The sequence below is a fragment of the Pleurodeles waltl genome, chromosome 8, assembly GCF_031143425.1.
Source record: "Pleurodeles waltl isolate 20211129_DDA chromosome 8, aPleWal1.hap1.20221129, whole genome shotgun sequence".
Taxonomy (NCBI): domain Eukaryota; kingdom Metazoa; phylum Chordata; class Amphibia; order Caudata; family Salamandridae; genus Pleurodeles; species Pleurodeles waltl.
Genome location: NC_090447.1, coordinates 461,303,591 through 462,457,023, shown reverse-complemented (window position 1 = coordinate 462,457,023; position 1,153,433 = coordinate 461,303,591). Strand labels below are relative to the sequence as shown.

At 46.9% G+C, this 1,153,433-nt stretch overlaps 1 protein-coding gene across 1 annotated transcript; it reads left to right on the top strand.

The window, feature by feature from the left end:
- The first annotated feature begins 524,871 nt into the window (after nucleotides 1–524,871).
- RFX8 (regulatory factor X8) lies at nucleotides 524,872–1,059,426 on the top strand. The gene is made up of 11 exons (XM_069203480.1): nucleotides 524,872–524,901; nucleotides 525,139–525,234; nucleotides 525,314–525,391; nucleotides 528,871–528,984; nucleotides 757,489–757,639; nucleotides 783,092–783,150; nucleotides 855,067–855,223; nucleotides 907,220–907,314; nucleotides 908,708–908,822; nucleotides 1,014,137–1,014,423; nucleotides 1,059,238–1,059,426. The coding sequence occupies exons 1-11, from the start codon at nucleotides 524,872–524,874 to the stop codon at nucleotides 1,059,424–1,059,426; spliced, it is 1,371 nt and encodes a 456-aa protein (XP_069059581.1).
- The last annotated feature ends 94,007 nt before the right edge of the window (nucleotides 1,059,427–1,153,433 follow it).

The window sequence follows — 1,153,433 nt, the reverse complement described above, 5'->3', positions numbered from 1 at the left end:
TGAATATGCCCCTGTAAATTGTGTCACAACAACAATATAAGATTCATATTATTAGAAACATCCTAAATCTGTCTTGTTGTGTAGGTCCAACTACACAACTACCAGTGTAATGTGTTGCAGGGCACAGATGGCATATGACGGCAGTGCACATACAGTCACATTTCGTGGGGCAAATGTGTAGCAGAGAGTTGGGGGTCACCCAAATACATGTTGTGGACACATGTCTTGCCCACCATGGGGCTCATATTTTCACCCTTGTGTAGTTGCCAGCTGTGATGTGTACTGGGTGTCATGTCTATCCAGTCAGAAATGCTTTGTCATATTATATTGTTGGCATGCATCACGTATGTTGTTGTGGACATACTGACTAATGTTACAAATCATGTCTTGTCATACAAAGGTACCCTGGCAGAGGGAGGATGCGACAACCTCCTGTCTACTGTCCACTGCCGGACCTTCAGACCATGGAGGAATGGCACGTCATCCAGTTATACCGTCTGAATAGTGGTGAAGAGGAAGGAACTGACTTACAAGAAGATCTTCTTCACAGCTACTTCTCATGAGTGTGTAAGTATGTCATGTGATGGTATGATTGTGACTGTACAATGAACTGTAGTTGTGAGAATGTGTGGAGTTGAGTATATTGGAAAGAGCTAGGGAGCTGACACTCTGGAATAGACAGCCAAAGGCTGATTGATTAGATAGCTGTTGACACATCCTCACCTTGATGATGATGCTTTGTTTGTGTCAGTTTCCTTGCAATGTACTTTGTTTTCCAGATGCTTGCTATGTAACTTGTGTCATATGTAACAATTTTTAATGTTATATGTCAGGGTGCCAGCCACATGTCCACTGCAGAGTTCAACCCAAACCCAAATCCTATTTACACTTTAATGTATTATTACCTATCTGTCGCCAAGAAAATATTCCATTTCATAATCTGAATTTAGGCCTCGTTCCACTGCCCCTAGTCGTATTATCCAAATATATTCCTTCCTCCGAAGAGTTAATTCTCTATTGCCACCTCGTGGATTTTGTTCGCATTGATCAAACCCAAAGAATTTGAATTCCTTATGAGTACCTTGTTTGTAACAAACAAAATTTGAATGTGCCCATACCAAGATTACATATTTATACACATATATGGCACATTTTCAAGAATGCTGGATTTTGATTCTCACGGTTTCCACATCTAAGCATGTATAATGAGAGATCTATCAAAGTGGTTGAGGGTAGTTAATGAGTTACCAACAACATATGTTTATTTATATCAAATTAAAATGTTATTATAGGAAGTCCTGAAGAAGTCAATGTGCACTCCCTAGACGAAACACGTGTTGACAGGATGGGCGAAGTTGTGATTGTGATTTCTTTGATGGAAATTTGGAATTCTGTGGAAAATATGTGATGGAATTTGGGAACAAGCTCAAGAAGAATTAAACACGATTCTGTTCATGAAACTGATTGGAGGAGGACTCTTTACATTCAATTGAATTTATTTTGTCTTATTTACTACATATGCTGAAAGAAGTAATCTATAGCGTCTGCTGCTAAAATTGTATAACAGAAAATATACATGACATGACTCAACAATAATTCAAATGTGAGGGAGTCAGACATGGTAAATGAAATCATTGGAGTAGATGCCACACCACTGGGAGTCCAGAGTACTCCTCCCATTGGAAATGTTAAGTGGTTCAGGATCAGTCGAAAGTGAATGTGTGGCACCCAAAGGAGGTCCTTAAGCAAGAGGTTTATTGCTGACAGTGGTGGGTGTCTTGCCATCAGCACCTCCTGGATTCTTTACAGGATGTCCCCGCTTGTGGGGAGAGGGATCAGCTGCTACAGAGACAGGGGTGTTTCTGGCTTGTGTTCCTCTGCAGGGCTTACCTTCCTGTGGCTGACGCTGATGTTGATGGGCCTGCTGTTGATGAGCCACAGGAAGGGGTAGACTGGTTTTGAAAAGCCCTGCTCAGGGTGGTGTGTATGTCCCTCAACAAGTCTGTTAGGGAGGCCATGTTGGAATTGTGGGTCTCCATCTGTTCACGCAAGTCGTTATGCATGTCCCTCTGTAGCTGCTTGATTTCCTGGAGTTCGGTCAACACCTGGTTCATCATGCCTTCAGACTCCTGATAGACTCCCAAAATTTGGATAATGGTGTCCTGGCCAGTGGCCTCAATCCGCTGTCCCACAACATCCTTCCCACGCACCCTACCCCCATGGGCCTGTGGCCTTCCACAGGGTGCCCTCTCCAACTTGTTACTGAACACTCATTGTCTGAAGTGTTGTGCTGCACCTCAGGATGCAGAACTGGAGGGCACAAGATGGTGGACACTGTGCTAGTTATACAGGTTGTGGGGAGAATGGTTACCTGGGATGGTGAAGCAAAGCGGCTAGGACATGACATTGTGGGCCCAGTGAGACTCACTGTTGCTGTCTCACCAGGTTTCCCAGACGGGCCAGAACTGTCTTCAACATCCAGACGTCCATGAGTATCCTCATCACTGAGAGCTTCATCCAGGGGGGATAGTGGTAGTCTGTTCCCTGGCCTCTGTTTGCCCAGTAGCAGATCTACCTGTTGTTGTAGAAGGTACATTGTTGCTGGTTTTATTGTGATATCTACCTCCAGAGGTTTAGTGGTATAGTAAGCAGAGACCTTGGATAAAGTTAAGTTGTGATTAATACAATTGTGCCAAATAGCCATGGTATTGGGTGATTAAACATGACATGTGTGAAGCATGCCAACCCACTTTGACTAAAGCAGCTGATAAAATGTGCAGATCAGTTGCACTTTGGAGTATGACCTGAAAATGACATTTTACCACCAGTGCAGCCAACATAGTGGAATGGCAAGATATGGATTTGTCGATTTTGAGGCCTAGTTGAGTGAAATGTAGGCAGACCAAGGGCTTTGTTGTATATGTGACTGGAGTCATCATGTGCACAGTGGTGTGTCAATGGGCCTGTTGCTGCTACGAACCTAGTGATGCATCTTGAGGCCTTAGGAATACTTGTTTTACACACTGGGCAAGGTGTCATTCCTGTCCTCAATAGTTTCATCTTGGGTTAGCAGGTCAAGATAGAGCTAGGCAAACAGACACGTCTCTGATTTGAGCATGATCTGTGCTCGATCATTCCCAGGTGAGTACACTTAATTTTGGAGTTGAGAAACAGGGTTCTTAGGACAAGAGAACACTGGGCTGGTGTGTGGAGTTACAGAAACACGGCCTGCTGGGAGTTGGAGTCAGGTCACTCTCTCTACTACACACACCATACAAATGGTATTCTCCCAGGTGAGTACACTTGAATTGAGAGTTAAGACATGGGTAATTGGGCAAGTGAACACTGAGATAATGGTTGAAGTTGGAGAAACAGGGCCTATTGGGCTTTGCAGTCAGTCCACTCCCTCTACTTCCCAACAATTGACAAATGGTATACTCCTAGGTTAGTAAAGTTCATTTGAGAGTTTGCTTACAGATGTATTGGGCCAAGAGACCACTGGGCTGGTGGGTGGAGTTACTGACAAAAGGCCTCCTGGGAGTTGCAGTCAGGTCACTCTCTCCATTACACACTATACAAATGGTATCCCCCCAGGTGAGTACACTTCAATTGAGAGTTAAGACACAGGGGTAATTGGTAAGTGAACACTGCGCTGGTGGTTGGAGTTAGAGAAACAGGGCCTATTGGGCTTTGCAGTCAGGTCACTCCCTCTACGTCCCAACACTTGACAAAAAATATACTCCCAGGTGAGTAAACATGTGAGAGTTCATTAGCAGATGTATTGGGCCAAGTGACCACTGGGATGGTGGTTGGAGTTACTGAATCAGGGCCTGCTGGGAATTGCAGTCAGATCACTCTCCCTACTATATACACTATACAAATGGTATCCTCCCCAGGTGAGTACACTTCAATTGAGAGTTCACAAACAATGGTATTTGGACAAATGTCCACTGAGCTGGTGGTTGGAGTTACTGAAACAGGGTCTATTGTAGTTTGCAGTCAGGTCACTCTGTCTACTACACACACTTGACAAATGTTATCCCCCAAGTGAGTACACTTCAATTGAGAGTTCACAAACAGGGGTATTTGGACAAGTGACCACTGGGCTGGTGGTTGGAGTTACTGGAACAGGGCCTATTTTTCTTTGCATTCAGATCACTCGCTCTACCATGCACACTATACAAATAATATACCCTCCCAGGTGAGTACACTTCATTTGGGAGTTCACAAATAGGGGTACTTGGGAGTTGCAGTCAGGCCACTCTCTCTATTCCCCAATACTTCAATAAATGTTATCCCCCCAGGTGAGTAAACTTAATTTGGGAGTTGACAAACAGGGCTTTTTGGACAAGGGAACACTGTAGAGGTGTTTAGAGTTACAGAAGCAGGGTCTGCTGGGAGTTGCAGTCAAGTCGCTCTCTCTATAACACACTTTTCAAATGTTATCCCCCTGCAGGAGGCTGGCTCTCTTTGTAGGGTGCAAAACCAAGCGCACTGTGCAGAGAGTCCCAGCAACGACACCTTGGTTTACAGAGGTAAAAACTAGACCACCTAATTCTCTAATTTGTATGGTAGCTTGGCGAGCAGGGAGGCCAATTTTGGAGAAGTGCAAAGCATTTGTTGTAGTCACAGTATCAACAAAACAAGGCACACACTCACAAGAATAACTCAAGACCCATTTACAAAAATATTTTAGATTTTATAACAATTTTGAGACAAGAGCATGAAAATCAGGTAAGTACTATTTAAGTTATGATTTTTTTAAATAGTCTTTTTGTGTGTAATTATGCATCATATAAAACAATGGGAGAATATTTTTTAAATAGATATAAAATCAGGCAATGCATTTACTAATGTCTCCTTTTGCATATAGGTCGAGGTAATCAAGAACTCCTGTGGACCAGCCGGAGGAGTTTGGGCGGTTCCCGGTTTTGGCGGGAAGAGTGGCTGAAAAGTCCTTGGAGCTGGTGTAGGACCACTGCAGGGGACCACTTGGCAAAGCAATGCACAGGTGGACTTCAAGGTGAGTTGGTAGGTCCCGTTGGAGTGTATGGTCGCAAAGGGTAGGGACCCTTAAAGCACAGCTGGTTTTCTGGTGCAGGGCCCAGGGAGGCCTGGTGCAGAGCAGATAGATGAGCCAAGAGCTGTGTGCAAAGGTACCCTTGGAAGCAGGAAGGAGGTCACTTTGAGGGTCGCTTGCAGGTCAGCAGGGCCACTCTGGTGGGTGGTTCTGGTGGTTTTTGAGGTCCCTCATCTGGGGCTTCCTCCTGGTCCTTTTAGAGTCGGGAGTGGGCTTTCCATCCTGGTGTCTGATGTTGAGTGACCAGTACCTGAGGCTATTGCTTGGTTCAGCCACTGGAGGTTGCAGTGCCACCTAATTTGGCAAACATTCAGGTTTTGTCCTCGTGGTCCGTCAAGTGAAATTTGGTCTGCCTGCGGTGTGTGGTTCCTTCGTCAGCAGCCGGTCAGTGAACTTGACCACTAGTCTTTTGATCTTTGTTTCAGGAGAGTGATACCTTTACTTTGGAAGGAGATCTTCAGTGATTTTTAGAAGAGTGGAGGTCGTGTCGGGATTTTTAGAGTCCGTCCGATGTCTGAGCAGCCCCTCAGTGGTATTTGTTGAGTCCTGGGTGCAGCAGGCAGGGTTTGGAGCCTTTTTCTTTGTGCAGCAGGAATGCAGTTCTCGAGCCTTGGGTCTTCTTTGTTGCTGGTCTTCTTGTGTATAGGAAAGTACCATCTTACCTGGCATGTTACCCCCATTTTTACAGTATGTATGTTTGTTTTTGCCTGTGCCACTGTGATCCTGCTAGTCAGGACCCCAAAGCTAATAAAGTGTGCCCTGTATGTGTTCCCTGTGTGGTGCCTAACTCTATCACTGAGGCTCTGCTAACCAGAACCTCAGTGTTTATGCTATCTTTGCTTTTAAAATTGTCACTGCAGGCTAGTGACTAATTTTACCAATTCTGATTGGCACAGTGGAACACCCATATAATTCCCTAGTATATGGTACCTAGGTACCCAGAGTATTGGGGTTCCAAGAGATCCCTATGGGCTGCAGCATTTCTTTTGCCACCCATAGGGAGCTCAGACAATTTTTACACAGGACTGCCACTGCAGCCTGAGTGAAATAACGTCCACGTTATTTCACAGCCATTTTACACTGCACTTAAGTAACTTATAAGTCACCTATATGTCTAACCTTCACTTAGTGAAGATTAGGTGCAAAGTTACTTAGTGTGAGAGTACCCTGGCACTAGCCAAGGTACCCCCACATTGTTCAGGGCAAATTCCCCGGACTTTGTGAGTGCGGGTCACCATTACACGCATGCACTACATATAGGTCAATACCTATATGTAGCCTCAAAATGGTAACTCCGAACATGGCCATGTAACATGTCTAGGATCATGGAATTGTCACCCAATACCATTCTGGTATTGGGGGGACAATTCTATGCATCCCCTGGACTCCAGCATAGAGCCCGGGTACTGCCAAACTAATTCCCCGGAGTTTTCTCTGCAGCTACCACTGCTGCCAACCCTCAGACAGGTTTCTGCCCCCTGGTGCCTGGGCAGCCCAGTCCCAGGAAGGCAGAACAAAGGATTTTCTCTGATAGAGGGTGTTACACCATCTCTCTTTGGAAATAGGTGTGAAGGGCCTGAGAGGAGTAGATTCTCCTGGCCTCTGGAAATGCTTTGAAGGTCACAGATGGTGCCCTCCTTGCATAAGCCAGTCTACACCAGTTCAGGGATCCCCCCAGCCATGCTCTGGCGAGAAACTGGACAAAGGAAAGGGGAGTGAACACTCCCCTGACCAGGACCTCCCAAGGGGAGGTGCCCAGAGCTCCTCCAGTGTGTCCCAGACCTCTGCCATCTTGGATGCAGAGGTGTGAGGGCACAATGGACACCTCTGAGTGGCCAATGCCAGCAGGTGACATCAGAGACCCCTCATGATAGGTGCTTACCTTTCTCTGTGGCCAATCCTCCTCTGAAGGCTATTTAGGGTCTCTCCTGTGGCTATCTCACCAGATAACGAATGCAAGAGCTCACCAGAGTTCCTCTGCACTTCTCTCGTCGACTTCTGCCAAGGATCGACCGCTGACTGCTCCAGGACACCTGCAAAACCGCAACAAAGTAGCAAGAAAACTACCAGCAACATTGTAGCACCTCATCCAGCCGGCTTTCTTGACTGCTTCCTGGTGGTGCATGCTCTGAGGGTTGTCTGCCTTCACCCTGCACTGGAAGCCAAGAACAAATCTCCCGTGGGTCAACGGAATCTTCCCCCTGCCACGCAGGCACCAAACTTGTGCATCACCGATCCTCTGGGTCCCCTCTCATCTTGATGAGCGTGGTCCCTGGAACACAGGAGCTAGATCCAAGTGTCTCTGACAGTCCAGTGGCCCTTCTGATCAAATTTGGTGGAGGTAAGTCCTTGCCTCCCCACGCCAGACAGTAATCCTGTGTACTGCGTGAACTGCAGCTGCTAGGGCTTCTGTGCACTTTTGCAAGACTTCCTACATGCACAGCCTAGCCCAGGTCCCCAGCACTCCATCCTGCATTGCCCAACTCGCTGAGTTGGACTCCGACTTTGTGGGACCCCCTTTTGTTGTGCTGAGTCAAACATTGTGCTCAGATCTTCTGAACGCCTGTTCAGGTGCTTCTGCGGGTGCTGCCTGCTTCTGCGTGGGCTCTCCGTATTGCTGAGTGCCCCTCTGTGTCCTCCTCCAAGGGGTGACCTCCTGGTCCTTCCTGGGCCCTGGCAGCACCCAAAATCCTCAACTGCGACTCTTGCAGCTAGCAAGGCTTGTTTGTGGTCTTTCTGCGTGGAAACAACTTTGCATCCCGCAGCACGTCGTGGGACATCTTCTGACCAAAGGAGAAGTTCTTGGCTCCTTCCGTTGTTGCAGAATTTTTGGCTTCTTCCACCCAGAGGCAGCCCTTTTGCACCTTCATCCGGGGTTTAGTGGGCTCCTGCCCCCCGTGGACACCTGCGTGACTCTTGGACTTGGTCCCCTTCCTTCGCAGGTCCTCAGGTCCAGGAATCCATCCTCAGTGCTTTGCAGTCAGTTGTTGTCTTTGCAGAATCCCCTATCTCAACTATACTGTCTTTCTGAGGTAGTAGGATAACTTTACTCCTACTTTTCAGGGTCTTGGGGTGTGGTATCTTGGACAACCTTAGTGTTTTCTTACACTCCCAGTGACCCTCTACACACTACACTAGGCCTAGGGTCCATTAGCGGTTCGCATTCCACTTTTGGAGTATATGGTTTGTGTTGCCCCTAGGCCTATTGTCTCCTATTGCATTCTATTGTGTCCTACAGTGTTTGCACTACTTTTCTAACTGTTTACTTACCTGATTTTGGTTTGTGTATATATTTTGTGTATTTTACTTACCCCCTAAGGGAGTATATCCTCTAAGATACTTTTGGCATATTGTCACTAAAATAAAGTATCTTTATTTTTGGTAACTCTGAGTATTGTGTTTCTTATGATATAGTGCTAAGTGATATAAGTGGTATAGTAGGAGCTTTGCATGTCTCCTAGTTCAGCCTAAGCTGCTCTGCTATAGCTACCCCTATCAGCCTAAGCTGCTAGAACACTACTAATCTACTAATAAGGGATAACTGGACCTGGCACAAGGTGTAAATACCACTTGGTACCCACTATAAGCCAGGCCAGCCTCCTACATTGGTGGTGCAGCGGTGGGATAAGTACTCGTAACTGTTTTACCACTTTGTCATTGGTGCTTTTCGTAAGAAAAACATATACCAAATACTTCAGAATATACACAGTAACCTAAACAGTTTAACTTTCCTTCTCTAAAACTTTCTGAAAAGTTTCTGAAAACTTTCAAAAGTTTGAAAAAGTTTGAAAAAGTGTTTCTCTTTTCTGTTAAAAGTTCCAAAAACGTTTTTATCTCTCTGTCCTAAACCTTTTCTGTCATGGCTGCAGTAGAGCTTACTCCCACAGTTGTCCAGGCAACATATGGGAATCTAAACTTTAAAAGTTTGAGGGGTCTCTGCATTGAAAGGGGTTTAGCAATTGGTAAGAACCCTACAAAAGACCTTCTCCTTAGCCTTCTCCTAGAAAGTGACCAGAACCAGTCTGGCCCCTCCCAGGAACAGGAGGTAGAGGAGGGGGCTACCCAGCCAGACTTAGAGGAGTACCTGAGGATGCTCGGGAGGATTCTTCCAAGGACCTGTCAGCTAACAGGCCATCTAGTGACACTGGTAGTGGGAGGGGGTCACACATTAGTAGGGCACCTTTGACTCCCAAAGGCCAGGTTACTGGAGTCCAGCTAGTTAGAGACAGGTCTCTCTCTGCCAAGTCCCACAATTCTTCTGTGTCTCACAATTCCCAAGCCTCCTAGCCTGAGGATAACTTAATGGAAAGGGAACTCAGAAAGCTGAGGTTGGAAGAGGCCAGGCTAAGGCTTAAACAGCAGCAGCTGGCCTTAGACAGGGAATCTCTGGTTGTGGAAAGGGAAAGGCAGAGGTTGAGGTTAGTTCCCCATGGTGGCAGCAGCAGTGTTTGTGATAGTAATCCTGTTAGAGAGCAAGATTTCAGAAACCCGCATAAGATAGTCCCCCCTTACAAGGAGGGGGATGACATTAACAAGTGGTTTGCTGCACTTGAGAGGGTCTGTATGGTACAGTTGGTCCCTCAAAGGCAGTGGCTGCTATCTTGTGGCTATCTTTCACTGGTAATGGTAGGGATAGACTCCTTACTGTCAGAGAAAGTGATGCTAATAACTACAAAGTTTTGAAAGATGCACTCTTGGATGGATTTGGCTTAACCACTGAACAATACAGGATTACATTCAGAGACACCAGAAAAGAGTCCTCTCAAGACTGGACAGACTTTGTAGACTGTTCAGTGAAGGCCTTGGAGGGTTGGTTACATGACAGTAAGGTGACTGACTATGAAAGCCCGTATAATCTAATCCTGAGAGAGCATATTTGGAAAAATTGTGTATCTGATTTGTTGCACCAGTACTTGGTAGACTCAGATCTGACCTCTCCCCAAGAATTGGGAAAGAAGGCAGACAAATGGGTCAGAACAAGAGTGAACAGAAAAGTTCATACAGGGGATGACAAGGATGGCAAGAAGAAGGATGGTAAGACAACGGTGGGGACAAAGATAAAAAACATTCTGGGGCATATTTATACTCTGTTTGCGCCGGATTTGCGTCGTTTTTTTTACGCAAATCCGACGCAAAGCTAGCTCCATATTTATACTTTGGCGTTAGACCCGTCTAGCGCCAAAGATCTTGGAGTTTGCGTCATTTTTTTGCGTGGACACCTACCTTGCGTTGATGATATGCAAGGTAGGCGTTCCCTTCTAAAAAATGACTCCAAGGCATGTGAGCCTTATTTAAACTCCCGTGCAAAAATGACGCACGGGAGTGGGCGGGCCTTAAAAATGACGTCCAGCCGCTTTTGCGTCATTTTTTAACGCCTGGTCAGGGCAGGCGTTAAGGGACCTGTGGGCTCGGAAGGAGCCCAGAGGTGCCCTCCCATGCCCCCAGGGACACCCCCTGCCACCCTTGCCCACCCCAGGAGGACGCCCAAGGATGGAGGGACCCATCCCAGGGAACTTAAGGTAAGTTCAGGTAAGTATTTTTTTTTTTTTTTTGTGGCATAGGGGGGCTGATTTGTGCCCCCCTACATGCCACTATGCCCAATGACCATGCCCAGGGGACATAAGTCCCCTGGGCATGGCCATTGGGCAAGGGGGCATGACTCCTGTCTGTGCTAAGACAGGAGTCATTTCAATGGCGGTTGGGAGTAAAAAAAAATGGCGCAAATCGGGTTGAGGCCAATATTTTGCCTCAGACCTGACTTGCCCCATTTTTTGACGCCCAAGCTCCATTTTCCCGTACGCCGGCGCTGCCTGGTGTGGGTCATTTTTTTTTACGCACACCAGTCAGCTGCGCCGGCTAACGTCATTCAATAAATAAGGCGCCCGCATGGCGCTTTGGAATGGCGTTAGCCGGCGTAAAAATTTTTGACGCACAACTGCGTTGGCGCAGTTGTTCGTCAAAAAGTATAAATATGGCCCTCTGAGTCTTCATCAGGCCCACAAAAATCCTCTGGGGGTGGTGGGTCCAAATCCTCTTCTCACAATAAGAAAAAGCTATGGTGTTATTTATGTAAAGTAAAAGGCCATTGGACAAGTAATGCCACTTGTTCAAAGAAAAACACCAAGGCTCCCACTACCACAGCCCAACTGCAAACTCTAGTACCCCTGGTAATAGCAGTGGTGGTGGGAAGTCTACTACAAATAGCCAATCCAAGGGTGTAGCTGGGCTCACTATTGGCAGTGTAGTTATGGTTGGTCTTGTTAGGGAGACTACAGATGCTGTTTTAGTCTCTAATGGTGGCATTGACTTTGCCACCTTGGTTGCTTGTCTCCTTAATATGGGTAAGTACAAGCAACTACCCCTAATTAATGGTATTGAGGTTGAGGCCTACAGGGACACAGGACCCAGTGTAACTATGGTTATAGAGAAACTGGTTCACCCTGATCAACACCTACTTGGTCAGCAGTACCAAGTGACTGATGCTCACAATAACACACTTAGCCACCCCATGGCTGTTGTGAATCTCAACTGGGGGGGTTACTGGTCCAAAGAAAGTTGTGGTAGCCACTGAATTACCTGTAGATTGCTTACTAGGCAATGATTTGGAGACATCATCTTGGGCTGAAGTGGAGTTGGAGGCTCATGCAGCAATGCTGGGCATTCCTTGGTATATTTTTGCTTTAACAAGGGCTCAGGCCAAAAAGCAAAATGGACAGGGAAACTTGGATCCTGGAACAATGGACCAAGTGCTCCCAAAAGCTAGTGGTAGGAAGGGTAAATTCTTGCCCAGTATCCCTCCCTCAGCAGAAGATTCCCCTTTTGAGGAAGAGGAATCCTCTCCCTGTGCAGAACCTACACCGGATGAGCTGGCAACAGACAATGCTGAGCTTTTGGGTGCAGGGGGGCCTGCTAGGAAAGAGCTGAGTGTGGCACAGCAGACCTGTCCCACATTAGAGGGTTTGAGACAGCAAGCTGTCAAACAGCAGAATGGGGATGTTAGTGATAGCCATAAGGTATTTTGGGAAGACAATCTCCTGTATACTGAATCAAGGAACCCTAAACCTGGATCTTGGTCATCCCTTTGCAATACAGGGAGTTTCTTCTTACCTTGGCACATGGCATCCTTTGGCTGGGCATTTGGGCGAAAGTAAAACTTGGGACAGGCTTGTTCCCCTGTTTCACTGCCCTTACATGTCAGACACCAAAGAGTTGTGTTGCTCTTGTGTGACCTGCCAAGCCAGTGGCAAGACTGGTGGCACTCCAAAGGCCCCCTTAATTCCACTTCCTGTGGTTGGGGTGCCCTTTGAAAGGGTAGGGGTTGACATAGTTGGCCCCCTTGACCCTCCAACAGCTTCAGGCAATAGGTTTATCCTGGTGGTAGTGGACCATGCCACTAGGTATCCTGAAGCCATCCCCTTAAGGACCACTACAGCTACTGAAGTGGCAAAGGCCCTCCTGGGAATCTTTTCCAGGGTGTGCTTCCCTAAGTAAGTGCTGTCAGACATAGGTAGTAACTTCATGTCTTCATACCTCAAAGCAATGTGGAAGGAGTGTGGTGTAACATACAAGTTCACTACTTCTTATCATCCACAAACAAATGGTCTGGTTGAGAGGTTTAATAAAACTCTCAAAGGTATGATAACGGGACTCCCTAAAAAACTCAGAAGGAGATGGGATGTACTGTTACCGTGCCTCCTTTTTGCTTACAGGGAGGTACCCCAAAAAGGAGTGGGCTTTAGCCCCTTTGAACTCCTCTTTGGGAACCCAGTGAGAGGTCCCCTTGCACTTGGTATGGAGGGTTGGGAACAACCTTTAAAAGCTCCTACACAGGACATTGTGGATTATGTACTTGGCCTAAGATCAAGAATGGCTGAGTACATGAAAAAGGCCAGTAAAAAACTTCAGGCCGAGCAGGGAGGCCAATTTTGGAGAAGTGCAAAGCATTTGTTGTAGTCACAGTATCAACAAAACAAGGCACACACTCACAAGAATAACTCAAGACCCATTTACAAAAATATTTTAGATTTTATAACAATTTTGAGACAAGAGCATGAAAATCAGGTAAGTACTATTTAAGTTAAGATTTTTTTAAATAGTCTTTTTGTGTGTAATTATGCATCATATAAAACAATAGGAGAATATTTTTTAAATACATATAAAATCAGGCAATGCATTTACTAATGTCTCCTTTTGCATATAGGTCGAGGTAATCAAGAACTCCTGTGGACCAGCCGGAGGAGTTTGGGCGGTTCCCGGTTTTGGCGGGAAGAGTGGCTGAAAAGTCCTTGGAGCTGGTGTAGGACCACTGCAGGGGACCACTTGGCAAAGCAATGCACAGGTGGACTTCAAGGTGAGTTGGTAGGTCCCGTTGGAGTGTACGGTCGCAAAGGGTAAGGACCCTTAAAGCACAGCTGGTTTTCTGGTGCAGGGCCCAGGGAGGCCTGGTGCAGAGCAGATAGATGAGCCAAGAGCTGTGTGCAAAGGTACCCTTGGAAGCAGGAAGGAGGTCACTTTGAGGGTCGCTTGCAGGTCAGCAGGGCCACTCTGGTGGGTGGTTCTGGTGGTTTTTGAGGTCCCTCATCTGGGGCTTCCTCCTGGTCCTTTTAGAGTCGGGATTGGGCTTTCCATCCTGATGTCTGATGTTGAGTGACCAGTACCTGAGGCTATTGCTTGGTTCAGCCACTGGAGGTTGCAGTGCCACCTAATTTGGCAAACAATCAAGTTTTGTCCTCGTGGTCCATCAAGTGAAATTTGGTCTGCCTGCGGTGTGTGGTTCCTTCGTCAGCAGCCGGTCAGTGAACTTGACCACTAGTCTTTTGATCTTTGTTTCAGGAGAGTGATACCTTTACTTTGGAAGGAGATCTTCAGTGATTTTTAGAAGAATGGAGGTCGTGTCGGGATTTTTAGAGTCCGTCCGATGTCTGAGCAGCCCCTCAGTGGTATTTGTTGAGTCCTGGGTGCAGCAGGCAGGGTTTGGAGCCTTTTTCTTTGTGCAGCAGGAATGCAGTTCTCGAGCCTTGGGTCTTCTTTGTTGCTGGTCTTCTTGTGTATAGGAAAGTACCATCTTACCTGGCATGTTACCCCCATTTTTACAGTATGTATGTTTGTTTTTGCCTGTACCACTGGGATCCTGCTAGTCAGGACCCCAATGCTCATAAAGTGTGCCCTGTATGTGTTCCCTGTGTGGTGCCTAACTCTATCACTGAGGCTCTGCTAACCAGAACCTCAGTGTTTATGCTATCTCTGCTTTTAAAATTGTCACTGCAGGCTAATGACTAATTTTACCAATTCTGATTGGCACAGTGGAACACCCATATAATTCCCTAGTATATGGTACCTAGGTACCCAGAGTATTGGGGTTCCAAGAGATGCCTATGGGCTGCAGCATTTCTTTTGCCACCCATAGGGAGCTCAGACAATTTTTAAACAGGACTGCCACTGCAGCCTGAGTGAAATAACGTCCACGTTATTTCACAGCCATTTTACACTGCACTTAAGTAACTTATAAGTCACCTATATGTCTAACCTTCACTTAGTGAAGATTAGGTGCAAAGTTACTTAGTGTAAGGGTACCCTGGCACTAGCCAAGGTACCCCCACATTGTTCAGGGCAAATTCCCCGGACTTTGTGAGTGCGGGTCACCATTACACGCATGCACTACATATAGGTCAATACCTATATGTAGCCTCAAAATGGTAACTCCGAACATGGCCATGTAACATGTCTAGGATCATGGAATTGTCACCCAATACCATTCTGGTATTGGGGGGACAATTCTATGCATCCCCTGGACTCCAGCATAGAGCCCGGGTACTGCCAAACTAATTCCCCGGAGTTTTCTCTGCAGCTACCACTGCTGCCAACCCTCAGACAGGTTTCTGCCCCCCTGGTGCCTGGGCAGCCCAGTCCCAGGAAGGCAGAACAAAGGATTTTCTCTGATAGAGGGTGTTACACCCTCTCCCTTTGGAAATAGGTGTGAAGGGCCTGAGAGGAGTAGATTCTCCTGGCCTCTGGAAATGCTTTGAAGGGCACAGATGGTGCCCTCCTTGCATAAGCCAGTCTACACCAGTTCAGGGATCCCCCCAGCCATGCTCTGGTGAGAAACTGGACAAAGGAAAGGGGAGTGAACACTCCCCTGACCAGGACCTCCCAAGGGGAGGTGCCCAGAGCTCCTCCAGTGTGTCCCAGACCTCTGCCATCTTGGATGCAGAGGTATGAGGGCACAATGGACACCTCTGAGTGGCCAATGCCAGCAGGTGACATCAGAGACCCCTCATGATAGGTGCTTACCTTTCTCTGTGGCCAATCCCCCTCTGAAGGCTATTTAGGGTCTCTCCTGTGGGTATCTCCCCAGATAACGAATGCAAGAGCTCACAAGAGTTCCTCTGCACTTCTCTCTTCGACTTCTGCCAAGGATCGACCGCTGACTGCTCCAGGACACCTGCAAAACCGCAACAAAGTAGCAAAAAGACTACCAGCAACATTGTAGCACCTCATCCAGCCGGCTTTCTTGACTGCTTCCTGGTGGTGCATGCTCTGAGGGTTGTCTGCCTTCACCCTGCACTGGAAGCCAAGAACAAATCTCCCGTGGGTCAACGGAATCTTCCCCCTGCCACGCAAGCACCAAACTTCTGCATCACCGATCCTCTGGGTCCCCTCTCATCTTGATGAGCGTGGTCCCTGGAACACAGGAGCTAGATCCAAGTGTCTCTGACAGTCCAGTGGCCCTTCTGATCAAATTTGGTGGAGGTAAGTCCTTGCCTCCCCACGCCAGACAGTAATCCTGTGTACTGCGTGAACTGCAGCTGCTAGGGCTTCTGTGCACTTTTGCAAGACTTCCTACATGCACAGCCTAGCCCAGGTCCCCAGCACTCTGTCCTGCATTGCCCAACTCGCTGAGTTGGACTCCGACTTTGTGGAACCCCCTTTTGTTGTGCTGAGTCAAACATTGTGCTCAGATCTTCTGAACGCCTGTTCAGGTGCTTCTGCGGGTGCTGCCTGCTTCTGCGTGGGCTCTTTGTATTGCTGAGTGCCCCCTCTGTGTCCTCCTCCAAGGGGTGACCTCCTGGTCCTTCCTGGGCCCGAGCAGCACCCAAAATCCTCAACTGCGACTCTTGCAGCTAGCAAGGCTTGTTTGTGGTCTTTCTGCGTGGAAACAACTTTGCATCCCCCAGCACGTCGTGGGACATCTTCTGACCAAAGGAGAAGTTCTTGACTCCTTCCGTTGTTGCAGAATCTTTGGCTTCTTCCACCCAGAGGCAGCCCTTTTGCACCTTCATCCGGGGTTTAGTGGGCTCCTGCCCCCCGTGGACACCTGCGTGACTCTTGGACTTGGTCCCCTTCCTTCGCAGGTCCTCAGGTCCAGGAATCCATCCTCAGTGCTTTGCAGTCAGTTGTTGTCTTTGCAGAATCCCCTATCTCAACTATACTGTCTTTCTGAGGTAGTAGGATAACTTTACTCCTACTTTTCAGGGTCTTGGGGTGTGGTATCTTGGACAACCTTAGTGTTTTCTTACACTCCCAGTGACCCTCTACACACTACACTAGGACTAGGGTCCATTAGTGGTTCGCATTCCACTTTTGGAGTATATGGTTTGTGTTGCCCCTAGGCCTATTGTCTCCTATTGCATTCTATTGTGTCCTACAGTGTTTGCACTACTTTTCTAACTGTTTACTTACCTGATTTTGGTTTGTGTATATATTTTGTGTATTTTACTTACCCCCTAAGGGAGTATATCCTCTAAGATACTTTTGGCATATTGTCACTAAAATAAAGTATCTTTATTTTTGGTAACTCTGAGTATTGTGTTTCTTATGATATAGTGCTAAGTGATATAAGCGGTATAGTAGGAGCTTTGCATGTCTCATAGTTCATCCTAAGCTGCTCTGCTATAGCTACCTCTATCAGCCTAAGCTGCTAGAACACTACTAATCTACTAATAAGGGATAACTGGACCTGGCACAAGGTGTAAGTACCACTTGGTACCCTCTATAAGCCAGGCCAGCCTCCTACATTGTGTCCTTGGAATTGGTTCAGCAGGTCTAGAGGTGCCCACTAAATACTGCATTTAATGGGCATTTAGGGGATTACCCAGTAGTGACCAATGGCTCATCTACCTTACAGTGACTACACCCACTATGTGACCACTTACATGCAAGATGGAGGAAAATTAAATTGAGGGGTCACCTCACATGCAACACCTTAGGGGTAGTGCAAGCTGGAGATGGCCACTCCTCCTGTCCTTTGTGCATTTTCCCACCATTGCTCCCACCAAAAGTGGGGGTTTGTGATGGGGCGGCCATCTGCTGCTGGCAGCAGGGCTGGCGGTCAAGTTTCAAGGGCAGGAGTGTAACACCTCTTCCCAGGAAGGACATTGTTCTCTGGACCCGGAGAGCACAGGCTCTCGCGCCAGGGTTCTAAAATCCTGTCTGATGGTGGCAGGCTCATTGTGACTGGCCAGCAAGCATGCCAGGGTAGTTAGCCTTTGCAGGAGGCACCTCTAAGGTGACCCCAGGGTACATTTCACAATAAATCCCAAAGTGGTACCAGTTTGGATTTAGCATTCTGACTTGTTTGATACCAAACAACCCAGAGTGCCAAGTGGCCATCATATAGCAGTGAAACTCGTACTGACCAGTGTCCAGCACATGCATGTAAAATAGCTGCTCTGTGTACCTACTATGCCCCAGATTTGACAGGAACACTGTAGGGGCATATTACTCATGCATCTATGCCCACACATGCAGTATAGTGCACCCTGCCTTAGGGCTGGAAGGCCTGTTAGAGGGGTGATGTACCTATATTGCATACAGTGTATAGTGGGCAGGACACTCAGGTTGTGTGCTATGTCAGTTTTTGCCTTTTAGGATTGCACCAGGACACTCAGCTTGCAATTGTAGTGGTGGGTGCACTTGGATGCATGGTTCCCGAGGGTGGCACAATCTGTGCTGCTTCCCTCAGGGGCCTTCCATTAGTACCTCATGCCCTGGGTACCTTAGTACCATTTATTTGGAATTTATAGGGGCATTTAAAGGTGTTTCCAGTTGTGCCAAAGCCTCACAACAGTTTTGGGAAAGAGATATGGCCCAGGAAACCTGTTTAGCAGGGGCCCTGGGCACTAACAACTTTGAAACCACATCAAATACCAGGCAGAAAGTGGGGGCTAATTATGTCAAAAGATGCCCTGTCTCACACGCCCTAGGTGTGTAAACTTAATTTGGGAGTTAACAAATGGGGGTCTTTGGACAAGAGAACACTGGGCCGGTGGTTGGAGTTACTGAAACACGGCCAGCTGGGAGTCGCAGTCAGGTTACTCCCTTTACTCCCCAACAAATGTTGCGTATTACACCTCTGTATGCAGGCAGCCTTTAGGTTTGAACATACATTTACATTGTGGGACATACCATGGATCTTGGAAAGTGTTTTTGTTATTGTAAGACTTACAGGCGCCATTTGGACATATGGCATATGATGGGCCTTGGTAACTGTGATGTGGGGTCCAACAATAAAGATTGACAGTGTTAACACTCAGATACTCTGGGTATTGAATGTTGGGGAGGTACATGAACAAGAAAGTGGCAAAAGCTGAGCTGTGAGCATGCATGAAATTCAGTTTTTGTGACAGTTTTTGTGATGTAACTTACAAAACTCCACTTCCCCAGGTATTCCTGTCAGGCCCTCAGAATGCAGGATGGCCAAGACCTTGTCCTCCCAGGGAAAGAGTATTAATGGGGTACTGGGTAGGACACCACCAGTCTTCTTGGCCTGCAGATGGTGTATGGAGACTAGGGAATGGACCTTGCCCCTGATGTTGTTCCACCTCTTCTTAATGTCCTCCTTTGTTCGCAGGGTGGTGCCTACAGCATTCACTCTGTCGACAATCCTGACCCACATTTCCATTTCCTACTGAGAGGAGTATGCTGGACTTGTGCTCCAAATAACTGTGGCTCTACTCTTATGATTTCATCCACCATGACTCTTAACTCATCTTCAGAGAAATGGGGATTTTTTACACGTAACATGGTGGAAAAAAAAAGAGGGTGGCAGCAATTTACTTAACAGGGGAAGAGCAATAGGATGTGAGTGGACAAAAGTGTGTGCAGGGTGTTCTATGGGATGGCGGATAAAGTGGTGCTTAATCTATGTAAAAATCGAAATGTGTTGGTCGTAATTCTTTGGCTCTGTGTGGAAATACAAAGGATTGTGGTGTGTGAGAGGGCGTGTATTATAGTGTGCTTTGCAAGTGTGTTCACTTGGCCAATGTGTGTCAGTTATGCTGTTTTTTATTCATCCAATGTGCATTTGTCTGTTACTTTGCTGACTGCGAACCGCGGACTGCGGTGGTCAGTCACCATTGGCTGACCACCACGAGGGGACTGCTATGGCAACTGTGTGGTTGTAATAATGCCTGGTGGTTGGCCGCGACACTGATGATGCTAGAGGCCAGACTGTCTAGTTACAAGACTCCGCGCTGCTGGTGGTCTGCCTTTTTTGCTTGGCGGTCAGCGATTATGTCTGTATAATATGGCGGTCTGGGGAACCACCAGTGTGCCAGTCTTTACAGGACCCCGAACATGGCGTTCTGCCCGTCCGACCGCCAAACTTGTAATCAGGCCCTAAGTGTAGAATATGTTACAAACAGCCAATTGACCTCTGAAATAAAAATAAAAGATAGCACTAACCTATGTCTCTGTCACAGAGGTAGCTAAGCACTACAATTTACTAATAGCAATCCCTTTAGACCAACAAAACGAAGACAAATTAAGCCTTATAATTGAGTATTTCGAAGACACTTGGGTTGGCAGACTGCATTGCTCCAGACACAGACCCCAACCCAAATTCAACAATCATCGTGGAAGTCTATCACAGCACCTTCCCACAGGAAGCCACAACTAACAAAGCAGTGGAAAGATGGCAGAATGCCTTCCAATCCACACTAGGCAGAACCCAACCTAGGCTCTGTAAATGTATGAAAGCATTACAAAAGAGCAAAGCTACCACCTATGAATGGAGCAATCTGTAACCCAGTTTCACCTAAACTTAGCAAAAAAACAAAAGGATGTATGACACTGCAAAGTCAAAATCTTTAGAAACAAGTAAGTGATAGATTACTTAAAAATAATAGGCAAAAGCACATTTTCAAATAAACAGTAACCTACAAAAGTCCAGGAAAACTGTCACAAAATCTAAACCAACATCACAAATCCTTTTTATGTAAATAATAAAAAATAATAAAAATAATATTTTATTACATCAGTCAACTCATTAAATAAAACCCCAATGTTTAGTAAGACTGACATAACAAAACAATATATAAATTATTTACATGAAAAATGTAGACCTCAACAAACAAAAAGCACAAAGAACAAACTCAGTCCATCACATAAATTAAATGCAACACATAAACCACACATTTTTACATAACAATCACATAATATTTACACAAGTAATAAACTATAACATTTCTCACCCAAAACAAATTACATGAATATGACTTAGGGCTTCACTACGAGGCTAGCGGTCCAAGGACCGCCAACCTTGCGGTGACAGTCGAAGTACTGCAACTGTGGAGGCCTGACTGCCACATTACAACCCTGGAGGGCAGACCTGCCAGAGGACCGCCGTCCCCACCAGGAATATGGTTCCTGACGGGGGATGATGGCTGTCAGCGCCACCTGGCTGATTACAACTCAGCTTTCTGCCAGCCTTTTCATGGTGGGGACACTGCCATGGAAAGGCTGGCGGAAAGCAAGTGCTGGGTGCCGCCGGGGGGCCCCTGCACTGCCCAAGCTCATGGCATGGGCAGTGTAGGGGCCCCCTGCCCAGCACAATACAAAGGCGCACTGTCTGCACTACAGACCTCGCACATTCTGATGGTGCTGGTTTGCTTCAGTATTGGCGTAGGCTTCCTTATAGGACCTGAGGCCACTATTGTAGCACTGTTCCCAACGGTCAGCCCGGCAGCAACGCATGTTACAATGTTCCTACTTGTCAGCCCGGCAGGAATATTATAATACGCACGGAGGGCACCACCGGTATGACGGTGGCGTCCTCACCGTGAGTTTGGCGGTTGGCTCATCCAACTGCCAAACTCCTAATGAGGCAATTATTCTTCTGCAGATGCAGATCTTCCTCTGTATCCACGTAGTCAAAAGTAATAATCTACCAAAAATGGGATTCGATTTTTTTCCAAATGGCCCCCCAAAAATGCAAAAATATACGAATCACATAGAGATCCCTTGAAGCAATCCAAAGTATCTAGACACCATAAAAAACCCTAAAAAAGTGTTTAAGAAATAAACGCTTCTGGGAGCCTGAAAAAATATATCAAAGTTAAAAATATAGGTTTATTATAAGCCAAAAGTGATTTCATTAAAAGAAATAGTAACTCCCACCGTACATAGGGGACATTAGTCAACAAAAACCCATAAACAGGAAAACCCACCTGCAAAACACATTACATTCTCAAAAATGTATGTACATTACACTTAGGGGCTGATTACAAGTTGGCGGTGCGAGGACCGCCATGTTGACGGTGGCTGTCCAACCGCTAACAGACTGGCGAAGACTGCCAAATTATGACATTGGTGGTGCTGCGTACAGAATCCTGCCAAAGCACCACCAGCACCAGCATTGCGGTCAGACCGCCGTGGTTGATTGGCGCTACCACCAGTATGGCAGAAACCATGTTTCCAACGGACTGATTATGAGGTTGTACACCACCAACATTTCCGCTGCGGTCGGACCACCACGAAGCACTAGGTGGAAACAAACAGTATAAAAGGAGATGCTGACCTCCAGGAAGCCATACTCGTCCAGAGCCGCCATGGAAACACAACTAAACGTAATCCCGCTGTTCCTGCTTGCAGAAAGACAACAGAATTATCGCCGACGAGGACGACAACAACCGGAAATACAGACACTCATCTGTTACATTTGTAAAATGTGTATTTTGAACAGTTACATAATATACCATAGGGAGGGATTGCGAGGGTTATATTCACAAGTAACAGTACAGTGACACACACACTCACATACAGCAACAAATACACCCATACATAAACAGCACGCACAATGCAGCCAGCACACACACACACACCACACGTTAATAACACACGGTTACGCACTGCAACACGGCACAGGCCCAGCCTCACAAATTCCCATACAACATACAAACTCGTAACAACAACATCACAACCACACAAATATAAACATGTGAAACACTCACAACCGACACTGGCCATGGACTCCACACACATACAACACAATATACAACAATCTGTGAATGGAACACACACAATTACACCATCATACAACCTAGCAATCAAAACACACATCACACACACACAGAGTACACTGAACCTATAATGCCGTGCACAATAAACAGTCTAAACACACAAAGCCACACAGCACTACAACAAGCACATATCAACACAAACAGAACACACAACCATGACAACAATATATCAGCTACATACACATCCCCATCACACAAAACACTCCCTATCCCTAGGGGTTAAAAGCACTGCACACAACCTCACAGGCTGTTCAAACAATACCAGAAGCATTAAAAAGCACACACACACAAATACTGGCACACAACCAATGTCAGCCAGAAACAACTCAAACCTAGGAAAGGAAATACAGGACAAAGATGTAACCATAAATGCCAACAACTGGTTGGTTTATTTGTTAGAAAATTATTAAATTTAATGAGATTGTCCAAGGCCATAGGCTAGTCAATTGTCCTTAAAAACAGCACCAAAGACACTAAATGGTACTCCTACTTGACTCCCCTGCTCTAGACGAGGAGTACACTGCGGCTCCACCAGCCTGGTGTTGCAACACCTCAATGGTATTCGACATGCATGTTGTCTACTCTGAAGAGACTTCACAAATGTCTATGTACAGCCCTCACTAACCAAGGGGGATTACCTTGTAACAAGTGTAAAGATGTTAACCTTGTATGTCATGTGCCATGTCAGATGGACAGCACAGCCTCACATACTGCTGTCACTTATCAGAAACCACTAGAAAACTAGATATGTCTGACTCTATGTTGCACATAGACAGGAATCTTGAGACATTGCAGAGGACAGAGATCAAGGACCTACACACCTTACCACCATGGCATTGGGAGGATTGGCCTAATGGTGGGTATTAACAATCACCAGAGTAGAGAATGCTGTATGGTGGTACACATATGACACAATCATATGTGCACCATTATATGCTATTGTACATACGGGACAACATTGTTGAGTAACATGCCTCGAAATACATTTGTATGTGCACACTTGTGTGCTGTAGATGGCTACATTACATCAATGTGTACACAGGAGATCTGTGGCACTTTGCACTTACCACATTGTTAGAGCTAACATTCTGTTCCCTCACTCAATCACCTGGTAAAGGGACAAACATGAGTTATGTCTGTACTTACCCCCTTGTGGCTGCTGTGCTGCCTTAAAACACCCATCCAACTCGGGGTAGGCCACCGCCAAAATGTGGGCCATTAGGGGGGACATCCCCGGCTAGGCCTCTACTGTCGGCCTGGCCAAGTGTCTCAGGTCCTCCGACCTCTTCCGACAGTGGGCGCTCCGCCGGCTGTGGACCCCCAGGGTCTGGACTTTCTTCACAATGGCACGCCAAATCCCCTTCTTCTGATGGGCGTTGACCAGCATGGATGACATGGACAAAAAAGTGTGTCATGTCTACGTGTGCCATACTAAAACAGGCAAGGTTACTAACTAGTTAGTACAACAAGCCAAACACAGACTGTCATGAACATCCCCTCCACTGATAGTTGAGCATATGCAATCAGGCCATATGTGAGGTGGAAACAGACAGACAACATGCATCTCCAGCACCAGCTGTCATGTTATCACATATGACCAGACATGCAAATAGGGCATTTCAGGAGGAGTCTGGTATACCAACTCAACTAACCATGTGCAACAGTCACAAGGTGGGTCAGGCAACCTATATCAAACACTCTCCACAATGTCTCAGAACTCTAAATCTGTCACTAAACATAAGTTCATGACCAGGAACCTATCCCATTCTATCACAACTTTGGCACCCTACCGGCTTTAAGGACACAGTCAGAAACATTGCCCATCAGCCTTTGTTTAGTATAACAAAGTATAATTGAGCTGGTAAAATATTTATGCAGATGGTGCACTTACCTGCTCCTCTGGTGCACCATTGAGCTATTGATGGTACCAATATAGCATTTGATCCCCCAAATGGCAATGACCAGGTGTACAGGAAGAACTTCCACTCCATAAATGCCCAATTAGTCTGTTTGGTGGACTTCTACATTTCCCAAGTATGTGCAAAGTACCCGGCTCCAGTTCATGATGCCTTCATCATGTGGAACCGCAATATCCCATTGCTGATGAAACGACAGTACACAGAGAGGGCCTGGCTGGTTGGTAAGTCATATATGTGATGTGTGTCAATATTTCATGTCGCTGCCAAATGTAAGGATGTCCAAGATTTATGTCTGCACACATGTAACGATTCCTTACAGGGGATTCTGGTTATCCAAATAGTCCCTGGTTGTTGACACCAGTGAGGAACCCAAAGACGCCAGGGGCAGTTTGCTTCAATGAGGCCCACGGAAAAACTTGACTCAGCAGGGTATTGGGGGGCTTTGAAATGTTTGAGAAGGGTCTTTGTATGACCATCAGACAGCTCATTAGTTGCTTAGCAGTACATAGCTCAGGTGTGCATGCAAAATAGTATATGGAGTTGTGACTATCGTGATGATCTCCTTTGTTAATGTTTGTCACAATGCACAATCAGTGCACAATCAGTGTTACTATTGTCTTTAGGATATGTCTTCACAGGTCTTCATCACCATTACCTGCCTCTACCTTTTGTATTACATTTTTACTTTGCAGATTTCATCACAAGGTCATCCTCATGTGGTCAATTCTGAATTGTGTCACAGGCAGGTGGAATTTGCAGTTCTGACATGTGAATGGAACATGGATAGATCCAGGTAACTTATGGCATTATATTGGTGGCGTGTGAGTTCCATGCCCAGCCTGTCAGAACAGTGGGATGGTAGTGTTCTGTTCCACACAATAGACCTGTGTGCCATGTTATCTGGGTCTAAAGGTGTCATGTGTGTAGTCCTGTGTCTCTGACACGTCATCCTGTGCGATCTATAAACTCAACCTTCTAATTGGTTTGTTAATGATACTGTTTAACTTGTATGTAGCTGTCACTGTGTGTCCTAATTGCAGGCCACTGTGCATGTGTATCAAGACTGACATAGGTGAGTAGCATGCTTACAGATACCTGACCATGGTAAGTGGAAGGTTCCATGACTGGGGACAGTTGTACTGACCTCTGTCTGTATTATGGAGTATGGTCATTTGGGAGGTATGGTATGGGTATGTGATAAGGCATTAGCTGATGACACATTGAACCAGTCTGTTTGCCTATTTGGATAGACAAAGACTGACATGTCCCTAACCTCATTAGTCTGTGGGGTGTTTGTTATTCACACTTATACTGAAGCATTATACTGTGAAGCTGTACTTCACTGTGTGATCTTTGGCATGTTGTCAACCTAAGTGCAGGAAAGTGCAATAAATGGGAATAGGAGTGTGTCCATGTGTATCATTGTAAATAAATGTAACCAAGATTCAACAGTACATGTGACATGGGACTTAACAGATTTGGTACATATATGAATATACGTGTACGCAGCACATTTCACAATTAACTGTTTAATACAGCTGAAAAATGCCTCTCAAACATGATAAGTGGTTTAGTTGTGTTTATTTACAAGTGCACAGGAAAATTAAAGGAATAGGATCAAATCATAAAGTGCAAATAGTGAAGGGTTCAGTCACAGTGGATGTAATCATCAGGGTAGCTGCTACAACTTTGGAGTCTAAAGTCCAGTGTCCTTATAACATTGGAAAATGGAGAGTAGTTGCAAAGCAGTCAACAGAGTATATCTGTGACACACAAGGGAACCCAATGAGTAGAGGATCACTTCCTGGCAGTGGTTGAAGTCTTGACATCTGCTCCTCCTGGATGTTTTGGTGGACATCCACTTTTGTTGGAGGGTTCTTCAGCTGCAGAGGCTGGGGTGTCTGAGGCATGTTCTTCCTCTTGCAGAGCCTAAATTCCACTGACTGCCACAGATGTAGAAGTGGCTGATGTTAATTGGCCAATGGAAGGGGTCTGCTGTTGTGGACATAACCTACTGAGGGTGGTATTAATGTCTCTCAGCACCCCTTTTAGGGAGGCCATATTGGCATTGTGGGCCTCCCACTTTTGTATGACTTCCTGGTTGTTGTCCCTCTGCAGCTGCTTTACCTCCCCCATCATGGCAAGTACCTGGCCCATCACACCTTGGGACTGTTGGTAGTCTTCCAAGACTTGGGAGATGGTGTCCTGGGCAGTTGTATCCCTAGGAGCCTCAATCTGCTGGCCTACACCATCCCTCCCACGCACCCTACTCCCATGGTACAGTTTGCCCACTCCCACTGGTGCAAGGTCCTTTATTGTCAGGGTTTTTTAGTTGTGAATCCGATACCTGTACTGGGGGCCCCATGATGGTTGTAACTGTCTTTGGAACACAGGTTTGGGGGTGAATAGTTGCCTGGGATGTAGATGCAATAGGGCTGGGAGGAGTCAATGTAGGCAGGGTGAGGCTGACAGTTGTGGACTGACCAGGTGTCCCAGATGAGTCAGAGTCATCCTCAATGTCCTCACATCCAGGGGTGTTCTCCTCACTGAGGGCTTCATCCAGGAGGGAGGTGGCTGTCTCAGGTGTTCTCTCCATGTTCACAATGGCTAGGTGACCTGTTGAAAAAGTGGAACAGACGGTTACAGATTGTAATGCAATATGTGGTATCAAACTTTGACAGCTAGATATGCTTTGAGCCATGTACAGAAAGGCTTTGCTTGATCCCCTGATATGAGAGTGACACCTGCTGTCAAGTCTGGGGTACAGCTATATGAGATATGGAGAATTCCTCTATCATACACATTGCTACAGGATATCACATTAGCTTGGCAGTTGGGTGCCCATTGATAGACTCATATTTTGTCTGCTATGTAGCTTTATATTGTTCATGTTACCTCCCAGTTAGCAGTAGGTCAGTATTGAGTCACCAGACAGATGTAGAATGTAAAGTGAAAACTGACCTGTCCATCAGATTAGGAGTAACTATTGTACCTGGCCATATATATCAGGTTACACCCAGTACAGCACACTGCAGATATGTGTGACCCCCAAGGTGAGTATATTTCAATGGATGATAGGAGGTAAAAGGACCATTTTAGCAAAGTACACAGCTGTAGCTGTGTGTTGATGGTTTTGCACTGGCAGCTGTCCATAGCATTGCTACTCTGATGATTTTGTCCACCATGACCCTCAACTCATCGTCTCTGAAGCTGGGATGTTTTTGTGGGGACATGGTAGTGGTGGACAACACTAAAAGGTAAATAAAACAGGTGATGAGGTGTGGGTGCTGTGTTGTGAGTGGGTGACGGGTGGTGTCTGTTGTGTGGAGAAAAAATTATGTGATGTGTATGATGTGCAGGTGTGGGATGAGTGGTATTTGGAGTGGTGAGGGGTGCCCAATTTATGGTTCCTAATTTCTGTGTGTGGCCTCTGTCTTGCTGTGTATGGCATTGTTTGTGCAAAGGATTGTGTAGTGTGAAGGGGTGTGTTTAATAGTGAAGTTGGTAGGTGTGTCCAGTGAGTGGATGTGTGTCAGGTGTGTGGAATTCAAACTATCCAACGTGGTGTAGTGTATTACTTTGTTGACTGCCGACCGCTGCGGTTCGCACCACCATTGGTTTTCTGCCATAAAAGAACCGCTACTGTGATTTGTGGCTCATAATAGGCTCAAAGGATTTTTGATGGGCTGGTGGTGCTGGTGGTGGTACCGCCTCTTTCCCACCCTCCAGAGTCCTGGCAGTGTCAGAATTGTGCCTGGGTTTAGGCAATCCTGCCTGTGTAACTCGTAAAGTGGTGATCTGTGTGACCGCCAAGATGGTGGTCTTTTGGCGGCTGCCACCAAGGTGGTCTTGCAAAGAGACCGCCAAACTTGTAATGAGGCCCTTAATCATCATAAAATATGTAACAACACAATATAATATATAATGATACATTAATAAAACTGTTTACAAAAAAAGAAAACTACACACTATTAAAACACACAAATATTAATACACTGAAATGTACAAAATAACACTAACAACACTACAACTAACCTCTAGATCGCCCTCCTAAATCCCCCCTTACTACCCTTAAAAAAAGTTTAAAAGGGCTTATCTGTTCTGACAAACAGCAGTACCTTACTGTGACCTGGATCCCAGGAAATAGACAAAAAATTACACAAATCGACTGCAAAATAGAGGGTAGTGGTAAACAAAATGGCCACTAAATGAAACTAGAAAAAGACTAACACCCCATAGACATAAATGGAAAATAATGCACAAATGTTGAATAAAGTATTCAAAATGTAAACAGTTATTAAACATGTAAAACATGTCAAAATGCTGTAAAAAAAATTCAAATGTGATAAAGCATAAATTGAATAATAGTATGAAATATGTACAATTATTTAATGTATACTGTAAAACTATGATAGAATAATGCTGGAAATATGTATGTAAAACAATTTAAAAAATGTTAAGCAATGGAAAAAAAATGTACAACATACGATCCTAGTTAAATATGATTTTAATTTTTTACGTAATAATAAAATGTATAAAAATGTTTTGTTTATACATAAAAGTTTATTTTTAAGTTGAAAGATATATGTTTAAAAATGTAGAAATATACAAAAACCTTTGAAAACATAAAGTATATCGGAAAAATGTGCTACATTCTATAAACGATGTAATTAATATTATTTATTACAAACTTACAACTATTTATATCATATTTCTAAACACCAATAATACTCATTAAGTATTTCGACTACATATTAATACAATTAAAAAAATTATTTCACAACAAATTATAAAATAAATAATCACATTCCAACATAAACCATTTTAAAGAAAGTATTAGGCACACATTTACTAATCCTACTCCAATCTAAAATAATTTGTGGAAGGTGTGGGGCACTAGAGGGGTAATATTTACTATTCCCACTCCAATCTAAACCTATTTGGGGAAGGTGTTTAGCACTAAAGAGGTGGCATTTACTATTGCCACTCCACTCTAAACCACTGTGGGGAAGAATTAGGACACTATTCCCACTCCAGTCTAAACCAATTTGGGGAAGGAGTGGGACACTAAAGGGGTGGCATTTACTATTGCACTACAATCTAAAACATTTTCTGTAAGACAAAACATGAAAGAAATTTAATATACACAATCTGTACTCCGTACTCATGCATAATTTTTTAACTATCAAATAAATTTACAATTACTTCAAAAACACCCTAACCCAAAATGCAAACCTCTATAGTAATAAACTTGTATATATAATAGAGTATTCTTATCACTATTAATAATCAATATATTTATAACATATTTACTACCATTCCTTAAATTGTAACATTAACAATAATAGTCAAGCTCATAAAATAAACATCACAAAAATAAAAAATATATATGTATTTTAACTGCATTTAATTAATTTACAAAACATATTCCCAACAACAGAACTTAATAAAATAATAAACATAATAAAAATATAAGTATTGATTTTTTGCTAATATATTTTTCATATGTACAACAAAATATAAACGTATACATCATAATTAATACATATTTTTGTTATTCACAAAATATATATAATTTCAAATGAATGTAAGTCTGAAAATAAAATGTGTTCAAAAATGTTTTTACACTACATTATAATTTTTAATATAATTTTTTTTTGATTTCGATAAGATTTTGTTTTTTAAAACCTAAATAAGATTTGTAAATTTCTTTAAAAAAATTATAAACTATTATTTATTAAAACTATTACTGTAACAAAAGATATTTAGACATTTTACAATACTAATTTGTGTATCATTGAAATAATGAACATTAAATGTAAATTAAATTATCCACTTTTTAATAATCTCCCCACTCTTATCCCCTAAAAACCCAATATTCTGCTGCTAAAAAAGATATACATCCATTATTTTTAGACATTAAACAATTGAAAATACTAATCTCAACAATTTCATAATTCATAATTATCTTCCTGAAAAAGAAAAAAACATATCTTATCAAACACACTACAATAAAATACATACAAAATAACAGTTACATACAATAGTACATAACAATATTTTCTAGATCAATATTGATATTAAAAATAACACTTAAAATTATATTATATTAACTTAAAATTATATATATATATATATATATATATATATATAGAGCAACCTTTGACCCTGCTTGCAGGTAGGTCGCTCCCCGCTCCGCCTTCCGCGCCACCTCCTTGCCCGTCCCCCTTTGCTTTTTCCCTGCCGCTGCATCCCTTGCGGCCCCTCCAGCCTCCCCCTCCTTCTCTCATCGTTTTCTCATTCTCTTTCCCGCCGCTGCGTCCCTTGCCGGTCCCTCCCGCCTCTCACCTCCTTCTCTCACTGTTTTCTCGTTCCCTTTCCCGCCGCTGCGTCCCTTGCGGCCCCACCCCCCAGCCCTCCCATAGGACAAGCACTCCCGCCTCCCAGCTGCCACTCCCACCCTCCCCTCCTCTTATGGCAGCCGCGGCGCGGCCACGCAGTGGATGCATCGCTGGCGTGCCAAAGGCAAGCCCGTCTGCGCCCGTCCGTGCCTGGACCGTGCCCAGTGCCACCCACCCCGGTCCGCAAGACCCCTGCACCTCCAGACGCCGCTACACGACCGACCAACTCAATGCCCTCAATCCCGGACGCATCACAGCATGCTCCCAGCCCTCACCAAGGAACACCCACGGACCCTTTGCATGCCGCACCTGCAGATTCACCTGCGACAGAACAGCGAAACCAACAAAGACCGAAACTAACCACCTCCACTGCATACTCCTCAACACCCACTCCGCACGCAAGCACGCCTTCGAGCTCTGGGACCTACTCGACTCGACCGCCCTAGACGTAGCCTTCCTGACCGAAACCTGGTGGAACGACTCCTCGGCGCCCGACAACGCAATAGCCATCCCAGACGGCTACAAGATCATCCGTAGGGACCGCAACAACAGAATCGGAGGAGGCATAGCCATCGCCCACAAATCCTCCCTCAAGGTCGACACCCACACTGACGACTCCCTCAAGACCACCAAACACCTACACTTCCGCATCCACACCGACCCCAACACCACTCTCAGAGAAACGCTCATCTACAGACTCCCCGGACCACGAGCACCATTCAGCGAATCCCTCGCCGACCACACCAGCACCCACGCACTCACCTCAACGGATTTCATCCTCCTCGGGGACCTAAATTTCCACCTGGAGAACAACAACAACACAAACTCCACTACTCTGATGGACAACCTCACCAACCACGGCCTCAGACAACTCGTCAACACACCAACCCACATCACCAGCCACACGCTTGATCCCATCTTCTCCTCAAGCGCCACGTCACCTTCAACCATACCACCGTACTGCACTGGATCGACCACCACTGCATCCACTTCACCTACAAGAAACATATCGAGCACCATCTCACCCAACAAACACCCGCCGATGCTGGAGCAAAGTTACGGAAGTCCAGCTTACCAACGCCCTCCCCCAGAACCCTCCACCGACCAAGACACCGCCACCCACAACCTCACCCTGTGGATCAACGACTGCGGCAACACCCTTGCGCCACTCAAAAAACCCAACGACAACCAAGCCAGAAGAAAAGCCACCTGGTTCACCGACGAGCTCCTAAACTCCAAACGCGACTGCCGGAAGCTAAAAAAGGAATGGCTCCTCAAACACACACCTGACAGCCTCACAGCCCACAAGGACGCCACACGCAAGCACCACCAACTCATCAGACAAGCCAAACTATCCCATTTCAAAGACCGCCTGGACAACAACGCACACAACAGCAAAGAGGTCTTCAGCATCGTGAAAGAACTCTCCAACCCCAGCGCCAACGTGAACGACATCCCTCCATCCCAAGAACTCTACAACTCACTGTCCACCTTCTTCCACTGGAAGATCATCAACATCCACGACAGCTTCGACGCCACTCCCACACCAGACCCCACCCCCTAACACTCCACATGTGCAAACCACCTGACCTCCTGGACCAACGTGAACGACACAGAGACACGCAAGATCATGAACTCCATCCACTCAGGTTCTCCGTCAGACTCGTGCCCCCACCATGTATACAAGAAAGCCGACTCCACCATCGCCCCCCCAACTCCGGAAGGTCATCAACATCTCCTTCGAAACAGCGACATTCCCTGAAAAATGGAAACATGCCGAAATCCGCGCCCTCCTCAAGAAGCCCAAAGCAGACCCCAACGACCTCAAGAACTTCCGACCCATCTCCCTGCTCCCTTTCCCAGCAAAGGTGATTGAAAAAATCGTCAACACACAACTAACCAGCCACCTTGAAGACAACGGCATACTAGACCCCTCCCAGTCCGGCTTCAGACGAAACCACAGCACCGAAACCGCCCTTCTCGCCACCACAGATGACATCAGACGCCAAATGGACAACGGCGAAATATCAGCCCTCATCCTTCTGGACCTATCTGCCGCCTTCGACACAGTCTGCCACCGCACCCTGAAATCACGCCTCCACGAAACTGGAATTCAAGGAAAAGCCCTCGACTGGATCGTCTCATTCCTCTCCGGCAGAACCCAGAGAGTCCGCCTCCCCCCCTTCCGCTCCGAAGCCACTGACATCATCTGCAGCGTCCCCCAAGGCTCATCCCTCAGCCCGACGCTGTTCAACATCTACATGGCCCCCTCGCACAAATGGCCCGACAACACAACCTCAATATTCTCACCTACGCCGACGACACCCAGCTCAACCTCTCAATCACCAAAGACCCACGCACCGCCAAAACCAACCTCCACGAGGGAATGAAATCCACCACCGACACCGTCCGACCACGCTCGCAACCTGGGCTTCATCCTCGACTCCTCCCTCACCTTGTCTAAACAGGTCAACGCAGTCTCCTCCTCCTGCTACAACACACTCCGCATGCTCCGCAGAATCTACAAGTGGATCCCGAAAGAAACAAGAAGAACAGTGACACAGGCCCTCGTCAGCAGCAGGCTGGACTACGGCAACACACTCTACACAGGCATCCCAGCAAAAGACCTACTACGCCTCCAACGCATCCAAAACGCCTCTGCCCAGCTGATCCTCAACGTACGCCGCCACAGCCACATCTCCCACCACCTGAGAAACCTTCACTGGTTCCCGTGGACAAAAAGATCACTTTCAAGCTTCTTACCCATGCTCACAAAGCGCTCCACGACACCGGACCAGCCTACCCAAACAACGGACTCAGCTTCTACACCCCCACCCGTCAGCTCTGCTCCACTAACCTCGCCCTCGCCCCCCGCATCTGAAGAAAGACCTCCGATGGCAAATCCTTCTCATACCTCGCCGCCAAAACCTGGAACACCCTCCCCAGCACCCTGCGACAGACTCAAGACCTACTCACCTTCAGAAGACTCCTCAAGACCTGGCTCTTCGACCAGTAACAACAGCTCCCCCCCCCAAAAGCGCCTTGAAACCCTCACGGGTACGTAGTGCGCTTTATAAATCCTATGATTGATTGATTGATATTCTTAAATACGATATTCCGGTTGACAATACTTTTGGCAACCCTGATATTCTTGACAGGATATTTTTCTGTCACCATAATTTTAATTTGATATTTCGTCCTAACACCGCAGTTGGAACCCACCGTCACTCAGTTTTGAGGACCAACCTGGACGTAGACTGGGTAGGATTGCCACATTTCTTAGACAAAAATACTAGCAATTGGTTTACATTTTATTTAGGTTTTGCTATTCTGAAACAGTCACTCACAAGCTAGTGGGTGAAAAAGAATTGGTGTAAAATTGTCAGGATTCTTCTATTGCATGGCAGTTATCCATATGTTCTAATGATGATTCTGAAATGATTTAGACAGCTCTCAAATACATTTTGCCTGGTTTGTTTATGTGTTTTCAGCTTTGTCTTTATGTCTTAGGAGGGGAGAATTGTGTAATTGATTGCATTTCCCAAATGTTTTACTGGTCTGGGCTTGAAAATGCAGGCCAGGCCAGTATCAAAATGGCCAGGTGGTAACCCTAAGTATGAGCATAGCAAAGACTGCACTGTAAGTGGCCAAGGGAACGGTTCTCAGTGCCACACGTGCACGAAGTGTTAACATTGAAAAAATTACTTTGGAAATGGCCATGGGCACATTATTTGGTGTCAGGTAGGGCCTCGCTGAAAGTACTTGGAAGGCCACACTGGTGTTGCACAAAAGAAGGCAAAGGCCTAACTTCAGAAAGAAGTAGGGCATCTTGGTTAGGCCACACTGCAGCAGAAGTATACCCCAAAGGTTTCTTGCACTTATCTATCACTTACCTTGCTGCCACAGGGACATCGTTTCTTGACTTTTCACAGTGGGGTTGAGGAAAGCTGATTTCACAACTGATAGTCTTGGGAATAGGCTGGACATTGCACGTCTCTGATACTTTCATCTGCTTGTAGACAAATGTCTCAGAGCTAGGTCTGTACTCTAGTCTAATTTAGGCAGGTTATCAGCAAAACAGTGATTTTACCTCCTCTTCAGAGCTCCCTACATTAGAAAGGTGAACTTGGGTATCTGGCTCACAGGACCCATATGCATCCTAAAACAGTGTCATTTGGCCACTCAAATTAGAAGTAACCCCCAGGTTTACAGAGGAGGAACCATTCAGCACAAAGTGTATCTTTCTGTTGGCATTGTTCATCTCAAAGGAAAGTAATTTCCCAAAGGCTGCAAGGTCACTGCTGACCAAGGTGTGGCAAAGAGAAGAGACACATAGGAGGACATGTAGGAAATTCCAGGGTGCAACTAACAACAACCTAAGCCATGAAGCATCCTACAACCTTAGTGCCACATGTACACAAGGGTATCCACAAACCCGGGCTATCACACACTTAATATATCTAGAGCTCACACCCAAATTTCACTCATTTAGGGGACGTTCAGTTGGCCCACCCAAGGCAGACTACACAGACTTTAACAGGGAGATCAAGTAGACAGTTTCCCCACTTTTGGGTATAAGCATAAAGGCCTAAAACTCATAATTGTAGATTGTCTGCCTCCAGCCATTTGGCATGTCATAGTCTAGAGCTCACTTTTTGGAGCATCAAACACAAGTGTAGAACTTGTTGAAAACTGCATTATAGGATATAGTTTGATTCCTAGGTCAATATATTTTGAGATGCAGGCGGAATGCAGAGTATCTTAAGGTTCGTTTAAGTGTGGGATGTCCATTGGTCATATAAATAGCTGGACAGATGTTTGTTTAGAGACTGAGATTGTTGACTTATATTAATGCACCATGTATGGTGACAGTAGTTGGCATGTGTGACTGGTAAGCTAGAACAGTGGTTCCCAACCAGTGGTTTGGGGACCCCCGGGGGGCTGCAAAGCCTCCTCAGGGGGCACGCAACTGCTTAGAAAATTAAATATTATTAACATATATGGTACCCATCTTTTAGTAATGACTCAGTGGGGGGGGGGGTACCCGGATTCCAATAATGATTCAGTAGGGGTCCCTGGGTTTCAGTAATGAAAAAGTAGGGTTCCACAGAAGTCAAAAGGTTGGGAACCACTGAGCTAGAAGATTTACCCAAAACACAGTCAAGGGTAACAGTTAGAGACTATAGGAACCAATTCCTTAGACATTAGGTGGGAACAATTTTCCAGGGAGAAAGAACGGAACCTCTTCTGATTCAACGGCTGACAGTACAGCACTGTGTTGGACTGAGCCATTGGCAGACAGATTCCCGGGGGCCTTCCTGGTCCAACTCACCAGCATGGTATGGCTCTCAGGATGAAACAGAAGTACTTTCGAGGCACTGCTGCAGGGCTATCAGCGTAGACAGGTCATTATTGGTCAGACTTTATATTTGATCGAGTCTCAGTGGGATGTTTGAGGTATAGACCGTACTCTAACTCACATGATCCTGATAATGTCTTTCTTCCTCATTAATCACAACACTAAGATGTGGAAAGGAAACTCTCAAAGAAGTCACTTGAGAGGGTAGAGGTGCCTTATCAATAAGCGAGTTGATCTCAGGAATAAAATGCCTGGTTCCTGGTTGAGCGAGGGTTATTAGAGACATACATATAAGTAAGAGTTAATATTCCCCCACATGGGAGTGATATATATGCATCAAATCTTGCAGCTGCACTATCCCATGAAAATGTGCCTGCTCCTGTGGATGTCAGTGGAAATACCGTATCCCACCGGGAGTGTATGTCTATGGGTTTGGCTCAAGAGACTGTTAGAGTTGTCTTTGACCCACGTTCCCATGGTGGCTACCAGAGATAAGGGAAGAGAGGTCTACATCTGGCTAGGATCCAACCCTAACTAATCTAAGGCATGGGTGTCTGCAAGGGAGGGTGCTTGCCCCCCTGGACTTAGGTACAGCCTGGTGTGCAGGCTCACAGTGCAGCTGTAGTGTTATGCTGCCTGCAAGAGTATGGCTGCGCCCCCTGCCAAAAACAGTCCGGGACGCCCACCTGAAAAAAGTTCTGCAGACGCTCATGATTTAAGGTGGTCTTCCTAGCCCTACACCCTAGGTTAACACACAACTTTAAGAAGCCAATTGTCAAAAACAGCTCATTTTTGTTATAGTGCTTTTAACTTTAATAAAAAAAAGTGTAAGGATTTAATTTCAAGCGATTGATTGAAAAAGATAGAAATGCATCAAAGGAAAGTACCTATTTATTAAAGTTCAACAGCTGTAATTCAGGGTGCTATAATAAAAGTAATTGTCACATGAGACTGAATAAAACCAAATAATTTGCATCCCCTGAGAAGAGACGTTTTCTGAACAAATATTCCTCAGTACGTACAGTTTTCTTTTATGTTTGTCAGCACCTTCAGGGCACAGGGCGACGAGAATAAGGTCATTATAAAGAATCATTGGCAGCTTTAAAAGTTGTCATTATTTTCTTATAATGGGGTTGAAACTCGAGATCTGGTGAAAGCTGATATGACACGAATGTACAATAAGCAGGGACAATCTTTTGTAACGAAAAATAAATATTTTCTCACTGAGACTGGACTGTCATGCTGTGATAAAACCGCAAACAATTGCACATCGCCACACTGGGAAGAAATTGAACTATTGATCGTTTTTAGCCTGTTGCAGTACTTTTACTGTGCATGGTACGAAGCGCACATTTATTGCTTATCATACATAGAGAAATTCGAAAGGAAAGTCGATAACTGTTTAGGTAAACACAACAGTGCCAATTGAGGACATCGGTCCTAAGGTATACTTAGTTAGCTATCTATGGGTATATTTATACTTGTTTTGTGCCAACTTTGCGTCATTTTTTTAACGCAAATTCAGTGCAAAACTAACTCCATATTTTACTTTGACCATCAATGAGATGAAAAGTAGGCGTTTCCATGCAAAAAATGACACTATGGCCTTAGCGCCATATTTATCCCCGTGTTAAAATCACGCACAAGGGGGAGGAGGGGTCAAATGATTGTGCAAAGATTGCTTTGCACCATTATTTAACGCCTGGGTCAGGGCAGGCATTAGGGGACCTGTGGGCCTATTTCCATGGTGGAGCACCATGGAATGAGCCCACAGGTGCCCTCCCCAGGGACACCCCCACCCACACCAGAGGGACAGCGGAGGATGGGGGGGACCCCATCCCAGGTCAGTATAGGAAAGTACAGATAAGTATTTTGTTTTTTTTTAAAGTGCCTTAGGGGGCCCTGAAATGGGCCCCCCTACATGGCACTGAGTGCAATTGCCATGCCCAGGGGACCCTGGTCCCCTGTGCTGGCCATTAGTTTGCTGGGCATGACTCCTGTCTTTTCTAAGACAGAAGTCACGTGGTATGGATGGTATGGATGGTGTTGCATCAAAAAATGACTCTAGGCAGGTTAGAGTCATTTTTTTTTTTACTCTAACCTGGCTAACGTCATTTTTTGGTGCAAAATCCCTTCTTCCATACCGCCAGCCCCACCCGACTAACGTAATTTTTTTTAATGCTAGCCTAGCCTACTCTGTGCGCCGGCTTGCACCATTCCATAAATATGGTGCCCGTCTTGTGCACAGAAATGGTGCAAGCCGGTGCTAAACTTTTTGGTGCAAAACTGCTTTAGTGCAGTTTTGCACCAAAAAGTATAAATCACGGCCTAAGTGCCTATCTTTTCAGAACCACCACCTCCCAGACGTAGGCTGGGAACACTATGTGGGGGAGATACTTTCATATATTGAATCAGGCATCTGTCACTTCCCCACACAGACTACTCTTCTATACACTGATGGATGGATTTACAAATAGGAAATGCAGATCCTGTGTAATACTTTGCCATGTGTATTTCATGGTGTTTTGAGTCAGTGAACCTTTTTACTGTAGTGTGGAATGTATGATGTGTATGTGGTCCTGGCTGTGGGTTTTCCACTAGAGTCAGACCATGAGCAGAAATGGCATCACTGACGGGAAGCGTAATATATTTACTTTTGGTATGTGGTCCTAGCTGTGGGTTTTCCACTGGAGTCAGACCATGAGCAGAAATGGCATCACTGTCGGGAAGCGTAATATATTTACTTTTGTGACATAAAGTGCAATGAAGTATACAACTTATGAAGCCACCTTAACTCATGTTGCAGTAAACATCTTTGAATAGAGAATGACAATAAGGTAGGGTGTACCTTTTAATATAAAAAGTACATGCTCCACCAGTGTATTTTACCGTTGACTGCCATTGACAAGCGCAAGAAGCTAATTCTTGAAGGAGACCAGGTACATTTGGATTTGGAAGAGTCAAATATGTTATCCGATATCAGTGTTGATCATGATCAGTAGACTTGTGAAGAGGAATAACAGGATCATTTAATTTGTTGTTACTGATGTGGAATGCATATCACAATAGTTCACAAGCATGCTGTAATTTGTAATTGTAAAAGGTTGCCATGTGTATGCTTTGGTACTGCTTTAATTCTGGGTCTTAGAGACAGGATGTGCCCAAAGTTAGGAGAGAACTATTAGCTCATTCATGTAATAGAAGTGATAGCGTTCTTCAAGAAATAGGGCCTCATTATGAGTCTGGCGGTCAACAGACCCCCAGACTCGGGGTGGTGGTCATGTCTGCATCCAGTTTGGCAGTCCGACCGCCAAATTAGGAGTTTTGGTGGTTAGATTGCCAAATGACTGCCGTCCCCACCGGAAACAATGCTCCCAACGGGTTGATGGTGTTGTCAGTATCGCCCTGCTCCTTACGACCTGGTTCTCCGCCAGGACGTCAGCTAAAATATCTCATTACTACGAAGTGTCAATCAGACAACATGAAAGCAACAATCATATCCCTGCAGTCATATTGACCAGAAAAAATCAACAAAAATCAGGCTCAGTGAATCTGCTGAGTTAACAGTCATGAAGCAATAGCAATCTCATATTGCCTGCCATGCCTATCAGAACAATCAAATGACTGTTTATCAGAAACTATAAATTCTGAATCAACATCAAAAGTGATCACTGACCCTGAATCAAGAGCAATCATCACCATTTCTTAACCAAGCAGAGATCATAACCCGGACAGCAACCACCTTGTCTTCTTACTAACCAAAGCCAGATCAGTAAGCAAAAACAGGATACAAAACATAGGACTTATTAGTGGATCTCAGCCTTAACCTACTCTTCATTACAGAAACCTAGCCAATTGATGATGCTGCATTTATACTACACGAGGAGATCCCTGATGGATTTCTAACTCTGTCCAGAAACCACCTGAATAAGAATAATGGTGGAGAGCTTGTTTCTGGTGGCAAACAATAATACCCACTTTCACAATTGCAGTTCTAAATCAATCAATCAGAAGTTTATAGAGTGCAGCTACTCACCTGTTAGGCTCTCAATGTGCTGGGGAGGGGGTGGGGGTGTAGCGTGTACCGGAGGTGGATTAGAAAAGCCATGTCTTCAGTTCCCTCGTGAAGCTGGGGAGGGAGGTGGTTTGTCTGATGTGGATGTGTAGGGTGTTCCAGGTGGTGGAGACGAGATAGGAGAAGGAGCGTCCTCCTGTTCTGGTTTCCTGATGCGGGGTACTTCTGCGAGAAAGAGCCGGGCTGAGCGTAGGGTCCTGTGGGGTACGTGGAAGTTGAGTCGCTGGTTAAGGTAAGCCAGTCCGGTGCTGTAGAGGCCTTTGTGTGCTTAGGTGAGGATTTTGAAAGTGATTCTTTTTTCATTAGGCAGCCAGTGCTGTGTGCATAGGTGTTGTGGGATGTGGCAGTGTCGGGGTAGGTCGAGGATCAATCTGGCAGTCGGCATTCTGTATGTTTTGCAATTTGCGGGTGATTTTTTTGTTGATTCTGGCGTAGAGTGCATTGCCGTAGTCCAGTCTGCTGGTGATGAGGGCGTGTGTCACGCTCTTTCTCTGCTCGAGAGGGATCCATTTGAAGGTCTTGCATAGGAGGCAGAGGGTGCAAAAGCAGGTGGAGGTGACTGTGTTGATCTGATGGTTCATGCTAAGGTCGGGATCCAGGATGATTCCGAGGTTGCAGGCATGGATGGCGGAGGTAGGAGGGTTTCGAAAGGTGGGTGGTCACCCAGAGTCACTCCATGCGTTGGGCTGGGGGCCCAGGATGAGTACCTCGGTCTTGTTTGTGTTGAGTTGAAGGCAGCCTTCTCTCATCCAGTTGGTGACTGCTTTCATGACCTTGTGGAAGTTGAGTCTGGCCTTGTCTGGTTCGTTGGAGAGGGAGAGGATGAGTTGGGTGTCGTCGGCATAGGAGATGATGTTTATTCCGCAGCTTCTGACGATGGTGGCTAGCGGGGCCATGTAGACGTTAAACACTGTGGGGCTGAGGGAGGATTCTTGAGACACTCCGCAGGTGGTGGGTGTGGGTTCTGCGAGGAAGGGGGCAAGTCTCACTCGTTACGTTCTGCCAGAGAGGAAGGACTGGATCCAGTCGAGGGCCTTGTCTCTAATGCCAGCTTCGTGGAGTTTTCTTACCAGGGTGTGATAGAAGACTGTGTCGAATGCTGCTGAGAGGTAAAATAGGATGAGTGCCACCGTCTCTCCCTTGTCCAGTAGGGAGCGGATGTCGTCTGTGGCGGACAGGAGGGCTGTTTCGGTGCTGTGGTTTGACCTGAATCTGGATTGGGAGATGTTGAGTATATTGTGGCTTTCTAAAAACGTGGTGAGTTGGCTGTTGACTGCTTTTTCTATGACTTTCACAGGAAATGGAAGTAGAGAGATGGGCCTGATGTTTTTGAGGTCGGTGTGGCCAGCCGATGGTTTCTTGAGGAGGGGGTTGATCTTGGTGTGTTTCCAGGCATCGGGGAAGGTGGTGGCAGCTAGTGAGCAGTTGATGGCGATGCAGAGCTTGGGGGCAATGGTGTCTGCATCTCTGTTGAAGACATGATGGGGGCATGGGTCCGTGGGACCCCGGAGTGGATGGACTTCATGGTTTTCAATGTAGCTTCGGTGGAGAGGGGTGTCCAGGTGGAGATTGTGAGTTTATTTGGTGTTGTTTTTTTGGACGGGGGGGTTCGGCGCGTGGGTTGTTCTTGTTGAAACTCTCATAGATGGTCTTGATTTTGTGGTGGAAGTAGGTGTTGAGTCTGTCGCATAGGTCCTGTGAGAGTGGGATGTCCGTTGTCTCGCTGTTGGGTTGGGCGAACTCTTTGATGATGTTGAAGAGTTCCTTGCTGTTGTGTGGTTGAGAAAAGATCCTGTCTTCGATAGCCTTTTTTCTGGTGTTTCTGATGAGTTGTTCTAAATGAGAATCATTACTTGTTCTATATAGATCTTCCCTGTGGTTCTCTGCCTTCTCGCTTCTTCTCTATTGCTCTTCCTCACACAACCCAGATTTTGCTGATGGTCTCCTGATTATTCAACATTACAGTGGACCATCTGACTCGCAATATTTTTTGGAGATCACAATATCTGGTTTGACAAATGTGGCACTGGGTAAGACCTCACATCTCCACTTTTCTCACTAACTTCAAAGCACTCAATTTCCATCTGCTCATCACTGGACCCACACATTGAGCAGGCCAAACCCTCAATAATATCCCACTTCATCTCAGTAACAAGCAACATACATCTCCCCTGCCAACCTTGCCATGCTACCTTCCCCCACACAATTTGAGCACTTCTGCTTCAACCTGCTAACAGAAAAAGAAAACAATGTTCTAATCAAAGATCTGAACATTATAGTTGTGCTCAAAGAATCCGCTGATGCCTTACCAGTCAGATCAATCATCAAATCCTCCCTATAAAATGGAGAGGTGCAAAGCGGCCTGAAAACGTCTTACATTCAACAGAAAAAAAGGTACTTGGCCAGTCAGATCTGGCAAACAGCAGAACAATATCCAATAGACTGATCCTAGTTAAACTCTTAGAAGGCAACTTTTTCATAGATCTCAAGCTTCATTGAACCAAACTGGTGTCAGACAAAAAGCCAGAATTGAAACCAAGGGGAAGCACTGAATCAGTATTAATCCCTATTGGGTATGACCTTAAGAACTGATGGTAGTGATAGTACTACTACACTCAACCTTTGATCAGCATTTGTCACTGTAGATTACCTGCTGCTGGCCTAAAGACTATAAGGGCTAATCACAAAGGTAACTTACGCTTGCGAGTTACACGTGTAATTTATTCTTACATGTTTGAGTAACTTTACTACTTTTGGCTATTCACAAAATATGTGTAAAGTTACTTAAAAGTGTAGGTTTACACTTCCCCACTTTGCAAAAAGTGAGTGGAGGCAAATTTACATTTGTAAGTTTCTACTGCCAAAAAGAAGCAGTGGTAAGTGCATTGCCACACACGCTGATACTGCAACACTCTCCCATAGTAAAGGAAGGAGACAAGGATTTAAAAGTGAACCACATAAAATCCTAGTTCAAAGCCAGAGCTCAAATTGTCACACTTCTTCCTTTCGGCTCCACACCATTCCCCAGTTGGGTAGGTGCCCCCTTTGGCTCAGCAATCAACTACCTCTTTTTTAGTATGTACTTGTTCCCACTTTCCAATCTGATCAAATCCCTCAAATGTACCTGCTACAGCTATGGTGATGATTCTCAGATAATCGTGAAGCTGGAAAGATTATCAAACTTCAGTACCTTCAGGCTTAACCAGTGCCCTTTGGCAGTGTAACAGTAGATGCTAAAGTGCCATCTTAAAAGTAACTCTTCAGGACAAGCACTAAACCTGTGCACATAGGATCTCATTACTGCTGAACATAGGGGCCCTTCATTAGCTACCCGTAGCAAGAATAATCTCCTTCGCTGCCTGCAGGGCAGTTCGTAGGATGGGACCAATCTTCTTAAATCTAACCTCAGACTCAGTAAAAAGGACACACCCCAGATCAAAAATTACTCCAATGCTCACAAGTCCCCCTTTTCAAAAACATGCATTTTGTGAGCTGTTCTCTCCATACACTTCCAAGCTGTCGAATACACATCTCAAGAGAAAGAGACCATCAGCAGCCGTCTAGAATTTTGAAAAGAAATCAATGATCTCGCTGTTCACCCTGACTCTTGTGAATTTCAGAATACAAGTCACGCTGATTTGTATAAGCAATGTGCAAAACGATGTCTTGAATTCTTTCATATTTTCACAAAGGGCAGGAACTGGGGTTTGAAGTAAACACTTTGATTAAGAGGCCACTTATTTGCACACAAAAAACGTGTACACAGTTTTTAAGAATCGATATATAATACCATTAATTTGACTAAAGAGGTATTTGCTGTGTATTTTTTGCAACCTAGAAAAACATTGTTCCAGCCCTTAAATTCTTAGCAATGACTCATATGGATACCTTACTAAATCCCATGTTCATTCTATTATTCATTCATGTAATTGATCGATTCCTCTTTAGGAATAACTTTTTGTGGATGATTACAGGGGTCCCCTATACCATTAAACAGCTGGTAAAGCTCAAGCACGGACTCAGATGAGATTCAGACACCAGAGTGTTGGCATTTCATTTATTTGTTATTGGTTTGACAATTCCATATTAAATTGCAGTAAAATGTTGTGACAAGTTTGAGTTGTATGTCACATTGTTGAAGAGCAGCATCAGAATTCTTATTTACTAATTATGGCTGCCTTAGTGCATGCACGGGCGAAAGGCCAAGTTGTGAACATTGTTGAAATGTATTTGAAGATGAGTGTGTTGATCCATTTATCCAGCGCACTTTTGGGTTTCGTGGGCACAAGTGTGACCTGACGTATTCTTCTTGCTGAGAAGTGCGCTCTTCGTTGCTTCATGCACATCCTTCCCCAAGCACTAAGGGGTAGATTTATGAAAAGTGGCACTGCACTTAGGGACACGCCACTTTTCTTGCACCCCTTGGTGTTCCCCAACGCCACCATGGTAGCGCCGTATTTAAAATACGGCGCACCATAATTTTTTACGTTAGTCGGCACTTTGCAGGATTAGAGTAAAAAATAATGAAGCTAATCCTACAGAGCACCCAGAGGTCCATTGTAATCAATGGGAGCCTCTGTTTAACTCCTGCACTTAGCAGGCATTAAAAAATGCAGATAAAAATGGCGCAAAAGAATCTCATAGATTCCTTTGCGCAATTTTTACCCTCACCCCCCCCATGCCGGAACGTCCTCCCTTGCTTACATTATGCCTGTCAACCAGTTTGAGGATGCGCAATTGTCCTTCTGCTGAAGCAGTACTTTAAAACACTGTGGCCCTGATTTTGAGTTGGTCGGAGTTTTCCAACCCCATCCCCAAACAAGAATTCTGAGGTGGGTGGTATGTACCACACCCATTGCTCGCCCGTCATTACACTTGAGTAGGTCAAACCTGCCAGAAATTCTAGCAGGGAAAACTATACAGCATTTACTGTGAAGTCCTGATTTTAATGCGGTAACCCCAAAATCCACATGAAATTCCCCATAATTTAGAATGGGTGCCAATTGTTGCACCCAATTAATTCCAAATCTATCTTTTGGAAAAAATGTATTTTTCTCCTTTCTGTCTCTCGTTCCTTCATTCTTTTTGCCTGTTTGTCCTTCTCCTCTTCTTTCTTTTTTCTACCCCATGTTCCATTCCTTCTTTTGCCATCTTTTTAATTTATCTCTTCCCTCTTTCTTGCTTTATTGCCTCCTTTTTCTGTTCCTGTACTCCTTTCTTTCTTTCCTTTACATTTGCCTTTTTTCTGTCTTCCTCTTTCTCACTCTCTGTTCCTTTATTCGTTTTCCTCTTTCACCTAATTCTCTCCTTTTTAGTTTTTGTTTCCCCTTTTTCTATGTTGTCTTCCTCTTTTCCTGCGTATATCTTTCTTTCTTTCCTTTTATCTCTCACCGTCTCTCTCCTTCTCCCTTTCTTCCTTCTGTCATTTATTTTTCTTTATTTGTATGTTGCTTGTTCCCTTTTTTGTTCTTCTTACTTTTACTTTCACTCCTTTCTCTTTCTTTCTTTTTACTCTCTTTTTCTATTTTCCTTTTCTCTCTCTCCCTTATTCCCATTTCTTTTTTCACACCTTTCTCTCTTCTGTTTTTGTTCCATTCTTTTCTTCTTCTTTTAATTCCTTTTCTTTCTTTCTCCTCCTTCCTGTGTTTGCTTTTTTCTTCTCATTTCTCCTTCTTTCTCTATTTACTTATTTTTTTATCCTTTTGTTCCTTTAACTCCCATTTCTGCTTTCTTTCTTTGTCCACTTCTTTCTTTATTATTCCACATAGTTACTCTCATCTTTTTTCTCTCTTTTCAGTCTTTCCTTTATCTATTTATATTTCTCTCTTCCTCTCCTTCTTTAATTATTTTCCTTCTTCTTTCTTTCTCACCTTTTCTTTCTTATTCTCCTTTGTTTATCTTTCTCTCTTCCTTTTATTCATAATTTGTTTTTTTATTTCCTCCTTCTTTTCTTTCTTCCTTTCCTTTTTTCCCTTCCTTTCTTAATGAGTGCTTAACCTCTTAAACAAATATACTCATGCATTGATTCGTGTGTCATGATTGCCTGCACCAATGGAGTTGACTGCAGAACTACATTTACTTGTAGACAGCTATAAAGTCTACATATGGCTCACTAAATGTAATATTGCTAATGGTACCATTTGATGGTGCAATATGTATGTTAAGAATCCATTTTTGATTTGCTGGTTTCTGAGCATCAACCAACGCACATTAAGTCAATTACCAGAGAGTGCAAGTCTTTCAGACCCCACCAACTCTCAAAATGAGAACAGTGTCATTCTCATGTAATGCAGGACAATGGGAACACTTCCTTTAGTAAGATACTCGCCTTTGAGTGGTGATTCCTAAACAAGAGTCAAGGGACAAAGCTGATTTTCATTATGCCCCCACCCCCTACCCAGGGAAGCCTTTAGCAATACAGCTCTTGCACCATTAATACCGGGATACTCGAAGGTTGGTGTTCAAGCTACTGGGCCTTTATGTACCTGCATCTAATAACTATATTAGGCAGCAGCTCAGGATGGCTGTCAGTGATAAGAAGTAGCTTTCAGCGCAGGAAATGCCAAATCCCCTGGTTTAAGTAACTTCTTAACTTAGTTGTTCATCTTATCTTCCTAGCTTCCAGTCATTCTGATCAGCCGTATATATGTCTTTCTTAGAATGAAAGCGGAAGTGTCACTATTTTTCCTTCATTTGCAACATATGAAAATCAGGGGTTCCTACGAATGTATGACCTATTTTTAACAGCCATTCATTCATTCCTCAGAGAGAATCACATTTCATTAAGGTACTCATTTAACAGTGATGTGTTCACACTGAGAAAGCCTTCCTTTGATCAAGCTAGAGACAACTTTAGCTGACTGCCAGAGCTTGTGTCATCAACACACAATAAACAGAGGGACAATATGTCAGCTCCCTTCAGTCATTGTTCGCAGCAAGCATCATTCACATTTTGGATCATCCCACACTGGAGCTAATTGGATCTGTAATTGTTAGTCATTATATGTGAAATATTTCATTTTTACCAGCATAAGGATATTGCACTTGTACACTGAGTTTATGTGTACACGTTAGAATCTGTGTCATATTTTTCTGCTTAGTGTCTGTTCCCACAGGAGACTCTCTCTTGTCCTCATAGCTGCAAGGACCAGTAGTTTAGAGAGCTCCAAGCTGCGGTTCAGTGGGCCTCCCTGCAGTGCATCTTTTTATGGTATGGATTAACAGGGAAACTGTCACCAGAAAATTATGTGAGCATCACTAGAAAGGGGCTTTGGTTCCACCCACATGTTGGAAGCCAAGAGTACATATTTGGATGGGGCAGAAGTTGTGTGCATCTAGAAATCAAATTGCTTGCCCTCCGTGCATCTGCGAACATTTTGTTTATTTATCCAGCTACCTAAGCTTGAACTTTCAGGGGCACACAAGACATTTGAATGCTATTAAGGGCCTGATTTAGAGTTTGGCAGAGGGGTTACTCTGTCACAAACGTGACAGATATACCATCCGCCGTATTGCAAGTTCCATAGGCTGTAATGGAACTGTAATACGACGGAAGAGATACACGTCACGTTCGTGACTGAATAACCCCCTCCACCAAACTCTAAATCAGGCCATAAGTGTCTTAGATAACTAGCTAATTTATGTTGTTTTCTCTGGCATCAACACATATAGGAGGAGGTCAGTCATTAACCCACATGGATTTTAGATATGGCTTGATAGTGCATCTGTCACCATACCTTTTAACCTACACCAATATTATTCTACAGTTCTTTGCTTCCACATAAATACCTATCACCTTGCTATTTACAACAGTCCTTTAAAGTCATACCTATTGGCACTGCCAATACTTCTTTCCTCATGTGGCAGCTGAGAGAGAAAGGAGGCATCTTCAGCCTACCATGTATTTTAACATACCGACTGTAAAATTTGAGGTTGCTCATGTGCAAAATTTGAAACAGAAGATAAGGAGCTACAATTCGATTTTTTTTCTACTGCTTCATAAATGCTAGTTATTTTCATGTAAGCATGCAATGTTGTTTGTGATATGACTGCAATCATAGTAATCAATCAAAACATTTAAATACTACTTTTTGCACTCTTGATTCAGAAATCTCCAGCTGTCTATCACGGAGAGCATTGTATAATGTACTCCATAGCACCCATCCTTGCTCAAGATTGGTAGGATTTGGCGTCAGTCTCAATTATTTTGCTCATAATGTGGGTTTCTGCTCTTTCTTTGTCTGAATCGCCCACAGGAGCCTTCTGGTGTCACTATCAGTAGATCTGTCTGATTGAAGCACCCAAGAAAACAGAGCCAGGGTTAAACCACACCAATTTGCTGCATTTCTGTGTCCCCTACTGGTCAAGAGAAACACTTGACTTGAATTTGTTAAATATAGATCAAGCTTGACAGATATTGAAGGCTAATATAAACATGCATTGGCAATGCCAATCGCTCTTAAATATAAAGGTAAGTACAACCAACTGGAATTGCCAATACTTGCTAAACATGTTGATAACGCATCCCTTTATGATTAATTACTCACTTTGGGACTCGTTTTAGGCCAATGAATCTTTTGACCCTGTTTGAAGACACCTTAGGACGGGATAGCTAATCAACATGTCAATCAATATGTCAATAACGTCATCAATATTTATTATTACAATGCACTTTACTTTAGTCAATGACATTTAATAAAATCTGAAAACACCATGACCTTGCAGTCATGAATAACCACACCAGATTAGTATAAATGTAGTAATATTTATTCCCTATTGGTTACAATACTACTAGCAAGTTTATTAGTCTCACAACCAAGAAGCACAATAGCATAGTCACAAGTTGGCAACTCTGATAAGATTTCATCAAAGCAAGAATCACAAACATTAGAATATAACACAACGTTAGCATAGATTATTCTAAGCAGAGTATATTAGCGCATTGTTCAACAAAGCATAGATTCAGTGATTTGTCTATTTGTGTCAGTTCAGTGAACTCCTCACTTAACCTCGAATTAGCATTGGCATGTTGGGCTTCATGCAAAACAATTTAGTAACACCAATTTGGAAAACATCTAACTATGGTCTCTGTCAAAAGAAAAGCAGTTGGTACCTAGAAAGGAAAAGCAAACAGACAATCACAAATTCATTGTCATATAATTACCCTCCAAGTTTGGTCAGCACTCAGGTTCTGTCTTCTACTCCCTAATTCTCTCTAGGCTCCTACTCCCTAATTCTCTCTAGTCTGATTTACTTTCTGGTGACAAAGGTTTTTATCCCCTTTTCGTTGTACATTCCCCTAAAATCTGATTGGACAAGCGGTTGCACCCCACTATCTTTAACCAATTAAAATAAAATTAGCTCCTCGAATTTGTTACCCCATAACAGTTATCACGTATTTTATTGGTGCTTATGATTGACGTCTTTAGCGGGTGGAATGTCCGGTATGATTTCATCGTCTTGTGGTCCTTTGCACATCTTCGGTCAGTGGCTCCATTGTCCGTACAGGACGACCTTGTACATAGCATTAATCTACACTGTTGCATTCAGCTAAAATGTTACTACGAGCAGGATGATTTCATGAGAACAGATCTACTACAGTTACATTGAGCTTCTAGCTTTTGGAAAAAAACAAGAGTTCATGTCCTTTAGCAAGTCAGCACACTGCACATTAGAAAAATACATTTAATATGAGAGCCAGGTAGCTAGGCCTCGACTCATGCTAACTAAGGCCTAAAAGACTTATTATCAAACTGTAATAACATAACCATTAATAATTAGTGTAAAACCATTTTTAAATGTAGTAATTCATCAACATTAGTCCTTTTTATTAGTCTCCGTATACATTGGTGGCCACTCCCCGTGGGCACATTTCAAGTGCACGTTTTAGCAAAACATGTTAATACAGTTTCTATAGGCACCGTTATTGTACATTAGTTCATAAACATTTCATGTTAATACAGATTATATAAGCTACGCTCTCTCAGTCCCTCCTCTGATGACCTTTGTCATCACACATACCTTTCCCTTTCAACCTTTCACCTTGCGCATAATGCGCATTTCAACATCTTGCCCTTTGTGTGAGCTTTCCCAAATTTCATTAAACATTTTCTCCCTTTCATTTTCTTCATTTCTTTTACTTCGTTTTGTCAAATTTCTTTTAATTCTTTCATTAATTTTGCATGCTCCTCATAAACCCAATAAACAAATCAGGACAATTAATAGACCCCCTAATATTTTTGCAAGAACCCCATTCCAAATATTACTAAACAAATTCCCTACTCTAGTAATTCCTTTCCCAACTTTCTCCCAAACTCCAGGTTCCTTCAGCTCTTTTAAATCTGCACTATCTTTTGTTAGGTTAGTAAGCATACTTCTAATCTTTTTTATATTGTCAGGTATGAACGCACAGCAATGGCGCTCGCTAAGCATCTTACAGACTCCGCCGCTCTTCGCTAAAAGAATGTCTAAAGCAAGCCGGTTTTGAAGAGTCATAGCTCTTTCCGCAGCAAGTTCAGTATCCATCAGCAGTATAGCCCCTGTGAAATTTGTCAGCATGTTATCCGCAATAGTAGACAACTTTCGAATCTTTATGGAGTTTAAGATAACCCCTACTGAAGGAATTATGGCTCCAAATATGTCACCAAAGACAGCAGCCGCTGTCTCTCTCTTTTGTCTAGCATGTTATAATTCAGACATTTTAGGAATTTGCTTTAAGTCATCAATATGGTAAATCTTTGGGAAAACTATCCCCAAATAACATGTCCCGTACCATCCCTTAGGGAGACGGTAATAAGCATTAAGCCCACATATATAACAAATCCCAGGGATCGCTGGATCCTGCCCATTTAACATGAATGTCCATTTACTCTGAAACAAAAACACATGCCTGCATTCACTCGTTCCCACAAATAAAGTGTCATGCTCAGATTTTGGCCTATGTATACAAAGCCTACCTACATGTAATGCATCTATAGCTAATTTGCCCTGCGTCTTTATTGCGGTGTAAGCATAATCATTTGCATATGTGCGTTTTCCTCATCCCTTTTCTAGCCTTTCCTTCAGTGCTTTGCGTCTATCATCAGTGTGATCTAAAAATATCTTCTCTACAGGTGTTAGTAAACAGGTTAAATTATTGCGGTGCACATAAGCTGTCCCAAAGGTTAGTGTTGGCTCAAAGAATCCCCTAACTAATTTTATGCTATGCTCTTTAGCTAGTTTATTTAGAAACTCAATCACAGGCACAAAGGAGAAAACTACATCTAGATTAGAGTAAAAATATTGCACATGTTCCTGATCATAGAATCTTGTTAGCAGCAGAGTACAGCTTATCTCATACGCTAGAGGCAGACTATAATAGGTGACCCCCTCTTGTACTGATGAAGGAATCTTTGTGCACACATAACAATTCTTTGCATCCATTGTGTCACAATACTCATTCAGCAAGCAATAGAAGACATTAGTAGAGAGTTCCCCTTTTGAATTAGTTCCCTCATGTAAGTATTTTGCATTCTGCTCAAACTTTTCCCACAGTGTTAGTGTAGCAGTCTCAGGTTTTGAAGCATTGTTAGTCATCTTCTTATCCAACCATGGCATTCCCACAATCCCACCTATAATTATTATTGCACACACAATACCTAAGATAGCACTTAACCAACCACACACCCTACCCTTTTTGCTACTACCTCTAGCGTAAGCCATGATCTGTAAAGAATCAGACAGCAGAAGATACAAAACAAACAATCAACTTGAGGACGATTTAAAAGCTCTATTTTTTTTCTTAATGCAAAGTCTCTCTTTCTGCGAGTACTTACAGCATTTCATTCACCCCAGGACCCTTTTGTCAAATCAGGTTAACAGTTTGTCATAATCAGTTTTCAGAGTCAATTCAGGTTATCAGTGTCACATCCGGTGATTTTTCAGTCTTTTTTCTCAGCTTTTCAGCTTTCAATTTTAATTTCACTATTTAACACAGTCTCTTTCTCTGTTTGAATTCAGGTGCCGTAGTATTGGCCTGGTACCTCTCGATCAAAACAGAATGCTAAGAATTCTTGTTGCCATTCAGCGGATGTTGCATATGCCCATTCAGGACCTGCGTACCTCCTGTTTGCAACTCTTTTTCTTTTCAGTCTGCGTTCGCTTTGCAACTCTCCTTCACTGAGGTCTTCTTTTCTAGTTGTGTCAACTTCTTCCTCTATTGTATCACAAGGGACAACTTTCTCTCCTGCAGCTTGTTTCTTTGGCCAGTTATCACCTTTATGAGTTTTCTTTCTGCTTGGCCTTGCAGGACGTTGAACAGCACCCTCCTCTTGTGCTATGGTGTTTTCTCTTGACGGACCTGCAAGTGGCTCAGGAGGAGTCAGTGTACTTTGACCTCCTTCTGCTCCTTCCCCCTCGTCTTCAAGGTCTGTAACGGGCTCATGGTCAAACCCGTATCCGTCTACTTCTGGGAGAACCTCTCCTTGTCCCGGTTCTCCTGCTGTCTCCACTGAGATAGGGTCACTGTCACCTCTCTCAAACTCGTTTACTGTTTGAGGGACTAAGCCGTCCTCAGCGGTCTCTCCTTCAGTCTCAGTTCCCCTTTGAATACTCTCTGGCCCTGAGACTTCCTTCTCTGCAGTTGTTGTTTTGGAAACTTCAAGTTCCTCATCAGTCGGACACGTCACCTTCTTTGTGTGACTGGCATGTATCTAGTTTGGAATGCCTGCACATTTCACAGCAGTGGTTGTTGTCAGTATTACTTGATATGGTCCCTTCCAACGTGGCTCCAAACACGACTTCCTCACGTGTTTCTTGACAACCACCCAGTCACCGGCTCTCAGAGTGTGACCTGGATCACTGATCGGTGGCAATGTGTTACCCTCCACCTGGTGAGAAAAAGAGCGGACCACATCTGCCAGACCCTTGCAGTAGTCCAACACCATATCATCCGTGATATTCACAAGAGCATTTGCAGGCACTGCGTGCAACCTCATAGCTCTGCCCATCAAAATCTCATGGGGGGATAGTCCTGTCTTCTTATCAGGTGTGTTTCTCATTGACATCAGCACTAAGGGCAATGCATCTGGCCACTTCATATTGGTAGTTGCGCACATTTTTGCCATTCTCGACTTCAAGGTACCATTAATTTGTTCCACTAGTCCTGATGCATGAGGGCGGTAGCTACAATGCAGCTTCTGCTCAATGTCCAATGCAGCACACAAGAGCTTAATCACCTTATTGTCGAAGTGTCTGCCCCTATCTGATTCTAAAGAGACATGAAATCCGAACCGTGGTGTTAATTCTCTAAGCAACAGCTTTGCTACTGTGAGACTGTCATTTCTACGTGTAGGGTAGGCTTCAATACAGTGACTGAAAACACACACAATCACCAACAAGTACCTCAAGCCTCCACATACAGGCATCTCAATGAAATCCATCTTGTTAAACGGACATCCAGCTCTCCTTATGTGGCTCAAAGTCACCACAGTCCCTTTTCCTGCATTCATCTGTTGGCAGATGTTGCACCTGTGACAGGTAACCTCTGCGGCTTGTCTGAATTTCGGATTGAACCAATCAATTTTGAATAATCTAATCATTGTGTCTCTCCCAAGATGTGCCTGACCATGGTAAAGCCTTGCAAACTGTGACAAAAGACTGTTTGGCAAAACCAACTTCCCCTCTGAGACCCACAAGTCATCAGACCTTTGTACACATTGCATTCTTTGCCAGGAGCATTTTTCCTCTTTGCTAGCACGGCCCTGCATTGATTTTAGCTCATCTAATGTATCTCTCAACACCAGGGCAGTGCGCGCTCTATTGGCGACTAGAATGCAAAAACCCAGCACTCTCAAAACAACGTAATTTATGCATTATGCTGATGTGTTGTTGTTTAACCTTTTGCATTGCAGAATTCAGTCCTGAAGACTTATTTTTAATGTGCCTATAAATGCTGTTCATTTGCAATGTATTGCTGCAGGCTTTCAGAGTGTGTTAGGGTGTGGTCCCTTTCCAGGGCCTTCTAGAGACTTTCCCTGCAACATGCCTGGGTGTGGTAATGGGCTGGGCCAAGACTCTATAAAAAGGAGCCAGCCCAGCTCCAAGTGCTCACTATTCAGAGGTCCCGGTGCAGAGCAGCAGCTACTTCCTGAGCTCCTGTCCCGGTGGCCTATTTGATCTTCCAGACATCTGACTTTCATTCTTCATTTGGAGATCCTTGTTCTGGGCGGTAAGACGGTGGTTGGGCTGGCCTCCCGACGCCGTTATTGAGAACTCTCATGTTCTTGGGCCTAATTCTTTTATGATTTGACAGAGTACTTTGCGCGTGTGAAATATGCGCTTGAGTGTTTGTGACATTTGCAGGGTGACTTGCGAATCGGCAAGACGCGCAATTAGTTTCATGATAATTTAATCTTGTTATTCATTGCACGTTACCATTTCTTGACATTTGCATGGTGCCTTAAGAATCGGCAAAAGACGCGCGATTCGTTTCATTGTACTTTGATCTTGTTATTCATTGTGAGCTGTTATTTCTTGGCATTTACATCGTGGATTAAGAATCGCCAAGACGCGTGATTCGTTTAATGATGATTTGACTTTGATATTCATTGCGTACTACCATTTCTTGGCATTTTACATGGTGACACTCGAATCAGCAAGAAGCACGATTCTCTCCTCGAGTTTAATTCATGTTGTTTATTGTATGCCACTATTCTAAGATATTTATCATGTAATATTCGAGTTGACAAGTTATGTGATTTATTTTCCTGAATCCATATTGTGTTATTCATGGTGCACAATCCTTTTATGGTGTTTACTATATATACATATATATATATATAAATCTACAATATGCGCAATTTGTGTTGAAAAAGTTTAAGAGTACACAGAAGATCAGAGTTTCTAGATGCAATATTGTATGGTCCTAGTATGCATTCTCAAAAAAGGATTTATATGATTGGTTTAAAATTTAGTCAGAATGTTTTTCTGATTCTCATGTAAAGGAAAGTACTTAAATAAGAAAGTTTTCATTTAATCCATCTTGATTCCCTTACAGGTATCCGGCCATCTTGAAACTTAGTCATTTTAAACTTAATTCTTAGATTGTTCATGTTTTCAGAATGACTATGCTTAGAATAATAGTCTAGTATTGATTTCAGGAGATATAGGGGGTCATTACAACATTGGCGGTAAAAGGCGCTTACCGCCGTGCAGAAGACCGCCAATATACCGCCGCAGCGCGGTAGACCGCCACTGCTATTATGACAAACATCTCGGAATCCGCCGAAATTCAGACACCCACACAGCACCGCCACACCAAAGGTCAGTGATAAACATGCGGAAACAAATCCTCCACCTCCACGCCAACAGAAACACGCCCATGCTATTACGACCCACGAATCCACGCGGCGGTCTTTCAACTGCAGTATTCCATTGGCGGTACACACCGCCGCGCTCAAAATACACACACATATAAAAAACACAGCCACATTGGACAATTACAAATACACACACCTGATACACATAGAAACAACACTCCCACACACCCAATACAATATAAAACACACACCCACATCACCCACAAAGCCCTACGACCAGAAATTCTGAAAGAAGGCCAGAGAGACAGCACAGCAATTGACAACCCCATCACACAGAGGCACACAACACCATCACCCACACAACATCCACGCACAAAACACCACACACCACTACACTCACCACACTCATCACCACATACACCACCCCACACCTCACCCACACCACCCCATGGCACGCCAAAGACACCCCCGCTTCTCCGAGGAGGAGCTCAGGGTCATGGTGGAGGAAATCGTCCGGGTAGAGCCACAGCTATTTGGCTCACAGGTACAGCACACATCAATAGCCAGGAAGATGGAGTTATGGCGCAGAATAGTGGACAGGGTCAACGCCGTGGGACAGCACCCAAGAAATAGGGAGGACATCAGGAAGAGGTGGAACGACCTACAGGGGAAGGTGCGTTCCACAGTCTCCAGGCACAACATCGCGGTGCAGCGGACTGGCGGCGGACCCCCACCTCCTCCCCCACAACTAACAACATGGGAGGAGAAAGTCTTGACCATCTTGCATCCTGAGGGCCTCGGAGGAGTCGGTGGAGGATGGGACACTGGTAAGTCAAATCTTAACTATCATATCCCCCACCCTACCTGCATGCTCTCACACACCAGCACCCTCACCCCCTCCCCTATCACTCCAACTCCTCACATATGTACCCATAACACAAACCACCCATCCCAACAACAAGCCCTGCATGACACAACTAAGCATGGTCACCCCTCACTGAAGCATGCTCACTGCACATTCCCAGAACACCCCCCCAACCATCATCACACAAGCCCCCACACAGGAATACGTGCACTGGGGTTCACGCACACTCACCAATTGCACACCATTACACACACACATGCAATAAGCATGCTCTTATGCCCCTGCAGGAACCCGAAGGACCGTTACCACACCAGAGGGTCCAGACAACACCACTCCACCCACAGAAGAGGCCCACAGTGACGAGAGCAGCTCTGCCCTACTGGATCTTGATGACCAGCCCGGACCATCGTGGGCCTCAGGACAGTCGGTTCCCCTTGCACAGGCACAGCCCAACACCGATCTTCCACCCTCTGGTAACACCAGCACAGCACCCACCCAGCGGGCCCAAACCTCCCTACCCAGGACAGGTCAATCAGCGGTGTGTCCACCACTACAGGGCACCCAGGGTAACCCACCACCCCAACAACAACAGGGACCTGGGGGCAGTGGTAGTGGGCACACGGTCCAGGGGACGGAGGCACAGGAACATAGGGGAACTGGGAGGGCTGCTGTGCGACAGAGGGAGGACAGGCCAAGGGAACCCACTCTCAACGAGGCCCTCTCCTCCATCATGGGAGCATACCACCACTCCCAGGAGACGATGGCCACGGTCCTGGAAAAGTTGCAGGAGACCCTGCGTCTGCAGGAGGAACAATATTTGGAGTTCAGGGACGAGCTCAGGACCATCGGCTCTGCCCTGGGTACCATCGTAGGGGTGCTGACGGACATTCAAAAGACCTTGAAGGACACCGTGGCACTCCAAGGGGCCCCTAACACTAGCCACGACGATGAACTGCCCACCACCTCCGCTGGCGCTAGTGGACAGGACGCCCCGCCACAGGACCACCACACCAGCACCCCATCCCCTGCAGACGGACAACCACCACGCAAGCGGTCCCTGAGATCCAGGAACAGGACAGAGCAAGATGGCAAGACCACCGCCAGGAAATAAGACCACCCTGATTGTCCTCCCACTGTCCCACTTTGTTACCCTGTCCATATTCGAACAGCCCCAGCTCCACTTCCTATGCCCATATGGGCAGTGCGCCTGTGAGACTAATAGACTGGACTCTGCCATGGACATTCCTCCACCATCCCCCATCGCCATTTTACAACCCCCCTTCATTTTTTGAGCACTTAAATAAACACCCTTGAAACACAAAACAATCTGGAGTCTGTCTATGATTTGGTACTTTGTATTATCAATGACAGTGTCATAATGGCTGTACCATTGTGAGGCTAACATACCTATGTCACACATCACAAGCCCATGAAGGATGCAAACAGTTAACACATAGGTTACCACACCTGTGAAACTGAAATGGAAGGGTACAACTCAGTTAACAAATAGTGATTGAAATGGAGGAACAGGATAGAGGTAGACGTGTGAAAGTTAATGTAATGTTAAGCCAGAAAATGTTCTCACCTGTGTGTCACTGGAAATATTGCTGTATGACTGACTCCCTGTTGTCGTTTTCTTCTTCCTCAGCTTCATCCTCATCACTGTCCACAGGCTCCACAGGCTCCACAGCTGCTACAACACCGTCATCTGGATCATCCTCCTGCAGAAAAGGCACCTGGCGTCGCAAAGCCAAATTATGGAGCATGGAGCAGGCGATGATGATGTCGCACACCTTTTTCGGTGAATAGAATAGGGATCCACCTGTCATATGGAGGCACCTGAACCTGGCCTTCAGGAGGCCGAAGGTGCGTTCTATCACCCTCCTAGTCCGCCCATTGGCCTCATTGTAGCATTCCTCTGCCCTGGTCCTGGGATTCCTCACTGGGGTCAAGAGCCAGGAAAGGTTGGGGTAACCAGAGTCCCCCAATAGCCATACACGGTGCCTCTGGAGTTGAGCCATCATATCAGGGATGCTGCTATTCTGCAGGATGCAGGCGTCATGCACAGAGCCAGGGAACATAGCATTTACCTGCGAGATGTACTGGTCTGCCAAACAGACCATCTGGACATTCAGGGAATAATAACTCTTCCTGTTCCTGTACACCTGTTCACTCCTGTGGGGGGGGGGGCAGAGCTACATGGGTCCCATCAATGGCACCTATGAGGTTGGGGATATGTCCAAGGGCATAAAAGTCACCTTTCACTGTAGGAAAATCCTCCACCTGAGGGAAAATGATGTATCTCCTTACGTGTTTCAGGAGGGCAGACAACACTCTGGACAACACGTTGGAAAACATAGGCTGGGACATCCCTGATGCCATGGCCACAGTGGTCTGAAATGACCCACTTGCAAGGAAATGGAGCACTGATAGCACCTCCATGTCGGGGGATTCCAGTTGGATGGCGGATTGGTGACATCAGGTCTGGCTCCAACTGGGTACATAGTTCCTGGATAGTGGCACGGTCAAACCTGTAGGTGACGATGACATGTCTTTCTTCCATCGTCAACAGGTCCACCAGCGGTCGGTACACCGGGGGATTCCGGCATCTTCTCATATGTCCCAGCTGACGGTGCCTACGAAGGACAACAGCGAAGAACCAGTCACTATTCCTCTAGGTATATACCCACAGTTACACACAAGACTACACCAGACACAAAACCCTTCCTGTATGTGTGTTGAGTGTAGGCCTAGCTATGTGTGACGCAGTAGTAAATGAAGCCATGTGGGCCCCTGAAATGGCGGCTGCCTGACCTCTAAAGTGGGACAATGGGATTGTGGGGTAACTGCGCTGGCGTTGCACACCGTCGCGGTAGGCGGTCGTAGACCGCGGTGCAATGCTGCATTGGTTAACATTGGACCCTATGGGTCCCAGGAGCCAATGAACAGGTGCGCCGGCGGTGATGATGCTCACCGCTGCGGACGTCACCGCCGCAGACGTCACCGCCATTTTCTATCTGTTCAATCACTAGATACCTGACCTTCGACAGGAGAGGACCTACACTGCTAGTGCTGCTGTGACCTCGGTCTGGAAGCGACGATGGCTGCTGCGTCTGGGGAAAGGGCCCCTGCCTTCACTGCACAGGAGTTGGAGAAACTTGTGGATGGGGTCCTCCCCCAGTACACGCTACTCTACGGTCCTCCAGACCAACAGGTTAGTACACAGGGAGCACGTTGTATGGGCTAGGCCTGGGTGGAGAGGGCTGGGTGGAAGAGGGAAGGGGGCAGAGTTCATAGAACATTAATGAATGGGAATGAATGGGCCACATGGCCAGAGTAGGGAGGGGGCCACTCACATTGACGGTGCAGTTGGTAATGACTGTTCCTCTTCCCTTGTGCATGTCATGTAGGTCAGCGCCCACCAGAAGAGGGACATTTGGCGTGCCATCGCCAAGGAGGTCCGGACCCTGGGGGCCCACCAGAGACGAGGCACCCACTGCCGGAAGAGATGGGAGGACATTCTCCGCTGCAGCAAGAAGACGGCAGAGGCTCAGCTGGGGATGGCCTCCCAACGTGGGAGGGGTGCCTGTCGCACCATGAGCCCCCTGATGTTCCGGAGCATGGCGCTGGCCTACCCGGAGTTGGATGGGCGCTTGAGGACATCACAGCAGACACAAGGGGGTGAGTACAACCTAATTCTGCGGACTTTGCGTGCAGTGGAGGTGTCTGGGTGGGGGAGGTGGGCTGTGGGTGTCCCTAGGCCAGGGCGAGTTAGGTAGGCAAGGCCCCTCCGTAATGTAGGCCATGTGGCACTCAACCCCACCTCAGCAGAGTGCCAAGTCGAGGTATAGTTGCCCCTGTGGCATCCATGTGCGCAGATGTCCACCATTGCCATGTAGGCCTCAACCCAGAAATTGCATGTGCAGAGTGCAGGAGCACGGCGTTATGCAGGGGGCTGCTGCGTCTGTCTTGTCCGCCAACGGTAGCGGAATTCCATGCACTAAAACTCTCTTTCTTCTGTCTCCCCCCCCTTTTCCTGCTCTCCCTGTCCTTTTGTACATCAGCATCAACAGGCGGAGGTACAGTGGCACCGGAGCACGAGGGAGCTGCATCCCACATGGCCATGGAAGGCCACACCACGGACTCTGAATGCACCAGTGGGACGGAGGGCGAGGGGAGCTTCACGTCGGCCACCGGATCACCAACCAGCGACACAGACTCGTCCGCCGATGGGAGCTCCCCTGTGGTGGCGGCACCATCTGTGCCCCCCACTTCAACAGGTACAACCGCCACCTCCCCTACCAGCACCGCCCTCCCAGCAGCCCCTCAGCGTTCGCCCCGTGCCCGCTCACCCAGGAGGGTGGGCATCACCTTCGCCCCAGGCACCTCAGGCCCTGCCCCAGTCACCCCTGCTGCCCTCAGTGAGGAGGCCATTGACCTCCTCAGGTCACTCACTGTTGGGCAGTCTACCATTGTGAATGCCATCTAGGGTGTAGAACGAGAGTTGCAACACGGTAATGCATTCCTGGAGGGCATTCATTCTGGTCAGGCTGTCCTTCAGCAAACCCTGCAATCTCTGGCCTCAGCACTGATGGCAGCCATTGTCCCTGTGTTTAGCCTCCCCCTCCAACTTCCTCCACCCAGACCCAATCCCCTGTACCCCGGCCCATCCCAAGCACACCTACAGACCAGCATGCACACAAGTCAACACACAAAAGTAGCTCAAGCAAATATAGGCACCACACATCCCACAGGCACTCACACAAGCATCACACCCATACAGACACAGCAACATCCACTGTCTCCACTGTGTCCCCCTCCTCCTCATCTCCCTCCTCCCTCCCAGTCTTGTCTACACACACACCTGCATGCACCACATCTACAGGCACCATGAGTCGCACAAGGAGACCCAGCACCCCATGCCGCTCACCTGCACTCATCACCTCCACTGCCATGTACACGTCCCCTGTGTCCTCTCCCAGTGTGTCTGTGACGCCCCCTCCCAAAGTACACAAACGCCGGCAATCACTCACCCAACATCCATCCACCTCACGACAGCCTCCAGTACCTGCACCTGCACCCAAAAGAGCTAAAGTGACACCTCCTACAACCACCTCCTCTTCCTCCACTCCAGACCCCCTCCAGCTACCCATCCCAGTGTTCGTCAGAAACTGTCCCTCTGTAAAATTGACCTTTTTGCCCCCACCCCCCCCTCCAATTCATCAGTCCCGTCGTAGCGCCTCAGCCAAAAAGCCTCCAATACCAGTGGTGGCTGATCAAGGCTTGTGGAGTGCACCGGCCACTAGGGCAGGCAGTAGGACCCGGAGCCAAGGCACTGGCAGCCCACCCCCTGTAAAGGCTCTAAAATTGGAGAGTGGACGACGGGACCGTGTTAAGACTCCTGGTGGGACAACAACTGACATGGGTTCGAAGGGGATTGGTGAGTCAGCTGTGACTCCAACAAAGGTGGGGAAGGTCCAGAGGAAGTCTGCCCAGCCTGTTGTGAGTGTCACGGCGGAGAAGTGCGCCATCATTTCCGGCGGTCCAGACACAACCGCCAGCACCGTCGTCACTGATCCAGAGACCACCGCCAGAGTCACTGCCCAGGAGGGCACAAGTATTGTCACTGGTCAGGAGACCACCGCCAGAGTCACAGCCCAGGAGGGCACAAGTATCGTCACTGGTCAGGAGACCACTGCCGGAGTCACAGCCCAGGAGGGCACAAGTATCGTCACTGGTCCAGAGACCACCGCCAGAGTCACAGCCCAGGAGGGCCCAAGTATCGTCACTGGTCCAGAGAGCACCGCCAGAGTCACAGCCCAGGAGGGCACAAGTATCGTCACTGGTCAGGAGACCACCGCCGGAGTCACAGCCCAGGAGGGCCCAAGTATCGTCACTGGTCCAGAGACCACCGCCAGAGTCACAGCCCAGGAGGGCCCAAGTATCGTCACTGGTCCAGAGACCAACGCCAGAGTCACAGCCTAGGAGGGCACAAATATCGTCACTGGTCAGGAGACCACCGTCAGAGTCACAGCCCAGGAGGGCACAAGTATCGTCACTGGTCAGGAGACCACCGCCGGAGTCACAGCCCAGGATGGCCCAAGTATCGTCACTGGTCCAGAGACCACCACCAGAGTCAAAGCCCAGGAGGGCACAAGTATCGTCACTGGTCCAGAGACCACCGCCAGAGTCACGCCCAGGAGGGCACAAGTATCGTCACTGGTCCAGAGACCACCGCCAGAGTCACAGCCCAGGAGGGCCCCGGTGGCCACAGCCCCGCAGGGCAATGATGGAACGTCATGCCACACACCAATGCCCAGTGTAGAGAACGTCATGCCACACACCAATGCCCAGTGTAGAGAACGTCATGCCACACACCAATGCCCAGTGTAGAGATCGTCATGCCACACACCAATGTCCGTATCAGAACCGCCATGGCAAGGCACCGCTGAACAGGGCAAAGCACCGCTGAACAGGGCAAAGACCGCCATGGCAAAGCACCGCTGAACAGGGCAAAGACCGCTGAACAGGGCAAAGACCGCCATGGCAAAGCACAGCTGAAAAGGGCAAAGCACCGCTGAACAGGGCAAAGACCGCCATGGCAAAGCACCGCTGAACAGGGCAAAGCACTGCTGAACAGGGCAAAGACCGCCATGGCAAAGCACCGCTGAACAGGGCAAAGACCGCCATAGCAAAGCACCGCTGAACAGGGCAAAGCACCGCTGAACAGGGCAAAGACCGCCATGGCAAAGCACCGCTGAACAGGGCAAAGACCGCCATGGCAAAGCACCGCTGAACAGGGCAAAGCACCGCTGAACAGGGCAAAGACAGCAATGGCAAAGCACCGCTGAACAGGGCAAAGCACCGCTAAACAGGGCAAAGACCGCCATGGTGAAGACGGCTGAACAGTCCTGAACCGCCATGGCAAAGCACCGCTGAACAGGGCAAAGACCGCCATGGTGAAGACCGCTGAACAGGGCAAGGACCGCCATGGTGAAGACCGCTGAACAGGGCAAGCACTGTGTAGGAATGAAAAGGCCGCCACATCAGGCATCCTTATCCCATGTGCAGCTGGGACAGTGACAGGACATGAACTTTCACGGGGAGACTCATCCAGTCTGGGCACCAGTCCCACCCAGTACCAGTAGAGAATTGCATCTACTTGAGAGACTGTGGCTTTGCACTCCCCAGGATGGCACAGTGGGCAACCCACCCACTGTAGAGACTTGTGAGACTGTGACTTTGCACTCCCCAGGATGGCACAGTGGGCAACCCACCCACTGTAGAGACTTGTGAGACTGTGGCTTTGCACTCCCCAGGATGGCACAGTGGGCAACCCACCCACTGTAGAGACTTGTGAGACTGTGGCTTTGCACTCCCCAGGATACATCAATGGGCATGGAGCCCCGTCGTGGATCTGGCTTCGCATTCATCTGGCTGAGGTGCCCCCCCTTCCCTTCCCCCTGAGGTGCCTGAAGTATTTCGATCTGATGCCCCGGCAGTGTTCTCTCCGATAGTGGTCAGGTATCGGTTGGGGGCCTCGCCCATGCATTTTTGGACTGTTGGTGCACGGACATTGTTGTACACATATCTGCACTACTTCTCGTACTGTATATAATTATGAGTGATTTTGAAATATATATCTGTATATTTTTGTATGACATGTATATTGGCACATTATAATGTTTGACCGAATTTCGCATTGTCTCTGCATTCTTCTGTGGGGGATTGTGGGTTGTTACTGTGATTTTTTGTGAATGCATTGGTGTGTATGTTGTAATATGCGAGGGTGGGGGTGTTTGGTGGGTGTCCCCCTAACTTTTGCCTCCCCGTGTCGTAGGTGCAGTACTCACCGGTGTCTTCGGCGCCTACGTAGCTGTTGGTCGTAGAGGAGCAGAAAGACAAGGGCAGGGAGTATTTTGTAATTCCGGCTCCATGGTGGCCTCCTTCCTCGTGGGATGTGTTCAGGTGAGCGTTTTCCCATAGCAAAAGCTGATTCCGCCGTGTTTTTATCCACGGTGAATCCGCTCCGGAAAAGGTGGCGGATTGGCGGGTTGTAATAGTGTGGGCGGTTCATTGTCTCCCACCTGTCTGTTGTCGGTAACCGCCGCGCTGCTTGTCTGTACCGCCGTGGCGGGCGGTGTGTTAAAGTGGCTGTCTTTGTTGGCGGTTTCCGCCAGGGTCGTAATTCCCTTTTTTTGTCCGCCGGCCTGTTTGCGGTATTTCCGCAGCTTTAACACCGTCCGCCAGGGTTGTAATGACCACCATAATTTTCATATTGTGTGTTCTAACCTTTTTCTTACTACAGGTCTCCTTCCCAGCTGTTTCCCTTCCTAATCCCCTCTTCCCCTCTTGAACTCTCTTAGCCTCTGTGATTTATCTATCAGAGTCTTGGAGCTGTTCAGTGGTGGACGTGTTGGGAACGTGCGCAGACCCGAGGATCTGGTGACTCTGACAGAATCAACCACTCTTAATGCAAAGTTCAAGCATGTTTAATTTTCAGTTTCAGGTAATAGTTCCCACTGATCCTTGAACGATATACAGTTCAATGCGCAAAACCTTGCGACTTGATCTGCATAGCCGTTTCCCATTGATACAAAGTCTTGTGACTTGACATGACCATTGCATTTCACAACGGCAATTTCAAGAGGTAACTGAATCGCATGCAACAAATCCGTAATATTTTTGCCATTTTTCACTGGTGAGCCAGAAGAGGTCACGAAACCCATTTGTGAGCATAATTGGCCAAAATCATGTACAATTCCAAATCTGTATCTGCTGTCAGGATAGATAGTGACTTTCAGGTTTGCAGCTGCGTGGCATGCCTTAGTAAGGGCAATTAATTCAGCCACTTGTGTGGAGTACACTCTTTCGAGCCAGGAAGCTTCTAGGATACCGGTGATTGTATCCACGGCAAAACCAGCTCTCAGTATTCCGACTGAATCTCTCAAGCATGAACCATCAACAAACATAATGTAATCATTTTCTTCTAACTGTGTATCCTTGATGTCAGGTCTGGGTTTGGTGCATAGTTCTGTTACCTCAAGACAATCATGTTCTACTTCTTCAGTATTATTAATCTCAGCATTTTCAACAGGGAGTAAAGTTGCCGGGTTCAATACAGTACACCTCTTGAGAGAAACATTTGGAGACCCCAGTATAATGGTCTCATATCTCGTCAGCCTAGCATTTGTCATGTGCTGAGTCTTAGTTCGGGTTAACAGAATTTCAACTGAATGTGGAACCATTACTGTTAAGGGATGCCCAATCACTATGCCTTCACACTGTGTGAGGCTCTGACCAACTGCTGCAACTGCGCGCAAACAACCCGGTAAGGCTGCTGCGACTGGGTCCAAAGTAACTGAAAAATATGCTACTGAGCGGTTTGCACCTCCATGGACCTGTGTTAAGACAGACAAAGAACAAGCATCACATTCATGACAAAACAGCAGAAAAGGCTCCGTGTAATCAGGCATACCTAAAGTTGGCGCCCTGCACATGCACTCTCTTAATTCCATGGATGCCTCAATCTCTTCCTCTGACATGGTTATAGTACCCGGGTCATCCTGAACTTCTTTACCTGTCAATTTCACCAAAGGTTTGGAGATAATCGAAAAGTTGGGAATACACTGGCGACAGTAGCCCACCATTCCCAAAAACATCCTGACATCTCTTTTAGTTGTCGGAGGGTTCATCTGCAGTATGGCAGTTACCCTTTCTTTGGATATTCTCCTGGAGCCTTTTTCAATCAAGTGACCTAAACACTCCACCTCTTTCTGACAGTATTGCAGCTTCTTTGGGGACACTCTATGTCCGTTCTTTCCCAAATAGTTCAGTAAGGCAATTGTGTCATATCTGCAGTCGTCTTTTGTTCTGGATGCGATCAATAAATCATCAATATACTGCACTAGAGTTGAACTGAAAGGCAGTTCTAACGACTCCAAATCCTTCTTCAATATCTGATTGAAGATGGACAGTGACTCAGAAAACCCTTGAGGAATTCTGCACCAACTGTACACCTTATCCAGGAATTTGAAACTGAAGAGAAATTGGCTGTCCTCATGAAGAGGCACCGAAAAGAATGCTTGAAACAGGTCTACAACTGTGAACCACTCTGCATCACACGGAACCTGAAACATGATCACTGCTGGGTTTGGCACTATAGGTCAGCACTTTACCACAATCACGTTTATTTTTCTCAGGTCTTGAACTATTCGAAACTTCCCACAAGGCTTTTTCAGACCCATTATTGGTGAATTACACGGTCTGCTCATCACTTCTTTCAGAACTCCTTGCTTTACAAAGCCTGCAATTATCTGTGATACCTGAATGAGGACATCTTGTGCCATGTGGTACTGCGATACCTGAGGAAACACAGCGTTTGGCTTAACTTGTACTTTAACTGGTTCTACTCCCTTTATCAGTCCTACTTCTTTTCCGGTCAGGTCCCACACCTTCTCTGTCACTGTTCCCTGCAACTCAGGTGGCACGTCAGTCACTGTAAGCATTGGGAATAAGGTTATCAAAGGGTATTCCTCATTTGTACTTTCCGTCTCTAGATCTGTAAATTGTCCATTGTCCCCTACATCATCACTGTTTGTCTTCACTTCAATCCCTTCATTAGAACAGGTAATCAAACACCTCGTTTTGCACAGTAAGTCTCTTCTCAGTAGGGATACTGGACTAGAATCACAGACTACAAATTTATGTAATCTCTGGAAGTTTCCAATCTCAACTTGGACCGGATCTGTAATCGGGTTTATCAGGAACTGATTTGCTACACAAACCACCCTTATGGTGCGCCCCGAAAGTGGCAACTTCGGAACCTCTGCACTTCTGACTGTAGAGCGTGTAGCTCCTGTATCGACTAGGAATGAAACCTTGTGACCCATCACCTTTCCCTACATAGGGCCCCTTCTGATCTCCTTCTAGGGACGCTGCAAGCCTTCCCTCTTCACTGTCTGAGCAATTATCCGACCATTCATCGTTTAATCCATCCTCACCAAACAATGGAAATTGCTGTACAGTATTATTTTGACTCATTGTTTGGCCTGTGACCTGCTGAGGCAGCATCACCTGTTGCTGTCCCATCAGAGCTAATGGTAATTGCATTTGCTGTCTAGGTACCATGGGAACCTGCTGTTGTACCTGCTGCATTTGTGCTGGTTGAACACGCGGCATTTGTATTTGCTGCATGGGCTGTAACCCCTGAATCTGAACCATGTTATTCTGGAAATTCTGATTTTGGCCCCTCATCTTTGGACCCCTCACGTTTTGAAATGAACTGACATCATTGCTTTTTCATCCCCTGCACATCATTTTGAACCACAACAGTATTCAAGTCTGGACCACGGTTCACAAAACCTCGACCTCGGCCTCGGCCTCTCGGCTGTGCCTGACACATGCCATTCCCTTGCAGTTGCTGCTGTACCATCTGCTGGATTCCATTTCCATACATTCCTGCCTGTGCTGCCTTAATCTGCATCACCATCACTTTCTCCTTCAACTTTCTCTGCTTCAACTCAATCTCGTCACTACAATATTTTGCATACTGCAACACCTCATCAATCGGCTTTGCCTGCCAACAGATCAAATGATTCTTAATCATCTGACTAATCTCTGGTCTCAGTCCTTCAACAAACCTGAACACAAGATGATTCATGTCTTTCGGCTCTATGGTCTCCGTGCCATTGTAATGTTTGAACGCTTTCAACAATCTCTCATAATAAGCATGAATTGACTCTTTAGCTTCCTGTGAGGTTCAATCGATTTTCTGCCAATCAGTCACTTTCGGCGACACTTTCTGCTTCAAAAACTCAATCACTTTATGATAGTACTTCATCAGCTCCTCAAATGGTGCTCCAGTTACCTTATCCCTTGCCGGCTCCTGTGTCGGCCAGTCCACACCCCTCTTGCACTCAAGCCATAAATCGGGTGGAACTATAATCTCAAACAGAGTATTCAAGTCCTCCCAGAGACATTTCGCAAGTTTCACAAACCTATCTGTCTGCTGGTACCATTCTATTGGCTTCTCCCTCAATCTGGGATAATCATGTGGGAATGACAGAATGTCTTCCCTAGACCATAGTACATGGACTAGAACCCCTCCAGCTGTTTCTCTCATTGGTAACATCTTTACTGTCCCCGTGTCCAGTGCGGCTTTAGCCTGATTTGGTTCTGGACCTTCACTTTTCTCTTTATCTCTTTTCTTTGCCCATCTGCCTTCCCACTTCTCTAAAGCTCCCCAGATTTGCGCACTTTGCAATATCTCTTTAAGATGTGCTTTCATTCCGGTAGATCTCATGTGCTCAAAATCTTTAGAATCAAAGTCTAATCTGTAACTTCTTTTCAAATGTTTAGTATTCCCAATGTCTATATTGTATTTGTCTGCCAGGTTTGCCAACCTCTGATGCACCTTGCCCACTTCTTTAGTGATCTTGGGGCACAGATACCTCAATTCTGCTTCTGTGTATGACTCTAATCTGTTTACCCCCATTGTCCCTTCCACTAGTTCCGCAGCTTCTACGCCCAGTCTCACAAAATGCAGGTATTCTTCCTTTTCTGGCTTATCTGCGGTTACCGCAGTATTTTGGGAAGCAAAAGTCCTTTCTAACCACTCATTCAATTGTTGTGCAGAACAACCTTGCAACAAAATGTTCCCTGAATGCATCAGTGGTGACTGTGATGTATTTGTATTCATTGTTTGTGGTGCTAGCACACTTAACCCTGCCTGTCTCATTGCCTCCAAAGGAGCCCCAATCGGACTGAGGTCTAACAAGGACCTGAGTTCTTCTGCTGATTGTTCTCTTGGTGTCATTGGCTGGGGAGTTCCTGTGAACCCTCCTCTTCCTACCTCTAGGGTTTTCACTCCCTGATCACACACGTCAGGCTTACCCTGTGCATATAATGGTACTGGGGGACCAACAGTGATTGGCAATGATATGGCAGCTGGTGTCTGACCAGGTCCCAAACCCCATGGGGCAGTAACTCCCAAAGCTTGACTCACTGTGGCTGGTGCAGGTACTGACGGAGGCCCTGCCGCTGGATTATAACCTAGAATCAGCTGTTGCTGCGGCTGGGGCAGCAATTTCGGAGTTGGCTCAATCTGCACTAGCTTTGATCTCGTATATATCGGATCAGGCGGCACCATCAGACTCGTATTTGTCTCTAGTACTGGGACGTCTGGATAAATCCTCTGTATCTGTGGCGGAGGTTGCAACTGTATCTGCCACCATTCTGTATAAAAACGTATCACTTGTCTGCATTGTATTTGTAACTTCCTTACTCTGTGTCGGGTTCCCAGAACCCGCACTAGTGCTTGGACCAGTGTCATTTATGGCATATGGTGGCGGGCGATCATGTAACAACTGATTAAGAAACTCTTCATCTTCTGAATCATCTTCGTCTACCCAAGACCTCTGAGTCTCCTTAGACTTATTAGAGCCCTTGTCTGTCTTACAGGTGGCTTTCTTTCCCTGTGTCTCATCTTCTTGTGTAATTGCCGGAAACAATTTAAGTCCTTCAACTATTCCCCTTCTCCACATTTTGCTCTCATTGTCCCATCTAGCCTCAGCTAAAGTCTTTTCTGCCCTTTTTATTCTCCTTTCAAGTTTTTGCTGTCTTTGTCGTATGGCCATTAAATCCCAGACTGCTAACGCCTCATACTGAGCTGGTCTTTGAGGTGGCTTTTATACACTTAACATCCACCTCAAATTCTCTAAGATTCTTGTATTAAACGTTCTGTGCTGCGGAAACGCTAAACATCCCTCCTTCCCTGTTAATTTGTGCCACTGCTTCATCCAAAGACATGACGCAACTCCTTTTTCCTCCATTACTATATAAGCTGGAGTACCATCAGGCGGTGTAGGCTCCCCCTCACTCGCCATAATGTATGCGTCTCCTTTCAGAGCGCTCTTTAAAGCCTTGTAAAAATTCATTTTTGCGTCTTTTATTTTGTTTTTAATCTGATCAGGAAGTGACTTTAATTCCCGGAACACTCTTCACCCACCTTTCTCAACCTATTGCCTCTCACGGACGGCTGCCAATCCGTGCGCGACCCCTCTCAGCAACTGACCTATCCCAGCGTGGCACCACTGACGTCACACTCACACGCACTGCAACTGACAAAGTCTTGCGGCTTGTCCTCCTCACACTGGATTCACACCAAACTAATGCAAAATTACTGCGAGCACCTTTAACAACAACAACAACTCAAAGTTGCCGGATTACTACAGGAAGGATAACACATTCCCTTCAGAACTTTATGGAGATTTCACTTGAAGCCTCGGCCGCTACTCCCTCCTTCTCAGCTCCCGCATACGCAAGCAGAATTCGACCCGCAAATCCTACTCTCGACTTGTCAATGGTTTGTTCTAGTGCACTATAGAACTTGCCAAATCTCCATCAAAGGTTTCACACACACAACTTGACTCAAACTCGACTTGTCAACCACACCCGATTGACCTATTAAACCGCACAAATTACAACATAAACCCAAGTGTCTCCTACACTTGTCAATATACTCCGAAGTCTTAGAACACGACGGGTCCGTATATCACCAACCAACCACATGGATTATTTTTTAGCACAAAGCGCCACACTCACATGAAGTTCGCCGACTTCCATACTCTCATACTGCAGAGTACGCCCACTCCTACTAAAACAACATTACCTGACCTAAATTCACACAAACTTCACAAAACACCTGCAATTTGCATAAGCTGAGCAAGCGCAAATTCTACACCACACATGCTAAGACACCGAGAACATTCCCAACTCACTTAAGCAGGCTTCCGAGGACACCGGAAAGTCATGGGGAATTTAGAAACACATCATACCTTCAATTTGCATTATCTCAGAAAAACAATCTAAACAATAATTCTCCGTCCAAGGGCCCCAAAGGGCCTAAACCGTCGCTCTGCTACCAGAACTGATAACGCGTCCCTTTATGATTAATTACTCACTTTGGGACTCGTTTTAGGCCAATGAATCTTTTGAACCTGTTTGAAGGCACCTTAGGACGAGATAGCTAATCAACATGTCAATCAATATGTCAATAATGTCATCAATATTTATTATTACAATGCACTTTACTCAATGACATTTAATAAAATCTGAAAACACCATGACCTTGCAGTCATGAATAACCACACCAGATTAGTATAAATTTAGTAATATTTATTCCCTATTGGTTACAATACTACTAGCAAGTTTATTATGCTCAAAACCAAGAAGCACAATAGCATAGGCACAATATGGCAACTCTGATAAGATTTAATCAAAGCAAGAATCACAAACATTAGAATATAACACGAAGTTAGCATAGATTATTCTAAGCAGAGTATATTAGCGCATTGTTCAACAAAGCATAGATTCATTCATTTGTCTATTTGTGTCAGTTCAGTGAACCCATCACCTATCCTCAAATTAGCATTGGCATGTTGGGCTTCATGCAAAACAATTTAGTAACACCAATTTGGAAAACATCTAACTATGGTCTCTGTCAAAAGAAAAGCAGTTGGTACCTAGAAAGGAAAAGCAAACAGACAATCACAAATTCATTGTCATATAGTTACCCTCCAAGTTTGGTCAGCACTCAGGTTCTGTCTTCATCTTCAGGACATCAGTTGATTTGCCATCAAAAGAGATTCAGCTCCAGCAAGGGGAAGGGGCATTTCCCTCATAAGGAGGTAAAGTGTGAATGAGCAATCTAAGGACAACGATGGTTCTAAATAAAATCAGCAAGTCACCAAGCAAAGTGACAAAGACTCTGGATCATAATAAATCGCATCAGCATCTCCCCCTCTCCTAGTCTCCTACTCCCTAATTCTCTCTAGTCTCCTACTCCCTAATTCTCTCTAGTCTGATTTACTTCCTGGTGACAAAGGTTTTTATCCCCTTTTCGTTGTACATTCCCCTAAAATCTGATTGGACAAGGGGTTGCACCCCACTATCTTTAACCAATTAAAATCAAATTAGCTCATCGAATTTGTTACCCCATAACAGTTCTCACGTATTTTATTGGTGTTTATGATTGACGTTTTTAGCGGGTTGAATGTCCGGTATGATTTCATCGTCTTGTGGTCCTTTGCACATCTTCGGTCAGTGGCTCCATTGTCCGTACAGGACGACCTTGTACATAGCATTAATCTACACTGTTGCAGTCAGCTAAAATGTTACTACAACCAGGATGAATTTCATGAGAACGGATCTACTACAGTTACATTCAGCTTCTAGCTTTTGGAAAAAAACAAGAGTTCATGTCCTTTAGCAAGTAGGCACACTGCACGTTAGAAAAATACATTTAATATGAGAGTCAGGCAGCTAGGCCTTGACTCATGCTAACTAAGGCCTAAAAGACTTATTATCAAACTTTAACAACATAACCAGTGTGCAGTATTTAGGGAAAGATGCGGAAGACATTGTAACGCAAAGGGTTAATTAGCTTGAGCAGTGTAGATGAGCGTAATGCCTGTTGAAACCCCCTCCCAAACATCGTGGAAAAGTTCATGATATTATTTTCACGCTTGTTTGTGTAGAAGACTCCATCTCAAGCTTGAGAACGAGAGTACAGGGAGAAGATGGAATGTAAACAAAGGCTGGAGCAGAGCAGAGCAGCCAAGTACTGATAACATTAGCTAGAAAATGCCAGAATGAGATAGAATCCAAGCTTCGAGTTATTTAAGCACTGAACTGTGTGTGAGGGATTTGGAAGCTCGCAGATGGAATTGTGGAAGCTGCCATGGCCCAGCGCTGCCTCCCTGTTTGTTCGTGGTGCTTGAGGGGGAGAGAGGTCCAAGCAGGCGGTAGAGGGCTCCCCAGCATGTTGTGGATTAAGTTAAGTTTCCACACAGGGATAAAACACCTTTGTTTCTCTGCTCTATTATTATGACTGATTATTTATGCCTGCACTGTGTTTATAACCTGAAGTATTCAGCTCGATTTTATTTTACTTTCTAAACCTATTAGTGTGAACTGCTGCAATAACTGAAACATGCATTTAGGTGTGTAGTAAATCAAAGCTTATCAGAAGTATTTAGTTTGTTTATATATTGCCTCCTGAACATCGTAGTGAGAGCCTGCTGCAGTAATTGAAACATGCATTTTGGTGTGCAGTAAAACAAAGCTTATCTGAAGTATTCCTGAATATCGTAGTGCAATGCATTTTAGTATACAGTTAATCAAAACCTATCTGTCAAATAATTATTTGCCTATATATATATAAATAGATGTTTTTCATTGCTATTCTTATTCTACTATTGTTAATGTGCTAAATGCTTACATTTTATCTGCAATTCTAGTAAAACTAAATTGTATTTATAATTTGCGTGTGGTCCTTCATTGAGCGTCCTTATTGACTTATACCGAACAGGTGTCAACCAGATACCTGGATAAGACATTTGGTACCAGAAGTGGGGTATAAGTCAATAATGCCTCTTTGGGGACGTAAGAAAAGTGAGGCAGAGAGCGGAAGGCAGCATGGGGCCGAAGTCAGATCAATTCCCGGGTGGTTAGCAACTGACCCGTTCTCTGGTGTGTCAGGACTCCTGAAGTGGTGGGCAGCGCCGGTGGTTAGATGAAAAAGTGACTCCTCACTTAGTGGAAGATGCGTATGAGAGTGTGAAGCTAAGTGGGGCAAAGCTGGAGCTGAAAGCAGCAGGGCAAGTGGGATGGCTTTACCTGTCTGCGCTCCGTACGGTATACAGGAAAACATTAACACACAATGCAGAGATAATAAAACTGCGGGATGAGGTTGCAGCCTTGCAGGAAAGGCAGTTACTTATGAAAGAGACAATAGAAAGTGCAGTGACTCGGGTGATCAAATGGAGGCAAGGTGCACCGCATTAGCAGTACGAGTAGCACAACTGAAGAGTAGGCAGAAGCCTAAAATGCCCTCAACTGTGCAAGTGAGGGCACTGATACGCAAACAGAAGAGTAGGCAGAAGCCTAAAATGCCCTTAACTGTGCAAGTGAGGGCACTGATACGCAGACAGAAGAGTAGGCAGAAGCCTAAAATGCCCTCAACTGTGCAAGTGAGGGCACTGATACGCACACAGAAGAGTAGGTAGAAGCCTAAAATACCCTTAACTGTGCAAGTGAGGGCATTGGTACGCAAATAAAATTGGGATCCACATACTTGGGAGGATGAGGTGGAAGTACGTGTAACAGAACTAGGTGGAGTTGAAAGTGGAGAAGGACGTGTAGGTGAAATTGAAGGTGAAAAGGGAGCGAATGGCGGGCAAATACAGAATTCTTGTTTGGTAAGAGATTATACGCAGAGTGAGTTGTTGCAGAGAACCCGTATGTTTAGGCAGATGCCTGCAGAGCCTTTGTTTAAATGGTTGGTGAGGTTGTGGGACACTGGAGCAGAAGATGCATTACAGAATCCTTTTACGTTAGGTCCCATCACAGAAGGAGACCCGTTTGAGCTGGAAATGATAGTACAGGATGATGTAGATGATGTAGTGATGTGGAGCCTATGGCAGAGGCAGAAAAAAAAGAGGGTGCCACAAGATTGGGCCTTAGTGGAAATAGAATGCATAACTGATGATCGGCCGGTCACTTTAAAAACATGGGCCCCCTTACTAGGTTGGACAAGAGAAGGAGGGGTTGGCAATAAAGTAGGCCGAGCGCAGGAGTTTGCCATCGTGAAGTGGAAATGGTATCTGCAGCAGAGGGCAAAACCAGGGCCAGCGGGAGTATTGAAGTTACAAGAAGATATGCTGGGGGCAGTGGACTTACAAGCAATGGTCCCCTCACCAGAGCCATCTGAGATGGAGTCCTCACCATTTAAAACAGCCCCGCCTTTTGAACAACTCACCGAAGAAGAACGGCAAAATGTATGGTTCACAGATGGTACCGACAGGTACTATCAAGGAAAAAGACAAAGGAAAATAGTCGCATTCCAGCCTGCTACAGAAACTATGTTGCTGCGAGAAGGGGATAATGAATCAAGCCAGCGTGCAGAACTGCAGGGGGTAGCAGCAGTGATCGAACAAGCCCCCATCAGAGAGAAAACATTTGTGCACACTGACAGTCGGGCCACTTACCAAGGACTAGCAAGCAGGGCCCCGACTTGGCGCAAGGATGGATGGAAAATTAAAGGCACCCCCCATTTCGGGAGGCGAACAGCTATGGGAAAAGATGTGGGAGAAAGGGCACAAATGTCAAATCTATGTGGGACATGTGGATGCCCATTTCCCATTGGACACCTCACTTGCATCTCTATTCGACAACACCGTAGATCAGATGGCCAAAACGCGAACGGTGGTCATCAAGGAGGAAGCTGAAGCCGCTATAGCAAACAGGGCCCATGCAACATCCGGACATCCAGGAGAGAATGGCACTTATGCATGGGCACAGCTACAACAAATTCCAGCCACTAAAGAACAAGTGCAAAAAGCAGTAAAGGAGTACCCCACATGCAACCAGATTAGACAAATGCCCTTGCAAAAGAAGCCTAGCGGCCATATCAGAAGAGGAACTGCAGCTACTACAGTGTGGCAATTGGACTATATCGGGCCGCTACCAAAGGAAGGAGGAAAAAGCTACGTATTGACCATGGTGGACACCTACTCTGGCCTTATGTTCGGTATGCCCTGTAAGTCTGCAGACCAAAAGTCCACTTTGCGAAGGCTAAGCTACCTGAGAAAACATTATGGGGCACATGATGAGATCCAAACAGATAGGGGCACATACTTTTCAGGGAAAACAGTGCAGGGCTGGGCGCAGGAACAAGGAATTCGGTGGATTGTGCACCTTAGTTATTATCCACAAGCTGTAGGCATGATTGAGAGATATAACGGATTGTTGAAAGAACAGCTAAAAAAGTTATCAGCACATGATAGACTTGCACAAGTGACTGGTGAACAAGCGTACACCCCTCACATTGAAGAAAGATCTGCCCCCCGATAACACCCAGAGAGGTGAGGGAGGATTTGGAAGCACAGGAAGGAAAGAATGGGTGAACCATCCAGGAAAAAAAGCCAGAGGCAGGAGAGCTATTGAGTCAAGGGGTGGGGAGTACGTATATTATACTTTTAAAGAACTCAAATTTACCTGTGTTTGTACTTGCAGTGAGACTTACCCCACGGTCGTAAATGATGACATCTGCATTGATGACGTGGTTCATGATTATAACCGGAAAAAGTGTATGAGTCCGACCGAATATAGTCCGTCATGTCACTTGTGCACCTCAAGCAGCTAACATAACTGATGACCAGGGAAATGTTTTACTTTGCAACGTGGAGTTACCTGGAGGCAAGTGGATGGCTGCCAAAGCTGTGACCTGGAAGGTAACTGGACAGCAAATCCGACATGCCAACGGACTAAACGAGTTGCAGGAGACGCCAGCAACAGTACAGGCTTTGAATTATATGCTAAACATGATATGTAAATATTGTGATACCAGGACACATGGTGGTTGTTACAATGAACAATAGAATACCAGCCTTCATGTTTTATATAACCAAAAGACACATGGTTAACAACTTAAGCAATGTTTCTATAATGCGATATAGAATAGGATGTAAGCAAGTTCTGCATGCAAGCATAATTAATCGTATTGTGTTATAGATAAATTTTGTCAAGGGGAATGTAGCAAAGTATGATCTATTATGTGCACCATGGATACCACAGTTATGGCCCTTGCTAAAGTTACGCAATAGAAGAGATCTAGGGTCCTTGATAGCTGGGGCCACTGGAATCGGGGTAGGGGCCCTGAATTCTTTTGATGTTGAAGCCATTAGGAACAAGCTATCTTCTACAGGATATAGTACAGGAGAGGCCATAAAAGTAATTTCTCAATGGGGGCCTACACACTCACAAGACGTATGGCAAGTCCTGCGTGGGTTGTATTGTGATTGGCAATGGCATAATGTCACTTGTGAACAATTTGGAAAAAGCTTTCAAAGCACCCAAACAATGTCCAAAGGAATTCAGCACATACTATGGCAAAGTATTGTTAATCAACAGTATGTAGACTTCAAAGCGGAATGGGGACTACTTCAAGGTGAATATTGGAGACAGCAATTGCATGTGCCTGAGGAAATATGGGTAAAGCCTATACAAGTCCATTGTGAGGGAGAGATGTGTTATGCTCATTTTGATATAGCTAGAAGTAATCTTCTTCCTGAAATATGGTGCCCCTTTATATTGCTCCCTATAGTAATAGGTGAAGAATGGTGGATACCTCACACTGACAAAAAAGTGGATTGATCAAACAAATCACACTGTAGATCCCACTAGATGTGCAGATTGGTCTAAGGGGTGGGTATGTACCCACACTGGACGGGTGCTAGACCCATGCCTTCACCCAATACCAGGAGAATGTGAATGGTTACCTTATCCTATCAATGGCACAGACTTATATCTGATAGGAACAGAGAGCATATGTTACGTTACCAATCATCCCTTACTTATTAACGAATTTATACAAACCACCGGAGAGCAAGTAATGTGTACGCGCAATATTACCAGCATTATTGACATAAGCACTCACATCTTGTACCGACCAAGTTCACCATAACCGCATTACAGACGCAAATGCGTGCGCAGTTAGAGTGGAACATTTCGCTTGTTGTTAAGCTACCCAGATAAGAGGCAATCAGGCACTACTCACAAGTTACCTTTGCTAAATTTGATATGGCAGCTAAATACACCAAGGATACAGCCATACTGAGGACCATAAACACTAAACAGCTTATGCACACTGCTTCATGCATCCAGCAAATAACTGAGCAGTATGACATCTTCTTAGGCTGGGCACTAGGAGCTATAAAGACTCTAACTATAGTGTTACAACAGCTAATTTGGTTATTGATTGTTTGTGTTACGCTAATGACTATACTATGTAGACTATATGTATGCACAAAGCAGTTTTCATACTAAAGATGCAAGCGCTTAGAATAACGTTGACCAGTATTAGTAGCAACCTATCTAGCGGAATGTCAAAGTAAATTATATCTGTTTCAACATGCATCACGCTCATCCAAGGGGTGGAGTGTGCAGTATTTAGGGAAAGATGCTGAAGACATTGTAACACGAAGGGTTAATTAGCTTGAGCAGTGTAGATGAGCGTAATGCCTGTTGAAACCCCCTCCCAAACATCGTGGAAAAGTTCATGATATTATTTTCACGCTTGTTTGTGTAGAAGACTCCGTCTCAAGCTTGAGAACGAGAGTACAGGGAGAAGATGGAATGTAAACAAAGGCTGGAGCAGAGCAGAGCAGCCAAGTACTGATAACATTAGCTAGAAAATGCCAGAATGAGATAGAATCCAAGCTTCGAGTTATTTAAGCACTGAACTGTGTGTGAGGGATTTGGAAGCTCGCAGATGGAATTGTGGAAGCTGCCATGGCCCAGCGCTGCCTCCCTGTTTGTTCGTGGTGCTTGAGGGGGAGAGAGGTCCAAGCAGGCGGTAGAGGGCTCCCCAGCATGTCGTGGATTAAGTTAAGTTTCCACACAGGGATAAAACACCTTTGTTTCTCTGCTCTATTATTATGACTGATTATTTATGCCTGCACTGTGTTTATAACCTGAAGTATTCAGCTCGATTTTATTTTGCTTTCTAAACCTATTAGTGTGAACTGCTGCAATAACTGAAACATGCATTTAGGTGTGTAGTAAATCAAAGCTTATCAGAAGTATTTAGTTTTGTTTATATATTGCCTCCTGAACATCGTAGTGAGAGCCTGCTGCAGTAATTGAAACATGCATTTTGGTGTGCAGTAAAACAAAGCTTATCTGAAGTATTCCTGAATATCGTAGTGCAATGCATTTTAGTATTCAGTTAATCAAATCATATCTGTCAATTAATTCTTTGCCTATATATATATAAATAGATGCTTTTCATTGCTATTCCTATTCTACTATTGTTAATGTGCTAAATGCTTACATTTTATCTGCAATTCTAGTAAAACTAAATTGTATTTATAATTTGCGTGTGGTCCTTCATTGAGCATCCTTATTGACTTATACCGAACAGGTGTCAACCAGATACCTGGATAAGACAACCAGTAATAATTAGTGTAAAACCATTTTTAAATGTAGTAATTCATCAACATTAGTCATTTTTATTAGTCTCCGTATACATAGGTGGCCACTCCCCGTGGGCACATTTCAAGTGCACATTTTAGCAAAACATGTTAATACAGTTTCTATGCAGCATTATTGTACATCAGTTCATAAACATTTCATGTTAATATAGATTATATAAACTACGCTCTCTCAATGTTAACATAGCTCCTCTTTTCATAACCGTGTTTTTCAATAACAAATATAAATACATATCTAAGGGGCAGATTTAAGAGCCCCTAGCGCCTCTTTGTGTCACATTAGCGTAATTTTTTTTACGCTAATGTGGCCCAACAAGGCCAAAATCACAGCGCCAAATTTACAATGTGGCGCAATGCATGCATTGCGCTACCTTGTGATCTTTGTGCTACATTATGCCTGCACCAGGCATAATGTATGTAAAAGGGGCGATCCCCCGTTATGGAGGCCAAAAAATATTGCAAAGAAATCTAAAAGATTTCTTTACCTAATTTTTTTCGCCACTTTTAATGCCTGCTCACAGCAGGCATTAAAAGGAAGCACACTATTGTTTACAATGGGCCTCAATGGGCTTTGCAGAATTAGCGTAAAAATTGTTGACGCTAATCCTGCAAAGCTTTGAACTAGTGTCAAACATTTTGACTCTAGTTCTCCTAAATACTGCCATGGTGCACCGTATCTTAGATACGGCGCACACATGGTGTCATTAGGAGGTGCTAAGGGGAGCAAGAAAAGTGGCACTTGTTGGAGTGTGACTTTAAAAATCAATATTATCATGAAAAGCTTGCAATATAATGTGTAATGAAGCTGCATAGAAAATGGGGAGTGGCCACCAATATATACGATGATTAATGAAACTGACTAATGATGAATTAACAATGTACTAATGTATGACTTTGTATTAGCATTAAGGGTTGTATTAGGGTTTTGCTAAATTACTCATTAGGCCTTAGTTAGGGAGGGTCTGGGCCTAGCTGCCTGGCCTCATTAATTGTGTTTTTCTAACGTGCAATGTGCTGCTTTCCTGAAGGACACAAAGCTGTACTTTTCCAGAAGCTAGAGATATGTGTGTGTAGCTGTAGTAAATTCTTTCTCATGGGGCCCGACTTGCTCAAGGAGACATTCTTGCCGAATGCAACAGTGTAATTCGCAACAGGTGCAAGGTCGCCTGGACTGGGAGAAGACAATGGAACTACTGACTGGAGCGTAAAGTGTAACTTTTCTTACCTGACATTCCACCCGATGAAGACGTCAATCACAGGAGCCAGTCGACTGCATGAGAACTGTGTTAGGTGAAATTTCTAGTAAGGTGTGTGGAGAAATATTGGACGGAGATAATGATGCACCAAATATTGCCCAATGGGAAATTAGAGACTTGTTAGACTGTTTTAATATAACAGCATGACTCAAGGAGAAGCCAGCCACTTTTGAGACCACTCTTCGCCATTCTTCATCAACCCTTGCCATTCTGACTTTGTCTTTATCGTCTAATATTTTAAACCATCCTCATCTTACCCCTTGTCTGATATGCACTTCTCCTCCTTTTGAGGGAAGAGCCTTGGGCCAGATGTAGCAAAGGTTTTTACCCATTCTGTGTCTAAGGGAAAAAGTGTTTGTACATATGGCCCCTTGTTCTTTATCTATGCCCTACTGAGACTTGCCCTGTTCTATCCTTGCTGATGGCGAATCGACTGATTGTCCTGAGGACGAAGACTGATGCTGTTTGCTGACTCATTCGGATGGGTAACTATCTCATGAAAATTGTAATTGTCTGCTTGCTTTTTCTTTCTACGTACCAACTGCTCTTTTGATAGAGACCATAGTTAGATGTTTTCCAAATTTATGTTTGCCAAATTGTTATGAATGAAGCCCAACATGCTGATGCTAATTTGAGGTTAGTTAAGGAGTTCACTAATATTGGATGCAAATGACTGAATTCTTGCTTTGTTGAATAATGTACTAATGATGCTCTGCTAAGGTTGACTCATGCTAACATTGTGCTTTATTCTAATGTTCATGATCTATGCATTGATAAAGTGTTGCTCGGGTTGCCAAGTTATGGTGGTTTTGATGTGCTTGTTATTGTTGAAACTAATAAACATGATATTAGATTGTAACTAATAGAGAATAAATATCCTAACTCTTACTTGATTTGTTGTGGTTATTCATGGCTGAAAGGTCATGGTGCGTTCAATGTATTGATCTATATTAAATGTTATTGATTAGCTCGATTGATTAGTTATTGTGCATATTGATAGAGCTATTGACCTATTGATTGTGATGCCAAAAAGATATCTCGTTCTGGGAAGTCTCCAAACGTGGTCAAAAGGTTCATTGGCCTAGACGTGTCGCCTTGTAAGTTTACTTGTCAAGGTTCTGACGCGTTAACACACTTCACCGGATGCAGCGCCACTTTTCTTAAATCAGGCCCTGAATATTCTTTTCTGTATAGAAATGTGTAGCTTGCTCTATGATGATCCCTCTCCACTGCACCCATGGGCCTCAGTCTGACCCTGGCGGTCCAAGACCGCCAGGGCCACGGACGACTGAAGCACCGCCAACAGGCTGGCGGTGCTTCATTGCCCGCCGCGGTCGGAAAACCGGGTCCGGCGGTTTCCCGCCGGATTTCCCCCGGCTGGGCGAATCCTCCATGGCGGCGCTGCAAGCAGCGCCGCCACGGGGATTCTGACCCCCTTCCCGCCAGCCTGTTTCTGGCGGTTTTTACCGCCAGGAACAGGCTGGCGGGAACGGGTGTCCTGGGGCCCCTGGGGGCCCCTGCACTGCCCAGGCCATTGGCATGGGCAGTGCAGGGGCCCCCTAACAGGGCCCCAGTATGCTTTTCACTGTCTGCCTAGCAAACAGTGAAAAGCGCGACGGGTGCAACTGCACCCGTCGCACACCTGCAACACCGCCGGCTCCATTCGGAGCCGGCTTCAGTGTTGCAGGCCGCTTTCCCGCTGGGCCGGCGGGCGCTATATTGGCTAGCGCCTGCCGGCCCAGCAGGAAAGTCAGAATGGCCCCAGCGGTCTTTCGACCGTGGAGCGGCCATATGGCGGTTCCCGCCGACCCGCCGCCCGCCAATGTCAGAATGAGGACCATAGTGCCCTACTGACTCTTAATCCAGAGAAAAGCTTTCTCTTCATTTGGCCTCATTTGTCTCTGCCCCAAATTAATACTTTGGCATAACTGTGGCCTTGGGAGACCATGGGTTGTGGTCACCTCACTCGATGTGTAATTAACCCTTCAAGGCCAGCATGCTCAACAGAAGAGAGGGGAGGAGAGGAGAGGTAAGAAGTGAGAAGAGGAAAGAGGAGGAGAAGAGAAGGAAGGAAATGGGGTTGGAACTCTGGGTCCTGAGCTTGGTGCCTGGACCAAGGAGGGGAAGGGCTCCTTGGAGATGCTGCAAATACTGAGGAGGCAGTGGTGATCACATATATAAGCTGCCAAGGTAGGGACAGAGTTTTCACCTGCTGCACTTCCCTTAGCTGGACTGGTATCAGCTGTTATTGCATTCCTGGTGCCAGGGAGGCGGTATTCAAAGAAGTTTCAGCTGTTGACGGAGAGCGTGACAAAAAAGATACCTGTATGAAAAATTTGCTTGACACCCCATGGTATAGTACCTCAGGGGATGCTGCTGTGCTATCCATGCTGCACAAACCTGCTGCTGGATGAACTACCGATGACTATGTATGGCCCAATGCTGCAGATGGCTGCTGCTGGAACCCTTCATCCTGACCTGTGAAGCCGGCTCCCCATACAGCACCATCATGCAACCCTCAGAGCACACTCCCGTCCCTGGGCAGCCCCTGCTTGAATGTGGTGATGGGCACCCTACTGCAGAGGACCTTCCATGGGCAGAGCTAGCCCACTGCCTAAACGAAAACACTTATAGCGTGTGTCAGAGCCATACGTACCAACCATACCTGGACAAGCAGTGTCAGTGTGCAACTGTAAACCTTTTCATTTGTTTTACCATTGTAGAGTGTAAGGTGTAATTTATATTTGTCAATGGAACTTGGAAGAAGTTGACACTTTTGTTAAGCGTTTTTTTTTCCGAAAAGAGGCATAGGACCCCAGATATTTATTTTATTGTGAGTATTTAGCAAACTCTATTGTGGTGACATTATAAATTATTCTTTTGAAAGTGTGAGTAATTGTATTTAGTTTGTGCTATGTCAGCCAGTTCCGTTTGTCACTCGGTGGTTGAGAATTAACATTTTCAGGTAGTTCTTCATCTACTGGGAAATATATTCAATGTATTGCAATTGATCAAACTAGCATTATGTTGGCTTTACCATTATTGTTTCTTTTCAGATATCCACCCCTGCAGTAACCTACCCAATAAGCTCCTTTACTCCCACTGAGCCATTCTAAGCCCCTCTGCGTGTGCTATAACACAGAGTTGGAGCTGCTAAGAGGTGGGCCTGAGGAAGGAGTTCTGCACCTGGGGAATTTGTTCAGCTCTTGACATATTGGTGAGCTCACAAATTGTTTCCTCCTCTAGCAGTTTGACTCCGTGATGGCGACCTTAGAAGATTTGACTTAGCTGATGGCTAATACGCACGAAGATCTGGCTGCATGTAGAGCAGAGATAGCTGCCTCGTGATCAGAAACTGCTGCTTGGGGAGCTCAGCAGGAGTGCAGGAATACTCCATTGCCAACTTCTACATCTATTCATTGATTTCTCCTCTACACAGTTATCTTATGAGGGCTCCTCCCAAATGACCCCTACAAATGTCGCTGTTATGGTACTCCTACTAGTACCATTGGGCACACCTTAAAATGCTTCTGGAGAAGCATCTAAGGTACAGGCATCTTTATTTAACACATGTTGAGTTAAATGTTTTGTGTCCTCATGGTAGATTCAGGTGGCAATGGTAGCTTTTTTGATGCAACCTAGTCACAGATTGTAGGTGTTCTGTGTGTAGGAAAAAAGTAAACTAGAGGAAGTATATGTGATTGATTATACACCGTTATCAGGTTTGATCACAAAACATACTTGTCTTTTGTTTTTACATATGATACATGATGCTAATAATCAGTCATTATCAGGTTATTCAGTTTAATATTATAAATGCCCCTCAGTTCAGAATAGTATCAGTAAAAACTTGGTTAAAAAAATACAATGGCACAATAGATTGGTTATAACATTCAATTCGCTTCACTTCTTCATTCTGTCAGAAAGAATGTTCTGTACCATTCCCTAAAAAACTATATGAAGTTCAAATGACTCTGTTAAGAGAAGCTACAGCAACAGAAAAAGACACACAATTACCACCACAATATCCATTACTCTCTGAAGTATTTGTTAGTGATAAGACAGATGTACGCCACCACGTATTTGTTAGTGACTGCCAAATTAATTTAATTCCTGTACCTGAAGTACCTTGCAGTAGATTACATTCATTGACAGAGGCAGAAAACAAACATGTTCGCACATATTTATACAAATATTTAGTGAATGGATTTATCCACTATTTCAAATCACCTGCAGTCTCTCTACTTTGTTTTATTCCTGTGTCAAATGGAGAAGTCAGGCGCTGACTACCACAAATTGAATAAGATTACAGTGAATAACCACTACCCAATAGCCTGCTATTGCATTAGTTGTGAACTGCCACTATTTATATCAAGCTTGATTTGAAAGGGGATATCATTTCATTCACATATATCAGGGACATGAGTGGAAAAAGTATTTTCACACGTTATGAATTATTTCAATAGTGTGTTATCTTTTTTGGTTTGAGTCATGCTTCAGCTGCCTTCCATCACTTTTTGAATGAGGTTTTACATGAACACTTGGAAAGTTTTCTTGTAGTGTACATTGGTGATATGTTGATCTATTCCACTTCAGAAGAACATGTCACATTTGTGATAGCAATGCTATCTATATTACAAGTTATACTGCAAATTAAGTAAATAAGAGTTTCATATTCAAGAGGTTCAGTTTCTAGGCTTCATTATCATCCATGAATTCAGAGAATGGTTGAGAGAAAGGTTCAAGCAACGGAAGACTGGCTGACAGTCAGGACTGTGAATGTCATTCAATGTTTCTTGAGGTTTGCAATTTTTTCTCTGTTTCGTGGACAATTTTTCTTAAAAGGCAGCAACCATCACCACATTGCTATGAAAAATGTCAACATTTTGAATGTTCTAAAAGGTGTAGAAAACCATTTCAAGTGTCAGAAAGAAAAGCATTTAGAGCCAGATGTACGACCTTTTGTTTTGCAAGTCGCAGTTTGCGATCCGCTTGGGAATCACAAATTGAGAGTCGCAAAACAAAACGTACAACAGTGTTAAGTACACTGTTTTCAATTCCCAATGGGGTCTCAAATGACCTACCTCATCAATATTAATGAGGTAGGTCGCCATTTGCCCGTACTCACAGGAATGGTGGCCTGCTGGGGACAGCATACCACCATTTCAGTGACTGTTTTTTAAATAAAGCAGTGGGACCACTACCTGCTCTGAAAAAAATATTTTGTATACATTCACAAAGGGGAAGGGGTCCCTTGGAGACCCCTTCCTGTTTGCAATGGGTTAACATCAATTTGAGATTTGTGTTAAATGCAATTGTTTTACTATTGCATTTACGGTCACAAAATAATCTTACGACTCACAATTAGGAAAGGACGCTCTTGGAACTTCCCTTCCTAATGGAACTTGCAAACCCTTTTTATGATTTATTAAATAGATTATCAAATCGCAAACTTGGGTTTGTACATTGAGAAATGCTTTTTTTCTTGTTACAAACGTGTACCTCAGGCCCTTGATTCTGCTCCATTATTGTCCTATTCAGATATTACAAGACCGTTTGTAGTTGAAGCGCTTGCTTCAGAAGTTGCACTTGATGGGATTTTGTCTTATAAAAATAAACAGATGTGACAATCACTTTCAGTAGCTTTTCTCTGGCGCAAACCTGGTGTAACTGAAAAGAATTACACCATTGAGGAACAAGCATTTGGAATGCAACGTGTTTCCCATTTCTCCGAGTTAGAGCTATTCACAGTTGTAAACTCCCAACCGGACTTTTCTTGCCACATTAAATGGAAAAAAAGAGCGTGATCGCGCTGCTACAGTTCACTCGTAGTGAAACCTGTTGGCAAAAGTGCAATTATCTACGTAACCAGAAAAAGTGCAATTAACTATGTAACAGGGTCCATGTCGTGGAAAGCGCCCGACTTTCGCCAAGCGAGATAGCGCTGCGAAAAAAGATAAAAAGTAGTCCACAAACTTGATGGAAAACAGCGAGCCTCGCATGTTTTCAGTACTTGGTCGCTGCGCTCGAGGAGGGCTAACCACAGGAACAGGCATAACGTATGCATGCCTTCCACTAATGAAAGCAAACAGATTTTAACAGGCAAGCCCACGACCCAATGAAAGACACTGACGTGATATGGACGGGGCTCAGAGCCCTTTTCTAACTACGAAAGCGTCTCGCAAGGAGGCTCAACCCTAAAAATAAATGCTAGCTATAAAAAGGGCATTTAGTGAATGGCACACTATTTGCTAGGGACACAAGACCCAATAACAGTTTTAAATGACATTGTAGCCTACAGGTTTCATTATCGTCTCTCGTATTAACCCCTTGACAGCACCGAAGGATGTTGTGCTTTTCAGAATATGATTGTGTTATCACCCATTGTCCTAGAATATTAATCGTAAAGCAGATGCCTTGTGTAGATATGAAGATTCTAGCATTACTGAAAGCAAATAACCTCCTCTAATTATCTGAGAAGACCACATTACAGGAGTAGTAGACACAGTGGGGCTCATTCGGAGCCCGGCGGGCGGCGGGCGCCGCCCGCCTGGCGGGAACGCCATATGGCCGCTCCGCGGTCGAAAGAACGCGGAGGCCATTCTGGCTTTCCCGCTGGGCTGGCGGGCGGCCGCCAGAAGGCCGCCCGCCAGCCCAGCGGGAAACCCCTTCCCACGAGGAAGCCGGCTCCGAATGGAGCCGGCGGAGTGGGAAGGTGCGACGGGTGCAGTTGCACCCGTCGCGAATTTCAGTGTCTGCGAAGCAGACAATGAAATTCTTTGTGGGGCCCTCTTACGGGGGCCCCTGCAGTGCCCATGCCATTGGCATGGGCACTGCAGGGGCCCCCAGGGGCCCCACGACACCCCATACCGCCATCCTGTTCCTGGCGGGCGACCCGCCAGGAACAGGATGGCGGTATGGGGTGTCGGAATCCCCATGGCGGCGCAGCAAGCTGCGCCGCCATGGAGGATTCCTCAGGGCATCGGAAAACCGGCAGGAGACCGCCGGTTTTCCTGTTCTGACCGCGGCCAAACCGCCGCGGTCAGAATGCCCTGCGGGGCACCGCCAGCCTGTTGGCGGTGCTCCCGCATCCCCGGCCCCGGCGGTCCATGACCGCCGGGGTCGGAATGACCCCCAGTGTTTTTTTTTGTGGAAAAATACAATTTCATGTCTTTGTTGTATTTAGCTTCATGGCTAAAAAGAAGATACCATATGAAAGATGGGATGCTTTACCATGTTACTGCCTTGTATTTCCCGCATTTAGATTTTAGAGACCAAAATTTGTGTTGGTGGCATGAGTCAGAATGAATTGGACATATGAGGGTAACTAAAACTCCGGAACTATTAGGAAGATGTTTTTGGTGGCCAATTCTGAAAAAGAATGTACTTGATCACATGGAAAATTGTACAGTCTGGGCCAAGAACAAAGCAGATAGATCTAAAACTCAAGGGTATTTAAATCATTTGTCTGCTGTTGCATTGCCTTGGGAATCCTTCTCCTTTTTTAAAAATGTTTTTAATATGGAGCAAATAAACTAATCAGAGCAATACCAATATATTCCAACTGCAGCCACATATAGTCCCCTTATAACTTGCCTTAGTATAGAACACTACTTGGTTAACCCAAGCAATTCACAACACAGCTTTTATTTTGACTCACATTCGCCTTAGCACTTCTTGGTAGCCTTTCCTTATCTGGTTCTATTTTGGAAATATGCTTTTAATGTGACTTTTATAATATTTTTCCACATGAAGTTGATTGAGTGACTAACTACTACTTTAGTAGTAGTAGTCATTTAATCGAAATGGCTCACTTCATACCCTTTTCAAAGCATCCAACAGCTTTACAGATGGTTAAACTTTCATTACGTAATGTACTAGGCCTTCATGTCTTACTGAGAAGCATCATGTTTGATAGAGGACCACAGTTTATTTCTAATTTTCAATGAAAGTGGTGCACCATGCTTCAAACTACTCCAGCTTCGTCCACCAGTCTCCACGCACAATCTGATAGGCAAACAGAATATGTCAATCAGACACTTAAACAATACCTTTGTTGTTATCTGTGTGATGCCCCAGAGTAGATATGGGAAGGTGTGTTTGCATACAGCAATGCAAAAAATAAACCTACGTATGCCTTAGCAAAATTATTATCATTTCCAAAAACCTTGCTATTAACCTCTGGAGTAACAGAAAGAGTCTTAGACATGCAAAGAATCCTTAAGAAAGCCCGGAGTCATGTAATGCATGTGAAGGGTTTGTACAAAACCATGCCCACGAAAAAAATGCCATGGTCTGTCTTACCAAAAAGAAGGTACTGTATGATTGTCTACAAAGGGCCCCCAAAATGTAATCCAAAATTCGTGTGTCCGTTTGAAGTAGTATCACAAGTGAATCCAGTTTCATAAATTCTGGTTGCCAATTTCCAACTCCATTAACTAAGAATTTAAGAAAATAATTTTGAGCGTCTCAATAAATTATTCATTGCCTAAAAAGTTTACCATATTTTTAAAATTGACCTTCAGACCAAAGCTGCTGGTCCTGCGCACCAATGCTTTGTATGTTCTGCGTGAACTTGAACACACAGCTGCTATTACCCCCAGCAGCATGCACGGCTGGCTCCTTTACTTCTAGATAAAAACACACACACAAATTACTATTAAATACCTTGGCAGAAGCTGTTTTTTTGGTACAATATCAAAAAGATGAGTCTCACATGAACACCACACACGTCTGAGTTCAGCTGTTGCTGCCTATCGGATGATGTCACCCCGGAATCAGAGTTCAGAAGAAACTGTTTTTATCATATGTGCTGCATCCGGTGGGAAGGAAACGAATCATGAAGTCCTGAAGTGGCACTGAATTATGGAACATGTAAGTTACACTTCAATGCAGTGTTTGAAGTCCAGTGGTTTGGAGTGGATGAAGGGATGATTTACATAAAAAAATCTGTAAAGTGATCAGCTCTGGCTGCTTCATAGAGTTTTTATTAAACTTCTAACATGCCCTCCCATCCGTGTTTATTCACCCACCAACCCTCTTTTGTTTCTTCTCACATCTGCCTTCCCATGTTTCTTTTTCCTCACCACATGCATTCCTGTCTCTGTTTCTTCTCTTCCTTCCACTTGCACGATGGAGGAAAAAAAAAAAGCTATGAAGTGGACAGTGCTGGCCGCTTTATAGCACTTTGTTAAAACCGTCCTAGTATCCACCCCGCACCTGATCCCCTGTTCGCCACCCAATTGCCAAAGCCAATAGGTCGCCCATAGGCAAGACCTATTGGCTTTGCCAATGCTTGTTTCACTTGTCTCTATTGAAATTAGCAAAATGAGGGGCGCCATCACATTCCTCTCTAGTGGTAATGAGTGGGCAGTCTGAGCATGAGTGGAGTGCATACTGAACTCTAAATGGCAAGGAGAGTGTTTATGGTTTTTGGTATCCTGACTCGGTTATGGATCAGAAGAAGATTCATGGGAACCAGCAACTAATGTCCTTGCACCCAAATTAATTGCAGCTTTTTGTAGATGGTTTACTCTTGAATTTCGAATGCGCTTTGGGCTTAAGGGGGTGGGGGTGGTATTGTAAGGAAGTGGCATAATTAAGAAGTTCAATGTGCAACAAATGTAAAAAAGCCTACTCCTCAAATTCTGTGTCAGGACCTGGATTCTGCTTCTCTTTCTTTACTGACCAATTAAACAGCAGCCAATAAACTTACAGTAAACAGAAAAACTACATTTCCCAATAGCACCTGTAGTCCAGCCTGTCCAATCCCAGGCTTGCTCCCCTCTATAAGGGTCACTATCACCAAAGTCCTTCCTCTTTCTTTGTGCTGCGCAGCCGAAGCTAAGTACTTTCTCCTCATTCATTTTCTTTACCGGTGGTTATAATTGGCCCATGGAGTGGGAGCGGGGCTGAGCGGCGCTTGTCTGAAGGGTTTTCCCTTATATTGGGCACGTGTTTCGCTGCCTCTGCCCTTGTTGTCGTGGCGACCGCACGTGCGATCGGAGGGTGGCCCCCCCAGTCGATACGAGGCGAGTTTGCAGAGTTTCCAAATTTTATTACGGGTCTCCATCGGCGGTCCGCCGAGCGCCACAAGGAGAGCTTGTCCTCTCTCTATTTCTGGGTATTTTGCTTACGCATGCGCGTACAGCAACATTTCCGATCCTTTGAATCAGACTTCATCGTGTGACACGCGCAAGTGAAATACTTGCTCTTAATGCCCCTGGAACACCCAACGGGGCGCAAAAATGTATAAGGGCTTGGCCTTAGGAGGTTTTTACAGGTGCTACCTCCACATCTAGACTGTGCCTTGTGAGACTGTTTAATTAGCAGGAAAAAAATCCTATTTTGCCTGTAGGGGTTTCCTCTCCCGTGGAACTTCTTCTATACCTCTTATCATGGCTTATTTTGCCAAGAGGATGAATATTATCAGGAAGAGGCTGAACGGCCCTTTCAAGAACAGATGGAGGAGAGATTGGTACAGGCATTAGGCCATCATGTACAGGACTCTGTAAATCAGGCCTTGATTAAAGCCATGGAACCTTTTATAATGCCCCTTCTTCGATTTGGGCAGAGAGAATTGATGGGACCACCACCCTCTGGGTCAACAATTAGCGAAAGTCAATCTGATGATAGGGGCTTTAGGATCATTATCCTCAGCAGAGATTTTTTGCAAATGGCGACAGCTGTTCTCAAGGGTCATGAATATGGATCTGAGCTAGCGCATGATACTGAGGCGTTTCCTCCTCCCTCACCACCCCGTACGGAGCAATCTCAATCCTCTGATTCCCATTCGGATTCTAAGCTATCAGAACCTAAGCAACAGGGTAAGCATAAAAGTAAATCTCATCATGTACAGGAGGAGGTGGTGACGCAGAGAAATTTGATGTTTGACCCTGAGAGCATTATTCACCCCAGATCTATGGAATGGGTGCCATGTGTGGAAGTGGCACACTATGGCAAGGACAGATTTCAACAAGGACGAACGCAGTACGCTGCGCTACAAATGTCCCCGTCCCTCACTACTTGGAAAAGTAGCTGATACCCCTGAATTAGACCCTAGTGTGGCTACCTTCTTGAAGAAGTTTATGAAAGACCCCTAGAAGGGACTGGATCACACCTGGAAGGGTTGCCAAGATAAGATGCTGGATCTTTCGGGACCTATTACCAAGATTGTGGAATTAGCAGTCCAAGATAAAGAGACTGGTACGCCCTTGGATCCGGAGGCCATTTTGGAGTGGGCTTAACGAGCCGTTTGTCTTCTGGGGCACGCTAATTGTGCTATGTCCACAGAGCGGCGGAAGTCGTTCATAATGGGCATTGATCCCAAATTAGCAGAACTCGCTCCCACAGAACCAGGATCTCTAGCTAATGGGTTCCTATTTGGAGACAGGTTTGTCAAAGACCTAGGTAAATATGTCTCCACTTTCTCGGCTTTAGACAAAGACCAAACCTCAGTGAAAAGAAGGTTCAGTGGGGGCTTTTTTACTAGGGTCGGACGCTATCAGGGCTTTCAACAGACCTCCCCCAATTACGTCCCTAGAGGTCGAGGCTACTATCAACCCTCCTCAGGATTCTATCCATCCAGGGCCAGAAGAAGCCAAGGTCATGGTTATAGAGGAAAAGGTGCTGAGTGCAATTCAGATCCCTCCGGCTCATGTGAGGATTATTACCTTTGCAGAAGTGACCCTTGGGGGGAGGTTGGAGAGTTATGTTATGGCCTGGGCACGCATAACGCAGGACACTTGGATTCTACAGAGTGTTCAGGGTTACAGACTAGAGTTGTATTCCACCCTGTCTCAAACTCAATCTCGTCTGCCCCCTTTGGTGCTAAAGAAAGGAGGAGGTTTTCGCCTGGTATGAAACGTAAAAGACTTCAATTCTTGGATAGTTTATTGTCATTTCAAAATGGAGGGTATCCATTTATTACGAGACCTCCTGCAAGAAGGGGACTGGTTAGTGCACTTAGATCTGAAGGACGCATATCTAACGGTGCCGATATTTTATCTGCACCGACGTTTTCTTCAGCTTGTATGGAGACACCAGTGTTATGAATTCAAAGTACTCCCCTTTGGTCAGTCTTTGGCCCCTTTGTGTTTCACGAAGTTTTTACGTCCCGTATCGCAATTCCTTTGAGAACGAGGTGTTCGCCTCATTATTTATTTCAACGAGATTTTAATCATGGCCCAATCCAAAGATTTAGTTTTAACTCATCTGGCCTGGGCAATTGAGCTCCTTCAAAATCTGGGTTTTTTGATCAACAGCAAAAAGTCTGTAACGTCCCCCTCGCAATGAATAGAATTCTTAGGTTTTCGGGTGGATTCTGTGCAAGCCCAACTCAGGTTGCCGCTGTCGAAGTGGACCTCAATCGAGAGAGAGTTACAGAGAGCCCTTGCTTCTCTGACTATATAATTACGGACTTTAGCCTGTCTGGTAGGGCTACTTGCCTCTTCAATTGGGGTGATCTTTCCGGGCCCGTTACACTATCGAGCCCTTCAACGTCTGAAGATTATACATCTCCGTAAAGGTCTGGCTTATACAGAGCAGATCCATCCTTTTATCAGAGGCAGCCAGGACGAAGATTGCATGGTGGCTGGACCACATGGAAGCCTGGAACGGCAGAGCCATTTTTGCATCCTCTCCGGAGATAGTGATAGAGTCAGATGCCAGTCAGTTGGGATGGGGAGCTCGTTGTGGCACTGTGGAGACAGGAGGAGGATGGTGGTCCTCGGAGGAATTGAGCCTTCACATCAATTGTTTGGAGTTACTAGCGGGAGCCTTTGCGATTCGCTCGCCCTCTCCAATCAAGTTGCTGTATTCTGTTGCGGATGGACAACATTTCAGCAGTAAGGTATATAAATCATTTGGGCGGGACCAGATCTCGCATTCTAACAGAGATTGCCAAAGAATTTTGGTACTTTTGTCTCCAACACTAAATTCATGTGATAGTGGACTACATTCCGTGTCGCTCCAATGTGGTAGCGGACTGGAATTCCAGTTTTCTGAGGGACGGTAGTGATTGGAAGCTTCACCAATCGGTATTTCAGAACCTGATGGAAAGATAGGGTTCATACTCGATAGACCTCTTTGCATCCCGACTCAACTGCCAACTTCCAAGGTTCTTCAGTTGGAGGTCAAATCTGTCAACAATGAGTTCAGATGCTTTTCTTCAGGACTGGTCCCAGGATCTTCTTTATGCTTTCCCCCCATTTTCAATGATTCAAAGAGTCCTTGCACAAGTCAAAAGACAGTTGTCCGAGATCATTCCTCTCTGGAAAGCTCAGGCTTGTTTTCCAGTAGCGATGTCCCTATCATGTGCGCCTCTAGTTCTAATTCCTTTATTCCCGTTGTTGCTCCTGGACTCATTGAGTCTTCCCCATCCTCTGATAATACAGGATCAGTTAAGTTTCATGGCATGGAGAATTTCAGGAGACGTTGGCAAATGCCAGGTGTTTCAGGAGAAGCTATGTTCTTCCTTTCCCAGTCCTGGGCTCCCTCCACCCATAAATGTTATGAAGCCTTATGAAAACGATGGGTGGGTTGGTGCAGTGAACGTAGTATTGATCCCTTTGGTACCCAAATTACCATGATTGCAAATTTTCTCTCCAAATTAGCAACTCAGGGTCTTGCCTATAGAACCATTAACAATTTCAGATCGGCTATTTCAGCAGGTCATCCGTACTTAGAAGGTAGACCGGTCGGGGAACACCCTTTGATCTCTAAGATCCTTCAGGGTATTCGGATGGTGAGACCTCCTCAAACCCGATATTCGGTTCTATGCGATGTAGATGTCATCCTACGTTTTATCAGATCCTGGCCATGTAATGAGGGTGTGTCCCGTAAGCAATCGTCTGCTAAACTGACGGTTCTCTTATGCCTTATTTCATGTATACGTGTGTCAGATGTGAGAGCACTGGATTTGACAGGTAGAGTATTTACTCCCTGTAGTTCCATTCACTATTTCTAGATGTACAAAGATGGCATATAGATGTATTTCTTACCCTGCTTTTCCCCACAATCAAAAGTTATGTATTGTAAAATGTTTGAAAGCTTATGAAAATTGTATGGGTGAACTCTGCAGAGATACCAGGAGGTCAATTACTGATCTCACTGCAAAAGCTGCATAATCCAGTGAATCATCTACCTTAGCTAGATGGGTTAAATGGTTACTGGGGGAAGCTGGTATAGACACTACCATTTTTGGTGCTCATTCAGCTCGAGGAGCTATGGCTTCTAAGGCTTTCGGGGCTGGTTCTCATCTAGAGGATATCATGTCAGCGGCAGATTGTTCTTCATATAATACATTTAAAGTGTTTTATCATAAACCTATTGTTGATATAGCGTTGATAGTAGTGGATTGGCTTTGAACTAGCATAATCCGAAGCCTCCGGTATTGACATAGAATAAAATAATTCTAGCTACCACATCAAGAATTTTCAATCTATTAAGGACACAGAGGCGAGGATTATCCCACCCTTAATTGTGATGCTATCTGCTATTTATTGCATTGATGAATGTTTAAAGATTATACATTTTATGATGATATATGTATGTGACTATCAAGTTATCCCCCCTCATGGCTTAATCATTTCCAAATAGTATAATTAGTGCGTTTCTATTTCACCCATAGGTTCCGCTACTAAAGGCGATTGATTGACCAGACAAATGATGATAATGGGATCAGGCTGCTGTTGGCAGTCGGCAGTTCAAGGTTCGTTCGAAGTTGCTGAATGTTGAGAAGAATATTTCAAATTGATGCAAAGAAAGAGGAAGGACTTTGGTGATAGTGACTCTTATAGAGGAGAGCAAGCCTGGGGTTGGACAGGCTGGACCACAGGTACTATTGGGAAATTTAGTTTTCTGTTTACTGTAAGTTTATTGGCTGCTGCTTAATTGGTCAGTGAAGAAAGAGAAGCATAATCCTCGCCTCAGTGTCCTTAATAGAATTGAAAATTCTTGACGCGGTAGCTTGAATTTTTTGTACTGTTCAAGACTCGGGATGAGGCGACTAAGTCGCCACAACTGTAGTGAAGGCCTGGCTGGGAAATTGTGGGCGCTTGCACTACAGAGGATCACAAATGTGGATTTTCTCACTTGATCATTGGGAGAAACCACATTTGTGGCGACCTTACAAACTACTGTTTTAAAACAAACTGCTAGTCATTATATTTAATTTGTGTTATTGCAGCCGGTTCATTTTGTTATTCAAGACCGTTAAGAATAAACATTACATTAGTCATCCACTGGGCAAGGAATTTTAATTATTATAATTGATCAAATTTGTTTTATTTTGATTTTACATTTTTTTCTCGTTTTAGATCTTCTTCCCTGCAGAAACGTACCCAATGAACCTCCACCCATCCCCCGCCCCTCAACCCCCGCCTCAATCTAAGACTCTGTATGTGTGTTGTAAGACACAGTTGGACTCGCTGACATGTGGGCCTCCGGAAGGTCTACTTCTCCTAGAGAAATTGTGCCACAGACAAGAACAATCAGGCTGTAGAAGTAGGTGAGCACTGGAGCAGACAGTGGTTGAGAACTCATAGCTTAATAGACAGATGTATCCTTATAATGATAGAGAAACAATGAATGATAACAGTGTTTGATTGACTTGCACATCACCTGTTGGGTAACTTCCAGTTTTTCCTGAGACCTTTTCCCTGTCTCATTCAGCTGTTCACAATTCATTTGTGCATTCACTCATTCATCCATCCATGTATGCACACACCCATTCATCCAGCTGTCCCTTCATACACCCACCCATTCATGATCATGCCATGTACATGCTCATCCATCTAAATGCTCACCCATCTATAGGTTTGTTTTTTCATGCAGGTTCTGTGAATACCGTAAGATATTTCACTAGGGTGGCCTTTACAAACAAGGCACTCCATTCATACTCTAAATAATCCAAACCTTTATGTAGCTGTCCACTCAATCTCAGACTCACCTACACACACAGTTGCCAATCACAGAGGAACCACTTTCGGTTCCAAAAACAGATCTGTTTTCTTTGCCAGTGCTTGTTTAAATAGCAATTACCATTCATGACTTAGGGGGTAATTTAGACCCTAGTTGAGGACTGCCCATCACATTGAGAGATCAGTGCTTGTGTGGCAAGGATCTCCATGCTGTGAAGGTTTGCTGGAGTTGGTTTTCTCAACAGAAAAAGTAAATGGCCCAAACATGCTGGTAAAATACTGTTGGTGGCATACGAGTGTTTATCATTGGCATCATGCTGGCCTTGGTACAATGGTGGTAATCCCTGGAAACATGGGGGTCCTGTCTCTTTGGTGGTGTATCCTGGCACATGGTGGTCCTGGCTCAGTGGTGGTAATCCCTCATAGAATGCTGCCACTGACATAATGGTTGTAATCCTTCTCAACATGCTGGCCCTGGCAAAATGGCGGGTACCTCTGGCACCACACTGGCACAATGGTAATAATTATTGACAACATGCTGGCCTAGTACAATGGTAGTAATTCCTTGTAAAATGCTGGCCCTGGCACAGTTATGGCAACCCTTGGCAACATGCTAGTCATGGTGAAGTGGTGATAACCCCAGGCAACATGCTAGTCCTTGCACAGTGGTGTTAATTCCTGGCAACTTGCTCATCATAGAACAATGATGGTAACTCATGGTGAAATGCTGGACCTGCTTCAATGTTGGTTTTTCCTAGAAACAAGTTTACCTTCATAATAGTGGTAATTCCTGTACAATTCTGGACCTGCCACAGTTCTATTCAATCTGCTGGTCCTGGCACAATGGTGGTATTCTCTTGCAACATGCAGGTGCTGGCACGATTGTGGTAACTGCTGGTCAAATTCAGGAACTGCAACTGTGATGGTAATTCCTAGCAACATGCTAATCCTGACAACATTCTGGAACTGACAAAATGGTGGTAATCCTTGGCAACATGCTAGCCCTGGTGCAATAGTGGTAATTAATAGTAAAAGTTGCCCTTTGAAAAATTGTGATAATTCATGTACATATGCTGGTCCGTTCACAATGTTGGTAATACTGGCACGACCTGTTACAAAAGTGCTAATTCCTGACAATTTACTGGCACAATGGGGGTAATCCCATGCAACATGAAGCCTCAGGCACATTGGCGATGATTCCTGGTAGTCATAACTCACAATATACTGGTTCTGGCATACTTGTGATAATTCTTGGGAACGCATTTTGCTCGACTTTGGTGGTAATCCCTGGCAACATGCTGACCCCCACACAAGGGTGGTAATCCCTGAAAATATGCTAGCACCCGCAAAATGGTGGTAATCCTTAGCATGCTAGACCTTGCACATTGAAGGTTAAATTCCCAGCAACGTCCTGATCCTGGCACATTGGTGACAGTTCTTTAAATTCCCGGTACAATGGTGGCACTAGCACATTGATAGGTTTATGTTCACAACTTCCAACAGTTGGTGCACCAAATGGTACATGCTGTCCTTTGTCTTTCACCTCTTGATGGCTCAGATGCAGATTGCAGACTAGCTACAGAGATTCCGACCACACTAATGGTCACCTCACTGTTTAGAGGAGATAGTGGTTGTTACAGCTCCTGTTCATTGTCACTAAAGTGAACACTCCTAAGAGGTTGCCTGTGGATAGAAGGTATTTATTCAAGCCATACAGTTAGCAGCTTGTCTTCACACACCATCTGCAACTAAACTTCTTCCCTCATTCTGAATTCTACTGTAATATTCCTTCTTAAACTCACATGCTAAGACAATACATAACCAGAACCCAACACAAGGCAATACATTAAACTGATGGTGAAAGGGCCTTCCTGGGCCCAATTTATATAAAGAGTACTGAAAGGGGAACAGGCATTGTCACCCATATTTTTGCACCTTAGGGCCCTATGGTATTATAGAAGAGGCCACAGACACCTGTGCTGCCGTCTATAATATGGTTCGCATTGGTGCTAAATGTGTGCTGGGGTGTCCCAAGAGGCATTCCATCATTTGCATGGGGGTGTGACTCCATGCAGATAATGGAAACCTTTGCCTACGCCATATTACACATATTGACACCCAAGCAAGACGCTGTCATGAGTTGCACTGATTGTGTGCCACGCATGCTGTGGCACCCAATCAATACGCCCCATGAAGACCTTCTAGGGGTTTTGGACAGGGATATCAGGAACCCCCAGGCATCCCCTGCAGCAGGGTGCCATCATACATAGCACCCACTTTAGGATGGGAACCTCCTATTCCTTTACAGCAAGGGCAGGTCCTCCACCTGCTGGGAATGGTGGATCAGCAACTTCAAACAGTTTAGCAGCCTCTCACTAATGCACTCTTCACAATGCAGGCTTGTCTTTGTGCCTGCACTGGGAACAGCACTTTATTTTTTACAGTCAGGCACACGTTACTGTCTGCACCATGGCGTTTAGTAAAAGGTACACCATGGTGCAAACAGGACAGAGCACTCGAAATGTAATTTGGACCCAGGTGTCTACTTCTTTTGCTCAGTCGCATACTCTAGCTCACAGTCAGGGTTGAAAGACTGGTTTTCTTTTGTATAAATGGCCTACATTGTTCTGCCTTATTGCACAGAAATAAATGGTGCGTGAGTGTCCTAATCTCGGGTTCAAAAGTGCTTGTGCACAATGTTTTATAACTTGTGCACTCTACATGGTTGAATTTGCATTTATGCAGTTCGTATTAAATTTTGACAAGTTGAAAGTCTGCATGCAATCAGTCAGAACTCTCCAAGACCATGCACTACGGTGACAGATTGCACCTGACCGCCCCAATCCCGTTTTTTTTATTTAGCCGGGTCCCACTTGGCAAGGCACAAACAGCGAAGTGCCAATCCTTGCACCTTAATTTTCAGTTTACAATCCACGTATATCACATCTTGGAACCATCAAACAGAAGGCAGGAACCTGTAAGCCCACACTCCGTCTCTCTGCTATACTGCTGTGGGAGCAAAACCGTATCCCAACATTTTGGCACAACAAAAGTTACCTCAATCGGTTCTCCCACAGATGATTAGATGGGATTCAGTGTTAAACTTCAGTTTAGTGAGGCAATGTGTCCCTGTGTTAAGGTACCGCCCCAAACATCCAACCACCAAAACAATTCATTACATAATGGGGTCGACTCAAGAACTGAGTTCTAGATCATAAAAAATGTTAAAGAGTTTTAATATAAAAATAAGCAATACAGATTAAATGTCATTGAGGCTTTCAGATGCAAAGTTTATGCAGAGTATGCCAAGGTCAGAAAATATTCTAAGTCCTAATCAGAAAGATATCGGGCAGAGTCCCTAGTTGAATGGAAAAGCCTTTCAGGCTCAAAATCAAGGGCTTTTAACACACAATTCTTGCATAGAAAGTTTGCAGTTCTGCTATTTCACTGTGATGTGAGCAAAAGTATAATTCTTTTAGCAAATCAGAACACATTAAAATAAACATCATAACCTTACCAGCTAATCACCATCACTTTTTCTCTTATATGTTTCAGCAGCCTCTTAGCTAATGTCATCCCGAGATTTCAAATCTAAATCTGAAACATTTAACAATAAGTCTTTCTTCAAATGAATAGGACTAGTGAAGGAACAGAAAGCATATCTATTTATTGCAATTTTACATTCTCACCATGGAAGATTCAACACTACCAAGATAACAGCAGCAGTAGAAATAAGTTACTATGACATCCAGTTTAACTGTGCTCTGAAGAGCCTGTCGGGAGGGGATATGTGCTGGATGAAGCAGGAATAAGTGACAGAGAAGGCCTCCCTCTTGTTCCAAATGGAGTTTTACACAGGTATGTGGCCTAACTAAAACACATTATTAAACATATGTCTATACATCCTTGGAACTATGTTTCAATCACCATGGATCATATGTACGAAATTCCAGATTTGCAATTTCTAAATTGCAAATCTATAGAAATCACTATTTGGGAATCCCAAAATAGTATGTACTTACCCGCCGATTCCATTAATAACGATTTCTATGGATTCACATTCTCAAGTAGGAAATCACAATTTTGAAAGTCACAAAACTGCGATTTCCTAATAGGAGATCACAAATTAGGAAGAGTTGCATTTTTTTATGCAGAATGATGATGTCAGACCAGGAGGTTTACAAATATAGGGCGTGGCCACAACCCTGAAGCCTAGTAAGGTGCTTGAAGGAAGGAGCACTTCTGGTTCACTACCTTTTTGGCTATTCCTGTCCAACACCATGTCCAAGGAAGATGGGGCCAAGGATGCTGGCAGCACAAAGAGAAAGGTACATTTTTCTGAGAAGGAGTAGGAGCTTCTAACAGAAGAATGTGTGGCACACATGGGCCAGCTCTTTGGAAAGGCATCATTTACTGAATCCAGAATCCCAAAAGACTGAGATATTGAACAGCATCTTGGAGAAAGTTAACTCCCTTGGTGTGACCCGGAGGTCCATAACTGAGATCATGAAATGGTGGCACAACCTGAGGTCCCGCATGAAGAAGAAAGTGGCCAGAAGGATGGCTGAGGGACATGGAACAGGTGGTGGACTCTCAAAACATCCCCTCCCACTCTCATGGAGACACTCATCGAGGGGACCCTGAAACTAGAGAATGTGGCAGGAGTGTCTGACATTGACACCTCCAATACTGAAGGCACCAGCCCAGGATAAGTTATCTTTATTTACCTAACATAACATATTGTTAGCAAATCTATATATCATACATCACAACATGAATAACTCCATTGAGATGCTTGCCCCACCCTGGCAATACATCATGGGAGTTGCAGTACGCATCAGTTGCCTGTTGTACTGTGTGGCGATGACTGCACCAAACATCTGTACAACATAAACATGTCACAAACACATGAATCACAGTTACAACATTGTTGTTGGCAAACATTAACCATCTATTTACACTAACCATATACATACATTTCCACAGATCACAGCCTGGACATGTCAGGACCCATTGCAGCCGAAGGTGCTACTGATTCTCATGTGGCAATTGAGGACACAACAGCACCATCCATTCAGCCCATCACCCCAACTCCAAGTGCCAAGAAAGTAACCGTCTCACCATTACCAGAGTTTGTGGACAGTGATGAGGGACAATTGCAGGGGACGGGAAACCACAACATTGGAGGACAGGACACACAGACAGTGCAGAGGCCAAATATCTACAGTCTGCATTGATAACATGTCAGACGACATGTTGGAGAGGTCTCCTGTGTTTTGTGGGTTGGAGAGGTCCATCGTCTCTGCACAGTGCCTGCAAACAAAACAAATAAGGATAGTGAATTGGCATCTACAACAAATGTCTAGGTTACTGAGGCAATTGGAGAACGGGCAGGAATGGTGGCTAACTGCAATGGAGAGGGAGCACTATGTACCTGGCACAGTTTGATGCCTTCATACATTCCATCAACCGATTAGCATTGGCCATAAAAACATTAGGAAGATAGACTGTGAACATACAGACTGACATGGGGCACTGCTGTCAGGACTTTGCACATGGGCTAGTGCAGTTGACCAAAGCCCTTGAGAATATACAGAGCCACAACATCTGTATCCCCAACATCCTACCCCAGACTGAGAGTGAAGAAGCTTTAGCATCTGTGGCACATCGATTCATCAGGCATACATTTACAGGCATTCAAGTTGACACTCCTCTGGAGCTGACATGACAAAAGTCCCACAGCCCAGTGCTGCTGACAAGGCACTCAAACCCAAAGGCTGAAAGAAGTGAACCACTGAACACTCAGAAGAATGAGTTGACAAAGAACTGGCACATCGGCTCCATTGCACCAGTTTCAGTGCTTTGCCCTGCTCCCCCTGACAGCACAATGGTAGGGCTGTATTTAAAATACAGCACAACATGGTGCACATTAGCACAATAGCGTCAACATTTTTGATGCTATTGTGACGCTTTGCTGGACTAGCACCAAAAATTTAGACACTAATCCAGTAAAGCTTGGGAAGGCCCATAGGAAATAGACTAGCGTCACTTAACGCCTGCCCTGAGCAGGTGTTAAAAAATGATGCTAGAATGGTGCAGATTGTGGGACTAGTTAGAGCTGCCACTGTAGCGTAAAAAAAAAAAATGATGCTATGGTAGCGTTAAAGGGAGCAAGAGGCTTGTAAATATGCCCCTTTGTTGTATATTTTGTATCAATGTTACATCCCCAAGGACACATTTGATCTTTGCATGAAACAATGTTGTTGCTACCTGAATAAAACGTGGTCTCTCAGTTATGAAAGCATTACCATCAGTTCTGCTGTCTCATTATTAGATGTTTTCATTACTCCTACCTCAGAAATAGTTGTTGATGATTTCTGTGCATCATGCTCACCCCACTGCTGCATGTGTACCGTCCTGCTGTACCTACAACAGTGGTAAGCCATCATCAGAGTCAGAATCAGGTTCTATTAGAATGTCATGCACACCCTTCTTCATTGCAATATTGTGCAGTATGGCACAAGTGGCAACGACTTTGCAGCACGTCTCCCGTCTGTTCAGTACTGCCCTGTAGGTTTTGTGTTGGCAGCAAAACCGAGACATAAGGATTCCAAAGGTCTGCCCTGTTGTACTGCCTTTCAGTTCTTGTTCTTGGAGTCAGGTATGGTGTGAGTGTCTAGGGACGCAAATCATATGCACTGTCACCTTAAGAGCATGAAAAGGGAAACCATTAGGTCACATTACGCACACCGTCCTGGCCACTGTATTCATTGAGTCTGCGATTCTCTGGCCAGGAAACCATCGCCAAATTCACCTGTGACAGTCGGTTTTGTATTCCACTGTGGTGGAACATGGATGAGTCGTGGGTACTGCCACGGAATCTTACCACAAGGTCTGTTATGATATAGGATGCATCCCACTCTACCTTCACATTGAGTGAGTGTGAGTTTTTCCTGTTCCTGTAAATGAATTAATTTTCTGAGGGGGGATATGTGGCAATATGTGTGCCATCAACACAGCCTATGACATTAGGGAACTGTCCTACCCTGTAGAACATCAATTTTGTTTGTTGCAATAATTGTGGGATATTGAGAAAAATATATATTGGTTAAGTTTGCTCACCACAATGTCCAGAAACCTGCAAAAGAACCTGAAAAAGGCACTTTGTGACCCTGCCCCCACCACTGCTATGGGCCCCCTGGTAACTGACAGAAGCTAAGAGGTGTAGGCAACACAATACCTGCAGATGTGGTGGGATTGCGTTGCTTCTGAGTGTTGGGGCCTATAGCTGAGGTTGTAACTCAGCAATGCAATCAAGAATTACCTGACTACTGAGCCTGTACCTCTCATAAATCTCCTCCTCAGTCTATTCAAACAGGGTGGCTTGCTCCCTAAAAATCCTCTCCTGTCTCCTCCTTCTCTCTGCCTCCCAGCCAAAATCCTCATCCTCCTTGCCAGAACATACAAAGTCGCCATTTTGATTGAGCCTGATGCATTTTGGGTCCCTTTTTAAATTTTGCACCTGGTTACCACCGAAAGTTAATCATTGGTAATTGCATTTCCTAAATGCCCATTTTGTCTAGTCGCAATTAGAAAATCTGTTGTACCTGTGGTTAGCAAATTGCAATTTGGAAAACCCTATTTGTGATTTCCTGTTTTGCGATTTCAAAAATGCCATTTCTGCAAGGTGTGAACCGCATTTTACACTACCACAAATGCCTTTCGTACATAATTAAATGGCATTTTGCATTTCCTAGTGGCCGGAAATTGCAATTCACACCATTAGGAAATGCAAACTGCCTTCGTACATATGGCCCCATATCACAATTATGTTAATTGAATCTGCATACATGTAGATTCATGTGTTAAAGTACACAGCATCCATTATTATTGATGCACAAAAATATAAACCCAAAATCTTTTCCACAAATCCCCCCTCTGATTATTTTATAATCACTACAAACAATTAATAAAACTTTTTTGAATGAGGAATTTTATTCAATCTGCATCGTGTTCTGCTTCTTTCTGGAATTCTCCTCCATCATCCTTAGCATGTTGTAGAAACAATATTTAACATTTTCTATTACATGTTCTTTGTCACATTTCCTTTTTTAATGATTTACTGTCATTTTCACACCCACAATTTTTAATTAGAGACCCAGAAACCTTTACCAAGACAAACAGAACAACTGCACATATCATTATAATAATGAATGTGTTTAGTATTACACATAAAGTTCCCCACCCAAATTATCAATCCTTTCACCAACCTTGCTGAAGCCCTTTCCTATCTCACTAACCCAGGAATCTATAATTTCCCAAAAGCCATGTTCTTTTAAAGATTGAAGTTCACAAGAGATGTTAGTCACATTTGTTATATAAGAGGTAATAAGAGGGCTATTATTAGGTATTAAAGTGTGGCATCTTTTAACTTTAAGTACGTTGCAAACACTGCCTTCCTTAGCAAGAAGGATATCTAGTGCTAAGTGGTTCTGCATCATTATAGCTCCATTGGCAATTAGTTCTGAATTAATTTGAGTTAGAGCTCCGGCTATACGGAAAGAAAGTCTGTCCACTAATGTAGATTAACATCAATTATGGTCACACCTATAGGATGAATAATACCACCTAATATATCTAAAACTACTCATCTAAACCCACATTTCACTCTCCTCAAACCAACTGCATCATCCGTTTCACTCATATGATAGACTCTAGGAAACCAGGGATGTAATAGAAGCCCCTGCAGTGCAGGGGTGCCTCCAACCTATCAGGGGTCCCAAAACCTTCATGGGGCCCCCTTTCAGCCAAAAATCAAATAATATATGTAGGATATCAAAGACTTATGGGACCCTCTTCATATTCTGGAGGGGAGCTTCATCATTTTACGTTATACCACTATAGGTAACACTAAAGCAAGATAACAAGAAACAACCCAATTATGCAGTAAATTGAAATACGTAGTCTACCACACACATAATAAATTCCTCTCAGAATTAGCTCTCTGCCAATCAAGTAATCACCAGTTACAACATAACTTCTTTCACACTCACTCTCTCCCATATATGCAGATTTTCAACTTTTCAAAGATTCATGATGCACCATACACATTTCACCTTTTATTCCTATTTCCATTTTCGGTCTAGGATAGAGACACAACTATCTAAATTGTTTGCCCTCTTTAATCTGTTCTCATATTGCCTCTTCATCTCTCCAGTCTCTCACAATCTTTACTCTTCTCACATAGTATTCTTTAATGAACTTGTGCTCCTCTTTACTCAAACCACACACATACCCTTGTTTAGTAATTTTAGTTCTGTGCTCTGTGTGAAATATACATATTTAACACCATTATTAGATTCTTCTTTACGCAAGATAAGCATCACATTTTGAAATCCCACAAGTAAGGAGACAAGAGTTCATTAATATTAATTATACTAAATAACACTGTGCATTAGAGGCTGTAGGGAATAGGAAGTTGTGCGTAAGTGGAACCCTTTGCCTATGGAACGGGAAAGAAAAGTGCATATAAAACAATTTTCATCTTTCATTATTTCAGACTATTCTTTTATCATTTCTGCATAAATATTAAATATTATTCTTTTTTTGAAGCTCATTTAATTTCAAGCTCTCAAAATGTTATTTCACCTTTTTCCCCAATCACTTTAACACAGTGCAGAAAGTGCCCCATTTTGACATTGTCACCTCCACATTTAGCCTGATACATGATGCAATTTTGACTGAAAGTGCACTGGGTTCCTACTAACCAGGTCCCCAGTGCCAGATCTCTTTCCCTAAAACTGTACAATTGTTCCCCAATTGGCAATATCTTTGCCCCCCTGTAAGTCCCTAGTAAATGGTACCCCTGGTACCTAGGGCATAGGTACCAAAGAGGGTCCCCAAGGGCTGCAGCATGTATTGTGCCGCCACCCTCAGGGACCCCTCTCTGTGCACATGCAGACTGCCATTGCACACTGCATGTGTTGTTATAGCTAAAAGTGAAAACAGTCCCCTAACACTGCGTGCAGTATATGTACGTCACCCTTACAGCAGGTCTTTCAGCTCCAAGGCAGGGTGCATTATAAAGAATATGAAAGCATATCTGCATGAAAAGATATGCCCCTGTTATGAATTTGATGATTCCTACACATAGTTAGTGAACAGGGAAGCCATTTTAAGTACATGTGCTGGACACTGGTCATTATGAGTACCCCAGCTACATGATGGCTTCACTGAAACTAGGGATGTTTGGTATCAAACATCTCATATTAATGAGCCATCATTGATGCCAGTGATTGATTTATTAATACATGCATTCAGAGGGGCACCTTAGAGGTGCCCCCTGAAACCCTACCAACTATCTGTGTACAGACTGACTAGTTTGAGCCAGCCTTCCATTACTAGATAAGAGTCTGGCCTCATAGGGTAAAGGCCTTTACTCTCAGGCAGTCAACCACAAAGCCTTCTCTAGGAGAGGCATTATACACCTCACCCAACAGGATGACCTGCAAATCTTCATTCCAAGGCAGGGGATTTCAGAAAGGCCCAATGCCCTTGGTATACAGAACTGGTTTCCCTCACAAGGAAGACGCCAACCCCCCTGCTCCAGGGCCCATTTAGTACCTTCACAGGTGGGAAATTTAGTATTCATGGAGGTGTGTTCACCCCTCCGGTCAGTCCCACCCCTAAGGTGTGCTGCCTGAAGTGGACACATCTTTTAAAAATCTGCCATCTTGGTGTTAACAGATGTAGGAACTCTGGGAGAGGGTTATGCTTACTTCCTACAGGAAGTGGTCATATAGGGGGGTGTAGTGACCCCAGGGGAAGGTAGCCCATTGGCTACTACCCTACACTGCCTGAAAGGCCCCCAAATGCTGTATTTAGGGGAGGCCCTGGCACCAGAAAATCAGATTCCTACTGACCTATGAAGAAGGACAGTGAAGAGCAGCGAAAGCAAAGGAGAAAGCACCTGACTTGGACCCAGCCTTGCCTGCCTGTCTGCTGCTCCTGCCAAATTGCACCAAAGTCATCTAGTCCTGCAGCTGCTGTTCCCCTGAGCCTGAGAGGACTGCCTGCCTTCTAAAAAGACCCAGGAACTCCTGTGATGCAGCAGAGCTGCTTCCCTGCATCTGCAGGCACCGCAAGATGGCCTGTGAGGACTCCGGACCACCAAAAACCCAACGCCTGGAAGCACCACTACATCCATGCCACACAGCGCAAGTTGAAGTGGACCATCGGGACCACTATGGTTCCCCAGCCCTCTATACCTAAATTCTACCCCAGACTGGACCGCTAAGAACCCTCTGATGACACCTGCAGTCTCTTCACACAGGCCCCCCTCATTCGCAAGTGCCCTGGTAGAGAAAACCCAGTGCCTCAGGACACCTCTGCACCCATCGCCCCTGACTTGTGAAGAAGCGGGGTGAAGGTGTCCCCATATCCTTAGTCATCCCAAGATTAATACCCACTCAGTGGTTCCCCCTGACTGGGACCCCAGTCCTCACCTGCAGCATCTTTTCAACTGGATCAGTCCCCATAGAGTAAGATTGGGCACAAAACACCGTACTACATCCCTGCACCCAGCTGCCCAAGTTCCGCCCAGTGTGACCTGTTGGTGTGGTCCTAACTCTTGCCCGGTACTTACCTAAAGTCCAGGTGGTTGACCTCGTAAGTCGCTGTACTGTACCTGATTTGCCGTCTTTGGCTTCTTCCATAGGATTGCATTGCAGCTTTCAGAAATTGCACTGTCGACTTTTCAAAACTGTAAAGATTTTTCTTACAAAATGTACTTACTTGAACAAACTGATTGAGTGCTAAAATGTATATAAATATACTTGTTATTTTTGTACATTGGTTTGGATCCCCTTCTTGAGTCGTGTGTCTCATGTAATAACTGTGTGTGTATTTGCAAGTATCTCACACTCCTCTGTGTTAAGCCTAAAGATGCTCGCCCACACTATCGCCTTATAGAGCACTTTGGGATTGCATAGCAAGCCCTATCCACTTGGAAGTGAAACCTTGGACTCTTTGCAAGATATATCTCATTTTGATATGTCTTATAAAGAGCAAGCTTCCTACACTTAGGACCCGTTTTAGATCGTGGGCGGTATTAACACCAAGCTGTGTCGGCAGCGGGCCAAAAAAGACCATCACGTCGGCGGCCACACGCAGTACTTATACACAAGTAAAGACAATACTCAGTGTTACCAAAAATAAAGGTAGTTTATTTGGGTGACACAAGGCCAAAAATATCTTAGAGGCAATACGCCTTCTGGAGGTAAGTATTATACACAATATATACACTAGACTCCAAAATAAGGTAAGTAATTAGACATAGAATAGTGCAAACAATAGGAAATCAAATAGAATGCAATGGGAGAAAATAGGTCTAGAGGCAATACAAACCATATACTAAGAAAATGGAATGTGAATCACAAATTCTCCCCTAGACAAGTGTAGTGTGTAGAGAATCACTTGGAGAGTAAGAATACAGCAAAGGTAAGTAAAATACCCCACCCCAGAGCCCAGAAACGCGGGAGTAAAGTACTGCAAGTTTCCTTAGGACACACTACAAGTCATGATTAGAGTTATTGCAAGAACCAAGCAAGACTGCAAACAACAAATGGTGGATTCCTGGACCTGAATACCTGCAAAGGAAGGAGAAAAGTCCAGAAGTCAAAAGAAGTTCCGGGAAGAACAGGAGCCCCTTCCAACCCAAAAGAGGGTGCAAAAGAAGAGTCCCCAGTTGGACGAAGACTGCAGAAATGCACCCAAGGAAGATGTCAGTGGGTTCCTGCATGATGCACTGGATGTCCCACGGAGAGAAGTTCGATGCAGGAGAGTTTTGGTGTTGGATTCCTTGAACAAGCCTTGGTTCTGGCAAAGTCGCGTTTTGCGTCAAAGTGGTGCTATCTGAACCCAGGAGGGATCTGGGGGGCCTCAACTCTGTGTGAGGAGGAAGAGGGGGCTCTCAGCACTTTAGAGAGCCCTCAGAACACCAGATAGCACCCACGGGAGCCCCAGGACACGGGTACAAATGAGGAGCAAAATGCAGTTGGTGCAGAACTACAAAGGAGGGTCCCATGCCGCAGGAGCTAACTTTGCAGGATAGAGTGCTGGTGACCTGGACCAGGCTGTGCACGAAGGAATTTTGAAAATAGTGCACAGAGACCTTACGAGGTGAAGACATAGTGCACAGGGGTACTGTCGTTCTCGTGCAAGGCAAGGTTTTACCTCCTCCAAATTGGGACAGCAGGACCTCAGGATAGTCTGTGTCAAAGGGGTCCACCCTCTGTGTTCCAAGGAGCACACTCGTCACCAGGAGAGGAGTCCAAGAGAACTGGTCGCTGATTTAGAAGGTGCCTGCTTGAGCAGGGGAGTGACTCTGTCACCCCATGGGAGATTTCTTCGGTCCTTCTGGTGCAGGATGAAGACAAGGAGTCCCCAGAGTGTGCACACCAGGGAAACTGTTGCAGTTGCTGGCTGGAGCTGAGGTTGCAGAGGAAAAGTAGCACTTCTAGATAATTTGTTGCTGTAACAGCGGTTCCTGGGGCAGTCTGTGGTTGATCCAAGGTCAGAGGATGAAGTAGTAGTTGCAGAGGCTTCCTGCTGGAAACTTGCAAGTAGAATCTGAAGAGAACTCACAGGAGAGACCCTAAATAGCCCTGAAAGGGGGATTGGCTACCTTATCAGGTATGGACCTATCAGGAGGGGTCTCTGACATCACCTTCTGGCACTGGCCACTCAGAGGCCTCCAAAGTGTCCCCACACCTTGGAAAACAAGATGGCTGAAGTCTGGGACATCCTGGAGAAGCTCTGGACACCACCCCTGGGGTGGTGATGGACAGGGGAGTGGTCACTCCCCTTTCCTTTGTCCAGTTATGCACCATAGCAGGGACTGGGGGTCCCTGAACCGGTGTAGACTGGCTTATGCAAAGAGGGCACCATCTGTGCCCTTCAAAGCATTTCCAGAGGCTGGGGGAGGCTACCTCTCCCCAGCCGGTTACACCTATTTCCAAAGGGAGCGTGTGTAACACCCTCCTCCCAAAGGAAGTGCTTTGTTCTGCCTTCCTGGGACTGAGCTGTTCGGACCCCAGGAGGGCAGACCCCTGTCTGTGAGGTGGCAGCAGCTGTTGCTGCATTGCAAGCCTCAGAGAGCTGGTTTGGCAGTACTGGGGGTCCATGGTGGAGCCCCCAGGATGCATGGAATTGGCCCCCAAATACCAGATTTGGAATGGGGGAACAATTCCATGATCTTAGACACCTTACATGGCCATATTCGAGGTTACCATTGTGAAGCTACGTATAGGTATTGACCTATATGTAGTGCACACGTTTAATGGCGTCCCCACACTCATAAAGTTCCTGGAATTGGCCCTGAACTATGTGGGGGCACCTTTGCTAGTGCAAGGGTGCCCTCACACTTAGTAACTTTGCACTTAACCTTCAGTAAATGAAGGTTAGACATATAGGTGACTTATAAGTTACCTAAGTGCAGTGAAAATGGCTGTGAAATAGTGTGCACTATTTCAAACAGGCTGCAATGGCAGGCCTGTGGAAGGGTTTGTCTGAGCTCCTTATGGGTGACAAAAGAAATGCTGCAGCCCACAAGGATCCCCTGGAACCCCAATGCCCTGGGCACCTAGGTACCATATACTAGGGACTTATAAGGGGGTCCAGTGTGTCAATTGAAATTGGTAAATGAAGTCACTAGCCTATAGTGACAAATTCAAAAGCAGAGAGAGCATAAGCACTGGGGTCCTGACTTGCAGGATCCCTGAGAGACAGTCAAAACACACTAACATACAGGGTTTGCCCTATGAGCACTGAGGTTCTGCCTGTCAGAACCCCAGTGACGCAGTAAAAAGACACTGACACACACTCACAAACAGGCCAAAAGTGGAGGCAACCATGCTAGAAAGAAGCTACTTACGCACACCCTCTCATCAGCAAGGCTAGCTTAAGTCTAGTGGCACAGTGAGCACAGGACCCAAATCTGGGCATACCCTTCCCACTTAGGGCGACTTTAGCAATACAAAAGGATGGACAGAGTGCTGAAACATTTCAAACACTCACCCCCAGTCACAGATCTGGGTTTAATCCATCAATCTTTTGCTCACCATGCCACCCTAGTTTGGACCCAGCCATATGCAAATCAGTCTTGACCCTGTTCCCTATGGGAACAGTCCAGCCCGAATGGCCAAGCCAGGTCATCCCTGGACTGGAAAGAAGCATCCTGATACTGGTTTCAGGGTATCACCCCTCATCAGTTGAACTGTGGTGATACCCTGAAACTGGTGCCAGAATGCCTGTTTCTGGTCCAGGGAGGACTTGGCCTGGCAGTTTGGGCTGGACTGTTCTCATGGGGCTCAGTCAAGACTGATTTGCAAACTGCTGGGTTCAACCTAGGTTGGCATGGTGAGCACAAGAACGATGGATTTAACCCAGATCTGTGACCAGGGGTGAGTGTTTGAAAAGATTCAGCACTACGTCCATCATCTCGTTGTGTTGCTATGTTCGCACTACGTGGCAAAGATATGCGCCGATGTGGTTTCCTTGCTCACTGTGCCACTGGATTCAAGCTAGCCTGACTGATATGGCGTGATACCCCGAAACAAGTCTGAAGGTGCCTGTTTTGTGTCCAGGGAGGACCTGGCCTGGGAGTTTGGGCTGGACTATTCCCATGGGGAACAGGGTGAAGACTGATTTTCATATGACTGGGTCGAAACTGGGGAAGCAGGGTGAGCAATAGAACAATGGATTAAACCCAGATCTGTGACTGGGGGTGATTGTTTGAAAAGTTTTAGCATTCCTCCATCATCTTGTTGTGTTGTTATGTTTACCTTAAGTGGGAAGTGTATGCCCAGACATTGGTCCCTTGCTCACTGCACCTCTGGATTCAGGCTCGCCTGGCTAGCATGGGGTGATACCTTGTAACTGATCCCAGAATGCCTGTTTTGGTCCAAGGAGGACCTGGCCTGGCAGTTTGGGCTGGACTGTTCTGATGAGGAACAGGATCAAGAGTGATTTACATATGGCGGGACCCAACCTGGGCTGGCACGGTAAGCAAAATAACTTTGGATTTAACCCACATTTGTGGCTGGGGGTGAGTATTTAAAAATTCCCAGGTCTAAGGAGGGCCTGGCCTGGCCTGGCCTTTTGGTCTGGACTGTTTGTATGGGGAGCAAGATCAAAACTGATTTGCATATTGTTCGGTCTAAATTGGGGTGACATGTTGAGGAAAATAATGATGGATTTAACCCTGATCTGTGATTGGGGGTGATTGTTTGAAACATTTTAGCACTTCTCCATCATCTTGTTGTGTTGCTATGTTTACCCTAAGTGGGAAGTGTATGCCCAGACATTGGTCCCTTGCTCACTGCACCACTGGATTCAGGCTAGCCTGGCTAGCATGGGGTGATACCTTGAAACTGATCCCAGAATGCCTGTTTTGGTCCAAGGAGGACCTGGCCTGGCAGTTCGGGCTGGACTGTTCTGATGAGGAACAGGATCAAGAGTGATTTGCATATGGCGGGACCCAACCTGGACTGGCACGGTAAGCAAAAGAACTTTGAATTTAACCCAGATCTGTGGCTGGGGGTGAGTATTTAAAAAGCCCCAGGTCTAAGGAGGGCCTGGCCTTGCCTTTTGGTCTGGACTGTTCCTATGGGAGCAAGATCAAAACTGATTTGCATATTGTTGGGTCTAAATTGGGGTGACATGGTGAGGAAAAGAATGATGAATTTAACTCTGATCTGTGACTGTGGGTGAGTGTTCACTCCGTCCATCATCTTGTTGTGTTGCTATATTTGCCCTAAGTGTCAAATATATGACCAGGTGTGGTTTCCTTGCTCCCTGCGTCGCTAGATTCAAGCTAGCCTGGCTGATATGGGGCGATACCCCGAAACTGGTCCCAGGATGATAGTTTCTGGGCCAGAGAGGACATGGCTTGGCAGTTCGGGCTGAACTATTCCGATGAGGAACAGGATCAAGACTGATTTGCATGTGGCTGGATCTAAACTGGGCTGGCTCGGTGAGCAAAAGAATGTTGGATTTAACCCAGATCTGTGGCTATGGGTGAGTGTTTGAAAAGTTTTCTTGTTGTGTTGCTAGGGAAGATAATTCCCTGTTTTTCAGAGGAAGAGTTGTCTTTTGTGATGGATGAAATCATTAGAGTAGAGCTACAATTGTTTGGAGCACAAGGCCAAAATTCTACCATTTCCCAGAAAATGCAAATGTGGACCAGAATAGTTGACAGAGTGAATGCTGTAGCTAGCAACCTGTGCACACAGAGGGAAATTGGGAAGTGGTGGAGCAACCTGCAGGGGAAAGTAGATTCACTGGTCTCCAAGCGTCACCTGGTGGCCTAGAGGACTGGTGGTGGATCTCCTCTCCCCCCAACTACAAATCTCTCCCTGGGAGGAGAAGGTCTTGCAAATCCTTCATCCTGAAGGTTTGACTGGAGTCCCTGGTGGAATGCAGAGTGGTAGGTTAGACCTGTGTATGTCTCCCTAATCACTAATGGAGTCCTGCCCTTAAGTTTACAATGCTGCCACAGCTTAATCAACAAAGATAAAGCTATTTTTTTTCTAAACAAAATATGTTGTGTCATACAAATTACAAACACCATGGTTGTAGCTCTCCCTCTAACATAATGCAATATGTATAGTCAGATTGTGTGTAGTCTCCCATGGACCATCCCTTGCATGGTATCTGCCCATTGTCTATCAAAGTATGTTGTTGTGCTTACACAAACAGGTTCAAAGCTACACTCATTTTCACAGGAAAGTATGGTGTTTCTAAGTGGTATTTTCTCCTAGTTACATCATATTCATATGTGTGTACAAGTTGCAAACATGTGTTTATCTCCAATATAGTCATTGAAAGTAATATGTGTAACTTACTTTTCAAACAAGTATTGTCAATGGTGTCGACAGGTGACTACAACTACCATGATGCTCTGTTTTTGGACCCAAGAAACAATAGTATAATGCAATGTTGTTCCACCGTCCTTTGCTTCCATACGTACACATATTAAAAAAACTAGTGCATTTGACTGCCACCATATCATGCTATGTATTAAACTATTACTTCTTGTGTTTCTCAACCATGTTGATACCTGCTCATAGCTACATTGAATTGATGAAAATGCTTACATTACTTACTGTCTTTTGAATCTAAGATATCCAGAAATGGGGGCATGGCTAGGGAAGCCAAGATGTCGGACGCGTAGTCCGTGTGCACCGACGGGGCCTTGCAATTATCCGCAAAAACGGAGCCCCGCCAGAGTGAAGTTGGCGCCTGAGAAGTGCTGGTCTGCTGCTAGAGATAGCGATGTCGCTTGAGGAAGAGCCGCTTGACTTGGGGTGACCGGGAGGCAGAAACCCCGCCGCACCTGGGGCCTACCGGGAGCTCGAGTAAACGGAGATGCCGGATGGCAGGGCTCGAACGACTGAACAGAGGAGGCGCGGGCATATAAGGCGAGTGGAACGCTAGCGACCCCTCCCCCCCCCCCGGGTGAACGAGCAGAACGGGGGACGACTACCCTCGCTTCGCCGAACGGAGGGAGTGACGCCCGCCTATTGAGGCCGTACAGGTGGAGCGGAGGGAGCGGGCCTGCCCTTGAGCGTGGGGGACGCTGTTGGCTCTCCCCCCGAGGCGCAGCAAATCGCCAGGATTCGGGGCGCAGGACCTGCCGGAGAGCAACGGCCCAACCCTCTGCAAGTAACGGGCCTGGGCCCGGAAGATAAAACACGGTGACAGGGGGGGTGGACGCCGCCCGCCAGCTGAGGCCTCCCTGAAGAGGAGAGAGGGGGACCGACACAGAGGAAGCCCGGGCGGGGAAGGAGCCGATGCTGAAGAACTTACTCTGCACAACACAGCAGCCCAGGTGAGCGAAGCCCCAGCCAGGGCCATGGAAGGCGGGAGCACCCACGATCACAACCGAAGAAAGGACAACAGAAGTACGCGCAGGAAGAATTAGGAACTGAGAGGACGCCCCCAAGGCCCACGGCCAGAGAGACTGTGATCGCACATCGGAGAGAAGCGGAGAAGCTGAGCAAATAATAAAGAGGCGGTACAGGACCCCGGTCTACCGGGGGCGAGCCCACGAACACCACTGAGACCGAGGTGGGGGGCATGAGGATGCCAACAACATGGGGAGATAGTTGACGACTACCCCACAAGCAAAAGAACCGAGGGGGCAGGAATCAGGGAGAGCCTGGCAAAGGGCGAAACGGACCTGTGACACAGCCCGCGCACTGAGAAGCAGCACCACATACGCACAAACAACTCAGGCGAGTTGTACAGCACCCAACAGAAACGCCGGGGGGTTAAAGCAGATGGCAGTAGAAGCACACAGAGGCCCGAGGTACAAGTGATACCCAAAGCTGGAACCCGATATAACAGCGCTGATGACATCAAAAAGCTGCAGAGGAGGGAAAAAAATGGAGCGTCAGGCACTTGATGGTAGTAGAGGTGGAGACAAGCATGAATCAACACAATCCACGATGCAGGAAAAATTGGACAAAATCCTAGGAGCAATAGAAGACACAAAAAACACACTGCAACACGACATCAGTCAGGTCGCAGTGGAAGTGAGTCTCCTCCGAGCAGATCATCAAAAGCTGGCAGACAGGGTTAAAGACACAGAGAAGATCCTGACAGATATAACCCCGAGACAAAAGGACTTGGAATCCACTGTACTGCACTTGACAGAGAGAATAACAAGGCTGGAACAAAGAGCAGAAGATGCAGAGGGACGAAGCCGGAGGAACAATGTGCGAGTGGTGGGTCTGCCAGAGGGAACAGAGGGCACAAGTATGGTGGAATACCTGGAGAAGTGGATGAAGGAGACAGTAGCTCCAGACTGCCTGACACCGTTCTTCGCGCTAGAGAGAGCGCACCGAGTTCCTGCGAGACAGCCGGCACCAGGTCGACCGCCAAGGGTGGTGATAGCACGTCTGCTACATTATAGAGACAGGGACATCTTGCTCCAGAGGGCTAGGGAGATGGGCCCCCACAGAGTAGGCAACGGAGAAGTGACCCTCTTCCCAGACTTTACTCTCGGGGTTCAAAATAGGAGAGCCTCTTTTATGGCAGTAAAGAGAGCACTGAGAGAAGCGGGAATACAGTACTCACTCATCTTCCCGGCCAAACTGAAGGTGATGATCAACGGTAGCACCAAGTTCTTCCCTAGTCCAGAGGAAGCCTGGGAATGGCTGGAGGCCCGAGGAAGTGGCGGAAAGCATACTGAGGGCCCAGGGCATGCTCCCGCCTACCCAGCTAGAGGCGGGAACAAGAGGATGAGACGCAGACCCCGCTCACAAGCTGGACCATCACAGACTCAGAAAGACCTGAGTAAAAAAGAGGCCCTAAGGGCAGCGGCCTCAATGAACAAAGAAACTTCACCAAAGAGGAAAATTGTCAATGAATCGGACGACACAGCAGCATCATCTGCGGAGAGAACCTGCGGCTCAGAGAACCAGCCGAGAGTGACACCGCAGATGGCGGACGAATTAGGGTGACTGTGGTGCAGCCGCGCACCAAGGTGGGGCACACCGACCAGAAGTAAGGCCCCAATGGACTCTATACCAGCCCCCCCAACAGGCTTCTCGCCTATTCAGTAGAATGGCGAGAACTAGACAGACTTGTTGTATTAAGTTGCTCGTTGGCACATTTTTTCTGGGCACCCTACAGTTAGGGAGGGGCCCTGGGGCGGGGGAGTTGGGGTTGCGTAAGTTCGGAACCAATAGGTGCATAAACGGAAAATATCATACACACGTGGGTCGCAGGAACACACAACAGAGAGAAGAAGTCATTGATAGGAGGTGGGACCAGCATCCCTCACAGACATACCCAGATGACAGACTATAGCATTCTGACATGGAACGTACGGGGAATGGGGTCACTGGCAAAACGACACAAAGTATTGGCCTACTTGAAACGAAGAGGCATACATGTAGCAATGCTTCAAGAAACCCACCTGACAACGAACAAGGTAGAAAAGTTAAAACGCAGATGGCGAGGACAGGTGTTTGCCACCGGGTACTCGTCTTACTCCAGGGGGGCGCTGATTTGGATCCGTGCTGGTGTGCCATTTGAAGCGAGATCAATAGAAGTAGACCGGGAGGGCAGATTTGTGGTGATGGAGGGACGATTACATGGGATCCCAATAATGCTGGGAAGCATCTATGCCCCCAACCAAGAATAAGCACCCTTTTTGCAGCGTCTCTCGAGCCGCATCACCTGCCAACAAAATGGGGACTTATTAATAGGGGGAGACTTTAATAGTGTCATGAATATAGACTTAGATCGCTCTTTACCTCCACTACAGGGGGCAGCGACACATAAAACAACGAAGAAAGTAAGAGAGTGGGTAGAAGCGTGGGGAATGGTAGATATCTGGCGAGAACAACACCCAAACGAAAAGGATTACTCCTTTTACTCTGCACTACACCAATTACACACTAGAATTGACAGGGTGGTATGTACTACTGGGATAGCAAGAGGTATCTTTCATACTGAATACCTGGGACGATCAATATCAGACCACAACCCGCTTCTGGTGAGATGGAGACTGGATGAGGATAGGCCCCCCATTCCGCTCTGGAGACTTCCACCAACAGCATTAGAAGATCAGACATTTAGAGAAACTCTTAGATCCCACCTAGCAGACCAAATTAACATAAACAAAGGATCAGCGTCCTCTAGGTATCTAGAATGGGAGGCACTAAAGGTGGAGGTGAGGGGCTACAGTATAGGGCAGACAGTCGGGATTAAGCGCACACTAGAACAAGAAGTAATCAAACTTGAGGATGCAATACATAGTTGGGAAAAGAAAGAGCACAAGAGTGCACAAGAAAGGGAAGAGTACGAACAGGCGATGAAATCCCACTCCTGCGCTGAGGAACAGCTACGATGCCACTGTTTCCAGAAACACTTAGCCACAGTACAAGCAGAAGAGGGTAGATCGGGGAAGATGCTAGCATGGCTGGTGAAAACGGGAGGAGAGGGAACACCTATAGTGAGTGTACGCGACATGAGAGGAAACCACAGATTCCAACCTGGACCCATTAACGAGGCCTTTAAAGAGTATTACACTCACCTATATAGGGAACCAGACGAATTAGAGAAAGACAGACTAACGAATTCTTACGATCACTCCCGCTCCTGACCTTAGACAGGGGAGAAGGTGAAACACTAGGGGGCCCAATTACGAAGGAAGAGGTACTGGAGGCTATCACACAGCTGGCCCAGGCAAAACACCAGGGACTGATGGGTTGCCAATGGACTTTTACAAGAAATACCCCAAGCTATTGGCCCCACAGCTGGTAGACCTTTATGTAGAGGCCTTCTCCCAGACACACTCAGGGAAGCAGTGGTGATTCCACTGCCTAAAATAAAGTCTAACGAGGCCTCAGTCACCAACTTTAGACCACTTTCAATGTTAAACAACGATTTTAAAATCCTCAGCAAAATCCTAGCTAACCGGCTGCTGCAACATATACCAGCTCTGGTACATGTGGACCAAAACGGGTTTGTACCGAATCGCAATACATCACTCAACCTCCGACGACTCTTTGCCATCTTACAGATGCCAGCAGCAGCGAAGCCACCCAAAGGGATGTTGCTGGCTATAGACTTCGAGAAAGCCTTTGACTCGATCCGCTGGGATTACCTAAGAGTAGTAATGCTAAAGATGGGTATGGGAGACAAATGGGTAAAATGGGTAGACCTGCTCTACACAGCCCCACAAGCGAGAGTCAAGACAGGGAAAGTTATCTCAACCCCCTACATCATTCATAGGGGAACCAGGCAGGGATGCCCATTATCGCCGCTACTGTTTGCCCTAGCCATTGAACCTCTAGCCACCTATTTCCGTAAGGAGGGTAAAGACAGAGGGGTGAGATGGGGAGGGAGTGAACACAACATCTCACTCTATGCCGACGATATCCTAATTTACCTTAATGACGGGGACACTGGACTTCAATGGGCCTTACAGGCCCTGGACAGATTTGCTGAGCTATCAGGGCTAAAACTTAATAGACGTTTTTTCCGATTACAAAGGGTTGTACCCAGCCAGTGGCATTCCCGGAGACAGTGGTATGGGCTCCTGACACATTTAGGTACCTAGGCATCCAGGTGTATCATGACCAGAGGGATCTGCGGGAGGGTAACCTTGGCAGGGCGCTTGGCTCTCTAAGAGCATCCGTAGGGTTCTGGAGAACCCTGAAACTTTCCATAATGGCCAGAACAGCACTAACCAAAATGATCATATTACCTCGCCTCCTTTACTACTTCACTAACTTACCGATACTGATCCCAATGCAATGGTTTAACGAACTAAATTCACTACTCAGAGAGCTAGTCTGGGACGGAGGCCGAAGTCGCACAGCACTATCTACGTTATGTAGACCAACTACTGAGGGAGGACTGGGAGTTCCCGACTTTGAGTTAAATTATTTAGCTTGTGAATTACAGTGGTCAGCCAGATGGAATGCAGGGGAGGGCAAGCTAGAAAGACACACGGGGAACAGAGTGTTAAGCATGGAAGAGATCATGTCGGAAATGATAGGACGAAAGTTGAAGTTACAAGAAAAAAGCATGTTGACGAAAGTAGCATTGATGTGTTGGAAGAGATGTTCAAAGAGGATAGGAATAGGTAAACCCTACTCCTCGGCATTACCACTACATGTGCTGAAGGCAGAGACAATTGATGGGAAATGGATGGACACAGACCTAGGGCCCTGGACAAGGGCTGGAATAGGGACGATAGGAGACCTATTTGAGGAGGGGGTACTGAGCTCATTCACTGAGTTAGTAGAAAAAAAGGGGTTCCCAGAGGTCAGTTCCTAGTGCACCAAAGACTAACCCATATTATACAAGAACACTGGGAAATGGTTAACGCAGAACCTGCCACGCACTGCATGTTACACCAACTACTGACAATAGGACAGAAGCCCACCAAATCACCAAACTATACAAAACACAAATTGAAGGCACATTAGACCAATTGAGATCATTGAGAGATAAATGGGAAAGAACACTCAGAAAAGACCTCACAGACTGGGAGTGGAGGAAAATACTGGCGTACCCAAAGAAAGTATCGAGAAATACCCGTTTGAGATATAACCAGTATAACTACACTTATAGGACATATCTCACCCCACAGCGCTTAACCCGTATCTATGGGGGCACCCCGACGGAATGCCCCAGATGTGGTGTGGTGAGTGCCGATCTAGACCATATGGTATGGCAGTGCCCAGAGATCCAAACTGGATGGGGACTGGTGACAAATGACCTAGAGAAGCTGATGGGATGCCCAATGCCACAGACCCCGGCGATGTGCTTGGTAGGCCTGAAACAAGGCCTCAAAATTGGGAAGGTTCAGGAGCGTTACATAGATACTGCGCTAGCACTATATAGGCGGCTAATAGCAGCAGGCTGGAAATCCACTAAGGCCCAAGTTATAACCGAGTGGAGGCGGGATGTAGAGAGATGGGCGAGGGCCGAATTACAGGCCCTGAAGAGCGAGGAAGCAAGAGGGTTGCGCCATACGCCAATAGCCCAGGCTTGGGAAGAGATATTGTCAAATTGGAGAAGCGAAGTAATGGAAGAAAGCAGGGACACAGAAGGCTCAGACTAGCAACTGGCAAGTGAAATGAGACATAGCAAGAAACACACACCGATAGAGCCGTCACACCAAAGAGAGAGAGACGAAACTATATATGACTCACAAGAAGCAATAAACTGCACATTAGCAGAAAAGATGTGATGTGAGGAACTGAGGGACTAATGAATAGTAAATGACCCAACATGTCAATAGAAGGGGTAAGAACTAATCAAGAGCAGGATGGAATAGGACAATGCTCCAAACCGCACCCACATAAAAAGACATTTGGGAAAATGGCACCAGAAAGTTTAAGTTCATGTTTAAGTTTAGGTAAGCCGACAGGACAATAGTAAGGACCAGTCAATGACTACACCTCACTAAACTGAATGCAGAATAAGACATCGAACAAATAGGAAACGAATAACAATAACGCATGTGGAAAAGGGAAAAAAGAATAATGATGTAGAAGCACAGATAATGTCTGAAACTGTACATGGAGTAAAGAATGCAACCTGTAAATGGCAAATGTTAATAAAAATATTAAAAAAAAAAAAAAAAGATATCCAGAAATGTGTTGTGGCATGCAGAATAGAATTAGTAGCCATACACACGTTAAATTTCACTGTCCATATGACGATCAATTACAGTTTCATGTGCATTATGAACCACTTTGTATCCAATGTATTGCAGCCTGCTGGGCCTTCAAATAGTCCAGTACTCCAATCTACTCACCACTTTGTTGGGTTCAATGTCTGCCACATGTAACCTACAAATCTGAAATGACTCTTTGGCATTTCAGGATACCTCTACAAGGTCAGCACGGGAGTTGCCATCTGTATAAATCAAGCTGCATGGGTAAAAAAATGAAAATAACACAAAGGCCTAATCAGTATAAAACTCCCTTTCTAGTTTTTAGGTTGGCCCTTTTGTAGACAAAGACACAAGGAAAGCAGAAAGTATATTTTAAATACATATCCTCTGTAACTTACACAGGTCAAAAAACCTGGCTCAGTTCACCCCCGTCTGCCAGCCAAGCCACCTCCACTCTAGCCCAGCAGCAAGCCTTTAGTGACTTGCAATGCTGCAAGTCAGTATGACCACGAGCCAGCTGATCCATCTGGTCTGTTGGGCCAGACAGCTCCAGTGAGTCAAACTCGGTCCGCACTTACACCTCCCGCCACAGCTGCAACAAAATCTCAGCATAAGGATACCTCCACTTCCTGTGCACCAAGGATCTACACACCAATCCTGTGCCCAAACCACCCCCGGTCCTAGCTCCTGTTGAAACACCAATAACAAAGCCTCTAGTTCTGTCAGGACCCAGTGGTTTGGGGAACACTTCCTCAAGGTCACAAGCTAGTGGAGGTAGGGCTTGTGGGAGGGAATCTGTGGGCCAGCCAAGGGAAGCACTGGGGTTTTGTTAGCCAGACCACCATTGACCAAGTCTTGGAATCAGTCCAACAGTACCAAGATATGATGGGCCAGGTTATAACTGAGCTCTTGGAAATCAAGGAGATGCAGAGGGAGCACACCTTGGAACTACAGTCCCACAATTAAAAAATTAGCTTCCTGACTGGGGTGCTATATTACATTTACCACCATGTGTGCAGGGCTTTAGTTGGACCATCTGCCCCTGTCTGTAATCCCTCCATATCTGCGCAAATCACACCACTGTCAGCCACGTACAAGGAGGCCCTGCCACATGAGGAACTTGCTCCTACCACCCTAGTCCCTGTACCTCTGTTCTGCCCAGTCCACTCCACAGGTAATGGTCATCCGAACCAGCAGGAGAGGATAGCATGACCAAAACCACCACCTCCAAGAGACACAAACCCCAATTTCCTCCTTGTGTGTCTACCATTCACTCTGCAAACTATTTCATGGACACATTTACCTTTTCTGAGGACTGTTGCATTTTGGATATTGGACTTCCAACTCTTTTTGGCTCTACTACCAGGTTTTCATCCACCATGATAGATTTTATTTGCTTATTTCATCTTTCTATTAAACAGCTCAATCTTTTTTTGTTTTATGTTAGTAAATGTAATGGACACAGAGTAAAAACCACTTGTTGGATTATTTGTGACATTTCTTATGTCATGTCCATCTTCCACCATCATGTTGCCAAATCTTTAGAATATTCAGATAGGGAACATAATATTGCAATTACAAAGAGGTAAATGTTTAACCAATTTATTTAAAAAAAAAACTAATCTTAGAATATATTTGGAACATACAAATGTTGGTAACAGGTCCTTGTAAAAACTGAATCTCGGTTACAAAAACCAGTCCTAACCCCAATAGTGTGTGCTATTCAGTGTTATATGCTCCAAAACCTTTAAGCCATCAAGGAAAGGGAATATGCAGTGGGCACAAATCAAGTAGGCAATATATCACTGATGCATGACCTCAGTTGGAGCCATACATCATGCCCTCACAATAGGAATCCTAGATCAATAACACCAATAGTCTACATCATTGCAGTGATAGCATCACACAGAGAACAGGCCAGATACAGTCTTTTGAACTTCCATACTATCAGAGTGCACGTTGTATCTGGGAAAGATTTGTCCATCCCAAGTGGGTGTCTGTCCCAGAATCTCCACATCTCCACTTTGTACTTCCAAATAGCAACATAGCACTACAAATGTTACAATGTTGAAATGTCCAAATGAAAGTGACATGGTGAAGGACCCTGAAACAGAATAACAAGAGAAAATTAATTTGACCACACATTAAACTGAACTCAAGTCATGAGGCCACACATACTAAGCACAAGCACATTTCATCAGTGCCAATGACCACATTACCCAATGTAGGGAAACTCTGATCTACTAACATCTTTGCCTTGAACTTTCCTGCACTGACTATTCCTAACAAATTAACAAAGCACACAGATATGTTCCATAGGTCACAAGCTGTACTGACATTTGAGCTTAAAATATGTAAAGGTAAACTTACACTCAGGTGAAGAAGTGGGCAATCACATCATGACGTATGTCAACTCCTTCTTCTTCACAACTGTCATCTTCATTGGGCATTTCAACATCTTCACACAGGAGCTCATCACAGTCCCCCTCCTCTGCAATTATCGGGATGTCTCTCCTCAGGGTGATGTTATGGAGAAAGAAGCAGGCAACAGTGATTTGGTACACCTTATCGGGCGAGTAGAGGAATGCTCCACCATTCTTGTCCAGGCACCTAAACCTAGCTTTCAGGAGCCCAAAAGCCCTCTCCACTATCCTCTGTGTTCTTCAATGGGTCTCATTGAAGCAGACTTCCCCTGGCGTTGTTGAATTCCTCAGCGCTTCCTTAGTGGTGCCAATAACCACAGTCGGTTAGGATACGCTGAGTCTCCTATACAGAAGGAATACATCAACAGATTACTCACATATCAAACCATTGTCCCTTCCCAAACTAGGATTCAGGCAAAAGAGCAACACGTTATATTGTACTTACCAACATGCCAAGCCCTGTCTGGTCCAACTGGGACATCTGCTAGGGTATATTGCTGTTCCATAGTATGAATGAATTGTGTTGAGCCAAGGAAGAGGGCATACACACTTGAGATGTATAAGTCTGTTAAGCAGACAACTTGCACATTGATGGAATGGAAGTTCTTCCAATTACAGAGGACCCGTTATCTGTTGTGTGGTGGCACCAAGGCAAAATGCGTGCCATCTATTGCTCCAAACACATGTGGGAGTCCACCCAAAACATAAAATTCTCCCTTCACGGTGGCCAAATCCTGTGGACGTGGGAATTCGATGTAGCTGTTGATATTTTTCATCAAGTAAACAAGGACTTTTTGTAGCACACCACTGAAAGTTGGCTGGGACATACCCCCAGATACTGCCACAGTGTATTGAAAGATGCCAGTGGCAATAAAATGCAGAACTGCAATGGATTTTACTATTGGTGTTATGGCTGTTGGATTCGTATTGTGAGGCAGGAGATCAGGCTCCAACTGCTGACACAAATCCAGGGTAGTTTGCCTATTTAGACGATATTGCTTGATTACATCCTTTTCCTCCCGGGTGGCAAGGTCTGAAAAGGGCTTGAACACCTGAGGCTGACACCTCCTACACATGGCTGGGTTCAGAAATCTGTATGCATGGAAAAGAAAAGATCAGAATAATTAGTCATGCCATACTGTTCATGTCAAAACACATCTGACTTGTTGGTAACAGTAGAAAGGTCAATGGGTAATACATGTACACACATTGACATCAAAAATATGGACTGCAAACATTAAAAAAAAAAAAATTCTTTTTTTGTCATTATATGCAAATAATACATTTGAACTCTATTTTTTGCATATACTTTATTTAATTTCTTTTTCCAAAATAGCGTCAGCAGATGTAGTACTTCTCCTGCTGCACTTTCATTGTCAAACACAGTCAAGGTCCACATTTTATTGTGTCATATCTTTCCAAGAAAAGTGTTTTTCATATCTGACATTTAGAAATGCAGTAGCCTTCATTTAGAGTGCTGGTAATGTATTAACAATCGCAAAAATGCACAGCTTCACACCCGAAAATGGTGGCTGCCTGAACTTGTGCTCGGGACATTGGCTGCCTGTCAGCAGAAGTTGACCACGCTGTACATGGTAGCTTCCATGACGGACCCTGCCGTAGGCTAACATTGGTGACGGCTACGCACGAAAGCCAATGGCTGTGTCCGTCTCCATTATAGATTGCGTCTGCCACGTACTTGTACGCCCAGTTGTGCGAAAACACTCACTTGCCGTCTAACTCTGCAGCCATCAAGACCCCCTATTTTTTTCCTGCTGTTACCAACCTCTGGGAGTCAGGATGCCAGGCAAAACAGGTGAGAGGGCCCTTTCCTTCTTCCCTGATGGAGCTTCTTGCCAGGGAGGCTCTGCCCCTCTACTGCCAGCTCTATGGGATCCCAGAGAAAGAGGTACATGTCTGATTGGGTAATGTCTAACTGAATAACCTCTTCTTTTCTGATTCACAGGCTACTTGGCCCCTTTTTGGTAATGTTGGTAGTGTTGTGATTGGAATTGATAGAATTATGTAGCTGAGATAGATATTTGTGACCAATGTCTGAAATGTCTGTGCATGGCAATGTTAAGTCACCTGAAAGTAGAACTTTAACGTGTGTCAATGTAACACACTTACTCTATTTCATCACACAAACCGCAGGCCACTGACTACCTGTGGCCAGTAGACAGTGTACCAGTAGAATGACTGACAACATACAGCCAATGCTGAAATGAAAGTGATGTTGATAAAAGAATGTAGAGGGTCTGGAGTTGTATGATGCTGTACAGTCATGTGGAATTCCAGCACATATGATGTATTAGGTTGCTCTGTATGGTTTAAATATGTCACATATAGGTAAACTTATTTAGGTGCAGTAAGTTCAGATGACACTGGCTCACCACCATCCATCCCAGTCTGTCCCATTCCAAAAGACACTTATTCAAACAACCCACAAATCCCTGCTCTCATTGACACACAGCAGCCTTCTATCCTGCCTTCAGTCACTTTATGTGATGCAGACCATGGGTTCTGACTCTTGGTAGTTTACGCAGGAAGCCAATGTATCTGTGAGTATGATTATGTGCAAGGATTGTACAGGTGGTATGAACTTTAGTGGCTCACAATGATTGTGAGTAATCAAGGGCCAGATGTAGGTAGATTCCAATTTGCGACTTGCAAATTGCGAGTCAGATTGGAATGTAGGATGGTGTCCTTGACACCATCTGCGACTTGCAAGGGGGTCGCAAAGGCCCACCTCATTAATTCATGAGTTGGGTCGCAATTTGTGACTCCCTTGCGGGTGGCGGCATTCACAGGGATGGTGGCCTGCTGCGGACAGCAGACCACCATGTCTGTGACTGCTTTTTAATAAAGCAGGTTTTGTTTTTGTAATGCAGCCCGTTTTCCTTAAAGGAAAACGAGATGCATTACAAAAACAAAAAATGAAATGTTTTCGTTTCAATTTTTCAGAGCAGGCAGTGGTCCATAGGACCACTGCCTGCTCTCAAAAATATTTTGCACGTCCTTTCACAAAGGGGAAGGGGTCCCATGGGGACCACTTCCTTTTTGCAAATGGGTTACCACCCATTTCAAATGGGTGCAAACTGCGATTGGTTTGCGACCGCGTTCGTGGTCACAAAGCAATCTGGCATTGCAATGCGTCTCGCAATTAGGAAGGGGACTCCCCTTCCCAATTGCGACTCGCAAACCCATTTTGCGATTCGGTAACCAGATTACCGAATCGCAAAATGGGTTTTGTGCATTCCAAAGTGTAATTTGCACATCGCAAACAGCGGAATTCGCTGTTTGCGACGTGCAAACTGTTTCCTACATCTGGCCCTAGGGGTGGCACTCACAACAGTATCGGTTGCATAGCTCTGATCAAGATGATTTTGAAGGCCTGATTAAGTAACATGAGAAGCTGGCAAGTATTGATGGTGCACATGAGTACCCTGAAAATCAGTATTTCTGCTCTACCCATACCAATCTGCTGGTAAACAAATTTAGTAACTGTTTGGTGAATGTACGTGTGTACTTCCAAAATGTAATGTCACAGCAGTACTGCCCAACAGTAACACTGACTTTTCTTTTCTTGTCCTTTTAAGTCATCCATATAGGTCAACGCTCATCAGCAGCGGGAAATCTGGAAGCCCATCGCAAAGAAGGTGCAGACCCAGAGTTTCCACAAGCGGTGTAGCCTGCACTGTCAGAAGAGGTGGGAGGACTTGCGTCAGGCAACAAGAAAGTCAGCCAAGAGCCAATTCGGGCAGTCGTCCCAGTGATCCAGGTGGATGCGCCACACCCTGACCCCCCTAATGGTCCGCATTCTTGCGGTGGCCTACCCATAGCTTGATGGGTAGTTGAGGGCCCAGCAGCAGCAACAAGGGGATAAGTCATTGTCTGTAGATATTGTTGTGATTTAACCTATGTAATTTCCAGCTATGTTGTATGCCCTCAACTTTGAGGTTGACACACATCCAAAGCCCATGAGGATTTCTGGAGATGTAAGTTGATCAGACAGTGTCTGATGCTGTGTGTGGTGTATTGCTTTGTGCTGAAGAATGCCACTGAATTCCTCCTCACAAGGCAAGTACTCTGTGGGCAGACGGATGGCTGCATGCAAACAAAGAGATTGCCAGCATTTTCACAATGACATGAGGGACAGTTTCACAAAATATGTCCCATGTCATGGTATGATGCTTCATCACAAATATGTGTGGTGGGGACATGGCCAGAGCCGGCGACCAAGATGTCCTTGCAGCATTTAAGCTCCGTTGAGCACTGCCCGCACATCAGTGCCGTTGGGTATTCAACAACCCACATGCACTATTCAAGTTCTCATCTTAATGACGCAGACGCACTGAATCCAATACTGCAGCATTTGAGCAAAGGAGAACTGCACAATCACTGTTGCTGCGTGGACCGTGGCCTGACACGGCCTTTGTAGGTGCCATGGGGATAGGACCCGCGAGTGAGGCTGAAGGCAGTGCTGCAGCGATGTACACCAGAGGGCATGCCTGTCACTCTAAGCAGCCTCACCCTGCTCGGGCACTTTTCTGCCCATGCACCGCCTTAAGCCTTGCTGAGACCGGACGACACCCGGATCACCTCATTTGCGGACAGAGAGGCCGGCGCATTGTTGGAGATGCTTTTGCAGGAATGGGCGATGGACTGCCCCTCCCGCACCTAACCGCCCTCTGAGCTAAGTCACGAACGCTGCTAACCGGGCCTATAGAGCCTATTAAATACTGTGGCCCACTTGCGGGTATGGGGGCGATGAGTGTGTACTAATCTGGACTGCTGCTACACACACTTCTGCACGATCCTGAAGGAGGGCCTGCGCTGCATGCCGCCACTGGCGGGAGCGCGACATAGACCTTGGTGCAGCGATGCTCCAGATCACAAGAGATATTTCCTGCAAGTATTGGTGTCTCACAGTCTAGCACTGGACAATATTTACCTGGCACAGCTAAGTGTTGCTGAATTCTGTCCGGCACCTCTATTTGGACTTAGCTCCTTACTTATATTGGGGGGCTTAGGGTCTGAGACTTCGCTACAATGGGCATACTCCACAACTAGTGCTTCAGCGTCACTATCCACGTTGTCTGGATGGGCCATGGGGATTCCATACAGAAACAACTTACCTTCAAGGCTGCGAGGACCCCACATCTTCAACTTTCGCCCCAAGACTTGATAGGACTCAGGGAAATGATACTACTGACCCCCCAATTTATGGCGCTACTGCCATTATGTCCAAGCTCTGCACCTGTTTCAAGGCAATTGACTCCAGATTCGATACTCTATCCCAGCGCCTCAACTGTATGTCTGAACGCTTCGATCGGCATGCCCCCAGACTTGATGGTGCAGAGAGTAGAATATCAGAAACCGAGGATGGGAATGCAGACATGCTGAAATGTCTTGAATGTGTTGAATGCATTCTGCAGACAACGGTCCCAAGAATGAGGACCTAGAGGCGGGGTCTAGACGCAACAACATTCATATAGTCGGGATAGCAGAGACCACCAACACTGGACGCATGGATGTCTTTGTAAAAAATCTACTAGCAGAGCCCCTTAGCAGACATTTCTTCACTGACACCTTTGTGGCTGAAAGGACGCATAGATCACTCGGCCTGTGTCCGGTCCCTAGATCGCCTCCGCACCCAATCATTGCTAGATAAATTAACTTTAGAGATCAAGACAGAGCTCTGCGCCTTGCCTAAGATAAGGGTCCTCTACAGTATCAGGGCACTGTGGTGTTCCTCTTCCAAGACTTCACTCCACTGGTGCAGGAGGCCCAATGGAAATATGTGGATGTTAAAAGCACTCTTCAAAATCAAGGCCTAAAATATGAAAAGCTCTACCCTACGCGAATGAGTGTAGAGATGGATGGGCAACATTATGTTTTCAACACTCCTGCGGATGCCGTACAGTTCTGTAAACAGCATAAAATTGGTGGGACCTTACCAGGCGGCACTGCGTCACCCAACTCCCTCGCTGGTGCCATGCCCATTTCTCAAGTTCCTCACACACCATGACTACCCTACGATGTCCGGATACAATATTAAATGTCGGCATGAGGAACTTGTCTGTTTCGGTGCTCTTGGCTAACCAGCGCCTCCTACTACCCAGTCATAACTAATATACTCTCCTTTGCCAAATTAGCCTGATGGCTTTATATTGCATATGCCTTTAATGCCCATGAGGTCTGTGCTCCCCTGAACATTGTCACCTGCGAGGTGTATACCACTGCAGTTATGTTATTGATTGTTTTGGGGTGTTTGGGACTTCGCTGACCCTTATCGCTGCCGGAGTGGGTAGGGGTGGGATATTTGTTCTGTTCATTGTCTGTATTTTGAAGCTACAATCTCACAGCATTATATGGCACACTGGGACCCTGCATTACTTCACGGATGCCATTTTCTCCTTCCTTATCGTTATGGCTGCACATCCAAGTAGGGATTCAGTATTAATACTCTCCTTCGTGACGTGGACCATCAGGTGTCTTAACAACCAGCGGAAAGGAAAACAGCTCCTTACATATCGTAATCGACATGGGGTCAGGGTGGCTTTCCTCTCGGAGACTCACTTGCCCCACGCACTGAGTGTAACTATGCTGTCGCATGGGGCTTCCAGCACTACTTTTCCTGTTACAGCTTTTACTCTCGATGAGTCTGTATCTTAATCCATAAGAGTGTACCCTTCCCATCCATCTATAGTATCTCAGACCCAGAGGGAAGATATCTACTGGTTTTGGGTAAACTAGCTGGGTAGTCTATATTGGTTGGAAATGTCTATGTACCAAACACTGAGGGGGGTCATTCCGACCCTGGCGGTAGACTACCGCCAGGGCCGGGGACCGCGGATGCACCGCCAACAGGCTGGCGGTGCATCCTTGGGCATTCTGACTGCGGCGGTACAGCCGGTTTCCCGCCGCCCTAGGGAATCCTCCATGGCGGCGCTGAAGGCAGCGCCGCCATGGGGATTCCGACTCCCTTACCGCCAGCCTGGTTCTGGCGGTTTTGACCGCCAGAACCTGGCTGGCGGTAACGGATGTCGTGGGGCCCCTGGGGGCCCCTGCAGTGCCCATGCCAATGGCATGGGCACTGCAGGGGCCCCCTAACAGGGCCCCACCAAGATTTTCAGTGTCTGCCAAGCAGACACTGAAAATCGCGACGGGTGCAACTGCACCCGTCGCACCCCTTCCACTCCGCCGGCTCCATTCGGAGCCGGCATCCTCATGGAAGGGGGTTTCCCGCTGGGCTGGCGGGCGGCCTTCTGGCGGTCGCCCGCCAGCCCAGCGGGAAACTCAGAATTACCGCGGCGGTCTTTTGACCGCGCAGCGGTATTCTGACGGCGGGACTTTGGCGGGCGGGCGGCCTCCACCGCCCGCCAAAGTCAGAATGACCGCCTGAGTCTCCTGAGTTCGGTACTGGCCTCTGTGCGCAGTTTGGCAGACATCATGTGGACTGCATAGTAATGGGTGGAGATCTAAATACTAAAAACCCACTCCTGATTCGACAGGCTTAGCTGGGATTGCCAAACCATGCACTCTGCAGGCCCTCAGAAATCTCCTTGACACTTTTCATTTTACAGATGCCTGGTGCCACAAGCACCCACATGAGAGGGATTATACTATCTATTCATCCCTGCATAACATCTGGACCTGCGAGGATCACTGGTACCTCTCCCAAGATGAGTTACTATGGTTAACAACCATTTCATACCTACCTCACACACTGGCAACACTGCACATACCTAGCCCAATTCCTCTGCCTAGGCAATGGCGTTTCCCAGTGAAAGCCCTCCATGACATGGCTTTTATGGTTGAACTTTTTGCTGCCATTACTGAATACTTTGCCATGAACACAGGGACGTTGCAGAAATATTCTACTTTATGGGATGCCATTAAGGCTTATATACATGACGTTTGCTTGGCCAAACATGCTGGGTTCTCCAGAGCATTCAATGTGACCTTGAAAAAAGTGAGGAGAAACTGCGGGATGTGGATAGGGCTAGTGCATCAACCATGGGCAATGTATCCTTATTCCCCAGGTCGACACTCTTACAGGAATTTCGAGACCTTGCTGCACGGGAGGTCGCCTCTTTGGGGAAATATGCCAGAGTGCATAAATATGATTAGGGTGAGAGATTGGGCTACACTCTGGTCACCCTTCTCTGGCCCCCATATCATGGTATGTGACTAGTCTACAGCATTCAGACGGCCTGGGCACTACGGATGGTGCCATCATTATGGCAGACTTAACAGTGTACTACAAATCAAGTTATACCTCCTCCCTCAGCGCCAACCTAGCTGCACTTGCTGACTGTCTATCTGAGATAGCTACAGTGTGGCTTGAGCCTGGTCAGCAGCACTTCCTTGCCATGTCCATTACTTGTGAAGAAATTTCGCAGGCTATTGATGCCTTGAGTGGCTCTAAGGCTCCTGGGTTGGATGGATTTGCAGGGGACTTTTACAAAGAGTATAAGACAATCTTAGTTCAATCAATCAATGAAGGATTTATAAAGCGCGCTACTCACCCGTTAGGGTCTCAAGGTGCTTGGGGGGAAGAGCTACTGGTCGAAAAGCCATGTCTTGAGGCGTTTCCTGAATGACAGGAGGTCTTGGGACTGGCGGAGGTGGAGCGGTAGGGAATTCCAGGTCTTGGCGGCTAGGTGAGAGAAGGATCTTCCTCCGGCGGTGGTGCGACAGATGCGGGGGACGTAGGCGAGGGCAAGGTTGGCAGAGCAAAGCTTGCGGGTGGGGGTGTGGAAGGTGAGTCTGTCGTTGAGGTAGGCAAGGCCTGTGCTGTGGAGGGCTGTGTGTGCGTGGACGAGGACTTTGAAGGTGATCCTCTTTGATACTGGTAGCCAGTGTAGGTCTCTGAAGTGGGGTGAGATGTGGTCGCGGCGTGGGACGTCTAGAATGAGGCGGGCGGACGCGTTCTGAATTCTTTGCAGCTTTGATTGGAGTTTGTTAGTTATTCCTGTATATATGGCATTTCTGTAGTCCAATCAGCTGCTGACCAGGGCGTGGGTGACACTTTTCCTGGTTTCAACGGGAATCCTCTTGAAGATTTTGCAGAGCAATCGGAGAGTGTTGTAGTAGGAAGAGGAAATGGCGTTGACCTGCTGAGTCATGCTGAGTGTGGAATCCAAGATGAAGCCCAGGTTGCGTGCGTTGGTGGTGGGTGGGGGTGCGGATCCTAGGGAGGTGGGCCACCAGGAGTTGTTCCAAGCTGAGGGGTTGCTGCCAAAGATGAGTATTTCTGTCTTGTCTGTGTTTAACTTGAGGTGGCTTGATTCCATTCAGCTGGAGATGGCGTGAAGTCCGTTGTGGAGGTTGTTCTTTGCAGTTTAGGGTCTTTCGTGAGGGAGAGGATGAGCTGATTGTCGTCTGTGTAGGAGACTATGTTGATGTGGTAGGTTTGTGCGATGTTGGCGAGGGAGGCCATGTTAACGTTGAAGAGTGTGGGGCTGAGCGAAGATCCTTGGGGGACGCCACAGGTGATTATGGAGGCTTCTGACTGGAACGGTGGAAGGCGGACTCTCTGGGTTCTGCCCATGAGAAAGGATGAGATCCAATCCACATTTGCTGGGGGTCTACGCTGAGTCCCTTGAACTTGGCACGCTCCGTCCCATTTTCCACAAAGCTACAATTACTTTGATACTCAAGCCTTATACTCCTCCTCATCTCTGTACCTCATCCAGACCTCTGTCCCTTTTAAACTACAACTGTAAAATTTTGATTAACGTACTGGCTACCTGCCTTTTTCTGTTAATGGATCGCATAATTTCCCCCATGCAGTCTGGCTTTGTTCCCCATTGCTCTACTTCTATTAACACTTTTTGCAGTCTTCAATCCCATCTCCCCGAAATCCCTGCAGTGGTGACACTACTAGATGCGCAAAATGCATTCAACTCTTTTGAGTGGTCCTTTCTTCATGCAAGACTGACTAAGCTGGGTATTCCTAACGGTTTCCGATACCTCAGTATACTGCTATACAAATACCTGTGCCTGTCGCGCAATCACAGAACCATTCCCTTTGATTCGCGGCACTCGACAGGGCTGCCTGCTCCTCTCGTTCCTGTTTATCATTGTAATGGATCCCTTAGTCCGGCATTTCCAGTGTTGTGTAGCCATTTAAGCTATAGCTCCATGCACGTTATTTTAGCATACTAGGCCTGCCGTTCTGCACTTTAACCTAGATTTATTTTATTATGCTTCATTTTATTATTCTTACAATAGCCACTTTTGCAGTCTTGTTTTATTTCTCTCTATCTAGCTGCTTTTGCCTAGGCGAGCACTACGTTCTCAAACAAGACATTCCTGCTCACTCTGTGCTTCTTTCAATGCTGTAGTAAGATAGGTTGCTGGTGAACATGGTACAAGTTTTGTCTCTGACATTCATAGAAAAACACACATCCTTACGTAGGGACATTTTCTCAGAACATCAGCTGTTTTATTATAAAAACACTTCCATGTCCTTTACACGTTAGAGGGAGATTCCAGCCAGAGAACCACGATTGTATGCTGATTGCTGAATGCTTCGCTACAGCTGCTTATGCAGACTTCAGGCCTTTGCTCAGGTATGAGAGATAATGTCTTCCCAGGGGAACCTGAAGGGCAGAATTAGAGCTTAACACACTGTGCTCTATGAATAGCCTAGGTAGGAATTAGTCTATTGACTCTAGTGACAATATGGTAGTGTTATTTTTATGCTTTACTCTCCTCGTCACGATTTTAATCTTGTAATTCTGTATCGTCCTGGTTATTACACCACATACTTTGCTATCTAAGATGCAGTCACTTCATTAAAATATAAATGAAATATGCACTGCCTCTGTATGCCATTGTGTATGTGAAACTAATGTAACTGAGAGAAACGGATGAAGACCTGAGTGACCACGGTTTCCCTGAAAAATCAATTATGTCATGCACTCGGCTGCCCAATCATCTCTGCCCTTGGGTAGAGATGAGGCACTGCTAGTTAGCCAGAGCAAAACCCAAATTGGGGCGACAGGAGTCACCTGTAGTGGGTCCGACTCAGTCTCCCACACCGCAGGCAATTCTGCCGCTCAAAATCCAGTAGTCTCATTAGAATAATGAGAGCAAATGCGATAGCAGGAGCAACACCTTCAGAGGGGCCTCAGTTTCCCCTATGGAACATTGTTGGCATCCCTCTCTGCTGATGACATCTTGTTGTTTATACGCGACCCAACCATTAATCTTTCCCCTTTCATACATAAGGTGCAGCATTTTGGGGTATTCTCAGGCCTGCGCATCAACTGGACTAAATCTGAGCTATTCCCGTTTACAGGCACAATGCCACTTTACCCTGTGATCTTGAGTTCCCCTTATAGTGGTGTATGAATTCTACCAAATACCTGGGTGTTCCAATACATAGGGACCGCTCAGAGGTGATCCAGTTTAACTATGGCCCGGCTATGACCAAACTCAAGATGCTGGTCAACTGATGGGTCAACATGACATTGGGTATGGCGGGGAGCATAGCCATTATTAAAATGGTGGTGCTTCCATGATTTCTTTATTTGTTTCTTAATATCCCTATTGCAGTAACAGCCAATTTCATTATCACTTTACAGGGACTGCTGATACGCCTTGTGTGTGCTGGCGGTCACCCCGTGTCCGCTGGGACATTCTTATACTCCCACATGAGTGTGGCAGCTTTGGTGTCCCATCTCTCCAACTCTATTTTTTAGTGACCCAAGCCCATCATACCCATCATTGGTACCATCCAGATGGCAGGCTACTGTTCTTTAAGCCTGAAAGAGCACAAATACCACATATTCCCCATTCTACCATCCTACCGCGGGGTCTACCGCAGAATCCCTTGGAAATGCAGACTCTCGCTACTACCAGCTGGGCCTGAGCCAGGCTCCTGCGTTATCTAGGCAGGAGCGCTCTCTAATCCCCCTACATTTCTCTCCTTAAAAACCCATGGCTTCTGCTACTCAGGAGCGTCTGATGCAATGCTCCCTTCGTGCTCACGGTCTGCAGACCATTGGCGATCTTTTTTTAATGGTACGCTTAAACTTAGTTCCACCCTGATGGAGGGAGGTAGCTTGACTCCCATGGATAGCTTTGTATTCCAAGGTCTACACTGCACACTCTGGGAGACTCTGCCCACCTATCCAGAGAAGTCCCAGGACTTCCCCCCTTTTACACTTGTGATTTCCTCTTCAGATCCTTGTTACATTATCTCCAGACTATGTGAGACGTCTTTACAGCTGAGACCCACTGACACACTGTAGGCTAAGGCTGCCTGGGAATGCACTCTAGACCTCTCCATCCCTGATAAGACCTGGAGTTACTGCTGTACACAAACCAAGCTTATCTTGGGTCACAACTGCCACAAATTACAACACTACAAATTTCTCCACTAGGCATATACGACCCCCAAGGTCTTACCCAAACTTGACCCCACTAGGTCTCAACTCTTCCCTAAATGTCAGGAGGAAAAGGCTGATTTTCTCATTTGTCTTGGACTTTCATGGTGATTGCCTCTTCTTGGGGGAAAATCCATGCTACAATGTCTTTAATGCTTGACCAGTCACTTACTCTGGACCCCTTGATGGCCCTATTAGGATACGTTAAACTGCTGCCTCAGGGTTTGCGTTGCTACACTGCTATTGCGCTTGGCCAGGCAGTAAATCTCATTGCACTGGGGCAGTGGTAATCTTCCCACAGTGTCAGCTTGGCTGAAAGACTTGTCATATTGTGACACCACCTCTAAACTATGTGCCTCTATGCAACCAGGTAGTTCCAGACCCAAGGGTTTCTGGCAACCGCTGCAGGACTATTTATTGATACTCTACTCTACCATAGAGCAAGAGGAGACAGACTGACCACTGGTGCTCTCTCATTGTATTTGAAAAGTCTCCCTCAGGGCTCATGCGGGGTGACGCCTTCATGATGTATATCTTTTTTGTTGCTGTATATTTCTTGTGCTGCAATGTCCAAAATATTGTTCACCTCATTTTTCTCTATGTCTCCCCGTTTTTTGTTTCTTCCTCAAATTTTCCCTACCGGTGCATGGTACTCAGCTCTCCTTCTTTTCTTCTTTTCTTATTGCTTCATTGTCATTGTACTTTGTAGAAAACTGATAAATAAGGCTTCAAAAAATAAAAACAAATGTGTGTTATGAATGTAGGCTTCATTACTGGTAACTGTGGCAAAACTGCACAAATATGAAGCAGCTGATATATCAGACTTGACATTGCTAAGTTGGGGCTATGACAATGTGAAAATGTGCATCTGCACCAAAAGTATTGGTATTCTGTGTACAGTGACATCATTCCTTATCTGAAAGAAGTATGTCCTACAAACGTCTAGTAAGTTAATGTGGACAGTAGCAGGTGGACCTGAGTCCTTCACAAATGAGCATGTAAGGCAGTCTGTGATTGCCAACGTGATTTTCTATGCCAAACAATTTTGTTAGCAACAAACAGAAATATGTCCAGTGAGAGTTATGCGTCCCACAGACAACATTTTAGAGTCCTTAGTCCTGTCCAGAGGAAATTAATGATGGAGAGCAATGTAATACTGACATGGACATTTGCATATAAAAGGTAACATCACACAGATGTTGTGTTGTCCCATTTTTAACAGACACTTTCTATCCAAACATCTTAGCCTTCGGGGGAACTTAACCAATTTAAGCTCTGTACTGCAGTGGTTCAAAGATGTAGCTAGGCCTATGTGTTTACTCATGCCCTTTGTTATGGAGTGAACTACAAGTGTATAAGTGACAAAGGCCTAAATTATATGGGAGATAGGATGGGGAATTACTGGACTTGTTGCAAATGTTGTGTGATGTAGATTGATGTCCAGTTGTATTCTCACAGATACACTATAACTGTTGTAGCTGTGTTTTCAGCAGCAACTGGGCAAGGTGAAGGTGACAGTGGCCAAATCGACAGGGATGAAACTGGCCACTGTGGAACGGGTGTGGACAACACAGATACTGAGGGACCCAGTGGCATTGAGGGTGAGGGGACTGGCATGGAAGCCACTAGTGACTCTACTTCTTCCTCAGAGGCCTAGAAGACTAGTTCCTAGTGGGGGTGGATCCTGGAGAGACTGAGACACTGCATCTTTGTTTAGCTCCATACCCCCCATTTGTCCATAACAACCCCCTAATATGGAGGTGTCACCTTTGCTGCACGTACCTCTGCACTGCCCCGGTGTCCCAGGCTGTGCTCACTGAGGAGGCTGTTGATCTTTTAAGAATGATCACTGTAGGCCAGACCACAGGACTGAATGCCATCTAGGGGCTGGCTGGCGAGAACACCCAGATGCTGGCTTACCTGGATGGCAGTGACGATACCCTGTGCCCCTACAGGGGTCATTCCACAGTCTGGCCTCCTCATTGGCTACCCCCCTCCCACCTACCCCAACCTCGTGTCCAGACTCCCACCCTTCCCCATCCTAAATCCCTTAACCCAGCCCTGTACAAAGCACACACAAATATATACACACACCCACAACAACCACAAGTAGCACATCCCAACCCAGCAATAAACACAAGCATGGACACACACATGCAGACACCACACACACCACCACAGTCAGTGCACCCACCACTATACACCCACCCCCCAACCACCACAACACCCACAGACACAAACACAAAACCCACCACTACAGCAACTCCCACACACACAAGCACATCCCCAGTCAGTGCACCCAGCAGGACACAACCACACACCCCCAGCACCACACCCACAGACACAACACCCACCCCTACAGCAACACCAACACGTACCTCAAGCATACCCCAGTCAGTGCACCCACCAGGGTAGAACCACACCCACCCACCACCACACCCACAGACACAACACCCACTACTACAGCAATACCCACAGACACCACTGGCACACACCCAGTCAGCACATCCAGCACCACATGCATGCACCAGTACACCCACAGATACCACACCGACACATACCACATCCATTACACACACATCCACACACACATTCTCAACGCAAACACCCACACTCACACACCCAACAATCAGTAAAAGACACAAATCTAAACTTACAGCATTTATACCAGACCATCAAGCACCTACACCTTCAACACACACACAACAGACACAGACACTCCTCTACCTCCCAAACCCAATTTCCTCACAAACACCTTACCCATTTTCCTAAGGGGAGCCTACTTTTTTCCCTGGCACTGACCCCTTCCACACCCCACCCTACCCCTACCAAACATAAATCCACCCCTTCTAAATCCCAAGCCATCCCTCCCAAACTCACCCTTCCCAAACCCACTACTCCCAAATGCACCATTCTGAAACCCAAATCCTCCCCTTCGAAACTCAAACCCTCCCATCCCCTCAGGAACTCAAGGACCCACCCCGACTAAGATCACTGAGGTACCTGCTCCCTGCTTCATAAATGCCCCTTCCAGAGGAAGTTTATTTTGGTAGTGTAAATAGGAGGCAAGTTATTGGCATGCAACCCAGACTTTGAACTTTCTGGCCTAGTACCTTTGATGTTATTTGTTTGGAGTGAATTTTACAGAAAATATGAGAGCGTTATTTCATACATTTGATTTGAGAATGTCTTTGTCCTTGCTTTGTTTTTGGATTGTTATTAATTGTTTGCTGATGATATTCTTTTTGCTAACGTGTGCTATTCACTTACTCTCATTTGTGACATGGACAAACACAGGTTGTATATTTTAGTTGTTTTTTAAATGCATATATTAGTGCTGTACATTAGTGATGGCCATATACATTTTGGTGCAAGGATGCATGTTGTTACTGGACACTTACATCAAAATTATATGTGTTTCTGTTTTTGTGAGTGAAGAATTGATGTGTGTTTGTTTTGACACAATATGTCAATAATATGAACATATGCATTACACAGATGACCTGGCACTTAACAGTTGAATGGGATCTTATGTTTGTGATATATTGCACACACCAAGGGAACATGTGACCTTCATACATGTTTGCATTTCACCAATAAAAGTTGTATTACATTCTGTGTACACCCACCTGTAGCATGTTGCAGTGTAATTGCTACATTATCATGAGATTGTTTGGTTCAAATGGGGGATACTGTTCAAGATTATACTTAAGATATTTTGGATATTTTGGATACATTTTTGCACACACCTTTACGGACACATTTCTATTTGTGATTGTTGAGACTTTTTTTGTACGTGTCCATTGCCATGAAGGCAGTCCGTCTCAGATTGGTGGATGCTACTTATATCTTGATGTCTATTCTGATAGATTTTCAGACTTCAACATTACACACATCAGCATTGTGCATCATTATGGTGGTGTTTACACAAATTAATGAGCCAGGCATGAGGCCAGTAGTACTGTGAAAGCTAGAACTCAAAGGGTTACAGGAATGGCCATGGCTTATCTTCTGTTCTGGTGATGTCAGGGCTAATTTACATCTTGGATCTGGCCCAGGAGCAATGGGAGTACTGGTAGCAGTGGGTTCATGGCAGCAGGATATGTGGGAAGCGTTAAAACAGTGAGTTTTGTATTTTTATAGTTCCTAAAAAGCTTACTCAGGTGTTGATGGTTAGCCACCACAGTTGCGTCAGAGGGACTGCACATCATGATGGGCTCGGCAGTAAAAGGAGCTGTGGTCCTTTTGCCAGCCACTTTTGTCTATGGTGCCGTCAGTGCAGAGGTGAAGAGATGACAGCAGACCGTTGACGATCTCTCGTCTATTCTCCCGCTGACATCTAAATACGGAGGGCGGATCATCACAGCAACAGGTGGGTTTCCCATCAAAACGTCGAAGGCAGGACCATTACCGCCAACATCTAAATCAGGTCCTTAGTTTTTACAGTCCTTAAAACTTTCAAGGTGGTTCTTCTTCTACTTCTGATTCAGTGTCAGGTTCACTTGGAAAAGTATATTGGCAGCGATTTATTAGACTGTAGATTTCTTGCTCTGACACTTATTCTTCCTCAGAAAGTTTTGCTAGATATACCTATTCAGGTGCTACATACTGTAGGAAAGTACCCTCTTTCATGGAATGGTTGCACCCATTTTTTGCCTGTTGGCAGTGTGTTTGACTGTGTTCACTGGGATCCTGCTAACCAGGACCCCAGTGATTATGGTCTTTCCCTTCTAACTTGGTAACTTGGATACTTACACCCCATATTTGGCATACTGGTGCCCCCATGTAACTCCCTAGTATATTGTACCCAGGTACCCAGGGCATTGGGGTAACAGGGGATCCCCATGGGCTGAAGCATGTATTATGCCACCTAAGGGGAGCCCGTGCAAATTGTACCTGCAGGCCTCACATTGCAGCCTGCGTGAAAGGGTGTGTTATGATTCTAAATCTGTTACTACAGGTTCTTCATTGGTTGGCTTTAGTCCCTTTTGACCCTCTTGTTGACAATGATTTCTTTTACTGGTTCTTTTCAATCACTTATTTTCTTTAGGTTAAACTTTCTCACCTGCTTCTCCCCCTCCAAGGACTTATTACCTGGACGATTTTGAATGGACAATTCATTTTGAGCTGTTTTCTTCTTTTAGGGGTTCTTATAACTCAAATTTTCAACTGAAGTCTGTTGTTGTTTAGATCAGAGACTACTTCTTCTTCCTGCCACTCTTACCTTTGACTTTGACATTGCAACAGCTTTTCACTATAATTCTCACATTAAAACTGGACAGCAGCACCACTGGTAGAGGTAACAGGATCTTCTCCAGAATTTTCACTTTCACTGACTTGGAGAGATTTCACCATTTCATCCAGACCTTTGCAGTAATCTTGCACAAGGTCATCAGTTATTGAAACAAGCGTAGCTGAAAGAATATAAGCCAGTCTCATTGCTCTGCCAATGATCATCTCATGAGGTGACAGACCATTCTTTTTTCAGGTGTACATCTGATATTCATAAAAACAGGAGGAAGACACCTGTCCACTTTAAACCAGTAGAAGACAATACTTTGGCCTTTTTGTTCTTGAGGGTTGCATTCATCCTCTTAGCCACTCCGGAAGATTGAGGACGATAACTACAACGTAACCTCTGATCAGTTTGGAGAGTATACAAATTATTTTAAAAATATCATTTTTAAAATGTGAGCCACGATCTGTTGCAATAGAAATTGGAAGTATGGGGGAAGATGGCGGCCGCGTGAGCAGTTGATTCGGATCCTTACACACACTCAGCCCGGCATGCACAGGCAAGAAGCACTGAGCTGAGCACCGAATTGGGGACAACGGATCCCCCCTTATGGGATGTGGACTCGTGGAATTATTTTCCTGCCTACCTGGCTTTGGCAGTATTTCTGGTTGCAGAGAACAGGAGGACGGACAGCCGGGCGTTCTGATCTGCGCTGGGATGCGTGCCTGTGGCGGCTGATCAGAGACCTGCTCGGCGCTCGCGGTTGCAGAGCCTTGATTCAGAGACAGCAAAGGGTGCGCCAGGTCAGCATGGCACCAAAGGCTCTCCGATGCTCACGGGGGAAGCCAAATCCTGCAGGTGTCGGCAGGAAGGAACAGAACAAACTGAATGAGCACAAGCAGACCCCTTCCCTCCAAGAGACAGGGGCCAGTGCAGCTGTTGTGATTAAGGCCAGCCAGATGAAAAAGTCTAGTGGCCCCTTTATGGAGAAAGGGCGCTTGCAAGCGACAAGCACTCGCCATGGAGAAGGCGGCAAGGATGTAACCAAACACGAGATGGGACCTATGATCCCTGATATGTTTAAACATTCATCACAGAGTATATGTTTGGGGCCACTGTTGCCTGGGAAAGAGGAGGTCCCAGAGACTACGATACCGATCCATAATGACGCCTGGAAAAATGTTGGCTTGGAGCAGAGAGAAGGTGTGGATTATCCAGTTTCCAGCTCGGCGAGATCTATAGTTGGAGATGGTAACGGAGACTCCCCCCAGGTCAGGTCTGTGGTTTTAGATTCATTGACTATTGCAGAAGAAGGGACGGCCTTGGGGGAGAAGTGTGGCACAATACTTTCTGGGAGTGTGCGTACATCGCGGATACCCAAACAGAGGGAGAGTGAGATGTGCTTGGCTGCCACTAATTTCATTCCCATAGACAACCTGGACAATCGAGAGGTTGATAACGTTGAACACTTGACCATCGTGGGAAAAGTTAAGCTAAGACCTATAACTATGAGGGGGCCAAAGGCAGCGGAACAGGGTTGGTGGAGGCGGTGGAAATTCTTTTTCACTATCTGACCAATCAAAGGATACAGATGATTATACATCATTATCAGAAATAGATACTGATGGGAGCTATGCAACTTCCACAGTCGGGTCCAATGTCTCGACCTGTAAAAAAAAAAAACTTTAAAAAAACCTCACTCGAATGCAATTAGTCCTAGGAAAGTAGATAAGGGGGATGGAACAAAACAGGGCAGAGGAACAGAGACAATGCTAGGGGATTATACAGAAACTTGACAGGTATATTCAGACACAGATAACTCATCGACAATATTTCTGGCTGGTGCCCTGGAAAATGCAGGAAATGTGGAGCCTCCCTCATTAGACTTAATCTAACGTACAATGATATAGCACCACAAGCAGTTGCAAAGTGACAACAGGAAAGCTAGGGCTGCCAACAAGGAACTCCAAGTTTCTGTAAGGAGAGTTGCAAAGACCTGTTCGGAAACAGAGGAACGTATAGCCACAATCAAGACTTGCACCAATACTCTTGAAGCAGAATTGGCTGTAGTGGCTAAGCGTACGGATATGCAGGAAACACAGTTTTCAGGAGTTCATTGGAAGCTGGAGGATTCAGAAAATCGTCACAATAATTTGCAGATCTTGGGTATTGAAGAAGGATTGGAAGGCCAGGATGCAAGGGCATTTATAACAAACCTGTTTAAAAATGCCTTTCCTGAGTTAGAGGGATGGAATTGGGCCTGAGAGATACAAGGAGCACACCGGTTTCCACTCTATAGAAAAAAACAAGAGGAAGGAAAAATTGATAGCCAGAGCAATCCTAAGGCTATTATTGTACACTTCGATAACTACCTACTACGATAAGCAGTTTTTAAAAAAGCCCGCCCTGGCTCAAGGATAAGTGCGGCGGGTGTATCTTTCTTCTCGCTTCCTGATTACCCCCATGCCACAGTGGAAAGACGGTGGCAGCTGAGACAACTGACTAAATCATTTCAGGAAAAAGGAGTGCAGGCCTACCTATTGAGTCCATCCTGGTTAAAGATAAGGACTTGGTACGGGTGTTTACTTCAGAAACAAAAGATGAGGAATATCTTAAGAAAATGATCTAGGACCCCACTTCTAGAGTGCTTACTGTAAAGAGAGGGGGGAAGGGAGCGGAAGAAAAAGAAAGAGGTAGAAAAAGAGAGAAATGGGGGAAGGGAAAAAAGAAAAAGAAAAAAAACAAGAAAAAAAAGAGGGGGGATCTTTTTAGGATGGGTTTATCAGCAAGATCTTCAGCATCAGTGTTAGTGCTCCATAAGAGTCACGTTTGGCACATAGGTGGGCTGGGTGTGGGGTAGGGGTACTGCTTCCATCTTACAGACCCAGTGGTCTGGCTGTGCCCAGGAGTAGGCAGAGGGGAGGGAGAGGTGGTGTGGGAGTTTGGGGGTAGGAGGAGGGGGGAGGGATTTCAGGATGGTTAGGAGTGCTATGGTAGGGAAAGGTAAACGCGGGAGGCGCACGGGATGGTATGGTTTCAAATTAGGGGACTTCATTTTGGTATTGGAGATAGAGAAGCTGCTTGTAAGGTTGTTTTTAAGGTATTAAGATATTCAGGCATATGGCATATAGGAGCAAGTTACGTGTAGCAACAGTGAATATATGTGGGCTCAATGATGGCAAAAAACGGCAGATGGTGGCTGAAGGGCTAAAATCCTTTAGGGGAGATATTATTTGCATGCAGGAGACACATATCTCAGAAACATCTACTGGGATTTCATGGCTATTTCTTGCTTGCATATAAGACTCAAGGCACAACAACAAAGGGGGTGGCGGTAGTGGCCCGCAATAGGTCAGTGGAAGTGATTAAGAAGTCTATAGACAAGTTTGTGGTTAGATTTAAAGGTCAATGCAAGGGGGAAGTAACCTAGACTTCCACGGTGATTAAATGACTAAAGACAATCTTTGTGCACAACTAATGTAATATCAATCGTAATTTATTACGTCATATATTTATTTGAAAATGTTATTCCAGACAGTTGCATATAAATTCCGTTTGTGCATGTTATTCTGAACATAAAGGGGGTCATTCTGACCTCGGCGGTAAAAGCCGCTTACCGCCGGTCAGAAGGCCGCCACAATACCGCCGCGGCCACGGTCAGCCGCCACGGACATTCTGACCCACAACTGCAAAACCTCCGAAAATCCGCCCTCCACTGCAGTCCGCCACATCAGCGGCCAGCGGTAAACTGGAGAAGACCAAACCTCCACCGCCACGCCAACAGAAATACGCCCATCCCATTATGACCCGCAAATCGACGCGGCGGTCATTCAACCGCGGTATTCCATTGGCGGTACACACCGCCGCGGTCAAAATACACACACCTTTACAAACCCCTACCACATTGGACAATTTGAAAGGCACACACCTGAAACACATACACACACCACTCCGACACATCCAATACCATATAAAACACACACCCACATCACCCACAAACCCCTACCAACAAAAACCAGAGACGAAGGAGAGAGAGAGACACATCAGAGAATAGAGAGCCAGACACACAAAGGCACACCGCAACATCACACACACCACATAGAAGCACAAAGCACCACACACCAACACACACATCATCACATACACCACCCCACACCTCATACACACCACCCCATGGCACCACAAAGGCACCCACGCTTTTCGGACCAAGAACTCCGGGTCATGGTGGAGGAGATCATAAGAGTGGAACCCCAGCTCTTCGGCTCACAGGTCCAGCACACCACCATAGCAAGGAAGGCGGAGCTCTGGCAGCGGATCGTGGACAGGGTCAACGCGGTGGGACAGCATCCCAGAAATCGAGAGGACATCCGCCAAGGATGGAACGACCTACGGGGGAAGGTGCGCTCGATGGTCTCACGACACAACATCGCAGTGCAGAAGACTGGCGGGGGACCCCCACCCACTCCACCCGAATTCACAACATGGGAGCAAGAGGTACTCAACATCCTGCATCCCGATGGCCTCGCTGGAGTACACGGAGGAATGGACTCTGGTAAGTACAAGGCCAACCACTTCACCCCCCCCCAGCATGCTAACCCCCACCCTCACCCCCAACCCCCCAGCACACATCCTCCCTGAGAATGTCTCCCCAGCACAACCCACCCAACACCAACCCCTGCATGCCACCCCCAAACTATGGACACCCATCACCTAAGCATGACCACTGCACATACCTATCACCCCCCCCCCCCCACAAAACACCCTCACAACACCTCCCCCAAGGGAATGCCAGCACTGGGGGACAAGGGCACCCATAAAACGCAAGCTAATGCACACACAGAAACAATAACCATACCCTCTTACCCCATGCAGGACCAGAACGACAACACACCGGTCAGGAGGGACCAGAAATGTCCATCCCACCCCCGGAACAGGCCCCTAGTGATGACAGCAGCTCTGTCGACCTGGAACCTGACGACCAGCCCGGACCATCGGGGACCTCTGGGCAGTCGGTTCCCCTCACCCAGACACAGGCCACTGCAGACCCAACCCCCTCTGGGAACAACAGCACAGCTCCCACCAAGCGGGCCCATGCCTCTGTCTCTAGGACAGGTCAAGCAGCGGTGTGTCTACCACTACAGGGCCCCCAGGGTAACCCACCAACCCAACAACAACAGGGACCTGGGGGCAGTGGGAGTGGGCACACCGTCCAGGGGACAGAGGCCCAGGGAAACAGGGCAACTCGGAGGGCTGCTGTGCGACAGGGGGGGGAGGAGAGGCCCAGGGAACCCACTCTCCAAGAGGCCCTCACCACCATCATGGCAGCCTACCACCGCTCACAAGAGACGATGGCGACGGTACTGGCCAGGTTCCAGGAGATCCAGGCACAGCAGGAGCAACGCTACATGGGGTTCAGCGACCAACTCAGCAACATCTCAACCGCTATGGGGAGCATAGTCCAGGCCCTGAACCGTATAGAGGACACGTTTCGGGACCATGTGGCATCACACAGGGCCCCTGTCACTAGCCAGGAACAGGAACAGCCTACCACCTCCGCCGGCGCTAGTGGACAGGAGGCCCCACCACAACGACAGCCCACCAGAACCCCACCTCCTGCTGAACAACAACCGCCCCGCAAAAGGAGCCTGAGATAAAAAAAAACGACAGAGTAGGATGTCAAGTCCCCCGCCAGCATCACATACACCCTGAAGTCCTCCCACTGTTCCACATTGCCACCCTGTCCAACCTTGAACTGCCCCTGCTCCATCCTGCCACAGGCATATGGACAATGCACCTGTGAGACTGAGAACTGGACTCCGCCATGGACATTACTCCACCCCCACCCATCACTGTTTCACTATCATGTACCAATATCTATGCACTAATAATAAATCACACATTGCACTGAAATCAATCAGGACTCAGCCTGTCTTATTTACAAATGTATGACACATTACATATCAATTACGTATAATTAACATTGTGAATTACACATACCGAGGTAACTTAGCATTAGTCCATGGGCCAACCAAGCCGAGGTCACGCAGTGGCTCATACAGCACAGAAAAGGGAAGGGAAAATCAAACATCATGTTTATAGGTATGGGGGGAAATCGACAAAGTTGAGATGCAGGAGGCTTTCAGGAAATGTAAAATGGCATGGGTGATTATTACCTGTGTGCTACTGGAAATACTGTTCTATTACTCTGTCCCTGTTGTCTGTGTCGTCCTCTGAGTCTTCCTCCTCTTCACTCTCCGCAGGCCCCACAGCTGCTTCAACACCACCATCTGCACCATCCTCCTGCAGGAAAGGAACCTGACGTTGCAATGCCAGATTGTGAAGCATACAGCAGGCCACGATGATGTGGCACACCTTCTTTGGTGAGTACATCAGGGATCCCCCAGTCATATGCAGGCACCTAAACCTGGCCTTCAGGAGGCCAAAGGTCCTTTCGATGATCCTCCTAGTTCGCCCATGGGCCTCATTGTACCGTTCCTCTGCCCTGGTCCGGGGATTCCTTACTGGGGTCAGTAGCCAAGGCAGGTTGGGGTAACCAGAGTCACCTATTAGCCACACACATTGTCTCTGTAGCTGCTCATCACATAGGGGATGCTGCTATTTCGCATCACATACGCGTCATGCACTGACCCTGGGAACTTGGCATTTACATGGGAGATGTACTGGTCAGCCAAACAGACCACCTGGACATTCATCGAATGATAACTCTTTCTGTTTCTGTACACCTGCTCATCGTCTTTTGGGGGTACCAAAGCCACATGGGTCCCATCAATGGCACCAATGATGTTGGGGATATGTCCAAGGGCATAGAAATCACCCTTCACTGTAGGCAAGTCACCCTCCTCTGGGAAAATGATGTAGCTCCGCATGAGTTTCATCAGGGCAGACAACACTCCGCTCAAAATCTTAGAAAACATAGGCTGAGACATTCCAGATGACATGGCCACTGTGGTCTGGAATGACCCACTTGCCAAAAAATGGAGGACTGACAAAACCTGCACCAGAGGGGGAATCCCTGTGGGTTGGCGGATGGGGGACATCACGGCTGGCTCCAGCTGGGCACACAGTTCATGGATAGTGGCACGGTCAAGTCTGTATCGAAGTATTATATGGCGTTCTTCCATTGTCGACAGGTCCACCAGCGGTCGGTACACGCGAGGATTCGTCCTTCTCCTCACAAGTCCCAGCGGACGGTGCCTAGGAAGGACAACATGGAGCACAGAGTCAGGCAAACCACAGGTACGTACAGACAGCTTGCACAGTTAAAGAATGGCAATGGGTTGAAAGGCGTGTATGTGTGGCAATGCAAGGCCTAGGCCTGTGTGTCGCAGTCAAAATTAAGCCATGTAGGCCCTTGAAATGGCGGCTGCCTGACCTGTGAAGTGGGACAATGGGACAATGGGATGTGAGGTCAATGCGCTGGCGGGGCACACCGTGGCGGTAGGCGGTCGAAGACCGCGGCGCAAAGCCGCATTGGTTAACATTGAAGCCTATGGGTTTCAGGAGCCAATGACGATGTGCGCCGGCGGTCGCGGTACGCACCGCCGCGGTACGCACCGCCGCGGGCGTGACCGCCATTTTCTATCTGATTAATCACTCGAGACCTGATCATCCACAGGAGAGGACCTATACTGCAAGTGCTGCTGTGACCTCGGTCTGGAAGATACAATGGCTGCTGCGACTGGGGAAAGGGCCCCTGCCTTCACGTCTGAAGAGTTGGAGAAGCTTGGATGGGGTCCTCCCCCAGTATGCGCTACTCTACGGTCCTCCAGACCAACAAGTGAGTACACCGGGTGCACATGGAATGGGCTATGCCTGTGTGGATTGGGGTGGATGTAAGTTGGTGGGGTGGGGGGCGAATGAGGAGTGCAACGCCCGACAGATGAGAGCATGTGCCATATGGCAAAGTTGGTGGGGGGGGGCAATTACATCTAACATGCAGGTCATTGATGATTTCCTCCTTTCCACCCTGTACATGTCAAATAGGTCAGCGCCCATCAGAAGATCGAGATTTGGCGTGCCATCGCCAAGGAAGTCCGGAACTTGGGGGTCCACAACAGACGGGGCACCCACTGCCGCAAGAGGTGGGAGGACATCCGCCGCGGAACAAGGAAGACCGCAGAAACACTGCTGGGGATGGCCTCCCAACCTAGGAGGGGTGCCAGTCGCACCATGACCCCCCTGATGTCCCGGATCCTGGCGGTGGCCTACCCTGAATTGGATGGGCGCTTTAAGACATCACAGCAGACACAAGGGGGTGAGTATCAGCACATTCTCCTATCTTTCTGCGCAGTGGAGGCGTCTGGGTGGGGGAGGAGGGCTGTGGGTGACATTAGGCCAGGGCGCTTTCTGTAGTGTAGTCCTCTCCCTTAGGCATGGCCCTGTGCCCCCGGCCCCCACCTCTGTAGGGTGACAAGTACAGCCATTGAAGGTCCAGCATCTCCCATGTGCGCGTTTGACGTCTCTTGGCCTGTTGTCCTAGTCAGTAGTACTGAGTAGTGTACCCCGAATGCGCGGCTTAGTGCCATAGGCTCCTGTGTCTGTCCTCTCCGCCAACGGTGTTGACATTGCATGCACTCAACCTGGTCTTCTTTTTTCTCCCCCCACCCTTTCTCTTCATCTTCTTGTGCATGTGTGCATTAGCATCATCAGGCGGAGGAGATTTGGCATCGGAGCACGAGGGAGCTGCAGGACACAAGGCCCCGGTGGGCCCAGGAACAGACACCGAGGGCACCAGTGATCCGGAGGGCGAGGGGAGCACCACGACGGGGACCGCTGGTGAGAGCAGCGACAGCAACACGTCCTCGAATGGGAGCTCCCTAGCGGTGGCGGCAACATCCGTGCCCCCCGCCTCTACAGGTACAGCGCACCAACCCCGCCCTCCCAGCAGCCCCTCAGTCTTCGCTCCGTGCCCGTTCGCCCAGGAAGGCGCGCGTCTCCTTCGCCCCAGGCACCTCAGCCCCTGCCCCTGTTGCCCCTGCTGCCCTCAGTGCGGAGCTCATTGACCTGGTAAGGACGCTCATTGTTGGGCAGACGACCCTTTTGAATGCCATCCACGGTGTGCAAAGGGAGGTGCAACAGAGCAATGCGTACCTGGAGGGAATTCATTCGGGTCAGGCTGCCCATCAACGAGCGTTCACTGCTCTGGCCTCAGCACTGACGGCAGCCATTGTCCCTGTTTCCAGCCTCCCTCTTCTTACTGCCTCCAGCCTTTCTCTGTCTCATGTTCCTCAGCCTATCCCATCCACACCATCAGACCAGCCTGCACACACCTCAACACCCAAGAGCAGCTCATCCAGACACAAGCACCACAGATCCCACAAACACTCACCCAAGCAACACACAGATGCAGACATGCCAACAGCCACTGCCACCCCTGTGTCCCCCTCCTCCTCGTCTCCCTCCTCCCTCCCTGTGACGTCTACACTCACACCTGCATGCACCCCAACATCAGCCAGTGCTTCCATCACCACCTCACCCTCCAGTACAGTCCACACTCGTGCAGTCACCACCCCCACTGCCATTTACACGTCCCCTGTGTCCTCTCCCACTGTGTCTGTCACCCCCTCTTCCAAGACACACAAACGCAGGCAGCCACCCACCCAACAGCCATCCACCTCACGACAGCCTACAGCACCTTCACCCAATGACAGCACACCTGACTCTCCTACAACCACCTCCTCTTCCTCCACTTCCATCTCCACTTCTCCTACCCTTTACCTTGGCCCTAAAAAACTTTTCCTGGCTAACCTTGACCTCTTTCCCTCCGATGAGCTCCCCCCTCCATATTCAAAGAGTCCCAAGAGCACCGCAGCCACCACCAGCCCAGCTTCGGGTGTCACTGTTGTGCATGGGTTCTGGAGCCCACCCTTTGCCAGCAGTGACACATCGATCAGCAGCAAGGGCACGTCCAGCTCCCCCCCCGGCAAGAGGACCCGCAAAAACAAGGGCCGCCGTGCGAGGACCGACAGGGATGCTCCCAAGGAGCAATGTGCGGCCACTTCACCACCCACACCATCTAGGGGAGGCAAGGGCCCGAGAGCCCCATCAAAGGAGCGGAAGGGCAGCAGGAGCGCGGAGAAGGTGGACCCCACATGTCACATCCCAACTGGGAAGGAGGACACTAAGGAGGCCAGGAGTCCGTCCCCGAAGGGTCCAGAAACGTCACGGTCCGAGGGCGACTGAGCAGGGAGTCCAGGCCAGGTCTGGCTCCCTTGACCTGCTGGATGAGCACCGCTGAACAGGGCCCGCGGGGCAGAAGAGCACCGCTGAACAGGGCCCGCCGTGGAGAAGAGCACCGCTGAACAGGGCCCGCGGTGCAGAAGAGCACCGCTGAATAGGGCCCGCCGTGGAGAAGAGCACCGCTGAACAGGGCCCGCCGTGGAGAAGAGCACCACTGAACAGGGCCCCGCCGTGCAGAAGAGCACCGCTGAAGAGGGCCCGCCGTGGAGAAGAGCACCGCTGAAGAGGGCCCGCCGTGGAGAAGAGCACCGCTGAACAGGGCCCGCCGTGGAGAAGAGCACCGCTGAACAGGGCCCGCCGTGGAGAAGAGCACCGCTGAACAGGGCCCGCCGTGGAGAAGAGCACCGCTGAACAGGGCCCCGCCGTGCAGAAGAGCACCGCTGAAGAGGGCCCGCCGTGGAGAAGAGCACCGCTGAACAGGTCCCCGCCGTGAAGATAGGCACCGCTGAACAGGGCCCGCCGTGGAGAAGAGCACCGCTGAACAGGGCCCCGCCGTGCAGAAGAGCACCGCTGAAGAGGGCCCGCCGTGCAGAAGAGCACCGCTGAACAGGGCCCCGCCGTGAAGATAGGCACCGCTGAAGAGGGCCCCGCTGTCTCAAGCACCGCTCCGCTGGGCCCTTCATCTCAAGCACCGCTCCGCTGGGCCCTTCTTCTCAAGCACCGCTCCGCTGGGCCCTTCTTCTCAAGCACCGCTCCGCTGGGCCCCGCCGTCTCAAGCACCGCTCCGCTGGGCCCTTCTTCTCAAGCACCGCTCCGCTGGGCCCTTCTTCTCAAGCACCGCTCCGCTGGGCCCCGCCGTCTCAAGCACCGCTCCGCTGGGCCCTTCTTCTCAAGCACCGCTCCGCTGGGCCCTTCTTCTCAAGCACCGCTCCGCTGGGCACCGCCGTCTCAATCACTGTTTATGGTTCACTGTGCCCACCATGCCTCCTCCTTGACCAGTGGAGACTGTCATCCACCTGATGGACTGTGGCTTTGCACTCCCCAGGATGGTACAGTGGGCAGCCCACCCACTGTAGAGACATTGAGAGACTGTGGCTTTGCACTCCCCAGGATGGTACAGTGGGCAGCCCACCCACTGTAGAGACATTGAGAGACTGTGGCTTTGCACTCCCCAGGATGGTCCAGTGGGCAGCCCACCCACTGTAGAGACATTGAGAGACTGTGGCTTTGCACTCCCCAGGATGGTACAGTGGGCAGCCCACCCACTGTAGAGACATTGAGAGACTGTGGCTTTGCACTCCCCAGGATGGTACAGTGGGCATGGTGGCTCCTCGTGGATCTGGCGTCGTGGACTCATGTGGCTGTGGTGCCCCCCCCTTCCCTTCCCCCTGAGGTGCCTGTAGTTTTTACATCTGATGCCCCTGCAGTGTTCTCTCCAATGGAATCGGGTCTCCTGAGTGGGCTTTGCCCTTGTTTCTCAAAACTTTGGCCCACGGACATGATGAATTCGTAGGATGTGCAGGACTTGTTACTTCAGTTATACACTGATGTGTATGTCATTTGTTTTCTTGTGAATATCTTTCATGGTTGTACGATATTTTTCAGGAGCTTTTTGGTACATAAATATTTATTCCAAATTTGATTATGTCCTAGCATTTTTCTGGGGTGTTTGGGTGGTGTCACTGTGACTTGTTGCTCTGCATTGGTGTGTACATAGTTGGGGGGGGGTCGCATATGTGTGTGCCCGTAACCTTTCGTCCTCCCCCCTCCCGTGTGTCGTAGGTGCAGTACTCACCGTTGTCGTCTGCGCCGGACTTCGTACTCGTGGTAGATGAGAAGGTAGACGAGAGCAGGTAGGATGTTTAATTCGGGTTCCATGCTGTCCTCCTTCCTCCTGGAGTGCGTAGTGGTGAGCGTTTTCCCGTTCGTAGTCTGTTTCCGCCGTGTTTTTATCAGCGGTGCTCCCGCCCCGGAAAAGGTGGCGGATTGGTGAGTTGTGATAGGGTGGGCGGTACATTGTCTGCCGCCTGGCTGTTGGCGGTGACCGCCGCGCTGTTTGTTTGTACCGCCGTGGTGGGCGGAGTGTTAAAGTGGCTGTCTGTGTTGGCGGTTCCCGCCAGGGTCAGAATTCCATATTTTTTACCGCCAGCCTGTTGGCGGGTTGGCCGCCGCTTTAACACCGACCGCCAGGGTTAGAATCACCCCCAAAGTTTGCATTCGTCTAAATAGGTGCTCCTAGTTAAAACAGTGAAGGTGATGGAAAGTGCAGATAAGTGAAAGTGATATATACAGTATGTACAAAGGGTGGTTAAGAAAAATATTATGAACTTCTAGTGGCTCCTTCAGTCCAGGAAGCCCTGAACTCTCACAAGATTTCTTTATATTTATATAATCCACTCTTAGAGATATGTTGACGTTTCGACCCCGTGGTACAGATGAATCAAAAGGGGGTCATCATCAGGACAAAAGAATTCCAGTTGGTAGCACCTAAACTCCAGTGTGAGAAGACAATCTGGTAGTCACGGGCATCTTCGGGTAATGGAATAGTCCCAGGGTCTGGGGGTCTGTAATTGTCCAGTAGATGGTATGCAGTCCAAAAAACCCAGAGGGCGCCGATAATATATGATATCTGGGGCTCGGGTTATTTATAATATAAGGCTGATGATGTGGCATTCAGTGAGCCAGGGTAACTCCTGAACAATTATTTGGCATTGCCAGGGCAATTGAAAGACTCCTGGATGTGTACACGATGTATTGTGTATTTACAAGTAAAGCCTTATAATATAAATAACCATGTGCCTCTGTAGTTGGGCCATCACATTTGGGATGCTGCTATTCCTCAGGATATAGGCATCATGCACCGACCCAGGATACTTAGCTTTCACTGTGGCCAAATCCTCCACCTGGGGGAAAACAATGTAGCTGCATATGTATTTAATCAGGGCAGACAACACTCTTGTGAGCACTTTAGAGAACATTGGCTGTGACATTCCTGCTGCCAAGCCCGCTGTCACTTGGAAAGAACCAGTTGCCAAGAAATGGAGCACAGATAGGACTTGCACAAGAGGGCGGATCCCAGTGGGGTTACGGATAGCAGATATCAGGTCAGGCTCCAGTTGGGCACACAGCTCTGTGATTGTGGCCCTGTTAAGTCTATAGGTGAGTATAATGTGCCTGTCCTCCATTGTTGCCAAGTCCACCAGGGGTCTGTACACGGGGTTATGCCTCCATCTCCTATTCATCTGCAGGGGTAGCAACCTACGTGGAAAAAGAGTGAGGAGCCAGTCACAAACTGTCCATCGTAGCCACAACAGTACAATGCATGGTATTAAATTTCAGTGTATAAGTGGCATTTGTCCTGTATGTCCAATTTTGAACTCTGTCTCAGTTATTATCCAGGGCCTGCCCCCCACCCCTGAAATGGCATCCACCTGTCCTGTGTGGAGGGACAGGTGGAAGTGAGGTAATTCCGCTAACGCTGTCGCCGCTGCAGTAGGTGGTCGGGAACCGCCGTGCAACTCCTCATTGGTTATTAGTGGGCCCTATGGGGTACAGTGGCCAATGGTGATCTACGCCAGCAGTGATGGTATGCATTTTCTATGTGATCACTCACTTGCTACCTGACCTAGGAGAGGACCTACACTGCATGTGCTGCTGTGACCTGTGTCTGGAACCTACCATGGCTCGTGTGACTGGGGAAAAGGGCCCCTGCCTTCACCGCGACGGAGTTGGAGCGACTGGTGGATGGGGTCCTACCCCAGTACGGACTGCTGTATGGGCCTCCAGGCCAACAGGTGAGTACATTGTGAGCACGATGCATGGGGCATGAATGCATAGAGTGATGTGTGTGAAGCCCTCATGTAAGGGGGGGTGGGTGGCTGACCCCGGGCTGCGTGCAGCTTGTGCGCTGGGCCCTTTGTGTGTAAATGGCGATGCAAAGGTGTATGGTGGGCCATAACTGTAACAGGCAGGACGGTCTGACTGATACCTTTTCCTGTGTGTATTTCTCTGCAAGTCAGCGCGCATCAAAAGAAGGGTATTTGGCATGCCATCGCTAAGGACGTGTGGACTATGGCAGGCAGAGCACCCACTGTTGGAAACGGTGGGAGGACCTGAGATGATGGGCACGGAAGCCGGCGGAGGCCCAGCTGGGGATTACCTACCAACGAGGAAGTGGTGCCCGTCGAACCCTGACCCCCTTGATGGCCTGCATACTGGCAGTAGCCTATCCGGAGCTGGGTGGGCACTTGAGGGCATCACAGCAGCCACAAGGGGGTCAGTACAGTTTCCATCATTACAACGTATGCATGGTAGGGGGGTACCCGGTTGGGGGATGTGTGTCACTGGGTGTCCCTAGGCCAGGCCTGATTTTGCAGAGTGGGTCCCATGTTGGGCAGGGTTCTGAGGTGATAATCCTGCTACCTAGCTTGTAGGCATCCACTACAGGTCAGGGCTGTGTGGGTCCCCGGTGTGCTGCAGTTGGTAGTATGTGCCCCTCCCCATGACCTGGTGGCTAGCATTATTACTGGTAGTGCATTGCTTTGTGCATAGGGCTGTTCCCTGTGTGTGACGGTGATGTGTGCACCAACGGTGTTGTTGGAGCAGCCATTGAGTGTATCCTTTGTCTCTTCCCCCCTCTTTTTGTTTTTATCACCATGTCCTTATGTGCATTAGCATAATCTGGTGGAGGAGCAGAGGCACCAGCGTCAGCGGGAGCTGCATCCCACAGGACCCAGGAGGCAGACTCTACCGAAGGTGAGGGAGGGCACCAGTGGGACGGAGGGCGAGGGGAGCACCACAGCGGAGACAGGAGGGGACAGTTCAGACACAGATAACTCCTCTGATGGAAGCTCCCTGGTGGTGGCGGACACTTCTGTGACCACCACAGCTACAGGTACAGCTGCCACCCCCCATACCAGCACCGCCCTCCCAGCAGCCCCTCAGCAAGTTGCCCGTGCCCGCTCACCCAGGAGGGTGGGCATCTCCTTCGACCCAGGTACCTCAGGCCGTGCCCCTGTTAGCCCTGCTGCACTGAGTGAGGAGGCTATTGACCTCGTGAGATCCATCTCTGTAGGACTGTCAACCATTGTGAATGCCGTCCAGGAGCTGGCAGCCCAAATGCAAAAGACTAATGCATTCCTGGAGGGCATTCACACTGGCTTGGTGGCCCAACAGAGATCAATCCAGGCTCTGGCCTCCTCTATGATGGAAGCTATTGTCTCTGTTTCCACCCTACCTTCTCCAACTTCCTCTTCCCAAACCCATTTCCCTCAACCCCAACCTATCCCAAGCACACAGGCAGACGAGCATGCACACAAGACAACACACAAGAGTGGCAGAGGCAAACATAAGCACCACACATCATCCCACAGGCACTCACACAAACACCACCCAGATGCAGATATACCAATATCCACTGCTTCCACTGTGTCCCCCTCCTCCTCCTCCTCCTCCACCTCCCTCCCAGTTCCATCTACACTCACACCTGCATGCACTACACCATCATCCACTACCAGCATCACCACCAGACCTAGCAGAACACACACCTCACTTGCAGACACCACTACAACAGCCATGCACACGTCTCCTGTGTCCTCTCCCACTGTGTCTGTCACCCCCTCCCAAGGTACGCAAACGTGAGCACTCAGACACCCAACAGCCATCCACCTCACAACAGCATCCAGCCCATGCACCTGCATCCAAACACAGCAGACAGACACCTCCTACAACCACTCCCTCTTCCTCCACTCCCAAACCTTCTCCCTCTTCCCGCCCCAGTGTCCCTAAGAAGCTTTTCCTTTCCACCATGGCCCTCTTCCCTACCTCTTCCCCCTGTCCTTCACGTCTGGCCAGCGTGCCAAAAACCCAGGCAAGCACCTCAGCCACCCAGTCCACTGGACCAGTAGTCTCCACACCCACACTCCTTTCGTGGTGTGAAAGGATCCAGGACACCAGCCAGCCTCGAAGAAAGTGTGCCTGCCCCAGCTGCTGCCTGGAAGGGCAAGGAGCCTGCCCCGTGTCCTGCCCGGACGGCAAGGAGCTTGCCCCAAGTGCTGCCAGGAAGGGCAAGGAGCCATCCCCAGTGGCTGCCAGGAAGGGCAAGGAACCTGCCCCAAGTGCTGCTAGAAAGGGCAATAAGCCTGCCCCAAGTGCTGCCAGGAAGGGCAAGGGGCCTGCACCAGCAGGCAGGAAGAACAAGGGGCCTGGTTCAGGGACTCAGTCAGAGCCTCCACCTCCAACCATGGTTGTGCAGCCGTCCGAGGCTGCAAGGGATGGGCTGGAGCTTCCCCCCACCATCACCAGCAGCAGAAGCACCGCCTCAACCGCAGCAGCACCGCCGCCACCAGCAGTGGGCAGCCATCTGAGGCTGCAGGGGATGGGCTGGAGCTTCCCCCAACCACCAGCAGCAGCACCGCCACCACCAGCAGTGGGCAGTCATCGAAGGCTGCAGAGGATAGGGTGGAGCTTCCCCCCACCACCAGCAGCAGCAGCATAGCCACCACCAGCAGTTGGCAGCTGCCCGAGGCTGCAGGGGATGGGCTGGAGCCTCCTGTCAAGTAGGCTCTCATTATTCTAATGAGACTACTGGATTTTGAGTGGCAGAATCGCCAGCGGTGTGGGAGACTGAGTCTAACCCACTGCGGGTGACACCTGTCGCTCCAATCCGGGTTTTGCTCCGGCTAACTAGCAGTGCCTCGTCTCTGCCCAAGATTAGGGATGACTGGGCAGCCGAGCGCATGACATACTTGGTTTCTTAGGGAAGCCGTGGTCACTCAGGTCTCATCTGTTTCTCTCAGTTACCTTAGTCTCATATATAAATGAAAAACAGAGGCAGTATATGTTTTAATAATGACTTTAATAAAACAACTGCATCTTAGATAGCAAAGCGTGAGCTGCAATAACCAGGACTACACCGCATGACAGTATTAAAATTGTGACGAGGAGAGTGAAGCATAAAAATAACGCTATCATATTGTCACTACGGTCAATAGACTAACTCCTACCTAGACTATGATAGAGCACAGCATGTTAAGCTCTAATTCTGCCCTTCAGGTTCCCCTGGGAAGACATCATCCCCCATCCCTGAGCAAAGACCTGCGGTCTGCGTTAGCATCTGTAGCTAAGCATCCGGGAATCAGCATACAGTCTTGGTTCTCTGGCTGGAATCTCCCTCTAACGTGTAAGGGACAAGGAAGTGTTTTTATAATAACACAGCTGATGTTCTGAGAAAATGTCCCTATGTAAGGATGTGTGTTTTCTACGAATGTTGGAGACTAAACATTTACCACGTTCACCAGCAATGTACCATGCTGTAGCCTTGGAAGAAGCACAGAGAGAGCAAGTGTGTCTTGTTTGAGAACAGAGTGCTGGCCTAGGCTAAGGTGCAAAGCGGTTAAAATAACGTGCATGGAGCTATAGCTAAAATGGCTACACAACACTCCCCCCCTCAGCGGCTGCAGCAGCACCACTACCACCACTGAGCAGCGGTCACCGCCGGCGGACAGCCTGTAGTCCTGCCTCCATGGGCTGCTGTGCAGCCTGCCCCCTGCAAATCCTGTGGGAATGACACCCAGCTGAGAGACTGTGACCTTGCACTCACCATGATCAGAAGCGCACAATGCCCCCTCCAGAACCAGTGGGTAAGCCACCCACTCACCCCCTCCTCCCCAGGATCAGAAGCACAGGGCATGATGCCCCCTCCAGAACCAGTGGGTAAGCCACCCACTCACCCCATCCTCCAAGGATCAGAAGCACAGGCCATGAAGCCCCCTCCAGAAACAGTGGGTAAGCCACCCACTCGCCCCATCCTCCCCAGAATTAGAAGCACAGGGCACAATGCCCCCTCCAGAGCATGTGGACAAGTCACCCACTCAAGAGACTGTTGCTGTGCACTCCCCAGAACCAAGCACAGGGCATGTTGCTCCCTCCAGAGCATGTGGGCAAGTCACGCACTTGGGACTGTGGCCTTGCACTCCCCAGGACCAAGCACAGGGCATGTTGCCCCCTTCAGAGCATGTGGGCAAGTCACCCACTCAGGAGACTGTGGCCTTGCACTCCCCTGGACCAAGCACAGGGCATGTTGCCCCCTCCAGAGCATGTGGGCAAGTTACCCACTCGGGAGACTGTGGCCTTGCACTCCCCAGGACCAAGCACAGGGCATGTTGCCCCCTCCAGGACCAGTGGTGTTGTTCCTTCTGCCGGCTGAGGTGCCCCCCGGTCCCTGTCCCCCCCAGGTGCCTGCCTATTTTCCAACTGATGCCCCTGCAGTGTTCTCTCCATGTTGGTGCAGGTGACAAGTGGGGCCTTGGACTTTGGCCTGTGGCCCTTTATCCCATGCACAATATGGACTGGGCAGTGTTCCTTGAACTGCACATATGTATATGCCATTAGATTGATTTTTCGTATTTCTACTGTATTTATATTATTACACTCACTTCTCATCAATTCCTGTAGTCCTTGCATTATTCCTGAGGGGTACGGGGTAAATACGTTTTAATACTGCATCTGTTTGTGTGTATGGTATTGGGGGGATGTGTGTGTGTGTTGTGTGTGTGTGTGTCACTATCTTTTTCCTCCCCCCCCACTTGTGTGCTAGGCGGCTGTACTCACCGTGGATGTCTTTGCCGTCGTTGGTGTTCATGGTGGATCAGGACGTAGAAGAGCATGGGGAAGATCTGAAGTTCAGGCTCCATGGCGGCGCGGTTGTTCCCTGTGTCTCCCAAGGTGATTTCTTTCCCTTCAGTGCAGTGTTTCCGCCAGGCTTTTGATGTTGTTGGTACCACCCTGGAAAAGGTAGCAGATTGATGTGTCATAATATGGTGGGCGGAACATTGACTTCCGCCTGGCTGTAGGCGGCTACCGCCGCAGTGGCTGTTGCTTCTGCCCTAGCGGTCGGAGTGGTAAAGTGGCTGTCTATCTGAGTTCGCACTGCCATGGTCGTAATTTGGCAGTAGTTACCGCCAGACTGTTGGCGGTATTCCCACCACTTTATCACCGACCATCAGGGTTGTAATGAGGGCCCCAGTGTTACCTAGAGAAAAGGGGGTTGGGCACTCCCCAATTTTACATTGTATTACTTGGCGGCGGACTTGAAATATACTCAGGCACTATATTTACCCAACTATTCCAGCAAATCGGCAATGGACACCCTCTCATCTATATATACGATGATATGGGGCAACATGGCTGATTCGGTCTTCTTCAGAATTGTTGAACCTAGCTACTTTAAAAAGATTAGATTCAAGACTGTTAGGGCTGCATTCCAAGTTTGGTTGCAGGTGAAGCACATGGTCAGGATAGGACGGGTTAGCCTATTACACGCCGCTTGGTAATACCTCGTCCCTCCCAAGGATCTTTAAGGATAGTTATTGCTCAAAATGGATTTATAGCGGAGTCTGCAAACTAGGGGATTTCTTTAATGTGGGAGGTCAAATAAAATCTTTTTCTGAGATGAAAGAGGAATTCTCCTTGGATTGTAAGAATGTTTTCAAATTTCTGCAGATTAGAGACTTTGGCCCTCATTACAACCATTGGCGGTCGGTGGTAAAGCGGCGGTAAAAAAAATGGAATTATGACCATGGCGGTAACCGCCAACATAGACAGCCACTTTAACACTGCATGGCTTAAACAAACAGCATGGCGGTCACCGCCAACAGACAGGCGGAAGACAATGTACTGCCCACACTATTATGACAGGCCAATCCGCCACCTTTTCCGGGGCAGATTCAACGCAAACAAAAACACGGGGGAAACAGGACTTGGAAGGGAAAACACTCACCTCTACACACCCCACGAGGAACAAGGGCACCATGGAGCCTGAGCTCCAAATCCTCCCTGCGATAGTCTTCCTGCTCCTCTACCAGGAGCACGAACGACGGCGGGGACGACCACGGTGAGTACTGCACCTACAACACAAGGGAGGGGGAGGGAAAAGAGAGTGACACACACACGCAACACCTCCACCCTCACCCACAACAACATACACACAAATGCATGCTGCAACATTACATTTATACCCCCCAACCCTTCCTGGAAGAACGCAATGACAAAAGGAAATGATTGTAACCATTGTAATCAAGAATAATCCATTAGTCAAAAAAGTATATACACTTAACAATTATGTACACCAAGAATTCAAGTCCAGGTACTGCACCTATATAGTCCGTGGACCACTGGGCCCAAAATGCATGGGCGAGGCCCACACTCGATCGAAACGGAGAGAACACTGCAGGGGCATCAGATCGAAATAAAACAGGCACCTCATTGGAAGGGAAGGGGGGGCACCTCAGCCAGATGAGTGCACGACGCCAGCTCCACGAGGGGGCTCCATGCCCATTGATGTATCCTGGGGAGTGCAAAGCCACAGTCTCTCAAGTCTCTCCAGTGGTTGGTTTGCCCACTGCTGCATCCTGGGGAGTGGAAAGCCACAGTCTCTCAAGTCTCTCCAGTGGGTGGTTTGCCCACTGCTTTATCCTGGGGAGTGCAAAGCCACAGTCTCTCAAGTGGATAACAGTCTCCACTGGTTCTGGAGGGGGCTTTGTGCCCAGAGTGCTTCATCCTGTCAAGGACTGAGGTAGTGGATGTCTTTCTCCACTGGTTCTGGAGGGGGCTTTGTGCCCAGAGTGCTTCATCCTGCCAAGGACTGAGGTAGTGGATGTCTTTCTCCACTGGTTCTGGAGGGGGCTTTGTGCCCAGAGTGCTTCATCCTGCCAAGGACTGAGGTAGTGGATGTCTTTCTCCACTGGTTCTGGAGGGGGCTTTGTGCCCTGAGTGCTTCATCCTGCCAAAAACTGAGGTAGTGGATGTGACACTCCACTGACGGTGGTGCAACATGCAAGCTGCCCAGGCCCCTGGAACTGACCACCAGCCTCGTAAGAATGACCACTGGGGATGGCAGCCATGTCTGCCGTGGTGCCACTGGCTCAGGATGTCGTGGGGCCGCTGGCGGTGCTGGCGGCGGGGTTAGTAGCGGCAGTGCTTACGGCAGTCATTGTGGTGGCGGTGCTGGTGGCGGCCTCACTGACTGCGGTGCAGGTGGCTGGCTCACTGACTGCCGTGCTGGTGGCTGGCTCACTGACTGCCGGGCAGGCGGTGGTATCAGTAGCGGCGGTGTTGGTGGTGGGCTCACTGACTGTGGTGCTGGTGGCGGTGTCAGTAGCGGCGGGGCTGGTGGCGGGCTCACTGACTGCGGTGCTGCTGAAGGGCACAGTGTCAGCAGTGCTGGTGAAGGGCTCAGTATCTGGGGTCCTGGCGGCAGTGTCGGTGGCGGCGGTGCATGTGGTGGTGCCGGTGGTGGTCTTGTCCGCCATGCAGGTTGGGAGCGACGTTGACTTGCCTTTCATTTTCAGGCCCTTCCCCACCTTGGATGGTGGCGCAGCTGTCCTGCCACTTCCAACAATTGTCTTGCCTGAGCCCTTGGTGGCAGGTGTTTTGGCTTTATCCCTCTGGGATGTGGGCAACTTTTTCTGTTTTGGATGTTGGGGAATGTCCTTGGCCTCTCTCCTTGGGACACTGGCAGCCCTGTTGCTTGACGCACTCCAAAATTCGTCTATTGCTGGCACCACTGTGCCCGGTGATGTGGTGGCTGAGGTGCTGTGTTGGGACCTGGAGAGGCGGGCCCTAGGGGACGGACGGGGTGGGGGAGGTGTAGGGAAGAGGTCAACATTTGATAGGAAAAGCTTTTTAGACACACTGGGACAGGTAGATGGAAGGGGTTTGGGAGTGGAGGAAGAGGTAGTGGTAGTAGGAGGTGTTCGTTTGCTGACTTTGGGTGAAGGTGCATGGGCTGGAGGCTGTCGTGAGGTGGATGGCTGTTGGGTGGGTGTGTGACTGCGTTTGTGTAGTTTGGGAGGAGGGCTCACAGACACACTGGTAGAGGACACAGGGGATATGTGAATGGTAGTGGGGTGGTGAGTGCACGTGAGCGGTGTGTGGCGATGTGTGTGCTGGTGATGAAGGTAGTGGCTGAAGATGTAGTGCATGCAGGAGTGAGTGGAGACGAGACAGGGAGGGAGAAGGGAGACGTGGAGGAGAGGAACACAGTGGAGGCAGTGGATGTTGGTATGTGTGCATGGGTATGATGCTTGTGTGAGTGCCTGAGGGATGTGTGGTGCTTATGTTTGCCAGAGCCACCCTTGTGTGTTGAGGTGTGTGCATGCTGGTCTGATGCTGTGCTTGGGATAGGCTGAGGTACTGGGGATTGGGTCTCGGTGGAGGAAGTTGGAGGGAGGAGGCTGGACACAGGGACAATGGCTGCCATCAGCGCAGAGGCCAGAGCCTGAAATGCTCTCTGTTGGGCTGCCTGGCCAGAATGAATGCCCTCCAGATATGCATTTGTCTGTTGCAACTGCCTCTCTACATCCTGGATGGCATTCAGAATGGTAGACTGCCCAACAGTGAGGGATCTCAGGAGGTAAATGGCCTTCTCACTGAGGGCAGCAGGGCTGACTGGGGCAGGGCCTGAGGTGCCTGGGGCGAAGGAGATGCCCACCCTCCTGGGTGAGCGGACACGGGACACACGCTGAGGGGCTGCTGAGAGGGCAGTGCTGTTGGGGGTGGTGGTGCTGTACTTGTAGATGCGGTGGGCACAGAGGGTCCCGCCACCGCAAGGGAGCTCCCATCAGAGAAGGAGTCGGTGTCGCTGGTCTCTTCTCCTGTCCCCGTCGTGGAGCTCCCCTCGCCCTCCGTCCCACTGGTGACTTCAGACTCTGTTGTCTCGCCCCTACAGGGCCATGTGGGATGCAGCTCCCTCCTGCTCCGGTGGCACAGCTCCTCCGCCTGATGATGCTAATGCACACAAGAACAGGGAGACTACAAAAAGGGGGGGAGGGGAGAAAGAAGAAAGACATGTTCAGTGCATGCAATACCGCTACGGTTGGTGTCCATCTTCTGGTGGGCGCTGACCTAGAGGAATAGTACAGGGGAAAAGGAAAAACTTTAACCGTCCGGACCGTCACAGTCATTGTCCCACGTTCCCACCCTTGCCCTGACGCACATACACTCACCGTCCGATCATGCAGGCCTCATCCCCCCGTATCTTCCATCCACACCACTCCAAACAGGCATTGCCCATACAGCATGCTCACAGTGTACTCACCTGTTTGTCTAGAGGACCGTAGAGTAGCGTGTACTGGGGTAGGACCCCATCCACTAGTTTATCCAACTCCTCCGATGTGAAGGCAGGGGCCCTTTACCCAGACACATGAGCCATCGTCGCTTCCAGACTGAGGTCACAGCAGCACTTGCAGTGTAGGTCCTCTCCTGTCGAAGATCAGGTATCAAGTGAGTGAACAGACAGAAAATGGTAGTCACGTCCGCGGCTCCTGGGACCCATAGGGCCGAATGTTAACCAATGCAGGATTGCGCTGCATCTTCGACCGCCTACCGCGACGGTGTACAATGCCAGCGCAGTTACCTCATATCCCCTTGTCCCACATTACAGGTCAGGCAGCCGCCATTTCAGGGGGCCACATGGCATTACTTTTAAATGCGTCACACATATCTAGGCCTTTCATACACACAAAGACAGGCACATAGCGGATTGACAAATGTGTGCAATAAAAAAAAAAATGTACTACCTCAGTGTTGTCTGACTCTGTGCTCGCTGTTCTCATCCATAGGGCACGTCCGCTGGGGCAGGTGAGGAGATGGCGGCATCCTCCGGTGTACAGACCGCTGGTGGACCTGTCGACAATGGAAGAGAGACATGTAATAGTCACCTACAGACTTGATCGTGCCACAATCCAGGGACACATGTGGCCTTGGTCCCTCCCCGCAGGAGTGAACAGGTGTACAGAAACCGGAAGAGCTACCATTCAATAAATGTGCAGATGGTGTGTTTGGCCGACCAGTACACCTCCCATGTGAACGCCAAGTTTCCTGGCTCAGTGCATGACGCTTACATTCTGAGCAATAGCAGCATACTTTATGTGATGGGGCAAGTCCAGAGGCACCCTGTGTGGCTAATAGGTGAGGACAAGGACCCTATACCCTGTGAATAGTTGTCTGGGTCTGGGGTTGTCCCTAAAGGTTAGTGTGTGTCTAACAGTTGTCCCTCGACATTTGCAGGTGACTCTGGTTACCCAAACCTGTCATGGCTACTGACCCCAGTGAGAAATCTCAGGACAAGGGCAGAGGAACACTACGAGGTACATGGGCGAACTAGGAGAGTGATAGGAAGGACCTTCGGCCTCCTGAAGGCCAGGTTCCGGTGCCTCCATATGATAGGTGGTTCTCTGTACTACTCACCAAAGAAGGTGTGCCAAATCATCGTGGCTTGCTGTATGCTGCACAACTTGGCTTTGCAACAATAGGTGCCTTTTCTGCCGGAGGATGGTCCAGAAAGAAGTCTTGTGGCAGCTGTAGAGCCTGTGGATAGTGAAGAAGAGGAGGCAGAAGAAGAGGATATCCACAACAGAAACAACGTGATCCAGCAATACTTCCAGTGAGACACAGGTAAGAAGACATCACTGCCTCCTACATCTGATAAAATTGTTAGACCTATCATATGTCTGTCACTTTCACCCAGTGTATGGACCCTGACCTGTCACTCTGGCTTTCCATTTCACAGATGTGTGTCCCACTGTGTGACCTCTGCTTTGTTACCACCTGGACTAGAACTGTGTGACAAAGGTATGTTGAAAATACAATGGACATTGCTATTTTCCTCAGTTATTGCAAATACACATCTGTGAAAGCACAGACTGACTCCAGATTGTTTTGTGATTCAAGGGTGTTTATTTAAGTGCAAAATAGTGGAGGGGCTTGTAAAATGGTCAGGGGTGATGGTGGAGGAATGTCCATGGCAGAGTCCAGTTATTTGTCTCACAGGTGCATTGTCCAAAGGGGCATAGGAAGTGGAGCTAGGGCAGTTTAAGGATGGACAGGGTGACAAAGCGGGACAGAAGGATGACGTTCAGCTTCTTTAGACATGGCCCAGAGCGTATTGTTATCAGTCGGACCGCAAGCACAACATTATAAAACGCTTTTTAACTTATATCTTACACCAGCCACGTTAGCGAGTTGGGGAAAGACAGAAGGTATAACTTGCCTGCGATGTCAAAGCGCAAAGGCGGATCTATGTCATATGTTTTATAACTGTGAAAAGCCGTCTTCATGTATCAAGGAGATTACAAAGTTCCTGAGGAAGGTTTTGTGACAGGAAGTAGTACTAACACCCCAATTGGTAAAGCTCGGGATTGATGAAGAGGTCTGTAAAGGCCAAGGGCAGCAGTTTCTTTTTTTGGCCATGTCAGCTTTGCGGGGTTGTATTGCATCCAATTGGTTGAGACCAGACTCACCAACTTGCATTCAATGGCTAGCTGGACTTCTTTCAATATACTACCTAGAAAACAGCTTGTATGCTGTTAAAGGCAAGGCTGGTAAGGAAAGGGGAGTAAGAATATGAGCCCCTTTGTCATTATGGCTGCAGGATATTTAAAGGATAGCTCATAATACGTAATGAATTAGCTAGGATGTGATTCATATGATGGTGTTTTCTTTCTCTCCAATTTTCATTTTCTTTATCTGTAAAATCGAAGTTGCAGCTCACACTGTAGGGCTGTCTGATCTCTTAGTAGGATAAGCTTCAACCCATTCAGAAAACAAGCAAACAATTATACGAAATATATTTCTAGCCACTGCAAACTGGCATTTCCACAAATTATATTTGGAGTCTTGTAAATGGACCTTCTGATTTGGCAATTTCATTCATAACAGTTATTGTTTACTTGCCCTAGTTGTTTTTTTCTAGCACACCAAACATCTTAAACATAAACTCAATGCAACATTTCTAAAATCTGTACTTTCCTTATATTTCTTAAAAGTCTTGACCATAGCATGCCTCCCTCAGTGTGATTGTCCATGGAAATATCTAACCATTGGATACACCATTGCATCACGTAGTGCATACTTACGTTCAGGACTAAAATCAAATTCTTTTTGTAACCTAATTTTTTCTTATCTCTTTTTCTCATCATTTGCAATGCTTTCCTCAAGATCTCTTAATTTACTCAGAGAAGTTTGAACTGAATTCAATTAAAAAAATGAAATTTTCTACATTTTGCATAGTACATATTCTTGATTCATCTGGTTGCTCAGTTTCTTGAACCACTGTTTCATCCTCAAGGGTGCAATCTTTGACCACCTATTCTGCTTAGTTATTTCCAAGAGTGATCAAATCCTTTCCAGCCTTATAGGCTATGCACTTGACCACAGCAATCTCTTCTGTCTGCTGTATCCTGTTCAACAAATCAAATATATTAAAATTAGTCTTTTGGGGAGCTCCAGATGATGTAATAAAACCCCTTTGTAACCACAGTTGAACAAAATCATGTACCACAATAAAAACATACTGGCTGTCTATATAAATCGTCATTTCAGATTTTCTAACAAGCAACAAGCTCTTGTCAATGCAACCAATTCTGCTACTTGTGCTGAGCATACATCAGGCAGACAGAATGCTTCAAGAAGTTTGAAAATGGAACATAGTGCATAGGCGGCTTTCAAGACTCCATATTGGTGTCTCAAACAAGAACCATCAACAAATACAGTCAGATCAGTCATTTCCAGCAGAGTTCCTGTAATATCTGGTTTTGGTCATTAGTAACTATGAGGCAATCATGCTAATGTTCATTATCATAATCATCTTTGTCCCTTTCTTCATTGCTTTCATTTGTAATTGGAAACAACATTGCTGAGTAAAGACAATTTGACCTTTTAATTGAAATGTTCTCTTCTGCCAGTATGATTTGTTCATAACTGGTCAGTTGACTGTCATGTGCTGAGTTTGTGTACGTATCAACAGGATCTCAACTGAGTTAGGGTGTGGCCATCATTATTCGTTCACTTTGTTTAATGGCAATCCAAATAGCTGCAAAGGATTTCAAGCATTCTGAAAGACTTACAGCTACTGGATCTAATACAACTGATGGTGTTGCTTAAAGCTACTGGTCTCATAATCCCACCATGCTTCTGGGTAAGAAGTGATAATGACGCCCACCTTTTTTCATGACAGTATAAAATGAAAGTCAAATTATAGTCAGGCATTTCAAGGGAGGGTGCATTGCATAAACTTTCTCTCAATACCTGGAATCAGTGAACATTTTTCATCAAATAGTACTGGATCCTTTATATTACTGTGAGTCAACCTTATTAAAGATTTTACATTCAAGGAAAAGTTTGGAATCCACACATGACAGTAGCCAATAATTCTTAGGATTATCTTTTTCTATCTGGTTGGTAGGGTGATTAATTTTCAGGATTGCAGAAAAGTGTTTTTTTTTTACTTTCCTTGAATATTTTCAAACTGCTGACCAAGATATATTACATAATTTTTGTAGAACTGCATCTTTGTTGGGGAAACCTTGTGACCACTATCAGCTAAATAATCAAGCAGAGCAATTATGTGAAGTTTACAGTTTTTCTTTGACGTCGAAGTGACCAGTAGGTATCAATATACTCTACCAATACTGAATTCCAAGCCTACCTCAGATTTTCCAGATCTTTCTTTAAGGTTTGACTAAAGACTGAAGGGCATACAGAATAGCCTTGTGGTATTATACACCAAAAGAGAACCCTAGTTTGGAATTGAAATGCAAATAAAAACTGGCTCGCTTTGTGGAGAGGAATGGAAAAGAACTCCTGGCCAAGATGATGACTATATACCGTATTGCAACTGATGGAATTTGAAGTAAGCTCATTGCTGGATTATGCACCACTGGACGACATGGAATGACAATTGTGTTCATTTTTCTTAAATCTTGCACAATTTTCCATTTCTCACTCAGGCCCTGATTTATACTTTTTGGTGCAAAACTGCACTACTGTAGTTTTGCACCAAAACATTTAGCACTGGTTTGCACCATTTCTGTGCACCAGCCGGGCACCATATTTATGGAATGGTGCAAGCCGGTGCAAAGGGTAGGCTAGAGTAAAAAAATGACGTTAGTCGGGTGGGGCTGGCTGTATGGAGGAAGGGGGTTTTGCACCAGAAAATCACATTAAGGAAGTTAGAGTAAAAAAAAAATGACTCTAACATGCCTAGAGTCATTTTCTGACGCAAAACTATCCATACCACATGACTCCTGTCTTAGAAAAGACAGAAGTCATGCCCACCACCCCAATGGCCAGCACAGGGGACCAGGGTCCCTTAGGCATGGCCATTGCACCCAGTGCCATGTAGGGGGGCCCATTTCAGGGTACTCAATGGCACTTTAAAAAAAAAAAAAAAAAACTTACCTGTACTTACCTATATTTCACTGGGATGGGGTCTCCCATCCTCTGCTGCCCCACTGGTGTGGGTGGGGGTGTACCTGGGGCCTGGGGAGGGCACCTGTGGGCTTATTCCATGGTGTTTTACCATGGAAATAGGCATACAGGTCCCCTAAAGCCTGCCCTGAGCCGGGCGTTAAATAATGTTGCAAAACAAACTTTGCACCATTTTTTGACCCCTTCTCCCTCCCGCGAGTGATTTTAGCATGGGGGATAAATATGGAGCTAAGGCCATAGAGTCATTTTTTTGCACTGGAACGCCTACTTTGCATCTCATTGACGCAAAGTAAGTTTCCACGTTCAAAAAATGACTTTAACTCCATAAATTTGGCGCTAGACGGGTCTAGCGTCAAAATATAAATATGGAGTTAGTTTTGCACCAAATTTGCGTCAATAAAATGATGCAAATTCGGCGCAAAACAAGTTGCTTTAGCCCCATCACAGGAAAGTTGCAAGTACTACCAATAAACTCTGGTAGAATTCCCTGTTCACTAATTTTTTTCAATTACATGTTTCATCCCTCCTTCTACCTCTTTTGAAAGTATATACTGTTTGATTCTGGGGAAAACAGCATCAGGCTTCACTCTAATTTTGATTGGTTCAGCACTTTTTAGCAATCCTATTTATTTACCTGAAAAATCCCATACCTCTTCCTTGACAGCATTTTCTTAAATCGAGAGGCAGCTCATCTTTTGTTAATACGGGAAGCAATTGAACCCCTGAATCTTGTGACTTGCTTTTAAACTATGGATTCTCATCTTGTGTTTAAATCGCAACACCAACCAGTGTGGAGTAATCACACAATTCATTTTGCAAAGCAAGTCTTTGCCCAACAAATTTGAAGGACTTGAATAACATAAAATGAACTGATGTTTATTTTCCGTTTGCCCTTTCTTGATTGGCACATCTGCAGTAGCCTGATTAACAATGTGTTTATTACTGATCCCTACAACTTTGATTTCTTTTCCTTAGAGGGGTAGGTTTGTAGAATGGATCCCCTGAATCAGTCCAAAATGACACAGAGTGGCAATTGACTTCACAGTGAATGTGTGGGCCACTTTGGTCTACTTGTTGGTCTGCTCCAAGTAGACAATCCTCCTCCCCTCTCCGACATGGTCCTTGTGAATTATTATGTGAAAAATACTGAAAAGAATCATTTCTCAGAATCAATGGATTTTCTTGGTATCCTTGACTATATGGCATTTAAAAGAATATTTTGCTGCAACCCTGGGGCTGAAGGCATTATCTTTCAAAACGATACTTTGCACTGAAGTTGGTTGGGTTGGGACCATTGACAATCTATTTTTCTGCATCTGAGGAGCAAATTCATCCTGAATTCTATCTGGAATGTGTCTACATTCCCACCTCCAATGCCCAATTCTACCATACAAATGACAAGCAGTGTTCTGCTTCAAGATTTCAACATTAACATTCAGTCCAGAGTTGTTCTTTATCCCTTTGCCATGACCTTACATTTGCATTGGTCCATTTACTTTTTCCACCTTGCATTTCATCATCCCATTTATTCTAGCAATTCCACGTTGCATATAACCCAAATCCAAACCCATCAGCTGATTCCAGGTACTCCTCTCAAATTGCTTTGTCTGGGTAGCCATCAGCTTCTCCTTGGTTTTCTTCTGCTTTGCATACAACCAGTCACTACTGTATTTGGAAGGTGTTGGAAACGGCCCTCTCTACAGGGTCACTCCCAAACATTTTGCCTTCCTCCTTCTGTTTTTGCTGGATTTTTTCTGTTGTTGGCCTTAGACCTCTGTGCATCTTACCTCTGCTAACCAGTGCTAAAGTGTGTGTACTCTCTCCATAAAACATGGTATAACTAGTTTATACCAAACTGGCATATTTAATTTACCCTTAAGACCCTTGTAGAACACTATATCATATACCGGGGGCCTGGAAATTAAATGCTACCAGTGGGCCTCCAGCACATATTGTGCCACCCACCTAAGTAACCCTCTAAAACTTGTCCCAGGCCTATCATTACAGCCTGAGTGTAGTGTTCCACTGCCATGCTGACCTGGCAATTAAACTCACTTGTCAAGCCTTAAACCCCCTTTTTATTACATACAAGTCACCCCCATTAAGGCCCTCATTCTGACCTTGGCGGGCGGCGGAGGCCGCCCGCCAAAGTCCCGCCGTCAGGTTACCGTTCCGCGGTCGAAAGACCGCGGCGGTAATTCTGACTTTCCCGCTGGGCTGGCGGGCGGTCGCCTTCAGGCCGCCCGCCAGCCCAGCGGGAAAGAGGCTTCCACGATGAAGCCGGCTCGGAATCGAGCCGGCGGAGTGGAAGCTGTGCGACGGGTGCAGTTGCACCCGTCGCGTATTTCACTGTCTGCGCAGCAGACAGTGAAATACATTTAGGGGCCCTCTTACGGGGGCCCCTGCAATGCCCATGCCAGTGGCATGGGCACTGCAGGGGCCCCCAGGGGCCCCGCGACCCCCCCTACCACCATCCGGTTCCCGGCGGTCAGACCGCCGGGATCTGGATGGCGGTAGGGGGGGTCGGAATCCCCTCGGCGGCGCAGCAAGCTGCGCCGCCTTGGAGGATTCAATGGGGCGGCGGTACACTGGCGGGAGACCGCCAGTGTTGCCGGTCCGACCGCGGCTTTACCGCCGCGGTCGGAATCCCCATTGGAGCACCGCCGGCCTGTCGGCGGTGCTCCCGCGGTCCTCCGCCCTGGCGGTCTTTGACCGCCAGGGTCAGAATGACCGCCTAAATGTCTTAGGTAGCCCATAGGGCAGGGTGCTGTGTAATTAAAAGGTAGGACATGTACTTTTAGGTTTTACATTTCCTAGTAGTGAAAACCTCCAAAATGTGATTTTCAATACTGTGAAGTCTATCCCTCCCATAGGATCACATTGGGGATTCCTTATTACATTAAGTGAGCTGCAGTTCGTAAATGGGAGGAGGTACATATATCATGTTTGGTACCTATGAACTTGTAATGATAAACCTTAACCAGTTAGGTGCGGGCGTCGGCCACTGGCTGATGCCCACACTACCTCCCTGGTATGGGTCACGACCAGTGTCCGACACCAGGGAGGGGGTTAAAAAATCCTCGGGTGATTATTATTTTTTTTAAAACCCCCGGGAGACATGGAAGATCTCCCATGTCTCCCCACACCCCCTACCCACCCCTTTGTGACGGCGCGCTGACGTCACAGTGTTGTTGGCAGTTTTCTGCTCCGATGGGGAAAACAGCCCCAAACGGCCTTCCCGACATCCAAAAAGGCCTCGTTTGAAAGGGGAGACTCTCCCCTTTCACACGAGGCCTTCCTGAACGTGTTTCCTGGCCCTCAATCACAGCACAGCTGTGATCGAGGGCCAGGAAACACCACTAGACACCAGGGATTTCACTTGGGGAGGTCGGCTCCCTTGGAAAACGGGCCTTGGAGGTAGGTGTCCCCTGGGGGGGGGGGTGCGACAGGTGGTCGCCCGTGGGCAGGACGACCCCCTCTGGGGGCAATACTTATTTTATAGTAGTTGTAGGGTTTCCCTGGGGGCCCCCAGGAAAACCAGACCCACATATAAAAGTGACATATATATATATATATATATATATATATACTTTGCCACCAGGTGTCTTGCAGTTGCAGCTTGCATCTTCAAAGCAATGCACATACTTCAATTGACACATTTCAAATGTAGCTTTTAGGCAGCAATAAAAACGTCAAGTAAGTCTTGTGATTATGTTTCTGCTACAAAAGGATCAGACTTTTGTCTAGTGGTAGTTTTAGTGCCATAAAGAAGCGCAGAAGGTTTATATGCCTACTGCAAAGAGCAAATCTGTATTTTATGTAAATAGCTGAGTACATTAGTAAAGTCAGCCATTACCTGCGCTATAATACAAGTGAAATGTATGTGCGGGGTGGGGGGCGGCTATGGAGAGATGAAGGGCACTTTTGCTGGGTGGTAATGAGGGAATCTGAGGAGGAAGACATGGGAGCACCAATAATGATTGTTGGACTGGGTGCAGGAGGTGCTAAAGATTGTGATGAATGGTATGTGACAAGGTCTTTTTTGAGTGTCTTGAAAGAACGTGCTGATTGAGGGAAGAAGCGCAGGGAAGGTGGCTTCTACTGTTACACTTATTACACACACACCAGCAATTTTGTGACTGTCTACGCAGGCTAGTGTTTTAGAGCAACAGTTTAGCCAATAGCAGAGATGGTATCTTGATGGATGACTGCTGCTGACACTGTCACTTAGGTTATAGAGGACAGCTCTGACATAGGATCAGAGACTGAGACAGCAGATAGTAAGACAGCATCTGAGGGATAGGACAATGGCGCAGATTCTGGGAGTGATTTTTCAGTTGGAGGAGTCCGATTGGATAACTCCTCTTCCAGTAAATTATGAGGGAGGTGATGAGTACAGTCCTGCTGTCCCTTCGCAAGCACAGTCTGTGCAACGGAGCAATAGTGGGTTAGCCCATCCCAGAGGGCAGGTGAATACGACAGCAAGCACAGAGAGAGAGTGCTCTCTTGGGAGCTCTCCAATTTAGTTCAGCCCCAAATTCCACCGCCCAAATCGTATTGTGGAGACATCAAAATTATCTATCACAAAACAAACTGGTTTTGTAAGGCAGGCACCTGTGTTTTTGGTCCTGGGTTCGGCGGCCATATAGGGAAACATACTAAACCCAAACATTTCTGGAAACTAGACATCCGGGGAGTCCACAGATGTGTGACTTATGTGGATTCCCCAAAGTTTTCGCACCCAGAATACCCTGCAAAGCTGAAATGTTGAATAAAAACTCTATTTTTCTTGCATTTCTGTCACACAAACTACAGGAATATGCTGGGATCCACAAAATTCCTACCACCCAGTGATTCCTCACCTGCCCTGATAAAAACACTACCCCACTTGAATGCCTATACCTAGTGCCTGCGTCAGGAATGGATCACCCAGGGTCAACAGTTGCCTCGTGTAAGGACCAACATTGACCGTTGTGTGATCTATCCTGTCGCAGGCACTAGGCCTATCCACACACGTGAGGTACCATTTTTATCAGGAGACTTGGGGGAATGCTGGGTGGAAGGAAATTTGTGGCTCCTCTCAGGTTCCAGAACTTTCTATCACCGAAATGTGATGAAAAAGTGTTTTTTTTCCAAATATTGAGGTTTGAAAAGGATTTTGGGTAACAGAACCTGGTGAGAGCCCCACAAGTCGGCCCATCTTGGATTCCCCTAGGTGTCTAGTTTTAAAAAATGCACAGGTTTGGTAGGGTTCCCTAGGTGCCGGCTGAGCTAGAGGCCAAAATCAACAGCTAGGCACTTTGCAAAAAAACAGCTCTGTTTTCTTTAGGAAAATGTGATGTGTCCACATTGTGTTTTGTGGCATTTCCTGTTGCAGGAGCTAGGCCTACCCACACAAGTGAGGTACCATTTTTATCAGAAGACTTGGGGAAACGCTGGGTGGAAGGAAATTTGAGGCTCCTCTCAGACTCCGGAACTTTCTGTCACCGAAATGTAAGGAAAAACTGTTTTTTTGGTCAAATGTTGATGTTTGTAAAAGATTTTGGGTAACAGAACCTGGCGAGGGCCCCACAAGTCAACGCATCCTGGATTCCCCTAGGTGTCTAGTTTTAAAAAATGCACAGGTTTGGTAGGTTTCCCTAGGTGCCGGCTGAGCTAGAGGCCAAAATCTACAGCTAGGCACTTTGGAAAAAACAAGTCAGATTTCAATGTAAAAATGTGATGTGTCTATGTTGCCTTTCCTGTCGCAACCATTAGGCCTCCCCACGCAAGTGAGGTACCATTTTTATCGGGAGACTTGGGGGAATACAGAATAGCACAACAAGTGTTATTGCTCCTTGTCTTTCTCTACATTTTTTTCTACCAAATGTAAGACAGTGTGTAAAAAAAAACGTCTATTTGAGAAATGGCCTGTTGTTCACGTGCTAGAATGGGCACCCCAGAATTCAGAGATGTGCAAATAACCACTGCTTCTCAACACCTTATCTTATGCCCATTTTGGAAATACAAAGGTTTTCTTGATACTTATTTTTCACTCTTTATATTTCAGCAAATGGATTGCTGTATACCCGGTATAGAATGAAAACCCATTGCAAGATGCAGCTCATTTATTGGCTCTGGGTACCTAGGGATCTTCATAAACCTACAAGCCCTATATATCCCTGCAACCAGAAGAGTCCAGCACACGTAACGGTATATTGCTTTAAAAAATCTGACGTTGCAGGAAAAAGTTACAGAGTAAAACGTGGAGAAAAATGGCTGTTTTTTCAGCTCAATTTCAATATTTTTTAATTCAGATGTTATTTTCTGTAGGAAGACCTTGTAGGATCTACACAAATTACCCCTTGCTGAATTCAGAAGTTTGTCTACTTTTCAGAAATGCTTAGCTGTCTGGGATCTAGCATTGGTTTTACACCCATTCCTGTCACTAACTGGAAGGAGGCTGAAAGCACCAAAAATAGTAAAAATGAAGTATGTCCCAGTAAAATGCCAAAATTGTGTTGAAAAATTTGGTTTTCTGATTCAAGTGTGCCTGGTCCTGAAAGCTGGGAAGATGGTGATTTTAGCACTGCAAACCCTTTGTTGTTGCCATTTTCAGGGAAAAACCACAAGCCATCTTCAGCAGCACTGTTTTCCCATTATTTTTTTTAAAAACGAAATTTTAGCTGTATTTTGACTCATTTCTAGGTCTCCTCCAGGGGAACCCACAAACTCTGGGTACCGTTAGAATCCCTAGGATGTTGGAAAAAAGGGCGCAAATTTGGTGTGGATAGCTTATGTGGACAAAAAGTTATGGAGGCCTAGGTGCGAACTACCCCAAATAGCCAAAAAAGGGCTCAGCACTGGTGGGGAAAAGGCCCAGCAACTAAGAGGTTAATGATAAAGTAAATTTATCATTACAAGTTTGAAAATGCCACTTTTAGAAAATTTGCATTTTTCTGTGCTCAGACATATGTGCCTGCAGCCTGTCTTAAGTCTTAAGGGTGTAGCTGACAGAATTTTGTGAGTTCCCCCCAGTCAGTCACACACTAGTGGTATTAGCAAAGCCAGAATGACCCATCAATTGCAAGGATGGGGGCGGAGCCCCACTTGCACCTGAATAAGCTGTGTCCTATCTCCTCACAATAGGCTTAAGGACCCTGTATTATCAGTACAGCCAGCTTGGCGCCAGAGTAGCAGAGGCAGGAAACTCCCAGAACTTCAAAGAAGCTTTCCAGAAACGACTGCCACCATCTAGGAGAAGAGCACTAGGGTATAAAAATAGGGCTCTCAGACCCACTCTTCAGTTCACTCCTGGACCTGCAGAACGACCCTCAGAGGACTGCCTGCTGTGCACTCTATCAGACTGCTGTTGTACCTAGAAGGACTGCTTTGCTGCCTGGACCCTGCCTTGAACCCTCAGAGCCCAGCCCTTGTGTTGAGTCCTGCATCTCTACCTGCACCCAGGACTTCCAGAAGTGGTTCCAAAGTCTAGTTTGCTGGCCTCCTGTTCAGAGCCACATGGACATAACATCTCCCACCATCTTGAACCCGCACCATAACCCAGCCTGAGTAAGTCCTGATCAACCAAAAGGGCTCTATCCATTCCTGGACACTTGGTTGTATTGCTAAATGTGCCCAGATGGCAATTTTGCAAAATTGAGGACTTAGAAACAATTTGGCCTAAATGTGCTCTGAGACCCAGACGGAAAGCAGGACCAACCTGTTTGCCTATCCGCCTAAGGTACTTCGCCGGTAAGATTGACTTTGTGGCTTCTCCCATTCTTCTTCACAGCAGCAAATCCGGATTAGCGGTCCTTCGCCAAAGGGGTGTCCAAACCCACAGAACTGTCTTTGGCTACAGCCTTCTGCCTCATCACGCCAGATATTTTCAACTTCCATTTCGGCAACAAAGTCAAAGGTAAAAAACGTAACTGTGGCTCCGCTCCACAGCTATCTGATGATGATGCTCCCTCCTTGGGTACTCCTGCAGCCTTGCCCCCGCTGACCTTCTACCTTCTCAGATACTTTTTCTCTATTACGGTCTGCCTTAACTTTTAACTTTGTCCCAGTCTAGTGTTACCAGATGTCTGCGGTTGGCGCTTTTCTTTTTTAGCCACTATTTTGAACCTAGAACTTAAAAAAATTATAACCCAAGTTTTACTGATTGGATGTTTGTCATTTTGGTGTCAACTAATATATTATAATTTACTTTATTTTTCTAAATTGGTTTGGGATTTTTATTGTGTTGTTTTTTCACTTTATTACTATTAGTGTGGTTTAAACATTTCCTCTAAGTAAAGCCTGAGTGTTTTTAGCGCAAAGCTACCCAGGATTAAGCACAGGTTAATTTAGTGACTTTTGTGGTTCACCATGCAAGGGATTGTGTCTGTTGCTTGATCAAGGCTCACACCTCAGTCAACCAACAACCCAATTGCTCACAGCAAGCTTCGTAATCTCATCTATAATATTTATCTGCCAGCACATTTCACTTTGCTCTAAATGATTATTAAACTCTGGATGCAAACACATAGTAAATGCAGAAATTAAACCACTACCCCCATCTTTCTCTGGATCATTGACTCTGCTGTGCTTCTTAAAAATCTGCATAAGCCTCACATAGTAAGTATGCACTGACTGTTTCTTTTTTTTAAGTGCTCAAAATTTGTGCCCAAATAATATCATTTTCAGGCACCTTTTTTTTCAAATGTTCTGTTTACATGTTTTAGCTATCTCCTCAGAAGGAGAATTATTAGGAGCAATACTAGCTGGTTCTTTAGTTGACAAAGCAACAGCAACCTTATATTCTGACCACAAGTCACTAGCAACTACTATTTCAAACAATAAATTTAAACAATCTACAGCATTTGAGAAGTCATAGTCAATGTATGAACCACTGTGTCCTACCTTTCAGACACTTCTCACAAATTTTGAAAATTTGTAGTAAAGGCATAAAGATGAGCTCTCAACCAAGACACATGCACTACATTCCTGCAATGTACTGCTCTTAACAGAAACTCCAAAATTGTTCCTGTTTCCAAATCACTAGCTAATCCCTTCGCTCTACTCTCTGATTCTTTGGCATTCTTTTTACTTGCTGTCCCTCTCATCAACCTCTCTTTATATTTCTTCAAATGACTCCATTCCCTTGCTTTTTCAATCAGATCTCTAATGTGAGCTGTTAAAGTCATTAAATCCCATTCTTTTATTTCGTCAAGAGTCAAATCTGTTTTATAATTTTTTCTCACATTGTACATTTTGCTGATATCAACCTTGCATTCATTAGCCAATTCATCGTATTTATTGTGTGCTTCATTCTCAATCTGGCTGCTTCTTTACTCAGGTATGTCATTTCATCAACGTTGTAGGTCAATAATCGGTTCAATTGTCCCTCTAAAAATCTCTCCAAATTAAATTTTTTAAAGTCCCACATTAATACTTCACTTTTTATGAGACTCTTCAGCCACCACTGTATTAACAGGTAAGTCAATCTTAAGTTGAGAAACATCTTGGGTATCTCTGCTAATACTAGTCAATGCTGTAATTGCAGACTCAGGTGGGGCATTTGCTACTGTACTCACAATCACAGTTGTAGATGAGCTATGTAGTTGTACCACTGTACCATCTCCTGCTGGCATGCCGCTAAGGTATAGATCATTTCCCGATCCCTGTGCACTATCGGTATATGGTGGAGGTTTAGAATTCAAAAGATATTTTAGAAACGTTTCCTCCTCATCTGTAGCGTGATTCGGTTTTTCCCTCTCATTGGATTGCTTTTCCTCATCTGTACACTTGACTATATGTAGAAAAAAAACTCTCACATCCTCCATCATGTCCTCCCTCCATCATTTTCCATTCCTATCCCACTTATTTTCTAGCCATTGTATAAATGAACCCTAACATGCTTTGTAATTTTTGTTGCAGGGTGATTACTGTTACTCGACTCAATTCACACTGGGCAGACCCCATGAAGTGGTGGTCTACCTGACTAATATGATTACTCCTGTGCATTTAAGAGCAAAAGACACCAACCTAGATTATAAATACAATCTCCTAAAACTCCATCAGAAAAATCCTCTATCTTTACAGACTGGACAAAGGAAGGATCGGGGAATACAAGGAATACTAGAGGGGATGGTCATTTTTAACATGCAACCATCTTCTGCTACCAAGATTTGTAAAAGCAAACCTGTACCCCAAAATTTGGACACCTCAAAAATCACCTCATTCAGTTTTCCCACAGGAGTCGACTAAATAACTGAGTTTTAGATCAATAAAGAGTTAAAGGTTTTTATAACAAAAATTCCAAAATAAGCATTACAGAGTCAATGCCATGAAGGCTCTCAATAGCAAAGTTATACAGAATATGCCAAAGTCAGAAAATATTTTACGTCCCAAAAGACTACAAAATCAGTAAGAAATCGGGTGTCATCCCTTGCAGAATAAGAAAGTCTTCTTGACTCAACCCAAAAATCAAAGGTTTTTTAAAAACAATTAATGTATAGAAAAGTAGCAGTTCTGCAACTTCATTATAATTTGAACAAAAGTATAATTATTTAAGCAAATCAGAACAAAAGAAAATGAACATCATTACCTGAAGACCTAACCACAATCCCATTTCTCGTTATATTATTCAACACCTTCTACACTAATGTCATCTGGAGATGTTTGAATAAATATGAAACATTTAACAATAAGACTTTCTTCGAATTAATAGAACTAGTGAAGGAACGTAAAGCATATCTATTTGTTACAATTTTACATCTGCACTATGGAAGGTTCAATACTAGCAAGACAACAACAGCAGTATAAATAAACTATTACGACATCAATTTGACTGTCCTCTGTGGAGCCCATGGGGATAGGATATGACCAGGAGGGTATATATCTATATATTCACTGAAAAAAACACAAAGGGACGTTATAGTTAGGCTCACATTTTAAATGTATAAAACCATAGAAATGTACCTGTTTTATTTCAAGTAACTGTAACTCGTGCCCTAAGGTAACTATAACTCACACCCCGCCATGCACAGTTTTTTATGAATACTTTTACAGCAATTGTTACAGTGATATTATCACTGATGTTATTAAACATATATTGAGTGCTGTAATATCTGGGGTAATTAGCAGTGCATGGCGCAAGTGCGAGTTATAGTTACCTTTGAGCACGAGTTATAGTTACTTGAAATAACTATAACTATAACAGGTGAATTTCTATAGTTTTGTACCTTTAGAATTTCTATGCTTTTTTCAAATTTGATTTCCTAACTATAACAACCCTGTAACCTTTGGCTTTTTCAGTGAATTTCTATGTTTTTTTAATATAAAGTAATTTCAATTACGAGACGTTAATCCAACCACCGCCATGCATTGGCCGCAGGCCCTGCAGCCAACCTCCCTATAACCACCCAACTCCGCACCACTTAGAATGAGAAATGTTTTTATTTTGCAAACATATATTCTGAAGGGCATACAATGCATACACTCTGATGAATTAAAACCGCGCTATCTTGCAATAGCTTTACACTCCCTACCCCTCCCTGAACAGTTCAGGCCTATGCTTGAGCAGAGGTTGTGCCACTTTTTCAGTTGCTAATTTCGTTTGTGATTGTTCAGGATCTCTCCCTATCAGGAAAGACGAAATGTGTGTTGATTTCCTGGGTCTGGTGGGACTCTCTTGGAGTTTTGTTGAAACTAGGACTGCCAGCCATGTTCGTTATGCTGTTGGGCCCTGGATGACCTCTCTCCATGCTTTAGGATACAAAGCATGAGCTGGCTGAAGGCGTCACAAATGGCATGCCTGTTGCTCACAATGTAAGTCTCATTCTAACTGTCCCGCAGTCCTGGTTTGTAAATGGGCACCCCACCATTAGCACAGGTGCAGTTTTTAGCGAGTTCCTAACTATCACACTATTCCAAGTGTTAGACCTAGAAATGGGGAATAACGCTCAAAGAGCACGCTATTTACTACATTCTGATGAGCACTAACTTGAAATGTGTGCTGTTTGCTCACAGGAATTGCACCAGGTACACAACCTGCATCAGATTTAACTGGTACAAATCAGGAGTGCAAAAATCTCTTGGCAATGCTACTTGGCCAAGGGTTATACTCAGTCAGTCAGTCATAATCTTTATAGTACAACCATAAAAGAGCATGAGATCACAATACATACATTTTGTAAAACCAAGAAGATGTGCATACAATATTGTAAAAACCAGAATGCTATCAGTGGTACATAAAACTAGAAATTCCCCATTAGCAGCCGAAATACTTTGGTCTGGAGCGCCTTGATCTCAAGGCACATGCAAAAGGTACAATGTTCCTGGAGGAATTATTTTGTATTTGCTTATTACGCTGGATACTCCAGCACATCATCAAATGCAATTGGGGATGAACAAAACACAGCATAAAGCATATTGGTATATAAACATTAATATTTTACATCAAATCAATAAAGTCAATATTTTAAATACATCCTCTGTAGGCAACACTGTTGCCTCTCCCCGTAATGATCCGACACAAACACAAGTTTACTGGTATAAATCCAGGGATCAGCGAGAGGCAGTGCCTCCTCTTAACAGATAATAAAATGATCAATCTCATCTTAAAGAACGGAAGATAACTCCAAAGAATGTCAGGCATACATCAGCACGATGATGCCATCAGTAAAGTTAAAGAGGAGGAATCATTGTCATTTCTATCTCAGAGTAGCCAGCCAGTCCATGAGACCATCATCAGGAATCAGTGTTGAGAACAAACCACACAACCATGCCGATAAGTTACAGGTCAATGACCTCAATTTTCAAGAAGCTGCAAGCATTAGTCCTGAGATCAGCGCTGCCATAAACAACAATGTTCTGCAGGACGCCCTCAAGGCAGCACATAGAAAGCAAGAAACAGCAAGTAAAATGTGTTTGTTTGATAGGAGCTGCAAGAACACAAGCACAGGGCGAGCTTGGATGAAATTCAGTAATTTCAGCAACAGGAGAATAAACAGTTTCCTTGGCATGCTACAATATTTACAGCACAACACAAAATGTTGGGTATCCTGTGGAGACATATTGTCACAGCCACAGGGCCCCCGAGTTCCAGGAAGGCTCCATCCACTGGGAGATGCCAAAAGGTGGTGTAACAGATTAAACCTGAACCTTGTCAAAAGAAACCTGTCCCTCTCATTAGATACAAAAGATAAATATGGCTCCATACTCTGAAGAGATTTTAGCAACATATGCCCTTCATACCACAGGTTTCATCATCTCTGTATATTCATGTTGCAATGATACCCATTCTAAAAACAAATCCCTCACCCTTTTGAGCTCCAGAGGACGCAGGGAATCGAGATTAGAAAATATATCCTCCCTGCCAATACTGACAAACGATACCTTTACATAGGCAATCCACGGGATTTTGAGCGTGTGATTGAAGGACAAACAATCATAGAGGATCTGTCTGTTCAGCTGAACTCCCTCGCCAGTCCAGATCTTAATCCAGCAAAGCAGAGGTCTGAGAGCAACAATGTCTCCTACATATTTTACACCAACCTCATCATGAACAGAGAAAGCCGAAGTATTTTTCGGCATCTGCAGTCTTAGGAACATGTTCTCTGCAGACTGAATTTTATCAATCCTAATATATCCCCAAACCTCACAACCATATAAAGCCTTATAGACACACTTAGCTTGTTAAAGCTTGACTAGAGTGTTTGGAGACCAAGAGCCTAGCCTCTGGGCAAAGCTGGCTACTGGCCCTGTGGCCTTAACAAACTTTCACCTTCTCCCGCAATCAAAAGCTTCCAGCTTTTATTCACATCAAATAGTACCCCAAGGTAAAGAAAACTCCAGAACTTTGGCTAATGTGTGTTTTTCCACCTGAAACGTTTTAGAACTGGTGGACATGGGGCCTACTACTGTAGGAAAGTACTATCTTTCTTGGCATGTTACACCCAATGTCTGCCTGTTTCACAGTGTGTTTTGCCTGTCTCACTGGGATCCTGCTAACCAAGACCCCAGTGCTCATAATTTGTGGCCTATATGTGTTGACAGTATGCTTGACTGTGTCACTGGAGTTCTGCTAGCCAGAACTCCAGTGCTTATGCTCTCACTGTTTACCAAATTTGTCACTATAGTTTAGTGACTCCATATACCAATTCTAATTGGCACACTGGACCGCCCTTATAAATCCCTAGTATATGGTACCTAGGTGCCCAGGGCATTTGGGTTCCAGGAGATCATTATGGGCTGCAGCATTTCTTTTGCCAGCCATAAGGAGCTCATACTAACATGCCTTCAGGACTTCCACTGCAGCCTGACTGAAATAGTGCACACACTATTTCACAGCCATTTTCACTGCACCAGGTAACTTATAAGTCACCTATATGTCTAACCTTCAATTACTGAAGGCTAGGTGCAAAGTTACTGTGTGTGAGGGCACCCTTGCACTAGCAAAGGTGCACCCACATTGTCCAGGACCAATTTCCCGTACTTCGTAAGTGCGGGGACACCATTATAAATATGCAGTACATATTTGTCAATACATATATGTAGCTTCAAAATTGTAACTCCGAATATGGCCATGTGAGGTGTCTAAGATTGTAAAATTGAACCCCCAATCCAAATATGGCATTGGGGGGGCAATTCCACGCACCCTGGGGGCTCTACCATAGGCCCCCAGTACAGCCATTCCAGTTATCTGAGGTTTCCACAGCAGCCCGAGCTGCTGCCCTCCTTGGGACTGAGCAGCTCAATCCCAGGAAGGCAGAACAATGCATTTGCTTTAGGAGAGGGGTGTTACACCCTCTCCCATTGGAAATAGGTGTTACAGGCATGGGAGGGGTATCCTCCCAGAGCCTCTGGAAATGCTTTGAAGGGCACAAGCGGTGCCCTCCTTGCATAACCCAGTCTACACCGGTTCAGGGACCCCCAGTCCCTGCTCTGGTGTGAAACTGGACAAAGGAAAGGGGAGTGACCAGTCCCCTGTCCATCACCACCCCATGGGTGGTGTCCAGAGCTCCTTCAGAGTGTCCCTGGCATTAGCCATCTTGGATTCCAAGGTGTGGGGACCGTCTGGGAGCATCAGAGTGGCCAGTGCCAGCAGGTGATGTCAGAGAACCCTCCTGATAGGTGCATACCTGGAAAGGTAGCCAACCCCCATCTCAGGGCTATTTAGGGTCTCTCCTCTGGGTTTTTTCTCAGATTTGGTTTGCAAGATTCCTCCATGACTCCTCTGCATCCTCTGCTTCAGCTTCTGTCCGTCGGATCAACCGCAGACTGCTCCAGGAACCACTGCTACTGCAACAAATTATCCAGGAGGATTCGTGTGACCTGCAACTTCAGCTCCAGACAGCTTTTGCAACAGTTTCCAAGGTGTGCACGCTCTGAAGACTGCCAGTCGTTATCCTGCACCAGAAGAACCAAAGGAATCTCCCATGGAGTGATGGAGTCACTTTCCTGCTACAGCAGGCACCCTTCTTTGATGACGACCGGTACTCTGGGACTCTTCTCCTGACGATGAATGTGCTCCCTGGAACACAGGTGGTGTACCAAAGTGACCCCAAATGTCCAAAGGTCCAGCTGTCCAAATTTGGCAAAGGTAAGAGCTTTCCTCCCCGTGCTGCGACAGTACCCCTGTGCACTGCGTCTTCTTCAGCTCCTTGGGCTTCTGTGCACTTCTTCCAAGAATACTTTGTGCACAGCATAGCCTAGGCCCCCAGCACTCTATCCTGGCACACTCATCTTGCTGAGTCGTTCTCCAGCGGCGTGGGACCCTGCTGTGCAGTGCTGTGACGACCGCACTTTGCATCTTGTTTGTCCCCATGTTCTGGTACTCCTGTGGTCTTCTGAGGGCTCTCTGAAGTGCTGAGAGCGCCCTCTGAGTCCTCAGTCTGAGTTGAGACCCCCGGGTCCCTCCTGGGTCCAGGCAGCTCCTCTTTGATGCAAACCGCGCAGTTGCTAGTGGCGGAATCCAGCGACGCAAACAGCCTGTATCCAACAACTTGACGTGGGACATGTCCTGCACCAAGCAGGAACCCTCAGCCATCTTCTTTTGTGCACTTCTGTACTTTTCTTCTGACTGGAGAATCCACTTTTGCACCTTCTTCTAGGTTGGCAGGGGCTCCTGTCCTTCCTGAAATATTCTTCGACTTCTGGACTTGGTCTCCTCTCTCCACAGTTCTTCAGGTCCAGGAATCCATCGTTTGATGCTTGCAGTCTTGCTTGGTTCTTGCATAATCCTTTATCATGACTTGTAGTGTATCCTGAGGAAACTTGCTGTACTTTACTCCTGCTTTCCTGGGCTCTGGGGTGGGGTACTTTACGTATCTCTGGTGTTTTCTTACACTCCTAGCGCCCCTCTACACACTACACTTGACTAGGGGGTAATTCGACATTTGCATTCAACTATTTTAGTATATGGTTTGTGTTGCCCCTAGGCCCTTTGCAATCTATTTTATTTTCTACTGTTTACACTATTCTATGACTGTTTACTTACCTGATTTTGGTTGCTAGTGTATATATTGTGTATAATTTTTACCTCCAGTAGGAGTATTGCCTCTAAGGTACTTTTGCCCTTGTGTCACTAAAATAAAGTACCTTTCTTTTTAGTAACACTGAGTATTGTCTTTTAATGTGTATAAGTACCGTGTAACTATAGTGGTATTGCAGGAGCTTTGCATGTCTCCTAGTTCAACCTAAGCTGCTTTGCTACAGCTACCCCTGGACAGCCTAAGCTGCTAGACACTGCCTACTTTTCAATAAGGTGGATCACTGGACCTGGTATAAGGTGTAACTACCTCTGGTACCCACTATAAACCAGGCCAGCTTCTCACAACTATCATAACATACCATTTCATGAAGTTTACCGCAAGGTCCAAGCTATCCAAAAAAGCAACAAACTTGTCCACTAGTAACTGTAATCCCTCCGCGGTATGCACATAAAAACTGCATCATCAGCGTACAGTATGACTAGGAATTGGTCTAGTTCCCACCCTCGGGCAATCTGCCTGCACTGAGAGAAGAGCTTGTTCCATCCCATTGATTTAAAGTGTGAACAAGAAAGGGGGAGGAATACAACCCTGCCGAACTCCCCCACTAGTGTTAAAGTGCTGAATACAGTCTGCACCCTAGGAATATCGCGTCAAGGTGTTAGCATGCAGGTTTGATAAAAAAGAGCACTATGTCCGGGCCAAACCCCACCTCGAAAAGCAGGCCCCAAAGTTTTCTGCGATTGATCCTGTCAAAGGCAGACGTGAGGTCCATAAAGGCCAAAAATAAGTTAAATTGGCCAGGCAACAATATACTTATTTCTGATTAACTATAAATGTATACTCTGAGCCGTAGTTGATTTGCCGGGCCTAAAGCCATATTCAACCTTAGAAAAGATACCATTTGTGTCTACCCACAGCATCAGGCTGTTCAAGAGTACACCCCCAAGGACCTTCACCGCTGCATCAATCAATGATATCGGTCAATAACACTGAGGGTTATCCTAGTCCCCCTGTTAAAAACTGGAACAGTTACTGCACTCAACAGCAAGGGCGAGACATCCTCCCTCACTGCAGCATTAAGTACCAGTGTCAAAGCTGGCCCCCAGACTTCAATATTGTCCAAAAACAAATCACGGGGTATACCATCAATTCCTCAGGCCTTGTTGCGTGATAACGCCTGAATACCCAGGGAAACTTCATCTAGGGTAAAAACAATATTAGCTCAGCCCCCTAGTAAGCCATCATAATCTTAGTTTGGCTACAAACTGAGGGTTTCATCCGAAATGGATTTACAAGCCGGTTAGAAAGAGACTATGGTGGTCATTACAACCCTGGCGGACGGGGTTAAAGCGGCTGTAAAACTGTCAACAGGCCGGCAGTAAAAACATTGCAATTCCGACCGTGGCGGAAACCCCCAACAAAGACAGCCACTTTAATACTCCGACCGCCACGGCGGTACAAACAAACAGCGCTGCGGTCACCGCCAACAGAGAGGCGGAAGACAATTTACCGCCCACACTATTATGACAGGCCAATCCACCACCTTTTCCGGGGCAGATTCACCGCGGATAAAAACACGGCAGAAACAGGAATTTCAAAGGGAAAACGCTCACCTCTACACACCCCACGAGGAAAAAGGACACCATGGACCCGGAACTCCAAATTCTCCCAGCGATAGTCTTCCTGCTCCTCTACCAGAAGCATGAACGCCGGCGGCGAAGACCACAGTGAGTACTGCACCTACGACACAGGGGAGGCAAAAAACAGGGACACACACACGCAGCACCCCCAACCTCACCCACTACAACACACACAAATACAAATCTATACATCACAGTAACACCCCCTAAACCCCCCGGAAGAATGCAAAGACAATAGAAAATTAGTGTAACCATTGTAATATATTAAAAACAAGTAGCCAGAAATATATATATACACCATGTACAAAATATATACCAAGCATAGTAGTCCAGGAAGTGCACTAAGATAGTCCGTGGAACACTGGGACCACACGGTATGGGCGAGGCCCGCACAAGATCCCCGACCATTACGGAGAGAACACTGCAGGGGTATCAGAGAGCAAGAAAACAGGCACCTCAGGGGGAGGGAAAGGGGGGGCACCTCAGGCGGTTGAGTGCACAACGCCAAATCCACGAGAGGGCCACATGCCCTCTGTTCCATCCTGGGGAGTGCAAAGCCACAGTCTCTCAAGTCTCTACAGTGGGTGGGTTGCCCACTGTTCAATCCTGGGGAGTGCAAAGCCACAGTCTCTCAAGTCTCTACAGTGGGTGGGTTGCCCACTGTTCAATCATGGGGAGTGCAAGCCACAGTCTCTCAAGTCTCTACAGTGGGTTGGTTGCCCACTGTTCAATCATGGGGAGTGCAAAGCCACAGTCTCTCAAGTCTCTACAGTGGGTGGGTTGGCCACTGTTCAATCCTGGGGAGTGCAAAGCCACAGTCTCACAAGTGGATGACAGTCTCCACTGGTTCTGGAGGGGGCATGGTGCCCAGGGTGCTTCATCCTGTTAAGGACAGAGGTAGTGGATGTCATCTCCACTGGTTCTGGAGTGGGCTTTGTGCCCAGAGTGCTTCATCCTGTTAAGGATAGAGGTAGTGGATGTCAGTCTCCACTGGTTCTGTAGGGGGCTTTGTGCCCAGAGTGCTTCATCCTGTTAAGGACAGAGGTAGTGGATGTCAGTCTCCACTGGTTCTGGAGGGGGCTTTGTGCCCAGAGTGCTTCATCCTGTTAAGGACAGAGATAGTGGATGTCAGTCTCCACTGGTTCTGGAGGGGGCATGGTGCCCAGAGTGCATCATTCACCCCGTGACGGACTCAGTTGCGTCAGTGCCCCTGCCGCTCATGGGCTAGCGGTGTTTGAGATGGCGGTGCCCTGTTCAGCGGTGCTTCAGATGGTGGTCTCCATTGCAGGGTCAGCTCTGCTGGCGGTCCTTCATGACCCAGCGGGGCTGGCGCTGGCGGTCCTTCATAGCCCAACGGACCTTTTGCTGGCGGGCCTTCATGGCCCAGCTGGGCTTGTGCTGGCGGTGGCCTTCTGGGCAGCTGGGCTTGTGCTGGCAGTGGCCTCCTGGGCAGCTGGGCTGGTGCTGGCCTCCTGGGCAGCTGGGCTGGTGCTGGCGGTGGCCTCCTGGGCAGCTGGTCTGGTGCTGGCGGTGGCCTCCTGGGCAGCTGGGCTGATGGCGGTCTTCCCCGCCTTGCAGCTTTTCCCAGACTTGCCGGGTTTCTTGTGGCCCATCCCCACCTTGGAAGGTGTCACAGCTGACTCCACACTCCCAACGGGACCCCAGGAAGCGGCTTTGGTGGCTGGAGTCTTCCCCCTCTCCCGCCGGGCACTGGCCAACTTCTGATGCTTCACAGGTGGGGGACTGTCTGTGCTGTGGCTCCTTGCCACACTGGCTGCCCTGGTGGCCGGTGCACTCCCAATTCCGGTGACTACAGGCACCACTGGTCCCGGAGATGTTGTGGATGAGGTGCTAGTTCGGGACCTATGAGACGGACGGGGTGGGGGAGGTGTGGGAAAGAGGTCAAGGCTGGACAGGAAAAGTTTTTTGGACACACTGGGACGGGTAGCTGGAGGGGGTTTGGGAGTGGAGGAAGAGGTGGTGGTTGTAGGAGGTGTACGTTTAGTGACTTTGGGTGAAGGTGCATGCGCTGGAGGCTGTCGTGAGGTGGATGGCTGTTGGGTGGGTGTGTGCCTGCGTTTGTGTATCTTGGGAGGGGGCGTCACAGACACACTGGGAGAGGACACAGGGGATGTGTGAATGGTAGTGGGGGTGGTGACTGCACGTGAGCGGGGTGTGTTGGTGGGTGCGCTGGAGAGGGACGTAGTGGCTGTAGAGGTAGTGCATGCAGGTGTGAGTGTAGACGAGACTCGGAGGGAGGAGGGAGACGAGGAGGAGGGGGACACAGTGGAGGCAGTGGATGTTGGTGTGTCTGCATGTGTGTGATGCTTGCGTGAGTGCCTGTGGGATGTGTGGTGCTTATGTTTGCCTGAGCTTCCCTTGGGTGTTGATGTGTGTGTATGTTGGTCTGTAGGTGTGCTTGGGATAGGCTGAGGTACAGGGGATTAGGGGCCAGATGTAGGAAGCACTTTGCGAGTCGCAAACGGCAAAATTTGCCGTTTGCGACTTGCAAATGCGTGTTTCCTATGCAGAAATGCATTTTGCGAGTCGTTACCGACTCGCAAAATGCATTTCCGAATCGCAAATAGGAAGGGGTGTTCCCTTCCTATTTGCGATTCGCAATGGTATGCAATTCCATTTGTGACCGCTTATGCAGTTGCAAATGGAGTCGCAGTTACCATCCACTTGAAGTGGATGGTAACCCATTCGCAAACGGGAAGGGGTCCCCATGGGACCCCTTCCCCTTTGTGAATGGACCCCAAAATATTTTTTCAGGGCAGGGAGTGGTCCAAGGGACCTCTCCCTGCCCTGAAAAAACCGAAACAAAAGGTTTCGGATTTTTTGAAATGCAGCTCGTTTTCCCTTAGGGAAAACGGGCTACATTTAAAAAAAACAAAAAACTGCTTTATTGAAAAGCAGGTCGCTAACATGGAGGCCTGCTGACTACAGCAGGCCTCCATGTTAGCGAGTGCCTATACTCGCTATGGGCCGCAATTTGCGACCCACCTCATTAATATTAATGAGGTGGGTCATTGCGACCCCATAGCGAGTTGCAGTCGGTGTCTGAGACACCGTACTGCATAGCAATTTGCGAGTTGCAAATTGCGAGTCGGAAGGACTCGCAATTTGCAACTCGCAAATTGCCACCTACCTACATCTGGCCCTGGATCGGGTTGAGGAAGTTGGAGGGGGGAGGCTAGAAACGGGGACAATGGCTGCCATCAGTGCTGAGGCCAGAGTCTGAAAAGGTCAGTGAAGGGCCGCCTGACCAGAATGAATGCCCACCAGGAGTGCATTGGTTTGTTGCAACTGCCTCTCTACACCCTGGATGGCATTCAAAATGGTAGACTGCCCAACAGTGAGGGACCTGAGGAGGTCAATGGCCTCCTCACTGAGGGCAGCAGGGTTGACTGGGGCAGGGCCTGAGGTGCCTGGGGCAAAGGTGATGCCCACCCTCCTGGGTGAGCGGGCACGGGACAACGGCTGAGGGGCTGCTGGGAGGGCGGTGCTGGTAGGGGGGGTGGCGGCTGTACCTGTAGATGCGGGGGCACAGATGTTGCCGCCACCACAAGGAAGCTTCCATCAGAGGACGAGTCCGTGTTGCTGGTGTCAGCTCCTGTCCCCGCCGTGGAGCTCCCCTCGCCCTCCGTCCCACTGGTGAATTCAGACTCCGTAGTGTCGACCTCCAGGGCCATGTGGGATGCAGCTCTCTCGTGCTCCGGTGCCACTGCTCCTCCACCTGATGATGCGAATGCACACAAGAACAGGGAGACCACAAAAAGGGGGGGAAGACAGAAGAAAGACATGTTGAGTGCATGCATTACCACTACTGTTGGCAGACACGACAGACACAGAAGCCCCTGCACTACACCGCGCTCTTGGTCTCCACTGTTCAATTTCTGGGAAATGGCCTACAAGGCTATGGACGACATCTGCACACATAGATGACACAGGGGCATGACTACCTGTACTTGGCACTCTACAGAGGTGGGCTGGGGTGCCACATGGCCTGACATACGGAGGGGCCTTGCCTACGGAACTCGCCCTGGCCTAGGGAAACCCACAGCCCTCCTCCCCCACCCAGACACCTCCACTGCACGCAAAGTCAGCAGAATGAGAGTGTACTCACCCCCTTGTGTCTGCTGTGATGCCCTCAAGTGCCCATTCAACACCGGGTAGGCCACCGCCAGGATCCTGAACATCAGGGGGGTCATGGTGCGACGGGCACCCCTCCCACGTTGGGAGGCCATACCCAGCTGAGCCTCCGCCGTCTTCTTGCTCCAGCGGCGAATGTCCTCCCATCTTTTCAGGCAGTGGGTGCTCTGTCTATGGTAGACCTCCAGGGTCCGGACGTCCTTGGCGATGGCACGCCAAATATCTTTCTTCTGGTGGGCGCTGACCTACATGAAATGTACAGGGGAAAAAGAGAAGTTATGACCAACTGCACCGTCAAAGTGATTGGGCCCCACCGCCGGCGTACTTCGCCATTGGCTCCTGGAACCCATAGGGTCCAATGTTAACCAAAGCAGCATTGCGCCGCGGTCTTCGACCGCCTACCGCAACGGTGTACAACGCCAGCGCAGTTACCTCACATTCCATTGTCCCACTTTACAGGTCAGGCAGCCGCCATTTCAGGGGCCCACATGGCTTCATTTCCAACTGCGTCACTCATACCTAGGCCTAGACTCAACACACATACAGGCCACCTTTTTGTGTATGATAGGTGTTCTGTGTAAACTGTGGGTACGTACCTCTGAATTGTTTGACTCTATGATCGCTGTTGTCCTTCATAGGCACCGTCCGCTGGGACATGTGAGGAGATGGCGGCATCCTCCGGTGTACCGACCGTTGGTGGACCTGTCGACAATGGAGGAAAGGCATTTGATTATCACCTACAGGCTTGACCGCTCCACAATCCAGGAACTGTGTACCTAGTTGGAGCTAGACCTGATGTCAGCAATCCGCCATCCCAAAGGAGTCCCCCCTCAAGTGCAGGTGCTGTCAGTGCTCCATTTCCTTGCAAGTGGTTCCTTTCAGACAACAGTGGCCATGGCATAAGGGATGTCCCAGCCTATGTTTTCCAACGTATTGTCCAGAGTGTTGTCTGCCCTTCTGAAACACATGCAGAGCTACATTGTTTTCCCTCAGGTGGAGGATTTGCCTACAGTGAAAGGTGATTTTTATGCCCTGGGACACATCCCCAACATCCCCAACATCCCCAAAATCATAGGTGCCATTGATGGGACACATGTGGCTTTGGTCCCCCCCACAGGAGTGAACAGGTCTACAGAAACCGGAAGAGTTATCATTCTATGAATGTACAGATGGTATGGTTGGCAGACCAGTACATCTCCCATGTGAATGCCAAGTTCCCTGGCTCAATGCATGACGCCTACACCCTGGGGAATAGCAGTATCCCTTATGTGATGGGTCAACTCCAGAGGCACCGTGTGCGGCTATTAGGTGAGCACCTGGAAGCAAGTCAGTGGGAATGGTTGTCTGGGTCTGGGGATATCCCTCCAGGTTAGTGCGTGTCTAACAGTTGTCCCTCACCATTTGCAGGTGACTCTGGTTACCCCAACCTGTCATGGCTACTGACCCCAGTGAGGAATCCCAGGACAAGGGCAGAGGAACGCTACAATGAGGCCCATGGGTGATCTAGGAGGGTGATCGAGCGGACCTTCGGCCTTCTGAAGGCCAGGTTCAGGTGCCTCCATATGACAGGTGGATCCCTATACTACTCACCAAAGAAGGTGTGCCAGATCATCGTGGCCTGTTGTATGCTTCATAACTTGGCTTTGCGACGACAGGTGCTTTTTCTGCAGGAGGATGGTCCAGATGGCGGTGTTGTTGCAGCTGTGGAGCCTGTGGACAGTGAAGACGAGGAAGCAGGGGAAGAAGACATGCACAACAGGGACTCAGTGATCCAGCAATATTTCCAGTGAGACACAGGTAAGAATACAGAGCTGCCTACTACATGTACTTTAACACTACTACCTCTCTACTGTGTGTCGTTTTCACCCAGTGTATGGTCACTGAGTTATAACTTTCCCTTACGATTTCACAGATGTGGGTCCAACTGTGTGACATCTGCTTAGATTCCTCATGGACTAGAGCTGTGTGACATAGGTATGTTGACATTACAATTGAAAGAGCATTTTGTCACTGTAATTGCTAATACACTATTTCGAAATCACAGACAGACTCCAGATTGTTTTGTGCTTTAAGTGTGTTTATTTAAGTGCTCAATATTGGAGGGGGCAGTGAAATGGTGAGGGGTGATGGTGGAGGAATGTCCATGGCAGAGTCCAGTATATTAGACTCACAGGTGCATTGCCCATATGGGCATAGGAAGTGGAGCTGGGGAAGTTTCAGTATGGACAGGGTGACAAAGTGGGACAGTAGGATGACAATCAGGGTGGTCTCATTTCTTGGCGGGGTCTTGGCATCATGCTCTGTCTTTGTCCTGGATCTCAGGGACCGTTTGCGGGGTGGTTCTCCCTCTGCAGGGGGTGGGGTGCTGGTGTGGTGGTCCTGTGGCGGTGCCTCCTGTCCACTAGCGCCGGCGGAGGTGGTGGGCAGTTCATCGTCCATGCTAGTGTCAGGGGCCCCTTGTAGTGCCACAGTGTCCCTCCTGGTGTTCCAGGGTGGAGCTGATGGTTCTGAGTTCCTCCCTGAAGCCCATACACTGTTCCTCCTGCAGGCGCTGGGTCTCCTGAAACTTGGCCAGTACCGTTGCCATCGTCTCCTGGGAGTGGTGGTAGGCTCCCATGATGGAGGAGAGGGCCTCGTGGAGAGTGGGTTCCCTTGGCCTGTCCGCCCCCTGTCGCACAGCAGCCCTCTCAGTTCCCCCGTGTTCCTGGGCCTCCGTCCCCTGGACCGTGTGTCCAATACCACTGCACCCAGGTCCCTGTTGTTGTTGGGGTGGTGGGTTATCCTGGGTTCCCTGTAGTGGTGGACACACAGCTGATTGACGTGTCCTGGGGACGGAGGTATGGGCCCGCTGGGTGGGTGCTGTGCTGGTGTTTCCAGAGGGTGGAAGGTCTGTAGTGGCCTGTGACTGGGTGATAGGAACTGACTGTCCTGAGGTCCCCGATGGGCCGGGCTGGTCATCTAGATCCAGTTGGACAGAGGTGCTGTCATCACTGTGGGCCTCTTCTGTTGGTGGTGTGGACATGTGTGGACCCTCCTGTCCGGTGATGTTGGGTAGGGGTCCTGCAGGGGTATAAAAGGATGGTTATTACATCTGTGTGTGTCATGGTGTGCAATGGGTGGGTGACTGTGTACCCCAGTGCTTGCATTCCTGTGTGAGACCTTGTGTGAGGATGGTTTTGGGGGTTTTATGGGTATGTGCAGTGGGCATGCTTTAGTGATGGTTGTCCATGCTTTGTTGTTGCATGCAGGGCTTGGTGTTGGGATGGGTGGTTTGTGATATTGGGACATATGTGAGGAGTTGGAGTGCTGGGGGTGAGGGTGGGGGTATGTGATAGCATGCAGGTAGGGTGGGGGTTGTAATAGTTAAGATTTGACTTACCGGAGTCCATTCCTCCACCTACTCCTGTGAGGCCCTCAGGATGCAGAATCTCCAAGACCTGCTCCTCCCATGTTGTTGGTTGTGGGGGAGGAGGTGGGGGTCCGCCGCCAGTCCGCTGAACCGCCAGGTGGTGTCTTGAGACCACGGAACGCACCTTCCCCGTAGGTCATTCCACCTCTTCCTGATGTTCTCCCGATTTCTTGGGTGCTGTCCCACTGCGTTGACCCTGTCCACTATTCTTCGCCATAGCTCCATCTTCCTTGCAATGGAGGTGTGCTGCACCTGTGCTCCGAATAGCTGTGGCTCTACACGAACGATTTCCTCCACCATGACCCTGAGCTCCTCCTCCGAGAACCCGGGGTGTCTTTGCCTTGCCATGGGGTGGTGTAGGTGATGTGTGGGGTGGAGTGTGTGGTGATATGTGTGTTGATATGTAGTGGTGTATTGTGTGAGGTGTGTGTAAGTTCTGTGGGTGATGGTGTTGTGTGCCTGTGGATGCTGTTGTTCTTGCTGGTGCTCTTTCTCTGGCCTTCTCTCCGTAATTGTGGTCATAGGGGTTTGTGGGTGATGTGGGTGTGTGTTTTATATTGTAATGGGTGTGTGGGAGTGGTGTGTGTATGTGTATCAGGTGTGTGTATTTTGAATTGTCCAATGTGGTTGTGTTTTATAAATGTGTGTGTATTTTGAGCGCGGCGGTGTGTACCGCCAATGGAATACCGCGGTTGAAAGACCGCCGCGTGGATTCATGTGTCGTGATAGTGTGGGCGTATTTCTGTTGGCGTGACGGTGGAGGTTTTGTTTTCGCCAGTTTATCACTGACCTTTGGTGTGGCGGACTTGTGTGGGTGTCTGAGTTTTGGCAGATTCCGAAATGTGGGTCATAATAGCTGTGGTGGAATTCCGCGGCCGCGGCGGTGTGTTGGCGGTCTTCTGCACGGCGGTATGCGGCTTTTACCGCCAATGTTATAATGGGCGCCTATGTTTTGTGCTACTGACGCTTGCACAGTTGCCCTCGAACATGTACTTGTTTTGTGAGGGATGCTTGCACTACTGCTAATTCCATACTGCAAGTGGTTTAAAAGAAAGGCAGTTTTAAACAGCTGCCAACCCTGCCGTATCTATTTAGTTGCACTGATGCTTTACTTCCTGCACTGTGGCTGTTTTGTGGGAGAGGCTTCCAGAACTACTGTTCTTGCAATTTATGCTTTGTACAACAGAAGTTTGGATAATTCCTTCTCCTATTTTGCTTGTTTTGTAAGGGAGGTATGCTCCAACTGTTTCTTATGATATACTTGTTTTGTGAGTGATACGCTGCTTCTTTTTTTCAGCATCTTTTCTTATGAAGCAGACTTTCTCTGCTGTTTTCTGTGCTGTACTTTGATGGTGTTATTTATAGCTGCAGCCAATGAAATTCCTCATTTGTGAGAGAAAATCTTGCAGTACAGATGCCCATGTCCTTTGTGCGAAGGAAGCTTGCACAGCCTTCTTTTTTTATGTTGGGGAAACTTGGACTGCTACTCCATGTGCTGTGCCATTTATATGTGAAGGAAACCTTCACTACTTATAATTTACAAGGGTGGAAGATAAATGTACCCCTGGCATGTTACACCAGCACCCTAGTAAAAATACACTTAGGGCCAGATGTAGCAAAGGGTTTGACCCATTTTGTGTCTATGGGAAAATGTGTTTGTACATATGGCCCTTAGTAACTAAAATTGTTTATGTATCTACTATAGAAACAGTTCATGGTGATTTATTATTATAGCACTTATGGTAGAGTTTATTGATGTAATACCTGAGACACCAACAAAGTCAACGGTTATGCAACATTGCTTCTTGAGAGGACATTGGTCCATATGCTGCAAAAGGTGGGTTTGGGGGACATGTGATGTCAAGTTCTCTACCCCTGCTATTTAGCGAATCAACATCCATGACTACATCCAGCCGCACTTATTTACCAGGACCTCTATAGTCTTGCTGCTGTGGGCTGTGGCCTTAAATGAATTGGCGGTGGTAGGGGCAGGAAATGAAGATGGGGACTTAGGGGCAGGATGGGGCAGAGAACAATGTAAGCAGAGTTTGCGTTATTCCTATCAATGAGGAGCTTTGGAGACAGTTTGAATTTGGTGTTGAGGGTAGTTATTAAGACCCTCTTCTGTAGGTATAAGCTGCTACACAACAGCTGCCCATCCATATGGGCTGAGGGACCATGCCACCCACCTTTTTCCTGACTTGAAGAGTGGCTGTCAGGCTGAACAAAAGCCAACCTGACAGACACTCTTCTGATCAGGTCAGGCAGCCAGGAGCTGGAAATAATCTAAATGTGCAGACTCCGGGCTCCCTGAGCTGAGCTTTGCTGGGCTGAAGAAGTCACAGCTTCTGTGGGCGTGAAATCTTCAGCCTGACAAAGGTGCCTCGAGTCCCTCTCCCTCATGAAGAGGGGGAGCATCACCAACTGCTTCAGACATGGGCGCTTCAGGTTTAAGCCCTGACGTGCCTAGGGCCGAGTGTCAATCAATGGCACCTCGTCACAGAGTGGGGTGAGGTCAGTAAGTACTGCTCCCTTCCCTCATTTGCTGACCTTAGGTCAATCAATGAAGGAATGCAGCAGTACTATCCCTCCTGGGACGTGTGAGGCTTCTGTATCCGAGGTGCTGCTTTTGAGGTAAGTTTTAGGGTTTTTTATGTTTGGTGCATGCGGGCATGAACGTACGTGTATTTGTTAGTGAGTGTTGTGAATGGGTGTGTCGATGCATGTGGGAATGAATGGGTGTGTGTGAGGTGTATGTGTGCATGCCTAACCTCCTACTTCCACGTAATATTAGTGGCCGCCACTGCTGCTACATATCTCTCGCCAAGATATCTTTCTCTTTTAGTCCCCGCTTCACTCTCCAAGTTGTCTTGGGCTCATACATTTTTTACCAATGAGCTAAAACATTGCTAATTGACCTTCTCATTTGTAACATCTTGAGACAGTTCTGATGTTTTAATCATTTTAATCAATATATTCTAGGATTTTTGTTTCACTTTTACCATCATAAGTATGGGCCTATAACTTAACCCTACTACCCACACATGACGCTGTGCTTCGTGGACACTGGGAGATGGACCTAGGGAGCCCAATGACAGATAAGATGTGGATGGACTGTTGCACCCAAACACGCAGAGTGTCCATGAACAACCACCACTGCCTAACTGCCTAATACACTACAAATTCCTCAGGCGCCTGTATATCATGCCAGCTTCTCTTTCCAAAAAGACACCCCTCCCACACATGAAAGCCTTAGATGGCGGACCCTGATGGCAGGTTTTATATATATGGTGTGAACATGTCCTACTGTCTCCCAGTACTGTAGGGAAGTGTGTACACGTCTGTCCCTCATGGTAGATCTTGTCTTAGACCTTGACCTCCTCCCGGTTTTGCTGGGCTACGTGAGTAACATTCCTAAGTCAGTTAGATGATATACAGCACTGGCATTGCTGTTAGCTAAGCAAGAGGTAGCCATACACTGGGGCTCACAACCTGCACCCACGGCAGAGGCTTGAATATGTAGCCTCATTTACATATCCAAACAGTGGATTATACCCTTCCCTCCAACTGTGATCCTCACATGCCCAAAATATTTGGCAACCACTAAAGGACTACCTCACTACACTAGACGCTCATTGAATGTGCTGTGGGGTGGAGAGGTGAAGACAATGGTACGGGAACGATTTCACACAACACGAGATCGGGAACTGCGACTGTAATGGATGCCCACTGTGGCTGAACTGTGGTACATGTCTGACAGCCCCCCATGACACACCATTACATAATACTGTTGTGTGCAGACTCATGAACATGAGGCTTTATATGTTGGCTGTTTCTACCTGAGAGATTATTTCTCCCTTCGATAATAGGGGGTGGCTCTTGCATAAGCGTGCCATGTTACTTGCTGTTTATTGATAAAACGATAAATAAAGTTTTTTTTAAAAAGTATGGGCCTTTAAAACTATTGTGAAAAGTGCTGTTCTAAAACAAAGGCCAAGCGTTATTAAAGGTACTTTTTTGACCTAAGTAAACACCTAGGTATTGCTAAACTTTGATTTATGTATTATTTCTTTCAATATTCAGAAGAGACCATTTATACAACAAGGAAATGGCACTAGGTCATCATTTTGTAAGGGTCCAAATACTGACGTGTGTAAATGTACAGGTGACCACTAACACATTTTCAAATGAGCAGGAACATGATAAGGATGAGCATGAGAAGAGGGGTGCCATCATGTTGTTTTTCCTTTCTCTGTGACTCTTCAGACACATTTAGCTTGTGCTGAATGCTATCTCATTTACAAAAAATGCTCACATTTGCATTTGAAAGACTATCTCCGTAGTTTCACCAACTAAGCTGCTGACTCTGATTGCCTACAATTAAAAATAGACGAAAAGTCAGGAACTGGATGTTATTTTACTTTTCACAAATCTGCCCAGTGGCCTTATGACGTACCTTCGGCCATTACAGTTTTTTCAGAATACACCATGTTGCATTGTGGAGCTTGTAGTTTTGCTTTTATCTCTTTCAGTATGGGTTCAAAACCCCAAAATGCAAAGGGCTGCTGGCTAAAATGCCAGAATTGGCTGAAAGTGTCATACATAACATGGAATCACTTGCTAGCTTTGTTTTAAAACCAAGGGAGGCTCCCCCATAAGGGTGGAGGAGCGTTGTCCCCCGCCAGCAGCGACAGCTGCAAACCTTTTCCCAAAAAATGATCATAAACTGTGTTTATGATTGTTTTCTGGGAAAAGAGGTGAGGCCACGGGGTGATGAGCAAGGATGGGGAGTGCACAGCACTCCCCCTCAGAGCGCATGTGTGTTTGGCTGGCCGTCTAGGGCCGGACAAACACACATGCAAACAGGGCTCCCTCCAGCCCAGCAAAACAGTTGCTGGGCTGGGGAGAGCCCGCACAGGCTCCCAGTCTGCCTCGGAGCGCCCTGGCAGGATGCTCCCAGCCAATCCTGATGCTTCTCTAAGCAACATCAGGATTGTCGCAGGGCAGGCTGGGAGCCTGTGCTCGCCTGCAGCGAAACGGGAAGAGGCAGAGGAGTGGCGCAGGAGCGGAGGTAAGTGGGTTTATTTTTCATTTATTTTTTATTTTATTTAATTTTTCTCCTCGGCCCCTTCTAATCAGCAAGAGCCATGCATGTTTAAAACTTTACAAACTAGTCTAGTGCATTTCAGAAACAGCTTGTTTTACACGTATAACCAAATATACACTCTGCTTGCATATTTTGTGAGGGTTCACTCTTTTATTCACATTATTCATTAGAAAAAGTATAGGCAAGGCAATTTTTTGCTTTGTGTAGTGGAATATTTTATACCAAGCTTCAGGTTGTGGCAATATCCCAGTACATGGCTTATGAGCCCTAACTAGGGCAAAACGGTCTGGGGTTGCTTGTGTCTGTTTCAGGGAGGATCTGGCCTGGCAGTTCGGACTGGACTGTTCCTATCTGAACAAGGTAAAGACTGCATACAGCTGGGTCCAAACTGAGGTGGCATGGTGCGCAAAATAATGATGAATTGGGATGCAGCCCTGCCCAGCTGGCTGAGATTAACTCAAGCATTCCATCTATCACTTTTTTGTATACTTTAGTGTGTTGCCCTAAGTGTGATAGGTATGCCCAGTCAAGGGTTCCATGCACACTGTGTCATTAGAACCATGCTATACCTTGCTGATGAGAACTAAGTAGGGTGAAACTGGTCCTAGCGTGTTTGTATTCCAGTTCAGGGAAGGCCTGGCTTGGCAATTCAGGCTGAACTGGTCCCATCGGAGCAGGGTGAAGACTCATTTGTATGTGGATGTATCCAAACAAAGGTGGAACGGTGTGCAAAATAAAACGGCCTGGGATGCGGCCTGAGTAATAACTAGTGTCTAAGATCAATTCAAGCTTTCTATCCATCGCTGGTTTGTATACTTTTGATTGTTATTTTCAGCAGCACGACCACAGTCTAAATAACTATGCTCTGGACAGGCTCAAATGTGCCATCCTCTTCGGAGAGGTTTTGAACGTGCACACAAACAGGCACTGTGCAATTCCAGACTCATTACTGCTCCTATCCAAAGTGTCGCTGCCACTGCAAACACATGCCTTCATGAGGTATTTTCATAATTCTGCATTTTTATACCTGTATTTATAAATAATATTGATCGCTTGTTCAGTTGTTATTTTTTTAGAAGTTACAAGTATATATTAAAAAAAAAAATTCCTAAAGGCTGTATTGTCCGTTGCATCTGTAACGTCCTGTCGCTAAAGAGTGATCACACACTAACAGCTGTGCCAGCTGACGTGCGTCGCGTGCCGTGGGAGTTACTGTTGACTGAACCCGCAGTCGGCGTGATGCGAGGCCCTGCCGTCGACTCTGGGCAGAGGGCCTAGGATCACGCGTACATACCCAGTCATGTTTTGAATATGTCCGGCCTCTGCTTCTAGAACGCGGCTGGAAAACAAACCGAGCCGGGCTCGGTAGACGGCACTCAACGGGCTATCCTGGAGAGGTCTGCCCGCTAGCTCCTGGCAACGACAGAACTATGGCGCTGAGTACCTTGTGCGGTCACCGCGACTACCGGAGCCCGCACGGCACCGTGGTGCAATGGTGAGACACGGCTAGTAAGCGCCGTTTTAACCACGACTTCCATTCCGTAATTGAAGGACCTCAGTCTGGGTTTATCTACTGTTATGTTCAAGTTCATTATCAGCGCATATGCTAAAATTGATGTAGTTCAACGAGGACTAGTTTTCATTAGTTTTTATTAGATTTTAAATAGAACTTAGCATTTAATACGTTGAAATAATTTTGCCACACCCTTCTCTGGTCACACATACAGCCACGTGATTGCCAATGCCTTCTTAGTTCTTGTTGCAGGCAACTTTAGCCTGTGCTTAATTTGTAAAAATGTAAGTGACAGGGCCCTTCTCAGGAGGCCCCTGCAGCTTGCACCACTCCTATCCCCTGACAGCGCTGCCAATGACAGTACCAACACAACTACTAACCATCACCCTCCTCCTACAAGTGTGACAATTCAGACTATTCCAGGCCACTCAAAGCTATAACAGTGGCTCGACAACAGCTATTAATCATTTTAATATTTACTGAATTATTAAAGATATTGTGCTCATCTCAAAATTAGACAGTGCCAGTATGCTTTGGACTGTGAGTGCCAGTATTGAGACCAGAACAACTAGCTCAAATTAAGCCCTGACTTCAGGTCTGTGCTAGATCTCATGTCAGCTTAACACACAACATACATAAAGAAACTAGTGGTGGGGAAGCCAACAAATTAACAGGGAGAGCCAAGCCACATCTGAGCCATATGTCTGGCTTGGCTCTTATATTCCGTGTACGAGCTGAGCCCTGTAAATGTTTGCGATTTAAATTATACAACAAACAACAAGTGAAATGTGATAAAGTCTCTTCAAAATTCAGTAGTGTATTTATCTTTAATATATGTATCCTTTGACATTAAAGTGTCACAATATAGCATTGCACAGAGTACTTTTTAAAAGCAATATGTGCCATTAGTGAACTGAGGATAGGAAATTATCCTATAAACCCTGTACATGGTCCAGTCTATTATAGAGCAACATTATTGTCTATTGAATAAAACAACGTTTTTGTAGCCTTGGTATTTTGAGCTCACATATTTGAAAGTTCTTTCTCACACAATAATGAGGTAAAAGAAGTTTTGCTAAAATACAATATTTGACTAAGATCACATAATTTAAGCAAGAAAGCAGTGATTTATCCTGGTTTTCCTTTGGTCAAACCAGCCACTAAATGGGTATCTATTTGTCTTTTCATTTTTATGTTAACGCTTTGTGTTACCTCTTTGTGCAGTTTACATGAGCATCAATTACATTACACAAGGTCACATAAATTTTTATAGGCATGGGGAGATTACGTGATTTGCCCAGAATCATAGTGTTAACGCGTCCCAATCTAGATAATTTATTCACTCTGGGACTCATTTTAGGCCGATGAATCCTGTGACCCTGATTGAAGTCTCCTTAAGACAAGATAATTAATCAACATGTCAATTAATAACCAATAATCCTGTCAATAATCACATTAGCAATTCAATCAAATTAATCAATTACATTAATAATACTCGAACACCACCATGACCTTTCAGTCATGAATAACCACACCAGATTTTAGCAAGTTTGTGATGTTTATTCCCTATTGATTACACTATACTAGCAAGTTTATTAGTCTCAAAACCAAGAAGCACATCAACATTGTCATAATATGGCACCTTGAATAAGATTTCATCAAAGCAAAAATTATGAATATTAGAACATAGCACGACGTCAACATGGATTAACTTTAGCAGAGTATTATTAGCTCGTTGTTCAACAAGGCATAGATTCAGTCATTTTGTCTATTTGCATCCGTTTAATGAACCCCTTAACTAACCTCGAATTAGCATTGGCATGTTGGGCTTCATGCAAAACAATTTTGGTAACACAAATTTAGAAAACATCTATCTATGGTCTCTGTCAAAAGAAGCAGTTGGCACCTAGAAAGGAAAGGCAAACAGACAATTACAATTTCATCATCATATAGTTACCCTCCATAATGGGTCAGCATACAGAGTCAGTCTTCGTCCTCAGGACATCAGTTGATTCGCCATCAGCCAGGAAACACAACAAAGTTCAGCAAGACGGGGTAAGTAGGGACACTTCCCTCATAAGGAGGAGAAGCATAGAACGGGCAAGGTAAGGGTGAGGATGGGTTGAAGAGCCAAAATACAAAGGGCCTGATTACAACTTTGGAGGAGGTGTTAACCGTCCCAAATGTGACGGATATACCACCAGCTGTATTACGAGTTCCTTAGGTTATAATGGACTCGTAATACGGCTGGTGGTATATCCGTCACATTTGGGACGGATTAACACCTTCCTCCAAAGTTGTAATCAGGCCCAAAGTCTTTAGGTAGAATGACAAACTGGCTTGGTAACAGCAAGAATAGTTCGCAATGGCATCTCTAATGGCTCCTCGTGTCAAAGGGTTTTAACCCTTTTCTGTTGTACAGTCCCCTATTTCCAATTGGGCAGGTTTGGCACACCACTATCTCCATCCAACAGTTTACTGCTCATCCTATCAAAATTGTCACCTCATAACAGTTCTCATGTAGTTCATTGGTTCTTGTGATTGACGTCTCCAAAGGGTAGAATGTCCGGTATGATTTCATATTCTCGTGGTCCTCTCGCATCCCCAGTCAGTAGTTCCATTGTCTATACCGGATTAGGCGACCTTGTACCTGTTGCAAGTCTACACTGTTGCATTCAGCAAGAATGTTTCTTTGAGCAAGTCGAGTTTCATGAGAACGGATTTACTACAGTTACACTCATCTTCTAGCTTCTGGAAAAATACGATTACATGTCCTTCAGCAAGTCAGCACACTGCACGTTAGAAAAAACACAATTAATATGCAACCGGGCAGCTAGGCCCCGACTCATGCTAACTAAGGCCTAGTGAATTAACTCGCAAAACCTTAACATATAATTCTTAATACTCAATACAAAATCATACATTAGTACATCAACAATTCATTATTAGTCAATTTTATTAATCACAGTATATATATTGACGGCCACTCCCCGTGGGCACATTTCAAATGCATGTTTAGTAAAACACAGCAGTATTTTCTATGCAGCATTATTATGCATTAGTTCACAAACATTTTCATGTTAATTTTGATTATAAGAGCTACGCTCCAACAATAGCATGTTGAGCCGACGCTGAGACTCAAACCTTGTTCTCCAGTTCCAAAATTGGCAGATCTGATTGTAACTCCAAATCCTGACTAGTGGGAGGATGACTGGCATAAGCCACATGAAATACGACTCACTTTGGGCTCAAGGATCCAAAAGGACCTTGAGCTGAGCCAGAGCCAGGCTTCAGGCTCGAGCATAACTCATGCTTTCAGTGGCTTGACCACCTCTAAAAGAAACAGTCATCCCCTTTCAGCTTTTGGCTTGTTTGGTCTATCCCTCCTTCAGACATTTTCTCAGAGATGGGCTTTCCATTATGTTTTGTGTCAGGCCACCAACAGAAAAAACCCTCATTCACTATCAATTATAAACGTCTTTTTTAACACAGACACCGACAATTTTCATCACGCCTTCTAGTTATTCCTTTTAGTGAAAATTAATTTTAATTTTCAGTATTTCAGGCTTTATCATTCATTTCCACAATGTTTACCTGGCTTTATGAAATAGATTTTTTTAAAATAAAGAAACAATTTTACATTAATATAAAATATACACTCTGCCTTAAAAAAAAACAAGCTTTACATTACTATGAAATATACACTCTGCCTAATCAATAACAAAGAATCAAGAGTTTCCTTATCAAAAACAGAGAGCCAAAATGGCCCCTAATCAATAGCAAAAGTGATGGCAACACAAATTGCTTTCAATAAAAAAGAATTCCTAATGAATAGCACAAGTAGAAACAGAACAATTAGTTTGCACTCGAAAGTTCAATTATCTTTTGCTTGTATAATTAATCAGTTAGTCCTGACACTTGATTTTAAGGAGTAATGCTTAGAGTATCCCACTGCGTGGATGCTAGTCGTTGTTCCTTCTCTTAACAATGGCGACATATCCCATTAGTACATCATACCAAGGCACTTCACCGCAGTGCCTACGCGCTTCGACCTCCATAGGCACTTAAATCACTAAAATATTCCTCAGGGTATTTGGTTTCTTTAACCCCTTTCCTGCCAGGCCTTTTCCCCCTCAGGTGCCAGGCCTTTTTTTGGCTATTTGGGGCAGTTCACACTTAGACTCTCATAACTTTTTGCCCACATATGCCACCCACACCAAATTTGATAGGGATTCTAGAGGTACCCAGAGTTTGTGGGTTCCCCTGAAGGAGACCAAGAAATTAGACAAAATACAGCAAACATTTCGTTTTTTTAAAAAATAAATAAAAGGGAAAAAGGGCTGCAGAATAAGGATTGTGTTTTTTTTCTCCTGAAAATGGCATCTACAAAGGGTTTGCAGTGCTAAAATCACCAGCTTCCCAGCTTTCAGGAACAGGCAAACTTGAATCAGAAAACCCAATTTTTCAACACAATTTTTGCATTTTACTGGGACATACCCCATTTTTATGCTTTTTGTGCTTTCAGCCTCCTTCCAGTCAGTGACAGAAATGGGTGTGAAAACAATGCTGGATCCCAGAAAGCTAAACATTTCTGAAAAGTAGACAACATTCTGAATTCAGCAATGGGTACTTTGTGTAGATACTACAAGGGGTTTCTACAGAAAATAACAACTGAAATAAAAAAATATTGAAATTGAGGTTAAAAAAACTGCCATTTTTCTCTACGTTTTACTCTGTAACTTTTTCCTGCGCTGTCAGATTTTTGAAAGCAATATACCGATACGTCTGCTGGACTCTTCTGGTTGCGGGTATATAATAGGCTTGTAGGTTCATCAAGAACACTAGGTACCCAGAGCCAATAAATGAGCTGCACCTTGCAGTGGGTTTTCATTCTATACCGGGTATACAGCAGTTCATTTGCTGAAGTATAAAGAGTGAAAAATAGGTATCAAGAAAACCTTTGTATTTCCAAAATAGGCACAAGATAAGGTGTTGAGAAGCTGTGGTTATTTGCACATCGCTGAATCCTGGGGTGCCCATACTAGATTGTGAATTACAGGGCATTTCTCAAATAGATGTCTTTTTTACGCACTGTCTTACATTTGGAAGGAAAAAATGTAGAGAAAGACAAGGGGCAATAACACTTGTTTTGCTATTCTCTGTTCCCCCAAGTCTCCCGATAAAAATGATACCTCACTTGTGTAGATAGACCTAGTGCTCGTGACAGGAAATGCCCCAAAACACAACGTGGACACATCACATTTTCCCAAAGAAAACAGCTGTTTTTTGCTAAGTGCCTACCTGTGGATTTTGGCCTCTAGCTCAGCGGGCACCTAGGGAAACCTACCAAACCTGTGCATTTTTGAAAACTAGACACTGAGGGGAATCCAAGATGTGGTGACTTATGGGGCTCTCACCAGGTTCTGGTACCCAGAATCCTTTGCAAGCCTCAAAATGTGGCTAAAAAAACACTTTTTCCTCACATTTCAGTGACAGAAAGTTCTGGAATCTGAGAGGAGCCACAAATGTCCTTCCACCCAGTGTTCCCCGAAGTCTCCCGATAAAAATGATTGCTCACTTGTGTGGGTAGGCCTGGTGCCCACGACAGGAAATGCCCCAAAACACAATGTGGACACATCACATTTTTCCAAAGAAAACAGATGTGTTTTTTGCAAAGTGCCTACCTGTGAATTTTAGGCTCTAGCTCAGCCGGCACCTAGACAAACCTACCAAACCTGCAAACCTGTGCTTTTTTGAAAACTATACACCTAGGGGAATCCAGAATCCTTTGCAAACCTCGAAATTTGGCTAAAAAAACACTTTTTCTTCACATTTCGGTGACAGAAAGTTCTGGAATCTGAGAGGAGCCACAGCAGGAATCCTCTGCAACTACTACTTCATCCTCTGACCTCGGATCAATCGCAGCCTGCTCCAGGAACTGCTGTAACAGCAACAAAGTATCCACAAGGGATACTTTTCCTCTGCAACTTCAGCTCCAGCCAGCAGCTGCAACAGTTTCCACAGTGTACACACTCTGAGGACTCTCTGTCTTCACCCTGCACCAGAAGGACCGAAGAAATCTCCAGTGGGGTGACGGAATCACTCTCCTGCTCACGCAGGCACCTTCTAAGTCGACGACCAGTTCTCCTGGACTCCTCCACTGGTGACAAGCGTACTCCTTGGAACACAGAGGGTAGACCCCATCGACACAGATGGTCCTGTGGTCCTGCTGTCCTAATTTGGAGGAGGTAAGACCGTGCCTTCACCCAGAACGACAGTACCCCTGTGCACTGCGTCTTCTTCACCTCCTGCAGCCTCCGTGCACTATTTGCAAAATTCCTTCATGCACAACCTGGCCCAGGTCCCCAGCACTCTGTCCTGCAACACTCAACTCGCTGAGTTGATCTCCAGCAGCGTGGGACCTTCTTTTGTAGTGCTGCACCAACTGCATTTTGCACCTCCTTTGTCCCCGTGTCCTGGGACAACCGTGGGTGCTATCTGGTGCTCTGAGTTCTCTCTGAGGTGCTGAGAGCCACCTCTCCCTGCTCATATAGAGTTGAGGCCCCCAGGTCCTTCCTGGGTCCAGATAGCGCCTAGTTGATGCAAAATGCAACTTTCCTGGAACCAAGGCTTGTTGGAGGAATCCAGTGCCAAAACTCGCCTGCATCCAACTTTACGATGTGGGACATCCTTTGCATCATGCAGAAACCCACTAGCATCTTCCTAGGGTGCATTTCTGCAGTCTTCGTCCAACCAGGGACTCTTATTTTTCACCCTCTTCTGGGTTGGCAGGGACTACTGTCCTTCCTGGAGCTTCTCTTGACTTCTTGACTTGGTCTCCTTCTTTTGCAGGTCTTCAGGTCCAGGAATCCACTGTTGGTTGTTTGCAGACTTGGTTGGTTCTTGGAATAATTCCAATCACGAGGTGTTGTGTGTCCTAAGGAAACTTGCAGTACTTTACTCCTGCTTTTCTGGCTCTAGGGTGGGGTAATTTACTTACCTTTACTGTATTCTTACTCTCCCACCGATTCTGCACACACTACACTTGTCTAGGAGGGAACTCGTGATTCGTATTCCACTTTCTTAGTATATGGTTTGTGTTGCCCCTAAACCCATTTTCTCCCATTGCATTCTATAGCATTTCTTATTGTTTGCACCATCCTATGTCTAATTACTTACCTTATTTTGGTGTCTAGTGTATACATTGTGTATAACACTTACCTCCAGAAGGAGTATTGCCTTTAAGATATTTTTGGTACTGTGTCACCCAAATAAACGACCTTTATTTATGGTAACACTGAGTATTGTCTTTACTTGTTTATAAGTACTGTGTAACAATAAGTGGTATTGAATGAGCTTTGCATGTCTCCTAGTTCAGCCTAAGCTGCTCTGCTATAGCTACCCCTAGCAGCCTAAGCTGCTAGAACACTACTACATTTCACTAATAAGGGATAACTGGACATGGTATAATGTGTAAGTACCCAAGGTACCCACTACAAACCAGACCAGCCTCCTACCAACACTTTTCAAATGAGTCAGACTTGTTGACTGACATGAGGAGTAATGATGTTGACAGGTCGCCTAACAGATGTTCAAGAGGGTCACATACTGGCACTGGTAAAGATGGTCATGGATCAGAGGTACTCTGGGAAAACAGAGTTGCACACAAACCTATGTGCACATGCAGCCACGGTATAGTCAAATTATGTGCTACGTTTGATGATTATATTTTGAACTGATATTATTGTTACTTCTTGGTCCTCTGGCTGCTTCTGTGCCTGTTTTCACGTAGCTGTTGTATCCTGTAATTGCTTTTGTTTGTTAAGGTGAGGAAATGATGTAGTATGTATGTATATATTATTTTACTTTATAGATATGATTTCTATTTTTACTTTCTTTTCATTAAGTTTGTTTTGTTTGCTTGTAAACTGTATTATGGAACCTAGCTTGCATTGGGCACTGGATGAGTCTAGAGTGTTGGCAGATTGTTTGTTTCCTGGCACTCTGGATCTGGTCTGTGGTGAGGCCGTTGTGGTTCCAGTTGAATAAAGGACTCTCCTGTTCTCCACTCCCTCAACTGTTTCTGTTTTCCATCCAGTACCTTTGTTTCCTGTGTGGGCCCGTACTACCGTCTCCTTGCGGTTCATGTATTTTTGGGGTCTCGTACGCTCTGGGAAGGCTTCCATTCAATTTCTGTGCTCCGAAGTACCATTACACGATATTCGGTTATTGTTTCAGGAACCATGGGAATTGTGGTACCATTATGTTTGGGCGAGTGTGTGAGCTAGAGGCTCTGGCATTATGTAGTGATTTCAGTGGTGTCTAATTATTTATTCCGGACTTTTATGAGAAATGTAGTTCTTTGCTGTAGGAGATGAGTTTCTCCTTGCGGTTCACCTTTTTCGAAGTCTTGTGTGCTGTGGGAAGGGATCCATCCAGTTCCAAAGCTCCTTAGCATTATTACCAGATATCCGGTTATTTGTTTCTGGGACCCTTGGTAAATATAGTTTGTTTATGTTTAGATGAGTCTGGCCCCTGATTCTTTATTCTGGGATATCACGGAGAATGTAGTTTTATACCTCATTATCTGTTGTTATTGTTCAACGATTCAATGTTTCTTTTAAACTATTTTTTTAATGAATTTACTTCCATTGATATAGTCTTAGGGGGTTATTACAACTTTGGAGGAGGTGCTAATCCGTCCCAAAAGTGACGGTAAAGTGACGGATATACCACCAGCCGTATTACGAGTCCATTATATCCTATGGAACTCGTAATACGGCTGGTGGAATATCCGTCACTTTTGGGACGGATTAACACCTCCTCCAAAGTTGTAATAACCCCCTTAATCTGTACTGAATAAACATGAGGTTTTATTTAAAAATGTTCTTGCAGCTGGATTTTTTGTTCTCCCTTACTCTGTTTGTGGTATAAACTTGTGCACTCCCTTACTCCGTTTGTGGTATAAACTTGTACACTACACAGTTTCATTATTAGTGTGCAGCTTTTACATGGAGCCTATTAATTATGATTAGGGCTCCCGGTTTTATGGTATTTTATTTTTTTACACTGCCATCTATATTTACCCATATTTATTTTTTGCTAATTTTATCTGTATTTATACGACTTAGTTTAGGTTTTGTTAACAAATGAAGCTGAAACTAGTATAGTTCCATATTTATTCAACCAAAAAATGTACATTCCTATCCGAATATCTATCAGTTTTCAATGTTTTTAAGACACGTAAATCATAAATGAATACACTTAAGAAAGCATTAAACTTTTAGTATCGATATTATGTATATCTATTGCTCTTTAAGCATCATTATTAAAATGTCTTTATTTTTTAATCTGCTTACCTGTCAATCCGCCCAGCTATTGGCCTGACTGTCATGAATGACAGTATTCAGAATTGCTAAGAAAAGATCCTGATTTCTGCTTCTATCCACATTTAAAAATAAATACAGACAGGACAATAAATGGTTTTCTGTCTGTATTTATCTGTAAAACTCAGTAAAAACTGAAAACAGGGAGATTAATTAAGATGTAGTGGTGAAAGTAGCATTTTTCAAGTCTTTGGGATTGAAGTTCAAGTGCCTTTTTGTTACCAAGCCGGTAGTTACGGGGACTCAATACATTTTTCTCATTTCCCGGATATTTGATGTTTCTCCACACATAATCATTGCTCATAGTTTGCTGATTTCTGACATTTGATTGAGGCCATTTTCCACTGTCCGCTCTCTAAGGATCATCCTTTCCTCAGGTCTAAGGAGCTCTGTTTCTATGTCATTGTTTCACTTAATTTAATTTCATATACTTTATTTGGTTTAAAAATAGTACACCAAAAAATTTAATAATTCATCTAAAACCATTACAACACACAAATGGAATGGTTAAAACTTCACGTTCATCAATAGTCATGGAATTCCTCAGTATAACAGCGTCTTCTAAAAATCATGCAACATGCCAGCTAGTCCGTGTATCACTAAGTAGCTAAATGCAATAGAGCAGGTCTAACTTGAGTACAAATTCTTTCCATTAAAAGAGGTTTTTTTAAAAAGCCGCAAATGTTTAAAGATAGGACAGATCAAAGTAAAGTGCAAAGTGTCATGTTTAGATGTCGAGTCACACAGGCATATGGAGCAGGACCGTCATTCCTAGACCATCCCTTGGGTAGACATAATAAAAAGAGAAACATATTAAGCCAGAAACAGATTAGCAAAAATCAACCAAAAATGGATATTTGATATGTAAGCTATGGCTCCATCGATGAAGTAGTCTTTAGCACCACATAAGATGTAACCGAGGATTTTATCAAGGCATTGGGATAGCTGGATCCTGTCCATTCAGCATGAACGTCCATTTACTCTGAAACAAAAACACATGCTTACATTCACTCATTCCCACAAACACATTGTCATAGTATGATTTCGGCCTAGATATGCAAAGCTTCCCTACGTGTAATGCATCTAAAGCTAGCTTCCCTTGTTCCCTAATTGCACCATAACCTTCACTACTAGCAAAAGCCCACTGCTGCAATCCTTTTTCTAATTTGCCCTTTAATGCCCTTCTTCTATCTTCTGTGTGATCTAGAAAGCTCTTCTCTACAGGTGTAAGCAAGCATGTGAAATTGTTGCGGTGTGCATAAGATGTACTAATCGTCAGTGTCGATTCAAAGAATCCTTTAACTAACTTTATACTATAGTACCTAGCTGCCCCACTCAAATCCTCTATTATAGGTAGATAAGAAAACACAAGGTCATAATTCGAATAGAAATATTGAATCTCTTCCTGGTTATAGAATCTTTTTAGTAACAGACTACAACTTATCCCATAGGTTAGTGGCAAGCTATGATAGGTAACCCCCTCTTGTACCGAAACAGGAATCTGTGTGCACACAAAGCAATCCTTCGCATCCATTGTGTCAACATACTCACTCAGCAAGCGATAGAAAATGTTAGTGGAAAGTTCCCCTTTTGCATTAGTTCCCTCATGCAAATATCTTGTATCGAGCTCAAACCTTTCCCAGTGCAGTGGTAGTCTCAGGAATTGTAGCATTGTTATCCCCACTCTTATCTATTAGTGTCATACCCACAACCACAGCCATAATGAATATCACACAGACAACACCTAAACCAACATCCAAATATTTACAACGCCTACTCCCTCTATTATCCTGTCTGGTGTTAGCCATGATCTGTAAAGAATCAGAAAGTGAAGGATGGTTAATTCAAACAACAACAGAGGATAGTCGGAATGAATTTTCTCCCTTTTTTTTTTTTTTCTCTTGCAGCAAAGTCAAACAAGCGAAAGTCTTCCTTCAGCAATTATTTACAGCTTTCAGTTCCACCCCCAGGATCCTTGTCAATTCAGGTTAGCAGCTTGTCAAAATCAGGTTTCAAAGTCAATTCAGGTTTCAAAGTCTCATCCGGTAAATTCTCAGTCTCTTTTCTCAATTGTTAACTTTATTTCGATCCTTACACCAATTCAGTCTCTTCAGCTAGCCTCAGGTGCCAAAGTATTGACCTGGAATTTCTCGATCAAAGCAAAACGCCAAGAACTCTTGTTGCCATTCAGCTGTCGTTGCATACGCCCATTCAGGACCCGAGTACCTTCTGTTTGCTACTCTCTTTCTCTTCAACCTGCTATCACCTTGCAACTCTCCTTCACTTAGATCTTCTCTCCTTGTTGTATCAACTTCTTCCTCTGTTGCATCTTCGACAACCACTTCTCCCCTTTTCACTTGCAATTCTGGCCACTTGTCTCCTTTCAGTATCTCTCCGGTCTTTAATCTTTCCTGTGGCAACCCTTTGCCCTCTCTCGGCTCTATGGTGTTTTCTCTTGATGGACCTGCAATCTGCTCAGGAGGAGTTTGGACACTGACTCTCTTCCACCTCAACTCCTTCGCCTTCTGGGTCTGTCAAATGCTCTAATTCATTTCCATAACCGTCTGCTTCTGGGAGAACCTCCCTCTGACTAGGCGCTCCTGCTGCCTCAGTTGAGATAGGCTCACTGTCACCCCTCTGGATCGCTTCTCCTTTGTCTCTTACTGGAGTGACCAAGCCATCCTCAACTGGCTCTCCTTCTGTCTCAGTTCCCCTTCGATCACTCTCCGGCCCTGAGACTTCCTTTTCTGTTGTTGGTACTTTCAACAACTCAACTTCCTCATCAGTCGGACACGTCACCTTTTTTGTGTGACGGGCGTGGATCCAGTTCGGAATTCCCGCGCACTTCACAGCAGTAGTAGTCGTTAGTATCACTTAATATGGTCCCTTCCAACGTTGCTCCAAACATGTCTCCAATACATGTTTCTTGATGACTACCTAATTACCAGCTCTCAGGTTGTGTCCTGGATCATTTATCGGTGGCAGGGTGGTAGCTTCCACCTGGTGAGAAAAAGAGCGGACCACATCAGCCAGACCCTTGCAGTAGTCCAACACCATATCATCCGTGATATTCATAAGAGCATTTGCAGGCACTGCGGGCAATCTCATAGCTCGACCCATGAGAATATCATGAGGGGATAGTCCTGTTTTCTTGTTAGGTGTATTTCTCATTGACATTAACACCAAAGGTAATGCATCGGGCCATTTCAAATTCGAGGCTGCACACATTTCCGCCATTCTCGACGTCAGGGTAACATTCATCTGTTCCACCAGTCCTGATGCTTCAGGGCAGTAACTACAATGCAACTTCTGCTCAAAGTTCAGTGCTGCACACAGCAACTTAACCACCTCGTTGTTGAAGTGACTTCCCCTATCTGATTCTAAAGAGATTGGAAAACCGAAACGTGGTATCAATTCTCTAAGCAGCGTGTAGGGTATGCTTCAATCCAATGGCTAAAGATACACACAATCACCAGCACATATCTCAAGCCTCCACACATGGGCATCTCAATAAAATCCAATTGCATTCTGCTAAATGGACCTCCAGCTCTCCCAGTGTGGCTCAAATTCACCACTGTCCCTTTCCTCGCATTCATCTGTTGGCAGATGACACACCTATGGCAAATCACTTCTGCAGCTTGTCTGAATTTCGGGTTAAACCAGTCAATTTTGAACAACCTGATCATGGCATCCCTCCCAATGTGTGCTTGACCATGGTAAAACCTTGCAATTCTGATGGATACACCTACCTGTGGATTCCTCACCTAAAGAATTTTCCCCCACGCGCCAGCTTCAATGGCAAATTTTCTTCTAGCCCTGCACTTCGACGATGACGTCACAATTGCCCGACTCCACGCGACGCCATATGACATCATCCAGGCAATAAGAAGCCCTCGTCCACGTGCAGATGTCAGTTCCCTTTTTTCTGTGCCTTTGAGTAATGTTTTTTCTTCGAGGCTAACAGGGAGCTACAGTTTCACTTCGGTGTTACTATGTCTCAGCCGAGAAAATCTGGTTTTAAACCTTGTAACCAGTGTGGGGGTCGGATGTCGGTCACGGACCCCCATGAAAATTGTTTATGGTGCCTTAGTTCCGACCATGAGGTCGAGTCATGCGGCTCATGCCAACGCATGAATCCTAAGGCCCTTAAAGAACGAGAGGCAAAATTATTTCTAGCCCGTTCAAAGAAGAGGAAGGAGAGGCGTCATCGCAGAGAGTCTTCTTCGCGATCTTCAAAGACTCATCGACGTCCTGGGGACTCTCGGCGTCGTCATGAATCATGGTGCCGATCGAGCAGGGACCGATCCCGATCCAGGTCTCCATCAGCTCGGCGCCGGCCGACGTGGGAGATTAGCCCGACTGTCACGCCTCCGCCTCCAATGACTCTGGCTTCTCCGACGTCTCCTCTGTCGGTGTTTGAAGTCGAGCCTCATCAGGAGCCAACGGCTTCTCTGGAGCAGGAGATGCCTGGTCCATCATCGGCTTCTCCTCCGGCGCCGGTTCCTCAGGCTTATCCGGCTTTCCCGGCGCCGGATACGGATCCCGCAGCATTTTTAAATGCAATGTTTAACATCTTTGCCACCATGGCGCCTGGTGGAGGGCATGCGGGTCCGTCAGGTCCTTTGGCCTTTAATTTGGGTGCTCCGGCTCCTTACAAGCCGAACCCCGTTATGCCCTTTCTTCCTTCTGGAGCAGCTTCGGGGGCGATGCCCTTAGCGTCGCCCAGAAGGCCTGTGACGCTGACGACGTCTGCTGTCCCGGCTCTGATGGATTCACCACGGATCCAGTCTACTGTGAAGTTGCCTGTGGCGCCGGAGGGTCCGGCATCGGATGGAACCGAGGAGCGGCGCCGACAAAGATCTTTGGCGTCGGCCGACGCCTTATCGACGCCAGGGCTCGAATCCAGACTCCGATCCAGGAGATTGGCTTTACGGCTCCTGGAGGAAGAGGAGTATAGCAGACAGCATTTGGAGGAAGGTGAGATCATGGAGCCTTCGGGAGACCTACAAGGCTTGGACACGGCAAGTTGCCTGGGCACTTCCCCTGAATGGGATCTGGCTTCCCCAGGAGAGTATACGGAGGAGGCTGCTTCATTTCATGCTGTAGTGAGGAAGGCTGCAGACTTTTTAGACCTTTCTCTTCCTGCTGCAGAGGTGAAAACAAGCCTGACCGAAGTGCTGCATCCAGCGTCGGCAGTGGCGGAGCCTCTCTTGCCTTTCAATGAGGCTCTTTTGGACCCCATTAAAGATATCTGGAAGAAGCCAGTGACTTCGGCAGCTGTCAACAGGGCGGTAGTGAGACGCTATCGTGTGGCTCCAGGTGATCCGGACTTTCTCACCAAGCATCCAACTCCGGAGAGTTTGGTTGTTCAGGCGTCGTGCTCCTCCCGTTCAGATCCTGATTCGTTCCCCGGGGCCCCTGCGGACAGGGAGTCTAAGAAAATGGACCAGGCAGCAAGAAAGGCCTTTTCTTTTTGCAGCATGGCCTTAAAGTCTACCAATGCGACCTGCATTTTGGGGTGTTATATTCATGCCCTTATGGAGGAGGCTAAGGGTCACCTTGGTTTGCCACATGAGGTTTTGCACCTATTGTTGGACGCTCAGGCGGCGGCAACCCAGGTGATTCAATCTGTGCTGGACACCTCGGATTCTGTGGCAAGAGCTATGGGCACATCCATAGCGACGAGGCAGCAGGCTTGGCTGCGTTCATCAGGTTTCTCCCCGGATGTACAGACTACTCTCCTGGACCTGCCATTTGACGGAGATAAACTCTTTGGAGCAAAAGCCGATTCTGCTCTTGAACGCTTTAAAGAGAGTAGAGCCAAGGCGAGATCATTGGGACTTCAGGCAGCCACTTCCTCTACTTTTAGATCTTTTAGAAAATTTAGAGGTGTTGGTCGTGGCACCTCCTTTCGTGGCAGGCTCCATGCGGCAGGGCAGCAACCTGCAGGAACCCTACCTTACAGATCCTTCAGGGGCAGGGGTAGAGTACAAACTAGAGGGGCCACCCAGCAGCACTCTGCCTCTTCCTCTTCCTCAGGAGGGGTGCAGCAGGGAAAGCAGCCTTAGTCCTCCACAACTCCCTGCTCTCATGTCTCCGGTAGGGGGGGAGACTTTCCCGCTTTCTTCCCATGTGGGGGTCCATAACATCAGACTCCTGGGTCATCGACATCGTGAAGAAGGGGTATGCTCTTCCCTTTCGGGAATTCCCTCCTCCCTTCCCTCCCCGTCCCTCCTTCTGTTCAGATGACCATCTTCTGTTATTGCAACAGGAGGTAATGTCCCTTTTGTCGAAAGGCGGAGTGGAGTTGGTTCCAGAGCAGGAGAGGGGTAAGGGCTGCTATTCAAGGTACTTCCTGATCCCCAAAAAGGATAGTCGGTTACGTCCAATCTTGGACCTGAGGATTTTGAATTGGTTCCTCAAGCAGGAAAAGTTCAAGATGCTGACCCTGTCACAGGTTCTTTTGGTGTTGAACGAAGGAGATTGGATGGTGTCTGTAGATTTGCAGGATGGGTACTTCCATATTCCGATCCTCAAGTCGCACAGGAAGTATCTCCGTTTTGTGGTGGGGTCGCAGCACTATCAGTTTGCGGTCTTTCTGTTTGGTCTTACTTCGGCACCTCGAGTATTCACAAAGGTGATGGTGGTGGTTGCAGCAGAGCTCAGAAGAAGGGGGATAGCGGTATTTCCTTATCTGGACCATTGGTTGATCAAAGCCAAGTCTCCGGAGCTCTTGCGGCGTCACCTGCAACTCAGTTGTTGTTCGACCTGGGATTTTCAGTCAATGTGCCCAAATCTCACCTGGAGCCCTCTCAACACCTCCTGTTCATAGGGGCAGTACTGGACACAACATTGAATCAGGCCTTTCCACCGCCCCAGCGGTTCAGGACATTCAAGCGTTGATTCCAATGTTTCGAAATGGAGCGGTAGTTCCAGTCCTCAAGGTCCTTCGTTTGCTCGGTCTGTTCGCTTCTTGCATTCTGCTGGTCACCCATGCACGCTGGCACATGAGGACTCTTCAGTGGTGGGCCGCAGGCAGTGGTTTCAACATAAAGGAGATCTCGAGGATTCGAGCAGGATCTCCAGAAACACTGCAGCGGATCTTCAATGGTGGGCTGCGGACGGCAACCTGTTGCAAGGAAGGCCGTTCTCGATGCCTCCGCCAGTGGCCTTTGGTCTCCAGTGGAACCGAGGTTTCACATCAATCTGTTGGAATTGCGGGCGATATGTCTGGCTCTCAAGGCCTTCCTCCCTTCCCTTCACGGTCAGTCAGTTCAGGTCCTGACGGACAACACTACCGCGATGTGGTATATAAACAAGCAGGGAGGAGTGGGGTCGTATCTTCTCTGCAGAGAAGCTCTTCGACTCTGGTCCTGGCTTCAGGACCAAGAGATTTGCTTGGAAGCAAATCATTTGGCCGGAGTTCTGAACGTACGTGCGGACGTTCTCAGTCGGCGCATCTCGATCGATCACGAGTGGCGTCTTCATCCGGATCTGGTTCTTTATATCTTCCAGATGTGGGGATACCCGCAGATAGATCTGTTTGCCACTCAGGAGAACACGCACTGCCCGTCGTTTTGCAGCCTCCAGTATCCGGTGCAAGGAGCTTTGGGGGACGCGTTTCAGATGCCCTGGAAGGGTCAGTTGCTTTACGCGTTTCCCCCCATACCCTTTATTCCTCGAGTTCTGAGGAAGATCCGCCAAGACCGGACCCAATTCATCTTAATAGCCCCGGATTGGCCAAGAAGGGTGTGGTATTCAGACCTTCTCCAACTCTCTCTGTGTCCTCCGCTCCGTCTCCCTTACAGGGCAGACCTCCTCTCACAGTCGCAGGGGCAGATTCTACACCCCAACCTCCAGAGCCTGCACCTTCATGCCTGGAGATTGAACGGGGCAATCTGAGTGCCTTTTCTCTCCCGCCGGAAGTGGTGGATGTTATTTTATCGGCCAGGCGACACTCCACCAAATTGATCTATGCAAGTAGGTGGGCCAGATTTGTCGGTTGGTGTGGAGAGAACCAAATTAATCCCTTGAAGGCTCACTTGTCTGACGTATTGTTATTTGCTCTTTCCTTGGCACAGAAGGGTTGTGCAGTTGCCACAGTTAAGGGCTATTTATCAGCGCTGTCGGCTTTTCTGTGCCTCCCAGATCAGCCCTCTCTGTTTAAGTCACCTTTGGTATTAAGGGTCTCACTAATAAGTTTCTGCCCACTCCGTTTGTTATGCCACAGTGGGATCTTAATTTAGTATTGACATTTCTAATGGGATCGCCATTTGAGCCGATGCACTCTTGTTCCTTACGTTTACTAGTTTTAAAGACTGTGGGGGTCATTACAACATTGGTGGTAAAAGCCGCTTACCGCCGTGCAGAAGACCGCCAACACACCGCGGCGGCAGCGGAATTCCGCCACGGTCATTATGACCCACTGCTTGGAATCCGCCAAAAGTGAGACTCCCACACAAGTCCGCCACACCAAAAGCCAGTGATAAACTGGCGAAAACAAAACCTCCACCGTCACGCCAACAGGAATACGCCCACACTATCACGACCCACAAATCCATGCGTCGGTCTTTCAACCGCGGTATTCCATTGGCGGTACACACCGCCGCGCTCAAAATACAACACATTTACAAAACACAACCACATTGGACAATTCGAAATGCACACACCTGATACACATACACAAACCACTCCCACACACCCAATACAATATAAAACACACACCCACATCACCCACAAACCCTTACGACCACAATTGCGACTGAAGGCCAGAGAGAGACACCACCATCTACAAACGAGCATCCACAGGCACACAACACCATCACTCACACAACATCCACGCACCTCACACAACACACCACTAAATATCACCCCACACATCACAACACACACCACCCCACACATCACCCACACCACCCCATGGCACGGCAAAGACACCCCAGGTTCTCTGAAAAGGAGCTCAGGGTCATGGTGGAGGAAATCATTCAGGTAGAGCCACAGCTATTCGGCTCACAGGTGCAGCACACCTCCATAGCTAGGAAGATGGAGCTATGGCGAAGAATAGTGGACAGGGTCAACGCAGTGGGATAACACCCAAGAAATAGAGATGACATCAGGAAGAGGTGGAACGACCTACGGGGGAAGGTGCGTTCCGTGGTCTCAAGAGACCACCTTGTGGTTCAGAGGACTGGCGGCGGACCCCCGCCTCCTCCCCCACCACTAACAACATGGGAGGAGCAAGTCTTGGCTATTCTGCATCCTGAGGGCCTCGCAGGAGTAGCTGGAGGAATGGACTCTGGTAAGTCAAATCTTAACTATTACATCCCCCACCCTACCTGCATGCTATCACATACCCCCTCCCTCACCCTCACCCCATCACTCCAACTCCCCACAAATGTCCCAATATCACAAACCACCCATCCCAACACCAAGCCCTGCATGCAACACCAAAGCATGGAGACCCATCACCAATGCATGGCCACTGCACATACCCATACACCCCCCTAAACCATTATCACACAAGGTCCTACACAGGAATGCAAGCACTGGGGTACACGGTCACCCACCCATTGCACACCATGGCACACACAGCTGCAATAATCATGCTTTTACACCCCTGCAGGACCCCTACCCAACGTCATCGGACAGGAGGGTCCAAACATGTCCACTGGATCTAGACGACCAGCCCGGCCCATCTGGGACCTCGGGACAGTCGGTTCCCCTCACACAGTCACAGGCCACTACAGACCTTCCCCCCTCTGGAAACACCAGCACAGCATCCACCCAGCGGGCCCATACCTCTGTCCCCAGGACATGTCAATCAGCAGCGTGTCCACCACTGCAGGGAACTCAGGATAACCCACCACCCCAACAACAACAGGGACCTGGGGGCAGTGGCAGAGGGCAGACGGTTCAGGGGACAGAGGCCCAGGAAAGCAGGGGAACTGGGAGGGCTGCTGTGTGACAGGGGGAGGACAGGCCCAGGGAACCCACTCTCCACGAGGCCCTCTCCAACATCATGGGAGCCTACCACCATTCCCAGGAGATGATGGCAACGGTACTGGCCAAGTTTCAGGAGACCCAGCGGCTGCAGGAGGAACAGTATTTGGGCTTCAGGGAGGAACTCAGATCCATCAATTCCACCCTAGGCACCATTGTAGGGGTGCTGAAGGAAGTCCTTAACAACAGGAGGGACACTGTGGCACAACAAGGGGCCCCTGACACTAGCCTGGACGATTAACTGCCCACCACCTCGGCCGGCGCTAGTGGACAGGTGGCACCGCCACAGGACCACCACACCAGCACCCCACCCCCTGCAGATGGAGAACCACCCCGCAAACGGTCCCTGAGATCCAGGACAAAGACAGAGAACGATGCCAAGACCCCCGCCAAGAAATGAGGCCACCCTGATTGTCATCCTTCTGTCCCACTTTGTCACCCTGTCCATACTTAAACTGCCCCAGCTCCATTTCCTATGCCCCTTTGGACAATGCACATGTGAGACTAATAGCTTGGACTCTGCCATGGACATTCCTCCACCATCACCATTTAACAACCCCCTCCAATATTGAGCACTTCAATAAACACCCTTAAAGCACAAAACAATCTGGAGTGTGTCTGTGATTTCAAATTAGTGTATTAGCAATTACAGTGACAAAATTCTCTTTCAATGGTAATGTCAACATACCTATGTCACACAGCTCTAGTCCATGAGGAAACAAAGCAGATGTCACACAGTGGGACCCACATCTGTGAAATCGTAAGAGAAAGTGACAACTCAGTGACCATACACTGGGTGTAAAGTACAGACAGTAGAGAGGTAGTAGTGTTAAAGTACATGTAGTAGGCAGGTTTGTCTTCTTACCTGTGTCTCACTGGAAGTATTGCAGGATCACAGAGTTCCTGTTGTCGATGTCCTCTTCTTCTGCTTCCTCATCTTCACTGTCCACAGGCTCCACAGCTGCCACAACACCTCCATCTGGACCATCCTCCTGCAGAAAAAGCACCTGTCGTCGCAAAGCCAAGTTGTGAAGCATACAGCAGACCACAATGATCTGGCACACCTTTTTTGGTGAGTAGAATAGGGAACCACCTGTCATATGGAGGCACCGGAAACTGGCCTTCAGGAGGCCGAAGGTCCGCTCTATAATCCTCCTAGTTCGCCCATGCGCCTCATTGTAGCGTTCCTCTGCCCTTGTCCTGGGATTTCTCACTGGGGTCAGTAGCCATGACAGGTTGGGGTAACCAGAGTCACCTGTAAATGGCGAGGGACAACTGTTAAAAACACACTGACTCTTAGGGATATACCCAGACAACTATTCCCACTGAATTGGTTCCAGGTGCTCACCTAGTAGCCACACACGGTGCCTCTGGAGTTGGCCCATCACATAAGGGATGCTGCTATTCCGCAGGATGTAAGCTTCATGCACTGTGCCAGGGAATTTGGCATTAACATGGGAGATGTACTGGTCTGCGAAACACACCATCTACACATTCATCGAATGGTAACTCTTCCTGTTTCTGTACACCTGTTCACTCCTGCAGGGGGGGACCAAGGCCACATGGGTCCCATCAATGGCACCTATGAAGTTGGGGATATGTCCCAGGGCATAGAAGTCACCTTTTACTGTAGGCAAATCCTCCACCTGAGGGAAAACGATGTAGCTCCGCATGTGTTTCAGCAGGGCAGAAAACATTCTGGACTACACGTTGGAAAACATAGGCTGGGACATCCCTGATGCTATGGCCACTGTAGTTTGAAATGACCCACTTGCAAGGAAATGGAGTACTGACAGCACCTGCACTTGAGGGGGGATCCCTGTGGGATGGCGGATAGCTGACATCAGGTCTGGCTCCAACTGGGCACACAGTTCCAGGATTGTGGCATGATCAAGCCTGTAGGTGATGATTACATGTCTTTCCTCCATTGTCGACAGGCCCACCAGCGGTCTGTACACCGGAGGATGCCGCCATCTCCTCACATGTCCCAGCGGACGGTGCCTATGGAGAACAACAGCGAGCACAGAGTCAACCAACTCAGAGGTACGTAAACACAGCTTACTCAGAAATTATTCATAACCCGAAATTTGCCTGTATGAGTGTTGAGCCAAGGCCTAGGTGTGTGTGACGCAGTTAAAAATAAAGCCATGTGGGCCCCTGAAATGGCAGCTGCCTGACCTGTAAAGTGGGACAATGGGATATGAGGTCATTGAGCTGGCGTTGTACATCGTCGCGGTAGGCGGTCGAAGATCGCGGTGCAATTCTGCATTGGTTAACATTGGACCCTATGGTCCCAGGAACCAATGACGATGTATGCCGGTGGTGACGGTATGCACCGCCGCGGACGTGACCGCCATTTTCTATCTGTTCAATCACTCGATACCTGATCTTCGACAGGAGAGGACCTGCACTGCAAGTGCTGCTGTGACCCCAGTCAGGAAGAGACAATGGCTTGTGCGTCTGGGGAAAGGGCCCCTGCCTTCAGCACGGAGGAGTTGGAGAAACAATGGATGCGGTCCTCCCCCAGTACACGCTACTCTACGGTCCTCCAGACAAACAGGTAAGTACACTGTGAGCATGCTGTATGGGCAATGCCTGTGTGGAGTGGTGTGGATGAAAGATAGGGGGAGGGGAGAATTAGGCGTGCATGAAACGACGGTGAGTGCATGTGCCACATGGCAAGGGTAGGGATGCGGGCCAATGACTGTGACGGCGCAGTTGGTAATAACTTTTCTTTTTCCCCTGTATAATTCCTGTAGGTCAGCGGCCACCAGAAGAAGGATGTTTGGCGTGCCATCGCCAAGGACGTCCGGACCCTGGGGGTCTACCACAGGCGGAGCACTCACTCCGGAAAAGATGGGCAGACATTCGCCGCTGGAGCAAAAAGACGGCGGAGGCCCAGCAGGGGATGGCCTCCCAACGTGGGTGGGGTGCCCGTCGCACCATGACCCCCCTGATGGTCAGGATCCTGGAGGTGGCATATCCGGAGTTGGATGGGCGCTTGAGGGCATCACAGCAGCAACAAGGGGGTGAGTACACTCTCTTTCTGCTGATTCAGCGGGCAGTGGAGGTGTCTGGGTGGGGGAGGTGGGCTGTGGGTTCCCCTAGGCCAGGGCGAGTGTGCTAGTTAGGTCGCCTTTTTCAGGCAGAACCTGTGGCACCCTACCCCACCTGGGTACAGTGCCAACTACACCTAGTCAGGCTCCTGTGACATCCATGTGTGCAGATATCGCCTATAGCCTTGTAGGCCATGTCCCAGGGATTCAATAGTGGACCCCAAGTGCGTGTCTGTCGTGTCCGCCAACGGTAGCGGTAATGCATGCACTCAACATGTCTTTCTTCTTTCTGATGGATACAACTACCTGTGGATTCCTCACCTCATGAATATTCCCATGGCGCCAGCATTCGACGGAAATCTTCTTACTAGTCTCTGCACGTCGACGAGGACGTCACTGTCTCGCACGCGACGCCGTCTGACGTCATACAGGCAATAAGAGGTCCTCGACGACGTGCGGACGTCAGTTCCCTTTTTTCCGTGCATTCGAAACGGTTATCTTCGAGGGAGCAACTGTTACTCTTGCGGTTACAGTGTATATCTTGCTGCGTACTCTTTCTCTGTAGAAATAATGTCGCAGAGAAAGTCTGGATTTAAGCCTTGTCGTGAGTGCGGAGGCAAGATGTCGGTGACGGATCCTCATTCCGATTGCCTTTGGTGTTTGAGCTCCGACCACGACGTCTCGACTTGTGATTCATGTCAGCACATGAATCCGAAGGCCCTTAAAGAACGTGAGGCGAAGCTGTTTATGGCCAAGTCAAAGGAGAAGCATCACAAGAAGTCTTCTCCAAGACATCGGCGTCATCGAGACTCCCGGCGCCGTAGAGAATCTCGGCGTCATTCAAGGGAGGCTCGTTCCAGGTCTCCGGATCGGCGCCGAAAGACATGGGAGGTCAGCCCCACGGTGACGCCGCATCCTTCGACGCCGTTGCCCTCTCCGGCGTCACCAACTTCGCCTGGACAGGCGTCGGTGATTGAGGTATTGGAGCTTCAAGTGTTTTCTCCGGCGCAGACGCCGAGGCCGGCGTCGGGGTCGCCTCCGAGACAGGCACCCCAGTATCCGGCTTTTCCCACCCCTGGAGCCGATAGTTCTGCATTCTTGAATGCGATGTATGCCATCTTCCAACAGATGGCTCCAGGGGGTGCTCCGGCTGGGCCTTTGGCCTTTTCTTTGGGTGATCCTGCGCCTCTTCGGCCGGCACCCTTTATGCCCTTTCTCCCGTTTGGGAACGTGGGCTCGGCGCCAGTGTCGGCGCCGGTGGCCGCTCCGGTGTCTTCGGAGGGATTGGCCCCAGGGATTTCCATCCCGTCGACGTCGAGATTTCGGCCTGTGACTCCGGTGGGTCCATCTGTTTCAGCTGCTCTTCAGTCGGCGCCGAAGTTACCCGTGGCGCCGGATGCGGCGTCGGTGGCTTCGGAAGATCGGCGCCGATCTCCGACTTCGGCGGAGGCATTGTCGACTCCGCGGATTGAGCAACGACTGCATTCAAGGAGGCGTGCTCTCCGGGTACTAGAAGAGCAGGAGTACCAACGAGCCCTAGAGGAAGGAGAGCTAGAGGACTCGGGTGATGGGCTGCGTGGACTGGAGTCGGCCAGTGGGCTGGACACTTCCCCTGAGTGGGACCTTTCGTCCCCGGGGGAATATACTGAGGAAGCTGCTTCCTTTCATACAGTGGTACGGAAGGCAGCTAGTTTTTTGGACCTGCCTTTGCCGGTGGTGGAGGCGAAACAAAACCTTTTGACGGAGGTGTTGCATCCGGCCTCAGCCGCGGCGGAGCCTCTGTTACCTTTTAATGACGCTCTGCTGGATCCGGTTTTAGAGGTGTGGAAGAGGCCGGCATCTTCCCCAGCAGTTCACAGAGCCGTGGCCAGGAGGTATCGGACGGCTCCAACTGATCCTGGTTTCCTATCTAGGCACCCTACGCCGGAGAGCTTGGTAGTGCAGGCCTCCTGTTCGTCCAAGTCAGCGCCTGGTTCTTTCCCGACGGTGCCTGGGGACAGAGACTCAAAAAAGCTAGAGGCGCAGTCGAAGAAGATTTTTTCGTCCTGCAGTCTGGCGTTAAAAGCCACTAATGCGACCTGTATCCTGGGGAGGTATATTCATGCTCTGATGGATGACATCTCCTCTTCGTTTACAGAGCTTCCCCAGGGTCTTTTGGATCTTGTCTCTGATGCCCAGGCTGCTGCGACCCAAATTATCCAGACGGGACTGGATACCACCGACTCGGTAGCCAGAGCAATGGGCACAACTGTGGTGGAAAGGAGACAGGCCTGGCTCCGTAACTCGGGCTTTTCGGCAGATGTACAGTCCACATTGTTGGATCTCCCGTTTGATGGGGACAAACTGTTTGGGGCTAAGGCTGATTCGGCCTTGGAACGTTTTAAGGAGAGCAGGGCCACGGCTAAGTCGTTGGGACTCCAAGCTCCTTCTTCCACGGCCTCTTCCAGATTCTTCAGGAGGTTTCGTGGATTTGGGCGTGGCTCTTCCTCCTCTTCCTTTCGGGGAAGATATCAGCAACCTGCCTCTTCCCATCCCTATAGATCTTTTAGGGGGAGGGGTAGGGTCCGCACCAGGGGAGCCTCTCAGCAGCACTCTGCCTCTTCCTCATCCTCTGGCGGGGTGCAGCAGGGGAAGCAGCCTTAGGCTTCCACCATTTCCCACTCACTCCTCTCCTGTAGGGGGAAGATTACAGCATTTTCTCACCAAATGGGAGACTGTTACGTCGGACACTTGGGTTCTCAGTGTTGTGGGAAAAGGCTACACCCTTCCCTTTCGGGAGTTTCCGCCCCTCATCCCGCCCCGCCCTTCGTATTGTTCACAAGAACACCTCCTGTTGCTAGAACAGGAGGTAGAAGTCCTCCTTTTAAAGGGCGCGGTGGAGTTGGTCCCGGAGCAGGAAAGGGGTCAAGGAGTTTACTCAAGGTATTTCCTGATTCCCAAGAAGGATGGTCGTTTGAGACCAATTCTGGACCTGAGGATCTTGAATTGGTTCCTCAAGCAGGAAAAGTTCAAGATGCTGACCCTAGCACAGGTGCTTTTGGCGTTGAACATGGAAGACTGGATGGTGTCTGTCGACTTGCAGGATGCTTACTTTCATATCCCGATACTCAAGTCACACAGGAAGTATCTCCGGTTTGTGGTGGGATCGCAACACTACCAGTTTGCGGTCCTTCCGTTTGGTCTTACTTCAGCACCTCGAGTCTTCACGAAGGTGATGTCGGTGGTTGCGGCAGAGCTCAGAAGGAAGGGGATAGCAGTATTCCCTTACTTGGACGATTGGTTGATCAAAGCCAAGTCCCCGGAGCTTGTGTTGCGTCATCTGCAGTCAACAACCCAGTTGTTGTTCGACCTGGGCTTTTCGGTGAACGAGCCCAAATCTCACCTAGAGCCCTCTCAGCGCCTCCTGTTCATAGGGGCAGTACTGGATACAACATTGGGTCGTGCCTTTCCTCCGCCTCAGCGGATTCAAGATATTCAGGATTTGGTTCCAATGTTTCGAAATGGAGCGGTAGTTCCAGTCCTCAAGGTCCTTCGTCTGCTCGGTCTTTTTGCCTCCTGCATTCTGTTGGTCACGCATGCTCGCTGGCACATGAGGGCTCTTCAGTGGTGCCTCCGAAGGCAGTGGTCTCAACACAGAGGGGATCTAGAGGGTACTGTCAAGATCTCCAGAGATGCTGCTGTGGATTTGAAGTGGTGGATTGCAAGCAACAATCTTTCACAAGGAAAGCCGTTCCAGCAGTCGCCACCAGTGGCCACAGTCATAACGGATGCTTCCACTCTAGGGTGGGGAGCTCATCTGGGGGATCTGGAGATCAAAGGTCTTTGGTCTCCAGAGGAACAGATTTTTCACATCAATCTGTTAGAGTTACGGGCTGTACGTCTGGCTCTCAAGGCCTTCCTCCCTTCCCTTCGTGGTCAGTCGGTACAGGTCCTAACGGACAATACTACCACGATGTGGTACATAAACAAGCAGGGAGGAGTGGGGTCGTACCTTCTCTGCAGAGAAGCTCTTCGACTATGGTCCTGGGCAAAGGACCATCGGATTTGCTTGATAGCAAACCATCTGGCCGGAGTCTTGAACGTGCGTGCGGACAGTCTCAGTCGCCACTTCTCGGCAGACCACGAGTGGCGTCTCCATCCAGATCAAGTCCGTTTAATCTTCCAGAAGTGGGGGTTTCCTCGGGTAGATCTGTTCGCCACTCGAGAGAACGCGCATTGTCCGTTGTTCTGCAGCCTTCAGTATCCGATGCAGGAAGCGTTGGGGGACGCGTTTCAAATGACCTGGTGCGGCCAGTTGCTTTACGCGTTTCCTCCCATACCCTTGATTCCTCGAGTATTGAGGAAGATTCGCCAAGACCGGGCTCTAGTAATCTTAATAGCTCCGGATTGGCCAAGGAGGATGTGCTACTCCGACCTTCTCCAACTCTCAACGTGCCCGCCGCTCCGTCTCCCTTTCAGGGCAGACCTCCTCTCACAGTCGCAGGGGCAGGTTCTACACCCCAACCTCCAGAGTCTGCACCTACATGCCTGGAGATTGAACGGGGCAACCTGAGTTCCTTCTCTCTCCCGCCTGAGGTAGTGGATGTTATATTAGCGGCCAGGCGACACTCCACTAAATCTATCTATGCTAATAGGTGGTCTAAATTTGTTGCGTGGTGTGGAGAGAGGCAGATTGATCCTTTACATGCTCATCTATCGGACGTTTTGTCTTTTGCTCTATCTCTGGCGCAAAAAGGTTGTGCAGTGGCTACCATTAAAGGTTATTTATCGGCCTTGTCAGCCTTCATATGTCTTCCAGACCAACCATCTTTATTTAAATCCCCTATTGTTATCAGATTCTTGAAAGGTCTTCTAAATCAATATCCTCCAAAGCCATTCGTTATGCCGCAATGGGATTTGTCCTTAGTCCTGACTTTCCTTATGGGGCCCCCTTTTGAACCTATGCATTCTTGCCCCTTGAGGTATTTGGTTTTAAAAATAGTCTTCCTGATAGCTATAACATCAGCAAGGAGAGTGAGTGAGTTGCAGGCCTTATCAGTAAAACCCCCTTATACAACTTTTTATGGGGATAAGGTGGTGTTGAGGACCAAGGCTGCTTTCCTCCCGAAGGTTGTTTCACCCTTCCATTTGGCTCAGGCAATTACTTTGTCCACGTTCTATCCTCCGCCTCATCCTTCCAAAGAGGAAGAAAGACTGCACCGTCTGGACCCAAAGAGAGCGTTGAGCTTCTTTATCGATAGAACAAAGGATTTCAGGCTGGAGGATCAGCTGTTTATTGGATACGTGGGCAAGAGGAGAGGAAAGGCAGTCCACAAGAGAACACTATCCAGGTGGGTTGTTCTTTGCATTAAAATATGTTACTCTTTGGCAAAGAAGGATCCTCCTGAGGGCATTAGAGCTCATTCCACCAGAGCTAAGTCGGCCACTTCGGCCTTAGCCAGAGGTGTTCCTGTGGTCGACATCTGCAAGGCCGCAACTTGGTCGTCCCTTCACACTTTTGCAAAACATTACTGTTTAGATTCTGAGGTTAGAAGGGACGGCCATTTTGCACGGTCAGTGCTGCAGGATTTCTTGGTTTGACCATTTAGGCACCCACCGCCGGGCGTGGTACTGCTTTGGGACTCTATTCATGAGGTGAGGAATCCACAGGTAGTTGTATCCATCAGAAGAACGAGTTACTTACCTTCGGTAACGACTTTTCTGGTGGATACATTAGCTACCTGTGGATTCCTCACGGTCCCACCCGCCTCCCCGTTGCCTTTATGGTCTTGCCAAGTAATCCTTGAGTGCGCTCCTCTTGGTCTTTGAGGGTGCAATAGATGTATATATATAATATATTTATATATATATAGGTATATGTGTATATATCTTTATGTATATACTTGGTGTGTGTATATATTTTAAAAGAGAGAGTTTTATATATATATATATATATATATATATGTACATAAAAAGATTTACAGTTATTCATACAATGTGGTGTATTTTTACAATATAATGGATGTTGCTTTGTTCTTTCATTGCATTGCCTGGTTGTTCTCATGCACGTAAAAAATGATTGGTACTGACGTCCGCACGTCGTCAAGGACCTCTTATTGCCTGTATGACGTCAGACGGCGTCGCGTGCGAGACAGTGACGTCCTCGTCGACGTGCAGAGACTAGTAAGAAGATTTCCGTCGAATGCTGGCGCCATGGGAGTATTCATGAGGTGAGGAATCCACAGGTAGCTAATGTATCCACCAGAAAAGTCGTTACCGAAGGTAAGTAACTCGTTCGTCTTCCCCCCTCCTTTTTGTAGTCTCCCTGTACTTTTGTGCATTAGCATTATCAGACGGAGGAGCAGTGGCACCGGAGCAGGAGGGAGCTGCATCCCACATGTCCCTGGAGGGCGACACTACGGAGTCTGATTTCACCAGTGGGACGTAGGGCTAGGGGAGCTCCTCTGCGGGATCAGGAGCTGACACCAGTGATACGGACTCGTCCTCTAGATGGGAGCTCCCCTGCGGTGACGGGCCCATCTGTGCCCCCGCATCTACAGGTACAGCCGCCACCACCCCCTCCAGCACCGCCCTCCCAGTAGCCCCTCAGCCTTTGCCACATGCCCGCTCACCCAGGAGGGTGGGCACCACCTTCGCCCCAGGCACCTCAGGCCCTGACCCAGTCGCCCCTGCTGCCCTCAGTGAGGAGGCCATTGACCTCCTCAGGTCCCTCACTGTTGGGCAGTCTACCATTTTGAATGCCATCCAGGGTGTAGAGAGGCAGTTGCAACAAACCAATGCATTTCTGGAGGGCATTCATTCTGGTCAGGCAGCCCTTCAGCGAGCTTTTCAGACTCTGGCCTCAGCACTGATGGCAGCCATTGTCCCTGTCTCTATCCTCCCCCCTCCAACTTACTCCACCCAGACCCACACCCCTGTACCTCAGCCTATCCCAAGCACACCATCAGATCAGCATGCACACACTTCAACACACAAAGGAAGCTCAGGCAAACATAAGCACCACACATGCCACAGGCACTCACGCAAGCATCACACACATGCAGACATACCAACATCCACTGCCTCCACTGTGTCCCCCTCCTCCTCGTCTCTCTCATCCCTCCCAGTCTCGTCACCACTCACACCTGCATGCACTACATCTTCAGCCACTACGTCCATCACCAGCACACCCACCACCACACCCCGCTCACGTGTAGTCACCACCCCACTACCATTCACACATCCCCTGTGTCCTCTCCCAGTGTGTCTGTGAGCCCACCTCCCAAGGTACACAAACGCAGCCACACACACACCCAACAGCCATCCACCTCACGACAGCCTCCAGCCCATGCACCTTCACCCAAAGTCACCAAACGTACACCTCCTACGACCACTACCTCTTCCTCCACTCCCAAACCCCCTCCATCTACCCGTCCCAGTGTTCGTAAGAAACTTTTCCTGTCCACCCTTGACCTCTCCCTCACCTCCCCCACCCCGTCAGTCTCCTAGGGCCCGACTCTCGTGGTCCCAACTTAGCACCTCAGCCACAACATCGACGGGACCAGTGGTGGCAGTAGTCACCGGATTATGGAGAGCACCAAGCAGCAGGGCAGGCAGTGTGGCAAAGAGCCACAGCACGGGCAGTCCCCCACCTGTCAAGCATCAAAAGTTGGCCAGTGCCCGGCGGGAGAGGGAGAAGACACCAGCCACCAAAGCCGCTCCCAGGGGTACAGGTGGGAGTGTGGAGTCAGCTGCGACACCTTCCAAGGTGGGGAAGGGGCACAAGAAAACCAGCAAGTCTGGGAAGATCAGCACGGCGGAGAAGACCGCCATCAGCCCCGCTGCCCAGGAGCCGACCGCCATCAGCCCCACTGCCCAAGACAGGACCGCCAGCAGCAGCCCCGCTGCCAAGGAGCCGGCCAGCAGCAGCCCCGCTGCCCCAGACAAGACCGTCAGCAACAGCCCCGCTGCTAAGGAGCCGACCGCCATCAGCCCCACTGGCCCAGACAGGACCTCCAGCAGCAGCCCCGCTGCTAAGGAGCCGACCGCCATCAGCCCCACTGGCCCAGACAGGACCGCCCGCAGCAGCCCCGCTGCCAAGGAGCCGGCCAGCAGCAGCCCCACTGCCCCAGACAGGACCGCCAGCAGCTGAACCGCTGCCAAAGACACCGCCGCCACAGGCACCACTGCCAAGGACACCGCCGCCACAAGCACCGCTGCCAAGGACACCGCCGCCAAAAGCACCGCTGCCAAGGACACCGTCGCCACAAGCACCGCTGCCAAAGACACCGCGTCACAAGCACCGCTGCCTAGACACCGCCGCCACAAGCACTGCTGCCAAGGACACCGCCGCCACAAGCACCGCTGCAAAGGACACCGCCGCAACAAGCACCGGAGGCCCATGAGCGCCGAAAGCTCTGATGCTACTGAGGCCGCCACTGGCAGGATGAAGCACTCTGGGCACAAGGCCCCCTCCAGAACCAGTGGAGAGTTACATCCACTACCTCAGTCCTTGACAGCATGAAGCACTCTGGGCACAAGGCCCCCTCCAGAACCCGTGGAGAAAGACATCCACTACCTCAGTCCTTGGCAGGATGAAGCACTCTGGGCACAAGGCCCCCTCCAGAACCAGTGGAGATTTACATCCACTACCTCAGTCCTTGGCAGGATGAAGCACTCTGGGCACAAGGCCCCCTCCAGAACCTGTGGAGAAAGACATCCACTACCTCAGTCCTTGGCAGGATGAAGCACTCTGGGCACAAGGCCCCCTCCAGAACCAGTGGAGATTTACATCCACTACCTCAGTCCTTGGCAGGATGAAGCACTCTGGGCACAAGGCCCCCCTCCAGAACCCGTGGAGAAAGACATCCACTGCCTCAGTCCTTGGCAGGATGAAGCACTCTGGGCACAAGGCCCCCTCCAGAACCCGTGGAGAAAGACGTCCACTACCTCAGTCCTTGGCAGGATGAAGCACTCTGGGCACAAGGCCCCCTCCAGAACCAGTGGAGAGTTACATCCAATACCTCAGTCCTTGGCAGGATTAAGCACTCTGGGCCCAAGGCCCCGTCCAGAACCCGTGGAGAAAGACATCCACTACCTCTGTCCTTGGCAGGATGAAGCACTCTGGGCACAAGGCCCCCTCCAGAATCAGTGGAGAATGTTACCCACTTGTGAGACTGTGGCTTTGCACTCCCCAAGATGAAGCAGTGGGCAACCCACCCACTGTAGAGACTTGAGAGACTGTGGCTTTGCACTCCCCAGGATTGAACAGTGGGCAACCCACCCACTGTAGAGACTTGAGAGACTGTGGCTTTGCACTCCCCAGGATTGAACAGTGGGCAACCCACCCACTGTAGAGACTTGAGAGACTGTGGCTTTGCACTCCGCAGGATTGAACCGTGGGCATCCCACTCACTGTAGAGACTTGAGAGACTGTGGCTTTGCACTCCGCAGGATTGAACAGTGGGCAAACCACCCACTGTAGAGACTTGAGAGACTGTGGCTTTGCACTCCCCAGGATTGAACAGTGGGCTTGGGGCCCCCTCGTGGATTTGGCTTCGTCCACTCAACCGGCTGAGGTGCCCCCCCTTTCCCTTCCCCCTGAGGTGCCTGTTTTATTTCTATCTGATGCCCCTGCAGTGTTCTCTCCGTCTTGTTTGGGTATCTTGTGTGGGTCCACGGACTTTAATGGTGGAATACCTTGGACTAATATTATTGGTGTATATATTTGTAAATAGTGTATTTATATTTTTTGAATACTGAATTTGATTATATTACAATCGTTCACCTCATTTCCTTTTGTCTTTGCATTCTTCCGGAGGGGCTGGGGGGTGTAACTGTAATGTATCATGCTCTATTAGTGTGTGTGTTGTCATGGGTGAGGGTGGGGGTGGGGGTGTTGCGTGCTGCGTATGTGTGTCACTGTTTTTTCCCTCCCCCCTCCCCTGTTTCGTAGGTGCAGTACTCACTGTGGTCTTCGCTGCCGGCGTTCGTGCTCCTGGTAGAGGAGCAAGAAGATATGGGCTGAAAAAATCTGGAGCTCTGGTTCCATGGCGTCCTGGTTCCTCGTGGGGTGTGCAGAGGTGAGCGTTTTCCCTTCGAAGTCCTGTTTCCGCCGTGTTTTTGTTCACGGTGAATCTGCCCCGGAAAAGGTGGTGGATTGGTAGGTTGTAATTCTGAGGGTGGTACATTGTCCTCTGCCTGTCTGTTGGCGGTGACCGCCGCGCTGTTTGTTTGTACCGCCGTGGCGGTCGGAGTGTTAAAGTGGCTGTCCATGTTGGCGGTTTCCGCCACGGTCATAATTCCATTTTTTTTACCGCCGGCCTGTTGGCAGTCTTACCGCCGCTTTAACACCGACCGCCAGGGTTGTAATGACCACCTGTGTTTCTAATGGCCATAACATCGCCCAGAATAGTGAATGAGCTCCAGGCTCTTAGTGTAGAGTCTCCATACCTTTCATTTTTTAGAGACAAAATGGTGTTAAGGACCAAGGCGGCTTTCCTCCCGAAGGTTGTTACACCCTTTCACTTGGGGCAGTCTATTACTCTCTCATCCTTTTACCCTCCGCCTCATCCATCCAAAGAGGAAGAGAGGCTTCACCGGTTGGATCCACGAAGAGCATTGAGCTTCTTTGTCGACAGGACGAGGGAGTTCAGGCAAGACGATCAGCTGTTTGTTGGATACGTGGGGAAGAGGAGAGGCAGAGCAGTCCACAAGAGAACGCTGTCCAGGTGGGTCATTCTCTGTATCAAAACTTTGTTATTCCTTAGCAAAGAAAGAACCACATGTGGGGCTTCGAGCTCATTCCACCAGGGCTAAGGCTGCTTCATCCGCCTTGGCTAGGGGTGTTCCTGTGGTTGACTTCTGCAAGGCAGCAACTTGGGCATCCCTCCATACTTTTGTCAAACATTATTGTTTGGACTCTGAGGTCAGGAGGGATGGCCATTTCGCACGCTCAGTGCTGCAGGATTTCTTGGTTTGACCATTCAGGCACCCGCCTCCGGAGGTGATACTGCTTTGGGACTCTATTCTTTAGGTGAGGAATCCACAGGTAGATGTATCCATCTGAAGAACAAGTTACTTACCTTCGGTAACGCCTTTTCTGGTGGATACATTAACTACCTGTGGATTCCTCACGGTGCCACCCGCCTCCCCGTTGCCTGGTTGGTCTTACCATGAAATCCTTGGGTGAGCACCGTTTTCTTTTATATTTGTATATAATGATGGCATGTATATAATGATGGCATGTATATATGTATTTCTTTCTCTATATGGTATATTTCAAAGGAAACATGTTTGAACTTGGCTATGTGTATATGTTTCCGTATGAGGGTGTTGTTGCCATTAGTTTAATTTTATTTTATTGTAATAAATGTTGCGGTTTAACTTTACTTGATGTGATTATATTTCTCTTCAAGGTCAATGTTCACCTGTTCGCCTCAAAGGCACGTAAAAAATGGTGATAACTGACGTCTGTATGTCGGCGAGGGCTTCTTATTGCCTGGATGACGTCATACGGTGTCGCGTGGAGTCGGGCAATTGTGACGTCATCGTCGACGTGCAGAGCTAGAAGAAAAAGTTCAGTCGAAGCTGGCGCGTGGGGGAAAATCCTTTAGGTGAGGAATCCACAGGTAGTTAATATATCCACCAGAAAAGGCGTTACCGAAGGTAAGTAACTTGTTCATTGTGACAAAAGACTGTTCGGCAAGACCATCTGGTCTTTGTACACATTGCATCCTAACCCAAGAACGCTTCTCATCCTTGCTAACACGAACCTGCAACAATCTCAACTCTTCTAACGTATCAATCACCCTTAAGGCGTAACCTGTGCATGTCTCATTTTCTTTTTCAAGCAACAATTCCCACTGATCCTTAAACGATACACAGTTCAATGCGCAAAACCTTGTGACTTGATCCGCATATCCATTACCCATTGAAAAAAGGTTTTGTGACTTCAGGTGTGCGCTGCATTTCACCACGGCAATTTCATGAGGTAACTGAATTGCGTGCAACAACTCCTTAATTCTCTGACCATTTTTCACTGGCGAACCAGAAGAAGTCAAATAACCCCTCTGTGACCACAATTGGCCAAAATCATAAACAATTCCAAATACGTATCGACTATCAGTATAGATAGTCACTCTCATCTGGGCAGAGGCATGGCAAGCTCTAGTAAGAGCAACCAGTTCTGATACTTGAGCAGAATACACTCCTTGAAGCCAAGACTCTTCCAAGATACCAGAAATCGCGCATACAGTATATCCGACTCTCAGCACTCCTACTGAGTCTCTCAAACATGAGCCATAGACAAAGATAATTTGATAATTTTCTTCCAATTGGGTATCTTAAATATCAGGCCTCGGTTTGGTGCACATTTCTGTTACCTCAAGACAACTTCTACATTTTCAACCTCTGTATTTTCACTTGGAAGCAAAGTTGCAGGGTTCAATACTGTACATCTTTTCAACGTTACCTTTGGTGACCCCAATATCATCGTTTTATATTTAGTCAATCTTGCATTTTTCATGTGCTGCGTATTAGTACGGGTCAACAGGATTTCAACTGAGTGAGGGACCATGACTATTATAGGATGTCCCATCACTATACCTTCACACTGTGTGAGGCTTTGTCCAACTGCTGCTACTGCACGCAGACAACCCGGTGAGGCTGGTGCAACTGGGTCCAAAGTAGCTAAAAAATATGCTACTGGTCGGTTTACATCTCCATGGACCTGTGTCAAGACAGACAAAGAACATGCATCACGTTCATGACAAAACAGAACAAAAGGCTTCGTGTAATCATGCATACCTAAAGCTGGAGCCCTGCACATGCTTTCCCTTAACTCGGAAAACGCTTTAATTTCCTTCTTTCCCAACACTATTACATCCGGCCCCTCTTTGACCGTCAGTCTCACCAATGGCTTGGAGATGACTGAGAAATTCGGGATCCGCTGACAACAGTAACCCACCATTCCTAAAAACATCCTAACATCTCTCCGTGTTGTTGGGGGATTCATCTGTAATAGTGCAGTTACTCTTTCCCTGCATAACTTCCTCGACCCTTTCTCAATTAGATGATCCAAGTACTTCACCTCTTTCTGGCAGTATTGCAATTTCTTTGGGGACCCCTTGTGCCTGTTCTTTCCCAAGTGATTCAGTAAGGCAATCGAATCATATTTGCACTCATCCCTTGTTTTGGATGCGATCAACAAATCATCAATGCATTGCACTAGAGCCGATTGGAAAGGCAGCTCCAATGACTCCAAATCCTTCTTCAGTATCTGATTTAATATGGAAGGTGATTCCGAAAACCCTTGAGGAATTCGACACCAACTGTAAATCTTGTCCAGGAATTTAAAACTGAAGAGAAATTGGCTGTCCTCATAAAGAGGCACAGAAAAGAACGCTTGGGACAGATCAATGTCTGTGAACCTTTCTGCATCGCATGTAATCTGAAACATAATCACAGCTGGATTTGGCACCACTGTGCAACATTTCACCACTATGCCATTGACCTTTCTCAAATCTTGGACAATCCGAACCTTCCCACACGGCTTTCTCAGTCCCATTATTGGTGAATTACATGGGCTGCTCATCACTTCTTTCAAGACTCCCTGTTTAACAAAGTCTGCAATTAATTGCGCAACCTTTATAAGGACGTCTTGTGCCATATGATATTGTGGTATCTGGGGGAACGCAGCATTTGGCTTCACACTGACTTTAACTGGCTCTACTCCTTTTATCAGTCCTACTTCTTTCCCTGTCAAGTCCCACACCTTCTCTTGGACTGTTCCCTGCAAGTCTGCCGGGAGATCAGCCACTGTGAACACCGGGAAGAAATTAATCAGAGGATACTCCTCGTCTGTGGTCTCAGTTTCAGGCTCTGAAGCCTGTTCCTCCCCTTCATCATCGCTGTTCGTCTGGACCTCAATTCCCTCATTGGAACAGGTGATTGAACACTTCGTCTTGCACAGTAAGTCTCTTCCCAGTAAGGACACAGGACTTGAATCGCAAACCACAAATCTGTACAATCCTTGGAAAGTGCCAAGCTCAACCTGAGCCAGATCTGTGATCGGGTTAGTCAGGAGTTGGGTTGCTACTCCCACTACCTTAACTGTCCGTCCCGAAAGGGGTAGTTTCGGAACTTCTGCACTTCTGACTGTAGAGCGTGTAGCCCCTGTGTCAACCAAGAATGAAAACTTGTGATCCATTACCTTCCCCTGAACATAAGGCCCTTTCTGGTCTACTTCTAAAGACCCTGCAAGCCTGCACTCTTCACTATCTGAACTCTCATCCGACCATTCATCGTTTATTCCATTCTCACCACGCAATGGATACTGCTGCACTGTGTTATTTTGACTCATTCTTTGACCTGTGACCAGTTGAGGAAGCATCACCTGTTGTTGTTCCATTGGCGCTAAAGGCACTTGCATTTGCTGTCTAGGTACCATGGGAACCTGCTGTTGCATTTGCTGTAACTGCATCAGCTGTATACGCGGCATCTGCACCTGCTGCATGGATTGAAACCCTTGCATTTGATTTACATTATTCTGGAAATTCGGATTTGAACCCCTCAATCTCAGTCCTTTCACATTTTGGAATGAACTGACATCATTGCTTTGTTGAACAACACCCTCCTGCACCATCATCGGGCACTCCCACTTCCAATGTCCAATGACCCCGCAATCATGACTAGGTAACATCTTCTTCATTCCCTGTACATCGTTTTGAACCACTACAGTGTTCAAATCTGGACTTCTGTTCACAAAACTTCCTCGACCTCTACCTCTCACTTGCGCCTGAAACATTCTGTTGCCTTGCGGCTGTCGCACCATCTTCTGCAAACAACCTTCCTGCATCCCTGACTGTGCTGCCTTAATTTGCATCACCATCGCTTTCTCCTTCAACTTTCTCTGCTTTAACTCAATTTCGTCACTACAGTACTTCGCATACTGCAACACCTCGTCAATCGGCTTTGCTTGCCAGCAAATCAAGTGACTCTTAATCATCTGGCTAATCTCAGGTCCCAACCCTTCAACAAATCTAAACACAAGGTGATTCATGTCCTTCGCCTCAACATCCTCTGTGCCACTGTTGTGCTTGAACGCCTTCAACAACCTCTCATAGTAGGCATGTATCGACTCCTTGGCTTCCTGAGCCGTTCGATCAATCCTTTGCCAATCAGTATTCTTCGGCGAAACTCTCGATTTCAGAAACTCAATCACCTTATAGTAATACTTCATTACCTCAGGAGACAGTGCTCCTGTGATTCTGTCCCTTGCCAGTTCCTCGGTTGGCCAATCCACTCTCCTCTTGCACTCAAGCCACAAATCAGCTGGAACTGTGATCTAAAAGAGAGTATTCATGTCTTCCCAAAGACATTTCGCAAGTTTCACAAATCTGTCCGTCTGCTGATGCCACTGGCTTCTCCCTCAGCCTGGGGAAATCATTTGTAAATAATAGAATATCACCTCTAGTCCATGGTATATGGACGAGAACCCCTCCGGCAGTCTCTCTCATTGGAAACATCTTTACCATACTGGTGTCCGGTAACGCTTTTGCTGGCTGCTCTATGCAGTCACTCTTCCTCTTGTCTCTTTTCTTCACCCATCTGCCTTCCCACTTTTCTAAGGCTCCACAAACTTGTGCACTCTGCAGTATCTCCTTGAGGTGTGCCTTCATCCCAGTAGACCTCATGTGTTCAAAATCCTTAGGCTCAAAATCTAACCTTTAACTCCTCTTCAGATGTTTGGTATTTTATAAATCTATGCCATACTTATCTGCCAAATTTGCCAACCTCTGCTGCACCCTGCTCACTTCTCTAGCTAACTTTGGACACAAGCATCTCAATTCTGCTTCCGTGTATGACTCTAACCTGTTCACTCCCATGCTCCCTTCAACAAGTTCATTTCCCTCCATGCCCAACCTCACAAAATTCAGGTGTTCTTCTCCTTCTGTTCTCCCTGCGGCTACAGGAGCAGTCTGTGGAATATTAAGCTTGTCTAGCCAGTCTGTCAGCTGTTGTGCTGTTAAACCCTGTAATGAGATATTCCCAGCCTGCGCTAAAGGTGTCTGTGATAAATTCACACTCGAGATCTGCGGAGTTAACAGTCTCGAACCTGTCTGTCTCATTGCTTCTGGAGGGGCCCCAATCGGACTGAAGTCTAACAGGAATCTACATCCCTCAAATGTTGGTTCCACTGGAGTCGTCCCTTGGGAGCTTCCTACGAACCCTCCTCTTGTCACCTCTTGAGTCATTACCCCTTGATCGCTTACACTAGGCTTCGCCTGCGCATACAGTGGTACTGGTGGACCAACTGTAATAGGCAAAGATATGGCGGCTGGCGTCTACCTGTTCCCCAAAACCTGTGGAGGACTAACTCCCATATTCTGGTTCATCACTGGTGCCATGGTTGATTGCGGCCCCGTCACCGAAGTATAATTCGGAATCATATGCTGCTGTACCTGGGGCAGTAAAGGTGGAGTTGGCTCAGTCTGAATCAACTTTGGTCTTCCATATATTTGCTCTATCGGCATCATCAGATTTGTGGTAGTCTCTAAAATTGGGACATCGGGGTAAATTTTCTGAACCTGTGGTGGTTGCAGCTGAGATTGCATACCATAAGCCGGTGTATCCTCTGGTGGTGTAACCTCCCCTACACTCGTGGTAATATATGCTTCTGATGGATACAACTACCTGTGGATTCCTCACCTAATGAACACTCCCATGGCGCCAGCATTCAACGGAAATCTTCTTCCTAGCTTCTGCACGTCGACGAGGATGTCACATTAGCCCATGCGACGCCGTCCGACGTCATACAGGCAATAATAGGTCCTCGCTGACGTCAGTTCCCTTTTTTCCGTGCATTCGAAATGGTTATCTTCGAGGGAGCTACTGTTACTTTCATAGTTACAGTGTATTTTCTGCTGCGTGGATTTTCTCTGCGGTAATAATGTCTCAGAGGAAGTCGGGTTTCAAGCCCTGTCGAGAGTGTGGCGGCAAGATGTCCATTACTGATCCTCACTCAGACTGTCTATGGTGTTTAAGCTCCGACCACGACGTCGCAACTTGTGATTCATGTCAGCACATGAATCCGAAGGCCCTGAAAGAACGTGAGGCTAAACTATTCATGGCGAAGTCGAAGAGGAAGGAGAAGAAACATCATAAGAAGTCTTCTTCGCCAAGGTCTCATCGGCGTCATCGAGACTCCCGGTGCCGTAGGGATTCACGGCATCATTCCAGCAAGGAGTCTCGTTCGAGGTCGCCTTCAGCTCGGCGTCGGAAGACTTGGGAGGTCAGTCCCACGGTCACACCACATCCATCGACGCCGTTGCCCTCTCCGACGTCACCGACTTCGCCTGGACAGGCGTCTGTGGTTGAGGTGATGCAGCCTCTTGTGATGTCTCCGGCGTCGCGGACGTCGAGGCTGGCGTCGGGGTCACCTTCGATCCAGGCACCCCAGTATCCAGCTTTTCCCGCCCCTGGAGCCGATAATACCACATTTCTGAATGCGATGTATACCATCTTTCAACAGATGGCTCCAGGAGGTGCTCCGGCTGGTCCTTCGGGGCCCTTGGCCTTTTCATTGAATGATCCTGCGCCTCTATGGCCGGCACCCTTTATGCCCTTTCTCCCTTTAGGGAATGTGGGCTCGGCGCCGGTGTCGGTGCCGGTGGCCGCTCCGGTGGCTCCAGAGGTTTTGGCCCGGAGGTTTCCATCCCGTCGACGTCAGGATTTCGTCCTGTGACTCCAGCGGGTCCATCGGAGACTCCAAGATTTCTTCGTCCGGCTCCTTCCTCGGCGCCGAAGCTGCCTGTGGAGCCGGACGCGGCGTCGGATGGTTCTGGAGATCGGCGCCGATCTTCGACTTCGGCGGAGGCCATGTCGACTCCGCGTATCGAGGAAAGACTACATTCGAGGAGGCGTGCTCTCCGTCTTTTGGAAGAGCAGGAATACCAACGAGTCTTGGAGGAAGGAGAGGTTGAGGACTCTGGTGATGGACTGCATGGTCTGAATACAGCCAGTGGGCTGGATACTTTCCCCTGAGTGGGACCTTTCATCTGCAGGGGAATATACGGAGGAGGCTGCTACCTTTCACGCTGTGGTGAGGAAGGCGGCTAACTTTCTGGACCTGCCTTTGCCGGTGGCAGAGGCGAAGCAGAATTTACTGACTGAGGTACTGCATCCGGCCTCTGCTGCAGCGGAGCCTCTCTTGCCGTTTAATGAGGCTTTGCTTGATCCGGTGTTAGAGGTGTGGAAGAAGCCAGTATCTTCCTCGGCTGTTCATAGGGCTGTGGCCAGGAGATATCGAGCTGCACCATCTGACCCTGGCTTTCTGTCTAGACACCCTACGCCGGAGAGCTTGGTGGTCCAAGCCTCCTGTTCCTCTAGGTCAGCGCCTGGATCTTTCCCGACGGTACCAGGAGACAGAGACTCTAAAAAGCTGGATGCACAATCCAAGAAGATATTTTCCTCTTGTAGTTTGGCGTTGAAGGCCACCAACGCGACTTGCATTCTGGGGAGATACATCCATGCTCTCATGGACTATATTTCATCTTCATTTACGGAGCTTCCCCAGGGACTCTTGAATGTTGTCTCGGATGCCCAGGCTGCTGCAACCCAGATTATCCAGTCTGGGCTGGACACGACCGACTCAGTGGCTAGGGCAATGGGCACGGCTGTGGTGGCAAGGAGGCAGGCCTGGCTCCGTAAGTCAGGGTTTTCTGCGGACGTGAAGTCGACCCTGTTGGACCTCCCGTTTGATGGGGACAAACTGTTTGGAGCCAAAGCAGATTCGGCCTTGGAGAGATTTAAAGAAAGCAGGGCCACAGCCAAATCATTAGGGCTGCAAGCCCCTTCTTCTTCTGCCTCCTCCAGATTTTTCAGGAGGTTTCGTGGATTTGGGCGTGGCTCTTCCTCCTCTTCCTTTCGGGCGAGATTCCAGCAACCCACCTCTTCCCTCCCCTATAGATCATTTATCAGGGCCCGCACCAGAGGAGCCTCTCAGCAGCACTCTGCCTCTTCCTCGTCCTCTGGAGGGGTGCAGCAAGGAAAGCAGCCTTAGGCTTCCACCATTTCCCACTCACTCCTCTCCTGTAGGGGGAAGGTTACAGCATTTTCTCCACAAGTGGGAGACTATTACATCGGACACTTGGGTTATCAGTATTGTGGGAAAAGGCTACACCCTTCCCTTTCTGGAGTTTCCGCCCCCCATCCCGCCCCGCCCATCTTATTGTTCAGAAGAACACCTCCTGTTGTTAGAACAGGAGGTTCAAGTCCTCCTTTAAAAGGGCGCAGTGGAGTTAGTTCCAGAGCAGGAAAGGGGTCGAGGTTGTTACTCAAGTTACTTCCTGATTCCCAAGAAGGATGGTCGGTTGAGACCAATCCTGGATCTGAGGATCTTGAATTGGTTCCTCAAACAGGAAAAGTTCAAGATGCTGACCCTAGCTCAGGTGCTTTTGGCATTTAACAAAGAAGATTGGATGGTGTCTGTCGACTTGCAGGATGCTTATTTTCATATCCCGATACTCAAGTCGCGCAGGAAGTATCTCCGGTTTGTGGTAGGGTCGCAGCACTATCAGTTTGCGGTCCTCCCGTTTGGTCTTACTTCAGCACCTCGAGTCTTCACGAAGGTGATGTCAGTGGTTGCGGCAGAGCTCAGAAGGAAGGGGATAGCAGTATTCCCTTACTTGGACGACTGGTTGATCAAAGCCAAGTCTCCGGAGCTTGTGTCGCATCATCTGCAGTCAACAACCCAGTTGTTGTTCGACCTGGGCTTTTCGGTGAACGTGCCCAAATCTCACCTGGAGCCCTCTCAGCGCCTCCTGTTCATAGGGGCAGTACTGGATACAACATTGAATCGAGCCTTTCCTCCGCCTCAGCGGATTCAAGATATTCAGGAGTTGGTTCCAATGTTTCGAAATGGAGCGGTAGTTCCAGTCCTCAATGTCCTTCGTCTGCTCGGTCTGTTTGCCTCCTGCATACTGTTGGTCACGCATGCTCGCTGGCATATGAGGGCTCTTCAGTGGTGCCTCCGAAGGCAGTGGTCTCAACACAAAGGAGATCTAGAAGGTGCTGTCAAGATCTCCGGAGATGCTGCTGTGGACTTGAAGTGGTGGATTGCGGGCAACAATCTTTCACAAGGAAAGCCGTTCGCGCAGTCACCACCAGTGACCACGATCATAACGGATGCTTCCACTCTAGGGTGGGGAGCTCATCTGGGGGATCTGGAGATCAAAGGGCTTTGGTCTCCAGAGGAACAGATTTTTCATATCAATCTGTTGGAGTTGCGGGCTGTACGTCTGGCTCTCAAGGCCTTCCTCCCTTCCCTTCGTGGTCAGTCGGTACAGGTCCTGACGGACAATACTACCGCGATGTGGTACATAAACAAACAGGGAGGAGTAGGGTTGTACCTTCTCTGCAGAGAAGCTCTTCGACTATGGTCCTGGACAAAGGACCATCAGATTTGCTTGGTAGCAAATCATCTGGCCGGGGTCTTGAATGTACGTGCGGACAGTCTCAGTCGCCATTTCTCGGCCGACCACGAGTGGCGTCTCCATCCAGATCAAGTCAGTTTAATCTTCCAGATGTGGGGGTTTCCTCGGATAGATTTGTTTGCCACTCTGGAGAACACGCATTGTCCGTTATTCTGCAGCCTCCAGTATCCGATGCAGGGAGCGTTGGGGGACGCGTTTCAGATAACCTGGTGCGGCCAGTTCCTTTACGCGTTTCCCCCCATACCCTTGATTCCTCGAGTGTTGAGGAAGATTCGCCAAGACCGGGCCCAAGTCATCTTAATAGCTCCGGATTAGCCAAGGAGGGTTTGGTACTCCGACTTTCTCCAACTTTCACTGTGCCCTCCGCTCCGTCTCCCTCTCAGGGCAGACCTCCTCTCGCAGTCGCAGGGGCAGGTTTTACACCCCAACCTCCAGAGTCTGCACCTACATGCCTGGAGATTGAGCGGGGCAACCTGAGTTCCTTCTCTCTCCCGCCTGATGTAGTGGATGTTATATTAGCGGCCAGGCGACACTCCACTAAATCTATCTACGCTAATAGGTGGTCTAAATTTGTTATGTGGTGTGGAGAGAGACAGATTGATCCCTTACATGCTCATCTGTCAGATGTTTTGTCTTTTGCTCTGTCTCTAGCGCAGAAAGGTTGTGCAGTGGCTACCATTAAAGGTTATTTGTCTGCCTTGTCAGCCTTCATTTGTCTTCCAGACCAACCATCGTTATTTAAGTCCCCTATTGTTCTCAGATTCTTGAAAGGTCTTCTAAATAAATATCCTCCAAAACCATTCGTTATGCCTCAATGGGATTTGTCCTTGGTCCTGACTTTCCTTATGGGGTCCCCTTTTGAACCTATGCATTCTTGCCCCTTAAGGTATTTAGTTATTAAGACAGTCTTCTTGGTGGCTATAACATCTGCAAGGAGAGTGAGTGAGTTGCAGGCCTTATCGGTAAAATCCCCTTATACAAACTTTTTTGGGGATAAGGTGGTGTTGAGGACCAAGGCTGCTTTCCTCCCGAAGGTTGTTTCACCCTTCCATTTGGCCCAGACAATTACTTTGTCCACGTTCTATCCTCCGCCTCATCCTTCAATGGAGGAAGAGAGACTACATCGCTTGGACCCAAAGAGGGCGTTAAGCTTCTACATTGATAGAACGAAGGACTTCAGGCTGGAGGATCAGCTGTTCATCGGATACGTGGGCAAGAGGAGAGGAAAGGCAGTCCACAAGAGAACACTCTCCAGGTGGGTTGTTCTTTGCATTAAAATCTGTTACTCTTTAGCAAAGAAGGATCCTCCTGATGGCATTAGAGCTCATTCTACCAGAGCTAAGTCGGCCACTTCGGCCTTGGCCAGAGGTGTTCCTGTGGTCGACATCTGCAAGGCCGCAACTTGGTCGTCCCTTCACACTTTTGCGAAGCATTACTGTTTGGACTCTGAGGTCAGAAGGGACGGCCATTTTGCACGGTCAGTGCTGCAGGATTTCTTGGTTTGACCATTTAGACACCCACCACCGGGCGTGGTACTGCTTTGGGACTCTATTCATTAGGTGAGGAATCCACAGGTAGTTGTATCCATCAGAAGAACGAGTTACTTACCTTCGGTAACGACTTTTCTGGTGGATACATTAGCTACCTGTGGATTCATCACGGTCCCACCCGCCTCCCCGTTGCCTTTTTGGTCTTACCAAGTAATCCTTGAGTGCGCTCCTATTGGTCTTCAAGACTGCAATAGATTTTGTATATATGGATATTTGTATATATATATATATATATATATATATATATATATATACAGTATATATATATATATCTTTGTGTATATACATAATTAGTATATATTTGTTTGTAAAAAAAAAAAAAAAGGTGTTATATTAAATCTATAGCCATTTTATTGCAATGTTGTGTGATTTAAAATGTTATGGGATGTTGCCTTGCTCTTTCATTACATTGGGTTATTGTTCTCATACACGTAAAAAATGTTGGTACTGACGTCGGCACGTCGGCGAGGACCTATTATTGCCTGTATGACGTCGGACGGCGTCGCGTGGGCTAATGTGACGTCCTCGTCGACGTGCAGAAGCTAGGAAGAAGATTTCCGTCGAATGCTGGCGCCATGGGAGTATTCATTAGGTGAGGAATCCACAGGTAGCTAATGTATCCACCAGAAAAGTCGTTACCGAAGGTAAGTAACTCGTTCGTCTCCCCTCAAAGCGCTCTTTACAAGCCTTGAAAAATGTAATTTTTACATCTTTTATTTTGTTCACAATCAAATCAGGTAGTGACTTTAATTCACAGAACTCTCTTCGCCTACCTTCTCAACCAATTGCCTCTCAAGGATGGCTGCCAATCCGCGCGCGACCCTTCTAACTAACCAACCTATCCCAGCGCGGCTCCAATAACGTCACACTCACACACACTGCGTCTGACAAAGTCTTGCGCCTTGTCATTCCACTCTCGATTCACACAAACTAATGTAATATATTTCGAGCACCAACCAAATAAAACTCAAATTTGCCGGTTTACTACAGGAAAGGGTAACACAATCGCTTCAGAACTTTACAGAAATTTCACTTAGCCTCAGCCGTTACTCTCTCCTTCTCAGATCCTGCACTCGCAAGCAAAATTTGACCCGCAAATTTTACTCTCGACTTGTCAATTGATTATTGTTCCAGTGCACTTTAGAACTCACCACATCTCCATCGAAGTTTTCATTCACTCTCCTTGACTAATACTCGACTTGTCGACTTCACTATCGACCTATTAAACCACACAAATTACAACATAAACCAAGTGTCTCATACACTTATCAATATACTCCGGAGTCTTAGACCACGTAGGGTCCGTACATCATCAACAACCACGTGGACAATTTTTGAGCACAAAGCGCCACACTCACATGAAGTTCGCTGACTTCCCTACTCTCGTACTGTGGAGTACGCCCACTCCTACTAAAACGTCATCATCTGGCGTTAAATCCTCACAAACTTCACAATTCACCTGCAATATGCATAAGCTGTGCAAGCGCAAAATCTCCTTCATTCACCCTATCACTGGAATGCAGAGAACATACTCAAACTTCCTTCAGCAAGCTCCGAGATTCCGGGAAAGTCATTTGGGACTTAGGGGCACATCATCTCTCCAATTTGCATCCTTGAAAGGAAAAAAAAAAGCACAAAACCCAATTTTTGTCGATACACCTTGCTTCCTTCCAAACCACACCCATCAATTTCTACCAAAATCCAACACCTTTTCTAGCAACACTCTGTCAAACCGTAGTCCTTTGTACTGGGGCCCCAAAGGGCCAAAACCATCCGCACTACTACCAAAACTGTTATCAAACCGTGTACTTTCGTACTGGGGCCCCAAAGGGCCAAACCATCACCTCTGCTACCACAAACTGTTAAAGCGTCAGAGCCTTAATAAGTAAACTTACAAGGAGATGCGTTCAGGTTGACGAACCTTTGGACCACGTTCGGGGACTTCCCAGTATAAGATGTCTTTTTGGCATCACAAATCAATAGATCAATAACCCAATCAATATTTTCAGTAACTAATCAACAAGCTAATCAATAACATGTAATAAGAATCAATAAGTTGATCACACCATGACCTTTCAGCCATGAATAGCCACACCAAGCTAGTTAAGTGTTAGGATATTAATTTCCCTATTGATTACAATCGAATGTCATCTCTGTTAATCTCAACTTCAATAAAATTCATTAGGAACTCTTCTAATTAGCAATTTGAACGCAGTTAATCAATGCATAGAGAATATTCATTCAGTATTTAGGCACGTCATTAATATGAAGCAACTTAGCAAACTCTCAGTAATACATGATTCAACAAAGCAAGAAGTCAGTCATTTGTCTATTTGCACATGATATTTGTGAACGCCTTAACTAACCTCTAATCAGCATTAGCATGTTGGGCTTCATGCAAAACATTTTAGCAAACACAAATTTAGAAAACATCTAAACTATGGCCTCTATCAAAATAGCAGTTGGTACCTAGAAAGAAAAGGCAAACAGATAATTGCAATTTTGCATCAGATAGTTACCAATCCAACAGATCAGCAATCAGCGTCAGTCTTCATCCTCAGGACATCAGTCGATTCACCATCAACAGAGATAGGATGGGGCAAAGTTTTGATATAGCATAGCTAAGAAATAAGATCTTCCCTCATATGGAGGAGAAGTAAGTATCAGGTAAGGATGGGTAGAGGATGGTTTGAAGTATCAGGACAAAGCAAAAGTGAAAAGTCTCTGTGAGTGAGTGGGGTCTCCCTGTCTAAAATCTCTGTGCACCTTTCTTCTTGGGTCACCCCGTTAAATCAAAACGACCTAATTAGCCCATAACTCCTCATTGGATAATAATTGGTGCTTTGTTATCTCTGTCCAATAATTCTTCATGCATCTTGCCAGAATTTTCCACGAACCACAGTTCTCATGTCGCGTATTGGTCCATGTTATTGACGTCTTCATCGGTTGAAATGTCAGGTAGGAAAAGTTACACTTTGCGCTCCAGTCAGTGTCTCCATTGTTTTCTCCTACTACAGTTAACCTTGCATCTGTTACGAATTACACTGTTGCATTCAGTAAAAACGTCTCCTTGAGCAAGTCAGTTCGCATGAGAAAGAATTTACTACGGCTACACACACACATATAAATTCTGGAAAAGTACAACTTCGTGTCCTTCAGAAAAACAGCACATTGCACGTTAGAAAATGCAGTTTAATGCGAGACCAGGCAGCTAGGCCCAGACCCTTGCTAAGCTAAGGCCTTCTAATTTAATAAGCAACCTCTTAATACATACCTCTAATTATGATATGCTAATACAAATTCAAAACAATATTGCATAATAGTTCAGAATTAACACCTTTCATTAGTCTTCGTATACATTGGTAGCCACGCCCCGTGGGCACATTTCAAACGCATGCATTATTTTCTATGTTACCACGTTTTCTATGCAGCTTCAGCCTACAATATATTGCAAGCTTTTCATGTTAATATTGCTTTTAACACAACACACTCCAACACAACTGTCTTTGTCCCAGATTGTCAGCTTGGAAAGTATAATTCTTCCTATTACCTTAACCACTGAATCTATCAAAGAGATAGGGCGATAGCATCGAGGGTTGACTCTGAATCCCTTTTTAAAAACAGGCACAATAATTGTTTTGGATTTGAGAGAAGGAAGTTTGTGTCTGAGGGCACCACTTATATAAATGGTAAACAACAGGGTCCACAGAAAATATTGGTTTAAATAAATGTAGAGGGACTCAGTCAGGGCCAGAAGCATTGTTTTTGGAGCGGGCAAGAATGTCATCTCTAAATTCTTTCCAAGCAAATATAAGAGAAAATCCATACTCAGAAGGTCGAGCAGGCTGAGACGTAGAACCAGAAGAAAAGGGACACGGGCATTATAAATCTCTTCAAAATGTTTAACCCAGAAATATGTTGTGACATTAGCATCCCGCTTTCAGGGTTGAATAGTGTATGTTTAACAATCTATTCTAATTTAGTGCTGTTCCTGCAACTACTAGCCACAGCCAAATCCTGTCACACCTTCTGCGTCAGGAAGTGCTTCCTAAGTGGCACAGCTAATCTGTATTAGGCACGGAAAAAGACAACTGTAGACCTATTCCTCAGAGTTTCTTTAAGAGCCTGTAAAAGATTGTGATGAGCCTTGCCACAAGAATGGACAAACCATCTGGCTGGTGCTTGCAGGGGATGTCCAGTGAAAGTAAATGAGGATCTTACATTATTACTAATGGTCTCAAAGCAGCTGAATAAGAACTTTTTAGGGAGCACATCTTAAAGATCCGATGTGAAGGCGTCTGAACAGGCAATAAATAAATTGCGATAAAAAGATTCAGACTTACTTCCCTTCTACCTGATTCTCTACCCTCTCCCTGTAAAAGTGGGCGTAACTACATCAACGCCTATATCAACTAAGCCTTGACCCAGCACAGATAAATTGTAGTCATAGACCAATTAATTGTTCAGTTCCCCCTGGGTGGTATGAGTAAATGGAAAGTCAGCTAAGAAAGAGAAAGTGTTCTTGTCAGTAAGGTGACAGTTTTGACATGTGTAAATTAAAAAATCTGAAAGACCTGGCATTATCTGCAGTGGGATGAGAACTATTGCCATTATTAAAACGGATAACTAGCAGTCTGCAAGAGTTAGAGAAAGAAAACCGTACCATAACCAAATTAGGTGAACTAGTATCTAGTTGGTGTAGTTTGCAGTTTAAACTAAAAGATACCAAAAGCCAAAGTTTGCCCTTCGCCCTCCCTAACTGCAAACTGGGACAGAAAAACAGCAATAACCCTCTTAAAAAGGTTGTTTACTTCCCATGCTGTTCAATTATCCCTTTTCCCCCAGGGCCCACAATTTCCATCTCAAAAGATCAAGGCTAAATGACGGATCAAGCATTGCATTGGAGTCCTGATCATCTGAGCTCAAGGAGAAGAATACTGTCAATCGTTACATCCAGGTTGCTCAGAGGATCAAAAGGGTTATCTTTATTCTTAGGGGACACATACCTTAGAACCCCTCTCCTGATATAATTTTCTTTGTGGTTATGTCTTATAAAAGTTTGCACTGTGGGGCTGTCAGCTTCCTATTACAAATGCATGATTAATGCTAGATAATGTGTTGTATAACACGTTTCTTAAACTTCTTGCAATGTTTTTCCAACATCCATCAAACTGCATGGCCATTTATTAAAATACACCACATTTATGATATTACAATTCCTTAACCACACATGTTTTATTGTGCATTGATTGTATATTGTTTCTTTATGTTCTGTACTGAGTTGGCAAACAGAGTAATTTCTGCATTTGTGGTGACCCATAACGGGTGGAAGGCCCATCATTTATCGTGATGTGGATGGTACATTCCTTTAATCTTTTTACTTCTCAAGCAAAGAGAGGGTCTTTCAATGTAGACTAATGGTTGATTGGCAAGTGGTAGTTCTTACAAATAAATCCCTTAATTAGATTGTTGTGATGCTTGTATTTCATTACAAATACAACTCTTTCTTTTGAGGGATTTGTCCTCTACTCTTATAGGGTCTCTCTATGCGTGTACCATGCTGTTTTTAAAGATCCATATGTAGTACTTCCTTGGATAATGTCTTTCTTCGAATATGTGTAGTAGTCTGTTGGCATGGATGAAGCAGTCTTTATTTCTGTAGCAGTTTTTCTTTATTCAAAGGAATTGTCTCAAGATAGATTATGGGGGTTATTCTAACTTTGGAGGAGTGTTAATCCGTCCCAAAAGTGACGGTAAAGTGACGGATATACCACCAGCCGTATTACGAGTTCCATAGGATATAATGGACTCGTAATACGGCTGGTGGTAAATCCGTCACTTTTCCGTCACTTTTGGGACGGATTAACACCTCCTCCAAAGTTAGAATAACCCCCTATATGTGAGATTGCATTGATGGACACTGGTGTAATGCAGGAATGTATTCCTGTCAAGGTCTGTACTGTACATTGCTTTATTTAATGATGTCCTAATTTACAAATACATTGTGCTACCAGAGTCACTGGGAAAGTTTGACCATGATGACTTATGGTCAAATTCACCTCTCAATCTTAGTTTAGGTATATTGATTCTATATTTGGTTAGTCACATCTGGAACTTTACCAACATCTCTTGTGCTTGTGCTGTGGAACTGAGGCCTAATTCCAATCTGCCTAACCTTAATGCAGCCTCAAACCAGTCATAAGAAACCAGTGGGTGTGGAGGTAACTAATTCAGCCATATTTCCCTCCTCTCCAAAAGAATCATAAGAAGCAAGAATTTTAGTTTAGCTTTGGGGAGAGATGTTGCCAATGTAAGATCCATTTCAAAGAAAACTAGATACAGACTTACCTTAATTACTTGGCTGAAGATCTGTGATAGGATACCACTCAATTCCTCCCAAAATTTACTGAGCATCAGGCACTGCATACATTTGTGGATATCATCAGCATTTGTCTCGTTGTACCTCCTACAGTTTGGGTACAGACCTTTTGCCAAACTTGCTTATTCTGCTGGGCGTCATGTAGATTCTGTGGTTGATATAGAAATTCTTCTTCCTTAAGGCATCATGCTTGACTGTGGAATAAAGAGGTTTTAAGTATACTTACCATAAGTCTGGTTGCTTAGACGCACATATCCTTCACACAATTGTAGCAGGCTCTTAATGGTTTTATCATCTGCTTTCAATACCTCACAGTACCACAGTGACACCTCCTTTTTTTAAAGGTGTTGGGTCCTGTACTCTTTCCTAAAACTTTGCCTGCTGTTCCTTCTGTTCCATTCCACCAAGACATTAGCTGGTAATACTTAAACCTGGAGATGGGACCCTCTAGTAATCTCTGTCAAGGTTTCTCACAAGAGTAGTTGTGAACAGTTCAACAACTGTTATGACAAGTGGCCTCAGTATAACAGCTCTGCCTCTCTCAATGGAAGACTAAGGCCCTCATTATGACATTGGCAGTCCTTTCCGAAGACTGCTGTGGTGACGGCCGCCAACACACCATCACCTAGTTGGCAATCCGCCCGCCAGATTATGACACACAAACACATAACCAACAGAAATCAGCCACAACAGCAATTCCGCCAGACTCAACGGAAGCGAAAACCAGTTGGACCCACCACCCTCCCCACTACTCCTGCAACACACCACCCTCCTAATTATGAGGAACGAATCTCCACAGCGGGCACTCAATGGCAGACAGCCATTGGGGGTGCAGACCGCTGCAGTTGATTTGGCCACTCCACACCACCAGAAGCCAACATTGGCCAGACTGAAAAACCCACACCTGACACATATACACATACCGTACACACCGACCAACAGCACTATAAAACGCAACCCCACACAACCCACAAGTCCTTGCAACCTTGACAATTGTGCTACACGTTGCCAGCACATACATTGACAGAACTGCACACACACACCACAACCACTTATACATCCATCACACACCACACACCATCGCTCAACGCCTAACACCCGCTGCACAACACACACACTACACAATAGGCATGTCCCCACAAAAGAACCCCTGTTGCACTGATGAGGAGTTACAGGTGATGGTGGAAGAAATTGTCAGGGTAGAGCCACAGCTGTTTGGTGCACAGGTCCAGCAGATATCCATTTCCAGGAAGATGGAGCTATGGCGGAGGATCGTAGACAAGGTGAACTCTGTGGGAACCTATCCACGCACAAGGGAGGACATAAGAAAGAGATGGAACAATACGGGGAAGGTGCGTGCAGTGGTCTCCAGGCACCACATTGCCATAATGAAGACTGGCGGTGGACCCCCACCTCCTCCCCCACAGTTGACAGCATGGGAGGAGAAAGTCTTGGCTATCCTGCATCCAGAGGGCCTCACTGGAATCGCTGGAGGGCTGGACACTGGTAAGTCACCATTAACACCTCAACACCACTGATACCTGCATGTCATGTCAACCCCTCACCCTGACTCCCTTCTACCCACTCCATCCCATACAGAGAGCCACTCCCATAACCACCCTCAACTGTGTACCCTTGCATGCCTTACCCACTGCAAACACAACCCTTCCAGCTCTGCATGCACACACAACAATAATGCACAGGCAGCATTTAGCACTACCAATCCCACAATACATCACCATACACTAAACAAAGGTGGAAGGACAACACACATACCATAGGGAAAGCCAGAAATGCTAAGTATGTAACTGACAATGACTGTAACAAATCTAATACGTCCACAGGTACCCCAGCCAATGTCAGCGGTGAGTATGTGCCACGGCAACCCAGTCCTCCACCACAAGAACTCCTCAGTGATGACACCAACTCTGGATGTCTCTATTTGGATGATCTCCCTGGCCCATCTGGGACCACTGGTCAGTCGGACACCAGAGCCAACACCCAATCCACCTCAGGCCCCCCCACATCATACTCCAATACCACAGCACCCACCCAACATCCCCAAACCTCTGTCCCCAGGGAACGACAATCAACAGTGTGCCCACCTGTACAGGGACACCATACAGTTGACACCATACAGGCAAAACGATGAAGTTCCTGGTGGCAGTGGGAGGGAGCACACAGTTCAGGGGGCACAGGGGGCCAGGGTGGGTGGGAGATTAGCTGGGTGCCGAGGGGAGGCCAACCCAGGGAACAGACTACCCAGGAGGCACTCACACATGTCCTGGGAGCCTACCAGAAATCCCAGGACAGCATGGGCCAGGTGATTACCATCTTGCAGGAGAACCAGCGGCTGCAGGGGGAACACCACCAGGAGGTCATGGAGCAGTTGCAGGCTTTAAATCCCAACATGGCCTCCATTGCAGGGGTGCCGGGTGACATGGCGAACATCATGCATGAGTACTCAACACACCAGCGGGCCCCTTCCACGAGCCAGTGTACTCACCAGCTTTCCACATCTGCTGCAGCTAATGGACTGGAGGACCTGCCACAAGACTCACAGGCCACCAGCACCACTCCCTCTGCAGCAAAAGAACCATCCCACAAACGTTCCCTGTGACCCAGACAGACACCAGAGACTGTAGCCAAGATCCAAACCACTGCCAGGAAATGAGCCTCTCCTGTATGTCTCCCTTGTGTGTCACTGAAACACCTTGTTCACTTTGGACGGCCATTACTCTTTTTCCTATGGCCCCATGGATACTGGACCTGTGCTACAAAACAACTGGGCCACTGCATTGAAGTTTTCGTCTACCATCACTTCACTCTATTGCCCTATCCCTTCCTTTTTGTCACTTTAATAAACACACTTGAACACAACTGAAGTTTTTGTGCTTTAAGTACAACAATACGCTATGTCTTGACCTGTATTATCCTGTGCAAAGGTCATGTACAGTGTAATCCATCCAATGGACAGTCAGTTTGGAGTACACATAACCGGTGTGAAAGCATGCCACAAGTCATCACCCAGAAAACAGTGTGAAAACAGTCTGTAGTCATCACATTAGTTCACAGTTGTGACCACACCAACATCTGCAAAAAGGGAAACCATTAGTGACAGTCAATTGAGAAGTAGAGGAAGTAGATCAACATAAGCCTCTGTAACATAACAGCCTACATTCAGTTCGTCACTTCAACTCAGTAATTTGAGCAACAATTGACTCATGACACCATAAGTGAGGAGAAACATCTAATTTCAGGCCCTCACACAAGATACCACAGTATTCGCTATGCCATGTTGTCAGCATGCCAGTCCCTCCTCTGGACCACCTAGTCTGGGCCACACTGTCAGGAAAATTGAAGTCACAGGTCGGTTGTGTAAGCACATTGTAAGTCACATAACATTCCTTGCAACATATGCTACGTACTGTACGGAATGAGGATGCAGTTTGCAGTGGGCATGTATTTGAGAAAGCTAAACTACTGACACATTGCATGGGCTGAATAAGCTTGTACAACATCAGCATAACACTGGCTCGACTGACTACAGATGGAACAGTGTCAGGTCACATAATGCACACATTTGTGCTTGGCACAACGCAGCAGCCACACAGCACTTAACTGTAATGGAGGTAGGAACAGAAGTACAGTCTTACCTGAGTGTCATTGGAAATTCTGCTATATCATATGTGTCCTGTTGTCTGCATCCTCCTCCTCCCCATCCTCATCACTATCTTCAGTGTCCCCTCCTGCCACAGGTGCATTGTCTTCCCCCTCCTCCTGCAGAATGGCACATCGCGTCTGAGGGCCAAATTGTGCAGCATGTAGCAGGCCTCCACTATGTGGCAGACCCTCCCAGGGGCGTAGAGTAGGGATCCACCATATACATGGAGGCACCGTCACCTTGCTTTCAGTAGCCCATAAGTCCTTTCAAGTACCCTTGTCGACGACCATATGCTTAATTGTACTGGTTTTCTGGCCCTTTCTCCAGATTCCTCCTTGTTGTCAACAGCCAGGATAGATTTGGGTAGCCAGAGTCACCTGGAAGTAGTGAGAGACACACATTTCTCATGTACAATAGCACAGAGTAAACTTCTGGTGACATACATTGTGTTAAACCTCAAGCTCACCTATGAGCCACATTCTCTCCTTAGTGGTGCCATCACCTGTGGGACGCTGCTAATCCTCAATACATAGGCATCATGCACAGATGCAGGAAACTTGGCAGTAACGTGGGAGATGTATTGATCTGCAAGGCACACCATCTGGACATTTATTGAGTGGTAACTCTTCCTATTTCTATAGACATGGTCATTTGTCTTGGGAGGGACCAAGGCAATATGGGTCCCGTCAGTGGCCCCAATCACATGTGGTTTGTGTCCCATGGTATAGAATGCAGCCTTCACAGTGTGCAAATCATCACTGTGAGGGAATGTGATATAGCTGCTCATGTGTTTCAGCAAGGCAGCCAAAACTCTACTCAGCACATGTGAAAGCATTGGCTGTGACATTCCTGCAGCCAAGCCCACAGTCACCTGGAAAGAACCACTGGCTAGGAAGTGGAGCACTGACAGTACCCGACTGCAGGGGGCATTGCTGTAGTGCTACAAATGGCAGGAATCAAACCTGGCTCAATTGATGACACAATTTAGTAATTGTGGCCCTGTCCAGACGATAGGTGTTTATAATGTGGCATTCCTCCAGTGTAGCCAAGTCGACTAGGGGTCTGTACACGGGTGTTTGCCTCCTCCTCCGCAATGGTTGGTATCTAAGTAAACCAAACATCAGAAGTGTGTGACTACAGGAAAGATGGACACACAGGGCCATATTTATACTTTTTGACGCACAACTGCGCCAACGCAGCTGTGCGTCAAAAATTTTAACGCCGGCTAACGCCATTCCAAAGCGCCATGCGGGCGCCTTATTTATTGAATGACGTTAGCCGGCGCAGCTGACTGGTGTGCGTAAAAAAAAATGACCCACACCAGGCAGCGCCGGCGTAGGGGAAAATGGAGCTTGGGCGTCAAAAAATGGGGCAAGTCAGGTCTGATGCAAAATATTGGCCTCAACCCGATTTGCGCCATTTTTTTTGACTCCCAACCCCCATTGAAATGACTCCTGTCTTAGCACAGATAGGAGTCATGCCCCCTTACCCAATGGCCATGCCCAGAGGACTTATGTCCCCTGGGCATGGTCATTGGGCATAGTGGCATGTAGGGGGGCACAAATCAGGCCCCCCATGCCACAAAAAAAAAAAAAAAATACTTACCTGAACTTACCTTAAGTTCCCTGGGATGGGTCCCTCCATCCTTGGGCGTCCTCCTGGGGTGGGCAAGGGTGGCAGGGGGTGTCCCTGGGGGCATGGGAGGGCACCTCTGGGCTCCTTCCGAGCCCACAGGTCCCTTAACGCCTGCCCTGACCAGGCGTTAAAAAATGACGCAAAAGCGGCTGGACGTCATTTTTTAAGGCCCGCCCACTCCCGTACGTAATTTTTGCACGGGAGTTTAAATAAGGCGCACATGCCTTAGAGTTATTTTTTAGAAGGGAACGCCTACCTTGCATATCATTAACGCAAGGTAGGTGTCCAGGCTAAAAAATGACGCAAACTCCAAGATCTTTGGCGCTAGACGGGTCTAACGCCAAAGTATAAATATGGAGTAAGCTTTGCGTCGGATTTGCGTAAAAAAAAATGACGCAAATCCGGCGCAAACAGAGTATAAATATGCCCCACAATATCACAGTACACAGAGCAGTCACATCCAATTTACGAAAACAATGAATGAAATTTGCATTGCTGTCCTCTAAATGCAAACGGACTTCCTCAAAAATACTAAAAGTTTCATTTACCATTGTGTCTCACAGATGTAGTCGGAGTCGTGTGTCGTGATTAGTAGCATCCCATTTGAAATGTTCTTTCATCTACTCATCTGCAAGCAGTGCACTAGTTTGAGATCTAATTTGAGTGCCAGAGCTTACAACCAAGCCAAAGTATGTGATGGACTGTACGTGCCTTGGTGTCTACCATCGGTACCTATGACGCACATTAAATTGACCGCCATGAGTACCAGCACCAGGAAATGACAACCGCCTCTCCTGTATGCAGGGACAGGTGGAAGTGACCTCACTCCGCCGGCGTTTGGCATCATGGCGGTAGGCGTTCTGCACCACCGTGCAACTCCTCATTGGTTAACATGGAAGTCTGTGGAGCACAGGAACCAATGATGATCACCGCCAGTGGTGATGGTGTTCACCAGCGCGGACATGACCGCCATTTCCTCTACCCCACTTCACTTGACTCCTGACTCTCAACACATCAACACCTCCACTGCGTGTGCGGCTGTGTCTGGAACCTGCAGTGGCCCGTGCTACAGGGGATAGGGCCCAGCCTTCACATCTGAGGAACTCCGAGGCTTGTGGATGGGGTTCTACCCTTGCATGGACAGTTGTATGGGCCTCCAGATCAACAGGTGAGCCCTTTTTGGATGAGACATATCTGTATGTAGATGTATATGTGTGCTGGCAGTGTGTCATTTGGGGACTGTATTTTTGCTGCATGCAGTGTGTACGCAGAGCTACAAGTAATGTGTGAGGTTGATGTGGGATCTATGCAGTATGTACGCCATTGCTGTAATAGACTGTAGTGTGGAGTTCATGGTGTCCTTTCATCTGTGTTCCTTAGGCAGGTCAGCGCCCATCAGAAGAAAGGGTTGTGGCGTGCCATCTCCAAGGACGTGCAGACCCTGGGGGTCCATATCCTGCGGAGCACCCACTGAAGAAAGAGGTGGGAGGACCTCCAACGCTGGGCCCGGAAGACCGTGGAGGCCCAGCTGGGGACATTCTCTCAACGAGGGAGGGTTGCCCGTCGGACCCTGATCCCCCTAATGACCCACATGCTGGCGGTGGCAAATCCGGAGTTGGATGGGCGCTTGAGGCAGCACAGCAACCACAAGGGGGTGAGTACACACTGTGTGGAATTCTTTCTTGATGCCTGCCATGTTGTATGGGTGCAAGGTTCTAGTCAGTGTATGGGCCAATATACCAGTTTAGCTAATCTTGCAGAGTCCTGCATTGCAATGTACAGTGGTATGTACATTTGGTATTGGCAAGTAGCTGGCATACCATGGCAGACATGACTTAGTGAGTCCCAGTAGGTGTGCAGATTTTAGTGTTTGAGTTCATTTCTGTTGTTGTTCCCAGGCAATGGTTTTGCATTGTGTTCATACTGCACAGTGTTAGTCCCAGTGAGTGATTGTGATGTGCATGCCATATGTGCTGTTGTTGCTGAAATTGACCCTGTGCTCCCTTTCTTTTTCCCCCACACTCTCTCCTTTTCTCATCCTGCCCTTCTTTGCATCAGCATCATCTGGCAAAGGAGCAGGGGCACCAGTGAGTGGAGTAGCTGCAGCCCACTGAACCCAGGAGGCTGATTCCACTAACGCTGAGGTGACCAGTGGGTTGGAGAGTGAGGGGAGCACAACAGAGGAGACATGAGCTGATACTACTGACTCTGATTCCTCCTCCGATGGAAGCTCCCTGGTGGTGGCGGGCCCCTCTGGGACCACCCCAGCTATATCATCTTCCGCCACTCCGTACCAGCACCGCCCTCCCAGTAGCCCCCCACACAGTTGCCCGTGCCCATTCACTCAGGAGGGTGGGCGTCTCCTTCATCCCAGGCACCTCAGCCCCTGCCTGAGTCAGCCCTGCTGCCCTCCCTGAGGAGGCTATTAACCTCCTGAGATCCATATCGGGAGGGCAGTCAACCATATTGAATGCCATCCAGGGGCTGGCATCCCAGATGCAGCACTGCAATGCCTACCTGTAGGGCATTCACGGTTGCTTGGCTGCCCTACAGAGATCGTTTCAGGCTCTGGCCTCCTCTTTGATGTTAGCCAGTGTCCCTGGTTCTTCCGTCCCCCTCTAACTACCTGTCCCCAGTCCCAAAGCCCTCTCCCCCCACCCATCCCAAGCATACAAACAGACCAGTATGCACCCAAGACAACAGGACTCGCAAAGACAAGCACAGGCACCATAGATCACACCACAAGCATACACACAAAAAACACACAGAAGCACACACAACAACATCCACTGCCTCCACTGTCTGCCACTCCTTCCCCTCCCTCACAGTCACATCAGCACTCACACCTGCAAGCACAGCATCCCCAGTCCCAGATCTTGCCACCTGTACAGCCACCACCATCACAAAACATGCAGCACACCCACCTCACTTGCAGACACCACCACAACATACATGCACACAACCTGTTTGTCCTCTCACACCCTGTCTGCCCACCCCCTCCCAAAATACATAAACGCTCTCACTCAGACACTCAACAGCCATCCACCTCACACATGCACACTGTACCTGCACCTGCAACCAAGTTCAGCACACCTACTCCTCCTACAACCACTCCCTCTACCTCCACTTCCAAGCCTGCTCCCACAGCCCACCCCATTGGACCCAAAAAATGTTTCCTTCCAGCCCAGTACCTCCAGCTACCAGACCCCTCTGGCACCTTTGGTGTTGCCCAAGCCCCTTCCCCTGCAGCAAAAGTCCCACTAAGGGGCACAAGTCAGCCACTCAAACCCCCTACTCCAAGCCCTTTCCTCCACCCCTAAACATAAAAGCAAAGGTCCGCCCCCTTCCAATACCAAACCCAAGGACCCCTGTCCCAAGAAACGCCCACCATGCCACCCACCCCAGCCATCCCTTGAGGTGCCTGCCTTGCCTATGATGTCCCTGCCAGTGGAGTGTTTTGGGCTGTCAGGAGTCAAGTTGGGCCTTATTCGTTGCCCTGTGGGTTGTATGTGACATTGGACTGGCCAATGGCCCTTTGTATATGGTTGCCTCATTTGTTTTGGCCGCTATTCCCAAGAAGAAAAGACTATCGAGGGTCCCTGGTATAATGCGTAGCCCATCCAGGGAAATACTTGAATACAAGAAGAGAGATTGAGCTACAACTAATGTCCACTGCTATCTACAATTGTAGAACAACAACAACAATCAAGATAACTGAAATACACAAAATGATATTTATTACATATGTATGTACAACAACAAAAGAACATAATGATCAAGATTAAATATAAAATATTTACATATTCACAGGGAACGACACATACATTTATATATAGTGAATAGACAGAGACAAAGAATTATGCAAAACAAAAACACATCAGGGGTAGGTTCATCCATCTGTTGAGCAGTTCCTTAACTTCACTCATCACCTTTTCAAGTTTTCACTATTGGTTTTAAGGTTAACTATTGGTAAATCCTCCAGTCTATTTGTAACGTTAATACCTAAGTATGTTATTGATTCCAAGCCATGACCTATGTGTCTTCCCGGGAGGAAGCCCTTCTGAGCTAAATGGATGACCTTTCCTAAAACCTTTGCCAATCTTTTTGCTAATATTCCTGAGTAGATTTTATGGTTACTATTAAGTAATGATATAGGGCAATAAGACCCCGCCTTTTTCGGATTTTTGTTAAGCGTTAGAATCAGATTTATCATTGCCTCATTCCATCTAGGCATTGTTTTTACTTTGTTATTAAATATTAGGTTAAGCAGTTCCACCCATACCAGAATTATTGCCTTTTTTAACACCTTATAAAATTCCACTGGAAGCACACCCAGACCTGCATCTTTCCAATTTCTTGAACTATTTATCTACTTGAGCACTTCCTTTGCCGTTATTTCTCCACTCACTAATGTGTTATCTTCTGTCTATAGACCTGATAGATGTTGATTTCTCAGCAACTCTCTCATCAACACTTCATCATGCTCACATGTCTAAATATATAACAACTTTCCTTATACTTTCCTTAATCTCTACAGCAGTGGTTCCCAACCTGTGGTCGGGGGACCCCCGGGGGTCTGCGAAGTCTCCTCAGGGGATCCGTTACTGCTTAGAAAATTAAATAATATTAACACATCAGGTCCCCAACTTTTAGTAATGACAGTGTGGGGGTCCCCGGATTCTAATAAAGATTCAGTGGGGGTCCCGAGGCTCCGATAATGACAAAGTGGGGGTCCACAGAAGTCAAATGGTTGGGAACAGGGTTCTTTGAAACATTCCCACTTTCATCTATAACTAATTTGCCAATATGGTTCTTTGCCCTATCTGCTCTTGCCTTCCAAGCAAGCAGCCAGCTACTTATCGCCTGGTATCCATGAAATACCAACTGGGAAGTTTGCCACCTGGCTCTTTCTCTGCCCTCCATCAATCCCCTCAAGGCCTCTTGCTTTCCAAACATTTCATTGTTGATAGCTTGAGCTTCCATCTAGGAATTTACTTTTAACATTGCCTTCTCCAACCTTAGGTTGTCTTCTTCTAACCTAACTTCTTCTCATACTGTTCTAGCCCTAATCTAAGCTATTTTATGGAGAATCCCTCTCACATATACCTTAAAGGCATCCCACACCATGACAGGCGAGACATACATTCTTCTTGAAAAAGAGTCTAGTATGCTCTATAAGTTCCTGGGCCACTACTTGGTCAACTAAGTGTTCTCTCTACTATCTATCTCCCTTCCACTGGTGGCTCTGGCAATTGCATAGCCAACAAAACAGCAGAGTGATTAGAACAGAGCTCAGGGATATGGACAGTGTCTTTTATTTTACTTCTAAGGTCAATGTCCACTAAAACAGGTCTATTGTAGAGTGGGATTGCTATGTTTTACTATAATGGGTGTACACACTCTCTGCACTTGCCTTCACTTACCATGCCTCGGCAGGCCATAATCCTGCATCAAGCCTTTTAATGACTCGTCAATCTAAACCAAATTAACTTCTTTCCTTGTAGATGTGGTGTCTATTTCCCTGTCCAAAAGAACATTAAAATCAGCTCCCATAATCACTGACACAGGAAATTCTGTTATATTAAACCATAGTGTATCGAGTGGCCTTGTATCATCACAATTTGGCCGTTAAAACACAACAAATGTAAATAGGGATACACCACATTTAAGTTTCCCAATTACCCATCTATCTGTTATTTCTACTCTATAATCTAAAAAGTCGACCCCAGGCTTCACCTTTACTAAAAGAGCAATGCCCTTAGAATGAATTGTCTGATCGGTGCCTACTGTACACTGTATCTATCTCTGTCTCCCAAATAGGCTCTTACTCTGCGCAAATTTGAAATAGGTCTTATGTAGAATAAAGACCTGTACCATGGTATCCTAAAGATATTGCCAAATTAATTTCTGTTTCCACTTCGTATACAGATCATTGACATTCTAGGTTATTTGCCGGGTCTGCCTCATCCTACCTCTAAATGTGCTACTTGATACACTACAATTAAAACATTATAAAAGCAGACCCAGAGCCTAATCTGATATATAGAGATGTTTACTTCTAGAATGATCGTAAATCTATCTACGTTGATGGTAACAAAGGTTATATTTTTTACATCGTTTTCCCAACTACTCCCCAACCAGTGCTCCCTACCCCACCCTGTACTCCCTGGGACACCCACCCAAGTCTAAATTGTATGATCCTATATTTCTATGGATCTTTTTGTGTTGGAGGGCCTTCCATATATCTTGTTACAAAACTGTGAGGACACTCAACTAAAAATTATAAAATTACCTTAAGTACCTTTCTGCTTTAAGTTCTTGATGCTATGCATCTCATTGCTCTATATTACTTTTAGCATAGCTGGGACCCTTAATTGCATCTTAGCACTGAATTTAACCATCTCTTTCATTCTTTTACCCAACTCCCACTGTCTCTGCTTTATTGCTCTGCTTATATCTGATATAATATACTATATATACTTTCACCAACTGTCAGCGTTCTGAGCTTGGGCACAAGTCCTAATATCTGCTCCTTAACAGAATATGAATTCATAAAGATTTTTCTAGGTATCTAGGTATCTTCCACCATTTCTTCAATTTAAAAGGGGTCTCTGTGCACCTACTGGATCTCTTTCTCCAAATCAACTTGCCAATAAGGACCCATTCTCTAAGAAATTTAGCAACAAAACTTTTTAAGTTGCCCCCTCTGCCCCCTCTGGGACACTTCATATTCTCAGATTATTTTGATGTGAATGATTTTTTCAGCCTCTCAAAGTCCTCCAATAGACTCTGGTTTTGTTTTTCAAGTGTCACTATCTCTAAAGAATTATCTGTAAACTTCCTGCTTATCTCCCCCGCTTTTGAATCTAATGCTGCCATCCGCTGCTTGACATCATCCAGGTTCCCCTCCAAGGACTTACATATACTCTCGATCTTTTTTTTATTAGATTTGGAGATCTCAAACCTTTTCTTAATCTTTGCTTATATACCTGCTAAGAGGCTCATAGTGATTGTTCCTCTTTCCCCTCACTAATGCCTCATTATTCCTTATATTTCCCTATTCCCATTTGTGTTCCTAGGTGGCCTCTCAGTCTCAAATCCTTGTTTCTGCATCATACTCTGTCAAATCTGCCAGGACACCAAACCTATAATGTGTCTACACCCTGTGCACAATGGGCAAAATCTCTTGATCAAAAGTATTAGCTAACCATTGATGCCCCTCTTATTTCAGTAAGCTGAAAAGGTGACATGTGCGCAGGTTGCTGCCCTCTTGAGAGCAGCAGGTTTTACACGGTTTCTTGCTCAGAAAACAACCTGGGTGCCTTGGGCTAAGGGGTTTAGAGTAGCCATCTTTTTTGTGACTCTAAAAAAGGAATTAAGGGAAGGTATTAGTTTAATTACCAAATTCGAGTTATTTTTATCCTTCTCCCACCCTGTTCGGCTCTGGGCTAAGGAACCCCCTTTGTTAACTGAATTATGTGGGTTAGAAGGTGCTTTAGTGCAAGGCTTAGAAAGTGTATGTGACAGTCTGACTGTGTGAGATGCTAAAATTGTCTCAAAATGTATGAGACCCTCATCTTGCTAGCTTTCAAAGGCTGTTCTAGTTTGCTGCGTTGATCTAGCTATGAAAATTCAGAAGATCCTCACTAGTCTCTTTCGAGGTGAGAAGAATATTGTTGATGTATCGTCTCCATAATGACAGTCCATCCTTGTAGGGGATGCTATTATAAATCACTTTTCTTCATACTTCGCCATAAACAACACCGCTAGCTCTGTGCAAAAGAACACCCCATCACAGTACCCTTTATTTGGAAATGGGAAGCCTGACTTCAAACATATCTTTGCCAGATGAACTCTGAATTCTGTGGGGACCATATGTGGACAGGGCCTTATCTCCAGATACTGTGCTGTGGTCTACAATGCAATGTCCTGGGGACTATGCAAACTCTCCACATTCATCATGGCCAATATTTCTACTTGTTAATCGTAATTCAGTTCCATTTGATTTATGATGCCACTAGTATCCCTAATGTGAGAAGGAACTTCCTTTCTTGAAGGTTTTAAAAAACTGTCCAGATAGTTGGCCCAGGGTTCCAGGTTCCAGTTGAGTCCTGAGAGCCCTCCTTTCCTTCATAGCCTCACCAAGGATTTTTTTGATTGCTGCCTGTATCGCTCTATAATCTAATCTATGCATTTTAGGTTATGGAGGGTTTCTGTTTCCTGTTTAGTGAGATCGTGTTTCATATACTTCTTTCTTTCCTTAAGTTTATCTATTTCCTTAAGAATTGTTTTCTCAAAAGTTGTAATCTCTGGTTGCATTTTACTGGAGGGGTCAGAATTTAGATGGATTTTTCAAATGTGTGCCACTGGTTGTTGCGTGTCATTAGTACCAAACATTTCTTCAAGGCAAATCTTTCTGAAGAATTGCACCATTTCCAAGGTTACTTGTGTGAAGTCAGTAGATTATGTTGGGACAAATGATAATCCTTTTTCCAGTGCCCTCTTTTCACACTCATCTAATGGTTTTGGTGGAAATATTGTAAATGAGTGTTAATTCTCTGTGCCCCATCGGTATGTTTGTTTCTGGGTATTTATTTTACCTGCTCTTTGAGCATTAGTGTCATTTTTTTATGCTAATGTGGCCCAATGAGGCCAAAATCGCAGCATCAAATTTACAAAGTGGTGCAATGCATGCATTGCGCTACTTTGTAACCCTTTGTGCTACATTATGCCTGCACCAGGTATAATGTGTGCAAAGGGGGCATTCCCCCAATAGGGGTGCTGAAAAAATGGTGCAAAGAAATCTCTAAGATTTTTTTTGGTACTTTTAATGCCTGCTCAAAGCATTATTTACAATGGGCTTTGCAGGGTTAGCATGATATTTGTTTATGCTAATCCTGCAAATCGCCAAACTAGGGTAAAGAATTATGACTCGAATTCCCTTACTACAACCATGGTGCTTCGTATATTAAATATGGAGCACACATGGTGTCGTTAGGGGGGCGCTAAGGGGAGCTAGAAAAGTGGTACTGCACTAGGTGCAGTGCCACTTTTCATAAATCTGCTCCATAGTGTGTTACACATTTTTAGGCCTAGCAGCCCTTTTAAATATCATTTAACTGTGGAGTCAGCGGCACAAGGGTGCAGTGCCACATGTCGTTATTAGATGTCCCTGTAGAGCAAATAGCATAAGGTGCAGTATCACTGTCATGGCTAGATGTCCTTGTAGAGTCAACAGCAGACGTTGCAGTACCACTGGTGGTAGCTAGATGTCCCTGTGGAGCCAAAAGCACTCAGAATATGGTGTAATAGTGTAGTTTCTGAGTGAGTTAGTTGTGCCTTGGGACAGTTATCATCCTGCAACACTTGTAGAGCATAGCATATTACATATTTGCAGACCTAGCAGGGCTATAACACAAGCTCCTCTCAGCTATAAAAACAAAAGTTCAAGCTATAAGAGAGTTCAAATATACATTGAATGGTGGAAGAGGCTATGATTTTGGGGCCCCCTCTAACCAAGTGTGACCCAGAAGAGGACCTGGACAGAAAGAGCACATTGTTCTGAATGTTTTGGTGGTGACTCCATTGTTCTAGGACACCGCAGGATGAATTATGGAAAAATGTGTTTTGTAAAAGGAATGCCTGCAAAGCATTATGGAGTGATTTTCCCCAAATGCAGTGAATATTGTAGTATCGGCTTGCCCTCTCTGCAGGGAGAGCCGCTGTGGAGGATTTAATAGCTGGGTTGATTTCATGCTATATAAAGCCACAACAAAAAAAATGTACAAAACAAACACACAAACATGAAACAACTACATGTGTTTACTGATTAAGGACCAAGTGAAGGGCAAACGTGAAAAATGAACCGCTCGCGTGAACACAAGTGCTTACTGACAAACAAGAGAGGCAGGAAACAATTAAAAAAAAATAGTCTGTCCAAACAACAGAAAAACAATCCAGGCGTCATTAGACTGTACTTGGGCGATGCTCCTCCGTTTAGAAGAGGAAGCAACAAATGGGCTGCCACACCGGTTAGGAGGCAGCAAAATAAGAGCGGTTCTGCCTTCAACCTATGTTAAGCGGCAGGCAGCGGCAGGCAGGAGCAAAGTCCTTTACTCATTCCAAAAGGTCTTGCTGATAGCGCATGTGTGCTTTCTAGGCTTGACCTACAAATTAAAGATTAAGAGTACTCCAATGTAGCATTAAATTCAGCAGAGTGGCAAGGGCGACATAGACACCAATGCAAGCAAGGAAAAGGCATGCATATTCAGGTGCTGTGGGCCCCTCAAACTCCACGTCCCAGGTGCCACTCTAACTGCTCCTCCACTTTTAACTATTCTGTGATTCATTCACTTTTGTGACTGGACCTTGGGTAGTTTTGAAACATTCTTGAGTTCCTGGTCCCCACCTTAAAGCATATACTAGAAGTGCATTGTGGGGTATGAGATCAAACCGGTCTGAACATGTTGACCTATATCAGAAACCAGGATACAGAGTGCACCTTTCATGTATCCTCTGTATGCCTATAGCACAGTAGTACTCAGGCCCTCATTCTGAGTTTGGCGGTAACCTAACCGCCAAGTCGGCTGCGGTGCTTTGACCACCCCCAGGGTGGTGGTGCAGACCACCATATAACGAGTAAGGCAGTGAACCCAACACAACACAGACAACTCACCGCCCACACCACCACCGCCGACGAGCATCATCCGACGGCGGAAGCCAACTTCAGGCTGGCAGAAGCCAATGTCCCTTCCACCATATTCCGAGTCACCACACTATCAGGATATCCGGGGCGGGCTGGCCAAGAACAAAAAACCTGGCGGAAACAAAACGTACAAAAGGAGACACCCACCTCCAGGCACAGAGACGTGTCCACGGCCACCACTGCAAACGAACTGCTAGTCTTCCCAGCGTTGAATCTTGCCATACACCTTCAGGGCCACTGACAACGATGAAGACGACAACAGTAAGTACGCCTAGCACAGAGTGAAGGAAATGGCAGTGAAGCACACCCACACATAACACACATTCCTAGCACGGACAGCGAAGGCCACAAGCACACGCATACAAACATAGCATAACAGCACACACATCCACACACGCACACACAAAGTACGTAAAAGCCAAGTACCCAATGTACTCACAAAGCCAAGCAGATACTTCACAAACATACAGCACAACGCACACCAACATCACCAGCACACCCCATAACCAAACAACAACAACTAGACCACAAACACCTCAATGCAGGCATATGCAGGCAGGTTGTGCAACACCACACATACACACACACCATAAACTGTTTGTAGCAATGAAACACAATCAACAGCAGTGAACACACATTCAAATAATGACACAGGTGACACATCACGTGCAACCAACAATCAAGGAAATCCACACACGCAGCACCATACACACGAATGCACACTACACCCCATACAATCCCACAAGCAAGCAGTCAGACACATTACAACATGCCCATTGCACAACCCATCTACCCATTGCATGCAGCAACACAGATATAACTCATACACAGACCTCACACACCGTTTCACACAGATGTCACATCACCATGTAGAAGGAAACCAGGACAAGCATCTCAGCTTGCAAACCACAGCAATGTGGGCACTTGTATTGTACAACAAAATATAAAAATAAACTATATACAATATGTGCCAAATGGCAAGTCCAATGTCTAGAAATGCAGGACACATTGTCCATATATTGTGGCCCCAACTTGACTCTTGACAGCAAATAGGTCTCAGCATCATTGGGCATCAGTGGGACAGGCAGGCACCTCAGGTGGTGGTGGTTGATAGGGGTGGCTTGGGTTTGGAAGGGGCATGTTTCGGTTTGGGCTTGGGAGGGGTTACTTTGGCACTGGGAGGGGTGGATTGTTTGCTGGGTGGAGGAGTATGGAAAACACCAGAGGGGACACTCGAGGAATGGGAGGTGGAAAGGCCTGGGAGGGGCAGGGGACACAACGTTTATGGGGAACACGAGGTGGGAGAGGAGTAGGGAAGAGGTCAAGGGCAGCAATGAAAACTTCCTTAGGTACACGGGCAGTCACATGATTGAGGGTTGGGAGTGGAGGTAGAGGGAGTGCTCGTCTGACGTGTGTTGGTGTGCTGTAGGTGGATGCTGGTGTGTGCATGTGTGTGGTGGGTGAATGTTGAATGGGTGAGTGGGTGCGTGTGCATTCATTGGGAGGAGGGGGGTAGAGATGCAGGGAGAGGGAATGGGAGATGTGTGAGTGAATGTGGCAGTAGTGTCTGGAGGTGAGGTGGATGTGCTGTGGGTGGCAGAGACAGTAATCGTGGTGAGTGCGGATGTGGTGTGTGGGGTGTGTGTGTGTCTGTGAGTCTGCTGTTGTGGTGATTGAGGGTATGACAGGAATGCTAGCAGGACCAGTGTGTCATGATGCAGTGCTGGCAGGTGAGTGGAGATGTGAATGTAAGGGAGGAGGTGGAGGTGGAAGTGTCTATTGTTGTATATGCAGATGTATGTTGTGTGTTTGCATGCCTGTGGGAACGTTTGTGATGCCCATGTCTGTCTTTGCACACCTTTTCTGTTGTAGTGGGTGTATGCTGATCTGTAGGTGTGCTTTGGACAGGTGTAGGGAGAAGGGTTGTGGATTGGGAACAGGTAGCTGTAGGGGGGACGGAAGATGAAGGGGCACTGGCTGCCGTCAATGAGGAGGTCAGAGCCTGAAATGATCTCTGTAGTCCTGACAAGGCACAGTGATTGCCTTCCAGGAGTGCTTTGGAGTGCTGCATCTGGGATGCCAGTCCCTGGATGGCATTCACGATGGTTGTCTGTCCCACAGAGATGGACCTCAGGAGGTCAGTAGCCTCCTCATTGAGGGCAGCAGGGCTGACTGGGGCAGGGGCAGAGGTGCCTGCAGTGAAGGAGACGCCCACCCTCCTGGGTGAGCGGACACGGGCAACAGGGTGGGGTGCCACAGGGAGGGCGGTGCTGGTAAGGGGGTGGCAAACAAGGATGGTGCTAGGGTGGTCCCAGATGGGTCTGCCACTGCCAGTGAGCCATCATCAGAGGAGGAATCTGTATCAGATGTGGTGGTTGCTCCAGTCTCCCCGGTGGTGCTCCACTCGCCCTCCATCCCACTTGTCCCCTCGGCTTCGCTGGTGCCGGTCTCCTGGGTCCCGTGAGCTGCTGCATCCCCACTTGCCGGTGCCCTTCCTCCTTTGCCAGATGATGCCAATGCACACATAGACAGAGGTGGAGAGAGTAGAGGGTAGGAGAAACAGAAAGGGAAGAAATTATGATAACATACACATCCACTTCACATATAAACAATACATAATTAAGCCATTGCTGGGTAAACAAGAGATCATTTTGCAATCAATTACAATTGAGTTATACAAGCGATACCCAAACTCATTAGTGATTACCTCAACCCTGCAGCCTATACACATGAATGAAGACTACTACATGCCTATCAACTGGATAAATGACTGATCCAACAGTCCAGCCCAGGAATATACCTAACCACGTCATCCATTACGGGATGAGACAAATCTGAGCTGAGAGGAACTGAGCACACAAACCAACTTACAGGAATGTGTGGAGTACATGTGATACAGAGGTCCATTGATGTAGCAAGTGAATGTTGATCATTGATTCAGTAGTCACTACATGACTAGGATATTCCATGCGATTCAAAAGATTCATCGACCTATACGTGTCCCCTTGTAAGTTTACTTCCTAGGGACCAGGCGTGCTAGCAAACCTCTCTCATCAATTTTTGCATCCTATTTTCACATTCCAGGGTGTAATCCCAATAGCCACCCTACCCCCTATCCTCCAAACTTTGCTCTCCCTTCTTCACTTTGAATATATAGAAATAGCAGGGCCACCTTCGGCACAAGAAACCACTACAAAACTTCAGTAATCTTTAGCCTCTCAATTAAGGCAAATGGAAAAAACATATTTTAATTTGTCGGTGCCAAATTGGCAAACTCATCCCTCGAATATCCATTGATCAATCAGAATAGTCAAATCGGTCTAGCTAGAGTTGAAAGGTTCATCACATCACCAATTTGTGATGAACAACTGCAGTACCAACTAGATTTTTTTTTAACTCTCTGTGGTATAGCACAGTATGAACACTTTAAACTCTCATTCACTGGCTAAACAAATTAAATAATGGGAACTGCCAAAGTCTTGTAACGAAATAATCAGGATACTTCACTTTAGGACTTTCTTAGGCATGTTGATTTCAAATTAGAATTACAATTAATGGAACTTACTATTTCATTCAAGTTACGTTTGATAAAATAATAATCTTTTTTTATATATGTTTTAAGGTTGGTTGAGAACTTTCATGTATCTGAAGGATGCAGTGTTCCTCGTTGTTTGATGTACGAAGTTTACACAGAGACCTGTGGTCAAATCTCTGTCACTAAAGTTAATCCAGCCACATTCGGAAAGGTAGTGTATGTCAATTTTCTTGTTTTGTCTGCAGTTCAAGGAATGTAGCGTCTTACAAAACTTTATAATATAACTATGATGTGTGAATTCCAGCTCATGTTATTCATTAGTCTGAAGCAAGACTACTAAGCAATAATTTTCTGTTAACTTTCTCTCAATATATTTTTTTCAATTTTTAAATAATATGAACAGTAATGTAGTGAGGACAAGTAGTCACGATCAAGCATGACAGGTAGCAACATAATGTCCATATATGTCCATTGGTACCCCAAGAAGTAGGTTCTGCTTTACAAAGTGATCCATATAATCCCTACAGCTAGCCATTTTTCATTATATCTGTAGACCATCCTTTCCTCTTTGTCCATTAGTGTGGTAACACACTCCCTGTTTTGCCTAGCCCGCACTTCAGCAGCCAAAACCTATTTGTGTTACTATTTTCATAAACAACCTCCTTTTCTGTCAGAAGGGCAGGCAAGATTAGCCTAAAAAGACAGAATACAAGAGTGAATACATATTTTGTGTAACCTCTCACAGGGTGCCCTGGGTTCCCCATCCCACCCCCATTAACCTCCATCAATTCAGTGAGTCCATATTATCCACCCATTAGAGATTCAATAAGAGTTTAGAAAAATATATCTTTTCTGTGTGATTTCCGGACTTTATGGTCATAGGTATCTAAAATATATCATAAGCCATCCATGATAAAAGTTGATCAAAGTTCTCTCTTCGTGGCATTTTGTGCATATTCCTTCTGGTCAGGGATCATTAGCAGAAATCCCTTATATTGTACAGAGACCATGTGTCACTGTGATAAAGAATATTCTGTCTTGGGTGTTAAAAAGTCGGTTCCCTTACCTTCTAAGTCCATACCAACCTACCATATGCATCTGGTAAAAGCCCAGGTGAAAAAAATGGAATTGTAATCCTACTATTAATTGTAGAGTCCCGGATTCATTTTTAGGTCTTGGATGTCTCTCAACCAATCTAACAAAGGAATCCATTCTGAAGAGGATCTGCCTACCTTCATAAGATGATTAGACTACAAATGTGCTAATAAGGAAGGCCCCCCTCCTGAAAAGAATATAGGTCCGGGGCCAGTTGGAAAGAACAAACTTAACAAGAGTGCACATTTTTGAAGAGATTCTGCCCCTGGATGTCACCACTTTAAATTAATCACATTGTAGTGTGGTCCTGAAGAAGGTGACTGGACTAGCAATTAATTTTCACACCGAAACGTGCATTGACCGATGCTTGTGAGGATTTCAGCTCACAACAGTGCAACTTTTCCATTGTATGGTGTCTTGGATGTGTAGAATGGCTCAATTGGGATATGAATGGTAAAGATGAGAGGGAATGTATGTGAGTAGGAGTGAGTGAACAGTGGGCGGGTCTGTTGAATTTTTACTTATGTTTTTTCTTTGTTGTCTATTATATGTTAATTGTTGTATAGCTCATTTCTAAATAGTGGCATAAACAAATATTGAGAACAATTATGTGAGATATTTTTAGTATACATATTATTGATATTGTTGGATAACAATATGTTTATAATTGAGTAAATAAATTTATTTATTTGAATACACTTGTTGCCCATTGGGGGATCAGAACAAACAGCTTCTTTTAAAGCACATTAGAAGCAATACCGCTGACGTGGGACTTTTTTCTCTTGTTAAGTAAACACCAAATGTGTACATATCAGTTATATCACCTCCCTTTTACAAATTACTGTCACAGTTCGACAACTTTTATATGAATTATTGAGAACATGGTAGGGATAAATCCAAACCATCATGATTGCTACCTATCAGTTTCAAAATGCCACCTGTAGGTGCTGTTTAGGAAGTTGGAAATTCCCACTAACACGTCCTTCTTTAGTAAGCAAAATCTGTATGAGTTGTAATTATAATCCATTTATATAGTGCTTACCACCCATGACAAGATTTTGAAATAATTTGCACCAGGCAGCGTGCTGCTCCAGAATGCAGTGTTAGTGGTTAGCCCAGCATTATCGAGTGATAAATCTTGTATCCCCAAACAAACAACTTCATGCATTCCCTCCAGTGTATTTGTGAGGATTTAATTAATAGGAGTTTGTTGTAACAATTAGAGAAGTTTAGGTATTTTTAGGGTGCATGGATATGACTTTTACAGGAAGAAGGCGAGGTAGTGAGGTAGTGAGGTTTTGAATGAGTTCAGGGCAATTTGCAGAAATATGAATATAGAGATTAAGGCAAACATGCATGTGACAGAGTAAGTTGAGCTCAAAGAGAGGAGGCATGCAGAGGATGCAATTGAAGGAGAGGTCCATTAAATAGATAAAAGGTGCGACAACAATCAGATGTTTTATATTAAGATCAGTATTTCATGGTGGATTTTAGGGCTATAGAGAATATTTTTGAGATAGCATGCAGTTTGAGGATGCAACATTTTTTGCATGTGAAGATTGTGCTATATTAGGTATTTTTTAAATGCCCTAGAATCAGACAGTCAGTGTGCTTATAGGCTTTTACTCGACCAGCGCTCCAGCCGGATCAGTTGATCAGCTCAAGGGTTGGAAGCTAAAAGTAATGGCTGGACACATACGTCAATAAATATCACAAGCTTTAGGCTGCACTCAGAGAACGCTGTAACCACAAGATCATAGCAATGTCTGAAAATACCTGGGCAAATAACTCATAGAAAATTATGTTTTGCGAAATTCTGACATTCGTACTCAGGTTTGGCTTAAAGTATTAGTTACAAAGCAGAGTGGGATCCATTTGGATTTTTCTGGTTTCTTTAGGCACAAGACAGTGGGCCAACACAGCTGCCCAGACAGCGGAAGTGTAGTGACTGCTTTGGGGGTGGAAATGCCAACACTGATGTGAGGAGGATGGTGACAAGTTTCCCTTTGTTAATATTTAAAAACTCCATGCTGAAAAACACAATGATACATTCATATATAAAAACAAAGTCGTGTCACCATTGTTAAATTCACCCACCAAGAACTCTCCACCAACCCGACTCTAAAGTATGTGGTTACACAGGCTCTGAGACCTAGGCCTGAGGTTACTGACTGACAGGTCACAGGTGGTATGGCGTGTAACCAGCAGACAAACACCAAACAGGAGTCCTAGAACAGTTCCACAGATAGGTGCAACAACACCACAATGGTCCAAGAAAATTGGCCCCAATAAAACACACATGGCCGGAGGGATGCGCACATTCACAAAACAACATAAAGTCAGATGCCACATGAAGTTAGGAATGCACAGCCAATCAGAGCACAGTAACACACAGTGATCACATGCCCTTCAGACCGGCCATCGGGACACGTACCCACTGACCCGCATTGTGGCCACGCAAAGTCGTGGCCCATCTACATTTGTTATCAGGACCTTATTTATGACTTCAAGACAACTGCTCGCATTCTTTACCCAAAAATAAATGTTGTAATTGTTTTATTGGTCCCCGGGACATGTATAAAACACTGCTCAAATCAAGTGCACTTTGAGACAGTGTTCAGACCTCGATTCTGCAACTGTTCTCCTGGCTGCAATGGTTAATTAAGCAAACCTTCACTGTTTTGCCAAACGCCTCTTGTCTTTTATTTTTTTTAGGTAAATTCACATTGGAGCAGCATTTTGGTGTGCTAGATAGGATCGGATTGGTTCCTCAGACCTGACTGTGACCAAAGGAAGGGGACCTGACTAGATGGATTCATGTTTGCACAAGAAGGAAAGGTGAGCAGACCCGCAATTGATTGAAAGTTCTGCTGAATCTGCGGTGCATAGGTCCATCCTGGAGCCACTGTCACAAGAGTTTGAGATTACATCAGAGCCTTAGTCCCAGCATTTGGCGTATGGCAAACTAGAAAGAAGAATAACCAGCAGAAGTCACCTTTTTTCGATAGCATGCTAGGTAAGGTGAATGTTGTTTTGTTTTGTTTTTTTGCTTGGACCACTGGGCTTGACACAGGTGGTACGCATGGGCCCTGTATGTGATATAGGGCTGGCACCTCAATTTTGAGAGGTGTCTATTGACTTGACCGCTGGGCATGACACAGATGGTACGCTTGTCCCCTGGGTTTGACACAGGCGATATCGCTTGGACAGCTGGGCATGCAACAGATGATACGATTGTTCCCTGAGTGTGATACAGGGTTGAGGTCTCACTGCTTAGACCGCTAAGCATGACACAGATGGTGCACATAGGGCCCTGGGTTTGATATAAGGTTGGTACTCAATTTTGAGAGGTGTCTATCGCTTGGATCGCTGGGCGTGACACAGATGGTACGCATAGGCTGTGGGTATGATTTAGGCCTTTCTCCTCAAACTTATTTTCAGTCTAAATGGGGTTTCTCAGTGCTACTGGTTTCTTAGCACTGTTGGTATCTGAATGAAGTGAGAGATGTTATTCGCTTGGACCGCTGGATATGACACAGATCATACACATGATCCCTGGGTGTGATATAGGGTGTGATTTGGTTGTTAGGGAAGAAAAAGATTTGGATCTAGGAGACTAGGCGTAGCTTGTGCTTGGCCAAGAAGGGCCTATAGTTGTTGAGTTATTCCTTTTTTTCTCCACATTAATTGTGGTTATCTTTGCCCTGGAGATGATAACGCCAAGATTATCAGGCTCACTTAATTCCATTTACCACGCAGAGCTTCCTGGTCACAGGATAGCATGTGCTACGAGTTGGCTAAGGTATTTTGTGCCAGTTGAAAAAATTATGTATTTTTGATATTGTGGCGCTGGTAGATTAATGCAGCTGCATTTTGTTGAGTATTGTATTATGTTGATGACTGACTATGCTATATAAAGGCGTTGCTAATTCTCACAAATTTTATTCGATACCAGAGTAAACTTTGTTATTTTTATGCCAAATTTCATAATGTTTGTATTAACAACTGCACTTTCTTCTAGGCTGTGACACTTTCATATGTATTGTTATTTGTGTTTGTGAAATGTTCATGTTGGCGCATCTGTAAATAACACTGAGCTCATTAGGTCTAGCAATTCCTCACTACCAGAGTAGAACTAACAACCTCCTTGTTATATTTCTCTACTACCAGAGTAAAACTTAAGATTCCCTTAAATCATAAAAGCTAGAAGTGTATCTGCCCCCTAAAAAAACTAGCAAACTTAGCACGGAATCGCCACTAAAGCAAATGTAAACCAGATTCGCCACACAGGATAAAAAAGTCTAACAGGTTTTGCCACTAACAGCACACACACTAATGCACATGCATTTCCCTGGCAAAAAGAGGGAACCTTTGAAACTAACATAATCGAACACACGAGGACACATATATGGACAAAATACACAGGGCAAAAGAAGGACAGGAGAGAAGCATTAACAGACTTATGGGCCATCTTTGAGGAGGCCCAGACTGATAAAACTATCCCACAGTCAGCAAGCAAGGCATGCATCTCCCCTGCCATATGCAGGATTGGAGGTGCTCCCCCAGATGCATGCTATCCCCACATTGGGTTGTACCAGTCCGCTGGTCGAGGGAGCCGAAGGGGCCCCTACCGAAGAACAAACTATTAGGTCTAGGCATAACAGACTAATAGGCCAGCAGGCCCAGGCAATCCCAGCGCCACCCCAGTCCAGCGCTAGAGCTCCATGAAGTTCAAATCCCCCCTTCCGTCGTGGTCAGCCTATTGAACCCCCATGGCACAGAGAACACACACTTCCACGGGTTCTGGTGAACACACTCAAGTGATAGGGATGTTCATAGCCGTTCTAGAAAGTGAGACAACTAACAGAGTGAGGAAAGGGGTCCCAGTCCTCCAGGATCTGATGATGAGGGGAGAGCCACAGGATTTGCTCAAGTAACCGGAGAAACAACAGAAAGCAAGTTTGAGGGCAGGCCCGACCAAAAAGAACAGCGCATAGCTCAGAACGAAGGAGGCAACCTAGGTGAGATTTAAAGGAAAGGTGCAAACTAAGGAGGTAGAAGAGAGAGCTCACACCCTGGAAGCACAACAAGAGAGTAGAGCAGCACGCCCTCCACCTGAGGTGTGCAGGGGTAGGTACAGAGCCCTCTTTGAGGAAGAGTTTAAGGTAGAACTAAAGGAGAGGCTTTTTGCTGGGGTGTGAGCCTCACCAGATCGTTAACGTAGGGGAGGGGCTGACCAGGCAATAAGAGACCAAAGTAGCCTGGTGCAAACTCAACTTAGACACAGGAGAACCTAGATGGCATTTTTGTCTGTGCACGAGGAGAGCAGCTATGGAGACGTCTGATGTTCCTCCCGAACGTGCAGGACACACAGACTAACCCCAAGAGAGATAGTGGCCCTAGAGGAAGGTGAGATCTTTGCACAGCAATATTGTCACATGCTGGCCTGCTGGACTGAGGGAAGTGACCAGTATGATAGACACTGGCCGGAGGAGGGATCCTTCGAACCAGAGGATATAGCTGTTGTGGAAGACTGGATCCAGCCCAGAGGGGAGATCCCAAGAGGAAATCCCCCTACATGCAGGAATGTCTAAGAATATGGGAGCGCTATGTTAGGGATAAACCAGTGGAGCTACCCAAAGCCAACATATGCCCGCTACTGCAGAAGGGCACATCAGGGGCCATCTATATGCCATGGGGTCAGATGGATAAAGAAGAGCTAAGGACTCAGTTGCCACCATTATTGGATAGGGCAGGAAAATTGATTGCATGTTTTGAGAAGAACACAGCAGGAGTAAACCTAGCAACAGATAATGTTGAAAGTAGCCTTAGCGGAGAACAGACTAACACATGTTCGCCCATGTTTGCAAACCAGCAATCACACTGACACACACAGAGCATGGCGGGCCCCATTCAATTCATCCAGGCACCAAATATGGACAGCCTTGAGGGGAATGTCCCCTGACTGCCCAGATGTAGGAGGATTAATGGCAGAAACCATGAAGCCTAGAGAAACTATAACCGAAATTCTGGACAGGAAGAGGGAATTTTGGGACAGGACAAGAGACAGGGCAGCCATTGACTGATATGGACCCCACATCACATTCTTTTATATTAGCCTCAAAAAGGGGCTGCCCACCGAAATACAAAGCGGGTTGGACAGCGTAGTGTGGCTATCCACCAAACCCTGGCGAGTGATACAAGCTCACATAATATGTTGTCACAAAAATAAACAAGAAAAGAACAGATAGCCCAGATAGACACTGCTAAGTTGGCCCAACACAAATTGAAAAAGACCACCCTAGAGGGGGCCGCATTGGCCGCGAGTGTGCAAATGGCAGCAGTTCTCAATGGAGCTCTATCACAAAACCCTAGAAGGTTTCAACCTAGCTATAAGAACAAAAACCAGGAAGGTTGGCAGCAGCCAGACCTTAGAGAATGTTACTATTGCCACAGAATGGGCCACATGGCTGACAGATGCCAGATTAAGGCATATCACCAACAGAGGTCGATGAGCCGGGCCAGGCACCGCAAAATTTCAATCCACAAAACCGAGCCCAAGGAATCCCAAACGCACCTTACACTCAGCCGCAAGGAAGTCAGTCCACTACTGCACCACCGCAACAGAGGTCAGGTAGTTGGACAAACACATGGCAACAGCAACCACAGACAGGAAACCCAGCCCAACCAAAGACCAGGCCACAACCAAGTCAGAGAGGGGTAACTGTTTGGGGAAGTAATGCCTCCACACAAATGCAGAACCCAAAAGCTCACTAAGTTAAAACTCCCAAAGTGTCCATTTCACTCACACCCCAAAAATTCACTGTACCAAAAACTCAAAAGGACAGAACAAGAAAATATTAGGGATTCAAACCTTTACTTGCATTTTGGAAGCTCAAGGCTGCTGTACGTGTTTTGTCAATTGGGTATCCTCGCTAGAAGCTTCCATTCAGTGTGCCTGCGGGAGCCTAGGCCCCCCTCTGCTGTTGATCCCCCAGGGCGGGGTTGGCTGGCCACACCCCAGGGGGAGGGCAGTATGAGAAAGGGGGACAGGGCTTAAAAGCAGGCACCCAAGTCCCTGCACCCACAAGTCAATTGGGGGAGTTCCAATCACTAAGTCAAAGGGTCCCCATTCTCAGGCACCCAGCCTGGGGCCTACATTTCTTTATGGTGTGTAGTCCTAGTGCCCCCGGAAAACTAGTTGGCAACAGCCAAATTGATGCCCCCTTTTAGTTCCAAAACAAAGCTCTCCTCTGTCTGGAGCCACGTTTTCTATACGCTTGAGATAGTAAAGACCCCATAACCTTCACATCACACTTGCAAAATCCGACAGATTGTGAAGCATCGCAGAGCGCCAAGACAATAGAGGGGGGAGGGTTCACAAGAACAACCATTCCAGCCAATTACAATAATTTGTGCAAACTTCAACAAGTGTGATCCTAGCTTTCTCACTCAACACCCTACCCCCGGAGAGCTTGGTGGTTCAATCCTCCACTTCCCATGGCACCATCACTTCCGCTCCCGCAGATAGGGAATCCAAGAGGCTGGACCAATTAGGAAAGAAGATGTTTTCTTCCCCCAGCCTGGCATTGAGGTTGGTAAACACCTCAGGTCTATAGGGCCATTTTTCCCATACTTTGAGAGATACAGTAGTGCAGGTGCTGCCTAAGGTCCCGGAGGACATGCAGGCCACTCCCTCATAGGCAGTCGAATATGGGAGAGATGCAGCCAAGTTTACCATCAGGTGTGGTTTGGAACCTCTGGCTTTTCGGGGGATGTCCATGCAAACCTTATGGACATGCCCTTCGATGGGACCCAACTTTTTGGTGAAAAGGCAGACTCAGCACTGGAGCTCTCCAAGGACTCCTGGGCTATGGTCAAGTCCTTGGACCTCTTGGTAACCCCTTGTCAACAGTTTGTCTATCAACCCTTTCAAGGATTCAGAAGTAGCAGGGTACCACGCCATCCACAGACCAGTCACCACCCCCCACCAGGTTAACATCTTGTGCTGGGACGAAGTTGTGATGCCTTTAGATGCAGAGGGTCTGGCCAGAAGTCGTCCACCACCCTTCCCCCCACCTCCAAAAAATCCAAGCCCTCCTAGTGTGATTCTGCAAGACCATGTACGTCCAGTTGGAGGGACGATTCAATTTAATCTCTCTCACTGGTGGTCCATAACACTGTACAAATGGGTCTTGCAGATCATAGAGAAGGGCTATTCTCTCCCCTTCCAGTCTTTTCCTCCCCCAATGCCTCTCTCAAAACAACAACTGATGGAGGATCACTTGGTTTTGTTCCGTGACGAAGTTGTAGCTTTCTTGGCCAGGGGAGCCATAGAAAGGGTCCCGATAACAGAAGTAGGCAGTCGTTGTTATTCCCGCTACTTTCTGATACCCAAAAAGAACAAGGGCCTTCACCTTATTCTGGATTTGTGGGATGTCAATTTCTTCCTCAAAAAGGAGAAATTCAAATAATCACTCTGGCTGAGGTCTAGACCAAGGAGACTGGATGGTAGCGTTGGACTTGCAAGATGCGTATTTCCATATCCGTATCCTGCCTACCCTCAGGCATTAAAAGTTGTTCAAGGTGAGCCATGAGAACATTCAGTTTACTGTGCTCTCCTTCGGCCTCACCGGCGCCTCTCGGGTGTTCATCAAGGTGATGGTCACAGCTATCTGCCGAGCTAGGGGTTTCTGAAGGCTCCTTCACCCCAGGATGTGGTCACCCAACTTCAGACAATGGCGAACCTCCTGCATTTGCTGGGGTTCACTGTAAACGTGCCAAAGTCACACCTAACCCCCTCTCAGATGCTCCCTTTCATCGGCGCTGTTCTGGACACAGTGCAATTTCAGGCCTATCCTCCCGAGTAGCGAGTTAAGGATATTCAGGTTATGATTCTGATGTTTCGGCCTCTACCCTAAACTTCGGTGAGACAGACTCTGAGTCAGCTGGGGCTTATGGCCTACTGCATCTTCTGAAGAAAAATACCAGATGGCATATGAGGGCTCTGTAGTGGGACCTGAAGTTCCAGAGGGCACAGCTTCAGGGGAATCTTGCCAAAACGGTTCAGATCTCAGAGGGAGCTGCAAAAGATCTGAAGGGGTGGTTAGTGAACCGCGATTCCCCAACCAGAATGTACAGTAGTGACAGATGCGTCACTTCTGTGATGGGGCAACCATCTGTCAGAGGTAGATATCAGAGGCCTCTGGTCTCCTGCGGAATCCGGACTCCATATCAACTTACTGGAGCTCTAGGTGATCCAACTGGCATTAAAGGCATTTCTTGCTGTGGTCAAAGGAAAGATTGTGCAGGTGTTCATGGACAACACCACTGCGGTACTGCAACAAGCAGGGCGGTGTGGGGTCGTGGACCCTTTGTCAGGAGGCCTTGAGTTTCTGGACATGGCTGGAACAGCAGGGCATAACCCTGGTGGTTTAACACCAGGCAGGTTCTCTGAAAGCCAGGGCACACAAACTCAGCCGTCGAATCCTAGTGGATCACAAGTGGTGTCTCCATCCGGAGGTGGCACAAGGACTCTTTTAGCAGTGGGATGATCTGTTCACCTCCTCAGAGAATGTGCAGTGTCAGCAGTATTGCACGTTGGAGTTTCCAAGATGGCAGTCGCTCAATGATGCTTTTCGTCGTGAGTGGAGCTCAGGACTCCTGTCTTTGTCTCCTGTCTTGGTATGGGCACCTTTCTGCCCATACCACTTCTGCTGAGAGTTCTCAAGAAGATCAAGAACAACCTCGCCCAAGTATTCCTGGTTGTTCCGGACTAGGCACGAAGAGTTTGGTATCCCGAGCTTCTGAAAATGAGCATCAATCCTTCAATCAGGCTGCCGCTTCGGGAAGATCCTCTGTTGCAACAGCAGGGGAAGGTTCTCCACCCAAACCTGTCAATTCTGAGCCTTCATGCTTGGAGATTGAGCGGTGACAGTTGACAGCCTTAGACCTTCCTCCCAAAGTCTGTTAAGTTATTTTGTCAGCCAGTTGTTCCTCCATTAAGACGATATACGCCTGCCATTGGAAACATTATTGTACAGAAAGTTCTATTGATCCTCTTGTTGCTTCTCTCTCTCTGACATTCTTCGGTTTGTCTAATCCCTTGCCCAGCAGGGCTCTGCATTGGGCACTCTCAAAGGGTATATTTCCGCCTTATTGCCGTTCCTTCTGCTGCCTGATCAGCCTTCATTATTCAATTCACCTATTGTACATCAATTTCTCAAAGGGATTGTACATGTGTATTCCCCTACGCCCTTTGTTATGCCTCAGTGGGACTTAAATCTGGTCCTTACGTTTCTCATGTGTGCTCCCTTTGAGCCCTTACACAATTGCCCACTCCGGCTGCTCACCATCAAGACAGCCTTCTTTGTGGCAATAACATCTGCCAGGAGGGTGAGTGAGATGCAGGCTCTCTCATCTAAACCGCCACATTTCACCATGTTCCTGGACAAGGTGATACTTAGAACTTGTGCCTCTATCCTCCCCAAGGTGGTGACCCCATTACACATGGGTCAGAAAATCACCCTGCCCACTGCCTTTGCTCCACCGCATCCCTCTAAAGAAGAGCAACTCCAGCGGCTGGACCCAAAAAGAGCCTTGTCATTCTACCATGACCGCTCAAAAGAGTTCCGGGTGGATGACCAACTCTTTATGGGGTACGTGCGAGCAAAGAAAGGTCAGGCAGCGAAGAAGCGAACCATTTCGTGCTGGGTCATTCTCTGCATTAAGATCTGTTTCGCACTGGCCAAGAAGTAGCCTCCTGAGGGCTTGAGAGCTCATTCCAACAGGGGTAAGCTGCTACCACTGCATTAGCTAGATGTGTTACAGTCCTATACATCTGTCAGGCAGAGACGTGGGCGTCCTTGCGCACATTCGCTAGACATTACTGTCTGGAAAATCAGGTCCGTAGAGATGGGCAGTTTGCCTGATCAGTCCTACAGGACTTTTTAGTGTGAGAAGATCTGTCCACAGCCCACCGACAGGAGGTTATGGCCCCGGTATCTATTCTAAAGGTAAGGATTCTGCAGATATAAGTTTCTATTAGATGAAGAAGTTACCTACTTTCGGTAACACATTATCTGGTAGAGACTCCATCTAGCTACAGATTCCTTACACAGACCCATTCCTCCACGCTCTGTGGACACTTCGGCTAGGGTTGGAGATTGTCCCTCTCAGGGCCCTAGTTTTTTGGCACAGACAATCTGTTAGTTCTTTTCATGGCTCTGCCCTTCTGGTGTGGAAGTTTGTGGAAAAGGAACTGACGTACGTGCACCTGGACGGTGCCCTTATAGGCGACCGTGATGTCGCAGAGGGCTCCAACAACACCTATGACGCCATGCGGAATCGAACAACACCACCCGACGGTGCGCACAATGGTTTTGCTCTGCAAAACTTCCAGATTCCAAGCAGACTCCAAGAAATTCTGAAGGTAAGGAGTCTGCAGCTAGATAGAGTCTCTACCAAATAATGGATTACTGAAGGTAAGTAACTTGTTCATTAGGACTTTATTTATGACTCCAAGACAACTGCTTGCATTCTTTACCCAAAAAGGAATATTGTAATTGTTTTATGGTACCCAGAGACATGTATAAAACACCACTCAAATCAACCGTACTTTGAGACAGTCCTCAGACCCAGTTTTCTTAACTGTTCTCCCAGCCACAATGTTTAATTAAAGGAACCATTCCTGTTTTGCCTGTTTTTTCAAGGTAAATTCACAATCAGGCAACACTTTTCCAAATTCAGTGAATATATTGTTAGCAAAGGGCTTCTGATTACACTTCCTGAAGCACCGCCCTTTAGTAGGTTGTAGGGGTAAGGAGTGGAACTACAGATTCTATTGTGCAGGTTGATGGGGGGCACTATAGATGAGGACAAGCCTTTGTTTCCTGATCACACTGTCAGGGCAGAAACTTCACTACTCTTTGTGCCTCTGTTTTGGATATTCCAGGCTGGCCACTTCTGTTTTGCAATGGGCAATGAAAAAGGGTAGTGTCTGCTCAGCAGTTCTGGCCAATTGAGTGCGGCAGACACACATTTTAAATAGAGATCCCAGTTGATGTTGTGTTTACCTAGAAGAGTGGATCTACACTTGTGCTATGAATCCTGTGATTCATTATGAAACGGACACCTCAGTTTTAGAATAAATACTCTGATTTGAGCCCTTGTTTGGCACTCAGGCTGATGAGGAGATGAATACAATAAAGCAGACCTTGACCCCATAAATTATACTAGTGTGAAGAAGAAAAAAGCCATTGTTGGGATGGGAGTGTCCGCTGCATAGCAAACGGTAACCTCCCCCTTGTTTATTCCTGCCCTGTCTGCCCAACTGCATGTGAAACAGGTATCCTTATTCCTTTTTTGGCCCTGCCAATATGTTAATCTGGCTTGTGCAGAGGCCTCGGTCTGTCCCTGGAAAGCAGGGTCCAGATCCTGTTCTGTGACAGTGAGCGACACAACAAGTGAGCCCTCTAGCAGGCTTAGAACTACTGCATATGCTCTGGGTAAGTCACTTAAAGTGGTGGCCTCAGTGTAACTGTGTTTTGTGAATCTCTAGTATATAAGCCCTTTTTCTCTGGGTATGTAGAGAGCGTGGCCTACTGACCCCTTTCATGTAACGTTCCTCTTTAATGTGAACCCCAGACCTTGCAGTAACATTCTCTGCTCATATTGAGCAAGTGAATGCATAAAAGGTGTGTGACGTGTGGTGGTAGGGCGCTGTGTGTAGTGAGAGACTTAGTACTGTGAGACCAGTGAGAACCATTTTTAATGACTCCTTGTTTAGTATGGCACAGGTTGGAGGGGTATATAGATTCCTCAGGCAGTGGAAGTGTATTGACTGTATTCCTGTGACTGGAGAGTGGAAGTGGTGTCACTGAAGTGAGGACAGGGTGGAGACAAAGTTACCCTTTGAAATCCAATAAGATACTTATTGAAAAAGGCTTCTAATTAGTTCTTCCTGAGCACTGCCATTTGGTAGATAGTAGAGGTGCTGGATGGGACTGCAGTTTCTGTTTTTCAAAGGAAGGAATTCTCTAGGTAGCGCTCGTGTTTTTGTCTGTCCCAGAGTACTGCTTCTTGAAGAATAATGACAGCCAGCTGCAGAGATCTCTCATTTCATTTTGCCTTTTTTTGGACACACCTGCTTGGAGCCAGCATATTTGCTACTGCTACTTGCTATGAGAGTCCTTCCTTTGCACAAAGGCTATGGCTGACAAAAAACAGAAGATGACAATTGAAAGAGAACAACCCAAGCCAACTCTCAAACCCTAGATGGTGAACCCATATTGCTTGTCTGGAAAATGGGTGAGATTCAAACTACCCTACTTTGTTCCAGTTCCATGTTCTTCATTACCAAGGAAGAGAGTGCTTGTTAAAGGTTTTGAAGGATTTCTGTATGACCACATCTGTTGTTTGCATGACCGCGAATTCCAAGGAGACATCACCTGAAGTCTGCACTTTTTTCTGGAGGAGCCCTGAAGGTCTATTTGGACCCTACAGGCCTGTCATCCTGCTAAAAGAGAGAAATAGAGTGCTTGTCACGACAGAAGGAAAGACTATTCAGGAGAAGCACGATGTGTACCTAGAGTGAGGTGCATGCAGAGAAAGCTGTCAGACAAAATGTAGTGAAGTCAAGAACGACCCATGTTGTGAATCAATTCATGCTGTCAATTGGACCACAACGTTTGAGTTCCAAGCATCATTTTGTCATCAGGCCTTCACAGAAGCAATAACACTGGATGCACTCAGCTGCTCCCCCAGAACTGCACCATCAGGTGAGTAGGTAAAAGCAGGGACTGACTGTGAGTAGAACAAGAGACTGAAAATGTGGAGAAGTTTGCTTTACAAACTTACGAGTTTTGCCTAGGTGAACTTACATTGCAAAATCTACTTGAATTGATTCATGCATTAAATCAGTTGGGTATCTTTCATTGCACTACACCTGTGCATACTCTGTCGGTTCCAGTGCTGTACACCAGGCTGTAGATATTAGAAAGTTCCAATATTGGGCAGAGGGTACCAGAATGGGTGGAGGGCCTCACGGAAGAGCCTAAAAAAGACTACAGCTCTGTACCAGATAATACTGTTAACCTGTATAGTATTTTGCTATGAGATTAAAGTACTCCTTTTAGCTAAACGATAATCAAGCACTGGGCTGAAATACACTGTGTCCCTTGGTTGACTGTTTAGTTCTGAGCTCTTGTTCACTACAGTTCCTTCCTGAAAAGACTTTGACTGCTCATCCTGGCTACCCTGAGTGTCAAGTGCTGAAAGGCGTTTGTGGCCCAGTTTATAGAGCCATTGTGATGGGGGGACAATGGCCTCTGTCTGCTCTGTTGGCCTAAGAACGTGGACTTGCACCCGCTTATAGACCAGGAACCCAATGTAAACTGGGTTGCCAAGGGTTCAGGTCACTCTATACCAAAAGAGGAACTCTTCCCCCTTTCTAGCCCTTCAACACCACTTTCTACTTGTCAGTCAGTACAGAAACAAAATTTAAAAAAGCAGGGTCTTTCTTCTATTACATTTTTTTAATGAAAGTGGAAGGATATACATTATTCAGTAAGATATCTTGTATTTTTAAATGTTTTTCAATCCCTGAGCCTAGAACCATACGTCTTGGAGTGCCAAACAGGAAATTTCACCACATATAACGTTTTAAAGCTGGACTTTCTGCTCAAGACTCATGGCTCCTTGCTCCTGGTCTGTGATTCCCTGTGCATTACAAAAGGTTAGTGTTCAGTGTAAATACACCCTTTAATCTTCAGTGTGAGTCTAGCACCAGCTTTTCACCTGCATAGCGAGTGCATGTGTTTACATAATTTAATTATTGTTGTTATTTTTTCAGTCGAGTCAGCAGGCACATTACAGGTAGCCCACAGGCCTTGAAACTAGAAGATCGTTCCTACATATGTGTGGTCTTGTAAATGGAGCCCAAGTACTTTGAATAATGGAACAATTATTATACTGGTTTATACATATTTATTCCTTCACCTTACTAAAGCGTGCCCTTGCTCCCCTTGCAAACCATTGCACACTTTATTACTTCTGAGTTGTTCCACCCTACAGGTATCCTCCATCGCTTGATTCATTGCATTTTTAAATTCTGGAGTGTTTGCAGCCACGAACAAAATGACCATTTCAGAAGACAACAGCACCAATACCTATGTTGTTCCTGCACCCACAAAAGAACATGACTCTGGTTTTGTAGTTGTTGGAGAGGAGATTGCTGGAGCGGTAGTATAGTAAATGGAAACATCTCCTTCAATTTCATTTGTATGATTGTTTTCAATTTAAAGAGCAAGGGAAAACTGAATGCCATACATCACTTGCTTGGTATGCGACCAAACACTGAGCAAAGGCACAAGGGCCAAACACGGTTTTGGCACTGACATTGATTAGGCTTCTCAGCGCCAAACATTAGGCTGTTTTTAAAGCTGTAGCATGGAAGAGGATTATTAGAGTAATAGAGCAGAGATCCTTGTATCTTAATCACTTAATAAAATAATCAAATGGAACTTTAAACTGGTCGTGTGGACCTTTGGTTGCTGACTTGAAGCATAAGAGAGGACAGAGAGGATGATGTCCAAGCCATAAGGGTTTTATTTGTACTTTAGTTTTGACTTTTAGTCATATCATAATTCAAATCAATTAGCAAAGGTTCATTAAAAATATCACGAGATAATGCATATTGAAATGATCATGCAATTGAGAATTGTATGTTACTGGGAAAAGGATCCAAAATATAATCACCTAGAAAAGGCAAAATACCACATATAAATGTTCCATAAAGGAGCTTCCCTATTCTAAATAAATCATTGAAATTGGCAAAGGGATTTCTATGAGGACAGTGTCCGCATCAGTTGAACCAAGTTTGAGGTTAAGGGCAGAAACAAAAGAGCTTGAACATGAAACTCAACATTCTGCACAAGGGAAATTAGCAGAGTTGAGAAGAAAGTCTCCTCTCAGTGTAGTCAGGACACAATCCGCTCTAAACTATTCTAATAACACACAATCAAAAGCAGGGAAATAACTTCAGGAAGATTCTCCGTATCATTTCCCATCAAGTGGACCAATCCAAAGACAGTGTTCTTGGGCAGCAGGTAGACTCCCCAGTTTATCAGCTCTTAATAAGGAGGTACTCTGCTGCACTGCATTGGATGTAAAATCGGTCTGGTCTGCCTGGTACAAGGTCTCTTCCACCCTCTCCCGTGCATGCACCCCACCCACTGATACTAGGATGACCTCTGAAATCTCCAAGGTCAGCTTCCATCACCATCCCTACACTAGCAATGCCCTTGGGTGGACCACCAGTGGGTGGTTTATTGGTGCGTAGTCACCCCTCTTGTGTCCTGGCTGCCAACAGTCATAACACAACCCAGCCTTCGAAGGGTCATAATTCTTTGCCAGGTATTCTCTCCCCTTGGACTGGAGTGGGCCTTCGGACTTCCCCCACCTCTTGTCCATTTTTTTGGGACCTTTCCAGGAATCTTATTATTTTTTTTAATCTTTGCTTACTTCTCTCCCCACGGTGGGGTGGGGGCTGATCTCCTTTCTTAGGATCACCTTTATGAGACTTCTTGGGTTCTCTGGCGTGCATCTATTTATCTGCCAACTTGCCCAACTCTCTGGGACTAGTCAGTTTTGAATCTACCGGATGCTGGTGTAACTTCTCTGATGAACAATTTCTAAGGATATGCTGTTAAACCAAAAAATGATATAGCCCTTCATAAGTATCTACTTTATTAACTTTAATCTACCCTTCCAGTGCAGATACTGAAGTATCCACAAAGTCCACCCATGTCTGCGTTGCCCCCTTAAGTGTGTTCGGAATTTCTCTCTGTTAGACCTGTCATTTTGTGGCGTGTTTTCCCCTGACAATTTGCTTTCTGACCTCCTGTTTTGACTGTGTGCTGGACTTCTTTTTTCTGGCTTTAGGACTCTGGCACTTTACCACTGCTACCCAGTCCTAAAGTGCAAGTGCTCTGTGTTTAAAACATTGTAACATTGGCTTCTCCATGATTGGCATATTTGATTTACTATTAAGTCCCTAGTAAAGTGCACTTTGTATCCCCAGGGCCTGTAAGCCGTCCTGCAGCACTAGTTGTGCCACCCACTACAGATGCTTTTGAAACATGTCTCTGACCTGCCATTGCAGAGCCTGTATGTGCAGTTTAAACTGCCATTTCGACCTGGAAAGTGTGCCCACTTGCCAGGCCCAAACCTTCATTTTTATTACATGTAATGCACCCCTAAGGTAGGCGCTAGTTAGCCAAGGGGCAGGTTGCAGTCTATTTAAAAACTTGGACATATAATTTAAAGTTTAACATGTTCAGGTAGTGAAAACCCTTAAATCCGTTTTCACTCTTGACAGGACTATCTCTCTCATAGGCTAACATTGAGATTACCTTGGAACATTTTCTAAGTTTAATTTTCAATTGGGAAGAGATAGAACAAGCATTTGCAATGCAATAGGTCTTGTATTTGCCTGAGTTAGTGCTATTGCCATTGTAAATTGATAATTTGAATTTTCTTGTCACATAAATTGGTCAAGCCTGCCTCATAATTTCGTCTTTTACTGCCATATAATTTCAGTGACCCTTCATATAACTAAAGCACTTCCATTTACCTCCTTCCTCTAGCTGCAGCAAAAAATGAAAATTTTGCCATTTAGCATCCTAATTTAAATCTGCCATGCTAATTCCAAAAGGTATCCCACTTTCAACACCCAACCATCAGAGTTGCTGGCTGGCTAACACAATTCCCCAAAAAAGCCACAAGAAAGCCACAGAGGAGAAATAAACTATAATGGTCACCCGAACATATCAAGAGTGTTCAAACAGTCATAGGGATGTTACGTTGGCACGATTTATGGTCATAAATGTAATAAGAAGAGATTGTTAAAACATTTACAATTATCATAGAAACCTTTATCAGAAATAAGCATTTGGCATTAGACTGTAATGCTCATAACAGCCCCTAAGGGGTACCATAACAAAAATATAGGGGGTCATTCCAACCCTGGCGGTCATCGACCGCCAGGGTGGATGACCACGGAAGCACCGCCAACAGGCTGGCGGTGCTTCATTTGGGATTCCGACCGCGGCTGTAAAGCCGCGGTCGCCCAGCCGGGTCCGGCGGTTTCCCGCCGGATTTCCCCCGGCTGGGAGAATCCTCCATGGCGGCGCTGCAAGCAGCGCCGCCATGGGGATTCCGACCCCCTTCCCGCCAGCCTGTTTCTGGCGGTTTTTACCGCCAGGAACAGGATGGCGGGAACGGGTGTCGTGGGGTGAAAATCGCGACGGGTGCAACTGCACCCGTCGCACCCCTGCAACACCGCCGGCTCCATTCGGAGCCGGCTTCTGTGTCGCAGGGCCTTTCCCGCTGGGCCGGCGGGCGCTCCCTTGGCGGGCACCCGCCGACCCAGCGGGAAAGTCTGAATGGCCCCCGAGGTCTTCTGACCGCGGAGCGGTCATTTGACGGGGTAAGTTTGGCGGGCGGCAACCGCCGCCCGCCAAACTTGGAATGACCCCCATAATTTGTAAGAAACATGGTCACGGAACCATGTTGTTAGCCCCTGAGGGCATAACCACATGAAAAAAACAGGAGAAAGTAATTCAGTGTAACCATTTACTTCCCCTAGAGGACCTTTTAGAGATAGCAGGCCTACTGCAATGATATTAGAAACAAGGTCTTTCAAACAAAACTTCTCCCAGCTATAAAACAAAAGTTGCAGCCATGAGAAAGCTTAAAAACCCTGAATGGTGGGAGGAGTTATTATTTTGGGGTCCCCACTAACCTAATGTTGGGCCCCCAAAATGATGTAGACAGAAGGATCATTTTAAAGGTGGTCCCATTGTCCTAAGACCACCACAGGCTGAGTTATGAGTAAAACTATTTAGTGAAAGTAGTGCCCTGCAAAGCATTATGGGCCGGTTATTTTGCCACAAATATTATAGTATCTTGACTGCAATGCTTAGAACAGCATCTAAAGGATACCACAATAAAAATAGCATTTGGAAGAAACATGGGCATGTACAAATACAGTCAGCCCTTAGAAAACATGACCACATGAAAAAAGAATGGGAGAGAGTAATGCAGTGTAACCATATATTTAACCTCTAGAGAGTATAGTGCATTTTCAAGGCTAGCAGGACTATTGCAATGATAGTACAAACAAGGCCCTTAAAACACAACTTCTCCCAGTTGTAAAACAAAAGTTCAAGCCATGAGAAAGCTTAAAAAGCTAATGAATGGGGGTAGAGGTTATTATTTTGGAGTCCCCATCATAATGTGGGTACTCAGAGATGATGCAGGCAGAAAGAGCACATTGTGGTCAGTGTTTTGAAGGTGGTCCCGTTGCCCTAGGACCACCACAGGCAGAGTTATGAGCAAACATGTTTTCTAAAAGTAATGCCCTGCAAAGCATTGTGGGACAAGTTTCCGTACCCCAAATATTTTAATATGTTGATATGACTGTAATGCTTAGAACAGACTCTAAAGAACACCACAATGAAAATAGCATTTGTAAGAAACATGGTTCTGTAAGTATATAGTTAGCCCCTAGAGAACACAACCACACAAAAAGAAAATAGCAATAAATAATGCAGTGTAACCATATATTTAGCTTCTAAAGAAAATAGTGTATTATGTGCATTCAGGGACAGCAGGCCTGTAACAACAAATTATATTAAAAAGGTCCTTAAAACACAAACTATTCCCAGCTAAACAAAAGTTACAGTCATGAGAGAGCTTAAACAGGCACTGAATAGTGGGAGCGGGTATTATTTTGGGGTCACCACTAACCTAGTGTGGGACCCAAAGATGATGTAGACAGCATGTAATCATGAACTTTTTGGTGGTGGTCCCATTAGCCAAGGTGCACCACAGGCTGAGTTATGAGCAAAAATTGTTTGTAAATGTAATGTCTTGTAAAGCATTGTGGGTTGAGGTTTCCCAAGTGCAGTGAATATTGTAGTATCAGCTCTCCTGCAGTGCCGGGAGAGCTGTTTTCGCTTTGAGATTTTTTTTTCACCTAGGCATTCACCAATTTCAAGTATTTTAAGGGGAGAGCCACAATAAATGCCTCTGTGAAAAATGTGACCAGCGCTCCAATACCGATGATCGAGTTCACGCTGTTGTGCCTGTTTGTGCTATGAGCACCATGGCCGCCATGCAGTGTGAACGGGAGAGGTAAGAAATAGTTTGCCCACACTGAAGTGTATTGGCAATTGTGCAATAATCCATGTAGCAGGAGCAGTCTGCAAGGTGTGACAAAAACAGCCTGATGGCAGGACAAATGTAAAGCATTTATCAATTACATCGTGATTTTTGAAAGACAAGTCTACGAATGAGTGAAACTGATATGCATGACATGGACGTGGTTAAAAGCCCACAGTACTTACAACAAGTCAAAGCGCTTGCATGCTCGACCTAAAAATGGAGTTTGGTGTCTCTGGGTTAACAGTTCAAAAATACATCTTTTGGTAAAGTTGTTTTTTAAATTGCAGGTCTGAAAATGCCACTTTTAGAAAGATGGCATTTTCTTACTTTAACTATTCTCGGCCTTAGCCTGTCCCTGAATACACGTCTGGGTTTAGGTGACAGGTACATTTGTGCATTCTCTCCTGACAGCCACAAACAGGAAGGGCTGGGTGTGACAGGAGATACATCTGCTTACTGATAGTCATCCTTGGCAGGGAGATGGAGAGGCAGTTCACACTTGCATCTGAATAGGCTGTGTCCCGCCCTCACACAAAGGGCTGATAACCCCATACTGGTAGTCTGGAGCCAGGGCTGGGTTGAAAGTGGACCTTGTGTACTTCAGAGAATTCTTTTGAAGTTACCCCTACATCAAATTTGTATATAAGTACTGGACCTCTGACACCATATACTCAGAGTACCTCTGGACTGAGGACATTTTGCCAGGAAGAAGGACGGCTGTGCTGTCAGGAGAGCCTGACACTTTGCTGTTTTCTCTGCTTTTTTGGCCTGCTGCCTGCTACTTCTTCCTTGAGAGCGAGGGGACTCGATATAACTCTCCACATCCTGCAATCTAAAGTTTCTTCAAGGGCCTGACCGAGCTTGCCTCCTGTTTCTGAAGTCTCAGGAATATCAAAGACTTCACCTGCATCTTACACCCAGCACCTCAGCTCCTCTTCTGTGAGTCCTGCTCTGCTAAGTAGGGCCAAATCCAGTCCTGGACCCTTGGGGGGGACTGTGGTGCTGCAACCCAAGAACTGACGTGATAGCTCCGGCATGCTAGTTGGAACCAACACATCCCGCTGCAGAAACGCTGATTTGCTGCTGCATGCACAGAAGCAAGTGACACGGTTCACCGACTGCGCAGCACAATGACCCCGACTTACAACGCAGCTCTGGCTTGTCCAACGCAGCACCGACGCATCAGAACCAGTACTCATAGCTTCTGGCCATTGATGTATCAACCACATTGCCTGATCAGGAAATGAAGCATCGCCTGCCAGTGGGATGCATCCCCTCCTCTGGATCAACACATTGTCACCGACCATCGATGCAACAAAGGTACTGTCAGCGGGTGTGTGTGTGACTCCTGTACCAGCCCATGCTCCATCGCTGTTGGACTGGATTTTGCCCCAGCACTTCTGGATTTGCCCCGGCCCAGCGTAACCAGATAGCTCTGGTTGGAGCTATTGTCTTCTAAGCACCGATTGATTTAACCGCTACAAATTCATAACTTGACTTGTGTATATTGGATTTTTGTTGTTTTGGTCTTGTTTCACTCAGATAAATATTGGATATTGTTCGAAACTGGTGTGGAGTATTTTTGTGGTGTTTTCATTGTGTTACTGTATGTGTGTACAAATACTTTACACATTGCCTCTTTAGTTTAGCCTGACTGCTCTGTGCCAAGCTACCAGAGGATGAGCACAGATAAACTTTTAGTGTATATCTTACTCGCCTTGACTAGGATTGTGGTCCATACTTGGACAGAGTGCAAACCTCTGCCAACTAGAGACCTAACTTCTAACACTGTCTATACTCCTCTGGGGTAAGACCATATAGCTCTATAAGTAGTGCTTTCACATGAGTATAAGGCTTTGCTACCTCATCCTCTAGTGTCAGGAACCTGTCTCTCCCCACCACTGGAACTAGTTCCTACAATAAGAATTGCTGGGCACCCACCCTATTGCTGGGCACCCACTCTTCTCATCCTGCGAGCTTTCTCCTAAGATGTCAGCCACTTACCTATGTCATCACCCTCAACATACTTAGGTGGTCATTACAACCCTGGCGGACGGTGTTAAAGCGGCGGTAAGACCGGCAACAGGCCGGCGGTAAAGAAATTGGAATTACGACCGTGGCGGAAACTGCCAACAAAGACAGCCACTTTAACACTCCGACCGCCACGGCGGTACAAACAAACAGCTTGGCGGTCACCGCCAACAGACAGGCGGAGGGCAAAGTACCACCCACAGTATCACAACCTACCAATCCGCCACCTTTTCCGGGGCGGATTCACCGCGGACAAAAACACGGCGGAAATAAGACCTCGAAGGGAAAACGCTCTCCTCTACACACCCCACGAGGAACCAGGACGCCATGGAACCAGACCTGCAGATCCTGCCAGCCCTTATCTTCTTGCTCCTCTGCCAGGAGCACGAACGCCGGCGGCGAAGACCACGTGAGTACTGCACCTACGACACAGGGGAGAGGGGAGGGAAAAAACAGGGACACACGCAACACGCAACTCCCCCACACCCACCCTCACCCACGACAACACACACACTAATACATCATGATACATTATAGTTACACCCCCCAAGCCCCCCGGAAGAATGCCATGACCAAAGAAAATGAGTGTAACCATTGTAATATGTTAAAATCAAGTACGCAAAAATATATATATACATTATAAACAAAATATACACCAAGAATAGTAGTCCAGGTTTTGCTCCATTGAAGTCTGTGAAACACTGGGCCCACACGGTATGGGCAAGGCCCACACAAGATCCCTGACCATGACCGAGAGAACACTGCAGGGGCATCAGATAGCAATAAAACAGGCACCTCAGGGTGAGGGAAAGGGGGGCACCTCAGCCGGTTGAGTGCACAACGCCAAATCCACGAGGGGGCCACATGCCCACTGTTCAATCCTGGGGAGTGCAAAGCCACAGTCTCTCAAGTCTCTACAGTGGGTGGTTTGCCCACTGTTCAATCCTGGGGAGTGCAAAGCCACAGTCTCTTAAGTCTCTACAGTGGGTGGGTTGCCCACTGTTCAATCCTGGGGAGTGCAAAGCCACAGTCTCTTAAGTCTCTACAGTGGGTGGGTTGCCCACTGCTGCATCCTGGGGAGTGCAAAGCCACAGTCTCTCAAGTGGATGACAGTCTCCACTGGTTCTGGAGGGGGCCTTGTGCCCAGAGTGCTTCATCCTGCCAAGGACTGAGGTAGTGGATGGATTTCTCCACTGGTTCTGGAGGGGGCTTGGTGCCCAGAGTGCTTCATCCTGCCAAGGACTGAGGTAGTGGATGGATCTCTCCATTGGTTCTGGAGGGGGCTTGGTGCCCAGAGTGTGTCATCCTGCCAAGGACTAAGGTAGTGGATGGATCTCTCCACTGGTTCTGGAGGGGGCGTGGTGCCCAGAGTGCTTCATCCTGCCAAGGACTGAGGTAGTGGATGGATCTCTCCACCAAGGACTGAGGTAGTGGATGGATCTCTCCACTGGTTCTGGAGGGGGCTTGGTGCCCAGAGTGCTTCATCCTGCCAAGGACTGAGGTAGTGGATGGATCTCTCCACTGGTTCTGGAGGGGGTTTGGTGCCCAGAGTGCGTCATCCTGCCAAGGACTGAGGTAGTGGATGGATCTCTCCACTGGTTCTGGAGGGGGCATGGTGCCCAGAGTGCTTCATCCTGCCAAGGACTGAGGTAGTGGATGGATCTCTCCACTGGTTCTGGAGGGGGCTTGGTGCCCAGAGTGCCTCATCCTGCTCGTGACGGACTCAGTAGCGTCAGTGCCCTTGGCGCTCATGGGCCAGCGGTGCATTTGGCGGCAGTGCCCTGTTCAGCGGTGCTTGTGGCGGCGGTGCCCTGTTCAGCGGTGCTTGTGGCGGCGGTGTCCTTTGCAGTGACTCAGCTGCTGGCGGTCCTGTCTGCTGGCGGTCCTGTCTGGCCCAGCGGGGCTGGTGCTGGCGGTCCTCTCTGGCCCAGCGGGGCTGGTGCTGGAGGTCCTCTCTGGCCCAGCGGGGCTGGTGCTGGCGGTGGCCTCTTGGACAGCAGGGCAGGTGCTGGCGGTGGCCTCTTGGGCAGCAGGGCAGGTGCTGGCGGTGGCCTCTTGGGCAGCAGGGCAGGTGCTGGCGGTGGCCTCTTGGGCAGCAGGGCAGGTGCTGGCGGTGGCCTCTTGGGCAGCAGGGCAGGTGCTAGCGGTGGGCTCCTGGGCAGCGGGGATGATGGCGGTCTTCTCCGCCGTGCTGCTCTTCCCAGACCTGCTGACTTTCTTGTGGCCCTTCCCCACCTTGGAAGGTGTCGCAGCTGACTCCACACTCCCACTTGTACCCCTGGGAGCGGCTTTGGTGGCTGGAGTCTTCCCCCTCTCCCGCCGGGCACTGGCCAACTTTTGATGCTTCACAGGTGGGGGACTGTCTGTGCTGTGGCTCTGTGCCACACTGGCTGCCCTGGTGGCCGGTGCACTCCAGATTCCGGTGACCACAGGCACCACTATACCCAGAGATGTTGTGGCTGAGGTGCTAGGTTGGGACCTGGAGAGTTGGGCCCTAGGAGACGGACGGGGTGGGGGAGGTGTGGGAAAGAGGTTAAGGTAGGACTGGAAAAGTTTTGGGGAAACACTGGGATGGGTAGCTAGAGGGGGTTTGGGAGTGGAGGAAGAGGTTGTGGTTGTAGGAGGTGTTCGTTTGGTGACTTTGGGTGAAGGTGCATGCGCTGGAGGCTGTTGTGAGGTGGATGGCTGTTGGGTGGGTGTGTGTCTGCGTTTGTGTATCTTGAGAGGTGCCATACCACAGACACACTGGGAGAGGACACAGGGGACGTGTGAATGGCAGTGGGGGTGGTGACTGCACGTGAGCGAGGTGTGGTGGTGTGTGTGCTGGTGGTCAGTAGTGGCTGTAGATGTAGTGCATGCAGGTGTGAGTGAAGACGAGACTGGGAGGGAGGAGGGAGACGAGAAGGAGGGAGACACAGTGGAGACTGGATGTTGGTGTGTCTGCATGTGTCTGATGCTTGTGTGAGTGCCTGTGGGATGTGTGGTGCTTATGTTTGCCTGAGCTTCCCTTATGTGTTGACGTTTGTGCATGCTGTTCTGAAGGTGTGCTTGGGATAGGCTGAGGTAGAGGGAATTGGGTCTGGGTGGAGGAAGTGGGAGGGGGGAGGCTAGAGACAGGGACAATGGCTGCCATCAGTGCTGAGGCCAGAGTCTGAAAAGCTCGCTGAAGGGCCGCCTGACCAGAATGAATGCCCTCCAGGAATGCATTGGTTTGTTGCAACTGCCTTTCTACACCCAGGATGGCATTGAAAATGGTAGACTCCCAACAGTGAGGGACCTGAGGAGGTCAATGGCCTCCTCACTGAGGGCAGCAGGGGTGACTGGACAGGGCCTGAGGTGCCTGGGGCGAAGGTGATGCCTACCCACCTGGGTGAGCGGGCACGCGGCAAAGGCTGAGGGGCTGCTGGGAGGGCGGTGCTGGTATGGGGGGTGGCGGCTGTACCTGTAGATGCGGGGGCATAGATGTTGCCACCACCACAAGGGAGCTCCCATCAGAGGACGAGTCCGTGTCACTGGTGTCAGCTCCTGTCCCCGCCGTGGAGCTCCCCTCGCCCTCTGTCCCACTGGTGAACTCTGAGTCCGTTGTCTCGCCCTCCAGGGCCATGTGGGATGCAGCTACCTCCTGCTCCGTTGCCACTGCTCCTCCGCCTGATGATGCTAATACACACAAGAACAGGGAGACCACAGAAAGGGGGGGGACAACAGAAGAAAGACATGTTGAGTGCATGCATTACCGCTACCGTTGGCGGACACGACAGACACAGAAGCCCCCTGCACTACGCCGCGCACTTAGCCTCCACTGTTCAATCCCTGGGACATGGCCCACAAGGCTATGGACGACATCTGCGCACATGGATGACACAGGAGCCTGTCTAGGTGTACTTGGCACTGTACACAGGTGGGGTGGGATGCCACAGGCTCTGCCAAAACAAGGGGACCTTGTCTCCTAAACTCGCCCTGGCCTAGGGAAACCCACAGCCCACCTCCCCCACCCAGACACCTCCACTGCGCGCAAAATCAGCAGAATGAGAGTGTACTCACCCCCTTATGGCTGCTGTGATGCCCCCAAGCGCCCATCCAACTCCGGGTACGCCACCGACAGGATCCTGAACATCAGGGGGGGTCATGGTGCAATAGGCACCCCTCCCACGTTGGGAGGCCATCCCCAGCTGGGCCTCCACCGTCTTCTTGCTCCAGCGGCGAATGTCCTCCCATCTTTTCCGGCAGTGGGTTCTCCGTCTGTTGTAGACCCCCCAGGGTCCGGACGTCCTTGGCGATGGCACACCAAATATCTTTTTTCTGGTGGGCGCTGACCTACATGAATTTACAGGGGGAAAAGAAAAGTTATTACCAAATGCACCGTCACAGTCATTGGCCCCCATCCCTACCCTTGCCATGATGCACATGCACTCACCGTCGTTTCATGCACGCCTCAATCTCCCCCCCCCATCTTTCATCCACCCCACTCCACACAGGCATAGCCCATACAGCATGCTCCCAGTGTATTTACCTGTTTGTCTGGAGGACCGTAGAGTAGCGTGTACTGGGGGAGGACCCCATCGACGAGTTTCTCCAACTCCTCTGATGTGAAGGCAGGGGCCCTTTCCCCAGTCGCACGAGCCATTGTCTCTTCCAGACCGAGGTCACAGCAGCACTTGCAGTGTAGGTCCTCTCCTGTTGAAGATCAGGTATCGAGTGATTGAACAGATAGAAAATAGCGGTCACGTCCACGGCGGTGCGTACCGTCACTGCCGGCGTACATCATCATTGGCTCCTGGGACCCATAGGGTCCAATGTTAACCAATGCAGCATTGTGCCACGGTCTTCCACCGCCTACCGCAACGGTGTACAACGCCAGCGCAGTTACCTCACATCCCATTGTCCCACTTTACAGGTCAGGCAGCCGCCATTTCAGGGGCCCACATGGCTTAATTTTTAACTGCGTCACACATACCTAGGCCTAGCCTCAACACACATACAGGTCAATTTTCAGATTATGATTCGTGTTCTGTGTAAGCTGTGGGTACCTACCTCTGAGTTGTTTGACTCTGTGCTCACTGTTGTCCTTCATAGGCACCGTCCACTGGGACATGTGAGGAGATGGCGGCATCCTGTACAGACTGCTGGTGGACCTGTCGACAATGGAGGAAAGACATGTGATCATCACCTATAGGCTTGACCGTGCCACAATCCAGGAACTGTGTGCCCAGCTGGAGCCAGACCTGATGTCAGCTATCCGCCATCCCACAGGAATCCCCCCTCAAGTGCAGGTGCTGTCAGTACTCCATTTCCTTGCAAGTGGGTCATTTCAAACAACAGTGGCCATAGCATCAGGGATGTCCCAACCTATGTTTTCCAACGTGTTCCCCAGAGTGTTGTCTGCCCTGCTGAAACACATGCGGAGCTACATCTTTTTCCCTCAGGTGGAGGATTTGCCTACAGTGAAAGGAGACTTCTATGCCCTGGGACATATCCCCAACATCATAGGTGCCATTGATGGGACCCATGTGGCTTTGGTACCCCCCACAGGAGTGAACAGGTGTACAGAAACCGGAAGAGTTATCATTCCATGAATGTGCAGATGGTGTGTTTGGCAGACCAGTACATCTCCCATGTGAATGCCAAGTTCCTTGGCTCAGTGCATAATGCCTACATCCTGCGGAATAGCAGCATCCCTTATGTGATGGGTCAACTCCAGAGGCACCGTGTGTGGCTAATAGGTGAGCACCTGGAAGCAAGTCAGTGGGAATGGTTGTCTGGGTCAGGGGATATCCCTCCAGGTTAGTGTGTGTCTAACATTTGTCCCTCGCCATTTGCAGGTGACTCTGGTTACCCCAACCTGTCATGGCTACTGACCCCAGTGAGGAATCCCAGGACAAGGGCAGAGGAACGCTACATTGAGGCCCATGGGCGAACTCGGTGGATAATAGAGCAGACCTTTGGCCTCCTGAAGGCCAGGTTCAGGTGCCTCCATATGACAGGTGGATCCCTATTCTACTCACCAAAGAAGGTGTGCCAGATCATTGTGGCCTGCTGTATGCTTCACAACTTAGCTTTGCGACCACAGGTGCCTTTTCTGCAGGAGGATGGTCCAGATGGCGGTGTTGTTGCAGCTGTGGAGCCTGTGGACAGTGAAGACGAGGAAGCAGAAGAAGAGGATATGGACACCAGGAACTCGGTGATCCTGCAATATTTCCAGTGAGACACAGGTAAGAATACAAACCTGCCTAATACATGTACTTTAACACTACTACCTCTCTACTGTCTGTCGTTTTCATCCAGTGTATGGTCACAGAGTTGTCACTTTCCCTTACCATTTCACAGATGTGTGTCCCACAGTGTGACATCTGCTTTGTTTCCTCATGGACTAGAGCTGTGTGACATAGGTATGTTGACATTACAATTGAAAGAGCATTTTTCCACAGTAATTGCTAATACACTATTCCGAAATCACAGACTGACTCCAGATTGTTTTGTGCTTCATGTGTTTATTTAAGTGCTCAATATTGGAGGGGGTGGTAAAATGGTGAGGGGTGATGGTGGAGGAATGTCCATGGCAGAGTCCAGTCTATTAGTCTCACAGGTGTATTGCCCAAATGGGCATAGGAAGTGGAGTTGGGGCAGTTTGAGGATGGACAGGGTGACAAAGTGGGATAGAAGGATGACATTCAGGGTGGTCTCATTTCTTGGCGGGGGTCTTGGCATCTTTCTCTGTCTTTGTCCTGGATCTCAGGGACCATTTGCGGGGTGGTTCTCCCTCTGCAGGGGGTGGGGTGCTGGTGTGGTGGCCCTGTGGCGGTGCCTCCTGTCCACTAGCGCCGGCGGAGGTGGTGGGCAGTTCATCGTCCATGCTAGTGTCAGGGGCCCCTTGTTGTGCCACAGTGTCCCTCCTGGTGTTGAGTACGTCCTTCAGCACCCCTACGATGGTGCCCAGGGTGGAATTGATGGCTCTGAGTTCCTCCCTGAAGCCCAAATACTGTTCCTCCTGCAGGCGCTGGGTCTCCTGAAACTTGGCCAGTACCGTTGCCATCGTCTCCTGGGAGTGATGGTAGGCTCCCATGATGGAGGAGAGGGCCTCGTGGAGAGTGGGTTCCCTTGGCCTGTCCTCCCCCTGTCGCACAGCAGCCCTCCCAGTTCCTCTGTGTTCCTGGGCCTCCGTCCCCTGGACCGTGTGCCCACTACCACTGCCCCAGGTCCCTGTTGTTGTTGGGGTGGTGGGTTATCCTGGGTTCCCTGTAGTGGTGGACACACTGCTGATTGACGTGTCCTGGGGACAGAGGTATGGGCCTGCAGGGTGGGTGTTGTGCTGGTGTTTCCAGAGGGGGGAAGGTCTGTAGTGGCCTGTGACTGTGTGAGGGGAACCGACTGTCCCGAGGTCCCCGATGGGCCGGGCTGGTCATCTAGATCCAGTTGGACAGAGCTGCTGTCATCACTGTGGGCCTCTTCTGTTGGTGGTGTGGACATGTGTGGACCCTCCTGTCCGGTGACGTTGGGTAGGGGTCCTGCAGGGGTATAAAAGGATGTTTATTACATCTGTGTGTGCCATGGTGTGCAATGGGTGGGTGTCCATGTACCCCAGTGCTTGCATTCCTGTGTAGGACCTTGTGTGATGATGGTTTAGGGGGGTTTATGGGTATGTGCAGTGGGCATGCTTTGGTGATGGGTGTCCATGCTTTGTTGTTGCATGCAGGGCTTGGTGTTGGGATGGGTGGGTTGTGATAGTGGGACATTTGTGAGGAGTAGGAGTGATGGGGGTGAGGGTGAGGGTGAGGGTGGGGGTATGTGATGGCATGCAGGTAGGGTAGGGGATGTAATAGTTAAGATTTGACTTACCAGAGCCCATTCCTCCATCTACTCCTGCGAGGCCCTCAGGATGCAGATTCGCCAAGACCTGCTCCTCCCATGTTGTTAGTTGTGGGGGAGGAGGTAGGGGTCCGCCGCCAGTCCGCTGAACCGCAAGGTGGTGTCTTGAGGCCACGGAACGCACCTTCCCCCGTAGGTCGTTCCACCTCTTCCTGATGTCATCTCTAGTTCTTGGGTGCTGTCCCACTGCGTTGACCCTGTCCACTATTCTGTGCCATAGCTCCATCTTCCTAGCTATGGAGGTGTGCTGCACCTGTGATCCGAATAGCTGTGGCTCTACCCGGATGATTTCCTCCACCATGACCCTGAGCTCCTCCTCAGAGAACCTGGGGTGTCTTTGCCGTGCCATGGGGTGGTGTGAGTGATGTGTGGGGTGGTGTGTGTAGTGATAAGTGGGGTGATATTTAGTGGTGTGTTGTGTGAGGTGCGTAGAAGTTCTGTGGGTGATGGGATTGTGTGCCTGTGGATGCTTGGTAGTTGTTTGTGGTGTCTCTCTCTGGCCTTCGTTCGGGATTTTGGTCGTAGGGATTTGTGGGTGATGTGGGTGTGTGTTTTATATTGTATTGGGTGTGTGGGTGTGGTGTGTGTATGTGTATCAGGTGTGTGTGTTTCGAATTGTCCAATGTGGCTGTGTTTTGTAAATGTGTGTGTATTTTGAGTGCGGCGGTGTGTACCGCGAATGGAATACCGCGGTTAAAAGATCGCCGCGTGGATTCGTGTGTTGTGATAGTGTGGGTGTATTTCTGTTGGCGTGACGGTGGAGGTTTTGTTTTCGCCAGTTTATCACTTACCTTTGGTGTGGCGGACTTGTGTGGGTGTCTGAATTTTGGTCGGATTCCGTGCTGTGGGTCATAATAGCTGTGGCGGAATTCCGCGGCTGTGTGTTGGCGGTCTTCTGCATGGCGGTAAGCGGCTTTTACCACCAATGTTGTAATGAGGGCCTTAGTCACAATACCTTGGGCGATGTAGGATCGTAGGCACTCCTGCAGTTACTGCAGACTCTCTGCTACTACCACCATTCTCTTGGGACTTTAAGCCCAATTTCACTCTTCTCTCATCAAGACCCAGTCTCCTTTCCACCAATGCCAATCTTGCCTCCTCCAGGTCTAGGAGGCTTGCTTAGGCCTCAAACACTTTTGCCTCCCTCTCCAATGTTGTGCTCCATCACTACCAGATATTGAGGGGAGTCTTGGGTGGATGTTGGGGGTGAGGGTGTTGTCATCCCTTCATCTTTGTCTTTTATTCCTATCCTGTCATCATCCTCTTCGCTAATGTCTGGTAGGTCTTGTTCTCTAAAGTGCTTGGGCTCTTGGGGCCACTTTTCTAAAGCCTTGAGAATCTCGAGATTCTTTTTCTTTACTGAGGCACACAAGCTGAACTTTCTGTCCTTACACAGGACTCTTAAATCATTGATCGTGAGAGGGGACATGGTGGACGAATCAATCTCCATGTTTTCTGAGTCTATTTATGACTTTCAGAAACTTTGCAATATCTTTGGCAAACTTTCTCAAAACTTTTTAAAAGTTTTCAAACTCTCAGTAACAGTGCTTAGGAGACTCCAGAAGGTAGCAACCTGATGATTGGAAATCACTAGAACATCCTTCTACGCATCTACTGGGTGGATTTTTAATGTTTCTAACTTATTAACCACACAGCACTGCAAAACACAAGTCTTGGATTCCCATGTTAGTCACCTATGTGAGTAAAGAGGTTTAATAAATAGTGTGGTTGTGAGACCTCACCATGTAATAAACTCATCACCTTTATTGGGCTCAGAGAGATTAATTTGAAAAACCTTAGCTCAATCCTTGGTAGCTGTGGCTCGGAGCAGTCAAACTGTATTGAAAGAACAGGTGTAAAACATTAAGAAGTACCGAAACAGTTGAATAAGACCGAAACAAGTCTCAATAAAAATATGGCAACAATTTATAAAACTAGGATGTATATTTATTTTCAAAATGATTCCTCAATATCAGAAATCCACTGGGGTGTTCCAGTGATCTGAATTTTTAAAGAAACAATAAATCACTGCTTAATCAGTCAATGCAATTAATCATTGTAATAAACTGTGCTTGTGGTCAAACTTTGCAAACTTTGAAAAACTATTATAAAGTTGTAAACTACTACTCTGGCACCGTTTTGTACATCCACCTCTGGAAGTGAGGAACTCATAGAGGCCAAAGAGACTTGGTTGAAGAATTACCTCACAATCAAAGGAGTCTCCAGTCCAGTTTCAGGCTCTATAGGATTACCGCCATAAATTTCAGTGAACCGGTCCTGATGCAAGGGGTACAGGATACTAAAGGTACTGAAGGATGCTGATCTGGTGAAGAGGGTGTTCCTGTGCTATTCCTCAGACCATAGACACAGTGGTACAACATTGGCCATAGGGGTTGATGTGCTTCAAAGCCCGGTTGAAGTCCAGAATAAAAACCTGTTGCCACAGGTCACCAGTTAAAGTTAAACCAGTGGTTCCCTTCAACTGGTGATAACTTCTGTCCTTAGTGACCAAACGGCACTTTGAGTCTCGGCCTCCCAGGTTGCACTTTAGCAGTCAGCGGCAGTCAGGCGATCTTGGTACCAAATTTCCAAGAAAGGCTTCTTCAGCTTTTATGGCCCTATAACTGAAACAGGAAGTCACCCAACTGACTGGTGAAATCACCTCTTCTGTCTGCGGCTTGGGATGAACTTTCCTCGAGCAGGGTTCAAGAGGCAGTGTCTTCTCTTTGCTAGTGCAGGGAGCAGCAGGTGCTGTCCCACTGAGGTGCAGCCTCTCTTTGTTGGGTCCAGGAAACAGCAGAACAATTTTTCGCCAGTCCACACTTCAGTACAGACATGATCAGAGATCTAGGTGCCAGGGTGCCACTTTTATGTTCAGCTAGTTCCCTCAGGGTATGTGGCCACTACAGGCTAATGGGCTACCAAGTCCACTCTTGTCTATTGATGACTTCCTGTAAAGTATGGCATCTAGCTGTCTCAGAATGTACTATTCTGTCCACTCCTAACATGGAAGAACCCTTATCTTGGTGTATGGCACTCCCTAGCCCACCCCATAGGTGTGGCTAGCTGGGGGCTACATGCTCATGGAAAATCCGGTTTGAAAACTGCTCCCCCCTCTGTCCTAAATGCCAATCTGTCTTCAAGAACAAATGAGCAGCCCCTCTCGTGTGTTCATTATTTGCCTTTCAAAGATGGCTTCCCCTTTGAAGCTCGCCTTTTGTGCTTACACCATGTTTGGTCTTCTGGTTTGGTCTTCCTACCAGGGAAAATTCACACCTCCCCAGGCTCTGTGTGCTCCTTCCTGAGATTCATTAACTTCTCACCCTAGTAGGGAAGAAGACTGTCTCATGGCCAGTAACTGTAAACAGTCACTGGAAAACCGTGGGCAACAAAGTGGCACCTCAGTAAAGTGTCCACTCATGCAAAAGGTACATTAAGTTCAACTTGGGCATCAAGTGGGTTTTAATGTAACAATTCTCTTGATAACTTGAGGTATTATATTTAGCGTCTCACTCAGAGTCGGATACGTTGTCAGCATGTAACCCGGTACTCACTAATGGGGCTACTAGCCTTTCCACAGTAAAAGCAACAATGCAGGGTTTTTACTGCCAGGAGACAGAAAAATTAAGAATTGCATGTCCAACTTTTAATATAATGCACCCAGCTTTTAGGGCTTATTAATCCTTAGCTTTAGGGGTGACTTATGAATAATAAAAAGGACGATTTGAGTTTTGCCATTACTTTTAATGGCAACACTGGGTTAGCAGTTGAAAACTATTTTGAAGGCCAGCAATGGTGGCTGAGAGTCACACTTTTGCTTTGTCACACTCATGGTGGCACAATAAGTGCTGCAGTCCTCAAGAGATATCTTAACTCACAGGTCCTGGGCACCCTGGTATGATATACTAGGGACTTGCAAGTAAGTTAACATGCCAGTTGTAGGTGAGCCAATCAGGCATATCCCTCTCAAGGGTTAGATCACTGGCAATGAGGTCTGTTTAGCAGGCCTCAGTGCACCTTCAGAGTCTAAAACCAGCAGCATGAGTCAGAAAACCTGGGGGTGATATTGTAGAAAGAGGCATTTCCTTACATCAGATGTCATCATTTAAGCAAAGTCCTAATTTTTGGATTAAAGTCTGTCCAAAAGATAGTTATGAAATACATGGGTTCAGTAGCAGCTTATTTAAGAAGACAGAGACACCAGGTTTTCCCATATCTGGATGAGTGGTTAATAAAAGCACCCTCATTCCCGGCAGCAGCCTACTCAATGAAAGCCTGTCAAATTTTCATTGATTTAGGTCTAAAACTTAACAGCGATAAATCCTGTCTCTTTCGGTAAATGAAGATTACAATTTAAGGACCAATTATGAACACAGTCGCTTGAAAGCCTTTCCTCTCTCTCAAGAAAAAAGTCAATTACAGATGTCTTTTTGCTATTTTGCTAATACTAAATTGACATCTATTCATTAGACCACGGAAAGAAAAGATTGACAAACAGTGCAAGCAGACATGAGGATCTTTCAACAAAGTTATCAAGAAATGATAACTATCATGAATTGGTGGATGCAGAAGGACAACATAACCCCAGGTCTAATGTTTCTCATCATTCAACCTCAATATTTTATGACCACTGATGCATTGATGTGGGGCTGAAAAGCTCATCTCCAGCATCTTGAAGTAAGCGACAAATGGTTGTTTCAGGCGAAGAAGGTGCACATAAATTTGCTAGAACTGTAACTCTAAGACCTGTGGCTTCCCTCCCGAGATTAAAAAAATCTGCAGTACTAGTTCACACAGACAATACAACCACTATGTTATACCTGAATAAGCAGGGAGGAACGAGATTGCCCCTGTTGTCCAAGGAAGTACAAGGCATATGGAACTGGATCTTACGAAACTAGTCACTTTAAACGTAAAACATGTGCCAATCAGTGGGTGGGGAACCTGAGCGGAACGTCAAGAGAGTACCACGAATGGGAGCTATCAAACCACAATATTTATATATATATATATATATATATATATATATATATATATATATATATATAAATTTCAAAAAGTATTCACTGCACTCCACGAGGTATCAATAGTGCAAATTTAATCCAAATAACAACCACCAACGCGTTTCAACTCCCTCAGGAGTCTTCTTCACAGTAAGTGAGTCCCTTTTCCGTTTTGCTATTTATACCCTCAGGTGATACAAACTAAACAGTGCATTATGGTCCATGTAGTTCCCAAATAAATAGAAATAAAAATACATTTTTTTCTAAATCTTATACTCTCCTCAAAAATAAAGTAAAATAAAAATATACCGAAAATATATACATTTATAATAAATTGTGCTCTTTCTGTATATTTTCCTTCATGATACTTCTCCTTCCACATTCATATTTGTATTGGCTACTGATTACTTCCCCATTAATTTCTCCACTATAATTGTCTGCGCTAGACATGTATTTTAGTGTCAACCTTTCAACATTTCCCATATGTATATTTTTAAATATTTGATATTATACTGCTGTTATTACATTATCTTAGTCGCGACATTCCTATGCATCTACAGAAATCTGGTTACTATATACATAGTGATAAATATTTTTTTTTTTAATAGTTCCATTGTCCATATATCTTATATTAATGAATGTCAGTCCTTTCTCGCTCCATTTCTATCATTTATTTACATTACATATGGTAGTTCAGTGGTTCTTAATGATTGAAAGTCAGTAGCCATATTGCATCGTTGTTAACACATATACCTCCTCATTGCTTAATCATAGATGTACGTACAGTTCCTCGTCCATGTTCAACCCATAAGGCATCTTTGTGCGGAGCTGAATAATACATTTTCTCTCCATTTGTCTCAGCTTTTTCACTCTATCACCTCCTCTCTCACTCCTTCTCATTTGCGCTATGCCCATGAATCGTAGTGATCTCCAATCGTTAGTATGTGATTTTGAAAAATGTTTTGCCATCGCATAGCTCAGATCTTGATTAGTAATGGCTCTGGTATGTTCCAAGATCCTTTTTTTCAAAGGGCAGATTGTGCTCCCAATGTATCGCAGACCACATTCACATTCAAGCATGTAGACTACATATTGACTCTCACAAGTGATTCTTTGTAAAATGTGTATGGTCTTGCCACTGTGATCAGTATCCGTTTTACTGTTTCTTGCAATTTGACATACTTTGCATTTATTACAGTCTATTTGTTTGTCACTGATATTATAGGTGAAGCTCAATCCACATTAATTTTCATTCAAAATTGCAAAGTATTAGCATGGTACGGAAACGCTTTATGTGTCGTGGATATTTAAGAACTAATATTGAAACTAGTGAGAAAAGGGCTAAGAGAATTTCTTATATTGGTAAAAAGTCACTATGAAGCAACAACTATGAGAAATTGGCTAAAGAATGAGATGATTGGCTTTTACAAGTGTAATAAATGCAAAGTATGTCAAATTGCAAGAAACAGTAAAACGTATACTGATCACAGTGGCAAGACCATACACATTTTACAAAGAATCACTTGTGAGAGTCAATATGTAGTCTACATGCTTGAATGTGAATGTGGTCTGCGATACATTGGGAGCACAATCTGCCCTTTGAAGAAAAGGATCTCGGAACATACCAGAGCCATTACTAATCAAGATATGAGCTATGCGATGGCAAAACATTTTTCAAAATCACATACTAACGATTGGAGATCACTACGAATTATGGGCATAGCGCAAATGAGAAGGAGTGAGAGAGGAGGTGATAGAGTGAAAAAGCTGAGACAAATGGAGAGCAAATTTATTATTCAGCTCCGCACAAAGATGCCTTATGGGTTGAACATGGACGAGGAACTGTACGTACATCTATGATTAAGCAATGAGGAGGTATATGTGTTAACAACGATGCAATATGGCTACTGACTTTCAATCATTAAGAACCACTGAACTACCATATGTAATGTAAATAAATGATAGAAATGGAGCGAGAAAGGACTGACATTCATTAATATAAGATATATGGACAATGGAACTATTTAAAAAAATAAATATTTATCACTATGTATATAGTAACCAGATTTCTGTAGATGCATAGGAATGTCGCGACTAAGATAATGTAATAACAGCAGTATAATATCAAATATTTAAAAATATACATATGGGAAATGTTGAAAGGTTGACACTAAAATACATGTCTAGCGCAGACAATTATAGTGGAGAAATTAATGGGGAAGTAATCAGTAGCCAATACAAATATGAATGTGGAAGGAGAAGTATCATGAAGGAAAATATACAGAAAGAGCACCATTTATTATAAATGTATATATTTTTGGTATATTTTTATTTTACTTTATTTTTGAGGAGAGTATAAGATTTAGAAAAAAATGTATTTTTATTTCTATTTATTTGGGAACTACATGGACCATAATGCACTGTTTAGTTTGTATCACCTGAGGGTATAAATAGCAAAAGGGAAAAGGGACTCACTTACTGTGAACAAGACTCCTGAGGGAGTTGAAAGGCGTTGGTGGTTGTTATTTGGATTACATTTGCACTATTGATACCTCGTGGAGTGCAGTGAATACTTTTTGAAATTTATATTTTTACGAGACTGGTCCTCTCCGTCACTGGCACCGACAGTGGAGTGCGCCGCTCAACAATTTTCAGACCATATTTGCTTGAGGATATATATATATATATATATATATATATATATATATATACAGTTCAAGAAGTACAATGTTATTTCGGGAACTAATCCTAATTTCATTCCTAAATTTCTAAAATACTTACACTGTCTAACATATTGGAATGATCTCTTGATACACTGGATGTGAAAAGATGTTTCAAATTCTACATTGACAGAACTAAATCATTTAGAAAATGTGATGAACTCTTTATTGGCTTCATACTCCTAAGAAGATGTCAAGCTTTGTCAAAAAGTAGCATAGCTCAGCCATAACCTTCCTCCAGGAGAGTGCTAGAATAGCATTACTGCCACAAGGAGTATGGCAACTTCTACTGTCCTGTTTACTGGGGGCCTCCTTACTCTCTGTATATGCAGGGCTGCAACATGTAAAGAAAGTCAACATTCATTAGATACTACTGTCTAGATGCATCCATGAATAATGATGCAGCAGCAGGCCAAGCAGTTCTCAAACATCTGTTCCAGTGAGGTGAGCTTCCTTCATTGTTATATAGATATATATAAAGAAAATGTATTTGGTTTGTTTTAAATGCTTCCCCTTTCCACATGTTTCATACGCTGTCAAGGTTGTTACTGCTTTCTATTCAGATACAAGCATGCAAATCTATGAAAGGTTCAATACTGGAGAAAAACAAATAACTTACCAGTGTACTGTGGTTCTCCAGTATTGACATCTTTCATATAATCACATGTGATTCTCCCTCCTTCCTTCAAATGGTACTCCCTTCATTGGCTACCTCACTTACCATGCCCTTACAGTTGTGCTTAGAAATCGGAGGTATGGTGGCCATCGAAGAGATACGTGATGCAGCAACTGCTCTGTGACTGACTGGAGTTTAGTTCTTTCCTAAAATGAAGAGAACCGATTAACAATGTCACCTGTTTACGCGTTACTATTTATTGCTTTGCTTTATCCTACTTATTAAAATTAACATGGGACTCCCACCTAGATAACAGGAAAGATACAAGCATAGGAATCTGAAATATGTCAATACTGGGGAACCCAGTGCATGGGTAAGTAATGTGTAAATGGGCAGTAAATGCCTTGGCACCCTTTTACTTACATTCTCTGAAACTATGCTCATTATTTAAAAACAATAAACAAGATATGAAATTATCAGCTTCCACGAAATGTTGCTCATTCCTTAGAATCACTCACTGGAACAAAGAATGTGAATCATGCAAAATAATACGTATATAGTCAAGCAGACTTGATTATCACATTGTAGTGAATAACATGAGTAAATGTGCAATTTATATTTGCGACTTATGTCTAACTAACCACCATACAAAATTCAAGAAAGGAGATACCTAAAAGAAAAAACATATATGATCATTATAACAATGTATCTCACTGTAGGAAGTACATGGCCTTTTCAAGGCTGTGTCATGCCTCATTAGATATAAAGCAGCTGATGCTCAACTACATGCAGTGTTCTATATGTGTATTGGCTAAAGAAAACTCACAAAGCTTAGCATTTTGTTATCACATTAAAATTAAAGGACACACATTCCTCCCTCAGGAGCCATATCTTCCTCTCACAGCCAGATGTATTCATATCCCTCCCTGAAGTGGTCTCCATCCAGCAGGATCATATCCCTTTCTAATGATCACATCACTCGCTCAGCACCACATACTTCACTCAGGGTTACTTCACGTTCACAAAATCACACTCTTTCCTTGGGACCATATCCTTTCTATTCCTTCCTTCAGCAATCCAACTTTTAATCAATGCTGATCCCTCCCCCATTGTTAAATCTGTTATTTTATCCCATGATTAGGGAAATATACATTTCATCCCAAATTCGGGGTCACATAGATCTTTCAGGACCTACTGCTTCCCTCAGGGTCATAACCCTCCCCAAGCATCACACTGTTTGCATACATTGCTTAGTGTTGCATCCTTTCACATTTCTCTCACAAGTATCTTCCCTCCCTCAGAGTTGCTTCCTTTCTCTCATGATCACAACTTTTGTTTCCTGTGTTTGGGTACCTTCTTTTCCCAGCCTCACCGTCGAGTCCAGCACCGGCCATTAGAGTTATCTCCTTTCCTTAGAGTTTGCCTCCATTTCTTAGAACTTATTCCTTCCTCAGGGCTACTTTGCCCATTGTGGTCACAATCCTCTGCCTTGAGTCCAGTGCCTGTCATAAAAATCTTAAGCTCATCTCTCTCCCGTTGTTGCCTCTTTCTATCTCACCTCCCTTAAGAGCATCTGTCCCTCAGGATAAAATCAATCTCTTATCGTCCTACTCCTTCCGGGTCCAATACTCTTCTTCTTTCTTCCCCATCTTTTGTAGGTGCAGACTGTCTGCACTGTCTGCTTTTATTTGTTCACCTGATCAAGCCTCTTTGTTTATGTCCCCTATAGTATTAAGGTTTCTTAAGGGTTTATCTAATAGATTTCCTCCCACTCCATTCATAATGCCTCAGTGGGATTTAAATTTAGTCTTGACATTTTCGATGGGTTCACCGTTTGAACCGTTGCATAGTTGCCGGTTGAGGCTTCTTACATTTAAAACTATTTTTCTAATAGCTGTCACATCAGCTAGGCATGTTAGCGAGCTACAAGCTCTTAGTGTTAAACCCCCTTTTACTGCCAATGCTAACAAGGTAGTTTTGAGAATCAGGGCGGCGTTCCTACTCAAGGTAGTGTCAACTTTCCATGTAGGGCAGTTTATCACCCTTCCGTCCTTTTACCCTCTTCCTCATCCATCAAAGGAGGAGGAAAGGCTGCATTGTCTGGATCCGAAGAGTGCACTGAGCTTTTATGTGGAAGGGACAAAGGAGTTCAGATTAGATGATCAGCTCTTCATTAGCTACATGGGCAAGATGAAGGGAAAAGCCCAAGAGAACACTTTCAAGGTGGGTCATTCTTTGCATAAAAATGTTATTCGCTGGCAAAGAAGGACCCTCCTGAGGGCATTAGAGCTCATTCGACCAGAGCTAAGTCTGCCACTTCGGCTTTGGCTAGAGGTGTGCCTGTTGTTGATATTTATAAACAACAACTTGGGCTTCCCTCCACACTTTCACAAAGCATTATTGTTCTGATGGATACAACTACCTGTGGATTCCTCACCTTAGGAATTCCTGACAGAAATTTTCTTCCTAGCGCTTCACATTGACGAGAACGTCACAATTGCACCACTCCGCACGCGACTCCGACAGACGTCATTGTGGAAATAAGAAGTCCTCGTCGGCATGCTGATGTCACTTCCCTTTTTTCCGCACCTTCGACGCTAACATTTTTTCCTGGCTCTCGAACAGTTACTGTTTTGAAGGTGGTGTTGTTGTCGATACAATGGCTCCACCAAAGAAATCGGGCTTTAAGCCTTGTCATGAGTGCGGGGTCGCATATCTGTCACAGATCCTCATGAGAACTGCTTGTGGTGCCTAAGCTGGGACCAAGACGTGGAGGGGTGCGTGTCCTGCCAGCAGATGAACCTGAAGGCCTTGAAGGAGAGAGAGGCTAAGCTAAGAAGAAGCATAAGGGTCTTCGAAGATCTAAGGCGAGGGACTCTTCATCAAATAAGTCTTCGAGGTGACATAAGAAGCGGCGCCGACACGATTCTCAACGCCGTTCTTCCAGGGATCGGTCTCGGTCCCTTCCGAGATGGCAGCATAAGGCGTGGGAGGTCAGTCCAACAGTCACTCCTCAGCGTCAGAGTCCACAGGCTTCTCCGGCGCCATCGTTGACAGAGGTCTTTGAGTCCCCGGTAAGCCCTCTGGTTCACTTTTCTCCTGTGCCAACTCAGGAACCGGTGGCACAAGCTTTGGATTCGGCTCAAGTGCCTCAGGATGAGCAGAGGTTTCCTGCCTTCCTGACTCCGGGAGCGGATCCAGCAGCGTTCCTTAATGCTAAGTTTAGCATTTTCAACAGAGCTATGGCCCCTACTGGAGCACTGGCTGGTCCCACGGGTCCGTTAGCTTTTACACTGGGTTCGCCGGCGCCGTACAAACAGGCCCCGTTTGTACCCTTCTATCCAGCTGAAGGTTCTGGTTCGGTGCAGATGACGTTGTCACCCCAGATGATGTTGCAACGGCGCTAGTGGAGTCAATACCGGCACCAGATGGGTTCCGAATGGGACGTAGTGTCTCTCCACACTCTCCTCCGCCGCAGCGTCCATCTGCTTTGAAATCGGCGTCGTTGACGTCGGCTAATTCTCTGTCTATGCCGTGGTTGGAGGCCAGACTAAGATCAAGAAGGAGGGCCTTGAGACTCTTTGAGGAACAGGAGGATCAGCAACAGCTGTTGGACGAAGGGGAGATTCCTGAGCCTATGAGTAAATTTCAGGGCCTGGACTCTGCAAGTGGCCTAGATACATTCCCTGAGTGGGATCTTTCATCCCCTGGCGAATTCACAGATGAGACAGCATCTTATCACAGAGTGATAAGAAAGGCTGCTGAATTTTTTGAACTTCCTTTACCAGCACCGGAGGTGAAGACAAACATCCTGACTGAGGTGTTGCATCCTTCCAATACGTCTGCGTATCCACTACTCCCTTTCAATGATGCCCTTACTGAGCCCATTCTAGATATTTGAAGGAAACCTGTCACAACTTAAGCGGTTTCCAGGACATTGGCTAGGAGGTACAGAGTTGCTCCAGGGGATCCACAGTTTTTGTCTCAGCATCCAACACCTGAGTGCTTGGTAGTGCAAGCCTCTTGTTCTGCCCGGTCTGCACCTGGTTCGTTCCCTGCTACTCCATCAGATAGAGAGTCTAAGCGAATGGAGCAAAGAAGGGTTTCTCTTCGTGCAGTATGGCCTTGAAGTCTGTCAATGCTACCTGTGTGCTGGGGAGGTATATTCATGCCCTGATGGGCACGGCAAGAGCTGTGGTGCCAAGCTTGCCTCAGGATGTGCAGGGGCAGTTTGATGAACTTCTTTTGGACACTCAAGCGGCAGCCAAGCAGGTTATCCAGTCTGGTTTGGATACAGCAGATTCAGTTGCCAGGGCAATGGGCATTTCGGTGGTGACCAGGAGTCATGCGTGGCTTAGGTCTTCTGGCTTTTCCACATTCAGACAACTTTGTTAGACCTTCTGTTTGATGGCGAGAAGTTGTTTGGATCCAAGCCTGACTCAACTTTGGAGCGTTTTAAAGACAGCAGGGCTACTGCAAAGTCCTTGGTACTCCAGGCTTCAGCGTCCACACCCTTTAGATCTTTTCGGAGGTTCAGGGGGTTTGGCCGTGGGTCTTCTTTTTGTGGGAGGCCACAGTCCAGCATGCAGCAGCCTGCCAACCCTCTCCATAGGTCTTATAGAGGGCGAGTGAGGGTTAGAACACGAGGAGCCACTCAGCAGCCTCCCATCTCATCTTCTTCCTCTGGGGGAACCCATCAAGGAAAGCAGCCCTAGTTATCTCTCCATCTTGCATCATGCTTCTCCTGTAGGGGGAAGGCTATTTCATTTTTTCCCCAAGTGGGAGTTAATCACATCGGACTCTTGGGTGCTGAATATTGTGGGGAAAGATTATGCCCTTCCTTTTCGGGAGTTTCCCCCCCCCCCATCCCTCCCCATCATTTTGCACGGAAGATTATCTCCTGTTGCTTCAGCAGGACGTGCAAGTCCTTTTGTTAAAAGGTGCACTGGAGTTGGTTCCAGAGCAGGAAAACTGTCAGGGATGCTATTCAAGGTATTTCCTGATTCCCAAGAAGGATGGTCGATTGAGACCTATCCTGGACCTGAGGATTTCGAATTGGTTCCTCAAACAGGAGAAATTCAAAATGCTGACTCTAGCACAGGTGCTTCTGGCGTTCAACAAGGAAGATTGGGTGGTGTCTGTTGACTTGCAGGATGCTTATTTTCATATCCCCATTCTCAAGTTGCATAGGAAGTATCTCCTGTTTGTGGTAGTGTCGCAAGTCTACAAGTTGGCCGTCCTTCCATTTGGTCTTACTTCCGCAACTTGAGTCTTCATGAAGGTGATGTCGGTGGTTGCAGCGGACCTCAGAAGGAAGGGAGTATCTGTATTCCCTTACCTGGACGATTGGCTGATAAAAGTCAGGTCCTCAGAGCTTGTGCTGCATCACTTGCAAATGACAACACAGTTGTTGTTCAACCTAGGCTTTACGGTAAACATGCCCAAGTCTCACCTGGAGCCCTCTCAGCGCTCCTGTTCATAGGGGCAGTACTGGATACAACATTGAATCTGGCCTATCCTCCGCCTCAGTGGATTCAGGACATTCAGGCGTTGATTCCAATGTTTCAAAAGGGAGCAGACGTTCTGGTCCTCAAGGTCCTAAGTCTGCTTGGTCTGTTCGCTCCTTGCATTCTGTTGGTCACTCATGCACATTGGCACTCTACAGTGATGCCTCTGCAAGCAGTGGTTTCAACACAAAGGTGATCTTGAGTCGATAACGATCTCCAGAGACGCTGCAGCGGATCTACGATGGTGGGCTGTGGACGGCAACCTTTCCCAAGGAAGGCCGTTTTGCCTCCGACCTCCAGTGGCCATGGTCATAACGGATGCTTCCACTTTAGGGTGGGGAGCTCATCTGGGGAACCTGGAGATCAAAGGCCTTTGGTCTCCTGTAGAACAATTGTTTCACATCAATCTGTTAGAACCGCGGGCAATACGTCTGGCTCTCAAGGCCTTCCTCCCGTCCATTCGTGGTCAGTCAGTACAAGTTTTGACAGACAACACTACCACCATGTGGTACATCAACAAGCAGGGGGGGGAGTAGGGTTGTATCTTCTCTGCAGAGAGGCTCTGCGGCTCTGGCCCTGGGCACAGGACCATCAGATTTGCATAGTTGCAGACCATCTGGCCGGAGTTTTCAACGTACGTGCGGACAGTCTCAGTCAGCATTTCTCAGCCGATCACAAGTGGCGTCTCCATCCAGTCCTGGTTCTTCACATCTTCCGGATGTGGGGATTTTCACAGATAGACCTGTTTGCCACGCAGGAGAACGCACACTGCCCGTCGTTCTCCAGCCTCCAGTATCCGGTGCAGGGAGCGTTGGGGGATGCGTTTCAGCTGTCTTGGTGCGACCGGTTGCTTTACGCGTTTCTCTCCATACCATTGATTCCTCGGGTTCTGAGGAAGATTCTCCAGGATCGGGCTCAAGCCATTTTAATAGCCCCTGATTGGCCAAGAAGGGTGTGGTACACAGAACTTCTCCAACTTTCACTGTGCCCTCTTCTCCGTCTCCCTCACAGGGCAGACCTCCTCTCGCAGTCGCAGGGACAGGTTCTACATCCCCACCTCCAGAGCCTGCACCTACATGCTTGGACATTGAACGGGGCAAACTGAGTTCCCTTTCTCTCCCTCCAGAAGTGGTGGATGTTATCTTATTGGCCAGGCGACACTCCACCAAGACTGTCTATGCTAACAGATGGGCAAAATTTGTTGCTTGGTGTGGAGAGAGACAAATTGATCCCTTAAAGGCCCATTTGTCTGATGTTTTGCTTTTTGCCCTTTCCTTGGCACAGAACGGATGTGCAGTTGCGGCTGTGAAGGGTTATTTATCAGCGCTGTCGGCCTTTCTGTGCCTTCCTGATCAACCTTACTTATTTAAGTCCACTATAGTTATTAGATTCCTGAAAGGTTTGACTAACAAGTTTCCTCCCACTCCATTTGTCATGCCTCAATGGGATTTGAATTTGGTTCTGACTTTCTTGATGGGTTCACAGTTTGAGCCTATGCATTCTTGCCCGTTAAGGCTTTTATTTTTAAAGACAGTTTTCTTAACGGCCATCACGTCAGCTAGGCGTGTGAGTGAGCTTCAGGCTCTTAGTGTGAAACCTCCTTTTACAACCTTTTATGCTGACAAGGTGGTGCTGAGAACCAGGGTGGCTTTCCTTCCTAAAGTGGTCACTCTCTTTCATTCGGCTCAGTCTATAACACTCTCATCCTTTCACCCTCCTCCTCATCCACCAAAGGAGGAGGAAAGACTTCATCGCTTAGACACAGAAAGGGCTCTGAGTTTCTACATTCAGAGGACAAGAGACTTTCGAGTTGATGATCAACTCTTTGTTGGATATGTAGGCAAGATGAGGGGCAAGGCCCTCCACAAGAGAACCCTTTCCAGGTGGGTCATTCTTTGCATAAAGGTTTGTTATTCATTGCCAAAGAAGGTACCTCCTGAAAGTATTAGGGCCCATTCCACCAGGGCTAAGTCTGCTACTTCGGCCTTGGCTAGATGTGTCCCAGTTGCTGAAATTTGTAAGGCCGCAACTTGGGCTTCCCTCCACACTTTCGCAAAGTATTATTTCTTAGACTTGGAAGTTAGGAGGGACGGTCATTTTGTGCGTTCTGTTTTGCAGGATTTCTTGGTTTGACCGGTCAGGCACCCACCTCCGAGTGCGGGACTGCTTTGGGATTCTATTCATAAGGTGAGGAATCCACAGGTAGTTGTATCCATCAGAAGAACGAGTTTGGTAATGCTTTATCTGGTGGATACAGTAGCTACCTGTGGATTCCTCACAGTCCCATCCGCCTCCGCATTGCCTGTCTGGTCATACCAGGACTTCTTTTATTATAAATGTATATACGTTTTTGGTGTTTTTATATAAACAAATATTGTGGTTTATATTTGTATTTGGATTGGTATATATTGTTCTTGTGAAGTCGGTATTCACCTGTTCGCCTCAAAGGCACATAAAAAATGGTGAAACTGACGTCAGCACGCCGGCGAGGACTTCTTATTGCCACAATGATGTCAGACGGAGTCGCGTGCGGAGCCGTGCAATTGTGAAGTCCTCGTCGACGTGAAGAGCTAGGAAGAACATTTTCGTTGAATGTTGGCGCATTCAGAGAATTCATAAGGGGATGAATCCACAGGCAGCTACTGTATCCACCAGAAAAAGCGTTACCAAAGGTAAGTAACTTGTTCTTTCTGACTCGGAAGTGAGGAGGGATGGTCTTTTTGCCCATTCTATGTTACAGGACTTCTTGGTTTAACTAGTCAGGCACCCACCTCCGAGTGCAGAACTGCTTCTGGATTCTATTCAAAAGGTGAGGAATCCACAGGTAGATGTATCCATCAGAAGAACAAGTTACTTACCTACGGTAATGCTTTTTCTGGAGGATACAGTATCTTCCTGTGGATTCCTCACAGCCCAACCCCCCTCCCCGTTGCCTGTCAGGTTATACCAAGAATGATAATTACATATATATATATATATATATATATATATATATATATATATATATATATATATATATATATATATATTCCACCTAGTGAGGCTGGTGCATAAGGCCGGAAGCCAGGAACCCGCTAATATGCATCCAAATAATGCCGTACTAATCCTATGAACATCAAAGGAGCACACTCCAGGGCCGGGGTTCTGTGAAAAGTTTTAATTTAGCTACACTTTTCGATTTCAACAATCTGTCACAGCCAAACAAAAACTCGTGCCCCATCTCCGTTAAAAACAAGTTTAGCCATGTCATCTCCATAAAGGATGAAAACAGAAAACAGGCCATCTGTAAAACAAAGGACAGACTTGCCCCACAAATTCCTTATACTTTTTGATGGTCAAGTGGCCAAATATTTCGTAAGATAAATCAAAGATAGCAAAAAAATAGCAAATCTGTCATTACATTACAACCACTCAAATTATAACATAATTCGGGAGATTTCCCCTCATCCTTGTTGATATTTTTTGATGGCCAAGTGGCCAAACATTTCGCAAGATAAATCAAAAATAGCAAAGATAACAGCAAATCTGTCATTACATTCCACCACTCAAATTATACCATGCTTGTCGATTAACCAGTTTAATTGAATATTCATCATTATCCATCATTGTCTATGTCTATTTTAACAATTATTCATCCTTCACTACAAAATTAATAATGATAATTACAGAAGATAAACACATTTAAAACATTACCAGGGAGCCGCAAACATATCATTTAACTCACATACAAACAACTCATTCTGCTTCTATCACTTCTTTATAATGATATTACTTATTCTCTAGCCAATATGAACAAAAAGTTCCTCATCTGTATTCAGTCATCCAGGTATACTACTATTTAACCGCATTATGTATTCCGATTCCATGTTTCTGAGTCTCTTTTCCCTGTGTCCTCCTCGTTTGTTGAGTACAAGCCTGTCAATACTGTAAATAGATAAGTTATCAGCATTTTGTTTGTGCTTTACAGACCAATGTCTTGCCACATAGGATAATTCGGATCAACATTCCTAATGGCCCTCATATGTTTCTGTATCCTTTTCCTAATTGGGAATATTGTGCTACCCACATGTAACAGTCCACAAGGGCACACCAATACATAAACACATAAATCCCTTTCAACCCTGGGTCTCCCTGCCTCTGCTTTTCAGAGTGGGATTTACCTCCCCTCTTTCTTACGGTTCTGGGTACAGAGGGAGTCTCTGTGGTGGGCTTACCACCTCCCTCCTTAGGGTTTTGGTGACCTGAGCCCTCTTTCTTGGAGTCTCCCCCTTGGGGCTTGAAAACCACCCTGGTTCTCAACCACTCATCAGATGACTCCCCACCTGTCTGGGGTTGGTCAGCTTAGAGTCCATAGATGCTGGTGTAACCTTTCTTGGATACAATTGGTCAAGATATGCTCTCTCATGATCAAATTGTATAACCCCTCATAAGTATTTACTTTGTTTTGTTACCATGTATCCAGCCCTCCAGTGCCTTAAGTGAGGTGTCTACAAAGTCAACCCAAGACTGGGTATTGACCTTCTGGGTGACCCTGAACTTAATCCTGTACTGCTCTGGGGTCAGACCAAACTTCTTGGTTAAGAACCTCTTCATACTAGGGTATGAATCTGCCTCCTCCCCACTTAAGGTTAGAAGCCTATCCCTCCCGGAGTTGGGGATCAACTCCCAAAGAAGTGAACCCTAATATTGAGGCTTAACTGTCCTCATCTGGAGGATGGCTCCTCTCAAAGACCCCCAGCCATTTGTCTATATCATCCTCCTCTAAATAGACAGGAACCACCCCCTTGGGTAGTCTGGGACAAAACCCTCCACCCATGGACATCTTAGCTTCTCTGTCGCTGCCACTATCTCTCTTTTCCATCTTTGCCCACTTCTTCTTCTCTAGGGCCAACTTCTCTGCCTCCAAAGCTCTGAGGGCTACCTGGGCCTCATGTTCTCTTTCCCTGAGGTCCCGGTCTGCTTCTTCTTGGTCTGATGCCACAAACCCTCCCCTCCCAATAGCACTGGATGGGGCCCTAGCTGGTGAGATTATAGTTTGGCAATCATCTTCCTCCTCCTGGAGGTTGGAGTGGACATATTCCCCCTCCCCTCATACCTCTAAACTTTCTCTGCCTCCATCTGCACTACCCAGGCGTCAAGAGAATTGACCACCACAGCTTTCCTAAGGTTGTAAGCAGCAGGTAATCCCCTCTTTCTGCACAACACCCTAAGCTCAGCTGCAGTGAGTGTGGGTAGGCTAGCCAGATCAAGCTCCATGGTCGCCCTTAAAGTTTGTGTCACTTAAAAAAAACTTTGACACCAATTGATCAGAACAATTTAGAAAAATAAAAAATGAAGTAATAAAAAAAATGAGTCCAAATTAGAAAAATAAAAAATACTTTCCCTCTAGGTGAATTTAGGGGATTTGTAACTTATTTCACTTAAAACTGTAGTGTGATATTAAACACAAGTACTGGATCCCACCGCTGCCACCAAAAAATGTTGGAAAGTGGATTATTGGTAAGGGCAGATAAGTACCTACACTTCGCAGTAGGCCATTAACCTCCACTTAGGCCCTGTTAGGTCTCAATAAATTAAACCCAGCTCAACCCTTGGAAGCTTGGCAACGAGCGACAAGGCTTAACTTAGAGGACAAGTGTGTAAAGCATTTAAAAATCACAAAACTGTAAATAAGTAAAACACACAACACAATAAAAATCCAACACCAATTTATAAAAATAGATTATATTGTTATCTTTAAAATTACACCAAAGCAAATAAAATTGGATAAGGAGAATCAGAGATATGGATTTTTAAACAATTTGTGTTTGTTAGCACCCAGAAATAAAAAGTGGCAATATGGTCATCTGGTTGCACCTCGATCGGGGCAAAGTCAAAGTTTAAGGCCGACCACAATGGAGCCCTGCTCGACTACAGCAAGCGAGAGGCTTTGGTCAAAAGTTTACCTTCCAACTTAGTCGTTTTCTTGAAGATTTTCTTCACTGGGACAAACTCCCCAGTCCGAGCCGACCTCCCTGGAGCCCTTCCCTGGATATGTATCACGGGTGACCTCGTGAAGATTTCTACGTTCGGACTTAGATGATTTTTCGAGATGAGAATCCTTTGACCGTGCTGAACCTGAATGTTGATCTGACATCCCTGGAGCCCTCTTCGGATACACTGCATGGGAGGTCCCGGTCAATTTTCTACGTTCTGACTTAGTCACTTTTTAAGAGATTTTCTTCAGCGGGACGAACCTGCCGGCGTCAGGCTGGGTCGCAGTTGAGGCAAGCCAGCTAGAGTGCCGTGGCGGGTCACCCCTCTATGGAGCTTTTTCCAAAACGTTCTCCAATTTTCTCTGAATTTCTGGATCTTCTTCCAGAAACTCTTTTAAGGTCTTTTAGGAGTCCACCACTCACCCCATGGTTCCAGATGCTCTGAGTTGCTCCTTGAGGGTGCAGACTACAACTCCTAGAATGCACCTGGCTTAAACTCCAAATTGGCCAGTGGACAGTGGTCAGCTGGTCAGTTTATCAGGATCTGAGACAGGGGACTCTGGTTAACAATTTGTCACCTGTAGCAAACAGGGAGTCCTTCCTTGAACCAGTTGAAGCCAGACAAAGTCCTTCTTGTGGTGAAACCCAAGTGTGCAGCTGGTGCAGTCCTTCAGAGTGAAGTGTCCAAGTACAGGTCAGGGGTCCAGCAGGGCAGTCCTTCTTCTCCTGATGTTCATCCTTGTGTGGATCTGGTAGGCATCTGAGGTGTGGGTGCAGCTGGTGTGGCTAAAAATCGTAAACACATTCCTCTCCTGCCCTCTCCTAATCTAATCAAGAGGGCAACCTCATTGTCTTGGTTTGCAGGATGTGAGGGAGGTGCTTGGTTGCCCCAGATGTCCTTCCCTGCCTTTGAAGACCAATTTGGCAGCCCTCCCTCCTTCCTGCTTCCCCATTTGCTGAGGCAGTTCTCCTCCCCCAGGCTCATCCTTTGTGTTCAGCCCAGGCCACTTCACCTCATCAAGGCAGCCTCATCAGGCTGCTAGAGGCTGGCCAATCAGAGAAGGGCACTACAGAGCTGATGTGGGCAACTTTTCAGTTTAAAACTCTTTACCTGAACTAGTTATATTAAATGCAACAGTTGTAAATTGTGGGATTTATTATAACAATTAATTTGATACCAAACTTGAGATATCTGACACTTAAGGGGACTTTGTTATTTAATTAAAGTCTCACAATTTTAGCCCATGGAGGCTATTCACTACAGTGAGGGAAAAACAAAGTTGGCTATTTTACCTCACCAGGGTTTATGTAACAATTTTTGTAAGGTCCCTGCTTCTAGTTACATGACACCCAAAACAAGAGGCACATAGGGCACACCTTAGGGGTGACTTATAAGTAAAATTAAGGTAGTTTAAGACTTGGAATTACTTTTAATTCCAAAGTCAAATTTGTATAACTTTAGTTTAAAAGCAGCCAGTAAGGCAGGCCTGCCTTTAAAAAGACACTGGGCACCTCAGCAGTGCACCTATGGGGGCACTACCAATGCTGGGGTCCCTAAACCTACATGCCCTTCCATATACTAGGGACTTACAGGTAGGTTGACATAGCCAATTAGAATTAACCTAACGTACATACTTATTTTATACAGAGCACAGGCCCTGGGACTGCAGCACCCAGGGCACCATCAGAGTCAGGAAAACACCAGCAAAAAGTGGAAAATGGGGGCAAAAAGTTAGGGGACCTCTGCAATCAACCCTGTTTTCTGACAGTCAGTACACCGGTGAGGACTTCTTATGGCTTCGATGACGTCAGACGGAGTCGCGTGCGAAGCCATGCTATTGTGACGTCCTCATCAACTTGGAAAGCTAGAGAGAAAGACATTTCCGGCGAATGCTGGCGCATAGGGAGAATTCAGAAGGTGAGGAATTCACAGGTAGATACTGTATCCACTAAAAAAAAGTGTTACCAAAGGTAAGTAACTTGTTCTTCAGTTACATATGTTTTTTGATCCCTCCCTCACCCCTCTGTTTCAGCTCAAATGCAATCCTCTGAGGCCTCTCATAATGCTTTTAAACTTGAGATGCTCTGTGCACCACGTGGCTGGATGGACTGCAGCCGTTAACTGCAGTCAAGGCCAATCCATACTCATTGAGAGGATCCAGAGGTGTACAGGGTCTCATGGCAATGATCTGGCACCTGGCCTTGTGCCTCCACACAAGTCACCCATACCCTCAACGGACCCTGGACACTAGAGAAATACTCAGAAACTGTGTTCAGATTGAGAGGAAAAGATCTTAGACTCCTACTTTCAAAACAGTATTTAGTTTAGGAATATCAAAAAAGATTGAAGAAAGCATGTTTTGATGCAGGCCAATATTCTAAATTATGGGTTGTTGAAGGGGTAATGTGGGAAATAATTTTTATGGAAGTACAGAGTTGGTGATTAAGTCAAAGGTTCTAATGAAGATACATGCCTGGATAAATAGCTTACGGACTGCGCACCATGTCGCTAGAATGTTGGTGAGGTTTGCAATTGATTATTATTATTATTATACCAAAAATAGTGCAACAAATTTGGAACAAAAGATTTGGAACAAAATATATTTGTATTCTGTGTAAGGGAGAAGATAAGAAAATGTTGCTGGATAATTGAATGGTAAAGTTGGCGTCTTGTTGTTCTGTTAGAATTATGTCTCAGCTTTCTCATTCAGAGATTTGGGACTATTTTAGAGAGAAAAGGCTGACATCTTCTATACTTTCTCAAAATGTGAAATATGGTAAGAACTATTATATTGTATTGAATACTTTCTAATGTGAAGAAGAAGTTGAGTACCAAAGTCATACATGAATCTTCTGCACAAGAAACATTGTAATTGTTTTCAGATTTGACTGCAAGGAGAAACACTTGCAGGTGTGTGGAATCCCATAACCTGACACCCAGGACATATTGATTGGGATCAAGGACAACAAGGTTTCATGTTTATCTTGTCCTGGGGACAAATAGGCTCAGCCCCCTAAAGCACAAACCTTTTGATTACCAGTTTATAGGGAAGGGAACTGTCAGCAGTTGAGGTAATATGTGTGTCCAAAAGTTAATGCTGGTTGGACTTGTATTTATGGTTCAATAATGCTAAGCCTTTATTTTTATGGTGAGCACTCCAAATAAATGTTTTAAAGTCACACTGCACTACTGACTATGGTTCCAGTAAGCAAAGTGTACACGCGTTTGAAAAGTTTAACATTATGAGGCTATGTATAATGCTCCCAGAATGCTCTCTGATGAGATACAAATGTTTGCAGAAGCTTGTCAGAGTGATGATTCTTTGCTTTCAAAATAAAATGTTCAGAAAAAAATTGCAAGTATGAAAAAAACATTTGCTACTGTGAAGTTTTAGGTACTATTTCTTTGAAGCATCATTTAATATAATGTGTTGAGGCATTCTAGTATTTCAAAAAAATATTCGTAACGGAAAATCAGTGTAACCATTTCTAACAAGTTTATGAGAAACATGAAAATAAACGAGCACTGGCAAAGCCAACTGATCCGCCATTGGTTGTCAGTCTTTTGGTTTTGTCAATGCATGTCTAGTTTTGACATGGCTTTTCTAACACTTTATTGTTGTGGGAGCTGCCAGGCCCTCACCATTGTAACAAACATTGGCAAAAAGTAAAACAAAAATTGTGGTGTAACAAATGCCACTGCAGCCCCTGCGGTTATGGCGGGCCCCCAAGCTCCAAGAGCCCCCCTCAACACAGCACCTGGCCTGAGTGAGTCCAGTAGAGGGCCCTACTCCATGTTCTTTGCAGGGGGGTCCCCTCCAGTTTCGTTATGCTACTGATTGCCTCAGTAGTTCCTAGCACAGATCAAAACTGCTTTGTGAACCGATATGCTCCTTGTGGAAGAGCAGAATGCTATCACTCACAGTGAAGCTAACCGATAAATAGATAGAGAGAAGAATAGAATTTTAATAAAAACAAAAAATCAGACCTAATTAGGGGCCCAGTTGTTAAAGAAAGTCACAAAAGTGTAATTATGGTAGAGGCTTTCATGAATCCACAAGAATTTTCGAAAGTAGACCAGGAAATCGTAACCCTAGAAAATATTTGTGAACAGTATTTTAGCACAAATTAATATGCATGTGTAGACTTGCTCATGTGAAAGTCTATTAAGCGTTTACAAGTTCACTTTCTCTCCAACCACTTTTTTCCCAACCCTGGATAACTTCTACTTCTGCCCTTGTCAGAAGTAAATTTCCAACCTTTCTCAATATGGAAAAAGATTAGTTAAGAGCTGGTGAAAATCCTTAAATATGCATGTTAGTAGATTTGTACAGACTAAAAGGCACTCCAGCCCTGGAACTATTGCTTACGGTTTCCTTCAGCCCCAGTATGTAGATCTGCGGAAAGGTGGCAAAATAAGAAAACTGCTGTAGTAGGGCTGGAAGTACTAGTATTCAAGCCTTACTATAGTATCAGCCCTGACATTGTCAGTGCTCCTATATAATGAGATTGCTGCCATAATTTGTCGCCGCACAACATGGCACCAAAGGGACAAGTAGATTATTTTTTATAGGACAAGTTGATTTAAGAAGCAACCTGTCCCTTGAACAAGTGGATATTTTGGTTAAATTCCACACCCCTGACTTGGATCCGCTCTGGTATAGGATTTTAACAGACACCCCCAAAATAAATGTGCATCACTGCCTTACTACAGAGGATCTGTTTTAGAATTTACTGGATCAGAAAAGACCTGCCATTGTTGTATTTTTTAATTGACTAGAACATGCTAACTTTCATTTTTGTAACTCATTGTTTCAAAGCCAAACTATTTGAAATTAAAACTACAGTAAGGAAATAGAAACTAACAATTGTTGTATGTCATAAAACAAGTGAACTTCTAACTTTCTTATCTTTCTTGTGGTCTTTATCTCAGCTCGTACGCATAGTTTTTCCAGATCTTAAGACCCGGAGACTTGGCACGAGGGGAAATGCAAGGTAAATTCTTGTTTTAATATGTACTGTAAATTGCAGCTGTTCAGAAACATTTCCAATTATTCATCTAGTAAGCAAAATTTAAGATCCATAAGAGCACATTATAATCCCAGCAGAAGAGAAGACACTTTTTTTTAAAGTTGTGTATCATAGCTGAAAGTGGAAAAAATATATAAACTTCAGCAGATTATGCATAATGTCATACCTGTAACCCAACAGCGCACCCTTCAGTCATTCTTTATTTTGTGTGCAGAATGGCCCTTTGGGCAACCACTATACAAAAAAATCCCACAAGTGTGCTAGAATGGGAGTAGGTGATATAACCTCTGGGTTGAGAAGGGAACAAAGCAGAAGTGTTGCCAAAGCCAGAAGTGCGTCCAACACAAGGCAGGGCTGTTCACCAAGTAGAACTGTTCAGATGGTCTCTAGATCAAATCTAGGGAAGCTGGTCATCACCTTACACCATTGCATTGGTATGTCTATTGTATCCAAAGTTGGATGCATACAGGCAATAATTATGTGTACTCAGTTTAATTAATGGGCCTCATTCCTCCTTGTAAGACTGCTAAAAATATTTGTGTGTGACACTAAGCACCTGATTCTCAAACTGTACTTTATAGTAAGCTTCCTAGTACTACAGTAGTACTACAAAACTCACTACAAAATGCTATTCACAAACTGCACTTGTGTAGTAACTTACAAGTTTTTTAGAGCTTGCACTTGTAACTTACAGTTTTGTAGTTACTTATACTTTTGTGGCAATTTACATGTGTTACTTACACTTTTGTCAAAACTTTTGTAGTAACCCCAGCACAACACATGGCCAACCACTGGTACCGCAATACCTTCCTACAGAAAATAACAGGGACTTGAAATAAAACCCCATGGGACATAGGCCCTCATTATAACCCTGGCTGCCAGGGCTATAGTGGCGGTAGTACCGCAGACAGGCTGGCGGTACTGCCAGCCTAATCACGACTGTGGTGCTTCCGCCACAGTAATACCGCCAGGACTGGCGGTATACCACCATGGCGGTCCCGGCGGTCATAATCAGCCAGGGCAGTGCTGCAAGCAGCGCTGCTCTGGGAATTCGACTCCCCTTACTGCCAGCCTGACCTTGGCGGTAGACACCGCCATGGGAAGGCTGACGGTAAGGGGACTCGGGGTGCCCCTGGGGGCCCCTGCACTGCCCATGCACTTGGCAAGGGCAGTGCAGGGGCCCCCGGGCACAGCCCCATCACGTATTTCACTGCCCAAATTTCGGGCAGTGAAATGCGCGATGGGTGCTACTTCACCTGCTGCACATCACCATTGCCGCCGGCTCTATTACGAGCCGGCTGCAATGTTGATGTGACTTTTCCGCTGGGCCAGCAGACGGTAACACTTTTACCGTCAACTGGCCCAGCGGCAAAGTCGAACTAGGGAGCCAGATGTACCGCCAGCACTGGCGGTATACTGGTGCCCGCACCCTCAGCGGTCTTTACAAAAGAACGCCGAGGTTGTAATGAGTCCCAAAGTTTTAAATTACATTTGATTACTTAAAATAGTTAAAAATATAAATATAATGTAATGTTAGAAATATTTTTAAATAGTATATATTTATTGTTTAATAATACAATATTTAATAACTTATTTTTAATTTAAAACATGATTTAAGAATGCATTTTATTACAAATCATTACAATAATTATAAATAAGTCCATGCATCATTTTTAATAAGTATTAGTGCACATTAACCATATTTTTTGGTTTCTTCAGGTGGGAATTTATTTTTTAATTTAAACCTCAGACAAAAATAATTTTATATATTTCCATTAATTAAATGTTTAAATCAAAATGTATTTAAAAGTGCTGTAGCAAGTTTTTCTATTTTGTTACACATTTAAAGTAAATATATAAACCAGGGATGGCACCTCTCCTATAGCGGAGGAGCATCACCCCATTGCTGAAATGCAGAAAAATAAAATGATAATAAGCGTTTATTATCATTTAATTTTTCTGCTTACAGAGGGTGTGGTAGGGCCAGCAACCCCCAAGTCAACAGGGAGGAGGTGTACTGGTGATGCACTCTAAGTGCGCATGTCAGTTTGGCTGTCCGTCTGTCCGAGGCTGGCCAAACCGACATGCGCACTTAGAAGTCTCCACCCAAGTTGTATTTTACAGTCAGTTGGAGCTAAGCGCAGACTCCCGCTCCCTCCCTGAGTAGCATTTCAGCCCTCTCAGGCCAAACCTGGCACTTCTCTCATGATGTGTAATTGAATTGGGTAGGGAGTGGAGCAGAGAAGCACTAAGGCAGCAGGAGCACTGAGGCGGTGTCTGGCAGTGCAGTTGAGTGTTTTTTAAAAAGTATTATTCCTACCCCGCACCTTACACCACACCACCCACCGCTCCGCTCGCTGCCTCGCCGGCCTTCCCTGGCAGCGGCTGCCACTGACACAAACTGAATTTACATTCATATTTAGCATAGATTGGGCCCTGCGATTCCTTAAGTCCATTGAGCAAACCCTTTTTACTTGCGCTAACGAACTCTCTATTTTCGGGGAATCAGGATCAATATATTTCTTGCATATGATAAGCCTCGCTCTAAGCATCAAATAGAAAATGTAATTTCTTGCCTTCTAGTTAATGGGTTCTTCTTCTGTCTCCTATGATACTCCCAAAAAAAAAAAAATGAGGGCTTACCTTAATTTCTCTTCCAGGGGATCCTCACCAATAGTCATGAGCACTGATTAGTCCCACCCATGCGCGGGGACCTCAGAACACCCCTTAAATAAAATATACACATAGGTATGTAGAAACCTTATACGTAGTACTTTACATGCATATACATATATCTGCAGCGTATACAAAAGATAAAAAATGGCCGGTTTACATTTACTTTTCTCTTTTAAAACCACATGACTCAATACAGTGCATGTTAATAATGAAAATCTGACCATAGGCAGCCTTCCTGAAAACTAATATTTAAAAAGAAAAGGAAAGGGAATATGTGACATTGTTACCCAGCAGGTTGCCATTGAAATAGAAATCAGAAAACTGACCCCTTTAAGAACCTCACAGTTTCCCCTGTATCCCATCAAGCCCCACAGGTGACAGTTATGTCAGTTCATTTTTCTGGCTCCCACACTTAGGATCCTGAAGCACTGGGCTCTCTGTGTTTTGACTATTTGTCAGAAAAATCATATTAAAACCTTTTCAAATTGTTTTCATTCATAGGTACCAGTATCTGTTGTACTGTTAACCTGATATTTGACAGAAAATATTTTTTTTCTGTGTAAAAATGCCTTCACTCTTTGTGAAGGGCCCTTCATGTGGCAAGAAAAAGGCACAACTGACCCTCATGCAGTGTGTATTGTATGGCTGCCAGAATCGCACCGTCCTGATTCCAGTTCTTACTGTCAGAAGCTTTCCAAGTGCACTTTCATGAACAGAGAAAAGATAAGGCTGCATAGACTGCAGGAAATAGGATCAAGAAGAGGCATGGAGGGACAACTATCTTCATCTAACAATCTCTCCTTTTGATCAAGAACACCCCACAGAAGAAGATCTTGAGAGAAACACCAGAAAACGAGATCCCGGTCAATGTCAAGAGATAGGACGTTGAGAAAAATTCCTCTGTGTTCACTGTCAATGTCGAAGATGCCCTCAAAGGTATGGTCAACTCATCCTTCGATGTCGGAACTCACCCAATACTCAATGTAAAGAGCAGCATCGCAATTGAGGAAACATCACCAGTCGACGTCACGGCAGCCTTCACCAGTAAAGTCTATGCTGACAGCCCATAGACATCCACCGTTGAGGTATTCTGCTACCCAAAAGCTTCCATCAGCGTCAAGAAAGCATTCAATGTTGAAACCACTGGACATGCTGTGCCGCTCAACGTTGAAGGAGCAATTTTCGACGTCAACAGATGCACAGGTTGTTGAAGCCATACAGAAGTTTCCAGATGTCCAGTAAACCTGGTTTCTTCAAGACCTCAATCAGCCTATAGATCCACATCACCTGTAAATGTTTCTTCAAGATGGCTTCAGAGCTTAAGTAAGAGATCAGTGCATGCGACATCAGACTTAGAATATTCACAGTCATATTCTCTTATTACACCATCACCTAAGAGAACCCCTTCACCAAGGGTTTTTCCCAGCACAGTAACAGTACCTTCAAGAGCTACAGGGACTACACCTCGTAGTTATATCTGGAAAATCTAGAAGTCCACTTTGCCACCATTTTAGATCTCATAGAATATCTAGATCAAGATCCAGGAGGTCCAAATCTCGCATAAGACGAACACTATCCTGGTCTACAACATCTAGATAATCAGTAAGAGATTGCTCTCCCAACCTCTCCGACACACCTCCAGCATGAGTGTCACCGGTTGATGACCTATTGACTTTTAACAATGTCTTGATTAGAGGCACTACAAAATTTCATATTGATATTCCTCAGACGAGAGGAATATCTAATGTGATATTCCAAGCTCTACATCACAGGACAACTTCAAGATCACTCATGCCTTTAGTGCCAGGTCTTCAAGAGCCTGCTATGCAGTTGTTTTTAACTCTAGCCACTTTAAGATCAGCTTCATATAGAATTCTAAAGAAATATAAAGCTTCTGATCAAGATCCATTTTTTCTCTGGTCTGATTCCCCTCTAGTCTAGGAGCAGCTGCAAGAAAGCCCCATTCGGCTTCCTCATCTTCGTCTTTGGTCCCACCAAACAAAGAAAGCAAGCTCATGGATGCGTTGGGTAAAAAGATGTGTGGGACATCAGCATACTTTATGGAGGTGGCTAGCTCTTCAGCTCTCTTAGGATGTTACAATAGACCCCTCTGGGATTAGTTATCCAGATTTACTGAAAAGCTACCTAAAGAAGATAGGCAAGACTTCTTGGAGTCTTTTAGGTGCTTAATAAAGGGGGCCTAGTCTCCAATCAAACTATAAGTGCCACTGCAGATGTCTCAGACTTGGCATCACATGTCTATACACATGGCATATGTACAAGAAGATCATCCCTGTTGCGCCATACAGGACTGAAGCCGAATGCTTAACAGAGGATCTTAAATCTTCCTTTCTCAGACAACACCCTTTTTGGTTCACATGCTGGCAAAGAGATGTCCATGATGAAGACTGAATTGGACACTCTAAAAGAGGTAGGCCTGGAGAAAAAGGGGGAATTCCGCAAGCGCTACAGGCCTTATGATAGTAGATACTTCCAAAAGAGGGTTCTAACTCCTCACTGAAAGCAACAGCAGCAGCAGTCATGCTTCCATTTCCATCCTTGAAGGCCATCTAGAGGAAGAGGTACTCAGCAGCAGCAGCACCCTGCAACTATGGGAAAGACTTCTGCTTTATGTTGGGGCAGGGCAACTCACGTGATAGCCAGGCTGTCTGGAGGAGCAATGACTGTTCTCCTGACCTCCTGAGGCAGCTCTCGGTGCTGCTGGGTGCACCAGGAGCCCCGGCAGCTACCCCAAAAGGGAAGGGGATTTGGAAAAAGAGACAAAGAAACACTGCACTCCTTTTCACCAGGTCTAGCCCGGTGCAGTTCTTTAAGTTATGGAGGACTGTCAGTGGAGCCCCTGGAAGTTGCCTTCCTGTGATAAATCACAGTATTGGTGAAGCTATATGCTATTAAGAGACTCTTTCACAACATTCAATAAAGCATGCACTGGTCTCATTAAACAGCATTCAAAAAGACATACACTGATATAATTAAATTTGTCTGATTTGGTTATCATAGCACATTCACCTGGTAATATCAGCAACGTGGCCCTCTCTCTTCTCACGGATTAACATATACAAAAGGTGACGAAATCTGAATGTCTCTAAACAAATTAGGAAGTTCTGCAAGTCTCTTTCATGGATCTGCACTTTCACATTAGGTTTTCTATGGTAAAACTAAAACATAAAATGAGTTGCAATACCAAAAACAAGAAAACTCACCTATGGGGTATTCCTAGCACTGAATGGCATAATCACTAGTAACATAAAATTGATTGCAATACCAAAAGCAAGTAAACTCACACATAAGGTAATCCTAGCTCTGAATTGCGTAATCACTATTAGTACAAAAATAAACAAGTAGAGGATAGTGAAGTTCTGTCACAGTTCTCAGTTACAAAATGAAAGTTGTCAAGGCCCCCACGCTAAATCTGTTATTTTACCCTCATCAAGGCCCCACTCATAAATCATGTCTGTGTCCTTAGAAAAGGCCTTTCAAAGTCTCAAGAAGGCTACATTGCAATGGTCTCAGTTTTCAGCTTTCACCAAAAAACAAAGCAACCATAATAAAATTCTACACAAACAGATTCCAGACAGCATGCTCCACTAGCTGACAGAAGTGTGTTCTTTCCAGAAGATCTCTGCTGAGGCTCTTTGCTGTCAGTCAAGTCAAGAGGGCAGTGGGTGGGGCCTGGATGGAATTCCAGAGTGCAGAGTGCTTTCCTTGCCAGACAGGAAGAAAGCCAAGCAGAGTCATCTGCACAACAAAAGTATTTATAGCCAGCATGACTCATGTCTTTGAAAACAGGAAGCAGCTGCTCCCTGGAGACCTTGGGGGCGTGGTGGTTGCGTGGCAACCAATAAACAAGTGAACCTGACATATTTAGAAGCACAAGGACTTGACACAGTCACATGTGTTCAACAAACATTGGTGAAAACAACTATATAGTGGAACAAGCATTGGTAACATCAATACATATTAAACATTGGCAATATCTATCCTGAAATGCAGACAGTACAATGACTTTACAAGCAATCCAGTGGTGCTACACACACATAATTAAAACAGCGCCCCTGAGTATGTTGACAAATTAGGCAGAGTTGTTGGGCCCTGACACTAAACAGTGAGGAGTTTCTTCCCCCTTCACTGTTCCCCACTCCAGTAGGGGAAGATTTGTACATCACTTGGAAGAGTGGTAGTCCATTACCAAAGACGAATGGGTCCTGAATATTTTACGGAATGGCTATTTTCTTCGCTTCAAGTTCCCTCCTCCAAATATTACACCAGCAAAAACATCCTGTTAACAGATAGACCTGTCACAGTCAGAAATCAAAACACTAATAATTAGAGAGGCTATAGAGGAGGTCCTGTGTCCTCAAAGAGAATCTGGAATCTATTCCCGTTATTTTCTAGTGAAAAAGAAAGGACTGAAGCAATAATTCAGACCCATTCTGGATCTCAGAGTTCTAAATATACCTATGCTGAGAAAAATTCAGGATGTTGGCTCTACACCAAATTTATCCGCAACTGCAGCAAGGGGATTGGATGTGTGCGATAGACCTTCAAGGTGCATACTTCCATAGTCCGATTGCCGTAAAATATCAAAAATGTATTTGTTTCAAATTAGGATCTCAACATTAACAATACAAGGTTCTCCTATTCGTCCTCAAGTCAGTGCCACAAACATTTTCAAAATGCATGACCATCATTGCAGCATTCTTAAGGAGCAAACTGATCTTTGTGTATCCTTATCTTGATGACGGGCTGATAAGAAGCTTGTTCCCTCACCAAGCATTTTCACATCTTTGTATAAACTCTCACACGTTTGGGGCTTCAAATCAACTTCCAGAAGTCACAATTCAGCCGGTACAGAAACTGTACTACTTGGGGGCTATGCTGGATACAAAGTCTGCAAGAGTGTATCCTTCGGAGGAAAGACTATCATTCATAAATCTAAAATGTTGCAGTATTTTGCAGGTTCGTCATCCTTCTGCAAGACAAATAGGTGGTCATTTCGACCCTGGCAGTCTTCTGACCTCAAGGGTAAATGTGGCGGTCCCACCGTCAACAGGCTGGTGGTGCAGACTGCCACATTATGAGTGTGACGGGTTGGCTGCTGACAACCCACCACATCTCCACTCATACTGCCATGGAGGTCAAAACCGCCAGGCCAGAGATGATCATCTCCAGCCCGGTGTTCCACAGAAGACCGCTAGCAGTATTAGGAGCCTCCTTTCCGCCATGGTTTCAGCAGCAGTAGCACCGCCACGAAAACCATGGCGGAAAGGCTGCTGGTGACAGGGAATTTCTTCCCTGTCACCGGTAGACAACTCCCCGACCCTCCCAGCAAGCATTAGACACTCTCTACCCCCTCCAGCCACAGCACCCCAATCCCCTTCTGACACAGCACCCCCCCTGCATACATGCACATAGATACACACTGGCACCACACATGCACTCATTCACCTACACTTACATGCATGCATACACTCACATGCATCTATACATGCATTCACTTCAACATTCATATACGTATTCAAGCACACTTACTCACACCCATCCAAACATGCATACTCACACGCATCCTCACACGCAGACAGACACGCATACTCACACGCAAACACGCATTCACCACAACACTCACACTTGCATACACACACACACTTAGACACTTACATGCATACACGCACTCACTTCAACATTCAGACATGCATACAAACACACATACACGCATTCATGCACACACGCAGACACCATACACTCACACATGCACACACAACACCCCCCCAACCTCCCATTCCCTCCCCTGTCGGACAATCACCTTACCTGGTCCGGGAGAAGGTCGTCCGGCAGGCAGCGGGAAGGGGCTCTTCCACTGCCAGCAGCTCCCCACCAGCAGGACACCGCCAAGCCATATTATTTCCCATAATACGGCTGGTGGAGTCTTGATGGCGGGGGGGCTGGTTGTGGAACCACCTAATCGCCTCTGCCCACCAGCACGACTACTGCTGGATTTCCACCCAAAGTATGGCAGAAATCCAGCAGTATCTGTGATATGGTGGGCGGAAGCCCGCCAGCACTGGCAGTCTTCTGGCACCTGCGGCTTTGGCGGTCTTCTGTGAAGACTGCAAAAGTCGTAATGAGGGCCATAGTGTTTCTGCTTGGTTAATGGTCTTGTGCATCTTCATAGTCCCAAATGTGAGGTTGTACGAGGCTCCTTCAGCAATGCCTGGAAGATCAATGGAATCAGCTCTCCAACCACTGGGAGGACATGTTGATGCTATCTAAAGCTGCACATCATTCTCTTCCATGGTGGACCCAGCAAGGCAATCTGATGGTAGGGGTACCATTTCATCAGGACCCACCCAGTCAGCCTCTGATTACAGATGCTTCCCTCCAAGGATGAGCAGCTCACATGGGTTCTCTTCACACACAGTGTGTTTGATCAGACAAGGAAAAGACTTATCATATCAAAACGCTGGAACTGAGAGCAGTACACCATGCTCTAAAGTCTTTCCTTTCCTTTCAGCAGTCACAACCAACAGCATCCTTGTTCAGGCAGACATTACACAAACCATGCATTAGCTGAACAAGCAAGGAGGAACTCGTTCTTGCCCTCTCTGTCTCGAAGCTCAGACCATCTGGAATTAGTTTCTATCCAGGAATGTCACAATAATGTCTGTCCATTTGCCAGGCATTCCAAACATTCAGACAGACAAACTCAGTCAACATTTTCAAGACAATCATGCCTGGACTCTCAATGGTGCCATCTTGGAAGAAATCTTTCATGAATGGGGATATGCTCAGATAGACTTGTTCGCAGACGTCAACAACAGAAAATGCCAAGACTACACATCCAGATTCTCCCAGCCTGGGGAATGCCCTTTTGATAAACTGGTCAGGGAAATAGCTCTACTCATTTCAACCGATTCCTATAATTCTACAAGTAATACTCAGACTCTGTTGATCTCAAATCAAAATGAATCTCATAGCCCCAGAATGACGTAGAACGTGGTGGTTCACAGACCTTCTACCTCTGTCAGAGAGGCTCCACCGGAGACTCCCCTGCCAACAGGATCTCCTGTTTTAGTTAGGAGTACAGATACTAAATCCCAATCTCCCATCCCTGAACTTGACAGCATGGCTCCTGAATTCCTCCAATTTGGACATTTAGGGCTTTCTACAGAATGTATGGACATTCTCAGGAAGGCTAGACATCTTTCCACTAGAAGATCCTATGCATTCAAATGGAAGAGAATCTACTTGTGGTGTACACAGAATAGTTACAATCCAATTTCATATCAAGAAGAAATAATTATTCTGTATCTACTACACTTAGCTAAATCAGGGTTGCAACGCTCTTCAGTCAGGGTGCACCTTGCAGCCATTACAGCTTCCTGGAAATCCCCATCTCAAACATCCTTTTTCCAAATCCTAGTAATAAAGGATTTTTTTGAAGGGTTCAAAAAAGTGTTTCCCCCAGTCAGGAATCCCTCTCCTCAATGGGAACTAAATATCGTCCTTTCCAAATTGATGGGCCCTCCATTTGAGCTAATACATAAAGCCTCTTTGCAGCATCTCACCTGGAAAGCGGCTTTTGTTGGTGGCTATCATTTCTGCCAGTAGGGTAAGTGAAATTCAAGCTCTGTGTTCCGAGTTACCTTACACTTTGTTTCATACCAATAGAGTTGTTATGAGGACTCATCCTAGTTTTCTTCCAAAGGTATTATCAGATTTTCACATCAATCAGTACATGTCTCTAACTACTTTCATTCCAAATCCTTCTAATCCATCTGAGATGTCACTATATTCACTGGATGTTAAGAGGTGTTTAAATGATATTTAGGTAAGACCAAGAGTATTAAACAATTGACTCACCTTTTGTAAACTATGGTTCGGTGAAAAAAGGTTTAGCCTTGTATAAACAGTCTATTTCCAGTTGGATTGTTTCTTGCTTTATACTGTCATATTAGCTAGCTAACAAGTCGTCACCTTTTAGACCTAGAATACACTCTTCAAGGGGTCAAACTGCTACTTTAGCTCTGTTGAGAAATGTTCCAGTTGCTGGAATTTGTAAAGTTGCTACTTGGAAATCTGCTCATACATGTACTAGGCATTATTGTTAATATTCAGATTCTAAAGCAGATGCTCAAGTAGGAAAGGCTTCATTGAGAAATCTTTTTATTTCAACTTTGGAGCTGTCTTAAACTTCTACGTCCACTTCTTGTGGAATGGGTTTGCTATTTTATTTAGTGCATATGACTATTGATGATGATCCCCTGGAAGAGAATGATAAAATGCTTACCTGTAATCCTAGTTCTCTTTCAAGGAATTCCTCATCAAAGTTATAAACAACTCGGCCACCTCCCTGGACAGAAGCCATTGTAGTTCTCAACATGTTATGTATGCAGGAATCTTTTGTTTTTTTTCTCAGTAAAAATGACCTGATCTAACTGTCACCTGTGGGGCATGATTGGATACCAAGGGTGCTGTGAGGTTCTTAAAGGTACAGTGCCAGTTTTACGCTTTCTATTTCAATGGCAGCATATTGGATCACAATGTAACATATTCCCTTTCCTTTTCTTTTTTTAATTAAACGTTTTCTGGAAGACTTCCTATGGTCAGCTTTTCATTATTAACACCTATTGTATTGAGTCATGTGGTTTCAAAGAGAAAAGTAAATGTAATCTTGCCATTTTTTACCTTTTCTATATGCTGTGTATATATATATATTTATATATATATTATATATATATATATATATATATATATATATATATATATATATATATATATATATATTTATTTATTTATATAGTTGCAGTCATATCACTCTTCATAGTACACAAGCGTGACAAATGTTATCCTCCCAGATGAGTAAATGTTATTTGAGAGTTAAGCAGTTAAGCCACAGGGATATTTGGGCATGAGAACACTGGGCTTGTGTTTGGAGTTGGAGAGACAGAGCCTCCTGGCATTAACAATCATATCATTCCCTCTACTTCATACCCTTGATGAATGGCATCCCCAAAGGTGAGTACACTTAATTTGTGAGTTTAGAGAGAATGGTATTTTAAGAACTGAACACTGAGCTGGTTTTTGAGTTAGTGAAACATTGCCTCCTGGCCTTAGCAGGCATGTAACTCCCTGTACTACATACACTATACAAACATCATCCTCCCAGGTGAGTACAGTTCAAAAGAGAGTTAAGACACAGGGGTCTTTGGAGAAGAGAACACTGGGCTGGTGTTTGGAGTTACAGAAACAGTGCTTGTGGGAAGTTGCAGTCAGGTCACTCTCTCTACTCCCCAATACTTGACAGGTGAGTGAAGAGCATTGGAAAGATTACAAACAGGTGTTTTTGGGCAAGTGAACCTTGTGCTGGTGTTTGGAGGTACAGACACAAGGGCTGCTGGGAATTGCAGTCATGTCAGTTCCTGTGCTACCTACACTATGCAAATAATATCCCCCCAGGTGAGTACACTTCATGTGTGATTAACCAAACACGAGTCTTTGGAGAAGAGGACACTGGGCTGGTGAATAGAGTAACTGTGATGGACCCTCCTGGCCTTAGCAGTCATGTCAGGCCCTCTTACACACACTATACACATTTTATCCTCCCTGCTGAGTAAACTTACGTTGAGGGTTGCCAAACAGGGGACTTTTGACGAATGAACACTGTTCCTGAGTTTTGAGTTGCTGCAAAAGTGCCTCCTGTGAGTTGCAGTCAGGTCATTGAGTCTAGTTCACGCACTTTTCCAGTGTTCTCCTCCCAGGTGAGTATACTTCATTTGTGAGTTGACAGATAGGTGTAGATGGGCAAGTGACCACTGTGCTGGTGTTTGGAGTTAGAGAAACAGGACCTGCTTGGAGTTACAATCATGTAACTCCCTGTAATAAACACACTATGCAAATGTTGTCCTCCCAGGTGAGTACACTTTATTTAGAAGTTAAGACACAGGAGTCCATGGACAAGAGTACAATGTGCTGGTGTTTATAGTTACAGAAACAGGGCCTGCTGGGAGTTGCAGTCAGGCCACTCCTTCTCGTTCCCAACACTTGACAAATGGTATACTCCCAGGTGAGTGAAGAGCATTGGAGAGATTACAAGCAGGTGTATTTGGGCAAGTGAACCCTATGATGGTGTTTGGGTGTTTGGAGTTACAGACGCAAGGGCTTCTTGGAGTTGCAGTCATGTCACTCTCTCTAGTAGACACATTATACAATAGTTATCCTCCCAGGTAAGTCCAGTTCAATTGAAAGTTCATAAACAATAGTATTTGGATAAGTGAACACTGGGCTTGTGGTTGGTTTTACAGACAAAGGGCCTTCCTGGCCTTAGTAGTCATGTCACTCCCTCTACTTCCCACATTTGACAAATGGTATCCTCCCAGCTGAGTAAACTTAAATTGTGAGTTGTCAGATAGTGGTCTTTACACAAGTGACCACTGTTCTGGTGTTTGGAGTTGCTGACACAGTGCCTCCTGTGAGCTGCAGACAGGTCACTCTCTCTAGTATACACGTTTGACCCCTGTTTCCCCCCCAGGTGAGTGGAGTTCAATTGAGGGTTCACTAACAGATGTATTGTAGCATGTGACCACTGTGCTAGTGTTTGTAGTTACAGGAATAGTGCCTGCTGGGAGTTGTAGTCATGTTAGTCCCTGTACTGAACACCATAGACATGACATTTCTCCAAGTGAGCACACTTCATATGTGAGTAGCAAAATAGAGGTCTTTGGACTAGTGGACACTGGGCTGGTGAGTGAAATTACAGTAAAAGTGTCAAAAGCTGAGATGTGACCATTCATGACAAGGCATTTTGGTGACATTTTCAGTGTTGCAACTTACCAGACTCTACTCCCCCAGGTATCCCTATCCAGCCCTCAGGATGCATGATGACCTTCTCGAGTATTGGAACTTTTATAGATTCACATGCTTGAATCATTCCCCGTTGTTGAAGCTGAAGTCCCACGGTACCATAGTAAAGCAGTACGTAGTAGCACCATAGGCCATAATGGCAATGCAGAGTCAATTCAATAGCCTATCTATGTCCATTTTGGAAAAGGACCAAATTTGAAACTATAAGTAATCAGGTGACAGTCCCCTCTAGGAAACTTCCTACAGAGGCAGTTTCCCTCAGATTTTCTAATGCACATCTTGGAAGGTAGTCTCCCTGAACTCTGCTCAGTTTTCTTCTGCTCAAAACCATGAGGATGTCTGATATGTCAAAGAAAGGGCTCTTCCGATCCTGCAGAACTTGTGGGAGAAGAGATTGCATATGGATGACCCGCATAAGGAATGCTTCTACTGCCTTCATCCTAAGCACACTGTGAAGGATTGCAAGGTCTGTTGCACTTTTTCATACAAATCATTTAGACAAGGCTTTTGCTATGGCTCCAGAAGGTGAAACATACATCTTCAGGTGAGGAGAGTGACACTTCAGTTAAGCCTCAGAAGAGGGAAAGGACCCAGTACCTGGGTAGCTCTGAGGAGAAAAGAAAAGCGCAATAGACTTTCCATCTTCAGTCTCATAAAAGGAGAAAACACTTCCCAAAAGGTGCATCCTCAGCACCTACTACTCCAACCACCAAGTCTTCCAGCGGACTGCATACCTCTTCAGAACTGTTGACGATGAGACCTATCATCCAGGTTTTTTCACTGCGCTCCCAGTCGTCAATGCCTTCGTTGGTGGCCACTGCAGCGACAATCATCACTGTCTCATCATCAGCACAGTCGACAGCAACATCAATGACAATATCAACCATTGAAGCACCCACACCGTCCACTTCCATCTCCTCACAAAGATTCCTGAATTACCACCGTCGACGAGCCGCCCGTCGATGCGCTCTCCATCATTGATGAGGATATTGTTGTTGACGCCACTGTCGACAAGGTTCTCGCTGTCACCACCACTATCAGTGAAGCAGTCGTCGATGCCACCACTTCTGATGGGACCAACACCCTCGTTTCCTTCATCTGCGACATTGTCGATGATGCTGTTGATGACACCGTCGATGACCATAAACATTTTCAAAACTTTTCTAAAGCCTCAGGACACTTCCCCTAGCAACTGAAACCCTAGCGACTGTGCTCTCCCTCTCTAAATTTGGTTGTCTCTGACTTTGTGCACCCCACAGTTGGCATACTGGTGTCCCCATGAAAGTCCCTAGTATATGGTACTTAGGTACTCAGGGCAAGGGGGCACCAGAGGTTCCCCATTGGCTGCAGCATGCATTATGCCACCCATGGGAGCCAATGCAAAATGTGTCTGCAGGCCTGCCATTGCAGCCTCCGTGAAAACGTGTATGCACCCTTTCACTACAGGTCACTGCACCAGGTCACTGCAAGTCACCCCTATGACAGGCCCTCTTAGCCCAGAGGGCAGGGTGCAAGTACCTGTGTGAAAGGGCACCCCTGCATGAACAGAGGTGCCCCCATGAACTCCAGCTCCATTTTCCTGGACCTCTTGAGTGTGGGGATGCCCTTTTGCCCATGTACTGGACATAGGTCACTACTTATGTCCAGCTACATTCTAGTAACTTCGAACCTAGGCATGTATAGTCTTAAGCATGTTGGAATCATACCACAATACTGTTGCCAGTATTGGTTGTATTATTCCATGCACTCTGGGGGCTCCTTAGAGGACCCCCAGCTTTGTTCCTGCCAGTTTGCATGGTTTTCCCAGGCAGCCCGTGCTGCTGACATCCTACAGACAGGTTTTTGGCCTCCTGCTGCTTCAACAGCTCAAGCCCAGAAAGGCTGAACAAAGTATTTCCTTTGGGAAAAGGAAGGAATACCCTCTGCCTTTGGAAATAGGTGTTACATGGCTTGGGAGGGGTAGCCTCCCCAAGCCACTGGTATGCTTTGAAGGGCACCTTTGGTGCCCTCTTTGCATAAACCGGTTTGCACCAATCCAGGGACCCCTGGTCCCTGCTCTGGTATAAAACTGGACAATGGAAAGGGGAGTTACCACTCCCCTGCCCATCACCAGCCCAGGGGTGGTGCCCAGAGTGCCTGCAGGTGGCCACTTGATTCTGCCATCTTGAAACCAAGATGGACAGAGGCCTCTGGTAGCATCCGAGTGGCCAGGTCAGGCAGGTGATGTCACAGCTCCCTCCTGATAACTGGTCACCCTGCTAGGTGATCAGTCCCCCTTTTAGGGCTATATATGGTCTTCCTCTTGGGTGGGTCCTATGATTTGACCTGCAAGATTCCTGAGGGACTCCTCAGCAACCTTTACTTTCAGTTCTGGCCACTGGATCCGGTGCTGAACTTCACAGGAACCTGCAATCTGCAGCTCCAGCGACGACTTCGCTCTTCAACATTGTTTCTCCAGCTCCTTCCAGCAACTGCAACATTTCCCTTAGCAGTGTATCCTCTGAGGGCGGCAAGTATTCAGTCTGTGAGTTGCCTGTATTCGGGCTGCATCCTTGACTTCTGGCTCTCCCCACTCCTGAGGGTCGCCTGGGACTCCCCTCCTTGGGTCGAGTCGCCTCGAATCTTCCTTGTCCCCAGCAGCTCTGCAACTCTTCTTCTTCAACTCTTGCCTTTGCCAAGGCTTGTTGATGGTTTTTCCACATCATTGACTAACTGAAACTCTTCTTCTGACGTGGAACATCAACTGCATCACTTCTGGAACTCTTCCTCTCCTCTTGTGCTGCATAGCCGACTCCTGATCTTTACTGTCAACCTGGTTCTGCACCTCCACAAGTGTGGGAAGTGGCTACTGCCCAAACGGACAATCCAACTGGAACTGGACTTGGCCCCCTTCATTGTCAGGTCGTCTTCTGTCAAGATCCATCTTCTATTTCTTCCACTCTTGCTTGGGTCTTGCACAGTCCTTTTACAAAGTTTCTCTGTGGGTTTGGGAAAAAGCATGTACTTACTTCCTCTCTCCTGTTCACTGGGGGCACCCTGGTACTTACCTTTTCGGGGTCCTAGTTCCTCCAGCTCCCCTCTCCTCTACAGATTCCAGTTACCTGGGTGGGGACCTGCCTTACGCATTCCATTTTCTTAGTATATGGTTTGGTCTCCATCAAGGGCCTCTATTGTTTACTTTCATTTCACTGTTTTCTATTGCTTTCTATGCCCATTCCTGATTACTAAGGTGTGTATATTAGTGTGTTTACTCACCTGCTAGTATGGTATTGTCAATACATTATTTTAGTATTTGTGTTGCTATAATAAAGTACCTTTATTTTTGTAACACTGTGAGGTTCTTTCATGTGTGAAAGTGCTGTGTGATTATAAGTGGTATTGCATAAGGTTTGCATGTCCCCTAGATAAGTCTTGGTTGCTCATCCACAGCTACCTCTAGAGAGCCTGGCTTCCTAGACACTGACTACACCTCACTAATAGGGGATACCTGGGCCTGGTATAGGGTGATAACAGCATAGGTGCTCACCACACTCCAGGCCCGGTTCATACACTGGTGGTGCAGAGGTGGGATAAGCACTTTGTCACAATGTCCTTTCCTCGGGATCTGCACGTCGCTGAACAAAAGGCCCACCTTCCGGCGTCACCAACTCAGAAAGCTATTATACCACAGAGTTATGGTGAAGACAGTCAGGGGGAAGGAAATTAGGGTAGAGAACAGCAGGGAGAGAGATCTGAAAAGAAAAGGTTAGAACAAATATGCATTTACTCATTCATAGAAATGCAACTTATCAATAGACTCTTGACTAAATGCGTCTCCGAGATATCAGATGGAGACCCCTTTTCAAATGAGTGCAAAGCCCCTTCTTTGAAACATGGAACAAGAATAAACTACGACCTCAGAAACTAGAGATGACAAGAGCCTTGGACTATGATTACACTCAGAATATCAATCCTGTAACATCTCTGCATTCTCAACATAAACCTTTGATCATGACCTAGAAAATCTCAAAGAATTAAATATGCTTTCCACATCTTAAGCTTTTCAAAGAACAATCAAAACTGTGATTTGCTTATCTCCAAAAATACTTTCACATTCACAACTATAAAGACCGAAAAGCTTTTACTCATTGAACTTGAAGCACTTCACTTATAATACCAGGAAGCACTTTTACTTGTCTTGCCTTAAAGCGCTACGCTCATTATACTAAGGGGGGCGCTTTTACTTAAGTGGCCCAAATCACTTTGATTGTTGTGCCAAGAACCTTTTACTCCTGTGAACTGAAGCGCTTGAATTGTCGTGCCAAGAGAGCTCTTTACATCTGTGAACTGAAGTGCTTGAATTGTTGTGCCAAGAGCGCTTTACATCTGTGAACTGAAGCGCCTGAATTGCCGTGCCAAGAACGCTTTACATCTGTGAACTGGAGCGTTTGAACTGTCGTGCCAAGAGAGCGCTTTACATCTGTGAACTGAAGCGCTTGAATTGTCGTGCCAAGAACGCTTTACATCTGTGAACTGAAGCGCCTGAATTGACGTGCCAAGAGAGCGCTTTACATCTGTGAACTGAAGCACTTGAACTGTTGTGCAAGAGCGATTTACATCTGTGAAAGGAAGCGCCTGAATTGCCGTGCCAAGAGCACTTTACATCTGTGAACTGAAGAGCTTGAATTGCAGTGCCAAGAGCGCTTTACATCTGTGAACTGAAGCGCTTGAATTGCCGTGCCTAGAGCGCTTTACATCTGTGAACAAAAGCGCTTGAATTGCCGTGCCTAGAGCTCTTTACATCTGTGAACAAAACAGCTTGAATTGCCGTGCCTAGAGCGCTTTACATCTGTGAACAAAAGCAATTGAATTGCCGTGCCTAGAGCGCCTTACATCGTTGCGCCAAGGCCACTGTACTTTGGAAACTGAAAACGCTTTGCTCGTTATGCTAAGGGGGTACTTTACCTTTTGGAAGTAACGACTTCCTTCAAACTTGGATTCATCAAAGCGTTACCGCTACGAGTACGACCTACTTGTTTTTGAATGCACCATGGAAACAAGGATACTTCGGTTGGATGACACTCTGCCATTCAGGAACTCTGCTCTTCTTCAGAGAAACCCTCACGAGGTCTGGCTGCATCGAAGTCTTCAAAATAGTGAGCAACCTGCTTGGGCGTGGCTGGGCTTTATAGGCCAGCCACACCCCAAGATGGCTGCTGCCGTTAAAAACATGGGAATTGTAGTCCCTTCATGGAATAGCACTGATAAGTGCATCTTGTCCACCAATGTCCTGAACCTGCAGCTCTATGAGATTTGCGACAGGGCAGACAACGCTGATGGCCACCTTTGAAACAAGAGGGGATGACAAGTAGTGCGCATAAAGAGCCGCAGAGTCACGTAGCAGAGATTCCGGCGAGACCTGGACCGCGCATGGCCGTATTCCTGACATTACACCCCTCTCCCAAGCGCGGTCCGGGGCCTGGTTTATCAGGATGGAGGAGGTGAAATCGTCGCACCAAACGTGGTACATGGACATGTCTTGCAGGTTCCCAAGAGTCATTTTCCGGTCCGTAACCTTTCCAGGACACCAAGTCCCAAAGGGAACACCCCCTATATTTAGAGTCTCGAATAGATCGCACCTCATACTCCCAATGACCTTGGACTAATAGAGGAGCAGGTTGTGTGACGCTTGAGGGCGAAGCAGGTTTAAGAAGCGAAGTGTGAAACACCGGATTAATTTTCAAAGACGATGGTAATTTTAGCTTATATGTTACTGGGTTTATTTGTCGTATTACTTCATAGGGCCCTATGAATTTTGGATGAAACATATTTTTATTTTTTGATACAAAGTTTTTTGTGGATAACCAAACTCTATCTTTGATTGTATACTGAGGGCCAGGCTGGTGTTTTTTGTCATATTGCATTTTATATTTTTTCTTTGCTTGATGAAGATTTGTTTATAATTGTGCATGTATCTTTTTCATGTGCGTTAGCATGTCCATGACTGCTGGAGTGGTTTGAGTAAATGCAGGTAACGTAACTGGCAAAATGTGTGGATGACGCCCATATAAACCATAGAAAGGAGTTGAGTTTATTGAGGAGTGGTGAGAGTTATTATAAGCCAGTTCTGCAAGCCACAAAAGATCCAGCCAGGTTGTAGAAGACTTTGTTGCATAACATCGTAAATATTGTTTCAGAGTTTGGTTTATTCTCTCTGTTTGACCATCCGCTTGTGGATGATAACTAGTAGACATAGTCAAATCAATTTGTAGAGCCTTGCACCATTGTTGCCAAAAACACGCAGAAAATTGTGTTCCTCTATCACAGAGAATAACTCTTGGAGTTTAAGATGATAATCTCTAAGGTGTTGGAAGTTGGGAGCCCTTTATAAGCAATGAAATGAGCATACTTGGTAAGACTGTCTACTACCACTAAAATGGTTGTAAATTGTTTTATTTGAGGAAGACCAGTAATAAAATCCATAGAGATATGTTCCCATGGATGATTGGGAACGGGTAGAAGTATCAGTAGACCTTTGGGCTTACTATGTTCGCTTTTGCACCTTGCACATACTTCACATGATTGTAGCCTTTGCTTAAGGTCGTGAACGAATGTAGGACACCAAAAATACCTTTTCATGAGTTCTATTGTTTTTTGAGGACCTGGGTGACCTGCCAGAGGATGCTTGTGTAACCAATGAAAAGCTGTCTCTCTTAACTCCTCAGTAGGCAGGAATACTTGAGATTCATGTAGAGGTAAGCCTTGTTGAATAGATATCTTGGTGTCTTGTTGTAACCACTCTTGCCACTTAGTGATGTGAAAATGATTTAGAATAAGATTACAAAATTTCTTGGCAGCTACTAAACACAACACTTTTGAAGGCGTTATAATAGGCATGGGTTTTTGTTCAGTAGGTGTGATTGAATCTTGTCTAGATAATGCATCGGCCTTACGATTATCTATTCCTGATCTAAAAGTCACTAAGAAATCAAATTCTGCAAAGAATAACATCCATCCTAGTTGTCTAGGAGTTAGTAGTTTGGCAGAACTCATAAATTGTAAATTTCTATGATCAGAATATACAGTTATGGTGTGTTTCGGTCCCAACAGATAATGTCTCCATACTATAAAAGCATTACGAATTGCTAGTAATTATTTTTTTGCTATGGTGTAATTCTGTTCTGCTTCGTTCAATTTTCTTGGTGCATATGCTACGGGGTGTAGTTGTCCAGTTTCTCGATGACGTTGAGACAGGATGGCCCCAACGGCAACATCAGAAGCATCAGCTTCCACGATGAATGGTTCTTCCACATTAGGGTGAGCTAGAATGGGAGCGGTAGTAAAAGCCTTTTTTAAATCTTGAAATGCTTTCTCTGTCTCTTGGGACCAGTTGAAGAAGGCCTTTTTTCTTAGCAATTTGGTGATTGGTTCCACCTTTGGAGTGAAGTGATGGATGAAGCGTCGATAAAAATTTGCAAAACCCAAAAAACTTTGAATATCACATACTGATTTTGGTGTGGGCCATTCGGATACAGCTTGAATCTTTCTTTCAGTCATTTGCATGCCGTCAGGTGTTAAAATTACTCCTAGAAATTCAACTTCCTTGGTATGGAATTCACATTTACTTAGCTTACAAAACAAATTATGTTTTTGTAGAGTTTTTAATAATTTTTTAACATGTTCTTCATGTATATCTTCAGAGTTTGAATAAATCAAAATATCATCAATATAAACGATGACAAAGATGTCTAGATATTCTCTCAGAACATCGTTTAGGAAATATTGAAATGCTGCTCTGGCACTGCACAGACCAAACGGCATCACTAAATACTCAAAGAGGCCATATAGAGTCTTACAAGCCGTTTTCCACTCATCTCCCTCTCAAATTCGAACTAGGTGATAAGCACCTCGTAAGTCAAGTTTAGTTTAAGTGACGGCAGATTTTACCTCAAATTTCTATGATCAGAATATACAGTTATGGTGTGTTTCACTCCCAACAGATATTGGTGGGCTGTGCGCTCAGAGATCCCATGGCGGAGGGGATCTGGAATCCTTCCTGGAGGTGAGCTGATGATGTGCTGGAGCGTGGTCTGTGTCTGACTGGGACGCGCGGTTTCTGTCTTCCTCTGCTGGAGACACAGAGTGGAGGGTTTCTCCCTTTGTGGAGCACCTGTGGGCTCCGCCCGCTGGGCCACGCCCCGTCCACCCTCGAGGTAGGTGGGGGAGTTCCCGCCTTTTTACCAGGATGATGGATGGACGACTAAGTATTTTTTACCCATGTTTCTAATTATGTATTGTATGTGCAGATGTGTGTGTATAGTCATGTGTGTGTGTGTGTATAAATATATATATATATGTGTATATGTTGTTTCTGTGCCTGGCATGTCTCTATGAATTTCTGCTCTCTTTTTATCACACTTATCTACTCATCGCTCTTATGTCATGTCTCTATCAAACTATCCTCCATTCTCACTCGGACTCATCCCAAATCCCTTCGACCACTTCCATCTCCTAAATATCTCTGCCTAAGCTCATCCCTCCACCCCCACATCTAACTCACCAAACCTCACTCTACCTCTGTGACCTCCCACACAACCCTACTAAATTCTCCTGCATTCATCTCACCCTGCTACTATGCTCTCCCTAACCCTTCCACATCCTCTTTCCCCTCCGCCCCCCTTTTATTCATCTCAAGCCTTTGGATTGAGCAAATGAAGGATAAACTCCCAATTAACACTTCTGGATTTCTTTCCTCCTCCACCCCTCCATTACTCCAGTCAATCTAACTAACAAACTCTCATATCCGCAACTCAAATTAACTCATAATAATACTAAAACTGTACTCCTTATTAAATTATACTAATCCATCACTAATTCTTGTTGGGTACCGGAGTAGCGTGCTACTCATCGAAAAGCGCTTCGACGCCTCGTCAGGGGTAGTAAGCGCTATATAAATACGATTACAATACAATACAATACAATACAATTACAACCCTGGCGGTAGGTGTTAAAGGGGCGCTAAAACCGCCAACAGGCTGGCGGTAAAAAAATTGGAATTACGACCGTGGCGGAAACCGCCAACAAAGACAGCCACTTTAACACTCCGACTACCACGGCAGTACAAACAAACAGCGTGGCAGTCACCGCCAACAGACAGGCGGAGGACAATGTACCGCCCACAGTATCACAACCTACCAATCTGCCACCTTTTCCGGGGCGGATTCACTGCGAACAAAAACACGGCGGAAATTGGACTTCGAAGGGAAAACGCTCACCTCTACTCACCCCACGAGGAACCAAGACGCCATGGAACCAGAGCTTCACATTTTTCCAGCCTTTATCTTCTTGCCCCTCTACCAGGAGCACGAACGCCGGCGGCGAAGACCACAGTGAGTACTGCACCCACGACACAGGGGATGGGGGAGGGACACATACACACGCAATATGCAACACCCCCACCCCCACCCTCACCCACTACAACACACACACTAATACAGCATGATACATTACAGTTACACCCTCATCCCCCCCCAGAAGAATGCAAAGACAAAAGGAAATGAGTGTAACCATTGTAATCTATTAAAATACAGTACGCAAAAATATATATATACACTATTAACAAATATATACACCAAGAATAGAAGTCCAGGTATTGCTCCATTTAAGTCCGTGGAACACTGGGCCCACACTGCATGGTCGAGGCCCACACAAGGTACCCAAACATGACTGAGAGAACACTGCAGCGGCATCAGATAGAAATAAAACAGGCACCTCAGGGGGAAGGGAAAGGGGGGGCACCTCAGACGGTTGAGTGCACGACGTCAAATCCACGAGGGGGCCACATGCCCACTGTTCAGTCCTGGGGAGTGCAAAGCCACAGTCTCTCAAGTCTCTACAGTGGGTGGTTTGCCCACTATTCAATCCTGGGGAGTGCAAAGCCACAGTCTCTCAAGTCTCTACAGTGGGTGGGTTGCCCACTGTTCAATCCTGGGGAGTGCAAAGCCACAGTCTCTCAAGTGGATAACAGTTTCCACTGGTTCTGGAGGGGGCTGTGTGCCCAGAGTGCTTCATCCTGCCAAGGACTGAGGTTGTGGATGCCTTTCTCCACTGGCTCTGGAGGGGGCTTTGTGCCCAGAGTGCTTCATCCTGGCAAGGTCTGAGGTTGTGGATGCCTTTCTCCACTGGTTCTGGAGGGGGCTGTGTGCCCAGAGTGCTTCATCCTGCCAAGAACTGAGGTTGCGGATGCCTTTTTCCACTGGTTCTGGAGGGGGCTTTGTGCCCAGAGTGCTTCATCCTGCCAAGGACTGAGGTTGTGGATGCCTTTCTCCACTGGTTCTGGAGGGGGCTTTGTGCCCAGAGTGCTTCATCCTGCCAAGGACTGAGGTTGTGGATGCCTTTCTCCACTGGATCTGGAGGGGGGCTTTGTGCCCAGAGTGCTTCATCCTGCCAAGGACTCAGGTAGTGGATGTAAATCTCCACTGGTTCTGGAGGGGGCTTTGTGCCCAGAGTGCTTCATCCTGCCAAGGACTGAGGTAGTGGATGTAAATCTCCACTGGTTCTGGAGGGGGCTTTGTGCCCAGAGTGCTTCATCCTGCCAAGGACTGAGGTAGTGGATGTAAATCTCCACTGGTTGTGGAGGGGGCTTGCTGCCCAGAGTGCTTCATCCTGCTCGTGGCGGACTCAGTAGCGTCAGTGCTGTTGGCGCTCATGGGCAGCGGTGCTTGTGGCGGCGGTGTCCTGTTCAGCGATGTTTGTGGCGGCGGTGTCCTGTTCAGTGGTGCTTGTGGCGGCGGTGTCCTTTGCAGCGGTGCTTGTGGCGGTGGTGTCCTTTTCAGCAGTGTTTGTGGTGGCAGTGTCCTTTGCAGCGGTTCTTGTGACAGCGGTGTCCTTGGCAGCGGTGTTTGTGGCGGCGGTTTCCTTTGCAGCGGTGCTTGTGGCGGCGGTGTCCTTTGCAGCGGTGCTTGTGCCGGCGGTGTCCTTGGCAGCGACTCAGCTGCTGGCGGTCCTGTCTGGGCCAGCCGGGCGGGAGGTCGCCTTCTGGGCAGCGGGGCTGGTGCTGGCGGTCCTGTCTGGGCCAGCGTGGTCGCTGGCGGTCCTGGGCCAGCGGGGCTGGTGCTGGCGGTCCTGTCTGGGCTAGCGGGGTTGCTGCTGGCGGTCACCTCCTGGGCAGCGGGGCTGATGGCGGTCGCCTCCTGGGCAGCGGGGCTGATGGCGGTCTTCTCCGCCGTACCGATCTTCCCAGACTTGCCGGGTTTCTTGTGCCCCTTCCCCACCTTGGAAGGTGTCGTAGCTGACTCCACACTCCTACCTGTACCACTGGGAGCGGCTTTGGTGGCTGGTGTCTTCCCCCTCTCCCGCCAGGCACTGGCCGACTTTTGATGCTTGACAGGTGGGGGACTGTCTGTGCTGTGGCTCCTTGCCACACTGGCTGCCCTGCTGCCTGGTGCACTCCAGAATCTGGTGACTACTGGTACCTCTGGTCCCGCCGATGTTGTGGCTGAGGTGCTAGGTTGGGACCTGGAGAGTCGGGCCCTAGGAGACTGATGGGGTGGGGGAGGTGAGGGAAAGAGGTCAAGGGTGGACAGGAAAAGTTTCTTGGGAACACTGGGACGGGTAGCTGGAGGGGGTTTGGGAGTGGAGGAAGAGGTTGTGGTTGTAGGAGCTGTACGTTTGGGACTTTGGGTGAAGGTGCATGTGCTGGAGGCTGTCGTGAGGTGGATGGCTGTTGGGTGGGTGTGTGCCTGCATTTGTGTACCTTGGGAGGTGGCGTCACAGACACACTGGAGAGGACACAGGAGATGTGTGAATGGTAGTGGGGGTGGTGACTGCACGTAAGCGGGGTGTGGTGGTGTGTGTGCTGGTGATGATAGTAGTGGCTGTAGATGTAGTGCATGCAGGTGTGAGTGGAGACGAGACTGGGAGGGAGTAGGAAGACGAGGAGGAGGGGGACACAGTGGAGGCAGTGGATGTTGCTATGTCTGCATGTGTGTGATGTTTGCGTGAGTGCCTGTGGGATGTGTGGTGCTTATGTTTGCCTGAGGTTCCTTTGTGTGTTGGGGTGTGTGCATGCTGGTCTGATGGTGTGCTTGGGGTAGGCTGAGGTACAGGGGTGTGGGTCTGGGTGGAGGAAGTTGGAGGGGGGAGGCTAGAGACAGGGACAATGGCTGCCATCAGTGCTGAGGCCAGAGTCTGAAAAGCTTGCTAAAGGGCTGCCTGACCAGAATGAATGCCCTCCAGGAATGCATTGGTTTGTTGCAACTGCCTCTCTACACCCTGGATGGCATTCAAAATGGTAGACTGCCCAACAGTGAGAGTCCTGAGGAGGTCTATGGCCTCCTCACTGAGGGCAGCAGGGATGACTGGGGCAGGGCCTGAGGTGCCTGGGGCGAAGGAGATGCCCACCCTCCTGGGTGAGCGGGCACGGGGCAAAGGCTGAGGGGCTGCTGGGAGGGCGGTGCTGGAAGGGGGGGTGGCGGCTATACCTGTAGATGGGGGGGCACAGATGGGCCCGCCACCGCAAGGGAGCTCCCATCAGAGGACGAGTCCGTATCACTGGTGTCAGCTCCTGTCCCCGCCGTGGAGCTCCCCTCACCCTCCGTTCCACTGGTGAAATCAGACTCCGTAGTGTCGCCCTCCAGGGCCATGTGGGATGCAGCTCCCTCATGCTCCGTTGCCACTGCTCCTCCGCCTGGTGATGCTAATACACACAAGAACAGGGAGACCACAAAAAGGGGACGACGACAGAAGAAAGACATGTTGAGTGCATGCATTACCGCTACCGTTGGCGGACACAACAGACACAGAAGCCCCCTGCACTACGCCGCGCTCTTGGGGTCTACTAGGCAATCCCTGGGACATTGCCTACAAGGCTGTGGCCGACATCTGCACACATGGATGTCACAGAAGCCTGACTAGGTGTAGTTGGCACTGTACCCAGGTGGGGTGGGGTGCCACAGGGCCTGCCTGTAAAAGGGGACCTAACTAGCACACTCGCCCTGGCCTAGGGGAACCCACAGCCCACCTCCCCCACCCAGACACCTCCACTGTGTGCTGAATCAGCAGAATGAGAGTGTACTCACCCCCTTGTTGCTGCTGTGATGCCCTCAAGCGCCCATCCAACTCCGGGTATGCCACCGCCAGGATCCTGAACATCAGGGGGGTCATGGTCCGACGGGCACCCCTCCCACGTTGGGAGGCCATCCCCAGCTGGGGCTCCGCCATCTTCTTGCTCCAGCGGCGAATGTCCTCCCATCTCTTACGGCAGTGGGTGCTCCGTCTGTGATAGACCCCCAGGGTCCGAACGTCCTTGGCGATGGCACGCCAAATATCCTTCTTCTGGTGGGCGCTGGCCTGCAGGAATTGTACAGGGGAAAAAGAGAAGTTATTACCAACTGCACCATCACAGTCATTGGCCCGCATCCCTACCCTTTCCATGTGGCACATGCACTCACCGTCGTTTCATGCATGCCTCATTCTCCTCCCCCCTATCTTTCATCCACCCCACTCCACACAGGCATAGCCAATACAGCATGCTCCCAGTGTACTTACCTGTTTGTCTGGAGGACCGTAGAGTAGCGTGTACAGGGGGAGGACCCCATCCACGAGTTTCTCCAACTCCTCCGATGTGAAGGCAGGGGCCCTTTCCCCAGACGCACAAGCCATTGTCTCTTTCAGACTGAGGTCACAGCAGCACTTGCAGTGTAGGTCCTCTCCTGTCGAAGAACAGATAGAAAATGGCGGTCATGTCTGCGGTGGTGCGTATCGTCACCGCCGGCGTACATCGTCATTGGCTCCTGGGACCCATAGGGTCCAATGTTAACCAATGCAGAATTGTGCTGCGGTCGTCGACCGCCTACCGCGATGGTGTACAATGCCAGCGCAGTCATCTCATATCCCATTGTCCCACTTTACAGGTCAGGCAGCCACCATTTCAGGGGCCCATGTGGCTCTATTTTTAACTGCGTCACACATACCCACGCCTTGCCTCAACACTCATACATGCTAATTTCGGATTATGTATCGTGTTCTGTGTAAGCTGTGTGTACGTACCTCTGAGTTGGTTGACTCTGTGCTTGCTGTTGTCCTTCATAGGCACCGTCCGCTGGGACATGTGAGGAGATGGCGACATCCTCCGGTGTACAGACCGCTGGTGGACCTGTCGACAATGGAGGAAAGACATGTAATCATCACCTACAGGCTTGATCAGGCCACAATCCTGGAACTGTGTGCCCAGTTGGAGCCAGACCTGATGTCAGCTATCCGCCATCCCACAGGAATCCCCCCTCAAGTGCAGGTGCTGTCAGTACTCCATTTCCTTGAAGGTGGGTCGTTTCAAACTACAGTGGCCATAGCATCAGGGATGTCCCAACCTATGTTTTCCAACGTGTTGTCCAGAGTGTTGTCTGCCCTGCTGAAGCACATGCGGAGCTACATCGTTTTCCCTCAGGTGGAGGATTTGCCTACAGTGAAAGGTTACTTCTATGCCCTGGGACATATCCCCAACATCATAGGTGCCATTGATGGGACACATGTGGCCTTGGTCCCCCCCGCAGGAGTGAACAGGTGTACAGAAACTGGAAGAGTTATCATTCGATTAATGTGCAGATGGTGTGTTTGGCAGACCAGTACATCTCCTATGTTAATGCAAAATTCCCTGGCTCAGTGCATGACGCTTACATCCTGCGGAATAGCAGCATCCCTTATGTGATGGGGCAACTCCAGAGGCACTGTGTGTGGCTATTAGTTGAGCGCCTGGAACAAAATCAGTGGGAATAGTTGTCTGGGTCTGGGGATATCCTTACAGGTTAGTGTGTGTCTAACAGTTGTCCCTCGACATTTGCAGGAGACTCTGGGTACCCCAACCTGTCATGGCTACTGACCCCAGTGAGGAATCCCAGGACAAGGGCAGAGAAACGCTACAATGAGGCCCATGGGCGAACTAGGAGGATTATAGAGAGGACCTTCGGCCTCCTGAAGGCCAGGTTCAGGTGCCTCCATATGACAGGTGGTTCCCTATTCTACTCACCAAAGAAGGTATGCCAGATCATCGTGGCCTGCTGTATGCTTCACAACTTAGCTTTGCGACAACAGGTGCCTTTTCTGCAGGAGGATGGTCCAGATGGAGGTGTTGTGGCAGCTGTGGAGACTGCGGACAGTGAAGATGAGGAAGCAGAAGAAGAGGACATCAACAGCAGGAACTCGGTTATCCTGCAGTACTTCCAGTGAGACAGAGGTAAGAAGACAAACCTGCCTACTACATGTAATTTAACACTACTACATTTCTCTACTGTCTGTCCTTTTCACCCAGTGTGTGGTCACTGGGTTTTCACTTTCCCTTACGATTTCACAGATGTGGGTCCCACTGTGTGACATCTGCTCCCTCATGGACTAGAGCTGTGTGACATAGGTATGTTGACATTACAATTGAAAGAGCATTTTGTCACTGTAATTGCTAATACACTATTTCGAAATCACAGACAGACTCCAGATTGTTTTGAGCTTTAAGGGTGTTTATTTTGGTGCTCAATATTAGAGAATGGTGTAAAATGGTGAGTGGTGATGGTGGAGGAATGTCCATGGCAGAGTCCAGTCTATTTGTTCAACAGGTACATTGTCCAAAGGGGCATAGGAAGTGGAGCTGGGGCAGTTTGAGGATGGACAGAGTGACAAGGTGGGACAAAAGGATGACATTCAGGGCGGTCTCATTTCTTGGCGGGGGTCTTGGCATCGTTCTCTATCTTTGTGCTGGATCTCAGGGACCGTTTGCGGGGTGGTTCTCAATCTGCAGGGGGTGGGGTGCTGGTGTGGTGGTCCTGTGGCGGTGCCTCCTGTCCACTAGCGCCAGAGGAGGTGGTGGGCAGTTCATCGTCCAGGCTAGTGTCAGGTGCTCCTTGTTGTGCCACAGTGTCCCTCCTGGTGTTGAGGACTTCCTTCAGCACCCCTATGATGGTGCCCATGGTGGAATTGACAGATCTGAGTTCCTCCCTGAAGCCCAAATACTGTTCCTCCTGCAGCCGCTGGGTCTCCTGAAACTTGGCTAGTACCGTTGCCATCGACTCCTGGGAATGATGGTATGATCCCATGATGTTGGACAGGGCCTCGTGGAGAGTGGGTTCCCTGGGCCTGTCCTCCCCCTGTCGCACAGCAGCCCTCCCAGTTCCCCAGTGTTCCTGGGCCTCTGTCCCCTGAACCGTGTGCCCACTACCACTGCCCCCAGGTTCCTGTTGTTGTTGGGGTGGGGGGTTAGCCTGCGTTCCCTGTAGTGGTGGACACACTGCTGATTCACGTGTCCTGGGGTCAGAGGTATGGGCCCGCTGGGTGGGTATTGTGCTGGTGTTTCCAGAGGGGAGAAGCTCTGTGGTGGCCTGTGACTGTGTGAGGGGAACCGACTGTCCCGAGGTCCCAGATGGGCCGGTCATCTAGATCCAGTTGGACAGAGCTGCTGTCATCACTGTGGGCCTCTTCTGTTGGTGGTGTGGACATGTGTGGACCCTCCTGTGCGGTGATGTTGGGTAGGGGTCCTGCAGGGGTGTAAAAGCATGATTATTGCATCTGTGTGTACCATGGTGTGCAATGGGTGGGTGACCGTGTACCACAGTGCTTGCATTCCTGTGTGGGACCTTGTGTGATGATGGTTTAGGGGGTGTATGGGTATGTGCCGTGGCCATGCATTGGTGATGGGTGTCCATGCATTGGTGTTGCATGCAGGGCTTGGTGTTGGGATGTGTGGCTTGTGATAGTGGGACATGTGTGAGGAGTTGGAGTGATGGGGGTGAGGACGAGGGTGGGGGTATGTGATAGCATGCAGGTAGGGTGGGGGATAAGGTGGTTAAGGTTTGACTTACCAGAGTCCATTCCTCCAGCTACTCCTTCGAGGCCCTCAGGATGCAGAATCGCCAAGACCTGCTCCTCCCATGTTGTTAGTTGTGGGGGAGGAGGTGGGGGTCTGCCGCCAGTCCTCTGTACCGCGATGTGGTGTCTTGAGACCACGGAACGCACCTTCCCCCGTAGGTCGTTCCACCTCTTCCGAATGTCATCCCTATTTCTTGGGTGCTGTCCCACTGCGTTGACCCTGTCCACTATTCTGCGCCATAGCTCCATCTTCCTAGCAATGGAGGTGTGCTTCACCTGTGATCCGAGTAGCTATGGCTCTACCCGGATGATTTCCTCCACCATGACCCTGAGCTCCTCCTCAGAGGGTGTCTTTGCCGTGCCATAGGGTGGTGTGGGTGATGTGTGGGGAAAGTGTGTTGTTAAATGTGGGGTGATATTTAGTGGTGTGTTGTGTGGGGTGCGTAGATGTTATGTGGGTGATGGTGTTGTGTGCCTGTGGATGCTTGTTTGTAGATTGTAGTGTCTCTCTCTGGCCTTATTTCGGGATTTTGATCATAGGGGATTGTGGGTGATGTGGGTGTGTGTTTTATATTGGTTTGGGTGTGTGGGAGTGGTGTGTGTATGTGTATCAGGTGTGTGTATTTGGAATTGTCCAATGTGGTAGTGTTTTGTAAATGTGTGTGTATTTTGAGCGCGGTGGTGTGTACTGCCAATGGAATACCGTGGTTGAAAGACCGCCGCATGGGTTCGTGGGTCGTGATAGTGTGGACGTATTCTTGTTGGCGTGACGGTGGAGGTTTTGTTATCGCCAGTTTATCACTGACCTTTGGGGTGGCGGACTTGTGTGCGTGTCTGGATTTTGGCGGATTCCGAGCTGTGGGTGATAATGACCGTGGCGGAATTCCGCGTCCATGGCGGTATGTTGGCGGTCTTCTGCACAGCGGCAAGTGGCTTTTACCGCCAATGTGGTAATGACCCCCAATGTCTCCATTCTTTAAAAGCATTACGAATTGCTAGTAATTATTTTTCTGCTATGGTGTAATTCTGTTCTGCTTCGTTCAATTTTCTTGGCGCATATGCTACGGGGTGCAATTGTCCAGTTTCTCGATGACGTTGAGACAGGATGGCCTCAACTGCAACATCCGATGCATCAGCTTCCACAATGAATGGTTCTTCCACATTAGGGTGAGCTAGAATGGGAGTGGTAGCAAAAGCCTTTTTTAAATCTTGAAATGCTTCCTCTGTCTCTTGGGACCAGTTGAAGATGGCCTTTTTTCTTAGCAATTTGGTGATTGGTGCCACCTTTTGAGTGAAGTGATGGATGAAGCGTCGATAAAAATTAGCAAAACCATAAAAACATTGAATATCACATACTGATTTTGGTGTGGGCCATTCGGATACAGCTTGAATTTTTCTTTCAGTCATTTGCATGCCGTCAGGTGTTAAAATGACTCCTAGAAATTCAACTTCTTTGGCATGGAATTCACATTTACTTAGCTTACAAAACAAATGATGTTTTTGTAGAGTTTTTAATACTTTTTTGACATGTTTATCTTCAGAGTTTGAATAAATCAAAATATCATCAATATAAACGATGACAAAGATGTCTAGATATACCCTCAGAACATTGTTTAGGAAATACTGAAAGGCTGCTGCTGCACTGCACAGACCAAACGGCATCACTAAATACTCAAAGATGCCATAATGAGTCTTAAAAACCGTTTTCCACTCATCTCCCTCTCGAATTCGAACTAGGTGATAAGCACCTCGTAAGTCAAGTTCAGTATAAATTACAGCGGATTTTACCTGGTCTAACAAGACTGGTATGAGAGGCGGTGGATATTTATTTTTAACTGTGATCTTATTTATTGCTCTAAAGTCAATACAAGGCCTCAAATCGCCATTTGCTTTAGGTATGAAAAACAGTGGAGAAGCTTCTGGAGATCGTGATGGTCGAATTAGCTTGTTGGCTAAACATTGATCAAGGTATTCTCGTAGGACTTGATTTTCTTTCTCTGTTAGTGCAGAGATCCTACAATTTGGTATATTGGCACCACGTACAAGGTCGATCTGACAATAGAACGGCCTGTGAGGTGGTAATGAGCTTGCTTTCTTTTCACTGAAAACATTGGTATATTCTGAATACTGTGATGGTAAATCAATTTCCTTTTCAACTGCAGTAGCTATGGAGTGTTGAGGATTTCCTTCTTTGTTTCATCTTGATTGAAAACATTTCTTTGCACAAGAAGAAGAGGAAAAATGCAAAACCTGGTTGCGCCAGTCTATGCAGGCCAAGCGGTTTCCACCACTAACCGTTTGAAGTGTGACAAATACGTTTTCAGGTCTTTATTTCCTTGATGTAATTCTAGTAGCTCTTTGTCTGCAGACATAGGGGGTGATTTTAACCTTGGCGGACGGCGGAGGCCGTCCGCCAAGGTACCGCCGTGAAATGACCGCACCGCGGTCAAAAGACCGCGGCGGCCATTTAAACATTTCCTCTGGGCCGGCGGGCGCTCTCCGAAAGAGCGCCCGCCGGCCCAGAGGAAATGCCCCTGCAACGAGGACGCCGGCTCAGAATTGAGCCGGTGTAGTTGCAGGGGTGCGACGGGTGCAGTTGCACCCGTCGCGTATTTTAGTGTCTGCAAGGCAGACACTGAAATACTTTGCGGGGCCCTCTTACGGGGGCCCCTGCCGTGCCCATGCCATTGGCATGGGCACGGCAGGGGCCCCCAGGGGCCCCGCGGCACCCCCTACCGCCATCCTGTTCATGGCGGGTTTCCCGCCATGAACAGGATGGCGGTAGGGGCTGTCAGAATCCTCATGGCGGCGGAGCGCGCTCCGCCGCCATGAAGGATTCCCCCGAGCAGCGGTAAGTCGGCGGGAGCCCGCCGACTTGCCGCTTCTGACCGCGGCTGAACCGCCGCGGTCAGAATGCTCGTGGGAGCACCGCCAGCCTGTTGGCGGTGCTCCCGTGGTCGGTGGTGGCCGCCAGGGTCAGAATGACCCCCATAGTGATTGCGCGTCTGTCAAAAACCTTTACGAATTCTTCTACAAAACAACACCAGTTATATAAAAGAGACTGATCGGACTAATGGCACTGCCCAAGTAGCTGCATCCCATTCAGATGTGATATAAGGAATGCAGTTCTAGATTGTGCGTCCGGAAAGGCACTAGGCCGACACGTAAAATGTAGTTCCACCTGTGTCAGAAATTTTTTAACCTTATTGGGGTCCCCTGAAAACCTCTCTGGTGCAGCTAAAGGAATCTGTGACAGCACATTCACAGCTATTTTAGTAGGTGCGGGAGGTGTAGGACGAGACTCAGATTCAGAACCATCCACCTTACTCTGTAACTGAGTTACTTTATTCACTAAATCAGCTGTAACTTTTTTTGAGTCTGTCAAATCCCTTTGCATCTGAGTGACTACTTGCCTAAGGGTATCTAGGGTGGTCATTTTGCGCAGCTCCTGTACTGACCAAGAGGAAAGTATAAAACTCGTGGGCTCACTATTCTGTCACAATGTCCTTTCCTCTGGATCAGCATGTCGCTGAACAAAAGACCCACCTTCCGGCGTCACCAACTCAGAAAGCTATTATAGCACAGAGTAATGGTGAAGCTAGTCGGGGGGAAGGAAATTAGGGTAGGGAACAGCAGGGAGAGAGATCTGAAAAGAAAAGGTTAGAACAAATATGCATTTACTCATTCATAGAAATGCAACTTATCAATAGACTCTTGACTAAATGCGTCTCCGAGATATCAGATGGAGAACCCTTTTGAAATGAGGGCAAAGCCCCTTCTTTGAAACCTGGAACAAGAATAAACTACGACCTCGGAAACAAGAGATGACAAGACTATGATTACACTCACAATATCAATCCTGTAACATCTCTGCATTCCCAACATCAACCTTTGATCATGACGTAGAAAACCTCAAAGAATTAAATATGCTTTCCACATCTTAAGCTTTTCAAAGAACAATGAAAGCTGTGATTTACTTATCTCCAAAAATACTTTCACATTCACAACTATAAAGAGTGAAAAGTTTTTACTCATTAAACTTGAAGCGCTTCACTTTTAATACCAGGAAGCGCTTTTACTTGTCTTGCCTTAAAGCGCTACGGTCATTATACTAAGGGGGTGCTTTTACTTAAGTGGCCTAAATCACTTTGATTGTTGTGCCAAGAACCTTTTACTCCTGTGAACTGAAGCGCTTGAATTGTTGTGCCAAGAGAGCGCTTTACATCTGTGAACTGAAGCGCTTGAATTGTCGTGCCAAAAGAGCGCTTTACATCCGTGAACTGAAGCGCTTGAATTACCGCGCCAAGAGCGCTTTACATCTGTGAACTGAAGCGCTTGAATTGCCGTGCCTAGAGCGCTTTACATCTGTGAACAAAAGTGCTTGAATTGCTGTGCCTAGAGCGCTTTACATCTGTGAACAAAAGCGCTTGAATTGCCGTGCCTAGAGCGCTTTACATCTGTGAACAAAAGCACTCGAATTGCCGTGCCTAGATCGCTTTACATCTGTGAACTGAAATTCCTTTGATCGTTGCGCCAAGGCCGCTATACTTTGGAAACTGAAAACGCTTTGCTCGTTATGCTAAGTGGGTGCTTTACCTTTTGGAAGTAACGACTTCCTTCAAACTTGGATTCATCAAGCCCTTACCGCTACGAGTACGACCTACTCGTTTTTGAATGCACCATGGAAACAAGGATACTTCAGTTGGATGACGCTCTGCCATTCAGGAACTCTGCTCTTCTTCAGAGAAACCCCCATGAGGTCTGGCTGCATCGAAGTCTTCAAAATAGTGAGCAACGTGCTTGGGTGTCGCTGGGCTTTATAGGCCTGCCACACCCCAAGATGGCTGCTGCCTTTAAAAACATGGGAATTGTACTCCCTTCATGGAATAGCACTGATAAGTGCATCTTGTCCACCAATGTCCTGAACCTGCAGCTCTATGAGATTTGCCACAGGGCAGACAACGCTGATGGCCACCTTTGAAACAAGAGGGGATGACAAGTGGTGCTCATAAAGAGCCACACAGTCACGCAGCGGAGTTTCGGGTGAGACCTGGACCACGCATGGCCTTATTCCTGACATTACACCCCTCTCCCAAGCACGGTCCAGGGCCTGGTTTATCAGGTTGGAGGAGGTGAAATCGTCGCACCAAACGTGGTGCATGGACATGTCTTGCAGGTTCCCAAGAGTCATTTTCCGGTCCGTATCCTTTCCATGACACTGGAAGATCCCCTATATTTAGAGTCTTGAATAGATCGCACCTCATACTCCCAATGACCTTGGACTAATAGAGGAGCAGGTTGTGTGACGCTTGAGGGCGAAGCAGGTTTAAGAAGCGAAGTGTGAAACACCGGATGAATTTTCAAAGACGATGGTAATTTTAGCTTATATGTTACTGGGTTTGTTTGTCGTATTACTTCATAGGGCCCTATGAATTTTGAATGAAACATATTTTTATTTTTTGATACAAAGTTTTTTGTGGATAACCAAACTCTATCTTTGATTGTATACTGAGGGCCAGGCTGGTGTTTTTTGTCATATTGCATTTTATATTTTTTCTTTGCTTGATGAAGATTTGTTTATAATTGTGCATGTATCTTTTTCATGTGCGTTAGCATGTCCATGACTGCTGGAGTGGTTTGAGTAAATGCAGGTAACGTAACTGGCAAAATGTGCGGATGACGCCCATATAAACCATAGAAAGGAGTTGAGTTTATTGAGGAGTGGTGAGACTTATTATAAGCCAGTTCTGCAAGCCACAAAAGATCCAGCCAGGTTGTAGGAGACTTTGCTGCATAACATCGTAAATATTGTTTCAGAGTTTGGTTTATTCTCTCTGTTTGACCATCCGTTTGTGGATGATAACTAGTAAATAAAGTCGAATCAATTTGTAGAGCCTTGCACCATTGTTGCCAAAAACACGCAGAAAATTGTGTCCCTCTATCAGAGAGGATAACTCTTGTAAGTCTGTGAAGACAAACTATATTTTTTAAGATGATAGTCGCTAAGTGTCGGAAGTTGGGAGCCCTTTATAGGCAATGAAATGAGCATACTTGGTAAGACTGTCTACTACCTCTAAAATGGTTGTAAATTGTTTTATTTGAAGAAGCCCAGTAATAAAATCCATAGAGAAATGTTCCCATGGATGTTTGGGAACGGGTAGAGGTATCAGTAGACCTTTATGCTTACTATGTTCGCTTTTGCACCTTGCACATACTTCACATGATTGTAGCATTTCTTAAGGTCGTGAACGAATGTAGGTCACCAAAAATACCTTTTCATGAGTTCTATTGTTTTTTGAGGACCTGGGTGACCTGCCAGAGGATGCTTGTATAACCAGTGAAAAACTGTCTCTCTTAACTCCTCAGTAGGCAGGAATACTCGAGATTCATGTAGAGGTAAGCCTTGTTGAATAGATCTCTTGGTGTCTTATTGTAACCACTCTTGCCACTTAGTGATGTGAAAATGATTTTGAATAAGATCAAATATTTCTCGGCAGCTACTAAACACAACACTTTTGAAGGCGTTATAACAGGCATGGGTTTTTGTTCAGTAAGTGTGATTGAAGAATCTTGTCTAGATAATGCATCGGCCTTACGATTATCTATTCCTGATCTAAAAGTCACTATGAAATCAAATTCTGCAAAGAATAACATTCATCTTAGTTGTCTAGGAGTTAGTAGTCTGGCAGAACTCATAAATTGTAAATTTCTATGATCAGAATATACAGTTATCGTGTGTTTCACTCCCAACAGATATTGGTGGTCATTACAACCCTGGCGGTCGGTGTTAAAGCGGCGCTAAAACCGCCAACAGGCTGGCGGTAAAAGAATTGGAATTACGACCGTGGCGGAAACCGCCAAGAAAGACAGCCACATTAACACTCCGACCGCCACGGCGGTACAAACAAACAGCGCGGCGGTCACCGCCAACAGACAGGCGAAGGACAATGTACCGCCCACAGTATCACAACCTACCAATCCGCCACCTTTTCCGGGGCGGATTCACCGCAAACAAAAACACGGCGGAAACTGGACTTCGAAGGGAAAACGCTCACCTCTGCACACCCCACGAGGAACCAGGACGCCATGGAACCAGACCTTCACATTTTTTCAGCCTTTATCTTCTTGCCCCTCTACCAGGAGCACGAACGCCGGCGGCGAAGACCACAGTGAGTACTGCACCCGACGATACAGGGGATGGGGGAGGGACACACACACGCAATACGCAACACCCCCACCCTCACCCTCACCCACTACAACACACACACTAATACAGCATGATACATTACAGTTACACCCTCAACCCCCCCAGAAGAATGCAAAGACAAAAGGAAATGAGTGTAACCATTGTAATCTATTAAAATCCAGTACGCAAAAATATATATATACACTATTAACAAATATATACACCAAGAATAGAAGTCCAGGTATTGCTCCATTTAAGTCCGTGGAACACTGGGCCCACACTGCATGGTCGAGGCCCACACAAGGTACCCAAACATGACGGAGAGAACACTGCAGGGGCATCAGATAGAAATAAAACAGGCACCTCAGGGGGAAGAGAAAGGGGGGGCACCTCAGCCGGTTGAGTGCACGACGTCAAATCCACATGGCGGCCACATGCCCACTGTTCAGTCCTGGGGAGTGCAAAGCCACAGTCTCTCAAGTCTCTACAGTGGGTGGTTTGCCCACTGTTCATTCCTGGGGAGTGCAAAGCCACAGTCTCTCAAGTCTCTACAGTGGGTGGGTTGCCCACTGTTCAATCCTGGGGAGTGCAAAGCCACAGTCTCTCAAGTGGATAACAGTCTCCACTGGTTCTGGAGGGGGCTGTGTGCCCAGAGTGCTTCATCCTGCCAAGGACTGAGGTTGTGGATGCCTTTCTCCACTGGTTCTGGAGGGGGCTTTGTGCCCAGAGTGCTTCATCCTGCCAAGGATTGAGGTTGTGGATGCCTTTCTCCACTGGTTCTGGAGGGGGCTTTGTGCCCAGAGTGCTTCATCCTGCCAAGGACTGAGGTTGTGGATGCCTTTCTCCACTGGTTCCCGGAGGGGGCTTTGTGCCCAGAGTGCTTCATCTTGCCAAGGACTGAGGTTGTGGATGCCTTTCTCCACTGGTTCTGGATGGGCTTTGTGCCCAGAGTGCTTCATCCTGCCAAGGACTGAGGTTGTGGATGCCTTTCTCCACTGGTTCTGGAGGGGGGCTTTGTGCCCAGACTGCTTCATCCTGCCAAGGACTCAGGTAGTGGATGTAAATCTCCACTGGTTCTGGAGGGGGCTTTGTGCCCAGAGTGCTTCATCCTGCCAAGGACTGAAGTAGTGGATGTAAATCTCCACTGGTTCTGGAGGGGGCTTTGTGCCCAGAGTGCTTCATCCTGCCAAGGACTGAGGTAGTGGATGTAAATCTCCACTGGTTGTGGAGGGGGCTTGGTGCCCAGAGTGCTTCATCCTGCTCGTGGCGGACTCAGTAGCGTCAGTGCTGTTGGCGCTCATGGGCCAGCGGTGCTTGTGGCGGCGGTGTTCTGTTCAGCGGTGCTTGTGGCGGCAGTGTCCTGTTCAGCGGTGCTTGTGGCGGCGGTGTCCTTTGCAGTGGTGCTTGTGGCGGTGGTGTCCTTTTCAGCTGTGTTTGTGGTGGCGGTGTCTTTTGCAGCGGTTCTTGTGGCGGCGGTGTCCTTGGCAGCGGTGTTTGTGGCGGCGGTGTCCTTTGCAGCGGTGCTTGTGGCGGCGTTGTCCTTTGCAGCGGTGCTTGTGGCGGCGGTGTCCTTGGCAGCGACTCAGCTGCTGGTGGTCCCGTCTGGGCCAGCCGGGCTGGAGGTCACCTTCTGGGCAGCGGGGCTGGTGCTGGCGGTCCTGTCTGGGCCAGCAGGCTGGTGCTGGTGGTCCTGGGCCAGCGGGGCTGGTGCTGGCGGTCCTGTCTGGGCTAGCGGGGCTGCTGCTGGCGGTGCTGATGGCGGTCACCTCCTGGGCAGCGGGGCTGATGGCGGTTGCCTCCTGGGCAGCGGGCTGATGGCGGTCGCCTCCTGGGCAGCGGGGCTGATGGCGGTCTTCTCCGCCGTGCCGATCTTCCCAGACTTGCCGGGTTTCTTGTGCCCCTTCCCCACCTTGGAAGGTGTCGCAGCTGATGCCACACTCCCACCTGTACCACTGGGAGCGGCTTTGGTGGCTGGTGTCTTCCCCCTCTACCGCCAGGCACTGGCCAACTTTTGATGCTTGACAGGTGGGGGACTGTCTGTGCTGTGGCTCCTTGCCACACTGGCTGCCCTGCTGCCTGGTGCACTCCAGAATCCGGTGACTACTGGTACCACTGGTCCCGCCGATGTTGTGGCTGAGGTGCTAGGTTGGGACCTGGAGAGTCGGGTCCTAGGAGACTGACGGGGTGGGGGAGGTGAGGGAAAGAGGTCAAGGGTGGACAGGAAAAGTTTCTTGGGAACACTGGGACGGGTAGCTGGCGGGGTTTGGGAGTGGAGGAAGAGGTTGTAGTTGTAGGAGGTGTACGTTTGGTGACTTTGGGTGAAGGTGCATGCGCTGGAGGCTGTCGTGAGGTGGATGGCTGTTGGGTGGGTGTGTGCCTGCGTTTGTGTACCTTGGGAGGTGGCGTCACAGACACACTGGGAGAGGACACAGGAGATGTGTGAATGGTAGTGGGGGTGGTGACTGCACGTAAGCGGGGTGTGGTGGTGTGTGTGCTGGTGATGGTCTATTGCCTCCTCACTGAGGGCAGCAGGGATGACTGGGGCAGGGCCTGAGGTGCCTGGGGCGAAGGAGATGCCCACCCTCCTGGGTGAGCGGGCACGGGGCAAAGGCTGAGGGGTTGCTGGGAGGGCGGTGCTGGAAGGGGGGGTGGCGGCTATACCTGTAGATGGGGGGGCACAGATGGGCCCACCACCACAAGGGAGCTCCCATCAGAGGACTAGTCCGTATCACTGGTGTCAGCTCCTGTCCCCGCCGTGGAGCTCCCCTCGCCCTCCGTCCCACTGGTGAAATCAGACTCCATAGTGTCGCCCTCCAGGGCCATGTGGGATGCAGCTCCCTCCTGCTCCGGTGCCACTGCTCCTCCGCCTGATGATGCTAATACACACAAGAACAGGGAGACCACAAAAAGGGGGGGGACGACAGAAGAAAGACATGTTGAGTGCATGCATTTCCGCTACCGTTGGCGGACACGACAGACACAGAAGCCCCCTGCACTACGCCGGGCACTTGGGGTCCACTATGCAATCCCTGGGATATTGCCTACAAGGCTATGGCCGACATCTGCACACATGGATGTCACAGGAGCCTGACTAGGTGTAGTTGGCACTGTACCCAGGTGGGGTGCCACAGGGCCTGCCTGAAAAAGGGGACCTAACTAGCACACTCGCCCTGGCCTAGGGGAACCCACAGCCTACCTCCCCCACCCAGACACCTCCACTGCGCACTGAATCAGCAAAATGAGAGTGTACTCACCCCCTTGTTGCTGCTGTGATGCCCTCAAGCGCCCATCCAACTCCGGGTACGCCACCGCCAGGATCCTGAACATCAGGGGGGTCATGGTCCGACGGGCACCCCTCCCACGTTGGGAGGCCATCCCCAGCTGGGGCTCCGCCGTCTTCTTGCTCCAGCGGCGAATGTCCTCCCATTCTTACGGCAGTGGGTGCTCCGTCTGTGATAGACCCCCAGGGTCCGAACGCCCTTGGCGATGGCACGCCAAATATCCTTCTTCTGGTGGGCTCTGACCTGCAGGAATTGTACAGGGAAAAAAGAGATTATTACCAACTGCACCTTCACAGTCATTGGCCCGCATCCCTTCCCTTGCCATGTGGCACATGCACTCACTGTCATTTCATGCACGCCTCATTCTCCCCCCCCTATCTTTCATCCACCCCACTCCACACAGGAATAGCCTATACAGCATGCTCCCAGTGTACATACCTGTATGTCTGGAGGACCGTAGAGTAGCGTGTACTGAGGGAGGACCCCATCCACGAGTTTCTCCAACTCCTCTGATGTGAAGGCAGGGGCCCTTTCCCCAGACGCACAAGCCATTGTCTCTTCCAGACTGAGGTAACAGCAGCACTTGCATTGTAGGTCCTCACCTGTCGAAGATCAGGTATCGAGTGATTGAACAGATAGAAAATGGCGGTCACGTCCGCGGCGGTGCGTACCGTCACTGCCGGCGTACATCGTCATTGGCTCCTGGGACCCATAGGGTCCAATGTTAACCAATGCAGAATTGTGCTGCGGTCTTCGACTGCCTACAGCGACGGTGTACAACGCCAGCGCAGTTACCTCATATCCCATTGTCCCACTTTACAGGTCAGGCAGCCGCCATTTCAGGGGCCCACGTGGCTCTATTTTTAACTGCGTCACACATTCCTAGGCCTTGCCTCAACACTCATACATGCTAATTTCGGATTATGTATCGTGTTCTGTGTAAGCTGTGTGTACGTACCTCTGAGTTGGTTGACTCTGTGCTTGCTGTTGTCCTTCATAGGCACCGTCTGCTGGGACATGTGAGGAGATGGCGACATCCTCCGGTGTACAGACCGCTGGTGGACCTGTCGACAATGGAGGAAAGACATGTAATCATCACCTACAGGCTTGATCAGGCCACAATCCTGGAACTGTGTGCCCAGTTGGAGCCAGACCTGATGTCAGCTATCCGCCATCCCACAGGAATCCCCCCTCAAGTGCAGGTGCTGTCAGTACTCCATTTGCTTGCAGGTGGGTCTTTTCAAACTACAGTGGCCATAGCATCAGGGATGTCCCAACCTATGTTTTCCAACGTGTTGTCTGCCCTGCTGAAACACATGCGGAGCTACATCGTTTTCCCTCAGGTGGAGGATTTGCCTACAGTGAAAGGTGACTTCTATGCCCTGGGACATATCCCCAACATCATAGGTGCCATTGATGGGACACATGTGGCCTTGGTCCCCCCCGCAGGAGTGAACAGGTGTACAGAAACCGGAAGAGTTGTCATTTGATTAATGTGCAGATGGTGTGTTTGGCAGACCAGTACATCTCCTATGTTAATGCAAAATTCCCTGGCTCAGTGCATGACGCTTACATCCTGCGGAATAGCAGCATCCCTTATGTGATGGGGCAACTCCAGAGGCACTGGGAATAGTTGTCTGGGTCTGGGGATATCCTTACAGGTTAGTGTGTGTCTAACAGTTGTCCCTCGACATTTGCAGGTGACTCTGGGTACCCCAACCTGTCATGGCTACTGACCCCAGTGAGAGATCCCAGGACAAGGGCAGAGGAACGCTACAATGAGGCCCATGGGCGAACTAGGAGGATTATAGAGAGGACCTTCAGCCTCCTGAAGGCCAGGTTCAGGTGCCTCCCGACAGGTGGTTCCCTATTCTACTCACCAAAGAAGGTATGCCAGATCATCGTGGCCTGCTGTATTCTTCACAACTTAGCTTTGCGACGACAGGTGCCTTTTCTGCAGGAGGATGGTCCAGATGGAGGTGTTGTGGCAGCTGTGGAGCCTGTGGACAGTGAAGACGAGGAAGCAGAAGAAGAGGACATCAACAACAGGAACTCGGTTATCCTGCAGTACTTCCAGTGAGACAGAGGTAAGAAGACAAACCTGCCTACTACATGTAATTTAACACTACTACCTCTCTACTGTCTGTCCTTTTCACCCAGTGTGTGGTCACTGAGTTTTCACTTTCCCTTACGATTTCACAGAGGTGGGTCCCACTGTGTGACATCTGCTTCCTCATGGACTAGAGCTGTGTGACATAGGTATGTTGACATTACAATTGAAAGAGCATTTTGTCACTGTAATTGCTAATACACTATTTAGAAATCACAGACAGACTCCAGATTGTTTTGAGCTTTAAGGGTGTTTATTTTGGTGCTCAATATTAGAGAATGCTGTAAAATGGTGAGGGGGTGATGGTGGAGGAATGTCCATGGCAGAGTCCAGTCTATTTGTTCAACAGGTGCATTGTCCAGAGGGGCATAGGAAGTGGAGCTGGGGCAGTTTGAGGATGGACAGGGTGACAAGGTGGGACAAAAGGATGACATTCAGGGCGGTCTCATTTCTTGGCGGGGGTCTTGGCATCGTTCTCTGTCTTTGTCCTGGATCTCAGGGACCGTTTGCGGGGTGGTTCTCAATCTGCAGGGGGTGGGGTGCTGGTGTGGTGGTCCTGTGGAGGTGCCTCCTGTCCACTAGCGCCGGAGGTGGTGGTGGGCAGTTCATCCTCCAGGCTAGTGTCAGGTGCCCCTTGTTGTGCCACAGTGTCCCTCCTGGTGTTGAGGACTTCCTTCAGCACCCCTACGATGGTGCCCATGGTGGAATTGACAGATCTGAGTTCCTCCCTGAAGCCCAAATACTGTTCCTCCTGCAGCCGCTGAGTCTCCTGAAACTTGGCCAGTACCATTGCCATTGTCTCCTGGGAATGATGGTATGATCCCATGATGTTGGAGAGGGCCTCATGGAGAGTGGGTTCTCTGGGCCTGTCCTCCCCCTGTCGCACAGTAGCCCTCCCAGTTCCCCAGTGTTCCTGGGCCTCTGTCCCCTGAACCGTGTGCCCACTACCACTGCCCCCAGGTCCCTGTTGTTGTTGGGGTGGGGGGTTAGCCTGGGTTCCCTGTAGTATTGGACACACTGCTGATTCACGTGTCCTGGAGACAGAGGTATTGGCCCGCTGGGTGGGTGCTGTGCTGGTGTTTCCAGAGGGGGGAAGCTCTGTGGTGGCCTGTGACTGTGTGAGGGGAACCGACTGTCCCGAGGTCCCAGATGGGCCGGGCTGGTCATCTAGATCCAGTTGGACAGAGCTGCTGTCATCACTGTGGGCCTCTTCTGTTGGTGGTGTGGACATGTGTGGACCCTCCTGTGCGGTGATGTTGGGTAGGGGTCCTGCAGGGGTGTAAAAGCATGATTATTGCATCTGTGTGTACCATGGTGTGCAATGGGTGGGTGACCGTGTACCACAGTGCTTGCATTCCTGTGTGGGACCTTGTGTGATGATGGTTTAGGGAGGTGTATGGGTATGTGCCGTGGCCATGCATTGGTAATGGGTGTCCATGCTTTGGTGTTGCATGCAGGGCTTGGTGTTGGGAGGTGTGGCTTGTGATAGTTGGACATGTGTGAGGAGTTGGAGTGATGGGGGTGAGGACGAGGGTGGGGGTATGTGATAGCATGCAGGTAGGGTGGGGGATAAGGTGGTTAAGGTTTGACTTACCAGAGTCCATTCCTCCAGCTACTCCTTCGAGGCCCTCAGGATGCAGAATCGCCAAGACCTGCTCCTCCCATGTTGTTAGTTGTGGGGGAGGAGGTGGGGGTCTGCCGCCAGTCCTCTGTACCGCGATGTGGTGTCTTGAGACCACGGAACGCACCTTCCCCCGTAGGTCGTTCCACCTCTTCCGGATGTCATCCCTATTTCTTGGGTGCTGTCCCACTGCGTTGACCCTGTCCACTATTCTGCGCCATAGCTCCATCTTCCTAGCAATGGAGGTGTGCTTCACCTGTGATCCGAGTAGCTGTGGCTCTACCCGGATGATTTCCTCCACCATGACCCTGAGCTCCTCCTCAGAGAACCTGGGGTGTCTTTGCCGTGCCATAGGGTGGTGTGGGGAAAGTTTGTTGTTAAATGTGGGGTGATATTTAGTGGTGTGTTGTGTGGGGTGCGTGGATGTTATGTGGGTGATGGTGTTGTGTGCCTGTGGATGCCTGTTTGTAGATTGTAGTGTCTCTCTCTGGCCTTCTTTCGGGATTTTGATCGTAGGGGTTTGTGGGTGATGTGGGAGTGTGTTTTATATTGGTTTGGGTGTGTGGGAGTGGTGTGTGTATGTGTATCAGGTGTGTGTATTTGGAATTGTCCAATGTGGTAGAGTTTTGTAAATGTGTGTGTATTTTGAGCTCGGCGGTGTGAACCGCCAATGGAATACCGCGGTTGAAAGACCACCGCGTGGGTTCGTGGGTCGTGATAGTGTGGGCGTATTCTTGTTGGCGTGACGGTGGAGGTTTTGTTATCGCCAGTTTATCACTGACCTTTGGGGTGGCGGACTTGTGTGCGTGTCTGGATTTTGGCGGATTCCGAGCTGTGGGTCATAATGACCGTGGCGGAATACTGCGTCCACGGCGGTATGTTGGCGGTCTTCTGCACGGCGGCAAGCGGCTTTTACCGCCAATGTTGTAATGACCCCCAATGTCTCCATTCTTTAAAAGCATTACGAATTGCTAGTAATTATTTTTCTGCTATGGTGTAGTTCTGTTCTGCTTCGTTCAGTTTTCTTGGCGCATATGCTATGGGGTGCAATTGTCCAGTTTCTCGATGACGTTGAGACCGGATGGCCCCAACGGCAACATCAGATGCATCAGCTTCCACAATGAATGGTTCTTCCACATTAGGGTGAGCTAGAATGGGAGCGGTAGCAAAAGCCTTTTTTAAATCTTGAAAAGCTTTCTCTGTCTTTTGGGACCAGTTGAAGACGGCCTTTTTTCTTAGCAGTTTGGTGATTGGTGCCACCTTTTGAGTGAAGTGATGGATGAAGCGTCGATAAAAATTAGCAAAACCCCAAAAACATTGAATATTACATACTGATTTGGTGTGGGCCATTCGGATACAGCTTGAATTTTTCTTTCAGTCATTTGCATGCCGTCAGGTGTTAAAATGACTCCTAAAAATTCAACTTCTTTTGGCATGGAATTCACATTTACTTAGCTTACAAAACAAATTATGTTTTTGTAGAGTTTTTAATACTTTTTTAACATGTTTATCTTCAGAGTTTGAATAAATCAAAATATCATCAATATAAACGAGGACAAAGATGTCTAGAAATACCCTCAGAACATCGTTTAGGAAATACTGAAAGGCTGCTGCTGCATTGCACAGACCAAACGGCATCACTAAATACTCAAAGATGCCATAATGAGTCTTAAAGCCGTTTTGCACTCATCTCCCTCTCGAATTCGAACTAGCTGATAAGCACCTCGTAAGTCAAGTTTAGTATAAATTACGGTGGATTTTACCTGGTCTAAAAAGACTGGTATGAGAGGCAGTGGATATTTATTTTTAACTGTGATCTTATTTATTGCTCTAAAGTCAATACAAGGCCTCAAATCACCATTTGCTTTAGGTACGAAAAACAGTGGCGAAGCTTCTGGAGCTCGTGATGGTCGAATTAGCTTGTTGGCTAAACATTGATCAAGGTATTCTCGTAGGACTTGATTTTCTTTCTCTGTTAGTGCAGAGATCCTACAATTTGGCATATTGGCACCACGTACAAGGTCGATCTGACAATAGAACGGCCTGTGAGGTGGTAATGAGCTTGCTTTCTTTTCACTGAAAACATTGGTATATTCTGAGTACTGTGATGGTAAATCAATTTCCTTTTCAACTGCAGTAGCTATGGAGTGTTGAGGATTTCCTTCTTTGTTTCATCTCGATTGAAAACATTTCTTTGCACAAGAAGAAGAGGAAAAACGCAAAACCTGGTTGCGCCAGTCTATGCAGGCCAAGCGGTTTCCACCACTAACCGGTTGAAGTGTGACAAATACATTTTCAGGTCTTTATTTCCTTGATGTAATTCTAGTAGCTCTTTGTCTGCATACATAGTGATTGCACGTCTGTCAAAAACCTTTACGAATTCTTCTACAAAACGACACCAGTTATATAAAAGAGACTAATCGGACTAATGGCACTGCCCAAGTAGCTGCATCCCCATTCAGATATGATATAAGGAATGCAGTTCTAGATTGTGCGTCTGGAAAGGCACTAGGCCGACACGTAAAATGTAGTTGCAATCTGAACCTTATTGGGGTCCGCTGAAAACCTCTCTGGTGCAGCTAAAAAAATCTGTGTCGGCACATTCACAGCTATTTTAGTAGGTGCGGGAGGTGTAGGACGAGACTCAGATTCAGAGCCATCCACCTTACTCTGTAACTGAGTTACTTTATTCACTAAATCAGCTGTAACTTTTTTTGAGTCTGTCAAATCCCTTTGCATCTGAGTGACTACTTGCATAAGGGTATCTAGGGTGGTCATTTTGCGCAGCTCCTGTACTGACCAAGAGGAAAGTATAAAACCCGAGGGCTCATTATTCTGTCACAATGTCCTTTCCTCAGGATCAGCACATCGCTGATCAAAAGAACTTTACATCTGTGAACAAAAGCACTTGAATTGCCGTGCCTAGAGCACTTTACATCTGTGAACAAAGGTGCTTGAATTGCAGTGCCCAGAGTGCTTTATATCTGTGAACTGAAATGCCTTTGATCGTTGCGCCAAGGCCGCTGTACTTTGGAAACTGAAAACTCTTTGCTCGTTATGCTAAGGGGGCGCTTTACCTTTTGGAAGTAACGACTTCCTTCAAACTTGGATTCATCAAGGCCTCACCGCTACGAGTACAACCTACTCGTTTTTTAATGCACCATGGAAACAAGGATGCTTCGGTTGTATGACACTGTGCAATTCAGAAACTCTTCAGAGAAACCCCCACGAGGTCTGGCTGCATCAAAGTCTTCAAAATAGTGAGCAACGTGCTTGGGTGTGGCTCGGCTTTATAGGCCTACCACACCCCAAGATGGCTGCTGCCTCTAAAAACATGAGAATTGTAGTCCCTTCATGGAATAGCACTGCGAAGTGCATCTTGTCCACCAATGTCCTGAACCTGCAGCTCTATGAGCTTTGCCACAGGGCAGATGACGCTGATCGCCACCTTTGGAACAAGAGGGGATGACAAGTGGTGCGCATAAAGAGCCGCAGAGTCGCGCAGCGGAGTTTTGGGCGAGACCTGGACCTCGCACGGCCTTATTCCTGACACACTTGCAGTAGCCTTACCACTCTGTCAGTGAGTACTTTTCACAGGAAGGACCATTTAGTATCTGTAGGTATACTATACACTTAAGCCCTCATTATGACTTTGGTGGTCTTCTTTGCAGATTGCCAAAGCCACGGACTCCAGGAGACCGCCAGTGCTGGTGGTCTCTCGCCCTCCATATCACGGGTACTTCTGGATTCCCGCCACACTTTGGGTGGAAATCCGTCAGTAGTCATTCTGGCGGGCAGAGGCGCTTTGGTGGTTTCACCACCGGCCCGCCCCACCGGTAGGACACCGCCCGCCATATTATGGACCATAATAAGGCCTGGCGGTGTCCTGCTGACGGGGCGCAAATGGCAGTGGAAGAGCCTCTTCCCGTTCCCTGCCGGACGACCTTCTCCCCGAAACAGGTAAGGTGATCATCCGACAGGGGAGGGGGCTGGGAGCATGGGGGTATTGTGTGTGCATGTATGAGTGTGTGGTGTCTGCGTGTGTGCATGAATGTTTGTGTACATGGTTGTATGTGTTAGGACTCTCACTCACACACTCACGCTTCTTGCTACACCCTTACAAAATAGATCAGCATGTGTGGAGAACAATGAAGCATGTTGTGAGTGTGTTTGCAGCGCAGCGCTTCCCTGTGGCTTGTAAGGAACACTACATTGCATGTTTGTTTGTGTTGATGGAAGCAAGTGTTGTTCCATTTGTGAACTGTCTACCAGGTGGTTTTTGGAGACATTGAATTCCTTCATAAGAATCATCAAAAGGGTTTAATGACTCATCTCCAGCATGTGTCTGATGACTCATCACCAGAATTCATTTAGTGAATCATCAGAAGTGATTGATGACTCATCACCAGCATGTGTCCGATGACTCATCACCAGTCTATAAATAGAACTGCCTAGGCGTTTCCTGTGCTTGGCTTCGAGTCTTCCTTCACTCGCAGGTTTTCCCAGTTCAGCTGGAGTTCCGTGATTCTTTCAGGAGTTGTCTTTTCAGTGCGAGTCTTCATCAGAGCTTCCCTCTTTGGAGCGGATTACTTTCGCAGCGGTTGAAGAATTTACGAGCAGTATTCCATCTTCCTCAAATAATTGAAACATTCCAGGAGAAGCTGGTTCATGAGTTATTCCCCTCTTGTCCCCCTGTTTTCAGCCTTCTTGAGGTTAGTGACCTTATGGTGCATTGTGAAAGATATTCATCGATGCTGAGAAACCCATGATACAAGACTATTTTCCATTGACAGCTTGAGAAATATTTTTAAAAGCAGCATTAAAGTTAAGTGTTGTGAACTCCTGAAAGCATTGCTCGATATCTATGCAAACTTAAACGTTTATTCTGATTGTTTTGGAGCAAGTCTGTTGTGTGAAAACGAATAACAAAAGACAAATTCCTAAGTTTGGTTTTATAACGATTTTGATGTGAGTTACAAAAGCGTGCTCAATAGTTGAGCAATCGACCTCTAATAATTATTGTTACTTTGCTGAAAGACTAGGTGACTCCGCTGGTGGTGAGGGCTGCATTGTCTCATCTGGAGGTGAGGGCTGAACTGCCTCAGCAGGTGAAGGTGACTCCTGAGCATCACCTAGGGTGGTGATGGACAGGGGAGTGGTCACTCCCCTTTCCTTTGTCCAGTTTCACGCCAGAGCAGGGGACAAGGGGTCCCTGAACTGGTGTACACTGGTTTATGCAAGGAGGGCACCATCTGTGCCCTTCAAAGCATTTACAGAGGATGGGAGAGGATACCCCTCCCCAGCCTGTAACACCTATTTCCATAGGGTGAGGGTGTTAAACCCTGCTCTCAGAGGAATTGCTTTGATCTGCCTTCCTGGGACTGGGCTGCCCAGACCCCAGGAGGGAATAATCCTGTCTGTGAGGTGGCAGCAGCTGTAGCTACAGGGCAAGCCTCAGAGAGCTGGTTTGGCAGTACTGGGGGTCCATGGTGGAGCCCCCAGGATGCATGGAATTGGCTCTCCAATACCAGATTTGGAATGGGTGGACAATTCCATGATCCTAGACCTGTTACATGGCTATATTCGGAGTTACCATTGAGAAGCTACATATAGGTATTGACCTATATGTAGTGCACGCATGTAATGGCGTCCCCGCACTGACAAAGTCTCGGGAAATGGCCCTGATCTATGTGAGGACACCTTTGATAGTGCAAGGGTGCCCTCACACTTAGTAACTTTGCACCTAACCTTCAGCAAGTGAAGGTTAGACATATAGGTGACTTATAAGTTACTTAAATGCAGTGAAAATGGCTGTGAAATAACGTGTGCGTTATTTCACGCAGGCTGCAATTGCAGGCGTGTGCAAGGGTTTGTCTGAGCTCCATATGGGTGGCAAAAGAAATGCTGCAGCCCATATGGCTTTCCTGGAACCCCAATGCCCTCGGTACCTAGGTACCATATACCAGAGACTTATAAGGGGGGTCCAGTGTGCCAATTGAAATTGGTAAATGAACTCACTAGCCTACAGTGACAAATTTAAAAGCAGAGGGAGCATAAGCCCTGAGGTTCTGGTTAGCAAAGCCTCAGTGACACAGTTAAGCACCACTGACAACACATACATTAGGCCACAAACTATGATCACTGGGGTCCTGGTTCGCAGGATCCCAGTGAGAAAGGCAAAACACACTGACATATAGCTTTTCATCTCAGATCGCTGGGGTCCTGGCTAGCAGGATCCCAGTGACACAGTAAAAGCACACTGACACACACTCACAAACAGGCCAAAAGTGGGAGTAACCATGCTATAAAGAGGATACTCTCTCACACTGACCCATGTGAGAAATGCCAGGAAAGGGGCTGAGAATCATTACAGTGAGGCACATGGGCGAACCAGAAGGATCATCGAGGGGACCTTCGGGCTCCTGAAGGCCAGGTTCAGGTGCCTCCATCTGACAGGTAGCTCCATGTGCTACTCACCCGGGAAGGTCTGCCTGATAGTAGTGGCATGCTGCATGTTGCACAACCTGGCCCTCAGACGGCATGTACCTTTCCTGCAGGAAGAGGAGACTGGAGATGACCCTGTGACAGCAGTGGACCCTGAGGACAGTGAGGATGAGGAGGCACAGGATAAGTATGAGGACAACAGAACATCAGTTATACGTCAATACTTCCAATGACACACAGGTGAGACAGTGCAACTGACCATTCCTCTGACTATTGATGTTTTCTGTGTGGCTGTAGCATGATGACATTAACTTCCATTGCATCTCAACTTACGGTCACCTATGGCTTGTCATTTTCCCGATGCTGGTGGTGTGATAACAGTAGTGTCCTGTTGTGATGACTACAGACAGCTACTGGTCATTATTTTTATGCTCTCACAGTGTTCAGATCATTTGCACTAGATGTGACTGTTTCCATAAATGCACATTTTCAACATATAAAATACTAGTAGTCAAGTTGTGTTCAAGGGTGTTTATTGTACTGCTATGATATTGAGGGAAAAGTGCAATGGAATGGGGTGATGGTATAGGTAAGACCAGGGTATTGTTCCAGTCTGTTTGCAGTACAGGGGCAGTGTCCAAGGGGCCATAGGAAGGGAAGCAAAGGCAGTTCAAAGTGGACACGGTGACAGGGTGGGACACAAGGGGGACAATCAGGAGAGTCTCATTTCCTGCTGGTGGTCTTGGCAAGTGTCTCTGGCTTCTGTCTAGGTTGCAGGAAACATTTGCGGGGTGGTTGACCTTCTGCAGGGGGAGGGGTGCTGGTGGCCTGTGGGTCCTGTGGCGGGGCCTCCTGCCCACTAGCTGCAGCGGAAGTGGAGGGCTGGTCAATGGACTGCTGCTGTGCTGTTGCTTCCCTCATGATGTTGCTCATGTCTCCCAGCACCCCTGCTATGGAGATCATGGTGATATTGAGAGCCTACAAGTCCTCCCTGATCCCCTGATACTGTTCCTCCTGCAGCCGCCTGTTCTCCTGCATGTTGTCAAGTATCTGGCCCATCGTGTCCTGGGAATGTTGGTAGGCTCCCAGGATCTCGGTGAGTGCCTCCTGGAGAGTCGGTTCCCTGGGCCTGGCGATCCTCCCAGTGTCCCTGTTGCCCTGTGCCTCTATCCTCTGAACGGTGTGCCCACTGCCACTGACCCCAGGTCCCTGATTGTCTTGGGGGTGAAGTGTGGACTGGGGTCCCTGTACAGGTGGGCATACTGCTGATTGACATGTCCTGGGGACAGAGGTGTGGGTACACTGGTTGGGTGCTGTGATGTTGGATACTGAGGGGGAGGCTCTGTGGTGGACTGTGAGTGGGCTGGGGTGGCCGACAGTCCAGTAGTCCCTGATGGGCCAGGTTGTTGATCCGTATCCTGAAGTCCAGAGTTACTGTCATCACTGGGGGCATCTTCTGTTGGGGGACTGGATAGTCATGGCATCTTCTCTCTGCTGACATTGGCTGGGGTACCTGTGGGGATGTAAGTGATGTGTTTGCTTCATGCCTGTGACATATTGTACATCCCTGGCTTCCTCTCTATTGTTGCTGTTGCCCTGCCACCTTTGTTTGTGTATGGTGATGTATTGTGGGATTGTTAGTTTCCCTATGCTGTACATGCTTTAGTGATGGGTGTCCATGCACGGCTGGGAGGGCTGTCCACGCATTGGTATGGCATGCAGGGTTTGGCATTGGGGGTTAGTCAGATGTGTAGGTGCAGTGTGTGGGATGTACTGGAGAGATGGGAGTGAGGGTGAACGGGTGTGATGGCATGCAGGTATGTGGGGTGATAAGGGGTACATGTTGACTCACCAGTGTCCAGTCCTCCGGCTACTCCAGCGAGTCCCTCGGGATGCAATAATGCCAAAACTTGCTCCTCCCATGCTGTGAGCTGTGGGGGAGGAAGGGGGGGTCCACCGCTAGTCCTTTGTATGGGGAGCTGGTGCCTTGCTGCCATGGAACGCACCTTCCCCCGTAGGTCGTTCCACTTCTTCCTGATGTTGTCCCTTGTTCTTGGGTACTGTCCCACGGCGTTCACCCTGTCTACAATTCTCCGCCATAGCTCCATCTTCCTGGCAATTGATATCTGCTGTACCTGTGCCCCAAACAGCTGTGGCTCTACCCTCACTATTTCCTTCACCATGACCCTTAACTTCTCATCAGTGAAACGGGGGGGCCTTAGTGGGGAGATGGGTGTTGTGTGGTGTGTGTTGGTGAGAGGTTGTTGAGTAATGTGGTGGGGTGTGTGATATAGGGTGCATGAGGGATGTATAGGGGTATGTGGTGTGTGTGTGTCTAGTGGTCGCTGTGCTCTCCATGTCAATCTCCTGGCAGTAATTGTTGTTTGTGAAGAGTTGTGGGTAATGTGGGTGGGTGTTTTTTGGTGCTGTGGAGGGTGGGTGTGGTGGATGTATGAGTGTCAGGTGTGTGTTTCTGGTATTGGCCAATGTAGTGTTGTTTTATATTTGGGTGTCCATTCTGAGCGTGACGGTGTCTACCGCCATTGGTTTACCGCCGTAGAATGTCCGCCGTGGTGATTCATGTGTCATGATGTGGTGGGCGTTGTTTTGTTGGCATAACCGTATTGGTGTTGGTACCGACAGTTTAACACTGTCCTTTGGGGTGGTGGATTAGTGTGTGCGGCAGTATTCTGTTGGATTGGTGTGTGTATGTCATAATATGAGGAAGGGTTATTCACCACCGCGGTGGTATATTGGCGGGAGTCACCTTGGCGGTAATCAGGATTTATGGTCAATGTTAAAATGAGGTCCTATGACTCCGTTGTAGCCCCTCTAAATGACCTCACTTCCAAAAGAATGCCTAAGAAAGTTTTTTAGATAGCTAGCTGCCAAAAAGCTTTTGATTACCTTGTTTAAGGTTTAAGGCCATGTGCTCTGCTCCTATTTTATGACGCCCTGACTACTCCAAGCAATTCATAGGTCAGACAGATGCTTCTGAGGTAGGGATTGGAGCAGTACTGTCACAAATGGATACAGAGGGCCAGGATCAACCAGTAGCTTTTATGTATGTATGTATGTATGTATGTGCCATGCTACAGAGAGGTTTCTGCCCTCCTGCTGCTTGAACAGTTCAAGCCCAGGAAGGCAGAGCAAATGATTTCCTTTGGGAGAAGGGGCCAATACCCTCTCCCTTTGAAAATAGGTGTTACATGGCTTGGGAGTGGTAGCCTCCCCAAGCCACTTGTATGCATTAAAGGGCACATTAGGTGCTCTGCTTGCATAAACCAGTTTTCACCAGTCCAGAGACCCCCGATTCCTGCTCCGGTGTGAAACAGGACAATGGAAAGGGGAGTTACCACTCCCCTGTCAATCACCACCCCAGGGGTAGTGTCCAGAGCTCCTCCAGGTGGCCACTTGATTCTGCCATCTTGAATCCAAGATGGACAGAGGCCTCTGGAAACATCTGAGTGGCCAGGTCAGGCAGGCAATGTCACAGCCCGCTCCTGATAGGTGATCACCCTGCTAGGTGACCAATCCCCTTTTTAGGACTATATATGGTCTCCCTCTTGGGTGGGTCCTAAGATTCGACATGCAAGATTCCAGCAGGAATCCTTTGGAACATTTACTTCGACTTCTGGCCACTGGAACCGCAACTGGACTTCACAGGAACCTACAATCTGCAGCACCAGCGACGACTTCGCTCTGCAACATTGTTTCTCTGGCTCTTCCCAGCAACTGCAACATTTTCCCAGCTGTGCATCTTCTGAGGGTGGCAATGCTTCAGTCTGAAACAAGAAGTAAGAAGGAATCTCCCTTGAAGTGGAGTCACGCCCCTGCATCCACAATCACCAACTGCAACAATGACCGGCCGTGTGGGTCCTCCCTCCTGCAACTCTGCCTGGATCCTGCAATACAGGTGGTAGTCTTGAGTGGTCCCCTCTACCACCTATCTAACTTGGGAGGCGGTGAGTCTTTGCTTCTCCTTGCAGGAAAGTACCTCTGTGCCACCGCAACTCTTGCAGCTACCAAGGCTTGTTGGCTCCTCTTCCAAGGGATCTTCAGGCTCCATGTAGCCCCAGCCTCCAGCACTCTTCTCTGCAACATGTAAGCCCTCATTCCGACCCTGGCGGTTTGAAACCGCCAGGGTGGAGGGCAGAGGAAACACCGCCAACAGGCTGGCGGTGCTTCCTGGTCCATTCTGACCGTGGCAGTAAAGCCGCGGTCAGAAAAGGGGAACCAGTGGTTTCCCGCCGGTTTAACCCTGGCCCAGGGAATCCTCAGCGCCGCCATGGGGATTCCGACCCCCTTCCCGCCAGCCTGTTTCTGGCGGTCTTCACTGCCAGAACCAGGATGGCGGGAACGGGTGTCGTGGGGCCCCTGGGGGCCCCTGCACTGCCCATGCCACTGGCATGGGCAGTGCAGGGGCCCCCTAACAGGGCCCCACAATGATTTTCAGTGTCTGCTTTGCAGACACTGAAAATCGCGACGGGTGCCACTGCACCCGTCGCACCCCTGCAAATCCGCCGGCTCCATTCGGAGCCGGCTTCCTCTTTGCAGGGGCTTTCCCGCTGGGCCGGCGGGCGGTCTTTTGGAGATCGCCCGCCGGCCCAGCGGGAAAGTTAGAATGACCGCTGCAGTCATTTGACCGCGGTGCGGTCTTTTGGCGGTTTCCGCCCGGCGGGCGGCACCTGCCGCCCGCCGGGGTCGGAATGACCCCCGTAGTCTCCTGCCTGCTGCTCCAGTGACATGGGACCCCTTTCCAGGTGTGCTGAGTGGGCCTCACTGCAGCTCCTGTGTCTGTTACCTGTGAGTTGCCTGTGGGGGCTGCATCCTCGACTTCTGTCTCTCCTCACTGCTGAGGGTCGCCTGGGACTCCCCTCCATGGGTTGAGTCCCCTCTGACCTTCCTGGTCCCCAGCAGCTCTGCAACTCTTCTTCTGCAACTCTTGCCAAGGCTTGTTGGTGGTTTCTCCACACCACTGACAGACTGCAGCTCTTCTTTTCACGTGGTACATCAACTGCATCACCTCTGGAACTCTTCCTCTGCTTCTGTGCTGCATAGCTGACTCCTGGTCTTCACCATCGACCTGGTGCAGCACCTTCAGAAGGGTGGCTAATGGCTCCTGCCCCATCCGGACACTCCAACTGGAATTGGACTTGGTCCCTTTCATTTGCAGGTCCTCCAGTTTTGCTTGGGTCTTGCACAGTCCTTTTACAAAGTTTCTCTGTGGGTTTGGGAAAACCAAGTACATACCTCTTCTCCCCTGGTTGCTGGGGGGCACTCTGGTACTTACCTTTTGGGGTTCCTAGTTCCTCCTGCTCCCCTCTACAGATTCCACTTACCTAGATGGGGTGGTCTGCCTTTCTCATACCATTTTCTTAGTGTATGGGTTGGTCTTCCTCTAGGGTCTCTATTGTTTATTGTCATTTCACTGTTATCTATTGCTTTCTATGCCCAATCCTGATTACTATGTTGTATATAATAGTGTGCTTACTCACCTGCTAGTAGAGTATTGCATATACATTATTTAATATTTGTGTTACTATAATAAAGTAACTTTATTTTTATAACACTTTATGGTTCTTTCATGTGTATAAGTGCTGTGTGACTATAAGTGCTATTACATAAGCTTTGTACGTCTCCTAGATAAGTCTTGGCTGCTCATCCACAGCTACCTCTATAGAGCCTGTCTTCCTAGACACTGACTACACCTCACTAATAGAGGATTCCTGGACTTGGTATAAGGTGATAACAGCATAGGTGCTCACCACACACCGGCCAGCTTCCTACAGACCACATCTGGGAAGAGGACATCAAGCTCATGAAAACTCCAGCATCTGCGGTGGCTGTAGTGCCACGTATCAATAAGAAATACAAGGCCCCTGATGACTCTCCTGGCTGCCTCATAGGGCACCCCAAGGCGGATTCTGTCATATCACAAGCGGCACAATGTTGATCTCAAAATCCTACCACTCCTACTTCTGCTCCACCAGATAAGGAGGGCAGACGATTAGGTAACACCAGGAAACAGTTTTCCACTATGTCTGCCATTTCTATTTGTGCGCCCTATTCCTTAGCCATCTTAGGCCACTATGATCAACAAATGTGGTCAGAGATTGGAGCGTTGATTGACTTGATACCTGAGGATTGAAAGTCTGAGACTCGAAAGATATTGCAAGAGGGAGAGCTCGCATCTTCAGAAATAGCAGATTGTGCAATGGATATTGCTTCTTATGCCTTCAGATAATTGACGGGAGCTGCTGCCTTGCGAAGATAGGGCTGGCTGCAATCTACATTTTTCAGACCTGAAGTTCAAACCAACATTCTGCACATGGCATACAATGGGGAAACACTGTTCCGTAAACCCATTGACAGTGCCTTGTTTGGCATCAAAACCTACACAGTTACGGCAGGGTCCCTGGGCGCATTGCAGTACCGGACAATTCCCTTTCAAGGAGCTTATGAAAGGAGTTTCTCTTCCTGTAGAGGAACATACCAGCGTTATTATCAATAACCAACCCTACCAGTCACAGTTTAGACCTCCTTATCAGCAACAGCAGTACCTCCCGCCACCTCTGACTACCTACACAAGGTAGACACCTAGGCGCAAGGTGCCCACCCAGTCCAGGGAGGTCATCCGCAAACAATTATTTCAACCGGGTGCCAGTTGCCATACCCTTATCTCGCCACGTGTTGCAAACATTTCAAACCATCTTCATCAATGGAGGAAAATCACATAAAACAAGTGGGTATTGGACCTAGTGACCTATGGCCATATCCTCGAGTTTGTTCAAAGACCTCCGAACAACCCTCCAGAGGGTTTGCACCCCCTTCTTCACTTATTATGGGAAGAAGCCCTCATCATGCTCACTATGGGTTCAAGAGAGAGTACTCTTGAACCAAAGGATTAGAGGCTTCTATTCTCGTTTTTTCCTCATTAAGAAGAAATCAGGAGAATGGAGTCCCATTATGGATCTCAGCCAGCTTAACAAGTTCCTTAGGAAACAATTGTTCCCTATGGCCACTCTGGCAGACATTCTGCGTCTCTTAAATCGTGGGGGCTTCATGACCACCCTTGATTTGCAGATGCATATTTCCACATTCCTTTTCACCTTATACACCGCAAGTACCTTCTTTTCACAGTAGTTAGCACCCATTACCAGTTCAAAGTATTACAACTCGGCCTCAAATCTGCCCCACAAATTTTCACCAAATCCTGTCACCAGTAGCAGCTGTCCTCAGACAACGTTACCAGGTTTTTCCCTACCTGGACAACTGGCTGCTAAAAGCGCAAACACATATGCAAGCTTCCAAAGCCACTCAAGATTGCATTACATTATTCCGCAAGTTGGGACTAATTCTGAACCTTCAGAAATCATCTCCTGTCCCATGCCGGCAGATAGCATTTCTCAACTCAATCTTCAATACCAGGCAAGACAATGTCTTTCTTTCCCTAGAGAGGCAACAAAATCTAGAACAGTTGCCCCTAAATATTTCAAGAAAAAGATCCGCTTCAGTGCGTCTGTACAAATCATTGCTAGGTATCATGTCATCTGCAATCAATCTCACACCCCTAGCACGCCTGATGATGAGGCCTCTGCAGGAAGAGTTACAGCTCCAATGGATACAGACAGAGGGGTCTTTCAACAACTCAATCAGAATAACCCCAAGAATGGTTCAAGCTCTGGGCTGATGGACTCATCTATCTCTTGACTCTAAGGGGCTCTTTTTTCTGCCCCTAATTCCAGATTTCATCATAACAACATATGTCTCTCTAGAAGGTTCGGGAGGACCTCTGAAGGATTTCCAAATTCAAGGCAAAGGGTCTGCCTCCCAGAAGTCCATGCATATAAATCGCCTAGAGCTCAAAGCCTTTTTCCTCACTCAGTTCTCAACAAGATCAATGTAGAAGGATGTCGATTGATTCTCATTGCTCCCCGGTGGCCCAGACAGTTCTGGTTCACCAAGCTTCTCCTGCTTTTGGAGACCAAGCCAGTTCATCTGTGCACCATGCCAACACTGCTAACAAGGAACCAGGGCCAGATTCTGCACCCGGATCCACGATCTCTACAATTATGTGCATGGCTCCTGAATTCCACGAATTTTAGAATGTAAACATTCCCCAGGAATGCAGAGACATTTTAGCAAGTGCAAGGGCAGGATCAACCAATAGATCTTACAAATTAAATTGGAAAAGATTCTGCACATGGTGTCAGCAGAACAAGTTACACCCATTAGAAGCAACACTGGAACAGATATTACCTTACCTACAGTCGCTAGCTCGTTCAGGTCTAGTACATGCATACAAAGTACATCTGGCAGCAATCTCAAGGTATAGGCGTTGCTTTCAAGCTCCTACTCTGTGCTCCTCAAGAATAATCAAACAGTTTATGAAAGGACTCTTCCGGGTTTTCCCTCCAGTGCATCCTCCTCCACCGGAATGGCTGCTTAATATTGTCCTCTCCCAGCTCACCAAACAGCCAATTGAACAATTCATAAAACCACTCTAAAATTCCTTAGTGGGAAAGTAGCCACTCTTCTCGTGATAACATCTGCTAGAAGGGTGAGTGGGATTCAGGTATTCACAACCCAAGAGCCTTTTCTCCGGTTCACAAAGGACACTGTTATTTTACGAACTAATCCAAAATGTATTCCTATAGTGCCCACTCAGTTCCACCTTAATGAACCAGTCATTTTACCATCATCTGTTCAGAATCTGACAACCCCAGCAGAACAGTCTCTGCACACACTAGACAAAAAAGATGTATCAAGTTCTACTTGCATCGTACCAAACATTTACGAAAATCACAGAAACTCTTCTTTGCATATGGACAAGCTCAACAGGGCATGTCCGTTACTAAGGCAACTATTGCCCAATGACAACCATACAATTTTGCCATTCTAAGGCTGTCAAACCTCTGTCCTCTAAAACAAAGGCACATTCTACAAGAGCAATCCCCACATCAACGCCTTGTTGGCAGGCGTGTTTTTGGAGAACATCTGCCACACTGCAACGTGGAAGAGCGGCCACACGTTCACGCAGCACTATTGCTTAGATTCAGCACACCAGAGTGATGCGGCACTAGGACAAGCAGTTCTATGACATTGATTTAAATGCGGTAAGCCTCTGATTGTTTTTAATGATTTTAAAGTCTCTGATTGCACATTGAGTATATCCTACTGCATTCTCAAGTTTATGATTATTGTTATTATCACTCTTCTTATTATTTTTATAATGTTGGTTTTTATTAAAGTTGTGCTCATTATCTAAAAACCCACCATCCGCAAGGGTGATAGGACTGCACTTTCTAAAAGTCTACATACTGTTTGCTGTTCTGATTCAAGCATGTGAATCTATGAAAGATCCAATACTGGAGTAGAACATAAGTTACTTACCTGTAACTACAGTTCTTTGGTATTGGAATCTTTCATAGATTCAGATGGGACCCACCCTCTTCCCCTTCAGGGGCTCACCTCATGTATTGGGATATTGACTTCCCACTTGTGCTCGGAAAGCTGAAGGAAACTGCCTCTGTAGGGAGTGTTCTAGAGGGTACTGTTGCCTGATTGGTAATAGTTTTAAATGTGGTCCTTTTTTAAAAAGGAAATATATATGCTATTGAATTGACTCTGCATTGCCATTATGGCCAATGGTGCTACTACGTACTACTTTACTATGGTACTGTGGGACTCCCACTTCAACGTGGGGGAATGATTAAAGCATGTGAATCTATGAAAGATACCAATACTGAAGAACTGTAGTTACAGGTAATTAACTTATTTTCTTCTCCTCCCAGGGAAAGAAAAGTAATGGGCACTGGGAGGGCCAACGCCAGTCTTCTTGGCCTGCAGCTGGTGCCTGGGGATCAGGGAAAAGACCTTACCCCTGAGGTCCTTCCACCTTTTCTAAATGTCCTCCCTTGTGTGCAGGGTGGTGCCTAGAGCATTGACTCCGTCAACTATCCTGTCCCACATTTCCATTTTCCTACTGAGTGGAGTGTGCTGGACTTGTGTTCCAAACAATTGTGGCACTAATCTAATGATTTCATCCACCATGACTCTTAACTCATCTTCTAAGAAACAGGGATTTTTTTAAACGTGACATTGTGGTGGGGGGGAAAAACGGTTGAAAGTGACTTACTGAAGAGTGGAAGTGCCAAAGGGTGTGACTGAACAAAAATGTGTACAGGGTGTTGTATGAGATGGTGGAAAAAAGTGGTGCCTAGTATTTGTACTGTGTGGGAAATAATTTGCTCTGGATTCTGTCTGTTGCAGTGTTAATGCAAAGGATTGTGGAGTGTGAAGGGGTGTGTTTTATAGTGACATTTGCAGGTGTGTCCAGTGTGGCAATGTGTGTCAGCTGTGTTGTTTTCAAGTTCATCCAATGTGCAGTTATGTATTACTTTGATGACAGTGGACTGCTGTGATTCGAACCACCATGGGGTCTGGCATGGCAACTATGTGCTTGTAATACAGTCGGTGGTTGGTCGTGGTGCAAACAAAGCAGAAAAAAGATGAAATGGTATTTCAAGGCTGTTCCTACTGATTAAACATTAATGGTTGAAATAGGGGATCTATATCATAATATCCAGGCATGCTCAGTGCAGCTGACTCCAATCACATGCTTCACAAACTAGAAGATTACATACCCTCCAAGCCCTGACAGAATGTCAATAAATTACTAATGCTGCTATGAAAGTGGAAACCAAATGTAAAACTCTCTGCTTAATACATGAGGTACTCCACCACTCTGGTACATCCTTCGTAAAAAAGAGTATCATCAGTTAGATATCTAAGGAAATGAATTGGTGGATGCAGCTTCACTATATGTTTTTTCAGACTCTGGTGCTCACCAATGGAGTTCAGTGAAACTGTCTTTAAATCTTTACGGCATTTAAAAAGTGCATTTTCTTGCTCACGTATGGCTATTTTCAAAGATCTAGTCATTGTATTATCAACTCTTTAGCATAAATATGAGTCCATTCTCTTGCTCCCCTCCCTGTTCCTATTCTTCTCCACCCTCTCAGCCCATCCATCCCCAAAGCCCACCGATGTTGTTTCTTAAGTGATGGATATTTGTATGATTCTAAATACCTATTGTATAAGTGTAGCCATTTTGTATGTATGTATGCATAACTTGGGTTGGCTAAGTGAAGCCCACCAAAAAACTGCTGTGTTTCTTTCAACACCAACTGCAAGTCTCTATATTTTGTTTTCTGAAATAGTCTGATAGAGGAATGTTTAAGGTATACCTTTTAATCCTGGAAACTGAGTGGAAGCTACTGGGTGTGACCATAGTCATGCCATACATCCTTATGAACAATGGAAAGAAATAAGGCGGCACTATCATTTTGATTAGTAGTATTCTCCCTTCTATCGATAGCATAGTGTGATCTACCTGGATAGTGAGTCTATTCATAGAAGGTCCATAGTTACAAGTTATAATACCTCAAGTTCCGAAAGGAGAGTGTGTGTCAAACTAACTGGAATGCTAATGCAAATGTTCTTATATAGTCCACATGGGCAAGGCTTAATTTATGCAGAAAGACACCCTATTTTGATGATCTCAGGTGTTGTTGACATTCTCGCAAGAGGCTTGGGGTGCAGAAGAATGCTGACCCTAAGCCGCCTCTAATCCTTTGCAACACTTCTAGTATGACGGCCCACTCCACAGATTCAAAGGCCTTCTTAACAACAGATCAGTGACATAATATTGATACATACAGTACTGAAACACAAAAAGTATCGGAAAATAAATATTGTTATCAAAAACATCATCTTCCTATGCTTAACTAACAAAAACATAAATATCAAGAACACAAGTATTGTTTAAAAAAATAATGATTTTTACTTATATCAGAAACAAAAATAATAAACAGCTTTAACCGCTAGGTTGCTAAGCCTTTTCCCATTAGAATGCTAAGCCCCTTTTTGGGTATTTGGAGTAGTTTGCGCTTAGGCATGCATAACTTTTTTTCCCCATAAGGTATCTACACCAAATTTGCATCCTTTTTTCCAACATCCTGGGGATTCTAATGGTACCCAGTGTTTGTGAATTCCCCTGGTGGTGGTGACTGAGAAAATAGGCAAAATATAGCTAGATTTTGAGGTTTTGGGGACAAATAGAAAAAAAGTGCTATTCAAAAACAAGTCTGTTTTTATTACCTAAAAATGGCATCAACAAAAGGTTTGCTGTGCTGAAGTCACCATTTCCCAGCTTTCGGGAACAATACGAGATTAATAAAAAAACTATTTTCCTACCACAGTTTTCACATTTTTCAAAAAGGTAGCATATGTTTCCTAATTGTCCTTTTAACCTTCTTCCAGTTTGTGGTGGAAACTGCTGTGAAACCTATGGGTGATCGTGGAGACTTATAGATTATGGAAAAGTAGACAAAAGTCTGAATTCAGCACGGTGTCATTTGTGTAGATATCTCAAGGATTTTCCCAAAGAAACTAACTGTAAAATTAAAAAATATTGAAAATTGGTAGGAAAAAACATCTATTTGTGATAATTTTTTCATTTGTCATGTCTGTCACGATGGCCGATTTACAAAAGCACTATACCGTTACATCTGTTAGACCCTTTTGGTTGTGTGGATATATAGCATTTGTGGTTTTTCCAAGAAATCAAGGTAACCAGAGCCGATAATTGAGCTGGATCCTCCAATGCTTTCTCATTGTGTACCTGGCATAGAACAATTCATATGGTAAAATATAAAGAGTGAAAATAGGTATCAAGGAAACCTATGTATTTTCAAAATGTGCACAAGATATGGAGTTTAGAGTTTCTCTGAACTTGTCAGTACCCATGCTAGCATGTGAATTAGAGGGCCTTTCTCAAAATGTCCTCTTTCTTACACATTGGCATGCATTAGGAAGGCACAAAAGCAGAGAAATACAATTGATAATAACACTTGCTCAACTATTTTGTGTTTCCCTAGGACTCCCAATAACAAATGGCACCACGCTTGTGTGGGTAGCCCTGGTACCTGCAGTAAGAAAGGGCCCAAAATGCTACTCAACACACCATTTGTCCACTGAAAAGTGACCCTTTTTTGTAATGTGGCTAACTGTGGATTTTGGGCCCTAGCTCAGCAGGCACCTAGCGAAACTTTGCAAACCTGCACATTTTTCATAACTAGACACCTAGGAGAATTCAGGGTGGGGCGACTTGTGTGGCTCCCACAAGGTTTTCCTATCCAGAAGCCTTTGCAAACCTCATACCATGACTAAAAACACATGTTCCTCACATTTCCGTGATGGGAACTTCTGGAATCTGCAAGGAGCAACTAATTTTCTACGAACTACCGTTCCCCAAGTCTCTCAATGAAAACGGTACCTCACTTCTATGGCTAGAGCTAGCACCCGCAACAGGAAAGGCCTCAAAATACAATGCGCAGACAACAATATATCCTGTCACAAAAATGATCTCATTTGGCAATGATTGTAGCAGCGTTTTTGGCTGGGGATCGACGGCCACCTAAGGAAACCAATCAAACCCAGACATTTCTGAAAACTAGACACCCATGAGAGTCCAGGGTGGTGTGTCTCGTGTGGGTCTCAAAAGGTTGTTTACCCTCAATGACCTGCGAACCTCAAACATTGCCTAATATTGCTCATTTTCCTTGCATTTGTTTGATGTAAACACCTGGAATCAGTAGAAATCCACAAAATTCCTTCCACCCAGCACTCTCCCACTTATCCTAATAAAAACACTATCTCACATATGTGGCTGGGCGTAGTGCTCACAACAGTAGCAGATCAAACCAAAGTCAATTGATGTTAGTTTGATCTGTTCCTGTGTAGGGCACTAGGCCCAGCCACACCAGTGGGGCAGCATTTTTATTGGGACACGTGGGGAAACACTGGGTGGTACGAATTCTGTGGGTTCCTTCTGATTCTGGAAGAATACGTCACTGAAATGCAATGCAAATGTGTGATTTTGGTCAATTTTAGAAGTTTTCAAGTGTTTTGTGTGTAAGAAAACGTTTAATTATGGGATCCATGAGAGGCACACCACCATGTACCACCCTGGGTGTCTAGTTTCCCTGGGTGGCCGCTGAAACCAGGCCCAAAAACTGCAGCTACCCCTGTTGTTGACAACAAACAGTGCCCTTCTTGGGCCCATCACTTTCATATGCCCAGAGGACTGACACAGCAATCACACGGCCTGGCAGCTGACCGAGTGTGTAGACTTGTGTTTGACTGGCAATGTGTGTGTAGTAACTAGCAGCAGCTCACTACATACACAGTGCCAGCCAAATGGCAGCTCACACACACCACCAAACAGAGGCTAACCACACACACCACCAGCTCACACACCACCAGCCAGAAGGCAGTCCAGACACAACAGTCACACTGCCTAGAAGCTGGTGGAATGTATGAAATGGTGTTTCGGTGGCGGTGTGTGTGTAATGACTTGCTGCCAGTCACAACGCATACACACTGGCAGCTAGTTCAAACACACCACCAGCCACACACACCACTAGCCAGACAGCACTCAGACATTACCATGAAGCTCCACTCCACTTTTATTTCTAAAACACTCCCACAATGAACAGATTACACACATACAAAGCACAGAAAGAAACATATAAAACATCCAACCAAAATCAGCAACTTTTTTTCAGATAGAAAGAACCAACCTATTGGAAAAAGATGAAGTGCCAACTGACTGCATACACAACAGGTGTAACTAAGCACATCACACCACTGCCAACCAGGTATCTAAACAGATGGTAAATAGAAATACAGACCACATTCAGTTTCCTTTTACAGTCAAGGTTGCTCCCAATACTTGTGTTGGTACAATTTAAAACAAGTGGGGTATATAGGCCAGGATTAAGGATTCGAAGGACACTCAAACAGTATATACGACTCTCCTTTCGTACTCCTCTTTGGACACAGACTCAACTTCTAAGACAAGAAAAGTCTTTTTTGGGTGTTGGAGGAACGTTCTACAGAAAGTGGTGATCTTTCAATCTTAGCCATGTCCTCCACCTCTCGGACTCTAGGAACACTTGCCTGCTCAACTGCAACAAGGCTGTTTATTGCAGACAGCTGAAACTGTACAAACATCATCTTGGTATATAGAGCACGATCTTTAAAAACAGTGTAAGCTTTGAAGGACACCAAATGAAACAAATGAACAGCCAACTTCTTATACTTGATGTATGACTTTTGAGTAGCAATGTAAGCCTATACCTTTCATGTTCTTGTTATAGGCTAAAATGCACACAGGTTTGCTCACTTTTGCTACCTGTCCCCACACAGTCACAGGTAAAGTGCTTTCATCATGAATAGCTGTGAGCATGTAGACATCTCTTCTATCTCAAAATTTCAAAGCAAGAAGCTCATTAATATGCAAAGCACTACTATGCCCCCTTTGAAGTTTTTTACACAGCTCTTTTAGGTAACCTTTACGGTTAAAGCAGATTTTGCCACATTCTAGTGTTCACCTTGAACATTTCCTTAAATAATTGCACACCTGTGTAGAAATTGTACACATATAAATGGTGACCTTTATTAAAATCTCCTCTGGCAGGTTCCCACACAATTACTTCATTGACTCAGAAAATAGAAGGGCAACCAGGGGGGTCAATTGAAGAATTCCTACCAATGTACTCCTTGAAATTATACACATTTTCAGTGGCACTTTCACACAACATATACATCATAATACCATAATAAGCTCTCTTCCTAGGAATGTATTGCTTGAAAATGAAACCGCCTTTGAACAGGACCAGAGACATCCACAGGTCTACCTTTATCTGGAACATAGATCTTTTAGAAATGATCTACTGAATGGTCATTAACAGGCTAAATCCTGAAGAGAGAGTCACAATTAGGATGATTTTGTGCAATGCTGTAGCATTGTCCACAAAATGCAGCATCCTCTGCAAAAGCAAATACCGGTCTTGACTCATGATCTCTGGAAATACAGCAGTTGCCATCAAGGGGGTAGAAGACCAATATTAAGACAGTGATGGCTTCCTAATCAACCCCATGAGCAGAGTTAATCCCCAGAACTGCTGAATCTCCTGGAGTTTTGTAGGAGTCCACTGGCTATCTCCAGAGTAGATAGTAGATAGAGTAGAGTGTGGAACTGTTTGTCCTCAATAACTGTTCTGCATACAAATTAGTCATCCAAAAACACATCATCAACAAACAGTTGGAAAGAATTGATAGGCAAAAAGTTCTCTGTATTGACTCTACACCCTGCAACATCAGTGAAGTCAGGCAAAACAGGCTGCACCATATAAGGGCAAACAAGGGTTGAATACATCTAATGGGAATCCTTCCAGCCCCTGTCTTCAATCTATATTGCCCATGTTGCACTACTCGAATATCAGTTTCCTCCTCTAAAAGTAGCACTTCATCAGCATTAACTGTGGATTAATCATCAGATTATTCCTCTTGGACAGAAAGTTCACGGCCAGAATCTTCAACTTGATACTCTGCTTAAAATGCATAGTCAGTCTCACAGTCATGTTTAGAGGCAGATTCAAAAACCAAAGGGGAATGTATGATGGAACAACGAATACTGGAACCACGCATGCCTGAACAACGCGGTCAGAACAGTAACTCCGTTGTTACCCCAAAAACCTTTACCACGCAAGCCTTTACAGTGATTTTTTGTTGTAAAAGCATGCCTGGTAAGGCATGTGTGGGAACGGCATGACTGGTTCTAGCATGCGACCCCCCACCTGCCCTAAGGCCCAGAAGTACTCCACCCCTGATACTAAAACTTCCCCGGCCCCCCACCCCTAAAACAAAACTACCCTGGGTACCTCCCACCCACCCTGAGCCTAAAACTCTTCCCGACCACCCCCACCTGCCCTAAAAACAACCAACCCGCACCCCACCCCTAAAAACAAAACAACCCCGATCCCCCACCCCCAAAAAACAAACTACCTCAATTGTCCCACCCCGCCCCTAAAAACAAAAGTACCCTGATCCCCCCACCCCTGTCCCTAAAAACCTAACTATCCTGATTCCCCGCCCCCAAAAACCAAACTACTCCTATCTCCCCAACCCCTAAAAAACAAGCTACAACCCCCAAAAACCTAACTACTCTGCCCCCCTGCCCCTGAAAGCCTAACTACCCCGATCCCCCACCCCCAAAAACCAAACTACCCCACCCCCAAAAACAAGACTACCCTGACTCCTGCACCTCCACCCCAAAAACAAGACTACCCCGACCTCCCTACTGCCAAAAACCTAACTACCCTGATCCTCCAACCCCAAAAACCAAACTACCCGACCCCTCACCCCCAAAAACCTAACTACCCTGATCCCCCATCACCAAAAACCAAACTACCCTGATCCCCCACCCCCAAAAACCAAACTACCCGCCACCCACCCCATAAACAAAAGAACCCCAACCCCCACACCCCTAAAAACACAACTGCCCTAATCCCTCCACCACTGCCCCTAAAAACCAGAACTACCCGATACCCCACCCCTAAAAAAGCAAACTACCCCAACCCCCAGCACCCCGCCCCAAACCCTTAATCCACCCCCACCGCTAAAAACTACCCCAACCATGCCCAACCCCACTCATCTGACTGTGTCCTCTCCCGATGCACTCTCCCTTTTTCTCTGCCTTAACCACACATGTGCGTTGTTCAGCTAGCAAATTATACACAGGACAGCATCATACACATCTTGCACACATCCAAAAGAGAATTTGACACACAATAACACAGAACCTAAATATGCGGCAATTATTACACCATTTAAAAAAATACTTTAATGCAGGGTAATGATACTCGTTTGAAGTAAACAGTACAACATTTGTTTCTTACCAAACATGTGCAATTACACAAACTGCAGATCTACCAGTGCAGAAAACGCAAGCAGGAGTCACCACCAAGGAAATCAAAAGCTTTGCACTAGAATGAAAAGGATAACTAAGATCACAAATGCAAATGATGACAGGAAATAAAACAGTTAACATTATAAAACATTAGGAAGTCTGCCCTTGGGGGCAGATCAGCATTACAGACGTCCAGTCTGCTCACAGCGGGGGCACTAAACAAAGACAAGAAATTGACACCATAGAGGGGAGTGACCCTTATCACAGCCAAACACCAGTTCAAACACACCACCATCGGAACGCCAGCCACACACATCGCCAGCCAGAAGCCAGTCCACACACACCACCAGCAAAATCCCTAGTTCAAACATACCATCAGCCAAACACCCGTCCACACACACCTCCAGCCAAATGACAGTATACACACAGCCAGACAAAAGCCAGTACACGTAGACCGCCAGCCAAATTCAACTTTGCACACACGGAAACATATTCCCTGGTGTCTAGTGGTTTTCCGTACCCCTTGCCAGCACATCAACCCCAAAAAAGGAGTGATCTGCCTCATGGGGGGGCAGAACCTGTAGTAATATATTTGGGCAGCGACCCTGTGGGCATTGGGGGGATCCAGAAAGTGGCCAAAATATTTGCCCAGTAATGGGAAAGAAGCCTTTCCCAAAGGGCCGCTCCCCAGCATGTAAATAATGTAATTACTGTTGTCTAGTGGTTTTCCCAGATTGGCCTAAAAATATTTCCAATCTGCCCCTGGTTGGCAGAAAATAGCCAAAATACTTCCCCAATAATGGGGAGCAACCCCAGCCCAGAGGGGCCGCTCCCGACATGAAAACAAAATAATTCCTGCTGTCTAGTGGTTGGGCAGATCAGTCTTAAAATATGGCAAATCTGCCCCAAAGAGGAGCAGAAAATGGCCAAAATACTTCTCCAATAAAGAGGAGAGACACTTGCCCAAGGGGCCGCTCCCTGACTTGTAAACAAAATAATCCCTGGTTTCTAGTGGTTTTCTGCCCCTTTGGGGGCAGTAAACGGCCAAAATATGTTCCAAATAATGCCAATAATGGGGAGTGACCCTTGTCCAAGGGGCTGCATTCTGCAAGTGGGTGCATTCCTGCCGCGCAATCGCAGTCCCACCTGTGATTCTGCAGCAAGAATGCACCACAGAGAAACACCTGGGGTCTTTCCTTTCCCCCGGTGTCTCTCTCTGCCCTGTCTCTCTGCCCTCCTGATCCCTTCCAGCAGGAAAAACCTACCTCTTTTTCTTGATTCACTGGAAGCAAATTACTTCCTGCTCACTCCTGGCTTCTTTTGATGATATTGGTGCACTGTGCATGTTATGATGTCATCAGATCACTGGGGGAGGGGTCAAGGGAAGCAGTGGAAGTGATTGGACGTGCTGGACATGTCCTCAGTACCCAGCACCAGTGCTGAGGACATGTCCAGCATGTCTTCAGCACCCAGGGGGTTAAATAAATATATGATATGTTAAAAATGTCTCCTCAGACAATGTTGACTACAGTAATATCACCAAAATAATTATATCTACAAATGAAGCAACTTGTAACCCAAATTGCATCTAAACTTAACAAACATACCAAAATAATGTATGACATGCTACAATTTAAAGTCAAACTCTTCATAAACAACAAAATAGTAGATTAGTTAGCAATAAAAGTTACAAGCATATTATAAAAGAAATATTAACCTACAAAACTGCTAAAAAAAACTGTAGCATAATCATAACCAACATGACAAATCATTCTTTATATAAATAATAAACAAAATATTTTATTACATCAGTCAAAACATCAAAAAAGCCAATCTTAAATAAGACCTATAAACTAATATGTATATTAGATTAAAAATCTAAACCTCCCCAACCAAAAATCAAAAAAGAAAACCTCAACCCATTTCTTAAAATAGTTACAACACATGAAATACACATTTCCAAATAACAATCACAGAATAGTTACACAAATCATACATTATAGCATTTCCTATCCAAAACAAATAAATTAAATTTGAATTACTGTTCTGTAGCTGCAGATCATCCTTTCCAGTCTGCTGATGATGAGTGCGTGGGTGACGTCTTTCTGGACTCTGTGGGGATCCACCTGAAGATTTTTTGGAGCAGGCACAGTGTGTGAAAGCAGGGTGATGAAACGGAGTTGATCTGGCGGTTCGTGGGGAGCGAGGAATCCAGTATGATGCTGAGGTTTCATCCATGGTCTGTGGGTGTTGGTGTAGGGGTATCCAGCGCGGTAGACCACCAGGAGTCGTCCCAAGCGGATAGGGTGGAACCCAGGAAGAGGACTTCGGTCTTGTCTAAGTTGAGCATGAGGCAGCTATCCCTCATCCAGGTGGCAACGGCCTTCTTCCCGTTGTGGAAGTTGCTTCTGGCAACTGTGCGTTCATTGGTGAGGGAGAGGATCAGCTGGGTGTCATCAGCGTAGGAGACTTTGCTACATGATACCTCATCAATGGCATGGAAATGCACATTGTGAGTAATAACTGTAGACCTACCTGTCATGACCCTCATTACCAGTGCATTTGTACATGCCAAATGACATGCTATGATGGTTGAAGATAGGTGTGAGCCAACAATCAATAGTGTCAATCTACAGTCTGTGGCACCACATGAAATGTAGCCCCATTACATATGTCCAAGTCTAAACACAGGTTTGCATGCATGTATAAGGGAGAGAATCCAAAAGTTATCCAATGAACATAGGTAACCATACATGAAACATCAGTGTACACATTTTGGCAAAAGAGCAAGGGACACATGTTAACATGTACACACAAGGAATGATGGCAACAGTGATAGCACATAAATTGTGTCAATGGACATTCCCCACTTACTAAGGGAAAGTATTGATCTGTAGCTGCACCCAAAGAACAATGTGTGATCTGTCACATGTATGATGGCCACCTTCACATGACAGACAGCACCAGCACTTGTCACACACTGAAGACAGGTGGCCTCTGGGGGGGCAGATGCCAGTTTGCTCACTTGTCCAGACACACGGCTGAGGACAGTGATCTATCACTTCTTTTTCTTTGGGCTGTAACACTCAGGAGTAGTTGTCTGTTGCGCAGAATTTAGACCCACTACAAAAACAAACATTACTTGATTGGTCAATATACACAGCCATGTGTTGTCCCTGGAGAGCAACTTTTTGGAGGAGTGTACTCATTTGTGTCCTTCGTCCCTGGGCTAATAGACACGGCACATCAGTACCCACCAAATTCCATACCTACGCAAACAGTTACTCATCTTGTGTGCCACACATGACCCATCACAAATCATCGGGGGATGGCAAACCCTAACACATCAGCTTGGCTATGTGACAGGTACGAATGTGCTGTGTACTCACCCCCTTGTGGCTCCTGTGCTCCAGTCAAAGGCCCATCAAGCTCTGGGTAGGCCACCACCAGAATGCAGGCCATCAAGGGAGTCATGCTCTGATATACGCCCCACCCACATTTGGAGGACAGCACCTGCTGGACATCTGCAATCTTCTGGGCCCAGCGTCTCAGGTCCTGCCACTTTGTCCAACAGTGGACACTCTGCCAGCTATGGAACCCCAGGGTCCACAACTTCCGGGCGTTGGCTCTCCAAATCCCCTTCTTATGATGGGCGTTGACCTGTATGAATACAAGAGACAAATCAAACGATTACAAGCAAAGGTTTTGGCACAAATGGTTGTGTCACACACATGTCAGAAACTCCAAGCACAAAATGGCCAATTTGTTAACACAGCACAAGTGCAAAGCACACATGCCCCAATAAGTATAGGGACATGACTACATACTTTTGGAGTCATCTGCAAACTAACTCGCTACCCTGCTTGTAACCTACAATGACTAACCAAGCCTACTGACATCAGGTAGCCCATGCCATAGCAACTTGTACTGTGATGTGAGCCACAATGAAACACTACGCACCAATGTGGCGTCTGTGGGGTAAATTCCTTAGGCATGACTGGACAAACACATTTACACTCTGCAACATTGACTCAATGCACACAGTCCCTACAAGCAACGACCATTATACAGACGTAACCCTTACACTTGAGTGACAAAAAAAGGGCTGGCATAGTGGGTCGGAAAGTGTCTTCCCTGTGCATGTGTGGACATGTGGCCTACCAAATGCAGATTCATGCCACTTCAGGGTGGGTTTCTGTGGTATGTGCCTGTACTACAGAACACACCTTTGAACATATCTTGATAACCTACAGAGATGGCATACAACATACACACATATCTTCTATTCAATTTACGCTATGTCAGCAAGCTACTGAGTCACATGTCATGGCCTCCCAGGGATCTACACACTTTCTGCACTGTGGGTTTGTCATTTGTGCAATACGCTTGTACAGGAGAAATATGACTTATCTAAAGGTGACAACAGAGCTGTGGTGGTAAGGGACCTGACATGAGTGAAAAACTCACATTGCCAGCGATACAAACATGCACATATGGACTAGTTCAGGGATTTACCTCAGTTCCCATTCCTAAGCCAGTCAATGGACTAAGGCATTCAGGCCAGGTTTTGCCACTAGAACCTCATATTGGTCTCATGACAGTATGTGCAGGTCTAGAGGGAGTGGGCGCAGTGCCACAGTTGCATAGCCACAGTGACTCTCCCACATCCTGGAGTATGTCCTTTATTGGGAGATACGTTTGACAGGCTCTGTTCTCTGCAGGCTGAGCATACATAACCTACATAACACTCACATTTCCATCACTTCCATGCATGACAGTACATCATGTGGCGATTAGCAATGTGACTTGTGGCTTGTGTGGCAACATGAAGGTGCACAGTGAGTCAGAGTATGCCTTCCAGACAACATTTTGGCAAGGCCAGACGTGGACTGAAAGATTTGTGGCACAATACACATTGCTTACAAGATCCTCAAATGACTCAGACAAGGTGCATACACAGCTCATGCTGTCATGCACATACATGTTGTCCAACATTTACAGTTATCATAAAGAAAGAAATGTCATTGTATGGCAGTAAAGTCTCATTGCCTAGTAATGTGCATGCAACACAAGGAGGATCTAGGGCCTCAAAAAAAACTCATAAAACACAGTGTGAATGAACACAACATATAGTACTGGTCTCCAAAACCTGCACCATGTGCATCCCATTTATGCCACAGAAACTGCAACAACAGGCAGCCTGTGAGGAGGGAAAGGATGGTGTTGAACAGTATATTGTGTCTACGAGGTACTTACCTGCTCCTCCGGCGAGCCATAAAGCTGATCATACAGCGAAAGGTACTCACTCACAAGCCTCTCCAGCTCCTCTGGAGAGAAGACAGGGGCCCTTTTACCTGCTGGATATGGCATGATTTCTCCCAGAGGCAGCACACAGCAGCTTAAGTGGTGGAGGTGTTCCAGGCAGCAGTGTCAGGAGTCAAGTGACTGATTTTGCACAACACGGCGTGTAAGTACTTCACGTATGCAGTCATCACTGCCAACGGACACAGCCAATGGGCTGTGACCGCCACAGGCAACAACGTAAGCCTACAGCTGTGTCTGCCGCGGTTGGTACCGCCCACTGCACGGATGACTTATGCCGACGGAAGCAGCCAGTTCCTGATGTCCAGTGGAATAGGTCAGGCATCTGCCATTTTGGCGGTTCGAAATTCTGCATATGGCCTTGTGAATTGTGTCACAACAACAATATATGTTTAGGATCACCACAAACATACTCAATCTGTTTTGTTGTGTAGGTCAGACTACACAAACACCAGTGTAATGTGTTATAGGGCACAGATGGCATATGTCAGGGGTGCACGGTCCACCATTGACTGTATTTTTGGCAGTCAGAATTTTTTTTCACATTTTGAGGGGCAATTGAGAAGCAGAAAGTTAGGTGTTGCTCGAATCCATGTTGTGGATACATGTGTTGGACACATGTGTTGACCATGGCGGGTCACATTTGACCCCTATGCAGTTGACAGCTGTGATGTGTGCTGGTGTAATGTACTTCTAGTCAGAAATGCTTTGTCATGATATTGTTGGTATGCATCATATATGTTGCTGTGGACAAAGTGACTAATGTCCCAAATGATGTATTTCAACATATAGGTACCCTGGGAGAGGGAGGGTCTGACAACCTCCTGTCTACCGTCCTTTGTCAGACCTTAAGATCAAAGAGGAACGTCATACTATCCAGCTCTACTATCTGAATAGGCAAACAAAAGTGGATTTATGCCATCAGTTGGAGCCAGATCTGATGCCAGCTAACAGGAATCCATACTGCATACCACCCATTATTCAGGTCATGTCAGTATTGCACTTCCTGGCCACATGGTCCTTCCAACATACAATGGCCCTATCTGGTGGTATGTCCCAACCTACGTTCAGTCTGATGTTGAAGGATTTACTCTCAGCAATGGTGAATCACATTCACAGTTATATCAGGTTCCCCTGACGTGAGGATTTAGCCAATGTGAAAGCTGACTTTTATGGATTTGCCTGCCTTCCACATGTGGTAGGGGTCATTGGTGGCAAACATGTTGGCTTGGTAACACTGCACGCCACTGAACAAGTCTATTGCAACATAAAAAACTTCCATTCCATCAACATGCAAGTTGCCTGTTTGGCGGATCTCTAAATCTCACATGTCTGTGCCCATTAACCAGGTTCCGCCCATGATTACTTCATAATGCGGAAGAGCACCATACACCAATTGATATCAAAACTGCAACCAGAGAGGGCCTGGCTGATTGGTAAGTCATGTCTGTCCTGATTGTATGTGTGCAATGTCAGGTGCTACAATCACTTATTTTTGCACTTATGTCCCATTCCTTAACAGGAGACTCAAAGTTAGGGAGTTGATACTTAGCAAAAGTCATCCAAAAGGCTGATTAATGAGCTAGCTTTTGACACATCACCACCTTGATGATGTCGCTTTGTTTGTGTCAGATTCCTTGCAATGCACTTTGTTTTTTAGATGCTTGCTATGTGACTTGTGTCATATGTGTGGTTAAAAACCTTTCTCCAGCATTGGATCTTTCATAGATTCACATGCTTGAATCATCCCCGTCGTCGAGGTGGGAGCCTCACGGTAAATTTAAATATATAAAAAGCAGTAAGTCAGTAAAAATAAAACCAGTAGGCCCAAGTAGGCCTCATAAGGTATTTTACAGTCTATCCACTTTGTTTTGTGAAAAGACCCAAACTTGAGTATCAACCAATCAGGATTCAGCCCCTCCCAAACACTCCCAACAGAGGCTGAATTCCCTCAGATTTTCTACCGCACGTCGTGTGAAGGGAGTCTCCCTGAGCTCTGCTCAGTTTTTTTTTTCCTATTTTCTGACTGAAGATTGTTTTTTCTCTCAGGAAACTAGTTACAACTTTACTATGTCTGAAAAGGCAAAGAAGGGTCTGTTCAGAGACTGTGACAACTGTGGGAAGAAGAGACTACATATTGATGACCCCCACAAGAAGTGTATTTACTGCCTTCATCCAGACCATAAGGTGAGAGACTGCAAAATCTGTCGCACCTTTAGTCAAAAAACCCTCAAAGACCGAGAGGGTAGACTTCTCTTATGGCTGCAAAAACAGAAAGCCTTAGAGCATCCTTCATCAGACAGCGAAGAGTCACCACAAACTTCTCGCCCTCAGAAAAGAACAGGTGAGAGAGATAGAGGTGCGGATGAACCACCAAGAAAAATGCACAAAAAGACTAAACAAGTCTTAACTGAAGAGGCAGTTAAACATGGACCAAAAAAGGTTCATTCAGAACCTACTACGCCGTTACACCGGAAAAGCACCTCAAAGAAACCATCCCTGTCTCTGTCACCACAAAAAGAGTCAGAAAAACTCTTTTTGGTGAAAAAACAACCGTCGACGACCGCCCCGTCGACGACAGTGTCGACGGTAACAGCGACCACGGTATCGTCGACGTTCACAACACCATCCTCACCGATGATTATGACGTCGTCGCCTTTGTCATCGACGACGATTATTACTGCAAAAATCTTCAAAAGAGCTTCGTCGGCAACCACATCGTCGACAGCGGAGGCCTCCTGGGTTCACAAATCATCCAGGGCACTCCCATCTACGCAAACTACGTCGGCGAAGCGACCGTCGTCGCTAAAATACCCGTCGACGAAGGTACCGTCGACTAAGGAAAAGACGCAGTCATGGACGGAAGCGTCGACGAGAGACCCGTCGACGAGAGACCCGTCGACGACAGTACAGTTGACGACAGTACCGTCGACGAGGGAGCCGTCGACGAGGGAGCCGTCGACGAGGGAACCGTCGACGAGGGAACCGTCGACGATGGATCCTACGATCACCACAGCATTAACAGTTTACAAACCTTTGGACATTTCACCAGCTCATTCCTCATACCATCATGAGGACTCCACCAGATTCTTACCCCTTTCCCTTATTAATATAGGGGACAAGCCATCTGACATTTTGCCGATGCATACATCACCAAGTAAGGTGCTGCCATACCCACCGCAACATCTTTTAGACGATGAGGATGATGATGTTCAAGGCATGTTTGGGGCAGCTAGTAGCCCGTCCCAACTAAATGTCAAATGTCAAGAGTTTGATGAAGAAGAGGATCAACATTACCAGCATAGTTATGCTTCAACATCTTATCCACAGGCAAACCAACCATCGCCTCTAGCTATGCCTAGCACATTAGTGACAGATTTACAACATATGTTGAAGGACTACTATAAAAGGTTCCCACCGTCAACTCAGTCCACGCCACCTAGACCTCAGAGTTACCAGCAAGCTCAAACTCCTAATGTTTCCGAAACGCCACAGACTAGTAGACCTGTAACTAGCCAAGCTCCGGAAGCTTACCTCTCGTCGGACGACGAAAGGGAAGAGGGCGAGCTAGCAGATTCAGCGGCTAGTGAATGGGACGACTATCTCGTTCCCACACCATCTCCACCTCCAGCAGCTCCAGTGGATTCTCCTCCAGAAGACATAGGAGGTTTCCATAATATCATAGAGAGAGCGGCGAAACGTTTTGGTCTGGAAATTGTTTCCCATGAAACTGAGTGTTTTTTGTATGACTTTAAAGAGCCATCAAAGAGATCTGTAAGAGCCATACCTATTGTGGATTTCTTGTGGCAGGAGGGTTTGAAGGCAATGAAAAACCCGGCAACAGTGCCTTCACAAATGCCAAGGCTAGAGAAAAAATACAAGGCCCCAGATGATTCTCCGGCCTGTTTAGTCTCACAACCGAAACCTGACTCGGTTATATCACAGGCGGCTCAACGACGATCCAAAAACCCCTCTACACCTATTGCGTCTCCCCCAGACAAAGAGGGAAGGAGACTAGACAATATCGGTAAGAAATTCTCCTCGGTTGCTGCAGTAACGGTCAAGGCGGCAAATTCCCTCGCCATCCTGGGAAGGTACGATCGGCAGATGTGGGCAGACATGTCCGTTTTTGTAGATTCACTGCCAGAAGATATCAAGGTGGAAGCTAAAAAGGTCTTGCAGGAGGGAGAAAGGGTTTCCGCAGAGATAATAGACAGTGCAATAGATATTTCCCTCACTGGCTTTCGACAATTAGCTGGAGCAGCAGTCCTACGCAGACAAGGGTGGCTTAAGGCTACTTCATTCAGACCAGAAGTCCAGACTCGTGTTCTCGACATGCCCTTCGATGGAGAGAGTTTGTTTGGCAAACATGTCGATGATATGCTGCAGGCTATCAAGACGGATACCGATACGGCAAAATCCCTAGGTACCCTGCAATATAAAAAACTACCTTTTCGTGGAGCAAGGGGTAGAGGTAATTACTCCTTTCGAGGTGGATACCAACAATACAGGTCACAATATACATCTTCCTCCACAGGACCAGGACATCAGCACCATCAACAACAGCAGCATTATCGATTACCACCAGCCGCAGCTTACAAACATCCGGCTAGAGGAAGAGGAGCTGCCCGAGCAAGAGATACAGGCAGAAAGCAATGACCAGCGGATAATCTCAACACCTCCCCAATCAATATTGAAGGTCGGAGGTCGCATCAATTCTTATTTCCCCAAGTGGAAGGCTATAACATCGGACAGATGGGTACTAGATGTGGTGACCAGAGGTCATACTCTGGAATTCATCCAAACACCACCGAGTGTCCCTCCATCGGGTACACCGCCTCTGAGGTTGAGCCAACTTCTCAGGGAAATAAGGATAATGCTAACAAAAGGAGCAATAGAACCAGTCCCTTTATCTCAAAGGAACAAGGGTTTCTATTCCCGGTTTTTCCTTCTCAAGAAACCCTCAGGAGACTGGCGCCCCATCCTGGACTTGAGAGCACTAAACAAGTTTCTAAAGAAACAATCGTTCAGGATGGTAACGTTGCAGGATGTCCTGCGTCTCATAAACACGGGCGATTGGATGGCATCCCTAGACCTCCAGGATGCTTATTTTCATATCCCCATATATCGCAACCATCGCAAATTTTTAAGGTTCAGGGTAGGAAGTATGCACCTCCAATTCCGGGTTCTACCATTCGGTCTCAAATCAGCCCCCAGAATCTTCACAAAAATGCTAGCTCCAGTAGCAGCACATCTTCGCCAGGCAGGTATCCAGGTCTTCCCTTACCTGGACGACTGGCTTATAAAGGCACCCTCAAAATTACAAGTAACAAATCATATTCCTATTGCCTTCATTTGTTACACAGCCTGGGGTTTGTAGTCAACTACCAGAAATCTCAGATATACCCCAAACAAGAATTGACTTTCTTGGGAGCAATTTTGGACACAGTACGCAGCAAAGCGTACCCATCACACGAGAGGAAACAAAAGTTAACCTCGTTGGCAAACAACCTATCCAGAAAAAAGTTCGTTTCAGTCCGCATCTACAAATCATTGCTCGGAATGATATCATCGTGCATTCCGCTAGTCCCAGATTGCAGGCTCCATATGCGACCCCTGCAAGAGCAATTGGACATACAATGGACACAGGTCCTCGGCTCCTTCGAAGACAAGATTCGCATAACGCCTCTAATGAAGAACACTATGAGGTGGTGGGCGACTCCAACCAATTTCTCAAAAGGGCTGTCTTTTCTTCTTCAAACACCAAGTTACATAGTAACAACGGATGCCTCTCTCGAAGGATGGGGTGCACATTGCCAGGACCTGCAAATCAGCGGAATCTGGAATCAGCAAGAGAGCCAGCTCCACATCAATTATCTAGAACTCAAAGCAATACACTTAGCTCTAAAAGCTTTCTTGCCAAAGATACAATGTTCAAGCGTCTTAATCCGGACGGACAACATGACCAGCATGTTTTATCTAAACAAGCAAGGAGGCACAAGGTCCCTACAACTCTCGCAGCTAGCCCAACAAATTTGGACATGGGCCATCAAACACAATATTTCACTAAAAGCGGAGCATGTGCCAGGACAGATCAATGTTCTAGCAGACACCTTGAGCAGGACAGTAATTCCTTATCACGAGTGGGAGCTAGACCAGAAAACTCTCAATGGCCTGTTTCTATTATGGGGCAAACCAAACTTAGACCTATTTGCCACTCTCGAGAACAAGAAATGCCAGTTCTACGCAAGTTGGCTTCCCCAAAAAGATTCGTGGGGGAATGCGTTTTCGATGAGATGGTCAGGAGTTTATGCCTACGCTTTTCCTCCGATCCCGCTCATTCCGAGAGTCATCAGAAAAATGAAGACGGAGGGGTGTCGACTTCTACTCATAGCTCCCAGATGGCCCAGACAAATATGGTATACGGAGCTCCTCATGCTCTCCGAACGACCACATCTACCACTCAGACAGAGTCCGACTCTTTTAACGATGCACCAGGGACAAGTCACACACCCACATCCGTCGTCTCTTCATTTGTCGGCTTGGCTCCTGAACACAATGAATACTTAAATCTCTAAATCTCCCCAGAGTGTAGAGACATCTTAGCAAAAGCTAGAGCTGACACTACCAACAAAACCTATAGACTTAAATGGAAACGGTTTTGTGTTTGGTGTGCAGCGGAAAATATACATCCTTTATCTTCTACTCCGGAACAGATACTTCCATATCTCCTGCTCCTGGCAAAATCAGGACTTGCATATTCTTCCATACGGGTACATCTGGCAGCAATCTCCAGATACCGCAGATCACCAGATAGACTCTCTTTGTGTTCCACAAGAATTGTCAAACAATTTATGAAGGGCCTTTTTCGGGTCTTCCCGCCAATTAGGAAACCCCCGCCTCTATGGTCATTGAACGTTGTGTTGATGCAACTCATGAAAGCTCCTTTTGAGCCGATCCACAAGGCTGACCTAAAATTCCTGGCATGGAAAACAGCGTTACTGTTAGCTCTTACTTCGGCAAAGAGAGTCAGTGACATTCAGGCTTTCACCATCAAACAGCCGTTCCTCCAGTTTACAAACTCAGGTGTCATCCTGCGGACAAATCCTAAATTCATTCCGAAAGTTCCCTCAACATTTCATTTAAATGAACCAGTCATCTTAAAAACCTTTTTTCCAAATCCGCAAACAGTGGCGGAAAGAACATTACATTCTCTCGATATTAAAAGATGTTTAAAGTTTTATCTACAGAAAACTCACACCATCCGCCAGTCGGATCAATTATTTGTAGCGTTCGGCGGAACAAAGAAGGGACACGCGGTGTCCAAACAAACTTTAGCAAGATGGATTGGCCTGGCGATTCAATTCTGCCATTCAAAAGCAGGAAAGCCGCTCCACACCAAGGTGAGAGCCCACTCTACAAGATCGGTAGCCACTTCAGCGGCACTCTTTGCAGGTGTACCACTACATAGCATCTGTAGAGCAGCAACATGGTCCAGCCAACACACATTTACAAGACATTACTGTTTAGAGGAGACAAACCAGGTCGATACAGCAGTGGGACAAGCAGTGCTGAGGCATCTATTTCGTTAAGGTGAGCCTCTTACACATCCCACCACCACACTCGAGGTATGGTCATTAATGGTTCATTTTCTTCTACTGTTTAACGTGTCGTATTCTCCATAATAATAGCATAGACTGTGTCAGGATTTCTTGCCACACACATTTTATTGCTTTTATATTCGTATGTTTGTGAATATAAATATAATTATATGTAAGTGCATATTTAAAACTGAACTAATGTGAATCACATCACGTATAGAATTACGATGGAATTACAGTCAATGTAATTCAGTAAGTAAGAAAACATTACTGCTCGTTACTCGGATTCAAGCATGTGAATCTATGAAAGATCCAATGCTGGAGAAGAAAATTAGTTACTTACCTGTAACTGCAGTTCTCCAGTATTGGTATCTTTCATAGATTCACATGCGACCCACCCTCCTCCCCTCAGAGGCTCCCCTATTATACAGATATTAAACTTCACACTCCTAATAGAAAATCTGAGGGAATTCAGCCTCTGTTGGGAGTGTTTGGGAGGGGCTGAATCCTGATTGGTTGATACTCAAGTTTGGGTCTTTTCACAAAACAAAGTGGATAGACTGTAAAATACCTTATGAGGCCTACTTGGGCCTACTGGTTTTATTTTTACTGACTTACTGCTTTTTATATATTTAAATTTACCGTGAGGCTCCCACCTCGACGACGGGGATGATTCAAGCATGTGAATCTATGAAAGATACCAATACTGGAGAACTGCAGTTACAGGTAAGTAACTAATTTTCATACTCCTTGTTCTGTCTTTTGTACAGGTACCGTCAACATGCCATCTTCATGTGGGCATTTCAGAGTTGTGACATTGACAGGTATGTGATGCTATTATGACAAATTAAGTGGTCATGGATTGTTCCAGGTGACAGGTCACAGAGTTTGGGTAGGAGACCTGTGCCAAGACAGCTTGCACAGTGTCTGGATGGAAGTTCACAAGTGCCCATTGGACTTTGTTTTTATGTCCTGTGGTGAGCCTGATGCATCATGTGTGTCATCATGTGGTCAGAATATATGTAGTCCTAAACCACAACCAAATCAGTTCCCATTCACATTGTCTAAACACTCTTTTTGTATGGCCGGTATAGAGCTGAAGATGTGTTTCATCATTGTAGGTCAAAGTGCCTGTCCCAAAACACTGACATATGTTTGTGTCATACCATCAGGTGCATTGGATTATGCTGACCCAGCAAAGTGACGCCACTGGGGCTGCTGGTGGCCGGGAGAAGTCAAGTCTTGGGTGTCTATCTGGAGTCCCAAGGAGTGATGGGCCAGGTGTTGACTGAACTCTAGGAAATCAAGCATCTACAGAAGGACATGCATAGGGACAGGCGTAAACAGATTTAGGCCCACATTTTCAGCGTGTCTCCCTAACAGGGATGCTGAGGGACATACACACATCCCTGAGCAGGGCTTTTCAAAACCAACCTTCCCCTTCCTTTGGCTCATCAAGAGCAAGCCCATCAACATCAGCGCCAGCCACAGGAAGGGAAGCACTGCCAAAGGACCAATGAACAATGAACAATGAAGAGGAACAATGAGCCACAGACACCCCTGCTTCTGTAGCAGCTGATCCCCCATCCAAAAGCGGGGACATCCAGCAAAGATTCTAGGAGGTGCAGATGGTAAGACACCCACCCACCACTGCCAGCAATAACCTTCTTCCTTAAGTTCCTCCTTTTAGTGTTACACATTCACTCTGTGGACTGATCCTGAGCCAACTTCCATTTCCAGTGGAAGGGGTACTGTGGACTGTGGGTTTCCAATGGTGTGGTATCCATTCCAATGTATTCATTTTCCATGACTGACCCCTTCACATTTCTTTTTTTTGTTGATTCATGTCATGTATAACTTCTGTTAGTTATATCTTCACAATAAAATCATCAATCACTGACTCATTGTCTGCTGATTTGGATTTCATATTTGGCCATGTAGATCACATGTGACCCATACAATGATGATCCAAGGTACTTGTTCAAGATGGGATATGTTGCATGTACACAGTGTCCAGCTCAGGATCACAGCCATCCCACTCGTACATACAATTGTCTGGTCAAATTAAAAATGGTATTAGTGTTCAGCATATAGGCGGCCAATATGTCTGAACCATTAGAAATCATAAATGTTTGACTCATACAGAGTAAATGATTGTATTTATAGGTACAGACCTCCAGACCTTGAAAGGAAGAGATTTGCCTGGCATTGTCCTGTAGAATAGGTAAACATAGACGTGGTTGATGTCATCAGCTTGAGCCTTGTCACACCAATGTTATCCAGCATCACATAATCCAAGATAAAAATAGATGGCAGTACAGCAGTCTCTAATCACAGGCCAATCATAATCCAATTCCCATGCATCTGGTTGTATGTCACAAACATATGTCAGTGTTGTGGCACAGGCACGGTGGCCTGCAATAATGAAATACAGCTACAGCTAGATACTGTCATAGTTTGGACTCTTGCTCTGAGCAAGACTGCTGGTTAAAGGATGACAGTACTTTTGCTTGTAGGCAACTATGCCTTTCCTACAACAAGTCGCAACTGTTGTCCCAACCTTACCGGCTCACTAGCAGCACCTCACCAGAAACACAATAGTAAAAGGTGATTTGTGGCAGCCTTCACGCATGAACTCGAGAGTAAGACATCTCAGGGAGTGTTGTGGTTAAACGGAGATTACCCCTTTCTCACAGATATATCATGTCTCATACAAACACAGGCAATGACGACGATGCAGTAAAGTTTCAATAGTTTTTATTTAACATAACTGCAATTTGCGGTAAGTTGCAAGGTGCTGCAATGATTAGGATAATGAATAATGCAAGGAACAGAATTGTGAAGACGAGAGTCATTATTATAAAGACCCCCATCATCTTGCAATGCATAGAAAAGACATACCAGATGTAATATGCCCTAATACCCTAATGTGAAAGGCCTAACCTCCTACCTAAAGGAGAGCTGGGTTTGCTAAACCTAATCTGCCAATGCCATTTCCACGAGAGGAGCCCCCAACCCTTGTTTCCTTGGAATGAGGTCTCTGTCTCAGACTCCGCAGGGACACGAAGACTGGGTCAGCGTCAAGACGACTGCAGCATTGATATCAGTGATGGTGGCGATGCCCTCTGGTCGGAATCCCTCTGATTATCTGTCTAAAGTGCGATGTATTTATACAGTTCTACAAGGACCCCTGACGTAGGTGTGTTCCCAAACAATAGATAACAGACATGCTTGGGACGGCAATTAATATAAACAATCCCTTGAAAGTATAGAGAGAGAAAATCCCTGCGAACACCTACTGTTTGTTTGTCTTTGTTGCTTGATCTTGACGCCTTAGCGCGGTGACACTGATAATGTAACTCATAACAAGTGGCCTAACTATAAACAAGACAGCTATCTTAGAAGAAATAAATAATTAAATGGGCTAAGACAGAGCAAGCTAAGTAGGTTAAAAGTCACTATGTGACGGGGGCACGAGTCTGCAAGCCAAAGGCTAAGCTAACTCCTGTTATCCCATTAAGAACGAAGTAGGATTCACTACAATACAGGTCATACAAAAAGTGTGTTTAACCAATGTAAAGGAAAAATGACTTTATCAAAAGCTAAGACTTCATATTTTCGGACCACATGATGACACAAATGATGCATCATGCCCACCACAAGACACAAAACAAGTACAATGTGCACTTCTGTACCTCTACCCAAACACTGTGCCAACTGTCCCAAAACTGCAACCTACATTACCTGGAACAGTCCATTCCCACTTTGTATGTCAGAACAGCATCAGATACCTGCTAATGTCACAACTCTGAAATGCCCACATGAAGATGCCATGGTGAAGGAACCTGTACAAAGAACAAAACTAGGAGTATAGGCTTGAAACCATACCTATGAAACAAGTCACATAGCAAGCAAATGGAAAACAAAGTACATTGCAAGGAAACTGACACAAACAAAGCAACATCATGCAGGTGGGGAAGTGCCACAATCTATCTTATCAAGAAGCTGTTGGCTGAATATTGTAGGATATCAGCTCCCAGCTGTTTCTAAAATACTCAACTCCACACATTCTCATAACTACAGTTCATCATACAGTCACAGTCATTACATCAAATGACATACCTATACTCATGAAAAGTGGCTTGGCATTTCAAGAGTCTGACCTGGTGGCACTGCAGGCTCCCCCTCCTCTGGGAAGTACAAGATATTCCTCTGCAGGTTAATGTTGTGGAGCATGCAGCACAGCATGTGACTTAGCACACATCTATGTACAATCCACAAACAATTTGATCTCCAGGAACAACATATGACTGTACATTGATCAATCAAGTATTGGTTGTAAATTATATGCAACAGACCACTACTCCTCAGTGTTACAGGTCAAAGTAAAGGAAGTGATAGATCACTGTTGTCAGCCATGTGCCTGATTAAATGAGTATACTGACATCTGGCACCTATAGGCTACTTGTCTTCAGCGTGTGATGGGTGCTGGTGGCTCACAACTGTCTGTAATGTGAAGATGGTCATCACACACGTGACAGCTACAGATCAATACCTACCTTTAGTAATTGGGGAATGTCTATGAACATGATTTGTGTACCATCACTGTGGCCAACATTCCTTATATCTACATGTTAGCATGTGGCTCTTGCTCTTTTGACAACATGTGTACACAGCTGTATCATGCATGGTCTACCAGTGTACGGGGGATGATTCCTGTATTCCCTTACCTATATGTGCATGCCAACCTGTGCTTGGAATAGGACATTTGCAATGGGGGTACATTTCATGTGGTGCCACAGACAGGAGTGTTTCACCATTGATTGTTGGCTCACACATAACCTCAGCAGTCATTGCATATCATTTGGTATGTACAGCTGCAGTAGCAATGAGGGACACAATGTGTATGACTAGATGTTTAAGCCACAATGTGCATTTCCAGGCCATTGATGTGGCATCATTTAACAAAGTGCACTGCACATGTGTAATGGGTAAGGTTTTTTACCTGACTGTTTTATGCACCCAAGATGTTCGTCATCTTGATCAACATCTTGGTGATGCACCTATTATATCCGCAGGTGATCTCAACACCACATTTGAGTCCCTAGATGATGAACATGCTCATGTAACACAAAGCAAGGATAACTTTTGGGCAGTACCTCAACTGGATATACCAGCTATCCATAAATGGACACAGGTGGCCCTTCAGTTCGGGCTTAGGGCTGCTAATGGCCGTACCGAGTCTGATCATGCTGCAGCCTATACTTTCAATAAACCTCTTCATTCTAGCAGCATTGACTATTTTTTAGTTGATTTTAGGTTATGGCCCTCATTAATAGATATGAGAGTACTCGAAAGGATAGAAAGCGACCATAATCCTCTTTTAATGTCTATGTGGGCATTTTTCCAACTGTTCACTCAGATTCTACTCCATTACTAACTATGAGGGCAATTGAACTGTCTTCTAATAAACACCACTTAAAGTGGAGTCACGTGGCTGATCAACCGGATATTTTAGTATCATTTGTTGCTAACTTAGTGATGTTATGGAAGGGATAGAGCTAATGCTGATCATTCAGTTTATTTTTTAATCATGCATTCTTCTTTGAACGCAAAGCAGGGTATCCGAACACAAGTAAAGAACGGGTACCCCTAAAACTTCCTCCGGGTTTAATAATAATTGTTGCAGAGCGCAGCATCATTTAAAGGTATTAAAGCTAGGGCTCTAACTCAGATTCCTCTTGCTAGGAAAGCTTACAAAATGGCAATTACTCAAGCTTAGAAGAAGTGGGCGGGCCATAGATGGAACGCCCTAAATGATGCCTGCTCAGCCAGAGATTTTACTTTGTTTTGGCAGCTGATATCTCGTAATGACACTAAGACCCCACCGAAACCTGATAACTTTGTTGCTCCTTTGGTGTGGGTAGAGCATTTTAGTAATGTATATTCTGGACCACCATTTGAACCTGTGGTGATGGCAAAAATACAATTTTACTTTAATTTTCTTCTTCTCCTATATTTGACCTTCAAGATGTGTTTGAGACTCTATTGATTACCGCGAAGGGCTGAGTAGCTGGTCTGGATGCCGTACTGGCTAAAGTCTTCTTGTCTGACATGGAGTCGTGGCCATGTTATATTTTGTCTATAGTTAATGCTATTGCTGGTGGGGTCCCGATCTCGGAATCTTGCAAAGGCGTCACTGTATTACCTGTTCATAAAAAAGGTGACAGATCACAATCTAACAATTATAGGCCAAAAACCTAATAGATTGTGTTCAGAAAGTTTTCTGCTGTTGTGTCCTTTCTAAGATACAGGAGTGGATGCATTAGAGGGACATTCTTAGCCCTCTCCAAGCAGGCTTCCAGACCAAAGTGTCAGCTATTGATCAGGTTTTACATTTTTTAATGATCAATTGGCGTATTGTCACCATTGGTAAAGGCAATCTTTATGTTACATTCGTCAACCTTAGATCCGCCTTCAACTTGATCCCATGATCTAAATTATGGCAGTTCCTGGCCGAAATAAAACTGCCCTAAAATCTTTTGTCCTTGTTGATACGCCTTCGTGTGAGCAATTTTGTTTGTATTAGGTGGGGAGGGCAGGATGAGATGACAGACAAGACCACTGTTCATAGAGGCGTACATCATGGTTGTGTTTTGGCTCTTACTCTTTTTTCTTTGTATATTGATGATATTGCCTCTTCCTTATCTCAGGTGGAAGCTGATGCCCTGGTATTGACACATAACAAAACCCCAATTTTATTATTTGCTGATGACACATTGTTGATCTCAGAGACCCTAAACGGGTTACAGAAGCTCTTACATTGTTTTGAGGAATTCTGTCACGCTCGGGTTTGGGGATCAATACTACTGAAAATAAATTGAAGCCGTTTCGTTCCGGCAAGTCTCTTAGAAAGAATATAGTTTTGGGGAAACCTCTGGAGCTGGTGGACTCTTTTACTTATTTGGGGGTTTTGGTCAATGCATACTCTGGAAACCTCATGTCATCAGAGCTGTGCAAACAACTATCTTGGGAATTATACAAAGACAATTGTACCTCATTCACTAAACCTATAACACCTGCACTTCCTATATATGAAGCCAAGGCTCTAGGGTCTGTTTTGTATGGGGCTGAGTTATGGGGATTTTCTAGATTGAGTTGCTTACTAATGTTGAGAATACATTTTTATGAAATGTAGCTTTTCTCCCCCCTGGTATCACTTTGTATCCACTTCGTCAGGACATGGGTTACAGAAGCTTCGCTGATAAAGCTAGGTTACAGCCTCTTTTATATTGGTGTAGATTGTGGATTACTCCAGAACTGGCGCATTGTGCGAAAGATTTGCTTGATGTTATGGCCAGTGATCGTTCTCATAAGATCTCGTGGCTTGTGAATATCAGAGAGCCGTTATGGTGGTTAGGGCTGACAGACCTGTGGGAGCATCCTGTAACTACTAGATTCCCATCTGCATGTGCCTTGAAGTCGGTTTATTGGGTAGCTGTCGCAGCTAGGGATTTTAGAAAGACTGAGGGGGTTATTACAACTTTGGAGGAGGTGTTAATCCGTCCCAAAAGTGACGGTAAAGTGACGGATATACCACCAGCCGTATTATGAGTTCCATAGGATATAATGGACTTGTAATACGGCTGTTGGTATATCCGTCACTTTACCGTCACTTTTGGGACGGATTAACACCTCCTCCAAAGTTGTAATAACCCCCTGAGTCCCTTTCATCGCTTAGTGATTTATTGGATTTCAAACCTGAGATGAAGCAAGAGCTTTACTGGGACCAGGTGACTGTTTCTATGGATATGTGTAGGAAAGTAGCCTCCTTCTAGCTTGGTTACCCCCACGTTTGGCCTGTTCATCAGTATGTTTGACTGTTTCTACTGGGATTCTACTAATCAGGTCCCCAGTAGTTATGCTTTCTCCCTTAAATTATTATTGTTACATACCGGTATTCCAGTATTTCAGCCCAAATTGGCATACTGGTGCCCCCTTATAAGTCCCTGGTATATGGTACCTAGGTACCCAGGGCATTGGGGTTCCAGAGGATCCCTATGGGCTGCAGCATATCTTTTTCCACCCATAGGGAGCCCAAGCAAAGGCTTCTACAGGACTGCCTTTGCAGTCTGTATGAAAAGGTGCATGCACCCTTTCACTGCCATTTACACTGCACCAGGTCACTTATAAGTCACCCCTATAGCAGGCCCTCCAGCCCTGAGGGCAGGGTGCAGAGTACCTGTGTATGAGGGCACCCCTGCACTAGCAGAAGTACCCCATTGACCTCCAGGACTATTTTCCTGGACTTCTTGAGCGTGAAGTACGCAATTTTACACGTGTACTGGACATAGGTCACTACCTATTTCCAGCTACATAATGGTAACTCCGAACATAGGCATGTTTCGTATCAAACATGTTGCAATCATACCCCAATGCTTTTGCAAGCATTGGTTGTATTCACGCTCCTTAGAGAACACCCAGTATTGCCATTCCAGTCTTCTGAGGTTTTCCAGGCAGCCCCAACTGCTGCCACCTCTCAGACAGGTTTCTGCCCTCCTGTTGCTTGAGCAGCTCAAGGCCAGGAAGGCAGAACACAGGATTTCCTTTGAGAGAGGGTGTTATACCCTCTCCCTTTGGAAATAGGTATTCCAGGCTTGGGAGGGGAAGTCTCCCCAGGCCACTGGAAATGCTCTGAAGGGCACATTTGGTGCCCTCCTTGCATAATCCAGTCTACACTGGTTCAGGGACACCCAGTCCCTGCTCTGGTGTGAAACTGGGCAAAGAAAAGGGAAGTGACCACTCCCCCTGTCCATCACCACCCCAGGGCTGGTCCTCAGAGCTCCTCCAGAGGGTTCCTGGGTTTTGCCATCTTGGAATCCAAGTTGGCAGGGAACTTTGGGAGCATCTGAGTGGCCAGTGCCAGCAGGTGAAGTCAGAGCCCTCCCCTGATAGGTGCTTACCTGTTTAGCTGACCAGTCCCCCTTTCAGAGCTATATAGGGTCTCTCTTTTGGGTGGTTCTTCAGATTCGGATTGCAAAACTCCAGCAGGAATTCTCTGCATCCTTTACTTCACTTTCTTACCAAAGAAACTGCATCTGGACCCTCCAGGAACTCAACAAACTGCAACAAAGAAGCAGAGATGACTTCTGCTACATTGTATCTTCAGCTCCTGCCAGCAACTGCAACTGTTTCCCGGTTGTGCATCCTTAGATGACAGCCTGTCTTCAGCCTGCACCAGAAGAACGAAGGAATCTCCCTTGGAGTGAAGGAGTCACTCCCCTGCTTCAGCAAGCACCTCTCTGCAACGACGACCAGCTGCGTGGGTCCCCTCTCCTGACAAGTTGTGTGGATCCTGCATCATGGGTGGTGGACTGAAGTGGTCCCGACTGTTCTGACGTCCTACTGGCCAACTTAGGTGGAGGTAAGAGCTTGCCTCCCCTGCAAGACAGTACCCTGTGCATCCTTCCACAAAGTTCTTCATGCACCGTGTAGCTCTGGATCCCAGCACTCCTTTGTGTATATAATTTGTGTATTACTTAACTCCTAAGGGAGCATAGTCTCTGTGGTATTTTTGGCATTTGTGTCACTAAAATAAAGTACCTTTATTTTTGTAACACTGAGCATTGTCTTTCATGTGTGTGAGTAATGTGTGACTACAGTGGTATTGCATGAGCTTTGCATGTCTCCTAGATAAGCCTTGGCTGCTCAGCTACAGCTACCCCTAGAGAGCCTGGCTTCTAGACACTGCCTACATTTCACTAATAAGGGATAACCGAACCTGGTATAAGGTGTAAGTACCTTAGGTACCCACCACAAACCAGGCCAGCATGCAATAGGAAACTATATTTCCAGTTCAGAATGGGCACTCTTCCCTTGTGTGTGTTTACATCCAAGTGGATTGGTTGGGTTGCTGAGACATGCCATATCTACCACTCTATAATGGAGAGTGTAGGCCATGTATTTTATGCTTGCCCAGCTTATGCGCGCCTTCGTAAAATCTGTCTGGCTCCCAATTGCAGACGTTTGGGCACCTGTAGTCACCTTGTTGCTCTTTTAAGGTCTGATTGTAGTCTAACATTTGCTATACCAGTAGCCAAGTTTCGGGACTCAATGTAGTTGCTCTGTAGAAATGGCACTTTCTTTCCCTGCCATAACCAGTTGATGGTTTTTCTCTGCTTTTTTATGCTTTTGCAGTGTATTTTAAGCTAGGATCAGTATCAATAATTTGTAATGTTGCATTTGTATTGTTTTAATTATTTATTTTTAAATATTCTTGTACCTTTAAGGCCCTATTGGCGGAAATATAGCATTTGAACTACCCTTATTGTGTATGTGACGAATAAATGTCTGCCTGACAGTGTGGGATCTGTGGGAATGGAGTTGGCATTTGCCTACTATTGTATGACAACTGGTAAGTGATGTATGCTCTATGAGGAGAAGCATTGAAGTGATGTTATCTCCAACTCGTTCAGTGATTACTGTGATTACACAACTTCAGCCATGCAATTGTAGTTGTTTGAGATCCAGATTTTCCTATTGACAACTATTGAGAGTTCAGATGGCATGCATGTATACGGTATGGTACATGTAGGGGCTACTTAGGTGGAGTTTGTTGCTGGGGCTTACTTGACTTAATGGTAATGTTTGCTAATCACAGCTGTTGTTCAGGTGTGATCAGGGACATTTGGTGACACGATTTCTCTTTGTATTTGCAGCATCAGCCCAGGCAAATGAAGGAGATAGGGCACAAGCAAATGAGGAAGCATCTGGCCATCACCGACAAAGAGTGACCCAATGGCCCGGAGGGTGAAGGGAGTTCCACAGAAGAGGCTGGATCTACATCATCATCGGATTCTTCCTCCAGCGGCCACTCCGTAGTGGTGGCGGACCCATTGAGACATACTACAGTACCATTTTTGTCTGCCACCCTCCCTGGTGCTCCACATCCAGTTGGCCTTGCCTGCTCACCCAAGAGGGTGGGCATCTCCTTTGCCACAAGCATCTCCGCACTAGCACCTGTTCCCTCTGCTTCCCTGAGTGAGGAGGCTATTGACCTCCTGAGGAGTATCTCTGTGGGTCAGTCTGCCATTGTCAATGCCATCCAGGGAATGGCCTGCCAACTTCAACAGATCAGTGCTTTCATGGAAGGCATTCATAATGACATGTCTGGTCTATAGAGATCTTTTCAGGCTCTGGCCTACTCACTGATGGCAGCAAGTCACCCCCCACCTTCCATCCCCCTCGACCTCCCTCTTCCCATTTGAAATCCCTGATTCCCCTACCTATCCCAAGCATACAGACAGATCCGCACGCACCCACCTCAACACACAAAAGCAGCACACATAAACGCAAACACCACAAAACACACCGGCACACAAACACTCAACATACACACACAATATCAGCCACCACTTCCCCAGACACCCCTACCACCCTCACCGGCCCACACACCACATCAAGCATACCCACAGACACCACCACAACAGTCAAGGACACACCCTGACACCACCCTAAGAGACATACAGGCATCCACCACTCCCCCAAGCCCGCAGACACCACCCCAACAGACACACAGAAATCCACCACTACAAGCATACCTGCAGACACTGCTCCAACAGACACGCACACACATGTACCACTCCCACACCCACATCATCCAGCACCTGCCCTTCCCAGCCACCAAGACATGCAAATGCCCACTCTCACACATGCAACAGACAAAAACCCAAACATAAGCATATTTATGTACATACCCAAGACATCAACACCAACAAACCAGAAAACCACTCCCTCAACCTCCGAATCCCCAACCCATTATGATGACCGTCTCCGTGTTCCTAAGGAAAGTTTTGTTTTTTTAACTTGCCCTTTCCCCTCTTCCCTCCACCCCTGTCCCTAACCCAAGAGGCCCCAGCCCACATCCCAACCCATCCCTTACACCGTCAAATCCTCCCTGTCACACCTGCCCCCCTGCAAGTACCCATATCCCTCCAGCCCCCAAGAAGAAGCCCACTCCCCCTAAGAATACGTCCACCCCCTCTCAAACCCACCCATCCCAAATCTGACCTTCCCCCCAAAGGATGATCCCTGAGGTGCCTGCCTGCCCACTTGATGCCTCTTCCTGTGGTGGTTCCGTGGCAGTATCAGGAGTAAAGTGTGGGCACAGTACTGTGCACTGAAAGACTACCATACTGGCCAGTGGCCTTGGACATTTTCAATTTGCTTGTTACTAAACCCAAACAGTTGTTATTTTGGGTACATATTTGTCCTGCAGTTCCTTTTCTATTTGTATGTTGTTCCTGAGTAACTTGCGTTGTCTGCCTACAGTTGTGTGATCCATTTATTGTTGTTTGCAATAACTGACTTTGTGGGCAGCGCCGGTGTCACCCAAGACAGAGGTAAATATTGACTGTATAGATATGTGGGTGTTAATGCAATTGGGGTGTCATTGCATTGTGTTCTGTTTGGTATGGTAGTTATATCATTTTGTGTTGGCCAGTGTCAGCATGTATGGTGTTAGGCTTATCCCCCTGACATGGATTGTAGATTTATCTCATGTGTGGGAGCTTGAGTTTTCTTTGTGCAGACATGGAAGGTGTTCAATTGTGCTAGCTTCCTTTTCATTTGAGTGTGCGCATGTCCATTTTGGTGCGTGTACTTTGCAGATACTTCATCTAGATGTCTGGGCCATGCTGTTGTATATGCTTTCTTGACTTGTACTTCCACATTGTGCAGATAGGCGCTACTATTGTTTGACCCTGAGATTCCTGAAGGGCCAGTTCCTGTGCAAATGTTGTTTTAGGGGCATGTGTAATGTGTTCCAGGGCAACATCTTTCCCTGAGTGCTCCTGATGACCCCACCCCTATTGTGCAGGTATTGTTTGCATAGTGAGCTTTGTATATATGTCTCTCTGTCTATTGTGCATCCCATTGTCATTCCATTGTATTGCCATGTGGGTAATGTGTGGGCTCATTGCAGGGCTGTTTAATGGTAGTGGTGTTTGTGTTCTATAACACATCCATACGTATGTGTGTTGAATGTAAAGGCAATCCATGGCATGTGAGGAATGTGAAGGTGTCTGTTGTATTTGTAGATGTGATGTTGTTGGTGTTATGTGATACAATATTGTGTACATTTCACTGGCACTCTGCCGGAGATGGGCAGACGTGAGCTTTTGGTTGCAGTACAGTGTGTGTGACCTGCCCAAGGGGGGCTTTTTGTGGCTGTAAATGTGTCCTTCTTTGTGAATGATTCAGACTGTGTTCACAATGACATGTGTACTTGGTGCCTGTAGCCAGACGCCATCATATGTGGATGAGGGCGCGACAATCTGTTGTTGGGCTTAATGAGACAAGTAGGTGTGTGTACTTACGGTCAGTTGCATCCACTGTGGCGTGGATTTTGTGCTCCATCAATGAGCACCGGCAGGATGTGTGTGATGGGCTCCTTGGCCGCACAGGACGTGTAAGGCTGCCTGCAGATGAGTTGTTTCCTTTATACTCTCCATTTCTGCCTGCTGGGATGTGGTGGTTGGACCGCCACCGTCACTTTGGTGGTGAACAACATCATAATGTGTGCAGCAGAAACACTAGCTTTGTTGGCCTGTTTGGCCTGCCTCGCCATTGCAGAGGTCTGCATTGCCTGGCAGTGCAGGCAGGACTGCACCGCTCTTTCCTATACGGCATCGTAATACATTGGTCTGACCACCAAGCCGATGGTGGTCAGACTGTCGCCGCCACAGCAGTGCACGGATTGCCAAACTCTTAATCATGCCCTTGGTGTGCAACACTCTATTCAAAATGGTTCATGTTGGAGTGGAAATAGTAAATGTTACCCTTTAGTGTCCATACTGTCTTCAAAATGGCGTTGGAGGGTGATTATTTAATTTAAATATTTTAGTGTGAAATATGTGTTTTAAATTGTATTTCTATGTAGAAGGAGTAGTTTTTGGCATTTAATTAGTACTGTTGGTGTTGAGAAAGATAATTAAAAAACTAGCTAGTTGTATATTTGCAACAAATTGTATTATCAAGTACACATTTTCATAGAATAAACACATGTAACACATTTTTCAATTTTATTTATTTTTTAAAGACATTTTTCAATTTTATTTATTTTTTAAAGTTTATTTAACATATATTTTTACATTTTTAAACATACATAGATTTCCTCAAAAATAAAATTAATATATAGATAAATAAAACAAGTCTTAATTCATTTATATTAATAAATAATGTAAATCATATTTAAACAGTATTGTACGCTGTACATTTTCCCGTTTTTTTTCTATTGTTTAACATTTTTTAACATTCCTTAAATTGCTTCATATGCCTATTTTCAACATCATTTTAACAGATTTCTTTTAGTATATATGTGCTGCTTTACTCTTCAGAATATCAAAACTATGCACTTCAGGATATTTTAAGGCACAATGTAAAGCAATCACTCTCAAACACCTTCGTAAGTAGAATAATCAAGTTTATTTAAGGGGCAAGTTCTCAGCTAGCAAAACTAAACCACACTAATATATATATATATACATCAGGAGAATAACGTGAGAATAATGATAAAGATATAAGCACTCTGTGAATAATTGCAAGAGTAAGTGCATATAATACAAGCACACACAATATACCTCAATGCTCAATAGCATGAAAATGACTGCAAGAATAAGTGCATATTACGCGCGCACACACAATATACTTCAATGCTCAATAGCATGAAAATGACTGCAAGAATAAGTACACATTACGCGCGCACACACAATACACTTAATAAATTGAAAAGCTTCACCGAAAAGAGCGTCTGCATCCCTCCGCCGTACACAAAGCTGGGGAACCCAAATCAGCTAGCACAGGGAGCCTCTGTTCGGGACAATCAGTCCTCCTGGCGTTGCGTCCAACCCAGAAGAGAGTTCCTAAACCAGCCCATCCAGGCCCCCAACTTTTATAGTATTTACTAACGCCCAGGAGTCTTTTCTAGAAAAAGACCCCCTCCTTTACAAATTGTGCAATCGGCGATACCTTGTTCACCCTTCGAGACGTCTCCTCAGAACGGGCCAAGTTCCCAGGAGAGGACTCCAAGGTGAAGCTTGCATTCCTCCTTGTGTACAGGCGCATCCCCCTGTTGTTCTAACTGATAGCTCGTGGAATGTAAATAGCGCCCTTCGTACCAGGCAGATGGAGCGAAGTTGAGCAGAAAAACACCCCACCCTTCAGCTTGCCGAAGCTTGTGGAAAAACACAGAACAGTGCCTTACGCACCGAACCAGACTCGACAAAATGGAGTCGTGAACCAAAATGGAAGCGAAGGCCAATGAAAGCAGAGGCCAATGGTCCACACTCTGCACCACTGTTTACCTTGCACGTAGTGCTGCCGCATGCACGTAGTGTATGTAGCAATACAATATATTAAATAATTCTATATCGTTTAGAATATTATTTCATTTGTACTTTACAATTTCGTAACATTTTTCACAACATTATGACATGCTTTACATGTTTAATATTTTTTGCATTTTATAGAGATTTATTTATGGCAGTGTGGCTTTTGTGCTCCATCGATGAGCAGCAGTACCAGCAGGATGTGTGTGATATGCTCCATGGCGACTCAGGACATATAAGAGTTGCTCCCTTTATACTCTGCGTTTCTGCCTGCTGAGATGTAGTGATTGGACTGCCATGGTCACATTGGCGGTGTGCAACCTTATAATGTGTCCGGTGGAAACACTGCAGGGGTGATTAGATAGCTTGCTGGAGAGTATTTCTAGATCCACTGTCCTGACAATTGAATGCTGTGAAATTAATAGTCTATTTGGTACGGGGATCCATTGTAGTGAAGCCATTTTATTGATATTTCTGGGCATGCTTTTTTAGCCTGCTGTCTGTGTCCTTTAGCCTACTAACGTTTTATTTGATTTCATTTTATTCTTTTAGGAACGTTTCTTAGCACAACATTCTTTCACTATGTGCTTTATTCAAGGCTGCTACATGATAGAGTTGCTGGCACAAAGTGCTATACCACATTTCTAACATTTCACAGAAACATAAGTATTTTTACATGGGTACACTTTTCTCAGAGCTCTAGCTGTTTTTTCATAAAAACATCTTTCTGCCCCTGCACATTAGAAGGAGGTTCCAGCCAAATGACTACTACCACATACTGTCTTACTTCGCTACAGCTATTCGCTAAGACTGCCGGTTCACTGGCCTATTAAGGGAGGGTTTCTAAATAGATGACAGGCTTCTTCACTTCTGTCATACTTGGGTATGGGATGATATCTTCCCTGGGGGTCCTGAAAAGCAGATCAGATCAGGGCATATCTTATTGTGCTCTAACATAGAACATTAGTGGTGTAGATAGGAATCACATATTTTGTATAGTGACAGTATGGTGGGACTTTTCTTGTGTTTCACTTTTCTTGTCACCATTCTGCTTCTAGTATATTTCATCATCCTAATTTTTGCACCTCAAGTTATTTTATCTAGGGCACAGCTTATTCAATAAACCTTATTGAACCATTTCCTGCTTCTTTTGTCTTTGCATCTGTGAGCCAAATGTAACTGAGAGAAAAGGATGAGATCTAATTCCCCACGATTCCCCTGAGAAGTCACAATGTCATGCACTCGGTTGCTGCAGATCACCCCTGCTCTTGGGCATAGGTGAGGCGTTGCTGACTGGCCAGAAATGAATTAGGCTGACAGTTGGTGTGGGATCGACCTCAGTTCCCCACAATTCAGGTGATGCTGCCACCCAAATCCTGTAGCCTCATTGGTACAATGAGAGCAACTCGACATGGTGCTGCCAACGTTTTGTCAGGCACTGATTTTCAGATCTTCCTGAGTATCTCTGTCTCACTATGAGCTAAAGGCACCTCAATACTATATATGAAGATGTCCATGGTATTGAGGATTCCTCTTGACCTAGATAGGTAGTACCTATTCAATGCTGTAGGTTGTTCAAGCATAAACCTTAGAAGGATCAATCCCCATTTGGTTTCCTTATCTCTGATCAGGTATATTTACCATGGCGAACCCAAAATGGGTGGTACTTGCAGTAAGCATGCCACCTCCCCTCACTGCTCATTTAGTAGCTAATGGCCTTGCAGCCCAGGGGGGTCCTGTTATCCAGCCCATAGAACAGAAACATTTTATTCTTGGGTAAATTTTCCAGCAGTTGATGGGAACACTAATACATTTCATCCGTATACACCTACTAATGTACCTGCACAATACAGAGCATACACATACTTAGCAATACTTCTATCCTTTCAAGACCACCTTAACTGGCAAGATGGCACCCACCTCACAGAATACTTCATGTTAGGTTAGATCCTCTGAGTAATGATGGCCCTTATTGTCTACATACGCACCGAATCCTGATGCAGGCGCCTTGACGGTAGCTGAGGTTCGCGGCTTATACATTGAGCTTACAGCAATATATAGACTCTTAGTACAGTTTGTAATGCACACATTAAATACTAATCCAGTATGAGCTGCTCCAGCACAACTGCATGCAGTCACACTAGGTATTAACCCTGCAACTGTGCATTCAGGTGGGTAAGGTACCTGCCGAACTGGAACAATTCCCGTTTTGGTTAGCTAAACAAATGCCCTGGAGGCAGTATTTCCCCATACGGGACCTCAAGAGAAACACAGAATTCTCACTACGTGTTTGCCATTTTGGATGGTTCCCATAGTATATAACTGCAATACCTTGGGCACAGTATTTGCCACGTCCTCTTCTACTGCACATGGTACACAAACTCTTGCCAATCAACCAGAAGTGTTAAAACAAATTCAAGATGAATACGTGGCTGCCCCGGCCCTAGATTTGGGGATGCAATTGATGGGCAATTTTGCTACTGTTTCTACTATAATATTAAGTAATCTTAAAGGGGAAGCAGTAGCACTAGCAGTGCACATGCGGCTTCTGGACGTTCCTGAACAGGATCAAGAAAGCGAGGTGCCACAAATTATCGCAGAGACCTACTCTAGTATTGGTCAGGATAGTCTGGGAGCCAGACCTTGTAAACCACAATTACAGGGTAAATCCAACAAGGATTCTACCAAGCAAGCACCTGAAGGTTCTATAAAACACTGGGATAAACTAAAACAAACACCTAAAAAAGAAAGGGGAGAATTTCCACATTTGGAGACCCCACAAAACAGCTATAATCTTAAAAATAGAGAATATAAAAACTCCTGACAGATATCAATATAATGATACACGCCAAGCTTGTTCCTTTCAGGACTCACTGGATAAACGCAGTGACAGAGGTGGGCAGTCACAGCAGTGAACTGAGTATGTGAAACCGAGAAAGGAGTCAAAACACTCATCAGAAGTTCTTGTTAAGAAAGAAGAGAATTTCCCCAACAAAAACATCAATTCAAAAAGAAGGTGGCAGTGATTTCTGTATGAAATGTCACTGTGGATGAGAGCTTCACTGAAGAACAGGAAGTGGGCACTGGGCCTGGTAGACAGCGTGGCAGAATCTTCAAGAGCAGCTGAAGGTGAAAGCAACTACCAACTTTTTTCAAGTAGAGACTGTAGGCATGCGCATCTCCACACCCAATAGGGTGTGTAAACTGAAAATACAACAAGGAGTCAAAGAGCACACAATTGATGCTATCTTTTGGGATTATGTAACTACCATTCATCATATTTTATTGGCATAAAAAGATTTGCCACCAGATTTTGTCCATAATCCCCCATGTGGGGAAGAGGTCATTGAACCATCTTTCTTGCCACTAGTTCCAGTAAAGCTCATGGAGGCTTGCGTTATTGATTGGGCATTGGCACAGACACCTGAGCTGTATCATAACCCTGTATGGTGGAATAAAGATTCCCCCTACCATATAATACCAATTAGGTCCCAACCACAACCTCAAACCCACTGTCCAATCAAACATGAAGCTAAAGCACCCGTGAGAGAAATCCTCACGCAGTTAAAGTACCAGGGCGTAATTGAACCCTGTTTCTCACCAATGAACAGCCGGTTGTTCTCTGTAGCTAAACCGGACCATTCATATAGAATAGTCATAGACTACAGACATTTAAATAGTCATATATGTACATTTGCCATTTAAAATGCACACAGTACTGCACTTATTAACAATATAGTGCGCAAAACATATAAATCAACCGTAGATATTTCCAACTGTTTTGTCCCAAAATATAGTGCCTAAAAGTAGGGATTTAACACGCTTTAGCACTCTAGGCTCACAAAAAAGGTTTTGCAGGCTCCCACAGGGGTATAAAAACAGTCTAGGAATGTTTTCAGCTTGTGTTACTTCAATTTTATACAATATTGACTCTGAGTCATTGTGCTACTTAGATTATATCTACCTTACGGATGATGATCTTGTTCAACATATAAGATGGATGAGCCACATTGTTGTGGGCTTTGCCGAATTAGGCTACAAATTTAATTTAAAAAAAAAAAGTAAAATAGCCATTATCAGACGAAGGCAAGGGCCTAGCGCCCCAGGTTCTAGAAAAGTGCGCACAATTGCAACCACCGAACACCATCAAAATGCTCCTGTCATTGTTGGGCTTTTAAAACTTTGGCAGAACTTACATCCCAGAGTATGCACAATGTATTTACCCATTATATGATCTGATATGTCCAGACTTTTCAAGTAAATATTGGAAAGTCTAACACACATACGTTCTTTGATCATCGCAACAAGACATGCTTGCAGCTAAATACTTACACACAAGGGACAACAAAACACATTTGGTCATCACAGTAATTTCTGGTGCCATTGGTTTCACCAATGTAACATTCAATGAGGGTGACACCATCCCTATAGCATACAAATCACATCTGTATTCCATAGCTGTAGAACATTTAGCTCCCACAGAAAAAATTCTGACTGTTGTGAAGATGGCTGTCATTAAAGAGAAACCTCACGCCTGCTTGTTGTATCTCCAACCCCAGCCCTCAAGGCTGTCACAAAAGCCAGAGTTCCTAACGCCAAGGCACTACATCCACGTTGTGTTCAATGGACGTCTCTGACCGTCACTGATGTTGACTATTTTTTTGACCCTCAATTACAAACTCAAGAATTTCTCCAATATGAACTAGAATACCAGTTCTAGCAAACACTTTGCCTATTGAACAATATCATACAATCATTTACACTGATAGTTCAGCCTAACCAGCATTAGGCACTAAACATCAATACTCCGCCTTCTGCGCGGTTGTGAGTGGCTACATGAAGGATGGTGAATTTCATCCACAACATACCTACTTGCAGACCTTAGGGGTCTGCACTGCAGAATTAGCAGAGCTCAAGGCTCTGTTCATGGCACTGGAACACACGGATCAAGGGCAATTTACATTAATAGTATGTAATGCGTATTATTGTGTCCAGTCTTCAATGAATACCTGCATTACTGGTACCAGAATGGGTTCAGAGATTCAAAAAACAACACCATCAAACAAAGACTACTGTGGGGGAAAGTAGCAGATCTAAAATAAATACTACCCAATGTCCATGTAGTTCATACATTGGGGCATTAACGTGCTGGAATACACATTACAGCCAATACCTTGGCTGATAAAGTGGCCAAATCAGCAGTAGCTACGGCTTCTGTTGCTGCAATACCTTGTTTGCAGATGACGTTGGCTGATGAAACATTGGTTGATGTGAAAGCTTCAGCTGAAAGCAAGCCCATTCCAAAGGGATATCTAGCTAAATATTCCTACTGCATATCTAGCCTAAATATTGCCTCAGTAACAATACCAGGGGTGGGTCATCGTGTGATCCCCAACTAAGATCAAAGACCTGAGTTGATTAAATCAGTACATGAGGAAGTTGCTTCTTCCCATGCTGGGTGGTGGCTACTATTTCTTTATTACAATCATGTTACTGGTGGCCAGATCTATACAAACAGACCAAACAGTATTTCCCTTGCTGTAACATCAGCCAGCAAATAAAAGGGTCCACCATCAAACACCCGCCGCAGGCACCCCACTTCCAGCAAACCTCTACAATGTGTGTATATGGACCATTGTGGTCCCTTGACACCTGATAGTGCATACAAATACTTCTTAGTAGCTGTCAACTCATGATCCAGATTTCTATGGGTATGGCCACAACGCTCAGCTGACATTCAAACTGTTATTAAAGATTTGCAAGTCTTTATCAGCACATATTCAATGGTGGCTTTCCATCTGGACAAGGGCCCTGTTTTCATCTCAAGGGCATTCAGGGACACCATGGCTTTGTGGGGGGTCCAAGTGTACTATTAGTTTCTATAGCATCCCAAGGGAAATAGTGTTGTAGAGCATACAAACTGAGACTTAAATCAATCCTTTACAGCAAGAGTATTAGTTGCACTTGGCTTAATCACCTGTATGGAGCCCAGAGAGTACTTACTAATCTGCCTGAAGATCCCTGGGAGGGTGTACCCCAAATAAAGTCCTGTTTGGAACACAAAGGTATGTTCCAGATCTTGATGGTCCCTGCGTGGAGGCAGCAGATACACCTTTTGACATAAATGAACATGCCTCAGTCTTTCAGGACTTACAACAGTTCAGTAAAACAACACATCTGCCAGGGCCACCTCCTTGGAAATGAGGGATGCACCAATAACATCTACTGGCTCGATCCAAAAGTTGGGGATCTATTGCATGAAAAGATTGCTGTGAAAAAGGAGTTTGGTCCTTCTTATCGTGCACCAGGTCCAGTCCTGGGAATACACAGTATTAACAGTAAGAACTGTTATTCTACCACCGCTGCCTGGTTCTAAAGAAGACCGTTTTGTCTCCATCGACAATGTCAAGTTACACCATATAGCTGATCCTGCACAGCAGGCTTAGAGGACTCCTGGGTAGTTCCTGACTCCCTCTTTTTATAGACCAGGATGTTCCTCTACAAGTTTTGAGCAGGAATGCTGACACTTCCCTGAGCCTGGGGAGGGTGGAAGATGATCTTTCATTAGTACCACTAACTTCTTCTGCGACATGAAACATCCACAGCAATGAGCAATTGTTCTCAAATTCAACTCAAACAAATGGAATCATTTACTATAAACCACCAAGTTCCCCTCATCCAAACACTGCTCCAGTTTTTGCATGAACTGCTTCTGGTTATTTTGCTGATGTCAACAACTCTTTTACAGACTCATCTGCCTCTTCTGCAACAAGACTGTCAAGAGCACGTAAGGTGATAAATTGGCTCATAATTAACAATTTCATTTTTCCAAGAAACTATATGTGGCTCTTATTAACAGTACTTGCCTCCCTTCTTTGGATTGGGTTTGTCAGCGTCTTTTTCTTATTAGTACATGGTCATTATCTTCCTGAACGCTCTGCAGTTGAATTGGTGGGTGAGGTCCTAAAACCAAATTTTTCCTCCCATGAGGTCCGTCGTGATTTGTCCCTAATGAACATTTCAGCTATACCAATTTCTGATGGGATTGTTTGGGATAAAGTATCTTTTGATATATATGACCCGACGGAGGTTATTCAAATTCCATATGTATTTAAACTTACAATGAATGATGTAATAACACCCGGATTTGTTTTTGATGATTGGGATGTAAAAACAGTTGATTCCATGTTATTTGAACTCCAGTGTTTTACAGTTTTTAAAAGTGAAGATGTTTATCAATCAAAAGAAAATTATGACGATATGTTCTGTTACAATTATAATGGACATCGTTTCATTCATAGAGGAAGTACCCCAAAGACTATTTTTAATTACACACAATGGGGACATTGTCTGACTCCACCAGTTGGGAGCTTTAAAACATACTCTGAAAAGTTAGAACTTTTCTGGGCACAATGTTAAAAATGCTGAGTCATATTATTTTGAATGGCCTATAATGGAAAAACACAGTGTGTTATTACTGATACAAAATTAATTTATTCTGATTCCTTTGTTTCCCGGTTAGATATAGAAGGCTCTGAATATTGGCTGAAGTTGAATAACTTAAACAGTGTATGGGGAACAAAAAATTGGCAATTAAGGGGAAAGAAATCTTTATTGAGAGCATGCCTGATACCTGTACAAATGATATTTTTAAATGAAACTGCACACCAGACAAGTTGTTTAGGCTTGGCAAAATTTAAGGAATTGAATGCACAGAGTATCCCTGCTCCTGTTAAATTATGTAAATGGCAAAAATACATTAATACAATTGAAGATCAGCTTGAGGGGTAGGTCTAAAATGAAACATTTAACACATTACTTTCACGTCCTGGGGGGTGGGGGGTATTGCGGCCAATGGTCAAAAATGGTTGTCATGCACGTTTTGTAAACTCCAAAGGGGTTTTTAGAACTAGTAGACCAGACCCTGGCTATGTGTCATCAGAACATCCAGGGATAGTAACAACATACAGCATAGGGAAATTATGGCAGTAATGGTTAAAAAAGTTCCTCATTAGATGTTGTTAAAGAACACCTTACTCTCCTGTCTAACAACACAGACTTGCAGGATTTCCTGTTAGGGCACAGAATACAACGTGAAAAGCACTTCTTATATGCAATGTATGATGGAATTTGGAAATTTTCCCAACAAGAAGCTGCTGCCCGGTTAAAACAAATAGATCAGGAGAATTTACAGAAAGCATTAGCCATCGTAGGTAATGGGATTAACACCTTGTCTGGCTGCATATACACTTTAAACAACATCATTTCAATTGCAATAAACATTGTACAAAGTGACATGTCATTTCTACAACATGGACAGACCCAGCATATCTCCATTATGCTGTTCAGATGGACACTCCAAGCATTAAAATCTGGTAGCATTCCCTGACATCTTTTCATCATCTTTTCAGTATTTAACTTGACTCGGCAGCGACAAAAAACGGGCTAAGAAGGAAGCAACTTATGTTATGCTAAACATCAAAAAGTTAGAAAAGTTACCTTTTACTGTGGCCGAAATACCATCTGCCGAATGGTTAATACATGAGGTTATCAATCTGCCTGTTTCAACACTGCAATTCACATCTTGCTTGAAACACATTCCAGTGGGCAGATATGAAAGGCTAGGAGACTGTTACATACATGAAGTGTGACAGCTACCCTTTTCGTACAAATATCTTAATGGCATGAAAGAGGTCTTTCTTAGAGGTAGGGAATTCAAGTCTTCTGTGAGCCATTCGATGGTTTGTAAGCAGCTGTCCCTGCATGGGGTGTGCAACACTTCACCAGCGATCTGAAGGAAGTTCCAGTCCCCTTAATTAGACCCGCATTCCAGGTGCTCTCTATTGTAAGCTGTGTGCTTCTTAATAGTGAGAACTGTTGCAGAGTGCGAGCTGGAATTGCTTATGTAGTTTTGGTCTCCCAGATTGTCATCTGTTGTGGTAATGTACTTTTCCACCCACTACAAAAGTAGCAGACATTTGGACTCACATTGCTACTTCTAATGTGAATTTTGACAAGTTAAGCAGACTAAAAGCTCTTTTGTTCCAAAAACATGTGGTGCTGACGTCTGCATGCAAGACTTATGCGCTCCAAGTGGTGAGGTCATGTGCAGAGATACAGTCCCTTGTAAATAAAAACTTTGTGAGACACTTTGATGAACTTGTGGGGCAGATTTTTAACTCATCCAGTACTAGAGGGGATGTACATTTCCTTAAGGCTGTTGGTTCTGGTTTTATCAGCCCCTTTTCCTCTATATTTGGCATATTACCATCAGCCATACACTCCATATTCTCAAGTATTTTCGGGGGATTTCTAATTACTTTGGCTATTATAAGTGGCATCTTGCTGTTGCTGTTTTTAATTCGCAATGTCTGTCCCATCACAACAAGGAGGACTGATGGCGCTTCCACCAGCGCAACTGTGTCTTGAATGCATGATGCAGAATTTCGGAGCACCACTCCTGGAAGGACTGGAGTGTAACTGGTCTCTGTCATTTAGACCAGGTTTGGACTGTGTGCAGCCCGTGTTTCGGTGACTCTGGTGCTTTTTCGAATGTGCACTGGAGATTGTCTTTCCACACGACGCTTACTTTCATTAGACGATGATCTGTTGATATTCTCAATGAGGGTTCACTACCAGACTTACGCATTGAGGGTGCATTTGCTACTGGAAGCCATTTATGAGCTGCCCTTTGTGGATCATGCGGCTCTTGCCTCAACGTCTGGCACAACACGGAATGCTGCTGCCTCAGATGGAGCTCAGGCTTTGGAACACAAGTGCTCTTTGGTTTTTCATTGCATCAATTTGATCACATTACCACCTGCCAGTGTGGAATATTTCTTTGATTCGATTCTCCTGGCTGTGGTTGGAGATTTTCAAAATGACACTGACTTTTAAAATTCGTCTTTATTGACGCCACTGCTAATCCTTTAAATTGTCCATTTCAATATTTTCTTATTTGCCTACCTGAGTATGTTTTGACTTGTCTCTATTGGTGTATGTCTATATGTTTTAAAGTACTGCATTTTTGTTGCTTTTAACTTAGTTACTATGCTGCTTTACCACTTCTGAACTGGCAAGGGGAGGGTGTAGTGAAGCCACTTTAGTGATGTTTGTGGATATGGTATTTTAGCGACTAGGCCTGCTGTCTGTGCCCTTTAGCCTAGTAACATTTCATTTTATTTCATTTTATTTTTTTAAGAACAATCACATTTGTGGTGATGCTTTATTTTCCTTTATCTTGCTGTCCTTTTGCTTAGGAAAGCATTTACATTTCGTAGCACAACATTCTTTCACTCTGTGCTTTATTCAAGGCTGCAACAAGAAAGGGTTGCAGGCACAAAGTGGTACACCGCATTTCTAACATTTCACAAAAACATATGTATTTTTATATGGGGACACTTTTCACAGAACACTAGCTGTTTTATTATAAAAACATCTTTCTGTCCCCTGCAAGTTAGAGGGATGTTCCAGCCAGATGACTACTAGTGCACGCTGTCTGACTTCGCTACAGCTGCTCGCTGAGACTACTGGTTCCCTGGCATATATGGGGAGGGTGTCTCAATAGAAGACAGGCTTCTTCACCACTGTCATACTCAGGTATAGGGGATGATGTCTTTCGAGGGGGTCCTGACGGGCAATTAGGGCTTATCCTGCTGTGCTCTAAAATAGAACATTAGGAGCATAGGTAGGAATCACACATGTTGTGTAGTGTCAGTATGGTGGGACTTTTCTTTTGTTTCACTTTTTTTGTCACCATTCTCCTTCTAGAATGTTTCACTATCCTAATTATTGCAGTTCATGTTATTTTATCTAGGATGAAGCTGATTCAATAAACCTTATTGAACCATTCCCTGCTTCTGTTGTCTTTGCATATGTGAGACGAAAGTAACTGAGAGAAAAGGATGAGATCTCATCCACCACAATTTCCCTGAGATGTCACAATGTCATTCACCCGGTTGCCACAGATCACCCCTGCTCTTGAGCATAGGTAAAGCGCTGCTTACTGCCTGGAAACAGATTAGGCCAACAGTTGTCACATGGTGTGGGATGGAGCTCAGTTCCCCACAATCCAGGTGATGCTGCTGCCCAAATCCATCAACCTCATTGGTACAATGCAAGCCAGCGTGACACTATAGACTGATGAATAAGATGGCATACCAAATGAGGTGTATTCCCTGCTTTCCAGATTTCCACAAGCCACAGTATGTCAGGAATTTGTGTAATTGTTGTTGCCAAAGCAGATAATGGTCTTCATTATTTTTAGAATGTTTCATATATTTGCCTAAAATTACATCGAAATGGCCCTTTAAAAATATTATGTGAATTCATCACATACCTAACCATGATTCTCTAAAAATTTGTCTCATAAGAGTTTAACGTCATCACTTGCAATCCTATTACTGTGACCTGAAACAACACATTAGGATTTTTTCTGAAGGAGAGGGTCAAGGGCATCAAGGGGTTACTTGCCTTCAGATGTGACAATGGAGGTTGTTTACCACTGGCATCCTGGGGTCCTCACACACTTGTCACTCCAAATTAAAAAACACGCACAACCCTTCAGTATTTAACTCTCAAGTTGCAACAGCCCAGCAGTCCAAAGGACCCTTAGGGAGATGATGTGGGTTGGAATCCAAGAACTCAATAACACACATAATCACACACAATAAGGCATTTTGAACTTAGTATATTTACTATTAAAAAGCAAACATACTTTAATGCACACAAAGCTAAATGCTACGCAAAGAATCACAAACATGCACAATGTTTAGTTGGCAAAATGGCATCCCAAATAGTAGTTACAGTAACAGTAGGATTTTTTTTTTAAATCCCTGTTGAAGAGGGATTTGCACATAACTAATGAAATGTGATGCCTACAGACTTTGTCAAGTAAGCACATAGTCAAAAATGAAGGTCTTTTCGTTGCCAGTGGATGGGGAATATTAGACATGCCTCAGGCGCTTTGCCATTATCAAAAAACAATCCTGATACACCTTTTATCATTATTATAATAAACAATGATCACTTCACCCAAGTGAACATTTCACCAAATGTGCACTTTCCATTGAAAATTAACATGTCCAAAAAATGTATGTTTCACCCTGAAAATACGCTTCTCTCTTTAACACTGGAAATAGGAATGTTCCTAAAATCTACAACTATGTCTGGCATTCTCTCCTCATACTCCATCTTATGTACCATTCACCCACAGACCTTCCAAAATAGATTCCTGTACACACACAGTACAGCACTAAAGATGCACTTCATACTCACTATAAACCATGCACGCAACATGTACAGTGGACACACACTATACATGTTCCCTGCACACAGCCCCTTACATTAGCTATCTAGAGGCAACTGACTTTTTGTTAAAAGGTGGGCACTACAAGCTGCACCTCCTAAGTCAATTTAAGCGGATTTTACAGTGCATGAGACTCTATTAGGGTGGCTCACTACTTAGTAGATGTCAAAATACCGGAGGTCAGAATAAAAATAACTTGGAGTTTTCATGGATTAGAACCCATTTTCCTAACTGAATTAGAATTAAAATCAGAATAAGAACACTCTAGTCTAAAATTAAGGCTCTTGTGTGACTGAATAAGTATTCTTCTGGAACAGTGGGTAAATAATACAATCAACCTGCTATTTCTCCATTTGGCTGTAAATAGGGACTCCCCAGCAAGAGACAAAGGTGTTTCTTAAGCAGGGATAGGTATACATTGTGCTTTTCTGGGTGTGCCAAGACATTTCTCTCCAACATTTAACCTTCTGGGTGTCTGTCATTGGCTACCATATATATTACTCGGGTATACTCTGATGCCAAACTTTAGCTCCATTATATCCCTTGGAAATTAAGCTTTCTCCTAAATGCCGTAGTAAGGTTTAACCTAGAACAGACTAATCCCTTCCCCTATACTTTCCACGTACACTTAAACCGTCAAACGTCAGGGTCATGCATTTAGTCACAAATTTGTTTAAAAAAAATGTAAACTCTTCTTCACACAGACCTGGGTATTTCCTTCCAATTATTGAAGCTGCATTAATGACTTGTTAGGATATTATGCACCAAAAGCCTATTTTAATCATTACATAGATAACTCTGTGAGCCTCAGGTCAAAACCACAGTTTCGCAGATCTGTGCCTTAAATGAGCCGTAGACTACAGTTAATCTGATTTTGGAAGAATAACAACCTTCCAGGAGTCTGTTACCCAAATACAGGCAGCCTTGCATGTGCAGTAATCATTCCACCTCATTCATCTCAGAATTGTACAATGAATTTGCCTCGTGGGTACCCTTTTGGTGACAGTACTTGGTATCCTTTCTCTTGCAGGTAAGTGCTTTAACATATTTAAGGACAGCTGCTGTTGTAGGAAAAAAAAGTATTTTCCTTGTGAGTGACCTTAAGTATGGATCCTCCTGTCACAACTATCTTTTAGACAGTCACCCTGGGGGCCTGCGTTTCCTGGGAATATCTTTTACCCTTACCATCAGTCCACATAGTCACTGAGGGTTCGCAAGTGCCACCTTATCAGATCTTACTAAGGATTACTAATTTTTCATTGTTAAACTTTGTCTCAGAGCAAATTGAATAATGGGGAAAAGAAAAGAAAGATCAAAATAGTGACAGGGAGAAAGGAAGGATGGAAAATAAATGAGCGTGAGATAAAATTGAGAAAGAAGAGGGTGGTAGAAGAAAGATCTGGGAGCTGGAATGATGACTAGTGAGCTTTGGAATCCAGGCATTCGCCAGTGCTTGCAGTGGCCTCCTAAGTAACACTTTGGGCGCCTGAACGCATCTACAAATTTATTAATTTTACAGGTTAAGCACTTCAGACTAGTGCATGTTTTTTTAGATGCCTGGTATTATATTAAAGGGCACATTCAATCAATAATATTTGCAAAACCAGATATTGATTTAAAAAGCAATATAAAGAACAGACAAGCTATGTTACAAACCACTTTTCTCATGATCAGTGGCGGTGTGGGATAATAAAATTGCGAATTTTACACTCACCATTTTATGGAGGTACCCAACCTGTGGCATTTATTTGTGATTGCAATACATCCATCTTACATCCGTCTATTTTTACATATTTTCTAGGTATCATTATGATGGGATTCAAATCAAGAAAAACTCTAGTTTCTATGCACGTTACTGCTGCCTCTTGGAGGAAAAAAGGTATTGGTTTTTGGTATTGGATTATTGTTGTTATTTGTGGAAAAAGCTCTGTAAATTGTAGTTGCAAAACGGTTCCTTAATATGTGTGTTATTGAAATCTGTCGGACTACACTATGTATTACCAAATTTTACATAATCTGTCACGTGTTTCAAAACGAAATTAGTATTCCTTTATTTCTGTTGCTTATGATGGTTGTCTCCATCTTGAATATTTCTCTCGCATAAAGCAGAAGCTTCATCACCAAAAACATTATGGACCTAAAATACAATCCGCTGATTTAGCATTGGTTTGTACCTTCCTGCATATCCACTATCCTCCACCAAGCACTATTTTCATCCCTTGTTATGCCACGAGTGGGATTCGCAAACCTGGTTTTTAATGTTTTTCTCTTTTGCATATATCGCGTTTCTCTTTTCTCTAAATGCAGGTTATTAAAAGTAACTAAATATATTTACCTCACAATCAAACTTTATTTTTCTTCAGCTACATTTTGTTAAGAAAATAGCTCAATTATTCACACTCTGCAGACAAAATTTTGGATCAAGAGTGAAATAAATTTGAGAAATAGGACAACAAGATTATCATTTTACATTGAGACTAATAATGGAATTATCCACGGTAGTCCATATAAATATAGCTGTAAATTTTTGGTTTCCTACAATGCTATCGGGGTGTCTGTTGTTTTTTAAATGATTTTAAATTAAATTTACATTAAATTTTTGGTCTATTTAAATTTGACTCTCCTATACAGGCATATTATTTTGCTAACAGTAAATTATTTTCATGTGAGTTCTGTCAGTTAGCACAAGCGTGCAGGAAGAGGCTCCCTATGTGATTTATCGGCATGCTGCCTACTTCACTGCTGATGTCAGTAGCCTCAGTTGACGAGGGATGGCCATTCTCATTTATCCCTCTTCATCTTGCTTGCTGTGACCGAGGGCTCTTGTTTGGTCAGAGAAAGCATGGCAGCCATTGCAACATGCATGAGGTTTTGAAGACTGTGGTCAGTCATCGGCAGCGGTGTTCGTGGTGGGATTACTATATGGCTCTTAACAAAGAAAGTAAGGTCCTTGATGTCTGTTTTTATCACTAGCCTTCACTCTGTTTCCCTTTTACCACTCTCTGCATTTTCCTTGTCTAATCAGATTTGTATGTATGTAAGCTACACGGAGTGTGAACCTCACTCGGAGGGCTATAAGACTCCTGTAAAAAGCAATGGCAAACCAAAAGATCTCACCTTTATAATGAGAGCGCTTAGCTACAGACTTTGCAAATGTTTGTCTGTAAAGCATTATTTTAAAAGGTAAAAAGATTATCAATATACGGTGGGGAAATCAAACACATATTTCAAGTTAACTCAAAACTGTTCACTGACTTCAGTCATTATAAATAGCATTGTTTATTTTTAAAAGACTTTATACTCGGGAAATTCAACAGACTTTAAAAAGAATAAAGATGTTAAAGAAGAACGCTTACTTTCTACAGGGGTCAAAACTGAAACACGTTCAAGCCTTTAGGTCCTCTGCAGTAGCCAAGGGAACAAATTGATGGGCCTCCAGGAAAAGAGACATCTCCATTTCATTGATGTTAATTATACCTCATGCCACAAAGGCTAGCTGGGAGAGTGCATCAGCTGGCCACTCCACACAGCCATAAAAGCCTTCCTGTGTCAAGGCCCGAGCTTTTGGTCAATATATCAAATGCAAAAGACAAAAATATAGTTCTTAAAGTCTGTTCTTTCAACATACCCTGTAAAAAATACATCTGTTGTGTGCTTTTACAGACATGCCATGCGGGGTATAGAAATAGAGAACAGGGGGGAGGGTGGGTGGGAGATATTTGAGGGGAGGAAGCATCACACAAAGGGAAGAGCAAGAAACAACAAGAACTCCCATAAAGTGCTGAATGAGAAAGAAAAAAATGGTTCCCTCAATGTGAGCAGTGGAAGGATACAAGTCTCCCAATCAAAAGGATGATGAAAATGCAATCTACCATGGGAGGGAGAAACATAAGAAGAGGAAGGCAGGCCACTGAATAAGGAGTAAGCCAATGAGAGTGGCAGTGAAACCAACAAATGGTAAGCAGTGGGTGGCTTTTAGCTCACTGTAAAGTTTTGGTATGGTCCACAAGAGGGTTGTGCCTACAGACAGATAAAAGTTGTTTGGTAAAAAGAGACTTAAAAGTGTGCACTGCCTTGTCTATTTTATAGAGCTGGAAAAAGTTTTAGCGAGTTTTTGAGAAGATTTCATGTCACGAATGGAGGGGCTACTGTAGGACAACCTGTTAGTCAGCTCAATAGGGAACAGCATAAGAAACAGATTGGGAATCTGACTATGACAAGTAATTAAAGAAAGATTAGGCCATTCCCAGTGTGTTCATCAAAGGCTACATGTAATGCTTTACAAGGCATGGCTGACTGGTCTCAGCATCATATTCCTGAGAGGTTCATAGGGGCACTACAGTGGACAGTTGCCATTAATAGGAAAGGAGTGACACATTCACCCCAGTTCTTACCCCCCTTATACTCCATCCTTTGGTTGTTGTTGAAACTTTAGGGGACAAGTAAGGGCGACATATGACATGAAATGAGCCCGTTAGCCCTTCCATATGACAAATATCTCAGTGTCATCATTTGTAACAGCGTCTTGAGGAAGTTCCATATTATTACTATCCCATCATCATTTGAATCACTCCTTTGATATTTGCACCGTATCCTTGAAGTCTTGGAGAGGCGAAGCAGAAGATGAAGGAGGCCGGAGGATGGGATAGATAATGTCATGAAGTCCTGATTAGAGCTTAGAGGTTTTAGCATTAAGATTATTCTGGTACCCATGACATCACCCCACACTCAGTACTGAAAGCCCAGAGATGCCAGTGCATCTTTATTCATTCTTGTCTGGTGGGGAATGCCAGAGAAAGAACTGAGCCAAAGTACCTAGCTAGGTACTAAAAATACCAGGCCCTGCAAGCACACTCAGCATGATTTGAGTAGCTTGTCTGGAAAAGGAGATTTAGTTAGATAGGAAAGAGAGAAGGGCATTTTTGAGTTAGAGGCAATCTTCAGGGACATGATCTAGCAGACTGCTACCATTTTCCTCTGTGATTTGTTTTCCTACAGTGGTAGCAGGGGGACTGGCGATTTCCTAATGATTTTAAATGACATTTTCATTACATATTTGGTCGGTTTAAAATGGACTCTCCTGTATTATCATGTTATGTTGCCAGGAGTATGAAAGTTTCCTATGAGTTTTGTCAGCACAAGCATGAATGAAGAGGCTGGTGATGTGACTTATCGGCATGCTGACTATTTAATTGCTGATGTCAGGAGCCTCAGGTGATGAGCGATGACCATAGTAATTTATCCCTCTTCATTTTGCTTGACGTGAACTGCAAAATTACACACACAGCAACTAAACCTAGAGGGGATAGGAATTCAAGAAATTCGATAGCCCCTGGAAGTGATTTGTCTGACAGCTTATCCAAGTTCAGGAAGTTGTCACTTTTAGATGCAGTCAAAGCTAGTTTAAAACTTCACCCAGCAAGTCAGGATGCTGTGCATTCCTGAAGGGCAGAATTTTATGACTTCACTTGAGTTGAAGTTTAACCCACCCATAACAATTAATCCATGCCTCAAGATGTCCCTTACACAAAGGGCAAGAAAACCTGTGGCAAGAAATCAGGCATTGATGAAACTGCACTGCAGGAGGTAGAAGGAGGTGGAGAATGCAGTGGGAGGATACTTGGACAGTGTACCTTGTAGGATAGGGGAAAAACAGCTTGTGACATTACACCATTTGGAGTGGATCAAAATGGACTAGACCAGGAGATTTGCTGGAAAGTGAGGTTTCAAACAACAAAATTCTCCAGCTGACAGATCCTTTGTGTGTCAAGAACCCTGCTTTATTGACCTCCACCAAATTTGTCAGCCAAGGGACTCCAGAGGATTTCCTAACCATGCCTACCATGCAGAAGGGCTGCCCATTGTAATACTCTCAAAAGGCAAGGCCAGACCCAATGATGTCAGAGTACATACTGACAAACTCTGGTTTAACACCACAGAAGAATTTGATGTTCTGAGAGAAGCAGCCATTCATTAAACCATGTAATGTAGCAACCTTTTGGCAATACAGGCATTTTGAATGTAATTAGGCCTTATTTAGTTTTTCTTCCATTACATTTTCGTCATCCTGCGACTCTCTTCTAATATAAAGGTGCTATTGGCTGATTTTTTTCTAGGAAGTTGCATTTGAATTTATTTGCCTCAGAAAATTATTTTTTGAGAAACCGTTCCTTCGGTCGGTCACTGAGGCACTAGCAGTGCTGCGTTAGAGGATTGCAAGTAAGCCTCTCAGATGGCTGTTGTAACTTGCCTCAAAAAGATGACCACAACATAGTCTTTGTGTCCCCTCAATTCCTCGCCCATGTCCTCAGCCTAGGTTTTGCATATCGACCATAGGCTGACACCTGACATTCCCGTCAGTGCAGAGTACAATACACGTGTTGGGAAATGGCCCTATCTGAAGGGTCATGCCAAACTTTTTGCCTTCCTTCTCCTCTTTCTCTGACCTCGTTTTTATTGGCTTTAGGATTCTGAACATTTTACAACTGCTAACCAGTGCTTAAATGCATGTGCTGTCTCCCTAAAACACTACAGCTCATACCCAGTTGGCATATTTAATTTACTTATAAGTCCCTACTAAAGTGCACTACATGTGCCCAGGGCCTGTAAATTAAAGTGCTACTAGTGGGCCTGCAGCACTGATTGTGCCCCCCACATAAGCAGCCCTTTAACCACATCTCAGGCCTGTCATGGCAGAGCCTGGGTGTGCACTTTTACTGCCACTTTGACTTGCCATTTAAAATCCCTTACTAAGCCTTAAACACCCCTTTTATTACATATAGGCCACCCTAAGGTAGCCCCTAGGTAACCCATTGGGCAGGGTGCTATGTAACTAGAAGGTAGGACATGTATTTTTAAGTTTTACATTTCTTGGTATTGAAAGACTCCCAAAGTCATTTTTCACTACTGTGAGGTCATCCCCTCTCATGGGTTAACATTGGGAATTCCTTAATCCCCTTTTAAGTTGTATGTCCTGATTGAGAAGGAGTAGGTATGTCATTTTTCATATATTTGGAATGGTAATTATGAATCCTCTTTACTGGTAAAATCAGATTTAACATTACTATTTTAGAAATGCCACTTTTAGAAATTGGACATTTTTCTGCTCAAACAGCGCTATGTGCCTGCAGCCTGTCTCCAATACACATCTGGGGTGGGCGACAGCAACACTTTGTGCTTTTCCTCTACACAGCCACAAACACAGGAAGATTAGGTGTGTCTGAGTACTCATCTACATTCATCTGCATACTGAAGGCTGTTCCTGGGCAGAAAGGGCAGGAGGCGATGACACACCTGAATATGCAATGCTTCACCCCACACAAAGGGCTGATTACCCCCTACTTATATTCTGGAGCCAGGGCTGGGAAGAAGGGCCTCTGTGCACTTCAAATACCCTTCTTTGGAGTCTTCCCCACTTCAGAGGCACATCTGGCTATAAGTACTCAGTCCCTGACCCCACCAAATCAGACACTTCTGGACCTACAAGTGGACTCTGTCAGAAGAACTACTGTGCTGCACCAAGGACTGCTACTCTGCTGGACTTCTGACCTGTAAGTACTGCTTTCTGCTCTACTGCCCTACTGCCTGCTGTTCTCTGACCCTGCTGAATGAGAGCTGGATTCTGCTTGCACCCCAAGTGATCTCAAAGGGCTTGTTGGCTTGCCTCCTGTTGCTTGAGACTCAGGGATATCAAAGTCTCTTCCCCCTTTCCTGTGCCTGGTTCACTGAAAGTGGACCCAGATACTTGCATCTCAGAAATCAATGCATCTCCTGTCTGAATGCAGCAGAACCAGCACATCTGCCCAGCTGTGGGAGCAGAATCAGTGCATTGCTTTCAGAACCAACGGATTGCTTTGAGAGCCCAACGCATCGCTACAGCATTTCACCCCCTCTACTGATATTGATGTACTCCCCTACTGCGTTACGAAACCCAGTGCATCGCACTTCAGAACCAACACATTTCGGCTCCAGTACTTGTACGACATTTCATTGCTTCACCATTTCTGCGTGGGTCCAATTGACGGTCTCACCATGCACCATGCTGTGGCAACCAGGAAAGATGCTTTCTTCACAAGGGCCTGTGTAGGTCCTGTAGCCGGCCGTTGCTCAATCACAGTTGGTAAAAACCTTGAATTTGCCCTGGACCAGCATGACCTAAAGTAACCCCTAAAAGCTGTATTTGCTTCTAATTGCTGTTTTGCAACGATTCTTTAAAAATGTATATCTCTACACATTGAATGTTTTTCATTCTGATCGTATTTCATTTATAGAATCATAATCTAGTTTTCTAACCTAGTGTGGAGTCTTTTTGTGGTGTATACACTGTGTTACTTATTGCACAAATGCTTTACACATTGCCTTCTGAGTTAAGCCTGCCTTCTTTGTGCCAAGCTGCCAGAGGGTGAGCACAGGATAATTTCGGTTGTGTTGTGATTTACCATGAGTAGGTCTTAGGGTCCCTTCATGGACAGGCTGCATACGTCTGCCAGCTAGAGACCCAATTTCTAACAGTACATACCTCTTTTCTGCAGATGTCCATTCCAAGCAATGTTTCCAACAATGTGTGTATATAAGGAACTACAGTTTCTCAGGACCATATATGTTTGATCACTATGGTTAAAGTACTAAAAGTTAAGAACTATTGTACTGGGACAGAGCACACAATCTCAGAGTTTGGAAGGTGCATTGGTTGGCAACATCATACAGTTTCCCTAAGGTTGTAAGAGCTACATCTGTTCATTTTATCATGACGCTGCTCTGACAAAATATTGTATCTTACATATAGTGATGTAAACAATATTATGTGGCACAATATTGCAGTAAAGATAATCGATTTTTAAAATGTTTTTATATGATTAAAAATTTTAGTTTTTTGTTATACCACCAAAATTTATATTGTTTTAAAGTGTATTTTTGTCTTTTTATTTTAATATATTGCATTGTTTTAAATATTTTTAATGATGTTTTTGTACAATCATTGTAGTAGCAGGATGTTGAGTTTACAGAGGAATAAAGTGCGGAGTCATTTAAAATGTTTACACTTTTCAATTTGCATGTTTAAAATTGTGGCTGTGCTATTTTTTTCTTTTTAATTTACATTTTTTGTAATAAATGGCTTTTCATGAAAATTATATTGTTGCATTTTTTCAATTTGGCATTTTTTGTTTGTGTGATATTCAGCTTTCTATATGTAATGTTTGAAAATAATTTTAAATAGTTTTATTGTTGTTATATTTGTGAAAATGTCTAATATTTTGTGGTATTTAATTTGATAAAAGTGTTTGTTTCCTTGATAATATACACTAATTTTTGTTATTTTTTGTGAGTTAACATAATTCATTTCAGATAATTTTAAATATATGTATTTGTTTTAAATTAAGGTAACTTGCATTTTTACATTGGGAGTTTTAAATGCACGTTATTCATTTTTTTAATTTATTTTTTTGTATTTAAATTAATTATAGCTGTTACTTTAAAATTTATACTAAATATTTGTTATTTCTTTTTGGTAGTACTCTCAGTTTTCCTTTTTGTGTTGTGGTGTTATTTGGAGATAATTAAAATAGATTTCCATAATGTATTATTTTTAGTGTGATGTTCATTATAAATATGTGTTAGTAGTTGATTGTGAAATCTAAAAGTGCACCATTTAGGGCCAGATTACGAGTCTGGTGGTCTTAAGATCCCCAGACTCGTGGTGGCGGTCGGACTGGCGTGGCTGTGGCCGTCTGACTGACACATTACAACCCTGGTGGATGGAGTGCCAAAAGACTGCTGTCTCCACAAAGGTTCTCTGATCCCGAAGGGCTGACTTTGGTCTTGGTTGTGATCAACTCTGCTGATTACAACCATGTTCTCCCCAGCCTTTTTATGGCTGTTCAACTGCCATGAAAAGGCTGGTGGAGAACATGTGCTGGGGACCCTCTCCCCAGCACCGTCAGAATGTGCACTGTCTGCTTAGCAGACAGTGCACATTCCAATGGTGCTAGGGAGGCCCCCTGTGTGACTGCATTGGACCCGGCTCCTTGTGCCACCGCACATTTTCCACTGGGCTGACTGTCAGAAACTCCTAATAGGGCAGATGGGGAGACCGCCAGCTCCACTGTGGTCCCCTCACCACGGATCTGGCAGCTGAGTTTTCCGACTGCTAATCTCGTAATCAGGCCCTTAGTCTTTACATTTGGAGTGGGGATAGTAAATTTGTTCCCCCAAGGCCCAAATCATTCATTAATATGGTCAAGTTTGGATTTGGAATATTAAATCAGATCCCCCTTAAAGTCCAACACTTTCATCAATAAGGTTAAGTTTGGAGTCGGAATAGTAAATGTGATTACCTCAAAGTATAACACTTTCCCCAATGTGGTTAGTTTTAAAGTTAGAATAATAAATCTGAACCCCTTAAAGTCCCACACTTTGCCCAACGTGGTTAGGTTCGGAGTGGGAATAGTAAATCTGAAGTTTCCCAAAGTCCAACACTTTCCTGAATGCTGTTAAGTTTGTAGTGGAATCGAATCCGGAATAATTGAAGGCAGGAAATCTTCCACTTCGGCAGGTGGTAAAGTAGGAAGTTCATCGCCAAGGAAAACCAAGGGGCATTCGTGTTCCAAAGCCTGAGCACCAGCCAAGGCGGCAGCCTTCCGTGGTGTGCCCAACCATATGTTTAGAGCTGCATCATCCACAAAGGGCAGCTCATAAGCAGCTTCCCGTAGCAAACGCACCCTCAACGTGCATGTCTGGTAATGAGCCCTCAGCGAGAACATCAACAGGTCAATGACCAATGAAAGCAAGCGCTGCGTAGAGAGACAAACTTTCAGTGCATGTTCGAACGAGCACCAGAGGCACCAAAACACGGCCTGAACACTATGCAAAACTGGTCTGAATGACAGAGACCAGTCACATTCCAGTTGCTCCAGGAGTGTTGCTCCAAAGTACTGCATCATGCGTTCAAGTCACAACAGCGCTGGTGGGAGCGCTTTCTGTACTCTTTGTTGTGGCGGGGCGCCATTGCACAGAGAGAGTAGCAATAGCAAGATGCCATCTATTATAGCCAAAGTTATCAGAAACTCCCCAAAAATACTGGAGAATATTGAGTGGATGGCTGATGGTATTAAACCGAATATAGAGGAGAAAGTGTGAACGAAACCAGAACCAACAGCCTTAATGAAATTTGCGATTCCAGTAGTACTGGACGCATTAAATATTTATCCCACGAGCAAACTTAAGTGTCTCGGAAAGTTAGTACTTAAAAGGGACTGAATCTCTGCTGATGACCTTGCCACCTGAAGCGCATAGGTCTTGCGTGCAGATGTGAGTGCCACATGTTTCTGAAAGAATAAAGCATTGAGTCTGCTCAACTTGTCAAAATTAACATTTGAAGTAGCGATATGGGGCCAAATCTCAGCTACTTCCCTCTGCCTTGTGGGAGGAAAAAGTATGTTCCCGCAGCATGTAACATTCTTAGAGACCGAAATAGACTATTCCAGCTTGCATCTCACAACAGTTTTCACTATTGAGGAGGACATAGCTGCCATTTGAGAGCACCTGAAACGCAGGTCTAATCAAGGGGACTGGAACTCCCTTCACGTAACAAGCCAAGTTTGCTGCCGAAGCACTACACGCCCCATGTAAGGACAGCTGTTTACAAACCATTGAATGGCTGACAGAAGTCTTGAACTCCCTACCGCTAAGAAAGACCTCTTTCATGCCACTGAGACATTTGTACGAGAAGGGCAGCTCCCACACCTCATGGATGTAACTATATTTTAGCCTTTCAAATCTGCCTACTGGAATGTGCTTTAAGCAGGACGTGAATTGAAGTCTTGAATAGTGGTATTAACCACTCAGAAGATGGTATTTCAGCCACAGTAAAGGGCAACTTTTCTAACTTCTCAATATTTAACATGACATATGAGTTGCTTCTTTCTTAGCCATTAGTTGTTGTTGTTGCATTAAATTAAATGTGGAAAACATATCCCTTGCTCTAATGCGACCTGCCTTCAGTGTTTGTAGGGTCCAACCCAACTACATAATGGACCTTAGTTGACACTGTCCATGGTGTGAAGAAGACATATCACTTTATATTATGTCTATTACATAACAAATGATGTTGTTTAAGGTGTATATCCGGTCAGACAGGGTATTAATCCCATTATCTACAACAGCTAATGCCTTCTGTAAGTTTTCCTGATCTATTTGCCTTAACCGGGCAGCAGCTTCTTGTTGAGAAAGCTTCCAAATGTCATTATAAACTGCATATAAGAAGCACTTTCTGGGTTGTTTTCAGGGGCCTAACAGGAAATACTGTAAGTCAGTGTTATTAGACAGGAGACTGAGGTGATCTCTAACAGCATCTAGTGAGGAACTCTTCAACCATTGCTGGCATAGTTTCCCTACACTGTATGTTGCTACCATACCCGCATGTTCGGATGACACATAGCAAGGGTCTGGCCTACTTGTTCTAAAAGCCCCCGTGGAGTTTTTTTAAACGTTTATGACACCCATTGGTATCTATTGGCCACAATAACCACAAGCCAGGACGTGACAGTGAAGCATTAAACGTGCCATTCTGGTCCCATTCATCAAGCTGTTCTTCAGTTGCATTTATATGCTTTTGACATTTGTAAAATTTTGCAGGAGCAGGAATACAGGGTGCATTCAATTCCTTATCTTTGCTAAGCCTAAACAACTTGTCAGTTGTACAGTTTTATATAAAAATATCATGTGAACAAGTATCAGGAATGCTCTAAATAAAGCTTCCTTCCCCTTTGTTTGCCAATTTCTTGTTCCCCACACACTTTTTAAGTCAATCGACTTCAACCAATATTCATAGCCTTCCATAGCCAACTGGGAAACAAAGGAATTTGAATAAATGAATTTCGGGTCTGTCAATAATATATGTACATTTTCCATCAATGGCAATTTGAAAAAATATGTATCGTCATTTTGAACATTGTGCCCAGAAAAGTATGCACATTTTGCAGAATAGGTTTTAAAACTCCCTTGTGGTGGAGTCTGACAATGTTCCCATTGTGTGTAATTAAAAATAGTATTTGGGGTACTTGCTCTGTGAATAAAAAGGTGTCCATAATAATTATAGCAAAACATGTCATCATAATTCTCTTTAGATTGATATACATCCTCACTTTCAAACACAGTAAAATACTGCAATTCAGTCATCATAGAATCAACTGTTTTCTCATCCCAGCCATCAGAAACAACTCTGGGTAATATTACATTGTTCATTGAAAGTTTAAACACATATGGTATTTGAGTGACCTCCGTGGGGCCGTTAATATCAAATGTGACTTTATCCCAAACAATCCCGTCAGGAATTGGTATAGCGGAAATGTTCAGGAAAGACAAGTCTCTGTGGACCTTGTGAGAAGAAAAATTGGGTTTTAGGACCTCATCCACCAGTTCAACTGTTGATCTTTCAGGAAGAAAATGACTATGTATTGATAGAAAGAATGTTGTGACAAAGCCAATCCAAAGGAGGAAAGCTAATACTGTCAAAAAAGCCACAGATAGTTTAATGGGAAAATAAAGTATTTTGTTTTAAGCCAGTTTATCAGCTTACGTGTTTTTGGCAGTTCAGATGTAGAAGAGGTAAATGAGTCCGAAAAAGTGTTGTTGATGTCGGCAAAGTATCCAGAAGCAGTTTGTGCAAAATGCTGGAGCCGTATTTGTAGGAGGAGAACTGGTAGGAGTCTCTTGCGGTGGTTCACAGTAAATGGCTCCATCCATCTGTGTTGAAGTTGCGTCAAATCAATCAGTAATTTCTATATTGTTTGTTGTAATAGATGTTAGTGGAACTAATGCAAGATCATTTTCCACCCTCCCCAAACTCGTAGAGGTGTCAGCATTGCTGCTCAAACTTGTAGAGGGCCGTCTCGGGCAGTAGCAGAAGCGTTGTCGTCATGGAACTATTGTAATTCCTGCAAGACAGTGACACGTTCATTTATGTCAAAAGGTGTGTCTGCCGCCTCCACACCAGGACCATCAAGATCTGGAACATACATTTGAGTTCCAAACAGGCACTCGTATGAAGTATGAATCCCCAGGGACTTTCTAGGCAGATTATTAAGTGCTCTCTGGACTCCATACAGGTGATTAAGCCAACTACGACCCGCACCTAATACTCTGGCTGTTAAGGACTGCTTTAAATCATGGTTTTGTCGCTCCACAACACTATTTCCCTCTGGATGAAATGGAGAAGAGTAATGGAGTTGGACCCCTAACGTAGCTATGGTGTCCCTGAATGCCCGTGAGGCAAAAGCCGTTTCCTGGTCCGAACGGAAAGCCGCAACTGCATATGTGCCGATAAAGACTTGCAGGTCTTTAATAACAGTCCGAGTGTCAGTGGAGCGTTGTGGCCACACCCATAGAAATCTGGAGCAAGAGTCAACAGCGACTAAGATGTATTTATATGCATTGCCCGGTGTTAGGGGACTGCAATGGTCCAAGTACACACATTGTAATGGTTTGTTTGAAATTAGGAGGGGTGTCTGCGGTGGGCATTTGACAGTGGAACAAATAATTTGTTGGCAGATGTCACAACAAAGGACATACTTCTTGGTCTGCTTGTAGACCTGGTTACCAATAACGCACTTGCAATAATGATATTGGAGCCGCCACATCAGAATGGGCAGATGCAACCCCCTCATGCGCTGCTTTAATCAACTCTGGTCTTATATCTTTGTTGGGAATTACTCGAACTCCCACATCTGGTATTTTTACTTCTGCATCAAGGAAGCCTCCCATTTGGTAGGAATATTTAGTAGGAAACACTTTTGGATAGGGCGTGCTTTCAGCTGTTGCTTTCACGGCAGCCCATATGTCATTGCCCGGTTTTGTTCCAGAACGAGTTACAGCTGCAACAGAAGCCGTAGCTACTGCTGATTTGGCTGCTTCATCAGCCAGTGTATTTCCAGCAACGTGTATTCCAACACTCTGGTGTCCAAGTGAATGTACAACATGGATGCTTGGTACTGTTTCCTTCAGATCTGCTACTTTTCCCCACAGAAGTCTGTGAATGGTATTGCCTTTAGAATCTCTGAACCCATTCTGGCACCAGTAATGCAGGTATTCATTGAAGGACTGGACACAATAGTACGAATCACAGACAATCAGTGTTAGCTGTGCAGGATCCGTATGTTCCAGTGTCATCACCAGAGCCTTTAGCTCTGCTAGTTGTGCTGTGCAATCCCCAAGGGTTTGCATGTATGTATGCTGGGGACAAAATGTATTATCCTCCATGTAGCCGCTCATGACTACGCAAGCAGCAGAGTGTTGATGCCTTGTGCCTATTGCAGGTTGTGCTGAGCCATCGGTGTACCTGACTCTTTGATATTGATCAATAGGCAGTGTATTTGCCGGAACTGGGTATTCTAGTTTATATTGCAAAAATTCTTCAGTTTGTAATTTTGGATCAAAAATGTAGTCAACGTCAGTGGCTGTCAAAGTCGTTGCCCATTGAATCCAACGTGGATGTAATGCTTTATTGTTTGGAACGCTGGCTTTGATAACAGCCTCAAGGGCTAGAATTGGAGATACAACAGTAATGCATTTCGCCTTGGTCAGTGGTCTTTCTTTAATGACAGCCATCCGAACAGCAGTGAGAATTTTCTCAGTGGGAGCAAAGTGTTGTTCTGCTGCTGAATACAAATGTGGTTTGTATGCAATCAGGACTGTCTCACCCTCAATAAAAGTTACATAGGTGAAACCAATGGCACCAGCAATTACTCTGATGACCAGATGTTTTGTTTCTGTCCCATGTGTGCAAGTGTTGTGCTGCAAGCATGTCTGTTTGCAAAGCTCTGAGAATGCGTGTGTGTTTGACTGTCCAAAATTTACTAGATAAGTCAGGACGTATTAAGTCATACAAGGGTTTTATGCGTTATGCCTAATCTGGAATGTAAATTCTACCAAAATTCAGGAAACCCAATAGGGATTGGAGTTTTTAAATTGTATTTGGAGGTTGTAACTGCGCATATTTTTCCAAGAATTGTGGTGCTAGGCTCTTTCCTTCACTTGATAGCTTGTTTCCCAAAAACAGGTCGCTAAGGAAGGCTATTTTTTTTTTTTTAGTATTTAATTTATAGCCAAATTCGGCAAATCCCACAACAATGCGGGCTACCCATTTTAGATGTTGCAATAATTCATCATCCGTGAGATTAATATAATCTATATAGGACAATGCTTCAGGGTCAACGTTGTGCAGTATTGAAGTCACAAGAGCCGCAAACAGTCCTGGACTGTTCTTGTACCCCTGGGGTAAACAAAATATTTTTTTCTGGGAGTCTAGTGTGGTGAAACTTGTTAGGTCTCTACTCTCAAGTGCTATATTTTGGCAGAAGAATCCATTGGAAATATCCAGTGTTGTTTTGTATTTTTTGCACACTATGTTGTTCATGAGTGCTGTGCTATGTGAGTTTTGTAAAATGTATGTGCGTGTATGTGTGTTAAAGACTAAGACTATTCTGTATGAATGGTCCAGTTTAGCTACTGGGAATAAGGGCTTATTCATTGGTAAGACACAGCGTTTGATTACACCCTGGTACTCCAGTTGTGTGAGGGTTTCCCTCACAGGTGCTTTCGCATCATGTTTTATTGAATACTGTGGTTGAGGTTGGGGTTGATTGTTAATAGGAATTACATGATAGTGGGAATCTTTATCCCACCCTACATGGTTGCGATATAACGCGGTTGCCTGCGCCAATGCCCAATCAATGGCGTAGGATTCTGCAAACTCATCTGGAACGAGAGGCGAGAAAGAAGGCTTCATAACATCTTCTCCATCAAATCAAAATCAAATCATTAACATTTATAAAGCGCGCTACTCACCCGTGCGGGTCTCATGGCGCTAGGGGAAAAGGGGGGGTTATCGCTGCTCGAACAGCCAGGTCTTTAGGAGTCTCCGGAAAGCGGAGTGGTCCTGGGTGGTCCTGAGGCTGGTGGGGAGGGAGTTCCAGGTCTTGGCCGCCAGGAAGGAGAAAGATCTCCCACCCGCCGTGGAGCGGCGGATGCGAGGGACGGCAGCGAGTGCGAGGCCAGAGGAGCGGAGGAGGCGGGTGGGGATGTAGAAGCTGAGGCGTCTGTTGAGGTATTCCGGTCCCTTGTTGTGGAGGGCTTTGTGTGCGTGGGTGAGAAGTCGGAAGGTGATCCTTTTGCTGACTGGGAGCCAATGCAGGTGTCTCAGGTGTGCAGAGATGTGGCTGTTGCGGGGTACGTCGAGGATGAGGCGGGCCGAGGCGTTTTGAATGCGTTGCAGGCGATTTTGGAGTTTGGCTGTGGTCCCGGCGTAGAGGGTGTTGCTGTAGTCCAGGCGGCTCGTGACGAGGGCGTGGGTCACGGTTTTTCTGGTGTCGGCGGGGATCCAGCGGAAGATCTTGCGGAGCATGCGGAGGGTGAGGAAGCAGGCGGAGGACACGGCGTTGACTTGCTTGGTCATGGTGAGAAGAGGGTCCAAGATGAAGTCGAGGTTGCGGGCGTGGTCTGTGGGGGTCGGTGCGGTGCCAAGGGCCGTGGGCCACCAGGAGTCGTCCCAGGCGGACGGGGTGTTGCCGAGGATGAGGACTTCTGTTTTTTCAGAGTTCAGCTTTAGGTGGCTGAGCCTCATCCAATCTGTGACGTCCTTCATACCCTCTTGTAGGTTGGTTTTGGCGCTGGCGGGGTCCTTGGTGAGGGAGAGTATAAGTTGGGTGTCGTCAGCATAAGAGGTGATGATGATGTCGTGCTTGCGTACGATGTTGGCGAGGGGGCTCATGTAGACATTGAAGAGTGTCGGGCTGAGCGATGAGCCTTGAGGTACGCCGCAGATGATCTCGGTGGGTTCTGAGCGAAACGGAGGGAGGTAATCTCTTTGGGAACGGTTTGCGAGGAAGGAGGCGATCCAGTCCAGGGCCTGGCCTTGGATCCCAGTGGAGCGGAGGCGGGTGATTAGGGTGCGGTGACAGACGGTGTCAAAGGCAGCCGAGAGGTCGAGGAGAATGAGGGCGACTGTTTCACCGTTGTCCATCAGGGTTCTGATGTCGTCTGTGACTGAGATGAGGGCGGTTTCTGTGCTATGGTTGGTTCGGAATCCGGTTTGTGAAGGGTCAAGCAGGTTGTTGTCTTCCAGGAAGGTGGTCAGCTGTTTGTTGACGGTCTTTTCTATTACCTTGGCTGGGAAAGGCAGAAGAGAGATGGGGCGGAAGTTTTTCAGGTCGCTCGGGTCAGCCGTAGGTTTCTTTAGTAGGGCGTTGACTTCAGCGTGTTTCCAGCATTCGGGGAAGGTAGCAGAAGAAAAAGAAGAGTTGATGACGGTCTGGAGGTGCGGGGCGATGATGTCGTCGGCTTTGTTAAAGATGAAGTGCGGGCAGGGGTCCGAAGGGGTGCCGGAGTGGATAGAGTTCATGATGGATTTGGTTTCTTCCGTGTTGATGTGGGTCCAGTTGTTGAGGCTGATGGCCGGGGATGCGGGTTCGGTGGTGTTTGGTTGGGTCTGGTGTCCGAAGCTGTCGTGGAGGTCGCTGATCTTGCGATGGAAGAAAGTGGCGAGGGATTCGCACAAATCCTGTGAGGGCGTGACGGCGTTGGCGTTGGCGCTGGGGTTGGAGAACTCCTTGACGATGCTGAAGAGTTCTCTGCTGTTGTGGCTGTTTTTGTCCAGTCTGTCGGTGAAAAAGTTCCTTTTGGCAGCGCGGATCAGGTGGTGGTGTTCGCGGGTCGCGTTCTTGAGGGCGGTCATGTTGTCAGCGGTGTGGTCCTTGCGCCAGGCCTTCTCAAGGGCGCGACAAGTTTTCTTTGATTCTTTGAGGGTGTCAGAGAACCAGAGAGGTTTTTTGGTGTTGGTCTGTCGATGCGTGCGTTTGAGGGGAGCAAGGTTGTCAGCGCAGTTGGAGATCCAGTTTGTGAGGTTGAGGGCTGCGTCGTTGGGGTCGGTGGTGAGGGTGGGTTGGTTGGCAGCGAGAGCGGAGAAGAGTTGCTCTTCAGGGATCTTGTTCCACTGTCGACGAGGGATGGGTTGAGTGCGGAGGTGGCGGTTCTCGCATCGGAATGTGAAGTGGACGCAGCTGTGGTCGGTCCAGTGTAGGGCGGAGGTGTGGCTGAAGAAGACGTGTTTGCTGGCGGAGAAGATAGGGTCGAGCGTGTGTCCGGCGATGTGGGTGGCGGTGTTCACCAGTTGTTTGAGGCCGAGGTTGGCGAGGTTGTCGACCAGGGTGGTGGTGTTGGGGTCGTTGTTTTGTTCCAGATGGAAGTTGAGGTCGCCTAGGAGGATGTAGTCCGGTGAGGCGAGGGCGTGCGGGGAGATGAAGTCGGCGATGGCGTCGCTGAAAGAGGCGCGAGGTCCTGGAGGACGGTAGACGAGGGATCCTCTGAGGGTGGTCCTCAGGTCGGTGCGAATCTGAAAATGCAGGTGTTCAGCAGCAAGAGGGGTGTCTTCGGTGGAGGTGGTGACGCTGATGGAGTCTTTGAAGACGATGGCGATACCTCCTCCTACTTGGTTGGTGCGGTCTTTTCTGGAGATCTTGTAGCCTTCGGGGATGGCGGTGGCGATGTCTGGAGCAGAGGAGGCGTTCATCCAGGTCTCCGTGATGAAGGCGACGTCCGGGGCTGTGGAGTCCAGGAGGTCCCAGAGTTCAACGGCGTGCTTGTGGACGGAACGAGCGTTGACCAGGATGCACTTGAGGTGGTTGATGGCGCGTGGGCTTGTGGTCGTGGTAGTTGCGTGGTGGAAGATGCGTTTGCAGGAGTTGCAGGCGAAGGGTCCATGGGTGCGTTTGGGGTGAGCTTGGAAGCAGGTGTTGGAGCGTCCTGGGTTGAGGGCGTGGAGGGAGGTGGGGTCGTAGCGGATCAGCGGGGCTTGGGGGAGCTGGGGACCAGGGGTCGTGGCGCTGGGCGCGGGCCAGACGCGGACAGGCGCAGACGGGCTTGCCTCTGGCGCGCCTCCGGCGCCCCAGCGGCGTGCCTGCTGCGCAATCGCGCAGCGGCCGCCATATGAGGTGGGGGGGAGGGGTCAGCTGGGGGCGAATGGGAGCTGGGGGGCGGGGGCGTGCAGGAGGTCGCGGCGGGAAAGCGCGAGGGGGGGACAGGTAGAGTGAGAAGAGCTGGGGGAGGGGGGTTTAAGGGTGGAGGGGGGTGAGTGTTAGGAGGTTTAGGAGATTAGGGAGAAAGATAGAAGTAGGGTTGTGAAGATAGGGGAGGGGGGGTTGTAGAGGTGGGTGAGGGTGAGAGGTAGAGCGAGAGGATAGGAAGATAGGTGATAGAGGGGGTGGCGGGAAGGGGGAGAGATAGAGAAAATAGATAGATAGAGAAATCAATAGATAGAGAAATAGATAGATAGAGAGATAGGTAGATAGGAGGAGTGAGGGAGGTAGATAGCGAACGGGTTAGATAGGGGTGATAGAGAGGTGGGGAGGCGAGTGAGGGAGGGGGATGAGGCAGGAGCAGGAGGGCAGGCGCGGGGAGAAGAAGACGGAGGAGGCAGAAGAGCCGAAGGCAGAAGATAGAAGACAGAAGACAGAAGACAGAAGAACAGAAGAACAGAAGACCAGAAGAACAGAAGAACAGAAGACCGAAAGAACACAGAAGAACAGAAGAGAAGAACACAGAAGACCGGAAGAACACAGAAGAACAGAAGAGAAGAACACAGAAGAACCGAAGAACACAGAAGAACAGAAGAGAAGAACACAGAAGAACCGAAGAACACAGAAGAACAGAAGAGAAGAGCACAGAAGAACCGAAGAACACAGAAGAACAGAAGAGAAGAACACAGAAGACCAGAAGAACACAGAAGAACAGAAGAGAAGAACACAGAAGAACCGAAGAACACAGAAGAACAGAAGAGAAGAACACAGAAGACCGGAAGAACACAGAAGAACAGAAGAGAAGAACACAGAAGAACTGAAGAACACAGAAGAACAGAAGAGAAGAACACAGAAGAACCGAAGAACACAGAAGAACAGAAGAGAAGAACACAGAAGAACAGAAGAACACAGAAGAAGATTGCAGAGGAGGAGCGAGGAGGAAGAGACAGAGAGGAGGAAAAGAAGCAGGAGCAGGAGAGAGGGTGAGTAGCGCGGGGGAGGGCGAGGGGCTGGGAGGTGGGGGGTACTTACTGTGAGGTGGGTCTCAGGAACTCAGGAACCTGGAGGAGCTGGAGGAGCTGCAGCGGCAGGGGGAGCGACCTACCCTTGGTATAGTACCAAGACAATGGGAATTGTACGGACAAATTCAGGTGGGCAGTCCCTTTCGGCCAGTAGAATATAATATATATTTACGAAGCGGTCCCAAAAGATTGCGTCAATTGTGCGTTCAATGTCTCCTTCTAATTGTAACGTTACTTTGTACACCATGTCAGGCATGGAGACACGCATGTCTGCAGTTTCAACTTGTAAGAAGTCATCAGTTACTTTTTCCTCCAGATGCTCTTGAAGATTCTGGTGACCTATTGTGACCTCTGCCGCACCGTCTAATAGCGCTAATGCCCACTTCTTGTTATTCAATAAAGCCCTCTTCATGAGTGGCATGACGAACTGCAACTGCTGCCCCTTTTTTCCTTTTAAATTGGGGTTTTGTCGGGGGAAGTTTCTCTTCTATTTTAACAGAAACTTCTGTTGAGCGTTGTGATTCCTGTCTCAGTTTCACGTACTCAGTTCTTCGCTCTGACTGCCAACCTCTCTCATTGTGTTTTTCCGGTGAGTCCTGAAAGGAGCGAGATTAGCGTGTATCAGTATATTGATATCTGTCAGGGGTTTTTATATTATCTCTATTTCTGAGATTATATCTATTCTGTGGGGTCGCTGTAAGTGGAGATTCTCCCCTTTCTTTTTTAGGTGTTTGTTGTTTTTTATCCCAGCGTTTCATAGTACCCTCAGGAGCCTGCTTGGTAGGATCTTTATTAGAAATACCCTGAAGTTGTGGTTTGTGGGTCTGGCCCCCAGACCAATGCTAGAGCAGGTCTCCGCGATAATCTTTGGCAGCTCACGTTCTTGGTCTTGTGGAAGAACGTTCCAGAGCTGCATGTGCAACGCTAGTGCAACTGCTTCCCCTTTAAGGTTACTTAATATAATTGAGCGTACTGTGGCAAAATTGCCCATTAGTTGCATCCCCAAATCTAGGGCCGGGGCAGCCCTGTATTTATCTGGAGTTTGTTTTAAGACTTCTGGTAAGTTGGCAAGTGTCAGTGTACCGTGTGCGGTAGCATAGAGCATGGCAAATACCGTGCCCCAACTACTGCAGTTATCTACTGTGGGAACCATCCCAGATGGCAAGCACATAGTTAATATTCTATGCTTATTGTGAGGTCCCGTATGGGAAAATACTATTTCCAGTGCATTTATTTTGTGAGCTAACCAAAACGGAATCTCTTCTCATTTGGCGGGTACTGTACCCATGATTTAATGTACAGTTGCTGGATTAATGCCTGGCGTTACTGCATGTGGTTGCGCCGGAGCTGGGTTTGTATTTAATGTTTGCATTACAAACTGCACTAATCGTCTGTATATTGCCGTAAGCTCAACATATAAGCGACAGACTTCAGCTACTGTTAAGTTCGCTGCAGCAGGGTGAGGTGTATATGTGGCCAATGAAGGCCAGGTAGGACCATCATTACTTAGAGGACCTAACCTCACATGTAGAATTGTATGGGGTAGGGCGCCATCAAGCCAATTATTATGTTCTTGATAAGATTGGGGTATTTCTGGATATGCATATGCTCTGATTTTTACAGGTGAGTTTGCAGGTGTGTAATGATGATATGTGTTTGTGTTCCCATCAGCTGCTGGAAATGTGACCCAAGAATAAAAAAAATCTGTTTTATAGGCTTGATGAGCCTCAACAACAAATGTGACTGGACCCCCCTGGGCCGTTAGGCCATGTGCCAACAAATGTGCAGTAAGGGGTGGTCGCATATTAACTGCTATTGCTCCTGTTGAGGGTTCGCCATAATAAATGTTGAATTTTGTTCAGAGATAAACACACCAAATGGGAATGATCCTTTTAGGGTTCAAGCTTGAACAACCTACAGCATTAGTTAGGTACTCCCTACTTAGCTGAGGAGGAAAATCCTCAATATCACGAATGTCTTAGTATATAGTACTGAGCTGTCTTTGCATGTAGTGAGACAGAGATACTCAGGAGGACCCGAAAATTAAAGCCTGACCAAACGTTGGCGGCGCCATGTCAGGTATGCTCTCATTATCTTAATGAGACTATTGGATTTGGAAGGCAGAATCATTTGCACTGTGGGGGACTGGGCTGAACCCACTCCAGGTGACACCTGTTGGTCTAATCCGGGTTTTGCTCCGGCTAACTAGCAGTGCCTCATCTCCACCCAAGAGCATGGATGATTGGGCAGCCGAGTGCATGAGACTATTGATTCCACAGGGAAATCGTGGTCACTCAGACCACATCCATTTCTCTCAGTTACATTAGTCTCACATAAACAAAGACAATCAGAGGCAGAATATTAATGAGGTTTTATTGAAGCAACTGCATCTTAGAGATAAAGTATGTACTGCAATAACTAGGATGATGAAGCATGACAGGATTAAAATTGTGACAAGGAGAGTAAAGCATAAAAATGACGCTACCATATTGTCACTAGAATCATTAACCCCTTCGCTGCCAGGCCTTTTCCCCCTCAGGTGCCAGGCTTTTTTTTGGCTATTTGGGGCAGTTCGCACTTAGACCCTCATAACTTTTTGCTCACCTAAGCTACCCACACCAAATTTGCGTCCTTTTTTTCCAACATCCTTGGAATTCTAGAGGTACCCAGAGTTTGTGGGTTCCCCTGAAGGAGACCAAGAAATTAGCCAAAATTCAGCGAAAATTATGCTTTTTTACAAATAAAAATGGGAAAAAAGGGTTGCGGAAGAAGGTTTGTGTTTTTTTCCCCAAAAAATGGCATCAACAAAGGTTTTGCGGTGCTAAAATTACCAGCTTCCCAGCTTTCAGGAACAGGCAGACTTGAATGACAAAACCCAATTTTTCAACACAATGTTGGCATTTTACTGGGACATGCCTCATTTTTAAAAAAATTTGTGCTTTCAGCCTCCTTCCAGTTATTGACAGAAATGGGTGTGAAACCAATGCTGGATCCCAGAAACCTAAACATTTCTGAAAAGTAGACAGAATTCTGAATGCAGCAATGGGTAATTTGTGTAGATCCTACAAGGGTTTCCTACAGAAAATAACAGCTGAAATAAAAACAAAAATGAAATTGAGGTGAAAAAAACTGCCATTTTTCTCTACGTTTTACTCTGTAACTTTTTCCTGCAATGTCAGATTTTTTAAAGCAATATACCGTTACGCCTGCTGGACTCTTCTGGTTGTGGGGATAAAAAGGGCTTGTAGGTTCATCAAGAACCCTAGGTATCCAGAGCCAATAAATGAGCTGCACCTTGCAGTGGGTTTTCAGCCATACCGGGTATACAACAATTAATTTGCTGAAAAATAAGACGTGAAAAATAGGTATCAAGAAAACCTTCGTATTTCCAAAATGAGCACAAGATAAGGTGTTGGGAAGCAGTGGTTATTTGCACATCTCTGAAGTCTGGGATGCCCATACTAGCATGTGAATTACAGGGCATTTCTCAAATAGATGTCTTTTTTACACGCTGTCTTACATTTGGAAGGAAGAAATGTGGAGAAATAACATAGGGGCAATAACATTTGTTTTGCTATTCTGTTTCTCCAAGGGTCCCGATAAAAATGGTACCTCACTTGTGTCTGTAGGCCTAGCGCCTGCAACAGGAAATGCCCCAAAACACAACGTGGACACATCACATTTTCCCCAAAAAAACAGAGCTGTTCTTTGCAAAGTGCCTACCTGTAGATTTTGGCCTCTAGCTCAGGCGGCACCTAGGGAAACCTACCCAACCTGTGCATTTATGAAAACTAGACACCTAGAGGAATCCAAGATGAGGTGACTTGTGGGGCTCTCACCAGGTTCTGTTACCCAGAATCCTTGGCAAACCTCAAAATCTGGCAAAAAAAAACACTTTTTCCTCACATTTTGGTGACAGAAAGTTCTGGAATCTGAGAGGAGCCACAAATTTCCATCCACCCAGCGTTCCCCCAAGCCTCCCGATAAAAATGATACCTCACTTGTGTGGGTAGGCCTAGTGCCTACAACAGGAAATGCCCCAAAACACAACGTGGACACATCACATTTTCACAAAGAAAACAGAGCTGTTATTTGCAAAGTGCCTAGCTGTGGATTTTCGCCTCTAGCTCAGCCGGCACCAAGGGAAACCTACCAAACCTGTACATTTTTTAAAACTAGACACCTAGGGAAATCTAAGATGGAGTGACTTGTGGGGCTCTCACCAGGTTCTGTTACCCAGAATCCTTTGCAAACTTCAAAATGTGGCTACAAAACACTTTTTCCTCACATTTCGGTGACAGAAAGTTCTGGAATCTGAGAGGAGCCAAAAATTTCCTTCCACCCAGCGTTCCCCCAAGTGTCCCAATAAAAATTATACCTCACTTGTGTGGGTAGGTCTAGTGCCCGCGACAGGAAATGCCCCAAAACACAACGTGGACACATCACATTTTCCCAAAGAAAACAGGTGTTTTTTGCAAAGTGCCTACCTGTGGATTTTGGCCTCTAGCTCAGCCGGCTCCTAGGGAAACATACCAAACCTGTGCATTTTTTAAAACTAGACACCTAAGGGAATCCAAGATGGGGTGACTTGTGGGGCTCTCACCAGGTTCTGTTACCCAGAATCCTTTGCAAACCTCAAACTTTGGCTACAAAAACACTTTTTCCTCACATTTCGGTGACAGAAAGTTCTGGAATCTGAGAGGACCCACAAATTTCCTTCCACCCAGCATTTCCCCAAATTTCCTGATAAAAATGATACCTCACTTGTGTTGGTAGGACGAGTGCCCGCGACAGGAAATGCCCCAAAACACAACGTGGACACAAAAAAATGATCAAAAAAGACCTGTGTTTTTTGGGGGGGGGGTTCACCTGCGTTTTTGGTCCTGGGCTCAGTAGCCATAAAGGGAAACCTAAAAACCCAAACATTTCTAGAAACTAGACACCCGGGGGAGTCCAGCGAGGTGTGACTTGCGTTTATTCCTCAGTGTTTTCTTACCCAGAATCCATTGCAAACGTCAAAATGTGGCTAAAAAAAACACTTTTTCTTCACATTTCGGTGACAGAAACTTCTGGAACCTGAGAGGAGCCACGAACTTCCTTCCAGCCAGTGTTCCCCCAAGTCTACCGATAAAAATGATACCTCACTTGTGTGGGTGGGCCAGGTGCCTGCAACAGAAAAAGGCCAAAAACCTGTAGAGATTGAGGGGATAGCACAGCGTGTTGATAAGCACATATTTTTCTTTTATACATCTTTAGGCTGACTCAGCTTTGGGGACCCACACAAGTGAGGTGTCATTTTACTTGGGAGACTGAGGGGAACGCTGGGGAGTAGGAATTGTGTGCCCGAGTGGTGATCCTACAAAGAAAAGTCAGGAAAATATGTTTTTTTAAGCACATTTTGAGGTTTGCAGAGGAGTCTGGGTAAGAAAATGTTGGGGGATCCATGCAAGTCACACCTCCCTGGACTCCTTGGGGTGTCTAGTTTAAAAAAATGTCTGCGTTTGGTAGGTTTCCCTAGATGAAGGCCGCACCCAGGACCAAAACATATGTGCCCCCTCCCACACAGGTACTTTTGTAATATATCATTTTGATATACGCGGATAAACTTTCGGAGTATCCAGACCCACTTGCATTCACTACGCTCTTTACGGGCTTATCATGGCCTTCTACATTTGATCATGTTTCTAATATATTGATGCCCTGAGACTCTTCTCGTGAAACCACGTTACAGTGATTTGCTGGTTCATTTCTACTTGTAAACGCCACTTTCTCTTCGCTGGACTTTGCATATGATTTCATCCTCATACAGTACTATTCACCTTGAAAAAGTCCTTTGGACGAAACACGTGTTGGCTGTTTTGTGTATTTTCATTTCTCACCAGAAATAAAGATTATTCGTTGGAAGAAGAAGAATTTCTTGATGGACTCTGCCAATTTCTGTTTGGACTACATTTTGATGTGCTCTGGTATATTTATTTCAATGTATCATTTTGATGTGTCAACGTACATCTGTGATGTGCCAAACACAAAAATTGTGAAAAGAAATGCACTTAGGTTATGTGAAAAAGACCCTCCACCCACCAACCAAGTTGGTGGCATGCTTCATTATCGGGGTCCCACCTGAGACACCTTGCGTATCACAAGTGTGCTGCGACGCCTGATTACAGCAGAGCAGGTTCTGTCATTTTTACCACACATACTGTTTAGATTTGGCACGAGGGTGAGTGATGGTTCAGTAGATCAAATTTTATTAACAAGAGATTTCACAAAAGTGAAATGCACTGTTAATAACTGAAATGCCCAAAAACTGAACCAATGACTCACAGCTTATGAGCTGTAAAGCCGCGTCAAGGCACCAACCGTTTTATAGTCCATTCACACACCTGTCATACATGACATGCACAAGACAAGTCACACCGCCAGCCACGGGCCCAGCACATTACAACAGTCACATCGACAGACAGCGCCACTCAAGGGCCCATCACTTACATACGCCCACATGCCTGATACAGCAATCACACTAGCTGATGTGAGTGTGTGGCACCGCCAGCCAAGCGCCACTCCACACACACTGCCAGCCAAACGCCACTCCACACACACTGCCAGCCAAACGCCACTCCACGCACATCGGCAGCCAAGTGCCACTCCACGTACACCGCCAGCCAAGCGCCACTCCACACACACCGCCAACCAAGCGCCACCACACGCACACTGCCAGCCAAGCGGCAAAACACGCACACCGCCAGCCAAGCGCCATCCCACACACACCGCAATCACTGTCTTTTTGTTTATAAACAACAAAGAAACCACTAACTAATTATAAAATAAGTACAAAACTACAAACACAAAAGCTCTAACTAAATACATGACAATAATGTCAACCGTGAAACTGAACATATGAAAATATAAAATAGGCAGTTTACGCTCACGGTATTTCCCCAAAACCTTTTTTGGTGTGGTATCTCCTGAAACAGCCAGCCACACACAGCCCAGGCTTTGAAGGGCAATCAGGGCAGTACATCCGGCTCTCCCTCTGGATACCTCTTCGGGCATATACTCTACATTATTTAGTGGGCAAGTCTTTTTTGGGAGTGGGAGGGATGTGATCTGGAAAGTTGCGATCTTTCAATCTAGCCACATCCTCCACCACTGCTACTCTAGGGACTCTTGCCTGTTCCACCACAATAAGGCTCTCTATCACTGACTCCTGAAATGTAACAAATTTCATCCTTGACTCAGGTTAACAATCCTTGAACACAATAAAAGCATTAAAAGTTGCCAAATGAAATAAATGTAGGCCCAACTTTTTATACCACACGTAAGACTCACGAAGAGCAGTGTAAGGTTCCAACCTCTGATCTACTCTATCAACACCACTCATGTGCCTATTGTAGTCCAAAATGCACGCAAGATTGCACACTTCGGCAACCTGACCCCAAACAGTCACAGGGGAAGTACTCTCATCATGGATGGTAGATAGCATGTACACACCCCTCCTGTCTGAAAATTTCAGAGCTAGCAGCTCATTATTCCGCAAGGCACTGCACTGTCCCCTCTCAAGTTTTTTACAGACAAACTACCTTGGATAGCCTTTCCGGTTAGAACCTCTCTAAACAACTCCTTGAACAACTGCACTCCAGTGTAGAAATTATCTACGTACAAATGGTGACCTTTGTTAAACAGTCGTCTACCAAGTTCTCACACAATTTTCTCGCTAACTCCAAAAGTGGGCAGACAACCATGGGGGTCAATACTGGAATCCCTACCAGTGTAGACCTGGAAATTATACACGTATCCTGTACTACTTTCTGACAGCATATACAATTTAATTCCATACCGTGCCCTCTTACTAGGAATGTACTGCTTAAAAACTAAACGCCCCTTGAACAGGACCAAAGGCTCGTCCACACTTATCTCTTTGCCTGGAACATAGACCTCTGAAAACCGATCTACAAAATGATCAAGGACAGGCCTAATCTTAAAAAGACGGTCACAATCAGGGTGATGTCGTGGCAAGGCTAAAGCATTGTCTACAAAATGCAGCATACAAAGGAAAAGCAAATAGTGAATACGAGTCATAGTTGCAGGAAATATAGCCATTGCCATCAAGGGACTAGTAGACCAATAAGAAGCCAGTGATGGCTTACTTATCAACCCCATCAAAAAAGTCAAACCCAAAAACGTTTTCATCTCTTCCAGATATGTGAGAACCCACTGAGCAGCTCTAGGCCTAAGTCTGGCAGCGTTGTCCCTCAAATATTGCTCCGCATACAAATTAATCTTCTCAACAATCTCTTCCAAAAATACATCGTCAATAAACAAGTGAAAGAAATTGACAGGCAAAAAGTTTTCCGTATTGACTCTACACCCTGGGAGACCAGTAAATGCGGGTAACTGTGGCTGCTCCATGTTTGGGGCAATCCAGGTGTCAGATCTTCTAATGGGGAAACCCTTCAGCCCCAGGCTGCTGCACTCTAGGCCCATCAATGTCCTCCTCTAAAACAGGCCCTTCATCTGCACTGAGAGTGGCTTCCTCATCAGAAGAATCCTCTTGGACAGAAAACTCACTGCCTGAATCTCTCACTTCCTCCTCTGCCTCAGATGCAGAGTCAGTCTCATAATCATGGTCAGAAGACGACTCAAATAGCATGCCAACAACCTGCTGAGTTGTCACTCTGCGGCTAGCCATGATCCTTTCTAACAACAAATTGATTGTCAACAAGAACCAGCACTAAAATAAGTAATAAACAAACTGTAGCTTTATCACAAAGAGTTATGTACTAAAAAACGATACCACTCACTTGCCTGATAAAGCTACTCACCAGCAACTACTCTACACAGACACAGCAATCTCCAATGATATCCCATATCCCACTAAAAAGAAAAAAGAAAATTAGACATACGGGGGGAAAGAAATGGCCAACAGCTCTGTGTCCCCTTCAGGGGGCGACCCTTGTTAAAGGGGGCACCCCCAGCACACAAAAAACTTATGGAACCCCAAAAAAATCCAAATCTCGGACATCTCAGTGCCTTCTGCCCCCTTGGGGGCAGATGGGCCTAAAAACAAAAATATGCCGATCTGCCCCCAAGGGGGGAGGCAGAAATGGCCATCAGTAATGTGCCCCCTTTGGGAAGCGACCCTTGCCAAAGGTGCCGCTCCCCACACAAAACACACACACACACAGGATCCCTGGTGCCTAAGTGGAATCTGCCCCAAGGGGGGCAGATGAGCATAAAAAAAATAGGCTGATCTGCCCCCAAGGGGGGCAGAAATGACCAACAGCTCTGTGCCCCCTCTAGGGGGTGACCCTTGCCAAAGGGGTGAAAAGGGGGCACCCCAAGCACAAAACTAAAAAGGGGAACAAAAATAAAAAACATCCCTGGCGTGTTGGTGGTTTCTGCCCTCCTTGGGGGCAGATGGGCCTAAAAGAAATGGGCCCATCTGCCCCCAAGGGAGGCAGAAATTCCCAACACTAACTTCCCCCCTTTGGGAGGGTGACCCTTGCCCAAGGGGTGCCCCCAAGACACAAAACACACACACCACACAATCTCTGGGGCCTAGTGGGTTTCGACCCCCCCGGGGGCGAGATCAGCCAAAAACATGGCCGATCTTGCCCCAGCGGGGAGGGCGAAACATATAAAAAAATATTGCCCCCGGGGCAGCGACACTTGCCTAAGGGGTCGCTGCACAAATACTTAATTTAAAAAATCCCTGGTTGTCTAGTGGGTTTCAACCCCCCCGCACCCCACCCCGGGGGCAGATCGGCAGAAAAAATGGCCGATCTGCCCCCAGGGGGGCCGAAACAGGATTTATTTATGGCCCCGCGGGCAGTGACCCTTGTCCAAGGGGTCGCTCCCCAAAATAAACTGCACACTAAATCCCTGGTGCCTAGTGGGGATTCTTGCTCCACGATCACGGACCCCGCCCGCGAACGTCGCGATCGTGGAGCAGGAATCCATTGAAAACAGGCACAGGGGGAAGGGAAAAACTCTTTCCTTTTGCCTTGTGTCTGCTTTCCACCTCCAACCACCCCCCAGGAGAAGGACTCACCTTACACACGTCCTCTCTCCACTCGCGCTTGAAGCAAATGGCGTGTCCTCTGCAGCTTCTGATGATGTCGGCACGCTGTGAGCGCGCTGACTTAATCAGATTGCAGAGGGGAGGGTTCGGGGTGGAAGGGAAGCGATTCCCCTTACATCCCCGACTGGGGGGTGTGGGAGGGAGGCCCACGGGGAGCGCTCCGTGGGCCGGTTGCAGGACGAGCTGGTCTCGTCCCAGGCATACAGGAACGGTGTGCCTGGACGAGACCAGCTCACCCAAGGCACCCTGGGGGTTAAAATAATTCCTACCTAGGCCATGTTAAAGCACAGCATGTAAAGCTCTAGTTCTGCCCTTCAGTTTCCCCTGGGAAGACATCATCCCTCATACCTGAGCAATAGGCCTGTAGTCTACATAAGCAGCTGTAGCGAAGCGCTCAGCAATCAGCATACAGTCGTGGTCATCTGGCTGGAATATCCCTCTAACGTACATGGGTCAAAGTAGTGTTTTTATAATAACACAGCTGATGTTCCAAGGAAGGATCCCTATGTAAGAGTGTGTATGTTTCTATGAACACTAGAGACAAAGCGTTACCATGTTTGCCGGCAACCTAACTTACTGCAGCCTTCAGAAAAGCACAGAGTGATAGAAATTTGTTGTTTAAGAACGCACTGCCTACCTAGGCAAAGAACAGCTAGATAGAGAGAAATAAAACAAGACCGCAAATGTGACTAAGGTTAAAATAATAAACAAAGCTAAATAAAATGTATCTAGGTTAAAGTGCACAGCTGCAGGCCAAGTTCACTAAAATAACGTGTATGAAGCTATAACTAAAATGGCTACACAACAACCAGGTTGCAGAGATGTAAACAGGGACCCCTCAAACAGACACATGAGCAATCAGAAGAGTGAGCAAACGTTATCCAATAGCCAGTTATGTATTATATGGTTTGTAAAGGATTGCCATCATACTGAGGTGACAGCGAAAGCCGATTCCACACAATATAAAGGGTAAATAGTGTATTAAGGACACGAAATTGAGTTGTGACACAACACGTTTATGTAATAATGTTTATTGGTTGATTGTAATTTGCATAATTTTTATATAAAAAGGAATCTTCCAGGCTTGCAGAACTGAGCCTAGGGATATTGCATCTACTCTGCCCCCCAGCTAAGAAATGAATTTGCAGCTAAGCTAAATTCTACTACATTTAATGGTTTTGGTAAAAAGGTCTTGTTCATAAAAGTTTATACCTGAAGAAGTTCACCCTCAGATGAATCTAAGCAAAGTTGTGAAACTTCGCAAAGACATAATCTACAAAAGCTGAGTATTTCGGCAAACGTTTCTGTGAAATTATATTTTTGAGCACCCCTTATATTTACGTGAGTTTTCTCATCTTCCTTTTTGGAGTTAAACTTTCTTTTCAATTCAAGAATATTATTGAAGAATCTATGATGGGGAAAATGTTACTTGCTTTTAATTCTAGTGTTTGTCGCTGATATCTTTGTTAAATTTTTAAAGAATGACCTGCCTCTACTGACGAATCAGGAAATTGGGTGTGTTGGAAGAAATCAAGATGCTTTCTCTCATTTAGCTGAAAAATCTACAAGAGTAATTAACACTGCCCAATAGTGCTGAACTGCACAGTAGGCCTGCTACATTGACAGTGGCATTTACCTTTTTCATTATTGTTAACCGTCTCTCAGATCTATTTCCCGTTTTAAACCAGGAGATTAGAAAAGGGCAGAGGATGCTATGCTATATAGGAAATTCACCATTTCTTATAACAGAAGAAGTACCAATAGAAACTCTTCATATTAGTTTTTGAAGAGAGAGTTGAAAAACAGCATATAGATTCAGTTTACATGAACGTAATGAAAAAACATCTTACAGAATACCATGGTTACAAAGTAAGTAACTTTTTCCCTTTATTTGAAATGTATAAAAAAGCACACTTTCTATTTGTGATTTTACACTGCTGCTGTGTAAACATCTAAAACATTGATCCTATTTTTCAAAAGATTTGCCACTGAAATAGGATTCCCATTTTGTTCCAGTCAGACCAACAGAAACAAAAGGAAAACATATCTCTGACTCCTGTTTACCTTCTATTGTTCTACACTGTACACTCGGGACATAGACTCTGACACCCTTTGTTGTAGTATAAAAGGCCATTTATTAGGACAGGCTTGCTTAATCATAATACACAACGTATAAACAGAACTTGAATGATAACTTTATCTTAAAACTTGTAAATCCCCTTATTACATCCTCACTTCAACTCACCACGTATCCTTTGCTCACCCAATTTTACCCTTTCATTCCCACACATCCCCTTTTCTTTCGTATCCCCTGCCTGACTCGGGCCTCTCCCCAGTCTGTCATCCTTCACCTGTCTCTTTTTCCCCGCTGGAAGGGTGGACAAGCCCGCATCTGACTCTCCACCCTCCCCCAACTACTGCCTGTACCAAGCAACCTGCCCTAAAACTGGCATAACTCCCCCGCCATCCTTGACAAACTGCCTCCTACCACATCCTTCACATCTGCTTCCTTGTAGGGCGGGTGGGTGGCCAACCTTCTCGCAGCGTGACCGCAGGTGACGAAGAGGCCAATCGTCCCACCCCCACCCCTTAAGTACTATCCCCTAACACCCTCCCCTGTCCTGCCCTCAGCTTATCCTAAATTGGGCCATCCTCTTCCGCCCGAGAGCACCTGCGAAAAGACTGGACTGCATCCAGCTCCCCGCAAGGCCTTTATCGGGACATAGACTCTAACACCCTTTGTTGTAGTGTAAAAGGCCATTTATTACGACAGGCTTGCTTAATCATAATACACAACATTTAAACGGAACTTGAATGATAACTTTATCTTAAAACTTGTAAATCCCCTTCTTACATCCTCACTTCAACTCACCACGTATCCTTTGCTCACCCAATTTTACCCTTGCATTCCCACACATCCCCTTTTCTTTCGTATCCCCTGCCTGACTTAGGCCTCCCCCAGTCTGTCACCCTTCACCTGTTTCTTTTTCCCCCCTGGAAGGGTGGACAAGCCCATATCTGACTCTCCACCCTCCTCATCTACTGCCACCCAGCACAAACCTTATTGGTGTTTTTCTGCCCCACCAGTGAACCCACTACAACTCATCATGCCTTTGCATCCTTTTCACAGCACCAGAATCTTTCTCCCCACAAGTTAGTCAGCAGGAAGCGCAATTCTATCAGGTAATGTGCATTCCCCATGTCCGAGAGATGCACACCGTCGTCCCTGAAAAGCACCTGCTCCTCCTCTTTCAAACCCTTGTGCGTCAGCACCTTAATACCCTGCACCCAGCAGAATACCCTCATAGCCCTATTGACCTTCCTTCGAGCCCCCTCAATGGCCCCATGTTTCTGTGCTCCGCCCCATTTCCTTGGTGGCACAAATTCTGTCCATACTATGCAAGTCCCATGCATGTTGCGCTTCATCAATACCAAGTCACGTTGCATGTGTTGCAGTAGGGTGAGCCCAGAGAGGCGCACCAGGTCATTCTCACCCAGATGTAAAACCAATACATCAGGACATCCCCACATTGGCAAAATTGATGTGATAAAAGAAAGCAAATTGCCCCACCTCATGCCGCTCTTTCCCCTCCAGAGCACTTCATGTCTGCTACTCGGGAGTCCCAAATTTCGTCCATAGATTTGTTTCTTCGCAAACTTTGCCGCCCAGTGAATGAAAGAGAAACACAACCACCCCCTCCTTCCCGCCCCAATGCACTATGTCACCCTTAGATAATTACTCCCCATCCAACCAATATTCCGGTACCCGACCCCCAACCATTCAAGACCTAGCACATCTCTCACAGCATCTGGAACGCTACCGACCAATGCGCCTAATCCTATCCCAATCCCACCCCAACCTGGCAGCCTCTGTCACCGCACCAATCTTAAAGAAATGAGTACCAAAATTACCCGCCTGCCTACCTAGTCATCTCAACCCCATTCTCAGCATAGACAAAAACTGAAAAGCTGTAACCTTCATGCCGTTCTCGTGAATAAATACACCATCCCTTGGACTCGACCTGCTGTCCCTGAACTTGTCCCATTCTCTTACAGGGCATGCATCTGTCACTCCCCCCTGCTCCATCCATATCCATTTACCCTTGCCCAATTGATCCATCTTAGAGCGCCGCAACCATATCCCCAATTGTCCGCTTTGACGCTGGACCTTACTCGTTTTCAAACCAATCGCCTTCCGCACACCCAACAATTCAGACACCCGAAATACACCAAAAAACATCCAAATCATGCATAGACGAAACAGTGCAATCTCATTGGCATCGAAACAGCAAACTGGCAAAACATGTAGTATGTCCAAAAGTAACTCAAATGTAATAGCCTCCCGCACAGAGGCTGCTCCTGCACGGATTCTACCCCAAGCATTCAACATCGTACCTAGAATATCATTCTTCGCCGGGTCCCATCCAAAAAACAGGCTGCCATAAAAAGACACTCCTGCCAACTTGCCCCCAATCGTAGCGGGCGATAACCCCTTCCGAATCAAAAACACCACAAAACGCATCACCCTGGCCTCTAGCATACCCTGCTCCTGTCCCTTAAAACTCCCCCTGTAATATTCAAAATCCTGAAATTCCAGCCATGCCAAACGATAGCTCCTGAGGGTTGATTCCACTAGTGACCTCTCCACCAGTCGCATGACCATCACACGCCCCACTCCCAAATGTCTGCTGTGACCGTTGTCTTGTGTTCCTCCGTGCCTGGTGCCATCTGCCGGAAACGCTGCCCCTGCGAACGAGACAGGGAATCTGTTATGGAATTATTGACCCCAGGGATAAGTGCAGCTTTAAATATGATATTTAAAGTTAAGCAACGCAACATAAACCTCCTGAGCAGTCTCAGTTCCCCACAGATCCCTAGCCCTCTGTCGGTTCACCAGTTGAACTACTGTCAAGTTATCCACGTGAAACATCACTGTCCAGTTTGCCAGCTCATTGCCCCATACTAACAACACCACCAGCAGAGGAAAGAACTCCAAAAATGCAATGCTCCTCCCTTGTCTCAACCATTGAGAAGGCCATGTCTCTGCACACCAATGACCATCCCAAAATAGTCCAAAATCTGCTGCTCCCGTCGCATCCGAAAAAATCTGCACCTGCCAAACAGTGTCCTCTTCCCGAAAAGACATGGAAACGGCATTGAACTATGTCAAAAACAGGTCCCATACCTTAATGTCTTCTCGTAGACCAATGGTCAACCTGATCCTGTGATGCGGTAGGAATTTACCTGACATTGCCAAACTTATACGCCTGCAAAAAGTCCTGCCACCCCTGACCACTCTGCATGCAAAATTCAGAAGACCAAGCATTTGCTGTGCCACACGCAACTCAATTTTATGCTTCATCCTGATCTCTTCCAAAAATAGCAGAATCTTTTCTACCTTTGCCGCCGGCAGGCGTGCTATGAGCTGCCTTGTGTCCAGTTCAATGCCCAAGAGCATCAAAACGCAACTAGGGCCTTCCGTTTTTTCTGGGGCTAGAGGTATCCCAAATTCATTCGCCAACTACTCAAACTGTCGGTGAGCCCTGCCACACGCACCCGACTATGCAGTTCCTACAAAAAGAAAATCATCCAAATAGTGTGACACCATCCGGTGCCCACTGACCTGAACAAAAACCCACTGCAAAAAGGTGCTGAAAGCCTCAAACAGCGCACAAGAAATCGCACATCCCATGGGAAGTACCCTGTCCATGTAAATAGCCCTTCCCCCAACTGCATCCCCAGCAACGAAAAATCCTCTGGGTGAATGGGGAAGAGCCGAAAAGCTGCCTTGATGTGGCACTTAGCCAGTTCTGCACCTTCCCCACATCCACGGATGATCTGTATGGCGTCATCCACAGTGGCGTATACCACCTTAGTATCTTCCGGTGCTATTAAATCATTCACTGACGCCCCTTCAGGCCATGACAGATGATGAATCAACCTATAATCCCCCTTTGTCTTTTCTGGTACCACCCCCAAAGGCGAGATCATCAAGTTCTCCATAGGCCAGTCATGGAATGGGCCCAAGATTCTACCCTCTTCCACCTCCTTGCTCAATTTAGCCGCCACCACCTCTGGCATGGTTTTTGCTAACTGTAAATTTTCTGCCTATCTCCTTAGCCTCGGACCTTGATATCCCACCCAGAAACCTTCCTTGAAACCCCATTCCAACTTTAATGCAGTGTCCGTATCCGGGTACACTTGCGACCAAGGAAGTAACCTTTCCAGCTTAATTGGAGTAGGCGCCCTTTGGCCCAGTAGGTCCCTGTGCCCCCCCCCTAGTAGACCTCCACTGCTCTGCCGGGCTGGGGAGAGAAAAACATTGCATGACCGGGTGTCGTCCCCCGCATTTACAAAATCCATGTTTAAACTTGCAGGGGTGTCTGGACACCTGCGCCCTCTGAGGTAAACCCGCCCCTCCCTGAGTGGGACCCTGCTGAAATGGCTTATAGACTACTCGGAGACCACTAGCTGTGTGCATGGAAGCCGCAGAATGCGAGGATGCCATCCATTGCATCCACAACTTTGAATTTACATCTCCCCAAGGCTTTACAGTTTTTATGCTAACCCGAGCCCTAAACTCCTCATCATAATTTAACCATGTGAACCCCCCGAAATGTAGCTGTGCCTTCCTAATGATGTCTATGTATTTACACATGGCAATGTCCCTGTCCAGATACTTCTCACAGTATATGCTTGCGTAAATCAAAAAGGCAGAGGTCCAGTTATCCATAGTTATTGGCACACGAGGCCTCCTTGCTAATTCCCACTCCTCTTACTTGGACCCTTATTTTGCCTGGATGTCCCTATGCAGTAATTTGAAAACACCTACATATTCATTTTTCCTTATCTTAGCCTTGGTTTTGTCAGCAACATGTGAGTCCAAGGACATCGCGAGTCCCATGTAGGGGATTCTCTTCTTATGTCCCGCCTTTATCCTCGTCTGACTTTTCCCCACTAACTCCTGCATCTCCATCTTTGCTTCGTACCTACGCCCCTCCAGTTCTAATTTCATCCTTATCACCTTCCTCTACTGCACCTGTAGAAGGCCGCACATGTACTGAATCATCCCTCACAGCTATAGATTTATACTGTGCCCCCCCGGCCTTGCCCTTCCGTTCACCCCATGGCACCCACCAGTCTCTCTTACCTTGAAAACCATGGCCAGTTGACGTGGCCTCTGGCCTTGGTCTACGCTTGCCACCATCTTTATGGGCAACCTCCTGGCCTCAAGCAGAAGACGTAGAGACTTGCAAAATATGAACAGTAGAGGGTGTTGCGCCGCTCCTGCGCCCCTGACCCTTCCCCGGTCCCCCGCTCTCCTCTTTGTCTCACAGTTCCCCCTCTTCTCAGTCGTCAAGGTCCACCTCATAGTCTAGCTCAATCATCTCGTCCTCATCCACACCCATTCCATCATCACCACTAACTGTATCCACCATCCCGCATTCCTCATCCAACCCAAAAACCTCCTGGCGCAAGCCAGACATGTGCTTCGCTCGGTCCCACATTGTAGAGAAGGTCACCGAAGACCCCTCTATAGCTTCCGAGCAAAGTCCTGAGGCCATATTGCGCCCGTAGCTTTCGCCACCTTCCTGTCAGCCTCTGACGCTGGCATTGACTCTCCGCGCTGCATCTGGCTATGTGCGCCAGATGCTGCCGTCACGCTGCCTGACCCACCGGCCGCACCAGTCTCCTGCCCTGGCTCCTGCTCATGGGGAATCCATACCCAGCTACCCTTTTCAGCACTCCGCCCGTCTTCCTGGCACCCACTAAAGCCTACTGATTTTCTTTTGGCCTTTTTTGCCTTCCCCTCAGCCTCCCCCTCTCCTTGCACAGCCTGACCCACCTGAATTCCGTCTCCACCACCAATTTGCGCTGTTCCTGAATCCTGGCCTCTATATCAAAAGATGCCCAATCCGCCTTAAGGGGTCGCCCTGTCTCCCAAACCTCCCCCCCCCCAATAACCCACCTCTGACTGCTCCCCCTGCCCAGCGCCAGATGACTCAGCCATGGCCTGGCCTGCCAGCCCAGCGGCCCCTGCTCCAGCGCTAGCTCTCTTACCCTTTCCTTTTGTGCCCTCCAGCCCTTGGCCCTTACCACCTTTCTGACTCTGCACTGGGGCCCCAACCAGTGTAAGATCTAAGGGCTGTACCAGCACCCAGGGGTCACCATCCTCCTGTGTGTCCTGTGTGGGCTGCTCCCCCTGCTCAGTATCCTGAGCCAAGGGGCCTGTATCACCTCCAAATGGCTCACCTCTCATCAGAACCTCCCCCCAGCTCACCACACCCTCCCTGGTCACCCTGTGGCCCTTGTTCTATAACCACAGGAGGGGGGATGGACGCGCTGCTTCCCCGCCCCTTTTTTTTGCTTTTTGGGGATGTCCTTTACTAGGGAAAGGCAAGCAGCAGTTGCCGCTGCCACCCCTTAAGACGCCACGCGAGGCGCACGCGTCATGCCTACCCAGGCCTGGTCGAGAATGACAGGCCTGAGTAGGTCTCCCCTGCCGGCTGTGCCTAAGGTGCGAAGCGCAGCATGAACCGCATCTAAATCCGGCCCCGTGGCCATAATTATTGCCGCAAAATCACTTCGTAACCTGACACGAACAAAAAAAACCCTACCGATCGAGCCAACCTTCTCGCAGCGTGACCGCAGGCGACGAAGAGGCCGATCGTCCCAACCCCACACCCTTAAGTACTACCTCCTAACACCCTCTCCTTGCCCTCAGCCTATCCTAAATCGGGCCATCCTCTTTAGCCCGAGAGCTCCCGCAGAAAGACTGGACTGCATCCAGCTCCCCGCGGGGCCCCTATTCTCCTGATCTCCCCTTTAACAAATTAGAGGCTGTTGAGGGGTAAAAGGAGGGGCAGCGAATGTGGCCTTTCCCATTTCCCCTTTCCAACATGTAAGAGAGTTGACAGGTACTGCTTTATGCCAAGTGTCACATTTAGGGTTTTCCCTTTAGCTGTTGGATTGTCTGTCTATCTTATATGGTGCTGAAGATCCATTGCACACTCTGGAGTAAACTACAAAATCTAAATTAACTGATTCTTGAAGACAGTTCGGCCACATTTGTCACTTCACTATCATCCTTGCGCACAAGCAGGAAGAAAGGTTAGAAAAGAGTGATAAAAAACAGCAAGGGAAGAGTAACATGACACTCAAAAGTTTAAAGATGAAAGTAAGAAGAGAATACAGATAAAAGGCTAGACAAGGCTAGCAGAAAATAAGACAAATTAGTATGGCTTTTTATTCAGCACTGAACATCTCCAACATCTGTGGAGGAAAGCATACTTTGAGTAAGATGGGGAAGTCAGAGTCTGATCAGAGGAGGTGGGACCATTTTTGATGTTCCTAAGTCGCTGTCCCGTTCTCCTTCACGTTCAGTTATAAACAAGCTTGAAAAGTTCTGTTTCGCTTTTCAGGATTGGAAAGTCTGGAGCACTCAACCTCCTTGTTTCTACCTCTTTGGTTCAGTTGGTCAATTGTGTGTTGATGGAGGTATTTTGGGTCAAAGCCCAGTATACCTTGTGGATCTGACAGAGGATGTTAAAGTTGGGGCTGGCATCTACCCGGTGCCAGTGGAGTGATTGTTTGGGCTGGTTTACTGTGGTCTAGTTTGCAGGGTTTAAGCACTTTCTAGCAGGTTGTTTTGTAGCTTTATTTTACTTTTCAATGAGTTTCTTTGGACGCACTTTGTAGATGAGATTGCCCGAGCTGAGATGTGCCAAGACAAGGGTTGATCGCCGCATGATAAATAATTAGTTTGGAGTAGCAGGTTTTTATTTTTGAGTGGAGAGGGAGCTGCTTGTTAGTGCACATAGGGGATCATTACGAGTTTGGTGGACTGTTTACACTGTCAGCCGAACTTCCGACAGGGAGGTTACCACCATAGTGGCTAACCTTCCCGCCACCCCCATTAAGAGTTTCCCACTAGGTCAGCGGGCGGAAACCAAGCACTGTCCTGGTAGATTAGGACTGCAGCAACCTTCAGACCGCCAGGATCTCTGATCCTGGCAGAACTGGCAGTTCCCTGGCGGCCTGACCGCCATGGTTCTAATGTGGCGGTCCGATCGCCATCCGTGAGCCTGGCTGTCTAGTGACTGCCAGACTCGTAATGACGACCTTAGGCTCTCCTTCACACATGGTGTGAAGGAGAGCCTAAGGTCAAAAAAGAATTCCCAGCATCTTTGCTGGTGAGGACAGCCATTGATATATCCAACAGAGGGGTTTTACCCTAGTGACCCCACTATACCTGGGTAAATCAATTCAATATACACAGAATAAGGTTTATTGTAGGGAAAAATAATGCTGTCATTGTAATGTCAGTAAGTACATGAATTAAACACTGGTAACCCAGAAAATCATTTGTACATACGTATTTATTATGACTCGTCAAAATCACTCAGTATTCTTATGCTTAATCCACTTAGTACCTAAAATAAAAAAATAAAAAACGTGCAACATAAATTTCCACAATCCACAAAGACAAAAAACTCCTAACACAAGAGTTAGTTCAGTTAATTTCAGTCTGCTCTGGTCTAACTCCAATTTTCCTTATAATTCGGCTTAGGGTGGCTGTAATCCTCATTCTGTGAATCGGTCCACCTAGGAGGTAGTTGAAACAGAGAGAACATCATTAGGGCACTTCTGTCCACTTCATTTTAAGGAATGTGTTCCCCAGTCTCATTTAAATATCATAGTAGTTGCAAGCAACTCCTTCAAAGAAGATATTGACATGTTTCAGCCCCTATTAAATGTGAGCCTCCTCAGTACAGTGGAAGAAAGAAATACCTCTCACCAATCTGCAGGAAGAGCGTGCAAAAAGTCAAATGGGTGCAGTGAGAGCCTCCGTCAAGTACATGTTGTTTCTAAGCACATGAAGTGACAAGAGCCTGTGTTTGCTTCTCTCACTACTCTAATCAGATTAGACAGGCCCATTACGTATGACAGCAAGTATGCGGCGCAACAAAATTGATTGTCTACCTGAGTCGGAACCCTGACTGGTAGGAATGGAACCAGTGTCTGCACCTGCTAAAATGACAGCATTATTTTTCCCTACTATAAACGTTTTTAGTGCTGAACTGCACAGTAGGCCTGCTACATTGACAGTGGCATTTACCTTTTTCATTATTGTTAACCGTCTCTCAGATCTATTTCCCGTTTTAAACCAGGAGATTAGAAAAGGGCAGAGGATGCTATGCTATATAGGAAATTCACCATTTCTTATAACAGAAGAAGTACCAATAGAAACTCTTCATATTAGTTTTTGAAGAGAGAGTTGAAAAACAGCATATAGATTCAGTTTACATGAACGTAATGAAAAAACATCTTACAGAATACCATGGTTACAAAGTAAGTAACTTTTTCCCTTTATTTGAAATGTATAAAAAAGCACACTTTCTATTTGTGATTTTACACTGCTGCTGTGTAAACATCTAAAACATTGATCCTATTTTTCAAAAGATTTGCCACTGAAATAGGATTCCCATTTTGTTCCAGTCAGACCAACAGAAACAAAAGGAAAACATATCTCTGACTCCTGTTTACCTTCTATTGTTCTACACTGTACACTCGGGACATAGACTCTGACACCCTTTGTTGTAGTATAAAAGGCCATTTATTAGGACAGGCTTGCTTAATCATAATACACAACGTATAAACAGAACTTGAATGATAACTTTATCTTAAAACTTGTAAATCCCCTTATTACATCCTCACTTCAACTCACCACGTATCCTTTGCTCACCCAATTTTACCCTTTCATTCCCACACATCCCCTTTTCTTTCGTATCCCCTGCCTGACTCGGGCCTCTCCCCAGTCTGTCATCCTTCACCTGTCTCTTTTTCCCCGCTGGAAGGGTGGACAAGCCCGCATCTGACTCTCCACCCTCCCCCAACTACTGCCTGTACCAAGCAACCTGCCCTAAAACTGGCATAACTCCCCCGCCATCCTTGACAAACTGCCTCCTACCACATCCTTCACATCTGCTTCCTTGTAGGGCGGGTGGGTGGCCAACCTTCTCGCAGCGTGACCGCAGGTGACGAAGAGGCCAATCGTCCCACCCCCACCCCTTAAGTACTATCCCCTAACACCCTCCCCTGTCCTGCCCTCAGCTTATCCTAAATTGGGCCATCCTCTTCCGCCCGAGAGCACCTGCGAAAAGACTGGACTGCATCCAGCTCCCCGCAAGGCCTTTATCGGGACATAGACTCTAACACCCTTTGTTGTAGTGTAAAAGGCCATTTATTACGACAGGCTTGCTTAATCATAATACACAACATTTAAACGGAACTTGAATGATAACTTTATCTTAAAACTTGTAAATCCCCTTCTTACATCCTCACTTCAACTCACCACGTATCCTTTGCTCACCCAATTTTACCCTTGCATTCCCACACATCCCCTTTTCTTTCGTATCCCCTGCCTGACTTAGGCCTCCCCCAGTCTGTCACCCTTCACCTGTTTCTTTTTCCCCCCTGGAAGGGTGGACAAGCCCATATCTGACTCTCCACCCTCCTCATCTACTGCCACCCAGCACAAACCTTATTGGTGTTTTTCTGCCCCACCAGTGAACCCACTACAACTCATCATGCCTTTGCATCCTTTTCACAGCACCAGAATCTTTCTCCCCACAAGTTAGTCAGCAGGAAGCGCAATTCTATCAGGTAATGTGCATTCCCCATGTCCGAGAGATGCACACCGTCGTCCCTGAAAAGCACCTGCTCCTCCTCTTTCAAACCCTTGTGCGTCAGCACCTTAATACCCTGCACCCAGCAGAATACCCTCATAGCCCTATTGACCTTCCTTCGAGCCCCCTCAATGGCCCCATGTTTCTGTGCTCCGCCCCATTTCCTTGGTGGCACAAATTCTGTCCATACTATGCAAGTCCCATGCATGTTGCGCTTCATCAATACCAAGTCACGTTGCATGTGTTGCAGTAGGGTGAGCCCAGAGAGGCGCACCAGGTCATTCTCACCCAGATGTAAAACCAATACATCAGGACATCCCCACATTGGCAAAATTGATGTGATAAAAGAAAGCAAATTGCCCCACCTCATGCCGCTCTTTCCCCTCCAGAGCACTTCATGTCTGCTACTCGGGAGTCCCAAATTTCGTCCATAGATTTGTTTCTTCGCAAACTTTGCCGCCCAGTGAATGAAAGAGAAACACAACCACCCCCTCCTTCCCGCCCCAATGCACTATGTCACCCTTAGATAATTACTCCCCATCCAACCAATATTCCGGTACCCGACCCCCAACCATTCAAGACCTAGCACATCTCTCACAGCATCTGGAACGCTACCGACCAATGCGCCTAATCCTATCCCAATCCCACCCCAACCTGGCAGCCTCTGTCACCGCACCAATCTTAAAGAAATGAGTACCAAAATTACCCGCCTGCCTACCTAGTCATCTCAACCCCATTCTCAGCATAGACAAAAACTGAAAAGCTGTAACCTTCATGCCGTTCTCGTGAATAAATACACCATCCCTTGGACTCGACCTGCTGTCCCTGAACTTGTCCCATTCTCTTACAGGGCATGCATCTGTCACTCCCCCCTGCTCCATCCATATCCATTTACCCTTGCCCAATTGATCCATCTTAGAGCGCCGCAACCATATCCCCAATTGTCCGCTTTGACGCTGGACCTTACTCGTTTTCAAACCAATCGCCTTCCGCACACCCAACAATTCAGACACCCGAAATACACCAAAAAACATCCAAATCATGCATAGACGAAACAGTGCAATCTCATTGGCATCGAAACAGCAAACTGGCAAAACATGTAGTATGTCCAAAAGTAACTCAAATGTAATAGCCTCCCGCACAGAGGCTGCTCCTGCACGGATTCTACCCCAAGCATTCAACATCGTACCTAGAATATCATTCTTCGCCGGGTCCCATCCAAAAAACAGGCTGCCATAAAAAGACACTCCTGCCAACTTGCCCCCAATCGTAGCGGGCGATAACCCCTTCCGAATCAAAAACACCACAAAACGCATCACCCTGGCCTCTAGCATACCCTGCTCCTGTCCCTTAAAACTCCCCCTGTAATATTCAAAATCCTGAAATTCCAGCCATGCCAAACGATAGCTCCTGAGGGTTGATTCCACTAGTGACCTCTCCACCAGTCGCATGACCATCACACGCCCCACTCCCAAATGTCTGCTGTGACCGTTGTCTTGTGTTCCTCCGTGCCTGGTGCCATCTGCCGGAAACGCTGCCCCTGCGAACGAGACAGGGAATCTGTTATGGAATTATTGACCCCAGGGATAAGTGCAGCTTTAAATATGATATTTAAAGTTAAGCAACGCAACATAAACCTCCTGAGCAGTCTCAGTTCCCCACAGATCCCTAGCCCTCTGTCGGTTCACCAGTTGAACTACTGTCAAGTTATCCACGTGAAACATCACTGTCCAGTTTGCCAGCTCATTGCCCCATACTAACAACACCACCAGCAGAGGAAAGAACTCCAAAAATGCAATGCTCCTCCCTTGTCTCAACCATTGAGAAGGCCATGTCTCTGCACACCAATGACCATCCCAAAATAGTCCAAAATCTGCTGCTCCCGTCGCATCCGAAAAAATCTGCACCTGCCAAACAGTGTCCTCTTCCCGAAAAGACATGGAAACGGCATTGAACTATGTCAAAAACAGGTCCCATACCTTAATGTCTTCTCGTAGACCAATGGTCAACCTGATCCTGTGATGCGGTAGGAATTTACCTGACATTGCCAAACTTATACGCCTGCAAAAAGTCCTGCCACCCCTGACCACTCTGCATGCAAAATTCAGAAGACCAAGCATTTGCTGTGCCACACGCAACTCAATTTTATGCTTCATCCTGATCTCTTCCAAAAATAGCAGAATCTTTTCTACCTTTGCCGCCGGCAGGCGTGCTATGAGCTGCCTTGTGTCCAGTTCAATGCCCAAGAGCATCAAAACGCAACTAGGGCCTTCCGTTTTTTCTGGGGCTAGAGGTATCCCAAATTCATTCGCCAACTACTCAAACTGTCGGTGAGCCCTGCCACACGCACCCGACTATGCAGTTCCTACAAAAAGAAAATCATCCAAATAGTGTGACACCATCCGGTGCCCACTGACCTGAACAAAAACCCACTGCAAAAAGGTGCTGAAAGCCTCAAACAGCGCACAAGAAATCGCACATCCCATGGGAAGTACCCTGTCCATGTAAATAGCCCTTCCCCCAACTGCATCCCCAGCAACGAAAAATCCTCTGGGTGAATGGGGAAGAGCCGAAAAGCTGCCTTGATGTGGCACTTAGCCAGTTCTGCACCTTCCCCACATCCACGGATGATCTGTATGGCGTCATCCACAGTGGCGTATACCACCTTAGTATCTTCCGGTGCTATTAAATCATTCACTGACGCCCCTTCAGGCCATGACAGATGATGAATCAACCTATAATCCCCCTTTGTCTTTTCTGGTACCACCCCCAAAGGCGAGATCATCAAGTTCTCCATAGGCCAGTCATGGAATGGGCCCAAGATTCTACCCTCTTCCACCTCCTTGCTCAATTTAGCCGCCACCACCTCTGGCATGGTTTTTGCTAACTGTAAATTTTCTGCCTATCTCCTTAGCCTCGGACCTTGATATCCCACCCAGAAACCTTCCTTGAAACCCCATTCCAACTTTAATGCAGTGTCCGTATCCGGGTACACTTGCGACCAAGGAAGTAACCTTTCCAGCTTAATTGGAGTAGGCGCCCTTTGGCCCAGTAGGTCCCTGTGCCCCCCCCCTAGTAGACCTCCACTGCTCTGCCGGGCTGGGGAGAGAAAAACATTGCATGACCGGGTGTCGTCCCCCGCATTTACAAAATCCATGTTTAAACTTGCAGGGGTGTCTGGACACCTGCGCCCTCTGAGGTAAACCCGCCCCTCCCTGAGTGGGACCCTGCTGAAATGGCTTATAGACTACTCGGAGACCACTAGCTGTGTGCATGGAAGCCGCAGAATGCGAGGATGCCATCCATTGCATCCACAACTTTGAATTTACATCTCCCCAAGGCTTTACAGTTTTTATGCTAACCCGAGCCCTAAACTCCTCATCATAATTTAACCATGTGAACCCCCCGAAATGTAGCTGTGCCTTCCTAATGATGTCTATGTATTTACACATGGCAATGTCCCTGTCCAGATACTTCTCACAGTATATGCTTGCGTAAATCAAAAAGGCAGAGGTCCAGTTATCCATAGTTATTGGCACACGAGGCCTCCTTGCTAATTCCCACTCCTCTTACTTGGACCCTTATTTTGCCTGGATGTCCCTATGCAGTAATTTGAAAACACCTACATATTCATTTTTCCTTATCTTAGCCTTGGTTTTGTCAGCAACATGTGAGTCCAAGGACATCGCGAGTCCCATGTAGGGGATTCTCTTCTTATGTCCCGCCTTTATCCTCGTCTGACTTTTCCCCACTAACTCCTGCATCTCCATCTTTGCTTCGTACCTACGCCCCTCCAGTTCTAATTTCATCCTTATCACCTTCCTCTACTGCACCTGTAGAAGGCCGCACATGTACTGAATCATCCCTCACAGCTATAGATTTATACTGTGCCCCCCCGGCCTTGCCCTTCCGTTCACCCCATGGCACCCACCAGTCTCTCTTACCTTGAAAACCATGGCCAGTTGACGTGGCCTCTGGCCTTGGTCTACGCTTGCCACCATCTTTATGGGCAACCTCCTGGCCTCAAGCAGAAGACGTAGAGACTTGCAAAATATGAACAGTAGAGGGTGTTGCGCCGCTCCTGCGCCCCTGACCCTTCCCCGGTCCCCCGCTCTCCTCTTTGTCTCACAGTTCCCCCTCTTCTCAGTCGTCAAGGTCCACCTCATAGTCTAGCTCAATCATCTCGTCCTCATCCACACCCATTCCATCATCACCACTAACTGTATCCACCATCCCGCATTCCTCATCCAACCCAAAAACCTCCTGGCGCAAGCCAGACATGTGCTTCGCTCGGTCCCACATTGTAGAGAAGGTCACCGAAGACCCCTCTATAGCTTCCGAGCAAAGTCCTGAGGCCATATTGCGCCCGTAGCTTTCGCCACCTTCCTGTCAGCCTCTGACGCTGGCATTGACTCTCCGCGCTGCATCTGGCTATGTGCGCCAGATGCTGCCGTCACGCTGCCTGACCCACCGGCCGCACCAGTCTCCTGCCCTGGCTCCTGCTCATGGGGAATCCATACCCAGCTACCCTTTTCAGCACTCCGCCCGTCTTCCTGGCACCCACTAAAGCCTACTGATTTTCTTTTGGCCTTTTTTGCCTTCCCCTCAGCCTCCCCCTCTCCTTGCACAGCCTGACCCACCTGAATTCCGTCTCCACCACCAATTTGCGCTGTTCCTGAATCCTGGCCTCTATATCAAAAGATGCCCAATCCGCCTTAAGGGGTCGCCCTGTCTCCCAAACCTCCCCCCCCCCAATAACCCACCTCTGACTGCTCCCCCTGCCCAGCGCCAGATGACTCAGCCATGGCCTGGCCTGCCAGCCCAGCGGCCCCTGCTCCAGCGCTAGCTCTCTTACCCTTTCCTTTTGTGCCCTCCAGCCCTTGGCCCTTACCACCTTTCTGACTCTGCACTGGGGCCCCAACCAGTGTAAGATCTAAGGGCTGTACCAGCACCCAGGGGTCACCATCCTCCTGTGTGTCCTGTGTGGGCTGCTCCCCCTGCTCAGTATCCTGAGCCAAGGGGCCTGTATCACCTCCAAATGGCTCACCTCTCATCAGAACCTCCCCCCAGCTCACCACACCCTCCCTGGTCACCCTGTGGCCCTTGTTCTATAACCACAGGAGGGGGGATGGACGCGCTGCTTCCCCGCCCCTTTTTTTTGCTTTTTGGGGATGTCCTTTACTAGGGAAAGGCAAGCAGCAGTTGCCGCTGCCACCCCTTAAGACGCCACGCGAGGCGCACGCGTCATGCCTACCCAGGCCTGGTCGAGAATGACAGGCCTGAGTAGGTCTCCCCTGCCGGCTGTGCCTAAGGTGCGAAGCGCAGCATGAACCGCATCTAAATCCGGCCCCGTGGCCATAATTATTGCCGCAAAATCACTTCGTAACCTGACACGAACAAAAAAAACCCTACCGATCGAGCCAACCTTCTCGCAGCGTGACCGCAGGCGACGAAGAGGCCGATCGTCCCAACCCCACACCCTTAAGTACTACCTCCTAACACCCTCTCCTTGCCCTCAGCCTATCCTAAATCGGGCCATCCTCTTTAGCCCGAGAGCTCCCGCAGAAAGACTGGACTGCATCCAGCTCCCCGCGGGGCCCCTATTCTCCTGATCTCCCCTTTAACAAATTAGAGGCTGTTGAGGGGTAAAAGGAGGGGCAGCGAATGTGGCCTTTCCCATTTCCCCTTTCCAACATGTAAGAGAGTTGACAGGTACTGCTTTATGCCAAGTGTCACATTTAGGGTTTTCCCTTTAGCTGTTGGATTGTCTGTCTATCTTATATGGTGCTGAAGATCCATTGCACACTCTGGAGTAAACTACAAAATCTAAATTAACTGATTCTTGAAGACAGTTCGGCCACATTTGTCACTTCACTATCATCCTTGCGCACAAGCAGGAAGAAAGGTTAGAAAAGAGTGATAAAAAACAGCAAGGGAAGAGTAACATGACACTCAAAAGTTTAAAGATGAAAGTAAGAAGAGAATACAGATAAAAGGCTAGACAAGGCTAGCAGAAAATAAGACAAATTAGTATGGCTTTTTATTCAGCACTGAACATCTCCAACATCTGTGGAGGAAAGCATACTTTGAGTAAGATGGGGAAGTCAGAGTCTGATCAGAGGAGGTGGGACCATTTTTGATGTTCCTAAGTCGCTGTCCCGTTCTCCTTCACGTTCAGTTATAAACAAGCTTGAAAAGTTCTGTTTCGCTTTTCAGGATTGGAAAGTCTGGAGCACTCAACCTCCTTGTTTCTACCTCTTTGGTTCAGTTGGTCAATTGTGTGTTGATGGAGGTATTTTGGGTCAAAGCCCAGTATACCTTGTGGATCTGACAGAGGATGTTAAAGTTGGGGCTGGCATCTACCCGGTGCCAGTGGAGTGATTGTTTGGGCTGGTTTACTGTGGTCTAGTTTGCAGGGTTTAAGCACTTTCTAGCAGGTTGTTTTGTAGCTTTATTTTACTTTTCAATGAGTTTCTTTGGACGCACTTTGTAGATGAGATTGCCCGAGCTGAGATGTGCCAAGACAAGGGTTGATCGCCGCATGATAAATAATTAGTTTGGAGTAGCAGGTTTTTATTTTTGAGTGGAGAGGGAGCTGCTTGTTAGTGCACATAGGGGATCATTACGAGTTTGGTGGACTGTTTACACTGTCAGCCGAACTTCCGACAGGGAGGTTACCACCATAGTGGCTAACCTTCCCGCCACCCCCATTAAGAGTTTCCCACTAGGTCAGCGGGCGGAAACCAAGCACTGTCCTGGTAGATTAGGACTGCAGCAACCTTCAGACCGCCAGGATCTCTGATCCTGGCAGAACTGGCAGTTCCCTGGCGGCCTGACCGCCATGGTTCTAATGTGGCGGTCCGATCGCCATCCGTGAGCCTGGCTGTCTAGTGACTGCCAGACTCGTAATGACGACCTTAGGCTCTCCTTCACACATGGTGTGAAGGAGAGCCTAAGGTCAAAAAAGAATTCCCAGCATCTTTGCTGGTGAGGACAGCCATTGATATATCCAACAGAGGGGTTTTACCCTAGTGACCCCACTATACCTGGGTAAATCAATTCAATATACACAGAATAAGGTTTATTGTAGGGAAAAATAATGCTGTCATTGTAATGTCAGTAAGTACATGAATTAAACACTGGTAACCCAGAAAATCATTTGTACATACGTATTTATTATGACTCGTCAAAATCACTCAGTATTCTTATGCTTAATCCACTTAGTACCTAAAATAAAAAAATAAAAAACGTGCAACATAAATTTCCACAATCCACAAAGACAAAAAACTCCTAACACAAGAGTTAGTTCAGTTAATTTCAGTCTGCTCTGGTCTAACTCCAATTTTCCTTATAATTCGGCTTAGGGTGGCTGTAATCCTCATTCTGTGAATCGGTCCACCTAGGAGGTAGTTGAAACAGAGAGAACATCATTAGGGCACTTCTGTCCACTTCATTTTAAGGAATGTGTTCCCCAGTCTCATTTAAATATCATAGTAGTTGCAAGCAACTCCTTCAAAGAAGATATTGACATGTTTCAGCCCCTATTAAATGTGAGCCTCCTCAGTACAGTGGAAGAAAGAAATACCTCTCACCAATCTGCAGGAAGAGCGTGCAAAAAGTCAAATGGGTGCAGTGAGAGCCTCCGTCAAGTACATGTTGTTTCTAAGCACATGAAGTGACAAGAGCCTGTGTTTGCTTCTCTCACTACTCTAATCAGATTAGACAGGCCCATTACGTATGACAGCAAGTATGCGGCGCAACAAAATTGATTGTCTACCTGAGTCGGAACCCTGACTGGTAGGAATGGAACCAGTGTCTGCACCTGCTAAAATGACAGCATTATTTTTCCCTACTATAAACGTTTTTCTGTGTATATTATATGAGGACAGCCATGGAGGCATTCAGTGTCCAGAGAGTCAGTTGACGGGAAGTGAATTGGGCTCTGTCACTCCCACCCTGAAGAGCTTAATTTTGGCTTATTTCAAGCAGGGGAAGCACTGCTCGTCTTATAGAAGTTATGATTAAAGCATGAAAAGGAAAGATTTAAGCATTCAACATACAGTAGGTGGCGGAGAGATCAGCAAGGGCTTCTTTTATCATTTTTTCATGAAGAGAAGGGCCATTCTTGGTGTTGACCTGAGCAGATTCACTGCTCCTCAAAGGCCTGAACCCTAACTGTTGATTGTGAATATGGTGATTCAGTTCCACATACTCTTGAAGTTATGTTGTAATGTCCCTTTCAGAGATGTTGCTGGCTTATAGAAAAATGGAGAGTGCTGACAATTTTCCAGTATCTTTTAGTGTGCTGTTGTAGTTTTTGAAAGAGATGTAGTGACTGGTGTCCAATGGCCTGTGGCAACACTTCTCAGCATGGATGCATTTATCATGGTTGAGATGTCTCTTAGTGATTAATATGCATATTGCCAAGTTCTGTTGGGGTGGTGTCTTGAGGCATGTGATGTTACCTCCACTACATGTGGCATTTTGATGAACAATGTTCTATTCTAGTGAGGCTTGTGTCAACTGATCAAAGGCTTAGCCAGATCTTGAAGCAGCATAGCCCCCCAAAGGGAGGATTCCTTCCCACTCCAAAAATCAAGGTAAATTCAAACCCATTTCCAAGAAAACAGGCTAAAGAAAGAATGCCTGAAGCCCACAGTACCAACATATTTGAGCCTTAACTTAGGGGTCTTTTCAACTAGCTATCTGTGGAAATCCAGCGGCAGTTGGGAGCGCCTGTTGCTATTTCACTTTAGAACAGACACAATTACATTTTTATTATGTTTCCCCCTTGGGTTCCAGTATAACCTCAAAGCAAGAGTCTGTTCTCTTCTTTTTATTTTTTTGCATCTCTTGAAATCAAGAAATTTTAGGCACTGCACTGTAGCTTATTGCTTCCTCCAACAATTGCCGGATGAGAAGATTCACCTACGTGTAGGCTCACTTCTTCATGACACTGTACAATGCCATCTTTAATAAACTGACTCCATCATTTTTTTGGAGGGGCCTGATTTTAGTCTACAACTGGCAGTATTTTAGATCTGTACTTTTATCTGTTTTTTGATTTTATGTATTTATTACATCTTGTTGTGCCTTTGTAGTTTAGTATGTTTAATAATTGCTGTTTAGCCTTTACTGTACTTATTTTATGTATACCTTTATGATTGTTTCACAACCGAATAAAGTTGCTTGTACTAAATTCAAACTGCACAGTTAAAACCTTAGACACATGGCAACTCTAAATTGTAATTGGGTGTCTGAATGTTAATAGTTTTTATCTTTTCTTACAGCTGTGGAGATATACCCTCTTATGAAAAAGTTGCAAAGTATGAAGAGTGTAGTTATAAGAAAGAAATGGTGAGTATTCAATAGATGCTAGCTCAATCCCACAATTATTGAAATCTAGTTTAACCAATAAAAAAGTAAGCCATTTTTAAATATATGTCTGTGTGTGACACTTTTAAAAATGTGTTTATGGGTTTCTCTGCTCCATAAAATCACTAAACATGATACTTCTCCAACACTGGATCTTTTCTTATATTCACATGCTTGAAACATTCCCCGTCATCAGGATGGAAATCCCCAATACAATACAATAGTGGTATGTAGTGTTAAAATGGCATTAGAACTGAAACAGCATTATCTATTTAATATTGCATCCACCTAATTTGAAAGAGCTAAAAATGTTGCCAATGAGGTAAAAGCTTAAGCTTTCCTACTCAACCTACAGGCCACCATAACTCAGAGTTCTACTGCACATTGTATGTGAGGGAGTTCCCTAGCACAGCTCTGCTCCATTCAGTGAACTTGAAATTGTTACTAGGTTTGATATGCCAGGGACTTTAACCAACCCTTTCTTCAACACTGAAGTACTATAAGTTGGTTTCAGGGAAGATCCTGTATTTTCTGGGCCAGCGAGATCTTTTTACCTGACAGCCAACTATCACTAACTGTCACCATGGCTAATAGAGAGACGAAATCTCTGTACAAACCTTGTTCATCTGGTGGACATAGGAGGATTTACACTGATGACCTTAATGCTCTGTGTATTTATTGCCTTTATGCTAATCATAAAATATCAAATTGTGGCATATCTAAGACTTTTACAGCTAAGACTCTTAAGGACAAGAAAAGATGTTAGCATTACGTCTTATGGCTAAAGTAAACTTTCCTCCATTCTAATGAAGATGCCCCCTCTTCAGGGAAAGATTCTGTGAAAAGTGCCCTCCAAGGACTTCTACCAATGCAGCGCAGAAGGGGAGACTTATACAGTTTTCTGAACTTGATTTATTTGATACAGTGCTTGCAGCCAGAGGCTCCAATACTAAACATGTAAGACTCTCATCTAAGCACTCCAAAGAGGATAAACCAGGGTTAAAGAGAAATAAATCTTCAAAAATCCTCTTGTCGACCAGAAGGCCGTCAGCGACGACAGCACCTTAACAACGGGACTGTCAATGTCAGGGCCATTGACAGATATGACTTGCATGTCTCCTGTGCCTCTATCAGCGATGGACCGGTGAACGATGAGAGCAATACTGCTAACAATGATCCTACCGTCGTCTGCAGCACCGCGGACAGTAATCCAATTGACAATAACTTTGTCTTTTCACCATGTAAAGTGTCAGCTTTACCCCAGTGCAAGTTTTACAGTCGGACCAGGAAGAGGATGCTAGTGAGTATGCTTCGCAAACCGCTCATAGTCCAATGCACTTAGATGTAAGATATGTTCCAGATTTCAAGAAGAAATGGAAGACGTAGAACATGATTATTGGCAAGATTATTGTCATCAAATCTCTTATTCTTGCACGGGGAGACCACCTAAACAGTACATAGAACTTGATATGATCCAGGTACCAATAGCCTTTGTATCTACATTACTGCAGATGATGGACACATTTCAGTAGCCAGTAACACAACATATGACTTTTAATCCTCAAATGGGGTCACCTGCTGCACCTATCTTGCCACCTCCACTGCTTTTTCCTTTACCAATTACACCTCTCCAGCAAACGTCACCTCCTCTTCCACCTCTAAAGAAACCATCTCCCAGATTTGCGTATAGACCACTGGTCCCACCAACATCTGAAGACATGGATACGGGGGATTCTAATTATTGTGCATATTCTGTTATAGACGAGGAGTGCGACCTCCCATAAGACGAAAGAGCTGCCAAGAAATTAAATCTACCGATGGTGTCTACAGATCAACCATGTTTCTTTTGCAACTTTATAGAACATCCATGAAACACTATCAAATCAATACCAATTTTGGATTTTCTCTGGTTGGAAGCCCTAAAGTTAATGAAACACCAGCCACAGTTCCAGCAGTGATACCTTGTCTGGAGAAAAAGTATAATGCTCAAGATTTAACTCCAGCTTGTCTTATTGAACAAACTAAACTCGATTCAGTTGTCTCCTCAGCAGCTCAGAGAATAACCAAAAACCCAGTCACAGGATCCTCTGGTCCGCCAGATAGGGATAGTATGCATATTGGGAATTTGAGCCAGATAACTTCTTTTATGACAGCAGAGTCAACTAAAACAGCCAATGCCCTTGCAGTTTTAATGTAGTACGACCTCTATATGGGATGACATAGCTCCATTGCTTCAGTTTATTCCGGAAGGTAGAAATAAAATGGCAAGAGCTATCCATGCAGAAGAGGGAGCTGGAGCTTACTTCTTCATTTATTATTGATGCAGCAGTGGATGTCTCCAACACAGGTTTTCGCCAACTTGCGGGAGGAACTGTGATAAGAACACAAGGTAGGTTCAAATCAACAACATTTTGTCAAGAGGTCCAATCTAAAATTTTGGACATGCCTTTTGATGGCATTACTCCTTTTGGTTAAAATGTGGATGAGGTTCTTCAAGGTCTTAAATCTGACACTGATACCACAAGGCCTTTAGGGCTTTTACGTACCCTAAATTTGGATTGTCTATTTTTAATGGCTTTAGAAGATCACAAAATCAACATGGAAGTCAGGGATACAATCAAGGATATTACTAGAATCACCGTCAAAGACAGTCCTATGGGAGATCTTCAGGAAGCAAGAGAATTTCCTCACAAACATATGTCACTAACAATCAGAAGAGAGTTTGACTCTATGCCTTTACACCTTATTCCATCTTGTAATCAGAAGTTGGAGGGGAAAAAAAACATTTTTTCCTCTTGCATGGGATACCATAACATCAGACAAATGGTCTAGGCAGATTGTTTATTCAGGTAATACATTTGAGTTTATTAAAACTCACGAATCATGCCCACCTAGGAAGGAGCATCATCTCCATTTGATGGAGCTTCACCAGAGAATTGTCATGCTTTCCCTAAAAGGGATTATAGAGATTGTCCCTAAATCACAAAGAAACCCAGGGTTATACTCCAGGTTCTTCCAAATCAGAAAGAAGACAAGTCAAATGGAGACCAATTCTGAATCTCAGACAGCTAAACAAACTTCTAAAGAAAAAACATTTCAGATGATTCCCCTACAGAACATCCTACTGATGCAGAAATGGGATTTTATGAACTCCCTTGATTTTCTTGATCCATATTTTCACATACCCATTGACCGAAAACACCCAAAAAAAAGTTTGATTCTTGGGCAACGCTACCAGTTCAAGATGCTCCCTTTTGGTCTCAAGTCAGCGCCTCAAATATTTAACAAATGTATCACTCCATTAGCTGCCTTTTTCTGACGAGAAGGTCACCACTTATTCCCATACCTGGACCACTGTCTTGTCAAAGCACAGTCAAAAGAATGAGCAAAAGCTTGTACAATACCCTGCATCAGGAGATTGGGTCTCACTTTGAACAGAGAAAAATTATCATTAGAGCCTCAGACAAGATTCCAATTCTTGGGCGCATTACTCGACATGCAGTTAGGAAGGGTTTTTCCTTCAGCAGAAAGGAAGAGAGAGTTGCAAACGGTGGCAAAGATCCTTTCTGCAAAGCAATCACTCACAGTCAGATAATAAAAGCCATTTTGGGGCCTGATGGCATCATGTATAGGCCTCATCCCTTTTTGCAGATGACTGAATCAGGCATTGCTGTGGAGGAGGATCCCCCCATATCTAAATACAGGACTTTCTTTTCTACAAAGAATAATACTCACAAGGGATGCATCCATGGACATATGGGGAGATCACCTGCATGAACTCTCAACCAGAGCCATCTAGTCAGATGCGGAGAAGAGGCTGCATATCACTATGTTTGTAACTCCATGCCATATGGATAGGTTTATATGCATTCCTCCCCAGACTAGCAGGTCAACCAGTCCTAATCATAACGTACAACATAAGTGTTCTACATAGCAAAGCGGCCCCAATCTCTCAAGAATTAGGCTTAACTTTAAACTAGGCCACTTCTCATGAAATACACATTGCTTTGAAACACCTCTGAGGCTGCCAGAACAGTTAGCCGAATGCATTCAGTCAGCAGCTGTCAGAGTGTTACAAGTGGGAAATATATCAAAACCAGGTGAATTACATTTTCAATCAGTGGAGTCAATTGATGATCAAGGATAACAGGAAATGCAAGTGATTTGTGAGCATGTTTTGGGCAACGCTATTTTGATCATTTGATCCAGAATCTTTACTTATACTTTTCCTCAATTGCCCCTGATCCTCAGGGTGCTAAAGAATGTGAAGATAGACCATTGCACTCTGATACTGATTGCTCCGGCATGGCCACTCCAATATTGGTACAGAGATCTCCTTCAGTTATCATAACATTCAGCCATTCCTCTGAGAGTGCATCCCAAGATCCTCTCCAGACACTATGGAGGGATTCTCCATCACAACCCTAAGTTGTGGAACTTGACAGCTTGGTTCCTGCCACCTAGAGTTGGGCATTGGATCTATAGCAAGACTGTTGAAATATTTTGGCGCAAGTTTAAGCCCCAGCAGCCACAAAGACCTACAAAACCAAGTGGAAATCTTTCTGTATCTGTTTAGGGATAAAGATCATCTTCTTTGAATTACACCTCATCAAATTCTCCCATATTTGTTTTGTCTAGCTAAGAGTGGGCTTAAATATTCTTTAGTCAAAGTCTATCTGGCTGCAATTTCAATATTTAGTAGAATTGAACTGTTGTCATATACTTGTTCTCCGAGCGGATCATAAAATAGTTAATGAAAGGGGTCTTCATGGCATTCCCACCTATTCAACATTTCCAGATCAATGGGAACGTAATAGTGTTCTTAGTTAACCTCCTTTTGCACTGATATACAAAGCACATTTGAAATTCATCTCATGGAAGACAGAGCTTCTCCTAGCTTTGAAATCTGCAAGGAGAGTGAGTGAATTTCAAGCATTCAACATCAAGGAATCTTTCTTATGATTCACAAAAGATAAAGTAATTTTGCGAACTAGCCCTTGATTCATACTCTAGATTCCTACTGACTTTCACATAAATTAACCTGTGATTTTTAAATTCTCCTTTCCAAATCCATCTACAACAACAGAAAGAGCTTTGCATTCATTAAACTTGTGTAGATGTCTCAGGTTCTACATAGACATAGATGTCTTTTGGACAACTACGAAGAGGTCATACCCTGTCCAAACAGGGAATAGCTCATAGGCTCTCTGCCTGTATTACCTTCTGTCATGTCAAGGCTAAGCGTCCACTCAACAGAAGTGCGAGGGCACATTCTACTCGAACATGGCATCAACAGTGGCATTCCGTGCTCATGTGTCCTTGAAAGCCAACTGCTGTGCAGCCACCTGTAAGAGCAGGCTTACGTTCACAAAGAACTATTGCCTAGATGTGGACACAGAGGTTGACATAGCAGTGGGACAGGCAGATCTGAGAAACCTGTTTCGATAAAGGTGAGCCTGCTTCCCCCTTTTATGTCTTAGAATGTGTACTGCTTGCTATTCAAACATGTGAATAAGTAAAAGATCCAATGCTGGAGAAGAAATTAGTTACTACAGTTCTCCAATGTTGGTATTCACATGTGACCATTCTTACTCCCGGTCAGAAACTCTTTCGTTATATACTACTCTCACACTTGTGCTTTGAAACCTGAGCTATAGTGTTTTCTAGGGGGAGTAGGAGAGCTTAAGTATCAACCTCATTGGCTCAAGTTTTGGTTCTTTCAATTGAGGTGGATGTCCTACTAAATAGATAATGTTGTGTCAGGCCTATGCCATTTGAACCCTACATACTGGTATTTGAATTTACTGGGAATTCCGAGCCTTATGACGGAGAACGATTCAAGCATGTTAGTATTTAAAAGACACCACCTTTAGAGAACTGGAGTTACAGATAAGTAACTAATTTAATTTGTAGATGAATATTCATGAAAACATACGTGTAAACACCTCAGCTGTGTAAACCAAGTGAACCAGTATAGGGTTATAAAGGAAAAAGAAGCAAAGTGTTTTAGTTATATTCTTGTATATTAAAAGTCAAACAGACTGATATTAGATATATTGTTCATGTGCTGCAGCTTTCTATTGCCAAGCATTTCCATTCATCCCTTTTTAGCTTTCTCACTGTGTCGACATAAGTGTATATCCAAACATGTGTTGCATAGCTTGCTGTGTCGTAGGAACACAGGCTGCATCTCTCTGAGGAAGCCCAACAAAGACAAAACATGTATGAGTTGTTTATGTGCCAGTTGAGAGGGGCCATAGGCTAGGTTTCTATTCAGAACATATGTGGAAGAGTAGATTCCATGTTCTTTCAAGGAGTAGTTTGTGAGCTGCTAGTAGTTCTCCAGCTACCTGTAAGGACTAAGTAAGTCAGTCTATTAAAGTAGAAACTTTTGCTGGTTTGGATTAATATATGTATACCAAAATTGAAAAGCATGTATTGAAGATGAAAATGTGTGCATTTTCAAAACTCTTAAGCTGATGCTTAAAAATAATGGTTGAATTTGTAAAATATAGTTAAAGCTGGTATTTAAATGAGAAACCATGTGGCCTCTTGGGTACTTATTACTCATATTAGTATCTTGGCTGCCATGTATTACCCACATATAGACATTCTAAAATGATAACGCCTTTTTAACATTACTGAGCACAACCGTGGCCTTTGAACTGAGGAAATCACTGCTGACAGTCTTGCACAGGGAGACCCCTAATGTAATCTTGTCTGATACACTTTTATTACTTTTTAATATTAGTAGTTTGGAATGATTTTATTGAACATAAGTATCTCATATTAGAGAAGAGGTTTGAGACTACTGGGCTGTACTATCTGTTTAAAGTTGCGGCAAGTTTTTGGTTAGTAGTTTGTTAATAATAATGTTGAAGAGTGAAAAGAAAGCATTAATGTAGTGCATCCATGGCAATTGCCAGCAGTAAAAATAAAACTTCCATTTGCCACTCTTTTTTCTGATGGATACAGCTTCCTGTGGATTCCTCACCTTTTGAATGCTCCCAATTCGCCAGCATTCAACAGAATTTTTTTCTTTCTAGCTCTCCACGTCGACAAGGATGTCACAATAGAATGATTCTGCACGCAACTCTGTCTGGCATTATTGGAGCCATAAGAAGTCCTCGCTGGCATGCTGACGTCAGTTCCTTTTTTTCTGCGCCTTCAACACTAACAGTTTTCTACCTCTTCATGTGGTTACCCTGTATCAAGGGAACTTCATTGAAGAATTTTTGTTTATCTGACAATGTCTGCGCTGAAGAAGTCTGGTTTCAAACCATGTCGAGAGTGTGGAGGTCACATGTTGGTCACTGACCCGCATGAAAACTGCCTCTGGTGTCTAAGTTCGGATCCTGACGTCGAGGGATGTCAGAGCATGAACCCTAAGGCACTAAAAGAAAGGGAGGCAAAGTGGGGGCTGTGGCTGGAATCCAGGCTGAAATTCATGAGGGAAGCCTTGAGGCTCTTGGAGGAGCAACAGTATTTGGAGGACCAATTGTATGAGGACCTTAAGGAAGGGTAGATTCCGATGCCATTCCAGGAGTTTGAAGGCATTGAGGTCACGAGTGGCCTGGACATGTCAACTGAATGAGAATTATTATCCCCTGGGGTATACCCCTTCTGGAGGTTACTTCATATCATGGAATAATTAGGAAGGCAGCAGAACTTCTGGAGTTGGCACTGCCCACTACAGAATTAAAATCGAACATTTTAACAGAGGTTCTCCGTTCTTCCTCTTTGGCATCAGAACCCCTGCTGCCATTCAATGAGTCTTTGTAGGAGCCAGTTCTAGATCTCTCGCAGAAACCTGTTTTGACTCCTGTGGTTTCAAAGTCCATTGCCAGGAGATATAGGGCAGCACCAGGAGATCCTCAGTTCCAGAGCCAACATCCAATACGTGAAAGCCTGGTGGTACAAGCTTCATGTTCTTCGAGATCTGCACTGGTTCCTTTTCCATGACTCCTGCTGACAGGGAATCGAAGCAGATGGAGCAGTCAGCGAAAAAGATCTTTTTGTCTGGAAGTATGGGGTTGAAGTTAGTCAATGCCACTTGCCTATTGGGTAGGTACATCCATTCTATGATGGTTTCTGCCGAAGAAGTCATCCCCAAATTGCAGCAGAATGTACAGAGCCATTTTACAGAAACTGTTGCAGGACAGTCAGGCGGCAATAAAGCAGGCTATACAATCAAGCCTGGATCCGACAGACTCTGTTGCCAGAGCAATGGGGACTTCAGTTGCAAACAGAATGCTTGCCTGGCTGAGGGGCTTGGGGCTCTCTCCTGACCTGCAGTCCCAGTTAATGGATCTTTCATTCAATGGATTCAGGTTGTTTGGAGCCAAGGCAGATTCGGACTTTGAGAGTTTCAAGGAGACCAAGGCAACTGCTAAGTCCTTAGGCCTTCAGACACTCTCTCTGACCTACAAACCTTTGCTTAGGTGTAGGGGGTTTGGATGCAGCTCTTCCTTTCTTGGGAGGCAGCACTTTCAACAACAGCAGTCTTTCACCCCCCTCTATAGATTCTACAGAGGTCGTGGGAGAGCTAAGCAACATGGTGCATTCCATCAGCCTCCCTCCTCATCCACTACATCCTCCTCTGCTAACCTTTCGGGGAAGCAGCCCTAGTTCTCCTATCCTTCAAGAGTATGTGTTACCCATAGAGGGAAAGTTAGTCCATTTCCTTCAAGAGTGGGAGGCGATAAAAACAGAGAGTTGGATGTCAGGCATTTGTAGGAAATGGGTTTACCCTTCCCTTTCTGGGGTTTTCCCCTCCCTTTCCTCCCCAACAAACTTTTTGTTCAGCAGAGCATCTGCTGCTGCTTCAGCAGGAGGACAAAATCTGCTTTTAAAGGGTGCAGTAGAATTGGGTCCAGAGCAGGAAAGGGGTCAGGGTTGTTATTCAAGGTATTTTCTGATCCCAAAAAGGATGGTAGTTTACGGCTGATCCTAGACCTGAGGATTTTGAATTGGTTCCTCAAACAGGAAAAATTCTAAACTTGTACCCTAGCACAGGTGCTTCTAGCACTGGATAAAGAAGACTGGATGGTATCCATAGACTTGCAGGATACGTACTTTCATATTCCCAGCCTCCAGTCGCACAGGAAGTATCTCAGGTTCATGGTAGGGTTGCAGCACTACCAGTTTGCCACCCTTCCGTTTGATCTTACTTCCGCACCTCAAGTCCTCACAAAGGTGATGTTAGTGGTTGCAGCACTTCTCAGAAGTAAGGGAATATTGGTATTCACTTACCTGGACGATTGGCTGCTCAAAGCCAAGTCTCCAGAGTTAGTGCTGCACCTTTTGGAGGTGACAACCCAGTTGTTGTTCAGCCTGGGCTTTTCGTTAAATGTGCCCAAATCTCACCAAGAGCCCTCCCAGCGCCTCCTGTTCATAGGGGCATTACTGGACACTACATTAAATCATTCCTTCCCTCCTCCTCAGAGGATTCGGAACATGCAGGCTATGATTCCAATGTTTCAGAATGGAGCAGTTGTTCCGGTCCTAAAGGTCCTAAGCCTGCTCGGTCTGTTTGCTTCCTGTATTCTGTTGGCCACTTACGCACGTTGGCACATGAGGGCTCTCAAGTGGTGCCTCCGCAAGCAGTGATTTCAACACAAAAGAGATCTCAAGGAGTCAATAACTGCCTCCAGAGACATTGCAGTGGATCTTCGATGGTGTAGAGTAGACGGCAACCTATCACAGGGGAGGCCGTTTTGTCTTCGATCTCCGGTGACCACAGTTATAACGGATGCTTCTACTCTAGGGCGGGGAGCACATCTGGGGATTTGGAGATCAAAGGTCTTTAGGTTTCCAGTGGAACAGATGTTTCACATCAATCTGTTGGAGGTATGGGCGATACGTTCGGCTCTCAAGGCCACCCTCCCTTCCATTCCCAGTCAGTCAGTTCAAGTCTTGACAGACAACACTACCATGATGTGGTATGTCAACAAACAGGGAAGGGTAGGGTTGTATCTTCTCTGCAGAGAGGCTCTACGACTCTGGTCCTGGGCTCAGGACTATCAGATTTGCATAGTAACAACCCATTTGGCCAGAGTTTTCAACGTACGTGCAGACAGTCTCAGCCAGCACTTTTCAGCCGATCCTGAGTGGCGTCTTCATCTGGAGGTGGTTCTTCACGTCTTACAGGCTGGCTGTTAATATAACACCCACCCAGAAGTGGTGGATGCTATATTATCAGCCCGGTTACACTCCACCAAAACTGTCTATGCTGGTAGATGGGCCAAGTTTGTTAAATGGTGTGAAGAGAGACACATTGATCCTTTAAAGGCCCAGTCGTCCAATATTTTACAATTTGCTCTCACCTTGGCACAATAAGGTTACACAGTTGTGACAGTGAAGGGCTATCTGTCTAGACTGTCTGCATTTATTTGTTTACCTAACCAAACCTCTTTATTAAAGTCCCCTATAGTTCTAAGGTTTCTTAGGGTTTGACAAATCGGTTTCGTCCCACTCTGTTTATAATGTTTCACTGGGATTTAAATTTAGTTTTGACGTACCTGATGGGTACACCGTTTGAACCATTGCATAGTTGTCTGTTGAGGCTCCTTGCATTTAAAACTGTCTTTCTTATAGTGATCATGTTGGCTAGGCATGTTAGTGAGCTGCAAGCTCTGAGTGTAAAACCCCTGTTTACCATTTTCCATGCTAACAAGGTGGTTTTGAGAACCAGGGCGGCTTTCCTACCAAAGGTGGTGACTCCATTCCATTTAGGGCAGTCCATCACTCTTCCGTCCTTTTACCCTCACCCCATCCCTCTAAGGAGGAGGAAAGGCTGCTCCATCTGGATCCAGAGAGAGCACTGAGCTTCTATGTGGACAGGAGGAGAGACTTCCGGACAGATGATCAGCTTTTAGTTGGCTACATCGGCAAGATGGAGGGCAAAGACATCCATAAATGAATGGTATCTAGGTGGGTCATTCTATGCATTAAAATATGTTATTCACTGGCAAAGAAGGATCCTCCTAAGGGCATTAGAGTTCATCCTACTGGAGCTAAGTCTACTACTTCTTCTTTGGCTAGAGGTGTACCTGTTGTGGATATTTGTAAAGCAGCAACTTAGGCTTCCCTCCACATTTTCGCAAAGCAATATTGCTTGGATTCAGAAGTGAGGAGAGACAGTCATTTTACCCGTTCACTGCTGCAGGGTTTCTTAGTATTGCCAAACAGGCACCCACCGTGGCGGAACTGCTTTGGGATTCTATTTGGAAGGTGAGGAATCCACAGGTAGAAGTATCCATCAGAAAAACAAGCTCCTTACCTTCGGTAATGCCTTTTCTGGTGGATACAGTATCTACTTGTGGATTCCTCACAGCCCCATTCGCCTCCCCGTTGCCTGTCTGGTTATGCCGAGAAAGATAGGCTTTGTATGTTTGTGTTTCTGACAAATTGTATGTACAGAATGTATATTTTTATATAGATGTATATATATTAATTCTTGTGTTGAGTTTGCATGTTGTACTTTTGATGTTGGTGTTCACCCATTTGCCTCGAAGGCACGGTAAAAAAAAGTGGGTGAAACTGATGTCAGTACACCGGTGCAGACTTCTTATGGCTCCGATGATGTCAGATGGAGTCGAGCGCGGAGCTGTTCTATCGTGACATCCTCATCGACATGGAGAGCTAAAAAGAAAACATTTCCATTGAAGGCTGGTGCTTTAGGAGTATTCAAAAGGTGAGGAGTACACAGGTAGATACTGTATCCACCACAAAGACCGTTATTGACGATAAGTAACTTGTTTGTCTTTCTCACTCCTATTCTAATTCTATGATATAAAATGGACATGAGACATTTTGGAATCTGCAAATTGTAAAAGTAGTAGTTTCACTACCATGACCTAACTCACATACCATGTATCTGCCACCAGTATTTGATGGCAATAAGGGTGGATGCAATGTTTTGTTAATAGCACACCTTCATGAGGTTTGCTACAGTAACATAACCCAACACAAGTGTTCTGATGTGTGAAATCTTTCCACAAACAGAGAAGCTTTAGTCAGTTGTCTGCTAAATACATATATGAGTGCATAGTTTATTTCGGTGGTACTTTAGGAGAAACAGTTTTTCAGGGAAACCAGATGTATGAACGTTTTTATCTTGAGATTTCTAGTGCAAATAATATTCTGCTGAAACTGGATGTACCATCCTTTCCCTCACACTATTACCAGAAGGAGCGTTTTTCTGTTAGAACTGCATGTGCATCTACATTGTTTCCACACTTAATATAGTGTAAACAGTTTTTCACTCTGCATGAATATTTTCTTGTGACTATACTCAACTATAACTGTCCTATTTTGTGTCTGAAAAACATCACTAGATCACAGCATCGTTTGTCTGCAGCAGCCCATTTAGGTATCTTGGGAAATTGTCATTATTTTGTTACCATGTTTGCTGTCTGGGATGAGTCTGCAGGAGTGGCAAAAGGCACTGATTTCCCTGATTTAGCCTCCATTTTATACATTATTGTTGTGTGTATCATGAGTCGTGGAATGATGTGGAAGGATGTGGTTGCCCAAGAATGTATGTTCAATTATTTGGACATTTTCTGTTATGGATAGTACCAGTCCTGGAAGCTTTTGGAAGGGTGAGGATATTCTCAGATCTATCTTAGATTTTTGGGATATTTAGCACTGTGAAAGTTTGGATATTATTCAAGATTTATATTGTAAAAAAAATTGATTTATTGGTTGGGAGGTAGCGATGGAAGACCCACTCAAACAACAACCATAGTGCTTGTCATGGTGAACCACAAAAGTTACTAAATTAACCTGTGCCTAACCCTCTGGTACCTTGGCACTAAAACAGTCAGGCTTAATCTAGAGGCAATGTATATTGTTTATGCAGCACACAATCAGGAAATTAGAAGTTATCAAACTACTTCAGAAAAAATAATTGTCTGAGCCTACAACTTTATCAAATCTCCGTCCTATCTCACTTCTCCCTGCTTTGAGCAGGATCATCAAAAAAATGATGAATGACCAATTAACTATGTTCCTTGAGAAGGCTAATATCCTCCAACTATGGCAGTCTGGTTTCCGTTCAAAGCACTTAGAGTCTGCTCTGTTGGAAGTTGCAGACATGTCAAAGCTGACCTTGGATGCTGATAAAAAAGCAGTGCTGATTTTGTTAGATTTGTCAGTGGCATTCAATACCATCTTACATGACATCTTGCTGCATCGCATTAAAAACTGTGGCATCTCTGATCTGCCACTGTTCTGGTCATAACAAGTCCTTGCCAACGTGCTGACGTCAGTTCCCTTTTTTCACTCTTTTGACACTAACGGTTTTCTACCTCTCCGTTGTATCTCAACTGTATTGAGGGAATTTGTTTGTAGCGTTACCATGTCTCCACCGAAGATATCTGGGTTTAAACCTTGTAGCGAGTGCGGGCCATATCTTGGTGACGGATCCGCATGAGAACTGCCTCTGGTGTTTAAGCTCAGGTAACGACGTGGCAGGTTGCTCATCCTGCCAAAGCACGTACCCGAAGGCTCTAAAAGAGAGGGAAGCAAAGCTCTTTCTATCAAAGGCTAAGAAAGAGAAAAGAGGTTGACGAAGATTGAGGACTCAGTACACTTCGTCGCACAGGTCATCGAGGTCTCACAAGAAGCAACGTCAACAGCATGAGTCACGGTGCCACTCATCCAGAGATCGAACGGCAACCCGACATCAAAGTCACAGCGCCGCACGACTTGGGAGGTCAGCTCCACTGTGACTCACCAACCACAGTCACCTGAGGGATCTCCAGCGCCAACTTTGATTGAGATCTTGGAGTCGCCTTCGAGTCCAAGGACTCACTTTTCCCCTGCATCCTCCCAAGGTCAGGAGTTTGTGGCTCGGGCGCCAGATCCATCAGAGCCACCGCAAGGGACACTAGAGTATCCTGCCTTTCCAGCTCTGAGGCCGAATCCGTTTTTGTTCCTCAATGCTATGTTTAGCATTTTTAATAAGGCGATGGTGCCCTCTGGTGCACCTGCTGGTCCAACAGGTCTGTTTGCTTTTATGCTGGGGTTGCCGGCACCGTATAAGCAGGCTCCATTTATGCAGTTTTTACCAGCAAGACCTTATGATGGTACTGGCACGGTGCTGATGATGTCACCACCTCTACCCCAGATGACGCTGCAAGAAGCGCCGATGCCGGCATCGGATACATCTCGAAGCTCTGCTCCGGAGCGGAGTGTGGATTCGGCTCCTCCTCTTCCACCAGTCTTGCCCTCTCCTTTAAGGGCATCATCGATGAATTCTCTAGTGACGCTGTGTTTAGAGTCTAGGCTAAGGTCTAGAAAGAAGGCCTTAAGGCTTCTAGAAGAACAGCACTATCTAGAGGAACACCAACAGTTGGAAGAAGGAGAAAATCCTGGGCCTTCGGATGATTTCCAGGGAGTAGAATTTTTGGACTTGCCACTGCCTGTGTCAGAGTTAAAAACCAATATTCTGATGGAGGTTCTTCATCCATGAGCTTCCTCTGCAGAGCCCCTTCTTTCCTTAAATGACGCTTTAACAGAGACCATATTAGAAATATGGAAGAAACCGGTTACTACATCTACGGTTTCAAAGACTGTGGCCAGAAAGTACAAAGTTGCTCCAGATGATCCACAATTTTTGTCCCAACTCCGGAAAGCTTGGTGGTACAAGCTTCCTGTTCTTCAAGGTCAGCTCCGGAATCATTCCCTACAACACCATCTGATAGGGAGTCCAAGCGTATGGAGCAATCGACAAGGAAATGCTTCTCCTCGGGAAGCATGGCTTTAAAGTCACTGAATGCAACGTATGTATTGGGGAGATACATTTATGCCCTAATGGATACGGCGAAGGAGGTCATCCCTAAATTGTAGCAGGAAGTACAGGAACACTTTAGTGAACTGTTACAGGACAGTCTAGCGCTACTTAAGCAGGTGATTCAGTCCTGTCTGGACACTGCGGACTCGGTTGCTAGAGTATTGGGGACTTCCATTGCGACTAGGAGGTATGCTTGGCTCAGAGGTGCTAGTTTTTCCTCTGATGTGCAGGCTACATTGATGGACCTTCTATTTGATGGTGCAAGACTGTTTGGGGCAAAGGCGGACTCAGCCCTGAAAAGGTTCAAGAATCACACAACCACTGCAAAATCTTTGGGCCTTCGGGCTTCTTCTACGCCCTTCTGACCTTTCCGTAGATTCAAAGGGTTTGGCTGTGGGTCGTCCTTTTGTGGGAGGCAACAGTCCCATGTCCAACAGCCTGCCAACCCTCTCTACAGGTCCTACAGGGGTCGTGGGAGAGTTAGAATGCGGGGAGCAATCCAGCAGCCTTCCTCCTCCTCCTCCTCCTCTTTTATCCTCTGGGGGAATCCAACCAGGGAAGCCACCCTAGTTCTCGCTCCATTCACTAGCATGTTCTACCCGTGGGTGGAAGGCTGTTACATTTTCTTCATGAGTAGGAGTTAATAACATCGGACTCTTGGGTGTTCTGCGTAGTGAGAAAAGGTTATGCCCTTCCCTTTTGGGAGTTTCCTCCCCTCTTCCCTCCCCATCATTCATTTTGCTCAGAAAAGCATCTCCTGTTGCTTCAGCAGGAACTGCACTCCCTTTTGTTAAAAGGTGCAGTGGAGTTGGTTCCGGAGTAGGAAAGGTGTCAGGAATGTTAGTTAATCAAGGTATTTCCTGATTCCTAAGAAGGATGGTCAATTGAGGCCTATCTTGGAACTGAGGATTTTGAATTGGTTCCTCAAGCAGGAAAGGTTCAAAATGCTGACCCTAGCACAGGTGCTTTGTGCGTTGAACAAGGGGGACTGGATGGTCTATCGATTTGCAAGATGCTTATTTTCATATCCCTATTCTGAAGTCGCACAGGAAGTATCTCCGGTTCATGGTAGGGTTGCAGCACTACCAGTTTGCGGTCCTTCCTTTTGGTCTTACTTCTGCACCTCGAGTCTTCACGAAGGTGATGGCAGTGTTTGCAGTGGACCTCAGAAGGAAGGGGATATCTGTATTCCTTTACCTGGACGATGGGCTGATCAAAGCCAAGTCCCCAGAGTTTGTGCTGTATCATTTGCAGGTGACAACCCAGTTGTTGTTCAACCTAGGCTTTACTGTAAATGTGCCCAAGCATCACCTGGAGCCCTCTCAATGCCTCCTGTTCATAGGGGCAGTACTGGACACAACACAGTATCTGGCCTACCCTCCTCCACAGAGGATTCAGGACATTCAGGCGATGATTCTAATGTTTCAAAAGGGAGCGGCTGTTCCAGTCCACAAGGTACCTACATATGCTCGGTCTGTTCGCTTCTTGCATTCTGTTGGTCACTCACGCACGTTGGCACATGAGGGCTCTCCAGTGGTGCCTCTGCAAACAATGGTTTCAACACAAAGGGGATCTCGAGGAGTCGATAATGATCTCCAGAGGCGCTGTGGTGGATCTGCGATAGTGATAGTGATAATGGCCATTTTGTCTTCCACCTCCAGTGATCACAATCATAACGGATGCTTCCACTCTAGGGTGGGGAGCTTATCTGGGGTATCTGGAGATCAGAGGCCTTTGGTCTCCAGTAGAACAGATGTTTGACATCAATCTGTTGGAATTGCGGGTGATATGTCTGGCTCTCAAGGCCTTCCTCCCGTCCATTTGCGGTCAGTCGGTACAAGACTTAACAGACAACACTACTGCGATGTGGTACATCAACAAGCAGGACGGAATTCGGCTGTACCTTCTCTACAGAAAGGCTCTGCGCCTCTGATCCTGGGCACAGGACCATCAGATTTGCATAGTAGCAAACCATTTGGCCGGAGTTCTCAACGTATGTGAGGATGGTCTCAATTGGCACTTTTCGGCCGATCACGAGTGGTGTCTCCATCCAGACATGGTTTTTCACATCTTCCAGATGTGGGGAGCACCTCAGATATACCTGTTTGCCACTCAAGAGATCTCACACTGCCCGTCATTCTGCAGCCTCCAGTATCTAATGCAGGGGGCTTTGGGGGACGCGTTTCAGCTGAACTGGAGTGACCGACTGCTTTATGCGTTTCCTCCCATTCCCTTGATTCCTCGGGTTCTGAGGAAGATTCGCCAAGACCGCCCAATTCATATTAATAGCCCCAGATTGGCCAAGAAGGGTGTGGTACACAGACCTCCTTAAACTCTCACTATGCCTTCTGCTCCATCTCCCTCACACGGCAGACCTCCTCTCGCAGTCGCAGGGTCAGGTTCTACACCCCCACCTCCAGAGCCTGCAACTACATGCCACTGAATAGGGCAATCTGAGTTCTTTTTCTCTCCCTCCAGAAGTGGTGGATGTTATCTTATCGGCCAGGTGACACTCCACTAAGACTGTCAATGCCGGTAGATGAGCGAAATTTGTTACTTGGTGTGAAGAGAGACAAATTGATCCCTTAAAGGCCCATTTATCTCATATCTTCCAGTTTGCTCTTTCCTTAGCGAAGAAAGGTTGCGCAGTTGAGACAGTGAAAGGGTATTTATCGGCACTGTCGACTTTTTTTCTTTGCCTATCTGATCAGCCTTCATTATTTAAGTCCCCTATTGTTATTAGGTTCCTTAAAGAGTTAGCAAACAAGTTTCCTCCCACTCTGTTTGTAATCCTCAGGGGGGATTTGAATTTAGTTTTGACTTTTTTAATGGGTTCACCGTTTGAGCCTATGCATACTTGCCCGTTGAGACTTTTAGTTTATAAGGCAGTTGTTCTAACAGCCATCACGCCGGCTAGGCGTGTGAGTGAGCTTCAGGCTCTTAGTGTGAAACCACCTTTCATGTTAACAAGGTGGTGCTGAGAACCAGGGTGGCTTTCCTTCCTAAGGTAGTCACTCACTTCCATCTGGGACAATCTATAATTCTTCCGTCCTTTTACCCTCCTCCCCATCCATCAAAGGAAGAGGAAAGGCTGCATCACTTGGATCCGAAAAGCCCCTGTGCTTCTACATAGAAAGGAGAGGCTTCAGAATTGATCATCAGGTTTTCATTGGATATGTGGGCAAAAGGAAGGGCAAAGCTGTCCACAAGAGGACTCTTTCAAGGTGGGTCATTCTTTGCATAAATAAATGTGTTATTCACTAGCAAAGAAGGTTCCTCCTGAGGGCATTAGGGCCCATTCCACAAGGGCTAAGTCTGCCACCTTGGCTTTAGCTGGATGTGTGCCAGTTGCTGATATTTATAAGGCAGCAACTTGGGCTTCCCTCCACACTTTCGCAAAGCATTATTTTTTAGACTCTGAAGTGAGGACGGGCACCCACCTCCAAGTGTGGGACTGCTTTGGGATTCTATTCATAAGGTGGGGAATCTACAGGTAGTTGTATCCATCAGAAGAACAAGTTACTTACCTTTGGTAACTCTTTTTCTGGTGGATACATTATCTACCTGTGGATTCCTCACAGTCCCACCCGCTTTCCCATTGCCTGTCTGGTCATACCAAGAGTACTGTTGATGTTATAGAAAATATGTATATTTATATATAGATATAGATATATATATGTTTTATGTATATTTGATTTTTATATATATATTTGTATAAATAATTATTTTAATAAATATATATTGAGTTGGCACATGTTGCGTTTGTGATGTCGGTATTCACCTGTTCGCCTCGAAGGCACTGTAAAAAATGGTGAAACTGACGTCAGAACGCCAGCCAGGACTTCTTATGGCTCCAATGACATCAGACGGAGATGCATGCAGAGCCGAGCAATTGTGATGTCCTCGTCAGCGTGGAGAGCTAGGAAAAACATTCCGTCGAATGCTGGCGCATTGGGAGAATTCATAAGGTGAGGAAACCAAAGGTAAGTAACTTAATCTTCTCTGTCATTCCTCCCACAATCGCTTCCAGTGGCAGAAATGTGTTTTAGTCTAATTAAATCACTAAAAAAGTTATTTTATTACCTTCATTTAGCGACAAGAAAGACAGTGGCCTTTGCTTTAATAACATCCATATTGGACTACTGTAATAGTTTGTATGCAGGTTCATCAATACAAGCTATTCAGAAACTTCAGGTGGTACAACATGCTGCAGCCGGATTGGTATTGAAACTGCCTGCCTGCGCATAAAAGGGTCCACTTCAAAATAATTTTACTAACTTTCAGAGCTTATAGAGCATTATGGCCAAAATATTTAATTTTCCGGTTCACCCGCTACACAAAATCACGGATGCTGAGGTCATCAAATGCCAATCCCCTTAAGTTTAGATTTAAAACACGGGGTGGAAATCCTTTGCTGTCCTTGGTACAAAGGCTTGGAACTATTTACCCAGGCACTTGAGACTCAGTGAATCAGGAGCCATTTTTAGAAAGCTTCTTAAGGCTTGGATCTCTGAGATCTCCAATGCATTGTGCTATTTGTTCATTCTCTGAGTTACACCCCTTACAGGTCACTCAGTGCTACGTAGTCATACTTGTTTCCGCTCAGAGCCAGTATGCTCCTTTGGGAGTGGCAGAGCGCTTTATAGACATATAATTTGTTCATTCATTCACAAACAATAATAAAGTGAAAACACAACACAAGAAAAATCCCATACCAGTTTAGAAAAATAGAGTATATTTTAATAAATAAAATGACACCAAAACTAACAAAATCCAATCAGTAGAACAGAAGAGAGTTTTCAATGTTTTAAATAAAAATATCACCAAAAACCACAAAGCTCCCCTCTTGGTTATCTGGTCATGCCAATTCAGGGGAAAGTCACAAGTTCAGGTCGACCATGATGGAGAATGTCTCTGTGGAGCGTCCACCATAGTCATGCTGAAGAGTTACCTTTTAAAGTCCGGCATGAAGAGTTCAATTCACGTTGGAGGGGACCTCGAGAAGGATGCTGTCAGCACGAGTAGCAGGTTTAGCATTGTGGATGGTTGTTGCTGTAGCTTGAAGATACAGTTGTTTCTGGAGTTTCACTTGGTGGTCTTTGAGGGCTGTTGCTGATCATCTCAAAGTGTAGGTCTCACATTGTCGGTGGTCGAGGACGGTCGCTGTCAGCAAGAAGGGCAGGTCTCACTGGAGCTTCTCGGTGGCGGGCATTGCAGGCATTTGACTTTCAGCATAAATAGGTGACTTTGTGAGGAGCCCATATTTCAGGATTTTCATCTTTTCCTGAGGAGGAGTTTTCACTGATGCCAGCCAAGGGTCCAGGATGTGGGGGCTCCTCTTTGAGATTAGGACCCATGCCAGCAGGAGGGCTCAGGCAGATCCAGTTGGTGCTGGTCAACTTGGCTGTTGGAGAGAGGCATCTGGAAGCTTGTTGTGTCCCTGTACCTCACACAAGAGGTCAGCCAACTGACCCTTGAAGTCACTCAGAGTAGTCGGGGATCAAGGCACGCAGGTCCAGTTTCCTTCTTCAGACAGCGAGGCAGTTGTTTGAGGGCAGGAAAGTCCTTCTTCTGAAACTTCCACAGGTCCAGGAGTGTTATGATGAGAGGTACTGAAGCTCCCACTTTTATACCTGGTGTCTGCTTTTGTGTGGAGGAATTCCTGAGTCTACCACCAACAACGGTCTCTGGTCAGTTCTTCCCTTGGTCTGGCTCCAAATTGTCTAGGGTGACAAAGGCAAGGGCAGACCTGGTGTCAGGTACTTTGTGTGTGCAGCCAGTAGGGGTCTTTGAAATATAATCAAGGCAGGGTACAGCATCTCCCCAGCCATCCTGCCAGGAAGACTCTCTCCCCTTACAACTAGGATTCCTTTGTTTCACTGTCTGGAAGCAAGAAATAACACACAACAGCAGAGCCATTCGCAGGACACTGGCACTGTTAGTTTTGGGCAAGAAAATATCAACTTTCTGAAAGTGGCATTTTTACAATTGTTACTTACAATCTGACTCTGCCATTAAAGAGGATTTTAAAGTACACTTATTTGAGTGTAAACAGCATATCTCTATCTGCTCCCAGCCTAACATTATGCACGTACTAAGTGTAATTAAGCATCCCAGTTTTAGTCTATGTGTGTGAGACAGGTTTTACAACACTGAAAAATGAACTTAGGAGTTTTTCACTGCCAGGATATGTAAAAAGTAATAACACATTCTAATTTTTCAATGCCATGCTTCCTGCCCTGTGAGCCCTTAAAGCCTACTTTATGGTTGACTTAACGAGTATTAAAAAGGATGATTTAGGCCTTTCAAAGGGTTTACTTTGCCAGGTTGAAATGGCAGTTTAAAACTCACTACAGGCTGCAGTGGCATGTCCAAGACACGTTTTACAGTGCTGCTTTAGTGGGTGGCGCAATGGGTGCTGCTGCCTGCCAGTAACATTTATTATACAGGCCCTAGGTACAGGTAGTACGGTTTACTAGGGGTGCATAAGTGAATTAAATGTACCAATCAGGTGTAGGCCATATTTTCCACGTTTAAAAGGTAGAGAAATAGCACTTTATGACAGATTAGCAGGGAAAAATGCGAAGTTCTGAAAGTCAACAAAAAGTGGTGCAGCAAAGGATGACAAAAATCAGTGGTGGCCCTGCAGAAAGGGTCACGTCCAAAATGGCTTCATTTATTGTGGCCTCTTTTTTCCGTTTTTGCAGTCTTTGGGTGTCTGTTGAAGGGTAGGGAATGTCCCTAGATGTATGTTTACTTTTTTTTGTTATGTGTCTTGAGGGACCTAGGAATGTCTCAGCTAGTCCCCAGATAGCTTCTAGATTTATTGGGGCTCTTTTTTGCGAAATGTTGATGTCTTGTGCACAGTGGATAAGTGTGGATATTTATCAAATGTAGATAAATAGTGCACAATGGGCAAGTGTGGTTGTCCCATGTTGATGTTATATTTTTGGTGTATAGTTTCATGTAGATGGTATGAGTCAGTAGGTTCTAGAAGGGTGTGCATCTTTCCTATATTAATCCTCAATTATTTGGATATGTTCTGATTTTGGTGGCATGGGTCTGGAGTTATTGATTTGTACAAGTTAAGCATGAAGTTGTGCCCCCAGATGTATCCCCAGTTTTATGGGCATTTGTTTCCTTGTATGGGTGTAGTCTGGTGGCTTGTGGATATGTGGAAAAGGCAATATTTCATTGGTTTGGTCTGCTCCCTCTGGCCTAAGTCTCAGGGCTTTAGGTGATATGTATGTGGGAGCTGTGAAGGAGTAAATACACAAGATATATTTTTGATTACTTGTTTTTTGGTGTGGGTGGAATAAATCAGGGCTTGGAAGAGCCAAGTGCCCCGACGGGGTTCAATTTCAATTGTATCTATGATTTTTGAGCCATCAGTGTTGTGAATGTGATAATTCTGGCGGCTGTGAGTATACGAAGTTGTTACCTCATTTGTCTTTAGTTTTTAGCATTTTGACTGGGTTTTACGGTCTGGAGAGTGGTGGAAAAGTGAGGTTTTCCTACAACTGTGTCCTGATTTTGTGACCATATTTTGTGTCGGTTTGAAGGCTGTGCCAACATATTAATTTGCTGCAGACTAATATGCTATTGGATAGGAAAGTAGGGGAATGGGTAGCAGCAGGTTGAAAGATATGGTTTTTGTCTTCTACTTTTTCATAGTGGTATATTTTCCGGTGTGCCTCTGGGGGTGTGGATAACTAACAATTCTAGTGTCACAATCGTGACAAGACAAGCTTTTCCTAAGCTGAACAGCACTCCTACAAAGCTGGAGCCACAAAGAATAAAGTGAGCCATGACATTCTATCAAAGGAGACTGCTAATTGGGCACAGGTTGGGTTCACACATTCTGTATTCTTCTGGTAATTTCCAGTGTACTCTGATCCATTGTTGATAAGACAATTATGGTTGATGTTGGTGAGTCCCAGAGAATATTGCTAGAAGTGGAACAAGTAGTAACAGCTGTGGTAGTAGAAGATTTTCTTTCTTCTGCTGAAAAATAGATTGTTCAGGAAAAGTGCCTCTATTCATCCTTATCATTTTCCCCACTGTGTGAAATAAAATGTCCCATTCCTGACTGTGGCATTGACCATTACTGGACACCTGAGCATCAAAAAGACAGGTGATAAGGATGATTCAAAAAGCTGGGTAGCCACTGGCATTGATGATGAAGTTACTGCTTGTGCTCTGCTGGTGATTCTTGTTGAAACTGCGAAAGGGGGAAACACCACGGAGCTGCATGATGTCTCTGTTAGCTCTGTTTCATTGCCATCTAAAACAAAAATGGGTAACAGCCCAACCACAAGTACATGTTCATTGCCGCCAGGAGAGCGCTATCACCAATACATCCATGTCAGCTATTAACTCTATCAAAATTAAGTTAGTATCCTCAGCTAAATTTGAGGGAACAGTGCAAATGCATCAGACAGGATAAAGTATGATTGATGAGCGTCTTTGAATTTAGAACAGACCCGACCTTCCCATTAAAATAAAAAATTAGTTTTTTTACATTTGTTGTTTGTGAATTAAATTAAGATATTTCATCATTGTGTATTTGTTTGATGACTGTTTTTTCGTGTATTATTCATGTTATTTTGCAGTTCAAATCATCGGAAATGCTTAGACCTGGGCCCCCAAGGCCAGGCAGGGGCCTCCACATTTGTCTTCTGCCTCTGGCAAATCCACTTAATGCACTGGCGAACTCCATTCGTACTAGAGAAACTCTGCCATGGAGGCAGCTTTGGAGTTCCGAGGGGTCAGTGGTGGGGAAGACTGTGTTGATGGGGTGTAGCCGCTACACACCTGGGCTGGAGGGGCAGCACCCTCACTAATTACCAACTGGTCAGCTGACAGACGCGGTGCAGCTTGCAGCCAGAGCCCTGCCCCACCCGATCTGGGAACAGTGTTTTTGCCACAAGCAAGACAAGATTTGTGACCACAGCATACTCCCTCCCCCCTGCATCGCACCAGAGACCAACTCACCACTCAGCTATCCTCTCAGCAATCTTCTAGGTAAGCCAGCAGTGGCAGAAAACAGAAGCCGCTACATGCCTCACAGGTCACCCAGTTGGGTATCCTGTAAGAACTGGCAAGTACTGATAGTTAGAAAGTCCTCCGAACCGCCAAGGCTCGCCTGCGGCTGCAGGAGTCAATAACGTAAAAGCCCTGAAGCACCACAAGGTCTACATCTTGAAAAATAAGGGCCACAGTTCATGCTGTAGCTACGAGAAGGAAGCTTCAAGATCTAGTAGAACTTGCTAAAAGAGTCTAATAAGTAGAAAGATGACCCACCACCAAACCTGTAAGGTACGAGCAATTCCAGCTCCTCCAGAAGTGTTTAATTGTTTCAGGAAACCCAAAGGCAACAAACTACTGATCTCAGAGAGCATCAATGCTGCAACTGTAACACCAGAAGCAAACACAAATAATCTGCTTAAAATCTGGACCAAGATAGTCAAATCTTCCAAAACCTTCAAAGTAAATAAGTGTCAAGTAGTCCAAAATTCCAAGATGACTGCTGCAGTCTAGAGCGGATGATCACCCCTCTTTTGTGAATGTTGTGGACACCCGAAATACTTATATGACTGGGATCAAGGACCCCCAATTTCCTTCTCAGACATCTAATTGACTATTTAAATAGGCTGAATCCAGTAGATTTTAACGAGCCACTGGAAAGAATGGCCCAGTGTTCTGGCAATACCAAACAATAAGTGCATATAGAACTCTCCATACCCAAACACAGATGAACATCAGAGAAGAGGCTAAATGGTCGGTTACAAACAGAAGCACCTCATCAGCTTTATCTTCAAAAAGTATAATGTTTCACCGCAGGCTTCCCACTGCCTCACAACAAAGCTTCAGTGAAAGCTTAATAGAGGTAACAAGTGTGTCCATATCAGATCGTTCCAAAGTGTATACTTTTTTGCCTTAGTGCCTCATAGCCATGAAAGCATTTTTTAAAGCTCAAGTGATCTACAGGAACAGCGAGAACATACAAGTGAAGTGGGCTGCCCCCTAATATCAACCATCAGGTCACACAGTCCCTGGGGCGAAGAAGGAATAAATCAGATGAGGTACCCGCACCACACATTGTACTATCCCCCATAATGATCCTAAATTCAACACTAAAGCTTGAAAATTGCAAAGACAAACAATATAGGCATAGGGGATTCTATATCTACAAACAATCTCAGCAACTACAACGGTTGTTCAGTTACCCTGCTGACACCTTGCAAGTGACAGCTGATGTGCTGAATTACCATTGCACCAAACTAGATATACAGGCTGGTCTTCTAACTACTCATGCTATTTTTGTCAGAAATCAACTCAAAACTAGACAACCTACAAAAAAAAACAGACATTGCCTCTTCTCACCAAAAGTGGACAAGCTGAACACTCTCCCACAGGTACTAAACAACTTAATGGAGGAACTAAAATGCTGCTCCACAAAAACAGGACACAACAAGCAATGGATAACAGCTGTGGTGGAGTTAACAGCAATAGGAAGCTGTGGATCTATCAGCAATGAACATGCTACTCAATCACCTCCAGTCAACAACACCCCCATGCAAGCAACCAATGTATGGTGAGGTCATGGCCTCCACTATCCCCATCACTTCAATACAAACTCAACATCAAATTCTGGCAGAGTTTCATCAAATACAAATAAAGGTACACCCAGCACTTCCTCAAACCTATAATTCAAGCAATATACCTATGACTCCTCAATCCCACCCTTTGAGGGCATCATCTAATGTAATAATGGAAATATTAAAGGAAACAAAAACAATATCTCAAAAAATGACTCAAGCTCTAGTGACCTTACTTCAATTATGGAAAGCAAAGGCTTGATGATTCTAGACTAACTGAGGGGGACATAATGAGAGCTCAAAATGTCTCAGTTATCTCAACCCTAGTAAGCGACATGGAGAGGAGCCCAAATGGAAACCCTCCAGCAGTGAAGTCTAGGGGCTATGCGAGACTAGAATAAATTATGCATACAACAGAAAAATGAGTTCACAACAGCCATCTTGGTGCACAGGCAAGATCACCCAAAGGTGTTTTCAATCTTCAATAAAAAAGTCAACTTGATGAATAAGAAGACGCATAACCAGGAAACTTACCATTCAGAACATCCTCAAACTCACACAGAACCACTTAATGAAACTTCAGAAACACAGGGGTCAAGAGATCATGCAAAAACTAGACAACACAAACAAACTTATGAGCGGATACACAATGTTAGGACAACTGTTCTAGCCATAATCACTCAAAACAAGGTGTTCCCACCCAAACATGATAGACAAGTAAATACAAGAATTCACTAGAAGTAGTTCTCCTCTTACTGCATTCTTGCAACTCAAGCTGAACAAGGCAACAATCTCAAAGAACCACCTAACAAAACTTCAGAAACACAGGGGTCAAAATATCATGCAAAAACTAATAGGGAACACATTCAATTGGTTAGAAACATGGACAACATAAACAAGCCGTCTTATGAGCGGATACACAATGTTAGGATGACCGCAGCATGTCTGGCCAAATTAAACACCAGGACAGCTGTTCTGGCTAAATTAACCCAAACAGAGGTGTTCCCAGCCAAAAACAACATAGACAAAGCATACAAGCTCCCAATAGAAGTAGTTTGCCTCCCATGACAGCTTTCGGACCTGAGTCAAACAAGTTAAAAGAACACATAGCAACACATTCAGCATTGTCTTTTAGTCCTGACCAGAAAACAATCACACAAAAGAACTGTCACATGATCCCAACTGATCCTATTACGAGGAAGTTATTATTTCTTCCTGTGTGTCAATCTAGGGAAGCCATAATATATTAAATTGAGGACATTTCTTTAAATTGTTTAAAAGTTATGAAAGCTTGACAACTTAGGGCGTGATTAGCCAGCTGACGATGGTGGATCCCCATCGAAATTAGAAGAACGGTCACCCACGCCCTCGTCAGCAGCAGACTGGACTATGGCAACGCACTCTACGCGGGAACAACGGCCAAGCTCCAGAGGAAACTTCAACGTATTCAGAACGCCTCTGCACGCCTCATCCTCAACGTCCCACACCATGAACACATCTCAGCCCACCTCAGAGACCTACATTAGCTCCCCGTTAACAAGAGGATCCCCTTGAAACTCCTCATCCACGCTCACAAGCTCTCCATGATGCAGGCCCTTCCTACCTCAACGAGCGTCTCAGCTTCCATGTACCAACCCGCCAGCTCCGCCCGCCAACCTCGCCATCGCCCCCGTCCCCAGCATCCATCGTACGACATCCGGCGGCAGATCCGTCTCCCACCTTGCTGCCAAAACCTGGAACTCTCTCCCTGTCAACCTACGTCTGACCCAGGACCTCCTGGCCTTCAGGAAACGACTGAAGACCTGGCTATTCGAGCAGTAGCAACCCCCCCCTAGTGCCTTGAGACCCTAATGGGTGAGTAGCGCTCTTAACAAGTGTTTGATTGATTGATTGGATGCTTGAGCCTGCAGCTCTGCATCGGCCCGACTCACATCCTGACCAACCTGCCGCCCTGCAGCACCATCAGCCCCAGAGGATGCTGATCCCTACAGGGTAGCTCTGTGGGAGGGGGCCCCCGCTGGCAGAGACGGCACCTGGAGGCACCCCTGTGAGTGGCTGAGTGTGGTGCTTCAGGGACTAGACCTGGACCAATATGGCAGCACAGACCTGTGATGCTGTGTTGGCAGCAGGGCTGAGAGTGGAACGGCAAACAAACATCGCTTTCGCAATTGTTGACCCCAGGGCTGGAGAGATGCAGCGTGACCCAAGTCCTGGAAGGAAACCTGCACTGTGACAGCAGCAGGGAGAGAGACTAGCAGCGCAGGGCGGAGGTGAGCGGTGACTGGATGGCGCACATGGAGCCTGACACTGGTGTCCCAGGGCGCTCATCGCCAAGCCGTGTGATCATGTCAGACAAGTGAATGGCCTGACGAGCGGGACCCGGAAGTGCTGATCCCCAGCTACAGCGGTGGTAGGCAGCCACAGTGAGCTGTAGGGCCCCGTCGGGGGCCTGGAAAACTTTGCAGGGCCCACCTGAGAACGAGCGGAGGCCTGGGACTTATACAGGCACGCTCAGTCCTTGAATTCAAAGCTACAGGCAGTGAGGCTCGGTACCCTCCTGGGGTTATCGTTTTGATGCATGGTTAGCCTGCATGCCTGTAGGTGCCACAACAGTGAGAAGTGTGGTGCGGAGAGTGGGGCGTTGCGTGGCAGCTCTGTGGGGGACAACATACCTTTTGCTTGGGAGTGCCCCTGGACGCCCCCCCTTAGAGAGACACTTACCGGATCTTACTGCCACTGGGGGTGCTCAACCGACAGAGTAGATGCTGCTGTTGGTCGTGAGGACCCTGGCTGCCTCTGATTGACTGTGAGGGTGCACAGCAATGGAAGCTTGCCTGCCATAAAGGTGTGGCCCTGATTAAGAACGCTTGCTGGTGTGTACCATGTGTAGAGGACATCCTCCAACGCGACATTGGTACAGTGTCTGTGGAACTGGGTCTGCTTTCTGCAGACTATTATAAACTGGCAGATAGGGTGAAGGGGGCTGGGGGACACATTGAGAAGCTTCGACCAAGTCAGAAGGAACTAGTCTTCCAGGTCACCAAGAGAGTGCAGGTGCTAAAACACCACGCTGAGTATGCCGAGGGGAATGATCGCCACAACAATATTCGTATTGTGGACCTCCCTGAGGGCACAGAAGGTGGGGTATGGTATCCTGGCTGAAGACCATGCTGAAGATGGAAGTGACCCAATGCAACAAACTCCTTTCTTAGCTTTGGAGAGAGCCCACTGAGTGCTGGCCCACCCACATGCCCCTGGGTGGCCATCCAGACCAGTGGCAGCCAAGTTACTTCATTACAAGGACAGACTTGTTGCTGCAGTGGGCACGGGTGGACCATCCACTCCAGGTAGGGAACAGTAGGGTGTCACTCTTCCCAGACTTCATGGCAGCGGTTCAGTCAAAGAGGGCCTTCTTCTCTGAAGTGAAGTGGGCGCTGTGGGGTAAGGGGCTCCAGTATTCATTGCTGTTTCTGGCAAGGCTCAAAATAATATTAGACAGCGCAGCCCACTTTTGTGCCCACCTTGCCAAGGCTTGGACATTGCTGGAGGCTTCTAGGCTGAGGGGGGGATGCCTGGTGAAGATTCAGAATGGGGACTCAACAACTAATCACAAACCAAGGACATGCACCAGCCACACTCCCTAGCATTGAATGCTCAAAAAGTTGACTAGGTCCCAGAGGTAGATGGATAGGGTGGCAGTACTACTGGCAGTGGCAGTGATTACTCTGCACAGAATGGTGGACTTGATCAGGAGTGAGTCCTTTGGGCAACAGCCTGGGCAGTCAGATTCAGATTACTCGACACAGGGCAGCATCGACCTCACAGTTGTGACACCGCAGACCACTGAGGAGCTTCTTAATCGCTGGGGTCCTATCACATGGAGGATTAGGCAGATTGGTGACTGTTGTGTTCTGTAACCTGAGCGAGGGCCCCCCTGAGGTCTTTTTTTGTTAATTGCACATGGGGGTGTTGGCAGTAGAGCCTGGCTGCCGCATGCTTCCCCGATGGAACAACGACCTTTGGGGGCTGGGAGGGGCGATGGGGGTGGGGGGTGGCCGGGGTTTGACAAGGCATTGACTTGAATGGAGGGTGCTGACCTCCTGGACCTGATGGGTGAAACTCCCTCCCTCGTCTCTCCCCGCACATGCACTTCTACTCTTATCCTGGTGGTATCTGTTTTGATTGCAACAGAGGCCATGAACTGCTCCGGTTGGTGGGTTGTTGCCAGGGTCTGGCAAGTCATACCAGGGCTGATGCAAAGCAGATTCCTGTTTAAGAACTGGCCCCTCTCCACTGGATCACCACAGAGGACTGACTGGGGCCATGATTGCACCACAGTTGTTACTTTCACAGTTTGGTCAGCCAGCTGTTGCTGGACTGCCCTTGGGAGGGATTGTTTGGGGATGGTTTGACAGTGTTTTGCCTCAAGGATTGCCATGCGTATTGGGGCCTGTGGGAGGGAGGGGTCCCGAGCGCAGGTTTAGAGTGACCGCCAGTATGTACTCTGAATGATCGATACGTACCAAGGACTCCTGACAAAGAACATTAGGAGAATGGGGTCTGCAGCTAAGAGGCACAGCATACAAAACTAACTCAGGGGGTTCATATAGCCATGCTGCAGAAAACACACCTTGTGGGGATAGAGGTCTGGTAACTGCAGCGCCACTGGTGGGGGGCAGGTATTCGCGACAGACCCTGCTTATGCCAGGAGGACTCTCCTATGGGTGGAAGTGGGGATTTTGTTTGAGGCATTATTCACCACAATAGAGAAGGAAGGGAGATAGATATGTGCTGGTCTCGGGCAGGCTCTGTGGTAGACAGGTTACCCTGGGGAGTATCGGGTCGACTAGATACTGATGCATTGATTTTAGGTTGGGACTTCAATTGTGTCCTTGACACTGTCATTGATAGTTTGACTCTACCTTTGCCTCAAGCAGCATCCCACAAGTTGGCAGCCTGGTTTCAAGACTGGTTGCTAGCTTGAGGACATCTGGAGGACTCAGCATGGGAGAGTGAGGGTGTACTCCTATTACTCACCCACGTAGCAGCTGCATTCACGCTTAGATTGTGCTTGCGCTGCCTGATCAAATAGAGGCGAGAGACAGACTTGGATGTATCTCCTCAGGTCATAGCCGACTGTTCATGGTCTTTCAGGTGAAGGAGGACCGTCCGGACATACTTGCCTGGTGGTTGAATACAATCGTCCCATGGAGGCCCCCTATAGGGATTTACTCAGGGAAGCTATTGTGGGATATTTTGACGACAACCAGCGTATAGCCACGGATTGTTTAACCGAGTGGGAGGCCTTCAAGGTGGTAATTGGAGGGCACCGCCTGGGCCAGTTGGTTGGACTGCGTTGAGAACTGGATGGTGAGCTGTGTACACTAGAGGAGGGTCTGCAGCCTCTTGACCAGAGTTTAGGCTCAGACTCAGACACGCAAGCAAAGGACCGATATGAAGTGCTGCACTGCTACAACTATAGGGAGTATGTCAGCAGGGCTCACTAGGAGGAGGGGGGAAGTCTGGGAGGCTATTTACCTGACTTATCAGACATGAGTTGAGTGGTGCCCCATCACTCACCTAGTGGCTCCGGAGGGAACAGCATTGTACTCCCCGACATATATTAACAAGGTCTTTTAGGGCTATTATCTTGAGCTGTATAGGTGCCTGGGTTTGGTGCCAGCTAGTCTGGTGGGGGCATACTTGGGGTGGCTCCGACTCCATACTTTCCCTCTGGAGCAAATGGGGGCTTGGGTGGATTTGTGACACCCCAGGAAATCAAAGCTGTGATTAAAGATATGCTTCTGGCAAGACTCCAGGACCCAATGGTCTTCCTGCAGAGTTTTACGCTGCCTTCGGGGAACTGCTGGGGCCCAGAATAATGGTGTTGTATGGTGAGGGGTATAGGACAGGTGAATTTAAGGAAAGTGGTGCTGCATCCAATGCAGTGCCACTTTCCTTAGCGCCCTCTTACCGCCACTGTGTGTGCGCCAAACGTAATATACTGTGGACCATGGCAAGTGGTAGGGGCAATAGCATCAAAAGTTTTGACGTTATTGATGCAGTGTGCAGGGTTAGCGCCAACATTTTGGCACTAATCGAGCAGAGTACATAGGGGCCCATTGAAAACAATGGTATGCCCCCTTTTAACACCTGCTCTGTGCAGGTGATAGAAATAACTGCTAAAAATGGTGCAGTGGAATCACTTAGATTCCACTGCGCCATTTTTGCGGTCCCCCCAACGGGGGAACGCCCCCAGGCATACATTATGTCTGACGGAGACATAATGTGACACAAAGAGTTACAAAGTGGCTCAATGCATGCATTGCACCACTTTGTAAATATGTCGCAGCAATTTTTTCCTCGTTGGGCCACATTAGCTTCATAAAAAATGACGCTAATATGGTGCAAGGAGGCGCATTGCCCTCTCAAATCTGGGCCATGTGTTTCAAGAGCTGCTTGAACAATACAAAGCCGTACAAAGAGGATGCATATTCCATAGTTTTCACCCCTCCGGAATGGTGGCTAATTGAGCTGATCATCTAGAGCAGTGGTTCCCAACCTGTGGTCCGTGGACCCCCAGTGGTCCGTGACACATTCCCAGGGGTCCGTAGGCCTGTGCTGGGAGGAAGGCACTTCTCCAGCTTGGGCCTCTGAAATACACGTATGTGCGTGTCTTTGTTTTTATTACTTTCTTTGTTCAGCAGTTTTAAAAGCACTGAAAAGCTCCTTGCACAGCAAAAATAAAAGCATCAAGCTAACTCTAGTGATTAATGTACCTGCTGGAGAGGAATGAGAGTTTTGGGCAGTGGCAGTTTTGACTCAAAGGTAGCGCAGGTGGTTAATATACCTGCTGCAAAGGACGTGTATCATGCAAAGTATTTTCTGTGGATGGCACAGTGGGTTACTGCTTTTGTCACAGCAATTCTATTGTTATTGTGCAGTTCATAATCGTAATCTAGCACAGTGAGCTATGAACTGCCATTAAAGAGCTGCATGCATACTGCATGGCACAAATTAGAATGTTGTTTTTTTCTGTCTTTCATTAACCTTATGCTGCTAAAAAAAGGTTTGCTTGTGTAGAAATACATTCTTATTATTAAAGACAATGCTAACAACTGTGTTGTGTTATGAATCCTGAGTTTGTGCTTCTCCAGACCAAGCACTTTTAGAAAATGCCTACCAGTATGGATGATATGTGAATCCTAAACCTTGTAGCCCCCTGTAAAGTGCTCTGACACCCTACAGTGGTATGAGAGGTGCTATAAAACAAATGAATTACATGTGATGCAATAAAACAAATGAATTACATGTGACAGAGAGTCTAGGAAGAGATGACAGGCCCTTCTGGTTTACTTCCTTTCCTCACCACATATTTATGTGAAAAAGCTTTCTCAGATCTTACCGGAAAGTTAGAATCTGACCCGAGGATTCACCTTTCCTAATTAAAACGAAACATTTAAATTTTGCATATTTTTTCAATATAAAAGAATTATATGTTTAGTGATTTGAGTATTTGTTTGGTGTGTTTATTGCGCATTACGGTTTTAATGTTTGAAATTTAAATTGTACAAATTGCTTGGGGGTCCCCGGCTTCACTAATGATGCAGTAGGGGTCCTCCGGATTCAAAAGGTTGGAAACCACTGATCTAGAGCTCGCCTTCTTTGTGTGTGCTTCACAAAGGGGTGGGGGGAGGGATGCTGACAGTGCTCCACTGAGCCACATTATTTCCAAGGTTCTTGAGCGGAAGGACTAGATGTGGAGTTTCAGAGTAACTATGGCTTATGGTCAGCAGTGCACTCTTGCAGTTAGAGTCAAATGCCAGTTATAGGCAAAATGGAGTACATCTAAGACAATATTCTTGGTATCTGTGTTCATTTTCAGTACCATGTAACTCTAGAAATCCATATGATATCAGTATATTTCATATTTTACCACAAAATAATGTTATTTAGATTTTCACTTGATTTAGAAAAGCATTAAAGGCGGCCCATAATTTTTCCTGATATAAGTAAGATATTGTCATTCTGGTATCGTTTCACAGATAAGGAAAGATGCCATTGTTGAAAGCCCTTTAACTGAATTCACCAGGTTTAATTCATGGGAGCAGGAACTATGCAGAAAGCACTCCTCTAAATTGGTAAGTTGAGACACATTTCGATTATTCGTGCCTTGCACTTTATTGCCTACATTCTTTAATCAATCTGCTTATTCTCTAGTTTATGTTTCTTGCTGATGAATATTATAACTATTGTCAAGACATCCTGCAGAACATCAGGAACAAAGAATTAGAACGGGTATGGCTTCACAGTAATTATCTCTATGCAAGCTGATTTATGAATGGTCTAATAATATCCTGTCATTTTGTTGCTATATATTAAATGATTACACCGAAGATCTATTTGTATCACCATGATTGTTAAAGAAGCAGCTGGATTTAAAAAAAACTATTTTTATAGTTTCAAATAGATGCTCACGGTTAGCAGGTGAAATGTTCTCTGGCAATTCTATGGGCAGAAGTCGTGTTTGTGAGAGACGCCTAGGACGGGGGTGTGGGTTTTTAAACTGACAAGTGGTGGCAGTGAATTCCAGTAGTTAAAGCCAGTAGTGACAAAGGGCCAGATGTACATAGCTTTTTCCTGGTCTCAAACGGCCTGATTTTCAGAAACGGCCCGTTTGCAACCAAGAAAAAGCATTTCCCTACCTACAACCCCAAATTTGCAATTCGGTAATCTATTTACCGAGTTGCAAAATGGGTTTGCAACTCGCTGTTAGGAAGGGGCGTGCCAAGGGCGTCCCTTCCTAATAGCAACTCTTAGTGGTATGTATGATCGTTTTGTGACCGTGAATGTGGCCGCAAAATAATCACAATTACCATCAATCTCAAATTAGTGGTAACACAGTTTCCTCTTTGTGAATGCATGCAAACCACTCTTTTTAAGAGCAGGCAGTGGTCCCACAGACCACTGACTTCTTTTAAAAAATGAAACTGAAACATTTTATTTTTTGCTGTTTACAACAAAAAATAAGATTGCTTTATTTAAAAGCTTTATTTAAAAGCAATCACAGACGTGGTGGTCTGCTTACACCAGCAGACCACCATCCCTGTGATTTTTTAGATTCACAGTGTGTTGCAAATTGCAAGCTACCTCATTAATATTGATGAGGTAGGTCTATTGCAACCCACAGGGAATCTCTAAATAAGCTCAGTGGAGCTTCGTACATTTAGAATTGCGATTTGCATGGAAACACAATTAGGAAATCGCAATTCCTAACTTTCGTAATATGGTCCTATAGTCTTCAAATGGAAATCAGCACTGGAAGGCAGAGACCAGGACTAATAAAACATCTGAGGACAACAAAGGAGTTGGGTAAGGAAATATTTTATTCAAGACTGGACAAATGGAGGATAGAAAAAGAACATAATTATATATAATACTGAAAATGTGCAATTGCGGACAAAAGGGGAAGGGAGCTCATGAATTTAAATAAAGTGTATAAAAAGTAAGCTTGAATAGTCAATAGACTAAAAAGCTGAAAATCGTGTGAAGAGAATGATTCAATAAATGAACAAATTGATATTGTCCACAACTATAGCATCAGTTGTCTCTCTGCACAGAGGGCACAAGAGTGTTAACTGAAATGCCTTCATCAAGGAGGGAGCCGTAGTCAAGACAATCAAAAGTTTGTAAGATATCAGTTTTTGGTCGGGGCACATTTTGCATTAGCAAATGGAGCTGCAATAGACAGTTTTGGAGAGACAAACTGAGAGGAAGACAAAGTGGGTGATAAAATACTCCTATTTCAAGATGCAGATACAAAATCTGGATTTGGTAACGCCCTCCTGTTTTATGGCCTCCCAGACTCCACACCGGTGCCCTTTACTTAAATTCTACACACCTCAGCATGGCTCATGCAGGTCAGTGGCATAACAAAATTTGAGGGGGCCTCTCTCTGTACCTATTCAGGAGCTCACAGACCCGGGTATTGAGCTGAGGGAGGCCCCTGGAGCTCAGGGCCCCCTGCATCATGGGGCTGTGGGTACCTTTGCTACACCATTGATCCAGGCCTTGCCTACTTCATTCAAAATGCAGGTTCATCATACATTGTGTATATGTGACTATTTTGGGCAGAGCTTCATGTGGGCCAGGTCTATAGGGGTCTCAGACCTGGTACTAATTAAAGACGGACCTTGAAACGGGTCGCTATCGGGACCAGTATCATTGACCTTGCTAGTAAAAATACTACTCAATTTATGAACGAGTGTGAAAAACGTTAAGGTAATCCATGTAAGCAATTTAGTTTCTGTTTATATTTCACATGTTTTACTTACCCTTGGATTCCCTAAGAGCATTTCCAGTATGTTGTTTTATAAAAAATATTTTCTTTATATCATATTTCTCGTATACAGTGCTTTATCTTACACGGCGCTCGGTCATTAACAAACTCAATAGTCCTAGCTAGTTTTAGGTTTATGTAATTTGTTGTGTATGGTGGGTAAAAAATTATCTTCTGCCGGCGGAGTACACAGAGTTTTGCCCACACTGTGCTCTGCTTGGAGCGCAGAACTCTGGGAAAACTCCACCAACAACTGTGTGCCGGAGGTTTTCTGGCATGCGGCTCGCTAACAGTAAATTTGCGAGAATTCGCGTCCCCTAGCATGATTTGCGGGTGCTAGAACGCCTTCCAGCAAGATTTCTCAACGCAGGTGGTTGCAGCAGGTTGCGGGCGTTCACGTTGAGAAAGCTGCCGCTCGAGTAGAAAATCTAGTCAAACGGCAGAAAGAAGCAGCGCGCAATGCTAAAAGTCAGCGTGAGCAGCGCAATTTGCCAGAATTCAGACGGCTCGCTGAATTCTGCGAAATCTCCCAGCAGAGGTTTTATCTAACACTGTGGAATTCCACTGAGCAAAACTCTGCGAGTTCCACCCAGCCCTGTTGCTGTGTTACATATCTGGAACAAATAACATGAAGCTCATAGAGGCTCCAAAATACAAATTGGGTGGCATGCTTTTGGAATCACAAAAATTTATTTCACATGTTTAAGCCACATCCTTAACTACATAGGCCCAGCCCTTTTAGAGACCTTCCACTTATTTCATCCCATTTAGAGCCCTGGTACTGAGCATGGTTTCCCATAAAGGGGAAGTGGGTAAGAGGTGTAGACTGGGCTGTTCTTAAACAGACAGAGCCCTCAGGACTGTGGCTTCTTACATGACATTGTTAGTGAGTTGGCTACCAGTGTTTGGCAATAGTGTTAACAAATACTTGTGTGTTAAAAACCTTCATGTCCATTGGCTAAAATAGCACATAGAAGTGTGTAAATTAAACATATTTTAGTATAAAAATAAATACACATTTCCTCACCATTAGTTGTGGTGTATATGCTCTAATCGCCTAATTGTGTATACAGGAACATAGGGGTCGCTCTCACTGATCAACTTGAGACAGGTGGGAAAAGTTAATGTCATTCCAAATAACCTGCTGCATCCTGAATATTTGATTGACAAAACATTTACTTTTGTCATATTGTCTACACGCGTAACATATGGAACTGTCCTGAGCTTCAGTCCACTTTGTTGTATTGCTGAAATTAATATTCTCCGTCTGTGACTCTTCAGTTCCCCATGAGCTTCATAAGTATTACACGACAAGCAGGTGTTTTTTTGCATTGTTTGTAGATCTTTGTGGCAAGTTCATGTAGTAACTCAGCTATACTTCTATCTAACGAATATAAGAAATATAATAAAAATTTAACATTTATAATTTATATTTTAGGTAGAGGACCTTGTTACGTTTTTCTGGAAGTCTTTGTCTTACGAAGCTCTGGTTCTGATGTCACTGCCAGACGTTTCTCATTTATTTCAGTGCTATGATGTAAAACTGTATAAGGTGAGTTAGCATCTACGTCTCTCATGAGTATGTTTTAGTGTGTGTGTGTGTCTGTCTGTCTGTCACCATATAGCATTTGCACGTTTTGAGACTATTATTTCCTCCTGTGGCTTTTGGATACCAGGTAAGTAATGCCTTATTATTCAATCTATCGGTGTCACCATGGATCCTGTGGAATTTGACCAGTGTCACAGTTGCTTTTTACTTAGGCCTGTGAAGTACACCCTGTCAAGGTGTGGAGGGCATTACCTATACCACCCTGATATACTACTTTTCACCAAATTGAAAGACATTTGCTTGCCAGCTGCTCAGCTCTCTATATTGAGAGGTACTGCCATGACAGCGAATCCCTTTGAAGTGCACAAACTTTGGTGGGCCTCTGCCGTCAGTTTTGAAAGCTGCTGTCGATTTAATCCACCACATTTTAATTTAAAAAAAGAAAAACTCACAAAGTGATAGTTTGTTTTTTAAAAACAGAATGCTAATGACCTCTACACTCTGTGAGTTTTGTCCCAGATTATTGAGGTAACTATTGTTTTTTTCTCTCCCTCACTGCCAGGTAAAGCCTCACGGCACCGGACAGAAAAAAGGACATTGTGCTATTCACCCTAAATAGGGTGGGTAGTGTAATGCCTTTCCGTCGACGGCAGCTACTTCATTGGTTTAAGGACGATATGGTCTCGACCTCAGCCCAGCCAGCTCCAATCTTGCTGAGTACAAGTCCATCTTGTCCGTAGCACTCAAAGGGTCAATTGTGATCTTAATTGAGTGTTTTGAGGGGCGTCATTATCACAATAATAAATAATTCTATGCCATCAAAAAAACACCTACTACAGTATATCCAATGAACTGGTGCAGAAGTCATTGAAAGGTGTAGAGAGGGATGAATGAATTACTCTACAGTCAGTCACTGGAAAGTATCCACAGACAAACGGTTGCCTCTGGAACACAAGCTTATGTCCCTGGAGTATAAGCACGAGCAAAATCACATCTAAAGGATATTGACATTGCAGAATGTAGTTTCCTTTATATAACACAATATGACAGCAAGAGTAATAAGGCTAGACTTATTTTATCTGCATACTTCAATACTTCTCATCCCAGAAACTGTCTGGGAAAATCTATGATTCACAAGGCGCTGCCCACACTGCCATCTTAGAAAGTTTCAGCTTTCTTTGCATGCCACGATTCACTATTCTCTTAGATCAGCCCCTCATTTGCTAATCAGGTGGGCTACTGTTACAACCCGGGAATTGTCCCACGTTATTCCATATACCTAAAAACCAAGGGCCAGATGTAGTATCCGTCTTGCATGTGCAAACTGCGAAAATCGCAGTTTGCGCCATGCAAAACGGCCATCACAATGCACATTCCCATTTTGCGAGTCGGTACCGACTCGCAAAATGGGAATGCGAATCGCAAATAGGAAGGGGTGTTCCCTTCATATTTGCGACTCGCACCGCGATGCAGAATTGCTTTGTGACCGCAAAAGCGGTCGCAAAGCAATTCGCAGTTAGCATCCATTTGAAGTGGGTGCTAACTCATTCGCAAAAGGGAAGGGTTCCCCATGGGACCCCTTCACCTTTGTGAATGTCGCTATAAATGTTTTTTCCGAGCAGGCAGTGGTCCAGTGGACCACTGCCTGCTCTGAAAAAACGAAACCAAATGGTTTCATTTTTATTTTGTATTGCAACTCGTTTTCCTTTAAGGAAAATGGGCTGCAATACAAAAAAAAAAAACTGCTTTATTGAAAAAGCAGTCTCAGACATGGAGGTCTGCTGTCTCCAGCAGGCCACCATCCCTGTGAGTGCAGGGAATCTCAAGGGGGTCGCAAATTGCGACCCACCTTATTAATAATAATGAGGTGGGTCTTTGCGACTGCCTTGAGATTCGCAGAAGGTGTCTGAGACACCATTCTGCATACAATTTTGCGAATCTGAAATTGCGAGTCGCACCGACTCGCAATTTCCGATTCGCAAAATCGCTTTTTGCTACATCTGGCCCCAAGCCTTACTGAGAAGCCAAGTCTTATCCAGAAGTCAAGTCTGTAGTACATGCATTGTCCTCTGCAAGATATTTGGGCCCTATTCTCATATATGGGCCAATAGAGTGCAGGCATGGAGAAGGAGGCTTGCTAGACTGAGAATAATAACTGTCCTGAACCAAACGGGGCTCTCTTTAGGATAAAATGATTGGTTTGAAAAGCTCTGGAAATACAGGACAGGGGCTGGCCTTGAAGGATAATTTGTGGGTCTTAATGGGCCTCCTGATGTCACAAAAGGCTTTCAGTTCCTGGTGGCCATCTTTGGTTTTATCCATTTATAAACCATGCCTGTGCCTTGCATGATTTGCTAGGCAGTCGGATGGAGAAGAAGCTCTATGCTCAGCTTTAGTAGTTCAGAATAGTCCATTTTCTTGGTGTCTTGGAGACAGTTATCTACTGTAATTCACTTGTGGGTTGCACACTCAACACTACCAGTAATGGCTACTTCTGATGGATACAACTACCTGTGGATTCCTCACCTGATGAATACTCCCATGGCGCCAGCATTTGACGGAAATCTTCTTACTAGTCTCTGCACGTCGACGAGGACGTCACTTTAGCCCACGCGACGCCGTCTGACGTCATACAGGCAATAAGAAGTCCTCGCCGACGTGCCGATGACAGTTCCCTTTTTTCCGTGCATTCGAAACGGTTATCTTCGAGGGAGTTACTGTTACCTTCGTGGTTACAGTGTATTGTCTGCTGCGTAGTCTTCTCTGCGGTAACAATGTCTCAGAGGAAGTCGGGTTTCAAGCCCTGTCGAGAGTGTGGGGGCAAGATGTCAGTTACAGATCCTCACTCCGACTGTCTATGGTGTTTGAGCTCCGACCACGACGTCTCGACTTGCGATTCATGTCAACACATGAATCCGAAGGCCCTCAAAGAGCGCGAGGCCAAGTTATTCATGGCAAAGTCAAAGAAGAAGGAGAAACATCATAAGAAGTCTTCTTCGCCAAGGTCTCACCGGCGTCATCGAGACTCCCGGCGCCGTAGAGACTCACGACGCCACTCCAGCAAGGAGTCTCGTTCGAGGTCACCTTCGGCTCGGCGTCGGAGGACTTGGGAGGTCAGCCCCACGGTCACGCCGCATCCATCGACGCCGTTGCCCTCTCCGGCGTCACCGACTTCACCTGGTCAGGCGTCAGTGATTGAGGTGGTGCAGCCTCTTGTGTTTTCTCCGGCGTCGCAGACGTCGAGGCCGGCGTCGGGGTCGCCCTCGATCCAGGCACCCCAGTATCCGGCTTTTCCCACTCCTGGAGCCGATAGTACCGCGTTTCTTAATGCGATGTATACCATCTTTCAGCAGATGGCTCCAGGAGCTGCTCCGGCTGGTCCTTCGGGGCCCTTGGCCTTTTCGTTGGGTGATCCTGCGCCTCTTCGGCCGGCACCCTTTATGCCCTTTCTCCCTTTTGGGAATGTGGGCTCGGCGCCGGTGCCGGCGTCGGTGGCCACTCCGGTGGCTTCGGATGTTTCGGCCCCGGAGGTTGCCCCTCCGTCAAAGTCAGGATTTTGCCCTGTGACTCCGGTTGGTCCATCGGCTCCTGCCTCGGCGCCGAAGCTGCCTGTGGCGCCGGACGCGGCGTCAGATGCTTCTGGAGATCGGCGCCGTTCTTCGACGTCGGCGGAGGCCATGTCGACTCCGCGTATCGAGGAGAGACTTCATTCGAGGAGGCGTGCTCTCCGTCTTTTAGAAGAGCAAGAGTACCAGCGAGTCCTAGAGGAGGGAGAGATTGAGGACTCTGGAGACGGACTGCATGGTCTGGATACAGCCAGTGGGCTGGACACTTCCCCTGAGTGGGACCTTTCATCTCCAGGGGAATATACGGAGGAGGCTGCTTCCTTTCATGCTGTGGTGAGGAAGGCAGCGAGCTTTTTGGACCTGCCTTTGCCGGTGGCAGAGGCAAAGCAGAATTTGCTGACAGAGGTATTGCATCCGGCCTCTGCTGCAGCTGAGCCTCTCTTGCCATTTAATGAGGCTTTGCTGGATCCGGTGTTGGAGGTGTGGAAGAAGCCGGTGTCTTCCTCGGCCGTTCATAGGGCTGTGGCCAGGAGGTATCGAGCTGCACCATCTGACCCTGGCTTTCTCTCTAGACACCCTACGCCGGAGAGCTTGGTGGTGCAAGCCTCCTGTTCCTCAAAGTCAGCGCCTGGTTCCTTCCCGACGGTGCCTGGAGACAGAGACTCCAAGAAACTGGATGCGCAGTCCAAGAAAATATTTTCGTCATGCAGTTTGGCGTTGAAGGCCACCAACGCCACGTGCATTCTGGGGAGGTACATCCATGCGCTGATGGATGATATTTCGTCTTCATTCACGGAGCTTCCCCAGGGTCTTTTGGATGTGGTCTCGGACGCCCAGGCTGCCGCGACCCAGATTATCCAGTCTGGGCTGGACACGACCGACTCGGTGGCCAGGGCGATGGGCACGGCTGTGGTGGCAAGAAGACAGGCCTGGCTCCGAAACTCAGGGTTCTCTGCGGATGTGCAGTCGACCCTGCTGGACCTCCCGTTTGATGGGGACAGACTGTTTGGAGCCAAGGCAGATTCAGCCTTGGAACGATTTAAGGAGAGCAGAGCCACAGCCAAATCGTTAGGACTGCAAGCTCCTTCTTCCTCTGCCTCTTCTAGAGTTTTCAGGAGGTTTCGGGGATTTGGGCGTGGCTCTTATTCCTCTTCCTTTCGGGGGAGGTTCCAGCAACCCGCCTCTTCCCTCCCCTATAGGTCATTTAGAGGGAGGGGGAGGGGTGGGGTCCGTACCAGAGGAGCCTCTCAACAGCACTCTGCCTCTTCCTCGTCCTCTGGAGGGGTGCAGCAGGGGAAGCAGCCTTAGGCTTCCACCGTCTCCCACTCACTCCTCTCCTGTAGGGGGAAGATTACAGCGTTTTCTCCACAAGTGGAAGTCTATCACAACGGACACTTGGGTTCTCGGCATTGTGGGAAAAGGCTACGCCCTTCCCTTTCGGGAGTTCCCGCCCCTCATCCCGCCCCGCCCATCTTATTGTTCAGAAGAACACCTCCTGTTGCTAGAACAGGAGGTTCAAGTCCTCCTTTCAAAGGGCGCGGTAGAGTTGGTCCCAGAGCAGGAAAAGGGTCGAGGTTGTTACTCAAGATACTTCCTGATTCCCAAAAAGGATGGTCAGTTGAGACCAATCCTGGATCTGAGGATCTTGAATTGGTTCCTCAAACAGGAAAAGTTCAAGATGCTGACCCTAGCACAGGTGCTTTTGGCGTTGAACAAGGAAGATTGGATGGTGTCTGTCGACTTGCAGGATGCTTACTTTCATATCCCGATACTCAAGTCGCACAGGAAGTATCTCCGGTTTGTGGTAGGGTCGCAGCATTATCAGTTTGCGGTCCTCCCGTTTGGTCTTACTTCAGCACCTCGAGTCTTCACAAAGGTGATGTCAGTGGTTGCGGCGGAGCTCAGAAGGAGGGGGATAGCAGTATTCCCTTACTTGGACGACTGGTTGATCAAAGCCAAGTCCCCGGAGCTTGTGTCGCATCATCTGCAGTCAACAACCCAGTTGTTGTTCGACCTGGGCTTTTCGGTGAACGTGCCCAAATCTCACCTGGAGCCCTCTCAGCGCCTCCTGTTCATAGGGGCAGTACTGGATACAACATTGAGTCGAGCCTTTCCTCCGCCTCAGCGGATTCAAGATATTCAGGAATTGGTTCCAATGTTTCGAAATGGAGCGGTAGTTCCAGTCCTCAAGGTCCTTCGTCTGCTCGGTCTGTTCGCCTCCTGCATTCTGTTGGTCACGCATGCTCGCTGGCACATGAGGGCTCTTCAGTGGTGCCTCCGAAGGCAGTGGTCTCAACACAAGGGAGATTTAGAAGGTACTGTCAAGATCTCCAGAGATGCTGCTGTGGAATTGAAGTGGTGGATTGCGGGCAACAATCTTTCACAGGGGAAGCCGTTCGCGCAGTCGCCACCAGTGGCCACGGTAATAACGGATGCCTCCACCCTAGGATGGGGAGCTCATCTGGGGGATCTGGAGATCAAAGGGCTTTGGTCTCCAGAGGAACAGGTGTTTCATATCAATCTGTTGGAGTTACGGGCTGTACGTTTGGCTCTCAAGGCCTTCCTCCCATCCCTTCGTGGTCAGTCGGTACAGGTCCTGACGGACAATACTACCACGATGTGGTACATAAACAAACAGGGAGGAGTAGGGTCGTACCTTCTCTGCAGAGAAGCTCTTCGGCTATGGTCCTGGGCAAAGGACCATCAGATTTGCTTGGTGGCAAATCATCTGGCCGGGGTCTTGAATGTACGTGCGGACAGTCTCAGTCGCCAATTCTCGGCAGACCACGAGTGGCGTCTCCATCCAGATCAAGTCTGTTTAATCTTCCAGATGTGGGGGTTTCCTCGGATAGATCTGTTTGCCACTCGGGAGAACGCGCATTGCCCGTTATTCTGCAGCCTCCAGTATCCGATGCAGGGAGCGTTGGGAGACGCGTTTCAGATAACCTGGTGCGACCAGTTGCTTTACGCGTTTCCCCCCATACCCTTGATTCCTCGAGTATTGAGGAAAATTCGCCAAGACCGGGCCCAAGTCATCTTAATAGCTCCGGATTGGCCAAGGAGGGTATGGTACTCCGACCTTCTCCAACTCTCACTGTGCCCTCCGCTCCGTCTCCCTCTCAGGGCAGACCTCCTCTCGCAGTCGCAGGGGCAGGTTTTACACCCCAACCTCCAGAGTCTGCACCTACATGCTTGGAGATTGAACGGGGCAACCTGAGTTCCTTCTCTCTCCCGCCTGATGTAGTGGATGTTATCTTAGCGGCCAGGCGACACTCCACTAAATCTATCTACGCTAATAGGTGGTCTAAATTTGTTATGTGGTGTGGAGAGAGACAGATGGATCCCTTACATGCTCATCTGTCACATGTTTTGTCTTTTGCACTGTCTCTAGCGCAGAAAGGTTGTGCAGTAGCTACCATTAAGGGTTATTTGTCGGCCTTGTCAGCCTTCATTTGTCTTCCAGACCAACCATCGTTATTTAAATCCCCTATTGTTCTCAGATTCTTGAAAGGTCTTCTGAATCAATATCCTCCAAAACCATTCGTTATGCCTCAATGGGATTTGTCCTTGGTCCTGACTTTCCTTATGGGGTCCCCTTTTGAGCCTATGCATTCTTGCCCCTTGAGGTATTTGGTTATTAAAACAGTATTCCTGGTAGCTATAACATCTGCAAGGAGAGTGAGTGAGTTGCAGGCCTTATCGGTTAAACCCCCTTATATAACGTTTTATGGGGATAAGGTGGTGTTGAGGACCAAGGCTGCTTTCCTTCCGAAGGTTGTTTCACCCTTCCATTTGGCTCAGACAATCACTTTGTCCACGTTTTATCCTCCGCCTCATCCTTCAAAGGAGGAAGAAAGACTACATCGCCTGGACCCAAAAAGGGCGTTGAGCTTCTATATCGACAGAATGAAGGATATCAGGCTGGAGGATCAGCTGTTTGTCGGATACGTGGGCAAGAGGAGAGGAAAGGCAGTCCACAAGAGAACACTCTCCAGGTGGGTTGTTCTTTGCATTAAAATCTGTTACTCTTTGGCAAAGAAGGATCCGCCTGAGGGCATTAGAGCTCACTCCACCAGAGCTAAGTCGGCCTCTTCGGCCTTGGCCAGGGGTGTTCCTGTGGTTGACATCTGCAAGGCCGCAACTTGGTCGTCCCTTCACACTTTTGTGAAACATTACTGTTTGGACTCTGAGGTCAGAAGGGACGGTCATTTTGCACGGTCAGTGCTGCAGGATTTCTTGGTTTGACCATTTAGGCACCCACCGCCGGGCGTGGTACTGCTTTGGGACTCTATTCATCAGGTGAGGAATCCACAGGTAGTTGTATCCATCAGAAGAACGAGTTACTTACCTTCGGTAACGACTTTTCTGGTGGATACATTAGCTACCTGTGGATTCCTCACGGTCCCACCCGCCTCCCCGTTGCCTTTTTGGTCTCTCCAAGCAATCCTTGAGTGTGCTCCTTTTGGTCTTCAAAGTTGCAATACATTTTGCATGTATGATATTTGTATATATGTGTATATTTATATATAAATCTATATATATATTGGGTATATACATGGTTCGTATGTATAAATATATTTATTTGTTTTAAAAAAAAAAAAAAAAAAGTTATATTAAATCTATAGCTATTTTATTGCAATGTTGTGTGATTTACAATATTAAGAGATGTTGCTTTGCTCTTTCATTGCATTGGGTTATTATTATTATTCTCATGCACGTAAAAAATGTTGGTACTGTCATCGGCACGTCGGCGAGGACTTCTTATTGCCTGTATGACGTCAGACGGCGTCGCGTGGGCTAAAGTGACGTCCTCGTCGACGTGCAGAGACTAGTAAGAAGATTTCCGTCAAATGCTGGCGCCATGGGAGTATTCATCAGGTGAGGAATCCACAGGTAGCTAATGTATCCACCAGAAAAGTCGTTACCGAAGGTAAGTAACTCGTTCATTAGTGCATTTAACAACATGAAAAAGAAATCGAACATTATTAGAAAGTTGTTAGAGATTAGTGGACACCCATTTTATAACCATATGAAATTACTCAGTATCTGACAATTAGTGTTAGGCAGACCTCCCTGTTGTTTAAGACAATTAAGTGCCAAGGAGAACACAATCCTCTGATGGTAACATGATGGAGGGGAACTCTGTGGGTCTAACCCTTGCTGAACTGTGAAGGAACAGTTTGCTGCAGTGAGTTTATAAATTAGGATTACAGAATAAGTAAAGCAATAGTAGGGTGATTTCAATGTGCAAACTTCTTAATACCTGTTTATAAATTGCATGGTAGAGGGTGCTACATGTTAGCACAATAGGTGCTGATAACCATGATGTTAAGGAAGTGATTATGCGACTTGACAGTTGTGTTTCTTGGATATTGGTCGATCTCACGAATGTCTTCCGTTTTTAGTTAAAATTATCAGAGGAGTCACACATCAAATAGAGAGGGCGGTGGATTTTGATTTGCAGACAACCCAGACCAGTCTCTTCCCTCTACATTTCCATTCCCTTTTCCTCCTTTGGGTGCCCCCAAGGAAACAGTCATTTTCAGTTGTGCATTCGGCATTCTAGAGGGTAGGGAGGATAAGCATTCCTTGTGCTGAATTTTCATATTCTTTAAGGTTCATGCTTGACAACTACCTAGAAAATGTCACATCACACTATTTTTTTTCCTTGAAGAATCCACCTGGAAAATTCTGTCTCCGACCTGCCATTGTGTACTTCTGAGGTAATAAGAAGCAAAGCCCTGGTTGCTTCAAACAACTGTGGTTTTGGCTGACACTCTGCTCTCTAGAACTCCTTCCTTTATTAGTGAAACCTGGTAAAGGCCCAAATGCTTTAGTTCTGTGCTCAACACAAAAAACAAGTAGTGATTCTGTTGGAGGTAATCGTGGTAAATTGAATACTTGTTGTGGTAAACTGAATACTTGGAGGGGGTAAGTACAAAACATATCCTTCCTCAAGCATATTAATCATAACAAGAATGATTCATACACACACAGTAATCAAAACGACTATTACGTTTGATAAAAGATATAGGGCCAGATGTACGACCATTTCATTTTGCAAGTCTCTAATTGCAATTAATTGTGAATCGCAATTAGAGACCCACAAAATGAAATGTGCAAAATGTGTCTGAGACACGTTTAGCGATTCCTAAATGGGGTCGCAAATGACCTTCCTCATTAAGGACTAAGGGCCAGATGTAGCAAACTTTTGCGAGTCGCAAATGGCCCGAATCGCAATTTGCGACTCCGCAAAGTCGGAAATGGGATGCAAAAATCCCATTTCCGACTCGCAAAATGCGACGTGAGCCTTTACCGACTCGCAAAATTTGCGACCCCATTTTGTGACCCGCAAATAGGAAGTCGCAATTTGCGAGTCGCAAACCATATGCAATAGCAACTCGCAAATTGTGACTAGTCGCAAAAAGCCCATTTTGCACTTCCAATTTACCACTAACTCAGAGCAGGTGGTAACCATTACCAAAGTATAAAAGGAGACCCAGAAGGCATCTGGGTTACTCAAGATAGCAGAGATATACCTGATAGCAGTGAGGAGGAGAGCCCACGCCGCACAGCAGAGAAGGAGGAGGAGCCAGAGACAGGAGAAGATATACAGAACAAGGCAGACACTCTTCCAGCAAACTGAGGAGGAAATATATGATAAATATAGACTTAGCAGCGCAGCTATACTAGATCTAATAGAATTACTCAAACCACAGCTAGAACGCCAGACTGTGCGCGGCTGCGCCATCCCTACGCATGTGAAAGTGCTATGCTCACTGCACCTCTTGGCCTCGGGTAGCTATCAGGGGGTCATTGCTGTGGCAGGTGGGGTATCCCAAAGTGCACTCTCACGGTTCTTTAGGGCATTCCTAGACGCCTTACTCACACACATGTCCCGATACATATACCTACCCAGGAATGAGGCAGAAATCAACAGCACCAAGTTGGAATTTTACAGGATTGCCAACTTCCCCCATGCCATAGGGTGTGTAGACGGGACACATATAGAAATATGCCCTCCTGCAAACCTGGAATATCTGTTCCGCAATAGGAAGTGTACCCACTCACTCAACATACAGGTGGTATGTGACGCCCATTATGTCATCACTGACATGGTTGCCAAATTTCCAGGGAGTACTCATGACTCCTACATTTTTAGGCACAGTGGGATACACCAACGCCTGGAACGTGGGGAGTTTGGAGACGGATACCTCCTAGGTAAAGCTGAATACACCTTGAAGACATGCACACAGGTCAATGTGCAAACCACCCATGCCTTGCTAACATTGTACATTTTGTGCCAAACAGGTGACAGTGCATATGCACTACGTCCATGGATACTAACTCCGTACTTAACACCCAGCAATGATTCCGAGAGGCGATACAACAGTGCACATAAGAGGACCAGGAACATAATCGAACGTACCTTTGGACTGCTGAAAGCAAGGTTCAGATGCCTCCACCGAAGTGGAGGCGCCCTCCAGTATACCCCAATAACAGCTTTCAAAATAGTTATTGCATGCGCTATCCTGCACAACATTGCCACCAGACTTGGGCTACCTCTCACCCCTGAAGCCCCAGATTCTGAGGATGAAGAGCAAGAGCTACCACATCGCCATCATGGGGATAGGAGCATCGCAAATCAAGGGAGACTGAGACGGGAACACATTGCAAACCAATACTTTGGAAGGTACGTGCTCACTTTTACCATACTCACCAATGTCACACACAAAGAGTCCAGGTGTTAAGTGGAAAGAACAAGTGATTTAATAAGTGCAAATAACAAAACTATGTACAATAGGAACAGTTCAGGGGCTTCAATAGTCCACCTGGCATGGGACACATTGACGTCATGTGCCCCAACCCCAGGACTGTGTGGAGCTCAAACCCTATGGTGGGCTCGGCCAGCCTGGCTGATACTAGGGGGGTCAGCAGTGCCCTGCCTTGTGCTTCCACTGCGAAGCACCCTGGTGTCAACGGCAGAGACACTGCTGACAGTGGAGCCCTCCTCACTGTCCTGTGGCGTGTCGCCTGTGCCCCTGGCCACCTGCAGTGTCTCCATCAGGTCCATAGCATGGCTGAGACGGCCCAGTCCCCGTGCCACGTCACCAGCAAAGTGACCCATGTCCACCTGGAGGCTGACTGTGCGCCTAGACAGACCTGTTGTGTTCACAGCGAGCCTTACTATTGAGGAGGACATCCTGTCCAGGCGGTGCAGCAGCTGGCGGTCCCTGCGCTGTGCACTCTGCCACTAGTTGGCACATGGAGAGTGCAAGGTCACCCATGTTGGTACTGATCACCTGCAACTCCGAATGTACCAGCTGCATACTGTTGCCATGATTGCGTTCAAAGCGCCGCAATGCCCCACTAATCCTCCTCAATTCTTGTGTTTGCAGGTGCTGACCCCGTAGAAGTGCGGCCTCGGTTGGTGATGTGGAGGCATGCCCTGACTCTGCCTGCCGCTCTGATGTTGATGTTCCACGTCGCCTGCGAAGCGGTGGAGGCCCTGTGTTGTCTCCCGTGGCACTCTGGCTCGTACCTGGTGCAGGCTCACACACCACTACTGCAACAGGTGTTTCCTGAGGGGACATGGTGTCGGTGGTGCAGGTAGCAGTGGTGGCTGGTCCTGTTCCCTCATGTGCCTGCTGGCTGACCAGTGGCCCCTGGCTGCTTCGGCTGGTGGGGGTGTCTTGTGGGAGACCTGTGGGAGATAGGGAACACTCTGTCAGTATCTACTATCTGTTATCAACTTCCTAATAAACTATTGCCTATGAACTGCCTACTTGACTACATTGCCCATAATGCATCATTCTGGTGTTTGCTACTCTGAAATGGAGCTATTTTGGTTGTGCATGCTCCTCTGTACAAGGTGGGTGGGGGTATGGCATTAATGAGGGTACATGCATGTCACATGGTACTCACCGGTTGATGGTCCTGCCTCAGAGGTGTCCAGATCTCCCATCCCACTTACAGCCTCAGGCTCTAGGGTCTCTTCTACCCTTTCCTCCAGGGGTGTGGGTGGTGGTACTGTCGATGGTCCCCCTCCTGTGCCTCTCATCTCCCGAAGCCGCTCTGCCACCCTCTCCTTGGTCCGGGAGCGCAGGTCGTACCACCTCTTTTTTTATTCTTCCACACTCCGGTGGCTGACCCCCAGGGAGTTGACTTTGTCCTGGATCTCCTGCCAGAGTCTTCTCTTCTCTGTCTCTGGCACGGTGAGGGCTGACCTGCCAAACAACTGGTCATGGTGCTGACAGCACTCCTCTGTCAGCACCTCCAATTCTTTTTCAGCAAACTTAAGTTTCCTCTTCCTTGGGTTTTCAGCCATGGTTGCAGGAGCTCTGTTTGTTTGCTGTGCTGAAGTAGAAATTGGTGTGGTCCTCCCTCCTCCCAGGTGTATTTGTAAACTTCCTGGCTGTGATGTCATCATCTTGTGCCAGGAAGTGTTTTCCAGAGTGTTCTGCAGCACCTGCATTCAATTTTCGGCACAGTCGCAATTTGCAACACCCACTCGCAAATTGCATGTCCGTTTTTTGTCCGGTCGCAAAAAGCGACCTCGCAAACAGCAGACTCGCTATCTGCGGTGCGACTCCGTGTGCGAGTCGCAAAGTGTCCTCGCATTTTCTACCTGCATTGCAGTTAGCGAGTCGGAAATTGCGAGTCACAAAGAATCGCAATTTGCGAGTCGCTAATTTTTCCCTACCTACATCGGGCCCCAGGTGTACAAAGCTTTTTCTTAGTAAAAAAAAACGACCTAATTCTGCAAATCAGGCAGTTTGCGACCAAGAAAAAGCATTTCCCTATTTAAAAAACAAAGTTTGCAATTCGGTAATCTATTTACTGAGTTGCAAAATGGGTTTGCAACATGCTATTATGAAGGGGCGTGCCAAGGGCATCCCTTCCTAATAGCGACTCGCAGTGGAATGCACGTTTTGTCACCGTTAATGCGGTCGAAAAACAATATTGCATTTACCAACAATTTCAAATTGGTGGTAACCCATTTGCAAAAGGGAACAGGGTCCCCCAGGTACCCCCTCCCCTTCGTGAATGCATGTGAAAATGTTTTTAAGAGCAGGCTGTGGTCCCACAGACCACTGCCTACTATTTGTAAAAAAATTTAACTGAAACGTTGAATTTTTTGCTTTTTAAACACATTCTGTTTTCCTTTAAGGAAAACAGGCTGCGTTAAAAAGAAGATTGTGTTATTTAAAATTAATTACAGACTTGGTGGTCTGTTGATACCAGCAGGCCACCATCCCTGTGATTTTTTAGATTCCCAGTGAGTCGCAAATTGCGACCTACATCATTAATATTAATGAGGTAGGTCTATTTGCAACCCACTTGGAATTGCAAAAGAAACTCAATTGAGTTTTGTACATTTGGAATTGCGATTTCGTAATTGTGATCCCCATGGAATCGCAATTAGGAAATCGCAAATCCAAATGTTCTTACATGTGGCCTTGATATTCATGAGGTAGGTCTCAATTTACAACCCCATTGGGAATGACCACACTCACAAGGATGGTGGCCTGCTAGGGACAGCAGACCACCATGTCCATGACTGTGTTTTAAATAAAGCAGTTTTTTTTCTAATACAGCCCATTTTCCTTAGAGGAGAACTGGATACATTCCAAACAAAAAATGAAAAGTTTTCTTTTCATTTTTTCAGAGTAGGCAGTGGTCTGTGGAACCATACCTGCTCTGAAAAAATATTTTTGCTTCCATTCACAAAGGGGAAGGGGCCCCTTCCTGTTTACGAATGGTTTACCACCAACTTGAAGTTGGTGGTAACTGCGATTGTTTTTGTGCATTCACGGTTGCAAAACTATCTTACATACCACTGCAACTCGCTATTTGGAAGGGACGACCTTGGCACACCCTTCCAAATATCGACTAGAAACCTATTTGGCGATTCGGTGAATAGATTGCCGAATTGTAAAATAGCATTGGTATTGCTATTTTCTGGTCGCAAACGTCCCAATTCTGTGAATCGGGCCATTTGCGAGCAGAAAATATGTACATACAAATGGCCCATCTTGTCTTACGTTAGTTAAATGAACAGAATAAGCAGTAGTGTTTTCCATCTGCAGTGAAATAGTGCTTGCGCTGACAGTGAGTATATATATATATATATATATATATATATACATATATATATATATATATATATATATATATAGATATATCAACAACATTCATGAAATACTTCACGAACGACTGCACTCCGGGATCTCTTATTTCACAAAATTCATTTATTCAGGCTCCGTTAACTTCGTTTACAGCTCAACAATCACCTGCCCTACGCGTTTCGGTCTGAGAGACCTTGATCACGGGCATTTCCGGTAGGGGGTTTCTGTTTCCACATTTATATCTACAGATAACAATTCATTAAGACTCAACATATTTCTAAATGGACTTAGAAACTACTTCTCTATGCTTGTTAAATTTAATAACTGCGGTCTACACAACTAAAACTCACCCATAATTTCCAAATAAATTCAATTATTAACTAGTGCACTATAAACTTATAATGCTGCATTCTGGGAGTTGTAGTTACCGCAAAACAAAACCAATTTAACCAATATGTTGATACACCTCATAAATGTGCGTATGTGACATACTGTCCGTGTCTCCCCCCATAATAAAAAAACTAAAATATTAACCAAACTGAATATTAGCTGCAAGTGCTACAGAATAGAAAATAGAAAATAGAAAAAAATGTGTTTTATGATTATTTGCAATGGCTGCCATGTAAAATTACAAATGTACAAATAACTCCTCATCCTGATTCATCCCCAGAGGGGTCAAGGTTCGAATCTCCAAGATGTGTTTAGACTCCAATTGTCGTAGTCTCTTTTCTCTGTCCCCTCCTCGTTCACTTATAGGGACATGGTCAATCGCATAAAAAGTAATTGTTTCCCATTGGCTATCAAGTGCCAACTCCATATGCTTAGCCGTGGCATAACTTCTGTCTGTGTTGACGATGGCACGAATATGTTCAAGGATCCTTTTCTTTGTTTCACATATGGTGCTCCCAACATACTTTAAACCGCAGGGGCATTCAATAACATATACTGTGAACCGGCTCTTACAAGTGATATGTTGTTTAATGCTTTTCGTGACACCATTACCAATGGTGTATTCCTTAGTGTTTTTCGCAATTTTGCAAGCCTTGCAATTGCCACATTTCCAAAAACCTGTTTTTTTGAGCCAGTTGCCCCTTTTCTGAGAGCTAAAGTGACTTTTAGTGATTCTGTCCCGCAAATTTGGTGCTCTTCTAAAAGTCATTCGAGGAAAGTCTCCCATAATCTCATTTACTATAGGATCCAATTGTAGAATAGACCAGTGTTTGGTTAGAATCTTCCGTAACTGGGAGACATTATTGGAGTAGGTTGTGATGAAACGTATAGGATCCTCCGATTGACCTTCCAACACAGAAGTTTTTTTATGAACTAATTCTGTTCTCAAAATCTTTTCCACTCACTGTTTTGCCTTATTAATACATTTCCTGGGATATTGTCTGGAGATAAATCTTTCTTCTGAGGCCTTCATATGTTTAGCAAATTCTCCAGATTCTGAACAAATTCTTTTTATCCGTAAGAATTCGCCATATGGTATGTTCCATTTAGTATTGGGTGGGTGAAAACTATTGGCATCTAACACTGAATTTGTGGCAGTAGATTTTCTGTGTAATGTGGTATGTATCTCTCCTTCTCTTATATAGATTTCTGTATCCAGGAACGTCACTCGTGTGTCACTGATTTCATAAGTGAATTGCAGTTTGGCAACAGTATTGTTCAAAAAGTTAAAATATTCCTTAAATTCAATTTCTGTGCCACGCCAAATTAGAAATAAATCATCAATGAATCTTAACCAGCTAATGACTTTCTGCTGGAATCTTTCATTTTCTTCTGCCCATGCTATTCTCTGTTCAAACCAGCCCATTGTTAAGTTTACAAAATTTGGAGAAAAGGAAAAGCCCATGGCTGTTCCTTATATCTGTAAAAATAACTGCTGGTCAAACTGAAAGAATTTATTGGCAAGGCAGAGATGGATCATTTTCTAAAAGCATTTCATTATGTTGGGCAAATTGAATATTTCTTTGGCTCAGAAAGTGCCTACATGCCTGGATGCCAATCTGATGTTCAATATTGGTGTATAGTGAAATGACATCCATTGTTATCAACTTATACGAGTCCTGCCACGGAATGCCATCCAAATGTCTCAATATATATCTACGATGTTGATCAATTGGTAACTGGTTGTATATCTGCAATGTTGATTAATTTGTAATTTGTTGTTCAGTTTGGCCCATCCTGAAACATACGTTTGTTTAGACTGGGCGGCCTTCACAGCCCCCTAATAACCAGGCCAGCTTTGTGGTATAGACACATTAGCCCTCATTACCAGTTTGGGGGTTACAGGCAAGACCGCCATGCGAAAAGGTGCCACCATACCGCCAGTGGTGGCAGAAGAGCAACTGCCGCATTACGAGTCACAAAACACAAACCGCCCAAACACAGACACAAAACCAACACCGCCAGGCAAAAGAGTGACCGATCAACCCCCGGCCCTGTCATGCCGAGACCATGCCGACCGACATATTTAAAGGCAAACTCCAGCACAGCGGTACATGCAAAGTGGTAAACTGTTGGCAGTTTGCACCGCGGAGGAACAAAAAGGCACTGCCGAAAGTAGCCAACACCACATTGGCCAGTTTGAATATCCCACACCTGAAAAACATACACACCACACACACCTGCACACGCCATCATATAACAACCCCATACACACATCCACAATCCCTAGCGACAAACACAAGCAGACAAACTCGACACTAAGCACACCCCAAACACAACAAAGACAATCACACTGCCCACACTTTGTACAAATTACTAGTACCCACAGCCAAAACCCCCCACATCACCACACACCCCGCACTGCACCCGGCAAGCACACCACATACCCACCTCACAACATGTCACGCCAGAAGCACCTACGGTTCACCGACAATGAGTTGCAGGTAATGGTGGACAAGATCATCAGAGTAGAGCCACAGCTCATGGTAGTCCAGGTACAGCAAACATTCATATGCAGGAAAACAGAGTTGTGGAAGAGGATCGTCGACAGGGTCAACGCAGTAGGCACCTACCCATGCACAATGGAGGACATCAGGAAGAGGTGGAACGACCTCAGGGGGAAGGTCCTGTCCATGGTGTCCAGGCATCAGATAGCCATCAACAAGGCTGGTGGGGCCCCCACATCCTCTCCTTGAGTTGACATCCTGGAAGGAGAAGGTCCCATCATGCAACCTGAGGGCCTGACTGGCATCAGCAGAGGGCTCGATTCTGGTCAGTCAACAAAACCTCCCCATCTATCAACCACCCCTGCCCAGCATGCCACCCAACACCCATCACTCTCCAACCTACTACAACCCACCCCACTGTACACATCCTAGACACCCCACGCCCCTTGTCTGCATGCTACACCACCCCACTCCCACCATCCTTACTCACTACCTCCTAATACACAGATGACAACCACAATGTGGACAACCACATCTCCCACATTCTTGCACAACCCACACAGCAACACAACACAGACCGACTGCACAGTGAAACATCTACATGGACAACCATACCATTACCCATACCAACTGGCTGCCACAACTCCCTCCCAAGTCATGGCAATGACAGCATGCCAAACACCATCCACAGCCCCAATGTCTGCAGTGCTGCAGCTGTCATTGCCATCACTGGAAGCAAGTCGAGCCACTGCATGCATCACAACAGGTATATGACAACTACAGTTACACAACTAATCACTACCATTCCCATCCACAGGTACCCCTGCCACTGCCACCCTGCAGAGGATGCCAGGCTCAGACATCCCTGTCCAGGATGAAGGCCCACTGGATGTCTGGATGGGGGCAACTTGCCTGTGCAATCTGGGGCCACTGGACAGTCCACCAACAGCAGACCCACACTGGACGCCCCCACCCATGTGGCAACAACACCATAGTTAGCCCCTGAAACCCAAAACTATGCCCCAGGGACCTCACAATCAGAGGTATGCCCCCATATTACAGGGGCCAGAATCAAGGGCACACACTGCTGACAAAGAAGGCCCTGCTGATACTGGGAGCGGGCACACTGTGCCAGTGGCACAGGGGGACAGGGGGAGAGAGAGGAGAACCGTGGCCCATGGCTTGGGAAGCCACACCAACTGAATGCCCAGGAGGCCCTCAACCAAGTCCTGGATGTACACCAGCAGACCCAGGACACAGTGGCCCAAATCCTCGCTACTGTGCAGGAGACCCAGAGGCTGTAGGGGGAATACCATCAGGAGGCCATGCAACAGTGGCAGGCCCACAATACCAACATGGTCTCCATAGCAGGGGTTTTCAAGGACCTGGCCACCATCATGTGTGAGTCCACCACCCACCGGCAGGTCCCTTCCACTTGCCAAATCCCATCAGAGCGCTCCACATCAACGGCAGCTAGTGGTATGGAGGCCCTGCCACAGGACCCGCAGGACTCCAGCACCCCTACCCCTGTAGCTGAGAAACCCCCACACAAGCAAGGACGTCCAACTAGACATCCAGCCAGACAGGTTGACAAGACCACAATCAAGACCAGGAAATGACCCTCTCCTGAACATTCTCCCTTGTGTGACACCCTGTCCACTGTCCACTCTCATGTTGTAGGAAAGTACCCTCTTTTTGGCATTTTACCCCCAATGTCTGCCTGATGTCAGTGTGTTTGACTGTGTTTAGGGGATCCTGCTACTCAGGACCCCAGTGATAATGCTCTCTCTCCTCTAACTTTTGTCACTGCATACTGTTATCCCAGTATTTCACCCAAAATTGGCATACTGGTCACCCCTTACAAGTCCCTAGTATATGGTACCTAGGTACCCAGGGCATTGGGATTCCAGGGGATCCCTAAGGGCTGCAGCATTTGTTTGCCACCCATAGGAAGCCAACAATAAGGCTTCAACAGGACTGCCATTGCAGCATATGTGAAATGGTGCATGCACCCTTTCACTGCCATTTACACGGCACCAGGTCACTTATAAGTCACCCTTATTACAGGCTTTATAGCCCTGAAGGCTGGGTGCAGAGTACCTGGGTGTGAGGGCACCCCTGCACTAACAGAGGTGCCCTCACGACCTCCAGGACCATTTTCCAAGACTTCGCGAGGATAGGGATGCCATTTTACGCATGCACTCGACATAGGTCACCACCTATGTCCAGCTTCACAATGGTAACTGAATACGGCCATGTTTGGTATCAAACATGTTGGAATCATACCCCAAGGCTTTTTAAAGCATTGGCTTATGATTCCACGCACTCTGGGGGCTCCTTAGAGGACCCCCAGTACTGCCATTACAGCCGTCTGAGGTTTACCAGGCAGCCCCAGCTGTTGCCACCTCACAGACAGGTTTATGCCCTTCTGTTGCTCAAGCAGCTCAAGTTCAGGAAGGCAGAACAAAGCATTTCCTTTGGGAGAGGTGTGTTACACCCTCTCCCTTTCGAAATAGGTGTTACAGGCATGGGAGGGGTAGCCTCCCAGAGCCTCTGGAAATGCTATGAAGGGCACAGATGGTGCCCTCCTTGCATAATCCAGTCTACACCAGTTCGGGGACCCCCAGGCCCTGCTCTGGCGCAAAACTAGACAAAGGAAAGGGGATTGACCACTCCCCTGTCCATCACCACCCCAGGGGTGGTGCTCCGATCTCCTCCAGAGGGTCCCTGGGTTTTGCCATCTTGAATTCTAAGTTAGCAGGGCACTTTGGGAGCATTTGAGTGGTCAGTGCCAGCAGGTGACATGAGAGCCCTCCCCTGATAGGTGCTTACCTGTGTAGCTGACCAATCCTCCTTTCAGGGCTATATAGGGTCTCTCTCTCTTGGGTGGTTCTTCAGATTCGGATTGCAAGACTCCAGCAGGAATCCTCTACATCCTTTACTTCACCTTGTTATGAAAGAAACTGCTTCTGGACCCTCCAGGAAGTCTACAAACTGCAAAGAAGAAGCAAAGACAACTTCTGCAACATTGTAACTTCAGCTCCTGCCAGCAATTGCAACTGTTTCCAGGTCGATCATCCTCGAGGTCTGCCTGTCTTCAGCCTACACCAGAAGAACAAAGGAATCTCCCTTGAAGTTAAGGAATCACTTCCCTGCTTCAGCAGCCACCCCTGTGCAGCGACGACCAGTGGCTTGGGTCCCCTCTCCTTACGAAGTGCCTGGATCCAGCATCACAGGTGGTGGACTGAAGTGGTACCAATGGTCCTGACGTCCTACTGTCCAACTTTGGGGGAGGTAAGAGCTTGCCTCCCTACGCAAGACAGTACCCCTGTGCAAGGCTTGTTAGCATACTTCCACGAAGTTCTTCGTGCACCGTGCAGCTCCGGCACCCAGCACTCCTTCCTGTGACGCACAGCTTCCTGAGTGGTTCTCCTGCGGCGTAGGATACCTTTGTGTAGTGCTGCATGGGCCTCCTTTTGCACCTTCTTTGTTCTAGTGCTGTGGGATTCCTGTGCGTGCTGCCTGGTCTTCTGAGGGCTCTCTGAGTTGCTGAGAGCCCTTTCTGACTCCCCCTCCTGGGTAGAGTCCACCAGGTCCCTCCTGGTCCCGGGCAGCGCCATTTTCCGCTAACCACAGGCTTTGCGTGTGCCAAGGCTTGTTGGCGGAATCCAGCATTGCAAACCAGACTGCAATCATCCATCTGGAGTGGGACATCATCTGCACTAACCAGGAACCCGCATCCGTCTTCCTGGGTGCAGTAATGATTGTTGTTCTTCACCGGTGGTTCTTCTTTTGCAACTTCATCTGGGTTAGCAGGGGCTCCTGTTCTCCCTGTACTCTACAGTCCTCCTTGGACTTGGCCCCCTTCTTCCAAAGGTCTTCAGGTCCAGGAATCCATCATTGGTGTCTTGCAGTCTATTCTGGTTCTTGCATAATCTTCTTTCTTGTGTTCTTGTGTGTTCTAGGAAAGTTACTGTGATTTACTCCTGCTCTCCTGGGTTCTGGGTGGGTTCTATTACTTACCTTTGGTGTTTTCTAATACTCCCAGCGCCCCTCTATACACTACACTTGCCTAGGTGGGAAACCAACTTTTGCATACCACTTTCTTAGTATATTGTTTGTGTTCCCCCTAGGCCAATTTCTAACCATTGTGATTTTCACTATTTGCACTGTTTTCTAACTGTTTTTACAGCTACCTCTGCATACTAGTGCATATAATTTGTGTATTACTTACCTCCTAAGGGAGTAAAGTCTCTATGGTATTTTTGGCATTTGTGTCACCAAAATAAAGTACCTTTATTTTTGTAACACTGAGTATTTTCTTTCATGTGTGTGAGTACTGTGTGACTACAGTGGTATTACATGAACTTTGCATGTCTCCTAGTTAGGCCTTGGCTGCTCATCCACACAACTCCTAGAGAGCCTGGCTTCTAGACACTGACTACATTTCACTAACAAGGGATAACTGTATCTGGTATAAGGTGTAAGTACCTTTGGTACCCACTACAAACCAGGCTAGCCTCCTACACGTGTCTCCGTTTTCCCATGGCCAGCATGCTGGACCTGGACTAACCACAGCTGGCCTTACCACTCTGATGATCTCAGCCGCCATGACCCCACTCATCACCCCTTGCACTTGTCCCTCTCAAATAAACACCATTGAGAACAGTTACTCCCTATGTCTTTATTTGTCATTAGTGTGAATGGAACTGCCAATACAAGTGCAACTGGCACCCCTTCACCCAGCACATGCATGGTAGAGTGACAGAGGGGGAGCAAAATGCTGGCTGGCTGATCATGGAGCACCCAGTGGCTGCAGATATGTGTCAAGGGAGGCAACAGGTCAGCAGGGACCAGAGAACACCACTACAATGTCCTGAAAGTAGAGCAAGACAGGGACAACAATCACTGTAGGAGTCACAGATGCCAACCCAACACAATTGCACTGAAGGAACAGGTATCCAAGGCAGATATGGCAGTCAAGTCCACAACCATATGGCCAGTACCAACACACAAAAACAACATATAGCAACCCAATGGTACCACCCTCACAGCACCCTGCGCCAGACCTGACCCCATACCCACTGCCACCAACAACAATGTAGCACTGCCACCCAGTGTCGACTCCCAGGATAGATGCTTCACAGATGCAACAACCCTGTGTGGCACACACATAGCACTTGCACCTGTAGCTCAGGGACTGCAGTACATACATGCTGATGGCACTAGTGCACCAGCAGAACAGCTGCCTGACTATACAGGGAGTGCAGAATTATTAGGCAAGTTGTATTTTTGAGGATTAATTTTATTATTGAACAACAACCATGTTCTCAATGAACTCAAAAAACTCATTAATATCAAAGCTGAAATTTTTGGAAGTAGTTTTTAGTTTGTTTTTAGTTTTAGCTATGTTAGGGGGATATCTGTGTGTGCAGGTGACTATTACTGTGCATAATTATTAGGCAACTTAACAAAAAAAAATATATACCCATTTCAATTATTTATTATTACCAGTGAAACCAATATAACATCTCAACATTCACAAATATACATTTCTGACATTCAAAAACAAAACAAAAACAAATCAGTGACCAATATAGCCACCTTTCTTTGCAAGGACACTCAAAAGCCTGCCATCCATGGATTCTGTCAGTGTTTTGATCTGTTCACCATCAACATTGCGTGCAGCAGCAACCACAGCCTCCCAGACACTGTTCAGAGAGGTGTACTGTTTTCCCTCCTTGTAAATCTCACATTTGATGATGGACCACAGGTTCTCAATGGGGTTCAGATCAGGTGAACAAGGAGGCCATGTCATTAGATTTCCTTCTTTTATACCCTTTCTTGCCAGCCACGCTGTGGAGTACTTGGACGCGTGTGATGGAGCATTGTCCCGCATGAAAATCATGTTTTTCTTGAAGGATGCAGACTTCTTCCTGTACCACTGCTTGAAGAAGGTGTCTTCCAGGAACTGGCAGTAGGACTGGGAGTTGAGCTTGACTCCATCCTCAACCCGAAAAGGCCCCACAAGCTCATCTTTGATGATACCAGCCCAAACCAGTACTCCACCTCCACCTTGCTGGCGTCTGAGTCGGACTGGAGCTCTCTGCCCTTTACCAATCCAGCCACGGGCCCATCCATCTGGCCCATCAAGACTCACTCTCATTTCATCAGTCCATAAAACCTTAGGAAAATCAGTCTTGAGATATTTCTTGGCCCAGTCTTGACGTTTCAGCTTGTGTGTCTTGTTCAGTGGTGGTCGTCTTTCAGCCTTTCTTACCTTGGCCATGTCTCTGAGTATTGCACACCTTGTGCTTTTGGGCACTCCAGTGATGTTGCAGCTCTGAAATATGGCCAAACTGGTGGCAAGTGGCATCGGGGCAGCTGCACGCTTGACTTTTCTCAGTTCATGGGCAGTTAATTTGCGCCTTGGTTTTTCCACACGCTTCTTGCGACCCTGTTGACTATTTTGAATGAAACGCTTGATTGTTCGATGATCACGCTTCAGAAGCTTTGCAATTTTAAGAGTGCTGCATCCCTCTGCAAGATATCTCACTATTTTTGACTTTTCTGAGCCTGTCAAGTCCTTCTTTTGACCCATTTTGCCAAAGGAAAGGAAGTTGCCTAATAATTATGCACACCTGATATAGGGTGTTGATGTCATTAGACCACACCCCTTCTCATTACAGAGATGCACATCACCTAATATGCTTAATTGGTAGTAGGCTTTCGAGCCTATACAGCTTGGAGTAAGACAACATGCATAAAGAGGATGATGTGGTCAAAATACTCATTTGCCTAATAATTCTGCACTCCCTGTAGGCCCGACCCATACTAAGTGACTACCTAAGTCATGGGCACGTGTGACACCCCCATCCCACCCAGGGGCAGAGCTGAAACTAATACCATCAGTGGTCACAGACAACAGGTGGTAGCAGGGACAAGGCAAACAGTCATAGAGGACACATACCAGACAGTTGACCCATACCTTCATCTCAGTCGAAGTACAGTCGAATCAGCTCTACCCTGGAGTCAGCTGCATCCTCATCATCCCCCTCTCCATCACTCCCCATGTCCCCTTCATCAGCCACTGGTACACCTAACCCCTCCTCTGCATCCAGCAATGGGATGTGACGCCTCGGGCCAGTTTGTGGAGCATGCAGCAGGCCACAATGATCGTGCACACCTTCTGTGTGTTGTAGACCAGGGCACCCCTGGAGATATGCAGACACCAGAATCTGACCTTCAGCAGATCGAAGCACCTCTCAGTGACCCATCTGGTACGACCGTGGGCCTCATTGTAACGGTCCTCTGCATCTGTAGTTGGATGCTTGACGGGTGTCAGGACCCAGGGCAGGTTGAGATAGCCAGAGTCACCTGTTTGCACAGAAGTAAGAGGCATGTCAAGACCGGGAGGGTGATAGGGCAGGGACACAAGCGTGCAGAGAGCTAAGCGGCACACATATGCAGGAGTGCCATCATGCCAACATCGTTGCTGTTCCGCTGTTCCGCAGGATGAAGGAATTATGCACAGAGCCTGGGAACCTGGCCATCACCTGGGAGATGTATTGGTCCGTGAGACACACCACCTGCACGTTCACCAAATGAAAGTTTTTGCGATTCCAATAGACCTGTTCACTCCTCCTGGGTGGCACCAGGGCAATGTGGATGTCATCAATGGCCCCAATGACATGAGGGACATGTGCCACTCCGTAGAACGCAGCCTTGACAGTGGGCAATTCTGCACGTTGGGGGAACCGGATGTAGCTGCCCAGATGTTTGAGCAGGGCACATAGTACATCCCTCAGGACGTTGCTAAACATGGGCTGCGACATTCCTGCTGCCAGGCCCACTGTGACCTGGAAGGTCCCTGAGGCAAGTTAGTGGAGGACTGACAACAACTGCTCTGTGGGAGGGATGGCATTGAGATGGCGAATGGGGAGTAACAGATCCAGCTCCACCTGGGCCTCCAGTTCCATGATGGTCTCACGGTTCAGGCGATAGGTCTGGATGATGCGACGCTCCTCCAAGGTGGCTAGGTTGACTAGGTGTGATGCCGCGCTCTTTAGCAGCGTCCCTTGTTTGGGCTGCGGTCAGGCCACCGCACCAAGTATCAGAGCGTCGGCATTGCCGCAGCCTGCATTTTAGTGTCTCTCTTTTTGCGGCGCCGCCTAGAAAGCACATTTCGTGCTCCAGGTCGCGCCACTGCACCAGCATACCTCCCTGATATTTTCTCTTACTTACCTCCAAAGTATGGCTTTCATCTAAATTTCTGCCCTCTCGTTTCTCACAGAATAAGTTCAAGCCCTGTTTTTATGGCCCTTTTTGGGTACTACAGTTGTTGAATCCTGTTGCTGTTCAGTTACGGTTGCCTCAAACTTGGAAGGTTCATCCAGTTTTTCATGTCTCACAGTTAAAACCTTTCATTCCTGATCCGTACCACCGACGTTTTCAATGTCCTCCTTCCCTCTCTGTGGATGGCCATCTTGAATATGAGGTGCAAGAGATCTATGATTCACAATTTTTTCGGAACAAACTGCAGTTTTTGATCCTCTGGAAGGGTTATCCCCTCAGTGACCGTTCCTGGGAGGATGCTTCTTCAGTCCGTGCACCTCGTTTGGTTCGTATTTTTTATTCTCATTTTCCTGACAAACCTGGGGCCTTGGGAGGGGACCTACTGTGATGCAGCGCTCTTCTGCGGCTTCCCTTGTTCGGGTTGCTGTCAGGCCACTGCTCCGAGTATCGGAGCGCCGGCATCGCCGCAGCCCGCTTTTTGTGTGTCTCTTTTTGCAATGCGGCACAGAAAGCACATTTTGTGCTCCAGGTCGCGCCGCTGCCCCAGCCTACCTCCCTGATATTTTGCCTGACTATCCTCTTCTTTCTTCCTTTGTTCTTCTTCTTTTCTTCCAACTTCGTTTCTTTACATGTTCTGTTGTCTATGCTGTCCTTCTTCTTGGTGTTCTTTTTCCCAGCATGCCTTTTTTCTTTTTCCTTTTATACTATTCTTTTCAATTCGGCCTTTCCCAATCCAAGATGGTGTCGCTCTTTCTTCCTGTTTGTCACTTCCTGTTTCCTGGTATATAAGCCCTTCAGTTCTTATCTTCCTTGCGTTGCCAACACTTCCGCTTGGTGGTGATCCTCACTCCTGTTTCTCCGTGTTTTCTCCAGTTCCTGTTGCTCTTTGCAAGAGGTTATTCCATTATTTCCTTTTCCTTATTTCTTTTCCTTTTTTTCAGGAGTTCCTGTGTAGAGGCTTTTTCCCACATTTTGTTTTTTTTTCCCCTCTGGGACTCCTTCTGGAGGGTACAGTCTGCTTTGGCGTTCCCAGTCAAGCCGTATCATGGCTACTAGAAAGGGTCCCCCCTACCTTGGTCAGTACAGAACCAGTAGAATACTGGGTGCTCCTTCAAGTTCTTCAGCCAACGGTAGTAAGCGACGTGCAGACCGTGACACTAGGGGCCTGTACACAGTGTATTGCTTATCCTCAACCTTACATCGTACCTGGGAACAAGCGAGAGTGGGTATTATTTTGTGCACCATAGACTGTGTAGACGGTGTTGATGTGGCCACAGGTCACCAAATGTCACCCATGATGTACTAACATTTCACCCACAACACACATTGGACATGTAAACTTGCAGCTGCCTGTACTGCATGCATGAGACAGGTGGAAGTGAGGTAATTCCACCGGCGTAACATGTCATGGCGGTAGGTGGTCACAACCGCCGTGCAACTCACCATTGGTTAACACTATATCATGTGCTCATGCTCACTTGGCTCCTAAACCTTCGTGCACTGAAGACCTCCACCGCATGTGCTGCTGTGTTCTTACTGTGGTAGCCAAGATGCCACGACCTGCAGGAGATAGAGCCCCAGCCTTCACACAGGAGTTGGAGCAGCTCGTGGATGGGGTCCTGCTCCTGTATGGACAGTTGTATGGGGCACCAGGGCAGCTGGTGAGCCCAATTTCATTGTCCTGTATATGAGTTGGTGGGTGGCAGTGTGTCTTGAGCATGGACTTGGGTGAGGGGTCTTAGGCTACATTGGGTGACGAGGTGTGGGTGTGGAAGTGTGATGTGCCAGGACACTCAGATCCTCCTCAGCTAACCTGGCCATAGTACCAATAGCGAGGAAAGCAAGATGGGGAGGAAGATCACTAGCATATCAAGGTGCCTTGCTCTGGAACAACCTCCCTTTCAAGATAAGATCTAATCCACAAGAGATGTCTTTTAGGAAGGATCTGAAGACTTGGCTATTTAAAATCTAAACTCCTGTATGAACATAAACAGTACATCTCCGCCATGGCAGTATAAGCGCTACAAGGCCTCTGGGCAGTTTAGGCGCTATATAAACCATTATAACATAACATAACATAACATGTGTGCTGTCCACTTCTGTCCCAGGGATGCCACTCTACATGACTGTGTCCTTCTGTCTGTGTCTCCCATGCAGGCGAGTGCCCATCAGAAGGAGGGGATTTGGCATGCCATCGCCAAGCAAGTGCAGACCCTGGGGATCCATGCCCAGCGGAGCACCCACTGCAGAAAGCAGTGGGAGGTGCTGGGATGCTGGGCCAGGAAGACCATGGCGGCCCAGCTGCAGACATCCTCCCAACGAGGGAGGGGTGCCCATCGGACCCTGACCCCCCCCAATGGCCTGCATATTGGCAGTGGCCTACCCTGAGGTGGATGGGTGCTTGAGGGCAGCACAGCTGCCTCATGGGGGTAAGTACCCACTCTCACTTGCTGCATGTGTTGCCATAGGGGCTCTGGGTGGGCGCCATGTGGCAGCTGTAGCGTGGGTGCTTAGTCCAATGATGTTCACTATGGGTAGTGTCCATCTGGGCAGGATTGGCATCACAGGTGTGGGTACTGCCATGCCGTCAATGGTAGGAGGGCAGCTGCCTCCAATGTTGAAACAGTGTGGCCACCTACTAGACAGATGTGTTTGCCAGCTCATTGCAAGAGGATGATTGGACCTAGTGTGTCAGACACTGTGTCAGGAGTGGATCCCAGGACCTCAATCAGCTGGCAGGCACTGCATGTGTGGTGGGGTTGGGTGTGCCACGTGGTCCAAGTGCTAATTGACAATAGCCAACTAGGGTGCAATCCATCACATGCCTGTCTCAATGGCACTGGGTAGTGGACAGGTACTTGTCAGGTGTGGTGGTTATGCCACTCATCATGGACATGTTTGCATCAGTCAGACCATCAGTGGTTGACATGTGCATTGATGTGGTTTCCCCCATGGTGTACCCCAGTTGTAGGATGTGCAGGGGTGGGCATAGTGTATCATGTCATGGCATCAAATGCTGATGTTCTACCCTGTGTTACTGCAGTTCTGGCATTGACGATTGCACCCTGTCTCTCTCTCTCTCTCCCACCCTCCCTGTTCTCCTCTGTCTTTGTGTGCATCAGCATCATCTGGCAAAAGAGAAGGGGCACTGGTGAGTGGGGAAGCTGCACCCCACGGGACCCAGGAGGCTGGCACCAGTGGAACCGAGGAGACCAGTGGGACGGAGGGCAAGGGGAGTGCCACCAGGGAGACTGGATCGACCACATCATTCTCAGATTCCTCCTCCGATGGCGGCTCCCTGACGGTGGTGGACCGATCTGGGCCTCCCCAGCACCATTGTTGTTCACCACCCCCCTTAACAGCACCGCCCTCCCTGTAGCTCCCCACCCAGTTGCCGGTGCCCGCTCATCCAAGAGGGTGGGCATCTCCTTTATCGCAGACACATCTGCCCCTGCCCCAGTCAGCCCTGCTGCCCTCAATGGGGAGGCTGTTGACCTCCTGAGGTCCGTCTCTGTGGGGCAGGCAACTATAGTGAATGCCGTCCAGGGACTGGCATCCCAGATGCAACAGAGCAATGCGTTCCTGGAAGGCATTCACAGGCCTTGTCTGGCCTACAGAGATCATTTCCAGTGTCCAGTGTCCCTTCTTCTTCCTCTGTTCCTCCTCCAGCTACCTGTTCACAGGCCCACATTCCTCTCCTCTCACCCATCCAAGGCACACCTACTGAACCACATGCATCCACATCAACAGACACGGTACAGAAGAACAGACATAAGCACCACAAACGCCACTACCCCCAGGTGCACACACAACAGACACATGCAGACATGACAACATCCACCCCCTGCACTGACTCCCCCTTCTGCTCCCCCTCACAGTCAGTACACCACTCACACCTGCAGTCAGCACAAAATCAGTCACTGATCCTGCCACATGTGCCCTCACTGCCACTGTCACCACAATATCTGACCCCCTATTCATGTACCCCATACACCACTTGCGCACCCACCATGACTGACAACACAACGACATGCAGTACATCCACCCTACCTGTGTTATGCCATTAATTGTGTTTGACCAATGACTTTGTGTTTCACCACGGCGCATATTAGTTGTTCAATGTTCATCAGGAGCACATTACATTCTGTATTCAGTTTAGCTGCCTATTGGCTTTAACGTGGCATTAGACATTACATTTGGTATTTAGGTTAGCTGCCTATTGGCTTTAACATGGCATTAGACATTACATTTGGTATTTAGGTTAGCTGCCTATTGGCTTTAACGTGGAGTTAGACATTGCAGTTGAGACATTGCAGATGAGCTGTGTTTTTCCGAGCTGTGTTTTTCCAAGCTGTGTTTTTCCACATGGTAGACCAAGCTGTGTTTTTCAAATTGAATTCACACGAACCCTTACGTCATAAGAGAGCGTACATTTGGTGTTTTCCTTTCTGCTCAGCCTTGGGAAGAGGAGAGGACTAGGAGATCTGGCCAATCTCAAATGGCTTGTTTTATTTCCCAGGTCTGAGAGGAAGGGGCCAGGCTTTTTATAATGGCCCTGGGCGGCAACGAGGGGAGATTCTCCAGGACTTCAGTCAGGAGCGGACGTCAGCTGCCTGGCCTCCCGTTTGGGTGGAAAATCTCCTTCTCGCAGTTGAACAGGAGTCATCAACTCACAGGCATGAGAAGGATGACGAGCAGTGATAGGCCCTACGGTGATGCAATTTTGACTTTTATTCTTTGCTTTGAAATTATGCTATAATATAATCACATGTATTTGCTGTGCACATTGCAATTGAGAAGAACTTTGATATATTTTGCTTTCATTGCTGTGACTACTTTTAAACGTGTGCTTCCAACCTACTAATCTCGTCTTTCAGGAACCTCGTGCTGAAGTAATAACAATAATAAATGTCTTCTTTAAACTAAGAAGTGCATTCCAGAGACGTTTTGTCAGCTCGGTCATAAGATAAGAGAAAGAAAGCAAAACAACCTGATAACACCACGCCAGCATACACACACACATGTACCCCTACCGTCTCCCTGCATCTCCTCTCCACCTCCTCACAGTACATCCAAATGCCTGCACTCATCTACCCAACAGTCCCCCAGCACACACATTTCATACACCCACACACCTGCACCCAAGGCACATCCACGTACACACCTCACAGCCATACCCACTCCCTCCACTCCCAAACGTCCTTACCTCGACCTCCCTTGTGTCCCCAAAACATGTTTCCCTGTTCCTCACCACTGCTCCAGTCCCTGTTCCCCCCAGTGCCCTGCTACCCTTCCAAGGCCCCTGCCTTCCGCCTCCCAGTACACCACTGCTCCTCGCGATGCCCCTCCACCACCTGCCACTTCCGCTCCTGTCACGTCTACTGCTCCTCCTGCCAAACCCATGCCTGCTCCCTCCAGTTCCAAGGCCAACCTCACTCCCTCAACTTCCAAGGCCAAGCCCACTCTCTCCAGTTCCAAGGCCAGCTAAACCCTGAACCCTCCAAAGGCAAGCCCAAGGACCCCCCCTCCAAGCCCAGAGCCCCCCTGCCCCGCCCCTGAGGTTCCTGCATACCCCATTGATGCCCCTGCCCTTTGGAGGTCTGCACTTTACATTCAGGAGTCAAGTTGGGGCGTCACCTTTTGCCCAATGTGCTCGAGGCACTGTGGAACCTTTGGACTGTCCCTTGGGCCTGTGTGTTTGTCATTTTAACCCAGATTGTAAGATTTATAATTTATTATCTCCACAACACCATTGGTGTCGATGTTACCTACCTGGTCCTGGCTTTCCTTCCACATGTATGTGTGGTGGTTGTGGGTATCAGCGAGTAAGCGTGTGTGTATGTGTGTGTGTCTTGGTTTGGGTTTTTGTTTGAGTGTGTGTGTGTGGGCGTGGCTTCCCATGCCATGTGTGTGTATTACCGTTGTTCCCTCCAGTGTTTGCTAGGCTAGTGTACTTACGGTTGTCATCTTGGTCGCCGTCACTTGTCTGGGAGTTGCATGGCCAAGTGGAGCATTAGAAGGAGTTGCATTTCACGTGCCATGGCGTCTACGGACATGCCTGTGTTCCTGCAGGTGGGTGTTCCCTTTTATATTGTTCATTTCCGCCAGGCTTTTGGTGGCAGTGGATCCACCTGGAAATCCTGTTGGTGTGCAACCTCATAATGTGGTTGCGGGATTCTGCTTGGCCGCCGGCCTGGAGATGGCTCCCGCCAACCGAGCCGGCCCTTCTGATGTGGCAGGCCGAACAGTAACTTGGCTGTGTTCTGCAGGTGCCTTCCCAGTACTTGTGATATGGTGGTCTTCACCACTGGGCTCGCGGTTGTGCAACCGCCAACTCCACCACGGCGGTCCGCTGACAGCCGGACTCGTAATGAAGGCCACACACAATGTGATACCTGATCATCAGTTAGAGTGTTCCTCAGGACATGATGAGTTTTAAAAAAAGATGGGGGTTTAGTGGCCATCAGCTTCTCAGCTTCTAATTAAAGCCTCTGTAGGTCACCCATTTGCGGTACAAAAGATGGACACAGTCTTCTGTTCTGTCACCTTGTCATCTCCCCTGGGATTATGTGTGACTCTCTCTAAGACTTTCTATCTTATCTCATTTATCCTTTTGCTTGGACCTCTGCAAGGGTTCCATCAGTGGTGCTCTTGTGTCGCAAATCATACCCAGCTGTAATGTTGCAAGATTCTGGATTTGACATTTTGCCCACATTTGCCAGATTGTAGGGACCCTTGACCATGTAAATCATGTCTGGGCAGGTTTAATTAGTGAAACAGTCCAGAGTGATCTTGTAGTTATCGTGTATAAATTCTTTAGTTTCATATACAAGGCCACAGTCTTTACTCATGCTGCATTTGTAGTGTCCCTTCATCAGAGGTACGTTTAAAAGTGTGCGCATACGTTATCGCTCAGAGGAATGTAGTATGGCCCTTACTAGGTGGTCCCTGACATTTCTGCCTCTTTTCAAGGCAAAGAGGGATTTCTCTGATGTTCTCAAAGTATCTTAGACTAACTTCCAAAGCCTAAGTCAACATAATTTCACTTTGCGGAGAGCTAGGGAAGGCAGTCCCTGCTTTTATCTAATTAAGCAAAATAAGTCATCAATCAACATAGATTTTTTATTTTACATGCTAGAAAGGTGTTTTTTATCAGGCTATCTTGTTCCTTTTGATTTAGAAAACAATTTGTACTGGTGACCACAATCCCTTTCATGTAGCTGAAGTCCCTGTGGCACACAAGTTAATTGGTTTCTTTCACAGCTACTCTCCTCGTGGGAGAGCTGCTTTACTCACATTAGTTAAAGCCTTTCCAAGACTTCATGCCAGTCACTGCCCTTCTTTTTCAACAGTCATGAATGAAGGAAAGTTATGGCTTGTCGTCCTTAAAGGGACGATATTTCATGACCATAGGAGCACCACTACCCCAGGTGGGGAATGGTTGGTTGTGAAGAAGTGATCTAAGTCTGCTTTGATTGTAGTGGGGCTGTAGGAGGCTAGCTTTGAAAAGACTTAGGACAAGGCAAAGGAAAATGTAGGCAAAGGCCAGTTCTTTTACAAACAAAAAGTGGCTCATGCTGCTGAAAAGTAGGATGATGTGGTGCCATTCTGGTTTAACATTATAAAGACTACTAGCAGTATGTTTAAAGCAAAGATCTGCTTGGAACAAAAAAAGAAGAACACAACCTACTTGGAAGAATTCCTGTCTGCCTAGTGAGTGACTGAGGAGTGTGCCTCCTGTTTCATCTTGAATCTCTGGTCCTAAAAGGCTTCTCCGAGGGCCAGGACATCTGGGCTACAAAGCTAAGAGGGTCTACAGATGACAAAGACAGTCAATCTGTTGTGAACCTACAGACTAGGAAGTGGAGAAAATCCAAGGAACATAGGGGGTAATTACAAGCTTGGCGGGCGGCTCCTGTGCTGCTTGTTTTTTTTTTTTAAAGCCCCCTGGTTGGGCCAGGTCCCAGGGGCATTTATAATTTTGAATGCCGGGTGGGGTGGGTCTCCCCTGCCCCCCCCCCCCACAGCCCCAGGGACTACCACCTCCCCAGGGCAATACATAAAATATGTGCGGGGGCTGCACTAACTGCCCCCCCGGTGCCCCAGGGACCACAGCCTCCCTGGGGCATTGTTAAATTCAATGCTGGGAGGGCCAGGCGGCCACCCCTCCACAGCCCAGGGGACCACCACCTCCCTGGAGCACAAATTACAATAAAGTGCTGGAGGGCGTCTGTTCCCCCCACCCCACCTCCCTGGGGCAAAACTGATTATTGAAGAGCGGCCACATGGCCTCCTGGTGAAGCCACTGATGGCCCTGGGAACCACCATCCTCCAGGGCCAGCTCCTGATATTTCCCTGGGTGCCCTCCCCCGGGACAAAGCTGTTTGCTTTTGCTTGCTGTCAAACAGGTCCTGCTGTTAGAAAGCAGAGTTTTCATCTGTCTTTCTTGCATGCGGATATGCGTACAGTGAAGACAGATGAAAACATTGCTCCAGTAAGCAGGAGGCAACTATTAAAAGCAGCTCCCTGCTTGCTGGAGCGATGCTGGCTCACGCAGGAGGCTGGATCTGGCTGGGACCACGGGGGAGGACTTGAGGCTTTCCCCGTGGTCCCAGTTAACCCATAAAGAGCTAAGAAAATAAAAACTGCAGGGACCGCGGGGGAGGCATTGAGGCTTTATTTAAAAATATATATATATTGTATCCTAATGGTGAAGGTCACACACCTTCAATCTATGAGCTGAGGGTTCGACTCCAGGTCTATCCGTAGTCATTTTTCTCCTTTAATTTCTTTTCAACTGCAAACGTTAAAGGCTCATTCTGAAAGGTGATCTTACTCTTTTCATTTGAGAAATAAATTTTTCTTTTCAATTTATACAGAGATATCTCCTTATAAGTATATCATCCATCAAAGCCTAAAAAACTATTTCTCTCACTTTCTTCCTCTCTTTCTCTCTCAATCTCTTTCTCCCACTGACACACCCACTCAGACCCTTACGCACCGATTCAGACACTCACACACCCAATCCCAGACCAACCCAGAATCTCACACAGCTACTCAGAGATCCACTGACACCCTCATGCACCCACTCACAGACCTGCACAGACACTGACACACTCACTAATACACTGATGCACGCACTCTTACACCCAGACACTCTCAGAGCCACTCTCACCCCCAGATACACCCTCTTACACTTATTCTCACACCCAGAGAGATAGGCTGTGGCCAACTCCCTCCACGCACTGCCAAAGGGCCGTGAGCAGAGTAGGGTTGGGTGGTTAAGAGGGTTGGCCACAGGGACTGGATGCAGGCCAGGCCTTGCGGGCAACCTCTGCAGCATGGCGTAAAGGCCAGGCACGGTGCTTATAGGTGGTTGGTCTTGGCCAGGCCATGTGGCCAACTGCCGCCACACTGAAGGCTGTGTGCAGCGGTGGTTGGATTAACTTATAGTAATGAAAATTATTATGGTGGTCATTACAACCCTGGCGGACGGTGTTAAAGTGGTGGTAAGACTGCAAACAGGCCGGCGGAAAAAAAAGGGAATTATGACCGTGGCGGAAACCGCCAACATAGCCAGCCACTTTAACACTCCGACCGCCACGGCGGTACAGACAAGCAGCGCGGCGGTCACCGCCAACAGACAGGCGGAAGACAAAGTACCGCCCACAGTATTACAACAGGCCAATCCACCACCTTTTCCGGGGCGGATTCACCGTGGATAAAAGCACGGCGGAAACAGACATTTCAATGGGAAAACGCTCACCTGAACAAACTCCACGAGGAAGGAGGGCACCATGGAGCCGGAACTCCAAATACTCCCTGCGCTTGTCTTCCTGCTCCTCTACGAACATCAGCAATGGCGGCTCCGAAGACAACGGTGAGTACTGCACCTACGACATAGGGGAGCGGGGAGGCAAAAGTCACGGACACACACATGCAACACCCCCACCCCAACCCGACCCTCACCCACTACAACACACACACCAATGCATTTCCGAACATCACAGTAACAACCCCCAACCCCCCCGGAAGAATGCTAAGACAAAAGGAAATGAGTTCAACCATTGTAATGTATCAAAAAACAGTTAGCTCATATATACATCAATATATACACATTCCAACTATATACATCACGATTAGTAGTACAGGTATGCACATTTCAATGTCCGTGGACCACTGGGCCCCAAATGCATGGGCGAGGCCCACACACGATACCTGTCCTGGAACGGAGAGAACACTGCAGGGGCATCAGATAGAAATACAACAGGCACCTCAGGGGGAAGGGAAGGGGGGGCACCTCAGCCGGATGACTGCACCACGCCAGATCCACGATGGGGCTCCATGCCCATTGATGTATCCTGGGGAGTGCAAAGCCACAGTCTCTCAAGTCTCTACAGTGGGTGGCTTGCCCACTGCTGTATCCTGGGGAGTGCAAAGCCACAGTCTCACAAGTCTCTACAGTGGGTGGGTTGCCCACTGCTGTATCCTGGGGAGTGCAAAGCCAAAGTCTCACAAGTCTTTTCAGTGGGTGGTTTGCCCACTGCGGTATCCTGGGGGGTGCAAAGCCACAGTCTCACAAGTCTCTACAGTGGGTGGGTTGCCTACTGCTGTATCCTGGGGAGCGCAAAGCCACAGTCTCACAAGTCTCTACAGTGGGTGGGTTGCCCACTGCTGTATCCTGGGGAGTGCAAAGCCAAAGTCTCACAAGTCTTTTCAGTGGGTGGTTTACCCACTGCTGTATCCTGGGGAGTGCAAAGCCACAGTCTCACAAGTCTCTACAGTGGGTGGGTTGCCCACTGCTGTAACCTGGGGAGTGCAAAGCCACAGTCTCACAAGTCTCTACAGTGGGTGGGTTGCCCACTGCTGTATCCTGGGGAGTGCCAAGCCAAAGTCTCACAAGTCTTTTCAGTGGGTGGTTTGCCCACTGCTGTATCCTGGGGAGTGCAAAGCCACAGTCTCACAAGTCTCTACAGTGGGTGGGTTGCCCACTGCTGTATCCTGGGGAGTGCAAAGCCACAGTCTCACAAGTCTCTACAGTGGGTGGTTTGCCCACTGTACCATCCTGGGGAGTGCAAAGCCAAAGTCTCACAAGTCTTTTCAGTGGGTGGTTTGCCCTCTGCTGTATCCTGGGGAGTGCAAAGCCACAGTCTCACAAGTCTCTACAGTGGGTGGCTTGCCCACTGTACCATCCTGGGGAGTGCAAAGCCAAAGTCTCACAAGTCTTTTCAGTGGGTGGTTTGCCCACTGCTGTATCCTGGGGAGTGCAAAGCCACAGTCTCACAAGTCTCTACAATGGGTGGCTTGCCCACTGTACCATCCTGGGGAGTGCAAAGCCAAAGTCTCTCAAGTGGATAACAGTCTCTACTGGTTCTGGAGGGGGACTGGTGCCCAGAGTGCTTCATCCTGTGCAGGATAGATGGAGTGGATGCATGTCTCCACTGGTTCTGGAGGGGGACTGGTGCCCAGAGTGCTTCATCCTGTGCAGGATAGATGGAGTGGATGCATGTCTCCACTGGTTCTGGAGGGGGACTGGTGCCCAGAGTTCTTAATCCTGTGCAGGATAGATGGAGTGGATGCATGTCTCCACTGGTTCTGGAGGGGGACTGGTGCCCAGAGTGCTTCATCCTGCCAAGGATAGATGGAGTGGATGCATGTCTCCACTGGTTCTGGAGGGGGACTGGTGCCCAGAGTGCTTCATCCTGTGCAGGATAGATGGAATGGATGCATGTCTCCACTGGTTCTGGAGGGGGACTGGTGCCCAGAGTGCATCACTCACCCCGTGACGGTCCCTGTTGCGTCACTGCCACTGCCGCTCATGGGCTAGCGGTGCTTGAGTTTGCAGTGCTTGCCCTGTTCAGCGGTGCTGCCACGGCGGTCTTTGCCCTGTTCAGCGGTGCTTGCCATGGCGGTCTTTGCCCTGTTCAGCGGTGCTTGCCATGACGGTCTTTGCCCTGTTCAGCGGTCTTTGCCCTGTTCAGCGGTGCTTGCCATGGCGGTCTTTGCCCTGTTCAGCGGTGCTTGCCATGGCGGTCTTTGCCCTGTTCAGCGGTGCTTGCCCTGTTCAGCGGTGCTTGCCCTGTTCAGCGGTGCTTGCCATGGCGGTCTTTGCCCTGTTCAGCGGTGCTTGACTTTGCTGTCTCTGACCTGTTCAGCGGTGCTTGCCATGGCGGTCGTTGCCCTGTTCAGCGGTGCTTGACTTTGCTGTCTCTGACGTGTGCTGCGGTGTGTGCCATGGCGGTCCCTCATTGCCCAGCGGGGCTGTGGCTGCCGGGGCCCTCCTGGGCACTGACTCCAGTGGTGGTCTCCTGACCAGTGACGATAGTGCTGCCCTCCTGGGCACTGACTCCGGCAGTGGTCTCCTGACCAGTGACAATAGTGCTGCCCTCGTGGGCACTGACTCCGGCGGTGGTCTCCTGACCAGTGACGATAGTGCTGCCCTCCTGGGCACTGACCCTGGCGGTGGTCTCCTGACCAGTGACGATGGGGCTGGCGGTGGCGTCTTGGGCAGCGGGGAGGATGGCGGCCTTCTCTGCCATGCTGCTCTTCCCAGACTTTGGAGACTTCTTCTGCCCCTTCACCACCTTGGGAGGAGTCACAGCTGACTCGACACTCCCCCCGGGACCCTTGTGGGCGGCTTTGCCGGCAAGTGTCTTCCCCCTCTCCCGTCGGGCACTGTCCAACTTCTGGTGCTTCACAGGGGGTGACTGGCAGTGCTTTGGCTCCGTGTCACACTGGCTGCCCTGGTGCCCGGTGCACTCCACATACCTCGAACAGGCACCACTGGTACCGGAATCTTTTTGGGTGAGGTGCTACTACGGGACCTATGAATTGGAGGGGGGGGGTGATGGGATAGAGGTCAAGGTTGCTCAGGAAAATTTTCTGACAAACACTGGGACGGGTAGCTGGAGGGGGTCTGGGAGTGGAGGAAGAGGAGGTGGTTGTAGGAGGTGTAACTTTTGGTGATTTGGGTGCAGGTGCATGTTCTGGAGGCATCGTCGTGAGGTGGATGGATGTTGGGTGTGTGTGTGCCCTTGTTTGTGTACTTTGGGAGGGGGCATCACAGACACACTGGGAGAGGACACAGGGGACGTGTAACTGGTAGTGGGGGTGGTGAGTGCAGGTGAGCGGGGTGTGGTGCTGGGTGTTCTGGTGCGAGTCCTAGTGGCTGTTGTGGTAGTGCATGCAGGTGAGAGTGTAGACGAGACTGGGAGGGAGGAGGGAGACGACGAGGAGGGGGACACAGTGGAGGCAGTGAATGTTGCTGTGTCTGTATGTGGGTGATGCTTGTGTGAGTGCCTGTGGGATGTGTGGTGCCTATGTTTGCCTGAGCTGCCCTTGTGTGGTGAGGTGTGTGCAGGCTGGTCTGATGGTGTGCTTGGGATAGGCTGGGGCACAGGGGATTGGGTTTGGGTGGAGGAAGTTGGAGGGGGGAGGCTAGACACAGGGACAATGGCTGCCATCAGTGCTGAGGCCAAAGATTGCAGGGTTCGATGATGGGCAGCCTGACCAGAATGAATGCCCTCCAAGAATGCATTGGTGTGTTGCAACTCCCTTTCTACACCCTGGATGGCATTCACAATGGTAGACTGCCCAACAGTGAGTGACCTGAGGAGGTCAATGGCCTCCTCACTGAGGGCAGCAGGGGTGACAGGGGCAGGGGCTGAGGTGCCTGGGGCGAAGGTGATGCCCACCCTCCTGGATGAGTGGGCACGGTGCGAAGGCTGAGGGGCTGCTGGGAGGGCAGTGCTGGTAGGGGGGGTGGTGGCTGTACCTGTAGAAGTGGGGGGCACAGATGGTGCCGCCACCACAAGGGAGCTCCCATCGGAGGACGAGTCCGTGTCACTGTTTGCTGATCCGCTGACCGCTGTGAAGCTCCCCTCGCCCTCTGTCTCCGTGTCACTGTTTGCTGATCCGCTGACCGCTGTGAAGCTCCCCTCGCCCTCCGTCCCACTGGTGTATTCGGAGTCCGTGGTGTGGCCCTCCATGGCCATGTGGGACGCAGCCCCCTCATGCTCCGGTGCCCCTGTACCTCCGCCTGATGATGCTGATGCACAAAAGAACAGGGAGAGCACAAAAAGGGGTGGGGAAACAGAAGAAAGACAGGTTGAGTGCATGGCTTACCGCTACCGTTGGCGGACAATACAGACACAGCTGCCCCCTGCACTACGCCGTGCTCTTGGCCTCTACAGATGCAGTTCCTGGGATAAGGCCTACTTGCCTATGAGTGTCATCTGCCCACATAGATGACACAGGGGCATGTATACCTGTTTTTGGCACTCTACAGAGGTGGGGTGGAGTGGCACATTGCCTGCATTACGAAGGGGCCTAGCCTATGGAACTCGCCCTGGCCTGGGGAAACCCACAGCCCTCCTCCCACACCCAGACCCCTCCACTGCGCGCAAAGTCATGATAATGTGAGTGTACTCACCCCCTTGTGTCTGCTGTGATGCCCTCATGCGCCCATCCAACTCAGGGTAGGCCACCGCCAGGATCCGGAACATCAGGGGGGTCATGGTGCGACGGGCACCCCTCCCACGTTGGGAGGCCATCCCCAGCTGAGCCTCCGCCGTCTTCTTGCTCCAGCGGCGAATGTCCTCCTATCTTTTACGGCAGTGGGTGCTCCGTCTCTGGTGGACCCCCAGGGTCCGGACTTCCTTGGCGATGGCACGCCAAATATCCTTCTTCTGGTGGGTGCTGACCTACATGAAATGTACAGGGGAAGAAGAGAAGTCATTAACAACTGCACCGTCGAAGTGAGTGGCCCACATCCCTACCCTTGCCATGTGGCACATGCATTCACAGTCCTTCATGCTCGCATTACTCTGCCCCCTTCCTACTTACATCCAGCCCTCTCCAACCAGGCATAGCCCATACAACTTGCACCCTATGTACTCACCTGTTGGTCTAGAGGACCGTAGAGTAGCGTGTACTGGGGGAGGACCCCGTCCACGAGCTTCTCCAACTCCTGTGCAGTGAACGCAGGGGCCCTTTCCCCAGACGCACGTGCCATTGTCTCTTCCAGACCGAGGTCACAGCAGCACTTGCAGTGTAGGTCCTCTCCTGTCGAAGATCAGGTATCGAGTGATTGAACAGATAGAAAATGGCGGTGACGTCCGCGGCGGTGACGTCCGCGGCGGTGCGTATCATCACCGCCAGCGCACTTCGTCATTCGCTCCTGGGACCCATAGGGTCCATTGTTAACCAATGCAGCATTGCGCCGCGGTCTTCGACCGCCTACCTCGACGGTGTACAACGCCAGAGCAGTTACCTCACATCCCACTGTCCCACTTTAGAGGTCAGGCATCCGCCATTTCAGGGACCCACATGGCTTCATTTACAACTGCGTCACACATACCTAGGCCTGGACTCAATACACATACAGGAAGAGTTTTGTATTTTGTGTCGTGTTCTGTGTAGCTGTGGGTACATACCTCAGAATTGGTTGACTCTGTGGTCGCTGTTGTCCTTCCTAGGCACCGTCAGCTGGGACATGTGAGGAGATGGCGGAATCCTCCGGTGTACCGACCGCTCGTGGATCTGTTGACAATGGAGGAGCGACATTTAATCATCACCTACAGGTTTGACCGTGCCACAATCCAGGAACTGTGTACCCAGTTGGAGCCAGATCTGATGTCACCAATCCGCCATCCCACAGGTATCCCCCCTTAAGTGCAGGTGCTGTCAGTACTCCATTTCCTAGCAAGTGGGTCATTTCAGACAACAGTGGCCATGGCATCAGGGATGTCCCAGCCTATGTTTTCTAACGTATTGTCCAGAGTGTTGTCTGCCCTGCTGAAACACGTGAGGAGCTACATCGTTTTCCCTCAGGTGGAGGATTTGGCTACAGTGAAAGGTGACTTCTATGCCCTGGGACACATCCCCAACATCATAGGTGCCATTGATGGGACCCATGTGGCTTTGGTCCCCCCCCCCACAGGAGTGAACAGGTGTACAGGAACCGGAAGAGTTATCATTCGATGAATGTACAGATGGTATGTTTGGCAGACCAGTACATCTCGCAGGTAAATGCTATGTTCCCTGGCTCAGTGCATGACGCCTACATCCTGCGGAATAGCAGCATCCCTTATGTGATGGGTCAACTCCAGAGGCACCGTGTGTGGCTATTAGGGTACTCTGGTTACCCCAATCTGTCATGGCTATTGACCCCAGTGAGGAATCCCAGGACCTGGGCAGAGGAACGCTACAATGAGGCCCATGGGCAGACTAGAAGGGTGATCGATCGCACCTTCGGCCTCCTGAAGGCCAGGTTCAGGTGCCTCCATATGACAGGTGGTTCCCTATTCTACTCACCAAGGAATGTGTGCCAGATCATCATCGCCTGATGTATGCTTCACAATCTTTATTTGCGACGCCAGGTGCCTTTTCTGCAGGAGGATGGTCCAGATGACGGTGTTGTGGCAGCTGTGGAGCCTGTGGACAGTGATGAGGAGGAAGCAGAGGAAGAAGACATTGATAACAGGGACTCTGTCATACAGCAATATTTCCAGTGACACACAGGTGAGAACACATTTTTTACTAATATATTTACTTTCTCACTTCTACCTCTATCCTGTCTGTCAATTTGATGCAGTATTTGCTAACTGAGTGGTACATTTCCATTACGGTTTCACAGGTGTGGTTACCAACGTGTGTCATCTGCTTGCATCCTTCATGGGCTTGTGATGTGTTACATTGGTATGTTGACATTACATTTTCGAACGGATTTTGTCATTGTCATAGATAATACACATTTTCTAAATCACAGACTGACTCCAGATTGTTTTGTGGTTCAAGGGTGTTTATTGAAGTGCTAATTATTGGAGGGGGTGGCAAAATGGTGATCGTGGAGGAATGTCCATGGCAGAGTTCAGTCTATTAGTCTCACAGGTGCACTGCCCATATGGGCATAGGAAGTGGAGCTGGGGCAGTTCCAATCTGGACAGGGTAACAAAGTGGGACAATGGGATGTCAATCAGGGTGGTCTCATTTCTTTGTGGGGGTCTTGCCATCGTGCTCTGTCCTGTTCCTGGATCTCAGGGACCGCTTGCGGGGTGGTTGTCCGTCTGCAGGGGGTGGGGTGCTGGTGTGGTGGTCCTGTGGCGGGGCGTCCTGTCCTCTAGCCCCGGCGGAGGTGGTGGGCGGTTCATCGTCCAGGCTAGTGTCAGGGGCCCCTTGGGGTGCCACGGTGTCCCTCATGGTCTTCTGTATGTCCTTCAGCACCCCTATGATGGTGCCCAGGGCGGAGCTGATAGTTCTGAGCTCCTCCCTGAACCCCAAATACTGTTCATCCTGCATGCGCTGGGTCTCCTGAAACTTGGCCAGGACCGTAGCCATCGTCTCCTGGGAGTGGTGGTAGGCTCCCATGATGGAGGAGAGGGCCTCGTGGAGAGTGGGTTCCCTGGGCCTGTCCGCCCCTTGTCGCACAGCAGCCCTCCCAGTTCCCCTGTGTTCCTGTGCCTCCGTTCCATGGACCGTGTGCCCACTGCCACTGCCCCCAGGTCCCTGTTGTTGTTGGGGTGGTGGGTTATCCTGGGTTCCCTGTAGTGGTGGACACACAGCTGATTGGCGTGTCCTGGGTACGGAGGTATGGGCCCGCTGGGTGGGTGCTGTGCTGGTGTTACCAGAGCGGGGAAGGTCAGTGTTGGGCTGTGCCTGTGCGAGGGGAACCGACTGTCCCGAGGCCCACGATGGTCCGGGCTGGTCATCTGGATCCAGTTGGCCAGAGCTGCTGTCATCACAGTGGGCCTCTTCCGTGGGTGGGGTGGAGATGTCTGGACCCTCCTGTCTGGTGGCGTTTGGTAGTGGCCCTGCTGGGGTGTAAAAGCATGATTATTGCATCTGTGTGTCTCATGGTGTGCAATGGGTGGGTGAGCGTGTACCCCTGTGCTAGCATTCCTGTGTGGGGGCTTGTGTGATGATGGTTGGGGGGTTGTTATGGGTATGTGCAGTGGGCATGCTTTACTGATGGGTGTCCATGCTTTGTTGTGTCATGCAGGGCTTGGTGTTGGGATGTGTGGTTTGTGTTATTATTACATTAGTGAGGAGTTGGAGTGATAGGGGAGGGGGTGAGGGTGGGGGTGTGTGATAGCATGCAGGTAGGGTGGGGGATATGATAGTTAAGATTAGACTTACCAGTGTCCATTCCTCCACCGACTCCTCCGAGGCCCTCTGGATGCTTAATGGTCAAGACCTGCTCCTCCCATGTTGTTTGTTGTTGGGGAGGAGGTGGGGGTCCACCACCAGTCCGCTGAATCGCGATGTTGTGCCTGGAGACCACTGAATGCACCTTCCCCCGTAGGTCGTTCCACCTCTTCCGGATGTCCTCCCGATTTTTTGGGTGCTGTCCCACTGCGTTGACCCTGTCGACGATTCTCCGCCATAGCTCCGTCTTCCTAGCTATAGAGGTGTGCTGCACCTGTGATCCAAATAGCTGTGGCTCTACCCTTACGATTTCCTCCACCATGACCCTGAGCTCCTCCTCTGAAAACCTGGGGTGTCTTTGTCGTGCCATGGGGTGGTGTAGGTGATGTGTGTGGGGTGTATGTGGTGATGAGTGTGGTGATGTGTGGTGGTGTGTGGTATTTTGTGCGTGGATGTTGTGTGGGTGATGGTGTTGTGTGCCTCTGTGTGGTGGGGTTGCCTATTGCTGTGCTCTCTCTCTGTCGCCTTCGTCTCTAATTTTTTGTCATAGGTGTTTGTGGGTGATGTGGGTGGGTGTTTTAAATTGTGTTTGGTATGTGGGAGTGGTGTTTGTATGTGTATCAGGTGTGTGTATTTTGAATTGTCCAATGTGGCGGTGTTTTGGAGATGTGTGTGTATTTTGAGCGCGGCAGTGTGTACCGCCAATGGAATACCACGGTTGAAAGACCGCCGCGTGGATTCGTGGGTCGTGATAGCATGGGCGTGTTTCTGTTGGCGTGACGGTGAAGGTTTTGTTTTGGCCAGTTTATCACTGACCTTTGGTGTGGCGGACTTGTGTGGGTGTCTGAGTTTCGGCGGATTCCGAGATGTGTGTCATAATAGCTGTGGCGGAATTCCGCGGCCGCGGCGGTGTATTGGCGGTCTTCTGCACGGTGGTAAGCGGCTTTTACCGCCAATGTTGTAATGACCCCCTATATATTTAAAAAAACATAGAAATTCACAGAAAAAAACAAAGGTTACAGTAGCGTTATAGTTAGGAAATAGAATGTAAAAAAGACAGAAATTCACTGAAAAAAAAACAAATGTTACAGGTATGTTATAGTTAGGCTCACATTTTAATTGGACAAAACCAAAGAAATTCACTTGTTATAGTCAAGGGCAGTTCCTTCGCTATGACGAAGGAGTGTCACCCCACTGGCTGTACCAGAAGCAGAAAAATAAAACAATAGCTTTCTATTGTTTTATTTTTCTGCTTCTGGCGCAGCAGTGCAGGGAGGGGTGGGGCTGGGCCACGGGAGATGTGAGGAGGGTGAAGGAGGGGCGAGTGCACCAAGTGCGCATGTGTGTTTGGCCGGCCATCTAAGGCTGACCAGACACACATGCGTACTAAGGTTTCTCCAGCTAGGCTGTGTTTAAAAGCCGGGCTGGAGAAACTGCACAAACCAAAGGGCTGTGTCTCAGCGGCAATCACTGCCGCTCAGACCAATCCTGGCCCACTTTCATGCAAGGTTTTGCATGAAAGCAGCACCAGGATTGATGGGGACCCTCTGATGGTGTACCAGCAGAGAATGAATGCTGGGACACCAGAAGAAGATCGAGGCAGCACGTGGCGGCGACAGAAAGAGGTAAGTAATTTTTTTTAATTATTTTTCATTCCCTCCCAGCACCCCCCGGCCCTCTCTCTCTCCCCTTGAGATTTGCAACAGCCACTCATCATGCAATGCTAACTACCCCACAAATGATGGCACTCATGACATCTTTGATAACATTATTGATATTATCAATATAATATTTGCAGTAACATTTTTGATGAAAAACCTGCATGGCGGTGGCACGAGTTATAATTACCTTAAGGCACAAGTTATAGTTACTTGAGATAACTCTAACTATAACAGGTGAATTTCTATGGTTTTATATGATTAAAATGTGAGACTAACTATAACGTCCCTGTAACCTTTGTTTTTTTCAGTGAATTTCTATGTTTTTTAAAATTCTGTTTCCTAACTATAACGTCCCTGTAACCTTTGTTTTTTTCTGTGACTATATACTAGGGACGGTCGCCACTAAGTAGTTATGGTTAGGACCATGCTTCCATAGAAAAATAGTTTTTTGACTTTCCTTTATCTTTGGCACAGTTTGACGAATCTTCATGAATTTTTCCAAGAAAAGTGTGCCGGCGATACTTGTTGTGCATGGGAAGTTTATGGGTGATCCGTCAAGCAGTAGCCAAGAAAACGGGGAGCTTTGAACACGACTGCAGCCCAAACTGCTGGATGGAATTACACCAAATTTGTCACAGAGCTAGATTTTGTTCCACAGATTGTGCTTTTGGTTATTTGGTGTTAAACCTGTTCAGTAGTTTTTAAGATACTAAAGGGAAAATACATTTGTATATTTAAGGTCGCAGATCCTCCCCGATGACTTTGGGCATAATAAGAGCTACAGAGCTCTGATTGGCTGACAACACTACACTTCAAATCAGGAAATGTTGGCTGCCATCTTGGGAGTCTGCTTCAGTCAAGTCCAAGAAAAAAAGTGAAAAAAAAGAAAAGGGAACAGGGTAGGCATACCCTGACCCTTAGCTATGGTACTGGCGTCCCAAAGGGACCCCGACAGGGCAAAAAAGCACTTGTTTTTAAAACGTTTTGCCCCAAATTTGTTCACAGTAAAATGATTTTAAAAAATACAAGCACTGGCTCCTCTGCTTGTTTTTAATGAAGCCCCCGGGTGGGCCAGGTCCCTAGGGTATGTCAAAAATAAAGAGGGGGCACCCGGGCCCCCCCTCCTGGGCTTGTTGAAGCCCCAAGGACCGCCACCTCCCCAGAGCTTTGAAATAAGTAAATTCAGGGGTGCTGCATGCCCCCTTGGAGCGCCGGGGACCCCCACCTCCCTGGGCCTTTAAACTAAATGAATGTGTGGGTGCCCATGGAACCCCGCAGCCCCAGGGACTGCCTTCGCCTCTGGGCTTTAATCGTAATTAACGGGATCCATCCCAGAATGGGATGGAAGAGAGAGAGAACGAGAGAGAGAGATTGTTATTGCAAAGGACACTCGATGCAATGACTTCAAAGCATCAAAGTATCAAGAGGTTTGGTGCAAATTGTATAGTTTCGTTTTGATGGACAGCAGACTAGGGTCACTTCCGGCCTGCTAAAATGTCCTAGTGATGGAACATTGAAGCCTTTTTCCCCTCAAACTCTGTGGGTTGAATGTCATACCTAGGTCTGGACACTGCACAGTAAGGGGTCACCTCTGACCTAGTGGTTAAGGTCTCAGACATGCACACTGAAGGTTAAGGGTTCCAGTCTAGATGAGTGGTCTGGTGTTTTGTCTGAACACCAGTGAGAATATAACCTGTTGTGCTGCACCCAGTGCCAGAGCCATTTGCCTACCTCTATTAGAGCGCAATTGGTAAGTTAGAGGATTTGGTAGTCCCAGAACGGTGTAGGCTGAGAGCCTCAGGGTGGATGTATTAAAGGTTGTATCAATGTCATGTAAGAAATGTTCCTAGGAGCACCAGTTTTGGGAAATGCCATAAGAGGTGTAGGAGGGTCCCTGTGTTACCACAACTCCGCCAGCAATCCAAGGTAGATTCCTTCTTACTTCTTGTGCAGGCTGGAGACTTGCAACCCTCAGAGGATGCACAGCCGGGGAAATTTTGCAGTTGCTGGAAGGAGTTGGAGAAACAATGTTGCTCAGTGGAGTCATCGCTGTAGTTGCAGATTGTCAGTTCCTGGAGGGTCCAGTTTCATTGGCCAAAAGACAAAGCAAACAATGCAGAGGAGTCCTGCTGGAATCTTGCATGTCGAATCTTAGGACCCATTCAAGAAGGACACCCTAAATAGCCCAGGAAGGAGGACTAGTCATCTAGCAGGGTGACCACCTATCAGGAAGGGGCTGTGTCGTCATCTACCTGACTTGGCCACTCAGATCCTCCAAGGGGCCTCTGCCCACCTTGGATTCAAGATGGCAGAATCAAGTGGCCATCTGGAGGTCTGGGCACCACCCCTAGGGTGGTGATGGACAGAGGAGTGGTCACTCCCCTGTCCTTTGTCCAGATTAGCACCAGAGCAGGGGCCGGAGGTCCCCGGACTGGTGCAAACCAGTTTATTCAAGGAGGGCACCAAATGTGCCCTACACAGCATATCAGTGGCTTGGGGAGGCTACCCCTCCCAAGCCATGTAATACCTATTACCAAGGGAGAGGGTTTTACCTCCGTCTCCCACAGGAAATCCTTTGTTCTGCCTTCCCCTGCCTGAGCTGGTCAAGCAGCAGGAGGGCAAAAACCCATCTGGAGGGTGGTGTAGTGTAGCCATTTTTAATGTAGCTTAATGCGCGTTTGCTTAACGTGTTAGGCCTCTGTGCACTTTTCCCTGGATGCCTTTTATTTAGCCTCGCACTGTTATTCCACTATAACCAGTTTCACGGTCTTGTTTTATTTCCTTCTATCACACTGTTTAGCTGCTTCAGCACTGAGTTCGCAAACAATACATTCTTGCTCACTCTGTGCTTCAGTCAAGGATACAGTCTGGTACATTGCCGATAGACGTGGTAGAAGTTTAGTCTTTGTAGTTTGTAGACGATACACATTCTTACGTAGGAACATCGGGGTGTTAGTTCACATCGATAGTATAAAAACACTTTCTAGTTCCAGTACAAGTGAGAGGGAGATTCTGACCAGGAACCCACAACTAGACGCTGACTGCCCTGTTGCAGATGCTGATCCCGAACACAGGCCTTTGCTCAGGTATGAGGGTCGATGTCATCCCAGGGGAACCTGAAATGCAGGCTTAGAGCTTAACATGCTGTGCTCAAAATAGAACATAGGAGAGAGAACGTAATCTAGTTGCATTATGATAGCGTTATTCTTATGTTTCACTCTCCTCGTTACTATTTCCATTCTACTGTGTTGTATGGTTCTGGTTATTGCGGCTCACGCCTTCTAATCTAAAATGCAGTCATTTTATTAAACCAATCTATAAAACTCAAACTGTCTTTGTCATTTATATGAGACCACACTGTGTATGAGAGAACTGGTTGGGATCTGAGTGACCACGACTTCCCTGGGAAGCACTAAGATGTCATGCGCTCGGCTGCCCAATTGTCTCTTCCCTTAGGGAGAGATGAGGCACTGCTAGTTAGCCGGAGCTCAACCCGGATTTGGGGTGACAAGGGTCCTCCGCCGTGGGTTAGACTTAGTCCCCCAAACTGCGAACGATCCTGCCGCCCAAAAATCCAGTAGTCTCATTAGGATAATGAGAGCCTACGCGACATGGCGCCCAACGTTTGGTCTGGCTCTAATTGTCGGGTCCACCAGTCTCTCTCGGTCTCATATATGATAATGATCCCTCAGTTCCTTTAATGGAGACGTCGTTGGCACTGAGGACTTCCACCACCGCAATATAGGTAACCCTAAATATAGCGGATGGTTGTTCAAGCTTGAACCTTAAAAGGAAAGACCCTGTATTGGTGTGCCCTCTCTGAACAAGTGCTGTTTTTCCAATGGCGAATCCCCAGGTAATACAAATAGCTCTTAATATGAGACAGCCGCTCACAGCACATTTGCTTGCACATGGTCTTACGATCCAGGGTGGTCCAGTCACGTTTGTGGTGGTCGCCAATGCAGCCTATAGAACAGAACTTTTTTACTCTTGGGTCACATTCCCAGCAGTTGATGGGAATACAAATACATGTCACACATATACGGTTGCGAACGGGCCTGGCCAGTACAGGGTGTACGCATACCTAGAGATACCTCTATCTTATCAAGAACATAATAATTAGCTTGATGGCGCCCTACCCCATACTATATTGCCAGTAAGGTTAGGTCCACTGTGTAATGATGGTCCGACCTGGCCTTTATTGGCCACATATACACCACATCCTGCGGTTGCTAATATGCCGGTGGCTGAAGTTCGTCATTTATATACAGACTTAACGGCTACATATAGACGCTTAGTACAATGTGTGATGCAGACACTAAATACAAACCCAGCGCATGCTGCTCCAGCACAACAACATGCAGTAGCTCCAGGTATAAACCCGGCGACTGTACACTTTATTATGGGTAAAGTTCCAGCAAAGCGGGAGGAGACTCCATTTTGGCTGGCACAGAAAATGTATACGCTGGAGGCGGTATTTCCCCATACGGGACCTCAGGACAAACATAGAATATTAACTATGTGTTTACCATTTGGCATGGTTCCCACAGTGGAACATTGTAATACATGGGGCACGGTGTTTGCCGCGCTCTACACGACGGCACACGGTACACCGACATTAGCGAACCTACCGGAAGTGCTTAAACAGATTCAGGATGAATATGGGGCTGCCCCAGCCTTAGATTTAGGCATGCAACTGATGGGAAACTTTGCCACGGTTTCTTCGATAATATTAAGTAATCTTAAAGGGGAGGCAGTTGCACTTGCAGTGTGCATGCGTCTTCGTGACGTCCCGCAACTAGATCAGGAGCGGGAACTGCCTAAAATAATAGCGGAAACATATTCCAGCATTGGTCGAGATAGCCTAGGGGCTAGACTGCAAAAAACACAGTTTCAGGGAAAAGTTAGTAAGGACAATGCTAAACAACAACCTGAGGGTAATAAGAAGCGCTGGGAGAAAAAACAACAGACACCTAAAAAAAAAAGGGGAGAATCTCCGCATATGGAGACCCCGCAGACTAGGTATAATCTAAGAAATAAGGATAATTTGAAAACGCCTGATAGATATCAATACACTGATACACGCCAATCTCGTTCCTTTCAGGACTCATTGGAAAAGAGAAATGAGAGAGGTGGGCGGTCAGAGCGGAGAACAGAGTACGTGAAACCGAGACAGGAATCACAACGCTCTTCGGAGGTTTCTGTCAAGAAGGAAGAGAAACCGATACAACAAAAATAACAGTTTAAAAAGAAAAAGGTGGCGGCAGTCTCAGTTAGACATGCCACACACGAAGAGAGTTCTCTTGAAGAACAAGACTTGGGCAGTAGCACTGCTAGACAGCGCGGCAGAGGTCACAATAGTTCTCCGGAATCTTCTAGAGCATCTGGAGGTGAAAGCAACTGATGACTTCATACAAGTTGAAACAGCAGATATGCGTGTTTCTGATGGATACAACTACCTGTGGATTCCTCACCTAATGAATACTCCCATGGCGCCAGCATTCGACGGAAATCTTCTTACTAGTCTCTGCACGTCGACGAGGACGTCACTCTAGCCCACGCGACGCCGTCTGACGTCATACAGGCAATAAGAGGTCCTCAACGACGTGCAGACGTCAGTTCCCTTTTTTCCGGGCATTCGAAACGGTTATCTTCGAGGGAGCAACTGTTACTTTTGTGGTTACAGTGTATTTTTGCTGCGCAGTCTTTCGCTGTGGTAATAATGTCGCAGAGAAAGTCTGGATTCAAGCCTTGTCGTGAGTGTGGAGGCAAGATGTCGGTGACGGATCCTCATTCCGATTGCCTTTGGTGTTTGAGCTCCGACCATGACGTCTCGACGTGTGATTCATGCCAGCACATGAATCCAAAGGCCCTCAAAGAACGTGAGGCAAAGCTGTTTATGGCGAAATCGAAGGAGAAGCATCACAAGAAGTCTTCTTCTCCAAGACATCGGCGTCATTGAGACTCCCGGCGCCGTAGAGAATCTCGGCGTCATTCGAAGGAGACTCGTTCCAGGTCTTCGGATCGGCGCCGAAGGACATGGGAGATCAGTCCCACGGTTCCGCCGCATCCTTCGACGCCGTTGCCCTCTCCGGCGTCTCCAACTTCACCTGGACAGGCGTCGGTGATTGAGGTTTTGGAGCCTCAGGTGTTTTCTCCGGTGCAGACGTCGAGGCCGGCGTCGGGGTCGCCTCCGAGACAGGCACCCCAGTATCCGGCTTTTCCCACCCCTGGAGCCGATAGTTCCGCATTCTTGAATGCGATGTATGCCATCTTCCAACAGATGGCTCCAGGGGGTGCTCCGGCTGGGCCTTTGGCCTTTTCATTGGGTGATCCTGCGCCTCTTCGGCCGGCACCCTTTATGCCCTTTCTCCCTTTTGGGAACGTGGGCTCGGCGCCAGTGTCGGCGCCGGTGGCCGCTCCGGTGGCTTCAGAAGGATTGGCCCCGGGGATTTCCATCCCGTCGACGTCGGGATTTCGGCCTGTGACTCCGGTGGGTCCATCTGCTTCAGCTCCTCTTTCGTCGGCGCCGAAGTTACCTGTGGCGCCGGACGTGGCGTCGGTGGCTTCTGAAGATCGGCGCCGATCTTCGACTTCGGCGGAGGCATTGTCGACTCCGCGTATTGAACAACGACTTCATTCGAGGAGACGTGCTCTCCGTGTATTAGAGGAGCAGGAGTACCAACGAGCCCTGGAGGAAGGAGAGCTAGAGGACTCGGGTGATGGGCTGCGTGGTCTGGAGTCGGCCAGTGGGCTGGACACTTCCCCTGAGTGGGATCTTTCGTCCCCGGGAGAATACACTGAGGAGGCTGCTTCCTTTCATGCAGTGGTACGGAAGGCAGCTAGTTTTTTGGACCTGCCTTTGCCGGTGGTGGAGGCTAAACAAAACCTTTTAACAGAGGTGCTACATCCGGCCTCAGCTGCGGCGGAGCCTCTTTTGCCATTTAATGACGCTCTGCTGTTAGAGGTGTGGAAGAGGCCGGCATCTTCCCCAGCAGTTCACAGAGCCGTGGCCAGGAGGTATCGGGCAGCTCCGACTGACCCTGGTTTTCTGTCTAGGCACCCTACGCCGGAGAGCTTGGTGGTGCAGGCCTCCTGTTCATCCAGGTCAGCGCCTGGTTCTTTCCCGACGGTGCCTGGGGACAGAGATTCTAAGAAACTAGAGGCGCAGTCGAAGAAGATTTTTTCGTCCTGCAGTCTGGCGTTAAAAGCCACCAATGCAACCTGTATCCTGGGGAGGTATATTCATGCTCTGATGGATGACATTTCTTCATCATTTACAGAGCTTCCCCAGGGTCTTTTGGATCTTGTTTCAAATGCCCAGGCTGCTGCGACCCAGATTATCCAGACGGGACTGGATACCACCGACTCGGTAGCCAGAGCAATGGGCACAACTGTGGTGGCAAGGAGACAGGCCTGGCTCCGTAACTCGGGCTTTTCTGCGGATGTACAGTCCACATTGTTGGATCTCCCGTTTGATGGGGACAAACTGTTTGGAGCCAAGGCTGATTCGGCCTTGGAACGTTTTAAGGAAAGCAGGGCCACGGCTAAGTCGTTAGGGCTCCAAGCTCCTTCTTCCACGGCCTCTTCCAGATTTTTCAGGAGGTTTCGTGGATTTGGGCGTGGCTCTTCCTCCTCTTCCTTTCGGGGAAGATATCAGCAACCTGCCTCTTCCCATCCCTATAGATCTTTTAGGGGGAGAGGTAGGGTCCGCACCAGAGGAGCCTCTCAGCAGCACTCTGCCTCTTCCTCATCCTCTGGCGGGGTGCAGCAGGGGAAGCAGCCTTAGGCTTCCACCATTTCCCACTCACTCCTCTCCTGTAGGGGGAAGATTACAGCATTTTCTCACCAAATGGAAGACTGTTACAACGGACATTTGGGTTCTCAGTATTGTGGGAAAAGGCTACACCCTTCCCTTTCGGGAGTTCCCGCCCCTCATCCCGCCCCGCCCTTCTTATTGTTCAGAAGAACACCTCCTGTTGCTAGAACAGGAGGTACAAGCCCTCCTTTCAAAGGGCGCGGTGGAGTTGGTCCCAGAGCAGGAAAGGGGTCGAGGATGTTACTCAAGGTATTTCCTGATTCCCAAGAAGGATGATCGTTTGAGACCAATCCTGGACCTGAGGATCTTGAATTGGTTCCTCAAGCAGGAAAAGTTCAAGATGCTGACCCTAGCACAGGTGCTTTTGGCGTTGAACAAGGAAGACTGGATGGTGTCTGTCGACTTGCAGGATGCTTACTTTCATATCCCGATACTCAAGTCACACAGGAAGTATCTCCGGTTTGTGGTGGGATCGCAGCACTATCAGTTTGCGGTCCTTCCGTTTGGTCTTACTTCAGCACCTCGAGTCTTCACGAAGGTGATGTCGGTGGTTGCGGCAGAGCTCAGAAGGAAGGGGATAGCAGTATTCCCTTACTTGGACGACTGGTTGATCAAAGCCAAGTCCCCGGAGCTTGTGTCGCATCATCTGCAGTCAACAACCCAGTTGTTGTTCGACCTGGGTGTTTCGGTGAACGAGCCCAAATCTCACCTAGAGCCCTCTCAGCGCCTCCTGTTCATAGGGGCAGTACTGGATACAACATTGGGTCGGGCCTTTCCTCTGCCTCAGCGGATTCAAGATATTCAGGATTTGGTTCCAATGTTTCGAAATGGAGCGGTAGTTCCAGTCCTCAAGGTCCTTCGTCTGCTCGGTCTGTTTGCCTCCTGCATTCTGTTGGTCACGCATGCTCGCTGGCACATGAGGGCTCTTCAGTGGTGCCTCCGAAGGCAGTGGTCTCAACACAAAGGGGATCTAGAGAGTACTGTCAAGATCTCCAGAGATGCTGCTGTGGATTTGAAGTGGTGGATTGCAAGCAACACTCTTTCACAAGGAAAGCCGTTCCAGCAGTCGCCACCAGTGGCCACAGTCATAACGGATGCTTCCACTCTAGGGTGGGGAGCTCATCTGGGGGATCTGGAGATCAAAGGTCTTTGGTCTCCAGAGGAACAGATGTTTCACATCAATCTGTTAGAGTTACGGGCTGTACGTCTGGCTCTCAAGGCCTTCCTCCCTTCCCTTCGTGGTGAGTCGGTACAGGTCCTAACGGACAATACTACCACGATGTGGTACATAAACAAGCAGGGAGGAGTGGGGTCGTACCTTCTCTGCAGAGAAGCTCTTCGACTATGGTCCTGGGCAAAGGACCATCAGATTTGCTTGATAGCAAACCATCTGGCCGGAGTCTTGAACGTGCGTGCGGACAGTCTCAGTCGCCAATTCTCGGCAGACCACGAGTGGCGTCTCCATCCAGATCAAGTCCGTTTAATCTTCCAGAGGTGGGGGTTTCCTCGGGTAGATCTGTTTGCCACTCGAGAGAACGCGCATTGTCCGTTATTCTGCAGCCTCCAGTATCCGATGCAGGGAGCGTTGGGGGACGCGTTTCAAATAACCTGGTGCGGCCAGTTGCTTTACGCGTTTCCTCCCATACCCTTGATTCCTCGAGTATTGAGGAAGATTCGCCAGGACCGGGCTCTAGTCATCCTAATAGCTCCGGATTGGCCAAGGAGGGTATGGTACTCCGACCTTCTCCAACTCTCAATGTGCCCTCCGCTCCGTCTCCCTTTCAGGGCAGACCTCCTCTCACAGTCGCAGGGGCAGGTTCTACACCCCAACCTCCAGGGTCTGCACCTACATGCCTGGAGATTGAACGGGGCAACCTGAGTTCCTTCTCTCTCCCACCTGAGGTAGTGGATGTTATATTAGCGGCCAGGCGACACTCCACTAAATCTATCTACGCTAATAGATGGTCTAAATTTGTTGCGTGGTGTGGAGAGAGGCAGATTGATCCTTTGCATGCTCATCTATCGGACATTTTGTCTTTTGCTCTGTCTCTAGCGCAGAAAGGTTGTGCAGTGGCTACCATTAAGGGTTATTTATCGGCCTTGTCAGCCTTCATATGTCTTCCAGACCAACCATCTTTATTTAAATCCCCTATTGTTATCAGATTCTTGAAAGGTCTTCTAAATAAATATCCTCCAAAGCCATTTGTTATGCCGCAATGGGATTTGTCCTTGGTCCTGACTTTCCTTATGGGGTCCCCTTTTGAACCTATGCATTCTTGCCCCTTAAGGTATTTGGTTTTAAAAACAGTCTTCCTGATAGCTATAACATCAGCAAGGAGAGTGAGTGAGTTGCAGGCCTTATCAGTAAAGCCCCCTTATACAACTTTTTATGGGGATAAGGTGGTGTTGAGGACCAAGGCTGCTTTCCTCCCGGAGGTTGTTTCACCCATCCATTTGGCTCAGGCAATTACTTTGTCCACGTTCTATCCTCCGCCTCATCCTTCCAAAGAGGAAGAAAGACTGCACCGTCTGGACCCAAAGAGGGCGTTGAGCTTCTTTATTGATAGAACAAAGGATTTCAGGCTGGAGGATCAGCTGTTTATTGGATACGTGGGCAAGAGGAGAGGAAAGGCAGTCCACAAGAGAACACTATCCAGGTGGGTTGTTCTTTGCATTAAAATATGTTGCGCTTTGGCAAAGAAGGATCCTCCTGAGGGCATTAGAGCTCATTCCACCAGAGCTAAATCGGCCACTTCGGCCTTGGCCAGAGGTGTTCCTGTGGTCGACATCTGCAAGGCCGCAACTTGGTCGTCCCTTCACACTTTTGCAAAACATTACTGTTTGGATTCTGAGGTTAGAAGGGACGGCCATTTTGCACGGTCAGTGCTGCAGGATTTCTTGGTTTGACCATTTCGGCACCCACCGCCGGGAGTGGTACTGCTTTGGGAATCTATTCATTAGGTGAGGAATCCACAGGTAGTTGTATCCATCAGAAGAACGAGTTACTTACCTTCGGTAACGACTTTTCTGGTGGATACATTAGCTACCTGTGGATTCCTCACGGTCCCACCCGCCTCCCCGTTGCCTTTCTGGTCTTACCAAGTAATCCTTGAGTGCGCTCCTCTTGGTCTTCGAGGGTGCAATAGATGTTGTGTATAATATATTTATATATGTATATATGTATATATCTTTGTGTATATACTTGATGTGTATATATATATTTTAAAAAAGAGAGAGTTATATATATATATAAAAAAGATTTACAGTTATTCATGCAATGTTGTGTACAATGTAATGGGATGTTGCCTTGCTCTTTCATTGCATTGCCTGGTTGTTCTCATGCACGTAAAAAATGATTGGTACTGACGTCCGCACGTCGTCGAGGACCTCTTATTGCCTGTATGACGTCAGACGGCGTCGCGTGGGCTAGAGTGACGTCCTCGTCGACGTGCAGAGACTAGTAAGAAGATTTCCGTCGAATGCTGGCGCCATGGGAGTATTCATTAGGTGAGGAATCCACAGGTAGCTAATGTATCCACCAGAAAAGTCGTTACCGAAGGTAAGTAACTCGTTCATCTGAACCTGATGGGGTGTATACAGTGACTTTACAATTGGAAGGAGACATTGAACGCACTATAAACGCGATCTTTTGGGATCGTGTAGTCAAGATATATGACATTTTGCTGGTCGAGCAGGATTGGCCGCCTGACTTTGTTCGCACTTGTCCAGTTGGGGAGGAGGTTAATAAACCTTCGTTCTCACCGCTTGTTCCGGGGGAACTCGCTGAGTCCTATTGCATCAAATGGGCTCTAGCACAAGCACCTGCCTTATATAGAAATCACGTAGGGTGGGATAGGGATTCTCCATATCATGTAATTCTGATTAAAGGTGAACCTCAGCCACAACCGCAGTATCCCATAAAACATGAAGCAAGGGCACCGGTGAGGGAAATACTTACGCAGCTAGAATACCAGGGAGTAATTGAACCCTGTGTCTCACTGATGAATAATCCTTTGTTCCCTGTAGCTAAACCAGACCATTCATATACAGGGAGTGCAGAATTATTAGGCAAGTTGTATTTTTGAGGATTAATTATATTATTGAACAACAACCATGTTCTCAATGAACCCAAAAAACCCATTAATATCAAAGCTGAATATTTTTGGGAGTAGTTTTTAGTTTGTTTTTAGTTTTAGCTATGTTAGGGGGATATCTGTGTGTGCAGGTGACTATTACTGTGCATAATTATTAGGCAACTTAACAAAAAAATATATATACCCATTTCAATTATTTATTATTACCAGTGAAACCAATATAACATCTCAACATTCACAAATATACATTTCTGACATTCAAAAACAAAACAAAAACAAATCAGTGACCAATATAGCCACCTTTCTTTGCAAGGACACTCAAAAGCCTGCCATCCACGGATTCTGTCAGTGTTTTGATCTGTTCACCATCAACATTGCGTGCAGCAGCAACCACAGCCTCCCAGACACTGTTCAGAGAGGTGTACTGTTTTCCCTCCTTGTAAATCTCACATTTGATGATGGACCACAGGTTCTCAATGGGGTTCAGATCAGGTGAACAAGGAGGCCATGTCATTAGATTTCCTTCTTTTATACCCTTTCTTGCCAGCCACGCTGTGGAGTACTTGGACGCGTGTGATGGAGCATTGTCCTGCATTAAAACCATGTTTTTCTTGAAGGATGCAGACTTCTTCCTGTACCACTGCTTGAAGAAGGTGTCTTCCAGGAACTGGCAGTAGGACTGGGAGTTGAGCTTGACTCCATCCTCAACCCGAAAAGGCCCCACAAGCTCATCTTTGATGATAACAGCCCAAACCAGTACTCCACCTCCACCTTTCTGGCGTCTGAGTCGGACTGGAGCTCTCTGCCCTTTACCAATCCAGCCACGGGCCCATCAAGACTCACTCTCATTTCATCAGTCCATAAAACCTTAGAAAAATCAGTCTTGAGATATTTCTTGGCCCAGTCTTGACATTTCAGCTTGTGTGTCTTGTTCAGTGGTGGTCGTCTTTCAGCCTTTCTTACCTTGGCCATGTCTCTGAGTATTGCACACCTTGTACTTTTGGGCACTCCAGTGATGTTGCAGCTCTGAAATATGGCCAAACTGGTGGCAAGTGGCATTGTGGCAGCTGCACGCTTGACTTTTCTCAGTTCATGGGCAGTTATTTTGCGCCTTGGTTTTTCCACACGCTTCTTGCGACCCTGTGTACTATTTTGAATGAAACGCTTGATTGTTCGATGATCACGCTTCAGAAGCTTTGCAATTTTAAGAGTGCTGCATCCCTCTGCAAGATATCTCACTATTTTTGACTTTTCTGAGCCTGTCAAGTCCTTCTTTTGACCCATTTTGCCAAAGGAAAGGAAGTTGCCTAATAATTATGCACACCTGATATAGGGTGTTGATGTCATTAGACCACACCCCTTCTCATTACAGAGATGCACATCACCTAATATGCTTAATTGGTAGTAGGCTTTCGAGCCTATACAGCTTGGAGTAAGACAACATGCATAAAGAGGATGATGTGGTCAAAATACTCATTTGCCTAATAATTCTGCACTCCCTGTAGAATAGTCTTAGACTACAGACATTTGAACGGACATACACGTACATGTGCTATACAAAATTCACATAGCGCCGCACTGATGAATAACATTGTGCGGAAAAAATACAAAACGACTTTAGACATCTCGAATTGTTTCTTCTGCCAGAATATTGCACCTGAAAGCAGGGATTTGACAAGCTTTAGCGCGTTAGGCTCCCAGAAAAAATTCTGTCGCTTACCTCAGGGGTATAAGAATAGCCCGGGACTGTTTGCGGCTCGTGTGACTGAAATTGTACATGAGTTGGACTCTGAAGCGTTGTCATATGTAGGTGATATATATCTTACGGATGACGAGTTACTACAACATTTAAGACGGGTAGCCCGCATTGTTGTAGGGTTTGCCAAAATTGGCTACACATTGGCTTCAAAAAATCTAAAATTGCCTTCCTCAGCGTCATATTCCTGGGATATGAGCTGTCGAATGAAGGTAAGAGCCTAGCGCCACATTTTTTAGAAAAATGTGCACAATTACAACCACCTAATACGATTAAGAAACTCCAATCATTGTTGGGCTTTTTTTGTAATTTTGGCAGAACATACATTCCTTATTATGCTACACGCATAAAACCATTATACGAATTAATCCGTCATGATTTTTCAAGCAAATTCTGGACAATTGAACATACAGATACTCTTCGGGAGTTACAGGCAGATCTCCTAGCTGCTAAACATTTACATACACGGGACAATAAGACGCATTTAGTCATCAGGGTGATAGCTGGGGCCATTGGGTTTACGTATGTCACATTTAATGAAGGTGAGACAGTCCCGATTGAATACAAGTACCACTTGTATTCGGCTGCTGAACAACGATTCGCACCAACAGAGAAAATTCTCACTGCAGTACAGATGGCTGTTATAAAGGAACGACCTCTTGCCCAGGATAAACGCATTATAGTAGTTTCCCCTATTCCGGCCCTGGAGGCCGTTACAAAAGCGAGCGTCCCTAACGCAAAAGCACTACACCCGCGATGGATACAATGGGCTATGTCTTTAACAGCCACTGATTTCGATTACATTTTAGACCCAAAATTACAAACTCAGGAATTTCTGCAATATGAAGTTGAATATCCAGTTCCCGCTGACACGTTGCCTATTGATCAATATCAAGTAGTCATGTACACCGATGACTGCGCAACCGGCGGTGGGGACGAAACACCAATATTCTGCTGCATGTGCTGTGGTGAGTGGCCATATGGAGGGGGAAGAATTCAGCCCCCAACATACTTATACACAAACACTAGGGGATTGTACAGCACAATTGGCTGAGCTGAAAGCTCTACTAATGGCATTGGAACATACGAATCCGACACAGTTCACACTGATTGTTTGTGATTCTTATTATTGTGTCCAGTCTTTTACTGAATACCTACATTACTGGCGCTTGAATGGGTTCAGAGATTCAAAGGGTAACACCATAAAACACAGATTGCTGTGGGGGAAGATAGCGGATCTGAAGGAGACGCTACCAAAAGTCCATGTTGGACATACTCTTGGACACCAGCGCGTTAGAATACACGTTGCTGGGAATACTTTGGCTGATGAAGCCACCAAGTCGGCAGTGGCAGTTGCCACTGTGGCCGCAGTGACTCGTTCGAGTTCCAAACCAGACACAGAGATTCTGGCTGCCATAAAAGCTACGGTTGATGGCACGCCTTTTCCTAAAGGATTTCCTAAAAAATATCAATACTTCATGGGATGTATGCTCAACGCTGAGGTTAAAATACCTAGTGTTGGCATACGCGAGATCCCCAATAAAGTTGTACGACCACAATTGATTAATGCAGCGCATGAGGGAGTGGCATCTGCACATGCTGGCGTGGCCGCCACAATTTCACTATTACAGGCCCGTAACTGGTGGCCTGGTCTTTATAAAGAGACTAAGCAGTATGTCCTTTGTTGTGACATCTGTCAACAGATTAAAGTTTCAACAGCTAAGCGCCCGCCACAGACACCCCTCTTAATATCTAACAGGCCATTACAATGTGTGTATTTTGATCATTGCGGTCTACTCACACCGGATGGTGCATACAAATATATACTAGTCGCTGTTGATTCTTGCTCCAGATTTGTGTGGGTGTGGCCACAGCGCTCGGCTGACGCTCGAACTGTTATTAAAGATTTGTGTATTTTTGTCGGTACATATGCAGTTGCGGCATTCCATTCGGACCGGGCCCTGCTTTTATCTCAAGGGCATTCAGGGACACCATGGCTTCGTTTGGGGGTCCAGCTCCAGTTCTCGTCTCCATTTCATCCCGAGGGAAACTCTGTCGTGGAGCGATTTAATTGCGATTTAAAGCAATCCTTAACAGCGAGAGTATTAGGTACGGGTCGTAGTTGGCTAACCCACCTGTATGGAGTTCAGAGAGCACTAAATAACCTGCCTAGAAGGTACCTGGGGGGGTCGTACTTCATATGAGTGCCTGTTCAGAACACAAATGTTTGTTCCGGATCTTGATGGTCCTGGTGTGGAGGCGGTGGAAACACCCTTTGACATAAACGATCGTGTCAATGTTTTGCAGGAATTACAACCGTTCCGTGAAGAAAACTCTTCTAAAAGTACTGCCTCCACAGGAATTAAGGATGTACCAGTAACACCTACTGGTTGGATTCCCAGAGTCGGGGATCTTGTGCGTGAAAAGGTCGCAGTGAAAAAATAATTTGGCCCTTCTCATCTAGCACCAGTCCCTGTGTTGGGAATACACGGAACGAGAACTGTTGTTTTACCTCCGTTACCGGGGGCCAAAGAAAATCGCTTTGTTTCTATTGATAATGTCAAGTTACAACATGTGGCCGATTCTGCACAGCAGACCAAGAGGAACGTCCAGTAGTTCCCGAATCCCTCTCACTACTGGAGAAAATGTTCCGCTTCAAGTTATCTATACCAACACTGTTGCCTCTCCGAGCTTGGGGAGGATGGACGATGATCTCGCTTTAGTTCCACTGACAACAAATAACTTAGAAACATTTGATTGAGTCACCATGACTACTGATGTGGCAGGTGGTGCTATCTACAGTGTGCCACCGCAAGAAACACCAACTCCTCCATTGAATACGACGACACCTTTTGCACGAACTGCTTCTGGGTACTTTGCCAACAACAACGATTTGTCTATCGGACTCGTTTGTCTCTTCTACTACTGACCCAGGTCCACGTAAGCTGATGTCTTGGCTTAAAGCTACGTATTTTGTTTTCCCTTGGAACTATCTGTGGCTCTTATTGACTATGTCAGCATTCTTTCTTTGGATAGGGTTTGTTATTACCTTTTTTCTGTTGATACATGGTCATTTTCTTCCTGAGAGATCATCGGTTGAACAGGTGGAGGAGGTGTTGAAGCCACATTTTTCATCACATAAGGTTCGAAGGGACTTGTCCTTTGTGAACATTTCTGCGGTGCCAATTCCTGATGGGATTGTGTGGGATAAAGTAATGTTTGATATATACGGTCCCACTGAGATAATTCAAATACCGTATGTCCTAAAGTTATCTATGAATGATATCGTTATACCAGGCTTTGTATCTGATGATTGGGATGTGAAGACAGTTGATTCTATGATGACTGAATTACAATACTATACTGTCTATGAAAATGAAGATGTTTACCAGTTTAAAGAGAATTATGGTGACATGTTTTGTTATAATTATTATGGGCACCATTTTATACATAAAGCAAGTAGTCCAAAAACAATATTTGACTATACGCAATGGGAGCATTGCCCAACCCCCCCGCAAGGGAGTTCCAAAATATATTATGACAAATTTCCGTATTTTTCTGGGCATAATCAAATGAATGCTAAGTCGTATTATTTTAAGTTAACTCCGTCCACAGATAAGCAAATGTTGTTGGCTAATATGAAATTCATATATTCAGATTCTTTTGTTTCCCGACTGTCGATTGAAGGTTATGAAGATTGGTCAAATAATGTTGATTTGAAAAGTGTTTGGGGAACAAAACATTGGCAGACAACGGGTAGAGAAACATTGTTTAGAGCATGTCTCATCCCCGTCCAAATGATTTTCTTGAATGAAACAGTACAACAGACTAGCTGTTTGGGCTTAGCAACAATTAGAGAATTGAACGTGCCTAGTATACCAGCCCCGGCAAAAATTAATAACTGGCAGAAATACATAAATGCCACCTTTAGTGAGCTTACAGACTGGGTCCAGAATGGTACATTTAACACTTCATTGACACGTCCGGGCGGGTGGTTATTATGGCCTATAGACACCAATGGATGTCATCAACGTTTTGACACCTCCTCGGGGGGTTTCAGGGCGAATCGGGCAGACCCTTGCTATATATCACCAGAACATGCTGATATAGTTACTACATATAGGCCCTCATTCTGACCCTCGCGGATTGAATCCGCCAGGGCCGAGGGCAGCGAATGCACCGCCAACAGGCTGGCGGTGCATTCATGGGCATTCTGACCGCGGCGGTAACGGTAACTGGATCCATTATGCAGTTGGGTTGGACACTTCAGACATTGAAGGCGTTCCGTGGCAGCACATCAGTGCCAGGGAGATCTTTTCTTCCTTTAATTTAACGCGACAACAACAACTAATGGCTAAGAAGGAGGCGACTTATCTCATGCTCAACATTGAAAAATTAGAAAGATTGCCTTTTACCGTGGCCGAGATTCCTTCAGCAGAGTGGTTGATACACGGGGTTATTAATCTGCCTATTTCTACATTACAATTCGCATCTTGTTTGAAACATGTTCCGGTAGGCAGATATGAGAAGCTGGGAGATAGTTACATTCATGAGGTGTGGGAGCTTCCCTTCGTGTACAAATGCCTCAATGGCATGAAAGAGGTCTTTCTTAGCGGCAGTGAATGCAAGACTTCAGTCAGCCATTCGATGATTTGTAAGCAGCTGTCCTTGCATGGGGCATGTAATGCCTCGGTTGCGAACTTGGCTTGCTATGTGAAGGGAGTTCCGGTCCCCTTGATTAAACGCACGTTCCAGGTGCTTTCAAACGGCAGCTACGTCCTCCTCAATAGTGAAGACTGTTGTGGCATGCGGGCCGGAATAGTTTACATTGTTTCGGTCACCAAGGTTGTTACTTGCTGCGGGAATGTGTTGTTTCCCCCCACTAAATTAAGGGAGGTAGCGGATATCTGGCCTCACATTGCTACTTCCAAGGTGAATTTCGACAAGTTAGGTAGACTAAAGGCTTTATTGTTTCAGAAGCATGTGGCCCTTACATCTGCACACGAGACCTACGCACTTCAGGTGACAAGGTCGTCGGCAGAAATACAGTCCCTGTTAAATACGAATTTTCCGAGCCACTTTGGTGAACTCGTGGGACGTATATTTAATGCGTCCAGCACGGCTGGATTCGCACATTTTTTCAAAGCTGTTGGTGTTGGTTTTGTTCACACTTTCTCCTCCATTTTTGGTTTAATACCTTCGGTTATTCGTTCAATTTTCGGAAGCATTTTTGGGGGATTTCCGATAACTTTGTCCTTATTAGCCGGCATTTTGCTGTTGCTGTTGTTTTTCCGCAATGGCTGTCCCGCCACAACAAGGACGAATGTGGGCGCTCCCATCAGCGCAGCTGTGTCGTGAACGCATGATGCAGCACTTTGGAGCAGCACTCCTAGGACATTTGGAGTGTGACTGGTCTCTGTCATTCAGACCGGTTTTGGATTGTGTGCAGCCCGTGTTTCGGTGCCGTTGGTGCGATTTGGAACATGCACTAGCAGTCTGTCTCTCACAGCAACGCCCCCCTGTGGTTGATGCTGATCTGTTGATGTTCCCGATGAGGGCTCATTAACAGACATGCGCGCTGCGGCTGCGTTTGCTTCGTGAGGCTGCTTACGAGATTCCCTTCCTGGAGGAAGTTGATGTTAACTCGTTCACAAGCCTTGTACGGGATGCCACCCTGGTTGACACTGGGGCTTTGGAACACACCTGCTCCTTGATAGTCTTTGGCGTGGATTTTTCGGTTTTGTCATCTGCTGAAGTGGAGAACCTTCTGCTTTCCATGACCAATCATTGAATTTAATATGTTTTAAATTGACACTGTTATATGAATTCGGTGTTCAGCCGCATGCTTATATTTAAATTGAGGATTAGTGTGCTTTGTTGTCCTCTTGGCTTGTTGAAATTCTGTAGAGTTTTTTTTAATTGTATTTTAGCTTGGGGCATTTTTTAGCTTGACTTAAACCACTTTCTACCGACAAGGGGAGGGTGTAGTGTAGCCATTTTTAATGTAGCTTTATGCGCGTTTGCTTAACGTGTTAGGCCTCTGTGCACTTTGCCCTGGATGCCTTTTATTTAGCCTCGCACTGTTATTCCATTATAACCAGTTTCACGGTCTTGTTTTATTTCCTTCTATCACACTGTTTAGCTTGCTTCAGCACTGAGTTCGCAAACAATACATTCTTGCTCACTCTGTGCTTCAGTCAAGGATACAGTCTGGTACATTGCCGATAGACGTGGTAGAAGTTTAGTCTTTGTGGTTCATAGACGATACACATTCTTACTTAGGAACATCGGGGTGTTAGTTCACATCGATAGTATAAAAACACTTTCTAGTCCCAGTACATGTGAGAGGGAGATTCCGACCAGGAACCCACAACTAGACGCTGACTGCCCTGTTGCAGATGCTGATCCCTATCACAGGCCTTTGCTCAGGTATGAGGGTCGATGTCATCCCAGGGGAACCTGAAAGGCAGGCTTAGAGCTTAACATGCTGTGCTCAAAATAGAACATAGGAGAGAGAACGTAATCTAGTTGCATTATGATAGCGTTATTCTTATGTTTCACTCTCCTCGTTACTATTTCCATTCTACTCTGTTGTATGGTTCTGGTTATTGCGGCTCACGCCTTGTTATCTAAAATGTAGTCATTTTATTAAACCAATCTATAAAACTCAAACTGCCTTTGTCATTTACAGTATATATGAGACCACACTGTGTATGAGAGAACTGGTTGGGATCTGAGTGACCACGACTTCCCTGGGAAGCGCTAAGATGTCATGCGCTCAGCTGCCCAATTGTCTCTTCCCTTATAGAGAGATGAGGCACTGCTAGTTAGCCGGAGCTCAACCCGGATTTGGGGTGACAAGGGTCCTCCGCCGTGGGTTAGACTTAGTCCCCCACACTGCGAACGATCCTGCCGCCCAAAAATCCAGTAGTCTCATAAGGATAATGAGAGCCTACGCAACAGTGGCAGCAGCATGGGCTGCTTGCAAAACCCTGAAAGACTGGTAGGAACAATACTGGGGGTCCTCTAAGAAGCACCCAGAGTTCATGGAATCACACAGCTAATACTGGCAACAATATTGGGGTATGATTCTGACATGTTTGATACCAAACATGCCCTGGTTCGGAGGTACCATGTGTAGCTGGGCACAGGTGTCTAGAAGCCAGGTTATCTGGGGGTAGGGTGAATGAGCAGCCAAGGCCTAACTAGGAGATATGTAAAGCTCATGCAATACCACTATAGTCACTCAGTACTCACCCACATGAAAGAAAATACTCAGTGTTACAAAAATAAGGGTACTTTATTTTGGTGACACAAATGCCAAAAATACCATAGAGACTGTACTCGCTTAGGAGGACGGCAAGTAATACACAAAATATATACACTAGTATGCAGAAATAGCTGTAAAAACAGTTAGAAAACAGTGCAAATATTTAAAATCACAATAGTTAGAAATGGGCCTAGGGGTAACACAAACCATTTACTAAGAAAGTGGAATGTGAAAGTCGGTTTCCCACCTAGGCAAGTGTAGTGTATAGAGGGAGTATTAGAAAACACCAAAGGTGAGTAAGAGAGCCCACCCCAGAGCACAGGAAAGCAAGAGTAAATCACAAAACACGAGAAAGAAGATATTGCAAGAACCAGAAGAGACTGCAAGACACCAACGATGGATTCCTGGACCTGAAGACCAGTGGAAGAAAGGGACCAAGTCCAAGAAACACTGAAGGGTCGAGGGAGAACAGGAGCCCCTGCTAACCTGGATGAAGGTGCAAAAGAAAGAAGAACCACTGGTGAAGAACAACAGTCAGGATGCGGGTTCCTGCTTGGTGCAGATGATGTTCCACACCGGATGGATGATTGCAGTCTGGTTTGCATCGCTGGATTCCGCCAACAAGCCTTGGGACACGCAAAGCTCAGGCTTAGTCGAAAATGGCACTGCCCGGGACCAGGAGGGACCTGGTGGTCTCTACCCAGGAGGGGGAGCCATATGCGGCTCTCAGCAACTCAGAGAGTCCTCAGAAGACCAGGCAGCATGCACAGAAGTCCCACAGCATGGGGACAAAGCAGGTGCAAAAGGAAGCTTACGCAGCACTACACAGGGATCCCATGCCGCCGGAGAACCACTCAGGAAGCTGTGCGTCGCAGGAAGGAGTGCTGGAGGCTGAACCTGTACGGTGCATGAAGAACTTCTTGGAAGAATGCGAACAAGCCCTGGCAACTGCAAAACACGCGGTGCACGGGGTACTGTCTTGCGTGGGGAGGCAAGCTCTTACTCCACCAAAGTTGAACAGTTGGACATCAGGACCATATGGACCTCTTCAGTCCACCACCCCTGATGCAGGATCCACGCAGCTCGTCAGGAGAGGGGACCCAAGCCACCAGTTGTCATTGCAGAGAGTTGGCTGCTGAAGCAGGGGAGTGACTCCTTCACTCCAATGGAGATTCCTTCATTCTTCTGATGCAGGCTGAAGACAGGCTGTCCTCTGAGGATGCACAACCCAGAAACAGTTGCAGTTGTTGGCAGGAGCTGAAGATAGAATGTTGCAGAAGTCGCCTTTGCTTCTTTGTTGCAGTTGTAGTGTTCCTGGAGGGTCCAGATGCAGTTTCTCTGGTAAGAAGGTGAAGTAAAGGATGCAGAGGATTCCTGCTGGAGTTTTGCAAACCGAATCTGAAGAACCACCCAAGAGAGAGACCCTAAATAGCCCTAAAAGTGGGATTGGTCAGCACCTATCAAGGGAGGGCTCTGACGTCACCTGCTGGCACTGGCCACTCGGATGCCCCCAGAGTGCCTGCCAACTTAGAATCCAAGATGGCAAAACCCAGGGATCCTCTGGAGAAGCTCTGAGCACCACCCCTGGGGTGGTGATGGACAGGGGAGTGGTCACTACCTTTTCCTTTGTCCAGTTTTGCACCAGAGCAGTGACTGGGGGTCCCTGAACTGGTGTAGACTGGATTATGCAAGGAGGGCACTATCTGTGCCCTTCAAAGCACTTCCAGAGGCTTGGGGAGGCTATCCCTCCAAGCCAGTAACACCTATTTCCAAAGGGAGAGGGTGTAACACCTCTCTCCCAAAGGTAATCCTTTGTTCTGACTTCCTGGGCTTGAGCTGCTCAAGCAACAGGAGGGCAGAAACCTGTCTTAGAGGTGGCAGCAGCTGGGGCTGCCTGGAAAACATCAGAAGGCTGGTTTGTCAATACTGGGGGTCCTCTAAGGAGTGCCCTGAGTGCACAGAATCATACAACCATTGCTTTAAGAAGCATTGGGGTATGATTCCAACATGTTTGATACCAAACATGCCTATGTTCGGAGTTAGCATTATGTAGCTGGACATAGGTAGTGACCTCTGTCCAGTACACGCGTAAAATGGCGTTCCCGCGCTCACAAAGTCTGTGAAAATGGTCCTAGTGCAGGGGTGCCCTCACACACAGGTACTCTGCACCCTGCCCTAAGGGCTGAAGGGCCTGATATAGAGGTGACTTATAAGTGACCTGGTGTGGTGTAAATGGCAGTGAAAGGGTGCATGCATCTTTTCACACAGGTTGCAATGGCAGTCCTGCAGAAGCCTTTTCATGGGCTTCCTATGGGTGGCAAAAGAAATGCTGCAGTCCATAGGGACCCCCTGGAACTCCTAATGTTATGGGTACCTAGGAAACCGTATACTAGGGACTTATAAGGGGGCACCAGTATGCCAATGTTTGGTGAAATACCGGGTTACCAGTATGCAGTGACAAAATTTTGAGGAGAAAGAATATAATCACTGGGATCCTGGTTAGCAGGATCCCAGTGAACATAGTCAAACACACTGACATCAGGCAGAAAATGGGGGTAACCATGGCAAAAAGAGGGTACTTTCGTATACCCTGCACTTACAAAGTACAGTGCAATGGAGCCGGAGTTTTTAGGGGCACCTCTGCTCATGCTGGGGTGCCCTCACACACAGGTACCTGCACCCTGCCCTCTGGGCTAGGGGGGCATACCACATGGGTGACTTACAGTGACCTGTAGTGAAAGGCTGCATGCACTTTTTCACGCAGGCTGCAATTACAGGCCTGCAGACACATTTTGCATGGTCTTCCATGGGTGGCATAATACATGCTGAAGCCCATGGGGAACCTCCCCTGCCCAACTGCCCTGGGTACCTAAGTACCATATACTAGGGACTTACATGGGGACACCAGTATGCCAATTGTGGGGGGTGCAAAGTCCTAAGCAACCAAATTTAGAGGGAGAGAGCACAATCACTGGGGTCCAGGTTAGCAGGATCCCATTGAAAACAGCCAAAGCATACTGACATCAGGCAAATAGTGTGGATAGCCATGCCATAAAGAGGGTACTTTCCTACATGTGTTGTTCCCCACCAAAGGGAATTCCTTGAATGGCTAAGTTATCCCCTAGCCTTTGCACTAGAGGCTCCATGTACAGAGTAAAAAGAAGCGGGGACGGGAGACAGTCATGTTGTGTGACCCTCTTGATTAGGAATGATGGTGATAAAGTGCTGTTTAGCTTGACAGAAGATTGGGGGCACAGTAGATACTACATACCCATTTGCAGAAGCACTTGCTGATACCGAAACTCCGCAGCGTGTGTTCTGTTTTGCTTCAGGCTGAGAGGGAACAAAGCTAAAGAACTCAAGGAATGCAGCACTCTTAGTCTGAGTAATGAATTTATTAAGGCAAATCCCAGAGAATAACATGGGTACTGAATGAGAGTGCACCAACACACGTACACCTCTTAATAATAATAATCAAAGAAAATATATGCAATACGTCAACAATGAATATGTATGCAGTGACTACGTATATTTACGCATTCAAACAGTAAAGCTAGATATTAAGATTTAAAAATGCATCAGTGTGGGGCTCAAATCCAACATTATCCTTTGTCTGCCAAAGTCAAGCTGTGGAACCCGTGACAGCTGAGACAGAAGAGACCACCCCAACAGGATTACTCTGAGCAATACGTCCACTCTCAGAGATGAGTTTCTCCTCTTTCAGTGTCAAGCCTCCCCACCATATATACCTTAAACAAACTTAAGAGGAAGGTTTTAGAAACCCACCCCCCTCCAATCAAGTAAGTTGTGAAATTCAAGCACTGGCCGCACCAGGTCAGTGCTGAAAAAGAGACTGGCCAGATCCCAAGGTATATTTCCAAGACCGAGCTGTACCCTTCTCTACCATAAACGTTGTCAGCCTTGTACAGTCTTATCAAGGTTTCGTCCCCCACATTATGTTCTCTTCCATTGTGAGAAAAGTGAAAACACATTAATAAGCTGTGTGTGGAAAAATACCTGCACCACCAATGTGACGGCATTTGAAGCTAAGCTTAGCACAAAATGGAGTTAGTGGCCAAGATGAAGTTGATGGTTAAATATAGATAGCAAAAACAACAAGTGATGGACGGAATGCTGAACATTGTGAAACCCCGAAACCGGTCTCAGGATGCTTGTTTCCGGTCCAGTGAGGACCTGGCTTGGCAGTTCGGTCTGGACTGTTCCCATGAGGAACAGGGTCAAGACTGATTTGCATATGGCTGGGTTCAAGCTGGGGTGGCATGGTGAGCAAAAAAACGATGGATTAAACCCAGATCTATGACTGGGGGTGAGTGTTTGACAATGTTCAGCATTCCGTCCATCACTTGTTGTTTTTGCTTTGTCGCCCTAAGTGGGAAGGGTATGCCCAGACGTGGGTCCCGTGCTTCCCATGCCACTGGATTCAAGCTAGCCTGGCTGATGAGGGGTGAAACCCCGAAACCGGTCTCAGGATGCTTGTTTCCGGTCCAGTGAGGACCTGGCTTGGCAGTTCGGTCTGGACTGTTCCCATGAGGAACAGGGTCAAGACTGATTTGCATATGGCTGGGTTCAAGCTGGGGTGGCATGGTGAGCAAAAAAACGATGGATTAAACCCAGATCTATGACTGGGGGTGAGTGTTTGACAATGTTCAGCATTCCGTCCATCACTTGTTGTTTTTGCTTTGTCGCCCTAAGTGGGAAGGGTATGCCCAGACGTGGGTCCCGTGCTTCCCATGCCACTGGATTCAAGCTAGCCTGGCTGATGAGGGGTGAAACCCCGAAACCGGTCTCAGGATGCTTGTTTCCGGTCCAGTGAGGACCTGGCTTGGCAGTTCGGTCTGGACTGTTCCCATGAGGAACAGGGTCAAGACTGATTTGCATATGGCTGGGTTCAAGCTGGGGTGGCATGGTGAGCAAAAAAACGATGGATTAAACCCAGATCTATGACTGGGGGTGAGTGTTTGACAATGTTCAGCATTCCGTCCATCACTTGTTGTTTTTGCTTTGTCGCCCTAAGTGGGAAGGGTATGCCCAGACGTGGGTCCCGTGCTTCCCATGCCACTGGATTCAAGCTAGCCTGGCTGATGAGGGGTGAAACCCCGAAACCGGTCTCAGGATGCTTGTTTCCGGTCCAGTGAGGACCTGGCTTGGCAGTTCGGTCTGGACTGTTCCCATGAGGAACAGGGTCAAGACTGATTTGCATATGGCTGGGTTCAAGCTGGGGTGGCATGGTGAGCAAAAAAACGATGGATTAAACCCAGATCTATGACTGGGGGTGAGTGTTTGACAATGTTCAGCATTCCGTCCATCACTTGTTGTTTTTGCTTTGTCGCCCTAAGTGGGAAGGGTATGCCCAGACGTGGGTCCCGTGCTTCCCATGCCACTGGATTCAAGCTAGCCTGGCTGATGAGGGGTGAAACCCCGAAACCGGTCTCAGGATGCTTGTTTCCGGTCCAGTGAGGACCTGGCTTGGCAGTTCGGTCTGGACTGTTCCCATGAGGAACAGGGTCAAGACTGATTTGCATATGGCTGGGTTCAAGCTGGGGTGGCATGGTGAGCAAAAAAACGATGGATTAAACCCAGATCTATGACTGGGGGTGAGTGTTTGACAATGTTCAGCATTCCGTCCATCACTTGTTGTTTTTGCTTTGTCGCCCTAAGTGGGAAGGGTATGCCCAGACGTGGGTCCCGTGCTTCCCATGCCACTGGATTCAAGCTAGCCTGGCTGATGAGGGGTGAAACCCCGAAACCGGTCTCAGGATGCTTGTTTCCGGTCCAGTGAGGACCTGGCTTGGCAGTTCGGTCTGGACTGTTCCCATGAGGAACAGGGTCAAGACTGATTTGCATATGGCTGGGTTCAAGCTGGGGTGGCATGGTGAGCAAAAAAACGATGGATTAAACCCAGATCTATGACTGGGGGTGAGTGTTTGACAATGTTCAGCATTCCGTCCATCACTTGTTGTTTTTGCTTTGTCGCCCTAAGTGGGAAGGGTATGCCCAGACGTGGGTCCCGTGCTTCCCATGCCACTGGATTCAAGCTAGCCTGGCTGATGAGGGGTGAAACCCCGAAACCGGTCTCAGGATGCTTGTTTCCGGTCCAGTGAGGACCTGGCTTGGCAGTTCGGTCTGGACTGTTCCCATGAGGAACAGGGTCAAGACTGATTTGCATATGGCTGGGTTCAAGCTGGGGTGGCATGGTGAGCAAAAAAACGATGGATTAAACCCAGATCTATGACTGGGGGTGAGTGTTTGACAATGTTCAGCATTCCGTCCATCACTTGTTGTTTTTGCTTTGTCGCCCTAAGTGGGAAGGGTATGCCCAGACGTGGGTCCCGTGCTTCCCATGCCACTGGATTCAAGCTAGCCTGGCTGATGAGGGGTGAAACCCCGAAACCGGTCTCAGGATGCTTGTTTCCGGTCCAGTGAGGACCTGGCTTGGCAGTTCGGTCTGGACTGTTCCCATGAGGAACAGGGTCAAGACTGATTTGCATATGGCTGGGTTCAAGCTGGGGTGGCATGGTGAGCAAAAAAACGATGGATTAAACCCAGATCTATGACTGGGGGTGAGTGTTTGACAATGTTCAGCATTCCGTCCATCACTTGTTGTTTTTGCTTTGTCGCCCTAAGTGGGAAGGGTATGCCCAGACGTGGGTCCCGTGCTTCCCATGCCACTGGATTCAAGCTAGCCTGGCTGATGAGGGGTGAAACCCCGAAACCGGTCTCAGGATGCTTGTTTCCGGTCCAGTGAGGACCTGGCTTGGCAGTTCGGTCTGGACTGTTCCCATGAGGAACAGGGTCAAGACTGATTTGCATATGGCTGGGTTCAAGCTGGGGTGGCATGGTGAGCAAAAAAACGATGGATTAAACCCAGATCTATGACTGGGGGTGAGTGTTTGACAATGTTCAGCATTCCGTCCATCACTTGTTGTTTTTGCTTTGTCGCCCTAAGTGGGAAGGGTATGCCCAGACGTGGGTCCCGTGCTTCCCATGCCACTGGATTCAAGCTAGCCTGGCTGATGAGGGGTGAAACCCCGAAACCGGTCTCAGGATGCTTGTTTCCGGTCCAGTGAGGACCTGGCTTGGCAGTTCGGTCTGGACTGTTCCCATGAGGAACAGGGTCAAGACTGATTTGCATATGGCTGGGTTCAAGCTGGGGTGGCATGGTGAGCAAAAAAACGATGGATTAAACCCAGATCTATGACTGGGGGTGAGTGTTTGACAATGTTCAGCATTCCGTCCATCACTTGTTGTTTTTGCTTTGTCGCCCTAAGTGGGAAGGGTATGCCCAGACGTGGGTCCCGTGCTTCCCATGCTTCCCATGCCACTGGATTCAAGCTAGCCTGGCTGATGAGGGGTGAAACCCCGAAACCGGTCTCAGGATGCTTGTTTCCGGTCCAGTGAGGACCTGGCTTGGCAGTTCGGTCTGGACTGTTCCCATGAGGAACAGGGTCAAGACTGATTTGCATATGGCTGGGTTCAAGCTGGGGTGGCATGGTGAGCAAAAAAACGATGGATTAAACCCAGATCTATGACTGGGGGTGAGTGTTTGACAATGTTCAGCATTCCGTCCATCACTTGTTGTTTTTGCTAAATATAGATAGCATCACAGCATGTCAAAAAGATAAGGCCTGTGTACGTGGTCGAACACTTTTTCTGCATCAATCGCCAGGAGTAAAGCCACCTTGCACAATCTATGAAACTTAGATATCAAATGTAGTGGGCGCTTGGTGTTACCGCTGCATTGGTGTGCGAGATTAAATCCTGCCTTATCTGGGTCGATCAGGCCTGGCAGCAGTCTGAGGCGATGCTCTAGAATTCTGGCGAAGAGCTTTCATCAATATTTAGGAGAGAGATAGGCCTGTATGACATGCAGAGGGTTGGATCTTTACCTGGCTTTGGGATTACTGAATTAAAAACCTCTATCATGGAGTCCGTGAGGAAGCCCAAGAGGCTGAAGGAGTTATACAAACAAGTAAGCAAATGGCTTAGTCCTGACACAAGAATTTTTAGGACTGTGAGGTGAAACCGTCGGGCCCAGGTGCTTTCATAGGTTTCAATCATTCTATGGCTGAGATCACCTCTTCCATGCGGATACGTTGCTCCAGGGCAGAAGCATCAGCCTCTGATAAAAAGGTGAGAGTGACGTCATGAAGGCATTCCAAAGGATTACCACCTGGGCCATCTCTGGTGGTGTAAAGAGCACCCTAAAAGGCTCAAAATGCTATTGTTATTCACTCATCTGAGCATATCTCATTGGAGGAGTTGGTGCGAATCACTTTCATTGATCCTGAATGGATTTTGCTCCGAATGAGGTGTGCCAGCATACACCCACATCAGTTGCTGCTCAGGTAGAATTTACATCATCGCGTATTCTGCCCTGTCCAGGTCAAGGTACTTAGAGAGGAGCCATGTCTTCTCCAGCTCTCTCCAAACTCTGTGAGCTCCGGTACATTTGTGGGTGGTTTGCACTTCGGTGACAGATTTTTCAAGACTCTTCCGTTTATCTCTGCGGCACTGATGCTCTGCAGCTGAGACTGCTATCAGCATCCCGTTCATCATTAACTTCAGGGTTTCCCAAATAGATGCCAGGGAGGTTTCACCAGTGTTGCTAGTTTGAAAACAGGACACAGTTCCTATCTTAACAGAAGCAATGGTATCCTTGGCTGCAGCAAGGTGTCCCTCAATTGCCAATGGGAACTCCTGGGTTGAAAGGCAGGCAATCTAATGGCGAGAGTAAAAAGGCACGTGGTCAGAGAGCGAAGTGGGTAAATGGATGCCTCGGACACAAGATCCAGCAAGCTTGGATTAGCAAGGAAGTGGTCACTGTGCACGTATGTCTTGTGCACGGCAGAGTAAAATGTATAGTCCTTATAAGATGGGAATAGTCTGCGCCATACGTCATGGAACCCACAGTCAGACATCTAGTGAAGGCCTGCAACTGAGAAGGCCCCAGTTTGGTCAGAACACTGTTCAGAGCAGTCCATATCCATGTCCATGACCAAGTTCAAGTCCCCCTCCATTAGGATAGCAGTGTCAGGAGTCTGAAGCATAGAGGCTAATGAGCTTGTGATGAAGGCTTCCTGACATTCATAGAGGGCACAAACATTTGCTAATGTGGAGTAAAAGGAGCCCACCCGGAGTTGAATCACCAGTAAGGGCTCCTTAACTTCTGCTATGGTAGACAGGATTTCACCTTTGAAGTCCCATAAAATGAGAAATAACCACCCCACCTTTCTTTGCAGGGCAACAAGACCACAGCTGACAGGGGAGCCATTGGGACTGCATTCTATGGACACCCTTAGAGAGTAAGTGGGTCTCCCACAGGAGACAGATATCGCTCCTAGAGCGCTTGAGGAGAGAGAGGACAGCTAATCTCTTAATATGTGTAAGTTGTGAACCAGACAGGCAAGGGAGTAAACAGAGAGGAGACTCAGGAGGGAGAAACATACATCCATGGAGAATCAGAGGGATCAAGCTGAGACAGAAGGATCCCCACGCCCTGTCCCACTTCATTCAGCCCTACCCCTTAACCTGCAAAGGAATGGCATCAAGGACCCCCAGCGTCATGCGTCAGGCTTGTCAGTAACCCCTGACAGCATGGCCAGCACAAACGTTTGTTCCAAGGCCATAGTCTCTGGGTCCAGGCGCGGTTTCAGAGGGCTGATGTGATCTCCACCAACGCAGTCATTGTTGCGCCATACGACTCTGGGGGCTGTGCAGTTGTCCTCCTGAAGCGGAGTCTTTGATACCAGCCACTCCCTAAGCTTTGTTAAGGCATCTAAGCTGGTGGAGTTTGCCTTCCAGGCAGAAGATGGCCCAGAACGGGTGGCCCTAGAAGTAGGGGACCCTGGCATTCCTCAAGTGAGCAGTGACTGGGCGGAAGTTGTGTTTCCTCTGGAGTGTGATTGTCACTAGATCTTGATATAATGAGGATGTGTGGCCCTGAACTGAAGTGGGTGTACTTCACAGGCTTTGCACATGATGGCTTCTTTTACCTGAAAGTCATGGACACACACTAAGATGTCTGCAGGGGGACCTTTCAATGGTTTCAGCACACCGACTCTGTGGAACCGCTCTAGTTTTATTTCTGCGTCCGTCGGGCCCCCAAGATGAAGCGGAAGAAGGCTCTTACGTATTCTTCTGGATTGGCTCCTTAAGCACTGGCAGGAACTCCCCCACCGGATGTGCATGTTAGTCCGCTTCGTGCAGTTTTCGAGATCCTCAGTGTGCGGTTGTAAGTTGATTTGTTGTTCTTGTAGCCAAAGCACCTCTTGCTACAGCCATTCAATCTCTTTGCTATAGCCAGAATCCTTGTCCTGCAAGGTAGCGACTTTCTCTCCCACTCTGTCTAGGTCCCGGTGTACCTTCTGAAGGTCTGAGAAGAGATCCTTCTTGACCGCCTTCAGGTCTTCATGCAGTGAGGCAAAAAGAGCTTCCAGGAAAGAGCGTGTCACAAGACTTTTCACTTTGTCAGTTTTTAGGGGGTGCTCGACCCGTGCCATGGGTGCCCCATCATCCAGGGTTCCTCCCGCTGATTTTATTAACATGTCTCGGAGTGATCAGTCTTTTTTACCCCTGGTCATTGACATGGCCGACACCTCCATGAGCGAGTCATTGATATCGCCACCCACAGGCAGCCACGCCGCCTTAGGAGGAATGAGGTGGCACTCCTACACATAATGGCCGGCCAAAGGAAACACTTCACAGGTTGGGACTGGGTCTCCTAGAAGCTTTGGGCCGCCATTTAACAGAGCTGATGCAGTGAAGGTGAGGCCCAAAGGATGATGGAAAAAGGTGGGGGGACAGCCCACCGAAGACATTCCCTCAGTGGGCCTAGGATGCCAGAGAACCTAATTGCTGAGCAGGCCCAGTCCAATAAAACAGGACTCCAGGGGGTGTAAGCCACAGTTCCTACGTCGCTAGGGCCTCTGGACCAGAGACAGAAACAATCCCTAGGGCTTTACCACAGGCAGGGAGTCTGAAACCTCAGTGCACTCTCATCAGTAGCTTCGGGCAAATCTGGGCGTATTTCCACCTCGCTGCTCCACATGTGCTGAGGTGGCAATAGTCTTGGTATTGGGCTATGATAGCACTGCAGACGAACCGTGTTCCCAGAGCAGAGGCAGTTCCAGGTGAGTAAATAGCTAGGGGGCACCCCGTTTGACCTCCCCCTGCCTGGTTCTACCAGGCCTAGGAGCACCAGGGCCTGTGAGTCAAGCATGCTCCCACATGCGCAGGGCAGAGCACTTAACCCCTCTAGCGTAGAGCACACTGAGCACTGTCCATTTAGTCTCGCACAGGAGCCCACACAGGCACCACAGATTCCAACAATGCAGCTGCTTTTTTCTGCCCCAAGTTACTGCGCTCGAGGCCCCAGTAGTCCAATTCATGGACAGGAGGGGGGCCCTGCAGGAGGACTCACCTTCCATCCGCCCATGGAGGCCGCTTAAGGGCAAGCCAACCCATATAGCTGGCCGTGCGCAGCAGGACCGTCAGAGCTTTGTTGTGGGCACGAAAGAAGCGTTCTGCCTGCCTGTGTAATAAGGCACTCTGTCATTTTGTGAGCCACAAGGTCCCTGCCGACAGAGGTCCCGCCAATTGTGGGCAAGTACTGTGTTAACAAGGATTGGTACTGCCCCACCGTGTGCATTCGATCGTCGTCTTCATCTCCTGTGTGTAGCAGGGGTTTATCTATTCGGCAGGGGGGGCTCTGAGGTACTTTTAGTGGCGAGGACGGGGAGACGGAAAGACAAGTCTTACGCGTCCTACATCTTGGCCACACCCCAAAATAGTTGCTTTAGAAATATTTCTCTATCAGTGTCTTTGCAATTAAAATCTCTTGAGTTACCATTATCATTAAATAAATAAAGTTGCTGTATTTGCTGTATGCTTTGCTTTCTTAGAATCAATTGTTGTCAACTGAGTGGCATACACACTTCTCACCGCAATTGTTTTCAATTCAAAAACTTGCTTTAACACATGCACAATTCACCACCCATAATTGTTTTATTCAAATTGCAGTAGGCAGTATTATTGTGGTCTCTTTCATGCACTTTGGGACGCTTTGGCATATTCATCTATAGAAAAACATTAATTGCGACTCATCTCTAAGAGAACTCCTGTATGAGCTGGACTTTCTGTGCTGTTGTCAATTTCTTATAACAGTTCCAATGCCATCTCTGACAGCGCGCTCCTCAGCTGGTGCATGCAAAGGTGTAGACCGCAATCCCCAAATTCAGTGTTCATCCAAAAAAGAGGCACTGCACTCCTTAAACTGGTCAAAATTCTTCCATCGCAAAGTAAACAATCTCACCAAAGCATTTCAACCCTTGCAGCCTTAATCACGGTTGGTGAGTCCATCTATTTCAATATTTTAACGTTACCGGTCCTGCCCGCAATTAGCCATTCTGGGTATTGTAGTCAATCAATATATAACCATATATATTTTTTTTAATGTGCATGGAATTTAACAGATAACACGCTGTTTCTACCATTTTACTCCATTTTAAAGGACCACAAGAATTACGTTCATCAGCAATGTGAATTAGAATTAGATCATTATACGGATTTGTAATACAGTGACCTATTGCTCAAATAGTTCGACAAATCAATGATGGTTGCGTACGTTTCTGTTTGAAGCTGATCATTATCTTATCAATCAGACAGTTCAATATAAAGTTAGATCATATTACATATCAATCACTATTAGCAAATCTCAGTTTAGTACCGTATTATCACATAATCTGGAATCCCAAAGAAAAGCACTCTTACTCTTAATGGAGGCATTTGCATTTGGCATCTCTATTGTCTCTGTCTGATCTTAAACACATAATTAAAGTAATATTGTTAATAAATTAAAGATGTACAAATAGTTTGTCATTGTTATTTAAACCAAACAAGATTTTAATACTTAGTTGTATTGTATACTTCGACTCCAACTGTCATAATTTTCTCATGCGATCTCCTCCACGTTCAGGTTCAGGTATATGATAAATTCCATAATATCTGAGCGATTGCCAAATACTTTTATGGTATTAAGCTTGATGTTTTGCAGTTACATAAGAATGATCTCTATTTTTTACTGCTGTTCTAATATTCTCTTTTTAACATGCAGGTATTATTTCCTATGAATTTAAGTCCACAGTCACATTCAGTGATTTTGATTGATTGGTCATTCCTCTTTACAAACATCTTATTAGTTTTTTCAATTTTGCAGAATTTTCATCTGTTACATTTAGCCAATACAAGTTGTAGGTCTTCTAGCCACTTTTCTGTGCCTTTTTTGAAAAGTGATTTCTCACCAGTTTGTCCTTCACTGGTAGTGCTTTTCTGAAAGTTATTGATGGTTTCTCTCCTACACATGTCCTAATATCATGATCATTAGAGATCAAGTGCCAACGTTTGTTGAAGATCTTTCAAATTGCTTCACTACCTTTCCTGCAGGTTATTTTCAATCTTAGTTGTTTGTCCTCGTTTATCTCTGTGCCCTGTTCTTTTTTTAGTTATTAAAGTGTCAGTACAAGATTTTAATTTTATTTTCTCCATACTTTTTTTCATGATACTTTGTAATCCATCATTTTGAATCTGTTGAGAGTCTCATCATATTTTTCTTGTGCATCCTCATTGTTAGAGCAGTTCCTTCTTATCTGTACTAGTTCACCATACGGTATGCTGCTGATTAGTGGTGTTAGCGCATCAGACCTTATTTGGTTAATTGACATTAATTTATAAGGGGACAAATTTATAGGTCGATGAACCTTTTGACTGCGTCTAGAGTAGTTCCCACCATGAGACCCTGTACCAATACAAATCAATAACAGTAACAATCAATAACATCAATAATCATAGGAGTCACGGGATGTGGAATTTAATAAAATATCTACTTGTCCATAGGACAAGTTGCTTCTTAAATCTACTTGTCCTGTAAAAAAATCGACTTGAACCCTTGGTGCCATGTAGGGTGGCAACACATTAAGGCAGCAATTTCATTATGTAAGAGCTCTGATAATAGCCTCTTTGATTATGCCAGGGCTACTACTACTATAGTAGGGCTTGAATACTTGCAAATGTAATCCCTACTATAGCAATTTCCTTATTTTGCCACCTTTCTGCAGATCTACATATTGGGGCTGGGGGAAGCAGTAAGCAATAGTTCCAGGGACGGAATGCCTTTGAGCCTGCAAACCTACTAACTTGCATGATTTAAGGCTTTTCACCAGCTTTTCTCTAACCTTTTCCCATTATGAACATTTATTCCTGACAATGGCAGAAGTAGAAGCACTTCTAGGGTTGGGAAAAAAGTGGTTGGAGGGAAAGTGAACTTGTAAACGCTCAATAGATTTTCCCATGAGCAAATCTACACATGCATATTTGCTCGTGCTAAAATACAGTTCACAAATATTTTATAGGAGTATGATTTCCTGGTGTAAGTTCTTGTGAATTCATTAAAGCCACTAATTCAAAGACATATACCATAGGTGCACTTTTGTGACTTTTTAAAAGAATTGGGTTTGTAAATAGGTCTGGAGTTAACAAAGATGTTTTGTTTTTTATTAAACGTCTATTTCTCTGTCTATTGCCTGGGTTTACTGTGAGTGATTGCATTCTGGTCTTCCATAAGGAGAATATTGGCACACAAAGTAGTTTGGTTCAGTGCCAGTAACTATTGTGGCAATGAGTGGCGAAATGAAACTGAAGAGGCTCCCCAACAAAAAACAATGCCCCCCCCCCAGATTAACTCAGTGTAGGTGCTGTGCTGAAGGGGCCCCCTGGAGGGCCTTTATTGTGCCATTGGTGGCAATGTGTGCTGTTTGAGACCAAAAAATGTTGTTCTTTTTGTCAGTGTTTGTTACAATGTCGAGAGTCTGGCAACTCCCAAAACAATTAAGTGTTACGAAAGCCATGTCAAAACAAGACACTCATTGACGAACCCCAAAGACTCGCAAAAAAGTAGAATTGTTTGGCTTTGACAGTGCTTCTTTATTTTCATGCTTACCATAATCTTGTTGAAAATGGCTACAAGGATTTTCCATTAGGAATATATCTTGGAAATATTAGCATTCATCAACACATTTTACTAAATAACGCTTCAAATAATTGCACCTAAAATTTCATAGTACCGTAACTTTTTTTCCTACTTGCATTTTTTTCTGATTATTTTATTTTGAAAGCAAAGAATTATCACTCTTGCATACAAGCTTCTGCGAACATCTGCATCTAATCAGAGACCATTCTGGGAGCATTTATACTGATCCTCATAGTATTAAACTTTTCAAACTTGTGTGTACACTATTATATTTTTTACTGGAACCACTGTCATAGTGCAGTGTGACCTTAAAACGTTTATTTACAGTGCTCACCCTAATAATGAATGCTTTTCCTTAATACACCATAAATACAAGCTTGAACAGCATTAACTTATGGACACACATAATATGTCAACTATAGACGGTTTTCTTCTCTGTAAACTGACAGCCAAAGAGTTTGTGTTGCAGGGGGTTGGGCCTACTTGTCCCAAGGACAAAATAAACATGAAAACGTGTTGCCCTGGACCCCAAACAATATGTCCAGGGCGCCAGGACATCCCTCAGTTAGTAATTTCCACACAACATGACCTTTCATTCATGAATAACAACACCTTTGTATAAAAGTTAGAATGTTTATTTCCCTATATTAACAATGCTAATATCATGTAACTTAGTCACAAAATCAAATGGTAAGCATACAGAACAATACTGGCTGACCAAATCTCCTAAAGAAGGGAAATTTAATCAAGGCTTGGACCACTACAGAGGTTACAGTGCAAATCAATAGCAAGAATAATTGTGCAAAAGAAATGGCATACATTTAGATTCAGCAAAGAAAATACATCAACCTTCAGATTAGAATAGCAATTTAGTCAACACAAACTTGGAAAAACATCTAGCTATGACTCTATTAAAAGTAGTGATTGGTACCTAGTGACAAAAGCAAATAGACATAACAATCAGCAACATCGTCTTATACCTTGCCTCAGTATGGTTCAGCAAGCTGTGACAGTCTTCGTCAATTGGACATCAGCTCGGTCAGCAAGGCATCGGATTTTAGCATTAAAGTCCAGGAAAGCAAAGTCTCTTCATGCAGTTCGGAAAGAATAATGACTAAATGTTGATAAAGAATGGGGAGAATGGCCTCTCTCCTCCCGGTGCAGTCTGGCTAAGTTAGATTCCATAAAACTACTTCCCATGTTGCTATTGGTCAAAGAATTGTACGTTTATGTTTAGTCCAATGAAAGTAGAACATCAACTCTAAAAATACACTCGTACGCGGTTCACATGTCGATGATTGGCTCCTCTTCTTCTGTTCCCGCTGTGGGCTTGTCAGGTAAGAAATTTGTATCAGCTTATACTCCAGTCAGTGCATCCATTGTCTTCTCTTGGGAAGTTCGTCTTTACACACACACTAAGTTATACAATGAATCCCTAGCTAGTACAGCATATTCTAGCAAGCTTTCTCATGGGAAAGAATTCTAGTTACTAACATTAGGTCAGCGCAGTGGAAAATCACAATTTAATTCTCTAAGCAGTCATTTTATAAATTGACTAAGCAATGCAACTTGGCCCAAGAGCTCGCTAAATTAAGGCCTGCAATTAATAAAGCAAATACATAACCTTTAATATGATATACTACTACATTAATCCAAACATGAGCTCAACATTTTACATTAATAAGCTGTTAATAAGTACACTTGGTGGACATTGGCGGCCACTCAAGTAGGCGCATTTTCACATGCGTGTATTATTTCCCTACGTTAGCTCATTTTCTATGCAAATTCAACACTCAGAATACATGAATATTAATTTGTAAAATTCAGCATTAACAATCCCTCTTCTGATGACTAAATATGTCATCACATCTACATCTTTCCACACACATGTTATGCTTCTGCTAAAATTTGTCATTTCTATCCCCCTTAATCTTCTTTTCCTCTTCGAATTTTCCCTAAACCCATTTTCCCTTTTCATTTCTTCCCTCCTCTGATCATTTTTCATTTTCTTTAATCTAATCATGCAACACAATTTACCTATTCACCAGGCTCCTATTATGCAAATTACACTAATCAATATCCCTTGTATTATTTTCAATATTATTCCTTTCCCAATGTTGCTGAGCCAACTTCCTACTGAAACAAAACCCTTGTCAACTTTCTTCCAAACACCTGGTTCTTTCAATTCTTTCATATCAGCACTTACATTATTCAGATTAGTAAGTAAGCTTCTAATTTCGTTGCTATTATCAGGAACATACGAGCAGCAATGCTTTGAATAAAGCATTTTGCAAAGTATGCCATCTTTTGTTAAAAGAATGTCTAATGAAAGGCGGTTCTGAAGAGTCGTAGATCTTACCGCAGCCATTTCTGTATCCATTAGGATCATGGCTCCTGAAATATTTGTCAACATGTTATCCACAATAGTAGACAACTTTTGAATCTTTATAGAATTCAGAACAACTCCTACTGAAGGAATCATTGCCCCAAGTATATCTTCCACTATACCAGAAGGAGACTTCCTCTTTTGTTTAATGGGACGTAATTCAGTCATATTTTCAAGTCCTCAAGTTGGAATGTCTTTGGGAAACTATCCGCAAGTAACATGCACCATACCTTCCTCTTGGAAGACGGTAATAAGCATTTGGGCCACAGATGTATTATATTCCAGGAATCGATGGATCCTGTCCATCCATAATAAATGTCCATTTACTTTGAAACAGAAACACGTGTCTACATTTACTCGTTCCCACAAACAAAGTGTCAGTATTAGATTTAGGCCTGTATACACAAAGCTTTCCTACGTGTTGCGCATCCAAAGCTAACCTCCCTTGCGTTTTTATTTCACTATAAGCGTAATCATTTTGAAAAGTACTTTTCTCTAAACCCTTTTTTAGCTTCTCCTGTAGTGCCTTTCTCCTGTCACCTGTCTGATTAAATAGCTCTTCTCTAGTGGTGTAAGCAAGCATGTCAAATTATTCTTGTGCACATGCCGTGCCAAAAGTTAATGTAGGCTCAAAGAATCCTCTCACTAATATTATATTGTTCTGCTTAGCTACTTTACCCAGATACTTCATTATGGGGGCAAACGAAAACACAACGTCGTGGTTAGAATAGAAATACTGGATGTACTCCTGGTCATAGAATCTTGTTAGTAACAGACTACAACTTATCCCATAAGTGAGGGGCAAACTATGATAGGTAACTCCTTCGACTGATGAAGGAATCTGCGTGCATACATAACAATCTCTCACATCCATTGTTTCAACATACTCGCTCAATAAGCGATATAAGACATTAGAAGAAAGTTCTGCTTGTGCATTGTCTATTTGCAAATACTTCTCATCTAACCTAAATGTCTCTATTTCTGTTAGTGCAGTAGTTGTCTCTAAAGCTGGAGTATAGTTGGCTTTACCCTTGTCAAGAACAGTCATTCCCACAATCAATATCAAGCACAATACCACGCATACAATTGCCAAACCAATACTCATGTATTTACAGCATCTATTCTTTCTACCCTGCTGGCTAAGGGTACTCATGATCTGTAAAGAATGAGAAAGTAGGAGAGAAAAACAGTAACTATGCAGCAAAAATCAAAAACAAAATCTTCAATCTTCTTTCAGCAGTTATTTACAGCTTTCAGTCTCACTTCCAGGATCCTTTTGTCAAAATCGGTTTAGCAGCTTGTCAAATCAGGTTATCTTGTCAAATCAGATTTAAAAAGTCTTCTCCCATTACTTTCAACAGTCTGTTCTTTGTACTTTTCTCAATTTGTAGTCTCAACAGTTCTATTCATTGATTTACTCTAAGTGCCAAAATATTGACCTGGAATGTCTCAATCAAAACAAAAAGACAAAAATTCTTAATGCCACTCACTTGTTGCATACTCCCATTCAGGACCAGCGTACCTTCAACATGCTATACTCTTTCTTTTCAATGTTCAATCTCCATTCAATTCTCCTTCACTCAGGTCTTCTTTACTTGTCCTGTCTACTTCCTCCTTAATTGTTGCCACACCAATTGCTTCCTTTTTCCTTGATTGTGACTCCGGCTACTTGTCTCCTTTCAGTGGACCCTTGGTCAATGCTTTTTTCAGTGTTGAACTTGAAACTTCTTCTTGCTCTGCAGGATTTTCTCTTGATGGACCTGCGACTTGTTCAGGAGGAGTCAGACCACATTGGCTTTGATCCACCTCAACTCCTTTCCCCTCGGGGTCTGCCATTTGCTCTGTTTGTCTGTCTGTTTTTAACTTGTTGCACAGTTACATTTGGAGATTATGTTGTCAGTAATTTCAGGCTGTGACTAATGCTCGACCCTGTTACAGTATCCAGAGGAATTCCAAATGTACTAAGGTCTAGAAATTATCTTGTTCCGTCAAAGGTCTGTCCCACTGGAGAGACTATTCAAGTATTCTTACTGAGTCCTCCCCTCATTGAATTCTGACTCATGACTCCCTATCCTTTTGTACTTTTATTTTCGTGTGCAAACAAAGTTATGACCAGACCAATGGTGACGGGTACAGATACAGCGTCTGGGCTTGGTCTGGCACTCCAGTTCTGGGGGTGAGTAATTCCCATAGTCATCAGTACAGGAATATCTGTCTGTGTCCCTGTTATAGAAGTGTACTTTGGCATTACTTGTTGCTGTACTTGAGGCAGTAAGAGTGGATTTGGCTCTGTCTGAACCAATGTCGGTTTTGGTAAAACCTGTCCTGTTGGCACTATAAGATTTGTGGCAGTTTCCACAATGGGCACATCAGTGTAAATTCTCAGGCCATTCAGCTGTGGCATCTGATTTTGTGCTACCGGTGTGGAAGGTAGATTAAGACTGCTCTGCATTGGGCTCTGTGTCATGTTAGGATTAATCTGTATTGGACTCGTCGTCATGTTAGCCTGTGTCAGTGCTGAAGGGTTTACACTGGTGTTTGGACTGGTCTCTTGTGCTGCATATGGAGAGGGAAGATGTCTCAATAACTGTAAAATAAATTCATTGTCATCTGACAAGTGTAAAAGATCTCCTAGACTCCTTTGATCTCTGCTCCCTACTCTTGCAGGGACTTCGGTTTGCCTTCCTCAGGAAACAATTTAATCCCCTGTAAAGTCTCAGTTCTCCAGAATTTCTGATCACTGTCCCATCTAGCTTCTGCTAGTGTCTTTTCTGCATTTCTCATTCTCCTTTCAAACTTTTGCTGCTGTCTGGCTACTAATTCCCAGATTGCTAAGGCCTCGAGCTATGCTGGTCCCGGAGGAGGTTTCAAGTCATACAGCACCCTCATCAAATTCTCTAAGCTCCTCTAATTAAATGTTCAATGGGCAGGAAACGCTAAACTCCCTTCTTTCTCTGTCAACTTTGCACCATTGTTTCAGCCAAAGACATGGCGCAGCACCCTTTTCTTCATTTACAATGTAAGCTGGTGTACCTTTTGGCAGTGCACTATCCCCTATACTCATGGGAATGTATGTATCCCCCCCCGGGCACTCTTTAAAGCTTTGAAAAAATTAATTCCTGCGACCTTTAATGTTACTCTAAATCAAATCAGAAAGTAACTTTCAATCCCAGAATCCTCTTCACCAAATTTCTCAGCCAATTGCACTTCACGGTTGTCCGCCAATCCGTGTGTGACCTTTCTCACTAACCAACCTATCTCAGCGCAGCTCCAATGATGTCACATTCACACGTACTGCGGATGACAAAGTCCTGTGGCTTGTCCTCCTAAACTCAGATTCACACTAAACTAATGCTAAAATATTGCGAGCACTAAACAAAATCAAAACCCAATTTATCCGTTTACTACAGGTAGGGTAACACAATTGCTTCAGAAATCTTACAGATTTTTTACTGACGGCGTTTCGCTCTAGCAGGTACCTCTCCCTTCTCAGTTTCCCTGATCCGCAAGCAAAATTCGACCCGCAAATTTCACTCTCAACTGATCAGTGGGTCTGTCCTGGTGCACGTAGGACTCCCCAGATCTCAATCAAAAAATTATTTAGCTCAGTTGGACTCACACCACGCCTGATCGACCTATTAAACCAGACAAATAACACACAAAAAAAAACTGTCTCATACACTCTTCATTATACTCCGGTGTCTTAAACTTCACAGGGTCTGTATACCAACAACCACGTGAACAATTTTTGAGCACAAAGCGCCACACACGTGTGAAGTTCAACGACTTCCCTACTGTCACACTTTGGAGTTCGCACACTCCTTATACAACTTAATTTGGAGTACCCAAACTCCTAAACCCTCACAAACATCACAAGTCACCTGCGATTTGCACAAGCTGTGCAAGCGCAAAACCTATCTCATTCACACTGTCGCTAGAATGCCTGGAACATCCTAAAGCAATCATTGGCAAGCTCCAAAGTTCTGGGAAATTCACTCTAAGTACTTAGGGGCTCATTTTCTCTCCACTTTGTAACATCGAATCTGAAAAATCCAAACTTTCACCAATTTCTGTTACCAAATCTGTGAATTACTTTTTTCTCTTTGTAGGAGACTAACTCTTACCCCACTACCATCTCTGGGAAAACCTGTTATTCTTTGCTTACTATCTCTGGGGCCAAATACTCTTATGATGGGCTCTTAAAGAGACAAACCATGTACCGGGCCTTTATGATGGGCTCTTAAGGAGACAAACCCTCAAACTCTGCTACCATCTCTGTTAGAGCTTCATACCTTATTTGGTTAATTGACATTGATTTATAAGGGGACGCGTTTAAAGGTTGATGAACCTTTTAACTGCGCTTAGAGTTGTTCCCACCATGAGACCCCGTACCAGTGCAAATAAATTGCAGTAACAATTAATAACATCAATAATCATAGGAGTCAGTAATTTCCACACACCATGACCTTTCATAACCACACCTTTATGTAAAAGTTAGAATGTTTATTTCCCTATATTAACAATGCTAATATCACATAACTTAGTCCCTCATTACAACCTGGTGGTCGGTGATAAAGCGGCGGTAATACCGCCAACAGGCCGGCAGTAAAAAAAATGGAATCACGACCACGGCGGAAACTGCCAACACAGACAACCACTTTAAGACTCTGACCGCCACAGCCATAGCAATAAACACTGCGGCGGTAACCGCCAACAGCCAGGTGAAAGACAATGTACCGCCCATAGCATTACAACACGCCAATCTGCCAGCTTTTCCGGGGCGGTAACAACCCCATCAAAAGCACAGCGGAAACAGAACACTGGAGGGAAACGACTTACCTCTCAACACTCAAGGAAGAACCACAGCATCATGGAGCCCGAACTGCACTTTTTCCCAATGCTGGTGTACCTTCTCATACACCAGGAACATGATCGCCGGCAAAGATGACCACGCTGAGTACTGCGCCTAGCACACAAGGGAGGGGGGAAGAAAAAGAGAGTGACACACACACACAACACGCAACTCCCCCACCCCCACCCTAACACCATACACACAAACAGATGCAACAACATTACATATACACCCCGTAACCCTCAGGAATAACGCAAGGACAAAAGGAATGGATTAAAATGAGTTTAATCGTACAATTTTAGATAAATATGTCTTCAAACAATAACCAGTAGGTACAATATATACAATATATACAAAAGGAGGGACAATGCCCACTCCAAAATGTCCGTGCCCCACTGGGCCATAACACATAGGCCAAGGCCACACTTGACTCCTGCCTCAATACGGAGAGGACACTGCAGGGGCATCAGGTCGAAAACACACAGCCACCTCAGAGAGACAGGGAATGGGGGGCACCTCAGCCGGAAGATGGTACAACGCCAATGGCCTTGAGGGGGCTCCATGCCCACTGCTTGGTCCTGGGGAGTGTAAAGCCACAGTCTCTCTAGTGGGTGGTTTGCCCACTGCTTGGTCCTGGGGAGTACAAAGCCACAGTCTCTCAAGTGGATGGTTTGCCCACTGCTTGGTCCTGGGAAGTGCAAAGCGACAGTCTCTCTAGTGGGTGGTTTGCCCACTGCTTGGTCCTGGGGAGTGCAAAGCCACAGTCTCTCAAGTGGGTAGTTTGCCCACTGCTTGGTCCTGGGGAGTGCAAAGCCACAGTCTCTCAAGTGGGTGGTTTGCCCACTGCTTGGCCCTGGGGAATGCAAAGCCAGTCTCTCTAGTGGATTGCTTCTTCCACTGGTTCTGGAGGGGGCCTTGTGACCAGTGTGCTTCATCCTGGCAAGGAAGGGCTGAGTGGATGGCTTCATCCACTGGTTCTGGAGGGGGCCTTGTGCCCAGTGTGCTTCATCCTGGCAAGGAGGGGCTGAGTGGATGGCTTCTTCCACTGGTTCTGGAGGGGCCTTGTGCCCAGTGTGCTTCATCCTGGATGGGGCAAGGTCACAGTCTCTCACCTGTGTGTCAAACCGACAGGTGTTGCAGGGGCCAGGACGCACTGCAGCCCATGTGGTCACCACTACACACTGCTCTCCAGCGGTGACGGTTGCTCAGTGGATGCAGTTGCGCTGCAGGTGGCGGTGCTGGCAGTGGTGGTGGTAGCCTCAAGGCATTCACCTGCAGCCTTGGACTGCTGCCCACTGGGGCTGCTGCTGCTGGCAGTGGTGCTGCTGGCGCAGGTGCATGTGGTGGTGCTGGCGGCAGTGCATGTGGCGGTGCTGGCGGTGGTGCAGGTGGTGCAGGTGGTGTTGGTGGCAGTGGTGGTGGTAGGCTCCAGGCCTTCACCTGCAGCCTCGGACGGCTGCCCACTGGGCTGCCGCTGCTGGCAGTGGTGCTGCTGGTGGCGGTGCATGTGGCGGTGCTGGCCGCGGTACAGGTGGCGGTACTGGCAGTGGTGGTGGTAGCCTCCAGACCTTCAACTGCAGCCTTGGACAGCTGAAGTGCCATGGCTAGTGTTGTGTGCCCCTTCCTGCCCGTGGCAGATGGCGGTGCCTCCTTGCTTCTGACAGCTGGTGTCTTTTTCTTGCCCTTGCTGGCTGGTGGCGCCTCTTCCCCTTGCTGGCTGGTGTCCCTTTCATGGCCTTGCTAGGTGGCGGACCCTTCTTGGCCTTGTCAGGTGGTGCTGGCACACTGGCTGGGCTGAAGGGTGACTCCTTGAAGCCTCTCATCCCTGCAGTTGCCGTGGACTGGGTGGCTGAGGTGCTGGGCTGGGTTCTGGCCAGCCTGGCCCAAGGGGAAGGACGGGGGTGAGGGGTAGGGATTAGGTCAATGTTGGCGAGGAAAAGCTTCTTAGGGACACTGGGGCGGGAAAAGGGTGAAGGTTTGGGTGTGGAGGAAGAGGGAGTGGTTGAAGGAGGTTTCAGTCTGCTGTGTTTGGGTGCAGGTGCATGGGCTGGATGCTTTTGTGAGGTGGATGGCTGTTGGGTGGCTGAGTGCTTGCGTTTGTGTACTTTTGGAGGAGGGGGAACAGACACAGTGGGAGAAGACACAGGGGACGTGTGCATGGATGTGGGGGTGGTGACTGCCAGTGAGGGGCATGTAGTGATAGCTGTGCTGGTGATGAAGGTAGTGGACGAGGATGTAGTGCATGCAGGTGTGAGTGGAAACGCTACTGGGAGGGAGGTTTACGAGGAGGAGGAGGAGGACACAGTTGAGGCAATGGATGTTGGTGTGTCTGCATGTGGATGGTGCTTGTGTGAGTGCCTGTGAGATGAAATGTGGTGCTTGTGTTTGCCTGAGCCACTTCTGTGTGTTGATTTGGGTGATTGCTGGTCTGAAGGTGTGCTTGGGATAGGCTGGGGTTGAGGGGATTGGGACTGGGACTGGGTAGAGGAAGTTGGAGGGGGGAGGCTGGAGACAGAGACAATAGCTGCCATTAGTGAGTGGGCCAGAGCCGGAATGCTCTCTTTTGGGCTGCCACGCCAGAGTGAATGCCCTCCAGGTATGCATTTGTTTGTTGCAAATGCCCTGTTACACCCAAGATGGCATTCGGTATGGCTGACTGCCCAACAGAGAGGGATCTCAGGAGGTCAATAGCCTCTCCACTGAGGGCAGTAGGGCTGACTAGGGCAGGGCCTGAGGTGCCTGGGGCGAAGGAGATGCCCACCCTCCTGGGTGAGCGGGCACGGGAAACACACTAAGGGGCTGCTGGGAAGGCAGTGCTGGTACGGGGGTGGCGGCTGTACCTGCAGGTGGGGTGGCCACAGAGGTGTCCGCCACCGCCAGGGAGCTGCCATCGGAGGAGGTGTCGCTGCCGGTACTGTCCCCTCCTGTCTCCGCCTTGGGGCTCCCATCTGTCCCACTGGTGCCCTCACCGTCGGTGAATTCGGACTCCAGGCCCATGTGGGATGCAGCTCCCTCCGTTGCCAGTGCCTCTGCTCCTCTGCCAGATGACGCGAATGCACACAAGGACAAGGTGACAAAACAAAAAGGGGGGGGAGAGACAGAGGATACACCTGGTCAATGCCAGTAACAATACTACCGTTGGCGTACACAACTCACAGGGAACAGCCCTCTGCACTAGGCCATGCACTACCAGTTACAATGCTGGTCACCAGCCCATGGGGTACAATGCCTAACGCCATTAGCTGAACACCTGAAACCCACAGGACCCTGCCCAGTAGTAGATGCCCACTAACATTATTGGTGTTGGAGTGCATCTGAGCTTGCCCCTCATTGAACATACCCTGCCATGTTCACCCTGGCCTAGGGGCACCCACAGCCCGCATCCCCCACCCAGGTAATACCTTAACAAGCGCAAAGTCATGATTCAGAATCTTGTGGCTGCTGTGATGCCTTCAAGCGCCCATCCAACTCCGGTTAGGCCACCGTCAGGATGCAGAACATCATGGGGGTCAGGGTACGACGGGCACCCCTTCCTCGTTGGGAGGCCAGCCCCAGCTGGGCCTCTGCCATCTTCCTTGCCCAGCGTCCTCCCACCGTTTGCAGCAGTGGGTGCTCGGCCTGTCAAAGACCCCCAGGGTCCGCACCTCCTTGGTGATGGCACGCCAAATACCCTTTTTCTGATGGGCGCTGACCTGCAGAAAAAAAACATAGCAGAAAAGGTATTAGTCATACCGGCCGGACTATTATACTCATGGCCTAACATATCCCCCTCATCCTCTTATGCACATACGTTGACCACCATACATGCAGCACTCTGCCCAGGACCCCTCAGACCCCCCTACATGAAGCTTACACACAGAGCAATCCATGCATTCATGGCCCACGCATCATGCCCACAGTGTACTCACCTGTTTGTCTGGAGGACCATAGAGTAAAAGGTACTGGGGTAGGACCCCATCCACCAGTCTCTCCAACTCCTCCGAAGTAAAGGCAGGGGCCCTTTCCCCAGACACTCGAGCCATTGTCGCTTTCAGACACAGGTCACAGCAGCACTTGCAGTGTAGGTCCTCTCCTGTTGAAGGTCAGGTAGCAAGTGAGTGCACAGATAGAAAATGGTGGTCACGTTCACAACGGTGTGTACCGTCACCGCCGGCGTACATCGCCATTGGCTCCTGGAACCCATAGGGCCCAATGAAAACCAATGCGGTGTTGCGTGGTGGTCGTTGACCGCTGACCACAAGAGCGCACAACGCCAGCGGAATTGACATGGAGACATACTGGTCCGCCAAACACACCATCTGCACATCCAGGGTAGAGTCCAGTCTATTTGTATCACAGGTGCATTGTCCAAGGGGGCATAGGAAGGGGGAGCAATGGCAGTTCAAGGTGGACAGGGTGACAGAGTGGGACTCAAGGGTGACAATCACAAGAGTCTTATTTCCTGGTGGGGGTCTTGGCAATGTTCGCTGGCTTCTGCCTGGATCGCAGGGACGGTTTGCATGGTGGTTCTCCTTCTGCAGGGGGTGGGGTGCTGGTGGCCTATTGTACCTGTGGTTGGTCCTCCTGTCCACTAGCGTCGGCAGAGGTGGAGGGCTGTTCTTCGGTGTGGCTAATTTCGGGGGCCCGTTGATGTGCCATTGCATCCCTCATGGTGTTAGCCATGTCTGCCAGCACCCATGCAATGGTGACCAGGGTGGTGTGGATGTCCCTCAGGTCCTCCCTGATCCCGAGGTACTATCCCTCCTGCAGCCACTGGGTCTCCTGCAACTTGGCCAGTATCTGGCCCATGGTCTCCTGGGAATGGTGGTATGCTCCCAGGATGTTGGTGAGTGCCTTGTGGAGAGTCGGTTCCCTTGGCCTTTCCTCCCCCTGTCGCACAGCAGTCCTCCCAGCTTCCCTGTTGTCCTGTGCCTCTGTCCCATGAATTGTGTGCCCACTGCAACTGCCCCAAGGTCCCTGATCATCCTGCGTTTGTCAAGTTGCCTGGGGTCCCTGTAGTGGTGGACACACTGCTGATTGACGTGTCCTGGGGACAGAAGGATGGGGCCAATGGGTGGGTGCTGTGGTGGTGTTTCCTGAGGGTGAATGCTCTGTGGTGTGTTGGGACTGTGTCTGGCTAACCGACTGTCCAGAGGTCCCTGATGGGCCAGGTTGGTCATTGTGATCCAGGTGTGCAGTGCTGCTGTCATCACTGTGGGCCTCTTCTGGTGGGGGACTGGATGTGGCTGGCACCTCCTCTCCGGTGATGTTGAGTGGGGGACCTGTGGGGATGTGAATGCAGTGTTATTGTTTCTGCATGTGCCATCTTGTGCATGGGTATGTTTCCCTCTATGGTTGTTATTAGCAAGGCAGCTTTGGCTTGTGTGAGTTGTGATTGGTTTGGCTAAGTGATTGTCACTAGTGTGCATGCTGTGATGATGGGTGTCCGTGCAGGTCTATGAGTGGTGTCCATGCATTGTTGTTGCATGCAGGGCTTGGTATTGGGATGGGTGGGTTGTGATGGGGGTATATGTGAGGTGGTTGGGTGATGGGGGTGTGGGTAGGGGTTGTTGTTTGTGATGGGATGCAGGTAGGGTGGGGGATAAAGTAGTAAAGATTTGACTTACCAGAGTCCATTTCTCCTGCTACTCCTGCCAGGCCCTCAGAATGCATGATCGTCAAGACTTGCTCCTCCCATGTTGTTAGTTGTGTGGGAGGAGGTGGGGTTCTACCGCCAGTCCTCTGTACAGCTATCTGGTGTCTTGATACCACGGAACAGACCTTCCCCTGTAGGTCGTTCCACTTCTTCCTGATGTCACCCCTTGTTCTTGGGTGCTGTCCCACGGCGTTGACTCTGCCCACGACTCTTCGCCATAGCTCCATCTTCCTTGCAATAGATGTCTGCTGCATCTGTTATCCAAATAGCTGTAGCTTTACCCGGATGATTTCCTCCACCATGACCCTTAGCTCCTCCTCTGAAAACCTGGGGTGTCTTCGTGGTGCCATGGGTGTAGTGTGAGTGGTATGTGTGAGGGTGTGTAGGGTGATGTGTTTGGGGTGTGTGCTGTGAGGTGCGTGGATGGTGTATGTGTGATGGTGTTTTGAGGTTCAGATTCAGTGGGTGCTCCTGGCTTGCCTCTCTCTCACTTGCCAAAATCTTTGGGTCATAAAGGGTTGTGGGTAGTGTGTGTGTGTATGTTTTATATTGGTGTGTGTGTGGGTGTGGTGTGTGTATGTGTGTCAGGTGTGTGTAGTTTGAATTGTCCAATGTGGTGTTGTTTTGTTAGTGTGTGTGTATATTGAACACGGCGGTGTGTACCGCCAGTGGTTTACTGCGGTTAAATGATTGTGATTCGTGGGTCATGACGCTATCGGCGTATTTCTGTTGGCGTAACGGTGTGGGTTTTGGTACCGCCAGTTTATCACTGACCTTTGGTATGGCGGACTTGTATGTGTGTCTGTATAGTGGCGGATTTCTGTATGTGGGTCACAATACGGGTAGCAGTATATCGCCGCGGTATGTTGGCGGCAGTCAGCATGGTGGTAAGCGGCACTTACCGCCAATGTTGTAATGAGGGCCTTAGCCTCAAAATCAATTGGTAAGCATACAGAAACAATACTACTGACCAAATCATCTAAAGAAGCACAATTTAATCAAGGCTTGGACCACTACATATCCTAATGTCACAGTACAAATCAATAGCAAGAATAACTGTGCAAAATAAATGGCATACATTTAGTTTCAGCAAAGAAAAGGTTGTTGTTTGGACTCTTGCTCTGGGCAAGACCGCTGGTTCAAAGATGACAGTTCTTATGTTTGTAGGTGACTATGCCTATCCTACAACAAGTTACAACTGTAGTCGCAACCCTTCCGGCTCACTAGCAGTAGCTCACCAACAACCCAAACAGTTAAAAGTGATCTGTGGCAGCCTTTACGCATGGACTCAGAAGTATGACATCTCAGGGAGTGTTGTGGTTAAACGGAGATTACCCCTTTCTCACAGTTATATTATGTCTCAACCAAACACAGGCAATAAAGAAGATGCAGTAATGTTTCAATAGTTTTTATTTAATACAATGCGATAAATCATATTGGCTGCAATGATTAGGATAATGAACAGTACAAGAGATAGAATTGTAAAGACGAGGGTCATGATTATGAAGACCCCCACAATCTTGTATTAGCATAGAAAGGCATAAAGTGTATCATATGTCCGTGTACCCTATCATAATAGGCCCTACCTTCTACCTAGAGGAGAGATGAGTATGTTAAACCTAATCTGCCAATGCCATGTCCCTGGAAGGAGCCCCCAACCCTGGTTACCTTGAGTGAGGTCTCGAGCTCAGACTTCGGAAGATCACGAAGTCCGGGTCAGCGTCAAGGCGACGTGCAGCATCGATAGCAGCGATGGTATCTGGTAGGAATCCCTCTGATTATCTGTCTAAAGTGTGATGTATTTATACAGATCTACTTGGACCCCTGACGTAGGTTGTTCCAAAACAATAGATAGAGCTGCATGCTTGGGACAGTAATTTCTAATGTGAGCACCTACAGTTTGTTTGTCTTTGTTGCATGAGTTGACGCCTTAGCGCGGTGACACTGATAAAATAACTCTAAACAAAAAGGCCTAACTATAAACACGGCAGCCATCTTAGAAGATTTAATTAAATAAATGGTCTAAGACAGAGCAATCTAAGTAGGTTAAAAGTCACTAGGTGACGGGGGTACGAGTGCAAGCCAAAGGCTAAGCTAACTCCCATTATCCCATTAAAACAAACTAGGATTCACTACAAAAAGACATCAACTGTTATTACATGTCTCAAGCATCATCAGTGAGTACCCTAACTAACCTTCAGATTAGAATAGCATGTTTGGACTTCCTGCAAAACAATTTAGTCAACACAAATTTGGAAAAACATCTAGCTATGGCTCTATCAAAGTTAGCGGTTGGTACCTAGGGACAAAAGCAAATAGACATAACAATCAGTAACATTGTCTTATACCTTGCCTCAGTATGGGTCTGCAAGCTGTGACAGCCTTTGACAATTGTACATCAGCTCGGTCAGCAAGGCATTGGAATTCAGAATTAAAATTCAGGAAAGCAAAGTCTCTTCATGCAGTTCGTAAAGAATAATAACTAAACGTTTAAAAAGAATGGGGAGCAGTCTGGCTAAGTTAGATTCCCTAAAACTACTTCCCACGTTGCTATTAGTCAAAGAATTGTACGTTTACATTTAGTCCAATGAAAGTAGAGCCCCGAATCTAAGAATTCACTAGTACACGGTTCACATGTCGATGATTGGCTCCTGTGCTCCTGTTCCCGTCGTTGAGCTTGTTAGGTAACAAATTTGTAACAGCTTATACTCCAGCCAGTGCATTAATTGTCTTCTCCTGGGAAGGTCGTCTTTACACTCACTATGTTACACAATGTATCCCTAGCTACTACAGCATATTCTAGCAAGCAGTTCTCATGGGAAAGAATTCTAGCTACTAACATTAGGTCAACGCAGTGGAAAATCACAATTTAATTCTCTAAGCAGCCATTTTATAAATCGCCTAAGCAATGCACATTGATGTAAGGAGTTGCAACTAGGCCCAAGACCTTGCTAAATTAAGGCCTATAATTAATAAAGCAAATACATAATACCTAACCTTTAATATGGCATACTGCTACATTAAACTAAACATGAGCTCAACATTGTACATTAATAAGCTGTTAATAAGTACACTTTGTGAACTTTGGCGGCCACTCAAGTAGACGCAATTCCAAATGCATGCATTATTTCTCTACGTTAGCTCATTTTCTATGCAAAATACATGAATATTCATTAGTAAAATTCAGTGTTAACAGTGGTTTAGGATGGTTTATGTTTGTGTGTGTGTATGTATATTCTACATGTGTACAGTTTCCATCAATTTAACTTGAAAGCAAGCGTTCCATATGGCGAGGCGCTGCACACCTGCAGGAACTGCAGCGAGCAAGGCAAATTCGACTTAGCTTTGAAAGATCCAGCTCTGAGGATTTTGGAGATGGGATACACTGAGGAGATTATTTGTAAATCAGTCAACAAGGCCAAGAAATTTAAGAGTGAACAAGTCTTGTTCAAACATAGTAAACACAATAAACCTGAATTTACACAGTACAGATGTATCACTCAGTACAGTGCTGAGCAAGGGACCATCAGAAGAATCCTGAATAAATATTGGCACTTGGTTAAGAATGACCCACTGATTGGCCCCCATTACCTCCTTTAAGTGGGTGAGATGTATGAGGGATGCGCTAGTCAAATCTTGCTCCACAGTCAGTAATAAGAACTGGCTGTAGAAGAGTTGAGTATTTCATAAATGCCGCACCTACGAGGCTTGTGAATATTTGAAAAGTAGGACACACCTTAAATATCAATTGGAGGGTTCAGACGAGCTTACACATGTAAAACAGATATGCAGTGTATGTATTGGAGTGCCCTTGTGAACTCCAGTACGTAGGGAGCACTAAGAATCAGGTGCATAAGTGAATCCAACAACATGTAAGAGCCATCAACCACTGAGATAGACCTTACCCCGTATCCAGGCATTTTGCTGATTGTCATGGGAGTACAGACAGAGAGTAGAAATACTTTGTCAGCGATGCAGTATCAAGAACCATTAGAAGTGACAACATGAAAAGCGATATATGGAGACTAGAATCCAGACACATCCTCAGACTCAGTCCAGGTGGGTTCATCACGGACAAAGAGCTATACACACATTTATAGAGTCCTTAAGTATTCTGCTCTATCTTTTGTCGAATCAGTTAATTTTCATTTTAGAATTGTTGTTTCCATTACTGTGTGGGTTTTTTTTTTTAGGAACCTTCAGAAGTAGTAGTGCTTATGTTTTAGGTTTCTCCACTATTTGAGTATTTTCTGTAGATTCACATGCTTTGATCATCCCTGTCAACGAGGTGGGAGTCCCACAATATATTCTAAGGCAGTGGAAATGATTAGCGTAGCTTACAATGATAAAGACATTGACTTTAATAGCTTATACACATAATTTATAAAGAATCAAACTTCAGCCAATCAGGTGATAGCACCCTTTAGAACACTCCCAGCTCAGGCATCTTTCCTCAGATTTTGTACAGCACATGGTGTGAAAGGAAGTCTCCCTAAGCTCTACTAAGTTCTTCAAATTTGGTTACCAGAATCACTTCATGTTCCAGTATGGCAGAAGTAGTGAAAAAAGGATTATTTGCACCCTGTGTACCTGTGGTAAGAAGAGGCTGCATTCGGAAGACCATCATAAGAATGTATCTGATAAAGACTTCTAGTTGCAGATTCCTTACTTTAGAATTTCCCCAGGCGTCAGTCTGGATCCAGAGATTTTTCTCTAGCTGCCTGCACACCATCCGGTGACATCGGCCAGCTCTGTGTCCGCCGTCAGCATCATGCGCATAGGATATGACATCAATGGGCCTATATAGACGCCACCCCAGTGCGCTGACGTCACTTATTTTCTTTCCACGCAGATCTGAAAAATAATTACCCCATAGTCATTTTTTGACTGGACTTTTGTCAAAGCCATTTTTAACACTTCTGGTGGGTCAAGATGTGGTCACGGAAGACTGGGTTCAAGCCCTGCAGCTCCTGTCATCGGATGAGGTCTGAGACAGATCTGCACCTCGTGTGTCTCTGGCGTTTGGAGAGCGACCATGACTCTAAGTTGTGCTCTGTGTGCCGGACAATTAAACTGAAAAGCTTTGAGGGAGCAATCCCTAAAGCTCAGTCTAGAGGAAGGCCCAGAGACTGGTCGCGGAGCCCCCACTTTTCGTGGTCCCACTCCAAGTCCTTGGCACTTCCGGGTAAGCATAAGAAGTCAAAAAAGAGCAACCATACTTCATCTTCTCCACATCGGTAGGCTGATGTGACACAGGAAAAGAGCATCGTCTCACTAGGCCTCCGTCCTCGGAGCCTGCTTCTGGGTCAGCTCCGCACCTCCATGAGTTTCTGGAAGCAGGAGCCACCCCTGCCCAACTCTGTGAGTTCTACGGGGCTTTGCACCTCTCATTTGGTAAATCTGACCCTGCTGGAGTGCCATCGGGCCCCGCGGAGTCAGCAGGCGGTGGCGATCAGGACTAACCTCCTAACTGAGGTGCTTCAGCTTGGGGTTTCTTCTTTTGAACCCCTTTTGCCCTTTAAGAAGCCCTCACTGATGTTCTGCTGGGGACTTGGTCCAAACCCAGCACAGGAAGCTCCTGTTAATAGGACAATCCACCACGGCATTAGGCCGGCGCCTAATGACCCAGTGTTCCTCTTGCAACACCCAATCCCTGAGAGGTTGGTTATCCAAGCCTCCACATCTTCCCAGGCGCTTTCCCTTTTGCATCTCTGGATAGGGAATCCAAGAGGCTAGATCAGTTTGGAAAGAGAATATTTTCTTCCTCCAGTATGGCACTGAGATCTTTGAACACCGCATGCCTTTTGGGCCGTTACACCCATACTTTATGGGCTGCAGCATTTCTTTTGCCACCTATAGGGAGCTCAGACAAACCCTTGCACAGGCCTGCCATTGCAGCCTGCGTGAAATAACGCACACATTATTTCACAGCCATTTTTCACTGCACTTAAGTAACTTATAAGTCACCTATGTGTCTAACCTTCACTTGCTGAAGTTTAGGTGCAAAATTACTAAGTGTGAAGGCAGCCATGCAGTAGCAAAGGTGCCCACACATAGTTCAGGGCCATTTCCCCGGACTTTGTGAGTGCGGGGACACCATTACACACGTGCACTACATATAGGTCCCGGAGGAAGCCCAGCCATTCCCTCCCAGGCTGTTGCTGATGGGAGAGATGCAGTGAAGACTGGATGTGACTGACTCACTGGGTAGATCGGTTGCATCAATGATGGTCCTGAGGCGCCATGCTGTCAGAAATAAGGCCAGGTGCGGTCCAGGTCTCGCCCGAAACTCCGCTGCGCGACTCTGCGGCGCTTTATGCGCACCACTTGTCATCCCCTCTTGTTCCAAAGGTGACCCTCAGCGTCGTCTGCCCTGTGGCAAAGCTCATAGAGCTGCAGGTTCAGGACATTGGTGGACAGGATGCACTTATCAGTATCATTCTATGAAGGGACTACAATTCCCATGTTTTTAGAGTCAGCAGCCATCTTGGGGTGTGGCAGGCCTATAAAGCCCAGCCACACCCACGCATGTTGCTCACTATTTTGAAGACTTCGATGCAGCCAGACCTCGTGGAGGTTTCTCTGGAGAAGAACAGAGTTCCTGAATGGCAAAGGGTCATCTAACTAAAGAATCCCTGTTTCCATGCTGCATTAAAAAATGAGTAGGTCATACTCGTAGCGGTAAGGCCTTGCTGAATCCAAGTTTGGAGGAAGTCATCACTTCCAAAAGGTAACGCGCCCCTTACCATAATGAGCAAAGTGTTTTCCAGTTTCTAGAGTACAGCTGACTTGGCACAAGCAATTAAAAGCATTTCAGTTCGCAGATGTAAAGCGCTTTTGTGCCAGCAATTCAAAGCATTTCCGTTCACAGATGTAAAGCGCTTTTTGCACAAGCAATTTAAAGCGTTTCCGTCCACAGATGTAAAGCGCTTTTTGCACAAGCAATTTAAAGCGTTTCCGTTCACAGATGTAAAGCGCTCTTTTGCACAAGCAATTCAAAGCGTTTCAGTTCACAGATGTAAAGTGCTTTTGTGCACAGCAATTCAAAGCATTTCCACTCACAGATGTAAAGCGCTCTTTTGCACAACAATTCAGGCACTTCAGTTCACAGATGTAAAGCGCTTTTTTGCGCAAGTAATTCAAAGCGTTTCAGTTCACAGATGTAAAGCGCTTTTGTACACAGCAATTCAAAGCGTTTCCACTCACAGATGTAAAGCGCTCTTTTGCACAACAATTCAGGCGCTTCAGTTCACAGATGTAAGCGCTCTTGGCACAACAATTCAAAGCATTTCAGTTCACAGATGTAAAACGCTCTTGGCATAGCAATTCAAGCGCTTCAGTGCTACGGGGGAAGGTGCGTTCCGTGGTCTCAAGACACCACATTGCGGTTCAGAGGACTGGCGGCGGACCCCCACCTCCTCCCCCACAACTAACAACATGGGAGGAGCAGGTCTTGGCTATACTGCATCCCGAGGGCCTCTCAGGAGTAGCTGGAGGAATGGACTCTGGTAAGTTAAATCTGTAACTACTTCATCCCCCACCCTACCTGCATGCTATCACATAGCCCCACCCTCGCCCTCACCCCATCACTCCAACTCCTCACATATGTCCCACTATCACAAACCACACATCCCAACACCAAGCACTGCATTCAACAACAAAGCATGGACGCCCATCACCAATGCATGTCCACTACACATACCCACACAGACCCCTAAACAATTATCACACAAGGTCCTACACAGGAATGGAAGCACTGGGGTACAGGGTCACCCACACATTGCACACCATGGCACACACAGATGCAATAATCATGCCTTTACACCCCTGCAGGACCCCTACCCAACGTCACCGGACAGGAGGTTCCAGACATGTCCACTCCACCCACAGAAGAGGCCCACAGTGATGACAGCAGCTCTGTCCAACTGGATCTAGAGGACCAGCCCGGCCAATCTGGGACCTCGGGACAGTCGGTTTCCCTCACACAGTCACAGGCCACCACAGAGCCTCCCGCCTCAGGAAACACCAGCACAGCACCCACCCAGCGGGCCCATACCTCTGTCCCAAGGACACGTCAAGCAGCAGTGTGTCCACCACTACATGGAACCCAGGCACGGCCGCCCAGGACACCGCCGCCAGCAGCATGCTCAGTGAGCCCCCCACCAGCACCGCCGCCCAGGACACCGCCACCAGCAGCATGCTCAGTGAGCCCCCCACTAGCACTGCCGCCCAGGACACAGCCGCCAGCAGCACGCTCAGTGAGCCCCCCACTAGCACCGCCACCCAGGACACCGCCGCCAGCAGCACGCTCAGTGAGACCCCCACCAGCACTGCTGCCCAGGACACCGCCGCCAGCAGCAAGCTCAGTGAGCCCCCCACCAGCACCGCTGCCCAATGAGCGCCGCAAGCACCGCTGCTACTGAGGCCGCCGCCAGCACCGCCAGCAGCCACGCCACATCCTGTGCCAGTGGCACCACCGCAGACATGGCTGCCATCCCCAGTGGTCAGTCGTACGAGGCTGGTGGTCAGTTCCAGGGGCCTGGACAGCTTCCATGTTGCCCCACCGTCAGTGGAGTGTCAGATCCACTACCTCAGTCCTTGGTAGGATGAAGCACTCTTGGCACAAAGCCCCCTCCAGAACCAGTGGAGAATGGCATCCACTACCTCTGTCTTTGGCAGGATGAAGCACTCTGGGCACAAAGCCCCCTACAGAACCAGTGGAGAATGACATCCACTACCTCTGTCCTTGGCAGGATGAAGCACTCTGGGCACAAAGCCCCCTCCAGAACCAGTGGAGAATGATATCCACTACCTCTGTCCTTGGCAGGATTAAGCACTCTGGGCACAAGGCTCCCTCAAGAACCAGTGGAGAAAGGCATCCACCTGAGGGACCATGGCTTTGCACTCCCCAGGATGAAGCAGTGGGCAAACCACCCACTGGAGAGACTTGAGAGACTGTGGCTTTGCACTTCCCAGGATAAAGCAGTGGGCAAACCACCCACTGGAGAGACTTGAGAGACTGTGGCTTTGCACTCCCCAGGATAAAGCAGTGGGTAAACTACCCACTGGAGAGACTTGAGAAACTGTGGCTTTGCCCTCCCCAGGATAAAGCAGTGGGCAGCCCACCCACTGGAGAGACTTGAGAGACTGTGGCTTTGCACTCCCCAGGATAAAGCAGTGGGCAAACCACCCACTGGAGAGACTTGAGAGACTGCAGCTTTGCACTTCCCCAGGATAAAGCAGTGTGCAACCCACCCACTGGAGAGACTTGAGAGACTGTGGCTTTGCACTCCCCAGGATAAAGCAGTGTGCAACCCACCCACTGGAGAGACTTGAGAGACTGTGGCTTTGCACTCCCCAGGATAAAGCAGTGTGCAACCCACCCACTGGAGAGACTTGAGAGACTGTGGCTTTGCACTCCCCAGGATACATCAATGGGCATGGAGCCCCCTCGTGGAGCTGGCGTTGTGCACTCATCCGGCTGAGGTGCCCCCCCCACCCTTCCCCCTGAGGTGCCTGTTTTATTTCGATCTGATGCCCCTGCATTGTTCTCTCCGTTTGGATCGGGTATTGAGTGTGGGCCTCGCCCATGCATTTTGGGCCCAGTGGTCCAGGACTATGTAGGTACAGTACATGGACTTGAATTCTTGGTGTACATATTTGTTAATAGTGTATATATATTTTTGATTAATGGATTTTTCCTGATTACAATCGTTCACCTCATTTCCTTTTGTCCTTGTGTTTTTCCAGGGGGTTTGGGGGGTGTAATTGGAATGTTTCAGCATGTAATGGTGTGTGTGTTGTTGTGTGTGAGGGTGGGGGTGTTGCGTGTGTGTGTCACTCTCTTTTCCCTCTCCCCTCCCCTGTGTCGTAGGTGCAGTACTTACCGTGGTCGTCGCCACCGCCGGTCGTGCTTCTGGTAGAGGAGCAGGAAGACAATCGCAGGTAGAATATGGAGTTCCGGCTCCATGGTGTCCTGGTTCCTTGTGGGGTGTGTAGAGGTGAGAGTTTTCCCTTCCAAGTCCAGTTTCCGCCGTGTTTTTGTTCACGCTGAATCCGCCCCAGAAAAGGTGGCGGATTGGCCTCTCATAATGGTGTGGGTGGTACATTGTTTTCCGCCTGTCTGTTGGCGGTGACCGCCCTGCTGTTTGTACCGCCGTGGCGGTCGGAGTGTTAAAGTGGCTGTCTATGTTGGCGGTTTCCGCCGCGGTCATAATTCCATTTTTTTTACCGCCGGCCTGTTGGCAGTCTTACCGCCGCTTTACCACCGACCGCCAGGGTTCTAATGAGGGCCATAATGTTCAAGTCCTAATTGATTCAGGGGCAACAGGAAATTTTGTGGACCAACAAACTGCACTAAACCTGCATATACCCAGTGTCAAGAAAAAGGTTCCAGAAGATGTGTATGCAGTTGATGGAAGTGAGTTGGCAGGAGGCCCCGTTACCAAACAAACCTCACGAATACAAATGATTTGCAAAGATGAGGAGAATCAGAACCACTATGAGATAATTTGCTTTGATATAATCCAAGCACCTCAATATGGTTTTATTTTAGGAATGCCGTGGTTAATGTTACATAATCCATGCATAGACTGGCGCAACCAGGCTTTGCGTTTTTCTTCTTCTTCTTGTGCAAAGAAATGTTTTCATTCAAGATGAAACAAAGAAGGAAACCTTCAACACTCCAAAGCTACTGCAGTTGAGAAAGAAATTGATTTACCATCACAGTATTCTTAATATACCGATGTTTTCAGTGAAAAGAAAGCAAGCTCATTACCACCTCACAGGCCGTACGATTGTCAGATCGATCTTGTACCTGCGCCAATATACCAAATTGTAGGATCTTTCCACTGTCAGAGAAAGAAAATCAAGTCCTACGAGAATACCTTGATCAATGTTTAGCCAACAAGCTAATTCGGCCATCACGATCTCCAGCAGCTTCTCCACTATTTTCCGTACCTAAAGCAAATGGCGATTTGAGGCCATGTATTGACTTTAGAGCGATAAATAAGATCACAGTTAAAAATAAATATCCACTACCTCTCATACCAGTCTTGTCAGACCAGGTAAAATCCGCTGTCATCTATACTAAACTTGACTTAGGAGGTGCTTATCATCTAGTTCGAATTCGAGAGGGAGATTAGTGGAAAGCAGGTTTTAAGACTCTTTATGGCCTCTTTGAGTATTTAGTGATGCTGTTTGGTCTGTGTAATGCCCCAGCAGCCTTTCAATATTTCTCAAACAATGTTCTGAGAGAATATCTAGACATCTTTGTCATCGTTTACATTGATGATATTTTAATTTATTCAAACTCTGAAGATATTCATGAAGAACATGTTAAAAAAGTGTTAAAAATGCTACAAAAACATAATTTGTTTTGTAAGCTAAGTAAATGTGAATTCCATACCAAAGAAGTTGAATTTCTAGGAATCATTCTAACACCTGACGGCATGCAAATGACTGAAAGAAAAATTCAAGCTGTATCCAAATGGCCCACACCAAAATCAGTGCGTGATATTCAATGTTTTTTGGGTTTTGCAAATTTTTATCGACGCTTCATCCATCACTCCTCTCAAAAGGTGGCCCCAATCACCACGTTGCTAAGAAAAAAGGCAGTTTTCAACTGGTCCCCAGAGACTGAGAAAGCATTTCAAGATTTCAAAAAGGCTTTTACTACTGCTCCCATTCTAGCTCACCCTAATGTGGAAGAACCATTCATCATGGAAGCTGACGTATCTGATGTTGCTGCATCCTGTCTCAACATCATCGAGAAACTGGACAATTGCACCCCATAGCATTTGGATCAAGAAAATTGAATGAAGCAGAACAGAATTACACCATAGCAGAAAAAGAATTACTAGCCATTCGTAATGCCTTTAAAGAATGGAGACATTATACGTTGGGAGCAAAACACACTATAACTGTATATTCTGATCATAGAAATTTACAATTTATGAGTTATGCCAGGCTACTAACTCCAAGACAATTAAGATGGATGCTCTTCTTTGAAGAAATTGATTTCATAGTGACTTTTAGACCAGGAATAGATAATCGTAAGGCCGGTGCATTACCTAGACAGGATTCTTCAATTACACCTTCTGAACAATAACCCATGCCTATTATAACGCCTTCAAAAGTGTTGTGTTTAGTAGCTGCCGAGAAATTTTTCGATCTCATTCGTAATCATTTTCACATCACTAAATGGCAAGAGTGGTTACAACAAGACACCAAGTGGTCTATTCAACAAGGCTTACCTCTACATGAATCTTGAGTATTCCTGCCTACTGAAGAGTTAAGAGAGACAGCTTTTCATTGGTTACACAAGCATCCTCTGGCAGGTCACCCAGGTCCTCAAAAAACAATAGAACTCATGAAAAGGTATTTTTGGTGGCCTACATTCGTTCACGACCTTAAGCAAATGCTACAATCATGTGAAGTAAGTGCAAGATGCAAAAGCGAACATAGCAAGCCTAAAGGTCTATTGATACCTCCACCCATTCCCAATCATCCATGGGAACATATTTCTATGGACTTTATTACTGGTCTTCCTCAAATAAAACAATTTACAACCATTCTAGTGGTAGTAGACAGTCTTACCAAGTATGCTCATTTCATTGCCTGTAAAGGACTCCCAACTTCCGACACCTTAGCAACTATCATTTTAAAAAATATAGTTCGGCTTCACGGACTTCCAAGAGTTATCCTCTCTGATAGAGGAACACAATTTTCTGCACGTTGTTGGCAACAATGGTGCAAGGCTCTACAAATTGATTCAACTTTATCTACTAGTTATCATCCACAAACGGATGGTCAAACAGAGAGACTAAACCAAACTCTGAAACAATATTTACGATGTTGTGCAACAAAGTCTCCTACAAACTGGCCGGATCTTTTGTGGCTTGCAGAACTGGCTAATAATAACTCTGACCACTCTTCAATAAACTCAACTCCTTTCTATGGTTTATATGGGCGTCACCCACACATTTTGCCAGTTACGTTACCTGCATCTATTCAAACCACTCCAGGAGTCAAGGACATGCTAACACACATGTAAAAGATACATGCACAATTACAAACAAATCTTTGTCAAGCAAAGAAAAAATATAAAATGCACTATGACAAAAAACACCAGCCTGGTCCTCAGTATACAATCAAAGATAGAGTTTGGTTATCCACAAAAAACTTTGTATTCAAAAATAAAAATATGTTTCCTCCAAAATTCATAGGGCCCTATGAAGTAATACGACAAGTAAACCCAGTAACATATAAGCTAAAATTACCTTCATCTAGTGTTCCACACTTTGCTTCTTAAACCAGCTTCGCCCTCAAGCGTCACACAACCTGATCCTCTATTAGTTCAAGGTCATTGGGATTATGAGGTGCGATCTATTCTAGACTCTAAATATAGGGGGTTTTGCCTTTGGTACCTGGTGTCCTGGAAAGGATACAGACCGGAAAATGACTCTTGGGAACCTTCAAGACATGTCCATGCACCACGTTTTGTGCGATGATTTCACCTCCTCCATCCTGATAAACCAGGTCCTGGGCCGCGATTGGGAGAGGGGTGTAATGTAAGGAATAAGGCCAGGCGCGGGCCAGGTCTCGCCCGAAACCCCGCTGCACGACTCAGCAGCGCTTTCTGCGCACCACTTGTCATCCCCTCTTGTTCCAAAGGTGACCATCAGCGTTGTCTGCCCTATGGCAAATCTCATAGAGCTGCAAGTTCAGGACATTGGTGGACAAGATGCACTTATCAGTGCTATTCTATGAAGGGACTACAATTCCCATGTTTTTAGAGGCAGCAGCCATCTTGGGGTGTGGCAGGCCTATAAAGCCCAGCCACAGCCAAGCACATTGCTTGCAATTTTGACGACTTCGATGCAGCCAGACCTCGTAGATGTTTCTCTGGAGAAGAACAGAGTTCCTAAATGGCAAAGGGTCATCTAACCAAAGAATCACTGTTTCCATGGTGCATTAAAAAACTAGTAGGTCGTACTCGTAGCGGTAAGGCCTTGCTGAATCCAAGTTTGGAGGAAGTCATTACTTCCAAAAGGTAACGCGCCCCTTACCATAACGTACAAATCGTTTTCCAGTTTCTAGAGTACAGCGGCATTGGCACAAGCAAGTTAAAGCATTTCATTTCGCAGAAGTAAAGTGCTTTTGTGCCAGCAATTCAAAGTGTTTCCGTTCACAGATGTAAAGCGCTTTTTGCACAAGCAATTCAAAGTGTTTCCGTCCACAGATGTAAAGTGCTTTTTGCACAAGCAATTTAAAGCGTTTTCATTCACAGATGTAAAGCGCTCTTTTGCACAAGCAATTCAAAGCGTTTCAGTTCACAGATGTAAAACGCTTTTGTGCACAGCAATTCAAAGCGTTTCCATTCACAGATGTAAAGCGCTCTTTTGCACAAGCAATTCAAAGCGTTTCAGTTGACAGATGTAAAACGCTTTTGTGCACAGCAATTCAAAGCGTTTCCACTCACAGATGTAAAGCGCTCTTTTGCACAACAATTCAGACGCTTCAGTTCACAGATGTAAAGCGCTCTTGGCACAACAATTCAAAGCGTTTTGGTTCACAGATGTAAAATGCTCTTGGCATAGCAATTCAAGCGCTTCAGTCCTCAGGTTTAAAGCGCTCTTGGCACAACAATCAAAGCGCTTCAATTCACAGGAGTAAAAGGTTGTTGGCACAACAATCTAAGTGATTCAGTCTACTTGAGTAAAAGCTCTTCCTGGTATTATTAGGTAAAGTGCTTCAAGGTCAATGAGTAAAACTTTTGGCATTTATTGTTATGACTGTGAAAGTATTTCTGGAGATAAGAAAATCATAGTTTTCATTGTTCTTTGAAAAGCTTAGGATGTGAAAAGCATATTTAATTCTTTAAGATTTTCTAAGTCACGATCAAAGGTTTATGTTATGAATACATAGATGTTACAGGATTGATATTCTGTGTATAATCATAGTTCAAACTTCTTGCCATCTCTTGATTCTGAGGTTGTAGTTTACTCTTGTTCCATGTATCAAAGAAGTGGCTTTGCCCTCATTTCAAAAGAGGTCTCCATCTGATATCTCGGAGACGCATTTAGTCAAGAGTCTATTGATGAGTTACATTTCTATGAATGAGTAAATGCATATTTGTTCTAACCTTTACTTTTCAGATCTCTCTCCCTGCTGTTCCATACCCTAATTTTCTTTCCCGCGACTGGCTTTATCATAACTCTGTGCTATAATAGCTTTCTGAGTTGGTGACGCCGGAAGGTGGGCCTTTTGTTCAGCGACGTGCAGATCCTGAAGAAAGGACACTGTGACACATGCTTGGTTGAGGATGTCTGGCTTTTCGAGGGATGTCCAATCCACTTTTATGGGCATGCCCTTGATGGCACCCATCTCTTCTGAGACAAAGCAGACACAGCGTTTGAGCACTTTAAGGAGTCCTTGGGCCTCACAGCTGCCCCTCACCCCCCTCAGTCTTCTTTTTCCCCTTTTGTGGTTATGGCAAGAGTGCCAAACCACATCTCTTTCCCTCCATCTATCATGCCGTGCATGCTGTCCAGCCTCTGTGTGGCTGGGGACCTGAGATCCAACATCCTCGTAGATCAGGGGGCCAGTGGTCTGCCCAGTAAACCTTTCTAGTCTGACTCTTCCCCATCAGGAACCAGTCGAAGGCAGAATTCGCCATCACCTACCCCGGTCGCAATCCATTATGTCAGACAGGTGGGTTTTGCAAGTAGTCTGAAGGGGCTACTACCTCCCCTTCTAGACTACGTCTCCATCCATGCCACCATCCTACGATCAGATGACGGAGGAACACTTGACGCTTCTCCATGAGGAGGTTGTGGCTCTTTTAGCCAAAGGAGCCATAAAGAGGGTCCCTGTGCCAGAAGTAGGTTGTGGTTGTTTTTCCCGCTACTTATCCTAGACCTCCAGTCCCTCTATTTCTTCCTTAAGGAGGAGAAGTTCAAAATGCTCACTCTGCCTCAGGTGCTATCTGTCCTAGACCTAGGAGACTGGATGGTAGTGTTGGACTTGCAAGATGCATATTTCCATATTCCCGGCTTGCAAGCCCACAGACTTTACTTGCAGTTCACGGTAGGCCACAAGCATTTTCAGTTTACAGTGCTCCCCTTTGGCCTCACCAGCACCCCTTGGGTGTTCACCAAAGTGATGGCGGTGATCGCAGATCTTCTGCACAGGTCAAGGGTTTCAGTCTTTCCCTACTTTGACGACTGGCCGTTGAAGGCATGCTCACCCCAGGCTGTCATCTCCCACCTTTAGTCTATGGCGGACATCCTGCATTCGCTGGGGTTAACTTTAAATATGTCGAAGTCACACCTGACTCCCCCTCATACACTCCACTCCATTGGAGCTGTTCCAGACACAGTGCAGTTTCAGGCCTGTCCTCCAGAGTGGCAAGCCCAGAATAGTAAAGCTGTTATACCGATGTTTCAGCTTCTATCCTGGATTTCAGTGAGAGTGACTTTGAGGCTTCTGGGCCTCATGGCCTCCTGCATCCTGCTATTGACACATGCCAGATGGCATATCCGGGTTCTGCAGTGGGACCTGAAGTTCCAGTGGGTGCAGAACCAGGGGAATCTCTCTGATATGATCCAGATCTCTGAGGGAACTGCGCAAGATCTGCATGGTGGCTCTTGAACAGCGATTGGGTCAGAGACAGATCCCTTTCCCTTCCCAAACCAGATCTGACAGTAGTGACAGATGCATCACTCCTGGGATGGGGTGGCTACATGGGAGAGAAGGAGATCAGAGGCGTCTGGTCTCTGGCAGAATCTGGGCTCCACATCAGTCTTTTGGAGCTCAGGGCCAGCATTGAAAGCATTCCTTCCCTCTCTCAAAGGGAAAGTAGTGCAGGTGTTTATGGACAGCGCCACTGCCATATTGTAGTGGAACAAGCTGGGTGGGGTGGGGTCATGGACCCTTTCTCGGGAGGCTCTGCGTCTGTGGACATGGCCATAACATCTGGGCATTTCCCTGGTGGTTCAGCACCTGGCGGACTCTCTGAACACCAGAGCGGACAAACTCAGCCATCAATGCCTGTTCGATCATAAATGGTGTCTCCATCCGTTAGTGGCACAAGGTCTCCTTCAGCAGTGGGGAGAGCCTTGGTTAGATCTGTTTGCTTCCCCAGAGAACGCGCAATGTCAGCTTTTTTGCACATTGGAGCTTCCAAGGCGGCACTCTCTCGTCAACACATTTTGTCTCAAGGGGAACTCAGGCCTCCTTTAAGCCTTTCTGCCCATACCACTTCCGCCCAGAGTTCTCAAGAAGATTAAGAATGACCGGGCCCAAGTAATCCTTGTGGCTCCGGACTGGGCACAAACAGTATGCTATCCTGAGCTTTTGAGCATAGCCATCGATCCTCCAATCAGACTGCCCCTTCAGGAGGATCTTCTGTTGCAGCAGCAGGGGACGGTTGTCCACCCAAACCTGTCCAGTCTCCACCTTTATGCATGGAGATCGAGCAGCAGCAGTAGATAGCTTTTGACCTTCCACCCAAAGTCTGTAGTGTTATCTTGGCATCCAGGAGTCCCTTCACCAAAACAGTATATGCCTGTCTATGGAATATATTTGTGGCATGGTGGACAAACAAGTCTGTTGACCCCCTCTCGGCTCCTCCATCTGAGGTCCTCTTGGTTATACTTTCTTTAGTCCAGCAGGGCTCTGCTTTGAGTACCCTCAAAGGTTATTTGTCTGCTAGCACTCCTTTTCTGAGATTACCTGACCAACCCACCTTGCTTAAATCTGCTACTGTGATTCCTAAATGGTCTTACCCATGTTCCCTCCTTTACCGTTCATAATGCCCCAATTGGATTTTAATCTGGTTCTTACTTTTATGATGTGTGTTCCATTGGAGCCACTTCACAACAGTCCGCTAATGCTTTTAACTTAAAAAATCGCCTTCCTTGTGGCCATCACTTCTGCCCGCAGGGTGAGTGGGCTGCAGACCCTTTCTTCAGAGTCACACTTTCTGTCCATCTATCCTGACAAGGTGCTGCTTCATAGCAGGGCTTCCTTCTTACTGAAAGTGGTTACTCCCTTTCATGTAGGCAAGGCCATCACGTTGCCTACTTTTCACTTGCCCCCACATCCCTCTAAGGAAGAGGAGAGACTCCACCGCCTGGACCCAAAAAGTGTGTTGGCGTTTTACCTTGATCATACCAAAGAGTTCCAGATGGATGATCAACTCTTTCTGGGTTATGTGGGTGCGAAGAAAGGTCAGGCAGTGCAGAAGAGGACCATCTCCAGATGGGTTGTTCTCTGCATTAAAATGTGCTGCTCATTGCCTAAGAAGCAACCCCTGGAGGTTTTGCAAGCTCACTCTACCAGAGCAATAGCTGCAACTACTGCGTTAGCATGTGGAGTTCCAGTACTGGATATCTGTCAGACAGCAACATGGGCATCATTACACATGTTCACCAAACACTATTGCCTGGATAGTTAGTTCTGAAAGGATGGGTATTTTGTCTGATCAGTCCTGGAGGACTGCCTAGTATGATCTTGGTTTGCAGACCTGCCTCCAGGGATGGTATTGCTTTGGTATGTATTCTAAGGCAAGAAGTCTGCAACTAGAAGTCTCTATCAGATGAACAAGTTACTTACCTTCGGTAATGCATTATCTGGTAGAGACATAGGCCCTCATTATGAACGTGGCGGTGTGGTGCGCCTTGCCGGCGGTGGCAGGAAATCCCGCCAGCCGGCATGGCGGCCCACACCACAACATAATGAAGCCATGGAGGGCCGCCATAGGTGGCCCTCACCCACCACCAGACTGCCTCCGTCAGGCAGCCTGGCGGTGGACGGCATCATTATCCGACAGGGATAATGATCCCTTTGCCTCCAGCCTTTCCCTGGCGGGTTTTCCCACCAGGAAAAGGCTGGCGGAAGGGAAGCGATTTATGGGCACTGATCTGCCCGGCCAGGCATTCCTCTGGGCCGGCCCAGAGGAATGTTCGTTATATGGCCGGCAGGGATCCGTGGGAGCTGGCGGTCACTGGAAAGACCGCCAGCATGAACACGGCGGTGTAAACTGCTGTGTTCATAATGAGGGCCATATTCTAGTTGCAGATTCCTTACTGACCCACCCATCCTCCCCATTCTACATACTGATTTCTAGGGGCAGGAGCTCCCTTTCAGTGCCCTAGTTCTGACTCACCTATGGTCAGTGTTCTTTATGGCTCCGCACGTCTATCGTGGAAAGTTGTGAAAAGAAACTCAAGTTAGCACGCTGGGGTGGCACCCATATTGGTCTTGCAACGTCATATCTGGCGCCCACGACACTACGATGGACGCAGAGCTGACCAACGCCACCTGCAGGCGTGTGGGGATACTGCTCAAGAAAAATGTCTGGATCCAGTCTGACGCCTGTGGGAAATTCTAAGGTAAGGAATCTGCAACTAGAATATGTCTCTGCAGGATAATGCATTATTAAAGGTAAGTGAATTGTTCATTTATCCAGTCCACAAGGTAAAAGCCTGTAAAATATGCAGGACTTTCTCTACAAAAACTTTAAATGATAGAGAGAGACACCTGTTGCTTCGGTTTCAGAAGCTAAAAACCAAGACTATGGTAATTTCTGAGGAGACAGATATTGACAGCTCTGTTACCTCACAGCCAAAGCCAAAACAGAGAGAGGTCTCACAATGAGACACCTCAGAGACAGAGAAAGACCTTAAAAAAGATGCGTTACCAGCCGTTTTCTCATGAAGAAAAGTGTGGAAATGTGGAAACCAGATCATAGCCTACTACACCATCTGTTCTGGTGTATTAAGAGCCTTCAAATCTTTCTCTGAACCTGTCTTGAGAAAGCACAAGCTGACAGAAAAAACATTGTCGACTACAGCAACTCCATCAAAATCATCATAGATGACAATAAAATGTAAAGTGTTTGCCATCACACCGTCGACGACCGTCTCACTGGTGACAACCATCTTGTGAATGACAATCACGCCATCAACAACAACTACAACTTCGGCAACAACCTCAACGACAACCACAGCGTTGACAACTATCGCACCATCAACGATGGGCACAGTGTCGAAGAAAACCACATAATCGATGAAGACCATACCAATGGCGAAAACCACGCCGTTGATGAAGCATGTATCAATGACATACAAACAAAAGCAATAAAAACTCCTCCTCTATAGGTTCCATTCCTGGAATCCTCTAATAATCCCATAAGTGTTAGGTCAAATCTGTGTACATACATTGATCATTATAGACGTAAACATAAATCTTTGATAGCTGAATTTATTATTAATCCATAAATTCATATGTCTAATTGCAGAATATATGGGCCTATCCTAAAAACACTCAGGCAACCATCAAGCATACTGACATACTCCACTCAGATACATCTATATATATATAAAAAAAAAAAACAGTTGGCTAAATACATGTTCTCCCCCAGGGGTTCCTCTAATCAAGGAGGATACTGACTTTCATAATTCAACAAATTTATAAGGAATAATTTTCCAAAATCGACTGTTTTTTACTCCATTTTATAGATTTAAATCTTCACATAATGTATCCATATAGGTCTATGGCTAAATACACATTCTCCCCCAGGGGTTCCACTAATCAAGGACGATACTGACTTTCATAATTCATCAAATTTAGAAGGAATAATGTTCCAGAATTGACTGTTTGCTATTCCATTTTATAGATTCAAATCTTCACATGATGTGTCCATTATAGGTAGCAGGCACTCATTACCAATTCAAGGTGCTCCCGTTAGGTCTCAGGTCCACATTCTGAATATTTACAGTGTTTAGCCCCAGTAGCGGGCTATTTAAGTCAAAAGGGCCTTTAAGTTTTTCCACGTCAACGACTGGCTGATAAAAGCACCATCTTTTCACCAATCGTCTGTGGCTACAACAACTTGCCTTCAGATGTTTCAAACCTTGGGACTCACAGTACATTTTCAGAAATCTCTCCTCTCACCGTCAACGAGAATCAATTTTCTGGGGGCAACCTTAGACACATTCCAAGACAAAGCATTCTTGTCCACAGACAGACAAAGGAAACTGTTTACACTGGCCAGCGATCTTGTAAAAAGACAGTCTGCTTCAGTTTGGCATCTCAAAACTCTACTGGGCGTGATGTCTTTAGCCATATTCCTAATTCCAAATGCTCGTTTGAAATGAGACCTTTTCAAGAGGAACTGAATGCACAATGGCTCCAGGTGGACAGTTCGTTCGACGACATCATCCACATCACACCGGTGATGAAGAGAGCTTTCCCCTGGTGGATAGACCCAGACAATCTATCAATGGTAATGTCTTTCCTCTCCCCAATTTCAATGTACATCATAACAACAGATGCTTCTCTGGAAGGCTGGGAAGCTCACTTGCAGGACCTGCAAATACAGGGAAATGGAGTTCACAGCAGTCAAAAAGTCACACCAATATTTTAGAGCTTGGAGCGATTTCGCTTGCTCTTTAAGCCTTTCTACCAAGGATACAAGGAGCATAGGTGATGATCAGAATGGGCAATACAACCAGCATGCATTACCTCAACAAGCAAAAGGGTACGAGATCTTAGGCCCTTTCTCAAGAATCACAAAGCATCTGGAAATGGACATTGTCTCATCTGATCAACATCAGAGTAGAACATCTGCTGGGCGTTATCAACTGCTTGGCAGATATATTAAGCAGAAGGCATCGAACTTGTCATGAATGGAAGTTGAATCAAATCATTCTCAACACAATTTTCCAAAAATGGGGAGAGCCGACTCTGGATCTGTTTGCATCACAAGACAACAACAAAAATGTTGGTTCTTCACACGTCGGGATCCCCACAAGGGATTTTGGGGGAACGCGTTTTTGATAATATGGTCAGGGATCTTTGTGTACGCTTTCCAAATGATCCCTCTTACTCCTAAGCTTCTCAAGAAAATTAACAGGGAACCTTGTCTGGCCATACTTATTGCTCCACGGTAGCCCAGACAACACTAGTCTACAAAGCTACTACTGTTGTCGGAGGATAGCCACATTCAGCTGAAGCCTCGAAAATATATGTTTCCAATGAACAAAGGTTACATGGTCGTTATAGTTTGGTTCAGATTTTACACACACAAAACCATAGAAATTCAGAAGTTATAGCTATAGTTCTCTCAAGTAACTAAGGGCCAGATGTGTCATTCTTTACAATAGTGATTACCTAATTGTGATTTTTTAGCAAATCGCAATTAAGTAATCGTTATTGGAATGTATGAAACTCAAGGAGTTTCATACCGCAATTCGCAAGGGCTCGCAAATGGACGTACCTCATTAATATTCATGAGGTAGGTTGCAATTTGCGAGCTACTGCGAATGGCTACAATCACAGAGATGATGGCCTGCTGGGCTCAGCAGACCACCATGTCTGTGGTTTCTTTTCAATAAAGCAATCTTTTATTTTTTTTAAATGTAGCCCGTTTTCGGGCTGCATTTAAAAATGTAAAATGAAAAGTTTAATTTTAATTTTTTTAAGAGCAGGCATTGGTCCGTAGGACGCTCTTAAAAAACGTTTTTGTATGCATTCACAAAGGGCAAACTTCCTCTTTGCGAATGGGTTACCACCAATTTGAAATTGGTGGTAACTGCAATTGTTTTGCGACCGCATTCACGGTCACTAAACAATCATACATAACTTTGCGATTCGGTATTAGGAAGGGACGCCCTTGACACACCCCTTCCTAATACCGTATCGGTATGTAGTTGCAAATTAAATTTGCGATTCGGAAACAAGTTACCAAATTGCAAAGTGGATTTGTTACATACCAAAATGCATTTTTGCGATCGCAAACAGCCCACTGGGCTGTTTGTGATCGCAAAATGTTTGATACATCTGGCCCTATAAATCGTGCCCTAAGGTAACTTTAACTGGCAACTTTGCCATGCACTGCTGATTACCCCATATATTACATCACTCATGACATCTTCTATGACATAATTGATAACATCACCGCTACATTTGCAGTGAAATTATTGAAGAGAAAACAGTGCATGTTTGCGGCACAAATTATAGTTACCGCAGGGCCTGAGATATGGTCACTAGAGGTAACTATAATTGCTGAATTTCTATGATTTCTGTGTGTAAAATCTAAACCTACTATAACATCCTTGTAACCCTTGTTTGCAGTGTTTTTACTTGCCTATATCTTTAGCACCGCTTGAAAAATCTTCACAAAACTTTTCAGAATAATTTGCCAGTCCCGTCAGCTGCTGCCTGGAAAGTTTTGGGTGATCCATCCAGAGGGGGCAGAGAAAAAAGGGGAGTCCCAAAACACATTTTCCCCATTTTTCAATAGAGATTTTGAACAGAAAAATAGCTCAAAAACTACTGGACGTAATTACACCAAATTTGGCAGGAAGGTAGGTCTTGGTCCAGAAATAATGCCTTTCTTGTTTTGGTGTAATTCATTTCAGTAGCTGTAGAGAAATTAAAGAAAATAAAAAAATATATATCTAGGGGCGTGAAGGATTTGTGACCCCTGCACATTTCGTGCAGAGATCTGATTAGATGATAACATTTCTACAACAGAAGTTGTTGAAGTGTTGTGAGCCACCTAAAAGTAAATAATAAAAGAAAGAGGCCAGGGTACGAACATCCTGACCCCTTAACTCTGGTGGTGTGATGAGAATCATATGGGCGTCACGGGCACAATATGTAGATTTCTGATCTTGAGCCATCACATGCGGAAGTACGAGCAGACAAACTTATAAGGCTTTTGACATTATCTCGAGAATAGGAGACTCGGAGGGATCAATCAGCTCTACGTTGGATGATACCCACTATCGTGGGATGCCTACAGCTTATAGGTCTGAATGAGCTATAAATAATATGTCTATAAGTGTTCAAGAAAGATATCAGATTATTATGTTAGAGTGGAGAAGTATAGAACTACAAGTCACTTCTATAATCATTCTTTAAAGAAACCTCTGGAATTGGACAGCCCTGAAGAAGGTGTTTCTATGGGAACTTCATACACCAAAACGCGCGTTGGCGTATCCAATCCATATTGGATCTATTAGTGGCGTACACAATCCATATTGAACTTATAAGTCAGCACATTTATGAACCCTATATAAACTGATTGCAAATCAATGGACTCGGAGATAATTTAGAGCCACCTCGGGATAGATTGCAGATTATTTAGTATCCAGTGCTGTCATCATCATTTTCTATGTATGTTGTATTTAGGCCCTCCCTATCCTTGGGGAGGGAATGGTTGTGCATGTGTATGAGTTGGTATGATTGAAGTATTTTCAGGTGTGAGTGTGTAGTGTATTTCTGTTTTTCATGTTTCAGGTGGGACTTCGTCTTTGTATTTTTGTATTATTTTGTTTAATATATTTATAACTTTATAATATTTATGGAAATATGATAGACTGTAACTATGATAACAAAAAAATAGATTGTATTTATGGTTAGATTTCAATAAAATAATTTTGTATATCTATAAATAAGGCTTGAGAGGTATGTATCAGTATACCTAAATTATATAGTTTTATTTGTGTACATTATATGTAAATAGAGACTGTTGAGGTGGCCTATTGCTTGTTTATAGTAGATATATCGCCCTGGAGGGGCCATATTCTGAGTTACAGGGACCCTCTTGTTTCATTTGGTGGGGTCCTAAAGGGACACCCCCAGGGCTAAAAAGCATTTTTTAAAATTTTACGAGCGGAGTTGCGGTGGATCCGCAAATCTGCTTGTAAAATAACATTTAAAAAACAAAGCATGTTCTTCCGTGCTTTGTTAGCCTAATACCCCTGGGTGGGTGAAGTCCTGGGGGCTTTTAAAAAAAAAAAAAAAGTGGGGCGCCTCCTGGCCACCTTCCAATGTTTCAGGACCACCACCTCCTTGGTGCTCATTTGTTTTGGATGCAGGGGGCCTGTGGCTCCCCGCTGTCCTGGGGATTGCCACGTCCCCAGGGCTTTTATGTAATATTTGGGGGGCATCTGGCCCCCTCCTGCTGCTTGATGACCACCACCCCCGGGGCAGCACTGTAGTTGGAGTGGGGGTGCTGCACAGCCCCCCTTTGCCCCGGCAACCACCACCCCGGGGCAAAATTGAATTTATTTGCGGGACTGTGCGGTCCACCTTGCTGCCCAGGGGACCACTACCCCCAGGGCAAATATTTTGAGAAAGAAAGGGGGTCCCCATGGGACCCCCATTAGTCCTGTGGACCACCACCTCCCGGAGCTATTCTCATTGGAGGAGGGCCTTGCAGCCCCCTCGTGGAGCCACAGATGGCCCTAGGGACCGCCACCCTACAGGGTTGTCTCCTGCTATGTACCCGGGGTGTCCATCCCAGGGGCATAGCTGTTTGCTGTAGCTTGACGGAAGCTCTGAAGCCAAGCCACAGCAAACATTCTGCTGTCAAATGGCAGAGCTTTTATCTCTATCGCCTGAACACGTGCAGGGGACAGAGATGAAATGCTTCAGCAAGCACTGAGCTGCTGTCAAAGCAGCTCCGTGCTTGCTGAAGCATTGGCACTGCAGGGGAAGTCTTAACGCTTCCCCTGCAATGTCAGGTAGCCTGTAACAGCATTTTATTTAACTTTTTTTTAATTAAAAATATATATAAGGAGGTCTAAGTTAGCCCATGAAAGGCATTTCATTATTTATTTATTTATTTATTTAAAAAAAGATAAATTAATAGGGCTAAACATTTTTTTTAAATCTCGTAGCTCAATGTGAAGGTCACAAACCTTCACATTGTGCTATGGGGGTTAAAGTTCAGCTGGACTTATTACCATTTTTTTAAATATGAAATTAAAAAAAAACATTTTTTATTTTTAATTGGATACAAATAGCTCAATCTAAGTATATTAGACATCAAAAAATTCTATCTCTTTCTCCCTCTCTCTTTCAATCAATTCTCCCACTCACACACATACTCAGACACTTACGCACCCACTCATAATCCCACACAGACACTCATGCACCCACTTACATACCCACTCAGACACTCACGCACCCACTCACAGACCCACTCAGACCCTCATGCACTCACTCACAGCCCAAGTCATACCCTCAGACACCCACTCAGACCCCATTCATACACCCACTCAGACCGTCACAAACCCATTCACAGACCCACTGACACCCTGATGCACCCACTTATAGATCCACACACATACTGACGCACCCACTAAAACACTGATGTATGCACTGTCACACCCAGACAGACACTCTGACAGCCACTTTTACCCCCAGATACATCTTCTCACAACCTATTCTCACACCCAGAGAGGCCACAGATAACTTCTGCAGTGCATGCGCAAAGTGCCATGCACAGCATCAGATTGGGTGGTTAGGAGGGTTGGCAGTAGGGACAGGCTGCAGGCCATCCTCTGTGGGCAACCTCTGCTGTGCACTGGAGAAGGCTGTGCACGGTGCAAGGTTGGATGCTTATAGGGGGTTTGCCTCAGGGCCTGGCCTTGCGCCTTCGCCATGCACCGTTAATTACTCCCAATGTTATATCATTGATGACAACTTCTACCCCATCCTTCTTATCATCACTGCAACATTTGCAATAAAATTATTGATCAGACAACTGTGCATGGCAGGGGCACGAGTTATAGTTAACTTAGAGCGCAAGTTCTAGTTACTTGAAAGAATTCTAACTGTAACTGCTGAATTTCTCTGGTTTTCTGCAAGTAAATTCAGAACCTTACTATAACGTCCCTGTAACCTTTGTATTATTCAGTGACTATATATATATATATATATATATATATATATATATGTATGTATATAGATAGATAGATAGATAATGTTGTTGCACTCACCATTTGTTTTCTGGCTTCCCCTGATGCTTTTGGGCCTGGTGGCCTTTCTCGTGGGTTACAGGAGTTAAGCCTCCTCACAGTGAAATACAATGCAACCAACATCATGAAAGGGCTAACGTAGCATGGTTCCATTTGCAAAACTGCTGTGAGCGCCATATTGGCCTGCTACCTTTACATCATGACAGTGTTGCTAATACACTTCAAATGCCACATTTATGGCCTGATATAGCATTAAAATCAGTAAGGAAACAAATATAACATCAAAATCATATTGTTCAACACATTACATATCAGTATACCACTACAAATAATGGCTCAATGATACCTAGCAATTTAAATTAAATCGACGAATAAGGTAGCTACTCCAAGTGAGATGTCAACAATATAAAATGTCATTCCTGAATCGCCACATCTCAAAAAATATAAATATAAATTTATATGCAATCCTGCCTCTGTGGGCTATCCAATAAGCATGATATGAGTAGGCATAATTCTGAAATTAAATCAATTAAATGCAATTAATGGAGCCCCAGCGGGCCTAGTATTTCTGCCTCCCGTGCTAGGCCTTTCGTTGGCTATTTGGGGTAGTTCACGCTCAGGCCCCCATTACATTTGGTCCACATTAGCTGTCCACACCAAATTTGCGTCCTCTTTTTCAGACATCATAGGGATTCTAAAGGTACCCAGGGTTTGTGGAGTCCCCTAGAGAGGACCAAGAAATTAGCCAAAATATAGCTACAGTTATTTTTTTGGGGGTGCGGGGGAATGCAAAAGTGCTGCAGATGTAAGTGCCTGTATTTTTCCTGCAAATGGCATCAACTAAAGACTTGCGATGTTGAAATTACCATCTTCCCAGCTTTCAGAAACAGGCAGACTTAATTCAGAAAAGCACATTTTCTAACACAGTTTTGGCATTTTACTGGGAGATAGTCCATTTTCCCTATTTTTGTGCTTTAAGCCTCCTGCCAATTTGTGGTGGAAATGGGAGTAAAGCCTATGGTGGACCCGGAGAGCTATACATGTTTGAGAACTAGACAAAGGGCCTGATTACGAACTTAGCAAATGGCTGTTTTACAAGTTCCATAGAATATAACGGAACTTGTAATATGGCGGGCGGAATAGCTGTCACATTTGTGACACAGTATCCCATCAGCCAAGGTCGGAACCAGGCCCAAAATTCTGAATTCAGCAAGAAGTCATTTGTGTAGAGCCTTCATGGTTTTCTCAAATAAACCAAGTGTTGAAATAAAAAAGATTTTGAAAATTATTAGGAAAAAACAGGCATTTGTGACAATGTTTTCATTTGTAACTTCTCATCACGGAGGCCGATTCAGAACAGCTATATACCATTACATCTAGTAGACTCTTCTGGTTGTGGGGATATATTGGGTTTGTGGCTTTTCAAAGAACTCAAGGTACTCAAAGCCAATAACTAAGCTGCACCTTGCAATGGTCTTTCGTTGTGTACCGGGTGTAGAGCAATTCATATGCTAAAATATAAACAGTGAAAAGTAGGTATCAAGATAACCTACGAAATTGGCCCATGAATTGGAGTTAAGAAGCAGGGGTTGTTTGCACATGTCTGAATTTGTGGGTATCCATACTAGCATGTGAATTAGAGGGTATTTTTGAAAATTACTTCTGGGTGTTACATCAGCCGGCACCTAGGGAAACCAGCATTTCCTCAAGTCTCCCAATAAAAAAGGTAACTCACTTGGGTGGGGTAGACCTAGTGGCCACGTCAGGAAATGGGCAAATGTGCAACATGGAAATATCAAATGTTTCTATTCAAAACTGAACCTTTTTTTGCAAAGTGGGTAGCTGTGGTTTTTGGACCCTACCGGAGCAGGCACCTAAGAAAACCTTGTAAACATGAAGGTTTTTAAAAACTAGACATCTAAGGGAATCCAGCATGGGGTGTCTTGCATGACTCTCACCAGGTTGTTTTATCCACAAACCTTTGCAAACCTCAAACTTTGACTAGAAAATACATTTACTCGCATTTCTGTGAGGGAAAGGGCCTGTAATCTGAGGAGAGCCACAAACGTCTTTCCACCCAGCATTCTCCTAAGTCTTTTGATAAAAATGGTACCTCACTTGTGTGGGTAGGCCTAGTGCCCGAGATAGGAAACAGCCTAAAAAGCAACATGAATACATAACATTTTCCTTTGCAAAACCGACCCTTTTTTTGCAAAGTGGTTAGCTATGGTTTTTTAGCCTTACTTCAGCCGGTACCTTGGAAACCTAGCAAACCTGTACATTTTTGTAAACTAGACTGTTAGGGGAATCCATTGAGGTGTGACTTGCATGGATCCCATGAGGTTTTTAACCCACAGTGCCCTGCAAACCTCAAACTCTGCCTGAAATCATTAATTTTCCTTACATTTCTGTGATGGAGACTTTCAGAATCCGCAGGAATCCACAAAGTTCCTACCATCCAGCATTGCCCTGCTTGTGCCAATAAAAATATTGTGCCACTTGTGCATGGGGCCTCCTATTGACATTGGTTGGCTCCGTTCCTGTCCCTGGCACTAGGCCCAATCACACAAATGGCACAGCATTTTTATCGGCAGAAGTAGAGCAATGCTGGGTGGTAGGAATTTTGTGGATTCCTGCAGGTTCTGGAAGGTTCCGTCACAGAAATCTGAGAATAAATGTGTGTTTTTAGTCAACATTTGAGGTTTGCAGGGCTATCACTGTAATGACGCCTGTGCGCCACACGCGCTGATCATCATTACAGTGACAAAAATTGCCTCTTGAGGCTAAAAAAAAAAAGTGGTCAAGAGATGAGTATGTAACAGTTACATCCTCAGTGTGGAATGGGTTAATAAGAGTTGGTGGCTGATTACACAACAAAATTCATAATTGCGTGAGAGGACAGCAGAACTGACATGCTAACTATAACCACAATCTGGCCCATGTAGGTATACTGAAAAACACCATACATTCAAATTCCACAGGAGACATGGCTCATCCAAAACAACCTGAGTGAAAACACAAAATGAAAACAATTTAAAAACAGATACATACTGAACACACAATTCTTCTCCCTGTCACCTCCCCTACTGTTGGGCAAAACAGTGTCAATCACCACCAACCAGAGCAAGTTCAGGTTACCAAAGTGAGTCTCTGCAAGGCTACAGGATACTATGGGGGGTCATTACAACATTGGCGGTATAAGGCGCTTACCGCCGTGCAGAAGACCGCCAACACACCGCCGCGGCCGCGGTAGACCACCACAGCTATTATGACACACATCATGGAATCCGCCGAAATTCAGACACCCACACAACACCGCCACACCAAAGGTCAGCGATAAACTGGCAGAAACAAATCCTCCACCTCCACGCCAACAGAAACACGCCCATGCTATTACGACCCACGAATCCACGCGGCGGTCTTTCAACCGCGGTATTCCATTGGCGGTACACACCGCCGTGCTCAAAATACACACACATCTCCAAAACACCTTCACATTGGACAATTACAAATACACACACCTGATACACATACACACACCACTCCCACACACCCAACACAATATAAAACACACACCCACATCACACACAACCCCCTACAACCAGAAATTCTGAGAGAAGGCCTGAGAGACAGCACAGCTATTGACAACCCCATCACACAGAGGCACACAACACAACACCCACACAACATCCACGCACAAAACACCACATACCACTACACTCACCACACTCATCAACACATACACCACCCCACACATCACACATAACACCCCATGTCACGCCAAAGACACCCCCGCTTCTCCGAGGAGGAGCTCAGGGTCATGGTGGAGGAAATCGTCCGGGTAGAGCCACAGCTATTTGGCTCACAGGTACAGCACACATCAATAGCCAGGAAGAAGGAGCTATGGCGCAGAATAGTGGACAGGGTCAACGCAGTGGGACAGCACCCAAGAAATAGGGACGACATCAGGAAGAGGTGGAACGACCTACGGGGGAAGGTGCGTTCAACGGTCTCCAGGCACAATATCGCGGTGCAGCGGACTGGTGGCAGACCCCCACCTCCTCCCCCACAACTAACAACATGGGAGGAGCAAGTCCTGACCATCTTGCATCCTGAGGGCCTCGGAGGAGTTGGTGGAGGATTGGACACTGGTAAGTCAAATCTTAACTATCACATCCCCCACCCTACCTGCATGCTATCACACACCCCCACCCTCACACCCTCCCCTATCACCCCAAATCCTCACCAATCTACACATGACACCAAGCACCCATCCCAACACCAAGCCCTGCATGACACAACTAAGCATGGGCACCCCCTCACCAAAGCATGCCAACTGCACATACCCAGAACACCCCCCCAACCATCATCACACAAGCCCCCACACAGGAATGCCTGCACTGGGGATCACGCACACCCAACCATTGCGCACCATTACACACACAGATGCAATAATCATGTGCTTATACCCCTGCAGGAACCCGAAGGAACGTCACCACACCAGAGGGTCCAGACAACACCACTCCACCCCCAGAAGAGGCCCACAGTGACAACAGCAGCTCTGCCCCACTGGATCCTGATGACCTGCCCGGACCATCGTGGGCCTCAGGACAGTCGGTTCCCCTTGCCCAGCCACAGCCCAACACCACGCTGCCACCCTCTGGTAACACCAGCACAGCACCCACCCAGCGGGCCCAAACCTCCCAACCCAGGACAGGTCAATCAGCGGTGTGTCCACCACTACAGAGCACCCAGGATAACCCACCACCCCAACAACAACAGGGACCTGGGGGCAGTGGTAGTGGGCACACGGTCCAGGGGACGGAGGCACAGGAACACAGGGGAACTGGGAGGGCTGCTATGCGACAGGGGGCGGACAGGCCAAGGGAACCAACACTCCACGAGGCCCTATCCTCCATCATGGGAGCATACCACCACTCCCAGGAGACGATGGCCACGGTCCTGGACAAGTTGCAGGAGACCCTGCGTCTGCAGGATGAACTGTATTTGGGGTTCAGGTAGGAGCTCAGGACCATCAGCTCCGCCCTGGGCACCATCGTAGGGGTGCTGACGGACATTCAAAAGACCTTGAGGGAAACCATGGCACTCCAAGGGGCCCCTGACATTAGCCAGGACGACGAACTGCCCACCACCTCCGCCGGCGCTAGTGGACAGGACGCCCCGCCACAGGACCAACACACCAGCACCCCATCCCCTGCAGACGGACAACCACCACCCAAGCGGTCCCTGAGATCCAGGAACAGGACAGAGCAAGATGGCAAGACCCCGCCAGGAAATAAGACCACCCTGATTGTCCCCCCACTGTCCCACTTTGTCACCATGTCCAGATTGGAACTGCCCCAGCTCCACTTCCAATGCCCAGATGGGCAGTGCACCTGTGAGACTAATAGACTGGACTCTGCCATGGACATTCCTCCACCATCACCCATCACCATTTTACAACCTTCCTTGATTTTTTTTGCACTTAAATAAACACCCTTGAAAGCCCAAAAAATCTTGAGTCAGTCTATGATTTGGAACTTTGTATTATCAATTAAAGTGTCATAATGGGTTACCCATTGTAAGGCTAACATACCAATGCCACACATCACAAGCCCTTGAAGGATGCAAGCAGTTGACACGTAGGTTACCACACTTGTGAAACTGAAATGGAAGGGTACAACTCAATTAACAATGTAGGTACAGGATAGAGGTAGACGTGTGAAAGTAAATGTAATTTTAAAGCAGAAAATGTTCTCACCTGTGTGTCACTGGAAATATTGCTGTATGACTGACTCCCTGTTGTCGTTTTCTTCATCCTCAGCTTCATCCTCATCACTGTCCACTGGCTCCACAGGCTCCACAGCTGCCACAATACCGTCATCTGGATCATCCTCCTGCAGAAAAGGCACCTGGCGTCGCAATGCCAAATTATGGAGCATGGAGCAGGCGATGATGATGTCGCACACCTTCTTCGGTGAGTAGAATAGGGATCCACCTGTCATATGGAGGCACCTGAACCTGGCCTTAAGAAGGCCGAAGGTGTGTTCGATTACCCTCCTAGTCCGCCCATGGGCATCATTGTACCGTTCCTCTGCCCTGGTCCTGGGATTCCTCACTGGGGTCAATAGCCACGAAAGGTTGGGGTAACCAGAGTCCCCCAATAGCCATACACAGTGCTTCTGGAGTTGGCCCATCATATCAGGGATGCTGCTATTCCGCAGGATGTAGGCGTCATGCACAGAGCCAGGGAACATTGCATTTACCTGCGAGATGTACTGGTCTGCCAAACAGACCATCTGGACATTCATGGAATGATAACTCTTCTGGTTTCTGTACACCTGTTCACTCCTGCGGGGGGGACCAGAGCTACATGGGTCCCATCAATGGCACCTATGACGTTGGGGATATGTCCAAGGGCATAGAAGTCACCTTTCACTGTAGGCAAATCCTCCACCTCAGGGAAAATTATGTATCTCCTTACGTGTTTCAGCAGGGCAGACAACACTCTGGACAAAACGTTGGAAAACATAGGCTGGGACATCCCTGATGCCATGGCCACTATTGTCTGAAATGACCCACTTGCAAGGAATTGGAGCACTGACAGCACCTGCACGTCAGGGGGGATTCCAGTCAGATGGCGGATTGGTGACATCAGGTCTGGCTCCAACTGAGTACATAGTCCCTGGATTGTGGCACGGTCAAACCGGTAGGTGACGATGATGTGTCTTTCTTCCATTGTCAACAGGTCCAACAGCGGTCGGTACACCGGAGGATTCCGCCATCTTCTCATATGTCTCAGCTGACGGTGCCTAAGAAGGACAACAGCGAAGAACGAGTCACTATTCCTCCATGTATATACCCACAGTTACACACAAGACTACACAGGACAAAAAAGCCTTCCTGTATGTGTGTTGAGTATAGGCCTAGCTATGTGTGATGCAGTAGTAAATGAAGCCAGGTGGGCCCCTGAAATGGCGGCTGCCTGACCTCTAAACTGGGACAATGGGATTGTGGGGTAACTTCGCTGGCGTTGCACATGGTCGCGGTAGGCGGTCGTAGACCCCGGCGCAATGCTGCATTGGTTAATATTGGACCCTATGGGTCCCAGGAGCCAATGCGCAGGTGCGCCGGCGGTGATGATGCGCACTGCCGCGGACGTCATCGCCGCGGACGTCACCGCTATTTTCTATCTGTTCAATCACTAGATACCTGACCTTCGACAGGAGAGGACCTACACTGCTAGTGCTGCTGTGACCTCGGTCTGGAAGCGACGATGGCTGCTGCGTCTGGGGAAAGGGCCCCTGCCTTCACTGCACAGGAGTTGGAGAAACTTGTGGATGGGGTCCTCCCCCAGTACACGCTACTCTACGGTCCTCCAGACCAACAGGTTAGTACCAAGGGAGCACGTTGTATGGGCTAGGCCTGGGTGGAGAGGGCTGGGTGGAAGAGGGAAGGGGGCAGAGTACATAGAACAGTCATGCATGGGAATGAATGGGCCACATGGCCAGAGTAGGGAGGGGGCCACTCACATTGACGGTGCAGTTGGTAATGACTCTTCCTCTTTCCTTGTGCATGTCATGTAGGTCAGCGCCCACCAGAAGAGGGACATTTGACGTGCCATCGCCAAGGAGGTCCGGACCCTGGGGGCCCACCAGAGACGGGGCACCCACTGCCGTAAGAGATGGGAGGACATCCGCACTGCAGCAAGAAGACGGCTGAGGCTCAGCTGGGGATGGCCTCCCAACGTGGGAGGGGTGTCCGTCGCACCATGACCCACCTGATGTTCCGGATCCTGGCGGTGGCCTACCCGGAGTTGGATGGGCGCTTGAGGACATCACAGCAGACACAAGGGGGTGAGTACAACCTCATTCAGCGGAGTTTGCGTGCAGTATAGGTGTCTGGGTGGGGGAGGTGGGCTGTGGGTGTCCCTAGGCCAGGGCGAGTTAGGTAGGCAAGGCCCCTCCATTATGTAGGCCATGTGGCACTCAACCCCACCTCAGCAGAGTGCCAAGTCGAGGTATAGTTGCCCCTGTGGCATCAATGTGCGCAGATTCCCACCATTGCCATGTAGGCCATGTCCCAGAAATTGCATGTGCAGCGGTCAGGAGAACGGCGTAATGCAGGGGGCTGCTGCGTCTGTCTTGTCCGCCAACGGTAGCGGTATGCCATGCACTAAAACTCTTGTTGTTCTGTCTCCCCCCCTTTTCCTGCTCTCCCTGTCCTTTTGTACATCAGCATCATCAGGCGGAGGTACAGTGGCACCGGAGCACAAGGGAGCTGCATCCCACATGGCCATGGAGGGCCACACCACAGACTCTGAATACACCAGTGGGACGGAGGGCGAGGGGAGCTTCACGTCAGCCACCGGATCACAAACGAGCGACACGGACTCGCCCGCCGATGGGAGCTCCCCTGTGGTGGCGGCACCACCTGTGCGCCCCACTTCTACAGGTACAGCCGCCACCCCCCCTACCAGCACGCCCTGCATGCACTACATCTACAGCCACTACTGCCATCACCAGCACATACACCACCACACCCCGCTCACGTGCAGTCACTACCCCTACTACCATTCACACGTCCCCTGTGTCCTCTCCCAGTGTGTCTGTGACGCCCCCTCCCGAAGTACCCAAAGTACCCAAACGTCGGCAATCACTCACCCAACATCCATCCACCTCACGACAGCCTCCAGTACCTGCACTTGCACCCAAAACACCTAAAGTGACACCTCCTACAACCACCTCCTCTTCCTCCACTCCCAGACCCCCTCCAGCTACCCATCCCAGTGTTCGTCAGAAACTGTCCCTCTGTCAAATTGACCTTTTTGCCCCCCCCTCCCACTCATCAGTCCCGTCGTAGCGCCTCAGCCAAAAAGCCTCCAGTACCAGTGGTGCGTGTTCCAGGTTTTTGGAGTGCACCGTCCACCAGGGCAGGCAGTAGGACCCGGAGCCAAGGCAGTGGCAGCCCACCCCCTGTAAAGGCTCTGAAAATGGAGAGTGGATGACGGGACCGTCTTAAGACTCCTGGTGGGACAACAAGTGACATAGGATCGGAGGCGATTGGTAAGTCAGCTGTAACTCCAACAAAGGTGTGGAAGATCCAGAGGAAATCTGCCCAGCCTGTTCTGAGTGTCACGGCGGAGAAGTGCGCCATCATATCCGGCGTTCCAGACACAACCGCCAGCACCGTCGTCACTGGTCCAGAGACTACCGCCAGAGTCAGTGCCCAGGAGGGCCCAAGTATCGTCACTGGTCCAGAGACCACCGCCAGTGTCACAGCCCAGGAGGGCCCAAGTATCGTCACTGGTCCAGAAACCACCGCCAGTGTCACAGCCCAGGAGGGGCCAGGATCCCACAGCCCCGCTGGGCAATAATGGAACGTCATGCCACACACCAATGCCCATTGTAGAGATCGTCATGCCACACACCAATGTCTGTATCAGAACCGCCATGGCAAAGCACCGCTGAACAGGGCAAAGACCGCCATGGCAAAGCACCGATGAACAGGGCAAAGACCGCCATGGCAAATCACAGCTGACCAGGGAAAAGACCGCCATGGCAAAGCACCGATGAACAGGGCAAAGACCGCCATGGCAAAGCACCGCTGAACAGGGCAAAGACCGCCATAGCAAAGCACCGATGAATAGGGCAAAGACCGCCATGGCCAAGCACCAATGAACAGTCCTGAAACGCCATGGCAAAGCACCGCTGAACAGGGCAAAGACCGCCATGGCAAAGCACCGATGAACAGGGCAAAGACAGCCATGGCAAAGCACCGCTGATCAGGGCAAAGACCGCCATGGCAAAGCACCGCTGAACAGGGCATGCACCGTCTAGGAATGAATGGACCGTCACATCAGGCATCCTTATCCCATGTGCAGCTGGGACATTGACAGGACAGGTACTTTCACGTGGAGACTCATCCAGTCTGGGCACCAGTCCCCCACCAGAACCATTGGAGACCTGCATCTACTTGAGAGACTGTGGCTTTGCACTCCCCAGGATGGCCCAGTGGGCAAACCACCCACTGTAGTGACTTGTGAGACTGTGGCTTTGCACTTCCCAGGATGGCACAGTGGGCAAACCACCCACTGTAGTGACTTGAGAGACTGTGGCTTTGCACTCCCCAGGATGGCACAGTGGGCAAACCACCCACTGTAGTGACTTGTGAGACTGTGGCTTTGCACTCCCCAGGATGGCACAGTGGGCAAACCACCCACTGTAGTGACTTGAGAGACTGTGGCTTTGCACTCCCCAGGATGGCACAGTGGGCAAACCACCCACTGTAGTGGCTTGTGAGACTGTGGCTTTGCACTCCCCAGGACACATCAATGGGCATGGAGCCCCGTCGTGGATCTGGCTACGCATTCATCTGGCTGAGGTGCCCCCCCTTCCCTTCCCCCTGAGGTGCCTGTAGTGTTTCTATCTGATGCCCCGGCAGTGTTCTCTCCGATTTTGGTCAGGTATCCATTGTGGGCCTCGCCCATGCTTTTTTGGACTGTTGGTGCACGGACATTGTTGTGTACATATCTGCACTACTTCTCGGATTGTATGTGTAAATAAGAGTGATTTTGAGATATGTATATCTGTATATTTTTGTATGACATGTATATTGGCACATTACAATGTTTGCCAGATTTTCGCATTGTCTTTGCATTCTTCCGGGGGGATTGTGGGTTGTTACTGTGATTTTTGTGACTGCATTGGTGTGTATGTTGTGATATGCGAGGGTGGGGGTCCCCCTAACTTTTGCCTCCCCGTGTCGTAGGTGCAGTACTCACCAGTATCTTCTGCGCCTAGGTAGCTGTTGGTCGTAAAGGAGCAGAAAAACAAGGGCAGGTAGGATTTGTAATTCGGGCTCCATGGTGTCCTCCTTCCTCGTGGGATGTGTTGAGGTGAGCGTTTTCCCATTGCAAAAGCTGTTTCCGCCGTGTTTTTATCCGCAGTGCGTCCGCCCCGGAAAAGGTGGCGGATTGGCGGGTTGTAATAGTGTTGGCGGTACATTGTCTACCGCCTGTCTGTTGGCGGTAACCGCCGCGCTGCTTGTCTGTACCGCCGTGGCGGTCAGAGTGTTAAAGTGGCTGTCTTTGTTGGCGGTTTCCGCCAGGGTCATGATTCCCTTTTTTTGTCCGCCGCCTGTTTGCGGTATTACCGCAGCTTTAACACCGTCCGCCAGGGTTGTAATGACCCCCTATGTGTCATGATGTTTTATCCCTCTCGTGTTCTAATGCAAATTTTTTTGCTTTTTGAATAGTGCTACCAACATAAAAGCGATAGCATGGACACACATAACACAATATTCAGTGTTACATGAGCTGTGTTTCCAAATCGTAAACTCCTTGTTGTATTGGTCACTGCAACCTTCAGTTTATTCTGACTGTTGTTGCACGCTTTGCACTTCTGACAACAAAAAAGCCCTGTTTCTGTTTGAATTGCACAGTCTCCTTAATAAAATTCTTGCTCAGAATATCTTTCAGTGAGCAACACCACCTAAATGTAATCTGGGATGTACTACTAATGTGTTTATTAAGAATTTCATCGGGAGGGATGTGTGCCAATGTCTTTGAGGATTTTCCTTACCACATAAGCCTGGTTGTAAAATGTAGTAATAAACCTTACCACATCTTGATTGTCGTTGGATTGATCTTGCGTGGGGTATAATAAACTTAGGTGGTCATTACAACCCTGGTGGACGGTGTTAAAGCGGCGGTAAGACCGACAACAGGCCGGCGGTAAAAAAATTGGAATTATGACCGTGGCGGAAACCGTCAACAAAGACAGTCACTTTAACACTCCGACCGCCATGGCGGTACAGACAAACAGCTTGGCAGTCACCGCCAACAGACAGGCGGAAGACAAAGTACCGCCCACAACCTACCAATCCGCCACCTTTTCCGGGGTGGATTCACCGCAGACAAAAACACAGCGGAAACAGGATCTCGAAGGGAAAACGCTCACCTCTACACACCCCACGAGGAATCCGTACACCATGGAACCAGAGCTGCACATCCTGCCAGCCCTTATCTTCTTGCTCCTCTACCAGGAGCACGAACGCCGGCAGCGAAGACAATGGTGAGTACTGCACCAACGACACAGGGGAGGGAAAAAACAGGGACACACGCAACACCCCCACCCCCACCCTCACCCATGACAACACACACACAAATACAGCATGATACATTACAGTTACACCCCCCCGAAAGAATGCAAAGACAAAAGGAAATGAGTGTAACCATTGTAATATATTTAAATCAAGTACGCAAAAATATATATATACACCATAAACAAAATATACACCAAGCTTAGTTGTCCAGGTAGTGCTCCAATGAAGTCTGCGGAACACTGGGCCCACGCGGTATGGGCGAGGCCCACACAAGATCCCCGACCATGACGGAGAGAACATTGCAGGGGCATCAGAGAGCAAGAAAACAGGCACCTCAGGGGGAGGGAAAGGGGGGGCACCTCATCCGGTTGAGGGCACAATGCCATATCCACGAGAGGGCCACATGCCCACTGTTCAATCCTGGGGAGTGCAAAGCCACAGTCTCTCAAGTCTATACAGTGGGTGGGTTGCCCACTGTTCAATCCTGGGGAGTGCAAAGCCACAGTCTCTCCAGTCTATACAGTGGGTGGGTTGCCCACTGTTCAATCCTGGGGAGTGTAGACCACAGTCTCTCAAGTCTATACAGTGGGTGGGTTGCCCACTGTTCCATCCTGGGGAGTGCAAAGCCACAGTCTCTCAAGTCTATACAGTGGGTGGGTTGCCCACTGTTCAATCCTGGGGAGTGCAAAGCCACAGTCTCTCAAGTGGATAACAGTCTCCACTGGTTCTGGAGGGGGCATGGTGCCCAGAGTGCTTCATCCTGCTAAGGACAGAGGTAGTGGATGACAGTCTCCACTGGTTCTGGAGGAGGCATGGTGCCCAGAGTGCTTCATCCTGCTAAGGACAGAGGTAGTGGATGACAGCCTCCAATGGTTCTGGAGGGGGCTCTGTGCCCAGAGTGCTTCATCCTGCTCGTGACGGACTCAGTAGCGTCAGTGCCCTTGCCGCTCATGGGCCAGCCGTGCTTGTAGCGGCGGTGCCCTGTTCAGCAGTGCTTGAGGCGGTGGTGCCCTGTTCAGCGGTGCTTGAGGTGGCGGTGCCCTGTTCAGCGATGCTTGTAGCGGCGGGGCCCTGTTCAGCGGTGCTTGAGGCGGCGGTGCCTTGTTCAGCGGTGCTTGAGGCGGTGGTGCCCTGTTCAGCGGTGCTTGTATCGGCGGTGCCCTGTTCAGCAGTGCTTGAGGCGGCAGGATCCTTTGCAGTGACTCAGCTGCTGGCGGTCCTCTCTAGCCCAGCGGGGCTTGTGCTGGCGGTGGCCTCCTGGGCAGCGGGGATGATGGCGGTGGCCTCCTGGGCAGCGGGGATGATGGCAGTGGCCTCCTGGGCAGCGGGGATGATGGCAGTGGCCTCTTGGGCAGCAGGGCAGGTGCTGGCGGTGGCCTCCTGGGCAGCGGGGATGATTGCGGTGGCCTCCTGGGCAGCAGGGGAGGTGTTGGCGGTGGCCTCTTGGGCAGCAGGGCAGGTGCTGGCGGTGGCCTCTTAGGCAGCAGGGCAGGTGCTGGCGGTGGCCTCCTGGGCAGCAGGGATGATGGCGGTCTTCTCTGCCGTGCTGCTCTTCCCAGACATGCTGTAAGGTGTCGCAGCTGACTCCACACTCCCACCGGGACCCCTGGGAGTGGCTTTGGTGGCTGGCGTCTTCCCCCTCTCCCACTGGGCACTGGCCAACTTTTGATGCTTGACAGGTGGGGGACTGTCCGTGCTGTGGCTCCGTGCCACACTGGCTGCCCTGGTGGCCGGTGCACTCCAGATTCCGGTGACTACAGGCACCACTGGTCCCGGAGATGTGTGGCTGGGACCTGGAGAGTCGGGCCCTAGGAGACGGATGGGGTGGGGGAGGTGTGGGAAAGAGGTCAAGGTTGGACAGGAAAAGTTTTTTGGAGACACTGGGACGGGAAGCTGGAGGGGGTTTGGGAGTGGAGGAAGAGGTTGTGGTTGTAGGAGGTGTTCGTTTGGTGACTTTGGGTGAAGGTGCATGCGCTGGAGGCTGTCGTGAGGTGGATGGTTGTTGGGTGGGTGTGTGCCTGCGTTTGTGTATCTTGGGAGGTGGCGTCACAGACACACTGGGAGAGGACACAGGGGACGTGTGAATGGTAGTAGGGGTGGTGACTGCACGTGAGCGGGGTGTGGTGGTGTATGTGCTGGTGATGGCAGTAGTGGCTGTAGATGTAGTGCATGCAGGTGTGAGTGTAGATGAGACTGGGAGGGAGGAGGGAGACGAGGAGGAGGGGGACACAGTGGAGGCAGTGGATGTTGGTGTGTCTGCATGTGTGTGATGTTTGCGTGAGTGCCTGTGGGATGTGTGGTGCTTATATTTGCCTGAGCTTCCCTTGTGTGTTGACGTGTGAGCATGCTGGTCTGAAGGTGTGCTTGGGATAGCCTGGGGTACAGGCGATTGGGTCTGGGTGGAGGAAGTTGGAGGGGAGAGGCTAGAAACGGGGACAATGGCTGCCATCAGTGCTGAGGCCAGTCTGAAAAGCTCGCTGAAGGGCCGCCTGACCAGAATGAATGCCCTCCAGGAATGCATTTGTTTGTTGCAGCTGCGTTTCTACACCCTGGATGGCATTCAAAATGGTAGACTGCCCAACAGTGAGGGACCTGAGGAGGTCAATGGCCTCCTCACTGAGGGCAGCAGGGGTGACTGGGGCAGGGCCTGAGGTGCCTGGGGCAAAGGTGAATCCCACCCTCCTGGGTGAGCGGGCACGGGGCAAAGGCTGAGGGGCTGCTGGGAGGGCAGTGCTGGTAGGGGGGTTGGCGGCTGTACCTGTAGATGCGGGGGGCACAGATGTTGCCGCCACCACAAGGGAGCTCCCATCAGAGGACGAGTCCGTGTCGCTGGTGTCAGCTCCTGTCCCCACCGTGGAGCTCCCCTCACCCTCCGTCCCACTGGTGAACTCCGAGTCCGTAGTGTCGCCCTCCAGGGCCATGTGGGATACAGCTCCCTCGTGCTCCGGTGCCACTGCTCCTCCACCTGATGATGCTAATGCACACAAGAACAGGGAGACCACAAAAAGAGGGGGACAACAGAAGAAAGACATGTTGAGTGCATGCATTACCGCTACCGTTGGCGGACACGACAGACACAGAAGCCCCCTGCACTACGCTGCGCTCTTGGGCTCCACTGTTCAATCCCTGGGAAATGGCCTACAAGGCTATGGACGACATCTGCACACATGGATGACACAGGGGCATGACTAGGTGTACTTGCCACTCTACAGAGGTGGGGTGGGGTGTCACATGGCCTGCCTTACGGAGGGACCTTGCCTACTAAACTCGCCCTGGCCTAGGGAAATCCACAGCCCACCTCCCCCACCCAGACACCTCCACTGTGTGCAAAATCAGCAGGATGAGAGTGTACTCACCCCCTTGTGGCTGCTGTGATGCCCTCAAACGCCCATCCAACTCTGGGTACGCCACCGACAGGATCCTGAACATCAGGGGGGTCATGGTGCGACGGGCACCCCTCCCACGTTGGGAGGCCATCCCCAGCTGAGCCTCCGCCGTCTTCTTGCTCCAGCAGCTAATGTCATCCCATCTTTTCCGGCAGTGAGTGCTCCGTCTGTGGTAGACCCCCAGGGTCCGGACGTCCTTAGCGATGGCACGCCAAATATCTTTTTCTGGTGGGCGCTGACCTACATGAATTGTACAGGGGGAAGAGAAACTTTATTACCAACTGCACCATCACAGTCATTGGCCCCCATCCCTACCCTTGCCATGTGGCACATGCATTCATCACGTTTCATGCACGCCTCAATCTCCCCCCCATCTTTCATCCACCCCACTCCACTCAGGCATAGCCCATACAGCATGCTCTCAGTGTACTTACCTGTTTGTCTGGAGGACCGTAGAGTAGCGTGTACTGGGGGAGGACCCCATCCACGAGTTTCTCCAACTCCTCCGATCTGAAGGCAGGGGCCCTTTCCCCAGACACTCGAGCCATTGTCTCTTCCAGACCGAGGTCACAGCAGCACTTGCAGTGTAGGTCCTCTCCTGTTGAAGATCAGGTATCGAGTGATTGAAGTGATAGAAAATGGCGGTCACGTCCGCGGCGGTGCGTACCGTCACCACCAGCGTACATCGACATTGGCTCCTGGGACCCATAGGTTCCAATGTTAACCAATGCAGCATTGCGCCGTAGTCTCCGACCGCCTACCGCGACGGTGTACAACGCCAGTGCAGTTACCTCACATCCCATTGTCCCGCTTTAGAGGTCAGGCAGCTGCCATTTCAGGGGCCCACATGGCTTAATTTTTAACTGCGTCACACATACCTAGGCCTAGACTCAACACACATACAGGCCACTTTTCGGATTAGGATCCGTGTTCTGTGTAAGCTGTGGGTACGTACCTCTGAGTTGGTTGACTCTGTGCTCGCTTTTGTCCTTCATAGGCACCGTCCACTGGGACATGTGAGGAGATGGCGGCATCCTCCGGTGTAAAGACTGCTTGTGGACCTGTCGACAATGGAGGAAAGACATGTGATCATCACCTACAGGCTTGACCGTGCTACAATCCATGAACTGTGTACCCAGCTGGAGCCAGACCTGATGTCAGCTATCCCACAGGAATCCCCCCTTAAGTGCAGGTGCTGTCAGTGCTCCATTTCCTTGCAAGGGGGTCATTTCAAACAACAGTGGCCATAGCATCAGGGATGTCCCAGCCTATGTTTTCCAATTTGTTGTCCAGAATGTTGTCTGCCCTGCTGAAACACATGCGGAGCTACATCGTTTTCCCTCAGGTGGAGGATTTGCCTACAGTGAAAGGTGATTTCTGTGCCATGGGACATATCCCCAACATCATAGGTGCCATTGATGGGACACATGTGGCTTTGGTCCCCCCCCCGCAGGAGTGAACAGGTGTACAGAAACCGGAAGAGTCATCATTCCATGAATGTGCAGATGGTGTGTTTGGCAGACCAGTACATCTCCCATGTGAATGCCAGGTTCCCTGGCTCAGTGCATGACGCCTACATCCTGCGGAATAGCAGCATCCCTTATGTGATGGGGCAACTCCAGAGGCACCGTGTGTGGCTATTAGGTGAGCACCTGGAAGCAAGACAGTGGGAATGGTTGTCTGGGTCTGGGGATATCCCTACAGGTTAGTGTGTGTCTAGCAGTTGTCCCTCGCCATTTGCAGGGGACTCTGATTACCCCAACCTGTCATGGCTACTGACCCCAGTTAGGAATCCCAGGACAAGGGCAGAGGAACGCTAAAAGAGGCCCATGGGCGAACTCGGCGGATTATCGAACGGACCTTCGGCCTCCTGAAGGCCAGGTTCAGGTGCCTCCATATGACAGCTGGATCCCTATTCTACTCATCAAAGAAAGTGTGCCAGATCATCGTGGCCTGCTGTATGCTTTACAACTTAGCTTTGCGACGACAGGTGCCTTTTCTGCAGGAGGATGGTCCAGATGGTGGTGTTGTTGCAGCTGTGGAGCCTGTGGACAGTGAAGACGAGGAAGCAGAAGAAGAGGACATGGACAACAGGAACTCGGTGATCCTGCAATATTTCCAGTGAGACACAGGTAAGGGTACAGACCTGCCTACTACATGTACTTTAACACTACTACCTCTCTACGGTCTGTCGTTTCACCCAGTGTATGGTCACTGAGTTGTCACTTTCCCTTACGATTTCACAGATGTGGGTCCCACTGTGTGACATCTGCTTTGTTTCCTCATGGACTAGAGCTGTGTGACATAGGTATGTTGACATTACAATTCTAAGAGCATTTTGTCACTGTAATTGCTAATACACTATTTCGAAATCACAGACAGACTCCAGATTGTTTTGTGCTTCAAGGGTGTTTATTTAAGTGCTAAATATTGGAGGGGGTTCTAAAATGGTCAGGCTTGATGGTGGAGGAATGTCCATGGCAGAGTTGAGTCTATTAGTCTCACAGGTGCATTGCCCAAATGGGCATAGGAAGTGGAGCTGGGTCAGTTTGAGAATGGACAGGGTGACAAAGTGGGACAGAAAGATGACATTCAGGGTGGTCTCATTTCTTTGGTGGGGGTCTTGGCATCGTTCTCTGTCTTTGTCCTGGACTGTTTGCGGGGTGGTTCTCCCTCTGCAGGGGGTGGGGTGCTGGTGTGGTGGTCCTGTGGCGCGGCGTCCTGTCTACTAGCGCCGGCGGAAGTGGTGGGCAGTTCATCGTCCATGCTAGTGTCAGGGCCCCCTTGCACCCCTACGATGGTGCCCAGGGTGGAATTGATGGTTCTGAGTTCCTCCCTGAAGCCCATATACTGTTCCTCCTGCAGGCGCTGGGTCTCCTGAAACTTGGCCAGTACCTTTGCCATCATCTCCTGGGAGTGGTGGTAGGCACCCATGATGGAGGAGAGGGCCTCGTGGAGAGTGGGTTGCCTTGGCCTGTCCAACCCCTGCCCGATGGGCCGGGCTGGTCATCTAGATCCAGTTGGACAGAGCTGCTGTCATCACTGTGGGCATCTTCTGTTGGTGGTGTGGACATGTGTGGACCCTCCTGTCCGGTGACGTTGGTTAGGGGTCCTGCAGGGGTATGAAAGGATGTTTTTTACATCTGTGTGTGCCATGGTGTGCAATGGGTGGGTGACCGTGTACCCCAGTGCTTGCATTCCTGTGTGGGACCCTGTGTGATGATGGTTTAGGGGGGTGTATGGGTATGTGCAGTGGGCATGCTTTGGTGATGGGTGTCCATGCTTTGGTGTTGCATGCAGGGCTTGGTGTTGAGATGGGTGGTTTGTGAAATTGGGACATTTGTGAGGAGTAGGAGTGATGGGGGTGAGGGTGGGGGCGGGGGTATGTGATGGCATGCAGGTAGGGTGGGGGATGTAATAGTTAAGATTTGACTTACCAGAGTCCATTCCTCCATCTATTCCTGCGAGGCCCTCAGGATGCAGAATCGCCAAGACCTGCTCCTCCCATGTTGTTAGTTGTGGGGGAGGAGGTGGGGGTCAGCCGCCAGTCTGCTGAACCGCAAGGTGGTGTCTTGAAACCACAGAACACACCTTCCCTCGTAGGTCGTTCCACCTCTTCCTGATGTCATCCCGATTTCTTGGGCGCTGTCCCACTGTGTTGACCCTGTCCACTATTCTTCTCCATAGCTCAATCTTCCTAGCTATGGAGGTGTGCCGCACCTGTGCTCCAAATAGCTGTGGCTCTACCCGGACGACTTCCTCCACCATGACCCTGAGCTCCTCCTCCGAGAACCTGGGGTGTCTTTGCGGTGCCATGGGGTGGTGTGGGTGATGTGTGGGGTGGTGTGTGTGGTGATATGTGTGCTGATATGTAGTGGTGTGTTGTGTGAGGTGCGTGGAAGTTATGTGGGTGATGGTCTGGTGTGCCTGTGGATGCTTGGTAGTAGTTTGTAGTGTCTTTCTCTGGCCTTCTTTCGGTATTTTTGTCGTAGGGGTTTGTGGGTGATGTGGGTGTGTGTTTTATATTGTATTGGGTGTGTGTATGTGTATCAGGTGTGTGTATTTTGAATTGTCCAATGTGGCTGTGTTTTGTATGTGTGTGTATATTTTGAGCGTGGCGGTGTGTACCGCCAATGGAATACCGCGGTTGAAAGACCGCTGCGTGGATTCGTATGTTGTGATAGTGTGGGCGTATTTCTGTTGGCGTGACGGTGGAGGATTTGTTTTTGCCAGTTTATCACTGACCTTTGGTGTGGCGGACTTGTGTGGGTGTCTGAATTTTGGCAGATTCCGTGCTGTGGGTCATAATAGCTGTGGCGGATTTCCGCAGCCGCGGCGGTGTGTTGGTGGTCTTCTGCACGACGGTAAGCGGCTTTTACCTCCAATGTTGTAATGAGGGCCTTAGTCTGGTAACTTCCACAACTTTCCTAGCAGCTTGATTGATAACTTTGCTGAGGTAACCCCTCTCTCTGAATTTGTTCTCCATTACCTTTTTCTCATTTTCAAAGGCAGCAACTGAGCTGCAATTTCTCTTTGCCCTTAAGAGTTCCCTGTATGGGATACTGAAGGCAAGTTTTTTAGGGTGGGCACTAATAGAAAAAAGAAGACTGTTGCCAGAGGTGGGTTTACAGTACATTCTAGTTTCAAGTTTATCATCCAATACCTGACCTCCACATCCAAAAATTCCACAATATGCCTATTGATGTTACCTGTGAAGTGTAAATTGTAGTTGTTATTATTGAGGATTGCAATAAAGCTCTTAGCAGGGCCTTTGTCACCTTTCCAGTGGCAAAAACATTGTCAATGAATCTTCTCCACATCACTATATGATCAGAAGTATCTGTATGACTGCTCAACACCTGATCCTGCCACCAGCATGTGAACAAATTTGCATAGCTGGGGGTGAAGCAGGTGCCCATTGCCCTACCCTGAGTCTGCCTGTACACCCTTTCATCAAAAATGAAAACAATTGTATTGAGACAGAAGTCAATCATCTCCAGTAACATCTCTGAGTGTATTAGGTAAGAGAAAGATCTTGCTGTCAAGAAATGTCTGCTTACATTCAGGCCTGCTTCATGTTGTATGCTGGTAAAGAGGCTTGTGATACCGAGGGTTAACAGAATGAAGTCATCCTCCCAATGGATGACCTCTATAATGGTCAAGAAATGCGTCCTGTCCTTTAAAAAGCCAGGTAATGCTGAAACAAATGGTCTACGATAGTGACCTACATATCTAGATGTATCCTCTAAAGAAGAACTAATAAAAGATACAGTTGGTCTCCTCTGAGGGTTTACGGTATCCTTATGTAGCTTTAGGAGCAAGTACAGAATGGAAATCTTAGATTTTTCATATTTTAAGAAAAGGTATTCCTCCCACTCTAAAATGCGCCTCTCTCTCCAGTCTGTGAGCATTTCTAAATAAGTGTACTGACTTCCTAAATTCAGCCCTATAGACACCTGAAAGCATGTTTCATCAGCCAGTCATCTTCTACCTTCCTTCAGGTACATCTTTTTAGACATTAAAACCACATTTCTACATCAGTTAATCTCTACATCAGTTAATATATGATTGGGGAGATTGCCCCACATTCATGGTACTTTTGCTTGCCCCCTTTTGTCATTCCCACTGGGGCCTTGTTCTCCAATCCCTGACTGTTTCTGGGTTTTCCTCTTTCTCTTTTTCCTCTGGAGCCTCTGCCTCTTCTATTGCTTTGCTCTGAAGTTTGCTTTGTCCTGTTTTGATTTAATAGCTAGAATTGCTTTTAAAAATGTTCTTGAGCTTCTCTGTTCCATACTGGCAAGGGTTGTTTCTGAGGTATTTAAAGCATTACTGTCCGAGACTGCACTCTCCAAGGTAACTTGGTGACTCCTCCAGGGGTTTACACCACCTTCAAATTCTTCATCGTTATATAGGTGGACATATTTCCCTTGGAAAGTCAAATTGTGCCCTGCTTGGTAATCTTTGGAATCTCTAATGAATTTACTCTGTTTCTTGTTAGTGATTTCTATCTCTAGTTTATCCAGTTTGGATTGCAAGCTTGTCATGAATTTGTCAAAGCGATCTTTAAATACTATGATCATCAGTTCTCGCTTGAGCTTTTCACTTTCTTCCAGCAATCTGACTCTGTCTTTTAATGCATATTTAACCAAAATGCACATCATTATCAATGAGCAATTTTTTTAATTTGTCTGCCCTTTCTGCAAGCATTTTGGGGTCTTGTTTGACATATGTGGGTATGGTGAAGATCCTCAGACCTCTTGGCAATCTCTCAACCTCCATGTACTTCAGGAAGGATTCTGCCTCCCACCATTTAGACAATTCTTTCGTACATAGTTTCTCCAATTTATCAAATTTAATTTGTGTTTAAATGCCCCCTCCATCTTATTTTTGAATTCTGATGAGGAGATGGCTTTACACTTGTACTAATGGCGCTGTAATAACGATGTTTCTCCAGCTTTATATTGTCAATGTGTCCAGTATGTACCTGTTTTAAATTGTTTTCGTTTTGTTTTTTCACTCAGGTCACTGCATGCTGTTTTGGATGAGAAATGTCACCTGTGGAATTGGAATGTATGGTGTTTTTCAATATGCCCACTTAAGCCTGATTCTGGTTATAATTGGCATGTCAGTTCTGCTGTCATCTCACACAATTATGAATTTGGTTGTGTAATCAGCCACCAATTCTTAATAATATTGTTCCTCACAAGTGCAGCAATGCTATGCTCACTAGGGCTTCATTATTTGCATTTAATTTATTTAATTCAGAATAGTGCCTACTCATCATACTTATGGGATAGCCTACATGTGAAGGATTGTGCATTAATTTATATTTATATTTTTGAGATGTGGTGATTCTAGAATGACATTGTATTTTGTTGACATCTTACTTGGAGTAGCTACCTCTGTGGTTGATTTTATTTGAATTAGTAGGTAATACTGAGTGATTATTCCTAGTGGTATACTGACATGTAATGAGTTGAACTGTATGATTTTGACGTTATATTTGTTTCCTTCTTAATTTCAATCCTATATCAGGGCATAAATGTGGGAATTGAAGTGTATAAGCAATGTTGTTATAACATAAAGGTTGCAGGCCGATATGGAGCTCACAGTAATTTTGCAAATGGAACCATGCTACGTTAGTGCTTTCACAATGTTGATTGTGTTCTATTTCACTGTGGGAAGGCTGAGTCGCTGTAACCCGTGAGAAAGGCCACCTGGCCGAAACGCATTGTGAGAAGCCAGCAGTTAAATGCTGCTGTGCTCATCTCAGAAACGCCTGGGTGATTCCTCTTACGGGGGCTACGACATACTTTGATATGCATGTGTATATATATATATATATATATATATATATATATATATATATATATGTATATATATATATATATATACATATATATATATATATTCACTGAAAAAATCAAATGTTATAGGGACGTTATAGTTAGACTCACATTTTAAACGTAAAAAAACCATAGAAATGTACCTGTTAGAGTTATCTCAAGTAATAACTTGAGCCCTTAGGTAACTATACCTTGCGCCCCAGCCATGCACAGTTTTTTCGTAAAAAATGTTACTGCAAATATTACTTTGATATTATCAATGATGTTATCAAAGATGGCATGAGTGCCGTAATTTGTGGGGTAATTGGCAGTGCATGGCAAGGGCGCAAATTATAGTTACCTTAGGGCACGATCTTCGCCCCGGACACCCCATCTCCCGGGGTACGGCCTTCTAAAAATCTTGGGAGCCACTCTCCCTCCCTCCCCTGGCTGATTTCAGCCTGGGGGCCCCATCCCCTGGGACCCTACATTAATAAAAAAAATTGTGGAAGGGGCCCCGTGCCCCCACTCCCTGGGCTGATCTCAGCCTGGGGATCCCATCCCCGGGGGCCCAGCCTAAATTTGTTTTGGGGGGGATGGGGCCACACAGACCCCCTCCCTGTGCCAATCTCGGCCCCAGGGACCCCATCCCCCAGGGCCTCATCTAAACATTTATATTTGGGGGAAGGAGAGGGCCCGAGCCCCCTCCCTCCCCAGGCTGATCTCAGCTCCGGGGACCCCATCCCCCGATGCCTGGCCATGTCACCTGTCACAATGTTGGGGACCAGAGGGGAGCATAAAGGGCCCCGCAGTCACAGCGGGGTACCTGCCTCCTATAGGAGCCAGCATTGCTGTTACAGAGAGGAAACTGCTAAACATGCAGCTACCTCTCTGTGAGAGCAGTAGTTTCCTCTGTTTTCCTGCCTGCATGTCTGCAGGCATGGAAACAGAGGAAACCTCCGCTTCAAGCAAGTGAGAGCTGTTTGACATCTCTTACTTGCTTGAACCGGAGTGTTTGCTCTGACTTGGTGGGAACTATCAAAGCTCCTGACAAGTAAGAGCAAACAGCTGCGTCCCAGGGGTGGGCACCCTGGGAAATAGCAGGATCCAGTCCTGGGTGGTGGTGGTCCCCAGAGCCATCTATAGCCACCCTCTAACCTTAACAGCTCAGGGACATGGGAAAGTTTTGTTTCCCAAGTGTATTCCCGTAGTAATTGTGAACAGGAATACCAACCAAACCACTGGATGGAATTACACCAAATTCGGCAAAAAGGTAGATCATGGTCCAGAAAGAAAAAAAAAATTTGTATATATAGGGACATGAGGGCTTCGCAAACCCTCCCGATTTCGTGATGAAATCTAATTGGCTGCCAACACTTCAACAAGGAAGTATTAGTAGCCATCTTGGGACACAGCTTCAGCCGAGTTCCAACAAAAACGTGAAAAAAAAGAAAAGGGGTCAGGGTAGGGTCACTGTGAGCCCGTAGCCAGGTGTAGTAGTCCCTAATGGACCCCACCAGGGCTAAAAAGCATTTTTGTAAATCTCAGGAAAATCTGCAGATCCAGATCTGCAGATTTTCCCAACATTTAAAAAAGGAAAAAGGGCGGTCTCCGGCTCTTCTTTTTTATTTTGTCTGTGGGTGGGCCAGGTCCCGGGAACACCGGGGGTTGAAAGAGGAGGGGGGTGCACAAGGCCCCCCTCCTAGGGCTTGTATTATCTCAGGGACTACCACCTCCCCGGGCAAAACATTAATTTGAAATGGGGGAAATGGGGAAGGCCCGGATGGCCTCCCCCACAGCCCCGGGGAACACCACATCCTCAGGGCTGAAATGAATTAATGAAGGAGGTCCATTGCAAAGCCCCAACCCCGGGGACTACCACCTCCCTGAGGCTATTTAAACATTGAAGGGGGCTGGAGGTCCCACTCTCATGGAGCCAATAATGGGGCTGGGGGCCGCCACCCCCCCAGGGCCAGCTCCTCCTATGTCCTGGGGTGCCCACCGCCAGGACATAGCTGTTTGCTCTGATTTGCCGGGAACTTTGCCAATTCAGAGCAAATACTCTGCTTCCGGCGGGCTGTCAAAGTACTCTTGCCAGCTGGAAGCAGAGGTTTCCTTTGTTTCCCTGCCTGCAGAACTGCGGGCAGGGAAACAGAGGAAGCAATTGCTCTTGCAGACAAGGAGCTGCATGTTTAGCAGCTCCCTGTGTGCAAAAGCAATGGCGGCTCCCGCAGGAGGCAGTAGGCTGGCTGGGACCGCAGGGCCTTCAGCCCTCCTACCCCATTGAATAGAAGTGGGCCATCGTGGATGGGGACCCCAAGCCCGAATTTGGCCAGGGGAGGGGCGCCGCTTCCCCATGGTTCTCCCTTCAAATTGCTAAAAGTATGCAAATGTGCAAATCACTTGGAAACTGCGCCCACTTGGCCCTGCACCATCTACCTTAGTAGAAATCATATGTCTTCCCCTATTTTGCCAGGATGATGCACAGCTTCCTAAAGGGCCACACAGTGCATTTCCTGCTGATTTTGATGGTGAGTTGATACCGAGGAATATGAGGACATCTCTACAAAACATAGAAGCACTTACGTCATATAGATGAGAGGAAGGACCCTGGTTGTAAAGATTTTCGTTTTTCTAGTCTCGTTGGCCTCTCTAAAGGAGGTTTCATGTTATCACAGAATTCTGGAGAAAGATGCATGAGGAACAATCACATTGCCAAATGCCCACAAGGTCACTTGTGCTCCATTATGCAGCTGTAGTGTAGAATAAAAATAGACATTTACCCAAGGAGGCAGAAAGAACTCCACTTGGGTAGACATTTGATGCAAATCTGTGGACTCACTCATAGACCTACTCAGACAGTCATGCACCCACTCACAGACCCACTTAGACACTCATGCACCCACTCACAGACCCACTCAAAGACTCACGCACCCACTCACAGACACACTCAGGCACTCACACACCCACTCACAGGCCCACTCAGAGACTCATGCACCCACTCACAGACCCACTAAGGCACTCATGCACCCAGTCACAGAGACACTTCCTCACCAACTGTTACACCCAGAGACACCCTCATACACCTGATCTCACACCCAGACAGGCACTCTCAAACCCACTCTCACATCCACATAGACCCTATCACACCTATTCTCGCACTTAGAGAGACAGGCCCTGCGACCAACTCCTGTCGCACACGTCCAAAGGTTGGGCACAGTGTGGAGTTGGGTGGTTAGAGGGGTTGGACACAGGGTTGGATGAGCGTACAGTAATTAAAATTATTTTATGTTTAAAAAAAACATTGAAATGCACTGAAAAAACAAAGGTTACAAGGATGTTATAGTTAGGTTCTGAATTTACTCGCACAAAACCAGAACCCTGGTGCTCTTGGCCCTTGCTTCACAGATCACCCCAAAACGTTCCATTCATATCAAGAATCACCGGGCCACTTTTTTGGGAAAATTTGGTGAAGATTCATCAGGCGGTGTCAAAGATATAGGCAAGTAAAAAAACATATTTTCTATGGGAACATAGGCCCTCATTATGAACACAGCGGTCCAAACCGCGTCACCGGCCGTGGCGGTAAAAACCGCAAACAGAGGAGCGGTCTGGACCGCCAAATAATGAACCAACTGAAACACAGGCATCCTGAAAACCACCCACCGCCAGTAGAGGAGTGCCGATGACGACGGCAGAGTCCACCCACAGGCCGACGGAAAGGCCCAACCCGCCCATCAAATAATAAACCACTAGTCTGCAGTCAGTTCCGGGGTGGGAACCACCGCCATGCCAAGCCAGGCAGAAATTAACCGAATTTAAGGAAACACTCACTCGAGGCCCACACAACGCGCCGAAGCAGACAAGGATAGAGAGCTGCAGATCATGCCAGCCCTGCTCCTTGCCATATACCTCCACGACCGAGACCACCACGAAGACGAAGGTAAGTACCACAACCTACGAAACAAGGGAAGAAAGGGTACAGTTACATACCCACCCACTCCACCCACCCTGCAATGCTCCCACAACCCTTCACAGCAGCACAAGCCTTAAACCCCACAGCAAGAGGTACTTACCCGACACAAGGCAAATACAACCTGACCATAGTACATACAAATGCCCCACAGCCCCAAACAATGAAACGAAAGACCAGGGTTCAAGAGTGTGTCGCCAAAACACAGGCCACACATAAATATTTATTTGAGCTCACAGAGATAACTATTCACAACAAGGCCAATGGCCAGTCCATAGTGCCAGACGTGAGTGTGCTACAATGGCTCCAACCTGACTCCCAAAAGTGCATGGTACAACACCTAATGGGGCAACAATGGGGCATCCAGGCACCTCAGGGGACAGGGGCAGGGGATGGTGAGGGTGGGGATTTGCTACGGGGTGGGGATTGGACTTGCACTCGGAAGGTGGAGAGGGTTTGGGTTTGGGTTTGGAAGGTGGGGTTGTGTGCTTCGAGCGGGTAGAGCCAGATGGAATTGGTTCTGCACAGGGCTTCTTCCTCTCTGGGGAAGGGGCACAGGAATGTGAAGGGCAGACAGGGGCAGGCTGTGAAGTGGAAGGAGTGGAAAGGACAAGGAGTTTCGCATGCTTAGGGACAAGACGGGGTGGGCCAGTGGGTTGGAAGAGGTCAGCACTGGAGAGGAAAAGTTTTTTGGGAGCAATTGGGTTGGGCCTGGAGGAGGGTGTGGGAGTGGAGGCAGAGGGTGTGGATGTAAGTAGTGTAGGGGTGCGTGTTGTGAGTGCAGGTGACTGGACAGTATGCTGAGGTGTGGAGGTGGGGTGGACACAATGGGAGAAGACATGCTGCCAGTATGGATGTATGTTGTGTGGGTGTCTGCAAGTCTGGTGAGTGTGCTGCATGTGTCAACTACAGTAGTTGTGGTGAGTGCAGGTGTGGTGTCTGGGGTGCATGTATGGATGTCTACTATTGTGGTGAGTGCAGGAAGAGGCTCAGCAACAGTGACTGAAGGTGCAGTGCATGAGGGTGTGCATGTAGTGGGGACAGACAGGGAGGCAGAAGATGTGGGCACACTAGGGGAAGTGGATGTTGCTGTGTGTGCATGTGTATGTTGGCTGTGTGAATGCTTGTGGTGGGAGGTGTGATGCTTGTGCTTAGAAGTGTCCAGGTCTGGGTACGCCACCGCCAGGATGCGTAGCATGAGCGGGGGTCAGTGCCCGACGGGCACCCCTTCCACGCTGGGAGGACTTCCCCAGCTGGGCCTCACAGATTTTTCACGCTCAGCGCCGCAGGTCCTCCCACCTCTTCCTGCGGTGGGTGCTCCACCGGTTGTAGACCCCCAGGGTCCGCACCTCCTTGGTGATGGCATGCCAAAGTGCTCTCTTCTGGTAGGCACTGACCTAAAAGGGAGACACAGAAATGTAACACAGAGGTCAGACACTTGGAAATTATGTACAGCTGGCTATACGTCCACCATGGGACTGACAGTACTGACAAACTTACACAACATAGGCACGCAGCATGGTATGAATCATGGCCCATGCAGGCTCAGAGGTGCACACATATGTACTTACAACAACATCCATTACACCCAAACAGTGCCCACTAACCCCCGACTTACCTGTAACTCCGGCCGTCCGTAGAGCTTGCCTTACAGGGGCAGGACCCCGTCCACTAGCCTCTCCAATTCCTCCAGGGAGAAGGCCGGGTCCCTTTCCCCTGCAACACGAGCCACTTCCATGACCAGAGGCAGGACACAGCAGGACACTCAGTGGAGTACCTGCTCGCATGAGATCAGAGAGTCAAGTAAAGTTACGATGACGAAGTCACGTATGTACCGCGGCGGTGTGCACCGTCACCGCCGGCAGCGATCATGATACGCCAGGATTCCCCATTGTCATCCATATTAACCAATGACGGTGCGAACGGCGGTAAACACCGCCTTACGCTGTTACGTCAACCGCTAGCGGTTTGAGGTCACTTCCACCACGACAGTTCTGGATTACAGGGGGCAGACATTTTGCCTTCACTACGCAGTAATAAAAATGAAAAGTGCACTATGCAGGCCCTATTGTTCACCTTAAACACCTATGCATGTGACCATTAACCAATACCACACATAACAGTGTTCACTCATTAAGGTCTAGATGAAATTCTGTCAAGAACATGTTTCTTTTGAGTCCCTACAATCAAGTAAGCAGTGCACAATGAATGACAATGTTTGCCAATGTATGTGTGTTCCTCACACATGTTTAAAATCCCTCCTAGGTACCGACCCTTGTGGCGAGGAAGGGCCCCATTGGTGTACAGGCCACTTGTTGATTTGCGGACCATGGTGGAGCGACACATCATAATCAATTACAGACTCACACGTGCAACTATTCTCGAACTTTGTGCATTACTGGATCCTGCACTAACTCTGGCAAATCGTAATCAGCATGCCACCCCTACTGAAGTGCAGGTGCTCTCAGAAGGTAGGTGTTTCTGTCACTAACTGCCACCTAGCAGACAGCCAGGCTGTCTGACTCAGAGGCTTGACAATGACTACTCTGTTTTGCACCTTTTTCTAGGTGATTCTGGCTATCCCAACTTGCGTTGGCTCCTGACACCAGTGAGGAATCCTGGGACAGATGCAGAGAGGAATTACAATGAGGCCCATGGACGTACGAGGAGGATGATAGAGCGCCCAATAGGTCTCCTGAAGGCTAGATTTTGTTGTCTACATATCTCTGGGGGTTCACTATGGGCCTGAAAAGGTGTGTAGAATAGTGATGGCCTGCTGCATACTGCACAACGTGGCAGTGAGAAATTCTATCCCCCTCTTGGAGGTGGATGGTGCTGTATATCCTGACCAGCTTCCTCAGAGAGGGGAGGAGAGTGATGATGAGGAAGGGGAAGATGTCAATTCCAGGACCCAACTGATACAACTCTACTTTCAGTAAGTATGTGGGACTAAGGGCTGGCATTGGTGTTTGTGACACATGCTGTCAGTGTGCTTTGTCTTCTAGGGGGGGGGTTCATTCTACTATTTGCAACTGGGTCCTGGTCTGCATGGTACCAAATACAATTTAGTGCATTTATTTTGGGACAACATTTAGGCACACAGGTGTACTTTCATGCAACGCATTACCAATAAAGTAGTTATCAGCCAGTTGCATCCATACTTCACTTTGTTCACACATTATGACAGGGGACAGTGTTACAGGTGTGATATGTGTTTTATTGGTGGCAGGGATTGAATATTGCAATTTACAGTGATGGCAGTTGGTCATGGGTGGTTTTCCTCAATGCCAACATGGTGGCAGCCTTGTTGGTAGTATTGATGGGTCCATCAATGCTAACATTAGTTCTTATTGATTGTTAGTACTGTTTGGTGGTTGATTGTGTGGTATGGTTGGTGGGCAGATTGTTGCAGAGTTACTTCTTGAAGGGGGCCTTGTATTTGGCAGTGGTTTCAGTCCCATATCTTGGCCTGAGGGTCCGTTTGTGCGGCTGCTGTTGACTTAGAGGGGATGACATGGTTGACCCTTGTGTTTCCTCTGAGGGTAGTTCCTGGGATGTTGCTGCTGATGGTGTCATTGTCCGGTCTGTCTCCTGTGCTTTAGTGGGGGCCTCCTGTCCTGTGTGGGGCTCAGACTGGGTTTGTACCAGCTGCAGCAGTGCTCCTGCTGTGCTGGAAATTGTGGCGTTATGCAGTTTCCACTGCTCCATGGCCTCTTGGTGGTGATCCTGCTGCATCCTCTGACTGTGCTCCAGGGTGGGTACTATCTGTGCCAACCTGATATGGGTATGCTGGTAGGCCCCAGGACCTCAGAGATCATGTCCTGGGCTGCAGCATCCATCCTGTGGCCTCCGCCCTGGGCCACAAAGGCCCTCCCACTGGGCCTAGCCCCCTGTGCCTGTGTCCCCTGCACAGGTCTGGTGGTGCCATTTGTACTGGGGACATCGTCTTCCTGCCTCTTGGTAGGGGGTGACTGTGGCCTCTGTACCTGTGTTCCACCAGTCTGTGGCCTGGATACACTGGTGTGGGGAGGCTTGCCTTGGGCTGATGTTCTTGCCTGGGTGGTAGGGGTGTCAGTGGTATCCTGGGTGGGGCTGCTGCATGGTGACAGTCCAGGACTGTGTGAGTGGCCAGCCGGCTCATCAGTGCGCAGGGATCCTTCCCCAGTGTCCTGTGAGGTACCTCTGTTTCCCTGGGGGGCACTGGCACTCCTTGTCCTGTCCGTCAGGGTGGCATGGGTGGTAGTGCCTGTTGGGGGAAATGGACATGTCTGTTACAAATGCATGATCGGATGGGGTGCACAGGCCTGGGCTGTTTTGTGAAGATGTAGGTTTTTGGGACCATGCAGGGTGCCTTTGTGAGGTTTGCACTGCATTTTGCTTTTGATGTGGAGTGGCATTGTGGGTGGTGTAGTGCCATTGTGAATCCTTGCAGTGGTAGGTGGCTGTGCACAGTGGGAGGGATGTGGGCCTGTTAGTGGGTTTGCGGGGGTGGATTCAGTGACTGTGGGCTTGGTGGGGTAGTGGTCCTGGTGGATGTTGGTGGGGTGGGGTGGTGCATACATTCCAGGTGTGATGTATATGGGGTAATTGTAGACGACCGACCCAAGTCCATTCCTCCAGTGAGTCCCTCAGGGTGCAGGATGGCCAGTACCTTTTCCTCCCAGTCTGTGTAGTCGGGTGGTATTAGTGGAGGTCCTCCCCCAGTATTCTGGAATGCAATGTGGGGCCTGGATGCCATGGCCCTAACCTTCCCCTGTAGGTCGTTCCATCTCTTGCGGATGTCGTCCCTGGTGCGTGGATGGTGTCCCACTGCATTGACCCTGTTGACAATGGTCTGCCATAGCTCCATCTTCCTGACGATGGGTGTGTGCTGCTCCTGAGCCCTGAATATTTGTGGCTCCACCTTCAGGAACTCGTCCACCATGGTCCTTAGCTCCCTTTCTGTGAAGCAGGGATGTTTGGAGGGTGACATGGTGGGTGTGGTGAATGGTTTTGGGGCTGGAATCACGGTGAGGGTGCTCTTCGGTGTGAGTCTTGTATATAGTGGCGTTCAGTGTCTGCTTCTGGTGCTCTTGCTCTTCGTTGGCCTAGTTTTGTTGCAAAGGATTGTGGGAGGTGTCTCTAAGTGTTTTATGGTGTTTTGGATGTGTGTCAGGTGTGTGGGTTTCTAGCTTATCCAACGTGTGCACTTCTTGCTGTTGGGTCCACTTGCCACCCGTGGTGGTTTGCACCGCCAATGGTTGTTCGACTTCCACTGACGGCCATGGTGATTTGTGCATCATTATTTGGAGGGCGGGATGTGGGTGTGCTCGGCGGTGGCGGGGTGGAAGGTCTAGCATTTCCGCTGACAGGGTCCTGGCGGTGACAGGTGGACTGGTGATTTTTGGCAGGTCGGGATTTTGGTTCATTATATGGCAGGTTTCAATTCACCGCCAACTGCGGTCTTCTGTTCACCGCCGCCATATATATATATAGACACTTAAAAAACCCACTCAGACACTCATGCCCCCTCTCACAGACCCACTCAGATACTCACACACCCACTCACAGACCCACTCAGCCCCTCATCACTCACTTAGAGCCCCAGTCAGACCCTCATGCTCCCACTCAGACCCACTCAGACACATACGCACCCACTCAAGCACACACTCAGACCATCACACACCCACTCACACACCCACTGACACCCTCATGCACCCACTCACAGACCCACGCACATACTGACGCACCCACTATACCACTGATGTGTGCACTCTCACAACCAGACAGAAAATCTGACAGCCATTCTTGCCCCAGATACAGCCTCTCACATCTATTCTCACACCCAGAGAGGCCATGGCCAAATTTCGCTGTGAATGTGCAAAGGGCCGAACACAGAAATGTACTGAAACAACCAAAGGTTAAAGGGACGTTATAGTTAGGTTCTGAATTTACTCGTAGAAAACCATTGAAATTCAGCAGTTATAGTTATAGTTCTTTAAAGTAGGTAAAACTTGTGCCCTAAGGTAAATATAACTCACTCCTTCGCCATGTACAGCTAATTACTCCACATATTCTAGAATTGATGACATATTTTATGCCATCTTTCATATTTTCACTCCAAGATTTGCAATAAAATTATTGATGAGACAAATGTGCATGCCGAAGGCGCCATGCAAAGTAATGCAGTCAAGAGGTGGTTATGGCAGCACACTCAGCTGTTGGTGCAGGCAGCAGGGGTAGACCGATTGCCAATCATCAATTTTAAGCCATAAATAGAACAGTAGCAGCCGCCCTCCGATCTTGTGAGCAATTTTATTAATAATGCAGCAAACACCAACACGTTTCAACTCTAAATGAGTCTTGCTCACAGTCAGTGAGTTCTTCTTTGATTACAACTCAAATACTGTGGCCCGTACTGCCCATTAGGAGACATTCTGGTACATGTTGTTCATGTAAATCTTTGTTATTCAATATGAACATTTCACCTTGAGGTAATAGTACTTTAATGCTGGGCTCAATATAATATAGATTTATCTACAACAACCACCACAGGAGAATTTTTCACAGTTCGGGTGCCATGTGTAATTCATCCCTGCTACCAGTTAGTTGGATCTTAAATGTGTGTTACCCACCAAAAGAAAATGCATTGTGTTGGTCATTGAAGGTATCAATATTGCCCAAGGCATGGGGGCTACGTATCCACCCACCGGTGTCGAGGGTAGTTGTGGGCCCTGTTGGAGTGCAAATATTATTAATAAAAATTCTGTCATTAAAATATAGGTGGTCATTCCAACCCTGGCGGTCCATGACCGCCGGGTTGGAGGACCGCGGGAGCACCGCCGACAGGCCGGCGGTGCTCCAATGGGCATTCCGACCGCGGCGGTAAAGCCGCGGTCGGACCGGCAACACTGGCGGGCTCCCGCCAGTGTACCGCCGCCCATTGGAATCCTCCAAGGCGGCGCAGCTAGCTGCACCGCCGAGGGTATTCCGACCCCCCCTACCGCCATCCAGTTCCCGGCGGTCCGCCCGCCGGGAACCGGATGGCGGTAGGGGGGGTTGCGGGGCCCCTGGGGGCCCCTGCAGTGCCCATGCCACTGGCATGGGCACTGCAGGGGCCCCCGTAAGAGGGCCCCTAAATGTATTTCACTGTCTGCTGCGCAGACAGTGAAATACGCGACGGGTGCAACTGCACCCGTCGCACAGCTTCCACTCCGCCGGCTCGATTCCGAGCCGGCTTCATCGTGGAAGCCTCTTTCCCGCTGGGCTGGCGGGCGGCCTGAAGGCGGCCGCCCGCCAGCCCAGCGGGAAAGTCAGAATTACCGCCGCGGTCTTTCGACCGCGGAACGGTAACCTGACGGCGGGACTTTGGCGGGCGGCCTCCGCCGCCCGCCAAGGTCCGAATGAGGGCCATAGTGTGAAGTAACATGTATTAAAACATTTAATTGAAATTGTGTATTAATAAATAAAAACATGTAGCTGATATGGTGGACACCATAAACAATGTGTATAAATATGAAAAATAATGACTAATGAAAATGCATTTGTTAAATAATAGTTAAATGTACTTAAATTAATTAATATGAATACTAATGTAATTGAATTTAATGATTATTTGGTTCAAATGTGAAATAACATGCTTTATTAAATATGGGCCTACGTGAAAAGATATAGGGGGTCATTACAACATTAGCGGTAAAAGCCGCTTACTGCCGTGCAGAAGACCGCCAACAGACCGCCGCGGCCGCGGAATTCCGCCACAGCTATTATGACCCACATCTCGAAATCCGACAAAATTCAGACACCCACACAAGTCCGCCACACCAAAGGTCAGTGATAAACTGGCGAAAACAAAACCTCCACCGTCACACCAACTGAAATACGCCCACACTATCACGACACACGAATCCACGAGGCAGTCTTTCAACCGCGGTATTCCATTGGCGGTACACACCGCTGCGCTCAAAATACACACACATATACAAAACACAGCCACATTGGACAATTCAAAATACACACACCTGATACACATACACACACCACTCCCACACACCCAATACAATATAAAACACACACCCACATCACCCACAAACCCCTACGACCACCATTACAGAGAGAAGGCCAGAGAGAGACACCACCATCCACAAACTAGCAGCCACAGGCACTCAACACCATCACCCACACAACTTCCACGCACAAAACACCACACACCACTACATATCACCACACTTATCACCACACACACCACCCCACACATCACCTACACCACCCCATGGCACGGCAAAGACACCCCAGGTTCTCGGAGGAGGAGCTCAGGGTCATGGTGGAGGAAATCGTCCGGGTAGAGCCACATCTATTTGGAGCACAGGTGCAGCACACCTCAATTGCAAGGAAGATGGAGCTATGGAGAAGAATAGTCGACAGGGTCAACGCAGTGGGACAACACCCAAGAAATCGGGACGACATCAGGAAGAGGTGGAACGACCTACACCCACAACTAACAACATGGGAGGAGCAGGTCTTGTCGATTCTGCATCCTGAGGACCTTGCAGGAGTCGGTGGAGGAATGGACTCCGGTAAGTCAAAACTTTAACTACCATATCCCCCACCCTACCTGCATGCTATCACATACCCCCACCCTCGCCCCCACTCCTATCACTCCAACTCCTCACAAATGTACCAATATCACAAACCCCACATCCCAACACCAAGCCCTGCATGCAACACCAACTCATGGACACCCATCACTAAAGCATGCCCACTGCACATACCCAAACACCCCCCTAAACCAGCATCACACAAGCCCCCACACATGAATGCAAGCACTGGGGTCACCCACCCATTGCACACCATGACACACACAGATGCAATAATCATGCTTTTATACCCCTGCAGGACCACTACCCAACGTCACCAGACAGGAGGGTCCAGACATCTCCACCCCACCTACAGAAGAGGCCCACAGTGATGACAGCAGCTCTGTCCATCTGGATCTAGATGACCAGCCCGGACCATCGTGGGCCTCGGGACAGTCTGTTCCCCTCACACAGGCACAGGCCACCACAGACCTACACCCCTCTGGTAACACCAGCACAGCACCCACCCAGCGGGCCCATACCTCCGACCCCAGGACACGTCAATCAGCTGTGTGTCCACCACTACAGGGAACCCAGGACAACCCACCACCCCAACAACAACAGGGACCTGGGGGCAGTGGTAGTGGACACACGGTCCAGGGGACGGAGGCCCAGGAACACAGGGGAACTGGGAGGGCTGCTGTGCAACAGGGGGAGGACAGGCCAAGGGAACCCACTCTCCACGAGGCCCTCTCCTCCATCATGGGAACATACCACCACTCCCAGGAGACTATGGCAATGGTCCTGGACAAGTTTCAGGAGACCCAGCGCATGCAGGAGGAACAGTATTTGGGGTTCAGGGAGGAACTCAGAACCATCAGCTCCACCCTGGGCACCATCGTAGGGGTGCTGAAGGAAATACTCAACACCAGGAGGGACACTGTGGCACTCCAAGGGGCCCCTGACACTAGCATGGAAGTTGAACTGCCCACCACCTCCGCCGGCGCTAGTGGACAGGATGCACCGCCACAGGACCACCACACCAGCACCCCACCCCCTGCAGATGAAGAACCACCCTGCAAGCGGTCCCTGAGATCCAGGAACAAGACAGAGCACGATGCCAAGACCCCCGCTAAGAAATGAGACCACCCTGATTGTCATCCTACTGTCCCACTTTGTCACCCTGTCCATATTGGAACTGCCCCAGCTCCACTTCCCATGCCCATATGGGCAATGCACCTATGAGCCAAATAGACTGGACTCTGCCATGGACACTCCTCCATCATCACCCCTCACCATTTAACTTCACCCTCCAATTTTTTGTATTTAAATAAACACACCTAAAGCACCAAAAGATCTGGAGTCTGTCTGTGATTTTGAAATAGTGTATATGCAATGACAGTGACAAAATTTCCAGGAATTAGTAATGTCAACATACCTATGTCACACAGCTCTAGTCCATGAGGAATCTAAGCAGATGACACACGTTGGGACCCACATCTGTGAAACTGTAAGGGAAAGTGACAACTCAGTGACCATACACTGGGTGAAAACGACAGACAGGATAGAGGTAGAAGTGTAAAAGTACATGTAGTAGGCAGGAATGTATTCTCACCTGTGTTTCACTGGAAATATTGCTGGATGACTGAGTCCCTGTTGTCAATGTCTTCTTCCTCTGCTTCCTCCTCATCACTGTCCACAGGCTCCACAGCTGCCACAACACCGCCATCTGGACCATCCTCCTGCAGAAAAGGCACCTCTCGTCGCAAAGCCAAGTTATGAAGCATACAGCAGGCCACGATGATCTGGCACACCTTCTTTGGTGAGTAGAATAGGGATCCACCTGTCATATGGAGGCACCTAAACCTGCCCTTCAGGAGGCCGAAGGTGCGTACGATCACCCTCCTAGTCCGCCCATGGGCCTCATTGTAGCGTTCATCTGCCCTGGTCCTGGGATTCCTCACTGGGGTCAGTAGCCATGACAGGTTGGGGTAACCAGAGTCACCTAATAACCACACCCGGTGCCTCTGTAGTTGACCCATCACATAAGGGATGCTGCTATTCCGCATGATGTAGGCGTCATGCACTGAGCCAGGGAACATGGCATTCACATGGGAGATGTACTGGTCGGCCAAACATACCATCTGTACATTCATCAAATGATAACTCTTCTGGTTCCTGTACACCTGTTCACTCCTTCGGGGGGGATCAAAGCCACATGGGTCCCATCAATGGCACCTATGATGCTGGGGATATGTCCAAGGGCATAGAAATCACCTTTGACTGTAGGCAACTCCTCCACCTGAGGGAACACGATGTAGCTGCGCATGTGTTTCAGCAGGGCAGACAACACTCTGGACAACACGTTGGAAAACATAGGCTGGGACATCCCTGATGCCATGGCCACAGTTGTTTGAAATGACCCACTTGCAAGGAAATGGAGCACTGACAGCACCTGCACTTGATGGGGGATTCCTGTGGGATGGCGGATTGCTGACATCAGGTCTGGCTCCAACTGGGTACACAGTTCCTGGATTGTGGCACGGTCAAACCTGTAGGTGATTATCAAATTTCTTTCCTCCATTGTCGACAGGTCCACCAGCGGTCGGTACACCGGAGGATTCCGCCATCTCCTCACATGTCCCAGCGGATGGTGCCTATGAAGGACAACAGCGAGCACAGAGTCAAACAACTCAGAGGTATGTACCCACAGTCTACACAGAACATGATTCATACACAAAATCTGTCCTGTATGTGTGTTGAGAGTAGGCCTAGGTATGTGTGACGCAGTTGGTAATTTGGCCATGTGGGCCCCTGAAATGGCGGCTGCCTGACCTCTAAAGCGGGACAATGGGATATGAGGTAACTGCGCTGGCGTTGTACACCGTCACGGTAGGCGGTCGAAGACCGCGGCGCAATGCTGCATTGGTTAACATTGGACCCTATGGGTCCCAGGAGCCAATGACAATGTACGCCGGTGGTGATGGTACGCACCGCCGCGGACGTGACCGCCGCGGACGTGACAGCCGCGAACGTGACCGCCATTTTCTATCTGTTGAATCACTTGATACCTGATCTTCGACAGGAGAGGACCTACACTGCAAGTGCTGCTGTGACCTCTGTCTGGAAGAGACAATGGCTCGTGCGTCTGGAGAAAGGGCCCCTGCCTTCACATCGGAGGAGTTGGAGAAGCTAGTCGACGGGTCCTCCCCCAGTACACGCTACTCTACGGTCCTCCAGACCAACAGGTAAGTACACAGGGAGCATGTTGTATGGGCTATGCCTGTGTGGAGAGGGCTGGTTGTAAGAAGGAAGGGGGCAGAGTCCTGCGTGCATGAAAGACGGTGGGTGCTTGTGCCACTTGGCAAGGGTAGGGATGGGGGACAATCACTTTGACGGTGCAGTTGGTAATGACTTCTCTTCTTCCCCTGTGAATTTCATGTAGGTCAGCGCCCACCAGAAGAAGGATATTTGGCGTGCCATCGCCAAGGACGTCCAGACTCTGGGAGTCCACCACAGACAGAGCACCCACTGCCGGAAGAGGTGGGAGGACATTCGCCGCTGGAGGAAGAAGGCGGCAGAGGCTCAGCTGGGGATGGCCTCCCAACGTGGGAGGGGTGCCCGTCGAACCATGACCCCCCTGATGTTCCGGATCCTGGCGGTGGCCTACCCGCAGTTGGATGGGCGCTTGAGGGCATCACAGCAGACACAAGGGGGTGAGTACACTCTCCTTCAGCTGACTTTGCGCGCAGTGGAGGTGTCTGGGTGGGGGAGGAGGGCTGTGGGTTTCCCTAGGCCAGGGCGAGTTCCGTAGGCTAGGCCCCTTCGTAAGGCATGGCCCTGTGGCCCACCACCCCACCTATGTAGAGTGCCAAGTACAGCTATTCATGCCCCTGTCTCATCTATGTGTGCAGATGTCGTCCATAGCCTTGTAGGCCATTTCCCAGGAAGTGCACTGTAGAGCCCAAGTGCGCGGCATAGTGCAGGGGGCTTCTGTGTCTGTCTTGTCTGCCAACGGTAGCGGTAAGCCATGCACTCAACCTGTCTTTCTTCTGTTTCCCCCCCCCTTTTTTTTGCGGTCTCCCTGTTCTTGTGTGCATTAGCATCATCAGGCGGAGTAGCAGTGGCACTGGAGCACGAGGGAGCTGCATCCCACATGGCCATGGAGGCTCACACTACGGACTCGGAATACACCAGTGGGATGGAGGGCGAGGGGAGCACCACAGCGGATACAGGATCTGCAACCAGCGACACAGACTCGTCCTCCGATGGGAGCTCCCTTGTGGTGGCAGCAACATCTGTGCCCCCCAGTTCAACAGGTACAGCCGCCACCCCCCTACCAGCACCGCCCTCCCAGCAGCCTCTCAGCCTTCGCCCCGTGCCCGCTCACCCAGGAGGGTGGGCATCTCCTTCGCCCCAGGCACCTAAGCCCCTGCCCCTGTCACCTCTGCTGCCCTCAGTGAGGAGGCCATTGACCTCCTCAGGTCCCTCACTGTTGGGCAGTCTACCATTTTGAATGCCATCCAGGGTGTAGAAAGGGAGTTGCAACACACAAATGCATTCCTGGAGGGCATTCATTCTGGTCAGACTGCCCTTCATCGAACCGTTCAGACTCTGGCCTCAGCACTGATGGCAGCCAATATCCCTGTGTCTAGCCTCCCCCCCTCCAACTTCCTCCACCCAGACCCAATCCCCTGTACCTCTGCCTATCCCAAGCACACCATCAGACCAGCCTGCACACACCTCACCACACAAGGAAAGCTCAGGCAAACATAAGCACCACACATCCCACAGGCACTCACGCAAGCATCACACACATACAGACGCACCAACATCCACTGCCTCCACTGTGTCCCCCTCCTTTTCGTCTCCCTCCTCCCTCCCAGTCTCATCTACACTCACACCTGCATGCACTACCACTACAGCCACTACGTCCCGCACCAGCACACCCACCACCACACCCCGCTCACGTGCACTCACCACCCCCACTACCATTCACACGTCCCCTGTGTCCTCTCCCAGTGTGTCTGTGATGCCCCCTCCCAAGATACACAAACACAGCCACACACCCACCCAACAGCCATCCACCTCACGACAGCCTCCAGCGCATGCACCTGCACCCAAATCCACAAAACTTACACCTCCTACAACCACCACCTCTTCCTCCACTCCCAAACCCCCTCCAGCTACACGTCCCAGTGTCTCCAAACAACTTTTCATGTCCACCCTTAACCTATTTCCCACCACCCCCCCGTCCAACTCATAGGTCCCGTACTAGCACCTCAGCCACAAAATCACCGGGACCAGTGGTGCCTGTTGTGACAGGTATGTGGAGTGCACCGGCCACCAGGCCAGCCGGTGTAACACGAAGCCAGAGCACAGCCTGTCCCTCCCCTGTCAAGCACCAAAAGTTTGCCAGTGCCCGGCGAGAGAGGGTGAAGACTCCAGCCACCCAAGCTGCTCACAGGGGTCCCGGGGGGAGTATGGACTCAGCTGTGACTCCTCCCAAGGTGGGGAAGGGGCAGAAGAAAGGCGCAAAGTCTGGGAGGAGCAGCACGGCGGAGAAGACCGCCATCATCCCCGCTGGCCAGGAGGCCACCGCCAGCCCCATCGTCGCTGCCCAGGAGCCACCGCCATCCCCATCGTCGCGGCCCAGGAGGCCACCGCCAGTCCCCTCGTCGCTGTACAAGAGGCCACCGCCAGTCCCCTCGTCGTTGTACAGGAGGACCCCGCCAGCCACAGCCCAGCTGCCCAGGAGGGCCCCGCCAGCCACAGCCCAGCTGCCCAGGAGGGCCCCGCCAGCCACAGCCCAGCTGCCCAGGAGGACCCCACCAGCCACAGCCCAGCTGCCCAGGAGGGCCCGCCAGCCACAGCCCAGATGTCTAGGAGGACCCCGCCAGCCCCAGCCCAGCTGGGCAATGAATGACCGCCAAGTCAAGCACCGCTGAACAGGGCAAGCACCGCTGAACAGGGCATGGACCGCCAACTCGAGCACCGCTGAACAGGGCATGGACCGCCAAATCAAGCACCGCTGAACAGGGCATGGACCGCCAACTCAAGCACCGCTGAACAGGGCAAGCACTGCTGAACAGGGCAAGGACCGCCAACTCAAGCACCGCTGAACAGGGCAGGCACCGCTGAACAGGGCATGGACCACCAACTCAAGCACCGCTGAACAGGGCAAGCACCGCTGAACAGGGCAAGGACCGCCAACTCAAGCACCGCTAGCCCATGAGCGGCAGGGGCAGTGACGCAACAGGGACCGTCACGGGGTGAGTGATGCACTCTGGGCACCAGTCCCCCTCCAGAACCAGTGGAGACATGCATCCACTCAGTCTGTCCTGCACAGGATAAAGCACTCTGGGCACCAGTCCCCCTCCAGAACCAGTGGAGACTGTTATCCACTTGAGAGACTGTGGCTTTGCACTCCCCAGGATGCAGCAGTGGGCAAACCACCCACTAGAGAGACTTGAGAGACTGTGGCTTTGCACTCTCCAGGATAAAGCAGTGGGCAAACCACCCACTGGAGAGACTTGAGAGACTGTGGCTTTGCACTCCCCAGGATGCAGCAGTGGGCAAACCACCCACTGGAGAGACTTGAGAGACTGTTTCTTTGCACTCCCCAGGATGAATCAGTGGGCAAACCACCCACTGGAGAGACTTGAGAGACTGTGGCTTTGCACTCCCCAGGATGCAGAAGTGGGCAAACCACCCACTGGAGAGACTTGAGGGACTGTGGCTTTGCACTCCCCAGAATTAAGCAGTGGGCAAACCACCCACTGGAGAGACTTTAGAGACTGTGGCTTTGCACTCCCCAGAATTAAGCAGTGGGCAAACCACCCACTGGAGAGACTTGAGAGACTGTGGCTTTGCACTTCCCAGGATAAAGCAGTGGGCAAACCACCCACTGGAGAGACTTGAGAGACTGTGGCTTTGCACTCCCCAGGATAAAGCAGTGGGCAAACCACCCACTGGAGAGACTTGAGAGACTGTGGCTTTGCACTCCCCAGGATGCAGCAGTGGGTAAACCACCCACTGGAGAGACTGGAGAGACTGTGGCTTTGCACTCCCCAGGATTAAGCAGTGGGCAAACCACCCCCTGGAGAGACTTGAGAGACTGTGGCTTTGCACTCCCCAGGATGCAGCAGTGGGCAAACCACCCCCTGGAGAGACTTGAGAGACTGTGGCTTTGCACTCCCCAGGATGCAGCAGTGGGCAAACCACCCACTGGAGAGACTTGAGAGACTGTGGCTTTGCACTCCCCAGGATACATCAATTGGCATGGAGCCCCCTCGTGGATCTGGCGTCGTGCACTCATCCGGCTGAGGTGCCCCCACTTCCCTTCCCCCTGAGGTGCCTGTTGTATTTCTATCTGATGCCCCTGCAGTGTTCTCTCCGTCATGTTCGGGTATCTTGTGTGGGCCTCGCCCATGCATTTTGGGCCCAGTGGTCCACGGACTATGAATGGTGTATTACCTGGACTACTATTCGTGGTGTATATTTTGTTTATAGTGTATATATGTATATTTTTGCTTACTCTATTTAGATATTATACAATGGTTACACTCATTTCCTTTTGTCTTTGCATTCTTCCGGGGGGGTTGGAGGGTGTTACTGTAATGTTTGGACATGCTGTATTAGTGTGTGTGTTGTAGTGGGTGAGGGTGGGGGTGTTGTGTGTGTGTGTCCCTGTTTTTTGCCTCCCCCCTCTCCTATGTCGTAGGTGCAGTACTCACCGTGGTCTTCGCCGCCGGCGTTGGTGCTCCTGGTACAGGAGCAGGAAGACTAGAGCAGGAAGAATATGGAGTTCCGGCTCCATGGTGCCCTCCTTCCTCGTGGAGTGTAATGAGGTGAGCGTTTTCTCTTCGAATTTCCTGTTTCCGCCGTGTTTTTATCCGCGGTGAATCCGCGCCGGAAAAGGTGGCGGATTGGCCTGTCACAATAGTGTGGGCGGTACATTGTCTCCCGTCTGTGTGTTGGCGGTGACCGCCAAGCTGTTTGTCTGTACCGCCGTGGCAGTCGGAGTGTTAAAGTGGCTGTCTTTGTTGGCGTTTTCCGCCACGGTCGTAATTCCAAATTTTTTACCGGCGGCCTGTTGGCGGTCTTACCGCCGCTTTAACACCGTCCGCCCACCATAATGCCCACCATAATGCTAATTCTACGTTTTAAAAGCTTGTACAATGTTTTTCTATCTCTGCAGTTCAAGAAGCTCAGTGTCCATTGTTCACATATTGCTGACCTCACATAATATTTCAAATGTTTAGTGAAATAGATTTTTAGTATCCTGTGTAGCTCACACACTGTGGAAAAGTTATGTTCTTAAGCTGTAACATTTGTCTGTCTTCCTGGGATGAGATATTGTGTACCCAGAAACAATAGTCTTCAGTGCTCATGTATAACCTGCAACAATTGTATTCTTCTACGGAACTGGTGACTGCAGTGCGAAATGACGGTCTAATCGTAAATGGAGAAAAAGAAGAAAATATACTTCTGAAACCTGGAACAAATCAGTTGTTTCTGACCTAAACCTCCCTATAGACTGACCAATTGAAGCTTACTTAGTTGCTTTCTAGGGACTTAATATAGCAAAACTTAGGTGATGTAAGTTCAGATTTTCCTTTTCTCAGCTAGTGAAATTATGTATTCCTATTTCTTCGCTCTTTCCTTATGATTATGTCAGTTCAAATGCATGAAGCCCAAACAAAACTGAACTGTTCCCTATTATGCCATTCTCCAAAGAAGAAGACTAGGGGCTAGATGTATCAAAGTGTTTTACGATCGCAAACGGATCGCAAAAACTGCATTTTGGTATGTAACCAATCCAATTTGTGATTCGGTAACTTGGAATTGTGACTACATACCAATTCGGTATTAGAAAGGGGCTTGTCAAGGGCGTCCCTTCCTAATACCGAATCACAGAGGTATGTATGATTGTTTTGTGACTGCGAATGCGGGCACAAAACAATCTCAGTTACCACCAATTTCAAATTGGTGGTAGCCCATTTGCAAAGAGGAAAAAGAAGGGGTACCTTAAAAGGAAGAGGTCCCCTAGGGACCCCTTCCCCTTTGTGAATGTATGCAAAAACGTTTTTAAGAGCAGGCAGTGGTCCTGTGGACCACTGCCTGCTCTTAAAAAATGAAAAGAAAACTTTTCATTTTTAAACGCATCACATTTTCCTTTAAGGAAAACAGGCTGCATAAAAAAATAAAAGATTGCTTTATTGATAAGCAATCACAGAAATGGTGGTCTGCTGAGCCCATCAGGCCACCATCCCTGTGTTTGTAGCCATTCGCTGTGGCTTGCAAATTACGACCTATGTCACGAATATTAATGAGGTAGGTCCATTTGTGAGCCCATGCGAATCTCAGTATGAAACTTCTGGAGTTTCATACATTCCAATAGCGATTACTTAATTGCAATTTGCTAAAAATCACAATTAGGTAATCTCTATTGGATAAAATGATGAATGCATCGCTGCTTGCTGGATCCATCTAGGAGAGGTATAACCAAATGTGCATTTGTCTTTCTTGCAGATTTTAATGTTTTCTATTTTTGGTTAGCGCCAAGTCAGATGTTTTCCAAATTTGTCTTTTTTTCTTTTTGCATGCTTATCGAATCAGAGTATGTTACGAACTGCACTTGACTTCTCACCTCTGGATACAGGGTTGGCGAATACACCCGGTCTTCTGCAGGTTCTGGATAATCCCAGATAAGGGCAACCCTTTCTAGTAGCCATGGTGCCGCTTGACAGCAGACCGTACCCTCCAGAAGGAGTCCCAGAGGGAAAAAGCCCCAAACACTAGGGAAAAACCTCAAACAGGAACTCCTGAAGAGAAGAAGTAAAAACAGGACTAGACAACAGGAACAAAAATAGGCAAAAATATTCCAAGGCAAAAAAGCAGGAACGAAGAACATGAGCGTAGGGCACAACCAAAAGGAAGTGTTTGCAACGCAAGGTAGAGCAAGACTGACTTATATACTGAAAAAGGGGAAGTGACATCACGGGAAAGGGAAAGAACACCATCTTGAATTGGGAAAAGCCCATGAACAAGAATTGGAAAAAGAAAGCAGTATATAAGAAAAGAGAGCATGCTGGGAACACAAACAGGAAGAAGACAAGATGGACACAAGCATGGACATGAAGAAGACAAAAGCAAGAAGGAAAAAGACCAGAGAAAAACCACCACCAACAGAAAAGAAGAAAAAATGTCTACAGGTAAGGGTAACGCGACGGGGAGCGTAATACACTCTTCCCAGGACGTGCTACCAAAAAACGCGGGGAACGGAGCTCCCAGTGTCGGCAGCGCGTTCCTGCAGCGAAGGCAGAGAGAGACGCTGCGTCAAGGCGCAGCGTTACAATAGGTCCCCTCCCCGAGGCCCCAGGTTTGTCAGGGTGACGGTCAAAAAACAGGCAAACCAAACGGAGAGCATGAACGGAGGAAGCATCCTCCCAAGAACAGTCACTGAGAGGGTAGCCCTTCCAATGAACCACAAATTGCAGTCTGTGCCGAAAAATTCTGGAATCACTAATTTCCTGCACTTCATATTCAGGCTGTCCATTGATGGAAAGAGGAGGAGGATGCTGGAAATGGCGGTGGTATGGATCAGGAACACAAGGTTTTAACTGGGACGCATGAAAAACTGGATGAACCCTCCAGGTATGAGGTAAGCGGAGACGCACAACAACAGGATTCACAATTTGCTAAATCCGAAAGGGTCCATTAAAACGTGGTTTAAATTTATTGAGAGAAGATCGGGAAGGTAGAATTCTGGAAGAAAGCCACACCTGGTGGCCCACTTGCTACAAAGGTGCCGTTTGTCGATAACGATCTGCTTTTCGTTTCATTGCTTGTTTCGAAGCTAAGAGAGTTGTATGAAGTAGGCCCTGGATTTGGCAGATCTGACGTGAAAAAGAAGTGACAGCAGGAACAAAAGAGGATGTTCGGCAAACAGTAGTGAAAGTCCTCGGATGAAATCCATAGGTGCAATAAAAAGGGGTGGTCTTGGTCGCACTATGCACTGTGTTATGATAGGAGAACTCGGCAAGAGCAAGAAACTCCGACCAATTACTTTGTGTGGCATTACAGTTACATCTCAGATACTGTTGAAGTTCTTGATTCACTCTTTCAGTTTGACCATTTGTTTGTGGATGGAAACCAGAGGATGAGGAGATCTCAATGTTTAATGAGGCACAAAAGGCTCTCCAGAAACGTGACACATATTGAGGCCCTCTGTCTGAAATGACCTCTTGTGGGAGACCATGGAAGCGAAAAATATCCCGCATAAAGATGCGACTCATTTCTGGGGCTGTCGGTAGTTTCTTTAAGGCTGTGAAGTGTGCCATCTTGGTGAATGAATCTATTGTTACCATGATTACATGGTTACCAGAGGAGGTAGGTAAAGAACATATGAAATCTGTGGATAGAGTACACCAAGGAGCTGAGGGAACTTGTAAAGGCCTTAATAAATCTGCTGCCTTAGTTCGGGGTGTCTTAGTCTGAGCACATACTGGACATGCTGACACATAGGTTTCTGTAGCTGTCTTAAGCGAAGGCCACCAAAATGATAGTTGAAGCAGCTCCTAGGTCTTCCTGATTCCTCGATGACCGGCTATCAGGGAATCATGACACATTTGTAGTGCTTCTGTCTGCACTTTCTTGATAGGTAAAAAAAGAGCATGTTGATGATAAAAGTAGTCGTCCTTCTTCTGCAAAAAAAGAGTCACTTTATCCCATTCTGAAGTAGACAGAAACTGGTACTCTGATTTAACACGTTCTTGAAACGATTGAGTAGCTCCGATGATCCTACTAGACTCAATAAGATGTGGAGAAGAGTTCTTGACTACGTCAGGATATCTATGGGATAAGGCATCTGCCACTGAATTCTGGAAGCCAGGTATGTACGTGATCACAAAATCGTACTGGCTAAAGAAGAAAGCCCATCTTGCTTGATGACTGTTGCGACACTGGAAACTCCGAAGACATTGGAGATTGCAATGGTCAGTCCTTGCTTCAAAAGGCTCTTTGGAACCCATCATGAAATGCCTCCATTCCTTACATGCTACTTTGAGAGCAAGTAGTTCTCGTTCCAGTACAGAATAATTGCGTTCTGCTTCTGATAAGATATGAGAAAGATAAAAGATAGGATGTTCCAATCCATTGTTGTATTGTTTCTGCAGCAGAACTGCCCCAATAGCTCTGTCTGAGGCATCAGTCACAACAATACATTTCTTGGTAATGTCAGGGTGTCGCAAAATGGGTGCTTGGGTAAAGGCTTTCTTCAATTCTTGAAAGGTGCGTTCAGCACCTTCGGTCCAGACAAAGCCCTTCTTCAGGTTCTCTTTCTTAATTGTTTGTGTTATGAAACTTTGTAGGTGGGCAAAGTTCTGAAAAAACTGACAATAGAAGTTTGATAAACCAAGGAAACATTGCGTTTCCTTAATAGACGCTGGAGAAGGCCAATCTAAAATGGCACTGACCCTGTCAGGATCCATGGATATTCTGTGTTGATTGATACAGAACCCCAAATACTTTACTTTGGTCTTATGGAATTTACACTTCTCTGGTTTACAAAATAACTGGTTCTTCTTAAGTCTTTCCAGGACTTGCAGTACATGATCCGTATGTTTCTGAGGATCACGGGAATGTATCAAGATATCATCCAAATAAATGACTACATATTGGTTTAATACATCAGAGAACACTGAATCCATAAATCGTTGGAAAACAGAAGGTGCATTGGTCAGTCCAAAAGGCATGACACGGTACTCATAGTGCCCGAATGGAGTACGGAAAGCTGTCTTCCATTCATCACCTTCCTTGATCCGAAGAAGATGATAGGCACCCCTTAAATATAATTTGGTGAACATCTTGGCTCCTTGAATGGCATCCAATATATCCCTAATTAAAGGCAACGGATAAAGATCCTTAATCGTTATTCTGTTGAGTTCGCGAAAGTCAACACATGGACGCAGATCTTTAGTCTTCTTAGGGACGAAGAAGAGAGGAGCCCCAGCAGGAGACGTAGAAGGAGCAATTAATCAGTTCTGTAAGTTATCATCTAAGTATTCCTTTAGCACCTTCTTTTCTTGGTCTGTCAGAGAATACATTCGACCAAAGGGTACGACTTCCTCAGGAACTAAGGGAATAGCACAGTCATAGCTTCGATGAGGCGGTAAAACCAGATTACTAGGTTTCTGAAAAATCCCGATATATTCCCGATAACAATCTGGAACTCCCTGAATCATATTTATAGAGTTAGTGTTATTCTTGGTTGACTGACAGGGCCTTTTAGGAGTCCAATAAGTGTTCGTGGAATAACAGTTTTGTTGACAAAACAAAAACGTTAGAGATATAGGTGGTCATTACAACCCTGGCAGACGGTGTTAAAGCGGCGGTAAAACCGCCAACAGGCTGGCGGTAACAAAATTGCAATTACGACCGTGGCGGAAACCGCCAACAAAGACAGCCACTTAAACACCCCGACCGCCACGGCGGTACAAACAAACAGCGCGGCGGTCACCGCCAACAGACAGGCGGGAGACAATGTACCGCCCACAGTATCACAACCTACCAATCCGCCACCTTTTCCGGGGTGGCTTCACCGCGGATAAAAACACGGCGGAAACAGGAATTTCGAAGGGAAAACGCTCACCTCTACACACCCCACGAGGAACGAGGACATCATGGACCCGGAACTCCAACTTCTCCCTGAGATAGTCTTCCTGCTCCTCTACGAGGAGCACGAACGCCGGCGGCGAAGACCACGGTGAGTACTGCACCTACGACACAGGGGAGGGGGGAGGGAAAAAACAGGGACACACACACACACGCAACACCCCCACCCTCACCCACTACAACACATACAAATGCAAATCTATACATCACAGTAACACCCCCCAAGCCCCCTGGAAGAATGCAAAGACAATAGAAAATAAGTGTAACCATTGTAATATATTAAAAACAAGTAGGCAGAAATATATATATATACACCATGTACAAAATATATACCAAGCATAGTAGTCCAGGTAGTGCACTAAGATAGTCTGTGGAACACTGGGAACACACGGTATGGGCGAGGCCCACACAAGATCCCTGACCATGACGGAGAGAACACTGCAGGGGCATCAGAGAGCAAGAAAACAGGCACCTCAGGGGGAGGGAAAGGGGACACCTCAGCCGGTTGAGTGCAAAACACCAAATGGGTGAGTGGGTTGCCCACTGCCATATCCTGGGGAGTGCAAAGCCATGGTCTCACAAGTCTCTACAGTGGGTCGGATGCCCACTGTTCCATCCTGGGGAGTGCAAAGCCACAGTCTCACAAGTCTCTACAGTGGGTGGGTTGCCCATTCCATCCTGGGGAGTGCAAAGCCACAGTCTCTCAAGTCTCTACAGTGGGTGGGTTGCCCACTGTTCCTTCCTGGGGAGTGCAAAGCCACAGTCTCTCAAGTCTCTACAGTGGGTGGTTTGCCCACTGTTTAATCCTGGGGAGTGCAAAGCCACAGTCTCTCAAGTCTTTACAGTGGGTGGGTTGCCCACTGCCATGTCCTGGGGAGTGCAAAGCCACAGTCTCACAAGTCTCTACAGTGGGTGGGCTGCCCACTGTTCTATCATGGGGAGTGCAAAGCCACAGTCTCTCAAGTCTCTACAGTGGGTGGGTTGCCCACTGTTCCATCCTGGGGAGTGCAAAGCCACAGTCTCTCAAGTCTCTACAGTGGGTGGTTTGCCCACTGTTCCATCCTGGGGAGTGCAAAGCCACAGTCTCTCAAGTCTCTACAGTGGGTGGTTTGCCCACTGTTCCATCCTGGGGAGTGCAAAGCCACAGTCTCTCAAGTCTCTACAGTGGGTGGTTTGCCCACTGTTCCATCCTGGGGAGTGCAAAGCCACAGTCCCAGAAGTCTACAGTGGGTGGGTTGCCCACTGTTCCATCCTGGGGAGTGCAAAGCCACAGTCTCACAAGTGGATGACAGTCTCCACTGGTTCTGGAGGGGGCATGGTACCCAGAGTGCTTCATCCTGTTAAGGACAGAGGTAGTGGATGTCAGTCTCCACTGGTTCTGGAGGGGGCATGGTGCCCAGAGTGCTTGATCCTGTTAAGGACAGAGGTACTGGATGTCAGTCTCCACTGGTTCTGGAGGGGGCATGGTGCCAAGAGTGCTTCATCCTGTTAAGGACAGAGGTAGTGGATGTCAGTCTCCACTGGTTCTGGAGGGGGCATGGTGCCCAGAGTGCTTCATCCTGTTAAGGACAGAGGTAGTGGATGACAGTCTCCACTGGTTTTGGAGGGGGCATGGTGCCCAGAGTGCTTCATCCTGTTAAAGACAGAGGTACTGGATGTCAGTCTCCAGTGGTTCTGGAGGGAGCATGGTGCCCAGAGTGCTTCATCCTGTTAAGGACAGAGGTAGTGGATGACAGTCTCCACTGGTTCTGGAGGGGGCACTGTGCCCAGAGTGCATCATTCACCCCGTGACGGACTCAGTTGCGTCAGTGCCCCTGCTGCTCATGGGCTAGCGGTGCTTGAGATGGCGGTGCCCTGTTCAGCGGTGCTTGAGATGGCGGTGCCCTGTTCAGCGGTGCTTGAGATGGCGGTGCCCTGTTTAGCGGTGCTTGAGATTGCGGTGCCCTGTTCAGCGGTGCTTCAGATGGCGGTGCCCTGTTCAGCGGTGCTGCAGATGGCGGTGCCCTGTTCAGCAGTGCGGGCACTGGCCAACTTCTGATGCTTCACAGGTGGGGGACTGTCTGTGCTGTGGCTCCGTGCCACACTGGCTGCCCTGGTGGCCGGTGCACTCCAGATCCCGGTGACTACAGGCACCACTGGTTCCGGAGATGTTGTGGCTGAGGTGCTAGTTTGGGACCTATGAGACGGACGGGGTGGGGGAGGTGTGGGAAAGAGGTCAAGGGTGTAAAGGAAAAGTTTTTGGGACACACTGGGACGGGTAGCTGGAGGGGGTTTGGGAGTGGAGGAAGAGGTGGTGGTTGTAGGAGGTGTACGTTTGGTGACTTTGGGTGAAGGTGCATGCGCTGGAGGCTGTTGTGAGGTGGATGGCTGTTGGGTGGGTGTGTGCCTGCGTTTGTGTATCTTGGGAGGGGGCGTCACAGACACACTGGGAGAGGACAGAGGGGACGTGTGAATGGTAGTGGGGGTGGTGAATGCACATGAGCGGGGTGTGGTGGTGGGTGTGCTGGAGAGGGACGTACTGGCTGTAGAGGTACTGCATGCTGGTGTGAGTGTAGACGAGACTGGGAGGGAGGAGGGAGACGAGGAGGAGGGGGACACAGTGGAGGCAGTGGATGTTGGTGTGTCTGCATGTGTGTGATGCTTGCATGAGTGCCTGTGGGATGTGTGGTGCTTATGTTTGCCTGAGCTTCCCTTGTGTGTTGACGTGTGTGCATGTTGGTCTGTAGGTGTGCTTGGGATAGGCTGAGGTACAGGGGATTGGGTCGAGGTTGAGGAAGTTGGAGGGGGGAGGCTAGAGACGGGGACAATGGCTGCCATCAGTGCTGAGGCCAGAGTCTGAAAAGCTTGGTGAAGGGCCGCCTGACCAGAATGAATGCCCTCCAGGAATGCATTGGTTTGTTGCAACTGCCTCTATACACCCTGGATGTCATTCAAAATGGTAGACTGCCCAACAGTGAGGGACCTGAGGAGGTCAATGGCCTCCTCACTGAGGGCAGCAGGGGTGAATGGGGCAGGGCCTGAGGTGCCTGGGGCGAAGGTGATGTCCACCCTCCTGGGTGAGCGGGCACGGGGCAAAGGCTGAGGGGCTGCTGGGAGGGCGGTGCTGGTAGGTGGGGTGGCGGCTGTACCTGTAGATGCGGGGGGCACAGATGTTGCCGCCACCACAAGGGAGCTCCCATCAGAGGACGAGTCTGTGTCGCTGGTGTCAGCTCCTGTCCCCGCCGTGGAGCTCCCGTCGCCCTCCGTCCCACTGGTGAATTCAGACTCCATAGTGTCGCCCTCCAGGGCCATGTGGGATGCAGCTCCCTCGTGCTCCGTTGCCACTGCTCCTCCGCCTGATGATGCTAATGCACACAAGAACAGGGAGACCACAAAAAGGGGGGGGAACGACAGAAGAAAGACATGTTGAGTGCATGCATTACCGCTACCGTTGGTGGACACGACAGACACAGAAGCCCCCTGCACTACGCCGCGCTCTTGGGCTCCACTGTTCAATTTCTGGGAAATTGCCTACAAGGCTATGGACGACCTCTGCACACATAGATGACACAGGGGCATGACTGCCTGTACTTGGCACTCTGCAGAGGTGGGCTGGGGTCCCACATGGCCTGACATACGGAGGGGCCTTGCCTACGGACCTCGCCCTGGCCTTGGGAAACCCACAGCCCTCCTCCCCCACCCAGACACCTCCACTGCGCGCAAAGTCAGCAGAATGAAAGTGTACGCACCCCCTTGTGTCTGCTGTGATGCCCTCAAGCGCCCATCCAACTCCTGGTAGGCCACCGCCAGGATCCTGAACATCAGGGGGGTCATGGTGCAACGTGCACCCCTCCGACGTTGGGAGGCTATCCACAGCTGAGCCCCCGCCGTCTTCTTGCTCCAGCGGCGAATGTCCTCCCATCTTTTCCGGCAGTGGGTTCTCCGTCTGTGGTAGACACCCAGGGTCCGGACACCCTTGGCGATGGCACGCCAAATATCTTTCTTCTGGTGGGCGCTGACCTACATGAAATGTACAGGGGAAAAAGAGAAGTTATTACCAACTGCACTGTCAAAGTGATTGGCCCCCATCCCTACCCTTGCCATGTGGCACATGCATTCACCGTCTTTCATGCACGCAGCACTCTCCCACCTTCCTTCTTACATCCAGCCCTCTCCACACAGGCATAGCCCATACAGCATGCTCCCAGTGTACTTACCTTTTTGTCTGTAGGACCATAGAGTAGCGTGTACTGGGGGAGGACCCCATCCACGAGTTTCTCCAACTCCTCCGATGTGAAGGCAGGGGCCCTTTCCCCAGACACTCGAGCCATTGTCTCTTCCAGACCGAGGTCACAGCAGCACTTGCAGTGTAGGTACCTCAGGTATCGAGTGATTGACATGATAGAAAAGGGCGGTCACGTCCGCGGCGGTGCGTACCGTCACCGCCAGCGTACATCGCCATTGGCTCCTGGGACCCTAGGGTCCAATGTCAACCAATGCAGCATTGCGCCGCGGTCTTCGTCCGCCTACCGCGACGGTGTACAACACCAGCGCAGTTACCTCACATCCCATTGTCCTACTTTAGAGGTCAGGCAGCCGCCATTTCAGGGGCCCACATGGCTTCATTCCCAACTGCGTCACTCATACCTAGGCCTAGACTCACACACATACAGGCCACCTTTTGTGTATGATAGGTGTTCTGTGTAAACTGTGGGTACGTACCTCTGAGTTGTTTGACTCTGTGATCGCTGTTGTCCTTCATAGGCACCGTCCGCTGGGACATGTGAGGAGATGGCGGCATCCTCCGGTGTACCGACCGTTGGTGGGCCTGTCGACAATGGAGGAGCGACATTTGATTATCACCTACAGGCTTGACCGTGCCACAATCCAGGAGCTGTGTACCCAGTTGGAGCCAGACCTGATGTCAGCAATCTGCCATCCCACAGGAATCCCCCCTCAAGTGCAGGTGCTGTCAGTGCTCCATTTCCTTGCAAGTGGTTCCTTTCAGACAACAGTGGCCATGGCATCAGGGATGTCCCAGCCTATGTTTTCCAACGTATTGTCCAGAGTGTTGACTCTGAAACACATGCGGAGCTACATTGTTTTCCCTCAGGTGGAGGATTTGCCTACAGTGAAAGGTGATTTTTATGCCCTGGGACACATCCCCAACATCATAGGTGCCATTGATGGGACACATGTGGCTTTGGTCCCCCCCCACAGGAGTGAACAGGTGTACAGAAACCGGAAGAGTTATCATTCTATGAATGTACAGATGGTATGTTTGGCAGACCAGTACATCTCCCATGTGAATGCCAAGTTCCCTGGCTCAGTGCATGACGCCTACATCATGCGGGATAGCAGCATTCCCTATGTGATGGGTCAACTCCAGAGGCACCGTGTGTCGCTATTAGGTGAGCACCTGGAAGCAAGTCAGTGGGAATGGTTGTCTGGGTCTGGGGATATCCCTGCAGGTTAGTGCGTGTCTAACAGTTGTCCCTCGCCATTTGCAGGTGACTCTGGTTACCCCAACCTGTCATGGCTACTGACACCAGTGAGGAATCCCAGGACAAGGGCAGAGGAACACTACAATGAGGCCCATGGGTGAATTAGGAGGGTGATCGAGCGGACCTTCAGCCTCCTGAAGGCCAGGTTCAGGTTCCTCCATATGACAGGTGGATCCTTATTCTACTCACCAAAGAAGGTGTGCCAGATCATCGTGGCCTGCTGTATGCTTCATAACTTAGCTTTGCGACGACAGGTGCCTTTTCTGCAGGAGGATGGTCCAGATGGCGGTATTGTTGCAGCTGTGGAGCCTGTGGACAGTGAAGACGAGGAAGCAGGGGAAGAAGACATGCACAACAGGGACTCAGTGATCCAGCAATATTTCCAATGAGACACAGGTAAGAATACAGAGCTTCCTACTACATGTACTTTAACACTACTACCTCTCTACTGTGTGTCGTTTTCACCCAGTGTTTGGTCACTGAGTTGTCACTTTCCCTTACGATTTCACAGATGTGGGTCCCACTGTGTGACATCTGCTTAGATTCCTCATGGACTAGAGCTGTGTGACATAGGTATGTTGACATTCAACTTGAAAGAGCATTTTGTCACTGTAATTGCTAATACACTATTTCGAAATCACAGACAGACTCCAGATTGTTTTGTGCTTTAAGTGTGTTTATTTAAGTGCTCAATATTGGAGGGGGTAGTGAAATGGTGAGGGGTGATGGCGGAGGAATGTCCATGGCAGAGTCCAGTCTATTAGTCTCACAGGTGCATTTCCCATATGGGCATAGGAAGTGGAGCTGGGGCAGTTTCAGTATGGACAGGGTGACAAAGTGGGACAGTAGGATGACAATCAGGGTGGTCTCATTTCTTGGCGGGGGTCTTGGCATCGTGCTCTGTCTTTGTCCTGGATCTCAGGTACCGTTTGCGGGGTGGTTCTCCCTCTGCAGGGGGTGGGGTGCTGGTGTGGTGGTCCTGTGGCGGTGCCTCTTGTCCACTAGCGCCGGTGAAGGTGGTGGGCAGTTCATCGTCCATGCTAGTGTCAGGTGCCCCTTGTAGTGCCACAGTGTCCCTCCTGGTGTTCACAAGTTCCTTCAGCACCCCTACGATGGTGCCCAGGGTGGAGCTGATGGTTCTGAGTTCCTCCCTGAAGCCCATATACTGTTCCTCCTGCAGGCGCTTGGTCTCCTGAAACTTGGCCAGTACCGTTGCCATCGTCTCCTGGGAGTGGTGGTAGGCTCCCATGATGGTGGAGAGGGCCTCGTGGAGAGTGGGTTCCCTTGGCCTGTCCACCCCTTGTCGCACAGCAGCCCTCACAGTTCCCCTGTGTTCCTGGGCCTCCGTCCCCTGGACCGTATGCCCACTACCACTGCCCCCAGGTCCCTGTTGTTGTTGGGGTGGTGGGTTATCCTGGGTTCCCTGTAGTGGTGGACACACAGCTGATTGACATGTCCTGGGGACGGAGGTATGGGCCCGCTGGGTGGGTGCTGTGCTGGTGTTTCCAGAGGGTGGAAGGCCTGTAGTGACCTGTGACTGAGTGATGGGAACCGACTGTCCTGAGGTCCCCGATGGGCCGGGCTGGTCATCTAGATCCAGTTGGACAGAGGTGCTGTCATCACTGTGGGCCTCTTCTGTTGGTGGTGTGGACATGTGTGGACCCTCCTGTCCGGTGACGTTGGGTAGGGGTCCTGCAGGGGTATAAAAGGATGGTTATTACATCTGTGTGTGTCATGGTGTGCAATGGGTGGGTGACCGTGTACCCCAGTGCTTGCATTCCTGTGTGAGACCTTGTGTGAGGATGGTTTAGGAGGTTGTATGGGTATGTGCAGTGGGCATGCTTTAGTGATGGGTGTCCATGCTTTGATGTTGCATGCAGGGCTTGGTGTTGGGATGGGTGGTTTGTGATATTGGGACATATGTGAGGAGTTGGGGTGCTGGGGGTGAGGGTGGGGGTATGTGATAGCATGCATGTAGGGTGGGGGTTGTAATAGTTAAGATTTGACTTACCAGAGTCCATTCCTCCACCTACTCCTGCGACGCCCTCAGGATGCAGAATCTCCAAGACCTGCTCCTCCCATGTTGTTAGTTGTGGGGGAGGTGGTAGGGGTCCGCCGCCAGTCCGCTGAACCGCCAGGTGGTGTCTTGAGACCACGGAACGCACCTTCCCCCGTAGGTCGTTCCACCTCTTCATGATGTCCTCCTGATTTCTTGGGTGCTGTCCCACTGCGTTGACCCTGTCCACTATTCTTCGCCATAGCTCCATCTTCCTTGCAATGGAGGTGTGCTGCACCTGTGCTCCAAATAGCTGTGGCTCCACCTGGACGATTTCCTCCACCATGACCCTGAGCTCCTCCTCCGAGATCCTGGGGTGTCTTTGCCGTGCCATGGGGTGGTGTAGGTGATGTGTGGGGTGGAGTGTGTGGGGATATGTGTGCTGATATGTAGTGGTGTGGTGTGTGAGGTGCGTGGAAGTTCTGTGGGTGATGGTGTTGTGTGCCTGTGGATGCTGTTGTTCTTGCTGTTGCTCTCTCTCTGGCCTTCTCTCGGTAAATGTGGTCGTAGGGGTTTGTGGGTGATGTGGGTCTGTGTTTTATATTGTATTGGGTGTGTGGGAGTGGTGTGTGTATGTGTATCAGGTGTGTGTATTTCAAATTGTCCAATGTGGTAGTGTTTTGTAAATGTGTGTGTATTTTGAGCGCGGCGGTGTGTACCGCCAATGGAATACAGCGGTTGAAAGACCGCCACGTGGAGTCGTGTGTCGTGATAGTGTGGGCGTATTTCTGTTGACGTGACGGTGGAGGTTTTGTTTTCGCCAGCTTATCATTGACCTTTGGTGTGGCGGACTTGTGTGGGTGTCTGAATTTTGGCGGATTCCGAAATGTGGGTCATAATAGCTGTGGTGGAACTCCGCGGCCGCGGCGGTGTGTTGGCGGTCTTCTGCACGGCGGTATGCGGCTTTTACCGCCAATGTTGTAATGACCGCCATAGTTCTCGTTTCCCAATTGATATAGGGGTTGTGTCGAGTTAACCAGGGCATTCCTAAAATCATGATGTGATTTGGTGAGGCTGTAAGATCAAAGGCAACATGTTTTTGCTGCCCCCCAAATGTCAAACAAAGTGTAGGAGTTGAGGCCACCACAGGACCTGAGGTTAATGGAGAGCCATCCACCACATGTACCTGCTCAGGAGTTTCTTTAGGAATACGGGGAATTCCTTTATTCATAGCCCAGGTCTCATCCAAATAGATTCCACTGGCTCCACAATCTATGAGCGCCAGGATATGTTCTTCTTGATTCTGTAATCTTTGTAACTTGACGAGAGGATAAACAGGGTGGACATACTTTCTCTGGAGGAACATATTGATGGTACTTCAACTCCTTCTGTCTCCTTCCTCCTTACAGGGGACGGGAGCTGGCGTTTCCCGCAGGTCTTGAGGGACGTACCGGACAACTACGAATCAGATGGCCAGCCTTACCACAATACAGACAAAGTCACTTTCGTCTTCGATCCTCCCTTTCTGTTTCAGTCAATGGACCACGAACAAGATCGATCTGCATGGGTTCTTTAGGGGGAGATGGAGAGGCTTTGGATGGAACATCTCCCGTTTGCCGACTGTTAGTATGAAAAGTACCAGACTGGTATGGAACTCGCGTTCTACGTCTCTCCATTTTGCGCTCTCGAAGTCTATATTTGATGTTCATAACTTGATCCATTAATTCCTTCAAGGAACAAGCTGGAGAAGAATGTACAAGCTCATCTTTAATTTCTTCATGCAGGCCTCGGCGGAATAGGGTTATAAAGGTGCGTTCCACCCAAGAGGTTTTAGCTGCCAGCTGTTTGAAATGAGTTATATACTGCAGAACATCCTGATTGCCCTGCTGAATGTCACATAAGGCCTCTTCAGCTGCTGCTTCTACCCCAGGCCTCTCAAACATCTGTTTGAAAAGAGTCAGGAAAGTGGGATAATTAGCCAGGACTGGATCTTCTGCAGAAACCAGAGGAGTCGCCCAAGCAAGCGCAGGACCAGACAAGGCGCTGATCAGATAGCATACCTTAGCCTTAACCCGAGGAAAACTGGAGTGGTCGAAAGGCAAAGAAAACCGTCAGGGCATCCAAAAACTCCTTTATCTTTAGAGGATCTCCAGAAAATCGAGGAGCAGCGGCAGATACGGGTGGTATGTCCATTGATCGAGAAGACAAGACCTGTCGTAGTGCAGTGTTCTCAGCCCGTAACTGTTGTAACTCTTGGGCTTGTTGTTGGACAGTCTGCAGCATGGCTTGAGCATTTTCTGCCACCTCTCCATGAGGATCTTCAATGGCGATCTCGCAACGTGGAGTCTTTTGGCGTTGCAATCTGTTACGAACTGCACTTGACTTCTCACCTCTGGATACAGGGTTGGCGAATACACCCGGTCTTCTTTTGGTTCTGGATAATCCCAGATAAGGGCGACCCTTCCTAGTAGCCACAGGGTTGCTTGACAGGAAACGCCAAAGCAGACCATACACTCCAGAAAGAGTCCCAGAGGGAAAAAACCCCAAACACTGTGGAAAAACCTCAAACAGGAACTCCTGAAGAGAAGAAGAAAAAACAGGACTTGACAGCAGGAACAAAAATAGGCAAAAATATTCCAAGGCAAAAAAGCAGGAACGAAGAACAGGAGCAAAGAGCACAACCAAAAGGAAGTGTTTGCAACGCAAGGTAGAGCAAGACTGACTGACTTATATACTGAAAAAGGGGAAGTGACATCACAAGAAAGGGAAAGAACACCATCTAGAAGTGGGAAAAGCCCATAGACAAGAATAGGAAAAAGAAAGCAGTATATAAGAAAAGAGAGCATGCTGGGAAGACAAACAGGAGGGAGACAAGATGGGCACAACCATGGACATGAAGAAGACAAAGGCAAGAAGGAAAAAGACCAGAGAAAAAACACCACCAACAGAAAAGAAGAAAGAATGTCTACATGTAAGGGTAACGCGACTGGGAGCGTAATACAAGCTTCCCAGGACGCGCTACCAAAAAACTCGGGGAACAGCGCTCCGAGTGTCGGCAGCGCGTTCCTGCTGCGAAGGCAGAGAGAGACACCGCGTCAAGGCGCGGCGTTACAGAGTAATAGTTAAGGATACCAAATTCTAAATTCAGCTGTTTTATATAATTTGATTGTAAATATTGAACTGCGATAACTAAATGTATTCTGTTTCTATCACATCATTCATCTGAAAGTGATGTTTATTGATTTGAAATTGTTAACGCTGATTGTTGGGACGTTATCACACTCCTATCTGAGTCCAAAGATTTGTGACGATCTCTAGGGGTAATTGGTGTTTACCCTATACATTTCACCTTATAAATAAATAATCAACAGAAATATAAGGCTGGCCATGGCCATAGCTTAGTGCCCTGATAGACTTATTTATATCATGCCCATCAGGTTTTATTCATCTTCAAGATAAGTGCTGTCAAGCAATATTTACCAGTTCCGCATGTGAAATATATCTTATCAATTAGCCCCCCACTTAACCTTCTCACTCTATATCAACAATATTATACATCAGTTTTATTCAACTCTAATTGATATTCCTTCTGTTTTCACACCCTGATATATATGCAGCCCAGGCACTCATGTTGAATTCAAACACCTTTTGTATTGGAAGGAATCAATATAGGTACAGAACTGAGGTTATGGAGATTATAGGTGTATGAATCATAAATACCAATCTCTTTTGTAAAATCACGTCTAACTCATAACCAAATAGAATCCAGAGAGAGATTCACTTGCTATGAATAACTAAGTCATCTTATAAATATACATGCAATTCTTCATCTGTGTTTCATCCATGTGGTGCTTTATGTAGCCTCACAATGCACGGACTCTTCAATCTACAGAGTTGTAGGGTTCTGTCACTCCCTCTGTCATTTGTAGGTACATGCGCTATTCCGCATAGTCTTCCAATCCACCTGTTGTGATGTGGCATAATGTTTTGCTATTGCATAGCTAGTGTTGTGATGCTGTACCACCCATATGTGTTCCAAAACTCCTTTTTAAGGGGCAGATTGCACTTCCTATATATTTTAGTCCACATAGGCACTCTATGATGTGAAACTACAAAATTAGTATTGAATTTTTTATTCAGTGGGTATTTCTCTACCTTTAGGGTCCTTCGTTGTTCTCGTAGTCAGCTGTATTCTGCATGCTTTTCAGGCGGTGTACTTCACAAATCCTTTACTGCGTTCATTTAGCCAATTATTTGGATGGTAATCCACAAAATGACACCCCAACCAATTGATCCTTCAAGAATTAACTGTTCTGTACATGAATAGTGGTTGTGTGCCTACAGCCTTGACAAAGTCACTGTCACTTAATAATATGTTCCAATGTTTCTGGAATATTGTTTTAATCTGAGCACTTTCTGTACTATATGTAGTAATCATCCTCAGATTGTCATTGTTTTCTTTGTTTTTGGAATTTTCTGGATAGTAGATTTTCTGTCCGGGTTTTGATCTTATCTCCTTGTTTAATATACAAAGATGGATAGCCTCTTTAGTAAAATCTTCTTTTCACTTCATCAGTTTGGGCCATTGCATCATCTTCTCTGGAATAGTTTTGTCTTGAGCGGGTAAGTTCACCATATGGAATACCTTTGATTGGGGCTTTAGGGTAGAAACTTTTTCCATGCAAACCACTATTTGTGGTTTTAGGTTTTCTATAGATTGTTGTTTCCAATGTATTATCCTGAACATAGACCCGAATATCTAAGACATCAATTTGTTCATGATTGCTGTTGTAAGTAAATTTGAGACAACCTTCGTTGTTGTTAATTTCCTGGGAATTGTTGCTGTATGACATTCCAGACCAGAAATAAATTGTCCGTATATCGTAGCCAAATTACTATCTTTGACAGATAATCCTCATATTTCTCACTCCATGCAATACCACTCCCACCCCAACCAGCCCATAGTTAGATTTGTATTGGGTAGCTGTCAAAGAAGGAAATAACCATGGCTGTCCCACAGGTTTGTTGATATAACTGATGATTAAAAAATGTTTTTTTTCTGGCACATTTCAGTAATTTCCAACAACATTGTTGAGTGCCTCATTTCTTTAATAATCCTCTGTATCAGAAAATAGTTTACTGAACTCAGAGCTACGTAATAGAGGTGTACAAAGACACCACATCAAAGGTTGCCAATAGAAAGTCCTGTTGCCATTCTATCCCAGACATTATTCTAAAGAAGTCGCCAGAGTCCTTAATATATGATGGTAAAGTTTTCACTAATGTTGCAATGTGGTAATCAACATATGTTGATATGTTTTTTTAAAGATAGAGCCACATCCGGACACAATTGGTCTTCCTAGAGGATTATTCAAGGTTTTGTGAGTTTTTGTTAAGAAATATATTGTAGGCGTAACCGAATTCGATGTCATCAAAATTTAATATAATTATCACAAAACACATATCCACGTGAACCTAATTTTCAATCAGTTTAAATATCATAGCAGAAAAATCTTGCTACTGGTTAACTGATACACATGGATATATGTTTTTGTGATAATTATACCCAGGTTCATGTGGACATTTTGGGTTGCTCTTGTATTTTTTTGGTATCAAAATTTGATATTCATCATCATTTATTAATAGTTCCTCATGCCAACCTTTTAGTTTTTGTTTAGGTTAGTGACCATAGTGTCAATGAGGGTGTATCCCAATTTTCTGTAATTATCTGTGTTCGTTGGTTGTCTCATGGTTTCTTTGACATTGTCATCTTTGTTCACACCACAATATTACCACCTTTTTCTGCAGGTTTCAACACTAGGGTTTTGAGGTTTTCCTGAGCCTTTCTGTCTGCCAATGTGAGACTTTCTCTTCTGTTGTCATTCCTTTTCCCTTTTAGTTTTTCCAAATCTGTAATTATTGCTTCATAGAAGATATCCGCTTTATTGTCAGAATTCAAAGTGGGACAATAGGTTGATTTAGGTTTGACAGGATTTGAGTTCAAGTCATCTACTCATCCTCAAGGTTATGCATTAGGTCAAAGGATACTTTAATATCATCTGCTTGTTCAATTACTAGATTGTGAGTCTCTTTGTATTCTATTTGCCGTACATCCTTTGGTTCTTTATTAGCAAAATATTTTGCAAGGTTAAATTTATAGGTATCGATGTTTGTTTACCCCAGGTTGCAATGTTGTTCAGGAGAGGCCTTTATTAAGGAGTGTCAGCTCATCTTTAGACAGTTTGGCCCTAATTACAACTTTGGCGGACGGGGAAGCCATGCTGTCAGAAAAACACCAGGACGGTGACCTGACTGCGAGGGCTATTACGTGTTTCCCGGCGGGTCGGCCGGCAGAAACAGAGTTTCCACCCGCTGGCCCAGCAGGAAACAACCCACGACATTGACACCAGCTCATAATAGAGCCAGCAGCAATGTTGCGGTGCAACAGGTACAGAAGCACCTGTCGCGCTTTTCACTGTCTGCCAAGCAGACAATGAAAAGCCGACGGGGCTGTCCATGGGCTCCTCAGATGTTTCTGTATCCCATTTGTTACATTTCTTGATGCAAATTTGCCCTTGTCTCATGGGCTGTTGCATCCTTCATTCACCGGCAACTGTCGCTCTGGCAGTGGCGGCTGGCAGCTTTAGGAGGGAGGGGGCGGGCGGGGCACACACACACACACACTCATTCTTTCACACACAGACACGCACGCATGCACATCCATTAACAACACTCATAGCATTCAAACAGGCATGCACGCACCAAACATTCATTTTAAAACATCACACACACACACACACTTACCTTCGGCCTCCAGGTCCTGGTCCAGGACCTTAGGTCAGCCAATGAGGGAAGGCAGCAGTCCCAGCCTCGTCACAGAGTGGGATGGGGTCAGTGAGACTGCTGACGCCACCCCAATCTGTGACGAAGTGTCAATGACTGACACTCGCCCTGGGCACTTCAGGGCTTAAACTGAAGCGCCCAGGGAGAGTGTCAATTAGTGACGCTTTCCTCGTCACCCAGGGGAGGGCCTCGAGGCACCTTTGCTGGGCAGAGGAGTTCACGCCCATAGGAGCTGTGATCTCCTCAGCCCAGCAAAGTTCAGCTCAGGCAGCCAGGAGTCTGCGCAAATCGCACATGTCTGCTCCTGGCTGCCTGACCTGAACATGAAGAGTGTCTGTCAGGCTGACCTTTGTTCAGCCTGACAGACACTCTTCATGGGGGGCAAAAGGTGGGAGGGGCATGGCCCCTCCGCCCTAAAAGATGGACCACCACTGCGCTCTGGGTGAAATAGCTCAGTGTCGTATGTCTGTTTTGATGATTTCCTGTTCCCACTGTTGATGTCCATCAGATGTTGACAGGTGTGGAGAACAGGAACTTCTTCACTCACAGCTGGCTCTTAAAAGCCAGCTTTTGTGTAACATTGTATTGGCTGCCACTGCCAAGGAAATACTGCAAACAACACGCTGAGGAGATGGTTATGGCGGCACACTCAGCTCTCGGTGCAGGCAACAGGGGTAGATCGATTGATCCTCATCAGTTTTAAGGCAAAAGTAGAAAAGTAGCTGCCACACTCCCATCTTGTAATGACGGGCAAATTTATTAATAATACAGCAAACACCAAAGCTTTTTGACTCATGGTCAGTAAGTCCTACTTCAATTACAGCTTAAATACTGTGGCTCGTCCTGCCCATGTATGTATGTTTTTTTAAAAACTTTTATATATCTTTGACACTGTTTGGTGAATCTTCACAAAAGTTTCCTAAAAAAGTGTTCCAGTGATTCTTGTTGCACACAAAAAGTTTCGGGGTGATCCGTCAAGCGGGGTCCATGAAAAAGGGGGGGTCAAAAAACATGCGCTTCCCATGTTAATTCCCATAGGTGTTTTGAACAAGACTACAAGCCAAGCTTCTGGACAGAATTACATCAAATGTGGCAGAAAGGTCGTTTTCTGTATGTGGATTACACTTTCAGTTCTTTGGTGTACATCCGTTCGGTAGTTTTTGAGCTATTAAAGGGACAATAAATTTGTATTTTTGATGGATACAACTACCTATGGATTCCTCACCTTATGAATTCTCCAAATGTGCCAGCATTCGACGGAAACTTTCTTCCCAACTCTTCACGTCGACGAGGACGTTACAATTGCACAGCTCCGCACACAACTCCGTCTGACATCCTCGTGGCAATAAGAAGTCCTCGCCGGCGTGCTGACATCAGTCTTTTTTCCGCACCTTCAGCGCTAACGGTTTTTTCTGGCTCTTGAACAGCTACTGTTTCAAAGGTGTCTTGTTGTACTAGTTACAATGTCTCCACCCAAAAAATCAGGTTTTAAGCCTTGTCACGAATGCGGGGGTTGAATGTCAGTCACAAATCCTAATGAGGACTGCTTGTGGTGCCTAAGTTCGAACCACAACGTGGAGGGGTGTGTGCCCCACCAGCAAATGAACCTGAAGGCCTTATAAGAAAGAGAGGCTAAGCTCTTCTTAGCAAAAGCTAAGAAGGGACACAAGGGTCATCGAAGATCTAAGGCGAGGGACTCTTCTTCACTCAAGTCCTCGAGATCTCATAAGAAGCGGCACCGGCATGATTCTTGACGCCCTTTGTCCAGAGATCGGTCTCGGTCTCCTCCGAGATGACGCCATACAGCGTGGGAGGTCAGTCCAGTGATCACTCCCCAGCCGCAGAGTCCACAGGTTTCTCCGGCGCCGCCATTGATTGAGGTCATCGAGTCCCCGGCGAGTCCTCTGACTCACTTTTCACTTGTGTTGGCTGGTGGTGCAAGTTTTGGCTCCGACCCAAGTGCCTCAAGATGAGCAGAGGTGTCTTGCCTTCCCGACTCCGGGAGTGGATCCAGCGACTTTCCTTAATGCTATGTTTAGCATATTCAACAAGGCTATGTCCCCTGCTGGTGCACCGGCTGGTCCCAAAGGTCCATTAACTTTCTATTTGGATTCGCCACCGCTGTAAAAAAAGGCTCTGTTTGTACCCTTTCATCCGGCTGAAAGTGCTGGTTCGGCGCTGATGACATCATCACCCCAGATGATGTTAACGATGTCGCCGATGGAGTTGATGCTGGCGCCGGATGGATCCTGGTCGGGAAGCAGTATGTCTCCATCATCTCCTACACCAGAGCAACCATTTGCCTTGAAACCAGCGTTGTCGACGTCGGCTAACTCTCTGTCAACGCCGATATTGGAGGCCAGATTGAGATCAGGAGGAGAGCCTTGAGGCTCTTGGAGGAGCAGGAATATCAGCAACAGCTGTTGGAGGAAGGAGAGATTCCTGAGCCTATGGAGGAATTTCAGCGTCTAGACTCTGCAGTGGACTGGATACTTCCCCTGAGTGGGATCTTTCATTCCCAGGCGAATTTACAGAGGAGGCAACATCCTATCACACCGTTATAAGGAAGGCTGCTGAATTCTTGGAACTTCTGTTACCAGCATCGGAAGTGAAGGCAAACATCTTGACGGAGGTGTTGCAGCCTTCCTCTACGTCTGTGGAGCCCCTACTCCCTTTTAATGATACCCTTACTCCCTTTTAATGAGGCCCTTACTGAGCACATTTTAGACATTTGGAGAAAACATGTCACGACTCCAGCGGTTTCCAGAACTGTGGGAGGAGGCACAGAGTTGCTCCTGAGGATCCTCAATTTTTATCTCAACATCTGTCTCCTGAGAGCTTGGTGGTTCAAGCTTCTTGTTCTGCCCAATCTGCACCTGGCTCATTTCATGCTACTCCATTGGACAGGGAGTCTAAGAGAATGGAGCAAGCAGCCAAGAAAGGTTTCTCCTCATGCAGTGTGGCCCTGAAATCGGTCAATGCTATCTGTGTGCTGCGGAGGTATGTTCATGCCCTGATGGACACTGCAAGGGCTGTGGTGCCGAGCTTGCCTCAGGATGTGCAGGGGCAGTTTGATGAGCTCCTTTTGGACACTCAAGCGGCAGCCAGGCTGATTATCCAGTCAGGTAAGGGCAATGGGCACTTCGGTGGCGATCAGGAGGGATGCAAGGCTTAAGTCTTCTGGCTTTTCCACCGATGTTCCAACAACTTTGTTGGACCTTCCGTTAGATGGCAAAACGTTGTTTGGGTCCAAGGCCGACTCTGCTTTGGAATCTTTTAAAGACAGTAGGGCTACTGCAAGATCCTTGGGGCTACAGGCTTCAGCATCCACATCCTTTAGATCCTTTCAGAGGTTTAGGGGATTTGGTTGTGGATCCTCTTTTCGTGGAAGGCCACAGTTCAACACTCAATAGCCTACCAACCCTCTCCATAGGTCTTATGGAGGGTGAGGGAGGGTTAGAACACGAGGAGCCACCCAGAAACATCCTGCTTCATCCTCTTCCTCTGGGGGAACCCAACAGGGAAAGCAGCCCTAGTTTTCTATCCATTTTGGATCATGCTTCTCCCGTAGGGACCAGGATATTTCATTTTCTCCACAAGTGGGAGTTAGTCACATCGGTCTCTTGAGTACTAAATATGGTGGGGTAAGGTTATGCCCTTCCTTTTCGGGAATTTCCCCCTCCAACCACTCCCCGTCATTCCTTTTGTTCGGATGATCATCTCCTGTTGCTTCAGCAGGAGGTGCAAGTCCTTTTGTTAAAGGGTGCAGTGGAGTTGGTTCCAGAGCAGGAAAGGGGTCAGGGACACTATTTGTGATATTTCCTGATTCCCAAGAAGGATGGTCGATTGAGGCCTATCCTGGACCTGAGGATTTTGAATTGGTTCCTTAAACAGGAGAAATTCAAAATAGCATAGGTACTTCTGGCATTGAACAAGGAAGACTGGATGGTGTCTGCCAACTTATTTTCATATCTCGATTCTGAAGTCGCAAAGGAAATATCTCCGGTTCATGGTAGGGTCATAACACTACCAGTTTGCAGTCCTTCCTTTTGGTCTTACTTCCACACCTCGTGTCTTCACGAAGGTGATAGCGGTGGTTGCAGCAGACCTCAGGAAGAAAGGAATATCTGTATTCCCTTACCTGGACGATTGGCTAATAAAAGCCAAGTCCCCAAAGCTTGTGTTGCCTCACTAACAGTTGTTGTTTAACATGGGCTTTCTGGAAAACGTGCTCAAGTCTCACCTGGAGCCCTCTCAGCACCTCCTGTTCATAGGGGCAGTACTAGATACCACATTGAATCGGGCCTATCCTCTGCATCAGCGGATTCAGGACACCCAGGCGTTAATTCCAATGTTTCAAAATGAGCACTTGTTCCGGTCCTATGTCTGCTCGGTCTGTTCACTTCTTTCATTCTGTTGGTCACTCATACACGTTGGCATATGAGGGCTCTCCAATGGTGCCTCAGCAAGCAGTGGTTTCAACACAAAGAGGATCTCGAGGGGTCGATAACAATCTCCAGAGACGCTGCAACGGATCGATGATGGTGGGCTGTCGACGGCAACCTTCCCAAGGAAGGCCATTTTGTCTACCACCTCCGGTGGCCACAGTCATAAAGGATGCTTCCACTCTAGGGTGGGGATCTCATCTGGGGGACCTGGAGAACAAAGGTCGTTGGTCTCCAGTGGAACAGATGTTTCACATCAGTCTGTCAGAATTACGGACAATACATCTGGCTCTCAAGGGCTTCCTCCCGTTCCTTTGCGGTCAGTCAGTTCAAGTCTTGACGGACAACACTACCATGATGTGGTATATCAACAAACAGGGAGGAGTAGGGTCGTACTTTCTCTGCAGAGAGGCTCTGCGGCTCTGGTCCTGGGTATAGTGGCAAACCATCTGGCCAGCCTTCTCAGCGTACGTGCGGACAGTCTCAGTCAGCATTTCTCATCCAATCATGAGTGGCGTCTCCATCCAGACCTGGTTCTTCACATCTTCTGGGTGTGGGGTTTTCCAAAGATAGACCTGTTTGCCACTTGGGGGAATGTGCACTGCCCGTCGTTCTGCAGCCTCCAGTATCCGGTGCAAGGAGCATTGGGGGACACATTTCAGATGTCTTGAGGCGACCAGTTACTTTACGCATTTCCCCCCATACCCTGGATTCCTCGGGTTCTAGGGAAGATTTGTCAAGATTGGGCCCAAGTCATTTTAATAGCTCCGGATTGGCCATGAAGGGTGTGGTATTCAGACCTTCTCCAACTCTCATTGTGCCCTCCGCTCCTTCTCCCTCACAGGGCAGATCTCCTCTCGCAGTTGCAGGGGCAGGTTTTACACCCCCAACTCCAGAGCCTGCACCTACATGCCTGAAGATTGAACAGGACAATCTGAGTTCTTTTTCTCTCCCTCCAGAAGTGGTGTATGTTATCTTATCGGTCAGGGGACACTCCACCAAAACTGTCTATGCCAACAGATGGGCAAAAGTTGTTACTTGGTGTGGAGAGAGGCAATTTGATCCCTTAAAGGCCCCTTTGTCGATGTTTTGCTTTTTCCCTTTCCTTGGCACAGAAGGGTTGACCAGTTGCGACTGTGAAGGGTTATTTATCAGTGCTGTCGGCCTTTCTGTGCCTTCCTGATCAGCTTTCCTTATTTAAGTCTCCTATAGTTGTTAGGTTTTTGGGAGGCCTGACTAACATTTCTCATGCCTCTGTGGGATTTGAATTTGGTTCCTACTTTTTTAATAGGTGCACCGTTTGAGCCTATGCATTCTTGTCCGTTGAGATTTTTTGTTTTGAAAACAGTTTTCCTCATAGCCATCACATCTGCTAGATGTGTGAGTGAGCTCCAGGCTCTTAGTTTGAAACCTCCTTTTACATCCTTTCATGCTGACAAGGTGGTGCTGAGAACTAGAGCGGATTTCCTTCCCATCCTTCAAAGGAGGAGTAAGACTTCATCGCCTAGATCCAAGAAGGGCTTTGAGTTTTTACGTTAAAAGGACAAAAGACTTTCGTATTGATGATCAACTCTTCGTTGGATATGTGGGCAAGATGAAGGGCAAAGCCGTCCACAAGAGAACCCTTTCCAGGTGGGTATTCTTTGCATAAAGATTTCCTATTCTCTGGCAAAGAAGATTGCTCCTGAGAGTATTAGGGCCCATTCCACTAGGGCTAAGTCTGCCACTTAGGCCTTGGCTAGAGGTGTACCAGTTGGGGATATTTGTAAGGTAGCAACTTGGGCTTCCCTCCACACTTTTGCGAAGCATTATTGCTTGGATTCAGAAGATAGGAGGGAGGGAGGGCCATTTTGCACGTTCTGTGTGGCAGGATTTCTTGGTGTGACTGGTCAGGCACCCACCTCCTAGTGCTGTACTGCTTCAGGATTCTATTCATAAGGTGAGGAATCCACAGGTAGTTGTATCCATCAGAAGAACAAGTTACTTACCTTCAGTAACGCTTTTTCTGGTGGATACAGTAGCTATCTCAAATAACTGCAAGTTGTCCAGCGTAACTATAAATACAATTAAAAATAATAGTTACACAAACAATAAAATATAACCTTTCCCACCCATAAAAAATAATGATGACTTACTGTTCTGTAGGTACAGATCTTCCTCTGTATCCACGTAGTCAAAAACTGGTAAAGTATTTTCCAAAGAGCCCCAAAAAATGCTAAATAAATCAAATCCATCAGCTAGCCCTCAAAGCAATGCAGAGTATCTAGGGAACATACAAAACTTGAAAAAGTGTTAAAAAAAATTAAGGACCTGATTATGGGTTTGGCGGTCCGTGGACTGCCATGGCGGCAGTCCGACCACTGTCAGGGTGGGAGACAGACCACCATATTATGATGCATGCGGTTCCATAGACCAAAGACCGCCGCTGTCCCACCAGCACTACTAAGCAATGAGACAGATCAATGAGACATTCAGAGCCACTGTGTCCGCCGGACAGATTATGATGTTGGATACCACCATGTCCCAGCTGGCGGAAATGGAGGCATAAAAGGCAAGAACTCACCTGTAGGCAGCATCACACATTCTGTGCTGCCATGGAGTTAATCCTTCACATTCTGTCACTGCTGCTGCTGATAGATGGATCCCAAAATCAATGCTGCTGTGGGCGCAACTAACGGTAACACAAAACACCTACCCTTGTTCCCACACTCAACACCAATCAACGCACCACCATCATCCTGGTATTGGGGCCGTGCTCTGTGAATCAAGTATGATTTTGTTTGTCCCGGGTTGAAGTTGAAAACATCGTATTACCTAATCACAGTAACATGACACCCCCTTTGGGCAGGTCACAGGTCACTGACACTGCACCACCACACTCCAAAAAACACAGATGTGTACACATCCTAGTTTCCGGGACAGTGAAGTGTACATTACATTGTGTCACACAACAGCAAAACCACATCAAAAGCACATCCTACTATTTGAACTGACACCATCACATTGCTCACATGCCATGGATTTGTTGACATATTGAAGACACATATGTATGTGTAGGAAGTTGGCTCTGTATGCACTATTTCAAAGTAAGAAATAGCATACACAGAGTTCAAGGGTTCCCCTTAGAGGTAAGATAGTGGCAAAAAGAGATAATTCTAATGCTCTATTTTGTGGTAGTGTGGTCGAGCAGTAGGCTTATCAGAGAGTAGTGTTAAGCATTTGTTGTACACACACAGGCAATAAATGAGGAACACACACTCAAAGACAATTCCAGGCCAATAGGTTTTTATATAGAAAAATATATTTTCTTAGTTTATTTTAAGAACCACAGGTTCAAGATTTACAAACAATACTTTAAATGAAAGGTATTTCACTTAGGAATATTAGGAACTTTGAATTAGCAAAATAGCATATACAGTTTTCACACAAATGGCAATAAGCTATTTTAAAACTGGACACACTGCAATTTTCAACAGTTCATGGGGGAGGTAAGTGTTTGTTAGATTTGCAGGTAAGTAAACCACCTACAGGGTTCAAAGTTGGGTCCAAGGTAGTCCACCGTTGGGGGTTCAGAGCAACCCCAAAGTTACCACACCAGAAGCTCAGGGCCGGTCAGGTGCAGAGGTCAAAGTGGTGCCCAAAACACATAGGCTTCAATGGAGAAGGGGGTGCCCCGGTTCCAGTCTGCCAGCAGGTAAGTACCCGCGTCTTCGGAGGGCAGACCAGGGGGGTTTTGTAGGGCACCGGGTGGGGGGACACAAGTCAGCACAAAAAGTACACCCTCAGTGGCACAGGGGCGGCCGGGTGCAGTGTGCAAACAGGCGTCGGGTTTGCAATGTAGTTCAATGGGAGACCTAGGGGTCTCTTCAGCGATGTAGGCAGGCAAGGGGGAGGCTCCTCGGGGTAGCCACCACCTGGGCAAGGGAGAGGGCCACCTGGGGGTCACTCCTGCACTGGAGGTTGGATCCTTCAGGTCCTGGGGGCTGCGGGGGCAGTGTCCTTACCAGGCGTCGGGTTCTTAGAAGCAGGCAGTCGCGGTCAGTGGGAGTCTCTGGATTCCCTCTGCAGGTATCGCTGTGGGGCTTCAGGGTGGTCAACTCTGGCTACTCACGGGCTCGCAGTCGCCGGGGAGTCCTCCCTGTAGCGTTGGTTCTCCACAAGTCGAGCCAGGGGCATCGGGTGCAGAGTGCAAAGTCTCACGCTTCCGGCGGGAAACGTGTGTTCTTTCAAAGTTGCTTCTTTGTTGCAAAGATGTTTCTTCTTTGGAGCAGAGCCGCTGTCCTCGGGAGTTCTTGGTCCTTTTAGATGCAGGGTAGTCCTCTGAGGCTTCAGAGGTCGCTGGACCCTGGGGAACGCGTCGCTGGAGCAGTTCTTTTAAAGTAGGGAGACAGGCCGGTAGAGCTAGGGCCAAAGCAGTTGGTGTCTCCGTCTTCTCTGCAGGTTTTTCAGCTCAGCAGTCTTTCTTCGTCTTAGGTTGCAGGAATCTGTTTCCTAGGTTCTGGGGAGCCCCTAAATACTGAATTTAGGGGTGTGTTTAGGTCTGGGAGGGCAGTAGCCAATGGCTACTGTCCTTGAGGGTGGCTACACCCTCTTTGTGCCTCCTTCCTGAGGGGAGGGGGGCATATCCCTATTCCTATTGGGGGAATCCTCCAAAATCAATATGGAGGATTTCTAAAGGCAGGGGTCACCGCAGCTCAGGACACCTTAGGGGCTGTCCTGACTGGTGGGTGACTCCTCCTTGTTTTTCTCATTATCTCCATTGGACTTGCCGCCAAAAGTGGGGGCTGTGTCCAGGGGGCGGGCATCTCCACTAGCTGGAGTGCCCTGGGGCATTGTAACACGAAGCCTGAGCCTTTGAGGCCCACTGCTAGGTGTTACAGTTCCTGCAGGGGGGAGGTGTGAAGCACCTCCACCCAGAGCAGGCTTTGTTTCTGTCCTCAGAGAGCACAAAGGCTCTCACCACATGGGGTCAGAAACTCGTCTCTCAGCAGCAGGCTGGCCCAGACCAGTCAGTCCTGCACTGAACAATTGGGTAAAATACAGGGGGCATCTCTAAGATGCCCTCTGTGTGCATTTTTTAATAAATCCAACACTGGCATCAGTGTGGGTTTATTATTCTGAGAAGTTTGATACCAAACTTCCCAGTATTCAGTGTAGCCATTATGGAGCTGTGGGGTTCGTTTTTGACAGACTCCCAGACCATATACTCTTATGGCTACCCTGCACTTACAATGTCTAAGGTTTTGCTTAGACACTGTAGGGGCATAGTGCTCATGCACCTATACCCTCACCTGTGGTATAGTGCACCCTGCCTTAGAGCTGTAAGGCCTGCTAGAGGGGTGACTTACCTATGCCACAGGCAGTGTGAGGTTGGCATGGCACCCTGAGGGGAGTGCCATGTCGACTTAGTCATTTTCTCCCCACCAGCACACACAAGCTGGCAAGCAGTGTGTCTGTGCTGAGTGAGGGGTCCCTAGGGTGGCATAAGACATGCTGCAGCCCTTAGAGACCTTCCCTGGCATCAGGGCCCTAGGGACTTACCTGGGTGCCAGGGTTGTGCCAATTGTGGAGACAATGGTACATTTTAGGTGAAAGAACACTGGTGTTGGGGCCTGGTTAGCAGGGTCCCAGCACACTTCTCAGTCAAGTCAGCATCAGTATCAGGCAAAAAGTGGGGGGTAACTGCAACAGGGAGCCATTTCCTTACAGTATGGATGTGTCAATGAACCCAAACACTCCTTCCATGCAAAATCCCTGTAATGGACCCACACATAACATACACATTGCAACAGAATGTAAGGTAAATGGGATGCACAATATTGTGGGAGAAAATTATCCAAAGCTCACAATGTAAACAATACCTTTAGAATAGGGATGACAGTATGCAGTCCTGGGACACGTGTCACTTTGCACATGCCCATAAAATACTATTTGCAGAGGAACTTGGCCATCATGTATAACAGGGACAACCAATTGTAGAACTCAGTGCAATTCCTATGTGCCGAAAGTATAAGTGCAAGTCAAGAAAGCAAATACAACAGCAACAGCATGGGTCACACATGTAGATTAAGTAGCCTGAAGCTACGCACATGAAAATGGACACATGGTCAGTCAAATGTATAGCATGTTAGCACAATTGTACAACCTCTGTGTATCTGTGTGGACAAGCAAAACTTTTTTTAATTGTTTGCTGCCATGGCAGTTAATGCTACGGCGTAAGGAGATGCAGTGTTACTAAAATTTGCAGAGTAGTGTACTGTATTTAGGCTACACCTTATGGATATGAGTTATTCTAACAACCATGATGGTGATTATCATGAAAAGCCATAAACACAAAAGCCCTGAAGAAGTCATGTGTTGAGGACGAAACGCGTTGGCTGATGTTTTTATGAATCTGTTGCAAGAAAAGCAAAATAAAATGAAGACAACAATGTGATGTTATTTAATGATTGGACTTTTGTTATATACTTAAAAGTGGTGCACTATAAAAATATTTAAAAACTCTAGCTTGCATACATGATACGAATGTCCAATCTACATCAAGGGGACACATCTAACACAATACATTTTGACATTGGCCAAGCCAAGATGAAATACTAACCATAGCAAAAAAAACATAATGCAATGACACTCTAATTGGATTACCACCCTCATATGTATCCAGTGAACATCTACCCTTGTTGTGGTTGACACCACCACTGCCCTCAAAGTGAACCACATCAAATAAAACAGCCATCAGGGTGAATCATACACAACTGTAGTCATACATCAAAAATTACTCAAGAACAGCAAAAACATAGAAAAGTAATGGCAGGACAAATGTGTACCTAAAAAAACACCTTGGGTTTATTAACTCCAGAGTAATGAGAGTGAAAGGCTACTGGCCAGCCAATTATCAAATTCTCTGCACAGTGTTGTGCATCAGCTTGATTCTGATCACTGTCAAAGAACTTCCACAGCAAGTGCCATCAAGTGGGCATGCAGACACCTCAAGGATCCTCCTTGGGTGGGGTCGGATTTGGGAAGGGTGGGTTTGAGTTTGGGAGGGGTGGGCTGCACTTTGGAAGGGTTGAACTTAACTTTGAGAGGGGTGTGCTTAACTTTTGGAGGGGTGGGCTTCTTCGGGGTGGGAGAGGTATGACTGGTTTCAGGAGGGGCAGGTGCACCAGGGGAGTACTTGGAAGGTATTGGATGTGGAAGGGATGGGTCAGATGTGGGTGGGGTCCTTTTGGTTTCAGGGGGGGATGGGGATCAGAAGGGTGAGGGCAAAGTCAAAAAGGAAACTTTCTTTGTGAAAACAGGTAGGGACTTCAGAAGGGATTAGGGGTTGTGAGGTTGAGGAAGTGATTGTATCGGCTGTGGATGTTGATACTGTTGGTTTTTGTGTTTGAGGCCTGCTTGGGTTTGGGTGGTGTCTGTTGCATGTGTGAGTGTGGGTGTTTGTGTTTCTTGGGGGCTGCAAGGTGGAGGTGCTGGGTAATGTGGGAGTAATGGCTGTGTTTGTGGATGTTGGGGTAGTGTCTGGGGGTATGGTGTGTGTCATGGGTGTGTCTGTGGGTGCTGGGATGGTGTCTGGGGATATGGAGGGTGTTGTGGCTGTGTCTGTTGGGGTGGTGTGTGGGGTATGGTGTTTGTGGTGTGTGGGTCTGCAGGTGTTGAGGTGGTGTCAGGAGGTTTGGTGGGCGTGGCGGCTGTGTCTGTGGGTGTTGGGGTAGTGTCTGGGGGTATGGGTCTGTGGGTGTTGGCATAGTGTCTGTGGGTAAGGTGGGTGTGGTGTGTAGGCTGGAGGGGGTAGTGTCTGGGGGAATGGTGTATGTTGTGGTGTGTGTGAGTGACTGTTGAATGCTTGTGTGCCATTTGTCTTGTGGTGCTTGTGTTTATGTGTGCTGCTTGTGTGTGTTGAGGTGGGTGCGTGTGGATGTATCTGTGTGCCTGGGACATGTAGGGGAATAGGGCATTTGGATTGGGAATAGGTAGGTGGGGGTGTGGGTGTATTGTGGGTGGTGGATGACTGCCATAAGTGAGGAGTCCAAAGCCTGAAAAGATCTCTGTAGTCCAGACATGGCACTGTGAATGCCATCCCAGTATGCAACCATCTGCTGGAGATGGCTGCCTTGCACCTAGATGCCATTCAGAATGGCAGTCTGACCCACAGAGCTACTCCTCAAGGGGTCAATAGCCTCTGCACTCAGGGCAGCAGGTGTAACAGGGGTAAGGTGCCTGGGGCGAAGGAGAAGCCTACCCTCTTAGGTGAGCAGGCATGGCCAACTGGGTGTGGAGCAACAGGAAGGGTAGAGATGGAACTGGTGGTGGCGGACAAGGATGGAACAGGAGCAGGTCCTGATGGGTCCTCCACCACTAGGGAGTGGCCACTGGAGAAGAATCTGAAGATGATGATGTGGATCCTGTGTCCCCCCATGGCACTCCTCTCATCCTCTGGGCCACTGGGTCCCTTTGTGTCTCATGACTGGATGTACCGTGGCAAGCTGCTTCTCCACTTGGTTCGGCCCTGTCTTCTCCTCAGGCGTGTGCTGATGCTGAAATTATGAAGACAAATAGGATCACTATATGTGCCTGATCACACCTGAACAACAGCTGTGATTAGCCGCAGCAAAGTGGTTCCAACATTTCCAACACCATATACATGCATGCTACATGAACTGTGAGCAGTGCCCCATGGGAAATTCAGAATCACAGACAACTCCAGTTACATGGGTGAAGTTGTGCAATCACAATACCCATGAAGCAAGCAGGAGACCTTATCACCTTGAATGGTTTGCCTTATGTAGGATCCCTCGGTAACCTATTTTCAGAAAATAGTATGGCAATGCCAAGTTCAATCTCACAGATCCCACACAAGGTCATGGATGAAAGAAGAACAGTAACTGGAATAAGGTGACATGGAAACACCCATGTCACATTGGAAAGAATTCCCAGTGGTCACTTTACCATATATACATTATCTATATAGACTCATGGAGGTTGTACTAATGTTGCTCAGATAGATTACACATCTTGCACAGAAATGTACACTGGAAACAAATTGGGCAAAATGTCTGTGAGATTTGTCTACAAATATCCACACCACAATGAATCAGCCATCCCCAGGAAAATCACCTCTGCTGATTGGTACTCCTGGGAATACCCTACTCAGATTGCATTTGTAAAAGCCAATAGTCCTTTAAATGTTGTAGAGGCCCAGGGATACTCAAGTACCTGTAGAAGGCCCTTAAAATGTTGTTCAATGGAAAGGCACATCACTTTCCCTTTTCGTCATGCAAACACAGATTCCCTTGGATGAATGGTTGTACACAACCACATATGATTCCCACATTATTGCAAGTCACTCCCTGATGCATGTCAACACTTGGACAATGCCCCTTCAACATTTAACATCTCCTAGGGATTTTGCTAAATGATTCTCCATCAATGGCATGGAAATGCATATTGAGAGTAAAACTGTAGTCCTGCCTGTCTTGCCCTTCATTGCTTCTGCAATTTTAAATGTTAAATTACATGTAATGATGGGTGAGGGTATTAATCAATCAATCAATCAAAAAAATGTGTAGAGTGTGCTACTCACCCGTGAGGGTCTCAAGGCGCTGGGGGAGGGGAAACAAGGGGTGGGGGCAGGGAGGGTCACTGATCGAACAACCATGTCTTGAGGTTCTTTCTGAAGACCAGTAGGTCTTTGGTTTTGCGAAGGTCGGTGGGGAGGGAGTTCCAGGTTTTGGGGGCGAGGTAGGAGAAAGACCTGTCTCCTGTGGTGGTGCGTTGGATGCGGGGGACTGTGGCTAGGGCAAGGTCGGCTGATTGGAGGTTGCGTGTGGGAGTGTGGAAGTTAACTCTTTCATTGCGGTAGGTTGGGCCGGTGTTGTGGAGGGATTTGTGTGCGTGGATGAGGATCTTGAATGTGATTCTCTTGTCTATGGGGAGCCAGTGAAGGGATTTGAGGTGTATGTGTGACCCACCAATCAATGGTGATACACCCCTGTCTGTGGCACCACAAGAACTGTAGCCTCAACACATATGTCCAATTCAAAATACATGTTGGCATGCACACATATGTGAGGGAATCAGCCATCATCCCATGAAGACAGGTAGACCATGCATGAAATAGCAGTGAAAATGATATGGCAAAAGTGAAAGATATGGATGCTAACATATAGGTACAAGGATTGATGGCAACAGTGATGTCACTAAAATCTTGTCACTGTACATTCAGTACTTACGAAGGGAGAGTATTGATCTGTGACTGCACCCAAAGGTCAATGTATGCTCTGTCACTTGTATGATGGCAACCTTCACATGACAGACAGTAGTGAGGCACCAGCACTTGTAACACATCTAAGACAAGTGGCCTCTCTGGGACAGGTGCCAATATAAACACCTGAGCAGACCCATGGCTGAGTGCAGTGATTTCTTACTTCATGTTGTTTGGGCTGACACATTGAAGTGGACGGTTGAGCACAAATGACACCCACAACAACACACAACATGACCTGATTGATCAATGTACTCAGCCATGTGTTAGCCCTGGAGAGTTAATTGGTTGTGGACTGTACTCTCTTGTGTCCTAGATCACTGGACCAATAGGCAAGACACATCAGCATGCACCAAGTGCCATACCTACTCAAACAATTACTTATCTTGTGTGTCACACATGGCCCATCTCCAGTCTTCAGTGGGAGATGGCAGACTCTAACACATCAACTTGGCAATGTAACAGGCAGGAATATGCACAGAACTCACCCCCTTGTAGCTGCCCCTGAACACCCATCAAGCTCAGGGTAGGCCACTGCCAGATTGTGGGCCATTAGGGGGGTCAGGCTCCGATGTGCACCCTATCCATGTTAGGAGGACAGCCCCAGCTGGACCTCTTCGATCTTCCTGGTCCAGCATCTCAGGTCTTCCCGCCTCTTCCGACAGTGGGCGCTCCTCTGGCTATGGACACCCAGACTCTGCACCTTCCGGGCAATCGCTCTCAAAATCCCTTTCTTCTGATGGGTGTTGACCTGTGTGGATGCAAGAGAGAAATCAAAAGGTTACAAATCAATTTTTGTGGTTCAATGATTGTATCCCACACATTTAAAAAACACAAAGCACAAACATTTTGTAATTGTCAACACATGCTGATAAGGACAGGGACATGACTACACACTTTTGGGGTCATCTGCAGACTAACCCATTACCCTGCTCATGGACTACACTGACTTAGCAAGCCCACTGACATCAGGTAGCCCAGGCTCACTCAACATGTACTGTGATGTGAGCCAGAATGAAGCACATTACACCATTGTGTCCTTCTGAAGGGTAAAGTCCTTGGGCCTGACTAGACAGACACATGTACATCCAGCCACATTGACCCAACGCATACAGTCACTACAGGCAACTACCATAGTACAGACTTTACCCTAAGACTTAAGTGACAATGAAATGCCTTCCATTGGTGGCACGGAAAGTCTCTTCCCTGTGCATGTGTGGACATGTTGACTACCTAATGTAAACTCATTACACTTCAGGGTGGGTTTGTGTGGTCTATACTTGTAGCACAGAACACGCCTTTTATCATACATGGCAATCCTACAGAGATGGCATCCAACATACTAAGTTATGATGGTCTGACTGTTTGCATGTAACCAAGCTAAAGAGTCAGATGTCAACCAACTATCTGCACTGTTGGTTTGCCACTTGTGCTGTACTGGACAAACATAACTTACTCAAAGGTGACAACAGAGCTGTGGGTGTAAAGCACCTGTCATAAGTCAATGGCACACATTGACAATGAGGCAAAATGCACACATGTACTAGGTCAGGAACTTACCTCAGTACCCATTCCTGATATAGTTATTAGACAAAGGCCTTCAGACCAAGGGGGTCATTCCAACCTTGGCGGTAAAAGCTGCTTACCGCTGTCAGAAGACCCCCAACATACCGCCGTGGCCGCGGTAAACCGCCACGGTCATTCTGACCCACAACAGGCAAACCGCCAAAATACAGACATCCACAAAAGTCCGCCACACCAAAGGCCAGCGAGAAACTGGCGATGACCAAACCTCCACCGTCACGCCAACAGAAATACGCCCACACTATCACGACACACGAATCCACGCGGCGGTCTTTCAACCGCGGTATTCCATTGGCGGTACACACCGCCGCGCTCAAAATACACACACATTTACAAAACACATCCACATTGGACAATTACAAATACACACACCTGATACACATACACACACCACTCCCACACACCCAACACAATATAAAACACACACCCACATCACCCACAAACACCCACTTCTACAGAATCGGGACCACGCACTGAGAAAAAGAGAACTGAGCACCCAGATGCGCATTTAACTTTCACCCAGCAATATTTCCACGCACTTCACACAACACACCAATACACATCACCACACAATCCACCCCACACATCACCCACACCACCCCATGGCACCGCAAAGACACCCCAGGTTCTCCGAGGATGAACTCAGGGTCATGGTGGAGGAAATTGTACGGGTAGAGCCACAGCTCTTCGGGACACAGGTGCAGCACACCACCATTGCCAGGAAGATGGAGCTATGGAGCTGAATAGTCGATAGGGTCAATGCTGTGGGACAGCACCCAAGAAATAGGGACGACATCAGGAAGCGGTGGGACGACCTACGGGGGAAGGTGCGTTCAATGGTATCCAGGCACAACATCGCGGTGCAGCGGACTGGCGGCGGACCCCCACCTCCTCTCCCAGAATTTACAACATGGGAGGAGCAAGTCTTGGCGATCCTGCATCCTGAGGGCCTCGCAGGAGTATCTGGAGGAATGGACTCTGGTAAGTCAAATCATCACTACTTCATCCCCCCCACCCCACCAGCATGCCAACTCATACCCCCACCCTCACCCCCATCACATCCTGCTCCTTGCAAATGTCTCCACATCACAGCCAACCCATCCCAACACCAATCCCTGCATGCAACCACAAAGCATGGACACCCATCACCAAAGCATGCCCACTGCACATACCCATCCCCCACCAAATCACTGTCACAAAAGCCCCCACACAGGAATGCCAGCACTGGGGTACAAGGGCACCCACCCATTACACGCTATGGCACACACAATTGCAATAACCATACTTTTATACCCCTGCAGGACCCGAACGCCACGTCACCGCGCAGGAGGGTCCACAAATGTCCACTCCACCCCCAAAAGAGGCCCACAGTGAGGACAGCACCTCTGTCGACCTGGATCTAGATGACCAGCCCGGCCCATCGGGGACCTCGGGCCAGTCGGTTCCCCTCAGACAGCCACAGCCCATAGCAGACCTTCCCCCCTCTGGGAACACCAGCACAGTACCCACCCAGCGGGCCCATACCTCAGTCCCCAGGACACGTCAATCAGCGGTGTGTCCACCACTACAGGGCACCCAGGTTAACCCACCACCCCAACAACAACAGGGACCTGGGGGCAGTGGTAGTGGGCACACGGTCCAGGGGACAGAGGTCCAGGGAAACAGGGGAACTGGGAGGGCTGCTGTGCGAAAGGGGGGGGACAGGCCCAGGGAACCCACTCTCCACAAGGCCCTCTCCTCCATCATGGGAGCCTACCACCACTCCCAGGAGACAATGGCGACGGTCCTGGCCAGGTTTCAAGAGACCCAGCGCATGCAGGAGGAACAGTATTTGGGGTTCAGGGAGGAACTACGAAACATCAGTTCCGCCCTGGCCACCATTGTAGGGGCTCTGAATCAGGTAGTCACCACATTGCGGGACACTGTGGCAGGACAAAGGGCCCCTGACACTAGCATGGACCAAGAACTGCCTACCACCTCCGCCGGCGCTCTGAAATTGGAAGGGAAAGTCACAGCTCAGTTACCATATGCTGGGGGAAAAGGTCAGACAGTAGAGAGGTAGTAGGGGTTAAGTATATGTAATATGACGGGTTGGACTCTTACCTGTGTGTCATTGAAAATACTGCTGTATTACTGTGTTCCTGTTCTCTATGTCGTCCTCTTCGGCTTCCTCTTCTTCACTCTCCACAGGCTCCACAGCTGCTACAACACCACCATCTGGACCATCCTCCTGCAGAAAAGGCACCTGGCGTTGCAAAGCCAGGTTGTGAAGCATACAGCAGGCCACGATGATCTGGCACACCTTCTTTGGTGAGTACAATAGGGATCCACCTGTCATATGGAGGCAGCGGAACCTGGCCTTCAGAAGGCCGAAGGTCCGCTCGATCACCCTCCTAGTTCTCCCATGGGCCTCATTGTACCGTTGCTCTGCCCTTGTCCGGGGATTCCTCACTGGGGTCAGTAGCCAGGACAGGTTGGGGTAACCAGAGTCACCTATTAGCCACACACGGTGCCTCTGGAGTTGACCCATCACGTAAGGGATGCTGCTATTCCGCATGATGTATGCGTCATGCACAGAGCCAGGGAACTTGGCATTAACATGGGAGATGTACTGGTCTGCCAAACACACCATCTGTACATTCATAGAATGATAACTCTTTCTGTTTCTGTACACTTGTTCACTCCTGCTGGGGGGTACTAAAGCCACATGGGTCCCATCAATGGCACCTATGATGTTGGGGATATGTCCAAGGGCATAGAAATCACCCTTCACTGTAGGCAAATCCTCCACCTCAGGGAAAAAAATGTAGCTCCGCATGTATTTCAGAAGGGCAGACAACACTCTGGACAACACCTTGGAAAACATAGGCTGGGACATCCCTGATGATATGGCCACTGTTGTTTGAAATGACCCACTTGCAAAGAAATGGAGTACTGACAGCACCTGCACTAGAGGTGGGATCCCTGTGGGTTGGCGGATGGGTGTCATCAGGTCTGGCTCCAGCTGGGCACACAGTTCCTGAATAGTGGCTCGGTCAAGCCTGTATGTCAGTATGACATGTCTTTCCTCCATTGTCGACAGGTCTACCAGCGGTCTGTACACGGGAAGATTCCTCCATCTCCTCGCATGTCCCAGCGGACAGTGCCTATGTAGGACAACAGCGAGCACAGAGTCAATCAGCCCACAGGTACGTTACCACAGTTTGCACCAAACACAATTCCCAATGCATTGAATGGTTTGTAGGAGTGTTGATGCAAGGCCTAGGTATGTGTGACGCAGTTAAAAGTAAACCATGTGGGCCCTTGAAATGGCGGCTGCCTGACCTGTGAAGTGTGACAATGGGATGTGAGGTCAATGCGCTGGTGTGGCACACCGTGGCGGTAGGCGGTCAAAGACCGCAGCGTAAAGCAGCATTGGTTAACATTGAACCCTATGGGTCTCAGGAGCCAATGACGATGTGCGCCGGCGGTCGCGGTACGCACCGCCGCGGGCGTGACCGCCATTTTCTATCAGCTTAATCACTCGATACCTGATCTTCGACAGGAGAGGACTTACACTGCAAGTGCTGCTGTGACCTCGGTCTGGAAGAGACAATGGCTCATGCGACTGGGGAAAGGGCCCCTGCCTTCACTGCTCAGGAATTGGAGAAACTCGTGGATGGGGTCCTCCCCCAGTATGCGCTACTCTACGGTCCTCCAGACCAACAGGTAAGTACACTGGGACCATGCTTTGTGGGCAATGCCTTGTTGAGTCGGGTGGATGAAAGATGGTGGGGAGGGGAGCGAATATGGCATGCATCAGACAACGGATGACAGGATGTGCCACATGGCAAGGGTAGGGATGGGGGGCCACTCACATTGAGGGTGCAGAAGGTGATGACTCTTTTTCTTCCCCTGTACATTTCACATAGGTCAGCGCCCACCAGAAGATAGCCATTTGGCGTGCCATCGCCAATGACGTCCGGGCCCTGGGGGTCCACCACAGACGGGGCACCCACTGCCGGAAGAGATGGGAGGACATCCGACGCTGGAGCAGGAAGACGGCGGAGGCTCAGCTGGGGATGGCCTCCCAACGTGGGATGGGTGCCAGTCGTACTTTGACCCCCCTGATGTCCCGGATCCTGGCGGTGGCCTACCCTGATTTGGATGGGCGCGTGAGGACATCACAGCAGACACAAGGGGGTGAGTACAACCTCATTCTGCTGACTTTGCGCGCAGTGGAGGTGTCTGGGTGGGGAGGAGGGCTGTGGGTATCCCTAGCCCAGGGCGATTTCTGTAGGCTAGGCCCCTCCGTAAGGCATGGTCCTGTGCCCCCGCCCCCCACCTCTGTAGGGTGCCAAGTACAGTTATCCATGGCCCTGTGTCATCTATGTGTGCAGTTGTCATCCATAGGCTTGTAGGCCATGTCACACGGATTGAGTAGTGGACCCCAAGTGCGCGGCGTAGTGCAGGGGGCTTCTGTGCCTGTCCTCTCCGCCAACTGTGTCGCCAATGCATGCACTCAACATGTCTTTATTTCCCCCCCCCTTTTTTGTGGTCTTCCTGTTCATGTGTGCATTAGCATCAGCAGGCGGAGGAGAAGTGGCATCGGAGCACGAGGGAGCTACATCCCACATGGCCCTGGAGGGCCATGAAACGGATTCCGAGCACACCAGTGGGACGGAGGGCGAGGGGAGCTCCACAGCGGGGACTCGTGCAGACAATAGTGACACGGACTCATCCTCTGAAGGGAGCTCCCTTGTGGTGGCGGCAACATCCGTGCCCCCCGCAACAACAGGTACAGCCGCCACCCAGTCCACCAGCACCGCCCTCCCAGCAGCCCCTCAGCGTTTGCCCCGTGCCCGCTCACCCAGGAAGGTGGGCATCTCCTTACCCCCAGGCACCTCAGGCCCTGCCCCTGTCACCCCTGCTGCCCTCAGTGAGGAGGTCATTGACCTCCTGAGGATGCTCATTGTTGGGCAGTCTACCCTTTTGAATGCCATCCAGGGTGTAGAAAGGGAGGTGCACCAGAGTAATGCATACCTGGAGGGCATTCATTCGGGTCAGGCTGCCCATCAGCGATCGTTCAACACTCTGGCCTCAGCACTGATGGCAGCAATTGTCCCTGTCTCTACCCTCCCCCCTCCAACTTCCTCCACCCATATCCTATCACCTGTACCTCTGCCTATCCCAGAAACACCATCAGACCAGCCTGCAAACACCTCAACACCCAAGGGAAGCTCATCCAGACATAGGCACCACACATCACACAAGCATTCACACAAGCAACATCCACATACAGACATACCAACACCCCCTGCCTCCACTGTGTCCCCCTCCTCCTCGTCTCCCTCCTCTCTCCCTGTCACGTCTCCACTCACACCTGCATGCACAACATCTTCAGCCACTACGTCCATCACCAGCACACCCACCAGAACCCCCCGCACATGTGCAGTCACCACACCCACTACCATTTACACGTCCCCTGTGTCGTCTCCCACTGTGTCTGTGACCCCCTCTTCCAAGCTACACAAACGCAGGCAGCCACCCACCCAACAGCCATCCACCTCACGACAGCCTCCAGCCCAAGCACCTGCACCCAAAGACACCAGACTGAAGACTCCTACAACCACAACCTCTTCCTCCACTCCCATACCCACTACACCTACCCGTCCCTCTGTTCCTAAATTGGTTTTCCTTTCCAAACTTGACCTCTTTCCTACAACTCCCCCACCCCGTCCATCTCATAGGACTCCAGTCAGCACCTCAGCCACCACAAAAGCGGGACCTGGAATGACAGTGTGCCATGGACTGTGGAGTCCCCCACCCTCAAGGGCAGCCAGTTCAGGAAGGAGCCAAGGCACGGCCAGCCCACCGCGGTAAAACATCCGAAGATTCTCAGTGGCCGGCGCGAGAGGCCGAAGACACCAGGGACCAAAATCCCGACCATGGCTCCGGCAGGAAGTGTGGTGCTACCTGGCACACCGCCAAAGGTGTGGAAGGGCCACAGGTGAACAGGGAAGGCTGGGAAGGGCAGCACGCCCGACAAGTCCGCAAGCAGCCCAGCTGGCCAGGAGGGCCCCGCCTGCCCCATCCCAGGTGGGCAGGAGGACACCCACAGGCCCGGTACTGCAGCCCAGGAGGGCCCGCCAGCCACACGACAGATGGGCAGGAAGGCACCGCCAGCCACAGGTCAGGTGGCGAATGACCTCCATGCCATGGCCAGATCCGCTGAGCTGGACACCCATCAGATGCACCGCTGAACAGGGCACCGCCGTCTCAAGCACCGCTGAACAGGGCCCTTCATCTCAAGCACCGCTGCACTGTGCACCGCCGTCTCAAGCACCGCTGCACTGTGCACCGCCGTCTCAAGCACCGCTGAACAGGGCCCTTCATCTCAAGCACCGCTGCACTGTGCACCGCCGTCTCAAGCACCGCTGAACAGGGCACCGCCGTCTCAAGCAACGCTGCACTGTGCACCGCCGTCTCAAGCACCGCTGAACAGGGCACCGCCGTCTCAAGCACCGCTGAACAGGGCCCTTCATCTCAAGCACCGCTGCACTGTGCACCGCCGTCTCAAGCACCGCTGAACAGGGCCCTTCATCTCAAGCACCGCTGCACTGTGCACTGCCGTCTCAAGCACCGCTGAACAGGGCACCGCCGTCTCGAGCACCGCTGAACAGGGCCCTTCATCTCACGCACCGCTGCACTGTGCACCGCCGTCTCAAGCACCGCTGCACTGTGCACTGCCGTCTCAAGCACCGCTGAACAGGGCCCTTCATCTCAAGCACCGCTGCACTGTGCACCGCTGTCTCAAGCACCGCTGAACAGGGCCCTTCATCTCAAGCACCGCTGCACTGTGCACCGGCGTCTCAAGCACCGCTGCACTGTGCACCGCCGTCTCAAGCACCGCTGAACAGGGCACCGCCGTCTCAAGCACCGCTGAACAGGGCACCGCCGTCTCAAGCACCGCTGAACAGGGCACCGCCGTCTCAAGCACCGCTGCACTGTGCACCGCCGTCTCAAGCACAGCTGAACAGGGCACCGCCGTCTCAAGCACCGCTGAACAGGGAACCGCCGTCTCAAGCACCGCTGAACAGGGCCCTTCATCTCAAGCACCGCTGCACTGTGCACCGCCGTCTCAAGCACCGCTGAACAGGGCACCGCCGTCTCAAGCACTGCTGCACTGTGCACCGCCGTCTCAAGCACCGCCGTCTCAAGCACCGCTGAACAGGGCCCTTCATCTCAAGCACCGCTGCACTGTGCACCGCCGTCTCAAGCACCGCTGAACAGGGCACCGCCGTCTCAAGCACCGCTGCACTGTGCACCGCTGTCTCAAGCACCGCTGAACAGGGCCCTTCATCTCAAGCACCGCTGAACAGGGCCCTTCATCTCAAGCACCGCTGCACTGCGCACCGCCGTCTCAAGCACCGCTGGCCCATTGGCGGAACGGGCAGGCCCGCCTCTGTGTCGGGCAGGGCTGCACGAAGCACTCTGGGCACCAGTCCCCCTCCAGAACCAGTCGAGACTGTTATCCACTTGTGAGACTGTGGCTTTGCACTCCCCAGGATGGTACAGTGGGCAACCCACCCACTGTAGAGACTTGAGAGACTGTGGCTTTGCACTCCCCAGGATGTAACAGTGGGCAAGCCACCCACTGTAGAGACTTGAGAGACTGTGGCTTTGCACTCCCCAGGATGTAACAGTGGGCAACCCACCCACTGTAGAGACTTGAGAGACTGTGGCTTTGCACTCCCCAGGATTGAACAGTGGGCAACCCACCCACTGTAGAGACTTGAGAGACTGTGGCTTTGCACTCCCCAGGATGGAACAGGGAGCTACTCACCCACTGTAGAGACTTGAGAGACTGTGGCTTTGCACTCCCCAGGATGGAACAGTGGCCATGGAGGTCCATCGTGGATCTGGCGTCGTGGACTCATTTGGCTGAGGTGCCCCCCCTTCCCTTCCCCCTGAGGTGCCTGTAGTTTTGCTATCTGATGCCCCTGCAGTGTTCTCTTCGTTGGAGTCAGGTATCCTGTGTGGGCTTTGCCCATGTGATTTGGGCCCAGTGGTCCATGGACAATGCCTGCTACAATGATCGGACTTTAAAATTTATATATATAAAGTTTTAGATGTTTGATATATTTTTAAGCCAGTGATACAATGTATTCCAATGTTTAGAATCATTTCCTTTTGTCTTTGCATTCTTCCGGGGGATTTGGGTGGGGTAACTGTGATGTGTTGCTATGCATTGATGTGTGTGTTGTAGTGGGTGAGGGTGGGGGTGGGGGTGTCGCGTATGTGTGTCCACGTAATGTTTTCCCTCCCCTCTCCCCTGTGTCGTAGGTGCAGTACTCACCGTTGTCTTCTGCGCCGGCAGTTGTGCTCCTGGTAGAGGAGCTGGTAGACAATCGCTGGTAGGATGTGGAGTTTGGGTTCTATGCTGTCCAGATTCCTCGTGGGGTGTATGGAGGTGAGCGTTTTACGTTCGAAATGGCTGTTTCCGCCGTGTTTTTATCGGCGGGGCTACCGCTCCGGAAAAGGTGGCAGATTGGTAGGTTGTGATGGGGTGGGCAGCACATTGACTCTCGCCTGACTGTTGGCGGTGACCGCCGCGCTGTTTGTTTGTCCCGCCATGGCGGGCGGTGTGTTGAAGTGACGGTCTCTGTTGGCCATTTCCGCCAGGGTCGGAATTCCATTTTTTTTACCGCCAGCCTGATGGCGGTTTAGCCGGAGGTTTAACACCGACCGCCAGGGTTGGAATGACCCCCCAAGTCTTTCCACAGGAGGCTCATTTTGGCAACATAACAGGATCTGCAGGTCTACAGGGAGTGGGCCAGGTGCCACAGTTGCAAAGCCACTATAACTCTACCCCAGCCTGACCTGTGTCCCTTACTGGGAGATACATTTGACAGGCCCTGGTCTCTGCAAGCTCAGCATAAAGAACCTACATTACACTCATTTCCATCACTTGTATGCATGTCAGTACATCATGTGCCCATCCTCTATGCGGGTTGTGGCTTGTGTGGCACTCTGAAGGGCACAGTGATTTTTATATGGTTCTCATACAACAGTTTGGCAAGGCCAGATGTGGTCTGAGCAATCTGTGGCATTATACACATTGTTTACAAGACCCTCAAATGACTCAAACAGTCTACAAGCACAGCTCATGCTGTGATGCACATATATCTCGTTTGACATTTACAACCATCATATCCAAAAATATGTCATTGTATGGCTGTAAGGTCTCCATGCCTAGGTATATAAATGCAACACAAGGAGGATCTAGGCCATATTACACATCAAACAACACAATGGTAATCTGAAATACATAGAGTACTTTTCTCCACTACCTGAACCATGTCCATCTCATGAATGGCACACAAAATGTGACAACAGGCACACAAAAACTCTAACTGGCACACAGAGGCACATTGCAGCCTATGAGGAAGGAAAGGATCGCGTTGAACAGTCAGATAAGCCTATGAGGTTCTTACCTGTTTCTCTGGTGAGCCATAGAGCTGACCATACAGGGGAAAGACCACCTCATTGAGCCTCTCTAGCTCCTGAGGAGAGAAGGCAGGGGCCCTTTCACCTGCTTGGCCTGGAACGTTTGCTTCCAGAGGCAGCACACAGCAGCTGAAGTGGTGGAGGTGTTGATGGCAGCAGTGTCAGGAGTCAAGTGAGTGAATTTGCAAAACGCGGTGTACATGTACACACCATCAACGCTCACCATCGCCAATGGTCACAGCCATTGGCCCAAGACCATCATAGGCTTGGCTGTGTCTGTTGCGATTGAAACCACTGACTGCGTGGTCAACTTCCGCAGGCGACTGCGGGCGGTTCCTATTGTCCAGTGAAGTAGGTCAGCATCCTCCATTTTTGCGGTTGGAAATACAGTATTGGGCCCTAATAAATGTGTCACAACACCAATATATGTGTTGGTTTATCATAAGCATTCTAAAGTAGCTTTGTTGTGTAGGTTCTACTACACAATCTCCAGTGTAGTGTGTTGCTGGGCACAGATTGCATATTACGGCGGTGCACTGTCTACAGCCGCTGATGATATTTTTGACGGTCGGAACAGACTATTAAATTTCGAGGGGCATAATACATATTGTGAACATATGTGTAGACATCCATGGGGTCACATTTGACCCTTGTGTAGTTGACAGCTCTGATATATAATGAATGTAATGTATTTCCAGTCAGAAATGCTTTGTCACATGATTTTGTTGCTATACATCATGTATGTTGGTGTAGACACAACTTATGTAACTTCACAAATAGGTACCCTGGGAGAGGGACAACCTTCAGTGTACCGTTCATTGCCAGACCTTCAAACCATGGAAGAATGTCACATCATCAAACAGTACCGCCTGAATAGGCAAACAATTGTGGATTTATGTCATCAGTTGGAGCTAGATCTGATGCCTGAAAAAACAAATCCATTATGTACACCACCCATTGTTCAACTGATGGCAGTATGACACTTCCTGGCCAAAGGGTATTTCCAATATACAGCGGTCATATCTGGTGGTATGTCCCAACATATGTTCAGGGGTGTGATGAGAGGCATCTTATCAGCAATGATGAAACACATTGACAGGTATATCAGGTTTACCAGAGGTGAGGATTTAGCCAGTGTGAAGGCTGACTGCTATGGTTTTGCTCGCTTCCCATGAGTGGTGGGGCCTGGATAGTTGGTAAGTCATATCTGTCCTGATTTTGTGTAAACAATCTCAGGTGCTACACTCATTAAGTGAGTGACTCATTGTGGCACTTATGTCTCATTCCTAAACAGGAGCTCAGCATATCCATGCCGTCCTTGTTTCTTGATGCCGGTGAGGAATCTAACTACACCAGGGGAAGTCCACTTCAATGAGGCCCATGGAAGAACATGGCGGGCCATGGTGTGCTTTTGGGCTCCTGAAGGCCAGATTTCACTGTCTGGACAGGAATGGGGAGACCTCCTCCTTTCACCCGGGAAAGTGTGACAGATACCTGTGGCGTGCTGCATGCTCCATAACATCACCCTCTGGAGGAATATCCCTTACATCCCAGAGGAAGGAAAGCCTGCAATGCCACTGGGTGAGAATCCTAAAATGCCAGATGAAGGTGATAGTGGTGAAGAGGACGGAGTTGACTTGCAACACGATCTCATTGACAGCTTCTTCTCATGAGTGTAAGTATGTCATGGGATGTCATGACTTTTACTGTACAATTAACTGGAGTTGAGATAATATGTGGAGTTTATTATTGTTAGGGAGCTGATGCTCAGGCAAAATCAACCAAAGAGTGTTTGATGAGATAGCTTTTGACACATCCACATCTTGATGATATTGCTTCATTTGTGTTAGATTTAATATAATGTACTTTGTTCTCCAGCTGATTGCTATCTGACTTGTGTCATATGTATGGTTTCCTAACTATTATCCTTGTTTTGTTCTTTGTTTAGCAACCTTCACCATGACATCTTCATGTGGGCTGTTCAGAGGTGTGACATTGGCATGTACATGATGCTGTTTGGACATACGAAGTGTACATAGATTGTTCCTGGGAATGTAGGTCACAGATTAGCCAAGACAGCTTGCACAGTGATAGGATGGAAGTTTGGAAGACTCCATTGGACTTGTTCCTTGTCGGGTGGTGGCCCTGACTCATCATGTGGTCAGAAAATATGCAGTCCAAGGCCAAATTCATGTTAGTTTTCCTTCACATTGGCTAAACACTCTTCCTGTATGAACTGTATGTAGCTGTTGGTCTGTTTCATCATTATAGGCCAAATTGCCGGTGACACATCACTGACAAATGTGTTTGTCATACCACCAGATGCCAAAGCACTGGATTGTAATGACCCTGTGATCAGAAACTATTCTACTGATATTTGTCTGAGTCTTGAATTATATGATATTGGATTACTTTTGTGTGGTAGGCAATATGGCTCCAGCTGATGACATCAACCACTTTAATGTTTGCCTATTCTACAGTACAATGTCTGATAAATCCATTCCTTCCATGGTCTGCAGGTCCGTACATGTAAATTAGATCATTTAACCAGTATGATTCATTCATGTATGATTTGCTATGTTTCAGACATATTGACAGCCTATGCACTGAACAAAGTAATACAATTTTCCTATTTGACAAGACACTTGTATGTAGGTGTTTGTGTGGAATGGTTGTAATCCTGAGCTGAACACTGTGTACATGCAGCATATCTCTGCTTGAACATGTACCTTGGACCTTCATCGTATGGTTCACATTGTCTGACTTTTCTTCATGGGTAAATGTTAATTTTAAGATAGCACACAATGAGTTTGTGAAGGGTGAATTTATTGCAATGCAACTACATTAAAAAATGGTGACAGAAATAAACAAAAATGTAAAGTGAAGGGGGTCAGTCATGGTGAATGAAATCATTGGCGTAAATGCCACACCATTGGAAGTCAGAAGTCCAGAATACTCCTCCCATTGGAAATGGAATGTGGATCAGAGTCAGTACACAGAGTGTATGTGTGACATACAAAGCAGGACATTAAGGAGGATGTTTATGCTGGCAGTGGTTGTCTTGCCATCTTCACCTCCAGGATTCTTGCATGGACGTCCTCGCTTGAAGGGGGGTCAGCTGCTACAGAGGCATGGGTGTCTGTGGGTGGTTGTGCCTCCAGTAGGGCCTCACGGCCTGTGGCTGCCACAGATGTACCCGGGCCTGATGTAGTGGAATATTGGGTTGGAAAAACCCTGCTCGGTTATATGGCTGTCCCTCAGCACCCCTGTTAGGGAGGCCACGTTGGAATTGTGGGCCTCAATTTATTTGCACATGTCCCTATGTATGTCCCTCTGCAGCTTCTTCATTTCCCAGAGTTCAGTCAGTACCTGGCCCATCACACCTTGGGACTCCTGATAGACCCTCAAGACTTGGCTGATAGTATCCTGGTCGTGAGTGGCTCCAGGGACCTCACTCTGCTGGCCCACAGCATCCCTCCCATGTACTCTGCCCCCAAGAGCCTGTGCCCTTGGCACTGGGTGCCCTCTCCAACTGGGTCCCGGAACCTCAGTGTCACGAGTGTTGGTTGGACGTCAGGGTCCAAGTCTGGGAGGTACTAGATGGTAGAAACTGTACTGGATACACAGGTTGTGGACATATGTTGCCTGTGATGATGATGCAACAGGGCTGGGTGGTGTAGTTGTGGGCACAGTGAGAGTCACTGTTGCTGTCTGGCCAGATTGGCAAGATGTACCTGGACTGTCCTCCACATTCACAAGTGTTGTGATCACTGAGGGCTTCATCCGGGAGTGGATTGGTCAGGTTGGTGGATGAAGTCTGTCCAGGGCCTATGCTAGCTCGGCCTGCTGAGTAAGAGAGTACATTTTTATTGGTTGAAGTGTGCCATCTGTCTCCAGAGGATCTGTGTCACTGTAAGTGGAGACAAGTTGTAGGTTAGCCTACTGTGCCATGTTACCATGGTATTGAAGTACTTGACATGACGTGTGAAATTTGCCTAGACTATTGGACTCAAGGAGCTCAGTAGATGTGCTGATCATTTGCCATTTGGATGAGGGAAAGAAAATGACATCTTACCAACAGCGACGCTAATACAGTGGAGAGGCAACATGTGCACTTGACCATTTGGAGGCCTATTTGAATGTGATACAGTGAAACACGCAACTTTTGTGTATCTGCTTTCATCATATGTGCAGTGGTGTGTTAATGTGTTTGCTGCTGCTACCAATCTGCTAATGCAGCTTAAGGCATTAGGAATACTTGGTGTATAAACATGGTAAGGTGACATTCTTGTCCTCAATAGTTTCATTTTGGGATACCAGGTCAAGATGGAGCTGGTTAGAGAGACACATCTCAGAGTTGAGCTTAATCTGTATTTTGCTCACTCCCAGGTGAGTAAACTTCATTTGAGAGTATATACACATGTGTCTTTGGGCAAGTGAACAGAAGGCTGGTGGTTGCGGTTACCCCCTCCAGAACCAGTCGAGACTGTTATCCACTTGTGAGACTGTGGCTTTGCACTCCCCAGGATGGTACAGTGGGCAACCCACCCACTGTAGAGACTTGAGAGACTGTGGCTTTGCACTCCCCAGGATGTAACAGTGGGCAAGCCACCCACTGTAGAGACTTGAGAGACTGTGGCTTTGCACTCCCCAGGATGTAACAGTGGGCAACCCACCCACTGTAGAGACTTGAGAGACTGTGGCTTTGCACTCCCAGGATTGAACAGTGGGCAACCCACCCACTGTAGAGACTTGAGAGACTGTGGCTTTGCACTCCCCAGGATGGAACAGGGAGCTACTCACCCACTGTAGAGACTTGAGAGACTGTGGCTTTGCACTCCCCAGGATGGAACAGTGGCCATGGAGGTCCATCGTGGATCTGGCGTCGTGGACTCATTTGGCTGAGGTGCCCCCCCTTCCCTTCCCCCTGAGGTGCCTGTAGTTTTGCTATCTGATGCCCCTGCAGTGTTCTCTTCGTTGGAGTCAGGTATCCTGTGTGGGCTTTGCCCATGTGATTTGGGCCCAGTGGTCCATGGACAATGCCTGCTACAATGATCGGACTTTAAAATTTATATATATAAAGTTTTAGATGTTTGATATATTTTTAAGCCAGTGATACAATGTATTCCAATGTTTAGAATCATTTCCTTTTGTCTTTGCATTCTTCCGGGGGATTTGGGTGGGGTAACTGTGATGTGTTGCTATGCATTGATGTGTGTGTTGTAGTGGGTGAGGGTGGGGGTGGGGGTGTCGCGTATGTGTGTCCACGTAATGTTTTCCCTCCCCCCTCCCCTGTGTCGTAGGTGCAGTACTCACCGTTGTCTTCTGCGCCGGCAGTTGTGCTCCTGGTAGAGGAGCTGGTAGACAATCGCTGGTAGGATGTGGAGTTCGGGTTCTATGCTGTCCAGATTCCTCGTGGGGTGTATGGAGGTGAGCGTTTTACGTTCGAAATGGCTGTTTCCGCCGTGTTTTTATCGGCGGGGCTACCGCTCCGGAAAAGGTGGCAGATTGGTAGGTTGTGATGGGGTGGGCAGTACATTGACTCTCGCCTGACTGTTGGCGGTGACCGCCGCGCTGTTTGTTTGTCCCGCCGTGGCGGGCGGTGTGTTGAAGTGACGGTCTCTGTTGGCCATTTCCGCCAGGGTCGGAATTCCATTTTTTTTACCGCCAGCCTGATGGCGGTTTAGCCGGAGGTTTAACACCGACCGCCAGGGTTGGAATGACCCCCCAAGTCTTTCCACAGGAGGCTCATTTTGGCAACATAACAGGATCTGCAGGTCTACAGGGAGTGGGCCAGGTGCCACAGTTGCAAAGCCACTATAACTCTACCCCAGCCTGACCTGTGTCCCTTACTGGGAGATACATTTGACAGGCCCTGGTCTCTGCAAGCTCAGCATAAAGAACCTACATTACACTCATTTCCATCACTTGTATGCATGTCAGTACATCATGTGCCCATCCTCTATGCGGGTTGTGGCTTGTGTGGCACTCTGAAGGGCACAGTGATTTTTATATGGTTCTCATACAACAGTTTGGCAAGGCCAGATGTGGTCTGAGCAATCTGTGGCATTATACACATTGTTTACAAGACCCTCAAATGACTCAAACAGTGTACAAGCACAGCTCATGCTGTGATGCACATATATCTCGTTTGACATTTACAACCATCATATCCAAAAATATGTCATTGTATGGCTGTAAGGTCTCCATGCCTAGGTATATAAATGCAACACAAGGAGGATCTAGGCCATATTACACATCAAACAACACAATGGTAATCTGAAATACATAGAGTACTTTTCTCCACTACCTGAACCATGTCCATCTCATGAATGGCACACAAAATGTGACAACAGGCACACAAAAACTCTAACTGGCACACAGAGGCACATTGCAGCCTATGAGGAAGGAAAGGATCGCGTTGAACAGTCAGATAAGCCTATGAGGTTCTTACCTGTTTCTCTGGTGAGCCATAGAGCTGACCATACAGGGGAAAGACCACCTCATTGAGCCTCTCTAGCTCCTGAGGAGAGAAGGCAGGGGCCCTTTCACCTGCTTGGCCTGGAACGTTTGCTTCCAGAGGCAGCACACAGCAGCTGAAGTGGTGGAGGTGTTGATGGCAGCAGTGTCAGGAGTCAAGTGAGTGAATTTGCAAAACGCGGTGTACATGTACACACCATCAACGCTCACCATCGCCAATGGTCACAGCCATTGGCCCAAGACCATCATAGGCTTGGCTGTGTCTGTTGCGATTGAAACCACTGACTGCGTGGTCAACTTCCGCAGGCGACTGCGGGCGGTTCCTATTGTCCAGTGAAGTAGGTCAGCATCCTCCATTTTTGCGGTTGGAAATACAGTATTGGGCCCTAATAAATGTGTCACAACACCAATATATGTGTTGGTTTATCATAAGCATTCTAAAGTAGCTTTGTTGTGTAGGTTCTACTACACAATCTCCAGTGTAGTGTGTTGCTGGGCACAGATTGCATATTACGGCGGTGCACTGTCTACAGCCGCTGATGATATTTTTGACGGTCGGAACAGACTATTAAATTTCGAGGGGCATAATACATATTGTGAACATATGTGTAGACATCCATGGGGTCACATTTGACCCTTGTGTAGTTGACAGCTCTAATACTGTATATAATGAGTGTAATGTATTTCCAGTCAGAAATGCTTTGTCACATGATTTTGTTGCTATACATCATGTATGTTGGTGTAGACACAACTTATGTAACTTCACAAATAGGTACCCTGGGAGAGGGACAACCTTCAGTGTACCGTTCATTGCCAGACCTTCAAACCATGGAAGAATGTCACATCATCAAACAGTACCGCCTGAATAGGCAAACAATTGTGGATTTATGTCATCAGTTGGAGCTAGATCTGATGCCTGAAAAAACAAATCCATTATGTACACCACCCATTGTTCAACTGATGGCAGTATGACACTTCCTGGCCAAAGGGTATTTCCAATATACAGCGGTCATATCTGGTGGTATGTCCCAACATATGTTCAGGGGTGTGATGAGAGGCATCTTATCAGCAATGATGAAACACATTGACAGGTATATCAGGTTTACCAGAGGTGAGGATTTAGCCAGTGTGAAGGCTGACTGCTATGGTTTTGCTCGCTTCCCATGAGTGGTAGGGCCTGGATAGTTGGTAAGTCATATCTGTCCTGATTTTGTGTATACAATCTCAGGTGCTACACTCATTAAGTGAGTGACTCATTGTGGCACTTATGTCTCATTCCTAAACAGGAGCTCAGCATATCCATGCCGTCCTTGTTTCTTGATGCCGGTGAGGAATCTAACTACACCAGGGGAAGTCCACTTCAATGAGGCCCATGGAAGAACATGGCGGGCCATGGTGTGCTTTTGGGCTCCTGAAGGCCAGATTTCACTGTCTGGACAGGAATGGGGAGACCTCCTCCTTTCACCCGGGAAAGTGTGACAGATACCTGTGGCGTGCTGCATGCTCCATAACATCACCCTGTGGAGGAATATCCCTTACATCCCAGAGGAAGGAAAGCCTGCAATGCCACTGGGTGAGAATCCTAAAATGCCAGATGAAGGTGATAGTGGTGAAGAGGACGGAGTTGACTTGCAACACAATCTCATTGACAGCTTCTTCTCATGAGTGTAAGTATGTCATGGGATGTCATGACTTTTACTGTACAATTAACTGGAGTTGAGATAATATGTGGAGTTTATTATTGTTAGGGAGCTGATGCTCAGGCAAAATCAACCAAAGAGTGTTTGATGAGATAGCTTTTGACACATCCACATCTTGATGATATTGCTTCATTTGTGTTAGATTTAATATAATGTACTTTGTTCTCCAGCTGATTGCTATCTGACTTGTGTCATATGTATGGTTTCCTAACTGTTATCCTTGTTTTGTTCTTTGTTTAGCAACCTTCACCATGACATCTTCATGTGGGCCGTTCAGAGGTGTGACATTGGCATGTACATGATGCTGTTTGGACATACGAAGTGTACATAGATTGTTCCTGGGAATGTAGGTCACAGATTAGCCAAGACAGCTTGCACAGTGATAGGATGGAAGTTTGGAAGACTCCATTGGACTTGTTCCTTGTCGGGTGGTGGCCCTGACTCATCATGTGGTCAGAAAATATGCAGTCCAAGGCCAAATTCATGTTAGTTTTCCTTCACATTGGCTAAACACTCTTCCTGTATGAACTGTATGTAGCTGTTGGTCTGTTTCATCATTATAGGCCAAATTGCCGGTGACACATCACTGACAAATGTGTTTGTCATACCACCAGATGCCGAAGCACTGGATTGTAATGACCCTGTGATCAGAAACTATTCTACTGATATTTGTCTGAGTCTTGAATTATATGATATTGGATTACTTTTGTGTGGTAGGCAATATGGCTCCAGCTGATGACATCAACCACTTTAATGTTTGCCTATTGTACAGGACAATGTCTGATAAATCCATTCCTTCCATGGTCTGCAGGTCCGTACATGTAAATTAGATCATTTAACCAGTATGATTCATTCATGTATGATTTGCTATGTTTCAGACATATTGACAGCCTATGCACTGAACAAAGTAATACAATTTTCCTATTTGACAAGACACTTGTATGTAGGTGTTTGTGTGAAATGGTTGTAATCCTGAGCTGAACACTGTGTACATGCAGCATATCTCTGCTTGAACATGTACCTTGGACCTTCATCGTATGGTTCACATTGTCTGACTTTTCTTCATGGGTAAATGTTAATTTTAAGATAGCACACAATGAGTTTGTGAAGGGTGAATTTATTGAAATGCAACTACATTAAAAAATGGTGACAGAAATAAACAAAAATGTAAAGTGAAGGGGGTCAGTCATGGTGAATGAAATCATTGGCGTAAATGCCACACCATTGGAAGTCAGAAGTCCAGAATACTCCTCCCATTGGAAATGGAATGTGGATCAGAGTCAGTACACAGAGTGTATGTGTGACATACAAAGCAGGACATTAAGGAGGATGTTTATGCTGGCAGTGGTTGTCTTGCCATCTTCACCTCCTGGATTCTTGCATGGACGTCCTCGCTTGAAGGGGGGTCAGCTGCTACAGAGGCATGGGTGTCTGTGGGTGGTTGTGCCTCCAGTAGGGCCTCACGGCCTGTGGCTGCCACAGATGTACCCGGGCCTGATGTAGTGGAATATTGGGTTGGAAAACCCCTGCTCGGTTATATGGCTGTCCCTCAGCACCCCTGTTAGGGAGGCCACGTTGGAATTGTGGGCCTCAATTTATTTGCACATGTCCCTATGTATGTCCCTCTGCAGCTTCTTCATTTCCCAGAGTTCAGTCAGTACCTGGCCCATCACACCTTGGGACTCCTGATAGACCCTCAAGACTTGGCTGATAGTATCCTGGTCGTGAGTGGCTCCAGAGACCTCACTCTGCTGGCCCACAGCATCCCTCCCATGTACTCTGCCCCCAAGAGCCTGTGCCCTTGGCACTGGGTGCCCTCTCCAACTGGGTCCCGGAACCTCAGTGTCACGAGTGTTGGTTGGACGTCAGGGTCCAAGTCTGGGAGGTACTAGATGGTAGAAACTGTACTGGATACACAGGTTGTGGACATATGTTGCCTGTGATGATGATGCAACAGGGCTGGGTGGTGTAGTTGTGGGCACAGTGAGAGTCACTGTTGCTGTCTGGCCAGATTGGCAAGATGTACCTGGACTGTCCTCCACATTCACAAGTGTTGTGATCACTGAGGGCTTCATCCGGGAGTGGATTGGTCAGGTTGGTGGATGAAGTCTGTCCAGGGCCTATGCTAGCTCGGCCTGCTGAGTAAGAGAGTACATTTTTATTGGTTGAAGTGTGCCATCTGTCTCCAGAGGATCTGTGTCACTGTAAGTGGAGACAAGTTGTAGGTTAGCCTACTGTGCCATGTTACCATGGTATTGAAGTACTTGACATGACGTGTGAAATTTGCCTAGACTATTGGACTCAAGGAGCTCAGTAGATGTGCTGATCATTTGCCATTTGGATGAGGGAAAGAAAATGACATCTTACCAACAGCGACGCTAATACAGTGGAGAGGCAACATGTGCACTTGACCATTTGGAGGCCTATTTGAATGTGATACAGTGAAACACGCAACTTTTGTGTATCTGCTTTCATCATATGTGCAGTGGTGTGTTAATGTGTTTGCTGCTGCTACCAATCTGCTAATGCAGCTTAAGGCATTAGGAATACTTGGTGTATAAACATGGTAAGGTGACATTCTTGTCCTCAATAGTTTCATTTTGGGATACCAGGTCAAGATGGAGCTGGTTAGAGAGACACATCTCAGAGTTGAGCTTAATCTGTATTTTGCTCACTCCCAGGTGAGTAAACTTCATTTGAGAGTATATACACATGTGTCTTTGGGCAAGTGAACAGAAGGCTGGTGGTTGTGGTTACGGAAACAGGGCCTATTGGGTTTTGCAGTCAGGTCACTCCCTCTACTTCCCAACACTAGTCAAATGGTATACTCCCAGGTGAGTAAACTTTATTTGACAATTCACTAACAGATGTATTTGGGAAAGTGAACACTGGGCTGGTGTTTGGAGGTACAGGAACAGGGCCTCCTGTTAGTTGTAGTCAGGTCACTCCCTCTACTTCCCAACACTTGACATATGGTATGCTCCCAGGTGAGTAAACTTCATTTGAGAGTTCACTAATAAATGTATTTGGGAAAGTGAACACCCGGCTAGTGTTTGGAGTTATTTGAACAGGGCCTCCTGGTAGTTGTAGTCAGGCCACTCCTTCTACTTCTTAACACTTGACAAATGGTATACTCCCAGGTGAGAGAACTTTATTTGAAAGTTGACTACCAGATGTACTTGGGCAAGTAAACACTGGGCTGGGGTTTGGAGTTAGAGAAACAGGGCATATTGGGCTATGCAATCAGTTCAATCCTTCTACTTCACACAGTAGACAAATGGCATAGTACCAGGCGAGTTAACTTCATTTGAGAGTACACACACAGATGTCTTTGGGTAAGTGAACACTGGGCTGGTGTTTGAGCTATAGAAATAGGGCCACCTTGGAGTTGTAGCCAGGTCACTCCTTCTTCTTCCCAGCATGTGACAAATGGTATACTCCTAGGTGAGTAAACCCAATGTGAGAGTTCACAAACAGATGTGTTTGGGAAAGTGGGCACTGGGGTGGTGGTTGGAGTTAGGGAAACAGGGCCTATTGGGCTTTACAGTCAGATCACTCCCTCTACTTCCTAACATTTAACAAATGGTATACACCCAAGTGAGTAAACTTCATTGGAGAGTTCACTAACAGATGTAATTGGGAAAGTGAACACTAGGCTGGTGGCTGAAGTTACAGAAACAGGGCCTATTGGGCTTTGCAGTCCGATCACTCCCTCCACCTCCCAACACTTGACAAATGGTATACTCCCATGTGAGTAAACTTCATTTAAGAGTTCACTAACAGATGTTTTTGGGCAAGTGAACACTGGGCTGGTGGTTGCAATTAGAGAAAGAGGGCCTTCTGGGAGTAGCAGTCAGGTCACTTCCTCTACTTCCCAATACTTGACAAATATTCAGTATTACACATCTGTTGTCAGACTGCATTTAGGTTGGAGCAAAATTTACATGTTAAGACATACCACGAGTATGGGAGGGCCACCACCAGTCTTGTTGGCCTCCATCTGTTGCCTGGCAAAACTCGTAATCAGGCCCTAATTTTCCTAAGATCACAAAAAAATTGAAATCATAGCTAAAAATATTGGTTTATTATAATCAAGAAGTGATTTCCTTAAAAAAAAATGTAACTCCCAATGCCCATAGGACACATTCATTGGCAAAAACCTATAAACAAGAAAACCCACCCACAAAACACATCACAGTCCAAAAAAAACATATACTTTACTGTAAATTATCATAAAATAAGCAACATAACACAATATAACATAACATAACAATACATTAGTATAACAGCGTAAGAAACCCCAAACTACACACTAGTTAAAAACACTCTTATTAATGCAACTAAGATCCTAATTAAGAGTCTGGTGGTCACCAGACCGCCACACTCGCAGTGGCGGTCTGGACTGCCACAGCTTTGACGGTCCGAATGTCAAATTAAGAGTTTGGCGGTCAGACCGCAAAAAGGTCCACTGTTTCCACAAGGATCAGTGATCCTGACGGGATGAAGGCGGTTGTGGTTGCAATCAGCCCATGGCAGCAATGAAGTCAGTGCTGATGTGCTGATTACAACCTTGTTCCCCGCAGCCTTTTCATGGCAGTCTGACTGCCATGAGAAGACTGACGTAGAACAAGTGCAGGAGTACCCCCGTCCAGCACTCTTGAAATGCACACTGTCAGCTGCACAGACAGTGTGCATTTCAAGGGTGCTGGTGCACCCTGCGTGCGGCAGGATTGCCCTCAGTTCTGTTATGAGCCAGGAACAATGCTGCCACACCTTTCCCACTGGGTTGTCCAGCGGAAACCCTGGTTTCCGATGGTCGGCCCAGTGGGAAAGTTGTATTGGGGCCAGCGGGGAGAATGCCAGCACCATGGCAGTCTCCTCGTCAGGAGTTTGGCGGATGGATGTTTTTATCCACCAAACTCCTAATGACCCCCATAATGTTCAAAAACCCACAAACAACACCATGACCTTTCCGCTATATCCCCTCCCCTAAAAAATCCTAAAAAAAAACCTTGAAAAATGACTTACCTGTTCTGATGAACAGCAGCATCTTAACACGACCTGGATCCCAGAAAAAAGGACTATTTCCCCATAAAAATTAATGGGAAAAAATGTTGAATAAATGTATTAAAAATGTAAAAAAATTGTGAAGTATTCATGAAATATTAGTATAAATATATACACCTATTTGATGTATATGAAAAACATTTATGTTAAAATTATGTCATAAATATGTGTATAAAACAATTTAAGAAATGTTTAAAAAGTGTTGGAAAAAATGCAACATATTCATAATATAATACTAGTAAAAAAATAATTATCATTTGTATGTAATAATAAAAGTTGATTAAAATATTTCATTTATTTATCTATAAATAAATATTTATTTTTAAATTGAAATATATGTTTAAAAATGTAAAATTATATATTAAATGCACTTTGAAATCATAAATAAAATTGGAAACAATTCTTACATGTCTTTATTCTATAAATATATGTAACAAAAATTATTACTTATTTCAAACATATGACTATTTTTTATTATAGTTCTAAACACCAGCAGTGCTAATTAAATAACACAAAATTGTTCTACTACATACAAATACAATTTAATCATAGGATGTCACACAGAAACGTAAACATTTAATAATCTCACTCCAATGTAAACCATTTTTTTAAAAGTGTTGGGCACTAAAGGGATGATATTTAGTATTCCCACTCCAATCTATACCAAGTTGGGGAAGGTGTTGGACACTGAAGGGATGACATTTACTATTCCCACTTCAATTTATACTAATTTGGGAAAAGTGTTGAATAGTAAAGAGGTGACATTTACTATTCCTCACTTCAGTCTATACCAAGTTGGGAAGGTGTTGGACACTGAAAGGGTGACGTTTACGGTTCACACTCCAATCTATACCAATTTGGAGAAGGTGTAGTACACTAAAAGGGTGGCATTTGTTATTCTGACTCCAATCTATACCAATCTGGGGAAGGTTTCAGACAATAAAAGTGTGACATTTACTATTCCCACACTAACTTAAACCAATTTGACGAAGGCGTTGACCACTGAAGGGATGACATTTATTACTCCTATGTGTACCAATTTGGGGAAGGTGTTGGACACTAAAGGAGTGAACAATTTTATTTCCACTACAATCTAAAACATTTTATCCAAGGTGCTACATAGTAAACATTTTACATACACAATACTTACTCTTTACTATAATTTTTCATCTATAAACTAAACTACAATTTACATTAAAATTACATCAACCAAAACTATACACCTGTACATTCGCATTTAAACATTAACATATATAGAATATATTTTATCACTATTAATAATTCATGTATACATTTTATTATTTACTACCATTCCTAAGCTTTAAATAAAATAAAATCATAATCCACAATTAACAATAATATAATTAAAATGTTTTTTTTAATAAACATTTTATTAAAATATCTACAACAATATAATTTGCTGCACAATATATTGTAAAATATTTTAATCATTATTTTTTTCAGAAAAAATACACAATTCATATTGTTATTGGAGAAAATAGTAAATAATTAAGTTTAATTTTTAAAACAAATTTTAAATTTTAGCATGTACTTAAATATTTACAACTAAATAATGCATTTTAAATGTATTATAATTAATTTATATTTTCTTTAATTATGAATTATTATTTATACAAATATTAACCAAACAATATAACTTTACAAATTGTACTACCTTAATTAGCATAGCATTAAAATTATTAACATTAAATGTATATTAAAATATGCACTTTCTACAAATAACCTCACCCTTTTTCCCTAAAACCCAATATCCAGCTACTAAATAAAAAATATAAAACCATTAGTACAACTACAACTAAAACACAAATTTAAACAAGTTCCTAATTAATAAATTATCTTACTAAAAACACAAATAAAAAATAATTAATAAACATATAAATCAAACACAGTACAATAGGTTACATACAAATTAGTACTTACAAATTATATTACATATAACAATATTTTCTAAACCGATTTTTCCAACCATATTTTTAACTTTGATATTCAGGTCAATGATATTTTTGACATCTTGATACTCATGATAAAATATTTTTTATTTTATATTTTGTCCAAACAGCCCAGGAAAGGCCCCTGTGAAATTTGGGCCATCACCCATAGCAGCACTGTAGTTGGGGACCCTGTGTGCTAATAGGGGTCCACTGTGAAGCATGGACCATCACCAGTGGTAGCGCTGCATTCAATCACCCCATGTGCCAAGAAGAAGCCCCCATGAAGTGCAGGCCATCACCCACGTGCCCTGCAGTAGTCGGTGACATAGTGTGCCCGTAGGGAGCCATCACGAAACCAAGAAAATTACCCTTTGAGGAAGCTGAAGTTGATGACCTTGTGTGCCTGGAGGGGACCACCATGGAGACAGGGCCATTACCCTGTTTCATTGTGCCAAGGATGATGTAGATAACACTTACCAATTGTTGCTGGAGCTGCGAGAGGATGTTCAACACTGATGCAGGACAACCAGGGACAAAAGATCATTGGGGGGAAATAGCAAGAGGTCATGGATCCTTGGAGGAATGAAACCATAGCCCTTGAAGGAGTGCCCTCGCCCTCCAAGGATCTTAGGCTGCCAACATGTCAGGTAAGACTCTTCTGGGCTATTGGGGCCCCTAAGGACAAACTTAACACCAAGGCACTGGTGAGCTCTTGAGACAAACAGACTTTGGGGTGCATAGGACTAGCCTGCTAATGAGGAATTATTAAAAGGGACAGAAGGAGGCGAGGATCTCACCCTGGATAGCGCTAGCACAGTGACCTTAAGTGTGCCGCGTAGATTTTCTAGTGTGCCATACATGCTTTGTGTGTTTACAGTAAATACTTTTTTCTTAAATATTTGACTTGACAATCATCTTATTGCTTCTAGTGTTTATTTGTTGAGTTATAAGCCTATGTATGACTAGCACCCATCTTACCCTGAAGAGCTTTTACTGCTGGACCCATGCTACCAATGAGAGTCAAGTCCTGGACAGTGTAGTACTTGCCCAGTTACTAAAGGTCAGGGCCCTGGACAGCACGTGTAAAAGGTCTCCACTCACATGGCTGACTTGAGGAGCTCCTGCTTGTGCTGTAGCCCTCTGAAACGGGTTCTGACAGCCATCCAGTTTGCCAGTTATTTAAGAAAGCTATGGAACAGTATGGCTAATAAATGAATTGCTTTATTAGTGACTTACAAATTTGGATGTGCATTTCTTTGCTTTATGTGAATCACACCGTAGCAAAGTTGTTAGAGTAACGTAAAAAGAGGGCTCTTCATAGGATTGAACAGGCACTAAAATGAATATTTTTTAGCTAATCTCTTTCTATTCACAACTTTATTAATCCTATCAAACTGCATGTATAAAGTCTGAGGGGCATATTTATACTCCGTTTGCGCCGAATTAGCGTCGTTTTTTTCGACGCAAATTCGGCGCAAAACTAACGCCATATTTATACTTTGGCGCTAGACGCGTCTAGCGCCAAAGTATGAGTAAAGAGCGTCATTTTTTAGCGTGAACGCCTTCCTTGCGTTAATGAGATGCAAGGTAGGCGTTCCCGTCCAAAAAAATGACTGCGACGCAAATGCGTCGTATTTATACTCCCGGGCAAAAATCACGCCCGGGAGTTGGCGGGGCAGAAAACCCCGCATTTGCGCCACTTTTTAACGCCTGGGTCAGGGCAGGCGTTAAGGGACCTGTGGGCTCAAAATGAGCCCACAGCTGCCCTCCCATGCCCCCAGGGACCCCCCCTGCCACCCTTGCCCACCCCAGGAGGACACCCAAGGATGGAGGGACCCACCCCAGGGACATTCAGGTAAGTATAAATATTTTTTTTTTAAATATTTTTTTGTGGCATAGGGGGGCCTGATTTGTGCCCCCCTACATGCCTCAATGCCCAATGACCATGCCCAGGGGACATAAGTCCCCTGGGCATGGCCATTGGGCAAGGGGGCATGACTCCTGTCTTTACTAAGACAGGAGTCATGTAAATGGCGTCTGGGCGTCGTTAAAAATGGCGCAAATCGGGTGGAGGCGATTTTTTGCGTCAACCTGACTTGCACCATTTTTAAGACGCCCTAGCGCCATTTTTCCCTACGCCGGCCCTGCCTGTTGTACGTGGGTTTTTTCCACGCACACCAGGCAGCGCCGGTCTGCTTGCGCCGGCTAACGCCATTCAATAAATACGGCGCCCGCATTGTGCTTCAGAATGGCGTTAGCCGGCGCAAAATTTTTTTACACCTTTAGCGTTAGCGCAGTTTAGCGTCAAAAAGTATAAATACGGGCCTGAATTTAGAAAGTAAACTACAGGTTAACTTGCACAAAATGTAAATGAATGAACAGGAGCATGGGCTAATAAGATTGCATACAAGATGGATTCTCATTCCTAAGATACATATTAGTCAACACAGTTTTGTGTACAGTCACCTAGTTCAAGCAATTTAAATTTCAGAGTGCATTTTTAGGACCCTATCAACACGTATTACCTTTTTAACCGAATAACTTCTGCTGCACCTCCTCCTACAGGTTTTGGTTTCTGAACTTACAAGCACAAATTTCAGCACGATTCCACTGTTTTAAACCATCGAGCAAGAGCGCTTCACAATTGTGGCTAAACATTTTTATTACAAACCTTATGGATTCTGTGAGGTATATTTTTTCATTATTGCAGCAAACAATCTGTTGTAGCACACATTTAGCACTACCAATTTTTGTCAACCTTAACAGATTACATGTATTTTCAAGTTGGTGTCTAATGCATTTATAGTATGAAATTAAGCTATTTCCTTCTGTCCTAATGGTCAAAACGTATTGCAGGAAATTGAAAATATTTTGCTCCATGATTTCTTGGAAGATGTCTCAATTCAGTACCTGAAGACTGCTAGATTGTTTAGCAAAAAGTTTAGAATATGGCTTCTCACCGCTCTAGAAGGGTTTCCGACAGTAGTACAGAATTCTAAACACAAAGGTAAGTTTCAGTAATAAGTATAACTGTTCTCTGCTAAAAGACCAATTGTATTTGGATTAGTAACTTTTTTTAAATATGAACTATTATCCATCACTGATAAAGGGCTCATTACGAGTTTGGCGGTCAGACCACCATGGGGGCGGTCTTTCAAATGGCGCCAGGCCGACGGTTCCAAGATCGCTGGATTATAAGTTCCCCATGGGACTGGTGTGACTCGTGAAAGGAGACTGCAGGGCAGCATAATGGAGCTACTGCCGGCCATGCTTCCCTCCCTATCGAGATGATGGGCGGACTGTGCCCATGCACCACATCGTGCCCGGGACACATTGCATCCCCAAACCCCAAATTTTTGGGGACCCACATGGACCCCTGCCTCACCCTCTATGGGGCTGTACCTCCTGCCCCCCATTTTGGGCCCCTGACCTGCCCGACCGCCAGGCTCTTTCTATGGCGGTGGGATCACCATTGAAAGCTTGGCGGTCTTGCAGGTCGTAATTGCTATGGCGGCCCCAATGCAGTGATCTCCAACACTGGCCGCTGCAATCCCTACCACACTGACTATGGCGGTGCCAGCGATCCGCTGGCAGTAGTCTGGCAGTCCAGCTGCCAAACTCATAATCCGGAAGTCCAACCACCAAAGTTGCGGCGGTCTGACCACTGCTACCATGGCAGTCCACGGACCTCCAAACTCGTAATGAGGCCCAAAGACATTTGTTAAGTGACAGTGCTCTAGGTTGTCCAGCAGTTTGTTGCTTACAGTGAAAGAAACAATTTGTTCTATCACGGAGAGACAGTAGACTAAGGGTGTAATTAGGAGTGTGGCGGTCCTCGGACCACTGCAGTTTTGGTGGCCTGACCGCCACAATACAAGGTTGGTGGGCAGCCCCAGCAACCTACCACCATCTCTGCCAGGAGCAGAGATCCCGGTGGGCTGGCATCAGTGCAGGTTGGAATCAGCCAGGGCGGCAGCCATTATGAGGGTGATGGTGCCCCTGCGGGAAACAGCATTGCTGCCAACTCGATTACGAGCCAGTGACAATGGATACATCTACCTGTTGATTCCTCACCTTTTGAATACTCTGACATCAAGTGAGCAATAAGAAGTCCTCACTGGCGTGCTGACATTAATTCCCTTTTTTCTGCTCCTACAACGCTAACGGTTTTTATACCTCTCTAGGTGTTACACTGTATCAAGGGAACTTTTTCGTTGAGTTTTCTTTGTGCTGCAAAGTCTCTACCAAAGATGTCTGGCTTTAAGCCTTGTAGGTCATATGTCAGTCACTGACCTGCACGAAAATTGCCTGGTGCCTGAGTTCTGATCACGACGTCAGGATGTTTTTCTTGTCAGAGTATGACCCCGAAGGAAAGAGAGGCGAAGCTGTTCCTGGTAAAGGCCTAAGAAGAGAAGCGGGCCATTGAAGATCTAGACGTCGAGAGGATTCATCTTCCCATAGATCTATGAAATCGCATAAGAAGAGGCATTGCTCTTCCCGAGATGCTAGCCAAAGGTCCTTGTCACCAGCTTCCAAGTCTCGATGCCGTTCGACCTGGGAAGTGAGCCCACACTTTCTCCTCCGCAACCGAATTCGCCAGCGGTGTCACTGGCGCCATCCTTGATTGAAATCTCGGCGTTGCCTTCAAGTCCCATGGCACAATTATCTCCCCATACTCCACAAGAGATGGAGCAGCGAGGCTCAGGTCAGGTCCAGCCTCAAGAAGAATATCTGCCCTTCCTGTCACCTGGGGCAGATCCTTCTGCCTTCTTACATGCTATGTTCATCATTTCTAATACGGCGATGACCCCCAGTGGTGCACCTGCAGGCCCCACTGGTCCATTATCCTTCAATCTAGGCTTCGTGGCGCCATATAAACAGGTTCCTTTTATGCCAATTTTACCCACGGCTCCATCACTTTCAGGGAATGCTGATGCTGAAGCCGATAATGTTCGTCCGAAATCAAGTCATTCAATGCCTAGCAGAGGAAAGGTCACAATGCCGGCTCCAGCTTCACCAGCGCCGCTACATACATCCTCGGCATCTGTTAATTCTTTATCCATGCCAAAGATTGAAGTCCAAGTTAAGGTCAAGATCAGAGGCATTGAGACTCTTAAAGGAACAGCAATATCTGGAGGAGCATCAGGATTTGGAAGAAGGAGCTTCCAAGCCCCAAGCTTTGCAAGTTCATGGTTTTGAAGGGATTAAGGTGGCTAGTGGTCTGGATAACTCCCCATAGTGGGAATTGCTATATCCTGGAGGTATTCCGCCTCCAGAAGTAACTTCTTATCACAGTGTGATCAGGAAAGCTGCTGATCTTTTGGAGTTTCCATTGCCAACATCGGAGCTAAAGTGTAACATATTGACTGAGGTTCTCCACTCCTCCTCATCTGCAACAGAACCTTCACTTCCATTTATATAAGTTCCTATTGGTTGTTGCATATAGTGTTGTGATATGTTGTTGGGGGCTGGTCTTTCTATTGGTTTAGGGATTAGAGTTGGGCTTGTGATTGGTGGTAGGGCTGAGATTCTGATTGGTTCCTGGCGTTTCGGGCTGGGCTTGTGATTGGTGGTAGGGCTGAGATTCTGATTGGTTCTTGGTTTCTAGGGTTGGGCTTGTGATTGGTGGTAGGGCTGAGATTCTGATTGGTTCCTGATTTTAGGGCTGGGGCTGTGATTGGTTGTCAGGTTTAGGGGTATGGTTGGTGATGGGGGCTGGGTCTCCCATTGGTTGTTTGAATTAGGGTTACAAATCTGATTGGTTAGGGTTAGGACTAGGTTTCTATTGGCCAGTAGGGCTATTTAAGCCTAGGGCTCAGGGCGTCTCAGCCCGGGCGTCGTGGCTAAGGGCGGAAAGGACAAGAGCAATTGCCTGTTTGGGCCTGTTCAGGACTGGTAGGGTCTAGGGCCAGAAATGCTGCCCAATTCTCTATTGACCAGAAAGGACTTTACTCCCTACACATCAATCAACATGCAAACACATTATCTGCAAAGACATCCAACTTGTGCATCACAAACTGACCGCAGACAGATTGCAATGTCCCATCATCCAACATTATACCCCTTATATAATACATATCCACATATCCTCCACAACTACAAAAGTCAAACACCTTTTATTCTCACAGCAAACACTACTCTGTCCATTCCCACTAACACAACCTGCCATTACCCACACAACACAAAACCACACTATACATTACTTTCAGCCTTCCAGATACACACTCCCTGTTCATACAAACCAACAACACTATCCTCTATTGATTCCACACAGACCACCTTTCATCATAACAGTTCCCAAACTCAGCCTTCCAACACACCCTCTACAAATGCCCTTCCCCTCTCTTCACCAATTACACACAACCATACAATTCTCACACTCCACTCCACCACACATATTACCTCTTCCACTCATCACAACTAACACAAACTCCACTGACAGACATCCATCCCCTCTTACACACCTCATACATGCATCTCCAAAACACATCAGCACCCCCAGTAGGACTCTAATTCCACTCGCCAGCACTAACTCACATACAAATCCCTCACCGAAAACAACTGCATCAATATCCCCTCTCACTATTCCACAAAAACAATACAGACCACACACATCAGCACATCAAATCAACACAAACTTTCATTATACTTATCGTCACACCCACTCCCACCCTCATGACTACACAAATCCCGTTCTGTCTTTACCCCTACATTCTCACTCTTCACAAACACCTACCACAAGCACCCCAAACTAGCAACTTTCATTCACTCGCCTCTCCTCCATTGCACAATTTAGAGCCTTACATCATGATCCACATGCTCCTCCACCACCCCTAACCCATACTACATCCACACTAAATAGACACAAACAAAATAAACAACATGCCACTCTTAACAACTTCGCATCCCCTTGTCTATTACATAATAAGGCTACCCTACAAAAAACAGTACATTCTTCCTGTCTCTCTCAGCCACCAAGTCCACCACCCACACACACAGATCCAACAAAATGCCTCCAAACCTGCTGGAAGAGGAACACTATATTAAAAAACAAGACTATTGTGATCCTCACACAGTTATCACAACTAACAACACACCTGCTTCAAGCTCAAATTATACTGCTTATCCTTCTCCTAAGCAAAACAACACCGCCACTAACACACTTTTTTTAAACTGCCAGCTCATAAATGCTCGGTCACTCTCAGAAAACAATCACCACATCTACAACCTGCTCATAGACACACAACCTGTCTTATTATTCATGACGGAATCATGGTTGGGAGATGACATGGCCCCAGTGTTGCACAAAGCCCTTCCTCCGGACTATCAAACCATCACACAAAACCGTATAGGCAAAGAGGAGGTGGACTAGCTATTATGTTCAAACAGGCAATAAATCTAAGTAAAACAGACAACATTTCCATACAAGGCTGTGAAGCCCTCATCACCAGATGCTACGCTACTCCAACTACCTCCTGTAACTTTCTCCTCCTTTACAGACCTCCACCTAACAACTCAACATTCCCAGATGCTTTTCTAGATACAGTCTCAAACCTTATTACATTATACTCAAACCTATGCATTCTTAGGGACCTAAACATTTGGTTTGACAAACCCAATATGCCCTATCCAAAAGCTATCACCACTGGCCTAGTCGCATTGAACCTACATCAGATTGTACACAATCCCACACACATCGCTGGACACATCCTAGATGTTGTTTTTGCTAAGCCTGAACTGGTTACCGTTCATAGCATCACACTAATCACATGGTCAGACCACCATTTGATAACTTTCTGACATAAAACTCCACAATTCAACACACCCCACAACTACTTACATACATGCACCTATCGACCTTGGAGCAAACTCAATTTTGATGACTTAGAAACACAACTAGCAGCCAACACAGATCTACATACAATTAATTATGTTCCAAAACGTTATGAATGGCTACAGGAAGCTTTTGATATCCTAATACCACTCAGAAAAACTAAACACGACAAAAGAAAACCAACACCTTGGAGAAACACAGAACTTAAAGAGATAAAGCAACAAATCAGAAAGTTGCAGCGGACCTGGCTCAAAACAAACAGTCAAGACAAACTGCAGCTACACAAACTTAACAGAATATGCAAATCATCAATCAAAAAAGGTTAAAAAAGGTACTACTCAGGCAGAATTCAAAATGCTAAATCTGCAACCGAAGAATTTTTATAAAATTCTCAATTAATTTCGAAAACCTACATGTATGGAAGGAAGTCATCCCACTACTCAAGATTTCACAAACAAATTGGCAACTAATTACACAACCAAGGCAGACACATTGCACTCCTATTTAAAACAGAAGAAAACCATCAGCACCAACCCCTTTCCTAAAATACCCACTAAGAATAAACCAACCCAGCCACTATAGTCCTCTGCAGTCCTTCCCAAGGTGAATTTATGGATTTGGTCAAAGCAAGCATACCTTCCGGTTGCCCTTCTGACCCTTGTCCACCACACATCTTCAATAACATTCTTTTACCTACTTCTGCTGCCACACCTGTAAGAAGAATCATCAACAACTCTTTAACTCCAGGAACTTTTCCTGTAGACCTGAAAAAGGCATACATACGACTGTTATTAAAGAAAACAAACCTAGACCTGCAAGACCCCAACAACTACAGACCAATCACAAATGGACCTTTCCTGGGCAAACTGATAGAAAGAGCAGCATTTGCCCAGATGTCACAATTCATTGAAGACAATTCTATACTTTCAGACTTCCAAACTGGATTCCGCCGAGGAAGAGGCACTGAATCGGCACGCATAGCAATCAGGGATGATCCTAAAAACACAGTCGACTGCAATTGAGTTGCTGCACTACTTCTCTTGGACCTCTCGGCTACCTTCGATACGGTTGACCATGACACTCTAATTCAAAGACTCCACGAAGCCGGCATAGAAGGGACTGCTCTTAACTGGATTACATCCTACCTTCAAAAAATATCTAATATCATCTATTCTCCCCCCTTCTCCAAACACTACCTCACAAAAGCAGGGTTCCCCCAAGGATCAATCATCTCACCTTTGCTTTTCAACATCTACATGATATCATTACCAGAACTGATCAATGATTTTTATCTCACATGCTACAACTATGCAGACAACACACAAATACTACTTAAATTAGAATGCCCCAAAAACATTGAAAACTCAGAAATCTTCAGTTGCCTCAGAGCCGTTGATCAGTGGATGATCTAGAGCCATCTCAAACTAAGTGCCTCCAAAACAGAAATACTCATATGTGGTAACTGGAAAAGTTATGCGCCTGGCCTGACGATCTCGGACTACCTCCTCAATTACCCAAGGAAATAAAAAACCTTGGAATCACCATTGACTCCAAGTTAACTTTGAATGCCCATGTGGACAAATTAGCACAAACAAGCTTCATCACCTTGAAGACTCTTCCCCCAACTCGGATTTCCACACAAGGTGCAAGCTACTACCTTGCTTGTACTATCCAAAATGGATTATGCCAATGGCCTCTACCATGGATCATCTCTATCTATTATGAAAAAACTACAACTTATTCAGAACTCCGCAGCCAGGTTACTATTACATGTAAAGCCACAAGCCCACATCTCCCCTGCCTTGAGAGCACTACACTGGTTACCCGTTGCCAGAAGATGCACCTTCAAGCTGCTTTGTATCACCCACAAAGCTATACATGGAACAGAACTGCTTTTTATCAGAAAGAAAATAACCAAACACATTCAACAAAGAAACCTCTGCTCAAGTTTGGCACCCCGCCTTAGAACACCACCATACAAGAAAAAGACTATTGGTGGTACATCCTTCTCAGTTCAAGCAGACAAACTATGGAATTCATTACCCCCAGCTATAAGAGCCACAGATAACTATCTTGTCTCCAGAAAACTACTCAAGAGTTGGCTCTTTCCTTCATAACCACCATATTCTAACAGCTATGGACTGCATATGGCTATGTTGATAAATATTGTTTGCTAATTGTGTGTATATTCTACTTATATATAGTTCTTTAGACAATATGTATCACTACTATGTCATAACAGTAAACTACACACACATTATTTAAACCTGTTTAACTAATGCATAATTATTCATGGTTTAAATATGTATATGTATGTACATATATGTGTGCATATGTGTGTGTATTCATGTGTGTATGTATGTGTGTGTGTGTGTGTATATATATATATATATATATATATATATATATATGTATGTTATTCTATGCTTAACATGTTCATAGGTCATTGCATAACTCCTGGATAAGTTGTTGTACTAGATACTTTTGAATCCCTGCTCTCATCTTAAATCACACTTATCTACCTATCACCATATGTCATGTCTCCATCAATCTATCCTCCATTCCCACTCTGACTCATCCCAAATCCATTCTACTACTTTCATCTCCTAAATAACTCTACCTAAGCTCTTCCCTCCTCTTCCACATCTAACTCACCCAAACCTCACTTTACTACCATGATCTCCCAAACAACCCTACTATATTCTTCCTCATTTATCTCACCCCGCTACTGTGATCTCCCTAACCCTTTCCACAGACTCTTCCCTCCTCCATCCCACCTTTACTCATCCCATGCCTAAGTCCTATTACCATAAACTCCCAATTAACACTTCTGGATTCTTCCCTCCTCCCCCCCTCCATTACTCCAGTCAATCTAATTAACAAACTCACATATCCGCAGCTCAAATTAACTCATAATAATACTAAAACTGTACTCACTTTTCCCTATACTAATCCACCACTAAATCCTAGCGCTATATAAATACTATTCGAAACAATACAATACAGTTTAATGAAGCATTGTCAGAACTGGTTCTGGATTTGTGGTGGAAGCCTGAAACTACTCTGGCTCTGTCTAAGGAGATATAGGGCTGCACCTAGTGACCTGCAATTCCTCAGCCAACATCCAACACCTCAAAGTCTGGTGGTCCAAATGTCTTGTTCTGCTAAATCAGCTCTTGGCTCCTTCCCTACAAGTCCTGCAGATAGGAAGTCGAAACATATGGAACAGTCAGCAAAAAACGTGTTTTCATCATGTAGCATGACATTAAAATCTTTGAACGCTACATGTGTCTTGGGCAGATGCATCCATGCACTGATGGACTCTGCTAAGGAGATGGTTCCTAAGCTTCCGGAGGATGTGCAGGAGCATTTTAAAGAGTTGTTTCAAGACAGTCAGGCAGTGCCTAAGCAGGTCTTCCAATCTGGTCTGGACACTGTGGACTCTGTTGCCAGGGCCATGGGAACATCGGTGGCCTGCAGAAGGCATGCATAGTTATGGGGTTCCGGATTTTACCCTGATGTACAGTCCACCTTAATGGATCAAGACTATTTGGAGAGAAGGCTGTCTCAGCACTAGAGAGATTCAAGGAGAGTAAGGCCACGGCTAAGTCTCTGGGTTCCCAATCTCTCTCTTTGGTCTATAGACTTTTCAGAAGATTTAGAGTATTGGGCCGCGGCTCCTCCTTTAGTGGTAGGCATCAGTTCCAGGGGCAACAATCTGCCAACCCCCTCTACAGGTCCTACAGAGGTCAGGGAAGACTTAGGCAATGTGGTGCTGCCCCGCAGCCTTCCTCCTCCTCATCTTACACTGGGAACCTCTCAGGAAAGCAGCCCTAGTTCTCTCCCCTTTCAGCAGCATGTATTGCCCGCAGGGGGAAGGTTTATTCATTTTCTTCAAGAGTGGGAGTCAATAACATCAGACAAATGAGTTTTGTGCATAGTAGAAAATGGGTATGCCCTTCCCTTTTGGGATTTTCCAACTCCATTCCCTCCCCAGCATACTTTTAGTTCCGAGGATCACCTGCTGTTGCTTCAGCAGGAGGTACAAAATCAGCTGTTAAAGGGCGCAGTGGAGTTGGTTCTGGAGCAGGAAAGGGGTCCGGGATGTTATTCAAGATATTTCCTGATCCCCAGGAAAGATGGTCTTTTGATGCCCATCCTGGACCTGAGGATTTTGAATTGGTACCTCAAGCAGGAGAAATTCAAAATGCTAACCCTAGCTTAGGTGCTTTTGGCACTAGACAAGGAAGACTGGGTGGTTTCTATCGACTTGCAGGATACATATTATCACATCCCCATTCTGTAGTCGCACAGGAAGTATCTTCGGTTCATACTACGGTTGCAGCACTACCAGATTTCGGCCCTTTCATTTGGTCTTACTTCTGCGCCTCAAGTCTTTATGAAGTTGATGGCAGTGGTTGCAGCACATCTCAGAAGGAGGGGAATATCAGTATTTCCTTGCCTGGACGATTGGCTGCTCAAAGCCAGGTCTCCAGAGTTGGTGCTGCACCATTTGCAGGTGACAACCCAGTTGTTGTTCAACCTGGGCTTTTCGTTGAACATGCCCCAATCTCACCTGGAGCCCTCTCAGTGCCTCCTGTTCATAGGGGCAGTACTGGACACAATATTTAATCATGCTTTTTCCCCTCCTCAGAGGATTAGGGACATTCAGGATATGATTCTGATATTTCAGGATGGAGAGGTTGTTCCGGTCCTAAAGGTCCTACGCCTGCTAGGTCTGTTTGGTTCCCATATTCTGCTGGTCACTCATGCACGTTGGCACATGAGGGCTCTCCAGTGGTGCCTCCGCAAGCAGTGGTTTCAACACTACGGAGATCTCAAGGAGTCTATAACAATCTCCAGAAACACTGCAGCTGATGTTCGATGGTGGAGTGTGGACAGCAACCTATTGCAAGGGAGGCCGTTTTGTCATCCATCTCCTGTGACCACAGTTATAACGGATGCTTCCACTCTATGGTGGGGAGTGCATCCGGGCGATCTGGAGATCAAAGGTCTTTGGTCTCATGTGGAACAGATGTTTCACATCAATCTGTTGAAGTTACGGGCGATACGTCTTACTCTCAGGCCTTCCTCCCTTCCATTTGTGCTCAGTCTGTTCAAGGCTTGACAGACAACACAACAAACGGGGATGGGTAGGGTTGTATCTTCTCTACAGAGAGGCTCTATGACTCTGGTCCTGGGCTTAAGACCATGAGGTTTGCATAGTAGCAAACCATTTGGCTGGAGTTCTCAACGTGCAGACACTCTTAGCCAGCATTTTTCAGCCAACCACGAGTGGCGACTCATCCGGAGGTGGTTCTTTAGTCTTCCACTTATGGAGGACGCCTTAGATAGACCTGTTTGCCATTTGCTAGAACGCACACTCCTGTCTTTCTGCAGCATCTAGTTTCCGATGAAGGAAGCATTGGGGGACCAGTTTCATTTGAGCTGGAGCAACCGACTGTTTTACGCGTTTCCTCCCATACCCTTGTTCATCGGGTCCTTAGGAAGATTTGCCATGACCGGGCCCAAGTCATATTAATAGCCCCAGATTGGCCAAGAAGGGTGTGGTAGACAGACTTGGCTCTGTCTCTGTCACAGGGAAAACCTCCTCTCGCTTTTGGAGCGGCAGGTTCTACACTGCCACCTCCAGAGCCTGCACCTATATGCCTGGAAATTGAATGGGACAATCTGAATTCCTTTTCTCATCACCCAGAAGTGGTGGATGTTATTTTATTTGCCATGTGACACTCCACCAAAACTATCTGTGCTTGTAGGTGGGCTAAATTTGGGAAATGGTGTGAGAAGAGACACATTGATCCTTTAAACTCCCATTTGTCCAATGTTTTACAATTTGCTCTCTCCTTGGCACAACATGGTTGTGCATCTTCAACAGTGAAGGGCTATCTGTCTGCATTGTCAGCATTTATTTTGTTTACCTGATCAACCCTCTTTATTTAAGTCCCCTATGATTCTTAAGGGTTTAACTAATAGGTTTCCTCCCACTCCGTTTATTATGCCTCAGTGGGATTTAAATTTAGTTTTAACGTTCCTGATGGGTACCCCGTTTGAACCTCTACATAGTTGCCCGTTGAGGTTCCTTATGTTTAAAACTGTTTTTCTTATAACAATCACGTCGGATAGGCCTGTTAGTGAGTGGCAAACTCCAAGTGTAAAAACTCTTGTTTACCACGTTCCATGCTAACAAGATGGTTTTGAGAACAAGGGCGGCTTTCCTACCAAACGTAGTGACTCCTTTCTATTTTGGCCAGTCTATCACCCTTCTGTCATTTTACCCTCCTCCCCATCCCTCTAAGGAGGAAGAAAGACTGCACCATCTGGATCCAAAGAGAGCGCTGAGCTTCTATGTGGATGGGACAAGAGACTTTAGGATGGATGATCAGCCTTTTGTTGGTTACGTGGGCAAGATGAAGGGCAAAGCCGTCCACAAGAGATTCTATCAAAGTGGGTCATTCTTTGCATTAAAACTTTTTATTCACTGGCAAAGAAGTATCCTCCTGAGGGCATTAGAGCTTGTTCTACCATAGCTAAGTCTACTACTTCTGCTTTTGCTAGAGGTGTACCTGTGGTGGATATTTGCAGAGCAGCAACTTGGGCTTCCTCCACACTTTCGCAAATCACTACAACTTCGACCCAGACATGAGGAGGGACAGTTATTTTGCCCGTTCAGTGCTGCAGGATTTCTTGGTATAGGCAGACAGGCACCCACCTCCGAGTCCAGGACTGCTTTGGGATTCTATTCAAAAGGTGAAGAATCCACAGGTAGATGTATCCATCAGAAGAACAAGTTACTTAGTTTTGGTAATGCTTTTTGTGGTGGATACAGTATCTACCTGTGGATTCCTCAAGGTCCCACTCACGTCCCCGTTGCCTGTGTGGTTATGCCAAAAAAGATATGATTTGTATAAATTGCATATATGTATTTTGGCAAGTAGTATGTACAGAATGTATATTTATATGTAGAAGTATATATATATGTAGAAGCCTAATTATTCAGCACCCATTCAGGATACAAACGACCGTTAGTCAGCTCTTCTAGATAAACATAATATCAATTTATTAGGGATAGAATAGAAAGACATGTACATGGAGGATGCTCTGTACTAGTGTACACTCGAGCAGCCTAATACAAGGAAGTAATACATGATCTTTTATAGTATTAAACCACAAACATAATTCAACGTCTTATTGGTTCTTTGGCTTTGACGTATGATTGACGCATGACTACTTCTCCATTATGGCTGAGGTCGTTTTTCCTATCATACTATATATAGTAACAAAAAGCATAGAAAAGGATTTTACACAAGGTATCCTACGTGCCTAATATCACATGGTCCATCTTGTGACAGAACTCGAGAACATCACGTACTCAGACTGGTACTTTCCAGAAGGGAGATTGCTTCAGCTAGCATATAATGACGAGGATCTTTCATGATGTCTGTTCAGAGGGCAAGCCTTGCAACATAATGCTTTCCTAGCAGTAGCGAATTACATTTGTAGGCCTCTTTACTTAATGATAGGCCTGTGCAGAGATTGTCATTGTGTATCACAGGGGCCACCAGGCATAGCATACCTAAGAACTGTAAAATGCGATTCCACATTCCGCCCTCTGATACTCAATGACAAATCTAAGGGTCATGGTGTATTGCTCTCATTTATACCTCTTCCTTGTCCCTGTTGTCATCCTTATATCTTTTTCTTTGATAATGTGTGTGTTTCTGGTGACAGTTTCTTTTTTTTTTTTTTTTTTTTTCAAGAGTAGGGCCAGGAAGGATGGACAAACTGGTATGAGCACACATATCGTTATCAGTGCCACGATCCCTATCGCTAGTACCTCTACCAACCAGGTACCCCAACCCCTGAACCATGCTGCTACTCGATCCAGCATTCCTCTGACGTCTGTCCCATCTGCCACTTTCCCAGCTCCTTCTTCTTCCTTTTTTATATCCTCTATTTCCTTTCTTACATTCCCCACGTTGGTGTCCTCTTCCTGCGCACCCCGCCAAGTGTTCTCTTTTCCCCCTTCTGTAATTCTGTTCTATGTGCCATTTTTGGTAGCACGAATGCTAAGTAGCAGGTACCTTGCCAACCTGCTGGCAATTTAAAAAAATGCAGATGTCCCACATATAATAAATATTCCTTTGGGAGGTGTCAGGCCTATGGACAAGCCTGTTGTGTCATTTCTTTTGTAGTCCAGGCTCAATGTTGTATTGCAAATACTATGTCCCACATCAATTCCGTGTTTGCTAGTGTCTGCGTTACCTCTTGAGCATTTGAAACACCATGGTGCCTTTATTTCTGTATCTATGGCCAGGCATGGTATTCGTTGTTCTGAGCCATGATCCCTTTCAGTGTAACCCTTCCCTCTTTCTGTTGTAAATGCATTCAATACATTCTCTTCTTCTTTTTTTTAAAATTCTAATCTCCTACACTTCTTTCTTCTCCTTCTATCTTCTTCCTTCAATTTATTTGACACTCTTTCTACCAATTTTCCTTGCATATCACCTACATAAGGTTCATCTTCCAAACCATACTCATCCCTTTTTCTCCTCATTTCTCCTTTGTTTATATTTTCTCTTATTCTCTCCTTTTTTTGTTTTTCTTTTCCCTGTACTCATTCCTTTTAAATTTCCCCCTAACATATTATCTAATATGTTACGTGCCACGAATTCTGTGAGGGGCATTTAAGTGTAATTTCTTTTCTCCTGGCTAGTGGTCGGTAGGTGGGTACATATATAACAATCAGACACATTTGCTAGTTCTTTGTACATTGATACCATTTGCACAAATGTATTGTCCTTATAATCTTCTCCATCTTCTTTCCATTTTGTATATTTCACCCATTTTGTTTTATCCTCCACCCTCTCATGTTATTTTGAGATATTGTTGTTCTCACCACCTGTTGTTCTTTCACCTTGGCCATTTTTGGGGATGTAGTGTTCCTGGTCGAGCCATGGAATGTGTATGTCGTCTTTATATACTATCAGTATTGTTGTTATTACTATAGCTGCTACTGGGGTGAGTAATGCTGTGACCACCACAGGCCACTTCTTCTGCTCCTTTTTCTTATGTTGTAATCTTAAATCCATGTCGCCTTATAGGGTGTGGTCAGATGTGGCTAGCACTTGAAACCAGTTCTATTGGTATGTAACCTTTGGTACCTCCTTATTCCTGTAGGAGTGCCACACGAGTAGTCTATTCCTTCTGTATATTTTCGGGGCGACGTTGAATGCTATTTGACACTTGTAGTTATGCAGAGTATAAAGGGATGAATCCCAGTGTCCAGTTCTAAGGGAGTTGAATGCGATAGTCCCGAGGGATGGCCCTTTTGTCCTATTTTTGCTATATTCCTAATTGGAAGAGGCACCTCCCAATGGGGCTACAAACCGCACTGATCCTAGTGACCAGCCGCTTCCGTAGGACTGGGATCTGTACCTCTTGGCGCAAATATTTCTAGCGGACTTTTAGTATTCTGTTCATTTATATCCTGATGTCTTTAATACTTAAGTGGCCTTGCTTGACTCTCCGACTCCTGTGGAGAGTAGCACGAGCAGTTCTGAAAGAATATCCTGGTGTCTTGAGGACCCGCTTGCACCCTCCGACTCCTGTGGGGCTGCAGCACGAGCAGTCCAAGAACAATGCTCTGGTGTACTGGGGAACCCGCTTACACTCTCCGACTCCTGTGGGAGTGTAGCACGAGCAGTTCCGTCAGTGTTGACTGGTGGCGCTTGTCGAACGAAGGTTGTACCGCTGTGGTGAAGGTGGCATTACTCTCATCGGCAACTTTGTTGGCGGCTGGTCGTCCTTTGGTCCAGCGGCCTTCTTGGTGTGTGAGGTATGGACCCAGGATGTGATGCCCTCACACTTGGCTGCTGTGGCTGTTGTCAACAGGACTTGGTATGGTCCCCTCCACCGTAGTTGAAGGCAGTGACGTCTGGTGTGGCCTTTACCCACACCCAGTCTACAGGATGCAGTTGTGTTCCGGTGGTGTACCTTCTTGGTGTAATAGCTGTGGATCCAGGAGGTCATTCCCTCCTACTTTTCAGGAGACCCAAGCCCAATCTCCCTGTTGGAGATCATGTCCAGGTAGTGCTGTCCAGCCAGGAAGGGCCTGCAACACCTAATGCTGAAGGTAAGGCAAACTGCTGTCAAAATGTCTTATCAGATAATAACTTCTCAGCACCAGACATGTTCATAGGCCAGTCAAACAGTATCTCAGTCGGTGCTCACTTTGACAACTTTGTCAAGGGTGCCTTTCTTGACCAATGAAGCAAGCGGTATTGCATCAATCTAGAACCGCTCAGCAGATGCACAAAATCTTATAAAGGGACATATCTGACTTGTTTATGGGGTAACTAGCACACTCTTAAACTCAAATAAACACTAAAAAATAAACAACAATTACACTCAGTAACAGTGGAATATTCACACAAACTATTTCACCAAACAAATGGTGATCCAAAGGTCAGGCGAAAACACATGTTACACTGGTATACAGCCAGTATAATTTTTTAACATAGCATTGTATCCTATTATTCTATTTCAACACCCAGAATATCTGCATCAATGCTGGAAGGGTTGGGACTTTGCAGGCATCACCGCCATCAGAAGTCACTTCCCCTTTCTCGTACAAGTGTGATGTTCTGAAATGCTGATGTTCCTTTAAGATATTATATTTATTTTATTTATTTATATTTGGCACCCTCATCATCAGAGGTATATTACTCATAGCTGTATTGCAGTACTACATAGCACATCCTAAGGTAGTAATAACTCTATCCTAATATAGGTATTTTCAATACCCAAAACCAGTTTGGAGAATATTTAGTTGCAATCTACCAACACATGAAGGCAATCCATTTCACTGCGCTCATTTAAGATGTACCACGGAAGACTCCCATTAATTATGAAAACATAAAACGTAACATAGACAGACGGATACAGAAACCACATCTTCTAGTCCATGTTCTGAAACCTAGGGAAAAACATGGATAGAAAAATACTCCTACGTAGATACATACATCCTGCGTCCAGGGTGTATATAAAAAAAAATCCTATTCCATTCAGCTGTACATTTATTTTACATTTCTACTTGGAACGTCATGGTAACATATCGCAACAATCCGTGGCTTTGCCCTTGGAGTCATGCCCAGAGTCTGTGGTTTTCAGAAATGGGGAAGGTAATCTTAACTGCTACAATTTAATACAGGGACGGGACCTGGCAGATAAATGCACAAAATAAAATACCATAAAAATAAAACACATTTGTGACAAATGTGCTGCATTTTTACCCATTCATTGCCCTTTTGACACCCTGGTTGTACTCACATGACTTCAACATACTACATGTACTGCAGATGTTTAAACATCCACTTGTGTTATTTTCTTTTAGCCTCTCATTAAGTGAAATCGATCAGTCACTAACACGTCATGTGTAATCATTATTACTGCACTAATGTGTTTATTTTAAATATCAATACACCTTAGTAGAAGTTTGTTATCACATAATTAACTCACTCTACACCCCAACAATAACCCACATTTTTATATATCTCTTATTTACTTATATTATTTACAATTCATCACATTTAACACTTCTTTTAATTTCTATATCTCTTCTTTCATTGAACATGACTAAATTATTAGTATGTACTCTATAGAGCTATGAAGAAATACACAACCAGGTATGGAACTACCGTAAACAAATGCCCAGCACAATTCTTCCAGAATGCTCTCTCATCAGATGCAAATATCTGCAGAAGCTCGAAAGCAAAATTTTGTTATTCCTTCCTTTCAAAATACCTTCACAAACAATGTAACTAGGAAAGAAACATTCTGCTAAACTACCATGATATTTTAGGTGTCATTTCTTTGAAGCATCATTTAGTAAAATGTGCGGATGCATGGTGGTATTTCCAACATTTATATTCATAACAGGAAAGATCAATGTAACCTTTTCATCAAAGTTACACATTGCCATAGTAGTTCCTGGCATGAACAAAACTACTTTGTGCCAATATTCTTCGTATGGAAGAGCAGAATGGTGTCACTACCACTGAAGCCAGCCAATAAACAGAGAGACAGAATTCAAATAACAAAAGATCTGTGATAACCATTTTATGGCAGAATTCTCAAAGAAAATCACAAAGTACACCCATGGTATCTGTTCCTGCATTAGTGCAAATTTACAGCTTTTATACATGAGCTAGCATTTAATGAGGCAGACCAGGAAATCAAACTCCTAGACAATATTTGTAAACACCATTTTAGCAGGAGGAAAATATGCATGTCTTTTTACAGGACAAGTAGACTGATGACACAAACTGTCCCATGGACAATTTAGACATTTTATAAAATTCCACACTCCTGACAACATATTGTTAACTGCTGCAAATGAATCCTCTGTTCCCTCCAGACTAAATTTGTTCACTGTAAGAATTTTGGCAACCTTTGCATGGGTCAAATATTTTTAAATGTAATCCCTACATAAGAAAGTTCTAATTTGTTGTACACCTGTGGTTCCTAACCTTTTTACTCCTGGGGACCACCAGTGAAACGTTACTGGAAGCCAGGTACCCCCAAGCAATTTGCACAATTTAAATTTCAAACATGAAATCATTCTTTTTATATTGAAAAAATATGCAAAAATCTAAACATTTTATTGGAAACGTTGGTGCTGCATCTTGGCGACCAACTTTTCAATTTTTAACCATAAGTGCCTCTCTTCTCTCCCTATCCTTTTTGTCACATTTAATTAATTTTTATTATAGCATCTCTCATACCAGTGTAGGTGTTGGAGCACTTTACAGCACTTTAAAATGAAAGACTGGGAAAAAACAGCTTTCTAATTTGTGCTATGCAGTTGGCATGCAGCTCCTTAATTGCAGTTCATAGCTCAATGTGCTAGATTACTATTATGAACTGTACAGTAACTAAAGAATCTCTGTGACAAAAGCAGTAACCCACTGTGCCATCCACTGCCACTGTCCCAAAACTCTCATTCCTCCCCAGCAGGTACATTAATCACTGGAGTTATCTTGACGTTTTTCATTTTTTGCTGTACAATGCTCTTTGCAGTACTTTTAAAGCAAATAACAAGTAATAAAGTCTGAATTTTGTGTCTTATTACGTGTGATAACTTAACAATTAAACTTAAATTTTCTACAGTGTGTAAGCATGTTACAGCCATCCCTTGTCTACTTGCAAACCTTTCCCATACTCAGTGTAGTGTCAAATTATAGTGTAGTAATTGGAGTAGTGGCCACATATTTCAGGCCAGTGTATCGCCTTCTTACAATCCTCCCACCAATCTCATGGTACAATAATGCTAAACAATGTATCCAGATCCTTCCAAAGCAGCCCTTCCCATGGCTATTATTCTGTTTAACTCTGTACATTTTTATGTACGTCGAGAGACTGTCTCTTGTGATCTCCAGCTGTGTGTTTGTATTGCTGAGCACCTCCTTCCACATCTTGATGTTATGCATTGTGTGATGTGCATAAGTGGACATATCCCATAGTAAATTGTGTGATCCCTCTCGCCCCTTGCCAATACATTTTTCCATTTCATTTGATATCTGTTCGTACTTCTGTTCATTTTTTTCTAATTACATTAGCCACTTCCTCTTTACCCAGGCTATGGAATAACTGTCTAACTCTTTCACAAGGTCTCTTATGTTTTGCTTTTATTTTTCACTTCCTCATCCATCAAACGCCATTCCAGGGTGCGGCTTTCACGTTCCGTCTCTGCCTGCTGTTGTAGAGGCAGCTCAGAGTGTTTGGTCCCTGCTGTGGTGCCCTCACGCTGTATTGTATTTCCCAAATGTCTTCAAACAAAATCGATATTTTGTTCCTGTGACTTTGCACTTGTCACAGGAAGAGAGCTTGACAAGCCCCTATTATCTCTCTTTTTGTTTTCCGTCCTCCAATCTTCCCTGCCCTTGTCAGCCCCCCCACCATGTGGAAGAAACCATTCTTCAGTTCACTTTATTTATTTCTCTTTTTTTTTTTTTTATCCTCCACATACAGGACAGCCCCACATTCAATGCACATCCCATATGCAACTAGCATGTAGGCAGCATTGTAAAGCACCACACATGTCCGCAAAGCTACAGAAACACTACTGTCATTTTCCTTGCAAAGTCAAAGTCTAAGTACAGTAGTGCCTATAGGCCTTCTTTCGCCTCTATTTGGTACGCTGGACTGTCTTTGGGGCTATGTTGATGTGTCTCTACTTTGCTTTTACTAAGAGGGTTCCTCGTGACTGTCTTACCCTAGCCTTTTGTTACATAACACGAAGACAATTACAATCGTTCCAGAAAACAGTAGGATGTCGGTGTATTTTTTTTTACACCGCTCATACCCCGTGACACAGAAGGGATAACAATGGGTATATTCACATACGCAGCCTCTCTTTGCCAGCCGCAATTATTGATTAGTAAAAGCAGGAAGCAAGCCGGTCTGCATCCATGCCACAATTTCAGCCAGCCATGTCCACCTTAGCTCACACAAAATTTGAAATCAGACAGTACCCAAGGGGCTAGTGATGGCGTCCACACTGGCGTCCTTTGGGGTGAATCAAGAGATGACAGAATAGTCAGGAGGGACAGGGTGCAGCTGTATGATATTGGAAGCTGGACCAGATCCTTGGCCAGTGACACACAGATAATGCAATAGCGGTGAACAAGTCAAGCAACCACATGTGACGGCAGAACCATAGACAAGGGTCACAGTACAATTAGCCCTGTGGGGTGATCCTACTCCCAACCCTTGTATCAATATGTAGTGAGTGCAGGGGGGGTGTTTGTACTGTGTGATGTTTGCAGATTAAATCAGTCAATTGTCATAAAAATCTGTATTATGTCGCCCATGAGTCCACCCACCTAGTCTTAAATTTTCTAAAAATTCTTATCCTAAATCGCAAATGCATGAAGCAAAATAAATCACAGTACACCACCTTGTTGTCAACCCTTCCTTCATCAATCCAAAACCACTTTCGCACACACACTTATTTATATCTCAAAAACCACTTTCAGACACACCCACCGATTTATACCTCAAAAACGACTTTCACACACACACACGTAATCAAACGAGCATCTATAGTTTACACAATTTCACATGAGTAGCCGATAGTTCAATATGCCATAATCATTGTTCAAAGAGCTGCAATATCACAGGAAACAGATAACATAACAATTGTTTAACACGACAAACAGAGCCTGCCTGCTCCACTGGAATGAACAACTATCACTCCTATAAACACAAGGATGCTGACATCACATGCCAGTTCCTCTTAAATGTACACATAGAACCTGGAACGGACCTCTACCATTCCATTTCACATCTGGGCAACGCCCTGTTAACCAGGGGTTGGCTTGGCGCCCACAACACCCTCTCTGGCCAGAGTTATCCGCCCCAGCCCCTCCGGCTGGGGACTGCAAACAGCGACTCGCGCTGTGTTCTGAAGCAACACCGCTAGTTGCCTCTATTCCTCGGACATCTTTTATTAACAGTAACAAGCTACATGAAATACAGGAAGCTATTCTAAGTATACAGCTGCAGCGCAGGGAGGAAGGAAATGGTGTAATACAATGGAAGAACCAAATTAACACAGAATGCTAGCAGCCTGCGGACGGTTATCTATCTGAATGTTTTCACGAGGTGCATTATCGGAGCCCGCAACAGAGGACAACAGAGGAAGAAATGCCCTTGGCATGCCACCGGAGACAGAGAAGAAAAACAAATATCATTACAAAAAGCTGGCTAAGGGGTACGGCAAAATAGAAATATTAACCATAAATGCATAACCACTGTATGCAGGAAACATATTAACGAAACACCCCAGTTACCTCCCTGTTTCGCAATATTTACACCGGAAAAACAGTAGAGCAAACAGCGAGAGCAGGACCACGAAGCAGCAATAGATACTCACGACAGCTCCAGACTCCGTCGCAGGAGGGGCCCTGTCCAATGGGTCAGCTGTCGCCCCAACCGAAACAGGAGCCGGGCTGAAGGAAACTATTCGCTGAACGAGACCGCAATTCTTCCATTCTCCACCAAATGTAGAAGCCTAATTATTCAGCACCCATTCAGGATACAAACGACCGTTAGCCAGCTCTTCTAGATAAACATAATATCAATTTATTAGGGATAGAATAGAAAGACATGTACATGGAGGATGCTCTGTACTAGTGTACACTCGAGCAGCCTAATACAAGGAAGTAATACATGATCTTTTATAGTATTAAACCACAAACATAATTCAACGTCTTATTGGTTCTTTGGCTTTGACGTATGATTGACGCATGACTACTTCTCCATTATGGCTGAGGTCGTTTTTCCTATCATACTATATATAGTAACAAAAAGCATAGAAAAGGATTTTACACAAGGTGGCCTACGTGCCTCATATCACATGGTCCATCTTGTGACAGAACTCGAGAACATCACGTACTCAGACTGGTACTTTCCAGAAGGGAGATTGCTTCAGCTAGCATATAATGACGAGGATCTTTCATGATGTCTGTTCAGAGGGCAAGCCTTGCAACATAATGCTTTCCTAGCAGTAGCGAATTACATTTGTAGGCCTCTTTACTTAATGATAGGCCTGTGCAGAGATTGTCATTGTGTATCACAGGGGCCACCAGGCATAGCATACCTAAGAACTGTAAAATGCGATTCCACATATACATTTTTGTATTGAGTTTGCAGATGTTGTGCTTGTGATGTTGGTGATCACCCATTCGTCTCGAAGGCACAGTAAAAAAAAGTGGGTGAAACTGACATCAGCACGCCGGCGAGGACTTCTTATGTCTCCGATGACATCAGATGGAGTTGCGTGCAGACAAGTTCCATTGTGACATCCTCATCGACGTGGAGAGTTAGAAAGAAATTTCCGTTGAATGTTGGAGCATTGGGAATATTCAAAGGGTGAGGAATCTACAGGTAGATACTGGATTCACCAGAAAAAGCATTACTGAAGGTAAGTAACTGGTTCTTTGCACACTGCCAATTTGCAGCCCATTTTTTATTTTCCGATGAACCTTTGTATTAATAGATCATGTTTCAAAATCTTCAGTTGCAAGTGGTCACAGAAAGATGTGACTAAGGAGCATTAATTAGGCGGTCACTATTTGTGACCACCTGTGATTTGGTACAAACACAGGGATGGTGGCCTGCAAGGAACAGCAGACCACCGTCCATGTCTGTTGCATTCCACAACAGGAAACATTTATTTATTTATTTTAAGATAGCAAGGGTCCATTGAAGAAGCCAGTTCTGCTTTCTTTTAAAAAATGTTTTCTGTGCTCGGGAATGCATCAGAGGAGCAGACAATGGCTCCATGAACCACCAAACAATAAAAAGGCCGTAAGTCAGACAGCAAATACATCAAAGATACTAGCCGTCAATTACATGCAACCCATTATGTTCCATCTGCCGTTGAACAAAATGTCTAGTAGATGCCCCTTCACCCAAACCGAGTGGGAGCACAAAGGGAACAATTTTTCCATCCAATACATTCTTATTGTACTTTAAAAAAAACAATTGACTACATGAGTTCTTTTCAGACCTAAAAATCTATATAAAAAAAATCACAAAAAAAGGGTCATTTACAATACATTAGAACGTTGTACTTCCACTGTAAAGCATCCGATGTAGTGTTTTACGCGCTTGCAATTCCTTCAGCTCATTTAGAACAGGGAAGGCGCTAGTTTTCTGCACTGGAGCAACAGCTAACTGCCTTAAGAAACCTTTTGCTGGGGGCTATCCGATATAAGACTGCCAGCATAGCTGCACTGGGAACCCCTCTCTATTTTGGGGCCAGCATTTCAACACTTTTATTTCTTGACTGCGACCGCCACGACAAGCAACAAATTGTAAAGACCACCATCAACTTCCAAAGCTGTTGGTAACCATATTCACTAGGGCTAGGATGGGATGGAGGGGACATAAACTGTGTGCCGGTCATGTCTTCTGAATTTCAATTTAACAATAATACAAATATGTTGCAGAGGCTGTACAGTGACTTAAGTATCAAATCAAATCATTAACATTTATAAAGCGCGCTACTCACCCGTGCGGGTCTCAAGGCGCTGGGGGGAAAAGGGGGGGTTATCGCTGCTCGAACAGCCAGGTCTTTAGGAGTCTCCGGAAAGCGGAGTGGTCCTGGGTGGTCCTGAGGCTGGTGGGGAGGGAGTTCCAGGTCTTGGCCGCCAGGAAGGAGAAGGATCTCCCACCCGCCGTGGAGCGGCGGATGCGAGGGACAGCAGCGAGTGCGAGGCCAGAGGAGCGGAGGAGGCGGGTGGGGACGTAGAAGCTGAGGCGTCTGTTGAGGTATTCCGGTCCCTTGTCGTGGAGGGCTTTGTGTGCGTGGCTGAGAAGTCGGAAGGTGATCCTTTTGCTGACTGGGAGCCAGTGCAGGTGTCTCAGGTGTGCGGAGATGTGGCTGCTGCGGGGTATGTCGAGGATGAGGCGGGCCGAGGCGTTTTGAATGCGTTGCAGGCGATTTTGGAGTTTGGCTGTGGTCCCGGCGTAGAGGGTGTTGCCGTAGTCCAGGCGGCTCGTGACGAGGGCGTGGGTCACGGTTTTTCTGGTGTCGGCGGGGATCCAGCGGAAGATCTTGCGGAGCATGCGGAGGGTGAGGAAGCAGGCGGAGGACACGGCGTTGACTTGCTTGGTCATGGTGAGAAGAGGGTCCAAGATGAAGCCGAGGTTGCGGAGTATCCTGGGGTTTAGCCTCGGGCCTTTTGCAGGTGAAGGCGTAGGATAGCTGAGGTTGTGAGATCAGGAAAGCTGATGCCCAAATCGAAGAGTGACAGCTGAGGAGACAAAAGCAAAGTGGGGAGTAGACAACCTCGGCATGATAGTTCTTGTCCTGAAGCCTGTACTAAGTGGGATACTACCTTGTTGAAGAGGTGGGGCCAATTTTCAGTTCAAGGCCTTTTTTGCAGATTCACTTCATTTTACCAAGAGTCACTAGATATCTGAAGACAGAGAGTCGTCAATGATTATCCTTTTTGTAAGCTTTACAAGGTGGAGTCTTGTTAGCTCATCATGTAATTTCTTGCACTTTTTATATGTCACTACAGGCTATGGACATTACGAGCGGCTCAAGACATAGCTTACAGTCCAAGCTGACCTTATTGTCTAGTAGGCACTAATGCTTGGGATACCACTCAAGAAAGGGAGTCATACTAAGCTTTTGTTTGTCACATCCACTGATAGAGTAGGACTGGAATTCTTGCTCATAAAATACTTATTTCATACAAGCCCTCACCATCCAGCCTTCTACTTTAATGTATCCACCCATATGCTCGTCTATTTTGGGCAGTTTCACATACTTCAAACCTTCAAACACTACATTAAAGAACCTAATTTCTGAATAATACACCATACTTTAGCCAAGGAGCAGCTGCTAAATAACTGAAAATCTCCATAAGAGTCAGAACCCTGAAAACTGGCATTATATTTCAACCATAAACCAGTTATTGACTATTTAACTATAAAAAGCGCTCTAGCCTCAGTTACGCCAATATTTCCCCAACATCCCCATGTTAGCTGGTGCTCATTTGTGGGTTAACTAGCTGCATATGTGTCTATGTGTGCACATATCTTGTTATTGCCTGCTTACATATGGTAAATAGGGCCCTAATGTGTTGATTTTGGTTGGCCAAAATGTATCACCTGCATTTTATACTATGGGCCTCATTACCAGTACAGCAGTCCATAGGACCACTGTACCGGTGGTGGCGGTCTGACCGCCGCACTCCTGGCGGTCTGACCACCAGATAACAACCCCAGCAGTCTGCTGCCACTGCCAGGATCATGGATCCCGGTGGGGTGGCGGCGGTCAAAGTCGTGGTCAGCCACTGCATTGCTGAGTTCTGCTACGCCATGCTGATCACAAGTCCAGTTTCCACCAGCCTTTTCATGGCCGAGCTCCTGCCATGAGAATGCTGGCATAAAGGCAGCGCTGGGGGCCACAGAGGGGCCCCCATCGATGCTCATGACCATGTTGTGGGCAGTGCTGGGGCCCCTCTGCCCAGCATCCTCGGAATGCGCACTGTCTACCACAGCAGACAGTGTGCATTCCGAGGGTACTGGGAGCCCACTCTGTGCAACGGCATTGGCCTCGGCTCCATGAGGCACCAAGGCCAATGCCACTACACTTTTGCCACTGGGCTGACCGATGTAAACCTCCTAATACGAAGGTTTCCGCCAATAAGCCCACTGGAAACATCATAATAGGGCAAGGGGGGAGACCATCGGCTTTGCAGCGGTTCCCACCCTAAGGGGCTGGCGGGACAACGGTCGGCCTACCAGTCTTGTAATGAGACCCTATATTTGTTAAAGGTCAAAAGGCCAACATATATGTAAATCAGGAGTGTTGTACAGCGTTATGTGTTTAATTGTGAGTGATAGATCACATTTGTTGCCCTGTCTGATTTGTCTTCATTGTCTTCTTAAACTTGATTACACACTTTAGTTGAAGATTTTGTTCTGCCATCTATATGACCGAATGTTTGTAAATGAATTTCATTTTGTTTAATATTGTTTTTTTAACTGTTTTTTTTCTTTTTAATCTTTTGTATTTTCTAATAGGAGTAACTGTTTTTGTAAAGCGATTACGAAGAAAGACGTGTCTCGCCAACCTTGCAAAGGTATTTTTTGTACATTTGTTTTTTTAAATATTTATTTTAATTTAATCACATTAAGATTGACTTGTCACTTTACGGCACCTACCATCATCTAGAAGCAGGAAAATCCTTACTTACACAAAGTGCACACCGAATAAAGTGTGCAAGTCACAGCAAAAATGCCAATGAGTTGATTTATCTGCTGAACGCTATGAGGCATGCAGATCTTAATGCTGGATGAAGAAGAGTGATTCTGGCTGAGAAGTCAAAACAATGCCAGCAAGTAAGATCATCTTGCAAGGCTACAGTGAAGTCACAGAAATATCTGCCAGCAAAACCTATGACTCACAAAGGGCATCTGAGTATAGGCCCCCCATGCAAGCTTGTGCTTTGACCCTTTTACTGGTGTGCTAAAGAGAATGGATGGGTGAGGAAGGGGGCGGAGGCGGTACATCCATCTAGCAGCTCACTCCTTAATAAGACCTCCTCAGCCCCTGTCTAAGTCTTAGCATGTCCATCTCACCATGAAGCACCCCTTTGCTGAAGTGAAAATCCTTCAATCCAATTTTTCTGTTGCATGTGGCGTGAGAATTAATGAGGCACCAAATCCATATCCCCGCTCGTGTTTTGTCTGTCTGAGACAAGTACTTCATTCATTAGCGAGTCCATTGTCTTGTAATCACTTTGCTAGGCTTAGTTAAATACTTGTCCATTCTACCTTGGTTAGATGTTCATCAGGCCACACTTGCGGCATTGCTTTTCCCCCTGCATGTATGAAAGTGCCAGCGAGTTCTCTCCCTTACAGTGGTTCATGGACAAAGCCAGAAGCCAGACATGTTGGCCTTTTAAGACCAGCATAAGTGGATGCCCTGTATAGCACAGTATGCCTCCTAAGGGCTGCCCAAGTACTGTCCCCTGAAAGTGTTGTCTTAAGGCCTCATTATGAGTTTGGCAGTCTCACTGCAGGACTGTTAAACTTGCGGGGAGGACGCCACTGCCATAGAAGTGATGTTCCCCCCGAGCATATTACTATGTTCCTGCCGGGCTGACTGGCAGGAACATTGTAATACGCAGTTCCGCCGAGAACAGTCCTAGGATATTGGTCTCAGCTCCCTTAGTTGAGCCAAGGCCAATATTGTGGCACTCCAGCACTCTTGAAATGGGCACTGTCTGCAAATAGCATATAGGGCACATTCCAACAGTGCTGTGCAGGGGGGCTGCACTGCCCCGGCCATGGCCATGGCCCATGCAGGGGTACTTCTGTGGCCCCTAGAACTTTCCACCAGCATTTCCATCCTGGGATCCCTGGCAAGGAAAGGCTGGTGGAAAGTTAGTTGTAATCAACCAGGCGCCGGATACAACTTAGGCCACTGTCACCACGTCGGGAACCATGTTACTGGTGGGGATGGCGGTCTTTAGGCATGGCCGCCCACCAGAGTTGTAATGTGGTGGTCGGATCGGCTGGAGTACCGTGGTCCGATCGTCACCGCTAGTGTGGTGGTCCTCAGACCGCCACACTCATACTGAGGGCCTTAGTGTTGTGTACATTACAGAAGGTTCACAATTATTTCCATTGTGTTAACCTCCACCATTGTACTTATCATGCTCCTGTAGTTAGCTACCCCCAAAATCCCAGGACAGTCTGAATATCTGCTTTACCTACTACCACATATTGTCTACCTTTTCCCCACTACCACATCACTTCTGTTTCAAATCAACCGCTAAACATCTAATTCATTCCCGTTGACTAAACAGGAATGCCTACATTTCTTCACTGTCACTGGGACCTGAAATGAACCTAGGAGCTCTGCCACACCTGCAGGGCATCACGCTGACCATGACGTCTGCCTACCTCATAGCAACCTCAAATATGGCAGAGTCAGCATTCTTTACAATAAATCTCTTACAGTCATCCCCTCTTCTTACATAATTCTCTCTCCATCCTCCTTTGAATATGACACCAAGTCGGTAATTGCCCTTTTGATAGCCAACATAGTGAACAATTTGATCTGAAAATGTACTTGCCAATAAACTACACAGCGCTATTTTCTCTCAGCTACAATCTGATCACTTAGTTTGCAAAACACTCCTTACCAACACATGATTGGGTAAAAGCACTGGATCTAATACTGATATCTGATAGAGACTTCTAGCTGCAGATTCCTTACCTTTGAATTCCCTGGCGTCAGCTTAGAATATGGAATTTTTTGCTGAGTAGTACCCTGCACACGCTGTCGGGTGGCATGGTTCAGATCCACATGAGTCGTTTGGCCCCACGTGGTGTCGTCAGTGTCTTTGGAGCCGTCTGTGACATCACGGTCACCTATGAAGGCACTACCTCGGCGTACGTACGTCAGGTCTTTTTAATCCAGGCCAGTTAAGCGCAGGTCAAGAATCGAGCAACCCCTGTTTGGCAGGCTTTTTTCAACTTTTTTGTTGAAGTTTTTTTGTCTGTGCGAGATGCCATTGAGGAAGATGGGGTTCAAGCCGTGTGGTTCATGCCACTGCGCCATGTTGGTGATGGACCCCCACCAGGTATGTCTCTGGCACCTCGAAAGAGAACACGACTTGAAGTAGTTTTCCGACTGCCGGGCCATGGCCCCGAAAGCTTTGAGAGAGTGGTCTCTGAAGCTCATGGCGGCCCGGCAGTCAACGTCAGTTGGAGCGACTCCTAGGTGGGGTGGTCACGGTCCCACTTGAGGAGGAGGTCATGGGACTGCTCCAAGTCCTCAGGGCTCTCGGGGAGGAGGCACAAGAAGAAGAAGTCCAAAAGAACTTCGACTTTGCCACACCTGTTGGCCGAAGAGGCAACTCGGAGGCGTCAACATCTCCCCCCTATCCGGGACCTGGAGCTGCCTGCTCAATTTAAAGCATTTTACGAAGCCATGTGCCTCGTATTTGAGCGGGCTGCCCCACCTGCTGAGCTTTCAGGCCCTGAGGTGTCAGCAGGGGCCCCATCGAATTCCACGTCAGTGGCTTCGGCCCCAACACGTTGGGCACTCCAGGATCCGATATCGGATCCGGATCGACGATAGTTCCACACAGTCGACCTTTTCCGGCGTCGGTCCCGATGTTGAAGCACCCCCCCACCGCCGGCACCCACCGATGGTGCAAGCCCCATCCTCATTCTGGATGATCTGGAGCCAGAACAACGTCATACTACGCCGATTCTGACTTTGACAGTGCTGACAGGGCCCAGATCAGTGCCTGAGACTTATTTCGTACAGCCAGGCACAGGTGAGGAATGGGAGGGGTCTGAGGACCCTTTAGAATATGGATTGGAGCAGGGCTCGTATGAGGATCTAGGGGAAGCCAGTGGACTGGATACTTCTCCAGATACTGGCATGCTCTCACCTCCTTATGTGCTATGGAGGAGGGAGCTTCATATGCCATGGTGGTGCGTAGAGCAGGCAAGGTATTGAACCTAGAGTTGCCTATGTTGCTGATCAGGACTAACATCCTGACAGAGGTGCTTCAGCCAGATGTTTTCACATCGGAACCAATGTTACCCTTCAACGAAGCCCTCATTGATGTCCTGCTGGGGACGAGGTCCAAACCCAGCACAGGGGCACCTGCAAATAGGACAATCGGCCGCCGCCATAGACCAGCTCCTACTGACCCTAGTTTCCTCATCCAAACCCCACCCCGGAGAGCTTGGTGGTCCAGGCCTCCACTTCCCATTGTGCCCTCCCTTCCGCTCCCCAAGATAGGAAATACAAGAGACTGGATCAGCTTGGTAAGAAGATGTTTTCTTCCTCCAGTCTGGCATTGAGGTCTGTAAACACCTCATGCCTATTGGGCTGCTTTTCCCATACTTTATGGGATACGGTGGCACAGGTGCTGCCCCAGGTCCTGGATGGTGCATGGGGCACTCTCACTCAAGCCGTCAAAGATGGGAGAGACACAGCCAAGTTTATGATTAGATGTGGTTTGGACACAACGACTCGCTGGGCAGGGCGATTTCATCAACAGTGGCCCTTCGTACTTCTCACTTTTCGGGGGATGTCCAGACAAACCTGATGGACATGCCCATCGATGGCTCATGCCTTTTCAGAAAAATGGAAAACTCAGACGCTTGAACGGTTCAGGGACTCTCGGTCTACGGACAGATCCCTAGGCCTCTTGGCGCCTGCTCTTCAGCAGGCTGCCTTTCATCCCTTTTGAGGTTTCGGAAGGGGTGAGGTACCACGCCAACCTCAGATTTTAGGGATGTCAATCTCTTCCTCAAAAGGGAGACATTCAAGATGCTCACTCTTGCTCAGGTCTTGTCTACCCTAGACCAAGGAGACTGGATGGTAGCGTTGGACTTGCAGGATGCGTATTTTCACATCACTATCCTGCTTGCCCACAGGCGTTACTTGCGGTTCAAGGTTGGCCACGAGCACTTCGGTCTCACCAGTGCCCCTTGGGTGTTCACCAAGGTGATGGTGGTGGTAGCAGCTCATCTGCACAGGTTGGGGCTTTCAGTCTTCCCCTACCTCGACAACTGGCTGTTGAAGGCTCCTACGCCCCAGGCTCTCTTGATCCACCTTCAGACTATGGCAGACCTCCTGCATTTGCTGGGGTTCACTATGAACGTGCCGAAGTCACACCTGACATCCTCTCAGAAGCTCCCTTTCATATGAGTCATTCTGTACACAGTGCTATTTCAGGCTTATCCTCCCGAGCATCGAGTCTAGGATATTCAGTTCATTATACCGATATTTCGGCCTCCATCCTGGGTTTCGGTGAGATAGACTCTGAGGCTGTTGGGACTCATGGACTCCTGCATCCTGTTAGTCAAGCATGCCAGGTGGCATATGAGGGCTCTGCAGTGTGACTTGAAGTTTCAGTGGGAGCAACATCAGGGGAATCTTACCGACAAAGTTCAGATCCCGGAGGGAACTGCAAAAGACCTGCAGTGGTGGTTAGTGAACTGCGATTGGGTGAGAGGCAGACTCCTCTCCCTCACCTGCCAGATGTCACAGTAGTGAGAGATGCGTTACTTTTGGGATGGGGTGGCCATCTGGGAGAGGTGAAGATCAGAGGTCTCTGGTCTCTGGTCTCTGGCGGAATCTGGACTCCATATCAACTTGCTGGAGCTCTGGGAGATCTGACTGGCATTTGAAGCATTTCTTCCTGTTGTAAAGGGAAGATAGTGCAGGTGTTCACGGACAACACCACCACAATGTGGTACTGCAGCAAGCAGGGAGGTGTGGGGTCGTGGACCCTTTGTCAAGAGGCTCTACGTCTCTGGAGATGGCTGGAACAGCAGGGCATAACCCTGGTGGTTCAACACCTGGCAGGTTCTCTGAATGCCAGGACGGACAAATTCAGTTGTTGGTGCCTAGCGGATCATGAATGGTATCTCCACCCAGAGCTGGTGCAAGCACTCTTTCAACAGTGGGGAGAGCCTTGGTTAGATCTGTTCGCCTCCGCAGAGAGCACACAATGTTAGCAGTATTGCGTGTTGGAGTTTCCAAGGAGGCAATCGATCGGCGACGCTTTCATCACGAGTAGAGTTCAGGCTTCCTGTACGCCTTTCTGCCCATACCACTTCTGCCCAGAGTTCTCAAGAAGATCAAGAACGACCGGGCCCAAGTAATCCTAGTGGCTCCGGATTGGGTACAGAGAGTCAGGTATCCTGAGCTTCTGAAAATGAGCATTGATCCTCCAATCAGGCTGCCCCTTCGGGAGGATCTTCTGTCGCAGCAGCAGGGGAGGGTTCTCCACCCGAACCTGTCAACTCTGCGCCTTTATGCATGGAGATTGAGAGGCAGCAGTTGATGGCTTTTTACCTTCATCCTGAAGTCTGTAAAGTTATTTTGGCAGCCAGGCGTCCCTCCACTAAAACGGTATACGCCTGCAGTTGGAAACTCTTTGTATATTATTGCACAGAAAGGTATATTGATCCTCTTTCTACTTCTCTCTCTGATATCCTTCTCTTTATACTATCCCTTGCCCAGCAGGGTACTGCCTTGGGTACTCTCAAGGGTTATCTTTGGCTTTCCTTTGGCTGCCTGATCAGCCTTCACTTTTCAAATCTCCCATTGTGCATAGATTCCTCAAAGGGCATGTACATATGTTTCCCCCTATACCCTTGTTATGCCGCAATGGGACTTAAATCTGGTCTTCACATTTCTTATGTGTGCTCCCTTGAGCCCTTACACAACTGTCCCCTCCTGCTGCTCACCATCAAGACAGCCTTCTTAGTGGCAATAACATCTGCCAGGAGGGTGAGTGATATGCAGACTCTTTCATCCAAGCCACCGTATCTCACCATGTTTTCAGACAAGGTGGGTCTCAGAACTCATGCCTCTTTCCTTCCCAAGGTGGTGACCCCATTTCATCTGGGTCAGAACATCACCCTGCCCACCTTCTTTGCTCCACCACTTCCCTCTAAAGAAGAGGAGCGACTCCACTGGCTGGACCCAAAAAGAGAGTTGTCGTTCTACCTTGACCGCACAAAAGAGTTCTGGGTATATGACCAAATCTTTGTGGGGTACATGGGAGCAAAGAAGGGTCGGGCAGCGCAGAAATGAACCATTTTGCACTGGGTCATTCTCTGCATCAAGATTTGCTACGCATTGACCAATAAGCAGCCTCCTGAGGGCTTGAGGGCCTGTTCTACAGAGGCAAAGCTGCTACCACTGCACTAGCTCGGGGCGTTCCACTCCTGGATATTTGCCAGGCAACAACGTGGGCATCTTTGCACACGTTTGCAAAACGTTACTGCCTGGACAATCATGTACAGAGAGACGGACACTTTGCCCGTTCGGCCCTAGGGGACTTTTTAGTGTGAGTAGAGGTATCCGCAGCCCACTGCCAGGAGGTAATGGCTTGTATATCTATTCAAAAGTAAGGAATCTGCAGCCAGAAGTCTCTATCAGATGAACAAGTTACTTACCTTAACTTAGACTCTATCTAGCTGCAGATTCCTTACACCCACCCATGTCTCCCCACTCTGCGGCTATGTCTAGTAGGGTTAGGGTTTATCCCTTTTAGGGCCCTAATTTTGCACAGACAAACTGTTGGTTCTATCCATGACTCTGCACTTCTGGCAGTGAAGTGAACAGTGAAGTCTCTGCAGTTGTAAGGTTACTATTTGTAAAATTAAAAGTGCAATTTATGAATACCAGAAAAGTAATAAACTTACACAGAAGTGTAAGTGTACCTTTGTGAATCAGGCATCCTATTCTCAGTTCAATTTGTTGCCCGCTGCATAATGATGACAAAGTTATTTGCTCCCTACCACAAAATAAGTATGTTGGAAAGTGGCCCTTCGTGCAGGGTCGTCTCCACACTTCTTGCCTTCCTCCTCCTAATTTTTCTGCCTCAGGTTTTGCTGACCTTAGACCTCTGTGCACTTCACCATTGCTAACCAGTGCTAAAGTGATTGTGCTCTCTCCCCTAAGCATGGTAATAAAGGTTTAGCCCCAATTAGCATAATTAATTTACATATAAGTCTCTAGTAAAGTGATACTACATATACCCAAGGTCTGTACATTAAATGCTACCTGTGGGCCTGCAGCACTGATTGGCCACCCACTTTACCTATGTGTCAGGCCTGCCATTGCAGAGCCTATTTTTGCAGTTTTACACTGCCATGTCGACCTGGCAATATAACCTGTTTGCCAGGCCCAAACCTTCCCTTTTTATACATCTTTCCCCCCTAAGGTAGGCCCTAGACAACCCCAAGGGCAGGGTGCAATGTATTTAGAAGGCACAGCATGTACTTTCAAGTTCTACAAGTCCTGGTAGTGAAAAACTCCCAAAGTCGCTTTTCACTACTGCAAGGCCAGTCTCTCCTATAAGATAACATTGGGATTGTTTTATTACAACTTATAAGTGTAATTCACAATCAAAAAGAGATAAGCCTTTTGAGTTTGGTGCCTCTGAAATCACAATTTAAAATCACAACTTATGGTGAAGTCTGATTTTAAATTGTAATTCTGAAAATGCCACTTTTAGAAAGTTAGCATTTTCTTACGTTAGCCATTTGATTCCTGCTACGTGTCTCTGATCTCTTGTTTGGGATGGGTGGCAGCTAGGCTTTGTGTATTCCCTCTCGACAGCCGCACACAATTGGAGCTTAGGTCTGACTTGATGGGTCATTATGGGATGATGAGAGGGAGGAGCTGGCCTGTCCCCAGACAAAGGGCTGCATAACCCCTTGTAGTGAGTCTAGAGCCAATGCAGGAAGGAAAGGACCTCTGTAGTCTTGAAAGTCCTCTCTTTTAAGTTTCCCCCACTTCAAAGGCCCAACTAGGTATACGTACTGGACCTCTGACACCACCAGATCAGTACACTTCTGGACCTGTGAAGTCTCTGCCAGGAAGAAGGAATGCTATGCTGTTGAAGGACTGCCACTGTAGTGGACTACTGCTTTGCTGGACTCCTGCCTTGCTGTGCTGCCCTGCTGCCTGCTCTACCCCTGCCTGGGTGAGAGGGACTGGACCTACATCACTTGAACCCAGACTGACTCCAAGGGCTAGCTGACTGGCCTTCTGATATGAAGTCTCAGGGATGTAAAAGACTTTCAACCACCCTGCTTCTGCACCTGGATGCTGCCCTGCCAAGTGGTGCCATCCCAGTTCTGGACAGTTGGGCCTAGGGTGTTTGCTCCAGCAGAACCGATGCATCCTCTGCTGCGGGAACAGAATCAACGCTTCACTGCTTTTCCGAGGAGCAAAACAACACATCACTGCTACTGCGTGGGTTGGAACCAACACAATCAAACTCGCATTGCTGCACCTTGCATCTTGAGATTGACGCATCACTTCAGAACTGCCACTGCATCACTTTTCCCCGCACAAGGTCCTCGCATCCCTGTCGACAGCAGCCTCAACGACGACACCAAAATTGCCGCATCCCAGCCTCTGCTCTCATCTGAACCATTGCATCACCTCACCAAACGCATCTTTGACACCGGTATTCACATCTCAAGCCCCAGCGCCTGGATCCTTGACATCAACACAGCACGAACTCACACCTCAGCCTTGCCACTTCGCGGAACAAACACATCATTGCTGCTGCATGGAGCAGAACTGACTCATCGCCTGTACTGCATGGTGCAGAACCAAGCCAATGCTATGCACCTAGGATTTAAGGTACTTTGGCTCAGCGGGCCTTACTGGGTCCTTGTAACGGCCCACGCTCCATTGCGATCGGCCTGAACTTTTGACTTTATCCCAGTCTTGTGCAACCAGATATCCATGGTTGGCACGTCTTGCTTCTAAGTGTTATTTTATAGTATAATCTTTAAATATTCATAGCTCGAGTTCGACTGATTGGATTTATGTTGTTTTAGTCTTGTTTTATTTATGAAATCTTTCTATGTTTTCTGAACTTTTTGTGATATTTTCATTGTCTTACTGTTTGAAGTGTTGCACAACTACCTTACACACTGCCTCTAAGTTATCCATGACTACTATGTGCCAAACTTCCAGAAGGTGAGCAAACGTTAATTTAGGATTTTCCTGACACTAACCCTGACTGTGAGTGTGGTTACTTTGTGACAAAGTTTCACACCCCAGTCAACTAACAACCCAATATCTAACAAAGAACATTCCGAATATAACAATATACAGGCACTAGACACCCTACCCTGAAAGTTCAATATTATATTACTTCCAAAGCCTCATCAACTCACTTTGACTCCAGCCTCCGCGACTCACCCTATGAACAGCCTACACTTGCAAACAGGCACAACTTTCTCTTGTTAGTCTTATCAAATTACTTTGCACCATGCTTCTCATCTAAAGTCATAACTATTCCTGAAACGTTCTACACTCCTATGCGTTCTCTCCTCCCAGGACCACTCAGGTCAGCTCCCAAAGCTCACCATCACTTCAAAAGCAGAACTCATCCCTATAATCACATTAGCCAATCCTTTTTGCATTCAATTTCGTTCTTTCAGTCCATCAATTATTAAACCAATGATCTGTCCTTTAAGGCTCTCCTCTGCCTTACCTCACTCTTCATCTCGCCCCCCATATCCTGCACTACCCCCAGTGCTTAGGAACAGCAGTGTTAATTCCTGTGGTACAAAAACGACACTCAGCTGACCATTCCTCTCCCTCTAGCTTGACAGGATCTCCTTTTATCAAATATTTTTTAGCACCTTTTTTCAATCCTTTAGCTTTTTATCTCTCCACTAACAGCCTGCTAACTTCCCTTCAGTCTAATTTCTGTGGATTCCACTCTATAAAGACAACACTCACACATTTCTAACCTCATTGCAACAGCGTATCACAATCATCCATTATCAGTCCTCACACCCCTTGATTAGTTCATGCTATTTGACATGATTGATCTCCCAACACTACTTTCCTCACTAAAAAACAACCTTAGTATCACTCGCTGACAGATCTTTTTTCAGTTATCTGGAACTCCAAGTCATCCCTACCCACTACTCTGCCACCCCTGATGGTACCAACTGGTGCCATTTATGTCTTATTTGTATGCCACCCCGGTTAGTGATCGTCTCTTCCTTTGGTTTCTCTTACCATTGTTTTACCGATAACACCCAAATATGGTTCTCTTTTCCAACTACTTTCCCTCTTACTCAGGCCTGTTAAGATTATTTTACACTTCTCCGGTATGGGATCTTTAATAAATTGACATGATTGAATCATTTTCTGCTATCAAATTGGAAGTCTCCTGGCAACATTACACTAGCATTAGAAGGCACTGAATGGCTGAAGAGCTTCAAAACAGTGTCACTGTAGTAGCACATTCACCGCATTGGAAAAACCTCAAACTCCAATTAATGGCCAGGAAGTGAACTCAGAGCAGGGGCCTTTATGAATGGAGTCACAATGACTTCATAGAGGAACTTTCTCCAATAGCATGCATGTGGATAAAGACCGGAAGAACTGACTCTTAAAAATACCATTCCATGGACAGAAATTCTTTGGTGATCAATTAGAGAATTTTGTCATCCAAGACCTAGAAGTATGCCCCACTTTTTCAAGTGGAGAGTGAAGGATTCTGACAAAGGAAGATGTTACTATTCTAGACACACACACACACTGTATCATAATAATAATCATAGTAATAATATTTTGTTTTCAAATCGAGCTTCATACATCAGTTTTGCTCTTTCTAAGAACTATAATTGACAGAGTTTACTATTAACTATTTTAATGGTACTGAACTTACAAACTGCGTAGGGCTAGATGGACGAGACTGCAGTGGCATATTTCAAACTCATGACTGTCAGCTCTCTACAAATGTCAGCTATGAGCACAGATGCTTTGAGCACGCTGACATCTTTAAGGTATAGCTGAAATCTTTTACAGTTAACACAGAACAGTTCCTCCGCAACTCTTCGCAGTAAACATCTGCATCAACCCTGACAAATAACACCCTCCCAGCCAGGTGTGACCTGTTGGGGGCATTTACTTGTAGCATTCCCAGGAACACCTGTTCTTAAGCTAGGCGTCTGGGATCTAAAACTCATGGGAGGGCATACAATCAAATTTGGCACTCTGTCACATAAGTCCAGCCATATATTGCCACAGTTGCCACATATTGGCAGTCCACATTTTGGCTGTGGAACCCCTCCTAAAAAGTAGTCCTGGCAAATAGGATTGCTGACCTGGGTATGCATTTGTTTTCATTGTTAGAAGGCAGTGGGAACCTTTGGATGAATAATAGATGTGGTGAAGATATGGGTGTAGACCAAACATATTTTAAAGTGTAGTTGGGACAGATGATCCTCCCACGGATTACCCTAGGAGACATCCTGATATCCACAGTTCACCATGATCAAAATGCATGATATCCCTATCAGGCTTGTCCATCTGAAGTTCTTGTATTTTTTAGCTCTGGTAATGCATTGGCAAGTCCAGGTCTTTTCCACAGTTCATCTCCTAGAGGCTTTACCAAGGTCTCAACACCCCTGATTGGAGATATAGGGATACTTCCAATCGTCTGCATATGACTTAGACGAGTCACTGGTGCATATCCCTTTGTGCTCCAAGACAATGAGCAATAGGGATACTGCGCTTGACAAATAGGTTCCTCCTCTACATACATTAGTCTCACGTTATGCCTTTCCAGGACATGGAAGTAATTGCAGCTATTTTCAGGGCTCTGTTGTGGATATGTGGACTTTCAGGAAAAGGGCATTTAGCTGCAGATAAATCAGACCTCAGCAAGGGAGCCTTTCGAGGTGAAAGGGAATGTGGGAAGTATGGTGACTGGGACTCCTATACTAGTGGTCTTCCAGTCTCATCATTTTTTTGTATTCATGGGATTTGGATTTTTTGTTTTGTGTCTCAGGAGTAGCTGTTTTTTTGGTGCTACGGACATATCTGCACTTGTATCCCCTGGCTAAGCATCTGCCGCAGTACTGAAGTTTGCTTTTATTTACTGCAAATTTTATTAAGAAACATGTGACTTACAGGCATCTTCATAGTGGCGGGTTGTAGGGAAGAGAAGATAGTGGAGGTGTTTGTATATGACAGAGGCAAAAATAGATAATACTAATGCTCTATTTGTGGTAGTGTGGTCGAGCAGTTAGGCTTATCAGAGGGTAGTGTTAAGCATTTGTTGTACACACACAAGTGATAGAAGAAACACACACTCATTGACTTAACTCCAGACCAATAGGATTTTATATAGAAAAATATGTTTTGTTAATTTATTTCTAGAACTACTAGATTCAGTTTGCAGTTAAGTATATAAAATAAAAGGTACTTTGCATGTATATGATCAGGACTTTGAATAGAATTGACAATGAATACAGTTTTTCTTAAAATGGCAGAAAGCTATTTTAAAAGTGGACACTGCATTTTTCAACAGTTCCTGGGGGAAGAAAAGATAGTACAGTTTTACAGGTAAGTATACAACTTACAGTTCTTATCCCCGGGGTTTAGGTAGTCCTTCATTGGGGGTTCAACTTAACCCCAAACACCCACTGCCAGCAACACGGGGCTGGTCGGGTGCAGAGGTCAAAGAGGAATCAAGTTAACGTGGGCTCCTATGGAGATAGGGGGTACTCGGAATCTGGGCAGCCAGCAGGTAAGTACCTGCGACTCGCTGGGCAGACCAGTGGGGTTCAAGAGTGCACTGGAGGGGCCCCATGTAGGCACCAAACATGCACCCTCAGCGGCACTAGGGCGGCCGAGTGCATGGTTAAAACAGGGCGTCGCGTTTTCATAGCAACTCTATGAGGGGACCCCAGGTGTCACTCTGAGGCTGCAGATGAGGTCCAGGGAGGCTTCCCGGGCTAACCACTGGCTGGAGATGGAGGGGGGGCACCTGCTGGTTGATGCTCCACCAGGGGTCAGTTTCTCCAAGGCCTGGGGGCTGCAATGCAGTGTGTCCTTTAGGCGTCGGGTATCTTTGTTTGGAGCTCGTGGTCACAGGTTCGGTCCTGGGGCTTCCCTCTGCAGGCGTCGTCGTGGAGGTTTGGAGGGGTCAACCCAGGGTGGGTTCTTTCTCTCAATCAGCTGGGGACCCTTTCTTGCTGGGTGGACCACCTGGACATGGGCCGTGGGCATCGGTTGCACAAGGGTCAGGACTCACACACCTGGAGTGTGGTGGGAGTCCTTAGTTGTAGATTTCTTTTAGCCAGAACCGCTGTCCTCAGGAGTTCTTGGTCCTTTTAGGTACAGGGCAGTCATCTGGAGTTGGCAGAGATCACTGGGCCCACTGGATGCGTCACTGGTCTTTTTGCAGGTTCTGTGAAGCAGGAGACAGGCAGGTAGGGCAGGGCCAAAGTGGTTGTCGTCTTCCTTCTTCTCTGATGGGGGTTTCCGCTTAGCAGTCCTTCTTCTTATTGTAGGTTACCAGGAATCTGGTGAGCTGGGTTCAGGGATGTTCTTAAATCCTAGATGTAGGGGAGTGTTAGGGGTCAGAGGGCAGTAGCCAATGGCTACTGTCCCTGAAGGTGGCTTCAGCCTCTTTGTGCCCACTCCCTTTGGAGAGGAGGGCACATTCCTATCCCTATTGGTCCCTGCCCTTCAAACTAAGATGGAGGATTCTGCAGGGAGAGGATCACCTCAGCTCTGGACACTTTAGGGGTGGTCTTGGCTGGGATGGTCACTCCTCCCTGTTTTCCCTAATTTTCCCGCCGGACTTGCTGCTAAAAGTGGGGCTTTGTCCGGGAGGCGGGCATCTCTACTAGCTGGAGTGCTCTGCAGCACTGTAACTCTAGGCTTGAGCCTTTGAGGCTCACCGCCAGGTGTTAAAGTTCCTGAAGGGGGAGGTGTGAATCGCCTCCACCCAGGACAGGCTTTGTTTCTGACCACAAAGTGCACAAAAGCACTCACCCCATGTGGTCAGAAACTCGTCTGAAAGTGGCAGGCTGGCACAGACCGGTCAGTCCTACACTAGCAATTGGGCTAACATACAGGGGGCATCTCGAAGATGCCCTCTGTGTGCATTTTTCAATAAATCCCACACTGGCATTAGTGTGGGTTTATTGTGCTGAGAAGTTTGATACCAAACTTCCCAGTATTCAGTGAAGCCATTATGGTGCTGTGGAGTAATGACAAACTCCCAGACCATATACTCAATATTGCTTCACTGCACTTACAATGTCTAAGAATGGACTTAGACACTGTAGGGGCATATTGCTCATGCAGCTATGCCCTCACCTGTGATATAGTGCACCCTGCCAGAGGGCTGTAAGGCCTGCTAGAGGGGTGACTTACCTATGCCACAGGCAGTGGTTTGTGGGCATGGCACCCTGAGAGCGGTGTCATGTTGACTTTGCCTTTTTCTCCCCACCAGCACACACAAGCCGCCAGGCAGTGTGCATGTGCTGAGTGAGGGGTCCCATAGGGTGGCATAATATATGCTGCAGCCCTTAGAGACCAACCCTGGCCACAGGGCCCTTGGTACCATGGGTACCTTTTACAAGGGACTTAACTGTGTGCCAAGGTTGTGCCAATTGTGGAAGAAAAGTTACAGTTTTAAGGAAAGAACACTGGTGCTGTGGCCTGGTTAGCAGGGTCCCTGCACACATTCAAAGTTGGCATCAACACTAGGCAAAAAGTGGGGGGTAACCATGCCAACAGTGGCATTTTCCTACAGATAGAAACCAGCTAAGTTCACAGATCCCACATAGCCACATTCTAGTTCCTATGGGCCTGAGGCTTTAATTATTTTCATGAACAGTTCAAGGAAGACAGTTTAATATTCCCTTCGGAAGCAGATTGTAAGTTATAAAAACTCAGGGCAATTGTTGAGTAGTTCTGAGTTTCTATCTATGACTCATGTGTTTTTTATAAAGTCAAGTTATATGAGTGTTAGTTTGGAAAAGGCATGGAGTGACGGGAATGTCTTCAGCTCCCTCTGAATTTCTAAGTGCCCTTGCTGATGTCTTAAGGTTGAGTTGAGTCTGTTCTATTCTACAGAGACATTTTTTCCCAGGATTTTTAACTGCTGTAACATTTTTGCTGAATAGAAATCTAGTGGTTCTCTTGTCTGATGCCGATCTCAAATTAGGTTTTGATTTATAGAAATTGATTATTTTGATTGGGTACTTTGGTCCACAAGACCAATAAGCACAGTGGGTGTTGCAAGTAGCTTGAAGGCTGCTTGTTGATTCACAGATAGTGCAACTCAAAGACAATAGGTGTATTATGACCTGCCCTCGTTATTCCAAGCCAAGTCTTGCTGTTCAGTTTCAGCCCAGCTGAAGTTGTCTTTAAGAGATTTATGTACATGCAACAAAGTTCACTTTGTGCGGAAACAATAGCATTCGTATGACATTGCAAAACTCCTCCTTCACCTGCTTAGTACTCTCCATCACAGCATTTATTTGAGAGATCAAAGGAGAGTGCTGAGTCAAAGATAATCCTAACAGCCACTGGAAAGGTGTCCTGCTGAGTTTGACTTGTCTAAAAGCACAGTTTCAGTCTTTAAGCCGTTATGGTATAGTATACTTTGCCGCATCACTTGCTCAGCATCTTCGAGGCAAATAGTATTTTCTAAGCAGTTTGTTGGTCTTCTCCTTGAGGGATCATTATCTGTATTGGTTTATCTGGTCTTTCTAGACTTTGTGGAAGTACCTCTGTTGTCAGAGTGCCAAGCAATGGTAACTTCACCCTAAATCATGCAGAGATGTTCCTCTTTATGCTCAGTCTATTGGTAATTACAATATATGTTAGCAGCTAGGGTGGGGACATCTGTGTGCAGCCTTAGAGTGATCCTAGTCATATATTTAGCCTGAACTGCAGGGGGCCCACCATATATTAAAGGTTTGTCAAACATCCGTTATTGGATGGATATGGTTTTTATAGAGCAGCATTGTGATGTTAGATTTGAACATGCAGGGTCTAACAGACCCTCTGGTACTGTCCGTGCCGATTTTTCAAATAGGATCATGAGCCGAGAGCCACTTTGTTGCACTGTGATGTATATATGTAAAGAGGGTGGAACATAATGGGCCTACATTAGCACTGTTTTTCCATCATACCAAGACATTTGCTTGTAACTAGTCAGCATTCTATAGGAGGATTGGTTACATTATACCTTTTAAGTGTTTCCTCTAATCACTAAATTTGTTAGCATGGGATCTGCAGAGACTTCATAAAGGTGATTGTAGTGGTTTACTTTTACCCCGGTTTAATGTGATTTTTCCTACTATGCCAGTTGGCAGTGGATCCAAGAGTTGATAATAGCTCTCAAAAATCTTGTACTGACAGTTACAATTGTGATCTGAATATTGAGGTGACAGAGCTTCAGCATTTGGATCTTCCTTGATACTTTTGTTGCCGTTTATGATATGATGCCGACCAGAATATTGTGTGAGCACTATTGGTTTTATGTCTATTTATGGAGTTTAGAGCAAGGCCTTGGATTTGTTAGGCAACATTCATTCGGCAGTTTTACAGAGTAGGTTTGACAGTGGCTAAGGTATGTGTCCAGTGGGCCTCCTCAAGGTCAGTTATGAAAACCTCTTAGTTTGGCATGAGGTCTACCTTTTTTCTGAGTTTTGTTTGCAGGAACCTAATGTGAGTCACTCTTGAAAGCCTCAGTCATGTTCCCTAAATAGAAGCTTTCTATTGTGACAGCATAACCCATGCCAAAAATCTGTGGACATTGTTGTCTTGACCTTCATTCTCAAGGCATTTTTTCTGACCGGCTGCTACGCCCAAGGTTCCTTCATAAAGTGGTCTCCTTGCACCCAAGTTTCCTCCATAAGGTGTTCTCATTTCACCTTGAAATCAAGGTTACTTTGCCTCCCTTTTCTGTGAATGCGTCTTATAGGGAGAAGTCATGATTGCACTAACTAGATATCACTAGTGCAAGGACATCTATCTGGAGACTATAATGTATTTATTAACTGTGAGTCAGCTTATCCTGAAGTGAATCTTCCATTCTGAAAATATGAACTATAATGGTGTTTTTACTGGCATTTTAGATGTTTTCAGTGGCCTTCCTAGGTCAGTTTAGGGTATACTGACCAGAAGCATTGCAGCTTTCTCAGTAGAAGCAATAGGAGCTGAGAACACACAAATCAGGTACACTTGTCTGTTAATGAATGACAGCAATCACACACAGTCATGTAGGTATGTTTATTTAAGCTTAAGTTCAAGAGATTTGAAGCAGTCGGTCTGCCAGATGCAGCTGGTGCAATTATTATATACTGTTTGAACTACATTGACATTCATTAAAGTGGCTGAGTCAGACGTGTTAAGACAGTTGATTTTGTAAGTTAAGCTTCGTACAATCAAAAACAGGAATCTTAGCAGAGCATGAATACATACTCATGGTGGGAGAACAGGTGCGGTTTCGACCTCTGTTGTTATTGTCCTCTCTTAACTACTTCATATTTACCTCTTCCTTCAGTTCTTGAAAGCAAAGGGAAAGCTAACATGCATAAACAGTTCTAGGACATTACATCCTCTTTGTGACCATGTGCAGAAGCCCGGGTATGTATAGCCGCATGGCTCATTAAATTACGGTGAAGACACAACGTGGAGAACAGTTGCCCAATATCATATTTATGCTCCCACAAACTACCCTTTGAACAACTGTTCAACAGCTTGTTATAATTTTGCTTTTCAATATTTATTGGCTTAATAGGGCCACTTCTTCTATTCGTTGTATCATGGTGCTTGAAACGTGAGCATTACTTAGGGGATAGCATGATTTGGTACATGCTTTACAGCAATTAGAAAACATATTTGCACATAAATAAACAACTAATATTGCATTAATTCAAACTATTATTACTTTTAATATAGTGCAACCCCAGCAATACTGTTTACAGATAGTTACTAACATAATCCTTAGAATGGTATCTAATTCCGAGAAACACTAGGCCCAAATAACAACACCCTCACCAACCGTTAGACAGCCAAGTGTATGCTTTTTGTCTACAGACAAAAGGAATGCCCCCCTGCTGCTACTGATAATGAGGGCCAGGAGGCTTATTAAATAAGGCGGAAGTGTTGGGAATTGAACTATTCATCCCTAAGACAAATCGTTTTAATCTTTTACTCATGACACCATCATTGATCACTATCATCCCTATATTTGAGCCTGACATCAGTACCCCTCATGCCAGAAAACCAGGTGATCATTGCTTTAAATAGAATATAACAAGAATCATTAGGCGTCAAACTCAAAGGCAGCAAGGGCTTCCCTTGTTGTGTTACAGAAGTTACAGAAGAACGTTTTAGACAAACCCAACTATCTGAGGCATTTAACTTTTTGTGATAGGTGTTCTTCATTTGTATGGCAAAATTTTCACTCTACTCTTTGGAATGGAGGTGGTGCAGAGCTTAAGTAAGCATGGTATTACCCAGTAATATCAGGAGGTATAGATCATACAAGTAGATGACAATGGCTGTCTGGGTAGTAATGATGATCAGAGCTAATGGTATGCACAATTTATTTTCTTTGTCAGAATGGTTCCTTTCCATCCTGCTTGTCCCTCCTGAGCAGTTGGGCCTCTTTGTTCTTTATTCTTCACCATCACTAGGCCATGAGAAGTCACCAGTACTTTGCGGCTCTGGACCTGATTGTAAACTATCATTAGATGGGTCAAGAGGATGGACTTACTGTAAGGCGTGGGTACAGGCTGTATCAAGGGCCAGTGTCCTTGATGGGCTGAAGTGGCACAGTCATTGGGGCAATCCTGTGTGCTGTAGTCGGTGGCAAGTCTGAGGCAAGGGAGCTCGTTTCACATTTTAGGCATTTGGGGCCAAATGTAGCAAAGGTTTGCGAGTCGCAAATGGCCCGAATCGCTATTTGCGACTGCGCAAAATCAGAAATGGGATGCAAAAATCCCATTTCCGACTCGCAAAAAGCGATGCGAGCCTTTACCGACTCGCAAAATGTGCAACCCCATTTTGCGACCCGCAAATAGGAAGTCGCAATTTGCGAGTCGCAAACCATATGCAATTGCAACTCGCAAATTGCGACTAGTCGCAAATAGCCCAGTTTGCATGTCCCATTTACCACTAACTCAGAGCAGGTGGTAATCATTACCAAAGTATAAAAGGAGACCCAGAAGGCATCTGGGTTACTCAAGATGGCGGAGATATACCTGATAGCAGTGAGGAGGAGAGCCCACGCAGCCCACCAGGGGAGGAGGAGGAGCCAGAGACAGGAGAAGATTTACAGAACAAGGCAGACTCTTTTTCAGCAAACTGAGGAGGAAATCTACGACAAACACCGACTTAGCAGCGCAGCTATACTTGAATTAATTGAATTACTCAAACCACAGCTAGAACGCCAGACTCTGCGCGGCTGCGCCATCCCTACGCATGTGCAAGTGCTATGCTCACTGCACCTCTTGGCCTCGGGGAGCTATCAGGGGGTCATTGCTGTGGCAGGTGGGGTATCTCAAAGTGCACTATCAAGGTTCCTCAGGGCATTCCTAGATGCCTTACTCACACACATGTCTCACTTCATATACCTACCCAGGAATGAGGCAGAAATTAACAGCACCAAGCTGGACTTTTACCGGATTGCCAACTTTCCCCATGTCATAGGGTGTGTAGATGGGACACATATTCAAATATGCCCTCCTGCAAACCTGGAATATCTTTTCCGCAACAGAAAGTGTACCCACTCACTCAATATTCAGGTTGTTTGTGACGCCCATTATGTCATCACTGACATTGTCGCGAAATTTCCAGGCAGTACCCATGACTCCTACATTTTTAGGCACAGTGGGATACACCAACGCCTGGAACGTGGGGAGTTTGGAGACGGATACCTCCTAGGTAGAGCTGCATACACCTTGTAGACATACACACAGATCAATGTGCACACCAACCAGGACTTCTAACAGTGTACTGTTTGTGCCCAACAGGTGACAGTGCATATGCACTACGGCCATGGATAATGACTCCGTTCTTAACACCCAGCAACAAATGCGAGAGGCAATACAACAGTGCACATAAGAGGACCAGGAACCTGATTGAACGCACCTTCGGATTGCTGAAAGCAAGGTTCAGATGCCTCCACCGCAGTGGAGGTGCCCTCCAGTATACCCCCATTACAGCATTCAAAATTGTTATCGCATGCGCCATCCTGCACAATATTGCCACCCGACGTGGGCTACCTCTCACCCCTGCAGACCCAGATTCCGAGGATGAAGAGCAGGAGCAACCACATCGCCATCATGGGGATAGGAGCATCGCAAATCAAGGCAGACTGAGACGGGAACACATCGCAACACAATACTTTGGAAGGTACGTGTCAACTTCAACCATACTCACCTACTGACCAAAAACTCCATTTGTTAAGTGGAACAAAAAAACTATTTAATATGTGCAGAAATTGAAATATTTACAATGACAAACTGTTCAGGGACTTCAAAAAGCCAACCATGCATGGGGCACATTGCCGTCATGTGCCCCAACATCAGGGACAGGGTTTAGTCTATGACCTACGGCGGCCTCTGCCAGCCTGGCTGGTCCCAGGTTGTTCTGCAGTGCTCTGCCTGGTACTTCCACTCCGGAGCACCCTAGTGTCACCAGCGGAGACACTGCTCACAGTGGAGCCCTCTTCGCTGTCCTGGGGGGTGTCCCCTGTACCCCTGGACACATGCCGTGCCTCCATTAGATCGATCACATGGGTGATCCGGCCCAGGCCTCTTGCCACATCCCCTGCAAAGTGGCCCATTTCCACTTGGAGGCCGACTGTCCTTCTTGACAGGCCAGTGGTGTTGACTGCCAGTCTGCCAATTGATGAGGCCATCCTGTCCAGCCTCTGGAGCAGCTGGCGGTCCCTGCGCCGCCCACCCTCGCTTTGTGACAGTAGTCCAGCCACCAGTTCCCGCATGGACATGGCTAGGTCCCCAGTGTTTGTGCCTATGACGTCCAATTGTGCATGGAGCTGCTGCATGCTGGTCTCATTGCTCCTTACAAAGCGGTGCAGAACCCCACTAATTGTCCCTAACATTTGGTTCTGCAGGCGCTGACCACGTAGCAGTTGTGCCTCCGTCATGGTGGTCGATGGACGCCCGGACTCAGCCTGCAGCCCTGCTCTCCTCAACCTGCGTCGCCTGCGCAGCGGTGGATGCCCTGTGAGCTGTACCGTGGCACTCCTGGCTGTTGCTGGCGCAGCCTCCGGAACCACTGTTGCAGCAGGTGTAGTCATCAAGGGGATGGTGTTGGTGGTGCAGGTGGGAGTGGTGGCAGCTCCTGTGCTTTCCTCATGGGGCTGGCTGACTGTTGGCACCTGGCTGCTGTGGCTTGTGGTGGTGTCTTGTGGGAGACCTGTGGGACATGGGGAACAGACTGTCAGTGTCTACTATCTGTTGCACACTTCCTAATAAACATTTGCCTATTGACTGCCTACTTGACTACATTGCCCATAATGCATCATTCTGGTGTTTGCTACCCTGAAATGGAGCTATCTTGGTTGTGCATGCCCCTGTGTACATGTTGGGTGGGGGTATGGCATTGATGGGGGTACAGGCATATCACATGGTACTCATCGGTTGATGTTGTGGGCTCAGAGGTGTCCAGATCTCCGAATCCTGTAACTGCCTCCTGCTCCAGGGTCTCCTCTACCTTTTCCTCCAGGGGTGTGGGGGGTGGTACGGATGATGGTCCCCCTCCTGTGCCTCTCATCTCCCGGAGCCTTTCTGCCACCCTCTCCTTGGTCCGGGAGCGGAGGTCATACCACCTCTTCTTGATCTCATCCACACTCCTGTGGCTGACCCCCAGGGAGTTCACTTTTTCCTGAATTTCCAGCCAGAGTTGTTTTTTTGTTGAGTCTGGCACATTGAGGGCTGCCTTCCCAAAAAGATCATCATAGTGCTGACAGCATTCTTCTGTCAGCACCTCCAGCTCCTTCTCAGAAAATTTTAATTTCCTCTTTCTGGGTGTTTCTGCCATTGTAGCTGCTGTTCCTCCTGTTGGCTGTTCAGCAGTTTAAAATGGGTGTGGTCCTCCCTCCTCCCAGGTGTATTAGTAAACTTCCTGGCTGTGATTTCATCATCATGTGCCAGGAAGTGTTTCCAGAGTGTTCTGGAGTGGTTTCTGGAGTGTTCCGCAGCACCTGCAATCAATTTACATGGTACTCGCAATTTGCGACACCCACTCGCAAATTGCGAGTCCGTTTTTTGCGGGCGCAAACAGCGACCTCGCAGACAGCGGACTCGCTATCTGCGTTGCGACTCCGGGTGCGAGTCGCAATTTTGTCCACGGAAATTGTACCTGCATTACAATTAGTGACACGCAATTTGCGAGTCGCACATGCTCGCAAATTGCGAGTCACTAATTTTTTTCTACCTACATCTGGCCCTAAATCACTCCTTATTTCCTGTACATTTCACACCTGTTTGTGTTGCCAGCAGAACTTGTACGGCACCCTTCCAGTGTGGTTGTAGGCAATTAGGGGCCATATGTATTAACACTTTTTCCCATAGACGCAGAATGGGTAAAAACCTTTGCTACATCTGGCCCTAGATCTCTGAAAGTTCTTGACCATCACCCATTCGCTAGGTTGAAGATTGTGCCCAAGCCCCTGCAGAGGCAATGGCAAGGCGTCTCTCACCAATTTGTAAATGTAGGAGGCAGCTCAATAAATCTATCTGCAAATGTTGGAAGGATACCTCAACAAGTGCAAAATGTTCTCTAGGGGTAGGAATTCCTTTACCAGCATTATATTGTGTGCATACCAAGCAATATTTACATATTTTTTCTGCAAATTTCCATATATAAGCAATTTTCCAAAACTATTTCATGCTGTCTACAATGCCATCTCTTCCCAAATGGGAAGGGTTGTGTATCATTAATGTCATAGGCAATAACAGTTTGTCAGGTAGCATGAATTGATGACAAAAGTGATCCTTCCAACACCCATTTACCAGAGTACTATATTGTTGCCATTTTTGTAACTCTTCTTTAGTTGCTTGTCTTCCGAAATCTGCTATGTCCCTATCACTGAAGTCATACACACTTTCTTTCTCTTCAATAAACATTCGATGGGAAACATATGCTGATGACATGACATTCGGTGCTGTTTGTCTAGCTATTTCATCAGCAAAGGCATTTCCCTTACCCACATCATCTGTTATTTTTTTGGTGTGCATTAAATTTAACAATGTCTATCCATTTTGGCAACCGTAAACCGTTAAGTCATTTAACAATAAGTGGAACATGCTGCATTTTTGTTCCTAGAGATGTAAAGAAACCTATTTCTGTCTACAGCCTATCACAGTTTTGCGCACCTCCAAATACCTATTGGTTATCAGTATGCATGTTCACAGTTAATATAGCTCTCAGCTCACAGGCTCTCATTAATGCTATTAATTTGGGTACTTGTGCCCATAATTCTAATAGTCTACAAGTTTCAATGACACTGTGAGCTGTACCGTGGCACTCCTGGCTGTTGCTGGCGCAGCCTCCGGAACCACTGTTGCAGCAGGTGTAGTCATCAAGGGGATGGTGTTGGTGGTGCAGGTGGGAGTGGTGGCAACTCCTGTGCTTTCCTCATGGGGCTGGCTGACTGTTGGCACCTGGCTGTTGTTGCTTGTGGTGGTGTCTTGTGAGAGACCTGTGGGACATGGGGAACAGACTGTCAGTGTCTACTATCTGTTGCACACTTCCTAATAAACATTTGCCTATTGACTGCCTACTTGACTACATTGCCCATAATGCATCATTCTGGTGTTTGCTACCCTGAAATGGAGCTATCTTGGTTGTGCATGCCCCTGTGTACATGTTGGGTGGGGGTATGGCATTGATGGGGGTACAGGCATATCACATGGTACTCACTGGTTGATGTTGTGGGCTCAGAGGTGTCCAGATCTCCGAATCCTGTAACTGCCTCCTGCTCCAGGGTCTCCTCCACCCTTTCCTCCAGGGGTGTGGGTGGTGGTACGGATGATGGTCCCCCTCCTGTGCCTCTCATCTCCCGGAGCCTTTCTGCCACCCTCTCCTTGGTCCGGGAGCGGTCATACCACCTCTTCTTGATCTCATCCACACTCCTGTGGCTGACCCCCAGGGAGTTCACTTTTTCCTGAATTTCCAGTCAGAGTTGTTTTTTTGTTGAGTCTGGCACATTGAGGGCTGCCTTCCCAAAGAGATCATCATAGTGCTGACAGCATTCTTCTGTCAGCACCTCCAGCTCCTTCTCAGAAAATTTTAATTTCCTCTTTCTGGGTGTTTCTGCCATTGTAGCTGCTGTTCCTCCTGTTGGCTGTTCAGCAGTTTAAAATGGGTGTGGTCCTCCCTCCTCCCAGGTGTATTAGTAAACTTCCTGGCTGTGATGTCATCATCATGTGCCAGGAAGTGTTTCCAGAGTGTTCTGGAGTGGTTTCTGGAGTGTTCTGCAGCACCTGCAATCAATTTACATGGTACTCGCAATTTGCGACACCCACTCGCAAATTGCGAGTCCATTTTTTGCGCGGTCGCAAACAGCGACCTCGCATACAGCGGACTCGCTATCTGCGTTGCGACTCCAGGTGCGAGTCGCAATTTGTCCACGGAAATTGTACCTGCATTACAATTAGTGACACGCAATTTGCGAGTCGCACATGCTCGCAAATTGCGAGTTGCTAATTTTTTTGTACCTACATCGGGCCCTAAATCACTCCTTATTTCCTGTACATTTCACACCTGTTTGTGTTGCCAGCAGAACTTGTACGGCACCCTTCCAGTGTGGTTGTAGGCAATTAGATCTCTGAAAGTTCTTGACCATCTCCCATTCGCTAGGTTGAAGATTGTGCCCAAGCCCCTGCAGAGGCAATGGCAAGGCGTCTCTCACCAATTTGTAAATGTAGGAGGCAGCTCAATAAATCTATCTGCAAATGTTGGAAGGATACCTCAACAAGTGCAAAATGTTCTCTAGGGGTAGGAATTCCTTTACCAGCATTATATTGTGTGCATACCAAGCAATATTTACATATTTTTTCTGCAAATTTCCATATATAAGCAATTTTTCAAAACTATTTCATGCTGTCTACAATGCCATCTCTTCCCAAATGGGAAGGGCTGTGTATCATCAATGTCATAGGCAATAACAGTTTGTCAGGTAGCATGAATTGATGACAAAAGTGATCCTTCCAACACCCATTTACCAGAGTACTATATTGTTGCCATTTTTGTAACTCTTCTTTAGTTGCTTGTCTTCCGAAATCTGCTATGTCCCTATCACTGAAGTCATACACACTTTCTTTCTCTTCAATAAACATTCGATGGGAAACATATGCTGATGACATGACATTCGGTGCTGTTTGTCTGGCTATTTCATCAGCAAAGGCATTTCCCTTACCCACATCATCTGTTATTTTTTTGGTGTGCATTAAATTTAACAATGTCTATCCATTTTGGCAACCGTAAACCGTTAAGTCATTTAACAATAAGTGGAGCATGCTGCATTTTTGTTCCTAGAGATGTAAAGAAACCTATTTCTGTCTACAGCCTATCACAGTTTTGCGCACCTCCAAATACCTATTGGTTATCAGTATGCATGTTCACAGTTAATATAGCTCTCAGCTCACAGGCTCTCATTAATGCTATTAATTTGGGTACTTGTGCCCATAATTCTAATAGTCTACAAGTTTCAATGACATTGTGTAAGGTGTTAACAGCATAGGCCGCAGTGGTTGTCCCATCCTTGAGCTTAAAGCAAGAGCTATCACTCCATAAATCACATTGCTTTCTTCAATTGGTGCATCCTGTACATCTATTCTCCCTTTGGTCTGTTCTTTTGTGATCATTGCATAATCATGGGGGGAGTCAGTATTATTCTGGGGAAAGGGAAAGAGGGTCGCTGCATTAGGTGTGTTACATCGATGTATGGCAACATGAGGACTGAGCAAACATAATTTATAATGTCTTAGTCTGGCATTTCTCAAATGTTGAGTCTGTGTTTTGTTTAACAGTATATCTACAGAGTGAGGTACATACAGAAGCACTTTGTGCACAAAAAACAGTATTTCTGCTTGTTTTTAGGGAAACATCTGCTGTTACAGTTGCACCCAGGCATGCTGGTAATCCACGAGCAACCATGGCAAAGGTGGTGGAAAAGTAAGAGCATGGGCTTTTCCTGTCACCCTGTTGTTATGTAAGAACCATATACAAAAAGATGAAATTCATTAGTAATAGCAGGAGCATCATAAAGTGCCTATTTGATTAGCAGAAATCTATTTTGGCATTCAGCTAACCATGATAAAGGAGGTTTGGCAAGTGTTTGTAAACAAGGGAAGAGTTAGGAATCCAGCTTTCCCTCTTTGAGGGTCAGGTCTCCTTTTCGCCTTCAACAGGAGGTGTCCTAAATAGGTAACCTCCTGTTGAAACATTGCAATTTAGTGGGAGATACCTTGTGGTCATATGTACCAAGGAGGTTCAATAGGGCAATGTTGTTAGAAGTGCAGTCTGTATCGCTGACATTGCCTAATAATATATCTATGTATTGTATGAGAGAGATAGTTGGTGTCAACTGAAAGGTGTCTAGTTATGCTTTTAGTGCCTGTGAATAAAAAACACAAACCTCCAAACATCTTCGTAAGTAGGATCATCACTCTTTTTTAATACAGGGAGGATTGGGCTGTTGTATAGGGATCTCTGTATCTCTGTTAACACTCTGTTCATAAGTAAGTCTTGTATCACTATTTCCATTCCCCGTTCTCCTGGTGAAATTTTGGACTCTGGCAGTCATGGGAGACGAACATTTTGTTTCACTATTATTTGTACAGGTGCTATTGTCATACTGTACATCCCACATTGTTCTAACTGGAGGCCTAAACATTGTTGTCTACTTTGTTAAACACCCATTCACATACTGTAGTTTTGGATTGTGTGAAGTAGACATTAGTGGGAAAAAGAGAGTTTTTGGTACATTCAAGACATATGCCATCTGAGGTGCATTTAATTGTTGCGTGCAAGTAGGTTGTTGCCCAGCAAGTTAAGGTTGCATTTATCTGTTAACACAAAAGAATGTTTGTCAGATATTGGGCCAATGATATATGTCAATGGGGCAGAAACAGGGCTATGTGTGGAGACGTTAGAAAACCTCACATATGTATTGTACCTTCCCGAGAGAGGTGGCCCCAGTGTCCAGGAGGGATTTCACCTTTTGTCCTTCTACCAAAGCTTCAATGTATGGCCCTCCTGGATCTACTGGAATCTCAACCCATTCCTCGCTCTTTCCTGGGCTTCCCTATTGGACAAAATCACAATTAGGCAAGGGGCCAGTTAGCATCTGGGATATGATAGACTTTCTGTCACAGTAATTTTGTTGAGTGGTGAGTGGTGTCATTGGTGTCATTTGCATAATATTTGGCATAGGGGCCATAAATGGGTATGTTAATTATTTTCTGTGCCCCTCTGTTAAAAGAATGTCTGTATCCCTCATGGGCACGTCATTGTGACATGCAGCGTCCTCTGATCGTTTTCTGTAATTATGGACATTATCTTGTCCTGTTATTGGGGTCCTTACAATTGTGGCATCCATTATCAATTTGGGAAATCTGAGATCTGTAACTTGGAGTATCCACTTATCTCTACCCCATCCCCATCCCATTGTCCCCTGAATGTGGGCCTGCCTCTCCTTTGCTGTAGTTGACGAACCTCCTGTAGTATCCTGTGAGACCTAAGAAGGCTCTCACTTCAGTCTGGGTCTTGAGGGGTTTCCAAGCCAGAATTGTATCAATCTTTGGCTGTAGGGGTGCCACCTGGCCACTCCCCACCTGGTGTCCCAAGTACACCACAGAACCCTGCCCTATTTGGCACTTGCTCGCCTTAATAGTGAGGCCTGCCTTCTGGGGGGCCTCTAACACTCTCCAGTGGTGTTGCGGGTGTTCCTCCCATGTGGAACTGAAAACAGCAATGTCATCCAGGTAGGTGGCACTGAACTCATCCAGCCCAGACAACACCTGGTTGACCAACCTCTGAAAGGTGGCAGGGGCATTCTTCATCCCAAATGGCATGACTTTAAATTGAAGGTGTCCATCTGGGGTAGAGAATGCTGACCTCTCCTTGGCCCCCTCAGTTAAGGCAATCTGCCAGTACCCAGATGTTAAGTCAAACGTACTGAGGTACTTGGCAGCTGCTAACCGGTCAATGAGCTCATCATCTCGGGGGATGTGGTGTGCGTCAGTCTTACTGACCGCATTGAGTCCCCGGTAGTCCACACAGAACCTGAGTTCTGGAGAGGCACCAGGTGCAGTAGCCTTTGGGACCAATACCACAAGGCTGGCCCAAGGACTGCTAGAGTGCTCAATAACCCCTAGGGTAAGCATTTTGGATACTTCATCCTTAATGCATGCCCTGACCCTGTCAGTCACCCTGTAAACTTTTTGTTTAATGGGTGTACTGTCCCAAGTGTCAACAACATGTGTACACAAGTGTGTGACTCCTGGGATCAGGGAAAACAGCGAGGCGAATTGTCCCAACACGTGGCGACAGTCACTCTGCTGCTCTTCAGTCAGGGAGGGGGAGAGGATCACTCCCTCCACAGACCCATCTTTTTCTCCTGCAGACAGGAGGTCAGGAAGAGGCTCACTCTCCTCCTCCACCCCATCATCTGTCGCAAGGAGCATGGACAGTTCAGTCCGCTCAAAGTGAGGTTTGAGGCGGTTGACATGGGGACCCTTAAAGGGTTCCTTGGAGACTGCAAGTCCACCAGGTAGGTGACTTCACTCTTGCACTCCACCACCTCAAATGGCCCAGTCTACTTATCTTGGAGCGCCTAGGCTCCACTGGTGCCATCACCCATACTTTCTGACCAGGTTGAAATTCGGGGGGGGGCGTGGTCTGGCCGCGATCCATGATGGCCACCTAGGAGCCGAGCTCCGCAAGGTGGCGGGACGAGGGCGGCGGCGCCAGGGGCGTACCAGAGGGCCCCCGAACATTGCCGATACACGTTTGGGGGTTGGAGACGGCGGGAGGCCAGCGTTCCCGACACGGGAGGCGCGCCCTCCCCTAAAACACCGTGCGGAGTGAAGAGGGCGAACCCGAGGCCCACAGCAGGACCCCAAGCCACGGTCTCGGGTGAAGGAACAACCCGACGTGGAGAGGTGCGCCTCCCGAAGAGCGGCTGCGGGTAAGAGACGCACCCCTTTGTCTCTGTTGTCAAGGAACACAGGGAAGAAGGGAAAAAAAGAAGAAAAAAAAAGTAAAGGGAAACAACAACAAAAAAGAAAAGAAGGAGAGAAGGAAAGAAACAATCAGTGAAAAGGAGAAAACGGCGAGGAGAGGAACAAAAGAGGAAAAAAAAGCAACAATAAACAAAATAAAAACAAAAGGACAATACTAGCTACAACAAAGTAACAACCAACAAGGTACAGAGTGCAAGGAGACCCAAGAGCCGCAACGGACCCAGATAACAACACAAAAAGGAGGGGAGTAACTAAAGACAATAGTAATGACACAGAGACAATGCAAATAAAGCACAAGAGGTAGAGAGAGAGAGATAGAAAGAGGGGGAGAACGAAAGAAGAGAGGACGACCGGAGATATCTACGCTAGTGCCTTCAAGCAGCCAGGAGGCTTGACCAAGGGGGCGCACCCCATCCTCCCCCCTTACCCCTCCTCTCTCTTTGTGGACCCTCAGACCAACACGGGGGCTAGAGAGCGGCAGGGGGCCTCATCCTCACACGGTCCTGACATAGCACAGCGAGACACTGTCTGACATAGCGTCAGTACCCGGATTTACATCCTGCTCAAACATCTGGTCGCCTGCTCTCTGAGGTCGTTCTACGAGATCAATCGGTATCCATCCGAATTTACTGACCAACCAGAGTCCCTCTCTCTCTCCTCTTCACCACCCCTCCCCCTCCGCTACCCTCACGTCTACACTCGCTGCTCTAGTTGAGACACGGACAGGCATCCTCCAGACCTTCACCAGCACGGGGGAATCTGCAATGCCCAGGGGTAAGACAGCGGGTAAAGCATCGGGTAAACCAGCCCGCCAACTACTCTTCTCCAAAGCCCTGCATCAACAGAAATACTCCCCTGCCGCGGACCCTCTACCTCCCCCGAATGCCAGCATGACTGAGGACGCACAAGGTGCGTCAATAGACCTCATACTACAGGAGATATCGGCGGTGGGTCGCAAACTGGAAGGTATGGACAATGCTATGGTGGATGTGAAATTTGGCTTATTCGAGCCAGCCAGGATGTGGATCACCCAGAACGGGGATTCACGGACCTTCTACGACCCAGAGGACCTGAAAACATTCCTAGAGGGCCTACAAGACCCGACACAACCCATGGAAGAAGCAGCCCAATTCCCCCAGGACACGCAGGGCCAAGCCCGGGGAGCGGGCCAGCCAGAAACCGTACTGGATACCGATGGAAGACCAACCATAGACCCCCAAACCAGGGGCAGAGATCTGGAGAGACTAACAAAAAGCTTTGATGACAGTGGCCAAGTATTACAGGCAGTGGCGATGTACACACAGCTGTCGGACAGAGATAAATCCCGATCCCCTCTGAAACCCTCGGTGCCCTCCGCCTGAGGCCAAAACGGGCACTGCACCCCTATGGATCTTCGATGTCGTGAACCATGGACTGTCGCGGAGATGTTGCAGGAACCTCGCGGCGGAGAAGACCAGACGGAGAGATGAGTACCTGTTCTTATGTGCACCCCTGAGACATTATAACACCGAAAGTCATTGCCTCTAATAGGCTTCGACTGCCTTTGACTGTTTGGGTTGTTTGGTTGTTCTTGATTGCTCCCGACCGTTCTCGCTCTTCTCCCCCCCTCTCCTCTTTTCCAGTAACACCAATCCTACTCCACATTATTCACCCCATCTGGAAATACGGCCTAGTGTACCCTCTAGGATATGCAGGAATTATTACAATATTCCCACACACAACTAGCCCGTCCTAGTCGGGGTGGGGCTCTAGGTTCTTGGACTGGGTTTGGACTCTGAATTCTGGCTTTTCAGTGGACGCCGCAGAGGGCCCACCGTGGGCGATGCCGTAGAGTAGAGTAGATCACAGTTGCTACGGCCTAGGGTAAAGTTACACCACAACACCTCAGATAAGCCCATGGCGCGAGATCCTTGCGGTAGAAGCACCTCCCCCAACCCCCTAGATACGACCAAGGCATGGCCCCTGTTTCTTTCTCTCCATCTCCCAAAAAATAAAAAACAGCGTGAACATTTGATATGCACCTCTCCTGCTTCCCGCTCCCTCCGCTGGCCTCCCCCCCTTCCGAAGGCACAACATTTTCTGATGGATACAACTACCTGTGGATTCCTCACCTTATGAATTCGATCCTTGCGCCAGCATCCGACGGAAAGTCTTCTTCCTAGCTGTCTACGTCGACGAGGACGTCATAATGGCACGGCTCCACGTGACTCCGTCTGACGTCAACGTGCCAATAAGAGGTCCTCGTCGGCGTACTGATGTCAGTTTGTCCTTTTTCCGTGGTTCGACGCCAATGTTTTTTCTTCCTGGCCTGTTGGTAACTGTAACGATTTCTCGAAGTTACAATGTCGCCTCCGAAGAAGTCCGGTTTTAAGTTTAAGCCGTGTAGGGAATGCGGGGGTCGGATGTCAGTGACCGATCCCCATTCGGACTGTATTTGGTGTTTAAGCTCCGAACATGATGTGGAAGGTTGTTCTTCGTGCCAGAGCATGAATCTGAAAGCTCTGAAAGCTCTGAAAGAACGCGAGGTGAAGCTCTTCTTAGCCAAGGCAAAGAAGAAGGAACACAAGAAAGTTTCCTCCCATGCTTCTCCCAAAAAACATAAGAAGCAGCGTCATCATGACTCTCAGTGCCATCATGACTCCCGGCGCCGTTCGGAGCGGAGCCGATCGAGGAGTCGTTCGAGGTCGAGGTCTCGTTCATCTCGGCGCCAGAAGACGTGGGAGATGAGTCCTACTGTCACGCCTCAGCCGGAGAGTCCGGGGTTGTCACCGGCGCCTTCAGTCTATGAGGTCACTCGAGGTAGTCCTCACTTTTCACCGGCGCCGAGGGATCCTAATGTTCACCAGACATCTGCACAGCAGTACCCAGCTTTCCCGACTCTTTTGGGGTCGGATCCTGTGGTACTGGGTTTTTCAGAACCGGTACTGATCCGGTAACCCAGCGGTGCCAGGGTACACCCAAAGACCTCGGGTACTTTCCTGATTCAGACCACAGAAACTCAGAGTCTTCTAGGTGAAGTCAAAGATCGAATTTATTGGCTGCAACCAAGTGACAAGCGTCCTAGAAGTACAACAGCACGGTTTGTATGTTCTCAGGAGACTGTGTCAATGCAAAGTCAGGTTTCCTTATATACAGTTTTTTAAGCTTCAGGCAAACATTCTTGACATTTTGGTTGGTCATTCACATGTTTTCACTACAAAGGAAAAAACAGTGTCATGATGAAACCTCATATTTCATGTCATCCAACCCATAATAAATTACCCGGCAAGGCCTAGTATTTTACATCAGATAAGTGTGGACCCCTAATAAAAACGGGCACCTCCCCCTCGTAAAGTAAGAAGAAGAAAAGAGCAGGTGCAGGTGTGAGCAAGTTAGGCAGGGTGTGTGAGCGATAATAAGGGTTTTATGGCCTGGTGTGCCTTGATGCTATCTGATTTGGCCACTGGGAGAGGGACTGACCAAACAGGTTTGGCCTGAGGCAATGGTTCCAGCTTGCCCAGGTCAGAGAAAAGTCAATCAAGGTGTACGTGTCCTTGGAATCAAATCTGACTGTATTATAAGCCTATGTGAGGGCAACTTTTAAAAATGGCTGCCGTGTATAAAATGGGAGTGCAGGACGAAAATGGCGATTTCGAGGTGAAAACGCTGCTGGAATTGAGCAAAAATGCTCATGCTTAGTGTACTAGTCATTATCGGTCTTTTGATACTAAAATCGTACTGCTGTGGCAAAGTAAATTACATGGGGCCAGAATTTTTAGAACCACAAACCCTCCTTTTGCCCTTACATAGGCAATAAACCTATTCTCATGCTAATCTGAGTCCAGGTCTATGTTTATAAGGCCATGGAGATGTTGCTGGAGCAAAATTCTAGTACTTGGTAACTCTCTTCTGGACAGGTCTCCTCGAACATGAAGTAGCACAAAAGGCCACATATGGCAGGACAAAATAAGGAATACCTCTATCTGCAGTAGATGGCATAAAATCACACACCCAACAATTAGTGATGTTCACTACTAACTAGTGTTGATGCAGAAGCTGTACAAAAGAATTGCTTACGAATTCTGATCTTCTAACCTGCTCATGTTCAGGAAAAGGGTGAAAAGAGTGCAAAGAAACAATAGTAGGAAAAGACATAGGTTGGGAAGTGGGTGCAGAAGTCAATTGAGTAGAGAAAAACAATCCCACCCATAAATGACAACGTCATGTTTAAAAGACACTAGAAAACACGTTATTAAGAACATATAGACAACGGGAGAAAGTAGTGAGCACTATTACAAATGAAATAATAATTTTTCACAACCCTAACCAAAAAGCAAATCCTAAAATTATCTAGTAACATTTTTAGGGCTCCTCTGCATTTCAGTAATTTTTGTATGTTCAGGTGGAACAGTGGTGACTCTCATCAATGCTCTAAGGTGAAAAGGGGGTACTCTTTCCACAGAAAATGGACTTTATTCTGCTTTTACTAAACAGAATAGTACTTTAAAACAATGCCAGCAAAACAATCAGTCTCCTAACACCTAGTCTATACAATCACACGGAAACCTCTTGTGAAACCAACTATGCCCAGAGTCCATTCAAAAAGCCTCTCTGGCAGGCTTCTATTGTCCATCAAATTTTCTTTTGTTGTTTTCTTTCGCATGGGCCTCTCAATTCAGGCCTCTTCGTGAGAAAAGTACTGCTTAGTTGGAGTGCCCTCCTGGCAAACACCCACAGCTCACTCGAAAGTCTCAATGTCTTAAAGCAATGCACCAGTGTCTCTCCTGTGTGGCAGACACTACAAACAATGTGCTCTTCATTGATCAAGGGCACAAATCATCTCGTGCAGACCCAAGCACCATTAATTTGGAAATAGCTCAAGCTCAGCAGCACTTTCAGACTCCAACACTCATTATTTAGTGTCAGAGGACGCTCAAGCTGCTCTTTCATGGGCACCACAATATAGTGCCTTTTTCCAAACTTGAAATCTCCGGTGCACTGCCCTTCTTCCGTTGGAGCAAAGAAAAGGGGGTCTGTGGCCAAAACTCAGGCCAAGGGGCTCAAGGGATTGCACACTGTCAGAGGTTACCAGCACATGACAGGTAGAGAAATGAAACCTCAAAACAGCTCTGCTATCAACAACAGGAATCCTTCTCTTTAGCTCTTTTACACTGAAACTTTGGTTTTGTGATGTCCAACGCCATCTGATGGAGCAAGTACGATACCATGCGCTGGCGATCGCTGTCCAGCTTTGCTACTTTCTGGGTGCTGAGACTGTAGGGCCAAGACGTCCGTCTTTCATCTGTAGCTGTCACTGATGGGAATTAGGCTTAAATCAATGTCCTGCAGGTTATTATGACTTGATACCCACAGAATCTAGTGACGTAGGAAATGTGCCACAGTTGTTAGTTTCCTTCAATTTAGTAAAAAAAAACAGTTCATGGTTTTTAGCAAGGGGACTGCAAGCAGGTGGTCTGCAATCTTCAAAGGAGTAGCCATACACCATGGGCATAAAATACAAAGACAAAGGCAGAAGGGCAAAACAGGGTCTCTAGCATCTTTAATTGGGTTCTCTCCATTATTCTCTGCCATCTATAGCTACATGAGAATTCTATCTGAATGGATTTCCTCACACAGTGGCATTGTCTAATGGGGTAAACACATATTTTCCTCAATGATTAAGTCTAGGTGTTCCTCCTTACCTTAGAACATCTCAATAGAGAAATCACATGATACCGATTATCAGGGACATGTAGAAACCTTCCTTTAAAAACTGTGCATCAGGTGCACTATGCAATACATAGGCTAATAGTCAAATGTGCAAACAAAAAGACAAGAACTAGAGGGTCCTGATATTTGCATGATTAGGACACATCTGATCCCACCAAAAATTAAAGTAGCAGGAACAGAAGGGAACCGAAAACCAAATTAAAATAGACATTGAAAATTCGTCATGTTCAAAAAGGTAAACATAAGATATCTCCTATTGAGATGGAAAACTTGTCTTACTATAATATTGAGTCAGTTAACCAGTCTATCGCTACCCTGACAGTCAGGCTGGAAAACATTGAAGCAGGCCTAAGGCAAATTCTTGAAAACCAGTCTGGTCATACCAAAGGGAATTATACATAACATGGGGGTCCCTGGTACATCACTGCAGTCTGGAAATGTGAACCTGAACAATACATCAATAATAATAAAAGGGCTGACTGGTGAAAGGAATTCGAAAAAGAGAAATGGGACTAGGACATAGCTAAAATCTCAATAACTAAGCATGATGCGACATTGGTCAGGGGAAGTAACAAAAGAAAAAATCTATAGGAAGAACAAAAAAAATTATTTGGGTGATAGTCCGGCATGTGACACAACACCGAGAATACGGGTGATACACAAAGGCCAAAGTTACACAAATTTTAACTCTACCGTTGGCGACTACACCATATACGTTACTCCTAGCTAATGTTTCAGTTCCTTCTTCAGGAAAAAATGAAAACCTGGTTTTCTTTTAAGGAACGAAAGCCATATGCTACTTAGGAAACAGAACATCATTAACTAATGTAATATAGAAATTAGGCCACCTTGAGTCACAGATCTATAATTTCATCCTTAGGTCCAATCAAGGCTACATAAATGTAGGGCTGCCTGTTCCTTTAAGGGAAGGGGCAGTAACGTGACTAACTGCAGGTGACACACTTTGATCCTGTATATCTCTTTTTATTTTCCTTCAATACCATTATAGCCAAATAGACATGCACTGGTGAAGTGTTGTCTTTTATGTTCACAGCATGAAATATCATTATCTGTGGAATTTATTAACCAGAACAAGTTCAACCAACTGTTGCGTAGCGATGGGCATCGTCATGACCATCCCCTCACAACACAGGGGAGCTTGTAATAGTATCAAAAGCAGCAACAAACATGCAAAAAAAAAAAAAAAAATAATAATAAAAACGCACAAAACTTCAAGCTATCAGATATACTTGCTGTGTATCAAGCACAAAAAGCATAGACAAAACAATAGCATGTGTGAATAAGCGGTGACACACAACACCATGTCATGTACTTTATGCACTGTAAACCTGCAGCCCAAAACCCAATATTTGGGCCTTTTTAATTTGTCAGGTTTAAAATTCTTACCCTCCTTTTGACAGTAGATCACCAGGCAATGGAAATCTGCTGTCAAATATAACTTTACTGTTTCTCTTCTAACATACAGGACCAGCAAGAACAATTCATGATAGGACCAAATACATGAAAATAAATTTCCATTACTTAACTGTTACCCTCTTGTCAGTTACTTCGCAACATCAAGCCACCTTAGTTTTACCTTTCTAAAAGTAAAAATTGTTACACTGACACTCCATATTAATTTGGCACCTACAATTTCCACTGTGAAAAATAAGTCTTAATTGGCAAACCGTTCTCATTAAGGCATGTAGCCTTCAAAATTTAAAAAAAAGGTTGCATCTTATTTTCTGTCTAAGACTTAATGCAACACTTCGTTTTCTGTCAAATAAAAGCAACTAGCAGGCATCATTTTATTTTTTTAGAGCGGAGACACAAATGTATCAGTTCTGCAGAGCATTTAACATGATGTTGGGACTTTCGAAGAAACCCCTTTTTTTTATATTTTCCCTTTGGAATTAAGTTCTTTAATTGTATTGATGTTCTTCTGGAGAAACCAGAAATCCCACTTTTAGAGGCTTGTAGGGTCATTCTGCATTTCACAGAGACAAGGCCCTAATTTAAAAGGTCACAAGTGTCAACATGACAGCCTCCTCCATTGTTTATGGGAAAACTAAAGATAGCATCTCAGGAGCGTGACTTGAGCCAGCCTCTGTAGCTCTCCTAGCTTCTGCCACTCTGAATCTGTCAAAGACAGTAGGCCTTCCTATTTTCCTTCTAACCTGGAATAATTCACTCTATTTAAAAAAAAAAAAAAAAATCCTTTTTAGGCGCTAAAAAAAAATTATCTCTATTTCCAGATTATTAAACTACATTTACTGTGAATAATTCACAAACCTTAATAACACACATACCAGTTGTTAGAATAAATGCTTGTTGCAATCCCATGCAATGGTACATATTTCATCAACCTCGAATGAATGAACGTCTCAGTAGGCCCAGCTGAAGTTAGAACCTTCAACCTTGATATTAAAACAAGCCTTTGTACTGGCACATTGACTCATTGAATCATAAGAAGGCACAACCTGCAAATATATATCAAACCTAAATGTATGCATTTACTGAAGCCTGAGACACTTTAAAAAGTACTCTGAATGAAAGAAAATGCAGTTTAAACAGTGCTTTTGCCCAAAATCGACTTTGATATTTTAGGCATTAAAAAATCAATATCCTACAGTTTTCTTGCATAATATACATTACCAGAATGTCTATTACACAATCCATGAGTCAGCCATTGAAAATATTAACTTATACTTTATAGAAATGAGCTTGTTTGCTCCTGCGCCAAGGGAAAATTGCACATACAAATGTCATTTTAGCGGTGCAACATAACTTAAATTAAATTTTAATGTTAGGAGGTCATAGTATAGGTATTAAGCTTTATAAATATTAAAAAACGATTTTGAAAGGCACTTATTTTTTAAATAATTTTTCCATAATTAATAATTTTCTTTTAAAAAAAAAATAAAAACCCAATTATTCTTTTTTTTTTGATAATTCCACATATAAAAGCAAGCTGCATCCCTTGCCTATTATTTGGGATACATTAACTCACAAGCCTAAGCACATAAGCCTAACTTGAAAGGCGTCACATTTTTGCGCCACTTTCATTTAAAAGGAAGGTTATGCAAAATTCCACCCGTGTTTAACTGGGAAAGTGCTGGCTGAATTGAACATTCCTATCAAATATACTGCAGCTGAAAAGTTTGCCTGTGAACATCTAATACAATGCATCTAAGAAAAATGCTGTAAATGTATTTTTTTTTTGTTGCAAAAATAGATAATTTCGGTTTTTTTGGGGGGCCCTATTTATATCTATTGAATGTGTTTTCTAATTTATTAAGCATTTAACGGCAGTTTTGTATATGTGCACAATTGCTCATTCTATAAATTAAAGAGCAACATATAGCTATGTTAGCACATCACATGGTTCATTTCTGGATTTTTTCTAAGTTTCTACTTAATATTAATTAACCAACATTTTACTTAACAAACTGTAAACATCAAGAAGACCCACAAACACACATTGAGCTCATTTCAGATATAAACAGAAAACACTCAGTACACACAATACAGCGCGCTTTAGCCATTTTTCATAAATAGCGCCGTCGCAATTTACTTACAGAACCGTTTGCAGATCCTAGTTGTAAGTCATATTTACAAGAAAAAAAAGAAAACTTTTCTCAATTATTTCCAAGAATAGCGGACCCATACTTTATTAAACGTGATGGGGCCTACTCCGTGCTTCACATATAGTTCATAGGTTGGAGTTCCAATCGGAGGAACCGGACATGAGTCCTCCAACCGGGAGTCCCTTTTACAACCAAGACAAAACAAATTTCCAAGTCTGCTAAGACCAGGCATCTTCGCTCACTAGTCTAGCTTCAAACTTCAAAGGATTATCGTTTACGATAGTCTCGTGAATACACGAGTCCTTCGGCTTTGGTACTTGCAAGTTCCAAATCAAAGTGATCCCAAAGGGATACCAAACCAAATGTCCAACTTAAGGACCAAACCAAGTGTCCAACTAAGGACTGGGAGACGCTCCACTTATACTTAACTGAAAATATCGATGACGTCACCAGAAGACTCGTCTTATCGTTTCGCTCTACCAAACATCAAGGGTCCAAATCAGGGCGATAGCCAGAGCAGCAGTCCTTCGTAGCCGTCGGGAAGCGGGGAACCTCGCAGCAAAGACTTTCGGACCACGTCGACATGCAGGGGTCGATGAAGTGGCGGCCTTCCTCCAGAATTTTCACACGAAGCTCCACACGGACCTCAGGCTTGGACCGGTACCGCTGGTATCGCCCCAAGTTGGGCGCCAACTGTGGTACTGGGTTTTTCAGAACCGGTACTGATCCGGTAACCCAGCGGTGCCAGGGTACACCCAAAGACCTCGGGTACTTTCCTGATTCAGACCACAGAAACTCAGAGTCTTCTAGGTGAAGTCAAAGATCGAATTTATTGGCTGCAACCAAGTGACAAGCGTCCTAGAAGTACAACAGCACGGTTTGTATGTTCTCAGGAGACTGTGTCAATGCAAAGTCAGGTTTCCTTATATACAGTTTTTTAAGCTTCAGGCAAACATTCTTGACATTTTGGTTGGTCATTCACATGTTTTCACTACAAAGGAAAAAACAGTGTCATGATGAAACCTCATATTTCATGTCATCCAACCCATAATAAATTACCCGGCAAGGCCTAGTATTTTACATCAGATAAGTGTGGACCCCTAATAAAAACGGGCACCTCCCCCTCGTAAAGTAAGAAGAAGAAAAGAGCAGGTGCAGGTGTGAGCAAGTTAGGCAGGGTGTGTGAGCGATAATAAGGGTTTTATGGCCTGGTGTGCCTTGATGCTATCTGATTTGGCCACTGGGAGAGGGACTGACCAAACAGGTTTGGCCTGAGGCAATGGTTCCAGCTTGCCCAGGTCAGAGAAAAGTCAATCAAGGTGTACGTGTCCTTGGAATCAAATCTGACTGTATTATAAGCCTATGTGAGGGCATCTTTTAAAAATGGCTGCCGTGTATAAAATGGGAGTGCAGGACGAAAATGGCGATTTCGAGGTGAAAACGCTGCTGGAATTGAGCAAAAATGCTCATGCTTAGTGTACTAGTCATTATCGGTCTTTTGATACTAAAATCGTACTGCTGTGGCAAAGTAAATTACATGGGTCCAGAATTTTTAGAACCACAATCCGGCCGCATTTTTCAATGTATTCTGTTTTGCAATCCATGGCTCCTGCTGGTGCACCGGCGGGTCCCACGGGGCCATTGGCATTTAATTTGGGCTCGCCGGCGTCATACAGGGCTGCTCCATTCATGCCCTTCTGCCCTACAGAGTCTGGTGGTCCGGCGCCGGGGGTCTCCCCTGGCAGGAGTCCTTCGCCTGGGACCGTGGATCCGTCGGCTTCTCATCCGACTCCTTCTCCGCGCCATCTGGCGTCATTGATGGCCTCATCCAGACCGTCTCTGTTTCCTTCCGTTCATTCGGCTTCGAGGAGGTCATCTGCCGACTTCGGGCCGGCGCCGGCTCTGACGCCGGTTGAATCTAGGAGCCTTCCTGAACCGGTTCGGGGTCTGAGATCGTTGGCGTCAATGGAGTCCTTCTCGACGCCGGCTCTAGAAACTCATCTTAGATCTCGAAGGAAGGCGTTGAGGCTTCTGGAGGAGGAGGAATACAGAAGGCTTGAGGAAGGTGAGATAGAGCCTTCTGATGACTTCCAGGGGCTTGCCACTGCAAGTGGTTTGGATACTTCCCCGGAGTGGGACATTGCATCTCCGGGGGAGTTTACTGAGCAGGCCGCCTCCTTCCATGCTGTGTTGAGGAAGGCAGCTGATTACCTGGATTTTCCTTTGTCCACAGCAGAAGTAAAGACTAACCTGCTCACAGAGGTTCTTCATCCATCTTCCTCCAGTAGTGACCCTTGGCTGCCTTTTAATCAAATCAAAATCAAATCAAATCATTAACATTTATAAAGCGCGCTACTCACCCGTGCGGGTCTCAAGGCGCTAGGGGAAAAAGGGGGGGGTTATCGCTGCTCGAACAGCCAGGTCTTTAGGAGTCTCCGGAAAGCGGAGTGGTCCTGGGTGGTCCTGAGGCTGGTGGGGAGGGAGTTCCAGGTCTTGGCCGCCAGGAAGGAGAAAGATCTCCCACCCGCCGTGGAGCAGCGGATGCGAGGGACAGCAGTGAGTGCGAGGCCAGAGGAGCGGAGGAGGCGGGTGGGGACGTAGAAGCTGAGGCGTCTGTTGAGGTATTCCGGTCCCTTGTCGTGGAGGGCTTTGAGGCTCAATGAGGCTTTGACGGAGCCTATTTTAGACCTATGAAAAAAGCCGGTGACATCTCCTGCTGTAAACAGGGCAGTGGCGAGGAGGCATAGAAGTGCCCCAGGAGATCCAATTTTTCTGTCTCGTCACCTGACTCCGGAGAGCTTGGTGGTTCAGGCATCATGTTCTGCAAAGTCTGCCCCCGGTACATTCCCAGGTATTCCGACGGACAGAGAATCCAAGAGGATGGAGCAGTCCTCGAAGAAAACTTTCTCCTCTTGCAGCATGGCCCTAAAAGCTACCAATTCCACTTGTGTGCTAGGCAGATATATCCATGCCCTAATGGACTCTGCTAAGGAGATGGCAAAAGATCTGCCACAAGAAATGCAAAAATCTTTTGGGTCCCTTTTCTTGGATGCACAAGCTGCTGTGCAGCAGATTATACAATCTGGCCTGGATACCACGGATTCCATTGCCAGGGCCATGGGAACATCGGTGGCTACGAGAAGGCATGCCTGGTTAAGGTCTTCGGGTTTCTCATCAGATGTACAATCCACTTTAATGGACCTTCCGTTTGATGGGGAAAAGCTGTTTGGGGACAAGGCAGACTCTGCCCTTGAACGGTTTAAGGACTGTCGGGCTACAGCTAAGTCCCTGGGTTTGCAGGCCCCTTCTACTACATCGTACAGACCTTTTCGTAGGTTTCGAGGATTTGTTAGAGGCTCTGCCTTTCGAAGGTCTCAATCTTATGCCCAGCAACCTGCCAATCCGCCTTATCGTGCCTTCAGAGGGTGGGGTAGGGGTAGGGCTAGAGTTCCAGCCCAGCAGCTCTCTTCTTCTTCATCCTCCTCTGGTGGACAACAGCAGAAGCAGCCCTAGTTTTTCCCACTTTATCAGTCATACTTCTCCTGTAGGGGGAAGATTGAGTCTTTTTCTACAGAAATGGAGGTCAATTACAACAGACTCGTGGGTGCTAGGAATTGTGGAAAAGGGCTATGCTCTCCCCTTTCAGGAGTTTCCTCCTCACTTTCCCCCCGTCCCTCCTTTTGTTCAGAAGACCATCTTCTGTTGTTGCAACAGGAGGTTGTCACCATGTTGGCAAAGGGCGCTATAGAGTTGGTTTCATGTTCCCATAATCAAGTTGCACAGGAAGTATCTCCGTTTTGAGGTCGGATCGCAACATTACCAGTTTGCAGTCCTTCCGTTTGGACTTACTTCAGCACCCCGGGTCTTCACAAAGGTGATGGCAGTTGTTGCAGCACATGTCAGAAAGAGGGAGGTAGCGGTTTTTCCCTACCTGGACGATTGGTTGATCAAAGCCAAGTCTCCAGAGATTGTGTTGTCTCATCTGCGAATGACAACACAGTTGTTGTTCGATCTGGGTTTTTCGGTGAACGTACCCAAATCTCACCTGGAGCCCTCTCAACGCCTCCTGTTCATAGGGGCAGTACTGGACATGACAAAGTTTCGGGCCTACCCCCCGCCTCAGCGGGTACGGGACATTCAGGTGCTGATTCCTTTGTTTCAAAGTCGAGCGGCAGTTCCAGTCCTCAAGGTCTTACGCCTGCTAGGTCTGTTTGCTTCTTGCATTCTGTTGGTCACTCATGCTCGCTGGCATATGAGGGCTCTTCAGTGGTGCCTCCGCAGACAGTGGTTCTAGCACAAGGGGGATCTCAGGGATTCAATAAAGATCTCCAGGGACGCTGTAGCGGATCTTCTTTGGTGGGCAGAGGACGGCAACCTTTCCCAAGGAAAACCGATTTCACTGCCTCCTCCAGTGGCCACAGTGATTTCGGATGCTTCCACTCTAGGGTGGGGAGCTCATCTGGGGGACCTGGAGATCAAGGGTCATTGGTCTCCAGCGGAACAGATGTTGCATATCAATCTGTTGGAATTGCGGGCGGTACGTTTGGCGCTCAAGGCCTTCCTCCCTTTCATTCGCAGTCAGTCAGTTCAGATCCTGACAGACAACACTACTGCGATGTGGTATATAAACAAGCAGGGAGGAGTGGGGTCGTATCTTCTTTGCCGAGAAGCCCTCCGACTCTGGTCCTGGGCTCAGGACCATCAGATTTGTTTGATGGCAAATCATTTGGCCGGATTGTTGAATGTACGTGCGGACGTTCTCAGTCGTCACTTCTCATTAGATCACGAGTGGCGTCTCCATCCGGATCTAGTTCTCCACATCTTCGAGATGTGGGGTACTCCTCAGGTGGATTTATTTGCCACTCGGGAGAACGCGCATTGCCCGTTATTCGGTAGCCTCCAGTATCCGATGCAAGGGGCGTTGGGGGACGCGTTTCAGATGTCCTGGAGCGGCCAGTTGCTTTACGCGTTTCCCCCCATACCCTTGATTCCTCGGGTTTTGAGGAAGGTTCGTCAAGACCGGGCCCAAGTCATCTTGGTAGCACTGGACTGGCCAAGAAGGGTATGGTATACAGACCTGCTTCATCTCTTTCAGTGCCCTCCGCTCCGTCTCCCGCTCAGGGCAGACCTCCTCTCGCAATCGCAGGGGCAGGTTCTACACCCCCACCTCTAGAGCCTGCACCTTCATGCCTGGAGATTGAACTGGGCAACCTGAGTTCCTTTTCTCTCCCACCGGATGTAGTGGATGTTATACTATCGTCCAGGCGACACTCCACTAAATCTATTTATGCCGGAAGGTGGGCAAAATTTGTGCTGTGGTGTGGAGAGAACCAAAAAGATCCTTTAAAGGCCCATCTTTCAGATGTACTTTTGCTTGTTCTTAGTTTGGCGAAGAAAGGCTGTGCTATAGCTACAGTTAAGGGTTCTTTGGCAGCTCTGTCGGCGTTCTTTGCCTTCCGGACCAGCCATCTTTATTCAAGTCTCCGATTGTACATAGGTTCCTTAAGGGTTTGGTGAATAGCTTTCCTCCTTCTCCTTTTCACATGCCTCAGTGGGACTTAAATCTTGTTTTGACATTCTTAATGGGTTCGCCTTTTGAGCCCATGCATTCATGTCCATTGAGATATTTAGCCTTGAAGACTGTTTACTTAATCGCAATTACTTCTGCCAGGAGGATTGGAGAGCTTCAGGCACTTTCCGTAAAGCCTCCTTTTACCATGTTTTTCCCTGATAAAGTGGTTCTAAAAACCAGGGCTGCTTTTCTACCGAAAGTTGTCACCCCTTTTCACATAGGGCAGAATATCACTCTTACTGCGTTTTACCCTCCTCCCCACCCGTCTAAAGAAGAAGAGAGACTCCATAGGCTGGACCCTAAGAGGGCCCTGAGTTTTTACCTCGAAAGGACTAAGGACTTTCGTTTAGATGAGCAACTGTTTGTTGGATATGCTGGTCAGCAAAAGGGCAGAGCAGTTCAGAAAAGGACACTCTCCAGGTGGGTCATTTTGTGTATCAAGATCTGTTACTCTTTGGCAAAAAAGGTCCCTCCTGATGGTATCAGGGCCCACTCTACTAGGGCTAAATCTGCATCCTCGGCTCTGGCGAGGGGAGTTCCATTATTAATAGATATATGTAAAGCGGCAACTTTGGCGTCCCTCCATACGTTCGTGAAACATTAGTGTTTAGACTCTGAGATGAGGAGGGACGGTCATTTTGCTCGCTCGGGATTGCAAGATTTCTTAGTGTAATCAGGCGGGCACCCACCACTGAGTGCGGTACTGCTTGGGACTCTATTCATAAGGTGAGGAATCCACAGGTAGTTGTATCCATCAGAAGAACAAGTTACTTACCTTCGGTAACGTTTTTTTCTGGTGGATACACTAGCTACCTGTGGATTCCTCACGGTCCCTCCCGCCTGCCCGTTGCCTGCCTGGTTGCACAGTTATCTTGCAGTCTTTGGTTTAATATTTCTTCTTATATTTATATGTATATATATACGTGTATATATATGTATATAGTGATATTTCTCTGTATATTTTTGTATATTCGTGTATTTAAGCTCTCAATAAGAATGAATGGTTTAAATGGATAAGGTTTTTGTGTGCGTATATCTTTCTATATTAATTATCATTTTTCATGGTCGGTTTACTCCTGTTTGCTTTAAGAGCACGAAAAAAGATGAGAAGCAACTGACGTCAGTACGCCGACGAGGACCTCTTATTGGCACGTTGACGTCAGACGGAGTCACGTGGAGCCGTGACATTATGACGTCCTCGTCGACGTAGACAGCTAGGAAGAAGACTTTCCGTCGGATGCTGGCGCAAGGATCGAATTCATAAGGTGAGGAATCCACAGGTAGCTAGTGTATCCACCAGAAAAAGCGTTACCGAAGGTAAGTAACTTGTTCATCTCACCTCCAGATTCAAGCTGTCATAAGAGCAGCGTGTGCCCTCTGCATGGCCCCCCTCACCTTGCCTCCCCCCTCTCAGGCCACGTATCTCCCCCAGGTACGACCGGAGATGTCTGCATGGGGGGGCCTGGGCGACGCGCGAGCCTGACTTCAGCCCCAGTTTACCCTCCCCCCTTTTTAATCACCTCCCTCACTCTTCCACCCCACCCCCCGTGCCCATACCCCCTGGTGGGTTGGCACAAGAAGTAAGGATGTCCAACATGAATGGAGCAACGGTAGTACCTCTACGGGTCATCTCATGGAACGTAAATGGCCTCACCCATTTTATCAAGCGGAAAAAAGTCCTATCCTATGTTAATTCCAAGCAGACGGACATCGCCCTATTACAAGAGACACACCTAGACAGACTTGAATCTGATAAACTACGACGTGACTGGGTTGGTACCGTCCTGTTTAGCTGCAACCCACCCTTATCCAGCACGGAGAATACCCCAATAAAATGCGGGGTGGCGATCCTACTGCGCAAAACCCTCCCTTTCAAGGTCATCAGATCATGGACTGACCCTCAGGGACGCTATGTATTTGCCAAACTGAAGATCGGAGACTCAACACTGTGTGTGGGCTCCGTCTATGCACCAATGGGTCCCAAACACCTCTTTTTCCTACAGCTTAATCAACTCTTGACCGAGATAGGGGCATCCCGCTACAGGAGGAGATTGGAATTTAGCCAGGGGCGTGGCACTGGACAGAACGGGACCCCTGGACATAAGTAACAATGCAGACAGAGCCCTACAGACTGACATACTCACGGACAATGGCCTAGTAGACCACTGGAGGCTGACTCACCCGGCAGACAGAGAATTTACCTTTCTCTCGCCGGTGCACGGTACCCAATCCCGGATTGATTATTTTCTCCTATCCCACAATCTTGTAGCCCACACCCTCGAGGACAACATACTGGAAGGAGGCCTCTCAGACCTTCTCCAGTCACTGTAGCCATTCAGTTGGGCCTAGTATCTCTGGGCAGCAAACCCTGGAGACTAGCAGTCCATCGCTACCAATCCCCCCAAGGTAAGTTGCAACTACAGGACCATGCAACCACTTTCGCCCAAGATAATCTAGGCACTGTTGATTCAAGTCAAATCATGTGGGCCACGGCCAAGGCTTCGATACGGGGACATCTCATGTGGGATGCCGCACTAGCGAATAAAGAGAGGAAAGAGCAACAGGCGGCACTGGAACTCGATATTCGCCGATTTACCAGGCAATACACGGTGCACCCCTCCCTTATAGGACGCCATAACCTACAGCGCGCCCAAATGGCCCTTAACGAGCTGTACACCACTCAGGCCGAATATGCACTACAGAGGCTACAAGGGAGACACTACGACAAGGCGAGAAGGCTGGATGACTGCTGGCAGCCCAACTTCGCCAAAGGACAGCTGCTTTGGCCATCCCGGCTATTCGCTCTTCCTCTGGGGAAACGCTGACGCACCCGCAGGCTATTGCAAACTAATTTGCGTTGTTCTACAGACGCCTCTACATGCTGTAAACAACAATCCGCCTGGCGCAGACTGCCACCTTCTTAGAGGGACTCGACCTCCCCTCTCTATCAGACGAGGGTCGTAGCCTCCTAGAAGGGGAAATAAGCAAGCAGGAAATAGATAAAGTCATCTCCGACCTCCCTTATCACAAATCACCTGGGGAGGATGGATGCCCGGCGGAATTTTATAAATGGGTAGGGAAAGAGGCGATTGATATCCTGCACGAAGCCCTAAACGAAGCCTGTGAAACACAGACATTAGGGGCCATATCCAATAATGCTACGATAGCCATCATACCGAAACCTGGGACAGACCCCCTACTGTGTGGCAGCTATCGACCCATCTCTCTCCTAAATGGAGATATCAAAATCCTAGCAAGTGTTCTGGCAAACAGACTACGCAAAGTAATACCGTCCTTAATTCACCATACACAGGAGGGGTTTGTGCCGGGCCGCACCTCTAGGAACCACTTGTGTACTCTATGTCACACACTATGGACTACCAGGGACTCACCGGAGACGGCGTTGGCCCTGTCCTTATACGCTGAAAAAGCGTTTGATCGCATAGAATGGCCCTACCTGTTTGCGGCCCTGGAGAGATTTGGTTTGGGAGGCAAATTTATCTCTATGGTGCGGCTGCTCTGTGACCAGCCTGCGGCCAGAGTCAATTGTGGAGGTTTCCTCTTGGATCCTTTTCGGAGAACTCTCCCTGTTTACCCTTACCCCCTCCTTTCTTCTGTGAGGGACCCTACCCACCCTTAGCGTGGTCTCCCCCATACCTCTTTTGGACCCTGGTGCTCTCCCAGTGGTCCGCTTCCTGTGCAAGCTTCCTGGGATCAGTCAGCTTACTGTCAATCAGGTGCTGGTGCAGCTCTGGAAAATTTTAACTGTACAAGTGCTCCCAAGCAATCAGATTGTAAAGTCCCTCATACGTAGTTACCTTACTACCTTTCACCCAACCATCCAGTGACCTTCAATCAGAATCAACACGTTCCAACCATGTTTGGGATTCCTTCTTCTTATAGGACCTAAACTTATCCTTATACTGCTCAGGTGTGAGACCCTATCTTGTGAGTAGGACATCCTTCATGATAGTGTAGGTGAGCTTCTGAGCATCCCCTATGGCTGTCAGTGTATCCCTCCCCTCTACCTCAAAGTGCTTCCACAGACCCACCACCCCAATAAGCTTCAGATTCATGTGGAGCGCAGACTCATACCCCGTGAACCACAAGTATATGTCATCCTCCCTCTTTCACTAGGTCTTTTGGGATGTGTACCCTTCTTTCAGGCTGCACTGTACTGTTGCTGCCACCATCTCTGTTGGACTGGCTCCTATGATGTAACTCCTTCAAGCTAAACTCATGAGCAAGCAGTAGCTTCCTTTCTTCAATGGCCATCATTTTCTCTTCCATCTCTAGACTGAGATTCTTCAGCTCCAATTGGTACTCTTTTTCTGCCTTTCTGTCCTGCAATTCCTCAGGTGTTAGACCCTTGGAGGACACACTGCTACCTGCCTTAGAGATTCTCTCCCTTGACAGATCAGGCCCACCCACTACATCACTGTGAGTGACTTGCACCCCTTCCTCCCTTTCCTGCTCAACATCTGTGTGGGCGCGTTATTTCTTCTCTCTGTAGGAGAACGATGCGTCGATCCTTTCAGCACTCTCGGGTCCGGGCAGGCCTTGCGTTGTTTTTACACGCCCAGCGGTGTTTGCGTCGGAAATCCAGCCGCACGAAGATTTGAAAACCACACAGCGAGGTTTGCGATCTCACCAGCATCCGTCAGCGATGCTGCGCGTTGTTTCCCCAGCTCCACAAAGCACAGTCACAGGCAGGGCAGCTCTTCTTCCTCAGCTCTCCTCCAGGCAGAGGTTCCTCTTGGTTTCCAGAAGTGTTCTCTAGTCTGTGGTTTTGGGTGCCCTTCTTATACCCATTTTCTCCTTTGAAGTAGGCCTACTTCAAAGCAAAGTCTCTCCTGATTGTGAAATCCTGCCTTGCCCAGGCCAGGCCCCAGACACTCACCAGGGGGTTGGAGACTGCATTGTGTGAGGGCAGGCACAGCCATTTCAGGTGGAGGTGACCACTCCTCCCCTCCCTCCTAGCACAGATGGCTCATCAGGAAATGCAGACTACACCCCAGCTCCCTTTGTGTCACTGTCTAGTGTAAGGTGCAACCAGCCCAACTGTCAGACTGACCTAGACAGGGAATCAACAAACAGGCAGAGACACAGAAATGGTATAAGCTGAAAAGGCTCACTTTCTAAAAGTGGCATTTTCAAACACACAATCTTAAAATCAACTTTACTAAAAGATGTATTTTTAAATTGTGAGCTCATTGACCCCAAACTCAACGTCTATCCGCTCCCAAAGGGAATCTACACTTTAATCATATTTAAAGGTAACCCCCATGTTAACCTGTGAGAGGGACAGGCCTTGCAACAGTGAAAAACAAATTTAGCAATATTTCACTGTTAGGACATATAAAACACATTACTATGGCCCTCATTATGACCTTGGCGGGTGGCTGAAGCCGCCCGCCAAGATCGGACCGCCAGGCGGCCGCCAATGCAGCCACACCTCCACCGCGGCCATTTGGAGATCCCCGTTGGGCCGGCGGGGATCTCGGCCGCAACACAGGAGCCGGCTCCAAATGGAGCTGGCGGTGTTGCGGCCGTGCGACGGGTGCAGTTGCACCCGTCACGCTTTTCACTGTCTGCATAGCAGACAGTGAAAAGCTGCACAGGGCCCTGTCAGGGGGCCCCTGCACTGCCCATGCCAGTAGCTTTGGCAGCGCAGGGGCCCCGCGACTCCCCATACCGCCAGCATTTTCCTGGTGGTTCAAACCGCCAGGAAAAGGCTGGCGGTAGGGGGACTCGTAATCCCCTGGGCAGCGCTGCAACCAGCGCTGCCCTGGTGGATTACAACCGCCGGGGCCATTGTGGCGGGAAACCACCGGCTCCGGCGGTGCGACCGCGGCACTTCCGCCACATTCGTAATGCCTTGGGAAGCACCGCCAGCCTGTTGGCGGTGCTTCCTCCGAAACAGCCCTGGCGGTCTTGGACCGCCAGGGTTGTAATGAGGGCCTATATGTCCTACCTCAACCATACATTGCACCCTGACCTTGGAGCTACCTAGGGCCTACCTTAGGGGTGCCTTACATGTAAGAAAAGGGAAGGTTTAGGCCTGGCAAATGGGTACACTTGCCAAGTCGAATTTACAGTTAAAAACTGCACACACAGACACTGCAGTGGCAGGTCTGAGACATGATTACAGAGCTACTCATGTGGGTGGCACAATCAGTGCTGCAGGCCCAGTAGTAGCATTTGATTTACAGGCCCTGGGCACCTCTAGTGCACTGTACTAGGGACTTACTAATAAATCAAACATGCCAATCATGGATAAGCCAATTACATACACATTTTGTAAAGGAGCACTTGACTTAAGCACTGGTTAGCAGTGGTAAAGTGCTCAGAATAACAAAAACAGCAAAATCAGAGTCCAGCACACATCAACAACCTGGGAAACAGAGGCAAAACGTAAAGGGAGACCACGCCAAGGATGAAAAGTCTAACATACATGAATTATAAAACTAAGCTTAAACAGGGGTGAACAACTTGGGTCCTAAAAAGGGTCCTCACGACAGGTCTGTATCATTCAATGTTAACTAGACTGTGCGCAATATCTTTTCTGTCCTGGCATACTATTCATCACGGTTTCCCCTTATATCAGGGTAGTCTTTGGAAAAGGCAGTAAGTTCTGTTTTAATCTGAGGGACATGTACATGATAACGAGGTTAATTGGCGTAAGATCCTGGTACTTCACGCATAGGGACCATCATAGAGGCACATAAGGATTGGTGCTTGTCATTCCATTCAAGATATAGGGCAAACACAGTGTTATATATTCAGTGTATGCCAGGCTAGATGTCTCAGATCTGCTGTCATAATGGGTGAACTTATTGGACAGTATCAGGTCCTGTGGCTGACCCGGTTTAAGAATTTTAACTAATACATAAAGATTGTATAACCTTTCCCATTCAACTTCATATCCTCCTTGTCTACATATTGCTTAGTGCCATGTTTCTTGCAGTTCTGAATGAATATTTTAGTTTGATCTCACATTTCTGGTGTTATGGTGCTTCTTAATAATTTAGTACTGGGAGCAGGTCCCCCTCTATGTGGAACATTGGGAGGATGAGTAATAGGAGTTTTATCCTCGGTTGGGTCACCCTATTCTTCTGATATGATATGGCCTGTGTTTGCCTTAACTGATCAGCGGCCACTTGATAGGTTGGCAGGTGCGGTATTTTAGTGAAAATGTATTCAATTCTACAGCCCTCCGAAATTGAAGAAACCTAGACCCTTGATTCTAGCTTGCATACCACAGATGTCATACTCTCCTTCATATGATGTTCCCTCATCTCTTCAGCAAATTCATCAACCCTTTTCTTTCTGTTAGATTCCCTATTGTTCTCCCTTTCTGTCTTCATTACTTCCTTCATAAGATGTTGCCAGGTGCATTTTTCCTACTTATTCAGCACATCAAACTGCAACAGTCTCACTTTCCTCCTTCCTTTCTCAAACTTGGATTCCCTAAGACAATTCAGTTTATCATCAATCAAAAGTGCCATTCAAGTCATTCAGTTCTCCAACTGGCCCCTTGACCGCGGCTCCTTCTGGTCCATCTGGATTGACTTGGTGGATCCCATATGAGCCCTCAGTTTGTGAATGCACAGTTCCACTTGCACAACACTCAAACACAGTTGTGGAGGTATGTTTATTTAAGTTTAAACTTGAGAGACACATACCAGTCATCTTCCAAGTATGCTCTGCCAGACGCAGCTGAGGCAATCTTTATACATTCTGTTTGAACTACATTGACATACATTGAAATACCTGACAGACGAGTGTGTAGACAGTAAACTTTATAAGCTAAGCTTTATACAATCACAAACAGGCATCTTAGCAGTTCATGAATACATTCTAACAGGTGCAGTTTTGACATCAACAGTTAGTGTCCTTTCTTATTTACTTCTTATGTACCTTTTCCTTTGGTTCTTGCAAAGAAAGGGGAAGCTATCATGCATAAACAGTTCTAGGACTCCCTCCTCCTGGCTACATCCAGAAGTAAAGGGTTGTACTGCTGCATAGTTCATTAAATATTTGTGAAGACACAACATGGAGAATAGTTGCTCAATATCATATAGATTCTCTGACAGAGCATAGCTATGAAATATTTTCAGGCCAGCCACATGGGCATTATCCTCAGCATTTTCCCATCACAGGGTTGATGTAGTAAAAGGGTTCCTTGGAGTTTGGCACCAGGGTATTGTATCTTCTTCAGCAAACACATTATGGCCCTCATTTTGACATTGGCGGTAAAAACCGCCTACCGCCGTGGCAACAGCCGCCAGAAGACCGTCGCTGCAGCTATCAGCCGTCCGCTGTATTATGACCACAGCAGGATATCTCCAGCGCGGCGGCTGTTACTGCCATTGCGGTCGGGGTGGTACATTGGCGGGTTGGCTTCAGCCAACCCACTAATGTCATAATATGGCGGTAAGTACTATGGCTTGTTGGCAGTACTTAGCGCCATATTAACGCCGACCGCCGGGGTCGTAATGACCTCCTATGTTTTTTAATTTCTAGTGTGGTCAGTGGAATAAAGACATGTCATTGTGTTACTAACTTGCTGGAGGTATACTGGGAATTATATTATTATAAGGTATATCCATATTCTCAAATGGGGACAAAGATTGTAACTATTCGAAATGAACCAGCACAATGTATGCATGTATGCAATAGAAAATTAAATAAACAAGTTTTCATTAATGGTTTTCTGTGAGCAGTGATTAATGGGCTGATTCATGTTGAATAATTGCATTGTGTGCCCACAGTTTAAAGTATTTCTATACCTTGTGAAATACATGTACCCCAGCTTCTCCTATGGTTGCTGGTTTCTCTATGCATGTGAATAAGGGCTTTATGTTATTGGTAATTGATTTTCATTTAACAAAACATTGCATACTGGGAGTTGTAGTTTTTGTTTCCTTCAGCTAAACAATGCAACTGATAACAATCATGTCCATGGAGTGATGTGGCAAACCTAGGTGTGCTCCGTTAGTATTAGAGAAATAAAGGAACTGAATTGCAGTATTGCATGTGCATTAATGTATGAAAGAGGATAAAGATGGAATGAGCATGAAGAAGTGTTGAAATGTTAGTTGAAGATGATCATTTGAAAGAGGGCATGGATTGTATGGGCTTGAAGGCTGAAGGAAATTGGGTTGTTTGCTTGACGGGGGGTGAAACCCCTTCTCAAGCAACAACTACAATCACTGTCAAGATGAACCAAAACAGTCACTAAATTAATCTGTGCTTAACATACTGGTAGCCTGGAACAAAAGCTGTCTGGCTTAACTTAGAAGCAATATGTATTTATGCAGCTCACAAACAGTAATAAAGTGAAAAAAACAGCACATACCAAAACAACAATATTCCAGTCAGTAGAACCAGAGATATGCAATTTTAAAGTTTCAGGTAGGTATAGCGTATAAAAGCACAAGAGCCACTCATGGTTGTCTGGCCATTCTAAACGGGGGGAAGGCACCTAGTTGACGATGACCGCAATGGGGCCCTGGCCAGATACTCAGACCCGAATAGTCCCACTGAACACGTTGCCTTCTAAAAGTCTGGTGTAAAGAGTCCAGTTCGGGAACAAGAAAGCCGAGAGGAGCAGTGAGAGTGACGGAGTTGGTCAATGTTGTAGTGCGAAGAGCATGGCTGACATTGCAGACGGTCATTGCTGTAGCACAATGATCCGGTTGGACGTCGTGGATGATCATTGCTGGATCTTTGCACTGGCGGTCACTGCAGACTGTCAATGCTGTAGCGCAAAGTGCAGATGTCACATTGCTGGTCATCCCTGGCAGCAGAGTCTATGTGCCAACGGGCCCATATGCAGTCACAAAGAGCCCATAACTTCTGGGTTTCACCTTTCGTGGTAGAGAAGTGGACTCTGATGCCAGCCAATTGTCTAGGACCCTGGGATGCACCTCTTGGGGGTCAGACACGCACTCTACCAGATGCCAACAGGACTCAGGCAGGTCTAGTTGCAGCAACTCAGCAGAGCAGTGGGAGGGAGGCCTTTGGAACAGAACAGGAGGCCAGTAAGCTATCTCTTGGAGTCACTCGGGTGGTCCTGGGTTCAAGTAGCAGGTCCAGGGTTCCCCCTTTAGGCAGCAGGGCAGTACTTCCAGCTGAGGGGCAGCAGAGCAGTCTTCTAGAGGTCCAGAAGTGATCAGATGAGTGGTTCAAGAGATCCAACATTTATACCTGATGCTAACTTTTGAAGTGGGGAGACTCCCTATACTACACAAATCTGGTTCTGGGAAGTTCTTCCCTTCCCCTACCAAGATTCCAAGTAGTCTAGAATGACAAAAGGCTGATGTCAAGTTCAGTTGTGTATGTGCTGGAGGCAACCCTTTGAAATGTAAGTGGGACAGGAAACCATTTTGCCCCAACCATTCTGGCAGGGTGACCCAACCTGCCAACACCTAGCCTCTCTTTGTCTCACTGTCTGGGAGTAATACACAAAGTCCAGCTGCCCAGCTATTCACAGTCATGTGAGCCAGGACACAGGCAGCTGGCACCAAATAGCCAGGACAAGAAAAAGGCAACTGTTAGAAATTGGGTATCTAGTTAGCAGAGGTATGCATCATTTTCAAGTAGGGACCACAGTCCTAGTCGGGGTAAGTCACTACTCAACTTAACTTATCCTGTGCTCACGCTCTGGTAGCTTGACACAGAGCAGGGAGGCTTAACTTAGAAGGCAATGTATAAAGTATGTATGCAATAACTCATACAGTAGCAGAGTGAAAACACCACAAAAAGTATTCCACACCAGATTAGGAAAATGGATAATATTTATCTGAATAAAATAAGACCAAAACTTCAAAAAGCCAGTATGCACAAGTAAAGATATTACTTTTTAACCCCTTCTGTGCCCAAGACGTAATGGTTACATCCTGAGGCACAGTGCTCGTTTGCCCAGGACGTAACCATTACGTCCTGGGCACAGAGCCCAGAGGGAGCGCTAGCGCTCCTTCTGTGGGGTCCCCCCACACCCTCCAACACAGGGATGAAAGGGGAAGCCCTTCCCCTTCAACCCCCGACCCCCCCCCCCATGCCCCCCACCCCTGTGACATCAGCGCACGATCGCGCGCTGACTATCACAGAGGCCTCTTCCCATTGCGATGAAAGCTCAGCTTCCAGCGCGATCGGAAGAGAAATGCAAAGCATTTCTCTTCTGATCACGTGGAGGAGGCCGGAGAGGCTTCAAAGGGAAGGAAATGAATTTCCTTCCCTTTGAAGTCTCTCTGAGCGTTTTAGCAGCCGGATTGCAAGCAATCCGGCTGCTAAAACGCCCACTAGACACCAGGGATTTTTTTTTTTAAGGAAATTGGCATGAGGGAGCGACCCCTTGGGCAAGGGTCGCTCCCAGGGGGGGGCATTTTTATTGAAGGCCTTTTCTGCCCACCTCTAGGCACCAGGGATCATTTTTTGTTGTTGTTTTGTTTTTTAGAGATGGGGAGCAACCCATTAGGCAAGGGTCGCTCCCCTGGGGAGCAAATTGTATTTAGACCATTTTGCCGATTTTAGGTCAATCTGCTCCCAAGTGGGGCAGAAACAACTAGGCACCGGGGATTTCTTTTTTGCGCCAATGTCACGCAAGGGGAGCGACCCCGTAGGCAAGGGTTGCTCCCCTGGGGGGTTGGGAGGTGGGGGGTTAAATTTATTTTAGGCCATTTCTGCCCCCCCTGGGAGCAGATCGGCCTATTATTATTAGGCCGATCTGCCTCCAGGGGGGGCAGAAACCTGTAGGCACCAGGGCTAATTTTGTTTTTGTGTTTTATTTTTTGTTTGTTTGTTTTTTTAGAGATGGGGCGCGACCCATTAGGCAAGAGTCGCTCCCCTGGGGGGCAAATTGTAATCAGACCATTTCTGCCCCCCTTGGGGCAGATCGGCCGATTTTAGGTCAATCTGCCCCCAAGGGGGGCAGAAACAACTAGGCACCGGGGATCTTTTTTTTTGCGCCAATGTCACGCAAGGGGAGCGACCCCGTAGGCAAGGGTCGCTACCTGGTGGGTTTGAGGGGGTAAATTTATTTTAGGCCATTTCTGTCCCCCCTTGAGGCAGATCAGCCTATTGTTATTAGGCCGATCTGCCCCCGGGGGGGGGGGGCAGAAACATCTAGGCGGCAGGGCACATTTTTTTTGGGTGTTTTTTTTTTGTTTGTTTGTTTTTTTAGAGATGGGGAGCGCCCCATTAGGCAAGGGTCGCTCCCCTGGGGGGTAAATTGCATTTAAACCATTTCTGCCCCCCTTGGGGGAAGATTGGACGACTTTTGTTAGGCCAATCTGCCCCCCACTTAGGCACCAGGGATTGGTGTGTGTGTATGCGTGTGTTTTCTTTAGGGGGGCAACCCCTTGGGTAAGGGTCACTCCCCATGGGGGCACATTACTGTTGACCATATCTGCCCCCTATTGGGGGCAGATGGGCCTATTTTTGGAAGGCCCATCTAGAAATCCCACCAGAGGCCAGGTAAGTTTTTTTTTCAAAAATAAGATGGTGGGGGTATGGCCATACCCTCACCCCAAATAAATGGGGCCAAAGTTGTTTTGCCCACCAGTGGGCAGATGGGGCAATTACCCCTGACCCACACCCCGGGGGGCAGAAAGTCTACTAGATGCCAGGGAATTTAAAAAAAACAAAAAATATTGGTGTGGTGGCTACCAACCAGTATGGGCCTGGTTACGCCCCCACCTCAACTGAAGGGGTAACAGTCTTTCAGCTTTCCCCCGCACTCGAGAACATCTTATCCCACAGCAAGCAAGAAGACATTTAATTATTTTGGGTTTTAGTTTTACATTTGGGCCATGAGAACTTGGCTTACTCTCAAAACCGTCCTACTTGGAATGGTGAGGGCTGCACTTTATGGACTTTGGGACGCTGCCATGTAGAAAAATCCACAAGACCTAGACACATCTGAAAACTAAACATCTGGGTGATTCCAGGGTGGTGTGTTTCACATGCACCCGCACCATTTTTGTACCCACAATCCCCTGCAAACCTCCAACTTTGCTGGAAATCACACATTTTTACCACGTTTTTGTGATGGAACCTTCCAGAATCTGCAGAAATCCACAAAATTCCAACCACCCAGCATTGTCCCATCTGTACTGATAAAAATTCTGCTACACTTGTCAGCCTAAAAATGTTTTTTTGCAAACTGCCCTTTTGGACCCCCTTTGCTCCCCCTCAATATCGACATGTTTTTGGCGCTTCCCTTTCACAAGCTCTTGGCCCACCTACACAAATGAGGTATAATTTTTACTGGGAGACTGAGGGGAACATTGGGTGGTATGAAATGTGTCCCAGTGCGGTGAAATGTGGGAAAAATTTGATTTTTTTTAGCTAAATTTGAGGTTTGCTGAGGATTCTGGGTAAGAAAACATTGGGGAATCCACGCAAGTCACATCTCACTGGACTCCCTCGGGTGTCTAGTTTTCAGAAATGTCTGGGTTTGGTAGGTTTCCCTAGAAGGCTGCTGAGCCCAGGACCAAAAACGCAGGTGCCCCCCTGCAAAAACAGGTAGTTTTGTATTTGATAATTTTGATGTGTCCAGATAGTGTTTTGGGCCATTATCTTTCGTGGGCGCTAAATTTGTGGCTCCTCTCAGATTCCAGAACTTTCTGTCACCGAAATGAGAAGAAAAAGTGTTTTTTGGTCAAATTTTGAGGTTTGCACAGGATTCTGGGTAACAGAACCTGGTCAGAGCCCCACAAGTCACCCCATCTTGGATTCCCCTAGGTTTCTAGTTTTCAAAAATGCGCTGGTTTGCTAGGTTTCCCCAGGTGCCGGCTGAGCTAGAGGCCAAAATCTACAGGTAGGCACTTTGTAAAAAACACCTCTGTTTTCTGTGAAAAAATGTGATGTGTCCATGTTGTGTTTTGAGCCAATTCCTTTTGTGGGCGCTAGGCCTACCCACACAAGTGAGGTACCATTTGTATCGGGAGTCTTGGGGGAACGCTGGGTGGAAGAAAATTTGTGAGTCCTCTCAGATTCCAGAACTTTCTGTCACCGAAATGAGAGGAAAAAGTATTTTTTTGGCCAAATTGTGAGGTTTGCAAAGGATTCTGGGTAACAGAACCTGGTCAGAGCCCCACAAGTCACCCCATCTTGGATTCCCCTAGGTGTCTAGTTTTCACAAATGTGCTGGTTTGCTAGTTTTCCCTTGGTGCCGGCTGAGCTAGAGGCCAAAATCCACAGGTAGGCACTTTGTAAAAAACACCTCTGTTTTCTGTGAAAAAATGTGATGTGTCCATGTTCTGTTTTGGGCCATTTCCTTTCGTGGGCCTACCCACACAAGTGAGGTGCCATTTTTATCGGGAGACAAACGCTGGGGTAAAGGAAATTTGTGGCTCCTCTCAGATTCCCCTAGGTTTCTAGTTTTCAAAAATGCGCTGGTTTGCTAGGTTTCCCCAGGTGCCGGATGAGCTAGAGGCCAAAATCCACAGGTAGACACTTTGTAAAAAACACCTCTGTTTTCTGTGAAAAAATGTGATGTGTCCACGTTGTGTTTTGGGCCATTTCCTTTTGTGGGCGCTAGGCCTACCCACACAAGTGAGGTACCATTTGTATCGGGAGACTTGGGGGAACGCTGGGTGGAAGAAAATCTGTGGCTCCTCTCAGATTCCAGAACTTTCTGTCACCGAAATGAGAGGAAAAAGTGTTTTTTTGGCCAAATTGTGAGGTTTGCAAAGGATTCTGGGTAACAGAACCTGGTCAGAGCCCCACAAGTCACCCCATCTTGGATTCCCCTAGGTGTCTAGTTTAAAAAAATGCACTGGTTTGCTAGGTTTCCCCAGGTGCCGGCTGAGCTAGAGGCCAAAATCCACAGGTAGGCACTTTGTAAAAAACACCTCTGTTTTCTGTGAAAAAATGTGATGTGTCCACATTGTGTTTTGGGCCATTTCCTTTCGTGGGCGCTAGGCCTACCCACACAAGTGAGGTACCATTTTTATCGGCAGACTTGGGGTAACGCTGGGTGGAAGGAAATTTGTGGCTCCTCTCAGATTCCAGAACTTTCTGTCACCGAAATGAGAGCAAAAAGTGTTTTTTTGGCCATATTTTGAGCTTTGCAAAGGATTCTGGGTAACAGAACCTGGTCAGAGCCCCACAAGTCACCCCATCTTGGATTCCCCTAGGTGTCTAGTTTTCAAAAATGCGCTGGTTTGCTAGGTGTCCCCAGGTGCCGGCTGAGCTAGAGGCCAAAATCAACAGGTAGGCACTTTGTAAAAAACACCTCTGTTTTCTGTGAAAAAAATGTGATGTGTCCACGTTGTGTTTTGGGCCATTTCCTTTCGTGGGCGCTAGGCCTACTCACACAAGTGAGGTACCATTTTTATAGGGAGACTTGGGGGAATGCTGGGTGGAAGGAAATTTGTGGCTCCTCTCAGATTCCAGAACTTTCTGTCACCGAAATGAGAGGAAAAAGTGTTTTTGGTCAACTTTTGAGGTTTACAAAGGATTCTGGGTAACAGAACCTGGTCAGAGCCCAACAAGTCACCCCATCTTGGATTCCCCTAGGTGTCTAGTTTTCAAAAATGCACTGGTTTGCTAGGTTTCCCCAGGTGCCGGCTGAGCTAGAGGCCAAAAATCCACAGGTAGGCACTTTGTAAAAAACACCTCTGTTTTCTGTGAAAAAATGTGATGTGTCCACGTTGTGTTTTGGGCCATTTCCTTTCCTTGGCGTTAGGCCTACCCACACAAGTGAGGTACCATTTTTATCGGGAGACTTAGGGGAATGCAGAATAGCAAAACAAGTGTTATTGCCCCTTGTCTTTCTCTACATTTTTTCTTTCCAAATGTAAGGCAGTGTGTAAAAAAGACGTCTATTTGAGAAATGCCCTGTAATTCACATGCTAGTATGGGCACCCCAGAATTCAGAGATGTGCAAATACCCACTGCTTCTCAACACCTTATCTTGTGGCCATTTTGGAAATACAAAGGTTTTCTTGATACCTATTTTTCACTTTTTATATTTCAGTAAATGAATTGCTGTATATCCGGTATATAATAAAAACCCAATGCAAGGTGCAGCTAATTTATTGGCTCTGGGTACCTAGAGTTCTTGATGAACCTACAAGCCCTATATATCCCCGCAACCAGAAGAGTCCAGCTGACGTAATGGTATATTGCTTTAAAAAATCTGACATCGCAGGAAAAAGTTACAGAGTAAAACGTGGAGAAAATGGCTGTTTTTTTCCACCTCAATTTCAATATTTTTTTAATTCAGCTGTTATTTTCTGTAGGAAACACTTGTAGGATCTACACAAATGACCCCTTGCTGAATTCAGAATTTCGTCTACTTTTCAGAAATGTTTAGCTTTCTGGGATCCAGCATTGGTTTCTTACCCATTTTGGTCACTAACTGGAAGGAGGCTGAAAGCACAAAAAATAGTAAAAATGGGGTATGTCCCAGTAAAATGTCAAAATTGTATTGAAAAATTGGGTTTTCCATATCAAGTCTGCCTGTTCCTGAAAGCTGGGAAGATGGTGATCTTGCCTCCGCAAACCCTTTGTTGGTGCCATTTTCAGGGAAAAAACCACGAGCTGCCTTCTGTAGCCCTTTTTCCCCATTTCTTTAAAAAAAAACTAAATTTTCACTGTATTTTGGCTAATTTCTTGGTCTCCTTCAGGGGAACCCACAAAGTCTGGGTACCTCTTGAATCCCTAGTATGTTGGAAAAAAAGACACAAATTTGGCGTGGGTAGCTTATGTGAACAAAAAGTTATGAGGGCCTAAGCGCGAACAGCCCCAAATAGCCAAAAAAAGGCTTGGCACGGGGGGGGAAAAGGTCTGGCAGCGAAGGGGTTAAAGATTTAAATGAGTCTCAATCCTTAAATCAGTGGTTGTATCTTTGTAACACACAGTACCTGGAATGCGTAAAAAATACTGAAGCACGGGGGCCGCAGAGGAGATGCGTTAAAAGATAAGGCACTGTGTTGGATTTTCCAGCTCAGCATAGACAATGCATAATTTCTTTCCATGCTGCAAGGTGATGTGTCGATTTCCAGGAGCGCAGCCTCAATTCCTCACTGCCATGCGGGGATATTTTGATGCCCAGGGATGATGCGTTGAAAATCCTTGCCACACTGGTAAGAAGGAGCAGGTGCTGGGTTGATCTGGTAGACGATGCAGCAATTTTTCAGCTGCGAGGCAGATGCTGCATCAATTTCTGCAGGCACTGCGTCGATATACCGACACATAGAAATGTTCTTCTTTTTGCTGAAGTCTTTGTGGCCCTGAGACTTCAGAACAGGAGCCAACTTCAACCAAAGCCCGTGGAGAGCACTTGTGGGGAAGGCAGAGTCCTTCTAGCGAGTCCATTGGGCTGCCAGGCAGTCTTTCTGACAGACTCCAGTTCTAGATCCAGAAGTGTCTGATTTGGTGGAGTCAGAGACCCAATATATATAACTAAAAGAGCCAGTCAGAAGAATACACTCCATCTGTGCACTGAGTGAGACTGTGAGCGGAAGCAACAAGGCGCAGAACCACCGGGGAGAGGGAGAGGAGAGGACAGGAGCGAGCTCACCGCGACTCGCTCACCGTGCCCACTGACAAAACCACCGGAGTCATCAGAGCCGCAGAAGTGATCTCCCGCTTACCCCCTCCCGGTTGCCTGCGCTGTGTTTACCCTTGGGCGGAGGTCTGTGTGGGGGTGTGGTCCATGGGAGAGGCTGCGGGAGAGGCCAGGCCTGGCCTAGTGCAGCGTGGTTTGTGGCTGGAGAGGGAGCAGAGCAGAGAGGAGAGAGCTCACCGCTCACTGCGACTCACTCACTGCGCCCACTGACAGAAAGCACCGGAGTCATCAGAGCCGCCGAAGCGGCCTCCCGCTCACCCCCTCCCAGTTGCCCGCGCTGTGTTTACCCTCATGCAGAGGCCTCTGTGGGTGTGTGGTCCGCCGGAGTGGCCACAGGAGAGGCCATGCCCAGCCCGGTGCAGCGCAGCTTGAGGCCCGAAGGCCCAGAGGCGCAGCCCAGAGGACATCCAGACTTCCGGAAGGCTTACTGTGTGCCTGGAGGCACAGGAGGTACAGAATTTTAAGTACATTTTTAAAAAAAATAATAATAATGAAATGTGGATAGTAGTAGGGCAGCAGTCGGTTGTCAGGCCAGCCACCAGCCTTCATTCCCAGCCATCATTGCCAGCACCGCCAGGCCTTATTTACCGGCACCAGTACCAGCACTAGGATCCGCATCAGTGTCTGAACCAGCACCCACACTGACATCAGCACTAGGTATCTGGGCTCACAGAAAGTGCAGTCAGGCAAAAGTGAGTGCAACAGCTGTAGTTGACTATCGCAAAGTGCGTGCCACAGCTCCCCTGCAGAAGCAGTCCGGCTAGGTTCAGATGCGGCTTGCGGGTGGCTAGTGAGCCCCGCTTGCCTCGCAGACCACACCCTTACCGCAACCATTCAGGATACAAGGTCATTTTTCATGACAGGTATAATCAAACAGAATCAAAAGAATATAACAGAATGTAATCAGTGACCCGCAATAATTTGGAGTACAAGCTTGAGTAGAACAAAAGCACAATACAAGCACAAGTGCACTGCAGGAGGTCTCCAATTGGATTATACTGCCTCTGCCTATCCTCTATTGCCACCTGTATTATTCATCCAGATTCATTAAGAAGAAGGAGAATGAGGTCAGGCAAAGCAAGAAGCAATAGTCCCAATCTAACCAAGAGAAAAAGGAAAAGAGAACTGACCCCTGATTAGGTGGCTATAAAAAGGAGGGCGAGTAGTGCTTCGGCACCCCCTAGTCCCTATAGGGCTTGGAGCATAATCAATATAACCTGCAGGAGCTAAGTAGTGCAAAATAACAGCATGGAAAAGATTAATATGATAGAGACAAATCAGTTGATAAACGAGACTCTCCTAGAGGAGGAAGCAAAGTATGCAGTCCAATCCAACTACCGTCAGATAACTGACTATTTTTCTGTCTCAAGCAATGGAGAAAACAAGAGGGGCTCATTGGGCTCAAATCAACAAGCTCCACGGGGAAGTCCATCACCCGCTCAGGGCCTTCAACCAAAGGGGCCTGCCAAAAAGAATGAGGCCACAGAAGAGCTCAGCCACCATTTCCCCTATCGCCAACAATAGTGATCAATGAAAAATGGCTCCCGAACTGAAGCGTTGCGGCTGTGACCTCAGTGAAACTAAGTCCTATATTAGGAGCCCACGTAACCCCTAAACAAGCAAATATTGTAAGAAATAACTGTCTAGGTCTCAATAATCTCCATATTACGTCTAGTCTGGCCAACCCATCCATTCCCGATTCCGAGATGGTAGCAACTGTCGAAATCCTGGAGCAAGAGGACCCACAAGATTGCCCAAAGAGTGCCAGGCTTAAGTTCTACTTTTTTCCGACCTACAGATCTGAAAACAGGGAGCAGGATCCTTTGAAGACAAGACCAGTTGATCCAAACAGGAGGGCAGAGGCAGGGAATGTACCATAGATAGAATGTTCCAACGCAAAATCCACAGTGGGAGACCAAAGGCTGATCACAGGGATAATCATAGGGATAATCTACAACCATCGGAGATAACCAGTGTGAATAAAATGTTGGCTGCAATTTTGAACTCAATGCAGGCTACAGTAATGGCCCTCCAGTTTCACTCCAACAAAATGGATATCCAGGTAGACCTATTAAACACATTGGCGGTGTTCGTCTGCGGAATAGATGGCAAACTGGAAGAACTAAATGCTTTGATAACAAGGGCTCAAGCCAACCAACGTAATGATTTTACCATCTGCTCATGCAAAGAGGTGGTAGCCAGACTATCCCAATTGCCGATAATCATGGAAGGAATACTAAAAGAAGTCCACATCTCCCAGAAAGAGGAATGTACATATGTCAATTTGTTAACCAATTTGCACACATCTGTTCCCTCCGCAGAAAAAGCAGAGGGCAGTCCTCATATCCCCCAACCTGCCTCGCCCTTGGTTTTAGCAGATAAAAGGGACCCTGTAGAAAACAATCCCACAGTTAAGTCTATCACTAAGGCTTCAGAGGCTGCAGTGTACCCATTATTTGTAGATATTCCTGGAAAACTGGAGAACCCTACGTCCCTGAAATTAACAAAGAGAGAGAGAAAACGTGTGAGAAAGGACAGGAAGTCTGCTCGGTCCTCCAACCCAAATATTTTAAAGACCACCATGACTACCCCTGTAAAACCAAGTAAGGAAGGCAAGGCCACAAGGAGGTGACAAAAATTGGATAGTACTCCCCATTCCAACTCAAATGCAGCAGCAACGAATGTCCTTGATTCAGAAGGCACCCCAATGACACCATTAACACAGTTAGCACACCGATTTCCCCTACTAGCCAATGGTCCCTTGGAGGAAAGTCTGACGGGGGTCTGCAGGACATAGAGTCAAAGAACTGTATTACAGGAGGGGCTAGCTCATTAGTACTGTATAATACAAGAAGTATGAGTAACGAACACCACGCCATGCAGCAGTTAAACTTGGCAAATCAACAGAACACAAGCAGTCAGGAACAGGACCATCAGTTGCTTTGGATCCCGGAATTCGTCTCAAGATCCCCTTCAGATGTACTCAATCGTTCTACCATCCTGAGACTTATAAAAGCAATCCCAGATCTCAAACATGTGTCCACTGAATTATATTGCTGCTATAAAATTAATCCAAGCAAGAGGTAATCAGCACACAGATCCAAAGCTGGTTATCTTTCCAGCCCCTAACCTCCCCAAGCAAATTCTGGAAAGGAGGGAGCTCCTAAGAGACTGGGGCATTGAGGTGGTCACATATCAAGGGGATAGATATCCGTACCCATTATTGGAGGATTATCGGGCCAACAAGACCACAGGTGCATGGTCAGTTCTGTGTGGAGTACATGGCACATCCAATATAAGTGAAGACATTGAGGGAAAGTCTAATGAAAGGTCTATAGCTCAGTCCCCTCTAAAAGTTCAAATATGGAAGGAGGAGGGGCAAAGGAAACTAGTAACAAGACAGGATCCCTTGCCCACTGGAGTTGGCTACCTTCAGTACTATCCCCAGGAAGGGTCTGCAATAATTGAACAGCAACCGAACAGTCTTCACATGGAGCATTGAGCATTTGTTCATGGAATATAGGAGGCCTGCAGGCAAAAGTGGAAGATCCAGCAATAATACATTTTTTGGGTTGCTGCGATATTATAATGATACAGGAATCGTGGGCCCAAGTGTCTATACCCCTAATTGGATACACAGAATTTATCAAACCAGCAGTGAAAACCAGCAGGTCTGGAAGGGTAAAGGTGGGGCTTAGTAACATATGTCAGTGCAAGTATCCTCGCCACACCATCACAACTTAAAGAGGAACATCTACCATTCCAACTGTTTTGACTAGACGGTTGGGGAAAAAACATACATGAACCACTGATAATATTCAATATATATATATATCAACCCAAAAAAGAAATCAGCCGAAGTTAATAACCTGATAAAACATCTAGTGTAAATAAAAATTATAATATATCTGGTATACTGGTTAATTTCAGGTGACTTCAACCTCAATTTATTTCATAATCCAAGTGAGGAACATATACAAACAGTAGCAGTAGTGCCAAGACAAACCATCCCAGTGAATATAAAGAAAGACAAGATCGGAGAGAAATTAATAAAGACCAGTGAGTATGTTGGCCTATTCACTCTAAATGGACAGAGTCCGGCCGATACCCCGCCTGCATGGACAAGATCCTCAGGAAAAAAGGTATTTTATCTAGATTACACACTGATTAATCTATCACTGTACAAGTTTGTGGACGATTTCAGAATTCTGGACCATGTGGAAAGTGATCATAAACCACAGATAATTTAGATACGATCCACGGTGCATAAGCCGGAAAAAACGGTATTCCTCAAAGGGGAGATCAGCACTGAAAATCTCAACCAACTGAAATGGTCACCCAACTCCATCAAAAGTCAAACAGAAGAGACTCTGCCCAGACTAGAATCTATTGTTATGGACCCCACTAATCTGACAATGCTTTGTTAAGGAACTCACAAGCCAAGGTCTCTCAAAAAAACAAAAAAGGGAGCTTAATTGATATATCGCAAAGGCATACATATGCCAAGGCAAGTTTGTATATGAAAGCAGCGGTGGGTAGGCTACCGAGGAAACTGCGTACATTTCCTGAGGATAGAACATTATTGAGCACCCTTCGAGAGAAAAGGAAGCTCCTAAAGAAGGAAATATGGTCCTTTAAAAAACATCAGCAAGAAACGCTATGGGCCAAATTGCACTATGCATCAAAATCATCAGACTCAAAACGATTCTGGAAACTGATTAACTCCATTGAAAAGGGCCTAAAAGCAGCCCACAATGCTAACATAACAGAGGAAGCCTGGGTCAACCACCTAAAGTCGCATTTTAGGCAAATGACCATCAGAGGAGTTGCACAAGCCCAGTGGGAGAAAGATACCCGGGAACCCGACGTCTTGATCACCTTGATAATCACGGCACCTGAGATAACAAGGATCATCGGGTGATCGCGAACTGACTGCGCGCCTGGGCCCAACGATCTACCACAAACATATTTAAACAGGCAACAAAAAGAAGGGCAGATTTCCTGGCTGCAATGTTTACCCATGTTCTATTAACCAGAACTGTTCCGGCAAGTTGGAAGTGTTCAATAATCCATCCCATCTATAAGGGAGGGAAGGCCGCCTCTCCAAGCAACTATAGACTGATTGCCCTCTTAGACGTAGACCTCAAGTACTTTTCTGTATGTTTGCTGCAGCACTTAGAGTCATGGGTCACAGATAACAACACACTTCCCATAAATCAAAGCGGATTTAATAAGAAACAGGGTACCATAACAAATCTTATGGCACAGGGACTGAGCATTACTAGAGCAAAGGCAACATCGACCCCTACATACTTGTGTTTTGTTGACTTCAAAGCTGCATTTGATTGTGTACCCCACTGCAAACTGTGGGCAACACTACAGCAATGGGGGCTGCCATTAACTATTTTAAATGCTATTAGACTGCTTTATTCTGATACATGGGTGAAGGTTAAACTTGAAGATGGTTCATATCTATCAAGGGCAGTTAAAACAACAGTTGGTTTAAAACAAGGCTGTGTCTTGGCACCAATTCTCTTTAATCTTTATGTAGCAGACCTCTCTACAACGCTAAATAACCAGTCTGCCCATTCACCCAACCTTGGCGGTCATCAATTAACTAACATGCTATATGCAGATAACCTGATGCTGCTCAGCAACACCAGAATTGGTATGCCAAAAGTGTTGAACAACCTAGGAGGGTGCGCAAGAACAAATGAATTGGAGATAAGCCAAAGTAAAACAAAAATGATTGTCCTCATCCGCAGAACCTCTAAACAACGTGTATTCCAGTTACCTGGATTGGCATCACCAGCCCAGGTTAGACTGGAATTTATGCTGGTGAGGCAGACATTAGCCCGACCTGCGGCTTTCATCAAATGCTATCACAGGATGCGTCATGCCCCAAAAGGGAAGTTGGCTAATTTAGTATAGCAGGAAATCAACTTTAAAGGGGCAATAATAACTATTAGAAGTATTTGGAAAGAAGCCTAAATCATTTGGGCCTAGTTGATGTATGGGACCAGCATTTAAGAAAGTAGTGAATAAATCAAGCAAACTACGCAGCTGGCTAGAAGACAGGGAGAAACTGGCTAAAAGGTCTCATGTTTGGTTGGTTCTTAACTGATATCAAACACTCAAAGAATCCCCATTATTGGCTGTTCCCTACCTACTCATTGAAAATCAAACAACGCTTTCTAAGGCTAAGACTGGGCGATATGCCAATAGTAGACTTCATGCCAAAATGGAAGTCGGTGTCGCACAGGCACAACTAGGATTGCCGCTTATGCCATCTTGCAGTGGAAACCTTAGGGCATGTGGTCTGTATATGCCCAGCTTCGGCTATTCAAAGAAGACAAATGCTAAAGGAAGAATTTAATGAATTAGGGATCAGAACATGCAGGCAAGCTCTAATTGAGGCACTTAACCCAAGAAATGCAATATTGAATATGAGGCTGGTCCAATTTCTAGAAACTTTTATGTCCCTAGCTGCCCCTCCAAAAACTTAGGGATTCCGGCAAGTGAAGATCTACTTAGAGCACATACCATAGTTAAGCGGTAACCATCCAATACCTAACTAGTCCTTAGTTAAAGGTTAGAACAAAGGTTACGCTCTTATTGGTCAGAATTGCACCTTAACCTTAAGTCATTAAAGCCAAACTCTAGCAAACATGAACAATACCGGGGGAGTTAACCCATATATTAATATGAATTTATCTACCTTTCATATGCTCGAAAACAGCTTTACGGGAGGCAGGCTGGTTATCGTGCCGCTATGGTTTTTTTAAACATGTTTTAACCAGGTTTTATATTTCTAATTGGAGCTGAGGGGTTAACGTGTTCATTGCACTGATCATGTCCTTCATCATTTATTGTATTGCGCGATTTTATGGAGATGGAACATTTTATGGTTTTTATTAACTAATAAAATAAACGGTTTACTGTCAATGCCTTTGAAGTGGGGGCACTTCAACCAGTGCTTTTGAAGTGCACAAGTTCCCCTTTCAACCCAGTCCTGTCTGCTAGGAGCCCTCTGGGGGTTATCAGTCCTTTTTGTGAGGACAAGCCACCGGCCTTTGAAGTGTGAGTAAGAGCCCCCCACCCTTCTTACCTAGGGAAACCCATCTGTATGCAGATGCAATGCTGGCATATGAGAGGAGCAGACATCACAGTAGTGAAAAACGATTTGGGGAGTTTTTCACTACCAGGACATGTAAAAAACATAAATACATGTCCTGCCTTCTACTTACATAGCACCCTACCCTATGGGTTACCTAGGGCCTACTATAGGGGTGACTTATATGTAGAAAAAGGGGAGATTAAGGCTTGGCAAGTACTTTTAAACGCCACGTCAAAGTGGCAGTGAAATTGCACACACAGGTCTTGCAATGGCAGGCCTGAGACATGGGTAAGAGGCTAATTATGTGGGTGGCACAATTAGTGCTGCAGGCACAATAGTAGCATTTCATTTACAAGCCCTGGGCACATGTAGAGCACTGTACTAGGGTCTTACAAGTAAATTAAATATGCCAATTGGGTATGAGCCAATGTTACCATGTTACCATGTTTTAGGAAGAGAGCACATGCACGTTTGCACTGGTTAGCAGTGCAAAATGCTCAGAGTCCTAATGCCAACATAAATGAGGTCAGAAAAAGAGGAGGAGGAAGGCAAAAAGTAGGGGGAAGGCCACCCTAAGCATATCAGGTTTAACAGCAACTATCTAAAAGTGACAGTTTCAGAATTGCGACTTGAAATCCGACTTTACCATTGAAGAGGGCTTTAAATTACAATTATTTTGATTGATTGTAAACATAATTTTCCTGTCTGGTCCTAAACTTAAGTAATCACTTATTAAGTTTAATAAGGCAATCTAATGTTATTCTGTGGGATTAAAGCTAGGAGTTTTCCACTACCAGGACATGTAAAACTTAAACCTGTATGTCTTGTTTTTTAAATACAATATGCCCTGCCCTACGAGCCTTTAGGGCCTACCTTAGGGGTGACTTATAAGTAAAAAGGAAAGTTTAGGCCTGGCAAAATGCCAGGGCAAAATAGCTGTTTAAAACTGCGCTGCATGCTGCAGTGGCATATCCGAGACATGTATAAAAGGCGAATGTATTCAAATATGGATTACAGTGGCAAAGTCTTTCTGCCTTTAACACAGGGCAAATGCGTTTAAACTTATGTTATACTGGTACATGACCCTGGTCCATTTGAACAGGATGAACAGGGGTGCAAACACTTGCTGGAGGGGATATGATTCACTAGGGACTTACATGAATGTGTCAACGTGTCCTAAAATACAGCCGTTCGGGGGCCAAGGTTGGTCCTTATAAAATAAATTACAAATATAAACCTGCCCCGACTGCCGCAAATAATACGTTTGGGCCATATGGAGGACAACTTGCCCCAAGCCCGTTCTTTGACTGAAGAGAAACTTACAACCCCACTTCTGCTCGAAGCACGACTCACCGTAGTCCAGCAGTGGAGGGAAGCTTTCCTGCCGATGATGAATATGTGGTGGGTGAAAGTAAGACACATAAATGCAACGGCGAGGCTCAGAGCCACTCTGGGTAGACACATTGGGTGCATTTGAAAAAATACGGACTCCATTCCAGACTTACCTCAAAAGGGACAGAGGTGTTCCCCCAACCACTGAATTAGTGCGAAGCGCCAGATTGGAGGCACTGGACATTTATCCACACCAAGAAGTTGACTAAAACGTGAACCAATTCTTCGTCCCCACTGGCTCTTTCTAACTTTGGATGTAAACTTAAACTTCGGATACTGTGTGCAACTGTACAATGTGAGGGTATTATGATACTGTCATGGCCTCTATTAAAAAGTTATATGAAGTTGTTAAAAAAAGGCTACATCGGTGGGTGGCGCAATTTGTGCTGTTGGCCCACTAGCAGCATTTAATTTACAGGCCCTGGAAACATGGAGTACTATTTACAAGGGACTTACACATAAATTAAATGCGCCAATTAGGCTAGGCCAATTGTATCATGTTTAAGGGAGAGAGAACAAGCACTTTCACACTGGTTAGCAGGGGTCAAGAGTCCTAAAGTCAACAAAAACGAACTCAGCACAAAATGAGGGGTGAATGCAAAGTACGTCAGGTCCAACAGAGTCAAAAGTATTCCATCACCCAGTGTATATGAATTCTCCAAAGAGATGCCAAGGATCGAATAGGGATTGACACCACTCTCTCCTCTGCCTTAAATTGCATTTTGTTACGAAAGTGGCCAAAGACTGAATGGGCATGAGGCCTACAATAAATCGTCCAGTATATGTCCATCTCTGAGAAGGTTTGTTGCCATATCCCTTCTTGGGTTGCTCTGTCCTGTTTGTGTTCCTGTGTCTGCCTTCCTTAGGAAGGTGGGCAAGTCTGTATGTTTCTTGTCTGTGTATATTTGCCTGTGTGTATACCTGTGTGCATGGGTTCCTGGCTCTCCCTTTCTTTCCCTGACATCTGTCTCGAAACCTACCGTTGCTGTTAACTCCATCCATTCTCACTCTGTTTGCTCCTTTCTCTTGATTTCTACCTTCTCTATGCTTCTTCCATTCCTCTCCTGCTTCCTCTTTCATGATCAGTATCATAATGCCATCTATTCGCTACTAGCCCATTGTAGGAGTATAATTTCATTGAAAAGACTCCTTTATCAAGCATAACACCACAAATGTGCGCAAGGTGACTGCATTTCTGGTCGTATGTGTGAATGGATGCCTTTAGGTCCGTATGAATGAACATAGGTACCTGTTTGTCTGCTGGTCTGTGCGTCAGTGTTTGTACATATGAAGTTCTGTGTGTAAAAGTCTATTGGTTTGTTAGTGTCTCTGTATTTAAATAAGCAAATTTGATCTTTCTGTGCATGTATTATTCAAAAGTCAAACCTATTGTTTGGTTAATGGTTATATAAAGTGTATGATTAGAGACACAGCCTTAAATAAACCTTCCGTTTTTCTTCTCTACAGACAACCCGAACAGTTTTGAAGGATATACGCACAGTGTGTGTATTAAAATCTGATCTGTACACCATCATCAGCCAAGGAATTTTTGAAATCCCTAGAAAAACGCTGAAAGCAAATATTCGAAATGTTGAAGAGGTTGACAGCGGCCTGGAAGTGACATGTAATGTTCTTCTTCTATTCTCACATTCGTAAATCTAGGGGATTCTATACTAGTTTTATACTTACAAATCAGTTAATTGGCTATAACTGTAGTTCACATGCTTCAAACATTTCTTTTCATTGAGGGGGTAGCCTCCGGTCACATAAACAGAAGTGCATAACATCAGTAAACCATGAGAACAATATAAAGCATTCTTTATTTTAGCAGCCTTTTTACCTCTTTGGCTATGACTCAAACTCCAACAAGTGATGTAAAGGTTCTCTGAATCCTGCTCTCCCCAAGGGCCATGATATCTCAGATTTTTTAAGCACTTGTGTAAGCAGGCATAATTAGCTGGGGAGTCTCTAATCGTGGAAAAGGGAGACTTTCATGTGGCTCCATGAATGATGTCAACACTGGACAACTACAGTGACAGGTAAGTGACTTCTAGCCCATTGAGGGCCTTATTTATACTTTTTGGTGCAAAACTGCACTAAGGCAGTTTTGCCCCAAAAAGTTTTGCACCGGCTTGCACCATTTTTTAGCACCAGCTGGGCACCATATTTATGGAATGGTGCAAGCCGGTGCAAAGGGTAGGCTAGCTTAAAAACAAATGACGTTAGGCAGTTTTGAGTCAAAATAAATGATTCTGACCAGATTAACATCATTTTTTGACGCTAAGGGGCATATTTATACTCTGTTTGCACTGAATTAGCGTCATTTTTTTAAAACTCTAATTCAGTGCAAAACTAAATCCATATTTATACTTTGGTGCTAGACCCGTCTAGCACCAAATTTATGGAGTTAAAGTCATTTTTTGGAAGTGGAAACCTACCTTGCCTTATTGAGATGCAAGGTAGGCGTTCCCGTGCAAAAAATGACTCTATGGCCTTAACACCATATTTATACTCCCATGTAAAAATGGTGCAAGGGAGGAAGGAGGGGTCAAAAAATGGGGCAAAGCTGCTTTGCCCCATTTTTTAAGACCTGGGTCAGGGCAGGTGTTAGGGGACCTGTGGCCCTATTTCCATGGTGGAACACCATGGAATAAGCCCAGAGGTGCCCTCCCTAGGCCCTAGGGGCACCCCCCCCACACTAGAGGGACTGCGAGGATGGGGGACCCCATCCCAGGTAAGTACAGGTAAGTGCATTTTATTTTTGAAAGTGCCATAGGCCCCCATACATGGCACCGGGTGCAATGGCCATGCCCAGGGGAACCCTGTCCTCTGTGCTGGCCACTGGTGTGGTGGGCATGACTCCTGCCTTTTCTAATACAGGAGTCATGTGGCATGGTAGGTTTAGCACCATAAAATGACGCTAATCTGGTTAGAGTCATTTTTTTTAACTCTAACCTGCCTAAAGCCATTGTTTGGTGCTAAACCCTCTTCTTCCATACTGCCAGCCCCACCCAACTAAAGTCATTTTTTAAAACTCTAGCCTACCCTTTGCACCGGCTTGCACCATTCCATAAATATGGTGCCCGGCTGGTGCACAGAAATGGTGCAAGCCGGTGCTAAACTTTTTGGTGCAAAACTGAGTTAGTGCAGTTTTGCAGCAAAAAGTATAAATAAGGGCCAATATTTTGTAAGTTTGCGCCACTTTTGTGTCATAAAATGACGTTAATGCGGTGCAAAAAAAGTTTAAATCAGGGACTTGGTGCTAGATGGGTCTGGCACCAAAGTATAAATATGGAGTTAGTTTTGCACCGAATTAGAGTAAAAAAAAATGACACTAATTTGGTGCAAACAGAGTATAAATATGCCGCAGAGTATAAATATGCCCCTAAATATGGCGTTAAGGCCATAGAGTCATTTTTTGCACGGGAACGCCTACCATGCATCTCATTAAGGCAAAGTAGGTCTCCACTTTCAAAAAATGACTTTAACTCCATAAATTTGGTGCTAGAGGGGTCTAGCACCAAAGTATAAATATGGAGTTAGTTTTGCACCGAATTAGAGTTAAAAAAAATGACACTAATTCGGTGCAAACAGAGTATAAATATGCCCCTGAATCTTTCATAGAACTACATGCTTGAATCAGAACAGTAAGCAGAATGAACAATAATAAGCAACACAAGGAGGACGAAGAGGGACCAGCTTAGTGAAAAAGGCTGTTTAGAATTGCTTGCATGGCTGCCGCTCCGTTCCCCATTCTCTTCCCAGGCACTAGTGCTTTGTGACCATGTCAGCTGTTCCATGTAGCTGCCCTACTTATGTCAATCAGTGGAACTCTGGCATACAGGGACGGAGTCACTGCTACACCACTTGTGGAAGGTGCCCTGACACCCGAGGACAAAGGTTCTTGTAGTCTTCATGTGCCAAAATAGAATCATTGCCAAGATCCATCTAACAATAGTCCGTTTGAATAGTGGCTTTCCCCTTTCATGATACACAGAAGAAACAAAAAGCTGGAGGAACAAGTTCTTTCAGTATTAATCTGGAGCTGTTGTCTGATATCCAAAGAGTGCAGTGATGTTTCTTTGGGAATACTAGAAAAAAGATTTAAAGACAACAGTTTCGTTTGGATGAGTCACGCTGGGCTTTTTGTGTAAACATTGGATTTATTAAATAACTCTCTCTTGAGATTTTTAGTCAAGATGGCAAGGGAATTAACAGGACGGACGGAAGTAGGTGCTAGGGAGGTGACTCCCAAAGCATCCATGCAATGATGTACTGTGAGGAAATGCAATGCAAGGTGTAACACAAAAGGATGACAGATGGAGTGCAGAAAAGTTTCAGCCTCTCGCCCCTAGTCACAGATCTGGGTCTAATCCATCGTTCTTTTGCTCACCATGCCACTCCAGTTTGGACCCAGCCATATGCAAAGCAGTCTTGACCTTGTTCTCCATGGGAACAGTCCATTCCAAATTGCCAGGCCAGGTCCTCCCTGGACCGGAAACAAGCATTCTGGGACCGTTTTCAGGGTATCACCCTTCATCAACCAAGATAGCTTGAATCCAGTGGCCCAATGAGCAAGGGACCCACGTCTGGGCATACCCTTCACACTTAGGGTATCTTTAGCAACACAAAAGGATAATGTATGGAGTGTTGAAACTTTTCAAACACTCACCCCCATCACAGATCTGGGTTTAATCCATCGTTCTTTTACTCACCATGCCACCCCAGTTTGAACCCAGCCATATGCAAATTATTCTTGACCCTGTTCAACACAATGAGCGGAGATAGTGGTAACCAGACCATTTCTAGAGAAGTGGAGAGAGAATATTTAACAGATACGGGATACCATGTCCAAAAATAATACGTTGACACAATAGGCTATCTCACACTAAGAGGTATACTCAGAGTTGGGTATGCGAAGAAGCAAACTTGGTTTAAAAAGACCTTTAGTTTTGGTTTGTTATACACTCACCCACTCTTTTAGTTGCATGCTTCATCATCGGGTCTCATCCTGGTCCCTAGAAACCACAATGGGATCGATCATATTCAAGGGAGCACTTTGGATATTATCACAGCTAGGGTCTTAAGAAATACATAAAAATACCTTGAACTACCCAGGTATCCCATTAATGTTGTTTGTACATGTATGTATGAAAACAGATACAGGGGATTAATTCAGGGATATAATGGCCTTCTACCCTCTTAATGTGTCGACGTGATTCAGCCCTACTCTATAAGGAATCTTGGGTCCAGGTCTTTCATCAGAGCTATCAAAGTGCCCTGGAATTCCTTTCATATATTGAGGAAAATTGTCAACCTATCTACAGTTGATGGGACAAACAACACATGGTCTACTCACCCACCTGTAATGACTTTGTGTCTTGATATCCCACTTCTGAAACTTATTATGCAACATGGGTGGAGGAGGGACGTGCCCCTGTAGTCACACAATCGTCCATGTCACCCCTAGAACCTACTTTAGCCCTGTTCTCCTACCCACTCCTATACTAAAAAACAAGATCGAAAGGTCTTTTGAAGCAGGGGTTGCTGCTTTGCGTGCTCAACTCTGAACATACGTCTGGATGTGGAATACCCTATTGTGTCAAACAACAACAGGAATGACCTTCGATCCTTTTCTAAGGGCACTTCTAAAATATCTTCATGCTGGATGTACAGTGGAAGGACAAATCTCCTAGATGTCCTCTGAGTTAAGGTGTGAAACCTAGAGATATAATGTGACAAGGAGTCTGCTGGTGGAAGCTCGACATCCTCTGATGTGTCTGCGATGTAATTTCAAGGGTGTGGAATTTAATAAAATATGTACTTGTCCGTGGGACAGGTTGCTTCTTAAATCTACTTGGCCTGTAAAAAAATCTACTTGTCCCTTTGGTGCCATGTAGTGCAGCAACAAATTATGTCAGCAATCTCATTATGTAAGAGCTCTGATAATAGCCTCTCTGATCATGCCAGGGCTAATACTATAAGAGGGCTTGAATACTTGCAATTTCAAACCCTACTATAGCAAATTCCTTATTTTGCTACCTTTCCGCAGATCCAGGTACCGGGGCTGGAGGAAGCAGTAAGCGATAGTTCCAGGGCTGGAATGCCTTTGAGTCTGCAAACCTACTCACTTGCATGTTTTAAGGATGTTCTCTAGCTCTTCTCTATTCTTTTCTGACACTGAGAAAGGTTGGAAATTTACTCCTGACAATGGCAGAAGTAGAAGTTCTTCCAGGATTGGGAAAAAAGTGGTTGGAGTCAATGTGAACTTGTAAATGCTCAATAAGTTTTTGCATGAGCAAATCTACACATGCATATTTGCCTGTGCTAAAATACAGTTCACAAATATTTTCTAGGAGTATGATTTCCTGGTCTACTTCTGTAAGTTCTTGTGAATTACTGAAAGCCACTAATTCAAAGACATATAGCATGGGTGCACTTTTGTGACTTTCTGTAAGAATTGGGTCCCTAATTAGGTCTTGTGTTGACAAAGACATTTTTTATTTATTAGAATTCTATTTCTCTCTCTATCTGTTGGCTGGCTTTGCTGTGAGTGATGGCATTCTGCTGTTCCACAAGGAGCATATTGGCACACAAAGTAGTTTTTTCAGTGCCAGGAACTACTGTGGCAACAGTGATGTAATGAAACTGGAGGGGGCCCCACTGCAAAGAACGTGCCCCCCCCCACTCCAGACTTACTCAGGGCAGGTGGTGTGCTGAGGGGGATCCCTGGAAGGGTCCCCCTGCACTGCAGGTGCTGCGGGACCTATGCTACACCACTGGTGGCAATGTGTGTTTTTTTACACCAAAAAACTTGTTTTACTTCTTGCCAGTGTTCGTTACAAAGGTGTGGGCCTGGCAGCGCACACAACAATAAAGTGTTACAAAAGCCATGTCAAAAAAGACATGCATTGATGAATCCAAAAGACTCACAACAAACGTCAGATCGTTTGGCTTTTCCAGTGCTTGCTTATTTTCTTGCTTCCCCTAATCTTGTTGAAAATGACTACACTGATTTTCCAGTAGGAATATGTTTTGGAAATACCAGCATGCATCAACAAATTTTGGCAAAGGACACTTTAAAGATATGGCACCTAAAATTTCATAGTAACGGAATGTTTTTTTCCTTCTTGCATTTTTTACTGAATGTTTTATTTTGAAAGCAAAGACTCATCACTCTTGCTTACAAGCTTCTGCAAATATTTGCATCTCACCAGAGAGCATTCTGGGATCATTATACTTAGCCTCATATTGTTAAACTTTTCAACTGTGTGTACACATTTTTTTTTTACTGGAACCATTGTCTGTCAGTAGTGCAATGTAACCTTAAAACATTTATTTATAGCGCTCACCCTAATAGTAAAGGCTTTTCAATGATGAACCCTGAATATAATTTCGAACACTGCTAATTTACAGACACGCATGTTATCTCAACTACAGATAGTCCCTTCTCTGCAAACTAGCAGCAAAAGGGCTTATGCTGCAGGAGGTTGGGCCTACTTGTCCCAAGGACAAAATAAACATGAAAGCTTTTGACCCCAAACAATATGTCCTAGATATTGGGTGATAGGGTTTCTACATCCCTGAATCTTCTCACTCTTGGCCTTCAATAGGAACAGCTTTGTCACCTCCCAACAATTTGGATCAACGCTATGATATTTTCTTTTTCTAGAGTATGTTGAGGTAACTGCAATGGTGGTTGTTCATAAAGCTAGGAGCAGGTGGCTCTCTCCACAGAAGCTGCATTTGCAGTAGTGGCTGTTGAGATGGTGTTGGTTGAACTGGTTATGGTGTCATGTGATGGAAGGGGACATGGTTTAACAACACATCATGAAGGACTGAGGTTCTTGCAATAGATCCACTGGAACATACATCATAGGCTCCTACCATGGTTCTCTACTTCATATTATGGAGTGTCATTTGTTTTGTTGTGGAGATTGTGGTACCACCGTGCTGCCTTCAACCTAAACTTGACAGGATTTAGGATGGGCCTACAGTGAGTATTGACCATGTAGTTATGGATTACTGTCATCATCCTTGCATTGAATGTCAGCAGTGAGGTAAGCAGATCGAAAAGAATAATTGTCACCAGACTCCTCATCTCCTGCTTCTAATCTGCTTCATCAAAGTTTCTCTGGAGGCACCTGTGACACCTTGCTCAGTGATCTGTACATTGGCAAAAACACAGATGGAATGCCCAAAGCAAACCTAGGTGCTGGAAATACAGGTAATGTCTTAGTCAAAGATAGCCTTGTTGTCAATAATGGTGTAATTGATGGCAGTTCTGATCATGAAGTCATTATTGTGAGTACTGTCAATGATACCACAAAGATAACTAAAGTTGGTGATGATGAAGAGGCCTTAGTCAATGGAGGAGGTGTATGTGACAGTGCCATCATCAACAGAGTAATCGACTAAGGTGACTTCAAGTTTTTGTTGACGATTACTTCATTGACAGTTGTGTCTTTGTTGATGAGGGTGAGGTAAACTTCTCAGTCAAAGGAGAGGTAGATAGCTTCATGGCCGATGATCTAGAAAGCATAGGTGATGTTTTCATTACTGGAGGCTTAATCAGCAGTTTCTTGGCCAGGTCTGCATCTGAAGAATGACTCCTATCAGCAGCTTAGTTGTTTTTGTGCTTGACATTTTAGGCACCTTGGAGGTGGTTCTCTTGAGACAGAATCATCCATAACTGAGGATGAAAACAGGAATGTCCTCCTTTTTTGGCCGTCTTATACCCTTTTAGAGGTAGATGGTGATTATTCATCAGACGTCAGTGCCTCTCCTTTTGTAATCTGCGTGAGTCTCTTTCTATGTCCTGAAGAATTTTTTTCAAGAATTTTCAGCAAAATTTTGCATACTTTAGGCTTAGGATGCATATGCAAGCAATATATATATATATATATATATATATATATATATATATATATACACACACACACACACTTATCTTGAAGATCATCCAAATGTAGGTGTTTTTTTCTACAAGTCATTTTAGGTCTCTCAGAAAGAACTTTGTGGAAACTCCCTGCACACACAACAAGCAGTATAAATCGAGCTGTGGTGACCTCTGGGGAGAGTGGAGTTGCAAGCTACTCTACATCATTGTCTGGAGTTTGGACCGTGTTTCTCTGGTTTTCTGATTCATGCTTGGATTTTTATGTGACCAGAGCGTCCCACCTTGACAACGGGGAATGATCCAAGCATGTGAATTCTTCAAAGATTCATTGCCAAAGAAACATATTGTATCTTCACTGTGTTATATCTCTGTGATGCAGAATACAGTTTGAAGGGAATTGAGAAATGTGTTAGATTATAAAATTGTTTTGAACTCTTCACATTACACTATTTAAGATAATTTACTCAATAATGAATGGAATCAAGAGTTTCCTGTGTATTGTGAAATTAATGTATGTTGAATCTGACAAAGTGTGCAGCTGAATGGTTTATCACAACTGAAATGATTGCAATTCCTCATACCACTTAGGAAACAAAAAATATTTCAAGTTACACAGACACATAGAATAAGGCGCTTCAAAAGAAAAGGCAATAGGATAAAAATGAAATAACTACGACTTTGCAGCACAAAATGATTACTTTAATGCACACACATAAATATGTCCTAGTAAAATTAGAAATAAACAACATGGGCTCGGTTTATGAACGTTTAGTAGAAAACTGGAAAACCACAACTTGCTGTCATTTGCCTTCGATTTCTTGCTTCCCGAGATTTACAAAAATACTCTCAGGGGAATGCATACATATCAGCACAAATCATAGAGTTTCACGCTACAGCCCTTCTACTAAATTTACTTGTGCTGCTTGTCCTGTATTATGTCCACTATCAAGTACATATGTTGGGTTTGGGTATTAGAGAATATTTTTTTTTTCTTCAAGGGAAAACGAGAAAAGGCCTTCCTCATACCCTATAAAACGCAAAAGGGTCTATGAGGGTGAACGAAAGAGAATGGAATGTTTTCATTTTAATAAGAAGTTATGCATAAGGAATTGGGATAGAGCAAAGTACAGTATTTCTATCAGCGATGGGCTTTGCTGCCTTTTATCAGTGCATGAATGAATGAATGAAAAGCAATTTATCAAGCATGAACACCTACGTCCGAAGGAAGCGTTCTGGCACAAAGCTATCGTAGCAATGGATCCTGACTAGCCCTTTCTAAAGAGGAAAGTGTTCAGGCCAGATTTAAGACGTTGTCTGATCTGCCTGTAATAAGGGCATGTGCAATGTCTTCTGCATGTAAACAGAAAGAAAATCAAGCAGCCGTAATGACTCTCACTTGTAGTTTAAATGTTAAGTCCTTTTCAAATGTTATCTTTAGATTTTTGGCAATAGGTGTGGAAATAGTGGGTTCTCCGAACCCATTGGGCCAAAGTCTCCTAAGGTCCAGAAGAGATGTATTTCCAAACACCAGAAGCTCAGACATGTCAGAGGTAAGTTTGAGATAGCTACCGCTCATCCAACCTGCAACAGCAGTGAGGCAACCCTGGAAATTTTCCACAAATGTGTCATCTACTTGCTGAAAAGCTAATATCAATAGTGTGTCATCAATATAGGGCACAATTTTAAATCGCCATGACTCAACTTCCTGAGCCAACAGGGCTGTGTAGATAATGAACAATGTGGGACTATGAACTGATCCCTGCCGTACCCTATATCTCCTTTCTATATAGCTCAGACATAAGGTTCTAGATGGCTTGTTTCCTTACAGATAGAAAAGATTTTAGACGCAGTCCAGCTTTGCCCGCTATTCCAACGAGGAATCAAGCACTGCTCAATGTATAGAATGGGTTTGCCGCAAAACTGAGATTCATCATGTTCCCCTGAAGGTTCAGGCCAATACACTTGAAGCAGTACTTTAGTGTAACCCGAGAAGGCATTGAATTTGAGACATGAACGACAGTATTCAACCAAATCCTTTCTAAATTGATTAGAAATATTAATTATTACCAGCTTTGCAAAGGGCATCAGATCTATAGAGAGATGGCCATTATTGAAGCCTTTGGGAAATTGGCTATGACACATGATCACATGATAGCCCCAAGAACGTCATAACTATGCAGTATGAGACTGTAAAAGAAGGTTAGGAGCAAACAACTGGGTGAAATAGGAATAGTTGGATATAGAACCTGGGGGCTGATAAGAGGAAACTGTGGTAGACTTCCCTAAAAGTAATATCTACATACAAAATAGGGACGTATATTACTGATGGATTGGTACCACACTGCAACCAAGCAGTAGCCCAAAGGTATATGACTACTGTTTTAGGGAATACAGTGGGAGACCAGACCATCTGCATGTCGGTCGTTATAGGCTAAGCTTTGAAGATACTCAAAGGAGATTCTGATTTCAATGAATGAGGGTTTTGGTTGCACAATCACTCAGCACTGAGTTTAGGTGGCCAGACCTTAGCAGGTGTCTCCAGGAATAGCAAATTTATGAACACACCTAGGCTGACTGTAGCTAAATTAGATATAGTTGCCCACTGGAAGATACAACCATCCTCACAGCCTGACATGGCTACATACTAACCTATTCCTTGCATGATATTGAGTCTGTGTGCAAATTCTTTGATGTGTGAAAATATTGTAGAAAGCAAGGCTTGGGATATTGCCAGGCCCCATCACTAGTAGGGTCGTGAGGAAACTCCACCCCCACTATCCTTCTTGTACTACTACTGTTTCAGTAACACCTAATGGGTTTATCGAAAGACTGACAAATCCATTACTAGGTGTTAACTGTCAAGAATGGATAGAAGAGTAGCCACAAACAAGACATGTTACTGACAGTTTGGTTTACTCAGAAGGTAAATTATGGACACCTACTAAACAACCAAATCAAAAATGCTAAAGCACTGATTATTGGTCACAAATTATTGTGGATCAGAAGAATGTATCACTTAGTCTTTCTAGTGGCCTACAAAACGCTGCCTGAATACAGGTAACACAGGTCTTTATGTGTTCTTTTACATGACCTCACCTTGGAAACCTCTAGATTTGTTAAATCACTACCAGCTCCTGGTCCACTATGGATTTTAGCATGAACTTGCCTGCGTCAGAGTCTTGTGAGTTTGATTGATTCTTCTATCAGGATGGGACTTTTATTATTTCTCAAGACCATGCCTTAGTGAAAGAGTTAGTGAAATAAATTGTACGATTGTGTGCCCTTCCTACTATACATAATAGATTGTGCATTTCAGTTTACTTTTAAATTTCTGACCACATTCATGTCAGCTCATGAAGGCTCTGGTTTAGTCATGGCTAACGTTTTAATTCAGTCACAGTAAGAGGTACCCAAATGAATGACCATTCATCTAAACACGCCTGATGAAGCATAACAAAGAGATGATAATAAATAGTCCGAACGTTCCTGTGATAATATCTTGTCCCACGCATAATTTTCAACATGCCAGCATAATCTCACATAATTTCCTTCATTTGATATTACGCTTGTTACACTACATTCCTGAAACTATGCCACATCATGTAATTTAAAGCCAATCCAGAAAAAAAACAATGGCAGAAACACAGGGACATCGAACAAAACAAGTGTCTGTAGTTCTTGACATTTGTGTTTTTTGTGCTAATACTTTAATGTGAAATGTATCCTTACGTCCAAAATGGATTCAGGATGCTTTTCACACTAAAATATAGCACTAAATGCCAGATTTGTATTGCACATAATTTTTCAAATTTTGTGAAATTAAACAAGTTTTGCATATTCCTTATAATAACGTGGGTCACACAGTATTCATTTGTGACTTCACACCACATATCCAGGTTTGGGCCATGTGTTTGTGTGTGCTTTGTTGGTCTTTGATAGAATGATTGTTGCATTGTTTTTGTTTATATCAAACCATGCCGTACATGTGAGCACATTATGTAGTAGCATGCAAAATACTTTGTGAGTGTATGTGTTGTGGGCAAGCTACGGGTAACATTTGTCATGCTTTTACTGTGTGCAAGTCATGGGCAGTCTACTGGCCATGCTTGTCCCATATTGGATGTATTTAAGTCATGGGCAGACTGAGGGTTGTATGCATTGCACCTTGTTTGTTAGTAACTCGGGAGCATCTTATAGGTAGTGTTGTGAGACTATGTGCGCTAGGACCCTCGCGGTTCTAGGCAGATTTAATAGAGGAATTACGCAACTTGTTCGGCGGTGTTAAGGTGTGGTTATTAATGGTTATGACATAATCAGAGTGCAGTGCATGATGGTATGCCGAGGAATACAGACATCTGTTACAGAGCTCCGTGTGTGGCGTGGTCATTTACATGCCCCCTGGCTGGGGAGGACGCTACAACTAGTGAAGAAGGTGGGATACATGCCCGAAGAACAGACTGCTCTCCTTGAGAGTTTGCAGTGATACAGCAAACTGCTTCTACTTGCCACGTGGACCCAAATCGATAGGACGAGATTCAAAGTTGGAATGTGTGGAGGCAAAGCTCCTCTCCAGCACATATACGGTCTTCAACGAAATGGAAGGCCCAGCGGAGGTGCACATTCAAGAGGTCTATCATTATCCATTGGTTAGGCTGAAAGAAGACATACTGTGTCACGCCATAAACACACAGCCATTATCAATACAAAGCAAAACACTAAAGTCAGTGACAACCAGGTACTATGCAAAAGCTAAACGAAACAATGATCAAGTGCGAGAAAAAGAACTGTTACTCACTGTCAAGAAAAAAGAAGGCGACCTCCGTTCAAGCGCGATGACCCAAGTGCGAACACACAGCTGGTGCATGCAAAAGTGACAGGTCCAAGTGAAAAGCAAGAGCCATCTGAACAGCATATACTCTCAACAGCAGTAGAAAATAGCATTAAGTATGATGCAGCTGTGTTTCTGAAACCACTACCCCCATTGAACACTGCCAAAAAGCAAAATATTGGCACCAGATGGACCGCATGGATCAAGACCTTCGATTACTTCATAGATGCCCTAGATGAAGTTGATTATTAGAAAATCATTAAGTGTTTAAAGTATCCTGGCGATGACAGAGTAAAAGAAGTGTTGAAGAAAATCTCACAGACTGATGCAGTATCGTACTGTCATATCAAAGAAGCATTGGGTTACAAGTTCGATCCAATGCCAAATGTGGACTATGAAAAGTACATTTTCTCAATCAAGCCAGACTGCAAGCAGGTGAAACGATGGATGAGTTTGTTGAAAGACTTAAGATGCTCATTAAGCACTGCAAGTTTAGTGAATTTAATGATGAAGGAGCCATACGCCTCAGAGTCATCAATGGCTGTCTTTCAGACTCTTCTAGAAAACGTAAGTTGAGAGGGACACTCATTCTGGAGAAAATATTAACGGATGCAAGAGTTGATGAAAGAGCAGATCGATAAGGTGCTGATATGGAAGCTGGAACAGTGAAAAATACATTAGCGTTGGTCATAAAAAGCAACCACAAGTACAAGGTAGATGTGAGCCAGTCACTGTTGTCAAAGAAGAAAGAGTTATGTTTCCGAAGGGGGTTTTCATTTCCCCATAAAGGTAAATGTCCAGCCATAGGACAGATGTGCAAAGGGGGCTGGAAGGAAAGTCACTTCATAACAGTTTGTAAAAAACCTGATATTCACAGCAAGAAGAGAAAATGGATGCCAGGAAGATCCAGAATGATTCTCACCATGCCCACAGGCCAAAATGCAGCACCGGTTACGACAAGTAGAAAACAGACAAAGTTAATTATCAAGCGCATTCTATAAAGACTCTTCAACTTCATTACCAAGCACCAGTGAAGAAGATGGATGTCCCATGATGATGTTGATCAAGAACCGACAGGCACATGTCAGTTTGGCCGCTTGCCAGGAAGAACAAAAGACAAAAGCAAACCATCAAACGAAACAACTGAATTCATTTGGACACTTCCCCAAGATTATAATAAAGTCAACAGTTACCCTATAACCTTAAACATAGACAGTGGTGTGTTGATCAACATCATGCCGGTCGAGATGTTTAAGAGCCTGTCTCCCATACCACACCTCAACCCCTGTAGGAAAGTGCCCTCTTTCTTGGCATGGTTACCCCAATTTTCTGCCTCTTGTCAGTGTGTTTGACTGTGTTCACTGGAATCCTGCTAACCAGGACCCCAGTGATTATGCTCTCTTCTCTAAATTTGGTTGCTAGTAACCTTTTCTTCCCACAATTGGCATACTGGTCCCCCCATATAAGTCCTTAGTATAAGGTACTTAGGTACCCAGGCATTGGAGTTCCAGGGGATCTCTATGGGCTGCAGCAGTTATTCTGCCACCCATAGGGAGCCCTTGCAAAGGGTTCTGCAGGCCTCCTGTTGCGGTCTGCGTGAACCGGGTGCACACACCCGGTTTTCACTACAGGTCACTGCACCAGGTCACTATAAGTCACCCCAATGGCAGGTAACTGTGTCTGAGGCCCCCCCTGCACTAGCAGAGGTACCCCCACAAACTCAAGATCCATTTTCCTGGGCTTTGTGAGTCCAGGGATGCCATTTTACACGTGTACTGGACATAGGTCACTACCTATGTCCAGCTACATAATGGTAACTCCGAACCTGGGCATGTTTGGTATCAAACATGTCGGAATTATACCGCAATACTGTTGCAAGTATTGGAAGTATGATTCCATGCACTCTGGGGGCTCCTTAGAGAACCCCCAGCATTGCTACCACCAGCCTTACAGGGTTTTCCAGGCAGTCCAGCTGCTGCCACCCCTCAGACAGGTTTCTGCCCTCCTGCTGCTTGATTTGATCAAGCCCAGGAAGGCAGAACAAAGGATTTCCTTTCGGAGAGGGAGGTAACACCCTCTCCATTTGGAAATAGGTGTGACTGGCATGGGAGGGGCACATTTGGTGCCCTCTGTACATAAACCAGCCCACACTGGTTCAGGGACCCCCAGTCCCTGCTCTGGCATGAAACTTGGCAATGGAAAGGGGAGTGACAACTCCCCTGTCCATGACTACCCCAGGGGTGGTGCCCAGAGCTCCTCCAGAGGGTCCCGGGGTTCTGCCATTATGATACCAAGGTTGGCAGGGAACTCTGGGAGCATCTGAGTGGCCAGGCAAGTGATGTCAGAGGCACACTCTGATAGGTAGTCAGCTGGCTAAGTGACCAATCCCTCTCCTTGGGCTATATAGGGTCTTCCTCTGGGGTGGGTCGTCAGATTCGGCTTTCAAGATTCCAGCAGGACTCCTTTGCAACCTCTGCATCAACTTCTGGCCTCCAGGACCATGACTGAACCCTCTAGGAACCTACACGCTGCAGATCCACGAGAAAGACTCTTCTGCAACATTGTATCCAGAATTCCTGCAGCATTGCAACATTTCCCCGGCCGTGCATCCTCAAAAGACTGCAACTCTTCAGCTTGTACAAGAAGAAGGAATCTCCCTTGGGGTGAAGGTATCACTCCCCTGCATCCGCAGATACCTGGCTGCATCGATGACTTGCTGCGTGGCTCTCCCCTGTTCCTGAGTGGTGTGGATCCTGCATCACGGGTGGTGGTCCGGAGGGGTCCCCTTGGTCCTCTCTTCCAGCTGTCGCACTTTGGTGGTGGTAAGTTCTTTCCACTCCACGTAAGACAGCACCCGGTGCACCGCATCCTTTGCAGCTGCCAAGGCTTGTTTGCTTCACCTCCCTAGGTGAACTTCAGGCAACGTGTAGCTCCAGCCCCCAGCACTCCATCCTGCAATTCTTGGACCTCTATGTGGTCCTCCGGTGATGTGGGAGCAACGTCTGTGATGCTGCGTGGGCTGCTTCAGTGACTTCTGTGTCCCTGTCCTGTGGGACATCTGTGGGTGCTGCCTCTGCTCCTGTGGGCCTTCTGTGACATGGAGGGTCCCCTGTGACTCCCCCTCCTGGGTAGAGTCCAACCACAAATTTGCCTTTGCCACGGCTTGTTAGTGGAAATCCTTCACCGACACCCATCTGCAATCCCGCTTCCGGTGTGGGACACCGTTTGCATGCATCAGGAACTCGTCTCCAGCTTTTGTGCTGCAGTGCTGACCTGTCTTCTTTCTTCGTTGACCAACTACAAAAGGTGGGTAGTATCTTCTGCTCCCCCTGGACTCCACAGACTCTTCTGGACTTGTTCCCCTCTCTCCATAGGTCTCCATCTTCAGTAATCCATTGCTGGTTCCTTGCAGGCTGTTCTGGGTGTCTTCTTTTTCTTCTTTTATCCTTTGGGGTGGTTTTGGGGAAATCCAGTGTTTTACTCCTGCATTCCTGGTCACTGAGGGGATACTGCATTACCTACCTGTGTGGTTTCCTAGTACTCCCAGCTCCCATCTACACGATTTACTTACCTAGGTGGGGGCCCTGTGTTTGCATTCCACTTTCTTAGTATATGGTTTGCCTAGGGCTTCTACTGCTTATTGCTATTTTACACTGTTTTCCAAACTTTTATGCATCTTACTGTTTATTAGTGAATATATATATCAAGTGTATTTACTTACCTCCTATCTAGTATTTTCTGATACTGTGTTCCAAAAATTAAGTACCTTTATCAAGTGTTTTCTTTCTTGTGTTTCTTGTGTGTAAGTACTGTGTGACTGTTGCATGAGCTTTGCATGTCTCCTAGATAAGCCTTGGCTACTCATCCACAGCTACCTCTAGAGAGCCTGGCTTCTAGACACTGCCTACACTTCACTGAGAGGGGATGCCTGGACCTGGTACAAGGTGTAAGTACTATAGGTACCCACCACTCACCGGGCCAGCTTCCTACCAACCCTCAAACATGAAGGTATACACTTGGCTGCCTCCAAATTGTTGCAGAGTCAACAGTCATTCATAGAGACAATGCAACAAAAAGCAGTGTCAGTGCAAGCACCAAGCACCAATTCACGTTCTTCAAGGAACTTTGTCTAGTGCCTGCCTGCTCAGTTTGCCTGTGTTGCTGACATGGGACTCATATCTATCAATTACAATCTTCACACTCAATCTGAAATTGTAAGTCAGTTTCTGTTGTTGTTTCAAGACAATAAAAGTGCAACTTCACATTAATGAGGATATTCACCCTGCTGTCCAGCAGCACCGTTGAGTCACTTTTCACTTGCAAGAAGCTGTTGAGAAAGAACTAGAACCACAGTTGAACCATGACATCATTGAGCACACCACTTTTCCTATGCTGTTGGTTTTGCACATAGTGGACAATGGAGGTGCAGTGCACATCTTTGTTGATATGCGCCTTGGCAACAAAGCAATCAAGAGAGAACAGCATCCTGGTCCAAACATAGCAGACAAGACCATGCAACTTAACGGTGCCTAAATCTTTTCCTGTCTTGACCTAAACAAGGGATACCATCAACTCATATAGGAGTAAAAATGCGGGTACGTCACTACTTTTTTTACTCATGTTCTGATACAAAAGGTTGAGTTTTGGAATGTCATCAGCTGCAGATATATTTCAGTATGTTATACATCGAATAATTCAAACTGTCACGCTTGCTTTTAATTATAGTGATGACATACTGGTATTTGGAGCAAAGCAAGAGGAACACAACAAGGCTTTTATACATGTGTGCCAGTTAATTGCTAAGCCTGGTCTCACTCTGAATGCAGCAAAGTATGAGTTTCACAAGAGGAAACGTAAATCCTTTGTACACATTCTCTGATAGGGGAATGGCTCCTGACCCTGATAAGGTGCAAGCACTGTCAGCTACTTGTCCCCCACAAGATGTCACCATGCTACGATCCTTCTTAGGCATGGCCAGTTATTGCTCAAAGTACCTTTGTGACTTTACTACAGTGAAGGCCCCATTAAGAGACGTAGCAAAACAAAGGCCCACATTACAACCCTGGCGGTCGGTGTTAAAGCGGCGGTAATACCGCCAACAGGCCGGCATGAAAAAAAATTGAATCACGACCTTGGAGGAAACCGCCAACATAGACAGCCACCTTAACACTCCGACTGCAACGGCGGTACAGACAAACATCGCTGCGGTCACCGCCAACAGACAGGCGGACCACAATGTACCGCCCACACTATTATGAGAGGCCAATCCGCCACCTTTTCCGGGGCGGAACCAATGCGAACAAAAACACGGCGGAAACAGGACTTGGAAGGGAAAACACTCACCTCTCCACACCCCAGGAGGAACCAGGATGCCATGGAGCCAGAACTCCAAATACTCCCTGCGATGGTATTCCTGCTCCTCTATCAGGAGCAACAAAGACGACGGTGATAACCACGGTGAGAACTGCACCTACAACACAGGGGAGGTGGGAGGGAAAAGAGAGTGACACACACATGCAACACACAACACTCCCACCTCCACCCTCACCCACAACACCATACACACAAATACATGCTGCCACATCACATTAACACCCCGCAACCCCCTTTCAAGAACGCAAGGACAAAAGGAAATGAGTTGAACGATTGTAATCATGAAAAAAGCAGAAGTCAAAAGTCGAAATACAGTATATACAATTATGTACACCAACTACACAAGTCCGGATAGTGCACCAATAATTGTCTGTGGACCACTGGGCCCAAAATGCATGGGCGAGGCCCACACTCGATACCAGACATCAAATGGAGAGAACACTGCAGGGGCATCAGATCGAAATAAAACAGGAACCTCAGGGGGAAGGGAAGGGGGGCACCTCAGCCGGATGAGTGCACGACGCCGCTGCTCCACGAGGGGGCTCCATGCCCACTGCTTTATCCTGGGGAGTGCAAAGCCACAGTCTCTCAAATCTCTCCAGTGGGTGGGTTGCCCAGTGCTGTATCCTGGGGAGTGCAAAGCCACAGTCTCTCAAGTCTCTCCAGTGGGTTGTTTGCCCACTGCATTATCCTGGTGAGTGCAAAGCCACAGTCTCTCAAGTCTCTCCAGTGGGTGGTTTGCCCACTGCATTATCCTGGGGAGTGCAAAGCCACAGTCTCTCAAGTCTCTCCAGTGGGTGGGTTACCCACTGCTTTATCCTGGGGAGTGCAAAGCCACAGTCTCTCAAGTCTCTCCAGTGGATGGTTTGCCAACTGCTTTGTCCTGGGGAGTGCAAAGCCACAGTCTCTCAAGTCTCTCCAGTGGGTGGTTTGCCCACTGCTGCATCCTGGTGAGAGCAAAGCCACAGTCTCTCAAGTCTCTCCAGTGGGTGGTTTGCCCACTGCATTATCATGGGGAGTGCAAAGCCACAGTCACTCAAGTGGATAACAGTCTCCACTGGTTCTGGAGGGGGCTTTGTGCCCAGAGTGCTTCATCCCGCCAAGGACAGAGATAGTGGATGTGATACTCCACTGGTTCTGAAGGGGGGTTTGTGCCCAGGGTGCTTCATCCTGCCAAGGACAGAGGTAGTGGATGTGATACTCCACTGGTTCTAGAGGGGGCTTTGTGCCCAGAGTGCTTCACCCTGCCAAGGACAGAAGTAGTGGATGCCTTTCTCCACTGAAGGTGTTGCATCATGGAAGCTGCCCAGGCTCCTGGAACTGACCACAAGGCTCGGTCGACTGACCACTGGGGATGGCAGCCATGTCTGCGGTGGTGCCACTGGCTCAGGACGTCGCGGGTGCGATGGCGGTGCTTGCGGCGTTGTCAGTAGCGGCATTGCTCGCGGCGGCCTCTGTGGCATTGGTGCTGGCGGCGGACTATGTGGCAGCAGTGCTTGCGGCGGCCTCTGTGGCATTGGTGCTGGCGGTGGGCTCTGTGGTGGCGGTGCTGGTGGAGGACTCTGTGGCGGCGGTGCTGGTGGCAGGCTCTGTGGTGGCAGGGCTGGTGGAGGGCTCAGTGGCGGCAATGCTGGTGGCGGGCTCACAGACTGCAGTGCTGGTGGCGGGCACAGGGACTGCGGTGCTGGTGGCGGTGCATGTGGTGGTGCAGGTGGCGGTGCAGGTGGCAGTCTTCTCCGCCGTACCGGTTGGCGTCGATGTGGACAGAAGGTGTGACACTGGTCCCATAGTCGGTGCCACCATGCCCTCTCCTGACCTGCCCTTGATTTTCTGGCCCTTCCCCACCTTGGATGGTGGCGCAGGTGTCTTGCCACTATTCCCTTTTGTTTTCCCTGAGCCCTTGGTGGCAGGTGTTTTCGCCTTCTCCCTCTGGGATGTGGGCAACTTTTTTTACTTTCGCAGGTGGCAGAATGTCCTTTCCCTCGCTCCGTGGCACCCTGGGTGCTCTGATGCTTGCCGCACTCCAAAAGCCCGCTGTTGCTGGGACCACTGTGCCCGGTGATGTGGTGGCTGAGGTGCTGGGTTGGGACCTGCAAAGCCTGGCCCTAGGGGACGGACGGAGGGAGGTGTAGGGAAGAGGTCAATGTTAGCCAGGAAATTATTTTTACACACACTGTGATGGGTAGATGGAGTGGGTTTGGGAGCGGAGGAAGAGGTAGTGGTTGTAGGAGGTGTACGATTGCTGAATTTGGGTGAAGGGGCATGGGCTGGAGGCTGTTGTGAGGTGGATGGCTGTTGGGTGGGTGTGTGTCTGCGTTTGTGTACTTTGGGAGGAGGGCTCACAGACACATTGGTAGAGGACACAGGGGATGTGTGAATGGTAGTGGGGGTGGTGAGTGCACGTGAGCGGTGTGTGGTGATGGGCGTGCTGGTGATGGAGGTAGTGGCTGAAGATGTTGTGCATGCAGGTGTGAGTGGAGACGAGACAAGGAAGGAGGAGGACGACGTGGAGGAATGGGACACAGTGGAGGCAGTGGATGTTGGTATGTCTGCATGTGAATGATGCTTGTGTGAGTGCCTGTGGGATGTGTGGTGCTTATGTTTGCCAGAGCCACCCTTGAGGTGTGTGCATGCTGGTCTGATGGTGTGCTTGGGATAGGCTGAGGTACAGGGGATTGGGTCTGGGTGGAGGAAGTTGGAGGGGGGAGGCTGGACACAGGGACAATGGTTGCCATCAGTGCTGAGGCCAGAGCCTGAAATACTCTCTGTTGGGCTGCCTGACCAGAATGAATGCCCTCCAGGTATGCATTTGTTTGTTGCAAATGCCTCTCAACACCCTGGATGGCATTCACAATGGTAGATTGCCCAACAGTGAGGGATCTCAGGAGGTCAATAGCCTCCTCACTGAGGGCAGCAGGGCTGACGGGGGCAGGGCCTGAGGTGCCTGGGGTGAAAGAAATGCCCACCATCTTGGGTGAGCGGCCATGGGACACACGCTGAGGGGCTGCTGGGAGGGTGGTGCTGGTAGGGGGGGTGGCGGCTGTACCTGTTGATGCGGGGGGCACAGAGGGGCCCGCCACAGCAAGGGAGATCCCATCAGAGGAGGAGTCGCTGTCACTGATGTCACCTCCTGTCCCCGCCGTGGAGCTCCCCTCGCCCTCAGTCCCACTGGTGGCTTTAGACTCCGTTGTCTCGCCCCCCAGGGCCAGGTGGGATGCAGCTCCTTCCTGCTCCGGTGCCACTGCTTCTCCGCCTGATGATGCTATTGCACACAAGAACAGGGAGACCACAAAAAGGGTGGGAGAAAGACAGAAGAAAGACATGTTCAGTGCATGCAATACCACTACTGTTGGTGGACACTACAGACACAGCAGCCCTCTGCACTACGCCATGCACTTAGAGTTCCTAGATTAATCACATGCCCATGGGGTACAAGGCCTATGCCCGATTGCTGCACACATGGAAGTCACAGGAGCCTGACTAGGTGTAGATGGCTCCTACCACTGGTGGGGTTGGTGTGCCACATAACCTGCCTCACAAAGGGCCCTTGCCTACAAGGCACACCCTGGCCTAGGGTAACCCACTGCCCACCTCCCCCAACCAGACACCTCGTAATGCACGCAGAGTCAGATGGATGTGACGGTACTCACCCTCTTGTGGCTGCTGTGATGCCCTCAAGCGCCCATCCAACTCCGGGTACGCCACCGCCAGGATCCGGAACATCAGGGGGGTCATGGTGGGACGGGCACCCCTCCCATGTTGGGAGGCCATCACCAATTGGGCCTCCGCCGTCTTCTTGCTCCAGCGGCGAATGTCCTCCCATCTTTTACGGCAGTGGGTGCTCCGTCTATGGTGGACCCCAAGGGTCCGGACGTCCTAGGCGATGGCACACCAAATATCCTTCTTCTGGTGGGCGCTGACCTAGAGGAATAGTACAGGGAAAAAGGAAAAACATCAACCGTCCAGACCGTCACAGTCATTGCCCACATTCCCACCCTTGCCCTGACGCACATACACTCACCGTCCGCACATGCAGGTCCCAGCCCCCCCATGTATCTTCCATACACCACTCCAAACAGGCATTGCCCATGCAGCATGCTCACAGTGTACTCACCTGTTTGTCTGGAGGACCGTAGAGAAGCTTGTACTGGGGGAGGACCCCATCCACTAACTTCTCCAACTCCTCCGAAGTAAAGGCAGGGGCCCTTTCCCCAGACACATGAGCCATTGTCGCTTCCACACTTAGGTCACAGCAGCACTTGCAGTGTAGGTCTTCTCCTGTCGAAGGTCAGGTATCAAGTGAGTGAACAGACAGAAAATGGCGGTCACGTCCACAGCGGTGCGTACCGTCACCGCCGGCGTACATCATCATTGGCTCCTGGGACCCATAGGGTCCAATGTTAACCAATGCAGGATTGCGCTGCGGTCTTCGAACACCTACCGCGACAGTGTAGAAATCCAGCGCAGTTACCTCATATCCCCTTGTCCCACCTTACAGGTCAGGCAGCCGCCATTTCAGGGGCCACATGGCATTAATATTAACTGTGTCACACCTATCTAGGCCTTGCATACACACAGTAACAGGCACATTGCGGATTTACAAATGTTTGCTAATGACATGTAGTAATACCTCAGTGTAGGCTGACTCTCTGCTCGGTGTTTTCCTGCATAGGGCACGTCCGCTGGGGCAGGTGGTGAGGTGGCTGCATCCTCCGGTGTACAGACCACTGGTGGACCTGTCGACAATGGAAGAGAGACACGTAATAGTCACCTACAAACTTGATCGTGCAACAATCCATGAACTGTGTGCCCAGTTGGAGCCAGACCTGATGTCAGCAATCCGCCATCCCACAGGAATCCCCCCTCTAGTGCAGGTCCTGTCAGTACTCCATTGCCTCGCAAGTGGGTCTTTTCAAACAACAGTGGCCATTGCATCAGGGATGTCCCAGCCTATGTTCTCAAACGTGTTGTCCAGAGTGTTGTCTGTCCTGCTTAAACACATGCGCAGCTACATCGTTTTCCCTCAGGTGGAGGATTTGCCTACAGTGAAAGGTGACTTCTATGCCCTGGGACATATCCCCAACATCATAGGTGCCATTGATGGGACACATGTGGCCTTGGTCCCCCCCACAGGAGTGAACAGGTGTACAGAAACCGAAAGAGCTACCATTCAATGAATGTGCAGATGGTGTGTTTGGCCAACCAGTACATCTCCCATGTGAATGCCAAGTTTCCTGGCTCAGTGCATGACGCTTACATTCTGAGGAATAGCAGCATCCCTTATGTGATGGGGCAACTCCAGAGACACCGTGTGTGGCTAGTAGGTGAGGTCAAGGACCCTATACCCTGTGAATAGTTGTCTGGGTCTGGGGTTGTCCCTAAGGGTTAGTGTGTGTCTAACAGTTGTCCCTCGACATTTGCAGGTGACTCTGGGTACCCCAACCTGTCATGGCTACTGACCCCAGTGAGAAATCCCAGGACAAGGGCAGAGGAACGCTACAATGAGGCACATGGGCGAACTAGGAGAGTGATCGAAAGGACCTTCGGCCTCCTGAAGGCCAGGTTCCGGTGCCTCCATATGACAGGTGGTTCTTTCTACTACTCACCAAAGAAGGTGTGCCAGATCATCGTGGCCTGCTGTATGCTGCACAACCTGGCTTTGCAACGACAGGTGTCTTTTCTGCAGGAGGATGGTCCAGATGGTGGTCCTGTGGCAGCTGTGGAGCCTGTGGATAGTGAAGAAGAGGAAGCAGAAGAAGAGGATATCTACAACAGAAACAACGTTATCCAACAATACTTCCAGTGAGACACAGGTAAGAAGATGTCACTGCCTCACACCTCTAATACAATTGTTAGACCCATCATATGTCTGTCACTTTCACCCAGTGTATGGACCTTGACTTGTCACTTTGCATTTCCATTTCACAGATGTGGGTCCCACTGTGTGACCTCTGCTATATTACCTCATGGACTAGAGCTGTGTTACATCGGTCTGTTAACAATACAATCGACATTGCTATATTCCATAGTTATTGCAAATACACATTTGTGAAAGCACAGACTGACTCCAGCTTGTTTTGTGATTCAAGGGTGTTTATTTCAGTGCAAAATAGTGGAGGGGGTTGTAAAATGGGCAGGGGTGATGGTGGAGGATTGTCCATGGCAGAGTCCAGTCTATTTGTTTCACATGTGCATTGTCCAAAAGGGAATAGGAAGTGGAGCTAGGGCAGTTGATGGATGGACAGGGTGACGAAGTGGTACAGAAAGATGACATTCAGGGGTCACATTTCCTGGCGTGGGTCTTGGCATTGTTCTCTGTCTTTGTCCTGGATCTCAGGGACCGTTTGCGGTGTGGTTCTCAATCTGCGGGGGTGGGGTGCTGGTGTCGTGGTCCTGTGGCGGTGCCTTCTGTCCACTACCGCCGGCGGAGGTGGTGGGCTGTTTATCATCCAGGCTAGTGTCAGGGGCCCCTTGTTGTGCCACAGTGTCCCTTCTGGTGTTCACAAGGTCCTTCAGCACCCATACAATGGTGACCATGGTGGTGTTGATGAACTTTTGAATCTTTGCGGTGCCATGGTGTGGGTGATGTGTAAGGTGGTGTCGGTTGTGATGTGTGAGGGGATGTGTTTGTGTGTGTTGTCTGAGGTGTGTGGATGTTGTGTGAGTGATGGTGTTGTGTGCCTGTGGATGCTAGTGTTGTTGATGGTGGTGTCTCTCTCTGGGCTTCTCTCTCAATTTTTGTCATAGGCGTTTGTGGGTGATGTGGGTATGTGTTTTATATTGTATTGAGTGTGTGGGAGTGGTGTGTGTATGTGTATCATGTGTGTGTATTTCGATTTGTCCAATGTGGTTGTGTTTTGTAAATGTGTGTGTATTTTGAGCGCGGCGGTGTGTACCGCCAATGGAATACCGCGGTTGAAAGACCGCAGCGTGGATTCGTGGGTCGTGATAGTGTGGGCGTATTCCTGTTGGTGTGACGGTGGAGGTTTTGTTATCGCCAGTTTATCACTGACCTTTGGTGTGGCGGACTCTTGTGGGTGTCTGGATTTTGGCGGATTTCGGGCTGTGGGTCGTAATAGCTGTAGCGGAATTCCGCCGCTGCAGCGGTGTGTTGGCGGTCTTCTGCACAGCGGTAAGCGGGATTTACCGCCAATGTTGTAATGAGGGCCAAAATGTCCCTTATCAGTGGTCTGCTGAATGTGATCAAAGTTTCAAAAGAATAAAATATGAGTTTGTGAATGCAACTGAGATAACCTATTTTGACCCCAAGTCACTTATTGAGATCATAGTAGATGCAAGCCCGGAAGGGTTGGGGGCAATCCTTGCCAGAATGAATGCCCTCCAGGTATGCATTTGTTTGCTGCAAATGCCTCTCAACACCCTGGATGGCATCCAGAATGGTTGTCTGCCCAACAGTGAGGGATCTCAGGAGGTCAATAGCCTCCTCACTGAGGGCAGCAGGGCTGACTGGGGCAGGGCCTGAGGTGCCTGGGGCAAAGGAGATGCCCACCCTGCTGGGTGAGCGGGCACGGGAAACATGCTGAGGGGCTGCTTGGAGGGCGGTGCTGGTAGGGGGGGTGGCGGCTGTACCTGTAGTTGGGGTGAGCACAGAGGTGTCCACCACCACCAGGGAGCTTCCATCAGAGGAGGAGTCGCTGTCGCTGGTATCCCCTCATGTCCCTGTCGTGGAGCTCCCGTCGCCCTCCATCCCACTGGTGCCTTCACCCTCCATGGATTCACCCTCATGCGTCATGTGGGATGCAGCTCCCTCCGTCGCCGGTGCCTCTGCTCCTCCGCCAGATGATGCTAATGCACACAAGGACAGGGTGACAAAACAAAAAGGGGGGGGAGAGACAGAGGATACACTTGGTCAATGCCAGCAACACCACTACTGTTGGCGTACACAACACACACGGAGCAGCTCTATGCACTAGGCCATGCACTACCAGTTACTAAGATAGTCACCAGCCCATGGGGTACAAATCCTAACGCCATTAGCTGCATACCTGTAACCCACAAGACCCTGCCCAGTAGTAGATGCCCACTAACACTATTGGGGTTGGAGGGCTCCACCTGGATCAAGATGACCAGCCCGGCCCATCTGGGACCTCGGGACAGTCGGTTCCCCTGACACTGGCACAAGCCACCACCGAGCCTCCCCCTCAGGAAACACCAGCACCGCACCCACCCAGCGGGCCCATCCCTCTGTCCCCATGACACGTCAAGCAGCAGTGTGTCCACCACTACAGGGAACCCAGGCAAACCCACCACCCCAAGAAAATCAGGGACCTGGGGGCAGTGGCAGTGGGCACACGGTTCAGGGGACAGAGGCCCAGGAAAACAGGGGAACTGGGAGGACTGCTGTTCGACAGGGGGAGGACAGGCCCAGGGAACCCACTCTCCATGTGGCCCTCTCAAACATCATGGGAGCGTACTATCATTCCCAGGAGATGATGCCAACGGTACTCGCCAAGTTTCAGGAGACCCAGCGGTTGCAGGAGGAACAGTATCTGGGGATCAGGGAGGAACTTAAGTTCATCAACAGTGGGTTAGTGGGGTTGCCTGGGGTCCTTGTAGTGGTGGACACACCACTGATTGACGTATCCTGGGGACAGTGGCATGGGCCCGCTGGGTGGGTGCTATGCTGGTGTTTTCTGAGGGGGGAGGCTCTATGGTTGTTTGGGACTGTGGCAGGGTAACCGACTGTCCAGAGGTCCCAGATGGACCAGGCTGGTCATCCTGATCCAGGCGTGCAGAGCTGCTGTCATCACTGTGGGCCTCTTCTGTGGGGGGAGTGGATATAGCTGGCACTTCCTGTCCAGTGACGTTGGGTAGGAGTCCTGTTGGGATGCAAATGCATTGTTATTGTATCTGTGTGTGCCATCTTGTGCAATGGGTGTGTTTCCCTGTATAAATGTGCTTGCACTGTCGCCTTGGCCTTGTGTGATTGCTGATTAGGTGGGCTGGGTGAGTCTATCTAGTGTGCATGCTGTGGTGATGGGTGTCCATGCATGTCTGTGATGGGTGTCCATGCATTGTTGTTGCATGCAGGGCTTGGCATTGGGATGGGTGGGTTGTGCTAGTGGGATATATGTGAAGTGTTGGAGTGATGGGGGTGAGGGTAGGGGTAGGAGTTTGTGATGGCATGCAGGTAGGGTGTGGGGGATAAAGTAGTAAAGATTTGACTTACCAGAGTCCAGTCCTCCTGCTACTCCTGCGAGGCCCTCAGGATGCATGATAGCCAAGACTTGCTCCTCCCATGTTGTTAGTTGTGGGGGAGGAGGTGGGGCTCCACTGCCAGTCCTCTGTACAGAAATATGGTGTCTTGATACCACGGAACGTTCCTTCCCCCGTAGGTCGTTCCACCTCTTCCTGATGTCATCCCTGGTTCTTGGATGCTGTCCCACGGCGTTGACCCTGTCGACGATTCTCCGCCATAGCTCCATCTTCCTTGCAATGGATGTCTGCTGCACCTGTGATCCGAATAGCTGTGGATGTACCCGGATGATTTCCTCCACCATGACCCTTAGCTCCTCCTCAGAAAACCTGGGGTGTCTTTGAGGTGCCATGATGTGGTGTGGGTGATGTGTGAGGTGATGTGTGGGGTGCTGTGTTGTAATATGTGATTGTCAGGAATAAGGCCATGCGCGGTCCTGGTCTCGCCCGAAACTCTGCTGCGCGACTCTGCTGCGCTTTATGCACACCACTTGTCATCCCCTCTTGTTCCAAAGGTGGCCATCAGCGTCGTCTGCCCTGTGGCACAGCTCATAGAGCTGCAGGTTCAGGACATTGGTGGACAAGACGCACTTATCAGTACTATTCCATGAAGTGACTACAATTTCCATGTTTTTAGAGGCAGCAGCCATCTTGGGGTGTGGCAGGCCTATAAAGCCCAGCCACAGCCAAGCACGTTGCTCACTATTTTGAAGACTTCGATGCAGTCAGACCTCGTGGGGGTTTCTCTGAAGAAGAGCAGAGTTCCTGAAGGACAGAGCGACATCCAACCGAAGTATCCTAGTTTCCATGATGCATTAAAAAACGTGTAGGTTGTGCTTGTAGCGGTAAGGCCTTGATAAATCCAATTTTGGAGGAAGTCGTTACTTCCAAAGGTAAAGTGCCCCTTAGCACAACGAGCAAAGCGTTTTCAGTTTCCAGAGTACAGCAGCCTTGGCGCACTGATCAAAGGCATTTCAGAGCACAGATGTAAAGCGCTCTTTGCACAGCAATTCAAGCGCTTCAGTTCACAGATGTAAAGCGCGCTTGGCACGACAATTCAAGCGCTTCAGTTCACAGATGTAAAGCGCTCTTGGCACGGCAATTCAAGCGCTTCAGTTCACAGATGTAAAGAGCGCTTGGCACGACAATTCAAGCGCTTCAGTTCACAGATGTTAAGCGCTGTTGGCACGACAATTCAAGCGCTTCAGTTCACAGATGTAAAGTGCTGTTGGCACGACATTGCAAGCGCTTCAGTTCACAGATGTAAAGTGCTCTTTGCACGGCAATTCAAGTGCTTCAGTTCACAGATGTAAAGCGCTCTTCGCACGACAATTCAAGCGCTTCAGTTCACAGATGTAAAGTGCTCTTGGCATTGCAATTCAAGCGCTTCAGTCCACAGGTGTAAAGCGCTCTTAGCACGACAATCAAAGCGCTTCAATTCACAGGAGTAATAGGTTCTTGGCACAACAATCAAAGTGATTCAGGCCACTTGAGTAAAAGCACCCCCTTAGAATAATGAGCATAGCACTTTAAGGCAAAACAAGTAAAAGCACTTCCTGGTATTATAAGTAAAGCGCTGCAAGTTCAATGAGTACAAACTTTTCGGTCTTTATAGTTGTGAATGTGAAAGTATTTTTGGAGATAAGAAAATCATAGTTTTCATTGTTCTTTGAAAAGCTTAAGGTGTGGAAAGCATATTTAATTCTTTGAGATTTTCTAGGTCATGATCAAAGGTTTATGTTGTGAATGCAGGGGTGTTACAGGATTGATATTCTGAGTGTAATCATAGTCCAAAGCTCTTGCCATCTCTTGTTTCTGAGGTCGTAGTTTATTCTTGGTCCATGTTTCAAAGAAGGGGCTTTGCCCTCATTTCAAAAGCGGTCTCCATCTGATATCTCGGAGACACATTTAGTCAAGAGTCTATTGATGAGTTACATTTCTCTGAATGAGTAATTGCATATCTGTTCTAACCTTTTCTTTTCAGATCTCTCTTCCTGCTGTTCCCTACCCTAATTCCCTTCCCCCCGACTGGCTTCATCATAACTCTGTGCTATAATAGCTTTCTGAGTTGGTGACGTCGGACGGTGGGCCTTTTGTTCAGTGACGTGCAGATCCCGAGGAAAGGACACTGTGACAGAATAGTGAGCCCACGAATTTGTACTTTCCTCTTGGTCTGTACATGAGCTGCGCAAAATGGACACCCTAGATACCCTTTTGCAAGTAGTCAATCAGATGCAAAGGGATTTGACAGACTCAAAAAATGTTACAGCTGATTTAGTGAGTAAAGTAGCTCAGTTACAGAGTAAGGTGGATGGTTCTGCATTTGAGTCTCGTCCTACGCCTTCCGCACCTACTAACATAGCTGTGAATGTGCTGACACAGATTCCTTTAGCTGCACCAAAGAGGTTTTCTGGGGACCCCAATAAGGTTCATATTTTTCTGACACAAGTGGAACTACATTTTACGTGTCGGCCTAGTGCCTTTCCGGACGTACAATCTAGAATTGCATTCCTTATATCATAGCAGAATGGTGATGCAGCTACTTGGGTAGTGCCATTAATCCGATTAGACAGTCCTCTTTTATATAACTGGCGTCGTTTTGTAGAAGAATTCGTAAAAGTTTTTGACAGAATCGCAATCACTATGTCTGCAAACAAAGAGCTACTAGAATTACGACTAGGAAATAAAGACCTGATAACGTATTTGTCACACTTCAACCGGTTAGTGGTGGACACCGCTTGGCCTGAGGAAAAAAGGTCAGCAGTATTTTATCAAGGGCTAAAAGACGAACTAAAAAATGTATAGGCCCAAGTTGGACCACAACCAGAAACTTGCACTGATTTAATTAATCTAACCCAAAGGATAGATCACAGACTTTCTGTTAGAAAAGCAGTAAGGAAAAAATGGGAAAAAACTAATTGGCGAATGGAAAGAACCAGACACTTTCAATTGTCTTCAGATTCTATGATAGAACCGATGGATTTCGGAACTGTTCGCCCACCACTGACCAAAGAGGAGGAAGACATGGGTCAAAAAAATGGTCAGTGTCTGTATTGTGGGAAAAACGGTCATTTTGTAAAAGAATGCCAAAAGAAACCCAAAGGTAAAATTGATCCAACAGTTGTGACAAAGAAAAAGATAGCGGTTGCTTTGGAAAATTCACAGGAAAACTAAAGTGCCCAAGATAAAACAAAGGGGACCTCTTGGGCAAATTGACAATCCCTTCAGTGTGCTCTTGCACAAATCGTTATGTCAAACATTTCCTAATCTTAGTACAAATGACTGTGCAGGGAAAAAGACACAATGTACAAGTTCTAATTGATTCAGGGGCAACAGGAAATTTTGTGGACCAACAAACTGCATATACCCAGTGTCAAGAAAAGGGTTCCAAAAGTTGTGTCTGCAGTTGATGGAAGTGAGTTGGCAGGAGGCCCCGTTACTAAACAACCTCATGAATACAAATGATTTGCAAAAATGATGAGAATCAGAACCACTGTGAGATAATTCGGTTTGATATAATCCAAGCACCTCAATATGGTTTTATTTTAGGAATGCCGTGGTTAATGTTGCATAATCTATGCACAGACTGGCGCAACCAGGTTTTGCGTTTTTCTTCTTCTTCTTGTGAAAAGAAATGTTTTCAATCAAGACGAAACAAAGAAGGAAATCTTCAACACTCCATAGCTACTGCAGTTGAGAAGGAAATTGATTTACCATCACAGTATTCAGAATATACTGATGTTTTCAGTGAAAAGAAAGCAAGCTCATTACCACCTCACAGGCCGAACGATTGTCAGATTGACCTTGTACCTGGCGCCAATATACCAAATTGTAGGATCTATGCACTATGAGAGAAAGAAAATCAAGTCCCATGAGAATACCTTGATCAATGTTTAGTCAACGAGCTAATTCGGCCATCACGATCTCCAGCGGCTTCTCAACAGTTTTTCATACCTAAAGCAAATGGCGATTTGAGGCCATGTATTGACTTTAGAGCGATAAATAAGATCACAGTTAAAAATAAATATCCACTACCTCTCATACCAGTCTTGTTAGACCAGGTAAAATCCGCCGTCATTTATACTAAACTTGACTTACGAGGTGCTTATCACCTAGTTCGAATTTGAGAGGGAGATGAGTGGAAAACGGCTTTTAAGACTCGTTATGGCCTCTTTGAGTATCTAGTGATGCCGTTTGGTCTGTGTAATGCCCCAGCAGCCTTTCAATATTTTCTAAATGATGTTCTGAGAGAATATCTAGACATCTTTGTCATTGTTTATATTGATGATATTTTGATTTATTCAAACTCTGAAGATATACATGAAGAACATGTTAAAAAAGTATTAAAAACTCTACAAAAACATAATTTGTTTTGTAAGCTAAGTAAATGCGAATTCCATACCAAAGAAGTTGAATTTCTAGGAGTCATTTCAACACCTGACGGCATGCCAATGACTGAAAGAAAAATTCAAGCTGTGTCAGTATGGCCCACACCAAAATCAGTACGTGATATTCAATGTTTTTTGGGTTTGGCGAATTTTGTATCGACGCTTCATCCATCACTTCTCTCAAAAGGTGGCACCCATCACCAAATTGCTAAGAAAAAAGGCTGTCTTCAACTGGTCCCAAGAGACAGAGAAAGCATTTCAAGATTTTAAAAAGGCTTTTACTACTGCACCCATTCTACCTCACCCTAATGTGGAAGAACCATTAATTGTGGAAACTGATGCATCTGATGTTGCCATTGGGGCCATCCTGTCTCAGCGTCATCGAGAAACTGGACAATTGCACCCCATAGCATGTGCGTCAAGAAAATAGAATGAAGCAGAACAGAATTACACCCTAGCAGAAAAAGAGTTACTAGCAATTCGTAATGCTTTTAAAGAATGGAGACATTATCTGTTGGGAGCGAAACACACTATAACTGTATATTCTGATCATAGAAATTTACAATTTATGAGTTCTGCCAGACTACTAACTCCCAGACAACTAAGTTGGATGCTATTCTTTGAGGAATTTGATTTCATAGTGACTTTTAGACCAGGAATAGATAATCGTAAGGCCGATGCATTATCTAGACAAGATTCTCTAATCACACATACTGAACAAAAACCCATGCCTATTATAACGCCTTCAAAAGTGTTGTGTTTAGTAGCTGCCGAGAATTTTTTTTATCTCATTCGTAATCATTTTCACATCACTAAGTGACAAGAGTGTTTACAACAAGACACCAAGAGGTCTATTCAACAAGGCTTACCTCTACATGAATCTCGAGTATTCCTGCCTACTGAGGAGTTAAGAGAGACAGCTTTTCATTGGTTACACAGGCATCCTCTGGCAGGTCACCCAGGTCCTTAAAAAACAATAGAACTCATGAAAAGGTATTTTTGGTGGCCTACATTCGTTCACGACCTTAAGCAAATGCTATAATCATGTGAAGTATGTGCAAGATGCAAAAGCGAACATAGAAAGCCCAAAGTTCTACTGATACCTCTATCCGTTCCCAATCATCCATGGAAACATATCTCTATGGATTTTATTACTAGTCTTCCTCAAATAAAACAATTTACAACCATTCTAGTGGTAGTAGACAGTCTTACCAAGTATGCTCATTTCATTGCCTGTAAAGGGCTCCCAACTTCCGACACCTTAGCGACTATCATCTTAAAAAATATAGTTTGTCTTCACGGACTTCCATGAGTTATCCTCTCTGATAGCGGGACACAGTTTTCTGCGCGTTTTTGGCAACAATGGTGCAAGGCTCTACAAATTGATTCCACTTTATCTACTAGTTATCATCCACAAATGGATGGTCAAACAGAGAGACTAAACCAAACTCTGAAACAATATTTACGATGTTATGCAACAAAGTCTCCTACAACCTGGCTGGATCTTTTGTGGCTTGCAGAACTAGCTTATAATAACTCTCACCACTCTTCAATAAACTTAACTCCTTTCTATGGTTTATATGGGCGTCATCCGCACATTTTGCCAGTTACGTTACCTGCCTCTACTCAAACCACTCCAGGAGTCATGGACATGCTAACACACATGAAAAAGATACATGGACAATTACAAACAAATCTTCATCAAGCAAAGAAAAAATATAAAATGCAATATGACAAAAAACACCAGCCTGGTCCTCAGTATACAATCAAAGATAGAGTTTGGTTATCCACAAAAAACTTTGTATTAAAAAATAAAAATATGTTTCATCCAAAATTCATAGGGCCCTATGAAGTAATACGACAAGTAACCCAGTAACATATAAGCTAAAATTACCATCATCTTTGGAAATTCATCCGGTGTTTCACACTTCGCTTCTTAAACCTGCTTCGCACTCAAGCGTCACACAACCTGCTCCTCTATTAGTCCAAGGTCATTAGGAGTAATAGGTGCGATCTCTTCTAGACTCTAAATATAGGGGGACTTCCCTTTGGTACTTGGTGTCCTGGAAAGGATAAGGACCGGAAAATAACTCTTGGGAACCTGCAATACATGCTCATACACCACATTTGGTGCGACAATTTCACCTCCTCCATCCTGATAAACCAGGCCCTGGACCATGCTTGGGAGAGGGGTGTGATGTCAGGAATAAGGCCATGCGCGGTCCAGTTCTCGCCCGAAACTCTGATGCGCGACTCTGCGGCTCTTTATGCGCACCACTTGTCATCCCCTCTTGTTCAAAGGTGGCCATCAGCGTCGTCTGCCCTGTGGCAAAGCTCTAGAGCTGCAGGTTCAGGACATTGGTGGACAAGATGCCCTTATCAGTACTATTACATGAAAGGACTACAATTCCCATGTTTTTAGAGGCAGCAGCCATCTTGTGGTGTGGCAGGCCTATAAAGCCCAGCCCACCCAAGCATTTTGCTCACTATTTTGAAGGCTTCTATGCAGTCAGACCTCGTGGGGGTTTCTCTGAAGAAGAGCAGAGTTCCTGAATGGCAGAGTGACATCCAACCGAAGTATCCTTGTTTCCATGATGCATTAAAAAACGAGTAGGTCGTACTCGTAGCGGTGAGGCCTTGATGAATCCAATTTTGGAGGAAGTTGTAACTTCCAAAGGTAAAGCGCCCCTTAGCACAACAAGCAAATTGTTTTCAGTTTCCAGAGTACAGCGGCCTTGGCGCAACGATCAAAGGCATTTCAGAGCACAGATGAAAAGCACTCTTTGTACAGCAATTCAAGCGCTTCAGTTCACAGATGTAAAGCGCGCTTGGCACGACAATTCAAGCGCTTCAGTTCACAGATGTAAAGCGCTCTTGGCACGGCAATTCAAGCGCTTCAGTTCACAGATGTAAAGCGCGCTTGGCACGACAATTCAAGCGCTTCAGTTCACAGATGTAAAGCGCTCTTGGCACGACAATTCAAGCGCTTCAGTTCACAGATGTAAAGCGCTCTTGGCACGGCAATTCAAGCGCTTCAGTTCACAGATGTAAAGCGCTCTTGGCACGACAATTCAAGCGCTTCAGTTCACAGATGTAAAGCGCTCTTGGCACGGCAATTCAAGCGCTTCAGTCCACAGGTGTAAAGCGCTCTTGGCACGACAATCAAGCGATTCAATTCACAGGAGTAAAAGGTTCTTGGCACAACAATCAAAGTGATTCAGGCCACTTGAGTAAAAGCACCCCCTCAGTATAATGAACATAGCGGTTTAAGGCAAGACAAGTAAAAGCGCTTCCTGGTATTATAAGTAAAGCGCTTCAAGTTCAATGAGTAAAAACATTTTGGTCTTTATAGTTGTGAATGTGAAAGTATTTTGGAGATAAGCAAATCATAGTTTTCATTGTTCTTTGAAAAGCTTAAGGTGTGAAAAGCATATTTAATTATTTGAGATTTTCTAGGTCATGATCAAAGGTTTATGTTGTGAATGCAGAGATGTTACAGGATTGATATTCTGAGTGTTATCATAGTCCAAAGCTCTTGCCATCTCTTGTTTCTGAGGTCATAGTTTATTCTTGTTCCATGCTTCAAAGAAGGGGCTTTGCCCTCATTTCAAAAGGGGTCTCCATCTGATATCTCGGAGACACATTTAGTCAAGAGTCTATTGATGAGTTACATTTCTATGAATGAGTAAATGCATATCTGTTCTAACCTTTTCTTTTCAGATCTCTCTACCTGCTGTTCCCTACCCTAATTCCCTTCCCCCGACTGGCTTCATCATAACTCTGTGCTATAATAGCTTTCTGAGTTGGTGACGCCGGAAGGTGGACCTTTTGTTCAGCAACATGCAGATCCCGAGGAAAGGACACTGTGACAGTGATGTGCGTGGATGGTGTATGTGTGATGATGTTCTGTGCCTCCGGGTGAAGGTGTGGTCTTTGCTTTTCTCTCTCTGCTTGTTCGAATTTTTTCATTGAAAGGGTTGTGGGCAATGTGGGTGTGTATTTTATAGTGGTGAGGGTGTGGTGTGTGTATGTGTGTCAGGTGTGTGTATTTTGAATTAGCCAATGTGGTGTAGTTTTGTAAATGTGTGTGTATTTTGAGTGCGGCGGTGTGTACCGCCAGTGGTTTACCGCGGTTGTAAGACCACTGCAGTGATTCATGGTTCGTGATACTGTGGGTGTATTCCTGTTGGAGTGACGGTGTGGGTTTTGCTATCATCAGTTTATCACTTACCTTTGGTGTGGCGGACTTGTGTGTGTGTCTGTTTAGTGGTGGATTTTTCAGTGTGGTTCATAATACCCGTAATGGAATACCGCCGCGGTCACAGTATGTTAGCGGCCGTCAGCACGGCGGTAAGCGCAATTTACCGCCAGGGTTGTAATGAGGGCCCAAGTGTGGTGCCTGTGCTAAGACAAGTTGAGCCGGAGCTAAAAGAGTGACATCTTTGCAACTGCCTTTCCTGAAAGTGACGCAACATCCATTGACAGCGTCTGACCTTCCTGCACTGGTTTGGGATGGAGTTGCAGTTGATTTCCTTGGCCCTTAGAGAACAGAAATCATCTCATGGTAGTCATCGATGAGGTGCACACAGAAGACTGCCAGTGGTCCGCCAGCACCGTCAGCCAGCACAGACTGCGGCCGTTGACTGGAGGCACAAACAGTCTGGTGGAGACCATGTTTCTGCCAGACCTATTAGAAGGTTGCACATCGCCAATGTGACTGCCATGGACTAACCACCACGCACCAGGAAGCGGAAACAGAAACAACAAAGGGAGACACTCACCTCCAGGAAACCATATACTTCTGGAGATGCCATAGAACCACAACTAGACGCCTTCCTGCTGCTCCTGCTCGCCGAAAGACAACAAAATCATCGCCGACAAGGGCAACAACAACTGTAAGTATATACACTCACCTGTTTTTTTGTAAAATGTAGTAATTTGTACAGTTACAAAACATACCATAGGGAGGGGGTGCGAAGTGCTGCTTCTACACGTAACAGCATAGTGACACACACTCACACACTGCATCAAGGACACTCATATACACATCACGTACACTTCAGCCAGCACACACACACCACATGTCAATACCACACGTCAATACCATACATATACACACAGCAACACAGCACAGGTCCAGGGTCACAGAACCCCACACAACATACAAACTCGTAACAACAACACAACAACTGCACAAATACAAATACATTACACACACTCACACCCAACACTGGCTAAGGGCTGGACACACATACAACACACATGTACATTCATGTGTAATGGAACACACACAACACCACCATCAAACAACCCAGCAATCGACACGCACATCACACACACACAGCACATCACACCTAGTATGCCATGCACAATACACGCAGACACAAACAGTCAAAACACACAAAGCGACACATCACAACAAGCCCAGCACAGCAGCGATGGGAGCAGCAAACCAATACATGGAAGGAGGCCGTACTGGAACACATCTCATGTTGAACAAGGCCCACAAAAACATACCCACGCGAACAGGCCCCATTTAGATCTCATGGACAAGCAATACCAACACAAATGTAATTGTACAGTCACACATATGGGAGAAGGGCAAGGCTACAAAGCATACACCACTCCAGACACCATACAAGACAACAGCAAGCTCTGAGGGCCACACACCTAAATAGTCACATGCACACAAAAGCAAAGCAAACTTACACAACTCAACACACTCCATGCCTGCACTGACAAAAGTTCAGAACACACACAACATGTACAACAATAGCCACATTATGGGACAAGGCATACACCATACAGGACCACTTTGCACAATTCTACAACAAATACATAACACTACAAACACAACACAATACCATGACACCAACATTTCAGCTACATACACATACCTTTCATACATAACACGCCCTACCGTTGGGGATAACAGCACTGCACACAAATTCACGTACTGCTAAAATAAAACATGAAGCAGCAAGCAGCACACACATACTTGCACACAACCAAAGTCACCCAGGAACAACAGAAACTCAGTAAAGGAAATGCAGGACAAAGATGTAACCAAAAAATCAACAACTGATTGGCTTTAATTATGAAAAAGTGCAAAAAATATGAAAGTCCAAGGCCATAGGCCAGTCTAAAATTCCTTTTTGCACCAAAGGCACAATATGGTGCCCCAACTTAACTCCTGACTGCCATTCAACCTCCATAGGTAGGGGCATCAAGAGGGCAGGCAGGCACCTCAGGGAAAATTGAGGGTGGTGGGGGAGGGGTGGCGCTTTTAGGCTTGGGAGGGGTGGGTTTTTTCTTTTGGTTTGTGAGTGGTGGAACCATCTTGGGAAGGTTGGACTACTTCTTGGCAGGGGAGGGGCATGGGTACAGATGGTGGGGTAGGGGAGGCCTTGGAGGGGGAAGGGATGGCCTAGGGAAAGGGAACAGCTCTTTTGGGGATGTCACGGGAGGGCGAGTATGGAAAAAGTCACGGTTACAAAGGAACACTTTGTTGGCACATGATTATGGTCATCAGAAGGGGACTGGGTGTAGAGGGTGAGGGAGTGGTTGTTTGACATTTAGGTATGAATGTCTAAGGTGCGTGTTTGTGGGAGGTGTGCTTATGTGTGGTGGGTGTCTGTTGGGTGGGTGAGTGAGGGTGATTTTTTTTTGTGCTGAGGTGAGGTGGAGGTGCTGAGGGATACCGTGGTGGGTGGGTGGCTGTCTGTTGGGTTAGTGACTGCAGGTATGGTGGATGTGCTGCATGTAGGGGTGTCAGTGGTTGTTGTGTCCGCAGGTGTGGTGATGGGTGGATGTCTGAGGGTCTGCTGCAGTGGTGTCTGGGGGTAAGATAGGTGTGGTGGCTGGATCATCGAATGTTGGTGAGGTGTCTGTAGGTGTGCCAGGTGTAGTGTCTGTGATGCTGGGGGTGTCAGGGCAAAGTTGTGACTGTTGCTGTGTCTGCAGGTGGATGTTGCTTGTGTGCATGCCTGTGGTGTGTCTTATGATGCTTATGTTTGTGTGTGTTTCCCTTGTCTGTTGAGGTGGATGCATGCCACTCTGGTTGTGTGCTTTGGCTGGGTCGGGGAAGGGGGGATTTTGCCTGGGAGAGGAAGGTAGAGGGGAAACGGTAGACAAGGGGTCACTGGCTGCCATCAGTGTGGAAGCCAGAGCCTGAAAATATCTCTGTAGGCCAGCCAATGCACAGTGAATGCCCTCCAGGAAAGCATTGCTTTGTCGGACCTGGGGTGCCAGTCCCTGGATGGCGTTCACGATGGTGAACTGACCCACAGAGATGCTTCTCAGGAGGTCAGTAGCCCCCTCACTGAGGGCAGCAGGGCTATCGAGCTGGGGCAGAGAGGCCTGCAGCAAAGGAGACACCTACCCTCTTGGGTGAGCGCTAATGTCTAACTTGTTGGGGAGCTACAGGGAGGGCGGTGATAGAACAGGGGGTGGCAGACAGAGATGGTACTGGAGGGGTCCCTATTGGGTCCGTCGCCACTAGGGAGTGGCCACTGGAGGAGGACTCTGAAAATGATATTGCAGATCTATTTTCCCTCGTGGCACTCCCCTAGCCCTATGGGTCACTGGGTCCCTCGGTGTCTGTGGTGTCATGTCTGGAAATCCCGTGGCCAGAAGTATCCTCACTCAGCTGTGCCCTGTCTCCTTTGCCTGCCGGTGCTTATGCCGAATATAGGTAGTGAAGTTGGGTCATAGCATACACATGATATCACAAATCAGAAAGAAATTATATACCATCATTTCAACTGACCCTCCGCAGGAAGTGTCAGCAAGGTGCCAACTTCATGTAACAACACAATACAATGCATGTTTCTCAAATTTACAAATGTAGCACACCAGCTAAGCAAGCTATCTGAAAACTACAATAGCAGGAATTAAGTTGAGCAACCACACTAACCATAACATGACTAGGTGACTATTCCACCCAATACAGGTGCCATAATCTGCACAACATAGTTAAGCAGTAGACAAGCAATGGATTCCCATTTTAATGTACCTTAGCAAATACACTGACCCAATGCTTACCTCACAAATCCCTTACCCTGATGCCATGTATCAGGCAGTAACATATGTTGCCAAGTAAAGGCAGGCAACCCTACTACAAACACGGCATACCTTCGTCAAGTGACATTGAATCAATCATACCAATATGGACACATACCATCATATGACATATTAACATGTAACACCTGACAAATGTTAGTCAAGGAGGTAGGACACATGTTACACACACATGCCCCAGTTGTGATGTAGCAAGAAGTAACAATGGACTCAGGTCGAAAATATCTAGGATAAATGTCTCCAGAATACAAACAATAATAGTCATGTAAGGACCATGTAAGCTCACACCAATGTCCCACACACATTTGTTTTTGCGTATGTATCAAATAGACTACTGTACTGTGCAGGAAGGAGGGAGACAGACCTTGCAATCACTAACATGAGTAAATCATTTTGTTGCAGAATGAGAAGCAACATCACTACCCACATATCAGACATGGCAAGCATGGCATCTGTCTGTGGAGGAAACCCAGAGGCAAAGCATAAGTGATGCAACCCAACAGTCAGGTCACACTTCCCAACCTACATACAGATGTATAGGAGCTACCACATCAGCACCAAATAAGTTTATCTTCAAACATGAAGTGGCTAAACACCCTGGCCTCATGTGCCAAATCCTTCATAGCCTCAGCAGGTATACGTGCAAAATACAAACAGTGAAGCATGGATTTTGATGTCAGAATACACAAGATGTTGACACAGTACTGTCTGGGCCATAGTTGTGAGTGGACAACGATTGTCTATGTATCATTCCTACAAAAGTATCCCATTGACAAAAATGTGATAACTTTCTGCTATTAGGACATCAGCATGGCTATCACATGCTTACATCTGATACATACATATGTGCCCAGTGGAATTGTAGCACATGCGCACAAGTACCAAACATGCATTTTGTCAACTCTGATGCTATATCACACATGGCAAAGTACATTCCTCACTTACCAAGGGGAATTACCCTGCAACAGGTGTCAAAATGTTAGCTATGTAAGTCATGTCACATATGATGGACACCCATGCATCACAGAATGCTGTGCCACACCAGAAACCAATATACAATGACTTGTCCCTGTCTGAATTAAAATCACGCATAGACATCCACACTGAAACATAGTAGAGGACTGAGACCAACAACCAACCCACCTTTCTACTGTGACATTACGGAGGAGTGATCTGTTGATGGGAACTAACACCTACCAGGGTATTAAAAGCAGATTACTGAAACACAAAACACAGTCATATGTGCTCCACTCTGTGCTATAGGACTGAAGGGTCCCCATAGTTGAGTACCAGGTCCCAAACCCAAATAAATGTGCACACCTGTTGGCAATACATGAACCGTGTACACCAATGTGAGCACAGAAGATCTGTGACACATGACACTTCCCACATTGTCAGAGCTAACATTCTGTCCCTCACTCAATCACCTGATAAAGGGTCAAACATGAGTCAGGTCTGTACTTACTCCCTTGTGGCTGCTGTGCTGTCCTCAAACGCCCATCAAACTCTGGGTAGGCCACCGCCTAAATACGGGCCATTAGGTGGGTCGTGGTCCAATGGGCACCCCATCCTCGTTAGGAGGACAGCCCCAGCTGGGCCTCTGCAATCTTTCAGGACCCAGTGTCTCAGGTCCTCCCACCTCTTCCGACAATGGGCGCTCCGCCAGCTGTGGAACCCCAGGGTCTGCACCTTCTTGGCGATGGCTCGCCAAATCCCCTTCTTCTGATGGGCGTTGGCCTGCATGGTTGCAAAAGACAGGATAGAAAATCAGTTAACTACAAATCAGTCCAACAAGCCAATAACAACCTGTCTTGAACATCCTGTCCCCCGCCAAATAGCAGTCATTGGATAGGGGACCATTAGTGCAAACACTCCCCATTAGGGTACCCATCACAACCACCAGCTCAGCCCCTGCACTGACCAGTTAGTAAAGCAGTGTGTTTTGTGTGACATGAGCAATCCACATGACATTGACCAGGAACACAATGCAACATATCACACCAAATGGCAAGTGACAGGTACATCATATAACAAACATTGACACAAACATCCACTACCTCTGATGATCACAAGCTGCATATGGTCCCCACAGGTCACAGCCGGCCTACATACAGGCCCATATTGCTAGGACAACATACAAGGGAGGCACACAAAGAAGGAAGACTTTCCCTGTGTGCACCTACGCAGATAGACATCCACCCATATGCTACTTCAGGGAGTGGCGGTTTTTGTGTCAGTCCAAAAAATTATAAACATACTTCCAAAACACGTGCGCATACAAAAACTATGTCAAAGTAAGATACACCTGGCCTTGAATTGGACATGTACCACATCATGTCCAAAACACAGTTTCATATAACAGGGAACTTCAGTGCACACCACACTATTTGCAGATATTCAATGCCCAAATGATTAAGAGCATGCACAATATGCATCAGAGCTGGATTAAGGAGCCAACAGGGCAGTGTGATCACAGGACCTGTCAAGGACATGTAAGACAAATGTTCAAGAGTTGATCTGAGCACACCTGTCACAACTCTCGACCATGCCCCCAATGCAATGACAATAGTAATCACTGGGCATAGTCTCAAGTCGAGGAACCTTAGCAGTGAGGCATGATTATCAACCTTCACATGCTGTCTATGAATACAGGGTGTGGCTACAGACAGTGCAAAAGCTATTCAGTAACAGCCCAGATGGCAATATTTCCAGAAAGTGGCCATTGAAAATGCAACTTTCTCTGCAGGCAGACCTCACAAATCAACACATAATACCATGTCCCGAAAAGTTTGGTGCATCACAATACTACATGTATTCCACAGCCAGTTGCCAATGGCTGTCCTGGTGCAAAGCTTAGGGCCATAGAGTGTCATTAGCTGGCTTTAGTACAACTCTACAAGGCCAGATGTGGCCACAGATATATGTGCAGATTCAGAAAGGGCACACGTATGGGGTCAAACTGGCAAACAACATGCATCAAAACATCTGGCTGTCATGTTACCACATATGACCACACATCAAGCACATCTAATGATAGGATTTACCTGGTGATAGCTGTCATGTCACCTCAGTTAACCATGTGCAGGAATCACAAGGTGGCTCAGGGAACACTCTCCACAATGTTGTAGGACTCTAAACCTGTCACTTCACCTAGGTACATGCCCAGGAACTCAACCATTTAAGCACACTGATAGCTCCTACAGGGCTTTAAGGACACATTCTAAAAGTTTACCCATAATCCTAGGCTAACTAAGGAAAAGATTAGTAGAGCTACAGAAGCATATGTGCACATGTTGCTCTTACCTGCTCCTCTGGTGCAATATACAGCTGTTCATACAGGCGTAGGACCTCCTCCACAAGCTTTTCCAGCTCTTCTGGTGAGAAGGCAGGGGCCCTATCACCTGTGGGATGTGGCAAGATTGCTCCCAGATGCAGTACACAGCAGCTCAGGTCATGAAGGCCTTGCTGACAGCAGTGTCAAGAGTCAAGTGAGAGATTATACAGGAGATGGCAGTCACATCTGCCACATACTCAACGGTCACAGGCGGCGGACACTGCCATTGGTCAAAGACCACCACGGGCAGCAATGTTATCCACAGGCACTGTCCGCCGCAGTAGCATCCGCCTTCCTCTATGACGACTTCCGCCAGCGGTCGTTTCCTATTGTTCAGTAAATTAGGTCAGGCAGTTGCCATTACAAAGCCTTTCAATGGTCAGAAAAGGTCATTTTTGATGCGTCACAATGTGGAAACATTTCCATGGCATAATCGTTACTGCTCGCATTGTCTCGAGATGTATATTTGTCCTGATTGAGGGATCATGTTGTCATGTTGTTCTGCTAATTTCAACAAACCATTGGTGGTACAGTCACCACCCTCTCAGCCATAAGCAATCTTGTTTTTGGTCATTTAATCAGTGGCATTGTCTGATGTTAGCATCACATAGTCTCGCTGACGTATTAGTTTATATCTACATTTTGTATTTGAGGAAAGGGGATGACATGTAACTACTGTGCCATTTTTACCATTCGTATGTGCTGTGTATCATGGTTTCACTGTATCAAATGCCATGTCACAATTTTTATGTGACATATGTAATGTAATTTACAAGGGACACAATGAGTGATTGACATACCTTCGTATTTTTTCTTACATAGTTACCCTGGAATGAGAAGGCTCAGACAACCTCCTGTGTACCGTACACTAGCAGACTTGCAGACCACGAAGAATAGACATGTAATTTAACCCCATTGTTCAAGTCATGTCAGTGCTGCACTTTCTGGTCACACGCTCCTTCCAAAATACATACAGTGGCCCTAACTACAGGGATGTCCCAGCCTATTTTCAGTTTGGTCTTGAAAGATGTACTCTCTGCAATGTTGAAAAACCTGGACAGCTACATCCGATTTCCACAACGTAAGGATTTTGCCCATGTGAAGGCAGAGTTCTGTGGTTTGGCACACATCCCACATGTAGTGGGAGCCTTTGGGGGACACATGTAGCCTTGGTTCCCCCACATGCCAATGAACAGGTCTATCTGAACAGGAAGAACTTCCACTCCCTAAATGTCCAAGTAGTTTGCAGACCTCTACATTTCCCAAGTATGTGCACGGTATCCAGGTTCAGTCCATGATTCTTTCATTATGCGTAATAGCGCTATCTCACAGCTGATGACACAACAGTATGAAAGAGAGCCTGGCTGGTTGGTACATTACATATGTCATGTGTGTTTGTATGCTATGTCTACTGTCAAATGTGATGATGCCCTGGGCTCATGTTTGCACACATGTCACAATTCCTTACAGGGGACTCTGCTTACCAAAACCGTCCCTGGTTGTTGACACCAATGACGACCTCAACCACGCCAGGGGAAGTCCGCTTCAGCGACACCCATGGAAGGACACAGCGTGTCATGGAGCAGGCTTTTGGGCTCCTGAAGGCAAGATTCTGCAGCATCGATAAATCAGGTGGAGCCCTCCCCTGCTAAAGTGTATCAAATCATTGTGGCCAGCTGCATGCTCCACAACCTTGCCCTGAGGCAACAGAACCATACATCCCAGATGAGGGGGAGCTAGCAGTTCCACCAGGTGAGAATGCAGAAATGCCAAGTGAGGATGAGGATGAAGGTGGAGACATGTGGGAAGATCTCATCAATTAGTACTTCACCTGAATGTAAGTATGTGATGTTCTGTGATTTCACTGACTCCTTGGGGTACTGTAGGAGTCAGGATTGGTAGAGAAGTGTCTCTGTGCGACCACCAAACAGGATATTTGATGCTATGCAGTATACAGCTCAGGTTTTTCGGCAAGTTTGGACTTGGAGTTGTGACTGTTGTGAGGATCTCCTTCATTTGGGGCAGTCAAAATGCACAATCAAAGAAACAACAATATTTGGAACACAATTGTCTATCTCATGTAAGCCTTTACCTGCCTAAACTCCTTGTTTATCACTTTTTCTTTCCAGGTCTCTTCACAATGCCATCCTCATGTGGATATTTATGAATTGTGTCAATGGCAGGTAGATTTAGTTGGTCTGACAAGTGAAGTGGACATGGATTGATCCAGCTACTGTGTTACATTTTTTGGGGTGTATGAGTCCCATGCCCAGGCTGCCAGGACAGTGGGACGGCAGAAATCTGTGCAACACAATGGACCTGGTTGTCATGGTATGTAGGTCCGCTGTTGTCGTGTGTGATCATGTGCCTTTTACACGGCAGAAATCTGTGCAACACAATGGACCTGTTTGTCATGGTATGTAGGTCCGCTGGTGTTGTGTGTGATCATGTGCCTTTTACACGTCATCCTGTGCAATCCATTCCCTCAACCTCCACATCGTGTTGACAATGATCCTGTCTGACTTATATGTAGCTGTCATTGTGTTCCCTCATTGCAGACCACAGTGCATGTGTGTCAACACTGACATAGGTGAGTAGCATGCCTACAGAATCCTGAGCATTGTAAGTGGAAGGTTCTCTGACTATGGACTGTTGTACTGTCCTCTGTCTATATTATTGGGTATGTTGAAGTGGTAGGCATGGTATTGGTACGTGATAAGGGTCAAGCTGATGACAATTTCCACCAATATGTTAGCCTATGCGGAGGAACACAGTCTGACATGCCCCTTACTTCAGTGGTCAGTGGGATGTTACTTACTCACACCTAGGCAGAAGCAAAAAATGTTAGGACATACTTGACTATGACAGGCCTGACATTTGGGCAGCCTAGGTGCTGCACGGTATAATAAAAAAGAGTTTGGTGGCTGTCCACTTGTGTCACTGTGTTGGTAGCGATCCTCTGCATGGCACTACCCAAGACATGTCCCTCCTCACGTTTCCTTCTTCTGAGTTAAACATGAGCATGAAATAAATTTCACATTCAACAACTCACATTGATGAAAATCTGACTATAATACATAGATAGTGTATTAGTTGTGCTTATTTTCATGTGCACAGGCGATTAGGATGAATGTGAGGAAATAAAATGATGTTCAAACAGTGAAGGGATCAGTCATGGTGGATGTTATCATTAGAGAAGCTACCACAACATTTGAAGTCCAAAGTCCAGTGTCCTACTATCCTGAAAAATTGGAAAGGGGCTGTAGTAAAGTCGAGGGTGCATCTAAAGCACACAAAGACAATCTATCAGTTAGAGGTTATTTCCTGGCAGTGGTTGTTGTCTTGCCATCTGCACCTCCTGCTTGTTTGGGTGGATGTCCATGCTTCAGCTACAGGGGCAGGGGTGTTTGAGGCAGGTCCTTCCCTTGGCAGGGCCTCCATTCCACTGGCTGCCCCAGATGGTGAAGGGCTGGTGTAACTTGACAAATGGAAGGGGTCTGGTGTTATTGACGTTCCCTGCTGGGGGTGGTTTTGATGTCTTTCAGCACCCCTGTTAGGGAGACTATGTAGCCATTGTGGGCCTCCCACTGTTGCATGACTTCCTGGTGGCTGTCCCTCTGCAGCTTCTCCTTCTCCCCCAGCATGGAAAGTACCTGGTCCATTTCGCCTTGGGATTGTTGGTAGGCTCCCAAGACTTGGGAGATGGTGAACTATCCCTAGCAGCCTCCTGCCGCTGGCCCACACCATCCCTCCCATGCACCCTACCCACATGTGTCTACACCCTTAGCACAGTTTGCCCACTGCCACTGGTGCGAGGTCCAACATTGTCAGGGTTTCGAGTTGTGACTCCAGTACCTGGACCCGGGGGCACATGATGGTTGTTACTGTCCTTGGGACACAGGTTTGGGGGCGACAGGTTTCCTGGGATGTAGATGCAACAGGGCTGGGAGGAGCCGATGTTGGCAGGCTGAGGCTGACAGTTGTCGTCTGACCAGGTTCCGCAGATGAGCCAAAGCCGTCCTCAACGTCCACACATCCAGGAGTGCTCTCCTTACTGAGGGCTTCATCCAGGGCGGAAGCGGCAATCTCAGGAGTGCTTTCCATGGTCCCACTGCAGGTAGACCTGTTGAAGATTAGAAACAGACAGTTACAGGTTGTATTGTGACATGCAGCACCAATAATTGCAGGTAGATATGCTTTGGGACATATACAGGTTGGCTTTGCTTGATCCCCTTATGTGACAGTGACACCTGCTTTCAATAATATAGACCTGGCATTTGGGGTACTGACATTTCTTTTTCAAGTTATCTTGGTACAGGATGTCTGAGTATCTTGCCAGTTGGATATCTGTTCATAGACTCATATCTTGGCAGCAGTGGAGCATTATGGGCCTCATTAAGAGTTTGGTGGGCGGCAGAGGCCGCCAGCCAAACTCTTTAGGATTGAAGACTGACAGTCTGGTCTTCTGCCCGCTGGCCCTAATAAGACTTTCCCGCTGGGTCAGCGGGTGGAAACGCTGTTTCCACCCACTGGCCCAGCAGGAACCTCACCACAACATTGACTCCAGCTCACAATCGAGCCAGTGGCAATGTTTTAGTGCGTTGGGTGCGACAGCACCTGTTGCACTTTTAATCGCGATGGGGGTGTCCCTGGGGGGCCCCTGCACTGCCCATGCCAAGTGCATAGGCAGTGCAGGTGGCCCCATGGAGTCCCCAGTACCCAATCTCTGCCAGCCTTTGCATGGAGGGGGAGCCGCCATGCAAAGGCTGGTGGGTACAGGGGTCATAATCCCCAGGGCAGCGCTGCCCTGGCAGATTAAGACCGCCAACACCACCAGGCTGTCGACCTGCGGCAACCTGGCGTGTGGCGGTCAGACTGTGGCGCTTTCGCCACAGTCAAAATGTGGAGGCCGGACCACCGCATTGGAGGCAGTCCGACTGCCACCGCGGCCCTGGCAGTCTCATGACTGCCAGGGTCGTAATAACAGCCTATTTGTTTCAGGGTACATCCAAGTTAGCAAAACGCCATTGTTGAGTTAACAGACAGCTGCACAATGTCATGTGGACACTGACCTGGCCATCAGATTTGGAATAGCCATTCTACCTGGCTAAATGTGGCAGGTTACACCAAGTACAGCACACTGCATATATGTGAGACCCCCCATCCCTCCCCCTACGTCAGTGGAGTATACCAGTGGCAGATGTCCATAGCATTTTTGTCAATAGCTGTGCTGTGCCAACAGACTATGCAATTGTTATCCCCCTAGGTGAGTGGAGTCCTATAGGTGATGGGAGGTAGAAGGGCCAGAGTAGTAGAGAACTCAGTTGTAGCTGTGTGTAAGAAGTACACCAGTGGTAGCTGTCGTCAGCATTCCTGTCAATAGCTGTCCTATGCCAGCAGACTATACAATTGTTATCCCCATAGGTGAGTACAGTTCTATAGGTGATGGGAGGTAGAAGGGACAGAGTAGCAGAGCAAACAGTTGTAACTGTGTGTAAGGAGTGCACAAGTGGCAGCTGTCCTTAGCATTCCTTTCAATAGCTGTCATATGCCAACATACTACACAACTGTAATTCCCCTAGGTGAATACAGTCCTGTAGGTGAAGGGAGGTAGAAGGGACAGAGTAGCAGAGGACACAGTTTGGCAGTGTGTAAGGAGTACACCAGTGGCCGCTGTCCTTAGTATTCCTGTCAATAGCTGTCCTATGAAAACAGACTATAAAATTGTTAAACCCCATGGTGAGTACAGTTCTATAGGTGAAGGGAGGTAGAGGTGACAGATTAGTAGAGGACACAGTTGTAGCTGTGTGTTAGTGGTATTGTACTAGCAGTTGTCCATAGTATTGCTGTCATTCCCACTGACTATACAATTGTGAACTATTCAGGTGAGTACACTGCATTGCTTTGTTTACATGCAAGGCTATTTCCTGTTTAGGTTTTAGTAATGGTAGAAGAGTGCCTGCTGGGAGTTGTAGTGCTGTTAGTTCCTGTACTACCCACACCATCCACAAATGCTGTGCCCCCAGGTGAGTTAACTTTACATGTGAGATGCCAGACAGGGGTATACCAATATTTGGACACAGGGGTGGCGAGTGTTGTGACAGTGAAGGTGGCAAAAGGTGATCAGAGAGCATGCATGACAATACATTTTGTTGACAATATTGCTGTTGTGACTTACCCGACTCCACTCCCCCTGGTATTCCTGTCAATCCCTCAGGATGCAGAATGGCCAAGACCTTCACCTCCCATGATGCAAACTGTGGGGGAGGAGGTGGGGGACCACCGCCAGTATTGTGGACCATCAGCTGGTGTCTGAAGGACATCAAATGCACCTTCCCCCTAAGGTCATTCCATCTCTTCCTTATGTCCTCCCTTGTGCGCGGTTAACTGCCTACAGAATTCACCCTGTTGACTATCCTTTGCCACATTTCTGTTTCACAATTGTAGTCTGCTGGACCTGGGCTCCAAATAAGTGTGGCTCTACTCTGATAATTTCATCCACCATCACTCTTAACTCATCATCTGTGAAACTGGGATGTTTTTGTGGTGATATGGTGGTGGTACACAACACAAAAAGGATGACGGGGTGCAGGTGCTGTGTGGAGGGGTTGACAGTTAGAAATGATGTGTGGTGGTGCTATTAAGTGTGGTGGGTGTGTTGTGCAGGTGTGGGATAAGTGCTATGTGATAGTTGGAGGGGTGCCTAATCTATGGTACTGTGTCTTTGATTTTGGGCTCTGGCTTCTGTGTGTGGCACTGCAGATGCAAATGATTGTGGTGTGTGATGGATATGTTTTATAGTGAAGTTTGTTGGTTTGTCGGGTGTGTGAATGTGTGTCAGCTGTGTGGATTTTAAATCCATCCAATGTGATGTTGTGTATTACTGTGGGACCCACCGACCTCAGTGGTTCACACCACCATTGGAAGGCCACCATGGAAGAACTGCCATTGTGATTTGTGAGCTGTAATACAGTCTGTGGTTGGTTGACGGTCTGTGTGACCACCAACATGGTGGTCTTTTGGCAGCTGCTACCATGGCAGTGTGACCGCCAAACTCATAATGAGGCTCTAAGTGTCAAGGATCAAAAAGAGTACACCTCTGCGGCCCCAAGACAATGCTGTTGTGGAGCGATTTATGGGTACCCTTAAAAGGGTCATTCAGCGAGCATCAATGGATGAAATTGAGCTAAAACAGGCTCTGTATTAAGCCCTGCATGCTTTTCGTTCAACTCCTCACTCTACAACTGGTGAAAGTCCTGCCACCGTGATATTTGGGAGAGCCATCAGAATCAAACTGCCACAGTGGACCTACCTTTGAATGCCAATAAGGTATGTGCCACAGGCTGTTCTCAAATGTTCAAAATGAAAACATATGCCGACTAGCTCAGGAAACAGTCTTTGATAAAGGTGACTGGGTCCTGATCAAATAGAAAGGAAAGAGGAAAACAGACACCTTGTTCACTGTTGATCCTCTGAGGATGGTGACCTGCTAAGGACACATGGTGATGGCCCATAATCTAAGGCAGTCCATCACGCAGGACTTGTCACATTTTAAGCACCTACCTCAATGTTCGTCAGCTCCTACAATTATGAATGAGGCGGCCCTGCCTACCAGTCCGGATCAAGCATCAGAACTGGTTTCCTCTGTGCACAACCATAGTGCATCTCAACTAGCTCATACCACGCGATTTGGCTGACTAGTGCAAGCAACTCAATGACTTTTTGAAGAAATATAATGTAACTGTCATTTATTCTTGGGACTGTGCACTAGGACCCTTGTGGTTCTAAGCAAACTCAATAGAGGAATTATGTAACTTGCTTGGAGGTGTTAAGGTGTGGTTATTAATGGTTACAATGTCATCAGAGTGCAGTGCAGTGTATGATCGTATCCTGAGGAATATAGACGTCTGTTACAGACCTATGTGTAGCGTGGTCATTTACAGGCTCCTGGACTAGAGCAGGCGCTCCAATGTGCATCATTGGTATGGGCTATGTTTAATTCATGAGTAGGCTATGGGTCACATGCATCACTCCATAATGTGTGTAAGTAGTAGACAGGCTGTGTGGTCGCTGTTGCTTACTTGAGCTACATTGTGTTGCTGTTGTGTGCCTGGTCTTTATTTTCCATAATATGTTTAAGTCATGGCAGGCTGTGTGTAGCCGCATGCTTTGCACTGTGGTTTGTTTTGAGTGTGTGTGGTTGTGGTGGAGGTCTGCTTGTTCTTGTCGGAAAAATAGAGGTGTGTTTTGTCCTATCTTGTACTCTGTGCATCTAGTGTGTGCTGTTTGTGTCTATGGTTTCTGTGAGTTATTGAAGAATGCTGGTGTTGAGTGGATTCTACCAGCCAGATGAAAGAGCTCATAAAGTCCAGGGCTAAGTTGATGTCAGACTGCTCCTGGTGGGATTATTACATGTGATGTACTTTAAATGAAAAACTTAAACCTACATCTCTGTGTGTACTTATGTTTACCTTAACAGATTTGCCCTTAGGTGAATAAGCTAATTCTGTGTTGCTCTAACTGCAGCTGCCGTACTAGCATCAAGTGAAGTTCCTTGAAGTGGGGAACCGTTACTTTGTGTCATTTCCTGGAAATCTGCCAACACTCAAGTGAAAACTTTCAGAAATCATCCCTGTATCCTGGCACATGTTATAGGCAGGAACCAGGGGTCGCAAGTGGTAAAGGGACTCCAGAACTTCAGTTTTTAGAACTAGGTTTTGAAGATGGCTCTAGTGATAGAAGTACACTGTACAACTGGATGCAGGAGCAATCAGCTTCACGTTCTTCTTTCTTTTATCCTCAAAGGCAGCTAAGGGTTTACTAAAAGCAAATGTTTGCAAAAATCTCCCACCCAAGTGGCAGAGTGCTGTGAAGACAAACCTGAGGTGGCTTCCTCTGAGGAGGCTATTCCTTTGGGTACCGTTTCCTAGCTTTGGTCCTGATATGCCCGCAGAACGATTATTCGTAGATTTTACCCACACAGTATTTTGCCATGACAGATCTGAAGAGTAGGTGCCTGGGCTACTTCCCCTGCTTTTTGCACACATACTAAGGTTTTTTACCACCTGTCTATGAAACATCGTTTTATTACAATCTATAAAAGAAGATTGCGAGAAACGGTTATAAAAGAGAAACACAACTTACCAATCAATTTTAAGGTGTAGCCTTCTTCAGGTTACCTTTGGCCTACCTCAATGCTGGTATGCTGATGCCAATTGGCAGGCTCCAAATCAGTTGGATAAATAGTGACAGCAAAATGCATTTATACAGGCGTAGGTTTGTGCGTGCCTAGCAATGGTTTCAAGGAGCCTATGGGAGGACTGTGCATGCTCTATCAACCCTTTCAAGATACGAATTGGATAATGACTTTCCAATCTTTATGAGAAAACAGGTATGAGAAAGAGTGTATTCACTTTGTGACTTGATGTCTGCTTTCTAACTTACACAGAAAGACAGAAATGTATATATGGTTGCAGCATTTTATCTCCATTTTCATTTTCCAGGTTTGAACAGTCTGATCTCCTTACTTGGCACCTCATCAGATCTCAGAGCGTTCCTGAACTGTGTTTCATCACTTCTTCAGTCTTTTGTATTCCAGGTAGGACATTAGAAACATGTATTCGATGAATTTTCGAAAACGCCAATAGCTTGGGAAACTGTGACTTGATGGGGCTAAACTGGTAGGCACAGTATTAACTCTGCTGTGCAGGATATCCCAGTTTGTGTTTTTCAGTATAAAAAGTTCCTTGGTTGGCATCGTCCTGTTCACTGGCATTACCCTTTCTGGACTGATTGACAAAGTAATCTCCATTTGCCACTGTCACCTTTATCTCCTACTCTGCATCATCTTATTAATTTCTGCAAATTGTGGCCACCAATCAGTAGTGCCCTCATAGAGTTATACTAAGAGTAACAGACTCCCATTTTGACTGCCCAAGTACTGAATTGCACATGTAAAGGCACCCAGAATGATGCTAACTTATTAACATGGAATTAAACATCTTGAGTTCATAATATCAAACTGGGAAAGTCCCAGTGTTACCAGGCCTGATGTGGGCCACCTTCAAGGAACTCAACCATGTAGCCGTAAATAGCCTTCAAGACTGAGTTTGCATCCCACAGTCCACTCTGTTTATTAAACAAAAATGTCCATGTACAGAGAGATCATGCTGCTTTGCTGGTGGAAATAGACGCTGTACCAATGGACGTCCAGCTCTTAAAGACACCCACCGAAGTGTCTGTGGCAGGATGCACCAAGGGGTATTTTGCTTTCTGTAGTCAGCCATCTTGGCTTGACTAACATAACCTAATTCGTCAGGTTTTGATGTGATCTGTAAAGCAAAAATTGCACTTGTGTAGTTTTGGGGTACCTATTCAGTAGCCAGATTCTTTCACGGAGGTAGAGCGGAGCAAGTTTTGATTAAAAAACCCTAAAATACAAACATAATATGAAACACTAATGCTACCCTTTGTACATTTGGCCAGTTCTCTGTACATTATCTTCACAATAGTTTCCACGCTATCTTGTCTCTTTAACAAGCTAGATCACTCGCTCGCTACACAAAGATTTAGGACAGGGTGGCGTAAACGGGCAGATGGGTACCGCAAATGTCACAGCACGGAGTCTTTCTGCCTGTAGGTGGCGCTCTCTGAGTTAGCCTCCTCCAATCTATTTATTAAGCACGGTCAAAGGGCAGAAGCTAGATTTTTTAAAGAACTAACAGAAACTAATTTCCCTCCTTTTTTCAAAAGTATGGTGTGTTGTAAACATATGGGAAAGATTGTGATTAAAACCTGGAGAACTAAGAATGCAACCCAGAAAGTTTTATATAGAAAAAACCGTGTTATGTATTTCAGCAGCAATTTACATCTGTTCTTGGAATAAATGTACTTACGTTCTTTAAAGCTAATCAGTCAATTTATCTTACTTAGATTGGAACGTTTACTTACAGCTCGCAATGTGTTTTTTTCAAAATAATGTTCTGGAACAGCCGAGCAAGAATAAAGATGATTTTAAGAAATTGGCTGCCAGTTTCCAGCTGAGATGGAATTTCCTGCTAACCTCGGTCAGCAAAGCCATGACACTTTTCCACGCGGACAGCTTTGGTGAGTGACTGATGGGCGTTCACAGACCCTTGTTTTTTAGGTTTATAGGAATAATTGATATTGTATAGTCAAAAGGGCTTAAGGAAGTACTTATGTTTAATGTGTTATACTCCTGCATTGATATTATGTGGTTTCCCAATCAGGTGCTTGTTTGCTGCGGTTGGATAACATGTGCAAGAAGGTTGGGAATGCATGTTCTCAGACATACACATAGTCATATGACATGGGGTCTTCTGTTTTCAAGAATTAGGTGCTCTGCCACACATTGGAACGACTGCAAAATACTTCTCAAAACTGTAGAAGACGGCGTTATCCAGTATTGGATCTTTCATAAATTCACATGCTTGAATCATCCCCGTCTCGAAGTGGGAGTCCTACGGTACATGAAAAGCAATAATCAACAAACACATTTTTTTCCCTATAGGCTATAATGGTAACCTAAATCACTCATATAGCCTATCTAAGTCCTTTTGTGAAAAGGACCCAAACCTGGCTGCTGGCCAATCAGTCACCAGCACCCTCTAGAACACTCTCCAGAGTGGCTCTTTCCCTCAGATTTTCTACCGCACGTTGTGTGAAGGGAGTCTCCCTGAGCTCTGCTCAGTTTTTTCTACTTCTTCATAAGATTTTCTCTCAAAAGACCTCTGGAGGATGTCAGATTCTTCTAGAAAAGGCCTTTTCCGCCCTTTTAAGACCTGTGGAAAGAAAAAGCTCCATGTGGATGATCCACATAAAGACTGCTTATACTGCCTGTATCCAGAACACCAGGTGAAAGACTGAAAGATATGCCGTACTTTCTCTACAAAAACCCTCAGGGACCGTGAGGGTAGACACTTAACATGGTTACAGGCAAAATCCTGTACTTCAGATGAGGAGAGTGAGTTAGAAAGGCCACATAAAAGGTCCAAATCTGAGGACCTGGGTCAGGCTGAAAGATCCAGAAAGCGGCAAAAAATGCATCATAAGGAAGGTGCAAAAGGCTTACAGGGCTCAATTTCATCTGAGCCATCCTCTCCTCGCTGAAAAAAGGAGTCGTCTCATCGTTCTCCTTCGTCTGAGCCTTCTACCTCTAGAAAGGTATCTATCAAAATCAAGTCGACGACGACACCACCGTCGACGACAGTGACGACGGTGTTCACATTTACCGTCGGCGACTACTACGTTGACGTCCGTGGTAAAGGCTCCTATTACTTCTATTAAACCACCGTCGACGACCCATGGGAACAGTCCAGCCCGACCCCTTTATCATCCAAGCTAGATTGAATCCAGTGGCTCAATGAGCAAGGGACCCACGTCTGGGCAAGACTGATTTGCATATGGCTGGGTCTAAACTGGGGTGGCATGGTGAGCAAAAGAACGATGGATTAAACCCAGATCTGTGACTGGGGGTGAATGTTTGATTGGTTCCGCATTCCGTCCATCATTTGTGTTTTGCTTTGCTTTTGCCACCATAAGTGCGCCGGGTATGCCCAGACGTGGGTCCTGGGCTCACTATGCCACTGGATTCAAGCTAGCCTGGCTGATGAAGGGTGAAACCCTGAAACCGGTCCCAGGATGCTTGTTTCCGGTCCACCATAGCTCGGTGGATTGCATCCACAATTCAGTTTTGCCACACAAAAGCAGGAAAACCGTTGACTAAGCGCCCGAGAGAGCACTCCACGAGAGCAGCCTCCACACTGGCTGCTCTGTTCCAGGGTATTGCTCTGGATCAAATATGTCAGGCTGCGACGTGGAAGACTACCCACTCCTTTACGCAGCACTACTGTTTGGAGTCGTCACAAAGAACTGACTCTCTAGTTGGACAGGCTGTCTTACGTCATCTCTTTCACTAAGGTGAGATCTTTCCTTTATTATGTAGAGACAATTCTATATGCAACAATATATATATATATATATATATATATATATATATATATATATATATATAATATATATATATATATATATATATATATATATATATATATATATATATATATACTTGCTATGCAATATCATTTCAGATTCTGATATATATATATATGTCTATATTTATATTCATATATATGTGTATTTCTTTATATTCATAATACAAGATTTATAAGCATGTTATTTGGTAATTTGTTTTAGAAGATTTCAATGCTCGCACCCACTATCCACGGTGGGCATGGCGTTTACTAAAGAGTACTGCTGTCTATTCAGATTCAAGCATGTGAATTTATGAAAGATCCAATACTGGATAAGAAAACAAGTTACTTACCTGTCACTACAGTTATCCAGTATTGGTATCTTTCATAAGTTCACATGCGACCCACCCTCCTCCCCTTAGACGCTCGCATTTCCTTCTCAGGTCATGGTCTTCAATCTTGTGCTAGAAAATCTGAGGGAAAGAGCCTCTCTGGAGAGTGTTCTAGAGGGTGCTGGTGCCGGATTGGCCATCAGCCTGGTTTGGGTCCTTTTAAAAAAAGGACTTAGATAGGCTATATGAGTGATTTTGGTTACCATTATAGCCTATAGGGAAAAAAAAATGTTTGTTGATTATTGCTTTTCATGTACCGTGGGACTCCCACTTCGACAACGGGGATGATTCAAGCATGTGAATTTATAAGAGATACCAATACTGGATAACTGTAGTTACAGATAAGTAACTTGTTTTCTTTTCCATGACTAGTTGAGTTAATGCACACGACCTAAGAGCAGAACACTCTTGTGGGACTACACCACATAGAGCTCTTCATATACCCTCTCCACACCGGGGCAAGGCAATCTCCACATCTGGGCTCCACAGCAGAGGCTTAATCAGCCATTTCACTGCACTGTCCTATTTGCCTCTTCTTCAGGGCCTTGTGGTATCAGAATATTAAATCAGCCCTCCTTCCTCTGTGGATGCATGCCTGGCGACCAGGCCTTAACTCTTGTCACTCTAGAGTATGGGGAGGTTATGTGATGGAGAAGAGCCTGGTTCTTCTTGTAGGAACCAGCACTATAAATCTTAGTGTAGCAGATTTGGTGGTATATACCTAGGAGTGCAGCTAGTAGTTAAAAACAAGGAGGGTGCATTTATGCCAGACAGATACTCCTTCTGGGTGCCATTTCTATTTAGGGAGGAAGGTAGTTAAAAAGGGGAGGATCCAAAATCAAGGAGCGACGGCCTGCACAGCAAGAAAACCCAGAAGAATCTAGGTTCTACCAAAATTCCAGTACATAACATAGTCTTCATTTCAAAGAATACATAGAAAGAAGTACATGCATGAGGAAGCATCTGCAACTGCGGAGTCCAACCTTTCAGCCAGCCTCCCACAACACTCTTAGGGAACTATACCAGTTTCTAACCCAACCTCTCTCACAGAAGTATGTAGCACCACAATTCTGGAGAGTAAGGATAAATAACAAATTCTTACTTTGTGGGGTAGGAGATCTCCAACACCTATTTCATATCCATGTACTGACAGGGGTACCACCATGAAAAAGCTGGCAGAGAACAAGGTTGTAATCAGCAGTGCGGCGCTGGTTCAGGCTGTGAGGATCAGAGATCCTGGTGTGGGTGGCGGTAGGTTAGCGGGTCTGCCCGCCAACCTCGTAATGTGGTGGTCGGACCGCCACAGTTGCAGCGGTCCAACTGCCACCGCGAGGCTGGCTGTCTTTTGACCACCAGCCTCGTAGTAAGGCCCTTAGATAAGGATGACAGATCACTGACATAATAACAATCACAGAAATATCATGACACAGAAATATCGTTTAAAAAAAACACTGATGACAAAAATATTGTTTCCCTATAATTCTATTTTTTTAAATATATTTTATTAGCATTTGATATTGTTAGAAATGGGATTTCTGTTGGCAATCAGTTTGCACTCTGTCAAAGCAGAAACCCTCACTATAGTCAGGGCAATGGAGATAAACACTTAGATGACCCCTGCTCACCCCCTTGGTAGTTTGGCACAAGCTGTCAGAGTTATCTCAAAGGCAATGGGTAAAGTATTTCTACCAACAAACACAGTAATACAATGAAGACACTACAAAATTGACACCACACCAGTTTAGAAAAATAGGCAATATTTATCTAAATAAAAAAAGACCAAAATGACAACAATCCAACATACACAAGTCAAGTTATGAATTTCTAAAGTAAAAAGAGTCTTACTCTATAGAAAACAAGGGAAACGTTGTTTTTACACAAAGTACCTGTTTGGTGTAAAAAATAAAACAGCCTGGACGAGCGTGCCTCGAAAAAGTCAGCAATGTGTTGTTTTCTCTCTCGCAAGTGAAGCCGTGCATCGTTTTCGAGACAGGGCACCTCAGGTCCGCGCAGGTTTTTATTGATTTTGACGCTCAGCAATGATGTGTGAGAAATCCAGCCACACAGTGATGGAAAACCACGCTGTGTGGCATTTGCGTCATTTTCACAGCCGAGTTGCAGGTGCTGCATCCAAATTTTCCCCATACGGCTTCCTGTGCGTGGATTTCAGTCCTTGTTCTACCAGCTTCACCTCTCAAGGGTCGAGCCCTTGGAGGTCCTTCACAAGCAAGAATATATCACAAAGTACAGTCTTTGTCCTCTTTCAGGCAGAAGCAGTAACTGTGGGCTAACCCAGCAAAGCACAGTCACAGGCAAAGGGGCAGTACTCCTCCTCCAGCTCTTCAGCTCTTCTCCTTGGCAGACATTGCTTTTGGTTCCAGAAGTAATCTGAAAATCTGGGGTTTTGGGTCCACTACTTATACCCCGTTCTGCCTTTGAAGTAGGCAAACTTTAAAGGAAAGTCTGTGTTGTTCACAAGCTTCTGCCTTGCCCATGCCTGGCTCCAGACTCACACCAGGGGGTTGGAGACAGCATTGTGTGAGGGCAGGCACAGCCCATTCAGGTGTAAGTGACCACTTCTCCCTCCACTCTAGCTCAGATGGCCCATTAGGTTGCGCAGGCTACACCCCAGCACCTTTTGAGTAACAGTCTAGCGGAGAGTCACAAACAGCCCAACTGTCAGTCTGACCCAGACAGGGAATACACACGCAGGCTGTGTCACAGAATGGTTTAAGCAAGAAAATGCCCACTTTCTAAAAGTGGCATTTTTAAACTGACAATCTAAAAACCAACTTTATCAAAAGATGTATTTTTAAATTATGAGTTCAGAGCTCCCTAATTCCATATTTCTATCTGCTCCCAAAGGGAAACTGCACTTAAAAGTTATTTACAGGCAGCCCCCATGTTAACCTATGAGAGAGATAGGCCGTGCAACAGTGAAAAACGCATTTGGCAGTATTTCACTGTTAGGACATGTAAAACACATCAGTACATATCTCACCTGTAAAATACACTACACCCTGCCCACGGGGCTACCTAGGGTCTACCTTAGGGGTGCCTTACAAGTATAAAAAGGGAAGGTTTGGGCCTGGCAAGTGGGTACACTTGCCAGGTCGAATTGGCAGAGCAAGACTACACACACAGACACTGCCGTGGCAGGTCTGAGACATGTTTAGAGGGCTACTCATGTGGGTGGCACAACCAGTGCTGCAGGCCCACTAGTAGCATTTGATTTACAAGCCCTGGGCACCTCTAGTGCCCTTTACTAGAGACTTGCTAGTAAATCAAATGTACCAGTCATGGAAGAGCCAATTATAAATACATTTTACACAAAGAGCACTTGCACTTTAGCACTGGGCAGCAGTGGTAAAATGTCCAGAGTAACAAAACTAGCAAAAACAGAGTCCAGCACACAGTCAAAACATGGGAAGTAGATGCAAAAAAAGACAGGGGAGGCTACACCAAGGATGCCAGGTCTAACAGGCATCAATAAAACAATTATAAGGTTATTCAAGTCATTCCTCCATAGTGTCCATACAGTATCATATTGAGACGAATTGGAGAGCAACATTGTTCGAAAATAAATGTACTTACAAAATCGTTTCCCAAGCACTACAGGGTATATTCCTAACTGAATCTTAAGTCTTCCTGACCACTTTAACTCCCTCTAGAGCTTATATGCGCAGTCCTTTGTGCGTGCACTCTGTATCCTCCTCCATGCCCAATTTCGAGGCAGTCTCCATACAAAGCAGGAACCAGGTATTCCAAATGATGCCGTGTCAGGAGTAAAGCATATGGGAAGATCTAGGGGAGTAACAAAATCCAACATCCCTCAACTGGGGGACCCAAAGAATATAAGGTAACCAAATGAAATAAAGAGTATAACTGATGTGTCTCATGGATGCAGCCTTCTGGCAGCAGGGGGTGCAGGCCAGGGAGGGGAGCAGGTCTCAGTATGTGTCAGGTGCATGTGTATGTCAAGTGGCTTTTTCAGAATACAAGCCTGATTTAGATCTTGGCGGAGGGGAATACTCCATCACAAACGTGACAGATATCCCATCCACCGTATTATGATCCCATTATATCCTTTGGAGATCGTAATACGGTGCACGGGATAGCTGTTACATTTGTGCCGGAGTATTCCACGGAGTGAAAAGTAGTAGAGTCTGGGAATAATAGATATACTATTTCCACTCCACTCTGTGCAACAGAAGAGGAAGCATTGAACTCCGGAGGGGTAACATTTACTATTACCACTCCAGTCCCTGCAACAGTAAGGAAAGCATCAGAATACAGAAGGGTAAATTCAATATTCCCACTCCAATCTGTTCAACAGAAGGGAAAGTGTTGCAATTTGGTGGGGTAAAATTTACTTTTCATACTCTAGTCTGTGCAACATTAGGGAAAGCGTTGGACTTTGAAGAGGTGAAATTTACTATTCCCACTCCAGTCTGTGCAGCAGTAGGGACATTCTTGTAATTCGGAGGAGTAAAATTTAGTATTCTCACTCCAATCTGTGCAATAGTAGGGAAATGTTAAAATTCAGAGGGGTAAAATTCACTATTCGCACTCCAATATGTGCAACAGTAGGGAAAGCGTTGCACCTCGGAGGGGTAAATTGTACTATTCCCACTCCAGTCTATGCAACAGTAGAGAAACTGTTGGATTTCGGAGGGATAAAATTAACTATTCCCACTCTAGTCTGTGCAACAATAGAGAAAGTGTTGGAATTTTAAGAGTGAAACATTTACTATTCCAACTCCAGTCTGTGCAACAGTAGCAAAAGCGTTAGACTTCGGAGGGGTACAATTTACACTCCGTTCTGTGCAACAGTAGGGAAAGCGTTGGAATTTGGGGGGTAAAAGTTACTATTCCCACTCCAGTCTGTTCTACGGTAGTGAAAGCGTTGGAAACCAGAAGGGTAAAATGTAGTATTCCCATTCCAGTCTATGCAACAGTAGCGAAAGTGTTGGACTTCGAAGTGGTTAAATTTACTATTCCCACGCCAGTCTGTGCAACAGCAGAGAAAGTACTTCACTTCAAACACACAATATATTTTAATAAACCTATTATTTGACCACAAATATACAACTCCTATTAGAAAAATTGTATATATAAAATTAAAAAGCAATTAAACAATTTACATGATTGTAACAAACTAACTGTAATAATTATGAATTTAAAAATCTTATTAATTCATTATTTAATTAAGTTCTCATGCTATTCTCCCACGACCCTAGCAGTCCACGCTTTAAATATAACTAAAATAAATAATAACATAATTAATAACCAATTAAATTATTAATAATGAATGAATAATTCATTGTTAATAGCTGTTCCTTAAATAACTTCCCAACCAATGTTCCAACAAACACAACAGCCCTCACCTAAAATATAACTAAAAAAATAAAATAATTACACAATTGAAATAATCGATAATCAATACATAATTGATAAATAAATAAATAATTGTAAATTAATTATCATTTGTTAACTTCCCACCCAATACCCCTACAAACCCAACAACCCACAGCTAATATATAATTTTAAAATATATATTACACAAGTTACATAATCAACAATCAATAAAATAGGTAATAATAAATTAATAATTAATTCCCACCCTATACCCATACAGACCTAAAAACCTGCACCTAATATATAGCTTAAATAATATAATAACTAAACAATTTTCATAATTATTACTCAAATGAATAATTTTTAATACATTAATAATTATTAATTAATTATTACCTAACTACCCACCCTATACCTCTACAAACCCAGCAACCCACACCTAATATATAACTAAAAACTGCACAATTTACATAATACTCAATTAAATAATTAATGATAAATTAATAATTAATTATAGTTAATTAACTTCCCACACCCTGTACCCCTACAAACCTCACAACCTGCAACAACACTGTAAATTACTTTTAAAAACTGAATTAAAAATTATAAGTCACTTAAAATTACAGACTACATCTAAAATGTTGTCAAAAATTACATAAACAATATTTAACAGATAAAATGAATATATCAACAAACAACATAAATATAATTAAAAACAATATTTTTACAACTATAGTATAGAAAATTATATTTACATCACTGATAATCTTGAAAACAATATTACTTACCTGAAAAATCAATATTCTTGTGTCAGGAGAAGAGCACCTGGGGAGTTATACAAGAAGAGGGACTGGACGATATACCCTGCTGTGTGCTAATTGGGACAAAGGGTCCTATTGAAAACACTGCTTTGCCCTTCTGCACCCTGGATGTCAAACTTGCGACCAGGGGTTACAGGCATACCTTTGTTTTGTCTCTACGAGGCTGCAAAATAGTGCTCCGCTCTGCTGTGGAAATAAAAGAAGAAGGAGGAGAGCCGCTTAGGGGGGTGTGGCCTGAATTCAGGGGACCGCAGCATAAGGAGGACGCCGAGGAGGAAGAGGATGCTTCCAGGAGGAGAGAGGAGGACTCAGCATTCGAGGGAAGAGAGCAAGAGAACACAGGACAGATTGGAGTGATCGTCCAGACGACAGGTCCTGAAGTATCTCAGCTTCGTACAGCCTCAAGAAGAAGGAACAAAAACAGCCTTGGGTCAGAGCCGTGGCAGAAGTCGGACCACCATCCGGGTGAGCTGTCCTGCCACGTCTCAGGAATGACGTGGCTATCCCAGGTGCATAGAAGGCTCTGGGGACACCAAGTGGGAAGAAACAATGGGGAGGGGGCAGGTCATGGCACCAAGACACATAACCGTTATGTGTTGAGAGAACTAATCAGATAAATGGTCTCTTCAGGACGATATTGTAGGGTGGTTCCACCAGTATATCACCTTGAACTGAGCACATCTAACATTCCCTCTCTAAATCAGATATAGAGGAGAGAATTACTTTTCTTTATTCTGTATACTTTCATTAACCTCAGTTTATAGCTCGTTGTGGTGGAACGAGGAACAAAACCCACACAAGAGAATGCTTGCATGACTAGTAATAAAAACAGGAGAATCACCAGATTAAGAGTGATATTCAAAAATACTTACCTGATGTATTTCCTTCTCCCGAGGGGCACGGTGCAGAGATGGTGGTCTAAAGAAAACCAGACCCTGGAACAGAGAAGAAAGGAAGTGTTACCACAAGTTATCTATGGACACATACATCATATCCTCAATAAAATGTAGTGTACCCAATCAAAGAGTTGAGGAGTAGGACTTAAAACCTCCCCCCCTTACATCTTGTTAACAATATTTCCGCCTCACAATATTTTTGTATCACATTATTTTTTTCCAATATTTCTGTATCTCGATATTTAAAACTCAATAATTTGTCCAAACACCAGGATGACTCCAAGGAAGTTGTGACAGGCTACTTATTTCACTCTGTTTTGCCCTCTGGGTGATGTTTAATCTGGAGATGCAGGATACATTTGAGAATGGTAACAATAATGCCATCTTTCATTCTTCCTTTCTGGTCTTTGTCACTAAAGGCAGCTGAAAAAAAAACGGTGTGCAACAGATATAGCACACGCTTCTGTGGGCTCTAGCTGTCTAAAGCCCCACCTGATACCAGTGCTAGGACTTGCACTTCCTGAAATGATACTCGGCGATACTAAGCGTTTATCGGTGAATGTGGAACCGAATATTCGGACTCCAGTTCTTTGAGAAATCCACTTGGGCTCTGAACATACTCGAGGGCTATATGCTTTGATTATAGTAGATTGCGACGTACGGCCTTGAAAAAGTCAAGGGGAATATACTCCCCACGACGAAACACGTGTTGGCTGTTCTTCGTGGCTGTTGTTCTTTTCCCTTTATTTTGAATGATGGATTCCTTATGCTGCCTTTCGCCATATTAAAGACGGACTGACTGTGTTTACTGGATCATTGTTTCCTATCTATTATGTATTGTTGAATTGTGTATTTCTAAAAATGCAATGGCTAGTTTATTGCTAGAGAGTGCCTAGGTCCTTTCACTTATAATTTGCTATATCTGTGTTTTCACAGATTTTGGAGGAAGGGAAGAATCCTCTAGGGCCGGGAGCACCTATGCTTATATTATAGGGGACAGTTCGGAGCGCTTCCTTTTTTTCCCCTTGAAATGTTCTTCCCAATGTCTGTGCATCTCCCTTACCCTGACTAGAGTGAGGGTCCCCAACTGGACAGGGTGTAAACTGACTGCCAACTAGAGACCCCATTTCTAACACCAACTTTTCATTTCCTATAAATAAATAAAAATCCCTCCTGAAACCATTGGTGGTCAAAAATACCAAGATTGTTCACTGGATGCTGGGGATAGCCACCATATGCGAGGTGAAGGATCTCCACCATATGTTAACAATGGTCTCAAGGTGCTGGAGCTGGGCCCCATATTCCAGGAACGACCACCAAAAGCCTTGGATGATCAGAAGGTGCAAGGGACAACATCCTATGGCTGAGGCAGTGACCATGCGCTTGGATGGTTACCAGACACCCGAGGTTGCTCACTTGTCAAGAAGGACTACTCAATGTCAGGGATGTCTTTTCATTAATAGGTATAGCTGCCATATGTCATGAGTGGTTACAAGATGCTAGGCATGACCAGCATATGTCAGGAATGATACCTGGATGTCAGAGATAATCACTTAATATAGTCTTAATCACTAGATACCTGGAGTTTTAAATATATGCCAGGGGTAGACACAAGATGCCATGGAATCTTGCTGTATGCCAGGAATAGTCACATTATGCCCGTTCAGGGATGTTCATCTTATGTCAAGAGATGGGCAAAACACACCATGGATCGCAGCATAGGATCTTGATGGCCATCAGATGCTAGGGACTGTCACCAAATGCATGTGGGTCGCTTCTGCTTACCTGAAATGATTATTTGATGCCAGGAATTGTCACCGTATGGCCAGGGATGACCACAAGATCTCATCACGGCTACAATTGGTAAAGGATGGCCACCAGAAGCTAATAGTGCTCAGGAGAAGTTAGATATAGACAAAATATGTCACAAATGTTTCAAGGTGCTGAAGATGGCTACCCTGTCAAACGTTGGTAATCACATGCCTTGGATGGCCACTTGATGCAAGGAACAGATAGTTGGTGCCAAGAATGGTTGCTATATGGAAGGCAAAGTCACCATATTCCAGTGATGGTTACGAGATATTGGAGATCTGCAAAGTTCCAGAATAAAAGAGAGCTGAAACTACACCACTTACACCAATTAGGTAAGAATATAACAATTTTTAATTTTTTGTAAATGAATCACATTATTGTATTCTGTCTAACTTGTCTGTTGTTCTGCTGCCTCATGTGGGTTCACCGCTGCCAATTACACACAATGTTAAGACGTTGACGTCTGGCTTGTAAAATATATAATATACAGTGAAGGGTAAAATGATTTGTCATTTGAGTAGTTACGTGGATGAGCAGAGGATGATTAGAAACCCAGCGGTCTGTATTCTTGTCTTTCTTATGTAAGTCTGTATCATCAAATCAACAACCAGCTGCATTCCCTTGGAGTAAAATACAAGCACAGTTAGCGCACACCCTGTGTGTGTACTCACCCATGCTCTCAGAAATTATGAAGACAAGTTGGTTCTAATAATTGATTTAATTAATCAATCTATAGCGCTTTTCCGTGTTGTACCCACCATTCTTTATTTTAATAGGGAGTACTGTGAAAGCACACCATACGCCTATGGGTAAATCAGTCCTTACCACTTTAAGCTGTGCATAGCATAGTTCCTTTTTACATTGCAATTATCACGGTATATCCAACACATTTTTGGATTACTACCATTGCTCGTGCGAGTAGTGCCCCCACAATTGTCCCCATTTTTTAAATTCAAGTAATGTTATGCAATAATGTTTCGCCTCAAAATACACTGTGTGCATTTAGCTAAATCACTTGTGTCTTTAAGGGATATCCGAAAATTCAAATATGTGAAATGAGACCATTGCCCTTCATGACACAATTCCCTTAACACTTAGCATATCTACTATGGAGGAAGGGAACCCCCTTGTGATATAATCTTAATAGCTGCCGATGTGCTATACCCTGTAGATTACCATACATTCCTTTCCACTTCTGTTTCACAAGAATTAAAAGCGATGGGTCCTCCACTATATATAACTATAAGAATTACCCCAGATCAATCCTGATAAGTAGCTTCAGTCAGGGGCATAAATGCTGGTCCAGTCAGTCAGTCAAAAAGCTATGCCTATTAAGACCTTGGTCTTTAACACAATCTTACATAGCTTCTATCTAAAAATGACATATAATATAATAAATACACAGAAATCATTACCTTAATATTCATTAACATTGTATCTGATTGTTTATTTCATTATTATTCTCAATACAATTACCCTGTCTAAAAAAGACACAAACACAATCTTATAATGAAATATGCCTCGCTACTGGCCTTGAAATTAGTTAGATAAATCTCCTTTTAAAACCCCTTTTACTACTATCAAAACCCTTACAATTGAGCAAGTATCATCCAGATAGTTCATATCTATAAAAATATCAGATGCATGGATACGCTTTACAATTCTGTTCTTCAAAAGAATTGGTTTTAAAAATCTTTTACATGCTGATAAAAACCTTTGACAATCCAATAAAATATGTAAACAATCATACTTTGTATTCAGCCCACACGTACATTTTTCATTATCATCTGTGGTGACTGACTTTACAATCTTGTTTTTATAGCACAGATTTACTCTAGATCTAAATTTCAATATAGCTAGTCTAAGCAAGAGGTTACGTAATACATCAACAAATAGGAGCCCATCATCCATGACTTTCTCAGAAACTGTATAGATGATTTCCCACTTAGGTACTGCATATCCCGTTCCATAGGACAATTGTTCATCAACATGCGCAGCTCAGTCTTGGTAATATACATTTCTAGATTCCTGTTGCCTGGCTTTGTTAGTCTTCTACATATATCACCTAATGTCCTTCTAACCTCTTTTGCTCATCTCAATCCACTGTGTGCGACCTCGTTTTTACAGAGGATAGAGATTTTTTGATCTCCTTCCGCTCACCAATCTAGTCCAAAATCTTACTACCCCTGCATAAGCTAAGTAACTCTATGCAGAAAGCTGTGTTTCCATTCCTATGGTCTGCATCATAGCTGGGGGAGGTAAGGATAGTAATCTCTCTACACATTTCCCCTCCTCATCTAGTCTAATTTAGTCTAATTTACCAAGTAGCCACAGTAATTCTGCTCCATACTGGAATTGTGGACAGACTGTAGCGATATAGGCTGATAGAACTGGGCCTAAGGAGGGACAACCATATTCTCTATTAAACCTTTTTAACCCACTGTGAGAATGGGGTGTGGGCACTGGTCAAGCAACAGTCACAATCCCTTGCAGGGTGAACCACAAAGAGTCACTAAATTAACTGTGCCTAACCCATGGTAGCTTGGCACAAAAGGCGGTCAGGCTTAACTTAGGGGTGATGTGTAAAGTATTTATGCATCACACAAACAGCAATAAAGTGAAAAGTGAACACAATAAAAATCTCAAACCAATTTAGAAAAACAGAATACCTTTTAATAAATGATTTGAAACCAAAACGACAAAAATCCGTTTAGTTGAACCAGAGTTATGGATTTTTAAATTCTAAGGTGAAAAATAGTGCTTAAAAACAAAAAGTGCCAACTGTGGACATCTGGCCATGGTACACTGGGGCAAACTCAAAAGTTCAGGCCGACCGTGATGAAATGCTGTTCGAATACACAGAGTGGACTGGGCCCGGACAGTGCTTACCTTCAGACTTAGAAAAGTTTTGAAGAAAAAGTCTTTGAGAATGTCAAAGTTCAGGAGGGCAAAGCTGTTGGAGTGTCCAAGAAGGGAGCATCATTATCAGATAGCCGTGGAACAAAGCAGCAGTGAAGATTCTTACTTTCTGACTTAGTCATCGAGATGAAAGTCGAAAATCTCCAGTAGGACAAAGCAGAAAGCTATAGCCTGAAGACAGCTCCATTAAGTCACATACCCTTTTTGCAAAAGAGAGCTGAAATGGATTTGCTGCTGCAGAGAAGAACATAGCAGGAAAAGCTGCAAAGTCAATCTGACCGGCGATGCAACTCAGGCCGATAGGCAAGCAGGTTGGTCGCGGTCTCCTCCTGCTTCTCAAAGCTCTTCTTGGCCAAATTTTGTCTAAGTCCTCAGTTTTGGAAATTGGCCATCTGGGCACCTTTAGCACCACCACCGGTTCCAGGAGTGGATAAAGACTTCTTGCGGGTTCACAACTCTCTCAGGCTAGATCCAGGTGCTGGTTAAGGATGGTGGGAGCCTGTCATGTCCCTTAAGCTTTGAACAGGAGGCCAGCAAACTAGCTCTTGGAGTCACTTCTGGTAGTCCTGGGTGCAGATGTAGATGCAAGGCTCAACAGCAGGACTGGTCTCTGAGGGTTTAAGGCAGGTTCTGGGCAGCAAAGCAATCCTTCCAGGTACAGAAGTCAGGCAGAGTACACAGGGGGTTATAGCAGTAGTCAGTCCACTGAGAGTCCTTCTGCAGGTCCAGTAGTGAACTGAAGAGTGGGGCTGGTAGCCCTTTTTTAATACTCTGGTGCCCTGCTCCTAGAAGGTGGACGAAGTTTCCAGAATTGTTCTTTGAACTTACAGGAGTTTCCTGCTTTTCTTGCCCTGGCTCCTAACTGCCTACACTGACAATATAGGGGTGTTAGGCCTATTGTGTGGTGGCAGAGCTGAGCCTATTCAGATGCAAGTGGGGCTGTGCTCAGCTCCGTGCCACCGCCCAATCATGCCAGTGGAAATGGCACTCAGGCTGTGCCAATCCCACTATTGTGTGACTGTCTGGGGTAAATTCACAAAGGCTCAGCTGTTAGTTACATCCAGTCCTTTGACATAAGGCAGGCTGCAGGCACATATTGACTGTTATCTCAAAGGAGTGACCAACGGAATTTCTGAATTATTGGATTTATAACTTGAGGATTGTATCGGACTTTGTTCCAGTGTTTGGTTTCCCTCACTGAGGCCAGATACTCCCCTTGGACTACAGTCACTATCTGTTTCTGCTTCTGCTTGCCACTGGGTGGTTTAAGCAGCCTTTTGCTTTATATTACAGTGCTTTATGTATAAGATTTGTATATATTTAGATTTTATCTGGTGGGTTAGTTTGTTTAGTTAGTTTTTTAGTCGCACAGGTAATTCGTTGACACTATGATTTAATTAGTTTGATTACATTAAAAGAAATTAAGTTCCAGTGAGAAATTGTGGTTTTCGCTTGGATAGTTGTGTCTTTATTTTTTCCTTCTGGATTCCTCCTTTGTTGTATTACTTTTTGTCCCTGTTCCAGGGGGGTTATAGGGACGTCCCCTCCCTTTGCCTTTGGCACATAGGGCTAATGGCAGGAAAATGCCACCTTTCTAAAAGTGGTATTTTGAAACTTGGAAAGATACATTTGACTATACCATTAAAGAGGGTTTAGCATTACAATTTCATAGGTACCAAACATGCCATATATGCCTCCACTCATCTAGGAATTACAGTTTATTAAATGTAACAAGGAATCCCCAATGTTATACTATGGAAGGGGTAGGCCTAACAGTAGTGAAAAACACAGTTGGGAGTTCTTCACTACGAGGACATGTATAACATAAAAGTACATGTTCTACGTTTTAATTACACAGCACCCTACCCTGTGAGCTACCTAGAGCCTACCTTAGGAATGACTTATATGTAACAAAAGGGGAGTTTGAGGCTTGGCAAGGGGTTTTAAATGCAAGTTGACATGGCAGTGGGACACTGCATTCAGGCTATAATGGCAGGCCCACTAAGTAAGTGGGTGGCGCAATAAATGCTTGAGGCCCACTGATAGCATTTAATTTATAGGGTATATGGTACACCACTCTACAAGGGACCACAAGTAAATTAAATATGCCAATCAGGTATATGCCAATAAAACCATTCTTAATGGGAGTGCGCACAAGCACTTTAGTACTGGTCAGCAGTGGTAAACTGCACAGAGTCCTAAGGCCAGCAAGAGCAAAAATCCATCAAAAATAGGAGGAGGAATGCAAAACCTTCGGGGGTGGCCCTGTAGAGAGGGCCATTTCCAACGTCCATGCACTGAGGACACTGCTGTTGCTTTTAAAAGTTCAATATGTTCCTTACAATTCAATTTCTCTTCAAACCACATCCCTAAATATGTGTAATTTTTAACCACTTCTACTTTACTTTCTCACAGAGGCCAATTATAATTTGTATTACCTTTTGCCAATACAGGAGCTTTCATCTTATCCATATTACTGATAGCTTCTTCCTAATCCAATATTCATGAAATACCCCCAGTTTCCTTTGCAGACCTACTTTTGTCATGTCCATTATAACCAGATTGTCTGCAAATAAAAGACATGGGGCATGTGACAAGTTAATTCTTAGGCTTAAGCCGGTAGCCCTTTTTAAAGGTGTAGGTACATTTGCTTGAAATATGAAGAATAATAGGTGGGGTCAATACACATCCCTGCTTCAGACCGTTCCTAATTTTTATTTTCCTATATAGTGTACCTTCAGTGTCCACTATCACCCCTGCCAGTTTTGCGTATGTAATCTGTGGAGAATTAAAAGTAGGTTCCTTTTTTTTGCTACATACAGAATCATAATGTACATGCTTGTTCTCCTCACTGATAGCAATCTGTAACATTACGTGGTTAATAAACTCTTCCTGGAAAACATTCAGAAATCCTTTTAGATTTCTGACCACTGAATGGTTTCCCAGATTACTAGACATAAAACTTTTGGTGACAAAAAACAACCATACTAATGGTCACTTAGTTCCATTTAATTTGAACACTATGGGGGTCATTCTGACCCTGGCGGCCGGTGGCCGCCAGGGCCACCGACCACGGGAGCACCGCCAACAGGCTGGCGGTGCTCCCACGAGCATTCTGACCGCAGCGGTTCAGCCGCGGTCAGAAGCGGAAAGTCGGCGGTCTCCCGCCGACTTCCCACTGCTCGGGGGAATCCTCCATGGCTGCGGAGCACGCTCCGCAGCCATGGGGATTCTGACACCCCCTACCGCCATCCTGAGACCCGCCAGGAACAGGATGGCAGTAGGGGGTGCCGCGGGGCCCCTGGGGGCCCCTGCAGTGCCCATGCCAATGGCATGGGCACTGCAGGGGCCCCCGTAAGAGGGCCCCACTGTGTATTTCAGTGTCTGCAAACTGCACCCGTCGCACCCCTGCAACTACGCCGGCTCAATTCTGAGCCGGTGTCCTCGTTGCAGGGGCATTTCCTCTGGGCCGGCGGGCGCTCTTTTGGAGAGCGCCCGCCGGCCCAGAGGAAATGTCTGAATGGCCGCCGCGGTCTTTTGACCGCGGTGCGGTCATTTGGCGGCTCCCTCCAGGCGGGCGGCTCCCGCCGCCCGCCGGGCTCAGAATGAGCCCCTATATCTCTGGGTTGAATTAAGCATTTGCTAATACTGGCATGTAGGAAGCTGGCTCGCTATGTAGTTCACTAAAATGAAGTACGATGTGCAGCGAGTCCAGTGGAGCCCCAAAACCTTGCAGAGGCAGAAATAGATAGTGTAGGAGGCTGGCCTGGTTCTTAGTAGTATTCTAGCAGCTTAGGCTGATGGATGTGGCTATAGCAGAGCAGCTTAAGATGAAGTAGGAGACATGCAAACTTCATGCAATACCACTTATAGTTACACAGTACTTATACACAAGTAAAGACAATACTCAGTGTTACCAAAAATAAAGGTATTTATTTGGGTGACACAGTACCAAAAATATCTTAGAGACAATACTCCTTCTGGAGGTAAGTATTATACACAATTTATACACTAGACACCAACATTAGACAAGTAAATAGTCATAGAACAATGCAAACAGTAGGAAATCCTATAGAATGTAATGGGAGAAAATAGGTCTAGGGGCAACACAAGCCATATACTAAAAAAGTAGAATGTGAATCACGAATTCCCCCCTAGACAAGTGTAGTATGTGCAGAATTGCTGGGAGCGTAAGAATACAGTAAAGGTAAGTAAATTACCCCACCCAAGAGCCCGGAAAAGCAGGAGCTTTTGCAGCAGCCAACCAAGTATGCAAAAAACAACTGCTGGGATATTGGACCTGGAGACCTGCAAAGGAAGGGGACCAAGTCCAGAAGTCGGAAGAAGTTCCAGGAAGGACAGTAGCCCCTGCCAACCAAGAAGAGGGTGCAAAAGAAGAGTCCCTGGTTAGTTGAAGACTGAAGAAATGCACCCTAGAAAGATGCCAGCAGGTTCCTGCATGATGCAAAAGATGTCCCACGGTGTGAAGATCGTTGCAGACAAGATTTCGTGTTAGAAGGCGCCAACAAGCCTTGGCTACGGCAAAAATGCGTTTTCATCAAAATGGTGCTGGATGGACCCAGGAGGGACCTGGGGGCCTCCACTCTGTATGAGGAGGAAGAGGGGGCTCTCGGCACTTTAGAGAGCCCTCAGGATGCCAGCCAGCACCCCCAGAAGCTGCAGGATCCAGGTTCAAAGGAGGTGCAAAACGCAGTTGATGCAGCACAACAAAAGAAGGTCCCACGCTGCCGGAGAACAACTCAGCGAGTTGAGAGTCACAGGGTGGAGTGCTGGGGACCTGGGCCAGGCTGTGCACAAAGGAATTTTGCAAAGAATGCACAGAGGCATCAGGAGGTGAAAAAGACACAAAACACCTGGGTACTGTCGTTCTCTGGGAAGACAAGGTCTTACCTCCTCCAAATTGCATCAGCAGGACCTCAGGACAGTCTTTGTCAATGATGTCCACCTGTGTGTCCTTAGGAGCACACTCATCGCCGTGAGAGGAGTCCCAGGGTACCGGTCGTCACCTTGGAAGGTGCCTGCTTGGAGCAGGGGAGTGACTCAGTCACTCCACAGGAGATTTCTTCGGTCCTTCTGGTGCAAGATGAAGACAGAGAGTCCCCAGAGCATGCACACCATGAAAACTGTTGCAGTTGCTGACTTGGAGCTGAGGTTGCTGAAGAAAAGTGTCTCTTGTACACACTTTGTTGCAGTTATAGCATTTCTTGGAGCAGGCTGCAGATGATTCGAGGTCAGAGGATGCTGAAGTTGTTGCAGAGGATTCCTGAAGGAAACTTGCGTGCAGAATCTGAAGAGAACCCACAGGAGAGACCCTAAATAGCCCTGAGAGGGGGATTGGCTACTTTATCAGGTATGGACCTATCAGGAGGGGTCTCTGATGTCACCTGATGTCACCTGCTGGCACTGGCCAGTCAGAGCCGTTCAGAGTGCACCCACACCTTGCAAAGCAAGACGGCTGAAGTCTGGGACACACTGTAGGAGCTCTGGGCACCACCCCTAGGGTGGTGATGGACAGGGGAGTGGTAACTCCCCTTTCCTTTGTACAGTTTCCCACTAGAGCAGGGGAGAAAGGGTCCCTGAACCAGTGTAGACTAATGTATGCAAGGAGGGCACCATCTGTGCCGTTCCAAGCATTTCCAGAGGCTGGGGGAGGCTACCCTCCCCAGCCTGTAACACCTATTTCCAAAGGGAGAGGCTGTAACACCCTGCTCTCAGAGAAAATGCTTTGTTCTGCCTTTCTGGGACTGGGCTTCCCAGACCCCAGGAGGGCAGAACCCTGTCTGTGAGGTGGCGGCAGCTGTAGCAGCAGTGCAATCCTCCGAGAGCTGGTTTGGAAGTACAGGGGGTCCATGGTGGAGCCCCCAGGATGCATGGAATTGGCTCCCCAATACCAGATTTGGAATGGGGGTACAATTACGTGATCTTAGACATGTTACATAGCCATATTTGGAGTGACCATTGTGAAGCTACATATAGGTATTGACCTATATGTAGTGCATATGTGTAATGGCGTCCCCGCTCTCACAAAGTCCGGGGAAATGGCCCTGAACTATGTGGGGGCACCTTTGCTAGTGCAAGGGTGCCCTCACACTTAGTAACTTTGCACCTAACCTTCAGCAAGTGAAGGTTAGACATATAGGTGACTTATAAGTTACTTAAGTGCAGTGCAAATGGCTGTGAAATAGTGTGTGCACTATTTCACGCAGGCTGCAGTGGCAGTCCTGTGTAAGCGTTTGTCTGAGCTCCCTATGGGTGGCAAAAGAAATGCTGCAGCCCCTATGGATCTCCTGGAACCCCTATGCCCTGGGTACCTAGGTACAATATACTAGGGACTTATAAGGGGGGTCCAGTATGCCAATTGAAATTGGTAAATGTAGTTACTGGCCTACAGTGACAAATTTAAAAGCAGAGAGAGCATAAGCACTGAGGTTCTGATTAGCAGAGCCTCAGTGACACAGTTAGGCACTACACAGACATACACATTAGGCCACAAACTATGAGCACTGGGGTCCTGGCTAGCAGGATCCCAGTGAGACAGTCAAAACACAGTGACATATAGGTTTTTATCTATGAGCACTAGGGTCCTAGCTAGCAGGATCCCAGTGACACAGTAAAAACACACTCACAAACAGGCTAAACGTGGGGGTAACCATGCTAGAATGAAGCTACCTTCCTACACAGCCCCCACCCCCAAACGAAGGACAATTGAGATTTTACTGTCTAAGTAGTGATAAGTGGAGAGCAGATCTGCAATAGAGTGGTTACTCCCTTTATCATCCACTATATAGTTACTTCCCTGTAGGGATGTAAACCACCCTGTTTGGAGATTTTTACCTAACCAACAGTGTGAGTGTAAATTCTCAGAGTTCCTATTAGTATGTTTTAAAGTTGGGCAGTGGGATTGGTCCACTTGGCCTTTGTCAAATGCAGTAAATGGTAGACAGGGATGCTGTCTCAATAAAGCCATAGCTGGGCAAAAACGTTGTCCATATGGCTGTAAGAGAGAACAGGGTTGCTGTTTCTCTTGGGTTGGAGCAGGGCAGGGCTGCTGTCCTATAAGCTCCACACTAGGACAGGGCTGCTGTCCTAAGTGTTTAGAGGTAGTGCAGGGCTGCTGCACTAAAGTTTCTCTGGGATGGCTGGAGGGATGCTCCATAGTTACTAAAATGGTACAATTTTGCACATCTGACTTAGTAGTTCCACAGAGAGGTACTTTTACCTCTGGGAGTCCAGCTGTGGTAGCTGATGGCTCCATTGGTACAGGTTCCACCCCAGGAGAGGTTTCTCCCACCACAAGAATGGTATCCTTAGTGGCAGGGTGGGGAAGGGATACTTTGATACCCATCTTACCTGTTGGTGGAGAGGGATCCTGAGATTTCAGGCCTTTTTCTCTCCTTTGCTTTTTCATTTCACCAGGAATGAGAGGAAGCAATTCCTCAGGGATAGCCAGCATGGATGCATGGGTCCTAAACTGTACCTCAGCCCAACCTGAGGGCTCTAGGTCATTTCCTAAGAGATAATCTACAGGTAAGTTAGGTGATACCACCACCTGCTTAGGGCCAGTAATTCCACCCCAACAAAGTTGAACTGCAGCTAAGGGGAGATCCTGAGTGGAGTTATTGACATCAGTAACTTAGTACTTCTGTCCAAGGAGGTGTTGTGCAGGTGACACCAGGTTTTCAGTCACCAAAGTGATACTGGCACCTGTGTCCCTGTAGGCCTGGTTCTGATGGATACAACTACCTGTGGATTCCTCACCTCATGAATACTCCCATGGCGCCAGCATTCTACGGAAATCTTCTTACTAGTCTCTGCACGTCGACGAGGACGTCACTGTCTCGCACGCGACGCCGTCTGACGTCATACAGGCAATAAGAGGTCCTCGACGACGTGCGGACGTCAGTTCCCTTTTTTCCGTGCATTCGAAACGGTTATCTTCGAGGGAGCAACTGTTACTCTTGCGGTTACAGTGTATATCTTGCTGCGTACTCTTTCTCCGTGGAAATAATGTCGCAGAGAAAGTCTGGATTTAAGCCTTGTCGTGAGTGTGGAGGCAAGATGTCGGTGACGGATCCTCATTCCGATTGCCTTTGGTGTTTGAGCTCCGACCACGACGTCTCGACTTGTGATTCATGTCAGCACATGAATCCGAAGGCCCTTAAAGAACGTGAGGCGAAGCTGTTTATGGCCAAGTCAAAGGAGAAGCATCACAAGAAGTCTTCTCCAAAACATCGGCGTCATCGAGACTCCCGGCGCCGTAGAGAATCTCGGCGTCATTCAAGGGAGGCTCGTTCCAGGTCTCCGGATCGGCGCCGAAAGACATGGGAGGTCAGCCCCACGGTGACGCCGCATCCTTCGACGCCGTTGCCCTCTCCGGCGTCACCAACTTCGCCTGGACAGGCGTCGGTGATTGAGGTATTGGAGCCTCAAGTGTTTTCTCCGGCGCAGACGCCGAGGCCGGAGTCGGGGTCGCCTCCGAGACAGGCACCCCAGTATCCGGCTTTTCCCACCCCTGGAGCCGATAGTTCCGCATTCTTGAATGCGATGTATGCCATCTTCCAACAGATGGCTCCAGGGGGTGCTCCGGCTGGGCCTTTGGCCTTTTCTTTGGGTGATCCTGCGCCTCTTCGGCCGGCACCCTTTATGCCCTTTCTCCCGTTTGGGAACGTGGGCTCGGCGCCAGTGTCGGCGCCGGTGGCCGCTCCGGTGGCTTCAGAAGGATTGGCCCCGGGGATTTCCATCCCGTCGACGTCGGGATTTCGGCCTGTGACTCCGGTGGGTCCATCTGCTTCAGCTGCTCTTTCGTCGGCGCCGAAGTTACATGTGGCGCCGGACGCGGCGTCGGTGGCTTCTGAAGATCGGCGCCGATCTTCGACTTCGGCGGAGGCATTGTCGACTCCGCGTATTGAACAACGACTTCATTCGAGGAGACGTGCTCTCCGGGTACTAGAAGAGCAGGAGTACCAACGAGCCCTAGAGGAAGGAGAGCTAGAGGACTCGGGTGATGGGCTGCGTGGACTGGAGTCGGCCAGTGGGCTGGACACTTCCCCTGAGTGGGACCTTTCGTCCCCGGGGGAATATACTGAGGAAGCTGCTTCCTTTCATACAGTGGTACGGAAGGCAGCTAGTTTTTTGGACCTGCCTTTGCCGGTGGTGGAGGCAAAACAAAACCTTTTGACGGAGGTGTTGCATCCGGCCTCAGCCGCGGCGGAGCCTCTGTTACCTTTTAATGACGCTCTGCTGGATCCGGTTTTAGAGGTGTGGAAGAGGCCGGCATCTTCCCCAGCAGTTCACAGAGCCGTGGCCAGGAGGTATCGGACGGCTCCAACTGATCCTGGTTTCCTATCTAGGCACCCTACGCCGGAGAGCTTGGTAGTGCAGGCCTCCTGTTCGTCCAAGTCAGCGCCTGGTTCTTTCCCGACGGTGCCTGGGGACAGAGACTCAAAAAAGCTAGAGGCGCAGTCGAAGAAGATTTTTTCGTCCTGCAGTCTGGCGTTAAAGGCCACTAATGCGACCTGTATCCTGGGGAGGTATATTCATGCTCTGATGGATGACATCTCCTCTTCGTTTACAGAGCTTCCCCAGGGTCTTTTGGATCTTGTCTCTGATGCCCAGGCTGCTGCGACCCAAATTATCCAGACGGGACTGGATACCACCGACTCGGTAGCCAGAGCAATGGGCACAACTGTGGTGGAAAGGAGACAGGCCTGGCTCCGTAACTCGGGCTTTTCGGCAGATGTACAGTCCACATTGTTGGATCTCCCGTTTGATGGGGACAAACTGTTTGGGGCTAAGGCTGATTCGGCCTTGGAACGTTTTAAGGAGAGCAGGGCCACGGCTAAGTCGTTGGGACTCCAAGCTCCTTCTTCCACGGCCTCTTCCAGATTCTTCAGGAGGTTTCGTGGATTTGGGCGTGGCTCTTCCTCCTCTTCCTTTCGGGGAAGATATCAGCAACCTGCCTCTTCCCACCCCTATAGATCTTTTAGGGGGAGGGGTAGGGTCCGCACCAGGGGAGCCTCTCAGCAGCACTCTGCCTCTTCCTCATCCTCTGGCGGGGTGCAGCAGGGGAAGCAGCCTTAGGCTTCCACCATTTCCCACTCACTCCTCTCCTGTAGGGGGAAGATTACAGCATTTTCTCACCAAATGGGAGACTGTTACGTCGGACACTTGGGTTCTCAGTGTTGTGGGAAAAGGCTACACCCTTCCCTTTCGGGAGTTTCCGCCCCTCATCCCGCCCCGCCCTTCGTATTGTTCACAAGAACACCTCCTGTTGCTAGAACAGGAGGTAGAAGTCCTCCTTTTAAAGGGCGCGGTGGAGTTGGTCCCGGAGCAGGAAAGGGGTCAAGGAGTTTACTCAAGGTATTTCCTGATTCCCAAGAAGGATGGTCGTTTGAGACCAATTCTGGACCTGAGGATCTTGAATTGGTTCCTCAAGCAGGAAAAGTTCAAGATGCTGACCCTAGCACAGGTGCTTTTGGCGTTGAACATGGAAGACTGGATGGTGTCTGTCGACTTGCAGGATGCTTACTTTCATATCCCGATACTCAAGTCACACAGGAAGTATCTCCGGTTTGTGGTGGGATCGCAACACTACCAGTTTGCGGTCCTTCCGTTTGGTCTTACTTCAGCACCTCGAGTCTTCACGAAGGTGATGTCGGTGGTTGCGGCAGAGCTCAGAAGGAAGGGGATAGCAGTATTCCCTTACTTGGACGATTGGTTGATCAAAGCCAAGTCCCCGGAGCTTGTGTTGCGTCATCTGCAGTCAACAACCCAGTTGTTGTTCGACCTGGGCTTTTCGGTGAACGAGCCCAAATCTCACCTGGAGCCCTCTCAGCGCCTCCTGTTCATAGGGGCAGTACTGGATACAACATTGGGTCGGGCCTTTCCTCCGCCTCAGCGGATTCAAGATATTCAGGATTTGGTTCCAATGTTTCGAAATGGAGCGGTAGTTCCAGTCCTCAAGGTCCTTCGTCTGCTCGGTCTTTTTGCCTCCTGCATTCTGTTGGTCATGCATGCTCGCTGGCACATGAGGGCTCTTCAGTGGTGCCTCCGAAGGCAGTGGTCTCAACACAGAGGGGATCTAGAGGGTACTGTCAAGATCTCCAGAGATGCTGCTGTGGATTTGAAGTGGTGGATTGCAAGCAACAATCTTTCACAAGGAAAGCCGTTCCAGCAGTCGCCACCAGTGGCCACAGTCATAACGGATGCTTCCACTCTAGGGTGGGGAGCTCATCTGGGGGATCTGGAGATCAAAGGTCTTTGGTCTCCAGAGGAACAGATTTTTCACATCAATCTGTTAGAGTTACGGGCTGTACGTCTGGCTCTCAAGGCCTTCCTCCCTTCCCTTCGTGGTCAGTCGGTACAGGTCCTAACGGACAATACTACCACGATGTGGTACATAAACAAGCAGGGAGGAGTGGGGTCGTACCTTCTCTGCAGAGAAGCTCTTCGACTATGGTCCTGGGCAAAGGACCATCGGATTTGCTTGATAGCAAACCATCTGGCCGGAGTCTTGAACGTGCGTGCGGACAGTCTCAGTCGCCACTTCTCGGCAGACCACGAGTGGCGTCTCCATCCAGATCAAGTCCGTTTAATCTTCCACAAGTGGGGGTTTCCTCGGGTAGATCTGTTCGCCACTCGAGAGAACGCGCATTGTCCGTTGTTCTGCAGCCTTCAGTATCCGATGCAGGAAGCGTTGGGGGACGCGTTTCAAATGACCTGGTGCGGCCAGTTGCTTTACGCGTTTCCTCCCATACCCTTGATTCCTCGAGTATTGAGGAAGATTCGCCAAGACCGGGCTCTAGTAATCTTAATAGCTCCGGATTGGCCAAGGAGGGTGTGGTACTCCGACCTTCTCCAACTCTCAACGTGCCCGCCGCTCCGTCTCCCTTTCAGGGCAGACCTCCTCTCACAGTCGCAGGGGCAGGTTCTACACCCCAACCTCCAGAGTCTGCACCTACATGCCTGGAGATTGAACGGGGCAACCTGAGTTCCTTCTCTCTCCCGCCTGAGGTAGTGGATGTTATATTAGCGGCCAGGCGACACTCCACTAAATCTATCTACGCTAATAGGTGGTCTAAATTTGTTGCGTGGTGTGGAGAGAGGCAGATTGATCCTTTACATGCTCATCTATCGGACGTTTTGTCTTTTGCTCTATCTCTGGCGCAGAAAGGCTGTGCAGTGGCTACCATTAAAGGTTATTTATCGGCCTTGTCAGCCTTCATATGTCTTCCAGACCAACCATCTTTATTTAAATCCCCTATTGTTATCAGATTCTTGAAAGGTCTTCTAAATCAATATCCTCCAAAGCCATTCGTTATGCCGCAATGGGATTTGTCCTTAGTCCTGACTTTCCTTATGGGGTCCCCTTTTGAACCTATGCATTCTTGCCCCTTGAGGTATTTGGTTTTAAAAACAGTCTTCCTGATAGCTATAACATCAGCAAGGAGAGTGAGTGAGTTGCAGGCCTTATCAGTAAAACCCCCTTATACAACTTTTTATGGGGATAAGGTGGTGTTGAGGACCAAGGCTGCTTTCCTCCCGAAGGTTGTTTCACCCTTCCATTTGGCTCAGGCAATTACTTTGTCCACGTTCTATCCTCCGCCTCATCCTTCCAAAGAGGAAGAAAGACTGCACCGTCTGGACCCAAAGAGAGCGTTGAGCTTCTTTATCGATAGAACAAAGGATTTCAGGCTGGAGGATCAGCTGTTTATTGGATACGTGGGCAAGAGGAGAGGAAAGGCAGTCCACAAGAGAACACTATCCAGGTGGGTTGTTCTTTGCATTAAAATATGTTACTCTTTGGCAAAGAAGGATCCTCCTGAGGGCATTAGAGCTCATTCCACCAGAGCTAAGTCGGCCACTTCGGCCTTAGCCAGAGGTGTTCCTGTGGTCGACATCTGCAAGGCCGCAACTTGGTCGTCCCTTCACACTTTTGCAAAACATTACTGTTTAGATTCTGAGGTTAGAAGGGACGGCCATTTTGCACGGTCAGTGCTGCAGGATTTCTTGGTTTGACCATTTAGGCACCCACCGCCGGGCGTGGTACTGCTTTGGGACTCTATTCATGAGGTGAGGAATCCACAGGTAGTTGTATCCATCAGAAGAACGAGTTACTTACCTTCGGTAACGACTTTTCTGGTGGATACATTAGCTACCTGTGGATTCCTCACGGTCCCACCCGCCTCCCCGTTGCCTTTATGGTCTTGCCAAGTAATCCTTGAGTGTGCTCCTCTTGGTCTTTGAGGGTGCAATAGATGTATATATATAATATATTTATATATATGTAGGTATATGTCTATATATCTTTATGTATATACTTGGTGTGTGTATATATTTTAAAAGAGAGAGTTTTATATATATATATATATATATATGTACATAAAAAGATTTACAGTTATTCATACAATGTGGTGTATTTTTACATTATAATGGATGTTGCTTTGTTCTTTCATTGCATTGCCTGGTTGTTCTCATGCACGTAAAAAATGATTGGTACTGACGTCCGCACGTCGTCGAGGACCTCTTATTGCCTGTATGACGTCAGACGGCGTCGCGTGCGAGACAGTGACGTCCTCGTCGACGTGCAGAGACTAGTAAGAAGATTTCCGTAGAATGCTGGCGCCATGGGAGTATTCATGAGGTGAGGAATCCACAGGTAGCTAATGTATCCACCAGAAAAGTCGTTACCGAAGGTAAGTAACTCGTTCGTCTCAACACCATTTATTAAGATCGACTGCCTGTAGTTATCCATGTTAAGGGGACAAACAGCCAAGGTGGCAAGGCCAATGCCACCAGGTGTGGCAGAAACTGTCTTGGGACTGTCTGCCCCAGTTTCTATTATGGTCCCAAAAGTGAACCCAACTACACCTTTAGTTTGACTATTGCCAGTAGTCCCACCACCATTGCCACTACTGCTAAGGGCACTAGAGTCTGATGTCTTAATGGTGGTAGGCTTAGGGGCTTTACCTCAGCAGGACTTATCCCCTGGCCAATGGCCTTTATTTCTACACACATAGCACCAAGGCTTTTTCTGATTGTGTGAAGAGTTTGAAGAAGATTAAGAAGTTTTATTCCCACCCTTAGAGGAGTGATTTGGACCTGAAGAAGGATCTTTGTGTTTACTTTTATCCCCATTCTTGTCCTGAGATTTTTCACCATCTTTCTTCTTGCCATTCTTGTCACCCCCTGTATGAGCTTTTCTGCTCACCCTTGTTCTGACGCATTTGTCTGCCTTCTTTCCCAATTCCTGGGGAGAGGTCAGATCTGAGTCCACAAGATACTGATGTAACAAGTCAGACATACAATTATTCAAGATATGCTCTCTCAGAATCAAGTTATATAGACTTTCATAATCAGTCACCTTACTGCCATGTAACCAACCTTCTAGGGCCTTCACAGAACAGTCTACAAAGTCAGTCCAGTCCTGTGATGACTCCTTTCTGGTCTCTCTGAACTTAAGTCTGTACTGTTCAGTGGTTAAGCTCAGACCATCCAAGAGTGCATTCTTAAGAATTTGGTAATTATCTGCATCATCCTCTCTGACAATCAGAAGTCTATCTCTACCTTTGCCAGAGAAGAATAACCAAAGAATAGCAGCCCACTGTACATGAGGGACCCTCTAAACTTTACAGGCCCTCTCAAGTGCAGCAAACCACTTGTTGATGTCATCCCCATCCTTGTAAGGAAGGACAACTTTGTGCAGATTCCTAGAATCAAATGAAGGTTCCCTAACATTTGTATTTCTAAAACTACTGCTGCCACCATGGGGAACTAACCCTAAACCCTGCCTCTCTTTCTTAACAGCCAGGGATTCCCTGTCTAAGGCCAAATGCTGCTGCACTAGCTTCAGTCTGGCCTCCTCTAACCTCAGCGTTCTGAGTTCCCTATCTAGGGCCTGGTCCTCAGGGTTAGAATTATGTGAAGCCTCAGAAACAGAGGTAACACAAGAGTGTGCAGAGGCAGACCTATCTCTAACAGGGGACACTCTAGTGACCTGGCCTCTAGTGGTGAAGGGAGCCCTACTTGTGTGTAAACCCTTCCCACTACCAGTTATACTAGGGGGCTTGTTGACAGATAGGTCTGTGGAAGGACCCTCCCCAGGATTGTCATCTTGCTCCTCTGAGCTTTCCTGATTGGAGTCATCCTCTACCTCTTCCCCTGTCTGATGTGGACCAGTGCTGAGTCCCTGGTCATCTTGGAGGAGACGATTTAAGAGGAATTCCTTATTGGGGTTCTTCACAATCCCTAAACTTCTTTCAATACAGAGACCACTCAAACTTTTAAAGTTAACATTTTCATATGTAGTCTTGACAACTCTAGGGGTAGCATCTACAGAAGACATATTGAAAGAAAAAAGTTTTGGGAAAGTGAGTAAAAAGTTAGTAGAATAACAGAGCTATCTTTTTAGAGAAAAGAAGAAAACGTTTCAGAACTTTGAAAAACGTTTGCAAAGTTAAACAGAACTTTTAATAAAGTTATAAAATTGTTTCTAGGTATATATTATATATGCTCTAAGTACTGGAGCAAGCTTTTATTGTGAAAAGCACAGGTAACAAAGTGGTAAAGCAATTGCAAGTACTTATCCCACCGCTGCACCCCCAATGTAGGAGGCTGGCCTGGTTTGTAGTAGTGTTCTAGAAGCTTAGGCTGATAGAGGTAGCTTTAGCAGAGCAGCTTAGGCTGAACTAGGAGACATGCAAAGCTCATGCAATACCACTTATAGTTACACAGTACTTATACACAAGTCAAGACAATACTCAGTGTTACCAAAAATAAAGGTATTAATTTGGGTGACACAGTACCAAAAATATCTTAGAGACAATACTCCTTCTGGAGGTAAGTATTATACACAATATATACACTAGACACCAAAATTAAACAAGTAAGTAGTCATAGAATAATGCAAACAGTAGGAAATCCAATAGAATGCAATTGGAGAAAATAGGTCTATAGTCAACACAATCCATATACTAAAAAAGTGGAATGTGAATCACAAATTCCCCTTAGTCAAGTGTAGGGTGTGCAGAATCGCTGGGGGAGAAAGGATACAGTAGTGAATTACCCCACCCCAGATCCCAGAAAAGCAAGAGTTAAGTACTGCAAGTTTCCTTAGGACACACTACACCTCGTGATTGGGATTTTGCAGCAGCCAACCAAGTCTGCAAAGAACAACTGCTGGATTTGTGGACCTGAAGACCTGCAAAGGAAGGGGACCAAGTCCAGAAGTCGAAAGAAGTTCCAGGAAGGACAGGAGCCCCTGCCAACCCAGAAAAGGGTGCAAAAGAAGAGTCCACGGTTAGTCGAAGACTGCAGAAATGCACCCTAGGAAAATGCCAGCGGGTTCCTGCATGATGCAAAGGATGTCCCACAACGTGAAGATCGTTGCAGATGAGATTCTGTGTTGGAAGGCACCAACAAGCCTTGGCTACGGCAAAAGTGTGTTTTTCATCAAAATGGTGCTGGATGGACCCAGGAGGGACCTGGGGGCCTCAACTCTGTGTGAGGAGGAAGAGAGGGCTCTCAGTACATTAGAGAGCCCTCGGGATGCCAGCCAGCACCCCCAGAAGCTGCAGAATCCAGGTTCAAAGGAGGTGCAAAACGCGGTTGATGAAGCACAACAAAAGACGGTTCCACTCTGCCGGAGAACAACTCAGCAAGTTGAGCGTCACAGGGTGGCGTGCTGGGGACCTGGGCTAGGCTTTGCATGAAGGAATTTTGCAAAGAATGCCCAGAGGCCTCAGGAGGCGAAGAAGACACAAAACACCTGGGTACCGTTGTTCTCAAGGAAGGCAAGGTCTTACTTCCTCCAAATTGCGTCAGCAGGAGCTCAGGACAGTCTTTGTTCGATGATGTCCATGCTCTGTGTCCTTAGGAGCACGCTTGACACCGTGAGAAGAGTCCCAGGGTACCGGTCATTGACTTGGAAAGTGCCTGCTTGGAGCAGGGGAGTGACTCAGTCACTCCACTGGAGATTTCTTTGGTCCTTCTGGTGCAAGATGAAGACAGGGAGTCCCCAGAGCATGCACACCGTGAAAACTGTTGCAGTTGCTGACTTGGAGCTCAGGTTGCTGAAGAAAAGTGTCTCTTGTACACACTTTATTGCAGTTATAGCGTTTCTTGGAGCAGGCTGCGGTTGATCCGAGGCCAGAGGATGCTGAAGTTGTTGCAGAGGATTCCTGAAGGAAACTTGCGTGCAGAATCTGAAGAGAACCCACAGGAGAGACCCTAAATAGCCCTGAGAGGGGGATTGGCTACTTTATCAGGTATGGACCTATCAGGAGGGGTCTCTGACGTCACCTGCTGGCACTGGCCACTCAGAGCCCTCCAGAGTGCACCCACACCTTGCAAAGCAAGATGGCTGAAGTCTGGGACACACTGTAGGAGCTCTGGGCACCACCCCTAGGGTGGTGATGGACAGGGGAGTGCTCACTCCCCTTTCCTTTGTCCAGTTTCCCGCCAGAGCAGGGGAGAAAGGGTCCCTGAACCGGTGTAGACTGGTTTATGCAAGGAGGGCACCATCTATGCCCTTCAAAGCATTTCCAGAAGCGGGGGGAGGCTACCCCTCCCCAACCTGTAACACCTATTTCCAAAGGGAGAGGGTGTAACACCCTGCTCTCAGAGGAAATGCTTTGTTCTGCCTTCCTCGGGCTGGGCTGCCCAGACCCCAGGAGGGCAGAACCCTGTCTGTGAGGTGGCGGAAGCTGTAGCTGCAGTGCAAGCCTCAGAGAGCTGGTTTGGCAGTACAGGGGGTCCATGGTGGAGCCCCCAGGATGCATGGAATTGGCTCCCCAGTACCAGATTTGGAATGGGGGACAATCCCATGATCTTAGACATGTTACATGGCCATATTCGGGGTTACCATTGTGAAGCTACATATAGGTATTAACCTCTATGTAGTGCATGCATGTAATGGTGTCCCCGGATTCACAAAGTCCGGGAAAATGGCCCTGAACTATGTGGGGGCACCCTTGCTCATGCAAGGGTGCCCTCACACTTAGTAACTTTGCACTTAACCTCCAGCAAGTGAAGGTTAGACATATAGGTGACTTATAAGTTACTTAAGTGCAGTGAAAATGGCTGTGAAATAGTATGTGCACTATTGCATGCAGGCTGCAGTGGCAGTCCTGTGTAAGCGTTTGTCTGAGCTCCCTATGGGTGGCAAAAGAAATGTTGCAGCCCATACGGATCTCCTGGAACCCCAATGCCCTCGGTACCTAGGTACCATATACTAGGGACTTATAAGGGAGGTCCAGTATGACAATTGAAATTGGTGAATATAGTCACTGGCCGACAGTGACAAATTTAAAAGCAGGGATAGCATAAGCACTGAGGTTCTGATTAGCAGAGCCTCAGTGACACAGTTAGGCACTAAACAGGCCTACACATTAGGCCACAAGCTATGAGCACTGGGGTCCTGGCTTGCAGGATCCCAGTGAGACAGGCAAAACACACTGACATATAAGTTTTTATCTATGAGCACTGGGGTCCTGGCTAGCAGGATCCCAGTGACACAGTAAAAACACACTGACACACACTCACAAACAGGCCAAAAGTGGGGGTAGCCATGCTAGAAAGAGGCTACTTTCCTACAGATAGATGTAGTGGTAGTGTTGGTGAGCAGTAAGGCTTATCAAGGAGTCATGTTAAGCACTTGTTGTACTCACAGAGGCAATAAAAGAGACACACACTCAAAGAATAAATCCATAATCAATCTAGAAAAATAACAGTTGCTTTTATATATTCGTTGAACCAAAGAACTCTGTTATAAGGTAAGCAGTTTTTAAATTAAAAATACTTTTCAGTTTAAAAAATCAACACAGTGCAATGTTAACCTATGGGAGGAAAACAAGAATGCAGTTTTGTAGGTAAGTACACAACTTATAAATCCAGTCTTTCAATACCATGAAAGGTTAAAATCAGTACTGCACCCACAACGGCACAGGGGCAGCCGGGTGCAGAGATCAAATTCGGAGTTGTGTGCCCAATGTTAACCAATGGAGACTAGGAGTGAATGAAGATGCACTGCTCACAGGTTAGTAAAAGCAATGTCAGAGGTTGGTCTCCTGGGGTGAAGGTAAGCACCTGGGGCACACAAGGCAGCACCAAACTTACACCCTTAGTGGCACAGGGGCAGCTGGGTGCAGAGTGCCAATGCAGCATTGGGCACCCAATTTAACCAATGGAGACAGGGGGTAACCGATGAAGTTTGCTCACAAGTGAGTAAGGCGGGGTCAGGGGTCGATCTCCTAGATTTGAGGTAAGTACAAGGGGGACCACAAGGCACCACCAAACTTACACCGTTGGTGGCTCAGGGGTGACCAAGTTCAGAGTGCCAACACAGCGTTGGGCAACCAATGTAATCCAATGGAGGAGATCAGTTTCAGAAACATAACATAACATGTATTTGTAAAGCACAGGTTCACCCGTAGGCATCTTAGCGCTGAATAACAGATGTTTATTATTACCAAACTCAATGGTACTCATTTTACTGACCTCAGAACTTGGATGAAAGGCTGAGTGGGCCCACCTCGATTTGAACCTGTGACCATGAGGTCAAACACAGGCCCCTACAGTGGACGTATTAGTCCACTAAGCCACCAGTCCTATGCCACACAAACAGGCTGCAGGCTCCGGCCGGTCTCCAGGCCACAACAACCCATAGTTGCCCATGTAAGAAGAGATGCCAGGGGTCATATGGACAGGGGAGTCTTTTTCCATCAGAAACAGCTTACTGGGCAGATCGCTGTCAGGGGGAGCCTCCGAAATTGAGGCTGCAGCCATCGCTGTGGAGTCTGGCAGGGGTCTGTTCACAATGGACTCTTGCTCAGAAGTGCTGGAAAACCTTCACAGAACCTGTGAGCCACTTGGACTTGGGCCGTGGGTATCGGGTGCAGAGGTGGGCCCAGAGGCAGTTTCCTAGTTCCTCAGGCAGACTTCTTTTTCTTTGAAGTTGGTTTCTTTTGGACAGGTCCATGGACCACGGGAGAGCTTGGTCTTTATCGAAGGCACACAGTCCTCCCAAGGCTTTGGAGGTCGCTGGGATGCAGGACAAGTCGTCTTTTGGGTCCAGGTTCTTCGAGGGCCGCAGACAGGCAGGTAGGGCTGGGGCCAAGTCAGTTGGTGTCTTCAGTCTTCTCTGCTGGTGCGACTTCTGTGGTGTCCGGCTCTTCTTAGGTCATAAGTAATCTGAGTTCCAGGGTTCAGGGGTGCAACCTAAATACTGCATTTAGAGGTGTTACAGGGAGTGCTAGGTGGTAGCCAATGGACTAGCCACCTTTAGGGTGACCACACCTTTCTTATGACCACTTCCTTTGGGAAGTGGGCACAGTCCTAACACTATTGGCCTAATTCCATCCACACAAGATGGAGGAGTTCAAAAAGTAGTGTCCACTTCAGCTCATCCACCTTAGGGGTGGGACTGGCATGAAGTGGGCACTCCTCCTAATTTAACAAATGTTCCCACCAGTCTTGCTGCCAAAAGTGGGGTCAGGAACTGGGGGTTGGTTTTCTCTACCATTTGAAGAGGCCTGGGTCATGTTTCAAAGGCAGCAAGGCCTTTGAAGCTTCCTGCTCTGGAATGTCCCTCCTACCTGGGAGAGGAGGTCACACCTCTGCCCTGAGCAGGCCTTTGTGATTGGCCCTCCAGAGCATGGGCTGTCACCTCAGGGGGCCATAACTGTCTAAGGTGGCTGTACTGGTTTTGACCAGTCAGTGCCCACGCTAGGAGTTGCTAGGTTTTCAGGGAGCACCTCTAAGGTGCCCTCCGAGTGTATGTATTAATAAATCCATCACTGGATTCAGTGAGAGTTTATTAATACAAGATGTTTAATACCAAACATTCCTATTGTCAGTGAAGCCTTCATGTATCTGGGAAACTCGTAATAACCAGTGTCCAGCACATGTATTTAAAATGGCTTCACTGTTAACTTACTGTGTCTGAGAATCGACAAAGACATAGCAGGGGCATATCTGCTCATGCAGGTATGCCCTCACATGTAATATAATGCACCCTACCTTTGGGGCTGGAAGACCTGCTAGAGGGCTGAGCTGCATATATTGCATTCAGTGTAAAGGGGACAGAGCACACAGGCTGTGTTCCATGTCATGTTTTCATTTTAGTTCTGCCCCAAGACACGCAGCCTGCGAAAGCAGTACTTTGTGCACTTAGTGAGAGGGTCCCTGAGGATGGCACAATTCTTGCTGCAGCCCTCAGGGTCCTTTCTTTAGTACCCCAGGCCCTAAGTACCAGGGGTACCATGTACTAGGGACTTACAGTGGAAGCTAAAGGGTTGCCATTTGGGAAAAACAACTGTGCAGTTTTAGGGAAAGAGATCTGGCCCTTGGGACCTGTTTAGCAAGAACCCAGAGCACTTTCAGTCGAAATTACACCAGCAACCAGGAAAAAAGTGGGAGGGGGGTTGACCATGTCAAAAGAGGCACTTTCCTACATGGCATATAAGTCACTCCATTTGCTAACTCCTCAATAAAATAAAAAAATAGGCTTTCAGTATTTAGAAGTAACAAGGGAAAACTAGTGTGTTGAATGTCACATTAACTCCTCTCAATTTGTGCAAGCATAATTTGTTGGACATGGTGCCCAATCACTTTTCAAATAATGATATAGGCATAGTTATTATTTATATCTGTTGTATCGTCAACACATATTTTCTTAAAATCAGTGTTGACATTTTCTCCAAGCGAGTTTGAGTTCCCAAATCCGTGACTGCTTAGATGCTGACGATTCCGGGACATCAGACATAATCGCATGATGACCCCTGTCACATTCCTGCGCAACTTTTACAAGACCCCATGGGCCTGCTTTATAGTTTGGTGGGTGGGGTTACTCTGTCAATAACATGACGGATATCCCGTCCGCCGTATTATGATTCCATTATATACTATCAGAATCGTAATATGGCGGGTGGGATGTCCGTCATGGTTGTGATGGAGTAACCTCTTCCGCCAAACTCTAAATCAGGCCCCAAATTTATTTGTTTCTGACAGCGGAAAAACATAATCTCATGGTTTACCCAGAAACATGGGGTGTAAGTATCTGTGCAGTAAATCCAATGAACATGGGCAAATTGAGATCACTTGATGTAAAGTTTTCTTCCAGTGCTGGATTTAGGGTGGTAGACCGGTGCAACAGCACTGAGCGCCAAGCTCAAGGGAGGTAATATGCATGAAAAGTCGAGGTGAGAAAAGAGCAGCCTGCACAAATCTTTGTGTGCCCAGCATTTTTCAGGAGATATTAACAATGGCACGATACCCCTGTTTGTTAATGCACTTAATGGAGAGACTTGTGATTTGACTAGTCACAGCTTTGACTTTTCTTAAATTCAATAGAAGGTTAATGTTCCCATTGGAAAGCACAATGTCAAACGTGCAGATCACAGATTTCTATTTTATGTAAATAGCTCAGTGGGATTCAGCATTTGCCACAGAGAACCTTTTGTTACTTGAACTTCATAAGATACAATCCTTCTAACATAATAAACTCAACAATGAACTAGGATCAGAGCTTTGCATACAGATTTCAAGGCATAGGTTTAGAACCTTATTGATTTTTGTTCAATATTTAATTATTTTAAGGTTGCTAAAAGCGTTCCTTTGGACAGTCATACAATTGTATTAGTATGACACCCCAATCATTGTGGTATGTTTCAAATCCTGAGTTTATGGGGGGGATTTATAGTTCAGATCTCTTTATTGGCATTTCAAGTACTGTAAAAAACAAGTGCCCGCCGTCAATGTCACATATGCAAGTAAACATAACTTGCTAAAACAGATGCCCCATCCTGTGAACCCGCATAGTGGTATCAGTGTGTGTAAAATGGCCTTCCCTGAGTCTAGCAAAGTCATCATAATCTGGATCTGCAGAACGGGTGTCAGTGGCAACATCTGTGAAGCAAAGCAAACGGAGATACTTGGGATATGAGTTTGCAAAGTTCGGTAAAGAGCAAGAAAATATATGGATACCTAAGTACGCTGTATGAGTCACTTTGTGCAGTGAGAGTTAGAGTGAGTTTCTCCATCCCCAGTATGTACCAAAAGCAGTGTATCCATCACTGACACGTGGGAACAAAGCCTGTGCCCCAATGTGTCAAAATATTCTGCAAAGCTGCACCCAAAGCTAAGCATTCCCTGCAGGATTTGAGAGTGAAACTGATCGTGTTGGGTGGCCCCAGCACTGTGTAAGCAGGGAAGCGAGATAACCGCGTGTGTAGGTGTGTATCAATGTCATCCAGAATTATTGCCCAATAAGCAATACGTTTCAGGCATCCCATACCAGGTGTAACATGGTCTCAGAGGAATTACAACGCCGCCAACAGTCAGCTCTGTGCGTGGGATTGCCTATATGCAGACGCTCTGGTGTGAGGTACCAATAAGTGGGGATTTTAGAAACTGTTTCTATACTTGCCGTTTTTGCAGACTGTGGTCCTCATTCCGACATTGGCGGGCGGCGGGCACCGCCCGCCAAGCGGAAACCGCCATTTGGCCGCTCCGCGGTTAAAAGACCGCGGAGGCCATTCTGGCTTTCCCGCTGGGCCGGCGGGCGCCCGCCAAAGGAGCACCCACCGGCCCAGCGGGAAAGGCCCTGCAACAATGAAGCCGGCTCTGAATGGAGCCGGCGGAGTTGCAGGGGTGCGACAGGTGCAGTTGCACCCGTCGCGATTTTCACTGTCTGCAATGCAGACAGTGAAAATCTTTATGGGGCCCTGTTAGGGGGCCCCACAACACCCGTTCCCGCCATCCTGTTCCTGGTAGTAAAAACCACCAGGAACAGGATGGCGGGAAGAGGGTCGGACGCCGTCATGGAGATTCAGCCCAAGCAGGGGAAATCTGGCGGGAAACCGCCGGATTCCCTTTTCTGAAAGCCGCGGTCAGAATGGGCATTGAAGCACCGCCAGCCTGTTGGCGGTGCTTCCGTGGGCCCCGGCCGGAATGACCCCCTATGTGTCTTGAAAGGTAGTATATTCCTCCCCACTCCTGCTATATCAGCTGGTGCCAAGGTTCTAGTTCCCAGCGCTTTTGGCCCTCTGATTTAATCTGCGGGGCGGACTGGCATAGAAGGCCATAAAGTTCAGTTATTTGGCGTCTATAAAATGTTTTCGTCACTTTTTCAAAAGAGGTGAGAGGGCTCTGCACCTCGGGCGGATTGTCGTCTTGTCACGCAGTGTCGGATTTGGAAGTAGTGTAACTTCTGTTTCAGGGAGAGTGTAGTCAGTGCGAAGTTGGTCGAAGAACAGTAGGCCGTCCTTGTCAAACATATGACCTAAGTATTAACACTCGACCCTTTGCCATTGCTGAAATGCCAGGGGTGAAATCCACATTACCAGTGATCGATGTCAGAGGGGAGGGGAGTGAGGTCAAACCTCTGCGCCCACCGCCTGTCCCAGACATCTAATGCAGATTTGGTGACCAAGAAGAATTAAAGGCTTCACATTCAGGCCATCTTGTGTACAAAAGAGACCTTCCACAAGTATTGCCCTGCAACCGCCTGGTTCATGAAAAGCCAGTGCTTCTCAGATTCCTCTTTGGACCATTCAACCTAGAACTGGAGTTGCATTGCCTGGTAGTATACAGTAGAATGCTCGGTCTGCCCAGGGCTCCCTCATTTGGGGGTCCATGACTCTGCTCCCTTCGCATCCAGGATCAGCCCTCTGCCCGTACAAAGTGGTTTGTGTCCCAATGGAAGGTTTGGATGGAACCGGTGGAAGGTTCCACCAGAAGAGCTTGAAACAAGAATAGGATTTTCAGCAAAACTGATATCTTCAGGGCAGCTATTCGACCAAGCCAGCAGAGGTGGTATTGCTTCCATTTAGTCAGGTCAGTTTTGACTTGTTGGTGTAAGGACTTTTAGTTTAGAGTTGCAGGTGCCTTGGCTGTAGGAGCCAGTTGAATTCCGAGAAAAGGAATATAGGTAGCTGCCCATTGACGGGATATTGACGGACAAGTGTGGTCTCTGTGGCCAGCAACAGTAAAAGGTTGACTGCCCAATGTTGGAAAATGGGTTATTGGTAAGGGCAGGTAGGTACCTACACTTAGCAATAGGCCACTAACCTCCACTAAGGTCCAGTTAGGTCTCAGTAAATTAACCCCAGCTCAACCCTTGGTAGCTTGGCAACGAGCGTCAAGGCTTAACTTAGGAGACAGAGAGTAAAGCATTCAAATATCACAAAACAGTATTTAAATAAAACACAGGAAACAGTTTAAAAATCCAAAACCACTTTATAAAAATAGATTATTTTTTTATCTTTAAAATGACACCAAAACGAATATAATCGGATAAGGGGAACCGGAGATATGAATTTTTAAAGAATTATTATGTTTTAGTGCCTAGAAACAAAAAGCGCCAATCGGGTCATCTGGTTGCACCTCGACCGGGGCAAAGTCAAAGTTTAAGGCCGACCGCGATGGAGCCCTGCTCGGCTACAGGCCGCGGGAGGCCTTGGTTAAAAGTTTACCTTCACACTTAGTCTTTTTTTCAAAGATTTTCTTCAGCGGGATGAACCTGCCAGTCCAATCCGACCTCCTTGAGCCCTTCTCTGGATACACGATGCTGGAATCCTCGGTGGAGATTTTTACCTTCGGACTTAGTCGTTTTTTCAAGGTGAAAATCCTTCGACCGGGGTAAACCTGGATCTTGATCCGACGTCCATGGAGTCCTCCTCGGATACGCTGGCTATGAGGTCCCGGTCAACATTTTACCTTCGGACTTAGTCTCTTTTTCAGAGATTTTCTTCACCGGGACGAACAAGCAAATCAGGCTGGGTCGCGGTTGAGGCAAGCCGGCTAGAGTTGCCGCGGCGGGTCGGTCCCTCTATGGAGCTTTTTTACAAAAGTTGTCCAAACTTCTCCAAACTTCTGGTGGCTTCGCCCAGATGTCCTTTTAAGGTTCTTTTGGGGTCCACAGCTCACCCCAAGGCTCCAGAAGTTCTGAGATGTTCCTTGGGGGGTGCGGACTACAACTCCCAGAATGCACCTGGCGCAAACTCCTTTTTGGCCACTGGACAGTGGTCAGCTGGTCGCTTTCTTCAGGAGTTGGTGCAGGGGACTCTGGATAGCAATTTTTCACCTGTAGCAAACAGGGAGTCCCTCCTTGAACCAGTTGAATCCAGGCAAAGTCCTTCTTGTGGTGAAGCCCAAGTGTGCAGCTGGTGCAGTCCTTCTGAGTGCAGGTTCCAGGTGCAGGCCAGGGGTCCAGCAGGGCAGTCCTTCTTCTCCTTTGGTTCTTCCTTGTTGGAATCTGATGGGGATCTGAGGTGTGGGTGCAGGTCTGCCAGTTTTATCCTTGCTCCTGGGTGAAAAGCAGGGGGGTCCTGGTTCCCCCTGTGATGACCACTTCCTGGGAAGTGTGGCAAAAATCAATCCCAGGAGGCAACATTCTCTAAAAATCCATCATGGCTGAATCTGATTTTTGGAGGTTACATCTGGCTGAGCCCACCCACTGGTGTGGCTAAAAATCATAAACACACCCCTCTCCTGCCCTCTCCTAATCTAATCAAGGGGGCACCTAGTTGTCTGGGGTTGCAGGATGTGGGGGTGTTGCTGGTTGCTCCAAATGTCCTTCTCTGCCTTTGAAGACCAGTTTGGCAGCCCTCCCCCTTCCTGCCTCACCATCTGCTGAGGGGAGATTCCCTCCCACAGGCACATTCCTTTGTGTGAAGCCAGGCCACTTCACACCTCATCAAGGCAGCTTAGCCAAGGTACTAGAGGCTGGCCAATCAGAGCACAGCAGCAAAAACAATGCAGGGCTGAAATGGGCAACTTTTCAGGTAAAGTTTAAAACTCTTTACCTGAACAAGTTATATTAAATCCCACAACTGGAAGTTGTGGGATTTATTACAACAATTAATTTGATACCAAATTCTTGGTATGCATCATTTAAGGAGACTTTAAAAATTAAAATAAAGTCTCCCCATTCTAGCCTATGAAGGCCATTTACTACAATGATGGAAAAACGAATTTGGCTGTTTTTACCTCACCAGGGCTTATAAAACTATTTTTATAAAGTCCCTGCTTATAGTTACATGGCACCCAGCCCTAGGGCCACATAGGGCACATCTTAGGGGTGACTTATATGTAAAAATAAGGTAGTTTGAGACTTTGGAACTACTTTTAATTCCAAAGTCGAATTTGCATATAACTTTAATTTAAAAGCAGCCAGCAAGGCAGGCCTGCCTTTAAAATGACACTGGGCACCTCAGCAGTGCACCTATGGGTGCACTACCTATGCTGTGGTCCCTAAACCTACATGCCCTACCATATACTAGGGACTTATAGGTAGGTTAACTTAGCCAATTATAATTAGCCTAATTTGCATATCCATTTTACACAGAGCACTGGCCCTGGGACTGGTAAGCAGTACCCAAGGCACAGCCAAGAGTCAGTAACCACCAGTACCTGTCCAAAAATTGTGGCGGTGACCAGGGCAAAAAGGAGGACTTTTCTACACTGCCCCCCCCCCCCAGATGAAAGGTGATGGGTACTAACCTACACCCTGGTAGTCCTCATCAGCTAAGTGGAAAAACCTGGAAAGGCCATCTGCATTGGCATGGGCAGTCCCAGGTCTGTGCTCCACTGTGAAGTCCATCCCCTTTAGGGAAATGGACCACCTTAACAGTTTTGGGTTCTCCCCCCTCATCTGTATCAACCATCTGAGAGGTCTGTGGTCAGTTTGTACACGGAAGTGAGTGCCAAACAAGTAAGGCCTCAACTTCTTCAGGGACCAGACCATAGCAAAGGCCTCCCTCTCAATGGCACTCCATCTTTTCTCTCTGGGGAGTAGTCGCCTGCTGATGAAGGCAACTGGTTGATCTTGGCCCTCTTCATTAACTTGTGCTAACACTGCCCCAATCCCTTCCTCTGAAGCATCTGTTTGCACTATAAACTCCTTGCTATAGTCAGGGGCCAGTAACACTGGTGCTGAACACATAGCCTGTTTTAGGGTGTCAAAAGCTTTCTGACACTCTGGGGTCCAAATGACCTTCTTGGGCTGTTTCTTGGAGGTAAGCTCAGTCAGAGGGGCCACTATGGTCCCATAATTCTGAACAAACCTCCGGTAGTACCCAGTCAGGCCAAGAAAGGCCCTGACCTGAGTCTGGGTTTTAGGAGCCTCCCAATCCAGGATAGTCTGGATCTTGGGCTGGAGAGGTTGTACATGGCCTCCACCAACAAGGTGGCCCACGTACACAACTGAGCTTTGCCCTGTCTGGCACTTGCTTGCCTTGATAGTCAGGCCTGCTTGAAGCAGGGCCTGAAGCACTTCCTTCAGGTGGACCAGGTGGTCCTCCTAGGTGGAACTAAATACAGCTATATCATTCAGATAAGCTGCACTTAAAGATTCCAACCCAGACAGGACTCTATTCACCAACCGTTGGAAGGTGGCAGGAGCATTTTTCAGGCCAAAGGGCATCACCTTGAACTGAAAGTGGCCCTCTGGTGTGGAAAATGCTGACCTCTCCTTAGCTCCTGGACTTAAGGCAATCTGCCAGTATCCTGAGGTCAGATCAAACGTGCTCAGGAATTTGGCAGCCCCCAACCTATCAATGAGCTCATCAGCTCTAGGTATGGGGTGAGCATCAGTCCTAGTGACTGCGTTTAGACCTCTGTAGTACACACAAAATCTCAATTCTTTCTTCCCACCTTGGGGATTAGGTTTGGGCACCAGTACCACTGGACTGGACCAAGGACTGTCAGAGGGCTCAATTACCTTGAGCTCCAACATCTTAGCCACTTCAGCTTTGATGTTGGCCTTGACCTGGTCAGACAGCCTGTACAGCTTGTTCTTGACAGGCAAGCTGTCACCAGTGTCAACGTCATGGACACGCCAATTGGTGAGTCCAGGGGTCAGGGAGAACAGACTAGCAAACTGTTCCAAAACTTGTTTGCAGTCTTTTTGTTGCTGGTCTGTCAACTTGGGAGAGAGTACCACTCCCTCCACTGACCCATCTTGTGCATTTGAGGACAGGAGGTCTGGCAGAGGTTCACTCTCCTCCTCCTTCCCTTCATCAGTGACCATCAGCATGGTCACGTCTGCCCTGTCCTGGTGGGGTTTCAGCCTGTTAACATGCAGGATCCTATGAGGATTCCTGGGGGTGCCAGGTCCACCAAGAAGGTGACCTCACCCTTTTTCTCCAGAATTGGATAGGGCCCAGTCCATTTGTCCTGAAGTGCCCTAGGAGCCATGGGCTCCAAAACCCACACCAGCTGTCCTGGGTGATACCCAGGCATGGTAGCTTTCTGATCATGCCAGAGCTTCATGAGCTCCTGGCTGGCCTCCAGGTTTCTGCTTGCCTTCTTCATGTACTCAGCCATGCTTGACCGCAGGCCCAGCACATAATCTAGCACATTCTCCTTGGACTCTCTGAGAGGCTTTTCCCAAGACTCTCTCACCAAGCACAATGGGCCTCTTACAGGGTGCCCAAACAGTAACTCAAAGGGGCTGAATCCAACCCCCTTCTGTGGCACCTCTCTGTAGGCAAACAGCAGGCATGGGAGGAGAACATCCCATCTCCTCCTGAGTTTGTCAGACAAACCCATGATCATGCCCTTCAGGGTCTTATTGAATCTTTCCACCAGACCATTGGTCTGTGGATGATAGGGGGTGGTGAACTTATAAGTAACACCACACTCATCCCACATGGCTTTCAGATAGGCTGACATAAAGTTTGTGCCCCTATCTGAGACCACCTCCTTTGGGAACCCCACTCTGGTGAACACACCAAGTAGGGCCGTAGCCACTGTGGGAGCAGTGACTGTCCGGAGGGGTATTGCCTCAGGGTACCTGGTGGCATGGTCCACAACCACCAAAATGTACCTGTTACCTGAGGCAGTTGGTGGGTCTAGGGGACCAACAATGTCAATCCCCACCCGCTCAAAGGGAGTCCCAACCACTGGCAGTGGTATCAAGGGAGCCTTTGGCTTGCCCCCTGTCTTGCCACTGGCTTGGCAGGTGACACAGGAGCTGCAAAACTCCTTGACTTTTTCTGACATTTGGGGCCAATAAAAATGGTTGACCAGCCTGTTCCAGGTCTTGGTCTGTCCCAAATGTCCAGCTAAGGGGATATCATGGCTTAAGGTAAGGATGAATTCTCTGTACTTTTGGGGGACCACTACTCTCCTGGTGGCCCCTGGTTTGAGGGCCCTTGCCTCAGTGTAGAGAACTCCATCCTCCCAGTAAACCTTGTGGGTCCCACTGGTATCCCCTTGTTCTTGCCTGGCAGCAGTCTGCCTCAGGCCCTCAAGAGTGGGACACTCTCTTTGTCCCTGGCACAACTCTTCTCTGGTGGGCCCACCTGCCCCTTGCAGTTCTGCCAAGTCAGGCAGAGCTTGCAGGGGAAGTGTCCCTCCCTCAGACGTCAGATCCTCCCCCTCAGGGTTGGATTCCTCCTGACCCTCTGTACTTGTAGGGGCTGGCAAGCAAGACCCAGTGCCCTTTCTCTTCTTCTTGGAGGCTTGGCCCATTGTTCCAGGGTCCAAGTGTTCAGCACTTCCCTGTTGTGCTGCCTGTGACCTGGTCACAGCACACACCCATTCAGGGAGGTCCAGCATCTGTGCATGGACCCTTCTCTCCAACTCTGACCATTCAGATGCTTCAAGATCATTTTCCAGCAGACACTCTACTGGGAGGGCAGGAGCTACAGCTATCTTCTTAGGGCCAGTCACACCTCCCCATTCCAGACTCACCATGGCCATGGGATAGAGTTTGGTTCTGCTATCTGCATAAGTCACTTGGTGGAAGACACCAGGTAAGACCTGTTCTGGAGAAACCAGCTTCTCTGTGACCATTGTCACACTGGCTCCTGTATCTCTCAGAGCTTCCACCTCAGTCCCATTGACTTTAGGCCTCTGCCTATACCTCTCCATGCTGGGAGGTAAGGTGGCCATAGTTGCAATGTCCACCCCACCCACGGATACTAAGGTGACCTCTGTGTACCCTGATCCCAGCCCTGGGCCAACTTCCACCCCCAACCCTACACTAGCAATCCCCTGGGATTGCCCACCAGTGGGGGGCTTCTTGGAGCAGATAGCATCTCCTCTTTTGTGTCCAGGTTGATGACACTCAAAACACTTGCCAGCCTTAGCAAGCTCCTGAAACTTTCCTGATTTAGCAGGATCATAATTCTTTCCCTGATACCCTTTCCCCTTAGAAGTGGAATGGCTCGGGGCTCCCCCACCCTGAGAAGGTTTTGGGGACTCTTGTGAGGACTCCTTGGGCTTTTTATCATCTTTCCCTTGGTTCTTCCCCTGAGAAGAACCATGTCCTCCCTTTTTCTGATCACCCCCTAGGGGTTTCTGGTTAACCCTAGTTCTTAACCAGTCATCTGCTGCCTCCCCCAGCTCTCTGGGGTTGGTCAACTTAGAGTCAACTAGATACTGGCGGAGCTTCTCTTGGACACAATTGGTTAGAAGGTGCTCCCTCATAATCAAATTGTACAGCCCCTCAAAGGTACTTACCTTGTTGCCCTGTATCCAGCCCTCCAGTGCCTTTACTGAAATGCCCACAAAGTCCACCCAGGACTGGGTGCTTGTCTTTTGGGTGTCCCTAAACTTGAGCCTATACTGCTCTGGTGTCAGACCAAACTTTTTAGTCAAGCATCTCTTCATACTGGGGTATGAGTCTGCCTCCTCCCCCCTCAAGGTTAGGAGCCTATTCCTCCCAGAGTTGGGAACTAACTCCCAAAGAAGTGAACCCCAGTACTGAGGCTTGACTCTCCTCATCTGGAGGGCCCTCTCAAAGGCCCCCAGCCACTTATCTATATCATCCCCCTCCACATAGGCAAGAACCACCCCTTTGGGTAATCTGGGGCAAAACCCCCTACCCAGGGACACCTCAGCTTCTTTGTCGCTGCCACCATCTCTTTTCTCTTCCCTTGCCCACTTTTTCTTTTCTAGGGCCAGCTTCTCTGCCTCCAAAGCTATGAATGCTAGCTGGGCCTCCAGCTCTCTTTCCCTGAGGGACAGGTTCTCTCCTCCTGAAGGGACCCCCTTCCCCCAACTAGCTTTGGATCTGCCCCTAGTGACTGTATGTAATGAGGACCGGTCTTCCTCATCCTCACTTAGGCTCAGATGCCCTCCCTCCCTTGAGTGGTTGGAGCTAGCATCCTCCCTTACTTCTCCCTCCTCTGGAGCTTCCTCTGGGTCTACCTTTTGGGCCTCAGCCCATGCTGTCAGGGATTTGATCAGGACATGCTTCCTGAGGTCAGTGGTTGCAGGCAACCCTCTTTCAGTGCACAACCCCCTAAGCTGGACTACTGTCAGTGTGGGTAGGCTAGCCAGATCAAGCTCCATGGTTCCCTAGTTTTGTGTCAACAAAAACGTTTTGCAAAATTGGAAACAAGAATAAATTACAAAAATTCAATAATTGAAATTAATCCAAATTAAAAATTAAAAGAACAATTTTTGCACAAGGACAATTTAAAGGATTTTTAATTTGCTTTACTTAAAACTGTAACGTGATACTGAACACAAGTACAGGATCCCACCACTGCTCACCAAAAATGTTGGAAAATGGGTTATTGGTAAGGGCAGGTAGGTACCTACACTTAGCAATAGGCCACTAACCTCCACTAAGGTCTAGTTAGGTCTCAGTAAATTAACCCCAGCTCAACCCTTGGTAGCTTGGCAACGAGCGTCAAGGCTTAACTTAGGAGACAGAGAGTAAAGCATTCAAATATCACAAAACAGTATTTAAATAAAACACAGGAAACAGTTTAAAAATGCAAAACCAATTTATAAAAATAGATTATATTTTTATCTTTAAAATGACACCAAAACGAATAAAATCGGATAAGGGGAACCGGAGATATGAATTTTTAAAGAATTATTATTTTTTAGCGCCTAGAAACAAAAAGCGCCAATCGGGTCATCTGGTTGCACCTCGACCGGGGCAAAGTCAAAGTTTAAGGCCGACCGCGATGGAGCCCTGCTCGGCTACAGGCCGCGGGAGGCCTTGGTTAAAAGTTTACCTTCACACTTAGGGGGTCATTCTAACTTCGGCGGGCGGCGGAGGCCGCCCGCCAAAGTTCCCCCGCCAGAATACCGCAGCGCGGTCAAATGACCGCCGCGGTAATTCTGACTTTCCCGCTGGGCGGGCGGGCGACCGCCAAAAGGCCGCCCGCCCGCCCAGCGGGAAAGCACCAGCAACGAGGAAGCCGGCTCCGAATGGAGCCGGCGGAGTTGCTGGTGTGCGACGGGTGCAGTTGCACCCGTCCCGATTTTCAGTGTCTGCTAGGCAGACACTGAAAATCAATGTGGGGCCCTGTTAGGGGCCCCTGCAGTGCCCATGCCATTGGCATGGGCACTGCAGGGGCCCCCAGGGGCCCCACGACACCCGTTCCCGCCAGCCTGGTTCCGGCGGTGAAAACCGCCAGAACCAGGCTGGCGGGAAGGGGGTAGGAATCCCCATCGCGGCGCTGCTTGCAGCGCCGCCTTGGAGGATTCACAGGGGCAAGGGAAAACCGGCGGTTTCCCTTTTCTGACCGCGGCTTTACCGCCGCGGTCAGAATTGCCCTTGATGCACCGCCAGCCTGTTGGCGGTGCATCCTCCAACCCCGGCCCTGGCGGTCCATGACCGCCAGGGTCGGAATGACCCCCTTAGTCTTTTTTTCGAAGATTTTCTTCAGCGGGACGAACCTGCCAGTCCAATCCGACCTCCTGGAGCCCTTCTCTGGATCCGCGATGCTGGAATCCTCGGTGGAGATTTTTACCTTCGGACTTAGTCGTTTTTTCAAGGTGAAAATCCTTCGACCGGGGTAAACCTGGATCTTGATCTGACGTCCATGGAGCCCTCCTCGGATACGCTGGCTGGGAGGTCCCAGTCAACTTTTTACCTTCGGACTTAGTCTCTTTTTCAGAGATTTTCTTCACCGGGACGAACCAGCAAATCAGGCCGGGTCGCGTTTGAGGCAAGCCGGCTAGAGTTGCCGCGGCGGGTCGGTCCCTCTATGGAGCTTTTTTACAAAAGTTGTCCAAACTTCTCCGAGATGTCCTTTTAAGGTTCTTTTGGGGTCCACAGCTCACCCCAAGGGTCCAGAAGTTCTGAGATGGTCCTTGGGGGGTGCAGACTACAACTCCCAGAATGCAACTGGCGCAAACTCCTTTTTGGCCACTGGACAGTGGTCAGCTGGTCGCTTTCTTCAGGAGTTGGTGCAGGGGACTCTGGATAGCAATTTTTCACCTGTAGCAAACAGGGAGTCCCTCTTTGAACCAGTTGAAGCCAGGCAAAGTCCTTCTTGTGGTGAAGCCCAAGTGTGCAGCTGGTGCAGTCCTTCTGAGTGCAGGTTCCAGGTGCAGGCCAGGGGTCCTGCAGGGCAGTCCTTCTTCTCCTTTGGTTCTTCCTTGTTGGAATCTGATGGGGATCTGAGGTGTGGGTGCAGGTCTGCCAGTTTTATCCTTGCTCCTGGGTGAAAAGCAGGGGGGTCCTGGTTTTCCAATCAGGTGCAGGGTCCTTCCCCCTGTGATGACCACTTCCTGGGAAGTGTGGCAAAAATCAATCCCAGGAGGCAACATTCTCTAAAAATCCATCATGGCTGAATCTGATTTTTGGAGGTTACATCTGGCTGAGCCCACCCACTGGTGTGGCTAAAAATCATAAACACACCCCTCTCCTGCCCTCTCCTAATCTAATCAAGGGGGCACCTAGTTGTCTGGGGTTGCAGGATGTGGGGGTGTTGCTGGTTGCTCCAAATGTCCTTCTCTGCCTTTGAAGACCAGTTTGGAAGTCCTCCCCCTTCCTGCCTCACCATCTGCTGAGGGGAGATTCCCTCCCACAGGCACATTCCTTTGTGTGAAGCCAGGCCACTTCACACCTCATCAAGGCAGCTTGGCCAAGCTACTAGAGGCTGGCCAATCAGAGCACAGCAGCAAAAACAATGCAGGGCAGGGCTGAAATGGGCAACTTTTCAGGTAAAGTTTAAAACTCTTTACCTGAACAAGTTATATTAAATCCCACAACTGGAAGTTGTGGGATTTATTACAACAATTAATTTGATACCAAATTCTTGGTATGCATCATTTAAGGAGACTTTAAAAATTAAAATAAAGTCTCCCCATTCTAGCCTATGAAGGCCATTTACTACAATGAGGGAAAAACAAATTTGGCTGTTTTTACCTCACCAGGGCTTATAAAACTATTTTTATAAAGTCCCTGCTTATAGTTACATGGCACCCAGCCCTAGGGCCACATAGGGCACATCTTAGGGGTGACTTATATGTAAAAATAAGGTAGTTTGAGACTTTGGAACTACTTTTAATTCCAAAGTCGAATTTGCATATAACTTTAATTTAAAAGCAGCCAGCAAGGCAGGCCTTCCTTTAAAATGACACTGGGCACCTCAGCAGTGCACCTATGGGTGCACTACCTATGCTGTGGTCCCTAAACCTACATGCCCTACCATATACGTGGGACTTATAGGTAGGTTAACTTAGCCAATTATAATTAGCCTAATTTGCATATCCATTTTACACAGAGCACTGGCCCTGGGACTGGTAAGCAGTACCCAGGGCACAGCCAAGAGTCAGTAACCACCAGTACCTGTCCAAAAAGTGTGGGGGTGACCAGGGCAAAAAGGAGGACTTTCCTACACCCAAGATTTATAAATGTTAACGCAGAACCCTGCGGTCTGCCCGAAGGGCTGCAGTTCAGCTAAAATGGCCGGGAGAGACGTGGATGGGTCTTCCAGGGCCACTGTTACATCATCTGCATAGAGATTAATAGTGTGCTTCTCCCCCCGAAAGGGATACCCTTGATGATAGGGTTGCCACGTATACGCTGGGCTATTGGCTCTATGTATAAGGCAAAGAGCCGGGGTGATAGTGGACACCCCTGATGAGTGCCTCTGCGTATGGGAAATGAGGCTGAAGCTTTCCTGTTCACTCAAACGGACTCTGTCTGGTGGCCATACTTACTAAGCACCCATGTACAGAGTTGTACACGAGGCTAAAATGTTTGGTCCAAATAGGGCCAGTAGACCCAGTCAAATGCCTTCTTGGCATCTACAGCCAAGAGCATTCGCTCCTGACCAGAGTGTTGGGCTTTGTCGATTAAGTGCATGATGCGTTTCGTGTTGTCGCTGCATTGGCGATGTGGCACAAACCCCACCTGATCTAGTGCAACGAGGCTTGGCATGAGGGGGCCTAGGCAGGGGGCATAGGTGCTGGTGAATATCCACATTGAGGAGGAATATTTGACCATATGAAGCACATTCTCGCTTATCTTCCCCTGGCCTTCAGTTGGCCACTATGGAGGCCTCCAACATGGAAGACCAGACTGTGTCTGGGCCCTGGATCAAACTGATCAAACTGAAAATGCAGGCCAGTAAAGGGGCAACCGTGGTGCAAAATGTATTATAACAGAGTGCAGGGAAACCATAGGGCCCTGGGGATTTGAGGAGTTTGTGTCGAGCAACAGCAGATATGACTTCTTCAATCCGGATTGATTGATCCAGAGTAGTTGCCTCTTCCGACATCAGTCTCGAGGTGCGGGCCTCCTGTAGATAAAGGACTTTTCCATCTGGAGGCAAAGTCAGCTCCTTGTATAACTCCTTATAGAAATCCAAACAAAGGCAGAGGCAATCGAGTCATTGCAAGTCAATTCAGGGCCATCTACCACGATTAGGGAATGTACATCCACCCTTTGTTGCTGCACCTTAATCTTTTGGCCAAAAGGTGTCATATTTATCACCCCTCCACATAAAAGAAATACCGGAGTCTGAGGGTGGCTTACTCTGCTTTGTTCATGTCAAGGCCTGGCAGTTGTGCACACACTGCCTCCAACTGGTGCCAAATTCTCAGGGCCCGATGCACTTGTGTATGCATTCAAGTTCCTGTTGGCCCAATCGCTCCCTCTTCTCTCGTTGGATTTTGTTATTCACTGCTGAGATTGCTATCAACTCCCCTCTAATGACAGCCTTCATGGTGTCCCAGAGTGTGGATGTAGGAAAGTACCCTCTTTCTTGGCATGGTTACCCCCATTTTCTGCCTGTTGTCAGTGTGTTTGACTGTGTCTACTGGGATCCTGCTAACTAGGACCCCGAGTAGTTTTGCTCTCTCCTCTAAATTATACCTTTTTCTTCCCACAATTGGCATACTTGTCCCCCCATATAAGTCCCTAGTATATGGTACTGAGGTACCCAGGGCATTGGGGCTCCAGGGGATCCCTGTGGGCTGCAGCAGTTATTCTGCCACCCATAGGGAGCCCATGCAAAGGGTTCTGCAGGCCTGCCATTGCAGCCTGCGTGAAACGGGTGCATGCACCCATTTTCACTACAGGTCACTGCACCAGGTCACTATAAGTCACCCCTATGACAGGCCCTCTCAGCCCAGAGGGCAGGGTGTAGATAACTGTGTCTGAGGGCACCCCTGCACTAGCAGAGGTACTCCCACAAACTCCAGATCCATTTCCCTGGACTTTGTGAGTGCAGGGATGCCATTTTACGTGTGTACTGGACATAGGTCATTACCTATGTCCAGCTACATAATGGTAACTCCGAACCTGGGCATGTTTGGTATCAAACATGTCGAAATCATACCCCAATACTGTTACAAGTATTGGAAATATGATTCCATGCACTCTGGGGGCTCCTTAGAGGACACCCAGCATTGCTACCACCAGTCTTACAGGGTTTTCTGGGCAGCCCAGCTACCCAGCCACCCCTCAGACAGGTTTATAACCTCCTTCTGCTTGATTTGATCAAGCCCAGAAAGGCAGAACAAATGATTTCCTTTGGGAGAGGGAGGTAACACTCTCTCCCTTTGGAAATAGGTGTGACCGGCTTGGGAGGGGTAGCCTCCCCAAGCCACTGGTTTGCTTTGATGCCCTCTGTGCATAAGCTAGTCCCTACCGGTTCAGTGACCCCCAGTCCCTGCTCTGGCACGAAACTGTACAATGGAAACGGGAGTGACCACTCCCCTGTCTGTCACCACCTCAAGGGTGATGCCCAGAGCTCCTCCAGCGGGTCCCTGGGTTCTGCCATCTTATTTCCCAGGTTGGAAGGAAACTGAGAGCATCTGAGTGGCCAGCCCAGGCAGGTGACGTCAGAGCCCCCTCCTGGTAGGTGCTTAACTAGTTTTGTGACCAAGCTCCCTTTCACGGCTATTTAAGATCTCTCTCTTGGGTGGGTCCTCAGATTCGGCTTGCAAGATTCTTCTGCAACCTCCACTTTGACTTCTGGCCACTGGAACTGCGACTGGACCCTCCAGGAAGTGACAACGCTGCTACAATGAAGAAGATTCTTCTGCAACTTTGTTTCCATGTCTCCTGCCAGCTTTTCAACATTTCCCTGGCCATGCATCCTCAGAAGACTGCAATTCTTCAGCCTGCACCGGAAGAAGAAGGAATCTCCCTTGGAATGAAGGGGTCACTCCCCTGCAACTGCAGGCCCCTACAACAAGCGTTGACCGACTGCATGGATCTCCCCTAATTTTGAGCTGTGTAGATCCTGCATCAGGTGGTCTGGAGTAGTCCTCTTGATCCTCTCTGCCAGCTCTCCAACTTTGGTGGAGGTAAGCCTTTGCCTTCCCACACAGGACAGTACCCCCCATGCACAAGTCTCTTGCAGCTGCCAAGGCTTGTTCTCATCTCCTCTAAGGGATCTTCAGGCGACGTATAGCTCCAGCCCCAGTACTCCATCCTGCAAAGCACAGCTTCCTGTGTGGTTTTCCTACGGCGTGGGATCCTCTTTTGTAGTGCTGCATGGGCTTCTTCTGCGACTCCTGTGTCCCCGCTCTGTGGGACTCCTGTGGGTGCTGTCTCTGCTCCTGTGGACTCTCTGCAATGCTTAGGGTCCCCTGTGACTCCCCCTCCTGGGTTGAGTCCTTCTGGGCCTTGCTGGTCCCTGGCAACACCACTTTTCCACTAACCGTGAGTTTGCCTTTGCCAAGCCTTGTTGTTGGAATTCCTGCACTGACACCCATCTGCAATCTTCCTTCAAGAGTGGGACATCATTTGCATCCATCAGGAACTCTTCTCCAGCTCCAGGGCTGCAGTGTTGCCCTGGTCTTCATCACTGTCGACCAACTCCTGCAACTACAGCTGCGTGGGTAGTAACTCACTCCTCCTGGATTCCACTGTGACTCTTGGACTTGGTCCCCTCTCTCCACAGGTCTTCTTCCTTCAGGAACCTACTGCTGGTTTTCTTGCAGTCTTGTTTGGGTGTCTTCTTTTTCTTTTTTTCCTCCTTTTGGGTGGTTTGGGGAAAATCCAGTGATTTACTCCTGCATTTCTGGTCGCTGGGGGGAACTGTGTTATTTAACTTTGTGTTTTTTTGGCACTCCCAGCTCCCTTTTACACATTTTACTTACCTAGGTTGGGCTCCTGTGTTCACATTCCATTTTTTTAGTATATGGTTTGTGCTCCCTCTAGGGTCACTATTGGTTATTACTATTTGCACTGTTTTCTAACCTTTTCTATGCCTATTTCTGATTGCTAGTGTACATATGTAGTGTATTATTTACCTCCTAATGGTGGGTTACCCTTCTAGTATTTTGTGGTGATTTGTTCCGAAAATAAAGTACCTTTATTTTTGTATAACTGAGTGTTTTCTTTCAGGTGTGTAAGTGCTGTGTGACTACAGTGGTATTGTATGAACTTTGCATATCTCCTAGATAAGCCTTGGCTGCTCATCTACAGCTACCTCTAAAGAGCCTGGCTTCTAGACACTGCCTAAACTTCACTAAGAGGGGATACCTGGACCTGATATAAGGTGTAAGTACCTTATGTACCCACCACACATCAGGCCACCTTCCTACAGTGGACATGGAAACATTAGGTGTAACGTTTAGCTCCAGGAAGTCTACGAGTGCCTGGTTGACTCGCCTGACAACTTTGGGCCGGTGTAGTAGTGTTTCACGCATCTGCCACGACTCAGGCAAAGGCCCCGCAAGAGGTGAGGTATCCTAGGGGTGGGATCCAGACCATCCATCTCAGTGGTTGGCTCCAACTGTGGTTGGGCCAGTAGAGAAGCGTGTGGAATAGATCAGGTGAAGCTGTATTCTGCAAACTCCTCCTAAAACCACCCAGAAAACAGGAAATAACAACAAGAACAGCATTTTCCGTACAAAGGTGACCTCAAGGATCAGAAGGTCCCATGGGATGTGAGGTAATTGGGTTTGTGTGGTGGCCAAAGGTGTCTAATCCCCACCTGCCCCCTCTCCTCCCCCCCCCCCCCGGCCCGACCCACTCTCCTCTAGCAGTGAAGTAGGCTCAGAGGGCTCATTTGACCACTTAAGGTATCAGCAGAAATCTGGGAGTATTCCTTGACTTCATGCGTTCATTTATGAATAAAAAATAATACTCTTTTCCATGTGCTTTTTCCAGCAGCTGCATGTTACGCATTGTGCATTCTCTGCTACCCATCAACTCTCATTACATTTGAGCCATTATTATATCCAACACTGGTTATTGAAACTCCCTTTATGTGGGACCCCCAGGAAATCTATTCAGCGTCTTCAATTGATTGAGAACCTCGGGGCCAGAGTATCACTTGGTCTCCTCCTAAAAAACTGCATCACGTCACATGTATTTACACTGGCTTACCTGTGCTGCACTATCTAATCTTTAAGGCTGTTTGTATTTGTCACAGGACCTTCTACAAACAAGGACTAGTAATCAAGGATTCACACTTACCCTTACACAGAGTACATTCTTCAGATGCGGTATTGCTGTAAGTTCCCCACATTCTCGATACTAGACCAAGAGATAGGGCCTTCTCTTATTGCACAACAAAATTATATCGTAATGTTTTTGAAACAGGACCCCACTTCAAGCTCCGTGCGTGGCAGGATTACATTATGACAGCATTGGATTGTCTGTTGAGGGAGGTAGCGTATTCAATTGACCTTAGAATTGATGCTGTCTTCCTGCAAATCGTCTACTTGGCATAATTGGTTTACTTCAAAGACCTCTGATACGTACAAGTCAGGGCAATGGGAGTGCTCCTCACCACCTCACCTCACCCGTCTGCTGTGTTGGCAACTGGACACTAAAGTGCTGCTAGCATAAAATAAGTTAAGTCAAGATAAGCCTCTTTTGTGACAATTTAGTAGTATCTTTCCCCAGTATCTATGCTGTTATGATTTACGGCGATTTTAGGTGTTATTGACAAGTTTTACTTGCACCCACCAACTGAAAACGTTTTATTTTAAAAATGCATGTTTACTGCTTGCATTGAAAAACACAGCATCAACTGTTTATTCGTTTTGTAGCAACATTCTGTAAAGAGCTAAGATGGGATGCCGAATGAAGACCATGGATTTGTTGTAGATGATGTCCAGGCACTATAATAAAATATGGGAAGTGAACTGGTATATGTCATATAACGTACAACTCTCATGTTCTCGGTCACTCATGGGATGGAGCATAGGCGCTGGAGGTAGGGGAGCAGGTGGTGCTGCAGTACCCACAAAATATCCATGCTGGAGATCAGAAGGTGAATGAGCAATAAATGTGCCTTTAAATTTCATTTCTGTCTTGTCAAATTTGCTGTGCTGTTCAAAGACTATCTCACTGGTGTACAGGAAGTGTACAAGGAAGGGCTGTTGGTTGTCGATTTTTTCCTAACACATAACAAAATTGAAATATCTAAAATGAACTGTGTACATTTTGTAGCCATTTTGATGGAAAATCCGCTGTCTGTAAATGGCACTTTGTTTCCATACAATGCCTTAGTAATATATTTGTGACATTGTGCTCCAAAATGTACCGTTGGTTTCATACCACACGCTTACCACTCTCTTTCTGAATGGGTGTATCATTTGTAACACGTGTTCTGTGGTGATGCTAGGATTTTTAACAATCTCTATGGCTTCCATGATGTAACATTGATGGCACAACCCTCACTCCGAAAACTGTTCCAGCACCATTAGGAGAGAGACCTGGACAAGGGTTCACAGCCTGAGTGTTGAGCAAATTCATCCAGCTCCATTTCTGCTGGCCTCTAGAGAGCCCTCTTCCTTCAGACTCCAGCAGCACTCCATCCCTCAGTACTCCTGCAGCCCCCCCTTTCTGAAGTGTCCCCCCGGGTTACAGCACATCCCTTTTCCTGTGGGCTACTGCAACACTTCCTTTCTCCAGGTCAACTCTCAACTCCACCTATGTACTATAATCAAATTTCAGAATACTGCCTGTAAGACCAAAACAAGTCTAACCCTAAACAGTGATACTGATAATGACTTCACAATCACTGGGTGGGTTTAGCTTGTTACCCTTTGGTCATTTAACCAGGTGTGCTTCTAAATAATGAGGATATGCAAATCTACAGTGGAAATTTAAAGATAATCATTAATAAAGTTCTAAGAATCCCTTACTGGCGAATGTGACTGTCTACTCCTGTGTCCACCAGAGGTCCTTGGTAGAGCACACATGACTTGCATTCAGTATAGAAACAAGAATACCAATTAGTTCACCCTCATACATCCAGAGCATTAAGCGGGATGAAAAGGTGGGTTATCTTCCGCACTCTCCGGATTCAGTGTGTGCAGAACAATTATCCATATTCAGCCGGGGACAAATGCCACACCAAATTAATAACTTTGTTACTGAGTCTATGTGTCAGGAGAGCCATAGGGATCAAGACCAGTATCATCCCAAATACACAATTGAAGCAGGGCACTATAAACTGTTTCATTAACTACATTTAGCCTCAAAGGGACAATTGGAAAGCAGACCATCTGCCAACGTTTGTCTTTAGCTAGGAGGGGTCAGATTTTAACCTCCATCATGTGAGCCATACCCATATAGAGTAGAATCCCTAGATATTTCATCCCTTTTTGGGACCCACACAAATTGCATCCCTCAAGACATAGGCATCACTTTGCACGTATCCCAATAAAGTTTGCACCCTGAAATCTGAGAGAAAATCTCCAAGAGATCAATAAGAGTAGGCAGTTTTTCCCCTGGATTATTAGTGGTTATTAGGATATCGCTGGCATAGAGCAATGCCTTCACAGTGACTGCCTCTACAGAGATACTGTGTATTTAAGGGGAGTTTCTGAGTACCATGGAGCGGTTCCAGGGCTAACAGACACAATAATGGGGATAAGTGACATCACTGTCCTGTTCCTCTCTTTAAAGCCTCCGAGCAAACTGGACTACAGGCCACCCTCTATGCCTGGATCAACAGAAAAAGCTCATCAGAAGGCTGCAGACCATTCAGAACTCAGCAGCCAGAATCACTCTCAACCTCCTATGCCACACCTGAAGGAGCCCCACTGGCTCCCCATTCACAAACAAGCACAATTCAAACTCCTCGCCTGCACTTTCAAGGCACTACATAACACTGAACAAGTATACCTCAACAATTGCATCTGCTTTCGAAAACCTTCCAGACACCTCTGCTTGTCCAGTCTCATACTCACAAATCTCATGCATACAGAAAAGCATACATCGATCCTAAAGCATGGAATGACCTGCTACTACACTTAAGAGCCTCCTCCTCATTTCTTGAATTCTGCAAGAAGCTGACAACCTGGTATTTTCAATAGTCCCACTAGGCCCTAGGTGTGGCTAGACTCGCACCTGCTCATTGTTAGTGTACCCTCCAAGGTGATAGTGGGTGCTACAAATCTGCATTATATAACAACATAAGATAACCTGGAGAACTCATGAGGTAGGAATCCGCCAAAATTGAGTTGTGCCTTTGTGGTTTACAACAGAACCTATCAAGGACCCTAAATAAGTACGACTATTCATCCTGATGGAAGATATCAAGTAAGATGGGCAGTATTTCCCAGTCCAAGTATTTAGATCCTCATAAAAGGTGAGTTAAAGTTCTCATATGATTCATTGAAGTGCGTCAAGGAACAAAACCAAACTGGGAGTGGTGTAATTAGGGTAGGACCATTCTAACTTAGTTGACAATATTCTGGTAGGATTTTAGTGCCTACAGTGATGCAGGAGATGGGTCTTTAATGCCTTCAATCCAGTGGGTTTTTGCCTTCCTTTGACAAAAAGTTGATAACGACTTCATTAAATATAGATCCCTGGGAATCTATGGTTTCTGCTTCTTTAAAAGCCTCACAGAATATTGTAGTAATCAGCGGGTTGCATGTTTTGTAAAATTCCCCAGGGAACCCTTCCTGTCCTGTGGATTTGAACGTAGGGAGGTTGGAGATGGATTTGGTATTCTCTTCTGGTCTGACCTTCCTTTCTAGCAATTTCCTGTATTCTTCTGTGAGAGATGACAAATGAAGCGAGCCAAGGCACTGATCCTCCTTTACATGGTTGGTGAAGCGAGTCAAGGCACCCATCCTCCCTCTTGTGGTTGATCGCTTGTGAGTAGAAGGAATAATAGTAAGAGGCAAAAGTCTCCAGGATGTCTTCTGGGTGGGTCAGGACACTTCCCTGGCTATCTTGTATAAATGTCATGAACTGCATAGAGTTCGGACATTGTGGAATCAACAGCTGATATCTTGGAGCGCAGTACTCCTATTGCTCTCAGAACCATGTCAAATGTCATACCTGTTGTGGCTCTCTGCTTGGAGGATGACCGAGCTTTAGTTTCTGCCAGTGCAGAATGATAGTTGGTGTGATGCCTATGAAGACAACATAAAAGGGTCTGTATGCCGCACAGGGGCCTAAACAAGAGTAAAGGTAGCTGGGTAATGCAGTGGGGAGGCACTGTCCAACAATGATTGGGGGTTGCAGAGGTCTCACAGCTCAGGCCTATTACTCGGCTGATGGAAGGCACATCCCTGTCCTATTGTCCTGGGAGCAATATACCTATATTCTGATGCTGATGGGTAGGCTCTGGGGGTATCTATTAGGTCATGTTCGTAGGATATAGCAGCTGAGACAAGAATCCCCATGGGAGATCAAACAGCTGGTCTGGAGAAGTCGTTGGTGTGGTGCCTCAGTGTATCAATGCAATGAGTAGGGGTGCATAGCAGTTGACAGCCTGCACACAAATCTGCTTAACTGATCAATTTGTGACAGTGCTTTGAAAAAAGAGTGCTGGCAGACTCCCGCCCTAGAAGAAATCATGTCTTTAACCCCAACCAATGAAAAAAAGAGCTCACGGTCCTTGGTCATAGAGTTGCATATGTCCTTGGCATTCCCGTCTCTTCAGCAGAGAAGATCACCTGATGTCAGTCCCAGCAGTGCGTGTGTAGGGTGATCAGATGTCCTGATTTTGCCCGTACAGTCCTAATTTTTTAAGAACTGTCCCAGCATTGTGACAGTTTCTCTTAAAACAAAGACATGTCCTGGTTTTTGAGAGAGAGTCAGATGAACGTGCACATTAATCACACAGTTGTGCAGGCTCACATTTAATCCGGCCCTCTTATCACACCAGAGAGGCAATGTTTACAGAGTTATCTGGTGTGCTGCCTTGCCTCATTCAAGCAGCACAGCAGGATTTAATGAGGGGTAAATGAGGTCTGTAAAGCCCATAAGCCAGGGCTGGGCTCATCAGCTGTCAGACACTGGAGCTTTTGATAGCAATGGAGAGAGTGTGTGTGGGATATATATATATATATATATATATATATATATATATATATATATATATATATATATATATAATATATATATACATATATATGTGTGTATATATAGTTATATAGATATAGATATGTGTGTGTGTGTGTATATATATATATACATCAATATATGCAAACAAGGGTTGTCCTCTATGAAAGGGCAGTCCCAACAGGTTATGTATTAGGGAATATGGCAAAGCCAGCAACTTACAGTGAATTCTTTTGACATTTCCTTATTCCTGGCCTTATAATTTCATTCATCTCTGGACACGTGTTTCTGGGTGCATCCCTTCCTCAGCAGAGAAATGTAGTCTGTAGTGTTTCACCTCAGTAGGTGCAGCCAGTGCTGAAAGCGTTCCAGACATCTCCTCCCTTGTTCAAAGACCAAGTGCATGGCTGCTCAACTGGTTTTAGTTGGAGGCACCTGATTACTCTGTTAAATACCATTTCTGCCCCAGTGGGCATCTAAAGTGAGTTGAAAAGTGAATTCTGGTAAAGGTAGTCCTGCACACTTTATACATAGTTCATTACCTAAAGTAGGCAGATTCAATCTAAAATCACCGGGTTTGCTGAAAGTGTATATAAATATTAATTTAAAAAAGGTTACAGGGACATTATAGTTAGGCTCACATGTTAAACGTACAAAACCATCGAAATTCACCTGTTAAAGTTAGAGTTATCTTAAGTAACTATAACTCGTGCTCTAAAGTAAATATAACTTGCGCCCTCAACATGCAATGCTAATTACTCCACAAATTTCAGCACTTATGACATCTTTGATAACATCACTGATAATATCAATGAAATATTTGCAGTAAACATTTTTACCCAAAAACTGTGCATGGTGCGGGTGCATGTTATAGTTACTTAAGACACGAATTATAGTTACTTAAGGCAGAAGTTCCCAACCTGTGGCCCGCGGACCCCCAGTGGTCCCTGACATATTCCCAGGGGGTCCGGGAGCCTGGGCTGGGAGGAAGGCAGTTCTCCGGCTGGGGCCTCTGACAAACAGGTGTATGTTTTTATATTTGTCACTTCCGTTGTACATCTAGCAGCTTTCCAGCAAAAATAAAAGTCTCAAGATAACTCTGGTGATTAATGTACCTGTTGGAGAGAGATGGGAGTTTTGTTGAGTGTTAGTTTTGACTCAAAGGTAGAGCAGATAGTTAACATTGTAGTGTAGCCATTTTTAATATAGCTTTATGCACGTTAGGTTAACATATTGGGCCTCTGTGCACTTTGCCCCAGATACATTTTATTCAGCCTCGCACTGTTATTTTACAATAACCAGTTTTACGGTCTTGTTTTATTTCTTTCTATCACACTGTTTAGCTTAGTTCAGCACTGTGTTCTCAAACAATGCATTCTTGCTCACCCTGTGCTTCTGTCAAGGCTACTGTCTGGTACATTGCCGGTACACGTGGTAGAAGTTTAGTCTCTAGTGTTCGTAGATGATACACATCCTTCTGTAGGGACATTTTCTTAGAACATCTGCGTGTTAGTTATAAAATCACTTTCTAGTCCTAGTACAGGTCAGAGGGAGATTCCGACCAGGAACCTACAACTAGACACTGACTGCCCGTTGCAGATGCTTATGCAACTTACAGGCCTTTGCTCAGGTATGAGGGTTGATGTCCTCCCGGGGAAACCTTAAAGGCAGGCTTAGAGCTTCACATGCTGTGCTCATAATAAAACTTAGAGAGAACTTAATATAGTTGCACTATGATAGCCTTATTCTTGTGCTTCACTCTTATTGTTACTATTTTAATCCTACTGTGTTGTTTCGTTCGGGTTATTGCAGCTCACGCCATACTATATAAAATGCAGTCGTTTTATTAAACCAATCTTTAAAACTTAAACTGCCTTTGTCATTTTTATATGAGACCTTACTGTGTATGAAAGCACCGGTTGTGACCTGAGTGACCACGACTTCCCTGGGAAGTACTAAGATGTCATGCGCTCGGCTGCCCAATTGTCTCTTCCCTTCTGGAGAGATAAGGCACTGCTAGATAGCCGGAGCATAACCCGGATTTGGGGTGACAAGGGTCCTTCACCGTGGGTCAGACTTAGTCCCCCACACTGCGAACAATCTTGCCGCCCAAAAATTAGGATAATGAGAGCCTATGCGACAACATGTCTGCTGCAAAGAACGTGTATCATGCAAAGAACAGTACTTTATGTGCGTAGCACAGTGGGTTACTGTTTTTGCCACAGAGATTCTTTTGTTACTGTGCAGTTCAGAAGTTACAATCGTAATCTGCACAGTGAGATATGACCTGCCATTACAGAGATGCATGCAAACTCCATGGCACAAATTAGAAAGTTTTTTTTCCCAGTCTTTCATTTTCTTTATGCTGCTAAAAAGGTTTGCTTGCGTAGAAATACATTCTTATTAGTAAAGTCAAAACTAACCACTGTGTTGTGTTCTGAATTCTGAGTTTGTGCTTCTCCAGACCAAACAGTCTTATAAAATGCCTTCCAGTGTGGATGACATGTGAATCCTACACCCTGTGGTCCCCTGGAAAGTGCTCCGACACCCTGCCCCGGTATGTGAGTTGCTATAAAAACAAATGAATTACATGTGACAGAGAGGCTATTGAGAGATGAGAGGCCCTTATGGTTTTATTTCATTTCCCCACCACATATTTATGTGAAAAAGCTTTCTCAGATCCTATGTACCTAAAAAATAAAAGCAGAAATCACTGGGGAAAAGTAGAATCTGACCTGAGGATTCTACATTCCTAACTAAAACCAAACATTGAAAAGTTAGTCACTGAGATGCAGCGCCAAACTTCTCATTAAAATATTTCAATGTTTGCATATTTTTCCAATATTAAATAATTATATCTTTAGTGATTTGAGTATTTGGTGTGTACAAGTTTGTGTATTTTTTGCAAATTCCTGTTTTAATCTTTACATTTTAAATCATACAAATTGCTTGGGGGTTCCCGGCTTCCAATAGTGATTCATTGGAGGACCTCAGGAGTGAAAAGGTTGGGAACCACTGCCTTACACTATTCTTCTATACAGTGATAGGCACACCTGGTTTGATCATTTCCAGCAGGTGACAATTGTTGTGAGTGCTTACAATGGCTGTGACAAAAATGCCTACACCTCCTGTGTTCCTATCAGAAAGAGGCAAACCAGTTATGCCCTGAAAAAGGTGGAAGAACGTATTTGATTTTTATTTGGTTGCTATGAGAGGAGAGAAATGGTTAAAGAGTGTGTACAAAAAGCAGTTGAATCCAGAAGACCTTTGATTGAAGTCTTAAATGAAGTATGGTGGGCGCCTCAGAACACTCCAAGTCCTGTAACATTTAAATCACCTTTTTTCTAGATGAGGGGCAGAGTTTGTTATACGGAATTAAACCCAGCATGGTTGAGTCGAAAAATAGATGGATTGGAATGTGTGCAAGCAGAGAAGATGGCAAAACGAAAGAAGAAAGGAAAAGGTTGCATGAATGAATACCAAGAGAATTAGAAGCTCTAATATGATATGCAGAATTGTGTCAAAGCTAAGAAGTTGGAGGTTGAAGAAAAAGTTATGATAAAAAAACCTGGATTTGTGAAAAAAGGAGAACCAAGTTACATGGGTCCCGTTGTAATTGAGAAAGTAACGAAAAATGTTGTTAAACTTTCTACTGGAGACACACAAAGCACATCACTCTAGGAAGCTGGCCTGGTGTGTGGTGAGCACCTATGGTGTTATCACCTTATACCAGGTCCAGGTATCTCCTATTAGTGAAGTGTAGGCAGTGTCTAGGAAGCCAGGGCTCTCTAGAGGTAGCTGTCTATGAGCAGCGAATACTTATCTAAGAGACATGCAAAGCTTATGCAATACCACTATTGTCACACAGCACTTACACACATGAAAGAACCCCACAGTGTTACAAAAATAAAGGTACTTTATTATAGTAACACAATTAATAAAATACTGTATAGGCAATATCCCAACTGGAGGTAAGTAAACACACTATTATATACACATTATAAATCAGTAAATAGCATAGAAAGCAGTAGGCATTGGTAAAAGCAATAGCAAACAGTGAGGGCCCTAGTGAAGGGCCAAACCATATACTAAAAAAGTGAAATGTGAAAGGCAGCCTCCCACTCAAGGAAGTGGAATCAGTAGAAGGGAGCTGGAGGCACTAGGGATTACCAGAGTGACCCCCAGCGACCAGTAGAGCAGAGGTAAGTACCTGGTTTTCTCCAAAACCAACAGGAGGACCTTGAAAAAGGTTTGTGCAAGACCCAGCAAAGACTGGAAGAACCCAAAGGTGGATTGTGACAGAAGAGGACCTGCAAAGGAAGGGGACCAAGTCCAGTTTGAGTCAGAGTGTCCGGTTGGGGCAGACCCACCCTTCTGTGGATGCAGGATCAGGTCGACTGTGGATGAAGAAGGTCAGCAGTGCAGCACAGGAGCAGAAGAGGAGTTCCAGAAGTGATGCAAATGATGTCTCACGTTAGCGGTCACGTTGCACTGAGTCAGTGGTGTTGAAAAACCACCAACAAGCCTTGGCAAATGCAAGAGATGGAAAAGAAGTTTCGCAAGACTGAAGACGGGGCTCTGCCCAAGGAGGGGAGTCCGGATGACCCTAAGCAGCTGGGAGAGTCACAAGAAGAGGAGGCAGCACCCACAGGCAGCCCACTGGCAGCAGGCACATGAGTCGCAGAGAGGCCCACCCAGCACACCTGAAGAGGAGTCCCTTGTCACTGAAGCAGCAGGCAGGAGACTGTGCTTTGCAGGGAGAAGGAGTGCTGGGGGCTGGGGCTACACAGAGCTTGAAGATCTCTTGGAGGAACAAACAAGCCTTGCTAGCTGCAAGAGTCACAGTGCACAGGGTACTGTCCTGCAAAGAGAGGCAAGCACTTATCATCTCCCAATTGGACAGCTGGTAGAGAGGACCAAGGGGACTACTCCAGACCACTGCCAGTGATGCAGGATCCACGCAGCTCCAGAGGAGAGAAGATCCATGCAGTTGGTCATAGTTGCAGTTGATGCCTGCAGATGCAGGGGAGTGACTCCTTCACTCCAAGGGAGATTCTTGTGCAGACTGAAGACTCATTGTCCTCAGAGAATGCACAGCCAGGGAAATGTTGCAGTTGCTAGAAGGAGCCAGAGAAACAATGTTGCAGAGTGGAGTCATCGCTGTAGTTGCAGATTGTTGGTTCATGGAGGATCCAGGTGCAGTCCCAGTGGCCAGAAGATGAAGTAAATGATGCAGAGGAGTCCTGCTGGAATCTTACATATCGAATCTGAGGACCCACCCAAGAGGGAGACCCCTAAATAGCCCAGGAAGGGGGATTGGTCACCTAGCAAGGTGACCACCTATCAGGAGGGGCTGTGATGTCACCTGCCTGACCTGGCCACTAAGATGCTCCCAGGGGCCTCTGCCCACCTTGAATTCAAGATGGCAGAATCAAGGGGCCACCTGGAGGAGCTCTGGCCACCACCCCTAGAGTAGGGATGGACAGGGGAGTGGTCACTCTCCTTTCCATTGTCCAGTTTTGCACCAGAGCAGGGACCGGGGGTCCCTGGACTGGTGCAAACTAGTTTATACAAGGAGGGAACCAAATGTGCCCTTCAAAGCGTACCAGTGGCTTGGGGAGACAACCCATCCTAAGCCATGTTACACCTATTTCCAAGGGAGAGGGTGTAGCCTCCTTCTCTTACAGGAAATCCTTTATTCTGCCTTCCTATACCTGAGCTGGTCAAGTAGCAGGAGGGCAGAAACCTGTCTGAGGGGTGGCAGCAGTGCAGTCTGCCTGGGAAACCCAAGGAGACTAGTAGGAGCAATGCTGGGGGTCCTCTAAGGAGCTCCCAGAGTGCATGGAATCATACAACCAATAATGACAAAAGTATTGAGGTATGATTCCAACATGTCTGATACCAAACATGCACAGGTTCTGAGTTACTATTATGTAGCTGGACACAGGTAGTGACCTAGGTCCACTACACGGGTAAAATGGCTTTCCCACACTTACGAAGTCCAGTGTAAAAGAGCTGGAGTTCTTAGGGGCACCTCTGCTCAGGCAGGGGTGCCCTCATACACAGGTACCTGCATCTTATTCTCTGGGCTAGGAGGGCCAACGAAAGAGGTGACTTAAAAATGACTTGGTGCAGGACCTGTAGTGAAAGGATGCATGCACCTTTTCATCCAGACTGCAATGGCAAGCCTTCAAACACATTTTGCATGGGCTCCCAGGGGTGGCGCAATACATACTGTAGCCCATGAGGATCCCCTGGTGTCCCACTGCCCTGGGTACTGTTAGCGCATCAGAGCGTTAATAAGTAAACTTACAAGGAGACGCATCTAGGTCGTCAAACATTTGGACCGCGTTTGGAGACTTCCCAGCTCGAAATATTTTCTCACATCATCAACCAACAATATCAATAAATAATCAATAATGACAATCACGAATCAATCAATAATCAATAAGAATCGGAAATTGGACACACTGTGGCCTTTCAGTCATGAATAACCACACCAGTTTAATTGAGTGTTAGGATATTTATTTCCCTATTAGTTACAATCTAATATCATGTCTATTAATCTCAATAGCAATTAACTCATCAGAAAACGCTACCGAATTGCAATCAGAGCACAACTTAATCAATGTGTAGACTATATTCATTCAATATTTAGGCACATCATTAATCTGAATCAAACTTAGCAGTGTCTCATTAGTACACGCATCAACAAAGCAAGATCTCAATCATTTGTCTATTTGCACAAGGTATTTGTGAACACCTTAACTAACCTCAAATTAGCATTAGCATGTTGGGCTTCATGCAAAGCATTTAGGTGGTCATTCTGACCTCGGCGGTAAAAGGCGCCTACCGCCGGTCAGAAATCCTCCATAATCCCGCCGCGGTCGCGGAAACCCGCCACGGTCATTCTGACCCGCAGAAGGCAAACCTCCGAAAATCCGACCGCCACAACAGACCGCCAGACCAGCGGTCAGCGGAAAGGTGGAGGTGACCAAACCTCCACCGCCACGCCAACAGAAATACGCCCATGCCATTACGACCCACGAATCCACGCGGCGGTCATTCAAACGCGGTATTCCATTGGCGGGACACACCGGCGCGGTCAGAATACACACAAACGAACAAAACTCAGCCACATTGGACGATTTGAATCCCACACACCTGATACACATACACACACCACTCCCACACACACAATACAATATAAAACACACACCCACATCACCCACAAACCCCTACGCTTAAAAATTCGTAAAGAAGACAAGAGCGAGACACCAGCATCCAAAACATAACAGCCACAGCCACTCAACACCATCACCCACACACTATCCACACACAAAACAACACACACCACCACACTCAACTCACTTAAATACACATACTCCACCCCACACATCATACACACCACCCCATGGCACCCCAAAGACAACCCCGCTTCACAGACGAAGAACTCAGGGTCATGGTGGAGGAAATCGTTCGGGTAGAGCCCCAGCTGTTCGGCACACAGATACAATACACCAGTATTGCCCGGAGGACGGAGCTATGGCAGAGGATTGTCGACAGGGTGAACGCAGTGGGACAGCACCCCAGAAATCGGGAAGACATCAGGAAGCGATGGAACGACCTACGGGGGAAGGTGCGTTCCATGGTATCCAGGCACAACATCGCCGTGCAGAAGACTGGCGGAGGACCCCCACCTCAACCCCCACAATTCACATCATGGGAGGAGGAAGTCTTGAACATCCTGCATCCTGACGGCCTCGCAGGAGTCGGCGGAGGAATGGATACTGGTAAGTTGAAGCTTCAATACTGCTTCCCCCCCACCTGCATGCCAAATCAGACCCCAACCCTCACCCCCATCCTCGAACCCCACCCTCACCCCCACCCCCATCCTCACCCCCACCCTCACCCCCACCACCATCCTCACCCCCACCACCATCCTCACCCCCACCACCATCCTCACCCCCACCCCCAGCACACCTATTCCCCGCCAATGTCTCACCATCACAACCCACACATCCCAAAACCTAGGCCTGCATGCGTCCACTAAGCATGGACACCCATCACCAAAGCATGCCCAATGCATATACACATCCCCCCCACAAGCCACCCTCACCAAAGCCCCCACACACGAATGCCAGCACTTGGGGACACGAGAACCCACAGATACACCCATATGCCACACATTGAAACTATAACCATACCTCTATACCCCTGCAGGACCCGACCGTCAACACACCGCGGCGGAGGGGCCAGAATTATCCACACCCCCCACCCAAGAGGCCGTCAGCGATGACAGCAGCTCTGTCGATCTGGACACCGATGACCAGCCCGGACCATCGGGGACCTCTGGACAGTCGGTTCCCCTCACACAGGCACAGGCCACTACAGACCCTAACCCCTCTGGGAACACCAGCACAGCTCCCACCCAGCGGGCCCATGCCTCTGTCTCCAGGGCGCGTCAATCTGCGGTGTGTCTACCACTACAGGGCACCCAGGATAACCCACCACCCCAACAACAACAGGGACCTGGGGGCAGTGGTAGTGGGCACACCGGCCAGGGGGCAGAGGCCCAGGGAAACAGGGCAACTCGGCGGGCAGCTGTGCGACAGGGGGGGGAGGAGAGGCCCAGGGAACCCACTCTCCACGAGGTCCTCACCACCATCATGGGAGCATACAACCGCTCCCAGGAGACGATGGCGACGGTACTGGCCCGGTTCCAGGAGATCCAGGTGCTGCAGGAGGAACACTATCGGGGGTACAGGGAGGACATCAGAGCCATCAACACCACCCTGGTTACCATGGTAGGGCTGCTGCAGGACCTCGTAAACAGCAGGGCGGACACTGAACAACACCCAAGGGCCCCTGCCACTAGCCTGGACCAAGAACAGCCATCCACCTCCGCCGGCGCTAGTGGACAGGAGGCCCCCGCACAGCAGCAGCCCACCAGACCCCCACCTCCTGCAGGAGAAGAACCACCCCGCAAGAGGGCCCTGAGATCTCGCAAGAAGACAGAGTAGGATGTCAAGACCCCCGCCAGCAAAGGATACCACCTGATGTCATCCCACTGTCCCACATTGTCACCCTGTCCATCCTTGAACTGCCCATGCTCCATCTCTCCACAGGCCTCTGGACAATGCACCTGTGTGACTGTTACTCTGGACTGTGCCATGGACATTCCTTCACCATAGCCCCCACCCACTTGAAACCACCCATCCCATTTTGAGCACTTCAATAAACACCTATTTTGCACCAAAATATCAGGAGTCTGGCTGTGATTTCAATAGATTGTAATTGACATGACAGTGCAAATATGTCCTTGTACATGGTGAAGTCAACAAACAGCTGCCACAAAGCTGTAGTCCATGGGGAAACGAAGCACAGGACTCGTAGTGGGGACCCCAGATCTGAAATAGGGAGGGAAAAGCCAAAACTCAGTCATCATACACTGGGGCAAATAGACAGGCAGCAGAGATGCTGCAGAGTAGTTAACATTTACTAAATTATCTTTGAAATGTTACCTGTGTCCTATTGGAAGTACTGTTCAATGATTCTGTCCCTGTTGTCTGTTTCAGCCCCGTCGTCTTCCTCCTCGTCACTCTCCTCAGGTTCCACCGCTGCCACAACACCACCGTCTCGACCATCCTCCTGCAGGAAAGGATCCTGGCGGCGCAAAGCAAGGTTGTGAAGCATGCAGCAGGCCACGATGATGTGACACACCTTCTTAGGTGAGTACATTAGGGATCCACCGGTCATATGCAGGCACCTAAACCTGGCCTTTAGGAGGCCAAAGGTGCGTTCGATCACCCTCCTAGTACGCCCATGGGCCTCATTGTACCGTTCCTCTGCCCTGGTCCGGGGATTCCTTACTGGGGTCAGTAGCCACGACAGGTTGGGGTACCCAGAGTCCCCCACTAGCCATACACGGTGTCTCTGTAGCTGTTCCATCACGTAAGGGATGCTGCTATTCCTGAGGATGTAGGCGTCATGCACTGACCCTGGGAATTTGGCATTTACATGCGAGATGTACTGGTCAGCCAAACACACCACCTGGATGTTCATTGAATGGTAATTTTTTCTGTTCCTGTACACCTGCTCCCTGTCTCTTGGGGGAACCAAAGCCACATGGGTCCCATCAATGGCACCAATTACGTTGGGAATATGTCCAAGGGCGTAGAAATCACCCTTCACTGTAGCCAATTCGCCCACCTCAGGGAAAATGATGTAGTTCCTCACGGATTTCATCAGGGCAGACAACACTCTGGATAACACCTTCGAAAACATGGGCTGAGACATCCCGGAAGCAATTCCCACGGTTGTCTGAAATGACCCACTTGCCAAGAAATGTAGTACTGACATGACCTGCACCAGAGGGGGAATCCCTGTGGGTTGGCGGATGGGGGACATCAGGTCGGGCTCCAGCTGGGCACACAGTTCATGGATAGTGGCACGGTTAAGACGGTAGGTCAGGATAATGTGGCGTTCTTCCATTGTCGACAGGTCCACCAGCGGTCGGTACACGGGAGGATTCATCCGTCTCCTCGCCCAACCCAGCGGACGGTGCCTAGGAAGGACAACATGGAGCACACAGTCAAGCAACCCACAGGTACGTACTCACAGCTAGCACAGTATACGATTCTCTATGCAGTGAATGGCGTGTCTGAGTGGCTATGCAAGGCCTAGGCCTGTGTGACGCAGTTGAAATTGAGCCATGTGGGCCCTGGAAATGGCGGCTGCCTGACCTGTGAAGTGTGACAATGGGATGTGAGGTCAATGCGCTGGCGTGGCACACCGCGGCGGGCGGCGGGCGAAGACCGCGGCGCGAAGCCGCATTGGTTAACATTGAAGCCTATGGGTTTCAGGAGCCAATGGCGAAGGGCGCCGGCGGTGGCGGGACGCACCGCCGCGGTACGCACCGCCGCGGACGTGACCGCCATTTTCTATCTACTTATCCACTTGCGACTTGAACTTTCACAGGAGAGGACCTATGCTGCAAGTGTTGCTGTGACCTCGGTCTGGAAGGGACAATGGCTGCTGCGACTGGGGAAAGGGCCCCTGCCTTCACTGGAGAGGAGTTGGAGAAACTTGTGGATGGGGTCCTCCCCCAGTATGCGCTACTCTACGGTCCTCCAGACCAACAAGTGAGTTTAATTCAATATGGATTTGGGGCCACTGGCTGGGTTGGGGGCCTGGCGGGGATGGGGGGCATGTTGGGGCTGGCGGGGGGCCTGGCGGGGGGCCTGGCGGGGATGGGGGGCATGTTGGGCATGGCGGGGGGCCTGGCGGGGATGGGGGGCATGTTGGGCATGGCGGGGGGCATGGCGGGGATGGGGGGCATGTTGGGCATGGCGGGGGGCCTGGCGGGGATGGGGGGCATGTTGGGCATGGCGGGGGGCATGGCGGGGGGCCTGGCGGGGATGGGGGGCATGTTGGGCATGGCGGGGGGCCTGGCGGGGATGGGGGGCATGTTGGGCATGGCGGGGGGCATGGCGGGGGGCCTGGCGGGGATGGGGGGCATGTTGGGCATGGCGGGGGGCCTGGCGGGGATGGGGGGCATGTTGGGCATGGCGGGGATGGGGGGCATGTTGGGCATGGCGGGGGGCCTGGCGGGGATGGGGGGCATGTTGGGCATGGCGGGGGGCCTGGCGGGGATGGGGGGCGTTGGGCCACTGGAAAGGAAAATGCTGAGAAACTTGAACGTGGTATTTCTCCCTCCCTGTACGTGTCACATAGGTCCGCGCCCATGAGAAGATCGGGATTTGGCGTGCCATCGCCAAGGAAGTCCGGGCCCTGGGGGTCCACCATCGACGGGGCACCCACTGCCGCAAGAGGTGGGAGGACATCCGCCGCGGGACCAAGAAGACCGCCGAGTCTCTGCTGGGGATGGCCTCCCAACGTAGGCGGGGTGCCTGCCGTCAACTGAGCCCCCTGATGTTCCGGATCCTGGCGGTGGCCTACCCTGAATTGGATGGGCGCGTGAGGGCAGCACAGCAGACACAAGGGGGTGAGTACAAGCATTATCTACTCTGTTGTCGCGCAGTGGAGGTGTCTGGGTGGGGGAGGAGGGCTGGGGGTCCCCCTAGGCCAGGGCGATATCTGTAGGCTGGGCACCCCCGTAAGCCCCTGTGTCCCCAGCCACCACCCTCAGTAGTTTGTCAGTACAGCCATCCCTGGGCCGTGTCATCCATGGGTGCAGTTGTCAACTCTAGGCGTGTAGGCCATGTTCCACGGAATGCGTAGCGTACCCCAAGTGCGCAACTTAGTGCAGGGGGCATCTGTGTCTGTCATGTCCGCTAACTGTACCGGAGATCCATGTACTCAATATCCCTTTATTTCTCTCTCCCCCCCCCTTTTTGTTTGTCTTTCTGTGCTTGTGTGCATCAGCATCATCAGGCGGAGGAGAAGTGGCATCGGGGCAGGAGGGAGCTGCATCTCACATGGCCCAGGAGGGCCATGCCACAGAGTCAGACTGGACCAGTGAGACGGAGGGCGAGGGGAGCTCCACGACGGGGACGACTGGAGCCTGCAGCGACACGGACACGTCCTCGGAAGGGGGCTCCCTTGCGGGGGTGGCACCATCCGTGCCCCCCGCCATTACAGGTACAGCCGCCACCCAGCGCACCATCTCCGCCCTCCCAGCAGCCCCTCCGCGTTCGCCCCGTGCCCGCTCTGCCAGGAAGCCGGGCATCTCCTTCGCCCCAGGCACCTCAGGCCCTGCCCCTGTTACCCCCGCTGCCCTCAGTGAGGAGGTCATTGACCTCCTCCGAACGCTCATTGTTGGGCAGACTACCCTTTTGAATGCCATCCAGGGGGTGGAGAGGGAGGTTCATCGCAGCAATGCGTACCTGGAGGGCATTCATTCTGGTCAGGCTGCCCATCAGCGATCGTTCCAGGCTCTGGCCTCAGCACTGACGGCAGCCATTGTCCCTGTCTCCTGCCTGCCTCTACTAACTCCCTCCTCCCAGTCTCCTGTTCCTCTGCCTGTCCCACCCACACCATCAGACCAGCCTGCACACACCTCAACACCCAAGAGAAGCTCATCCAAACATAAGCACCACAGATCACGCAGACATTCACACACGCAACATTCCGATGCAGACATGCCAACAGTCACTACCACCTCTGTGACCCCCACCTCCTCGTCTCCCTCCTCCCTCCCTGTGACGTCTACACTCACACCTCCATTCACCTCACCATCAGCCAGTGTTTCCATCACCAGCACACCCTCCACTCCAGTCCGCACACGTGCAGTCACCACCCCCACTGCCATTTACACGTCCCCTGTGTCCTCTCCCACTGTGTCTGTCACCCCCTCTTCCACACCACACAAACGCAGCCACCCACCCACCCAACAGCCATCCACCTCACGACAGCCTATCCCTCCTGCACCTGCACCCAAAGACAGCAAACGTGACTCACCTACAACCACATCCTCTCCCTCCACTCCCATTCCCACTGTACCTACCACTCTCCATTGTCCCAAGAAGCTCTTCCTCGCCACTACTAACTTCTTTCCTGACCCTGAGCCCCCCCCTCCTTCTCGTCGGGGTAAGAAGAGCACCTCAGCCACCACCAGCCCTGCAGCCCCCTTGACAAGGGTGCAGGGGTATTGGAGCCCGCCAGCCCGCATGTCTGGATCTTCGCCCAGCAGCAAGGGGACAGCCAGCCCACCCCCTGGGAAGAGGAGCAGAAGGCGGAAGGGGCGCCGCAGGAGCCCGCCTTCTACATCCCCCCCGGACACCACCCAGAGACAGTCACCAGCCACAGCTCCAAAGGGAGGAAAGGGCCACAGGCCGACGACTAAGGAGGGCAAGGGCAGCAAGTTGGAGAGGTCAGGCAGCAGGCCTGCTGCCCAGGAGGAGCCCACAACCCCCATAGCCGCTGCCCCGGGAGGAACCGGCACAGCTGCCCCGGGAGAGCCCACCACCCCCATATGCGCTGCCCAGGGAGGACCCAGCCCAGCTGGCCAGGAGGGCCCCACCACCCACAGCCCAGGTGGGCAGTGAAGGAGCACCATCCCCGCTGCCCAGGAGGGCACCACCAGGCAATTAGCAGTTGGCCATAGACCGTCCGCCGTACTGGGCCCCGCCGTCTCAAGAACCGCTGAACTGGGCCCTTCAAGGCAAGGACCGCTGAACTGGGCCCCGCCGTCTCAAGAACCGCTGAACTGGGCCCCGCCGTCTCAAGAACCGCTGAACTGGGCCCTTCAAGGCAAGAACCGCTGAACTGGGCCCCGCCGTCTCAAGAACCGCTGAACTGGGCCCCGCCGTCTCAAGAACCGCTGAACTGGGCCCCGCCGTCTCAAGAACCGCTGAACTGGGCCCTTCAAGGCAAGAACCGCTGAACTGGGCCCCGCCGTCTCAAGGACCGCTGAACTGGGCCCCGCCGTCTCAAGAACCGCTGAACTGGGCCCTTCAAGGCAAGAACCGCTGAACTGGGCCCCGCCGTCTCAAGAACCGCTGAACTGGGCCCTTCAAGGCAAGAAGCGCTGAACTGGGCCCCGCCGTCTCAAGAACCGCTGAACTGGGCCCTTCAAGGCAAGGAGCGCTGAACTGGGCCCCCCCGTCTCAAGAACCGCTGAACTGGGCCCCGCCGTCTCAAGAACCGCTGAACTGGGCCCCGCCGTCTCAAGAACCGCTGAACTGGGCCCTTCAAGGCAAGAACCGCTGAACTGGGCCCCGCCGTCTCAAGAACCGCTGAACTGGGCCCTTCAAGGCAAGAAGCGCTGAACTGGGCCCCGCCGTCTCAAGAACCACTGAACTGGGCCCTTCAAGGCAAGGAGCGCTGAACTGGGCCCCGCCGTCTCAAGAACCGCTGAACTGGGCCCCGCCGTCTCAAGAACCGCTGAACTGGGCCCTTCAAGGCAAGAAGTGCTGAACTGGGCCCCGCCGTCTCAAGAACCGCTGAACTGGGCCCTTCAAGGCAAGGAGCGCTGAACTGGGCCCCGCCGTCTCAAGAACCGCTGAACTGGGCCCCGCCGTCTCGAGAACCGCTGAACTGGGCCCTTCAGGGCAAGAACCGCTGGCCCTTTGGCAGACGTGGCAGGGCAGGATCTATCTCGGGCAGGGCTGCAGGATGTCCTCTGGCCAACTTGCCTCCTCCAGTGGCAGTGGGGTCTGTTATGGACTGTATGGACTGTGGCTTTGCTCTCCCCAGGATGGCCCAGTGGGCAGGCCACCCACTGTATGGACTGTATGGACTGTGGCTTTGCTCTCCCCAGGATGGCCCAGTGGGCAGGCCACCCACTGTATGGACTGTATGGACTGTGGCTTTGCTCTCCCCAGGATGGCCCAGTGGGCAGGCCACCCACTGTATGGACTGTATGGACTGTGGCTTTGCTCTCCCCAGGATGGCCCAGTGGGCAGGCCACCCACTGTATGGACTGTATGGACTGTGGCTTTGCTCTCCCCAGGATGGCCCAGTGGGCAGGCCACCCACTGTATGGACTGTATGGACTGTGGCTTTGCTCTCCCCAGGATGGCCCAGTGGGCAGGCCACCCACTGTATGGACTGTTTGGACTGTGGCTTTGCTCTCCCCAGGATGGGCCAGTGGTCATGGAGTCCCCTCGTGGATCTGGCGTCGTGTACTCAAGTGGCTGAGGTGCCCCCCCTTCCCTTCCCCCTGAGGTGCCTGTCCTATTTTTTTTCTGATGCCCCTGCAGTGTTCTCTCCGTGGAGTTCTTGTCGTGGGACTGGGCCTTGCCCCTTTGCACAGGACCCCTGTGATCCACGGACAGTGGTTGGACTACATTTAGTAGCTGTATATATTTTGTACATAGTTTATTTATTTATTGGGATTAATGGTGTACATATTTCAATATATCTGCCCGTTTATGATCTCTTCTTTTGGTCTTTGCATTATTTCGGAGGGGGGTGGTTTGTGGGTTGTGACAGTGATCTGTGGGAATGCATTGATGTGTGTGTTGTAGTGGGTGTGGGTGGGTGGGTGTGTGCCGGTAATCTTTTCCCTCCCCTGTGTCGTAGGTGCCGTACTCACCGATGTCTTCCGCGCCGCCGGGCGTGCTCCTGGTATATGAGGAGGAATAGGAGTGCGGGGATGACCTGCAACTCTGGCTCCATACTGCCGGAATCTCGCGTGGAGTGCGTAGAGGTGAGCGTTTTCCCGTTCGTAGTCTGTTTCCGCCGTGTTCTTATCGGCGGTGCTCCCGCCCCGGAAAAGGTGGCAGATTGGTGGGTCGTAATAGGGTGGGCGGTACTTTGTCTGCCGCCGGGCTGTTGGCGGGAACCGCCGCGCTGTTTGTTTGTACCGCTGTGGCGGTCGGAGTGTTAAGTTGGCGGGCTGTGTTGGCGGTTCCCGCCAGGGTCAGAATTGCATATTTTAGACCGCCGGCCTGTTGGCGGCTTGGCCGCCGCTTTATCACCGACCGCCAGGGTCAGAATGAGGGCCTTAGTGAACACGAATTTGGAAAACATCTAAACTAAGGCCTCTATCAAAATAGCAGTTGGTACCTAGAAAGAAAAGGCAAACAGACAATCACAATTTGCATCGGATAGTTACAAATCCAACAGATCAGCAAGCAGCGTCAGTCTTCGTCCTCAGGACATCAGTCGATTCACCATCAGCAGAGATAGGACCGGCAAAGTCTCAAGATAGCATAGCTAAGGAACGGATTACTTCCCTCAGATGGAGGAGAAGATAATATCAAGCAAAGATGGGCACAGGATGGTTTAAGGCGACAGGGCAACTAAACTAAAGTATGGCAACTGGCAAAAGTCCTCTAGCAAAAGTCTCATAGCAAAGGAATGGCAAAATGGTAGCAGTCCTGCTTTTTCCTTGGGTCATGCCGTTAAATCAAAACTGTCTAACTATTCCCTAATTCCTCATTAGATAAAGTTTGGTGCATCCTTATCTCTGTCCAATAATTTGGTAAGCACCTTGCTAGAATTTTCCACACCTCACAGTTCCCACATGACGGATTGGTCTATGTTATTGACGTCGTCAACGGTTGGAATGTCAGGTAGAAAATTTTACACTTTGCGCTCCAGTCAGTGTCTTCATTGTCTTCTCCTAGGAGAGTTAACCTTGCACCTGTTATGAATTACACTGTTGCATCTAGCAAGAACATCGCCTTTAGCAAGCCGGTTCTCATGAGAAATAATTTGTTACGGCTACACACATATAGCTCCTGGAAAATTACAACTTCATGTCCTTCAGGGAAAACAGCATACTACACATTAGAAAATGCAATTCAATATGAGGCCAGGCAGCTAGGCCCAAGCCCTTGCTAAGTTAAAGCCCTTTTGTTTAATGAAGCAAATTCTTAACACATAACCCTAATTATGATATACTAATACAAGTTAAAACATTATTGCATAATAATTCAGAATTAACAAGCCTTTTCATTAGTCTTCGTAGACATTGGTAACCACTCCCCGTGGACAGATTTAAAATGTGTGCATTATTTTCTATGTTAACACGTTTTCTATGCAGCCTCATCACACAATATATTGCAAGTTTTCGTATTATTATTGCTTTTAAAGGACACACTCCAACAATGTTCCCTCTAATTATTCTTCCTGATGTGCAGCAATAGAATGTTTGCGTGCACACTTTTCTTACTTGTGTCACAACCAAGTGATGAGATGTGCAGCTAGGCATGTCGATCACAACCACTTAAAGGTAGATAATAAGTACTGGCAATCCAATGGGTCTGGCTTTAAAATTAAAGTTACTCCTTAGTAACTGACCGTTTTAGGCACTGAATAGGTCATCATACATGCACTCTTGTCACTCATCCTTGCACTTGTGCACCCACTAATAACTTATGAATTCTTGCATTCGCCCACTTGAACAACCACAATCCAACATTTACACCAATCCACCCACACATGCAAGATAAATGAAAACAAAAGTAGAAAAAAGAAAACATGCTATTGTTTTAAGATCACACATGTATGCTTGCAATAACACAATTAAACAAAGAATGTGGAAATCTTGCTTGATATTGTACATAGTGGTGTATAGTTACAGCTGACTCCATGTTAGAACTGTGCTGGACATTCTGCAATACTAAAGACAATGATACAGTATGAATAATATCATTCCACGATGGTCAGCTAATTTAGATGCAGCTGCTATGTAGGTTTCAGTACACTGCAGGTGAAGTGGGCGTCAAGCAAGTAGCCAGTTAGGACTACTGTTTTAGGCTGTAGCATGCTTTAAAAATAAATATAAAAAGAGGAGAAGGAAATAAATAAAAGGCACCTATAGGTAAAAAATGGAAAATTAAAAGACTGCCTACCAGCTTTGGCATTGAAGTGCACTCATTTTCAGATGGACGTGCACATCTGATCAGACAAATGCCGTCACTTACAGGGCAAGAGAGCCAATGACTGAAGTGGGTTTACCTGTTGCTCATGCTTTAAGCTGTCATGGTTGGAAGGAGAGTGTAAATTATGCCCGTACAGACCAGTGGGAGAAGAGAGATGGCCAAATTCCCCTTTATTTTTTTGGACTTACATTTATATGTACTTATTTTTTTAGTGATTATTCTTGACAGGAGCCTAGAAGACAATGTAACCTGTCAGCGTTTTGAAGATATTCTAGCAGGAAGTATTACAGTTCCGATCTTGAACCCTTAACGATTATTAAAAAGGGTAATCCGTACCAAATTCTTTACCTAAAAATTGTAATCTGGGAGATTCCAAGTAACAAAATACATCTGCAGGCTTTAACAGGGTCAATAACAATCTATCCGTAAAGACCTATTGACGTTAATGGGTGTTTCATAGTAAAAAAAAACATGCCTACTGTCTTTGTCAGACCTTTTCATATATGAGACAGATCAGACCTATGACACCTGAATAACACTTCCCAATGAACCGGTGAGGTCCCTAGCATTTGTCAGTGGTTCGTCACCGTAATCAAGTCGGACCAACTATATTGAGTATAAGCTTTCCTGCAAGGCAACCATCAGGTATACTGCAATAAAATTACAAATATGTACAAAATTATAGTTGCCTACACAAATGCTGAATTTGCATTTTGTGTAATTATGCATTAATTCTGCATAATTTTCCCCAAATTGTGAGTAAGCATGTGAATTTATAAACATCTAAGTTTTATTGCATTATGTTTTAGTTTGACACGTTTTTGTGTTCCATTTTTAGGGTGGCTAGGGAGTTTTCTGTTGAACATATTAACCAAATGTTCCCAGTCTGACGATGGTATCAAATAATTACTAATCAGCTGTAATTTCTAGATAATTATTTGTTATTCTTCTGTGAAGAAACAACCTCATCTTATTTCGTGGTTGAGGTAGAGGCAGTCTGGCTAAGAGATTCACTTTGTTACACTGCTTTAACACTTCTGTGGAATGCGTTATTTTAACTCACTGATTTTATGAATCACTCAAACACTTCTACACTAACGCACTAACCTTTTCATACTCTCATTTGCTTACTGACAAGCTCATTTTCTCAGTCACTGCTTTCAGATACCTAGTCCCTGGGCATGTATTTTCAGTCACCAGTTAAAGTGCACTCTGTTACTATCATATGAAGCACCTGCTGTGGGAGAGGCTAATCATCAACCCTTAACTTGATGCAGGAGCATTACATGCACACGCACACACACACACAAGACTGCTCTGCCTCCTCAAATTAAGAAACTCTGAAAACTTGTGTGTCTGAGTTTATATTGTCACAAGGGAGAATGTGGAAACTCGCATGCAGGTAGCATGTAATGCTAGTCTGTGTTCTCACAAAACAGGTGCACAATGAACTTGCAGCTTACACACCCTCCAGTCCAAAAAGAAAACATAAACCTGAGGCCCAGGCAGATACTACAAAAAGAAACTGAGTGGGTGATGAAATCGCCACACTTCGCCTTGTTGTTCTCTGGGGGTGAGCAGAGGGACATGGCAGACTGTCCTGAGGCTGCAGTGAAAGCTTTGGTGATTCTTTTCTGCTTCTTCAGGACAAGCCTCCATTAGCATTTGTAAAGACAAACACACCATCTTTAAAAATGCATTTAGTAGTGCAGCATCAACATCAGCGGCACTTCAAAGGATCAAATAAAGTACTTAATTGAATCCTTTGTAGTGCGCGCTGATTGTAGGTATGTGCGCGAAAGGAAACCTATGTGTGCGCGCCCACTCGGGCGTGCAGTTTAGAGGGAACTATGCACTCCAACAATCCCTCCTCTGGTGACTTTTGTCATCACACAAAACCTTTCCCCACAAATTTTGCGTCAGTTAAAATTCTGTCATTTCAATCTCTTCCCTGATTGGCTTCCCCTTTGATTTTTCCCTAAACAATTTTTCCCTTTCCTTCCCTCCTCTTATTATTTTTCGCCTTATTCAGTTTTATTCTTTTGCAATATTCCATGCCAAATGTTGCTAAGCCAATTCCCCACTGAAGCAAAACCCCTTCCAACCTTTTCCCAAACACCAGGTTCTTTCAATTCCTTCAAGTCTGTACTATCCTTAGTCAGGTTAGTAAGCATACTTCTAATCTCATTACTATTATCTGGTATATATGCACAACAATGATTCTCATTGAGCATCATAAAAACTCTGCCATTTTTCGCTAAAAGAATGTCTAAAGCAAGCCTGTTTTGAAGAGTCATAGCCCACTCCACAGCAAGTTCAGTACCCATTAGGAGTATAGCTCCTGAAATATTTGTCAGTATGTTATCCACAATAGTAGACAACTTTTGGATCTTTATTGAGTTCAAAATAACTCCCACTGAAGGAATTATCACCCCAAATATGTCTCCCACTACACCAGCAGCAGTCTCTCTCTTTTGTCTAGTACAATGTAATGCAGATAATCTTGGAAACTTCTTTAAGTCATCAAGTTGGTATATCTTTGGGAAAACTATCCCCAAATAACATGTCCTATACCATCCCTTTGGAAGCATTAAGCCCACATATATAGTAGATCCCTGGGATCGCCGGATCCTGTCCATTTAACATGAACGTCCATTTACTTTGAAACAAAAACACATGCTTACATTCACTCATTCCCACAAACACACTGTCATAATATGATTTCGGCCTAGATATACAAAGCTTCCCTACGTGTAATGCATCTAAAGCTAACTTCCCTTGCTCTCTAATTGCACCATAACCTTCATTACAAGCAAAAGCTCGCTGCTGTAATCCTTTTTCTAATTTACCCTTAAATGCTCTCCTTCTATCATCCGTGTGATCTAAAAAGCTTTTCTCCACAGGTGTACTCATTTCCAATGTCAAATCAAAGACTCCTTTAACTAACTTTATACTATAGTATCTAGCTATATCACTCAAATACTCTATCAGAGGCACATAAGAAAACACAAAGTCATGATTAGAATACAAATACTGGATCTCCTCCTGGTTATAAAATCTTGTTAGTACCAGACTACAACTTATCCCATAGGTTAGTGGCAAGCTATGATAGGTAACACCTTCTTGTACCGAAATAGGAATTTGTGTACACACAAAGCAATCCTTCGCATCCATTGTCTCATCATATTCACTCAGCAGGCGATAGAAAACGTTAGTAGAAAGTTCCCCTTTTGCATTAGTTCCCTCATGTAAGTATCTCTCATCCAGCTCAAACCTCTCCAAAGCTGTTAGTGCAGTAGTAGTTTCAGGAACTGAAGCATTGTTAGTCCCATTCTTATCCATTAGTGTCATACCCACAATCACAACCACAATGAAAATCACACACACAGTACCTAAACCAACACCCAAGTATTGACAACGCCTACTCCTTCTATTCTAGCCATGATCTGTAAAGAATCAGAAAGTGAAGGCTGGTTATTTAAAACAACAACAGAGGATGGTTAATAATTCTCTCCTGCAGCAAAGTCAAAACAAGCAAAATCTTCTTTCAGCAATTATTTACAGCTTTCAATCTCACTCCCAGGATCCCTTGTCAATTCAGGTTAGCAGCTTGTCAAAATCGGTTTCCAAAAGTCAATTCAAGTCCTCAAAGTCTCATCCGGTAAATTCCAAGTCTCTTTTCTCAATTTCAATCTTATCGCAAATCTTTACACCAATTGCAGTTTCTTCAGCCAGACTCAGGTGCCAAAGTATTGACCTGGGACTTCTCGATCAAAACAAAACACAAAGAACTCCTGTTGCCATTCGGCTGTAGTTGCATTTGCCCATTCAGGACCTGCATACCTTCTATTTGCTACTTTCTTCCTTTTCAACTTGCGATCACCTTGCAACTCTCCTTCACTTAGATCTTCTCTCCTTGTTGTGTCTACTTCTTCCTCTATGACATCTTCAACAACCACTTCTCTCCTCTTTACTTGTAGCTCTGGCCACTTGTCTCCTTTCAGTGTCTCTTTAGTCTTTGGTCTTTCCTGTGGCACCCCTTCTTTCTCTCTATGCTCTATGATGTTTTCGCTTGATGGACCTGCAATCTGCTCAGGAGGAGTCTGGACACTCTGACTCTCCTCCCCCTCAACTCCTTCGCCTTCTTGGTCTGTCAAGTGCTCTGGCTCTTTCTCATAATTGTCTACTTCTGGGAGAACCTTCCTCTGACTAGGCTCCCCTGCTGCCTCAGTTGAGATAGGCTTACCGTCACCCTTCTGGATCTCTTCTCCCTCGTCTCTTACTGGAGTGACCAAGCTGTCCTCAACAGGCTCTCCTTCTGTCTCAGTTCCCCTTCGATCACTCTCCGGCCCTGCGACTTCCTTGTCAGTTGTCGATACTTTCAACAACTCAACTTCCTCATCAGTTGGACACGTCACCTTTTTCGTGTGACTGGCATGGATCCAGTTCAGAACTCTTGCACACTCCATAGCAGTGTTAGTCGTTAGTATCACTTGGTAGGGTACTTTCCAACGTGGCTCCAAGCAAGTTTTCCTTACGTGTTTCTTGATGACAACCCAATGACCAGCTTTGAGGTTGTGTCTTGGATCATGAATCAGTGGCAGGGTGGTAGCTTCCACCTGGTGAGAAAAAGAGTGGACCACTTCAGCCAGACCCTTGCAGTAGTCCAACACCATATCATCTGTGATATTCACAAGAGCATTCGCAGGCACTGCGGGCAGTCTCATAGCTCGACCCATGAGAATCTCATGCGGAGACAGTCCTGTCTTCTTGTTAGGTGTATTTTTCATTGACATTAACACTAAAGGTAATGCGTTGGGCTATTTCAAATTCGTGGCTGCACATATTTTCGCCATTCTCGACTTCAGGGTACCATTCATCTGTTCCACTAGTCCTGATGCTTCAGCTTGGTAGCTACAATGCAACTTCTGCTCAATGTTCAATGCTGCACACAGTAACTTTTAAACACCTCATTTTTTAAGTGACTTCCCCTATCTGATTCTAAAGAGATTGGGAAACCGAAACGCGGTATCAGTTCCCTAAGCAACAGTTTCGCTACTGTGAGGCTGTCATTTCTGCGTGTAGGGTAAGCTTCAATCCAATGGCTAAAGATACACACAATCACCAACACATACCTCAAACCTCCACACACAGGCATTTCAATGAAATCCAATTGCATTCTGCTAAATGGACCTTCAGCTCTTCCAATGTGGCTCAAGTTCACCACTGTCCCTTTCCCCGCGTTCATCTGTTGGCAGATGACGCAACGATGGCAAATCACCTCTGCAGCTTGTCTAAACTTTGGGTTAAACTAGTCAATCTTGAACAACCTGATCATGGCATCCCTCCCAATGTGTGCTTGGCCATGATAAAACCTTGCAAACTGTGACAAAAGACTGTTCAGCAAGACCATTTTCCCTTCGTCTGAAACCCACAAATCATTTGGTCTTTGTATGCATTGCCTCCTAACCCAAGAACGTTTCTCATCTTTGCTGACGCGGTCCTGCAACAATTTCAACTCTTCTAGCGTGTCAATCACCCTCAAGGCATAGCCTGTGCATGTCTCATTTTCTTTTTCAGGTAACAGTTCCCATTGATCCTTGAACGATATACAGTTCAATGCGCAAAACCTTGCGACTTGATCCGCATATCCATTTCCCATTGAAACAAAGTCTTGTGACTTCAGGTGTGCACTGCATTTCACCACGGCAATTTCATGAGGTAACTGAATCGCATGCAACAACTCCTTTATCCTTTCACCATTTTTCACTGGCGAACCAGAAGAGGTCAAATAACCCCTCTGTGACCACAGTTGGCCAAAATCATGAAAATTCCAAATCTATATCGACTATATGTATAGATAGTGACTCTCATCTGAGCAGAGACATGGCAAGCCCTGGTAAGAGATACCAACTCAGCTACTTGAGCGGAATATACTCCTTGAAGCCAGGACGCTTCTAGGATACCGGAAATCGTGCATACAGCATATCTGGCTCTAAGCACTCCTACTGAGTCTCTCAAACATGAACCATCAACAACGATAATTTGGTCATTTTCTTCCAATTGGGTATCTTTAATATCAGGTCTTGGTTTGGTGCACATTTCTGTTACCTCAAGACGATCATGTTCTCCATCTTCGAGATTTTCAACCTCTGTATTTTCACTTGGAAGCAAAGTTGCCGGGTTCAGCACTGTACATCTCTTCAACGTTACATTTGGTGACCCCCAGTAAAATTGTTTCATATTTGGTCAATCTTGCATTAGTCATATGCTGTGTCTTCGTTCGTGTTAAAAGGATCTCAACTGAGTGAGGGACCATGACAGTTAAAGGATGTCCCATCACTATGCCTTCACACTGTGTGAGGCTTTGTCCAACTACTGCTACTGCACGCAGACAACCCGGTAAGGCTGCTGCAACTGGGTACAAAGTAGCTGAAAAATATGCTACTGGTCGTTTTACACCTCCATGGACCTGTGTCAAGACAGACAAAGAACATGCATCGCATTCATGACAAAACAGAACAAAAGACTTTCTGTAATCAGGCATACCTAAATACCTAAAACTGGAGCCCTACACAAGCTTTCACTTAACTCAGTAAACTGTCTCATTTCCTTCTCTCCCAGAATTATAGCATCCTGACCCTCTTTGACCATCAGCCTCTGCAATGGCTTGGAAATAACTGAGAAATTTGGGATCCACTGGCAACAGTAACCCACCATTCCTAGAAACATCCTAACATCTCTCCGTGTCGTCTGGGGATTCATCTGTAACACTGCAGTTATTCTTTCTCTGGATAACTTCCTTGACCCTTTCTCAATTTGATGACCCAAACACTTCACTTCTTTCTGACAATATTGCAATTTCTTTGGGGATACCTTGTGTCCATTCTTTCCCAAGTGATTTAGTAAGGCAATTGAATCATATTGGCACTCGTCCCTTGTTTTTGGATGCCATCAACAAATCATCAATGTACTGTACTAGAGTCGATTGGAAAGGCATCTCCAATGACTCCAAATTCTTTTTCAGTATCTGATTGAATAAAGAAGGTGATTCTGAAAATCCTTGAGGAATTCGACACCAACTGTAGACCTTGTCCAAGAATTTAAAACAGAAGAGAAATTGGCTGTCCTCATGAAGAGGCACGGAAAAGAACGCTTGGGACAGATCAATTATTGTGAACCATTATGCATCACATGGAATCTGAAACATAATGACAGCCGGATTTGGCACCACTGGGCAGCAATCCACCACTGTGTCACTGATCTTCCTCAAATCTTGGACAATCCGAACCTTCCCACAAGGCTTTCTCAGTCCCCTTATTGGTGAGTTACAAGGACTGCTCAACACTTCTTTCAAGACCCCCTGTTTCACAAATTCTGCAATGATTTGCGCAACCTTTATAAGGACATCTTGCACCATGTGATACTGCGGTATCTGGGGGAACACAGCGTTTGGCTTCACACTGACTTTGACTGGCTCTACACCTTTTATCAGCCCTACTTCTTTTCCTGTCAAATTCCACACCTTTTCTTGAACTGTTCCCTGTAAGTCTGCCGGAAGAGCAGCCACTTTTAACATTGGAAAGAAGTTAATCAGAGGATATTCCTCATCTGCGGCCTCAATTTCAGGCTCTGAAACGTGTTCCTCCCCTTCGTCCTCACTGTTTGTCTGGACCTCAGTTCCCTCATTGGAATAGGTGAATGAACACCTTGTCTTGCACAATAAGTCTCTTCCCAATAGGGATACGGGACTTGAATCACAAACCACAAATCTGTGTAATCCTTGGAAAGTGCCAAGCTCAACCTGAACCAGATCTGTGATCGGGTTAGTCAGGAGTTGGTTTGCTACTCCTACTACCTTAACTGTCCGTCCCGAAAGGGGCAGTTTCGGAACCTCTGCACTTCTGACTGTGGAGCTTGCAGCTCCTGTGTCAACCAAGAATGAAACCTTATGACCCATAACCTTCCCCTGAACATATGGTCCTCTCTGATCTACCTCTAAGGATGCTGCAAGCCTGCACTCTTCTCCGTCTGAACTCTCATCCGACCATTCTTCGTTTATTCCATTCTCACCACGCAATGGGTATTGTTGCCCTGTGTGATTCTGACTCATTCTTTGACCTGTGACCTGTTGAGGAAGCCTCACCTGTTGCTGTTCCATTGGGACTAAAGGCACTTGCATTTGCTGTCTAGGTACCATGGGGACCTGCTGTCGCATTTGTTGTAACTGCATTGGCTGTATACGTGGCATCTGCACCTGCTGCATTGATTGAAAACCTTGCATTTGATTCACAATATTCTGAAAATTTGGATTTGGACCTCTCGATCTTGGTCCTCTCATATTTTGGAATGAACTGACATCATGCTTTGTTGAATAACATCATCCTGCACCATCATTGGGCACTCCCGCTTCCAGTGTCCAACGACCCCGCAAGCATGACAAGGTAACAGCTTCTTCATTCCCTGTGCATCGTTTTGAACCACTACAGTGTTCAAGTCTGGACCGCGTACACAATACCTCCTCGACCTCTACCTCTCACCTGTGCCTGAAACATCCCGTTTCCCTGCGGCTGCTGTACCATCTTCTGTAGAAAACCTCCCTGCATCCCTGTCTGTGCTGCCTTAATTTGCATCACCATCACTTTCTCCTTCAACTTTCTCTGCTTCAACTCAATCTCATCGCTGCAGTACTTCGCATACTGCAACACCTCATCAATCGGCTTTGCTTGCCAGCAAATCAAATGATTCTTAATCATCTGGCCAATCTCAGGTCTCAACCCTTCCACGAATCTGAATACAAGGTGGTTCATGTCCTTTGCCTCAATAACCTCTGTGCTGCTGTAATGTTTAAAAGCCTTCAACACTCTCTCATATTAGGCATGTATCGACTCCTTGCCTTCCTGAGCCGTTCAATCAATCCTTTGCCAATCAATATTCTTAGGCGAAACTCTCATTTTCAGAAACTCAGTCACCTTATAATAATACTTCAGCACATCAGGTGACGGCGCACCTGTGCTTCTGTCCCTTGCTGGTTCCTCAGTCGGCCAATCTACGCTCCTTTTGCACTCAATCCACAAATCAGCTGGAACTATGATCTCAAAGAGAGTGTTCAGGGTCTTCCCAAAGACACTTCGCAAGCTTCACAAACCTGTCTGTCTGCTGATACCACTCTGTTGGTTTCTCCCTCAGCCTGGGGAAATCATTCATAAATGACAGAATATCACCTCTAGTCCACGGTACATGGACAAGAACCCCTCCAGCAGTCTCTCTCATTGGTAACATCTTTACCGTACTTGTATCCGGTAATGTTTTAGCTGACTGCTCTATACAATCACTCTTCCTCTTGTCCCTTTTCTTTGCCCATATGCCTTCCCACTTCTCTAAGGCTCCCTAACTTGTGCACTTTGCAGTATCTCCTTGAGGTGTGCTTTCATTCCAGTAGACCTCATGTGTTCAAAATCCTTTGGCTCAAAGTCTAATCTGTAACTTCTCTTCAAATGTTTGTTATTCTCTAAGTCTATACCGTACTTGTCTGCCAAATTTGCCAACCTCTGGTGCACCTTGCTCACTTCTCTAGTGATCTTTGGACACAAGTACCTCAATTCTGCTTCCGTGTATGACTCTAGCCTGTTCACACCCATGTTCCCTTCAACAAGTTCATTGGCTTTCATACCCAACCTCACATGGTTCAGGTACTTGTCTCCTTCTGCTCTCCCTGCTGCTACAGGAGCAGTCTGTGGAGTATTAAGCTTATCTAACCAGTCGGTCAGCTGTTGTGCTTTTAAACCTTGCAATGAGATATTCCCAGCTTGCACTAAAGGTGTCTGTGGTACATTCGCATTCGAGATCTGCGGTGTCAGCAGTCTCGAGTCTGACTGTCTCATGGCATCTGGAGGAGCCCCAATCGGACTGAAATCTAACAAGGATCTAGATCCTTCAAATGTCAGTTCCACTGGAATCGTCCCTTGGGCGCTTCCTACGAACCCTCCTCTTGTCGTATCTTGTGTCATTACCCCTTGATCGCATACTCTTGGCTTCGCCTGCGCATACAATGGTACTGGTGGACCAACTGTAATAGGCAAAGATATGGCATCTGGTGTTTGTCTGTTTCCCAAAACCTGTGGAAGACTAACTCCCATATTCTGGCTCATCACTGGTGTCATGTCTGACTGCGGTCCTGTGACCGAAGTATAACTCGGGATCATTTGCGGCTGCACCTGGGGCAGTAGAAGTGGAGTTGGTTCAGTCTGAATCAACTTTGGTCCCGCATATACCGGCTCTGTCGGCACCATCAGATTAGTGGCAGTCTCTAAAGTGGGTACATCAGGGTAAAGCCTCTGAACCTGTGGCGGTTGCAACTGAGGTTGCATAACCTGGGGGGTGGGCCTGCCAAAACTACTCTGCATCGGGACGTGTGTCGAGACAGGACTAACCTGTGTCAGATTCATTGTCGATTTCTCTTGTATCGGCCCTGTAGGACATGCACTGTTACTCAAGCCATTTTTGTCTGCCACATATGGTGGTGGACGATCATTTAGTAACTGATTAAGGAATTCATCATCGTCTGAGTCCTCTGTCCCTATCGAGGACTTTCTAGTTTCTTTGTCTCTGGAAGGGCTTTTGTCAGTCTACGAGTAGCTTTCCTCCCTTTGCCTTCACCCTCTTGGGCTATCACTGGAAACAGCTTAACCCCGTCTAATGTCTCTCTTCTCCAAACTTTCTGTACACAATCCCATCTAGCCTCTGCTAGTGTCTTTTCTGCTCTCCTCATTCTCCTCTCAAATTTCTGTCGCTGTTGCTGTCTTGCCATTATCTCCCAGATTGCTAACGCTTCAAACTGTGCTGGTCTCGGAGGGGGCTTCAGATCATATAGCACCATCCTCAAATTTTCCAAAATCCTCAAATTGAACGTCCCATTTACAGGAAACTCTAGGCTCCCACTTTTCCCCATCGCTTTGCACCATTGCTTTAGCCAAAGACATGGCGCAGCACCCTTTTCCTCCATTACAATATAAGCCTCCCCTACACTCGCGGTAATATATACGTCTCTCCTCAAAGCGCTCTTTAAAGCCTTGAAAATTTTCATCTTTACGTCTTTTATTTTGTTCACAATCAGATCAGGAAGTGACTTTGATTCCCAGAATTCTCTTTGCCTACCTTCTCAACCATTTGCCTCTCACGGACGGCTGCCAATCCGTGCGCGTCCCTTCTCACTAACTAACCTATCCCAGCGTGGCCCCAATGACGTCTGCGGCTGACAAAGTCTTGCGGCTCGTCTTCCCACTCTCGACTCACACAAAACTAATGCAATATATTGCGAGCACCAACCAAAATAAAACTCAAATTTGCTGGTTTACTACAGGAAGGGTAACACAATCGCTTCAGAACTTTACAGAGATTTCGCTTAGCCTTGGCCGCTACTCTCTCCTTCTCAGATCCCGCACTCGCACGCAAAATTTGACCCGCAAATTCTACTCTCAACTTGTCAATGGATTATTGTTCTAGTGCACTGTAGAACTCACCAAATCTCCATCGAAGTTTTCATTCACTCACTTTGACTCAAACTCGACTTGTCGACTTCACTATCGACCTATTAAACCGCACAAATTACAACATAAACCAAGTGTCTCATACACTTATCAATATACCCTGGAGTCTAAGACCACGCAGGATTTGTACATCATCAACAACCACGTGGACACTTTTGAGCACAAAGCGCCACACTCACGTGAAGTTCACCGACTTCCCTACTCTCATACTGCGGAGTATGCCCACTCCTACTAAAACATCATCATCTGGCCTAAAATCCTCACAAACATCACAATTCACCTTCTATATGCATAAGCTGTGCAAGCGCAAAACCTACTTCATTCACACTATCACTAGAACGCCAAGAACATATTCAAACTCCCTTCAGCAAGCTCCGAGATTCCGGGAAAGTCATTTGGTACTTAGGGACATATCATCCCTCCAATTTGCATCATTGAAAAAGGAAAAAAAAACACTAAACCCAATTTATTCGGTACACCTTGCCTACTACCAAACCCTCCGTACCAGGACCTCAAAGGACCAACCCCATTAATCTCTACCAAAACTGTTGATCTTTCGCACCGGGGCCCCAAAGGGCCATACCATCCGTACTGCTACAAAAACTGTTAATTATCGCACCCCGTGATCCTTCGTACTGGGGCCTAAAGGGCCAAACCATCACCTCTGCTACCAAAACTGTTAGCGCGTCAGAGCCTTAATAAGTAAACTTACAAGGAGACGCGTCTAGGTCGACAAACCTTTGGACCGCGTTTGGAGACTTCCCAGTAAGAAATATTTTCTCACATCATCAACCAACAATATCAATAAATAATCAATAATGACAATCGCTAATCAATGAATAATCAATAAGAATCAGAAATTGGACACACCATGAGCTTTCAGTCATGAATAACCACACCAGTTTAACTGAGTGTTAGGATATTTATTTCCCTATTAGTTACAATCTGATATCATGTCTATTAGTCTCAATAGCAATTAACTCATCAGAAAACGCTACCGATTTGCAAACAGAGCACAACTTAATCAATGCGTAGACTATATTCATTCAATATTTAGGCACATCATTAATCTGAATCAAACTTAGCAGCATCTCATTAGTACATGAATCAACAAAGCAAGATCTCAATCATTTGTCTATTTGCACAAGGTATTTGTGAACACCTTAACTAACCTCAAATTAGCATTAGCATGCTGGGCTTCATGCAAAACATTTAGTGAACACAAATTTGGAAAACATCTAAACTAAGGCCTCTATCAAAATAGCAGTTGGTACCTAGAAAGAAAAGGCAAACAGACAATCACAATTTGCATCGGATAGTTACCAATCCAACAGATCAGCAAGCAGCGTCAGTCTTCGTCCTCAGGACATCAGTCGATTCACCATCAGCAGAGATAGGACGGGCAAAGTCTCAAGATATCATAGCTAAGGAACGGATAACTTCCCTCAGATGGAGGAGAAGATAATATCAAGCAAAGATGGGCAGAGGATGGTTTAAGGTGACAGGACAACTAAACTAAAATATGGCAACTGGCAAAAGTCCTCTAGCAAAAGTCTCATAGCAAAGGAATGGCAAAATGGTAGAAGTCCTGGTTTTTCCTTGTGTCACGCCGTTAAATCAAAACTGTCTAACTATTCTCTAATTCCTCATTGGATAAAGTTTGGTGCATCCTTATCTCTGTCTAATAATTTGGTAAGCACCTTGCTAGAATTTTCCACACCTCACAGTTCCCACATCACGGATTGGTTTATGTTATTGACGTCGTCAATGGTTGGAATGTCAGGTAGAAAATGTTACACTTTGCGCTCCAGTGTCTTCATTGTCTTCTCCTAGGAGATTTAACCTTGCACCTGTTATGAGTTACACTGTTGCATCTAGCAAGAACATCGCCTTGAGCAAGCCAGTTCTCGTGAGAAAGAATTTACTATGGCTACACACATATAGCTCCTGGAAAAGTACAACTTCGTGTCCTTCAGGGAAAACAGCACACAACATGTTAAAAAATGTAATTCAATCTGAGGCCATGCAACTACGCCCAAGCCCATGCTAAGTTAAGGCCCTTTTGTTTAATGAAGCAAATTCTTAACACATAACCCTAATTATGATATACTAATACAAATTCAAACATTATTGCATAATAATTCAGACTTAACAAGCCTTTTCATTAGTCTTCGTATACATTGGTAACCACTCCCCGTGGGCACATTTCAAACGTGTGCATTATTTTCTATGCTAACACATTTTCTATGCAGCTTCATCACACAATATATTGCAAGTTTTCGTATTAATATTGCTTTTAAAGGACACACTCCAATAGTACATAAGTACCATACACTAGGGATTTACATGGGGGCACCAGTATGCCAAATGTGGTGTGTGCAAAGTCCTAAGCAACCAAATTTAGAGGGAGAGAGCACAGTCACTGGGGTCCTGGTTAGCAGTATCCCAGTGAGCACAGTCAAAACACACTGACAGTAAGCAAAAAGTGGGGGTAACCATGCCAAAAAGAGGATACTTTCCTACAATCATGTTTAGTGAAAATCTCTGATTTCGAAGCTTGGATAGGTCATTAGCCAATGGAAACAATTCTGATTGCAATTCCTCATGTTGTAGTCTTGCCGACAGTAATGTTACCCATCTAAGGTGGAGACATCTTGTTTGCATCATTTTATTTATTGCAAAAATATTGTTATTACTAAATGTTATTATATTCCTTAACCTATGTACCTTTTAAAAAATATATATTTTTATTGGATTTTAGTCCTAAAGCACAACACTACTTAACATTGTCCGTTGACAACAGTCAATCATGCAAACATAAAACTTACAGACTCTACCACAGTGATCTTTGAAGGCAATCTTCCATGACCAGCTGATGTACCTCCGCCCAGACCTGCCCCACACCATTACTGTTGCATTTATGGCGGCCCCTTGAACATCGTGGTACTGTTCCTATGGGCTGTTTCTGTGCGCTGCCACCCACCCGGGTCTTATCTCCATGCCTGCCCCTCCTATCCTAGCATCCCACTTAGTCTGTGGAGACCTGTTCATTATCTCACCTGTCCAGCTCCCATGAACCCTGGATTTTCTCGAATTTCTTTGGGCAGCCCCTGTCTTTATAAATCTCCTATTCATTATTTTGCATTGTGCCGTTCCTTCCATCCACCTTCCCAACGATGAGAGGTCTTCCCTTCCCCAGTGCTGGACGAGGTCTCTTTTAGCTACCATGAAACCAGTTTTCACCGGGTGTTTTTTATATCTTGTTAGGTCTGTGGGCCCCCAGATTCCCAACACAACCAACTGGGGGCTGAGCACAATAGGTGCTCCCCTATCCCCCTTTTAGAGATGCCTGTACCGCAGTCCAGAATATCTGTCTGTGGGCCCCCAGATTCCCAACACTACCAACTGGGGCTGAGCACAATAGGTGCTCCCATTGCCCCTTCCAGAGATGCCTGTACCACAGTCCAGATTATCTGTATCCCAGGGCACTGTCACCATGTGTGAATAAATGTGCCCTCTGGCCCACATTTCCAAGGACAATAAGGGTTCTTGACCTTCCCAATTTTGTGAAGCAGTGTTCTAGTGTAATGTGTTCTTTAAAGCAATTTAAGTTGAATGAGTTGGTAGCTTGTTTTGATGGCCACCCCTGATGGGAATCTCAATGCCTCCTGCCAATCATCTTCCTTAATATTTCCTATATCTCTGCCCCACTTTTCCTTAAGGGTTCTCAGAGACCCCTGTGTGTTTTGCATCAGTTTGCCATATGTTAAGGATATTCATTTATGTGTTACATGCCCATCTAGCAGTCGCAATTCCAAAGTGGAGTCCTCTTGAGTTTCTTCATCTTTAGTTATTAAGGGCATGATTCTGTAATTATAGTAAGTGCATTGATAAGGATGTTGTTTTAGAACTGTATTTTTTGGGGAAGGATATGTGTTTTGTGACGTGCTTAGGGAGTCTTTTAATGCAGAGATATGCTCACTCTGACCATTGCTTTTGGTTGAAAAGGTGAGACAAGTAGTTTTCTAAAAAGAGACAGTTGGAGTGGATGAGTTGCACAGAGTAGACGTTTTCTTGGTTGGTGTCTTTCATCAAATAAAGTTCTTTCTATTGTACTGGAAATTATGACGCGTCTATTGAAAAATTTAACATGTATATAAATAACGTGGCCTAAATGTACAATTGAAAATGTTAAAATGTACTGTAATTGCCAAAGAATTTGAAAATGGAAGCTAAAAATTAAATTAGTATCCTCACATTTATTTGTGGGACCAGTGCAGATGCATCAAACCGTACATAGTATAGACGATGTGTGGCTTTAACCAAAATAAGAAAGGCTCCAAACTTCCTTTTAAAAGTTACATTTTTTTTATTTATATTTGTTTGCAAAGGTGTGTATTTGTTTGATGAATGCTTGTTTCTGTATTTTTTTGTGTATTGTTTTGCGTTTAAATCATTGACAATGTTTAGGCCAAGATCCCCGGCTTCCAGTAATGACTCAGTGGAGGGGTCCCGGATTCCAATAATGATTCAGTGGGGGTCCCCAGGTTCCAGTTCTGATAAAGTGGTGGTCAAAAGGTTGAGAACCACTGACTTAAGATAACTCTAACAGACGAATGTTTATGGTTTTGTACATTTAAAATGTAAGCCTAACTACAACGTCCCTGTAACCTTTGATTTTTTCAGTGAATTTCTAAGGCTTTAATTCTATTTCCTAACTATAACTTCCCTGTAACCTTTGTTTTTTCAGTGAATTTCTATGTTTTTGAACATATAGTAATTTTCATTACTATACATTAATTCTACCACTGCCGCTCTCGGCATTTGGACGTGCGCAGCAGGGATTGGCTGCAGGGCCTGGCCCTGATAACCACCCAAACCAGTGCAGTGTGGGTTGGCCGCAGGGCCTGCAGCCAACCCCCATAACCATCTAACACTGCACAGGTGAACAGCCTGGTTCTTTTTGTGTGAGAATAGGTGTGAGAGGGTGTCTCTGGGTTAGAGTGTCTGCCTGGGTGTGAAAGTGGGTGCGTGAGGGTCTGAGTGGTTCTGTGAGTGGGTGCATGAGGGTCTGTGAGTGGGTGTGTCAGTGTCTGAGTGAGTCTGTGAGTGGGTGCATCAGTGTCTGAGTGGGTCTGTGAGTACATGCGTGAGGGTCTGAGTGGGACTGGGAGTGGCTGCGTCAGTGTCTGAGTGGGTCTGTGAATGGGTGCATGAGGGTCTGAGTGGGTCTATGACTGAGTGCGTGAGGGTCTGTGAATGGGTGCAACAGTGTCTGAGTGGGTTTGTGAGTGGGTGCATCAGGGTCTGAGTGGGTGCATGAGGGTCTGAGTGGGTTTACGAGTGGGTGCATGAGTGTCTGAGTGGGTCTGTATGTGGGTGTGCAAGGATATCAGTGCGTCAGTGTGAGTGGCTCTGGGAGTGGGAGCATGAGTAAGTGGGTCTGTGAGTGGGTGCATGAGTGTCTGAGTGGGTCTGTGAGTGGGTGCGTGAGGATCTGAGTAGGGCTGTGAGTGAGTGTGTCAGTGTCTGAGTGGGTTTGTGAGTGGGTGTGTCAGTGTCTGAGTGGGTCTGAGTGGGTGCATGAGGGTCTTAGTGGGTTTACGAGTGGGTGCATGAGTGGATCTGAAAGTGGGTGTGGGAGTCCATGAATGGGTCTGAGTGGGTGCACGAGTGTCTGAGTGGGTGTGTGAGTGGGTGCATGAGGCTCTGAATGCACATATGAGTGAATGAATTAGTGTATGAATGAGTCTTCACATTTTAAATTTTATTTTTGTGCTTATTCATGATAAATCTTCATTTATCTCAATTAATCTTCATTCATCACAAATATGTTGCATGGTGAATAAAAATAATTTTAAACCTCTAATTTGACCCTCAAAAACTCCTATATCACACTCCTGGGGCCAGGGTACCTCCACCCTGACCCGTTATGCTACTTTTCATTTTGTTTTTCAGCCCCATGGACCCTCTCCCATAACATAAAATGGCGGCTGTATCTTTCTTTTCAGGCTGTGGCCAGACAATTACAGCACTTCTGTTCATGCGTGCATTCACAAATATTTGCGATATATTCACAACCTCAGATATGCAAATTTGGATTTTCTCTATTTTCTCGTAAACTACTGAATGGATTTACGCACGGAAAGCTAGCTTTCTGCCAAATTTAGCTGTAGTCGTGCCTAAATGTCCTATGGGAATTAACATGGGAAACACAACTTTTTGGACCCCTCTCCTCTTTTTCCCGGCCTCCGCTTGATGGATCTCCCCAAAACTTTCCGTCTGCAACAAGCATCAACGGGCCTATATATAAATGCGCCTTGGGGCCTGAATGCAGATGCTAAAATTCCTTGTACATTTAACTTGAAGATACATGAGACTTGTTGTTCTATACTTTGTGATTGATTATGAAGTAGATTGTTGAAGTGATACTGTTATATAATGATTTTTGGATCAGCTGTGTGCACTAGCTGAGGGCAGCCCATTTAGGTGGGTGAATGTATGGAGCCCGAGGACTGAATTTTATGGAGGTAGTTGCACTTATTTGCACATTGCACTTGTTTGCGGTTTTCACATAACGGCAAATTGCATTTTAGTGTTGCATGCAGCACAAGGTTATCAAGACAAGAACAGACTATGGACTTCAATAGGTATTCTGCTTCAGGGAAGTCTAATACAACATAACACTAGGAATTCCTCAATAAATAGGGGGCTTTCAGTACAATATGATGAACTACGATTTGCTGTCTTACATCTTCTAGTGATTTTCTTATGACATCTTCTTGTGAGATTGTTCAAGTGGTACTGTGGTATCATGTATTTCTGATGGATACAACTACCTGTGGATTCCTCACCTAATGAATTCTCCCATGGCGCCAACATTCGACGGAAATCTTCTTCCTAGCTTCTGCACGTCGACGAGGACGTCACATTAGCCCACGCGACTCCGTCTGACGTCATACAGGCAATAAGAGGTCCTCGCCGACGTGCCGACGTCAGTTCCCTTTTTTCCGTGCATTCGAAACGGTTATCTTCGAGGGAGCTACTGTTACTTTCATAGTTACAGTGTATTTTCTGCTGCGTGGATTTTCTCTGCGGTAATTATGTCTCAAGGAAGTCGGGTTTCAAGCCATGTCGAGAGTGTGGGGGCAAGATGTCCGTTACTGATCCTCACTCCGACTGTTTATGGTGTTTAAGCTCCGACCACGACGTCGCAACATGTGATTCATGTCAGCACATGAATCCGAAGGCCCTGAAAGAACATGAGGCTAAACTATTCATGGCGAAGTCGAAAAGGAAAGAGAAAAAACATCATAAGAAGTCTTCTTCGCCAAGGTCTCATCGGCGTCATCGAGACTCCCGGCGCCGTAGGGATTCACGGCGCCATTGCAGCAAGGAGTCTCGTTCGAGGTCGCCTTCGGCTCGGCGTCGGAAGACTTGGGAGGTCAGTCCCACGGTCACGCCACATCCATCGACGCCGTTGTTTTCTCCAGCGTCACCGACTTCGCCTGCACAGGCTTCTGTGATCGAGGTGACGCAGCCTCAGGTGTTTTCTCCGGCGTCACAGACGTCGAGGCTGGCGTCGGGGTCGCCTTCAATCCAGGCACCCCAGTATCCGGCTTTTCCGGCCCCTGGAGCCGATAATACCGCATTTCTGAATGCGATGTATACCATCTTCCAACAGATGGCTCCAGGCGGTGCTCTGGCTGGTCCTTCGGGGCCGTTGGCTTTTTCCTTGGGTGGTCCTGCGCCTCTACGGCCGGCACCCTTTATGCCCTTTCTCCCTTTAGGGAATGTGGGCTCGGCGCTGGTGTCCGCTCCGGTGGCTCCAGAGGTTTTGGCCCCGGAGATTTCCATCCCGTCGACTTCAGGATTTCGTCCTGTGACCCCGGCGGGTCCATCGGAGACTCCAAGACGTGACTTTCTTCGTCCGGCTCCGACTTCGGCGCCGAAGCTGCCTGTGGCGTCGGATGGTTCCGGAGATCGGCGCCGATCCTCGACTTCGGCGGAGTCCATGTCGACTCCGCGTATCGAAGAAAGACTGCACTCGAGAAGGCGTGCTCTCCGTCTTTTGGAAGAGCAAGAGTACCAACGAGTCTTGGAGGAAGGAGAGGTTGAGGACTCTGGTGATGGACTTCATGGTCTGGATACAGCCAGTGGGCTGGATACTTCCCCTGAGTGGGACCTATCATCTCCAGGGGAATAGGCTGCTACCTTTCACGCTGTGGTAAGAAAGGCAGCTAACTTTCTGGACTTGCCTTTGCCGGTGGCAGAGGCGAAGCAGAATTTGCTGACTGAGGTACTACATCCGGCCTCTGCTGCAGCGGAGCCTCTTTTGCCATTCAATGAGGCTTTGCTTGATCCAGTGTTAGAGGTGTGGAAGAAGCCAGTATCTTCCTCGGCTGTTCATAGGGATGTGGCCAGGAGATATCGGGCTGCACCATGTGACCCTGGCTTTCTGTCTAGACACCCTACGCCGGAGAGCTTGGTGGTGCAAGCCTCCTGTTCCTCTAGGTCAGCGCCTGGATCTTTCCCGACGGTACCAGGGGACAGGGACTCCAAAAAGTTGGACGTGCAATCTAAGAAGATATTTTCGTCTTGCAGTATGGCATTGAAGGCCACCAACGCGACTTGCATTCTGGGGAGATACATCCATGCTCTTATGGACGACATATCATCTTCATATACGGAGCTTCCCCAGGGACTTTTGAACATTGTCTCGGATGCCCAGGCTGCCGCAACCCAGATTATCCAGTCTGGGCTGGACACGACCGACTCGGTGGCTAGGGCGATGGGCACGGCTGTGGTGGCAAGGAGACAGGCCTGGCTCCGCAACTCAGGCTTCTCTGCGGACGTGCAGTCGACCCTGTTGGACCTCCCGTTTGATGGGGACAAACTGTTTGGGGCCAAGGCGGATTCGGCCCTGGTGAGGTTCAAAGAAAGCAGGGCCACAGCCAAATCATTAGAACTACAAGCCCCTTCTTCTACCTCCTCCAGATTTTTCAGGAGGTTTTGTGGATTTGGACGTGGCTCTTCCTCCTCTTCCTTTCGGGGGAAATTCCAGCAACCCACCTCTTCCCTCCCCTATAGATCATTTAGAGGGAGAGGTAGGGTCCGCACCAGGGGAGCCTCTCAGCAGCACTCTGCCTCTTCCTCGTCCTCTGGAGGGGTGCAGCAGGGAAAGCAGCCTTAGGCTTCCACCATTTCCCACTCACTCCTCTCCTGTAGGGGGAAGGTTACGGCATTTTCTCCACAAGTGGGAGACTATTACATCGGACACTTGGGTTATCAGCATTGTGGGAAAAGGCTACACCCTTCCCTTTCGGAAGTTTCCGCCCCCCCATCCCGCCCCGCCCATCTTATTGTTCAGAAGAACACCTCCTGTTGTTAGAACAGGAGGTTCAAGTCCTCCTGTCAAAGGGCGCGGTGGAGTTGGTCCCAGAGCAGGAAAGGGGTCGAGGTTGTTACTCAAGGTACTTCCTGATTCCCAAGAAGGATGGTCGGTTGAGACCAATCCTGGATCTGAGGATCTTGAATTGGTTCCTCAAACAGGAAAAGTTCAAGATGCTGACCCTAGCTCAGGTGCTTTTGGCGTTGAACAAGGGAGATTGGATGGTGTCTGTCGACTTGCAGGATGCTTATTTTCATATCCCGATACTCAAGTCGCACAGGAAGTATCTCCGGTTTGTTGTAGGGTCGCAGCACTATCAATTTGCGGTCCTCCCGTTTGGTCTTACTTCAGCACCTCGAGTCTTCACAAAGGTGATGTCGGTGGTTGCGGCAGAGCTCAGAAGGAAGGGGATAGCAGTATTCCCTTACTTGGACGACTGGTTGATCAAAGCCAAGTCCCCGGAGCTTGTGTCGCTTCATCTGCAGTCAACAACCCAGTTGTTGTTCGACCTGGGCTTTTCGGTGAACGTGCCCAAATCTCACCTGGAGCCCTCTCAGCACCTCCTGTTCATAGGGGCAGTACTGGATACAACATTGAATCGAGCCTTTCCTCCACCTCAGCGGATTCAAGATATTCAGGAGTTGGTTCCAATGTTTCGAAATGGAGCGGTAGTTCCAGTCCTCAAGGTCCTTCGTCTGCTCGGTCTGTTTGCCTCCTGCATACTATTGGTCACGCGTGCTCGCTGGCACATGAGGGCTCTTCAGTGGTGCCTCCGAAGGCAGTGGTCTCAACACAAAGGAGATCTCGAAGGTGCTGTCAGGATCTCCAGAGATGCTGCTGTGGACTTGAAGTGGTGGATTGCGGGCAACAATCTTTCACAAGGAAAGCCGTTCACGCAGTCACTACCAGTGACCACGGTTATAACGGATGCTTCCACTCTAGGGTGGGGAGCTCATCTGGGGGATCTGGAGATCAAAGGGCTTTGGTCTCCAGAGAAATAGATTTTTCATATCAATCTGTTGGAGTTGCGGGCTGTACGTCTGGCTCTCAAGGCCTTCCTCCCTTCCCTTCGTGGTCAGTCGGTACAGGTCCTGACGGACAATACTACCGCGATGTGGTACATAAACAAACAGGGAGGAGTAGGGTCGTACCTTCTCTGCAGAGAAGCTCTTCGACTATGGTCCTGGGCAAAGGACCATCAGATTTGCTTGGTAGCAAATCATCTGGCCGGGGTCTTGAATGTACGTGCGGACAGTCTCAGTCGCCATTTCTCGGCCGACCACGAGTGGCGTCTCCATCCAGATCAAGTCCGTTTAATCTTCCAGATGTGGGGGTTTCCTCGGATAGATCTGTTTGCCACTCAGGAGAATGCGCACTGTCCGTTTTTCTGCAGCCTCCAGTATCCGGTGCAGGAAGCGTTGGGGGACGCGTTTCAGATAACCTGGTGCGACCAGTTGCTTTACGCGTTTCCCCCCATACCCTTGATTCCTCGAGTATTGAGGAAAATTCGCCAAGACCGGGCTCAAGTCATCTTAATAGCTTTGGATTGGCCAAGGAGGGTGTGGTATTCTGACCTTCTCCAACTCTCGCTGTGCCCTCCGCTCCGTCTCCCTCTCAGGGCAGACCTCCTCTCACAGTCACAGGGGCAGGTTTTACCTCCAGAGTCTGCACCTACATGCCTGGGGATTGAACGGGGCAACCTGAGTTCCTTCTCTCTCCCGCCTGAGGTAGTGGATGTTATATTAGCGGCCAGGCGACACTCCACTAAATCTATCTACGCTAATAGGTGGTCTGAATTTGTTATGTGGTGTGGAGAGAGACAGATTGATCCCTTACATGCTCATCTGTCAGATGTTTTGTCTTTTGCTTTGTCACTAGCGCAAGAAGGTTGTGCAGTGGCTACTATTAAAGGTTATTTGTCTGCCTTGTCAGCCTTCATTTGTCTTCCAGACCAACCTTCGTTATTTAAATCCCCTATTGTTCTTCGATTCTTGAAAGGTCTTCTAAATAAATATCCTCCAAAACCATTCGTTATGCCTCAATGGGATTTGTCCTTGGTCCTGACTTTCCTGATGGGGTCCCCTTTCGAGCCTATGCATTCTTGTCCCTTAAGGTACTTAGTTATTAAAACAGTCTTCCTGGTGGCTATAACATCTGCAAGGAGAGTGAGTGAGTTGCAGGCCTTATCGGTAAAACCTCCTTATATAGCTTTTTATGGGGATAAGGTGGTGTTGAGGACCAAGGCTGCTTTCCTCCCGAAGGTTGTTTCACCCTTCCATTTGGCCCAGACAATTACTTTGTCCACGTTCTATCCTCCGCCTCATCCTTCGAAAGAGGAAGAGAGACTGCATCGATTGGACCCAAAGAGGGCGTTGAGTTTCTACATTGATAGAACGAAGGATTTCAGGCTGGAGGACCAGCTGCTCATCGGATACGTGGGCAAGAGGAGAGGAAAGGCAGTCCACAAGAGAACACTCTCCAGGTGTGTTGTTCTTTGCATTAAAATTTGTTACTCTTTAGCAAAGAAGGATCCTCCTGATGGTTTTAGAGCTCATTCCACCAGAGCTAAGTCGGCCACTTCAGCCTTGGCCAGAGGTGTTCCTGTGGTCGACATCTGTAAGGCCGCAACTTGGTCGTCCCTTCACACTTTTGCGAAACATTACTGTTTGGACTCTGAGGTCAGAAGGGACGGCCATTTTGCACGGTCGGTGCTGCAGGATTTCTTGGTTTGACCATCCAGGCTCCCACCACCGGGCGCGGTACTGCTTTGGGACTCTATTCATTAGGTGAGAAATCCACAGGTAGTTGTATCCATCAGAAGAACGAGTTACTTACCTTCGGTAATGACTTTTCTGGTGGATACATTAGCTACCTGTGGATTCCTCACGGTCCCACCCGCCTCCCCGTTGCCTTTTTGGTCTTACCAAGTAATCCTTGAGTGTGCTCCTCTTGGTCTTTAAGACTGCAATGGATTTTGTATATATGAATACTTGTGTATATATATATATATATATATATCTTTGTGTATATACATAATTAGTATATATATATTTTTTTTTTTTTTTTTTTTTTTTTTTAAAGGAGTTATATTAAATCTACAGCCATTCCATTGCAATGTTGTGTGATTTACAATGTTATGGGATGTTGCCTTGATCTTTCATTGCATTGGGTTATTGTTCTCATGCACGTAAAAAATGTTGGTACTGACGTCGGCACGTCGGCGAGGACCTCTTATTGCCTGTATGACGTCAGACGGCGTCGCGTGGGCTAATGTGATGTCCTCGTCGACGTGCAGAAGCTAGGAAGAAGATTTCCGTCGAATGCTGGCGCCATGGGAGAATTCATTAGGTGAGGAATCCACAGGTAGCTAATGTATCCACCAGAAAAGTTGTTACCGAAGGTAAGTAACTCGTTCTTTTGGACTAGATGCATGCAAAAGCTCAGGCTAGACTAATTAAGTAGATAAATGCATAAATTCCTGGGCTGAAGCATGTCTTGCACTATTACACTTTGTGCTTGTAATTGCACTTATTTGCACATTGCATATGATTGCGATTTGCACATAACTGCATATTGCACTTTAGGCAGCGCTTCTTCGTGGTTTGCACAGGGCAGATCAATAGAACATAAACCTGGGAGGACTCCAACAAATAGGGGGGCTTCCAGTACAGTATGATGAAACAAGATCATTTGCTCTTTATTTTGCAAGTGACTTTTTTTATGAGATTGCTCAAGTGGAACTGTCATATAAAGAATTTGTGGATTAAGGACATGCAGAAGCTCAGGGCAGATTAATCAAGTGGATAAATGTATAATGCCGTGGGCTGAAATATGTCTTGCACAATTGCACTTTGTGGGTGTGGTTGCACTTACTTGCATTTTGTACATTATTGCAATTTGCACATAACTACATATTGCACCTTAATGTTCCAGTTGCGCCTTTCGATATTTTGCATTTTATTGTATATAATATTTTGAGTGTTTTCAATAGTGGATCTTCTTTTACTTCTTTTGAATCCTTTATCCTTTCCTCCCTTTTTCCTCAATTAAAAACACATATCGAGTGGGATATGATATACATAGATGGCATGAAAAATAATTTTCAAGGATTTTGAGTGCTTGTTTCCTCAGAAAAGGATACTTCTCTGATTTGCTTCTCAATAGACCAAATGCATACATGCACACTAATAATGAAGGTGTTTCATTTAGTGAATATGGTTGTTGGTCGAGGGGAATGAGATAAGCGTGTACTTTACAAGTAAAAGGTACTAGGGCCCCCAGTAATACTTCATTAATGTGTCTATGTGCCCAAGTAGTGCAAATGTCTTGCACAGTCAGATGTTAATAGTGTTTTGTATTGGAATGTGTTCAAAATTTTAGAAAGTTGTTTAACAGAAATGGAGAAAGATTGTAGCGTTCACTAATTGTGATGTAACATGATGGGTTACTCTAAGGAAAATCAATATTACTTGGTAGTTTACAAGTAGAAGGTATTGGAGCCCTGACATATGAATTATTAATGCCTCACTGAGGTACAAAGTATTACACTTTTATGATTGGCACATGCACTTTATGAACTATTACTGACAAAGCAGGCTTCCACAATTTAAATATAGTGAATAGGAGTAGATATGATTAGTAATATGACTGCATATTCACTTTTGGAACTTCATAACAGGGAAATGAGCGTGTTAAATAGATCAACAAATAAATAAAAATTATAAAGTATGAAGTAAGGGAATTATATGTTAAAGAACAAGAGGAATTTTGTCAAGAGAGAGAAAATGAATATGCAATAATCTTCTATAACATCTAGTTGTTTATATCCTGTGGGGTTCTCTCCACTATGGAGGATTTGTTAAGCAAATGTACTGCTTGGTGCTTCCCGTTGTTTTTTGCACGTAATTTATTGGCGTTAGGAGGAGGGGATTGTTTTCCTTCAAGAACACTATGTATTGACAACAACTCTATGGCCAGTCAAAGGCTCCGGACAAAATGCGTCGTCAGTTGTGTTTTCCTGCACTGGAGGATGCTATGAAATAAAATTCAATTGGGTTGGAGTCTGGTTGTGCAGCCTGTTCTTTTTAAGCCAGACCTGGATTCTTGAAGTTGAAACGGGGTGGTTTAGAGACGTCATTCTAGATATATATATATATATATGTTTATATATATATAATCGCTGAGTGGCGTGTCAACATTTAGGGCCTGATTTATAGTTTTGCGGACGGGGTTCCTCACAGTGGAGTTACTCCCATGGACGTCAGTTCACCAAAATGCCAGAGGTAGCAGAAAGTGACATCACGCCCTTTGACCTTCCCTTTCACTCACGCACACACGTGCTTACACATACACACACATTCACACAAACAATGTCTCTCATATAAATACACTCTCACTGGCAAGCATGCACACAACATACATTTAAAAGCACTTTTACTTACCTTAGCTACTAGGGAAGGCTGTATCCCAGCTAATTGTACTTCATTTTTACTACACTAATAGTGAATAAAGTAATATTTTTCACTATTAGTGTAATACAATAAATTGCCAAAAAAGAAGTAGCATGGAGCACTAGCTGACCTGCCCCAGAATTTCTGGCACTGATTTTGCCACCTCTGAGGCCAGCCCTTGCAAAGACATTGTCAAGAGTCGCAAAGGGCAAGCCAGGCGTCACAGCTGCCAGCCCTGGCGACCCCTAAATGACATCCATGGTTACTCACAAACCTGATGGATATTCCACTATGATTCTATTATTTTCTAAGGAAAACATAATACAGGGGATGGGATATCCGTCACGTTTGTGAGGGTGTAACCTGTCTGCCTAAATCTAAATCAGGCCCTTAGACCTATTTCTATGTTAGTGTCCATCCGGTTTTTGGTTATGAAAATCCTGTCACCTTATGCTTGTAGTCAGTGATGGTTGTCCTACTCAGTGACAATGGTGTCCTGGTGACAGAAGCAGGCCCCACGGTCCAGGCGAGCAGCTCGCAATCTGACACAAGCCTCCATGGGAACTGCTTCTTCGCTAGGATGCAAGGCGTAACAGCCAGAGCAACCGAATTTGGAGCTGGAAAAATAGGTTTAAGTCTGCATTGGCTCAACATAATCGGTAAAGTCCCTGCAGGTTCTGAAAGGAAACGCAGTGCCCCGTCACCGTGGCAAGTCAAACAATGGGAGGCCACATCATGGACCCTCTGCTGTTGAAGTTGTGGGCGTTCGCACTCCTGTAAACTAAACTCTCCAGCTGGCGAGAGCATTTCAAGAAGCGGACTTCTGTCCGACATCAAATTATATTTTTCTAATTTGCAGCGACCTTAGTGGGGGATATATTAATTTTGATTCTCCTGAAATGCATGCCAAACCACACAATGCCTCGCTTCCAGTCCTCAAAAAGTACCCTTGTTCAAATGTACGTGGCTGCCGTGTAGAGTAGTTTGTTGAACTTGGTGAACAGGATAATGAGTAAAATACTTATCTACTCCTTCTGTTTCTTAAACACAGGGTCCTGGCATTTGTTGAATGTTCTGCTTCTGGAGTATGCGATTCACATTCTCCAGACGTGTGTCGAGGAAGAGGAGACCGGAAAGCCACTAGAGGAGCTGCCGAGAGATCATTCCCCCGTACAGATAGTTCAGGAATCCACTTATCTCTTGGAGGTGTTCGCCGGCCAGCCTAAAGTGACTGGCGCTCCTGAAGTTACTATTGAAAACAGTAAATGTGAACTTAATTTAAGCAACATTTTGCTCAAGGTCCTAGGATTTCCGGTGGATGCTGCTACTGGTAATAAGGTAACACGTGATGCCAATGTATTTTTCTAGTCGTGTTTTTTCTGTGTGTAGCTGTCTATAAAGTAATTTAGGAATGCTGCCAGAGATGCTTGCACGGTTGTAAAACAGTCTACATTGTATTAGTTTCTTTAAAATATATGCAAAGTTCGGCTGCTGCAAAGAGTTGCAATAACAATAAAAATCCACATTAAAAAGGGAGAAAAAACATAACAAAGTCAGGAAATTGATGTATTCATCCAAAGCACCGTTAAATCATAAATGCAAAGCCCTGGATAACTGCCTGTCCTCGAGACATGAATGGCCATAAAAAAACCGCAAAGCCATTGGCTCTGAAACACAGCTACTATTTTTTAACTTCAAATGAAAAGTAAACCATTCTGTGAGGTTGCCCTGTGTACCCCAGAACCTGGGACCATTACAGAACACATGTGCCGAGGTTCTGTCTGATACGTTATTAAAATCAATTGAATCCTTGGAGGAGCGGTTACAGAGCAGTCCCATCTACTGTATGTGTATTAAACATATCCAATTCAACACACAAAGCACAAATGTTCATGTTGCCATATTAGTAAGGGGAAATACTCACAGAAAAGATTTGAGACTGTTTTCCATTCTTCCATATCTAGTGGCTCAGACAGAGACAGTAAGCAACCAAGGATGAGTGCATCGATATACGCACCTGCCCAAAAACTAAGGAGGCTAATACCAGGGACCTTTTTCGTAGGAGGCAGATGGAGACCAAAGGGGGGCAGGAGGCAGAGCAAAGGGCGAGAAAGAGGGAAGAGGATGGCAGGGGGCCGATAGTAGCCACAGGAGAGCCTTGGGGAGATATAGAAAAGACGCAAGTACTATAGTTGGTGGATTTCAGTACCACACACAAAAATACACATTCTGTTGTAAATGAATCAAAATATACCCTTACACAGGCTGAATCTGATATACTGGTAAAGGGGTCTTTACTTTGGCCCACTACTATCCCCGTCATGTTCAATATTACCATGACACTCAGTCGGTTTTTCAGGAAGATAAACTCAAACATTATTTTGATAAAATCTCATACCTTGGCAAGCGGGATGCCAGTGGACTGAGACCTCCATCTACTTTTTCACATTCAGCACACCTAGTATCTCTCAAGATATTGCCATTTCAGCATATGGCCTTAAGGGATGTTACACAGCTGTTAGCCCAGAAGGAATATATCAAGTTATAATACAACTAAGACAGAAAGCATGGGCAAGAGTTGCTCCGATATAGCCATTAACCCAGTGGAAAGAAGGGGAGTTATAGTGGTACAAGACATTGAGGATTACACACAAGAGATGCATCTGAACTGGGAGAACATGAACATTATACAAAATTGAGAGGGAATCCCACGCAAGAAGTGATTCAACTTATCAGATGTATTACAGATAAAGGTTTAAAGGATGGGTCTGTAAGTGGCAGTATTATGTGATGTGACTGGGGGGGGGGGCTTACCATGCAATACTAACATGTTACCCAGAAGTGGACCTTGGGCCCACCCAGTAAACCTTAGCTCAGACTTGGTAGAATGGCAAAGAGCAGTCAGGCTACTTAGAGGAACATGTGTAAAGTTTCAAAACAAGTAATTGACATGACTCAAAAGTAATCCAACGCCAATTTAAAAAACAAGCATTTACAATGCAATGGGTCTCGCGTTTGCTCATGTTAGAGCTGATCGCGTTGTAAACTCCTAACCCGACTTTTCACCTATCGGGCAAAAGTGCAGTTATGTACATAACCCGAAAAAGTGAAATTAACTATGTAAAGCGCTCGATTTCTGCCAAGCGAGATCAAGCTCGTAAATTAAAGAAAAAGAAGTCCACGAGCCCGATGGAAAACAGCGAGCCTCGCATGTTTTCTGTACTTGGTCGCTGCGCTCGAGAGGGCTAGCCACCGGAAAAGGCATGACGTATGCGTGCCTTCGACTAATGAAAGCAAGCAGATTTTATTAGGCAAGCCCACGAACCAATAAAAAACACTGACGTGAAGTTGACAGGGCTCCGAGCCCTTTTCTAAATACTAAAGCATCTCGCTGCGATACGCATGCGCGAGTGCATGCAACGCAGGCTCGACCCTAACAATAGCAGATTTGTATATCAATTTAGACACCAAAACAAACCTTGTGTCTTGCATGCAACCGGAGTTATGGATTTTTAAAGAGTTTAAAAATAGATGCACTTTTAGTTGTCAAATTAATACCATTGAAGTCAATGGGGGAAAGCTCAGTGTGCAATCGGTCACTTGTGGGTTGAGTTCTCTAGAACACACCTGGAGTTAAGGTCTGAGGGGGTCCCTAGACCAAGTTTCTATAGACAGTACCTTTTTACCTTGCCCAGGAAGTCCGGGTGCAGAGTTAGCCTTGCTGTCCTTAGAAAAGACCGCTGTGCTGTGAATCAAAGATGCAGCACTCTGCAAAACCACACTTGGAGATGGAGTTACACTCTACCCTTAGAGAGTAGAGGCCTTTGGGGTCCCAGGACCTGGATTTTACAGCTGGCACTCCCCCACCACATCCGGCCGCTCCGGGTGCAGAGGTGGCCTTGCAGCTGTCAATCATGGAAGGGTCACACCAGAGATGCTTTGGCACCTAGTCTAAGTCGCCTTCTTCAAGATGCAGGATCTCAGCAGTGGGGTCATTGCCAACATCATTTACTATTGCTGGGAGTTGCTCTGGAGTTGGTGATGTCCGGACTAGTGACCAACAAGCTTTGGCAGTGGCAAAAGTAATCCACGGGTACTTCGTTGGCTGGAGGTCGATAGGAGTGGGGTAGTGGCTCCAAACTTAGTGTGATCCTCACTACAACTTCCGGGGTGCAGGTCACCAATTTATTTTGGGCTCACTCAAGGGGGACCCAATGGGTTGCACTTCTTGTGACACAGCATGATGGTTCGTCTGCAGGTTGCAGGTCAAGGAAGTCTGCTTCAGTTTCTGGCGTCCACTGGAGTCTTTTTTGCTGGAAGCAACAAGCTTTTGCCACAGGCGCACTTCAAACACACAGTTCCAGTATATGGTCTCCTCTCTTTGTGCTGTGGCAGAGTCCAAAGTCCTGTTGTTGGTGATGGCGTCTTCTCTGTGCTTCTTCTCGGATTCAAAGTCAGAACTGAGGTTCTGATGCCAGGGAAGCTCCTTAAATCCTAGTTTAGGGGTCATTAAGGGTGTGAGGGACAGTGACCAATGGGCTACTGCTTCCTGCACCTAGTCCTCCCCTGAGGTGACAACGTCCTGTGGGAGTACGTCACCTTTCTATCTAGAACCCACTAATTCAGGCCTTTCCAAGATGGTAGAACCTTTCCTTGGCTGTACAGACCTCCTAGCCCACCCTAAAGGTGTGGTTAGCCTCTCAGAGGTGCATGCTTCCTGCATAACTAATCTTCCCGCCTGTCAGCCTGGATAGGGTGGGAAGGGCTTTGTCCTCAAGTGGGGGACAAGAGATTACATATCAAGGGCAGTGAAAGCGTTTGAGGGTCACCATCCTGATTGCCGCAAGTACTAGCCATCCATGGGGGCGGAGGTGTGACCTCCTCCCTGCCCAGGTCCTTTGTCTCCGTCCTTGGGGAAGTGCTAGCACAACCAGCAGGAGGGCAGACTCTTGCCTTGGCAGCAACCAACTCGGGGGAGCCCGCCAAGGCAAGAGAAAGCTGGCAGCTTGGTGGACATCCCCTAAGGACGCCACCAGGGTACATCCTAGGTAACCCTGGGCATGAGAATCGTGATCAGGGTTAAAGAGCACATTGTTTGACACCAAACATGGAGAAAATCAGTCAGGTCATCATGGAGCTGAATATCTGGGATTTGCCTGTATGCCAGTCCATGTTATTGTATAGACCGCCAGTCACTTGTGGTAGCATTATGTTTTAAATGCTATCACAGGTCCATGTATGCTCATGCATATATGTCCTCACTCATAACACAATAAACCCTGCCTCCTGGGCTATAGGAGGCCTGACTTGGAGGGGAATGACCTATGTTATGGGCAGTGAAGGGACTCTGCCTGTACCCAGTGAAGGCAGAGTTCAACTCGAGCAGACCAACTGCTTGTGCAGGCTAAAATGGCAGCTCTGCCGGTTTTGCTTTTACTCGGGTCAAACAGGGTGGCACAATCAGTGCTACAGCCATGGTGACCCCTTTACCATCCCTGCGTACCACTGGTACCATTTACTAGGGTCTTACATAGGTGGTAAAGTCCTTGCCAATTGGGATTACAAAATCACAGTACATTTTAAGGGAAAAAGCACTGGCAGTGAGGTCCGATTAGCAAGCCTCAGCGCACTTTTCAGATCTAAAACAACAGCATCAGTCGTCTAAATGGGGGCAAAAGTTGGGGGGCATCTGCAAGAAGCCCAGTTTCTTACAGTGAACTTGAATAGGAATATTTATATAACAAACACCCATGGAACACCAATAATATTTATGCTACCTAAGAAACACAAACATCTGGACAGCCCCCCAGGATGACCCATAGTTTCAGGATGTAGCTCAGTCCTAGAACCATTGTGCAAATAAATATATATGTTCATCAAGCCTTTGGTAAGCAAGACCAGGGTGTTAGTAACATAGTGGATATAATCACATTGGTATATGATCAGCCATATTCACCACAAACTCAATTGTAAGTCACCATAAATGTAGCTTCATTATATAGTAGCAACCCACAAAAGGAAGCATTAGAAGTGATGAGATCCACATTAGACACTAGGGAGAAACCCATGTAAGTACCCACTTTATTGACAGCATCACTATTAGAGGTGGCAATGACTAAACGTTTTGCCTTTGATAGTGAGTTTTAACTTTCAGTCTAAAGGAGAGGCTATGGGGCAAGTATTGATCTAGATCTGGCAAACATTAAACATTTATATATATATCCAGCAACCAACCCCTTCTCTTAGAATAGTGGTTCCCAACCTGTGGTCCGTGAACCCCTGGCGGTCCATGAAGCCTCCTCAGGGGGTCCGCGCCTGCTTAGAAAATAAATAATATTAATAGATTAATAAAATGTATTGCTGTGATGTGCTTAAGGGAGTCTTGGAATGTAAACATCTGCTTGTTCTGACCATTGTGTTCCATTCGAAGGGTGGGACAAGTAGTGTTCTAAAAAGGGGCCATGTTTTAGGCAGAGTAGACATTTTCCTGGTTGGTGTCTTTCATCAAATAAAGTTCAGGTACTGGAAGGTTTGACTCTTCTATTGAAGAACTTAACACTGGCGTTGTGCGCCTGAGAGGAGACAGGCTCCTCAAGCCACCAACCTCTCCTGAACCTTTCTGTGTGATGTCGGCCACTGTGTGCGGTAAGACTATTGTGCATTAACTTTAAAGGATTTACATTGCCACACCCTATTAACTAGAAACTCGTGTTGGAACATCAGTAATTTATTTGAGTTTCTAATGCCACAACTCACCTAACAGCAGTGATAGCTTGCCATAAATATAGTTGTGGGCCAAAGATCTGCTTAGCGTGAGCTGACTGTGTGTGATGCTTGGATTAGTTGCAGAGCGAGACATGTCCGTGTGCATCCACTGGAGTTACAGCAATCCCCTGTAAAAACCAGCATAGTAACATGTTAAGCACAGCGTGGGTGCAAGCTCTAACTTCTTTAGAAAACTACGTTCACATAGTTTTGTCAGTCATATTTGAAGATTGGGCACTTATCAAGTGCATTTATAGCGTACACACAGTTCTTACTTACACGTTGGAAGAACACTTGAATTTCAAATACGAAATCCATACGGAATTTTAAAAACACATCTATGATAGCAACAACTTCTCCATAATGGACGGTGATGGGCACACCTTAAAACAAGTGTTTATCTTTTGATTACCCTGTGTAAAGGGTACCACAGTGGTGATAAGCATACCTTTGATGCACATCAAGTGCTTATCTTTGATCATCCTATGTAAAGGGTACCACAGTGGTGATAAGTACACATTTGATGGACATGCAAAAATAATGCAGATGGCAATGGGCACACCGTAGATGAATAGGTAATTTAATGTTACTTTGCTCAATATTTTTTTCTGCACAGTGATAGGCACACCTTGGAACACCTTAGGATTACTTCCACAGTGCCTTACACCAGCAGTTCCCAACCTGTTGTCCGTAGACCTCCAGGGCTCCATGACACATTCCCAGGGGGTCAGTGAGTCTGGGCCGGTAGCAAGCCAGTTCTCCAGCTGGGGCCTCTGACAACCAGGTGTGTGTTTTTTATATTAGTTACTTCCGTTGTACATCTAGCAGCTTTCTGGCAAAAATAAAAGCCTCACGATAACTCTAGTGATTAATGTACCTGCTGGAGAGAGATGGAAGTTTTGTCTAGTGGTAGTTTTGACTCAAAGGTAGAGTAGATAGTTAACAAGCCTGCTGTAAAGAATGTGTATCATTCTAAGAACAGTATTTTATGTGCATAGCACAGGAGGTTACCGTTTTTGCCACAGATTCTTTAGTTGCTGTGCAATTCATAAGTTACAATAGTAATCTGGCACAGTGAGCTATGAATTGCTATTAAAGAGCTCCATGCAAACTGCATGGCACAAGTTAGAAAGTTGTGTTTTTCATTTTCTTGACGCTGCTAAAAAGGTTTGCTTGCATAGGAATATATTATTGGTATTAAAGGCAAAGCAAACCACTGTGTTGTGTTCTGAATCCTGAGTGTGTGCTTCTCCAGACCAAACACTCTTAAAAATGCTACTAGTGTAGAATACTTGTGAATCCTACTCCTTGTGGTGCCCTGTAAAGTGCTCAGACACCCTACACTGGTATGAGAGGTGCTACAAAACAAATGAATTACATGTGACAGAGAAGCTAGAGAGATGAGAGGCCCTTATGGTTTTACTTCCTTTCCCCACAACATATTTACGTGAAAAAGCTTTTTCAGATCTCAAGTACTTAAAATAAAAACAGAAATTGGTTGGGAAATGTAGAATCTGATATGAAGAAACAAACATTGAAAAGTTACTCTCCGAGATGCTGCGCCAACCTTCTCACTAAAAATGTTTCACTTTTTGCATACATTTTCAATATAAAATAAATATATCTTTAGTAATTTGAGTATTTGGTGTGTACTAGTTTGTGTATTTTTTGCGAAATACTGTTTTAATGTTTAAAATTTAAATAGTCCATATTACTTGGGGGTGCCCAGCTTCCAATAATGATTCAGTGGAGGTCCTCAGGAGTGAAAAGATTGTGAACCACTGCCTTACACCATTCTTTTATACAGTGAGAGGCACACCTGGTTTGATCATTTCCAGCAAGTGACAATCATTGTGATTGTTTACAATGGCTGCGAATAAAATACCTACACATCCTGTGTTCCTATCAGAAAAAGTAAAACCAGTTACACCCTGGAAAAGGTGGAAGAACTTTTCTGATGGATACAACTACCTGTGGATTCCTCACCTCATGAATACTCCCATGGCGCCAGCATTCTACGGAAATCTTCTTACTAGTCTCTGCACGTCGACGAGGACGTCACTGTCTCGCACGCGACGCCGTCTGACGTCATACAGGCAATAAGAGGTCCTCGACGACGTGCGGACGTCAGTTCCCTTTTTTCCGTGCATTCGAAACGGTTATCTTCGAGGGAGCAACTGTTACTCTTGCGGTTACAGTGTATATCTTGCTGCGTACTCTTTCTCTGTGGAAATAATGTCGCAGAGAAAGTCTGGATTTAAGCCTTGTCGTGAGTGTGGAGGCAAGATGTCGGTGACGGATCCTCATTCCGATTGCCTTTGGTGTTTGAGCTCCGACCACGACGTCTCGACTTGTGATTCGTGTCAGCACATGAATCCGAAGGCCATTAAAGAACGCGAGGCGAAGCTGTTTATGGCCAAGTCAAAGGAGAAGCATCACAAGAAAAAGTCTTCTCCAAGACATCGGCGTCATCGAGACTCCCGGCGCCGTAGAGAATCTCGGCGTCATTCAAGGGAGGCTCGTTCCAGGTCTCCGGATCGGCGCCGGAGGACATGGGAGGTCAGCCCCACGGTGACGCCGCATCCTTCGACGCCGTTGCTCTCTCCGACGTCTCCAACTTCGCCTGGACAGGCGTCGGTGATTGAGGTATTGGAGCCTCAGGTGTTTTCTCCGGCGCAGACGCCGAGGCCGGCGTCGGGGTCGCCTCCGAGTCAGGCACCCCAGTATCCGGCTTTTCCCACCCCTGGAGCCGATAGTTCCGCATTCTTGAATGCGATGTATGCCATCTTCCAACAGATGGCTCCAGGGGGTGCTCCGGCTGGGCCTTTGGCCTTTTCTTTGGGTGATCCTGCGCCTCTTCGGCCGGCACCCTTTATGCCCTTTCTCCCGTTTGGGAACGTGGGCTCGGCGCCAGTGTCGGCGCCGGTGGCCGCTCCGATGGCTTCGGAGGGATTGGCCCCAGGGATTTCCATCCCGTCGACGTCGAGATTTCGGCCTGTGACTCCGGTGGGTCCATCCGTTTCATCTGCTCTTCAGTCGGCGCCGAAGTTACCTGTGGCGCCGGATGCGGCGTCGGTGGCTTCGGAAGATCGGCGCCGATCTCCGACTTCGGCGGAGGTGTTGTCGACTCCGCGGATTGAGCAACGACTGCATTCAAGGAGGCGTGCTCTCCGGGTACTAGAGGAGCAGGAGTACCAACGAGCCCTAGAGGAAGGAGAGCTAGAGGACTCGGGTGATGGGCTGCGTGGACTGGAGTCGGCCAGTGGGCTGGACACTTCCCCTGAGTGGGACCTTTCGTCCCCGGGGGAATATACCGAGGAAGCTGCTTCCTTTCATACAGTGGTACGGAAGGCAGCTAGTTTTTTGGACCTGCCTTTGCCGGTGGTGGAGGCGAAACAAAATCTTTTGACAGAGGTGTTGCATCCGGCCTCAGCCGCGGCGGAGCCTCTATTACCTTTTAATGACGCTCTGCTGGATCCGGTTTTAGAGGTGTGGAAGAAGCCGGCATCTTCCCCAGCAGTTCACAGAGCCGTGGCCAGGAGGTATCGGACGGCTCCAACTGATCCTGGTTTCCTATCTAGGCACCCTACGCCGGAGAGCTTGGTTGTGCAGGCCTCCTGTTCGTCCAAATCAGCGCCTGGTTCTTTCCCGACGGTGCCTGGGGACAGAGACTCAAAAAAGCTAGAGGCCCAGTCGAAGAAGATTTTTTCGTCCTGCAGTCTGGCGTTAAAAGCCACTAATGCGACCTGTATCCTGGGGAGGTATATTCATGCTCTGATGGATGACATCTCCTCTTCGTTTACAGAGCTTCCCCAGGGTCTTTTGGATCTTGTCTCTGATGCCCAGGCTGCTGCGACCCAAATTATCCAGACGGGACTGGATACCACCGACTCGGTAGCCAGAGCAATGGGCACAACTGTGGTGGAAAGGAGACAGGCCTGGCTACGTAACTCGGGCTTTTCGGCAGATGTACAGTCCACATTGTTGGATCTCCCGTTTGATGGGGACAAACTGTTTGGGGCTAAGGCTGATTCGGCCTTGGAACGTTTTAAGGAGAGCAGGGCCACGGCTAAGTCGTTGGGACTCCAAGCTCCTTCTTCCACGGCCTCTTCCAGACTCTTCAGGAGGTTTCGTGGATTTGGGCGTGGCTCTTCCTCCTCTTCCTTTCGGGGAAGATATCAGCAACCTGCCTCTTCCCACCCCTATAGATCTTTTAGGGGGAGGGGTAGGGTCCGCACCAGGGGAGCCTCTCAGCAGCACTCTGCCTCTTCCTCATCCTCTGGCGGGGTGCAGCAGGGGAAGCAGCCTTAGGCTTCCACCATTTCCCACTCACTCCTCTCCTGTAGGGGGAAGATTACAGCATTTTCTCACCAAATGGGAGACTGTTACGTCGGACACTTGGGTTCTCAGTGTTGTGGGAAAAGGCTACACCCTTCCCTTTCGGGAGTTTCCGCCCCTCATCCCGCCCCGCCCTTCGTATTGTTCACAAGAACACCTCCTGTTGCTAGAACAGGAGGTGGAAGTCCTCCTTTTAAAGGGCGCGGTGGAGTTGGTCCCGGAGCAGGAAAGGGGTCAAGGAGTTTACTCAAGGTATTTCCTGATTCCCAAGAAGGATGGTCGTTTGAGACCAATTCTGGACCTGAGGATCTTGAATTGGTTCCTCAAGCAGGAAAAGTTCAAGATGCTGACCCTAGCACAGGTGCTTTTGGCGTTGAACATGGAAGACTGGATGGTGTCTGTCGACTTGCAGGATGCTTACTTTCATATCCCGATACTCAAGTCACACAGGAAGTATCTCCGGTTTGTGGTGGGATCGCAACACTACCAGTTTGCGGTCCTTCCGTTTGGTCTTACTTCAGCACCTCGAGTCTTCACGAAGGTGATGTCGGTGGTTGCGGCAGAGCTCAGAAGGAAGGGGATAGCAGTATTCCCTTACTTGGACGATTGGTTGATCAAAGCCAAGTCCCCGGAGCTTGTGTTGCGTCATCTGCAGTCAACAACCCAGTTGTTGTTCGACCTGGGCTTTTCGGTGAACGAGCCCAAATCTCACCTGGAGCCCTCTCAGCGCCTCCTGTTCATAGGGGCAGTACTGGATACGACATTGGGTCGGGCCTTTCCTCCGCCTCAGCGGATTCAAGATATTCAGGATTTGGTTCCAATGTTTCGAAATGGAGCGGTAGTTCCAGTCCTCAAGGTCCTTCGTCTGCTCGGTCTTTTTGCCTCCTGCATTCTGTTGGTCACGCATGCTCGCTGGCACATGAGGGCTCTTCAGTGGTGCCTCCGAAGGCAGTGGTCTCAACACAGAGGGGATCTAGAGGGTACTGTCAAGATCTCCAGAGATGCTGCTGTGGATTTGAAGTGGTGGATTGCAAGCAACAATCTTTCACAAGGAAAACAGTTCCAGCAGTCGCCACCAGTGGCCACAGTCATAACGGATGCTTCCACTCTAGGGTGGGGAGCTCATCTGGGGGATCTGGAGATCAAAGGTCTTTGGTCTCCAGAGGAACAGATTTTTCACATCAATCTGTTAGAGTTACGGGCTGTACGTCTGGCTCTCAAGGCCTTCCTCCCTTCCCTTCGTGGTCAGTCGGTACAGGTCCTAACGGACAATACTACCACGATGTGGTACATAAACAAGCAGGGAGGAGTGGGGTCGTACCTTCTCTGCAGAGAAGCTCTTCGACTATGGTCCTGGGCAAAGGACCATCGGATTTGCTTGATAGCAAACCATCTGGCCGGAGTCTTGAACGTGCGTGCGGACAGTCTCAGTCGCCACTTCTCGGCAGACCACGAGTGGCGACTCCATCCAGATCAAGTCCGTTTAATCTTCCAGAAGTGGGGGTTTCCTCGGGTAGATCTGTTCGCCACTCGAGAGAACGCGCATTGTCCGTTGTTCTGCAGCCTTCAGTATCCGATGCAGGAAGCATTGGGGGACGCGTTTCAAATGACCTGGTGCGGCCAGTTGCTTTACGCGTTTCCTCCCATACCCTTGATTCCTCGAGTATTGAGGAAGATTCGCCAAGACCGGGCTCTAGTAATCGTAATAGCTCCGGATTGGCCAAGGAGGGTGTGGTACTCCGACCTTCTCCAACTCTCAACGTGCCCGCCGCTCCGTCTCCCTTTCAGGGCAGACCTCCTCTCGCAGTCGCAGGGGCAGGTTCTACACCCCAACCTCCAGAGTCTGCACCTACATGCCTGGAGATTGAACGGGGCAACCTGAGTTCCTTCTCTCTCCCGCCTGAGGTAGTGGATGTTATATTAGCGGCCAGGCGACACTCCACTAAATCTATCTACGCTAATAGGTGGTCTAAATTTGTTGCGTGGTGTGGAGAGAGGCAGATTGATCCTTTACAAGCTCATCTATCGGACGTTTTGTCTTTTGCTCTATCTCTGGCGCAGAAAGGTTGTGCAGTGGCTACCATTAAAGGTTATTTATCGGCCTTGTCAGCCTTCATATGTCTTCCAGACCAACCATCTTTATTTAAATCCCCTATTGTTATCAGATTCTTGAAAGGTCTTCTAAATCAATATCCTCCAAAGCCATTCGTTATGCCGCAATGGGATTTGTCCTTAGTCCTGACTTTCCTTATGGGGTCCCCTTTTGAACCTATGCATTCTTGCCCCTTGAGGTATTTGTTTTTAAAAACAGTCTTCCTGATAGCTATAACATCAGCAAGGAGAGTGAGTGAGTTGCAGGCCTTATCAGTAAAACCCCCTTATACAACTTTTTATGGGGATAAGGTGGTGTTGAGGACCAAGGCTGCTTTCCTCCCGAAGGTTGTTTCACCCTTCCATTTGGCTCAGGCAATTACTTTGTCCACGTTCTATCCTCCGCCTCATCCTTCCAAAGAGGAAGAAAGACTGCACCGTCTGGATCCAAAGAGAGCGTTGAGCTTCTTTATCGATAGAACAAGGGATTTCAGGCTGGAGGATCAGCTGTTTATTGGATACGTGGGCAAGAGGAGAGGAAAGGCAGTCCACAAGAGAACACTATCCAGGTGGGTTGTTCTTTGCATTAAAATATGTTACTCTTTGGCAAAGAAGGATCCTCCTGAGGGCATTAGAGCTCATTCCACCAGAGCTAAGTCGGCCACTTCGGCCTTAGCCAGAGGTGTTCCTGTGGTCGACATCTGCAAGGCCGCAACTTGGTCGTCCCTTCACACTTTTGCAAAACATTACTGTTTAGATTCTGAGGTTAGAAGGGACGGCCATTTTGCACGGTCAGTGCTGCAGGATTTCTTGGTTTGACCATTTAGGCACCCACCGCCGGGCGTGGTACTGCTTTGGGACTCTATTCATGAGGTGAGGAATCCACAGGTAGTTGTATCCATCAGAAGAACGAGTTACTTACCTTCGGTAACGACTTTTCTGGTGGATACATTAGCTACCTGTGGATTCCTCACGGTCCCACCCGCCTCCCCGTTGCCTTTCTGGTCTTGCCAAGTAATCCTTGAGTGCGCTCCTCTTGATCTTTGAGGGTGCAATAGATGTATATATATAATATATTTATATATATATATGGGTATATGTGTATATATCTTTATGTATATACTTGGTGTGTGTATATATTTTTAAAAGAAAGAGTTTTATATATATATATATATATATATATGTACATAAAAAAGATTTACAGTTATTCATACAATGTGGTGTATTTTTACAATATAATGGATGTTGCTTTGTTCTTTCATTGCATTGCCTGGTTGTTCTCATGCACGTAAAAAATTATTGGTACTGACGTCCGCACGTCGTCGAGGACCTCTTATTGCCTGTATGACGTCAGACGGCGTCGCGTGCGAGACAGTGACGTCCTCGTCGACGTGCAGAGACTAGTAAGAAGATTTCCGTAGAATGCTGGCGCCATGGGAGTATTCATGAGGTGAGGAATCCACAGGTAGCTAATGTATCCACCAGAAAAGTCGTTACCGAAGGTAAGTAACTCGTTCATTTGGTTCTTATTAGGTTGCTATAGGAGGAGAGAAATTTCCAGCAATGGTTAAAGAGTGCGTACAAAATGTAGTTGAATCCAGAAGGCCTTTGTCTGAAGTCTTAAATGAAGTATTGTGTGCCCAACGCTCTGAGTTCTGTAACATTTAAATCACCTTTTTTCTGGATGAGGGGCAGAGTTGGTAATACGGAATCAAACCCAGCATGGTTGAGTCGAAAATAGATGGATTGGAGTGTGTGCAAGCAGAGAAGATGGTGAGACTCAAGAAGAAAGGAAAAGGGTTCAGGAAAGAATACCAAGAGAATTAGAAATGCCAATCTGATACGAAGAATTGTGTCAAGGTTAAGAAAAAGTTATGATAAAAAAACCTGGATTTGTGAAAAAAGGAGAACCAAGTTACATAGGTCCCGTTGTAGTTGAGAAAGTAAACAAAAATGTTGTTAAACTCCCTAATGGAAACACGTTTAGTGAAAATCTCTGATTTGAAGCTTGGATAGGTCATCAGCCAATTGAAATATTTCTGATTGCAATACCTCACGTTGCAGTCTTGCTGAAAGTAATGTTACCTATCTAATGTGGAGACATCTTGTTTGCATCATTTTATTTATAACAAAAATATTCTTATTAAGAAATGTTGTTATATTCCTCAACCTATGTACCTGTTTTGTTAAAAAAAGAATAATATTTATATTGGATTTTAGTCATGAAACACACCAATACTTAAAATTGTCAGTTGACACAGTCAATCATGCAAACATAAAACTTACAGATTCTACCACAGTAATCTACGAAGGCAATGTTCCACAACTAGCTGATGTACCTCTGCCCCCTCCCACCCCACACCATTGCTGTTGCATTTCTGACTGCCCCTTTAACATCATGATACTGTTCCCATGGGCTGTTTTTGTGCGGTCCCACCCACTCGGATCTTATCTCCATGCCTGGCCCTCCTATCATTATCTCATCCGCCCGGATCATATGAACCGGATTCTTTGGGCAGTTGCTGTCCTTAGAAATCTCCTATTCCATTATTTAGCATTGTGCCATTCTTTCCATCCACTTTCCAAATTATGGAAGGTCTTTGCTTCCCCAGTGTTAGGCGATGTCTCTTTTAGCTACCATGAAACCAATATTCACCAGGTGTTTTTAATATCTTGTTCGGTCTGTGGGCCCGAGATTCCCAAAAGGACCAACTGGGAGGTCAGTGCTATAGGTGCTCCCATTGCCCCTTCCAGGGAAGCCTGTACCACAGTCCAGAATATCAGTATCCCAGGGCACTGCCACCATGTGTGAATAAATGTGCTCTCTGGCCCACATTTCCATAGACAATAAGGGTTGTTGACCTTTACAATTTTGTGAAGCAGTGTTCCAGTGTAATATGTTTTTTTAAGTAATTGAAATTGAATGAGTCTGTAGCTTGCTTTGATGGCCACCTCTGATGGGAATCCCAATGCCTCCTGCCAATCATCTTCCTCAATATTTCCTGTATCTCTGCCCCACTTTTCCTTAAGGGTTCCCAGTGACCCCTGTGTGTTTTGCTTGAGTGTGCCATATTTTAAGGATATTAATTTATGTGTTACATGCCCATCTAGCAGTCGCAATTTCAAAGAGGCGTCCTTTTGAGTTTCTCCATCTTTAGTTATTCTGCAAATAAGGGCATGATTCTGTAATGATAGTAAGTGCATTGATAAGAATGTTTTTTTAGAACGGTGTTTTTTGGGGAAGGATATGTGTTGTGATGTGCTTAAGGGAGTCTTTTAATGTAGAGATCTGCTCGTTCTGATCGTTGTTTCTAGTTGGAAAGGTGGGAAAAGTAGTGTTCTAAAGAGGGACAGTTCGATTGGATGAGTTGAGCAGAGTAGACGTTTCTTGGTTGGTGTCTTTCATCAAATAAAGTTCTCCCCATCATACTGGAAGTTTTGACGCATCTATTGAAGGACTTAATATTTATATAAATAAAGTGACTAAATGTACAATTGAAAATGGTTAAATGTACTGTAATTGCCAAGGAATTTAAAATTGGAAGCTAAAAATTAAATTAGCATCTTTGCATTGATTTGTCAGAGCAGTGCAGGTGCATCAAACAGAATATATTATGGATGATGTGCAGCTTCAACCGAATTTAGAGAAGCTTCAAACTTCCTGTTAAAAGTTAAATTTTTATTTTTTTATTTATATTTGTTGCAGTTTTGTGTATCTGTTTGATTAATGCTTGTTTCTGTATTTTTTTGTGTATTGTTTTGCGGTTTAAATCATTGACAATGTTTAGGCCGGGATCCCGGGCTTCCAGTAATGACAGTGTGTGTATGGGGGGTCCCTGGATTCGAATAATGATTCAGTGGGGTTCCAGTTATGATAAAGCGGGGGTCCACAGAAGTCAAAAGGTTGACAACCACTCTCTTAGAACATTTGTGGCCTCATTACGGGTTTGGCGCTCCACCGTAGGACCGCCAAACTTGTGGGGAGCGGTGGCGCCCCTCCTGCCTTATTACAATGTTCCCGCCAGTCTGACTGATGGGAATATTGCAATAGAAGTTCCCACTGGACAAACCGGGAGGAACAGTGCTATGAGATAGCACTTGGCTCCCTGCAAAACAGACAGTGCGCATTCCGATGGTGCTGAGCAGTGGGACTTCTCCACTGTCCACGCCCTGGGCAGGGGGAGTGCAGGGGCCACCAGCACATCCTCGCCGACATCCTTTCCATGTTGGCGAAACCATAATGGAAAGGCGGGTGGTGAAGGGAGTTGTAATCACCCAAGAGGTGCTGAGTTCAGCGCCGCCCTGGCTGAGTACAACTATGACCTCTGTCATGCCATCTGGAACCATGTTCCTGGCTGGGACAGCGATCCTCTGGCAGGTCCACCCACCAGAGTTGTAATTGGGTGGTCGGACCGCCCCGAGTGCAGTGGTTCGACCGTCAACGCAAGTGTGGCAGTCCTCAGACCGCACACTCGTAATGAGGCCCTAAATTCTGGAGAAGGTATAGATGACATTTTGGTAATCCAGTTCACCATGACTTATAGGAACAATGAAATACATTTTCTAGGCATCACTCTAAAAGTCAATGAAGATAAAATATATACAACATTACTCAGGAAACCAACTGAGCTTAACACACTTGTGAGATATATGAGCCATTATCCCAGAAGCCTACAGAATGCCTTACTATATGGACAATTCCTGAGGATTAGAGGGAGTAGTTCACTAAGAGCAAATTATTTGCAGAATCTGAGGCACTGATTAACAGGTTACATGACAGATGGTACCCCAAAAGGTCACTAAACCGAGGCAGAAAACGGGCTTGGTATTGCCACAGGGACCAGTGTTAGCTCCCATCAAATATGAGTGGTAACTAGAGAAGCCTTGCCACAAAGTAGTCATAGAGTTGTTAAATTAAGTTTAGACTCACACCAAATTAACTGGAGTGCCTTACATATACAGTCCTGAGTAAGAACCGAAGGGATGTCTTCAATAGAACATTCATTTAAACGGGTCAAAACACTGATAGATGATAAGAGATAGGCTTGCACCACTATATAATGTTGGATTTTATACTAAAGATTATGATTGCCTATCCTACTGAATTATTTTGAAGGCTGTGCGGTCAAGCCCCTACTTAACTGATTTTGGATTTTGTGTTCAAGATTCTTTTTATACTGTACACAGTCACTATGCACAAGAACTATTGTCATTCCACACCGAGCACACTGTGAGAAATATATTGTTGTCATAAGTGAAGTTATCTATTGCATACAGTATCTTCTTGGCATCATGCGATCATTTGTGCTCTGTTTGTTGAATTGGATATATTTGGGGAATACAAACGGAGGTTATTGCTATGTAACCACTCAAATGATTTAAATGATATAAATAATACATCTGACAGAACCATTACACATGTACCATCCATGCTTCCTTGATGCAAAATAACGAAAAGTAGTGCATAATGCAATTTTGTTACTTTAGGCCAACTTTCCTTGTTTTGTGCTGCAAAGTACATCCCAGTTGTACATCGTTTTGTGTCACGTTTGTGATACAAATCCAGTGCACATTGTTAGTAAATCTGTCCCTCAGTGTACAGGCTGTCACAATGTCACAATACAAGCCACCATTGCACTGCCCTAAAATAACATTGCGTTTAGTACACTGTCGACCACTAAATTAACCCATCCTTTAACCTATTTTTACCACTGTACTCTTAATTGATTTTCTTATTTGTAACTATAAATGGTAGCTCTTTATCCTCAGCACTTTCTTTAGTTTTAATTATAGACAACATAACCTGTAAATTGAGTTAGGGCCTGATTGAAGTCTTGGCGGATGGCTTACACCGTCACAACAGTGACGGATATCCCGTCCGCCAAAATATAAATCTCATAGGATATAATAGGATTATATTTCGGCAGACGAGATATCCATCACCCTTGTGACTGAGTAACTCGTCCGCCAAGATCTCAATCAGGCCCTTAATTAGAAATGTCTATATTTATTTTTTTGATTTAATATATCCTCTTTATATCTAAAAGCATGAAAATATTTTAAAATTGATGTTATTTACTAATATAACCCTAATCCCGTTTTTGTGTTTAACAAAGTTCTAAATAAATTAATATTTTTGTAATAACATACCGTTAACCTTTTAATCTATGTATTTAATGTTTAATTAATATACAATAATGACCTAAACTTTAGACTAAGATGTATCATATAAATATATTCATTATGATATTTATCATAATTATTTTAAATCTTAAATTACATAATTGGAAATGAGAAAAGAGGTTCAATATGTGTATGTATAAATAATCTATGGGGAACCCATTAAAATGTACTTTCCATTTACTATTTTATATTATTATTTATATTTTGTACTTCAAATTAAAGTACAATAAATTTGCATAAAACATTTGTGACATTTTTTTAAAATTTAATGTTTCAACATGGGGAGTTGTGGTGTTTAGGACCATGGACCTCCATGGCCCGGGCCCTGGCGACAGTCCAGTGCCGTGCTGGCAATGGGGTACTTCCAACCCCATGCCTTGTGAGACATGGGGTGGGGGGTCAGCGGAAGTCCAGAGCCGCGCTGGAAATGTGTCACTTCTTCCCGGCACCACCGCGATGTGTAGGGGTATTTAGGTGTCCACCCCCCCTGGCCTCTGCCTTTTCAGTTCAGAGCATTGCGGCGCAACAGCTGGAACTTCACCGCCTGGATACTTCTGCATGGCCCAGATGGCCGTGCTGAGACTTTGTGGGCCTTGAATTGGTCTCTCTTGCACTACAGCACCAGTGGCCCCTGAGGCACCCCGAATATTACTGTTCCCCCCTACACTATCTGGCTTCACAGCAGTGTGGTTCTCTGCCATTTTCTGCCATTTCCGGCCTCATTCTTATTTGTCCCTAAGTGCATCTGCTCTAGAGCCCACAGCGTGGGCTCCAATTTGCAACATTTCCTCCCAAATTGAAAAGGCGGCTCCCGAGCCTGAGGCGCTGCCTCCTATTTGGTGAACTTCCTGTCTGCTATATTTAATTGGTCCAATTATTGCCCCCGATGTAATGGGCCCCAATTTGTTTCCTCCTGTCACTCTCACACATTGAAATGTAGCTGGCCACGTTGCACGCAGGGAGACTATAATTGGGACAGCATCCTAGCATTGCTCCCCTGCTAAGGCTGCTTTTTGGCACAAAGGGGCCACCATAGGTAGAGAGCGTGGGCCACCCCCTCGGTTTATGGTCCCAAGGTGTCAAGAGGAAGGAGTGAGGCCAAGAGGTCTCATAAGGGGTCAGCTCCCAGGACTGGGCCTCTTTGGGGGCCAGCGATACCAGTGGACACCAGCGATGCCAGTGGACACCAGGCAGGGGCATCCGGAGCGGTTATTCTGAAGTGAGTCAGAAGAACGGGGGATGCCGGGGCGTTGCAAGGGCGGGAGGACTTGCAGGCTGGTTGTCAGGCCTGCGGTGTTGTGAAGGCAGTTAAATACTACCAGGCTTGTAACAGCTGTGGCATCGGTAGAGCGTTCCTGTAGCATACAGGAGATAGCGGGATCGGATCCCGCATTCTCCAAATGTGCATCGGATTTGTTATCTTGGGCACATACGAAGGCGGCGGCCAGAAATATTGCAGAGCGTGGGGCTGGTTGTGGAGACGGGCAGGCCCAGGGGGAATTTGCGCAGGGTTGGGGGCATGCTGGGTTGTTCAGGCGTGCGAAAATGCCCCCGCCCATCCCCGCCCCGCTCCTCGGAATCTTACCTTGCTTTGCGGCGTGCTCGGGGAATAGTAGCAGTGCCTGCAGCGAGCCACGCGGGGGGGTGCATACGAGCCTCACCCGGTGCAGAGGTGTGCGGGCAATGAGCGTGTCCCCTCCCCCCCCACCACGTCACCACGGAGCAGCCTCCTTGGGCCGAACCGACCCTCGTCAAAAGGGGGAAGAAACGCGCAGCTCAGATGGTGGGCCAGAAGCCGGTGGCGCAGTTTAACGAAGGGTGTTCCCCCCGCCCGCCAAAGGATGCGCATAACTTAGACGTGCGTGTGGATCTGAGTGCCTCTCCCGTCTGCCAATAGACATACGTAATGTTGACGCGCGTGTAGTTTGTGAGCGGGCGGGACGGCTCTCGGCACACAGCTGTGTGTAGGGCCTGTTCACGGCACGCTGTGCAGCGCGAGGCACAAGACGGCTGGCGCTCGAATGCCCCCGCTGGGGCACACCATGCCACGGACAACTGTGGGAGCCATTAGATGCGGGCGTTGGGAGTGAGCTGTGGTTCAGGGGCAGGGTAAGCGGCCGTAGGTGTCGTAAGCCCTCCCAAAGGCAGGGGGGCTTAGTGTGTGCGTGACCACAGTTCCAGCACTGCAAATTTTTATCAAAGACGGACGGGTAGTAAAAACACGGGTCGCGCAGACCGTGCAGTTGCCACTCCACCCTCCCACCCCACTTTCAAATTTGAATAAAGAAGGAGTTATAATTTAAAACAATCGATGAATATGTAACCATTGTTGAATTAACAGACTCGTATGCCCATCTTCACGAAGTAGATCTTGCACAAGGGTGAGGATTGGAATGGGCCACCTAAGGTCGGGTGGCTAGTGCTGCAGTGCTACGCTGAAAAGCTGCCTGTAGGAGTTTATGCAGCATGAGGGAAGGAAGGTCTGCACATCATGGCTGGTTATGGGGGTTCGGCAAGTGGGACGCAAGACGAGGTATGCCTCAAGGGTAAAGATAAAGCACTTTGGATGTTAATTGTCAATTTTGCTTCCAGATGGCTGCAGAACTGTTGGTCATTCCCTCGGTTGACCACCTAAGACAATGATGAGGCACATGCTCAGGGTACTAAAGTGGAACGCAAGGTGCACAGTAAGCAGAGTGTTATGGCGCGGCCGCTGCGAAGAAAGGTTGCAGGCAGACAGCAAGTAGCTGGGCCTGACAGCCGCGGACAAGGAATTAGGTTCCCCACAGTATGGCGAGGCATAGTGCTTAGTGGTGAAGGGGATACCTGGCAGGTAGGGGCATTATGGACCCCGCTGGCATGGGCAGAGTAGCGCGCGTAACAGGTCAGCTGCTAACAAGTCCCAATTTGATCCTAATATTATATGGTTCACACGGCTACCCCGCTAGGGCACCAATAAGCGGCTGATAAGCAGCCAGTGGGGCCGGGTGGTAGGGGTTACGCGGGACAGGGACCTGAGACTAATTAGGGCAGGCAGGAGCGTTTAAAAGTTAGTTACGGAAGGGATTGAGCCCAGTGCGAAAGATGACGATTCACATGTAAATCTCACTAGACCTCTGGGGCAGTCTAGTCACAGGGAGCCCAGAAGGGGCAAGCCCGTTAGGAACTCATGAAGGTGCTACCTGCCACAGCACAAAATCACAGGATTAGGGGGAAGTAAACAAACCAGCCTGGCAAACCCTGGCAAGCAGGCGGCAGGGTTGTGCTTTTCAAGGGCCGCAATAGTAAAGCTGTCTTCTCTCAATTGCAGACATACTTTCCTCACCCTCAAGCACATCGGTTACAATGGAAGACCACGGTTCGCCATCACTCTTTTCCCTTAAGATGAACCAAGAGGAGGCAGATATCTGGGCGAGATTCATGGCCATGAGGCAGGCGAAAGGTCTGGAATGGGCAAAGAAGATGGTGGTGGCGCAAGGAGTGCAGCGTCAGTCAGAAACATTTGCCGCAACAAACGCAGACGAGGTACAGCCATCCGATTCTGGCCTCTGTCTCCTAAGCCAAGAAAGTGGCGTAGTGCCTGCCAAAAGGAAGAGACCAGCAAGGGCCGCTGCTGGAAGTAAATTGAAGAGAACCAAGAAGGACATGGTGGATCTCGATTTACCTGAAGGTCCCTCAACTTCCCAGAGAGAGCGCGGAGCAAAGAGAGCCAAGAAGGACAGTGAGGAACAGGAGGCTGGGGGTGTAAGTGGGGTTCCCCTCACTGGGGGGGGGAGGTGACCCGGTGACAAACACGCCAACTGCTCAGGAGCAGACCAGCCAACCCGCACAGGAGTGTGGCCGGCAGCCTCACCCCAGGAGAGTCGGGGCAGGGGCTGCAGGTAGGACTGGGTAAGATGATGGAAGCAATGCACAGCTTCATGGCATCAGCGAAGGCGCTGGTGGGGTTGGGCATGGATGAGCAAGGTTCCAGCAACAAGCAGGCATGCGCAAGGCAAGTGTGGGGGCGGACGCTAACTCTCCTCCAAAGGCGCAGGGTGAGTCTTCCCCGCCAGGACCAGAAGGCGCAGACAGGGTTGTCACAGACATCGTCACAGGTGGTAGGGACAAAGGGGCTTTGGTCGGGCCTGATGCTGCCTTGCTGACTGGAAAGTCATCCCTGTCGTGGAGGGTCCCTTTAGAAGCTAGGGAGAGAATATGGAATAGGGAATTCATTTAATTTTTTTTGCTGCTTACATTCGCCACGGAGGGCGCAGACATCACGGTGCCCAGCAAAGAAGTAGATAAACATAAATGGAAGAGGAAGGTTAAACCAGAGGAGTCAATAGACAACTGGTTAGAGGCATTCGCTGTGCTGTCCACACTAATCATGGAAAAATTCCCTGAACAGGGACCGGCCCTCTGCAAGTACAACTGTGTAATATATGAGGAATATACCCGGAATGGGGGTACGGGTGGCTGAATTACGACAGGGAGTTCAGACAGAAGATGGAGCAGGCACCGGAGATGTCATGGGACTGTCACGAGATTGAGCTTTGGGTGCAGTACATGGGCACTGGTAGCAGGCAGGCAAACAGGGACCCCTCCACCCCTTTCGCTAGGCAAAAACATGCAAATCCATACTATTTCAAACAGCAATTTAGGCATCCCTTTCGAGAGAAGCCCCTCAAAGGGGGAGGGGGGCATACCAGTATAGGACCAACAGTAATTCATGCAGGCTGTACATCACTGGGGCCTGCTCTTGGGGCGCCACTTGCAAATTCATGCACAACTGCTCCAAGTGTGCCGGGTGGCACCCAGCAGCCAATTTCAACCAAGGGGTCAGGACAGACAAGACACTGGGTGCAAATGCCAACACAAAGCAACCCTAATTGTCCAGAGTCGCAACACACTACAATAGCACCTTCACCCCATATCCTTTAGCACCTTTGCCCATATCCATAAAGGCTACCCTAGATCAGCAGAGCGCAAGATACTGTTCAGAGGTTTTAGTGAAGGCTTTAGGATCCCATACTCCGGACCGGTAGTCACAAGTACGGAAGCACCAGGGGTGGTGCAGGGAAAACTGGAGAAGGAGTGTCAGTTGGAGAGGGTCGCAGGGCCTTTTGCACAGCCACCCCTTCCAAATTTCATTGTGTCACCTCTGGGGATCGTACCAAAGAAGGAGCAAGGCAAGTATAGGATGATACACCATCTCTCTTATCCCAAAGGGTCATTGGTGAACGACTACCTGGAAGAGGGAACATGCTTGGTTTGTTATGCTTCTTTTGATGAGGCAATTGCCCTAGTTCGAACAACAGGCAAAGGTGCCCTTATGGCGAAGGCGGACATTGAGTCTGCGTTCCGCCTACTCCCGGTCCACCGAGTAGTTTCCACCTCCTAGGGATACAGTGGGCCGGCCAGTACTTCTACGACAAATGCATGCCCATGGGTTGTGCAGTGTCATGTTCCCTATTTGAAACATTCGCATGCTCCCTAGAATGAGTTCTGAGGGAGGGCAACCCTCCAGAGAGTTCATTGCACTACCTAGGTGACTTCCTCTTCATCGGTAAAGCAGGTTCTAGTGAGTGTAGCGTGACCCTCATTGTATTTCAACACCTGAGTCAGTCATTGGGGGTGCCATTGGCATCAGGAAAGACTCAGGGTCCAACCGAGTGCTTGACATTCCTGGGCATTGAGATTGACTCAACTGAAGGGATGTGCAAATTGCCGGAAGACAAGGTCAGTGCTCTTCAAGCCAACATTCGGCAGGTGCTGAGTAGGGACAAGGCGACGCTAGCCACGATTCAGAGCCTCCTCGGCAGGCTAAACTTTGCAGCAAGGATTATCCCAGCAGGTAGAATCTTTGCCAGGCGGCTAGCAAGGGCAACAGTGAAGATTAAGAAAGCCCACCACTTGGTGCGCCTTAGCGCGGGTCTGAAAAAGGATCTGCGCATATGGCTATCCTTTCTAGAGGAGTTCAACGGGGCGATGTTATGGCGCACTCCGTGGTGCACCAGTCAGCAGCTCCAGCTCTTCACAGATGCGTCAGGGAGAGAGGGCTTTGGTGTCATTTTGGACCAGGAGTGGTCCACTGCAAAATGGCCCAAAGCATGGGGGAAGCATGAACTCACAAAAAACATTACTGTGCTAGAAAAGTTTCCAATTGTACTGTCTCTCCAGCTGTGGCCGCAAGTGCTAGCCAACAGAAGGATTACATTCTGGTCAGACAACATGGCTGTAGTACATGCCAAAAACTGCCAGTCCAGGAGTTGCCCTGTACTGGTGGGGCTACTGCAGGAGCTTGTAAAAGGTTGTCTGTTGAGTAATGTGCAATTTCGTGCGCAGCATGTTCAAGGGGTGAAGAATGTAGCCGCTGACGCTCTTTCTCGTTTTCAGTGGGCGAAATTCCGGGCGTCTCATCCACAGTCGATGTAAGAGATGACGCCGTTCAAGGTGGAATGGTGGCGCTTGGTACAGTGGAACAAAGGATAGGGGCGTTGGGAGAATTATCATTGGCCCCCGATACCCGAGCCAGATACCGGGCGTGCTACAACAGGTTCAAATCAGTGACCCATTCATTGGGAGCAGGGGAGGACCATCCCCCTGGCAGCAGAGTGCAGCACTTTGTGCTTTGGGCTAAAGACAATGGGAAGTCACATGCATGGATTTTAAGGCACCTGGCAGCAATTGCCCACTTTACAAAACTAAGAGGGGACGGTGATCCCACGGCATGCTTCCTACTGAGGGCAGCACTGAAAGGATGGGCTAGACAAGAAGGAAAGACACCGGACCAAAGGGCACCCATTGATCTGGACATGCTAAAGGGATTGTTAGGGGCATTCACGGCCATCTGTAACACACAGTATGAGGAGCTGTTATTCTCTGCCACTTTTTCCCTAGCCTTTTTTGGGGCATTTAGGACCTCAGATCTGGTGGCAAAAGCGAAGAGTGACACATCAAATAGGGTGCTAAGGTGGGGTGACCTCAAGATGGGTCAGGACATAGCTGAACTGACGGTGAGGCATTCAAAGACTGACCAGAAAGGGAAAGGCGCAGTAATCCGTCTGAAAAGGCTTAGGGGGCCACAAGTGTTGCCCGATACAGCTGCTCTTGAGGTATACAGCATGCCGTCTAAAGCAACCAGGATACCTACTGCTTCACCAAGATGGCCTGCCTCTCACCCAGTTTCAATACAGAAGGGTCCTGAAGTGGGTGCGATTAAGCGGATTGGTAGGTGGAAGTCTGACAGATACAAACTGTACATTCGGACCAGTGACAGGGGTGGGTTGCAACATCCCCAACGGCAGACTAGTTAGTGACCTGCGGGGACATGTGAATTTCATTGAGTCCTGGGGGGAAAGAGTTTTGATTCAGGGCCAAATGTGTTATTTGCTGTGTTAGTACTGTTGTGCAATAGCAATTATGTAACGAGCGAAATGTCAATAAAGTGTGTGGTAATACTTACCTTCTTGTTCATCTAGGAGTTAAAACTGTATGGGTGATTGGCCACTCATTGGTGGCCAGAGCGGAGCACCAGGCCACAGAGAGGAGTTGGAACCACGGTTTCAGTAACACTGAATTGTCCTGGATGGGAAGCCCAGGAATGAGATGGGCCATGCTGGAAGCTACATTTTGCCAGCTTGTAGGGAGGAGAGGGTTTAAGCCTAACATTCTGTTAATCCATCTGGGGGGAAAAAGATCTAACAGCCCGTGGGAGGGGCCCCCTTCTGCAGGCCATGCAGCAGGGCTTTACCCGGATTGCCACCCTTATGGAAGGCGGGAAAATAACTTGGTCAGAGATTATCCCACGTGGGGTGTGGCAGGGAGCCAGATCACCTGCCGCTATTGAAATGTCCAGGCTTAGAATAAACCGGTCCCTACAGAAATTTACAACACAGCATGGATTCGGTTTCATCAGGATTACCTTGCTCAGTAGACAACAAAGTGGTAATTTTGCCCCAGACGGGGTACACTTGTCTGACGCGGGCACAGACATTTTTCTACTGAACATTAGGGAGGCTCTAGAAAGGGCAGGCTGTACGTAAATGGGGTAAGGGAAGAGCACAGGTGAGGGGGGCCTTGGTTATCACGAAGTGCCATTCCCGAGGCTTGGCGGAGTTACAGGGCGATCCTAAAGCGTTAAAATAAATAAAAGGCCCTCAGGTAGTGATTCTTGGAGCCAAAAACAATTCCTCAGGTCACTGGGAGTCTTTACGATGGGGCCTGGGAGGACGCAATGGTGCTCCTTAATCCCTCAAGGGACAGTTGGAATCCTGAGCAACTGTGGAGACTGGCCAGGGGTCTCGCTCTGACTTGTCAGGAGCATGACACATAAGTGAAAGAAGAAAGTGGTAATTCACGATAAAGGAAAGAGCTGTAAAGAATCTAAGGGGGTCATTACGACCTTGGCCGCCCGCCAAGATCTGACTGCCATGCGGCCGCACCCCCGCCACGGCCATTTGGAGATCCCCGGTAGGCCGGCGGGTGGAAACCTGGCGGTGTTGCGGCCGTGCGACGGTGTTGCACCCGTCGCGCTTTCCACTGTCTGCATAGCAGACAGTGAAAAGCTGCATGGGCCCCCAGGGGCCCCACGACTCCCCGTTCCGCCAGCCTTTTCCTGGCAGTGCAAACCGCCAGAAAAAGGCTGGTGGTCGGGGACTCGTAATTCCCTGATCAGCGCTGCAAGCAGCGCTGCCCAGGCGGATTATCACCGCCGGGGCAAAAGTGTCGTAATACGCCTGGAAGCGCGGTGCTTCTGTTGTTTTAGCCCTGGCGGTCCCGTTCCGCCAGGGTCAAAATGACCCCCTAAGTGTGTTGGTGCTGAAAACACCAAACGGGACAGCTCTAGCTTTCTCAGGATGGGTGTCGGCAATTTAAAGAACTCACCGCCGACACCTGGAGAGCCCGTAAGCTAACCCAACCTGTATAATCAATAAACTTGCGATATATTGTACCCACAAATGGTGTCTCTGGCATTTAAGTTGCATACAGTGTATGGTTGTAAGTCTGCAAGTCCACACAGCCCTAAGGGCTAGGGGTGGCAATGCTATGTAGCTGGTCATGTCGCACGCAGGGCGACTATAATGGGGACAGCATCCTAGCATTGCTCCCCTCCTAGGGCTGCTGATGGGCGCAAAGCAGACACCGTAGGTAGAGAGGGTGGGCCACCCTCTGGGTTTATGGCCCCCAAGGTGTCAAGAGGGAGGAGTGAGGCCAAGAGGTCTTATAAGGGGTCAGCTCCCAGGGCTGGGCCTCTTTGGCGGCCAGCGATAATCACCCACCCACCCAACAACGGCAAGCTATTGTCTATAAAGCAGATGGGGATTAGTGGTAGGTATGTACGGTATGTGGGCAGATGTGTATAAAATTACTTTCTTTACAGAAGAAGCAAGTATCGTCGCAAGGCGGAGTTACAGGACGATCCTAAAGCGTTAAAATAAATAAAAGGCCTCCAGGTAGTGATTTTTGGAGCCAAAAACAATTCCTCAGGTCACTGGGAGTCTTTATGACGGGGCCTGGGAGGACACACCGGCACTCCTTAATCCCTCAAGGGACAGTTGGAATCCTGAGCAACTATAGAGACTGGCTGGGGGTCTTGCTCTGACTTGTCAGGAGCATGACACATAAGTGAAAGAAGAAAGTGGTAATCCACGATAAAGGAACAAGCTGTAAAGAATCTAAGTGCGTTGGTGCCGAAAACATCAAACGGGACAGCTCTAGCTTTCTCAGGATGGGTGTTGGCAATTTAAAGAACTCACCGCCGACACCTGGATTGCCCGTAAGCTAACCGAACCTGTGTAATCAATAAACTTGCGACATATTGTACCTACAAATGGTGTCTTTGGCATTTATTACGTCGTATACAGTGTATGGTTGTAAATCTGCAAGTCCACACAGCCCTAAGGGCTAGGGGTAGCAATGCTTAGCCTACGGCATCAGCGCGGTTAACAGCCTGTTGCCCTCAGTGGCCCTGCCCCGTCTTCCTGGCCCACTTTGGCTGCCCAGGGCTTGCCGCCTAGTGCCTTTAACTGATGCTAGGATCCAGCCGGGAGCCAGGAATGTGGACCACATGATTTTACGGCAAGTTTGGGAATAGGGAATGGGGGATTTTTTTGCCTACCTGATTTTCGCTTCTTAACTGTGTCTCCTAGTGATGCATGTGCATGTTAACTCTGCTGCTCTGCATGAGAGTGTACCCTATTATTCCTACGCATTAACTGGTGAGTCCTGATATTAGTTATTACTCATGGCATCTAAGGGAGGTCGGGTGGGAAAGAGAAAGGGTAAGGACCTGGAATTAACACAGCTGCTGGTGCTGGTCTTGACAGAAACTGGGGGACGAGGGAGGCTCAGAAGCCTCAGGTTCGGAATCAGAGCAGGAGGAAGACTGCGAAAGGAAGAGCACCCCATGCGGTCCCATGTCCCCCCCGATTGGCTTTCCCACCTGTCAATCACAGGCAAGGAAACAGTTGCGAGCCTCCTCTGCTGACGTGGGCGAGTCAGCTCTTCCTCCCCCACCTGTCACACCTGTAGTTCCTTCACCAGATACCCTTAGGGCCCTCGCCGCACCCCAGTCAACTTCCCCACCAGCCACACTTGATGCTCCCACACTTACCACCCTTGCAGCCCACTCTGCCCAGATGCAACAGCAGGGTGAAGGAGGTGGGGTGGGTGGCCAAATTGGTCACATAACACAGCCTTTTTCCCCAGGCTTCCCCCAGGCAGTGCACAATCTTAACCCGCAGTTGCCATATGTGGCTGCCACACAAGGGGCCTATGCTGTCTTGGCAGACATTAGGCAGGCACTCATAGCCTTGTCCTCAGTACCAGCAGGGGGGTGTCAGTGAACAATCACAAGACAAAACTTTAACTTTCCCAGTAACAGCATGCTGCAGGCCACCCCCCCACCACCCATAGTCCTGCTTGCCACTGAGCACCCGCCGACTATTTCCCGGAACCTACCAACTGGCGTGAAGTGCTACTGTCCAAACAGGCGACCCCTGTGTGAACGCTAGCCCCAATCCTGCTCCTACAAACCACACCCTAGACCCGTTCCATTGATATCATGCACGCTATTGCGGACTGTTTGAAAGTTGATTATTGGTAAGGGCAGGTAGGTGCCTACACTTTGCAATAGGCCGCAAACCTCCACTGGGTCCAGTTGAGGTCTCAATAAATTAATCCTCCTTCAACCCTTGGTAGCGTGGCCCATGAGCAGTTAGGCTCAACTTAGGAGGCAGGTATGCAAAGCTTTTAATATCAACAAAACAGTAAGTAAGTAAAACACAACACACAATAAAAATCCAACACCAGTTTATAAAAATAGAAAATATTTTTATCTTTAAAATGACACTGAAACGACAAATCCAATGTAGAGAAACTGAGATATGAAGATTAAATGAAAGAAAATGCTTTCTTGCGCCTAAAAATTAAAAGCAGCAACCAGGGACATATGGTTGCACTCCACCTGGACCAAGTCAAATTCTGAAGCCGACTGCGATGGAGCCCTGCTCGGATACACTGAGTGGGAGGCCTCGGTTAAAGTTTTACCTTCACATTTAGAAAATTTCTTGGAGATTTTCTGCGACTTGGGCAAAGTCAAAAGTTGAAGCCGGCCGTGATGGAGCCCTCCTTAAATACACTGCACGGGATACCTCAGTCAAACTTTTACCTTTGCAATTAGAACGTTTTCTGGAGATTTCCTTCCTCAACGTCGTGCCGTCCTCCCCAATAAGCCGATTTCAATGCAACGTCATTGGATTGCCTTTCCGCAAGCCCACAAGTCAAATCCTGGAAGTCTGGGCCTCTGGAGCTTTTCAGCAGGGTGAACATGAAATTGAGGCTGAGTCATGGTTGACAATGGTAGGCTTGACTCTCAGTGTTGGGTCGGTCCACTTATGGAGCTTTTTTTTCAAAGTTGATTCTAATTTCTCTAAACGTCTTAAGTTCTGGCCCTGGGTTGCTATTTGGAAGTTGCCAGAATCCTTAAATGGCCACTGGGCACTGGTCAGCTGGGCTATACTTGCAGGTCTTGATGAAGGAGACTCTAGTTAGCTCCTTTGTACCTATAGCTTACAGGGACTCCACTCCTGGAGCTGCAGAAGCAAGAGAAAGTCATTTTCTTGATGAAGCCCAGAGTGTGCAGCTGGTGCAGTCTTTCTGAGTGCAGGGTCCAGGGGCAGGCCAGAGGTCCAGCAGTGCAGTCCTTCTCCAGTATCTTCTTCCAGCAGGGATCTGAATTGTGCGGCAGCTCTGCCATATTTATCCTTGCTCCTGGGGGCGGGAAGCAGGGGCGGTGCTCCTGTCCACCACCCTCTTGAGTGACCACTTTCTGGGAAGTGTGTCAAAAATCAATCCCAGAGAGCAACATTCTTCACAGGTGGGGGACCGCAGTGAGACCAGTCATGTCTCAACCACTCAAACACCATCCATCTACACGTCCACGACTGATTCTGCAAGGACACAATACAAGATGCCATTATTGCGTTAGAGAATAAAACATTCTCTGGACGTATTTATTACATCTCGTAAACATGACACATTTTCTTTCTCATGTTGTTACAATATGTACAGAAGAGCATTGTAATTATCACATGTACATAACTAATACATGAAATTCCTAGCAAATATTCAATACTAATACATGAACGATTTCCAGCAAATACCAAATACATGAGGAGTCATGGTTGACCACTCCCTAGGCCCCTTGTGGCATTGACTGATTGCATTGACTTGGGCCCGTGATGAAACCCTGCTGGTCCCTCAATAAGCTGTCCTTTACAAGGTGAACTCACTTGTCCCCTCCAGACAGGGGGAGCTTGGGCCAGCATGACAGCTGGTTCCCCAAACAAACATGCCAGAGCAACCCAATACATGGGACTGCCCCTGGCACCCATTGGGTGATGGGTCTTGTCAACCGGGCCATACCTCGGTCCCCTGGCACAGCCCACCACCCCCAGTATCCCCAGGGCCGTGTAATGGAGTACCCTGGCCAGCTATGGACATTTGCGGTAGCGGATGTCCTCAGCCTTTCAATAACGACCACAGCACCCCTGCCTGACTTCAGTTAAAGGCTTAAAAATTGATTCCATCTTGAATTTGCGTGCACTTATATCCTTGATGCCAAGGTTGTCTACCTGTTTTTTGTGGCCAAACATGACTCCTCCTCGGCCACAGGCCTGGATGGTTTCCCGACCAGCCAGGCCTCCCCCAAATTCCTGTATGTTGCTGTATATTGTAAACAATGTCAAACATAACAATTGACACTGATTTCTTCACAGACCACTTGTCGCCCTATCTATGAGAAGAACAATTCACCTGGAGGCACCTCAATAAACCGACTTTTACAACCTGTGTTTCAGCAACTGTTGCGTGGTCAAGATGTGCTGGATTTTGCAATGCGACACCCGTGGCACTCACTATTCATATTAGCCTCCTTTAGGTGTTCTCCCACCCCCACTCCCTCTAGTTAATAGGATAGCAATATCATTTTGAATTCCTTCACACCATATTGCCCATTGAGGGGCGGGATAAAGGATAACATGGTGTCTAGAACAGAACAAATGATACCGGCAACCAACATCCCTCTGAAGTAATTTGAGCACCTGGTCAACTCTGACCTTACAATGTTTGGAAGAAAAGTCTGTCACATGGGATGAGCATGACACTGCAGGTACCAAATTACACTTGCTGTGTTGCAAAAGTTTACCACACATCTATTCAAAGTCATTGACAGCGCTTGAAGTCAAAAAACAGCTTTTGGACACTATGTATTGCTGTATGTATGGCAGAGCATGAGTTCCCTTGCATACTTTATTAGCCCATTAGTCGTGCCCCAGCACACTCATGAGAGGAAACACACTAATAACACCAAGAGAGGTCTGTTCATTCTTTTTTTACACTTTTAAGGAAGTTAAGAAAGGGATCTGACTCGACCTATTGCAAAAAGAACAGTGATGGAATGCTTCATTAATATAAACTTTCTTCAAAAGAGTGCCTGTTATAACACACGCATATATGTATTATATATATATATATATACGCACGTAAACACACATTTATATACATATACATATATATATATATACATATATATATATATATATATATATATATATATATATATATAAACTCATCATTTATTCACAATGATAAGGTAATCTTCATGTTAGTTTAAAGTGCAGTCCAGCACCACGACGCGTTTCAAATTATCTTTCTTTTTCAAGTGGTTATCGCTTTCATAAACTGGCGGCATATGGAATCCACAGAGTTTCTCCATTTACCAATAAGTGAGGCATTATTCCAACTTTGGTGTCATATATGCGTGTCAATCTGACCCAAAAAGTCATTGTTTTTCAAAAAAGATCTGTGGAATCACCTTCTCTGAAATCTTGGCATCCGAGCTTAATCCGTCTTTCAGACCCTCCATGCCTTCAATTCATACACTCCGTGAAACACTTCCTGCACGCCTTCCTGCTAGAATTCTGCCGTCATGATTAGGTAAGCGGCATTCTGGTATTTATAGTTCACTTTTCACCTCTATGCAATCAAGGCAATTTCTCCCATTAATTACTCACACGTAGCTGATTTGAAAACAGTCATATATGTTGATAAATCAGGGAATATTCATGCTCATAGCATACTTGCTGATATAAAAAATCATCTTCCAAACTCAAACAGTCTCAAAACATCATCCCTATGAGCATGTAAAAATCTTAATTCCACACGCAATATAAATGCCATGTGCAAATATCCTTCACCAACTGCGAAAGCCTTGAATGCTCCTGGTTTAAATGAGCCCAATAACAAAGTTCTTGTTCGCTTTACCAAATGGAATAAACTGTAGTGAATAAACAGGCTCCGGACCCTTGTGGGCCACATCAGCATATTGGGGTCAAGAATAAGGCCACTGACTCACCCTCTTTTCCGGTGAATTAGTGCCTGAAGTGGAGAAAGCATCAAGCGCTGATAGAAGTCGACTCATATTTGTCATTTGTCTTCTAGTGTTTAGTACACACGCAGGAGATAAGTATCTCCTTGCAAACTCCCAAAATTAAAACCCCTAGCCGGGCACAGCCGCTGTATTTATTAATAATTCAAAAAATGTGGTCCTACACAGCGGCGTGCCTAACTGCCGGTGCTGTGTCAGGGTAAAGGACCAAACCCTATATGTCACAAAGAAAGAAAAAACGCTGCACTCCCAGAGACTGCAAATAAACTCATCATTTATTCACAATGATAAGGTAATCTTCATGTTAGTTTAAAGTTCAGTCCAGCACCACGACGCGTTTCGAATTATCTTTCTTTTTCAAGTGGTTATCGCTTTCATAAACTGGCGAAACGTGTCGTGGTGCTGGACTGAACTTTAAACTAACATGAAGATTACCTTATCATTGTGAATAAATGATGAGTTTATTTGCAGTCTCTGGGAGTGCAGCGTTTTTTCTTTCTTTGTGACATATAGGGTTTGGTCCTTTACCCTGACGCAGCACCGGCAGTTAGGCACGCCGCTGTGTAGGACCACATTTTTTGAATTAATATATATATATATATATATATATATATATATATATATATATATATACACACACACACACACATATACATATGCATATATACACATGTAATATATATAATAATAGTCCACTGGACATTCCAGAGTGTCTATGCGCTCACTTAGGCTGAGCCAAGGAGTGTTAAATAAGTACATTCTTGAGAGCCTTCTGCAAGACAGAAACTGCTGGGCACTCTACTAGTCATCCATTAAGGAGGTCCATAATAAGCTGGCGTCCCTTCCTTTCTCCTTCCTACATTCTTGGGGGGCATCACAGGACATTTACCTGTGAACCTCAACATTCTTTTTAGGCAAATTGGTATAAGGATGTAAATGTAGGCAGTAGTCCATTATTTACACTCCATTCCAGAGTGACTGAGCCCTCACTCAAGTTGAGCCAAGGAGTGTTACATAAGTACATGCCTGAGAGCCTTCTACAAGACAGAAGTTTCCGGAGACTCTCCCGGTCATCCGTTAAAGATGGCCATAATAAGCTGACATCCATTCCTTCTCCTCCCTACACTCTTGGGGAGCTTCAAGCGATATTCACCTGCGAACCTCAACCTTCTTTTATTGCCAATTGGCCTAAGACTGAAATCTAGTTGTTTAAATTTTACCAGCCTCTGACAGCATTGGCGGGATTTGAACCCTTGTCCTAGGGAGCTTGCAGCATCAGAGACAGATGACATTGCCACTGAGCTATTGCAAGGAATCTGGTCTGAAAAAGGGGAGGGAGCGCCTCCGCAGTCACCAGGGGCAGCCAGGAGTGAAAAAGAGGGCGATCAGGCAGCCCTGTTCATTTTTTAACTGGTGTGGCTGCCCCTGATGGCTTCCCAAGCGCCCCCGCCAATCACCTAGCAACCAATGGCTGCTAACCCTGGGTGACCGCCCAAATTCAAACTAGGGCCACCGTTAGCCCACTGCCCCTGACTGGTCTGATCCAGCCCACATCTGTCTCCGGGGCCTGCGAGCTACCGCCTTGTCCTCTTGTCCAAAAATCCAAGATGGTAAAAATTCAGTCTTGGAGTTTGGATCTGGCTGAGTACACCCACTGGTATGGCTAAGTTTCCTGCAGCCCCAGACAGCTAGGTGCCCCTTGATTAGATTAGGAGAGGGGCTAGAAAGGAGTGTGTTAAGACACCCCTTTCCAGCCCCTCTCCTAATCTAATCAAGGAGCACCTAGCTGTCTGGGGCTGCAGGAAATGGGGGAGGTCCAGTTTCTATCCCAAGTGGCTTTCCCTCCTTTGAAGACCAGTTTGGCCACTCTTCCCCCATCCTGCAGGCTGCAGAAAATGGGGAAGGTCCAGTTTCTGTCCCAAGTGGCTTTCCCTCCTTTGAAGACCAATTTGGCCACTCTTCCCCCATCCTATTCTGCCATCTGCTGTAGCAATTCTCCACCCACCAGATGTTTACTTTGTTTCAGCCCATGCCACTTCACACCTCATCAAGACAGCCTGGCTCAGGCTGCCAGAGGCTGACCAATCCGGAGAGGGCACTACAGTGCTGAATTTGGTAACTTTTAGAAAGAGTTCTAAAACTCTTTCCCTGGGTTAGTTGTACTAAATTCAACACTGGCAAGTTTTTGGATTAATTATAACATTTAATTTGATTCCAAATGTGCTATATTTAGATCATCCTTGAGGAAAATAGGACTTTATTATTTTAAAATAAAGGCCCGTATTTATACTTTTTGACGCTAAACTGCGCTAACGCAGTTTAGCGTCAAAAAATTTTGCGCCGGCTAACGCCATTCTGAAGCGCCATGCAGGCGCCGTATTTATTGAATGGCGTTAGCCGGCGCAAGCAGACCGGCGCTGCCTGGTGTGCGTGGAAAAAAAACACGTACACCAGGCAGCGCCGGCGTAGGGAAAAATGGCGCTAGGGCGTCTTAAAAATGGTGCAAGTCAGGTTGAAGCAAAAAATCGCCTCCACCCGATTTGCGCCATTTTTAACGACGCCCAGACGCCATTTACATGACTCCTGTCTTAGTAAAGACAGGAGTCATGCCCCCTTGCCCAATGGCCATGCCCAGGGGACTTATGTCCCCTGGGCATGGTCATTGGGCATTGAGGCATGTAGGGGGGCACAAATCAGGCCCCCCTATGCCACAAAAAAAAAATAAAAAAAAATAATATTTATACTTACCTGAACTTACCTGAATGTCCCTGGGGTGGGTCCCTCCATCCTTGGGTGTCCTCCTGGGGTGGGCAAGGGTGGCAGGGGGGGTCCCTGGGGGCATGGGAGGGCAGCTGTGGGCTCATTTTGAGCCCACAGGTCCCTTAACGCCTGCCCTGACCCAGGCGTTAAAAAGTGGAGCAAATGCGGGGTTTTCTGCCCCGCCAACTCCCGGGCGTGATTTTTGCCCGGGAGTATAAATACGACGCATTTGCATCGCAGTAATTTTTTTGGACAGGAACGCCTACCTTGCATCTCATTAACGCAAGGAAGGCGTTCACGCTAAAAAATAACGCTCTTTACTCATACTTTGGCGCTAGACGCGTCTAGCGCCAAAGTATAAATATGGCGTTAGTTTTGCGCCGAATTTGCGTCGAAAAAAACGACGCTAATTCGGCGCAAACGGAGTATAAATATGCCCCAAAGTCTCTCTATGTTTGCCTATGGGGCCCATTGACTGCAAACGGGTAAAAAACTAATTTGGCTGTTTTCCCTCATCAGGGCTTAAAAAAAATCTTTTATAAAGTCCCTACTTATAGTTACACTGCACCTAACCCTCAGGGCACCTAGGGCAGACCTTAGGGTGGATTATATGTAAAAATAACATAGTTTAGGACTTTGGAAGCACTTTTAATTCCAAAGTCAAATTTGGGGTTAACTTTAACCTGTAAGCAGCCAGCTATACAAGCCTGCCTTTAAAAATACACCACGGACACAGCAGTGCACCCAGGGGTGCCCTATCTACCCTGGGTTTCCTAAACCAAAATGCCCTGCCATATACTGGGGACTTATTGGTAGGTTGTCAGAGCCAATTATGATTATGCCTAATTTGCATATACCATTTTACACAGAGCACTGACCCTGGGACTGGTTAGCAGTGCCTAGGGCACAGCCAGAGTCAGAAAAAAACAGTATCAGCTACAACGGGGGCAAAAGTGACGGGGCTTCTGCAATCAGCCCAGTTTTCCACACAGAAACAGGTGGAGGTCATAAATTCAGCATGCTTTAGTGGGACAGCGGGTGCCCACGAAAAAGGCTCTGGCGATGCACAGCCACCTGTGGCAAAGGAGCCCCCAGGGCAGATTCAGATTCAGGTAAGGCAGCTGACCGGGGAGGGAAGAAAGTGTGTTCTGCTTCTAGTTCAGCTGGTAGGGGTCAGGATATTTTACTATCTGGGCCAGGGAAGTTGGCTTCCTCTGTACCTATGGATGTGAAGGAGAAAATATGGAAGGGGTGTTTGTGGATATATTTTTTCAATGGAGCTGCCAACATTCCATACCGTCACAGCAGTAATGACCGCCAGGCTGGAGACTTCACTCTCCAACCTGGCGGCCGTCACCTGCCAGATTGGGACCCTGCCTACTGCCATGGTTTTCGTGGCAACCTTATTACCACGAAAACCATGGTGGTAGGTACAATCAGTGACAGAGAATCCCTTCCCTGTCACTGATAGGGGTCTTCCCCACTCCCTTCCCCTCCACAGATTTCCCCCCAAACCCCTCCTTCCTCTCCAGACCCCCCTTCATAAATGCACCTTCATTCACACACACACACCCATTCCTACATTCAACCACGCATGCATACATCCATTCCATACACTTATATACATACAAGCACACACGCATTCACACAACACAACATGCACGCACTCACACATCCATACATGCACACACATACAACAAGCAACACACACCCGCATACACGCACACACTGACATACACACACACCCCCCACACAAACACACACAACACTCCACACACCCCCGTCCGAGCACCCGACTTACCTGTTGTCAGGTGGTCCTCCGGAAGGAGACGGGACAGGGCGCTGCTGCCAGCAGCAGCGTCCGCCAGCAGAACACCGCCAGGCCATATCATGTGTCATGACACGGTCGGCGACGGTCTACTGGCTTGGCGCTGCTGCTGGCAGCAGTCCCACCTTACCGCCATCCGCCAGCATGGCCACAGCTGCATTTCCGTCATCCTTCTGGCGGAAATCTGGCTGTGGTCATAATCCGGCGGACGGCTGGTAGCCGTGGCGACTGTCTTTTTGCAGCCATTGCCGCGGCAGTAGGCAGTATTTACCGCCATTGTTGTAATGAGGGCTTTTGTGTGCTATCCCTTGGCGGTGGTCCCTGAGAAAGAAACTGGGGAGTTTAGGCTAGTCCATAACCTTTCAACCTCCAGGGGTTCATCAGTGAATGAGGCTATTGACCCGCAGCTATGCTCGGTGTGGTGTGCATCGGTGGATCAGGCACTAACGATGCTGCGCGGACTTGGCCGGGGGAGCCTGCTCGCGAAGAAAGATATTGAATCTGTGTTTTGGTTGCTCCCAGTGCACCAGCTTTTGGGATTCCAATTCACGGGTTCCTATTATTATGATAAGTTCTTGCCGATGGGGTGTAGTGTTTCTTGCACTCATTTTGAGCAGTTAAGCTTCCTGTTACAATAGAAATTTACCGCATGCAAAGCCCACAAAGGGGGGATTCATTATCTAGATGACTTTCTGGTATTGGGTCCTCCATAGTCCGGAGTGTGCTCCTAGGCTTTGAATGCATTGACTTCCCTGTTCAAGGACCTGGGCTGAGTACACCCACTGGTATGGCTAAGTTTCCTGCAGCCCCAGACAGCTAGGTGCCCCTTGATTAGATTAGGAGAGGGGCTAGAAAGGAGTGTGTTAAGACACCCCTTTCCAGCCCCTCTCCTAATCTAATCAAGGAGCACCTAGCTGTCTGGGGCTGCAGGAAATGGGGGAGGTCCAGTTTCTATCCCAAGTGGCTTTCCCTCCTTTGAAGACCAGTTTGGCCACTCTTCCCCCATCCTGCAGGCTGCAGAAAATGGGGAAGGTCCAGTTTCTGTCCCAAGTGGCACCAGAGAAGATGGTTGGTCCATCCTTCCTTGGCATTGAAATTGATATGGTGGCTGGCGAATGCCGCCTCCTACTCGATAAAGTGCAGGCCTTCATGCAGTCGATTGACACTGTGTTAGCATTGAACAAAGTAATCCTCTATCAGCTTCAGGCCCTTGTGGGTCAGCTGAACTTTGCCTTTCGGATCATTCCCATGGCTCGCCCATTTTCACAGTCCAGTCGAAGGGCAATGGTCGGCCTTGAGGAAAAACATCACAATACACGGCTGTCTAGTGAAGTTAAGGTGGACTTGCAGATATAGGTATACCTTTCTACAACAATTTAATGGCACCGTTATATGGCCTCCGTGCCCGATCGTTAACTGTGCCATAGGTCTTTTCAAGGTAGCTATATTGGGCTCTGAATGGTGTAGAGGGGACTGACCGGTGGCCTGGCATTAGAATGGTATCACTAAGAATATTACCTTCTTGGAGCTCTTTCCCATTGTGGTAAGGATAACTGTTTGGGCAGAGGTTCTCAGGGATAGCAGTGTCATCTTTTGGTCTGACAACATGGCAGTAGTAGAGGCCATCAACAGGCAAGGGGCTTCTTGCAAGTTTGTTTTGCAATTGCTGAAACATTTGGTTTTATTGTGCTTGAAGTCTAATATTTTGTTTCGAAATAAGCAGGTACCTGGTATCCATAATAACGCTGCTGATGCTTTATCTCGCTCCAAGATGCAGGAATTTATGTAATGCCATTTTCGGGCAGCAGAGAAGATGACAGGGGTCCCATCATATCTGTGGATGATTGGAATACTGCCTTACTAGATTCACTAGTGGCTTCACTTGCAATGTGCAGTGGATGTCTTATGAAAAGTCCTTTGCGCAGTATAGGTCTTTCCTGCATGCACGCAAGGTTTCAGACATGTTTTCTGTAGAAGCCATATGCTTGTTTTTCGGTAAGCTCAAAGAACAGGGCAAACCAGTATCTTGTGCAGGGGCCCATCTCTCTGCCATATCTTTTTTTTCCAGATTGCAGGGCTCTGGGGACATGAGTAACTCCTTTATCATCAAGAATGAGTTAGCTGGATGGGCCAGACTGGAGGGCTGCAAGAAGAATGGCAGGCATCCCCTTAATGCACATGTCCAGGCCTCCTCCTGACTAGCTTGCAAAGGGTGTGCACTTCTCCCTATGAGATAACTTTATTTTCTGCAGCATTCACTGTGGCCTTTTAAGGCGCCTTTATAGTGAGCAAGCTGATTGGGTCGGCCAGAACCAATTTTGATGGAGGCTTGCAGAGGGAGAACTCTATATAGGCGAAGACTGGCTACTGATTTGGTTGAGAAAATTCAAAATCAATCAGAAGAGAAAGGGGGCAGCATTCAAACTCAGAGCTGCCCGGAGCACCCATGTGTGTCCCATAGCTTGCTTGGGGTCTTACTTAGCAGTTCGGCCAGACACAGGGTCATCTGCCTTGTTCCTCCACTCGAATGGAGACTGTCTATCGCATTATCAGTTTAGAGCAGTCTTGACCGCTGCCCTTCAGGCTGCCGGGGTTGATCCAAGGGCCTACTCTTCACACTCCTTTAGAATAGGGGCTGCCACGGTGGCAGCGGACTCGGGCATATCTTCTGAAAAAGTAAAAAAAATAGGCTGTTGGTCATCTAAGTCCTACAAGTGCTAATTTGCCCTTATTCTGCAATGACTGTACATTTTCACTTTCTCATTGTGTATTCAGGCTTGTGTCATTTCTGTTTTAGTAGGATGCCGTCAAAGGTTGTGTGGGTAGTTGGTCATTCCTTCATCCAGCGGGCCGCCTACAGCTTGCAATAGCTCCATAAGCCCAAACTGGCACCTCTACATGATGTATCATTTTGTGGTGTGGGATTGGAGGCCTCCACGCCTCACAGTCTCAGCGGCTGATTGAGGTAGGAAGAGGTTGCGAGGGACTTCAGTTCCCAAACCTCATTGTTGTTCACGTTGGAGGTAGCAACCTTGTAAGGATGGGGTGGATGGCCCTCAAGGATGCAATCTAGAACACATTTCCTCAGCTAGCTAAGGATTTCCTGGGGGCAGCCATCCCTTGTCCCACATGGTCCCTCGCTGTAATTGGGGCAACGACATCAGGTCTCAGACACTCAATCTATCTGTGCGCCATCTGAACTCTGAGTTGGCTAGGTTGTGCCCTGGCTCAGGTCAGCTCTGGAACATTCCACATAAACTGCTGAGGGGTGAGGATATGTTCCATAAGGATGGTGTTATCTTTCTGACGCTGGTACAGATCTGTTCATCAAGGACATTTGGGCGTTGCCCACAGTATGTTTGGTGGTGAGGACGACAAAGGACTTCTTGGCCCTAGTTACCCTTGTGGCAGGATCTCAAATCCTAAATTCAACCCATAGGCAGCAGAGGGGTCCTCCAAAACAGGTTTCCCAAAGACATCACAAAGAGTAGGGTCCAGCAGTCCTGAACCAACCAGAGGATGTACACACCAGCTTGGGGGCTAGGGTGCCCAGATCATTGGGATCATGGCTCACCCTTTAGGGACCTTCTTGGTAAGGTGTGGTCTAGGAAGACCCAATATTTCTGTGAGCCAGCCTTCATAAAGTAATGAGAATCAGACTACTTGACCTAAAGTGAAATGCTTGGGATGCCCAGGCCCCCTTTTTGGCTATCTTAAAGCCAATGTTAGTTTATCTTGTACAATTTGTTCTTGAGTAATTACATACAAATTCATCAGAATTACACATAATTATGTGTAATTATACAAAATTCAAAACTGGCATTTGGTGCTGTAATTCAGGGTGAAATACAACCTCATGACCACTTTAGACTAAAAAAAGTGCAAAGAAATAAAAGCATTCTGAACAACGGCTGCTTATGCTTTCTCATTCACGTTGTTCCTGTGTGTTTAAAGTACATTTTTACAGCAAACAGTACATAAGTATGCAATGTAGAGTGATAATGTAATTTCAGGCATTTCATCTCACAATAGTAAGGCTTAATTACCGAAATTGCACTTATTATGTTCGCGTAACACAAATTTCACTCAACCCTACACATGCCCTTTTACACCCTCCAACAGCATCTGTGCATTTCAGGTGGAACTGGATCAAGTGTTTGCTGTGTACCTGTATGGGCAGGGCTTGGTACAATCATCTTATTCATAGCTATTTTTGCACCCTAACTAGGACAGAGAGGAGTTATGCCACCACATTACACCGCTCCTGATCTCTTTATTACTGGGGGAAGTTAGCAAGATATCAACTTGGGATAGATGTTGTGGGGTGTATCCCCAGGTATCTCACGGTGGAGGACCTTCATTGAAGTGGAGAGTGGCACCCAAGACAGGTCATCTGGGGAAATATTGATGGTTTGGACTTGTGGAAGTGTATTATGAAACCCAATGCTGCACAGAATTGACACAAGTCTCCCAGCAAGGGCCATAGGGAGCTCACCGGGTCTGTAAAGGACATCAGGATTTAATTTGCGACAGTTTAAACGTGTCAGTTCCCAGCAGCACCCCTGAGGTATGTTGGATCATGTGGGTCTTCTGGATCCATGCATAAAGCAATTGGTATGGGGATATTGGGGTACCCTGCCCAGTGTCCTTCTCTGTACAAACATTTGAAGAGTTCCTAAGGTAAATATATATTAATGCAGTTGGCAATGCACATTATACCAGTACTATCTTAAGAAATCATGTGCCAAAAGCTTTCACTTTGAATTCCCGTTCTACTCTGTCAACTGTGTTTTCAGCATCCAGTGGCAGAAGCATCAAGCTCTTGTATTATGGACATGGTGAATTCGATTTTTAGTGTTATTACTCACTTGTTTTATCATAAAGAAGCTAATCTGGCCTGGTTGTATTAAATGTGGCAGCAGGTCATTCAGTGTTATGGCCAAGATGTTTACAAAAATGTTGACATACCATGTGGTGTCACTTCGTGATCCAAGCTTCAACTTTGGTGTTTTACTGAGCACCATGCTTGCTTGTTCTTTTATTGCAAATCTGCTTTCTGCAGTACAGGTTTTAATATCATCTCCATTTCTGATGGGTCCCTTTTTCCCTTGAAGAAGGTCTTTCACACCCATGACTGAGTAATCCAGGGGCTTCAACTGCTTTACTTAGTACCAGTTGGTCAGATTTTCCCGAGCAGACTTGCAAAACATGAACAGTAGCTTTATGCAGCTCTAAAGGCATTAGGTACCAGTCTAACTTTCCAGTGCATGGTGCTGGCTCACTTCTTGCCATCTCATTAACAGGAATGGACACCACCACAGCAACCTGGCTTAAGGATGCTCCTGCTTCCCATTTCTTCACTGCATGATCCTTTAGAGCATCCAGAAAGGAAAGTTTGCCTGAGTGATTTGCATTAGGTTATGGGGTGCCATCCTGAGGGCACTGTCGCTGAGAGACTGCGTGCGTTCCTCCAATGAATCTCTCTTAGTTGTCTTCATTAGCAGCCACTCTGTTCGAGAATGAGGCTAGGTATGGGCAGTTTGGGGAGCTGCCTAGGACCCCACACCTGCTCACAACCACGGGCCCCACACTAGTACAACACCTTAAAAATTACTAAAGTGTTACAGTGTGCGAGGCCCAGGGGGGCAGGAGTGGCGCAGCTCTGCAAAACCCAAAGGAATGGGCATCTTCCCTGGGCTTCGCAGTCATGGGCTGAAACGGCTTCAGAATCTAATTGCTGCATCTACATGATAACAGCAATTAGATGGGTTCTTTAAGTATTCTTAGGTTTGAAGAGAGCCCAATCCTGGCTTCAATACAAAAGCAAGGTGTCCCACTAGAGCAGTGGCGTAGCGTGGGGAGTGCAGGGGGGGCCGGCCGCACCGGGCGCAACATCTTGGAAGAGACTCGAGTGCTAAAATCCACGGGTTAGGGGGCGCAAATTACTTGCCTTGCCCCGGGTTAGGGGGCGCAAATTACTTGCCTTGCCCCGGGTGCTGACAACCCACGCTACGCCACTGCACTAGAGTCAAAACAAACTAAAGAAACCTGACGCATCACAATAGACATTAGAAGTAAAAGCTTTTAAACACGAACTGAAAAACATTGCTATCCCCCCTCTCATGATAATGGTATTAGTGAACTAAAAGGCACAGCAGGTTTCATGTGTACCATATTTGTGGGCTTTATTAAACATGAAGCAAAATTATAGTCTGCTACATCAAACACAAGAGATGTCTGTACAGGGTACACCCTGAATGCACGTATTTGAAAGTGCTCTGATGTGTGATAATGAACAAATTGGAAGCTCGTGAAATAGAGAATTTGTCTAGGATCACACAGTTTGGTCATGCAGGAAACCTCGGATTGACCCTAGATTTTCCAGTTAGTTTCTCACTGTGCAATTCAGCCACTAGAAGTGCATCTCTTTTTTACATTAAAGTTTAATGCTTTATCTTTAATTTTTGGAGGATGAGACTAGAGCGTTGGTGACAAGCAGGGTGCACATTGTATTTTTCACAGTTTTACATAGTGCAAACTTTGCCCATGAACATAAGACTGCTTTACCATAGACACAGACTTCAGGGCAATCGTGATTCACAGGATGGTTAGCAGAAGCCAGGATTCGAGCCTTGCACCTCATGATGCATGGTGGGCAGCTGTTGCCACTAGGTCACATCGCGTTTGGATGAAAGCGCAGGCCAGAACTACCAAAAGGAGGATAGAGGTGGGTGAGATATGAAACATGAAGAGTAGAGCATGGAGGACAGATGTAGATGTAAAGGGGGGCAGAGCCAGCCTAGGGAAAAGGGGGAGTTTGATGTATGGAGATCTGTCAGTACCATTAGCTAGTATTTCACCATGCTTGCTGTCTACCTCCCACAGCTCGTCAGCTTCGCCCACTGCAATCGGGTCTACTTTTCAGAAGACCAGGACAAAGGGACGGGGAGTGCACTTATCTCCTCTACCATTTTGACTGGCTCTGTAAATTGTTTTAAATTATCTTCTTTACGGTTTGGGTAACTTTCTTTATTTAAACTGCTGACACATTTTACTGGAGTTTTATACACTGTCCGAGAGTTCAAAATTGAAATCCTGTCTTTAGAATGTATCCTTAAAAACTCTCCTTGCTGGGCAGTGAGTTACGCTTCTGCTTTTTTTAACCCTTTTCCCAGTTCATCTATTAACTTGTTATCCTGATTGTTTTAGCTACGCGTACATACATTAATTCACAATTTGCATGTTTTCTTTGCAGCTTATCCAGGTAGCACTTGAAGATAAGTCGACAAAAAGCATCGTAAAACTGAATCTTCCAGTCGGACAGGAAGCTGTTGTTACTCTCAAAGATGGACAGAAATTTGTGATCCATACCTCAGATATCCTCCAAGATGGCAGCACTAGTGCTGCGTGTCCCACTGAAGCCAAGACAAATCTTCAAGGGTGACCTATTTGAGACATATAAAGTCTGGGACAATCGAAATGAAATTGTGGATGCACGAAGATATCGCAAAACCTTTGCTTTGAGCATTTTTAAGTCTACCTTACATCAGTTCTTTACTTTTTTGTGTTTTCTGAGTGTGTTGAAAGACGAGCTAAACACTTTGGTAGGCTAGGAAGTTATAAATAACACCCGACCCTTTTTATCTGAATTTGTGTATTTATGACGTTATGATAATTTCTTTTGCCAGAAATAGTATATATGTGTGAAGCTTTTTCATATGTACTAAATACATTTGTTTTTTCCTGTGTGATGTGTTTCTGCTTTATTATATGATGAAAAATGTAGGGATGGCAGCATTTATTTAGATTGAGAATACATTAATAGTCACCTGCTACTATTTCTCTCCTATTTTCCGGAGAAGTGAGTTGTCCATATCACAGGTCAGAGTACTAAAAAACCTCTTTCAAAGCTAAGAGTTATAAAACTGAACAAAAGACCAGGGTACAAGTATATTCATGTGGTTTGCCCTCTTACACGCCCTCATACACCTCAGGCCTTATTTTCAGTGCTTGTCACTAAGGAGTGTTTTGCACAATAAAGAATATTCACTAGAGAGGAGGTCAGATGGGGCCGGTGCCCCAGCTCTTTACACTGCATGCCCTCCTCCCCTATAAGAAAGAAATCTGTTCCAGGAGATCGGTCCCTGGGGCCTATAGGAGGATTCAGAGGCATGCTCTCTTTCCCATTAAAAAAAAAATGAATCGAAGTGAAATGCCAGGGCCATGAAATGGCTTGGGGGAGTTGGGGGAGGGGGGAGGGCAGCAAACCCCCTGCCCAAAATTAAATAATATAAAACAGTGAATGTGAAATGAGTGGAGTAGCCTCTCATTTCACATTCACTGCTCCAGCTAGAGAGTGCCCCATAATGCCCTGCAAGGGCTTTTGTCAAAAACCTCTGATGCTGGTGGCGTCCTTAGAAGGGGCAAGGGACCCATACGTAGGGCTGTGTGGAGGGTAGAAACCTCCCAGCAACATAAAAACATATCTGATAGAGGCTTCTAGATGCAGATTCCTTACCTTAGAATTCCCTGGTGTCAGTTTCGAATCCAGAATTCTTTCTGCTGAGCAGTACCCTGCGCGTGCCATCGGGTGGTGTCGTTCAGATCCGCGTGCGTCGTCTGGCTCCGTGTGGCGGCATCAGCATCGTTGGAGCTGTCTGTGATGTCACAGTCTTCTATATAGGCACCACCCTGGCGCACGTACGTCAGTTCTTGTCCTTCCACGCCGGTTAAGGGCAGCTCTGGATAGAGCTATCCCTTTTTTTGACGTTTCGTCGAAAACGTTTTTGATTGTCTGTGCGAATGACTTCGAGGAAGACTGGATTCAAACCGTGTGGCGCATGTTATTGCGCCATGTCGGTCACTAATCCTCACCAAGTTTGTCTCTGGTGCCTCGAGAAGGACCACGATGCGCAGTCGTGCTCCGACTGTCGGGCCATCGCTTGGAAGGCCTTGAGAGAAACAGCTCTCAAGCTTCTAGCGGCCCGGCAGCCATCTTCGGTCGGCGCAACTCCAAGGAGATCACAGTCCTGCTCTAGGAGGAGGTTGTGGCACCGCTCCAGGAGCCCCAAGTCATCTTCCTCGCATTCAAGGTCATCGGGCATTCACGTAAGATGCACAAAGAGAAGAAGTCCAAGCAGACTTCGACTTTGCGATGCCCGTCGGCCGACAAGGCATCCAGGGAACGTTTACGTTCCGAGCATGGCTCTGCGGAGCCGTCGCCAGGGTCAACTCTGCATCTTCCCCCCTTTCCGGGAACCGGAGCGACTCCGCCCAATTAAGGAATTTTATGAGGCTATGCACCTTGTTTTTGAGTGGGCTGCACCCTCTGGTGGGTCTTCGGGGCCCGGGGTCCTATCGGATTCAACTTCAGCAGCTTCAGCCTCAGCGCCGTTGGGGACCCCAGGATCCGATAGCAGCACCCACTGGTGGTGTAGCCCCATTCTCATTCCTCATTCCTTCAAGACTGCCACCTTCCCTGAGAGCTGGAAACATGCCAAGATCAACGCCCTCCTCAAGAAACCCAAGGCAGACCCAAAGAACCTCAAGAACTTCGAGTCCATCTCCCTGCTCCCCTTCCCGGCAAAAGTCATAGAAAAAATTGTCAACAAACAACTGACCCATTTCCTCGAGGAGAACAACACTCTGGACACATCCCAATCCGGATTCTTCAGCAACCACTGCACCGAAAACCGCCCCCATTGCCGTCACCGAAGATATCAGGACCATACTTGAAAGCGGCAAAGCCGCGGCCCTTATCCTCCTGGACCTCTCAGCTGCATTCAACGCCATCTGCCACCACACACACCTCAACGACTCAAGAATCTGCAATAGAGCCCTGGACTGGATCACCTCCTTCCTCACCGGCAGAACTCAGAGAGTCCGCCTCCCTCCATTCTGCTCTGAAGCCACCAAAATCATCTGTGGCATACCCCAGGTATCATCCCTCAACCCGACCCTCTTTAACGTGACATGGCTCCGCTCGCTAACATCGCCCGATCTCACAACCTCAGCATCGACTCATACGCTAATGACACCCAATCTGATCCTCTCCCTCACCTAGGACCCCGCCATCGCCAAGACCAACCTCCAGGAAGGAATGAAGGCCATCGCCGAATGGATGAAGAACAGCTGACTGAAACTGAATTCTGACAAGACTGAGGTCCTTATCTTCAGCTCCACCACCTCCGCATGAGGCCACTCCTGGTGGCCTGCCGCACTGGGAACCGTACTGACAACCACCGACCATGCACGCAACCTGGGATTCATCCTGGACACTTCACTATCTATGACCCAGCAAGTCAACGCCATCGCCTCCTCCTGCTTCAACACCCTCCGCACACTTCGGAAGATCTACAAATGGATCCCCACTGAAACCAGAAGGAAGGTCACCAAAGCCCTCGTAAGCAACAAATTGGACTACGGCAATGCCCTCTACGCAGGAACCACGGCTAAACTCCAGAAAAGACTACAACGCATACAGTACGCCTCTGCACGTCTCATCCTGGACATCCCCCGCCACTGCCACATCACAGCCCACCTGAGAGACCTACACTGTCTCCCCGTCAACAAGGGAATCACGTTCAAACTCCTCACCCACACTCACAAGGCACTGCACAACACCGGACAAGAATACCTCAACAGAAGACTCTCCTTCTACACCCTGACCTGACTCCGCTGACCATGCCCTTGCCACTGTCCATCGCATCCACAGAACGACTGCCAGTGGCAGATCATTCTCCCACCTCGCCGCCAAGACATGGAACACTCTTCCCACCCACCTACGTCAGACAAAGGACCTACTTACCTTCAGGAGACATCTCAAGACATGGCTGTTTGAGCAGTAGCAGCCCCCCCCCAGCACCTTGAGACCCTCATGGGTGAGTAGTGTGCTCTACAAATACTCTGATTGATTGACTGATCCGGAGCCGGAGCGACGTCGTGAAATGACGATTCTGACTTTGACGGCACCGATTAGGCCCAGATCAGTGCCTAAGGCTTATTTGGAACAGCCAGGCACAGGTGAGGAGTGGGAGGGGTCTGAGGACCCTTTGGAATATAGATTGGAGCATGAAGACTGGTATGAGGATCCAGGGGAAGCCTGTGGACTGGATACTTCTCCAGATACTGGCATGCTTTCTCCTCCCACTGTGGCTATAGAGGAGGTGGCATCTTATGCCATGATGTGCGTAGGGCAGCTGAGGTCTTGGATCTAGACTTGCCTACAGTGCCAGTCAGGACTAATCTCCTGACGGAGGTGCGTCAGCCAGGGGTTGCTACATTGGAGCAGATGTTACCCTTCAATTAAGCCCTCACAGATGTCCTTCTGGGAACGTGGTCCAAACCTAGCAAAGGGGCTCCTGTGAATAGGGCGTTCGGCTATAGACCAGCTCCAACTGACCCTAGTTTCCTCACCCAACACCCCACACCAGAGAGCTTGGTGGTGCAAGCCTCCACTTCCCGTGGTGCCTTCCCTTAAGCTCCCCCGGACAGGGAATCAAAAAGGCTGGACCAACTTGAAAATATTTTTTTTTCTGCCTCTGGCATTGAGGTTGGTAAACACCTGTTGCCTATTGGGCCATTTTTCCCATACTTTATGGGATACAGTGGCACAAGTGCTGCCCCAGGTCCCAGAGGGCGTACAAGACACTTTCACCCAAGCTGTCAAGGATGGGAGAGATGCAGCCAAGTTTATCATCAGGTGTGGCTTGGACACGACCGACTCGCTGGGCAGGGAGATTTCTTCGACGGTGGCCTTCGGACGCCACGCCTAGCTATGTACCACTGGCTTTTCGGGGGATGTCCAGTCGAATGTGATGGACAGGCCTTTTGATGGCTCCTGCCTTTTTGGTGAGAAGGCAGACTCTTGAGAGGTTCAAGGATTCTCGAGCTACGGCCAGATCCTTGGGCCTCGCAGCGCCGGCTTGTCAGCAGTCTCTCACCCCTTTCGAGGCTTCAGGCGGGGCGTGGTGCCATGCCAACCACAGGTTAGCCACCATCCTCCATCTTCACAGCATCCTGTGCGAGGACGAGGTCGTGGTACCTTCAGACCAAGAGGTTCTAGCCAGAGGTCGGCCACCACCCAGCCCCCCTCTTCTGCCCAAGTCCTCCTAGTATGGTTCTGCAAGACCATGTCTGCCCAGTTGGAGGGAGGATTCAATTTCATCTCCCTCACTGGCAGTCCATAACATCGGACAAATGGGTCTTTCCCTTCCTCTATCCCTCCGGTAAAAGAAAGACTGATGGAGGATCATTTCATCTTACTCCGCAAGGACGTTACGGCTCTCTTGGCCAAGGGAGCCATAGAAAGGGCCCCGATGTCAGAAGTAGGCAGTCATTGTTATTCCCGCTACTTTCTGATTCCCCAAAAAAACAAGGGTCGTCACCCTATCTTGGATTTAAAGGACATCAATCTCTTCCTCAAAAAGGAGAAATTCAAGATGCTCACTCTTGCTCAGGTCTTGTCTGCCCTCAAACATACCAGGTGGCATATGAGGGCTCTGCAGTGGGAACTGAAGTTCCAATGGGCACAGCATCAGGGAAATCTTACCAACATGGTTCAGATCTTGGAGGGAACTGCAAAAGACCTGCAGTGGTGGTTAGTGAACTGCGATTGGGTCAAAGGCAGACTCCTCTCCCTTCCCCAACTAGATCTCACAATAGTCACAGATTCATCACTCCTGGGATGGGGCGGCCATCTGGGAGAGGTGGAGATCAGAGGTCTATGGTCTCCGGACGAATCTGGGCTTCAAATCAACTTGTTGGAGCTTTGGGCAATCCGGCTAGCCGTAAAGGCATTTCTTCCTGTTGTGAAAGGGAAGATAGTGCAAGTGTTCACGGACAACACTACCGCAATGTGGTACTGCAACAAGCAGGGCGGTGTGGGGTCGTGGACCCTTTGTCAAGAGGCTCTATGTCTCTGGACATGGCTGGAACACCAGGGCATAACTCTGGTGGTTCAACACCTGGCAGGTTCTCTGAATGCCATAGAAGACAACCTCAACTGGCGATGCTTAGCGGATCACGAATGGTGTCTCCATTCAGAGGTGGCGCAAAGACTCTTTCAGCAGTAGGGAGAGCCTTGGTTAGAGCTGATCGCTTCTGTCGAGAACGCTCAATGTCAGCACTATTGTGCGCTGGGGTTTCCAAGGCGGCTATCGCTAGGCAACGCTTTTCTTCACGAGTGGAGTTCAGGCCTCCTGTATGCCTTTCCGCCGATACCACTTCTGCCCAGAGTTCTCAAGAAAATCAAGAACAACCAGGCACAATTAATCCTAGTGGCTCCAGATTGGGCACGAAGAGTCTGGTATCCAGAGCTTCTTAAAATGAGCATCAATTCTCCATTCAGTTTGCCTCTTCGGGAGGATCTTTTGTCGCAGCAGCAGGGGAAGGTTCCCCACCTGAACTTGTCAACTCTGCGGCTTAATGCGTGGAGATTGAGCGGCTGCAGTTGATGGTTTATGACCTCCTTCCCGAAGTCTGTGATGTCATTCTGGCAGTCAGGCGTCCCTCTACCAAGACGGTTTATGCCTGTAGTTGGAAGCGTTTTGTATTATATTGTACAGAGAGGTCTAATGATCCTCTTTCTTCTTCTCTTTCTAATATTCTCCTTTTCATTCTGATACTTGTCCAACAGGGTTCCTCCTTAGGGACTCTTAAGGGCTATCTTTCTGCCTTATTGGCTTTTCTTCTACTGCCTGATCAACAGTCTTTGTTTATGTCTCCAATTGTAGAGAGATTCTTAAAAGGGCTTAAACATATGTTTCCACCTATGCCTTTTGTTAAGCCCCAGTGGGAACTTAATCTGGTTCTCACTTTTCTTTTGTGTGCTCCTTTTGAGCCTTTACATAATTGTCCTCTCTGGCTGCTCACTATCAAAGCAGCCTTCTTAGTGGTGATCACATCTGCCAGGAGAGTAAGTGAGATGCAGGCTTTATCATCAAAACTGCTGTATCTCACGGTATATTCTGAAAAGGTAGTCCTCAGAACTCGGGCCTCTTTCCTTCTCAATGTGGTTACCCATTACCATCTTAGTTAGAACATCACCCTGCCCACCTTATTTGCTCCACCACATCCCTCTAAAGAAGAGGAGCATCTCCACCGTCTGGACCCAAAAGATGCGTTGTTGATCTACCTTGACCGCACAAATAGTTCCAGGTGTATGACCAATTCTTTGTGGGGTACGTTGGTGCAAAGAAGGGTCGGGCAGTTCAGAAACAAACCATTTTGTGCTAGGTCGTCGCTCTGTAATAAAATCTGCTACGCATTGGCTAAGAAGCAGCCTTCTGAGGGCTTGAGAGCTCACTGTACAAAGGGGAAAGCTGCTCCCACGGCGTTAGCTCTAAGCGTGCTGGTCCTAGACATCTGCCTGGCAGCAACATGGGCTTCCTTGCACACGTTCGCAAGGCACTATTGCCTGGATAGCCAGTTGAGGAGAGATGAGCATTTTGCTCACTTGGTCCTACAGGACTTTCTTGTATAAAGTATATGTCCGCAGCCCACCGCCAGGAGGTTATGGCTTGGGTATCTATTCTAAGGTAAGGAATCTGCAGCTAAAAGTCTGTATCAGATGAACAAGTTACTTACCTTCGGTAACAAATTATCTGGTAGAGACTCAATCTAGCTGGAGATACCTTACATCCACCCATGCCTCCCCGCTCTGCGGATATATCATATATTTTTAGATGTTTACACTTTTTTCATGGCATGTCATTTCTCAAGGACAAATAAAAAGTTGGTTCTTCCAGGACTCTGCGCTTATAGCGAGGGAAGTTGTGGAAAAGAACTGACATACGCACACTGGGATGGTGCCTCTATAGAAGACTGCGCCGTCACAGACAGCTCCAACTACTCTGACAACACCACGCGGAGCCAGAAGACGCACGCGGATCTGAACGACGGGGCACGCAGGGTACTGCTCAGAAGAAAAAAATCTGGATTCAAAGCTGAAGCCAGGGAATTCTAAGGTAAGGAATCTGCAGCTAGATAGAGTCTCTACCACATAATTAGTTACCGAAGGTAAGTAACTTGTTCAATATGTCTCCTGGGTCACTGAAAATTTGACTTCAAGAGAGTTTGCCTTATTTTTTAAAGCACTGCAAGATGGTGCTCTATGCTCTCAAGCTGAAGTATGGGGATTTCTTGTGGTTGGCTCTATGGGTGCACTTTGTGGTCTGAATTTGTTTTAAGAAAAGACTCAAAGACAATAATGTTTTTTTAAAAGGCGTTATTAAAAATATATTATGACAATCACTTTTATTAAACATTGCTATATGTAAATTTATAAAACATACGTTCAAATATTGTTGACTATTTCACAAATACAAAAGATCTTCCTTATTTATGTTGTTATGCATAGAAATTCACTGAAAAAACAAAGGTCAAAGTGACATTATGGTAGGAATTATAATAATATCTTACATCATATTTAAAAAAGACTTACAAATCCACTGAAAAAAAACAGTGGGCAAAGGTATATTATAGTTAGATGAAAATGTCAGTTAAAACATACCGTATTAAGCGGTCAAAACTACTGAATTTCATGTTATAGTTGTTACAAGGAACTGTAACTCAAGCCCTGAAGTAACTATTACTTATGCCCCCTGCATGCACTACTTATACCTTTACACATTATATCATTGATGATATGTACAATGACAGCATTGGTAATATCACTGATGGCATTTGAAATCACATCATTTATGACAAGACTGTGCATGGCAAGGGCACAAAATATAGTTACTTCAGGCCTAAAGTTATAGTTACCTCGGGGGGTGGTGCTGGGGGGGAGTCGGTCCTGGTTTCTTTGGTCGCTGTTCAAGACTCCCAACCCTGCTTCTGTGTCCATTATTTTATGTATTTGTTGCCGAACTCACTCTTCTGGGGTCTAAGGTCTCACCTGCCTCTGTGCTGTAGTCTCAGGGGAGCGCAACTTTATTTTCACTGCTCTAACCCTCCGGACCTCCCACACCTCAATTTGGCCATCTGTTCTTCAAAGACAGTTTGTGTCATTAATCGTAAAGGGGCTTTTTAATCAAAAGCAGTGGGTTGCTGGTTCCATTGCAACTCTTAGTATTCCTTGCTACTGTAAAGGTTTTGGCACCTTTGAGTGAACTCTGGTGTATCACTCACTTAACACCAACATTGTAGAAGTAGGTATAGAAGGCTGATCTAAACTAGAGACCCCCAGAGGTGCCTCCTACCATGGTGCACCGACGATTCCTCTGCTTTAATTCCATGTGCCCCAAAACCTGAGGTGAATTAGAAGCAACTATTGATGGAACCCTGCCAATGTAGGAGTCATCAGATGCGACTCCTGGTTTGCCTCTTGCCTCATCTCACAAGCGCAAATGCACAGCCAAGGACAACAATTATGCAGGGTCCTGACAAGCACTGTTTACTTTCGAAAACTCTCAGTATCACTCTGGACATAAGCTCTGTTGATACCACGAATACCTTCAGCACTGCACACTATACTGACCTTGGAGCCTGCAAATACGTTTTAAAACAAAGCAGGACACATTTGAAGACACAGCCTGCTGAAAAAGGTCGGACTGGCTCGCTGCCCTACCCACCCTTCATGAGGTGGAATGGGGCCCGATTACTTGTTGACAGAGACTGCAGTTCAGGTTCGGCGCCCACAGCAGAATCTTTCACTTTCTCTGCTGAGTTTTTACAGTGCCTATGCAGTGCCTTACTCTGCTGAGTTTTGCCAGTGCCTATGCAGGGCCTCTGTCCCCACTAATAGATACGTCCAGGCACTTCCAGAGGCGGACAGAAGGTCTCGGTGTTTGACTGTGGTCTGCCTGTCTCTCACCTGGCAATGGAACTGGCGGCGAGTGCCAGTGAACTGACCTTTCCCTGTTCTCCTCCTGTTAACCAACATTTTTTCATTTTATTAACTTAACCTGGCTAGACATCAAACACTAACTTTTCTTTGGTCGAGTGCATTAAGATCAATAGAATAAACTAATACTGGTAAAACAATAGGTGTACCGTTGGTTGCCAGTCTTTTGATTTTGTGAATTTTCATATTGTCATTTAAAAAAAAATATTATTGCTGGAGGAGCTGCAGGACTCTGGCCGGTATAATAACAACAATGGCTGCAAGCAAAAATATATATCACTATGAAAAAGCGCACACTGGCATAGTGGCCTCTGGCACTGAAGGGAACTACTTGGGGCAAGATTTATAGTTTTTCACGCAAAACTGCGTTAGCTCAGTTTTGCGTGAAAAAGTATAGCGCCATTCCAAGACGCCGGTGGGGGCCATATTTATAGAATGCCGCTAGCCGGAGTTAATGCCCTGTTAGCGTCCTTGGAAAGGATGCCAACAGGGCGGGGGAGGCGTAGGGTAAACCGGAGCTTGTGCACCAAATTATGGCGCTACACTGTTTAGAGGCAGAAAAATGCCTCTATCTAAGCAGTGCTGCGCCATTTTCTTGTGCACAACCCCCATGGACATGGCTCCTATCTTAGGAAAGACAGGAGCCATGGCCACCACCCCAATGGCCAAGCCCAGGGGATGAATGCCCCCTGGGCACGGCCATTGAGGCCAGCACCGAGCAAGGGGCCCCTCGTCAGGGCCCCCGAGCGGGGAAAAAAAAAATACTTACTGGGACTTACATGGGATGGGTCTCCATTCTGTGGTGGCTCGTGGGGGTATCCCTGGGGCCAGGGAAGGGCACCTGTGGGCACTTTCCATGGTCTCTGACCGTGGAAATATGCCTACAGGTCCCCTTAAGCCTGCCCTTACCCAGGCCCCCATTCCCCGTGCTGGATTTTAGCATGGGGGATAATTATGGCGCAAAGGCCATATCGTTCGTTTCTGGACAGGAATGCCTACCTTGCATCCCATTGACGCAAGGTAGGTTTTCACGTCCAGGAAACTACGTTAACTCCATAACCTTGGCGCTAGACATGTCTAGCGCCAAAGTATAAATATAGAGTTAGTTTGCCTAACTCTATTACCGTAAAAAAAAAATGGCGCTAATTCAGCGCAAACCGAGTATAAATATGGGCCTTGGTGTGCACATGTAAGAGCAAAATGCCGTCACTCACGATGAAGATAGCCAGTGACTGAAGTTATTTGCTGTAGAATGCAGAAGAAAAATGTGAATGACCTGATGATATTTGACCTGCTAGGTTTTAGTCCTACAGACCGTCAGCAAGTATCTTAAAGCGTTGCTGCTGGAAGTGAACCGTGCAGTTAACAGATTGTAATCGGACAGCACGTCACCTCAAAGTACTTGTGCTTGATGCTCTAGTAGTTTATTTATCAAATAGTATGGGTGCCGTGCACGCTTCAGACGTGTCATGCACACACACAGCTGCCAAAGGCCCAATGCCATATATGACTTTATCAGCCAGTCCTGACTTTTTATCCGACATCACTTAACATTTTGGGAGGTGTAGTTTTGGTTTTGCCGTTCTATGTTTGCATGTAAAAACCACACCATTGACGCTGCTGTTACGGACTGCTTGAGGGTGTCACATGTTGCATAATGCACAGCTTTGCAGGCCTACCCTTCACTCGTGCATCTAGTGTGTATGTGATTTTTTTTGTGGAGGGCTTGAAGTGAATATTTGTTCTTATAATGTCCCTTTGTAGGTCGAGCATTAGCGTTCGGCATGCTGTATACTAAAGTATACAATAGAGTGAGTTTCAGTGTTTTGATTCGTTAGTTGCAGTGTCCTTCAAAATTCCTTGCTTGCTAGTGTTCAGTTCTTTCCTTTGTCCTGCCTTTTTTGATTTTGGGAGCAGCACAAAGTACTGTGTAATTACGCTATGTTCTGTTTATCTCTTCTGTAAGGGACTTTTTTTTACCATTTGCCTGTTTGACTTCAAGACTGTGGGTGCTTCTTCAGTCCCTCCCTCCCACCAGCTCCCTTTGCAAACATAATAAAACAGAGGGGTGGTTTTCCAGGGCCAGCTTGCATGTTGTGTAAACATGATTCCCTTCCTCATGCATAGTTTAAAAAGGTCACGGTAAAACACAACCTTTGTGTTTTTGTAAATTGCTCTACCTTACAGCGTGCTCTAGCAGCAGGGCTCCAAACGAGCAGGACACCAAAACCTCGGGCGATTCACAGCTTCATTTTCTGGTATTTAATTTATTTACAAAGTTTATAATGAACTCTTCTCTGAATCTGTCTTTCTGTGCGTCTGCCATGTTTGCCTCTGCTTACGTGCATCAGTCATCGAGTGCCACACTTTCTCTGCAAGTTCCGAAACGTCTCTTTCTGTGCATCTGTTTGTTGAGTCACTCTTTTTGTGTACCTCTATTTGTGTTAACCTGTGTCTGTTTAGTAAACGTTGTGTAACTCTTTTGTGCCATTAAACAAAATACATAACTAAATTACATTCTTTTCTAACAACTTAAACATTAATTAAACAAAAGAAACAACATTATTACACTGTTACACCTAAACAATATAATAATACAGTACTTACAGTGGAAATCAATATTCAGTTACATACTATTTTACATTACAACACAAAAAAACACCATATTCATATTTTACTGCACATAACAACATGCTTACATTATTTACAAATTCAAAAGACTTAGATCACACAAAACAAATTTGTTTACAAATAACCAAAAATTATCGCACAAACAAACACATTAAGCAATTACATTACCAAAAGCTCAAACTTTTTCAAATGCGAGACCCATTGCATTGAAAATGCTTGTTATATTATACGTTTTGTCTAAGGGAGTCTACACAGCGGCTGTCCATGATGCATCTATGATGTGAGGGCGGCTTGCACTGCTGCTTTCTCCCAGTACTGTACTAAAGAGGGACGCTCCCATGTTTTGAGGGACGAAACTTCACGCAACCGCCAACCCTGTAATGTTTTGTGAGCTAGGCTTCCACTCAGGCGCGGCTCCTCCATAGGAATGAAGGAGCGTCGGACCCCCTGCCAGCAGCGGCAGCTGCAAACCTTTTCCCAAAGAACGATCATAAACTGTGTTTACGATCGTTTTGGGGGGGGAAAGGGGGTGGGGCCACGGGGGTGATGTGCACTGGGGGTGGGAGTGCTCCCTCTCAGAGCGCATGTGTGTGTGGCCGGCCATCTCAGGCCGGCCACACACACATGCGCACAGGGGTCTCTCCAGCCCAGCAACATTGTTGCTGGGCTGGAGAGAGCCTGCACTGGCTTCCAGTCTGCCTGGGAGCACCCAGCCAGGGTGCTTCCAGCAGGGCAGCCTGGGAGCCAGTGCCTGCAGCACCAGTGATGGGAGGAGTCAGAGGAGCGGCGCAGGAGCGAAGGGTAAGTGTTTTTTTTATTTTTTATATTTAACTTAATTGAATCGCCCCCCCTTTCAGTGAAAGCTGCGACTGCTTCCACTGCTACAACCTAGAATTGTTCGATGGAGACTTGCACGGCTGGTTCCTGTGCTCCCTTATCTGTTGTTGTGTGAGGGAAATTTGCACAGCCAATTTCTGTGCTGTACCCACGGTGTAGGAGGTTGGTTTCCTAGGTTCTGTTCTTACTGTGCCTATTTGTTAGTGTATTAGGAAAGCTTGCACTTGTGTATGTTGGTGAAAGAAGGTTGCACATCTAAATGTCAGTGCTGTACCTCTACTGCTTGTGTGAGGAAAGCTCGCACCGCCACTCTCTGTGGTGTGTCTCTTCTCTGTGTGAGGAAATCTTGCCATATTACTTCTGTGTGTATGACGCTTGGATCGCAGCAACCTCTACATATGTGTGAAGTTTGCTTTGCTACTGCCAGTACCTCCCTACTCAATGTAAGGGAAACCTCTGTTAATGTCTTTACATAGTGTTGCAAGTGTTAAAAGCCCTCCTCTACTGTAAGCTCTGCACTCAATAACAGGGTCAAAAGCAAAATGGACAGGAAGCTAACCTGACCGGGCTAAGTGGCTACGGACTGAAGAAGAAGGAAGAACGTCGCAAGTTGAAAGAGAAAGAAAGACAGTGAAAATGAGAAAAGGCAGGTAGGGTGCGGCTAAGGAAGTGGGAAGACAAAATAACTAGGAACAAACGGTATCGAAAGAATGAAAGAGATAAAAAGAAGAGAATAGAAGCAAGCTTTGGAGTGGGCTGCTAGTTCTCGACTCAAGATTGCATAGGACAGCAGGGCCTTTTCGTTCCTGCATTACGTCTTCTATCCTAGGCAGGCAGACTTTCATTCAGGCTATAGCACAGAATTGGCAGCGTGGGTGATGTGAGAGAAGTTTTGGAACCTTACAGGTTCGGCGTTCAGATTATTGGTTGCCGTTTGGCAGTAGTGGACAATCCCGCTCTTTTAAAACATTTGACAGAGGTGGATATGCAGGGCACTATCTTGGCATGGATAGCCTCTTTCATAGCCAGTCAATCTTCCATCACCATACCCCCGTTTGAAAAAGTGGTCCCTAGGGCATTCGTCAGGACCCCATGGTGTTTAATCCACTTGCAAATATTTTAACCTCTCTTGGGGCAGGAGTTGTTATGTAGGCTGGTGGTAATCAAATTCCTTTGCAGATGTTCAGTAGCAAAAGGTGCCCACAATTCCCCTACGTCTATTCCAGTAGAGCTTTCTGCTGTGAGATGCTGGTAAACGAAGACTTATCAAAGCAATACCCACCCAGACTTGTAATAATGGATTACACACATACTTCAAGGAATTAATGACAGTAGTTAGGTAAACTAATGCTATTTCTGACTGTGGTAAAGAGGTCCAATGCACCACAAGGAGAACACAAACACGGAGCACTAGCATTGCAGGCTGGGGCTGGGTATTGGGACCTGGGGAGTGCACTCTACATTCGATGCTGGGGCTGCACTTAGAGATGTGCATTGGGCCCTGAGCAGCCTTACACTGCACGTAATGCTTTATAGCTAAATACAATAATTCTGCTGTTTCTCACATTTTCTATTCTGTTCGACAGTTGGATTTCAAAAATTTACATTTTCTGATTAAAATAGAACTGCGGTTACACATTTGAAAATATTTTTATAATTTTTATTTTATGAATTCCATGAGTTGCAGATAACTTTGATTGAGAACTGGAGAACAAGGTTGTTGAAAGACTTGGGTTACAGTGGCTGAGACTGACCATTTTAGGCTACAATTGCATGACTACATTAGGAATAGGGTGACTGTGGCAGGATAGGTAAAAACTGATATTCTGTAAATTCTTGGCAGTGCCCTCTTTAAAATATAGGTAGTATCTAAATTACCACGCGTTTATTTTAGTGAATGTTGTTACTTTATTAATCATGCGCTTACTGTGGAGTCTTATCAGTAAGGATTGTAGTCTGGACTATCAAGTGTAACATCTTGAGATACTACAATATCAAAGCTAAAATATTGAGTACCAAATTATCGATGAGGTAAGTACTTATAGCTAAGTATAGATTTACTATTGTTAACAATATATCTATATTGCTTGTCAATATGTATATCACCAACTGTTGGACCAGGCCTTCTCTTCAGGGTCACCCGCAAACTTTTTGCCTTAACCCCTTCTTTTTTCTGAATTTAGTTTTTGTTAGCCCTAGGACTCTGTGCACTTTGCTAACCAGTGCCAAAGGTCTTGTGCTCACTCCTATAAACATGGTAAAATTGGCTTACACCCAATTGACACATTTAATTTACTTATAAGTCCCAGATAAAGTGGTACAACAAGTACCCCAGGACCTGTAAATTAAATGCTACCAATGGACCGCCACCACTTATTGAGCCACCCACTTAATTAGCCTTTTAAAATATGTCTCATGACTGTATTGGAGCATCTGTGCAGTTTTGAACTGCCAATTCGACCTTGCAAAATAAACCTTTTGCCAGGCCCAAACCTCCTTTTTTTAAAACACATAACTCACCCTTTCAGTAGGCCCTAAATAGCCCATGGGCCAGAGTGCTTTGTATTTAAAAGGTTGGACATGTACTTTTAAGTTTTACCTGTCCTGACAGTCAAGAACTACTAAATTAATTTTTAAGTTTAGTTTGGGAACAGGTAGAAATGTCATGTTTGGTCTTTAAAAATGTTATTTAAAATCCTCTTTAATGGTAAAGTCAGATTTTAAGTCACAATTCTGAAAATACTACTTTTAGAAAGTTGGCCTTTTGTTCTTCTGGCCATTTTGGGCCTGTAGCCTATACCCTGGGTCGCATGACTGTCATTAGCATGTTAGATGGCCTTTGTGTATTCCTCCCAGACATACACAGGGCAAAATAGGCCATCTGGCCAGGGTGTGTGGGACAGAGCTGTTCCCTGCCCCACTTACATTTAAAAGGAGCTGCCTCAGCACACTCACAAACAACTTTACACCAGCCTTTTGTCACCCAGACACCTTGGAGCCAGGGCATGGAGTAAGGAAATTCCAGACCCATCCATGGGTGTGAGGGAAGGGATTCTCCACTTTAAAGCTGGCGCTAAGTAAAAAAAAAAAGGGACCTCAGACCAACTCTTCAGTTCACTTCTGGACCAGCAGAGGACCACAGAGAAGGACTGCTGTGTACATCAGAAGACTGCCCTGCTGCTTGAGGCCTGCTTTGTATTTCAGAGGACTGCCTTGTTGCTGCCAAGAGGCTGCCCTGCTGCTTGAAGTTTGCATTGAACCCTCAGAGGTCTGCCCTGCTGCTTGAGGCCCGCCTTCTTGCTTGATCCCAGGACTTTCAGAGTGACTCCAAGGGCTAGTTGGCTGCCTCCTATTCAAAGCTACATGGCCATAAAAAGCTCCAACAACATTGAACCTAGACCTAGACCCTGCCTGACGTGAGCCTTACACTCCAAGAGGTACCTACCCAGTCCTGAACCCTTGGAAGTGATGGTGAAGGTTCCTAAACAGCCTAAACCCAACAAACGTGGGACCTAAAAACTTTTCCATCTAAAAGTGCTCAGAGAACTGACAGGAGCCAGGGACATACCTGCTCACTGATCTACCCAAGGTGCATCGCCGGTCTAATTTTGCTGTAGCTCCCTATACATTCTTCTCAGCTGCAGCAAATCCTGTTCAGTGGCATCTCTTCGGAAGGGTATCCAGCCTCCTGGAGCCCTTGTCAGCTACAGCTTGCAGCTTTGTTCTCCTGGAGAATTCCAACTTCCAAAAAAGAGACAAAGCGCCCCATTATGAGTTTGGCAGTTGGAATGCCAGACCACCATGTTGGCAGTCCTGAAAAGACTGCCATTTTGGCAGTCTTTCAGACCGCCTTATTACGAGTAATACAGGCAGGACTGCTGACCGCCATTCAAAAAAGGCAGTCCACCAGCAGCACGAGGGCCTGGAAATAGGTGGTTCGACCTCCAATGCTAACAGCACTGTAACCAGCCACTTACCATATTATAAGCCTACAGTCTCCATGGTGGACACCCATGGTGGTCAGCCAGTGGTGGTCCGAAACACAGCGGTCCGCAGTCACCAAAGTAATACACAACTGCACATTGGATGAATTTGAAAACAACACAACTGACACACATTGCTACACTGGACACCCCTGCAAAGGACACTACAAAACACACCCCTTAACACCACAATCCTTTGCATTAGCAATGCCAAACACTGAAGCTAGAGCCCATAATTTCCAAAACACTGCTTAGATTAGGAACACCTTTTTTCACCATCCCATAGAACACTCTACACACACTTCTGTCCAGTCCCACCATTTTACACTTCCCCTCTATAGTAAGTCACTGTCACACTTTTTTTTTCTCCACCATGTCACGTTCAAAAATCGCCGTTTTTCTGAGGATAAGTTAAGAGTCATGGTGGATGAAATCATTAGTATAGAGCCACGATTGTTTGGAGCATAAGACCAGCATACTCCTCTCAGTAGGAAAATGGAAATCTGGGGCAGGATTGTTGTAGGAGGCTGGCCTGGTTTGTAGTGGGTACCTTGAGTACTTACACCTTACACCAGGCCCAGTTAACCCTTGTTAATGAATGTAGTAGTGTTCTTGCAGCTTAGGCTGATAGAGGTATCTATAGCAGAGCAGCTTGGCTGAACTAGGAGACATGCAAAGCTCATGCAATACCACTTATAGTTACACAGTACTTATGCACAAGTAAAGACAATACTCAGCGTTACCAAAAATAAAGGTACTTATTTGGGTGACACCATACCAAAAATATCTTACAGACAATAATCCTTCTGGAGGTAAGTATTATACACAATATCTACACTAGACACCAAAATTAGACAAGTAAATTGTCATAGAACAATGCAAACAGTATGAAATCCTATAGAATGCAATGGGAGAAAATAGGTCTAGGGGCAACACAAACCATATACTAAGAAAGTGGAATGTGGATCACGAATTCCCTCCTAGACGAGTGTAGTGTGTGCTGAATCGCTGGGAGAGTAAGAATCTGAAGAGAACCCACAATAGAGACCCTAAATAGCCCTGAGAGGGGGATTGGCTACCTTATCAGGCATGGACCTATCAGGAGGGGTCTCTGACGTCACCTGCTGGCACTGGCCACTCAGAGCCCTCCAGAGTGCCCCCACACCTTGCAAAACAAGATAGCTGAAGTCTGGGACACATTGGAGGAGCTCTGGGCACCACCCCTGGGGTGGTGGTGGACAGGGGAGTGGTCACTCCCCTGTTCCTTTGTCCAGTTTCCTGCCAGAGCAGGGGAGAAGGGGTCCCTGAACCACTTTAGACTGGTTTATGCAAGGAGGGCACTATCTGTGCCCTTCAAAGAATTTCCAGAGGCTGGGGAAGGCTACCCCTCCCCAGCCTGTAACACCTATTTCCAAAGGTAGAGGGTGTAACACCCTGCTCTCAGAGGAAATGCTTTGTTCTGCCTTCCTGGGACTGGGCTGCCCAGACACCAGGAGGGCAGAACCCTGTCTGCGAGGTGGCAGCAGCTGTAGCTGCAGTGCAAGCCTCAGAGAGCTGGTTTGGCAGTACTGGGGGTCCATGGTGGAGCCCCCAGGATGCATGGAATTGGCTCCCCAATACCAGATTTGGAATGGGGGGACAATTCCATGATCTTAGACATGTTACATGGCCATATTTGGAGTTACCATTGTGAAGCTACATATAGGTATTGACCTATATGTAGGGCACGTGTGTAATGGCGTCCCCGCACTCACAAAGTCCGGGGAAATGGCCCTGAACTATGTGGGGGCACCTTTGCTAGTGCAAGGGTGCCCTCACACTTAGTAACTTTGCACCTAACCTTCAGCAAGTGAAGGTTAGACATATAGGTGACTTATAAGTTACTTAAGTGCAGTGAAAATGGCTGTGAAATAGTGTGTGCACTATTTCACGCAGGCTTCAATGGCAGTCCTGTGTGAGGGTTTGCCTAAGTTCCGTATGGGTGGCAAAAGAAATGCTGCAGCCCATAGAGATCTCCTGGAACCCCAATGCCCTGGGTACCTAGGTACCATATACTAGGGACTTATAAGGGGGGTCCAGTGTGCCAATTGAAATTGGTAAATGAATTCACTGGCCTACAGTGACAAATTTAAAAGTAGAGAGAGCATATGCCCTGAGGTTCAGGTTAGCAGAGCCTCAGTGACACAGTTAGGCACTACACAGGCATACACAATAGGCCACAAACTATGAGCACTGGGCTCCTGGCTAGCAGGATCCCAGTGAGACAGGCAAAACACACTGACACATAGGTTTTTATCTATGAGAACTGGGGTCCTGGCTAGCAGGATCCCAGTGACACTAAAAAACACAGTCACAAAAAGGCCAAAAGTGGGGGTAACCATGCTAGAAAGAGGCTACTTTCTCACACAAGCCCCCCCTCCAAACGAAGGACAATAAGGCTAGCCTTGACCAGTTGAGACTTTATTGTCTAAGTGGTGATAAGAGGAGAGTAGATCTGCAATAGAGTGGTTACTCCCTTTATCATCCACTATATGGGTACTTCCCTGTGGGGATGTAAACCATCCTGTTTGGAGATTTTTACCTAACCAACAGTGTGAGTGTAAATTCTCAGAGTTCCTATTAGTATGTTTTAATGTTGGGCAGTGGGATTGGTCCACTCGGCCTATGTCAAATGCAGGAAATGCTAGACAGGGATGCTGTCTCCTAATAGCCATAGCTGGGCAAAAACTTTGTCCATATGGCTGTAAGAAAGAACAGGGTTGCTGTTTCTCTTGAGTTGGAGCAGGGCAGGGTTGCTGTCCTCTAAGCTCCACACCAGGACAGGGCTGCTGTCCTAAGTGTTTAGATGTAGTGCAGGGCTGCTGCACTAAAGTTTCTCTGGGAGGGCTGGAGGGATGCTCCATATTAACACAAATTGTGCAATTTTGCACATCTGCTTTAGTGTTTCCAGAGATAGGTACTTTTACTTCTGGGAGACCAGTTGTGGTAGCTGAGGGCTCCCTTTGGTACAGGTTCCAACACAGGAGAGGTTTCCCCCACCACAGGAATGGTATCCTTAGTGGCAGGGTGGGGAAGGGATACTTTGATACCCTTCTTACCTGTTGGTGGAGAGGAATCCTGAGATTTCAGGCCTTTTTCTCTCCTTTGCTTTTTCATTTCACCAGAAATGAGAGGAAGCAATTCCTCAGGGATACCCAGCATGGATGCATGGGTACTAAACTCTACCTCAGCCCAACCTGAGGCCTGTAGGTCTTTCCTTAAGAGACAATCTACAGATAAGCTAGGTGATACCACCACCTGCTTAGGGCCAGTAATTCCACCCCAACGAAGTTGAACTACAGCTAAGGGGAGGTACTGAGTGGAGTTATTGGCATCAGTAACTTGGTCCTTCTGTCCAAGGAGGTGTTGTGCAGGTGACACCAGGTTTTCAGTCACCAAAGTGATACCAGCACCTGTGTCCCTGTAGGCCTGGGCCTCAACACCATTTATTAAGATTGACTGCCTGTACTTATCCATGTTAAGGGTACAAGCAGCCAAGGTGGTAAGGCCAATGCCACCAGGTGTGACAGAAACTGTCTTGGGACTGTCTACCCCAGTTTCTATTATGGTCCCAAAAGTGAACCCAACTACACCTCAGTTTGACTATTGCCAGTATTCCCACAAATATTACCACTACTGCTAGGGGCACTAGAGTCTGATGTCTTAGTGGTGGTAGACTCAGGGGCTTTACCTGTGCAGGACTTATCCCCTGGCCAATGGCCTGTATTTCTACACACATAGCACCAAGGCTTTTTCTGATTGTGTGAAGGGTTAGAAGAAGATGTAGACATTTTATCCCCACCCCCAGAGGAGTGTTTTGGACCCGAAGAAGGATCTTTGTGTTTACTTTTATCCCTGTGCTTGTCCTGAGATTTTTCACCATCTTTCTTCTTGCCATCCTTGTCATCCCCCGTATGAGCTTTTCTGCTCACCTTTGTTCTGACCCATTTGTCTGCCTTCTTTCCCAATTCTTAGGGAGAGGTCAGATTTGAGTCTACAAGATACTAATGTAACAAGTCAGACACACAATTATTCAAGATATGCTCTCTCAGAATCAAGTTATATAGGCTTTCATAATCAGTCACCTTACTGCCATGTAACCAACCCTCTAGGGCCTTCACGGAACAGTCTACAAAGTCTGTGCAGTCTTGTGATGACTCCTTTCTGGTCTCTCTGAACTTAAGTCTCTACTGTTCAGTAGTTAAGCCCAGACCATCCAAGAGTGCATTTTTAAGAACCTGGTAATTATCTGCATCATCCTCTCTGACAATAAGTCTGTCTCTACCTTTGCTAGAGAAGGATAACCAAAGAAAAGCAGCCCACTGTACATGAGGGACCCTATGAACTTTACAGGCCCTCTCAAGTGCAGCAAACCACTTGTTGATGTCATCACAATCCTTGTAAGGAGGAACAACTTTGTGCAGATTCCTAAAATCAAATGAGTGTTCCCTAACATTTGTATTCCTAAAACTGCTGCTGCCACCATGGGGAACTAACTCCAACCACTGCCTCTCTTTCTCCACAGCCAGAGGTTCCCTGTCTAAGGCCAACTGCTGCTGTATTAGCTTTAGTCTGGCCTCCTCTAACCTCAGCATTCTGAGCTCCCTATCTGGGGACTGGTCCTCAGGGTTAGAATTATGTGAAGCCTCTGAAACAGAGGTAAGATGAGAGTGTGCAGAGGCGGACCTATCTCCAACAGGGGCCACTCTAGTGACCTGGCCTCTATGGGTGAAGGGGGCGCTACTTGAGTGTGAACCCTTACCACTACCAGTTATACTAGGGGGCCTGTTGCCAGATAGGTCTGTGAAAGGACCCTCCCCAGGATAGTCATTTTGCTTCTCTAAGCTTTCCTGGTTGGAGTTATCCTCTACCTCTTCCTCAGTGCTGATTCCCTGATCATCCTGTAAGAGGAACTTTAAGAGGTATCCTTATTGGGGTTCTTCCCAATTCCTAAATTTCTTTAAATGCAGAGCCCCTTCAAGCTTTTATAGTTTAAATTGTCATAGGTCATCTTGACTGCTCTAGGGGTGGCTTCTACAGAAGACATATTGAAAGGAAAAAGTTTAGGAAAGTGAGTAAAAAGTAAGTAGAATAACAGAGCTAACTTTTTAGAGAAAAGAAGAAAACTTTTCAGAACTTTGTAAAAACTTTTGCAAAGTTTTAAGAACTTTTAAGAAAGTTAGAAAATTGTTTCTAGGTATATATTATCTATGCTCTAAGTATTGGAGCAAGCTTTTCTTGTGAAAAGCACAGGTAGCAAAGTGGTAAAGCAATTGCATGTACTTATTCCACCGCTGCACCACCAATATAGGAGACTGGCCTGGTTTGTAGTGGGCACCTTGGGTACTTACACCTTACACCAGGTCCAGTTATCCCTTGTTAGTGAATGTAGTAGTGTTCTAGCAGCTTAGGCTGATATAGGTAGCTATAGCAGAGTAGCTTGGCTGAACTAGGAGACATGCAAAACTCATGCAATACCACTTATAGTTACACAGTACTTATGCACAAGTAAAGACAATACTCAGTGTTACCAAAAATAAAGGTACTTATTTGGGTGACACCATACCAAAAATATCTTAGAGACAATACTCCTTCTGGAGGTAAGTATTATACTCAATATATACACTAGACACCAAAATTAGACAAGTAAATTGTCATAGAACAATGCAAACAGTATGAAATCCTATAGACTGCAATGGGAGAAAATAGGTCTAGGGGCAACACAAACCATATACTAAGAAAGTGGAATGTGGATCACGAATTCCCTCCTAGACGAGTGTAGTGTGTGCAGAATCGCTGGGAGAGTAAGAATACAGTTAAGGTAAGTAAATTACCCCACCCCAGAGCCCAGAAAAGCAGGAATAAAGTACTGCAAGTTTCCTTAGGACACACTACACCTCGTTTTTTGGATTTTGCAGCAGTCAACCAAGTCTGCAAAGAACAACTGCTGGATTATTGGACCTGAAGACCTGCAAAGGAAGGGGACCAAGTCCAGAAGTCGAAAGAAGTTCCAGGAAGGACAGGAGCCCCTGCCAACCTAGAAGAGGGTGCAAAAGAAGAGTCCCCGGTTAGTAGAAGTCTGCAGAAATGCACCATAGGAAGATGCCAGCGGATTCCTGCATGATGCACAAGATGTCCCACAACGTGAAGATCAGTGCAGATGAGAGTTCATGTTGGAAGGCACCAACAAGCCTTGACTACGACAAAAGTGCATTTTTCATCAAAATGGCACTGGATGGACCCAGGAGGGACCTGGGAGCCTCAACTCTGTGTGAAGAGGAAGAGGGGTCTCTCAGCACTTTAGAGAGCCTTCAGGATGCCAACCAGCACCCCCAGAAGCTGCAGGATCTGGGTTCAAAGGAGGTGTAAAATGCAGTTGATGCAGCACAACAAAAGAAGGTCCCACGCCGCCGGAGAACAACTCAGGGAATTCAGCGTCACAAGGTGGAGTGCTGGGGACGTGGGCCAGGCTGTGCATGAAGGAATTTTGCAAAGAGTGCACAGAGGCCTCAGGAGGTGAAGAAGACACAATACACAGAGGTACCATTGTTCTCGGGGAAGGCAAGGTCTTACCTCCTCCAAATTGTGTCAGCAGGACCTCAGGACAGTATTTGTTGATGATGTCATCCCTCTGTGTCCTTAGGAGCACGCTCGTTGCCATGAGAGGAGTCCCAGGGTACCGGTCGTCACCTTGGAAGAGTGACTCTGTCACTCCAAGGGAGATTTCTTCAGTCTTTCTGGTGCAGGATGAAGACAGGGAGTCCCCAGGGCATGCACACCGTGGAAACTGTTGCAGTTGCTGACTTAGAGCTGAGGTTGCTGAAGAAAAGTGTCTCTTGTAGACACTTTGTTGCAGTTACAGCGTTTCTTGGAACAGGCTGCGGTTGATCCGAGATCAGAATAGTCTGAAGTTGTTGCAGAAGATTCCTTAAGGAAACTTGCAAGCAGAATCTGAAGAGGACCCACAGGAGTGACCCTAAATAGCCCTGAGAGGGGGATTGGCTACCTTATCAGGCATGGACCTATCAGGAGGGGTCTCTGACGTCACCTGCTGGCACTGGCCACTCAGAGCCCTCCAGAGTGCCCCCACACCTTGCAAAGCAAGATAGCTGAAGTCTGGGACACACTGGAAGAGCTCTGGGCACCACCCCTGGGGTGGTGATGGACAGGGAAGTGGTCACTCCCCTGTTCCTTTGTCCAGTTTCCTGCCAGAGCAGGGGAGAAGGGGTCCCTGAACCACTGTAGACTGGTTTATGCAAGGAGGGCACTATCTGTGCCCTTCAAAGAATTTCCAGAGGTTGGGGAAGGCTAACCCTCCCCAGCCTGTAACACCTATTTCCAAAGGTAGAGGGTGTAACACCCTACTCTCAGAGGAAATGCTTTGTTCTGCCTTCCTGGGACTGGGCTGCCCAGACCCCAGGAGGGCAGAACCCTGTCTGCGAGGTGGCAGCAGCTGTAGCTGCAGTGCAAGCCTCAGAGAACTGGTTTGGCAGTACTGGGGGTCCATGGTGGAGCCCCCAGGATGCATGGAATTGGCTCCCCAATACCAGATTTGGAATGGGGGGACAATTCCATGATCTTAGACATGTTACATGGCCATATTTGGAGATACCATTGTGAAGCTACATATAGGTATTGACCTATATGTAGGGCACGCGTGTAATGGCGTCCCCGCACTCACAAAGTCCGGGGAAATGGCCCTGAACTATGTGGGGGCACCTTTGCTAGTGCAAGGGTGCCCTCACACTTAGTAACTTTGCACCTAACCTTCAGCAAGTGAAGGTTAGACATGTAGGTGACTTATAAGTTACTTAAGTGCAGTGAAAATGGCTGTGAAATAGTGTGTGCACTATTTCACGCAGGCTTCAATGGCAGTCCTGTGTGAGGGTTTGCCTAAGTTCCATATGGGTGGCAAAAGAAATGCTGCAGCCCCTAGAGATCTCCTGGAACCCCAATGCCCTGGGTACCTAGTTACCATATACTAGGGGGCATATTTATACTCAGTTTGCGCCGAATTTGCGTCGTTTTTTTCGACGCAAATTCGACGCAAAACTAACTCCATATTTATACTTTGGCGTTAGACGCGTCTAGCGCCAAAGTTCATGGAGTTAGCGTCATTTTTTTGCGTGAACACCTTCCTTGCGTTAATGAGATGCAAGGTAGGCGTTCCTGTCTTAAAAAATGACTCCCAGGCATGTGCGTGGTATTTATACTCCCGGGCAAAAATGACGCCCGGGAGTGGGCGGGGCAAAAAAACCCGCATTTGCGCCTCTTTTTAACGCCTTGGTCAGGGCAGGCGTTAAGGGACCTGTGGGCTCAGAATGAGCCCAGAGGTGCCCTCCCCTGCCCCCAGGGACACCCCCTGCCACCCTTGCCCACCCCAGGAGGACACCCAAGGATGGAGGGACCCATCCCAGGGAAGAAAAGGTAAGTTGTGGTAAGTATTTTTTTTATTTATTTTTTGTGGCATAGGGGGGGCCTGATTTGTGCCCCCCTACATGGCACTATGCCCAATGACCATACCCAGGGGACATAAGTCCCCTGGGCATGGCCATTGGGCAAGGGGACATGACTCCTGTCTTTCCTAAGACAGGAGTCATGTTAATGGCATCTGGGCGCCCCAAAAAAATGGCGCAAATCGGGTTAAGACGATTTTTTTGCCTCAGCCTGACTTGCCGCATTTTTGGACGCCCAAACGCCATTTTTCCCTACGCCGGCGCTGCCTGGTGTACGTCGTTTTTTTTCACGCACACCAGGCAGCGCCGGTCGGCTAACGCCATTCAATAAATACGGCGCCCGCATGGCGCTTCAGAATGGCGTTAGCCGGGGCTAATTTTTTTGGCGCAAAACTGCGTTAGCGCACTTTTGTGTCAAAAAGTATAAATATGGCCCTAGGTACTTATAAGGGGGGTCCAGTGTCCCAATTGAAATTGGTAAATTAATTCACTGGCCTACAGTGACAAATTTAAAAGCAGAGAGAGCATATGCCCTGAGGTTCTGGTTAGCAGAGCCTCAGTGACACAGTTAGGCACTACACAGGCATACACAATAGGCCACAAACTATGAGCACTGAGCTCCTGGCTAGCAGGATCCCAGTGAGACAGGCAAAACACACTGCCATATAGGTTTTTATCTATGAGCACTGGGGTCCTGGCTAGCAGGATCCCAGTGACACTAAAAAACACAGTCACAAACAAGCCAAAAGTGGGGGTAACCATGCTAGAAAGAGGCTACTTTCTCACACTAGTCCCCCCCCCTCCAGACGAAGGACAATAAGGCTAGCCTTGACCAGTTGAGACTTTATTCTCTAAGTGATGATAAGTGGAGAGTAGATCTGCAATAGAGTGGTTACTCCCTTTATCATCCACTATATGGGTACTTCCCTGTGGGGATGGAAACCATCCTGTTTGGAGATTTTTACCTAACCAACAGTGTGAGTGTAAATTCTCAGAGTTCCTATTAGTATGTTTTAATGTTGGGCAGTGAGATTGGTCCACTGGACCTATGTCAAATGCAGGAAATGCTAGACAGGGATGCTGTCTCCTAAAAGCCATAGCTGGGCAAAAACTTTGTCCATATGGCTGTAAGAGAGAACAGGGTTGCTGTTTCTCTTGAGTTGGAGCAGGGCAGGGTTGCTGTCCTCTAAGCTCCACACCAGGACAGGGCTGCTGTCCTAAGTGTTTAGAGGTAGTGCAGGGCTGCTGCACTAAAGTTTCTCTGGGAGGGCTGGAGGGATGCTCCATATTAACAAAAAGTGTGCAATTTTGCACATCTGCTTTAGTGTTTCCAGAGATAGGTACTTTTACCTCTAAGAGACCAGTTGTGGTAGCTATGGGCTCCTTTGGTACAGGTTCCACCACAGGAGAGGTTGCCCCCACCACAGGAATGGTATCCTTAGTGGCAGGGTGGGGAAGGGATACTTTGATACCCTTCTTACCTGTTGGTGGAGAGGAATCCTGAGATTTCAGGCCTTTTTCTCTCCTTTGCTTTTTCATTTCATCAGAAATGAGAGGAAGCAATTCCTCAGGGATACCCAGCATGGATGCATGGGTACTAAATTCTACCTCAGCCCAACCTGAGGCCTGTAGGTCCTTCCTTAAGAGACAATCCACAGGTAAGCTAGGTGATACCACCACCTGCTTAGGGCCAGTAATTCCACCCCAACGAAGTTGAACTACAGCTAAGGGGAGATACTGAGTGGAGTTATTGGCATCAGTAACTTGGTCCTTCTGTCCAAGGAGGTGTTGTGCAGGTGACACCAGGTTTTCAGTCACCAAAGTGATACTGGCACCTGTGTCCCTGTAGGCCTGGGCCTCAACACCATTTATTAAGATTGACTGCCTGTACTTATCCATGTTAAGGGTACAAGCAGCCAAGGTGGCCAGGCCAATGCCACCAGGTGTGACAGAAACTGTCTTGGGACTGTCTACCCCAGTTTCTATTATGGTCACAAAAGTGAACCCAACTACACCTTCAGTTTGACTATTGCCAGTAGTCCCACAAATATTACCACTACTGCTAGGGGCACTAGAGTCTGATGTCTTAGTGGTGGTAGGCTCAGGGGCTTTACCTGTGCAGGACTTATGCTGGCCAATGGCCTTTATTTCTACACACATAGCACCAAGGCTTTTTCTGATTGTGTGACAGGTTAGAAGAAGATGAAGACATTTTATCCCCACCCCCAGAGGAGTGTTTTGGACCCGAAGAAGGATCTTTGTGTTTACTTTTATCCCCGTGCTTGTCCTGAGATTTTTCACCATCTTTCTTCTTGCCATCCTTGTCAACCCCGTATGAGCTTTTCTGCTTACCCTTGTTCTGACCCATTTGTCTGCCTTCTTTCCCAATTCTTAGGGAGAGGTCAGATCTGAGTCCACAAGATACTAATGTAACAAGTCAGACACACAATTATTCAAGATATGCTCTCTCAGAATCAAGTTATATAGGCTTTCATAATCAGTCACCTTACTGCCATGTAACCAACCCTCTAGGGCCTTCACAGAACAGTCTACAAAGTCTGTGCAGTCTTGTGATGACTCCTTTCTGGTCTCTCTGAACTTAAGTCTATACTGTTCAGTGGTTAAGCCCAGACCATCCAAGAGTGCATTTTTAAGAACCTGGTAATTATCTGCATCATCCTCTCTGACAATAAGTCTGTCTCTACCTTTGCTAGAGAAGGATAACCAAAGAATAGCAGCCCATTGTACATGAGGGACCCTATGAACTTTACAGGCCCTCTCAGGTGCAGCAAACCACTTGTTGATGTCATCACCATCCTTGTAAGGAGGGACAACTTTGTGCAGATTCCTAGAATCAAATGAGTGTTCCCTAACATTTGTATTCCTAAAACTGCTGCTGCCACCATGGGGAACTAACCCCAACCCCTGCCTCTCTTTCTCCACAGCCAGAGATTCCCTGTCTAAGGCCAACTGCTGCTGTATTAGCTTTAGTCTGGCCTCCTCTAACCTCAGCATTCTGAGCTCCCTATCTAGGGACTGGTCCTCAGGGTTAGAATTATGTGAAGCCTCTAAAACAGAGGTAAGATGAGAGTGTGCAGAGGCAGACCTATCTCCAACAGGGGCCACTCTAGTGACCTGGCCTCTATGGGTGAAGGGAGCGCTACTTGAGTGTGAACCCTTACCACTACCAGTTATACTAGGGGGCCTGTTGCCAGATAGGTCTGTGAAAGTACCCTCCCCAGGAAAGTCATCTTGCTTCTCTAAGCTTTCCTGTTTGGAGTTATCCTCTACCTCTTCCTCAGTGCTGATTCCCTGATCATGCTGTAAGAGGAACTTTAAGAGGTACTCCTTATTGGGGTTCTTCCCAATTCCTAAATTTCTTTAAATGCAGAGCCCCTTCAAGCTTTTATAGTTTAAATTGTCATAGGTCATCTTGACTGCTCTAGGGGTGGCTTCTACAGAAGACATATTGAAAGGAAAAAGTTTAGGAAAGTGAGTAAAAAGTAAGTAGAATAACAGAGCTAACTTTTTAGAGAAAAGAAGAAAACTTTTCAGAACTTTGTAAAAACTTTTGCAAAGTTTTAAGAACTTTTAAGAAAGTTAGAAAATTGTTTCTAGGTATATATTATCTATGCTCTAAGTTTTGGAGCAAGCTTTTCTTGTGAAAAGCACAGGTAGCAAAGTGGTAAAGCAATTGCATGTACTTATTCCACCGCTGCACCACCAATATAGGAGACTGGCCTGGTTTGTAGTGGGCACCTTGGGTACTTACACCTTACACCAGATCCAGTTATCCCTTGTTAGTGAATGTAGTAGTGTTCTAGCAGCTTAGGCTGATAGAGGTAGCTATAGCAGAGCAGCTTGGCTGAACTAGGAGACATGCAAAGCTCATGCAATACCACTTATAGTTACACAGTACTTATGCACAAGTAAAGACAATACTCAGCGTTACCAAAAATAAAGGTACTTATTTGGGTGACACCATACCAAAAATATCTTAGAGACAATACTCCTTCTGGAGGTAAGTATTATACACAATATGTACACTAGACACCAAAATTAGACAAGTAAATTGTCATAGAACAATGCAAACAGTATGAAATCCTATAGAATGCAATGGGAGAAAATAGGTCTAGGGGCAACACAAACCATATACTAAGAAAGTGGAATGTGGATCACGAATTCCCTCCTAGACGAGTGTAGTGTGTGCTGAATCGCTGGGAGAGTAAGAATACAGTAAAGGTAAGTGAATTACCCCGCCCCAGAGCCCAGAAAAGCAGGAATAAAGTACTGCAAGTTACCTTAGGACACACTGCACCTAGTTTTTTGGATTTTGCAGCAGTCAACCAAGTCTGCAAAGAACAACTGCTGGATTATTGGACCTGAAGACCTGCAAAGGAAGGGGACCAAGTCCAGAAGTCAAAAGAAGTTCCAGGAAGGACAGGAGCCCCTGCCAACCTTGAAGAGGGTGCAAAAGAAGAGTCCCTGGTTAGTAGAAGACTGCAGAAATGCACCATAGGAAGATGCCAGCGGATTCCTGCATGATGCACAAGATGTCCCACAACGTGAAGATCGGTGCAGATGAGAGTTCATGTTGGAAGGCACCAATAAGCCTTGACTACGACAAAAGTGCATTTTTCATCAAAATGGCACTCGATGGACCCAGGAGGGACCTGGGAGCCTCAACCCTGTGTGACGAGGAAGAGGGGTCTCTCAGCACTTTAGAGAGCCTTCAGGATGCCAACCAGCACCCCCAGAAGCTGCAGGATCTGGGTTCAAAGGAGGTGTAAAATGCAGTTGATGCAGCACAACAAAAGAAGGTCCCACGCCGCCGGAGAACAACTCAGCAAGTTTAGCGTCACAAGGTGGAGTGCTGGGGACATGGGCCAGGCTGTGCATGAAGGAATTTTGCAAAGAGTGAACAGAGGTGAAGAAGACACAATACACAGAGGTACCATTGTTCTCGGGGAAGGCAAGGTCTTACCTCCTCCAAATTCTGTCAGCAGGACCTCAGGACAGTATTTGTTGATGATGTCATCCCTCTGTGTCCTTAGGAGGACGCTCGTTGCCATGAGAGGAGTCCCAGGGTACGCGTCGTCACCTTGGAAGGTGCCTGCTTGGAGCAGGGAAGTGACTCCGTCACTCCATAGGAGATTTTTTCGATCCTTCTGGTGCAGGATGAAGACAGGGAGTCCCCAGAGCATGCACACCATGGAAACTGTTGCAGTTGCTGATTTGGAGCTGAGGTTGCTGAAGAAAGGTGTCTCTTGTAGACACTTTATTGCAGTTACAGCGTTTCTTGGAGCAGGCTGCGGTTGATCCGAGGTCAGAAGAGTCTGAAATTGTTGCAGAGGATTCCTGAAGGAAACATGTAAGCAGAATCTGAAGAGAACCCACAGGAGAGACCCTAAATAGCCCTGAGAGGGAGATTGGCTACCTTATCAGGTATGGACCTGTCAGGAGGGGTCTTTGATGTCACCTGCTGGCACTGGCCACTCAGAGCCCTCCAGAGTGCCCCCACACCTTGCAAAGCAAGATGGCTGAAGGCTGGGACACACTGGAGGAGCTCTGGGCACCATCCCTGGGGTGGTGATGGACAGGGGAGTAGTCACTCCCCTTTCCTTTGTCCAGTTTTCCGCCAGAGCAGGGGAGAAGGGATCCTGAACCGCTGTAAACTGGTTTATGGAAGGAGGGCCCCATGTATGCCCTTCAAAGCATTTCCAGAGGCTGGGGGAGGCTAGCCCTCCCCAGCCTGTAATACCTGTTTCCAAAGGGAGAGGGTGTAACACCCTGCTCTCAGAGGACGTGCTTTGTTCTGCCTTCCTGGGAGCGAGCTGCCAAGACCCCAGGAGGGCAGAACCCTGTCTGTGAGGTGGCAGCAGCTGTAGCTGCAGTGCAAGCCTCAGAGAGCTGGTTTGGCAGTACTAGGGGTCCATGGTGGAGCCCCCAGGATGCATGGAATTGGCTCCCCAATGCCATATTTGGAATGGGGAGACAATTCCATGATCTTAGGCATGTTACATGGCCATATTTGGAGTTACCATTGTGAAGCTACATATAGGTATTGACCTATATATAGGGCATGCGTGTAATGGCGTCCCGCACTGACAAAGTCCGGGAAAATGGCCCTGAACTATGTGGGGGCACCTTTGCTAGTGCAAGGGTGCCCTCACACTTAGTAACTTTGCACCTAACCTTCAGCAAGTTAAGGTTAGACATATAGGTGACTTATAAGTTACTTAAGTAGAGTGAAAATGGCTGTGAAATAGTGTGCGCACTATTTCACGCAGGCTGCAATGGCAGTCCTGTGTAAGGGTTTGTTTGAGTTCCCTAAGGGTGCCAAAAGAAATGTTGCAGCCCATATGGATCTCCTGGAACCCCAATGCCCTGGGTACCTACGTACCATATGCTAGGGACTTATAAGGGGGGTCAATTGAAATTGGTAAATGAAGTCACTGGCCTACAGTGACAAATTTAAAAGCAGAGAGAGCATAAGCACTGAGGTTCTGGTTAGCAGAGCCTCAGTGACACAGTTAGGCACTACACAGGCATACACATTAGGCCACAAACTATGAACACTGGGGTCCTGGCTAGCAGGATCCCAGTGAGACAGGCAAACAACACTGACCTATAGGTTTTTATCTAGGAGCACTGGGCTCCTGGCTAGCAGGATCCCAGTGACACAGTAAAAACACATTGAGACACACTCACAAACAAGCCAAAAGTGGGGGTAACCATGCTAGAAAGAGGCTACTTTCTCACAATCGTTGACAGAGTGAATGCGTAGGCACCACCCTGCGCACAAAGGAGGACATTAGGAAATGGTGGAATGACATTAGGGGCAAGGCATGTTTCCTGGTCTCCAGGCACCAGCTGCAGGCCAAGAAGACTGGTGGTGGCTTTTCCAGTGTGCCATTACATCTCTTTCCCTGGGAGGAGAAGGACTTGGCCAGTCTGCATCCCGAGGGCTTGACTGGAATACCTGGGGGAGTGGAGTCTGGTAAGTCACAACACTAAACATTTCACCAAAATGCAATGTCATGCATGCCTACAGCTCACCTTTTGCCACTGTTATTGTCACTCCACTCACCACCTCTATTTGGCAACACACATTTAAAGTGTATTCACTTGGGGAGATTACATTTGTACAGTGTGTGTAGTACAGGGACTGACATGACTACAACTCCCAGCAGGCACTATTCCTGTAACTACAAACACTAACAAAGTGGTCACATGCTATAATACATCTGTTAGTGAACTCTCAATTGAGGTGGGCTCACCTGGGGGGAGAACGTTGGTCAAGTATGTGTACTAAAGAGAGAGACATGACTGCAACTCACAGGAGGCATTTTTTCAGCAACTCCAAAAACCAGAACAGTGGTCACTTGCACAACGACCACTGCCTGCCAACTCACAATTCAAGTTTACTCAGCTGGGAGGATACATTTTTTCAAATGTAGAAAGTACAGAGAGTGACCCTGACCCAACTACTAAGGCCAGGAAGGCACTCTGGGGGTCATTCCGACCCTGGCGGCCGGGGACGGAGGAAGCACCGCCAACAGGCTGACGATGCTTCTGGGGCAATTCTGACCGCGGCGGTAAAGCTGCGGTCAGAAAAGGGAAACCGGCGGTTTCCCGCCGGTTTTCCCCTGCCCCAGGGAATCCTCCACGGCGGCGCTGCAAGCAGCGCCGCCGTGGGGATTCCGACCCCCTTCCCGCCAGCCTGTTCCTACACCGCCAGGAAGAGGCTGGCGGGAACGGGTGTCGTGGGGCCCCCTAACAGGGCCCCATTAAGATTTTCAGTGTCTGCAAAGCAGACACTGAAAAATCGCGACAGGTGCCACTGCACCCGTCGCACACCAGCAACTCCGCCGGCTCCATTCGGAGCCAGCTTCATCGTTGCTGGGGCTTTCCCGCTGGGCGGGCGGGCGCCCAGCGGGAAAGTCAGAATGACTGCCTCGGTCATTTGACCGCGGTACGGTCTTTTGGCGGTCTCCGCCCGGCGGGCGGTGCCCGCCGCCCGCCGGGATCGGAATGACCCCCTCTGTCTCTAAAACCAACCATCAGCCCAGTGTTCTCTTGTCCAAATACCATTGTTTTTGAACCCCCAATTGAAGTGGTCTCACCTGGGAGGATAGCATTTGAATAGCGTGTAGAACAGGGAGTTACATGACTGCAGCACACAGCAGGCCCTGTATCTGTAACTCCAAATACCAGCACAGTGTTCCCTTATCCCTAGACCCCTGTGTCTTAACTCTCTATTGAAGTGTACTCACCTGGGAGGATGATATTTGTATAGTGTGTGTAGTACAAGGGATTACATGACTGCAATGCTCAGCAGGCACTGTTTCAGTAACTCCAACCACCAGCCCAGTGTTCTTTTGTCCAAAGACTGCTTTTTGTCAATTCCCAAATTAAGTTTACTCACCTGCTGGGGTAACATTTGTCAAGTATTGGGGAGTAGTGAGAGTGACCTGACTACAACTTCCAGCAGACCCTGTTTCAGTAACTCCAACCACCAGCCCAGTGTTCTCTTGCCCAAAGACCACTGTTTGTCAATTATCAAATGAAGTTTACTCACCTGAGGGGATAACAATTTTCATGTATTGGGGAGCAGTGAGAATAACCTGACAGCAACTCCCAGCAGGCTTTGTTTCAGTAACTCCAACCACCAGCCCAGTGTTCTCTTTTCCATATCCCACTGTCTGACAATTCCCAAATGAAGTTCGCTCACCTGCGGGATAACATTTGTCAAGTATTGGTGAATAATGAGAGTGTCCTGACTGAAACTCCCAGGAGACATTGTTTCTGTAACTCCAACCACCAGCACAGAGGTCACATGCCCCAATACATCTGTTGATGAAGTCTAAAATGAAGTTTACTCACCTGGGGGGATAACATTTATATAGTGTGTGTACTAGAGGGAGTGATCTGACTGCAACTCCCAGGAGGCACTCTTTTTCTAACTTCAAACACCAGACCAGCATCCTCTTCTCCAAAGACACCTGTGTCTTAACTCTCACTTGAAGTGTACTCACCTGGGAGGATGATATTTGTATATTGTGTGTAGTACATGAAGTTACATGACTGCAACTCCCAGGAGGCTCTCTTATTGCCACTTCAACCACCAGTCCAGTATCCTCTTCTCCTAAGACTCATGTTTGGGAAATCACACATGAAGTGTACTTCCCTGGGGTACGGGTTACATTTAACAAATGTGTGAAGTAGAAGGAGTGACATGACTGCCAAGGCCAGAAGGGTCTGTCTCTCCAAATCCAAACACAAGCCCAGTGTTCTCATGCCCAAATACCCCCATGTCTTAACTCTCAATTGAAGTTTACTCACCTGGGAGGGACCAAGATACAGATCATGCTCAACTCCGAGATGTGTCTGGCTACCTAATTCTGTCTTGACCTGCTAACTCAAGATGAAACTATAGAGGGCAGGAAGGACACCTTACTGCGTGTGCAAAACAATGATCCCAAAGGACTCAAGATGTATCACCAGAATGGTATTTGGCAGCAGCCACATTCACAATCCACTGACCAAATGACGTCTCCAGTCACATATACAATAAAATCCTGGGACTGCCTGCATAAAATCAACTAGGCCTCAAAATGGCCAAAGGCATATCTTACCTAGCCACTGTTTTGCCTGCACTGGTGGCAAGATGACATTCTCAGGCCACACTCCCAAGGGACAATGATGTGCACATCTCAGAACTGCTTCAGTCAACAAAATCTAGCATGTTCCTTAAATGTCATGTCAATACAACCAATGTCATGGCTACTTGCCACAATAGGATTAACTGCAAAATAATTTTTTACAAGGTCTATACTTAATGTAATACTAAATTGTTGGAGGTAGATGTCACAATACAACCAGTAACATTGTATCTTTCACATCAACAGGTCGACCTGGCACTGGGCACACTGAGACCACAGAAGAGACTGTCACTACCCACCTGGATGAAGCCCTCAGTGAAGAAGACACTCTTGGGCTCCTGGACGTGGAGGACAGTTCTGGCCTATCTTGGCAACCTGGTCAGACACCAACCTGTGTTCTGAGCACACTGTCTACCATCTCGTGCCTCCCAGTCCTAGATTCTGAGTTGCAACGCAATACTTTCAACAATAAGGGTCCAGTGGGAGAGGGTACCCTGTGGCAAGGGCACATGGCTGTGGGGCTAGGGTGCATTGGAGGATTGTTGTGGGCCAGCGGGGTGAGGCCACTAGAGCTGCTCCTGGCCAGGACACAATCAGCCACATCTTGGGGGTCTATCAGGAGTCCCAAGACGTGATGGGCGAGGTAGTAACCAAACTCCAGGAAATCAAACAGCTACCGTGGGACATCCATAGGATAGACATGAACAGTGGGACGCTCACAATATCAACATGGCCTCCCTAATAAGGGTAATGAGGGACATTAAAACCAGCCTGAGAAGGGCTCTACAACACCACCTTAACCCTTCCTTTGGCGCATCAACACCAGACCCCTCTTCATCAGTGCCAGCCCCTGGAAGGGAGTCCATGCGAGAGGAACAAGACCCAGGCACCTCTCCCTCTGAAGCCACAGTTCTCCCCCTCCCTCACCCCACCAGGCAAGCAGGGACGTCCGGTGAAGAATACAGGAGGTGCCGATAGCAAGACACCCACCACTGCCAGCAAGTGACCTCTGTCTAAAGGAGCTCCTTTGTGTGCCACACATTCACTCTGTTGACTGATCCTGAACTACCCACCTTTCCATTGAGAGCAGTACTATGGACTTTGGACTCCCACTGGTGTGGCATCTACTCCAATGATTTCATTCACCATGACTGAGCCCTTCACTTTATTATTTTTCTTTTTTACTGTCCAAATTGTATTCACTGCATCAGAACTGTGATAGATTCAACCATCACAAACTCATTGTCTGCTTGCTTAATTTCAACATTTTGCTATGTAGAGATGTAAGACCATGTGAACCATATGATGAAGACATGGCTTGTGCAAGGAGGGAGATGTCACAGGTACACAGTGTCCTGCTCAGGATTACAACCATTAAACACAAACATAAAAGTAAAAGTGTCTGGTCACAACAAACATTTTATTCCAGTGTACAGCACAAGGCTCTCCGTCTGTCTGTAATGTGTTGTTGTGTAATAAGAATCTGTGACTCATACTGAGTGAAAGTACATATTCCAAGGTACAGCCCCCCAGACCATGGAAGGGATGGCTTTGTCAGACATTGTCCTGTAGAATAGGCAAATATTGAAGTGGATGATGTCAGCAGCTTGAGCATTATCACATATCACTCCAAAGTAATCCAACATCACATAATCCAAGATACAAACAGATTGCAGTACAACAATGCCTGATCACACACCTATCATCATCCAGTAACCATGCATCTGGTGGTCTGACATAAACCTATGTCAATGTTGTGGCACAGGCACTGTGGCCTGGAATGATGAAATACATCTACAAACAGGTCATATAATAAGAGTATTTAGCCAATGATAAGGGTAAATACCTTGCTCGCAATGGATGACTACATATTTCATGCCCACATGATGACCCACATGATGCAATCTGCCCAACACAGCACACAAAACAACTCCGATCTGCACTTCTGACCTTCTACCCAAACACTGTTCAAGCTGCCATGGCACAGGTCTCATACACCTCAAATCTGTGACCTACATTACCTGGATCAACCCATGCCCACTTTGTGTGTCAGAACAGCATCAGAGACCCGCCAATATCACAACTCTGAAATTCCCACATGAGGATATCATGGTGAATGTACCTGTACAAAGACAAAACAAAGAGTATAGGCTTGAAAACATACCTATTACACAAATCACATAGCAAACGTCTGGAAATGAAATTACATTACAATGAGAACGAAACAAACAAAGCCACATCATCAAGGTGGGGATCTGTCAAAGGTTAACTCATCAAGCACCCTTTGGCTGAATATTGCAAAGTAACAGCTTTGTAGTTGTTGCTAAAAACACTCAACTCCATACATTCTCACACCTACAGTTCAGTGTACAGTCACAGTCAATACATCACATGACAAACGTACACTCATTAAAAGTAGCTGTTGATTAGATTTTCTTGCAAGTCAGTTCCTTCTTCTTCACCACTGTCATCCTCACTTGGCATTTTAGGGGGCTCACCCAGTGGCACTGCAGGCTCCCCCTCCTCTGAGATGTATGAGATATTCCTCCGCAGGGCAATGTTGTGGAGCATGGAGCAGGCTACAGTGATCTGACACACTTTTCCAGATGAGTAGAGGAGGGCTCCACCAGGCAGGTCCAATCAACTAAATCTAGCCTTCAGGAGCTCAAAAGCCCTCTCCACTACCTGCCTTGTTCTTCCAAGGGCCTCATTGAAGCAGAATTCTCTTGGCGTAGTTGGATTCCTTAGTGGCATCAGCACCAAGGACGGTTTGGATACGGGGAGTCTCTCGTTAAAGAATGTAACATATGTGCAACAACAAGTCACTTCACTTCATGATTGTAGCACTAGACATTGCACACACACAAGTAGGATAGATGTGACTTACCAACCAGCCATGCTCTTTCTGGGTACAGTTGTGACATCAGCTGGTATATGGTGCTGTTCTGCATTATGAACAAATCATGGGCTGAACCCGGATAATGGACACAAACTTGTGAAATATAGAAATCCACCAACAGACAACTTGACCGTTGATGGAATGGAAGTTCTTTCGGTCGCAGTATACTTGTTCATTGACCTTTGGTTTGACCAAGCCAACATAAGTTCCATCAGTGGCCCCCACCACATGTGGGATGAGTGCAAAACCATAAAAGTCAGCCTTCACATGGGCTAATTCCACATGTCGGGGAAACTGGATATAGCTGTCCAAGTGTTTCAACATTGCTGAGAGAACATCCTTCAACACCAGACTGAACATAGGTTGGTACATGCAAGCATATAGGGCCACTTTATGTTGTAAGGACCCTGTGGCTAGAAGTGCAATACTGACATGACTTGTACAATGGGTGGTATTCTGGTTGGATAACTAATAGCTGGCATCTGATCTGGCTCCAATTGACTGCATAGGTCCACTATGTTTTGCCTATTCAGATGGTACAGCAGGATGATGTGTCATTCTTCCATGGTCTGAAGGTCTAGCAGTGGACGGTAGACAGGAGGTTGTCACATCCACCCTCTCCCTGGGTACCTATGTATGACAAGACATGATTTCTAACATTAGTCAGTGTGTCCACAGCAACCTACATGATGCATGGCAATGATATCACATGACTAGGCACTTCTAAATGGGTAGACATTGGAAACCAGTACACATCATAGCTGCAAAAAATACAACGGTAACATGTGGCCACCATGGATTTCCATACCTGTGGTCACAACATGTATATGGACCAAATGCAAAGACGTGCAACACTATCGCCCCTCGGAATGTGACTGGATATCCCTACTGCCGAAATGACCGTCGGCGGTGGTGGACTGAGCTCCAATGTTAAATGCCATCTGTGTCCTGCAAAATACTACAATGGTGTTTGAGAAGTAGGACCTATGACAAGACATGATAAGTCTTTTTGTGGGGTCAAAAATCAATTTTCGCAGGTGTGACACAGTTAACATAGACCAATAGAGCATTTCAGGCCGCCAAAATTGCGCCTTCCTGACCTACTCCACTGGAAATTAGGAACCGCTGGCGACTGTTGGCAGAAGTCATCATGGTGGTAGGCGGTTGAAACCGTGGCAGACACAGCCATAGGCTAACGTTGCCAGTGGTGGTCACTGGCCAATGGCTGTGTCCTCCGGCGGTGACGACAGTGTACGTGGCGGTTGTGATCACCATGTTCCGCAGATCCACTTACTTAACCCCTGACACTGCTGCCAGCAACACCTCCATGACCTGAGCTACTGTGTGCCACCTCTGGGAGCAATCATGCCTCTTCCAGCAGGTGATAGGGCTCCTGCCTTCTCTCCAGAGGAGCTGGAAAAAAAATGTTACTGAGGTCCTAGAGCTCTGAATGGACAGCTCTATGGCTCACCAGAGGAGCAGGTAAGTCCCTTGTGCGCAATTGTCTCTGTACTTCACCATCCTTTCCCTTCTCACAGGCTAGAATATATCCGTGTGTGCCAGTTTGTCTACTCGTGTGCCTGTTGTTGCGGTCTGTGTGGCATCAATGGGATGGACAAAGTGTAGGTATTGGTGGCCATTGCTACATGTTAAGTTCAGTCTCATTGTGTTGTGTGAGGTTTTTGGGGTCCTAGATCATCCTTGTTTTGAATGCATATAACTGGATAAGGAGACATTACTGCCATCTGCTGCCATCCCTTTCCTCATGATTGTTGTAAATGTTAGACAACATGTATGAGGATGACAGCATGAGCTGTGTGTGCAGGTTGTATGAGTCAGTTGAGAGTCATCTGAGCAATGTATATGGTGCCACAGATCTATCAAACCACATCTGCCCTTGCAAAACTGTTGTGTGGAAGGCATATCATGAGTCACTCTGCCGTTCAGGTTGCCACATACTACATGCCGAATTGCTGTTGGCTACATGATGTGCTGTCATGCATGGAAGAGATGGGAACGGAGTGTCATGTAAGTTCTGTCTGCTCAGCCTGCAGAGACCAGGGCCTGTCATGTATCTCCCAGTATGGCACCTGGTCTAGTCTGTGGGAGAGACCCTGTGGCTATGCAGCTGTGGAACTGTGCCCAATCCCTATATACCAGCAGATCCTGGCATGTGGCCAATATAATGCTTTGGTGGCAAAACCTGCTCTGAATGACTCATTCCTTTGACTAGATTAGAGATAGGTACAGAAGTAAATCATTAAACTAGTCCATATATGCACTTAACATCATTGTCAGTGTGTGTCTGACACTCATGACAGGTCAGTTACTCCCACAGCTCTGCTGTAACCTTTCCCAGGTCATATTTGCCCAGTACAGGCATATTACATAACTGACAGTCCCACAGTGTAGACGTTGTGTTGATTCCTGGGAGGCCATGATATGTGAGTCAGTATCTTTGTTACATAGCATACACTTCACAATGCATGCCTTTGTTTGTTGCATGCCATCTCTGAAGGATGGACACATATGTACAAAGGGAGTCCTGTGGTACAGGACATACCACAGAACCCCACCCGCTGAAGTGGCATGAGTCTGCATTTGTTAGGCCATATGTCCTCACATGGACAGGGAAGACACTTTCTACACCTACTATGCCAACCCCTTCATTGCCACTCATTTGTAATGTTAGAATTGTACTGTGGCATTTGCCTGTAGGGACTGCATACAGTGAGTCATTCTCACAGAGTGTGAATGTGTTGGTCCATTTATGCCTATGGAGTTTACCCTTCAGAAGCCACATTGGTGTGTAGTGTTTCATTGTGGCTTACATCACAGTACAGTTTGCTAGTGCATGGGCTACCGGATGTCAGTAACCTTGATTAGTCATTGTATGCTATGAGAAGGGTAGTGGGTTAGTCTACAGATGGAAATATATATGTCTGTAGTCATGTCTCTGTACGTATTGGCTTATGTGTGTCATACTTGGGGAGTATTGTCAAATAGAAGAGTCCTAGCTTGTTACTGACATGTATGTGACTCAACCATTTGTGATGAAAGTGGGATTATAATCTCTTGATTTCTCTTTTGCATCCATGCAGGTCAATGCCCATCAAAAGAAGGCACTATGGATAGCCATCACCCAGAAGGGGGCAGGCCCTGGGGGTTCACAGCTGGCAAAGCGCCCACTGCAGGAAAAAGTGGGAGGGCCTGAGACGCTGGTCCCGGAAAATGGCAGAGGTCCAGCTGGGGCTGTATTCCCAATGTGGGCAGGTGTGCCCATTGAACCATGACCCCCCTAATGGCCCGAATCCTGGTGGTGGCCTACCAAGACCTTGATGGGCGTTTGGGTACAGCACAGCAGTCACAACAGGCTGAGTACAGGGCATATTCCTGCCTGTCACATTGCCAAGTGAATGCGTTATGTCCTGACAGTGACCCTGACAATTAGGGATGAGCAGTGTGTCACATAGCAGATGAGTGATTGTTTGTGTAGGCATGTTATGTGTTGTATACTGATGTGCCTTGCCTATTGGCCCAGGGACCTAGGACACAACTGTGTACAATCCACAAACCACTTGCTCCCCAGGGACGATGTATGACTCTGTAAAGTGATCGATCAAGTACTGTTTGTTGTAGTGTGTGTCAATTCTATGCAACAGACCAGTACTCCTCAACGGGTGCTGGTGCCTCTCTGCAGTCTGTAATGTGAAGATGGCCATGATATATGTGATAGAGCATATATTCTACTTTAGATGCAGCTACAGATCAATACTTTCCCTTAGTAAGCCTGGAATGTCCATTGACATGATTCATGTGCCATCACTGTTGCCAACATTCCTTGGCCCTACAGGTCAGTGTGTGTCCCTTTCTCATTAGCAAAACCTTTGTATGCTGCTGTTTCTTGCACCGCCTACCTGTGTTGATGGAATGATGTCTGTGTTCCCTCACATATATGTGCATGACAAACTGTGTGTGGAATGAGACATTTACAATGGGAGTACGTTTCATGTTGTGCCACATACAGGAGTATGTCACCGTTGTTTATTGGCTGACACAAACCTTCATGCGGCATAACATGTCATTTGGCATGTAAAACTGCAGTAGCAATGAGGGACACGACAGATAGGCCTAGACGTTTGAGTCACAATGTGCATTTCTGTGCCATTGATATGGCAGCATGTAGCAAAGTGCACTGCACATGTGTAATGGGTAAGGTTTGTGATGTGACTGTTGGCATGCATCCTGGAGTGACTTGCAATTATGTTGAAATAACCTGTGTTTGGGTACAAGCATCCATCTACAGACAGACATCCAGGTCTGCATGACCATAACAGAGACAATGATGTAGCTTCCAACTGGGCAACATGTTAAGGGCCTTCAACAAGAACTTGCAAATCTCTGGGCCTCTCCAACATCCAAGGGACTAATGGTGAATACTGATGCACTCAGAGTATGTCATTGTAAAGAGTACCAGGCATTAGTGGTGATTACCCTGGGGCTTGCTGATTCATTGTGTTGTGGATTCTGGGGACATCTCTCCCTGATATATTGCACATGATGTCTACAGTGTCCATTCCCATGCCACATATGTGGCCTATCTGAGCAACATTAGCACTACCTCCATGACTCTATTGAGACAAATATCATTTGGTGAAGTGTGCATACTGGAACTGCTTCCGGTGTGACATGAGAATGTCCATGTCACCTTCTCTAGGCTACTGTACTTTTGTCACCAACATGGCAGGATTTTGGAGCATCATTTCTTATTGTTCATTATGTATGTGACCCATAGATGTGTGCATGACTTTGTGTGGGATTTGTGGGAATGCAGTTGTCATTGGTCTACTATTGTATGACAACAGGTAACTGAGATATACTTCATGGGGCAAAGCTTTGAGGGTGATGAGATATCCTACTTGTTGAATGGTTGCTGTGATTGCACAACTTCAGCCATGCAAATGTAGTTGTCTGAGATCCTAATTTTCCCGTGGGAAACTGTTGACAATTTCAATGGCATGTATTCATGTGGTATGACACATGTATGGGCCACTTAGGTGGAGTTTTTTTGCTGGGGCCTACTTGACATCATGGTAATGTGTGCTAATCAGAACTGTTGTTCAAGTGTGACCATGGACATGTGATGACCCTATTTCTTTTTGTATTTGCATCATCAGCACCGGCATGCAAACGAGACAGGGCACAGCCAAGTGGGGACGCATCTGGTCACAGGACCTTGGGTCTAGACACCATGGAAACATAGGGACCCAGTGGCCTGGAGGGCGATGTAAGTGCCACTGGGGAGACCTGAACACTCTTTAGTAGTGGCAGACCCATCGGGGCATCCTCCTGTACTATCTTTTCCACTATCCATAGTTCTATCACCATTCTCCCTATTACTTCCCACCCATTTGGTCCTCCCTGCTCACCCAAGAGGGTGGGATTCTCCTTTGGCGCAGACACATCTACCCTAGCCCCTGTTACCCCTGCTACCCTCAGTGAGGAGGCTATTGACCTCCTGAGTAGTATCTCTGTGGGTAAGACAGTCATTGTGAATGCCATCCAGAGATTGGCAACCCAAGTCCAGCAGACAAATGCATTCCTAAAAGGCATTCATGGTACAATATCTGACTTACAGAGGTCTTTTCAGGTTCTGGCCTCCACACTGATGGCAGCCAGTCACCCCCCACTTGCCGTCCCCCCTCCACCTCCCTCTTCCCAATCCAAATCCTCCCTTCCCTACCTGCCTAAAGCACACAGACCAATCCACATGCACCAACCTCAACACACAAGAGCAGCACACAGACACAGGCACCACAAAACATAACAGCATGCAAGCAAACAACAGACACCCACAGACACATCTGTCACCACTTCCCCAGACACCCCTACCACCTCTGACACAACATCAAGCATACCCACAGGCACCACCACAACAGTCAGTGACACACCCACCACACCCAGCATACCCGCAGACACCACACCAACAGACACACAGACATCCACCACATCAACCATACCCGCAGACACCACCCCAACAGACACACACACATCCACCACTTCATTCCCCGGCACCTCCATCTCCCAGCCAATCATGACACACAAACACACTCACTCACCCACGCAACAGGCACCACCCAAACACAAGCATACCTCCCACAAGCATGCACTCACAACATCCACACCAACACAGCAGACAACCACTTCCTCGACCTCCAAATCCCCACCTCCTTCTGCTGACCGTCCTTGTGTACCTAAGAAAGTTTTTATGTTTGACTTTGACCTTTCCTCTATTCCCTCCATCCCGTCCCAAATCCAAGAGGCCCTGACCCACCTCCAAACCCCTCCCTTCTACCTCCAAGTTCTCCTCTGTTACACCTGCTCCCCTGCAAGCACCCCTCCCCCTCAAGAAGAAGCCTACCCCTCCCAAGAAGCAGTCCACCCCTTCCAAATCTGACCCCCCCAAAGATGATCCCCAAGGTGCCTGCCTGCCCACTTGATGCCCCTTCCTGTGGAGGTTCTCTGGCAGTTAGGAGTCAAGTGAGAACACATTCATGTTTATTGCCCATTGAATATGGATTGGCTAATAGCCTTGGAAATTTTGGCTTTACATTTCATAAACTCAAACAGTTGTTTTTTGGGTATACATTTGTCCTACAATTCCTTTTCTACCTTAATGTTTTTCCCGAGTAACTTGTGTTGTGTGTCTACAGTTGTGTATGTGTCAGCCTGCTTGCTGATCAGTTTCCTGTTGTTTGTAGTATGATTTTGTGGACAGTGCTGGTGTCCCCCAAGACAAGGGTACATGATGACTGTATAGATATGTGTGTATAAATGCAATGATAGTGTCATGATATTGTGTATTGTTTGGTATGGAAAATATTTCACCATGTATTGTCCAATTTGAGCATGTATGGTGTTAGACTTGTCCCCCTGATATGGATTATGGATTCATCTAATGTGTGGCAGCTTGAGGTTTGTTTGTGCAGACATGGGGTGTGTTCAGTTGAGCTACCTTTGATTGCATTTGACTGCATGTGTCCATTTAGCTGTGTATACCTTGAAGCCACAGTATGTAGAGGTATGTTCCATGCAGTTGGAGTTGTATGTGCTTTGTCGACTTGCACTTCCACATTGTGCAGCTAGGCATGCCATTTGAGTCTAGTATTGTTTGTCCCTGAGATACATGTAGGCCAGTTCCTGTGCAAATGTTGATTATGGGGCATGTCCAAAGTGACATTTGATCCAGTGTAGCCTCCTTCCCTGAGTGTTCCAGGTGGGCCTACCCCTACTGTGCAAGTATTGTTTGCATAGTGATCTTTGTATATTTGTCCCTCTGTCTATTGTGCATTCCATTGACCTTCCATTGCAATGTGGGTGGTGTGTGTCCATTGCAGGGCTGTTTACAGGGAGTTTGTTTGTGTTCAATGCAGAAACGACACATATGTGTGTTGAATGTGACAATAGTCCATGGCATGTGTGCAATGTGAGTGTGTGAGTTGTATTTGTAGATGTGATTTTGGTGTGTTGTTGGTGTTGTGTGAGACAATGTTGTGTACTCTTGGTTGTCCCTGTTCCTGAAATGAGCAGGCATGTATTTTTTGTAGTGTTGCTGTGCAGTGTGAGTGACCTGCCCAAATAGGGTGTTTTGTGACTGTGCATGTGTCCCTTGTGTCTGATTCCAAGTGTGTACACAATGACAAGCATACTTCATGCCTGTAGTGTGACCCCACATATGATATGGCTGATGGTGCGACAATCTGTTAAGGTTAATGACACAGGTAGGTGTGTGTGCTTATGGTCAGTTGCACCCACGTCAGCGTGAATTTAGTTCTCCTTTGATGATCAGCAGTAGGACATGTGTGATGGGTTCCATGGTGGCATCAGACATGTGAGACTGCCTGCAGGTGAGTGTCTCCCTTTACAGTATAGTCCCTGTTTCCGCTTTCTGAGATGCGGTAGTTGGGCCTCCATGGTCACATTGGCGGTGTGCAACCTCATAATGTGTCTGGCAGAAATACAGTCCCTGCCGGCGTGTTTGTGCAGCCTTGTGACTGCTGCGGTCTGTGTTGCCTGGCGGTGCCGGCGGAACCATAGCGATCTTTGCTCTATAGGCCAGCTTGACTTGTAATACGTTGGTCCAACCGCCAACCCAATAGCAGTCCTACTGCCAACGCCGCCATGGCAGTCCACGGACCTCCAAACTTGTAATGAGGCCCTAAGGGTCTGATTTAAGGTTTGGTAGATGGGGTACTCCATCACAAATGTGACGGATATGACAACCGCCATATTATGATCTCCATAGGCTATTATGGAATCATAATACCGCTGATGGGATATCCATTACGTTTGTGACGGAGTAACCCCTCTGACAAACTGTACATCAGTCGCTAAGTCTGAATCTACACTTCAACTTCGTCCATCGCTACTCAATGATGACACTACCTCCTCCTCTGACTCCGCTGGATGCCATACCCCGATGATCTTTACCCTCTGAAACATGTTTCTTAAAAAATTCTTCTAAGTCTGAAGGTAAGTCAAGACTGGGCCCAATACACATCATGTATCAGAACAGCTCTCCGTCACGGTCGGCCATAACTTTTGACTTTGCCCCGGTCTCAGGCGACTGGATGTCTGCAGTTGGCACTTTGATTTTTTAGGTGCAAGTTATTAGCAAAACATTTAAACTAATAACTCTGGTTCTACTGATTGGATTTTTGGTTATCTTGTGTCAAATTATTTATTGCCTGTTTATCTATTTTGTAAAATTGGTGTGGGATTTTTCTGGTGTTCTGTTTTCCCTCTATTACTGTTTGAGTGCAGCATAAATACTTAACAAATTGCCGCTAAGCAACGACGGTTCCTCCATGGGAGCAGAAGAGCGATGCCCCCACAAATTGCTGTGCAAAAAGCATCGAAAATAAAATGGTTATAAAATGATTTTATTGCCATTTTATTTTTACGCTTTTTGACAGCAAACAGAGTGTGAGGACCGGGCGGGCATGTGCCTCATTGCTGCTAATGATTGGCAGCAGTGAGGAGTGGCCACTTAAGTTTGAAGTGCGCATGTTGGGTTGGACGGCTACCTTGCTATGGCCAAACCGACATGCGCAATTCAAACCTCTCCAACCTGGCTGTCCTGGACAGCCGGGTTGGAGAGCAAGCAAAGGCCTAAGGTGCCCTTTGTAGCATGGAGCAGACCGGTTCCAGCTAATCAAGACGCTTTACTCATGCTACTTAACAGCATAAGAACAGCATCTTGATGGGATTAGAGAGTTGGCTGTGGGCTTTGCGCTCGGAGGACTTGGTGTAGAACAGTGAGAACGTGCTGCAGAACATTGAGCTGTAGTGTAAGGTAAGTGCTTTTTATATTTATATTCATATTAATTTGTATATTATTGGGTACATTATTATGTGCAGTTTTTATGTGTATATTTTTTGCCCCCCCCCCAGTATGATTTGCCACGAACCCCCACTGCCTCTAAGTTAAACCCAACTGCATTTATACCAAGCTACCAGAGGGTTGAGCAGATGATAATTTTGTGACTTTTATTGTTCACGCTGACAAGGATTGTGGTTTCTGCTTGAGAAGGGTACTGACCTTCCGAACCAAAAACCCAGTTTTCTACACCCAGGTACATAAATGTGGAGTTAGGTATAGTAAATCCATAACACCTACCTGTCGATATTTTGCTGCTCGATATTTTGGCTTCGATATTTTGGTAACTCAAGATTTCACATTTGATATTCTGTACTTAAACCATCAATGTTGTGCGATGGTAACTAGGTCAAATGTCATGTGACACCACTTTCTAGAAAGATTGGGGTCAAAGATCATGATGTCACTTCTTTTGATGTCAATTTAGCTACCCTTGGCACATTGGTTAATCAATGTACATGCATACATACATCTTTCTTGGTTATGTTTTTTTCAAAATCACAGTTGATTGCTAGTTCCTTTCCAATGTGTAACAAGGCTAAAGTGCAGCCTCAGTTCTCTCTTGTGCTGTTGTCCAAGATCCAGTGCAAGACAAGACTTTCGGATCAGACTCACAAGTGTGTGAGCATAGTCTTCAGCACAAGCATTTATGTGTGGCTGCAGAATCTTGGACTCATATTTGCCACAGGACTCTTCAACTTCCAATCATCATCTCCTCTTTTTCTTTAAGCAGTACATTAAAAGGGGTCAGGGAAATGTCATCTCATTCAGACAAGATAGAAATGGATTCTGACATACTCAGTTGGTGCCAGTTCGCCATATACAGAATGGCAAGTCCCTTTTTGCAAAATGGAGTCAACCTCACCCTACCTCATTTCCTGCCTCCTTCACATGAGGCATGGAGCCCTGGAACATTTCTCATTGATCTAAAGGATGGGAAAAGCATCATAGTGACCAGAATTCCTTCAAGGAACTAGGGCCCATTGTGAACATGTAGCCTCTTTCTAGCATGGTTACCCCCATTTTTGGCCTGTGTGTGAGTGTTTGTCAGTGTGTTTTACTGTCTCACTGTGATCCTGCTAGCCAAGACACCAGTGCTCATAGTTTAAAACCTATTTCTCAGTCTCTTTTGCCTGTCTCACTGGGATCCTGCTAGCCAGGACCCCAGTGCTCATTGTTTGTGGCCTATGCATGTTGTGAGTATGCTTAACTGTGTCACTGGAGTTCTGCTAATCAGAACTACAGTGCTTATGCTCGCTCTACTTACCAAATTTGTCACTACAGTTTAGTGACTCCATATTCCAATTATGATTGGCACACTGGTCTCCCCTTATAAGTCTCTAGTCTATGGTACCTAGGTACCCAGGGCATTGGGGTTCCAGGAGATCCTTATGGGCTGCAGCATTTCTTTTGCCACGCATAAGAAGCTCATACAAACCTTTCCTTCAGGGCTGCCACTGCAGCCTGAGTGAACTAGTGCACGCATTATTTCACAGCCATTTTTCAATGCACTAGGTAACTTATGTCACCTATATATTTCTAACCTTCATTTATTTAAGTCTAGGTGCAAAGTTACTGTGTGTGAGGGCAGCCTTGCACTAGCAGAGGGGCCCCCATGTCATCCAGGGCCAATTCCCCGGACTTCGCAAGTGCGCGGATACCATTATAAGCGTGCACTACATATATGTCAATACATATATGTAGCTTCACAATGGTAACTCCGAATATGGTCATGTGAAGTGTCTAAAATCATGGAATTGACCCCAATCCAAATCTGGTATTGGGGGGCCTATCCCATGCACCCTGGGGGCTCCACTATGGACCCCCAGTACTGCCAACCCAGCTCTCTGAGGTTTTCACTGCATCCCCAGCTGCTGCCACCTCACAGACAGGTTTCTGCCCTCCTGGGGATTGAGCAGCTCAATCCCAGGAAGGCAGAAAAATGCATTTCCTTTAGGAGAGGGGTGTTACACCCTCTCCCATTGGAAATAGGTGTTACAGGCATGGGAGGGGCCTCCTCCCAAAGCCTCTGGAAATGCTTTGAAGGGCACACACAGTGCCCTCCTGGCATAATCCAGTCTACACCGGTTCAGGGACCCCCAGTCCCCGCTGTGGCGTGAAACTGGACAAAGGAAAGGGGAGTGACCACTCCCCTGTTCATCACCACCACAGAGGTGGTGCCCAGAGCTCCTCCAGAGTGTCCCTGGCGTTAGCCATCTTGGATTCCAAGGTGTGGGGACTCTCTGGAGACCTATGAGTGGCTAGGGCCAGCAGGTGACATCAGAGACCCTTCCTGATAGGTGCATACCTGGGTAGGTAGCCAATTCCCTCTCAGGGCTATTTAGGGTCTCTCCTCTGGGTGTTTCCTCAGATTCGGTTTGCAACATTCCTCCAGGACTCCTCTGCAACCTCTGCTTCAGCTTCTGACAATCAGATCAACCTCAGACTGCTCCAGGAACTGCTGTAACTACAACAAAGTATCCAGGACGACTCCTGTGACCTGCAACTTCAGCTCCAGCCAGCATTTGCAACAGTTTCCAAGGCGTGCATGCTCTGAGAACTGACTGTCTTCACCCTGCACCAGAAGAACCGAAGGAATCTCCAGTGGAGTGACTGGACCTGGTATAAGGTGTAAGTACCTTAGGTCCCCACTACAAACCTGGCCAGTCTCCTACACCCATATTTACTAAGGCTTCACACTAGCACAATGCAAGTCAGCAGCTCTGATTTGCTGTCAATGCAAAAGTGTTTTGCACTGAAAAGGTGCACTTTTCAAAGTGCAAAAACCACTTTGTTTCACTTTGCATCAAAAGGGCATCACTGGGAGCTGATCAGTGCAATTTGCATTCATGGGGTGGTTCTGAGGTCAGATCATTGCTAACACCCCTGCATGTGGCGCAAAGCCCAGTCTACTATGATAGTCAGACCAGGTTTGCACCAAAACCTAACACCTATTGGATGCAAGAGCAAGCAAGAAGAAATGTGTTGATTTCTTCAAGAAACCAATGCATTACATGTGTGCTGCTTTGCACAGCACACATCTTATGTGTAAGAACCTTCTCCGTTTTTCTATACATAGGAATTTGGGTATGCTCCCAGTAGAAACCCTATACTAGACATCATACACTCGCCTTTGTGCCATGTTTGTGCAACTGTGTTGAATATGATACCAGCAGCATGACAATATTTATAGAGATGGTGCAGCGTTGTATTTTATCTTTCAGGCAACACAGCAAAGTCTGAAACCGTGCTGCATAAAATATTAGTAAATCTGGGCCCAGATATTCTTCAGACTTACAGGTTTGATTCCGGTTTGAAACCCCTGCCATCCTAGGAGTCACAGTTTGTTGCCTCTGAAAGTTTAAACTCCTAGTTCCCTGTTTCATTGAAATTTATTGCTGAATGTCTTCAGTATTTGATCTATTTACAGGTGCAAGAGTTCTTCCTTGTCAGCTAAGGTCCAGGCTGTATGGGGTCATTGGTTTCTGGCTTGTGAGAGGCAGCTTCGCCTAATGCAGGGTATTTCAATGGCAATAGCACAATGCAAACCAGCAGCCATGACGACAGCTAATTATCTCATGATGAACTTAAAGATTTCATATTAGAGCTCCACCATGAGGTTCCATTTCCAGCACTGCAGATAACAAGACCCCTACTGGCTTCTGCAAAAACGTTTATCAAATTACTCCTTCCCGTTGTCACTGAACACGAGAAGCACACCACCTCCTCTTTATAAGGCCTCCACTCAGCTTGGTTACCTTGATAAGGACTCCTAGGATGACTGCATCAAGGTCTAAATTCTTACATGGCAACCTTGATTTATCAGCCCTCTCCTGACAATTATACAAAGGCATGCCACACCCAACTGAGGATCAATGACCTAATATCATGATCGTTAGTACTGAGAGATAAAAACATTGTGTCAAAATATTGTTAGCAAAAATATCATGATCCTATGCTTATAACATAAGATACAAAAATATTATGTTTTAAATATCATTGACAAGAACATCGACCAAAAATAGGCAAAATATTGTTTTTTAATAAATAAGGCCCTCATTACAACATCCCGCTTACCGCCGTGCAGAAGACCGCCAACTCACCGCCGCGGCCGTGGAATTCCGCCACAGCCATTACGACCCACAGCTCGGAATCCACCAAAATCTAGACACCCACACAAGTCCGCCACACCAAAGGTCAGTGATAAACTGGCGATAACAAAACCTCCAACGTCACTCCAACAGGAATACGCCCACACTATCACGACCCACGAATCCACGCAGCGGTCTTTCAACCGCGGTATTCCATTGGCGGTACACACCGCCCTGCTCAAAATACACACACATTTACAAAACACAGCCACCCTTTGACAATTTGAAATACACACACCTAATACACATAGACACACCACTCCCACACACCCAACACACTATAAAACACACACCCACATTACCCAAAAACCCTTACTACCAAAAATTTGGAAGAAGCAGAGAGATAGAAAAGCAAAGACCACACCAGCATACAGAGGCACACAACACCATTGCTCATACACATCCACGCACAAAACACCACACACCCCTAAACATCACCCCACACATCACAACACACACCACCTCACACATCACCCACACCATCGCATGGCACCGCAAAGACACCCCAGGTTTTCTGAGGAGGAGCTCAGGGTCATGGTGGAGGAAATCATCCGGGTAGAGCCACAGCTATTCGGATCACAGGTGCAGCACACCTCTATAGCTATGAAGATGGAGCTATGGCGCAGAATCGTGGACAGGGTCAACGCAGTGGGACAGCACCCAAGAACACGGGATGACATCAGGAAGAGGTGGAACAACCTACGGGGGAAGGTGCGTTCCGTGGTCTCAAGACACCACATTGCAGTTCAGCGGACTGGCGGCGGACCCCCACCTCCTCCCCCACAACTAACAACATGGGAGGAGCAGGTCTTGGCTATACTGCATCCTGAGGGCCTCGCAGGAGTAGCTAGAGGAATGGACTCAGGTAATTCAAATCTTTAACTACCATATTCGCCACCCTACCTGCATGCTATCACATAACCCCACCCTCGCCCTCACCCCCATCACTCCAACTCCTCACATATGTCCCACTATCACAAACCCCACATATCCCAACACCAAGCCCTGCATGCAACAACAGAGCATGGACACCCATCACCAATGCATGTCCACTACACATACCCACACAGATCCCCAAACCAAATATCACACAATGTCCTACACAAGAATGTAAGCACTGGGGTACAGGGCCACCCACCCATTGCACACCATGGCACACACATGCAATAATCATGCCTTTACACCCCTGCAGGACCCCTACCCAACATCACCGGACAGGAGGTCCAAGACATGTCCACTCCCCCTACAGGAGAGGCCCACAGGGATGACAGCAGCTCTGTCCAACTGGATCTAGATGACCAGCCCGGCCCATCTGGGACCTCGGGACAGTCGGTTCCCCTGACACAGTCACAGGCCACCACAGAGCCTCCCTACTCAGGAAACACCAGCACAGCACCCACCCAGCGGGCCCATCTCTCTGTCCCCAGGACACTTCAAGAAGCAGTGTGTCCACCACTACAAGGAACCCAGGCAAACCCACCACCCCAAGAACAGCAGGGACCTGGGGGCAGTGGCAGTGGGTTCAGGGGACAGAGGCCCAGGAAAACCGGGGAACTGGGAGGTCTGCTGTGCGACAGGGGGAGGAAAGGACCAGGGAACTCACTCTCCACGAGGCCCTCTCCAACATCATGGGAGCGTACCATCATTCCCAGGAGACGATGGCAACGGTACTGTCCTAATTTCAGGAGACCCAGCGGCTGCAGGAGGACCAGTATTTGGGTTCAGGGAGGAACTCAAATCCATCAATACCACCCTGGGCACCATTGCAGTGGTGCTGAAGGACCTTGTTAACACCAGGAGGGACACTGTGGCACAACAAGGGCCACCTCCGCCGGCGCTAGTGGACAGGAGGCACTGCCACAGGACCACGACACCATCACTCCACCCCCGGCAGATGGAGAACCACCCCGCAAACGGTCCCTGAGATCCAGGACAAAGACAGAGAACAATGCAAAGCCCCCGCCAAGAAATGAGACCACCCTGATTGTAATCCTTCTGTCCCACTTTGTCACTCTGTCCATCCTTAAACTGCCCCTAGCTCCACTTCCTATGCCCCTTTGGACAATGTACCTGTGAGACAAATAGACTGGACTCTGCTATGGACACCATCACCCCTGACCACTTTAATACCACCTCAACCATTTTGCTCTTAAATAAACACCCTTGAATCACAAAACAATCTGGAGTCAGTCTGTGCTTTCACAAATATGTATTTGCAATAACTGAGGAAAATACCAATGTCCATTCAATTTGTCAACATACCTATGTCACACAGCTCTAGTCCATGAGGTAACATACCAGAGGTCACACAGTGGGACTCACATCTGTGAAATGGAAAGGCAAAGTGACAAGTCAGGACCCACACACTGGGTGAAAGTGACAGACAGATGATAGGGCTTACAATTTTATCAGATGTAGGAGGCGGTGATGTCTTCTTACCTGTTTCTCACTGGAAGTATTGCTGGATCACGGTGTTTCTGTTGTCTATGTCCTCCTCTTCTGCCTCCTCTTCTTCACTGTCCACAGGCTCCACAGCTGCCACAAGACCCCCTTCTGGACCATCCTCCTGCAGAAAAGGCACCTGTCGTCGCAAAGCCAAGTTGTGCAGCATACAGCAGGCCACGATGATCTGACACACCTTCTTTGGTGAGTAGTAGAGGGAACCACCTGTCATATGGAGGCACCAGAACCTGGCCTTCAGGAGGCCGAAGGTCCTCTCTATGACTCTCCTAGTTGGCCCATGTGCCTCATTGTAGCGTTCCTCTGCCCTTGTCCTGGGATTTCTCACTGGGGTCAGTAGCCATGACAGGTTGGGGTACCCAGAGTCACCTGCAAATGTCAAGGGACAACTGTTAGACACACACTAACCCTTAGGGACAACCCCAGACCCAGACAACTATTCACACGGTATAGGGTCCTTGTCCTCACCTATTAGCCACACACAGTGCCTCTGGAGTTGCCCCGTCACATAAGGGATGCTGCTATTCCTCAGAATGTAAGCGTCATGCACTGAGCCAGGAAACTTGGCTTTCACATGGGAGATGTACTGGTCGGCCAAAGACACCATCTGCACATTCATCGAATGATAGCCTTTCCAGTTTCTGTACACCTGTTCACTCCTGCGGGGGGTACCAAGGCCACATGTGTCCCATCAGTGGCAACTATGATGTTGGGGATATGTCCCAGGGCATAGAAGTCACCTTTCACTGCAGGCAAATCCTCCACCTGAGGGAAAACGATGTAGCTGCGCATGTGTTTCAGCAGGGCAGACAACACTCTGGACAACACGTTTGAGAACATTGGCTGGGACATCCCTTATGCAATGGCCACTGTACTTTGAAAAGACCCACTTGCCAGGAAATGGAGTACTGACAGGACCTGCACTAGAGGGGGGATTCCTGTGGGATGGCGGATTGCTGACATCAGGTCTGGCTCCAACTGGGCACACAGTTCCTGGATTGTGGCACAATCTAGTCTGTAGGTGACTATTACATGTCGCTCTTCCATTGTCAACAGGTCCACCAGTGGTCTGTACACCGGAGGATGCCGCCATCTCCTCACCTGCCCCAGCGGACGTGCCCAGGGGATGAGAACAGCGAGCACAGAGTCAGCCAACACTGAGGTAGGAAAAAAACAATAGTATTGCATACATTTGTCAATACGCTATGTGCCTGTCTCTGTGTATATGCAAGGCTTACATATGTGTGACGCATTAAAAAATAATGCCATTTGGCTACCTGAAATGGCGGCTGCCTGACCTGTAATGTGGGACAAGGGGATATGAGGTAACTGCGCTGGCGTTGTACACCGTCGCAGTAGGCAGTAGAAGACCGCGGCGCAATCATGCATTGGTTAACATTTGGCCCTATGGGTCCAAGGAGCCAATGACGATGTACGCCGGCGGTGACGGTACGCACCGCCGCGGACGTGACAGCCATTTTCTCTCTGTTCACTCACTTGATACCTGATCTTCAACAGGAGAGGACCTACACTGCAAGTGCTGCTGTTGAAGTACTGGGTTTTTCAGAACCCAGCGGTGCCAGGGAACACACCCTAAGACTTCGAGTCCTTCCTGTTTCAGACTACAGAAACACAGAGTCTTCTTGGTGAAGTCACAGATCTTGTTTATTGGCTGCAGCCATTAACAGGTATCCTAGAAGTACAACACAGTGTATATTCTCAGGAGACTGCTCCCTTTGAAAAGCTAACCTTCTCTTTTATACAAAATATTATGCTTTAGGCAAACATTCCTTATTTTACAGTTGACCATTCACATATTTTCACTATAAAGAAATAGCAGGTTTATGATGACAAGCCCATATTTCAGTTTGTCCAGCCCTCAATCAATTACCCGGCAAGGCTCAGTACTTTCATCAGATATCAACGGACCCCCAATATAAACGGGCACCTCCTCCTTGTAAAGCAAGTCATAAAGAAAGAAACAGGGACAGGTGTGTGTAAGATTAGGCATGGTTTGTGTGTGATGAAAGGTTTATGATGTGTTGTGCCTTGATACTAATCTCATTCGGCCACTGGGAAAGAAACTGGCCGAACAGGTTTGGCTTCAGGCAGTGGAGTCAGCTTGCCTAGGTCACAGAGGAGTCAGCAAAGGTGTACGTGTCCTTCAGACTCGTTTTCAGCATTAGACATTGGCCTATGTGAGGGCAATCATAAAATGGCTGTCGTTTAAATGGAACACGAGGGTTCAGGACTGAAACTCTGATATTCGGGTGATTTTGTTACCCGAATATGAATACAATGCTTGTGCATACTATTCTGATCATTCTCGGTCTGCTGATACCAAAATCGTTGTGATACGACGATGTTTCTAACACGGGTCCAGAATTTTCAGTACCACACTGTGACCTCAGTCTGGAAGCGACGATGGCTCAAGTGTCTGGGGAAAGGGCCCCTGCCTTCATATCAGAGGAGTTGGACAAACTAGTGGATGGGGTCCTCCCCCAGTACGCGCTACTCTACGGTCCTCCAGACAAACAGGTGAGTACACTGTGAGCATGCTGTAGGGGCAATGCCTGTTTGGAATGGTGTGGATGGAAGATACGGGGGAGATGAGGCCTGCATGATCGGATGGTGAGTGTATGTGCGTCAAGGCAAGGGTGGGAACTGGTGGACAATGAGCATGATGGTCCGGACAGTAAATGTGTTAAAGTTTTCCATGTACAATTCCTCCAGGTCAGCGCCCACCAGAAGAAGGATATTTGGCGTGCCATCGCCAAGGACGTCCGGACCCTGGGGGTCCACCATAGACAGAGCACCCACAGCCATAAAAGATGGGAGGATCTTCGCCGCTGGAGCAAGAAAACGGTGGAGGCCCAGCTGGGGATGGCCTCCCAATGGGGAGGGGTGCCCGTCGCACCATGACCCCCCTGATGTTCCGGATCCTGACGGTGGCGTATCCGGAGTTGGATGGGTGCTTGAGGGCATCATAGCAGCCACAAGGGGGTGAGTACACTCACATTCAGCTGACTCTGCGCGCATTGGAGGTCTCTGGGTGGGGGAGGTGGGCAGTGGGTTCCCATAGGCTAGGGCGAGCTTTGTAGGCAAGGACCCTTTGTGAGGCAGGCTAAGTGGCACCCCATCCCCACCAGTGGTAAGAGCCATCTACACCTAGTCAGGCTCCTGTGACTTCCATGTGAACAGCAATTGGGCATAGGCCATGTACCCCATGTCCCTGTGATTAATTAGGGAACTCCAAGTGCATGGCGTAGTGCAGAGAGCTGCTGTGTCTGTAGTGTCCGCCAACGGTAGCAGTATTGTATCCACTGAACATGTCTTTCTTCTTTCTCCCCCCCCCCCCCTTTTTGTGGTCTCCCTGTTCTTGTGTGCATTAGTGTCATCAGGCGGAGGAGCTGTGCCACCGGAGCAGGAGGAAGCTGCATACCACATGGCCCTGGAGGGCCAGACAACGGAGTCTGAATTCACCAATGGGACTGAGGGCGAGGGGAGCTCCACGGCGGGGACAGTAGCTGAAACCAGCGACACAGATTCTTCATCTGATGGGAGCTCCCTTGCGGTGGCGGGCCCCTCTGTGCCCACGCATCTACAGGTACAGCCGGCTCCCCCCTACCAGCACCGCCCTCCCAGCAGCCCCTCAGCGTGTGTCCCGTGGCCTCTCACCCAGGAGGGTGGGCATCTCCTTCACCCCAGGCACCTCAGGCCCTGCCCCAGTCAGCCCTGCTGCCCTCAGTGAGGAGGCTGTTGACCTCCTGAGATCCCTCACTGTTGGGCAGTCTACCATTCTGAATGCCATCCAGGGTGTGGAGAGGCAGTTGCAACAGACAAATGCATACCTGGAGGGCATTCATTCTGGCCAGGCAGCCCAACAGAGAGCATTTCAAGCTCTGGCCTCTGCACTAATGGCAGCCATTGTCCCTGTGTCCAGCCTCCCCCCTCCAACTTCCTCCACCCAGACCCAATCCCCAGTACCTCAGCCTATCCCAAGCACACCATCAGACCAGCATGCACACACCTCAACACACAAGGCAAACATAAGCACCACACATCCCACAAGCACTCACACAAGCATCATACCCATGCACACATACCAACATCCACTGCCTCCACTGTGTCCCCCTCCTCCACGTCTCCCTCCTCCCTCCCTGTCACGTCTCCACTCACACCTGCATGCACTACATCTTCAGTCACTACCTCCATCACCAGCACGCCCATCACCACACACCGCTCCTGTGCACTCACCACCCCCACTACCATTCAGACATCCCCTGTGTCCTCTCCCAGTGTGTCTGTGAGCCCTCCTCCCAAACTACACAAACGCAGTCACACACCCACCCAACAGCCATCCACCTCACGAGAGCCTCCAGCCCATGCACCTTCACCCAAAGTCAGCAAACGAACACCTCCTACAACCACTACCTCTTCCTCCACTCCCAAACCCCCTCTATCTACCCGTCCCAGTGTGTCAAAAAAACGTTTTCTCTTAAATGTTGACCTCTTCCCTACACCTCCCCTCCCCGCCCGTCCCCTAGGGCCCGTCTTTACAGGTCCCAACCCAGCACCGCAGACACCACATCACCGGGCACAGTGGTGCCAGCAATACCCGGTTTTTGGAGTGCGCCAAGCAACAGGGCTGCCAGTGTCCCAAGGAGTGAGGCCAAGGACATTCCCCCACCTCCAAAACAGAAGAAGTTGTCCACATCCCGGAGGGAGAAGGCCAAAACATCTGCCACCAAGGGCTCAGCCAAGACAAGTGTGGGGAGTGGCAAGACAGCTGCGCCAGCATCCAAGTTGGGGAAGGGCCGGAAGCGGAAAGGCAAGTCAACGTCGCCACCAACCTGCATGGCGGACAAGACCGCCACTCACCGCCACATGCACAGCCAACAAGGGCACCGCCACCAGCAGCCCAGATACAGAGGCCTTCAGCACCGCGGTCAGTGAGCCAGCCACCAGCACGGCAGTCAGTGAGCCAGCTACCATCACCGCCACCACAATGACCGCCACAAGCACCGCCGCCACAATGACCGCCGCAAGCACCGCCGCTAATGACACCGCCGCCAGCCCCACCAGCGGCCCGCGACAACCTGAGCCAGTGGCATCACCGCAGACATGGCTGCCATCCCCAGTGGTCATCTGTACGTGGCTGGTGGTCAGTTCCAGGGGCCTGGCCAGCTTCCATGTTGCCCCACCGTCAGTGGAGTATCACATCCACTACCTCAGTCCTTGGCAGGATGAAGCACTCTGGGCACAAAGCCCCCTCCAGAACCAGTGGAGAGACATCCACTACCTCTGTCCTTAGCAGGATGAAGCACTCTGGGCACCATGCCCCTTCCACCACCAGTGGAGACTGTCATCCACTTGAGAACTGTGGCTTTTCACTCCCCAGGATGCAGCAGTGGGCAACCCACCCACTGTATAGACTTGAGAGACTGTGCCTTTGCACTCCCCAGGATTGAACAGTGGGCAACCCACCCACTGGAGAGACTTGAGAGACTGTGGCTTTGCACTCCCCACGATAAAACAGTGGGCAACCCACCCACTGTAGAGACTTGAGAGACTGTGGCTTTGCACTCCCCGGGATTGAACACTGGGCAACCCACCCACTGTAGAGACTTGAGAGACTGTGGCTTTGCACTCCCCAGGATTGAACAGTGGGCAACCCACCCACTGTAGAGACTTGAGAGACATTATTTCGGGGGGGTTGGGGGGTGTAACTATAATGTATAAATATGTATTAGTGTGTGTTTTGTGGTGGGTGAGGGTGGGGATGGGGGTGGGGGTGTTTCATGTGTGTGTCACTGTTTTTTCCCTCCCCCCTCCCCTGTGCCGTAGGTACAGTACTCACCGTGGTCTTCGCCGCCGGCGTTCGTGCTCCTGGTAGAGGAGCAGGAAGACTATCGCAGGGAGAATTTGGAGTTCCTGCTCCATGGTGTCCTGGTTCCTTGTGGGGCGTGTAGAGGTGAGCGATTTCCCTTCGAAGTCCTGTTTCCGCCATGTTTTTATCCGTGGTGAATCCGCCCCGGAAAAGGTGGCGGATTGGTAGGTTGTGATACTGTGGGTGGTACTTTGTCCTCCACCTGGCTGTTGGCAGTGACCGCCAAGCTGCTTGTCTGTACCGCCGTGGCGGTCGGAGTGTTAAAGTGGCTGTCTTTGTTGGCGGTTTCTGCCACGGTCGTAATTCCAATTTTTTTACCGCCGGCCTGTTGGCGGTCTTTCTGCCGCTTTAACACCGACCGCCAGGGTTGTATTGACCACCATTATATTTAATGGTAATTCGTTTTTAATTTTAAATTAATTTTTTTATTATGTTATTTGTTAGCTTATTGTTTATTAATTTACATTTGTATTTTACTTTTATTTTTAGCAATGGTAAGTGCTATTTTAGTAGCAGGTTGTTGGGATTGTAGGGGAATAGGGTTGGAAGCTAATCAAAATATATACAATTTAAAGTTAATGGTATTTTTCTTAGTGTAAATTAATTTTATTGATTTTTATTTCTGTTGATTTTTGTTACTTAATTTTAATTTATTAATTGCATTGTATAGTTTTTGTAGCAGGTTGTTGGGTTTGTAGGGGAATAGGATGAGTAGTTAATTCAAATACATTTGTTTTTACATTTCCTAGCCTATTTTTAATTTCAAATACATATTTAATAGAATAATATTTAAGTAAGTTACACATTTTTAATGTTCAACATCTGAAAATGTTTTAAAGTGTATTTTAATGTTTACATGTTTGTTATTCGATTACGAGTCAGAGACAATGCTGCCGCCACTTTCCTACTAGGATGACTGGAGGAAACCTTGGTTTCCGCAAGTCAGCCTAACGGACAAGTCTTAATGGATCAGGTGGGGAAGTAGGCAGTGTGGGAGCAACCACCCTGCCGGAAGTTCGCGGTACGGGTCTTACTGTCTGCCGAATTCCTAATTGGCCCTTGGTTTCTAGTATAAATAAATACATATTTATTTAATATGTGTATGTTAATATTTTAACTAGGCTAAATATTTTTGTTCCTTGTTTATATATTTGTTAATATTTATTTTATTTGACTGTTAATATTTAACTGTAAAATATTTTACAAATTCTTCATTTATTGCCAAGAAGTTTAAAAAATAATATATGCCTTATATATTATGCATACATATATATATATATATATATATATATATATATATATATATATATATATATATATATATATGTACATATTATTTAAAAATGATTTAAATGTATTGAATAACCAATATATTACTTTTAAATAATAAACTACTTTAGATACTTTGCAATACATTTAGGCCCTCATTACAACCCTGGTGGTCGGTGGTAAAGCGGCGGTAAAACCACCAACAGGCCCGTGGTAAAAAAAATGGAATTATGACTGTGGCGGAAACCGCCAACATAGACAGCCACGTTAACACTCAGACCGCCACGGCGGTACAAACAAACAGCATGGCGTCACCGCCAAAAGACAGGCGGAAGACAATGTACCGGCAACACTATTATGACAGGCCAATCCGCCACCTTTTCCGGGGCGGATTCAACGCGAACAAAAACACGGCGGAAACAGGATTTGGAAGGGAAAACACTCACCTCTACACAACCCACGAGAAACCAGGACGCCATGGAGCCTGAACTCCAAATACTCCTTGCAATTGTCTTCCTGCTCCTCTACCAGAAGCACGACCGAAGGCGGCGACAACCACGGTGAGTACTGCACCTACGACACAGGGGAGGGGGGAGGGAAAAGAGAGTGACACACACAGGCAACACGCAACACCCCCACCCCAACCCTCACCCACAACACCATACACACCAATACATGCTGAAACATTACATTTACACCCCCCAACCCACTCTGGAGGAACGCAAGGACAAATGGAAATGATTGTAACCATTGTAATCAATAAACATCCATTAGTCAAAAATGTATATACACAATAAACAAATATGTACACCAAGAATTCAAGTCCAGGTACTGCACCTACATAGTCCGTGGACCACTGGGCCCAAAATGCATAGGCGAGGCCCACACAAGATACCCGATCGATACGGAGAGAACACTGCAGGGGCATCAGACCGAAATAAAACAGGCACCTCAGGGGGAAGGGAAGGGGGGCTCCTCAGCCGGATGAGTGCACAACGCCAGCTCCACGAGGGGGCTCCATGCCATTGATGTATCCTGGGGAGTGCAAAGCCACAGTCTCTCAAGTCTCTCCAGTGGGTGGGTTGCCCACTGCTTTATCCTGGGGAGTGCAAAGCCACAGTCTCTCAAGTCTCTCCAGTGGGTGGTCCTCTCTAGCCCAGCAGGGCTTGTGCTGGTGGTCCTCTCTGTCCCAGCGGGGCTTGTGCTGGCGGTCCTCTTTGTCCCAGGGGGGCTTGTGCTGGCGGTCCTCTCTAGCCCAGCGGGGCTTGTGCTGGCAGTCCTCTTTGTCCCAGCGGGGCTTGTTCTGGCAGTCCTCTCTGTCCCAGCGGGGCTTGTGCTGGCGGGCCTCTCTGTCCCAGCGGGGATCATGGCGGTGGCCTCCTGGGCAGTGGGGATGATGGCGGTGGGCTCCTGGGCAGTGGGGATGAGGACGGTCTCCTCCGCCGTGCTGCTCTTCCCAGACTTTCCTGGTTTCTTGTCGCCCTTCCCCACCTTGGAAGGTGTCGCAGCTGCCTCCACGCTCCCACCGGGACCCCTGGGAGCGGCTTTGGTGGCTGGAGTCTTCCCCCTCTCCCGCCGGGCACTGGCCTACTTCTGATGCTTCACAGGTGGGGGACTGTCCGTGCTGTGGCTCCGTGCCACACTGGCTGCCCTGGTGGCCGGTGCACTCCAGATTCCGGTGACTACAGGCACCACTGGTCCCGGAGATGTTGTGGCTGAGGTGCTAGGTTGGGACCTGGAGAGTCGGGCCCTAGGAGACAGACGGGGTGTGGGAGGTGTGGGAAAGAGGTCAAGGTTGAACAGGAAAAGTTTTTGGGAGACACTGGGACGGGTAGCTGGAGGGGGTTTGGGAGTGGAGGAAGAGGTTGTGATTGTAGGAGGTGTTCGTTTGCTGACTTTGGGTGAAGGTGCATGGGCTGGAGGCTGTCATGAGGTGGATGGCTGTTGGGTGGGTGTGTGCCTACGTTTGTGTATCTTGGGAGGTGGCGTCACAGACACACAAGGGACGTGTGAATGGTAGTGGGGGTGGTGACTGCACGTGAGCGGTGTGTGGTGGTGGGTGTGCTGGTGCAGGTGTGAGTGGAGACGAGACCGGGAAGGAGGAGGGAGACGAGGAGGAGGGGGACACAGTGGAGGCAGTGGATATTGGTGTGTCTGCATGTGTGTGATGCTTGCGTGAGTGCCAGTGGGATGTGTTTGCCAGAGCGTCCCTTGTGTGTTGACGTGTGTGCATGCTGGTCTGCAGGTGTGCTTGTGATAGGCTGGGGTACAGGGGATTGGGTCTGGGTGGAGGAAGTTGGAGGGGGGAGGCTAGAGACAGGGACAATGGCTGCCATTAGTGCTGAGGCCAGAGTCTGAAAAGCTCGCTGAAGAGCCGCCTGACCAGAATGAATGCCCTCCAGGAATGCATTTGTTTGTTGCATCTGCCTTTCTACACCCTGGATGGCATTCAAAATGGTAGACTGCCCAACAGTGAGAGACCTGAGGAGGTCAATGGCCTCCTCACTGAGGGCAGCAGGGGTGACTGGGGCAGGGCCTGAGGTGCCTGGGGCGAAGGTGATGCCCACCCTCCTGGGTGAGCGGGCACGGGGCAAAGGCTGAGGGGCTATGGGAGGGGGGCACAGATGTTGCCGCCACCACAAGGGAGCTCCCATTAGAGGACGAGTCCGTGTCGCTGTTCTCAGCTCCTGTCCCCGCCGTGGAGCTCCCCTCGCCCTCCGTCCCACTGGTGAAGTCCGAGTCCGTAGTGTGGCCCTCCATGGCCATCTGGGATGCAGCCCCCTCGTGATCCGGTGCCACTGCTCCTCCGCCTGATGATGCTAATGCGCACAAGAACAGGGAGACCACAAAAAGGGGTGGGACAACAGAATAAAGACATGTTGAGTGCATGCATTACCGCTACCGTTGGCGGACACGACAGACACAGAAGCCCCCTGCACTACGCTGCGCTCTTGGGCTCCACTGTTCAATCCCTGGGAAATGGCCTACTAGGCTATGGACGACATCTGCACACATGGATGACACAGGGGCATGACTAGGTGTACTTGGCACACTACAGAGGTGGGGTTGGGTGCCACATGGCCTGCCTTACGGAGGGAACTTGCCTACGAAACTCGCCCTTGCCCAGGGAAACCCACAGCCCACATCCCCCACCCAGACCCCTCCACTGCGCGCAAAATCAGCAGGATGAGAGTGTACTCACTCCCTTGTGGCTGCTGTGATGCCCTCAAGCGCCCATCCAACTCAGGGTACGCCACCGCCAGGATCCTGAACATCAGGGGGGTCATGGTGCGACGGGCACCCCTCCCACGCTGGGAGGCCATCCCCAGCTGAGCCTCCGCCGTCTTCTTGCTCCAGCGGCGAATGTCCTCCCATCTTTTCTGGCAGTGGGTGCTCCGTCTGTGGTAGACCCCCAGGGTCCGGACGTCCTTGGCGATGGCACGCCAAATATATTTTTTCGGGTGGGCGCTGACCTACATGAATTGTACAGGGGGAAGAGAAACTTATTTCCAACTGCACCATCACAGTCATTGGCCCCCATCCCTACCCTTGCCATGTGGCACATGCACTCACCGTCGTTTCATGCACGCCGCAATCTCCCCCCCCTTCTTACATCCACCCCACTCCACACAGGCATAGCCCACACAGCATGCTCCCAGTGTACTTACCTGTTTGTCTGGAGGACCGTAGAGTAGCGTGTACTGGGCGTGGACCCCGTCCACGAGTTTCTCCAACTCCTCCAATGTGAATGCAGGGGCACTTTCCCCAGACACTCGAGCCATTGTCTCTTCCAGACCGAGGTCACAGCAGCACTTGCAGTGTAGGTCCTCTCCTGTCGAAGATCAGGTATCGAGTGATTGAACAGATAGAAAATGGCGGTCACGTCCGCGGCGGTGCATACCGTCACCGCTGGCGTACATCGTCATTGGCTCATGGGACCCATAGGGTCCAATGTTAACCACTGCAGCATTGCGTTGCGGGCTTCGACCGCCTACCGCAACGGTGTACAACGCCAGCGCAGTTACCTCACATCCCATTGTCCCACTTTAGAGGTTAGGCAGCCGCCATTTCTGAGGCCCACATGGCTTCATTTTTAACTGCATCACACATACCTAGGCCTATACTCAACACACATACAGGCCCCTTTTTGGATTATGATTCGTGTTCTGTGTAAGCTGTGGGTACGTACCTCTGAGTTGGTTGACTCTGTGCTCGCTGTTGTCCTTCATAGGCACCGTCCGCTGGGACATGTGAGGAGATGGCGGCATCCTCTGGTGTACCGACCGCTGGTGGACCTGTCGACAATGGAGGAAAGACATGTGATCATCACATACAGGCTTGACCGTGCCACAATCCATGACCTGTGTACCCAGCTGGAGCCAGACCTGATGTCAGCTATCCGCCATCCCACAGGAATCCCCCCTCAAGTGCAGGTGCTGTCAGTGCTCCATTTCCTTGCAAGTGGGTCATTTCAAACAACTGTGGCCATTGCATCAGGGGTGTCCCAGCCTATGTTTTCCAACGTGTTGTCCAACGTGTTGTCTGCCCTGCTGAAACACATGCAGAGCTACATCGTTTTCCCTCAGGTGGAGGATTTGCCTACAGTGAAAGGAGACTTCTATGCCCTGGGACATATCCCCAACATCATAGGTGCCATTGATGGGACCCATGTGGCTTTGGTCCCCCCGCAGGAGTGAACAGGTGTACAGAAACCGGAAGAGTTATCATTCCATGAATGTGCAGATGGTATGTTTGGCAGACCAGTACATCTCCCAGGTTAATGCCAAGTTCCCTGGCTCAGCGCATGACGCCTACATCCTGCGGAATAGCAGCATCACTTATGTGATGGGTCAACTCCAGAGGCACCGTGTGTGGCTATTGGGTGAGCACCTGGAAGCAAGACAGTGGGAATGGTTGTCTGGGTCTGGGGTTATCCCTACAGGTTAGTGTGTGTCTAACAGTTATCCCTCGCCATTTGCAAGTGACTCTGGTTACCCCAACCTGTCATGGCTACTGACCCCAGTGAGGAATCCCAGGACAAGGGCAGAGGAACGCTACAATGAGGCCCATGGGCGAACACGGCGGATAATCGAGCGGACCTTTGGCCTCCTGAAGGCCAGGTTCAGGTGCCTCCATATGACAGGTGGATCCCTATTCTACCCACCAAAGAAGGTGTGCCAGATCATCGTGGCCTGCTATATGCTTCACAACTTAGCTTTGCGACGACAGGTGCCTTTTCTGCAGGAGGATGGTCCAGATGGCGGTGTTGTTGCAGCTGTAGAGCCTGTGGACAGTGAAGACGAGGAAGCAGAAGAAGAAGACATGGACAACAGGGACTCAGTGATCCAGCAATATTTCTAGTGAGACACAGGCAAGAATACAAACCTGCCGACTACATGTACTTTAACACTACTACCTCTCTACTGTCTGTCGTTTTCACCCAGTGTATGGTCACTGAGTTGTCACTTTCCCTTACGATTTCACAGATGTGGGTCCCACAGTGTGACATCTGCTTTGATTCCTCATGGACTAGAGCTGTGTGACATAGGTATGTTGACATTACAAATGAAAGAGCTTTTTGACACTGTAATTGCTAATACACTATTCCGAAATCACAGACTGACTCCAGATTGTTTTGTGCTTCAAGGGTGTTTATTTAAGTGCAAAATATTGGAGGGGGTAGCAAAATGGTGAGGGGGGATGGTGGAGGAATGTCCATAACAGAGTCCAGTCTATTAGTCTCACAGATGCATTGCCCAAATGGGCATAGGAAGTGGAGCTGGGGCAGTTTAAGGATGGACAGGGTGACAAAGTGGGACAGAAGGATAACATTCAGGGTGGTCTCATTTCTTGGCGGGGTCTTGGCATCGTTCTCTGTCTTTGTCCTGGATCTCAGGGACCGTTTGTGGAGTGGTTCTCCCTCTGCATGGGGTGGGGTGCTGGTGTGGTGGTCCTGTGGCCGTGCCTCCTGTCCACTAGCGCCGGCGGAGGTGGTGGGCAGTTCATCATCCATGCTAGTGTCAGGGGCCCCTTGTTGTGCCACAGTGTCCCTCCTGGTGTTGAGTACTTCCTTCAGCACCCCTACAATGGTGTCCAGGGTGGAATTGATGGCTCTGAGTTCCTCCCTGAAGCCCAAATACTGTTCCTCCTGCAGCCGCTGGGTCTCCTGAAACTTGGCCAGTACAGTTGCCATCGTCTCCTGGGAGTGGTGGTAGGCTCCCATGATGTTGGAGATGGCCTCGTGGAGAGTGGGTTCCCTTGGCCTGTCCTCCCCCTGTCGCACAGCAGCCCTCCCAGTTCCCCTGTGTTCCTGGGCCTCCATCCCCTGAACCGTGTGCCCACTGCCACTGCCCCCAGGTCCCTGTTGTTGTTGGGGTGGTGGGTTAGCCTGGGTTCCCTGTAGTGGTGGACACACTGCTGATTGATGTGTCCTGGGGACGGAGGTATGGGCCCGCTGGGTGGGTGCTGTGCTGGTGTTTCCAGAGGGGGAAGCTCTGTAGTGGCCTGTGACTGTGTGATGGTAACCGACTGTCCAGAGGTCCCCGATTGGCCGGGCTGGTCATCTAGATCCAGTTGGACAGAGGTGCTGTCATCACTGTGGGCCTCTTCTGTTGGTGGTGTGGACATGTGGGGACCCTCCTGTCCGGTGACGTTGGGTAGGGGTCCGGCAGGGGTATAAAAGGATGTTTATTACATCTGTGTGTGCCATGGTGTGCAATGGGTGGGTGACCGTGTACCCCAGTGCTTGCATTCCTGTGTGGGACCTTGTGTGATGATGGTTTAGGGGGGTGTATGAGTATGTGCAGTGGGCATGCTTTAGTGATGGGTGTCCATGCTTTGTTGTTGCATGCAGGGCTTGGTGTTGGGATGTGTGGGTTGTGATAGTGGAACATTTGTGAGGAGTAGGAGTGATGGGGGTGAGGGTGGGGGTATGTGATGGCATGCAGGTAGGGTGGGGGATGTAATAGTTAAGATTTGACTTACCAGGCTCCATTCCTCCATCTCGTCGTGTGAGGCCCTCAGGATGCAGTATAGCCAAGACCTGCTCCTCCCATGTTGTTAGTTGTGGGGGAGGAGGTGGGGGTCCGCCGCCAGTCCGCTGAACCGCAAAGTGGTGTCTTGAGACCACGGAATGCACCTTCCCCCGTAGGTCGTTCCACCTCTTCCTGATGTCATCCCGATTTCTTGGGTGCTGTCCCACTGCGTTGACCCTGTCCACTATTCTTCACCATAGCTCCATCTTCCTTGCAATGGAGGTGTGCTGCACCTGTGATCCAAATAGCTGTGGCTCTACCCGGACGATTTCCTCCACCATGACCCTGAGCTCCTCCTCCAAGAACCTGGGGTGTCTTTGCTGTGCCATGGGGTGGTGTGGTTGATGTGTGGGGTGGTGTGTGTGGTGATAAGTGTGCTGATATGTAGTGGGGAGTTGTGTGAGGTGCGTGGAAGTTATGTGGGTGATGGTGTTGTGTGCCTGTGGATGCTAGAATTGTTGATGGTGGTGTCTCTCTCTGTGCTTCTTTCTGAATTGTGGTCGTAGGGGTTTGTGGGTGATGTAGGTGTGTGTTTTATATTGTATTGGGTGTGTGGGAGTGGTGTGTGTATGTGTATCAGGTGTGTGTATTTCAAATTGTCCAATGTGGCTGTGTTTTGTAAGAGTGTGTGCATTTTGAGCGCGGCGGTGTGTACTGCCAATGGAATACCGCGGTTGAAAGACCGCCGCGTGGATTCGTGGGTCGTGATAGTGTGGGTGTATTTCTGTTGGCGTGATGGTGGAGGTTTTGTTTTCGCCAGTTTTTTACTGACCTTTGGTGTGGCGGACTTGTGTGGGTGTCTGAATATTGGCGGATTCCGTGCTGTGGGTCATAATGGCTGTGGCAGATTTCCGCGGGCGCGGCAGTGTGTTGGCGGTCTTCTGCACGGCAGTAAGCGGCTTTTACCGCCAATGTTGTAATGACCGCCAATGTATTTACATTTTATTTAATTTCCCACCCTAGTCCTCTACAGACCCAACAATCTACCTCTATACCATGAAAATGAATTAAATTTAAAAATAAATTATTATAGCACTTACAAACTATATATTAGAAAATTAATAGCAATTACAACAACAATAGCAACATCTAAAATTAATATATTGACTAAAACACATTTAATCATTTAAAAAACAATATTTTTCACAACTATGGTAAAGGAAACAATTTTAAACATTTTTATGGGTCTGATTACGACCTTACGTTCCATAAGATACAATAGAACTTGTAAAACGGCGGACATGATACCCGTCACATTTGTGACAACGAAACCCATCCGCCACAGTCGGTATCAGGCTCTATATTCTTGACAACTATATTATTTCCCAACAAAAAATAATACTCTTGCCAAGATATTCTGTGCCACAATATTCTTGCATTAACAATATTTTGACAATATTTGTTTACGATGATATTTAAATTTCAATATTTTGTCAAAATACCCCCAACTGAAATAGGGGTGCGTTGTCACATTCTTCATTTCAGAATATTGGAGATATCTGATGTGTTCATTTAGTCAGATATTCTTTTGGTAGCCACTGACATTTGGAAAAAGCCTTGTAAGTAAGAGAATCACTTGACACAGAGCATTCCCAGAAGAAACTCTCTGCACCTTCTTTGGCCCTCAAGGCCAGTCTATTGTAATAGTGGCTAAATTAACAGCGTCAAAATCAAACTTTCCTGAAACTAAGGCACCTATTCAGAGTTCTTGAAGAAACTCTGCAATGATTCACTGATCCAATAATGATATCATTTGGATTTGAAAAGGCATTTAACACCCTAGGTGATCATTTCTTTCAGTGCTATGGTGGATAGGACCGAGTGAAGACATACTTACTCAAAACGACAGCCAGAGTATAAATGGACAGAACAAAATCCTCCTCGTATGCAGTTCAAGGGAGCACCGGACAAGGTTGTCCTTTTTGCATTGGCAACTAAGCCCCTTACCAGCATACTTCAGACTGAGGGAACTGAGAGGAGCACACACATCCTATCATTGTATGCCTAGGAGCTATTACTATATCTGTGAGAGAGAGCCAAGGTATGGGCCCCGTTGACAACATAAATCAATTTGGACAAATCTTTGTACTCAGGCTTGTCACATCTATTGTGGAGAAGTGCGGCTCAATGGTTAGAGCGGCAGACCCTGAAGCAGAGATCTGGCTCAAGACCAGGGTTCAAGTCCCGCTTCGGCAGGTCTTGGGCTCAATTCCTCTTGACCAGATAATTCTCGCCTCGGTGCCTAATCTAATTCATGGGTCCCACTCTGCAACTCTGGGCAATAGCTTGCTTAATCTCCACAACGGCCCCAACAGCGCTTGGATGCCTGGCTTCACCCTGGGGGTGCTCAGGAGTGGGTGCCTCACAGGGAAAAGCCAGGAGGGGTTCCATAGCGGTATGAGTACAGCGCCTTGAGACCCTAACGGGTGAGTAGTGCGCTATACAAGTGCTAATTTACATTTACATAAAGACTATTGTAACTGAATTCCACCGCAGGGATATCAGACTGCAGAAGAATATTCACACCTTGTCCCACTGAATCTCATCCTCCAATAACTAAGTTAGAGTGCAGAGACTCCCAAGGGAAAGTGGAAGCGATACAGAAGACATAAGTCAGTAATAGATCCAATAGTCAACACCTAAGCAACAAGATAAACACTCATTACTACTTCGGTGTTAGTACACCTAGAATTAAACACACCTAGTGGTTAACACACCCTTCCTTGGCAGACTGCCTCTCTGTAGAGATGTGCATGTACAGTTATATATCTAGAAAACAAAATGTATCAGGAATCATAACTTCGAATATGATAGTGATATTAATGTACCCATTCAAAGCATGTGCCCAAGAATGATTGGATGTGGTTACCTGGTAATTAGACTATAATCATCTATGTCCATGACTTTCCTTTGTGTCCACAATAATGGAGGAACTGTTACTTCACATCTTGCTATGGTTTTATTCCTTCAAATAGGACCAATAGCAGATCTTTAATTTAATTGAATTAATTCCTAGAACAGTTCTGCTTTTGGTCACTAGATTGCAATGCTGATCCTTCCTGAACACAAATAGAATCAACTTGTGATGGAAAAACGTTCTGTGTTCCAGTCTCTTTAAATCGTGAATAATAAAAAACAAAGCTGCATCAATCCTTAAGTCATTAGGAACCTTTCCTGAGTGCCAGTCTTTTTAACAAACACAAAATAAATACAAATAGTAGTTTCACCGGTCCTCAAACAATTAAAGAAAACAAATCTGTCTGCTTCCAGATGGGCAGTCAAGAATCCTTGAAACAGAATATCAGGAATGGCAGAGATTATGGTGTCCTCCTTCAGCAGCTGGAACAGCAACAACAGTTGGGAAGCACAGATCTCTGTTCTAACACCACAATGCAACATGTGACCGCAGACTGAACCACTAGTCCACTGATCCAAAGGTACACACAATATGTCTACCACACATGTATAGAAGTTCAAATATACTGAATCCTTTATTGTTTCGTGACTATATACAGCAGTAATTGGAGAAACAGAATGTTGAGAAACATATAAGTCAACAACCATCTGTAATTGCACCCTTTCTTGTCCTGTCTCTGATTGTAAAGTTTAAAATGGCTGAATGATCTGGGCATCACCATTCCTTTACATATCTGTGAACATTACATATCTGTTACGTATGCATTTACCGTACAGAGGTGGACATCGGGGCTGGGAACTAGAGAGTGCCCATTTTGTCACTGAAGGGGAGCATAGCATTCTGGAAAATGCTGCCACTATATCTGTTGTGGCCCTAATGCATTGACAAAAATGATGATACTACCACAGTTCCTGTATTACTTCACCAGCTTGCCAAAATGGCTTGTTGGGACCTTCTGCTGGGATCTGGACTCACTATTGCTGGGCCCACCTTGGAGCAACAGCAAACAGAATTGACTTGAGCAAACTGAAACTCATACTCTTAGGAGACAATCTACGACTACTGTATTTTGAACCCTATTTTCTTTCAATGTAATTGCAGTGATTCAGTTGCTGGGTGGATAGTAACCAACTACAAAACAAGGATTGGCCAAACCCATACGTCTCACCTATAAGACCTATTGGCTCAGTTAATATTTTAACCATGTTTAACAGCATTACAGCCAACGTACACCATGGACGAAAATAAGAACTAAAGTCAAGACTGTTGCATCATTTTTTAGGCATGCAAATCTGTTCAGCACTCGTGCAAGCAATTACTAAGGGTACTGTTTTGTCTTTTTATTTACACATCTGAGATTGATCAGTAAATTTAAAAAGGTAGCACAAAAGTGCTGTTTTAAAATGGAACTCAAAGCACTCTTTTTACATTAAGAAAAATAATGGATGAGCTGGTTGCAGGACTGAATGGGGTCGAGGCAACACAGCAGGTGGGGCGAAGCAACAAGTAGGAGAGAACATGGGTGAAAGAGAGCCAGGTGGAGTGTGAAGGCACAAGCAGAAGAGCAACAAAAGTCTGAATGGTGGGAGAGAAGCACATGGACAGAGAGCGTGGGGGCTAAAAGCATATGAGGGAGACAGCTGGAAATCACATGTACTCTCCTTGGTTGTACGAGATTAAAAAACTATAACTCATGCCTAAAGTTACTTAACATCACAAGTTATAGTCACTTCAGATAAGTATAACTATAACTGCAGAATTTCTACAGTTTTGTGTGTGTAAAACGTGACCCTAACTATAACGACCCTGTAACCTTTGGTTTGTTAAGTAAATGTAGATAGATAGATAGATAGATAGAAAGATAGATAGATAGATAGATAGATAGATAGATAGATAGATAGATAGATAGATAGATAGATAGATAGATAGATAGATTATTTATATTTTTATTTGGGGGAACCCCCAAACTTCCCATTAATAAAAAATCAGAATTCATTTTTGGGGATCAACCATCCACCCCTTTCCCTTACCCACCCCTAAACCCTAAAAACACCCTTACCAACCTATACCCAGAACCACCCTAAACACCCTTACCACACTATTCACTTATCCACCCCTAAATCCTAAAAACACCCTTGCCACCCAAGTCCCTTACCCACCTCTAAACCCTAAAAATACCCTTACCATCCTATTCCATTATCCACCCATAAACCTTAAATTCACCCTTACAACCCAATTCTCTTATACATCCACACCTAAACCATGAAAATACCCTCACCACCCTATACCCTTAACAACCCCTAAACCCTAAAAACCCTCTTACCGCTTTATTCCCTTACCCACCCCTAAAAACACCCTTACCACCCAAACCCATGAAGCCACCCGTAAACCCAACACCCTTACCACCCAATTCCCTTAGCCACCCCTAAACCCCCAAGACATCCTTACCATCCAATTCCCTTTGCCACCTATAAATGCTAAAAATACCCTTGCCCACCCCTTATCCGTAAACCCTAAACCACTAGGTAGGTATTGTGAGGATCTGAGGCTTCATTACGAGTTTGGTGGTCTGACGGCAAGACCACCGTAGTGGCAGCTGCCAAAAGACCGCCATGTTGGCGGTCATACACACCACTGTATTACGAGTTACACAGCCAAGCCAGCCAAAAGACAGCCAAAATCACAACACCGCCAGGACTCTGGAGGGCGGGAAAGAGGTGGTCCAACCACCACCACCGCCAGCCCATCAAACATCCACCCAATCTACTACGAGCCACAAATCACAGTAGCGGTTCTGCCATGGCGGAAAACCAATGGCAGTGCGAACCGGGGCGGTCGGCGTTCACCTCATTAAAACTCAACACCACATCGGATAGTAAAAATACCCCACAACTGACACACATCCACACACCCGACACACCTACAAACTGCACTATAAAACACACCCCTTCAAACCCTCAATCCTTTGCAACCTGAACGCCATACACAGCAAGATAGATATCGCAAATAGAAAGTACACACCATAGATTAGGCATCCCTCTACACTTCAAATACCACTCATCCAACACCTGCACAACATTCCCAACACACAAATTGGTATCCTAAACATCAGGCACCAACCGTCGCCCACTCACAACACAGCGCCCACACTACATCATCCGTTTTCATCACTTTTCCGTGTTGTCCAGCACCACCATGTCCCTACAAAAAAATCCCTTTTTCACTGACAACGAGTTGAGGGTCATGGTGGATGAAATCATCAGAGTAGAGCCACACCTATTTGGAGCCCAAGTCCAGCAAAATTCTATCACCAGGAAAATGGAGATGTGGCAAAGAACAGTTGACATGGTGAATTCTAAAGGCAGCTATCCATGCACAAGGGAGGACATCAGGAAGAGGTGGAATGACTTCAGGGGGAAGGCCTGTTCCATGGCCTCAAGGCACCAGCTGGTGGTCAGCAAGATTGGATGGGATCCCCCACCTCCTCATCTAACGTTCACATAATGAGAGGAGAATGTCTTGGCCATCCTGAGGGCTTGATAGGAATACCTGGGGGAGTGGAGTCAGGTAAGTCACAACACCTATAATGTCACCCAAAAATTTTGTCTTGCATGCTCACTGATCCCCTTTTGATATCCTAACTGCCAACCCACTCACCGCCTCTGTGTCTAACTGCCTGACTACCCATGTACCCATGTACCCATGTCTGGCATCCCACATGTCAACTAAACTCACCTGGAGGCACAGTGTCGGTGTATGGTGGGGGTAGTACAGGGACTGACAGCACTACAACTCCCAACAGGCACTGTTCCACCATTAAGAAAACCAGAACAGTGTACCACAATGAAAATTGTCTTCCATGTCAACGAAACAATTGACTAAACCCCCTGAATGCTCCACAATTTTACAGTATATGGCAATGACAGCAATACTATGGGCATCTGCCACTACAATACCACCAACACACAGCTACAGCTGTGTCCTCCGCTAACCTGTCCCTCTACCTTCCATCACCTATTGAAATATACTCACCTGTGGGGGACACACATATATACAGTGTGCTGTGCTTGGTGTAACCTGACACATATGGCCAGGTAGATTGGTTACTCCTAGTTTGATGGACAAGTCAGTTTCCACATTACATTGTGCAGCTGTCTCTTGACTCAATACTGAACTACTGCGAAACTGGGAGGTAACATGAAAAATATAAAGCTGCACAGCTGCCAAGATATGAGTCTATGAACAGACATCCATTTGCCAAGATACTCTGATATCCAGAAACAAGGTGTATGATATAGGAATTTTCTGTGTTCCACATAAATGTTCTACAGATTTGAAAGCAGGTGTCACTGTCATATCAGGGGATCAAGCAAAGCCTTTATGTACATGGCTCAAAGCATTTCTACCTATAACTGTCTGTTCCACTTCTTCAACAGGTTTACTTGCCATTAGGACCATGGAGAGGACAAATGAGACAGTCATTTCTGCCCTGGATTAAGCCCTCAGTCATGAAAACACCCCTGGATGTGTGGACAATGAGGACGACTCTGGCCCATCTGGGATACCTGGTTAGTCCAAAACTGTCAGACTCACCCTGCCCACATCGACCCAACCCAGTCCTGTTGTATTTACATCCCAAGCAACCATTCACTCCCAAACCTGTGTCACTAGGACAGTTTCTACCATCATGTGCCCCACAGTACAGGTACCCGAGTCACAACTAGAAGACCCTGACAATGAAGGACATGCCACCAGTGGTAGTGGGCAAACTGTGTCAAGGGCGCAGGCACATGGGGGTAGGATACGTGGGAGGCATGGTGTGGGCCAGAGGACTGAGGCTGCTATGGATACAAAAGGCCAGGACACCATCTTCTGAGTCTTGGGAGCTTACCATCAGTCCCAAGGCGTGATGGCCCAGGTACTTGCCATGATGGCGAAGATCAAGCAGCTACAGAGGGACACTAGGGAGCAATGCAACAGAGACCTCGTCCCCCCCAGGCAAACGTGGAAGTCCACCAAGACAACCAGGAGGTGCAGATGCCAAGACTACAACCACTGCCAGGAAGTGATCCTCTAATGACTGGTTCCCCTTGTGTGCAACTGATACACTGTGTTGACTCTTCTACAACCACTGTCCATTTTGCACGGATAGTAGGACACTGGTCTTGAGACTCCAAATGTTGTAGCAACTACCCTGATGATAACATCCACCATGACTGAACCCTTCACTATTTGCACTTAATTGCTTTGATCCCATTCATTTTATTTTCCTGTGCACTTGTACGTAAACTGAACTAAAATACAATAAATGTTTGAGTGTCATATTTCAACTATTTTGAACAGTTAACTGTGAATTTTATTGAATACACATTGTACACCTAAATGTAGCAAATGTGGGAAGGGACAGGTCACGTGTACTGTTGATTTAGGGTTCAATGCATATACAATGATACAAGCAGACAATAATCAATCCCCATTTGTAGCACTGTGTAGCACATCGGCTGACCATGTGCCAATGATCACACAGTGAAGTACATCTTCACAATTTAGTGCATTAGCATAGGTATTAGTAACTAGCATCCCACAGACCACTGAAGTAACGGACATATCAGACTGTGTCTATCCAAATTGGCAAACAGATCTGTGCAATTTGTCATCAGCTAAACCCTTATCACATACCCATACCATACCTACCAAATAAATATACTCCATAATACAGACAGAGGTCAATACAACTGCCCCCAGTCAGGGAACCTTCCACTTAACATAGGCAGGTATCTGTAGGCATACTACTCACCTATGTCAGTCTTGACACACATACACAGTGGCCTGCAATGAGGAAACATAGTGACAGCTACATACAAGTAATATAGTACCATTATCAAACCAATGAGAAGGTTGAGTGAATGGATTGCACAGGAAGACATTTGTCATAGAACCATGATCACACACATGACACCACATGCCATGGCAAACAGATCTACTTTGTGGAACAGAACACTATCATCCCACTGCCTTGACAGACTGGGCTTCGAACTCACACACCACCAATATAATGTTAGACAGTACCTGGATCAATCCTTGTCCACTTCACATCTCTGACCAGCAAACCCCACCTGCCAGTGACACACTTCAGAAATGTCCACATCAGGATTGTGAAGAGATCTGGAAAATACCAATTTAAACAAGGATTTTAGGCAGGTAGGGGTCAACATGACCTAGAAATACATGTCCCAAATCCAATGATAACTTAAAATATGCATTGTGACCAACAGTAACAAAAAATATCATCACAATAGTTTAAACTCCATTCACTATTTTGCATTAAAAGCTGGGCTATGTATTGCAAAGCAATGAATAACATGTCTGATGGTCATAGAAAGACCCTTCTCAAACATCCATAACCCCACCACTACCGTAATGAGTCAATCAAACTACAGAACAACACAGAGGTGGTCATTACAACCCTGGCGGTCGGTGTTAAAGCGGCGGTAAAACCGCCAACAAGCCGGCGGTAGAAGAAATGGAATTACGACCGTGGCAGAAACCACCAACATAGACAGCCACTTTAACACTCCGACCGCCACAGCAGTACAAACAAACACCGCGGCGGTAACCCCTCAACAGACAGGCGGAGGACAATGTACCGCCCACAGTATTACAACCCACCAATCCGCCACCTTTTCCGGGGCGGATTCACTGCGAACAAAAACACGGCGGAAACAGGACTTCGAAGGGAAAACGCTCACCTCTACTCACCCCACGAGGAACCAGGACGCCATGGAACCGGAGCTCCAAATTCTACCAGCCTTTATCTTCCTGCTCCTCTACCAGGAGCACGATCGCCGGCGGCGAAGACAACGGTGAGTACTGCACCTACGACACAGGGAGGGGGGAGGGAAAAAACAGTGACACACACACGCAACACGCAAAACGCCCACCCCCACCCTCACCCACTACAACACACACACAAGTACATGTTGATACATCACAGTTACACCCCCCAACCCCCCCTGGAAGAATGCAAGGACAAAAGGAAATGAGTCGAATAATTGTGATATATTCAAAGACATGAATCAAAAATATATACAAATATATACATTTATACTATATACAATTATATACACCAAAAACACAAGTCCAAGGGATTCCACCATCATAGTCCGTGGATCACTGGGCCCAAAAGGCATGGGCAAGGCCCACACTCAATACCCGATCAAAACAGAGAGAACACTGCAGGGGCATCAGCTAGAAATAAAACAGGCACCTCAGGGGGAAGGGAAGGGGGGGCACCTCAGCCGGTTGAGTGCACGACGCCAGATCCACGAGGGGGCTCCATGCCCATTGATGTGTCCTGGGGAGTGCAAAGCCACAGTCTCACAAGTCTCTACAGTGGGTGGTTTGCCCACTGTTCAATCCTGGGGAGTGCAAAGCCACAGTCTCTCAAGTCTCTACAGTGGGTGGTTTGCCCACTGTTCAATCCTGGGGAGTGTAAAGCCACAGTCTCTCAAGCCTCTACAGTGGGTGGTTTGCCCACTGTTCAATCCTGGGGAGTGCAAATCCACAGTCTCTCAAGCCTCTACAGTGGGTGGTTTGCCCACTGTTCAATCCTGGGGAGTGCAAAGCCACAGTCTCTCAAGTCTCTACAGTGGGTGGTTTGCCCACTGTTCAATCCTGGGGAGCGCAAAGCCACAGTTTCTCAAGTCTCTACAGTGGGTGGTTTGCCCACTGTTCAATCCTGGGGAGTGCAAAGCCACAGTCTCTCAAGTGGATAACAGTCACCACTGGTTCTGGAGGGGGCCTTGTGCCCAGAGTGCTTCATCCTGCCAAGGACTGAGGTAGTGGATGCCTTTCTCCACTGGTTCTGGAGGGGGCCTTGTGCCCAGAGCGCTTCATCCTGCCAAGGACTGAGGTAGTGGATGTATGTCTCCACTGGTTCTGGAGGGGGCCTTGTGCCCAGAGTGCTTCATCCTGCCAAGGACTGAGGTATTGGATGCCTTTCTCCACTGCTTCTGGAGGAGGCCTTGTACCCTGAGTGCTTCATTCTCCCAAGGACTGAGGTAGTGGGTGCCTTTCTCCACTGGTTCTGGAGGGGGCCTTGTGCCCAGAGTGCTTCATCCTGCCAAGGACAGAGGTAGTGGATGTATCTCTACACTGGTTCTGGAGGGGGCCTTGTGCCCAGAGTGCTTCATCCTGCCTGTGGTGGAGTCAGTAGCGTTGGAATCATTTGCGCTGACTGGCCTGCGGGGCTGCTGGCGGCGGTGTCCTGGGCAGCGGTGCCTGTGGCGGTGTCCTTGGCAGCGGTGCTTGTGGCGGCGGTGTCCTGGGCAGCGGTTCAGCTGCTGGCAGTCTTGTTATGCCCTGCGGGGCTGCTGGCAGCGGTGTCCTGGGCAGCGGTGCTTGTGGCGGTGTCCTTGGCAGCGGTGCTTGTGGCGGCGGTGTCCTGGGCAGCGGTGCCTGTGGTGGTGTCCTTGGCAGCGGTGCTTGTGGCGGCGTTGTCCTGGGCAGCGGTTCAGCTGCTGGCGGTCTTGACCTGCCCTGCGGGGCTGCTGGCGGCGGTGTCCTGGGCAGCGGTTCAGCTGCTGGCGGTCCTGTCTGTGGCAGCGGGGCTGCTGCTGGCGGTCGCTTCCTGGGCAGTGTGGCTGCTGGCGGTCCTGTCTGTGGCAGCGGGGCTGCTGCTGACGGTCGCTTCCTGGGCAGTGTGGCTGCTGGCGGTCCTGTCTGTGGCAGCGGGGCTGCTGCTGGCAGTCGCTTCCTGGGCAGCGGGGCTGCTGCCGGCGGTCGCTTCCTGGGCAGTGTGGCTGCTGGCGGTCCTGTCTGTGGCAGCGGGGCTGCTGCTGGCAGTCACATCCTGGGCAGCGGGGCTGCTGCTGGCGGTCACTTCCTGGGCAGTGTGGCTGCTGGCGGTCCTGTCTGGGGCAGTGGGGCTGCTGCTGGCAGTCGCTTCCTGGGTAGCCGGGCTGCTGGCGGTCCGGTCTGTGGCAGCGGGGCTGCTGCTGGCGGCCGCTTCCTGGGCAGTGGGGCTGCTGACGGTCCTGTCTGTGGCAGCGGGGCTGCTGCTGGCGGTCGCTTCCTGGGCAGCAGGGCTGGTGGCGGTCTTGTCCGCCGTGCTGATCTTCCCAGACTTGCCGGTTTTACTGTGCCCCTTTCCCCCCTTGGATGGTGTCACAGCTGTCTCCACACTCCCAACTGTACCCCTGGGAGCGGCTTTGGTGGGTGGTTTCTTTCCCCTCTCCAGCCGGGCACTGTCCAACTTTTTATGCTTGACAGGTGGGGGACAGTCCGTGCTCTGGCTCCTTGCCACACTGCCTGCCCTGCTGCCTGGTGCACTCCATAATCCGGTGACTACTGGCACCACTGGTCCCGCCGATGTTGTGGCCGAGGTGCTAGGTTGGGACCTGGAGAGTCGGGCCCTAGGAGACTGACGGGGTGGGGGAGGTGATGGAAAGAGGTCAAGGCTGGCCAGGAAAAGTTTCTTAGGAACACTTGGATGGGTAGCTGGAGGGGGTTTGGGAGTGGAGGAAGAGGTAGTGGTTGTAGGTGGTGTACGTTTGGTGACTTTGGGTGAAGGTGAATGGGCTGGGGGCTGTCGTGAGGTGGATGGCTGTTGGGTGGGTGTGTGTCTGCGTTTGTGTACCTTGGGAGGTGGCCTCACAGACACACTGGGAGAGGACACAGGGGATGTGTGAATGGTAGTGGGGGTGGCGAGTGCATGTGAGCGGGGTGTGGTGGGGTGTGCTGGTGATGGACATAGTGGCTGAGGATCTAGTGCATGCAGGTGTGAGTGGAGACGAGACAGGGAGGGAGGAGGGAGACGAGGAGGAGGGGACACAGTGGAGGCAGTAGATGTTGGTGTGTCTGCATGTGTGTGATGCTTGCATGAGTGCCTGTGGGATGTGTGGTGCTTATGTTTGCCAGAGCTTCCCTTGTGTGTTGAGGTGTGTGCATGCTGGTCTGATGGTGTGCTTGGGATAGGCTGAGGTACAGGGGTGTGGGTCTGGGTGGAGGAAGTTGGAGGGGGGAGGCTAGAGACAGGGACAATGGCTGCCAGCAGTGCTGAGGCCGGAGTCTGAAAAGCTCGCAGAAGGGCTGCCTGACCAGAGTGAATGCCCTCCAGGAATGCATTGGTTTGTTGCAACTGCCTCTCTACACCCTGGATGGCATTCAAAATGGTAGACTGCCCAACAGTGAGGGACCTGAGGAGCTCAATGGCGTCCTCACTGAGGGCAGCAGGGGTGACAAGGCCAGGGCCTGGGGTGCCTGGGGTGAAGGTAATGCCCACCCTCCTGGGTGAGCGGGCACGGGGCAAAGTCTGAGGGGCTGCTGGGAGTAGGGTGCTGGGAGGGGGGGTGGCGGCTGTACCTGTAGATGCGGGGGGCACAGATGGGGCCGCCACCGCAAGGGAGCTTCCATCAGAGGAGGAGTCCGTCTCGTGGTGTCAGCTCCTGTCCCCACCATGGAGCTCCCCTTGCCCTCCGTCCCACTGGTGAATTTGGAGTCCGTAGTGTCGCCCTCCAGGGCCATGTGGGATGCAGCTCCCTCCTGCTCCGGTGCCACTGCTCCTCCGCCTGATGATGCTAATGCACACAAGTACAGGGAGACCACAAAAAGGGGGGGAAGACAGAATAAAAACATGATCAGTAAATGCAATACCGCTACCGTTGGCGGACACGACAGACACAGAAGCCCCCTGCACTATGCTGCGCACTTGGGCTCCACTATTCAATCCCTGGGACATGGCTCACAAGGCAATGGCCGATTTCTGCACACATGGATGTCACAGGAGCCTGACTAGGTGTAGTTGGCACTGTACACAGGTGGGGTGGGGTGCCACAGGGCCTGCCTGAAGAAGGGAACTTAACTAGCAAACTCGCCCTTCCTAGGGGAACCCACAGCCCACCTCCACCACCCAGACACCTAAAATGCACGCTGAATCAGCAGAATGAGAGTGTACTCACCCCCTTGTGTCTGCTGTGATGCCCTCAAGTGCCCATCCAAGTCCGGATACGCCACCGCCAGGATCCTGAACATCAGGGGGGTCATGGTGCGACGGGCACCCCTCCAACATTGGGAGGCCATCCCCAGCTGGGCCTCTGCCGTCTTCTTGCTCCAGCGGCGAATGTCCTCCCATCTTTTCTGGCAGTGGGTGCTCCCTCTGTGGTAGACCCCCAGGGTCCGGACTTCCTTGGCGATGGCACGCCAGATGTCCTTCTTCTGGTGGGCGCTGACCTACAGGAATTGTACAGGGGAAAAGAGAAGTAATTACCAACTGCACCGTCACAGTCATTGGCCTGCATCCCTGCCCTTGCCATGACGCACATGCACTCACCGTCGTTTCACGCACGCCTCATTCTCACCTCCCCCTATCTTTCATCCACCCCACTTCACACAGGCATTGCCCACACAGCATGCTCATAGTGTACTTACCTGTTTGTCTGGAGGACCGTAGAGTAGCGTGTACTGGGGAGGACCCCATCCACGAGTTTCTCCAACTCCTCTGTGCTGAAAGCAGGGGCCCTTTCCCCAGACACACGAGCCATTGTCTCTTCCAGACTGAGGTCACAGCAGCACTTGCAGTGTAGGTCCTCTCCTGTCGAAGATCAGGTATAGAGTGATTGAACAGATAGAAAATGACGGTCACGTCCGCGGTGGTGCGTACCGTCACCGCCGGCGTACATCGTCATTAGCTCCTGGGGCCCATAGGGCCCAATGTTAACCAATGCAGAATTGCGCTGCGGTCTTCGACGGCCTACCACCACTGTGTAGAACGCCAGCGCAGTTACCTCATATCCCCCTGTCCCACTTTACAGGTCAGGCAACCGCCATTTCAGGGGCCCACATGGCATTATTTTTGACTGCGTCACACATACCTAGGCCTTGCCTAACCACTCATACAGGCAAATTTCGATTTATGATTATTTAAAAGCTGTGTTTACGTACCTCAGAGTTGGTTGACTCTCTGCTTGCTGTTCTCCTCCATAGGCACCGTCCGCTAGGGCATGTGAGGAGATGGCGGCATCCTACGGTGTTCAGACCGCTGGTGGACCTATCGACAATGGAGGAAAGACATGTGATCATTACTTACAGGCTTGATTGTGCCACAATCCAGGAACTGTGTGCCCAGTTGGAGCCAGACCTGATGTCAGCTATCCGCCATCCCACAGGAATCCCCCCTCAAGTGCAGGTGCTGTCAGTACTCCATTTCCTAGCAAGTGGGTCATTTCAAACAACAGTGGCCATAGCATCAGGGATGTCCCAGCCTATGTTTTCCAACGTGTTGTAAAGAGTGTTGTCTGAAACACATGCGGAGCTACATCGTTTTCCCTCAGGTGGAGGATTTGCCTACAGTGAAAGGTGACTTCTATGCCCTGGGACATATCCCCAACATCATAGGTGCCATTGATGGGACACATGTGGCCTTGGTACCCCCCACAGGAGTAAACAGGTGTACAGGAACCGGAAGAGTTACCATTCGATGAATGTGCAGATGGTGTGTTTGGCAGACCAGTACATCTCCCATGTTAATGCCAAATTCCCTGGCTCAGTGCATGACGCTTACATCCTGTGGAATAGCAGCATCCCTTATGTGATGGGGCAACTCCAGAGGCACTGGGTGTGGCTATTAGGTGAGCACCTGGCCCCAAATCAGTGGGAATAGTTGTCTGGGTCTGTGGATGTCCCTATGAGTCAGTGTGTGTCTAACAGTTGTCCCTCGCCATTTGCAGGTGACTCTGGTTACCCCAACCTGTCATGGCTACTGACCCCAGTGAGGAATCCCTCCCAGAGGAACGCTACAATGAGGCCCATGGGTGAACTAGGTGGATTATAGAGCGGACCTTCGGCCTCCGGCCTCCTGAAGGCCAGGTTTCCGTTGCCTCCGTATGACAGGTGGTTCCCTATTCTACTCACCAAAGAAGGTGTGCCAGAGCATCGTGGCCTGCTGTATGCTTCACAACTTGGCTTTGCGACGGCAGGTGCCTTTTCTGCAGGAGGATAGTCCAGATGGAGGTCTTGTGGCAGCTGTGCACCCTGTGGACAGTGAAGATGAGGAAGCAGAAGAAGAGGACATCGACAACAGGAACACGATGATCCTGCAATACTTCCAGTGAGACACAGGTAAGAAGACAACACTGTCTGCTACATCTGATTTTAATCCACTACCTCTCATCTGTCTGTCATTTTCACCCAGTGTATGGTCACTGAGTTGTCACTTTCCCGTACGATTTCACAGATGTGGGTCCCACAGTGTGACATCTGCTTTGTTTCCTCATGGACTAGAGCTGTGTGACATAGGTATGTTGACATTACATTTTAAAGAGCATTTTGCCACTGTAATTGCTAATACACTACTTCGAAATCACAGACAGACTCCTGATTGTTTTGTGCTTTAAGGGTGTTTATTTAAGTGCTCAATATTGGAGGGGGTTGTAAAATGGTGAGGGGTGATGGTGGAGGAATGTCCATGGCAGAGTCCAGTCTATTAGTCTCACAGGTGCATTGTCCAAAGGGGCATAGGAAGTGGAGCTGGGGCATTTTAAGGATGGACAGGGTGACAAGGCTTTGCATCGCGTTATGCGCCTCTATACTGCAATATTATTTTAAAAGCTACCTTTATAACTATTTGTGTTCTTTTTTAGTTGTTTATTGCCCTGATTTTATAGGACTTATTGTAACCCCCTTACCTGCACTCTAATCGGTTCTCCCACCGCTGTTTGGCGGGTCCGGTCCCTGGGGTATTGATTTTGGGTGCCATCTTGGAGTGGTGGTCACTTTGGGCGCCATCTTGGAGTGGTGGTCACTTTGGGCGCCATCTTGGAGTGGTGATCACTCTGGGTGGGGTTGCTGACGAGCGGTCTAGCGCTCCGGCTGAGTGGAGGGACGCCTATTTAAGGCGACCTGCCCTGGGGGCTGCCCTGAGAAGGTACTCGCGCTTTGCATCGCGTTATGCGCCTCTATACTGCGATATTATTTTAAAAGCTACCTTTATAACTATTTGTGTTCTTTTTTAGTTGTTTATTGCCCTGATTTTATAGGACTTATTGTAACCCCCTTACCTGCACTCTAATCGGTTCTCCCACCGCTGTTTGGCGGGTCCGGTCTCTGGGGTATTGATTTTGGGCGCCATCTTGGAGTGGTGGTCACTTTGGGCGCCATCTTGGAGTGGTGGTCACTTTGGGCGCCATCTTGGAGTGGTGATCACTCTGGGTGGGGTTGCTGACGAGCGGTCTAGCGCTCCGGCTGAGTGGAGGGACGCCTATTTAAAGCTCCCCCCAACGCGCAGCGGATACGCGCAGCGGGCGTGCCTTCGCTGTGCCAGAGTCGTGCCAGAGTCGTGCCAGAGTCGTGCCCGTCTGCGCTAAGGAAGCGCGGCTCGTGGCAGAACTCTGGACCTGGTAATCATGACTGTTCGTTTGAGAACCTATAGTAGGTCCGATTTACTGGCCCTTCGGGGTCAATGTACACGTTGCGAGTGTTCGCCTGTAGGCCCGTTGTGTGGCCCATATCACTGTAGGTGCGGTGTATGGTCATTGGAACCCCCCTCCCTTATACGCTCCTTAGGGCCTGCTGTAAAGAGGATAGGACAACGGGACTTGAGTATCTGGAGCTTAAACGTCAGATCTGTGGTAAAGCAATATCAGGAGATTTACGACCTTCTTGCTGATGGTTCGCCGGATGTGCTTTTTCTGACGGAAACGTGGCTCCAGGACTCTGACTCCTCGATAACTAACTTAGCTTTTCCCCCAGAATATGCTATTTTTACTTTAAATCGTACGACTAGAGGTGGAGGTATTGCGATGGTCACCAAACGGTGTTATCCCTGTCAGTGGAAAGCTGCTGAACTTTTGGGGTGTGAGGGTGCCCTATTTAAAATAGCGTTTAGTCATCAGTTTACCTTCTCTGGGTTATTAATTTACCGGCCTCCGGGCTGTGATTCTGTTTTTAGGGCTACTCTTCCTGAGTATATTAGCATAGAGGCACTAGGATGCGCAAATTTTAATGTTGTGGGAGATCTTAATCTCCATTTGGACTGTCCTTCCTTACCTACTATTAGGAGCTTTTTGGCGGATCTTGAGGCTTTACAGCTCTCGCAGATGATTACCTTCCCCACACATAAAGGTGGTCATATTCTTGACCCGTTCTTCACAAATTTAGAAGGTCTCAGAGTTCTTGGTTCCTCTCAGTTGGTCTGGACAGACCACATGCTGGTGAAAATGGCATGCTCTCTGTCTGACTCTCCTTTTGTATCTCAGGATAGATTTGTTCTTAAACGACACTGGAACAAATTAAGTCTGGAGGATTTTTATCATCAGCTCGAGAAGGCTCCTTTAGGTCCGCTCACTGAGGTCGATTGTGGATACGACTCCTTCTGTGAGTGGATTTCTGGTGCCCTCGATTCTCTGATTCCTATGTGTTTGTCTAAGTGTCACCGGAAGGAGCCGAGCCCTTGGTATGACACTTCCTTGGCATCTCTTAAGAGGGTCTGTAGACAGGCCGAAAGATTATGGAGGAAGTCATATGACTCTGATCTGAAAATATGTTATCTTGCTAAAATCAAGATTTATCACAGGGCAGTGTGTCAAACTCGTGCCTCCTTTTATGCTCAACAGTTTCAGAAGTCTACCAATCCATCGAAACTTATTTTTAACGTATTAAAGGACCTGATGGCGAAGAGAGTAATTGCAGGGGAAATATGCTCGGATTCACATTGTGAGGGTTTGGCCTCTTTCTTTCATGAAAAAGTGCAAGCCATCTATCGCACTTTCCCAACGGGTTCCCTGATGCTAGAGCAGGTTGGTCGCACCTTAGGTGAGGGGGAATGTCTTTCCATCTTACCCCCCTTATCTCTGGAGATGTTTGACTATCTCAGCGCCAAAATTAAGTCTGGCTCTCCGGCTGACCCGTTGAAACCCGCCCAACTTAAGACTCTGGCACCGGTTTGCCGCTCCCCGGTACTGTCCTTGATCAACCTGTCTCTTTCTTCTGGAGTGGTTCCCGTTAGATGGAAGCAGGCAGTAGTTACGCCAATTCTGAAGAAGGCGACCCTTGACCCCCTTAAACCTGAAAGCTACCGCCCTATCTCCCTTCTTCCTTGGGCCACGAAAATAGCAGAGGCCCATGTGAATGCCACTCTTACAGACCACCTTGGTAGGTTTAACATTCTTGATCCTACCCAGAACGGGTTCCGCGCGGGTCATAGTACGGAGACGGCCCTCCTCTCGATGGTCGAGCATCTGCGCTCCGTGATGGATTCCGGTCGGACGGCGGCACTGTTGTTATTAGATCTTAGTGCCGCCTTCGACACGGTCTCGCACGGAATTCTGATTCGGCGTCTTGAGGAGGTGGGCGTTTCTGGCTCCGCCTTGCACTGGTTTCGTTCCTTCCTTATGGATAGGTCATTCCAGGTGGCGATCCCGCCCGGTAAGTCGTCACTCTACCCGTTAGACCAGGGAGTCCCACAGGGGTCTTCACTGAGTCCCACCCTTTTCAATCTGTATGTGAGACCGTTGGCTGCGGTCGTCAAGCGGTGGGGCCTAACCATGGTATCCTACGCAGATGATACGCAGCTGGCGGTCACACTGAGTGGGGACTCAGACCTGGAGGCTCCCAGGTTTTGTGATGGTCTGCGGGAAGTGGCTAACTGGATGAAATCCAACTGTCTCCAGTTAAACACCAAAAAGACGGAGATTATGGTGGTTGGTAAACAGGTGGTTTTGTGGGATGATAAATGGTGGCCTTCGGAGTTGGGTGTGACTCCCCTCCCAGCGGCAGAGATAAAAAACTTGGGGGTATGGTTTGATTCTTCTCTGAGTTTCATCTGTCATACCAAGAAGGTGGCGGCTTCTTGCTATGGCATCATCAGAGGACTTCGACCTATCCTCAAATTCTTTGATGCACCTACAAGACAGCTGGTGGTTCAAGCATCAGTGCTGTCTAGGTTGGACTATGCCAACTCCCTACTGGCGGGGATAAACCAGTCAGAATTTCGGCGGCTCCAGCGGGTTCAAAACGCTGCGGCCCGACTGGTGACTGGTCTCCCCAGGCGATGTTCGGTGTCCAATACTCTGCGCTCTCTCCACTGGCTCCCTGTGCAGCAGAGGATTAGATTTAAGGTTCTCTGTTTTGCATTTAAAATCTTAAATGGTACTTCCCCGCAAATCATGGAGAAATTGCTGATTCCTTATGTTCCCTCTCGCACTCTTAGATCGTTAGGCCAGAACTTAGCAGTGGTTCCGCGCTTTAAGCTGAGCAGAATTGGGGGCCGCTCTTTTCGAGTCCTGGCAGCGAGTTGGTGGAATTCTCTTCCTCCACAAATCCGGGCCATTGATGAGCTCCTTCAGTTTAGGCGGGCTATTAAGACCTTTTTATTTGTCTAAGCTTATCTGTTGTGTTTTGTCTTCTTTTGCCCACTTTTAGTGCTGTGTTGTGTTTACCTTCTCAAAGCGCCGGGACGCCCCTTTGCTGGGGCAGCTGTGCGCGGTACAAAAAATAAAAAATAACATAACAAGGTGGGACAAAAGGATGATAATCAGGGTGGTCTCATTTCTTGGCGGGGGTCTTGGCATCGTTCTCTGTCTTTGTCCTGGATTTCAGGGAACGTTTGCGGGGTGGTTCTCCCTCTGCAGGGGGTGGGGTGCTGGTGTGGTGCTCCTGTGGCGGTGCCTCCTGTCCACTAGCACCGGCGGAGATGGTGGGCAGTTCATCGTCCAGGCTAGTGCCAGGTGCCCCTTGTTGTGCCACAGTGTCCTTCTTGGTGTTGAAGAGTTCCTTCAGCACCCCTACAATGGTGCCCAGGGTGGAATTGATGGATCTGAGTTCCTCCCTGAAGCCCAAATACTGTTCTTCCTGCAGCCGCTGGGTCTCCTGAAACTTGGCTAGTACCGTTGTCATCGTCTCCTGGGAATGGTGGTAGGCTCCCATGATGTTGGAGAGGGCCTTGTGGAGAGTGGGTTCCCTGGGCCTGTCCTCCCCCTGTCGCACAGCAGCCCTCCCAGTTCCCCTGTGTTCCTGCCCCTCTGTCCCCTGAACCGTGTGCCCACTACCACTGCCCCCAGGTCTCTGGTGTTGTTGGGGTGATGGGTTAGCCTGGGTTCCCGGTAGTGGTGGACACACTGCTGATTGACGTGTCCTGGGGAAAGAGGTATGGGCCCGCTGGGTGGGTGCTGTGCTGGTGTTTCCAGAGGGGGCAAGCTCTGTAGTGGCCTGTGCCAGTGTGATTGGAACTGACTGTCCCGAGGTCCCAGATGGGCCGGTCATCTAGATCCAGTTGGACAGAGCTGCTGTCATCACTGTGGGCCTCTTCTGTGGGTGGAGTGGACATATCTGGACCCTCCTGTCCGGTGACGTTGGGTAGGGGTCCTGCAGGGGTGTAAAGGCATGATTATTGCATCTGTATGTGCCTTGGTGTGCAATGGGTGGGTGACCGTGTACCCCAGTGCTTGCATTCCTGTGTAGGACCTTGTGTGATGATTGTTTAGGGGGGTGTATGGGTATGTGCAGTGGCCATGCATTGGTGATGGGTGTCCATGCTTTGTTGTTGCATTCAGGGCTTGGTCTTGGGAAGGGTGGTTTGTGATATTGGGACATGTGTGAGGAGTAGTAGTGATGGGGGTGAGGACGAGGGTGGGGTATGTGATGGCATGCAGGTAGGGTGGGGGATGTAATAGTAAAGATTTGACTTACCCGAGTCCATTCCTCCAGCTACTCCTGTGAGGCCCTCAGGATGCAGAATAGCCAAGACCTGCTCCTTCCATGTTGTTAGTTGTGGGGGAGGAGGTGGCGATCCGCTGCCAGTCCTCTGTACCGCAATGTGGTGTCTTGAGACCACGGAACACACCTTCCCCCGTAGGTCGTTCCACCTCTTTCTGATGTCATCCCTATTTCTTGGGTGCTGTCCCACTGCGTTGACCCTGTCCACTATTCTTTGCCGTAGCTCCATCTTCCTAGCTATGGAGGTGTGCTGCACCTGTGACCCGAATAGCTGTGGCTCTACCCGGATGATTTCCTCCACCATGACCCTGAGCTCCTCCTCAGAGAACCTGGGGTGTCTTTGCCGTGCCATGGGGTGGTGTGGGTGATGTGTGGGGTGGTGTGTGTTGTGATGTGTGGGGTGATATTTAGTAGTGCGTTGTGTGAGGTGCGTGGATGTTGTGTGAGTGATGGTGTTGAGTGTCTGTGGATGCTGGTTTGTAGATGGTGGTGTCTCTCTGTGGCCTTCAGTCGCAATTGTGGTCATAGGGGTTTGTGGGTGATGTGGGTGTGTGTTTTATATTGTATTGGGTGTGTGTGTGTTGTGTGTGTATGTGTCTCAGGTGTGTGTATTTTTAATTGTCCAATGTGATAGTGTTTTGTATATGTGTGTGTATTTTGAGCCCGGCGGTGTGTACTGCCAATGGAATACCGCAGTTGAAAGACAGCCACGTGGATTCGTGAGTCGTGATAGTGTGGGCGTATTCCTGTTGGCGTGACAGTGGAGCTTTTGTTATCGCAAGTTTATCACTGACCTTTGGTATGGCGGACTAGTGTGGGTCTCTAGATTTTGGCGGATTCCGGTCTTTGGGTCATAATGACTGTGGCGGAATTCCGCAGTCGCGGCGGTGTGTTGGCGATCTTCTGCACGGCGGTATGCGGCTTTTACCGCCAATGTTGTAATGACCCCCAGAGTCTCCTGTAAGGAATCTTTACATGTGTTCAAACATAAATCTTGAACATCCTTACATTTGACAGCAAGCAGAAGATACTAACACACATGACATATGTGACTTACCAAACTAGCTGGGCCCTCTCGGGGTACTGTTGGGTCATCAGCTCTGGGATGGTGCTGTTCCGCATGATGAAGGCATCATGTACTGAACCATGGTACTGTGCACATACTTGGGAAATTAAGAGGTCCACCAAACAGACTACTTGGATATTAATGGAGTGGAAGCTCTTCCGGTTCTGATACACCTGTTCATTGCAATGTGGGGGAACCAAGGCTACATGGGTACCATCAATGACTCCCACTACATGTGGGATTTGTGCCAATCCATGAAATTCTGCCTTCACATGGGCCAAATCCTCACGTTATAGAAATCTGATGTAGCTGTCCAGGTGTTTTAACAATGCACAGAGTACATCATTCAAGACCAGACTGAACACAGGCTGGGACATGCCTGTAGTTAGGGACACGGTATTCTGAAAGGACCCTGTGGCTAGGAAGTGCAGCACTGACATGACTTGTACAATGGGTGGTATGCTATTTGGATGATGAATGGCAGTCATCAGATCTGGCTTTAACTGACGGCAGAGATCCATAATTGTCTGCCTGTATCGGCAGTAGATCTGAATGATATGTTGATCCCCCATGGTCTGCAGGTCTGCTAGTGGACGGTACACTGGAGGTTATCTGACCATTCTCATTCCAGGGTAACTATGTAGGGGAAAATAAGAAGTTATGTCCATCACTAATTGTGTCCCTTGTAAGTTTCTAAACATATGTCTCATATAATGTGACATGGCATTTGATACAGTAGGAACATGGTACAGAGCACAGACCAATGCTAATGATGTCAAATTAGTGGAATCTCATCCCCTTCCCTCAAATATGACATGGAAATGTAAACGCATGATTCAGCAGGCCTCTGTTATACGGACATCCAACTGCATTGCATAAAAGAGCAAAACAAAATATCTAACCAAATGCCAAGAGGGTGCTGACTCTGCCACTAAAGACACCTTACTTTTATCTCATCACCATGACAAAATGTCACTTCAATCTGGACATTCATGCATGGTTAGGTAGCCAGCACTCAAGACTATGTGATATATATGTTTCCGACTGTGTGACGCATCATGAAATTAACTTTTCTGACCATGTAAGGGCCTTAAAATGGCGATTGCCTGACCTACTGTACTGGACAATAGGAAACGACCTGCCACCGCCAGCGAAAGTCGTCATGGCGGTAGGCAGATACTACCGCAGTGGACATTGCCAATGGAACACATTACTGTCTATGGCAGTCTAGGGCCAATGACGACGTCTGCTGGCGGTGATGGTCTCTTACGTGGCGGACGTGACCGCCGTCTCATACTTCATCTCTCACTTGACTCCTGACACTGCTTCCAGCAAGACCGTCACGAATTGAGATGCTGTGTGCCTCCTCTGGGAGCAATTATGCCACGTCCTACAGGTGATAGGGCCCCTGCTTTCTCACCAGAGGAGCTGGAGAAGCTGGTGGAGAAGGTCCTACCCCTGTATGAACAGCTCTATGGTACAGCAGAGGAGCAGGTAAGTACACCATGTGCACATATGTCTCATTAGCTAGACTATTCTTTGATATGCTAAGTAAAGGCTGATGGGCAATGTTTCAGATTGTGTCCTTAAAGTCCTTTGGGTGCTAAAGTTGTGCTAGAATGGGTGCTCTCCTGGGCATGTACTAATGTTTGGTGACAGAATTAGAGTACTGAGACACTGTGGAGAGAGTGTCATGTATGTTCCCTGAGCCACCTTGTGACTGTTGCACATGCTTAGCAGAGGTGTTATCCCAGACTTCACCTCAGAAAACTCTTCACCATATGTGTTGGGTGTCTGGTCATATGTGATAACATGATGGCTGGTGCTGGAGATTCATGTTGTCTGCCTGTTTGCAGCTCACATATGCCCTCACTGTCTATGCTCATCTATAGTGGATATTCAAGACAGTCTGTGTTTGGCTTTCTGAACTGACGTGCAAATTACTCTGCTTGTTTTAGTGTAGTACATGTGGACATGACATTCTTTCTGGTCTTTGTCATCCATGCAAGTAAACGCCCATCAGAAGAAGGGGATTTGGTGTGCCATCACCAAGAAAGTGCATATCCTGGAGGTCTACAGCCAGCGGAGCACCCACTGTGTCGAGTTGGGAGGACCTGAGACGCTGGGCCCGGAAGACCAGGGGCCCAGCTGGGGATGTCCTCACAACTAGAACGGGGTGCCCGTCAGACCATGACCACCCTAATGGCCCACATTTTGGTGGTGGCCTACCCTGAATTGCATGGGCCTTTGAAGGCAGCACAGCAGCCACAAGGGGGTAAGTACAGACCTAACAAATGTTTGTCCCTTTATCAGGTGAATGAATGATGGAACAGATGGTTAGCTCTGACAATATGCTAAGTACCAAGTGTCACAGATCTCATGTGAACATATTGATGCACAGTAGTCATCTATAGCACACAGGTGTGCACATCCAAATGTATTTTGAAACATGTTACTCAACTATGTTGTCCCCTCAGTACAATGGCACATAATGGTGCACATATGACTGTGTCATATGTGTAGCAATATACTGTTTTTTATCCACTGTTGGTTGTCAATTCCCACAAACAGCTCAATCCTCCAAGTGTCATAATGGTAAAGTGAGTAGATTCTTGCTCTCTGTCCCCTGCAATGTCTCAAGATTCAGGTCTATGTTCTACATAGAGTCAGACATGATCAAGTCACCTCTAGTTTTCTGATGGTTTCTGATAAGTGACAGCATCATGTGAGGCTGTGGTGTCCATCTGGAATGTCACATGACATACAAGGTTAACATCTTCACACCTGTAGCAAGGTAATCCCCCTTCGTAAGTGAGGGATGTACATAGACATTTATGATCTCTCATCAGAGTGGACAATATGCATGTTCGATACCATTGAGATGTTGCACCATTTATTTAGGCATTTATATAGGCACACATATCTTGGTATCAGAGGTATAAATGTAACCACCATGCTGATGTTCTGATAGTAGAAACTGGCCACACAGCTTTGTCCATAGGCATACTGTTGTAGGTATGATACATAGGAAATGGTAGCCTATTCACAGCTATGGCCCAGACAGTAATTTGTCAACATCGTGTGTCAATGGATAGGTTAAGTAATGACTCAACATTGGCATTTGTTATGTGTACCTGCTTTTGATATGAAAGATATGTCAA

Excerpts from the sequence above, each read along its gene's own strand:
- RFX8 (XM_069203480.1), top strand. The coding sequence starts at position 524,872 with ATGGCTTATGGTCAGCAGTGCACTCTTGCA. Across the intron at positions 783,151-855,066 it reads GTCTCGCCAACCTTGCAAAG|ACAACCCGAACAGTTTTGAA; the intron begins GTATTTTTTGTA and ends TCTTCTCTACAG. Across the intron at positions 855,224-907,219 it reads CAGCGGCCTGGAAGTGACAT|GTTTGAACAGTCTGATCTCC; the intron begins GTAATGTTCTTC and ends TTCATTTTCCAG.